The following is a 1,130,249-nucleotide window of genomic DNA, read 5'->3' on the forward strand; positions in this document are numbered from 1 at the left end:
GAACGTAGATACACATTGTGATATACATTTGTTACGACAATCGTGAAAAACGATATGGAAGTTCTGTTGCTAACTGCGCCTTTGAACCGACGCGAACAACAGGAACGTTCGCGTATAAACAAAGTGCGATAAATTACGCTCCGAGTAACGATAAGTGGGAATAATTAGCTCGATAAAAAGGAAAAAAAAATGGCCCGTATTTAAATATTGTCACTTTAGAAGGAACTCTTCACGAAGCATGGTGAAATAACCGATGATAATTTTGTCTATGTATACGTACGCAGATAATTCCGATGCATTTTCTTTTTTCCTTGTTTTTTACTTAGTTACATTATAAAAGGTTTCCTTCTGTTCCTGAATCCCTCAGTGTTTTTCAAGCGTCGGTTGAGTCAGCAGACCCGACGTTCGGATCTCGAGAATCCGACTTCGTTGCTTCGAAAAGCAAACGATTCGCTAAAACCCAGAACGAATCGATTCTTCACCGACAAAATGATGCTACTCTTGACAATCTCGTTTTGCATCGTCGGCATCGGTAGCGTCCAATGTGTTCCTACCAAACCGGAAGCCATACCACCGACCGGAAGAATTCATGGTTCTATTCTGGATTCAAGGCTTGGACGAAAGATTTATTCCTTCCGTGGAGTGAGATATGCCGAGGCCCCTACAGGAGAACGACGTTTTAAGGTAAATTGTTTGTTCGTTCGTGTTTCAATTTTACATTCGATCGATGTCCGCGGAGATCAACTGAGGGACTTATCCTGTCTTGTTTCATTCATTGTAACGTTGAAAAATGTCAACGAAGCGTCCATTCAACAAATCGTTACCACTTCTACGCTCGAACGTTATCATTGGTCTTTAACCGTGAGAATAAAGAAGTTCCCTTGTACTTCCTTTTACGCGGATATTTATGAGACGTCGGTGAGAATAAGTACAGCAATTTTCTCATAATACAGGTTGCGATTCCAGCGGCTGACTGGAACAACGTTTTCGATGCGTCCAAGGAAGGTCCTCCGTGTCCGAAAATAGGAGACGATACGTCGTCCGAGGATTGCCTGCGTTTGAACGTTTACACCACGAAAGTACGATTTCGATGATATTTATGTAAATTCACTAATGACGCGGCGTTATTAAAATGAAATAATTTCAGTTACCCTCGAAGAACGAGAATGTAACGAGGCCTGTTTTGGTGTTCTTTCATCCTGGTGGTTTCTACACTTTCTCCGCGCAAAGTTTTTACTTTGGTCCAGAGTATCTGTTGGACAAAGACATCGTTCTGGTTACCGTTAATTATCGCCTTGGAACGTTAGGTACATAATTATCGTTTCGGGTCGTTGAATATATTACTGTCACTTTGAATCGTTGGGTATATAATTGTCACTTTGGATCGTTGGGTATATAATTACCTCTTTGAATCGTTAGGTACATGATTATCACTTTGGATCGTTGGATATATCATTGTCATTTTGGATCATTAGATGTATAACTATTACTTTGAATCGTTATACGATTATCACTTTGAATCGTTAGGTATATAATTACCTCTTTGGACTGTTAAGTATATGATTATCACTTTCGATTGTTGGGTATACAACTTTGGATCGTTGGGTATATTACTATCACTTTGGACTTTTAGCAATATAATTGTTACTTTGAATCGTTGGGTATATAACTATTATTTCGAATCTTATCACTTTATATAATTATCACTTTGTACAATTATCACTTTATACAACTATCACTTTATACAATTATCACTTTATACAATTGTCACTTTGGATCGTTGGGTATATCATTGTCACTTTGGATCATTAGGTATATAACTATCACTTTGAATCTTATCACTTTATACAATTATCACTTTATACAATTGTCACTTTGGATCGTTGGGTATATCACTGTCACTTTGGATCATTAAGTATATAACTATCACTTTGAATCTTATCACTTTATACAATTATCACTTTGGATCGTTAGGTACATAATTACCTCTTTGGATCGTTAGATATATTATTATCATTTTGACTAGTTGGGTACTTCGAGTCGTCAAATGAAAGGTTCTACAAATGCACTTATAAACGCTCTTGTACAGGTTTCATAAGCACTGGCGATTCCGAGGCACCTGGAAACCTGGGACTGAAAGATCAGGTGGTAGCCCTTCGTTGGATTCAAAGGAACATCGCTTCTTTCGGTGGAAATCCAAATTCCGTAACCATCAGCGGCTACAGCGTTGGAGGTCTCAGCACGATGTTGCACATGTTGTCACCAATGTCCAAGGACCTCTTTCACAGAGCAATCGTGATGAGTGGTTCTCTTCTAACCGATCTTTACCCAACCGAGCAGAAACATCTCGCGAAGAAACAGGCAGAACTATTGAACTGTCCCACCGATAGTTCGGCAGCCATATTGGCTTGCCTGAAGTCCAAGCCCGTGCAAAACTTCACGGACACAATGCCCAAGTTTTTCGTTAGTCTCATTTTCGCGTACTTTCAAACGAACAGTTTCTTTAACACGTGAAATACAATGATGGCGACTGATGACTGATACTTTGAATTTATATCTCTTTAAAGCGTTTGAAAGAAACAAACTCGAACGTGTACTTTTACATAACGTTGCTATCCTTGGCGAAATAAAAAGTGCAAAATAAAAAGTATAGCTATAAAGAAATCATACTATAAAAATACTATCGAATATTTATACTTTTCACGCTACAGTGTGTAAAAATGTCGAGATCGTGTTATTGAACACTGACGTTGCAATCATTGCATGTATTAACGGTTATCTTACAGAGGAATTCGAATGTTCACGAAATACAGAGCGTCTATTGTTTTAGGAATGGCACGGAGATCCGATTTTGGTCTGGGAACCAGTCGTAGAACCGGAAGTACCGGGTGTGGAACGATTCTTAACCGATCAACCCGTTGATTTGATCAGACGAGGAAAATTTAATAAAGTACCGGCTATATTCGGAGTGACCAAGGACGAATTTGGCGGTGTGGTTGTTGGTAAGTATGCTCAGCTTTCGGTGATCTAATCGTTGATCGTACAAACGAGCACGTCTTGCAATCTTCTGTGTCTTCTTTTCTTCTTTCGTAGCGTTCGAGAACCAAACCAAACAAGGGGACAACTATTATCGCGACTTAAACGATAACTGGTACAGAATTGCACCGATCAATTTCTTATACGAACGTGGAACACCACGGTCAAGATACATCAGTCAACAATTACGTCAATTTTATTTTAATGATCGTCCAATCGACTCATCCAATAACGCTGGTCTTGCTCACGTACGTTTACAGTTACAAGCTACCTCCAATCGAGTTAACTCTTGGATTTGTTGCAATTTGTAGAAACATTGTAATTAACGTGTTTCAGATCTACGCAGACAGTGTAATTATATTCTCCATGTATCGTATAGCGAAATTGATTGCCGAGAACTGTGGAGAACCGGTGTATTTCTATGATTTTACCTATCAAGGACGTTACAGCTTCACCAGGTGGAACGCTACTACGCCATACGGTAAAATTTGATTTCATCTAAAGTAGAATTGCAATTGTACGATACTTCGTTAATTGTGCAACAATTGTTACCAACTGTTTCGATCTGTCTCGATTGTAGGTGTTGTGCACCACGACGATCTGCAATACCTGTTCTACATGAAGAAACTATTTCCATTTTTCGACGAAACTGCACCCGAAGTACCATTGGTAGAATTGTACACGTCTATGTGGACGAATTTCGTTGCAACCGGCGAACCAGTTCCCAAGACCGGTGCGTTCAAGAACATAAGATGGGACAGGTTCGTGGCCGAGAAAGATAACTACCTGGAAATTAATCTGAACCCGACCATGAGAACTGGTTTATATCTGGACAGAATGCACGAATGGGAGAGACTTTTCCCCCTGGCACCGGTGTCATAGACCTTGTACAGATATATAACTACGAATATATAATTTTTAATCCGATGTGTCTTGTACTTTCCACTTTTCCTGTTCTCTTTACTTCCTCGATTGTTACAACATCTGTTGCACATTACTCTTACGAAGATCAGCTGTTCGTTATCGTAATTCGTTTATCTTTGTCTGCGACTCGCTGGGGTTCTCGACACTCGTGACACCGTTACACTTTTAATTGTGCATGTCGGTAAATAAACAAGAAACTAGTTTTATTTATTCGCCACGAAACTATTAATAGATATTCGTGCGCGCTCGTTTTGTTTACGATTGAGGGAACAAGTTCACCGATACACTTTTTTCTTGGTCGGATTTCATCGAAAAAAGTTTGACATACACGATCGTTTAAACGGAGTGACCTCACGTAAGCGTTCGCGAAGTACTATTGTTCGCAGACGGATAGTTGGATTTTCCCACTCGTTTTCCTCATAGCTACTATATAAATTGTTCGGTTCCGCCCTTGAGTTCTTCAGTGCTCGCACGGGTACCGAGTGTACCGGTTAACTGGATCAAGCGAGCACGTCTCGAGCAACACCTCGATTTCCTGCTATCAAGTAAAAAAGATTTTCCTGGACAGGGAGAACAGCTTTCCTGCCCTAAAATGAAGATCGTTTTGATATTGTTCTCTTGTATCGTCGGCATTATTGCCACCCACCATTCACCGGAAGAGCAGCCATTGGTTACTGCCCCGATCGGACAAATTCGCGGTTCGATTTTCACCTCGAGACTCGGAAGGACTATTTACTCGTTTCGTGGAGTAAGATACGGTGAATCACCCACCGGACATCAACGTTTTCAAGTAAGAATTGTTTATTTTTTTTTTTTTAAGATGACTAAGAACTTTAACAGTTATTTTTTTATGCAATCAACGGTAGATATAATCGTCGGTCTGTATCACGAACGAAAGATCGTCGATATTCGTTGAATTCTGATCTTCGAAGGAATTATAGTTTGTTTATGTTTTTTCTTAAGGAGGTCGGGAATTTTAACAGTTATTTATTTTTATGTAATTAAGGGTAGATATAATTGTTGGTCTGTATTACGAGCGAAAGATCGTCGAATATTCGTTGAATCCTGATTTCCGGAGAAATTATAATTTATTTATGTTTTTTCTTAAGGAGGTCGGGAATTCTAATAGTTATTTATTTTTATGCAATTAAGGGTAGATATAATTGTTGGTCTGTATTACGAGCGAAAGATCGTCAATATTCATTGAATCCTGATTTCCGGAGAAATTATAATTTATTTATGTTTTTTCTTAAGGAGGTCGGAAATTTTAACAGTTATTTATTTTCATGTAATTAAGGGTAGATATAATTGTTGGTCTGTATTACGAGTGAAAGATCGTCGATATTCGTAGAATTCTAATCTCTGGAGGAAATATAATTTGTTTATGTTTTTTTTTAAGGCAGTCAAAAATTTTAACACTTATTTATTTTCGTGTAATCAACGGTAAATATAATCGTTGGTCTGTATTACGAGCGAAAGATCGTCGAATATTCGTTGCATCCTGATCTCCGGAAGAATTATAGTTCGCGTGAGATTAGGGTAAGAAGTTGTAGGCGGAAACATTAAACTGACATAAAGGATGCGTCATTGGCCGTTATTCAAGATATACAGTCGAAAGAATATTTGTACACCTAGTTTTTGTGCAATAACTTTATACGAAAAATTACATTAACAAAAATTGTTTCCATTGATGGTCTAATATATATAAAAATTATGTGTGAATCAACAATTTTTAACAACAGATTACAAAAGAATAATATAATAAATATAGAAATTTGAGAGTTATAAATACGTTTGTGCATGTACGATTCTAACGTTGTTACACGAATTTATAATTATTTAAATTTTACATTATACTCAGTATACTTTATACATTCATTTGGCTTCAACAATGGTTTGTAATCTCTTTGAAATAGATTCTATCAAATTTTGTGTCATTTCCTCTGATACTTTTGGTCGTTCAAAACACTTTTATAAATAAGTCTGACTAGATATTTTTCTTTTCCTCGCTTCTAAATATAATAGGTACCATAAATTTCCGTCTGGATTTGTATGTGGTAACCATGAAAGTGAAACCAGTTGTTTCAGAATATTATATAACAACTTGACACCTATTCTCTTGTTTCCTCAGCAGCGTACTTTAAGTCCCTATTTTTTTGAAATTTAATGTCTCATTCGTGCCCAATTTATGTAATTTACTTTCCTGTAAATTATGACGCAACACCTCGATATACTTGTCGGGATTCGTCATCGTATCGGTAAATGCAACGTCATTATACCGTTATGTCTCCATATTATGGCGCGTCTTCCGCCATAATATGGAGGAATGTTCAGGGACAAATATTTTTTTCTCATGTTATTGCAAATAAAGTTCTAGCATCTATAAAAGAATATTTTACAGCGTTTCTAATAATATTCCACCACTCTCTAACTGTGAATATCTCTGAACGACCTATTCGTGGCTTATTTTCTATATTATCTACCTCTTCGTATTTTTCAATAGTATACTGAACTGTAAAAATCCAAATTTCAGATTTTTCGGTAACTTGTCTCCCGTTTACGAATCAAAATAACACTTATCTCGCACGAACACGGATATTTTTTTTCTCGGCAGTCATGTTACGTTCTTTTACATTTTCGACTCTAAAATTTTCATATTTCTAATTCTTTCGCAGCGCGCGCCATTACGAATTTTTCTTCGCGCATCATTACCACGTATACTGCACTAAGAACGTATATAGTTTCTGCCAGCGAATCGTTTCTTCGCGTAAAGTTATTACGTACAAAGCTAAGTGTGCAAATACTTTTTTGACCCAGTGTACCTTAACGAGGCTTTCCGTTTCAGTGATAAGTAGGTTAGACGCGCTCACGAGATTGTTATATGCTATCTATGAATCATCCTTAAGAAGTCAACGTACAAAGTATCTTTTTCTCACGTCGCAATATCCGCAATTAACATTACAAATTTTACGCGCTCGTAGATCAATCGCGCACGGTGCACTGTTATAAACCGTTTCCGTTTATTGTCGCGTCTCGTTGTTTTTCTCTTATCTGTTTTTCATACCAAAGCAATAAATGAAAATGAAACGATTCGATGATTGTACAGCCGCCAGTTCCAGCGGCAGATTGGCAGAATGTTTTCGACGCGAGCGAGGAAGGACCCAGTTGCCCTCATCCTAATGGTCAGTTGATGTCCGAGGATTGTCTGCGTTTGAACGTGTACACCGCAAAAGTGAGTACACTCGAATTAAATCTAAGCGACCTTGTTTCACAATCGTCCGTTTAATTGCAGTTACCCTGTGAGAGCGAAAATGTATCTCGTCCGGTCATGGTGTTCATTCATCCGGGTGGTTTCTATGGCTACTCGGGACAGAGTGCGGTCTTTGGGCCACAGTATCTCTTGGACAAGGACATCGTTCTTGTTACCATCAATTATCGTCTAGGAGCGCTAGGTAACGAAATTTAAACAATTCATTCGCGTTTAATCCTTGTAGTACTAACGATGAAGACCACGCGTGGGTCCAAATGGACCCGTACGTTACCATCGATTATCGTCTAGGAGTGTTAGGTAACGAAACTAGAACGATTCTCTCGCGTTTAATCCTTGTGGCACTAACGATGAAGATCACGCGTGGGTCCAAATGGACCCGTACGTTACCATCGATTATCGTCTAGGAGTGTTAGGTAACGAAATTTAAACAATTCACTCGCGTTTAATCCTTGTAGTACTAACGATGAAGACCACGCGTGGGTCCAAATGGACCCGTACGTTATCATCGATTATCGTCTAGGAGCGCTGGGTAACGAAACTCGAACGATTCACTCGCGTTTAATACTTGCAGTACTAACGATAAAGACCACGCGTGGGTCCAAACAGACCCGTTCAACTTTGACGTTGCCCGAATATTTCGAATAAAAATTCCATTATTTCATCGTAACCTTCTTAACGTCCAAGGAAAGTGATACTAAACTATAATCGAGCAAAAATCTCCGAATGTTGTACTTTGTGAACCCACTGTAGAAATTTGTAACACTGTACGCTCGTTCATAAAAAATTTGCAATTTATTTATCTGAGACATTGATACCCATAATACGTTTGTACGTACAACGGAATGTAAAGTAACCTCAAGGGAAATTAAAATTGTTTGAAAAACAAGTCTGGGTCCGAAAAGACCCACGCGTGGGACACGGAGGGTCAATAAGAAGCTCGATTAACTGTCCCGATATCTGTTCGAATTTTTCCAGGTTTCTTGAGCACCGGTGACAACTTGGCGCCTGGAAACATGGGCCTGAAGGATCAAGTGGTGGCCCTTCGTTGGATTCAGAGGAATATTGCTGCGTTTGGTGGCAATCCAAACGCCGTCACTCTGTGCGGTTACAGTGCCGGTAGTTTCAGTATAATGCTGCACATGGTGTCCCCGATGTCCCAGAATCTGTTCCACAGAGCCATCACGATGAGCGCCACGGATATAACTGCCGACATCTACTCCGGTATTGCAAATGGACAGAAGCAGCTCGTTAAGAAGCAAGCTGAGTTGTTGGATTGTCCAACCGACACGACTGGCTCGATGTTGCTCTGCTTGTACACGAAACCTGTTGAGAACTTCACCGATACCCTGGATTCGTTGTTCGTGAGTAATAATGATTTTTATTCCTGCCTCAATGACTACGAAATGGACCCTTCTGGCTCTACTAACGTCGCATCGACATCGGGCTCATTAGCGACGAGTTTGTGTTGGGACGTTATAGTTTTAGGTATTTGTTTTTATTTCTTTGAGAAAATATATCGTAACTCTTACGTGTTTTTCCGATGTTAATTCTGCATTTTCGCTTGTAACTTCGGTTACTTTGCAGTCGTGTAGGATATGATCGGTTGTTGTTGGTGTAGGTTGGTTTTGGTATAAGTTGCGGTTTGAAGGATCGGATTTCTTCATGAGTTATTCGTGTGTAATTTTGTGTGTCCGAATTTGAGTCGGACTAGTATCGTTTTCTCTTTTCTGTTCATGTGTGGTATGGTATTTGTTGGTAAAATTATTGAATTACATTGTGTAAACGGACTTGGCTTTGCAACGATGGGTTTAATTTACATCTGGATCCTAATATGTTTAAACACTCTCATTTATCGTTACATATCTCACTTTGACTCACACCTTTCCTGCTCTATACACGTATCTTACTTATTTTAAATGTCAAAGGAGGGGACTCGAGTAAAACGTTAAAGTAAAAGTGATTTTCGGAGCAATGTTTTTCTAACGTAAAACCTCAATAGAACTTTTATTAGAAATATTCTTGTAAGATTAAATAACGGGTCAATTTGGACCCAGGCGTGGCTTCTTCCGTGGTCAGCTAAATCACTGGTATTGTAAGAGTTAATTGAGTTAAAATAAAAGTGATTTTCGGGGCAATTTTTTTCTAACGTGAAACCTCAATAGAACTTTTATTAGAAATATTCATGTAAGGTTAAATAACGGATCAATTTGAATCCAAGCGTGGTTTCACCGGTTAAATCACTGGTATTGTAAGAGTTAATTGTGTTTTCGTGGTCGCAGGATTGGCATGGAAATCCGATTCTACTCTGGAAACCATCGATCGAGCCCGAAGTTCGTGGTGTCGAGAGATTCTTGACCGCTCATCCGTACGACCTGATCAAACAGGGGAAATTCAAACAGGTTCCGTTGATCCTCGGCGTCACGGAGAACGAGTTCGGTACTGTAGCCGCTCGTAAGTATACCAATTTTTTTTTTTTTTTACGCAAGAGAAATCTTCCAAAGACCACCTCGACCCTTTCAGACGTCGAAACGAACGTTTGTACGTCACCGTTGTTGTTTTATCGTGAATTGCAGTTTACGAGAAGGACGCGCAGAACAATGGTTCGTTGTACGAGGAGCTTAACGACAACTGGAACCGTTTAGCCCCGATCATATTCTTCTACGAACGCGACACATCACGATCGAATTACATCAGCAGAGAATTACGACGATTCTACTTCAACAATCAGCCGATTAATTCGGCCAACATGAAAGGACTCTCCGAAGTACGTGAACGGTTCTCTTTTCAAGCTGATTGGTCTCTCGGTGACGAGAGAGCTGTTAAATATTGTAAACGATTTTCCAGGTGTACGGAGACGGTATAATTATATTCCCCATGTTCCGAACGGCCAAAATACTCGCCTCGCGATCCAACCAACCGGTGTACTTCTACAAATTCACCTACAAATCGCGCTTCAGCTTCCAGATGTGGAATGACACAACACCCTATGGTAAAAATTTTATTTCTCGATTACAGTAATGCATGGTTGATCTTCGTAAAATTTGGGACTCGAACGTTGCTCGATAGCAAAAGAAAACGATTATAATGGGAAAAAGTGAGATGGATATAATAATATAAATTACAATACGCGACATTTAAAACTTTCGGTAGTTTTCGTGTTATATTCCTAAAAATGGTACCAATTCATTTCAATTCATTTGAATGCATTCTTTAAAATTTTTCCGATTAAAATGAATTCAAACACTACGTAAGTTAAATTATTTTTAATCGATTCAATTTATGCAAAATTACACGATATGTAACGTGTATTTTATTTTCTACCGGGTCTGGTTGAGTTCGAGACGCTCAGTGTTAATTGTGCAGATTTTAGGAAAAATGAACCGTGCGTTACTATAACTGAAAATTAATTTCGGATCGATCTCACCGTAATGTTCGTTGAACGTTGTTCCAGGTGTGGCGCATCACGACGATTTGCAGTACCTCTTCTTCATGAAGAGATTCTTCCCCTTTTTCGAACGCGACGCGCCCGAAAACCCAATGGTGGACATCTCTACCTCTATGTGGGCGAACTTCGTGGAAACTGGTGAACCGATACCTAAGAACGACGACAAGTTTAACGGGGTAACATGGACCCCGTTCGTACCATCGCGAACCAATTACTTGGACATCAATCTCCATCCAACCATGAAAACCGAGTTCTTCCCCGAGAGAATGCGTACATGGGACAGATTGTTCCCATTACCGTCGAGCAACGTGAAACACTGAGCGCGACATCTCCTCGATAAAAGTATCTCCGTTTTTGCAGTTTGTAATTCATCTCGAACGTTCTCGTCGATGTATTAGACAATAAATAAATATAGCGGACGAGTAGAAATCGTTCTTCATTGGTTCGTTCCGATCGTTTTACCCCTACGGAAATTTTTGAAAGTATCGTAGAATTATGGAACAATATCACGTACAAGAGAATATTTATTATCGTTAGTTTACAAAAATCACTCTCTCGAGTCGGAACGAATAGAAATCGTTCATCTTTTCTTTCTGCCGATTCTTCTCTCTTCGTGGACAATTTTTCAAATTACTGTACCAAAAATCGTAGAGCATAACGCACGAGAGGACATCGTTATTGTTAGTTCACGAAAATAACTCGCGTCGAAGCGTTCGGATAAATAAAAGTTAAGACGTACAGTTTGCGGCGAAGGCGAAATACTTAAATACTCAAACGAGAAACATAGAAACATAGTTCGTTAAATTTTTGGATCCGTTGGCTGGAGTTTCACCATCGTTTCGCTGAGCTCCCAAAACTTTTTGCCCTTCGAGGGATCCGCCACACCGCAGAAAAGGCTCTGTTCCTAAAATTGAACGATTTGTTATTGTTTTCCTATTCGCTGTAAAGCACAGTAAAGTTACATTAATCGTACGACGAGAGACTCTTCCTAATAGTGGAATTGATCTTTTTCACATTTATCGTGGAACTCGATTTCATATTTACCGCAAACACCGGTTTTTCACGTTTACAGCAGACATCGAGTTTTCACATTTATCGCGCACCTTGGTTTTCACATTTATCGTGTATCATGGTTTCACATTTATCGTGGACTTTACTTTCACATTTATCGTGGACTTTACTTTCATATTTATCGTGGACTTTACTTTCACATTTATCGGACAATAGTAATTTTAAAGTTCTACTTACGTGACAATCCGAGAAGTATTTGCCGGAAACACCGTTGAGCTCTTCGGAGCTAGCGAGGTGCACGGTTGTCTGCGCGCCCTGCTCAAGCGTTTTGCAGAGAACGTTCAATAAAAAGTTCAACGCCCACGATAATGGTGGAGGAACGTTCTTCCATATTCCAGTGTTCATCAGTCCAGGGTGTAGACAATTGGCGGTTACGCCGGATCCTTCGAGACGCCGTGCCAACTCCAATGTGAAAACGATATTCGCATACTTGGAAACGTAATAGAGATACCCAGGAGTGGTCGTTGTTGGGTTCACGTCGTTCAGATTCAATCTCGCCAGAACGTAGAGTGACGACGCGACGACGACTATGCGACTCGGTTTCGATCGTTTCAGCAGATCTGCGAGCAACGAAGTTAGTTCGAAACTTTCGATACAATGTTTACGAATTCTGAGTGGACGTTATACAGAGTGTTCCAAAACGAATGGACGCGAGTTCAAAGGCGAATTCAACGCAATCAAGTTCGTACGAACACTCCTGTGTATCAGTACAAATGAGTGAAAACACTATGAGTAATTTTCCAACTTCGACCATTTCTACAATTATTAAAATTTTCGAAAAATCGCTACATTTTAGATAATAGTCTCTAGTTTACGAATCAGCAACATTTTCTTATTTCAAATCTTCCACTTTTTGTCAACTGTAGCGTTCAACAAACAATCCATTTAAACTCTCACCAGAAGGTATTTTGGGAATAGCGAATAACTTTGTTATTTTGTACAATTTTTACCTTCGCGAAATTGTAAAATGAAACTGAAAGTTGTATTTATATTCTCCTAATGTAATCTAAAAAGATTACATTTTTTCGTTTAGTAACTATTAGAAAAAAAATTCGCAAAATTTACCCACTTTTTCGACGTGTCAAAGTCCCCCCTTAATCGCGACATCTATTAATGCACGTTATTGTGAGAGTATTAATGCACGTAGCGATTGGTAATGTATACCTACTCGATAAAGAAAGCAAAGAACATCAGTAATTATCTCACCGATCAAGAGATGCGTGAGCAAAAATGGACCGTAATGATTCGTTGCCATGGTCATTTCCAGCCCATCCTTCGTAATTTTCTTCCTGAATACCTCCGCGGTGCCAGCATTGTGAATCAACACGTCCAACCTGTTCTCTTCGCGATTTATTTGCTCAGCAAATTCTCTCACCGAGGAAAGCGACGACAAGTCGAGTTTTCGTGCAACTATATTGCTGTTGTTGGTTTCCTTTATTAGCTCCTCTGCGAAATATATTTTCCCATTGGAATTATTCACCAACGAAATAAATGAAACGAACCCTTCGTTTCTTAACGTCTGAACGCTAGCTTGCAAATTGTACAAAAAAAAAAAGGAAAAGAAAACGCAACATCGCGCGAAGCGAGCGACCATTTTCGTGTACTGTTAGTCAAATATCTTTTCCCGCGAACATTAGCATGTAATTGATCGAAGACAGTTCCGCGGTGCGAAAAGTGCTATTATAATTGCCGATGAAAGTGACCTGGGAATATTTAAGTCGGTCTTACTCAACAAACGTTACAATACACGTACATTCCCTGGCCATCGAATTATAGATGATCGTTAACGAATCTAGTAACAATTTGGTTAGCCAAGATCATGATACAGCGTTGCTGTAAATTAGAAAAGTGAAAATTCTGTTTCTGGTCCTTGTTCGATGTTTCTCTAAATGGCCATAACTTCGTCGAAAACCAACCTTTTTTAATGGGATTTCATTTCTTTCCAAGGAAAATGATCATACTTTTTTACGATATAAACAATAAATTTCTAACATTATTCTCTGTAAGTTAAAGACAGTGCAATATCGAGAAACTTTTATAATTCGACAGTTCTATCTTTAAAGGGTTGAAAAGTAGTAATTTGCTTCATATTGTTTAATGGGATTTCATTTATTTCCAAGGAAAATGATCATACTTTTCTATGATGTAAACAATAAATTTCTAACATTATTCTCCGTAGGCTAAAGACCGTGCAATATCGAGAAACTTTTATAACTCGACACTTCTATCTTTAAAAAAAGATATCGTCTCTTGGACACCAATGAAATTAAAATCGACCAAAAAGAATCGAAAAGTAGAAGCTTCAACCTTTAATTTGCTTCCCGTTGCAATATTTTCCAACGAATATTAACAAAGTTATGAAACTTTCTCAACCGTACTCGATCATTCCGAACTCGATGGCCAGTACAGTTCGTAATTAACCATAGTTATCATCTTTAACGGATCGTTAGAATTTCTTCCACAGCGAAGTAGCTGAACCGTGGTGACGACAATCGACTAATTACACGAGTCAATTACTCACGGTGAGTCGGTTCTTTTTTCGTGCAAAATAAATCAGGCACCGGAACAATTTACCGATCTTTTTCATTGTATCCGGTTATTAGATGCAAAAAATAAACCTTTCGTTAATGATGCTCGAATAACATGACCGTAGAACGTACAAGGAGCACGTTGTGTCGTGAAATGAAACTTTTTCGACGAACCTTTGAACTTGTTCGCGGCGTCCATGTTTCGACAGGCCATGATCAGTCTCGCGCCTTTCTTCGCAATGTTCCTCGCGGTCTCCTTCCCGATACCGGAAGTGCAACCGGTAATTATCACGGTCTTCCCGTCCATTTTGTTCTTGCACTTGCAAATTCCCAAAGTGTACTGAGCGTAGAAGTATACCGCCAACAGGAGCAGGAACAGGACGATTAACGTGACAGCAGCGAAGTAACACAGTGTCGCGCAAGGCGCGATCTTCAGTAGCATGATCTGATAAATATTGAGACGATAACGCGCGAGCACACGGTGACATTTATCGAGGAGCTCGGAGAATGAGCGCGAATCGAATCGTGTCGCACACGTAACATGGAATAATTTTCGCAAATATTTTATATTTGATCACGCAAATATAAAACTTACAAAAGTATTATATGTATTTCAATAACTCGTATATATTGGGTGGTTCGGAAAGTAATTTTGTTCTCCAAAATGGAGAATATATCATTTGATAAAATGTTTGTACGCTCTAAAAAAATCGTGTTTCATTCTTACCAAAAAAAAAGGAACGACTTTCCGAACGACAGAATATTTAGATTCATTTATCTGATATGTAATTTATCGTTTGTATTGTATTGATTTCTGTATTCTTTTTTTGTACGATAATTTATGAAACATTCGTAAAGATCAAGATGCATCCTTGGTTTATCCGAACAGGTATCTCGATAATTGTTTTATGTATATCACCTGGTTCGTTTCGGTAAAAACTAACCTTACAATCCTCTTTTGAATAATTGATTAGCTAAGAAAAGATCCAATAGAGTATAAAATCGTTTTCTAATATGTATTTATGCTTTGGTATAATTATTTGTTTGTAGAATCAAATTTTGTTTACTATCGTAATTTCGAAGAAAATTAATTTTCTGGGGAAAATTACAATTGCCTGGGGTAAGTGTCTCTTATTTGTAATAAATGGATAAGTTGGTTAAAATAAATTCTAACAAATAACATAATTATTTAACAGATCTGTGTTAAAGATATTATTCAACAAGATTTCTGTACTGTTAAAATCACATGGAGCTTTCCACTTAACCGAATTTCATCGCAATAATCGACGTCGAAGCTCGATTTCGCAATTGTCGAAAATCAAATTCGTTTCCAGTCGAAATCCATTTATTTCAGGGCTTCTAAACTTACAAAACTATTGGGTTGTTCGGAAAGTCATTTTCTTTAGGTGAAAATGAAACACGATTTAGAGTGTGTAAACATTTTATTAAATTATATATTCTCCATTTTGGAAAACGAAATGACTTTCCGAATAACCTAATATATAATACTCTTGCCACGATCGTCGAATCCGAACAAACATCGAACACGTTGCCAGAACCGTAGTTTCGAAGGAATTCGACATTAAATATCTTATCTCCGTTTTGAAAATATTTCACGCTTCCGAACGAAGAACACAAAGAGCCAAAGAACCTATTCAGGAACTAATACCACGCTCTTGCCAATTGGAGATTACGAAATCTATCGTAAACAAAGAGTGTCGCCTCTCACTCGCCACTGGAGTTGCCCCATTGAACGTCGTGGCGACTGAGACTCGCCTCTGGAGCGCGAACGGGTCAAAGGTGAACCGTGGTAAAGTTTAGAATTTCGTCTAACGAAACAACGTCGTAACTCTCGCCTTTTCACCGCGCGCGGCATTGAAATCTCCCGCTCGAAGGAACGTCACTCGAAGGTCGATGACCGTGAATCACGGATCGTTAGACATATCGGACACCGACGTTCTACTTGACAGAACGAAACGGTCTCGCTGTACCCGGACTTTCGTGCAAACCGCTTCGATGTGTGGTAAAAATACACGATGATACACGATCGAGGGAACGACCGATTACGAAACCCATTTTGAAGGAACACGTTCGTGAGATATTTGGAATTTATTCGAGAAACTTCCTACCGTGTATCGACCGAATCGAATACCATGTAATCATTTTTTTCTCGTACCGTTACGCGAAATTATGACATTCTTTTCTTTTTCCACGCGTTTACAACGAATCTTCACCACTGTTACTTACGCCGAAGTAGGAAACGCGGCAAACCGGTTCCCCTATAGTCAACACCGATTAAAATTCATCCAGCGAACACTCGTAATATCAGATTAGTCGCGATCGCGAAGAAATATTTCCGCGTAGTATCAAAAAGTCTTGATTGTGCCTTGCACCTAGTTTTTCGATGCCTCGATACGTTATTTTTTAATGTAAATGCGTTTTCAACGATCATTGAAATCTTTCCATTCCTGGAAACGATATTTACGAGTGATACGATAACTTTTGTTGGAAAGTAGAATTGTTGCGTTAACAATTCACGGATCGGTTACGAGATTATAATTTACGGGATAATAACTCACGGGTAAATGGTAATTTACGAGATGGTAATTTACGAATGACATTTCGTCGAAGTGGTTGTTTCGTAAAGCGTTAAGATCGTTCGATAATATCGCCAATAGAGCCAATTACGAAACAAAATGGTCAACTTAAGCGACATCAAGACCGTGTTGGGTAGCCGGTGTAGAAAGCTTTGTCCACGATTCTGTTAACGATAATACGACGAAGAGAAGTCGCGTCGATGATCGAGTTTCGTAAACGAAGAGCGAAAGATTGGTAAACGCGTAGTGCAGAAATCGACACGATCTTATTATACTCACATCGGTTATCACCAAATTCTCATTCGGACTGTCTCGTGGGTCCTAAATGGTTCGCGTACCTTTCCTGCGAGAGCGTTGCCTCTATACTGACATTACGATACGTGACCGTGCACCAAGCATCAACCTTCTCCCCCCTCTACTCTCTACTTTTTTCTCTCGTTGGAAAACACCGAGCACAGAGTGACTTTTACAAACCTTGATGTTAAGTTTCCTCTAGTCTAGTCCTAAGAAGAAACTGGTTAAACAAAAAGAAAAAAAAAAGAAAAACAAATATTTTAATAAAAATTATTTATTTTAACCTTCGTCCAGAACTGTACGACTCGAAACAGTTCCCATTGGTACCCAGAGACTCGGTTCAGAGTCGTCTCCATTGTTCGAAACCTTTTCTACAGCTTCTCGTTCGGAATGGGCTTTAGCAGTGTTGTTGCTTTTGGTGGAATCGTCTCTCGATCTTCAAAATGCTACATTTGTGTAATATTTTTTATTTTTGGGAGTAAGAGCATCGCTGTTGAATTTAATATTATAATAATTTAAATTTTGCGAGAAACTCACGAACGAGAGTGGTGGTTGAGACATCTTCGTGACGAGTGACGCGTCAAGAGCGAACTGAAATTCACACTGAGAACGAATCATGCGTTTCGAGGTCGTGAAACTCGAGCTTCTGACGGATAAAGCTGTTAGTTTCGCAATCCAGTTGCAGAAAGGGCTACAATGTTGCTGGTTTAAGAAAGAAAATTATTCCACGAATATTTTCTATCGAGTAATGTTTCGATTCAAGGGAGTGCATATTTTCACGAGGATATCATCCTCTATCGAAAGAGTACAAAGCACAGAAGAAGGTATCAGTTATGGTTCAGGAGTATGTAATTAAACCTAAAAGCTCGAAGATTTTAAAACGATAAATTTTCCGCGTGAAACTTGTTTGAAACACAATTTTTGGAACCTATTTGCACGATAACTCTGTCAATTTTCAATACTTTTTTAGGAAATTTGGTGCACATATAGTCGATGAGTTTGTCTTTAGTTTATCGAGCAATTTGTTTTTCAATTTCAGATGTTTCGTTTATTAATAAAGGAGCAAATTTTTAAGTAAAATATCTTTCTTATTTTAAAGTAGCGTAATTTTCTTGCCGTTTTTAAATTTAAAAATTGGCCCGTGACAGGTAATAACCAACACGATAGAATTTAGTAATATTCCATATTTCGTCAATTTTCAAACTGAATCATCTAGAACACTCAAATCGTGCACACAGTGGAACTATGGTTCCACAGCACGCGTGTGTGTACAATTACAACAATTCTAATGAAACGAAAATGAAATTAATTCCCAAAGTAGTTTTCCTAGAATATTTTCTCGAAACAGTAGCTTCTTTTACTACAATGGGTCTGTACTCTCTTAAACGTTCTTTCGGTCACTTTTGCTCGCAAAATCGAATACAGAGAAGTAACAACAATTTGTATCGTTGCTCGAAATCACCGACAAAGTTCTCCTCGGCTGATACTTTTCTGATATAAGTGATAAGATAGTAAATTTCTGATGCAATACCAGTCGAAAGTTTCTAATACTCGATACGTAAATATCGTAATTACGCAAGAAGTGGAATCCAATGAACGTCGCTGGAAGCCAATTAGACCAACCGAGCCCTCGTTTAACGCGCTATTTGCATTTCGAATCGACGAATTTTCAGTGAAAGTTCCAACGCAGAACCTTTCACACCGCTAGGGACGTCACTCGCGTCAAACACCATAATTTTCGGTCCCTTGGACAATTTTAGGAAACAATCGACGCAACGAACGTTTCGATATTTATTTAAAACGATAAACATTATTCCTCCGCGTTCACTTTCTCCCAAACCTTCGGCGAACGAATTCCAGACGATATTCGTAGATTCTTCAATTTCCTGGTGCTCTCCAGGTAATCGATCATGCGATTTATGGTACACGGGTTGTCTTCCGTCTCACCGAGTTCGTGGGTCAGTTGCGCGCTAACGTGAAGAAACACGGCGATGTCCTCTTCGCTTATGGTATCGTGTGTGTTTTGCACCATGCTTACGACGGGGTCTTCTTTACCTTAAAGAGAAACGAACGATTCAAAATTCTCGATCGAAATTCATTCGACCCCCTGAATACCGTGCCGGAGTCACATTTGACTCGTCACCATTCTCGAGACACTCACACAGCACTAAGTCTCGATATCGCAACAAGGATGATCGTGAGAGGAACTGAGCTTAGCTGTGAATGTTCTAACTTTAACCTATTGAAATAACATTAGTTATCATAGTTCGTATTATAAAAAAAGAATGCATCGAGAGTTAAGGTCTATGTATTTTGTAATGTAGGGTCGAGATAGGGTCGAGAAAGACCCGAGAATGGCAAGAGAGTGAAACGAATAACGTTGAAAGATTCACCAGGTTTGCTAAAATTATCCAAGAGACCGAAAATTATGATATTTGACGCGAGTAACGGTGAGAAAGATTCCACGTTGGAACTTTCACCGAAAATTCGTAGATTCGAAAGATAAAGAACGTTAAACGAGGTTTCGGTTGGTTTAATTAACTTCCAGGACGAATTAACAATGGACGACGAGGTTCATTGGACACCGCGTTCTTGCGTAATTACGATATTTACATTTACCCTGTCTACTTACGCGAACTTCGGATCCTCCATCTTGGAAAGTAATTCCAAATGCAAATAAAAAAGAACAGGCATCGTACGACGAAAAATATTGCGTCCTTGGTGCGTGCCAAAATCGATCTGTTGGAATTTACTATCCTGGGAGTCAATTGGTCGACGAAACACGAAGCGGAATTTTCCCGCGTCGTTTCGTCCTCGTCGTTTCTGCCTATGCAAAGTACCATCTTGAAAATACGTACGATTTATTTCTATCGGTGTTCCACACTTATGTATTGAATGTTCGCGATACCTTCCTCGATCGTGTTCTTCTCTTTGTCGTTGCACGGATCACCCTGATCCTCCGAGTTCTTCATAATCTTCTCTCTCAGTTCTAGTAACAAATGTTCGGCAGCTCCTGGTTGGGAATGGACCAGTTGACTGATCGTATCTTTCGACAATTTCATATCGATTTTGCAGAGCACCTTTCGATTCAAGATGGTCCAATTTTCTTTCTTCGTGACCAAGCTACTGGCCGACACGTAATTGTGAAGATCAACGTAACGTGGATAATATACCTTGAGGACCTTCGCCATCAGAACTGGGGACCATATTTCGTAATTTAAGCAACGAGGTAGCGAGAAGTTTGTAGATATTTTTACGAGCGATACCAGCGTCCGAAAAGTCTCGCGTTAAATTCATTTTCGGTTTCGAGAACGGAATCGTCGACATCCACGTGTGAAGCTTTTCCAAACGATCGTCCGGAACTTTTCCGTCCTCGTCGGTCATCTTGGTTTCCATTTGCTCGATTTACTTATTTCAAGATTGGTTCACACACCGTTAAACGCAACGTAGAGAACACATGCCCGTGTTGGACATATTTTTGCCCCCGATCACCGTGCAGAACTTTGCACGAATCCACGGAAGAATTCTTTCGCGCAACGAGACTCGATTTCGGATGTCCCTCGTGCGAAATAATCGCACGGTTCGTCGAGAAATTGATTATATTCTTCTTTTATTTGAAACTGAACACCACAGCTGTTCAGCGATATCAAATCGATTTTGAGTTTTATTCAGATGTCTGTAGCTTATTGAAATGTCTGCATTTAATTATTTAAATTGGCGTCTCTCCTCGTTTTCAATTCGCATCGATTTATCTCGAACGCGTTTTAAAAGTACCAAATACCGTTAAACCTTCTTCTACGATCTACGCCTCTAGTGTCGACCGGATGAATCCCTAGACGGTGGTTATTCAATTGTGTTGTAGGTTCTATACGTTATTATCCACGAAATATCAATTATCGTGGCGTTTCGGTACGTTTGTGTGTACGTAATTTAAATAAAGTATGCGAAATATTTGTTACGTGTATCGGAAGTTGTTTTTAAAATGTCATACACATTCCAGAAAAATCTGTTTATTGGATTCATAACTTATTATGAAACGCATATATCGAGTTGAAGTTTGTTTTCGGAACTCGATATATTTAATTAATAGTAGATAAATTCCTCGATTAGTAGTTTATTTAAAAATTTTAATATCGCCAAGAAATTATCAAATTACTATCAGTATGGGTTAGACCTGCCGAAAGTTAATCTTGAAACGTATTTAATAAATAATAATCTAATCCTAGTATTCGCGATCTATTACGAAAATTAAATAATCTAGAATTGCTGAAAAAGTACTGTTCTTATTTTATAGGGACTTGTGCTTAGGTTACATGTGTCGAAATTTATTATCGAAACCTGGTTTCATATATCTAAAAAATAAACGAGCCCCTTTCGTGAATAGGCTTGTGTTAGAATATAAGATATTACAGAACAAGCTTTGAGAATAGCTGGGATTTGAAAAAATTTAAGTAAGCTGATAGCTGTAATCTTAAAAATATCTTAGTTTCGCAGGCCTAAAATAACGCAAGTTTTATTCCTTGTCGCTGCAAATTATGAGAATGAATTCAACTTGATAGGTTTGATAGAACCATAAACGGTGTGTAAGACAAGATTCTAAGTAAATTTACAACCTTTACCGATAGCCATGCTTCGATTAAATATAGTTCTCAGAATCACCGTTCACAAACAAGAAGACGCTTCAAAAGTATTTTGTACCATACGAGGTCGCTATTTCAGATCATATAACAGTAATTCAAACGAGATATAAAACAGTCGTTTCACCGTGTTGTGATTATGTATCTAATATATAATTGTTATTCGAAACGTGCGTAAATGTTAATAACAATCACGGAAATGAAAAAACATTTACCAAAACCGTTCTCCTTCATAAATTTTGCAATATCTTGATGTTTATTTATCATATTTATTAGCAACCGTCGTAGGACCATATTTTAGACAATTATTAACACTGTCCTAGTATAAATAATGGCTTAAAATATCATTTCGTTAAAATAATCTTTGTTCACGAAGGAATTTTTCGTTCAGATTCAACTGACATTCTCAAGGCTACACGTATCGATGATCGATTCACAAGTGTTCATCACGATGATTTTTTATCTAGAAAAGCGATTAATTGAATTTCGACACTTTTATGTAAAAAATGCAACTTCTACGTGTATTATGTAAATTATAAGAATTAAACAAATGTTAAATTAATGTATCTAATTATCAATTGTTACTTTCCATGCTTTAAAACTTTACGAATCACGTTTTAACATCGAGTCTCGATCAAAATCAATTTCTATAAGTTTCTTAATTAATTGCAATACATAAATAAGATGCACATTGTTCGATCAATATTGGCAACATGCATAAATGTTATTAACAATCGCGGAAATGAACAAACATTCACCGAAACCGTTCGCCTTCGAAGATTTCGCAATATCTTGATGTTTATTTATCACATTTATTAACAACCGTCGTAGGACAGTAAATCAATTTGTTGAAATATTCGATTAGATCGAACAAAGACAGTTGAAGTATTCATTCAGACAATTATTACTTTCCATATTTTAAAACTTTAAGAAACACCTCTTTACTTCGGAGCTCGATCAAAATTAATTTCTATAAGTTTCTTAATCATTTGTGATGCATAAATAATATGCACATTGTTCAATTAATATTGGGAGCACATATAAATGTTAATAACAATCGTGGAAATGGACAAACATTCAACGAAAACATTCGCGTTCGCAAATTTCGCAATATCTTGACGTTTATTTATCATAATTATTAACAAGCGTCGTAGGCCCGTAGATTAAACAATTATTAATAATGTCCTAGTATAAATAATAGCTTAAAAGCTATAAATTTATTGAAATATTCGTTAGATGGAGCAATGACAATCGACGTAACCGTGCGATAAAATAAATGAGTATTTCTCTACATATCGAAATTATAGTTTCTATATAATTTGAACGCTCAGTGACACACATATGTCACACGGCACTGAAGTGAGTTGCCATCTACTAGAGAATAGATGAACTACACTTAAGGTGTGAAAACACCTGGCGGAGAAACGCTCAAGTTTGTCGAGGAATTGTTCTGAATTTTATCAATAGATGGCTCGACAAGCATTATCTACCGACATTACAGATAAGTATCTCCTTTGGAATGATATTCACTACCATGCGGTAAAATAAATAAATATTTCTCTACATATGGAAATTATTGTTTGTATGCATGCAAATATATTCGGAACGCGCAATTCCAAACATTTGTAACCTGGTAATTATATGGGTAATTATGCATTATAAATGCATAAATAAACTTATAGAAATTAATTTTCATCGAGATTCAAAGTAAAAACTCGTTTAGTAAAGTACCAAAGCATGGAAAGTAATAATTGTCTATTTAGTGCAATAGTTTAACATTTATTTAATTCTCATAATTTACACAATACGCGTAGAAGTTGTATTTTTTTCTCAAACGTGCTGAATTTCGATTAATCGGTTTTCTATATAGAAAAATCATCGTGATCAACACTTGTGAGTCGATAATCGATACGTGTAGCCATGATTTCGAGGTATCAAAGATTTTTTAAATGTATAAAGGAAGGATAGAATGCAGAGAAATTTACGAAACAAGTTTTACCTTTAAATCTCGATCAAAATCAATTTCTATAAGTATAATCATTTATAATGCATAAATAAGATACATATTGTTCGATTAATATTGGGAATATGCATAAATGTTAGTAACAATCGCGAAAGTTAACAAATATGTTCTCCAAGAGACGGCAACCCATATAATTACCACGTTGCAAATGTTTGGAATTGCGCTTTCAGAACATATTTGCATGCATACAAACAATAATTTCGATATGTAGAGAAATATTTATTTATTTTATCGCACGTTAGGGGATATTATACAAATGGGATTACTTATCTTTAATGTCGGTAAATTATGCTCGTGGCGCTATCTATTGATGAAAATAAGAACAATTCCTCAACAAACTTGAGCGTTTCTCCGCCAGGTGTTTTCACACCTTAAGTGTAGTTTACCTATTCTCCAGTAGATGGCAACTCACTTCATCGCCGTGTGACATATATGTGTCACTGAGCGTTCGGAATATATATGCATGTATACAAACTATAATTTCGATATGTAGAGAAATATTCATTTATTTTATCGCACGGTTACTTCGATTGTCTTTGTTCGATCTAACGAATATTTCAAGAAATTGAAGGCACTCAAGCCATTATTTATACTAGAATATTGTTAATAATTGTTTATCTACGGTCCCACGACGATTGTTAATAAATATGATAAATAAACATCAAGAAATTGCGAAATCTGCGAAGGCGAACGGTTTCGGTGAATGTTTGTTCATTTCCGCGATTGTTACTAACATTTACGCATGTTCCCAGTATTAATCGAACAATGTGCATCTTATTTATGCATTAAAAATGATTGATTCGCATCTAACAATTGATTTTGATCTAACTTGAAAGTAAAGAGATGTTTCTTAAAGTTTTAAAACATGGAAAGTAATAATTGTCTATGAGATATATCAATTTAACATTTGATTAATACTTGAAGAATCGAAATTTTTTGTATCTTCCTGATACCAAAGGTTGAAATTCGGGCATAAATTTTAGAAAATGTTTGATTTTGGGACTCTTGGTGTCAGTATACGATATGCGAGGAAGTGGCACGATTCTTAGAAGTGGCGGATTCTTAGAATTGACGTCAAATTTCAAGAATTACCGCGAATCGGAATATTGTTGGACTTTCGAACGAATTTCTGAATCATGGATCCCGATTTTCTTTGTATCAGGAGAACATGATAGTCGAGGACATATAGTTTTAAGTAGTTTTAGCAGTTTTATAGGATCGGGTTAAAGAAATGGAAACAAATAATGGACAAAAATAAAGTTTCTGTTGTCAGTGAAATTGATTTTATTTCAATACATCAATTCATCGGAAATACAATCGTTTTTCTTCGATCCATTAACATATTCGCACTTTCATACTCATTACAAAAATGTTGTTCTTTAAAGTACTCTACTTGTGGAAAGTACTGTACCGTAAAGTATTCTACTGTACCGTAAAAATTACAATTCTAAATTCGCAGCCGATTAGCTCGATACTACCCACGACGAATAATTATTGTTCGTCGCGAGTAATACCGATTACCAGGTCTCACCACGTGGAGGTTGCTGCGAGCGGAGACCCGGAGAGAGATAGATGGAATCAAAGTTCCATCGATCTCCCTCGACACGCGATACAAACAAAGATACTAAACCAAAGAGATGGAAGGAATCAATGTTCCTTCCATCTCCTCGTTTAGTTCTGCCGAGCAATTAAAGTATGGAAAAATTAGGCAAAATTGGGAAATACGCGACGCGAACCGTAGAGTTGTTCCTACTAGGTCGGTCCCGTTTCCCCTCAGTGGGCCCGATTCTCAAGGATATGCGCGACGCCGTCCACTCCTCTAGAGGAGTGCCCCGTTTCTCCCAACTCCGCAGCCAGGAGCCACGCAGAGCGTGGACCTGACTCACGGAGGATGACGAAGAGAGGGTCTTATGATGGATCAAGGGCTTCCGCAGGGACCGGTGCGAACACCTGCCCCTGTGTTCGCAGCATATTCTCTCTCAAAGCGGACGCACCAGAAGAGACGGCGATCGAGCGTTCGGTCCACCTCCACGGCCGGTCACTTGCTTATGCAACAAGCAGAGGTGGCCGGACTGAGATACGAGCAAGCGAGCAAAAAGAAGCTAAAGATTGGATAATTGCTCGGCAGATCACAGATATTCGTATATGGTGACCTTAAAACTAACTTAGTCTATACTTAGAATTAACAGTCCCGCGGAGGATGCAATACATCAGTCCTCTTCGTTCTTCGTTCTTCGTTCTTCGTTCTTCGTTTTCCAATACATCTAAGAGAATGTATCTAAGAGAAACCTAAGAGAAACCTAAAGTCATGGCATAATAGAAAATAGAAATGAATTTGCTTTGTGGAATAAAATAAACATGTCAAAACAAGTAGAAATTAAAATCAGAGTACAAATGAAATGAATTAGACAAAGAAGCAATTAAAAAAAAAAAAGAAAGGATTGAGAGATTGGTCGCCAGTACTGACCACCGCCTACCGGCGGCCAGTACCGGTTACCAAGGTGGGGGGTCCCTCTTCCATAAACCTAAAACGAAGAGATCCGTCCACCTCGGAGGCTCCAGGAACAATGAAATTTTAAACAACCGGGGGCTCCTTATATACCCTCCCCAAGGTGACTTACCGTTTCTTCCATTGTCTTTGTTCGAACTAATCGAAATCTTCGAAGGCGAACGGTTTCGGTGAATGTTTGTTCATTTCCGCGATAGTTACTAACATTTATGCATATTCCCAATATTGATCGAACAACGTACATCTTATTTATGTATTGCAATTAATTAAGAAACTTATAGAAATTAATTTTGTTCGAGACTCGATGTTAAAACGTGTTTCGTAAAGTTTTAAAGCATGGAAAGTAACAATTGTTCATTAAATACATTAATTTAACATTTGTTTAATTCTTATAATTTACACAATACGCGTAGAAGTTGTGTTTTTTACATAAAAGTGCCGAAATTCACTTAATCGCTTTTTAGATAGAAAAATCATCGCGATGAAGACTTCGGAATCGATAATCGATACCTGTAGCCTTGACAATGTCGGTTTGATCTCAATAACAACAATTCCAACGCGAACAAAGAATATTTCAACGAAATGATATTTTAAGCCATTATTTATACTAGAACATTGTTAATAATTTTCTAAAGTAGGGACCTACGACGATTGTTACTAAATATGATAAATAAACATCGAGATTTTGCAAAATTTGCGAAGACAGATAACCTAACAAACGTTTCGGTGAATGTTTGTTTATTTCCGCGATTATTGTTAACATTTACGCATGTTCCCAATATTGATCGAACAATGCGCATCTTATTTATATATTGCAATTAATTAAGAAACTTATAGAAATTGATTTTGTTCGAGACTCGATGTTAAAACGTGTTTCGTAAAGTTTTAAAGCATGGAAAGTAACAATTGTTCATTAAATACATTAATTTAACATTTGTTTAATTCTTATAATTTACACAATACGCGTAGAAGTTGTATTTTTTACATAAAAGTGCCGAAATTCAATTAATCGCTTTTTAGATAGAAAAATCATCGCGATGAAGACTTGGGAATCGATAATCGATACCTGTAGCCTTGAAAATGTCAGTTGGATCTCAGCGTAAAATTCCTTCGCCAACAAAGAATATTTCAACGAAATGATATTTTAAGCCATTATTTTTACTAGGACATTGTTAATAATTGTCTAAAATATGGTCCTACGAAGGTTGCTAATAAATATGATAAATAAACATCGAGATATTGCGAAATCTGCGAAGACGAACAGTTTCGGTGAATGTTTGTCCATTTCCGCGATTGTTAATAACATTTATACATGTTCCCAATATTGATCGAACAATGTGCATCTTATTTATATATTGCAATTAATTAAGAAACTTATAGAAATTGATTTTGTTCGAGACTCGATGTTAAAACGTGTTTCGTAAAGTTTTAAAGCATGGAAAGTAACAATTGTTCATTAAATACATTAATTTAACATTTGTTTAATTCTTATAATTTACACAATACGCGTAGAAGTTGTGTTTTTTACATAAAAGTGCCGAAATTCAATTAATCGCTTTTTAGATAGAAAAATCATCGCGATGAAGACTTGGGAATCGATAATCGATACCTGTAGCCTTGACAATGTCGGTTTGATCTCAATAACAACAATTCCAACGCGAACAAAGAATATTTCAACGAAATGATATTTTAAGCCATTATTTTTACTAGGACATTGTTAATAATTGTCTAAAATATGGTCCTACGAAGGTTGCTAATAAATATGATAAATAAACATCGAGATATTGCGAAATCTGCGAAGACGAACAGTTTCGGTGAATGTTTGTCCATTTCCGCGATTGTTAATAACATTTATACATGTTCCCAATATTGATCGAACAATGTGCATCTTATTTATATATTGCAATTAATTAAGAAACTTATAGAAATTGATTTTGATCGAGACTCGATGTTAAAACGTGTTTCGTAAAGTTTTAAAGCATGGAAAATAACAATTGTTCATTAAATACATTAATTTAACATTTGTTTAATTCTTATAATTTACACAATCCGCGTAGAAGTTGTGTTTTTTACATAAAAGTGCCAAAATTCAATTAATCGCTTTTTAGATAGAAAAATCATCGCATATGAAGACTTGTGAGTCGATAATCGATACCTGTAGCCTTGAAAATGTCAGTTGCATCTCAGCGAAAAATTCCTTCGCGAACAAAGAATATTTCAACGAAATGATATTTTAAGCCATTATTTTTACTAGGACATTGTTAATAATTGTCTAAAATATGGTCCTACGACGGTTGCTAATAAATATGATAAATAAACATCGAGATATTGCGAAATCTGCGAAGACGAACAGTTTCGGTGAATGTTTGTCCATTTCAGCGATTGTTAATAACATTTATACATGTTCCCAATATTGATCGAACAATGCGCATCTTATTTATATATTGCAATTAATTAAGAAACTTATAGAAATTGATTTTGTTCGAGACTCGATGTTAAAACGTGTTTCGTAAAGTTTTAAAGCATGGAAAGTAACAATTGTTCATTAAATACATTAATTTAACATTTGTTTAATTCTTATAATTTACACAATACGCGTAGAAGTTGTGTTTTTTACATAAAAGTGCCGAAATTCAATTAATCGCTTCTTTAGATAGAAAAATCATCGCGATGAAAACTTGTGAATCGATAATCGATACCTGTAGCCTTGACAATGTCGGTTTGATCTCAATAACAACAATTCCAACGCGAACAAAGAATATTTCAACGAAATGATATTTTAAGCCATTATTTATACTAGAACATTGTTAATAATTTTCTAAAGTAGGGACCTACGACGATTGTTACTAAATATGATAAATAAACATCGAGATTTTGCAAAATCTGCGAAGACAGATAACCTAACAAACGTTTCGGTGAATGTTTGTTTATTTCCGCGATTATTGTTAACATTTACGCATGTTCCCAATATTGATCGAACAATTTGCATCTTATTTAGGCATCATAAATCATTAGTTAGTTTTCGGAAATTAATTGTGATCGAAAATGAAAGTAAAATATTGATATTCATATATTTCTCGATTTGCAACCTAAATTAATCTTTATAAGCAAATTATTCATTTACAATGCAAAAGAAAATGCATTTTGTAACATTAATATTCCCAACTTTTACAGTGCTAACCATTAATTAGTTTACAAATGTTAATTTTCATAAAAAATGGAGACATATATGTATACCAAACTCTTAGTTAAATTTTCCGATAAAATTAAATTCACATACTGTAACATAAAAGTTCGGAACGTGCAAAAATGTTTATAACAATCGCCTAGAGACATAAACATTCGCTTAAGGAATTCGCCTTCCCAGATTTTGCAATATCTCGACGGTTGTTTATCATATTTATTAACAACCGTCGTAGGACCATACTTTAGAAAATTATTAACCATGTCCTAGTAAAAATAATGGCTTAAAATATCATTTCGTTGAAATATTCTTTGTTCGCGTTGGAATTGTTGTTATTGAGATCAAACCGACATTGTCAAGGCTACAGGTATCGATTATCGATTCCCAAGTCTTCATCGCGATGATTTTTCTATCTAAAAAGCGATTAATTGAATTTCGGCACTTTTATGTAAAAAACACAACTTCTACGCGTATTGTGTAAATTATAAGAATTAAACAAATGTTAAATTAATGTATTTAATGAACAATTGTTACTTTCCATGCTTTAAAACTTTACGAAACACGTTTTAACATCGAGTCTCGAACAAAATCAATTTCTATAAGTTTCTTAATTAATTGCAATATATAAATAAGATGCACATTGTTCGATCAATATTGGGAACATGCGTAAATGTTAACAATAATCGCGGAAATAAACAAACATTCACCGAAACGTTTGTTAGGTTATCTGTCTTCGCAAATTTTGCAAAATCTCGATGTTTATTTATCATATTTAGTAACAATCGTCGTAGGTCCCTACTTTAGAAAATTATTAACAATGTTCTAGTATAAATAATGGCTTAAAATATCATTTCGTTGAAATATTCTTTGTTCGCGTTGGAATTGTTGTTATTGAGATCAAACCGACATTGTCAAGGCTACAGGTATCGATTATCGATTCCCAAGTCTTCATCGCGATGATTTTTCTATCTAAAAAGCGATTAAGTGAATTTCGGCACTTTTATGTAAAAAACACAACTTCTACGCGTATTGTGTAAATTATAAGAATTAAACAAATGTTAAATTAATGTATTTAATGAACAATTGTTACTTTCCATGCTTTAAAACTTTACGAAACACGTTTTAACATCGAGTCTCGAACAAAATTAATTTCTATAAGTTTCTTAATTAATTGCAATACATAAATAAGATGTACGTTGTTCGATCAATATTGGGAATATGCATAAATGTTAGTAACTATCGCGGAAATGAACAAACATTCACCGAAACCGTTCGCCTTCGAAGATTTCGATTAGTTCGAACAAAGACAATGGAAGAAACGGTAAGTCACCTTGGGGAGGGTATATAAGGAGCCCCCGGTTGTTTAAAATTTCATTGTTCCTGGAGCCTCCGAGGTGGACGGATCTCTTCGTTTTAGGTTTATGGAAGAGGGACCCCCCACCTTGGTAACCGGTACTGGCCGCCGGTAGGCGGTGGTCAGTACTGGCGACCAATCTCTCAATCCTTTCTTTTTTTTTTTTAATTGCTTCTTTGTCTAATTCATTTCATTTGTACTCTGATTTTAATTTCTACTTGTTTTGACATGTTTATTTTATTCCACAAAGCAAATTCATTTCTATTTTCTATTATGCCATGACTTTAGGTTTCTCTTAGGTTTCTCTTAGATACATTCTCTTAGATGTATTGGAAAACGAAGAACGAAGAACGAAGAACGAAGAACGAAGAGGACTGATGTATTGCATCCTCCGCGGGACTGTTAATTCTAAGTATAGACTAAGTTAGTTTTAAGGTCACCATATACGAATATCTGTGATCTGCCGAGCAATTATCCAATCTTTAGCTTCTTTTTGCTCGCTTGCTCGTATCTCAGTCCGGCCACCTCTGCTTGTTGCATAAGCAAGTGACCGGCCGTGGAGGTGGACCGAACGCTCGATCGCCGTCTCTTCTGGTGCGTCCGCTTTGAGAGAGAATATGCTGCGAACACAGGGGCAGGTGTTCGCACCGGTCCCTGCGGAAGCCCTTGATCCATCATAAGACCCTCTCTTCGTCATCCTCCGTGAGTCAGGTCCACGCTCTGCGTGGCTCCTGGCTGCGGAGTTGGGAGAAACGGGGCACTCCTCTAGAGGAGTGGACGGCGTCGCGCATATCCTTGAGAATCGGGCCCACTGAGGGGAAACGGGACCGACCTAGTAGGAACAACTCTACGGTTCGCGTCGCGTATTTCCCAATTTTGCCTAATTTTTCCATACTTTAATTGCTCGGCAGAATTAAACGAGGAGATCGAAGGAACATTGATTCCTTCCATCTCTTTGGTTTAGTATCTTCGTTTGTATCGCGTGTCGAGGGAGATCGATGGAACTTTGATTCCATCTATCTCTCTCCGGGTCTCCGCTCGCAGCAACCTCCACGTGGTGAGACCTGGTAATCGGTATTACTCGCGACGAACAATAATTATTCGTCGTGGGTAGTATCGAGCTAATCGGCTGCGAATTTAGAATTGTAATTTTTACGGTACAGTAGAATACTTTACGGTACAGTACTTTCCACAAGTAGAGTACTTTAAAGAACAACATTTTTGTAATGAGTATGAAAGTGCGAATATGTTAATGGATCGAAGAAAAACGATTGTATTTCCGATGAATTGATGTATTGAAATAAAATCAATTTCACTGACAACAGAAACTTTATTTTTGTCCATTATTTGTTTCCATTTCTTTAACCCGATCCTATAAAACTGCTAAAACTACTTAAAACTATATGTCCTCGACTATCATGTTCTCCTGATACAAAGAAAATCGGGATCCATGATTCAGAAATTCGTTCGAAAGTCCAACAATATTCCGATTCGCGGTAATTCTTGAAATTTGACGTCAATTCTAAGAATCCGCCACTTCTAAGAATCGTGCCACTTCCTCGCATATCGTATACTGACACCAAGAGTCCCAAAATCAAACATTTTCTAAAATTTATGCCCGAATTTCAACCTTTGGTATCAGGAAGATACAAAAAATTTCGATTCTTCAAGTATTAATCAAATGTTAAATTGATATATCTCATAGACAATTATTACTTTCCATGTTTTAAAACTTTAAGAAACATCTCTTTACTTTCAAGTTAGATCAAAATCAATTGTTAGATGCGAATCAATCATTTTTAATGCATAAATAAGATGCACATTGTTCGATTAATACTGGGAACATGCGTAAATGTTAGTAACAATCGCGGAAATGAACAAACATTCACCGAAACCGTTCGCCTTCGCAGATTTCGCAATTTCTTGATGTTTATTTATCATATTTATTAACAATCGTCGTGGGACCGTAGATAAACAATTATTAACAATATTCTAGTATAAATAATGGCTTGAGTGCCTTCAATTTCTTGAAATATTCGTTAGATCGAACAAAGACAATCGAAGTAACCGTGCGATAAAATAAATGAATATTTCTCTACATATCGAAATTATAGTTTGTATACATGCATATATATTCCGAACGCTCAGTGACACATATATGTCACACGGCGATGAAGTGAGTTGCCATCTACTGGAGAATAGGTAAACTACACTTAAGGTGTGAAAACACCTGGCGGAGAAACGCTCAAGTTTGTTGAGGAATTGTTCTTATTTTCATCAATAGATAGCGCCACGAGCATAATTTACCGACATTAAAGATAAGTAATCCCATTTGTATAATATCCCCTAACGTGCGATAAAATAAATAAATATTTCTCTACATATCGAAATTATTGTTTGTATGCATGCAAATATGTTCTGAAAGCGCAATTCCAAACATTTGCAACGTGGTAATTATATGGGTTGCCGTCTCTTGGAGAACATATTTGTTAACTTTCGCGATTGTTACTAACATTTATGCATATTCCCAATATTAATCGAACAATATGTATCTTATTTATGCATTATAAATGATTATACTTATAGAAATTGATTTTGATCGAGATTTAAAGGTAAAACTTGTTTCGTAAATTTCTCTGCATTCTATCCTTCCTTTATACATTTAAAAAATCTTTGATACCTCGAAATCATGGCTACACGTATCGATTATCGACTCACAAGTGTTGATCACGATGATTTTTCTATATAGAAAACCGATTAATCGAAATTCAGCACGTTTGAGAAAAAAATACAACTTCTACGCGTATTGTGTAAATTATGAGAATTAAATAAATGTTAAACTATTGCACTAAATAGACAATTATTACTTTCCATGCTTTGGTACTTTACTAAACGAGTTTTTACTTTGAATCTCGATGAAAATTAATTTCTATAAGTTTATTTATGCATTTATAATGCATAATTACCCATATAATTACCAGGTTACAAATGTTTGGAATTGCGCGTTCCGAATATATTTGCATGCATACAAACAATAATTTCCATATGTAGAGAAATATTTATTTATTTTACCGCATGGTAGTGAATATCATTCCAAAGGAGATACTTATCTGTAATGTCGGTAGATAATGCTTGTCGAGCCATCTATTGATAAAATTCAGAACAATTCCTCGACAAACTTGAGCGTTTCTCCGCCAGGTGTTTTCACACCTTAAGTGTAGTTCATCTATTCTCTAGTAGATGGCAACTCACTTCAGTGCCGTGTGACATATGTGTGTCACTGAGCGTTCAAATTATATAGAAACTATAATTTCGATATGTAGAGAAATACTCATTTATTTTATCGCACGGTTACGTCGATTGTCATTGCTCCATCTAACGAATATTTCAATAAATTTATAGCTTTTAAGCTATTATTTATACTAGGACATTATTAATAATTGTTTAATCTACGGGCCTACGACGCTTGTTAATAATTATGATAAATAAACGTCAAGATATTGCGAAATTTGCGAACGCGAATGTTTTCGTTGAATGTTTGTCCATTTCCACGATTGTTATTAACATTTATATGTGCTCCCAATATTAATTGAACAATGTGCATATTATTTATGCATCACAAATGATTAAGAAACTTATAGAAATTAATTTTGATCGAGCTCCGAAGTAAAGAGGTGTTTCTTAAAGTTTTAAAATATGGAAAGTAATAATTGTCTATTAGATATATCAATGTAACATTTGATTAGTACTTGAAAAATCGAAATGCATACCTCCTTGGCGACGGTGTTCTCCTCATACCAAAGGATGAAATTCAGACATAAATTCTAGAAAATGTTCGATGTTGGGACTCTTGGTGTCAGGAGTATACGATATGCGTAATTTCGCGGATTCCTAGAAATGACGTCAAATTCTAAGAATTTCTGCAAATTGAGATTCTGCGGGATTTTCAAATGAATTTCCGAAATTTTGCTAGGTCTGTCGTCGATTTTGGGCTTTGCTAACAGGAGAACATGATACTCGAGAAGGTATTCTTATTCGGAGTTTTTTGGAAATGTCGTGAAATTCCAAGAATTTCCGCGAATTGAGATTTTGCGGGATTTTGGAACGAATTTCTAAACTTCTGCTAAAATTTTTCGTCAATTTTTGGCTTTGGTAACGGGAGGACACGATACTCGAGAAGGTATTCTTATTCCGGGGATTTGTGGAAATGACGTCATATTCCAAAAGTTTTTGCAAATTGAGATTTTGCGTGATTTTCGAATGAATTTCTGAACTTTGGCCAAATTTTTCGACGATTTTGAACTTTGGTAATTTAGCGATGTGATAGGATCCGGTTAAGGAATTGGTGGCAAATAATGGGTAAAGAGAAGCTTTTGTTGTTACTAAAAATGACTTTATTGAAAGATATCAATACATCGGTGATACAATCTCATTCTTTCGTTTAATTAACATACTCAAGCATTCATACGCACTATAAAAATGTTACTTTTCAAGGTATTCACCTCTTTTTCCTATCTTAAATAACCATTTTAAATTCGCAGCCAATTAGCTCGATATTACTCGCAGCGAGTAATACCGATTACCAGGTCTCACCACGTGGAGGTTGCTGCGAGCGGAGACCCGGAGAGAGATAGATGGAATCAAAGTTCCATCGATCTCCCTCGACACGCGATACAAACAAAGATACTAAACCAAAGAGATGGAAGGAATCAATGTTCCTTCCATCTCCTCGTTTAGTTCTGCCGAGCAATTAAAGTATGGAAAAATTAGGCAAAATTGGGAAATACGCGACGCGAACCGTAGAGTTGTTCCTACTAGGTCGGTCCCGTTTCCCCTCAGTGGGCCCGATTCTCAAGGATATGCGCGACGCCGTCCACTCCTCTAGAGGAGTGCCCCGTTTCTCCCAACTCCGCAGCCAGGAGCCACGCAGAGCGTGGACCTGACTCACGGAGGATGACGAAGAGAGGGTCTTATGATGGATCAAGGGCTTCCGCAGGGACCGGTGCGAACACCTGCCCCTGTGTTCGCAGCATATTCTCTCTCAAAGCGGACGCACCAGAAGAGACGGCGATCGAGCGTTCGGTCCACCTCCACGGCCGGTCACTTGCTTATGCAACAAGCAGAGGTGGCCGGACTGAGATACGAGCAAGCGAGCAAAAAGAAGCTAAAGATTGGATAATTGCTCGGCAGATCACAGATATTCGTATATGGTGACCTTAAAACTAACTTAGTCTATACTTAGAATTAACAGTCCCGCGGAGGATGCAATACATCAGTCCTCTTCGTTCTTCGTTCTTCGTTCTTCGTTCTTCGTTTTCCAATACATCTAAGAGAATGTATCTAAGAGAAACCTAAGAGAAACCTAAAGTCATGGCATAATAGAAAATAGAAATGAATTTGGTTAGTGGAAAAAAATAAACATGTCAAAACAAGTAGAAATTAAAATCAGAGTACAAATGAAATGAATTAGACAAAGAAGCAATTAAAAAAAAAAAAGAAAGGATTGAGAGATTGGTCGCCAGTACTGACCACCGCCTACCGGCGGCCAGTACCGGTTACCAAGGTGGGGGGTCCCTCTTCCATAAACCTAAAACGAAGAGATCCGTCCACCTCGGAGGCTCCAGGAACAATGAAATTTTAAACAACCGGGGGCTCCTTATATACCCTCCCCAAGGTGACTTACCGTTTCTTCCATTGTCTTTGTTCGATCTAATCGAAATCTTCGAAGGCGAACGGTTTCGGTGAATGTTTGTTCATTTCCGCGATAGTTACTAACATTTATGCATGTTCCCAATATTGATCGAACAACGTACATCTTATTTATGTATTGCAATTAATTAAGAAACTTATAGAAATTGATTTTGTTCGAGACTCGATGTTAAAACGTGTTTCGTAAAGTTTTAAAGCATGGAAAGTAACAATTGTTCATTAAATACATTAATTTAACATTTGTTTAATTCTTATAATTTACACAATACGCGTAGAAGTTGTGTTTTTTACATAAAAGTGCCGAAATTCAATTAATCGCTTTTTAGATAGAAAAATCATCGCGATGAAGACTTGGGAATCGATAATCGATACCTGTAGCCTTGACAATGTCGGTTTGATCTCAATAACAACAATTCCAACGCGAACAAAGAATATTTCAACGAAATGATATTTTAAGCCATTATTTTTACTAGGACATTGTTAATAATTGTCTAAAATATGGTCCTACGAAGGTTGCTAATAAATATGATAAATAAACATCGAGATATTGCGAAATCTGCGAAGACGAACAGTTTCGGTGAATGTTTGTCCATTTCCGCGATTGTTAATAACATTTATACATGTTCCCAATATTGATCGAACAATGTGCATCTTATTTATATATTGCAATTAATTAAGAAACTTATAGAAATTGATTTTGATCGAGACTCGATGTTAAAACGTGTTTCGTAAAGTTTTAAAGCATGGAAAATAACAATTGTTCATTAAATACATTAATTTAACATTTGTTTAATTCTTATAATTTACACAATCCGCGTAGAAGTTGTGTTTTTTACATAAAAGTGCCAAAATTCAATTAATCGCTTTTTAGATAGAAAAATCATCGCATATGAAGACTTGTGAGTCGATAATCGATACCTGTAGCCTTGAAAATGTCAGTTGCATCTCAGCGAAAAATTCCTTCGCGAACAAAGAATATTTCAACGAAATGATATTTTAAGCCATTATTTTTACTAGGACGTGATTAATAATTTTCTAAAGTATGGTCCTACGACGGTTGTTAATAAATATGATAAACAAACATCGAGATATTGCAAAATCTGGGAAGGCGAATTCCTTAAGCGAATGTTTATGTCTCTAGGCGATTGTTATAAACATTTTTGCACGTTCCGAACTTTTATGTTACAGTATGTGAATTTAATTTTATCGGAAAATTTAACTAAGAGTTTGGTATACATATATGTCTCCATTTTTTATGAAAATTAACATTTGTAAACTAATTAATGGTTAGCATGCAGTACAAAATGCATTTTCTTTTGCATTCTAAATGAATAATTTGCTTATAAAGATTAATTTAGGTTGCAAATCGAGAAATATATGAATATCAATATTTTACTTTCATTTTCGATCAGAATTAATTTCCGAAAACTAACTAATGATTTATGATGCCTAAATAAGATGCAAATTGTTCAATCAATATTGGGAACATGCGTAAATGTTAACAATAATCGCGGAAATAAACAAACATTCACCGAAACGTTTGTTAGGTTCTCTGTATTCGCAGATTTTGCAAAATCTCGATGTTTATTTATCATATTTAGTAACAATCGTCGTAGGTCCCTACTTTAGAAAATTATTAACAATGTTCTAGTATAAATAATGGCTTAAAATATCATTTCGTTGAAATATTCTTTGTTCGCGTTGGAATTGTTGTTATTGAGATCAAACCGACATTGTCAAGGCTACAGGTATCGATTATCGATTCACAAGTTTTCATCGCGATGATTTTTCTATCTAAAAAAGCGATTAATTGAATTTCGGCACTTTTATGTAAAAAACACAACTTCTACGCGTATTGTGTAAATTATAAGAATTAAACAAATGTTAAATTAATGTATGTAATGAACAATTGTTACTTTCCATGCTTTAAAACTTTACGAAACACGTTTTAACATCGAGTCTCGAACAAAATCAATTTCTATAAGTTTCTTAATTAATTGCAATATATAAATAAGATGCACATTGTTCGATCAATATTGGGAACATGTATAAATGTTAGTAACAATCGCGGAAATGGACAAACATTCACCGAAGCCGTTCGTCTTCGCAGATTTCGCAATATCTCGATGTTTATTTATCATATTTATTAACAACCGTCGTAAGACCATACTTTAGACAATTATTAACAATGTTCTAGTATAAATAATGGCTTAAAATATCATTTCGTTGAAATATTCTTTGTTCGCGTTGGAATTGTTGTTACTGAGATCAAACCGACATTGTCAAGGCTGGAAAAGTTTATCGATTCACAAACGTCCATCACGATGATTTTTCTATCTAGAAAAGCGATTAATTGAATGTCGACGCTTTTACATAAAGAATACAGCTTCCACGCGTAATCCGAAAATTAGAAGAACGAAACAAATGTTAAATTAATGTATCTAATAAACAATAGTTACTTTCCATGCTTTGAAACATTAAGAAACACGTTTATACCTCCAATCTGCGTCAAAATTAATTGCTGTAGGCGAATCAATCATATTTAATGCATAAATAAGATGCACATTGTTCGATCAATATTGGGAACATGCGTAAATGTTAACAATAATCGCGAAAATAAACAAACATTCACCGAAACCGTTCGTCTTCGCAGATTTCGCAATATCTCGATGTTTATTTATCATATTTATTAGCAACCGTCGTAGGACCATACTTTAAACAATTATTAACAATGTCCTAGTAAAAATAATGGCTTAAAATATCATTTCGTTGAAATATTCTTTGTTCGCGAAGGAATTTTTCGCTGAGATGCAACTGACATTTTCAAGGCTACAGGTATCGATTATCGATTCACAAGTCTTCATCGCGATGATTGTTCTATCTAAAAAAGCGATTAATTGAATTTCGGCACTTTTATGTAAATAACACAACTTCTACGCGTATTGTGTAAATTATAAGAATTAAACAAATGTTAAATTAATGTATTTAATGAACAATTGTTACTTTCCATGCTTTAAAATTTTACGAAACACGTTTTAACATCGAGTCTCAATCAAAATCAATTTCTATAAGTTTCTTAATTAATTGCAATATATAAATAAGATGCACAGTGTTCGATCAATATTGGGAACATGTATAAATGTTTGTAACAATCGCGAAAATGGACAAACATTCACCGAAACCGTTCGTCTTCGCAGATTTCGCAATATCTCGATGTTTATTTATCATATTTATTAACAACCGTCGTAGGACCATACTTTAGACAATTATTAACAATGTTCTAGTATAAATAATGGCTTAAAATATCATTTCGTTGAAATATTCTTTGTTCGCGTTGGAATTGTTGTTACTGAGATCAAACCGACATTGTCAAGGCTGGAAATGTTTATCGATTCACAAACGTCCATCACGATGATTTTTCTATCTAGAAAAGCGATTAATTGAATTTCGACGCTTTTACATAAAGAATACAGCTTCCACGCGTAATCCGAAAATTAGAAGAACGAAACAAATGTTAAATTAATGTATCTAATAAACAATAGTTACTTTCCATGCTTTGAAACATTAAGAAACACGTTTATACCTCGAATCTGCGTCAAAATTAATTGCTGTAGGCGAATCAATCATATTTAATGCATAAATAAGATGCACATTGTTCGATCAATATTGGGAACATGCGTAAATGTTAACAATAATCGCGAAAATAAACAAACATTCACCGAAACCGTTCGTCTTCGCAGATTTCGCAATATCTCGATGTTTATTTATCATATTTATTAGCAACCGTCGTAGGACCATACTTTAAACAATTATTAACAATGTCCTAGTAAAAATAATGGCTTAAAATATCATTTCGTTGAAATATTCTTTGTTCGCGAAGGAATTTTTCGCTGAGATGCAACTGACATTTTCAAGGCTACAGGTATCGATTATCGATTCACAAGTCTTCATATGCGATGATTTTTCTATCTAAAAAAGCGATTAATTGAATTTCGGCACTTTTATGTAAAAAACACAACTTCTACGCGTATTGTGTAAATTATAAGAATTAAACAAATGTTAAATTAATGTATTTAATGAACAATTGTTATTTTCCATGCTTTAAAACTTTACGAAACACGTTTTAACATCGAGTCTCGATCAAAATCAATTTTTATAAGTTTCTTAATTAATTGCAATACATAAATAAGATGTACGTTGTTCGATCAATATTGGGAACATGCGTAAATGTTAACAATAATCGCGAAAATAAACAAACATTCACCGAAACCGTTCGTCTTCGCAGATTTCGCAATATCTCGATGTTTATTTATCATATTTATTAGCAACCGTCGTAGGACCATACTTTAAACAATTATTAACAATGTCCTAGTAAAAATAATGGCTTAAAATATCATTTCGTTGAAATATTCTTTGTTCGCGAAGGAATTTTTCGCTGAGATGCAACTGACATTTTCAAGGCTACAGGTATCGATTATCGATTCACAAGTCTTCATATGCGATGATTTTTCTATCTAAAAAGCGATTAATTGAATTTCGGCACTTTTATGTAAAAAACACAACTTCTACGCGTATTGTGTAAATTATAAGAATTAAACAAATGTTAAATTAATGTATTTAATGAACAATTGTTATTTTCCATGCTTTAAAACTTTACGAAACACGTTTTAACATCGAGTCTCGATCAAAATCAATTTTTATAAGTTTCTTAATTAATTGCAATACATAAATAAGATGTACGTTGTTCGATCAATATTGGGAACATGTATAAATGTTATTAACAATCGCGGAAATGGACAAACATTCACCGAAACTGTTCGTCTTCGCAGATTTCGCTATATCTCGATGTTTATTTATCATATTTATTAGCAACCGTCGTAGGACCATACTTTAAACAATTATTAACAATGTCCTAGTAAAAATAATGGCTTAAAATATCATTTCGTTGAAATATTCTTTGTTCGCGAAGGAATTTTTCGCTGAGATGCAACTGACATTTTCAAGGCTACAGGTATCGATTATCGATTCACAAGTCTTCATCGCGATGATTGTTCTATCTAAAAAAGCGATTAATTGAATTTCGGCACTTTTATGTAAATAACACAACTTCTACGCGTATTGTGTAAATTATAAGAATTAAACAAATGTTAAATTAATGTATTTAATGAACAATTGTTACTTTCCATGCTTTAAAACTTTACGAAACACGTTTTAACATCGAGTCTCAATCAAAATCAATTTCTATAAGTTTCTTAATTAATTGCAATATATAAATAAGATGCACAGTGTTCGATCAATATTGGGAACATGTATAAATGTTAGTAACAATCGCGAAAATGGACAAACATTTACCGAAACCGTTCGTCTTCGCAGATTTCGCAATATCTCGATGTTTATTTATCATATTTATTAACAACCGTCGTAGGACCATACTTTAGACAATTATTAACAATGTTCTAGTATAAATAATGGCTTAAAATATCATTTCGTTGAAATATTCTTTGTTCGCGTTGGAATTGTTGTTACTGAGATCAAACCGACATTGTCAAGGCTGGAAATGTTTATCGATTCACAAACGTCCATCACGATGATTTTTCTATCTAGAAAAGCGATTAATTGAATTTCGACGCTTTTACATAAAGAATACAGCTTCCACGCGTAATCCGAAAATTAGAAGAACGAAACAAATGTTAAATTAATGTATCTAATAAACAATAGTTACTTTCCATGCTTTGAAACATTAAGAAACACGTTTATACCTCGAATCTGCGTCAAAATTAATTGCTGTAGGCGAATCAATCATATTTAATGCATAAATAAGATGCACATTGTTCGATCAATATTGGGAACATGCGTAAATGTTAACAATAATCGCGAAAATAAACAAACATTCACCGAAACCGTTCGTCTTCGCAGATTTCGCAATATCTCGATGTTTATTTATCATATTTATTAGCAACCGTCGTAGGACCATACTTTAAACAATTATTAACAATGTCCTAGTAAAAATAATGGCTTAAAATATCATTTCGTTGAAATATTCTTTGTTCGCGAAGGAATTTTTCGCTGAGATGCGACTGACATTTTCAAGGCTACAGGTATCGATTATCGATTCACAAGTCTTCATATGCGATGATTTTTCTATCTAAAAAGCGATTAATTGAATTTCGGCACTTTTATGTAAAAAACACAACTTCTACGCGTATTGTGTAAATTATAAGAATTAAACAAATGTTAAATTAATGTATTTAATGAACAATTTTTATTTTCCATGCTTTAAAACTTTACGAAACACGTTTTAACATCGAGTCTCGATCAAAATCAATTTCTATAAGTTTCTTAATTAATTGCAATATATAAATAAGATGCACATTGTTCGATCAATATTGGGAACATGTATAAATGTTATTAACAATCGCGGAAATGGACAAACATTCACCGAAACTGTTCGTCTTCGCAGATTTCGCAATATCTCGATGTTTATTTATCATATTTATTAGCAACCGTCGTAGGACCATATTTTAGACAATTATTAACAATGTCCTAGTAAAAATAATGGCTTAAAATATCATTTCGTTGAAATATTCTTTGTTCGCGAAGGAATTTTTCGCTGAGATGCAACTGACATTTTCAAGGCTACAGGTATCGATTATCGATTCACAAGTCTTCATATGCGATGATTTTTCTATCTAAAAAGCGATTAATTGAATTTCGGCACTTTTTTGTAAAAAACACAACTTCTACGCGTATTGTGTAAATTATAAGAATTAAACAAATGTTAAATTAATGTATTTAATGAACAATTGTTATTTTCCATGCTTTAAAACTTTACGAAACACGTTTTAACATCGAGTCTCGATCAAAATCAATTTCTATAAGTTTCTTAATTAATTGCAATACATAAATAAGATGTACGTTGTTCGATCAATATTGGGAACATGCATAAATGTTAGTAACTATCGCGGAAATGAACAAACATTCACCGAAACCGTTCGCCTTCGAAGATTTCGATTAGATCGAACAAAGACAATGGAAGAAACGGTAAGTCACCTTGGGGAGGGTATATAAGGAGCCCCCGGTTGTTTAAAATTTCATTGTTCCTGGAGCCTCCGAGGTGGACGGATCTCTTCGTTTTAGGTTTATGGAAGAGGGACCCCCCACCTTGGTAACCGGTACTGGCCGCCGGTAGGCGGTGGTCAGTACTGGCGACCAATCTCTCAATCCTTTCTTTTTTTTTTTTAATTGCTTCTTTGTCTAATTCATTTCATTTGTACTCTGATTTTAATTTCTACTTGTTTTGACATGTTTATTTTTTTCCACTAACCAAATTCATTTCTATTTTCTATTATGCCATGACTTTAGGTTTCTCTTAGGTTTCTCTTAGATACATTCTCTTAGATGTATTGGAAAACGAAGAACGAAGAACGAAGAACGAAGAGGACTGATGTATTGCATCCTCCGCGGGACTGTTAATTCTAAGTATAGACTAAGTTAGTTTTAAGGTCACCATGTACGAATATCTGTGATCTGCCGAGCAATTATCCAATCTTTAGCTTCTTTTTGCTCGCTTGCTCGTATCTCAGTCCGGCCACCTCTGCTTGTTGCATAAGCAAGTGACCGGCCGTGGAGGTGGACCGAACGCTCGATCGCCGTCTCTTCTGGTGCGTCCGCTTTGAGAGAGAATATGCTGCGAACACAGGGGCAGGTGTTCGCACCGGTCCCTGCGGAAGCCCTTGATCCATCATAAGACCCTCTCTTCGTCATCCTCCGTGAGTCAGGTCCACGCTCTGCGTGGCTCCTGGCTGCGGAGTTGGGAGAAACGGGGCACTCCTCTAGAGGAGTGGACGGCGTCGCGCATATCCTTGAGAATCGGGCCCACTGAGGGGAAACGGGACCGACCTAGTAGGAACAACTCTACGGTTCGCGTCGCGTATTTCCCAATTTTGCCTAATTTTTCCATAACGTAATTGCTCGGCAGAATTAAACGAGGAGATCGAAGGAACATTGATTCCTTCTATCTCTGCAGTTAGAATAAGTTAGTTTTAAGGGTGTGATCTGCCAAGCAATTATCCAATCTTTAGCTTAATTTTGCTCGCTTCCTCGTTCCTCGGTCCGGTCACCACTGCTTCTTGTACAAGCAAGTGGCCGGCCGTGTAAGTAGCCCGAACGGTCTATCGCCGTCTCTTCCGATGTGTCCGCTTCCAGAGGGGGCATGTTGCGAGCACAGGAGCAGGCATTTTTGCCGGTCCCTGCGAAAGCCTCCAAAATAAGACCCTCTCGTCGTAAAGATGGAGAAACGGGGCACTCCTCTAGGGGAGTGGTAGGCGTCGTTCGTTTTCTCTGGAATCGGAACCACGGAGGGGAAACGGGATAGACCTAGTAGGACCAACTGCACGGTTCGTGTCGCGTCTTTCCCAATTTTGCCTAATTTTTCCATACTTTAATTGCTCGGCAGAACTAAACGAGGAGATGGAAGGAACATTGATTCCTTCCATCTCTTTGGTTTAGTATCTTCGTTTGTATCGCGTGTCGAGGGAGATCGATGGAACTTTGATTCCATCTATCTCTCTCCGGGTCTCCGCTCGCAGCAACCTCCACGTGGTGAGACCTGGTAATCGGTATTACGCGCGACGAATATTAGTTGTTCGTCGCGAGTAGTACCGAGCTAATTGGCTGCGAATTTAGTCTAATATTTTAAGATATAATAAAAGTAGTTAATTTTTTATTCATTCACTTGATAATCACTCGGACTACTGGTTATTGAATAAGTCTTCTAAAAGAGGTGTTTCGACTGTAGAACGTTTTACGTGTGTCTGTCTGTAAAAGCCTCTTTTTGTTATCAAACGTTTCAAATCATATTCACACTTGCGTTGATCGCGGTGGAATACGGAGAAAAATGGCATATATGTTTCAGTGGCATCGATCATCTTTTTTTCTCTAACAAATTAACCTGATTGTCGTGAAAAGTAGGACGATGGAATTCAGTACTTGGTTTATGTAACAACATTGATATGGGCTAATCATCCGAGGTGTGGTACTCCAATCGCCAACTCCACGAGTTTTATTGCATCTGCTTTACCTTTGCTTCATTTTATTTGATAAAATATTTGTTGGGTAATAGAATTAAACAAGAAAATAAAAGACGCTTTTATTCCTTTTATCTAGTCTGCTTTGTAATTTCAATGTAATGCACGTAGAGAGAGATCGATAGAATTTTGATTCAGTTTATCTTTTATTCTTATTTGAATCGATAACGCTGGAAGTGGAGGGAAGTGGTAAGATTTACTCCGTGAATTTTTTCACGTTGTCCTCCGTGGTAGCCGTTTTCGGAGCACCTGGACGTGGCTCATCAAAAACCGACCTGCGACCACTTTGAAACTCGTTAAATCAGTTTTTGACGGTCGCCATCGCAGGAGAAGAATCACCGTACGCAGCATCCAAGCGCTCTTTGATTTCGCTGCGCGATTTCCCTTCCAAAAACAAGAATTGAATCACCGACCGATATTGCTCTTTTTCCACTTTTCTAAAATACGCGGACACACCCGCTTCCACACGCGGTCAAAACAAAATTACGAGTCCGATTCGACTGAAATTTTGACAGTAGCTGTCTACAAGAATGTACTAACGGTAGTAAACGTGCCTCGTGGCGATCGTGGCGACCATTGGGTGGAGAGGCTAAGTACTTATCGGACCGCCCTCGTATACATGGCAAAACATAGAGTGTGGACGTCGAACATAAAGTTTCATTTTGTTCGGTTTATCCCATACTTCGCTGTGTTTGAATTAAGTTTATAATCATGCTTTGTTGGAGAATTTTTCAACTGGATGGTTTCCCAGCTTAAATTAATCCAACCTAAGTTCCTTATATAGTTACATCATTTATTTATTTATATAAAAATAAGTATTTAATCCGTTCGAAGGCGATTATAGCATTTGTGTCGTCATCTAGTGTCGATGCACGTATACTACTTTTGTCTAGAAACTTTGGGTGTTTACCGTAGATGACGTTGGCGTTCATCTCGCGGGTGTGTCTTTCTTTAGTAAAAGTAAGTTTTGGTCGAGAGCGTACACCGAATCCAATGACTAAACCTAAAAGTTCCTAGATCTGTACAGATCTTGTTGTTTTCAATTCTGCATTTTGTCGAACGTGATACCGAAAATTCACAAATATTTGGTAACCTGTATTGTTGCAAAGTAATTGTCATGGCTTCGGAACGGTATAGCTTTTCGTTAACAACTTTCAGGTAAGTATTGTCATTTCTTTGATACTATTTGTAAATTTCAAAGATTAATCTTCTTATGTTATCGTCCCTTTCGTGTAAATTCATCGATCGTTGGAAATTTTACTATTGTGGTATAACCTAGCAACCATTCATCCGCATTGGTGTACAGAAATTATTATCGAATATATTGACAAAAGAATGATCTGTCTTTGTTCGACATCGTTCTTTGAAATTAATCGCAGAAATTAACTTTATTTAATTCTTCACTGAAAACATACTGATTTTAATGACGTTCACAATGACTCAACAGATATCCATGCAGCATAACTACCAAACTATAAGAATCAATTAATTTTGTTACACAGCCCATCAGGGAAGTTAGTGCAAATAGAATATGCTCTAGCTGCAGTAGCTGCTGGAGCAGCAAGTGTTGGTATTAAGGCATCAAATGGAATTGTCCTTGCCACGGAAAATAAGCACAAATCTATATTGTACGATGAACATAGTGTGAATAAAGTGGAAATGGTCACAAAACATATTGGTATGACATATAGTGGAATGGGGCCAGACTATAGGCTGTTGGTAAAACAAGCTCGTAAAATGGCACAGCAGTATCAACTTGTTTATCAAGAACCAATACCGACTGCTCAATTAGTGCAACGAGTTGCGATGCTGATGCAGGAATACACACAGTCTGGGTATGTGTTTATTAAATTATTTTTTAATCTATCTAACGTATATTGTGAATAATGTATTATGAATTTGAAATTTTAGCGGAGTCAGACCTTTTGGTGTATCCCTACTCATTTGTGGTTGGGATAACGACAAGCCATATCTGTTTCAATGCGATCCTTCTGGAGCGTACTTTGCATGGAAGGCAACCGCGATGGGTAAAAATTTTGTAAATGGCAAAACATTTTTGGAGAAAAGGTACATCAAGGATTTAGAACTAGACGACGCCGTTCACACTGCCATTTTAACCCTAAAGGAAGGATTCGAGGGTCAGATGACGGCCGACAATATAGAAGTTGGTATTTGCGATGCAAATGGTTTCAGAAGATTGGATCCCTCCAGTGTTAAAGACTACCTTGCCAATATTCCTTAATTTTAAACTACTTTTATAACGTACTATTGGAGCAATCTTTGCACATTTCAAAACTATAAAACTAGATTCTTATAATAAAATCTTTCGTTGGAAATAACAGTACGATTTCTTTATTTACTACGTCCATTAAAAATCCATTACGTACACGCATAAGCGTATAACTTATATTTATTTTTTTGACAAATATTTTTATTTCACGAGGCAATAAGCGCCTTACTGTGCAAGATCGGGAAGCGTGTCAAGCAGATGGAGTGTCGTGAACCGGGCTATTTATCTTTATGACGGAATGAATTCGTGTACGGAGGTATATACAATTCATACATACATACTATACACGAGTATTCATACTGCGGCAGCATTTCATGCACTTGTCGCTAGAGGGTTTCCCAACCTATCGTGTTCTCGCAAGTTTTAACCTAGCTAATATGCGCATAGATTCTTTATCCTACTATGGAATGTCCTTGCATTTGAGACAAAAATCTCTTAGCTACGTAGCTGCATCGAGGACATCGCTATTTAAAAAACCCAAAACGAAATGTACCCTTTTTAACCATTTTCATCTATTCTCTCCTTCATTCGTTTCGCTCGTCTCGTAATCGTCAAAATATACCAAAAATTTCGAACGAAAAAAGTATATAAAGAAAACAACGAATGTCGTGTTCTTTTCAAAATTCTAATACAAACTTAACATAAAGAAAGCTCCGAATTTACTTTCTAGCGGATTTCAAGCTGAAATTTCATTTAATACAATAACTGTCTTGTTACAACCATTGTACAGAAATTAATGCATTCCCTTGTCCACGAACGATCGATCAAAATTGATGTATTGTCGAATAATTTTCTTTCTTTGAAAGTATTACTTCCTTTCGTTCGGTCGTATTTAAGAGCACATTATTGGTTATGTGCATCGTACTCGGTATCGGTATTCGACCGGTACTAACCAATACTAGAGAAAATAACGACAAACAAGTAAAACACAATAGCACAGGTGATCAAAGGTACTGCGAAGATAGACGAGTAACGGGCATAGTATACTCGTTTGCAGTGGTGGCGGCGGCTCTCTGCGGATATGTGGATTTCCTATGGTCCGGTATACAGTCGATGTATATTGTAAGTGGCTGCGGTATTCGGCTAGTCAGATCGATGAGACGCCGTCGTCGTGGCGCCTCGTAAACGCCCAGCCTCTGCCCCCCTCGATAAAATCGTTTTTTGGGGTCCGTTTAAGATTCTATTTCTTTTTTTTTTTCCTTCAAATATTTTCGCAAATCATCGTTGAGCGTTACCAATCGAGAATAATTACCGATCGTGAATGGAAATTTCGTCGACAGCTCGAAAATCCTCCTACGGCTCTAAACACACTTTCGGTACGATTTACGAGAACGGTATACGTTGAGCGTAAAATAAATAAAATATTCTTCGCGGTGGTTTCGGTACGTGGAACGTACGTTGGGCGGGTCTCGGTGAAATGCAAAAAGTAGGTAGTTAAAGAATAATCCATTTAATGCTCGTTATGCAGACGTTATAAGAGGTACGGGTAAACTCGTGCTTTATCGCGGAGGAAGAATTTGAAATCTTCGTAAGGAGGCCACGAGAGTCACAGCTACGAAAAGTATCGCGTCACTGGATACAGAGAGTAAGATGCAACGTGTATAGTAATTCGGACGATGTAATAACGAAACGCCGATGAAACTACTTGGTTATTTAAGTGTACGTAGACCAGCCGCGCGTAAGTGTACGTAACGCTGAACGGTTCTTGAACGGGGGAAAGCCTCGTGTCTCGCTACGCTTCGCCAGCCTTTTAGTCACGGACTCTTTAATTAGTATTTTAATTGCACCAGGACTCGGTGCAACTTTTGAGCACGCATTTGCGCGAAACGGCGTATCGAAGTTTCGATATCGGCCGCTACGTCGTCGATCTCCGATCGAGTTATCGATCCATCGTTGAAACGATACAACGCGGTGGTAATCTATCCACCCCGGTTTGTTGTAATTGTAATTTTTCGCACACATTACACGCGTAGCTGGTTCACGGTAAAGGGTTCCCGGTTCGCGTAAGCGTTGCAGATCTCGCATTTGAATCACAAAAGAAAATATAATTACGGGTGTGCGTTGCGATTAACACCTAAGCGAAAGTGTCGTAGCTCGTTACAACGCGTAGCACACTTACGTGCCGCGAGTTGAACAATTATTCGAATCCCCGTGGAATCGATGGACCTTTGGTAATTTTACGAAAAATTATCAACGTTGATTTACCATTACGAAAGAATAGTTTTCAGCGTTAAAATCCACGGAATGCATCTGCAATGCAGATACCTGAGCGAATCAGTTAGGCGATTCTTTCCATGTTACCCGTGTTATCGTTACGAGATTTAGAAAAATTTCGTCTCGTTTATCGGATGTATCAACGAACGTATACGTGAAAATAATTCTCTCGCGAGAAACACGCGTTTCGAGCACGCAAATTAATACAATTTCGTTAAATCTTTTCTTCGTTAAAGGAGATAGGGACAAATTTCGTCCGACTTTTTCGCGCCGGATGCAATTTTCCAATCACGTCCTTACGAACGTCTTTGCGTCATTTTTTAACACTTCAACGAACAACGAATACGTATTGGAAAAAAAATGGAAAAAATTACGAAAGGTAAGCATGCACCGGTTTTCCGTGGACCGATTTTATCGAAAATTTAACCAGACTCTCGGATGAGGATATGAAACTTGTATGTAAAATTTCATTGAAATTCGTTCGTTACGATCGTACGTAACACACTCGTACGTGTACGTAGTCGCGAATGCGTAATACTTGCGTAGGTACGCGCGGAAAAAAAAGAAAAATTTTATTTAATATTCCAAACGTGATTTTAAAACGCAAGTACGAGCAAGGGAATTTCCTCGAAATTCGTCCCGATTCGAAATCTCTTTTTTTTCTTTCGTGGATCGGAAGGCAAAAAAAAAAGAAAAAAAAACACCGTTATTCGTCGGTAACAATTACGATTGCCGTACGACACTGTATCCATACCATTTTAGGAGTAAATTTCACTGGAACGTACGCTCTTGGACATTCGTGGCGTGTCCAAGTTTCGTGCGCATCGAGACGTCATACGTTGTTGTCGCAACGTCTTACGTGCACGCATTTGCCGACGATACTGCACGCATGCACGTGGAAGAAGATGCAAGCTGCAAGCTGCATTGTCTTCACGATGGAAGATAGTATCCTCGACTTGAAGAGATACTATATTTTGGTTTCTGATGTTCGTAACACGGTTAGTAAGGGATGCCGGTCAATACTAGCGCCGCGCACTATGGCCAGTGCCGTGAAAATTCTGGTTCGTACCTTGGTCACGTTTCCACCTATGCGGAAGTATACTTTTCTCGAAATATATCGAGAATTAGAGCGGAAACCGAAGATTCGTGACGCGATCGAAACGGTAAATAATATAGAAATGCGTTGTTGGGAAAAATTCGATTATATTTTCGAGCTTCGAACTTTTTAACGGACGTTGCACTTTTTTTTTTTAATCAACGTTAGAGAAAAGTGTTACGTTTTAGTGTTTAATATTCGTCACGAGTACAGGTGTGTACGTATCTTTACGAACGAGTCGAACACGAAGGTTACGAGAACAGGGTGCGACAATTGGGAGGTACGGGGTTGAAATTGTGAGATGCACTGCGGCAATCGAAGGTGCCACCGGATCGATAAATCGACAGGGTGATCTACGAACGTGTTAATTAGAATAAGATTCGTGTCATAGTGGTGTCGAGTTTTACCTAAGTACGATGAAAATTAATCGATACGCATCATCGAATAAAATTAATGCGTATAGCTGATACGAATCGAGCCAGTCCCGAAAGCCGAGTTTAATAAGTTTTAATTAACGTTTAATCGTCGCGTTCTATAAAAAGAAATACCCTTAAGATGCATCATCGGTCTGATCGGTAAACAAATTGCAATTGATAAAGGGATGCAGCTCGTGCAGTCACGATTATAATTGTGCATTCGGTAAATCGTGGAATATGATCAAACTAATGGGTTAATTGTTGTTCCATGTTCTTTAAAGGTATGATTAATGGGATAATTAATCTTTTTTTATCCGCGATCAGTGATTTGGTATCGCGGTATATTTTCATGTTATTAACTCATTATGTACGGACATGAAAAATTATGACATAAATATACGTTCACTTTTAGAACATTTGTCGATTTCAATACGTTATTTTGAATCGAGTTGATCTTCGATACTGTAATTGGTATATTTGTTTAAAATTCATTTTTCATGTTTTCGTGTTATTAACTCATTATGTGCGGACATGAAAAATTATGACCTAAAAATATTTTCACTTTTAAAACATTTGTCCATTTCAATATATTATTTTAAATCGAGTCGATGGTCGATACTGTAATTTGTATATTTGTTTAAATTTCATTTTTCATGTTTTCGTGTTATTAACTCATTATGTACGAACATGAAAAATTATGACATGAAAAATAAATGTTCACTTTTAGAACATTTGTCGATTTCAATATATTATTTTAAATCGAGTTGATCTCCTATACTGTAATTTGTATATTTGTTCAAATTTCATTTTTCTTCGGTGAAAATTCCACTCTTCAACCGTGCAACGCATTAGGTATAAAAAAACGTTTGTACAATATTATCAAATTATTATTATTACGTTCTAATTGTGCAGTGGTATATCGATAACTTATCGATACAATAATGCCGAATGCACGAGGTTTAGATTCGATGGAAAATCCAAGTATCTTAAAGTCCCATATCCTATCTTTTTAAATCAATAAATATAAGGATGCATATTTTTCGAAGGACTGCAGACAGTAGATTTCTGACGAATCCTGCTTCCACCAAAGTTTATTGATCCCGTGCCAATCTAAGGGTACGATTATTTGTTTCAGTCGACGTTTCTGTTATTTTGCTTGTACCATATAGCGCGAATTTGGTGTCACATTGGTACAAAAGGGTTACAAAGTGTTCCACATTCTGAAACATTCAAATTCACGTAAAATTTCCAAGATATTCCGATCAACGAATGGAGCATGAAATATAGCGAATCGAACGATCTGGGTCAGGTTATGATATTATCGTAAGTAGCTTTCAGTTCGTATTTAGCCGATCGAAAATTCCATAAGACATCTATTGGCGTTTATTTCCTTCTCAACGTTTCCGTTCTTTGGTTAGGATTATTTTCGATACGGGTTAAATTAATTTAAAAATCCAACGAAATATGTACAAGCTTAGATCCACAGTTCCCATTTAAGCAGGAATCGTCTCAATGGATAAAGATAAGTAGGGTTACGGAAACAGATCCCCCTGCATTGCGACAAATGGACATGACGAGCATAAAACACGGTGTAATGTGTTTGTATCTCCGATCTTGTATATTCCTAATAACATACTTCGTTTCGTAAGAGTAGCGGATTTAATTCCAGAGGGCGCCACGATTACATCAAATGGAAAACAAAAAGTAACTTAAGACCTACCGATAACGATCGCTCGATTTACGAGATCAACTGGAATCGTATTCGACGACGTTACTTTCAATAACAACGAGAAAACTTTCGACTCCCACTCGTCCACGAGTTCACTTCGGGGAGAAAATTAAAGGTACGAAAAAGTTGAAAAGATTAAACGGACTCGACGATATATAGATATACGATCCACCGTCGAATTGTACGAGCTTAAACGAGACAAATTATATTTGTTCCCTTCCGCGTTGTGCGCCCAGTCTGTGCACAATGAACGAGACGAGCTTCTTTGTTCCGTGCATTCCTGGAACGAGAACCGTGCGGGTATTGTGTCCAAATATTTTGGAAGGCAAAACGCTCGGGGAAATACGAGCACGCTGGAACAATCGGTTCCGTGGTAACCGAGGTTAGACGTGTGCCGATGTATTATAGATATACTCGATATCGGATACGTTGTCTATCGCGTGGCGAATTTTCGTAAAATCGCACGAAAATATCGCACCGAGCCCGATCGTTATTCGTCTTATCGGGCGCTTTGGTACAATTACTTCCGTGTTCGTAAATAACGAACGAGAAGCTGTTCCTTAAGTTCTCACGGTGCGCCGGCCGGCGCGGCGCAATGGCAGACGAACGTATCGCGTGCTTCTTCAGCTGGTCATTATTTCACCTCGTAACATTTTCCCCCAAATAACCGCGCCCGTACTGCAGAGTACGGCCTCAAAGTCTCGATCCTCTCTCGTTCTTCCTCGTTTCCGGTGCAAGTCCTTTCCCTCGATACTGGCGGCTTCTGACGGCGTGCCGCGCCAAGCCGGCCGGCTTGCCGGTCCGTGTCACAGCCAGTCACGCATACAGTTACAGGGAGCACGTTGCTCGTACCCCCGGCTCATCGAGTATGTACACGGTACACGGTTCTTTGTATACGTGCACATGTGTCTGTCTGTATGTGTGTACGTGCGTGTGTGTACGCGTGTGTGTGTATTGCACCGTTTCTCCGTTATACACCTAAATGTGCCTACACTACATTGCGACGTTTCCGATGATGCGACGGTGTGTTGTAGACCGAGCAGACTGTAGAGGTAACCCGAACTTGCGCGAGACGAGCAATCGAGCCGGCGCGCATCGCTAGTGGTGGGGGATACTGGAACGATCGCGAGGAAGGGGATGGCTCTGCGTGGCAGCGACGCAGGATATCACGAAGTTCCTCAGAGAGCCGGCAGCCCGCAACGCGAGTGTTGCTGCCGAGTAGAATTCGAGTTCTGTCGCCGATCGAGAGTCGCAGGGAGAAGAGACGTTCCGTGAATCGCATCAGGCAGACGAACGTCTGTCGCGAGACCGTCCGTTATCTACTCCCACGTTCTAAAGACACGTTTCAATCCATCTCGTTCGTAAAACGTTACAACAGTGTCGCCCGCGCCGTACGACGGTTCTCTCTCATACACTTCACGTCATCGTATTCGCGAATACACCGGTCTCTCCTGTCACTCTCCCTTTGCCCCTCTCCTGTGCCCCTCCACCCTCTCTCGCTCACTCTCTCTCTTTCTTTCTCCTCTTTGTACGCGCCACAGTACACGAAGGAGACGAGGTGGGTCGGGTGGAGCGACTCCGAGCTTAGACGAGGAGGCAGACTGCTGGGAGACAGGCTGTCTTCGATTTGCGCTACGGCTTTCTTCGGCGGACACTTTGCTCTCGCTGCGGCATTGCACTTTCCGTGGAAGGAGAAGCCTTCCCGGATACATATTGACAGATCGGAAAGTTAGAACAGGGCAACCGTGCCACGTAAGAAGGTAAGCACCTACGATATATTCATTTAGTGTAGTTTCTCGATTTTAAGCGTTAACGGATATTGTACACATTTCGAGTAATTTACCGAAACTTTTTCAACGAATCTCTCGAACCACGTATAGATTTTATAGGCCGGCTGGGTGGGCTGCGGAAGGGGTTGTTACTAAGGGGTAGACTGCAATGCCGGTACCACGGTGGGGTGACCGCTTGACACTTTTACTCCAATTTCGAGTATCGAATTGTTGCCGCGATAACGATCGCCGCGTATCCGTATCTTCGGGTACGATCGCGATTTATCGTGCACGACGATAACGTTTCGATCCACTCGGAACGGGCATCGGATCCAGTGACCACAACCTCCCGAGCGACCATTCTCGCGAATAGGAAGTGTTTCGATAGGAAGTGTGCTTCCCCGTGAATTTCAATCGGGATCGATAAACGAGTGTAAAATTTTTCGTGTCCTGTTTTCTAGTCGGTTGGCTAGAATTTGGATCAATGATCTAAGGCCGTGCGGAGAGGCTCGGGTCCTGCGCATTGGACGATAGGACATAGCCCTACCGCTTTTCAGGGAAAGGGTCGTTGCAAATCCTGCGCAATACCCAGCGCCAACATTCGCCGCATGAAATCGCGGCGAGACATTGCGGCGAGACTTGTACGTTGAATTTCTTCGAAATTTTCTTGCCCGGGTAAGATTCCATCGTAGAAAGTTCTTTTTCGTTGACAACACCGACACTCGGTACGTCGCATCGGCCACGACCCGATGAATTTTCAACGGTGACCAACCGATACGCGTCGCCCGTTAATAAATTAATGTCACTCGCGCGTACCATCGCGAGAAGTGCAACCGTTGAAACGAAATTTCGAGGAAATCTTATCGACCGTCGACTTCAACGAGAGAAACGGGATCAACGTTATCTCGTATTCGCGTACGAATTACGTTACACGTAACCCGCGCGCGTACGTGTGGATCTCGAGGTTTTTGGTGTTTATACTCGTCGGTGCACTCCTCACCGTGCACATCGAATTTCGATTTTTCCACGAAACGGAAGCACACCGATCGAGTCGCTCCGTATTTCGCGCAACTGCGTACACCAGTTGGCCAACACCTTAATCTTCGTACTCTCGAACCCGGTATACATATTTAGGCGATTTTACACACAATTTGCAATCAAATCATTCGTTAAATTTTTTCCATTTTTTTTTCTTTTTTTTTTCTTTTTCTTTCTACTACCCCCACCTATTCGTTTTTCAATCGAATCGCTACATGCGCAATCGTATCGATACGATGTAGATACGCGCTTAAGAGATATACCGGAGCAAAGGGAACACGTACGAGAGAAACGCTTTAAAATCACTACTAGTGGAAACGTGATGTCATATGTCAGCCACGGTGACGGAACGGTGACAGTGGTTAGTGTACGCGCAGTAATCAGACATTCGTCTACGAGGTAGACGCGTCGTTGTCGATTATCGATTGAAATTTTACTCGAATCCGATCTCGACGACAATTGCAACGCGTTCCTCGTCGATAAGTAAACAATATTACCGAATCGTTCGAGACGAATGTACAGTGAATCTTGTGTGTTTTTTTTTTTCTTTTTTTTCCACATTTTCACAGACATCCAATCGAGTGATCGTTGACGAAGGGAGGAAGTTGCCGCTGTACAGGGTAGAGGACGAGGAAATCTTCGATTAATCGAGTATCCGTGTTCTTTTCTTTTCTTTCAGTAATGAGTACCACGGATCCTACCGGCGAGGGTGGAGGGGGAGGGGAGACGACTACGATATCATCGACAAATATTGAACAAAATATATCACCGGTTACACCGGTAACCGGTAACACAGTGCCACCAGGCTCTCAACAGCAACATCCACCACCATCGCCTCTAAGTGGTTGTTACCTTCTCGTTGTGCTTCCAGAGCCTCATACCGCGCAACATAAAGATCTCATCTTGAACCGCCTCTCGAAAGGTAAGTATATGTCTAACCGAAGCAGTGATTAACATCATTTTTTCCGTTTACTTCCACTCGTCTTTTTGTTCCGTTTTTTTTTTTTTTACGGTTAACGCGGACAATCTACAACGAGACTTTTAAATGGGTCAGTAGGAACGGACGACAAATGATTTTATTAAACGCGATATTGCGATTAAACGCGCGCATGTACACACACATAGATACACACGTACATCTGTGTGTGTGTTTGTGTGTGTTAACGTTCCTTCGTACGAATAAAAAACCATCGTGTATTTTTATTCGGTGGAAAAATTTCACTACTACCGAATCACTCGATCGGACCTGCAATTAAGTTTATGGTAATGATAACGATTACGATTACGATTACGATTACGATTACGATTACGCTTTCGATTGCATTCGTATTCCTTGTGTTACTTCCGCGCGTGAAACTAAGCGATAACGGTTCTTCTTCGCTGTGAGTATTCCTTCCGATTTATCGGACGAGCTTACCCAGCAACTTTATACGTCCCCCTTGTTGCTAGGCGGAGTTTAAGCGAACGTTGGTTAGGAAGAAAATCGGGTGGCACGTGGATCGTTCGTACGACACCGTTGGTTGTCAATTTTTAACAAATAACAACGTGTCGTTGTACATTTGTATTTTACCAACGTCGATTCTTACCAGCATCGACGATCATCCTTGTTATTTATTGCAACGAGGAAGACTGAACCATTCTAGTTTTCACATTTTTCTCTCTTTTTTTTCCAGTACTATTTTCACTTCGCGATGCAACGTTACACGAGGAAGACTTTCAACGAAATGACTTTAGTTTTTTATCATCTTTCTTTTCCCCTAACTGTTTTCACTTCGCGGTGCAATTGCACGATTTACGATTGTCTACGATTGTCTACGATTGTACGATTTACAATTGTCCACGATTGTACGATTTACAATTGTCCACGATTGTACAATTGGACGATGACGTTGGAAGATATTTGAAAAATGTAACAAATTTTTCGCAACCCGACTTTCTCGTAATTATACACGCGAGAAGAGCACACGAGTTATTCCAGTTACGAGAACTTTTGGTAACTGGAGAGTCTACGAATGTCGGTAAAAAAAAAAAAAAGAAAAAAGTGGTAAACAAGTGTGCAGTTGTCTACGAGTGAAGCATGTTAGGGGCAACGTACCGGTCATAGTCAGACGTATGCTTACAGCATGAATACGTATGCATTGTTTATACCGAAAAAGACAGCATTGCCAGCCAGTGTTCTCCACGAGCAGCAAATGGAGCGTGTGCGATTCTCACGTAGTCTTCGCTCGAGCCTCAAATTCACGGTACACTCGTTTGCGAGAGAAATGGGAATATTTAAAAATAATCGTATTTTCCTACGTTTACATTTTAAAACTCGTCCTCGACTCGATCGTCCCCGTTTGAAATTTTTACGCGCTCGAAATTTTTACTTCCCTTTCGAACTCCAATTTTTCATTACAAACAGAAACTAATTTAATTACAAATCGGGTACAGTAACTTTGTAACTTTCGTTTTATTCCTACGTTCGTTCCAGTCGGATCTCTTCTCGAGACGTTTCTCCGAGTTCACGAATTAGACTCGACTGTAAACCGTCCTATTTAAGGAAGTTCTTTGTTAATGCAATCAACGATACGCATAGCTAAAGTCGCGTCCTCTTTCGTGCACATTGTACCGAGGAACGAGTCGCTCGAATCGAACGAACCACAGGTGGATCGTTTATTTTCGGAGATTGAATTTTTCCTTTTTCTTTTTTCTTCTTCCCCGAGTGGAAGTGGTGCGCGTTAAATCGCGTGTAAAATTATAGAAGAAAAAGAAAGAATTCTTCGAACGCGAAACCGGGTGGGAAACAGAGAAAGCTGTAGTAGGAGGAAAGAGTGTGTAGCAGTAGGTTGGTGCGGCATGCGCATGTTAGTACCAACCTACAGTCACATCCCCGCAGTCCCCAGAAGTTCGATCAATAATCCATCCACTCGGTTCGTAGCGAAAACTGTCGCTAAGCCGAAATGACGACATTATTTCGTCACTCTTTTCACGTGGTTGAATGAATAATGATTGTATATACGTGTGTACTCGAAGCAAAGGGAGTAAAGTGGAAAAGGGAGCAAGTATGTGCACGCGAAGTATGACAAGGAATAGAGGGAAATAGGAGGGTGGAATTGGGTGGGGATAGTTGCGGGTGGCGGGAAGAAGAGTAGATTCAAAGAAGGTGGGAAGAAAGGAGGACGGGATGAATCGAGAACGTTTCGAGTACTTTGATCACCGAACGGGAACATGTCAAGGTTATTTTTCATAGTTCGAATGGTAATTACGTTGTTTTATTCTCCATGGGGAAAAAGTATCGGGCGGTTTTTAACTTCAACGCGCCGGGAACCAAATCCTCGGTGAAACTGATCGTTATCGTACAGCGATTGCTCCAAATGTCCATTCGGGACTTTCGGTATTATTTTCCTTACGTATTTTCGAGGATCGTCTAATCGACGACTCGAACGTTTACAAAATATCGCCAATTCGGTGATTACATCACACTCTCGACAGGTGTATCGTATCGGTGCAGGTACACACGTTCGCGCAACGATCGTTCCGTGTACGATGGATTCGGTCTGGGTCGAGATTATTTTCCCCTTTGCATTTTCAAAAATCATCCAATCGAGAATTCGAATTTTTCCAAAATATCTACAAGTCTGACTTGTACTATATCATAACAATTCATGGTTTACACGGTGCAGGTGCATTCATTCGAGCAATGTTTCGTTTACCCTTTCGTAAACCCTTTCGTTTACGATGGGTTAGGTCTGGGTTAGGTCGAGATTATTTTCCTTTTGTATTTTCAAAAATCATTCAATCGAGAACTTTCACATTTCCAAAGTATGTCCAGTTCAGTGATTGCATCTGGGTTAGGTCGAGATTATTTTCCTTTTGTATTTTCAAAAATCATACAATCGAGAACTTTAACGTTTCCAAAATATCTTCAGTTCAGTGATTGCATTTGGGTTAGGTCGAGATTATTTTCATTTTGTATTTTCAAAAATCATCCAATCGAGAACTCTAACGTTTCCAAAATATCTCCAATTCTCGTTTGGATGATTTTTGAAAATACAAAAGGAAAATAATCTTGTATTTTCTTTTTGTATTTTCAAAAATCATCATATCGAGTACTCTAACGTTTCCAAAATAGCTCCAATTCAGTGATTACATCACACTCTCGACAGATGTACTATATCGTAAAAATTCACGGTTTTCTCGATGTAAGTATACGTGTACATACAACGATCATTCCATACACGATGAGTTAGATCGATACTATTTTCCTTTTGTATTTTCAAAAATTATCCAATCGATTACTCGAACTTTTTCAAAATATCTCCAATTCTGACAGATGTACCATATCGTAAAAATTCATGGTTTTCACGGTGCAGGTGCACCCATTCGCGCAACAATCATTCCGTATACGATGGGTTAGTAAACGTATACGATCTGGATTAGATCGATATTATTTTCCTTTTATATTTTCAAAAATCATCCAATCGAGAACTCTAACGTTTCCAAAATATCTCCAATTCAGTACTTGATGTAAGTATACGTGTACATACAACAATCATTCGGTACACGATAAGTTAGATCGATACTATTTTCCTTTTCTATTTTTAAAAATCATCCAATCGATTACTCGAACTTTTTCAAAATATCTACAATTCTCGACAGATGTATCATATCGTAAAAATTCACGGTTTTCTCGGTGTAGGTGCACGCGTACGCAGAACGATGCGTACACGATGGGTACGATGCAAACGTACTAATCGACAGGTTTCGTGTGACTCATTGGGGTACATACGCACGTGGATATATCATCGGAAGGTTTGACAGTACGGGAAGAAGGCCAAACGTAAATTCATTCATACTTGGTTCGCGCTTCGTATACAAACATACCTTTAACGTACAATTAACCGTATCGTTTTCAACGATTGCGTGTCTTTGATAAATTTAACAGAACGATGAAACGGATTTTTTGAACAAACTTGAATCCAAGATTTCTGACCCTCGATTGTAGACGAAGTTCTCTATTTGAATTGTCAAGTTATCGGGCGCAGGTCGATTAAAATCTCGTAAACAACCGGTGACGGAGAGTGACAGGTTGTACACAAATATCTGGGCGAGTTAACGCAAGGTAATACGGTCATGAAAGATTGATGCGATAATACGTGTGCAGTTATACGTACCGTGTACGTGTACTCACAGATATCGTACGGTTATCGACACATATGCAAAGTAGGAAGGCATACTTGTCGGCATGAATCACGATTGAGGACGTGGGGAGCATCGAGAAAGTTGGAGTTACACGATGCTTGTAATATCCGGAAGAACTCGCGCACAGAGGGATCTGTTGGATTGTATCGCGGCATCTACGTGCATGTTCATTCAACTGTAACGGGGCCTCTACTCGTTACTGATACACCTATGTGTATATACATATATACACATACATGCATACATATATGTACATATATATCTATCTACACACGTGCATGCGTGTTTTCCCGGTTCTCGCGAGAAAATTTCGTCGGTCGGATCGCTGAAAGATTTAATTGTTCTCGTGGCGCGTATCGAGACACGTATCGAAAAGTTCAAAGTGTTCGAGACAACGCGAAAGATGAACGAAGAATCACGATCGTTCGAAAAGAAATATTTTTAGAATATTTTCAAGCACAAGGTTATTTTAATTATATTTCGGTAAAAATATTCCCGAGCGCGATCGACGTCGATTTTTTCAATACGGTCGTTATCGAGACCCTCGAATACTCGTTATACATATTTCCTATAGAAAGATATGATGTTCGGTAAACGTCCGCGACCACTGTTATAGTTTCATCGTACGTGCAACTGAATATAGTGTGTCTAATTTTACCATGGCATTCGCCAGTGATTTGCTCTCGCGGGCATCGTGCTCTTCGAATCGTGAAACTCTGTTTCTCGATTACCTCGTTCTTGAACCTGACCCTTTCGCCGATCCGCGCGTCTTGCTTACCGATCATTTTCAACTTACGCGACAACAATTCACGCACCACGAGATCGTGCAACCGTCCCTCGAGATTTCCAGCGAAATTCCTCGTTAATTGTAACTCCGATCGTCGAACGTTCATTGTCTTCGCGCGGTATTCGTTCGTTCGGAGTTACTTTCTTCCTCGATCGACGATCGATGGATCGTTCGTTCGATCCACCGATCGAGACAAACGAGAGAACACTAGCCGCTTGGTCTCTACACGCGAAATACGATTAACGAATCTCGTAATCGTCTCCGATACGATTGTACACGGTTCTTTGCAAAGGTTGCGATATTTTCATCCCGTGATCCGCGTTATAAGACGTCTATTTCCGGCCTCTTGTCGTTAAATATTGAGAGGTAAACGCATTACAACTTAATCGATATTTTACCAAAGAACATTCGTTCGAACTTGTATAACTTTGTCGCGGTTACGATTTATTTTCTTCCCGATGAGATACCGGATTGGAATTTCGAGTGGAACGAGTGTGTTTTTCGGATCGGTGACATTTATCGGTGAATATTTACGGTTCGATGTTTAATCTCGATTGTTTCTCGATGTATCGTTTCCGAGAGAACGGACGCAAGGAATGGAGGCTTCTTTGCAACTTGGGTCGCAACTTTGACAAATCCTTGGATCGGGTCTTCGCCCTTGTCTTGGAAATATAAATAGCTACGGGTGAGCTAGGTCGGTCTCTCTATGCTATTCTACCGAGATCGTGCATCGTATGTTAAAATATCGGTTACCAATTTATTTCTCAAGTATGCGTTTCTTTTTTTATTTCATCGTATTGCGTCGAGTCGTTCGATCGTTCGTATTCGTGGCTCGTTTGCGACTCCTTTTTAAAAATTTGCGAATTTCGAATCAACGTAACTTCGTATCACGAAGGTATGATTTTTCGTCACACGAATGAGACGACTGTTGAACGAATATTCGATATGCATGTGACCTGACAAACGTCGTCACTATGTGCCACTAGTGGCGTTTAGAACAGATTAGAACAACGGCTCGTCATCGACCCCGTTCGAGGTCGAGTGTTTTCTTTCCTTGCTAGATCAATCGTGAGCCATATCAGCAGTTTTAGACGAAACTTTTTGACCCTGTTAGAAAACAAAAGCTTCTAGATCGTACACTCGCATGCGCTATTATTACAATACATTCGATAGATATATTGTGCACTAACTCCTCGAGTCTACGAACAAGATAAATTGTTGCGTTTCGTTAGATTCGAGACGATACGCGTATTATTAGATATGTACGTGTACAAATTCTCACTAGCGTTAACGTATTATTGAAAATTAATTTTTTTCGAAGCACGAAGATTAACAGAGTCAACGTAGACTATAATTTTGTATTTTATCGTTGATATCGACGAAAGTGGTTGCTCTGACTCCTCGAGTCTACGAACAAGATAAATTGTTTCGTTAGATTCGAGATGTTATACGTATTATTACATATGTACGTGTACAAATTCTCACGAGCGTTAACAAACCATCGAACTTCATTTCTTTCGAAGCACGAAAATTAACATAGTTTGTATTGATTATAATTTTGTATTTTGCCATTAATATCGACCAAAGTTACTCTAACTCCTCGAGTCGAGTATTGATTATAATTTTGTATTTTGCCATTAATATCGACCAAAGTTACTCTAACTCCTCGAGTCGAAGAACAAAGTAAATTGTTACGTTTAATTAGATTCGAGACGTTGCGCGTATACTTAGATGTATACCTGTACAAATTCTCACGAGCGTTAACAAACCGTTATAATTAATTTCATTCGAAGCACGAAAATTAACAGAGGCAACATTGACTATAATTTTACATTTTATCGTTAATATCGATTACAATTTTATATTTTATCGTTAATATCGATTACAATTTTACATTTTATCGTTAATATCGATTACAATTTTGTATTTTATCGTTACTATCGATTACAATTTTGTATTTTATTGTTACTATCGATTACAATTTTACATTTTATCGTTAATATCGATTACAATTTTATATTTCATCGTTAATATCAATTACAATTTTATATTTCATCCTTAATATTGATTACAATTTTACATTTTATTGTTAACATCGATTGCAATTTTATATTTTATTGTTATTATCGATTACAATTTTACATTTTATCGTTAATATCAATTACAATTTTACATTTTATCGTTAATATCGATCACAATTTTACATTTTATCGTTAATATCGATCACAATTTTATACTTCATCGTTAATATCGATTACAATTTTTTATTTCATCGTTAATATCAATTACAATTTTACATTTTATCGTTAATATCGATCACAATTTTATATTTCATCGTTAATATCGATCACAATTTTATATTTCATCGTTAATATCGACGAAAGCGGTTTCGTGCCGCGAATTTAAACGAACGAAGTGGACTTTGAAAATGCACAAATCTCGAGAATCGTAAGGAAGTAAGTAAGTTGCAAGAAGGACAACGGAAAACCGAGTCTAAACATAGTTTGGGCAAACCCCTAACGTTCTGAGCATCCGTCGTCAAGCAAGAAAAAAAGAAAAAGGGGGAAAAAAAGGAGTCAATGCAAATCGAGAAACGCGATGGAAACGAGTGCGCGTGGTTCTAAGGGACGCCATGGGAGGGGTAAATGCTCCGACGAAGGAGCCCACGATTTTGTCTATATTTAACCCAGTATCTTCAACTACGCTGTTTTTAAGTACTGCACGTATTCCAGGCATCGGTGTGGCGTGTACGTCTAAGTTTTTACTGTTAACGTTTACTCGAAACGATCGACCCTGATTACTTATTGTTACAATTAATGCGAACATTTAGATGAGAGAAACGCGATCGTGGCATCGAAATTATGCGTTGAAAAAATACATCGTGCGCAAGGTTCGTCACCGGTATCGAATCGTGATTTTTTTCAATAAATAAACCACCACTGGATGTCAATAATCCATCGACATCTTCGCTGAGTATTCTCGAGGGAAATATTAATACAACGATGTACAGTGGCCGCCATAGAAATCGTTCCACCTTAAATACTATCAATCCTTTCGGTTCAACTTTCACGCGTAACATCCGCGTTGTTGAGCATTCAAGACTTTATTTACGCGATGAAAAACACAATTTATCGCAACGAAAAAATTTTAGCAATTACCATGTCTGAAGTGTATCCACACAGTAGTGTATTCATTACACTATTGTAATTGCCGCCATTGTGTTTAATTTTTTCTCGTAAAGTTTCCTCTTCGTAGTCTCGGTTCGAACATTGTTCAAACAATGTTCGAACGGACAACCAAGAAGTCTTTTCATAGATTCGCAACAATTTACCAAACCAAACAATATACCAGGTTGTTCGATAAATTTTATAATTTTTCCCATTGTAAAAAAATACTACAATACTTCAACTTCGAACAACTGTGAATATACGAACGAGAGAATTTTGGATCTACATGAAACTTCACACATGTTCACCAAACAGTGGTACCATCTTTCGAAAAATAAAACAATGAAATTAATAGCTCCGTTTCTTATCAAACGATGAAACTTATCGAGCAATCGATTATACACATCAGTTAGAAGTTTTACCAAATTGTTGTTACATATTACATACATATATATTTCCATCTTTTACGTTTTTTATTGCAATTTTGAGAGCTCCTATTTTTTTCGTAATGTTCTCTTTTTTTTCAAATCTCCTCTCCCGACATTTTTGACCACTAGTTCTTGAAAAGATACAAGCGAAACACCGGGACTTATTCTATAATACATCGTGCACTAAGCTCCCCTTTGCATAATGCACCGACAGCTATCTCGATAACGGGATTCGAACAAAAAGTTACGCCTGTCACGCCTCTTGCTCGACGGACTCAATAACGCGAAAATATAAGTAGCAGTACCGCGTGATTTTTTCATCGATACGTTCGCACCGATACATACGTGCGTATTTCGTGGAAGGAAAACGTGCAGAGATCGCCGGGCATTAAAAGTCACACACAGGCTACAGCCGCCTCCCTCTCTCTTCATCCCCCGGCGTGGCACGGCTTCTCTTGTATCACCGTCAGGGCTTCCGATCAATTTGACATAGAGGGTTTTTGCTACTTGTGTGGCTCGATATGTATATTTAAACGGTTTAATACACGTAGCAACACGGCCGTGATATCCGTGTTGGTTAATATCATTTCGATTGTTGTAACTGCGTAAAAATATCGAGCACTTCAAATCGTTGAATACACAGCCGATCCGCGCCATTTTCTTTTTCTCGAGATTTTTCGTCTTTCGTCTCGTACCACGGAATTGATTTAAATACGAAACATCGCACTCGATCCACCATTTCTCCTGAAATACTATACTTGTGTACACGCGCGTGTTAAACGTTTACCGATTGTGCGCCTCGATATGTAAATTTAAACGATTTAATATTCGCGACAACACATCCGTTGTATTCGTGTCGGTTAATATCGTTTCGATTGTTGCGCGCGTAAAATATTTTGATCAGGGTATTTACAGTCGATCTGCGCCATTTTCCATCATCGTTTCCTTGAATGGAATTAATTTAAATACGAAATATCGTATTTGACAACTATTTCTCTCTCGATATCCGCTCGGTACTATTTCTCTCCCAATATTGGTGTTGTTTAATATTAAACGACGTGTCACGTTTCGATTGTTGCACGCGTAAAATATTTCGATCGAAAGTTTACAGTTGAGTTGCGCCATTTTACTTTTATCGAGATTTTCGTCCTTCTTCGTTTCGTATCATAAAATTAATTTACACACAAAACATCGTATTGTATTCGCGTTGGTTAGTACCGCTTCGATTGTTGCACGCGGAAAATATTTCGATCAGAAATCTGTAGTCGATTTATTCCATTATTATTTTCTCAAAATTTTCATAATTTCTCGTTTCGTATCATAAAATTAATTTACACACAAAACATCGTATTGTATTCGCGTTGGTTAGTACCGCTTCGATTGTTGCACGCGTAAAATATTTCGATCAGAAATCTATAATCGATCTGCACTATTTTCCTTTTCTCGAAATTTTCGTAACTTTCGTTTCGTATCATAAAATTAATTTACACACAAAACATCGTATTGTATTCGCGTTGGTTAGTACCGCTTCGATTGTTGCACGCGTAAAATATTTCGATTCGAAATTTGCACTCGGTCTGTACCATTTTTCTTTTCTCGAAATTTTTATCATTTTTCGTTTCGTATCACAAAATTAATTTAAACACAAAACATCGTATTGTATTCGCGTTGGTTACTACCGCTTCGATTGTTGCACGCGTAAAATATTTCGATCCGGAATTTGCACTCGGTCTGGGTTAGCCATTTTCCTTTTCTCGAGATTTTCGTCCTTTTTCGTTTCGTTTCGTTCCACGGAATTGATTTAGGTACAAAACACCGTACTTGGCAACGTCACGATCCACTCTTTCTCCCCAAATGCGTATGTATACACTCACGTTAAGTTCGGCGCCGGGAGAGTCGTTCGGCTTGGCAACCAGCTACGTTCCATTTTACTGTATCATCGATTCTTTACCCGCGGAACGAGAAGCTGGAACGATCTAATTGCCGCTCGTTGTTTTCGACCGCGGCGGCGCCTATTATTCGCGAGGAGACTATTGTACCTGTATGTACGTCTGCTTTAACGCGCACCAGCGCTCTTCTTTCTTTCTTTCTTCGTTATTCCAGCCACGAAATCGCGCGTATTGAACGCGGGGTAAACGATTGCGTTCAATTCGTTCTAAGCAACATTTTAAAATGCAAATATTTCGAACGGAAAAAAAGATTGTTAACGATGAATGGTAAAAACCGTGACCGTGTCATTTTTCTTCGACTCGTAGAGAATTGTTTCAGTTTCTTTTCGTTCGAACGACAAGGTAATTCCTTGTTAAACAAATGCAGTACCGACCGGATTTAAGCGACCCGTAATTCACATTATTCGAGCAAATATTTCGGATAAAAATTATTATTATTATCTTACCTTTCTTTGAAATATTTCGAATAAAAATTCCATTCGTTTGCCGTACCTTTCATTGAAACATTTCGAATAAAAATTCCATTGTGTTGTCGTACCTTTCTTAATCTTTAAAGAAAGTCGTACTAACGGTATAATCGAGCGATAATAAAAGTCTCCTTGAATGTTACAAGTAAACTCTGTTTGTGAACTCGCAGTAAAGAACTCTGTGCACTCGTTTCTAAAGAGCAGTAACTTACCCATTTGAAACATTGATATCGTTACGATAATATATTTGTACGTACGATGTGATGGAAAGTAATCTCGAGGAAAATTAAAAAGAAAAATTATTCGAAACAAAAAAAAAAGAAAGAAAGACTTTCTTCGAGTTCGAAAAGACCCAGGCGTGGCACTACGATCGTTGAACATATGCAACCGTATAAATGCCCTATATTTCAGACGGTGTAGGGTAAAGGTAAAGGTAAAGGTAAAACGTCGCATAGGTGGCAATAGAGACTGGTTGCAGGATACGCGACGATCGATTGACGACTACTACGGGACTATGTGACGGGGTGCGGTATTCGTGACGTCACGAAAGACTCCTCTCGTTCCTTTATTGGGTACCAAGAAATTCATTTTACTTTTCGATCGTCGATGTTTAATTCAGTATCCCGATCGAACCGCCATTCTTTGCGTTTACCTTTCGTCGTCGCGCATACAATGAAATTCACGATGACGCGATTCAACCCGCTCCATCGTACGCGGTGACACACACACACACACACACACACATGTATGTACCCTTAGTTCTCTTCGTCTCTCTTGACTGAAAAGAAAAGAGGGAAACCGAGTACGCGATCGTACGAGGTGAGAATATTTAGGTAATCCACGATTCTTGACGAACAATGATAATGCAACGAATATGTACACTTTGTTTCTTAAATACACTTTATTATTTGTATCTATCGTTGCAATAGTCTTCAAGAATATTTGTATGATAAATGAAATAACATTCGACTTTCGTTTCATTGCACAGCAAGTACTAAGGACACACCTTACGTGACGTACTCGTGACGAGAAAGTGAGGTTATTGTAAAAGTCGTCGATAAATACAAATTCTTTGATGTACATTGAAATTAAATTGCACAGTCGAATGGTCGATGTAGTGAGAAAAAAAAAATTTTTTTACATCGAATATAATTTTACTCGAAATAACTTCACTGTCGCGAGGTTTGGTCTAACAACGAACCATGAATACCACTCGCGAATTGCCCTTGCAGAGTACGGAGTTTTAATTCCCATGCGGGAAGCTCTCGTCAGGGTCGCTTTTAAGCTCGCAAAATTAATTATAAAAGAAGCGTCCGTTTACGCGATACAGCGGTATCGTATTTCGCTTCCATCATCAATCAGGATGTAAGATGGACAGCAGGCAGTTCTGGCCTTCTTAACCTTAACCTTACATTATTCGACCCTGAGCAGCCCTCGGTTTATGAAGCCGGAGTAATGTAGACTCTCTTGGGTAGGTAATACGTGGTTATGACCCACTATTCCGTTTTGTTCACTTACCCATCGCCGTAGGTCGCGATATTAATCGAATTGCGATCAAGCAGCGGTTATGTTTCTTCCTCGATCGATTCTCGCGTGGGTCGTTCCGGACCCAGAGAGACCTTTGCATCGTTCAATCACACCGTTGCAACTTTACCCGAAAATCGACGAAAAGTACGATAAAATAATAGAATCTTCGTTTGAAATGTTTATGAGGGCGTAATCGAGTTTATATTAATCGATTACGGCGTTAGTTTTCCTTAAGAACAAAGGAATAATATTTATAAAATAATATTTCGGACGAAGATCATAATAAGTTTTCGAATAATATTTCGAACGAAGATCATAATATTATTTCGAATAATATTTCCAACGAAGATCATAATAATATTTTGAATAATATTTCGAACGAAGATCATGATAAGTTTTCGAATAATATTTCGATCTTTGTTCGAAATATTTGTGTAGGTCGAGTTACGGGTCAGTTTGGACCCACGCGTTGTCTCTCCCGGGTTTGCGTCTCCGAACCGTGAAACGCGAATGGTTTCAGTACCATTCGTTGGAAGTAAACGGAAACATCCTTGAAAACGTGCACGATCTTTTTCGTTACAACGTTCGTTTGTAATTTTTGTTTCAGGTTTTCTATCATGGGACAAGGACAGTTGCCACGTAGATTTAGAGAAAGAGTTAATGGCATTGATAGTACAAGCACCGGAAGGGGAAGAAGCTCGGAATGGTATATTCACACTTGTACAATATATTTTTGATAATCGATCGTCGTTTAAATAGTCACATTCTGAATTATTGTTTTATACTTTTACTACTATCTTTTGATATACGTGAAACGTTCGAAAAACTTATTGTACGTGGTCGTGTTGTTTTATTCGACGAGACGAATGAAATTTCAGGCGAACGACTGATCCAATACGCTACCGAGAATCTTGTTACGGAAGTTCTCATTCACCCGCAAACAAACACATTATTACAATGTATCCGCAACCTTCTCGCGAGTTTCACGAAACATCGACACATCATACACGCCGGCTATACCTTCGGTGGAAATGGTTCCTGGATACTGCAAGTACGCACGCTTTTTTTATTCCTTTTCTACTCTCTAATTGTTGATGCATGCTTCGTACAACGATACGACGTACGAAAGTAATTACTCTACGGTTATCGTTAATTATTGCGCGTACTGTACATGTCCTGCGCATATCGTCGAAACTGTAGTACCGATAACTATACTTTCGCGTGGTATCGAGACGGTAGGAAATTGTCGTTCGTTGAAAAGGACACACGGTACTATTCGTTTGTTGAAATTTTCTAACTCGACCAAGAGTGACCGTATTGGCTCGATATAACCGTATCGCACTTAAACATTCCTCTAGGATGGAACCTTCAGCATCGCTGACTTTTTGGATGCATTTAGCGAACACGAAGTGCAAAGAGTTCTTCGTGCTTACGAGAATAGCGTTACTGTGGACATTCATTGCGCGGGTGTTGGCGATTGGACGACAAATCGACTGTCGAAAGAAGCTTGCACCAGGTATGCAACGTATCACTCGTTTCTCAACCGAAATATCAGGTTGTTCCGATAAGTTCGTGCGATTTTAATAATAAATTTCTTCCAATAATAATCGGCTGTCGGTTCTGCGGTTAGACTCGATAGCTTTTGTTTTCACGCTTGAGAGTTACTCTGGATGTTTTCATTTCGCGTTAGTAACAATAAAGCTTCTGGTTAAGGACTATAGAATCTCGAGTGAATAAAAATGTACGTCTCCGACAATAGCTGATGTCTATAGCGGAGAATTTATTTCCGTGAGAATAGCACAGAAATAGTTTACACAGTTTCACCATTCCGTTACGAGGCATTTTAATTAAATTGGTAACAATTATCCACGAGTTCGTTTTTATAGTTGAAATTTTAGACGATTATAGTCTCTCGGTTTATCGCATGCGGTGAACGCCTATGGGCGTTCAGAGTCTATGAATACTAGATAGGCGAGAAGATTTTCCGCACACAGCGTACGTTTCGCGTCGGAGTAGTTTATAGTTAAAGGGTTAAGAAGGGTAACTTTTCTCCAAATGACAAGTCATCTGATAATTACCTTTTTTGTTCTCTTTGGAACGATTTGAGTGGAATTTTCCCCCACAAGAACGTGAAACTATAAAACTGATCTAAGATTGGTTCCAATCGAAAATTTTTCAAGACGTTTGAAAGATCTAGTATACAATAACTGAGAATATATAATAAATTAAATATCGTTCAATATTCGAACTCGTCTTAAATATTTTAAGAAACAGAATTGGCTCTAAAATTGATTCCAACGGAAAACTCTTCCAATTCTTTGAACATGACTTTGAAAAATTATCAAGGTGTTTAAAAGATACGATAAACTATAACAGAGAATGTATTTATAATAGATCGAGTGTTCATCGATATTTTTGGAAAAATGAAACTTCTACATTCGTTGGAAACCGCGCGAATTTATTGGAGGACCGAAATAAAAATATTTCAAATTGGTGAATGTTTGTACGAACGCTTGTATTTTCGTATACAGATCCTGCAGAGTAAAAGTAAACCCAGATGACGTTCTTACCGCCGGTGTACCGGCAATCACGAGCTTCACCAATTACATTGGACAGTACCTCGTGGCCCAAACCTTGGACCAGCTCATGGAACCGTCCGATGTCGTGGGCAATATTCGATTCAGTCATCCAACATTATACGTCTTCCCAGGTGGACAAGGAGACGCCGCACTTTTCGGCATAAACGGTTTTAATATGCTCGTGGACGGAGGCTTTGCCAGAAAGGCCTGTTTCTGGGACTTCACGAGACACTTGGATCGCCTCGACGCGGTTCTAGTCACTAGAATAAATAATAGCAACGTGGGGGGCATGTTCAGCGTTGTTCGTAAGAAGAAGGAGATGCACGTTTATCCCCAAATTGGACACTTTTTCTGCAATCTGGTCGTAAGTATCCGCGATAGAATTTCTCCTTGTTTGCAACCAACCATAAGTGAATCCAACTATATTTGCAAGGAATGTTTCGCAACTAGAACATTTAAAACGGTGTCAAACTTTGCAGAAACGTAGTTCGAGTGATCAACTGGAAAATTAAGAAAAAAAAATTAAATTTTGCACAAACGTAGTTCAAGCGACCAACTAGAAAATTAAAAACAATTTAAAATTTTGCAGAAATGTAATTCAAATGGCCAACTGAACAATTCAAAAAAACGTTAAACGTATTTCAAGCGACCTTATTAATATATCCATTTTTCTTTTGCTAAAGAAGTGACCCTAGGGGATGAATATCAAAAGAGGGTTGTAAATTTGGAAAATAGAAAGGTTTTTCGAAAGTCCTATATTGTGAGAAAATAATCTTTAATAGAAAAAACTTTCTAAAAAATTTGTTCTATAAAAAGAAAAAATTCACTATAACACGTAAATTCGTATTTTCATTAAGAGGTTGTTTTCACCCCTAGAATCGTTTCTTTGGCAAAACAAAAATCCACCAATTGGATCGTGTGAACTTTATTACCTAATTACAAATTTTTTGAATTTTCCACTTATCGAACATTCATTTATTAAAAACACTAACACACCTAAATAACGAAGCTAGTTCCATCTACTACTTTCCTCCATTGCGGTTGCAAACACAAAGTGACGACATTCGTAAAGTTTGTTAAACCATTGACGTTGATATTTTCACCCACCAGGAGAGAAGACAATCCAATTCCCCGGACGGTGACAAGGACATCGATCCTTTGATCCTGAATCTCACCGATATCGGCCAAGAGATGGTCGTCAATCTACGTCACATCAATTTACGAGCCCATCCGTGCTACAGAGACCCCGATCCGATCAATTTGTATCACAAAGTGGGACACGGTACCCTGGACATGTACGTTCTCAGCCCTAGCAAGGACAGCCGCGAAGTGAGAGAGTTCCTCGCCAAATGGCACGCAGCGGACTCGAAATTGTTCGCGGGATCGCACAAGAAAGACTCGAACAACCTGACCTTCCCGATTCAGAATCTCGTATCGATATGCGTCCTCCTGGTATGGCAACCAGCGAACCCCGAGGACACCATCACGAGAATCCTGTTCCCTGGCAGTACCCCTCAACACAAGATCTTCGAAGGTTTCGAGCGACTGAAGCACTTGGAATTCCTCAAGCACCCAGTCTGCTCAGCCAAGAGCCTCTCACCATCCACATCCTTGGCCACCTTACGCGACAAACCAACCAAACAGAAGCTGAGCCTCATCGACAAGGAACCAGCGAAGAAACTCTCAGACGTGAAGAAAGAGAAGAAAGAATCGGACGTGAAAGCGACGAAAGGAGTCGACGACACACATCCGAAGAGCATCATGCAGAGCACACCGATCATACCCACCAAACCCCAAATTGGCAAGATCGAGGGCAAAGCAAAGAAGGCAGCTGAGAACAAGAAGATAGAGGTGGAGGGCAAAGAGGCGAAGGAGAGCAAGAAAATCGAGAAAGAGTTGAGAGAGGTGAAGAAAGAAGTGGGCAAGAAGGATGTCGCCAAATTGGAGAAACAAGCCGAGAAGCCGGAGAAACCGGATAAGATGGAGGAGAAAGTCGAGAAACGGGAGGAAGAGGGTGTCAAGAAACCAGAGACGATAAAGTCCGAAGCGGAGAAGATCGTACCGCCGAGAGAGTCGAAACCCAAGAAGAAAGAATTGAAGGAAGGTAAAGTCGGCGTTAAGGTACCGAAAACCGAGGTGGCGAAATCGAAGATCACCGAGAAGAAGCCCAGACTGACGACCATGGACAAGAAGGAGACTGGTATGGTGAAGTCGTCGCCAACCACACCGAAGAAGACCGTGAACGGGGTCGCGACGAAGACAGAGATCTCGAAGGTCGGTGTACCGAAGGGTAAGCCCTCTATCGGTCTGAAACCTTCTACAATGACACCGGCGAAGAGCGCGAAGGACGCGAACAATCGTAAAGTCGTCGAACAGAAGAACATCGAGAAGTCAGGGATCAGGGACACCGGTGCCGTGAAGGCGTCACCGAAACCGAAACTGATGGACAGAAAGCCTATCGGTCGTCGTAGCAAGCCTGTCAGTCCCAGCAAGGTTCGTGTGCCGGGTAGTCCGGCGAAATCCACTCGCAGCACACCCACCACATCCGTGAAATCCGACAAAGATGGTGTCATACGCAAAGCAAAGGGCGACAAGGGTACCACAGATTCATCAACTGTCTCCACTCCATCTGGAATCGAACCAGAGACCGCTGCAGCGGCCGCAGAAGCCGAGGCAGCCGCCAGACTGATCGAGAAGAGCCTGATCGAGAAATCTGAAGACATCTCGTTGGACTCTATCGAGAGCAAGGTGTTGGCTGATTTGAAAGAGGAACGTGAAGTGGTCGAGGAGATCGAAGCGGTGCTCCAGAAAGCGGAGAGGATCGAGGAGACGAGGAAAGACGATCGTTTCGAGGGTGACGACGAGATCACAGCCGAAGTCACGGACAAGAAGGAGGAGGACATCACAGAGGAGGACGTCACCGCGGAGATCGAGGACGTACCGAAGAAGGACAGCTTGAGAAAGGGTAGCCAAGAGCTGACCGAGGAGGACGAGTATCTGATCGTTGAGAAGGAGGAGGTGTACACGGAGGACTCGGTGCAGAGCGGTGAGGGTGAACAGAAACACGTCTTAGACGAAGCCGAGTCGGAGAAGGCGAAGATACTGAAGGACGCGGAACTGGCGAAGGAGAAACCCGTAGAGGAGGAAGAGGAGGAGGAAGAGGAAGAGGGCGAGGAAGAGGAGGAGATCGAGGAGAAGGAGAAGGACGAGAGCGCGGAGAAGAGACCGTCCACGGAACCGAAAGCGGTCGAGAAGATCGAGAAGGTCGAGAAGATCGAGAAAGTCGAGAAGGAACCTTCGCCGGAGATACCATCACCGGATCGACGAGAAACGGCTGAACAGGAAACCAAGGAGCCGATCGTCTCGCCGACAGAGACTGTACCGAAACCCGAGGAGAAGGACGACTCTGGGAAAAAAGACAGCGACGAGATCACAAAGGAACCGTCCAGTCTTAGCCCGGACAAATTGGACTCGTCCGAGAAGAAGACCACCGATACAGATCTGAAGCCCGAGGTCGACCAAAAGGAGCAAGTACCCTCTCAGAAACTCGAGGAGTCGCAAGAACGAATCTCCACCGTTGAATCCGGGGCTACCACCACAGCACCGACCCTACCGGAAGACGAACGTATCCCCCTGGATGAGATCAAGGAGGACATCGACGAGAAACACATCGTGGAGGACGTAAAGGAGGTCCCACCTGCCAAGATCAAAGAAGAACCACTACCTAGTGCAGCCGTGACAGCTGTCGCTGACGTTGCAGTAGCAGCCCCTCCTCAACCGGCTCCTCTGATGGTCACCAAACCAGACGTCCCCATTTTCGACGTCCGTCAATCCATGCAGACCCTGCAACGCGACATCGTGAAAACACCGGACGAAGTTGCCGATCTACCCGTCCACGAAGAAGTGGACCCCAAATTGTACCGTATGGAGGACTTCGAGAAGGACAAAGAGGAGAAACCGTTACCACCGGTGCAACAAGTCAAAGAACCACCGACACCACCGGTCAAGGAACAGAAAGGTGTATTCAGTTTCTTCGGCAAGGTGGCCGACAAGTTCGAGAAGGGTATCGACAAACTGACGAAGAAGACTAAGAAGGAACCGGAGAAGGAGGCCGAGGACAAATCGTCTTCCAAGTCCAGCTCACCCAAAGAGGCGAAGGTACACGAGAAGACACTTCTCGAGGAAGTAGACATGGAGAAGATGTTCCCCAAAGTGGGCAAACCCAGCGAGAAAGTGGAAACTCCCGAGGAGCCTGAGCAGAAAGTTAGCGAAGCTGTCGTTAAGGAAGCGGTCGTTCCAATCCAAGAGGAGACCAAGGTCGCGGAAGTGCCTGTCGCGAAGGACACCGTGGACGAGAAACCCAAAGCTGTCGCTGTACCCAAACCGGAGATCGAATTGAAAACCGTTCCAACGAAGGAGGAACTGGACAAGAAGAAGGAGGAAGTATCACCGAAGAAGGAGGAAGTATCACCGAAGAAGGAGGAAGTATCACCGACGAAGGAGGAAGTATCACCGAAGAAGGAGGAAGTATCACCGAAAGAGGAGGTTCAAGTCCCTGCGAAGGAGGAGGAGGTTAAGAAGATCGTGGAAGCGGAAAAAATGATGGAAGCTGAGAAACCAGACATCGCCGAAGTCCCGAAGAAACCGTGGAAGAAGACCAAAGATGGCTCCAGGGACTCTTTCGAGTCGTTGGAGGACGAGATCGCAGGACTGGTGCGTACGGCAGCACCGGTGAAGGACGTGGTCAAGGACACTTTGGAGGGCGTGGTGGAGAAATTGGAGGAAATGAAACCGCAGATCGAGGACACCAAGGAACCCGAGAAGGCGAAGTTCGACGTGCCCAGAGACGAGGAGTTCGAAGCTGAACACGACGAAGAGGCTATCACGGGAGTCGTGAAGGACCTCAAAGAGGCAGTGCGCGACGTTGGTGAGGTCCTTGCTGGAACTGTCGGTATCGACATCGAGGATAAGCCCAAAGACGTCACGGAGATCGTGAAGAAAGTTGCTCAAGTACTGAAAGAGGATGATTTCCTTTCCGATAAGGCTCTCTTCGGTGAACCGACGATGGAAAGAAAGGAAGCTGTGACGCCGCTCGCCGCAGAAGCTAAACCTCCAGTCCCGGAAACGAAACTGGATGAGAAACTCGCCATGCCAACCAAGGTGGGCGTCACGGAAGAATTCACCCATCAAGAGGAAGTTGAAGAGCTCATCGAAGACGCCGCGAAACCGGTTCCGGCGTACAAAACTACCGACGCGGTCCCCGTGCACGAGGAACCTTGCGTGAAGACGACGAAAGAGATCGAGGCGATCACATCACCCAAAGACAAGGTAGAAGACGATCGAGAGGCCAAGGAGATCTGCGCGGAGATGATGAAAGAAGACGAGATCTGCAAACCATTGAAGAAGGAAGAACAAGTGGAACCTTCGAAGGAGATGGACGTGATGGAGACCGGATTGGAGGATGTCTGCGTGAAAGAGGTAGCCAAAACTCCGGTGTCCGACGAGGAGAAGATCGAGGAACCGGTGATCACCTTCGAGCAGAAGATCTCGCCAGCGAAAGCCGAGATCGTGACGGTTTCGCCAGGCTCGACCCCAACCTCGCCGAAATTCTTAGCGGAGAAATTATCGAAAATGGAGGCCAAAGAACCAACGACCACCGTCGAGTTGTCCGCCGAGATAAAAGCTATCGTTGACAAAGTGGATCGTATGGTGGAGGAAATAATCGAGGAACTGATCGTGAAGAAGAAGAGAATCACCATCGAGATCATAGAGTACATCACGACCGTGAAACGCGTACCGAGGGAACGCGTGATTTACATAATCGAGGAGATCATAGTTAGGAAGGGACTCTCGAAAGAGGACGTGGTAGACGACGTGGAGATCTTGAAGCTCGAGGAATCGATCACGCCCCAGCTGAGAACCGAGCTCGAGGAGTACATAATCAACGAATACGTGACCAAAGGGAAACGTATCACGGTTCAGATAGTCGAGGAGATCTCTGTTAGAATGGTGGTCTCGAAGACGATCATTATTCGTATCATTCAAGAGATTATCGTGAAGAAACACATCAACGTGCAGACGGAGGGTCTGTTCGACACGGAATTGGAAGAAGAGGAACCCGAAGAAGCGGAGGTGGAGGTACCGACGAAAGTGGACAAAGAAAAAGTAAGTCCCGTTCAGGTATCGGAAGAAGAAGAGAAAGAGATGGAGAAGTTCAAAGAATTCGTCACGGAGGAACAACAACCGACCGAGGAGGAAGTGGAAGAGGATGGTTTCGTTACCATCGGTAGGAAAGTTTCCAAGGAGACGATCGATGTTGAAGAGAAGGCGGTATCCCCTGAGAAGATCCAAGAAGCGAAACTAGCGATGGAGAAGGTACAAGAGAAGGACATTATCGATGACTTCGAGGCGGTCGAGCAAGAATACAAAGTACACGACGTGGCTCGAGAGGTCATTTCGAAATTGGACGTAACCAAGGAAAGGGAGTACGCGGAAGAAGCGATCGAAGACGCGATGAGCGATGTGGTCGAAGCTGAGGAGAAATTCGTTCACGAGACGAAACAAAAAGAAGGCAAGGAAGATTTAACCGAGACGATGGATATCGAACCGGAGATCGAGAAAGCGGAAATTAAAGAATCCAAGTCCCTCGAGACCGTTGAGAAGTACCTGGACGAGGCGAAAGAAAAACCGGAGATTAAAGCCGATGTTAAACCGGTCGGTGAGATTCCTGAGGTGGTAAGCAGGAAAGAATCCGTCACGGAAAAAGCAGATTTGGTTAAACCATCGCCGGAAAAAGAAGAGGAGAAAGAGGTTAAACCAGAAGTGGAGAAAGAAGTTAAGCCAGAAGTGGAGAAAGAAGCTAAACCAGAAGTAGAGAAGGAAGTTAAGCCAGAAGTGGAGAAAGAGGCTAAACCAGAAGTGGAGAAGGAAGTTAAGCCAGAAGTTGAGAAAGAAGCTAAACCAGAGGTGGAGAAAGAAGTTAAACCAGAAGTGGCGAAAGAAATAGAAAAAGAAGTAAAGCCAGAAGTGGCGAAAGAAGCTAAACCAGAAGCAGAGAAAGAAGTTAAACCAGAAGTGGAGAAAGAAGCTAAACCAGAAGTAGAGAAAGAAGTTAAACCAGAAGTGGAGAAAGAAGCTAAACCAGAAGTAGAGAAAGAAGTTAAGCCAGAAGTGGAGAAAGAAACTAAACCAGAAGTAGAGAAAGAAGTTAAGCCAGAAGTGGAGAAAGAAGCTAAACCAGAAGTAGAGAAAGAAGTTAAACCAGAATTGGAGAAAGAAATGGAAAAGGAAGCAGAAAAAGAAGCCAAGCCAGAAGTAGAGAAAGAAGTTAAACCAGAAGTGGAGAAAGAAGCTAAACCAGAAATAGAGAAAGAAGTTAAACCAGAAGTGGAGAAAGAAGCTAAACCAGAAATAGAAAAAGAAGTAAAACCAGAAGTGGCGAAAGAAACAGTCAAAGAAGTAAAGCCAGAAGTGGCGAAAGAAACAGAAAAAGAAGTAGAGAAGGAAGTAAAGCCAGAAGTGGCGAAAGAAACAGAAAAAGAAGTAGAGAAGGAAATAAAGCCAGAAGTGGCGAAAGAAATAAAACCAGAGGTAGAGAAGGAAGCAAAACCAGAAATAGAGAAAGAAGTAAAACCAGAAGTGGCGAAAGAAGTAAAACCAGAAGTAGAAAAGGAAACAAAACCAGAAGTAGAGAAAGAAGAAAAACCAGAAGTGGAGAAAAAAGCGGAAAAAGAACTAGAGAAAGAAGCAAAACCAGAATTAGAAAAAGAAGCAAAACCAGAATTAGAAAAAGAAGCAAAACCAGAAGTAGAGAAAGAGACAAAACCGGAAGTGGAGAAAGAAGTAAAACCAGAATTAGAAAAAGAAGCAAAACCAGAAGTGGAGAAAGAAGTAAAACCAGAAGTGGAGAAAGAAGTAAAACCAGAAGTGGAGAAAGAAGCAAAACCAGAAGTGGAGAAAGAGGCAAAACCAGAAGCGGAGAAAGAGGCAAAGCCAGAAGTGGAGAAAGAAATGAAAAAGGAAGCAGAGAAAATCGAGGAGCAAGTGAAACCAGCTTCCCGAGAAAGTCCTACGGAAGTAACAGAACAGGTGACGAAGTTGCTCGACCAAGCGAAAGAAGAACCGCAGTTGGAGACGCTGCAGAAAGACAAAGAAGAGCAATTGGACGTTAAACCGTCAGCCCCTATGGAGGAGGAAGTAATCGAGAAAATCGAACCCACTGAAGCTCCAAAACCATCAGAAGCGGAGAAACCTAAAGAAGAAGCGAAAGAAGAGAAGCTTAAAGACGAAGCAGTGATCGAACCGGAGATGAAACTAGCGGATGCCACCGGAAGGGCAGCCGAACCGAAACCCGAGTTGATCAGCGAAGCCAAAAAAGAGGAACCCGAGCCTCAAGAGTCTCCAAAGGAGAAAGAGGATGCGGAGAAGATCGTGGACGATACGAAACCCGAGCGAAAGGATTCCAAAGAAGCAATTTCGGTTATTCCAGAGAAAAAGATTACCGAACCTTCCACGGAGATCACCGTTGAACCAACAAAGATCGACGAGGGCACAGGATCCGTGCGACGAATGCTGGTGACCGCTAGCAGCGAAGACGGTGGTCAAGAAACCGAAATCTGTCCAACAGGTAGCATCACATTCACAAAGACAGTGACACCCGACGATTCTCTCAAGGACACGTCCGTGAAGTCAACGCCCGATAAGGATTCCTTGCTTCTGGACAAAGATTCCCTACATTCTGGAACAAGTAGCCCGGAGAAGGATAGCATCTCTGAGAAATCAGCCCCCGAAAGCAAAGATATCGGGAAAGTAACACCCGAGGACAGTTTGGACAAATCACCGGTAGAGAGACGCGATTCGCAGGATCTCGAGGACAGTCTCGAGAAGGTTGTCGCCAAACAGAGGGAGGACACCGTTTCTCCTTCCATCGACACCGAGACACCGAAATCACCCAAAGAATCGCAAGAGGTTCTTGTCGACAAGGCAAAAGCACCTATCGAAACCGAAAAGGAGGAAAAATTGAAGACCACCGACGTGGTGGATAAAGCCGAACCGATCAAATCGCCCGGTGAAGTAACTGCCAAGACTTTGGACACCATCGAGAAAGCAGAACTACCTCAGAAAGCGACCGAAGAAATTTCTGAAAAACCGAAATCGCCTGAACAAGAAATTACCAAACCAGCTGCTGAGACAGTATCAAAATCACCTGAATCGATTCGTTCGGAAGATGGTTCCCCAACGGAGACTATTTTCTCGAAATCGCCTACAGAGAAGCAGGAACTTCCGATCTCTGCCGAAACGAAAGTTGCGGTAGAAGCGAAACTTGAAAAAGAAGTAGCACCGATCCAAACGAAAGAAGCTACTATCCTGACCGCTGAAGAAAAATCACCGACTGAGAAGGAACAGGAGAAAGAAATCGATGTTAAGCCACGTGAGAAGAGTCCTGAATCACCGGCGAAAGAAGAGATTGCAAAAGACGCCAAAGTAGAGGAGAAAGAACCATCGATGGACCGCGAGTTAGGCGAAGCACCTTCCGAGGACAAAGTGGAGAAAGCGAAACCCGAGGACGCGGACAAACCTAAATTGTTGGACACATCCGAGGATAAGTCTCCAACCGTGACAGAAGAGAAACCGGATCTGAAAGACGAAGCGAAGAAAGAATCCGAAGTTACGGTAGACAAAGAGAAAACACCACCCAAAGACGAAGCTGACAAGTCCCGACCACCCAGTATCGAAAAGGAACCTGATGACAAACGTAAGTCACCGACCGAGGAGGCTAAACCGATCAGCGTTGTCGAAGAGGAAGCTATTCAAAAGGATGCAAAAATTACAGAAACAGTAGCTGAAAAATCAAGATCACCCAGCGTAACAAGCGTTCCTGGAGAACCCACAGAAACTGCTCAACTTTCGAAATCCCCGAGTGTAGCGAGCGAGAAGCCCGATCTCAAAGACGTCGAGGCAATCGAGAAATCTAGATCACCCAGTGTGACGAGTCTTCCAGTTGATTCCAAGGAACCAACCGAGGGTTCGAAATCTCCGAGCGTTACGAGCGAGAAACCTGATTTGAAAGACGTGAGCGAACAAGCGATCGATAAATCTAGATCGCCCAGTGTGACGAGCGTAGCCAGCGATTTGAAAGAAACTACCGATCGTTCGAAGAGCCCGAGCGTCACTGACGAAAAACCAGACCTGAAAGACACCACTGATAAGGAATTAGAGAAATCCAAAGAAAGTCCCGATCGTTCGAAATCTTCTAGCATCGACGAACAAAAGATAGAAGTGAAGGATATCGAGGACAAATTGATCGAGAAAGCTGCGACAGATATCAAAGACGAATCGATTCAAAAGACACAACCAGCTGACATTGCAACCAGCCTTAAAGAATCCAAAGACAAAGAGGAACGAGACGTTGACGAAAAGGTGGACGAGAAATCGAGATCGCCGAGCGTGACCGGTAGCTTAGCCGAGAAACCAACGGATGCAGCTGATCGTTCGAAAACACCGAGTATCGCCAGCGAAAAATCCGACTTGAAGGATGTCGACGAAAAGATCACGGAGAAATCTAGATCGCCAAGTGTGACGAGCGTTTCCGGTGAACCGAAAGAACCACTGGATCGTTCCAAGACGCCAAGTGTCACTACTGAGAAACCCGACTTGAAGGAAGTCGATGAGAAAATAATTGACAAGTCTAGATCACCTAGTACCACCAGTTCGCCCGGTGAAACAAAAGAAGCCCTGGACCATTCGAAATCACCAAGCCTTATCGGCGAAAAGACTGATTTAGCAGACGTTGATGAAAAGGCAGACGAGAAACCGAGATCACCTAGCGAGACGAGCGTTTCTGGAGAGCCTAAGGTAGCAATTGACCGTTCAAAATCGCCAAGCGTTGCTGGTGAGTTGCCCGATTTGAAAGACACCGATCTCAAGGAAACTGACAAATCCAGATCACCTAGCGTAACAAGCGTTTCTGGGGAGCCTAAAGAAGCGATCGATCGTTCAAAATCGCCTAGTATTCCTAGCGAAAAGCTCGATTCGAAGGCTGTTGGTGAAGCAGCAGTTGAAGTGTCTAAATCGCCCACAGCGGTAAGCGTTGCAGAGGAACTCAAAGAATCAGCCGATCGTTCTAAATCGTCCAGTACCACACCTGAAAAACCCGACGTGAAAGACATTGAGGAAAAACCAGTTGACAAATCCAGATCACCTAGTGTAATCAGTCCTACAGAGTCCAAAGAAGCACTGGATCGTTCAAAATCACCGAGCGTTGTTAGCGAAAAGCCTGACTTGGCAGCTGTCGATGACAAGGCAGTCGAGAAGTCCAGATCTCCAAGTGTAACCAGTGTACCCAGCGAAGAGAAGGAAACATTGGACCGTTCAAAGACACCTAGCGTCACTACGGAAAAACCAGATTTGAAGGATATCGAAGAGAAACAAATTGACAAGTCCAGGTCACCTAGCGTGATAAGTCCTGCTGACTCTAAAGGAACCCTGGACCATTCCAAGTCACCTAGTATTGCCGGTGACAAGACTGATTTAGCAGACGTTGATGTAAAGCCAATTGAGAAATCTACGTCACCTAGTATAACAAGTATTGCCGCTGAAAAGACTGAACTGAAGGATGTCGATGAAAAGTCAGTTGAGAAATCCAGATCGCCAAGCGTTACGAGCAGTGTCTTTGGAGAAATTGAGGAAATAAAGGAGCTTTCCAAATCACCAAGCACTACCACTGAAAAACTCGACTTAAAGGATGTCGACCAAAAAGCAATTGATAAGTCTAAATCTCCCAGTGTAACGAGTTCCCCCGATGAAACAAAAGAAGCAGCAGATCGTTCGAAATCCCCGAGCATTGCTGGCGAGAAGTCCGATTTGGAAACCGTCCAAGAGAAGTCAGTCGACAAATCGAAATCGCCAAGCCTGACGGATGTTTCTAGCGAAACGAAAGATGCTCTGGACCATTCGAAGACACCGAGCGTCACTACTGAGAAACCTGACTTGAAAGAAGTCGACGAGAAAGCTGTTGACAAATCCAGATCACCCAGTGTCACAAGCGTTTCCGCGGAAGCGAAAGAAGTACTGGACCGTTCGAAAACACCCAGCACCACTACTGAGAAACCCGATTTAAAAGATGTCGAGGAAAAAGTAACTGACAAATCCAGATCGCCTAGTGTAATAAGCCCTACCGAATCCAAAGAAGCGCTGGATCGTTCCAAGTCACCGAGCGTTGCTGGTGAAAAGCCTGACTTGGCAGTTGTCGATGAAAAGGCGGTCGAGAAGTCCAGATCACCAAGCGTGACCAGCGTTCCTAGTGAAACGAAAGAAACAGTGGACCGATCGAAGACACCGAGTGTCACTACGGAGAAACCAGATTTGAAAGACGTAGACGAGAAAGCAATTGATAAATCAAAATCACCAAGTGTCACAAGTTCCCCTGACGATACCAAAGAAACAATAGATCGTTCAAAATCCCCAAGCGTTACCGGCGAGAAAATCGAGATGAAGGATGTCGATGAAAAGGCGGTGGAGAAGTCTAGATCGCCGAGTGTAACAGACGTTTCCAAAGAAGCGAAAGAAGCCGCGGATCGTTCGAAGACACCCAGTGTCACTGCTGAGAAACCAGACTTAGCCGAAGTTGACGAGAAAGCGGCCGACAAATCCAGATCACCTAGTGTGCCGAGCTCACCAGGCGAAACTAAAGAAGTAACAGATCGTTCAAAATCTCCGAGCATTGCTGGTGAAAAACCGGATGTAAAAGATGTTGATGAAAAGGCACTTGAGAAATCCAGATCGCCAAGTGTAGCAGATGTTTCTGGAGAAGCTAAAGAAGCTGCGGACCGTTCAAAGACACCAAGCGTCACTACTGAGAAACCCGATCTGAAGGAAGTTGACGAGAAAGCTGTTGAAAAATCCAGATCACCAAGTGTAGCAGATGTTTCCGGTGAAGCGAAAGATGCTGCGGACCGTTCCAAGTCGCCAAGCATTATCAGTGAGAAGCCGGACTTGAAGGACACTGAAGAAAAAGTAACTGATAAATCCAGATCACCTAGTGTGATAAGTCCTGCCGAGTCCAAAGAAGCATTAGACCATTCGAAATCTCCTAGCGTTGCTAGCGAAAAACCTGACATAGCAGCTGTCGATGAAAAGGCGGTTGATAAGTCCAGATCACCAAGTGTGACCAGTGTTCCTAGCGAAACGAAGGAAGCCTTGGACCGTTCTAAGACACCAAGCACTACCACTGAAAAACCGGACTTAAAGGACGTTGACGAGAAAGTAACTGACAAATCCAGATCACCTAGTGTAATAAGTCCTACCGAGTCCAAAGAAGCGTTAGACCATTCGAAATCTCCTAGCGTTGCTAGCGAAAAAGCTGACTTGGCAGCTGTCGATGAAAAGGCGGTTGATAAGTCCAGATCACCAAGTGTAATCAGTGTTCCTAGCGAAACGAAGGAAGCATTGGACCGATCTAAATCCCCAAGCACTACAACCGAGAAGCCCGACTTGAAGGACGTTGACGAGAAAGTGGCTGATAAATCCAGATCACCTAGTGTGATAAGTCCTGCCGAGTCCAAAGAAGTGTTGGACCATTCGAAATCTCCTAGCGTTGCTAGCGAAAAACCTGACTTAGCAGCTGTTGATGAAAAGGCAGTTGATAAATCTAGATCACCAAGTGTGACCAGTGTTCCTAGCGAAACCAAGGAAGCCTTGGACCGTTCTAAGACACCAAGCACTACCACTGAAAAACCTGACTTAAAGGACGTTGACGAGAAAGTAACTGACAAATCCAGATCACCTAGTGTAATAAGTCCCACCGAGTCCAAAGAAGCGTTGGACCATTCGAAATCTCCTAGCGTTGCTAGCGAAAAACCTGACTTGGCAGCTGTCGATGAAAAGGCGGTTGATAAGTCCAGATCACCAAGTGTAATCAGTGTTCCTAGCGAAACGAAGGAAGCATTGGACCGTTCTAAATCCCCAAGCACTACTACCGAGAAGCCCGACTTGAAGGATGTTGAAGAAAAAGTAAGTGATAAATCCAGATCACCAAGTGTAATAAGCCCTGCCGAGTCCAAAGAAGCGTTAGACCATTCGAAATCTCCTAGCGTTGCTAGCGAAAAACCTGACTTAGCTGCTGTCGATGAAAAGGCAGTTGATAAATCTAGATCACCAAGTGTAATCAGTGTTCCTAGCGAAACAAAGGAAGCCTTGGACCGTTCTAAATCCCCAAGCACTACTACCGAGAAACCCGACTTGAAGGAAGTTGAGGAAAAAGTATCCGACAAATCCAGATCACCAAGTGTAATAAGTCCTGCCGAATCCAAAGAAGCGTTGGACCATTCGAAATCTCCTAGCGTTGCTAGCGAAAAACCTGACTTAGCAGCTGTCGATGAAAAGGCAGTTGATAAATCTAGATCACCAAGTGTGACCAGTGTTCCTAGTGAAACGAAGGAAGCCTTGGACCGTTCTAAGACACCAAGCACTACCACTGAAAAACCTGACTTGAAAGAAGTTGACGAAAAAGTAACTGACAAATCCAGATCACCTAGCGTGATAAGTCCTGCCCAATCCAAAGAAGCGTTGGACCATTCAAAATCTCCTAGCGTTGCTAGCGAAAAACCCGACTTAGCAGCTGTCGATGACAAGGATGTTGATAAGTCAAGATCACCAAGTGTGACCAGCGTTCCCAGTGAAACAAAAGAGACACTGGACCATTCAAAGTCTCCAAGCCCTACTTCCGAGAAATCCGACTTGAAGGAAGTTGAAACGAAAGCAGTTGACAAATCCAGATCACCTAGTGTCATCAGCCCTGCTGAGTCCAAAGAAGCGTTAGACCATTCGAAATCTCCAAGCATTGCTAGCGAAAAACCTGACTTAGCAGCTGTCGATGAAAAGGCGGTTGATAAGTCCAGATCACCAAGTGTAATCAGTGTTCCTAGCGAAACAAAGGAAGCCTTGGACCGTTCTAAATCCCCAAGCACTACTACCGAAAAACCCGACTTGAAGGAAGTTGAGGAAAAAGTATCCGACAAATCCAGATCACCTAGTGTGATAAGCCCTGCCGAATCCAAGGAAGCGTTGGACCATTCAAAATCACCGAGCGTTGCTAGCGAAAAACCCGACTTAGCAGCTGTCGATGAGAAGGTTGTTGACAAATCCAGATCACCGAGTGTGACCAGCGTTCCTAGTGAGACGAAAGAAGCATTGGACCATTCAAAGTCTCCAAGTCCTACTACCGAGAAATCCGACTTGAAGGAAGTTGAAGCGAAAGTAGTTGACAAATCCAGATCACCTAGTGTCATCAGCCCTGCTGAGTCCAAAGAAGCATTGGACCATTCAAAATCACCGAGTGTGGCTAGCGAAAAAGCTGACTTGGCAGCTGTCGACGAGAAGGTTGTTGATAAGTCCAGATCACCAAGTGTAATCAGTGTTCCTAGCGAAACGAAGGAAGCACTGGATCGTTCTAAAACCCCAAGCACTACTACCGAGAAGCCCGACTTGAAGGACGTTGACGAGAAAGTGGCTGATAAATCTCGATCACCCAGTGTGGTAAGCCCTGCTGAGTCTAAAGAAGCACTGGATCATTCAAAATCACCGAGCGTTGCTAGTGAAAAACCTGACTTAGCAGCTGTCGACGACAAGGCGGTTGATAAATCCAGATCACCGAGTGTAACCAGTGTTCCTAGTGACACGAAAGAAGCATTAGACCATTCAAAGTCTCCAAGCCCCACTACCGAGAAATCCGACTTGAAGGAAGTTGAAACGAAAGCAGTTGACAAATCCAGATCACCTAGTGTCATCAGCCCTGCTGAGTCCAAAGAAGCGTTAGACCATTCGAAATCTCCAAGCATTGCTAGCGAAAAACCTGACTTAGCAGCTGTCGATGAAAAGGCGGTTGATAAGTCCAGATCACCAAGTGTAATCAGTGTTCCTAGCGAAACAAAGGAAGCCTTGGACCGTTCTAAATCCCCAAGCACTACTACCGAAAAACCCGACTTGAAGGAAGTTGAGGAAAAAGTATCCGACAAATCCAGATCACCTAGTGTGATAAGCCCTGCCGAGTCTAAAGAAGCATTGGACCATTCAAAATCACCGAGCGTTGCTAGCGAAAAACCCGACTTAGCAGCTGTCGACGAGAAGGTTGTTGATAAGTCCAGATCACCAAGTGTGACCAGCGTTCCTAGCGAAACGAAGGAAGCATTGGACCGTTCTAAAACCCCTAGCGCTACTACCGAAAAACCGGACTTGAAGGATGTTGATGAGAAAGTAAGTGATAAATCCAGATCACCAAGTGTAATAAGCCCTGCCGAGTCCAAAGAAGCTCTTGACCATTCGAAATCACCGAGTGTCGCTAGCGAAAAGCCTGACTTGGCAGCTGTCGATGAAAAGGCAGTTGATAAATCCAGGTCGCCGAGTGTAACTAGTGTCGCTAGTGAAACGAAGGACGCATTGGATCGTTCGAAGTCACCCAGCACAACTACCGAGAAGCCCGATTTGAAGGATCTTGACGAGGGAGTCCTGTACAAGTCCAGATCGCCTAGTATATCGCCCCCGAGTGAATCAAAAGAAACCTCAAAACCTTCTAGTGTTACTGGTGAGAAGCCTGACGTGAAAGACATTGACGAGAAGACGAGTGACAAATCTAGATCTGCTAGTGTAATTAGTATTCCGGAAGCGACTACGGACTCTTCCAAGTTACCGTGCCCCACTGACGAAACGTTCGGTCTAAAAGATGTCGATGCGAAAATGGTCGACAAGTCGAGATCGCCGAGTGCGACTAGTGTCAGCAGCGAATTCAAGGACGCGACGGACCATTCGAAGTCCCCAAGCGTTCGCGGCGATACGGTCGATTTGAAGGACGTGGATGTAAAAGACACTGACAAATCAAAATCGTCTAGCGTAGCGAGTGTTACCGATGATAAGTCGATCGGTGGAACAAGATCTCCTAGCCTGTCGAGTGATATAGAGGAAGCGAGAGAACCCAAAGTGCCTACTGATCAATCTAGATCCCCCCTTACCGACGAAGGAAAATCCGATTTGAAAGAAACTACGGTGAAAGTAGTCGATAAGTCGAGATCACCTAGCGTAACCGAAGTTCCTGAAGTAACCAAAGTGTCACCGCTCACTGTTTCCAAAAAAGTGGACGAGACACTTGCCGCTGATAAATCAAAGGACGCGCCAAGCGACGCGACACTGCCTATTGAAAAGGACAAAGATAAGGAGGATACTAAATCACCGAGTTCACCGGTTGGTGAGCAAACGCCTAAGGACAGGTCTCGATCGCAGAGTGTACAGGATACAGGAGCTGTTCAGGCGGAGGTGGAAAAGGACGCGCAAATCGTCGCGAGAAAATCGATCGATGAAAAGGAAAAATCCGAATCGTCGTTCAGAGCGGAGGATTCCACGGGTATCAGTATCGTTACTACGAAACTGATCGAGAAGGAGTCGGCAATTGTCGGCGATGCGGACAAAGCATCTCAAGCTGCTGCCCGAATTCGTACCAGTCAGTTGATCGACCAACTGGACGAGGAGGAGAAGGAGATCGTGAAAGTAACAGCCGAGAAGAAGGCTGACATCGAAAAATATATTTTGGAAGAGTATATATACAAGAGGAGAAAAATTACAACGACAGTGATAGAACAAATAGTTATGATGTATTCGGTGCCAGAGTTCGTGGTGATGGATATCATCAATATGCTCACTGCGAAGGAGAAGGTACGCAGAGAATCGATTTTGGATCTGGGCGAGCAGAAAGTGGAGAAGACCGCGGAGGACGCGAAAGCGGACGCGTTGGAGTCCAGCAAACGATCCGAGATCGAGAAATACGTAACTGACGAGTACATACTAAAGGGTAAGAAAATCACGTTGACCATATTCGAGGAAATTTGCGTGCTGAAGAAAGTGTCGCGTGCTGTACTCAGAACCATCATCATAGAGATCATCGTGAAGAGGAAACTGGAGAAGAGCTCGGTAATCGACATCGAGATTGAGAAAATTGACGACGATGACGAGAAACCCGAATTGAAGAAAGATTACCTAGACGCGTCCGGGAAATCTTACATCCTGACGCAGGACCAACAATACAGAGACAGAAAGGACGCGAGAAGCGATTCGAGGAGTCCCAGTATCAGCTCCGAACCGATCGCGTCCGACAAGTCCACCCAAGACAGTCCAGTACGTTCCGAACCGCACATCGACGAGGAAATTTCGATCTTGGAAGACAGTACGGAAATCGAAAGATTCCTGGAGGACGAGTACATCAGAAAATCGAAGAAAATCACCAGCCAGGTGCTCAAGGAGGTGATTATGAAGACGTCTCTGCCCGCGTTCATTATATTGGAAACAATCGAGGATATAATCGTAAAGAAGAATCTCGTCAGAGATTCCGTGATCGACGTGGACGTCTATCAAGAAGCCGCGGACGAGAGTTACGGTAAAGACGATTCTCGTTACGAGAAATCACCCGAACCGCGATACGATCTCGCGGACGACGGTACCAAGTCGTCCTACGATTACAAAACGACCGAGTACTCGGAAACTCGCGACAAACAAATGGACGGTTCGCTTTCGGACTACCCGATGAGCTACGAGAGTCAATTTCACAAAGCTTTCGTAGGTGGAATGACGGAGATACGTACCACTCACATTACCACCCTCTCGGGCAAATCAACACCGGACATCACTCGTGACGGTACACCGGATTCGATTTCCGAGCCCACAGCCTCCACCGTTGAAAGAGTCGAGGACAAATCGATCGATAGCAAGTCGATCGACCTGCACGTGTCTCCGGACAAAGGCGTAGCCTCACCGATTCCAGCGAAGACCACATCCCCTACGGAGATTACCGAGACCAAATCCACGCAGATAGTCACCGTGCTGAAGGACAGCAAAATCGGTGCACCTGAATCGGACGTGAAACACGAAACCCACACAGAGACGATCAAACGCACAGAAATCAAAGGCGCGGAACAACTCGACGATCTATCCGAGGACAAGGTGATCGTGGTGAAGAAAATCGTGAAACGAGAAGTGGTGGACGAGCAAGAACCCGAGATCATTTCCGAGACGATCACCAGACGCGAGATCCCCGCGCAGGGTGATCCCGAGACCATTCGAAAGATCATCAAACGCGAGATCATCGAGCAAGACGAGCCGGTCGTGATCACGAAAGTGATCCAACGCGAGATCGTGGTACCCGAGGACGACACGAAGGAATCGCGGAGAGTAACGAAGGAGGTGGACGACGGTACGGAGATTCTCGAGACGATTACGACGAAGAAGATTGTGAAGCAAGTGATAGAGGAACAAGAACCGGACGTTGTCACGGAAACGATCGCGAAACGCGAGGTCGTCGACGAGGGTGACATCGAGACGATTCGAAAGATCGTGAAACGTGAAATCATCGAGGAGGACGAGCCAGTGGTGATCAAGAAGATCGTTCAACGCGAGATCATCGTACCGGACGACGAGATCGCCGAGACCACCGAAACGAAACGTATAAAAGAGATCGTGACCAAGGAGGCGGGTCCGGACATCATCGAAACGATAACAACCAAAACGAAGAAGATCGTCATCACCGAGGAATCCTCCACCGGTGACGTTGCCTCGACCACCGTCGACGCGAAGGACCTGACCAAAGACACCGTGAAAACGAAACCGGAAGAGATCGTTGAAAAAGCAACGACCACCCCGAAATCGGACGTATCGGAGGACAGTTCCTCCGACTCGAAGCAGAAGGACAAACGTCCGATGTCACCTCTGGTGCGCGACATCGTCTCGGATATCACCAGTGGTCAATCTCAAGTATCAGGTAGATCGACACCCGACAGAAGATCCGAGGGCAGATCCTTGACAGGTACACCGGAAGGTTTTCGATCGGGCGAGGTCATACGAACGATCATCACAACGACCAAAACGGTCTCAGACGATGGTGAGATCGTGACCACCACTCGTGAGGTGACCGAGACCACGAACGAGAAAGGCGAGACGGTGATCCTATCCGAGAAAGTCGACGTCAAAGTGGACGAGTATCTACCGACGAAAGACGCGGCCGAATCCGCGATCAGTAGTATTATCGGCAGTATCAAGTCCTCCGAGTTGCAACGCGAAGGAGCTCAGACGGGCAAAGTGTCCGGATACCTGCCAGAGACGGCACGTCACGGTAAGGAGGAGCCCGTAAGTTTCTCAGACGCGGCGATGAGCAGCAGCTTCTACGGGGAGCTGCCAGCCGTTCCGCCTCAGATCGGTGCCATGAAGACATTCCAGGAGGACGTTGCCGGTAAACGCGAGAGCAGTGGCCCAATCCCCATACCCAGCGATTACGCGTCCAAGGTATTCACCGTGGAGAAGGAGTACGCTGGTGGTTACGAGGAGAAACCGGACGCGAAGAAATACGTGGACGAGGCTGACCTAGACTTCGAGAAAGCGTTGATGAAGGAGACACCCGAGTCACTCGCCAGAGGTCTGTCACCGAGATTCACCAACGGTAGCGTGAGACGCGACATGACGGACGACTCCACGGACAAGACCAGCGAGGACACCAAGACTGATTCGAAGAAAGACCCACTGGACGGTTGGGGTACACCGTTGGGTTTACCCTCACCCAAACCACCGCAGAAGTTCAATCTGAAGACACCAGTGCAGTCCACGAGTTCGAACGAACTCGCCGCCACATCCGAGAACGACGCCAGACAGAACTTCGACGCCACCATCGACTGGGGTGAACCACTCAAGTTGCCTTCTCCGGCACCAGTGACCAACGAGATCTCGAACAAGGGTACACCGAGCACACCGAAGAAAGAGAAGAAACAAACGAGGAAGGTACTGTCCGAGAATCTGAAGAACAAGAAACGCTCGGAGAGCCCCGGCAAGAACGAGAAGAAGACCAAGGACTCGAAGAACAAGGTCCATCCGGTCTACGTTGATCTGACCTACGTACCCCATCACGGTAACTCTTATTACACGTCGTTGGACTTCTTCAAGAGAGTACGCGCGAGATACTACGTGTTCAGCGGCACCGAGCCGAGCCGAGAGGTTTACGACGCGTTGCTCGAAGCGAAGAAGACTTGGGAGGACAAGGATCTCGGTAGGTGTCGTTGGGATTTTAACACGTTTACTGTTTTTTGGGGTTTTTTCGGGACAATGTCCTCGAGGTTTGGTCAAGGTGTAGCGTGAAATGGGGAAGATATCAAGCTTTGAGTGCTAGGGATGCATATATGTTCGAAAGTAACTTTTTCGTGTTTCATTCAGCGTAAAGAATTGCAATGGTAATTTGTCGAGGGTCTTAATGTACATTTTAACGAAAAATATTCCCTCCCGATTTTTCGAGAGTATACGACACTCGAAGGGTTAATATAAATATTCGAAGTATTCGGTAGTTTGTCGGGGAACTTGCTAGTGTGTAACACTGCTAACGACAGTAACGTTGTTTAAAAGTTCAGACTAATTTGTAACTGGCAGTCGTCTGTCTCTGCTCATCAAGGGGAGTGAGAAATTGAGAATCGTATATTTTCCTGTAACTGACGCTGAATGGTCCCGAAATACTGTCACTTAGATGGAGATATTTCTATACGGTAAAAGTTGGACAACTGCATGAAAATCGGGACATAAGTCGGGCACTTATCCAATGGAGCGTTGCCAAAAAATGTCGTTATCTCCCCCACTGTTTAGAATCGAGTTTCAGTGACTTTTTCTGGCAACGCTGAATGGAATGGTTGATTTTTAGGTTACGTGTCTCCTTGAGAGTAAAACTGTCCCAATTGTAGTTTCCACTGACGAGAAATACTCTCGAGAGCAATTCACCAGTTTTACTCCCAACTGGACACGTAGTCTTGGATCCGATATAGCCGACTTCGAGGTTTGCTTTTGTTTGTGTTTTTATCGACGAGACAAGTAAAACTTTTTTATTTTTCCTTCTTTTTAAAAGAAACTTTTACCATCGTATTTGCGAGAGTTTCTCGATTAAAATAACACCAAACGCGTTGTGATTTGAACGATATTTACGTATTTAATACATAAAAATAACTTTCTCGTCTCAGATACTAAATAAACAAATATAATTCGAATTCTATCGCGTTTGGTCTCGTTTTACCTTTAAAAAACTTCAAAGTTGGTAAAAGTTTCGTGAAAGAAAAAATCAAAAAGTTCCATCGTTAATTTTGTCCCGTCGATATTCGAGTTCGTTTCGGGTTACATCGCTTCGGGATGTACCAAGGGGAATTCCCCTCAGTTGTGAGACTGAGCAACAGGCGGTCTTCGCGCAGTTGTTCAACCTTCACTCTATCCTACTATAAAAATCGGTTTTAGGTTTGTAGCGTCTATCACGGTGACCAGATTTTATTCCCTAATTCGCTGACCGGGAGGAGTGGGAAAAGGTAGTGTGGTGGGGGACTGTCCCACCCCCTCGCGCATCGTTCAAGATACCAGAGTGGGGGAAGGTCTAATACCTTCAACGCACGATGCGAGGAGGAGGGGCGTAACCCCACCGTACTACCTTCTCCCACTCCTCCCACTCAGCGATTCAGGGAACGAAATCTGACCACGCTGACCGCGACGTTTAACGTATTAACCCTTTGGACTCGAGAGGAGATCCTCGGTCGCCACTTAATTCAGTGTACTATTTTCGATCCGGAAATTGGAATTGAAATATTATGTTCTTTCGTTACTAATGCTATAAATTCTATTGCACAAAACAAACTCCAATATTTATAAACGTTTAAGTACCATTACTCTCGTAACTAATACTACAAAATAACAAGTACAATTATTTTTTACAACACGGTTCGAACAAATATCGGGGTCATCCTCGTATATAGAAAACCAACGCTTTAACGTGTTAATTAAGTTTCTCACGTGTCTGTTTCTGATCGTTTAGAGGTGACCATAATACCGACTTACGACACCGACACTTTGGGCTATTGGGTGGCCGACAACGAGGAGGCCCTCGCTGCGAACCACATCGATCTCTCGCCCTCGGCGTCCCGGTGCACGATCAATCTCCAGGACCATGAGACTAGCTGCAGTGCCTACAGACTCGAATTCTAGGGATTGGCAGCCTGCTCAGCCGTAATAGTCGAGTTCTGAGCGGTGTCCAGAAAATACACCATCGCTTCGTTTCTGGACTCGTTTCCATGAAAAAAAATCGAGGCGCCGCAAAACCGTCGTGACCCGCCGTCCCTACCTAGCGACTCCCGGAACATCGAGAGAGAGATCCCCGTGGAGAGGCTACGTCGTGTTCATTCAGAGTTAACGTGGCTTAACCCGGGCGGAAAATATTCACCATTTAACTTTAACGCACGAATTCAATTCAGATTTGTTCCTAGATTATAGATCATCGGGTTTCATCGATACCGAAACGTCTTCTTCCTCGCTTCTTCGTTTCACTGTTGCCCCACCCGAACCCCATCCATTGAAATACAACAGGAAACATAGGACGTAAGACGATGATCGATCGTTCTTCTTCCCGCCCGGGTACGATCTACGAACATTAACCTCTGAGTAAAGCGTACCTAGCCTCCGCGTGTCTATCGTTTATTCGCTAATTTTTTCAATGATGCTTACCCGGAAAGGCATAGATATATTCATAGTGTGTCTGAACGCGTTACTGCCAGAACAGTGAGAACCGTAAGGGAGACCGTATACGCGCAACAACATTCAAAATGCTCGAATATCGTTGACAAAATCACGAACGAACGAACGAACAAAGAAACAGTACCGGTATACAATTTCCGTTGGTACGATCGATTCCAAAGTCCACGATCTGGTAGTGCATCGGATGCCCTCCGAATCACCGGCAAATGGTACTCCACTGTACAAGCGTAGTCCCTTGGCATTAATATCCGTGGAATTCGCTCGTGTAACACGCAAAAGGAAAACATTGGTGTTCGTTGTAACACCTCTCCTCGACATCGTGAAAAACAATTACCTTTTTATATTTCGACACGGTCGCCGCTTTAAGAGCAGCGTGTGGTACACCGATTACCGTCAGTGGGTCATTAGGAAAGGAGTCTAGGGATATCGAAGCAGACAGGAACAAGGCAAAAGTCGATAACACTGACAGGACACACGAATACGAAGAACAATGGTGGGCGAATTAACGCGCGTGTATAGTAATCGAAGGAAGAGAAACAAAGTGGACACGATAACGACGACGACGACGAAGAAGAGGAAGTAGAGACACTTCCTTCTTCGTATATATCTTGAATCTCTGAAAAGGCAATAGGTCAATTCGAGCTTGAATTAATCCGACTCGTAATTAATGTCAACTTTCTCGTCTCGTAAGTGTCTATTCGAGCATAGATAAACGACTATATACATTGGCAAGTATTAGATAGAAATTATCTATGTGTCGTGTTTCTATACCGTAGAGAATAGAAATACAAAGTTTCGTAAGTTTTAAAGGACGAGCTTCGATGGTCGTTACAAGTCGAATAGATTTAGACGGAAAGTCAAACGAAGAAAGGAACAACCAACCAACGACGCGTTACAGGCTACGAATGTTTAAACGTTCCATTCCGAGGTGTAATTCGTGTCTGCGTAACGACGATAGGCGAACAATTAAGAAACGAAATCCGCTATGGGGGATTCCTTTTCTCGCACCGATGAAAGTAAATGACGTCGGAGGAAGAAGAAGAAGAAGAACAATTTTCGAGACGGCGATAAATTCGTACAACATCCATCCAATGGACGAAGTCCACGTTCGATAATTTTATCGGAGCGAAAATCTCTGTTTCTTCATAATCCGTTCAAACCGATACGTTACAAACAGAGTTGGTCGCCCCTGTCGTAAATCCGTTTGTAGGTATTTTTTAGAAGCCGAATGTTTCATTTGCAGCAAATGAAATACCATGTTCTCGAGGATGAGAAAGGCATGAACTCGAAACGCGCACCATTTTCAAATTAGACCAAACGATGATTGCGGTGTCGTACCGATGATGAGTATCGTACGGGATAACGTGTTCGTCGATGAAAGAGAAAAAAAAAAAAAAAGAAAAGAAAATTGACGAACAAGTAACAAAAACACTTCTCTGCCCCTGAGATCTCGAGGAACGCGCGCTGGCTCTGATATGCACTCCTAACGAAGTTTTCGGATACTACGTTCATCGCTGTTAATATAAACGAGAGATACTGTCTCTTAACGGGACGTGTATCGATCGTTGTCCAGTATCATCGCAGAGAAATTAAAATCGATTCAGATTTTTCTACTTACGTACATGTCTCCTCATTACACAAAGTACACGTTTCGTTGTAACGATTACCTTATGAACGAACGAATTGTGGTCGAACGAGAGACAACGATGTCGCAACACTTTGAACGATGATGATGATGATGACAACAATGACGACGACGACGATGTTGACGATTCATGATGATGATGATAATGATGATGTTGAGAACGAGTAGATATATATACATAAATATATATATATATATACATATATATATATATACATAATAAATACAGTGACAATGAGAAGCCGATAACAATGCTTCGCAATGGAAAAACATCCGAGCTTGATAATAAAAGTGAACACAGTTAAACTGTTTTGTGATATTTTTATCCCGGTCTCGATGGGTAATATTTATAATTCCGAACGTTATTATTATTACAATCGCCCGGTAACCCTAGAACTCATCATCATTATTATCACCGCCGATATAACCATCGTTACTATTATTATTATTATTATTATATCTCGCTATCGCTACCGCTACTGCTGGTAACAGTAAACACACAATCGTTGTTACTTTTATTATCATTATCATCATCATTGATAATCTAGAGTACCACTACCACCGCTATTAATATTGCTGTTACTGCTGCTGTTGTTGTTGTTGTTGTTGTTGTTGTTGATTTCGTGATGGACAACACCAGCATCGCTATCATTATCATCGTCGTCAACATCAATCTCGCTTGTTTGCGAATAAGAACGGAATTTCTTTGATCGTAAATCGGAAAAATTTAGAAACATAAATATATGTGTGATGACGATGAAGCATGTACCTATGTATTTATGTATTATTTATTGACAAGTAATAAAGACCAGCTATTTAGGTAGGATGTTAAAATTATGAAATTGAATTTAACGGATACGAAAGGCATAAATAAACGAATAAAGCTTATAACGATTGGTTAAACGAGATGAACGATTAAAGGTACACGCCGGACGAGTTATACGGAAAGTGGGACGAATTTAATTTGAACGAAGGAAGAGTATAAATATTGAGAACGAGCTTTCACTAAGACAGTTTAGAACAAATACGAAGGTGAGAAGAATACAAAATATATATATATTATACACACACACAAAAAAAAAAATATATATATATATATATATAATATATGGATGCAAGGGCAAAGAAAATAGAAAGAAACTTAATTGTGCAAAAAATGAAGTAACGATAAAGAATTACAAAATGTGAGCCTCAACACCTGTACGAACCCCTAAATCGCGGTGCTTATCGGGTGTGAGAACGGTGATACGATTTCATTTGAAAATCCGTTTAAAAGAGCCGAGTGAAGTTTTTTCTCTCTCTCTCTCTCTTATTTTTCTTTTTCTTTTTTTTTTTTTAATTCTTTCCTTCAATTATCGACGTATCTGACTCTCGAATGCAACGGGGTAAATGTTCTCGTTCGGTCTTTGGCGTTCGTGCCACACGATTACCCAAATCCAAAGATTTTTCAACCAATTTCAGACCCGATCGAATAATAACGGTACACAAGTCGATGATCCACGAAATAAAGCAATCTACACGTTCTAAGGCATGGTAGATCAGAGTAATGTTTACTCCACGCGAAAACTATCGGATACGCCAAGGTTCTAGTCAGAAAATCTCGTTTCCTAATGTTAAAGTCATCTAGTCATTCACAGGCGGGTCCTCTGTCCTTATGAGATTGCACCACAAACATAAAAGCGACTGCAGTCTTTCACGATTATATTATACAAGTCGCGGTTCTCACCCCTTGAAGCGCATCGGCGCGTCGCGTTTATCGAATAACGAATTAAAATACTTACTGTGGAGTGTTCATGGTGCTATGATTATTATTATTATTATTATTATTATTATTATTATTACTATTATTATTATTATTATTATTAATATAGAAATAACAATGTTATGCTATATGACAAAAATGATAATATAATAAATATACATTATACCTTAAATAGAGGACACGTTTCTTCGTCAAAGCATGCGAACAATATCCTTTACGTATTGCGAGACATCCTTCAACGATTTCCATTTTTTCAATTAAAGTAATTTTTTGATGTTCGTTACAAAGTCTCGGTTACCGAAACAACTCCCATTTTGTAAACATTTTCACTTCGAATTAGTAAACGAACGCGACAACGAACAATAATTTTGGAACGCAATCGTCAGAGAAGTCATTAATCGGTGAAAGCTTTCGGTGATTCGATACAACTTGACAAAAGAAAATCTAAATATACTGAAACTGTTTTCGTGGCTTTGATAAGTGATGCTTCTTTTTTTTTTAATTTTCAATTCACCGATTCTCGTTGAACGTGCTTCCTTGCCAATCGTGAACCAATAGAATTCCTCCTTTAAATTCTGGTATCCATCGAAGTGAACGTAATCGGTGTATCTCTGTTTCAACAATGGAAATGAACAAGAAACCGAGGGGAAAAAGCTTGCGATAAGGATGGGAGTACGATAAATCGCAAACACGGTAATATATTGCTGTATTGTTATTATTATTATTATTATTTTAATTCATAAACCGTATCGTACAGCAGCAGTGTGTAATACGTGAAGTCTTCCGGATGTAAAGTACCTAAAGGTTTTCCATTAAAGACTTTGCCCTTCGTAATTCTTGAAAAAGAAGAACAAACGAGTTAGAACACACGGATTTACAACTTATTGACATTTCACGTGTAACTTCTCACCTGCCAACAAAACTTGCACGTCGTCCTTCGAGATGTTTATAGTAGAACTTTCTTCGCTGCCATCTAATTTCTTCAACTTGAGGGACACCATGGAAAATGGCGACGTATTATCGCAAGGTAGTACCTCGACCGATGACAATCGACTGACTGCAAAAACGTTGTTACGATAAATTACAGTTCTTCTTTTTTATTTAAAAAAACGACAGAACATTCCACGATTGAATACCATTACTTCGATATTTCGTATTTCGTTTTCATGCAAATACTAAGAAATTTACAATTAGAATGAACCGCGATTAAATACCCAGAGAATATGGAAGAGTGCGATTTACCACTAATCGAAGACCGAAACGTGTAATTTTTAATAGAAATGAACGAATAAATGGAAAAAGAATAATACGTTCAACGAAATATAATAAAAGGAATATTTTCGTGAAATAATACAATACAATCGTAATAAACGATCGTTGTGTACTTCAAATTCATTGAAATCGCATTGTCGTAGAATACGCCGATTTTAATTGTAATTACCTCTCAAAGATTGCGCAGATAGCGCAACTGTAATTTGAGGACAATGATCTGTATGCAGTCTGGCAATAGCAGCACTGTGTTCTCGAGGCAGACCTAATTGTTGCAGTTCGCTGCTTAAATCAGCAGCAGACACACCGTATCGAGCTGATGACGCGAAGATCAACTCTAGAGCCGCCACCATAGCTTTTGCATCGTCCAATTCTTCGCGAGAGAGAAACAGTGAAAAACAACACGAATAAAATGATAGAAAAGGGACGTTTCTCGTTGCATTTGAATCTCTTCGAATAAATTCCATAAAATTTAGATTCGAACTTTAAAATAATAAAATTGGACACACTTACCAACTTTAGCATCTTGAGTAATCTTTTTTATCTTTTCTTCCTGAAAGAAAGCACCATGGAAATGTAAGAGATAATTATTGTGGGAGAAAGTTATGTATATATATTGGAAAAATTATCCTGTGGCTTTGTTAAGTATATTATACGTATAAAAATAGTATATTATTATTTTGTTTGTGTATATATTATATTAGGTGAGATTTGTAAGTAAAATCATCGTTGACACATTATAATGATAAAAGAAATTATCGACATACATGGGCGATCGATAATAAAAACGCAGCGAAAAAAAAGTATTGTTCGTTCGAATTAATGCAAAATAAATCCATGGATTTCCACTTACATCGAGTTCTCCTTCTGCGAGATATTTTGCAACTGTTTGGCCTAATATTTTTATTTTGATAGATGTCTGGAAAGAAAGAACGATACTGTAAAGGATTATCGCTTACATGTTTAATTATAACCGAAACGCTTAAAATCGTGTAAAATATAATACTATATATATATATCTAATTAAATACATTATGCAAGAATAGCGTTATTACTGTGACAATCATTGGCCACTGACAGTTTGCTTCAGTTTCTTCAATATATTCAGAAACAATACTTAGGTAACTTTAAAAACAAATGGTGACCAGTTCCATTACAGGCATTCGTATATAAAACAACTAATAAATTTTCTACAAACCACATACCATTTCTTTTTGCGAAAACTGTACATTTGAACTAGATAACGAATATAAAAATTGTTACTGGAAACGAAGTTGTTTATTGTTACTGTAAATAAACTAATAAAAGAGAATAATGTATTGTTCAATTATTACTTTCTCTTCTCTACTAAAATAAAACTGAGATCATTTTTTATTTTATTATAGTAAGTAATATCTTTGTTACATAAAAATAAATTTTCGTGTTTGTAACAAAAGTAAAAAAAAAAATTTTTTTGTAACATTTACAAATAACTTCTGCATATATAAAATGGAAACTCGACATTAAATTTGATCCAAATCTCTCGGATTAAAAGTGAAAGATCAAAAATTGAAATGTTGCCATTATTTTTAAATTTTATCGATGAATGATAAATTAGTAGATTTTTTAGTGAATTTAGTTTAATGAATTAAACTAAAAACTCGTACCAGGCGCGACAACGTGTTGATTTCTGCCAAGAGCCAATCGGGACAATCTCCATCGCCTAGAAATCTGAATTTCTACGAGAAAACAAAAAAAAAAAAAGAATATGTTGCTTTAACAAATACCATACATCGATGTGCACGTTCTTTGGATACTTTTAAACGTATCTTACCATTTTCGATGATTTTTCTCCTAAGCATACGACGAATAAATCCCTCGTCTGAAAGGAGTAGTGAATATTTAAACGACAAATAAAAAATATTGCACAGCTAATGTAACTATGTAGCTAATTTCCCATTCGTCATCGTTTGGACGATTTAGTTGAATGACCATAGCCAGATTGCGCAAGAGATCATTCTATTAAGCATGGCTGCGCGTTCTTTCACGCATCGTAACGTTCTTACGATTATGCGTATCGTTCATAATTCAGAGGAAGAAACCGTGTATCTCGTTTCGTAAGTTGACGTCTATTTTAACAAATTTGTCGAAGTAAATGCCTACGTGACAAAAATACACCGAATATTACGAGCAGACGAACAAGCGTTATGGTACTTGGAATGTACCTTCATTTCCACCTTCATTACACCTTCATTTCTATCCAGAAGTATTGGAACAATTATACAAAATTCTTTCAAGATTCCATAGCATCGTTTAAATTATGTATCTTTACCGCCATATCGAAATCTTACGTCACACGAATAAGTCTTTGTGCTTGTAGTTGAAACTATTTATGTTAATTAGGACTTGGTTTTCATTTTTATATACAAAATTTGTTCTTCTCATTTTTATATACAAAATTTGTTTTTCTCATTTTTATATACAAAATTATTTATTCTCATTTTTATATACAAAATTTGTTCTTCTCATTTTTATATACAAAATTTGTTCTTCTCATTTTTATATACAAAATTTGTTCTTCTCATTTTTATATACAAAATTTGTTCTTCTCATTTTTATATACAAAATTTGTTCTTCTCATTTTTATATACAAAATTGTTTATTCTCATTTTTAAATACCAAATTTGTTCTTCTCATTTTTATGTAAAAAACGTTTTCTCTTCATTTTTATATACAAAATTTGTCCTTTTCATTCTCGTATACAAAATTTTCTCTTTTCATTGATTATACGTTAATATAAAATGACTTATAACTGAATACTATTATTATTGAAAATCGAAACTAAAAATATTACAGACTTATCAAAGGACCCGAAGAAACTCTATTTGATATTTTACATCGCAAAGAAAGTAGATAACTGTTGAACGAAATATTAAGGAGTTAAAGAGAGAAGAAGAGAGAAAAAAGGATAGACATTTTTTTTACATAAAACAAAATTCTCTCCAATGGGACGTATAGTATCGTTGCAACAAATTTTCGAAAATACCCACTTTTGTACCTTTTAATAATTAACGTGCATTGCAAAGAGTGTTCACCACTTTTCTATGAAAGATACAGGGTGTTTCATTACTTATGAACAGGAATGTGTATCGATTACATTGAATGCATACGATCTACTCGTGAGTATTAAATACGTAAATGCTCCTAATCTTCGATTTTAACGAGGTCTTTTCCCATTAAACACCATAAATCACGTTCTAGTGATTTCTTACGTGTAAACGGTGACGTATCGTCGACACAACAGGTGTGATTGCTGCAACAGGTGCGGTCGTTGAACAGTCTCTAATTTGGACATGGAAATCGATCGATAATTTAACAAGGACCGAGATATCGTGTGCACGTGACAATTGGACAATTAGTCCTTTGGTCCCGAGGGGAGACTGTCAACGCGTTACCTAACTTAGTGTACTCTGTCACCTAACTTAATTACTCTGTCTAATTCGAGAGAACTTCGTGATATGGGATTCGAATTGGGATTTGAACATTGTACTCTTGGAAAATGTAAACACATGTACGTGAAGCATTTTTTCTTTTCACTTTTATGTGCAATTACAATAAACTCGAAAGGAGTTTTTGAATAATTTTTATAAATATAGTAATAGTAGTCACGAGAAGGTAAGACTCTCTGCAGATTCTTGATTACTATTGAAATAAAAATGTTACATTCCGGATTAATTATTTAACAATTTAACCAAAACTGATTAATGACAATTGCAAAAAATAGACCTTCTACGATAATGAAAGTTTTCCAAAGTTCTCGAATCCAAACTCGAAGAAAAATTGGTTTGAATCGTAACTGATTTTGTTGTACATATTGAGTATACAATGTAACTATAGTAGACTCAGAAGAAGTCTTTCTGTAATTTATATATATATATATATATATATATATATATATATATATATAATAATAATAGTACTGTCACGAGAAGGTAAGACCCTCAGCAGAGTCTTCACGAAGCATTGGAATAAAAATGATACATTTTGGATTAACTATATCGAATTTAATCCAAAGTGTGCAAAGAGTTAAACAATTGTACGATCAGATGTATCCAATCATCGAATCACCCATAGATGATGGATGTTGTCGCAAAAAAAGTTAGTAAATTTTCCTCTATTTCGAGCCTTGACTTGCCTTTACTTAGATACGAGAATTAAACAGAACTAACAGCAGTAACAATTTACCATTAACTGTTCGCAAGACCATCGCGAGTTTCTCTCTCTCGTTTGAACCTTTGTAGTGTCGCTATGTCTCTCCAATTGCATTCTAACGAGAAAACATTCAAAGTTACAACGACCTCACAACTCGACAAAAGTTTCAGTCGTTCATTCGAATGAAAAATCTTTGTACACATGGGAAACAGTTTTCTTCCCTGGAGTCACGTTTTCAGTTGACTCGTTTGTTCGTTTTGCAGCAATAAGAAAAGTTATTTTCCCACCATATTTAAAGAGGCACTTGTTGATTTTTTTTTTTCATTAATTCGTTCAGTAGAAGCTATTCCTGTTTGTGTCTAAGCTCATCGACCAATGGTGTTCCATAAGGTCTAAGTGCTACAGCTGACAGAAAAAAAAAAAAATTAAAAAAAAAAATATGAAAAGAAAAGAGAGATTGAAAATAAGAGAAAAAAGAGAACATTGTATTCGTTGATAAATATTTTTGCCTCGTATTTATGAACGACGTGGAACCGTTTAAGATCCATCGATCTTTCTGTTCTCACGCGAATCAAGAATGTTCTGTCATTGGTTGAACAACAATGACTCTGAGAGAAACCTATCGATAAAGTACGAAAGTTGCCATATCGATATTAGGAAAAATGCTTTCGAATGAAAAACTATTCCTCTTACTGGCAGAGAAATGTTGTTTTCGGTTTGGTTCTGCAAAATGGTAGCACCCTTTGTATTCATATACAAACAGATTTCTGCGAAGAATGTTAAACGTTCCGAAGAAACGTCTCGACGACTGGATAAATCTACTGACTGGAATTAATAGTAACACCTTGCCCACTCTAGCGTAATTTTCAGCGAGTGCTTAACTTTAACACTAGAACTACCACAGGGGTCAATTTGACCTGTTTGAACTTCTTTTTCAAATTATTTATTAACGGTGTCTTTGTCTACAATATTTGTGGATATTTATCGAAATAGACAATTATTGTTACTCGTAAATTAATTTGCCCTTTAACACTAGAACTATCACAAGGGTCAATTTGACCTTTAAGAACTTCTTTTTAAAATTATTTATTAATTGTAGGTGTCTTTGCCTACAATATTTGTGGATATTTATCGAAATAGACAATTATTGTTACTCGTAAATTAATTTGCCCTTTAACACTAGAACTATCACAGGAGTCAATTTGACCTTTAAGAACTTCTTTTTAAAATTATTTATTAATTGTAGGTGTCTTTGCCTACAATATTTGTGAACAGTTATCGAAATGGACAACTAATAATACTCGTAAATTAATTTGCCCTTTAACACTAGAACTATCACAAGGTTCAATTTGACCTGTTAGAACTTCTTTTCAAAATTATTTAATTATTAACAGAGTCTTTACTTACAATATTCGTGGACAATTATCGAAATGAACAACTAATGGTACTCGTAAATTAATTTGCCCTTTCCCCATATAATTTCTAAGATACCCATGTGATCTGAGATAAATAAAAATACATTTCATTGTCAGTAGTTCTAGTGTTAAATACAACAGTTATCGTCTTCGTTATCGTCAAGAATAACGTCAAATATAATAATTAAGTAACTTACACAATACTTTCTCTACTTGGACGTCGATCATAGATTTAATTTACATTAATTCGAATAAAATTTAGCAATAATCGTTAGATCTCGATAAATGTCAATGGAAAGAGGTAATGGTTACTTCTTCGAGTTTTTATTAAATATCAAACTTGAATTATTACATCGCACAAGACAGAAATTTACGATGGCAACGGGCGATAATATTTTAGGGCACAGGGCAACACATTTTTAACTGTTACGCGCATATGCTACCCGCATTTTTTCCGTATTTCAATTCGTGTTTCTAGCTTAAAAAATTGTTCACGGTGCAATGCAAATTTTACATTCGATTTTTATTGTGCGAGTTCATCAATTCGGGAGACTGTTTTGTTAGCAAATTTTTAAACGAACCGAATCGTCTGAACGGCTTGTTAATTTATCATTTGTAATATTATAAATATTATTCGTAATATTTTAATTTTTGGTAAACAGAAGTCGAAACTCGACCAACACTAAAAATCGAAACTCGATCAATTTTAAAAATCAAAACTCGATCGACATTAAAAATCGAAACTTGATCAATTTTAAAAATCAAAACTCGACCAACTTTAAAAATCAAAACTCGATCAATTTTAAAAATCGAAACTCAACCAACATTAAAAATTAAAATTCAACGAATTTTAAAAATCAAAACTCGATCGACATTAAGAATCAAAATTCCACCAACTTTAAAAATTAAAATTCCACCAACTTTAAAAATTAAAATTCGATCAATTTTAAAAATCAAAACTCGATCGACATTAAGAATCAAAATTCGACCAACTTTAAAGATTAAAATTCGATCAACGTTAAAAATCGTAAATCGACCAACGAATCCTAAATAATATCTAATAATACGATTGTTCAGCGTTTTGCGCGAACAATACGTACGAAACAAAACTATTCGCAAAAGTAATTTTAATTTCCGATCGAAATACATATTTTCGTGTAACGCCAACGCAATGTAAAGAAATCCAGCAACGAACACGCGAACCGATCGTCGACTGAACGTACTTCAGAATATAATTTGTGCTCGTTATACATTTATGCAAAAACTAAATATCAATGATTCCTTCGAATCGTAGATTTCCACCAATTATGTAAAACAATTAAGCTCGGGGCTATTCGAGACGAGAAATATTATTATTTTACAAAAGTCTGTCAGATACGAAAATTCAGTGCACTTCTAGAAACTTTGTGCAGTATCGCATTGTATCACAGATACAAGGTGTCTTTACGAATAAAGTAATCGGTATTAGGTCTACCCAGAAGACGATTATTCATTCAACAATATCATCGAAATATAAAATTTACATTTTATATCAAAAATATAAAAAAAAAATAAACACAAACATCTGTGTCTTTGTCGAGTCATTAATCACCATTTAGAAGATACATAAACATCTAGAAGTGATTATCCAGTCGTATTGGAATCATCGAGTAACAGAAGAGGAAGAAATGAAAAAATTGAGACCAATTTTCGGTATCCACGATAGCCTGATCGAATTTTAAGTAGATTAAAGAAAAAAGCGACGTTTCTCTCTGTTTAATATTGAAACGATCCGATCGCATTATCGGTATGCAGAAAATGAATGGGAAGACGAGCTCAATGTCTCGATAAAATGTGCGATGGTTGCCACGATGAGAGTAGAGGTACAAAAATCACCGAGGATGAGGGCAGTGGGACGAAGAACCGACGAAGAAGGGATGAAGAGGAGAGAAGATGCGGAGAAACGGTGTGACAGAGATATTAAGCGCGAGCAATAATGGCAGAGAGTGAAAGAGATGGTTATGAAGCCGGGGTTGATTTTTTGGACCAATCGGAGAGTGCGCTGGAGGACCACGTGGCGGGTATAAGAAGAGCGACGCGTATCGTTCCTAGCCACTGTACCTTATTTTACTGAAGCTCGCACTCCAGGTGCTCGCGAGTATCTGCTTCCGTCTCATATACACCATCGGTGAGAAAAGAAACATCATTTTCACGATAACGTTAGGTCCACTCGGGTGATAACAGTTGTTGTGTCGAGACGCGCTCCGACATCGAAAGAAACAGTTTCGAAGAAGAAGGTGAGCACTAACATTTAAACGACGATTCAAATAGACAAACGTTTAATCGTCGAACGTTCTTTCTGTTGTTGTTGTTGTTATTGATACACCTACCACGTTACAATTTAAAAAATTGATACTTTTTTTAGAAAATTTTAGATAAAATATCAGAAACAAATTCCTTAGTAACGACGAACAATATGTAATGGAAATGTAATAGGACATTTTTTATTGCGTGAGAATTTTAGGATTTCTTGTCAATTTATAAATGTTCTCTTTGATAATAATTTGGAATATTGGTATCTGTTTCTCGTGTTTTAAAGGTAACTATCGAGCATTTCTTTTCTTGTTTAACTATAAAAAGGTTTTCTTTAATTTAACGCGATACTGACGTTCATTTGTTGTCGTTTTTAATCGAATTAAACGATTGCTGGAATAGTTACGTTTAGAGGGTTGAATCTTCGTTAAGAGTCGTCGGTGGTGATAAGAAGAAAGTTGAATAAACATTCGAAACGTTGTGAGACTAAATTGTTGAAATCGGAAATTTAAATTTAACGAAACAACCGTATAAGTAGTTGCTCGAAATACATTGTTCGTTTTCATACCAACTCGAATCGTATTTGATTTGTTGCGATAGAGATTTCGATTGTGAAAATCGGAGAGATCGAAGTATAAGTGTTTCGGGAAAAATGATTTCCAACGTCGGATAAGGTACTGGACGCAAATGGCGTCTGAAAACAAACAAGAACTTCGATGACAGGTTTGAAAGCGTCCGTTAACTAAATTTTAACACGCATACTGACGAAAGTGCATTTCTGCTTCCTACCCGTTCACCATCGTTCGAGTATTATTGTAAAAGCATTGATCGATGAAAAAAAAAGAAAAGAAACACGCGGAAGTGAAAATAGAATTTTATACAAATTGCTTCTTTTCTTTAATATTTCTTCGAATGATCTCACTCGAACAGTTACAAACTTTGGAAAAATACTTGACCTAACCAAAGGTTCATAATGAAAAAATATTTAAGTAATACCAAAGGTTCGTAATGAGAAAACATTTAATCAGAACCAAAGGTTCATAGTGAAAAAATATTTAAGTAATATCAAAGGTTCGTAATGAAAAATCATTTAATCAGAACCAAAGGTTTGTAATGGAAGAACATTTAACCAAATCCAAAGGTTCATAATGAAAAAACATTTAACCAAAACTAAAGGTTTGTAATGAAAAAACATTTAACCAAATCCAAAGGTTCATAATGAGAAAACATTTAACCAATTCCAAAAGTTCATAATGAAAAAACATTTAACCAAATCCAAAGGTTTATAATGAGAAAACATTTAACCAAATCCAAAAGTTCATAATGAAAAACATTTAACCAAAACTAAAGTTTCGTAATGAAAAAACATTTAACCAAAACCAAAGGTTCCTAATGAAAAAACATTCAACCAAAAGAGATAGACCAAAAGTTTAAAGTTTTCTTAATTATGACAATTGCAAAAAATAGACCTTCCACGAGAATCGAAGTTTTCCAAAGTTCTCGGATTAAAATTCGAAGAAAAATTGATTTCGATCGTAAACTCGACATTCTATTACACATATTGAGCATACAGTATACGTACACACTTAAAAAGAAAGTGACGCTGCACCCACGAAGATGCATTTCGACGTACACGTGCACGAACATGCATGTATGTGTTTGTGTGGGTGTGACGTGAGCGCATACGCGCAACTAACATTATGTTTCTTTTTAAAAATGAAACAAATGCTTTAATAGGAACGCGCAATTAGCAGATTATTTTTCACAAAGAAATTTGTAGCCTGCTTACGTTACTTTTCCATAGAAATGTTACGGTTTATATCTGCTTTTCCATCAAACCTGATTATACATTACGCTAGATTCATTATACCAGATTCATCAAATGGAACAATCTGTCCGCACTTCTTTCATATTTCCGTAAGATTATTCTATTTTAGCAGTACGAGTCGGTGTACTTCTTTTGTCTTTAAAAAACTTTGCAACAAAAAATATTTCTCCTGCAAAACACACCTTCACTTGCACACTTGCAACTCTGATAAGATCTGCATCGACTTTCCACCTACCATAAACTTGCATCGTACAAGCACTGTTTAAAGTTTTGCTCGAAAATACACGCGTCATCTGCTATTTTTTTTTTCTTTTTTACAAAAAGCATTTTCGTTCTTTCCCTATACTTCGTGTTTAATAAATACCGCGCTGAGACGTATATTAAACACGAACAAGCATCGTACACCACGTACGTACGTACACACGTGTATGTGAACAAATACAAACAATATATACCACATTTTACACGTGCTTACATCTTTATCGAACCTTGATTGTTAATATAATACGTCTACGTACGTTTCGTAGCATCAATTGTGTTTTAACTCTTCAACAACTACTTCTGTATCGCATACTAACGTTTCTTTGTTTATATAAACAACAATTTTGTAATAGAAACTGTTTGGACCACTCACTCGAGGATGTACATGTATAATACATACACAATAATAGATAAAATATCAATTTTCTTAAAATTATTCGGAAGATTACCGAACGCGTTGCGAACAGTTTCGTTATTCGTCGCAATGGTACAGAAATATTTATAAACCAATTGCAATTTAGAGTCGTGCTGATAGAAATATTCCTCGAGTTTTGTAACATATATAGAGTAATTCACATCGATGTAATAGCTCGTTTAACGGAAGAACATTTTGTTCGAAGAATTACACCGAAGGGGAAAAAATCAAATCTGTGAAGACGTTGTTTGTAAAAAAAATGGCAAAAAGAGTCAAGATTCCGCTGTGAAAATTATGAGGAACTGTGTAGAGATGAATATCTATCATACGTTGCATCGTTTTTAACTCTTTAACAATATCGTTCGAGACTCGTGGTAAGAAAATCAGACCGAATAAACATTAGGGATGAGTTTTGTCCACATTCGTACTTTCAAATACATTTTCTTGAAAATATTAAAAAGAAACATTACTATAACGTCTTCGAAACAATAATTTATTGCTCACGAGGACAGTGAAACTTGTGACTAAATTTGATATTAATTATAACACATTAATTATCCACATTCGTACTTTCAAATACATTTTCTTGAAAATATTCAAAAGAAACACTATTATAAGGTTTTCAAAACAAAAATTTATCGCTCACGAGGACAGTGAAAGTTGTGACCAAACTTGATATTAATTATAACACATTAATTATCCACATTCGTACTTTCAAATACATTTTTTTGGAAATATTAAAAAGAAACACTACTATAAGATTTTCAAAACGAAAATTTATTGCTCACGAGACCAGTGAAAGTTGTGACCAAACTTGATATTAATTATAACACATTAATTATCCACATTCGTACTTTTAAATACATTTTCTTGAAAATATTAAAAAGAAACACTACTATAAAAGGTTTTCAAAACGAAAATTTATCACTCACCAGGACAGTGAAAGTTGTGACCGAACTATATTAATTATAACACGTGTTATCGAAACTTAAATCGTATGATAAAGGTTCGTAGAAATACTAAGTAACGCATTAGGTGTTTTCGAACGATGATCAACTATTGTTAAGTAATTTAAATCCACGTTGAAGTGTATCGTGATTGAATCATTAATACACAATTATGTATACGATAATTACGTATCGTAATTCCTATCCCCTTATTTGTTTTTTTTTTTACGTTAATTGCGTATAAAACGATTTGTCTCAGGTATGTGGGCGTATCTTCCAATCGTGTCTCTACTGATACGCGCGATCATCGGATCTTCCGAAACCGGAAGCACCCTATCGGATGTAACGCGGTTACAAAATGGAAGCAACGATATCGTTTACCAGAGAAGTGAAAAATCAACAATGGACACATCGAAGGAATGGAAAGAGGGATCGTTCAAAACGGAAAGGAAGAAAACTGAAACTACAACGGACAACATTGTATCAGGTTAGAGAAAACGATCTATCGTTATCTCGATGTAACAGTAACGAAAAACAGTGACCAAGGTCTTGGAACGATGTGTCTCGGTTCCAGATGAAACGAAGAACAATTTCAACGACGTTGAAAATAGTAAAAGCGTCGAGTACGATCGAGGGACCGATTCGAAAATCGTTGTGAAAAAAAGGGAAATTACAGGGATGAATTTCGATAGGTTTGTAAGCAACAAGGTGAGCTTGCATTGTTCGTATCGGATTGTTCAGAAAGTAATTTCGTTTTTTTTGGTGAAAATGAAATACAATTTTTTTAATTAAACATTTTATTAAATTATATATCCTCCATTTTGGAAATGACTTTCCGAACAAACCGATAGAATTCTTCCAGTGGTATTTGATCTTCGAGGTTAGTCGATAATTGGAAAAAATTTTTCGCGACAGCAATTTCCGGAATCCTTCCTAAAGAACGGGATTCTTTTCGACTACTGTCGACTGATTCACGTGCAACCGTTCTACAATCTGGGCGGTAAACGAGGAAACCCGTTTTCTCGTTCGAACGTCCCCGCCACTGGAAAAAGGGACAAATTTACGTACGATCGAGATGATCGGGATAACGTCGATGGATACGACGTTAAACGGATAGCGGACAATAGAAGAATTAAATACCCACCGTTCAACAGTTGGGGCGGGAAAAGGGCAGAGAAAACGAACGAGGAACAGGAACCGTTTGTAGTGATAGTAAGGTCTATATCCGACAATGGCCACTCACGCAATTGGTGGAAATGCGAGGTAGCGTATTACAGGTGTTTTCGAACGATTATCGATTATTGTTAAGCGATTTGAACGCGCGACTAAGTGTATCGTGGTTTTCGAATACTTTGAATTTCATTTTCGCGGGCTTCGAGATCGACGAACTTACGAAAATTTGTACAACGGAGGAACTGTAACTATTGATACCGTAATTGAATCATTAATGCACAGTTGTATGTGCCGTGTCGATAAATTTGGAATTCAAATTTTTGTCATTGGTATTGCAAGTAAATTAGATAATGTAATGGAATAATATATATTTTTATTTATAGTTTTATATTTTTTTAAGAAACGTGTACAAAGGAAGAATACACGGGGAAAACCAGTGACGAAAACAATGCAGCGTGAACATAGAGCACCGATAGATACGGAAAAGGCAACGACCTTTTTCTATGGAAACCCTCTGTACGAAAATGACGAAACAAACGGGAAGGATTACACGACGCAAGAAGCATATACGGACGTGGACTGGTCTGTAGTGTAAATCGCAGTAAACGTAAAAAATTCACGATGAAGGAAATAGAATTCTTTTTCTCGGTTTGAATTTGTTCTCTTTTTTCTTTGATATATTACTACATTTTGTCTACCGTTGCAGGGTAATGTCAATGCCTGAGAAGAGAGAATCAGAATCATTCTACCCATGGGGTGGGAAAAGAAGCCCGAACACGCAAGACTTTCGTTTCGGAGATGATTATTTCAATGAGCTTGCTCCCTCTGCAAAAGGAAGGAAAGTCTTCTTTCCTTGGGGTGGATAAAACTAGCTCAGAAGAATTTAGATTATTCTGACAATTATTTTTGCAATTATCGTTGTATCGAATCTTTCTTAAATAACGAACAGATTTATCGAGCGTTTAAGTTCATTAGCAGTTCAATGTATTTATTTATTCGTCTTTGTTACGATTAAACTTCTACGCCGGATTCTCATACCATAACCTTTCTGTATATAACGGATTTATAGTGTATTGTTCGTGGTTAAAATTGTTTCTTTTAAATTTTGTTTTTAAGAAACTTCCCGATATATTACGTTCTGTGTATTCACATCATATATGGATGTATACGAAAAGGCAATGGTATCGACACGACGAAAAATGCTGTTTAATAGGCAGACGTTTCGATAGGTTTACGAATACCTTCTGGTTTCCTCTCTGAATATAACGTTTGCTCGTCATTAATGCAAGGAAACAGTACGAAAGAATGCTTACTACGATTATGATAAAGATGATAAATGCGTATGAAAGTTCATGATATTCGTATTAATTGAATTCCAAATAACCACAAACACAGATTATTTCCGGCAATACGATTGTTTGGTTTATTTTATTTTGTTTGGTTTACCATCGGTCATTGTACATTTTTTATCCTTTCTGTAGGTATCTGTTTGAATTTAATTTCGACGTTACCATCGATGCTTATAATACGTACATGTGTTTAACGTGAATCATTCAATGACAACAGTTTACGTTCTTATTGTTTAATTAATGCAGGTGTAACACAGGCAATCATCAATACACGATTATTTAATATTTATAGTAAAGAATTTAAGAAACACGAAATACGTCGAGCGATGTATTATATGTAAATAAATACTTGGATGATCGAGACCTTTTGCAGTTCTTTACGCATCTATATCGAATCTATGTAGTATATTATTGGGTACGTAAACGAATAATTTGATATATTTTCACAAAAGAAATAACTTACCCAATGGAATTACTGTTTAAACAATTTTGACAGGTTAATGTATAGAGGTTAGGAACGATTCCGCCTACGACGTTGTATACGTATCACGATGTAAGCGTGATAAGCATGGCAGCACTGCAGGGTAGCCAACGTAACAACTCGTCACAAATTATCGTTTTACGGAATTGGTGTTATTTCTTTGCAAGATCTTTTTTATTCGTATAAAATTTGCACAAGCTTTGTCATATTTATCGGAGTACCATAAAGTGCTTTCTACCGTTGTTAATTGAACAAAATCTTTTATCTTTAAACTTCAATGCAAACAATCGAACTCTCTTGTTATAGCTTTTAACCTCACTGTGTTTGCGTGGTAAAGGTATTAAATTTCAATGATACTTTCCTATTAGAGACTATTTAATTTATAATTAGTCAAATGGAATACATTTTCGTATTACTTTAAGATTTAATTGCCCTTGTTAAATATAATTTGTTTAAATTCAAGTAAAATCTCTTAACACCCAATAATCTAATTCCTTCATAGTTTGTTTTGCTAATTTTCTTTAACTGTACGTTAAATCTATTGATCTTTCTTACTTAAATGAAAGAATAGCATTATTCTTCCTTTATACATTGGTATAATTTGAAAGAAAAAATTAATAAGGATACCTGTAGTCAAATAGATTACCTATAGTTTTTTATGTACATTAGGATTTAGATTTGGTTAGGTTATTTATAGTTCTATACATTACACAGGTAGTGTCATTGCATAGTATCGTTTGGAAATGAAGGATATTTCTTAGGTTGCTTAAACATTAATACAAAAAGTAAAACCAATGGATGAAAAGCAAACAATCTAATTAAATTATTCGATAGTACTTTCTTTAATATTTTTACATTTATTACTATTTATCCCTTTCTTGAGATTTTAACTTAACCCCTATGTAGCATTTTTTGTATTAATCTTAATTCATAGATACAAGAAACATAGTACAAGCAGCACTTTAGATGTAAGTAAAATTCATTGAGTATGAATTTGCTAGCTTTTATACTTGTTCAACTAAACTAGATAAAGATTTAAAAATTACTACGTACTCTGGGAATTTTCCTCCTTACCATATACATGCTATTTGTCACGCTGCAAATAATAAATGGCTATAAGTATTGGTTCAATCGATTAAGACAATGCATTGACTTTATTGATATGTATTTGATTAATGGTAGGTACATAGACATACATTGTATCTACCAAACAGTATATGATGTATGTATACACGATAAATCTTTTACTTTGCACACATGTTTGCATAACTGGTCACTTTCCTGTCCATTATTCTTTATATCGTAACGATGCAATAGCGCAAAGTACGAATGATTCTTGCATCGATTGCTGCATAGGGTGCTTAATATTTAACAAGGAAATCGAGTGACTTATGCAATATTTATGCTATTCTTTGGTTCGTTGGCAACATATTTTGTACATACAAACCTTGTATGAACATATACATATATGTATATATATCGCCATATCGGAGACAGAGTACGAAAAGACAATGGTTATTTAGATTTTTATAAATTATCTACAATAAGCATTCTAACCATTCTCGTAAAACGGAAATAAAAAGGATTCGATATCATGAAATGCAGGATGTCTAAAAAAAAATGCTAAGCTTTGGACACATCGACTGTACAGTCATTGCAGTAACACTATTTTCTTTCGGCAAAAACTAAATACACTCTTCTTTGTTGTCGATCTCTTTGTCTATATTTATAAATGTACATACATTCGTACAACAAACATGGTCCGTATTAGATTCTGTAAGTAATTTTTCAATAAGACAATCAACTAACGGTATTTATTCGGTTTCCATAGAATTGTGGATAAGACAATGTTTTGCGTTTCATCATGCAAACTTGTGTGAGATCTGTTACTGAATTACAATTTCTTTAGAAATTGTTTACGACACGATTTGCAAAGTACAGCGACAACCAATTAATACGACTCGTCATTTCATCGAGAACGTTTATTATATACATATCGGCGCCTTAACATTCCAAGAAAAATATAATTCCTATCTATCACGATTTAGTTTATCCATTTATTCTTACATCATTCATCTGCTTTGAGTTGCCTATATCGCCTTTACGAAAAACAATATTCGTACGTCGCGTTTCGCTGCCTACCGATTAAACTTTCAAATTGAAAATAAAATTTCCTTCATACGGCCGATATAGTAGGTAACTAAACAAATTCGTAGGATTTTTCCAACAACTTCTCGTCCGCATTAATAATTTCTCATTCTTTCCAAAACATAAATATTGCGAACGATGTATATTCGTCGGTTCATTGACTACGTATAAATGTGCACACAGACGGGAATAAAATTCTGGAGTGTGAATGCAAAATACTGTTTCGCAATGAACGCTCTAAATGTAACGACGATAGCCGATGGTCTCTTGATAAAATCAACGTACCCTGTTTTTGCATATCTATTCATTAAGTGGATCGGTTCAAACGAGAAGACTAGTATTACACGGTCGATTGTTGCTGCTATTGTTGTTATCCTTAGTAAGGGGGAGGGGGGTAGTGTCGGTGGTGGTGGTTGTTGTTCTTGCAACTATTACCAACGAGAGCAGCAATACCACCGTTGAATATCTAAAACAAAAGATCATCCATCTTATCGTGACAAATTTAACTGTTTCCTTTCGGGATTAAAAATCAACAAGCACCGTTGGATTAAACGAATTACCTAATGACGTCAACGAATTTCCATTCATGAGCATCCTTTCGATGTAATTAGACGCATTAAAAGGCTGCTCGAGCTTGCAAAGGTAATGACTTTTTACCTCTCACACCCACGAACTTTCCTCGGAATTCCCACCGTGGATTCTTTTTACCTCGAACTCCGAAATATCTGAAGGGCGATCGTTTCTCGATTTCGTACCCAGCCAATTCGTTTCTTCGATCGTTCCTATCTGAAAAGGCGAAACAAAATGTAGTAAAGTTAAAAAATCAGAAATCACAACCGAAGTGCGTTTAGTATTGGATAAGATGTTTTGATTAACTTTCGTAAGGTGTTTGAAATGATGGTGTTTCCCTGCAAAGATAGTCAAGATGAAAAATCAAAACGCAAAATCGATTTGTATTTCGCATTGGATAAGACGTTTTGAACAACTTTCGTAAGGCCTACGATTAAGCAATAATTTCTCGATACTGGCCAGTGTTACTCGTAACTACCATATGCCCCTCAACATGAATGCTACGGTGGTCACTGGTGACTCTCACCCTCGAAGTTGCAACGTTGCAAAAGTAGAAGTATTAATGGTGCAGTTGTTATTTTAAGTAGAAGTATTCAATTGTTCGTCGATATACTTGTGATTTTACAACATTACTAGCGACAGTAACGTTATTAAAAAATTCACAAGTATTAAAATTCCTTGCCCACTGTAACTCGTAACTACCATATGCCCTTTAACAAGAACTCCACAATCGTCACTGGTGACTCTCACCCTCGAAGTTGCAACGACTCTCTAAAGCGCTTACAAGACACGAACTCTAATACTCGTAAACTTAGTGTAACATTACTCTCGTTAGTGATACTATAGAATAACAAGTGCACCTACAAATAATCGAATATTTCTACTTTTTACACTACGATTTGAACAAATATCGCGTACATCCCTAAGTATGAAAAACTGGTGTTGCGGTCAACTCGTTAACCAGAAACTGATTTGTCTTTTTATCATCTTCACACGCCGTTTCGGAGCATTTAATAGCGCCTCGATTTAATTTATACAATTTTGTTTATATTAATTTTACAATTACATTCCGCGACTTACCTTGATAGCTCATTGTCGTTCTCGCGATATTTGAACTAGGCCCGTAAATCCGTGTCACGTCCCTTTTACCTCTCATCCCGTGAAAACCCATTCGAGCCCTTTTAAAGGATTCGTTGCCCTCCGTATCTTGAAAATCCGTACCCCTTTTGTCGTAATCGGACGGATTGATCGAATAATCTACGTAATTGTCGAACATGTCCTTTTTACCACGCATCCCCTGCAATATTTTTATAGATTTTTCTTTTAACGAGGGAACTTGATCTCGACGTTATAATTACGCTTCGAACGCGGATACAAATACACAATATGTACGTATCGCACAAAATGTTTCTACAATCGCGGTGTAAACGAATAGTGGATGATTCCTCGTGAAAAAATAAATTTTATTCACTTCTCGTTTCAGAGAAAATGAGGTTATACCAAGTACACGTGTACTCGACTATAAGTTTCTACTTGTAGTACTTATTCTTCTGCTCTCTTTTGTATTTACAAACGTGGACAATGTTATTATCTCTTTCCTGTCGATGCTGTTAATTCCAGACTCAACACACCTCGATATCTTTTTATGGACGTGTTCCAAAAACGACAAAAGTATCGAAGAATTGAAAATAAACACTGTTTTGACCTTTGAAGAATTAAAAAATATAAGCGACACGCTGCAAGGTGTATGTAATAATTTAGTTAAAAAACAATAGAATCAATATAGTTATAATTTCATCGTGGTTGAAATTTCGAACAGATTCTACGATAATAAATTCCAACTTTTCTCGAGACGAAACCTCGTACGAAGAAATTTCATTCCACACTTTCGATTTATTCTTTCACGAAGTATCATTTTCCAAGATGGCGGAAACACATCGTGTGCAGACATACCTGTCGTCGTTGGTCGCAGAACCAACACCAACAGAGCATCGATTCAAATGTTCGTTTCGTTTGAGTTCACGAAGCTTAGAACATTTTCACTTAATCGATAAGAACGATTATCGTTTGTTATACGAATAATACGTTCATTATGAAAACGAAGATCGAGCAATGAACGTTTACTCACGTGAAAACCCATGATGGCACGTTTCTCCAATTCTTCTATCGCGTTGAGAATTGTTTTCTTGCCTCTCATTCCTTGGAACCCCATTGGTGCTCTCTTTTTCCATTCTCCTAGGATCTCGTCCTTCTTGTCGCGAGTATCTTGATACCCCATTGCTAACATCTCCTTGCCATAATCGTCCGGATAGTCGAGCGAGTATATTTCCTTGCTCTTTGGATCTTGGTAACCCGACATGATGGCTCTCCTATCGATTTCGTCCAAAATCTGTTTGCACGATATTGTTAGAGTTAAAAAAAAAGAGCGTAAAATTTATTCATTGGAACGTATTACAGAAAAAACGTGCCGAGAGTGCTGCTGTGAAATTCACCGAGATCAATCAATGAACGAGGAATAATAATTATGTTTGTTACACAGTTGTCGAAACGAATTGCATCGATTTCGTCAGTTTGATTCGAAAAATCGAAATCGTATTTTTAAATTTCAACGCGTAGATCTGACACGACAGTATCCCATATTCGAGGATATCCTCGACATTTGTTCGAAACATAAGGTAAAAATTAAAATTATTCGAGAGTTTATTTAATAGTTTACAAATATTAAAATTCGTTCCTTTAAAGTACTTTAAAGGAAGTGTGATGCATCAATGAATACCAAATATGGGCAAAATTTCATTCGAATCGTGAATAACGAATAAAACCAACGTAGAACAATTTATTCGTGACGTTTATTAGATCGAAACATATCTATTCGTTAAATACGAACTATTTCAATTTCAAATACACAATTTGAAATTGAATTAGTACACAATTCAAAGTCTAGTATTTATTCGACAACTAATGGATAAAACTAACATACAGCGATTTACTCGCGACGTTTATTCGATCGAAGAATGTCTACTTGTTATAAAATATTTCAATTTTCAGTTCAAAGTTTAATTTTCGTTTAACAAGTAACGGACAAACAATTCGTCTTTTATTCGTCACATAAAACACGTGTACAGAGTGTCCCAATCATCACCGGTCGATTCGAATTTCGCGCTATTTTTAAAACGTCAAACCGACTAGCCCGAAACTCGATACATGTCATCCAGACAGATGGGAAATCAATCGTGGAAAAGTACACGGTGAAAGAACGCTTGCAAATTATTCAGACCTATCGCAAAAAATCGAACTTCGTGATCGTGTTCCGGCAATACAAAAATTTAAAAAAAAACAAAATATCAAGATTACTTAATCCATTTGAGTTTTATTCAAAAAGTAAATCGACCATCGAGACACTATTTATCTAGATAAATATATTTTACCCATCGTTAGTAACACATCGGATAAAATCAAAGCAAACGACACTTTCTGTGCTTCAAAATGGCGGATCTGGGAATTCGTAGAATGGTTTACCCGATCGTTTGCTTTGTTACTTAAAATTCTCCAACGATCGTAAACAATGCACTCTCTTTCATTCTCGTATCGAACGACGTCGATCAGAGACTGTTTACCTCTTCGAAAGACTTTTTGCCCCTCATCCCTTGGAATCCCATGGGGGCGCGTTTATAATATTCGTCCGACAACGAAGTCTTTTTCCCTCTCGTGCTCTGGAAGCCCATCGGTGCTCTTTTCTCGTACTCGTCGTCGGGTAGATAGGTATCCTCAAAATCGGGGATCAGTTTGTCCTTTTTACCCCTCATGCCTTGAAATCCCATTGGTGCCCGTTTGTTGGTGTCCTCCGCAAGAAGTTCGTTTCCGGTCTCGACCGTTATCGAATCTTTCTTTCCTCGCATACCCTACGATTGTGCAACGTTGGTGAACATTCGCGATCGCGAACAAAATGAGACAGAAAATCATCGAAAAGGTACAAAGTAAAATTGACATAGGTTCTCATTATCGTATACCTTACCTGGAAACCCATGGGTGCTCGCTTGGATAATTGGCCGTGTTCCGAGGAGTCAAAGTCTTTCTTCCCGCGCATTCCTTGGAAGCCCATAGGTCCTCGTTTGTCGGATAGAACATTGTCCAACGAGTTCTCATCGGCCAACGTGAACGTGATCGCCACTACGGACAAAAGGATCGAACGAACGATCATTCTGTAACAGAAAAAGAAAAAAAAGAACACACACACACACGCATACGTTGTTTTCAATTCTTCGTTGACTTTCGTTTATCATCATCCCGTGATCAAATATTCTCACGTTTCCCTCTTTGCTTATCGATCATTTCCCCTTTCAGTGTCTACCGGCTCGCTATAATTAAATTTCAACGCGACGTATCTATCGATGTTTTATTTCGGTTATGGGAATCAGCGAGCCGGTGGACATCGTATGGATGTAAAAATCTCGGCTGTCGATTATTTATGCGACACGCGTCACCGATATTCGAGTTCGTTGGTCGGAAAGATCTAGCCGAACTGTCGAGAAAAAAATCTGACATTTCGTACTGCGGCCAAGACCGATGGCGCGCGCGAACGATTCGTCGAAACGCGTGTACTCTATCGATATTTGGCACGAAAGGCAATTCCGCGTGTCGTCCAGTCAGGAGACAATTTACTCGTTGCCAAATCGAATCTGAAAATCTTTGATGGACATTTTATCGAATCGAAGCTCCAATATTCCCCTCGATGTTTGTTCGTTGGCTTATTAAAGGTTTCTAATTCGAGGCAAATCAGTTTACCCTTTCAATGCGGTAACTACGGACCGTTGTTTCGCGTAAACAACAAATAATACTCCCGTACGTTACCATTCATCGTATTTTATAAACTTTATTACACAAAGGGTACACAATAACGTGAATATTGAAATTTTTGCAAAATCGTTTCATTCGTTGAACTTTCTAGGTTCGCGAAAAAATTCCAATTGATTAATTCCTTTATAGATAGAGGATTCGTTTTCAAAGGACCGAAATACTGTTTTCTCTTTTTTTTTTTCGTTCGGGTTAACCAACGAGTCCGAATGGAAATGTTCGATACACGATAAAACTATCGATAAATGGCGAAGTACAACGCGTATAAGCAAATGGACCATTGTTTTCAACGGATCGTCTTTGACATCACTTTGTAAGTTTAAACGATGTGGTAAACCTTGTCGACCGTACGACTTAATTAAACCGGCTCTACCGGCATTATGGTTCGAAGCACGTCGCTGTTCTTGCGGTCTCTTTCGGTGGTGTTACTCAGAGCTTTAAATTCATTTTCGTTCCGTTTGGCCCGAACGAATGTTTTATCCGCGTTTCAAAGTTGTTCCGGGAGAAAAAGGTTTACGAAGAGGAAGAGCTGCCCGTGTCACTTCTCTTCTCGAACCGCTGTCGTTGAAACTCCCGAATATCGACGTTCGATATCTTTCTATAATATTAATACGTTGACGGCCATGTCAGTTTTCCCTATGCAAACTCGACGTTCGTTCAAATTCTAGTATAAAAAGTAGAAGCGTTAATGGTTCGTTTGTTACTTTAAGTAGAAGTGTTCAATGGTTTATTAGTGTACTTGTCATGTTAAGTAGAAGTATATAATGACTTGTCAGTGTATTTGCTATTTTAACTAGAAGTATTCGATGGCTTGTCGGTGTACTTGTTATACTTAGTATAAATATTCAATGGCTTGTCAATGTACTTGTTATTTAAAGTAGAAGTATTCAATGGTTTGTCAGTGTACTTACTATTTTAAGTAAGAGTATTCAATGGATTATTGGGGTACCTGTTATTTTAAGTAGAAGTATTCAATGGCTTGTCAGTGTACTTGTTATACTAAGTTAAAATATTGAATAGTTTGTCGGTGTACTTGTTATTTTAAGTAAAAGTATTCAAAAGTCTATTACTGTACCTCTTACTTCAAGTAGAGTATTTAATGATTTGTCGGTGTACTTGTTATTTTAAGTAAAAGTATTCAAAGGTCTATTAATGTACCTGTTATTTCAAGTACAGTATCTAATGATTTATCGGTGTACTTGTTATTTTAAGTAGAAGTATTCAATGACTTGTCAATGTACTTGTTATTTTCCAACATTGCTAGCGACAATGACGTCATTAAAAAGTTCACAAGTATCAAGATTCCTTGCAAGTGCTTTAAAAAAAACGTTTAGTGTGCACCGTGGCATTCAACGTGTGAACCCCTTACACTCGAAACTTTCTTCGTCACGGTTGATCGGTAACTCATTTCAATTTATCGAAGCAAGGATAAAAATGTCTTCTTTCTCTTACCAATATTTTACCTAACCTTACATTTCACAAAAAGTAATATTTGAATCTCGAGCTTCGATGAATCTTCCTACCTCCGATATAACGATAACTTTTTCATTCTCGTTATTATTAAATATAAAAATATCTTATTTCTCTCAACAATATTTTGCGTACTCTTACATTGCCCAAAAAGTAATATTTGAATCTCAAACCTCGTTATATCTTCCTATCTCCGATGAAACGATAACTTCTTCATTCTCGTAATTATTAAACATTTCAAACCCTTACTAGTTCATTCAACCACCCATTGACATTTACGTTACACATTCATCTGTACATTCAACCACGCTTTACAATACCCTTTCGCGGACAAGTATACTCCTGGAGTTCACGGTCTCGGAGGAAACAAACGCAACGTTGAATTGTCGCGGTAAATCGAACGGCGACTCTCGGTCGCCTGTCGAGTGGAAAGGGTTGAGCGACGTCGTTGCCGTTTCAGCGACTTCCGTCGCGGCTTGGTTGTCCCGCGTGTAGCCACAATGTGGAAGCTCGAAACTGATTGGTAAAAGGTTCGTGTTAACGAACAGGCAGGCGTACGCTAGCCTTCGAGGTCATCTCGTTGGCTGACGTCGAGTAAGCGGAGCGAGGATTCCCTCCTAACCTCGAGCACTCGATAAAGAGACCGATAGGAGGAGAGAAAAAGGATAGATTGACGGGTATTCGGGCGGCGGGAAGACAAGGGAGCAGCAGGGTTGCCCCCAGGTGGTGTCGTATAGATTCTGCGGTGAGCCAGCTTTTCTTCACGGATCGGTCACTCGTGTAATCGTTGGAAACGAGCCTGCTCCGTACTCCATATTTTCCCTTAAAATCGATGATTCGCAACCAGCAAACTTTTTTCTCCACGAGTCGAAGGCGATACACCGCGTCGTGCATTAATTATACACCGTATCGCGCGTTGCACGGGAACAATAACGTCCATTTTGTATTTTCAGTCGCGATCGCCACTGGATAGGATCGGAGACACCTATCGATGAATCTCGAGTAGAATTACCGGTAGAACGCGAGAAAAAGTCAAGTTGGATCGATAGATAATTTCATCGACATTCTTTTCTTTTTTTTTCTCTCTAAAGGATCAATGCAGACGATCCGCGAATAACCCGTAGGCGTCCGAAACAGAAGGATTCGATGTAAATTCACCGACGGGGTAAAAACGTTCTCGGTATTTGTACGCTATATTCGGAAACAATATTTCGAACAACTCGTTACGCGTCGAGATGTTTTCGGAACGACGATGGAACAGAAATAGCCACCGTTCATTGTACGGTGAGCAGCGATGCGTTTTACGGTTGTGCATCGGGGTCGGTCGGATAGAAGAACGAGGGAGTGCACGCAAAAAGCAGTCCGAAATAGTTCCGAATCGTTGCTTTCCTTTTCGTAATCAATCTTTTACGTTGCTCCTTCGAAGCAAAGCTGGCTGCTCCTGATGTAGCTAACCAAGCCTCCAGACAACCGTGGTTGACCTTTACCTTTACGTTTACCTTTACGTGTACCTTTACGTGTACCTTTACGTTTACCTTTACGTTTACCTTTACGTTTACCTTTAACTTTAGCTTTACGCGACTTTATTTGTAACGTTAGCAACCGGACACCTTCGCGGTCGAACGAAGAGTTAGCAAACTTTACCATTCCACAGTGTGCGAGTACACGCGATCGATCCACCGGAGGAATCTTCTCGATGGTAGAAAGAAAACGGTCGTCTCGGTCAAACGAAGCGGAACGACTCGTGTCGCGTATCTTCGATTATTCGAAAGGTAATAATCGTCTCCGAGAAATATTCCACGATCTCTTAACGCAACGATACACGCTCCGGGAACCGTGACGCGTATCGCGCGACAACCAACCTCGCGATAATACGTAATGAATATGTATATTATTAATTTGATTTAATACGACCACGCTAATTGGATCTCGGAAAATTCTCACTACGAATCGAATTTTCCAATGACCTTTCGTGGTGACGATAATTGACCTACTGCGAAACAGTAAACGGACAGAGTCGCGTTCCTGTCTCGATTTTGTTTCATTGGTGGCTCCCTTTGGCGGAGATCGACGCTCGCGAGCTCGATCTTTAAGCGAGGTACGGGAACGTTCTCGTAAACGAGCAAAAGTTTAACACGTGGAACAACGTACGATCGTAGAACACCTCGAGAGTGTTTCCGAGCGCGGTATTTCTTACGAGTTTTTCGTTACTCGTTGAACTGTTTCATCGTTGAGAATCGAATAATCGAAATCAAACAACCGACCCAGTTCTCCAACATCGTTCGATAGATGTATCAGGTTAGTCTGAAAATTCCTTCCAAGTTTCGGAAAATTCGTTTCTATTTATTTAACGCTAGAACTACCGACATTGAATCTTATTTGTATCAGTCTGCGTTCGTATCTTTGAAAGTTACTTGTTTATTTCGGTAATTGTCCATTAATATTGTAGACAAAGACACTGTTAATAATCAAGTAAGTTTAAAGAGTGGTTTGAAACAGTTTACAAAGTCCCTTTGGTAATTTTAGAGTTTATGTTTTCCTTATTTTATGTCCCACTGGATGAATCTCTACATTTCGACACCAGTTTTTAGAAATACACCTAAGATTGGACAACTCCTGGAATTTTCAGTATCTTCGTTTATAAAAAATCGTGAATCTAATGCAAAATCGAAAAATCTTATAGATTCTTTGAAAAAAAATCAGGGAGAAGTCGATGTTTTTCGATCAGTTTCGGAAAATTCGTTTCCACTTATTCAATGTTTCTTAGTTTAGTTTACGTTCGTTGCTCACGATTCTTTGAAGAAGCATTTATTTCTTTACCCGGAGTTATTAAACTTACCCCGAGTTATTTCGTTAAAATTATCGTCCCTCTTTGCTAATCCCTCCGAGAGTATTCGCATCAGCTTCACAGATATCGAACGAGACGATTTCTGTATTCAAAGATGGCTGCGCGTCACCTACCAGACAATTCGAAAGCATTACCGGAAGTTAGAAGCCAACGCAAAGAAATTGTTGAACTTTTACCGGGACGTTGTCCCTCGATCGCTTTATCTTATTATTTATTCCTCAAACTTTGCCCCATTCGATAACCATCTGCCTCTTTCGATAAAAAATTTACTTCGTGACAAAAAATTCCCTGGAGGAGCTCAAAAGTCACCTGGATACCATTCTTCGCGAGGAAGCTTCTTTTCGGAGCAGAATTATCCTGCAACTACTCGATAGATGGTCTTTGAGGTAACAGAAAGAAGATCATAGGGTAAAGATGGTAGAACGAAACGTTTCGATTCGATAAAGTTGCACGTTGAATAAAATATCAGCGTTTCGTATAAAGAATTCCAAACGAATTTTTCGAACAAACCTATAGAACGTCGAACGTACGTTGAAACAATCTCATCCCACGAAATAAAAGAAACTTGTAACAATACGATGGCACCGGTACGATTTTACAACAATTACTTGTTAGGATTTCTGTAACGTTTATTTGCTTCACGACTCGCGATCAATTATCGTTACGCGTCCTGACAAGCGAGTAATTATTCAGCCAGGAACGGTCACGCTCTCGCGGGCAATTTGAATTTCCCTCGCTTTCGGCGCAAAATACATTTCACTCGGTGGACAAAAAATCGTTTCTTTTTCGTGGAGTTGATACCAGCCGTGTACATCCGTGTGTTTTTTCCGGTGTTGGGATCGCGTGATTGCGTGTATTTTGTTTCGCGTTAATTTCTCCAATTTGCTCGGTGTATTTTCATCGAGAAGCGGAGCTTTCGTACGTAACGAGCGTCGCGTACCGCGCCGGTTTCGGAAAATGGCGTCCGTCACGTGAATCGATTCGAAATTCGCGAAGAACTGAAACAAGAGGAAACAAATCTCGTGAATCAAATATCGTTTGTTGTCAGAGGACTCACCGACACGGGATGATACAATAATTGTTCGATTGGTTGTTATCGTAAAATATCGATGCAACCGTTGATATTTACCTTATTTCCAAGACCGGTGGTCAATATTGGAGATTTATTTATCTAGAAACGTACCGTCGGATGTAATAAAACAAACCGCAGACGAGAATGATCGTTGCGATTTCGAGCGGGCGTGTCTCGATGAATCTTTGAAAGTTCCTCATTGAGAACGTTGAGCCTCTCGATGGTGTCGTCGATGAAGCTTTCTCCCGGTGGACCATCGGGCACATTGCATCACGAAAGTGCATAATTACGTAGCGTATAACCTACGGGGTTGGTTCGCGTCGAGTTTGTGCACCAATTTTGGAAAACAATTTTCTTGAATTATCGGTCCAAATCGTTTGTATTTTCTCACGATTTACCTTGTGTGTATTTATGTATACGATTTGTAAAATTATCTGTTTTTATTCGGAAAAATGATGTTTCGAAATTAAATTGTATATGGAGGTCACAATCGTTGCTCGACGACGAGAAGAAACAAACGCGTAATTACGTAATAAATAATCTAGAGAAACGATTCGCGTCGAGTTTGTGCACCAATTTTGGAAAACAATTTTCTTGAATTATCGGTCCAAATCGTTTGTATTTGCTCACGATTTACCTTGTGTGTATTTATATATACAATTTGTAAAATTGTCTATATAAATTTTTATATAGGAAAATAATGTTTTAAAATTAAATTGTATATATATGTATAAGTCACAAATGTTGCTCAAAGATGAGAAGAAACGATCGGTTTTGCGCTATAATCTCTCCCTTCGAAATTACAGTCGATCGTCGCAGATTTATTTATTTATTTATTCAAAAGTTAGAACCTTCGACGAAAAGAAATAACCGACTACCGATCGCGAGAAATCCGACCAAATTCACATATATCGCGAGGATCGAATCGATCGCAGTCACCGTTGTCCCGTTGCAACCTAACCGTGCAGGATTTGTTTATTCGACGAAGTATGGCGTGCCGTTGAAATGCCACGCGGCAGACGAAAACACGTTACCTCTGTTCGGAGAACGGTCGTGAAATTCGGTTTGATGTTCATCGAAAAATCGTAGTTGCATCACTCGTACGTCCTGAACTCCATAGAACTCTTTACGGTCAGTTCAACAACCTCACCAGAACTTTTATTAATGTTAACAGATTTAGCTGTCCTCTAAACTTTTTCGCTTCTTCTGTTACTCTTAGAAATAGTGTCACTCCACTATTGATCTCCTATAGCGGTTCGTTATAATTTATTTTTGTATTTTTGTTCACCAAAAAGTTAAACTCATTTAGAATGAAACAAAGAGATACTAGGTTGCTATCGAACGACAAAACTTCTTGAACAGTATAGTACTAGTCACTTGAGTATTGACCTCCTATAGCAGTTCGGTATAATTTGTTTTTGTATTTTTGTTCACTAAAGAGTTAAACTCGTTTAGAAGGAAACAAAGAGATACTAGGTTGCTATCGAACGACAAAACTTCTTGAACAGTATAGTACTAGGTTGCTGGATAAGTTTCGTCGTTCGATAAATCTTATTGAACAGTACTACATTGAACAGTACTGTTTGATAAGTTTCGACGTTCGATAAAACTTATTGAACAGTACTTACCAGATTGCTCAATAAATTTTATCCTTCGACAAAACTTATTGAACAGTACTTACCAGGTTGCTCAATAAATTTTATCCTTCGACAAAACTTATTGAACAGTACTTACTAGGTCGCTCAATAAATTTTATGGTTCGATAGACCACATCGAACAGTACTACACTGAACAGTACTACTTATCGAACGACGAAACTTATTGAACAATTTATTACACCTCTGAATAGAGTGCCGCTGTTATCTTTCGTTACACGTTCCTTTATCGCGAACGATTCGTTAAAGTTTTCATGGTGACGTTCTGTCAGGACACCGGGGGAACGTGACGTATACCAGTAGCCGAATAACACACTCGTGGACCTATATAGAACCAATGGAGTTGCTTCTAACGTGGAATGAACGAGACGGAGTGCGCGAAGAGAGTACCCTGTGCGGATAGACGCGAGGGTCGGGGAACGAAATGTGTGGAAATCTTGAGACGGAAAGACCTGTTGAATTATTTCAAGAACCTCGAGCGAGCCTTTCGACGAGAGAACACCACCGACGAAGATTACAAAAGCAGCTCCAATTCAGAACGATTCGTCGACCAGGAAAAACTCGTCAAATCGTCGTCGTCGTCACGAAGAAAAAAGGTTCGCGAAGTCAAAAATACTCAATTTACCAAAAGTCACGTCGTGGATGGTGTCGAAGTCGACGATTCTTCGAAGCGCGCACGTTTCACCGGTAAACATTCACCGAAACGATCTCACGATGCCTCGCGAGGATCGATCGATCTTTCGAACGTCGAGAACTGTAATTGCAACGATCCTCGATCGTCCTGCGAGGTCCCTCGACAATCATCGGCGAGGATCGCGACGAAACGATGCTCGAGGAACTTCCGAATCAGCGAAAGTTTCTCGGTTGGAAAGGTCGAGCGTTTAAGAAACGAGGATAGCGGGACTCGTGGACGAAGAACGAATCGTAAAGGTTCCTCCACGCTGCTTTTCACACCTGAGAAGAACGATCTCGTTCGTCCACCGGTCGTATACTCGAAATGCAAATGCGATTCGACGAACGTGCGCGATCCACGGGTCTTTAAATCGAGTCGCGGTTCGAGGAGACCGAGTGTCGCGATAACGGAAAAACCAGAGCGATTCTTTGGTTTCGTCCCAATCGCGGATGATCTGAACAGTACGGAGATTTTATGCTGCGAGGAATTGACGAGGATCGAAAAGGAGGGAGAAGATCAAAATCGATCGAGGAGAAATCAGGGAAGAAATCAAATTCGCGCCACTTCGACGCCACTGAAGGTGGCATCTTTCGAAAATTCCAATCGCAGGCAGATCGAACAACGCTCTCCTGGCGAAATAAAATCGTACGAAGCGTATTGCGGTTGCTCGAGGCTGAAAAATCGAAGCTCCGCGCCCGGTAACGACGGGGTAAACACTTCGACGGGCGAGCGAACTCGCGAAAACAAGACGGCTGCGTGGCACCGGACGAGGGGAAAGGAACTGTGCAAACTGATAAACACTCGAGGCGGAAAACGGTACGGTTCTTCTCGCGGAACGACGTCACAGACGGTAAACGAGACGGTGGTGGCGAAACGCTCCGAGTACCATCTTTGTCGCGAGAACGTCGATACTAGTCGTCAGGAGCAACGTTCGCGGCGTCACGAGGGGTCACCTGACGCCCTCGTGACCGATCCTGACTCCGTTGGCGGTCACGTGACTCACACGGTGAATCCTTCGCGCGGAACGCTCCATGCTTTCGAACGAAATCAAACAAATGACCTAGGACGAGACGCTGATCGACGATTTATCCGCGATTCGAGCGCGAGATTATCAAAGAGATGTTTTCAAACGAACCGTAACGAGACGGGGACGTGCACGGAGTACTCGTCGCCGTTACCTCGAATCGATTCTCGCATCGAAGGTCCAATCGCGAAACACGATTCAGCGCCTAGGAACGAATCGAACGCAACCTGTTGCTGCTCGCGCGCGGGCCGAATTTTCGACGAGGAACTCGAGAAATCGAGAACGAGTCGCACGATCGGTCGAGACAACGCATTGTCGCGTTCTTTGGGCGTCGATTCCTCGAACACTGCCGAGTTATCTCGTCAGAACGTTGCTGAGAATCGTCGAAGATCTCAGCTGCGTTCCTGTTGCTGCGATCCGTTCGAAACGAGAAACGAGGTCGAGAATTTGAAAATGTCGAGTCCACCCTCGAAAAGAATACCGATCGATTCGAAGAGCTCGAGGGTGGCGAAACCGAAAGGTACCGATGGACGAACCAATCTGAGGAAAGTTCTCATCTATCCGCCGCCCGGTGAAACTGGACCACCACTGACGCTCTACAAGAACGCCTCGAACATCAGTTGCACGGTGAAAGGAAACTCGCGCACCGGGTTTCGTTACGATGTGACGTACGTACAGAAGTTCGCGAGTCCCGCGTGGTGTCCCGAGGAAGGTGTACGCTCGTTTCTACGAAGAACAACGAACAGGTGTGGCCGTTCTTTCGATTATGGTTGAATCGCGAGGATCTTGGAGAAATTTCGCTAAAGAACTGTCCGAATACTGGAACGTACGAGTTCTCGAAAAGGTGGGTTCGTGAGAAGTACTGTGCACAGCTGACGAGAAGTCCTGAGGAAGAAACGAATGCATTAGGTTGTTCGGGAAGTCATTTCGTTCTCCAAAATGGAGAATGTTATAATTTAATAAAATGTTTAAATCGTGTTTCATTTTCACAAAAAAAAAAAGGGATAATATATAATTTAATAGAATATTTATGCATTCTAAATAAATCGATTTCATTTTTACCAAAAGAAATTGAGAATATATAATTCAATAAAATATTTATGCACTCTAATAAAATCGATTTCATTTTCACCAAAAAAAGGGAGAATATATAATTTAATAGAATGTTTATGCACTCTAAAAAATCGTGTTTTATTGTCACAAAAAAAAAATGAAATCACTTTTCGAACAACACAATATTTTCCATCATGGTGTATTATTGGTCGAAGTCATCTTTGCTGACTGGGTCGAGTAACGAAGAAGAGGATAGTGCAGAACGAGCTTCTTGTACCGTCAGGATTTCTCGTGAATCGTGCACGGTAGATTCGACGAAGATATCAAAGGAAGATTAAATGTATTACGACGCAGGTGTAGCAAACTGAAAGAAGAAAAAATCGAGCCGTCCGTGTTTCATTTCGATTGTAAGAGTTACGGAAGAGTCGACTCGTAGCGTTTTACGAGGATTCTGGTCGACTGTGGCTTGTTTTGTACCGTTTCCAAGTGAAACGAACGAGTAAGGTAACGAATTTTATAAACGTGTTTCAATCGTGCTTCAAAGAGGAATTTATTCACAGCTTGTAGTTGGATTTTCGTGTCTACGTCAAGAACGAACGGAAGCTGACTAAATTGGATAGAAAGCTGTCGAAATAACGAGGATACCAAGGTGAAAATCGCTAGATTCTCGTTGATCATTATTGGTAAGATTTTGCCCTGCAAGAGCGTCTGTGATATCTTTGAATGTTTGTAACTAATGAAGGGGAAATTATGAGGATCTAAATATATATAAATAAATAAATAACTCAAGTGTAGACAATCTTCTCGAGTAAACATTGACTAAAATTTTCTCAGGTTCGTGTCAACGAAGACGGCTTCGAAATTGGCTCCAAAAAATCAATTGTTTCTTTTTTATAGATTCTTCTCAAAGTATATGCCTTCGAAAATAATTATACAAAAGGATTTCCTCGAGTTTATAAAATTGACAAAGTTACAAAAAGAATGACAGGAATAATGTCAGCCATTCGAATTACTTCTTCAAAACACGCTTGGCCTAAAATTAGAAAACTTCTGCAATGTTTATTATTTTCATTTATAAAAAATCGTGAATCTGGTGTAAACATAGATAAATACGTGTGCGCAAATTCCGCACCGAAAAGTCTTCTAGTTCTTATGAAAAAAAATCAGAAAGAAATCAATGTTCCCGGATCAGTTTCTAAAAATACCCGACAAAATGTATTTGAAAATTAAAAATTCCAATAGACCGTATTCGACGAGTATGAAATTTTTCTATACACCGAAAAATTAACAGAAAGCTTGCCAAGAGATTACCAAGTTCTAATTATTAACTAAGAAAATTCGACTCGTTACTAAAAGCATGGTGTCGTTAATGTACAATCGATCCACGTAAAGTTTTCTCTCGAATAGATTTCTACGTATAAAAATAAAAAAAAAAAAGAATGTATACCTATATCACCGTATACACGTTCTCACGAGACCTATCTTCACAGTACTACCCTCGAACACTGCACCCCGTACACGTTAAATTTCGTAACGCGCCTATGGTTGACCGAATATTGAAAATTAAAAAAAAAAAAGGACGAAACGCTGTCGGGTCGTTACGTTGTAAGAAAATACTCGCTGGTAAGGTGGCAACCGAGCTAATCGAGTAAACTACAAATTGCACAGTAAATTGCAAAGCCATCCGCGTAAGCCGTGTCGAGCGTAATTGCTTCGGTGTTTGTTAAATTGTGTCTCTTCTAGTGTCGAGTGACCGAGTCCTTGATTACCTTACCGCCTTCTCCGAGGCTCTCGCGATTACTAGAATGATTACTTGGTCGAGCTTCGAAGTTTGCCCTCGCGATTCCCTCCTTCGTTGCATTCCAACGCGATCCTAACTCTCGTTGCTCCTTTCAACTTTCTCCCTCTCCGTTACTCCATTTTCGGGGAATTGTTCGTAAAAATTCACATTGTTCTGCATTTTCCACCGGCTTTGTATTTTCGTACACTCGTGCAAACTTCGCGAATACTTTTGCACAAGGGCCCTCGCTTATCAAATCGGGAATTCCGTGCTTGAAACTTGAAAATATATTACTTTATGAGACAATTCTTTTATGGAGACCCAATTCGAATAATTGGGCATGTAATTAGTCTTGGAGTGTGTTAATCGTTGAATGTGGGGTATACGATACAAATTTTGCTAAAGTTTATAATTTTTAGAAATTTTAGTGTATTATTTTACGATCGGGGATCATTTTTGAAACTCTGTAGGAAATACGATTTTATATACAATTGTGTATATATAATTTTATATATACACGTTTTTTGTCCACGATTGGTTTACTTTTAAGGGGGTTCCAAAAATTTCTTACACCTTCCAAAAAAGTTTAAATTCTCCAATGCGTGTTTGTAGTAACAAAGTAGAAGCGTAAAAATAAAGTCCAATGCAGAAGCATGATTTTTCGCCACATAGGATCGTATTGTTTCTTCTTACTCTTGAAAGAGTAAGAAGACACACGATCGTAGCGGAAAAAAATCGCATCGGCCTGCATCGGCCCTAAGAAAGCGCGAACAGTGACGGTCGAAAGGCGAGCGGAGAATTTTCAAGGCTGAAACGGAACATTATTGAAAAAGTCTGTCTATAAAATGTTCATCGAGCGATAAGCCATTGAACGGAGTGCTTTTATGTAGCTATACACGTATGCCCGCGCGCTCAATTTAGAACCTTTTAAAGAATGACCACAAGTGATAATGTAACACGTATGCACAACTTTCTGCCACAATTTCCCGTAAAGATTCTACGCTTATGATAAAAATGTCAATACCTGTTCTGCGAATAGAAACAGGTGACCGAGACGAGAGTATTCGAATTCACCGATCAGGGTTCCCTCTTCGGATCCCTCGAGCTGTCCACGAGTCCAGTTCCCAATTTTACTTCGCCAAGCCGCCATATTGGATATCATAGAGCGAAAATTGCGTAAAAAATTTCTGGCTCGTAAGAAAATGCTCATAAGAGTCCAGTTCCTAACCTTACTTCTCCAAGTCGCCATATTGGATATCATAGAGCGAAAATCGCGTAAAATATTATCAACTCGTAAGAAAATACTCATAAGAGTCAATTTCCTAACCTTACTTTTCCAAGTCGCCATATTGGATATCATAGAGCGAAAATCGCGTGAAAAATTTTCCATTCGTAAGAAAATGCTCGCAAGAGCTGTCCACGAGTTCATTTCCTAACCTTACTTTGTCAAGTCGCTATATTGGATATCATAGCGCGAAAATTGTGTAAAAAATTTCTGGCTCGTAAGAAAATGCTTGTAAGAGCTGTCTACGAGTCCAGTTCTCAATTTTACTTCGCCAAGCCGCCATATTGGATATCATAGAGCGAAAATCGCGTAAAATATTATCAACTCGTAAGAAAATACTCATAAGAGTCAATTTCCTAACCTTACTTTTCCAAGTCGCCATATTGGATATCATAGAGCGAAAATCGCGTGAAAAATTTTCGACTCGTAAGAAAATGCACGCAAGAGCTGTCCACGAGTCCATTTCCTAACCTTACTTCGTCAAGCCGCCATATTGGATATCATAGAACGAAAATTGTGTAAAAAATTTTCGGCTCGTAAGAAAATGCTCGTAAAAGCTGTTCGGACCACTCGAATCCCCTGTTGCATCGCGTGACCTAAAACCTTTGATCGCAAAACCGTGCAAAGTCCCTTGGGTTCGCGCCAACGCAAAATTCCGTACAAAACGAACATTGTACCGCCCTCGACTCGTCGCCAAGCCGACTTACTGTTTCGTGTTTTCGAATAAGATAGCTCCACCGAGCCACGGGACACCGAACATTGTGCGCATCGAGTTCGCGAGCAACGACAACGCGTTCCAGAAACCCTTCTCCGCGGTAAGAACTTTTCTAAAGACGTCCCACATACCATTCAAACTGCCTGTTGATTGCGCAACAAATCGAATCGTTGTCGGAACAACGATCGTTTCCTTCTGACCGCCACCATCTCTCGCCGCTTCCCATAATAAACGTTCGACGATCAATTGATGAGACGAAACAAATCGTTGATCAGAGTTTTAGCATTTCGTTTTCAAAGAACGCGTAAACACGTCACTCGGGACAATATTTTATTGAAATTCTTTCAAATTGAAATAAAATTTCCTGAAAACTTGGAATAAGATTCCATTGAAGTTTTGAATAAAATCGTCGTTAAAATTTAGACCGAAATTTCTTTAAAATTTGAAATAAAATTCCCTTGAAATTTGGAAAAAAATTTACTTGGAATTTGAAATGAAATTCCCTTGAAATTAGGAATAAAATTTCCTTTAAATTTGGAAAAAAATTTCTTGGAATTTGAAATAAAATATCCTTGAAATTTGGAAAAGAATTTTCTTAAAATTTGAAATAAAATTCCCTTTAAATTTGAAATAAAATTCCCTTGAAATTTGGAAAAGAATTTTCTTGGAATTTGGAATAAAATTCCCTTCAAATTTGGAAAAAATCTTTCTTGGAATTTGAAATAAAATTCGGTTACAATTTGGAATAAAATTCCTTTTAAATCGAAAAATGTTTAATCTTTGCAACGTTTTTAAACGAATCGTTTACGAATGTTCGTTCGACGAGCTTAAACTTTCGATCGTGAAAAAAGCTTTGTGTTTGAACACGCGTACGTGCGAATTGTCGCGCCGCGTAAAATCCGACGTAAAGCGATCGATGTAAGGCAACTTTAAGACGGTCGTTCGAAAACGCGATTACAAGTTAGCAAATTCGTTGAAACTTTTTAATCTTGCCGAGTCACAGGTTACACGCGTTCTCGTGCAAATTATAAATTATGTGTTCCCATGTCCAATTGCAGTTTCGCAGTTCGAAAACGTCAAATGTCGCGGTACTCGTTCTTTCGAATCTACAAGGTGTTCTATTATCATATATTAAGAGTACGACACGGTAAATATACATTTGCATTCATAATTATTCGACATAAATATTTATATCGTATGTAAATATTTCCAGGTAGAACGATTATCGATTTGTCAATATTGGTAAAAATCTTATCGATTAATAGACGACAATTTTTAAATACTTTGTTCGTCTATATATTTTTTAAATTGCACAATAAGGGCATTAACGATTGGAAATATTCTGGTAACGTTTTTTAACTTTCAAACAATTTTTACATACGTTTACAACTGTTTTTCAAATATTTAAACTCCGTTTCATCACGCAATTTCTCCAATGTTAATATTCACCCTATTTTAATTATTACTTTCTTATTCATAGAAATTTACATTAAATATTATCCATTTAATTACTATATGTACGCAAGGATGTGAGACAAAAAATAACAGCAGAAGTTACATTGGAAAAACTTACTTCGACTATGTTTTATATATTTCCAATACAAGGTAGGTGTTCAAATACTTAAGGACGATGGTGTACATATCATATCATACTGTATGGTATTTGAATGTCGGCAGGCGACACTTAACTATCGATTTGGCTCTTTTGCTCGATTCCTCGTAATTACTCGGGGTATTAATTATTTAATTACCGCGGATTGTTGAGAGCGATCCTCCGTCTGGCTCAGTTTTTGCAATGCGTTTCACGTTCGTAGAAACGAACGAACGAAGGAACAAAAGATCTAAAAATAAAGGAAAACACTTTGGAACAACTGTTACGAGTTACACGCTATTAGGAGGATATTTCGGTAATCTAGCCGATAAACATCGACCCTTTCCTGATTTTTTTCGAAAACACCACAAGACTTTTCTGTATAGAAATTTTGCAAGAGTATTTATCCACACTTACACTGAATTCACGATTTTTTACAAATGCAAATAATACAAATTAGAGGAGTTGGACAATTTTAAATGAAACGCGTTTCAAAAAACTGGTCTAAGTGGCTGGTGCGATTTTAGTCGTCCTGTTTACGTTAAACGAAAAAACTAAATGGAATCTTGATTAGTATAAAAGTGGCTATAGTACAAACCACAGGAAAAAAATGTTAAAAATTAAAACAATGATGTCTTTTGAAGTTAGAATATCGATTTTCTCGGGTCTTCTTCGCCTTTAACGCGCTGGAAAAAATATCAAAAACGTCAAATTGTTAAATCCAAATTTGAAGTAAATCGCTCAATTAGAACTCGAGATATAGTTTCGAGTTTAAAAAATGCAGATTCGAGAGAAACGCGTTCAAAGACGACTCTTTTAAACAAATTGTTCATATTTTATCCCTGTACGGCTTCATCTACAATGGCTGACATTCGAGTTTCGAATTACGAGCCGGATATCAATATCCAAAGATTCTATCATTCAAAGAAAATCAATTTTGGAGACGGGCTGCGGTTTACACGATGTAGCATTTTCCAAACGAAGAACAACGGATACATAATCGAACGCGGTTGTTTTGTGTACGAAAAGGGGTTCCTCGTTCAATGGGATACCACTGACGTATCGTGTATCCTATCGTGCGGCGTCACAAGACTCTGCCATTTCAAAGCACGATCGATGATGATCGAAATATCCGATATCATTCGGAATAAGTGACTCGAGGATACATAGTGCGCGCAATTCTCGTAAATATTTAATTAGAGAACGATCGAGAAAACCAAAGGAGAAAATAAAATAAAAAAGGAACGTTTCGAAGGGAAACGAAAATTAGAAATCGATCGTGAGAACGATCGAGAAAATCGTCCATTTGCAAAATAACCACTCAACTGGGGCACTTTGATCGCTCTTTTTACTCACTAGTAAATATTCGTTTAATATTGGTATACACGAAAAAAAGGGTCTGGGAAAATTGAGGAATAAAAAGGAACGTTTTGAAGGGAAATAAAGAAGATTAGAAATCAATTGTGAGAACGATCGAGAAAATCGTTATTTGCAAAATAACCACTCATATGGAATATTCATTTATGATTAGTATACACGAGAAAAAGGGTCTGAAAAAATTGAGAAATAAAACAGGGACGTTTCGAAGGGAAACGAAGTAGATTAGAAATCAATCGTGAGAACGATCGAGAAGATCGTCATTTGCAAAATAACCACTCGTGAATATTCATTTATAATTAGTATACACGAAAAAAAGGGTTTGAAAAAATTGAGAAATAAAACAGGGACGTTTTGAAGGGAAACGAAGTAGATTAGAAATCAGTCGTGAGAACGATCTGGAAGATCGTCATTTGTAAAATAACCACTCAACTGGGGCACTTTGATAGCTCTTTCTGCTCACTCGCGAATATTCGTTTACGATTAGTATCCACGAAAAAGAAAAAAAAGTGGTCCGAGGAAATTGTGGGGAAAATTGAGGAATAAAAAGGGACGTTTTGTAGGGAAACGAAGAAGATTAGAAATCGACCGCGAGAACGATCGCGTCTGACTGTGAATTTTCCGTGGACTCGAACAATCTCGCGACAAAGATTATACAACGTCGTGTAGTTTATAGTGATTGCTGTTCTTAGTCTCCCACAGGGGGTTGTATAATCTTGAAATCTTGGCACGCGTACAGACACATTCAACGGTTGTTCCAGGAGGGTGTACACAATTCCTCGGTAATTCCTCGAGATGGTAAAGCGACAGATTGCACGAACGCTATTAAAAATTATTTCTACACTCTTTTCCCTCTGACGTCTATCTTTTCATCCCCAGTACGCTTCGTTCGTCGCGCGGAACGGGAGGATCGGAATGGCCGGGAATTACGACGGGGTCGTCTGATCAAATTAATTATACGCAGCCACGTTACGAAATTTCCACTCGGAGTGTACGGGACGAAGTCATCAATTAGTATTCACCGGTATTCGAAAAGAAACACGCGCCCGAACCGATCCTTCTTATTCGTGTTAATCGATTGTCGTCCGGCGGGCTGGATTTAAAACGTTCATAAAATTGAAATCGTCGATCAAACGTCACGAACCGTCCATTATTCTTCGTTTGAGTAACTATTTAATATACTTTGGTATATCACTGCCGCACGATTTATCATTGAAAATTAGACGTAACGTAAAATGGCGACCAACGGTATCGATGTTTCGATCGCGGAGACGAAGACGACCACGAGCTAACTTTTCCAATAAACCCCTTAAAATATGTACATACGATGTATTAATAGTATCTATGAAACATGCACGTATCGTTAATATGTATGGAATGGAAACGTTTCGTTGCTCTAGACTTAGAAAAGGTCTCACAAAGGCTTTGAAAATCTTTGTGTAAACCCCGTGTCGCCCTTCTTCGTCCATCACCGTGCTTCACCACTTTGCTTCACTTCGTGCGAGCCCTGGACGAGTTTCATACACTTTTAAGAGTATAATAAAAACACGGAAGAACGTCGAACGCAACACAGAGTGCGTTCCATCCGACAAAACTACCGAGTGGATCTTGTAAAACGTTACGCAACGTAGTCTACGAGGAAGAACAGAATATTGGATACATATCCGCGTCAAACACGAGCAAACTGTCTACAACGCATCGATCGCGTTACAAAACCGGGAGTTTCTACGCGAGAACAACATCTACCTGTACAACAATTATGTATTTTAGCTAGAACAACATCTACTTGTACAATAATAACGTATTTTAACGAGAACAACATTTACTTGTACAACAATAACGTATTTTAACGAGAACAACATTTAGTTGTATGACAATAACGTATTTTAGCGAGAACAACATCTACCTGTACAATAATAATACTATACTAATAACAATAGTGTATTTTAGAAAAATATATTTTCAAAACGAGAAGTTTCTCCCAAACGAAACGGAATTGCTATAGGATAGTCTTTATTCGACTCGATAAAATTGATAAAAAAAAAAAATGAAAAAAGAAACGATAAAAATTCAATAACGAGTTACAAACACGGTCTCGTTACGAGAAACGTTTATCAACCGCGGAATAGTCGCTAATTGGTCGCGTTAATTTATTTACGAGATTGTTCGTTTATCCGTAGAAGAAAACGTGATTTTTTCAGGGGAAACTATGCGACGTTTCCCTGCCATTTTCAGTGGAACTGCTTTTAAATAGCGTAACAAGCTAAACAGCTCGGAGCTGCGACCTTTTCTCGCGCTCTCCTCTCCACGATCTTCCAACTAGACGTTCAAACTTGTGTGTGTGTCCTCGGGTACAAGCATCGGTCATTGTTTTCCCGTGTCCACACGGTATTCCCTTTGTACGAAGTCGATTCGATATTTAACACCGAGCGCGTTTCGAGTCTCGGGACAAAAGGCATGTATTCGAGTCCAGTATCAAGGACGGATTCGCGCTATTCGTGGCTTCGCGGGGTTTACGCGGGAAAGGATGAAGTTAAACGACGTCGCGACGTAACCTGTTCGTGTATGCGTTCGTGTGTCCACGGTTTCGCTCGAAGTTCGAAGAAGTCGGGTTGGCAACCGTTTTATCTGTGATCTTCGTGGGTATCGAGGCTCGATCTGTCACAGCCGAAAAGAAAGTATAACGGTGAAACAACCCTGCCAACGTTTATCGGTGTCTCCGGATCTAAATCTTTTTCTACCGTCGGCCGAGTATGCTTCCGGCGGAAGATTATGATTGGTAACTTCTCGTCTCATTTCACTCGTAACTTTCGATCTCACGTCGCGTGCACTCCTCTCGAGCGATTATTTTCCTTTCTTTTCGCGCCATTTCGGTCTCGAACGCTCGCTTTAACACTTGTAGCGCGCGTGGGTCTTCTTGGACCCGGAGAGAATTTTATAGCATTCGATTGTGTAGGAATTGGGAAAATTTTGAAACAATGAGGGAATCTTCGTTGGAAATATTTGTGTAAGTTGTGTTACGGGTCCGTTTGGACCCAGAGAGAGTTTTTTATTACTCGATTGTATCGATGGGAGAGTTTTCCGGAGGAATTGAGAAAATTTTGGTATTGTAAGAGAATCTTCGTTCGAAATATTTGTGTAAGTCGTGTTACGGGTCCGTTTGGACCCAGAGAGAGTTTTTTATTACTCGATTGTATCGATAGAGTTTTCCGTAGGAATTGAGAAAATTATAATATAATAATAGAATCTTCGTTCAAAATATTTGTGTAAGTCGAGTTCTGGGTCCGTTTGGACCCAGGTGTGATCTATCCCGTAGTAGATCTTCTAATAATCTAGCCCAGAAACATTGACTACTTCCTGATTTTTTTACAGAGAAACCATAAGTGCTTTCGGTATGGAGTTTCCGTACATGAACTTGTCCATGTTTACGCTAAGTTCACGATTTTTTTTAAACAAAAATATTAAAAATTGCAAAAATTGTACGATCTTAAGTCCAGCGCGTTTCGAAAAACTGGAGACTTTTAAAGTTAAAATATCAAGACTACAAAAAAAAAAAAGAAAAAAAACATCAAATTTTGAAATTCGTAGCTCGTGCGATAAAAGGACATCTGTTGAAGACTCTCTCAAAATTTGAAGTAAATCAATCGACCGGAACTCGAGATATACTATCATTTAGTCCAAAAAGTACGGATTCGAGAAAAACGCGTTTAAAGTTTTCGTTGCGCACGCTGCGAGCCGTAAACTGCTCTCTTTAAACGTCTATAACTTCGTTCATTTTACGAACTCGAGAAAATCCTTTCGCACGAACACTTTTGAAGGCATATGCTTTAAGAAAATGTAAGAAAAAAAAAATCGATTTTTCGAAGCCCGTGTTACCGGAATAACTCCTTAATTCACAGCGCGGAGAATATTTGTTGCTCAGCGTGCTCGTTTCGTCGAAAAAGAATTGCGTTACCGGTAGAGGTAATTTTCCATAGCTACGAAAAATAAAAAGAAACACGAACGATAAGTAAAAGCGTAACAGTTGAATTTAATTCTCATAGATATCTCGTTTCCGTGTCTTTCATAGTGCGTCGCGGGTTCGTATCCGACGTAAACGAATCTAAGGGACACGTGACACGTTTCGCGAGAAGAATAAATTTCACCGGAAAAAAGTTACAGCCCACTCGCGTATGTTGAACACGAATTGAATAACTGTCTGTATTTTTTACCACAACGAGATAACGTGATTTGTATCGTGAATTCTTCATTCAAACGCGGGAAAAGAAAAATCACTCTCAGTTTGTGCGTTCGAGTGGAAAATTTCTAAGACGAACAAAAATTAACGAAACAATTCAAATTTCCCTGAAACGGATACGTAGATTAGTATACACCCATTTTTTTTCTCTATTTTATCATTCTATCGATCACCGTATCAATTCTGAAATAAACCGTGTTTGAATCACTCGTCTCGAATCGAACAGATCGAGTTTTTTCCGAGCGTGGGTCAACCCAGACCCACGCTTGATCGACAAAGAGTCAATGCACGCGTCACCATCCGATTTACCACCCAATTTCGTTCACCAACGACCGTGAATCGTCTCAAATCGGATCCAGACGCTTTAAAATGGACAATCGTTTCCCAAATGGAATTTGAAAATTTCCAAGAACCATCGCCCGAGTGCTCGTAACGCGATAATCGTAAGGCGCGAACGCATACATAATAAAACGAACTCCTTTACGGTTTAAGAGGGGCGGGGAGAAGGGGGTCATTACAGTTGCAAATTGCTTTGCAATCTTCAATGGACGGTTCTCTCGGCAGAAAGGTATTTAACGTGATTATTAATTTTTCCAAAGCCGTGGGTCGTCGGAACTCGGTGAGCGTTTAAATGCACTTCTTTCGGCCAGCAAAGGGAACTCGATTGCGCGAGTGGAAAAGTTTATCCACGTGATCTGGAAAATATTGAACAGACACCGGAACGAGTTCCTTTCTTTCGAGATAAAAAGTCAACGGAGGTAACCGTGGGGCTAAAACCTTCGTCGTCGTCGTCGTCGTTGGCGATGAAAAAACACAATGTGCATTCGTTAGAAATTTCCGTTAATCGTTCGTGAACGAAGGAACGCGTTCGCTCCTTTAGGCTATTCGTCACTGAGCGATCAAATATTTAAGGAAGTGGAGTGAAATCGTTAAACGAAAGAATCAACGCGTTAAACTTTACCGTCGTTCCCATGGTATCGTATCGAACAGATCGATCTATAATTTATGGAATTCCGGTACACGACTCCCTCGAGGGAGGGCCGGTTTACAACCGACAATAAGGTAAAAACAATCGAACAGCAACGCGACTAGTTCGATTCGTTTCGTTTAACGGGTTAGTAAAACGTTCAACACGACATTATAAATCTATATATAAATACATCACCGATACCCAACCGTGTCTCGTATTACTCGTCTTGGAGAGAATTTTTTATCTCGCCCGACTTCAAGATGGATTCTTCTTATTCGTAAAACTGTCGCGAGAGATGGTTTACCGCGGTTGTCGTCCGCCTCGCGATTTCAAAGGAGTAAGTAAATCGAGGGAGAATTAACGAGCCCGTTTTCCGTTCGATGTTAATCCGTGAAATCTTACCGCGAAGGATTTCGAGTATTCATTCGCGGAAATATTCACCGATGGATTTCCACGCTTTGATTTCGCTCGAAACGATTTTATTTTCGCGAGTCTCCAGTCGACCACAAATTACATTCGTCTACGATTTTTCTTCTCTTTCTTTCTTCCTCGACAGGCAATCGTATTCAATACCGATCTTGGTCAATTTCGTTCGGGATAGACTTCGTTATTATACTACGCTCGCGAAAAGACGTTTGGTTGGTGTATAGACGTATACACGTGTGTACAATTGTCACGAAACATTCCCGTTTGCGTTGTATTCTATTTCGATCGCGAACAGGAACACCGTGCGACAAATGATATACTGTTTCGATACGTAACGGTCCGTCGAGAGGTAGTATGTTCCGTTACTACGTTTCCAGAACTTATCGTTAGAAATTACTACGATTTACTTAATAATTTACTAAAAATTATTACGAATACACGTGGAAAGTACCTTATCTGTACTATTTTGAAGACAAAGTTGTTCTTAAACGGGAAATCTCCAAGAATAGAATAATTACCTTTTCTCACCTCGTGCTTCGTTTAATCGAATAGACATCGACGAAGTGGACTGTTCGTTTCAATATTTTTATCATCGTATCACGAAAAATAGAAATATCGGACAGTTCCATGGTGTATTTCTTATTTTGCAGGGTTTCTATTAACAGTAACGTGAGCTTACAAGTAATTAGAATTTATTCGTTGTAAGTATGACGAAGAATCATTGCATGTTCGAAACTATGGTAAAGGAATAATAATCCAATGTGAAAAATTTTACTTTACGTATCTTTCTAAAAATGGTATCGATGCATTCTGTGGATTCTTTCGAATAGATTGAGTCCGAACACGATGTAAATCGATCTACTTTTAATCGACTTATTATACGCAATATTCTTTTCTGCTGAGTCAGATTTCGTTGAGCTTAAGACGCTCAGTGGAAGGGATTAGAGGGAATGTATCATGGACAGTTAACTGGGCAGATTTCAGTGACAGTTAACCGTGCATTATCATACATTCCTTAGAATTTCGAGTGACAGTTACGCAGATGTTATTCTCGACCATCGAAAATTTTCTCATAATTATTTCGATAATTATTTCGCACGCGCCCTTTTCGTTACTTGTGGTAAGAAAACAACAGTCAACAAAAGTTAACTGTGCATTACTATATATTTCTTGAAAGCTCGAACGACAGTTACACAGACATTTTTCTCGACCATCGACAATTTTCTTTTCGTTACTCACGGTAAGAAAGCAACAGATTATACACTTTATAAATTTCAGAATTATCAAAAATTAACCGTGCAGATTGTAACGAAAGTTAACTGTGCATTACTGTATATTCCTCGAAAGCTCGAGTGACACTTACACAGACGTTACTTTCAACCATAGAAAATTTTCTCAAAATTATTTCAATAATTATTTCTCACACGCCCATTTCCTTACTCATGGGTAAGAAAACAACAGTCAACAAAAGTTAACCGTGCATTACTGTATATTCCTTGAAAACTCGAGTGACACTTACATGGACGTTACTTTTAACCATGAAAAATGTTCTCAAAATGATTTCAATAATTATTTTTCACGCGCCCTTTTCTTTACTCGTGGTAAGAAAACAACAGTCAACAAAAGTTAACTATGCATTCCTTGAAAGCTCGAGTGACACTTACACGGACATTATTTTTAACCATGAAAAATTTTCTCAAAATGATTTCAATAATTATTTCTCACGTGCCCTTTCCATTACTCGTGGTAAGAAAACAACAGTCAACAAAAGTTAACCGTGCATTACTATATATTCCTCGAAAGCTCGAGTGACAATTACGCGGACGTTATTCTCGACCCTCGACAATTTCCTCGTATCGTTGTATCGATAATTATTCCGTACGCGCCCTTTTCGTAACTCGCGGTAAGAAAACAACGGATATGCCCTTTTTCCGATCGCACAACGAAGCTCTCGAGCGGATAAACATTTTTTTTTTTTTTTTTATCGTATCCCGATAGGAAGCAGAGGTTGATCGAGCCCAAGCGATAACGGAGAAGTATCCAATTACAAACGGATTAGCAACAGGCTAACCCGCAATGAGAAAACTCGTTGCTTAGCGAGACGACGAGCCAAGGGCTTCGAGATTCTATTCCCTCGAGCCTGGTTAATCTGTGATTTGCCAACAGTGTAAATTTCTAACCAGCCTCCAATCGACCCTGCCCGTTCTCCGTTCCGCTACACTTTTCATTTAACTTCTATCGTTATTGTATTTAACAAGCTCGACGACGAAAGATGAATCCCTTCTCCGTTACGACGAGAACACGGTTCAAACTCTACTCGCGTGTAAATTATTTACAACACTCGTGCAACATTCTCGTTTCGTCAAACACTTTTCATCTTCTCGTTCTTTCTTTACCTTTCTATGGACAACTGCGATAAAGCTATTATTTATTTATTTATTTCGAGAAAAGGAAAATTAGTCGATCGATGTTCCTATACACGTAATCGCATCGTACGTTTAATTTGTAAGTAGCACGGTGATCAAAGTTAACTTTTAATACTATATTATTCAACGTAAAAAGCACGAAAAGCACACCCTTTGAAATCCATCGTCGCGCTTTTATTCGAGCTTAAGCGCGGCGTTCACCGCGACTCGCAAACTTTGTCGCAATACAGCCTTTACTGCATTGAAGTCTCCTTGTCTTATCGCGTCGAGCGCTACGAAATTCTCGAATCATGATCTCCATTCTATAGATGCATCTTTCGTACGTGGAAAAGATTCTTTCGACTGTGATCAGTGAATATTCGTTCAATACGAATCGGTCGTTTTATCAACGAATGGTTCCATGAACGTTTTCTCGAAATCGTTTTTTTTTCTTATTTATTTACTTACGGGTTAAACCGTTTGGAGAACGGAAATACAGAAAAATGATAGAAAACTCTTATAGGAGGATAACATTATCTGTATAAGTCGCGTAACAATATTTCTGAAAGTAACGAAAAATAAATTTAGGTATCTAGAAAATCTACTAAAATTAATATATATTCTATTAAGACGATTCTATTAAATTGACTATAAGGCGTTCTATGGAATTCTGCTCGTAGTATTAAATGGTGTCTCGATGAGGTTCAAGATGTATTTAGAAAGAATAAAATATCGAGAGTAAAGTAAAGAAACAATTTAAGATTTTGAAAAGAAAAAGTCAAAATTTATTCCACGACGCTCGAGAGATATTAGATCAAGTCGAGATAGTACGGGCGCATAGTCGCGATCATAACGGAACATATGATAATTTATCTTACGGGATGTCAAACACAGAAATTGATGTCGAACGGTTTCAAGTTTAGAGCAAAGATAACGATGATGTAGTGCCCTAACGGCTGAACAGTATTCTAATAGCGAGTTAACGAAGTAACGAAATTTCAACGGTATTGACGTTACTCAAAGTGCTTAGAAGCTCTATTTATAAAACATGGAGTACCTAAAAATACTGAAAATTTGCTTGGAGAAAGATCGAAGAAAAAGGTTTCTCCAAGGTCACGTATTTCTGTCACTAAGTTCAACGTAACTGATAACGTGGTCATTGAGAAATTGAATTGAACAAGATTGAAAAATCGAATGTTAAATTGTTCTTGGAAAGAGAACTTTCTTTTATCTCACTTTACCAGAGATCAAATTAGGAAGAATAACTATTTATTTATTTTAATTTAACAGTAGATTACTTCTACCAACAGTAGAATATAGACAGTAGAAATATTGAATGTTAAATTGTTCTTGGAAAGAGAACTTTCTTTTATCTCACTTTACCAGAGATCAAATTAGGAAGAATAACTATTTATTTATTTTAATTTAACAGTAGATTACTTCTACCAACAGTAGAATATAGACAGTAGAAATATTGAATGTTAAATTGTTCTTGGAAAGAGAACTTTCTTTTATCTCACTTTACCACAGATCAAATTAGGAAGAATAACTATTTATTTATTTTAATTTAACAGTAGAATACTTCTACTAACAATAGAATATAAACAGTAGAAATATTGAATGTTAAATTGTTCTTGGAAAGAGAACTTTCTTTTATCTCACTTACCAGAGATCAAATTAGGAAGAATAACTATATTTATTTATTTTAATTTAACACGTTGACTATCGCGTCAGTTTTACTAAAAATGTCCACATTCGTCCAAACTGTAGTGTAAACAGTAAAAATATTGGATAATTTATCGATGGAGTTATTTTATAGTATTACTAACGAAAGTAAAGCTCTTTAAAAGTTTACAAGTATCACAGTTTATAAGTAGTAGGACATAAGTTTTCACGGCTTGTGAAAGCTTTAGAGAATCGTTGTAACTTTGGAGGGGTCACCAGTGACCACCATGGCGTTCAAAGTGTTATCGATACTGTGTTGGAAAAAAGAAAATAATTCAATTCTTTAGATTGCACACTTGCTATCAAAACGCGACAGTTTCTTTCGAAAAACTCTCTCTCTCTCTCGAAGAGCTACAAGTAGTGCAACCTTACGTATATCGGACAGATCTAACCGAATACGCCTAATCTCGATCCGGAAACGTTAATAATTTCTTCGTTCGCGATTTTCTCGGTACGAAATGAATTTAATAAAAAATTTCAGTCACACCGTTATAATTAATCGACGCGAGCGTATCTTTGCAATCGTTATTTTACAACTTCCGTAATTGTATGGCATTCTGCGTGCAACTAACGACGGGCAAAAGTTTTAATTAAATCTTGATCTTTAGGGTCGCTGGGTGCTTAGCACCTACCATTACTTTGCAGAAGGAACAGGACATTTTCCTTAACTTTATCTAATAATACGTATGTATATTTAGTTGCACCGTATAATCTCGTCGTTTGGTTCCTACGCGCGGAAACGTTGGTCGTATCGTACGGGTTTGTGCTTTACAAAGTGCAAAATATGAGTGCAAGATACGAAATCGTGGAGCGTTGTACGGGAGAAACGATTATCATCGTCGCGTTGAGAAAACGGAATCAATTTTCCGCGTGTTGCGCGCGTAAATCGACACGCGGAAATGATGTATCGAGATATATCGTACGTACGTGAACGAATGGGAACGTCTCGGATGATTTTTCTATCCGTATCGGTTCCCTAACTGTTTGGGCTGGTAGCTGCATACGAAAGAAGACGAAACGATAGAACGGGAAAATGAAAGAAACGTGTTATTTGGAAAACGAAGAAAGTGTCCTATTTCTCTTTCTCTTTCTCTCTTTCGGTACAATATCCGGCTGCTAAGATTATTCACGGACAAATCATTCTTAATCACAAAGGAGAAAATATTCGAGCAGTGTCACGACCTTTCTCGATTAAAAAGGAACAGACGTACTCAAACTACTTCGTCGGCATGCGTTTCTGCATTTCCTTCTGTACCTTTCGTTGAAGTGAAACGAGTCCGTATACATGAACGAAATATTGGATGGTCTCCGAGAAACGATGAAAACTGTGACAACGTGACTGTATAAACGTTTCGGAACGATACGAACGAAACTAAGCAACTATTATGATTGATAAAATAATGACAATAATAGTAATAATAATTTTAATAATTGTAATAATAGTAATAATAATTTTAATAATTGTAATAATAGTAGTAATAATTGTAATAATAATAATAATAATAGTAATAATAATAATAGTAATAATAATAAAAATAATAATAATGATAATCGTGATATCTATGGAAAAGAACCTTCTGTTTGCAAAAGAAACACAAAGTGCACGTACAATGAGAATAACGAGTAAAACTAAGATAAGCTTCTAATTGCATTCACGGAATTAAAAAAAATTGAGAGTATTACTAATACGATTATTGTTCAAAATTAGACGATTCACATAATTATAATGACCGTAATTCGATGCGATTCGAGAAGGAGGAGAGGACAATTTTTAATATTGCGAACGATAGCAGAGAATTTAAAAAGTCGTAGGAGTACACGAAGTGCGTCAAAGGAACGTAGAAAACGGAATAAAGCATATTTCGTTCGGTTCGATGAATTTCAACAAAACTGAATTAGTTTTTTATTCGTCTGGAATGTTTCTGGAACGGGAAAACCGAAGTGACGCTAAATCCCTTTTCTTTAGGTTTGTATGGAATGAATGAACATAAGTCGAAGATTCTCGTACTATCGCCTCGAATTGACCAAGACAGTGGTGTCAAAAGTATCTCAAAATAATAGCGATTCGACGAGTCATTTAAATTTTATACTTCTTTTCTCTTTAACTCCATGCTCACAAAAATTGAAACACGAAATATTAAGAATAGGAGAATTGATATTTTTGTATTAGGAACTAAGAAGAAAAAGTAAGGGTATACGAATATTCTTCTTGGTTGAAAAAAAGAAAGTTATAGAAATATTCTTCTTAATCGTAAAAAAAGACATACAAACATCCAATATCGGCCTAACTGCATTCCTGGCGTTCGACGCAGTTATTCCAGGGGACTTGTTGCTCGTGGAAAACATACGGTGCAATGTTAACAACACAGATCTTAAGACAGAACGCGTTCAATTGTCGTAATTCTCGATACCAGCGAAATGAACCCAAGTCCGTGCAACTCAACGAGAAAGTTACGTACGTACGTAGGTCACAAGCACTGCACGTTCGCGGGACGTCTCGTGCAAGTACTTGGTTAATGTTCGGATAACATCGGTCGAATGGAGTCGAAGAGTTTACGGACAACGACGCTGCAACTAATTTGTGAATGTCGAGAAGTTCGTCGTTGGTCGTTTACCGATAAATTCCGTAAACGTTCGTCGCGTGGACTTAGCGTACCGTCGAGTCCAACTGATTCGAGGCTCGGTACGTTCAATTATCTCGGGGAATAGACAATTCGAGGTGAAAGTTCACATTCCCCCGGGCAATCGGACGAATTTAGTACCGACAAATTAAAGCGTAGCTTTATTACTGACGCGGTAGACTTTGATACGTGACAAGGAGTATTCTCTCCTGCCGTGTTACTATCGCTGTCAAACTTCGTCATCCTTTCCATTTGCAATCGAGAGCGAATCGAATGGCCGTGTATGCGTTTAATTAGCACGATGTATCCGTGACGTGAACAATTTTATTCGACGTATAATTAATTTCGTACGAAGAGGATACCGGTCTTGCGCTCGTTTCGAAAATTCTCTACCGGAGAAACATCGAGGAGGATCTTCGATACAGTGCAGCCATTCGCGATTCCATTGTTTCGGATAAGAATTTTCGAATAACTTCCTCGTTAGTTAACGTTGTTCCCGTGCAATAATAACATCTTCGTTCGAAACGAGCTAACAACGCGCATAAGAATAGTCCGACACGAGGGTTTCGAAATCATCGATCCTCTTATACGGAATGTCGACCAAGGCTGTAATTTTTGCATTCGGCTTGCACTCTTTTCCACTCGATGTACTCACGAATACATTCTCGATATTTTTCGAATAAATTTAACGTTCGTTTTGTAAATAATTCGATCGTACCATACCACGTAGAAAGTTCTTGGGTTTTTCGATTAGTTGTGGTAATTGTTCTTTAATTAAATGATAACTTCCATTGCATTCGATAAACTTCTTTCAAAGTTTGTTCAATTCGTGTGTACCTCTTTTCGTGAAATTCGATAGGTTTATTCGTAAATTAATTAAATAAGTGTGTGTGTCTCGATTATTAAAGATTTTTTTCGTTTCGTATCAATTTTGTAATACAAAATTATGCTTTACAGTTACTAGTAACATTTTCCCCGAATTATGTACATGTCTGATTGTTTTTGTTACTTCTCGACCGAATTTCAATTCGAACAACGAAACAGAGTGAATATTCACTTCCATAGGTACCGTGTTTAATACCTCTTGTGTCGTGTTTAACATTTAACTGACTCGAATGATGCAGTTCAACCGAAAGCAAAACAACTGACAAATCTGTCGATATATGACGTTTGGTAACTAGGGGCAACTACATGCGAGATATAGTATTACGAAGAAGGAAATACAAAAGAAACGACAAAACTTTCCACGTTACCTGATACTTTGATCTTTGAAATAATCTTCGTCAGGTTCTGTACATTTCTGTCGTTTCTCGGATAACCGACGAATCTTTTACGGGAAAAAAAAAATGGCAGTCTCGAGTCAACGAAATCGAACATGCTCTTATTTTAGTTTCTATACCATTTCTCGGATAGTTGGCGAATCTTCTCTGGGAAAAATATGGCGATTTTGAATCAATGAAATCGACAATGCTCATATTTTAGTTTCTATACTATTTCTCGGATAGTTGGCGAATCTTCTCTGGGAAAAATATGGCAATATCAAATCAATGAAATCGACAATGCTCTTATTTTAGTTTCTATACCATTTCTCAGATAACCGACGAATCTTTTACGGGAAAAAAAATGGCAGTCTCGAGTCAACGAAATCGACAATGCTCTTATTTTAGTTTCTATACCATTTCTCAGATAACCGACGAATCTTTTACGGGAAAAAAAATGGCAGTCTCGAGTCAACGAAATCGACAATGCTCTTATTTTAGTTTCTATACCATTTCTCGGATAGTTGGCAAATCTTTTCTGAGAAAAATATGGCGATTTCGAATAAATGAAATCGACAATGCTCATATTTTAGTTTCTATACCATTTCTCGGATAATTGGCGAATCTTTTCTACGAAAAAATATGGCGATTTCGAATCAATGAAATCGAAAATGCTCTTCTTAACCTCTGTAATGATATCAAAGCGATCGAAATAAACGGGTGGTCTAAAACTGAATAAACTGTACGAGGAAAAGCAGTGAATTTTGGCTTTGACGTCATTTTTTTTTTTTTTTTTTTTTTTTTTTTAATTAAAACACGAAAAACCTGGTTCAATATACTATTTCTCAGAGATGGTCGTACTTGATGCTGTATTTTAAGATTGCGTCGGTTACAGATTCGAGTTCTATCGGTTTGAAGTTAATCTTGCGCGCATACTTGAACACGTTGACTGTCTCGCCAGTTTTCCATATTTTGGAATATTCTCGACATTTTTTCAAATTGTAACGCGAAAAATAAAAGTATTCAACGATTTATCGGTGTACTTAATGGTTTATCGTTGCGCTTGTTATTTCAAGTAGAAATATTCGATAGTTTATCGGTATAGTTATTGTTTCACAGCATTGTTAACGACAGTAGCGTCAATAAAAATTTACAATCCTTGTAGAACGCTTTAAAGAAACTTTACGAGTTCAAAGCGCCGGTCACCGGTGACCACCATCGCATTCAAAAAGTATCGCGCTAAAATTAATTTACGAGCGGAGAATTAATTTCTACAAACTATCTTGATTTATTAACGAAAATTAAAAGGAAAGAAATGTATAAAAAAAAGATTACTCTACCGAAAGGTTGAAACTTTCCGAATTAAACGCGTATTATAGTACTTGTACATACGTATGTACGTGTTTGTATATACTTTCTTCGGAGTAAATCATTTTTCAATGTTTCTACGTAAATATATCTCTGATAAATTCTCTTTCATACCGTTTAATATTAAATATTCAATGTTCATGGAATCTCTATAATATCGCGACACCTACTTTTTTTATACAAATAATGTTTCAAGTTCTGTAACATTATTCTCCTTGGTAACCGTTTCATCCCCAGAAGTACGAGTAAACGCGTAAAAATTTCATACCACGTCAGTTGTCTCGTTTTCGATGCAATTTTAATAATTTCACATGCGCGGTAGACCTTGGACGTTAAATATCTTTGCGAATCCTTTGAAACCGTGTATCCAGTATGTGTTCTATCTACCGATATTGTACAAACGATGCTACCTCATTGTTTCAACGAAAGTTTGTTGCCTATGAAAGATACAATACACAAGGTACACAACCAACTACCTACATACAAAAGTGCACGTCGACTGTAACAACGATAGCCAGGAATACAGAAAACTCTAAGAGTTTACAGAGAACGTTGGCAGAAGTATCTTTGGTAAATATCAAAAAATAAATAAAAGGTAAATATACGTAGGAACGATAACTACTTAGAAGGAGCGCTTAAAGTTTTCCAATTACACAGAATAATACTTCGGTTTATCGAGCTGTTGGACATACTGATGCGTGAACTGGTGTGTTATATAGCCGAGAGTCGATACGCGTGATTGCTCTCCCTACATTCCTTTTTTTTTTTTTTTATTCATCTTTTTCGTGTTTTTCCTTTCCACGAAACGAAACAACGCGTACGAAACGCGTTACACGTAGTTCACCGATACCGGTGTCTCGTATAATAGTACAAATAAACGTACAATAATACAAATAACGAATACCTCTTGAACCGAATAAACGAAATCTACCAACGCAAACAAATTCGAACAGCATACGTGAGTATTCGCGAGTCGAGCGTTTTACTCGCGTCACGAGAGACCAATCGGTGGTGTTTGTTGTCGGATGATAAAGTTATACGAGCGACTGTTCAACCGAGATTTCGTATCGTGAGAAATACATATCGAAGTTTCAAACGTCCACGAGTCGATACATGCCGCAACTTCCTGTTTCGAATGTCTTATTAAAAGTGTGTACGGATCTCCTACCTTTCTCAGGTGGATACAAAAGTGTTCCAACCAGACAGAGAGGTCGTTTACTCGGACGATCGGCTCGAAACGAAGATTCGTTCGTCGGTTCACGGGATAAAGGGTGTTTCAAAGGTAAGACCTGCTCGATGTGACGGACAACGATGAACTGACGCTCCGCGTGCTTCACCTTATACATAGGCCGGCGTGGTGACGTCACAGATCACTGGGACCAATGAGAGACACCGGAGCTTGCACCACCATTGGGGGCAGAAATCTAACTGTACCCCTTCCGTCATGAATACCTGGGAGAAACTTGCGGTTTCCTCGAACACATTTCACCGTATTTGGATACCCCCACCCCAACCACTCTTTCCTTTTCCCCCACTTTTACCACCTCCCCTCGGTATCGCGCCATTCATCGACGTTCACGGTAACGTCGAAGACGGAACAGGATCGATAAATCGATCGAATGTATCGCGAAGCGGAGAACGAGAAACGAGGCGAGAATCAATCTTGTCCACGAACAACGAGTAAGAGTATCTTCTCGTATTATCGTGGAGATTCGCACACGCGTTGTAATTTATAGAGTAAAAGTGTCACCGTCCCGTCGATAAGAATCGAAATTATCGTTCGAACGATCGGACTTTCCCGCGCGAAACGAATATCATCTCGTGACGACATAACCTCGTCTCTCGATCGATTTTTTTCGAGTTTTTATCGTTTTTTCTTCTCTTTTCACCATTCTCGTCCTTGTACACCGTGTATTTCTTCGTTCCGTGCAAATCGTACCGAGATGAGGTTAGAAATAGAAATTTGACGCGAATACAATGGTGGTCACCGGTGACCGCCACTTCGAAATTGTAATGTTTCTTCCAAATGTTTACAAGGAACTATTATTCGTTAATTTTTGAACAACGTTACTGTTGTTGGGTAATTACAAGTACGTCGAGAAACTATGGAAATTTTTTTTAGTTTTCCACAGTTCGAACAAATGTTGAAAACATTCTTAAGGTGGTCTTCTGGTAATCCGGCTTCGAAAAATCGATTTTTTGTTTCTTACATTTTCTGAAAGTACGTGTCCTCGAAAATGTCCGTGCGAAAGGATTTTCTCGAAATCGTAAAATTAACGAAGTTATAAACGTTTAAAGAGAACAGTTTACGGCTCGTAGCGTGCGCAACGAAAACTTTAAACGCGTTTTTCTCGAATTCCTATTTTTTAGAGTGGATGACAGTGTAACTCGAGTTCTAGTCGATCGATTTACTTCAAATTTGGAGAAAATCTTCAACAGATGTCCTTTCATCGTACGAACTACGAATTTCAAACTTTCATGTTCTTTTCTAGTTTTTCTAGCACGCCAAAGGCGAAGAAGAAAACGAAGAACATCGAAAAAGTCCCATTTTTTTAAAAGGCCTTTAAAAGGCCCCATTTTAAAAATTTTTTTCCCCACGTCGTTCATACCACAGCTCTTTGTGCACCAATCAAGATACCCTTTGGTTTTCACGTTTCTCTTAAGCAGAACGTTGAAAATCTCGTCAGCCACACAGACCAGTTTTTCAAACCGCGCTTCGCCTAAAATTCCACAACTCTCGCAATTTTCCTTATTTTCATTAATAAAAAATCGTGAACCCTGAGCAAACATCAATAAACACACTCGCGGAAACTCCGTACGGAAAAGTTACGCGGTTCGTTCGAAAAAAAATCAGAAAGAAGTCGATGTTTTTCTACCGGATCATCGCGAAACACACCTCTCGGTTATGGTAAATTAACGCGGCAATCAACGCGTTAAACATCGACCAAGACCTCAACAATATCACGTGGAAGTTAACAACCGTTTTAGATCGAATAATTAATGCACGAAGTGCAACAAGATCGCGAAACGATGTTACGCGTTCGCTGTATTCGGTGTACGCGATTAACTTAGTTAATACCAAGATTCGATGAATATTCATATCGGTTTCTCGTATCAAGTAGAGATGCTCTCGATGTTATGGACAAGCAAACATCGACCAAGGGGTTTTCCAGCATCGTAACGTCCATCGAATTGTTCTCTTATCTCCAGCGATAACTGTACCGTGAATTCGAAAGGAACACCGCCACGAATAATCATTCGTGGAAACATTGAAAATTGTTCGCTCGTTCCTCGTTAAGAAACTCGTCGTTAAATACTACAGTCGGTTCGATGACGTTTGTTTTACCATCGAGTGCGAGATAATGCTCTTCAAAACGAAATGGAAACAGTGTTGTTCGATAGATAGGCGAGTATCGCGTAGACAGATGCTTTCTCTATCGTCGAAATCGAACACAAGTATCGCATTAATGCCGCTCGAACGCAACTGTTCGTCACTCGGAGAAATTTGTCGATGGATATCGAGAAAATATCTACGCTCGCACGAAGATGTATATATAGATGTGTCTCCGATCATCGAATTAGAATCGATCGAGTAATGTCGAACGATTATGAAATTTTGTTCCAATTTTTCATTCTTTGCACCCTTTGGTACCAATTTTGAACGTTTCTTTCACACTAAACGTACCGGCATTTTTCTATACCTAATCTTACCATAGGGGGTCATTTGACCCCTTATGAAATAAACGTAGATTTTTCGTAAAAAATTCTTTATTTATTAAAGGAAATAATTTGCAACATCGTTTCTGATTTCGTACAAAATGAAACACATATTTTTATCGTTACAAACAAAACAATCGACCAATTACATTTTTTACACAGGATGGGTTTCTCCTTCGTACATTTCCCGCGAACAAATTTTTTTACAAATTATGCAAGTTTGTGTTGTTTTATCGCCCGCGCACAATCTTATTTGAAATTTTTTCCTGGATTGAGAATTATTATTGGAGCTGCTCGATACTCCTTCTCGTTCATTTTCCTTTTCTTCTTCGCAAAATTCGAGGTACTCTGTAACAATTTCGTCTGCTAATTGTAACAGGAAAGATTGCCTCGATAGCTCCAAACCAGTTGTTTCCTGATAGAGTATCCACGAATTGATTCCAGCCAGATAGAAAATATTGAAAAATACCTGTACAGGCCATCTATTGCACTTCGATTTTACGCTATACTTTCGCGCCATTTGGTCAACTATATCGACGTCAAATTTGCTTTTATTATAGTAACTGATCGTCTCGGGTGTCTTCTTTCCATTGTTCTTGATTTTTACGGTTTTACGTTTGGTACTCGATATCGCTACTTTTTTTCTTGGTTTTGATTTATAAATCGTTAGCGTACAGTCGTTCGATTTGTACGTCATTGTTGAAAGAAGTTTCGAATTATCTTTCGTTGTTTTTGCAAGTGCGGGCAATTCCCTCCTGTTCGCACGCATTGTTCCCACTAACGTTGTCCTTTTCGCCAATAATTTTCCAGCCAAAGATGAAGTCGTAAAAAAATTCTCGGTTGTAATATTTCTTCTACAGTTGATGAAAGGTTCGACTAATTTCATCGCAATAAATTCGCTGAGCGGTATTAACGTCAGTCTGGTTTCATCGCGTCCTAAGTACGAATTCAGAACTAAGGTTCCAGTTGGAAAACTGCTAAAAAATACGTAAACTTCGTACGGGGTCAAATGGCCCCCCGTGGTACGTAAGGTAGATAAAGAATTTTTGTCGGTAAAAAATAAGCTACGAGAACAACGGAAAGTGGGAAATTGAATAATCGGATGATATAAGAATTTACAGAAAGTCAAATGACCGACAGGAATAACGATAAATGTACGAATTTAAAGTAAATTTTCAAAAGGGGCCATTTGACCCCGCTTGGTACGTTTAGTGTTAAACGATCGTAATCTTGTTGTAATGTATTCTTTCGAGCAGGGTTTCGTTGATTTTCGAGGGAAATAAACATACTTTTCAATACCACGAACCATAAATTGCGAACTTTAGTTTCCGCAAAGGCCGTGTCAAACATCGCGAAAAGTTTTATAATTTGACAGCCCCCTCTTCAAGGAAGATTTCATCGCTTGGGCACCAACCGTGGCAAACTTGCCCGAAGAGATGAAAGAGTAGAAGGTTTGCGCTTTAATTTACCTCGCGTTACGATAGATTTCCACGAATATTGACAATATTGCGGAATTTTCGATTTCAACGGGTTTTCTAACGCGATTGCAAACTGGTGTTTAAAAATGGAGAGCAACAAGTTCTAAGGTGAAAGAATTGAAGAAGAAAATATCACTGTAAGCGAAACTCGCGGTTATACGATTGTTAAAATTTATGTAATATGTTTACACGAAATGGAAAATCGTGGTCTAGAAAAGAGAAGGAATTTTTTGTTTTTTAGATCGTCATTTGTTGCTTGTGTGGCGTAACGATAATCGATTCAAGACCATTTCAGATTTCGATTCTGAAATCTGAAAAAGAATGAAGCAGAACATGACTTATGACTAACAAAATCAGAATACATAACATAGTAATACATTATTTCTACCAAAAGATACAAAATTGCAATAGAAAGATTACAAAACCACAGGAGGATAACTATGACTTCGAATAGACGTCTGCATTTCGAGATCATTCATAAATATCGTTTAGCCAGAATAGAATCACCTTTCAGTGACATTTGTAACCAACAAATAAAGATTCAACACCTGTTATGTGAACCATAAAATACCAGTAGCAAAGAAACATAAAAAGACACTAGCAGCTACGTAAAAGAAACCGAACTATTCGATAAAGTATAGAAGAGAAATGTTCAGTATGTCGCTAATGACCTTAAAGTCGATGGGACGTGAACCTTGTATGAATTTTTTCTTTTTTTTTTAATTAGAAAAAATTAATTCTTGCCCTGTAATCGGGAATTCCCCTTTAATTCGATAATTCGTGGTATCGAGCGGAGAGTAGAGGTCGAAACTGGCTCGCTTATCGATCATCGAGAAATATACATACGTAGAAGAGTCAGACACGCATAGCGCGAAAGTAGCGTGGAACGATACATCGTCTCGAGAAAAATATCATCACGGTATTTGTAAAGCGATGCAATTGAGAGGACGTGCTTGTTTTACGAGCGAAAGACGCGTGGATACGCGTGTCGATGTCGCTGGGTTTCTGTTATCACCGAGCATATACCTATCGGGGTAACGAGGTGTAGCACAACGATAGTCGGCTCAGTGATAATTTTGGATAAATGGCAAACGCGAGAACGCGTAGACGAAACATCGAAATATCGATCCTGGAGAGAATTGCGAGTTTAGAGGAACTTAATATTATTTTATGTGTATTAAATGTACATGAAATTATATTATACTGTAATATATATTATTATATATATATAAATATAAATAAAGCACATATATATAATGTAAATATAAAATTTAATTTAATTTACATATATAAATATATAGAAAATTGTATAAAATTTAATTTTTTTTATATTAATTATATATATCAGAGAACACCTTTGGGCACATGAAAACATAATACAAAGCAGAGAGTATAAAAAGTAAGAAATAACAATAATGAAACAAACGTTCAGTAGCAAAAAATTTGACAATAACGACAAAATAAATCGATCGATATTGAACAATATCGAAACAGACATTAAGTAAACATATAAGAAAGAAAATCGTAAATTCTCGATCGCAATTAACAACGAATGTTTAAAGCTAGAAGGGATTCGTTGAACAAATTTAGTGTATTTGGTACAAATGACAAACACGGGATTGTGTGGATGATTTCTCCTGGAAAGAATCGCGAGTCGGGTCGTTAGCTTCTATCGACCTTCGTGAGGTCTGTTCGTGTCCTCTTCAGTCTTGTTTTCAAGTTTTCGAGTTCTAAGGTTCTCTTGTACCGAGATTTCAATTTTTCAATGTTCCATTTTTACACGTGGAATTACCAATACGGATTACATCGTTGAAACTGTGTTCCTTCGATTAAAAAGAAAATCGAGGGAAGTCGTGGGCGGGAAAAATGTTGTGCAGAAGTAGAAATAAAAAATGCGTCCATTCGAGGATATTTGGTATGCAGCTCTTACAAGAAGAAACTAACATTAGTTACACGGTCGATCTACCATGGTCGCGCACCGTTACCATCCTCTAAGAATGAAAATGCACCCTGGTGGCTACTGCTTCCGCTTTCCACGATTCCTCCGTGGCATAATTTTCAACTCTACGATTTTTCTTTTCCCTTTTTATTCGTCTTGTTTCGCGTATTACGAAAGAAACAGCGCTCTCGTTCGTTCCTCATCGAAGGATCGAATACGTGGCTAATCGCGAGATTAAAAATCTGAAACGAACGAAGACGTTGTAAAATTGCGGAGAAAAAGTTCCTCTAACCTTTGAATAAACACGAGAACAAAGATAGAGAGAGAAAGCGCAATTCTACGATTCTCCATCGTTTTCTGAAAGTTACGAGGTAAGAAAATCGTTCATTTTGTTTTATAAATGTACACCGGGGGAACGCGGCACGAAACAACCGGTACGCAGAAGTTACGCGTGCACGATATCGTCGTAATAAAAAAAAAAAAAGAAAACGTGTGTGAAAACATGCAAGGAATCCCACGATCGTTGTACGGGAACATTTACAAGTTAAAAACGGAGCAATTCGTGGCACGATCAACGTGAATGAGAATTCACGCGACCAGCGGCGAAGAAACTGAGAAAATTAAAGGGAAGGGAAAAAGTGAACGATGGATCAGGGTGCTGAGATGAAATTAACGTAGAATTCGCGATACCGGGATCGAATTGAAAATTATCTTGCCGTTTGATTCGATAAATGTGACGTTACGGTTCATAGAAACATCGTGACGGTACAACGACGAACCGTGCACACAACCATGCGTATAGAGTATCAAGTATATCGACATGACGTCAACAAAACGACGTTTCGTTCGTACGAGGAAAAGTTGCTCGAGGCGTCTCGAACGAGGGACGGACAATTCTACGTCTCATCGACGAAATTACAGCGACTGATCAGGCTCGTTGACGAAGGAAAGCCGCGGGCTGTGCCGAACGAGGATCCTTATTTATCCCGTTTCTACCACAGGCGGATGACATGTCACCCAGGATCCTGTTGTCATCGAAACGGAAGCGAAACGTTCGAGCTGAAACGATTTCCATTGAACTCGGTGCATGACTATCGAACAGGACTATGTCCGATTGGAGTACTCGCGAGACCTTCGCTTCGAGAGAAACGAGTGAAGTGGAAAATTGTAACGAATTTTTTTGTTCGAGTTTGGGCAAAAAAAAATTGAAATAAGAAACAAACTTTGGATTTTAATGGTAAGAAAATTCTGTGAAAGTAGGTTCATGATTAGGATTAGGTCCTAACGAAACACAAGTGAGACACTTGGGTTCGAGAGAAACGAGTGAAGTGGAAAATCGTAACGAATCTTTTTGTTCGAACTTAGGCGAAAAAAAAATAAAATAAGAAACAAACTTTGGATTTTAATGATAAGAAAATTCTGTGAAAGTAGGTTCATGATTAGGATTACGTCAGAACAAAACACTCGTGAGACACTTCGCTTCGAGAGAAACAAGTGAAGTGGAAAATTGTAACGAATTTTTTTGTTCGAGTTTGGGCAAAAAAAAATTGAAATAAGAAACAAACTTTGGATTTTAATGGTAAGAAAATTCTGTGAAAGTAGGTTCATGATTAAGACTAGGTCCTAACGAAACACAAGTGAGACACTTCGGTTCGAGAGAAACGAGTGAAGTGGAAAATTGTAACGAAATTTTTTTGTTTGAACTTGGGCGAAAAAAAATAAAAAAAGAAACAAACTTTGGATTTTAATGATAAGAAAATGCTGTGAAAGTAGGTTCTAACGATTTTCATCGAAATTGGTACAAGATTAAGTCTACATTCGAAAGAAACCCTTGTGAGACCTTCGGTTCGAGAGAAAAGAGTGAAGTGGAAAATTGTAACGAATCTTCTTGTTCGAACTTGAATGAAAAAAAAAATAAAAATAAGAAACAAACTTTGGATTTTAATGGTAATGAAATACTGTAAAAGTAGGTTCTAGTTAAAACGATTTTCATCAAAATCGGTACTATATTAAGACTAGATTCGAAAGAAACACTTGTAAGACCTTCGGTTCGAGAGAAACGAGTGAAGTGGAAAATTGTAATAAATCTTTTTGTTTGAACTTGGCCTAAAAAAATTAAATAAGAAACAAACTTTGGATTTTAATGGTAAGAAAATTCTGTGAAAGTGGGTTCATGATTAGGATTAAGTCCGAACGAAACACACGTGAGACACTTCGGTTCGAGAGAAAAGACTGAAGTGGAAAATTGTAACGAATCTTTCTGTTTGAACTTGGCCTAAAAAAATTAAATAAGAAACAAGCTTTGGATTTTAATGATAAGAAAATTCTGTGAAAGTAGGTTCATGATTAGGATTAGGTCCGAGCGAAACACTCGTGAGACACTTGGGTTCGAGAGAAACGAGTGAAGTGGAAAATCGTAACGAATCTTTTTGTTTGAACTTAGACGAAAAAAAATTAAAATAAGAAACAAACTTCTAATTGTAATGGTAAGGAAATACTGTGGAAGTAGGTTCTAATGATTTTCATCGAGATCGATACAAGATTAAGACTAGATTCGAAAAAAACACTTATGAGACTTTCGGTTCGAGAGAAAAGAGTGAAGTGGAAAATTGTAAGGAATCTTCTTGTTCGAACTTGAATGAAAAAAAAAATAAAAATAAGAAACAAACTTTGGATTTTAATGGTAATGAAATACTGTAAAAGTAGGTTCTAGTTAAAACGATTTTCATCAAAATCGGTACAAGATTAAGACTAGATTCGAAAGAAACACTTGTGAGACCTTCGGTTCGAGAGAAAAGAGTGAAGTGGAAAATCGTAACGAATCTTTTTGTTCGAACTTGGGCGAAAAAAATTAAAAAAGAAACAAACTTTGAATTTTAATGGTAAGAAAATTCTGTGAAAGTAGGTTCTGAAAATTTTCATCGAAATCGGTACAAGATTAAAACTAAATTCGAAAGAAACACTTGTGAGACCTTCGGTTCGAGAGAAACGAGTGAAGTGGAAAATCGTAACTAATGGTTCTGTTCGAACTTGAGCGAAAAAAAAATAAGAATAAACTTCTGATTTTAATAATAAGGAAATGTTGTGAAAATAGGTTCTAACGATTTGCATCGAAATCAGCACAAGATTAGGACTAGGTCCTAACAAAACACACGTGAGACCTCCGGTTCGAGAGAAAGAACTAAAGTAGAAAATGGTAGCGAGTCTTTTTCTTTTAATCTAAACACAAATATTGAAAAAATTAAAAAAAAAAAAGAAGAAAGAACTAATTCGTGGTTTTAATAGTAACAAAGTGTCGTAAAAGTAACGTATGTTGATATGCATAATAAGTGTAAATCATATTATGTTCGCAATACGTGAGAGACGATATCGCGTTGTTTTAGAAACTTAATTCGAGAAGTTCTTGCCGCCCACGTTTCTGCATGCAAATAATCCTACGAGTTAAATTGAATTATTACGGTTACGTGTTGAAATTATTGTCCCGTTGTTTGTCATAATAGTCGAGCTCCCGACGAACAGTATCCTTTCTCGAGCATATCTGAAGTGCTCGATTTGAAGATTAAATTCGAAATCTAAAATCAAGCAAGCTTTAACGAGCCCGATCACGCACGATGTATTTAGAAGGAAGTATTAAGATCACAGTAATTTGTTAAAGAGATACTTGTTCGATATTAATCGATGGTCGATGGTATACGATATGCGTGATTCACACCTGTACTCGAATGAGTTGAAAATAATCCTACGTGATTTCGCAATTTTTAAACAATGACATCTTTTCGGCTCGACGAGCATTTCTTGAGAAATTGTTACGTTGAATGTACTGCTTATCCTTCGCAGTACCCTTTTTTCTCGAATGATAACAGCAAGTACCTTATTTACTTGCCAGACGAGCCAGAAGGTGGATGAGACGAAAGCACGTACAATATCTGTAGGTTCATCATGAAAATACCAAGCAGAATGTAGCTTGTTCGCCTCGTCACGCCTCGCCTCATCTCCGCCCTTTCATACACGTGCTCAGGATTATTTCTTCTTTTTCTCTTCCACGAATGATTTACGCTTAATTATTGGGAAATGCTAACCAAGACGTGGGTGTTTATAAATAATGATAACTACTCGACGTGTTATAATTTCCTCGTTGTTTGCTCTGAAATTATATCCTCGACCTCGATTATTGATCACTTAATCGATTCAATTTTGGAGTACGTACGGATAGTTATTATAAACGCTATGGAAACAAATCGAAGCAACAAGTGTCCTGATATAATTTGGTTCAAGTTCTGCGTCTTATAACGCGCTTAAATTTCCCTATTATTTAATATAAGTATTATCGATACACTTCGATACACTTTCTACCACGGACGAGATACAGAATAGATCCAGCATTTAACGGAGAAAACGTGTCTGGGTGAAAAATTCAACGACATCGATTCGAAATCAAATAAGAATTCAGAGCTTAGAGGTATGAATTTAAAAACAGTTAAAAAGAGACAGTTGAAATAATTGATTCTTATATCTTAAAAAAGTCTCTACGTCGCAAGTAATACGGATTACTCGGGTTACACTGGTGAGAAGGTTGCAGCGAGCGGTGACCCGAAGGGAAATACAGTAGATGGGACCAAAGTTTCATCGATCTCCCTCTACATGAGTTACAATCGAGATTACAAAACTGGAGAGACAGATGGAATCAATGTTCCTTCGATCTCCTTATTTAATTTCGCAATTAATATAATATAAGCAATTACTTTATCGAGCAAAATCGGATGAAATTTTGGCCCTAGTTCGATTTCCTTTTAATGAACCCGATCGAAGTGAAAAATGATCGTGGCCATCAAAAGGGGTACTTGATTTCTCCCCGCGGCGATTCTTCTAATTTTCCTACACACCCCCACCCCCATCTGCAGCAAGAACATCTCTTCCTAGAAGCGAACGCGTCAGAGAATTGCAACTGACCGTTCGGACCGGCTACATCGCCGGTCACTTGCTTACGCAACAAGCAATGGCGATCAAAGTGAGCGAACAAAAAAGAAACATTAGTTTAAATTAAGTTTACGAAGTCAAGAGAGAAAAAAAAACAGTAATCGTTAAATAAAATTTAGGAAAAGAACATTTTCGGAACATTTAGAAGGAAATGTGACGACGATAAATCAATATTCCAGGAAAATAATATTCACGATCGTTATTCACGCGATGTATAAGTGATCCTTTAGAGAGATAAATAAATTTCAAGGATAATTTGAACAGATTATCGATCGAAAAATTTCTGTTTGTCTAACAAATTATTTAATTCGTTTATTTTATTATGCAATTTAAACAGTTCAAATTTTATTCTCTCTGCATTTTAACAGATTGAATTGTTCTCAAGGTCGATTCAAATTATAAACGAATTTAAACATTTTTATCATTTACATAGAATTTTATAATTCAAACAAAATACTTAATTACGTTTTTATATCAATGGTAGTCGTTTCAAGTGGCGAGGCCATGTCGATAACGTTGAAATTCATTCCCCAGTAATCGATAAAGTAGTCCAAATCTCTAAGTAGAGGTCACTACTAGGGGTGAGCAGGTATCCGATATTTCGGATTCAGTCGGGTACCTAAAGTTTCTGATACTCGGGTACCCAAAAATCTATAACATTCGGATGTCGACTCAACTTAAGTATTACTTGACCGGATTTCGATGTTGGGTACCCGAAATTTTCGGAATCCCGTAAACCTCTAGTCACTACAATGGTGTATTTTCTTGAAATTAAAAAATACAGACAAGCATCGTACATTTGCAGACTCAGTGAACCAAGATCGTATTAACATACGATCTAAATCGTATTTAGATCGTATATACTTTTACACACTTTTACACACGATATTACTTCTGTTTCTGAAATACCAAAGTCGTATCGAGCCGAATATAAAAATAAACGATCAATGGCCATTTTCCGTTAGCGGTAATCTTCTAACCTTCAATCATATACGTTTATGTAATTACTCCTGAGCACATCGCTCACACAAAGAAGGAAGAACAATTAATTCATTTATCTATTGGTATATGTGTACGTTTCCCGAAGTATTTATATGCTCAAAAGTTAAAATAAAAAGAAATCAATTCATTGTAGTTATTAATACATTAATTAATTTTAACGTTCTTGTTAATATTCTTTTCAATTAGAGATATTTGGAATTAAATTATTATACTATAAATTCTATTTATTCGATTCAAAATTTCACATTAATGGAGTAACATCGGTTATCTTAACATCTATTATTCTTCGTTGCATGAATGCAGTGTCATCTTGCGTCTAGTTTCAAACTAAACAAACAAATAAGGTATTTTAGAAAATGCGATTCTCTCTCTATCAACTCACAAATATGGCAGAATAGTGTGTAGACATCAATTGTAAAGTGGTGCTTCCAACAACTTGGCATTTGCAATCGTTGAAATAGTTGAGATGCGTAAAAATTTAATAAAAAAAATGATAGCATAATTTTTCTTAATTTCATAGTACCCCCCTCGCAAAATACATAAATCTTATCAAAATGTCGGACAAAAGTGAAGATACATTTTGTGAAAAAATGCGGAAAGCTACGAAAAAAATTCATTCAATCAGTGACGCTTTGGTGAATGCAAAATTAGCATTTGGTAAGATAAAGAACGCGTTTTAAACAAAATATTTCACTGTTTTTTCTACTTTTTATTCATTACAACTCTACTATTTGTAGCAGATAGGTTAATATTCTTCTAGTATTTTAGTTTTACTTTATATTAAATCTGCATATTTCTTTAAATCGATCAAAGATATGTATTAAATAACATAATGAAACTGTGGAAATAGAGTTCTTATATAAGACATTAACAGACAACAATAAAAATTAAAGAATATTGTTTCATCGTATTAGCACATATCTACTTCAAACAGGATTTCTCGATGATTCTGTATGGGCTGATGGTCTTTTGGTATTTTATGAAATCTTCCGATACTTGGAGGGTGCTATGTTTAGATTGAGCACTACTAAAATAGGATTATTTCCACTTGAGAAACTTCAACGTACGAAAGCTTTCGAACTTGACCTTGAATTTTATTTAGGAAAAGGATGGATAAAAAACTACAGTCCTAGGTATATAGTCTTTGTATAGTATTTGTGTATGTATGTATTATGTAACAGTGTACTTTAATTCCTATGTGTATAATTAAGTACAGGCACTGTAAGAAATACCAAATACTATATATAATCAAGTTGCATGCTTTTGTCATTTGCATCACAATACGTATAACAACAGCATCCAATGTTTGAAAACCAGACTATGATTGTTTGTTCGAATATATACATATGTGTCTAGAATAAATGAATTGTTATTGTTTAAAGTTTATATTTAATATCGTTTCAAACTCCAGGGACAGTGTCATCAAGTATCTGATGCGTTTAAGGGAAATAGAAGATACTGATCCTACATTACTGGCAGCATACATTTATCATCTGTATATGGGTCTTCTTAGCGGAGGAATTATTTTACATAAAAAAAAACTACTTATGCAAAAAATGTTACCATATAAAAAAATTCAAACAAGTGGCAATAATATTACAGACTTTGGAAATATCAGTATCTTTGAACTTAAACAAAATATGCGCGATACAATGAACAAGATTGCAGAAATGTTGGATGAAGATACAAAAAATAAACTTATCGAAGAAAGTAAAATAGTGTTTGCATTAAATAATGAGATTATCAAAAGTGTGAGAGGTACTGGCACTGTACTTTTTAAAAAAATTCTGTATTTTGGTACTGTCTTTATGTTAATTCTTTTTGTCTTCCTTGTTCTCTTCAAGTAGTGCAAGAGTTAAATTATTTCTTTTCCAAAGCTGTGTATATATAACTTTCTGACAACAACTCTATTTTATGTGGAATTTATTTTCAAACAAATAGATATAAGATTTTTGCTGAGTTGTAACAAATTTGTATGTAATGCACATTACATATTCAACATGCTCATTGAAGCAGAGAAACAGATTTTCACACTGTATATGTAAAACAAGCTGATCAAATATTACTTATTTGTTATTGCTATGTAGTTGATTTGTTAATTAGAATGAAATATATACAAGATTTTTGTTACATAAAAAGAAGTACTTGTAAAACAGAAATACGTATAATGTTGCGTACACTTAAGTAATTTTTCCATGCCTGTAAATCATCATTATCTACATGGTATATAATTAGTACACATATTACTTTAAACTTGACTGAATTATTGCATTAACGAATTATTTCGTTATTTTTTTTAAATTAAATTATTGTGGGTATGTGTTGAAGAAAAACATTAAACATCTAAGAAGCATTACAAATTAGTAATGTATTTACCTTATTATATTATTGTACATAATAAGACCATTCAAAAACAAAATACAGTTTAAGAGGAAATTCTTGAGATCACAAGTGGTTAAAATTACATTTAATTCTAAATTTTCACACGCGACTATTCACAAATTTATATAAATATCGAAAAAATTTGATATAATTATAAGTATGCACTTGCCGAACGTGACAATCATAGTTTTAAAACAGATTTATAAACAATTAAGTATTGCTTGTTTATCAAACTTAAAATGTGCCCAAATCATTGAACACAGGTCTGTGGAGTATTCTTGTGTTTCAAGGTAATCTTTTGAACAAATTCGTGCATTACGATCCATTGCATCAAACGGAGGAGACATATTATTTGGATCCGTTGGTAGTTTACTTGCTGCATTACCAAATAACAAAGCTTTTATATTTTCTTCTAGCAATTCTGTATTCTGAGATTTTTGAGACTGAGGTGTTTGATCTGAAAAGAAAAACATTACTTTCATTGTATTAATAAGAAATCTATTCTTAAACAGAGTTTGAATATCAAATGTTAGTATAAATTGTGTATGGAAAAAAAAAACTTTATATTTAGATAGCAAACCATTTATTCCTTTGTAAAAATCTTGTACTTTGTAGCTAAATTGATTGCATTTAACAGATTGGATGGCTGGATCCATTAAAAATGCAACAGATTGTGGACTCTGTGGACTATCCACTAATTGTTTGGCTAGAACATTTGAAGTTTCATCTTCATTTTGTTCACCAAATAGATTACGTTTAATCGCTGCTTTTGTTGTGACAGTTTTATTATCATATGCACAACGACGACTTTGTGTTGTGCATATGATAGTATTAGAAGTATTAGATTGTCGAAAGCTTTTGAAGGTTCTAAAACTTGGAATATCACTCTGGAAATAATTTTACGAGAATCCATTAAAATCATTTTTACGAAAAATATAATAGTAATCACAAATCAAGTGTAATTACCTGAATGGATTGAGGAAGTAGTTGTTGTTGTCGTTTGCCTTTTGAAACACTTTCAACATCACCAAGAGACCTATGTCTGTGTCTTCGTATTGTATTTACATTTTTTTCGTGTAAATATTTTTCTTGTATCCAACGTCTCATTCTCCTATTCAGAAATTGGTACAAAAAATAAGATCTTAAGCCAACTACTTATTAATACTTTTTTACATTTTAATTCTTTCATGTTACACATTTTTGTGTTTTACATAATTCCAGTTTTAAACATCGTGCATAAAAAATTATAAACAGTATCAAGATATTTATAATTATTGAACTATTATAATTATGCTTTACCTTACAAAGGGAATAACCATGAAAAATGCCTTTGGTCCAACTCCAATTTTTACTTTTGGGGTCATATCTTTCTTATTGTTAGGTAAATCTGCTAAAGAAAACCATTCTACATTTTTTATCTCTTTTCTTGTTTTTGGTTGAAATTTGGTATCCTTTTGTACACCACATATTATGTACAATCTTACTAACTGTTCATTTATTACCGATTCAATATATTCATTTTCATCAATCAGATTTGATATGTCAAAACCAGTTTCTTCTAAAACTTCTCGAATAGCACAATGTGAAGGATCCTCATCTTTGTTGACTTTGCCTTTAGGAAAACTCCAACTACTTTTAGCCCAATAACTTTGAACAAGTAATACTTTAGTTAAATTTTCATTTAATACAATTGCTCCATATGTTGGAACATTTTGTTTGTATTCTCGCCATTGTTCAAGAATATTATCTACTTTAGATACATGTGGTTGTAAAAATGGTACACAGAGGAAGATATCTGTGGCAAGTTCTCTCATACTGCATGGTCTAAGATTTGGATTTTCATCGGTACAATAAAAATCTAAATAAAACCAGTGAGCTAATTCGATTTGAAAACATATTCGAATTAAATCTTTTCTTTCTTCTTCCGGTACATTGATGATAAATCGACTAGAAATAATATTGAAGTTAAAATCGAGCAACATCTAAAAAACGTACTCTTTTTAAAATAAAACATAACAAACGAAGAGTGAAATAAAAATAAATATTCCATACATTGTAATTGTTAAGAATTATCTCTCAAAGCTAACCTGCACAGATCGCTAAGAATACCGGACCATGATGACGAGAAATCCATCATTTCAAAAGTTAGTAAAATAATTTTGATATTTTTTACAAGCCACTTCACTTTCTATAACGTGAGTACTCTTACAATAGTTTTTAATTTCAAAGTAAACAAACAATCATTGCATAAACCATTGCATATCAAACGTCATTGATAAGCTTATCCATCACTATCTATTGTATGATCACAATTTGCGTCATTCAATTTTCTTTCTGCCTTGAACCATAACGGCCAGTTAAAACACTGCCAACTGTTCATCACCATATTGAACTCCCCCACCATTCAAATACTAATCTGGAGCCGGCGAAACAACTGAAGTCTGATTTACAGCAATATTGGAGACAATGTTGCCCACGATTCATAAAACGTAGAAAGTAAAGTAATGAATACAAATGTCAAAATAATTTTTATAAAAAAAACATGTTTCAAGATCCCTTAATCACGTTTTTACAATCAAACAAAAATTTTGTTTTGAATGTTGTTAATATGATTACGTCTAATATAATATAATATAATATAATATAATATAATATAATATAATATAATATAATATAATATAACATAATATAATATAAACGCGCGCGCGTTATTTATAAAAATTATAAAGTAATTCTAAATAAATCTAGAGAGAATTAAAGCTTGCACAAATTCATTAAATAAACTTTTTCTCTGTTTTCTCTAATAACATAAATTAAATGAAATCTTATTCATTTATTGCTTACTTGAACCACGTCAATAACGTACACTAAAAATATTTTAAAATAATGTTGAGTCAAATGGTCCCGCCTGCTAAGGGTTAATTACAAAAATAATATTTAGAAATTGAAAATAAATAAAATTGATTAAAATGGAAGTCAACTTTTGGTCTCTCTTTATTCTATCCTGGTACCATGGTATAACAATTACAAGATCTGAAATAACGACCTTGTAAAATATCAGTGGTTTTCGAGTGACCTCTTCATTTAAGAAATGTAATTCCAGGAACTAAATTCAACATGAAACAGAAAATATTTTCAAAGTTATAATTAATCATTTTAACAGCATAATCAAATTTTTCACATCCCATTTATTCTTAAACCCCTGTTTTATAATATATATCTCACAATCTAAAAGAGAAATGGTCAAACAATACTTGCAACCTTTACATCTCTTTCTATGATTAATAATTTAGGATAACATAAAGAGAATGAAAGCGGTGATGGGAAAGAAAGAAAACATTTCTTCTTGTTTTTCTTCTGCATTATAAAAATATTCTATGTTGCAATACTCTACTTATTTGTATTTCTTAAGAAACAATTCTAAATTCGCAGTCGATTAGTTCAGTATTACTACGTAACGAAAAATAATCCGTTACGAGTAATACCGATTACCAGGTCTCACACGAGGAGGTTGTCGCGAACGAAGACTCAAAAACATGTAAGTAGTGTATGATGTCTATCAGCGCAGCCTACCAATATCGACCAAACTAAACCGCAACTTCAAGATTTCGACACGTTTAACGGTTGTACCTTCGGTGTGCAAGTAATATCCAGTAGCGACGTTCGAAACAAGTGAATGTATTTTAAGATATAAAGTATAACTTAAATTTATGGTAATAACTATGGCAATGATTGAATTCATAAAGGAGGTTTATAACGACCCTTTTAAATGGTATATTTAATTATATTGCATTTATATTACTATCACATTTACGTCTATAACCTATTGATAAATTCTAAAAGTATCTTGCCTCGTGAAGGGAAACATGTTTCTTAATAAATTAAAATTCTTGTCTTTATTGAATTACTTTGAAGTAGAATTTACTTATTAAATTGATTGTTAAAGTAGTATTTAGGTGCAATTTTTTGATTACAGGTCAGTAGTTAAGAACACTGGATTCTTTGTAGTAGCCGTGAAGATTGCTCTTTCATGTAAAGGAATGACTCTAATGCCACCGATTTCCGTTTGAAATAGATGTAATACTAATTAATATATTTACATTGACTACATTGTATACGTGCATATATATTTTGTTATTTTGATGTCATAAATATTGTTCCATAAAAAACATGTTTTTATACTTATACATATTTTTGCCAGTTATTTAATTTTTTCATTGTACATACATGAAATAAAAAAACAACATGAACAAAAAATAAATTTTATGTAGGTAAAATGTCCATAAATAGCATTTATTTATGTATAAATATTATATCTTTTTTTAGATAAATTATGTAAGATGTGTTGTTAAATATACTTGTTTTTATATATGATGATGTTCAGTCATAAATATTATGTTAAAATTTTCTTTTTGAAATTTATATATTAGAATAACAAAATTTTACATTAAAATGTTAATTTTCAAGTAAATTATGTACCATTTTATAGAAAATATAGTACTCATTTCTTGTAAAAATAGGTCAGACAATCAATAAATATTGGTCGACATAAATTTCTTAATAACGACATAATATTTTAAATGAAAAAAATTATGTTTCCTTTGTACTACCCCACACATGTAACATGCTTTATAATTACGTTTATTGGTAATTAATCTTTGTTACACAATTACAATATGTATAAAAGAAACATGTAATTAGCTTTACATTCCTCCTGTTATAATTATTGTAAAACACTACATGATTTTTACATTTTTTTGATAGATGTGACTGTTATCATTGATTGCACTATTATTTTATATTAATATCACTACTGTAGTACATAATTTTTTATTATAATTATATTGCTGCATAATTAGATTGTATAAGTGTAACATATTTTTTCCTGATAAAGTGTACATAGAGTTACATGGAAATACTTAATAATTAAACAAATATTTACTTCAATTTTCTTTACTATATTGCTGCAGTGACAAACAATTGTTATATCACATAGAAAATATTTGTATATTATTTACATAATTGTACTCCTTTATCGAAGAGTATCTGTTAGTCCAAGAAGATTATTAACGACAATTAATAGAGATTTCATATTGGACAAATAAATGAACTTTTGATGGAATTACTCTTTAAACAACAGTTCCATATATCCTTTTTTAACACTAAATTTCAATTCACTTATGTTGTTTTGACGAGTGATCGATACGATTGATAAAGGTGGATATAGTAAATCGATTAATTAACTTCGATGCACAATACGAAGTTACATTAAAGATCATGTAATACATCGTGTCAAAAATATTTGTATGCTACACTGACTGCTCAACATCAGGTAAGTCTAAAATTTCTCCAACAAATTCAGCGACATTTGTATCTTTCTCGGCATGTTCTGTGATAAAATTAAGTTCCAATAATTGATTGTAATTTGGACGGCCAGCATAATCTTTCATTAAACTAGAAAAAAGAACAATGAATAAAATTACATGTACTCGGTACATAATTCCATTAGAAGTAATTTTGCTTACCATTTATTGATAAATTCTTCAAAATTAGCAGAAAAAGTACCAGCAGGTAATTTTGGTGCTTCGTCCTTTACAACTTGTTTCAGTTGCTCAAATGGTGTACCCCAGGACTCGTATGGAAACTTTCCTGTTGCTAATTCAACAAGAGATATACCTAATGACCATACATCAGACCTGATGTCATACTGTGAAGGGTTACCCGATGGGTCTATCCTTTCTGGCTGAAAAAAAGGTTATAATGGAGAATTTATTGAATAGATAGAAACAGATACTCTCTATGACATACATTTAAAAGTTACATACAGCCATATACGGTTTACAACCAGCATCAATTGTTTTAGCAACAGAATCTACAAGATAACCAGAGATACCAAAATCACAGATTTTCACTTCTCCTTTCCGGTTAATTAAAATATTACTAGGTTTTACATCCCTATGAATCACTCGCAACTGTGAATATAAGTAATGTAATGCACTTACTACCTGTAAATAACACATAAAGTTAGAATTGTAATTGATAACAATGAAAAAAAGGGCTTCTACAGTAGCTACTCAATTTTCTTACTGCAAAAGCAATTTTTCCCAAGATATCCTCAGGAATGGCACGTTCATGCTTGTATACTTTTGTATAAAATTTGTCAAGGCTCATATCCATGACTTCCATACATATCCAAACATCTCCTTCTCTAAATAATGCCCCATAAAACTGTACTGTATGTTGGCATGCTGAACTACGCATGGAAATATCTAAATCCATAAGTAATCGTTTCTGTTCCTGTGTATTGACAGTTGCAGTTATTCTCTATGAAATAAATAAAATATATTAAGAATGTATAAAAAAATGAATTAATATTTTATATTGATAGATATAGTCATATATAATACCTTAACTGCCATAATGGTGCCACTTTGTTTGTGTCGCATTTTATCCACAATACCATATGCTCCACGTCCAAGGATACAGATAGTTTCTAAATCATCTGCTTCTACTACAAATGTCTTTTCACCTATTGTTATTGTAGTTCTTTTGTCCAAATTTCTTGGTGGAGTGCTATATATAATATAAACTTTAATTTATCATTTTATAAAAATCTAAATTTATTAAAACAGATTGTTTTTTAGCTATATAAACAAACACCTTGTATATAATTCAATTTATATAAAAGTAATAGACACAATATTAATTTGATAATATTAAACATAAATATTATAATAAAGGGCCATATTAACAACATAATATTGTGATATAAATACTTACACAGGCACAGGTGTCCCTTCAGAGACCTGCAGTTTCAAGTTTCTCTTCCCTCGACGTAGAGCCATGATACAATGTACAATTAATAAATGTTACTAAGCCTGCAAACTTGGCAGTGCATACAATTGAATATAATACATGATTAAATGACTTGTAATGAATATTGCATATGTGTTCTGTAAAAAAGTAAAAATATATGTATTTTTATGTCTTGGGACAATGTTTAGAAAGAATGTTGAAAATGTAGGGTTATGGTATGAATTCATTGTAAGCAAATTATGAAAACAAACGAGTAGAATAAAATTTTACTGAAAAATATTCTTGTTATAATATCATTTAAAATAATTCATCTAGTACCTTGTTAATAACATGACAATATCTTACGAAAATAATGATAAAACTTCAAAGCTCCGTTGCCCATATATGAAGTTTTCAGTAAACTCAAACAGTCACTTGAATTTGCTCACAACAGCCACTACGGTTATAAATTCAATCTGGTCTCTCTACAAACTAAATCGTTCTAGGCGCATTATATAAATTTTGAGAAGAGAAACACATCGTACGAATAATTTATATACAAATTTTGCTATTTAACAGTATACAGCTAACACAAATTGTTTTTTGATAAAGATATAATACAAGATAATGAAAGCTACAATACGATCGTTAGGTTCAACTTCTTTTATGTCATTTGTGTAATATTAAAACCATTTTAACATTTAGAATACAGATTCATTATATCAATTTAAAATAACTTTAGCAGTGACACAGTAGTTTTAATAGTTGGTTCTCTGACAATAAAAAGTGTTGAAATTAACATAATATCTATAAATATTATAGAATAATAGCAAAATGAAAAAAAAATGGTAAGGAAAGCCTTGCACAATTAGATATATGATGATAAAAACCTCGATACAGTCTCTCTAAATTTTTAATTGAATTTTTTAGAGATGTTTGAGAAGTGATCTATAGTACAGTTACGGAGCAATTCGGCGCCATTCATCCTCATTTTTAAATGAAAAAGTATTTTAAGTACAATTTTCACTGATACAATATCCATCATGAATGATAAAATAAAATTAGGCATAAGTTGGCGGAGTGAATGTTAGACTGTGAAAGCCTTCATTCCTTTGACTAAAGTAAACTTTGGTTTAGGTTTTGAGTTGAAGAATTTTTTTCTTTTTTATGATAATTTTAGCGTATCTTCTAATGGTATGACTTCAAGTATGATACTTTGTATCTTCGACTTGAAATCTCTTTACTTATTCATTTATCAGTACTATTTGCGACGGTAAACAATTACATTTTCTTTTATAGTCTTCCAATGAAAACACTAGTTGATTTAGATTTAGAAAAAATTAAATGATAAATTGCTGTAATGCAAAAATCCCCCTCAAAAAAATAATAAAATGATTGTTGGGACGGGACTTGAACCGGATTCGAGCAAAGAAGAGTTTCCATAGTCTAACGCTAGATAGTAATCAAGCGGCACATCAATTGTAGGTTAGATATTTTTGAAGGTTAAGGGTTAGTGATGCAATTGGCGGTATAATACTGCACATCTATCTGCAGGGCATACGCGAGAATAACGTTCAAGGAGAGAGGGTAGCTTGAAGTTTAGCGACTTTCTTTTTAATTGGTCAGAATTCATTTAAGTCGATGTTCATATCCTATTTTACGTGATATAAAATCATGACTCTCAATAGTATAACTATGACTTTAGGTCACATGGAAATGGATCTTAACAATACTGATTTGACAGCCATTAGACTGCTACTTCATCCGAACTTCAGTTAATTTAATTAGTGGATATTTAGTAAATGTGTAACTCTTAACCAGAGATAAAGAAATGGACATATGGTAGATAACTTTCAGATAAGTTTAATTGATAAACATTTGATGTGCAAAAATCAATTGTAATATGTTTGGCCAGCATTTTGTAATTTCCAATCTCAGGTGTTCATGTGTCGTATAACATCAGTCTGCACCTAACAAGATATGACAATTGAAATCACTCAACGAAGTGAATATTTGTAAACTATATAATCGTTCATTTAAACTAATTAGTTTCGTAGAAATGATTGGAATCTTTTAATTATCATGGAAAAAGTTTGTTGTGCGTGTGAAAAGACAAAGTGCCCGTACAAATGTCCTATATGTAAAGAGCCATAGTAAGTACATAAGAGGTTAAGTTCATATTTATTAGATTGTTGATACATTTTACGTATCACAATTTTAGAACCATTAATATAAAACATACGTTTATATGGTATTTATAGTATCTTTTTAGCCTTGTTTATGTACATGTTTTGTCTTAATGTGACATTATTTACCTTACTATTATTTCATTTTTTATTTTGCTTTCTTAGTTCAGTGTATAGCGTCCATTAAAATGACATAGCTACAATAGTTTCTTATCCATTATTTATATATTTAAATCGTTTTGGTCAATAATTTGAATTACAACATTTGCATAATGAATGTAACAATAAAAAAGTATTTATTTGGATATAATAATGGAAGTAATTGTTTAGTAGTAATAGAATTAATCTAAATTTTATTTCTAGATATGCGGAATAGTTTTGCTATATTATATATTTTATTTCTTATATGATTACTAAAAGCTAAATCTATATCAAGTTTGTAATTTATTAATTTTTTTTTATTTGATAAAAATTACATTCCTTACACGGATAATTTTGTTTTGTACTTTAAAGCAAGATATAAATAAATTGTTATAAATACTTTTCTACTTTATATGTGCTTTTCACTTTAGTTGTTCTGTAGATTGCTGTAAGGTCCATAAAGCAAATAACTGTCAACCACCGAAGACACAACAGAATGAAAGTACCGAAGATCAAATAAATACCATCAAGTATGAATTCCCTACAGAAGATACAGTTCCTATTAAAAAATTGGAACAATTATGCAATAATGAAGAGTTAAAGAAATGTTTAAGTAATCCACATGTGCGTGATATTATGCGAGCAATTTTGACTGATAGAAATCCTACAAAAGCCATTGCTCTAGCTATGACTGAACCTATATTTGTAGAAATGGCAGATGCATGTTTGAAAGTTGTGGAATCTCCAGTTAATGTTTAATCATGTTAATGTACCTGGATAATATTGTCTAAAATTGGACTGATCTGTTATTAAATAAATATTGTTGAATCATTCAATTTGGTATTTTTGTTAGATTTATTACAAAATATTAAACTTGCAAGAAAAAATATACCATGAAGATTTATGCTTTTATGTTCTTTCGAAATTTATAAATCATTAAATTTTTATATAAGTTTAATTTTTTAATGAAAATATTTGTACATTTGCATTATCTAATTTTTTTAATGCTAGAAGAAGAAATAAATGTATATTTTAAATTTTACAATTTATAAAACATTTATTAAAAATTGCGTGTACTATTTATTATTGTTAAGAAACATAAAAGTTACACCAATAGTAAAAAGGTGCTGTATGTTCTTTTAAACAGTAGTATTGATATAAGAAAGGAGGAACGAAGCAAATGATTTTTGCACAACATTTATGAATCGACCAACAACAAACAATTTTTTTTTAAATTTGTTAACAAAAATTGCAAAATATTAAAAAAGATATTAAAGTTCGGAGTGTTCAGAGTAAAAGGTTGAAACATAGTCTTCGAGATCTGTTGGCATTTTCATTCCATCTAGTTCCTTTTGGAGGGCATAATACCTCTTCCTGACGTAATAAGCTGCCATTTTTGGTTGTCTTTCTCTAGTAAATATTCCCTTCTTATTGCCGCCCACTCTAATGTATGCTATAAACATATATATGTAATATAATTATTAGTGGACTCTGCTTTTTTAAGCTTTTATGAAATTATTTACTCACTTTGAGCAGTTCGGAAGTCAGCAAAATTCCAAATAAATTCACCAATGAAAAAACCTTCATTTCTTAATTGGTCAAATGCCTCAAAATGTTTAGAAAATACTTCTTTTTGATATTCTTCACTCCATACATACTCAGGGAGCTGAAAGATTAAATAAAATTGATTCTGTAGTGTAAAAAACATGGTCATGTAGAATTAAAAATATATCTCAAAAATGTTATGGCAAAATTGTGTACCCAATTTTTCAATATTTGTATATCACGAAAAGGTTTTAATATTAAATTGCAAATTATTATATAAAGGGTAAATATAATGCATAAATAACTTGTTCTTAAAGTTACCTCAGAATCAATCTATATATTGACAATTAGTTAAGTTGTAATATTAACTTCTACTTTTGAATATTAGTCTTTTTCAATTTTTGATTATCTTTAAATAATTAATGTACTTTTAAAACCGTTGAACATTTTCAAGTCAATAAAATGTTTTAATGTAATTCATAAATTACAGGAGATGAAAAAGACATAATTATACTGAGTTGTTGGAACTCTATGATTAGATAATTTACCTCGTGTAATCCGGGCATAGTATCAGCTCCGTACTCGGACATAAGCACAGGCTTATTGTATTTCCTATGCCACGCCTCAGCCTCCCCTATAACCCTGTCCCTAATTGCATCGAGGCGACCAGGGTTATTGTACCAAGCGTTATAACGATTAAAGCTAATCACATCAAGATATTCACCGGCTTTATCTTCCTACAAATGAGTTATCCATTTTCCATTAATAGTTCCTGTTTGTGGACGTTCGAGTTGTCCATGTAACATCATCAAAAATATTTTTATGATACTGCTAATAATGAGACAAAATACCTAAGAAAGAAATTGTTTGGTTCTAAAAGATAAACATAATTCGTCGAACAATCCTTGAGAAACACATTCTTCAAAACTTTAATATCTTTGATGTTTTTTTAATCGCGCAATTCTGTTTGGTCTATTTGATCCAAAATGATTTTCATTTACTGGAAAATACAAAAGTGTAGAATATACAATGCCTGGGAATAAATGTAAAAATTCAACAAAAGAATAATTTCGTAAGTTGTACAAAACAGGAGGGTTAAATGGCAACAGTACACGCAACTATGAAGAATACCTTTACGTGATTTTTTTATGTAAAAGAAATCCGTATTTTCACCTATAAATTGTATTATGTTATTAGTCATTAATTTATGAGCTCATGAGTGAGCTTGAAATGTTATGAGAGCTAATTTTGAAAAATATGTTCTGTTATAATAATGCTTGTCATTTTAGACCATATTTTTTACTGAAATATTTTGTCTTACCATAAAATATAAAGAATATGATGCAAATTGTATCGCTGAAAAGACCTCTACATTTCATTGTTGCAATAGTCACCTGAACTGCCCGCGCCATCGCAATAGTAATCGGTCTGGTAGGATCAAGTGCTTTCGTGTGATGAGCAATTTGTTTAAAGTATTCTCCAGCTTCTGGTAGTTGCGTTCTGGGTTCGTTAGCAATGGACCACATGATCACCGAAGGACGATTCTTGTCCCTCCTTATAAGTTCTGATATAGAATCCTTGTGAAGCGCAAGAAGTTCCGGTGAAAAGTTCTCGGTGTCCACGGACGGGCATTCATCGATAATGAGGAATCCCAATCTTTCAAATAAAAATAAAATAATAGTACAGAGCAATTGTGTTTCATTATTTTAACACTTTTAACATTGTTATATCATAAAAGGAGTACTTGGGAAAACGCCGCGTTTTACTAATACGAATTGCGATACAACTATTAATTCAAAGAGGGCAAACAATAGTCTATTATTCGTATGACCGAAAAATAAGTAATCGAATTTAAATTTTCAGAACACTTAATCCAGAATTGTCTTACAAGTTATTGCGATACGATTTTGAGTCTAAAACACCTTAAGGATTGACATTGAATTTTCAATGCACTATTTGAGTTTGACCAGTTGAGAGAAAAAATTTTCTACCGACCCTCGGTTAAAGATAATTTGCGTTCCCAATTGTTGAACCTTATAGAAAGCGTTACTGTAAATCTTCACCTGTCAGTCAGGTCGAGAACTTCGTCGCTGTAAGGATAGTGACTAGTTCTATAAGAATTTGCACCGATCCATTGTAGCAATTCATGATCTCTGACTACGGTGACCAAATCCAAACCACGTCCTCTTATAATAGAATCCTCGTGTCTACCAAATCCTCGCAAGTACACAGGCCTATCGTTAATGAGTAAACTGGTGTTGGTCCAGCTCAACGTTCTGATGCCAATCGGTAGCCTGTAGATGTCTACTACTCTTGTGTCATTCGAGACGGACAGTGTGACCTGGAGATACGAATGTTATTACTGAGTTAAATTGCAATATTCCGACAGTTTCTGTAATTAAAAAAGAATACAAAATGGCAAGTAAAATGGTTAAAGATTTTTTCTAAATCCAATTACAAAGTAATAGCATTAGCGACTAAGAGAGACTCGTTTATGCGAATGGTTAAGTATATTCTCCCCTTAGAATAGTTAGGGCATAATGACATGTATAAAAAACTAGTAAATACCAAAAGATTCATTTTAATTTTTTTCTTTCAATTACCTTCAAATCTATTACTTATTCAAATGAATAATTCCGTAATTTTATCACTAACAAACTAGTGCTTTTGGTAATTCTCGTTACTAGTAAAACTAAAATCGTAATGCATACAGTAATCATTATGCTGCATACAGTAATTCCCGTTTTCAAGCGATCATTTTTACACGTAATCGTTCCAGAATCGCTTTAAAGTTTTGATCAACAAGTACATGTAATGCGAGACTCGCTCGCTGTTGCTGTATCTCGCTTACTCTCGGTGTATCCCATTCACTTCCCACATTATGCACACCTCTTCTCGCCCGTCATGTACTAAGAGATCCCTTCTTCGTTAGGGGAGAGTTAGGTTCTTTTTAATCGTACACGCGAGCCTGGACCTCGGTTCGAGATCAAAATCGCTACCTACGCCGGTTTCAAGGGAATCGACGAGAACAATTTTATTACTTGAAAACGGGTATCACTGCATCTCGAGCGTTAATCAGAGTCGTCTTACTGTACTTGCATTGCGCTCTAAAACTTTTCAGGCACACCTCGTTTAACGTCACAACCTAATAAAAATAATTAACGTTAAATCAACGTTCGTCTAAACCAAAATTCCGTGTGAGGTGCATAGTATGGTAGTTGAGCAAAGAAATATTATACCTGCAAGGTGTACATGGTTCCAGGGTTTGGATCCATACCCTTGGGCCACCAGAGTTTAACAAGTGGTACTTTCAGCGTACCGGAAATTCCGTACCCCGACTCCTTTATGGCTGGAGTATCCTCAGCATCGAGCAGGTTCACTCTGCAGAACGGAATTTCGTGCTCGTGTAAACCAGCCGGCTGGATGATGTATTTCACGATCCCTACATCGCCGACAAATCCCGTCCTTACCGTTATATCTGCGATATAGACGCGCGGTTTTGTGTGTAGTACAACGGGCCTGCAAAATTAAACATTTTAGCATTAGCATTTCCATTGTGTCCAATATTTTTATCGATAGCGGAGAATCAGCGAATTCGTTTGTATATTCGTTTCGTTGCAAATAGATCGTCCTGCACCGATGATTCTCGCTTTTGTGCATGACAAAAGTACCGATAGTAATCTATTACCGTGAAATATTTGATGGTTCGGAGAGCGTGAACTTTTTAAATGGCGGACAATTATGTGTTATCTGGTCGAACCGTTACGCGTTACAAGCTACCCCGCCAATCGTATAGAATGTTCTAAATTTTATCCCGTGTTAATTGAAATTTTTTCATTATTTATTATTGCGATTTATCGTAAAATTATTTCATTATATTATTTAACGAAACCGATGTATGATAATTGATATCGATTATACGTCTGATAGAAAATCTCTGATATCGATTATTCATCCGAAAGTAAAATAAATAAATGAAAAATAACAGTTTCGATCAATTTTGTTCGGTAAAATTGTTATCGTTATAAATATTGTACATTGTTGGTACAATACGATATCTGGGGTTTGTTAATGAGAGAACTTACAAGGATTCAAGTGATTTTATTTAACAGGGAAAAAATGAATTTACGAAGTACCGATTAAAATAACAACGATAATAATTGACGTAAAAACGTAACTTCGATTTGAAGTTAGTACGGAACAATTCGATAGTTTAGTGTAACATAGGTATTTATTTGCTTGCCTGTGGATGCCGGCATAATTGAAAAAGTCAAAAGTGTAAGACTGGGTATGTTTCGTTCCATTGTCGAATACAGTGTCGACGATCCTTCCTTGCGGTACACTTGTTTGCAGTAAAATATTATCCACTGCTACCGTTATACTATTTTTCCCACCGTATATCAAATTGGAAGAAATCTCCGCCTCGAATGGTAGATGACCCATTTCGTGGGCGACTACTAGTCGACCGTTTATCCACTGAAATGTTCAAAACTTTTATTCACAATACAGTTCGCAAAAAAGATCGATGTATTTCCTAATTATAAGTAATTGTAGGTGTTAAAAATGATAAATTTCTGGTGGTTAGGAATTATTGCACCGAAATCGGAAGATCTCTCAGTGGTGTTATTACTTTTTATTAATTTTGTTCGTGACACGGAGCAGAAAAGACCTACGGTGTTAAAAATAAACTTCCCGCCGTGGTGAAAATAACGTTGCACGTTACACGCGTGTGAACGCGGCTTTAGCGTCCACATGTGCAGCAGGTTGTAAGACTCGAGGAGTTAAGTTATTTGACCCTTTGCTTGCGAATGGCCCGTAGTTGTAGTCACAGGGGGTTGAACGCGTAACCTTGGTTTTTTGGGTCAAAGTTCAGTCTGTCAGTCTTGTACGACCCTTGAGTGGTCGTTCGTTTGAAATAGAAGCTCGATGTATCGTGTGTATTTCCTAGGTACGAGTCGATACACTGGTCCAGTGATGACAACTGAATGGCACGCGGTCAATTTTATAGCAATTTTTTTCAATTTATGAAAATACATTAAAAGTAATAAAAATAAATAGTTTTCAAATAGTTTTTCTTTTTTTTTTTTAATTCTCCCCTTACTTTCCCTTTTTCTTTTCTCTCCCTTTTGTTAACCTCTCAAAGCCGTTTTTTTTTCCTAGGTACGAGTCGATACGCTGGCACGCGGACAATTTTATAGCAATTTTTTTCAATTTATGAAAATACATTAAAAGTAATAAAAATAAATAGTTTTCAAATAGACCATTTTTTTTCTTTTTTTTTATTCTCCCCTTACTTTCCCTTTTTCTTTTCTTTCCTTTTTGTTGACCTCTCGAAGCCAAGCCAGCTTTTGGTAGCTATTTCAATTTACATTTTCGTAATATTTGTGACACGTACTTCAATGTACCTATATGAAAGAATTTGTACGATTTTGGTATCGATTGAATAGTGTCTCATTTGTGAGAGGTGGCGAGTTTATCGCTGATCTCAGTATTTCCCAAAAGTACCCTTGGGTAGAGTCTCGGTATCTGCTCGATTTACGCAAAAATCGATTTCCCTTTCTGTTGATGGTAATTTCGAGAAAAAAATGTGATTCAGATCATTGGAAGCACCGAAACAAACGCGTGAAAATTACCATGCAGTGCAACGAAGAGGGAGGTCAAGACACTTCGTGCTAGACCTTACAACCAGACGATCAAAGCCATGGCCTTTCTCGCGTCATCTCGGCTGTTTGCCCACGCGATAGCTTCAAACTCCATTTTTCATTCTGACCATGACGTTCTATTATTATCGGAAGGAAGAGAAGTCGTGGAATTGACATTATGTACACTATCTACGGAACTAATAACCACGACAGTGCCTCGTGTAATGTACGCAAATCGGAATCGTCGGTTATCAATACGCAAGACACGCGAGGAGAATATTTTTCGCGCGAAGAGGACAATCGATGGAATACAATGAGAAGAAGTTCGGCCAGCTGGTTTTTGTTTTCATGGGTATTCTTGGAAATGATGATCGTTCGAGTCGATGAAACACCGACAGCGATGGAGATGACTTCTGAGATCAAGAATCCGAGCAACGAATTTTAAACATTACTGTACTTTGTTTTACCAGATCGTCAGTCGCTATGTTTCAGAACAGAGTCTATAATGACCTTATTATAGTGTGTAATATTCCTATTATAATATCTTCTTGAATAACACCTGAAATTGCTATCAATGTCTTCACAGTCTTGACTCTCAATGTCTCACCAGATCATCAGTCACTATGTTTCAGAAAAGAGTCTATAATGACCTTATTATAGTCTGTAATATTCTTATTATAGTCTAATATTTTTATTATAGTTTGTAATATTCTTATTACAATATCTTCCTGGATAACACCTGAAATTGTTATCAATGTCTTCACAGTCTTGACTCTCAACGTCTTCACAGTCACCTGTCAGTGAAATTGGGTTCGGTATGCATCTAAACGAGCCTCCAGTTGCTGCTGTTGCTCCTGGAGAGGGTTAGTATTCCTCTGGAGACTTTGAAACATGTCTCGAAGGAACTCCATGTCTCCTCCGTTAGAAGATCGCGTCACTCTCTAACTTCTGACACCGATGTTGCGAGCTCCCCGTTTATTAGACATCCGTTTCGTATTTTGTTAGAGTATTATCTGGTTTAACACCGAATAACACTCAATGGCAATTTGCAATAATATAGATACGATGTCACTGGGTTCTCGGTACCTTGGTCGGTGAAGAACGATCGTCTTTTTTCTGTTAACGCGCAGAGTCATAGGATATATGTGGTTCTCGTAACATTATTTTCCTTTTTCATTTGTAACATGCGCGTCGGTTAATTTCTCGTTGACGACATATACTTGGGGATCACGTGTCGTAAGAACGTAGCATAGGGTATAATTGAAAAGAGTCGTAAAATGGATTGTTGCAAGCGGGATAGCCTGTACTTATATCATAAGCTGCTTAAGCTATCTTTAAACAACAGAAAATAGAATTTACGACATCTTCGATATTATATACGATATCGAAATGTGGAATTGTAAATTGTATCACGTTGATAGGTTTCCATAAGACAGATTTTGAGCGGCATAAAATGTAATTTTAATCAGTTAAGAAGAAATCGATCGTTAATAATTTATCGACACATCTGGTGATGATAAAGATATCGTTTCATAATATTTTTGTAAGACTTTAAAAAAAGAGATTAGACGATAGATTCGAGTTTAGAACAAAGCAGTACTATATCGGTTCTTTCATCTGTAATTTTTCGATTGTATCAATTATATATATAATATACGAAATCTTGATAAGACTACTAGGTTGCAGAGAGTGAGAGGGTTAGAAAAATAGAATATTTAGAATTTATTTGCGGTATTAAGTACTTACCACCTGGGCAAGGTAATTGACCGAACCAAATCTGATGAATACTCTTTGTTCTCGCCAAGAAGGAGAAACAAAGAATGTTCGTTGATACCAGACAGCTCCTATGTGGTCCCTAAGTTCCCTCGAGGTTGTGATATCGTTGTAGGACGAAGGAACAGGCATCTGCATTACTTTTCCTACCTACACGAAGCAGTGTGTGCACATAAATGAATCATGCTAGACGTATTATTACGCGAAATTAACATCCACGCGACTTCGAATCCCACACGATTATGAAACAAACCCATTTAAATAGATACTGATACTCCTCTTGAATTTAATTGGAATTCAATTTTTGTTTTTTATTTTATGTTTGTGTATGAAATTTATAGTGGTATTTATTCTAAAGTTGAAAGAAATTTTCAATATCAAAATCTTTCACGATTTACAATGAAATTAACGATTTGTCGAAAGTATGTATGTATAAAGTATAAAGTCTTTTCTATGGAAGACAGATTGATAAATTAATTTAATGAGAAATCATTCGAAAAGGTGACTTCTCTGTGGATAATTATTTTTCGTGTATCTGTAAATATTTTCTGTGAATAATCAAAACAGTGTGACTTCTTTCCTCTTAATCTGATATCTTGTCAAGTGGTTGTGTAATCTTTTTGGTGGCAAAAATAGAACAATTCTTTAATTGGTGTAATCTTGAACTTTATGATTCACGTTTCGATAGTTGCTTTTGATTATGCATGTAATTACTAGATACTTTTCGTTATACGTTACGATAATAATCAGAATTATTTGTTGATATATTATCTTATCTATTTCTATTTTTAATATTTTTTTCCCTTTTCTATATAAACTTTTGATTTAATTTAATTTACATTTAAAATTATAATCAATATAATGCAAAGCAACATTTTTTAGAAATGTAATGTATCCTGAAGGGGACCAATAATTGATATGATCGAGATGTTGATAATAAAATTCTCTCTTTGCACCGAATAAAAAATTGTTCTATTTTCATTATTCCTATTATCACAAAAATTACACTTCTTTAACAAGATATTTTTTTTTTGAATAAATTTTTAAATAAAAATATGAAGAGACTTATGAAATATTTTGATAAAACAAGTTTGTTATAATTAAATGAAGAACTTTATCAAACAATTGTATTTACTATGCTGAGTTGAAATGTTTGTACATAACTACTAATTTTACAATACCTTTGACAAGTCCTGGGCGAACCATGCTTCTTTGTGGCCCTTGAGTGAATCTTCTGATGGAGAAACGACAAAGTTCCACATACCATCGAGAATTTTCACCTATGAAAAAATAATTCATAGATGACATAAATAACATGTTTCTTTATACATTACTTTGTATGTCAACCCTTTGTAATTTAAGCTTAATACACTTTTTCACAGCACTCATTTAGTACAGTACTATATTTTTCTCATTATTTAATGATATATTACAAGTACAAAATATATATTCTTTTTAAATACATTCGTAGTTTAATAAAATCAAATTTGTGAATTTACAGAGAAGATAAATTTATCATTTATCATATCAGTTTGTGCAGTTACATTTCGATATTGGATAAGTTACTTTTTTGGACAGTTAAAATATTAAATCGAACACAATCTTACCATTACTAAAAAGAAAACAAAAAACCACGATTTAAAGTTGCAGTTTAAAGTAATCAGTATGCAGTTTTGTAGAATCAAAAATGATTCAACTTTTGAGTAAACTTTTTTTCAATATTTCTTATCGTTTTTGAGATATATATTTCACGAGAAAGAAAATTCTTAATTTTTTTCAAGGTGTGTTCTCACCCTCTCAAACCGTGTTATGGCACCAATAAAAAATAGTTTTGTGTTACGGATGAACTACTATACTTACGCATAATTTTTGTTTTAAATTTTCTAAATTTCCAGGTTCTCTAACTTTCTTTGTCAGATGTATCATTGGTACACAGTGTTATATAAGTGAAATGTGAATAGAATTAATTACCTCCCGCGATTCACTTTCTCGCGGATAAAGCATGCCAGGAAGGGGTAATGGTGCATCTTCTTCTTTGGGCAAGGGTGAATATTCTATCGGTATGTCAGGATATTCGTTCTCGGGCCCCAATTCCCCGCACATCACAGCGCCAATCAAAAGAAAAACAAAACGCCACATCTTTCCTCGATTTTCCTAAAACGAAAACAAAAGATTCCCTCGATAAACGTCTTCGTACTTTTTACACCGACTTTTTAATATTTACACGCAAATTACGACCACAATTGTCATAAGTACATGCATAACATAATACGCAAGAGGAACAGTTCATTAAAAAAAGTACCAAGATTAATACGATTATTTTATAAAGTTATCTTTTTATTTTCTTTTTCAATAATATGAAAAAAAAAAAAATGCACAGAAATACTGTTATATTCGACTATTTTTAAAACATTAAGATTAGTAAACAGTGAATCCAAGCATTTAGTATATTAATTCGTATAAAACATTGTTTCAACGTAACTATAAAATATTAAAAGTATTTACTTTTACTCCCGAAGAATGTTTACAAATATTCTTTTATCGATCCCGTACCACGAATAACTGATACTTTCTGGTAAAAGTAGATTGTTTTTATACATTGGCAAAAGATTAATCTTCAAGATATTCGTATCTATATTTAGGTGGGAATTCTCTTTTGTAACGAATACGACGATAAGAAAATATAAATACAAACGTAATACAAAAATACTTGTTATGAAGAAATAGCAATCGTTTTCAAAAAATTTTTGTTTATCGTTTAACAATAGACTGAATTCAAAACGCAAAATTTTCTAGCGTTTCCATTATATATATAAAAAAAAAAAATGTCACATACGCTACGAACAACCTACCTACCTCGTGGCGAGTTTGCGATCCGTGACCGTATCCGGACAGTTATCGCGTAAGTAGTTGTTCCAGGATTTCTCGCTCGCCTCGGGATGGATAAAAAATTAAAGTGAAAAATATCGAGTGCGAGTGAGATAGTGACGATTCGAATACCTTTATTTATTTCAGATTGGGCAATGTCGGGAGAGCATATGCCGCGAAGCCATTTCTTAGAATCGGTGAAGACAAACCCTAAACCCGGCGTTGCTCTATATATCTGTTAATGTCGGGTTCAGGCGAGAGTCGGGGTACCCCAGAGATCTCACGAGGCCTTGTGTGCTGTTCTAGCTCCTTAATCGTTTGGAAGAGGGGTGGGGGGATACTCCCTGTGGTGGGGTGAACGCTTTACGACACAACACTCCCCGGTTTAATTCGGAAATCCTTTTGTTTTGGTAATTGGATTTCCGTTTGTTCTTGGCCGTCTATTTACTACCGGGTGTACTTTAAATGTAACATGACGGATCAACATCGATCGATTCGTCAACCACTAATTGAATTTCTTAATTGGTGACAAAACATGTATGATTCTTTGTACTTTGAAATACATATTATTTCTTATATTTGTTAAGGTTATTCGTTGTTTTGTGTAATGATAATGAAAAATAAAATATTCTTACGATATATTACATATATAAATAGATAAATAAGGAGTGTTTAAAGTACATTTGGTAGTAGAGAAATGTAGTAATAATAATAATTGTGATAATGATAACAAATCTTGTAACGAAAAGTTGGATAAAATTTGTGACAATTAAACCGGTAAATATACATTACATATATAAATAGATAAATAAATAATGTTTAAAATACATTTGGTAGTAGAGAAAAATAGTAATAATAATAATTGGGATAATGATAATAAATCTTGTAACGAAAAGTTGGATAAAATTTGTGACGATTAAACCGGTAAATATACATTACATACATAAATAGATAAATGAATAATGTTTAAAATATATTTGGTAGTAGAGAAAAATAGTAATAATAATAATTCTGATAATGATAATAAATCTTGTAACGAAAAGTTGGATAAAATCGGTGACAATTAAACCGGTAAATTGTTTCTAATACGTGCTTCCGCTAGAAGCGACCAATACGGAAGAAGTTAGAGAGTGGAGGCAGACTCTCGTTTCTGGAATTTCTTCGCTTAAATATCCAAGTTGAATCTTACTCAACTCGAGGTGTAGGTGGATGTAAGTCTAAGGCTTGATCTGCATAGATACCAGGAGAGGGAATACTGAAAGTTTGTTGAAATTCTGCTTTCGATGAAGACCCTGTTTTAGGCATTACATTACGTATAGGGGTATATCTATAGTATAGTTAACGGTACAAATATAGAGGTTTTGTCGAGTCAGTTTCGAGAGGGCTGTAAAACGATACTCTTGTTGGAAGCGAACCGCTAAATGGGTTTTTACCAGCAGTAGTGGTCTACTGACTATAGGGGTGTGTTTATTGAGTCCAGGTTAGGTTCGTTTCTTATGTTTCTAGGGACAAATTTTTTCATAAAACATTATATGATTTTATAGTACGAAGTTTTGTATTTTTTTAACATCGGTGGACAAGTTCTAAAATTCAAAAAGGATCCCTCCAACCGGTTCTGAGTTTGCACCCTACAGTCAAGGACGCTACAGTTTCTCCAAAGTCACTACACTTCAATCGTCGAGTATGTATACTCAGAACAAATATAGTGACTTTGCCGGGGGAACTCCACAGTTAGACATTACTAGGACGAATGGTTGTACGATAAATGAATAGAACGTGCAGGACTAATTGCTATTATCATCTATCACTTTATTTAAAATTTATCATTGATGTAACACTTCCTGGAAACATTTTAATACTTCGTTGTCCCGTTGAATAACTTTTCCACAAAATTCTTCATTTTGAAAAATGTTTGTTGTTCCAGGTTTACTAAAGTTAAATTTATTAACATTAAAATTTTTTGATAAGTACAGAAACCATCTACCGAATAAATGGAATAAATTATTATCGTTCTGTATCGTACTGTATTGTTCTGTATCGTACTACATATTTAATTGTGCAAGAACGATGAAAAATATCCACATTACACGTATTGCGTGTAAGTATTGCAATTCACCGATATGCGGAAGTGTAGCTTTTAATCTGAAACCGTGTGAATGATTTACTCTACTACGGTTGAAAGTTAGAATGCTTTATGTCATTGCGTAATATATACGGTAACCCCTCGATAAATAACCGCGCTTTCCTTCTATAGAACATATCGAGTTATCCCCACCACTGTTTACGTTCTTCGGCTCGAGCGATCATCGTGCGTCGGTTCAATTGAGCGTCAGTTGTGGATTTAAAACCCAAGCTGGTCGAATTTCAAAGCTGTGCCTTGATCGGTGGGACAGTCACTGATATCAATTAAAAATTTGTATATTTCTCATTGTATCTTCACGAGAAGATTGTCATTAAATTGATGATATTCTCACGGTGGAACAGTCACTAATGTCAACTAAAAATTTCTCATTTTATCTTCACGAAAGTATTGTCAATGAATTGGTGAGATTCTCATGATGAAAATGAGTCCAAACACGTCCGTATTTGGACTATTTTTAATGACTTTTTTTTAAAAATAATTCTTATAACTTATAAATGATAGTAGTTTAAATAAGATTTAGTTTGATCTCATTTTTATCGGAAGAACCTCACCGATCCACTGTTATGAAGATGCAATGAATAATATAATAGTTATTAATTTGTATTTTTGTTGTGGTATTGATACGCATTCGTCACCACTTTGAAGATTAACGATGGATACGATAAGTTGCAGCTCGAGATACGAAAAATCAATTCTAGGAATAAATTCGTTATTATCACACTTCGTTAAAAGGTTCCGTACGGACCCGACAGTGTGTCTTTTATCAAGGGGTTATATTTTAAATCGTAGAATTCAAGTAATGTGTAGAAAATTATTCAAATCAGTATCGAAGTACATATGTTAATGTTTATGGCAGTGCATTCAAAATGGTACTATCAAATATTATGTGTGTGCTCACCTGTAAATGTATGTATTTCGAAAATAAAGTTCCAAATTGCAAAATGATAACGAACTTTTTGATTTATATTATTACGATGAATTTGATCCTGAAAAAATGTCCTACATATTTCCAAATAACTTAATTTACATAGAATTAAATCGGTATTTAACTATATTGATATTAATATCTTAGTATTATCGGATTATTATATAGAGGTTATAAAATAAGTTAATTTATACATCTGCATTCAATTTGATACGGTATCTATACGATTATCAATGTATTGATAATAATTACAAAACAGTTGAATTAATTAAAAAATGTATTGCAAGATATCGATAAGATCTTGTATACGGAAAATATTGCCATAATTGTGGGAAGTTGTTTCAAAGTTCGTGTTGATGCCACGATTATGGTATCAACAATAAGGTTCCATTACGCATATTCTTTAACAACAAAATTGCATCAATTGATTTAATACTTCCCTGGAAAAATATTTTGCGATTTGTAAAGGATTTACAATTTCAATTTCCCATGCGTTACGTAATTATACTACAAGGATAGGCCATGGATTAAAATATTTTTATAAGCTTGAAGACGTAACGATTTTGCATTATTAATATTATATAATTAAACCAACCGTCCTCGAACAAAATCATAAACGTTAAGTATTGTACTAATATTAGGAAATAAAATGCATAAAGATTATATTATATCGCATTATTCTGTATATTTAGAACAAAAAAAAGGAAAAAACACCTATTCGTTAAAAAATAAAATAAACTCAAAGTTGACAGCGTCCGTGTCAAATATTAGACTCTCGTTACGAAAAGTTTCAACGGTTTTTTTTCTCACGATTTTAATCATCAATTCATCTTTCGTTCGCGAAAGTGAATAATCGAAAGAAGCAAAATAAGCTGTAAATAATCCCTAATAGAAATGCGCCTAGTCAATCGAGAACCTAGAACTCTTCTTAACATATCTCGAAACAAAAGTGTACTATTGCGGCAAACCACTTTATTCAATTCGAATGTAAATGTAGTCGTTCGAAACTATCAAACTTATTTTACGCCGGTTAGTACCAGTTAGTAATAACATCCTATCGACATGATCGCGTGTCTTCTGAAATCACGTAACTTTCGAGCAACACTTCTATCGCGAATTTTTAAGTTTCAAAGTTATTCGAGTCGGAATTAGTCGATGAAGTTCCTTCAAAATTCTAACAGACATAAATTACTTAAATCGATAAAAGTAACCATGTGTTCTTTTAACGAAAAATAATTATTTTAAAAAATTTAATCGTTGCCCAATCAGATCTGTATGTGATACTTCTCCGTCCAATTGTCGTAAGTACTTAAAAAATCGTGTACACCGTTGTAATTGGCACCCTGTGTACACTTTGAATTTTTACAATTGATCGACGTATCGAATACTTGTACAACACGGGATTCGAGAATGTAATTAAAAACATTTGGACGCTTGTTGACCCGATACAAACAGAGGTGTATTTCATGTGTATCCCGTAGGGTGTCGTCCACAGCAATGTCGGCTTCCTGGCACGGTGCCCTCCTACGAGAGCAGACTTCCCTTCCCAAAGCATCAAATCGTTTCCTCGTGTTGCACATGTGCAGCGTCGCCGCTGCCCCTAATTCTTCGAATAGACACCACGAGAATTTAACAATTGCTGCTATCTATAGCGATGGGAACGATACCCTCGCGAACGGTATTGATCAACGATGGAAACGATATCGAATCGATACGAAATGATAATTTTAACAATGTCGAGCATATATGTATCGCGTAGAATATTCGATATTTTACAAAAGTAATAAACATTTAATTCGTCTACGAAAATATCGTGAAGATTATCTGTCCACCAAAATGGTGGATCATTGAAGAATACGTTGCGAATAATTTTCAATTTTTTAATCTTGGCTGAATTTTCTAGTTTTTGAAATATGTATCGCGTAGAATATTCGATATTTTACAAAAGTAATAAACATTTACTTCGTGTACGAAAATATCGTGAAGATTATCTGTCCACCAAAATGGTGGTTCATCGAAGAATACGTTGTGAATAATTTCCTATTTTTTAATCTTGGCTAAATTTTCTACTTTTTGAAATTTGTTTAAATTTGTTTAAATTTGTTTAAATTTATTTAAATTTATTTAAATTTACATGATCCAAAATAAAACAACACAAAAGATTCGTATATGTATATGTAAAATTTAAGCAATTCAATTTAAATAATTTATAGCAGAACACATCGAGTTATTTAATGAACGATATCTATACTGTTGCAATGTTGTAATTAGGGGTGGGATTAAGTTTAATGTGTAATTATTATCGAATCACAATAATCAATACCAAAGATTCGAATAGTAGCCACGAGAAATAACGTTAATAATTCTAGAGTGATTACCTGCAGGATTTTAAAATATTCTTACAAGTATTTCAATGTTTTATTCGTTTGCTTTAATCGTTGCTACGCAACAGGTAGTGCGTGAAATTTCTGGTACTCGTAAATATTTAGATCTTACTCGAGCAATTCTGCTTGGATGTACTACTTTTGTTTTCCAAAATAATTATAACAAGTTCGAATTTATCTGATTTAGTTTCTAGTCGACTTGCAAGTACTGCTTTTATTTCTTGAAATATCTATTTGCAGAGAGTTTGAACTTACTCGTAAGGTGCTCAATCCCATCGCTATTTAGGACTGATGCGATATTTATTGGTTGTATTTGTTACAAGTAGTGTTAGATAAGTTTTTCTTCCTACTTGTTTCGTGAATAATTACACGCATTGTTAATACATTTAAGTGAATCATCGATCGAAATATACCTGTGTCATTTAGATTCCTTAATGTAGGAAATAACTAATATTCTTCGTAAATTTAATATACTAATTTCTTTTCGATAAATGAATTCTATGTTATTGAGTTTCATAAACCAGGTTCGAACGTTTTGGAAATTTTTTTTGAACATCGTTTTGGAAAATTTCGGTTTGGGACATTGTTGCTTTATGAAGTATTTTTAAAATAAATAGAAGTTTTCCGTTTTAAGTCTTAAATTTACATATTATTTATTATTAAATTCATTTTGGAAAATAAATTTTCGATCTCAAATCATTCTTCCAGAACCTATAACTTCTTTGAGCAACAGAAGTATGAAGATAAGTCAGTTTTTGAATTTTTTGGATTTACACCATCCATATTCAAGAAATTTAATTAATCTATATCATTAATTATATAATTATATCATTATGAATCAATTTCGGTCCATTTTTTTTATAATCGCTGATTACGTTTTCAATATTATTTAAACGAAAATAAAGTTCATTACTGTCTCAATTAATCACTTTACTTTACCGAGTTAGACTGACAATACAAGGTATTCATTTTGAAAATAATATTTCTAAGCAAATATTTACAGATCGAATTGTTCCTAATGTTATCTCGAACTAGATCTGAGACTATTTGTCGAATTTTTCTCTACTCAAATATTCGAACACTTGTTGAATATTTGACAAATACTATTCGAGTATTCGAATATTCGATGCACCGATCGAGCATCTGGATAGTTGTAGTATTTGAATAGTGCGACATAGGTTGTACACCAAGTTCTTTAAGTTCACCGTTCTTTTTTCAGTGTTACCATTATGTAACATATACAACATTTCTATTTTGGTAAATGCGTTTACATATTTCGAGAGCTAGCGGTTTCTTTATGCGGTACACTGTGTTTCAAAATGTAGAAAGGCTTTTTTTGCGGGAGAACATGTAACTAAATCATATTTCCAGGTAAGGTAACTTATTCTCATTTAACTTTTCCCATATCAGATGAGTCGTTTGTTGTCCGCATACATGACTCGACAAATGACTGATAACAAGACATAATATTTAAAAATACGTCACAGTTGTTTGCATTATTCAAATAGTACAAATATACAAATACTTATTCGAATCATAATATTCGAATAGTCTCAGCCCTAATTCAAACATCTTGTTACCTTTTCCTTTTACTTCAAGAAAATTCTTTCGACCAAGATCGCGCAAAGATCGTCGAATTTCATCGGATGATCGTTCAAGATCCCTTCGATCCTTCGACGACCAAATCTCTCTAAATAAACGTAGATATAAACAAGTAAGAACACGAGACATTATTCTTCGATAAGCAACCATCCTGTATCGAATACCGGTAACAAAATTTCTCTAACCTTCCTTCCAATCAAAGTCTGTATCCCTACGTATCGAAGATGCTGCCGAACACGTGACAATCGATATTCCTCCGTGAAGTATTGCGACAGCGTTCCAGTTGATAATGCTTCAAAACAGTAAACATCTCGACGAAAAATGAACGAACAAACGCCTGCCGAGAGGAACGATAAAGAATGCCTCGGAGCGATATATTCGCGACGAGAAATCCTTCTTTTCACTCGTGAAACACGCGTTCGCGTTGTTAGATGTTACACTCGACGCGACAACGCGAACAACGAAATATGTAACTTCGATTCAAAAAATTCTCGCCGGTTGAATTCGAGTTATTCCGTTCAGGGGGCATTCTCCCTCGGCCCTTCCCCGCGGTGCGCACGCAGTGTTACCCTTGCTTAAAAATTCGCAAATTCACCGCGCGTCGCGCACGAGTTGGATGAAGGAAACCGGCACGTGCACACGGGAGAGGATGGGCGAATTCGTTGCCCGTAAAAATCCTGTTCCGAAACGGCGAAAACTTATCGAGCCGCTTCATCTCGAGGTCGATGGAACACCTACCCGTTACCCCCGATACCCCGCCCGAGAGTCCCCCGTGAGCCCGACAAAGGGATCGCGGCGATCTCGTGATTTCTACTTTCTGGATACACAAACACTCACCTTTGGGACGACTGTCAGACGTTACGGGTTTCTCGCATCACGGGCGAACGGAATTGCCACGGGCCAATCGGGGTGGGGGGAGGGAGCCACCCGTTTCGCCCGTTGGAAAAGCAAGGAAATCAAAGACACGCTTTTCACGATACTCGGACGCGTTCAACGCGGCATCGTAACAACAACGTCCTCGGAACTTGGCACGTTCTCGCCTGTCGAGATCTTACACGCCACTAGACCAGAGAATCGGTTCTACCTATCCCATCGGACTGCACTGAGCCTCACCAGCCGACCGGCCTGCTCTTATATACCGGGTGTCCACGGATCGACCGCAAATAACGTGCCGCGCGACACTACGAACGATCTTCTGCCTTTTCAACGCGAATCGCGGTCCTCGATTCAACGCCAGCGGAGAGGTTATCGGACACGTCGTTTTTTCGCGCTACTGGGCTGTTTTCTCTTGCCGCAGCGGTTCTCAAATTGTGGTCCGTGACCACCACCGGAAGAAAGGAAGTGACCCGGAGCGAAAGAAAAACAAAACGTCTCCTGTAACGTTTCGTTTCGAATTGCCGGCGCATTTCGAGCGCTTTTGGCGTACGTGTGGTAACTCAACCACCTGTTATACAGGGATCTATCGCGTCGTACTGTACGTCCACGTATCGTCAATTGGGTCTTGCCGTATAATTTGGTAGAGTACGATTAGATTGAATCTATTAAATCTATTATATTTATATCTACTGTATTTATATCTATTATATTTATATCTATTATATTCTTATATTTTATTTCACGACGAAGATAATACTTTTGATTTGAAACTCTTTCGTAGTTTACTATTTGGCGTAGTATTATAATTCGATTAGCGCATGCGTCTTGTTACAGATCGCGTATTCGCTACTAATTTGATTTTAGAATCGTGATAATCAAGAATTATAACTTCAGCAAGCATCGTTCATTTTTTCGCAAACGTTTCGAACGCAATTTTTACGGATTACACTTTTAAACTAAAGTACGGATAAATATTTATTTAAGTAAAGAAAAGTTTTTAATGCGTAACGAATTAAAGAGCAACGAGAGAATTGTTGTACTTTTTTTTCTGCTATCTGTCGAAAGTCAAACAATACAAATTTTTTAATATTATTTTGTACGAAAAATTTAATTTATCGTTAAACGGGACTAAATAAATAACAAGAAAATCTATTGTGTTCTGTCAATTAATTTTCATATTTATTTTCGTGCATTGTTTAACGAACAATCTATGAAAGGTTTACATTAAAACAATACGAAACCATTTGAAGACAATTAAAATTGTTGAAACACGAATACATTTTTCTAAGAAACTGTTTTACAATACAATAAGAAGATAATATATTTCTACCGTAAGGATTTGTTAAACGTTTCCTTCGTTAAAAAAGCCCGCGAGAATACGAAGTTTGAGAAACACTGTTTTGGCGCATCGCTTGCGCGTTACCGCGAAAACATTTGACAGTTCGAACATCGACGGTGAAAAGTGGGTGAAATTAATTCAGGGCAATCTTTTGGTTATCGCTTAAATGGAACGTTCGATTACTGACGCATTTCGATAACGATACTTTAAATCGAATGAATTGATCGAGAAAATAACAAAGATAACCAATTACGTTTTTAAGTTACATTAATTAATAACACCTGTAAGTAATCAGTAACATTGTGAACAAATGGACAAGGAAAAAGTCCAATGTTTTTCGTTAACAATTATTTATCGCTAACATATATGCGTTTTAAAGCTTTAACAAGTAACGAATTAATCATTTCCGGTTTTCGTGTTATACGAGTAACGAATTATCATTTCGTGTTTATAATTTAAGGTTTAATAAAAATTATTGATACAAACGTGTGATGCACTTATTGAACATAAAATAAAAAAATGTAAAATGATGCGAGAAAAATTTACATCAATTATATTGTTTATTTCTAAGGATGATTTTAAAATTGAACTCGAAAACGCTTAACACGTTGCTTATCGATACTTAAAAAATAATGTAATTTATTTCAAATATAAGCACATCGTATGGTTTAATTTCGAATTTTGATTTATCGATAACAATAAGAAAAAGTGTCTCAACATTTCCGCAAAAAGGGTTGGCTTTTTTCGAGAGAAATACAGAATCTGAACACTAAGAAAATAATGAAAAAATAAAGAAAAGCTATACAAATACTAAATAACAAACATACAAAAATATAAAACACAATTAATCTGATTTCGAAAGAATAAATAAGAAAATTTCCATATAATCGATCAATTGTGTCTACGTACCTGAAAAAGAGTTTTTTTCGAAACAGTAGGTTTTCTTTGAATAAAAATATAATTCTAATACACGCAGCGACACCTTATACACACTCTGTCTCTATGGGTCTAGAATTCTTTGTTTTCCTATTTTTCGAAAGAAATTGTTCTGCGTTTAGTGTTGTCCTGAGCCTATTTTTGAGTCACTGGCGAATGTAAAGTAAACGAATCGCGGCGGTCGTGTTGCAGTCGCGTTAATTTACATAACTCATCCACGATTCACGCAATGATCGTCCTCACGGTCCTTTCGACAGAATTAAGTGCGGGGATATGCCTAACCGCAGGCAGTTCAACTTCCACTACACCTTAAATTAGTATTCCGTGCAAATAGAGATTAGTTCGTTGACACGTGTAGGTATTCCTACCTAACAAAGTACGTTTCCGGACTTTTTGCCCGATGTTCGCTTTTCCTACATCGTTGTACGAGTTTGCGTTATTACAATCGCATTACTTGAATTTTTTCCAAGCACATACTTGGACAATTTATCATTGCAATCAACACATGTCTGTATATTTTTGTTATCGGTACGTGATTCACTTGATGCGAGATAAGGGATTCAGTTTTTTCGCGAATATGCTTGCTTTATGCAGATACTATCAACTCGAAATTGATCGTAAATCATAGTCATCGTCTATCTTCGCGAAATAATAGTGTGCAGATCGGAAAATGTTGGACATTGTATTCATTGAGTTGCAATGACGACGAAAAGTAATTTCAAACACGGTGTTCGATCGTTTTCGTTAAACAATTGCACTCCTTTGCAATATAAGGCTGGTCGTTTAAATGTAAAAAAAAAAATGTAAAAAAAAACCCATCGTTCACTTTCGGTGTCATCATCGTTGAATTAGCTTACGCTGAAAAGTGCGCCATCGCAAAAAAATGAAAAGGATGATAATTGAATGGGGCAAAGTCTGGACTATACACTCGGTGAGTTATAGTTTTCATCATAGAATCATAGATTAGGTTCCGATAATGGTGCAACAATACCGAAATTTTGATTTTTTTCTAATCTTAAGATAAATGAAACGAACAATTAAAACGTAGACAATATTCCAACAACGTATTAATACGTGTAATTTATTCGATGAACGATTTAAAAATAACGCGAAGCGTAGAGGTCTAAATCTGTGTGTTTTTTCGAGACACCCCGTTAGTCCTGGCGTGTACCATTAGACGAGAAAAGTAAATAGGATAACCGAGAGTGAGCGAGATAGAGCAACAACAAGCGAGTCTCGCATTACATACACTTGGTGAGTGTTACTTCAAAACGATATCGCACGCGTATCAGTATTTCAACCACTAATGCATAAAGAAATACGAAGACACATGTAGTGGTCTAACTAGCATAATCTATACATTTTTATATTATTAAGTTGTATGGAAAGTCATTTCGTTTTTTTGTTTGGTGAAAATGAAACACGATTTTTTTAGAGTGTATAAACATTTTATTAAATTATGTATTCTCCATTTTGGAAAACATGACTTTCCGAACAATCAATATAATACCTTGTCATAATTAGTTTCTATGTATTCCTTATCGAATGTATTTATTCGAAGAATGTAAAATAATATTTTATAGATTATTTACAAACACCACGGTAATAATATACTGTTTATCGTAATGTTAAAAATGTAAAAATATTTTGTAATTAATACAAAATTAAAATACATATACATGTATGTGTATACATTAAAATATGTTCGTTCGTGAGTCGAGTTTCGTACGAATAACGAGTAGCTGAGTTCGTATTTTATACGAGATGATTGTGTATTATTTTTTGTAACCTATTCATTGATAACGCTCTCATGAAGTTACAACGAGAAATCTACAAATTTTCCCGAGGTATGGTTCAGTGTGTTTTATCGAGGGAGAAACTTGACGTTTTAACGAGGGACTATAGTTTACAATCCTTAAACCGTTCTTGCAAGGTCATTTCTGAGATTTGCGTTGTCGACTGCTAATAACGCGCTCAAAGAATCTCTAAATATAGCCACGCTGATGAGTTTTTCCTTTTTTTTTATTAAACTTAACGTTAACCAGTATGGCATAGTTTCTACTTCAATTATTGCAAATCCTACTATTCCAGTTTTAGGGTCAGCTGTGAATACGTGGGTGTAATTTTTCTATTTTTCAAAGACTGGTAGAGCGTTCAATATATTTATTATAAACTTTAGTGAAATCTAATATTTTCCAAGTTTATTTCCGATATATACCAGCCGACCAAATCTTCGTACAATTAAATATGTAATTATCTCATTTAACTCAAATATATGGGCAATATTGTCAAAATATTTTTCACGACTTTATTTTACGATTACTATCCACCGATCCTTTCGTATTATCCGAGTTTTCAATTATCCAAGATTGTCTTGGTCCACATTATCTCGTATAATCAAGGTACCACCATGCGAAAATGTAATTCTTCCAGAAAGTGACGTTATTTCGGAAGCTTGTTTCGTATAACGTCGTGTTTTGGGCGTACATACTTTAACTTTAATCACGTGGTTCGTAATTTCACCAGTTACTGCACTCTTGGTTAGCCTCTTGCGACCATTATAGCAAATCTACCCCCTTTACTTTCCTGTAAATACACAGGGTAGCTCCCCATGATGTAAATGTTTTCTTTGGTCCCTGTTTGGCAAAGAGGTACGTATAATCCATTCACACCTTTATACCAGATTGTTGGATAAATTTTGTCGTTTTCTCCATTGTAAAAAGAAATACTACGACACTTCAATTTTGAACAACCGTAAATATACGAACGAGTCGAGAAATCTTCGTAAAACTTGTGTTCATCAAACAGTAGCAACAACTTTAGAAAAATAAAACGACGAACCTAATAGCTTCGTTTCTTATCGAACGACAAAACTTATCAAGCAATAAGTTAATTTGAACCTATTATAAACCCACTTTATTAGTAAATAAGAAATGTTACGAAAACGGAGAGACGTTTGTTAAATTGTACCATTGGTAAAACTTTTTTTTAGAAATTAAGAATAGTACGGGTATTACGGGTCCGTTTGGACCCACGCGTAGTCTGCTGGTTGCGCGAGGATAATTAGTATAACTTCGATCGAAAAGGTCAGTACGATAAACAATTTTTCTTTATTGTCACGCACACAGATGTATATCGCAATAAAACAAATAAAACGACGAACCTAATAGCTCCGTTTCTTATCGAACGACAAAACTCATCGAGCAACCTATGACGATGTAACAAATTCTATTTTCCGATTTTGTTCGATGCAGTCTCTCCATCGATACTGGAATCCAGCATTCACGTTTCCACGGACGAAATTTTTCCAACCGATACAAGAGGCGGCTAATGAAAGTCACGTTGGCCGGTTCGTTCGTGAACGAAAAGAAGAATCTCGTCGCTGAACATTAGTACGGTTCGTTCAATTTTATGTCCCGGTGCGTTACACACACACGAGATCCCGACGCGAGATAACATGCTAATTCGGTTAGCTTATCGAGCGAGGATGTGGCCGATCGTGGAGAGAATCATTTACGAAAGTGGAAAAAGGAGGAGGGAAGGAAGATACAAGGGAAGGCGGGAAACCAGTGCGAGGTCTTCGAGGAGATTGCACGCGGTCAGATTAACGAATACCCGATAAGGCGGCAAGGGTTTGACGGTCGATTGTATTTCGCGGCGGATGCACTTGTGCAATCAGCGTGCTATTTTCGCGAGAACAGAACTGGCTTCGATCATTTTATCGTGGCCTCTATGATGAGCGCGAACGGAGCCAGACACTCGTGAAATTGTTTCCGTTGATGTTTGCGAAGATGTTTATTTATTATTAACGGTATATGTTTGATACAAAGGGTAGGAGAACGTTCGAGGAAAATGAGAAAGAAAGGAACGAATGTGCAGGAATTGCAAGTGACGAATATGTGGGAAGAGAAAATTTGAGTGAAAGAGATTATTAACGAGATGTAACATTTTGAATGGTGGAAAAGAGGAAAGATACGTGTGAATGTAAGTAACGAAAATGTGGGAAGGAAAAATTTGAGTGGAAGAGATTATTAAGGTGATGTAACGTTTAGAACGAGGAAAAAAGAGGAAATATGTATTTGAATGTGAGTAACGAAAATGTGGGATGACAAAATTTGAGTGAAAGAGATTATTAAGGTGATGTAACGTTTAGAACGGGGAGAAAAGAGAAAGGATATACGTAACGAAAATGTAGGAAGAAAAAATTTGACAAAAAGAGATTATTAACGCGATGTAACATTTAGCTGTCCTAAAAAAGAGAAAGGATGTACGTAACGAAAATGTTGGAAGAAAAAATTTGGTTAAATGAGATTATTAACGCGATGTAACATACAGAACGATGAAAAAAGAGAAAAGATGTACGTGAATGTAAGTAACGAAAATGTGGGAAGAAAAAATTTGACTAAAAGAGATTATTAACGCGATGTAACGTTTCATACAGAGAGTAAGAGACGTTAGAGAACGAGGAAAAGAAGAAAAGGATGTATGTGAATCTAAGTAATGAAAATGTCGGGAGAAAAAATAAAAAACATAAAAAAAAGAGATAGAGGAAGGAATAAAATAGGTGAAAAGCAAATAATATCGATATTTGATAAGACGTTGGAGAAATAAATTGGTGCGGTTATTAACGGGATAACCGGCTCGACTTGTTCTATCGATTACAATGTTGTTTTAATTTTCAACCTGCAATATTATACAAATTCTAGTTTGAGGGCGTTACTTCGAAGAAAATAATTTGTAAATTTAATATAACAATTATTTTCGAAACGAATATAGTATATTTATACGTCCACTTAATATATTTGCTATTATTTATTTATCGATTAAGTATGTTGTTTTAATGAATTCACACAAAATAAATTCAGAAACTGAAACATGCTACTCGAAATGTTATTGGTCTGTTTTATTTCGATGATTGAAATAAATATACGAGTGTTAAAGAATAGTAATAGCAATGACAATAATGAAAACGATAAATTTAATCGAATGGTAACTTGATATCAGTTTTCATTCGGTGATTTTAAAAATAAATGTTTCAATCAACGTATGTTGCATCGTTTAGTAATTATTTGCAATTAATGGTCAATTTTAACATTTTTGAAGCGTGTTAGAAGAGGAAAGTCAATAATTGTACTCAGTCGCGATAATAGGTTGTTCGTCTTTAATTTTGAAGTTGTAGATATTAGAAGATAACAGAAGAATAATAGGTGATCACAATTTATTTTCATGTTAGAATTGTTTATTTGTTGTTATCGTCTTCAGATTGCTATCAGACACGTACCTAACCCAGATTATTACTTTTAGTTCCGCAACACTTGTAACCTCTCTCCTTTAACATACTTTAAGGTCATTGAAATCACTAACTTTACTACTACTGTAAATAATTATTGTTCTTATCGAACATATAAATGATATAGTATAATTGACGTGTGTATATAACATTCCACAGGAAAGTAACTAAACAATGTTTAATTATCAGATTAAGTACCCATTGTAAAAGAACTGTTTTAAACTATCAATAGTGTATAGTTGGAAAACAATCTGAACTGAAAGGATTCTCTATTGACTGGTAGCAATAGAGTCATTTAACAATGGACAAAAACCATTGAAACTATAATTCAGATATGGAATCAACTTTTGCAATAATATCACATTTCAATACTTATTTCACCATTCGTTATGGTTGGCTCGTCGCTTTCAGTGTTTTGTCTTGTAATACTAAATAGCTAACTGGAAAAACAGATATATAAATACATAAATATTTTACGTAAAAAACGCAAATATCTGTATTTATTTGATCTCAAAAGTATTCTAGATATTTTTAGAAACATGTATCTATAAATTGTCTGTCTTACAAATATGTATTAATAAATGAGATTATACAAAGTTTTTTTTTTAAATTACTCGTATTTTATGTTCATCGTAGATACTTTTCATCGTATATTTAACTTTCAGTTTAATTCCATTATTCGATAGATCTCTAGTTTTATTTAGTTAGGCCCGCCAATCGTTTAAATTGATCCACAACAAATCGTGTGTCTGTTTTACCAACATTCGATGACATTAATTTTCTTAATGTAGTAGACCAGATGTAAAATAGATCGAACTTATGAAAGATGATGTCACAAAACCTGAAATACCGACCCCTTGAAAACTCAATGGTTTTGTTGCGCACTCTGTGTTTAAGTGTGACAAATCTTTTCAAGGAACATCGCCGTATATTTTTCCAAGTGAAAAATATTGATTCGAAATAGACGTTAAAATATAAAAAAAACAGACCGTTATTTTCTTTCCGGTCAGATTATTTAAATTATTTCGAATTTTTGTTAAAGTTTTCATCGAGTGTAGCATTTAAAGAACACTATGGTCGATAATAATGAAAACTGTAGGTTCAGAAGCGTTACCATCAGCAAAGGCGGAATTTCTTAATTTTGTTTAGTATAGAAAAAATTTTATTTTAAAAATAGAACAAATGTTCTAAGTACAGATAAAAAGAAGTCAAAAATACTATGTCAATAATATTCCAAGTGCTATTTAAAGATATTGTATAATATTTTGAGAGTTTTCTTTAATTCTAGCAAAAATCCAATTTTCTATACAATTTTCTTTTCTTTTTATCCCATTTGGTGTTTTCTGTTTAGATTGTACGTGCAAATGATTAAAAATAACAATATTAAAAAAGAAAAGTTATTTATATTTCGTAATTCGACATATGCAGTGTGCCTGCATATATTTCGTATATTTTATTGTTCTCCCGTAGTAATAAGTATTGAGGTTATGTTTTATGATAGTATTTTTAGTTGCAACTCATTTTTTACGCGCATACATACATATTCTGGGTTATATTTTATTTTTATAAATATTTATTTATATGGATACAAACCTACACGTATTTATACTAAAGACATTTATTGATAATAATAATAATACGAATAATAAGAATAGATCGTGTTGTTAGAAGCTGAATTGGTCACCATTGCGTCTCGAATGGTCACAATCGACGTTCGAATTTTCAGATTCAGTGAGCAGAGGTCAGTCGAAACTTTTGCCTAATTTGCAACGATAGAGGGATCGACTTGATTGGCAAAAAGGCGAGTGACCCTCAACAGACAGGAACACAGAGGTCACCATCCTTCGAAACAATCAGTGACTTCCGGCGTGTCGCGTCTGCCTGTGAATCACTTTGATACTTCTGTATCAATGTTTTTATCCGTCCGTTTGTTTAAATCGCTTGCGATTTTTTTTACGTAAGTATGACGCACAATCGTGGCATTTTTATATCGTGAGAATTTTAAGTTACAGGTTAATCGAGCTCGCGATCGTGAGGTTAACTCGTTTCCAAAATTGTTCGACGAGAGTAGAGCGCCATCTGGATCGCGGCCGTACGCACCAGGCGAAGAAATGGGACTTACGCGAAAATTCGACACGTCTGTTCGAAGTTTCGGAAGAGGTACTTTTTATTCTGTATATCTTACACGAAGCTCACGTTTTGCATATTTCACTCGACACTTTCGTTACCATACGTCACATATGCGTGACACCCTGTTCCTCGTGAGAGACTAACGTTACGTACATATGTAAGTTTGCGATCATTTTTTATTTTTCGTTTATACAAACAAAAGAAGTACGTACTATAGATCAGAGATTTTTTTATCAGTTATTGAATACATTATAATCAATTTACCATGAGAACTAGGTGGACCACAGATGAGCAAAATTTATATCTAAATAAATGTTTGAAATAACGATTAAAAGATAAACAACTTCTCATTTGTTACATATCGAGTAAAAAATTAGAATTTGAATTATAGAATATGTAATAATAATATATAATATAATAATTATATTATATTTTTTCTATTGTTTAATAGAATAAAATATTTAAATAAATCAAAATTTAACGGTCTGATCGAAAAAAACAAAAAAAATTGCTATAACTTGGTTTCATTCGTCTTCTTTTATTCTAATAAAATTTATTTGGTGTACTATTTTGTGCAATATTTTCAGAATATTCAGTTGGTCTACCTAATACGGTTTGGTGTTAAATAAGTAAAGGCACTATAAATGTAATTTGTAACGAACCTTTTTTAACATATTTATTTCGGAAAATTAATTTTTCTTGTTGAACTTTTCGCAAGTTATCAAGTAACGATAATACGTTATCGTTTATACGTATCGTAGACCTAGACACGTTTCCAAGAGGCCCTTGTACGATAAAAAAAAAAGAAGCAGGAACTTCGAATCTGTTTGATTTTCTTTCACGATTTCCCATTTCGAATTGTTTAATCTCGCTTTAGAAAAGTATAATTTCATCCAAGCAACGCGTTCGCGATAATTCGTGGTTTACACAACTGCTGTTCCATGGCGGAGCCGCCGGTTGTATTCAATATCATGGTAATTTTTTGCACCACTTGGCACCAGACGATACATCGCCGAGGATCGTTCATCATAGATCCTCGAGGAACGACGAAGGTCTTCGAGGGTCGTTCGCATACACGCCGACGAGCCGTAACTTTTCGCTATCGCTTCACCAGCCACATACTGACGAGAATGTTAATGCATAGAAATCAGTTTGATAAGTATTCAATATGCCTCGGTAGGGGTACTCGTAACGGAAAAATGTTATAATTCGTTATTTAAAATTTTTTAATCGATCGTTAGGAGGGGAGAAAGAGAGAGAGAGAGAGAGAGAGAGAGAGAGAGAGAGAGAGAGAGAGAGAGAGAGAGAGAGAGAGAGAGAGAGAGAGAGAGATAAAAAGCAGAGAACATCGAAAAAACGATTGCTCGAGTACGACCGTTTTTAAACATTCTTAAATACGTACCGAAAGTAAAACCTTTTCGACTATATAATTGCTGATCTCCGGAGGAGGAGAGTGTCATTTTATCCTAGAGAGTGCATAAAAAAGTTGTGCACTTTCAAGTACAAGAACTTAATTAGAGGAGAGATCGTTACTACTTTGCGTTGTAAAATTGAGGAGTAAAATTGCAAAAAAGGAATAATGAGTGACCAACGCAATCCGACTAGACGTTCTGTTGCAGCGCGGAAAGAGCGGATGTAGTGTTTTTACGTGCCAACTCGAGTGGCGCGAGCCCAAAATGACGAAAAATGAGTTACAGCGTTAAGAATACTTGTTTCATTTACCAATTTAACTTGCGCATATTTTCATTCATCTTGATAAAAAATAACAGTGAATTGTACATCGTGAGCGAATCGAATGTAACAATATATAAAATACGGATTATAATTCACTGCACAATTTAATACATAACTTTAATATCGTAATTATTATTCCTTCGCGTTATTTTCTTGCAATAAAACCATATTCTGTTCTATATGTACCTATATTATTAATTAAAGAGCTCGATTTACCAAAGAAACATAATTTCTATTCGAACGGTCTTCCTCGCCCACCAGGGACTTCAAATTTGATTTCTGTAACTGTTTACGAAGATATTGTGTTACGATGATTACATATCGTGGAAAAGATAATTCGTTACGCGAAAAGATAAGTTTCGTACTCGATGTTCCCTAGAATATTCGATTTCGAAACTTGGCCAGTCTCTCCCGGACTTAACCTAATTTTTTGCCCGGTATTCGTTCTACGAAGGGCAGTTTCGGGATTTTCCCGCTCGAACAGTGGGGCGCCAGCGCCGGAGCTAGTCACGGCCCAGGCGTTGTATTTCCGGCAGAACACCCACTCGTCTTCGGCAGGATGAATTAATCGCGTATCTCTTGGCCTAACGTACTTTTATCTCGCGGGAAACGGCTGGTCATTGGCCCACGTTACTCTTCTCTGATATTGATCCAACAATCACTGTCTTTCACTCGGTCGTTCATGAAACATTCATTTGTTATTCGCCTTTCCATTCTCCTTAACGGGCACCGCAACGATTGTGCTTTCGTTAACCTATTAAACGCATCTCTGGTTGCATTACGAGCCGTTGTATTTACTCTTATAACGCCTAACGTCGAATACACAACCATTACGGCGCTCGAGTGGGACATTTCGCGAAACTGAAACCATTTACGGTTCTAACACGGTTACAGTTATGAAATTTTACACAATTGCGAGGGAAGGTCTCTCCCACTCTGAATTCAAACGTTTGCGTTCGCAAGGCGACTCTCGATCGCCGTAGAATTCAGCGGAGCGACTCGCGTCATGCGAGACCATGGGAAATGGGACTTCGTATACAAATGTCTTGCGAAATGTAAAATATGTATATAGTATATGAAATATCGAAGTAAAAAAATTATGTACAAAATCGTGTGTACTTTCGACTTTGAGAGAGAGAGAGATCTCTGAAGAAACGTAAAATTTGTGATATACCATCTACTATATTATTAATTACTCTATAAGGAAATTATGACCTAGCTTAAATATTAATAAAATAACATTTTCTCCAAAGCTTTGCTTAGATTTATGTTTTATGAAACACACGATACGTGTAAAATTATATTTCAATTGCAAAAATTTCTACGTACTCGTTAAAAGTAATAATAAACGACCAATGTTCGCGAATAAAGTATTACGATGTATTTACGTGCGCTTGATGTAAAACTTAGTTGAGTTATACAATTGATATAACATCGGCCAAGTTGTTTCATGTGCGGTATTTCAAACATTATACACTGTTCGCGATGTAACGAACTTTTGTGTTTTTATCTCATTGGATACACGTTCCTATTCGCGTTATCAAAAGTTGACTGCAATTTTATTCAGGTGGAAAAAAATCTTTTTATTTTAATATGACATTTCAATAATTTAGATACTTTTTAACGTATAATGTACAAAGCATTTTTATTTTTTAATCTACAAACGAAATTTTACTTTGTAATTTTGGTTATTTTTCATAAGAAATACCCATCGTAAGGATCGAAATGTCGAATAACAATTTATATTATACGACTGGTTATTCTACTGTGGTATCACTCTGACAACGAGTCTCCTTAAATGAAAAGGAAATGAAAGGAGAGACAGGAATGTTCAACGGTACGTCATTAAATTTATTCTTGGGTAGGCACGAACTTTATGAATTTTCTACGAACACTCATCCTGCATTTAGATGAGCGAAACATAGTGGATTCGAACGAACCACGATTTAGAAACGATCCACCTGAATAATCTAATATTTACAATTTAGATCGAGTCACGGTATTGTATTTTGTTCTTTATGGTCCGCGCAAATAAACGTAGAGAATTTCATCTCGCGTAAATCATTTTCCATTCTTCGTACTGTACGCAAATAATTAAGTAATCACGATTTTTTTATAAATAATACAAAAAGTTTCGTTACCGAGAATGTTACGCTATTATAAATTTTAAAACGGATGCTTTCGTTTTTACAATGAAAATTATTTTTTTTTTATATATAAAATACAGCAAACATAAAAATACTTTTGCAGAATAAAAAATTTTATTTAGTATTTTGAGTAGTTAGTAACTTCAAAAATTAAGTATCATGAGAAAGATATAAGGAATAGTGAAATAACTCTTGTAGAATTGTTGGTAAATTTTCTGAAGTTCATTTGTCAACTTACTGAAAATAATACTTTAGCAGATATATAGATGAATTCATGTAGAGCTGCTGAATAAGAAGTACAGCTGCATTGTTTTTCATATTGTTACCTTAAACTCAAATAGCGTTCCAAACTATCTGCGATTAATTATCCTAATCCAATTTTAGCTCTGCTGTAGGTTTGATCAAGCACATTGGGTTTTAAAAAACTCAGCTAAGTAGATCTAGGTTTGCTTGGTGATATTCCACAATTTAGTATGCAATAATTTTTCTCAAGGGATTCTGGTAATTTGACACACAGTATTCAACATCTGCGAGGTCCTTAAACCATTGTGGCTAGTATGGGTCAATACTGACATGCATAAATATCCCGTAACCTTCATATTTGGATAAAAATCCAATGTTTGTTACAACACATTCATTTGCTATGATAATTTTGGTGTTAAAATTAGATCCCTTTTGGAAGCCTGTAGCATACATTGAGACACGGGCAAGGGGAAGCAAAAGAAAACTTGGCGGGCCAATAGGTAACCTTAGACAAGTCAAAAGTCTTTTCCATGGGAGTTGTAGCTCATGCTATCTGGATGGCATCAATGATCTGTTGAATCTTTTCACGAAAACTAATAAGATATCTAATGTATATACCTGTACTTTTGCAACTATTGCTATGTACCAACATTTGGTGTACCAACAGTTGGTAAGACTTAGGGTAAATCTGTAAGTTCTGGAAGAACGAACTGATTGGAAAGACAGAAGTCATGCCCTTGATGGTTCCCTTGATCCCAAATTGAACTCTTATAAGTTTCAACAACAGCTATTACAACATAAACTGTTGCCTGTACTGTATTATTATGATGATTCCAGTAAAGTAAAAATTACTGTATCAAAATAATAGTCAAATTTCCTCTACTGAAGACATGGAGAGGAAAGTTAACATTGGTTCTCAACTCATGTAAAAGAACATCACTCCACCTTTCCAATTTAGGAACTAACGATTAATAACCTCATTTACAGTAGCCTCTTTTTTTTTGTTCCATCGCTTTCCTCATCGACGTCTCTTCTAGGTTCAGCTTGTTGATTGTTGAGTGGAATGCTTGCCGCTTCAATCATTGTTCTCGATCTTGGGTTTTCTTCTTTTCTTTCTTCTTAACACGCCACGTTGACACATATACGGAAAAATGCAATTTTAGACTAGAAAGAAGGGTATGTTATCCCATGTCATCTAAGCTTCGCGACCGCCATGCAGCCAACCTAATTCTGGTTATTACAGGGGTACCAATAAAGTAAAATTAGAATTTTGAAAACAACCATACCGTGAGGTCGGCCACTGTCACGATAGTCGTTTGAAATTGTCAGCGTACCTTTCTGTCTACACTCTATTATCGTTCACAGCACACCAAGATGCCAAATTCTGGATATATATACAGGCACAGATTCTTCATAGAATAAACAATTGTTTTTGTTTTTTTTACTTTGATTAATAGTGTATAATAAATATTTTATATTTTTTCTCTGCTTCGAACACTGTAAATTTCAATATTGAGAAAGTAAACCTCTCATCAAAATAACACCTATGTTATATTCCTTGCATTCATACCGTGTATCTTTCCGTCTCTTACGTTTCGAACATGCAACAAATTTTTTTTATATAAATTGTTTCTCTAACATCTAAAAAAGATTACACAGGAATTTAAAAAATTTTTTTTACCCATAATTTGTTTATAAATCGTGTTAGGCTTATAAATTTAAAGATCTAATAAATAAAAAAAAATATTGTTCGTGCCACCTTATTGATTTTCTTAGACAATTTATTGAACTTAATGTTGTATCTACTTTGTCGATAGCACCCGTATTATAATTATAATAAATAATACAAGTTGGCTTTTTATTACGTAATCTCGTGCGATAATCTATTCATCGACTTTCAGTCACTTCAGCATTGTGGGTTGTCGACAACATCCACACCTCTTTTTTATCGAACCATCGCGTTGTTAATAAATTATTAGTAGATTCATATTCAAATTCTCCAAGCTTGATTTTTTTTCATCCCATCCTGTTTTTTCTTACAGTCCCGTATGCATTAGTTTTAGATCTATGGAGTAATGTATAGAAATGTGGGCTTGTGTACCAATTATCAGTAGTTAAAGTATGTCCTATTATTTATAATATTGTTCTCATTTTCTAAATCTGATGTTTCAATGGTCTTTGTACTGCCTTCGTTATAAATTTCTCCTTCATCGAACACAGTATTAACATAATTGTTGTTTATTTGTTCATTTATTAGGTTGTTCGGAAAGTCATTTTGTTTTCCAAAATGGAGAATATATATAACAATTTAATAAAATGTTTATACACTCTAAAAAAATCGTGTTTCATTTTCACCAAAAAAAAAAACGAAATGACTTTCCGAACAACCCAATAGTTATACTTTTTCACATGTTTGTGGTTACAAAATTCTTAAAATAATAGTCTCGTCGAATAGCGAGCAGAATGCTGACTGAACGCGAGTGACTCAACATTTCCTTATTACAAATTGTCATTTCTTAAACGCGCATACGTATATATCTTTCTGTTCTATCAATTGCGTTCGCCGGACGCGTATATGGCTTCATCGGTCACAGTGATGTGTTTACGCGGGACACATATACGAGTCTTTCGGCTCTATCAATTGTTTTCGCCGAACGCGTGTACGAGTTCATCGGTCAGATTGGCGGTTTACGCGGTACATATGTATGCGGCGGTGGTCCGCGAAGGATTAAAGGGAATTGTATCGAGAAGTAAGAAAACGCTAAAAAAAAAAGTACGGAATAAGTGTTTTCCGTGCTCTGGCAGCGAATTCGTTAAACATCTTTCGGACGTTTGCTGAAATTTAGGTAAGGGCCTGTAAAAAGTTTCCCATCGGAGAAAGGGACAGATGGAAAGAAAGAGAGAGAAGCAAGGAGTCGGGATACTCGCGAAGCGTGGGGGATGTATAGAGGGTTCTTCCTCGAAGAGAAGGTCAGTCGCGCGGCACGCGGCGTAACCGGCGTACGTGTGGGCTTTCGCGTCGTCTCTCGCACGGTGGACAGACATTGCTTTTCGTTTCATTCGCAACTGTTATAACCGTTTAACGTCTGTGAACACGATCGGTCGTTGCGCTCGTTCGCGAAACTCGACTAAACAGAGGATTGCGTTCATCTGGTAAGAACCGAATGTTTTTGCACAGCGTCGAACGTATTTTGTTGCCAAGTTGTATCGTTACGAGCGTGGTGTGTTTGGAACGTTTTCGGATCGTGTATATCGTACCTCGTCCCGTCGCGTAGACGTTCTCGTAGACGAGTCAGTGACATCGTTCGGTTTTGTGTCGTTAGAATCTTTTGTGACCACAGGATTTTCGACGACGGATTATTGGACTCGACTATCCTCCCTCGTTCGATACTGCGTGATTGTGAGAGACTACAGTGCGTTCACGTGTACCCACTGAAACCGTAGAAGAGGCTTTGCAGCAACCGAGTAATTGTTACCGAGAATAAATTACCTCGTTCGAGTTACGAAAGGTTTCTACTTTAATGGGATTGAAACGTGCCGATCACTCGCGCGTGCTTCTTGCGAGTCTTGCTTGTGTGTAGTTATTCGATGGTCATTCCGTGTGCTTTGTATCCTTTGTGGCGCACGTGTTTCTATTTCACCGTGACAGAGGGCCGAAGCCTAGTTGCCGCTACGAAAGAAATTACGCGACTACACCCTCTATAAAAATCATTTGTTCCTTCCTTGCTGCCTTGGTTCGACTGCCGGAATATCGATGCTGGAGATTTCGATGTCCATTTAACAGGAAAGAAATTTCGGTAATACTTTTTTGCAAAAGTTTTTTTTTTTACGCAAATATCGAGCGATCGATCGGTAATTTTTTTCGATCGATTCACATTGATACACTGGTGGACAGTCTTGTAAACTTACCTCGAACAGGATACTCGAAGGAATGAATGCAGTACTGTGTGTCCCGTGTGTCGTAACTAGCCGCGTGGAACGAAAACTTGTTGTTCTTTAACGTTCGTGCTTTTGCCCAGCAGCCATTTCCGTTCGGACGATGTGGCGTGTCGTTGGCGTACAAAGTTGAACCTAATTACCGCGTTATTATGAATCGTCTCCGTTTGCAAATACGACGAATCCTTTCAACCGTTTCGCGTTCCATTCAGATACGATTCGGTCACGATTGCAGATACGACCCTCCCTTTTGACGCTAAACTGACCGTGAACATACTTTGCAATTAATGTCGTAGATATTTTCTAACGGACACGACTGGTTAAAAATAGACGCATACGCGCCCCCCTTACGGATTCCCGGAATATTATTTTCTATGGTGAAAAAAGATGTTTTGTCGGTGTTTAATTTTAGCCTTTTAGAGTCAAAGAAAAAAATTGATCGCGGTGTACACGACCGAGCCTCTTACGAATTCCATGATCGTTGCTGCCAAGATTCACGGACCGAAACCGAGCAAAAACCTTTGTCATCGTCGACAAATATAAATTCATTTCTAACCTCTTTCGCCGTCGAGGCTTATGAATTTAACCTATTATTTTCGATCCTTCCAAATACACGGTCAGTACGTAATTGTAGAGTTCTTCCCTTTAATTCGTGTACGTACATTTCGCATTGTTTGCACTGTCATTGACAAAGCGTTAAAATGTTTACAAGCAAATACGGACAATTTTTGAAATACATTTATCTCGCGTATCGATCGATAGTTTCGCAGCCTGATAACAAAACACGCGAATCTTACGTCTAACCGCTAATTGCAATAGGAGAATTAAGGAAAAATATTTATGTCCGATGAATAATGAATTGCAAATAGATTAGCGATAGATTCATCGAGGTGAGAATAAATCTGTGTCTGTGTTAACGGTTACAATGAATCGGGAGCATGTGTGATTCATTCGTTCCAGTACGCTAGGATTTTTTAATCATAATTTCCTACGGTTGTAATCGTTGCCTCCTATCGAGTTCCAAGCAAAAGCAAGCTCGTGAAACAAAGAATCTTTTCATACGAGACGACAATTTCTCATGGAACGATTTCTCGCGAAAGAGAATTTGCTTTTATTAACGGTATTATAAAAATTCCAGTCTGGGTATTCCGATTATCGTTTGAAGTATTTAATGAGACGGTATAGTAATCGTATCCGTTTTTTTTTACGAAGCTGTGACGTTACAAAATTAACGCACGACCCTGTTATCGATATATATCGATAACTCGCGCTCAAAATCAACGGTTATTCTTGCCTGATTATTTTTGTTTGATAAATGTAATATATAGATACATTATCTCATCGTAATGCATATTTGAAACGTTTCTGTTAAAATAAAAGTCGAAAAAGCAGATTGTAATGAAAATATAAAAACTATTGATATTTCATCATGATCGAGGAAAGTCTCGTTAACGTAAAATTTCAAAAGTCGAATGTGAACATTTGAAACGCGAATGTTAATTAATCGTAGAACAGTGATTCTCAACTGTTATTCTGCAACGTATCGATGTACCGCGTCATGCTGTCCTACTGAACCATATATGATAAATATTATTCTAACCTGAAAGTGATAGAATAATTTATCGTTAACGTTTGCGTTAATATTCGGTAAAAAATTGTTAAAAAAAGATTCGTGTCATTTAGTACGTTGCACTAACCTGAATCGCGTAATAAGATTACCATAATCGAAACATGGTTCCGTATAAAAAAAGTGAAAGTGACCTTGAAATCTTCGCAACTCAGCCTCTTCTCCCGACAACTTTCTTTTACTCTCAATTACACTGTGACACTCAATCGAAAAAGGATTTCTTCTTTTTTAGAAAAAATTCGCCCAAATAGGGACTACACGAGATAATCTTTAACAAAAAATGATGGTCCAAAGGTGTCAGGGGGAGAGGTCTAAAGTTCTGTCGGTAAAATGTAACAGATACTCGACAAAACGATAAAATTTCTGAAACATAATTTTCATCGACTATAATAAAAAATGTTAATCGAACGACTAGAACCTTCAATTAGCATAGTCGTAAAAATCAAATTAAATTGCGAATAAAAAAATATAGTTAACCAAGTATTCGTGCAATAAACATACAGAAAAGATCAACGGTGAAAGGTTGAATTTATAAATAGTAAATATATATAAAATATAATAGATTAAGTTAGGTTAACTAAGTTAGAAAGATTGAGAAGATTGTTACATTAGAATCGTATTTTTTCATTTTATCATTTTAAAGAGGTTTCAACGATTAGCTTTGAAAAATGAAAAGAGTACGTTTCATCGTTTCGAGAAAGGTACGATTGGCTCGTGTCTGTGAAACGAAAGAAAAGTATCCGTGACTTCTACATTCAGATCGAACAAAGACTGTCGCTCGATCACGCTGACTCTCTTAACATAGTTTCCCGATCGTGTCTCCTCCACTTGTTATCTGTCATTTTCACCACGGTTGGGAAACGCGTCAATGCGTTTGTGCAACGGCGCTTCTTCTTTTCTAGGAACGTTGCGAAAAGCTTCCACGGTGACTCGACGACGCAAACCGATCTGGAGAAATCGGAACAGGCTGGCGACGAGAGAACGGGCAAGAGGCGCGCAAAACCCGTGGGTCGACTAAGGTTAATTCGAGGGGGCCGAGCGCGAAAGAGAGGGGCGAAGAAAGGGCGGGAAGGTTACAGGAACGACGAACATGGCACACCAGGACACGCCGGAAATGCGCAAGGGCTTTTCCGTGACTCTACAACTGTCCTACCGATCGCCGATTTGAAAAGTAAGTGGCCACTGACACCTGTTTGCTCGCAGGCTCACACGAGCGGCACGAAAAACGCGCTAAATAATCGTCGCCTCGACATTTTTTACGTTAAATACCAGAGGGAGAATTCTTGGATGTAGAATTTTATTTTCAGATTTTTATCGGGGTAAAATTAATCTCTATAGAGGGGGAAGATTATTAGAAGTAGTTTTACATTTTTATAATGTTCATTGTAGGTTTCTTTGTGCTAATGGGGAATTCTTGGATGTAGAATTTTATTTTCAGATTTTTATCGGGGTAAAATTAATCTCTATAGAGGGGGAAGATTATTAGAAGTAGTTTTACATTTTTATAATGCTCTTTCTCGATTTGTTTATGCTAATGAGGAATTATTGGGCCGTAGAATTTTATTTTCAGATTTTTATCGGGGTAAAATTAATCTCTATAGAGGGGGAAGATTATTAGAAGTAGTTTTACATTTTTATAATGTTCATTGTAGGTTTCTTTGTGCTAATGGGGAATTCTTGGATGTAGAATTTTATTTTCAGATTTTTATCGAGGTAAAATTAATCTCTATAGAGGGGGAAGATTATTAGAAGTAGTTTTACATTTTTATAATGCTCTTTCTCGATTTGTTTGTGCTAATGGGGAATTGTTGGGCCGTAGAATTTTATTTTCAGATTTTTATCGAGGTAAAATTAATCTTTATAGAGGGGGAAGATTATTAGAAGTAGTTTAAAATTTGTATAATGCTCTTTCTCGATTTGTTTGTGCTAATGGGGAATTATTGGGCCGTAGAATTTTATTTTCAGGGGGAAGATTATTAGAAATATTTTAAAATTCGTTTAACATTATTTTTTAGTTTCTTTATGTTAGTAGGAAGTTATTGTGTCACAAAATTTCATTTTCTGACCAACATTTTTATCAGGGTTAAATGTTAATTAACTTACACAGAGGAAAGATTATTAGTAATATTTCAAAATTCGTTTGACGTTATTTTATAGTTTGTTCGTGTTATGGAAAATTCTGCATTAAAATTGTCAAAAGTCCGCAGAGGCACTATTTATACGAGTGAAAAGAATTTTAGAGCGAGGAGTTATTTTACAATATTCTTTTCTAAAGTATTATCATTTTTTTTCCATTCAAATAAACCCGTGGAACCGACTGTCCGTTATTGTACGAAGCTGAAGTTTCTGATTGCACGGGTTTCCATAATATGAAACGCAGTCTGCGAGTTTGTGTGAATCCTAAGTCTAGAAACAAGCGAACAGTTGTCCGTGTTACTCGAGGGTTTGGGCTACCATAAACCCCTTCACCGGTTTGTAATACGAAGACCATCGATACAAAATACAGATTGTCCATATTTTATCCAGAATTAATTATAGAGGTCATTCGTTTCCCAATTGAAATGTATTATCGGACCGAAGATTAAAAATGAGAAAAAACCGAGCCCTGTTCAATGCAAAATGTAGTTTTTATTTTTCTCTTAGAAAGAGATATACAATCTCGACAAATATTTCCTCGTTAAAAAGACCAAATCACTGCTGCCTTTATCGAATATATTTTTGTTCAAAATTTATATCCTTACATAAAACAACAAACGTTAAATTTAAAAAGATAAACAGATATCTATTTATTACACTACACACACTTGTAACAGTACATTTCAATATAAACTATACATTTCTATACTTGAACTTTAAATATAAATATAAATATTCTGTTTATTTAATAACTGTATACAAATTACACATACCTTTTCTATTTATATCATCCATTTACACCTTCAATCTCTTATTCCTTGCATAACTACAAACGTATCAATGGAAAACGTTCAATAACAATAAAATGGTTTACATTGTACAATTAAACGAGTATTATTATTCAGTGTACGACGTATTAACAGGAGAGTTTTCATTCTTTTACCGTATTAATTTTCCAATACTGTTCTTCCACCGAACGGATCGATTTTATAATACAAAATTATATTTCATGAAATGGGATGTTATGGAGGCAGTGATGTACCATTATAGAGAGGAAAGAATTCCGGTTATCGGCGCAAAGAACGAGGTCAACCCGCGTTGGCACGTTCCTGGAGATAACGATTCTCATTCCTTTGGTCGAGTTTATATCTTCCGGTATCCGGCATCTCCTAGTGCAAGCTTCCGTTTTTCTTTGATGATTCCTACTACTCTTTCTCTGGCCCTTCATTTACATTTCATTGATCGCATCTAGCCTGTCTGTGTTAGGTCGGCTCGTCTCTCTTCAGGTTCTCCTTCGGTTCATTGGTTGGCTCCGTACCGTTTTTCCAGCTTACTGATTGTAATGCTTTGCACCCGTCGCATTATTTCCAGGATCATCGAGGCTGCCAGACCTTTGAGCCTCGATGCTTGATTGTTGTCTCGTACGAGAGACATGGCTGTGTGTTCCATGCTTACGGAGGATGGAATTTTATCTTCCACCGGATAGATATTGTTTCTCGGGCGATAAATTATGACGAATTCGAACGTAAATTTCGGACTTACAACTCGCGAAACGTTACTTTATACAATAAAGATACATTTTTCACGCTATCTTCCAAAAACGAGGTTCGAAGGAATTTTAACTAATACTGAATACAAAGGTGTACTAGTCGAAAGAAAATAATATTGTAAATATTATTCATTACGTCAAGTGTATTTACTTACAAGGTTTCTGATATAGTTATTAAATTTTTGAAATATTTTTAATAAGAATTGATAAATATTGCAAAAAAGATCATTTCGTATATGGATAAGAACGTAGGGAGACTATTAGTAGAATAAAATAAATTAAAATTGGTATGTTATTATAGTTTATATTATAATATACTAATATATAGAGTATATACATAATATACTACAGAGAAAGATGTAGAACGGTATTTAGAAATTTAATAATCACGTTACAATAATTTTACTAAGGTTTGTATAATTTATCGTCATTGTACTCGTATCATTTGCAACGACAGTAGCGACACGACGAGACGTGGATTCGTTCAATCGCCTCGTGTAGTATTTTATACAATATTTCTATTCAAACTTTGAATAATTCAGTTTCCTTCGAGCGTCTGTACTCGTGGACTCGACCCTCGAGTTCCTTCCACAAGTGTCTCTGTACGATTCGAGACTGGAAATTGAGACGGTTAATTTAAAATCGTTTCGTTGTTAACACTAGAACTACCAAAGGGATCAATTCGACTTGTTCGAAACTTCTTTTTAAAATTTCTCAGTTATTAACGATATCTTTGTTCACAATATTCGTTGTATCGAAATAGATCTATATTACAAGTCTACATTGTCTATATTGTATAGATCTATATTATCAAAATAGATAATTAATGGTAGAACTATCAAAGGGATCAATTCGACTTGTTCGAAACTTCTTTTTAAAATTTCTCAGTTATTAACGATATCTTTGCCCACAATATTCGTTGTATCGAAATAGATCTATATTACAGGTCTATATTGTCTATATTATAGGTCCATATTGTCTATATTACATAGATCTATATCATCAAAATAGACAATTAACAGTAGAACTACCAAAGGGATTAATTCGACTTGTTCGAAACTTCTTCTTAAAATTTCTCAGTTATTAACGATATCTTTGCCCACAATAGTCATTCTATCAAAATAGATCTATATTACAGGTCTATATTGTCTATATTATAGGTCTACATTGTCTATATTACATATATCCATATCATCAAAATAGACAATTAATGGTACTCACTAAATCAATTGACCTTTACCTCATCCAACTTCGAAGACACTTGTGTGATCCGATACAAACAGCAATACGTTAATCGTAGGTAGTTCTGTTGTTAAAAAACGATTCTCGATCATCTTCGAAGCGTGTTCGCGATCATTGTAACGTTCGAATATCCAATTGTGACGTTTTTCCGGTAGTATATAGGAAATTGTTACGCGACGATATTCATAGTAGCAGCATTTCTAAAAGTGGACCAACTCGTTCAGCAGAGAAAGCTCGCCATACCATAATGTTTCCTCCTCCGTGCTTTCATAGTAGAAGTTTGATACCTGACGTCATTTTTGGTGCCGAGTGAACGTCGGGTATACTTTCTTACCACGCTTTCGAACGGATTAAATTTTGATTCGTCAGGAAAGCGACATTTTTCCAATCTTCACCCGTCCGATGTCTCCTTGGACAAACTTTAATCTTGTTCTTTTCACTGATCAACGGTTTTTACCATTTATTCGAGGCTTAAAATCCATCGTATAATTCGTCTAGTCATTATTCGGCTTCTATTGTAAAACTTCTTTTTTAACTCGTGTTTAACGTTCGTATTTTTTTTTTCTGGAAGATTTGCAATCGATTTGCGCTCAACTATACGATTAATTCCATTTGTTGTTTTTTTAGGGGTCGGTAATTTTTTTGCACGATTTTTTCTACCATTTTCTGCACAATGTATCGTAATTGGGTTATTTATCGTTGATTTTTTGATTTTTCGATTAACGATAAGATTGGAAATTTGATCACTATGTTTTATCAATATTTGTAATTGATTTCAATTATATGGGTTATTTGTAAACGAATATTCCAATGTTTTATTTGGATCAACAAATAGTAGTTGTTGAGAATTTGTTAATATGCTGGTTTAGGAATCGGAATAAATACGTAGTAATAAATAGTTTAATTGTTGTACTATTTTTTGTTACTTACGATGCTTTTATACTCGGTATTAGTTAAAATTCGTTTAATTCTTGCATCGCTCTCAATATGTATCAGTTTCGGACAATTTATATTGTTGTAATATCAAATGTGTATTTTCCATGTATGAATTATTCTTTAAGGTTGTTACTTTACTTGTGATTATGTTCAGTGAGAGTTTGAAAAAAATCTACAAGTCTTCAAATCAATCTACATTGTATATTTTTTGTAACGTCGTTATATTTACAACAAAATAAGAAATACAACAAACAAGAAATAATGTTCACTTCATTTAGGCGCAGACACGAAAGGATTGGTTCTTGTTTACGAAAGAAGTAAAATAACTATTGTATATATGTAATATCTTTATCGTATCACACGAGTTATTCTTTCCACGTTTAATTATTTATTGGAAAAATACGTCCCCAGATTTCGAAGGAAATATACGCAAATAAAATAGAGACGAAGTAACTGTAAAATTTATTCACATCGATAACATTTCTGTCTTGATTTTTTGTAGTTTAAAAAAATCTATAAAATAGTCGCGCAAGCAAATTGTAAATAACTGCAAAACTATTCGATTTACAATAATGTACATGTATCGACCCACTTGTAATATTTAATAGAATTTCATCAATTAATCGAATCAATTTGATTTTCTTATGTTATAAAATGTGGAATATTTCTCGACAGTAACGCAACACTCTTCCAACAAAGTATTTTTATTAGAACGTTCTTATAATTCGTTAACACGACAATCTTGAAATCAATCAATCTTTGTCTGAAATTTGACAATTTCTTCTTATCTTAAAAAACGATGGAGATATTCCTGTAATATTAATCCGTATGTTCTGAAAATATTAAAAGTACCAAACGTGTGAATAAAATAGGATTACTTCTTTTTTTTTTTGGTTCTAGCACACTCATTTTCTTGCTGCAAATTAATGCCACTCTGTTTTAACCTTTTAACTGGTGCACTCGAGTATACTCGGCCACGAGTAACAATATTATTCTAAGTGCTCGGGTTAAAAAAAGCATCAAAGGTATAAACTTTTTTGCCTTTTGTCGACAATTCTTGAAGATTTATCGCTTCTTTCTTGAATTTTACATATATTTGCAATTAAGATTGTTAAGAAATAATCGATAACGACGTACGATTATTCGAGCTTACATCGATCGAGCATTCCGAAGCGATAGGTGCATCGTATTTTAACACTATCCACCATAATTTATTTGTCAACTTCGATCACTTACTCATCGTTACTCAAAGCATCTGACGTGTAACAGAGTAATAGATTCCGGTTCCCGGTAGATTTTTCTCCTGAAACGTGACAAATCATTTTCGAACCGGAAACTTATAACGATTCTGGAAACTTTTAATCGCGTCAAACGTGCCACGAATGTTTCGAATACATTAAATAAAAAAAATACATATATTTATAAAATAACTATAAAAATACTATAAATTAAAGAAAAAAAACATTTTACATCACACCGGATCATTCAAAATTACAAAAGTCGGCTAAAATTTTTGGATCGTTTAAAATTTGTAAAACGCTCAAACCTGAAAGGTGAAACTGTTTCGAACAAAAACAGAAACTGTCTCGAAATACTAAGAAAACTTTCGATAATTACTTTTAGTATAGTTGTTAAATGAATTTGATCGGTCCTCGATTCGAACGATCAGTTTTTCATAAAAATTATTGAAAAAATTCAACGCGACCGACCGGTGACGAATTTCTCGATTTCTAATCGAAGAAAAATGTTTACTCGCGCAGAGAATAATTTTAATCGAACAGAGTGTTTTATAACGTACAGAAAATATTGCACGAACAGTTTCAGGATCGAAAAACACGAAAAAAATGTGATATTATAATTACGAAAAATGTATAGGGTGGACAGCTTCAACCGCGCATCGACAATTCAATTTTCTGTATTTTACAAAATTTTCAATTCGTGAAATATTCTTCGTTACGGATTGCTAATACAGAACTCGACGAAACTACATACATCATATATCAAATAACGAAGAATTAAAGAAAAATGTACTCGATGCTGATCTGACTCAACACACATTATTTTCAACTCGACATAACTCGGCAAATAACATCAGCAGTTACACCGTTATCATATTTACGTAACATTTTTTTCTTCTATTTTACGCTACAGTTTCTATACTCAATATTACATTTTTGTCTTAATTCCTCCATTATAGTACTCGATACACGATTAAAAATTATCTCACATTTATCCCATTTTGATCACCAAATATAAAAGGGGGCGTGGTCAATAGAGGGCGTGTCTGAAAAAGGGAAGGGGCGTGTTTAAAGGAGTAGGCGTGTCTGCAGGAATGGGGGTGTTGGGAATGACATTGGACGATGAAATGTTCTGTTATCGGAAATTCTTTATTGAACACTTGTGGGCAACGTAGATAGAAAAATAAGCTGATTTCCAAGCACGTGGAATGGGAAAAGTAACAAGTGTTTCCATTGTATTGGTACACCAGGTATAAGGTACAACACGGTATACCTAACACGGTTGTTCAAAAAGTCATTTCGTTTTCCAAAATGGAGAATATATAATTTAATAAAATGTTTGTACACTCTAAAAAGATCGTGTTTCATTTTCACCAAAAAAAAAAAAAAAAAAAAAACAAAAACGAAATGACTTTCCGAATAATTCAATACGAACAATGCAAGCTCACCTTGTTGCTTAGAAGCCTATCGAAATTCATTCTCATAATTTCTCTTTTCTTCACAACGATTTTCAAGATTATACAATACAATAGGTACATCCGTTACTTTTCCCACCACGCCCATACAGCCTTGCTCCTCCCCTTACACACGGAATTCAGCTTACTTCTTTGTCTACGTAGCCGGTGAGTGGATAAATTGTTTAAAATTGATAAGTAATGAATGAAAGTAACGACCTATTGAACGAATTAGAATAGTATGAGGCGCCATCGAGGAGCTAGAGTCTGTGGCGATATTTGATGGGAGAAGAAGTTTCCAATCTTCTTCAATCACAGAAATCTTTTATACATTTCTATACATTTCTAACAATTTCTATACATTTCTATTTTTGCAATACATTTTCTGATCGATCTTCTTATTAGACTACTCGAGTATCCTATTAGACTTTCGTATTAAAAAATATTATACTATTCAAGTATTCGAACGTTATTTTCGTTCGATTGTTACTACACGCACAACAAAATTTCGATCGGTTCGCCGAGAACAATGATTCAAGGTGTTCACGTTATGCGGTTTACCCTGTATAGTGTACGTAATAAAACGATCGACTCTACAATATAAATTCATGACGCACGGTTTTATACGTGCGAGATTTCGCCTTAAAAAGGAACTCGAATGGCCCGCACGCAACGAACACCACAATTTCCCGCCACAAATTTCTTAATTGCGACCGATAAAGAATAAGTACGGCCGTTGAGAGGGATTCTCTTTTTTTTCCGGGTCAGAGAAATCGGTTCTCTTTTACGTTCGTTACAAGTGTACAGTGTCTAGAATACGCGTGTTAAATATTCTACGTTAAATGTTATAATTCCAGATAACGAGATTACAGCTAGTGATTAATTCTTTTTTCAAATTTCCTATCTCAGCGTATAAATAACGTTCGATATTTTGATCCGTGTATCTGTGCTCCTGACACTAAATCGAGGATCGGATCGAGTAAAAAATATTTTACAAACGTTACCGTAGAAACAGTACAAACAAGCTCAAACAAGCCCAAACAAGCTCAAACAAGCTCAAACAAGCTCAAACAAGCTCAAACACACCGTGTCACTACACATCTGCCTGGCCCCTGTATTTGATACCAGAATAATAAACACGTCCACTTGGAAGTTTTCCTTACAATGACAAGTAGAATTTGATTAAAACTATCAACGATTTATAATTTTCGTGCGATCCGTCATTTTGCTACATTTCAATTTATTCGACGAGTTCAGTGCCTTCGTAAGGGCAATATTTTAAATAATTTGTCTCTAACCAACGGAACGAGTGTTCTCGTCGACAGTGAAGAAGCAAGGTTGATATTTCGGCCTGTAACTTTATTGATACTGTTTTACTATTCGAAAATTTGCACATTTTCTCCGAAGTTGCGTAAATAATTATCGATCGAAATACTTGGTAGTTTCTTTAAAATAAAAAAAAAAGACAATAATGCACATCTTCTCCGAAGTTGCGTAAATAATTATCGATCGAAATACTTGGTAGTTTCTTTAAAATAAAAAAAAACAATAATGCACATCTTCTCCGAAGTTGCGTAAATAATTATCGATCGAAATACTTGGTAGTTTCTTTAAAATAAAAAAAAAAAAAGACAATAATGCACATCTTCTCCGAAGTTGCGTAAATAATTATCGATCGAAATACTTGGTAGTTTCTTTAAAATAAAAAAAAACAATAATGCACATCTTCTCCGAAGTTGCGTAAATAATTATCGATCGAAATACTTGGTAGTTTCTTTAAAATAAAAAAAAAAAAAAGACAATAATAATGATAATACAATTATTAGCTATTTTCAATCCCAAAGGAAAAAAAAACACCCCCTTAACAGAGTCGAAAAATTGCCACAGGTCGGCGGATGGACCTGGCAGCTGCTGAGAAGTCATCGGCGTCGGCGAAGAAGAAGCGGCGAGTTGACGGAAGTGAGAGTATGCTTCTTCCAGTCGCGTCTATGTTTCCTGCGACGAGTCCGCGACTGTAACGCGTGTGTGTGGTTCGATTACGGTGCGGGCCCCGGTGGCCCGATCGCGCTGCGGTGCATTTTCAAATTCAGTTTCGTCGCGACGAAACAATACACGTGATTGCAAGATGATGCTTCTTCAAATGGTGCTGACGGTGCTCTTCTCTGTGTTGGCTACAGGAACACCGCGATCCTCGGTCATCTACGCGGACGACAAAGTGGTGAGTCAGTGAACTCTGGGAGCTTTCGCAGCCTTAACGCGCCGTTATCGGGACAATTAATCGGTGCTTTTTCTTATCTCGCGGCACGGCCAAGACCGGGCGAACGAATTTAGAATCGATTCACGTCGATCGTTGAATCGTTCGAGATTTCATCCGGTAGCTTCTTTCTCGACAGGTTGTTCGATAAGTTTTATCGTTCGATAATACTTGTCGAACAGTACTGTTCAATGTGGTACTGTTCGATGTGTTCTATCGAACCGTGACATTTATCGAGCAACCTAGTAAGTACTGTTCTTGACAAGTTGTTTCATAAGTTTTGTCGTTTGATAAAATCTATCGAACAGTACTGTTCAATATAGTACTGTTCAATGTAGTACTGTTCAGTGTAGTACTGTTCAATGTAGTACTGTTCAGTGTAGTACTGTTCAGTGTAGTACTGTTCAGTGTAGTATTGTTCAGTATAGTACTGTTCAATGTAGTACTGTTCAGTGTAGTACTGTTCAGTGTAGTACTATTCAATGTAGTACTGTTCAGTGTAGTACTGTTCGATGTGTTCTATCGAACCATAAAATTTATTGAGCAACCTAGTAAGTAAAAATTTATCGAACAACCTAGTAAGTACTGCTCTTGACAGGTTGTTCGATAAGTTTTAAGGTTCGATAAAATTTATCGAACAGTACTGTTCAATATAGTACTGTTCAATGTAGTACTGTTCAGTGTAGTACTGTTCGATGTGTTCTATCGTACCATAAAATTTATCGAGCAACCTAGTAAGTACTGTTCAATAAGTTTTGTCGAAGGATAAAATTTATTGAGCAACCTAGTAAGTACTGTTCTTGACAGGTTGTTCGATAAAATTTATCGAACAGTACTGTTCAATGTAGTACTGTTCAATGTGTTCTATCGAACGATAAAATTCATTCTGTAACCTAGTAACTACTGTTCAATAAGTTTTATCGAACGATAAAGTTTATTGAGCAACTTAGTAAGTACTGTTCAATAAAACGATAAAGTTTATTGAGCAACTTAGTAAGTACTGTTCAATAAAACGATAAAGTTTATTGAGCAATTTAGTAAGTACTGTTAAATAAGTTTTATCGAATAATAAAGTTTATTGAGCAACCTAGTAAGTACTGTTCGATAAGTTTCATCGAACGACAAAAGCTATTGAACAACCTAGTATTTGACACTCGTTTTAAACGAGATAACAAAGTGCGAATAAAATTAATCGATTAAAAATATCCGAAGTGTATTCTCACCGCTCGATATCTAGAAAAATGGAAAATACTATCGGGGAGAATTTTTGGGGATGTTTTGTAATTGTTACAATATTGTACAGGCTTTAGATTCACGTATCGAAAGAGAGAATTTTTATTCATCTACGCGTACGTTTAACGTTAACAGTGTGTTTAAAAGGATCGATGGATTTGAATGAAACTTTATATTTCCGATTTGTATCGAAACGCTAAGATTTCATTTCGAGCAATTTATTCGTGAATAATTATGGATACCTTTTAGGGTTTTTAGAAGTTTTATTTTTTTTGGTGTATATTCGTTATTTGTAAGAACGTTTAAAAGTAATTTTAGAGAGAATTCTATATAAGAAAATTAAATAAAGCTTTTCGTTGGGTTAATATTTTAGATCTGGAAGATGGTTAATTATTTTCAACGCGATGCAATCGACGCAAGGACGATCGATTCGATCGTAAATTAATTAAAATATACGGTACGGTGTCTACGCGACGATTCGTATCGGAAGTTAAACAGACGCGTCTATGCGAACCCATGGGAAAGATTTTAAACCGAAAGAAAAGCACGTATATGTTTTTCCCTGGCAACTCGCGTGCTTTGTTTTACGTGTTTGGTCGAATGAGCTGCAGGCTGCTCACGCGAGAACGTTATCGGCCGTTTGCCAATTAATTTTGAAAAATATAGACGTCCCGAGCGTGATATTTCATCGTGGTCTGTAATCCACGAACTAATCCAGATTAAGCAGAATAAAGAAGAGATCACGTAGAGGGAGATAGGGCCGAAATCTGGCCGGAACGACGTGCCATAATTTAAATCGGGGCCACCCGAGTCACCGATTAATTATGTCGCGAATGATAGCTCGACTTTCACGATTCTCGCCGAATCTACCGAAAACTCGACCATGTTTCCAGAACCCTTGGATTTAATGGATCGATAAAGTTGATTTAATTAAAAATGCATTTCGTTGTATCTTCGTAATTAATTTCAACCGAATTAATGCACGTATCTTTCATGCTGATGAGAAAAGGATAAATTAAGAAGGGACACCGCCCTGACGAGTGAAAAAAAAATAAAAAAAATTTTTTCTTCTTATTTTCTTAAAGTTTGAAGTTTGTAGAATGTTGTGTCAAAAAGATATTTCGAAATTCAAACATTTAGCGAACTTGCAGGGATAAATAAATTTGTTTTACGTTTTCAACGATTTATTTCAAATTTTATAGAGATATTCTGCATAGAGTATTTTACAATCTAGCTTACGATATTTTTAATATGTTAATTATTCAATTTTCTACAAACGTTTATTTTGTAAACTTATCTCGCTAAATAGTAATTCAATTTTTTTTTTTTTCTTTACCTAATGGATACAAAAGGTGTCGTATTATAGATATTAATTGCAAAGTGATGGTAAAATGTTTCATATATTACCTGGAAAAAATTATTTTACAAATGTCACGTTTCGTCGCGTTAATTCCCTATTGCACGACGTGACTAATCGGAAACATAATGAAATAAATCCATCTAAAGAATTCACTCAGCGAATTCCCCGTGATTCATGCATAAAATTACTCATAAGGAAATTTATTACTCCATAAATGCAATCATCTAGTTTCGATATGGAACGATTTAATTTGATAATTTTCAAAGAATAAAATCAAAATGCGTGCAATGAAAATTCGTTTAAATTTTCCTTTCCAATTCGAAGATTCGATTTTTATTACGATAGTAATTTTTTATTTATCTTTTCTGAATTTATAAAACGTTTCGTTGTACAGACAATGGAACCTCGATACTTGCACAAAAACTGTACATTCCTACGAGCATCGAAATTCGTGCAATTATCGAGACAATCGGTTTAATATAGTTTCGAAATATAATGTAACGTAACAATGGTCCATGGTTGTTCTTTTCTGTAATAATAAAGACACAGAGCGTGTAATAACGAAGACACTCTCTCGTCGATCAGTGATCATCCCTTTCATTTGTCAATACAATGCAACGGACGAGGTTCGCATGCAAGTATCGAGGTTGCATCTATCGAGGTTGCGGTGCAGCTCGAACAGTATGATTTTCCTTGTTCCTAAGATAAACTGCACATCGTGTTGGCGCCAAAGATCTTCTCGCGTCAGGAATCCGCATCATTATTCATCTGCAAACCAGTGATCTTTTCTTAGAAAGCATTCAGTATTCACTCTGTCGTGTCTAGTAATTTTTTTTTTTTTTTTTTTATTTATAAGTGCGCGGAGAATTCAAAAAGTTCTCGGAAATATTTTTTCCGGTTGAAATAAAATTATCGGTAGCTGCATCGAATCGATCGTTTGCATAATGTTAATACAAATGGACACAAATTTGTTGTATACGTATAACATATATTATACAGGGTGGTCAGATCTAATCCAGACTGTTCTGTAGGTGTACACACGTGTGTATAGGAATATCAATAAATGAATCACATTTGCACGAATTAGATTTACAAATATTAATTAATACTGAACAATTAATACTGTTTTACGAGTCTTTGATGAATATTCTTCGTTATCGTTTCGTCGAACGTTCATGCGTATTTAAAATATTCATTTTAACGATAAATATTCTGTATTCGATTAAATTGGTCTTTATTGTACGATTGTTGAATTTGTTAGCGACTGTTGCGTCAACTTCGTTGCGAGCTTGTTTTTCGGGCTTTTGTAAAATTAACTTTCGAAACGAGGTTAAGTTATTCGAGACTTCTTGAACTCTTCTTCTCGGGCGTGCTTTTAATAGAATCGGTGTAAAAAATATTTTGCAAAGTATCCAACGATTGAACGATAGTGGAAACTAATCATCCCTCGTTTTTTAATCATTTGAAATTGCAAGTAGGATATCATATTAGTTCGAAACTCGATGGACGTTGTTTAAAAGTGTAACATTGAGTTTCGAAATTGTAGAACAGTTTTATCAAGAAAGAATCACATAGAAAGGTATAGAAATTTTTAAACAAAGCTTTACTGTGTTCATTTCTGTGTCTCGTGAACGATATTGAAATATATCTAATTTTCGAACAGTGCACCATTGACAAAGCACGTCAACGCGTACGCGATATTGCTTACTTTTCGTTCGATGATTTGAATGCAACTTCCTGATGTTCCTATTAGATTATATATATTTACATTGTTGGAACAGTTTTCTTGAATTTCCACGTATAAGTCTCTAATGAGTATGATGACTATTCTTTATTTGGACGAAATAGATAATCTAACAACGAGAAATTTTTAAAGTTTTGCAACTTTGTTCATTTAAGGGAAATTGTGCCAGAGGTACCAGAGAAATAGTGGAAAGAAATTTTTAATTTTTTTTTTATAATTTCTTTATGTATGTATAATTTTTCAATCATTTGTATTTTAAATAACAAAATATTTTTCATTTCTTTATCTATCTATAATTTTTCAATAAGTTCTATTTTAAATAACAAAATATTTTTCACTTCTTTATCTATCTATAATTTTTCAGTAATTTCTATTTTAAACAACACAACATTTTTCGCTTCTTTATGTATCTATAATTTTTTAATAATTTCTATTTTAAATAACAAAGTATATTTCACTTCTTTATCTATCTATAATTTTTCAATAATTCCTATTTTAAACAACACAACATTTTTCGCTTCTTCATCAATCCATAATTTGTCAATAATTCCTATTTTAAACAACACAAAATTTTTCGCTTCTTCATCTATCCATAATTTTTCAATAATTTCTATTTTAAACAACACAACATTTTTCGCTTCTTCATCAATCTATAATTTTTGAATAATTTCTATTTTAAACAACACAACATTTTTCGCTTCTTCATCTATCCATAATTTTTCAATACTTTCTATTTTAAACAACACAACATTTTTCGCTTCTTTGTTTACCTACAAAGTTTCATTAAAATTGTCGTGCAATAATTCATCCGGTACCCTTGTAAGTACGTGAGAACGCTTGTTGGTAAGGGAGACGGGGGATCTTTTCTAAATTGTCAAGCAGTACGTTTAACTTGATGTGAACATTATATCCTCGCTTAACGATATTACTTCGCAGTTTCACTACGTGCCATCGTGCTTTATCTACGAGATATGCCGGGAAAGTAATGGGACTAGATTTTTTTTTTTCTTCTTGGGTCTGGAAATTGCGCGCGAACCGAACTACATCGAGCCGAAAGTTACATCCTCGCTCTACATTCGGTGGAAGTTTCAACTCGATAACTTCAACACGTACGATTATAATCATTTGTATAAGACATGTATCTACAATAACATCGAACGAAGTTCAACGATCAAGTTTCGTGTGAAATGGAAAGAGAAATCCAGGGGTAAGTTACGAAATAAGAATTAAAAATGCGTTTGGCGAGGATAATTTATCTCGTACGTCTTTCGTCGAGACGAGATGGTTTTCAAAGACGAGGAAACGATGGAGAGAATCTCGAGACACAGTCTTCGCAAAATGAGAAATAAACATTCAACGTACGAAGATTTGCATCTGTCGAGATCAACGTTTGGCGACACGAACGATAGTCGAGAAACTCAGATGAGTCGTAATATAGTGTCCAAGATAATTACAGAAAATTCAAATACGAGAAAAGTAGAATTGTTTCAAATAATTTTAACGACGAGCAAAAGAGACGTAAAAATGTTGAGACAACTTTTACTGGCTGTTCTAACCTTCTTATTCGCACGATCCGTTACTTTGTAGTTTCTTATTGTTTTCTGAAGTTTGAAATTGCCGATAAAAAACAATCATATTGAAACTGCTGACAACATTCAGAAGATCGAGGCCGACGTTATAAAGAGCCTTACGGAAGTTGACTTTTGATCCTGTTACCAAGGATAGAAAACTCGTTGCTGCAAGTGGGTTGTACCTGAAGGATTACTTCGAAAAGACTGCATTGTTCTCGACAATATTATCGAATACACGACTTTAAACAAATTGTATTTATACGACACCACACACGGAACAGTGAATTCGAAGAGAATATTTATTTCGATGTAATATACATTCGATTTTAACATAAAGTGAGGTTAACAGTTAGATTCAACGTTAGAAATATTATTAATTATTTTTTATTTCGAATCAATCCCGTTTAATTATCGTTGAACGGGTTTGCTTCGTTTGTAGTTACTCGTGAACGATAACACTTTCTTATCTTGAACTGTAAACGAATCTTCCATACAAGTCTTCTGTATAAGATCGTTTCTGAACTTACATCGAGATTTACTGCGATGAAAATACAATGATAAACATAAAAGTTTCAATTTTCATAAATCTAAAAGACTCCACTGTACCTTTAAAAAAATTTACATAGTTAATAGTAACATCGTAATGAAGATACAGTAACAAATATAAAAATTTCAATTTTTACAAATTTAAGAAACCCTACTGATTCAATAGTAACACTAATAAAGATACAACGACAAATTTCAGTTTTTGTTGAATGAAATTGAAAATGATCGAATCACTCTTGTCCAGAGTTCTTAGTTTCACGAGAAGGGTTGTTTGTGTCGAATAAACAATAATCAGGGGATGACTGTAATGAAGATACAGTAAGAAATATAAAAATTTCAATTTTTACAAATTTAGAAAACCCTACTGATTCAATAGTAACACTAATAAAGATACAACGACAAATTTCAATTTTCGTTGACGAATGAAATCGAAAATGATCCAGTCACTCTTGTTCAGAGTTCTTAGTTTCACGAGAAGGGTTGTTTGTGTCGAATAAACAATAATCAGGAGATGACTGTAATGGAGATACAGTAACAAATATAAAAATTTCAATTTTTACAAATCTAAGAAACCCTACTGATTCAATAATAACACTAATAAACACTAATAGTAATCACTGATACAATGACAAATTTCAGTTTTCGTTGATGAATGAAATCGAAAATGATCGAATCACTCTTATCCAGAGTTCTTAGTTTCACGAGAAGGGTTGCTCGTGTCGAATAAACAATAATCAGGAGATGACTGTAATGGAGATACAGTAACAAATATAAAAATTTCAATTTTTACAAATCTAAGAAACCCTACTGATTCAATAATAACACTAATAAACACTAATAGTAATCACTGATACAATGACAAATTTCAGTTTTCGTTGACGAATGAAATCGAAAATGATCGAATCACTCTTGTCCAGAGTTCTTAGTTTCACGAGAAGGGTTGCTCGTGTCGTATAAACAATAATCGAGGGACGACTCGGTTACTTTTATACGGGCGTCACATAAGTGGGAATTACGGTAGATCGCATTAATTCGTGGCTTTAGTCGCAATACCTGCGTCTACGCCCACGTACGTCATTGTCGCGTTACTCGTAACCGCTGCTTCTCCATGGATCCGTAAGGTACTTAGTACCAAGCGGGACCTCGTAAACCCTGGTAACGTATGCGAGCCTGCGGGAAACATCCCTTGATAGTAATGCGTCTTTCCCGTCCGTTTTACAATAAGAGGACGTCGTAACTTTGGCTTTCCTTGTCGTAAAATTTCCTTGATACAGCCGAACACTGCAAACGCCATTTAACACGCCGGCTGCCACGACACTTTCGCGTCTGGTACTGACATTTGTTTGTATTATACCGTGAAAAATAGAAACATTAGGTCAGTGATATATGTGGGATATCTCGTTGTATTTCTAACGATGGTGATACTATTTGTTTGTATTGTAGAGTCAAAAATAGAAAAAATTAGGTCAGTGATATATGTGGGATATCTCGTTGTATTTCTAACGATAGTAGTATTATTTGTTTTTTATTATAGAGCGAGAAATAGAAATATTTACTATTTCAGTGATATATGTGGGATATCTCGTTGTATTTCTAACGATAGTGATATTATTTGTTTGTATTGTAGAGTGAAAAATAGAAATAGTTACTAGTTCAGTGTTATGTGAGCTATCTCATTGTATTTCTAATGATAGTAATATTATTTGTTTTTTATTATAGAGTGAAAAATAGAAATATTTACTATTTCAGTGCTATATGTGGGTTATCTTCTTGTATTTGTAATGATAGTAATGTTGTGTAGAATTTTGTAAATACTACTTATAGCATGGAAAATAAAAACTCATTTACTAGTTTATTTCATAGTATTTTTAACAATAGTAATATTAGGTAAAATTTTATAATTCCGCGTTAAAACGTAAACTTGGTCGGGTTTGGTCGAAACGTTTTAACGAGGGACGGTAGCGAATTTGTTCCTGGAATCAACCCTTCGTATCTCGGTTCGACACCTAACCACGTGTCAATTTTCCGACAAGGAGAGTGAATGAGATATACAGAGAGTGAGTGCAACAGCGAGTGCATCTCGTATTACGTTCATAAAAGCTGAAAACTTTTATATTTCTCGATGTATGTTCGCGAGTATTATCAATAAATAGGCGAGATTCTCCCGATTAAAATAACACCACATAAGACTACATTCGGGATAATTTTACTTAAATATTATGGGAATTATTTTTGAACAATTTTTTACTACGTGTAATTGAAAATTTGGCGACAAAGCACTGAAAGTGTTTGGACTAAATCTATGGATAATACTCTTACGAAGGCACAATGAAAAATATACGAATGTTTAATTCGCGTACTACACATACGATTACTTTTATCAGGGGACAAATACGGCGTTATAACGAGGAATCACAGTATCAGAGTTGCGTTATGGAAATTAATGACACAGCAGTCAATATTTTAATATCAGTGTCACGTAGAGGGTAAAAAAATCATTTATTAGTATTAAAGAAAAACTGTTTATTTAGTACATATTTGTCGTGAACTATATCTACAGATTAGGACACGATAAGAGAGTATACACATGAGCCACATCGAGAAATGCTTTAAAGCGATATCGAAGGATTTTCTGGAGTATTTCTTCGGACAAATTAATTTTCTTTCTTTATAAGAGTTTCCAGAAGATTTTACCATCAGTGTAAACACACTTTACAGTACACGTTTCTTTTCCAAGAATATATGTGCAAGAGTATACTTTGATGTTACCGTTTGAGAGACGCAAAAAGAACTCATGAATGGTGTTTTGTACACGATTGACCTCTGCGTAGCTCGAAACATTCCGTAACATTTCTAAACACATCTTGAGACGTTTACAGCAGCGCTGTCCAAGCGAGACCCCGTGAGACTTCTGGGCATCTCTCACTCGCCTAAACGCGACACTAACATATACACGGTGCTTAGTTTCTACGAGCATTCTTACAACGGTGACGCTAGCTTGTCTCTTGGCTGCCTCGTTAGCATCGCGTGGTTTCTTTGACAACCTAGGTATGCTATGCAAAAGAAGGAACAGTTGGAGGGGGAAACAGACACGTGAGGGGCCCCTACTTTGGTCAGGCTTGATTTACAGGGTTATACCCGGCAGTTTCTCGTTCCCATAAGTTTTTCACGCTCGTAATTTTCGAAGAAAATTTAAAAAGGATTTTTAAAGCAAGAATTTAAAATTCGTTTAAATTCGTTCAACTGTCTTGTCCGTTAGTCTCGCTTTATGAAATCTCCTAAACTTCTCCTTTCAGCTTTCATCGCATTTCTTTCCCCGGGCTCGCCAAATTGCTATTATCACCCTCCTCTGCGATCATTTTAAAAGTTTCTCGAATAAGATTAATTAACCCTTTGCACTCGAGAGGCGACTCTCGAAATTTTTTATCAATTAAAATCGCTCGAGATTGAAAATAACACGTTCTGTACGATATATGAAATATTTCGATAAAAGTGTTCACGATTTTTCTTATTTTCGATTTAATGTATTTCTTAGAGGATTTCAATTTCTCTTGTAAAGAAAACGCCCCGAGCGGTGATTGTTGAAACAATTTTGATCATTTCACTGAAATAGGAATTTTTTGAGTATTTTTTCTTTTTTAAAATTGATAACATATACAGAGAATTATTCGTCAATTTTTTTCTACTTTTTTCTTACTCTTCAGATAGTTTTATTTTTTAGATATTCATTATCTTTTATTTTTTAGATATTCGTTATCTTTTATTTTTTAGATATTCGTTATCTTTCATTTTTTAGATGTTTGTTATTTTTTATTCTTTAGATATTCTCTACCTTTTATTTCTCAGATGTTCGTTATTTTTTACTCTTTGGATATTCGTTACCTTTTATTTTTCAGAAGTTTGTTATTTTTACTCTTTAGATATTCGTTATTTTTTACTCCTCAGATATTCGTTATCTTTTATTTTTTACATGTTCGTTACCTTTTATTTCCCAGAAGTTCGTTATTTTTACTCTTTAGATATTCGTTATTTTTTACTCCTTAGATATTCGTTATCTTTTATTTTTTAGATGTTCGTTACCTTTTATTTCTCAGATGTTTGTTATTTTTACTCTTTAGACATTCGTTATTTTTTACTCCTTAGATATTCGTTACTCATCACTCTTCAGATACTCGTTCTTTTTCATTCTTATACGTTCGTTATTTTTCAATCTTAAGGTATTCGTTATCCAAAATACCACGTGCTCAAATTCGTAGGTGCTACGGCGTCAGTGTGGATTTAATGTTCGCACCGTGTTCCAGCTTACACGTTTCACACGAACGCGCTACGCCGGTAGTGTCTGGGTAGCATTATTTCATGCGTGTGTCACAAACAGAGGCGGTTCACGGATGTGTGTGGCGGGATGACTAAGAACTCACGGTCGATTCCGCGTGCGAAAGTCGCCGCGTATATTGACTGCGTGCTTTCAGACGTGGCGCCTGCGTCGTCACAACCCTCCTTGATGTAAAGCAATTCGCTTCTTTCCCCGGAAACTATCCTTACCAAGCACCGTACAAACGGTGAGTAATCTTCCAGCGAGGCATTTCTGCGGCCTTGTTGTTCCATCCCGAACCGAATGAAAGACGTTTATAAAGATGGCAACCGCACGCTGTGCCGCTTCTCGAGCAACTTCGTTTCAACTAAGAGAAGAGGGGGTTCGCTAATCTAGGTATTCAGAAGAAATTTTCTCGAAATTTTGGTATCCACATTTGATCAAGGATCGAGTCTCGAAAACCTGTTTTTGTTTCATAGACACAATTTGGACGATGTATTTATTTAATAAATTAATACATTTTTATTAAGAAGAAATTTTCTTTGAAATATGTGGAAAGCAACGTTTGTAAAAATTTATAATGAAAAACTTTTTTTAAGGTTCTAATTTTTTTTAAATAATTTATAAAGAAATACTTTTTTTTAGAGTTTTAATTTTTTAAAGAAAAATTGATAAAGAAACATTTCTTTTGGGGTTCTAAAGTAGAATACACCACATTCCCTCCAATTCTTTCGTAGTTTCTTAGTCCATCAAAGACACGTGTGAGGCGAATTGCTTGGTGTGTTGAGCGGGTGACCAAGATAAGCTCTTTAGGTCGTAATCTTTTGGTCCGCTAAATAAATGTATAGCCTTTGTATACAGGGATAATGTAAAAAGAATGTCATTTCATCTTGTAGATTAAATTGCTTAGAATTCATCCGTTCTGCACATACGTATAAAAAACGGAGGATCACTTATTTACAATTTTGAATACAACATAGATACTCTAATAATACGTATTAAAATGTCAAACGTTCATCGTAATATCCATCGATTTAAAGAATAAGAACCAAATAAATAAATTCTATAAAAAATATTTTTCCAGTGTATTTAGTTGCGTTCGAAAGGGTTCGAGTTGAACTGTTCAAAGTCATTCAAAGTCATTCACAGTCATTAAAAGTCATTCACAGTCATGCACAATCATTCAAAGTTATTTAAAGTCATTCACAGTCATTCAAAGTCATTCACAGTCATTCACAGTCATTCACAGTCATTCACAGTCATTCACAGTCATTCACAGTCATTCACAGTCATTCACAGTCATTCACAGTCATTCAAAGTCATACAAAATCATTCAAAGTCATTTAAAGTCATTCACAGTCATTCACAGTCATTCAAAGTCATACAAAGTCATTTAAAGTCAAATTGTAATTGGTAGCTGTATTAGATTCAGGATAAATATACATTAGTATTATTATTCTCTGGTAAAAAATAAACCGTTCCGTTTGAAAAAAACATAATTGATCTTCGATTCTTCTATGAGCTGCCATCCGCAAAGAAATTTTTCTCACTTTGGTATGTAGCTCTCGCGTTCGTACAGCTATTGTCAGCAACGCTTCTTCCTGTTATTTAAAATGGCGAAGATGTTGAGATGATCTGCTTCTAATGTATCACTCTGTATTTCGAGACGTAACAATGGTTCACGTGGAGATACGGCGGTCGACCGAGCAGAAATTCAAATTGGATGTAAGAAGCGATACGGCGATTGAAAGAAGTCGTTGAACGATGTAGCAATGAACCGATACTCTACTCGAGTTGGAATGTCGATATAGAGGTGTAGCAGTACTCTACCAGAATCTAGAGGAAGTGCAATGAGTTTTAACCCTTTTCGAACAGAGGTTGTAATAGAAGTTTCACGTTCCCGATAGAACTTATTCAATGTTGCATATCGCGACTATAATTTTCATTTTATGTCTGTTATATTTTTCGAAAATATACTATATCTTTACTTTTTCTGTTTTACACATTCTTGAAGAAAAAATTTAAAAAATTAAAAAATTAAAAAATTTGAAATTTAAAAGATTTAGAATTAAATTAATTAAACTTAAAAAATTTTAAAATTTAAAATGAAAATTTAAAATTTAAAAATTTTTCTTTGTTATTTCTTTAATTGTCAAATATGAGTGTACTTTTTCTGTTTTACACATTCTTGAAGACAAAATTTTAAAAATTTAAGAATTAAAAAATTTAAAATTTAAAATTAAAAAATTTTTCTTTGTTATTTCTTTAATTGTGAAATATGAGTGTACTACACGCGTACACTTATTTATGCAATCGAGCATCGTTACGTAAATATAAAAGTGTGTCGCATCCAGTGAATTATAAATACAGAAAATTTTTCTTTCTTATTTCATTAATTGTCAAATATGAGGGTACACTTATTCTCGCAATCGACTATCGTTACGTAAATATAAAAGTGTGTCGCGTCCAGTGAATTATAAATATTGAAAATTTTTCTTCGTTATTTCTTTAATTGTCAAATATGAATGTACTACACACGTACACTTACTCTCTTAATCGAGCATCGTTACGTAAATATTAAAGTATGTCGCATGTTGATTCACGTTGCAACATAGTGTGATTTATTTTAGACAATTATCGTCTACGGTATCAGGCTCGTAAAATTCAAACGTACGTGGCTTCTAATCGAATATTGTTCGTTCGTGAAAGAAACATAATTCGAAACTTGGTAAAAATTTCAAACAAAATCGTATAACGTCCACCGGACCCACGTGGCCACGACTGATGATGCACGTTCGACGATTCTGAAAGGGATACGGATTTAGGAAGTAGGGCACGGCACCTAGTATTTACGACCATGACGCAATGTTTGGATGATAGAAGTCAGACGTAAATTAGGTGTGTTACAATGCTGGTAGAATAGCTGGTAATTACGCTGGACAACGGTTAATGGAAAATTAAACGAGCCGCGAATTGCTGTGGAATGCACGGGGTCAGTTCAGACCCGAAAACTCGTTCCAGGATTAACCCTTTCCACTCCTCGATCGTCACTTAATTCAGTATACTTACTCCAATACGAAAAATCATCGTGGTTTAAAATCAATATTAAAATTCGATTATTCCTTTCTTGCAAGAAGTAAACACATATACACGAAACGTTAAAATGAAAATGTTTTATTTCAAATTAATTACACGATCTGAAGGATCTGAAGGAGTGCAAAGGGTTAAAGAAGATTCAAACTACTCTTAGAGAACTCCGAATTCTTCGTCGAAGCTTTTAGCTGTGAACACTTATCGAACTGTTATCCTCGATAACCTTACTATCGCGTTTATCGTCGCACCAGGAACGCAGCGGTGCATTGTTTTTAATCGCATCTTTCGCGCAAAGTCGCAACGGTTCTGATTATTCGGTGGCGCCGTAGACACCGGCCACAATTCTCTGTCTTGCAGTTGTCAGACAATTAGTCGCGACAATTGCCCCACTGCTATCTCCGCGAGAATAAGCTCCGAGTGTTCTCAGTTTGTTTTTAAGCGTGTTTTTCTCGAGTAACGAACCGACGAGTTCCAATCCACGAAAAGAGACTCGAAATATCGTATTAGCCGCGTAACTGCAATCAAAAATAAATACACAATTTACGTAGATTATTTTGTAAAATTTTCAAGTCGTTCCAGAGGAAAGTAGGTCACCCTGTGATAACTACTCCGAAAAGATTGCAGTTGTCACTTTCAAACGAAGACACTCGATGATTTATGTTTGTGAAATAAATGAAAGAAACCTTCTGGAAAACTTCGAAAGCGAAAGAATTAATAAAATTCTTCTTGGTACATTCTTTCGTTTACTAAATATTCTAAATTCAATTCTACAAATTATTAAATGCATACGTTTTAAATTATTTTAAATACTTGTTGAAATAGAACATTGATACAAAATATTCGTGACGAAAATATCTTTATCGTGCAATATAGTAATATCGTTGCAACATTGACGTATGTCGCGAGGCAATTCGAATTTTCGTTTACTTCGAATAGGTTAATAACCGAACGCTTTGAACGAGAAATCGCGAGATCATTTTCCGTTGAATTTTCAGCATCGAGTGGCACACCGTACGAACAAAAGCAATTTTCTCGGGACGGTTGATCTGGGTTAGGTGACGCGCGTGTCGCCTGCACGTGTCATTTATCGCGACGCTATTGTTGCACCGCGACTGCACACCGCTGCGGTATTGTCGCTAACGCCCGATAGTGGCTCGTGTGAAACAGCCTTAATCGGTGTCGTGAACCTCGCTAGGAGAGAGTGGATATTATCAGGCGGGGCCTTCGGCCTTACTTCGAAATCATTAAACCAGGCACTTATATGCAATCGAGGTCGTTAACTGCAGGAAGTGCCGGCGCGTATACAGAAATGCTTCGACTGTGTGTCAAGACGTGACACACGCACCCGTGGGCTCTTGGTACACGCGCGTGGCACATACGCGCAACCCGCAACGCGCGTGCAGAACATATTGTCGTCGAGGGTCATATTCGCCTAGTCAATATTTAATCGTTAATGAACGAACGATCGGTGGTCTTCCTGCGGGTCTCTGAGAAATGTACTCGCACACGCCGGGGAAGGTACGTTGACACCTTACAAGAGTCGACTGAAAAGGTGGCCACTGGAAGCTCTCACGTTGTAAGAAGACGACGACCTCGAAACATGCGCATTGAATTGCAAAAGAATTTTTACCCGATATTCGATCGCTGCATCGATCATCTCAGACTTTAGATCTTGGTTCAGTAATTATTTTTGTTAAGTGTTAGTTTTATTTTCTTGGGGACCTTTGAGATATGCACAGCGACCTCGAAACATGCGCATAGAATTGCAAAAGAAATTTTACGCGATATTCCATCGCTGCACTGATCATTCTAGACTTCAGGTCTTGGTTCAGTTATTATTTTTGTTAAAGATTAGTTTTTTTTTCTTGGGGGCCTTTGAGAAATTTGCAGCGACCTCGAAACATGCGCATAGAATTGCAAAAGAAATTTTACGCAATATTCGATCACTGCACTGAATATTCTAGACTTCAGATCTTGATTCAGTTATTATTTTTGTTAAGTCTTTTCTTGGGGGCATTTGAGAAATTTACAGCGACCTCGAAACATGCGCATAGAATTACAAAAGAATTTTCACGCGATATTCAATCGCCGCACTGAATAATCTAGATTTCAGATCTTGATACAGTTATTATTTTTGTTAAAGATTAGTTTTATTTTATTGGGGAGGGGGGTTGAGATATGTACAGCGACCTCGAAACATGCGCATAGAATTGCAAAAGAATTTTTACGCAATATTCGATCACTGCACCGATCATTCTAGACTTCAGATCTTGATCCAGTTGAACATTTATTTATCACATTTGGTAAATGTTAATTTTCGTTTTTTTGTACCTTTGAGAAATATACAACGACCTCGAAACATGCGCACAGAATTGCAAAATGACTTCTACACGATATTCGATCGCTACATCAACTACCTCAGATTTCAGATCTTGATCCAGTTGAACATTTATTCATCACATTTGGTAAATGTTAATTTTCGTTTTCGTGGACCTTTGAGGAATATACAACGACCTCGAAACATGCTCACAGAATTGCAAAATGACTTCTACACGATATTCGATCGCTCCATGACCATCTCAAACTTCAGATTTTAATTCAATTATTATTTTTCTTTACATATTAATTTTCTTTTTTTCGGGGCTTCTGAAAAATGTACTTGCACTCGACGTAGTAGGTACATTATTGACACCTTACAAAAGTCTGCTGAAAAGTTGAGCATTCGATAGTTCTGGTACATCGTTAATGTTATCAACGAAGCAAATATATTACTCGGTTTCATCGATCGATTCGGTCATGATTTTTAACATCGACGTCCCTTAAAAATTCTGCGTAACTCATTGGTTTGTTCTCACTTGGAATGTACGAGCGTTGTGTGGTTACCACATCGAGTTACATACATTAACCGAGTCGAGAAGGCGTAGCGTAAGTTCCTTCGTTTTGCGGCTAGAACGCTAGATTGCCCGATGAACGAGTTTAACCATAGTTATGTACCGATTTTACACCGTTTAAGTATACACACTTTCGAGACTAGAATGATTCATGTTCTACGCCCCTTTTAATCGCTAAAATCTTTGTATATCAATTAACTTTAATATACGTCATCGATCAGACTTGTAATACACTATTTCTTCGCACGTATCGATTTAGGATATTTTATTTCCTCGGATAAATCACCTGTACAATTTTATCGACTCTTATCGCGGGTTTGGATATTTCTTTAAACGAGGTTTCAAACGGTCAAATTTATGGCGAAGAAAATTCTCGGTTAAAGTAGTATAAAATCATTAATCTCGACACGTGAACATCAAAGTTTGTTCACTCTTGTTCACATTTTCAATATACAGCGTTATTTACTACAAATGGATGTAGTGTTTCCAGGCAATTGCGAATCTTTGATTTCTTATCGTTTTTCTTGCTACCAATGATTTTTGTTCGTATTTTTATAATTCGAACATTTATTTTGTTATATGTTTACGATACAAAAAATTTATATAGTTTAACAAACTGAAAGCTGAACACCTTGAAAAGGATTACTTTATCGATTGTTAATTTACGGTACTGATACATCCTGTATGTATTATACTTGTATTTTAATAATTGCTTCTTTGTATTACGTATAGACTGAATATGAATTTTTAATAATCTAAGACCGAGAGGTCTTAGATAGATACAGGGTTAGAGGTTGAGACACCCATAAAATTCTTGTCAATTATTCATATACATGTACAAGCCTCTTGACAACTGTAATAAAATGGAAGAAGCGAATTTACTAATAAAAAATTGATGGAATTGCAGAAAAAAGTTGTCAAGTTCTTATCTTGTTTCTTTTCTTTCTAAAAAATGAAACAAATATCGCGCATTGATTAATTATTACGAACATCACGAATAAAATATTATTAGCATTGATTAATTATTACGAACACTTTTCACTCGGTAGATTTATAAAATTGCAGAAATGTTTTAGAATTTATCGACATTGTTGCAGAGTTATCTTACGAATTAACAAACGCCATAACTGGGCTACCGGCTCGCTCGATAAGATAATAAATGTTTCTGCAACACGATGGATGGCAAATAGTGTTTCATTATTTCGTGCTTCGAGAAACTTCTTAAATTAAAATATTCGAACATTATAAACGTAACGTTACCTTCCAATTAATCGAACAGAGTATCGCCTTGTTAATTAACGCACATCGCGTCAAGTGGTTGTTTCACATTGATCGATCTATGGTAAAATATAAATCTGTTTTGTAATTAACGAACGCGAATTCATTCACTCGGTCGAAGCAACGCAGGTAATAAAAATTTGTAAATTATTAGAATCGCGAGCGACAGAATTTTTCGCAAGTTTGTGATTTATGAGATGTATTTTTCTATTGTTAAACGGATTTTCCCGTGTTGTTGTAAAACTGTTAGGGGTGAGGTTTCCTGTGAACGTACGTGAGAATCTAGCCTTTTAAAAGCACACCAGTCGCGTCTGGAATTTTTCATCGTTCGATGTTTATCGACTCCATTTCGATTCCTGGCAATTCTATCGCTTTTACATGATCAGAATTTTCTCCATTCTTCGTCTCCAGGTTTTAGTAAACCGGCTATACAACGACGAGTTTGCTACCGATAAAGGCACGACTCGATCGATCACGTCTCAAAATCTAATTACAGTTTTGTTCGTGAAAACGTTTTACCTACTCTGCGCCAGTTTTGCAACAGGAGCACCGTGAATATTGTGCGTCGTTGAAACGTTGTTGTGTTATGTATTTTCGCATCTCGATGTGAACGAGTAACGAGAAACTGTACGTACAAGTACAATAACAGTGATACGTTTTTATTGCATCGAAATTATGTGTAAAAAGAAGTAGGAATGAAAAGAAAAAAAAACAAACGTACAGAAGTAGCGATAAGTACGTATACGTTACGACACAAAGGCGAGATGCAGCTATATGTTGTTATTAATCTAACCTCGAAAGTATAAAATACGCGCACATAACAAGACATAACTTCAGATTTACATATCGACAAGGATTCTTAGTGAACATAACGGTACAGAATAAATATTTGCAATCGTAATGTACAAAATTGATTTTTAGCTGGATGTTTGAATATTTGTTTTAGAGCTAGGATACAGGGAATCCAACAGGTTATATATTTCGTTTAAAATATATCAATCTTCTGTTTGCAAACGAAGTATGAATTTTTAAACGGACGAATAAATGATTCATTCGTTGTATCAACGATAACACATCGTTTTAGTTTATTTAATGTAAGAGTTCTTTATTTCGAGTAACAAAATAACGCACGTTGTTCGTATAAGAAAATAACATTTGTTGGTCGAAATATCTATTATTTCAAATAAATTGATATCTCGGTTATTTCCAAGTAGGTAGTTAACAGTTATTTCAATATATTTCGAATAGTTATTTCAAGTATATTATTGGAAATATTATTTCAAATATATTACTGGAAATGTTATTTCAAATATAATATATTATTGGAAATATTATTTCAAATTTATTTTTGGATATGTTATTCCAAACATAGTATTGGAAATATTATTTCAAATATATTACTGGAAATATTATTTCAAATATAATATATTATTGGAAATATTATTTCAAATATATTACTGGAAATATTATTTCAAATATAATATATTATTGGAAATATTATTTCAAATATAATATATTATTGGAAATATTATTTCAAATATATTACTGGAAATATTATTTCAAATATAATATATTATTGAAAATATTATTTCAAATATATTACTGGAAATATTATTTCAAATTTATTACTGGAAATATTATTTCAAATATAATATATTATTAGAAATATTATTTCAAATTTATTACTGAGAATGTTATTCCAAATATATTACTGAAAATGTTATTTCAAATAGTTATTTCTTATTTTCATTCCAAATCAAATTTTCCAGATCTTTTACACAATCCTTGTCCTCTACCCTCTCGCACCTGCTGTTCTCTCATTCACCTGGCATTCTTCTCTCCTTTTGTCGCATCGAAATTCGTCCATATCGATCATTCGGTAGCAAACCTCGGACACCTGAAGCATTACTTGCTATAGTTTTTATCTTCTTCCTACAATTAACACGTTTGAACTCGGGTCGATCCACTCGTTTCACGACGCGTTGCTAAAGGTTCGAACAGAGTACGGTGACTAACGAGAAAGTGAACATGCAATGTTAACGAAGGTAACCCTTCTATACCACGGTTAATTCGTACCGTGTTACGTCTAAATCGTGTTGTACGAGGTAATCCCCCTGTAACACAGTTAATTCGTACCATGTTACGTCCGAATTGTATTGTACAAGGTAACCCTTCTGTAATATAATTACTTCGTACGATATTATATGAAGATCGTGTTAACGGAAATTGCTTTATGGTACTTTGCTGACCCTATAGTAAGTTATAGAGTCATTCCAAATAGAACACTATTTGGAGTAGTATTTTGAATTTCGTCGTAAATTGAATATGTTGCAGCCTTTAGCGACGTTTAAACGTATTTCGAAGAATTTTTTTCCAAATTTTGCAAATCACTGGTTTTATTTTTGAAAAATAGCGATCAATTTCGAACAGGCTATATTTTGTATATGTTTTTATTTAATTTTGTATAAATTATATTTGCTTTGGGTGGATATATCGAAGCCAGAGATGGATATATGTAAATATTTACCTACGACGATAATAACATTTAACATATCGCATTATTTTTGATTTTAATTCTTACACAAACTGCACAAAGTTTTTCGAACAATTTCCTTATTCATTCACACGTGTACTACCTGTGCATTTTTATTTGTAATTTTTTTCTTTACGTACGTTTTTTTTTATTTTTATTTTTGCACGTTTTGGTTCTTTTTATTTTCACTGAACAGAGTTAGCTCCACTTGACAGAAATGTGAAGAAAATTATTGTTATCGTTATAACCAAAGAATGAGAAATCTTGTTCACAATTTCTCTCGAACCATACTCCAAGCAAATGAAACCGGATATCTTATTATTTCAAATTTTAATCTAAAGTAATTCAACGAAGGTGGGGTTTGGCTTCTGAAAGACTCATGTAATAGTCAAGTCCAAGTTAAAGGTCTCAGTACGTTCTTGCACGCGTGTCAAGTGCTGTTAAGAATTTTAAACAGTGCATGCTCGTACTCGGATACTCTATCCAGTTCAAGTGCATTCCTAGAAATCTCACAAAGCTCTAATTCTTGCTAATCTTGCTAAAAATCTTCTTTCGACCGAACTGATTTCCATCGTTTTATCCTGGAACGACTTGAAGGTGTAAATCATCGAGAAACCAATAGAATTTTTGGAACTTTTTCACGTATTATGGAGTAGTTCCAAAACTTGAAGAACCTGGACCACAAATCCTGCAATACTCCATGTCTAACAGGAAGTCTATTTTCGAGTACTATGTTCACATATATTTAGGTCAAATTGATCGTCCTTTCGTTCTAGAAAGATACGATTTTTTGGAACATCAAATTCTAATTGGAACATTAAATTTTGAAAGATATTTAAAATACGATCAAAAATTACGATTCTTGAGTTTACAAAATTGTTTGCAAAGATTACGATTAGTTTCTTTGTTTATTGCTGAAGCACGTTCAATCTAGACCTTATTTCTGATCATTATTATTCAATAAGTAATAACACTAGTTTTAGAGAAGATTGAAATCTTTCATTTTATAGTTACAAATTATCGATTAATGATTAAAGATTATGTATATAGTTTACGACGTTTGTGTAACATTTATTTTTTATTTTTACCGGTTGAATATACATCGGCACAGTTCAGTCAGAAAATTGTCAGACATGCTGTATTTCTGTCTTCTTGTGCGTTCAGATACGATAACCTATAATACTTTTAACCACTTGACAGCCGCGCCCGAGTTAACTCGGTTACTATTATCGCCAGATTAGCGAACCATGGTCAGCGACTAAAATAAGCGGAGAGATATAAAATTTGTAATAGAAATGTTTTAATATAGTCTCAATATCGGTAAACAGGAAGAAAGTTTTGTTTATTTGGGATAACGTTGAAACTCACGTGGCGAAAACGATACCAGTCTAAATAATGAAACTCGATGGAATGTTACGTTCCATTCACTATATTCGTATGACCTCTCGTCAATAAATTTGCACGTGTTCCTTGGTCTGGTTACCTAAACGAGAGCCGAGCAATCGAACAACGAAAGTGATTTGAAAAAGGAAGTGCAAAACTTTTCAAAACGAAAGTTTTTTGCAAAATTAATATTCGTAAGATAATAAACTGTTGAGAGAATATTGTACAGTATGAAAGTCTTGTAACAATAATAATTTTAATCCAACAATAAATTAAAATTAATTGAAAGTAATTATACGAAAGCTTTTTATATTAAAAGTAAATGAATTATTTTACATAAATTTTTATATCAATTAGTTTATGTAAATTATTTTGTATACATTTTTATACAAATTTAATTTTTTATATAAAAAATGATAAAACTTTCTGATTATCCGATACTTAGGGAACGAAATAAAATATTGCGTTTTCTCAGATCGATCAATGAAATTTTGTATAAATTTTTATATAAAGTTTTACATAAATTTTTACATAAATTTTCACATAAATTTTTATATAAATTTTCACATAAATTTTCACATAAATTTTCACATAAATTTTCACATAAATTTTCATATAAATTTTCATATAAATTTTTATAGAAATTTTCACATAAATTTTCACATAAATTTTCATATAAATTTTTATAGAAATTTTCACATAAATTTTTACACAAATTTTCACATAAATTTTTACACAAATTTTCACATAAATTTTGATACAAATTTGCACATAAATTTTTACACAAATTTGCACATAATTTTTTACACAAATTTTCACATAAATTTTGATACAAATGTACTTCTCTAAATAAAAAAATGGCAAAACTTTCCCGATTATCCGACACTTAGAAAACGAAATAAGAAAATATCGCGTTTTGCCAGATCGTCCAATGAAAAAGACACGGTCGAGAATGGGTTAACTCGACACCTAGTGGAAACGTGATCACGTCGGTCCGTATCATAAGCCCGGCCTTTGAGAATAATTGACAGAAAGTTCAGATAGACAGCTGCAAGTGGTTAATACGTACATCGATCGCATCGTTCCGTTGTCCGCGGTTAGCAGTGACCGTCGCAATTGATTACGTCAAAAGGACCGTCTCGAGTTGCGAAAAAAGGGACAAGTTGCGGTCATTAACGCTAGCTCGTAGACGCAGAAGGTTGCCATATTCGTTCGCTCGCTCGTGCTCGCTTGCTCGCTCGCTCGCGCGGCCGCGACTCCGCGTATATGGATTGCACTTCTATGCGTATGCAGGCGTGTCTAGACGCTAATCAAGGAAGGGCACGTGTGCGTCGCCGACTCATTTCGCTGACTCCTTTGAGCGTGGCGAGCGTTGAAAAAAGCGCCGTGGAGGGAAGAGAGAGAGAAGAAAAGAACGAGTTTTAGGTCAGCGATCTCTAATTCGGGAATAACCATTTTCCCACGGGTAATTTACCATTAACGTTCGACGGATGATCTTTAAAAAAAAAAAAGAAATTTTTCAGTCGAACCGATTTCTTTGGAAATGATTCCCATAGAAACTTTCAAAGACCTAAAATACATCATTTAAGTTACGTGGTTCGATATAAACTTTGATCAATATAACTGTATGTTCGTTATTAAGTATCTTATTGTGAAATATTTGGAAAAATCCCTCGAAAGAAAAGAAAGAACGAATCAATCGTTAAAGATAATTTATGTCAAATATTTCGCGATAAGATACTTACGAAGGGACGTACACTTGACCAAGTTGAAACTTAAATCGAACCACGTATCTTCAATTATGTATCTTAGGAAAGTTTCTTCCTATCAGAATCATTTCTAAAGAACTCTCGATTACGTATAATTAAATATAGTCAAAACGAGGTGATGTTTAGAGTTACACTCACTGGGTAGACAACGTTAATCCATCGATAATATTCTCACGAAAGTATCAAGATTGTAAGTTTCGTTAGTGGATGAATTCAATCGTCTTATTATAGTTTCGTCTGGGACTGTCGGCTACCCGTGTTGAATAAGCAACGAAACAGTCATGACTCCGTTAAGTGGCCGATAAGTGGGAGTTGCTGTACCTATGGCGGAAGTAGCGAAACGAAAACTCAAAGACCACTTCGATTCAATACGTTGGTAATTATTTGTTGGAAATATCGAGGCAATCTCTGGTCTGTCCAAAGTTTCAAATGCAACGTATCCAGACCGATCGGAGATCAAAGTAAGGATCAACGAGTGACTCGCAAGACTCGATTCTAGACGAGGTTAGGAGTCTCTGCTGTAGGCAGGGCGGTCGAAGAAAGAGAGAAAGAGAGAGAGAGAGAGAGAGAGAGAGAGAAAAAAAGCAACACAAAAGTGAAGCTTAGAACGAGGGGGCATGCAGAACCGCGCGGGAGAGGATAAAAAAGAGCGGAGAAAACTATGCGAGGGAGGATGAGAGGAAGAGCATGGCGAAACTGGCATCACGATAAACTCAGCGAGCTGCAGGAGCTCGTTACGTTTCAACATTTTACGGAGCATCGGGGACTAGCTTATTTAATCACTATGTTACTTAATAACGATCCTCTCTTTGCGAATACCTCCGGTAAAAGCCGACGTACTTTTCGCGAAAGTTTACCTCTCGTTCACCAAATCACCGTCTACACCGATGTGTACTCGATCGAACGTTAGTTACGCTCGGAACTGAATCTAAATAACGCGTGTGAACGTTTTAGTCACGGTGGTGGTATCGGGGATGGATACATTTTGAGAGTATTATTTCGATTAAATGTGAGATAATCTTGAGAGCAGATAACGTGGAAGAATGTTTTATTTTGTTGAATAGTAAGTGAATTTTTAAAGGAAGAATGGTCTTTTGGGATAAATTTTGGGAATATTATTTACATTAAATGTAAGCTAATATTGAGACTAGGTAATGAGTAAGATTGTTTTATTTTCTTGAATAGTAAGTGAATTTTTTAATGAAGAATGGTCTTTTGGGATAAATTTTGGGAATATTATTTACATTAAATGTAAGCTAATATTGAGACCAGATAACGAGTAGGAATGTTTTATTTTCTTGAATAGTAAGTGAATTTTTTAATGAAGAATGGTCTTTTGGGATAAATTTTGAGAATATTATTTACATTAAATGTAAGCTAATATTGAGGCCAGATAACGAGTAGGAATGTTTTATTTTCTTGAATAGTAAGTGAATTTTTCTCCGAAGAATGGTTTTTTGGGGTAAATTTTGAGAAAATAATCTCGATCGAAAGTATTTTATTTTTATAATTTTATCGAAACTGAATCTAGATGATGTGTACGAATGTTTTATTTTTTCAAATAGTAAATGAATTTTGGTTTAGTCGGATAAATTTTGAGAGAATAATCTCGATCGAAAGTATTTTATTTTAATAATCTTATCGAAATTGAATCTAGATGATGTGTACGAATGTTTCATTTTTTCAAATAGTAAATGAATTTTGGTTTAGTTGGATGAATTTTGAGAGAATAATCTCGATCGAAAGTATTTTATTTTTATAATCTTATCGAAACTGAATCTAGATGATGTGTACGAATGTTTTATTTTTTTCGAACAGTAAATGAATTTTTGAAGGAAGAATGGTTTTTTGGGATAAATTTTGAGAGAATAATCTCGATCGAAAGTATTTTATTCTAATAATAATAATAAATTTTGAGAAAGTAATTTTGACAATATTTCTTTATTGTTTTCGTTCAAGTTAGGTTGTATTTTATTACTGATATAATCAATGGTATAAGTATCGAAATTACGTTCACTTTTGTGTCTTCGTTTTTGCGCTAACGCTGCTTTCGATAACATTGGCATTGTCACTTAGTCGTTTTACCTGCTCTTTGTCTCTGGATTGAAAGTGATTTCGGTAACGAGTAATTGAGGTAAATTAGCGATGAGGCTGCTTCTAATGAAACAAAGTTTCCTCTTAATTACGGTCGAGCCTGGAAGCTTGATATAATTTCCTCTGGTGACTGTAATTTGTGCAGTTTGCACGACACTTTCGCACCTATACAAACACGATCGAGCATTTCAAGCGCTATGAACTTGATGGTCAACGTTTGAAAATGTCTCTTATTATTTGATAGTCAGTGGTTGAAAATATCTCTTATTACTTGATAGTCAACGATTGAAAATATCTCTTATTACTGATAGTCAACGATTGAAAATATTTCTTATTATTTGATAGTCAGTGGTTGAAAATATCTCTTATTACTGATAGTCAACAGTTGAAAGTATCTCTTATTACTGATAGTCAACGGTTGAAAATATCTCTTATTACTGATAGTCAGTGGTTGAAAATATCTCTTATTACTGATAGTCGGTGGTTGAAAATATCTCTTATATTGATAGTCAACGATTGAAAATATTTTCTATTATTTGATAGTCAACGGTTGAAAGTATTTCTCGTCACTTGGTGTTCTCAGATGATCGATTACCTTATTTTCTATAATTTTTACTAAAAATAGTAATAGCATATCGAATCAATACTATTGATACCAGTTCGTAAATGATAAATTACATTTGAAACACGCAAGTATAGAATTGATACCCATTGATTGTTTCCATAAAAATATCAATACACATTCAATACTTCTTGACCAGTTGTAATCAATTTTTTGCACCCGAGTCACAAGTGCTTTATTTAAAAATATTTTATTCGGTAAGAAAAATAATTTCACCGTGAAACTTTTTATTGTTTCGAGCTACGACCTATCGAATAAATGGAACATTGGCACCTGCAGGTATTTATAATTGTATGCAATTGGCAGGTGCACCATGCACTTCTCTAAAGTATGTTACTAAGAGTAACACTTACTCAAGAGAATATAACTCTAAATACAAAAATTTCCATACAACATTGTATAAAAACCTTAGATTAAAATTTCAAGAATAAATCGTCCAACAACGAACTTAGTTCTTTCGTATTTCCATTATTTTTTCTGTAACTTTTGCTTGCACTTCGATGCAATTCATCAAATTCGATTTTTTCTATCCACTCATTCTACCAAAAACAAATGTATAATATACCTTTCGAAAAATAAAACAACCTTGATATAACCTTGAAAAATTAAAGAGTGTGTTTTCTTCGCTCTACTAGATCCCATTCAAAGAATAACAAATACAATCTTTCTACCCTTTTCTCGTATCTCCTATCGTTCGGTGTACTATTCCACATACTTCTGAACACTCGATAAATTACGAATGAACCGTACCTTTTTGCACAGTTTATACGACACGTATCGAAACGTGCGAAAACCAACGAGCTATCGTGCAACCTAATATTTCAAACCCAGTACGGTTTCCTGGTGCATTTTTCTCCGTTTGGCAGCCGGTGAATCGTATGTAAGATCAAGATACGCCCGATGACGAACGAGGAGTCGAAGAATAGCCCCTGGATCTCTCTATATTCGATCCGTGCGAAACGACCGGCTTGGCGTAATTAGTAACACATGTGGCGGACGTCGAACGAACCACACCCATTGATAGACTGCGCTAGTGAGAGAAAGCATTCCCAATGTAACTACAATCGAACGAAACCTAAACGCGATACACCATTGGAAAAATTAATTTCAGAGTTTATACACGATTACTAAATACCATTCACGACAATCCACCATTGCGATTGCCTCAGGATCGATACGTTCGAGACCAATTGACACACCGATGTACCAGGTTGTTCGATATGTTTTCTCGTTTTCTTCCATGGTAAAAAAATACTGTGACACTTGAAATTTGAACTGTAAATATACGAACCAGTCGACAGATCTTGATTGAAACTTTACACATGTTTATGGAACAGTAGTATCATCTTTAGAAAAATAAAACGACGAATCTAATAGCTCGAAAATATTTATTGAACAATCTACTACTTCTCCATGCAAGAGTGCAATTCGTTGCATTTTTCCAGCGTGAAGAGCCAGTGTACAGATTTCAAAACTTTAATATTTAACTATCTTCTCTGAACTGCTCTCCAACAGCTGAACCATATCTGGTTTCTCTTATCGCTCACTATTTAGGAAACGTATCGTAAAACGTATAAAAACATCACTTGTTTATTGTCGTTTTGCAAGATATTAGATATATCCATACGTATCATAGTTTTTTGATAAACGAATCGGTAGACAAGTTTCTTATTTGTTTTTCCGAGCCTCTTACTGGAATAATTGACAACGAGGTATTCAGTTAATCGGTCAATTTTTCAGCGGTTCGTTTATGATTTTCCACGACCTTAATTTTCATTTGTTTAATACTCAACCTCGGTACGTTCATTGGAAAGATAAAAATCGAGTTGAAAAAATTTTGGAGAATTTATTTCTCTTAAACTCGAATAGTATTTTGTCCTTTCTGAATTACTCAATTACCTCGCATCTTGTCTCGAGGTTAGTTCACTCTGTGAATATCAGTACACGTTTTACATTCGATTATCGGTTAAATTTGCAATACAAAAACCGTGAAATTATTCACGCGAACGACTCTGTCCGCGCCGAAGTGTTAAGAATTTTAAAGGAAAAAAGAAACGATATTACAAATGGGCACTCGAGATTAGTTCGAACATAATTCTATCGCGCAGGATCATCTGCAGGTCACGTTGTAATAAGTCACTGTGTTCGTTTCGACGTTCACTATGCTAACCATTTAAATCGACAAAGATTTTTCAAGGTTTGCGACAGATTCTGATACGATTCCAAGTGTTTATCGTTCGATTTGGAGCAGAATAAAAATATTTTCGTTTGCAAATTTTCCAGTGATTTCCTTCTGTTTCTTTCTTCTTTTTCTCTTCTTTGAAACAAAAAATTTATACGTCTGCCTGGCTGATTATTATACTTCCTTCGAACAAACGAAGTGGTACGACTGTTTAAAAACTTTCAAACGTAATAACCGACCAATTAGTCAGAGGCATCGTCCCGAGTAAACGCATTCTCATTCGTTGCTCGTAGTTCAAGTGAGTTGACCCTTTGGTCGCGGTGCAATTAGTTTCTTCGAAGTAGCTTGTTTAATTTCCAGGACGCGCGTCCTCGCGAATAATTCGTTTCTGTGGTGCTGGAGCTTCAAAATTTGACTGCGGCTCTCTGTGAAAAAAGAATCTAATTTTTCTGCTTTGCATTTTAGACGCGACACGTAGATACACAAGCGTTCGCGCGCGAGATTGTTGGTTCCGGCTACAACGACGCAAAGAAAATTGGGTGGAAACACAAGGTGGAACGTGTGCTCGTATAAAGTTCGAAACCTCGGCGTTATCAATGTTTCTTCAACCGTGTAATAGTACGATAAAGATCAGTTGAGAAACGTGTATTGTTTTAACGATCCAAGACTCTTTGATCTGCTGCAGCTGTTTCTGAATATTTCGAAATAAAAAGAGAGAAAAATTAATTCGTCGGTACACAGTCTCTCGAGTTTTATTTTTATTAAAGGTTTTCAACCGTGTTTCTTATTTTCTTTGATAAAAAAAAAGAGAACGTGTGTACATAAAACGAGGGACAGATATGTTTTATAGTTTATACGAATTTTATGTTTTTTTTTTTATACGAAATAAAGTAAGTTTGTGTATAGAAGAATAGGTAAACAGTATACGATAGAATAATGTTTTTTTTTTCTTCTTAATATTGTATATTTAATTTGTATACAATTTTGTACTAAATATCAATTACATTTCTTTGTGTACATTCAAGACTTATTTTATTATATTTAATAAATACAATTATTGACGAGAACATATCTCGTTAATCTTTTTCTTTCATCGAAGGCTCGAATCGGAGGTTGAAAACGATCTGATAAAAATAAATCATGATTGTTTATGTATAAATGTATTTTTATCATTCATATTTATCACGTATATCGTTTTGTTAATTAATCGTGAATCGAATTTGGTCTTGTTAAAGTAGTAGGGGTGGAGAAGGGGCTGGTGATTCTGGTTCAGTAAACGGGGGCAAAATTTGATCAGTTAGCGAGGTAATTATACATGTAAGCGGGGCGTGCTTCGTGGATCCTGCATTAAAGCGATAAACCATGGTTTAAATATTTTATTCAGAACCGTTGAGTGAGTTATCGAAAATACTTTGACATTCTAAAAAAATACTACTCTCATTCAATTCGAAAATTATTCAGGATTTGTAGTAATTATATTCAACGTAGACTGGTATTTTTTGTAATGTTTTACTCGGTTTTAGTGTATGTAAATAATATCGAGTCAATGTATAGACATTTCTTTTACATATATGCTTGACACCGAATTAATTGCATGTATTAATAGATGGTAATTAGTGACGATAGTTTAACACTTTGGGCGAAAAATTTACGATCTCTCAAAATCTTACAACAATCGTGAAACTTTTCTCTCAGGGTTCATAATTTTATAATATAATATAAAAAATTACAAGATGAAAAGTGTGTTATATTCAAAGAATTTACACATTGTTTCTACTTATTTAATTTAGTCCGTGTTCTGATCTGGGTGCAAATAAAATCTACCAAATAGGTCGATAGATATTTCGAATAATGTTTCACACGTATGTAACATTAATTTATAATTTACACTTCGTTCGTGTGTACCAAAATAGAATAGAAAACTATCGCGGTTAGGCATTTGCAACGTTGATCTCTCACGAGAATCAATCCGTCACGTACATGTGTACATATGACGCGTGGTGCTGAACGTGTCAAGTACAAAGATCAATCTTGATCGAGCTCGCGAGATTCCATATTTTACAGCTGCCATCAATATTATATTGATATAAATGGTGCACCAGAACTAGGACTAAAATGCTAACTTGTGAATGGAATTCATGAAAACAAACGAAAATGTCCAAGAATGCACAAGTTCTCAGACTAGTCGTTTTCAAGATACATATTCAGTTTTTTCGTTCGTTGAACCATATTTTTTATACAATTATATTGTAGAATAATGAATATGTAAATAGATGTCCAATCTGACGATCACTCATTTTGATACACGTTTCGATAATACACGTTCTAGTAATTTCAAATAAATTGTCAATTTCTGAACTCTTAAGATGACACACAATTGTGACGATACATAAAACTTAACTAAAAAATTAGATTTCTTTTTTCAATATTTACTTTTAGAGCGTTGTACACCTTGGAAAAAATATTAGTTCACAAAACTATATTCACTGTGATTTTTGAAAATGTCCAAGAACGCACAAGTTCTCAGACTAGTCGTTTTCAAGATACATATTCAGTTTTTTCGTTCGTTGAACCATATTTTTTATACAATTATATTGTAGAATAATGAATATGTAAATAAATGTCCAATCTGACGATCACTCATTTTGATACACGTTTCGATAATACACGTTCTAGTAATTTCAAATAAATTGTCAATTTCTGAACTCTTAAGATGACCCACAATTGTGACGATACATAAAACTTAACTAAAAAATTAGATTTCTTTTTTCAATATTTACTTTTAGAGCGTTGTACACCTTGGAAAAAAGAATTAGTCCACAAATCTATATTCACTGTGATTATTTTGTTTAATTTTCCAAGTTCCATTAACCAGTTAACACTTCACTCTCATACTTTTGATACATCCATTTTGGAGTAACGTAGTATACAAATGTACGATAATTTCCCGCGTATCTATAGCAGACGCATCGAAATAAACCTTTTGAAGAATGCATGTACATTTGGAAGAAGTCATTGCATGCCGTAGCCTATGGTGAAAACGAATTTCTATGGAAATCAGGGGGCAGGGTTGCAATGCAAAGCCGCGCACCCGTCGTTGCCGGAACTTGACAGGGGCTGAACTTTTCCGCGACTGGAGCTTTCCATTCAACTTGAAAAATTGCGTCCTGCCGTTTCATGGAAATTCGAGGAAACCCGTGACTGATAGTTTGCCTACCAATTTTCCTGCATTTTCATCGTACCAACGAGATCCGAGACCGTTTCGGTGACTTTGTTACCGAACTGTCTTCGATGACTACTTCCGGTCTGAAATTTCTGAACGAGTTTCAATCGTTGTGTCACGTCAAATCGATCATTTTTTCGACACATTGAGATCATTGGCAATGTTTAAACGTATCTCGAAGGATTTTCCGAAATATTAAAAATAAAGATGTACGATAGATCAATGTTTCTTATTTTTCATATTTATGTTTCAATTTTAGAAACGTTCGAAGAATATTTTTACCAATGGTTGTTCGAAAATTTATTGCTATTAAACTAGCAAAGAGAAAAAGCTTCTGATTTGTTACACTAAAGGCGAAGGTCTGTTAAACAAAAATTATTTACTACGTTTGTTATATTAATTATAGCGAACCATCGAGACAATTCTCATCGACTCAGTGTTTATTCTGATTAATTTTCATCGATGTGATATTAAAGTGACACCTTTCTTTAAAATTAATCTCTGAAAACTACAAATATTTTAATCTTTCTTCCAGACCTGCATCAAGTCGGATAAGTTATGGTTGTAATTGGATTAGTCCAGGATTAGTATCTGATCGTTAATATTCCATTTTGTCATTCCACTAAAGGGTTGAAAATTTGTTGTATCATTTACTGTTAAATATTTCAAATTTAAATGTTTCATTGTTAGATGTCTGGTAAACAGTTGAACACTTGTTCGATATTTTTAGGTTCTCCATTTACTTGAAAAGTTCTATCGGTCGAAAATCTATATAAACGAAACTAATCAACTCACTATAGACGTACGAATATTTGCTGGCTTCTTTCTCTCCCTTTGAAAGCCACGTTGCATTTGTTCCGTACCAAATTCGTCTCCCTCCACCCCAGATGATTAACGAACGACTGAGGTACGTGTTTTTTTTTTATTTTTTTTTTTTTCTTCGTTTTGGGCACTCGGTGACGTCATCTTCCTGCCGCCCTCCGCGGCGCCACCAATACATTCACCCTAAACGCGATTGCATCGGTAGGTTGGGAGCACTGACATTTACTGGACACGAGGGCAAACAGAATAGGGGGTGTTCCCGAAGCGAGCACTCTGCTTGATAAATGTCGGTAAATCCATTTTCTTGGTTTCGTGTACGACGATCTTTTATAAAATGCTCGTTGAGACAATTAACGAAAAGAAAAAACAAGGAATGCGAAATATACCATCGTTTAGAATTCAGTATTTGTAGGATTAATGCATCGGTTTTCGAAAGAGATGGGATAATCGTAGTTTATTCGTGATTTTGGACGAAATGATTGTACAATATTATTACGAACAAAGGTGATTCGATTAAGATAATTAATTAGAAGAAAGAGCAAAGAATGTGAAAAGTACCATCTTTTAGAATTTATAATTAATGTATTGGTTTTCAAAAGAGATGGGATAATCGTAGTTTATTCGTGATTTTGGACGAAATGATTGTACAATAATATTACGAACAAAGGTGATTCGATGAAGACAATTAACGAGAAAAAAGAGCAAAGAATGTGAAAAATACCATTTTTTAAAATTCAGTATTTTTACGTTGGTTTTCAAAAGAAATTGGATAATCGTAGTTTATTCGTGACTTTGTATAAAATGACTGTACAATAATATTAAGAACAAAGGTGATTCGATTAAGACAATTAATTGGAAGAAAGAGCAAAGAATGTGAAAAATACCATTTTTTAAAATTCAGTATTTTTACGTTGGTTTTCAAAAGAAATGGGATAATCGTAGTTTATTCGTCACTTTGTATAAAATGACTGTACAATAATATTACGAACAAATGTATATCACCCTTTAGAATTCAGTGTTTTTACGATTAATCGTATTGAACGATGCATTGATTTTCAAAGGGTGGAATAATCATAGTTTATTTGTGAGTTTGTATAAAATGACTATATGATAATATTACAAACAAAGGTGATTCATAGATGGAATTTTTTTCTATACAAGAGGTTAACAAGAGAAACCAACAAAACTTGTAGAAATCAAACGAAGTATGAAAAAACTAATATAAATGCATTTATTTCTTCTTCGTGGTATACAATTTTCACGATATACGTACATGTACGTGCATTATTGCACTTCCTTACGTACACCCTTCGCTTGAATTTTTCAAACGAACTCATTTCCAAAAATATTAGATTCACTCTGTATCTCAAATAAAAATGAGAAACTTATTTTTCGCCTAAAAAGTGTCTAACTTTAAAGAAGTTGCATCGTGTACATATCTGAGTATTCCCCATAGTGAATATAAGGGCAGTACGGATCTTTCTCCGTCTGTGTAATTTTCCCCTAATCTGAGCATCTTTTTCTTAGCAAATAAACGTCGATCCGATCGTTAAGCGTACGTGACCTGGTTAAATTCAACTCCAAAGGATTTTAATTAAAAAAAAAAAGAAACATTTGTAAACTCGTGCCACTGGCATTACATTGTCTCGATCGTTGCGATCAATCGAAAAGGGTAGAAGCGTTCTTGTGAAAGATCGAGTCAAATTCTCTGCAGCGGAGATGCAACGAAATGGATTCGTTGATTCGATTAAATCCAGTTGGCAAATTGGAACATGGACCGATTCCTTTATTTCTGACTCGATCTTCTCTCTCGTCTTGTCGTTACGTGCCATTTATTACCCCCTCCACCTCCACCCACCCACCACCACCATTCTCTCCCTATTCCTTTATCTCGATCAATTTAATTTCCCTCGTTTCATCTGGCTCTTGTTGTCGTTTTATTTCGATCGGTCTCGATGATTTTCCTTCGCGCGTTTTTCCACCCTTTTCGTTCTCGCCGTTGCTTTCTTCGTTCGTGGTTATTTTTCGTTTATTTGTTATTTTTCTTTTTTTTTTTTCGTTTTCAAACGAGGGGTTCCTCGTTTCCCTTCGGTTTTTCTATTTCTCATGGGCGTTCATTCCGTTGACTGTTTGCTGTTCTTCCACTTTGCTCCCTTTGCAGCCGCATACCTACGGTCTTTCCGTCTCGCTTACTCCTTTTGACATATTTCGGCTTTCGACTTTCTTTGTTCTTTTCAGTTCTCTCCACTCTTTTATGTTCTTCCCGCTTCTTTCTTTTTCCCTCTCTTTGCCTCTATTTTTCCGTTCTCTTGCGCTCTTTCCGTCGTGTCTTCAATTCCATTTTTCCTACTTTCACCCTAATTTTTTTTCTTTGTGCTCCCTGCCTTTGGCCCTCTTTCCTCCGGCCCTTTTATTTCTCTGTACGTTTTATCCCCAATGCGTTCTTTCTCTCTCCCGTTGCCTTTCCTATGCCCTTGTCTCGTTATTTTATCTAGTTTTTCTCTCTAACTCGTTCGTTTCCTCTTTTTTTATCATTATACACGTATGCATCTATCTCCAGGTAGACACATACAAATGTATTTGTCGTATAAACAATTCTGTCCATAAATCACCGGAAATTTGTTCGTTCAGTTTAGAATTATAGATACTATACATTCTATAAGGATCTTGATATCTTATTTTATTATATTTACTTATTTAACATTTTCGGTGTACCGTACATTTTGTATTGCATGTCTATTCCTCGAAATGCAGAAACTACTCGTTAAAAGTCCTGACTGTTACCTCGATAAAAGTTTAGAGGTCACCTATATCGTTATTTATGCTTCTTCGGTGTACAGAAAGAAACTTTTGTGAAAATAATAGCAAAACTCTGTATCTGTACGTTTTGGTAAATTGTTGATATATAATTCAATTTTATTAAATTCAATTTAAATGTATTATACAACGTGTATCAAAATATAAGCATGGAAAAGGTTTTTCTATGGAAATAAAACTCTTGGAGTAGAAGCATCTGTCGTACTCGTTAAGAGTCTTCGAGTGACTCGATTTCGTAACTTTTATCGAAGCGTGTTCGAAATAAAGGTTTTCGTAGTACGAAATAAGTAAGATCGTAGTATTTTACGACTTGGACAAGTTCCCTATCAGGTGTGAACTTAGTCATTGGTTCTTATCACCTTTCCATAGGCTTACTTCTTTTAAACACTATCGAATGTTACTTAATAACTAGACTATGCGTACACCTAGGCGATATAGTCTCACTCGTAATTTTAGAGATTTCGTTAAAGCTGTCAGATAATACGTATAAGTAAATTTCCAATGGAAATGTGCCTGAAATCAAGGAAGGATTTATGGAGAATATTGCGAAGAGATTGGAATGAAATTAACCCAGACGTATAAAAAAATTAATCGATAAAATGCCACGTTCGATAAAAAGAAAGTCGAAACCTTTCGCTGTTGAATTAATCGGTGGTACGAAAAGCTTCTTTGCCGAATGAAATTCCACAATTTCATTTTCTCTAATTCTACTTACAAGTGTGTGCAAAAATTAAACGAAATCCAGAAAAAGTTAATTAAATAAAATATATTTCAGAATTGTCCACGAGAGTCCGAGTCTCTTAGTTTTGATAATATTAAAAAATTTTTATAGGTGTACACGTAGAGGATATCTGAAGATCAACTTTATTTTTCTTTTTTAATAAAACTATATGTTTCTTAATCCACTAATCGATACAGATTAAAATTTAGCTCTCTGTAAGAAAAGTATTTACTTATTTATATCGGAGAACCATTGCTCTAGAAGATATAAAGTAGTTTAAAATCACTTAGTCATCTAATTGATAACATTTTGCATTATTTCAGAACATGACAATATATCTGGCGTTTTCATTAATTCGAGTATCTAGAGTACACTCGAGCGCAACAGATGAAAGTTCGAGTTCGTTCGCTTTTTGGTAAAATAATAACCGTTGCATATGATTTACGTTACCTATACAAAACAACGAGTTACCAACTGCTAGTTTTGTTCCGTTCCATTATTATTGTAAAATAACAAACGTTACGTATGATCTACGTTACCTATACAAATTTGGGGATATGTAAGTTCATTACACAAAATAATAAATTACTAAGTACTAGTTTTTTTTCGTTCCATTATTATTATAAAATAACAAACGTTATGTATGATCTACGTTACCTATACAAATTTGGGGATATACAAGTTGATTACACAAAATAATAAATTACTAAGTACTAGTTTTGTTCCGTTTTATTATTATTATAAAATAACAAACGTTATGTATGATTTACATTATCTATACCAATTTGGGGATATGCAAGTCCATTACACAAAGTAATAAATTACTAAGTACTAGTTTTGTTTCGTTCCATTATTATTATAAAATAATAATTATTATGTACGATCTACGTTACCTATATAAATTTGAAGATATACAAGTCCACTACACAAAGTAATAAATTACTAAGTACTAGTATTACAAATTTGGGAATATACAAGTCCACTATACAAAGTAATAAATTACTAAGCACTAATATTACAAATTTGGGAATATACAAGTCCACTACACAAAGTAATAAATTACTAAGCACTAGTATTACAAATTTGGGAATATACAAGTCCACTACACAAAGTAATAAATTACTAAGCACTAGTATTACAAATTTGGGAATATACAAGTCCACTACACAAAGTAATAAATTACTAAGCACTAGTATTACAAATTTGGTAATATACAAGTCCACTACACAAAGTAATAAATTACTAAGCACTAGTATTACAAATTTGGGAATATACAAGTCCACTACACAAAGAAGAAATTACTTCGTACCAGTTTCGTTTCGTTCCATTACTATTATAAAATAACAAACGTTACGTATGATCTACATTACCTATACAAATTTCGGGATATGCAAGTCCACTACACAAAGTAATGAATTACTAAGAGCTAGTTTTGTTCCATTACCCGTTTCGACCTTATTCCGCATTTACTAAGTGTCCGGTGATTTATAGAGGGGAGTGTACGTTATTTTGCTGTCCTAACTTCGTGCCTCACGCCGCGTCGCGTTCAGCGTAACAAATATTTACACGGTGCGGCGGCGGCCGAAACCAAGCCGTGAAGTTGTCACAGCCGGCTTTTCGGGCTCGAGCACAAATTCGTTTAAGTCGCCCTTCAGAGGATACCTTATGGCACAAAAGGATATGACCTAAGAGGTTTTATGTACCCAACCCGACATTGGCGAAACAAAGATGTTTACCGAGTGGCAGCTCTAATCTTGTAGAATGTACCTACCATGCGTTATTGGACAATAATTGAACGTTCGTAGAAGTGGGAGCGAATTGAAAATTGTTTTTCTCTTTTAATAAAAAAAAAAAAGAAAACGATCGATATTGCTCGTTTTCATGATAATGTTCGCAGATATTTTCAACGTAGATGATTCTAAGGGATCGAAAACAAAGCTACGTGAAAATATTCAGAATTAAATAAGACACTGTGTATGTTATTGTTCCATAAGAGGACGTTTATGTTAAATTGAATATGTAGAACTGTACTATTATTACAACTGGAACGTGGGCAACTGTATTATTATTACGATTGGAGTACGTGCAACTGCATTGTTGTATTACGACTGGAATATGTTCAACTGTGATATTATTCCAAATTAATGAGCACACTAGAATACGACAGCAGAACCTCCATTTTCTACCCTAACGAGAGGACATGAATATTCAGAGAGGCAAATTGTCAAGATATATATTATACTTTGTCGGTGTCTGTCTTCGTATATTTTTAAGAAAAGTACACGTCTAAGGAACACCGTAATATTTGTGGTATTTTCCTCGGATTTGTTTTCTTTTTTTTTTTTTAAATTTAATCTATTTCTTTGCGGCTAAAAATTTATGTATTTGTTAGGATCGAATCTTGATGTTCAACTGTGTTTGATGTTCTTGAAGACATACTCTGAAGTATAAAAATATATTATTTTCATTCTGCGTACTAATTTATTATGAACAAAATTGGCTCTTATTTTATTCAATTCGATCGATAAATTGTTAAAGTAACAATTATAATACATCCCGTGTCAAAAAGGGTAGGTATAAACTTTATCGAAGTAACAGGAAATAATCCGCAAAACTTGTATAAAATTTATTTTACAATAGCAGATTTAAATAGCAAGATTCGAAAAGGCTAAAAAAATTCCGTAAAAATCTAAAATTCAACAACTGTTGAGACAGTTGAAATACCTCTTTCCTGACCGCCAACGAGTCACTATGGTGGTAGTTAAATGAGAAATAAAGCCAAGTACATTCTTCTTCTCCTCTCGTATTTCCTGTAAAAAAGAACTTTGCAAGGATTCAGCAGTAAATTCTCTCTTCGCAACAATTCCACGGAACACCTTAATTCTTCTACACAGTTTCGCAATACAGAGCGGAGATCGAGAAAGAAACGAAGCACGTCGATTACTTCGCTTCTTTATTTCATAGAGTCTTCTGTATAATAAGCACCATCTTGGTACCATCGATGACTAAGGACTTCCATATTTTACGTTCCCAGTTAATGTATCATTGCAATGCCTCCGTAGACGTAACGATCCAAACCAGTGGTTCTTCGCTTAGCTACACGGAACGTGCATTCATTTACGTATATATCGTTCGATTAAAATATATATAGAATAACAGGTTACGCGTATCGAAGCATTGATTCTCAATGCACGACGAATTTAATAAACAGTAATCGAATCTCTATTCGTAATCTGTACTGAACTTTAAATTTTGCAAAGACTCGTTCGATAGTACGAGAATTAATTCCGTCTAGGTTAGATTCGAACGTTTAGAATAACTCCGTCGTGTGGTCGACGTCGTAATGATTCTGCGCATCCGCGTCGCGCAGCTGTCAAGTGCCTTAACGCGCAAGACCAAAAAGCGTATTGTGGAGGGGAGCGGTGTGAACCGACAAAGGAGTCTACGATTCTGACGAGCGGTTTTGGAACGAGACGATACTCGTATCTGCTCATAAACAAATTACGAATTAGGGGTTTCTAATCAGCCATTCTCTCAAAAAATGCGTTTAGATTCTTTTGTCTTTAAGAAGTTTTGCAAATTGTAAAAAATTTCCAGTGAGTACTTACAATAAATTATCAAAGGTTTCTGGTTAGCCATTTTTTTTTGTAAAAGATATGTTTATATACTTTCGTCTTTGGGAAATTTTGCAAATTCTAAAAAATTCAGGGTGAGTACTTACAATAAGTTATCAAAGGTTTCTGGTTAGCCATTCTTTTTTGTAAAAGATATGTTTATATACTTTCGTCTTTGGGAAATTTTGCAAATTCTAAGAAATTCAGGGTGAGTACATACAATAAATTATCAAAGGTTCCTGATTAGCAATTTTTGTTTGTAATAGATATATTTATACACTTTCGACTTTAGGAAATTTTGTAAATTTCAAGAAATTCATGTCGAGGACTTGCAATAAAAGAATCGTGGCTTGGAATTCCATATTTGGCTTTGTTTTTAAATATTCCCTAAGGTTTCGTTTCGAAATGTTCTCAAGGTTCCTATTTGTAAAATTATGAAACAATATCGGTAATATCAACATCAACCGAAGTTAAATATTATTTTTCAAAATTTTGTTCGTAATTTTTCCCCAGAAAGATTCAATATCAGTATCGTTTCAGAATTTTCGTACATTACGTTCTTGAAGTTATGGATTGCGCTCGCTAGTACGTTAGTAGATTAATGGTCGTCATTTTTTGCACAATGCTATTGCGTACGAGACGTTTGTTGATAAAAAGACGATGACCGGTCTTCTGGGCACGGTACAGGAGAAAAAGTAGGTAAAAGTATGAAAACGTTTCGATCGGTTTGCTCCTTTCGCGTTAGTTACCGGCCGTTGCTCACATTTCTCTATTTGACAATTAAATTGGTGTTTTTGTACGAGGGAAATTCTCTGTTCGGTTTCTCTCGGCGAAGAGTAAATCACACGCGGTTCTGAAAGGCGCCCGGTGACAAAAAAGGAAGTCGTTTCGATTACTTCCCTCCCGCCACCCCATTGTCTCGGAACGATTTACTCCTTTCTCTCGTGGACAATGATTTTACGGGAGCTACCTTTCTCATTGCGACAGTAATGACGGTGTGCTTTAATGACGCCACGAAGGTATAATTGCGTTTAAGGAATGCGGGTCAAGCGAGAGTACTAATCTCGAAGGAAGGATCCACCTTCGTGGATCGTCTCGTCGATCCGAATCGAGGACGAAAACTTATTCAAATTGTCGTCGGATTGCACCTATCGTAGCCAGGAACTGTATATCGTAATGTCTATCTTATCTGGAATGTCTATCATCGAAATTTCTCCGGTAACAACGGAGCTACCGGCTGCTATCGCGCAAGAGTACAAGTTACGAATTTATGCGCATACATTGTCGCTCAAAAGTCTCTTTGGGCACCTGCTGTATCAACCAGACTCCGCTCTTCCGCGTACATTATGAATTTTCAACGACCGATGTTATCCAATAATTACAAGCACGTGTTTAACGTTAGTCACCCGACACGGTTAATTGAATAATTCAATCTGCTTAAGTAAGTCGATTCGCCGATGCAGAAAACTACGATTAATCGTGTTGCAACGAAAATCATGGTGTTGAATATTCTTCGATTACTCGAGTATTGTTATTTAAATAATAAAAGATAATACAAGCTTTTAATTTATTTGGAAACGATTAAATCTTTTTAAGTAAGTTGATACTTTGAGACAGAAAATTCTGATTAATTGTATTGCAACAAAAATCGAGCAATTTTTCTACGATTTGTTAATGTAGAATAATAATAATCTCATTGAAGGTATAATTATATGGCTTTTGTGTATCTCACGTTTGTAATGTTTAAATATTTTACGGTTATTCTTACAATTTTTAAAGATGGTGTTGAATATTCTTTGAATACTCGAGTACTATTATTTAAATAATAAAAGGTAATACAAGCTTTATTTATTTGGAAACAATTAAACCTAACTTCGATTTTTAATGTTTGAAAACTAAACAAATATATCATACTTGTTTTGCAATTCTTCCAATAATTTTTACACAATTATGTTATGTATTATTATACGAATAACGAGAACGATTTTACAAAGATGCAATAAGACTTACAGAGACTGATATCGATATCGTTAATTTTTACCAAGCAATTGTTCTAATTTTTCTTCCACTGAGAAGTGTGATATTTGAACAATTTTGGTTCAAAAGACGCATCGTGAAGATTTTTTCGCGAACACTTTAACGAGTCGCGAGTGCTCGAATATTTTAACCAGTCGTTGTACGTTTCAATGTTCTTCTCTGTGTATGAACGGCTGTCAAACGATGAAACATTGTGACAGCGAAACGTGAAAGAAACCGGACGTTTTCTGAGTCACGGCCGATCAATGCGTCCCACAATTATCCGTGGACTCGCGTCCTTCGTGGTTCCGTTTCTTCCGTTGCGGAATTCCATCGATCCCGGAATTCTCACGAACACGATGACTGGGGAATTCATCGGTGACGGAGCACACATTGCGTCTGCGTTGTATAGTTATCGCAGCGTACAGCTTGCGAAACGCGGTTCTCGGAGTCGCTGAACTCGGATTATGTATCTTTCGAAAATATTTTCGCGAGCTTTCCGCTTTTATTCTGCAATTGTTGCCCAATTATCCCCGAAATCTTAATCGATTGAAAAAAAAATATAAAATCAAGTATTTGTAAATCGAACTGGTGGTATTATAATATTATCGAAATGGTAGTATTAGTTGTAGTAAATCTTAATCGATTGAAAAAAATACAAAATTAAGCCTTTCTAAATCGAATATAGTAGTATTATAATAATATCGAAATAGTAGTACTAGTTTTAGTAAATCTTAATCGATTGAAAAAAATACAAAATTAAGCCTTTCTAAATCGAATATAGTAGTATTATAATAATATCGAAATAGTAGTACTAGTTTTAGTAAATCTTAATCGATTGAAAAAAATACAAAATTAAGCCTTTGTAAATCGAACTGGTGGTATTTTAATAATATCGAAATAGTAGTACTAGTTTTAGTAAATCTTAATCGATTGAAAAAAATACAAAATTAAGCCTTTCTAAATCGAACTAGTAGTATTATAATAATATTGAAATAGTAATACTAGTTGTGATAAATCTTGATTGATTGAAAAAAATACAAAATCTAGCCTTTCTAAATCGAATATAGTAGTATTATAATAATATCGAAATAGTAATACTAGTTGTAGTAAATCTTAATTGATTGGAAAAAATACAAAATTAAACCTTTCTAAATCGAATATAGTAGTATTATAATAATATCGAAATAGTAGTACTAGTTGCAGTAAATCTTAATTGATTGAAAAAAATACAAAATTAAGCCTTTCTAAATCGAACTAGTAGTATTATAATAATATCGAAATAGTAGTACTAGTAGCAGTACAGTAATAAATAATATAATATTGCACCGTAAATAGTACTCTCGTATGACTGAAAGTCAAATTCTTTGAAATTTACAGTCAAGATAGAAATTTTTATATTTTTATCGAAAAACATCTTCCTGAGTTTTTCTTAAAAAAACCTTAAGACCTCAAGAAAAAACCGTACTTGTGTTTACGTTAGCTTACGATTTCTTTGCAACTGAAAATAATAGAAATTACGTTGTTAAAAGTTTTGTAACTTTAGTATTCAAAGTTGGGCGTTATTATCGCATAGTAGTACACCTTGTATCGTTTAGCTATTAAGTTACCGTAAGCAGAGTAAAGACGCTCGAGGAAGCTACGAGAGATCTTAGGCTGCGTGTAAATAAATAATTACAAAACGAAGAATATATAGACGGCGATAGGTAAAAATATGCGAGCGATTATCTGGATAAATATTTATCTTCAAAGTTAGTCCGAGAATTCACAACTGGTAGACCAGCTATACCGTTATCTCACGCTTATCGCAATGGTACTCGATGTTCGAATTTGCATCGATATTGCAAGAAATGTCGAGAAATAGATCTTAAGGGGACACCACCCTGAGACGTCGAAAAATGGGTATATTTTGCGAATTTTTTCCTGAGTAACTACTACATGAAAAATATGGTCTTTTTCAGAGAATATAAATATAACTTTCATCTTCATTTTACAATTTTGCGAAAGTAAAAGTTGTACAAAATGGCGAAGTTATTCGCTATTTCCAGAACCCCTTCTAGTGAAACGTTGTTTGTTAACTGCTATTATTGACAAGAATTGGGAGGTTTTAAATAAAAAAATGTCGTCGATTCATAAACTAGATACTATTATCTAACATGTAACGTTAAATTTTACAAAAATTTTAATAATTGTAGAAATGGTCGAAGTTTGAAGAAAAAACAATCATTTTCATCCAAAAACCGACTTTAAACGTTTATAAAAAATTAAATAATTAACATATTAAAAATACCGTAGGCTACATTGTAGAATACTCTATGCAGAATATCTCCACAAAATTTGAAGTATATCGGATGTGTAGTTCCAGAGATTTCATGTCGGCCATGTTGAAAACGAAAAACAAATTTATCGCTGCAACTTCGCTAAATGTTTGAATTTCGAAATATCGTTTCGAAGTAAAATTCTACGCGTTTCAAACTTCAAGAAAATAATAAAAAAAAAAAAAATTCAATTTTTCTCGACTCGTCAGAGTGGTGTCCCCCCTTAATACTATCAATAACAATTTATTTCTCAATCTACTCGACAGCTCGGTGCAATGTTCGAAAATTGATAGATACCGGTGTTAATGAACACGTATCGTACAATTGGTCCCCATGTGTCCGGTTCATAGTAATTTGTAATCGCGGATAAAGCTTTCCCTCGAAGAATTTAGTAAAACAAGCGAGTTGAGAAACCAGTTCACCGATAAGCGAACGTGGCAATTATCCGCGACCATTGACGCCTAATTTGCATCGCAGATATCGCACAGCCGATAGCGGAGAAACGAACACAGAAATTTCGTCGGCTCGTGTTCCTCCGTTTCTTTTTTTTTCTTCTTTTTACAGCTCACCATACGGTTATCGTTGCGTTCAATTTCTTCGTTTCACGAGCGAAATGCACGAGCCGTTTCACGAGCCGTTTGCAGTGTGCCGCGTGAACGGGACACGGTGCGGCGAGATTATGAATCAATCGGTCAATGTCGAGTGCACCGAAACTCGTAAAAACAGCCCGAAGAAGCTCGAAACGCGTTTCGAGGGCCAGAAAAATTCCGTGTTCGTGAAAAGAGGCTGTCCGAGGAACAAGGAATCCCCTTGTACGAAACTGGAATGGCTTCACGTTTTTGAACGCGGGTTTGTAGTGGTCGCACCTCGCGGCTAATAAATTCGAGCACTTGACTTTCACGCGATCCACCGATATAAGGTAGAGTTTCTTTAATTTTGTGGGATTCTTTTTGGAGCGAGGTTCGAGTGACTGTGTAGTCGAAGTCTTCGGTTAGAAAATGTCCAGAACGCGTGGAAATCAATTTTGTAGCGTAAGGAGAGGATTAGAGAAATATAGGAACTCTTCTTTTGGATTATGCGCTGAAATTTTTTGGTTAGAGAATCTCTAGAATGTTTGGAACTCAATTTTGTAGTGCGTAATGAGATGACTAGGGAAGTACAAGGCGAACTCTTTTGTTTGATTGTGCACTCGAAGTCTTTGGTTAGAAAATATATAGAACGTGTGAAACTCGTTATGCACTCGAAGTCTTTGGTTAGAATATAGTATGTCTAGAACGCGTGGAACTCAATTTTGCAGTGCATAACGAGATGACTAGGGAAGTACAAGGCGAATTATTTTGTTTGATTGTGCACTCGAAATCTTTGGTTAGAAAATATCTAGAACGTGTGGAACTTGTTATGCACTCGAAGTTTTTGATTAGAATATGTCTAGAACGCGTGGAACTCAATCTTATAGTGTAAGGAGAGGATTAGAGAAATATAAGAACTCTTTAGTTTGTTTATGCACTCAAAGGCTTTGGTTAGAGAATCTCTAGAACGTTTGGAACTCAATTTTATAGTGCGTAACGAGATGACTAGGGAAGTACAAAGCGAACTCTTCTGTTTGATTGTGCACTCGAAATCTTTGGTTAGAAAATATCTAGAACACTTGGAACTCGTTATGCACTCGAAATTTTTGATTAGATTATGTCTAGAACACTTGGAACTCAATTTTATAGCGTAAGAAGAGGATTAGAGAAATACTCTTCTTTTGGATTATGCACTCAAAATTTTTGATTAAAGAACCTCTAGAGCACTCGGAACTCAATTTCATAGCGCAAGAAGAGGATTAGGGAAATACAAGGCGAACTCTTCTGTTTGATTGTACACTCGAAATCTTTAGTTAGAAATTGTCTAGAACACTTGGAACTCGTTATGCACTCGAAGTTTTTGGTTAGAATATGTCTAGAACACTTGGAACTCGTTATGCACTCGAAGTTTTTGGTTAGAAAATGTCTATAACACTCAGAACTCAATTTTATAGCGTAAGAAGAGGATTAGGGCGATACAAGACTATTTTTAGACTATGCACTCGAAATTTTTGGTTAGAAAATGTTCAGAACGTGTGGAACTCAACTTCAGACTGTAATGAGAGGAAAATGAGAAGAAATTCTGTAGGAGAAATTCTGTAATATTTGCAGAATAATGTTATCCGCGACAGTTCTTATTCGTACATCTAAGGCTTCCATGTTCGTAATCTTCGTCCGATGGACACGTGGGATTTAATAAAGCCCCGTGCAAGAAATTTGAAGGGGTTACATTTGGTGATCTAGCTGGCCGAGTCTTGTCTGTTCACCCTTTATGAAACTTCCTTTCCATTGTGTTTCTTTTCTTGGATTCGTGAAATTACTATGTCGTGCACGTTCCATGGATTTCTGAAACGAAATTAATACGATTTAAATTACTTTTCCAAGATAAATAGAAATCATTTATAATCTACAAAAAGTGGAACTACATGTGTACCGTATATTCTAACACAAGTGTACAATCTTTAACCGATAATAAATGTTAAAAAAATAAGTAAATGCTTTGACTAATTTTTGCGTAGAATCTGACAGTATTTATCAAAGAAAAAATTTGTATTCTAACCACAATCATCTGGGGACACAATCTGCTTGGTAGGTAAAGTTTCATTCCACCTCGCTATTATTGTTTTGAACATTTAGAACGTGGTATTAAGAACGTATAATTTTCGTCCCTCTTAATCACAGAGTCGAGCTCAAATGTAGAATTCTAAGGGGTACCATGAGATGTCAGCGACTCGGTCTTTGGTAACTCTCTCTACACTTTAATTGTGTGTTAGACAAGACTGTGCACCGACCAATTGACGTCACTTCCTGTAGATCTTGCCTAACCGTGTCACCAAAGAGGAGTTTAACACTAGAACTACCAAAGTGATCAATTTTACCTGTTTCGAAGTTCTCTTAAAAATAAATCAATTATTAACGACGCCTTCAGCAAAATATTCGATGACAATTATCGAACAAATTTCTTCCTCTGTAAGTCTTTTTCAATTTTTGAAAGAAACTATTATACCTAGATCATAGTAGTTCTCTTGTTTTTATTTTTTTTTTGTTAGGGTTACCAACTCGAGTTACGAAGCAATATCCTTGTACGTCTAAAGAGTGTCCCAATCATCACCGGTCGATCTACTTTTTGAATAAAACTCAAACGGTTTAAGTAATCTTGGTATTCCTTTTTTTATTTAAAAGTACAAACTTGGGTGTTAATAATGGAAAACAAAATATCTTCCAAATGATCGTCTCGGATTTTTTTACAGACCACGAACTCGAATCAATTTTACCTATGACACGTTCGATGTTGTCTTTCAACCCTGGAATTGTGTCTAGATTGTCGACATAAATCTTACCTTTACCTAAATAATTTGCACGCGTTCTTTTACCGTGTACTCTTCCATGATTAATTTCCCATCTGTCTAGATGACATACGTGAAGTTTCAGTTTAATCGGTTCGACGTTTCAAAAATAGCGGGAAATTCAAATCGACCGGTGTTGATCGGGACTCATCCACTCTGTACATTGATCCACGATCTCTTAAGCAATAAGTTTTTATATTATTTACGATACGATTCGTCATTAGTCACCGGTTATCATCCAACCAGAGTCAGAGATAGAGGTATTCCTATCAGTCGTTACCGTCTTACAAGTCCTCGTGCAGTTCTCGGAAACATAAGTCAACGATATGAAACTTTGTCAAACACTCTTACGACCATTCGTCTCGTCACACAGTACAACTGGGACATCGGTTCGAACCTTTTGACACCTCTGTGCGAGATACAACAGAAATATTTCACGCGGTGGCATATCGCAATAGCGTCCGATTTCGAGATTTTGCTTACACGGAGATTTTTTTATTTGGAAAAACGAAACGGTTCCAAACACGACGATAAATCGATAACGTGGAACGAAAGGAGGAACCTACGGGAACATTTATTTATTCGAAACGGACCTTCCCAAAAATTAAACATCGTACGAAGAATTTTTATTTCAGGTTTCCGGTTTTTATTTTTAAACACGAAAAAGAGACTAGAAACATACAACATTTTCGTCGAAGATTCTGTTTTCGAGAAAATTGATTTTGAAACTTGCTCGAGGCCGCGCATAGTATACCGAAATTTTGTTTAACAATGGATACAACGTATGTGTATTTTATAATGTTTGGAATTTGTATCAGGAAACGTTGTTTTCCTGTAATTAAACATACAAACGAGACAGAGATATGTAAAGAAGTCCGTGAAGTTCAGATTTAATCAAGGAAATGCTTAGCCCACATATCTTCGAAATCGATTTTCTCGAAAATGGAGCACGACGCAAAAAAAGGTCCTTACTCGTAGGATCCTCCACATATATTTTCTTGAAATTTTGCATATTCATGGATTTATTATACGTTCGTGATCAATACCTACTCGTGGTCAATTTAAGTATCCGGAGGAATTTTAAATTCCGGAGAAATAAAAGAAATTAATAACTTTCGAACGATCGAAGATATTTTAACGAGATTTTCGCTGAAAAATAGCAAAATATTACAGCTTTTAAATAATGTATACATAATATGAAAAAAGTTCTGTCCTCTTGCTAAGAATACTACTCGTACATTTTCTACAAATGTTCAGAATACGAGTTCAAATTTTTGTAATATAATTTAGTCGTTACCGAGTGAATTAATTTTACAAGTTATATATATTTTGCAGTAACGTTTCTTTTGTACGAAACAGTGAAATATGAATATGAAAAGGAACAAAATTTTTCCATACTCTGTAGTTTCCACTCTTTATTTTACACAATGCACATACCGGGTGTGGAGAATTTTTTTTCGACTTATCCGACTAGAAGTAACTCGTATTAATCGTCGTGGCAAAATGTACGCTTTTTTAAATTTTCACACCATCTCTCAATTATACCTTGTTGATGACGTAAATCGGATTGGAGAGGAATGTTTCGGTTAGTGTTATGGCGTTTAATTCGAATCGTGCTTCACGCTTGTGGCGACAAACTCGACGCGAATGAACATTTACGAAGTAATGTTAGAATTAATCTCGACACAACGAGAAGCTTCAAAATCGTAACGATCTTCAGATTTTCAAGAACATCTCTGAATCCTTGCAAAAATCTTTCCGATACGTCGATGCATCACGATTAAAAAACTCTGATTTACATTAGAAACTTCGTTGAATTATCGTTGCACAATTAACGAATTTTGAATCGATTCCTTTCCAGTATTATTAATAATAACACAGCTGTAATAATTCATCTATTTTTCTTCCTTGTAAAAAAACTACGATCGTATGGTTTGTTTCTTTTTTAAAATATTTATTCAATATCCACTACTATGGATACTAATTAATTAATTTAAAAATCTGATTTAGAAGAACCTTGTATAATAATTTTTGAATAATAATTGAGGAATTAAGATTAATAGGAATAAAGAAAGAAATTGGAAATTTCAAGGTCTTTGTATTTTTTTTTCATAACATAGTTTCTATCATTTTTTGCATATTTTTGCAAGATAGTCTCAAAAGTACAATATACACACACTTTTCCTAAAGTTTTATTCATAGAGCACATAGTGACAATTCGACTGTTGGAAGCTGTATGTAATTGCATTTAATGCTGGGAACTGTGTCACGTTTCTCGGTTTCCTTCGGGGATCGTTCTGTGACAAGGATGCAGTCTAAGATAGGAGATTTCGTTCGTTGGAATGAATCCGATCCCACGTGAATCATCGACTTCCCTATTCGAGTGGAAGGCTGGGGACGATGAAACATTTTTCTCAACGGTCGTCTCGACCGATTTGTCGTTCTCTTCCGTTGCTATTTATGCGTTTATTCGCACGGAGGTGTTCGTAGAATGTGTTTGTCACATCTCGACCAACGGATTCACCGTGTTCAATTCCCCGATACCGAGAAATTCATTTAGAAAGTTATGCTGATTCGTTGAAACGTCGTCGGTCGAGTGACATCGTGTCAAGCTCCTTCGTCGCTCTTTGTAATTTCGTTATTCGTGTCCCCAAGCGTTATTGGCTAGCCGAGATTTTAATTCGAATATCGTTTCTCGAATATAAATTACCTTTAAACGTTCTTTGGTTCGGAGATCTTTGATCGATTCAAATAGAAAACTACGAAAGTGTGATTGGTTTTTTTCTTGAAATATTTATTTAATATCCGATGCTACGAATACTAATTAATTAGTGAAATAAAAAAATTCGATCGTATGGTTTGTTTCTTTCTTGAAATATTTATTTAATATCCAGTACTACAGATACTAATTAATTAGTGAAATAAAAAACTGTAATCGTAAGGTTTCTTTCTTTCTTGAAATATTTATTTAATATTCAATACTATAGATACTAATTAATTAGTAAAATAAAAAATTTCGTATGCTTGGTTTGTTTCTTTCTTGAAATATTTATTTAATATCCAGTACTACAGATACTAATTAATTAGTGAAATAAAAAACTGTAATCGTAAGGTTTCTTTCTTTCTTGAAATATTTATTTAATATTCAATATTATAGATACTAATTAATTAGTGAAATAAAAAACTTCGATCGTATGGTTTGTTTCTTTCTTGAAATATTTATTTCATATCCAATACTATAGATACTAATTAATTAGTGAAATAAAAAACTGTAATCATAAAGTTTGTTTCTTTCTTGAAATATTTATTTAATATTCAATACTATAGATACTAATTAATTAGTAAAATAAAAAATTTCGTATGCTTGGTTTCTTTCTTGAAATATTTATACAATATCCAATACCACGAATACTAATTAATTAATTTAAAAATCTGATTTAGAAAATCGTGTATAATAATCGATTCATTTGGAATAATTAAATGAAAGCATAATGTAAGAGTTAAGATTAATATAAATGAAAAGGAAGTTAAAGAGGTATGTCAATTGAAACATTTATTTAATAATGGAACAATAGGTAAAGTTTAACAAATTTCAATGTAAATAAAAATATGCACCGTAGAACACCAATTGTACAGGATAATAAACGTATAAAAAAGATTCATTGTTTCGAAAAGTGAAATACTATGACCAGTAGGGCATTTGTTTCTTCAAGGTCATTGTTTTTGAGATTTCAAGGCTTCGATGTTTTTCGTACCCCGAGATTATTAAAGAACACGCCACTCCGCGATTGCAGACTTCGATATGCAGGCGACTGTTTCCAGACAATAATAAATTACGACCGAGTTGCAAGTTCAACGCGCAACTCTCGATCTTGATAATAAATTGTGATTAACGAGCGAGCCCTAAGAGCGCTATGAAAATTCAGCAACGCTTTCTTTCGTTTAATATATTCCTGGAGAAACCTGCACGGGAGTGGAAAAATATAGTAGTCCCCGGATAGAAGAAATTTCATCGAATTCGTTCGATTTCATGTAACCGGGGAAACGCGATAAACTCGTCATTATCAAATGTTTAATTTAACAGTGTTAACACTTTTATTTTTTAATACTATTTTATTCTATTTACAATCTGTAAATTTTATATATTCTATTTATTGTATTTACAATCTGTAAATTTTATATATTCTATTTATTGTATTTACAATCTGTAAATTTTATATATTCTATTTATTCTATTTACAATTTATAAATTTTATATGTTCTATTTACAATCTGTAAATTTTATATATTCTATTTATTGTATTTACAATCTGTAAATTTTATATATTCTATTTATTCTATTTACAATTTATAAATTTTATATGTTCTATTTACAATCTGTAAATTTTATATATTCTATTTATTCAATTTACAATCTGTAAATTTTATATATTCTATTTACTCTATTTACAATCTATAAATTTTATGTATTCTATTTATTCTATTTACAATCTGTAAATTTTGTATATTCTATTTACAATTTGTAAATTTTATATATTCTATTTACAATTTGTAAATTTTATATATTCTATTTATTCTATTTACAATTTATAAATTTTATATATTCTATTTACAATCTGTAAATTTTATATATTCTATTTATTCTATTTACAATCTGTAAATTTGATATATTCTATTTATTCTATTTACAATCTGTCGGTATGACTATAAGTAAACATACACACTTGGATTTGCAATAGTACACGACTCGTTACATCAGTCTGTAGAGAGCACTAATTGCAAATAATGAATATTTATAGTTGCGATTGGCGCGAAGTGTTTTCTTTTCGGTCTTCTGGGGATCTACACCTTAAACACATAACTTATTCAAGAATGTTTGGACTGGCTGTCGACGAACCGACAGCGTGTTGACATTTTAAAGGCCAAAGGTCGATTCTTACTATTCTTCGAACAGTTGTCTCTGTACAATGTGTCTGAATATTCTTCAATGAGATTTGCGTGGAGGTATTCACACTGTCTGTCATCGTTCCACCTGGTAGTCTTTAAAGAATGTCCCGACAGACTCTCAACCAACGACACGTTCAGGCTGACACGATGCATCAGTGCATCAGTGCATCAGAATGCAACTTATTACTTATTCACACGTTTACGATGATCATGGACCATTATTGCCAATTATAATACCAAGATGCATCGAATGAAAAATTTATAATTCTTTTCATTGGTGTTCGAATTTAAATTACAGGGTAATTAAATAAGCGTGTTCCATTCCTGAGAAAAAAATTGCAAAGGCAAATATTGCGCGAACAATTTTTCAAAATATGCTACAATGATAATTAAGCCTTACAATTGGAGCTGTTTTATTGTAAATATTGAAACAATGCACAGTCTACGCAAAGCTCAGAAATGAAGCGTTACACGGTGTGTGTAATTATCAACGATAAATTATCAACCAGAAAGAATGTTAATTATAATAATATGCATTATTATAATTATCGAAACATATTGGTAATTCTAGTCCGTTTGAGAAATACTGTGCTAAAGTACTTCGTTTAGGAATATCTGAAATTGTTTCGTTACGGAGAACAAACTGCAATTGTAAATTAGCAACTAATTGCCAATTTACAAGATTGTGACACACTTACGAATTTGCAATGCGATTATACGAAGCTTCCACTGTTCCTGAAGGGAGCATTTATCATAATGTCTTGTTCATTGAAGTACACTAAAGCAACTCTCGTGTAACATTTGTTAATCTCAGAATTAACGAGTCTGACAATCTGTGTGGTAGATTTGAATTTTTTTAGACGTTTGCGCGGCTTAATCGGATCCATCGACTAGACTCAATGGCCTCGTAACGTTCTTTGCACCTTTTTCTATGTAGTGTTTCTACAGAATGGGGCTTCTTGTTTCTTCGAGATTCTTGCGGTGCTTAGTAAATTCTCATTAATAGATTGGTCAATCGTCTATAATGTTGCCGACATCTACTGCTCGATCTTTTAAGCCACGCCGCGTGATTACAAACACGCGAACCTATGGGCTGGGTCGGTGAACGTATTAAGAAATCACAACCATGATTTTACAATGGAAACCTACGTTTCTTGTTGCTCGAGTAATTAGTCGGTGCAAGTATTTTATCGTGAAATGCATTCGATTTTGTTTTTTATCTTCACCGTAAACGATGTATCTCTATAAAACTTTGTGTTTTGAGTCATCTTCACCATAAATAATATATCTGTATTACATTTTCTTAGATTGTTAAGACTTTGTTTTTTGGGTTATTTTCGTCGTAAACAATGGGACGCAATATCTCTATAACATTTTCTTAAATTGTTGAAACTTCGTTCTTTGAGTCATCTTCACCATAAACAGTATATCTGAATAACTTTTTCTTAGATTCTTACAAATAAGTAATATATACAAGAAAAATAAAAAATAAAATTTCATAGGTAATCGTTGTTATTCACAGATCGATTTGGCTCAGAATTTAAACAGATTGTGAGAATATAAAACGTAAATATAAAATTCTATTGAAATTCATTCAGCCCTTTAGATGCAATCATTGCATATCATATTAACTATACACGTGTGTTTACATACCCAGGTACATATGTATATTATTTTTTAAATAATCAAAGTACTTTATTCAAGGGTTTTTGAAACGTGTTTTTGGGTTGAACTGTTTCGAAATTACTTTTCTTCCGTGTGGTTAAAAAAGTAACAAATATATCTCACGACTCGTCTCGTACAGATTACCTTTACAATTTTTTTAAATTTCCAACATCTATTTATATCTAACTCTCTAACGAGTACTTTCCTCTGTCCACTGACTCGACTTTCGAATATTATATTTCGGATGCGTAATGAACTATTTTTACACCGAGGATGACTCGAAAAAAAAAAAAAAAAAAAGAAAAAACGGACTCAAGTATGTTTATTAATAAAATGCTCGAGCACCGACCAACGATTCGAGAAATTCGTTAATTCTTGTTACCATTTGTTGCTATTTTTAATTCTTTACTCCTGTTAATTTTTGTTACTCTTGTTACTGTTTTTAATTATTTACTCTTGTTAATTCTTGTTATTCTTATTGCTATTTTTAATTCTTTACTCTTGTTAATTCTTGTTACTATTTTTAACTCTTACCTCTTGTTAATTCTTGTTACTATTTTTAATTCTTTACTCTTGTTAATTCTTTACTCTTGTTAATTCTTTACTCTTGTTAATTCTTGTTACTATTTTTAATTCTTTACTCTTGTTAATTCTTTACTCTTGTTAATTCTTGTTACTATTTTTAATTCTTTACTCTTGTTAATTCTTTACTCTTGTTAATTCTTGTTACTATTTTTAATTCTTTACTCTTGTTAATTCTTATTGCTATTTTTAATTCTTTACTCTTGTTAATTCTTGTTACTATTTTTAACTCTTACCTCTTGTTAATTCTTGTTACTATTTTTAATTCTTTACTCTTGTTAATTCTTTACTCTTGTTAATTCTTTACTCTTGTTAATTCTTGTTACTATTTTTAACTCTTACCTCTTGTTAATTCTTGTTACTATTTTTAATTCTTTACTCTTGTTAATTCTTTACTCTTGTTAATTCTTTACTCTTGTTAATTCTTGTTACTATTTTTAATTCTTTACTCTTGTTAATTCTTTACTCTTGTTAATTCTTGTTACTATTTTTAATTCTTTACTCTTGTTAATTCTTTACTCTTGTTAATTCTTGTTACTATTTTTAATTCTTTACTCTTGTTAATTCTTGTTACTATTTTTAATTCTTTACTCTTGTTAATTCTTGTTACTATTTTTAATTCTTTACTCTTGTTAATTTTTTACTCCTGTTAATTCTGGTTACTCTTATTACTCTTGTTAATTCTTTACTCTCGTTAATTTTCGTTACTCTTGTTACTATTTTTAATTCTTTACTCTCGTTAATTCACGTTATTCTTGTTGCTATTTGTCACGGTTATGATATCCGGTTCCGAAACGTATCCAGCAGCGATCTGACAATTAGTTTGCTCGGTGTGGGATGCGTCAGTTCACGGTAGACACGCGTGTTGGACAGTTTGGTCATCAGGGGGATGACAAGACACATGACTCGGAGAGGAGTCTCGTGACTCGATCAAGTCCAACGATTAGTGGGTTCCGAGTTAACGGTAAATTAAAAGGTCCAGGTCTTACCGACGACAGTAATCGTCTGAGCAGGAATGCATTTGACCCAGGAAGACACGACGCTTAATTCTGTTGTCTGACGTTGCTCCCGGGGCGAGGGCGGGGGAGGAGTGCTGATTCACAAGCCCGCAACTGTGATGTAGATCGGATAATTATATTCGTTCACCCGCTCGGTGCACCCTGGCGCCTGAAAATGAAACATCCAAATCGCAACTCGAATTCTGTTTCGAAACTTTGCCAAGTTTTTAATCAGAATTCGGTGTGTGTATATTTTCCTACCACGATTAACACGAATATTTTCCAGTGCAAACATTGAATAAAATAATACTAGCCCATGGATGTAATTATAAAATTAAAATAAAAGCAAAATAAATAATATAAAAGAAATTACCGTTTTACGTATCCGAAAGTATTTTATTTATTTCGAATATAATTATGTATTCGAAAGTATTTTATTTATTTCGAATATAATTATGTATTCGAAAGTATTTTATTTATTTCGAATATAATTATGTATCCGAAAGTATTTTATTTATTTCGAATATAATTACGTATTCGAAAGTATTTTATTTATTTCGAATATAATTATGTATCCGAAAGTATTTTATTTATTTCGAATATAATTACGTATTCGAAAGTATTTAATTTATTTCGAATATAATTATGCATCCGAAGCGGTCGTTTGTTTTTTATTTTTTATTGTCCAGATCCATACGCTTTAGCACACAGAGAATTTATAAAACTATGATTTTTTTAAAATACTTACGCGCAAACCTCTATTGCATAATATGAATAGAGATCCAATAAACACAGTCCCTGTAGAGTTTGTCGAGGAAGATTTATGACACTTGTGCACGATGTTTACTTGTGAGAGGCATGCGATAATTGTGCAGGATTGGTCACTCGTTGTTTAGTTCGAGTATTAATTATCGATTCATGAACGTATAAATAACCACGAAGTAATATGTTTTTTGAAAGATACTCTCCCTGACTAAAGAGTCATTAAAGATTCTAATAATAATTGATATTTTTATGTTTGAAATTAATTTGAAGAAACAATTGATACACACCAATCGTTACACAATGTATAATTTATAATACGAGTTGTACGAAACTATCGTTTCGACTCACATTCTCGATAATAACAATTACTTTACGATAATGCTTTATCGATAAAGAAAAATGTGTCGCATAAATGTTAATTTCGTTTCGACTTGCATATCTCAATAATAACGATTAATTTACAATAATAGTTTATCGATAAAGAAAAATGTGTCTCGTAAATGTTAATACGATTTCAAAGGGAAGAATATATTTTTTTAAACTTCATTGCGAATCTACTACAGTGTATTTAGTCTAATAATAGGTAAGTTATGACATATCGAATCGACGTAACGCAAGTGGTATTTAATAATTGTTTTTCAGGACTCAAAGTAGGGTCGTTTGAATTATTCTCGCGTTGATCATTCTCAGTGCCCTATTCGATATACACATTGACATCCTCACTACCCTATTCGATATACACATTGACATTCTCATCGAGTCGATGTAACACAAGTGGTATTGTAATCATTGTTTCTCAGGACTAAAGTAGGGTCGTTTCATTCTAGCGTTGACCATTCTCAGTGCCCTATTCGACATTCACATTGACATTCTCACTACCCTATTCGATGTACACATTGACATCGTCACTACCCTATTCAATATACACATTGACATTCTCACTACCCTATTCGATATACACACTGACATTCTCATCGAGTCGAAGTAACACAAGTGGTATTCGATAATTGTTTCTCAGGTCTCAAAGTAGGGTAGTTTGAATTATTCTCGAGTTGACTATTCTCAGTATTCTATTCAATCTACACATTGCCATTCTCACTACCCTATTCGATATACACATTAACATTCTCATGGAGTCGACGTAACACAAGTGGTATTCGATAATTGTTTCTCAGGGCTCAAAATAGTGTCGTTTGAATTATTCTCGCATTGACTACTCTCAATATTCTATTCAATATACACATTGCCATTCTCACTACCCTATTCGATATACACACTGACACTCTTATCGAGTCGACGTAACACAAATGGTATTCGATAATTGTTTCTTAGTACTCAAAGTAGGGTCGTTTGATTTATTCTCGCATCGACTACTCTCAGTACTCTATTCAATATACACATTGCCATTCTCACTACTCTATTCGATATACACACTGACATTCTCATCGAGTCGACGTAACGCAAGTGGTATTCGATAATTGTTTCTCAGTACTCAAAGTAGAGTAGTTTAAATTATTCTCGCATTGACTACTCTCAGTACTCTATTCAATCTACACATTAACATTCTCACTACCCTATTCGATATACACACTGACATTCTCACTACCCTCTTCGATATACACACTAACATTCTCATCGAGTCGATATAACACAACTGGTATTCGATAATTGTTTCTCAGGTCTCAAAGTAGGGTCGTTTGAATTATCCTCCCGTTGACCATTCTCAGTACCCTATTCGATGCACACCGAGCGATCTTTATATTTATTATTATTGCCAATAAATAAAATTCCGTTCTGGCTGGCCGCGTAAGGCTGGAACTTCGGAGGCTGAACAGGCTTTCCTTGTCCTCCGGTTAACTCGTAGCTGTGTCGAGATATCCCATTCGTGAAAGAGAAGTCCGGTGACCCGGTGCACGCCGCCGCTGGAATAAGTTTCGGCTAAATATAGGTCGTTTTAAAATTAGATTCCTCCGACGGGGTTGACGACTAGCACGGTCTACGAGTTCTGGATGTATGGAGAGGAAGAACTCGTTGGATTGGCTTCCTTCAGAAGCTTCAATGAGTCGTGCCTCCGTTTAACCCTTTGCACTCCTCGAATTTTTACCGTGTACCTTTGCTACCCAACAGGTATCTATTCTCGTGATTTAACGAACGTTTCACGGACGGTGGGAATACCGCGCGAAAGTATCCACACACTGGCCATTCTTTCGTATTTTCTTTTTACACACCAGTGGAAATAGTTTTTCCATAAATCGTATTCGTGTATTTAACACTGGAACCATCTATGGTGAACTCTATTGCTATTACTAACGGTTATTACTATTTTTATCGAACCAAAAAATTATTTTGGAAGTTAAATGGGAAAAAGGCAAATTAATTTACGAGTACCATTAGTTGTCCATTTTGATAATTGTTCGCAAATATTGTAGACAAGATATTTAATAGAGTAATTTTAAAAAGAAGTTTCAAACAAGTCAAATTGACCTGTTTGCTGGTTCTAGTGTTAAATATTCGTTACATTATTTGTTGCCTTCGAAAGAAAAAATATGGTACCTTTTTGTTTCTTTTATCGTGACATGATTGCAGAAACGACAAGTGGTTCGCGAAATAGAGGAACTTACTTTCGAAGCTACACATACCGATGACTTTTGTTTATTTTTTTTTTAATTATAGTATTCTTTCGTGCACGAAAGATCGTAATTTTGTCCTTGAGATTTAATCATGATTTTCAATTCAACGGGGTATTCGTGGTTCGGTTTTTTTCATCAAGGTTCATATTAAATTTATGTAAAATTCGAAGGATAAATAGGAGACGAGGCAGTTCGATTATGTCGATACAATGCTCGTTGACTGCACCAGACGGATCATGTAACATTCTTTCTCTTCTCAAAAAAAGGTAAATCGGATTAGCTGTCATCGGAATATCGTGGTCCAAGCCATGGTTAAATAAATTACGAGAGTTTCGTTGGGTGGTCGGGTTTCTCGCATATTTTACATCGATCTTTCACCTCGTAATCGCATCTTCGTCCGAGGGACGTTTAAAAGTGCATTTCTTTTATATTTCTTTTTATATCGTATATTTTCTCTCTCTTTCTCTTCGGTATTGTAAATTTTGTTTTCTCTATTTCATACCCTATTCCACGTCGCACATTTTTTCCCTCCCTTTGGTATCCTATTAGTAAATTTTCTCTTCTCCCTTTCACGCTGCACTTCGTCTAACAGTATTCTCGTTGCATCGTTTTCAAGATCAGGTTAACTACTTTTTCATCGAGTTTATTTTTTCGATATTCCGTTCAAGGTACACAATATTTCCTTGTTTCGTTATTCGAACGTTTAGAGGATGTCTCCGAAATATATTTAAAAATTTCTGAAGAAACTTTCCAATTGATCTCCACGTATCAAAATACGATAAAAAAAGTAATGTTTATCGACCATGTAGCAGGGGTGGTTGTGCACTTGCGTTTTCAAACACGCCTAGGAAAACAGGGCACATTAATTTGCAGATTGGAAACTAAGGGTAGGAGGCTTACAACAACACGGTGCAACTTTAAGTTTGCCAAGTACGATACAGATAAACCGACAAACCGTGTGAAGCTGCATCTGCCCGGAAATGCAGGTACGTGTTCCAAATTTATGGCTGAATTTCCGTCCGCCGTGGACGGAAATGCATCATTTACGCGAGAAAATTGTGGCATCGTAAGTTACGCCAGTTAAATGGTCGACTCGTCCTCCATTTTTTTTTTTCTGCACGTTTTCTAAACCTTGGACTCTCGTAGGAATATATCATGTACAGGATGCGCACGAACGAAGCGTAATAATAACGTTTTATTAGCTCTCGCGAAATTCGTGGGGCCGATTATTTGGGAGATAAAAATATTCGCGAACAGGGCACCTCGCCACGATAACACGGATTTATTAATAACGCGAATAGAAGTTTTATTGTTACCACAAGTGCGTGTAACGGAATTCCAAAGAGCTGGTTATTTATAGCCCGAGTTCTAGTCGGTGAGCGTAAAATAACAGTGAAAAGAAATTCGAGCGTGTTGGAAAGCAACAAAGGTGCAATTGTTGCTTTAATTGTAATCGTTTTGTTCGTGATTTAACATTTTACGAAAGTTTCTCATTCAAATGTATGTATTACGTATTCGCGCGAAAACAGAGCGTTCAAGTGATTATTTTACTGTTTTTGGAATTGTTGGAAAAATGCGGATACTCGAAGTTGGCAAAGGGCCATAATTCTCGAATATATGCGAATTATTCTCAATTCGTGCACAGTTAGCAACGAAATGCTAATACTTTTAAAAATTCTACAAATTCTTTTTTTTGCGATCTTATTAACCGATTTATATCAGTTCGAAGTTTTATTTGCATTTGAATGTCCAGATTATCGCGATACAACGATAGAATTATAAATTACTTTCTTCTTTACTTTTCTTGGCATCTGTGTTACTTTTAAGGTAATGTATGCAAAGTACACCGACAGGTCGACGACGACTGTACGCAAAAGTTTGTCCAACTTGAATCGGTTGTCCGGAAAAACTTTCTAGACCGTAACGAGCAATGTCTTCTTCTAGTGCTATTTATACTAAAGACACTTTGTCATGTACTTAAACCATGATGGTAAAAGAATTTCATTATTACATAGAGTTTCTATTATTGGACAAATATAGGATTTAAATCGAAACAAAATTGAACTCGATGCATCCATTAGGGTAGAGTTTTTTTTTTTAAATAATTGAGATATAAAGACCAAGTAGGTTAAGTGTCACTTGTGACCACAAGACACTATTCATCGTTACATAAACATACAGAATTTTCTAAAAAAAAAATCACAGTAGTCAGTTTGATCCATTTTGGATTTTAAGATGTCGGTATAAAAAATTTTCTAAATTAGAAATTATTTTTTTAAAAAATAAACGAAGTATAGAGTCTAAGTAGGTCTGCTTAAGTGTCACTTGTGACCACGAGACACTATTCATCGTTGCACAAACATGTAGAATTTTCTCAAAAAGAATCACAATATCCAGTTTTATCCATTTTGGATTTTAAGATGTCGGTACAAAAAATTGTCCAAATTAGAAACTATCTTTTTTAAAAAATAAACGAAGTATAGAGTCTGCTTAAATGTCACTTGTGATCACGAGACACTATTTCTCGTTGCACAAACACTGTTTTATCCGTTTTGAATTTTAAGAATGTTGCTACAAAATTTCTCCAAGTTGGAAACTATATTTTCAAAAAAATAAACGAAGTATAAAGTCTAGGTAGGTCTGTTTAAGTGTCACTTGTGATCACGAGACACCATTCCTCGTTGCACAAACCCAGTTTTATCCATTTCGAATTGAATAGAATGTTGCTACAAAAAATTCTCCAAATTGGAAACTTTCTTTTTAAAAAACAAACAAGTTATAGAGTCTAAGTAGGTCTGTTTAAGTGTCACTTGTGACCACGAGACACCATTCCTCGTTGCACAAACATGTAAAATTTTCTCAAAAAGAATCACAGTACTCAGTTTTATCCATTTTGAATTTTAAGAATGTTGCTACAAAAAATTCTCCAAATTAGAAACTATCTTTTGAAAAAAATAAACAAAGTATAGAGTCTAAGTAGGTCTGCTTAAGTGTCATTTGTGATCATAAGACACCATTCCCCGTTGCACAAACATGTAAAATATTCTCAAAACCAATCACAGTACCCACAGTTTTCAATTTCACCCATATAGAATTTGAAGAATATCTCTACAAAAAAATTCCCCAAATTAAATCTCCAAAGTAGGACTCTTACATCCAGAAGTAGGACAACCGTTAGACTGGAGATTCATCTTCACCCTAGAACTTGGAAAAATCTCGCATCCCTTTGTCTTGGAAACAATCGAACGAAGAACGATCCTCCTTCGCCTAACTCGTCCAGGTGTAATCTTTATTTCGCATTATGAAGTGTACACCGCGACGATTACCGAACTTCTCTCTCTACTATGACTATCGGTTCCGCACATGGTGGAACGTCGCCGCGTTCACTTCGAACGTAAATGTCGTTTTCCATGGACCACGTGGCCGGTTACGTGCACCGTGTTGAGAAACAGTACGCCTTTTACGATTAATCTTCGCACGCCGGGCGCTGGCGGAAAGTTTACATCGATTCCAGCGGTCCGCTGAGATACGACACGTGTTGGATGATTGTATACTCGTCACGTAAACGCGTACCAGCGCGTACGAGTCGTCTCCCGTGGAGGACTCGGCTCGTTCGTGATTGTTTGCGAGGATCGTCGGCATCGCTACGATTGTTTGCCGAGTCGTAACTCGAGAACTGTAAGCACCGAAGTCGCGAGATTCACGATGTTTGCACGCGCAACTGGATGAGCCCGAATCTGGGACAAGTCCTCGCGCGGCTTTACGAAATGAACAGTTGGGATAAAGCCGTGGTCCGTTTACGCGATGGATTTTCGGTATGACGGTGTACCGAGTTGGCGTGTGCATCGTTGGATGTTTGCCCCTTGCCGCATCGTAGTGTACCGCGTAACCTCAAACCTACTTTGGTTACGGCATAACGCGCGCGAACATCGTTGCGGGAATTACGTTTAACGCGTCTTCGATTCGAGTTCTCTACTTCGAAGCACGAAGTCGGACGGTGTATACGGAACGTTCTCCAAATATTTACGACGTACTTCTGGCGAGACTAAGTGCAGTGGATCCGTAGGTCCGTGTAGTTCGATCCTTTTCGGTTGGAATCTTTAGTTACAGTTCCACTGTTGTCTGTGTTCAACGGTGGACATTACGAGTTACCTAAACAGGGTTTGTAGAAAATATTGTGGAAGCAAAATTATATTACTATTTGTTTAATATGTATTAAAATTATTTTTTTTAAATTCTGAAATCTTTTAAACATTTTTTATTCTATTCGAATTACTTTGTATGTTTTAATTTGATTCTTTTATACGTTAATTAGAATTCTTAGGATTTATCTTACGATGCAGGGTAATAGTAAATTAAATTTATTTTAATCGAATCGTATTGTAAAATCGCTACGAACGGAAGAAAAATGTTTTTAAATATTAACTCTTTGGACTCGAGAGGAGATTCTCGGTCGCCAAATAATTCAGTATACTATTCTCGATCAGGGAAAACTTCATGGTTTAGAATTCAAATTGGAATTTAAATATAACGTTCTTGTTTAAGTGACAGATCAATTTTAAAAATAAAGAATTTTCTCGAGGCGTCATTTTCTGGTAGCAAAGATGCCTCGAATGCAAAGTGTTAAAAGAATAATTAAACAAGTAAAAGTAATATTAAAAGAAATATTGAATATCGATTCGAATAATTATAACGTGAAACATTATCTGTAATTTGTTACGCATAATACCAGTACAAAAATACGCGTCTCGTATTGTCCTTTATTTATTTTCTCTTAGTAGTTTTCACAATAAATATTTCGAATACAAGTGTCACGCGCGTTGCCTCTCGTGGCATGATTCAACGCCGAGCCCGCGCTTCGTACCAAAATGGAATCAAGGGAACACAATAGTCGAGCTCTTCGGTAGTAGAAGAACTTGCTAATTAACGAGAAGGATCTTTGGCGTTGGACCGGAGTTCTTAAGACACTTTGTTTGTAATCAGTTCGCCAAGTTCCCCTCGGGAAAAGTTCTGAGATCTGATTAACACTTTCGTCGACTTTAGAACAAGCAACTGCTGAATTCGTTAATAGTTTTTGGGTACGGTGCTCGTAAGCTTTAACGAGCTGCAGTTTTATTTCTCGGTCGGTTAAACTTTCCATTGTGTTTATTGCTCCGTACATTGCGTATCGACTGTTTCTTTTGCAAAATATCTTCGTAGACGTTTGTCGCAGTGATTTGTATTTTTAATCGATCAATTAAGTCGCGAGTTCGTCGTACGATACTCCGTTTCTCGGTAACAAGCCCCGACTTCGAACCACTTCGATAAAAACTTAATGCGTTTGTCCGTGGTGGGGTTAGAAGTGGACGAATATCGCCTGACTCATTCTGGGAATTACTTTTGGTAGCAGACGAATTGATTTTCGATTGTCTAGCCGCGCAGCGTCTGATTGCGTGCACGCAACTTTGCATGTCACACTTCGATTCACTTTTATTTTCTCTCTGGTTACTATGCCGGTTCTATTTATCGACAAAATCCCCGTGGGAAGTGCTACACATTCTCTCAAAGGTTCTCGAACAGAACTTAACTCAACCACGTCGAACAATTACGCTTCCACTCGTACTCCCGATTCGTGTATTCGACGTTTCTTTCTGTGTGAATATTTTGTATACTTATCTGGGGAAAAAAGTTACAGTTTACATCAATTTCTAGAATTATCCTGTGAATATTTACACGATACACTGATAAAAAATGTAGAAGATTAACCCTTTACGGTCGTATGTCTGCTCTTAGCCAACGTAGCAAGGTACCATACTAATCTTATACTTTATTCAAGTGTATATTAGTTTACACTTTCTCGAAACGAACATGAATGTCTAAAGAATCTGTTCACGAACCAATACAGTATTCCTATTAAAGATAACGGAATTCAGTAAAAAGGAAAGGTTTAACCCTTTCGCTTCGGCGAGCGTATATATACGTCTTCGAAGAATGACCATTCATATATTTAGAGCGTATATATACGCTCTGGAAAAGTGATTGTTCAGGTAGGAAGAACGTATATATACGCTCTGGAAAAGTGATCGTTGAGGTACAAAGAACGTATATATACGCTCTGGAAAAGTGGTCGCTGAGGTACGAAGAGCGTGTATATACGCTCTGGAAAAGTGGTCGCTGAAGTACAAAGAGCGTATATATACGCTCTGGAAAAGTGGTCGCTGAGGTAGGAAGAGCGTATATATACGCTCTGGAAAAGTAATCGCTGAGGTACGAAGAGCGTGTATATACGCTCTGGAAAAGTGGTCGCTGAGGTACGAAAGGAGCGTATATATACGCTCTAGAAAAGCGGTCGCTGAGGAACAAAGAGAGCGTATATATACACTCTGGAAAAGTGATCGTTGAGGTATGAAGAGCGTATATATACGCTCTGGAAAGTGGTCGCTAAGATACGAATATATTATATTTTCACATAAAAACATTACATTAAAACAAATTCTTGTACGAACGTATATCCAAAGTTCACGAAAGAATTAATAAATCTTGTTTGTCCTTCGTAATCTTAAATGTTACGTATCGCTGCTTTTTCAAGGGAAATTAATTCCGACCGGTACGACACCCATGTTTAAATTTAATACGACTGCAATTGGTTGATGCAAATAGTGTAAAGAAAATCATTGCGCGTGAACGATCAATCTTCAAGTTTCACGATCTCGAGAAGGTAAACGAAACTCTGATTGCGGATCGAGGCACGAGAATGAAAAAAGAAACGCGCAAGAAAAAAGAATCGTAAAAAGAAAGAAAAAAATAGTGGAACACAGATAACAGAAACGAATTTGCGGATAAGGATCATAGATCATTTCGAACAACGGAAACAATTTAGAGAAGAATCGTCGTATTGTTCCGTCACAGAGGGCCTTCTGCGCAATCGAAACAAGAGGGAAACAGAACAGAAGGGAAGAAAGCAGGGAATTCCCGTGGCGAGTGAACTATGGGTATTACGCTCGCCTACTGAGCGCATTTATGCGTGTCGAAAGACAGGATGTGGCCGTGGCCATAGTCAGTCGGCGCACCCTCGTCGTCTGGACTTCCTCGAGTCGACCAGTTTTATTCTTCCATCTCCTTCGTCTTTCTCCTTATCTCCTCCATCCGATGTGTCTCTCCCTTCGGTCTGCACGAATTACGGTCATTGCCAAGGCCCTTGAAAATTGTCACGGAGCCAGACTGTGAAATCGATACACAAAACGAACCTTTCCCTCGTGAATAGAAACGACTAGGAGAGAACGATGACGATGCGTGTCGCGCCAAGTTTCAAACTCGATTTCCTCGAAACCGAAACCACGTGCGAAAACAATTTCCTTCGCGAGTGCGAAACTTCAACGCGGAAACGTCGAGTTAACGGAGCGTTTCAACCGAGCGTGGGTCAGGATAGACCCACGCGGTGGAAAAACCACGTGGATCTAGTCGAATCGCGACGAGTAAGTCGAACACTCTTTCGTTTTACAATAAATCGATTGTATAATAATCGATGGAACGACAAAATAGAAAAATAGGTAGTTTGTTTAATTATTGAGTTATTCGGAAAGTCATTTCGTTTTTTTTTTTTTTGGTGAAAATGAAACACGATTTTTTTAGAGTGTGTATACATTTTATTAAATTATATATTCTTCATTTTGGAAAACGAATAATTATTGAAAAACTCCAATAATAGTCAAATTTGGAAAATTCTTCTCGACCGAACGAGAAACTGGAAATCTTTTCGTTTTTCTGACTCGAGAAATAATATTTTACGCCAGTAGCGTCGGAGAAACGTCTTTTACCTAAGAAAATGAGATAGTTTACTTTTCAGTTTAACAAAGCAGTCCCGTTTCTGTTTGGAAAACGCGAGAACTTCAAGGAGAATTGATAGAATCAATTTTCATGTATTCGTTCGCAGCGCGAGAGGTCGCGAAGACTTCCGCAAACTTTTCTCTCCTGGTATACAGACGAGACCTGATAATTTTACGGTAGGAAGCTGCAGATGACGGATTTCCGTGGTTGGAATTATCGGATCTCTTGTACGAGAGTCGAGACCACCGTGTATTTCGATCGGTGTTTTCTTTTCGCACGTTCGTTCGCTGGCTACATCCTCTTTTGTTTCATAATCTTCAACCGGCTTGCGTACACAGAGATCCGATCTTTTGTGTTCTTTAATCCAAAATCGGAAACCCCAGTTCGCTCAAAAGGGTCTTCTGGAAATCCGGGCAGAGAACATTGACTTCTTTTTAAGTTTTTTTTGAAAGACTAATTCTTTTTACTTTTTAATTTTTTAAGAAACAATGAAACTTTTTCACGAGTCGTACACCGCTCTCTTTAAACGTTTGTAATTTCGTTAATTTTGTGAGTTCGAGGAAATCCTTGGGCATGAATATTTTCGAGGCCATATACTTTGAGAAAATATAAGAAAAACAAAATCGATTCTTTGAACGCGGATTATCAGAGGATTCCTTAAAAAAGGGCTGAGTAGTGATTTTTACTGTGTGTCGATTGAGTTACGCGTACCGTTCGAAGAGAAGAACGAATGGCAAACAACGAGAGCGAGAGAGATAGAGAAACAGCGAGGAGACTCGCATTACATGCGCACGATAGTTAGAAATTCGTCGATTTCGTTTTAGTTACTCGGAGAATTCTGTACAGTAGTTTTAACTTCGAAGTGACAAAATTGAGACCGCCAGTTGGCTTGAAAACGGGAAAGGTAGCGATTTTATCTTATATCCGAGACGAACTCGAATTTATCGTTCGAAAAGCAGAGCGAATAGAATACATGGAGCATAAGCGAGGTAAATGCACTCGATAGCCGGAGTATCCACTTCGCGTGCTTATCTTATCGCTCTTACCTGAGACCGTTGACCGCTCGAGTTGTATAAACATAAACAGTGGTGTTTCTTACGATATAATCGTTGATAATGAAATGTTACATTAAACCGAATGGTGAGAAAATACGATCGCTCGTATTCTATCGTTTCGATGTTTTCGAAAACATTCACCCTCTATAACCTAAATTATACACTTGGAAAAAATTATACAATCAGTTTATTAATTGAAAAGTGATTTTAATAAAAGAAAATGTAAATCATATTCATCTTGGTACGGGAAATAATAATAAACAATTGTAAATAGAATGCTCGATGATCGTGCTATTGTTTTAGAGCCACTGGAGTGTTGGAGTATTGTTTTTATGGTTCTCTCCCAAAGTGAATTAATCGGACTTTCCTCGTACATAAAGACGAAGCGTCAGAGGGATGATTTTATTGTGAAATCCATAGTAATTGTCTTTTGAAAGAACGATCGCTCGACTTCTCAACTCGTGATAAAAATCGCTGTCTACTTCGATTTCAAGGCGGTCTTAGAAGTGAAATGGATAGCGAATTTTCTCGAGCGGAGTTCAATCGACTCTCGAATCGTACGACAAGGAAAGAGAATGGGACATATTACGAGCGAGCGAGATAGAGCGAGCACGACGAGCTCGTATTACGCGTGGTCGGTCACCGAAACTTCAAAGCGATACCGCACGCGCATCGCTGTGTCCTAATAAAATAAACATTTGTATATTTCTCGTTATATCTTCACGAAAGTATTATCAGTGAATCGGCAAAAGTTTTACGATGGAAACGAAACAAAGCACGATTTTCTTCGAAACTAGACGTATTTGCAAAACTTAAAAATGTTCTATTTTGGTTACAATTAAAAGTAGTTCAAAATGGGTCGTGTTTGGACTCATTTTCATTGGGAAAACCTCACCAATTCTTTGGTATCACTATCGTGAAGATACAATAAAAAATAACAAAATTTGAAGTTTCATAAAAGAATGAATAATTAAAAGTAATTTAAAGTGGGTCGTGTTTATACTCATTTTCATCGGGAAAATTTCGACAATTCGTTGGTGTCGCTATCGCGAAGATATAATAAAAAATAACAAAATTTGAAGTTTCATAAAAAAATGAATAATTAAGAGTAATTTAAAGTGGGTCGTGTTTATACTCATTTTCATCGGGAAAATCTCGACAATTCGTTGGTGTCGCTATCGCGAAGATATAATGAAAAATAGAAAAATTTGAAGTTTCATCAGAGGATGAAAATCGATGCCGCGCGTAACAAAGAACGCTTTGGACATCCAGTCGAGTTTTGTTGGCACAGCTGTCGGCCGCCCGAGTTGACGAATCTCTCGCGCCAGAGATGGGGAGAATTTTATTTGAATTATAGACGAAAAAAAAATCTGTATAGCGATTTATTCGCAACGTTTATTCGATCGAACAATTATTCGGATAAGTTCTTGTTTGTTCAACGTGAAACGTTTAATTTGATCGTAACAACGAATCGGAGGGTGTGTGTAATTTTTATTCGCTATTCCAAATTTTTATTTAAATCAGAATTTTTCCGTGTTTCTCTTTCGTCGAAGAAACGTATATAACGATAGGGATTATTTCACGCCATGAATCCGAGGAAGGAATATCGCCTTGAAACCGAGAACTACCGAGAAACCGTCTTTGACTCTTCTTGTTCCGATCGAGATTATTTGTTACGTCTTGGGATCCATGTATCGAGCTTTCGAACTTTTCCCATCGATCGTGGATGACCAACAATTGTGCATTCGAGTCGTTTGGCGGTTGTCTTCTCGAAGAAAGGGTTTCAGACGCTATTCGTCGAACTTCACCGGGCATCCAGATCGAGGAGAGTCACGCAGCTTAAAATTGCTCTCTCGGAAGCGAGCATACCAGCCAAAGTTTGGTAATCGTCATTTTATTGGTGAAGTTTTCCCCGTAGACAGCACAAATGTCTCGAGTCGCATCTGCGCCCTTTTTAACTAGAATTGGACTCGAAAAGAACGAGGTGTTCGAGAGCGTTGACTTTATCCACTCGAAGCTCCGTAATCTTTTAAAAAAAAAAAATATTCTATTATAAGAAAATTTCTAAACTCGCTAGTTTTTCCCTTCCAGTTTACCCCAAGAATTAGGGGAGGAAGACTGGAAGATTACCATTCTCGAAAAAATGGTTTATCCAAGAAATTTTCACCCTTATTATCATTATGGGTTTGTTAACGATTACTTTTTACAAAAATTATTCTACTTTGAGATCCATTGGCAAAATAATTTTTAAATTATAAAAATAGTGTCACGTCGAGTGTACGTCACTTAAATACTAATTTCAACGAAAAGATCCTTTAATATTTCATACAGAACGATGTAGAAACAAACATAATGAAAGCACGAGGACTTTGAATCAGTCGTATATTCTATTTTTTTCTAATATCTACTATTGTCTAAAAAATGGTTTATTTAAGAAACTTTCACCCTTATTATTATTATGGGTTTGTTAACGAGTACTTTTTATAAAAATTATTTCTACTTTGAGATCCATTAGCAAAATAATTTTTAAATTATAAAAAAAAGTGTCACGTCGAGTGTACGTCGCTTAAATACTAATTTCAACGAAAAGATCCTTTAATATTTCATACAGTACGACGTAAAAACAAACATAATGAGAGGACGATGGCTCTGAATCAGTCGTATATTCCAAGCGACACTGTTTTCCTTCCGTTCTATAAACTGTCGACAAATATCCATCGCAATTCAGACGATTCGTATAAATTTCAGTCGCGTCGCTCGTCGCGTTGAATGCAAAATTTAAACAAATAAGCGACCGTCCGTGGAAATAAATGCTCGAAAATGGTCCCCGATCGCGAATATCCGCCATAAACGTTTTTCATCGCTGCGAGGAATCTCGTAAATTCGTCCAAACAAATTTTTATCCCCAATTTTCCATTGTTCGTCGTTATACCGATTGAAAGCCTCGGCTCTGCGGTTCGTTCTTCTCAATTTTCTTCTTGTTTTCCCGCCAGGGTTACGTGACGAATTAACGGTATGCATTCTAACGAGCGACGCGGATACTAATCGATACTTATCTTCCGTCATGCCGGCGGAAATTTCTCATTTCATTCCGGAAACGTGACTGCCGGACATTACCGAACCGGGTACGGTCGGTCAAAATGAATGGCCAACGATAAATCTTGCATCGTGGTTTCGTTGCGATGCAACTGCAACTAAACTGCACATGAACGAGCGCAGCGCGTCACTCGTTTACTCAATTTCGAATCCTGGAGGATACTAATAATTGTTCGAAGCAAATTTCAACGTGATCCGTTAATATAGAAAATACGACTCTGTAGATGATACGGGGAATGATTTTTTTTTATATTAAATTTCTATCGTAGGAAATTTGGTTTTTGGGGGGATCGAATTCGAAGAGTTTAAAAAATATTGGGTTGTTCGGAAAGTCATTTTATTTTTTAAAATGGAGAATATATGGTTTAATAAAATGTTTATACACTTTAGAAAAATCGTGTTTTATTTTCAATCTAATAGAATTCTGTAGTAAAAAGTTTGGTTTTTGAAAAAATTGTATTTAAAGGTTCTCCGGGTACACACGCTTGATATGGGATGATATATTGGAACGAAATAAAAAATATTGTTTCGTTGCACAAACTTGAATGTTCGAGAGATTTGAATTTAAATACTCTCTGGGTACACTTGATATTTTGCCATAAAATAAGTAAAAAGAAATTAAGTTCTGCCGTGGAAAATTTAATTTCCGAGAAAATTGACTCCAGGTACACTTAATAAAACGACCGAAAAGAGTGTGAGATTTTGCAACAAAATAAATAAAAAATATCGTCTTCTTGCACAGACTTGAATTGTCGAGAGAATTGATTTTAAAATAAGTAAAAAAAATAAAATTCTGCCGTGGAAAATTTGATTTCCAAGAAAATTGCATTCTTGATAATACGACGGAAAAGAGTGTAACATTTTGCAACGAAATAAATAAAAAATATCGTCTTCTTGCACAGACTTGAATTGTCGAGAGAATTGGTTTTAAAATAAGTAAAAAAAAATAAAATTCTTCCGTGGAAAAATTGATTTCCAAGAAAATTGCATCCTTGATAATACGACGGAAAAGAGTGTAACATTTTGCAACAAAATAAATAAAAAATATCGTCTTCTTGCACAGACTTGAATTGTCGAGAGAATTGATTTTAAAATAAGTAAAAAAAAATAAAATTCTTCCGTGGAAAATTTGATTTCCAAGAAAATTGCATCCTTGATAATACGACGTAAAAAAGTGCAACATTTTGCAACAAAATAAATAAAAAATATCGTCTTCTTGCACAGACTTGAATTGTCGAGAGAATTGGTTTTAAAATAAGTAAAAAAAAATAAAATTCTTCCGTGGAAAAATTGATTTCCAAGAAAATTGCATCCTTGATAATACGACGGAAAAGAGTGTAACATTTTGCAACGAAATAAATAAAAAATATCGTCTTCTTGCACAGACTTGAATTGTCGAGAGAATTGATTTTAAAATAAGTAAAAAAAAATAAAATTCTTCCGTGGAAAATTTGATTTCCAAGAAAATTGCATCCTTGATAATACGACGTAAAAAAGTGCAACATTTTGCAAAAAAAATAAAGAAAAACGAACGTTCCGCCGTGCAAAGTTCAATTTTTCAAAAAATCGAATTTTAAGATTGGTCGAACGTACACTTGACTAACCCTCCGTTTAACCACTCTCTCAACGGTGTAAAATAACGAGAAACTCTTCGAACAATCTTCTCCTTTGTCCTTCGCCGAAATAAAATTCTGCCCGTCTTTACTTCAAGAGTATATATCCCTTGTATCGTTTTGTATCTACCATTTATCTTTACCGTAGCTCGTTTCTTTTCCCCCGAAAGTCTCCGCGAGAAAAAATGGTAGAAACTGTTGCCCGGGGCGATAAATCATTGTAATTCGTTTCTCCCGACCAAACACACCTTACCGCAGGTACAAGCTTCCCGTTTTTCTCTCCGAAGGAGGATCACGATCGTTGTTTTACGTTTCATCTGGACCGGTGGAGAGTAGTAGTCCCTTCGATGAATTCCCGAGCCATTCAACGCAAGGATCCCGGAATATCGTCTTCGTCATCGACGATTCCAACAAAAATGCGAAATCGTGCACGGCATTCATTCGCTTCGTGTTCCCGGTGAACGTCAGGCCCTCAAGACACCGGAAGCTTTCCGGAATTCCGGAAGAGCCGGCAGCACGTGATGCGAATTCCTTGCCGCGAAATTTTTATCAAGCCTGCTTTGTTGCTTCGAAACATTGCCGCGAGAAACGTTATCGGCGGCGGTGGCTAATTTTCGACATCGTTTGTCTTTGTACAGGCAAAAACAAACGGTAAAATCGACTTCAAATTCACCGAGACTTTCTAGTACTGCATCTGAATATTTAATGCACGCCGTTTCCGAACGTACATTTTGCGTTTTGAATTAACCCGCCTGTGGACGTGTACGTGTTCGGAGTAGGTTAGGTACACGTGAACCAGTTTTGTGAGAGGAAGGACCATTTTGTTATTATTACCGTTCAATAAGACGGGGAAAAATTATTATCACTGGGAAAGGAAATATCGTTTCGTTTTTATTACTATTTTGAGAAAAAAATCCTTTTATTATTGTTATCGCGAGAAATATTATTTTATTATTACTAGTGCAAGAAAAATTATTTTATCATTAATTCTGCAAGAAAAATTATTTTACTATTACTACTGCAAGAAAAATTATTTTATTATTACTACTGCAAGAAAAATTATTTTATTATTACTATTACAAAAAAAAATCGTTTTATTATTATTATCGTAAGAAAAATTATTTTATTATTATTATCGCAAGAAATATTATTTTATTATCATTATTATAAGAAAAATTATTTTATTATTACTATTACAAGAGAAATGATTTTGTTATTATTATTAGAAGAACAATCAATTTATTATTATTATCACGGGACATTTTTTTAATTATTATTATTAGAAGAAAAATCACTTTTATTTTTACTCTCACAGGACATTTTTATCAGTTATTATTATTACAGGAAAAATCCTGTATTAATATTATTATTATTATCAAAGGTCTATTTCATTATTATTACTACTATTATTATTGTACGGATAAAAACTGTTTGGTAATAGTGTATAGTGAGCAGAAAATCGATGTGCAAGTAAATCTAATAATTGTAACATGAATACAACTCATTGGACTATATAATAAATAGGGAGTATCCATATAAAAAAATTATATTTTCCTGGTAAAAATATTAATAACCTTTAAAAGAACTCGACAAAAATGAAAAGCAAGCGTTTAGAAAATTTACTTTTTTCCCCACGGTATTCCTTCTCCAAAATCGTTCAAATCGCGCCATAAATATTTTTCATGTCGTTGAAAATAGAGGAGATATTTATCTGGTTTCCTTCAGTCGTGATACGCTGCACGTCTTGTAATTATTCAACAAACCGAATTGAAATTTCTTGTTGTTTAATAACGCTTCGTGTACGGAGTATGGAAGTACACATCGCTCACGTTCTTGCGATCCTAAGAGGCGCATCCGCTGGAGGATAAAACATGGAGGAATTGTGGAATAATTCAACCACTTCCAATCGTTGTTTGCCGTTGCATAAAATATTAAGCCGGCGAGGAACTACCGTCGTTTTCCACGTTCGTTCTTTACAGTCTAACGTGAATAAATAACAATATCAGTTTACGATATAACATCTATTGAAACGGAGTCGAGTGGATAAATTCTTTAAATTGCTTTGCTTTTGTACTTTTTTGACAATTTACGCGATAAATTATCAGTCTATTTCAAGGAAAATCTGACACGTTTAACGCGATCGAAAACTATCTATTTTTATTTTATAGAGAGGGAAAAAATTAATGCCTGAAATAAAAAAGTTGTCCCGAAAAAAAAAAAAAAAAAAAAAATGAAAAAATATGTTAGAAAATTGGAAATTGGGTTTTTAAAATTATAACGAGCACGAAATTATATTTTCAATGTTAAGAAAATAGAACATTACGATTACAATTTTTAATTCGAGAAAAGTGTGTTTGCAAAAGACAAGCGAGTGCAATTTTCCTCTGTTTAATAATTTAGTTACTTTATCAATACTCTTGTATTATTCGTAGAAAAGATTGAAGCTCGAGGCACAGTTTGCAATTCGTTGACTCGAAAATGCTTTCGAACGAGAAAATAATAGTCCAAATAACAAGGTTGTCTCGAAAAAAACTTGAAATTGAAAAAATATGTTAGAAAATTGTAAATTAGATTTTCAAAATTATAACGAGCTCAAAATTATATTTGCAATGCTAATAAAAGGGAACATTGTGATTACAATTTTTAATTCGAGAAAAGTGTGTTTGCAAAAGACAAGCGAGTGCAATTTTCCTCTGTTTAATAATTTAGTTACTTTATCAATACTCTTGTATTATTCGTAGAAAAGATTGAAGCTCGAGGCACAGTTTGCAATTCGTTGACTCGAAAATGCTTTCGAACGAGAAAATAATAGTTGAAATAAAAAGGTTGTCTCGAAAAAAACCTGAAATTGGAAAAATATGTTAGAAAATTGTAAATTAGATGTTTAAAATTATAACGAGTTCAAAATTATATTTGTAATGCTAATAAAACAGAACACTGTGATTACAATTTTTAATTCGAGAATAGTGTGTTTGCAAAAGACAAGCGAGTGCAATTTTCCTCTGTTTAATAATTTAGTTACTTTATCAATACTCTTGTATTATTCGTAGAAAAGATTGAAGCTCGAGGCATGGTGTGCAATTTGTCGAACCGAAAACGCTTTCGGGCTCGATTTAGAGGTGTTCAAAGTTTCATCGTCGAAACAGTTTCCGCGTGGGGGTTTCCCCTAACGCGCTTATTAATATTATCGGTAATAACAGCGCGAGTTTCGTTCGTTATGAAACCAATCGCAGCGTTTCATCGAGTGGCAACCTGTCTGTTCGAATGCGTGTCTACCGAGTTGGCAGTCTGCGGATTGCTAATTGCAAGTTGTGACTTTTAGTCACGTATTGCATCCCAAAATGCATCGCTCGGTTTGGTCGGTTGATAGTTACCGGGGAATTAGATTCGCGGTTTCGACGAGAGTTCTTATATCAACGAGGAGATTTCAGCGACAGTTGAATTGAATTACGCACAGAGAACGTTAAAAAGATCGTTTCGGTGGTTAATTTCATTCCGTCGTTTAAATAAAATTGGAATATCGTATTTTTGGAAAGCACAGAAAATGACAGACATTGTAAAGTTACTGTATGATTCTTTTGCTCTTATTGTAACGATATCCAAAGAAAGTAACACATAATTTACTTTCCACAAATTATTGAACATAATTTACTTTACACTATTATTGAATATGATTTTCTTTACACAAATTATTGAATATAATTTACTTTAGACAAGTAATTGAACATAATTTCTTTTATACAAATAATTGAACATGATTTCTTTTACACAAATTATTGAATATAATTTACTTTATCCAGATTACTGAATATAATTTTCTTTACACAAATTATTAAATATAATTTCATTTACACAAATTATTGAATATAATTTCTTTTACACAAATTATTGAATATAATTTACTTTACACAAATTATTGAATATAATTTACTTTACACAAATAATTAAACATAATATACTTTACACAGATTATTGAATATAACTTACTTTACACAAATAATTGAACATGATTTCTTTTACACAAATTATTGGATATAATTTTCTTTACACAAATTATTGAATATAATTTACTTTACACAAATAATTGAACATAATTTCTTTTACACAAATAATTGAACATGATTTCTTTTACACAAATTATTGGATATAATTTACCTTACAGAAATTAACTTTACCTAATTACTTTACTTACATATAATTTACTTTACATAAATAATGGAACATAATTCATCTTAGACAAATTATCCACATTTCTATATGGTTTTCCTCGGGAAGAAACAATATACTTGCAATTGTAAATTTGTATCTTTTCTGTAATCATATTTCTTAAATCAATATCGCATATACATTGTTTTCTCTTCAAACAAGCTCGTGTAAACTCATCGAATGTTCAATTCTGCTTGAAATCTAAGGTACTACTCGCGCACAGAACAAACGTATCAGGTTCGTAGGCGTTGCACAAATTAGGAAAACGCCCTGAACTGAGTCATTGGCAGATTGCTGTCCCCGTATAAGAATCCAGACTTTCTTCCAGAGTTTTGGAAGGGGAATTCAAGCTCAGACGGAAGACAAATACGATCGCACGGAACGAAACAAATTTAGATTGCAAAAATACAATAAAAGTGACTTTTACTAGAAGTGACAAGTGACTAGTCACTTGTAATCAACTTAGATGACATAGTTTCAGCGTTGCATTTTGTTAACGAATTACTCGTTAAACCAATCGTTATATTGTTAGACCTCGAAAGGAGTGATTCTTTCAGAAATTATTTATATTCTTCAAGAATGGCATTAGAGATGTCTAAAATTTGATTTGAATTGTATTCAATTATGGGTATATTGTTGTAACATTAATTCTCCATCGTGTCTATTTGTTCATTTATATCAAACAAGTGGAATTTTTCTTTTCTGTCCATTATACCATTAATTTTTACAATATTTTCAATTTTCCATTAGGAAAAACATCCCTAAATAGAAATTACACTTTCATCGTGTTTAATTATGGTTACAGTGTTGCAACATTAATTCTCCATCGTGTCTATTTGTTCATTTATATCAAACAAGTGGAATTTTTCTTTTCTGTCCATTATACCATTGATTTTTACAATATTTTCAATTTTCCAGTGGCAAAAACATCCCCAAACAGAAATTACATTTCCATCGCGTTTAATTATGGTTACAGTGTTACAACATTAATTCTTCATCGTGTCTATTTGTTTATTTATATCCAACAAGTGGAATTTTTCTTTTCTGTCCATTATACCATTGATTTTTACAATATTTTCAATTTTCCAATGGGAAAAACATCCCTAAACAGAAATTACACTTCCATCGTGTTTAATTATGGTTACGGTGTTACAATATTAATTCTTCATCGTGTCTATTTGTTCATTTATATCAAACAAGTGGAATTTTTCTTTTCTGTCCATTATACCATTAATTTTTACAATATTTTCAATTTTCCATTAGGAAAACCATCCCTAAACAGAAATTACACTTTCATCGCGTTTAATTATGGTTACAGTGTTACAACATTAATTCTTCATCGTGTCTATTTGTTCATTTATATCAAACAAGTGGAATTTTTCTTTTCTCTCCATTGTACCATTGATTTTTACAATATTTTCAATTTTCCAGTGGCAAAAACATCCTTAAACAGAAATTACACTTCCATCCTGTTTAATTATGATTACAGCGTTACAACATTAATTCTTCATCGTGTCTATTTCTTCATTTATATCAAACAAGTGGAATTTTTCTTTTCTCTCCATTGTACCATTGATTTTTACAATATTTTCAATTTTCCAATGGGAAAAACATCCCTAAATAGAAATTACACTTTCATCCTGTTTAATTATGGTTACAGTGTTGCAACGTTCAACAAAATTCGTCACCGCGTTTGTTTGTCGGTTTGCGTTAAACTTGTGGAATTTCAACTCGTCACTTTATGAAACACTTTTCCGCGGTTCTAAGTTCAATTCTCATGCTCCTTAACCTATTGTACTCGCTTCTTTTCATTCCGTGGCCCCAGAAGCAGTTTCCGCGTTACAACTCGACCACACAGGCCAGCAGCTGCTCTAATTTACGTTTCACGGCTAGTATCCGAGTTTTTTTTGAATTTCTGGGGCTGAAATTCGTCCGCTCCTCTTAAGACGTAATATTTCTCCTTGCTCGCCAACCGTTTCACTTTCTTCTTATCGTTTCACAGCCCTATATGATACCAAAATCCCGAATCTTCCGCAATAAGTCTCAAAAAGAAATAATCTCGATGCAGAATAATTGTTCCAGTTTTAATTTCAACAGAGAATCCCTTTCTTCGAACTATTTTCTACTTATACGAAACTATGATATCAATCCCTTTGCAACCAGACGTAGAAGTATTAATTCTTACACCTTGTACGTAATAAAAAATTATGAACACTGTGACGAATTAATTATCTAACGAGAAGTTGAAACATCGTACCACGAAACAACAATTCAACAAAGTTACATATTCATACATGACCCATTCGTCCAAATCGAAACTATTGAACCAACTTCTTTTTATAACATTATTAAAAACATAATTTTCCCCCTGAAATTGTCTTCTCCGTTGATACAGACTTGACAAATTTCTATAATATATTTTTCACACAAATCTGTACCATTTAATATTTTTCTACTCACAATTACTCCAATTTGTTCAATTTGTTATTTTAACGTTTCTTGGTGAATTATTTCTCGTTGTGTTTTAACACACTTCGTTTTAATGGATGAAGAGGATCAAAAAGAACGAAAATGTTCGACAACAAAGAAGATTGGTGTTAAAAATTAAGGTATACTCAGACACGTCGCTAATGAGGAAGGGTATTCGTTACTTACGTCAAGGAGACAGCTCAATGCAAATTACTTATTGAATTGGTTTGATGGATTTGCATTGCGGTCATGGCTGTCGATATCCGCCGTCGATTCCGCCAAACGATTTCTGGTTACGCAAGGCGTTTGGGGTTCCGTCGAATAGCCAGCGGAAAACGGAACGTGTACAGAATAACGCTGCACAGCAGGGAATATCACGAACACGAAGGAAAAGAAGATTCGATTCGACCATTTTCACGCAGACTCTTCTTTTTCCGTGGTTGCACTCTAAACTCGTTTCCGGCTGGTTTTCGAACGGAATTGGAATAAACTGATTTTGTAAATTGTAACGACTTTTTCGTTTGATCGTTCGCGCGTTACCGTCGCCATTTTGAAATTTCGGGCCTCGAGGAACACCAAGACGTAAATTACAGAAATATTACGTCGTTAGATTCGAAATTAAGTATTAAAAAATAAATATATATATTTGCCAATAGAAAGTGTTAAAAAATAAATATATATAATTGCCAATAGAAAGCGTTAAAAAATAAATATATATAATTTTCAATAGAAAGCGTTAAAAAATAAATATATATAATTGCCAATAGAAAGTATTAAAATAATAAATATATATAATTGCCAATAGAAAGTATTAAAAAATAAATATATATAATTGTCAATAGAAAGCGTTAAAAAATAAATATATATAATTGCCAATAGAAAGCATTGAAAAATAAATATATATAATTGCTAATAGAAAGTATTAAAAAATAAATATATATAATTGCCAAAATAAAGCATTAAAAAATAAATATATACATAGTTGCAAGTGAAATTCGAGAAGATAAATATTATTTTATTTTGATCGTTCGTACGTTATCGTCGCCATTTTGAAGTTTTGGGCCGCGAATACCAATAATCGTACGATCCAAAATAAAGCAACTAAAAATAAATATATGGAATTGAATAATCGACGAAAGAATTTACAAATGAAGTACAAGAAGATAAATAATAACAGACACGATCGAACTCTTTGTACCGGCAGTTTAAGTGACCATAGAAGAGACGACTCTGGGTCCAAACGGACCCGTAACTTCATTTTGCTCGTAGAAATATTTCGAATAAAAGTTCCATTATTTTATCGTACTTTTCTTAATTTCTAAGGAATAGTCTACTCACGGTAGAAATGGGCAATGCAAAAGTCTCTCTGGGTCCGAAAAGACCCAGGTATGGTAAGCTCAAGACGAATCCTTAACCAGTATGGTGATTACTTTATCACATATACGATATGGTGACGTCTGTAGAAGCTCGCACAATCTGTTAAATACTTGCAGCAATTTTTAAGAAAAACAAATTCTTCCTTGCGAATCACTCTTACCAATTCATTAAGAAACTGAATAAGTTGATTTACAACAACTTCTCTGGGGTCTGTCAAATTTCGTCTTATAAATTACGAGTTAAATACCCGAAGAACCGAAGACATTCTCACACCAATTCAAATTTTCACTCAGATTCCATCATGTTCGAAATCAGACGAATATGGAGATTACAATAAATTCTTAGGTCCGTCAAATCTCATCTTATAAATTACGAGTTAAATACCCGAGGAACCGAAGACATTCTCACACCAATTCAAATTTTCACTCAGATTCCATCACGTTCGAAATCAGACGAATTTGGAGATTACAACAAATTCTCTCAAATCGATCAAATCTCATCTCATCGATAACGAATCAAACACCCGAAGACATTCTCGCACCAATTGAAATTTTCACTCAGATTCCATCATGTTCGAAATAATCGACGAAAGAATTTACAAGTGAGGTACAAGAATATAAATAATAACAAACACGATATTACACATTACAACAAATTCTCTCAGGCCTATCAAATCTCATCTTATCAGTCAAATACCCGAAGACATTCTCGCGCCAATTGAAATTTTCACTCAGTTTCCCGTCACGTTCGATATCGGACGAATTCGGAGATTACGAATCCATTCGGATGGGTACATCTCGCACGTAGAGCCAATCTCCAACGCTATAAGCATCCACCGTACCGCTTCTGTTTCGGCAGTTAGTTACCATTTAACCCGGGCACGTATATCCAGTTTGGCCTGGCTAAGTTTGTCACGGGGCTACAACTAACGGCCGTTAACGGGAAGAGAAGGCCGGTTAGTAGGTTAAAGCAAATGACCAGGGGTGAAAGTCCACCGATTGCGTTCCCGCGAGAGCTTTTGGAGAGCTCTAGACCGAGCACAATGGACCGCTGCAATGTCTTCCAGTTAGCTGTCGCCTGCTCTTCAATTAGGGACCGAGTTTCGTCCGGTCTAATTACCTTGGTGTTCCACCGGCTACGCGTGTGTCCAACCTGAAACGGAACAGTCTTCGTGGTCACGGGACCTTGCACTTTCATTATCCGCAGCCTGGACACAATTATTTATTTATTCGCGCGACCCAGGACCTCTCGCAGCTTCCTCGAGAGTCTTTACTCTGGTTGCAGCGAGTTAATAAACGATGCTGGTGTACCATTGTGCTGGCACTTTATTATAACTGACCAGTTCTCGAAACAGAGTACTATTGTAAGATTGTAATCTGTCGAGTACTATTGTAAGATCCTTTCTCAAAAAATTGATTCTTCTTTTTAATATTTTCACAAAATGTACGGTTTCGAAAATGTACAGTTTCGAAAATGTACGGTTTCGAAAATGTCGAAGGATTTCCTCGAGCTTGTTAAATCAACCAAGTTACAGACGTTGAGAGAGAGCAGTTGTTAACACGAGATATGGTATTCAAACTTAAACATACGATATACAACAGGATTTAAATTTGAACTTCCTAAGTTTAGTGGATAATGATTTAACGAGGAAAATAATTAGATCACGTATACGTGACAACGGCCGGTAACTGCTGGCTTGTATAGTCTATGTACGCGTAACTGCGGAGGTGAAAGTGTTGAAAGTAATAAAATAAATTTATGTAATTATATGTTCTCGTTTACCGAGTTATGGCAAGTTTTGTACTGAGTTTTTACGAATGAACTGCTGTGACCAATTCCATTCGATTGTTTACAAATTTTCTATTTTGTTCGCTCAAAACAAGAAAGAGAACGACACACCATAGAACAACAGATAGTTATGAACGATCGACTTTTTAACATTGTGCTTTCATTTTTTAATTTCAATCAATCGGAGTAAACGTTCAATTTATAAACGAGGAAGACACATCGCTGAAGAAATATGCAAAAGAATTGCTGGTTCCACGTCCCTCTGTTAAACCATTAAAGGATTCATTTATCGTATAAGGAACGTTCGATTTTTTTTGCTCCGAATCCATTTGGAAGGTGAAAAGCGAAATGGTACAAGTCGTAGCCTAATTTCTGACAGTGAGAAGAAAGGGAAGACGAAGAGGAGAAAGATAACCGATGAAAAGCTCCGAAGAGTAGTAAAACTGTCGAAAGAAGCTTCGTTTTCCTTTTCGTGTCTTATCTTCCGGCAGAGAGAAGCAATAGAGAAGTCGGCAAGGACACAAGCCAACCGGAAACCGGGTCAACGAGGTCAAGTGTCCAGTCGATCGGAGTAACCCTCGTTAAGAGACTTTAATTCGAGAAACTACGGCTTGCCGATACAGCGAAGAATATGTACAATTGCGGTACGAGTTAAGTGTGTTTCCCTGGCACTCTTTTATTTCTCACTTTGTCTCGTAGAATCTGATTACAGAGTACTTGCTGACGAAAATAGTCGAGTTCGGTCGTTGAGAGTCGAAGGAGGAGGGTGGTAGTAGTATAAAAATCAAATATCGGTAGTTTTGTTTTTTTTTGAGAAAAATTCCTCCTTTGTATAATTTTCGACGATGAACTTAACAATATAAAAAGTAATTTCTCCGATAATTTTTTACAAGAAATTTTGAAAAAATAATAATCGAATATAACCTTATCTTTCGGATATCCCTCGAATAATATCTGAAAAATAAACAAGGGAGTAAATTGTTCATTGTATTTTTTTTTTTAAATTTTGTTTTTGTACTTATTTTTGTAAATTTTTCGAAATTTTATGTCAGAAATTATCGGTAGTTTCGCTCGAATTCACCCCTCTTGTCACATAATAATTTTTTTTTATTGTGGACAAATTTTAAAATTGCTTTTTAATTTTCCAATCAAATTAAACGAATAATTGAATCTCGTATGGTGAATAGTTCGGATCTTTTCAAAGATAAAGAAACTTTATCCAAGGAAGGAATGAAATTAATTTAATTACAATTAATTACTCAATTAGCGACAAGTTAGAAGTTGTGCATTTCATAATGAACATTAAAACTTTGTATTCCTACACGTTCGTTTCCTGACTCTTGCCCTTCGTCAATCAGCATCGGTGACGCATCACAAGCCCACGCGAAGCATACCTTATGATGATTACGAATCATAGATAATTTTTATTCTTCAATTCATTGTTCCTCGTGACAGCTGCAGCATTGTAATTATAGATGTGTTTAAATTACAATCATTCTTTGAACAAAATGTATAATTTCATTAAGAAAATTTCTCAAGTCAAAAACTCGTGTTGGAAAATTAAGAAAATTCAACGACACGATGAAAGACACTTTAGTACCTGCTACATTTTTAATTATTATTGTACACATTTCACTATTGAAATTCTACCGCAATTAGATTCTTCTTCTAGAAGCTTTCCTCCCGCTTGACACAAATTTTATTTAAACTTTTATTAAAACAAACTTGTCTCGAAATAAATTTTCAATGTTACAACCTTTTATCGAATCAAAACTTTTTCTAAAGGTGCTTTGAAATAAAACTTTATTCAAATTTTCATTGGACCAAACTTTCACTTAATCTTTTATTGAAATACATTTTTATTATTATGAACTTCCATTGAAATCAACTTTCACCGAAACTTTTATTCAAATAAAATTTTTGTCGTATCAGTTACTAGTCTCTTTTGCAAATTGCGTAGCAGTGTATTGAAAATAACTTATTTTCACCACAAAATTGTTCGAATATTGACATTGCTTAGTGCACAAAATACCTATTCTTCTGATATCAAACGGGAATCTATTTATAATATGATGAACACGGTTACTGCTATTGAATAATATCTAACATCGAATAAAGTCACGTTTTAATTAATTCAGTTCACGCACGTCGTACTATTGTAATTCACTGTTGTTTCTTACGTCACCACAACTTTGCCTAGCACTATTATAAGTTGCCTAGTACTGTTATTCGATACGTCATCGTGGCTTTGATCTTGGTACCGTGGAGACCATAATTTTGTTACTTGTTCCGGTCTAAGTTGAAATTCCGAATATGCAGAATAAAAATATCGTCAAATTTGATTCTTTTCACGATTATTGTTATCCCCATTAATTAAGATGATCCCCATAAAAAATAACAAAACGTGAAATGCGACAAGAGTCGATGGATACTTTGTAACAATTGTCGACTAGTATTTAAAGACGAACAACAAAAAATTGTTGTTAGTTTTAAAAAATGAAAGCACAATGTTAAAAAGTTGATCGTTCTTAACTATCTGTTGTTCTATTATGTATCGTTCTCTTTTCTCTTTCTTGTTTTGAGTCATTTAACAAAAAATGAAATTTTAACATCTTTGGTTTTATTTTTATAAAAATATTTGTAACGTGTTCTCTTCAGGTTTGTGTAATTTTCCAAACGATTTTAATCGAGAGGAATAAAAGAAACGCTATGTAGGTTGCAAAATTGTGTAAAATAATAAAATTGAAATTAAATTTATAAATTTTTGGTGAAAATGTCACCATTATAATTCAAGATGAGTATGGAGGTCCGAGGGGGTTTCGAACGTTAGGTATTATTTATTCCGATGAACGATGTTATTTTTACTTTTTCGTATAAAAAGTTCTCAGCCCATTTGTAGTTAGACGGTAATATATGTTTGAAGAATGGTACTTTTATTACCGGAAGTGGAGAGTTTGTATACCACTCGCCTAGGTCTCAAGTGGGTTGCCACATTTTGAAAGTGGAGTACATACTTCGTAACTAAACAAAAGGTCACGTAAGGTCGGAGGTCATGATATATATTTCATTTTATGGAAAGTTGTACGTTCACCACGTCGATAAATTTAAATAACAATTTCTAGCCCTCGTACTTGCAATTATTCTTGTCACATTTTAACAATGTTTCATGGTTTCCAATCATTATTATGAATCATTACGATCATTATAATGATCCTTTGCGTACAATAAAAATAAAGTTCGATATAAAATAAAAGATGCATAATAATCGAGAAAATTTAAATATTCTAGAGTTTAATTCTGGACGTCAGTGCACTACGTAAATTAAATACGAATGAGGTTAACAATTCAGGGAAATTAATTAGTTTTCCAGATTTTTAATTAAACAAGTCCGTAAGTTTGAGAGTGGTTTTTATTAAATTTAATTATCAATGAACGAGAAAAAAAAAACGTGTCTTTGATATTTATCAATGAAACTATTTATATGGCCAGTTTTATTAAAATCGATCAATGTCGATTGGTTGATGTTATTTAGTAGTTAATGCTGCAGTACTTGAGAATTTGCTTTGTATACTCTCTAATAACAATTTATATTCAAAACCGGATGACGATCAACTGCCAGATGCGTATTCTAATCATAGCCGTATCAATGATCTAAATAATAACTCAAGTGTGTTTATACGCTGAAAGTCAGGTACTGCTCTCGAATTTCTACAGTCGGATTAGTAAAATTTATACAATGGTTATAAACGTCAATATCTATCGTCTCTTTAATCTTTAGACGCATCGTATTATTAACGGTAACATGGTAACATTTTTTTTCATATATATATACTTCTATATATATATATATTAAGAATTAAATGATTTTTTATTAGCACACAAAAATAACAAAAAAAAAGCAATTCTCGAAAATTTATTCACAATTGCATTTTAATGAATTGAGTGGAGCATCGTCTGTTTCTCTCTTCGATCCATTTGTTATTAATTACAAACAATACGCGCTCTATAAACGATAACAAAGCTGATATAACATTTCAAACGTATGTTAAAAATAACCCATTGTAATACCATTTGCCGGATATTGTACACATTGTTCTCCAATTGGGTGTAAATAGATCGAATAATAAATTTTCGTCGATCGATGCAGTTTCCTCGAAAAACTCGTTCGGGTGTGATGCAAGAATACTCGATAGTAGCAATCTCTGCGAACTGGATAGTTCGGTTAGGGTTCTCCATCTATTTTGAATCTGTTTCTTCGAAGGAAGACGTTTAAGCACGGGAGATGGGAATACTGAAGTAATACACGGTGGTAATCTCGAGTCTAGGTGTTCAACGGGGAAGCTTTCGATAAGCCTGACGAATGCAAAACGTGTCGAAACCATTTCAAAGTCTATGACCACGGAAATTGAATCCACTATCTTTGCATTCTCCGTAGCGAGTTTGCACGCTGCCAATCGAAAACGCGAGAACGTCTTTCCTCTTGCAAGCTCCTTGGTCGCTGTCTCGAGCGAAAAACTCGTAAAATGTGACACGAGCTACGTTGTAACATTTGGCTGTTCAAAAACGTCCACGGACTCGATCAAAAATGAAATTTCAATATTTTTCATTTTATTCGTACGAAAATATTTGCGATAGATTGATTAGATTTTTTCGATGAAAATAAGTCTAAACACGATGCAATTTGGATAATTTTTATAGTAAGCGAGCTGCGCGATTACGGTCGATCGAATGTACGTAATTGTTGCTTGAAATCTCGCTTGTTTACCCAAAACGGGGCTCACAGCTCATTGCGTGTGCAAATAGTGATAGTATATATCGTGGAATGCCTGAAAAGTTAACAGTTTTATGTAATCTGTGATTCGAAACCTGTACAGTATTGTCGCGGTAAATGTGAAAAAGGAGGTCCACGATAACTGTGAAAAATGCGGTACGCGATAATTGTGAAAGAGGTCCACGATAACTGTGAAAGAGGTCCACGATAATTGTGAAAAGAAGGTTCACGATAATTGTGAAAAGAAGGTCCACGATAATTGTGAGAATGAGGTCCACGATAATTGTGAAAGAGGTCCACGATAATTGTGAAAATGAGGACCACGATGATTGTGAAAGTGGGGACCACGATGATTGTGAAAAGGAGGTTCACAATAATTGTGAGAAGGCGGTCCACGATAATTGTGAAAAGGAGATCCACGATAAATGTGAAAAAGGCTCTCCTTACTACTAGAGGGGTTCTCCCTTGGAATCAATCAATTGCTATGACACCCCACGATGCTCGTTAGTTGGTTACAATGTAACACTAATCGATAAGGTAAATGCTTGTGTCGGTGAAACAATATTAATGCAAAAATAAACTTGTTAGGTTGAAGTTGACTAATTCCATTCAGTTCATTGAAATGACGCACGACTATGAGAACCGACTAAATATTTGCAGTAATAAGTATGTACATTCGCGAGTATTTTCCATAATGAAATATTTTTCTAAGTGAACTAAACGGGAACGAATGTTATTTTTGTAACAACGAAACGGAAAGAAAATGAATGTTCGACGAGAAGTGAGTGTCCATACAAACAATCGATTCATACTCGTTTGTGTCGTAACGCTGTTTTTTTTTTTTTTCAAATACAATATGTAAATATTAGTACAGTGTACACTGTAATGTACATTGTAACATTACAACGGGGAGATCTAAATTTGTCAAATGCACAGACCAGACCATTTTTCGATTTTCGTTCATTGTTTACTGTGTGTCGCCTTTATCCGCAAAAGTTTGCGCGACTGGCAATTGAAAGTGCAAGGAGAGGAGATCGTTCGGTAGGTCTTTCTTCTCGCAAGTTGGTCGTTGTCTCGATGTGAAAAACTCGCGGAAAGAAACTCGGTCACGGTTTGTCGAAGACGATAGCGCGGCTGTGCTCGACGTAATTGGCGGCGCGGCAGAATAGTTAAATGCTACAGGCGACGTCCACAGAAGAGATTGTTGCTCTTGACGTTAAACGGATTTGTATGCGATAAGCGTGTACAGCCGAGACTCGGAGGGGCTGTCTCTCTTCTGTTTCCATTCCCTTGTGTCATCGCCATCTTTTCTCTCCGAATCGTCGTTTTCCGTTTTTTCTTTCTTTGTTTCTTTCTTTCTTTCTTTTTTTTTTTTTTTTTTTTTTTTTTATAATATTGCAACAGCGAACACATCGGCTATAAACACGCGTTTATCTTCGTTAAACGTTCGCGCGACAGGAGGCAGACGAAGATGGGTGGAGTTATTGTTCTTAGGCGCCAATGTCGCTTGAAATGGTAATTGAAATAAACAATAAAGGTATTCCCGCGAATTGTTTCCACCGTTGGAACACAATGACCAATACGAGACGATAATCAACGCGTTTGCGAGCGAATTAACACTGGAACTAACAAAGGGGTCGATTTGACCTGTTTCGAACTTCTTTTTAAAATTAAATAATTATTAATGATGTCTTTGCTTAGAATATTCGTGGACAATTATTGAAATAGAAAACTAATGGTACTCTCTACATTTATTACTTAATTATTAACGGCGTCTTTGCTTAGAATATTCGTGGACAATTATTGAAATAGACAACTAATGGTACTCTCTACATTTATTACTTAATTATTAACAGTGTCTTTGCTTACAATATTCGTAGACAATTATCGAAATAGAAAACTAATGGTACTCTCTACACTTATTAATTAATTATTAACAGTGTCTTTGCTTACAATATTCGTAGACAATTATCGAAATAGAAAACTAATGGTACTCTCTCTACACTTATTAATTAATTATTAACAGTGTCTTTGCTTATAATATTCGTGGACAATTATCGAAATAAACAACAATTTTGAAGATTAACTCGCGATTGATAGTAAGATTCAGCGATGCAGTTCAGATGACCTTGAAAACGATCTTGGATTAAAAGAATTACAAAGGTCGTTTATTAACCTTATTTGGTCCCGTAGATATTTAAAATGTTGTCCTTCGACAGCTATGCATTCTCTTAAGCGCGTAACAGTGGATTGTGATCTTATTTCGATCACTTCCGGTATAGGTGTGGCGCAACCCCTGTTTGTTCGCTGTTTCGTGTAATGTAATGAACAAAATGGTCGTCTAAACGCGACGTACTGTATCGATCGAACTAGCAACCGGAAACGCCTCTATCAGTTACAATTTACTCGCAAAGAGAAGATTTGCCTCAACGATAGCTTCATAGGTTAAACTTCGACAAGATATTCCATCGACCTATGTTTAAACACGTTACTAGATACTGCATCCATTTTTGTTTAGTTTTTCTCGGTTCTTCTGTACCTCATTTTTTAGTTTGCTTTATGCATTGTTATATTTTTGTTTCGTGTAACAAACTTTGAGGTTAGATTCCAAAGCAGATGTTGCAAATATTATTTTGTCTAACTTTTCCTGGTTCTTCTATACTCTATTTTTTAGTTTACTTTATATTTATATTTTGATTTAGTGTAACAGACCTTTAGGTTAGATTCAAAAGGATTTCTTGGTTCTTCTATACCACATTTTTTAGTTTGCTTTATGTATTGTTATATTTTTGTTTCGTGTAACAAACTTTGAGGTTAGATTCAAAAGCAGTGTTGCAAATATTATTTTGTCTAACTTTTCCTGGTTCTTCTATACTCCATTTTTAGTTTGCTTTATATTTATATTTCTATTGCGTGCAATACAGTTTGAGGTTAGATTTGAAAGCAAACTTTACAAATAACATTTTGTCTAGCTTCTATTGGTACTTCCATACCACAATTTTTAGTTTGCTTTATATTTATATTTTTTTTACATGCAATACAGTTTGAGGTTAGATTTGAAAGTAAACTTTACAAATAATATTTTGTCCAGCTTTTATTGGTATTTCTATACCGCAATTTTTAGTTTGCTTTATATTTATATTTTTTTTTGCATGCAATACAGTTTGAGGTTAGATTTGAAAGCAAACTTTACAAATAACATTTTGTCTAACTTCTATTGGTACTTCCATACCGCAATTTTTAGTTTGCTTTATATTTATATTTCTTTTGCGTACAATACAATTTGAGGTTAGATTTGAAAGCAAACTTTACAAATAACATTTTGTCTAGCTTCTATTGGTACTTCCATACCGCAATTTTTAGTTTGTTTTCTATTTATATTTTGCTTTAGCGTAACGAACCATGAGGTCAGCTTCTACAGCAAGAAAATTTATGATTATTATAGTAACGTTTATTAGAATAACACTCGAGAGTTTTCGTCGAGAATGTGCAGTTGAGGAATAGAAGAAAATAGAGCTTCCGACTCACGAGCTACGGGGTGACGTTAGAAACTGGGGCAAGTGATATCTTTTACCCCTTGCAAATGGAGGAAAATAACGGTGAAAAATGTTGAATGGTTTAAAAAGGTCTAATTTCTTACGACCCCATTTTTCCCGCGAGTGCAACAATGCATCCGCAACAATGCATCTGCAACAAGCCATTGCATCGTTTTCCTTAACGAGAAACACACGTTTCTCTTTAATCGATCCGTTTCTCTCGCCATTTTGCGTAGAAAAATATTTATTTACGCGCACGACGAAACGTACACTTCACCCGTATATTTGAAAACGAAACACGTTTCTCCGTTAAAACAATAATGTTTAATTTACAATAATACTACATCATTCCCAGGAAGAGAAGCATTTCGTGTTTCGTTCCACTTTACACTATTAATAAAAACAAGAGTATTGTAATAGCTTCGATCTTTCGAAAATATAAAATATAAAATCGAAGCTCAGAGGAACGATTCTACGATAATTTTTTACCAACAATCTAAAACAGTTTCAGTTAAACTGTGTACAAATTAAGTATCGTGGATCGTCACGATTGTTAAATTTCGTCAGTCGGGTCGCGTTACTCGATTATTGTAATCGTTAATACCTACTCAACAATAATCGTTAATACCTACTCAACAATAATCGTTAATACCTACTGAACAATCGGAGACGAGTCGAAGGTTCATCGACACAAGTCGAGCAAAGAGAAACCTGGTCAGGTACACTAGGATTGGCCCAAAAATATCTCTCTCTCGAATGACATTCCTCGATATATTATCTTCTTTAAATGGTAGTGCAACCGATGACGCAGTCGTCGTGTTCAACCGGTTTTGGAAGCGAAAAAGAAGAGTCCAGGGAACAATGCCAGAGAAATCGTCCATTCGGTTGATGCCCATACTCGGTTTATGTTCGGTTAGCTAAGGTTTAAGGAAATTGGATCGCTGGGTCCAATAATACCGATAATCAAGACGATCGATTTACGTGGTTCAATCCGGACAGAAAACGCGACGATTAAACAATACCACTCGAGTGGATTGTATTTCAGAAAATTCTTCGACCACTCTGCTCGTGGAATGATCCACGTCCACATTGGAAGCTGTCTTGAAAATAAAGAAGGGCACGATAGCGTTTCTTTCGCGGTATTTTATGGCCCCGAGAGGAAAATGTTTTTCTCGAATTAACCATCTGTTAGCCGGAGATAACGGGATGACGTCGAGATAGCATTAATTTTTTAAAGGGAGAACCATCGTTCTTTTAATTTATAGTCCCATACGTGTGTGTACAGTTCAATCACGCGTTACGTGGGATCGAAATTAATTTATCAGGGGACTAGAGATAAAATTCGAGTGGAATTTTGAAAAGTAATCTGTACTCGAAATTAAACTGCACGCGTATTCGTCAAGGTTGTTCGTGCAAGTTATTTCTTTGTATTTTTACGCGACAGATCCTTTTCAAGGAATGTAAGATCGTGTGAACGTGAACAAGTTCGTATTTTTTTTACATTTTTAGAAGCTCGGACGATTTCTCTCGTTGCCATGTAAACGCACGAGGTAACCGGTATTTTGAGAACTATTTAAGTGTAAATTTAGTATAAACAGGGTTGATTACCGATTCTGAACCTTTTGAAACTCGCGGTACAATTTAGAAGAAGATTCTTAATTTTCTTCCACTCGTGATATAGTCTAGAGACAACAATTTGGCACAATTATTGATCGTGATAAATTATAATAATTGTATCGAAGTTATGGAAAAGTAAGAACAAGTATGTTATAATGTATACATATTTCTTGCATGTATTCGTTTTCAATGAATTATTTAAAGAAATTGATTTTTGTTCAGTGAGTACTCCTTTGTTGTTCTTCTACTCATTAAAACACAATCGTATTTGGTACATCATTTTTTGTAGTTAGATCACACTCGAAAACACAATGTACTTTAAATATTTACTTATGTTTCGAAACTGAGTTTATAATGAAATAAAGATCGTGAAATATACGATTGTAAATTCCAGTGTGGTGCAAACGTATGAAAACTTCACTGTGCAACACCGAAAACCAACATCCATTGAGACTTCCAACGAACATGGACGACTGTGTGGGAATACGTTATAAGCATTACATGTAACACGTAGTTTCCAAGTGTTCCTACAACTGTCAGTAGTGGTCCCAAACCCTTGATGTCTCGTATTACTATCCTATCTCGTATTCCTACCTCCTTCCCTCTATATACATATTTCTTTCGTTGAAAATTTTACTCTTCCATATTAAAAGGATATTACTTCGGTATAATATCGAATGAACATCGCACGTTGTAAATACTGTTTAGAAAAAAACACGAAAAATTTATAAACTTTCTCGAAAAAGTACCAAGTGTCGAATTCGATCATTTCGTTGACTGTGTTTCTTCCAGTGGTCAATTATAATCTAATTATTTTGACCATTATACTGTTTCGTAGGCTAGTGACAGCATTCGTTTTTAAATAACAGTTTATTTGTCAACAAATTATCACTTCTTTTACAATTACAATTCTCATTCCTGTTTATTTAAAATATTGAAAGATGCTCGAAACTTTTTAACAAACGTATACACTATGTTTCGTTTTCAAGTAACAGTTTATTTACAATTTATCATTTCTACAATTTTTAGTTTTCATCTCAGATTATATATTTAACTACTGTTTATTACTACAGTTTACTTACCAACAAATTATCAATTCTTCTACAATTATAATTTTCATCTCAGATTACACATTTAGCTACTCACATATATACTTATTCACCTCAGTAATGCAGTATTCGTTTTTAAATAACAGTTTATTTGTCAACAACTTATCACTTCTTCTACAATTACAATTTTCATTCCTGTTTATTTAAAATATTGAAAGATGCTCGAAACTTTTTAACAAACGTATACACTATGTTTCGTTTTCAAGTAACAGTTTATTTATAATTTATCATTTCTACAATTTTTAGTTTTCATCTCAGATTATATATTTATCTATTGTTTATTACTACAGTTCACTTACCGACAAATTATCACTTCTTCTACAATTATAATTTTCATCTCAGATTACACATTTAGCTACTCACATACATACTTATTTACCTCAGTAATGCAGCATTCGTTTTTAAATAACAGTTTATTTGTCAACAACTTATCACTTCCTCTACAATTATAATTTTCATCTCAGATTACACATTTAGCTACTCACATATATACTTATTTACCTCAGTAATGCCCTATCCGTGTTTAGGTGTTAATAATTCCCGATAAAACGTTTGTGTACGTACAAGTAGAAGTTCCATTTGTCTATTCAAAAAATCGAAGGGTGCTCGAAACTTTTGAGCAACCGTATACATTATATTCTATACCACGTATCCGTGTTAGAGCCCGGTTGCGTGTAGATGCAGTTTCAGGGTGAAATGTAACGCAGTTTTCCACAACACGCTCCTGTCATTTTCCTCTCACGACGTCTTCAGCGAGCCATATTTTTCCCTCATAACCGCGCCGCGAGAGAAATGTCTCATTTTTCTCGGCGAAAAGGGGAACGCGCATAAGGAGTCTGGCTTGGCAGAACATTTCAATCTTGTTCCATCCAAGGAGTAGATCAGACATTGTTCGCAGCTCACGACACACATACGAATCAAAAAGATGCAAGAAAGGAAGAGATGTTTACCCCTACCCCGCTTCCCAGTTTTTTTTTCCTCTTCCTGTTTCCTTTACCGGCTTTGAGACGTTAAAATTTCTGCGTTTCGCGTCGTCTCTTTTTTTTTAATATCAATTTCTTTGCTATCGTCCCCTTTGTCCGACGAGTTACACGAATTTCAGGGAAAATTGCGATATTTTCGAATTTTAAATTTCAACGCGACGTTTCGAAACACCTTGACGAAGAAACTTATCTTTTACAGGGAAGACATCCATGTGTTTAACGAAATATTGGAATTTTCAATTTGAAAAATAATAAGTACATTTTTTTTTTTTTTTTTTTTTGAGAAATTTTTAGTGAAATTGGAATATTGTAATGCGCGAAAAATCTTACCGAGGGGATTTGTTTGTTTACTTAATACTGGGAGTAAAAGTGTATACAGGTGTGCTTCGAATTAATTTTACAATTAAAGAAACTGACATGTTAGACGAACAAGGTAGTGTATTTGTTGGAAACAATGATTTAACGATAAAAGATAACAGATATTAGTAAGAATTAACATTATGAAACATATCGATTGAAAGACAGTTCAATAATTCGTATTTCGTATCGAAATAGAGAATTTTTAAAAACAATTTTCAATGTGTAACAAAACTCCGGAGAATTTGATTTTTTAAAATGGTTTCTTTATTAGTTAGTAGTGGCACGGTTTTGAAGTTTTGACGACGTGTAAAATAAATATTATTTCAATTTGTAATGTGCACATCTATAATATACGAATTTGCAAAAAAGTCTAATGAAGCATTATTTTGCGAAAAGTTGATAAACCATAACAAAAGGAAAGAAAAAGAGAAAATTTATATCTTGAAATGTTAAAGAACGTATATAGAAAGTGACGAAAAGTTTTATCAAGTTGTTACAATGTAAAAAAGTTTACCAATAATCACTATTATTTTAACGTTTTACTCGAGTCTCCTCTGTTGAAATTTGTCACTGTTAAATTAGTCTACGTAATCCACACTCGAGGGCAGCATATTACATTACCTACATACTCTCAAATAGATTTACCATTTGTACAATTGTAAACACAATTTACTGTCCTCTGTACATAATTCTCTACGTTCCCTTGTAACCTATTAGGTTGTTCAGAAAGTCATTTCGTTTTCCAAAGTGAAGAATATATAATTTAATAAAATGTTTATACACTCTAAAAAAATCATGTTTCATTTTCACCAAAAAAAAAAAAAAAAAAAAAAAAAAAAAAAAAAAAAAAATGAAATGAACAACCCAGTAGAATCAGAAAGACACATTTCTTTCATAATTAAATATACCCATAATTATCAAAGAAGCAATCCCAATCACTGATCCTGTTTTTGGAGTAATAAGAATTCTAACAATCATTGCTAATAGTTTTTCACAGTCGTCAAAAGTACGATTTGCAAGATTTCGTAATAACGTTCTCGTTCGCATCTTCCGAGGGTCCTACGATTATGCTCTTCGTATCCTCTTCCGGTGAAGCTATCTCGTCGGCCCTTACCCTTATCTTCGGTCTCGTAATCACCCCTTGATAGAGCCATAACCTCGTAGGTGGATCCACGAAAGGAACAACAGTGATAAGGCGGAGCCAGAACTCTTGCGAACTGTTGAAACGTTATTCCAAGATGCCAGCCAGGAATTCGATAATTATTATCATTATCGGCGCAATCGACACGAGAGAAAGAATAAAACGAAACGTGGTTACACGAGAGGAAGTAACTGGAACCGGAAGTCACCGAGATGAAAAGCTCCCATTATCGAGGACACGTGTTTAAGTTTGCAGAATTGTTTGCAAAATCGTTCGTTAATATCGATAATAAATAGGATAGTTACAGTGATCGATTCAATAGTGATTGATACAATTATATATATACATATTATATATATAATTAAAAATGAGTTTAAAAATGAGTTTGAAATAATGATTTCCAACAAAACTGAACCAAGTCGCTAATAATCGCTAATACTAAATGTATAAATGTAATTTAAAAAAAGCAGTAACTGTATTTCACTACAGTGAAAGTAGTGGGGATAACTATGAGACAGTTAGAGAGGTAGAAACCGCGACACTTACAGAGGGAACGCTATACTACGCTGTTACTCCAGATCCTCGTACAGTGACACTTTTTGTTGCTTGTACAAAAGCGCACAACACGTTCAAATTCTTTTTTCTTGGCACGTTAGACTTCTCTGACATCATTTACCAGGTTGTTGAATAAGTTTTGTCACTTTTTTCCATTGCAAAAAAATACTACGACACTTCAACTACGAACGACTGTAAATATACCAACGGAGAGATCTACACGAAACTTCACACGTGTTCATCGAACAGTAGTACCTTCCTTCGAAAAATAAAACGAACCTAACATCTCCGTTCCTTATCGAACGATGAAACTTATCGAGCAACCTGTCAATCGAGATATGTGAAGCATGGAATCGACCGAGGATACTACCATTGTTACGCGAAGAATGTGAATTGTGGATCAAGGATATTACACTGTGTCGCGAAAAATGTGAAATACGGGTCAGTAATATTGGATTGTTTTATGAAAAATGTGAAGCATGGATCGAGAAGATCGTCTGGAGAAACTTCCAGACTCGGTTCGGTTAGTCTCCTCTGAATTCTAATCTTCTCTCAGCGACTGATATTACCTCGCTTCTGCGGTATGGTTTCCACTCTTAAATGCGTTAAACTTGTACGAAGGTTTGCATACCACTGGAAGAAAGTGTACTGCAATTCGATTTCAACGAAATAAAACGCAATACGTGTAGGTATTATGTGACGAAGCGAAGTTCCTGCAGTGATACACTTCCGTGTTGCATCACTGGATGCGGCCTATTGCAGGCTGAATGCTGGCAGCGAGTTCCGCAGAGCTATTCGAGGTGCTTTCAACTTGATTTGTATCTGCATAGGAAAAGCCAGCCAAAAGTGCAGTTCGAATCACCGGGGAATATCGTCGGCGGTCACCTAGAAACGATTTTTACCGTGTTCCAAAATTTGTTCGGCAAATAAAAACGTCGATATTTTTTTTACTCCTTTTAATCGAACACTCCAGGCATTTAGCGAAGCAACGGAATAAATAGTAATATGTGTCGCAGCTGCCAAACGCAGCATTTAACAGCTGAACTACCAAAGGAGTCATTTTACTTATTTCGAGTTTTTTTTTGCTTAGAATATTCGAGGACAATTATTTAAATAGGGAACTAATGATACTGAAAGGAAATTAGGTGTACCATGAATTTAATATTAGAACTACCAAAGAAGTCAATTCGACTTGGTTCGAGTTTCTTTTTTTAATTTTCTTAATTATTAACGGTGTCTGCTTACAATATTTGTGCACAATTATTTAAATAGGGAACTAATGATACTGAAAGGAAATCAGGTGTACCATAAATTTAATATTAGAACTACCAAAGGAGTCAATTTGACTTGTTTCAAATTTCTTTTTTTTTAATTTTTTAATTATTAACGGTGTCTGCTTACAATATTTGTGCACAATTATTTAAATAGGGAACTAATGATACTGAAAGGAAATCAGGTGTACCATGAATTTAATATTAGAACTACCAAAGGAGTCAATTTGACTTGTTTCAAATTTCTTTTTTTTAATTTTTTAATTATTAACGGTGTCTGCTCACAATATTTGTGCACAATCATTGAGATAGTACCATAACTTTAACATTCTAACGTTAAGATCGAACGATACGATGATTGTACTTACGAATCGGTCGAAATAATATTTTGTTTAAATTTCAATAGTCTAAATTCCACCATTCTCATCACTCCCCTATTGCTTGGTATCTCGGGTTAAATGATAATTCGATTCTACGAACAAAGATAGGGAATATGTATAGCAAGAATAAGAAAGAAATAGTCTTCCAAGCAGGAATGATCGAGCTCGAGTACATGAAATAAAAAAACAAAATTACAAAAATTTAAATTTCGACACTGTTCACTTTATATTTATAATAACAGTATCGACAGATTGGCGAGGTTCTCCCGATTAAAACGAGTACAAACACGGCATACATTGGAAACATTTCATTACTATTTTATTATTTTTCATATTTCGAAAAGATTCATTACGAATAAAGTTCGTCCGATTCACGTCGTGTTTGGACTCATTTTAACCAGGAGAATCTCACCGATTCGTTGACAGCGTTATTGCAAAGATAAATTGAAAAAATTGAATTACAAAAATAAAAAGATTTTCATTTTTGCAATTGGGCGATTCGTTGCAGTGCGTGCAGCGTTCTTTTGAAACGTTCGCGTTCAACTATCCCCAGTCCACCCATTATTTCTTTCTCCTTCATTTTCGCTGTTTCTTTTTTTTCTTGTCGAGAGAGTTTAAGATAATGTCTGAAATAAAATCGTTACCACAACACGGACATATAATACAATATACACCCGTGCATATTAGTATAAAATGTAGCATCAGTTTCCATAGAGAAACTTCAAGGTCACCTTTATATTTCAACAGAGTCGTTTAAACGATTTCAGTTCGTCCCGATCGAGTATCATTCGCGAATATGAAAGGTGACGAAGAAAGTATTCCTGTATCGATGCTCCAAGGGACGATCGTTTGCATCGATGGTAAACGCTGCAAAATTTGCAAGTTGCGGCATCGTGTAACCTTTGAACCGTTGAATCGCGTACACGTTTTATCGTGTCTGAATTAAAGAGAAAAAAATCTTCACATGTTAATAAGATAAGACACGGAGACCTTGGTCATCAATGTCTCGGGACGTTAATCCCCAATTCGTGACCAGTTCGTTCACCGGGCTCGATATCGTTCGATTTCTTGCCTCGGGAGACAACGAACGAACTATTGTGTATCGAGAATAACAGACTATTACGGAAAATACGAGATAGCGGATTGTTTCAGCGTGCGTTGAAAGAAGTACGCGGACAATTAAATATGCACGAGACCCTGGCGGTTCGGAGATTACAATAATGCGACAGTGCAAACGGTCATTACCTCGAGCATCCAGTTTTCCACCTTTGATGATCTCCAATTACCTTTCACCGCAGTCCATTGAAGTCATTTGTGCAGTCACGGCCACGTTAATGACGAAAGCGTACTGTTGCTTTGAAGAAGAAAAAAAAAAAATAAATAGAAAAACCGTCTTGACAGCTCTCTGTACACTTTATCGCGTTTCGTCGCAAAATGCAATAGAAATAATTGCAGACAAGACGTAATTGCACCACGGAGTGCAATAAAGTGCAATAATCTCCGCTTTCGACTAACCGTTTTTCACACCGATTCTCACTGTTTATATTTATACAACGCAATTTTCAAATACGTAGTATCTTTCGTTAATTTTTCATAACAGTATTATCAATGTATTTGGCGATTCTCGATGAAAGTTTTTTTAAAAATAATTAAAAATAATACGAATACAGTCGTGTTTAGGTTTACCTTCATCGAGGAAACCTTACGAATCTATCGATAGTAATTTCGTAAAAATAAAATCAAATACACAAGGAATTTTATTTTCGATTACCGAATAATTAATTGCGAAACGGAGTAGAAATGTCTCGAATGTTAATTATATTTCTAAAACAGAGATTGGTGTGGGTAAAAAAGAAAGTTTCGTTTAAAATTTATTTACTCGCATTCCGAGGAGCTGAAACAACCTATTGTTACATTCGGAGTAATGTTTACCAATGAGCAGGATACGAAATAAAATAGAAATAATTTCAAAGTTTGTATTCGATTCCGAAAAGTTGATTGCTCTTTCTTGTTTGTTACAGCAAAATTATCTCATGAAATTTGGATACCTACCCCAGACGGATTTAGAAACCGGAAACCTCAGGACAGACGACCAGCTCAGGAGCGCTATTAAACATTTACAGGTGAGTGAGATATTTCGAGGTTGTTTTTATACCTCGAGCAGTCGCCATCGAAACAGCCATAGAATACCAGATGCGATTCCTCGACCGTTGTAAATTAAATGTGCACGCTATAAATTACAAACTTGTCGAAGGTGTGAATTGAATACTTACTATAGTCCCCGATACAATCGTATTTCGTTTCCGTGGTTTTTTCTAATCGATCCGTGGTGGTATATTTCTCCTTCGTCGAATAGAAATCGCGTTTCGAAAGTTGCAATAAATGTTTCGAGATTATCGAATAACAATTCATTTTGGGCTTGTGTTGTTCTTTGACTCGTCGATTCGATCAATCGTTCAATATTAAATTGACGGGTAAATTAATAAAAATCTAGTAAAATCACTAGTAAAAATCCTCCAGCGATTAGCTCTCGATATATGCATTAATTTATTCACTATCAATAATCGTCTATCGATCAGTAGAATTATATTTGCAATTATCGTAAAAATACAATTCTTAATCAAACAACCGCACAAACTGTGGAATATTTACAGTGTGAAAAATTATAATTAAACATACTTTATGAATAACATACAATACTAATATTTTCAATAAATTGTTCTCAAATACTGTTTCTTCGAGTACATTTTCAAATTGTTCACACTTTGAGAAATATTGCAAGTATTGAAATGGTTACAAAATAGTTACTGAAAGAAAATATTGTAAATAGTGTAAGGAACAATCTTCAGAGAATATATACCGTGTGTTTTCAAATTGCACACTCAAATTCGCGTAACCGTTTTCGAAAGTTTTGCGTCACGAGTGGTTCAGTGTGAAAAATAATTTTTCTTTTTTTACTCTTTCGAGCGTACATTGGTATTATTTTTCATAGTTTCTTTTTCTAATTGAGCACAGTATATGCCAGAGGTGATGAGACCTTTCATTTCTCGATTGCAACTCGATGGTGTCGCTAAATGTACAGAAGAACTTTTTGAGGCTGCAGACCTGGCCTTTGCACGTAGTGGCACCACTCACGGTATCGTTCTCTTTGAGTGTGTCGTATAAAATCCACTTTTCATCTCCATGTACCAGATGCTTTAACAGCGGTTCATTTGCGCGGAAGGAACGATATGCACGTTGTCACGCGGTCAGAACGCTCCCATTTCACAAGTTGTCGCAGCGACCATGATTCCAGCTACGACACCATTCCCTTTTTCTCTAACCTCGTTGAGTTATTTAACTCTAGGTCCATATTTAACACTGGATCTACCGACAGATTTTGGAACGTTGAGATGTACCTCATATGCACCTAAAAATATGAAAAAAGAACACCAATCGATGAGAAGAAAGAGGAATTTATAAAATTGATCACAAGTGTAGAATAAAAGAAAAGTCATAACGTCTTTAGAAAATATACCATGGAATTTGAAGTATATTTGATTATGAAAGTAGTTGGTGAGTCTGGTGTTACTAATGTTCTCGACGTTTAATAAAATTGTAACTGGAAAAGTAGAAAGATTCGATGGTTTGTCGGTGTATTTATTATTTTATAGCATCGTTGGGGGTAGTAACGTTATTTAAAAATATACAAGTATTATTCTTCATTTCTTGTCATTTCTATTTGACACTAACTACCGACAGATTTTGGAATATTAAAATGTACCTCATATGCATCTGAAAAAAAAAACTAATCGACGAGAAAAAAGAGGAATTTATAAAATTGATCACAAGTGTATAATAAAAGAAAAGTCATGACGTCCTTAGAAAATATGCCATGGAATTTAAAATATATTTCATTGTGAGAGTAGCTGGAACCAGTCATTTTGATTGGTTGGTGTTAATAATGTTATTTTGTGTTAATCTAGTGTTGATAATGTTCTCGACGTTTAATAAAAATGTAACTGGAAAAGTAGAAAGATTCGATGGTTTATCGGTGTACTTGTTGTTTCATAGCATCGTTGGAGGCAGTAACGTTATTTAAAAATATACAAGTATTACTCTTCACTTCTTGTAAACTGTTTTCGAATTTTCGTCTTTCTCGTGTAAACTCGTAGACATGTTTGTAAAGAAAGTACGACAACAGTAACATCTGGATCAAAATGACTCTGTACTCGCTCTACGTGAGTTAAGTTGAAATTTTCTTTCCAAACACGTTCGAACTATTTCCACGCGTATGGAACATTATTCCATCTACCTTATAAACAGTACAAATATTTGCAGCGAGTGTCCTAGACGAATTGTAACATTGAATAAACGTTTCAATTCTGTAGTTTCACTCGTTGCTACTTAGAGTAGCTCCAACATAAACAGATTTGAGTTTCGACAAATTAAAAACGAAACTTTCATACTATTTATTCGTTGTAAAATTGTACCAATAGATCTCCAAGGTTTCCCTAATGAAAAACCTAGCACTAGAATCTATCCATAATCATGATTAAGATATTGTTGAAGTCATTTTTGAATAACAATATCGCTCTTTCTTTCGAATCGCTCCAAATTTGTCAATTTTGAGAATTTCTACACAGAATTTTGATTTTCCAAACTCTACTCCTTAAGAAAATGGGAGAAAAATTGATTTTTTAAAACTTGCTAAAAGTAAAACTAAAAATAGAAGATATTTAATGTAAGAAATTGATGGAGATTTTAGAGAACCATTGAAATTTTCTACTACTTTATTAAAATAAATTTTCTACCACCTTATTAAAATAAATTTTCTACCATGTTATTAAATTCAATTTTCTACCACGTTATTAGATTAAATTTTCTACCACGTTATTAAATTAAATTTTCTAATACGTTATCAAATTAAATTTTTTACTACGCCATTTTCAGGCTTAGAATCATTCTATATACCCGACAATGGAACAAAAGTAATTGACAATTATTCCCAAAGAACGTTCGGAGGAAACGTGTGATTCGTACGCTCGCAGAATGTTAAAATTTTGATCTCCCTAAACGAGCGTGGAACCGCTTCGAATACGAGATTATACTATCGGAAGCATTTGAATGCAGATCCGTCGTTGAGTTTCCATTTCGTTTGGATGATCCTGTCGATCGATTCGACGGAACAATATAACTATTGCGGCTGGGGGGAAAAAAAAACGGGAACGAAGAAAAACGAGAGCAAACGCGCAATTGGGGAAAAAAGCGACCCATCGCTCGTCTGACGAGGATTTACATGAAAATGGAGCTCGTTAAGGGCAAACGTCGGTAGACGTTCGATGAAATCAATATTTCCTTTAGCGGTTTAACAAATTGGCAGTAAAGTGTAGGAGACTCGAACCGTTTCTTTAAAGTCCAAAATCCAACAATAATTGAGCCCCTCGATCGACAAGTGGCATTTTACCTCTAAAATGACGAACAGTGAGTTTCTTGTAAAAATAATAAGTGTTAAGAATATTTGTTTTACTTATCAATTTAATTCGCGTATATTTTCTTCGGAGATCGAGCAAAAATAAGAATCGATCGTTTTTGGGTAAAATGATTGTAAAAATATCCGAAACAGTAATAATTGTTTCGGATATTGTTGTGGAAATAATTCAACGGACGAGAGAAACGTTTTCCACGCGTTATTAAAATTTCTTAGTCGAAAGTTTTATTAGTTCTTGAGATATCATTTCCGTAAGCTTGAAAAATGTGGTTTCGAGATAAACGGCTTTAAAGTTTCCGCTTAGCATTTTTTGCTGCAGCAGATCTTCTTCGAACTTTCGTAACTTCGTCAATTTTTCGGATTTCAACCTAATACTTTGGCAGCTCGTTTTTAAAACTGGAAACGATATTTTAACGGTGAGAAATCGATTTATTTATCGACCACGTTTTAAACGAAATTTAATTTTTATTCGTTTGCCTTCTCTTCGAAAGACACCCATTCTACTCGTTGAATTTGACGATATTTTAACAGTAAGAAATCGATTTATTTATCGACCACGTTTTAAACGAAATTTAATTTTTATTCGTTTGCCTTCTCTTCGAAAGACACCCATTCTACTCGTTGAATTTGACGATATTTTAACAGTAAGAAATCGATTTATTTATCGACCACGTTTTAAACGAAATTTAATTTTTATTCGTTTGCCTTCTCTTCGAAAGACACCCATTCTACCCATTGAATTTGACGATATTTTATCGGTAAAAAATTGATTTATTTATCGACCACGTTTTAAACGAAATTCAATTTTTATTCGTTTGCTTTCTCTTCGTAAGACACCCATTCTAACCGGTGAATTTGACGCGTTGATCGTTTTATCGCGAAACACGTCTTTCTCGAAGCGTTTACCTCGTAAAAATCCTATATACTTTTTATTCCGACTGGGAAACGCAATTTTGCTGTTTCCATTTGCGTGGAGAATTGAATTTAATGCTTCGAAACTTTATCCTCTTTCGATATCCAATCGTGCATTCATGGCCAAACTTTTCCATGAATGGTAGCAGACCCGTTTCGTATAATTTAATCATTTGTGGTGCATTTAAGGTGGCAGTGTGCACACAGAAAGTGCCCAAACCGCGGAAATCGAAGCAACCTCAAACACGAACCTTTATTGGGTATTTACTGGTTAGTTGGCCGGTTGAATTTTTCTTGAAATTTCCCTATGGAAAGTAATGTCCAAGTACTCGTTCGTGAAGACTTTTGCCATTTCTCAAAGTGTCCTCTTGATAAGAGAGGTTTCGATAACTTATTTGTCGAGAAACATTATCGTTTTACGACAATTGTACACAATATTGTCATTTGATAAGTGTGATCATTTTCATCCCTCTCTTTCTTTATGTATACCATTACTTTATAAATCTACCGTATCGAAAACAAATCTAGTTAAAAAAAAAAAGAAACAAAATTCTATTTGTGCAAATGAATTTACTAGAGAAAGTTAAGATAGAATGCCTAGAAAAAAATGAATACAAAACACTATATTTATTGATCAAATATCCATAAAAAATCAGTTAATATATCATTTATTTATTCAAATATATTGAAATAAACTTACAGAAAGCTAAACATAAAATGTACAAAAAAAAAAATAATTTTGATTTCAGTAACAGTTTTCTCGGTGGGTCACATCTATTTGTATACGTCACAGACACACGTAACGTTTTCGTTTCTCCGATAAACAATAATTCAATTTTGCCCCGTATTCTCCTACAGATTGAAATATTTGAGTTTTCTTTCTAATCGATAAAATTAAATGGTACGAGTCGACGTGTTTGCTCGAAAATAAATCGTAGAGCAAGGAGTGGTTCCAAATCCCCGTTTAGACGAATTAACGATCGATCGATCGTCCTTCTATTTGGCCAGTTCGAACGAGTTTCGAGTTGGCAGACCATCAATAGTGTTTGTATCCTTAAACCGTATTACACGTATCTTAATGGAGTCTTTCGACTTGTGGATGCACTCGGATGCAGCGGTGTAACTCAATTTCGATCGTTTCGGATGCCAACGCAAGAAATCTGTTCCAAATCGTTTCGCTTACGTGACGTCCACGACGAAGAAAAATTATTGTACGATACGACGAAGCGATAGACATTGGACCGACTTTTACAACACGTATTTTTGTACGTTATGTACACGAAGAGTATAACAATTCCCTTTATCTCGTTTAGAAGTTATCGACGTTACGCTCCAGTCTGAGGGACTACACGAACGAGAGTTACGAGGAAATCCATTTACCCTCCTTTTGGCACCAGAAACACTACCTTCTCTATCGCATAAAGTAGTCAACAACTCCTAAAATAAGAATATATTACCTTCGAAAGAACTATTAAGGGAATAACCACTTTACACGGTGTCTGAAAGTAGATGTTTGGGAATTTTTTTCGCAGGTAATTATTTAAATGAAAAGTTTCAATTTTTGTTTAAATTAAACGTTTAAGATGTTACTCTCCCTGGACCTTTTTTCCAATAACGTGCAATCATCCTTTTTGTTACATTGATCTAAAATAGAAAATTAAACGAAGTTTCTTTTCGCGATCTCTTTGGAAATTTGAAAGACACTCCAGTCATTGTCATTAATTTTATATTCTTCGAACAGGATTCAGGTTCATACGATACGTGATTCTATCACAGAAGAAACTTTATTCCTTTGTTCTAGATCAATATAAAGAAGTGCTAGACTTCGTGACGTCGATAGGGAGTTCCATGGAGAATGACATTGATTAATTGATAAAAAGTCGATAGATTGCAGCAAGAAAATTTGTTTTATCTTGAAACGTTGAAGAATATAGACGAGAAGTTTCATCGACGTGTTACGTTATAAAAAAATTGCGAAAATCATTTTTACTTCGTTCTATTCGAGTCCCCCCTTCTTCGAGTGTCTAACCAACTTTTCTTGGCCCTTTACGATACTGAATATAACTCAATAATTTACGTTCTAAAATTGACAAAAATGCAACACTTACTAAAACCAAAATTATTATAATAAAATAACACTTGGCAAAAACGTTCGACGAAACGGTGATCTTCGACCAATGGGGTCACAGACCGAAACCTCGATACGTATCCATGAAATTCAGGCTCAGAGGGTTTGCTACGATCGTAAAGTCGGTGGTTACGAGTCTCGAACAAAAATTAGTCTCATCGTTTCGATAGAGTGTTCGAGGGAGCTCTCCACTGATTGGAAAGAGGAGGTCAGGAATTGCAAAGGAAATATCGCGTTCTGTTGGACCTCGAGGAGAACTTTCCAAGACCTCGTGGCACTCGATAAAAGTTTCGCGAGTTTCCGCAGAGTGTCTGCCAGAATCCGTGAAAGTTGCACCTTCTGTCTGAATTGTTGCGACGGTGTGCTTATCTTCTTCGTATCTCGAAACTTATGCAAATTCTGTTTTCTTTTTCGTTCTCCCCCCCCCCCCCCCCGCCGCTTGTTCAACGCGTGTACCATTGTTACGGAAACGCGGGAGATTCGTTGGCGCGTCGTTTTGTTACGAATATCTTAGCCGAATCATCGAGAACTTGATTCTCTCGAGAGCGAGGGTTTAGACCGGGGAATCCCGAAGTTTCTCCGTTCACGGTGACTTTTTCGCGACAAAGGACATAGTTATGTATAGTACTCGCACGTCGTTGTTTCTGCTCTTGAAATTTACGTTAATTTACCCCCTCCACCGCTTCATAATCTTTCTTGGGTCCTAATACGAAATCGAGGCCACTGGGGAGATAGTAGCGATCAAATTTTAGTTATTTGTTTCTCGAGTTATGCTCGAGAGGTATAATTAAATGTTAATTATTTGAAAATGTGACAATACACGAGATAGTGATGTACTATGCGTTCCTGGAACGATGACGAAGGAGAAGAATGCGGGTACGATTGATCGTGATGGACTAGCTGCGTTTGTACGTACACGTGATCTTCGTCGTGGTGTATTATTGGTCGAAATGGTGTTAGTTTACCACCAATCACGTCACTCGACAAAGAGGGGGAATGAGACGAAGCTAAATAGTGCGAGACAAGCGGTACGAGAGAGGGAGCTACGAGAGAGTTAAAGGTGGGAGTCAGGTGGGGGTTAGATGAGGTCAGGTGGGAGTCAGATGAGTTTAGACAAAGAGGGGGAATGAGACGAAGCAACATAGTGTGAAACAAGCGGTACGAGAGAGGGAGCTGCGAGAGAGTTAAAGGTGGGAGTCAGGTGGGGGTTAGATGAGGTCAGGTGGGAGTCAGATGAGGTTAGACAAAGAGAGGGAATGGGTCAAAGCAAAATAGTGCGAAACAAGCGGTACGAGAGAGGGATCTACGAGAGAGTTAAAGGTGGGAGTCAGGTGGGGGTTAGATGGGGTCAGGTGGGAGTCAGATGAGGTTAGTTGGGAGTCAGGGTCAACGTGGAATCTCTGTGACCTCTCGCTAACCATCTTTCCAGTAACGCATAATACTTAAAGTGTTCTGTTTGTTATCTAGTCGAGTCTAAACCACTTTGTAGTGGATAAATATTTACCATTGGTACGAATAGAGAAGATCGTAGTTTTAATATTTATTTTCCTCGAAAATGTTAAGTATCTCGTGACTGTTCTTTGAACGACAGAAAATGTTCCAACAGCCTGATTCAAAAATAAATATCTCGGAATCGGAAATATTCACTCTGTTGGTAATAGAATAATTGTAAGTGATTGTGTTACACAGTTCACTCGGTGTATCACAGATTATAAAACTATTCGGTTTAACAATTGTATCGGAGTCAAGTACGAGAAATGACGCATAGAAAAGAGAAAGATGATTTCATTGTCGTGCATCGTTTTTGTTCCAGAAATATGGTGGTATTCCTGTAACTGGCAAGATCGACGAAGCTACATCGAAATTGATGAAACTTCCGCGATGCGGACTTCCGGATAAACCGGATCCCAGGTATACGAGGATGAGGCACAAACGTTACACGGTCCATGGACAGCAGTGGCCGCATCGGAATCTCACCTGGAGGTAAGTGTTTAATCAATGACGAATATCTAGGGGCTGAATCGAACTCCACGTAGACAACTATAATATGGACGATTATATCTAGCTCATTTTGCAATTCTTTTATCGTTAACTCTTGCGTGATTTAATTTGAAGTATTCTATCAACATGTGATTAAAAAAAAGAAAAGATGTAATCGTCACAATTTACAATTCAGAGAATCAGTGTTTGTCGATGAAAACTAATTGCAATATATACTGTGTTAATTAGTTTTATCAATTTCAAATTATTTTTCACCGAAATTTGATTCGAGGATGTCACAAAGGAATTATAATTGATCGTTCGAATAATGATCTTCGTTAAGCTACTTCCATTTTCACAACTTAAACTAATTTACTTTAATATTGACGAATGTTATGCTTTTTATTTTAGAAAATTTTTTGCAATATCCTTTATTTTCTGCCGATATTTTTTTACAAGTTTTGTAGTTTATGGATAAAGTTCAAAGTAGATGCAGGGAACTGTCCTTCAAGGTTCAAACTGTATCGTATTACTTTGAAAACAGTTGGAGGGTGAAACTTTTTAAATAAATCTTTTATAGTTTCTTCTTGTGTTAACGTGTACGGTATACCGGTAAAAAATATAACAAACGATTAAAAACATCGTTTATGAAGTATACCTAGTGTATTACGATATTTAAAACGTATTTTAAATGCATTTTAATTCTTTCGAAAGAGTTACTCAGAAGTTGGTATCGCGAACGATATTATGCACTTGGAATATTCGAGTATTTTCTTATTTCTCGAATTCTAAAAGAAACGTCCTTCGAACTCGCCTACGCTACGGCAAACCCACGCTTAGCGTAGTTGCCCATCGAGCGTTCATTTAAAATTAACATTTTCGATTCCTAATGTGGTAATCTTATCGGAGGAAAAATATAGAACTCTAATATTACAAACTTACAGGCAATTAATGATCCATAAAAATTAGATCGAATGGAAAATTTATAAAAAGAAAAAAAAAAAGAACTTTGAATAGTTTAAATTATTTAATTCGTGTTCTGGTCAATATCTACTTGTTATAACGAATAAAATATTTCATCTTTATTTGCAACTTTTAAAAGCAAAATGTAAAAATTTATTCACTCAAGGTTTAAAGAGATGAAACAAATTTGAGTCAAAATAAATAACCTTCAAACGACTTTATTCTTCGTTCATATAGTATAAATGTTATTCAGCCATGTATTTCTCATATACAGTTAGACTTCTACAGATTTTTCTCAATTTTAATTCGTTTTCCAGTCAATATTTACCCATCCTAGTGTGTAAAGTTTTTCAACTTTGTTTGTAGCTTTCAATATTTCAAAAATCTATCCATTCAAGGATTAAAGGATGAAAAAAATGCGTTCGTATAAATTTGTGTAAAAATCAACTTTTTACAATCTTGTTTGGAGTTTTCAATACTTAAAAAATCTATTCTTTTAATGGTTAAGAAGATGACAAAATCCAATCCTAAAAATTTGAGTAAAAATAAATTTTTTCCAACAGTTCTTTGCAACTTTTAATACTTCAAAAATCTACCCATTCAAGGGTTAAAAAGATGAAAAAATTCAATGGTAAAAATTTGAGTAAAAATAAATTTTTTCCAACCTTCTTTGCAGCTTTCAATACTTAAAAAATCTATCCATTCGAGGGTTAAAAAAATGAAAAAATCCAATCCTACAAATTTGAGTAAAAATAAATTTTTTCCAACAGTTCTTTGCAACTTTCAATACTTCAAAAATCTACCCATTCAAGGGTTAAAAAGATGAAAAAATCCAACGGTAGGAATTCGAGTAAAAATAAACTTTTTCCAATTTAATTTGCAACTTTCAATATTTAAAAAATCATTCAAGGATTATAAAGTCGAAGAAGAATCCATTGGTAGGAATCCGAGTAAAAATATTCCGTCGCGAGTGAATCTTTGCGCGTCCCGTTTGCCCGTAGCCGATGTCGCTCGACAAAAAGGAGGAGTGGAACGTTCTTCCTCGAACCCCGCCACGTAGATACGCGAGACTAGGTGTATCCATTCTTGGTGACGGAAAACCGGTGGCGTCAGCGGGAACCGTTCCAGGATAATGATACACCAGCACGCGCTGCAGTTACCTGCTCAAGAAGCCCGGACGTCTGGCCTTCTAATTGCCAGTCGCTGCGTGGTAGATCGGGAACACTTACCGGGCGGATAAAATTCTGTGCGAACGCAGCGTTAACTGCACGGAAATGCCATTGACATTGTTGGTCGGGGGCCAACAGCGGATCCGCGAGCACGAGTCCGTTTGGCTTGGCAGTTGGAGCGTCTCCCCTTTCTGTGTCCCATCGGGGCTGATGCGGCTGCAACCACGCAAACGGCCAACCGTGAAAATCGCGCTGATTCGCGACGTGAGCAGAAACTGCCGACTCCACCGCTCGGCTTTACCGCCCTTTGTACTCGACGTAAACCAGAAAAAGCTTAGTTGACTATTGGGGACCGGACACTATTGGATAAGACGTTTACGTGGGTTTCCTCGGCCCGTTGCCACGGGACCCTGGAACAATTTCGAGAACAGTCCAGCTTCACCGATCGCGCGTCACGTCTGGACGATCCGGGAACGAGAAACGAAATTTAGATACAATCGTGATTTTATTTCATATTAACGGCACGCGCCGGATATTCGAACCGTGATCAAGTTTGGGTTATTTGCGTTGGGACATCTTCAGGTTCTTGTGTGAAAGGAGATTTGGTGGGTGGGTAGTACTACTCGATATTTGTGGCACATGCGCGAATTCTGACCATGATCGAGTTTGAGACCTTTGCATTGGGATATCTTGAGTTCCTTGATAAGAGAGATACTTATGTAAGAGCGTAAGTTTAATCTGTGAACAAGTTTGAGATCTTCACATTGGAACACCTTGAGTTCTTCACTATGAAGGGAACTTAGATCAGAGTTGTAAATTTGAACTGTGATCAAGTTTGAGATCTTTGTATTGGAACACCTTGAGTTCTTCACTAGGAAGGGAACTTAGATCAGAGTTGCAAATTTGAACTGTGATCAAGTTTGAGATCTTCACATTGGAACATTTTAAGTTCCTCACTAAGAGAGAAACTTATGTAAGAGTGCAAATTTAAACTGTAAACAAGTTTGAGATCTTCATATTTGAACACATTGAGTTCCTCACTGAGAGAGAAACTTATGTAAGAGCGTAAATTTAAACTGTGAACAAGTTTGAGATCTTCACATTGGAACACCTTGAGTTCCTCACTAGGAAGGGAACTTAGATCAGAGTTGCAAATTTGAACTGTGATCAAGTTTAAGATCTTCACATTGGAACACCTTGAGTTCCTCACTAAGAAAGAAACTTATATAAGAGCGCAAGTTTAAACTGTGAACAAGTTTGAGATCTTCACATTGGAACACATTGAGTTCCTCACTAAGAAAGAAACTTATGTAAGAGCGCAAGTTTAAATTGTGAACAAGTTTGAGATCTTCACATTAGGACACCTTGAGTTCCTCACTAAGAAAGAAACTTGTATAAGAGTGCAAATTTAAACTGTGAACAAGTTTGAGATCTTCGCATTGGAACACCTTGAGTTCCTCACTAAGAGAGAAACTTATGTAAAAGCACAAATTTAAACTGTGATCAAGTTTGAGATCTTGATAAAATAGTACATAGAGATCCTGAACTAAGTTTGGAACCTTCATTGGAGTTTCTTGAATACTTACCAAACATTAATGCTGTATTCAAGTACACGTTACAAACGAGAACAGAAACAATGATAAAATAGTACATACAGAAGATCTTCGAACAAGCTTGGGACTTTTATTGCAGTATCCCGAATCTTTGCCAGATATCAATGCTGCATTCGAATACACGCTACGAAGGAAAACAGAAATAAAATGACAAAACAGTATATAGAGATCCTCGAACAAGTTTGGGACCTTTATTGGGGTATCTTGAACCCACGTCGGATATTAATATTGCATACACGTTACGAAGGAGAAGAGAAACAATGGTAAAATGGTACATAAAGAAGATCCTCGAACAAGAAAATACTCTCTAAACCAGGTAAGCTCTCCATCACTAGAATCGCCGTGTTTCAACCCTCTTTTCTTTCTTTGTTTCCTCCGAGATTATGTTTCTACCCGGGAAACATTATATACATATACATATACATACATACATACATACATACATATATATATATATATATATATATATATATATATATTTAACGTTGTTTCGAGACTCATTTCGAGATCGTTTAGACTCGTCGTTTGAAACGAAACTCGCGCCACGAGAATGTCAATAAGCGTCGACACCCTTTTAACTCGGCGTTTGTTGCCGCGCAAAGCGAGCATGCGAGGGTCTCGAGATCGTTGTTGGTCGGACACCACTTTATTAGATGGAAAGCATCGTAAACCGGGATTCCTGGACAGCTGGGCACACCGCATGTTCCTAAACTAGACCATGAGTCATTTTAACCCTTTGTCATTGCCACGATGTAGACATCTCGGAATAACGTACCGTTAGAAATTATTACTGGAAAACGTGGACTAACAATTCTTGCAACGATCAGAGTGACCGGTACGAAGTGTCCAGAAAGAAATCGATAAACTTTGTTCGCGTATATTGGAGGTTTTGTCCTCTGCGGAAAACGTTAAATACACTATAGATGTTGAATACAATTTTTTTTTTAGAATTATAAATTTAATATTCTTTAAGTTTCTTTGTTCTCGCGATATGGAGAGTAAAACTTTACGAATCACGAGGTATTTTTGTATAAATTTGATTAATAGTTATTTATTCGAAACTGTGTACGATTATTTTTACACCCTCGGTACACTAATTGTTCAAAATCACCACTATGCGTCTCTGTGCGCGCAAACAGGTGTGCTTCCGTTATTGGATATTGGCAAGATCGTTGCTAATGCTAACATCAGCTTTGCCGATGTTTGCTATCAATCACTCGTGTGTATCAGGTTTTCGATCTGAACGCAACCATAAGTACATCATTAGCGCGTCAACGTTTCACTCTTATCGATACAAAGCGTGAACTACGGAAACGCTACAGAAACGAACAATTCGCTTCAACGAGGATTGGAATAATTATCTAATCGAACAATTAACCAGGATTTCTGTCCATATTTTGAAAACAAAGGAATCGATTCATTGTGTACACGAGGTTTTTTCTTCAGTATTACGTACCAAATATACGAACAAAGTTTGTCAGTTTTGTTCCAGAACACCCTGTATAACCCTGTCTACGACCTACGCACCATCTTGCGTGAAATTATCGATCTCGTATCAACGATCTGTATTTCTCTCGAACGAAAGGCACTCTGTATTTGTTACCGAGTATCCTCTAATCAACGAGGTTACGTTTATCGAGGTTTCCCTGTACAAACAAGCGCCATTGCTGTCGCCTTACAGGGTTGTGTAAATTATTAAACTCTGAGCTATCAACGTAACCAGAATATTTTGTAAATAACCGTTCGATTAAATATTTCCGAACAAGTTTTGTTTTTATAAAGTCATTTTGTACGTACAAGCTTGAAAAAGACTCAAAGTTTCGAAAAGTTAACGGAATTTACGTTGTTTTAAACAAACCGAAAAATGTCACTCGAGATATTCGATTACGTGTATTGTACCTTCGTTGACAAGTGGTATATCATCTTACAAAGAAATTTAACACCGATTATTAATCAGAAATCGATTAATATTCAGATTTAATTTTTTCGAAAAAAAATCTTCCATCAAATTTCGTTATTCTCGACTTTCGTTTTATTTCGAGACGTAGAATTTATCTGAGCCAATTTCTATCATGAATTTCGGGACACCTTATACAGTGCAGCAACCATGGATGATAATTATTATTGGAAGAACTTTATTACGAAATGACAGTCCCACGAACCTCTTGGACAACCTAATACAGTAATGCACGGTTAATTTTTGAAAGATTCGGGGGGATCCAGCAGTGAAAATTTCCCGCCAATTTCTATCATGAATTTCGGGACACTCTATATAGTGCAACAACCATGGATGATAATTATTATTGGAAGAACTTTATTACGAAATGACAGTCCCACGAACCTCTTGGACAACCTTATACAGTAATGTACGGTTAATTTTTGCAAGATTCGGGATCCAGCAATTGAAAGTTTCGCGCGCGGTGTAACGTATTTTTCGTAGAACTGAACTCGAGCATTTCTCGACAAAGAGAGAGAATGGTTACAACAGGAGGAAGCGAGACAGATATAGTACGTCGAGCGGCGACCGACGCGACTCGGCGCATCAAAAAGACGCCGCTATGTAAATAAAAATAATCGCGCGATACATCAAATTTTACTCTCCGTAGTTCTCGCGTTATCTTTCTAAATATTGTACCGTTCCGTTCTTCGGATTCTCTCGATTGAAACGAGTCGTAACACGACATAAATTGAATTACCTTCGATCGATTTAATATGTTTTGTCTCGCGTCAATATTACGCGAGATGCCTCGCGTGTTTCCTTTTGTGTTGGGTTAGGTTTCGACGAGCTGGAGACCTTGAGTGGAGGGGATTAGGAGTGAGATGAATCGTGGTTAAGTTAACCGTGCAGATTTTAGTGAAAGTGAACTGTGCGTTCCTTTAATTTCATTAACGGAAAGTAATCAGGTAAGAAACGATGCGTCTGTCTCGTTGAAAGAATTGCCAGTGGCTGGCCAATATACGATGAATTTATTCCGCTGTCCGAAACGGTCGCGTTTATGTATAATTTTGTTTCATTTCGTCGTAGAATTTTTCTCCACGGCATCCGTGTATTCACCGAGTCGTATTTAACGGTTTTTTCGAGGCGCGAAAAGAATATCGTTCGCCGTATTAATTCGAGTGCAAACAGCTTTATACGAAATATTTGCAGCGACGATAATTAAAAGTGGCACGCGATAACGCGAGCGAATCGTACTATCCGATTAGACGACAAAAGGGTGGATAGAAAAATTTAATTGAAGGGGAACAACTCGGGCGCAATTAATTTAATTATCTTGGATCCGTTAGTATCTGCGGGACACGGGGAGGTCAAGGCTACGAACTCTACCGACGCTGAAACGGTTTAATGGAGAAAAGAGAGGAAATCCGATAAAAAGAGAGGTCAAGATAGTAGAAATTCATTTGCAATTGTACGCTTATCGCAGTCTGCAGTTTGCTGGCTGAAAATTTTACTAATTATTCATCGCCATGGTGCGAGAGTTTCTGTTAACAATTATATCTTCCACGTGTTCGTTTCTTTTCGAGAGATTGAAATTTTTCTATTCGCCGCTTGGCCCGAAGTGCGTCTATTTAAGTGCTCGCGTTCGAGAATCGGCCGCGGAGAATCTTCGAGTAAATAAACCTATATACGTATATCTATTGTACGCGAGAATCGTGATATTAAATATCGAGTCAATTCGATTAACTCGGAAATTGAGTTTAAAATACAACGCAACTCAGTTCGAAACTTGAAATTGTTCATTTTGGATTCCAAAGTGCAACATGAAATTTGTCCTCTCGAGTGAAATGGCTTGCGTTTTTTAAACTACGTGTTTGTTTCGATGAAACGTGCGGACTAATTACGACATCTATTAGCGAACATCAACTCTGATGTATCGATCTAGTATATCGATCTAGTTGCATCACACTGCCACCTGTATCGTTAAAATGTACTAATTGTCGCCTTCTTTTGTTTCTTACTGTAGTGGATGTCAAAGAGTGAAGATATCTATTAAGTGAACTGTGTAATAATATAATTATATAGTTGTTAGAAATGCAGAGAAACTATCAACTCTCAGACTGTAAGTAAATTCTGTTATGTATTATTATATTTTAGATTAGAAATTTGATAATCTAATATTATTATTCAAATAAGAAAGTATACTCGCACTAGGGTACGCACTGGTTATTAGGATTCCTTTTATCGAAATAGAAATGTATAGAATATGATCGATAAAATGTCTGGAATGAAATTAAAATTTAACAAAGACCGATGAACTTGAAAAGATTGATTTATACTACTTAAATACTAGTACATGAAACGTTCGAACAGTTCGGTATTCAAATAGTATTCACAGTCCAAACTTTGGTTTAAATAGGGTTAGCGAATAATATTGTTGTATGCTGTATTGTTGGAACAATCAAAGACGTGCTATTATTTAGTCGTTGTTAATATAATTTTTTTTTTGCGAGTTTGTCAACGAAGTTAATAGAACTTTTTGAATTAAAATTAAATATTTTTCAAAAATCCAGAATCGAAAAGTAAAATTATTTTGTTGATTAAGTTGTAAGTTAGACCAATATTACGAAAGATATTAACCGTGAAAAATATGTCGTAAACCACTTAGCACGGCTGTCAAAGTGCAGTCGGGGAAGGCATTGGAATAAAATATTAAGTAGGATAATATCGGAATCGATGATGGAAATTTATGAGAGCAGGTTCGAATGGAAAGCCATCTGGCGAGAAGCGACAGGGCTGCCATCAAATGTAAAAAGTTTATTCACGGTTCTTACTGTCACAGATTTTATTTAAAAAAGGAAGAAATATCTTTTTTATATAAAAGTCTTTCCTGACACCTGCTCCGAGCATAAAACAAAATTCAATTATTTCGTTTCTTGTAAAATTTCATCCATATATTTACAAAAGTAATACCTAACCTTAATACGAGAGTAGAATTCTAATTTAAACTCTACAAATACTAACAAGCAATTACAATATATGCAAAAGGTTATTTTCAAATTCTGCAGATAATATTTAATTTGTACATTGACAGTATTATTCGTTCATAATCCCATAGAATTCTTCGAGACTCTGTATCGTCGAACGACCACTTGGAATTATACGAACGATCGAGAATTGAATTAGATATCTCGCTTTTCGAAAAGTTTCAACGAGTTTGAAATATCCGTTGGAAATTAGAGTCGGTCGATACTGTAGTTTCCTAACGTTGAGTTAATTACCTGTTGTCGGTATTTCTGCGCTACCGATCACGCATTGTAGTGTATCGTGGCGCCCTCTGAGATACACAGATTTCGTTCGATCGCGTCGAGTCGAACGAGACCGTGCATATTCGAAAATCTCCTCTCGTAACGAAGATCAGTTTCGAGTGTCCACGCACGAAAATCGACAATACGATTGGAACGGTCGAGGATCATTAGCGAATAAATTCGCGCACGTTTTCGACGCACTAATCGAGGCACGGGATAAATAATAAGGGGTTCGTTAGTATTTAGGGGTTCTAATTAGTAAGCGTAAGGGGTGAGCCATCGTTCGCTTTAATTGCGCGCCTTAACGACCAGGCTCGCCCGCACGGTATGTCGCACGAAAATTTCGCGGTAATTTCGTCGGGACGTCGAGCGGGATGATAGTCCTCGAGAATTTAAGGCCCTCTTGCCGACGAGGAGCAGAAGAGAGTTAATCAAGCTCTGTCAATAAAATAACGGAGTGAAATGATTAGCCTCGTTAGATGCATCTGCAAACATCTCCTCGATCGATATAAAGGGACGAAGAAAATTGCTACACTGGCGGCGGTAGTAATTTTTTTTAATACTAATAAAACGATTTTTCCAGAACGTTCACTGCAATCGCGCGCGAAACGAGACGCTTGTTTATGGGGTCTCCTGGGGGAGGTTCTTGATTCGAACGTAATATTTTTATCGTACTGATATTTTTGGGGAGGGGAGAAAATTTTTGATTCGAGCGTAATATTCTTATCATATTGATTTTTTCAGGGAGGGGGGAGAAAATTTTTAATTCTAGCATAATATTTTTATCGTACTGATTTTTTCAGGGGGGGGGAGACAATTTTTGATTCTAGCGTAATATTTTTATCATACTAATTTTTTCAGGGGAAGGGGGGAGACAATTTTTGATTCGAACATAATATTTTTATCGTACTGATATTTTTGAGGGGAGGGGGGAGAAAATTTTTAATTCGAGCGTACTATTTTTATCATACTGATTTTTTCACGGGGAGGGGAGAAAAATTTTGATTCTAGCGTAATATTTTTATCATACTGATTTTTTCAGGGGGGGGGGGATTTTTTGATTCGAGCGTAATATTTTTATCGTACTGAGTTTTTCAGGGGGGGGAGAGGAATTTTTGATTTGAGTGTAATATTTTTATCGTACTGATTTTTCAAGGGGGAGGGGGGAGAAAATTCTTGATTCGGGTGTAAAATTTGTATCGCACGGTTTTTTTCAGTGGAATTTGTTCCATATTATTGTTAAGTGTCCGAACTATTGTTTTCTATAAATAAATAAAACAAAAAAATAGAAAAGGGAATGAATTTTGATCTTTTTTCGACACAAAGGGCGATGTATGTAACTACTTCAACGAAGTGTAAATTTAAACTAGGAGTAATTATTTTCAATCGTTTATATCGATATGGTGTATGCTGTAATTTTAAACAAATTTAGCGAAAGTAAAGCTATAAAGTCAATATTCGTGCAAATAGCGATGAATGTCGGTGTGTTTAAACGAATAATTTAATTAGATCCGTACAGAACGTCCATTTTGTGCGGATTTTGTTAGCTATGAAACGAAAAAAAAAAGGAAAAATAAGCTTCTCGATATTATTTATATCGTAAATATGGTGTTCAAACAACCCTTTCAACCTACTATGTAAAAACAACCGAATTGATTTACAGAGCTCTGTTTATGTTTATCGATACGGTGTATTTATTTCCCTTAGGGACTGCAATGATTTCAACGACCAATCGTAAACACGCCTATCAACATAAATACGGTTGTGCAGGATAATACGGTTGTTTCTGCATCATAAATAGTAAACGGTGGCTTAACTTGGTGTTTACCATCGTTATTTATGGAAAGTTTGGTAAGTGATCGATCAAAATTGCTTTTCATTTACCTAATTTTCTGCATCCCGAAACGTTCGAGTGTAATATAAATACACGGTTCCGTTTTGAAAAAATTGGAATGTTTGCAATAACAATTTTCGTTTGAAATCGACCCAATTTGAAATTTCAAGAATTATACGAGTATGAAAAGTGTAACGAAGGAATTCTTCGAAACTAGAGCAAGTTATAATATTTTAAGAAAAGAATTAAATTTAAGTCGATATTATTTATACAATTATAAGAGGAACGATATTATTTATAGAAAACGAAAGAAAATGAAGGATATTCAATTTTTGTACATATATTTTACTACGTCAAAAAATAGCGAAAATAATTCGGGTAGGTAGAGTAATTAAATAAAACCCTGTATAATAGTGTAGTGTTTTTCAGATTTTGTTGATCGCGACATACAATCTCAAAGATCTATATTTTATTTCGTGAACTGTTAAACATAAGCTGTTTAAAGTGAGTAATTTTTTTGAGTAAAAACAACAAAGTTGTATCAAATACGATTTTATCGATATTTAATAATGTGACAATTGACAAAGTATTCGAAAGAAAGAATGCGAAAATTAAAACAGAAAAGATTCTTTATTACCAAAGGATGTGGCTGCTCGTTCATTGGTTGATTTCACCCCGAGATCGTACGAGAACAATACAACATGCATATCTAGCGCACGGTTGCGCTCATTTCTTTTCTTTGTTTTTAATTGTGTCAGGGTTGAAAATGCTAGTTTAGACAAATAGGTCACCGTGAATGGTAATAATAGTAATGTGGCCTTTCTTTCGATGAAGGAAAAATCATTGTTGTCGCTGTGCTTAAGAACAATGATGTTTGAATTAATCAACGTCTTGTTCGACTCGCTCCGTTAAAAACATTTATTCCAATACGGCGTTATTATGTAATACTATGTTCGAAGAGGAACTGTAAAAGATGGTTGTGATACGAGAATAAACATTTGTAACGACCGAGCTATTAATTAACTTAACACTCTAGAACTTCCAAAGGGGTCGAAGTTTTTAAAAAAATTACTCAATTATTAACGGTGCTTTTGTTCGGAATATTCGGTGACAATTATCGAAATAGAGAATTAATTATATCTGTAAATTAATTCACCTATTTCCCCTTCTAATTTCGAAGATACGTATATGCTATACAAGGAGTAGCTTTAAGTATTAATTCAATAGTTTTGGTATTGAATAATACAGTCCTATTTAATAGTTAAAATTCTTCTTGGATCTTCGTACAAAATTGTAATAAATTTTACAATCGTGGAAATTGGTATTATAAGGGTTACGTATCAGAATTAGACAAATCGAGATTTTTCAGTAATTAGATGCTAAGTGTTATTGGTGCATCCACGAAGAAATATAGGTAATGCATTGCAAGGGAATTCGCCAATAAATTGTCCTTTTCTAGGCTTATTGGCAATGGTACACGGCATTCAATTATGGCAAAATCCCAATGGGTCCAATTTTGGCACTTGACTCCTTTGGTACTTATAGTCTACAATGATCGATTCGTGACTTTGAACAGCAATTTGATACGGTGTCGTTTACCTAACGATAAAAACAATTTACCGCATAGGAATCTTCAGAATGTATCGATCGGTTCAAGTATAATACATTGCTGTGAAACATTTTTCGAAAGTAAAGGGTCCACGATGATCACTCGAACGATTTTACAAACACGTTTTACAAAACATTTTTCTCTGTGCAAAAAAGAAAAAAAAAATAGTTGAACGATTTAACAAATAACGAGCAAGTAAAATCAATCGAAGGTACGGATTAGTGGGAAAATATCTAGATTCTGATCTCACAAACACGATCAAACAATTTACAGAATGCATTATTATCGACTGCAAACTATACTGTGCAAAAAAATAATCAAATTACTCAACGAGTAACAAGTAGTAAGTAGAATCGATATAAATCAGTGGAAAAATATCTAGATTTTGATCTCCCAAACACGATCAAACAATGTTCAAAATGTATCATCATCGACTGTAAACTATACTGTGGAAAAAACCAACCAAATGACTCAAAGTAGTAAATAGAATCGATCGAAGATACAGATCAGTGGGAAAATATCTAGATTTTGATTTGACAAACACGATCAAACAATGTACAGATTGCATCATCACTATACTGTGCAGAAAAAAAGCAAAAAAATGACTCGACAAGTAACAAGTAGTAAGTAGAATCAATCGAAGATACAGATCACTGAGAAAATATCTAGATGCTGGTTTCACAAACACGATCAAACAATTTATCGAATGTAGGTTTGACTCCCATCTCGTGAAAATATTCATGGGAAAAACATAGTCGAAACAAAACATAAAACTGCAAACAAAAACTGTCATTCCACATGCAACATCAATTTCAAATGTTTTCAAACACGTTCAAACGATATATAATACAAACATAAGTGGTATCTAACATGGAAAATATGCAAAATATGACCACTGCAGAAATCCATCTCTAATTTCTATGCATTAAGAACTCGTGTCTTCGCTCGTAAGCAACAAGTCAGAGTAACCAGGATAAGATCGGGACACGCCTAACTGATTCATTCGTATATTTTAAATAAATGCTCTCCTAGCGTGTTCTACGTCTGTAATTCAAGCTTATCTACGAATCGTATAATTACTGAATGCCAGAAACACACTCGAGAAAGAAGAAACTAAGATATAAGGGACTATCTCAGCGATTTATTTGCAACTGTAACATTCGGTAAATTTCCATTTGTTTTTGCCTCGATGAATTGTAATTTTTTATATCGAGTCAAAAACTGGTTACACATCAATCAGAATCTCGTTTATTTTTATAAACATTTGTACTTAGTTATCTGGCTACTGAAAATGTGTAATATTTACTTATTTATTAACATTTATTCAAGAATCAGCATAGAATATAACAAAAATGAAATCCATGTACAATTTTTTCAATTGTTTTGCGATGAGATTAAACCATTTATAAATTTATTTTAAAGTAGAGTTCTCTCACATTACGAATAGTAAGGCGTCATCGCATACGAAACGATACATAGTCGTTGGCATTTTTCGCAAGTATTGTGAACGACGATATATCGTCGTTCGGTACTAAGAGGGTTGAACTAAGAGTCGCGCGAAAAAGAACAACGAAATCGGCGTTGGCGGACGGGCGCCGATGACACTGTTCCGTTTCTCTACCGTAAAATGTTCGAGTAAACGGTTAAATTGCACTCGTAAATCCACGATCTCTTTCGATTAAATTCCTCTTCTCGTGTTAAATCTTCTATTCGTTGTGTCCCGATGTTCACTCGAAAACACTAATATTTTCCCAAAGAAATTGGAAAATCGATGGCGTCGAGGGATGAAAAACACCAGGGCACGAGGGATAAAAAAATTGGGGCACCGAGGGACGAAAAAAATTGAGGCACGAGGGACGAAAGAAATTGGGGCACCGAGGGAGGAAAAAAAGGGGGCACCGAGGGACGAAGAAAAAGAGGGTACGAGGGACGAAAAAAATTGGGGCACGAGGGACGAAGAAAAAGAGGGCACGAGGGATGAAAAAAAAGAGGGCACGAGGGATGAAAAAAAAGAGGGCACGAGGGATGAAAAAAAGAGGGCAAGAGGGACGAAGAAAAGAGGGCACGAGGGACGAAAGAAATTGCGGTACGAGGGACGAAGAAAATTGGGGCACGAGGGACGAAGAAAATTGGGGCACGAGGGACGAAGAAAAAGGGGGTACGAGGGACGAAGAAAAAGGGGGTACGAGGGACGAAAAATAGGGGGTACCAAGGGACGAAAAAAAAGAGGGCACGAGGAACGAAAAAAAGAGGGCACGAGGGATGAAAAAAAGGGGGCACCAAGGAACAAAAAAAAGAGGGCACGAGGGACGAAAGAAATTGGGGCACGAGGGACGAAGAAAATTGGGGCACGAGAGAGGAAGAAAAAGGGGGTACGAGGGACGAAAAAAAGGGGGCACCAAGGGACGAAAAAAAAGAGGGTACGAGGGACGAAAACAACCAGGGCACCGTGGGGCGAAAAAAGGGGGCACCAAGGGACGAAAAAAAAGAAGGCACGAGAGATGAAAGAAATTGGCTCACAAGGGACAAAAACACCCGGGGCACCAAGAAACGAAGAAAAAGGGGGTACTAGAGACGAAAACAACCGGGGCACCAAGGAACGAAGAAAAAGGGGGCACTAAAGACGAAAACAACCAGGGCACCAAAGAACGAAGAAAAAGGGGGTACGAAAGACGAAAACAACCGTGGCACTAAGTACCAAAATAAAAGGGGCACAAAGTACGAAAAAAAGGGGGCACTAGGGACGAAAACAACCGAAGCACGAACGACGAAAGAAACCGGGGCACCGAGGTTGCCATCCGCGAAACGGGTTCCCCGATAAATTTGAAAGGTGGCGAGAACGAAAAAAAAAAAAAAGAAAAAAAAAGAAATTCGAGGACCGTTCAGAGCGAAGTGGAGAGGTGGCTCGTTTCAGAATCTTGCTTCACCCCCGCAAACATTCCCTCGTTTCCTTTCTGTGCACCGACACGACAGCCAAAGTGCGATCTTAAATATTAACCCGGCAAGGTAATCTCTGCTGGTAATTTAGGTCAGTGTCTTCTAATTTTTCCGTCGCAGTTCTTTGGATCCGCGAGCCGTCTTGCGAGCTCTCTCGCTGTAAGAACAGAACGAGATACAGAGGAGAAAGGGGAAATGGATCATTCTCGCGAATGTTACAAAATGGTGGATTACAAAGAAAATTAAAAAAAAAAAAAGAAACAGCGAACCAAGCAAACGGGAACTACGAAGGAGATATTAAAGAAAAATACGTACAAGTTGGTTTGATTACGCGCAACTAGCACAAGGTTCGTTTATTCAAGTATCTTTTAGATTGTTATTGTTCGTTTTCTTATCATAATCGTTCGGATGAACTAAATATAATTTTCGTAGTAATTGAGGTGATAAATGTTTAAAAGAAACTTATTTCGAGATATAATTAGGTAGTTGATGATAAGACGAGTAAATTTCAATTTATCGGTGTGTATTTGGCGACTAGTATCTTTTTAAACGAACAGAAACAGTATCGAGGTGTATATTTAGGTACTTGACAATCGAACGAGCGGACTATGATTTATAGAGATGGTATAACTGGTTGCACCGTGGTAACATTTCTCCGACTACTTTGAAACATGCACACGCTTATGTATGTTTTTTTTTTTTTTTAAATTCTTTTTGGAAGAATAGTTTCTATTTTTGAGAATTTTTATCTCTTTATTTTCGCCGGAATTTAAAATATTAGAATTTTTGTCACAAAAATTTCGTTCGAACGATTTAGATGAAATATATTACAAGAATTGTATAAAAATTATTTCCAAATGTAGAATCGAGAAAAAGTAAATCATTTCTTTACCTATCTATACTTTTGACTTGCATCGATCAAATTTGAAAAAAAAAGAAAGAAGGGAGAACTGTATTTATTTTCACCCTTTTTAAAATTATGTTACAAAATACAGGTATACCGCATCGTGGAATAATTGATTTTGAAAATTCTCTTAAAAATTGCACCGACATTGCAGGAGAATTACACCACTTGGAGCGACGTTCGATTGAAAAAATGGTAAATTCTCCATCGATGAAAGCTCTTCGTAAACGTTGATGGCTTAATTCGATAATTTTGTCGATTCCCGTGACACGTCGGAGCTACGATCAAAGAAACGAGGATTCCTGATTGAATTTCTTCGCCATTACGCCGATCGACGATTGCCTCGTTAAGTTAATGGATACATTAAATGTTAATGCGATTGTCAGAAATAATTTCAGAATAATTGTATCGCGACGCCATCACGATAGCACTCTATTAATTAATTCCAAATTTTAATGCGACCGACGTGGATTCGTCGCTTAAATCTTAAATTCTTATTTCTTGACGCTTTGTTTCTAGCGATAGAGCGCGACAATTATTTACGTTAACGGTATTGTAAAATATCTCTGACTGCACCATATCCTTTACGTATTTATACGTTGTTGTTCGAACTGTATCTTTCAGACATTACAATTGTTATTCGTCGACTTTTAATATGTTTCTTCTAACTGTATTAATCATACCCTGAGTTACGCCACATGTATCTTTAATTAACTAGAATTTACTTGCACAATTATTTGGATGTTTGCACAATTAATAATAAATAAGCAAAGTAACGGTATTATTCAAAATGGCGTTTTACATCTTTTACAAGAGTGCAAATTTGTGTATAATATATTTAATTCTGCTCCAAGTTTTGTCACAAATATTTTTAACCGATTAGAATTTATTCCCACAATTAATAACAGGAAAAAAGTATATAACAATATTATTCAAAATGGCCACATTTTTAAATATTGCAAACTTGTGTATGACATACCTAATTCTGCTCCAAGTTCTGTCACAAGTATTTTTAACCAATAGAATTTATTCCCACAATTAATAACAGGAAAAAAAGTATATAACAATATTATTCAAAATGGCCACTTTTTGAAATATTGCAAACTTGTGTATGACATACCTAATTTTGTTTTAAGTTCTGTCACAATTATTTTTAATCGATTAGAATTTATTCGCACAATTAGTAACGGGAAAAGAAGTATGTAACGATATTATTCAAAATGGCCGCCATTTGTAACGATACAGGCTCGTAATCGACGCGGTCAATTGGGTATGGGGCGAGCACAGTCTCCAAGGTTATTTCAAAAGCTAGTTTTGTCATACCTCGGGCTAGCCAACATTTTATAAGTCGTGCAGACCGTGTTCTCCAGCTTTGACCACAGTTTATAATCAAGTGGATTCAAATCTAGGCTACCTGGGGACCAGTCTTCGACTGAAATGAACTCTGGGACGCTGTTCCATAACCACTCTCGAGACGTTTTTACTTCGCGACTCAAACGGAGCCTCTCTGGAAAACCTGCTTTTGCCTTTGGAAGAAACTCATACTCAGGGGGTTTGTTCCTTCTGGTACATCTTGTTGGTAGGCTTTGATCTCGATTTGATCGCCTTTATCATAGAAAACGTCACACCTTGATGCGACACTCGCGTAATAATCACAAGATTTCTCCTAGTCGAAATTCCAATCCACTTGTCTCAATGATTATAAACTACTATTCAAAAATTATTGCAGAATGCTGAAAAAATTTTGTTTTCGTATTAAAAATGCTAGTATTTTTTCTGCAAATGTTCTGCTTATATTTTGTTTCTTCAGATTTTGTATTATTAGCTAATTAAGTTTGTAAAATATGTAGGTACTTTATTGCTTTCTTGGCTGTACAAAGCAGCTAAATAAAAATTTGAAAAGGCACAGAACTTTTTCCACACTCTGTATAATTAAAATTGAAATGTTCAGTTTGCAAAATTTCTTATAGAAACTTATAGAAACATATCTTGTAGACAAAAATAATTTCTAAAATAATATCACCTTAAAAAATACCCTAAGCTTTCTAAAAAATATAAATCTCTTTAATAACATCCAATCGTGATAATTTGAAAGAAGTATACACTCAATTTCGTCTATAATAGAAAAAAGAAGTTTGATCAGTTAAAATAATATTTATTTACTGTTTATTATTATTTTCACAATAGCTCGACACTTGTAACGTGACAACAGGCAAAAACTTTTTACCCGAAGTAGAGACACTGTTTTTCTTCAGCTTTCTCACCATGACTATGCTGGATAGATGACGGTAGTTCTATTCTCTTTACAGCATGTTGTCCCGAGACTTCCCTGATAAAACGTTCAAGTGATACCTATCTCTCTGCATGGTTTCGAGGACCCTTGAATAAGCTTCTTTCCGTTCGACAACTCGTTAGAAAAATAATCCATAGGCCTGGAAAAGGCGAATCCTCGTGGGACGACGAAGAAAATCGATAGGATATCGTGTCTCGCATCTCGCCTTCTTTTTTGCCATTGTCTGCTGTAAGACATGACATGGTAAATATCGATTCTGATTCTCGTTGGAATCCCAGTGTCTCTTAATCCTCTGTAGCTCGGTGTTGCATCCAATGAGACGTCGTTGTGTAACGCTTTAACGTACACGGAATTTGTTATTAATGAAGATGTATTTTTTGTTTTCTTTTTTCTTTTTGCACGAACAGGGGTGAAATTTCGAGCATAATTGTGAATTTGGAATCAGTAGAATCGATTCACATTTGTATGGATAACTCTTTCGTTTCTCGGAGTAGAAAGTAGAGTAGACAGTGAAAATTATTTCATACGTGTATTCAGATAATATTGTATTGTTCGCGCGTGAGAAGAAAGCAAACAAGTCTTCACATCCCCACTCTTACGGTCTACTGGCTCCGCCCACCATAGCGCGCGTTGTCGCTATTGGCCGAGGACGATCGATAGTGACCAATAGGAACAACGCGCACGGTGGTGGGGGAGTTAGTAGATTGTGAACTAGAGTGGGGACGAACACTTGTTTGCCTTCTTTTCGCGGATGAACAGTACTTTGTATAAAGATATTTAAGTATACTTTGAAACATAGTATATTTGAAACAAATACGAAAATACATATCGGTATATTATCGCTACAAATAATGTAATTCGATGGATTTAAGATTCTAGAACTTGAAAAAGGATAATCAAGAAATAAATATATTTCTCTTTATTAATGATTAACTGGAATTAGCAATCGTTCGCAGTAGCGAATTTCTTTATTTACTTCTCTTGGAAGGAAGTATTATTATCCGTCGTAGTAAAAAGGAATAAATTATTAAAATTATGAACAGTGATTAGGAAATACTCGATGTGGAATAAAAAGAAAATTTTTCACGATTTACGGAACTTCAAGCGCCCCATTTCGTCCATTGCCCGTGGGCAATTGCCTAATCGGTGCCGGATCGCTTATAAGGTTGTTGCGTTAATTATAAGGGTGATACGATAATACGTATTTTAGATGGAAAAACTCGTTCAACCATGCCCTGTGTAAATGGAAATGGAACTACGACTGTAGTGGTTAGCTCGTGTAGCTGTAACATCGACTCTGTTTCTTTTTTAAAAAATTCAAAAATATTGTCCTTAAATTTCAAACGTGAACATTGTAAGACAGTTTACAAACCATTCTTCGAATTTACAATAAATATTAATTACTTTGTCATTTTTATCTTTCGTTGTTCCAATTCCATTGTAACATTTTCGATTTCATCTGTGTCAAAATACTACTTTTGTTTCACATCACACAGTATCGTTTACCATTGGAATATTTTATAAATATGCACACGATACGTGACTTTTCATTATTCGAAGTGTATTTCTTTCCAAAAGAGGTCTCGATTTTTATCCTTCGAAACTTCATCGAATTCCTTTTCGATAGATGAGCAATCTTCGTTTAATTTCCGAGTAATAAGTCCATCCAGATGCTTGAAAATTTGATAATCTATAGGAGAGAAATCCAGAGAACACGATGGACGGGGCTGAAGATTTGATAGTTAATTCGTTTATTTCTTTCAGGCTCAATTTAGCCTAACACGGTTGTGCATTGTCGTGTAGCGAAATTGGGTATTCACGATTGATCAAACTTGGCCGTAGCTTCGACAATTTCTGATGTGCAATTTCTAATTCAGCGCGCTTCACTGGTAACGTTTTCGTCGAGCTCGAAGAATTTCAAATGGACGATTGCGTTCGATATTCACCGTATTCTTGCTTTTTGCAAATTTCTTTCGTGCGGGCGATCGTTACCTCGAGAAATCCAAGTTATGATACAGCTTGTCTGGTTTTTCGTATCTTCGCTACGGAAAACCCTTCGATTTAGTTTTTCGTTAATCGTAGCAAGTTGAAATAAGGGCAATAATCATTCATTTGGTATTCAATATTTGTAATAATTTTGGAAAGATCGAATCTCATTGGAACGTTCGAAGTACATTATCGACGAGTGAAAGAACACTACGAGTCCAAAATTAATTTAATCGATTTAATCTCAAAACTGCATCTAAAGTGCATAGAACTACACGTTGGGAACGAGAACACTACAAAAGAAGTATTATGTATTTGTGTTCAGGTGTTTCTGTTCAACGAGTGCAAAAAGTTCTTTCAAATATCTCAAAATGTGGTTTTTAGATTTTGTTCAGGTGTCCTTTTTTAATGGGTGCAAAAAGTTCTTTCAAATATCTCAAAATGTGGTTTTTAGACTTTGTGTTTTAGACGAGTGCAAAAAGTTCTTTCAAATATCTCAAAATGTGATTTTTAGACTTTGTGTTTTAGACGAGTGCAAAAAGTTCTTTCAAATATCTCAAAATATGGTTTTTAGACTTTGCGTTCAGGTGTCCTTGTTTAACGAGTGCAAACATTTTTTTTTATATATCACAAAATGTGATTTCTGGACTTGTACTGTTCTTCGACTTACTCGTACATACGACTTCCTCTTACTACATGCATTTACTCCAATGAATGTATTCGATGCTTCATAAGCTGTAACATGTCAGATAAGTTATAGATACTTGGTAAGAGTATTATCATGCACGATATTTTGTGCACACTGGGTTCAAACGATTCTATCCCGAACTACCACAGAGTGTATACCCTGTGGCAGTGATTCGTGCCGCTTGATGGGCATATGGCTCATTTCATGCTACCCCTTCTTCTTTATCGTGCCATTTTAATTGCGGTGCGACTGAAACGCTAGATGGAGTTAGTACAACGGTGTGACGTACACTCCCGCCCAAAACTTACAGAACATCCATTTTAACCAATTTTACAATATAATTATCGAAATTACTTTACTTCACTCCTGTGTACATTTACCGATATTTTATTTTCTTAACTTCCAGTTATTTACAATTTGTCCACTAAGGACATTCGACAAATTATTTCAAGGTTTTTGATCAAGAACACATAGATGTGTTTCCTCACTAATGAGCATTTATATAATGCACATATTAGGATGCATTGACGTTAGTTTCGTGTACGATAGATTGTAATGTTTTTACGTTGATAATATGAATTTATTTAACGACGTGTTTCGAACGAAAGTTGATATTAGAATCTTCAGTTTGGAAAATAAAACGACACTGTCCTGTTGAAACAATTGGTTGCAAGTTACTCTAATAAAAAAAAATTGTGTCTTGAGCTATGACCGTGTATGTGGAAATTTAGCAACGACAGCTGACAATTTGTAACTGTGTGTATTTATGTATGGAGTTAACAAATGAAAAGACATCTTTCTATGATATATATATAAATACAAACATATGGTGATCGCGTTGGTAAAGGATTAATACACGACAATATGTAAAATAAATTAGAATAGTTGAAATAAAATGTGTGCAGTACAACGAGATACATATGCAAAGTTCTACGTATTCTAATATATTTTGCATATTTTGGTGTATTAAATGCGTTATGCGCAGCTACGTTATACCGCTGCAGTGGCGCTATCTAGCGTTTTAGCTGCGCGGTAATTAAAAACGTACCACGAGTGAATAGGGGTAACGCAAACTGAGCTATTAGGCCCTGATGTAGCACAAATTAGTGTCATCTGGTGTACCGTGAGGACCGAGAATATTATTTTGTGTAATTAATTCCTTTTCTCACGAATTCATTTAACTCAGACGAGTCGACAATACGACGAGTATAATTTTGTTTAGCATTTGGTCTTTCAAAAAAGGTTTTAAGATCATTCTAATTTTTTTTTTTTCAATTTCTTGGGAAATTATATTAAACAAGCAATTCACTCATTTTTGTTGTTGTAAATCCTATTCGAATCGAAATTATCCAAACACGATTAGACCTTTCAATAATTTAAAGCGTAAACAAAATTATAAGACTGGACATTTATTTATGCGAAGAATAAATGAAAGTAGGACTCTATTAATTGTTTATGAGTAAATATCTGTCGCACGTTTTCATTAAATGTTCACGATAAATAGACGATTTAGTTCATAACAGTGTAATTCAGTAGTTAATAAATTTAGTTTGATTATTTACCATTTCGTCTAACGAAAATATAATTAATGTACGTTATCGGTTAAAAATTTTGATTATTCTTCTTTACTGGTAATTTTTACGATTTTTTGTCGCAAACATTTATGAAAAATCTCTACGGGGCTCGGTCGACCGACGTTGTTGCATAAATATTGCAACATTTTTCTTCTATCGCTGTCTCACTCCGTGAAAAAGTAAATGAAAAACGTGTAATAGAACTTTTTCATATAACGTTTCGCTTTCAAAACAATAACTCGAAATATTTGTCGAGCACGCACGTGGCTGCAGTTGACAGCTTTAATATTGGATAAAAAGGTCCCGCATTTGAGAATCCACCCTACAGCTTATTTAACAATTCTGTTTTATGGCTGTCCAAATTGTTGAAAATGTTTGTCATCGACAAAGTTTTGACTTCTGCACTGATTTGTCACCTCAACGTTCCCAACATTTTTCTCTCGTAATTTTACCCCGATTTAATATGGTTTTATAAATATTAGAGAATAGTAGAAAATATCGAACATTTCAGAACTTTAATTTATCAAGTAACGACGATAGCAAACAAAAAATTCCTTTTTCCGTTATCCTTTCGAAAGCAATTGTATTCCATTGCAAAACGTTCCATATATTCATGTTCGATTTGGTTCACTATTGTTGAATTACAATTTTAACTATTTTTACAATAATAGAACCTAAACGATTCTTTTGTAACTCGTTCAAAGTAATAAATGAAAAGAAGAATGAAAACGTAAACAACGATACATTTTCATAATCGATACTCCAATAATGTTTTAATAAATATTCTTCGTTTCGATAGTCGGTTTAAAAATAACAGGAGCAATAGTGACCATAACCGCGAGATACTTTTTTGAATACCTTAATAAAATCCATCAAACTACGTCGAGTGCACGTATTCCCTACAAAAAAAAAAAAAAAAAAAAAGCACTAGAGTTGTTTTTTTCCCGTTGCACACCATTAATCGCGAAACATGTTTGCATCGTTTCCATTGCTGTGTTGCAACAGCGATTTTTACTGTACAAATTTGTTGAAAGAGTTAACGATTGCGAAAATTCTATTATTCTCGATAAAATTCCAAATCACTCGATGTGAAAACAATTTTGGCCAATGGGTTTGGGTTTGATCAGGTGACAAATTATTTTAAGTAGGTCTTCGATGGTAACTTTAACTGATTAAAAATAAAAAAGAATATTTATTGTAAAAAGAGAGAAAGTCAAAAATATTTTACGCACAGCGTGAAATTCTCTACTCTCTTGTAGTACAATATTATCAAAAAATACAATATGTTCATAAAGACGTCTATTTAGGCAACTATGAAGAGTAAAGTTCTACGTGAAGCATTTGTAAGCTTATGTTACCTGTAACAGTTTTCATTCGCCTAAATTTCCCACGCACGTGATCTTCGTTCAACGATACATAAAATTTGACAAAAAAATCGAACAGAAAAAATTACAAATCACTCGTTTAAATTTCTAAAATAGATCTATCGTCCATCGATGAACACATTACAACATTCTTCTCAAATTTTCCTCAATTTCATCGTATTCTCTCGAATTCCTAAAATTACATTCATCACACACACCCACATCTTGAAAGTGTCTCTCGAAAGAAATTAATAAGACTTCGATCATTCGAACATAAAAGATTACAAATCACTCGTTTAAATTTCTAAAATAGATCTATCGATGAACACATTACAACATTCTTCTCAAATTTTCCTCGATTTCATCGTATTCTCTCGAATTCCTAAAATTACATTCATCACATACACCCACATCTTGAGAGTGTCTCTCGAAAGAAATTAATAAGACTTCAATCATTCGAACAGAAAAGATAACAAATCACTCGTTTAAATTTCTAAAATAGATCGATGAACACATTACAACATTCTTCTCAAATTTTCCTCAATTTCATCGTATTCTCTCGAATTCCTAAAATTACATTCATCACATACACCCACATCTTGAGAGTGTCTCTCGAAAGAAATTAATAAGACTTCAATCATTCGAACAGAAAAGATTACAAATCACTCGTTTAAATTTTTTAAATAGATCCATCGTCTATCAATGGACGTACTACAACATTCTTCTAAAACTTTCGAACAGAAAAGATTACAAACCACTCGTTTAAATTTCTAAAATAGATCTATCGTCCATCGATGAACACATTACAACATCCTTCTCAAATTTTCCTCGATTTCATCGTATTCTCTCAAATTCCTAAAATTACATTTATCACACACCCCCACCCCTTGAAAGTGTCTCTCAAAATAAATTAATAAGACTTCGATCGTTCCATCGAAACGAACGGAAACTTTCGACGTTTATTCTCCTTCGATCGTTCCAATCGGCCGATATATCGTCGCTTAATCGCGAACGTTGCGATCGTTTATGCATTCCCGACGAGTAAACAACGAGGAAAGAAAATTTCGTGGAAAAAGGAAAAGAAACGAAGGACGAAAAAAAAAAGAAAAAAAAGAAAAAAAGAATCCGTCGTTTCCAAACTTTCGACCGGCTGTGTATTCTCGTGCTGGATAATGCAAACAAACCGGAAGACAATGGGGCACCATGACAGCCAACCGACCGACGGCTCCTTTGTTTGGAATCATGGAGATCACTGGTGGCACAATAGCGGCCAATCATGTGTCTCGATCGAGAGACGTGATCCCGTGTCCTGGACACGAAACTACTTTGCACCAGGTCCTCGGGGGTGTCCTACCCCCCGGCCTCTTCGACTCGTGTCTCCTGTCGCTTAATTGCCAGAAACAATGGAATTATTGTGCTGGTCCCTGGAATAAAAGCGACGGAGAGAGAGAAGGGCGTCGCGGAAGAACGAAGAGGGGTGGAATTGGGGTCGTGTCGATTTTCATCCCCGTTTCGCGCCCTCCGTCGAGAGGGCTGGTATCAATGGTGCGTCCGTTGCGCGTTGCGTAATACCATGATCGCGTTTTGATCGCTATTAAGCCGGGACACCGAGTAACTGGTGTAACCACTTGGGACCAACTAACACCGATTGCAACCTTGCATCGTTCATTGTGTCTCTCGCTCTTTTATTTCACAACCTCGGTCCACTGCGCGGGGTAAATCTGGCCAATCGTTTTCTTTTCTTTTTTGTTCTTACACGACGTGTTCCGTAGCATGAGACTCCTCTTAGAACCTTGCATTGGGGTAACGAGAGAAAATAGTTCGTGCGGAGGTGGTAGGTTGGGTTCGTACGTCACCTCGAATGATTTTAATCGCTCGTGAGAAATGGGAAATTATGAAACTGTGAAGAGAAGAGTAAATATGGTCTTTGGGTGTGTTTTTGAGCGATTTGGTTCGATTTTTTGAAGATGTATCGCGAGATTGTGAGAAGGCGTACGATTGGTTCGAAGTGAGTGGTTTCTTGTGAGGGAATGGGGTTATTCTAGCTTTTTGGGGTATTTGGTAGAGAGAATTATTTTCTTGAGAAATCGCGATGGAAAGTGGGTTCGAACGTCACCTCGGATGTTTTTAATCGCTCGTGGGAAATGGGAAATTATGAGACGGTGAAGAGAAGAGTAAATATGGTCTTTGGGTGTGTTTTTGAGCGATTTGATTCGATTTTTTGAAGATGTATCACGAGATTGTGAGAAGGCGTATAATTGGTTCGAAGTGAGTGGTTTCTTGTAAGGAAATGGGGTTATTGTAGTTTTTTGGGGTATTTGGTAGAGAGAATTGTTGTCTTGAGAAATCGCGATGGAAAGATACGAGTACGTGTAACGAGTCAAGGAATATTAAACGTGACATTCAGTTTCTATCGAGATTCTTCCAATTGTACGAGTTACGTAAGATAACTGACCGAGAAAGATTGTATTCTTTCCATTAAATTCTCGTTTGTAATACGCTTGTGCTGGTTCGGATGTAAAGTATGTATCTGCGGCGTTACAAACGACAGGACAGTAATTCTAGCGAAGTAGCTATCGAGTGACATAATCTGGACTGTCGGTTTGTTTGGGATTGGATAGCGAGTGAACCATCTGACGAGGAAAGCGAATCGGGACACATTTAGTGGTAGAAAGAGAGAGAGAGAGAGAGAGAAACAACAAGCGAGCCTCGCATTACATATTCTCTCTAGCCGGATAACCGCTTAAAATTTTTTTAAAATTTTACCACTTTATTTGCAACAATTTTTCCTATCTTATACTAATAAAAAAATGAACACAAATCGTGCAATCACTTGGAAATTACGTTCTTTTATTTCAATATTCACTCAATTTATTTCAAATATTGACTCAATATTTTCATCTCTGGAAAAATTAGATCAAGTTAGACAGAATTAAAAATTCTTACAAAGAATTAAAATCTGTAGCTTTTTCAAAAATTATAAATTCAAACAGTGGATCGTACTTTCGTTTTTTTTCTCTCCTTTCGACGTTGTTCGCAAAACTCTCCTACACGAGAGGTTAATGTTACAAGATTTTAAGTACAATCGTGCCACGAGGTATTAATCTCGATCACAGTACCACCAGGTGAGTACGATCTTCGATCCACGTCGAAAATCCCATCAAGGGACGAATCGAGAATGTCGAACGCGATACGTTTCGTCGCGAGAGAGGAGCTCTTTCGTCAAGATTTTCGTTTCTGGATCCAACGTGCATTCGATAGATACCTGAGGGATGTTTCCGTCAGCAATCATCAAGCCTGGAAGGGTATACTTTCCTCAAGGCGGTATTTCTCCTATCGTCGGAACGGTTTATCACTTTCTCGCCTCTCGCCAGCCAACTTCTTTCGCTGTTCCTTGTGTTACCGTGACCGCGATCGATGTTACACCTCGAAGACGAACGAACTTCCCATAATACCACCGACACGAGTGGGGAAAGAATGCCAAACGTCGAAGACACGGGATATATGAACCGGTGTACAAGTAAAAACTCGATGCTCTCGAAACCGGATGGATCGAGGGGATTCAAAGGATCGAGAATAGCCACGAATTACGAAATATTGCACACCAAAGTCAATTTGTTAAAATTCTTGACTACACGTTACGAGTACTGTCTCTCCGCGAGAAGAAGGGAAACGAGTGTTTACATCCCCACTCTAGTTTACGGTTTACTAGCTCCTCCTATCATCGCGCGCGTTGTTGCTATTGGCTGGGAATAATACACGCAATGGTGGGAGAACCAGTGGACCGTAATCTAGAGTAGGGATGTAAAAGTATCGTTTCAAGGGCATTTTCAATTCCATTCTTGACTAAATTTCAAACAAGTTGTAATTTCAGTGTTGGTAATAATATGATTGTTTATTGTAGATTTCTACTCTAGATTATGATCTACTAGCTAGCGACGTAAAAGTAGGGATGTAAAAGTATCGTTTTAAGGGCATTTTCAATTCTATTTTTGACTAAATTTCAAACAAGTTGTAATTTCCAAATGTTTACAGTAACATGATTGTTTATTGTACATTCCCATTCTAGATTACGATCTACTATTATAGTTAGGGATGTAAAGGTATCGTTTTAAGGGCATTTTCAATTGCATTCTTGATTAAATTTCAAACAAGTTGTAATTTCAAAGTGTTCATAGTAATATGATTATTTATTGTACATTCCCATTCTAGATTATGATCTACTTGCTAGGGTTGTAAAAGTATCGTTTTAAGGGCATTTTCAATTCCATTCTTGACTAAATTTCAAACAAGTTGTAATTTCAAAGTGTTCAAAGTAATATGGTTGTTCACTGTACATCCCCACTCTTACGGTCTACTAGCTCCCCCACCATCGCGCGGATTATCTCGGCCAATCGCGACCACGCGTGCGATGGTGGGGGAAGTAGTAGACCGTAAGAGTGGGGATGTACAGTGTACGATCATACTCTTACAAACGCTTTGAAATTACTATTTGTTTGAAATTTAGTCAAGAATGGAACTGAAAATGCCCTTAAAACGATACTTTTTAAAAAAATATGCATTGTTGTATTAATCACATCTCACAATCGTCTTAAAACTTTTACAAGAAGAAAATATACATATAACGAAATGTTCAACTGTATATATTTTTCTACATAGTTTTAAATATGTTGCTATTTAACTTAATTATATTTTTTACGAGGGTGTTCTCGATGTTGTATTTTTTTTTCTTTCTCGAGCGTATTTTTGACATTCGATAATTGTACGATTCACAGATAGGCTTCAGTTACACGCGTCCGCTTAATAAGATAGTTATTTGTTCGTAATATAGCACACGAGTGGATTCACCGTATCTCGATCTTAATCCAGTGATTACGACTTCTTGCTCGCGAGTGAAAGCACGAGTTTTTAAAATCGTCGAAATTAGGGATGGATTCGTGGAACGTACTTTGTACGTCTTGTTTACTCGCGCGTACACGCTCGTTTCCCAAGCGCGGAGAAACGGCGCGCGTTAATTCGACCCTCGTTCCGGTCGTGGTTCGATAACGATTCCGCGATTAAATAAACAGCGCCCGGCTGTAAATCCCTCATTTTTTCCAGAGATGGAAAACGATGATCGAAATTTCAAGGCCGCCTGAAATACCGAAGGATCCTTAATGCCTTGTGCCGTTATCGCTTTACCGACCGAGGAAACGATTTCCGTGAAAGCATCCCCCATTCTAGGGGTGGAAAATGATTTCCGTTCGTAGTTCCTGGCACGGGAGGCCGAACTTTTCGGTGAAAATAAGACACACAAACACCGCTGCCAAGATAAACACGCTCAAAGATGGATGCGAATCACCATGACTGTGGAAAGAGTGCAGCTTGAGACGTTTGCCGTGGATGAAACTCTTCTGATTACTTGATACGATACTTTTAAAATGCATTGCTCCGGGTTTCGTGCACGTAAGAGAAACTATATTAAAAGTTTGTAATAGTAGACTGTCTCTTAAAGGACTATACGTTTCTTTTGACTTGAAAATATAATAGGTAACAATGGAAATTTTCTTTTAAGAAGAAACTAAAAAGTACGTTTTTTGATTACTTGATACGATATTTTTAAAATGCATTGCTCCAGGTTTCGAGCACGTAAGAAATACTATATTAAAAGTTTGTAATAGTAGACTGTCTCTTAAAGGACTATACGTTTCTTTTTCGACTTGAAAATATAATAGGTAACAATGGAAATTTTCTTTTAAGGAGAAACTAAAAAGTATGTTTTCTGATTACTTGATACGAAATTTTTTAAGTTTGTAATAGTAGGCTGTCTCTTACAGGACTATACGTTTTTTTTTTTTGACTTGAAAATATAACAGGTAACAATGGAAATTTTCTTTTAAGAAGAAACTAAAAAGTATGTTTTCTGATTACTTGATACAAAACTTTTTAAGTTTGTAATAGTAGACTGTCCCTTAAAGGACTATACGTTTCTTTTTCGACTTGAAAATATAATAGGTAACAATGGAAATTTTCTTTTAAGAAGAAACTAAAAAGTAGTTTTTAGGACAAATGTTTTTGGAATTTAAAAGGAAAATTGAAAAGGAAACAAAGAAAAAAGGTTTGGAGAGATATTTATGCATTCGAAGTCTGGAATAGAATCTTGAAAGCATATTTGTGTTTCCATAATACTTTATAAAGCCATAATTCTTCTTTTCCTTTTATTTATCTTGTTTGACCTTATTTTCGAGTTACAGACGGGTTTGTATTTCAATAAGTTTCCTTACGAAGTGAACTAGCGTAACTAATTCCGCTCAGCTGTTTACTAACAAGATTTTATGCCTTATGTGTAACTTTATTTACCATTTGTGAATATTTTCATAATATTTTATGAATCACTTTAGTCTGTTTTCAAGATAAGATCAGTACATGCCTGATTATTAAAATTAATTCGCTATTTAAGATTTTGGATTAAAAGTGATTAATGAATCTTGTAAAGTACAGGAATGTAATTATACCAACGGCATAAAAATGGTAGAAGAACATAATTTACGTAATTTAATGTTAATATTGTTATTATATGTAAAGCTAAATGTAATATAAAATTTAATGGGTGTAAATTTCATATAATAATACATATTATTATAATAATAAATAGTATAATGAAAAGTAGATGTTTCAAGAATAGAATTATATTTTTACTTGTCATAGTAATGCAAAAAATAGTTTTTTGCAATGTTTAGGAAATTAACATGACAATGGCTTTCAAAAGAACATTTTCGAAATCTGTTATTATCATTTTAAATAGAAACTACCATCAAACTATATTCGACAAATTTTGCATGCATTGTTCACGTCCAGAAAATTATTCAAACAATTTTAAAATGTTACCAATGTTTACAAATAGCCAATAAGGTTACACACGTGTTATGCGAACTGTTTGAAACGAAAATTATCGAAGCGCAAACATTTCTCTAACCCGAAAATTAGGTCGAATAAGATAAATGTTTACCCGAGCTTTTGTTATTATTTTCGTATGTCAAAGTCATTTCCAAAATCATCCTTGTCCATGTTTTCATACACCCTGCGCAAGAAATAAGAAGAAAGTGTAGTTAAACTTCCAGCCGCGCCCTCGACAAATATTTAGAATAATTTTCTTCGGAAATGAAGAGTCGAGGATTTTACGTTAAACTTGCCCGATTTATTTTTCCGTAGCTCGTGCCTCACATTCTTGGATCTTCCACGAATATACGAAGACCGCATATGCTTCCGCTATTTTCATTTAAACGCACACGAACAATCACCGAGACAAACATCTACAATGTCTCCGTTGCTTCTGGCAATACGAAAAAGCGCCATAATGTAATAAAAGTCTCTTTCTTCCAAGATGGAAATTTTCGAAATTTTAAAATACCTTAAGACTTTTCCAAACGAATTTTTTACGTTCAGTTTCAAAAGAGTGTATGGGTGTAAATTTGTAACACAATAAATCCCGCTTTCAAGTAACGAAACCAAGTCTATCGATTCACTTGAAAGCGGGCTAATGATTTTCAGTCTCCAGCTAAAATCTAGTCTCACGCGTGTTGTACGATAAGAATTGTGAATTGGGGGGGGGGGGGGGGTTGCACTAAGAGTGAGTGAGATAGAACATCAGCGAGCAAGACTCGCATTTCGTAAGATTGGTGAAATAAAGGACTCGGTACTTTTCATTACGTTTCGATGAAAGTATTATCAAGGATTTTTTTTTTCTAAACAAATCTTCTGTATTAAGTCTCAAAAGGGCCGTGTGTAAGCTTGTAACACAATAAATCCCGCTTTCATGTAACGAAACCAAGACTGTCGATTTACTTGAAAGCGGGCTAACGATTTTACTACATATAGTAACCTTATACGAGGTTATCTTAAAGCGAACTAACTCCGTAAGACTTTACATCGAATCATGTCGTGATACTTAAACAATGTCGCTTTACATATTAATCAACTTTTCGTATAAAAAAAAAAAAATGAAAGTATAGTTACAAAAATATGAAAATATTGAAAATACGTTAAATATACATTGATCTCGTTTCAGTAACTTCTATATAGAAAATGTACGAGTCGTCACGTTTTCATTTTCATAACCTCGTACGCGATACTCGGTAATATTACAATAAAATACAATATAATAAAAAATAATTCAAACAATGTCGTGTTTGGAGTCGTTTTCACCGGGAAAACCTCACCAATACACCGGTAACACGTTCGCAAAGATATATATTAATTTTCATCAGCGAACAAAATTCGATTCGACGCGGAAGGACTGCTTTTTCCAGGACTCGATAAATAAAAACACAGAAGGGACGATTCTCTTATTTAAAAACGGTGTAAAATTTGTCTCTGGAGAACAGAAATTAGCGTAACGAGAGGTACGTACGAAAGATACTCAAATCCAAATTGTCCAACCGTGACACGCATATTTCATCACGGGAAGATTCCGTATCCAATGATGAGAATCGTGAGAATTATTCCAGCATTTAGAGTAATCTTGGTGGTCCATTAGTTTGGGGTCTGGCGAATGTGGCGAACACCTATCGAGGAATCATAATTTACGATCGGTTACCGTGGCCAGTTATACAGTGGGAACGATTTTAAAATAACGAGGTCGTTAGTACCTCGTCCAACCGAGCTGCGTAGCAAGGTAGGCAGTCGTTGAAGGGCAGGAAGCGAGCTGGAGTGTAATGAAAGTAGACCGTTTCATATTTAAAGGGGCAGAACCGGCGGTGATAGTTTGCAATTTCTAGTTCTTGCCGAAAGAAGGATCGCTTTCGGCATAATTACGTGACCGACGATCCGTAACGAGCCGCTTTTGATGCACACCGAGCCGACTGTACTGTTTGAGTTTTAATTATTCATTCCGGCACGGCAACGAGTTCTGCAGAGTTGTTCATCTAACGTTCATTTAATTTCGTTTAATAGTTCGTGCAAACGAGAACTCAAATCTCGGTGCACTCACAATCGATCGATTCGGTACTTCGTTAACGTTTATTTCTCAGTCGTGGTCCACTTGCGACGAGACTATGTTTCGGATTTCTTTTTTTTTATTTTTTAATCGAGTCTTGCGGGGAGGCACAGATCGGCATTATTTTTCATCAGTCTACCAAATAGAATTTAACGTTTATCGTTTGTTGTTTATCGTTTGTCGTTTGTCGTTTGTCGTTTGTCGTTTGTCGTTTATCGTTTAACCTTTTTTATTACATGCATTACACGAGTGTACATCAGAAAGAGAAACAACGGCAGTAAAAAAAGAAACAGTTAACATATTTCGAAGCAATCTACCTCTTTGCGTCGGTACGTTCGCAAATATGAATAATAAACGTATTTACACTAACTGTACAATTTATAATTAGAGATAACGCTAACAACCGCCAGTTCGTTTTCGAAGGTTGTACACTATCGCTCAGAAACGATATGCAAAACGTTATATTTGTTTAGTAAAAGATTGTAATCACGTTTCTGAACTTTTTACTTACATTTACTTACATATTTTTATTACACATATTTGCTTTCGCGAAAATAGTAAAATTACACGTATCGGTCATCCCTTAAAAATAATGAACACTTGCTTTTTTATTGAACGCAGAAGCGATCGAATAATAGTGAACGATAGTGTACATATTTAAGATCATATGTGACGATGGTCACAATATAGAAACACTAACACTCGATTAACAATGTGTCCAGTCTTCACCGTTATCGATTATAGCTCGACATCATCTAGGCATACTTTCGATCAATTGTTCTGCACATGTGGCAAGGTAAAGATCTCCATATTTCTCGCACACGTCGAACAGGGTCTTTCAGGCTTAAAATACGTTTTCCTCGAAGCTTATATTCCATGATGGACGACACGTTGTCTACTGGATGTTACACGTGGGAATTGATATGTTTGGTACTCCAATACCGTTTTCTGTTTTCCACTCGTTGCAATATCGACTTTGATGTTTCGATACTGCAACACTTCTTGTCCCTGTATTCCTTTAAATGACTTCTTACGAGTCGTGCACAGTACTATTGATGAATTTGCACTATCAAAGACTATACAATAGATTGTTCAATAAGTTTTGTCGTTCGATAGGAAATGTAGCTATTAGGTTCGTTCTTTTATTTTTCAAAAGATGGTACTACTGTTCGATGAACATGTATCAAGTTTCATGTAGAACTGTCGACTCGATCGTATATTTACACTCGTTCAAAGTTGAAATATTATAGTATATTTTTACAATGGAAAAAACGACAAAACTTATCAAACAATCTGAACTATTGAATGACGAAACTTATTGCAACTATTCGGGTATTGTATATATAGGAATATGGATCTCTTGTCCCTATATTCTTCCAAATGACTTCTTATAAATCGTGCTCAGTACTATTGGTAAATTTACAGTGAAACTCAAAAATAACCGAGCGTCTCGTATGGACTTCTTGACCCTATATTCTTCCAGATGACTTCTTATAAATCGTGCTCAGTACTATTGGTAAATTTACACGGTGAAACTCAAAAATAACCGAGTGTTTCCTATGGAGTTTTTGTCCCTATATTCTTCCAGATGACTTCTTATAAATCGTGCACAGTACTATTGGTAAATTTACACGGTGAAACTCAAAAATAACCGAGTGTTTCCTATGGACTTCTTGACCCTGTGTTCTTCCAGATGACTTCTTATAAATCGTGCTCAGTACTATTGGTAAATTTACACGGTGAAACTCAAAAATAACCGAGTGTTTCCTATGGACTTCTTGACCCTGTGTTCTTCCAGATGACTTCTTATAAATTGTGCACAGTACTATTGGTAAATTTACACGGTGAAACTCAAAAATAACCGAGTGTTTCCTATGGACTTCTTGACCCTGTGTTCTTCCAGATGACTTCTTATAAATCGTGTTCAGTACTATTGGTAAATTTACACGGTGAAACTCAAAAATAACCGAGTGTTTCCTATGGACTTCTTGACCCTGTGTTCTTCCAGATGACTTCTTATAAATCGTGTTCAGTACTATTAGTAAATTTACACGGTGAAACTCAAAAATAACCGAGTGTTTCCTATGGAGTTTTTGTCCCTATATTCTTCCAGATGACTTCTTATAAATCGTGCACAGTACTATTGGTAAATTTACACGGTGAAACTCAAAAATAACCGAGTGTTTCCTATGGACTTCTTGACCCTGTGTTCTTCCAGATGACTTCTTATAAATCGTGCTCAGTACTATTGGTAAATTTACACGGTGAAACTCAAAAATAACCGAGTGTTTCCTATGGACTTCTTGACCCTGTGTTCTTCCAGATGACTTCTTATAAATCGTGCTCAGTACTATTGGTAAATTTACACGGTCGAAGCTCGAAAATAACCGAACGTTTCGAGCACATAACTTTTCCGCGTCCGCGAGAAATACACGCGAATCTACGCCATTTGACTTTCCGAGGACGATGCTGGAACGCGATAAATTCCGCTCTTGCTACCCTCTGTCGCATCGTGAACCTCGTAAGGGGTTTTTCGCGATGTCTCCTCTCCTCTACCGAATGATTTATTATCATTGCAACGGGACTCGTCAGAAACTAAAAATGCTACCGGTTCGTTTCTATCTGGCGACCACAGGCATCGTTTATCCCCAAAGTGTTTTCACGGAGCGGCTGGAAGAAATTAAAATGAAAACCGTTTATTCTCTTGTGTTCCACCGGATGATGGCTCGGTGTCGCGCGATGGGAATGAAAATGCGATTCATAGCAAGGTACGCCACTGTTCTGTCCCCTACGATTTGTCTCGAAGATCCTTCTTGCGCGATGACGATGAAAGTTGGCCAAGAAGGATCCACGATTCAACGTAACCCGATAAAAAACCAAAGACCTTAACTCGGAGACACGAATACGATCGTTCTTGGAGCCACTGATTCCGTTCGCATAACTTACCGCGGTAAACGGGGATTCCTCTTCGTCAATTGTCAGGACTATCTACTCTGTTGGTCTGCGCTGAAAACAAGTTTACCAGATCTTTTTTTTTTGGCTACTGTAAGAACCATATTTATCTCCAACGATTAATCGTAAGATCTAGAGGGTAGGTTGGAAATCGTGCTATGCTTGGTATCGAATATTTTGTTTGTTTACTTTCCGTGGTCTTTATAGCTGGGCCGGAAAGTAATTGGGTAAATTGTTACATTGTATTTATAATTTGATCTGTACAATTTGGTCAGTAAGAAATTAGGTAATTCGGGTAAAGGCATTTGATCTTTAGCTTCTCAGGAAGAACTACGTTCAAGTGTAATACAATTTCCTGTATATGTAATACACTCGTTCGATCTTAAGGAACATTTTTCGACCTTGACATTTTGTAATTCTTGGGAAGCCAGAAGCTGGTTAGTCGTTGGACGACACGCGTCTCCTTGCGCAATGAATTGGATTCTATGATTATGCCTATCAACACTTTGTAGGTTGCTCTTGCGCGAGATTGGTAAAGAGATTCTTTTCTGACAGAAAATGTTCAGAACGACACGTATTATTGAATAATTGATAATCTCATCGAGCAGAACTATCATTAAAAATATTTTGTTCCAATGGAACATATTATAAATAACACGTAACGATAACTGACAATCTTATCGATCAGAAGTGCCTGAAGTTAGGTGAGCAGGATCTCCGAAGTGGTATACTCGATTTTGGTGCAACCGAGTGCATAATTTATCGTTTATCCTCGAGGCTTACCGATCGAGTAAATTGAACGATATTGTCCCGAGGAAGACGAAACAGTGATAAATTCGATCGAAATCCTTGCAAGAATTCGCAATCGGTTTAATTAATCTTACTTCGTTCCACGTGCTTTTCCCTCTTGTCTCTTTGCTCTATTAAGAGGGCCGACCTACATTGCAACCCCGCTGCAATTGCAACAGAGGCCTCGTTGTACGAGGCTACAGGGCCTCTTTCAAAACCTTCCACCAGCACCTGGCCTCGAGTGTCCTCGAACTAGGAACCACGAACATAATGCACCTCGATGTATCGTTACACGGGTCTGCTGGTTGCAACATACTCTCGTTGTATCCTTCTAGTCCCCATAATCGTATCGAACGCGTCTACGAACGTAAATAATTTTCCGATTCGCTCACATTAGCGATTGTCGTATTTCGATTTTAACTGTGTACATCTTAGCCGTGTCTCATAATGGTATATCGTGCCAGGTGGGTGTAATTATTCATTTGTAAACGTATAATCTGTCGTTTGTGTACGAACAACCATAGAAAGAAACTTGGAGCACCAGAAAGAAGTATCTGGTCTAAATATTATATTATCCCGTATAATATTCCAGCAATTGTACCCAATGCAATAATATCGAAGTTAATGTTTTCGTAGATGTTCTTTGATGGTAATATCTCAGGTACATCTGTGTATGAATTTTCCGTGACTGCTTAAACCTTTGATAAAACGATAAATCTGTTTCGGAGAAGTAATTCCTAGCCATAAATCGATTTATCTGTCCCGATAAAACGAAAGAGAGAGAGAGAGAGAGAGAGAGAGAGAGAGAGAGAGAGAGAGAGAGAGAGAGAGAGAGAGAGAGAGAGAGAGAGAAAGAGCTTTGTCCCACGAAGGTGGATTTTACTAAAACATAAATAAAGATATACCGTCCGTACATATATCTCCAAGGTTTAATAATTTTTCGAATCGGTGGAGACGTTCTTGACTCCAGCTCGATCGGTCGGTACAATGGCGATGTTCGGGGAACAAAGAGTCGCGGATTCTCAGAATTGCAGACGGTCGATTGCAGGGATCGTTTCGCGACTGTGTCCCGCATCCCGTCCAATGGTGATAATTTATGACACTGTCTGTGTCGAAGGCCAACGCAACGTGTCTGGCATGCGTATTTCCAGCAACACTGTACGTTTTCGAAACCTACCGATTCGAACTCTGCGCCTAGAATATATTACCTCTCGTGTACACGAAACAAATTCACTCGGGATAAACAAAACGGAGACGTCCCCATCGCCGTGTCTGCTTATACAATGCAAAACATTTTCACGCGAGATCGCTCGCGAGATGTTCAATATTATTTGTCCGTTGATAGCTACTCTTCGAACGAATACGACGAAGTGATAAACTTGGAGTGGTAACATCAATGGTGGTTCAAAGTCGACGAAGGTTAACAACGGTATAAATGTTGCTCGAAGACATTTCGATGGTGTTCGATGGTGTTCGATGGTGTTCGAAGTGTTGACCATCGTCAGTGATACGATGCTTCAGTTGTTACGAAGTGTAACAATTTTTACTTTACCTATTCGTTAAGAGCTCTCGTCCTCGGACCGGCGCGAGCTCTTTAACGTAGAGGAGACACGATTGTCTCTCGTTGCTTTCTAATCGAAGGTGGTAACGATTCTAAGGAACTGAAATGAGAATTTATAAGAGATTGAAAAAATATTGCACGAGAATAACAGATTTATATACGCATACAAAAATACGACCTCAAATTTATCATATTGTATGGGGTTTGGATAATTGAAACTTGGAGTGTAACATCAAGGGGGTTCAAAGTCGACGAAGGTTAACAACGATCAAAATGTCGCTCGAAGATGGTGTTCGAAGTGATACTTTAGCTGTTACGAAGTATAATAATTTTTACCTTACCTATTCGTTAAGAGCTCTCGTCCTCGGATCGGCGCGAGCTCTTTAACGTAGAGGAGACACGATTACCGAGCAGTTGTCTCTCGTTGCTTTCTTATCAAAGATGGTAACGAGTCCAAGGAACTGAAATGAGAATTTATGAGATTGAAGAAATATTACACGAGAATAACAGATTTATATACGTATACAAAAATTCGACTTCAAATTCATGATATTGCACGAGGTTTGGATAATCGATCTTTTCGATAATAGATTTTTCAATTATCGACGTTCTGATAATTGATTAATAAATTAGGTCTCCGCTAAAATACGAATACCCGTCAATTTGCGAACTACAAATATTTGTTAATCTGTTTGCCAAATGATAAACACAAATTTACACGCATGCGCCGATTCGATGATCCTTGATGTTCAGAATTTAGTTGCGGGGAACGGCGATTATTTGTGCAAACATAGATGCCAAAGTGGCCAATAATTGCTACACATACATATATCGGTGCAACTGCATTTGCAGTTACGAGTAGCGTGTACGTGTTAAAATAACAAAAGGTGAAGTCTATCGAAAAATGACGGTGATCGATTGACAAGGGCGAGTTTAAATTTTCCGCAAAATGTAACATCCATGATCCATTAATTAACACCTGTTAAATTCATGTTACAATTGTATTCGTTTCTCGAATTTGTAAATACAGTAGAATAATTAAAACCAAATTGGTACTCTTTAAAGTGTCTTAATTTCTATTAGCAATTTACCGTAAACTTTAAAATCGTTTACAGTAACGCGTACGCGTGTAATTTTAATAATTTAATAATTAAAGTGTAATTGTGTTTTGTCTTCAATTTCTAACATTAACGTCCTCGTGAGTAAGTGTTAAGTTTTAACACTTAGGATGTGTTAAGGCTGGTGGCTGGAGAGGATGCATCAGTTCAAAGTCAGGAGGATCGTCAGTTTTAGTCTATGCGCGTATGTTTTAAACAGAGAAAATAAAAGTACCGTTTCGGACTATCTGACCACGAAGTGCCTGTAAAAGCGCAAGACATGTCTACTGATAAGAGGGCCGTAAAGAATAGCGCGCAGCGCTCGTCCCTAAACCGTTTAAGGGCAAAAATAACGAGCGAATGGAGTTTATGTTCTCCAATATGCGGGCTCGGTAGCTAACGTGTTAACCGAGAGATAGGGAAGAGATGCCTGGAGTTAATTGGACTGCCGTCTACATTGGACCAGTGTTGAAATTTCAGATTTAGGGAAAATTTCGCTTGCTTTATTGGCGAGGCAAGTTGCCTACACTGGCAAATAGAGCAGTCTAACGACACAATCGTATGGTTGTAGTTGAAAATTAGCCCGGTGGTACCTAACAGTCCAATGTACAAAGAAGATCGAAAGGTCCACGATTGTTTTATCGTAATAAATAATTACAATGTTTTCTCAGAAAGACCGAAACACTATTACCACTTTTAAACTCCAAACCAGTGTGAAACTTTTGCCACGTGCTTTTCCAGTTATTTGGTAACGTTGCCTAATTTGTACCCCAACCTGTTGCCTGCTTTTCAAACGGTTCATTCCAGGCAATGGCAACGTAAACGAAAATAAAAACGAATTCTCTGGTAATTTCGTGTTTCATACTCGGATAAATAGAAACTTTCTCGATGTATCGCGTAACACAAGTGTTACTTTTAGTACCATCGATACAAGTTGAATGTTTTGCCTTTAATATCGTTGAATCTCTTCGTTTCTCGACAGAAAAGTTCGATCGTTTCTCTCCTATATCGCAAGTTCAATTTATAATTTTTTAGCCAATATTTCGAGAATTCTCCCTGGTATCGTTCCTCGAGAAATATTTAATTTTTCACGCAAGATTGAAAATATCGCAAAATCGATCGAACTCCACCGTTATCGGTCTCACCGTGACATTCCTAACGTAACAATGCGCGAATAGAAAACGTCACGGATATACACACGCCGCGCGTGTGTTGCAAGCTTCGATCGGTATTGTATACATAAACTGTGATTCACCAAAGACAATTTCTCTCAATAGTTCCTCAAAATGAAATTCCTCCACGGGGTGATCTTGGCTACGTCGCGGGGAGTATGTGTAAAAGGACTGCTCCAGAAAGGTTTGCACTCTCCGCATCATCGAAAAATGCTGTCAAGGAGATTCCTGCGAAAAGGTTGCAACCCCACATTTTCCGGTTCGCGACAAATCCGTTATGAAGTCTTTTCCTGGCAAATACCAGCGGGAACGATTCCGTTAAATCTTGCGATCAAGACTGATCGCGGAAAACGGATTGTCAAACGAAAGTCCCGTTTCCATCTGATTTCCATCCCGGAATTCAGGAAATTGGAAAACGAAAAGTCGCGTTTCTCGCTCCCGAGGAAAATTAAATAGACATCATTCGATCGGTTCGTGCCCGTCTCGTTTTTCTTTGCTCTGTCTGGGTATTTCTGTATCGATTAATTGATTTTCTTAAAAATCGGTGGGAATTACCGAGCTCCCTCGGTTTCAAGACGCCATCTTGTCCTCGGATTCAAGGCGTGGGATCGTTTCTGCTATCGTTTGGTTTATCATTTGGTTCATATTTCGTAATGAGACTTAATATTTGCGTATTCTTTATTGCAACCTCTTATATATCTGTATTTTGTAGTTGACGATAGTAGACAGTAGCAAAGAACATTTAATAACGTTTAATATTCTTCGATATTACTTATTTCGTGAATACAACTATGCATCTGCGAAGTGCAACTGCACTTTCTTGGATGGAACCACATATTTCTTTATATATATATATGTATATATATATATATATATATATATATATATATATATATATATATATATATTCAAATTTCTTACACTATTTTTCTTTTTTTTTATACATGGAATAACGCGGTTGATTTTTATATAAATATTATGTATTCGAATTTCTTACACTATTTTTCTTTTTTTTTATACATGGAATAACGCGGTTGATTTTTATGTAAATATTATATATTCGAATTTCCTAGACTATTTTTCTTTTTTTTTATACAAGGAATAACGCGGTTGATTTTTATATAAATATTATATATTCGAATTTCTTACACTATTTTTCCTTTTTTTTTTTATACAGGGAATAACGTGGTTGATTTATATAAAGAAATATGTGGTTCCATCCGAGAAAGTGCAGTTGCACTTTGCAGATGCATTGTTGCATTCACGGAAAAAGTAATATCGGAGAATATTAGACGCTATCAAATGATCTTTGCTACTCCCCACTATCGTCAACTATAAAAGACGGATATAAAAAATGTTATTACCGTTGCAAACTGCTTTCGCGTAAAAACTAAAAATAGAAAAGAAGAGAAATAAAAGTAATACATAAGAAGAAATATAAAAGAAAGAGATATTTTCCAATAAATATAACGACACAAATATTTTCATTCAGTTGTACCCAAACACGCTATCTCACAATTTACAAACTAACGTTAGTACAGTATACAATCCTAATAAAACAAATAAAAATTTGTTCGCTAGATAATAGAAAAAGGACTCCTTGAGTTTGATATTATTTTTATTATTTTACTTCTAACCTCAGAGATCGTGTGATTTGGAAATTACTATTAAAGAAATGTATTTTCTGCAAAAGATCCTCGGTTCAATATTCTCCCAACTATGATTCCGGTTTGTTGCTCGTTGCAATTGCAGAAAAGTGTTGGCAATTCCGTACGCGGTAATTAAGTTATAATTACAATACCTTCGTCGAGAGATTCTTAATAAAATTGCGAGCGTTCAAAGAGCGCTGTCAGTCGGAGAAGTTAATTCGATCATTTTTTTTTCAATTTCATACCGTCGCGATCTTCCCGGAGATCATTATTACGCGATACGGAGCATGAACCGCGTATCACGTTTTACCACTGCAACCAAAACATATTTTATTTACCAAGTTCGCGCTGGTTACAGTATTATCGGACAGCTGGTCTTTTTTTGCTCGTCGGTTATCGTATAGTTTTTTTCTTTCATTTATTTATTTTTTCTTTTCTTTTTTTTTTTTTATTCAACGAGACCGCCATTCGAGATTTATTGGAATCGTTTTGTAATAACCGTTACGTGCAGCAAAAGCAAAATTCGTCAATTTTCGGTAAAATTCATAAAATCGTCACCTTTGGTGTCGGAGTTTACTTTGTTTCTTTGTCAGCAAATCATTGGCGCGGCTTGATTGTAAATCGTTTCTATTTACGTCAACGAATCGATCATACCACTGTCCATACACGCTTCCAGTTTCGAATGTGATTTCTCAATTAATTCACGGAGAGAATTTCTGTTGTCATTGTAAATTTATTCGTTATTGTCAAACGATTGTAAATTTATCGTTCGTTTAAATATCATGAACGTAAATGCGATTTAGGAAAATTGAAGGGAGCTGTTTCACGACTGGTGAATGTTACTGTTAAATTGCAAATGTAACATTATCGGTGAAATTTTTAATTCGTTCGAAGGAATTGTACATTTTATTTAACTCTTGTGTCTAATTCGTGTAAACTAACGTCATTGATCATCTCGAATAATTTAATCGTTGTCCACTTATCGGAAAATTTCTAATTAAATGGAATATTAATCGAAAATGTTTATACCGTTTTCAATGTTATTATTTTATTTTATTGTATAAATATACTTTTGATAATAGCCCAGAATGGAACCACTACACTAAACAAGGACCATGAAACAAAATAAAAGAATATATAGAAACAATTATATAAATTAAAATGTAGAGAATTGAAAGAAAAAGTTAGTGAATCTTTTTCGTGGAAAATTCAGTCGATAAAGTTCGTTTATTTCCGGCCAACATTTAAAATTCAGTTATGGAAAATGGCTGGAGGAATTGTGGCGAAACTTGAAACGTATGAATAGCGTAGTTTAACTTAAAATATAAATTGCATGCATATAGTTGATTGCTTGCCAGAATCAGGGAGAATGAACGTATACTAAGAAAGTAGCTTTGAATGCTATCTTCTTTACTGTTGCTATTATGGAAATAATGAATAAACAATGGTTTCTGAAAATTATAATTGGAAACTTTTTTGTTCTATACAAATATTAGATATCGACTCTTTTCGCTGTTAGTATTTTTGCATTTTGCTTTAAATTGCAAGAGAATAATTAAAAGTGTACGAATACAAAACCAATAATTTTTAATAGTTACACAACACTGATAAGGTATAATTTAAATTTAAACTTTGATTTATAATTTTGAAAATATTCAAATAATTTTTACTGTAAGCGAGAATTTTTACTATAAGAGATTTTTACTAATGTTAGAGATTTTGTGAATTTCGTAATATTCTTTTCCTGCGTAATAACATAGAGTGAACAATGTAGCGATGCTCCAATTTGCAAAAGCACAGAAAGTAATTTCAGTTAAGTACACTTGAAGTTTTGCAATCTTCAATTCATACCCTCGCTTTATACCTACTTAAAAAGTACAAAGAACATCGACTCTCCGCCGTTTTGCAATATTTCTACTTCCTATTTGTTATACCGAATTACGAAAAAAGTGTTTACTTCCGAATACATATTTTTTATCCTCAAGAAAAAAATTTTCGTACCTAAAAAACCTTCTCGTATCGTGCGTAAAAATTTTCGTCCAATTTTCACCATCTTGAGTAATTTTGTACAAGATTGAATCTAATAAAAAGCAACGAACACGAGTAACTAATTATCCTTACCGTTTCTCTCGCGTAAAAAATTGTTATCTCGTTGTACAAGTTTCAGAAATTAAAGAAACGTGTAAAAGAGAAAAGGATAAATTAAAATCCATTTTGCTAGATGTCACAAACGCCGAGCGTATAAAACATCATGAAAAATTCAAGAAAAAGTTGAAGCTCAGTGGTTGCGTATAAACACGGATCCCCGTTGATGTAGCATACTGCAGTGATGCACCGCGAAGGCGGATGTCAGGGCGTGCAGCATTTCCTGGCGATATATAATGGGTCTAACGCAATACGATAAACTGGTATCTCCCTTAAATATTTTTCCTCCGCGTTCTGTACGCTCTAGTTTGGCAGTTACAATTCGTTAGAATCTTTTAAAGAAGAACACTGCACGAAAAATACCAGTAATCGTCTAGATTACTACTAGTAATCTTTTCTTTTTTTTATTCAAAAAAGAGAAAAATGCGTGAGTATTTATTCTCTTACACAATTTTGAAAAAAAAAAAATTAAAAAAAAATATTTTCGAACCGTTGAAACTATACAAAATGCCTATTTTTATCGGTGTTCAAGATGATAATTACCTTTTCCAAATCCTCGTTATCCGAAAATTATTATTCAAGCAAAGTTGAAACCTTTGTAATTTAAACGTTCTGTAATAATAATAAAAAAATATTCCTCTCAATATTCACCTCTTTCTGTAAAAAATATAGTCATATTCGCAGTAACTTAATACGAAGCGAACAGTATCGGTTGCACATATTGAAATTCGAGATTAACAATGTTCAAACATTCGAGTTTGCCGATACATTCTTCTGAAATATAATTTTTAATGGAAGAAACACGTGCACTATTTGACTACTGCAAATACCAACGATCTATTCAACCTTTCCATCTGTCAACACTGGTAAAACATAAAAATACAATTGTACGATTACATGCACGAATACATCGACTAATAAAATCTAAAAGGTCGAAAACGTTTCCATCGAACAGTTTTCTTTAAAAGTAAACGGGATGGTTCGTTTCGATCGACGATTTACAATCTCTCGAGAAACGTTTTCATCGTTCGTTCTAATTGTAGAAATCTGCGGGTTTTGAGACCGAATTTTCCGCGCTCGCGGATTCGTCGACGGGTCGAAGACCGAACTTTAAACGAGTTACACACGTTGATGTAATTTTCTTTCCGATATCGTCGAATCCGGTACTATTTCTGTAACGTTTCAAAGGGGTACGTGAAACGTGTGTCCGCGTTAATGGTCTCTATTTAAGCACGCGTCAACTCGCGCGAGAACACGCCCCTATAGGCTTTCGGAAATCACTAAAACGGGACCGGTGAATATCGTAAGGTAGAACACTGCTCGGAATCGCGTTGGCTTTTAATGGCTGCGTGTTATGGCTCGCATATGGTCGACGCCCGTTTTGTTCCCTTTTGATAAGGAACAATTATTGGTGATAGTCGGAGAGACGCCCCTCACAGGACGCCCGCTCGAATGTACCGGGTGTCTCGAGTGGTAGACGTATACCATCGAACAGGAAACAATAGGCTCTCTTGTTCACCCCTACCCGTTGGCTTGGCTCTTTGTGCCAAAAAAAAAAGAAAGAAAAAAAAAGAAGAAAAAAAAAAACGGGTTAAATGCACCCTTGCCCCCAGCCTTACGCACATTTACAAAGCTTAGGGATATCGCCGACCTTTCTCTCTCTTCTTCTTCCCGGCTCTCCCTTCTGGAGATTTTCTCGGTTCGGTTTGTTGCGCAGAATCGAGGATTCGTGCGTGGAATTTAGACGAATCGGTTAAATACCGTATATAGACGATACTCGTACAACTCGTACGGAGAATCGCGTCAAATCTCACGCAACACGATATCTTTGAGCTTTCGAAACCGTTTTTGGTTTCGAGGCTGATTTTTCAACGTTTCGTTTCTTCGTTGCGAATTTACGTTGCGAAAGCAAGTTTTATACAGTTACTGAAGTGTAACGAAATATTTCTGGATTTGTATGATAATGTTTGTTGATATTTCTAGTTGTTTCAAGGTGATGAGTTTTTTCTTTTTTTCTTTTTTTTTTTTTTGAGATTCCATACGACACGATTTTGCACTACACGAGACTTCGAAGGAACGTAACTACCGTATCGCGCGAGGGTTATACGCGAATTTAAAATCATGAATCATTTATCAGTCGTGTTACGACGACGTGTCAAATTTCTGGACACTTTCGGGGAGAATGAAACCGGAAGGGGAAACGTTAAGATGAATTTTGAATAATAGAAGGTTAAAGTGACAGAGATGTGACAGAGAAGACGACCAAGACATATTCGTTTCATGTTCGAATAGATATTTCTAAAGCTTCGTTTTGTGTTAGGATAGGGAAATCACTGGAGGAAAATATTGTATGGCTTTCTGTGTTCTATCTTCCCTTTTTTTTTTTCTTCTCGTACGTTTGTCACGTGTAATGTCTTAATCGCCACTGGAGGGTTTCCCAGCTACAGCTATTCTCGAAAGAACTCGTTTCGATATCGATTTCTATACAGGGTGAGTCGTGCAATTTGACCGAGACGTATCTTTCCTAGCACTGTTACAAATCAATTTTCGCAACATTGAACGCATAGGAGTATTAAAATATAAATATCGAATCACGAATATTCTCTCTTCTATATACTACAACTGTGCGTTGTTGCAATTATGCAACAATTTTAATACTATATTCGAAAATTGAAATTTGTATATTATTATTGTACCTTCGTGGAAGTATCGTCGATAGATTGCCAAGGTGTTCCCGAGAAGAATAAGTCCAAACACGACGTTAATCGGATTATTTTTAATAGTACACGATTTACAATTTTTCAGAGATAAATAATAAAGAAATAATTATACACGATCGGTATAAAATTATAATAGCATTGACTCGACGATACGAGTACGTCGTGTCTTGAAAAGCACGACCATCGAGTGTATGTAATGCGAGACTCGTTTGCTGTTTCTCTCTCTCTCTCTCTCTCTCTCTCTCTCTCTCTCTTCCAATGTACCTCATTCGCTTTCCATAGCAAACGAGGCACGCGAGGCCGAGCCTCGACGCGAGATGAACATTGATATCTCTTCCGCATTCGAGTAAACTGATGACCCCGATTTTGTCATTTGAAAATGGAAATACTGTAAAATAGTGCAGCACCTTCTATACTCGTCACCAGAGGGCTATTCAACCGATCCCTTTTGTATAAGTTCTCGACTCAACGTCGATTCCTACATGTTCCACGTCTATCCTAATTTAGTTTATTGCCACAGTTGGCCCGTCTCCCGAACACCTGTAATTAAATCATAAATGGAATCGAAACACGTGTCGCTAACCAATGACCTTCGTATCGGTGTACAAGGATTTTATTTGCACTAAGGAATAGAATAAAAAGAAAAAATTTGAAACTTTACCCAAACGTAGTTCAAATAAACTTATCAACGTATCCATTTTTTGTTCTGACAAAGAAGAGATTATAGTGAAAACACCCCCTTAAAGAAAACATGAGTAAATATTTTTTAAACTGTATGAAATACGAGAAAAAAATTCAATGCAAAGTTTCATGACATTCGATGTCCCGAAAAGCTATTGAATTTTCGAAAAATTATTTTCTTACTTCAACTTACGTCATTTACATCTCTCCCCCAAAACATTCAAATATGATTAAAATTAACCTGACACTTGAACTAGGTTTGTGCAAAGTTTAAAATATTTTTAAATGTTCAAGTTACCGAACGTTCCTCGCAACTCGTCAAATTTTCCATCCCTCTGTTTTTAAATTTTTTAAATCTACACCTTACGAATTTAATCATAAATTCACAATTTTCCATGTTCACCAAATTCTTTGTCCTCGCGAACATATCCCAATCTGTTTATCGGACGTTAACATTCCCAAAATATCTGAATAAAAATACGATGCAGATGACTAATGAGATCAGAGTAATTAAGAACAGTCGAACGAGTACACTCAACAGAACCAGCCAGTGGTTCTTTCAGTTTAGATATTCAAGCTGCTTGCACTCACGTACCTCTCTCAACTAAATTCTACGTCACAGATTTACACAGATCCAACGATTCACGAGTTATACCGAACTTTACATAACGCAACGGTACAGAAACAACATTTCTCAGCAACCATCGAATGTCACGTCTGAGGTAGGGTCTGTTGGATAGCTACGCTGACGAATCCACAAACAGTCTCCCGAGGAACATTCATCTTTCATCCTTCTGTGTTTCATCTTATCGTTTATCTTACAGCTGCCACCAAACACGGCTATAGCTAGTTCCGTTTCCTAATATTAACCTATACAAGGATACGACGATAACGCCACAATGTACCGCATTCAACGAATCACCGGACTATTCTTGCGGATGGTAAAAATCGAATATCGAGCTAGTAACGGCTATTATTAAAATCTCATCTAACTTGAAACGATTTGACGTCTTTCGTATCCACCTGAATGTTCCTTGAGTGAAAAATACGTTTCGTTGCACTGGGTTGTTCGAAAAGTCATTTCGTTTCTCAAAATGGAGAATATATAATTTAGTAAAATGTTTATACACTCTAAAAAAATCGTGTTTCATTTTCACTAAAAAAAAAAAAAATGAAATGACTTTCCGAACAACCCAATATTTTTTCGTCGATGCAAACTATAAAAATGTGTTTCGAATGAGCATTATTTGTTGTCCAAACGACAAATTAGTTATTCAAGTTTGTAAAAATTGATCACTGATAACGACAAAAAGAAACAGTGGCGTGTATTTATTATACAGTAGACTCCACCGAACCGTAAAATGTTAAACAATATTTTGTCACTGTTCCTAATAATTTCTAAAAAAATAACTTCGAACACTTTACGCGGCCTCATAGATTTGAAAATAGATTGTTTACGTTCCGAAAATAACTCTTTGAATGTTTCATCAGTGCGTTAGTTTTTAAAATATTTACTTATTTCTTTTTATCTATGATATGCTTGACAAACACGCGACACATCTAGTTTTGCACTTTTTGTTGGTAGAAATATTACTCGTACGTATTTTGTGTAAAAATTAGCGAAATGAATGTGCCAGTGTTGTTTATTCGCATTTCGAGGGATCAGTTTCGTTCAAGAGATTAATTTCCGGTGAAAAAGATGACGATTTCTCGAGTAAGGTGACTTTGTAATTTTCTTCAATTGAAAAAGGAACATAAACGTGACATTGCGAAGAAGAAAAGGTACGAACATAACTCTTTTCTTCGTGGCGCGTAAATTGTTAATGGTTTAGGGTAATCGGTATCTCTGCAAGTGGGCTGTTCCATGAATAGGACATTAGGTGCCGAAGCCATGCATATCCTCCTGAAATTATGCTGACATAATTCTTCTCGCAGCGATAAAGAGCGAACGAAAGCGGAATGCCAAGGGGGATAATTCCGGTCGCGAAATTTCTGCCATTTTAAAGCTGCTCGTTTTACCACTTTTAGATGAAACGAAACGTCGAGGAATGTTTCTAGCCGATTTAAATGGAATTACACGTTAACAAAAATATGTGTTCCGCCCTTTCGATTGTTTTTAAATGTTCGTGTGGTATCAGACACCGCTCGAACGATGAAATTTAAATATCTCACATCGTACACGATTCAAGGTTAAAATAACACTTTAGTTTCAACTCGCCTCTTTTACTCGCTACTCGTGATTTATACTTTTCGTTTATTTTGTACTCATATTGTTACAAAGTATGTGCAATAAAGATATTAATTGATACGTAAATATTTACGCTTTCGTTCAATTAAATAGAACTTGACGAAGGAGTTTCGGCTGTCGAGCGTTGGAGGAGGGAAGTAATGCAACGAATGAGATTAACGACTCAACGACAGGGAAAGGTAGCAGAATTTTCCACCCTAATAATTGTTACGATATTATTTTCGCGTTAGGAGTAACATTCAACAAAACGAATTACAAATGAAATCGAGTATTACTTTATAGTCGACTTTTAGCTTTCTGTTAATCAATCGAAAATTCAAAAGTGCAAGAAAACTTGCATCGAGATTTCCACTAAGGTACAACAATTATTACAATTGTGCTGTAATAGGTATTACGATTCTTGAATTTTTCGAAAATAATTATTCACTTCGTAAACGAAAGAAGCTTCTTTATCGAAGTATCGATAAAGTGTTAATTTATTCTTAATTGGTCATTTCATTCGAAATTCAAAGATAGAAAAAAAGAAACGAAACTTTAAGGAACTGAAAACATAATACAATGAACAACAAAAACGAAGCTAGCAGAAAAATAAAAAAAAGAAGGTTCAGAAACATTCTTCGTTGTTCTCGATCGGTTTATCCGGTCGTGAGAAGAAAACTTCTTGCAATGTTCCATCGGTGTAATAACCTGAGAATGAGACTGTAAAAAATATTAATTTAAAGAAAGTTAAACGATAAAAGAGGATTGAAAGTACAATGAAAATCCCCGGGGATGTTTTTTTCAAAATCCTGTCTATTAATAACTGGACTGTAAACGCAGACGCGCATGCGCGAATCCACGTTCCCCCTCCCTGCCACCGCACCGAGTACACGGAGCCGACCGTAGAGACACAGACGTTCTGGCTTCGCCTCAGTATTCCGCCGCGTCTTGTCTCTAGCACATGTGCCGTAGTTTCACTCTGTTGATAATTTCGCTCCCTCGGCGTCATTAACAATGGATCGTCTTTTTATATCGCGAAATCTGTGCACCGAGTCCGCAGGAAGGGTCATGGATCGACGCCAGGACTATCGACGAGATACGGCAAGTTTTACATTCGTAATTCGTTTTACGAAAAACGTTGAATCGTTGCTTCGGAACGCGTCGCGGGGAACCCGACTTCGCCCGGCACACTTCTCCAATTTCGAATCTTTTCAAGTTCGACGCTCGAACTGTTATCGGCTTACAGAGAGAAAAAAAAACTTTTTTTCAGAGAATCACTGTATAGTCGACCGACAGTTTTCCATTGACGATTAGCTGGAGAATTTGTAAGATAATAATTCAATATATAACAACTACGAGGGATTGTATCACTCGTTAATTTGTCATCGCGGAAAGTTACAACGGTTAGGAATTTATGATTAATTTTGAAATTGTTAAATGCGATTTAAGGTTGGGATATCTACGTGTGGCGGTACCGAGTACATAATTGATATCCGTTGAATACGGTCTACGTTAATCAGAATCCAGTGGTATTTACTAGAATGTCTGATGTGTTTGGCTTTCGGTCTCTTTAATTATTTGCTCGCTGGAATAGTAATTATAATTGTTACTTCTAGATGAATGTTTGGTAACGTGAGTTAAGTTTCGGAACAGACTGCCGGCTCTAGGGAACGTAATAGGTCGTTATAATTCGGTCTAGATTATTGAATACCGGACGAAAATCCCATTCGTATTTACGCGGTTGTCGTTACTTGAATCGATTAATCGAAATATTACTGTTCACGATTTAAATTACTTTCGTTGCAATACCATCAAGTTCTACTGTACCTAATTTTAGTTTTTGAGTTTTTGTTTTAAGTATTTCAAATTATTTTTAAATTCGTATCGTCGTTACTTGAATCGATTAATCGAAATATTACTGTTCACCATTTAAATAACTTCGTTGCAATACCATCAAGTTCTACTGTATCTAATTTTAGTTTTTGAGTTTTTGTTTCAAGTATTTCAAATTATTTTTAAATTCGTATTGTCGTTGACTTGAATCGATTAATCGAAATATTATTGTTCACCATTTAAATAACCTTCATTGCAATACCATCAAGTTCTACTGTATCTAATTTTAGTTTTTGAATTTTTGTTTTAAGTATTCAAAATTATTTTTAAGTTTGTATTTACGCGATTATCGTTGACTTGAATCGATTAATCGAAATATTACTGTCCACCATTTAAATAACCTTCGTTGCAATACCATCAAGTTCTACTGCATCTAATTTTAGTTTTTGAATTTTTATTTTAAGTATATTAGAATTCCTAATTATTTCTCAGTATCTTCATTTTTTTTTCTTTTTTTTTGATACGTTGAAAATTAAAGAGCCTACACGATATTCAGCAAACGCGGTGTGTTGAAGTTTTTAAATAGCATTCAGAACGACGAACTTTTGCGTTCACCAATTATCGATAAATTTGTATAATTGATTAATGTTGACGAAATTAACGGAAGAGAAAGAGAAGCTTTAAAATTAGTCCCTTCGTTGAACCACTTTACCAGTTTCATCCATTCATCCCTCTTGGTAAGTTTTATTTTCGATGTGTTGTAATGTACGCGGTGCTCTGGAAATCGGTACACGGAACTGATAAAAATAGATAAGAAGTGTACAATTAACGTGGGTTCGTAATCAACCTAGTTGGAATGATTTGCATACTTCTAAGTAAGGAACTACTTCCTATTTTATTCGTCGTGGATAAGTAAACGTTCTCGGTGACATATATTTTTAATTCTGCTGTACGATTATGCGATACGACCAACAATCGTATCGAATTAGTTGCAAGTAACCGAGTGCACAAAACGAGAGTTCGATGCAGATAATGATTGTTCTTCGATGTGCAATTAACAATTTAGAGACAGATACGTGACTGTTCGTAAATATCTGCACACAAAGCTTACTGACAATGAGAAAACAACGGTACAGTAATCCCCGTTTAATTGTCGTCGAAGTGGTTTACTCGTTTATATTTATTCGAGGAGGATACTACTTTTTTAATCTCGAACCGAGGGCGAAGCTGGAAACAGCACAGTGGTCCCCGGTTATGTAAAACTGTATCGAACTCGCTCGATGTCATATAACCGAGGGAAGTCGTGTTTCAGTTCCACGAATCTGTATTTTTTATCTTGCGTTGAAATCGAGTCTCGCGCGTGCCGCTCGACGAAACCAGTTACTAGAATTTAACTAGAGTGAGAGAGATAGAACGAGCAGAGTGTCAAATTAAAATTTTTTATATTTTTTTTTATCTTCACGAGCATTACGAACAGATTGGCGAGGTTTTCTCGATTAAAATGAGTACAAACACGACATACTTCGATCGGTGTTCATTTATACGTTATTGGAGTAATTTTGGAAAATTTTAAATTATGCGAAATTGAAAATAGTCGGAATATGGTCGTGTTTGGACTCGTTTTCACCGGGAAGAACTCACCAATCCATTGTCGACACACTAATTAAGATACGCCAAATATAAACATTTTTTATTTTTTTTATTTTAATTGATATTTTGTCACTTTCGTCTAGAATCATCAACCGTATCGATCGAATCGATTTATTACGTTTAAAAGGGTGACAATTATGTGAAAGTTACAATATTACAATATTTTGAACTAAAATTTTTTCGGCAATAATTTTACTTTTATCCAAAACAATGATCCAGAAGATTGTAAAGTAGTATGTAAAAATAGTTTGACAGAGTGCAATGATAATTAAAATTTTTAAATTAATGAAACGACGAGTTGCACGATCTCGATGCTGTGAAAAAATATTGAAATTAATTAAACAGAAAAATCTGAAATAACTGCCTTCAGGGTCTGGAAAAGACCTTCGGGTACAATTATAGACAACGTGGAAAGGAATTCAAGAAGTTACATTACAAAAACTCATTACCCGACTTCCTTGATTAACTGGAGCCATTATTTCCTAGAGAGGTAAATAGTCTCACCGACAAAAGTTAAGAAACGAGTTCTACAGATGCATACTCTTATTAGATATACACTAGAATTATATTAAATTCTAATGTATTATTTACCTTATCACTTTACACAAAATCATGAGAATCTTGCTAAAAATAATCGACGAATGCATTTAATATTGTAGTTTGGAAACATAACCGGTGCAAAACGATAAAAAAAATTAAAGAACATTGTAAGATACTTACGACTACAATATTCAAGTTCTTATAGCTATATTACGTAATTCGTACTGGTTTAGTATGCTGTCAATAGGTCATTTGTTCTGATACAGCTTTGGGGGCTACGTGAAATCGACTCGACGTGATTTGTCGAAATAATTTTTTCTCAACGAGTGACGGTGAATTTAATTGTCATTTTATATAATTTCATTGGTGAATATCGATTTTCTAACTGCACACAAACGTCGGAATCAATTTGGACAAATACTTCCTGTTGAAATAATCATTCTGTGGGTATCTCGTTCGTGACAAACGGTGGAATGTTGATTTTCAAAATGTCTTTTCACACGTACCGATCTTTAGTTTATACAATTCGAAGGAGAGATTCGTTTTCGTTGTCTAGAAAAATACATTTAAGGTAAGGTTGTTTCTACGAAGGTTATTTCTACGAAAAGGTTGGAATATTTTCGTGTATTTATTGTTAATTATTACAAACAGTGTTGTAATAATTATAGTACATCTTCCACAATAATTGAACATTTTTTTACTCGTTAAAACCTATATTTCTTAATATTTTAATTTTAAAGAATTCCTCCATGGAAAAAATTGAATTTATCCCTTATCTTGTGCTATTTAGATCTAGATTATAATAGTATGACAAACAGAAGATATTGACTTAGGCCACATTAGTAAGCACATATAGATAAGAAGAATATTTAATTTTCTGTATCACTTGGTCGTAAGATTTTCGTTACATTATGCAACTTAATTTTTATACGATGCGAGGCCCTTTTAACTAATATTATTTTCACGGAAAAAGTACTTAAATTACAGTAAGGTTAATGAGGTTGCGTTTTAATAACAGCATTTTAACCGCAACTCGCCTGTTACGCATTTCTGTACCTTTTGTGTTATTTGTTTTTCATATTTATGTATGTGTATGCTCCCACGTTTGCGTAATAAAGACGTTAGAACAAAGGGAGAAAGGAGAAAAATAGTAGGATATTTACCTTCAATTGTTAAGTATCCGGTTACTTATGAACAACCGTGTACATTGTATAAAACGAGTAACAAATTTTTCACGACAAATTTGAGAGTTTGTTAAATCGCGTGTAAATATTCATACGTTTTTGTTTCGTTGGAAATCGCAACTGGAAATATCTTTTCGAAATAATGGTAAATTCCGATAAAATCCCGATTTATATACATATATTTCTTGTCGCGTGAAAATCATTTTTCACGCGTGCATAATATATCAAAAATTCGAAATTTTGCCCCAAAATGTGTTCGATTATACATAGAATGACCTATAAAACACGTATGCGAAAATGTATCGAACAGTACAAAATTGTTAACTTTAAAACTCGTTGAAAATTCATTTTTAATTATATTAATGAAATCTTAATCGATTAAATCTTAAAATAACGAGAAAAGTAAAACGAAAAGTTTCATTCTTTATTGCGTGAATTTTATTTCACTTTTCGAATAAAAAATTTTCTCCTGGTTATTTATACGTTCATGAATTAATTGGTATTTAAAAGAAACAATACGTTGTCGAGCTCTAGGTCTATTAAAGATATTTCTAAAAAAAACCGTGTTCGAATCTCATAAAATTTGTTCGTCGAATTTTACAGCGATTGTTTTTATCGGGTTCCTGATCGGAAGCATCGTGTGATTGATGGTTAAGGGTTGTCACTATCAAATAGGAAATTTACGAACTTCCTGTAATAAGCATTCATTCGATTAATGCATTGCGTGCGGTGAACGCCTAAAGGCGTACAGCGAACACGCTTAATAAATGTAATTACGAGAGCTCCGCACACAACGCGTATCGATCCTTCGAATTACCATCGAGTGTCAAATCGTCCAACTCTAACGCGCGAAAATGACAATTTTCCACTAAAAGTAAAATAAATTTATCGAGATTCGAATTCGAAGGTTCTCTACCAAGTATCCCGAGTTCAATCGGGTTTGAACAGTGAAATTTTAATTGCAAACGTTCCAAAATTAAACAATCAGGTCCCGATACGTTTAAAATGAAAAGTTACCCGAACTTTTCATAATTCTTCGTAACATTGTAAAAGATTCTTAACGAGGTATTAATACACTGGGTACGAGTCGTGAAAATATAGATTAAATTTGAAAAATAAATTTCTTTTGTATCAGACTTCGTTTTCGAGGGAATCAATTTTCCAAATTCGCTTTGTAAACATCGAGAGACGTAAAAAATCACGACCGAACAATACATAGAATCACTGAATCATTTAAAGATTTAAAAATTCATAATACATTGGCGGGTGTCTCTGCATTCATAATTCGGTGCACATAGCTTTGCATAGTAGTCTCCGAATAACTGGAATTTATACAGATTTGTAACAATGATTCAAAATAATGTAAAAAATATTACAAGTAATATTATAAATGATAAAGATTCGTATAGAATTACACAAATTTCAAATTGTGTAAAATTACAGTAATTGTTTCTTTATCAATTATACCATCGGTCGATTAATCGAGTTTACATTCCAGTGTTAAATGATTACATTTTATCATGTAAATCAATACCGAATACCAAAGTCTCCGTAAATTGGAAAAGTTTGCGAAAATATTCTGCGCAAGTTTACCTCGTAAAAGTAATCTTAATAATAAAAAGTAGCGAAAGATGTGTAATTCGGTGTAGAAGATCTTCCTCGCAAAATTATGAAAGTTGCAAACTTTTCAAGTTTCGCAAGAGTGTGCAAGGGTTTGTGAATTTGGATACAAATACATTCGAAATTTGTAGAAAAGTTTTGGTACCTACTTGAAAAATTATAGAAAGTGTTTTCGAATGTTTCCCTTTTTGGGGGAGGGGGTGACAAGGATATTGAAAAATCGAAATAAATAAATAAATTGAGAATTGTGAAACACGAATTATGTCTGACGAGCTTCGACTGTTTCCACTTTCGTGCAATCGAAGATCTACTCACCTTAAAAAGGTTTTCCTTTCCGGGTCTTTAAAAGATGGCGGTAGGAGCAATCGAGAGGACGCAATCTACCCTTCTTTTTCTTCCTTTTGTGAATTTGTGCTCAAGTTCGTGGCACAAAAAGTGAACTGTCGCGAGCGTAATCTTTTGACGAAAGTTCGACGAAACTTTCGAGGAGAACTTTCTGCAGTTTCTATTGAGTTTTCTTCAAAGTTGAGCACAATTTTTCGTAATAGACTCAGAATCTATAAAATGTGGACAAAATTTGTGCTTCCAGTGTCTTTGTCCAAAGAGTCGTCTAAATACTATTTTCCTCGGGCAAAATTATTTATAGGTATATGAATGTATTAATTGCTTCAAATCGATTCTTTCAGATTTAATTTATCTTGAAAATCTTGGATTTTTACCTGGAATTAATCTGTCCCATTTTTAAAAGTGCACATTTACGTGAAATTAGGAAGTTTATTTAATTTAGAGCCCTGAAAATTTGGCTATGTTTGAAATTTTTTTATAATTTTTTAAATCTTCTTACGTATATTTATATACGAGTTAATTTTCTTTGTCACCTAATTGGAATTGTTTCAAGTACGAATAATTGATTTTGTTGAACAAATGATTATATAGAGTGTACATAAAGAAACATACATATGCATACGTGACCACCATTAATTTAAAATTTTCATTTTGCTTGTCTTGAACAAAAAACTTGAAAGATTCTTATTGTACATAAATGTAACTGTCGTCTGGACGAAAAGGAATGAAAAAAATTCGAAAATTTCAATTTTAATTTTTAACTTTAAATTTATCAAACTTCTTCGATCAAGACTTTTACTGACGCGAGAATTAATGTAACATTTGTCCATCTAACGTTTCAATCGATGTCTCGAAATTGATCTAAGTTCGATTTTTCAGGCATATTTCGAAAACAAGGTCACGTATTGTGTACAGTATGGATCCACACGATAGCAATATCGCATTCTTTCAACAGTATTGTGTTGCCCCGAAACGAACTTCTATACAATACGTTTTATATTTCTAAAAACTGGAGAAGAAACAATTTTTTGAAAAAAAAAAAAGAAAGCAAAAAAAGATTTTTCGGTTCTTCTGCATCCAGTTCTCTCGTTAGCGTCATCAATGTTCCAAAAACATTTCTACGTCGAATTCATTTTCTGCTCTGCATCGTTGTCTCCATTTCCTGTTATTGTTCTTCGTAATCCGCACGAATGATTTCCTCCAAATCAAAAATAACTGCACAAATCGCATCGCTGCAACACCATCGAGACGTACTGCAATAGTACCTCGTTTAAAGAACGAAAATCGGGGTACGTCGATTGTCTTTAACCGAGGGTCGATCAAATATTTGTTCGCGCAATTGATCAAACTCAAACCGCTCGAAGAGCACAGTTCTCCATTTTCTGTTACTTTGTTTGCTCGGTGTGTTTGCATTGTGTAAATAATTGTCTCTAAAATGCGAAGAACCACGAAAATTACATCACTCGACCACGCTCTGTTTAAAGTGAGAAAAATTGCGATAAAACAAACGCTGAAAAAGAACAAAAAAAACAAAAATAATTCAAACCGTCTTAATTTTAAAACACCGTTAAAGTCCCGTTGTAAGTCTATGCGGACGCGTGTCGAGTTATTCCCGACACACGCGCGTGTCACCGATCGTTTGTTTACATTACGTATCGACGCATACGTAGTGTGACATATTATACTTGGAACGCGTACACGAAATTATTATCTTTCCGGATGTTCATCGAAGAGATAATTAATGTTAATTTTGTTGGCGCTCGATGACTGAAAATTCAAACCGGTAATGTCACTCTCGTTATTAACGAATCGCACGCGGTGTTGTATTTAGCAGTGGTTTAATACGAGCCATAAATGTAACGATCATTCGTACAGTAAACTGTACAACTATCGTTAATACGACTGTTTGACCGATAATTGTAAAGTATGCGGTGTTGTTGTACAATCTGTCGCGCAATACCACCGTGTTAAATAAGAGCTCAGCTGTACTGTACGAATATCGTTTTAACACGATGTGTAAAATAAATCGTTACGTTCGTGGTTCTTGTAAATCGTACTTTTTGTTATTCTAATCCAAATTCTTATTTAGTTTCTGTTATAATTTCAACGGTTTTCAAATATTTACTCCGAGTTTCGATATCTCGATACAGTATTCGAATAAACGATTTGTTTGGACAATATTATGAATTACGATGTTCACGAACAAAATCTGGTGATCCTTGTAATCATGAAAATGATAACAACTGTTAATATATTCGTTTACTTCTCTTTACTTAATTCACTTACTCACAGACGATATCGAACATTTTGATTTAAATTTTGATTTAAATTTTGATTTTTAAATTTTTCTTCGAGCAACTGAGACGTTACAAAAAATTGTTTATCACGAACGTCTACAAGAAGAGTGTACAGTACAATCGAGATAATAAGAGATATCGTTTTAAAGTTACAGTTTTTATACCGGATTCAAGTAACAGTTTGTAACTGTTCTAAATTTTGATTTAAAATTTTTCCTCGAACAACAGAGACGTTACAAAAAATTGTTTATTTGGAACGTTTAAGAGAAGAGGGTACAGTACGATCGAGGTAATAAGAAATATCGTTTTAAAGTTACAGTTTTTATACTGGATTCAAGTAACAGTTTGTAACTGTTCTAAGTTTTGATTTAAAATTTTTCCTCGAGCAACTGAGACGTTACAAAAAATTGTTTATCACGAACGTTTAAGAGAAGAGGGTATAGTACCATCGAGGTAATAAGAAATATCGTTTTAAAGTGAAGGTTTTTACCCCGTATTCAAGTAACAGTTTGTAACTGTTCGTGTTAAAGTAAAATAATATTTATGCATCGAATGAAGTGAGTTTCAGATGCGTGTCATTTTCCTGTCATCTGTATCAAAACTGTTCCGTTCTCGCTGACGTTTGCGGTCCGAAACGTTCTGTCCGCAAAGGGTTAATTTGCCATACTGTGTGACAGCGCGTGATATTCTTTTGAACGAGCACATGAAAATCTACACGCTATGCATCGGTCGTTATATCACTGGCAATTGTCACGCGATCGTTTCATAAATAATGAGAATTTTCCCAATACCGTGCAATAAAACAATAAAAGTGTATACACGTGGATTAAGTATAAATATTAATAAAAATAGAATTCTTTCCGTATTGGAGCGTGACAAAAATCGAATATTTAATCTCATTCGAAAATATAAAATAAAAGTAACGAAGCAGTGCATTCAAGATTTTGTGTCGAACTTCGAAAACAATTAGAGCATGATCAATTGCTCGAATATCATACCGATACCCATTTGACTGTGAATAAAATCGAAAACAGTTTGTTTTCACTGCTGTGAATTCAAACCGTACTTGTACTCGTATTTTATCGTTGTTAACTGTTATATTGACTCGATACGAATGATTTATTTTACACGAAGTAATTATCGAATTTTGATCGTTTATATAATATATAATCTCTCTTTCGTTTATTTTTGTGTGCTCTCTCTTATTTGTGTGTGTTTCGAGTTTTAGATCGTTTCTTTTTCCAATTTGTTTCAATTGGTATCTTCTGTAATTAATGCACTTTCTACGAAGACTATTTTATTGAATTAAGTAACATTGATGTGTACCTGCCAATTTTAGATAAATATTAGTGCAAGTAAAAGCTTTGGATGTTGTAATAATTATTGACAAGTCGATCTTATTTCGAATCTAAACTTATTTCGTATACATATTCGGTATGTACGTGTATGTATGTTGCACGTATTCACACAAGAAAGCGATGCAACTGCAGCAGCGAGAGATGTATATCAGGTGCACCAAAAGAACACCATTAGTATAAGTCAGTGGCAGATATGGGTGAAAAACTTAGCTCCGGAAACTGCGACTACGAAGATATGCATCGTGTTGAGAGATCTGTACATCTGGATGAAAACGTTTTCTGTATTATGCTCGAGCAGAATCTAATTGTAACTGTTGAGAAACTGGGTCAAAATCTGAATTCAACTCACTCCACGATGCGCATGATTTGAAAAATATTGAAATTATTTGAAATTTCGTACGCTGGCCGACTCTCGTACTCGAAGTGTGAAAAAGGAACTGCTGAAGTGGAACGAAAAGTGGATTTAATAATACTGATGTTGGAAAGTGAAACATCGGTATTGTAGAACAATTTCTATTGTAAACATTTTTATCAACTCGAGACGCAAATTTCTTCTCAATGGGTTACTTGAACCATTGCAACAAAAGAAAAAAAAATATTTCAATTAATTGTTAACAAGTTCTAGTCCGTTCACTTCTAAGTTCAGTCATTGTTAAGCGACCATAACGTCGAAAACAATAGTTTAGACACGGTAAAACACTAATACAGTAAAACTGTTCCTATTGCAAGAATTTTTATTCTCTCGAAGTACTAAATTTTCAATAATTGATTGCAACATTGCAACAATAAAAAATATTCCTTAAAGTTAGTTTCCAGACGGTTCGTTTTTAAGTTTACTCGTTGCTAGGCGACCATAACATTGAAAATATAGGTTAGGTACGGTAAAACACTAATACAGTAGAGCAGTTCCTATTGCAAGAATTTTTATTCTCTCGAAGTACTAAGTTCTCAATAATCGCTTTAAACATTGCAACAATAAAAAATGTTCCTTAAAGTTAGGTTCTAGACGGTTCGTTTTTAAGTTCGCTCGTTGCTAGGCGGCCATAACGTCGAAAATATAGGTTAGGCACGGTAAAACACTAATACAGTAGAGCAGTTCCTATTGCAAGAATTTTTATTCTCTCGAAGTACTAAGTTCTCAATAATTGCTTGAACCATTGCAACAATAAAATATATTCCTTAAAGTTAGGTTCTAGACGTTTCGTTTTTAAGTTCGCTCGTTGCTAGGCGGCCATAACGTCGAAAATATAGGTTAGGTACGGTAAAACACTAATACAGTAGAGCAGTTCCTATTGCAAGAATTTTTATTCTCACGAAGTACTAAGTTTTTAATTATTGCTTGAAATATGGCAACAATAAAAAATGTTCCTTAAAGTTAGGTTCTAGACGGTTCGTTTTTAAGTTCGCTCGTTGCTAAGCGACCATGCCTTCCACTCGTCAATACAATGCAACGAACGAGGTTCTCGTGCAATCGTCGAGGTTGCATTTATCGAGGTTTTATGTTACCACGCAGAAGTCAATACTACAACAGCAGGAATCTTTATTGCCTGTGTGGCGGGATACGGAAGGAATTATCCACTATGAATTGCTGCCTCGCAATCACAGAACGATAATTACGGAGTTTCATTGTTGGCAAATAAACCGTTTGAAATCGGCATTAGATGAAAAATAACGAGCTTTTGTTACTTAGCACCCTAGACAGGCTGTTGCAAAAAGACGGGATAAAAAGAAACATACGAACTCCTCGTGCGAAGGGAAATTGTTTTTTAACATTTTTTAAAAATAGACACGCTCGTGCTTATGAAACAAATTTTTTAAAACGTCGAAAAAAAAAATGAACGACCTTTTTAACTTTGTTCGGAATGAATAAAAATTGCTGTCTCGTTGGAAAATTGAATTATAAATATTTAATCGCAATTTCAGTGGTTAATTCAATGTGAGATATAAAATAAGTTAGCTCCGTGAATATATGAAATAACTTAAAAGCTATCGTAAAACTACATATTTGGACGTACGTTCGGTATCATAAAATAAAAATTTATTTTTATTTACGAAGAGAAAAAGTAGTTACGTTTTTGAACTTAGAATATATTTCCATTAAAAATATTTGCTGAAACAGTGAAATTAAACATATTATTAAATTCTTAAAAAAAAATAATCCTTTTTCGCTCTTTTATAATACCTACATACAGCAAGCGACCATACATTTTTTAATAATAGTCCACGTGCCAATATCCCCAGAAGAGATCTAAGCTTCGTGGGACCACGAGTGTTCCATAATTCGGGCAAGCGTGTAAAGAATTAAAAAAAAAAAAAAATAGTAAAATTGATTTCGTATTGTTTGTTCTGTATCATAGATACAGTGTACTTTTAAAACTTCAATCAATAAGTTCGTGTTTTATATACATATGTATGTACTTATATACATATATTCAATTCAGCTAGTAGCATTGACTAATGTAACCGTACAATTTGTAAATGTAATTTTTGTTATAATTCTCTCAAAATCAAGAGTTGATCGACTTACAAATTGTACCAAATGTTCTGGAAATTCTTAAACATAACTCTCGTTATAATTCCCTCAAGACAAAGTTGGTAACGTCGAGTCACAAATGTCTGGAAATTCTTAAACATAATTCTCGTTATATTTCCTTCAAAACCAAGATGGTATCATCAAATTACAAATTGTACCAAATGTTCTGGAAATTTTTAAACATAACTCTCGTTATAATTCCCTCAAAACCAAGATAGTACCATTGACTTACAAATTGTACCAAATGTTCTACAAATTTTTAAACATAATTCTCGTTATAATTCCCTCAAAACCAAGATACTAACGTCGACTTACAAATTGTACGAAATGTTCCGGAAAGTTTGATAAAAAAAATCGAAAGCCGGAAGAAATACGAGATGGTTAACTGAAAGTCACCTAATTCGCCAGTAATTACCCTGTAAAGTGATTTGTAACGTGCCGAAACATTCGACAATTATTACGCTTAACGTGCACCGTACAAGCTTGATGAATGTTCTCGGAGCATGAATACGCAGGTAAAATGTTACCCGTGGCGGTGAATAAGTTTGCGATTTAAATTCGCAACGAGGCAGGCTCTTCTCCGATGTTCGCGGTACAGCGCCAGGATACTTGTTTGCTCGCGTTACTTCGGGAGATAACCGTTATCTAGATTAAATAATTCGCCGTTGCTTTACGACCACCATTCCACGCTGGCGATAACAATTTGTCCTCCGTCGCGATGTGCTAATTAGTTAAAGTCGTGTAACTTACAATCGCTTCGATCTTTATTCTTCCGTGGTCGTATTTACGCTGGCGTCGCGACGACGTGATAGTCATTTCGTTACGTGAATGGCGTGCGCAGTCAAAGTGATACGGAAATACACAAATAACAGTTACCGTGTAATATAGCCTTCTGTTAACGATTCTGCGATAGCAAAGCAGCGGTTAGAAGCCTTTAACGCGTATTTCCGTACGTTGTCAAGGAAATACGTTAACGAATCGTTGTTGGTATTCGAAATATCGATTAATTACTTTTTACGATTCGTTTGCTTTGATTGCAATGGAAACGTTAACGACGATGTATTATGAAATATGTAGGTATTTTTTTGCGCGCGAAACTCGTCGAGACGAATCTTTAATATTCTCAACGGAAACTTAATTTTCTGTAATTTTTATTAATAATATTTAACCGTAGATTTTTTAATAAAAAGATAGACGGTAGGTGCAAAATTGAGTAGCCAATGGTTACAATATTAATTTTAATATTTTCTGTTACTGTGAGAGCCTTCTTTGTAAAATTCATTTTATGAATAATGTTCAACGTTTACAATAACTAACAAAGTTACAATTGGTTACAAGATTCTCGAATATTCCTTTGTTACTTTAGAGCACGACGAGTCACATTTTACAAAAAGAAAAATTATGCTCAAAACCGTACAAAATTGCTATTAAATGGAACTGAATCAAACATGTTACAAATTTTTAAAAATGTTGAAACGTTGAAACAAAACGAAGAATATTGAATTGAGTACTAACGAAGAATAATAATATTCCACAAATTCGCTATACTGATTCTTCCAACAGACTGAAACATATCTTTCACTCTATCATTGACAAAGTATATATAAATGCAAGAAAAGTTGACAAAAGATACACTAAGTTTACGAAAGAATAACAACATTTCACAAGTTCGTTGTACCGATTCTTCCAACAGATTGAAACACGTCTTTCGCTCTATCATTGGCAAAGTAAATTCAGTTCTCAATAAAAACAAAAGATACAAACACGAGCTGATAAACTATCGAGGTGCATCGAACCCTCGGATGGTACTCCAGGTTTAACACATGGATATGTAGGCCAACGTGTGCACTTTTGGAAAACCTCTTACCCGGATGATCACGGATATTTATTTCGATTTCTCGAGCGACGCGTGCATATTGCTCATATTGGTGTTCATAAGAGCGTTCGTTGTCAGCATTGGATCCGCGTCATCCTTACTGGGCACGCAATGAAATATGTCGAGTGGCGCACTCGCACAGGAATCATATTTTGCCAGTTTTCGGTTCAACTGGAACTTGGAGAACCGTCACCGTTACGGGACATTGTTTTACGAAAGGACCGTTACGGATTCTCGCGGTCGAAAACCCCATTCTCCACGAACAAGAAATCTGAACGAAATAACTGTGTCGCGATAAAAGAGAAAATAACATCCGCGAGATTGCCTTTTCGTGCTCCTCCCCGATGAAACAGCTCGAGAGGCCTTTCCGGTTTCTCCGGAGGAAAAAGTTTATTTTTCTACAATTTTCCAAAACTCTGAGGATCTAAGAAAAAAAAATTTCCCCCCAAAATTTCAAGCTCGAATTTTACTAAGAATTGTAATTTTTTATTCTTCTCATTACGAATTGTGAGAAATGAAACGGTGTTACGAGACTTTAACGCACGCACGTGGCTGATGATGGTCGATGACCTTTGAACGTTTCATTTAATTCACAGAGGTTATTTATTTATTTTTAGCGATTCGTTGAAATATTTCATTTTGCTTCTTTTACTATATGTATATCGTGTCTTTGTAAGCTTGTTTTGTTTGGGTACGTTGATTGCATTGGGAATAAATTATTGACAATTGTTGTTTCGAAATTTGCGTATTTGTTCCCACGAGTTTCAAGAAAGCATATATTTTCTTTCGTAGAAAAATTTTTATTTTTCGAAGATATATGTATATGTTGGTCGAAGTGCTTCGACGAAAGAAAAACACGTGCTTCTGGTATTGCGATGCTCGGATTCTTATTGATCCGAACAAAAGCAGCATAACTTCGATACGAGTATATTCGTTGCAGAAACAACAGAGACAAGAAAATATTGAAATATTTTGCAACGACGACTCTTTAAAGGAAAGAGTGAAACATTTTTTTAGAATGAAAAAAGCGATTGTAAATATCCTAATTGTGGTCCCAAAGATCGAGATAAATTTACTTTGGACGTATATCAGGTTTTCGCGAAAATTCGTTCATAGTTATCAGAGTTCTTAACTGATTAATTTAATGTAATGGTAATTAAAAAATAATGCAATCTTAATTTTGATGTAATTATAATGTAGAAACACGATTTAAACGGGTAAAATTTGAAACAAATGCGAAAAAAATTGAATTTTCAAATCAAAAGACACCCTTGGATTCCACGTTTTAAAAAATTTTTTCACATTCGTTCGATATTGTGTTAAATATTAACGAGTAACGTAGAATTAAATCAGGTTATCGCAAAAATTCGTTCATAGTTATCAGAGTTCTTAATTGATTAATTTAATGTAATGGTAATTAAAAAGTAATGCAATCTTAATTTTAATGTAATTGTAACGTAGAAACACGATTTAAACGGGTAAAATTTGAAACAAATGCGAAAAAAATTGAATTTTCAAATCAAAAGACACCCTTGGATTCCACGTTTTAAAAAATTTTTTCACATTCGTTCGATATTGTGTTAAATATTAACGAGTAACGTAGAATTAAATCAGGTTATCGCAAAAATTCGTTCATAGTTATCAGAGTTCTTAATTGATTAATTTAATGTAATGGTAATTAAAAAGTAATGCAATCTTAATTTTAATGTAATTCAAACGTAGAAACACGATTTAAACGGGTAAAATTTGAAACAAATGCGAAGAAAATTGAATTTTCAAATCAAAAGACACCCTTGTATTCCACGTTTTAAAAAATTTTTTCACATTCGTTCGATATTGTGTTAAATATTAACGAGTAACGTAGAATTAAATTAAATTTTCGAGAAAATTCGTTCATAGTTATCAGAGTTCTTAATTGATTAATTTAATGTAATGGTAATTAAAAAGTAATGCAATCTTAATTTTAATGTAATTCAAACGTAGAAACACGATTTAAACGGGTAAAATTTGAAACAAATGCGAAGAAAATTGAATTTTCAGATCAAAAGACACCCTTGAATTTTAAATATTTTTTCACATTCGTTCGATATTGTGTTAAATATTAACGAGTAACGTAGAATTAATTTTCTTTTTCAGGTAAGTGAGGAAACTGGACTCCGGTGAAATCATTGCAATTATTGGAAGGTTTAGAATGGCACGGGTAAGCGAATAGAGACATAATCACTTTTCCGCGAGCGAACAAAGAGACGGAGACAAGTTTAGCCAAGTAATACAAATTACTTTGCGAGTCTCCCGACACTACATCTAAATTGAAACAAACGCACGATACATCCATAGTTTCGGTTCCTTTGTCCCGAAGTTATCTTGTAATCGTTACGATCTGCAATTTAGATAACACTTGCACAAAACTTTTATAAACAATAATCCCGTGTTTCAATTCCGATCGCCCATACTCTGAAATTACTACTTAAATTAAAAAATATCCAAGTATCGTTCATTCTACAAAATTTAAAACTGAAAGAATTCCCTTTTTTTTTTCTTTTATTTAAATAATTTAATCACGGACTGAAGTTACAAAACTGCTACGCTCCGTAACAAAGCGTATAACGAAACGAGACACGTTTATAAAAATTTCGGGGGAAATCTCTCGTGAAAAAAGTGGGGAAAATACACCGGAACGTTACAAAAGGAGGAAAATAACGATAAAATGTAAATTGGAGTCGTAAAATCAGTTGTAAAACGAGGGAGGGTAAAGTTGAAACACAAGTGTGGAAATAAAATAGAAAATTTGTTGTTATATCGAGCGAGGAATGTTTTGCATTTTCTTGTTTTTTTTTTTTTCTCTCTCTGTTGCTCTCTTTTTTTCGTAGCCCCTGGCGATGGAGAACACACGCACAAAACGTGGAGAATCGACTGCATTCTCGCGAATGTTGCATCCAGCGTTGAAACGGTTACCGATGCAAGAAAGATGCATGGTTACCGATTGATGCTGTGCTATTTCGCCGTCCTTATGAAGCTTCATACTGCAATATGATTGCGAAACGTGGCCATAATGAGCCATTCGGGTGCAATCGATTGGCTTTGACTGACCCAAATACCGTGAATTCCTAATGCGTCGGTGAATGCATCGGTGCATTCGCGTTATTTTTCAAATCGCAGCTTTTCGCGCGATTATCGATTTCTTCGCGGGGTTGCGTTTTCGACGGGAACGAATTTATCGCGTCGAAACGTAGTTACATGGGGTGTTCGTTACTTCCCATTGAAACGAAAATATTCCAACGGGGATCGTTCCAAATTCGATTATTTAGCAAACGATAATTGCTCGAAATCGAAGTCACCGGTTCTGCGTTGTATTCCAAGCTATTTTCCAATTCGCTGTTACATTTCGAAGGTGACGAGAAGAAAATTTATATCGAGAAAACGATCGATCGAGAGGAAAATAGAAGCGATATCAATTGATTAAATTTTATTACGAGTTAATAAATTTCAACGTTTCTATAAAGGTTTGAAATTAAATTATATTCAATCGTGGTAAACACGGTGAAAATATCGCTTTGGGTTCGAAATCACCGATTTGTTTTCAACGATCAGTTGCTGTTCGGATTTTATTTTATATTCGGGACAACCTTTTCTTGTTTCGTTTAAAACGTTGTAAAATGATTATTGACGGTTTATTGATAAACTGGAGGACTTTATCGGAGTTACTCTGACTTGGAATCGAATAAAAGGTGACGAAATTCTAACAGAGACCATCGAAAGAAGGTTTGGGTGTTGATTTCGAGGAAGCTTCGCAAGTTTGCAGAGCAATCAAAATGGAAGTTTTGTATTAGGTGATAATCGATGTTTAAGGGATGAAATTACCTTCCAGAGTTTCAAGTATCTTCTTACCTTTGAAACTGTCGCTTGAAAGAGATGAGACAATCGATACGTTAGGTCAACAAATGGTGACAAGCTGTTATCTAGATCGGTGGTCGTATTATAAAAGAAAGAGTCTCAACGATCGATTCTCTGGCGATCGATAAATATCGAGGGATCGTTGGGTTACAATATGAACGAAAAATTGTCGGTCAATTTCTCTCTACGCCATTGGTGTCAAATCTTTGGTCAGTAAGTCCCTAGGAACTTGACCTGAAAGTTGATTTTATTACAAAAATTATTAAGAAGAATTACGAAGAATAATTTCAAAGTTATTATATCATGGAATGTGCTTTAAATAATCTACGATTATTATTTAAATTTGAAAATCGATTCGATGTATTCAAAGTATGTTAATATAATTTTTCATTACTTACCTTGCTTTCAAGGAGGGCGCACCAAATTAATTGATATCCGGTGTAATAAAATATTAAAAGAAAAGTACCACGATGTTAGTATTTTGGAGTTTGATTTGTACAAAAAAGTTTGATTAAAATGCGTATGTTTGCTGCAAGAATTTTCGGCAATGTTTGATAGTACATATGTATGCATATATGTATGTGAATAATTATTTTTGCTTTTAAAGACCGAGAAAACTTCATACAAGGTGAGATTAATAAACGAACGTTTAACACCTGAATTAAAAATATCAGTATTGCAAAAATTACATCTAATATTGATGAAATAATTTCTAATAAAAGATGTCAAATTTTCGGTAAAAAATATCAATTATTTTCGTTAGAGTAGTTTTCAATTTTTATAAGTGGAATTAAATAAAGAAAAAATGTAGAATCTAAAATTATAAAATTTTAAACAAATATATAATGATTCACCGAATCATCGTTATTATTTTGAGATACCATTTTTTTTTTTTATCCACTATTAAATTTCCTCAAAATTGTACCCGGTGGTCAATGTTCGTATACGAGTTTGACGCCAATGCTCCGCGCGGAAAACTATTTGCAAAATCGAAGAAAATTTCGCGGCCATGGCTCGTAGAAACGTTGTAAAAAACTGCCGCGATCCGACGCGTAATTTGTAATTTTAAACGAGCGCCCCACGTTTGCTGAAAACTTCTCACCGGATCGGATAATCAAAACCAAACCGCGTTGGCTCGCGAGACTTTCGCGAGAAGACACGAAAGTCGATCTCAAGAAGGAATTCCATTAAAACTTGTCAGGTATCACTGTAAAGGGGGGATGGGTGGGGGAAATTTCGAACGACGCTCGATAATCCTGTAAAGAGTCGGAGAACAAGAATCGAAAGAGTCTGCGAGGATGTCGAGCAACCTCTGAAATTATGCAAACTAATTTGCAAGAGAATTGAACCTTCCGGTTCACGGTGGAAATAGGTTTACTTTGTTCTTAGTTGCATGGAAAACGACCTGTTGCGTGAAGCTTCGTAAAAAGTTGCAGACGTTTGTTGCGCCAGGAATGACGATAGATCGACCAATGAGATTTCTCTGTTATCCCTTTGACGAATTAATGTTGCAACGAGACGGTGAAGGGGGATGTTGTCGCAGACTTGATGTCTTGTAACGAGAGTAGGTGCATTTCACAGTTGGATGAAAATAGATGATCCTGCCACGAAAGGTGGCTATTTTTCGTAGTCACTGTTCTTTTGTTATTTACTGTGTTATTGATTGTGAATCTTCTCATTATTAACCGTGTATTAATCATGAATGCTTTCATTGTTAACTGTATTAATAATTATGAATCTTCGTTAGTAACTTTCTTAGTTATGTTCACAATAGTCCTCTACTTGTAACAGAACTTATGGTAGAACTAGGTACTATTATACATTAGAGAATTCTTAGCTTAGGGTTGATGTAGAATCATGAATGTTTTCATTGTTAACTATATTAATAATCATGAATATTTGTTATTAACTTGCTTATGTTCACAATAGTCCTCTACTTGTAACAAAGCAATAACCAAATGCTCGTAACAGAACTTATGGTAGAACTAGGTACGATTATACGTTAGAGAATCCTTAGCTTAGAGTTAATGTAGACAGGTGTAAAGCAACGCCTAAAGCCGGGTATGCACCGAAAACAGAAGGAGGATATCGAAGGTTTGTTCGAACTCCGCTTTTGGTGTAAACTCGGCTTTAGGCGTTGCACGAAACGCCTAAACTCGCCCTTTGAAAAGAAAACGTTGCGTTTGGAAGGTTCTGGGATCATGTAGGTTTCTCACAATCCGCTTACCAGAAGTGTCCTCGTCTTCTGATCGTTTAGTTATGAAGTCCTGATTTTTTAAAGGCGTCCTTTCATGCGAAATCGTGTCATTTACTGTCCCTTTCGAGCGATTCGTTTGATATTGATCATTTACGAGAACACATTCTTCACCAACCCTCGGTTAAAGACAACCGATCCTGATTTTCGTTCTTCGAACGTTTTGATGACATTTTTACTTACAATTTACATCACTATAAACGTCTTGCATAGAGATATAATTTGTACAATATTGTAAATTAGAAGAAATTATTTATAGAGAGAACGAACAAAATTCCACGCGAAAATGTTTCAGTGACGTCGGTGATAGGAAAAATGACTGTAGAAAATACGAAAAGCTTTTCAATCAATTGTTCCATGGTATTTCAATTTTTTTTATTGATATACAATATATTATAATACATACAATATTGATTGAAAGAAAGACCACTGCCATGATGTGTATTTCACTTTGAACAGTTCGTGACATGGTCTCGAAAATGTCACTGGAAATTAAACTTGGCTCGATTTCGTGACACGACGACGTGACTTTCGGTGTTCACGGTAATAAATATCGCGATGTTCATTGTCACGCTATTAAAAATCGTCGAGAACAGCACCTTCAACGACACTTACGTCATCGAGTGGTCTTTGGAAACTAACCTTTTTCTAAACAGTGTCATCCGACTCTCGATATCCACGCGATTGCAAGTCGTCAGTTTGACGTTCAACCACGAGGATGACGTGTGTCGAGGTCTTGTTCAGCCCTTCGTCCAGTCATAAATCTTTCGAAAGCGACGTAACACCAAAAGACTGTTTACCATCAAAATATTCTCGAAATATGTTCAACCGTTCGTGTAAACGTGACTTATTTACGACAAGTTCGGCGCGTGTACAGAAATTCTACGAGTTTCTACAAGAACAAAAATTTTTTTGATACAATAAATTTCGAATTTTTAAAAATTTTTTTTATAAATTCCGGAGTATATATTTTGTTTTCGCGTGAATGGCGAGCTCTACATAAATTTAACAGTTATCGTTTGGTTCACTTAGAGTACTTGGTATTAATTCGTTCTAAAATATCATTTGTTCGTTAGAAGAAAACAAAAAAAATAGAAATCGTTTCGTAGAATATTTTGGAAAAATTTGAATATTGAATATCCACCGTTGGATTAACGGTTCCTCGATGAAATAATACCGAAAAAATGAGAACAAAAATATTCTTAACAATACAATAGTACCGAAAGAAAAAGTACTAACATGTAGATTTCATCGTTTAGAGATGTAATTAGAAATCAAATTCGGGTCGATTTCGAAAATAAATATTTTTTATGTTTTTAATATGCGAAGAAACATATACAAAGCGTCCACTGTATACATCTACGTGTACAACAATAACGTAGAAATTTATAACGTTTAAAACCACTCAATTTTCTCGCACACTCTATTCACGTACTCCAAATTCGTTTGCAATGACACGAATGCATTCTCTGTTATAAATAGATATTCTGTCCACGTACTATATTGTGCAATGAAAAACGTTTGAGACGTTATAATTGATTACGTTAATGGAAGATCGTGATTTGAAAAAATCGACGCTCAATCCCTCTTAATTTTGGGAATTGTGTAACTACAATTGGCGTTCATTCAATTCCAATATTTCGTGTTCCTTTTGTTTGACCGCAATGTTCATTTGTAAAGTCGTTATAAAGAAGCAGGCTTTCATGAGTTCGCGTTCCATTTTTTGTGGGGTGCGGTATTGGAGGTTTTCGATTCTGGAAACAGTCCAGCATCGAAGTGAAACTTTTTCTTCGATGTTATTTCCACCCCGATGAAAATCTCAATTTGATACCGCTGCGATGAATATGGATTGCGAAATAAATTTCGGAGTATATATTTTCTGTTCGCGTGAATGGCGAGCTCTACATAAATTTAACAGATTGTCGGTTATCGTCTGGTTCACTTGAACTACTTGGTATTATTTCGTTCTAAAATATCAATTTGTTCGTTGGAAGAAAAAAAAAAAAAAAATATAGAAATCGTTTCGTAGAATATTTCGGAAAAATTTGAATATTGAATATCCATCGTTGGATTAGCGGTTCCTCGATGAAATAATATCGAAAAAAATGCATACGGACGCGTATCACAATTAACCGGTTAAATAAACCGCAATCAACTTGTTAAATTGGTCAACCATTTTGATTGGCTAAACGTTTTAATCACGCCCATGTTTACGTTTTATTCAGGTTCTTTTCAATTGATTAATTGGCGACTAATTGACTAACTGTCTCGTATATCGACAATGCTGCTGATTTATCCGATCGAAACTTAACAAAGAGTCGTGTCATTTTTAAAAAGTCGGAAAAAGTTCTAGTTGAAGAATCAATTGAATTTTCTGGATAAGAACAGCGACAATGGATACAGAATGAATTTTATTTCAAAAAAGTTTGAAAATGCAAAGAATTTTCTATACTTGATTTCTCGTTAATATTGCGTTAACATGGGTGTCTATTTAATATTCATTCATATGATTCGTTACTTTTGTCAATAGAAGCTGCATGCATAGTTAGAGAGAGAGAGATAAAATTTAATTTTTATTTTTTTTTATCTCGATTAATTTAAGTTTCGTGTTACAAAAAATTACGAATGGATTACAGTTTCTGTTTCTTATCGAGAAATACGAAGCGCTCGAAGACGATATGTGTTGCTTGGCAGTTTCGCTGAGCGATACATTAAAGCTGAGGTTTCATCAATTACTTTGTCCAATCGATCTTAGTTGATTTTTTTATCGACGAATGGCCATCATGGCACTATTAATCTCACTGCGAGACAGAAGAACCAACGTGGCGAAAGCAAGATTAAATCTAAACACATACATAACTTTCATGTAGCTGTGTGTGTGTGTGTGTGTATTTCTTTTATTTAAAATAATAAATAATAAACCACCGAAGTCATCGATGTAATAAATAAATAACGAGACTATCAGTCTTGAAAAAGCTATTTTTATCGCAACATTTCGACTTAATTTTTGACACAGCTTTCAATTTCCACTGTCCATCTACGTAATTATTATAAATATTATCTACTTTCTTTCCCAATTTTAGATATATTATTTTTACTTCTACCGATTTTTAAATATAAAATTATACACGTGCAATAGGTATACGTGTTTTCTATTTATTTATGAAACTACATACATTTTATAATTGTAAGTGATAGAAAACTTACTTTCTTCTGATCTTATGAAATATTAATATGTACATCTGTACGTACATATTTACCCACAACAAGACTCAATTCGATTTAAGTCGGTTGTTCAAGAACCAATCGTAAGTTCAAGGTACCAACTGTACCTTAATACCCTTCGTAGAAAATTTTAAAAATCGTGTGTAGAGCGAACGTTTCTCGTAAAAAATTTTTAATAAAATACAACCGTATTAAGTTTCGTCTGAAATTGGACACTGTGCAAGAACGAATACGTTCTCTGCTGCGGTGAATCTTATGCAGGCTGTTTGTCTCTTTCCGCCGTTTCTTTTCGCAAAGGACGCGTTATCGACGGATAAAATACCAGTCGTGCTTTTCATGAGCTCTTTTCCACCGGGAGAAATAATTACGATTGCATTGTGCCGGTGTAGAAGGAAGAGATTAGCAAACAGACGAGTTTCTGTCCTCTCTCCCACCTTTGACGCACGATATCGGATATCGTTTATCGAATGAAATAAGATTGATTTCCTTTTCCTTTTGCGACTCGTTTCGGTATCTCGAGTTCGTTATTCGATTTATAATACTACTTGTACGATTCGTTTCCATTCTTTGTGCGTTATGGTTCCTTTAATAATTGTACGAAATGTAACACTGTTTTTAACAAAATAGATATTGTACCAAATTTACCGAAATTTAACAAAGTAGATATTGTAACCAGTAACTGCACGAAATGTAATATTATATAAAACACACGATTTTGAAAACTTGTAAATCTAGTAAAATTGTTTTTTCTTCTTTTTTTTGGTAGATACTCGTGTGTAAATAGTTTAAATATTTGCAAAATTATGGTAGAATAAAAGTAAAGGAATAAAATGGAGAATGTAGTGCTGTTTGTCAACTTTGTAAATTTTCAAAGCATATGACACATTAAAATTAACCGTATGAAGTTTACCCATGAATATACCTAATCTAAACCCTTGCTCGCTTTTACAAAAAGCATCGTATCCGCTTACACCGAGTTAAACTGAACTGAAATTATAATTTCGTTGGCTTTCAAGCATACGTTATGTTGCAGTAAAAGCTATCACCTATCTTAGCATGAAAAACACGATACGTAGAGCTGTGCTTTTAATAACATTGAAAAAAATTGTATTCGAGGATTACAATTTTAGCAGTCTTGATTTTTTGTACTTTACGTTCCTATCCATAGGTTTGGAATCATTTTCAGAAATGAAAACTCTCGATCGAAAGGAAAAATACAGAAATATGATTAAGAATGGTAAGATTGTTTTCCTCGATTACACTTACAAGCTTTGTCACAAATTTAAATACATTTAATCATAAGTATACTTTTTGTGTGTATTCTTTTTGAAAATTATCAAGCTAAGGATATTCTACCTTTAGACAAATGTCTGTGTAATGTTCAAAGCTTTGGAATTGCTCAGTGACATTCGATCTTCAATTATCGTTTCATGATCTGATTAGCATATCCCACAAAATAATATTTTTCTACTGCTTGAAGTTCTGGAATTGCTCAGTGACATTCGATCTTCAATTATCGTTACATGATCTGTGATTAGCATGTCCCACAAAATAATATTTTTCTACTGTTTGAAGTTCTGGAATTGCTCAGTGACATTCGATCTTCAATTATCGTTACATGATCTGTGATTAGCATGTCCCACAAAATAATATTTTTCTACTGCTTGAAGCTCTGGAATTGCTCAGTGACATTCGATCTTCAATTATCGTTTCATGATCCGTGATTAGCATGTCCCACAAAATAATATTTTTCTACCGTTTAAAGCTTCGAATTGCTCCACAATATCTGATCTTCAATTATCGTTTCATGGGCTGAGAATTGGAAAAGCGAACTACCAGTTCACTTGAAAGCAAAGTAAATAGAGATTTTTGTCTCGAGTGGTGGCCCAGCGTCGTGTGTACCGTGCAACGAGAAAACTGAGTGGGATACATCTAGAGTGAGCGAGATAAAGCAACAGATCTTATACTTCTCGTTTGGTAACGTTGGTTCCTTGAATATATAGGTCGCTTGCACTACATAAACATAAATAGGGGGGGGGGGGGGGTTGAGTGATCGTCAGATTCTATTACTCGAAAGCGAGAATTATCATATCTGACGACCCATGAGTATTCTTTCCATGATACATACTCTGAACCAATGATTTTTAAAATTCTTTTTTAAAGTATTTTAAGAAGCAGTGATTTTTAAAATTCTTCTTTAAAGTATTTTAAGAAGCAGTGATTTTTAAAATTCTTCTTTAAAGAATTTTGAGAAGCAGTGATTTTTAAAATTCTTCTTTAAAGAATTTTGAGAAGCAGTGATTTTTAAAATTCTTTAAAGAATTTTGAGAAGCAGTGATTTTTAAATTCTTTAAAGAATTTTGAGAAGCAGTGATTTAAAAAATTTTTTTTAAAGAATTTTGAGAAGCAGTGATTTTTAAAATTCTTCTTTAAAGAATTTTGAGAAGCAGTGATTTTTAAAATTCTTCTTTAAAGTATTTTAAGAAGCAGTGATTTTTAAAATTCTTCTTTAAAGAATTTTGAGAAGCAGTGATTTTTAAAATTCTTCTTTAAAGAATTTTGAGAAGCAGTGATTTTTAAAATTCTTTAAAGAATTTTGAGAAGCAGTGATTTTTAAATTCTTTAAAGAATTTTGAGAAGCAGTGATTTAAAAAATTTTTTTTAAAGAATTTTGAGAAGCAGTGATTTTTAAAATTCTTCTTTAAAGAATTTTGAGAAACAGTGATTTTTAAAATTCTTCTTTAAAGAATTTTGGGAAGCAGTGATTTTTAAAATTCTGTTTTTTGTACAAAATAATAGCTAAATATGTATTCAAGCAATTACCTAGTGGATTATCTATGATTCGTAATATTATTTTCATTAACCGTGGAAAAGGCACATTTTATAAAAATGATAATTTTGTGAAACCAAAGGAGCTAGATGGAAATAACTTGGCAATCAAAGAACAACTTTTCTTGCGAATAGGATAAAATACGTGTTCGTATAGCTTTTTCGAGATCGTGAAATATTAAAAAAAAATTTGCAGAGAGTTCAGTGCCTCAAATAGCAACGCAAAGACGAGATAAGTGGAGTCATGTTCGAGAGAAAGACGTTATTTCAGTATTGAGGAATGGGTCTAGAATCCGTATTCAGGAACGGTTGGTTTTGGGTAATCTCAGAGAAGATTTATGTATCTTTGAAAGAAGCACATCCTGTGAATAAAGTTGGTTTTAGCTTATTTGTAAATTTACTCCGCGAGAGTGTGTTTTAACCGGTGCCAGCGGCAAACGTTCCATTTGCGTAATTCACCAAAATGTTAAATTAATGTTGTCTGTGATTAAAATAGCAGTAACCGCACATCGGTGCTGACTCGAATACTATTATAACAGATTACGGAGATGTCTTAAAAGCGACTGTGCGCGAGACAGTGACTCGAATTTGTCATCCGAGACCGTCGCGTCGCGTCGTTAACGCCTAATCGAGACGCTAATTATGAAATGCATAGTTTGAGAATTAATCGTTTCGTAGAGAAAGCTTCAAAAAAATCAGAACATACTTTTCGCAATTTTTAATCGATACACTTCGACTCGAGATTTTCGAAATAAAAATTTGTTTATAATTTTCGTGTTGCAAAAACGATTTTTTGACGCAAAAGAAAATTTATTCTGAAAGGTCGATCCTTCTCGAAGAAAACAAAACCAAAAAAAGAAAACGAAGAATTCAATACGGTTAATAGCTTTGAATGTAAAAATCGTAAACTTCCAAATCCTGTATTTTTTTTTTTAAATAATTTGAAACTAAAAAAATGATGACTTACACTGCTCTTAATTTCACATGGATTGTTACGTATGTCAATTTGTTTTAAGTGAAATTTCGATAAGTAGTCGGGGCAGTTGTGTGACAACTTGAAGGACGGTATTATATTTGTAACGCTTCGTTTCGAATTTTTAATTTCAATCGTTTTAATTAAACTTCGTTATATGCACTTTGAATAATTTACGATGAAATTGTACTTTATCCAAGTAAAACAAGTACGTCGTTTAAATAAAAATAATCCTCAATTTCGTGTAAGTATCAGAAAAAGCAAATCTAGAGCACGATACAGAAAGGACATTCTGTACGAGCATAGTCAGTCACGGTTTTATTTTCCGCGTTATTACGTATTAATGGAAATAATCCCGGAGACACATTATATATGAGACAGATGTCTATCATTTCAACGTAAGCGGACGTAGCCATTTTGACGTAATGTTACTTCAGATCGTCAGAACAGACTAACATTATCGATTTTAGATATCCTGCTAGATATCTTGTTACATCGATAATTCAAGAAAATTTGCAATACAAAGCACGCATACACGTAGTGTGACGAACCAGTTTCAACTTATCAGCATTTTTCGTTTACCGGTACACACCTACGTCTAAAGATAGTCGTACCAGGTATGGGTCTGTAAAGACCCAGAGAGACTTTTGCATCGCATAATCATATCATCAGTACGGGTTTGGTCAGAAATGAAAAAGAGTACGATAAAATAATAAAATCTTCGTTTAAAATGTTTCGGGGTCAAGTTACGGGTCCGTTTGGACCCAAGTGTGGGCTATCCCGTGATGATCTAAACTGCTAGTATCGCGAAAGTTAAGTGAACGTTCCATACAATTTTTCGACTTTATTTTCTCGAAAACAGGGTCTCGAACGAAAAAGCCATATTCTATCTTTTCAATTTGTTTCTACACCTGGAATGATCCTCCCAATCCCGGAGATGGTTAAGTGAGCATTCCGTTTAATTTTCCAATTTTATTTTCCAATTCTATTTTCTCGATAACGTAGAATAATCTTCCAAGCTTTGAGATAGTTAAGCGAGTGCTCCATATGATCTTCCAATTTTCTTTTCTCGAAAATGATGCCTCTGACAAAAAAACCTTGTTTTATCTTTTCAACTTGTTTTTGCACGTAGAATAATCCTATCAATAATTAATCAAGTGTTCCATACAATTTTCCAACTTTCTTTTTTCGAAAACATAGAATAATTCCCCAAGCGTGGACATAGTTAACCAAGTGCTCCATCTTTCAATTTTCTTTTCTCGAAAACGGTGCCTCCGACGAAAAAACCTTATTTTACTTTTTCGACTTGTTTTTGCACATAGAATAATCTTATGAATAGCTAATCGAGTGTTCCATACAATTTTCCAACTTTCTTTCTCAAAAACGTAGAATAATTCCCCAAGCTTGGACATAGTTAACCAAGTGCTCCATCTTCCAATTTTCTTTTCTCGAAAACGGTGTCTCCGATGAAAAAACCTTATTCTACTTTTTCGATTTGTTTTTGCACGTAGAATAATCCTGTCAATAATTAACCAAGTGTTCCATACAATTTTCCAACTTTCTTTTTTCGAAAACATAGAATAATTCCTCAAGCGTGGACATAGTTAACCAAGTGCTCCATCTTCCAACTTTATTTTCTCGAAAACGGTGTCTCCGATGAAAAATCCTTACTCTATCTTTTTGACTTGTTTTTGCACATAGAATAATCCTATGAATAGCTAATCGAGTGTTCCATACAATTTTCCAACTTTCTTTCCTCGAAAACGTAGAATAATTCCCCCAGCTTGGAGATAGTTAACCAAGTGCTCCATCTTCCAATTTTCTTTTCTCGGAAACGGTATCTCCGATGAAAAAACCTTATTCTACTTTTTCGATTTGTTTTTGCACATAGAATAATCCTATGAATAGCTAATCGAGTGTTCCATACAATTTTCCAACTTTCTTTTTTCGAAAACATAGAATAATTCCTCAAGCGTGGACATAGTTAACCAAGTGCTCCATCTTCCAACTTTATTTTCTCGAAAACGGTGTCTCCGATGAAAAATCCTTACTCTATCTTTTTGACTTGTTTTTGCACATAGAATAATCCTATGAATAGCTAATCGAGTGTTCCATACAATTTTCCAACTTTCTTTCCTCGAAAACGTAGAATAATTCCCCCAGCTTGGAGATAGTTAACCAAGTGCTCCATCTTCCAATTTTCTTTTCTCGGAAACGGTATCTCCGATGAAAAAACCTTATTCTACTTTTTCGATTTGTTTTTGCACATAGAATAATCCTATGAATAGCTAGTCGAGTGTTCCATACAATTTTCCAACTTTCTTTCTCGAAAACGTAGAATAATTCCCCAAGCCTGGAAATAGTTAACCAAGTGCTCCATCTTCCAATTTTCTTTTCTTGAAAATGGTGCCACCGACGAAGAAACCTTCCCCCATCTTTTCGACTTGTTTTCGCACGTAGAATAATCCCTCGATCGGTTGCCTACCGCCCGTTCGGCCATACGGTGTGTAAAGTTCCAAGATGGAGGATCGTTGGCCGTAGATTGGACGATGTCCCGTCGAAGACGTTCGGTCGTTCGCGGGTACACGTAGAAGTCGTTCGATTTTTACGCGCGAGCTCCGCGGAAAGTCCTCGAATAATTGAAGCCCCCCAAGGTGAGGTTTCACGTGTCCTACGGTCTCGCGAGACTGGAGCGAGCGCACACGTGTCGGATGACAAGGAGTATCTTCTTGCGGGTAGACGACCTAATTAGTTGAAAGCCTACGTTAGCCACGTAGATACGAAGGGTTGTCTGCTGGCAGCGAGGGCTTTCAATTTAATTTAGTCGTTCGTTATTGCGTGCCTTCGGCGGACTACGCTGCGGCCAGCAACGTTTCCAGCTTCGCCTTTTCCAGTCAGGTGAATATGCTTTAACGCAATACCACTCGACGCCATCTGTGCGGTGGTCGTGTGGCCATCAATTTAGACGCCTCTCGTGTGTCACTTCACGTCGAGCTTTCAGTCTTGCGCATCCATTAGACTCTCTCGCTCCGTCCTCTCCCGTTTTCTGATGTCTGATTCGGTTAAATTCCAACCCACGGTACCGCTGGCCGGACAACTTTAAGTAGATTCGAGGCGTTAATTGTCCCGCTTTTGACGACGCTGCCAGCCACTACGGTTCCCGCTTCTCGCCTTTTAATGCCTTACGGGTTATTCTTGAAATTAATTCGAGACCCCGTGTACAATCGGGAACCGGTGAATGGGTGGTGTACAATCGGGAACCGGTGAATGGGTGGACAACGTTCAAGTGTTTATTTGGTCCAAAGCGAGTCTGTTTATCGTTGGTGGTACCGCGAGTTACCATCTGGTAGCAAAACATTGGGAAGATAGTCGTGGCGGTGAATCGATCTGCAGATACTTCTTTTCACCATTTCTTCTTTGGAACTGAAAGGAACGGATAGACCACCGAACGTGTAGATTCGAAGAAGTGAATTTCTAAGGCCCACGTGTGCGACAGAGTAATTTAAAATTTATGCTCACCATCTATAGGGTCACCACTGAACGGGACATATATAGAATATCTTTTACATTGCCGAGCAGACGTCTAGGGTCAATAGAAATGTTCAGCAGAACAGACACTCGCGAGTTTTCTTGCCAAAGTGTAAATAGTTTTTTTCTTTTTGTATTCAAAAGTAGAAAGAAAATTCTTATTCGTGATTCTTTCGTTTTAGATATACTTGGTTAATTATCAAGTCGAGTCAAAAATGTTTCGAAGCTCGAAGATTAGGCCAGCTGTCGATCGAAAGAATTCCAAAGCTCCAAAATTAGCTCAACTGTCAAGTTCGATCAAAAGAATTCTAAAGCTCCAAAATTAGCTCTTGTGCAACAACAATCGATCACTTTTCTAATCACTAAATTTGGGCAATTATAAATGGATAGAAATTGAAAATGTCTCGTCCACAAAATATAACTCCTACGCTTCGTTTAATTCTCTCTCGTCGTTTTATGGCAGTGATTAACCGACCACCTAACTATTTCTACGAATTAGATTTCTCGTATCTACCATATCGCGCGCAAGAAACGAGGAATCGACGATAGAGTATATAAAATAATTTATTCGAGAAAATACTGGAGAGGTAATCCCAGCTAGGACGATAGTTGAAACTCGCGCGAAATTAGTTTCGTGAAAACCGCGTTTCTCCGGGCTATGGGTTGCTGGATAACAGGTTACGCGAATGTTGGCGGATTGGAACGATGGTTCGGGTAATGGCGGTTCTTCCGTGTAAAAAAAATAAATAAAAAAAAAAGAAAACACTGCGTTTCTCCGAATCGTCGAAGGAAAAGCGACGCGTTTTGTCGTAGTCGTCGAAATTCGTGGTCTCCCTTTTGATCGTTAGTCTCGTCTAGATATTTTTCAGACTCTCGAAAGAGCGGTCGTGTGTGCAGGTAATCACCCTCGACAATCTTCTAAGACCGACAGGGTTCCCCTTAACGAGTATTACGTTAATTACGACCGTCGTTGCGGCAGTCATTAAACTCTTCTGTGCCGATGCAAGCCGATTTCGCGTGACTAACGAATTCTTTGCGTTTCCTGGTGTCTGCAACGCGGATCACTCTTTGCCCGATCCTATTCTTCCATTACAACGATAAGTTGGACTTTGTTCGCGTTGCGTTTCAAATTGATTTCGATCGAATTAGCTCGGGTCGTACTTTTTGTTCGAAACGGAGAACAATGTTTCGAGTTCGTTACTATTGTTCTAAAAAGTGGAAGAATTTTTTACTCAATTTTGTACGTATATCTTTAAAAGTTCTTAAGAAAAGGTATGTAAACGTTTGATTCTTGAGTGACATAAAGTCTGTCAGAGTGCGTGAAAATGTGGTTATTAAATATTTGTACAATTATTACGATATTAATTGTTAGGTAGAAAGGAGACGTTATGTGTATTACAAAATTTTAGTAGAGAATATTTCACAGTTACGTGAATAGGATATGAAAAATTACAAGGGAGAAAATATATGTTTGTTTAGATCTCGATGAAATCTTTTAAATCGCAAATTAATATGCAATGGAATATTTTTATTTCAATACTTGACATACATATGTTTACATCTTAAAAGAGTGTAATACCTAATTTCCAATTTCAATTTCAACAAAATTTTCCCGAATTGGAAGAAGTACACTGAATTGTGTAGTGAGCAAGGGTCTTCTAGTAGGGTTCAAAGGGTTAAGGAATGTATCGCCCAGAGTCTGTTAAACTTCGTAGAGGTTGAATATTTCGATTAACACTTTTGTACGCAGAATGATGAGAAGAATCGATTTTTGGAAAAGAAGAGCTGAATCTGATTTGAAAATTTAGCGTAAATGCATATCGCGCCAATCAATAAAATCGTATTACTGAAAAATGGTTCCACACGAGGGATTCGACTTTTTTCTCGATGAATTCTTCTTTTTTTTTTTTTTATCTCCGCTTTAAAAGGAGCTACAGCTTGACCCAGTTTCTAGAATCATCCTGTAGATTTATCAGGCAACGAATTTGTACAGATCGACGATGAGACTAAATTTATTTCGGTACCATCGATACATTTACCTCTGAAATTGATTCTCTTGTATCGAACCACTCCAAGGAATGTCTTCAAACGTCAAGTTTGATACTTGTTTAATTGCGTTCGCAACTCGTCGCAAATAATACAAGAATCAGTGAGGTTAGATGAATTTCCGTAGGATAGACTAAAGAGTTTAGAGACTGTAAACAGTGACGCAATTTTAGTTAACAAATTTAAGTTTGTAATGCCATTTAGTTCTCTACTTTAGTTTTGAAATGATTGTAATTCGTGAACACGTTTCAAACGCGTTCGAAGCTGCTGGAAGAGGAATAAATCTGAAAAGATAAATTTTTATTCATTTTTTTCTAAGGGCTGTAAACTCTTTAGTACACATCATATGTTACGATAAAAAAGTAATTCGCAAATATAAAAAATAAATTGCGCCTGAAAATGTAGATAGAACAAAAAGAGTTAACTTTTAAATTATAATTAAATATATATTTTATAATTAAATTATTCATAAGGAGTTCGGTGAGATTCCTACTTAACACTAGAACTACCAAAAAGGTCAATTGGACATGTAGATAGAATAAAAAGAGTTAATTTTACAATTATAATTAAATATATATTTTATAATTAAATTATTCATAAAGAGTTCGGTGGGATTTCTGCTTAATACTAGAACTAGTTTTCAAACTTCTTTTAAACTTCTTTTTAAAATTACTCAATTATAAACTTTGGCTATAATATTCGTAGACAATTATCAAAATAGACAACTAATGGTACTTGTAAATCTGATACAAATAGTAATACATTTACCAGAACGGTAATTCTAGTGTTAAAGAGATGTTTTATAGAGGATCGATATGCACATACATAAATTTAAAATGAGTTAAAATTTTATAATTACCTACAGTGCCATTTTGTACCAACAATGACAATATACATGGTATAAGATACAAATACTGTTAAAGGTACAATTGTAAATGAGCATTCAGCTCGTTTACGTTCCAATTGTGCCTAAATATAGTGCTCGCTTAATTGTTTAAACAATGCTTAGTCAACGTGAGTCGAAAAATCGATGTTGTCATAGTTGAAAGCGATTTACGGATTTGGTAACGCAAGTAGCTTGTTTGCTCCCTTTCGCGGTATACGATTTCTAAACAAAGCATTATCTCACCGTAATCTTCCTGCAATGTCCACAAACGTTGTTCTATACGTTTCAGAATCGCACATCCTTTGAAATATTCCTGGCTTTGTTCGCATCCTAGTTGCTGAAGCAACGGTGTATCGCTTCTTATATTAAATTACGATAGAATAATAATTATTGCAATATTAACTAAATGCGATTGTAGTAACGATAATATTTACAATTATTTACATTTATTTACAATATTAATATTTACAATTATTTACATTTATTTACAATATTAATATCTATAATTATTTACATTTATTTACAATATTAATATCTACAATTATTTGCATTTATTTACAATATTAATATCTAAAATTATTTAAAGTTATTTACAATTATTTACAATATTGTTATTTACAATTACTTACAATATTATCGTTGTTACGAAAAATGAAACGTGTCACTAACGTTATCATGATTGAAAATCGCTATTAACATTGTCCACAAAGTCTGTAAAATTTCTACACACAATTTCTCCTCGAAAAGCACGCAGAACGAAATTTCCATCAAGATTTCAAATACCATTACAATGGCCATATAATGACTCGCTTCATATAATATTGTAAAACTACGATCGCAATAATAATTACCTCAATACTAACTAAACAAAACTGTAAATTACATATACAATGCTATCGTTATGATTGAAAATCGCTGTTAACATCCACGATATTCGTTTCGCCAAAAGAAACCAATCCTCCATAAGTTTCAATGGAAGGAATAAAATAATTGAAAGCAAACGTTTCGATTCGTTTTCGGAATGGAACGAGTGCACAGATTATTGCAGTTCGCTAATTCTACTAAAATGGAAATTATTCGACCCATAGTAATAAAAGGTTGTTCAATAAGTTTCATCGAATGACAAAACTCACTGAACAATAGTAGTACTACTATACTGTTCAACAAATTTCATGGAACGACAAAATTTATTGAACAACCTAGTACTATACTGTTCAGTAAGTTTCATGGAACGATAAAACTCATTGAACAACCTAGTACTATATTGTTCAATAAGTTTCATGAAACGACAAAATTTATTGAACAACCTAGTACTATACTGTTCAATAAGTTTCATGGAACGATAAAACTCATTGAACAACCTAGTACTATATGGTTCAATAAGTTTCATGAAACGACAAAATTCATTGAACACTCTAGTACTATAGTGTTCAATAAGTTTTATTGAACAACCTAATACTATACTGTTCAATAAGTTTCATGGAACGATAAAATTCATCGAACAACCTAGTACTATACTGTTCAATAAGTTTCATGGAACGATAAAACTCATTGAACAACCTAGTACTATACTGTTCAATAAGTTTCATGAAACGACAAAATTCATTGAACACTCTAGTACTATAGTGTTCAATAAGTTTTATTGAACAACCTAATACTATATTGTTCAATAAATTTTATTGAATGACAAAACTTATTGAACAACTTAGTACTATACTGTTCAATAAGTTTCGTGGAACGATAAAACGCATTGAACAACCTAGTACTATACTGTTCAATAAGTTTTATTGAACAACCTAATACTATACTGTTCAATAAGTTTCATGGAACGACAAAATTCATTCAACAACTTAGTACTATACTGTTCAATAAGTTTCGTGGAACGATAAAATTCATTGAACAACCTAGTACTATACTGTTCAATAAGTTTCATCGAACAACCTAGTACTACCATTTCTTTTCGAAAGAGACGATTTCTATTTTTCTTCACAAAACTATTGTTCCCATTGAACGATAATAACATTTCTCAAGTCCTCTACCAACATGCTCTCAATGTATGTAAACTATCTCCAGAAAATATCTCGTGTAAGAACGCGCATAAATTTCCACCACAAGGTTCCAAACCACCCTGCGCGTCATCGGTCCCATCACAGTTAACGATACTCGTGTTCGACAATGGTCATTGAAATGTTCGTTTCTTTCGAATGGTTTCCTCCAATTCGAGACCACCCTTCCCCACCGTCATCGGTGTTCCTCGGTGTTCCACCGGTAAAGAGTTAAAAGCCTCCGCGTAAGCAAGCGTGAAAAGGATCGCGAAGAAACGGCATTAATTAAAATTCATCCGTCTGTAACAGGACTAGAATCGGGTGCTCGTAGCCATGAAACGAGCCAGTCTGGCCACGGCATCCCCTGGCTGACATTTCTAAGGGTTCTACAGGAGTCTCCTTTCCTTGCTCCCTTTTCTTCTCCCTCTCCCTCGGCCGGGTGCAACGACGGTGTTGCATTTCGTGATCAACGAGGAACACTTTCGGTGCTCGAAGGGAGACACCGAGAGTACCCTTTCACGTGGGGCCCTGGAGTAGAGGGCGCTGAAATCGTGCTGGAGGAGGGAACACCCTTGCCAATGAAAGTCGACACCTCGTCGAGGAGGAGACAGACTTTGCGGGGCTTTTGTAACGATCGCGCGTGGAAACCCGTCAGTTTCGGAGATACGTGTACACCGGTGGTTAATTGGGAAAAGTATATCGGGAGCCTACGAGAAAACATGCATTTGCGATTCTTTTTCTTTCTTTTTTTTTCTTTCACGAGCGTGCACGCGGTCGCTGCGGTTTCTTCGCCGGATGGTTAACCGGTGAACGTATCGACGCGTATTCTTGCGGTTTACTGGCACGGAGTATCTCGTATCTTCGTTCCTTGTCGATTCGAAACGAAGTTTCGAACGCAACGTTCGAACGGGGGGAACTTTGCGCAACGACGGAGGGAACTTTGAATAATTTCACGCCGCGGTTAATATCGCGTTTGGGGAAACGCGTTAGATTTCGTCGATAGTGGCCATCCTTTCCGATACTCTTTCGCGGTGACGGAGTATCGCGTTGGTGCGATTTTAGTTTATTTTTTTACTTGACAAATAGCAAAATACGCAAATAGTGTAACTATAATGTATGCTTTCGCAATGGTTGGTTCTTTGTGGGATAACGTGGAAGAACAGGTTTGAGAAAATTGTATTTTCGTTTTTGTAGTTTTGAACACTCGTTAATTAAAATGTCGCGAAGATATGAACGAATAGTGGAAATTTGACGGAAAAGAAACGTTTAACAGAAAACGATCTTTTCTTGTATTTTACAGCGTTGGTTGTGCGTAGAATATAAAATATGTGCAGTAATTTGTAGTTTGCACAGAATTTCATCAAGAGATCGAGGTTTTTGTGACTTTAAATATTTTTTTTCAACGATTCGTATACGTTTCTCGTTATTTCAGATATTTGAACGGCTAAATATTTTTATATAACGTTAATATCAAACGTATACCTTGTATGATGAATATAGGTAAAAATAAAATAATTTCAATAATTTACGTGATCATTGAACGGAGTTTTAGATAGACATAAAATAAATATTTGGGATACATCTTAACGTTCCCGCGCTAAAAATAAAAATTTGTGGGCCAATCTTGGCATGGAAATTATAGACACGTAACCGAGTTTATTCGACCAGATGCAACGTGGAAGCGGACAATTGTACGATGCAGGTTGCACGCGTATTTATTTTGACTTTTCAAAAAATTCTCGGTACCGTGAAATTATTCGAGTATCTTCGTGAAATTTTCCACTAGTTTCATCGAAATTCACCGAGAGTAGTTGAAATGACTACGTGCCTATTTACCCCAGTATCGTGGATATGAAAGTCCAATGCGGAGTGTAATTGACCCGTACCGCCAAATATTAAATTCCTCGAAAAAGGTTGCACGGTGAACGTATTAACTATATTCCGCGACTGTTCGACCGAGAGAAATGCTTCGTTCTTCAATTGAGAGATCTACAGCGTTCTTAGGTAGTGTGTCGAGTGACGAAATATTGAAAAAGTAGTCGTCGTTGTCGTTAATAGTTGTCGTTAATTTTTGTATAAGTTTTCAGTATTTTCAGTAAGTTTTTCAGTAAGTTTTTAAGTATATATATAGTTAGTAAAAATACTTATTTAGTAAAAATATGTAAAAGTAACTACTAAAGTATAACAGGGAAATAAAACAGTTTCCTACTCTTTTCTCTCTTTTTTCTTTGGTATTTTTTTTTCCAAACACACGCATTCACTATATTTTTCATACTTTTGAAAGAATCCAGATCAGTGTTCTTAAGTCGTCGTTGTCGTTAATAGTTCTCGTTACTTTATATATATAGTTAGTAAAAATACTTATTTAGTAAAAGTAGTAAAAGTAACTACTAAAGTATAACGGCGAAATAAAACAGTTTCCTACTATTTTCTCTCTTTTTTCTTCGGTATTTTTTTTATATTTCAAACACATACATTCACTACACTTTTCATACTTCTGAAAGAATCCAGATCAGTATTCTTAAGTAATAGGTACGCATCGAATGGCACAATATTGAGAAAATAAGAGTTATCGTTAATTTATACTTCTTCGTTAGAAAAGGAATACACGAAAATTGAGAAAGCAAATATCGAGAAATAAAGTACACGAAAAATAAGAAATAAAAGTATAACGAGGAAATAAAACAGTTTCCTACTGTTTTCTCTCTTTTTTCTTTGGTATTTTTTTTATTTCAAACACACACATTCACTACACTTTTCATACTTCTGAAAGAATCCATATCAATATTCTTAAATAACACGTACGCATTGAATGGCACATTATTGAGAAAATAGGAATTATTATTAATGTGTACTATTTCGTTAGCAAAAGAATACACGAAAATTGAGAAAGCAAATATCGAGAAATAAAGTACACGAAAAATAAGAAATAAAAGTATAACGGGAAATAAAACAATTTCGTTCTTTTTTCTCTTTGCTAATCTTTTTGTTCGAAACACACACACACACACACACACACATTCACTGCCACGCTTTTCACAGAAACGAAAGATTCAGATTGGCAATCGATGGTTCGATTGCTTCTGCGTCCCCACTCTCTCAATCATGCAATGTCGCTAACTAGTGCACAAAAAAATTACTCTTCGATAGTTACATACAGAGGTTACCAATTGTTATGAATATTTCGTTGTTGAACGTTTTCGATTCTTCTGCCGTGGTCCTGATAAAGCTTCTCGAATTAAATCGGTGATAAAATAGCTGAAAATATTTTATTACAAATACGTGCGAAAAATATACATAATATTGTGGAACAATGCTAATCGATTATACTTACAGAAATAAATGAAATAACGTGTATCGGTAAAGTCGAGGATAATGGTAAAAGATTAACACAAGAGACTGAAACGTTTTTAAATATTACTCTATCGTTATCAAACTCTTAATAACTTTAAACAAAGAAATTATATACGAAAATATCTCGTAATTGTTGTTTGCCATGCGATATTCAGCAGTTCCGCTTTCGTATGGAAAACAGTTGCATATATTGCACAGAGAGGTTGAACACGGCGTTGTATAAATAAATGCGATTGTATGAAAACTTTGAAATATCGCGCGAGAGAAAATATTAAACGTATGGTAGTATACTAATCGTGAACGCGTATGGAAATTTGAATCAACATTTTTCGAAAATACCGATGGATATTGTTTCTTGAAATTGCCAAGGATCGAAACAGTAGAACGGTAAACAAAAGTAAAACAAATTTACAAGAAACGTAAAAATTGACAATAATGTTCTTCAATCGAATTGTAGAACATCGAATTAAATTTTTACCAACAAGTGGCGACAAATTTGTCCAAACTTTAACTGTCACGAAGATTGTCAAGTTTTTCGAAAATTTTGGACATTCGAAACTTTCAAAATTTTCAGAATATCAAAATATTCGAGATTTTTAAAATAATCCACACTCTCGAGCCACGAGTTTCAAGACAATAACAAAATGATTCGAAATTCCACATTCTTGAGTTATTTGAAAATTAGTTTCAAATTATTCGAATCGATTTAATATTGAAAATGTTAAAATTTAAGTCGTCGATGTTTTTAGTTTTCCAATGTTTCAAATGTATCGTATTTCCAGCTGTACAAAATTTCCAAAACGTTCAATGTTTCAAACGTGTACCAAATTTGTTTACATTGAGTGTCTGCAGCATTTGTATTTGGTGCTTTTTCACGTGGCTCCAGCATTCTAAACTCGTCGGTTTTCCAAATTTCCGATACCGTAAAAGCTCTGTTATTTGTTAATCGATGATTCCTCAGATTTTAACATCATTCAGTAGCGAAGTGACCTGCTTCTAGTGGCTTCATGCCAAATGGTAAGAATTTGTATCGCGTACACGATTTATACTATTTCAACGCGAAAGATGTTCTAGAATGCACGTACAATGGAAATTATTGAAATAGAAACAGTGTTTATTTCATGAATGAATATTACGTAAAAATGAATCTTTCATTGTTATTTAAAATACCTACCGAGAAAATTGCGTAACAAGGTATACATATATAAGGTTCGCAACGATTTTTCGAATTTTGATTCTTCCGATAAATACTTTCCTTAAAATATAATCTACGACAACGTGGAACAAAGCTTACAAATTTATATCTCTGTAGAAACTTTTCAAATTAGGGACGAGGATCGTTCTTAAACTTAAACTTTTCAAAAAGTAATCAGCCATTTCACGAATTACGTGCCCCAAATTCTTCTCAAGTCGGAAAGTGTGTCGACCGTTTGTACACAAAAATATAGTAAACATTTCCGAGAGAAATTAATTCGAAAAAGAAAAAAAAAAAAAATAGAAAAAGACAAATATTAACGATTGTATCATAATAAAATATATTTATCATACTATCGGTGTAATATTACTACAATATTGTTATCTTATATGATTACTATTATGTTGATTACTATATCACTATAACAGTAATATTACATTGCTATTGTAACATTATTATGTTACATTATTACGTAACATTATTACCATACTGTTACATTATCTCGTTATAAAAACATTCTCACGACGAATGTTAATTTTTTCATAATTGTATCTCTTAGAACGAATGTTAATTTAATAATTTCCCTTCTCGTAAAAATTCTAGCCAATTGAGGATACGAAAGTCGGAAAAATACCGACCGTTGGGAAATATTTTCATCGAAGGCGTTGCAAAGTATCGCGAACAGTAATTCGCGCAGTTGTGTCGGAGTTTTCCTTATTAAACGGAGAACACCAGTCGCGAACACTTCCAGAATGTCGATTCAAAGGTTGCTTAAAAAATTGCCATTGTATGGTCGGAAGACGGAGACGAAATTATTTCACGATTAAATATTCCTTTGTAAGTTTCAAGGAGAACCGAGTCGCTCGACCCCTGTAATTCGATTCAAGCGTGCCTTTTAAAGAGGCATTTCCAGTGAAACGTCTTTTCGCGGCTTCTATTAAACTCAGTCTTGTTATCTCCAGGCAAAGCGTGGACAAATACACGTTGACCCTTTTCTTCCGTGACTCTTGTCCTCTTTTCCAGTGGCTCGTGTTTTCCACGGTTATCGAGCCACGGCCTCGTTTGTTTCCCTTTCCATTCGTTTTATTTTCTGAAACCGACTCCTCTCGTGTTTCCACGTGTTTTTCGACCAACACTCATTTCACCCAACGGTGAATCATTCGCGTGATCAAGGTTTATGAAAATTTTTCAGCTGTTCCAGTATTCTACAGACTTGCCACCGCGGTCGGAATCTCTTGCAATTAGCCTTCCTTCCCAGTAGATTGAGGTTCTTCCAGGTTGGCTTTGTTATCTGCACCAGCGTCCCTGAATTTCGGTGCAATGTAAAAAAAGGAACGTTTATGAATTCCTCAATAATGAAAATAGCGTTTCTCTTCGCGTTTCTCGAACGTGTTATTTTTAAAACACTTTCAATGCACTCCTTTTTATTTCTTTCGAAACAGTTTTCATAAGATTTGAGGTATAAAATGCAACACTGTACGTCGATGCAGCATTAGAAATAAATTCGTAACTTTGGTCATTCGTAAGAGTCGACACTATCGATTAAAATTATGCAAATTTAATTTATACGTTTGAATAGAATAAAAATTTGAATACGAAGAGAATATTTAATACATTTTTTCCTTCGCTGGTTTAATTTCTTGAGGGAGTCTACTACTCTTTCTTTTTGAATTTTTTTCGAGTTTTAATTTTTAGTTAGAAAAATTTATTCTAAATTCTTAGAGTGAAGTTCGATAAATGTAAATGAAAATTGAAAGATAATAGCATACTCGGCGAATAAGAAATTTAAGGGATCGACGCAAAGGTGACTCGATTTATTTTTACGAAGGACGCGATCTGATTAAACTAATCACCGAATTTCAGTAGCGAACTTTGTTGCAGTATGCACGGATGCTTGTGCAGATGGAGCCCTCGTGCGTCACGGTGTCCAATTTTAACGCTTTTTTCCTCGAAACTAGATTTTCCTAGTCGGCGTCTGTAAAAATTCAAACACAAGTGAACCAACGTTCGCGAAATTTTCGTTCAGAGAGATAAAAAAAAAAAATGCATTCCAAAGGAGTAAAATCAACCCCCAAAGATTGACCTGTTTTTTTTTTTTTCACAAAAATTTGAAAACGATAGGATAAAAATTGGTTGTAAATTATTTCTTATAACGATGGGATAAAAATTGGTTGTACATTATTTTTTATAACGATGGGATAAAAATTGGTTGTACATTATTTTGTACAACGATGGAATAAAAATTAGTTATACATTATTTTGTATAACAATAGGATAAAAATTGGTTGTACATTATTTTGTATAACGATAGGATAAAAATCAGTTATACATTATTTTGTATAACCATAGTATATAAATCGGTTATACATTATTTTGTATAACGATGAGATAAAAATCGGTTATACATTATTTTGTATAACGATGAGATAAAAATTGGTTATACATTACTTTGTATAACGATAAAATATACAAAATAAGTTCTAAAAAAAAAATTACTTCCGAATAGACGTGTCTGTCGAGTCACAAGAGTGTGATCATTCTACTGGGTACAAGAGTATTTAGTTTAGAAAAATTACCACCATTCATATTCTCATTACTGTCAATCGTAGAGAAATTGCATTTCATTTAACTCTTGCCAAGTGGTTTCAAGTTATAGGACCAAGAGGGCGTTAAATTTGTATTAAAAGACATTATAAAAATGAAACGAAGAGATAAAACGATACCTGTATGAAGATACGAAAATGAAATAATACAATATTAAAATAATAGAATAATGGAGTAGAAAAATGCAGTTAATAACATGCTGCGGTTGAGATTCGTGGTTGAGCCGAGCGAAACCAAGTTAGGTTGGATTGGTGCGCGGTCGAGATTTTAGACTGCAAGCCAATTAGAGTCAAGAACAACCTTCACGCCCTTCTGACTTCAAGCTCTCCAGACATGACGTCTTCTTAAATGTTAAAATTTCACTTATTTACTAGACGACGGAAAATTTATCAATAAAACCGGAGAAATATATTTTTACCATAACTGTTTGGGGGTTGCTGTCCTGATCATTAATATTGAAACACATCTTTGGAAACATTCATCCAAATATTCGAGTACAATTACCCTTAGTAACAATACAGTTGAAAATCAAAATATTTATCGCGTAACGAAAGTATAAAATTTTGTGTGTATATATTTTATAATAAAATAAAATTTTATTAAGTGAACTGTAATCTACAATTGAATTTTATAAATTCTTTAGAAATACCTAAGTCGTGGTACTACGATTGCAAAGTTTTTCAATTCGTGCACTTTTTTAAATTATTCGAACAATTGTCAATTTTCATATCGCGAAAAAACAACTTGTAGAATTTATTTTTCTCTTACAATTTTTTCTTACACGTTCCTGTTTACGAACAATGAAATCAAGACGAAAATCAACTCGACTTCCTAGTGTTTATTTCACCCCTTCAACGAATTCGTACTATTGACAATTTATCAAGATATACGAGCTTGGTATCTTCCCTCGCGAATATTGCAAGTTCAGAGTTAGGGATACACCACTGGAGCGAAACACGTGGATTAATTAATTTGGAAAGGTATCAAGGATAGAGAGGTGATCACTGTATTCGATTAATTAAAGATATTTAGTTTAATGAGAGTAATGTAACTAACTGCGCACGATGGATCGTCGCCAGGTACGGAAATTCATCTTTCGGATAACGTACGCGAATATTCTACATGCTTGCAGCAAGTGATCTCGCGAGCTGTAAATTTAGAAAGCAGGCATCTGAGAAACGGGCACGTAAAATTAGAAAATTCTTGTCCAATAAACTGCCTCCGTGACACCGGGCTACGAATATAGTGTCCTTCGTTAACGAATGTATTTAATTACTACAACGTGCAAAACCAATTTCAAGATTTTCCAAACGCGAGATTAGTTTCCTAAACGTTCAGTGTTTCAAAATTTACGAGATGCCAGTTATTCTGGGAAAACGTTTATAGTTTTCAATTGAATACGTTTACATTTATAGTTTTCAAGTGAATACGTTTACATTTATATTTTTCGTTACATTTTTCTAAAAATATTACCAAATACAACCGTAAACGAATTACTATATATCACTGGTTAAACAAAAGTCTTCCAAATTTCGAAAATATAGACTTCGAATAAAAGTCGTTTTCCTGTTCATTTGCATAAAAAAACATCATCTATTCGTTAATAATACTCTCGTAAAGATACAATAAAGAATACAAAAATTGTTGCATCAGTGTTCGGTACGATCTCTCGGCACCATTCCTCGCTAAAGATAAAATTCTCGGTTAAAGATAAAAATCCCTACCTACCCCGCTTTCAAGAATCCTGTTCCAATTTAATCGCGAAAAAACACAAATTCTGCTTAAAATTTGATGCATTTACGAGACACCTTCCCACAATAACCGGTTCTGTATTCGAACGAATAATTAGCAGTTTTTAATCATTACTAAAAACTATTAGGTTGTTGGAAAAGTCATTTAATTTTTTTCGGTGAAAATGAAACACGATTTTTCAGAGTGTATAAACCTTTTACTAAATTACATATTCTCCATTCTGGAAAACGAAATCACTTTTAGAACAACCCAGTATTAATAACGTAATCTAGACGAGTAACAAACAACTCCTCTCGACTATGCACCACTGTCATTGGTCGGTTCTAAGCACTTCGTAGCACTTCCAAGACCAAGGATCGGATCAACGGAAATATCATCCGAGGGCACCGATTCGAAAGAAGCCAGCGATCGAACTTTAAGCTTCTTCCAATTAACTTTCTCGATTATATATTCTCCCCGGTAAAGAACCTTAGCCAATCGGCTCCTCGGAGGTGGCGAATCCCCCGAAATCTCATCTCGCTGTTTCTATAATCCAACTACTCCCAGCGTCATTGTCTCCGTTGGTCTCGTTTCGTTCCTTCGTCTTCTGGCGGACTTCGATTATGTTCTACACCCACCCCTTGGGACCCACAGTTCGATAATCCCCTTACTTCCAGCCCTCGTAAAGCCCTTCGTCATTCTCTTCCGCGGGAAGCGGTCGTCGAAATTTAGTTGCATTTCCCGCAAAACGGAAATTACAACGGAATGTGTCCCAACGTGTCTGTTCGGTTGTACAGGGACGAGCATTCGCGCGTTAAGTGCCAAGTAGACCGACTCGCGGCCCTTCGAAAATGCTCCTGAATTCACACGATAGCCTCCCCGGGGAGGGGAAGAACCGACTAGGTAGCAGTCCACCGAATGAATAACCAGTCGAAACGTGCCGGTATTCAGACGTCCGCGCGCGAAATCGCTCGTCTTATTGTGCCAACGCTGAGAACTTCAATGGCCATTTTGCGGACGTTCTAGTGAATCGCTCGATTTTCAACGTCGCGACCGACTCGCCACGCTGCTTCGAAATCCAACTGTCGATTCAACGTTACGACCGTTTGCCCCTTGAAGGATTCGACGGAGGCCAACATCGGCTCCGATGAAATCCAATTCTTACCGGGGTTCTCTACAAGTTGGCTATCTCGAGAATAGCGAAAATATTCGGGAAAAAATCGAACGCTTCTGTCGCAACGATCGGGTTCTTTTTTGCTGGTTTCGTTGAGGATTTGGTCGGAAATTGAACAAAATTTGAAATTTTCCGCAAACGTGGTATGTTATTTGTTACGAGGGAAATATTAGTTTGTGGGAGTTCCCAGAAGTACCTGATCTGAGAAAGAAAATACGAACAATTTTGGGAAATGTATTTTTATTTCTCTACATAGTCTCATTTTAGATCGATACACTTTTCTCGGAGATTTTCAATAACTTTGTTATACTGTTTATAGCGAGAACCTTCGAGCTCTGCAAAATAACCTTCAATCGGGTTTTTTTACTGATTTGTCGAGGATTTGGTCGGAAATTGAACAAAATTTGAAATTTTCCGCAAACCTGGTTCCAGGTATGTTATTTGTTACGGGGAAAATACTAGGTTATGGGAGTGGTCCCAGAAGTACCTGACCTGAGAAAGAAAATACGAACAATTTTGGGGAATGTATTTTTATTTCTCTACATAGTCTCATTTTAGATCGATACACTTTTCCTGAAAATGTTCAATAACTTTGTTATATTGTTTATAGCAAGAACCTTCGAACTCTGCAAAATAATCGTCAATCGTAGACTCCACCTTTTTGTTATTGGTAAATCTTTTACCATCGAGCTATTTTTTCAAGTTTGGAAACAGAAAATAATCCGAGGGGGCTAAGTCTGACGAATTAGGTGTACGAAGAAGTAATTAAAAGTCCAACTCGTTGATTTTGGTCATCGCGATGACAGATGTGTAAATTGGTGCATCGTCTTGATGAAACGAAATTTTCTTTTTCGCCAAATGCTGCCATTTTTTCTCGATTAAGATACTTATGGTTCGATCACTCAACATGTAGTTTAATCAACACGTAATTTAATCAGTGTTACTGAAAATTATTTTTGTCCAACGATATGACACAATAACCTGAAATTGTCGAAAGATTGAGGAAACACTGTGATGCAACACTGCGAGCTTGCACCAGAGCCAAAGACTGCCAGTTCGATTATTTTCTATGTAGGTAAGCAGCTGCACATTACTGGAGTTCAAAAATGATTATAACTCGGAACAATGTCAAGTAGAACACTTGTTGTTTGAACTTTTTTCATTTTTTCATTTTTTTTGTTCCCCATCCATCATTTCATACTACGTGGATATGAAACAACCTGCATAATACAAACAGAATCGTGTTCGAATACGAGCCAGTTCGTGGCTATATGAGCATATGCAAAAAACTCTTGGAGTTGGTAATAAAGGGAGACTTATTGCGAAATTAATCGAGAATTCGAGTAATGTAAATATAACGTTCGAAATGACTGATACAAACGAAAAATTAAACACGAACTACAATCGTATAATTTTTACAAATTCTATGTCTTTTTTCGAATTATTTTAATTGTTATAATGTTCACATTTTTCTAATTATTTGTCAAGTTTCGAACTACCTCGCAGAATACATCGTACTACTTCTTTTGTTTTGTCATAGTAATATTGTTACAACACATTCGAAGATAATATTACAATTTATATAACCAACGAAATATTTTATTATTAATTTTTCACTCCAGTAAAAAATTCTTTAACACTTTTAGCCTACTGATTTACTAGTAGAAATTCTGCAGAATTTTAGTTAATTTTTAATTTATCAAAGAACGAATCGGAACTCGTAACACTGGAAATTTCTTGTAACGTTTTCGTTACAAATTGAAGAAATGAAATTAAATACCGAGAGAGAAATTACAAACTTAGAAACGTTTCGAATCAAACTCTGGCAAAGTGTAAAAAAAAACATTACGGTTTCCAAACGGTTAATTTCGAATGTATGGAAGCTTGAAACCATAGTGAATGAATTTGAAAAAAGAGAAAACCAGAGTTTCCTTAAGAAACTTCAGTAACCACTTCTTACCACGTTGAAACGATAAATTTCACGCAAATTCGCACCACTAGGAAAATGTTAGGGGCGAAGAAAATACTTTTCGTTATTAAGTGTTATTCTCATTGTCTTCGTCGCAGTTACCATAACGCGTAAAGCGTTATGTTCACAAATTGCCAGTGTGCTTAAAAATTCGCGCCATTCTCCTCGATTAAATGTCCCGAGATCGTTTCAGACATTTTACGATCTCTCCACCCACCGGTTCCTCGTGAAACCGATTTTTCAACAGTTAAATAATCCACCGAGATCGTGCACTGATTATTATTATTCCACTGGATTCGCTAAATCGATTTTCACGTCACGAAGGACCTTACAGTCGCATGGTGAATATTTACATAAAGCTCGAAGCTATAACAACGGGGATGGTAAATATTTTCGTTCGTGTTTGCATCTTACCAAACATTGTTTTACTTCGATTATAATAAAATTGGCGATTACGAGTAAGTGTTTAAGTAAAATGATTAAAATTTTGGGAACGATTTACAATTAAATTAATCGATAATCTGCGTTAGGTGGCAACCAATATTGATTGAATTAATGGTTAATCTTCGATGGTATTTAATTGAAAACATTGAAAATGACAATACCATAAATAAACGTGATATATTCTAAAAAATTAAAAATTGATTCATTTATCAATACACTTTTTACACCCTTTACAAATAATTTCCAAGTTATAGTTATAAGAAAATAACAAAACACGTATTAGCTACCAGTAGATATTTTCACCTTTAAGAACTCAAAAATTACAAAAAAAATTATCCAGTAGTTCCTTCGAGATCGTTTAATTCATTTACATCGTATTTAAATGCTTGTGTTTAGTCAGATTTAAGTACCCTGTAGGAAGTCAAAAGTGATATTTCAAATTTGGAAATTTTGCACGCATATTTGTATAAACTATTGCGAATTGTGAAAATTATATAATTCTAAAATCTCGTAGGGGTTGGAACGATTGGAACAAATTAACGAATCTGCTGAAATTGAAAACAAAATCACTGTCGAAATAAGCATTGGTTTTTAATTACTTGGAACAGTACATTACACTGTCTAGTATAGAATTTATTGCGCGTTTATTTCCCCTTCCATTCGTTTATTTCCCCCTCCCCGCGCAGCGTTCATAGGTTGTCAGAGAAATCACGTGACACTGAAGAGGCAAGCCACGGCAAGCCGGTGTCTTATTGTCAGTCGCAAGGAAGATCACAGACGCAACGCACGAAGCGTGTGTTAGTGTCGCATTTAAACGGGAGTGGGGGAAACACTGAGGTTTCATTGGACTTGGCTGAACAGCGCAGACTTGGAGCATCAGTACGGTAATCCTCGGTTTCAAGGTGAAAAATTGGGTCGTTGGGTGCCTTGTATCCGAGATCGGGTCGAGAATTTGTTTTTACGATCGATAGAACTCAAACTAACCGAAAGGGACAATAAATGAGATACTTACGGGGTACAGTAATAGTGAATGAACTTTAGATATACAGATTCGTTTAAAAGACAGGACACTTATTTATGTTAACAAACTTTGATCGTGCAATGTAAATTATTGAAACTGTCTTGCTTTATTTCTGCGTATATTTACGAATGTATGTTCAGTATTAGATAAATCCAAAGAGAGAAAATATTTAGTTTTTAAAATGTATTAAATAATTCCAATCGTTGAAAATGTCAACGTGGACTTTTTTTCCTTCTTTTTATTTTACATATTGTTAATAGTGTAAAATATAAGAAAAGATTGTTTTCTATCAAACGTTTCAACGATTTCCATTATTTGTTTAAATATTTATATATTCTACTAGGTATCCTGTGACTTATAACGAGGTATACATGCTCCGACATTAACACGATACAAATTTTGTTTAAATATTTTTCGTTGTATCTTAACTAAAATATTGTCACAATGGATCGTGATATAAAATATTTTCGATGAAACTGAATTCAAACTCGATTCTTTTATTTTCCGTATAATTAAAAATAATTCAAATATGGTTGCGTTTGGACTCATTTTCATTGAAAAAATCTCGTTAATTCACCGACAACGCTATTACAAAAATACAATAACGAATACAAAAATTTGAAACTTCGTTAAGATTCTCTTAGCAACCATAGTCTTTTGTTGCCATACTTGCCGGGCTCCACGAATCGTCGAATCCACTCCCACTGCAGAAATATAAACAATAATAAAAACGAGGACAAAACATCGCCTTCAAACCAAGAATCATCATATCGTGTTATAAAAGAATTCTCCTTTCCGATATTTTCCAAAGCATATAAAGTTTTCCTATTAACTATCTTTTATTTTTCGTTTCTTTTAGCTTTACTAAACACCAATTTGCAATTGGATAAATAATTTACGTAATTTTCCGAACTATTCTTATATCAACACTACCATTTTAATTACAATCACTCGAAAGTTTTTCAAAATTGATCTGTATAACTTATAATTAAACATAATTCAAATCCAGTCGTGTCTGGTTTCGTTTGTATCGAGAGAATCCCATAGACCATAAAAATAAAATAAGAAATAAAGAAACATTTAGTTTGTATTAACGACTGTCACACCGAAAATGTCGTTTCGAAGTTCGACAATCGAGCCTAATATTTCTAGATCGAATTCACGACCAACCCCGGTTACAAGCACCTCGAGGTTCGTACGATCGTATTTAACTCCCTTTGCGATACACCGGTCTCGAAGTTAAATAATGGTCGACAACAGGAAACGTTCGATGGAAAATCGAGTTCCAAACTTTCGATTCGTGTTCAATGTCGGCCATTTTCTTGGACCGCTAATGGCCCCAAAGAGTTTGAAACGTTGTTCGGGGCGAAAGAAGATACGTCTAATTAGCATCGATATTGGAGCCCCGGCGGACAGGGAACGCTGTGAAGTTGCACAGAAATTGCAACTGGCGAGAGACCGTGCATAATTACGAGGAGACGACGTAGAAATCTCAATGGCTTTGTGCACGAGTCGTACAAAAACCACGTTGTTTGGCGAACAGTGTTAGCAAACAAAGAGTTAATACATCGGCCATCATATTTCACGGTGCGCGAGCTCGCTTTCTCTGCCTTAAAATAACGAGAAAATGTGTCTACTAACACCGTGTTTTACGGCCGGTATTCATTCTTCGAATGAACAGGATTCACGGTATAATCGCGTTCGTTTCTTCCACGACGAAATACGTTTTCCCCGTTCTGCGCGAAGGTGGTCTCGTCGCGGTATTAAATCGTGCAATCTGCGCCTTTAGATTTACCGATGGAATAACGTCAAGTGACGTACCGTCGAATAGGGTGACTCGCAACAGATGGGTCACTTGCTACGCTTCCTCGCTTATTTGCTTCTTTCACGTTGCCCGAGCTGCGTATCGATCTTAACAAGTTGACTGTCGCGTCAGTTTTTCGTACTCGAGAATGGAAAATTTGTGCAAATTGTAGCGAAAAAATTAGTAGTATCCAATTGTTGATATATTTAATTTTGTAGCATCAATAACGACTAAAAAGAAACGATTTTTCATATTTAAAGACGCCCTAGATATCTGTTCAAACTCTAACGGAGAAAATAATAGAAATGATAAAGGTATTCAAAATTTTGTTTTTATATTTTTTCTCTTTTTATAGAATTGATAATGACAAAAAGGTTACGTGGACATTTTCTATATTTAAAGATGCCCTCGATATCTGTTCAAACTCTAACGGAGAAAATAATAGAAATGATAAAGGTATTCAATATTTTGTTTGTATATTTTTTTATTTTATAGAATTGATAACGACAAAAAGGTTACTTGAAAGTTTACGAGTGTTGAGATTCATTTCTTGTAAGCGACGTTTACTAGTGACCATCGTGGCATTCAACGTGTTAACGAGTAGCAATGGTGGCCAGTTAGTTTCTTAGTTACTGATAAATAATATTAGAAAATATTCTATCTATTATTTTGCCTAATTTCCATCAACTATATATTTCATTTTTCAATTAAAACTAGGGAAGAATGTTCGGTGAGAATCATCGTTCGTTGTTTATAATTATTTTTTCCCGATTCGATATTACGAACCAATATTATGTTCTCGAAAGAATCAGAATTTGAAAATTTTTAATTATTTTCTACCAGTTGAAAAATCGCGCACAAGCTCGCAACATAATGAATTTTCGTAACAAGTTTTCAGTACTAAGATTTCAAACCCGACGCGAAAAGTTCTTTCTTTTTCTATAGTTCCAGTCTTCGACTTAGAATTAAACTACCGGTGCATTCGTTTTTTCTTTCGCCCGTTCTAGATTTTGTTCGTTCGGCACAACTTCGAAGTGGAAAATGCTGTGAGTAGCCCCATTCGAAGTTGGCGGAGTTGAAATTTTTGCGTAATATGAAACAATAGTTCCACACGAAGGGTTTGAATAGCTGACGCACGTGCCACCTTGTTGAAGAGAGAAAAAAAAAGGTATTATCGCGTGTACTGTGCAGAGTGTTGAGAGACGGAATTCGTGTAAAACGTGCTCGGTGAACTTAAATACGCCGAGAAACTTCGTCCGGAGTAAAATGCAATTGTCTACTTAAGCATACTTATTTCTGCTAATTGCGCCCGGCACGAAAGCAAAAAAACAATTGTCGTTTTATCAGCTTTGTAATCGGTATCTGGAAAGAAAAAAGAGCATAGAGTCTAACATTGACAAGCACACAGTTTGTTCATAAATATCACATTCGTGTACGAAACAATTTCTACTGGAATGGGTGAAATTATATCTACCCGCATATATGAAACAATTATTTCACCCGGATATAAGAAAGAGTTTCTATACAAATACACGAAACAATATGAACTTGTATATGAACTTGTATATGTTTATATATGTAATATGAACTTGTATCTACCCGTATATATGAAACAATTATTTCACTCGGATATAAGAAATAGTTTCTATACAAATACACGAAACAATATGAACTTAGATACGTGAAACTATATCTACCCGCATATATGAAACAATTTTTACTCGGATATAAGAAAGAGTTTCTATACAAATACACGAAACAATATGAACTTACATACGTGAAACTATACCTACCCGCATATATGAAACAATTATTTTACCCGGATATAAGAAACAGTTTCTATACAAATACATGAAACAATATGAACTTAGATACGTGAAACTATATCTACCCGCATATATGAAACAATTACTTTACTCGGATATAAGAGTTTCTATACAAATATACGAAACAATATGAACTTAGATATGTAAAACTATATCTACCCGCATATATGAAACAATTATTTTACCCGGATATAAGAAACAGTTTCAAGATAAATACACAAGAAACAATAACACGTGAAACTATATCTACCCGCATATATGAAACAATTTCTACCCCAATTATACGAAACAGAAACATGAACTTCAAAGATTGTCCCTTTAAGAATTTTAATGCTTCAATGAACGAATAGTCCTAAACGATCTCAACTGCACGTACAGAAAAAATACTGTTAATAACTGAAGAGAACTGCCCCGAGGGATACCATGAGTTAAGGGCACTTCTTGACTCCACCTGTGGACTGTATTTCCTTGTGCGTGTTATACTACAGCACAATTGTGTGCTAGGATGGAGTCTAAATGCCACTAGACGACACTGTGGCGTAGCAGTCTTCTAGAGGATGTTGATAAAAGAAAAGAAACTACCAAAATAGGGAAAAACGAAAAGAAAATGTTTCGTCCTGGACTTGTTGAAGACTCATCAGTGAGGCATCCTAACACCCTCTACCTTATATTGGATATTGGATAAGTGATAAAAGATCGTATATATACCAATGGGAGATAGTACAGGAACTTGCAAGAAATGGTTAACATCGTTTAACATACTCAGGAACACTATCAGATACGTGTAGGTTTAGTCTTTAAGTTATTTTAATTACGATAGAAAAGAAGTTACTAGAATAGGGAATAAATTTTCATAAATAAATTTCCTACTGATAGAACACCACATCCTTACAAGATTGATAGACATCATGGTATAAAGTTTTTGTGAGTTATTTTAATTGCGATAGAAAAGAAGTTACTAGAATAGGGAATAAATTGTCATAAATAAATTTCCTACTGACAGAACACCACATCCTTACAAGATTGATAGACATCATGATGTGAAATTTTTGTACAAAGTATAGAATAATTTTTACAAAAAATGATTCAACCCTGAAGAGGTTAATCGCATTACGAAACAGTGGTCAAGGTTCTGACCACTAGAAGTCACAGTTCTTTCGAAATACCATTTTTCAATTCTCAACGTCACTTCCATTTCCTCGAATCTTGTGCAATTACTATCAATACGGTATTAAAATCACCCGCAAAGCCTATTCATAATTCATATTATATCGTCAATTACGTAGCCACGCAGGGACCTTTATAAATAAAGTATCAACTTCTCTCGTGTTTGAAAAACAGAGGTACGTAGCAGACACGGAGGTCACCGTTGAGAATTTAAAAATAAAGACCGCTGGCCATTATTTACAATGTTCGGAAACCGCTTTTACCCTCGGCGGTAATTTTTAACGACAAAGGAGCACCGGTTGATTTCTCGAACGGATTCCACTATGCGAATTGCTGCCGCAATTGGGATGAAATAGCATTCTCGGAACTGTGTAATTCGAGGAACATGAAGTAGCAGCGGAGATTGCTACGTGAAAAGGATATCGAAGAAGCATTCTGAAAATGGCGGTCACGTGGACTCACTCAACCTGGATGTGATGCTTGCCTGTACACCAGGCCCTAGTGGTCATCACAACCTTTTTGAGTGAGCGAACGCGACCGTTTTATCGACCGTATCATCCGTGAAAGAGGAGCTTAAGAGGTGAAATTGACGTACAAGTCGTTACGGAATCGTTCCAGCCGTATTCAGAACTAAAGTTCCTGGAAGTATCACGATTTCACGAACTGAAGTGTTTACTTCTCTTTTGCATCTCAACGTTAGAAAAGGATTTGAATACGAGCCATTTACGTTGCACCTGAGATCTCGTTGTTCTATTTGCATCGTTACAAGGAGCGAGACGCTCTTGACAGGGTTTTGGCTATTTATTGTACTTATTGTACTTTTTCGATGAAAAATATTTACGAGGACACTTGGAGCATACCAAAACTAAAATTATTAAATATTCGATGTTTTTAATCCGTAATTGAGAATCCTCTTTGGAAACGAATAATAGAATTAAATAGTTCGAATGATTAAAGTTACAAAGTAGGGATAGGAAACTGGTTTATTTATCGTATTAAGGTAAATTTATTCGAAAAGATTTATTTTACACGCTTTGTAGAGATTATAATAATGTTTGTTCGAAACATAGAAATAACAGGTCTGTTGTTTCTCAATAAGTGGTATTATTTAAATTTCAATTATCGTGCGTCGATTTTGATCATTTCAATCGAGTCGATTATGCGCGCTGACAACTTAGTAAACAAACTACTTGAAGATTTTACATAATCGATTATGTAAGTTTCTACGATTTCTAACCTTGATAATAAGAACAACGTGGAATGTAGTTTGGAATTTTCTTTCTAAGCTAAATTCTACTGATTGTTTTTATTCTTCTGGTATTTTACTAACGTACATATTTTTAAATCATAAATACTTAAACTTATCAATATATCGAGAAGATTTTTTAAATTACCAATTATTTGTTGGCTTTAAAATTTCACAGTATACGAATGTATCTATAAACACGGTATTGAAGCTTTCCAATGAAAATATTAATTTTCCACATAAATAATAATATAGCGGAACATTACTCGTTTCATTGAGTTTTACAAAGGATCAGTGGACATATTATATTTCAAAGATCAAATTGTCCTGACAATTAAACTACGAATACGATATTGAAACTTTCCAATGAAAACGTTCATTTTCCACATATTAATATTGAAAGATTTTTACATATCATAATTATACCTTTAACACAAAAACTACCAACAGTGAAGTATTAATATACAGATACGTCTCTTCAAAGTTAGATGAGAAAAGGGTAAATTAATTTAAGAGTACCATTACTTATCTATTTCGATAATTGCACACAAATATTGCAAACAAAGACGTCGTTAATAATTGAGTAACTGAAAAGGATGTTTGAAACAAGTCAACATCGAACTACCCTTTGGTAGTTCTATTATTACAATATTAAATTCCTATTACAGTATGATTTAATACAAACATGCAAATAATTTACAAGTGACAAGTGTGTGATATTTTTCATTGCATGATGCAACTTTCATTGCCCAATAGTAATTTATTATACAACAGGAATGGTAACAAGAGTGCAAGGAATCAGAGCTGGAATGTACCCTCTGAAGAACGAAAACCGAAGCATTGAAATATATGTTTACTCGCTTTTACATTAGCAAATAAACGCGCGAGTTCCTTTGACGTTATCTGCAATAGCACACAGTAAATCTCAGTTTGCACACATTACTCGCTGACCCATTAAAATTCACCCTTTTCGAGAGTTGCAATTATGTTACGAGCGTAAACATACTCGATGAATGTTAAAGGAACGCAAACATACTCAAAGACTGCACGTGTACTATGCAGTAGCAGTTTCTCGATACTCTTTTTTCGCTTTCGAATGGGGATCCTGTTTTGCATAATTCTGGGATTTTTATCAATTTCCTGGGCGAGAAGTTTTACGTACAATGTGTAACGTGCACCAACGTGTAAATTTAAGCAAATGCAACGTGCTCGTGAGCATTATTGTTACACGAATGTAACGTGGCCGGATAGCGGAAAAATGGAATACTTTTTACACGGAGTATCGTCTCTAGTATTCAGACATTCGTTTGATAATGTTGGCCAACGTAATTGGATAAGCATACTCGTTCTGTACGATGAACAACGATAACATAATTTCAACGTGAGTTTGCACGAGGCGAAGTAAATTACCTATGATCTCGGCATAAGGTGTTTTAGAAGTAAAACAAGTGTTATAATTTACTCACTTTATATCTCACAAGTATTATAATAATTAAACTTTTTTTTTCTTTTATCGTTAATTATTTTCTGGATAATCAGAAGTGTCCCTCTTGGCTATAAAAGGAAATTTGTACGTTTGTCTGTCGTAAATTAACGACGCAAGAGAATGTTTAAATTTTATATTATTTTTAACTTATTTTTTTACTTATGAATCTTCTTCCCATTTTTTACGCATAAAATTGGTACCTTGTCGAAAAGGTTACAGTCGACTTTGATTTAATCACCATACCCTTTTGATACTATCCAACTTTTATAGAAGAAAATTACCATAAACATGTTTATGGTAATAGAAAATAAGTACCATGCAAGTGACGCCGAAGAAAATTACGAAAAACTACTTGTACACCTGAGTGTACAAGGCAAAGTGGGTGAGGGTGAATTATGCAACCGGGTATATGGTAATTTTTGGCGCAAAAATAAATGGAGAATGTGCAATCAAATTTTTTTTGAAAATTCGTCGGTCATTCTTTCGAAAATCACTTATTCTTAGTAATCGTGTCTGATCGACTACGAATTAATTCTACTTTTGTCGTTTTTCTATAAATTAAACTGTACCATTTCTTTTAATCGATGTTAATTAATGAAAAAATAGTCAAATCAATGGAAAACAGATAACAATACTACCTTTAATGTTTGCAAACAGCAGCACCAGTAGAAATAACGTGCAATGGTCAGACATCTCAGCCAAGTTGTATTCGTTGCAAATGTAAACTTGTTTAAAAAAGAAATTCATAATACTTTAATTTATTTTTACAGAAGAATTCAGCATACACCCTCATTCTACCACCTGTTGTCATCTACCCTGCATTTGCTTCGTATTTAATTTTTAAAGCTACAAAAAATAAAAGAAAACTTACATATTATTAACGGATTAAAACATCGATAAATTTGTGTTTGGTATATTAAACAAAATTATTTTTTCTTCGAGAATAACTTCACTCAAATATAATGAAATGGAAAACTTATCTAAAAGAACTCAAATAACAAATCGAAAACGTTTTAATAAACACAATGCACACGATGAGCAAAACGACTATAGTTACGATCTTAAACTAAACTTACCCACGAATTCTGTTCAATATTTATTTCAAAATATTTCAAATACTAATATATCAGAATTTGTCACCCTTTATAAAGCATGTATAAGACAGAAACGAAGAAGGTTATTTAAAAGAACATAAGGACATTCGTTACAATGTAATAACGTTACTTCTCGGTTGATCGAGATAACGCATTGAGTGTCTCTCGGTCCTTCGGCCTTAAGTCTGTTACATTTTTCACCGCACGAAATATTAAAGAGTATCATTTACGACGGTATAAGTATAACGCAAGATGTATGGCAGAGAATTATCGTTGCTCGTGAAGCAGTAACAGCGGGCACATTAGGGTGTGTTCGCCACTTTGAATGCGTTCTTTGTGCTCGGTTACACAATGGAAGAAAATAGGTCTTTTCCCCTGTTGTGCGCCAACTTAATATAACGCGACTGTTTAAAAGATGGACGTCAAACAAGTCCACAGAAACATTGACGTCCGCGAGAGCGACACCGGTTAAAATGGTCTGAAACGTTTCAGGGGTTGCACAAACTCGATATTTTAGTTGGAAAGTAAAGTCAACTGCTCCCGAACAAAAATAAAGATCGATCGGCACAGGCGCGAGAACAACTTGTTGGCTCCTGAACCGTAACTGCTTTTCGATTTTAGAATAAATTTCTTCGTGGACGCGATTATGGGCAACCCAAACCATCTCTTGGGGTTTTATGTTAAAAATATCGATGATGTTCACATTTGTCTGCGATTAAATAAGTGTTTTGGAAATTTGATTGGGAAAGGGCAAATTGATTTACGAGTATCTTTTTCAATAATTTAAATTTATTACGAGTGTCTTTTTTGATCATTGTCCATGAATATTATAGGGAAAAACACTGTTAATAATAGAATAATTTTAAAAAGAAGTTTGAAACGGATCGAATTGAATTTTTTAGTAGTTCTGATGTTATCAATGAGGATTGATTTAAAATTTGCAAAGTTTAAAATGTAAAACATAATCGACAGGTTTAAAACGATCAATAATTTTTACTCTGAAAAGGACAATTATATCAAATATTATTTAATTCATCGAAGTTTGAAAGTTAACGATAAAACTGAAATTAAAATTGTGTAAAATAATTAAATTTATACGCATTGTATAGATTGTGTTTCCATGTGTCTTATTTTTGTACAACTTATGTAACTATCGAGAAAGTTTTCGAGTATATGATGTGTTTATTAATTCTTTTTATAAAAAAGTTGTAACGTTAGATATACATAATGTTATTCAATAATTCGTCATTAGGTTCTTCCCTTCGGTGAAAACAACACAGGTTGATTAACATCTATAACAGTAATGAATTATTAAAAGTAGAAGCAGGTAACATAATCTAGTCGCGTGTAAATTTAAATCTTATATAAGCTCTTTATATAATATATATATTCGACTTAACTTTCATGCATCGACCAGAAGGTTCATAGTTACGGTTCGCGACGCTTTAATATGTAACATTTCCGCTATAAGACTTTTATAGTCCTTAATTACCATAAAGGTCTGAAATAAAAGATCAAAATGTAACAGTAATATCGTACTTCGTACTACTTTGGAAAGGCGGAACGAAATAATTATAACGTAACGCAATTATTACCAAGTGATACTTAGGAAGAGAAAGAAGTCAACTTTTTTAAATTATTTCATTGAACGTCGAACGTTATTTCTATTTACAACTCTGTACGATACGTTCAAACGAAAACTTTAATTACCATAAAGATCTGAAATAAAATATCAAAACGTGAAAATAATGTTACTACTTAAAAATTAGTAATGTCACTCCGTACTACTTTGGAGAAGTCGGATAAAATAATCATAATATAACACTATTATTATCAAATGATACTTAGGAAGAAAAAGAAGGTAAATTTTTTAATTATTTCACTAAACGTCGAATATTATTTCTATTTGCAACTCATTCTGTGTTATTTCTATTTGCAACTCATTCTGTGTTATTTCTATTTGCAACTCATTCTGTGTTATTTCTATTTGCAACTCATTCTATGTTATTTCTATTTGCAACTCAGTCTATGTTATTTCTATTTGCAACTCAATATGTGTTATTTCTATTTGCAACTCATTCTATGTTATTTCTATTTGCAACTCAATATGTTCAAACGAAAACCTTAATTACCATAAAGATCTGAAATAAAAGATCAAAACGTAAAAGTAATGTTATACTTCGTACTATGGAGAAGCGGGATAAAATAATCTTAATATAACACTATTATTATCAAATGATACTCAGGAAGAAAAAAGAAGGTCAATTTTAAAAATTATTTCACTAAAAGTCGAACGTTATTTCTATTTGCAACTCACTCTGTGCAATATATTCAAACGGAAACCTTATTTACCATAAAGGTCTGAAATAAAAGATCAAAACGTAGAAGTAATCTTATACTTCGTACTACTTTGGAGAAGCGGGATAAAATAATCATAATATAACACTATTATTATCAAATGATACTTAAGAAGAGAGAAAAGTAAATTTTAAAAATTATTTCCCTAAACGTCGAATGTTATTTCTATTTGCAACTCAATAGGTTCAAACGAAAACCTTAATTACCATAAAGGTCTGAAATAAAAGATCAAAACGTAATAGTAATGTTATACTTCGTACTACTTTGGAGAAGCGGGATAAAATAATCATAATATAACACTATTATTATCAAATGATACTTAAGAAGAGAGAAAAGTAAATTTTAAAAATTATTTCCCTAAACGTCGAATGTTATTTCTATTTGCAACTCAATAGGTTCAAACGAAAACCTTAATTACCATAAAGGTCTGAAATAAAAGATCAAAACGTAAAAGTAATGTTATACTTCGTACTACTTTGGAGAAGTGGGATAAAATAATCATAATATAACACTATTATTATCAAATGATACTTAGGAAGAGAGAAAAGTAAAATTTCTATTTGCAACTACCTCTGTGCGATATATTCAAACGAAAACAACGAGTCTAGTGTCTGCGAATGAACGAGTGGGGACAAATAAGATTGCAGAGGAGAACGGAAAAAGCCACATTGCGATCGAAAGTCGAGCGCCGAGAAAAATCAGAAACTCAGCAGCCGGATCTGTCGACTACTTGATTCTTCTTGCCAGTAGAAGTTTCCTTTCAATGGGGTCGTGACCTAATTTGTCCAGCCAGCGAGGAGACAGAGACACTTTAGCCTTGGATACGGAGCAATTAAGTTCTTATTCTTCTCCCTGTGTGCACTTGCCACCGATTGGCTATGGTTGAAGCCAATTTGGCCACATGGAAGGACGTTATTCATGTCCGTAATAGACTTCAATGATATTATATTGGCTGCGTTATTCGTGCAGTCGATACGCATAGTGATATCTCTTGGCGATGTGGCTGTCTGAGCCGGAGCATGCGAGTATAATTAATTATAGATTCGCGAGGATCGATCTCGAACCGGAGAGAGGACTGGATCCATTGATAATTGGCTACCGTAGTCGCTGCTCGAACTTCGTTTCTGGTACCTTTGTACTATTTTGTGTGAATTAATAATCAGTGGGGAAGGATTCGTGTATTAAATCCAAGCCTGTTCCTAAACGGACCCAGTGTCCACATTGCAACAATAGTAAGCGAATACGCTACAGTAGAAACGGGTCGGTGGTCAGACCGAGGATCTGGTTAGCTGTTTAACCTGGTGAACCTAGTGGCGAGCTTAGTCGAATCAGAGAAATAAAAAAAAAAGAAAGATAGAAGAAACAAACGAGGCAATTGGATTCGTTGATAATTGACTTTATTACTATTTTTTCCCCGAATCGATAATTGATTGAAAAATGTTGCAAGTTTTCTACAGTGTTGTGGTTTCGTCTTCGAGGTGTTGGGTTTATTTTTCTATAATTTTAATTCGTGTATAAAGAAGGAGAGGGCAAAGTGTGATATATGTATGATATATTTGTAGACTATTATGGTAGGATTTTTTTAGATAAGGATACAATATAAAATCGTATAAATTGAGATATATGCAGAGACGTGTAAACTGTACGATGTTAAAAAAATGAGAAGATGAAAGATGAAAGAAGACAGGATGGGTAAGTTTTGTCCTGGAGTTATTAACTTAGCAAGGATACATTGTGGTGTATAGTTCTGAGAGATACTATGAGATGTCAGCAACTTGACCCCTAGTGACGTTTGTGCACGCCATGGTCACATGTCATATTAGATAAGACAGTGCACCGACCAATAGATGTCACTTTCTGTAGATCTCATTTAGCTGTAGGCGTTACTAAAGTGACGTTAAAAGTTCCAGCGAATAGGAGCTCTGTTTCTTTTAAAATGAAACATTCTGCACGTCTTACTACGTCAGAAGATTTTCGTAGTCGATCGTGACGTGTACACTATTCTACACTCGATGAAAGAAATACTACTGCAGAAGAAATACTGTTCTACTTAACAGATTGCATATGCACAGCATGTTTAACACCAATGTTCCTGTTATTGTCATGCTTCGAGAAAAGTTGATCTAATAATGCACTATGCGGTTGAAAGTGTGATCTTTGCAGAAATTTTCATTTAATATGGTTGAAATTTAAATAAAAAGTTTGGTAAGTGTATGTATTATGGAAAACTTAAAACGATGACGAGAGAAATTATCTTGGCGGTCAACCTAGCAAGGCAAATTCGAGTGATTAAGCAATACCTTAGTTGTCTATAAGCCGGAAAATAAACTTTTCCTTGTGAAAAGCAATTCGTTAGTTACAGAGCTGTACTTTACGAAACTGGCTTCATTTGCATCTTTTTTGCCACGAAACTTCGGTTTTACATGTTTGTAAGAACAAATTTTAAAAATTGTACGATAATGCAACGTTGACCGAGACTCACATTACATGCACTCGATGATTGAATCCACAGAGAAATGCAGCACGTGCATCGATGTGTCAACTATGAATACAAAATAAAGTTTTTTGCATTAGTTGTTCGACAGTGAAAGTGAATGGGTTGCACCGAGAGAGAAAGAGATAGTGCAACAGCGAGTGAGACTCGCATTACATGCACTCGATGATCGAAACTATAGAGCAGTGCAGCTACTTGTAATTAATAATACTGGAAGTTAAATTTATCATAATTTTGCTGATAACATTTTCAAATTTGTATTTTTTACTTAATTCATAAATTTACTATCTGATGAGTAATTTTTAACTTTTTGAACAACATTTTCTACACTTTTCCTATTAATAATCTTCCATATTTCTTACACAAGAGCCAGACAATACGATAATCATTTAAATACGATAAACATACGAAACATATGAAAAAATACAATAAACATTTCTATTTACACGTCATTCGTATCATTTCTGAATCAAAGGATTAACAAAATCTACTTTCGTATCTTCTAGGAACTTTTATAGAATTCTAATACTTATTTACGTGTTCGCTAAATCTTGATGAAAAATGGGGTAAACAACAAACAACTCTCGAGGATTATTCGTCTTCAATTTCGAGAGAACTGTAAATCGTACAATCTGTTATAGAACTAAATAGATGCAGTTTCGTAAGTTTTCTTATTCACACGTCAGTTGAGAACAAGAAGAAGCCTTTCTAGTAATCTCTGAAACAGCAAAGTTCGCGTTTCACGTATATCCGTTCTTAATGTTATTCTAATTTCTCTAATGAATCGTTTAAACAGTTCTTAAAGTATCACGAACTGTCTTCGAAAATACCTATTTCTCGTTGCAGCATGCGTTGCAGTAACTTTTCCGTAAACGGTATCAATATTCATTATAGCTTCTGTATCGTTGTTTCTCCTTGTTAACGTTCCATTGTGCGAAGAAATGTGTTTACTTTTGTCTCTCCTCATTTCGTACATAATACTCTTGTACACAGGCTTCGAAGAATTTGTTATTATTACCATGAATACACTCGAATCGTCACTGATCAATGTCTACATTCTACAGTGTCCACATATTTGTGCAGTATGGACAATGTACTTTGCAAACAGACCTTTATTATCGAAATAACGAAGCATACAAATCACCAGCTTTGGAAGTATTGTAATTTCCTGACGACTCAATAACGTTTCGAATTTGATTTTCATCGAATAAAAATTCATGAATATTATTGAGAAATTTGTATTTTTACACGACATATTCTGGAGCGAAGTATGAATGCTTTACGAGTAAATTTTAATGAATTTATTACTTTGGTAACATAGATTTTATCGTCAATGAGAGTTATCTCATATCTAAGTATACTTGATCGAAATACCTTAATGCAGTATAAAGAAATAAAGAAAATCAAATGTTTGATTTCACATTTTTCAAGTTTACAATTTATGACTTAAATTTCCTTGTTTGCTGAAACTTTTAAAATTTGATTATTTCAAGAATATTCTACAAAGAGTAGTTTTGTATGTTTCTTTGTACTATTACAAAATCTATATTTCGGTTAAAATCCACTAGGACAATTCATTCATTTATCATTCCCTCTCTGTGGATAATTTCCATCGATTTGGTGCCAGCCAAATGACAATTCGGAATATTACAAAGCATCTGTTCGTATACATTCGTCCAGTACAGTATACTATATAATTGTCTATTATAGTTCTCTTCGCTTCTAATTAATTGTTGATAATATTACCATATTAACGATGGTGTCTTGAATACATAAATTAGAGTTAAATACAATGTAACGATAATATCAACTAATGCAGCGTGACTAATACGACATTGTAGTTTAAAAGCACTCTCGCATACATCTTTATAATTCGGACATTGACTGATTCAAAAAAAAAAATAAACACGTTAAATAAGATATGTGAGAATTTTGAAAAAAAAAAAGATTCGCGAAATATAGTCGCAGCAATGTGAGCAAAGAATAATTTTACCATTGACAAGCCATGTGCAATTATAGTAGGATAAATTTTAACTCGAGAGGAACGTTTACAACAAGAATTTAAAGCACAATTATTCGTCTTCTTTGCAAGACCTGTAACATAAAGTATCATCCACGTATATAGTAAAAGACTATATACTTCGCTACCACGAAGATAGATGTGTTGAGTTTATTATTCACAAACGAGACCCAACGCGAAAGAAACGTCGATATACTACCTTGATCAAAAAGTTCTAGGACTGTCCCCCGTGTGTCGCTGTCAATCACCCGATTGTTTCTTTTTTTTTTTGTTAGGTTACCATATCTGTCATTAACACTTCCTTCCAATTTCAGCATCATAGCTTGATATTTGTAAAAGTTACGTTGTACTGAGCACATCTCCTTTGTTCGTGTCTTCGATTTTGAAAATGGCATCATTTGAGCATCAACGAGTTTGCATTAAATTTTGTGTAAAAAACGGATTTAACGGTCCGCAGACCTTGGATATGTTGGAGAAGTGTTTCGGCAACGATACTCTTTCGAGATCAAATGTTTTTCGATGGCACGAACGCTTCAGAAGTGGTCGTGAGTCGGTCGAGGATGACAAACGCAGTGGCAGGCCGACAACGTCGAAAACCGATGAAAACATCGATAAAATTCAAGAAATGTTGTCCGTAAACCGCAAATTGACCATCAGAGAGCTGGCAGAGGACTTGAACATTGCTTATGGATCCGTTCAAGACGTTTTGGTTAGTGAATTCGTCAAAAAAGGCCAGATTTGTGGGCAAACAACTCGTGGATTTTGCACCACGATAACGCACCGGCGCAGAATGCGATCCTTATCCGCGAGTTTTTGACGAAAAACAACACGAACACTATCCAGCAGCCTTCAAATTCACCAGATCTGGCTCCCTGCGACTTTTTTCTGTTCAACCGAATTAAAAAACCGCTTCGCGGAACGCGTTACAGTACCCGAGAGGAGGTCATGACAAAATCGAAGACGGCTCTGATGGACATACCGAAAATTGAGTACCAGCGGTGTTTCGAGGATTGGATCAAGCGCTGGCGCAAGTGCATTGCAGTCAATGGGGACTACTTTGAAGGGGACCATATCGATTTGGACGAATAAATTTGTATTTTTGATTTTATGAATAAAGTCCTAAAACTTTTTGATCAAGGTAGTATTATCAACTGGAAGTATCGAGGTTGATCCGTCGTAGAATGTCGGGGCGTGCAATCGCAAGTAACTCGTGCAGCCGTCTATCTTCTACGATTAACAATCCCACGAAGTGTAGTATGGGGGCCACAGTTATACAAGATGACGGACAAGAGAGCCGTTATCGAGCCCTTGATTGCTCCGCTTTCGATTTAAAATCAATGGAAGTCGTTTGAATTTTTTATAACCTCGTAATATCCCCGTACAATGATCTATGGCTCGAGGTGGAGGGTTCGGTGGTTGGTGGTAGGGGTCAGAAATTAGGAATCACGTGTCCCGAGTAAATTAGTAATTCTAGTAGCCGATTGGCGCCGAAACGTCAGGAGCCAAGGGTTCGAGGCCGATCGATCGAGCCAATTAACGACACTCTATTCAATGACGGCTGACGATGACTTACGACGCCGATCGGAACTCGTTTCAACGAGCAATCGGTATTGAACGCAATTACGAGATATCTTGTTTCTCCGAGCGAGGGACGATCGTTTCGATGACCTGGAACTTTTTCGAGGGTAGGGCAAAGACGTTCTCGGATCGTCCCCGTTACGTCGTGTAGAAGATCCTCCTTTAGTGGAGTTCCGTGGAGTACTATTGGAGTTACTTAGGGTAGCTTCTTCGCTCAAATTTGTACTACAGCCAGCAAGGATGAATTGTTCTCTAGACTGAGAATGATATAACCGAAATTGACGGTTCAAGTTCCCTTCCACGAGGTGAGATACTTATTGGATATTTTCTATAAAATCTTCCACTTTCGTCTCAATAGTTACTGGATATTTTCTGTAAATTGTCCCTTCTCGTCTCGATAGTTATTGGATACTTTCTATAAGATGTCTTCCTTTGTCTTAATTCTTATTGGATATTTTCTAAAAAGTTTCCCTTTTTGTTCCAGTACTTAGTGGATACTTTCTGTAAAATGTCTTCTTTTGTTTCTATAATTGTTGGATATTTTCTATAAAATAGTTCCTTTCGTCTCAATAGTTACTGTAAATATTTTCTGTAAATTGTCCCTTCTCGTCTCAATAGTTATTAGATACTTTCTATAAGATGTCTTCTTTTGTCTGAATTCTTATTGGATATTTTCTATAAAATTTCCCTTTTTGTTTCAGTACTTAGTGGATACTTTCTGTAAAATGTCTTCTTTTGTCTCAATAGTTATTAGATATTTTCTATAAGATGTCTCCTTTTGTCTCAATTCTTATTGGATACTTTCTATAAGATGTCTTCTTTTGTCTCAATTCTTATTGGATATTTTCTATAAAATTTCCCTTTTTGTTCCAGTACTTGGTGGATACTTTCTGTAAAATGTCTTCTTTTGTTTCAATAGTTATTGAATATTTTCTATAAGATGTCTTCTTTTATCTCAATTCTTATTGGATACTATATTTTCTATAAGATGTCTCCTTTTGTCTCAATTCTTGTTAGATATTTTCTATAAAATTTCCCTTTTTGTTCCAGTACTTGGTGGATACTTTCTGTAAAATGTCTTCTTTTGTTTGAATAATTATTGGATATTTTATATAAAATGTTCCCTTTCGTCTCAATAGTTACTGGATATTTTCTGTAAATTGTCCCTTCTCGTTTCAATAGTTATTGGATACTTTCTGTAAAATGTCTTCTTTTGTCTGAATTCTTATTGGATATTTTCTATAAAATTTTCTTTTTGTTCCAGTACTTAGTGGATACTTTCTGTAAAATGTCTTCTTTTGTCTCAATAGTTATTGAATATTTTCTGTAAGATGTCTTTGGTCTCAATTCTTATTGGATATTTTCTATAAAATTTCCTTTTTATTCCAATATTTATTGGATATTTTTTATAAAAATTCCCTTTTTATTCCAATATTTATTAGATATTTTTTATAAAATTTCTCTTTTCGTTCCAGTACTTAGTAGATATTTTCAACAAAATATCTTTTTTTACCATTGTCAATCGAACCAGGAAAAATACCTAATTTGCTACGTAACACGTGAAAATACGAATAAATACCAATATTTTAACGCGTCTAACTCTTTTAACGTGTCTTTTGAAATAATAAAAACAATTATTTCTCGCGTATAACGAGATATCGCGTCGCAATGGAATTTCGATAATTACAGGAACACGGTGTGGAAAATTCCTACAAGTATCGAGGTTCGTGTAATTCTAAAAGTAACCGATCCAATAAAAGGGAGCAACACATCCGTAGATTAAATATTTAAAACTCTAATAACGTTAACACGTTTCCTAATTATTCGAAATATCGTCCAATATTCGAACAAGTTTTACAGTCTTTGTCTACGTAGAATGTTAATTCAATCGATCGAAAAAATTGTTTCTCGAACGAAAAGTTCAAATTCGAATCATTGTTCAACATTTCAATCGACATTTTCACCCTTACATTCTTCGAATATGAAATTTTCATTTACGTCTCTCGAGTACGATATTCCCTGTCAGGTTGTCATAAAATTACCTCGACCATTTCTTCAAGCTGCTCCCTGTTAATTTTATCAGACTCAATTTTGTTTCTCGTGTATATTATACAATGACGAACAAATTTCATCTACCTCTCTTCTAAGTTGTCACAAAATTACGTCCATTGCTTCCTAGAACTACTCACACCTCTCTCACTGTACCACACTCTCGTCTCTGATGTATAACTGTCTCTCTGTCGTATTGTCGCAATTCGTATTTCAAAAAAAAAAAGCAGTCTGCAGCCTCGATAACTCGATCGGTTGGATCGATCATTGAACAAATAAAACGAAATAGATTTGAACGCGGTTTCTTCGATGGTTTTGCATTTAAATGCATACATTGTGTTGCATCGATACGATGCACGAGCATTTTGTCCGTGCCAGAAATACGTGGCAACACCCAAAGGAATACCTCTTCGCGCGTTAAACGTGCTCTTCGAAAGGTGACGCGAATTTTGAATTTATTGCACCTATCCTTGAAGTTGTTACCTCGTCTCTAACGAAACCTAATATCAGAGGAAACATAATTTTGATTCTATATAAAATTCTACGGTGAATTCTAAATGAAAAAGTTTTTTCGATTTTTTTCTTTCTTTCTTCTCCAATTGAGAAAAAATCTAACAAAATGTAACCTATCGTGGACTTACTTTGATATTAATAATTTTTTTTTTTTTTTCTATAATTGTCGAATTTCATGGTTAATTTCAATTTTCGAAATTGAATCTTTGCAATTTGCAATCTTTGCAAATTTCAAATGTTTCGTGAAGAAAGTTTTGAGAAGAAATGTAACGAGATGTTAATCATTGTATATTTGCTATTTATATTTTTCTCGATTATATGTATTATTAAGTGTTTTTTCGCTCGATTCGAGTATCTGAGTAACGCAGCATGGAAACGATAGCCACTTTTACAAAAAGTTGATCTCTCTGAACCAGAATACTCCCTCCCTTAGCTGTTCGATAGTCCGAATCAATTTTGCAATATAGTTGCTCCGGTGGAATTTGCCTGACTCCAAAAGCAATTTGGTTGCAGCAGGAAAATACGATCTCTTCTTTATACGTTGCAATTTTCGTGCTACTATAGCTCTGGCGAACACATTGTTAACCGAAAAAATGCACTACCATTTACTAGTGTCTATACAGAGTGGTTCTGGTAACTGAGAGTAACTTTCCTTTCAATATCGATAAAGAACACTCAGTGAAAATTTACTGGACGTATAACAGAACTGTTTATAGTAAGGTGAAGGTCTATTTATCTAACGAGTGTAAAATAAGCATTTATAATATTTTCACTTATGTAATCGAAATGACATGAATATTAATAATTGGTCGAATTAATACTAATAATTAGAAGAAATCATATGAATAGAGATTTGTGCTTTGTATGTTTGTAAAGTATATATCAATATTTATATTTTCTTGAAATATACATATCACTATTTATATTTTCTTGAAATATACATATCACTATTTATATTTTCTTGAAATATACATATCACTATTTATATTTTCTTGAAATATACATATCGCTATTTATATTTTCTTAAAATATTAATATATATATCACTATTTATATTTTCCTAAAATATATATCACTATTTATAATTTTCTAAAAATAAATATCACTATTTATATTTTCATGAAATATACATATCACTATTTATATTTTCTTGAAATATACATATCGCTATTTATATTTTCTTAAAATATTAATATATATATCACTATTTATATTTTCCTAAAATATATATCACTATTTATAATTTTCTAAAAATAAATATCACTATTTATATTTTCATGAAATATACATATCGCTTTTATATTTTCCTAAAATATATACATGACTATTTATATTTTCTTAAAATATACATATCACTATTTATATTTTCTTGAAATATACATATCACTATTTATATTTTCTTAAAATAAATATCACTATTTATACTTTCATGAAATATACATATGACTATTTATATTTTCCTAAAATATATATCACTATTTATATTTTCTTAAAATAAATATCACTATCTATACTTTCGTAAAGTATAAATCACTATTCATATTTTCCAAAAATAAGTATCACCATTTATATTTTTGTAAAGTATATACCACCGTTTCTATTTCCGCGTGCCGTTAAAAATGATATTAATATTAATATCCAGTGGAAACGACGCGAATAGAGTTTCGCCATTAAAATTTTTCTCGCGGTGAAACTCCTCGCGACCATAAACGTGCTCTTCGAAAGATACCGCGAGCCACGGATTTATTACCCCCATCCGTGGAATAGTCACGTATAATAAAACCTAACACCGTAGATAACGCTACTCTGATTCGACCTTCCCTCTCATAAATATCGTCCCACCGAATCGCGGAGCCGCTAAAAGCGTTTCATTGTGCCGTATTGCGCAATGCAATTGACATTTATTCCGATCGCTTGATCCCTTCGTGTAAACCGCACGGTTGATCCGTAAAGCTTTCCCGGTTCGCGGGGAACTATGCATGTTAAGTGCTTTGTTGTCTTTGGATGGCAACAAATTGCTTTTGGGAGAATGCAACGGCTTTTGTCCCGTGAGCAAGAAGGCCGTCTAATTTCGCGTAAATCCCATCCATTACATCGTCGAGCAATTAAACGATTCGAAACTATTTAACTCGAAACGATGACGAACGAGCCACGTTAGAGCGAAACGACGACAACGACATAGTTGGCCAGATTCTTCTCGATTAATTCACGTGGTACTCGTATTCTCCTCCCTGTACTTACTTTTCAAATCGAATCCAGAACCGTGAACACACTCCCAAGTGGGGTTCTTCTAGCCTGACACTCGAAACCTTTCTGCCATATTCGTTGCTGCCAAATGCGGATCTACCTCCGATACAGTAGCCAAAGCATTCGTGTCAATATTTGACGACAGTGCAGAACGAAGTCACACGGGATATCGGTCGAGAATTTCACGAACGTGGAAACATTCGTAATTATTGGACACGATCGTTGTCTTACGAGTCTTTAAATCGCGTTGACAGTCGTTCGTTATAAGATTGTCATCCGTTCAACGACTGCAGCTTCGAATTGGCGATCGTTGTCCATACGTTGGCATTGTTCGACACCTGACGTATCGACATCGATGCATCGATACCGCGGAGAGACGTTGACCATTCGGGCAGGTTACAGAGCAATACACTTCTTTGGTAACAGAAAATAACAGAAAATTTATTGTTGCGGTGCGTATAATTAGGGAGAATTTTCATTGACCTCCGTAAAGGGAGAAACCTTTCGTTTTTAAAAATTTGACGGACAGTTGACAGATGAGGCAGACTACCTCGTGCGGAGTGTCCCAATCGTCACCGGTCGATTTGAATTTCGCGCTATTTTTATAACGTTGAACCGATTAAGCTGAAACTTGACAAGTGTCATCTAGACGGATGGGAAATTAATCGTGGAAATGTACACGGTGAAAGATCGCGTGTCATTGCGCGAAAAAGACGTGAGAAATTTTGGGAAAAGATTGATTTCTGAAAAAAAGCCTAGGCGATTATTTGGAAGATATCTTGTTCAATTACTAACTCCCAAGTTTGTACTTTTATATAAAAGAAAAAATATCAAGATTGCTCAAGCCGTTCGAGTTTTATTCGAAAAGTAAATCGACCGGTGACGATCGGGACAACCTTTGTTCCACGGACACTCGTTCGATGGGGCGAAGAAAATTTTCGACAGGCAAAAAACCCTAGGCGACCATTTGGAGGATATCTTGTTCAATTATTAACTCCCAAGTTTGTACTTTTACATAAAAGAAAAAATATCAAGATTGCTCAAACCGTTCGAGTTTTATTCGAAAAGTAAATCGACCGGTGACGATCGGGACAACTTTTGTTCCACGGACACTCGTTCGATGGGCGAAGAAAATTTTCGACAGAAGACAACCTTGAACATTGTTCGTTTCCGAGATAATGTTCCGCTTTTACGAACAGCTCGACACGCGTGTTCGTTGGACACGTTGACCCTGTTTTCAATTACGCAGTCGTATATCGACTTGACGCAGCCATTCGATTGCCCAGTTTGTACTCTGATACGTTATTAGACCGCCTCCGCCTCGCGTCGAAATTAGATTCCGCATATGGCTCTGTATTGACGTGATTACAGGAGAAATTGGACGCAATATAGGATAACGATTGGCGTGGTTAAACGCTGTGCAAGGAATTTACGCTCTTGTCAGCTGGCCAGTCATTTAAATTAACCGTCGCCCGGTGTCCGTGATTAGTGGGCTCGCACTTTCGATGACACACGATTCGCGTTTAATGAATTTCTGCGGGGTCGCAGTTTTGAACAATTTCGCGGAGGAGGGGGGTACACCCGTTACGAATTTGGGTACTTTTTTGTACAGTGGTTGAGAAAATAATCGATTTTCCCAAAAGTCGAAAATTTCCGATCGAAGCTACATACGTTTCACATACATTTTTCATCGTTACATCGAAATTGCAAGAAATGCACAAGATGAATCGGAACGTACGAAACTGCAGTGAATGTGCAGCGTGTGCAACATTTTGCACCGCGATGTTTCACATTGTTCGAAACTGGTTTTCTAATTGTATTTTAAGGGCAATAGAAAATTTTCTATTTCTATTATCGATTTAAGACCCGAGAATGACTTTCGATGTTTGTTTCGCTACAAGCGAATCAAACTCGATCGCGAGGAATATTTTTTCATTGCACATTCGAACGCATCGAAACGTACGCTGCATATTCAACACACTTCGATAGCGTACGTATGAATATATTTACGTGTAGCATATCCACGCGTGTACGTACTATCGTATAAACCACATATGCAAAACAGAGTTTACATTTATCGGAATTCATTCTCAATGCTCAGTGATACATATTTAATAAATAGATCTCCCATCGCTTGATATTCTATTCTCCGTGTTAAATGTTGCGTAGGTATCGACCGTGCATAGCTGTTGCATAGCAATTTATACGATACGTTGCATACACACTGTCTCTCGAAAGCTTGAAATCCACTCTGCCAATCGAGGGAAGTAGGAGTTTTCTTGTACAAGTTTAGGTTGGGCACGAATAATCGTATTAATTGAAAAGAGTAAACGTTCAATTCGTGATAACGCATTTGCGCGTTTATTTATTTGTTTGAAAAAAAATAACTTAACCGTTCGAGATAATAACCAATGTTTTAAAATTAATTGTACATCTTGTATATAGAAACATCAAATATGATTAGAATGACATAATATACAATGTTTATCATTTTTCATTTCAAATTCTAACATTAGATGTATACTGGATTGTTCAATAAGTTTTGTCGTTCGATAAAACTTTTTGAACAACCTATTATATTCGTTTTATTTTTTTTTTTGGTGAAAATGAGACACGATTTTTTTAGAGTGTATAAACATTTTATTAAATTACGTATTCTCCATTTTGGATAACGAAATCACTTTCCGAACAATTAATACTATATTACTTAAGACTCGGTTCTCAACGCGGTCTTCTCCACGGTTTAAACAACATAGTACTATTAAATATTATCAGATATGAATAAACAAATTGAACGTCTGATCTAAGATCATCCAGGCTGCCCCCTGTTTCTTAAAACCTCACAAAGTATAGCAATTGTTAATTCTTCCAATTTTTAAAATTCCCTTAACAGTTAATTCCGTCGAAAACGTGTTCGTTCGATATATATACATATCACTAAAGATAACCACTTTTCCGTAATTTCATATTTCGTGGGACGTGATCGAACCATTCGGTTCCGTTACATTTATTTACATTAGGCCATCCTGATGGCCCGAACTCCGTTTTCGCTAATTGATCTTAATTGATCGACCCCCGAGGCAGTGAAAATTAATCGCGCGTTTGAATTTTCACCGGCTTTAATCGATGAAAATAATTCACGGTTACCGCAGCGACAACAGGACCGGCGGCAATAAAACTAGCAGAAGTAACGATATTACGGGACGTCGGCGCAAATTAGATGCAATTTAACGCCTCGTACCGAAAACTGTCTAAATCGAGCGACTCGTACCGTAGAAATCCCTGGAATTTACAATATTATCCGCGGGAATATTCCGAATATTCGTCGCGTATGTGTTCCCACATAACCGAGGCGAGTTTGTAACCGGCGTTGAAAATGTCGCGAAGAAGCGGCACTTATCCTTCTGGAAAATTGTCCACCAATGGAATTTCTCTTTCGAGCTGCTCGCTAACGCGCGATGTCCTCGTCGCGGGAAATTCACCGTGAAAAATCGCGACTTGCTGTAAAAACAGCGAGAATTATCGAGAATTTCCGGCAAGTTGTGTCGGTCGTTTGGTTACTACTCAATGGCCTTAAAACCTGCAAACCTTTGCTTCCGTAAGTGTCGGCCATTTTGAAAGTTTACGGTTGAAACGTATTATTTGGTTTTTGATTTTCGAATTGATTCCGAACGATCGAGATTGAGATTTTCGTGAATGGAGAAACGTACTGGAGAACTCGGAGAAGATTGCACTCGAACGGAATTCACATTTAACGAGTAGAATTTTTTAAAAAGGTTAGTTTAATTACCGAGGTTTCGTGTAGATTGTCGATTAATAACGTTGCTATTGTGAAAACACAATTTGGAAGCGAAAAAATTTCTATTGCATTGTAAACGTCACTGGGAAGGAATTCTTTATAGTTTCTTGCAGTGAAATGTTTACAATGTTTAATTTTTAAAATGGTTATTGACAATAAAATTTATACACGAACCAAGTTCGTGTAATGTTCGAAGCAACGTTTAAGAGTTTTAACTCTACAGATAGGCACATAGAACCATTTTTTTTTCACAATTGGGTGTTTCGTTTTAGGTTAGGAACGACGAGTCTCTAACCTTGTTAAAATTCTGTCGATTATGTATCCGTATCGCTTATAAATTACACTTCTTATTTCCGAAACAAAGACTCTGATGTTAATCTACAACAACTGTGAGGATTTTTAAAAAAATCAGTGTAGAAGTACGAAAAGTCTAGCAAAGACCATAAACGCGCCAATTTATTGTACGAGATGTCGCATCTACGTGGAGTTGCAACGATAATCGTATGGCGGCGCCACTGCGGTCATACGATGCAACTGCTCCATCCTAACGGACATCGTACTATTCGAAAGAAGACGATTACAGATAACAAATCCCACCACTAGCTACCAAAGTGCCTAGATCTCTAACCTGACTAGTATTTTCCTCAAAAGAGACACGTCTTCGAAGATACAGATTTAGGACTTGTCTTGGTCTTGGATAATCGTTCAGTCGATTCCTCGATCTCTGCTGGGTGAAAATCAAGTACAACGATAGCAGGAGGAACAATGTCCTTTCTCTTTGGTTCGGTTAACCTTTCGTAGCAGCTTGTCCAGAGATCTACAAACCGAGAGGGAACATATAGAGCATCAGCGGGCTAGCGTGCACATTCGCAATGTATCATGAAAAAGGGTGAGAGGGAGGGAGGTAGAGGCCCTGGTGACCGCTCGTGTGACGTTTCTCGTTGTTCAGTGAGGCCCAGGAACAACGCACCGTGCACAATGCGTCCCCGAACACCGGGCCTGTTTCGAGGCCTGGCTGCGTGGCTGGCTACGATCAACCGGGGCCATTCACGTTTCTCCTATACCTTGCACGCGGAGGTTTTGCAATGGCGCGGTGGAAAATATTTCAGTTGGACAAGAATGGATCAGTAACGACGGGAACGATAACACTGTGATAGCGGGACAACCACTGGGATCTGTTGGATGTTCTGATGAGGAGATCCTTCTATGCGGTGTAGTGGTATCTGTAAGTATTTATAGACACCATTACTGTCTATGAGTATTTATAGGTACTGCTACTACTATTTATAAGTATTTATAGGTACTATTACTGCTATTTATAAGTATTTATAGGTACTATTACTACTATTTATAATTATTTATAGATACTACTACTATTTATAAGTATTTATAGGTACTACTACTACTATTTATAAGTATTTATAGGTACTACTATTATTGTTTATAAGTATTTATAGACAGTGGTACAGTACCGTAAGAAAGAACCTACGGTTTATTTTATATAGTATTATATATTTTATGGAGCATAATTTATTTTATATACAGTAGGAAGACCATGGAAATTGTACCACCTTTTAAAGATATAGTTGGAATGTGTTTTATCCGGTTTTATCCGGTTTGCTATTTGACGGCTGTCGGATTGATTGCGTTCTAATGGTTTTATCCAGTTTTAACCGGTTTCGTCTAGTTTTAACCGGTTTTATACAGTTTTAACCGGTTTCGTCTAGTTTTAACCGGTTTTATACAGTTTTAACCGGTTTCGTCTAGTTTTAACCGGTTTTATACAGTTTTAACAGGTTTTATACAGTTTTACCTAGGTTTATCCAGTTTTAACCGGTTTTATCCAGTTGTAACCGATTTTATCCAATTTCATCCGGTTTTACCCGGTTTTGTCTTAAATTCGACCGATCGCTCATAAACGAATAGTTTAAGTATAATACGTTTAAAGAGAAGAAAGAGTTTTAGTCGCGCAACATTAGTAAGCTCTATAAAGTGACCCTTCTAGAAGGACGTCAGTCTAATTCACCTAAAATAAATGAGAACTACGATATATTTAAAAACTTTGTGTAAAAAGGACTAGGTAGTAATTGGGTTAATTCGCAGACCATTTCGCGGATATTTTCAGCACAAGGTTCTGGAAAATAGAGGGTTTTTTTTTCATACGTTGGTATAGTAAATTTGCTCTTTACGAATGTCCTAACAGTGACTGGAACAAAAAAAATTCGAGAACCACATCCGTGGTGGGTGACTTGATTGATCATCGTCCAGTCTACAACAAACATACTCGCCTCCCGAGTCTCATTATATAGTTCGTGCTCATACATCGTGTACTTAATCTCGTTCGCAATACCGAGTCGCTTTTATACCCAGGGTTGCAAATTTGTTCGTACATACACGGAAAGTTTCGAGTATCATTCGAAACCGTAAGTCGGTGAAACCTTGATGAACGATGACAGGGTATAATGAGCTTAAAGAATTTTAATGTCTCAACAATTCTGAAAGTTTCAAATGTCAAACACCGTTTGTGATACACACGACATATACTGTGTTCGAATGAAATTGAATGTTATACAGGGTGTCTTGCCTAACTTAATCGCTTGAAATATTGGTCGTGTTTCTATTGTGATTTCAAAAAATATTTTCCACGAAAAAGTTGTATAGTTTCGCGAGGTGTATTATACGATGAAGGTATTTCAATTTTGCACAGTGTTACGTGTATATCTTGTTATTGGATTATTTTTTTGTATTTTTATTAAAAAACGAGTTCATCAGGGTAATTTCAAGGTCATCGAAGGTAATTTTCTAAGTAACATTGTATTTTTGTTAAATTAACGGAAAATATAATAATATTGTATTTAGATAGAATGACCTCGTTTATTGGTATAATACGTATGTTTATGAATATATCGCGCATGTAAGGGTCTAAGTTTAGTCGTGTTTGACCTATTCTCTGTACTTTATCTACAAGGACATGTTGAAAGTAATACAACCTGTTGTTAAATAATTATCTGTTTTAATATAATTGTCCGACTTTACGATTAATCTCAATTGCGAACTTAGAACGTTTCGTGTCAAAGTCAAAGTAATAAATATCTTGATCTCGTTTGTTTAAATATAGGGTTAAATCATCGGTTCGTGCACATTCGTATTATTGTTTGCATATTATAAATTCGTATTATATACGTTGAGAGTAATTTCTTTCTTTCTGTATTAATACAATCAGAATGACACGAGTATTAATAGTTAATAGAAGTTGTGTTAACATTAATAATTCTGATGAAATTATATGAATGCTATTAATTAGTAAAAATGGTACGAATAGTATCAATCAGCAGAAATGGTGTAAATAGTATTAATTCGTAAAAATGGTACAAATGGTATTAATTTGTAGAAATGGTACAAATAGTATTAATTAGTAAAAGTAGTATCTGCTGTAATTTACTTCTTGAATAGAGAAAATGTTTACCGACATCAAATGGGTGGTCATGCTTCGTCGTCCTTACTCTACTATCGTTACTCCAAGTGATTGCTATCTTTTTTGGAGTTTGCAGAATGTTTCGAGAGAAAAAGAATTTTCAAATAAACAAAAAACTCAAAGTACAGTTCCTGGACATTTTCGATTTTACGAAGATGAAATTGAAAAATTGTTCAATCGATAAATGAATTTAAGACGCGAAGAAAAAACGATTAATATTTTTCATTCGATTTCACATATTTTTTTTTCCAATACAATTCAGTTAAATAAAATTACATAAAGATACGAAATTACCTGGTACTTTCTGCTCTGGTAATCTTTAATTATCGAAGATCGTTGTACGCGTGTTCTAATATCGAATTTTTACACCAGAACTACCAAACGGACCAATTCGACCTATTTCGAACTTCTTTTGAAAATTACACAATTATTAACGTTGTTTTTACCCGCAATATTCCGGTGACAATTATTGAAATAGAGAACTAATTATATTCGTAAATTAATTTGCCTTTTCCACTTCTAATTTCCAAAATATAATCTGATAAAAATAGATAGACGTTGATAATTTTAACGTTAAACAGAACCCAAATTTACGTATCATCATTCCTCTAATCAATTATTAATCTTTATTTTACACACTCTGTAGAGCTACATTTTTAGAACAAAATTTCAATATCAATTACCTACGTCTTAATACTTAGTTCAAGTGTTAAACAAAACCCAAATGTGTCTATCATCGTTTCTCTAATCAATTATCAATGATTTAAACGATCTTTATTTTAAACACCCTGTAGCACTACATTTCTAAAACAAAATTTCTGTGTCAACCGTGCGTATCATCGTTTCTCCGATCAATCGTCAATGATTCAAACGATCTTCATTTTAAACACCCTGTAGAGCTACATTTCAAGAACAGAATTTCTGTATTGAATACCTACGTCTTGAAAACCAAATATATTTCCCAATGGGAATGAAATTGGCAGTAAGTCACGCAGGCGAGAACAGCTAGTGTCGTGGAATCGAATCAGGACGGTTAGACGAACTCATTAAGTGATCGCGAGAATGGCCTAATAAAGTACAGACAGCGTCACGGCGCCTTTTAGGACGCCTCAGGAAATTCGAACGGCGCCGTGATTTCCCGCTTTCGTCGTTCAAGCCCTGAAGCTCTCGTCTCTGTAATTAGGATTCGTCGATTACCCAACACCACGCGAATCTTCGCAAATTCCATTTAATATATTCCCCGACAACTATCGATAAATTTTATACTCCGAGCATGATCCAACACTTGGATACAACCACGCGCGTTGACCCCCAGAGAGTTCGCGTTGAGCGTTCAGCGAACAGAACAATGTACCCCAAGTGATTTATTAGTAACGGTAAAAGTTTCAATCGTGTAACAACAATAAGCTCCTTAAAGCGACCCTTCTGGAAGGATGTCGGTCTAATACACCTAAAACAAAGGACTTCAACGATATATTGAAAAACTTTGTGCAAGAACCTGGAGGTAATCGTTCCAGAGTCCTGAAACGATTTTTAGGTTATGTAACTTTTAAAGTAAACGAAGTTACGCGAAAAGCTCAAAGTGGTAGTAATTGGGACATCTATCCCACCAGGTGTATAACATTTGATATTTATTGTGTTTCCAAAGGAATGAACCTCGTTTCAGAGACAAAGGGTTTGTTTTTCGTAGTAATTTAATATATATTTTCAAACTTAAAATTAAACGTTTGAGAAACATGTACAAACGAGAAGCAAACTTAACTTAAGTCAAAGCTTAAAGTGGTAGTAATTGGGACATCTATCTTACCAGGTGAACAACATTTGATATTTATTGTGTTTCCAAAGGAATGAACCTCGTTTCAGAGACAAAAGGTTTGTTTTTCGTAGTAATTTGGTATATATTTTCAAACTGAAAATTAAACGTTTGAAAAACATGTACAAACGAGAAGCAGACTTAACTTAAGTTAAAGCTTAAAGTGGTAGTAATTGGGACATCTATCTTACCAGGTGAACAACATTTGATATTTATTGTGTTTCCAAAGGAATGAACCTCGTTTCAGAGACAAAAGGTTTGTTTTTCGTAGTAATTTGGTATATATTTTCAAACTGAAAATTAAACGTTTGAAAAACATGTGCAAACGAAAAGCAAACTTAACTCTTTGAACTCGAGAGGAGAAATGTTTCATTCCGGATTAATTTTACGACTTGAAGGATTTTCTCGAGGCGTCGGTTTCTAGTAGTAAAAAAGCCTCGAATGCAAAGAGTTAAGAATCGCAAATATATCTTTATTCCCCAACATCCCAGCAGTGCAACAATTTCTTGTTCAATATTCACAGATACTGACTCGATAGGTACTCGTTCGTAATAGATTAAAAAAAACAATTGCGAGTAGAATACTTGGACAACCAGGTCGAACATAAATGCAGAAATCTGGGCAACTGTACTTACTTTGATCGAAAAAGGTCGCGTCGGTGCTCGGCTCGAGTTAAGTGAATCCCATTGTCTGCTTACTTTTCGATACGTGGGATGCCCTCGTTCAAAGGACAGCGCCAGTGTGTGTTTACAAGTGTACAGTGCATTACCAGCAAGGTGTACAAAAGCTGTGGTATATCCGGGGGTCTGTCAGACCCCGGCCAGACTACTCCAGGTTTGACTCAAGACCCGAACAAAGTGAAGATCAATGGGCCTCTGAGAAACGAGCTTGTTAAAAAGACACAAAGCTAGATCCCTTGGTGGAGTCGCGTCTGTGTGCGGCCGAGGAAGAGAGTCCCAAAGAAAAACGACTGAAATTTAGACGCGGCGAGTCTTCTCGAGGCGTCCGAGAATCCACCGTCTTTCCCGTTTCTACGGGGTTCAACCCATCTATCCTCACCGCGTCTCCAGTTTCACGTTCTTTATTCAAGAGTCTCGATGGCACTCTCCCTTTGATATCTTTTGTTTGGATGCCCTTGCCCTTGCCTAGGCGCAACCCTCCAGCGCTCTGTCTCTACGAGAACTCTCTCGAGAAGTGCCTACACCACCCTCTCAACGACAGAAGTACACGTATGTGTCTAGGTATGTACCTGTGCACATCGTACATATGTACGGAGGTCCGCGAACGGTGTATGTGCGTATACGTATGCGTATGAACGTGTACGCATATCTGTGTATGTTTCTATATGTATAGGTATGTGTATGGGTATGTAAATATATATGTATTCATGTTTATATATATATATATATATATATATATGTGTGTGTGCATTTTGTACATATTTACCGAGCGATGCGACAGCCTGCGTGCATACAGATGAAACGTCTTGCATTTCCACGAGTGCATTCGAGGGTGTAGCCTGTGGCGACGAGGGGGCGGGTGGAGCGAATAAGAGGCTTTCTCGCGGCCGAAAAGCAGACGAAAGGTCCACGAAGAAGAGGCGTGTTATTGTAAAACCATGACACAGCGGATTTCTTCTTTTTTTTTTCGTTTGATAAACGAAAAAGCTGCAACACGGTTCCTCCGGTTCTTTTACCGTTTCTATTTTTCTTCTTTTTTTTTTCTTTTTTCTGTATCGTCGACCTTTGGCTCGGTCTCGTGTTATGGAATCTTGGCGCGTCGGTGGCATTCATCCCCCAGGGTACAGGTTGTTGCGTCACTGTCTGTCTCCGCGATTGTAGACTCGGAGGCAGTGCCTTGACCGACGTCACCCTTTTATTTTTTTTTTTATTTTTTTTTCGTAAAAGTTGTTCATCGAACGACAAGAGGTCGTGCACAGGGCGTTCTGGAACACGTGGACACGTGTAACTGCAGAGAGTGCATTCGGTGCACCGAACCGAGAATACGAGTTTGGACGAGCTTGTGTTCGTTGTCACTTGTGTTTTTTCGAACTGTAACTGTTTTTGCATCGTACCAGTTGTTCGATCATCTTCGTAGGGAGTTCGAAGTGAACTTTCAGATTCGTGAACGTTTCATCGTAGACTTGCTCGTTTGTTCGAAAGTACCAGACAAGGTAAATTGTTCTATAATATAATTATGCACTTATAAAAATGAGCTTATTTAAAAACGGTAACTTTTTACCAAGAGTGTGAGATAACTGAATAAAATACGGATCATCGTACTTGTCGAAGTTTTCAGTTTTGCGAGTAACTCAATTTTGAAGCTTTAATTAACTATTTGTACGAGAATTGTAGCAAAAATTATAATCGTTACGATGTCTCCATTTTCTAACTCTTTGTTTCTTTCATCGATCACCTTTCGTTCTCGTTATTATATTTTTTTATTCTATTCGTCTGTTACGTGCATCTTTCTGTTTAAATTATATACAATGCATTATCGTATATTTTTAATACACGTACGCGAGACGAGATACATTACTTACAAACAATTGAAAGGAAAGTTTGATTTAAGTAGTAGCAGAAGACAGAAACGACTGTAATTGAAAAACACGATCTCACTTTAATCCACTGAATTTTCTCCAAAATTATACCCACATGTTTTGAAGCACCCTATATAATATATATTACATAAATTCTCCCCAGAAAACTACAGAATAGGATTGCAATTCGGTTCCAAGTTCAATGTACCAAAATTGGACTTCTTTGAGCTAATGAGTATTAATTACATAATTGTATTTAATATTACACGAAAAGAAAAAAAGAAAAAGAAACGATGAATCCAGAAAATAGCGAGTAATGTAGTATTATCGAGGCAGGTAAAAAAAAAATTGTCACGGATAAAGATACAACGATCCATAAAAGTTACGATCGACCGTTTCGTTCCCTCATCCGTGAAGTTAAGCGGATGAAGATCTCGAAGCGCGAGTATGGCGCTAACTTTGTCGTTATATCGAGAAGTCGTCTTGGAATCTCGAGACGTTGAAAGAGGGAAAGTTAACTGTTTTCCTCTCTGCTGCGTTTCACTAACATTCGCTAACATTTGACGACTTATATCTTCAAAAATTTCAAATTAACCTTGAATTTCTTTTCCATTCTTAACGTACCAAGAAAACGAATATCTACGTTAATTTTAAACAATTTCTTATATCAATTTTCTTGAATTAGATACTATTCATTATAAAGAGTTACAATACCAAAGTAGATAGACACTCCCTCTGCTCATTCAATTTGTCTCGTTCGATAAAATTAAATGTACCAGAATTGCAATACTTTTTACCCCGACGAAGTAAACAAAGGACAACGCCTTGGAGGTTATTTTAAGTACGCAATTTTTAAAAGTGCACGGACCATCGCGAACGATCGATGTAATCTAATAACCACCTGGTGCAATCTTATCCCGTGAAATCTAATCGGGACGGGGTCCGCAAACACCGATCGAATTGATTGTTTCGAATGAGTCTGCGCAAGGATACGAGATCCTTCTCGTATCGACGGGAACATTGGAAAAATCAAGGAATTCGTGGCTCGAAACCGGATTTAACCGACGACCAAAAGACGAATCTCGCGACGACATCATCGTCGGATTTTACTCGTCGAGGAGACCATGTCCCCGACTGCTTGCTCAAGAGCTTACAAGATTTTACACGCGTTTACATAGGTACCAAGATACACAAAGATCAGACAGGGTCGCGTAGTCTCTTTTGCGACCCGGTATTTGCTCTCCGAACGATCTCTTTACCTTCAGACACCTTCGTTATTCTATCAAAGACGCAGACTGATACCCTTTCGTTGGCGGACGGCTAGGAACCGAGAGAACATGCATCGTGTATTTTCTGGCTCTTGAAATATAAAGATGTACAGAGTGCTTCCGTCGTGTACAATAGGTGAGAACCTGGGGGAGTTCTGTACAATGAGTAACGTCGAGAACGCCTTTAGAATGTAACCTTTATTGGTTAAATTTTACTGTGCAGCACAGTTTCAAGGCGTTGGATGAAAATCTAGAAGGTTCGTTTGAAATCTTCGGATCAAAGTCTTGGAAGGTTCATTTGAAATGCTTGGATCAAAGTTTAGGAGGTTCATTCGAAAGGCTTGGATCAAAGTCTACGAGGTACACTCTCGCAATGAGTTACCTGTACGTTTGTGAGAATCTTGTAAATTTCTTAACACATTCTATACTAGGTTGTTTAACAAGTTTTGTCGTTCGATAAAACTTATTGAACAGTATAGTACTAAGTTGCTTAGTAAGTTTTTGTCGAACGTCAAAACTTAGTACTTAGCACTCGACAGTACTACATTGTACAGTACTGTTTGACAAGTTATATCGAACGACAAAATTTAGTACTTAGCACTCGACAGTACCATTGAACAGTACTGTTCAATAAGTTTTACCGAACGACAAAATTTAGTACTTAGCACTCGACAGTACGACATTGAACAGTACTATTCCATAACATTTATCGAACGACAAAATTTAGTACTTAGCACTCGACAGTACTACATTGAACAGTACTGTTCAATAAGTTATATCGAACGATAAAACTTAGTACTTAGCACTCGACAGTACTACATTGAACAGTACTGTTCGATAAGTTTTATCGGACAAAATTTAGTACTTAGCACTCGACAGTACTACATTGAACAGTACTGTTCAATAAGTTTTACCGAACGATAAAACTTAGTACTTAGCATTAGACAGTACTACATTGAACAGTTCTGTTCGATAAGTTTTATCGAACGATAAAACTTAGTACTTAGCATTAGACAGTACTACATTGAACAGTACTGTTCGACAAGTTTTATCGAACGACAAAACTTAGTACTTAGCACTCGACAGTACTACATTGAATAGTACTGTTCAATAAGTTATATCGAACGACAAAACTTAGTACTTAGTACTCGATAGTACTACATTGAACAGTACTGTTCAAAAAGTTTTGTCGAACGACAAAATTTAGTACTTAGCACTCGACAGTACTAGGTTGAACAGTACTGTTCGATAAGTTTTATTGAACGACAAAATTTAGTACTTAGCAATCGACAGTAGTACATTGAACAGTACTGTTCAATAAGTTATACCAAACGACAAAATTTAGTACTTAGCACTCGACAGTACTACATTGAACAGTACTGTTCAATAAGCTTTATCGAACGAAAAAATTTAGTACTTAGCACTCGATAGTAGTATATTGAACAGTACTGTTCAATAAGTTTTGTCGTTCGATAAAACTTATTGAACAACCTATTACGTTTGATTACTGCGCGAAAATTTCGTTCGTTCCATTGCGTTGACAAGTAAAAGGAATGATCGCTTGACAACGAATAAAGCTAGAGAGTGTAGTAACTAGTAGTTACAAGCGTGGATAATGAAAATGTACCGTGTAAGTGGAGCTCCGTGTGCTATTGGATTGCTTACTATGATTATAACATAAACCTCGATCGTTCCAGGAATGTTCAGCCTCGTTTTGCTGTAATGATCGAGGCTCCACCTTCTATCTAACCTAGTTCAGTCAGGTTTTGAACCACCCTTTCCTTCGTGTCTTAATGTTGCTACAACTTGTACAATTTGTAATTGAAATTGAAATTACCAATTTTACAACGTGTAAAATTTTTCATAATTCAATAACTAAGAAACTAAGCTGCATAAAAACAGTTCCGTCAATAATTTTAAGAGAAAATAGCAGATTGATAAATAAATATATTTTGATACATAATTATCAATTTCACAATCTAATATGTCGTCAAATCCTACAATACTTTTTATAATACTACTATTCAGTCTTATTTATTGTTCTTCTTCAACATCTTATTTTATCGTCACCGTTGTTGTTTAATTCAATGGTCGAAGAATATACAAGACAGTTGAAGTCTCGAGTTTAACAATTTTCTACAATCAGTTGCGACGTTACACGTACTAAATAAAAACGTTCGAAACCAAAACCCTTGTTTACCAAACGCGTGCACTCTCGATGAATAATTTCATAATAAACAGGAATGATTTACGCATGTTAGATAAAAACATTGGGCGTTAAAAGTAAATACAAAAAACATGTATCAATCGAATGAATGCACATTCGATAAATAATTGTACACTAATATATACAAATGATACTAGTAATATATACAATAAATAATTATATATATTTCTATATGTACCTTGAAACAATTGTTTCTCTATGTATCTATATGTATATGTAAATGATTGTTTGTATCACATATCTATATGTATCTTTAAACGATTATTGTATCACAAACCTATATGTATCTTTAATCAATTTTTGTATCACAAACCTACATGTATCTTTAAACGATTTTTGTGTCACAAACCTACATGTATCTTTAACCAATTTTTGTATCACAAACCAATATGTATCTTTAAACGGTTTTTGTATCACAAACCTATATATATCTTTAAACGATTTTTGTGCCACAAATCTATGTGTATCTCTAACCAATTTTTGTGCCACAAATCTATATGTATCTTTAACCAATTTTTGTATTACAAACCTACATGTATCTTTAAACGATTTTTGTGTCACAAACCTACATGTATCTTTAAACGGTTTTTTTTATCACAAACCTATATGTGTCTTTAAACGATTTTTGTATCACAAATCTATGTGTATCTTTAACCGATTTTTGTATCACAAACCAATATGTATCTTTAAACGGTTTTTGTATCACAAACCTATATATATATCTTTAACCAATTTTTGTGTCACAAATCTATAGTATCTTTAACCAATTTTTGTATCACAAATCTATGTGTACCTTTAACCAATTTTTGTATCACAAATCTATAGTATCTTTAAACGATTTTTGTGTTACAAATCTATATGTATCTTTAACCAATTTTTTTATCACAAACCTACATGTATCTTTAACCAATTTTTGTATCACAAACCAATATGTATCTTTAAACGGTTTTTGTATCACAAACCTATATGTATCTCTAAACGATTGTTTCTCTCGTTGCAGGTAAGTTGTGAATCGGTGGTCCCGGCTGATGCCCCCTCCATTTCGCCTCGTTCCGGACCAACGCGCACCGTAGAGACGACCACGTCCAAACCTGATCGTCGATCAAAAATTCCGTTTCACCAGGTAGGATGATCATGGATTAAAAAAAAAAAAAAAAAGGAATCGGTGACGTTTCCGGGGGAACGTTTCATTGCCAGCGTGCACGGATCGCGCGTTTCTGGTTTCAGTTTCACGGCTTTGAAGCTTCAACCATTTTCAGGCACCTTTTTCCACCGTGTATCCTGACACCGGCAACTAAAGCCGTCGCTAACTTTTAATATCTCCCGCTAATGACCCTTTCACCGACGCTTAATCCGATTTCGCGTTTTTACGCGGCACTCGAGTCTCATCCACGTGCTCTCGAGCGGTTAATTACGCTAATTGAACGAGATTCCATCGAACCGGTGTACATAATGTCCGGCCGTAGCGTAGTTTTTAACCCTCCCTGAGCGCAGCTTTCATCCTGTAAAACCGATTAAAAGTGTACCTTTTGTCGAGCTCGGAGGGAAGAAATGGACCAGGTGTGATGACCGTCTCGAATCGATTCGCTCGATGCCTTTTTCTATCGTCGGGTCCCTTGATCTTTGCCTCGAGCCACAAGCTTTTATCTCTACGTCTATTTCTCAACAAAATGACGTTCTTCACGAATTATCGTAGATTTCTGGGTCGTAGATCGTTCGATGATTGTTGAAGTTCGTTTAGTGATCGTTGCAGCGAGTTGAACCGATTTCTTCGTTAGTTGCAGTGGTGCAAAGTTGAAAGTGTACAGTGCTCTGTGTTCGAGGTCGTCTAGTGGTAATTGTAGATCAATGTTGATCGTTGAAAATATTTTTTCATCGGTTACAATGATGGAAAGTGGAAAATGTATAATATCCTAAGTTGGAGGTTGTCTTGTGGTAATTGCAGGTCATTGGATTAGTTTTTTCATCTGTTAAAATGCTACAAAACAAAAAATTTACAATGTCGTTTGAAAATTTCAAGATAACCTTGATTTTGTATCGGGTGAAACATTTTCTGGAAATTTTTACCATTGCAAATTACAGTTTACGTATCGGGTAACTTTTGTTGCAAATATTTATTTATACGATTAACACAAATGTTGGAAAAATTAAGGCGTACGTTAAGACGAACACACTGTACAGCGAGTTACGTGTGTGATTTTTTTAAGCAAACTATTCACGATTTTTGAAGCGTTAGAATACAAACTACAAACAAGTGTTTGTTCCCCATAATTGTTACTGTCGTGCGAAAAAGATATAAAAACTGATGAATATTGCAGGATTGCAGCTTTTCCAAAACAAAAAAAATTTTAATTTTATAATTCAACGAGGAATCTAAGAAAAGAAAAGAATATATTGCTAGCACGTTGTGGGTCAAAAAAGACCCGAGAAACGCACCAGAGTTAAATGAATTGAAACGCACCGGACTCAAGTAACACGGAAAGTCTCTCATCGACTTTTTTCACTCGAACTACAAACCTATATCGTGTTATAAAAGTTACGAGGCTTACCTATTCCATCCCAGTGGTTTCCGGTGTTAATTAAGCACAGTGTCCTCCACGAAACCCATCTCCATCCTAGTGGCTTGGGATATTAGCCAGGCACCGGTTCGTCCACGTAATCTAACCTATATTAGTGGCTGCATGTGTTAACACAGACATTAGTTCGTCCTCGACGATCCATTCTTATCCAGTGTCTGCCGGTGTTAATCAAGTACCAACTTGAATACAGATTCTAATAAAAGCTCAGCTCCGAGTCGTGGCAGATTCGACACTGGAAAAGCAATAAGTTGCTTCGTACAGAATTAACCTTCTAACTGGTACTTCGTATTGCTTTGAATATCCTTTCTAATTTAATTATAATTCGTTCTGAATTTTTGATTTTTGTGAATACTCGTGTAAATATACTTTTTTCATTTAATTTTTACAAAATTAACCTTTTAGCTGATAACAATGTTATTCTAAATTTTGATTCTAATTTAATTATAATTTATTCTAAATTTTTAATTTTTGTGGAGACTCCTGTAAAATATTTTACTTTCTTCATTCAATTTTTACAAAATTAACCTTTTAACTGGCCACCATATTATTCTAAATTTTGATTGTTTAATGATCGTAACGAGCTTATTGTAAATTTTTGTGAATACTCGTGTAAATATACTTTTTTCATTTAATTTTTACAAAATTAACCTTTTAACTGATAACCATGTTATTCTAAATTTTGATTCTGATTTAATTATAATTTATTTTAAATTTTTTATTCTTGTGGAGACTCCAGTAAAATATTTTACTTTCTCCATTCAATTTTTACAAAATTAACCTTTTAACTGATAACCATATTATTACAAATTTTGCTTCTAATTCGATTATAATTTATTCTAAATTTTCGATTTTTGTGGACACTCCTGTAAAATATTTTACTTTCTTCATTCAATTTTTACATAATTAACCTTTTAACTGATAACCATATTATTACAAATTTTGTTTCTAATTCAATTATAATTTATTCTAAATTTTCGATTTTTGTGGATACTCGTGTAAAATCTTCCTTATTTAATTTTTACACGTGTTTGTAAATATCGTTATTGATCAATAAATCGTGAAATTAATTCAACAGTGAAAATAATCTAATTAAAGTAGACGTTTAAATTTTAATTAAAGCAAATAGGATCATTAGTTCAATTTACGAACATTTCATTAGGACTTTCAACCACGACTTTTAGGTCGTCATTTTCGTCAACGAACTCTTTTGTTAAAGATCTGTGTTCCTTTATTTTAAAACGATACCTGTTCGACAACTTGGCGGAGAATCGGAGCATCGTTGGAAATGCTAATGAAAAATATTCTTCGACATACTTTGCCTCGCTCTTATACTTCGAAAAGCGAAAGAACTTTCTCGTCTATTGAATACGAACTGGTCGCAAAACTTGCAAGAAAACGAATTCCGTAATGACGATTGAAATCTTCTGGATGTAATTACGAACGTTAAATAAATTGATTGCGATACACTTTGCGATCGATGTAACATTTACAAAGAGCAGTTTTGCAAATTGAACTGAACGTAAATATACGTTTACCATTAATATTACCGTTCAAGGTAGTTGTTATCGCGCAGAGACAAATAGTAATATTGAAAATGACGAATGTTATAAATAACGAATTTATTATATCCATTTATTCCAGCTACGTGACGTAAAACTTTAATTCGATTTAAATTTCTTTTAATAGAAGGTGAACGACGGTGCACGTTCGAGGCACCTTTTTTGCTTTTTAATATTTAAAATCACGAATATTATAAATCGCGAATTTATTAAATCCATTTTATTCGCCGACGTGACGTAGAACTCTAATTCATTTTAAATTCGTCTAACGAAAGGTGAACGACTGGTTCGAGTTACGATAAATGTGCACGAAATATCGAAAAATGTGAAATTACACGTAAAATTGATTTTCCATTCGGTTTTAAAACGCGCGAAATTCAACGTATCGAATTTAACGCGCCACGAACGAAATGGTAAAAATTGTCTGCATTTTGTATCGTGATAGAGAAATCGAGAAACTTTCGATATTTCGGGTAAAAGCTATCCCTATAGGTATCTGTGTTCGATGTTCCAACGCGACGATATTATTGTGGAATAATTTATTAATTATAAATAATCGATAATTAGAGAATAGCTAGATAACAGTATACGTATCGATACTCCAACGCGACGATATTATTGTGGACCAATTTATTAATTATAAATAATCAATACTTGGACAATAGCTGGATAGCAGTAAATAACGTGACTATGATACAACTCTATACCAGGTTGTTCAATAAGTTTTGTCGTTCGATGAAACTTATCGAACAGTATCGTGCTAAGTTGCTCGATAAATTTTGTCGTTCGATAAAACTTATCGAACAGTATATTACTAAGTTGCTCGATATGTTTTGTCCTTCGATACAACTTATCGAATAGTACTACATTGAACAGTACTGTTCAATAAATTTTATCGAACCTATTTTATACAATCTATTACAAACGCTTCACCACTTTTGGCTCAACATTTCTCGTCTCAAAATTCCTCGACTCAACACTCCTCGAAGCTTAATACTGCTTTTCCTTTCCCAAAAAGGAAAGACCCTTAACTCACCTCAGTGATGGTTTCCCTTACTCCTACCACACACTCTGCTGCACTCTCAGTCGTTGCACGCCAAATTTCGCCAACGTACAAATGGACCACCCATCGTCAACCACCTTTTCGTTGAACCTGGCTCCGACCCATAATGACTCCTACTTTCTCTTTTATTACCCTCTTCCAGGCACCATCCTTAACACTAGAACTACCAAAGGGGTCAATTTGACTTGCTTCAAACTTTTTCTTAAAATTGCTCGATTATTAACGATGTCTTTGCCTACAATATTCGTGGACAATTAATGAAATATACAAGTAATGGTATTTGTAAATTAATTTGCCCTTTTTTTAAGTTACTCAAGTATTAACTGTGTCTTTATCTATAACATTGGTGGACAATTATCAAAATAGATAACTAATGGTACTTTTAAATTAATTTATAAAAAATAAATTACACCTAAAAGTGTAGATAGAATGAAAAAAGTTAATTTTCAAGCAGTGTTTTTAATTATTTTATTAATCCAATTAAATTGGTCGTAAAGAGTTTGGTAAGATTCCTGCTTAACACTAGAATTATTAAAAGGGTCAATTTGACTTGCTTCAAACTTTTTTTTAAAATTGCCCAATTATTAACGACGTCTTTGCCTACAATATTTGTGGACAATTAACGAAATAGACAAGTAATGGTATTTGTAAATTAATTAGCCCTTTTTTTAAATTACTCAAGTATTAACTGTGTCTTTATCTACAATATTGGTGGACAATTATCAAAATAGATAACTAATGGTACTCTTAAATTAATTTATAGAAAATAAATTACATCTAAAAGTGTAGATAGAATGAAAAAAGTTAATTTTCAAGCAGTGTTTTTAATTATTTTATTAATCCAATTAAATTGGTCGTAAAGAGTTTGGTAAGATTCCTGCTTAACACTAGAATTATTAAAAGGGTCAATTTGACTTGCTTCAAACTTTTTTTTAAAATTGCCCAATTATTAACGACGTCTTTGCCTACAATATTTGTGGACAATTAACGAAATAGACAAGTAATGGTATTTGTAAATTAATTTGCCCTTTTTTTAAATTATTCAAGTATTAACTGTGTCTTTATCTATAATATTGGTGGACAATTATCAAAATAGATAACTAATGGTACTCTTAAATTAATTTATAGAAAATAAATTACATCTAAAAGTGTAGATAGAAGAAAAAAGTTAATTTTCTACCAGTACAGTCTAATGTTATTGATGATTTTATTAAACCAATGAAATTGATCATAAAAAGTTCGGTGAGATTCTTGCTTAACATTAAAACTACCAAAGGGGTCAATTTGACTTTGTTTCAAATTTTTGTTTACAAATTACTCGATTATTAACGATGTCTTTGCCTACAATATTCTTGGACAATTAATAAAATAGACAAGTAATGGTATTTGTAAATTAATTTGCCCTTTTTTTAAATTACTCAAGTATTAACTGTGTCTTTATCTACAATATTGGTGGACAACTATTAACTGTGTCTTTATCTACAATATTGGTGGACAACTATTAACTGTGTCTTTATCTACAATATTTGTAGACAAGTTTTAACTGTGTCTTTATCTACAATATTGGTGGACAATTATCAAAATAGACAACTAACGGTACTTGTAAATTAATTTACCTTTTTCCTATCTAACTTCCAAGATGGTGGTCCAAGGAATACATCACCATCGATAGATCTGGTGTTAAAACTATGTTCTCTTAAAGCTGTTTTCCCAAACCAACGACTATTTCAAACTTACGATACTAAATTACTTTAATTTTCGAACGAATTGATCAAGTAACAGATTCCATTAGCTCTCGTTATCTATGTACCAACGTGTCGCCGAAATTTGATGTAAAGTTTAAACCGTGTTTCGCGCCGAGACAGTCGCCACTGTTCCAGCAGTTCGATAATCGCTCAACCGAGTTCCTTGGCCATTAATTTCACGCGTTTCTTGTTTTCTTCGGCGAAACTCCATTGAACCAACCGGCTACGCGCTCGGCGTCGTTAAATTAATTTCGTCCGTGGAATTTAATAGTCGAAGTTTTCGAACGAGCGTTACTCTGTCGAGAAAACCGATTTTCGTAATCCCTTCATACTTTCCGCACTCATTTAATCCAATCTCGTCGAAGCCGAGAAACGACGAGAGGGACACTCGAGTATCGTCCGACCGCTTTTAAGCTTTAATGCAAATATAAAAGAAAAAGAAAAAAAAAAGGAAAAGAGGAGACGATCGGTGGGTGGTGAAAAAAGATGAAAATAAAAGAAAGCAGCTTCTGGTCCGATTACCGAACTCGCGATTAAAAAATACAGTTCTACGACACTTTGGTGGAAGAAAGAATGCCATCCAACGGCTTTTATGCTTCGATATAAATTATTAAAAAAAAAGAAAAAAATTGAAAGAAAAGTATTCTACTCCGATGAAACGGTGCTACCGTATCGTGGCGAGGGAAGAGAGGTCGTCCTACCTGGTTTTAAGCTTCGTTGATGTGTAAATAAAAAAAGGAAGAAAAATATTAATCCCCCTGAAATTCACAACTTTGTTACTCGTTATTTCTCGTCGCTCGCGTATAAAAATTTATCAGAACGCGACGCAACGGTAAAATATCGAAAGTATTCGAGCGTGGACGTAAATACAACCTTTGAAAACAATTAGACTTTATCGTTCAGTGAGGAATTCGATGTTTTAAAATTTTCCTATGCGCCGCGTAAGTTGTACATTCGGTGAAAATATTTCTGTATAATCTCTCTCTCTCTCTCTCTCTCTCTGTGTGTGTGTGTGTGTGTGTGTGTGTGTGTGTGTGTGTGTGTGTGTGTGTGTGTGTGTGTGTGTGTGTGTGTGTGTGTGTGTGTGTGTGTGTGTGTGTGTGTGTGTGTGTGTGTGTTCCCTTTTCGCTCGTCTTCGTTCGCACACGCTATTTACCTGCTACACATCGTACAAATGAATTTTTTCCACTTGCTCATTACAAACAACAGGCTGTCGGTTGGCATTTTTTCTACTTGTACATTATTAATATATATATATATATATATACGAGTGTATGTGCAAAATGTGCACAGGATACGCGCTGATACGCAAATTGTACATATATATGCATCAACGCAAAATATGCGAAATGAAATTTTTTTTTACCATTAAAATCCTTAAAGGACGAAACGAATTCTATCTGAGTACTATTTTTGTAATTTTATTCTATTAAAATGCACATTCGCCAGTGAAAGCACCTCCACTGTGCATTTGCATAAAAATTTGTGACCTTCGATCGTAAAATAAAATAGTTTACGGTCGGTTGATATTACTGAGAAAAAATCGAGAAAAAATGAATCGAAAATGGTGGATTGGAAAATTTTTACCGATTTTTCGTTGACAGATGTTATTGCAGATCAGGTGTCTCAGGAACATGCGTACGACATCGTTTAAAAATTATAATCACGAACAATTTGATTGAAGTTACGATGAGAAACTTTATTTTTGTCAATGATAATTAAAAAATGTAATAAATGGGGTATAAAACAGGGGTACGTCTGACAAGTTGTCACAAGCTTCGGACCGAGTTGTCGTTTTAATTATTACTTCGAAAATTTATAGTTAATATGTGTATTTAGTAAATTGATTGAAGTAATAACAAATTGCGAGAATTTTAAGCAGATGAACAGGTTAAATGGAAGAAATTTCAACGCTTTAATTGCCGCGCGAAAATCATATATACATATGTACGTTATCCAAGCATTAATGCGTTATAATAAATCACTCGCGGCATTTAAAATTCAAGTAATGAAATAGATGCATTTAATACTAATTAAACTATGCAGGATTACAACTATCTCTCTCTCTTAAGACTTTCGTAAACTTTCTCGCTAACTCTCTCCGGCTTTAACTCTCTTAGCAACCCCCAATCGACAAACTAACAGCTCCGGCAAACTCTGTCATTTGCTCTCGCAAGGTACACACCTCTCGATGTGCACGAAGGTCGATTTTTAAGAGTTTTTTCCACGATACAAAATGTCTACTAAAAATCTGTACGCGTTAAAAGTACAAATTTTGAGAAATATTCGTGAGAATTCTCGTAATAAAAATTTTAATACCATCACATTGTACAGGTAGCTTCTCTGATTCGAATAAATTAGAATACGAAAACTTTAAATTATAAAAATTTATATGTATTAAAAGCATATACTTTGAGAAATACTCGGGACAATTTTTGTAATAAAATTTTAATACCGTCACATTGTACAGGTAGCTTCTCTGATTCAGGTAAATTAGAATACGAAAACTTTAAATTATAAAAATTTATATGTATTAAAAGCATATACTTTGAGAAATATTCGTGACAATTTTTGTAATAAAATTTTAATACCGTCATATTTTACACATAGCTTCTCCGGTCCAAATAAAACTTGAAATTATAAAAATATATATATATTAAAAGCTTTTTTGTTTTTGTAATAAAATTTTAATATCGTCACACTGGGCACGTAGTTTTTCTTGGCGAAATAAATTAAAATGCGAAAACTTGAAATTATAAAAATCTATATGCATTAAAGTATTACATACTTAAAAATTTTATTACTAAAATTGTCACGAATATTTCTCAAAGTATGTACCTTCGATGCATATAGATTTTTATAATTTCAAGTTCTCGTATTCTAATTCATTTGGACAAGAAAAGCTACGTGCACAGTGTGACGATATTAAAATTTTATTAGGAAAATTGTCACTAATATACCTTCCATTTGTACAACTCCATTCGTTATAGTCGAACCTTCGTTTTAAACGATAACGAACAAACTTGCACGATTTGCTACCGTTGTGGTTGAAGATTAACTTTGCGTCGTATGCATTTTATTTCTTTTTCCTTCCGGTGAATCCGACTCGAAAAATTGCACGAAGATTAAAGGCATCGCTAGTTTATCATGGTACCTTTTATCGCAGAATCATCATACCTCTGTAAACGATCTTCGTGGCCAACAGGAAAATTAATGAACCTCGTATCTCAATGATACACGAGACGGTTAACTCGTTACCAAGTCATTTTGTAGCATTTGAGAAATTCATTAATTAAGCAGGCTGTTTAACATCAGCAACTGCGACAGAGTTTGCAGATATCAAGCAGAATTCTGTGGAATACTTTTGATACGCGTTAACAGGTACAAAAAAAAAGCAGACATTTATTAAAAAGCGCAGTAAAATAAAATATTCTTATTTGGAATAGGAAAATTACCCTTTTGCTAAAAATTAAACGTTAAATTAGTATTTACGGAGGAACGTTGAAAAAGATGGATTCCTTCTTGGTATTTTACTCGATATTTCAATTATCGTTTAATAAAACATTGTGTAGAATAAGATCCACTGCAACAGTCAAATTGCAACAATTATAGGTTAATAACAGCTTGTAGCTGTACCTTACTTTTCTACCAGACTTATTACTCGATTATATTTTCTGTTCTTCATTAAATACTGTATTATTACTTTATTTTCTCATTTTTAATGCATAAGATCCTGGTACGATAAATATCTATTGTTGTTATTGTTATAAATCGAATCTCTAAGAAACTAAACAAGCTACTTTGTTATCAAACTCTTCTCCCTTTTTAGTGTCTTTCGTCGTCTATATTGAACAACCCTCGATATTTAAAATTCTTCGTTAAAATTAAGTTCTCGAAAAGCAAAGTACACAAATTACACGCCTTTCAATTCTTTAAATTCTTTATTCCAAAAATGTATTTTACATCCGCTGTATTTTTGTGGCTAAAAATAAAAAATTAATAAGAAAAGTATTACGAGAGCAGAAATACGAGAGGTGCATACGATATTTTCAAAACAGAGATCGTCTACTGTGCACCAATCGGTACAACTCCTCTGGAATAGAAACGAGAAAACAAATTGCAGAAATTCGAAGAGTATAAAGTCGGGAACCGAGGATTGGTTCGAGTATTCAGTTTTCCAAGAAAAGAAAACGGCCGACAGAATTTATCCGTTTAGATAACGTGTTTGTCCTCCCGACTTTTCTATCGAGCTTTTCTTCCATTCGAGTAAACTTGTTTATTGCCTCGCGCGAAGCATGTGCCGACGCTCGTATTCTCGTAACTTTGGGACACGCGCGACACCGTTTTCGTCTGGAAAACTTGCGACATTTTTCACAGAGAGAAACACTCGTCTCGAAAGCAGGTGACACAGGGATTGATTACCACGGAGTCGAAAACTAGTTTCCCCCAACCGGAAGAATGTCCCTCGTCCCTTACGAAAATAAACTTTCATCATGTAAATGTTCCGTGAACGTAACACCGAGTTCAATTAAAAGTTTTAACCGCGTAAAAATCATATTACGATGATGCAGCTGTAACTGTCGTGTCTGATTCTTGTCTCTCTAAATGTCGTATCTGATGCTTGTCTCTCTAAATGTCGTATCTGATGCTTGTCTCTCTAAATGTCGTATCTGATACTTATCTCTATAAATGTTACATCTGATACTTGTCTCTCTAAATGTCATACCTGATACTTGTATCTCTAAGTGTCATATCTGATGCTTGTCTCTCTAAATGTTACATCTGATGTTTGTTTCTCTAAATGTTGCATCTGATGCTTATCTCTCTAAATGTTACATCTGATACTTGTCTTTCTAAATGCCATACCTGATGCTTGTCTCTCTAAATGTCGTATGTGATGCTAGTCTGTCTAAATGTCTCGTCTGATGCTTGTCTCTCTAAATGCTACATCTGATGTTTGTTTCTCTAAATGTTGCATCTGATGCTTTTCTCTATAAATGTTACATCTGATACTTGTCTCTCTAAATGTCATACCTGATGCTTGTATCTCTAAATGTTACATCTGATGTTTGTTTCTCTAAATGTTGCATCTGATACTTGTCTCTCTAAATGTTACATCTGATACTTGTCTTTTTAAATGCCATACCTGATGCTTGTCTCTATAAATGTTATATCTGATACTTGTCTCTCTAAATGTCGTCTGCACATACCCACGTGCTTTTCGAGAACTTAATTTTAGGAAACAATTTAGAATATCGAGGGTTGTTCAATATAGACGGTGAAAGAAACAAAAAGTGAGAAGAGTTTGATAACAAAATAGTTTATTTAGTTTCTGGAACTACGTTTCACGCGACATGGAAACAATGTGACCTTTGAATAACCTTAAGTAGAAAAAAATTTAATTCTACTTCGAACGACAGCTCTGATGTCAATTCTGCATTTGGTAACAGTACATTTGTTAAACATTAAATAACTACTAATATACATGTATTTCTTGTATTAATCTATTAGAAAATTACAAATCTTTTGTATCGATCTAATAGAAAATTACACACTTTTTGTACCAATCTATTAAAAAATTATACGCAATCACTGTTATTTTACTCCTTCGAATACTCGGTGAATATTATTCGAATACTCGAGTACTCGTATATTTTGTTCCGTATCTTTTAAACGAATCGAAAACCCTGTAAAATCGTAACTGAAACAGCTCGTAATCGTATTTAAATTACATCGAACGCAAAAATCATTTACAAGGAAATTGATCATTTTATCCGACATTCTCGTTGTATATTCTTCGATCTTGTTCGTATCGTTTTTATCGGTTCGATTAAAATTTCAACTCTGACAACGCGGTCCTGAGAACTTCACGAGGAACTTCTGTGATTAGTATAGAAGCAGCGTATACCGTAATGAAGGTCCGGTGAAAATTACCCCGAGGACGGTGAAGACGTCAATGACGTCAAGGAGTTCGGAAGACAGTTCGTGGAAAGTTTTAAACGGCGATAAAGGAAGCGCAAAGTGTTACGTTTATCTCGTCAGAGGATCAAAATGAAATTTTATCGCGCGGGCACTTATTCATAACCGAGACTCTAATTCTACGATTAAATTGTAATTTCTTGACTCAGAAGTCCAATTAAATCGGAGAAAACAACGAAGGAAGTTTCGGTCTTCGTTCGTTTGTAACTTCACTCGAATACCGGACGCGAAGAATGCGTTTCCTTGGACTCGTATAAACCATCGTGAAAGTGAAACAATAACTTTAATACCATTGATAAACACTGAGATGGTGAAATTGGATTAATAGTTACAGTTACCTGGGATCGTTGCAAATTGAGAATTTAACACGAAACGAACCTTGTGGTTCTTCTTAGAAAAAATATGCAATTCGTACAAAAAACAAAGCATTATAATCGTACAATTTGGATAAATAAATAAATTATCGATCGACTATACCTACTCGAAGGTTAAAAGATTCCAACGAAACAAATCTCCCATAGATTTTTTAAAGAAACTGTCCTACAATTTTCTTTCGAAAAAAGTACTTCAATTGCACAATTTGGACAAATAAATAAATTATCGATTGATTACACCTACTCGAAGATTAAAAGATTCCATAGAAACAAATCTCCCATAGATTTTTTAAAGAAACTCTCCTACAATTTTCTTTCGAAAAAAGTACTTCAATTGCACAATTTGGACAAATAAATAAATTATCGATCGATTATACCTACTCGAAGATTAAAAGATTCCATAGAAACAAATCTCCCATAGATTTTTTTACAGAAACTCTCCTACAATTTTCTTTCGAAAAAAGTACTTCAATTGCACAATTTGGACAAATAAATAAATTATCAATTATACCTACTAGAAGGTTAAAAAATTCCAACAAAAAGAATCTCCCATAGATTTTTTTACAGAAACTCTCTTACAATTTTCTTTCGAAAAAAGTAAAATTGCACAATTTCAACGAATAAATAAAATTATCCTTCGGTCGTCTCTACTTTAAAGCAACAACCATTGGCAAGCACTGCATTTCTGTTGCCCCGCAGTTACAACGTTCAACGAGAATCGTTCTATCCCATTTCTTGTAACACCGTGGTAAAAGTAATTATTTTCGTTAAAACAAGGGGCATTATCAAGCCGCGTAATCATAAAATTGTGCAAACGTGTTAATTCGTTGTATTCATCGACTCGTTTGTCCTGAATTACGAGTGAGCTGTCAGCTTCGTTTCCGGAGAAAATTAAATTCTCGATTTTACGAGATCTGATCAGAGCCTCGGTATATAACGAACCCGTCACTCTCTCGGTTCATCAATTTGCGCATCGATCACTTTATCTACTTGTCCATCCATTCCATTTATCTACTCCATTGTCTGTCCATCACACCCGATCAATTTATCATTTGATTCGTCAAACGGTAAATCGAACGAGATCCGTCTAACTATTATCGTGGTTCACAATCGTAGTGTCTCTTGAAAATAATACGATTAATAAATTTATTCTTGCTTCGAGGAAAAAGTCGTCTTACCAGGTCTAGAAGACACTGACCGAGCATTGTGACAGAAACAAGACGAGGTAGGCGACAGCTCGCAAGAATTAAACCGTTTCTTGAGAAAACTTCACTCGAGTCCCCAAACACCATTTCTCCTTTTTCGATGGCGATGCATTTCTACATTTTCGTGTCTTTGATACACTTTTCTCAGAACATAGAAATTGTAATTGCGATTCTTTCTCCAAGCCTGTATATTTGTGTACAGTTCCGTGAAATACAAGTAATCAGTGAATCAGTGTCTGACCACTCCTGAATTATTCATGTTCCAACCATTTTAATCTGGATTCTAGATTAAAGGGGTGGCGTATCTATGGTACTCGTGTTCAAATGTCACGTGGAATGATTTGATTGGCAGGTAGCGAAAATTTACAAAACACGGATACTTGTGAAAATAAATATAAATTTTAAATTAAAAAAAAAAGAAACGTAAATTTATGAAAAGGTCAGGTACCAATGAACCTAGGTACAAAATGTACTGTGAGGAACTGGAAAGAATGCAATCGTATTGTTATTATTTCAATATGGATATTATTTTATGAAGGACTTTCATTGAATATTTTACCACACTTTTCTCGACAAAGATTTTAAAGGATTTAAACACGTAAAAATCGGTTGGTGTTAAGCTCAGCGAATATGTGAAACGAGGTAACAGTATCCAAATTAAAAAATTGTTTGCTGTGTTATTTTTTCCACGCGAGATCTCGCGTAAACATGCGTTAGAACCACACCCATCCAATGCAGAAGGGTTGGTTTTTTCTCAATTAACTTTCCTCTTACGTAATGAGTTTTTTGTAGAGAAACGTCTGCAGTAACATTTTCATTGCGATTTAACAATTCGTGAATAACAATGCAGTAATTCTGATACTCGCGAAATGAAACTCAAAAATCATAAGCTTAGCTTGAAACGTTTCTAACAAAGTAATATACATCGAGATCGCTCGAATCATAATTCGCGTACAACAGAGTGCATTAAGTGCATTACAGAGTGCAGTTTGAAGAAAAAAGTGTCTCTATGCATACGACATCAGTGTCATTGGTAAATCTGAAAAATTAACCTTCAAGTGTAACAAAATAATATACTCTGAGATCGCTGGAAAGTCATAATTCACGTACGACAGAGTGCATTAAGTGCATTAAGTGCATTACAGAGTGCAGTTTGAAAAAAAAAGTGACTCTATGCATACAACATCAGTGTCATTGGTAAATCTGAAAAATTAACCTTGAAGTGTAACAAAATAATATACTCTGAAATCACTGGAAAGTCATAATTTGCGTACGACAGAGTGCATTAAGTGCATTAAGTGCATTACAGAGTGCAGTTTGAAGAAAAAAATGACTCTATGCGTACAACATCGGTTTCATTGGTAAATTTAAAAAACTTACCTTGAAGACAAAATTTTAATCGCATCGTTATCGTTAAAATTTTGCCATACTATTGAAACAAAGACAGTAAATATGTATTCGGCTCCTGATGGATATAGATTAGCAACCTGAACCATCGTCTGAAGATTTATCTCAAGAAGGTCTATTATCAAAGGGATGGAACGTTATAGTAACGAGACAATGCCACGATAATATCGCTAATATCTCTCATTGCGAGAGTTCCGCTTAATCCAAATTCCCGATAATTCTAGCCGATTTGAATACCGTTTATCTCAAATTACCGAAACTCCAATATATTACTATATACTGCTATATACCTACATATTATATGCTAGTATATATTTAAGGACAAATTTCAGTCATTATTAACAATACTAACGACCTCACCGATTTCAACGAAGTATGTCAGGGAGATTAAGTCATCGACGAACGAGTTACCATCGATTCACGATTGCGGAACATTTACCCTTAATTTAGAAACTATAATCATTGAAATAATAGGAAAACAATAGGAGTAATTACAATTCATTTTTTTTCCCCATCGATCTAACCTAAACTGTTGATTTTCACTCTGGAACATTTCTTCGTAACATAATCGAAAGTTATTAAAATGAACGAGGTCGTTACTATTGTAAATAATTACAAGAAATTTTCCTTAGAAGTATAAAAGAACAAAGCTTTTCGATAAAAATGTAAGTTGTATACAATTCTATAAAATTTTAAGCTGTATTAGCTATTGGTCATTAGTTAATTTATTAACGAGTTTGATTCCCCTTTGTGTAAAATTAATATTACAAGGTACAAATATATACAGATGTATAAACAAAACGATCTAAGAATATACCACGAAATAAAATTAAGTAAAATAGAATAATATGTAGTTCAATAGCAAATAATTAAACACAGCCTTTTAAGGTTTTTGTAAAAAAAAAAACAAACGTAGCCAAAAAATTGCACGATAAATCTCTATTTCTAAAATCGTATAAAATATTAATTACGTTCAAAAAAATTCTTCTCAAGGACTAAGAACAAATAGACTCGATTTCTTATTTTACACTAATAATTTTTCAAGAGAGAAAAACATTACTAAACACTCGTATGTATTCGACGTATGTTGTTAGATTTGTTACACCCACTATAAGTGGTCAATAATCCGAGTCCACGAGTCCATATCTCATCTTTCCAGCGTACTAGATAATAAACCTATTTTTCATCCCCCGTTGTAAATCTATGGGAGAAAGACTGAACGTTAAAACGAGAGATTCACGTCGATAAGATAAATCGTTTCGATAATGTCACTGGCTTAAGTTGAATTCGAAAAACGTGTACGTTTTATCTGCACGTGAATGTCAGATTGCTCTAAATGTCATCGAGTAACATAAACTGCCATTCTCGGATGGCATACAGACAGTTGCGGTTATTTCCTGGAATTTGTCATCCGCAACTTCCCGTCCCTCGAACATTAAACGTTAGACGGACGAACAAAACGGAAGTCGAAGCATGCACCAATTACAACTCGTTTGTGAACTGGTTTGCGTTACCCAATAGGGGCGATGGTTTACAAACTGTTTGGAAAGTTTCTCCTTAAACGAACGAGAGTTTCTACTCTTGAGAGAATCGATATATTTCTTTTTTTCAAATACGCGAAAAATATCCTACGTGTGTTAAACTTGAGCCAACACTTTGGACTCGAGGGGAGACTCCCAGTTGCCACCTAACTTTGTATATTTTTTCTAATTTGGCAAAACTTGGGAAACTTTTTTTTTTTAAATACGAGGATAATATTCTACATCTGTTGAACTTGAGCCAACACTTTAGACTCGAGAGGAGACTCTTAATTATCACCTTACTTTGTGTACTTTTTCTAGTTTGGAAAATCTTGGGAAAATTTTTTTATAAAAATACGAGAATAATATTCTACCTCTGTTGAACTTGAACCAACATTTTGGACTCGAGAGGAGACTCCCAGTTGCCACCTAACTTTGTATATTTTTTCTAATTTGAAAAACTTGGAGAAAATGTTTTTTTAAAATATGAGAAAAATATTCTACATCTGTTGAACTTGAGCCAACACTTTAAACTCGAGAGGAGACTCCTAATCATCACCTAACTTTGTATATTTTTTCTAATTTGGAAAAACTTGGGAAAATTTTTTTAAAAAATACGAGAATAATATTCTACATCTGTTGAACTTGAGCCAACACTTTAGACTCGAGAGGAGACTTCTAATCATCACCTAACTTTGTGTACTTTTTCTAATTTGGAAAAACTTGGGGAAATTTCTATAACAACGTACAATCAACATTTTTTAGGGTGCGAGAAATAATCTTTTTATCGAGGTAAAATCTTCGCGTATAGTCCAACACTGTACTCGTAACATTTGGAGTAATATTACTGTCGTTTTATAAAATAATATATAAATTGTCGAACTATTGAATATCTCTGTTCTACTCGCTGTAATTTGAAAAATATCGAAGACATCTCTAGACACGGAAAACTCGTGCTACAGTAAACGTGTTAATTTATAATATAGTCGACGTATTCGTGTCACTGTTACGATAAGCTACGAACGTATTTACGACTCGAGGCCCTAACGACATGCTCAAGAAATACGTACTTTTTCTCGCACCGAGCGAAGTAAAAACGCTCAAGGTTGAAATTTATTAGAAACACTACGGTAATTCCCACTTTGGTGTAACAAGAATTAAAAAATATTTAAATCCTTTTCTCGTCAATTCGCCATATTTTTTAATTATACAGTACTTATCGATTTTACTAACCTCGAGATTAATTTTCTTATTGAAATACGTTCGATCGATTTTTCATAATTTTAGCAAATAATTGAGAGAATTAACTACGAGAATCTTTCTTATGATTTAACCTGCGAGAAGCAATATTGCAATTTCGAATACACTTTAGAAAAATAATCCAAGCAATTAAATGTCTCGATTGTAGAAAACTTGGATTTCTAACATTTTGATACCACGAGACGATCAAGGAAACAACGGAGCTTCCAGTCGTATTTATCGTAATAGTTTTAATTATAGAAAAATAATACATTTTGTGGAGGTAATGGTTTGGAAAGAAGGTTAAGGAGAATACAATACCACGAGTAAATAATATCGGACGATATCTCGGTAATATTTACTCGGTCTCAAGTCTAACGGAAACTGAGTGAAACGTCCGATCCATTGTGTATATCATGTACGTGCTCTGCATTCGAAAAATAGTCGCAGCTCTGGGACTAATACGCAAATTTGGCACGCGTTTACCGTGTTGAACCAGAGAAGTTTATTTTTTCTGTATTTCGTACCTTCAGAAGTCCTACGTTAACTTCTTAACAAAGAAAGAATTATCTTTCTTTCTAATGGAATTGTTTCTCGACTTTGTTACAATATGTTTCTTTTACGAATTACAATTAATACAGCAAACGAGAGAAAAGTATACTATGTTAAAACATTATGTTAATTTCACATTACAGTCCTGATAATAATATCATCTTTTCTTTTGTTCAAGTTTGCTTTTTTTTACTCCAACAAATGATACAAATTTGGCATAAACGTTACAAAGAATACTAAATTATAAGGTTTACTATAGATTTATCAAAGCTATAAGTAATTAACCATTCTCGTTGTTAGAGTGATTCTTTATTACAAGGAAGGTTTATTTTTCTACTATAAACTTTCTAAAACGACTACAGAGATTCCTCCAGGAAGCACAGTTCCAACAATCGATTATACCAAGAAAAGAAATTTTGATAAAGATTGACTTTTCGTTACTAAACATTACACAGATTGATACTTCGATGAATACACTCTTAAAATTGTTTAAACAAACGATTCTTTTCTAAGAAAATTCTACCAAGAAGCATAATTCCAAGCATCAATCATACCACAAAAAGAAATTTCGAACAAACCTTAATTTTTCGTTACTAAATATTACGCAAATTGATACTTCGACGAATACTCTCTTAACATTAAATCCTCAAACGTAACTTCGAAAATAGAAGGAGAAAAGACGAATTAATTTACGAATATAATTAATTATCCATTTCAATAATTACCACCGAATATTGCGGTCGAAGGCGCTGTTAATAATCGAACAACTTTAAAAAGAAACTCAAAACGTGTCGAATGACCCTTTGGTTGTTTCACTGTTAAAGTTTCTCAAAGAAATGATTCTTTTCGACGAGATCATCTCGCGGAGCTTACTGTAAACGATCTAATCGTTTTCCCGGACAATAAATCGTTATTCGAGGAAAAAGTAATCGTGACAAAAATTATCACACATCACGAATATAATTAGTTTTCCATTTCAATAATTACCACCGAATATCGCGGTCGAAGGCGCTGTTAATAATCGAACAACTTTAAAAAGAAACTCAAAACGTGTCGAATGACCCTTTGGTTGTTTCACTGTTAAAGTTTCTCAAAGAAATGATTCTTTTCGACGAGATCATCTCGCGGAGCTTACTGTAAACGATCTAATCGTTTTCCCGGACAATAAATCGTTATTCGAGGAAAAACTAATCGTGACAAAAATTATCACACATCACGAATATAATTAGTTTTCCATTTCAATAATTACCACCAAATATTGCGCTGTTAATAATCGAACAACTTTAAAAAGAAATTCAAAACGTGTCGAATGACCCTTTGGTTGTTTCACTGTTAAAGTTTCTCAAAGAAACGATTCTTTTCGACGAGATCATCTCGCGGAGCTTACTGTAAACGATCTGATCGTTTTCCTAGATAATAAATCGTTATTCGAGGAAAAAGTAATCGTGACAAAAATTATCACACATCACGAATATAATTAGTTTTCCATTTCAATAATTACCACCGAATATCGCGGTCGAAGGCGCTGTTAATAATCGAACAACTTTAAAAAGAAATTCAAAACGTGTCGAATGACCCTTTGGTTGTTTCACTGTTAAAGTTTCTCAAAGAAACGATTCTTTTCGGCGAGATCATCTCGCGGAGCTTACTGTAAACGATCTGATCGTTTTCCCGGACAATAAATCGTTATTCGAGGAAAAAGTAGTCGCGACAAAAATTATCACACATCACGAGGACGGAGTTTGTCTTCCGGCCAGTTAAACCCGTCGCAACGTGGCGGACGTAGATTCGATTTTCATCGCGGTCATCGCGCGCACATTTCAGCCCGAATGGGCCCGGATTCTGTAAACCGTGTTTGTCATTTGCCACGATCGAATCCCTCGGTACGGCCGGTTTCCACGTAGCGGCCTTCAATCGAGTTTGCCGGAATACCTGCTGGGAAATTCTGCTCGAGAAGGGACAGATTTATAGGTGGTGCGTGTCTCTCAATTTGGTTTTCGTTGCGATTTTACCGTAAAAAGGGAAGGGAGTCAAAGACGATAAACAATCGGTTGTGCACCTTGAATGTAAAAACGAAATCCGAGGGAACGACGTCTCCGCTCGAATTGTTACGCTGATCGCGTGTTACGGGGAATCTGGTTTCTCCAGAAATATCTACCATTGTATTTTCTTCTTTTTTTTTCTTATTTTTTTTAAATTGTATCGCTTTCGAATTCGACGACCAATAGATCATCGATTTCAGTGATCGATCGGAGAACACCTTTGTATGTCGGTGAAAGAGGATACCACTTCGAGAAAATATTCAAGAGAAACTATTCTGTGAATTTCATTTTTTTATTTTATCAGGAGAGGGTACATTGTAGATTAGAAGAACCATTTAACCAGAGATACATCGTTAAGGATAAGTTCACGGAAATTTAGAATAAAATTTAGCAACAATTAGATTATCATCATTTTTTAAGAACTGGGAGGGAAAAATGTTTCATCCATATTTCCGTATTAGACTAATTTTTGATTACTTCCGGTTCAAGCCATGTAAGCATGACATGTCTACACTACTGTGATTAATAATTTTGCTTCTAATTAAATACTGTTCGACTTAATAGTGAAAAAAATTTAATCAGTAAGAAAAGATTGTAGAGTTCAAGATGTATTAAGTAACAAAGCAATAAATTTAATTTTTAACATTATATATTTGTTCACAATCACATAGACATATTATGGTGAACTTTATAAATGGCTTGTAGAAAAAGAAAAAATTATAGAGTTTAAGATACATTGAACAACAAAGCAATAAATATAATTTTTAACGTTACATATTTGTTTACAATCACATAGACATATTATGGTGAACTTTATAAATGGCTTGTAAAAAAAGAAAAAATTATAGAGTTTAAGATACATTGAACAACAAAGCAATAAATATAATTTTCAACGTTACATATTTGTTCAAAATCGCTTAGATATATTATGGTAAACTTTATAAATAACTTGAACGTAAAGTTCAATGTAAAACGTGTACACGGCACGAAACGTGTTAAATTTAAGAAATCGGTAAATAAAGAGTTTTTGGAATGTCTCGCTTAGAGAGAACCCCCCTCTACATGGAGGAAAGGGGGTCCAAAGCTTCGTTAGTTTTACGGTGAATCCCCAAGCTGAAGCTTCGTTAGTTTTACGGGGATCTCCGGAGCTGAAGCTTCATTAGTTTCATGGTGGATCCAGCCTTGTATACATTGCATTGAAATGGCCGAAAGCACAGAAAAAAAGATGGTAGACTCTGTACAAATATTTGCAGCGAAAAAATTGCGAGACTTAGCCCAGTTCAAAGACAATGATCGATCGATCCTCGTATAGAGGAAGTATCGTTCGATCCACGCTGAGAATACTTTTCTGTGAATAAATGAACTGATCCGTTCGAAGAAACCGATTTTTCTACCCTCGTGTCACAAGTGTCACACACCGTGTAATCGATTATCGGAGAATTCGTTTATCGAAATATTTCGTCCACCTGTTATTTTCGATAATCGACGTTCCACTATGACGCTATTACAACGTTGCGATTCAGATGCGTGCACCACTATATTGCTTCGCAGATACCAATTGTTTGCAACCGAACATTGTTTATCTACGGTCGATTGTTCTACAAGCCAACAGCTTTGGTATCGACCGTGTTGGCAGTTTTGCAAGTTTCAATTTACCCACTGTGCATTACTTCGAATTTTACTGACAGAATTGATGCCACGACTATGTACATATTGTTCGCGTACCAGAGACAAACGATAAAGCGATCGAGATACCGAACTCGTGGCATTTGTTATCGATTGTTGAATCAACGCGTATCGGTGCCGCGTGAGAGAAACTCTAGACCCGACGATCATTTTTCATCATTTCTTTTTCGAATCTGCGAAAAAATTGTTTTCAACGTCCAACGTTAAAAATGAAAATGTTACATTAAAAGAAAAATGTTACATTAAAAGAAAAATGTTACATTAGAAAAAAATGTTACATTAAAAGATAAATGTTACATTAGAAAAAAATGTTACATTAAAAAAAAAGTGTTACATTAATAAAAAAAATGTTACATTAAAAAAAAGAATGTTACGTTAAAGTACACACAGTACCTACGTGCACGACCAAATTCAGGATAGAAAGATCTCCATGGAGGCGTAAAAAGTTTCATAGTTTTTAAACTGAATGCTATAAAAGAAGGTTTTAAATTTCTCGTTAAAATTTTTCACTGATATTTGCACCACGTTATGAAACATTTGCTTGAAAAGCTTTCGCGTATCTCGAATAATTTCCAAGATAGCATCGCGGGTGAGAAATTGTGAAGAGTAGTTACACTCTTCAAAGTGTGTATCCGAGTAGGTAAAAAATAGGTCGTCCATCTGGAATTTTTTTTTTTCAAGGAAAAATATAGTAAACGTATCTGTAACGTTTGAAATGCAAATTTCAACGATGATGTGGAAAAACTTCGCAAGGAAAACGTTCAAAAATGGCGACGAAACGTTTGTCGCTCAAAATAGAAAAGAAAAATATCCGAAAGTATAGTAAAAAAGTAGGAAAAAACACACGTGCAAATGCAATGAAAAAATAGAGAAAAAAAACATCTGAAAGTATAATAAAAAAAAAGTAGGAAAAACACATCTAAAAACACAATGAAAAATTAGAAAAGAAAAACGTTTGAAACTACAATGAAAAAGTAGAGAACAGCAGACCCGAAAGTATAATAATTAATCTGGTGCCTGATTTTAAATATATTATTCCACTTGAAAATGGCGGACGGTCGAACTCGCGGAGCAGAAATTTCGCAAAAAAAAAAAAATAGAAATTCGCCCTCTCGGTTACAAAATAAAGCGAGAGCCTCGAAACAAAAGGCCTCCGCAACAAAGACTGCTTCCTTTTAACGTGGAATGACCGTGCAAAAATTTGAGTAATCTGTTGAGCCGTTTCTGAGATTTTTCCGTCGCGCGTTTCAACAATGCAGTTTCCCGAGAAAAACGGGCTCGAAGTTTCACGGGGGGGGGTTAAAACGAGCGGAAATATTTTTTTTTTAAACTTACACCGAGTCATCCACTCCGAGATCGTAAAGCAAGTACCTCCGCAGCCTCCAGAATTTTAAATCTTGCTTATCCGCGGAATATTCTCGCTTCTTTTTTTTTTCTTTTTCCCTTTTTATCGCATACTGCGCTCGAAGCTTGGCAGATTCGACGATCGTCCTCTGCAGCGTCGTATCCACGAGCATGTTGCCCCTTAGGAACGTCCGCATCGCGCATAATCTTCGCCGAACATGACATGCCTTCGTTAAAGGTGCATGTGACGATACGAGAGCAGCTGATTCAACGGTAGTTGCACTTGCCGGTAGCCGGGAGCGACTTTCCAAATTATACGATGGATGTGTGCTGAAATTTTTGTAACACGACTTCGTCGTTTAATATACAGGGTGTTTCTAATCGGATAGTGGAACCTGAAAAGTGACGAATTTGTGTGAAAAAATAAGTTAAAAATCTAGAGTGACACTCTTTACACGAAGCTTCGATCCTGAATAAATCGATGAACGTTTGTGGAGTACGAGTGCACTCGTAAAGTGACTCATTTTTTCGCGTAGATTTTTCTACACTTTCAGATTACACCATCATTTTGAATCTGTATAAATTTGTGAAAAAAGAGTAGAACATTGGTGTCCTTTTGAAGTCTCGAGAACAACAACCAGACACTCGTCGACAACTCATCTTGTAATGTATTCTGAAACGTAATAAGGTACTGTAAAATGTTATTTCGATGGAATAGCTTCTAAGACATCCTGAGGTAATTCTTTGTAGTTGTATTTGCACGGTTCAATGTTGTACCATTACGCACTGTCAACTACACCACAAGTGTCTTCGAGGCACTTTTTGCGTTGCAGTTCTTTGTCTATGGAAACAGTAACGGTAAAAAGTTGCCTCTATCGTGTCATTTATCTTCTTCGTCGAATTACAATTTCTTCTAATCCTTTTAACGCTTGATCATCGATAGTAGCATTGACGCCGCACGACATGGTTCTTGGTTCGTCACTTAACGATTCTAACAATCGTTTATAACCTGCTGCAAAATAAATAACTCGCCTCGACGCGTAACATAGATGAAAGTTTCGTACAGTGACAAGATCTCAGAAAGCTAACTATCAAATTGAAAGGAACTTTCAAATTTGTAATTCAAATGCTCCTAAAATTTGTAAAAAACAACCTTGAAATTTTCTTGACAATGTTCTTAACCGTACTGCAAATTAGCGTGCAATGTAAATCTATAAATAACGCTACTTAATTCCAAGGTTAACGAGACCATAGAAAATATGTGAGAAACTTATCTGTTAAAAAATCTAAAAGAATGGAAGACCATTGTATTCTTGAACAGAAGCATACTTCAGAAAGAACATTTTTAAATCTATAAACAATACTATCTATTGCCAAGGTAAGCTTAACGAGATCCTGGAAAACAGATGAGAAACTTATTCGTCGAAGGATACAAAAGAGAGGAAAAATATTAAATTCTTGAAGAATGGCGCACTTTGTAAAATATGTAGAAAATCTAATATCAATTTTTCAAAATTTGCAATATGTACCCCCTACGAGTGGAGTCACCACACCTAGAAAAATATACGTGCCTCTCGATTTCTCTCCGTCGAAGCTTCGTGAAAATCGACATCCAGAAACTAAACTACTTAGTTATTATTTACGGAATATTTATTCTGCGCGATTAATCTCGACGAGGAGAACACCGATGTTTAAACACGTTTAACAACGCTCGTTCGTTGATTCGTGTCGTTCCCGATCCGTCCGGATCTCGCGTCAATAAAGTTTCAGCGAAATGTGAAGAAGGAATGAAAAGTGAACGTGTACACGTGGCAGAAACGTGCCTAAATTTTCCGATATCGACGTAGCAAGTAGGAGAGATTAATTCGCGGAGTCAGGAGAACGTTCTCGACAGGATCATCGATCGAGTGGAACGATGGAAGGGAGCTCGGTCTGGACTTTCCTGTGGATTTATTTACCAGTGACAATGGAAACACGAAAGGGGCTATCAGGGGAACGAAACCCCTTCGTCGTTTTGGCCTTTTGACGGTCGATACGGTAGCTACTTGCGAAACGAAAGACGATACGCTTCATCGGAAGAGACACTCCTCTGTACACGCCACCTCTGCCAGACTTTTTAACGCTAGAACCACCAAAAAGGTCAATCTCACTTGTTTCGTACTTCTTTTTAAAATTACTCGATTATTAATCACGACTTTGTCCACGATATTCGTGAACAGTTCTGAAACTTGATAACTAATGGTAATTGTAAATAAATTTATAGAAAATTGATTTTCATAAATATTAAAATATTATCTAATCGCCTAAAAGTGTAGATAGGATGAAAAAAGTTAATTTTCTAGGAGTTTTTGATCGTTTTATTAATCCAATTAAATTGGTCGTAAAGAGTTTGGTAAGATTCCTGCTTAACACTAGAACTATCAAAAAGGCCAATTTGTTTCGAATATTTAAAATTACTCAATTATTAACAGTGACTTTGTCTATGATATTCGTGGACAGTTATCAAAATAGACAACTAATGGTACTTGTAAATTAATTTATAGAAAATAGATTACGCCTAAAAGTGTAGATAGAACGAAAAAAGTTAATTTTCTAGCAGTACTGTTTTTAATTATTTTATTAATCCAATTAAATTGGTCGCAAAGAGTTTGGTAAAATTCCTACTTAACACTAGAATTATTAAAAGGGTCAATTTGACTTGTTTCGAACTTCTTTTTAAAATTACTCAATTATTAGCGGCGACTTTGTCTACAATATTCGTGGAAAATTAATGAAATAGACAGGTAATGGTATTCGTAAATTAATTTGCCCTTTTTCCATCTAACTTCGAAGATAGTGTATATGATTCGATACAAATAGTATATTATACTTTTATTTTAATATTTTCTTTTCGGTCTTGTTAAAATTTATCGTTACATAAATGTTCCACCACGCTCTTTTCTAATCTCCTAGATACGAAGTACATCCGTTAACGATAATGTGCGTGGGACGAACAAATCCCTTGTCTCGTTAATTAAAACCATATTTATATATTCGTCGTTCGTACGTCGTTCCATTTATTTATTACACAACTGGTGTGTAAGTTCGCACGATTTCGTACCATTATTCATTGTCTTGTAATTTATGCTCCAAGTCAAATCGTTTGTTTAATCGAGAATTCTTATTTATCCTAAGAACGTAGCGGAAACCGAAAGAGTTCAATTTTATTTACTCGTTGAGGTTTAGAAAATTAATAAATCACACTGTTCGCGAACTTCACCTCGACGTATGATATTCAGGGTGTTTCAACGAGTGCGATCCTACGTGCGAAACTGGATCGAAAATGTGAAATGAAATATTATATTTTCGCGCGAAGCTCCATTTTCGAGAAAATCGATTTTGATCAACGTCGGGCAACGTGATTGTCCATTACTCGTCGCTTCTACTTGCGTTGGCGTTCGCAAACATTTACTATGTTACGGTATTCTGTTTCAACTAGTTTTAACTAGTTAGAACGTGGTAAGATCAACGGAAAACAGATAGTAACGTAAGCTTATCAATATTTACAATTACAGGAGCAAGTAGAAATACTAAATAGTAGAGGCAAACACGTTAAACGAGTCGTACTGAATTACGCGCGTAGCCCGCGAATATTCGAAATCGATTTTCTTGAAAATAAAACTTTGTAAAAGAAAATGTTATCGTACATCTTCGATGCATTTGTACAGTCGCCCTTGCTCGGTTGTAATACCCGCACAATGACTCGTTAACCACGGAATAATTTCGTCGAGTCGAACTTCGTAGAATACGAAAAGTAATAAGGAACGGATACAGATGTGGTGGTTGCGGTACTTCAACGATCTTCTGTAACCGTTTTACTTCGTCAACGGTTTCTTCTATTCCGCTACTACTCTTAACTTTCACTTTTTCGAACTTCTTACCACGATTTCCTACGTATTCCTTTGCCAACTTATCTCCGAAAGTTTCGCTCGCGCTTGATTAATCGTTGTGTACACTTAGCACCGAAATGCTTGTCCGCAGTAGCCAGATGCACGAAAGCCTTCGTTCGAGAGCGCGATGCGCAAGATAGATGCGCGTGCGTCTATCGGTCGTCGACCGCCGCACAGTGCGGATCGTAGCAACGGACGAGTTCGTTGACGAGCCGGTAATCCGTAACCGATACGATGAAACTTTAGTTTATACTACACGTTTTGAAGCCAAAGTAGGCAGCAATGTATCAGAATGAATCGATTTACATATCGAAGAATACAGTACTGAATACCGGTGTAGGAATTGGAGATGTTGAATATTTTTTATTGACGCAATAACTTGGAAGATATTAGAGTATGCGCTGGTACCGCTTTTACTTTTAAGGTTATTGCATCACGTGTTTCCAAGTACCGATGTTAATTCACTTTAACGCATGTTCTCGATTACTTTGTAACATGCAACGTACCTCTCCTTCTCTGATCCTGATACTAAAATATCTAACTTTGTAATTAGTCTTTCCAGTTTTATCGATTCAGATAGAACACTTGAAAAAGGTGTGTGTGTGTCATTCAAAGGTGAATGACAGAACTTCAGGGACGTTGTTTGGACAGCGCTGTTCTAGATGTTGCGCGGCTGTGACGCTAGATGTCGTTACTGAACTTGCGCGACGTAGATGCGCAGAATCAAGTTATCGCAACTAAATCTTTCGAAACGTCTAGTTTAACTATTCCATCTCCGCAAATTAACAATTGAAAATAAATTAGATCGGTATGTTTTTAAATTGGGAAGATTTCTATTTTCTCCTTCTAACTACAGCTTTACAAATAACAAAATAACAAATAAGATAACAAATAACAAAAATGGTCGATATTTCATGTACTTGTAACAATATTAGGTATTTAACGAGTGTCCTATTGGGATTTATTATATCGTTCTTATGAGAAAATTGACGGAGTTTTTAACGAATAAAAAACGACTAATTTCTAACAATTTTATTTTCGTTAAATAATCTAGAGAACTTGGAATTTAATAGATCAAAAGGATTACTTGACTGTAGATATATTACGTAAAGTGAGTAGAATGACAAGGTACGATTCTGTATAACAAAGTTATTTTAAATGTGAAATATGTTATTTTAATATTCGAGCAATGGACAACAGTAATTACTTTAATTAGTTCGCGTAATAGGTTCACTGAATTGCCATTGGAGAGCTCTCATTTCGTTGCCCGTTGTTCTCGTGTTTGTTGATAGTTTTCAATGTAAACTGAAACATACGGTGATGTCCATTAAACCTGCCACAATTTGGTCCCTGAGAGATTCGAGCAAGTCTACGTGTCTGAACTGTCTATCCATACCTGAGGCATCTAGTAAATGGGTATAGAATAATTTATTTTTGGTACATCATTCTATTTTCTCTCCCACTCAATTATCATTATTTTTAATTTCTAAAGTGTAAAGTTTTCTTTCTAAATTATTCGTTATAAAATAGTATATGCTTTCCAAACATTTTCGTATCGTTTTATTCCACTACGAAAGAACTAAAATATTAAAAAAGTAACGTGCTTAATTCGAGTTAAATTAAAAGACACAATTTACGTACGACATATAAAAAGATCAAATATCAGATGATACAGTGCTTGTGTACACACTATTTGCCGAAGAATTTTAAAATGTAACCCAAACGCGTTAAACATACGTATACGTATCTCGTAAATCGTGTATCGTTGTACACAGCTGTACAACACGGTATGTATCAACTAATTTCGCTATGTTCTGTACTTAATGGATTTCGTGACTATTAATCCAGTGACCATTAACAGCAGTATCGTTCGTTTCTGTGCATTCGCCGTTAATGAAATTCTGGTATCGATTTATCAAATAAACCGATTCGAAGTTAACATCGTAATGGCGTTTCTATTGTGTTTCTTCGTGACGTTGGCTAGGGTGTAGAAAAACCGTTTCGTATTATATTGATCGTATTTCGATTAAGAAGCACGCTATTAATAATAATTCGTGTTTGTAGTCGACGATTGTATTTACCAAAGAACTTGTCGAAAGTTAACCAAACGGAGCTGAGCAACAGTACGATAGAAAATTCTGTTATGGTAATCGTGAGAGGTACTCTAATCGTTTCATCTCGTCAACCATTCGAAATAATGACTTTTAAAATTACCACTTTGGTTCAGTGGGAATTTTAACCTGCTGCTTTGCATAGATACGATGATCATTTTCAAACCGTGATATCACCCCTTGAACTTGACTCTTCGTCGATAACAAATAGGTGCTTCTTATTTTAATGTTGCTCGATCGATACACTCTGGGAACAGTTAGCAATTTGAAGTTTATCATCTATACGAGGCTTTGGTAACAGTTTCGAACGTAGCTTAACACTAGAACTACCAACGGGGTCGATTTAACTTGTTTCAAACTTCTTTTTAAAATTACTCGATCATTAACGGTGTATTTGCCTACTCGTGGACAGTTATCAAAATAGACAACTAATGGTACTCTTAAATTAATTTATAGAAAATAAATTACGCCTAAAAGTGTAGATAGAACGAAATAAGTGAATTTTCTAGCAGCACAGTCTAACGTTTTTCATCATTTTATTAATCCAATTAAATTGATCGTAAAGAATTCAGTGAGATTTCTACTTAACACTAGAACTACCAAAGAGATCGATTTGATTTGTTTCAAACTTCTTCTTAAAATTACTCAATTATTAACGATGTCTTTGACTCATAGACAATTATCAAAATAGACAAATAATGGTACTTGTAAATTAATTTGCCTTCTCCCCGTGTAATTTTCAAGATACGTATGTGGTCTGATGGAAATAGTAATACGTTCACTATCGATAGTTCTACTGTTAAATAGAACTTTCGCGCGTGCAATTAGTCCGTTCTCAATTAGTAGCCGTTGCCAACGTACTAACTCGCGAGTCGATACGCGCCAGAATGAAAATGAAAAAAAAAAAAGAAATAAAATGAAATGAAACCCTTCGATAATCCGATGTTGTTAATGTCAATTTTAACATCTGCCGGCGCACATGCACTAACGCAGGAAACATTGTGTGTAACGTCACCGCATAATAGACTCCAGAGGAATGCACCGGCATGAACCAATGCGCTAATTAATTCTGCACGCTGTCCCCCTTCCCCTTCCATTCGCGATTCGTGACTAGCATACCTGTACACGCTTATTACCAGACCAATATAAACGAAATCGAAAAGAAAAAAAAAAACTTTATCGCGACAATGTAGCACGCATTCGCGGCAGTTTTTCCATCGGTGTACACGACACGAAGAACATTTTTAATAAATCTTTTTAACCAAAATAGAAAATTATTTAAAAAAATCAAAGGCGGTATTACTGTAATCTAGCCGAAAAACAGCCACGCCTTCTTGATTTCTTTCCAAAGAAACTGTAAGACTTACGGGTGTGAAATTTTCAGGAATTATTTATCCATGTTTACGCTAGCTTCACGATTTTTTATAAGTGAAAATAATAAAAATTGCGAAAGTTGTATGATCTTAGGTGAAGCGTATTTCGAAACACTGGTCCGCATCCACTTCTTCCTGATTTTTTTCCAACGAAACCATAAATTTTTTTTATGTGAAACTTTCACATATTATTTATCCATATGTACACTAGCTTCACGATTTTTTATAAGTGAAAATAATGAAAATTACGAAAGTTGTATGGTCAAAGGTAAAGCGTATTTCAAAACACTGGTCCGAATCCATTTCTTCTTGATTTTTTTCCAACGAAACCATAAATTTTTTTTATATGAAATTTTCACGCACTATTTATCCATGTTTACGCTAGGTTCACAATTTTTTATAAGTGAAAATAATGAAAATTGCGAAGGTTGTATGATCTTAGGTGAAGCGTATTTCGAAACACTGGTCCGCATCCACATATTCTTGATTTTTTTCCAACGAAACCATAAATTTTTTTTATGTGAAATTTTCACGCACTATTTATCCATGTTTACGCTACGTTCACGATTTTTTATAAATGAAAATAATGAAAATTGCGAAAGTTGTATGATCTTAGGTGAAGCGTATTTCGAAACACTAGTCCGAATCCACTTCTTCTTGATTTCTTTCCAAAGAAACTGTAAGACTTACGGGTGTGAAATTTTCAGGAATTATTTATCCATGTTTACGCTAGCTTCACGATTTTTTATAAGTGAAAATAATAAAAATTGCGAAAGTTGTATGATCTTAGGTGAAGTGTATTTCGAAACACTGGTCCGCATCCACTTCTTCCTGATTTTTTTCCAACGAAACCATAAATTTCTTTTATATGAAATTTTCACGCCTTATTTATCCATGTTTGCGCTAAGTTCACGATTTTTTATAAATGAAAATAATAAAAATTGCGAAAGTTGCATAGTCTTAGATGAAGTGTATTTCGAAACACTGATCCGCATACACTTCTTCCTGATTTTTTTCCAAAGAAACCATAAATGTTTCGGATGTGAAATTTCCACGCACGTATTTATCGATGTTTACGCTACGTTCACGATTTTTTATAAGTGAAAATAATAAAAATCGCGAAAGTTGTATGATTTTAGGTGAAGTGTATTTCGAAACACTGGTCCGCATCTACTTCTTCTTGATTTTTTTCCAACGAAACCATAAATTTTTTTTATGTGAAATTTTCACATATTATTTATCCGTATTTACACTAGCTTCATGATTTTTTATAAGTGAAAATAATGAAAATTACGAAAGTTGTATGGTCAAAGGTAAAGCGTATTTCAAAACACTGGTCCGAATCCATTTCTTCTTGATTTTTTTCCAACGAAACCATAAATTTTTTTTATGTGAAATTTTCACGCATTATTTATCCATATTTACACTAGCTTCATGATTTTTTATAAGTGAAAATAATAAAAATTGCGAAAGTTGTATAGTCTTAGGTGAAGCGTATTTCGAAACACTGGTCCGCATCCACTTCTTCTTGATTTTTTTCCAGAGAAACCATAAATTTTTTTTATGTGAAATTTTCACACTATATTTATCCATGTTTACGCTAGGTTCACGATTTTTTGTAAATAAAAATATAAAAAATTGCAAGAATTATATAATTTCAAGTGAAACGTATTTTGAAGAACTGATCCGAATGCCTAACGCGAAAAGTATCTGGTGAAGATTTTCCCCAAATTTGAGATCAATCAAATTGATAAGTTTATGCATTATTGCTATATATTACGAATCAGAATTAAAAATTAGTAAAATATAACCAATTAATAACCTAATAACCTAACCCAACCGAATAATCTAACTTGCACCAGGTGTTAAAAATTCGAGTAGAATCCGGCTCGTTCCTAATACACAACTACTAAACTCGAGCGTAACCAGAGGCTTGGCTATGTTTACATTGTCGCTGTGGCGCAACCCATGGGCGATGTCGCGTGACACTACCTTGCCCCTCATAGTATAGCACACCGTCATTCACCTCGGGACACTGTGGTACACGCGAGACTGGACGTTGGTTCCAAATAAAAAAAAAAAGAAAACAAAACATCGATTCCCAAAACAGAAATCTTCCCTGGACAACCGAAACACCGAGCACCGATTTTATTTCGGTTATCCAAAGAGTACTATATTTTCGGTTGTACGCAATTGAAAGTTCGATAGAAACGTGTCGAATAACTCGTGAACGTGTAGCGTTGGAAATTGACCAAAAAGCTCGTAAACCGTATAAACATGTAATATACTTGAACGGTAGTTTCTAAATATTACTCGTTCGCAACAAGAGTTCTAAGATTAACAATAAAGACGCGATTAAAACACTAATGTACCATTCGAATTGAATCTAACACAGTTTTGAGATTGTATATAAAGTTTGAATCGATAAGATCCGTTAACTGGAATATCTGGTTATTTATTGATTCGATGGAGAAACATTTCACACGAAATAATTACATTCGAGAATTTCCATTGAACGAAAACCCTCTTTTGATATTTTATCACTTATATTTTCAAAGAAATCAAGGTGACGAGTTCTTCAATCTCACACTGTATAATTGTTTAACGTCAACTAGTAGTCACTTTATTATCGGTTATTCGATTCATCTCTTCACCGATTGCGACGCTAAAAAAAATATACAATGTCGTTTAAAAAACTCAAGGTCGAACAAAAATCACACCTTGATTTCTCTAAAAATATAGCTGATGAAAAATTAAAATGGCGTTCTCGTTCCGGACGGACCTCTTCGAACGCCATTTTTTCACGCGAAACGTTTTTCCATCGAATGAATAGATAATGAAAATTTTCAGACAGCACTTCGTATCGACTCACTCTGTATATCGAATTAGACGATGACCAGAGGACGACGAGCGAGCCATACGCGAAACTGAAAGGACTTACAGATTTATGGTGAGTGACGGTGAACAGGAGAACTGGTCGAACGGTAGCGAAGAGTATAAAAATTTCAATCTTTGATACCTGCCGAAATTTCAAAGCGCGTATTTTATCGCTCTTGCTCGAGGACACCGAGTCTCCCACGCTGAGTAAACGAGAACACTGGCTGAGATAATTACGATCCGTCTATGCGTAGTGTTGGAACAAACGACATAATCGTGACATATTTACTTTGTCGTTTATACTAGTTACGTAAATAGGTGTGTGCATTTATGGACGTGTTCTAGTTTACCTCGCCGAGGCCATTTTCGTGGGCAGGTCACTTCTTCCGTGTTGCGAATCGAGCGAACATTTGCTTAAAAATTATTAATATAGAATATAAGCGAATAGTGATAAATCACTGGTAAATTATTCAAAGCTCTGACACGGAGGAAAAAGTATTGCGTACAAGAGATGCTGTGGTAATAGTTTGGACGATATCGTCTGAAATTTTATTACGCTGTTAATTATAATTATTATAATTATAGATATCCGGTAATTGGGCCGAATTATAACTCTACTGTTATTGAAGATAAGAAATATTGTAAAGAAAAATTTTGCATCGTGTAAGAAGTTCTATTATCGCGTAGAATGATCTTTTACTAAAGTGCATCGGTGAGGTTGCAATGTGCAATTGCACTTGTCTTTTAAACGAAACCTCACGATCACCCTCGTGTCATAATCAATAAAAAATGTCATAATCAAGGTATAGGTATCGAGAAAGTGAATAATCGGTGAGATGTTTAAAATTGTATACAATTAATCAATATTCGTACTATTAAACAAAAATAGAATGCATTTTAAAGTTTTTTATTTCGAAAAAACAGACGAAAGAACAATCTAAGAATAACCGTTTAAACCTAAACACTAAACAGATGAACAATCTAATAAAGAGCCCAAAAGAATCATTAAAGTTATTAAAAAAAGAAAGTTAAATAGCTCGAAAAATATTCACTTTCTCGATGTTGCATCGTGATACTTTTTTTTTATCCTTTATGGCACGAGAAATCGAGTCGTTTGAAGGAAAATAATAATCGCAAGGTTTGTTCGAAGAACAAGCGCAATTGCACGTTGCAATTGCATCGGTGCAGTCGAAAAAAGAATTGCAGCACACGGTGATAAAACTTGTCGAACGAGGTGAAATTTTCCCGCATAATTTCATTCTAGCTGCAGCGAGAACAGTGTTATAGTCCGGCCCAGTTACCAAATCACCTTGTATATGCAGAACCCGAGAAGCCTCGGGCAAGGGTTAATGGGGAATGTACGCATAAACGCGGCGCACCGAACGTTCGGCGGAACACTCTCCCCGGTAGCCGAAAACTTGGTAACTTGGACCACAGTTTCTTAGTTACTCGTACTCCTTCGAATTTTCCGTACGGTCATCTTTACCGCTGCACTTTACACCCCCACATCTTTACTTCCACTTGCTTCGTGTAACTTGGAACCGGGCTTAATTAATTGTACAGGGTGCAGCACTCGAACCGAGATACTTGAACGTCTCCGTTCCCGATGAATATACGAAAAAATAGTTCAGGACAGATTTAACGAAGAACGTTCTCTCGAGAGTCATTTTTTCTTTTAAATTTCATCGCGATGCTACGTATCCTTTCTTTCTGTATTTTTAGCTCTGTAGTTCAGTGTAGTTTGTACTTTTGCAACAGCTGGTCCACTTCCTGAATCTCATTAATTCCACAGGGTGCTCGGACGAAAACACCTAAATGTCTCTACTGTTGATAAATTATATTGAAAGAAAAAGATTCAAGTCAAAGTTAGAACGATCGTAACAATTTAAAAGAAATATTTTCTCGAAGATTATTTTCTTGGAATTTTAATGCGATACTGTATGTACACTTTTTTCTATATTTTTATAGTTTGTTTAAATGTTAGGTTGGAACATCTTTACGAGTGATCAACTTACTTTTCGAATTTCGTACTGTTCGAAAATTATTATGTACGTGTCGATTACTCTCTGTTCTGCGTCGATGCCAATTTATGCGTCATTTTGAGCAACTGTTGTCGCTTCGTGATACGTTAATACGATGTAAGCACTGTAAACCCTCGTTAATTCGGACATGGTTTATTCCAATGGCGTTTAATCCGGCGGAGTTCGTACTCTGGTAGACACACGGGACGTAGAATGTGCAATCCTTGAAACGATAACACGGTATTACGCGTCCTCGCGCGTCTAATTAAAATTGTACGAGCGAAGAAAATAGTACTTGCACTGAAAGCTGTATTTAGAAGGAAGAGGTGTCCAAGACAAGTACATACACACATAGATGTATACGAAATTAGATACTTTTCGCTCTGGTGTCGAATTCTCTGCGTTTATACCACACGAAACTTAGACTTTCCTAAATCTCTGATCGATGAGTGTCTGACAATGGAAATGGCAAAATTGGCGCACAATCGGTGTTTAACGATGAACTACATTCATTCAACAATGAACTACATTCCTGTTCCACTTACGCAAATGGAAATAAATTTACATATTTCGAAGAATTTTTTTACGTTATTTCAATACTTTTACGTAATTTATTTACGTTTACATCGTCGATGTGTAAGTTTCTCTGCATTACATTTTCAAAGTAACAAAAAGTTCTTTACCTAGGATCGAGCTAATTTAATATCACAAAGCTTGAAACATCGAGATCTATTCGTCCAATATTTCAGCACTCCCAAAAACTTCGATGCATAATTCTCTTCGTTTTAAATAATTAGTCATTGATTCTCGTACGAAGATATGATTTAAAAAATTTTTACAACGTATGGAAGACCTCACTATGGGGCTAAAGACTGCAGGAGTTGACGAAGATAACTTTCTCTGTGAGTACGTGGGACGTTTCTGAAGGCCAGATAAAATGCCTAAAGAATTTTTTCGAAATTACATATGGTCGTATCGAATGTACGAATCGAATGTGTTGCCAAGTCGGTTGGTTTACGACCGTATCGGCGATAAAACGATTTTCGAAGTCGCTGGTTTTTCCAATTACTTTGCTCCTCAACGTATACGTTACATTGTGCCCAAAGTCTTGCTTGTTCAGTATCGTCGTCGAGCCTCGACACTACCATTAAATTTTCCACTTCAACGCGTTCCAAGTTTTTTCTTTGTGTCCTTTGAAACACCTCTGCACAAGAATTATGGGTTTATCGAAGCAATAAATAATTAGCCTTTTCAATTATACCAGTGATTCTTTACCACCGAGAGGTGTGTCTTTCTTCTGCGAGCTTATGGCTACTGGTACCATAATTCGTCTCTGCAACCGAGACATATATCGAGAATACAAATCAAACATTCTGATTCTACAACCACAGTTCCAAGAACGAATCGTACCAGGAAAAGTAAGTTTCAAATAATGATTAATTTTTCGTAACTAAATACTACGTAATTGCTCGTAATGTAAATCGTTTCGATCGTGAAAGAATTCGATCTTGGGTAGAATTTTCATCCTAGGTAAAGAACTTTTTGTCACAATGCGAAAATAATGCATAGAAACCACGTACATCGGCACTTTATGAACTTTAACGTCAATTTTAACTATTTGAGACCAAAACCAAGTAATACATTATATGTCACTATATTCGAGAAACTCTCCTCCATTTTTGAAGACCAATTACCAGTTTTTAACATTTTTACTTTGCATACAATATTTCAATATTATCGAAAATTTTGGGTTTTCAAGAAAACTCGTATTTTGTGTAAACTAAAAGTGATACAGCAATTCGACTTTCGGATCCTTGTTTGAGAAGTGTGTTTTTACAAGCATCATCCATTGGTTATTGAAAGGCAAAAATCGTGTCACAGTATTATCTAAGCAAGACTCCACTCGGACAAATTGCTTGAATTCTGAGCGAACGATTGATTTCTCTCTCTGCAAGTCTTCAAACGTGATTAACACGTTGACTACCGCTATCATTTTCTACAGAGTGATTCTCTCGTCAGTGTCAAACACCCCAACGATAATCGAGTCTCGTTTTTAGTTCACAGACGTTACAAATACAGCAATACTCCCCTGCAGTAGACGTCGTTGACCAACCGATGACGCAACAGGGACATCGGCCACTTCATCACTATATACAAACACGGGATTATCCCTGGTGTGTTTAGTCAACGGGACTGCTTTGACTCCACCGACGAGAGAATCACCTCCCTGTGATATTTAGGGATGTCCTCGAGATTTGTTCAAACTGTCCCGAAGAGTAGAAATATCTAATGTCAGTGTAAAACGATCGAATTATTATAAACACTTTGAAACTGCTGTCAGTCCATTCTTGACCAAACTTCGAACAACTGACAGTTTTAAAGCGTTCGTAACAGTTTGATCGCTCACTGCACTTGCTATTTCGTAGCATCGCTAACGATGGTGATGTTATTTAAAAGTTCACAATCATCAGGAACTTTGTAAATTAGAAACGTTGTAAATTTAACTTACTGATCACCAGTGACTACCACGACACTCGTGTTAACATTGGTGTCTTTCCTTTTCCCATTCGATGTTTTAAGATATACACCGAATCGAGGACAGACGTATTTGTCTGGTTAGTCGTATCTCAAGTTTCTGACGTCTGTATCGACGAGACGGATGAAGTTTGGAGAAAAGGAAGAGGCGAGTTCGCTGGCAGAGTCGATCTCTTCCTCTTCTCACACTCGTAGCGAAACATTTCGGTCGTTCGAAGTCACTCTCTCGACTGCAAGTCACACCTGACGCAAACCCAACTTTTCTGGCCTCGTCATATGCCTCGTAGCTATTGCCAAGAGCTGAAAAGAACTGTCCCAAGAGAGAGAGAGAGATATACTATGGCTTAAAGAGACTTTCTCAACTCCGTCTGTGCATCTCTTTCGATATATAATATAATCGTAAGTCCCTGTGGTCGTACGAAAATATTCAAAAATCGTTTTCTTTTATCCTCGAATCTTCCAACGAAATAATATATACCACCATCGCTGCAGTCGACCACTTTGAAATATTTCGTTCATTCGCGTTCTTATTTCTTGTTTCTTTTTTCTTTTTTTTTTTCTTTTCTCAATATCGGCTTCAATAGAGAACCAACGAATAAAATTCCACTTCGTTGTTCATAATTGTTGAAACGAAACGCACAACCGTTACTCGTGTTACGAAGTTAGAGATCAAAGTTTGAACCAATTGGACCCGCATTCCTTCCAGGCAAGTTCTCTTCATTTCACAATAGTACACAGTTCGATATAATTCTCTCACAGGAGGAATTTATATTGCCAGGGTGTACCATTGACCTAAAATTCATCCTCACCGAGCAAAAAATCAATTACAATTTTCAATTGGACACGTATAACGTTTATCCATTCTGAACATCGTATTATTTCAACGTTTTCGAGGGATGCTAATAACGTGACTATGCTTTTTTTCGGTAATAAAACGATCTTGGATATAAAAGGAGAAGGTGAAAAAATTGTAAACTTTAAACTTATGCGTGTCAACTTTTTTTTATCCTGCAATAATTGACGAATAATGAATTTTTTTCAAAAGTCGATATTAATCGACACTGAACGTTCAAAAATTAATTTTCTTCGAATACTTTTCCACCGTATCGTAGAGTATCGAAAACTATGCTATGAATTAAATTATTGTTTATATTTAACTACCATCTCACGGTATTCACGATAGTAAGAAACCTCGTCATTTTTTCAAAGGAGTGTTTTCATCCCTAGAAAATACTTAAATCATTACTCAAACTACATTTCTCCAGGAAGACCAAAGTGTTGTTTTCAAATTTTCAATTCACCGGCGAAAAAGAAAAATACTTAAATTATTGATATCTCTCGAACTACATTTCTCCAAAAAGATCAAAGTGTTCTTTTCAAATTTTCGATTCACCGACGAAAAAAAAAAAAATACTTAAATCATTACTATCGGTCGAACTACATTTCTCCAAAAAAAAAAACCAGTGTTCTTTTCAAATTTTCGATTCACCTGCAAAAAAAAGAGAATACTCAAATCGTTGATGTTTCTCGAACTACGTACCTCCAAAAGACCAGATTTTTTTGTTCTTTTTTTCTCTAAAAATTTTCGATTCACCGAGTTGCGCCATACTTGTCGGTTCACTTGGTCGTTCGTCGCGATAAAACGTTATTAAAGTGTACTTAAAGCGGCTAAACCGTGTACGTGTTCGATTAACGTAAGCACTGTCCAAACTTTCGATCGAGATTAAAATCTACACGTTTTCTGTATCCACCGTCGAGCGGTTTAACGATTAAATTAAATTTCCACGGTGCGATAGAGATTGTAACAAGGATATTCCATAATTGAAATGGTGCATCGCGCGCACGGTAAAGGGACTGAAATAGATTAACCTCAAATTGTCTGTGTTAAGAGGAATAAGGATCCGTGTGTGCTGCATAAACCGCATACCGCACAGTGGATCTCCATGCGTGATGAACGGTCTTTGTCAAGAGCAGGCTTTGTCGAAAACAGGATTCCCGGTGCTCTCGCTGTACCGATCCGTGACTGTCACGGACCGGATCACTCGATCCGTGGGATTCTCCCCCACCGTCGACGCCTCATTGACACTGAAGGCATAAAGTGTTGAATGCCACTCGGCTACGGGACGGCTCTCTATAATCTGTCGATCACACGGGTTCCGGAGCAAAGCTTCGAGAGCTTTTTAGCCGCGACTCGAGTGAGTGGATTCGTGATCGAGGGAACGCGAATGGCGAGAGGTGAAACAGAGGAACGGCCTGGGGTGGTGGCTGGGTTAGGTCGGGTTAGCTCCGGGTTAGGTGAACTAGAGAACCAAGGATCGGAGGAGGGGGGTGGGTAGGAGGAGCTTGAAGAATATTCATCCGACAGAGTAGTACCGTCCCCACGTTCGTAAAAGTATCTAGATCGAACAGGAACAAGAACTTTACGACCCCTTAGCGACGATTAAATGTTGCGACTTGATGTTTAGACGCGTTGCACGAACTGGGTTTCTAATCAACGTTGGTATCGAGTACGGAGATACGGAATTCTTTGTAGGTTGATCGAGCAATCGTCGAACGTAATTAGAGACGTCGTCTAAGGATACAGTATCGGGTTGTTCGGAAAGTCATTTTGTTTTATTTTTTTTTTTTTTTGGTGAAAATGAGACACGGTTTTTTTAGAGTGTATAAACATTTTATTAAATTACGTATTCTCCGTTTTGGAAAACGAAATTATTTTCCGAACAACCCAATAGTGTGTGTAAATTAACACCTTAACTTTCACGTTTTCTTGGACTTAACCAAAAGTGATTTTGCTTACCTTTTCTCGATTATTTAACTGTGATTTGTTACTTAACTGTGTGAAAATACGTTCTTTGTTCATTTTAATGTTGTTCAATCTCGATACGAATGCAGAAGGGATAATTGTTTCTGTAAGATTTGCGGTTAATGATTCGTAATTGTACGGTACATTTTGAAGCATGGAATTGCACGTAAGTCGACATTACAATTTTTGCAATTAAATCTCCTTTCTTTTTGTCTATGTTCGAACTGGATTTTTTTTTTTTTTGATGCCTCATTTTGATGCCAGATACACGATTAACAAAAGTATGAAATAAAAGTATATATTGTGTGAACGTATATATACGTTCTTCGTATAGGAATGGTCATTCTTCGAGGACGTATATATACGCTCTTCGTATAGGAATGGTCATTCTTCGAGGACGTATATATACGCTCTTGGTACCTCAACGACCACTTTTCCAGAGCATATATATACGCTCTCCGTATATGAATGGTCACTACACGATCGACGACTTATAACGAGACAATACTAACCAATCGACGACTTATAACAAGACAATACTACCCGACCGACGACTTATAACGAGGCAATACTAACCGGTGACGACTTATAACGAGACAATACTAACCACTCGACGACTTATAACGAGACAATACTAACCACTCGACGACTTATAACGAGACAATACTAACCGGTGACGACTTATAACGAGACAATACTACCCGACCGACGACTTATATTCTTTACGAAGTTTGTGAAATTGTGATTAGAACTCGAGAATCGCTAAACCCAGGACAGAACTGTTCACGAAGAGGTTTTTAGTTTTTAGTGTTTAGTTTTCCATAATTATCATCGATCGTTAGAGACAGCTTCGAAAGAGTAAAACGAGTGAAAAAGAAACGAACATTAACCGTATTGGACGCGTGTCAGCGGTTAACGACTTTGTATCAAGGTGATGAAGATAGAGTGGGAGAAGCTCTATAAGCTCTGGGAGCTTAGCTATACAGGTCCGACCCAGGAGAACAAGACGATGAAGTAGGTTTATACAACGAGTGTCCTATTTGACTATGTTTCCAAGTTACGAAATCTTTGTAGGGACAGGACCTACAAAGTCTACGAATCTTGCGACGATTTCGCAGAAATTTAACTGTAAATATATAAAAATTGTACCGGTTACTTTTGTGTTAGAATATTTAAAACAATGAACGATGTGAACGTGTGAGACTTTGTCAGTATCCTTGAATAAATTGTAGGCAATGTTTTCGAAACTTCGTCTTCGTGAACCCTTTTGGAGTAGAATTAAATCATTATGTTTTGAATATATTTTTAAACCGTTTTTTTTTGTAAAATTATATATTTAAAAATGTAATATTCGATTTAAATTGTTTTACGTTGCTCAATTTAAATTTCTTGTAAGTTGTTCGTTAGAATAACGTAGAAAAATTAATATTTACGAAACGCCAAGGATCGTATATAAAAAAAAATTGAACGAAACTAATTTTAGTAACTCGTTTCATTAAGAGAATTGCTGTAACATAAAAAATGTCTACAGGTCATTAAATGGAACGTGCGTTGGTGTAAACTTGTTCTTTAGTTTTTTTTATTGTTCCCCTGTTTTTCAAGCGTTGCCTACGTATTACAACACAATCGCTGTATGCAAAGGTTGGAAATACAGTTATCCTATTGTGCACGTATAACAATCTCCATATCTAAAAGGTTCTTGTTAATGACTTCCTCGACGCAAGAGAAAAAAACATGAAAGATTATGTTACCTGTAAGGGACAGAATTTCTTTTTTCTTAAAGAATCTACGAGTAGTCTAAAAAGATTAAATATATTGTAAAAGAATACCTCTCTGTTCGGAAAGACGCTTCGCAAATTGCCTAACAAAGTTCATTTCGATGAAAAATAAACATAAAAGTATTTTAAAGCATACTAATTTCAAAATTAATCCCCTTAATAAATAACTTTAATATTTCATAAATTATTACAGAAAATGCCTAATTACCAATTGTGAACTTCACCACAGAAATTTGAACGCCTGGCGTTTAATAATTAAGTAACTTCCTTAATAATCTCACAATTACATCGTCCATTTAAAAAATCACTTTAACCCACTTTCGAAGGAATGATATACATCTCGTCAAATTATTGAACATTGCGCTATAAATTTGTTATAAATTTTCTTTTATTCCACTATCTGGTCTAGTGTTATCCAATTGTCTAGTAATTTTCATTCCAATCCAATTATTCCTTTACCTAAAAAAAAAAATGGTAAAGCGTCTTAAATTTTCGGTTCGATTTAATCCCCTTAAATCAATCGTTTCGTGTTAATATTATATAACAGTTTAGAATCGTCGAGGTCTTGAGCGATCGAATCGATTTTTGTCGCGAGTCGAGCACGGTAAAATGTCGCGTTGCTATTGGGAGTCCATGCTGAATGCCGAGGCTGCGATCGCGTGCATAGAATGCTCACCGTGCCACACGGAAACAGGGTGCAACAGCTCATAGAATTTCCCTCGGTATCGGAAACGAGACTTGTTTCGCGGGTCCTGAAACGACTTTTCGTCAATGTTCATTCAAGCGCGACAAAACGCCAGCGAAACAGATTCGTTAAGGGATTCCAGTTAACAAGAGTTTTCTTTGGTTTTTCCGGGCGAACGCAACAGATCGCAAAACAGACACTCGTGAAAGTTCTCCCTTTTTTCCCCGATTTTTTTACTTTATTCGTAGAAATAAAACGCTTCATCTGTCAGTATTTTTTTTTTTTCTTTTTCTTTTTTTTTTTTTTTTTTACCACGAGACTGGATCACGGACGAAAAGATCGCGATTAAAAGTTGGAACGTATCCATAGGGTAAATTTAAAATACGAGCCACGGAACACGGCGAATTTTGTGACAGAAGGGGGTGTGGGTCCTACGGGACGCCAAGGCAATTAGCCGTGTATGCTATCTCGCTCACCGTTGCTTCCATGGTAAAAATCTATGGAACAAAGTTGTTGTATGTGACATTTACGAATCTTTTCCTTCTGTAGAAATTCTTGGTAGAATCGAAATTTACGAATCTTTTCCTTCTATAAAAATTCTTAGTAGAATCGAAATTTACCAATTGTTTTCTTGTGTAGAAATTCTTGATAGAATCGAAATTTACGAATCTTTTCCTTCTATAAAAATTCTTAGTAGAATCGAAATTTACCAATCTTCTATAGATATTCTTAATAGAATCGAAATTTACCAATCTTCTATAGATATTCTTAATAGAATCGAAATTTACAAATCGTTTTCTTCTGTAGAAATTCTTGATAGAATCGAAATTTACGAATCTTTTCCTTCTATAAAAATTCTTAGTAGAATCAAAATTTACCAATCTTCTCCTATAGATATTCTTGGTAGAATCGAAATTTACGAATTGTTTTCTTCTGTAGAAGTTCTTGGTAGAATCGAAATTTACAAATCTTTCCCTTCTATAAAAATTCTTAGTAGAATCGAAATTTACCAATCTTCTCCTACAGATATTCTTAGTAGAATCGAAATTTACCAATCGTTTTCTCTTGTAGAAATTCTTGGTAGAATCGAAATTTATTTATAATCTAAGTCAAAAATGCACTTGGAATTTTTACTTCAAATAGAACTGTGCAATATTTTGTTTGGCACGTAAATTTATATTACGTATTGAAAAGTTGAGCTAAATGCATCGAAAAGCGATTACTTTACAAAATATTTCTGTCTGAAAAATCATAATATTGCTAGATTTACGGTGACGATATAAATTCAGTTACCCTCGAGATCCTAACAGGTGCTGTGTCTCTTAGTAATCTGACATTTTGTTGGAGATCCGATACAACTACTGAAACGTACGTTCGGCTGCTCTGAAATATAAGAATCGTGTAAAAACATGATACTGTATAAATCATAAATACGATACAGTATCGTAAATCGACGATTTTATTGAACGTTTGAATGCTCGGTGTGGTAAAGTTATTTTCTAACGTAAAATTGGCGTACCTCGAAGAGTATTCTCCTTTCGATGTGCTTACCATAGTACTTTTATGCGCAGAATTAAAAGAGAAATTGTAATTCGACTTTTCGAGCGTACTCTTGCGTTTATGAAAAAAAGAAATGCAGCCCGAGGAAAATTGGTCTCGTAAATGCTTTAACTGCGTTATTTTACCGCTGAAAATGTTCTTCGAGCGCAGAATTTTTTATTACACTTACCTATTTATCGATTTACACTGTAAATATGTAATAATCGTTTTAAAATAATTATACAATATTCTTACGAAAATAACAAAAGAATATACACGCATAATCAAAAATTGTGCAGATCAAGAACGTTATAACAATGATCGTAATATTATTATTGCAAATGACATAATTTACTTGACATAGTCTGCAAATAATTATTTAAGGAAAATAATTCTCTAAATTAAGTCTCTAAATATACGCACGAATAAATTAAAGTAATTTCGATCATTTACTTTATATAATCGAAATTTGTTAAAATGACCGAGTATCCTGTGACCGTAGAACTGAACACGTATATTTGAAACATTGTTCAATTAACAACTATCTCTGTTTGATATATAAGTTATATTTATATTGCAGCGCGTTAATCCATTTATTTATTCACTGCCATCGAATAGATTCACGCAGCTGGTGTGTTCGGATGCTCGTCTAATTTATTTGTTTACTTTACGCCGAACTCGCTAACAATTTCTTCAACAATTATCCACAAACCGTTATGGATTCGATTATGATTAATGTACCGTGTCGCGTTTAATTCGATTCGTATTATTTCGAATCAAAATCCCTGCAAAATTTCAATATTACAATTTAATGGCGTACCGCACAGTTATACGCCACAGGTCGATATGAGCTTAACGACACACCATATGGCACGTTTCGCAATTAAGGGGCCAAACTATGCAACATTTTCCTATACTAGTTTTTTTTTTTATTTCTCTTCATTTAAAAACAGACTTTAGTTCGTTGCGGTGCAACGTTGCATTGAAAAGAGGACGAAATTGGGCTCCAAAAAATGCAATTTTTAATAGAATTTTTTCTGGAACTTTTTCCACTACACACCAATAGAGCATTAAAAAAAAAAAACTAAATATTTTTTGCATAGAAAACTCTCTAATTGTATCGAAATTTTTCACACGAAGAATATTTAACTCTCAGCGCGCTCTATTGCAAAACAGTCCCAAGAAAAATTGCATTAAAAAAAAATAAAAAACCTTGAAACTTTCGAGACTCGATTTCACCGTCTTAAAAAAGTTTCCACTGAACGAAAATATTGCTCCATATATTATCACAGTATTATGCTCTAGATGCACACAAACTTCCATTAAAATCAGATTTATAGGTTAGGGGAATTCCTTGTAATAAAGCGTACGGATACTTTCGTGAGTCACTGTACACCGAACCTTAACTCCGCGTCATTCGTGTAGATTAAATCCCGTTTTCAAAAGCACACGTTTGGTCGAAAAATAGTATTTGCTACTTTGTCACCGAATTCATCGTGACCCTCACGAAGGGTGGTAGAACAGTTGCTTTAATACAGGATGTGCTGACAACGCCATGCTAACAGCTTTAAAGTGAACGAGGGAATTCATTTCGAACAATTTACCTTGACGATCCTCCATTTTAATTCGTCTGTTTGCGGAATGACCGTTCTTAATAAGCATCATGGACTTTTTTATAGCCGAAACACCACCCGAAATTTCACCCTCTCGCGAAACATCGAGATTCCCCTCGAAAACGCGTGTCGCGCGGGGTGTGCTTAAATTTTGTTAATGCGGACTCGCCGCGAGAGAAACATTTTTCTTGAATTTCTGTAAAACTCTCGAAAAGCTTTCGAGGGCGACGAGTGTCCCGCGAAAAGCAACGTGAAAAACTCTTACGGCCGAGAATACATTGAAACATTTTCCATCGTCGAAAGCTTGGAATACATTACCACGGCTGCAAACTTTCCACGAAGAGTGATAATTAAAACGACAGGTTATTAATTACACAATGAATCACGATCGGTGTACACCGTTCGTAAATTTTTTTTCAACGATTTCCAACTCCAACTTTGCCACAGTCGTTTACTTGTTTCCCCGAATTAATAACTCGATTGATAAACGAACGGTCGAAATCTGTTTAAAAATCGTCCATTGGGACTTTCAAAATCGTCCACTCGGATTTTAGAATTTTTGATCAAAATTCACAATCCGTGACTTATGTCTGGAATACACACTTCTCGAAAAATATTAAATTGTAATATTATTTATGTAACAATAGTAGCGGTTGTTTCTAAATTGGAATGATTAAAATAATTGAAAAATTAAGAGAGGCTCAAAATTTCATTTTGGATCAATTTACAAGGATTGGGATGAATTTTAATTGTTCGAAAAATTTAAGCTTGCGGTATAGAAAATTGAACGTAATATCGTTACGAACGTAATTCGTATAATTAGATACGCGAGAATTTTTAGAATAACCTAACCTCAATTTCGACTCGAATGGTGGCATATTTCATGGAACATATTTCATGAAACCAATTTATCAAAAATGACTTTTTGGAACATTTCGGTGATTCGAGAAGTACTCTCGACTCAAGTACCGGGTCGTTTGTCACGTATATTTGTTCCGTTTTGCGCGCAGTAATTTTCCTGGCATTTATCTCACACCCTTCTTTGTATATACGATAACGCGTAATCTCTGTAATCAGGGGAAAGCAGAATACGCGAAAGCTGCAGAAAGAAGGATAGAAACTGCGCAACCGGGAGTGGAAAATTAATATCACAACGTGATACATTGTTTCATTTTCCACTTTATTCCCCTCGTTTCGGATACGCGCGGGTTCATGAACACTCGGCCATTTTGTTCCGCGGCGCGATTCCAATTCCATCTTTCATTTTGGTAGTTACCGCCAAATTCGTAGTTTGTTCCTCGCTTCGTCTGGATGTAGTTCGCTTTTACGAAAGTAAAAGAAAAAAAACTTGTTCTCGACAATAGTTATTACGTAGAATTTATCTGGATTATATAACAAAAGGTGTGAGAATTCTTTTTGCCTACGTTTGTTTTATTTTGTTTTCTATTTTCTGTGTTTATACCAATGCCTTTTATTTTCTGCTTTTTATGTTTACACCAATGCGTTTTATTTTCTATTCTCTTTGTCTACGCCAATGCATTTTATTTTCTATTTTCTATTTTCTACGTTTACACCAATGCCTTTTATTTTCTATTTTCTATTTTCTATTTTCTATTTTCTATTTTCTATTTTCTATTTTCTATTTTCTATTTTCTATTTTCTATTTTCTATTTTCTATTTTCTATGTTTACACCAATCCCTTGTATTTTATATTTTCTATTTTCTATGTTTACACCAATGCCTTTTATTTTCTATTTTCTATGTCTACACCAATGCGTTTTATTTTCTGTTTCCTATATCTACACCAACGTGAGTTGTCGCTCCTCATTCTGTTTCGATCTAAGGAGTAGAAAGAGTAACAAATATCATTATTGCATTGGTATACCAGGTATAAAGTATAATGTTACATACCTAACTACAATACAATAGGAACACCCGTTACTTTTCTCACTCCATCTGCTTCACTTCTTAGACATGAAATTCAGCTTATTTTTCTGGCTACGTTGCACCTTAGCCACATTTGTCACGCGATAGACCTGTACATAGGATATGCCTTAACTGATAACGAAAATGGTTGTAATTCGAAGTGAGACGACTAATCTGATTCGTTGGCAACTTGCGATCTCTGCATAGTAGGGGCCCTTCACGCGTCTATTTCCCCTTCCAGTCGTTTCTTCCCCCCACTCCACTTATCCACGTTGTCAGCCAATAGAACGTCGCTAAAAGGACAATCGTGCCAAGCTATACGTACGTGTCTCTGTCGTAAGAAAGGTCACAGACTCTACGCACAATGTATATAATAGTATCGTGTTTAAACGAGAGTGAGAACCCCAGAGGTCTCACGAGACCTGGCTGGGACAGCACTGATGTAGATTAACAATGTTTGTATAATCTGAACGGGATCTGCATATAAAGTTGAAACGGTTTTTCCAAATATACGATATTTGAACCGAGTAAAAACACTTGGCGAGTTTTTACGAGCATTCATCGTTCGAGTTATCGTATGTGTGAATCGATCGATTAGGTACACAAAGAAGATCCTAAAAATGGCTTTACTGTCACCTTTAATGTACTGTACATTATACAGAGTCCAGTGATAAAATTATTTAACTACTTTTATTTTTTTTTTCAATACTACGGTTGTGTTAAAAATTATTTTATTTTGGACAAGCTCACAGAGAGCATGTCAGATTCTTTTGGATATCCTTAACATCTTTCAATGATCTTTCTTTCGATGATAATTTAAATTTTGGAAAAGATTTGAATAGAGCAACGGTCGTCAAATTTTTATATTTTTCATTGTATCTTCATGAGAATATTATCGGTAAATTGGCGAGATTTTCCCGGTGAAAATGAATCCAAACACGACCACCTTATAAGGACTATTCTTAATTACACGTTAATCGTATTATTTTTCAAAAATGATCAATTACGTACAACATAGACCGAATATGATCGTGTTTGTACTCATTTTTATCGGGAGAACGATACCATTCCATTGATAATACTCTCGGAGGGGTATAATTTTCATTAAAGGATAAAATTAGACGATAAAAGAAATTTAATTTTTTATTAAAAGATGAAATTCCATCCGAATTGCATACCTTTCCGTTCTTGCCTGGAATTTAATCCCATTGCTTGAATCCGGTGTAAAAATTATCGCTCGAAAGCGAAAATATACGATGTGCTCCCTCGTTTGTAAAGTCGCGGAACGATTAATTTTTATCCGATCGCACACGTTGGTGATGAGTTATTAGTTGCGAATCGATATTGGAAATTATTGCCAATAATCGTCTTCCAAAACTTCCCGGCCGTTTTTGAACTAGCGGAACATTTGTTTCCTCTTTGTTCAACTCCTCGATGAAATTTTTCGCACGAATTAAATAAATTCACCAAAGAGCTGTAATCAAGGTACGACGAAGGCTATATTTTTTACGAATTTTGTACAAAGCTTCACAAAGGAATTCAATCTTATTAACTAAAAATCTGATCGGAAGAATCAGAAGAATATTTCCCTCTTTCGTTCATACGTCAACAATTTCGTACATTCTCGCGACCAAAAAACGACCAGCACTTTCACAGCTGTGAGTTAAAGTTACGAGCCCCGTAACGATAAAAAGAGTAGGGCGACGCTCATTCGAGAAATTTATGAGTAGTCTGAAGAGATCGAGAGAATCGTGACCCAGAAATTTATAGTCTGGGTCGAAGCAACGATCTGATCGAATGGATTTCCAGTAATACGAATTCCGATTTGTCGTTGCCACTTTCGTCGGTGTCGTTAAATTGCTTTGTATATTTACACTCGCGTGGTTTTGCGCATAATTTTCTCAATATTTCGACGAATAAGATTGTATCTTTATTATAAAAAAAAAATGCAATTTTTATTTTCATTTCTTTTTTTTTTATATATTTGACAAGAGATACGAAAATTAAACGTGCTGCTAGGTCTACTCGAATCGAAACACAAATTGGAGAATATTGGTACATTTAGTCATTCGGAGCAATTCTCGAGTACAATAAAAGATATGTTAATGATAACTTTGTCTACGCTAAGTAAAATATTATAGACGAGAACAGGGATAAGGATTGTAGACTATATCGACATAATCAAAAGACTTCACGAAGAATTGTTGCAATAGGATTCGAAAAGATACAAAGTGCATAAACGTGATCATTGTAACACGGTATAATGTATATATGTATATATTATATAAAGCAACACTATTCGAAACTCGACAATTATACTACGACAATTATAATTCCTCTTGAATTATTAACAAAACAACTCGTTAACCATTCTACGATCGATCAATATCTGTTTTTAATATCTACTTGTAAAATTCTGAATGAACTAATTATTCTTACGCACATCACATTGTATATTTCGCATATTTGACATATTCTGTATATTCGAAAGTATACCACGTATTTTACATGCTTTCAAAATCACAGAAGTGCCAACAGAACAATATCGAAATGTATTCTACGGAGCTCGAAAGATCTATCCCGCATGGAATGTGGCTCCCGTGACGTCTATTTATTGGTCTGAATCGAGTTTAAATTTCTTCCCAAGGTATAATTACTCATCCAAGTACAAGGGAACGTAGTCCCATAGGCGGAGTCTGAGAACATTCCTCTTACTTCACGGTACCTCTCGAGACGAGAAATCTCTCGATCTCTTAAGAATACATCTCACTGTCACGATCGTCTTCTTCGATTCGTTGTAACTCGGAAAAGAAAACCTGGATCACCGACACGTCGAACATTTTGTTCTTACTTAGCGATGCAAATTCCCTCACCGAGATATCAACGCGTTATCAAGAGACTCCATGGACGCATAGAGTTGCATAAACGTGTCCACTCGTGCGTTCAGGCGCTGTATGAAATTCTTTCATCTCCACTTCGACTTATCACGGTGAAATATACGTGTCTTAGTTTCCGTTGTTCGTTCTAAGAGTACTTTGTGCCGTTGTAAACAAAATTGTTCATCCTACCGTGAACGCATTGGCGTGTGTGGACTTCTAATTGGTATTCTAGAAAGAAAAAAGTTTCGTCGAGAATGCCTGGTACTCGCTGAAATTGAATATTTGACACAACTATTAATATCTAGAAATCTTAGTTCTTTACTCGACGATTCTTAAACAAAATTTTGAAAAAAATCGTATTAGAATTTTTAAACATTTTTCTGTTGCGCAAAATGTAGAAAGAAAAAACTTTAGCACAATGTGTAGCAAACTGTAAAACGAGAAGGGGAATAAATAAAAGAAAATGTGCTTTTCCCATTTCAGACATCTTTAGAATTACTTTCAATCGCGTCAGACCACGGATGTTCGCGGTAATCCTCGGTTTCAAGGCGCCTACCTAAGCCAAACCTAATCCATCTCCGCTATTGCTTATGTTTCTTCAGCGTGAGAGGTTCGTCTTTCAACGAAACTAAACATTTTTATATTTTTCCTTCGTATCTTCGTGAGAGCGTTACAAATGGATCGGTGATGTTTTCTCGATGGAAATGAATTCGAATTATTTTTAATCGCGCGTAAAATAAAATCATTTCTGAAAAAGGACAAAAGGAATTTCGTTTCTAATAAATTGGTATTTCGTACAAACGAAATATTCAGTATCGATTTAACGTACAACAATTCGTTCACTTTTGGACGATAGTTTCTCGAATTATTCGCCCAGTTTTATCAATATTGGATTCAAGATGTGCAACGAATACATTCTTCCACTTCTCGACAATAGTTTCTCGAATTATTCGCTGAGAGTTTTGTCAATATTGCATTCAAGCCACCGCCTCCTTTACACCCCGTAAAACGAGGAGTCGGTTGCTCGAAATTATTCATCTTCCAACGACGACGTGTTCGTATAGAAATTACGAGTCGTCGACACGCATTTCCGGGGTCCTTTGAATCCGTTCAACGCGTAATTTCAACCCCCGTCGCGCGACGTGTTCTCTCGGAACGACCATATTCCCTGTTGCTTGTTTTCATCTAATTTCGCTCGAAGAAAGCGTCCTAAAGCAGCATTTTGATCATGATTTACCCATCGAAGCGTGGAAGGAGAACGGGTGGGAGAAAGTATATGCATGTATATGAGAGAGAGTGTGCGCGTGCACTTGAGAAAGAGAGAGAGTGGGAGAGAGTGTATACGAAAGAGAGAGTGGGAGAGAGTGTATACGAAAGAGAGAGTGGGAGAGAGTGTATACGAAAGAGAGAGTGAGAGAGAGTGTATACAAGAGAGAGAGTGTATACAAGAGGGAGAGTGTATACAAGAGAGAGAGAGGGGGAGGGAGGGAGAGAGTGTATACGAGAGAGAGAATGTATACGAGAGAGAGAGTGTATACGAGAGAGAGAGAGAGAGAGAGAGAGAGAGAGAGAGAGAGAGAGAGAGAGAGAGAGAGAGAGTGGGAGAGAGTGTATACAAGAGAGAGAGAGTGGGAGAGGATATACGCGTGTACATGAAAAAGAGAGAGAGAGACAGAGAGAGATTATATGCGTGATACGAAAGAGAAAGTGAGAGAGATACGCGTGTGTATGAAAGAGTGAAAGAGAGAGAGAAAAGTGAGAGAGATATGCGTGTACATGAGAGAAAAGGAGAAAGTGGGAGAGATACGCGTGATATGAAAGAAAGAGAGAGACAGAGTGAGACTATATGCGTGTATACGTAAGAGAAAGAGAAAGTGAGAGAGATACGCGTGTATATGAAAGAGAGGAAGAAAGAGAGAGAGAAAGAGTGAGTATACGCGTGAATATGAGAGAGGAAAATAGATAAAGAGAGAGACAGAGGGAGAGAGAGTATACGCTCGACACGAGAGAGAAGAGAGGAAAGGAAAGAGAGAGAGAGAGAGAGAGAGAGAGAGAGAGAGAGAGAGAGAGAGAGAGAGAGAGAGAGAGAGAGAGAGAGAGAGGTGCTTTGCACTGCGCAGTTGTCTCTGGGCGTTTCGTGAGCTGCAAGGAGCTGCAGAGCTGCATAACTGCGTATCTGCATCGCCCGCGGGGCTCCGCGTCAGCTTTTTAGCCTTTCAGTCTCCTCCTGGTGCACGGAAAGGGCAAAACGACCTTTCGAAATTCACCGACTCGCGATACTCGGTGTTCAGACAAGAACGTCGCACAAAGCAGGCCTCACTTCGACCGAATAGCCTTTCAATCCTCCCGGCACTGTTCTTTTTCGTCGGTGTGCTTTCGTTTGGTTCGCGCCCTTCGCGGCCCGCTGATTTCTTTTAATTAAGCTTCGATGAGCCGACCTTGACACGTTTTAATTAGCAACGATACAATGATCGTTTACGTTCGCGCGATCTCGCCACTCATCGATCTGCTTTGTTCGAGTATCGATCGAGAAGAATTCAAGATCGTGGTATTGAACCTCTGTCGGAAAGACACGTGTCGTGTCGATACACGTTCGTTAAAAGAATCTGTTCTCCAATTTTGGGCAATTTTTGGTACATTTGATATTTAAACACGCGTATTAAATTACACGTGCGTGGAAACGGATTTGTATTTTAATTCGTACAAGTTTTACAACTTGACGTTTAATTCGCGGTAGTAGAACACAGTTTTAAATATTTTTTTGGGGGTAGAACGATAAATTAAAACACCGAATCACCGAAATCCAAAAGAAGAATGCGTCATCGAACATCCCGAATTAATTAATATTCCACGTAAAGGAGTTAATCGAGATAAAAATTCATTTCGAAATAATTTACTTATTTTTAATCACTACGCAAATAATGAAATGTTCGTTTTGTTCGAAATATCGGTTTTTATTCTCAATTTCAAATAATTTTCGTGGACGTGCAATCAAAATACGAGTACTCCGCGGTAGATACATATCTGCGTTTGCATTAATTTTCACAGCAAAAATTCATTAGTCATCGTGCAAACGAAACGTTTAGTCAGAAAGCAATCTTCGTTTACATCTCGGTCCGTAAATATTCAAAACGCGTGTTGATTTTTGGCCGGGTCTGGCGGGCCATTTTTCGTTTAAAGAAATATTATTCTACAATTTCGATTTCTTTTTGCACAACGAATCGACCGTATTCTGTACGTTTATGCAAGAATTAAACGTACATTTTAGCGAACAATCTAATTCATTCTCGATGCATTAAAATTTAAATAATAAATTTGAAAGAACGTGCAATTATTTTGCGAATTCATCGATAACGCGTAAACCAACAATTATTTATTAGACTTATCAGAACATCTTTACACGTATATTTTTTCATTCGACATTTCGATCTTCCATTTTTAATTCCTGTCGAAAAAATAGAATTTTTTAAATGACGATTAATTGTAAATTTAAAATCGAACAAAATCAACAAAAATTGTACAACATACATTGGTATTACAAAAATCAAAGTTTCATTTTTTCGTGTTTACAGTTAAAATTATTTTTCGTGCAAATACTATCTTTACAAACAATAATGCATATTCTATTATTAAATCGCTAACATGTCAAACACACGCATGCATACATAATAATATTAACCTCTGACAAAAAAAAATCAAATTGGTAAGTCACTAACCTTCGTGTAACACTAAATTGCATAAAAAAAATTCTTACCCAATCTTTTTTCCCTCTACAACACAAAAATGGATATCCTATCGAAAACTCCCCCGAAGTGAATTTAATTAATTTTCTTTTTTTGCATTTTCTTAAAAGACACCCTTAGAAATATATACGCAAGAGCATATAATTCGAATTTATAATTAATATTTATAATTTCGAATTTCATTCGTGACACTTGCCACGAGAATAATCAAATTTCCCGCATCGATTAATTAATAAAATTCTCGTACGAGATCGAGAAATTTATTTTCGAAAATTACGTGTCTCGAGTATCGCCGAACTCGTAAGATCAACAAAGTTATATGTATTGCTTGGCCCAGTATCGCCGAGTTACGTAGAAAAATAGAAAATAAACGAAAAGGAGGAAGAAGAAGAAGAAGAAGAAAAGGAGTAAGAGGTGGAATTGATCGAACGATCGCGCCTTTTCGTCGAGCGACCATCTAGAAAGTAATCTGTGAGAAATTACATCCTCCTGTTTCTTTTTTGCTCAGTTCTCCATCGAGACAACGGGTCCGGCGACACGATGTTTACCATGAAGATAGGTCGATCCATCTATAAGGCAAACAGTCTACGTATTATAGTTTGCGCAGCGTGTAATCCTTTTAACGGATGCTTCGGGCATGACCTGTTTGCACGCTTTCGAAATGTCCTCGTTTAAAAGCTGGATGACCTTAATTATCAAGGGTGCCGCTTTTCAAAGTGTCGCTTTTAAATGTTGGACTCGGTGCCGCGAGTGTCGCCGGATATTGAGTTTCGGTCGATTGAAGGGTGTACATTGCTCGGACGACGCGCGAGTAATTAATTACTCCGTCTTTTGTTCGTTCGAAATATATTTTTCTTTTTTGTTTAATTCACCCACCCCGTTAAGAGTCGCTCGTTTCGAAACGTTCAACTTCGAAACGCAGCAGTTACCATCGGGTACCTCGATTGTCCGCGCAGATGGCGCGCGACATATTTTTTTACGATCGCTGTCTAATTTTAATCCAATCAGCGACGCCCGCTCGTTTCGCTGATCAGGTTTAACAATTCTCGAGACAACAGGAACTGGTTCGTTTTAAGCGATCAGGATCGTGCGTCTTTTTAATTTCGATGCGCAATTTTAGGGAGTAATATATTAGATTTTTTAATAAGTTTTGTCGGTTATATAATATATTAGATTTTAATAATATATTGGATTTTTTAATAAGTTTTGTCGGTTATATAATATATTAGATTTTAATAATATATTGGATTTTTTAATAAGTTTTGTCGGTTATATAATATATTAGATTTTAATAATATATTGGATTTTTTAATAAGTTTTGTCTGTTATATAATATATTAGATTTTAATAATATATTGGATTTTTTAATAAGTTTTGTCGATTATATAATATATTAGATTTTAATAATATATTGGATTTTTTAATAAGTTTTTTCCATTGTAAAAAAAATACTGTGACAATTCGACTTTGAACTGTAAATATACGAATAAGTCGACAGATCTATATGAAACTTCACACATGTTCATCGAACAGTGATACCACATTTTGTGTGATTTTGAATTTTATTCGTAAGATTCGATAAGAGAATAATAAAATTATACGGGAAGATTCATTAATTACTACGATGCTGGAATTGGTACGAAATTGAGAAATTTATTTTCGAAAATTACAAGTAAATGTACTGTGTGATTTTGAATTTCATTCGTAAGATTCGATAAGAGAATAATAAAATTATACGGGAAGATTCATTAATTACTACGATGCTGGAACTGGTACGAAATTGAGAAATTTATTTTCGAAAATTACAAGTAAATGTACTGTGTGATTTTGAATTTCATTCGTAAGATTCGATAAGAGAATAATAAAATGATGTGGAAAGATTCACTAATTACTATGATGCTGGAATTGGAACGAAATTGAGAAATTTATTTAGAATATTAGAATTTTAATATACGCTTTTGCTGTAAATTATGAAAGTAGTTTTAAGCTCGTGAAACCACTGAACAGGTCTCGCACACTTTGCGAAAAGTTGATATACATAACGAATAAATTGGAATAATCTACAAATCCGATTGACTGGCTACATGGGAATTTTGTCGAGGTCTCGATGATAATTAACGTTTGAATTGCATCGATACTGTAAACAATATCAAGAACGACAAAATTAAACGAAACAAACAATGAAAACGCGAACAAATGCTAAATACGTTTTCCTAATCGACTCGCGCATAACCAACAGATTTATGCCCAAATCACCCCATATATCTCCATATAATCGCAAGAAACACAATAGCGTTAATCGCTAGCAATTTCTACAGCTTAAGCGTTAATTTATACATTAATAACATCTCTAGATCTACAATGGTTATATTTAAATTCCTCAAAAAGCACAATCTCATTCTATAAGTAATTACTAAGTTACAACTATATTTGTGATACCACTCTATCTATTGTGCAAGTAATTACTAAGTTACAACTCTATCTGTAAGTAATTACTAAGTTACAACTCTATCTGTAATATCACACCTATTGTGTAAGTAATTACTAAGTTACAACTCTATCTGTAATATCGCACCTATTGTGTAAATAATTACTAAGTTACAACTCTATCTGTAATATCACTCTATTGTGTAAGTAATTACTAAGTTACAACTCTATTTGCAACACTGATCTATCTATTGTGCAAGTAATTACTAAGTTACAACTCTATTGTGCAAGTAATTACTAAGTTACAACTCTATTGTGCAAGTAATTACTAAGTTACAACTCTATTGTGCAAGTAATTACTAAGTTACAACTCTATTGTGCAAGTAATTACTAAATTACAACTCTATCTATTGTGCAAGTAATTACTAAGTTGCAACTCTATCTATTGTGCAAGTAATTACTAAGTTACAACTCTATCTATTGTGCAAATAATTACTAAGTAACAACTCTATCTATTGTGCAAGTAATTACTAAGTTTATCATCAGTTCCATGTACAACTTTACATATACGTATACATAAATTTAGTAATTACTTGCACAATAGGTAAAACGGTACTACAAATAGAGATCGTGCTTTTCGAGGAATATATATCTATACACACTTACGTAAATTTGTGCTAACAATCCCGTAGAGGATCGCGACATAATTAAAAAAACACTGCACCAAGATTACACCAAACGCAAAGAAAAACAAAAAAATTAATAATTTCTGCCCGTTGAAACGTAAAAAAACCCGTGCGTGAAAATACGTAACAATTTACAGAAACTGTACCCCGATACCCTGACGATCGATCGTTTTTCAATTTATCGAAAGACAATTATTTCTCAACGACACGTCCGTTGAATTCACCGTGGCGGCGATTACGCGAAACAACCTTTTCCCCGGAACGTAGCCGAAAAACGTATTATATCTCTTCGTCCTTATTTACCCGAGGAACATAATTCCAGTAATTCCACGGAATTTCCGCTCTTCGACGCGCAACAAAGTTTCTCTTATTACTTTCCTCTCCACCCGGGAATAATTTACCTAATTTCCCAAGACCAACCCCCTTATCCAACGATTGAATCGTCTTCCGTTCAGCGTGTCTCGCCGGAAACATTTTCTCCCTCTCAGGGTTTGCTCTCGTGGTTATCAGGTCGGAGCGTCTCGAGGAGGACCGATAAGCGGGCAAAAGCGTCGCTCCGCGCTAGGAATCGATTTTCGGCGGGTTCCTAATGATCTCCCTTTCTTTTTGTTGCAGCCTGAGAACCGAGCAACCAAGTGGTCTCGACACGGGTGGCGTTCGTTTCGAACTGAATAAAGCCCTCGGTCTCTGGGCACGAAACTCGAGACTTACCTTCCAGGAAGTTAACAGCGACCTGGCAGACATTCTGGTATACTTCCATCGGTATGTTTTTCTTATTCGTTTACTTATTTATTCGTATAAACGCTTTCAATCCGTAAGCTCCGGTCCGTGGATGCGCAAACTTTGCCCCACGGGCCAATCTCCGTTTACTTTAAACGATCGGTACGGTAACATTTCGAAACCAATTCAAAAATCTGTACGAAAGTAACAATATAATTGTAATAATTCGAGTTAATTCTTGCGCGTCTTTGCGAAGAATTTCCAGCACTTTTTCAAATATTTTCGACAATATTTGCACGAGGTTTATTTAAATTGTCGTTACAAACAAGATGCACTTCTTTGTACAAGATTTTCACATTGTGAATTATTATTTTTTAACTACGATCGTGTCGGTGTATTCAAAAGTATTTTATTACAATAGATTTTTATCGATCAGAGGAATGTGTACGTGTACTTTTATTTAAAAATATTTTCTTTCACGACAACGACAAAATTACATATTTTATTAATTCCACGAAAATAATAATACCTTCGCGCTACTTTCCACCACGGTGAGCTCTGTTTCGCAAACCGGGTAGTAAACGTCAATTTTAATTATAAAACATCTGGCCGGCAGCTTGGCACAGGCCCTTTTGGACTTTGATGCAGGTAACGCCGTAAACCGGCTACCCTACGTCGACACTTGCCCGACAGCAAAGTCTAGCCTTGGGAATTTCCCAATGCGTCACTGCTGAACTCCACTTCATACCCCCGTAAAGGGACGAAACGTCTTCTCCACTCCCTACACACCTCGCCACCGGAATACCAATCACGTGCCCGTATTTGCACCAGCGACTCACGCTCTCTAATCATCGTGCGAAACTCGGATAAAAATTTGTATCCACCGATACAATGCTCGAATCATTTTCCAACCGACTGTCTCTTAGCCGAAAAAAAACGCGAGAGCACCGGTACATAATTATATGACAAATATTAAAATTTAACGCGTAACACTACGTTTCAAAGTGGCTCGGATTAATGTTCGCGTAGAGGTAGCATAACGCATGAGTATAACATGTAACGAATTTTGTTTTTTTCAGTTACAGAGCAATGTATTATTTTATATAAATTTCTAATTAAATTAAACTCGTGTTATATTTTGTTTCACACGATACTTGGAAAACATTCTATCATGTACGAATCCTCAGCGAAGTAGGTTGAGCACCACTGTTACGGTGTTGACCCCGCCAAAAAGAAGTAATACACTTTCGACTACTGTCTAAAACGGTTCTATCCAACTGAGACCTCGTGGAATCTCTAGGGTTCTCCCATTCTTGTCTAAGAACGACATAAACAGTTTGTGCTGCTACTACGGTATATGACGTCTTTAGAAACTTGTATTTCGGTTCGTTGCGGTGAATAAAGTCGTTAAATAAATAAAACGACGTGCACCGCGACGAAGTTTCGATCACCGAGCGCTTGTAATGCGAGTCTCGCTCGTTATTGGTCTGTCTCACTCGCACTCGGTGCATCACCTTTCACTTTTCTCGTCGAGCGTTACACAGCCTCAGATTGTGTCACTCGAAAGCAAATATCGCCACTTTTCTAGTCCCAATTTAGGTAATTCTCTCATTTGCTCCTTGTCTTTCACCGAATAATCTTAATTGATACAATTCTAGATTTATTGTATCCTTTATAAATTCCAGTGTACTATAGATTTAGTTTCTCCTTCGAATCAAAACGTACATAAATCGTTTTCCTCGATTCCTGGAAAGAAACGTAGACAAATTATTTTTCACAATTTCTGTCCCGAACTGCTGCTAAAATTACCCTCATCTTGTAAACCCTTTAGTGTGCAACAATAATGTTGTAACGACAACAATGAATGCTTACTAAGGGTCACAATTTTACCCAAGGTGTAATAAAAATGTAGGATACGTTAACGAAATATATTCTACGTCTTAAAACAATGAAAAAGCTTATATACTTCCGATAACCTTTAAATTATTGGTTACAGGTTTTTTTTTGCATTTCCAAAAAGCTATGTACAACTACTCCGCAATATTGCGCACGAGTTGATCTAATAACCTCGCATACAGTACTCAGATCTCTACAAATAGTATCAAAAACTCCCCCTGTAATGATTGCTCAAAATTTTTTTTAACAATTCTATCGTAGTATGATTGTTATTTCGAATGAAAGTTCGTCGATCGTTCGAAGAAAGAAGCTTTCTAGAAAAACACGAGCAGTACGAGATCGAAGAAAACTAAAAATAAAATTGAAAAGGGAGACGACCAGGTGTTTTGAAAGCGCACGCAGCGTCTTTGAAGTAAATACGGAATGCGGGGACATTCACAATTGCGGGATGAAAGGGGAAACGAAGAGTACGCGTAAAGACAAGACAGTTGCCAGCGTTGCGACGAAATTTATTTCCTCGATCGGTACAGTTGGACAGTCAAAGAGAAACTGTCCGTCTCGACGTCCAAAAGGCAACGTCTCAGCCAAGTTTTGCGGACGAATTCAAATCCGCTGAAAAATAGCTCGAATATTGCACTCCGGCTTCATTTTCCAAAATATGAGATTCTTAGATCAGGCGTTGTAAATATCAGATTAATAAATGTATATATGAATAATCACTGCTTTATAAAGCACGATACGTATTTTTTTTTAGATAATCAAATGTTGATCAACATGTTCGAAACGTTCGAGAGCAATCTTTGAACAGTTTTGTCAACCCGTTTCGTGCCTGTGGTCGAGAATATAATATAAATAAATTTCTAATCATTTATTACCGTACACGTGTTTGTTGTGAACAGTATAGTGAAAACCAGGAGGCTTCAATGGAAGAGATGAAATTATTTGGCATTTGCTTTAATTCGTTGAAATTTGTACAATATAAAGTAATATTCAATCTCTTTTTTTGGAAATAAAAAAAGATCTCTCGACAAAAAATTGAGTCGAGAATACTTCAGGAAGTACTACTCTAGTGTAAGTCGGGAATCCGTACACTACTGCACATTGCTACAAAAATTCGTGCCAACTTAGAGGAGTTGGCACTACTAACTTCACGCTACCCCTTCTCCTTCGCAGCTCGCGTCAGTTTCGCATACTTTCTAAGGCGCTTGGCGCTTGCACGCTATACATACGTAGACACGCAGAATTATTATGCCGTACAACAGAGTGGATCGAAACTTCCGAAACGTTTAATGTAAATGGGTCTAACCTACCTACGTACGTGCGAAGAGTTGATAAAATAACACTGAATTACTATGAAATAGTAAATCAATAGCTCCGCAATATTTGCAGTTTATAATATATTACCAACCCCACACGAACTTATCTTTTTTGAAGTACTCAATATTATGATATACGACAGAAGTATACTCTCTCGGCATCACACTTACGATTTAATACTTATAGTAGATTATCCAAGAATTAAACTATTGTTATTTAAACATTGTATTTTATAGTGTTGAAAATTAATAGCAATTAATCTAACACTTATTTTGCACGTTATACCTAAATGACCATACCGAAGATATTTTATTTACCGGAATATATAAAATATTTATTTGTTGTCATATTTTAACGTATGCTACGTATTCTGGCAATTTGTGCAATTGCATGTAAATAAAATATGCAAAATATTGATTACACGTAGCAGAATCGCAACAACAAAGCGATTGTAATAAATGATAGTTTAATATTTACATCGATAATTTATTTTAAATATCGCGAAGCTATCACAGAACTTTGTTATTTCAGAATAAGATAATTATTTCTCAATTATTCGTGCGATTCTTCGAACGTAAATAGGTTAGACTCGTTTCAGAAGGTTCGATCTGTACCGTTCCGCGATCAACGACATAATGATTCTGCGCACCTATGTCGCGCATACGCTAAGCACCTTACCATACGAGACCAAGACAAGGACCGAGGAGAAGGGGTAGCGTAAAGCTGGCCATATTCCCTTAACTTAGCACGAATTTCTATAGCCGCGTATAAAGTGCACGAACGAGAAGATGAGAGTCGAGGGATACCAGGATAAGGAGATTAGTAGGTGTGTAACAAGACCGCACAAGAACGTAGTTAAAGTATTTGACACCGTGGCAGCTTTGAATCACGTATTAAGTCAAATAGTATATGAATTGATTATTTCTCACCAGTTTCAAATTGTGAAAAAATCTACTGATATATATATTATATACATTATACATACCTATGGTATACAATTGCCAAAATTGAACCTGTAGTATTCAAAGTGAATTATTTTTAAAAATGTAGTCTGTTATTTCGTCCTCTACTTAATTATTTTACTTCACATTCTCTCCCATTTATTTTATCCATTTATGGTTACAGACAAATAATTTCTTTCGATAATATACCTTCTTAAAAATTCGATTGCTCTTTACGAATTTTTAAAAATGTGTCCTCGTTTTAAAATTTACAAAGCGAAAACTACCGAAAAACTACTATCGTCGATCCTTTGTCGACGAGAAGGACAAAAAAATAGACCCGTGCTTCGATCAAGAATTTTGACATCGAGAGGAAAAATTGATCGTTTCGCTATAGTAGATCAGGGCACTCTTTTACCTCTTTATCTATTCATAGTCACGAATACGCGACAGGGATGAATAAGGATTTGTTATTTGGGTGTGTATGGTATAAAATTGCGCCCCGACCAATAGGCGACGCTTTCGAGAGATATCGTTTAGTCATATACGGGGTCAAAGTCGCGTGAATAATTCTGACCAATAAGACCCGCATATCTACCGGGTCTCATCTTCCCATCCATCCGTTTTAACTATCGTGGCTGAAGATCGGGAACGATACTCGAACAACCGCGTGTTTCATAATCGCCCCACATTTCAAAACGATCGTTACAGAAACGAGGAAGATTATACTCGAAAGATTATGAAAGATTACGTCACCGGTCTGAAGAGTATCTTTGGAGCTCGTGTAAAAGCAAAACCGTGCAATGAAAAGCTGACACGGAGCAACACCCAACGTGCAACGTCTCGTTTTCTGCACAAGTCGGTAACGGATGAAAATATTTACATCGAAAATGTATATAACATTTCTGGCTCGAGATAAATTGTCAAACACGCTGCAAACGTTTATTACTTGTTAAAAGTACCTTTTATATGTATTCTACCCGTTGCGTCTGTTTCTTACAAAGTAATCTCGCTATAAATTGCAAATATCTAAAATACGCTGCATTATTATACGAGCATTTATTATTTATCCTGCAATATATCATCTAGGTGTATTGCATCCATAGTGTCCAGTTCTCGCAAAATAACTCTCGTCTTGCGATAAATTGCAAATGTCTAAAACACAGAATTAAACTGTAGTTCAAGATAATCTATCGAACACGTTGCAAGTATTTATTATTTATTTTGTAATATATCATCTATATGTATTGTATCGGTTATGTCCAATTCTGACAAAGTAACCGCCATCTTGCGATAAATTGCAAATGTCTAAAACACGGAATTAAACTGTAGTTCAAGATAATCTATCGAACACGTTGCAAATATTTATTATTTATTCTGTAATATATCATCTATGTGTATTGTATCCATAGTGTCCAGTTCTCGTAAAATAACCATCGTCTTGCGATAAATTTCAAATATTTAAAACACAAAATGAAACTGTACTTCAAGATAATCTATTGAACACGTTGCAAATTTTTATTATTTATTCTGTAATGTATCATCTATATCTATTGTATGTCCAATTCTCACAAAATAACCGCCATTTTGCGATAAATATCTAAAATACGCTGCAAACATTTATTATTTATCCTACAATGCATCATCTATATGTATTGCATCCGTTACGTTCAATTCTTAAAAGTAACCGCCATCTTGCGATAAATTGCAAATATTTAAAACACAAAATGAAACTGTACTTCAAGATAATCCTATTGAACACGTTGCAAATTTTTATTATTTACTCTGTAATGTATCATCTATATCTATTGTATGTCCAATTCTCACAAAATAACCGCCATTTTGCGATAAATATCTAAAATACGCTGCAAACGTGTATTATTTATCCTGCGATGCATCATTTATGTGTATGGTATCCGTTATATCCAATTCTTACAAATTAACCACCGTCTTGCGATAAATTGCAAATGTCTAAACCACAGAATAAAACCGCAGTTCAAGGTAATCTATCGAACACGCTGCAAATATTTGTTACTTATCTTGCAATACACCGCGTGTACGTGTGCCGGCCAGTTGCGAGTGCAATTTTTACGGAACAACGGTCATAAATCGCGTATATCCGAAACAGAGAATTAAACTTACATCGGTGAAAATCGAAACGGTTTTCTGAATAACCGCTGTCCGTTTTTCGGGATCCTTTTTTTTTTGTCGGAGGGCGCTTCGTTACGATACAATTGCCATTTCGTACATCTGGCGAAATTCATCTCGTTTTGTTCGTGTACACTTTTTTCCCCCGCTGCAAAACAAGTTTGAACTGTAAAAAAAAATTTCGACCGAGCGACAGTTTTTTCTTCTTTTTTTTTCCGTTTTTTCTTTTTCTTCTTCTTTTTTTTTTTTTTCTTTTTTTTTTCATCGCCGAGCGTTAGCGCGAACGTAACGCGCAGTTCTGAGCGACACCGATGGTGTTACCTAACTGTTCGCGGCTCGTCGAATAATACGAACAAACAGTAGATATTGAACAGATCTTTCTTTTAATCGTACTCTCATTTCCAGGTGGGTCGTCGCGATAAATTTTCCGGTAACAAGGTACTTCGTAAATCGAGCCATTGATTTCCCCTTTGTTCACTCCCGTTGTTCTCCTTCCCTTTGTGCGCGGGCGTTCGCGCGTGGTATATATTGTTGGTGTTGCGGAACACACGAAATTTTCATGGAATTAGGATAACTTTGTGAAATTTGCGAATTCGCTTTGCTCCGAGTTGGAAAGTTCGCTAAGTGATTAAGTCCGTGTACAATATTCATAGGTCGGAGGCTCGTTTACTTAGATTCAAAAATTTCATTATAACGTAATCTATTGTTTCTTAACAACGTTTCGATCGCTGAATTTCAACGGTGAACCCGTTCCGGCGCCGAGTACCGTGTGCCACCAGGTTTCGTAAGAATAAAATGGCGGGCGGTTACGAGTACGTGTCACATAAATTGTGATATATCGTGTCTGGGTTTTTGTGATTCTTTTTTTATCGTTCACGGTGTTGTTCTCGATCGTATGGAAAAATTCGTAAAATAACCTGTTTCGACCAAAGAAATTGAAATCTACGATACGTTCAATTATGAAGGATTTTAAAAAGGATATTATTATTATTAAATGTCTTTATTACGTGAAAGTGTATACTTCTATTGGGTTGTTCGAAAAGACATTTCATTTTTTTTAGTGAAAATGAAACACTATTTTTTTGGAGTGTATAAACTCAATATTCAATTATACATTCTCCATTTTGGAAAACGAAACGACTTTCCAAATAACCTAATATATATAGTAAATTGTATATTTTATATACACATGTAAAGATAAAATATACAAAGATACTAGCGCGCTACGTATAAAGAAGAAAGTCCATTGCAGCCAGAAACCCTGTTATAAAACCTAACCTCAATTGTCTCGAATAATATTGTTCGAACGTACAAATTCCTGCCTACCGAGCGTGGTGAATAATCCACGAAGAGAAACGTTAAAATATGAAAACGTCGATATGAATTTCTTTTCAGGATTTTCGGAATTTCTACCGTGGTTCGCTGCATACGGCACGCAGGTGTGTAATACCGTGCTCCCTGATCCGAGATCTAATATTCTCATTGGTTCGCGATAGGTCGTCGCGTTGGTGTCGAGCGATAAAAAGAAACTTCGTTACGGAAAATCCAGCCAGTTAAAAATTTGAAGTTCTCCCGGCTACGAATGGATACATTAAAATTAACGGTATAAAAAATCGTGCAAAAGGTGGCCATATTGGAAACTCGATTCACGAATTCAATGGAAACCACGGTGTACGAATAGAAGCGTTCCAAGACGAGTCGGTCTCGCGACGTTTGATCCACCGACGATGCGTAACTTGAGAACGTCCCATCGATCGATACCAAGCATCGACCGCGTCGATTCCGTTCTCAGCGTTGTCATTGTTTACGCGTTATTGGATCCACGTTCGATAATCTCTGAAAATTGGAGCACGAGAAGCGGCAAGCTTACGATATTATCCACTTTAAAAAATTCACGACTCGTCCGAGCCACGGTTGTGTTCCAGCCACCGGGAAGCATGAATAAAAATCGCAAAAAAGGGGTACACCGGAGAAACCGTATAAACCGCTTTCACAATTAGCCAGCCGAACGCCGTGATATCAGTGGCGTATCGGCTGTCTAGATAATCGACGGCCGCTCGCGAGCGGAATTTAATTACGGCGCACAGTATGGCCCGTTTCCTTCCGATCCAGAGAAAGGCCGAATTAAACGGACCGCAAAACTAAGAGATAGATTGTGCATCGCGCGACTAAAACGCTATGAGAACTTGGATCTGTTGGTAACGTCTGAATAAATAACAAGTGAAGCGTGGCGGAGGATTCTTGCACCGGAAGCACGTGATTGGTACTTTCGAACATTTCCAACGACTATCCCATTTACGGAAATGACTGCTAAATGTTACACTTGTACATAGATCTCTGCTACTCGAAAGGGTTCTTCGCGTTCGAATCATTTATATATACGTAAATAATATAGTAATATTTAAATATTTGTTAATGGATGTAATATAAGTATTTGTGAATGTGTAATTTATTAATATATAAATATTGATTGATTAATATAGTATGAGTATTAATCGTTTGGACTTGAGAGGAGATCCTCGGTCGTCATTTAATTCGGTGTATTATTTTCGAACCGGGAAAACGTGGTGGTTTGAAATTCAAATTGGAATTGAAATATTACGTTCTCGTAGAGTGTGAACGTATGTATGCGAAGTATATAAAAACGTTCCATTTCGGATTAATTTTACGACTTAGAGGATTTTCTTAAGGCGTCGGTTTCTGGTAGCAAAGAAGCCCAGAGTGCAAAAGGTTAAAGTACTTATAATATAAGTATATATAAATAATTGATTAATGTAACAATTATTTATATATTTATATTTTCAAATATGCGAAGTGATTTATAAAAGAATAGTTAATTATAAACTAATCCGAGTTCGTTATTCTGAAATACTAATTTTATTGTTTCAAAGTTGAAATTAGAGGATAGGTAACTATGGTGGTTAATTATTATTGTACGCTCAAAGTTTTCAAGGCTTTGAATTTGGAACTAGTATGTTTTACTTTACGAGAGAACGGTGAGAAGGCTGAAAAATACAAGAATGAGAAAAATAATAATTTGACGTATAAAGAAACAATATGTTATATAGTACGCTATTGAAACGCTACGTTCAAGTTTTTGAGATGAGACACACGCTGCAACGTTCAATGTCGCGGCATTAAAATTCGTGACTTTACGTCGCGTGAAAACGGACCTTTAGTTGTTCGTTGCGCGATATAGGTGCGCAGAATCCTTGCCGCTGAAATCACTACGACAGTGTTTCTCAAACATCGCATCAGACCCGGAGTAAAATTAAATTATTCCTTGAAAACGGTTCTTGGAACAATGTACTCGTCGTTAATTTTATTCAAACGGATCGATATATTTTTATTTTAATTTCTTGTACATTCGGTGATAAAACTACGCGTGAAAATAATTATAGGAAAGCGTTAGGTGTGCGGTGGGTTCTCTGAAGACTTATTCGGCGCTGTTTAACAATAAATGTTAATTTATTAATATCCCTGTTCTTTTATCGAAGAGAATCAAAAGATCCTCGTTAAGTACTGGATCATCGATCATTTTGTCGCAAACGAGACATTCGATATAATTTATCGTTTTTTTTTTATTATTTTTAACAGAAGCAGAATAGAAAATAACGAATATTTTATAAGCACAGAAAAATGTTGGTAAAATCGTAGAATAAATGCGAATATTTTAGCTTTCTGGTTTCCAGTTTAATTTTTATTATTTTTATTACGAACATTGAAAAACTCTGTAATGGGTATTTTCGTAAGAATATAATGCTACGGAAAGTATTATTTTTGTTCTGCTATGTAACATGTTTCGTTTTTTTTTTCTTCTAAGAGCTCGTGGACCTTCACCAAGAAGCTCGAAGACGCCCAGGGGTACGTGGACCATAGTTCGAGAAACACTGCACTAGGAAATAACAATTCATGACATTTCATACATCGTAAATGCATATTCTGCATATTCCGGTGTACTCAGTGTATGCCACACATTCTACAAATGTGCATACTCTGATGGATGAATAATGTGCTCGAATTAATCCTCAGAACCCATTGACACATATTTAATAAATAATAGTTTGTCTCTGATCTATTTCATGGAAACTTATCTATTTATGCTACTTATATTAATGAAAATGACATCGATAATCTACTCTGTACAAAGTTAATTAAAACATCAACAGCGTACAAACACACTCACAATGATAAATGACAACGATTTTTCATAATTCCTAATGCATGTGAGATAAAAGTTGTAACTTTGAACGATAATTGAAAATTCTTGCTATTATTTTTTTCCAATATTACAAAATAAGATAAAGGTACACAGGGTACGAACAATGTCTTATACTCTTTTTTATTCAAACAGTATCTTTACTAATTTATTTTATATTTGAATTTTCAAATTACCAATGTTCGAGCATTCGACTACTCCAATGTATCGATGTTCAAATATTCGAAAAAGTAATAAAAAACAGAATAGTTACTTTTTCAATATTTTTCTTATGAAATTGAAATTATTTACAACTTTTTACATACCCAATCACATAGTTCTACCTACATCTGCTACCACCATTTTATTTCGTATGCATTTACTTCCTAAAATAAGAATTTCGGTGTTTCCAATTATAAAGTATACAGTTTATTCGAAATAATAAAAAAAAACATAATATTTTTACCAAAACGTAAATGATCGTAACAATGAAATAAATCGAGGTCGTCGATGACTGGGTGGTCAACGTCGAAATTAGTTGCACGTAGAAGAAGCTGTACGAGCCAAGTTTAATTCGACCGCTCATTCTTCTCCTATTTTGTTTCAGTGGTTATCACGGTGATGGATATCCTTTCGATGGCAGAGGCCAGATCTTGGCACACGCCTTCTTTCCTGGTAGAGATCGCGGCGGAGACGTTCATTTCGACGAAGAAGAAATATGGCTGCTGCAGGACGACAGCAACGAAGAAGGTCAGGAGAAATTCAATAAAATACATTTTCGTATCGAGAGGGAAGGAACAGCCAAGAAATCGTTCCTCGAGCATGGACAAATCGATCATCGGGGGCGATAGAACACGTTTTTTTTTTTTTTTTTTTTTTTTCCGCCATTGTCACACTGCATTCTAGCAGAGCAATTTCTTGGGCTATGCACTTGTCACGTGGTCGCGACAGCGCGTTGCAGCGTGGCGTGACTCGTGAAAAGACGAACGAATTTCTTCGGGGCTAAGCTTCCGAGCTTCGAAATTAATCGACCAGCGTAAAATTTATCGTTAGAACAAATTTTACAGGCACACTTGAGTAATCTCTTATTTCAAAATTAATCACGATCATCTCGTGTCATTCTGCAACTGCAGTTCCAAAATAACGAACACAGAATCAAGTTAGATCGTCTTAATTTAAATAAAATTTTGTAATCACTAAATACGAGTGGATAAATATGATTCTTTTCTGGCAAATCTTGACACGATTGCTTCTAATCGCGTATTTTTATTATTTTAAAACGTTTTACGTTAAGATTTCAAACGTTATCGTTGCACTTCTTCAGTATATATTATCCAAAGAGAAAAGTTCAATTAAGATCTTTAAGATACTCCAGCTCGTGAATTTTGATAAAATTTGAATTTTTCAAAGCTTCTACAAATTTGTAATTCTCCGAGATAATTAGTGTTTTCAATAGACGAAGTTGTTATACTTTGCCCTCGAGATTTACCTTCCAGAATAAACGACGAAACCTCTAGGTACTAGCACGCAATTAGGAGCAAAAATTTCGCGGACTCCCTGTAGTATTTTTCAACCTTAAAAATTCATAGGAATTATAATTTCGGACATTTCAATTCGTAACATCCGGCAGGATTGCCGGTACTAATGCCGATAATTAAATTTTAAAGTAACGACAGTAGCTCGTTCGAATATTTAAGGAAAAATTCTGTTACATTTACACCGCTCGGCAGTTTTAAGTCCTGAAATTCAAAGTAGGATTTTACAGTGGCGAGAGAAAGCACGCGCGGTGAAGAAAGTTTATCGAGATTCGCAAATGGAAGAAAAGATTCCCGAACCGAGGAATTTTCGCGAGGGCGATATCAAGTCCCCCATACCCTGGCAGTTTGCCAATTCGGTCACCCCGTGACCGAGAAGAAATAAGGGAACGACGATGAAAACGTTTCTCCGTTTTACCATGTTGATGTATCGTTATTCTCGATCGATACGAACCGCTTGGTATCTTCGAAAGGAACGTGTACGTATTTACGCTCCACGGGAACTTTTTCGCGTAAATTCAAAGAACTTTTTTCGATGACGAAAGGGGACTCGTTCAAATGTACACAGTCTATCGTTCAAACACGTGACGTTGATATCTCGCGATGGATTAATCAAAAATATAAAAATATATACGCAAAAAGCTATTCCGCGTATACGTAGAAACTGTATTACTAACCCCCAACATTATCGATTCCAGCCTGGTGCCATTTTGGTACACTCTCTAGACAATTTTTAACGAAATATATTCAAAAAGGTCCCTGTATTTTTATTGTGAAAATATCATAAATATGAAAAGAAAATATGGTAAGAAATCATACACAAAACACTATTCCGTGTATACGTGACAACTATGTTACTAACCCCCAATATTATCGATTGTAGTCTGGTACCATTTTGGTACACTCTCTAGACAATTTTTAACGAAATGTATTCAGAAAGGTCCCTGTACTTTTATTGTGAAAATATCATAAATATGAAAAGAAACATATGGTAAGAAATCATACACAAAACACTATTCCGTGTATACGTGACAACTATGTTACTAACCCCCAATATTATCGATTGTAGTCTGGCACCATTTTGGTACACTTTCTAGACAATTTTTGGCGAAAAATATTTTAAAAAATTCCTGTATTTTTATTGTACTTTTATCGTGAAAATATCATAAATATGAAAAGAAACATATGGTAAGAAATCATACGCAAAACACTATTCCGTGTACACGTGACAACTATATTACTAACCCCCAATATTATCGATTGTAGTCTGGCATCATTTTGGTACATTCTCTAGACAATTTTTAACGAAAAATATTCAAAAAGGTCCCTGTATTTTTATTGTAAAAATATCATAAATATGAAAAGAAACATATGATAAAAAATCATACACAAAACACTATTCCGGGTATACGTGACAACTGTATTACTAACACCCAACATTATCGATTGTAGTCTGGCACCATTTTGGTACACTTTCTAGAAAATGTTCAACATAAAAAGTTGCAAACGATCTATTTTTGTTTCACTTTTCTCGTAAAAATATCTTTTCCTCGAAGCTTCTGCTTCGTAAGGGTCGTGTGTATTTTCCATGGCCGTGAGATAACCATTTTAACAAGGAAACTTAATTTTGTTGTTTCTACTCGCGACGAAACAAGCGTCGATATTTTAAATCGTGTTTTTCAAGTATCGTCCTAACTGTACGTTTACGTAATTTAATCGTGCGTTGAATATTTAAACAAGAAAATATATATATATATATATATACATAAGGTACCAGTGTTGTATATGTAAGGTACCAAAGCTGTGGGAACTGTAACAACACCAAATACCAACCTTTGTTGAGCATTTAACAGTTCGCTGGATTACTGCATGTTCCCAGGAAGATCAAGATTTCCATACAGGAAGTAATGCTCATACATACGAGGATTTGCCGATGAATACAGCAGCATCGTTTCAAGCACGGTGAATATTATCCCGAACCCGTACCATTTGTTTTTGTACCTGTCTTCTTGACAGCAGATGTTGCACTAAAAGTATATCGCTTAGAAACATTACCGTCTTCTAAACGTCCTTTTGCGGTCGTTACACTAATGGAGACATTTTTTCAGCTACAGAACCTGCGTAAAACTTTATTGTCTCTGGCCATTCAATTGCTCGTTTGTCATTGTTTGAAACTACTCCAAGTTGTTCAATTATCAACGACGACGATAAATTTTACGGTAGAACAAGGTCGTTTGTTAGTATAATTTCCTCCGTCTTAGCAGCACTTGGAAACACGAGGAAATCTCATCTATGTTTAGTCTTTAAACCATAAGTCTGTCTTTGATACGAATTAAAGCAGAACTTAACCAAAGTTACTTTCGTTAAAGCGATTATGTAAAACAAGAAATGCAATACTAACGCAGATTAGATTTTCGTTTCGCGTATCTGGAGTTACCGCACAATCGATGTGTTGGGAATAGTTTAAAAGGTGACAAAATAATAATACAGTTGTTTAAAAATTAAACAAATTTTAAGATATTCCTTTCGAATTCTAAAATTCGAATACTTTTTTCTAGCTTCGATAGAGATATAATTAAAATGTTATTTGTTAAATACATGCACCGAACATGACGACAGCGATTGTAAAAATAAGTTCTTCGATAACATAACGTATTGATGTTTCGTGTCGTCAACGAAGAGGAAACGTCGAATGTGAAATTTCCTTTGATAATCAAAGCGGGAGGCAGTTGGAATATTGGCTCGTATACTAAGAGTATACATACGTACTGATCCCAAGTCTGAGACCTAATCCATACTGAGGATTTCCTTAGTCCTTGGATCTAACCTAAACGTGAAATTTAACTCGAAGCTGAATTCTCGACCAAATGAGCCAAGGGATCTAATGTCTAACTCGATACCCAAGTCGATCCCAAAACAACCCTGACCTCCCAACTAATACCAACAATTAAGAATTTACGATCAGAAGAAACAAGAGATAAGTTGAAATTAGTATAAATAAATTCTAGAGTACAAAAATTGTTATATCAGTTTCGTACAAAATTGCTTCGAACTTTAAAATTGAAAATGGTCGTTTCGACATTATTTATGTTTTAAAACTGTAATTCTTGATAAAAAGAAGACAAGAGATTAGTCACTTACACACTGATAATCCCTCCTCGTATGTACAATATTATTGCTTCAAACGCTGCATCATTATCCACTCAGTATAATTTTTCATCTCCGAACACAACAACCCCACGAAGTTGTCTCTTGTTTTATATTCGTCGAAAAGAATCATCCTTGCGGACTAAATTTTCCGTCAGGTTATTTTTCTAATGCAAAAGTTACAAACAAATTCTCACGTTGCTAATCTCCAGGTGAAGCTACAGTTTCGAAACATTTGGAAAAAGTATGACCGAATTCTTGGAAGTTTCCTGTACGAAATAACATTCCTAGTATCATCTTAAAATTAGCATCACAATGGACTGTTAAAAGCTTAGGCACACCCTGTTTCGCATAACCGATACTTCGTTGCTACGGTCGCCTTAAACGGTTGACTATTACGTGAACTTTGAAACGGGTATTCGACTCGTCGCACGTAGGTTAGGTATTTTCTGTAGGTTATGTTCGCTCCATCTTACGCTCGACTGTGTAACGATTCTGCGCACCTACCCACAATTGCCTTGACGCACGAGATCGAAAAGTGGAGGGGATAACGCGACCGAACCGTTTACCTTTCGGTGAGAATCTACGTCGCGTACTGTACACGAGAACCTCGTATCTCACTGACTGAATATGAAATATTTACAGAAACCCACTGCGTGACAAAATGATGCACGCTGCGCGAAATACAGAATACGCGCTCGACGTAACTATTGCAATGTTTACTCTGTCGATGTCTTCGATTTTTACCTCATTCTCTGAATATTTGCGATAGACTGATCGGACGATTTGTATCGGTGGAGATATTCTGGATCAAGTTGTGGACTGAGGATGAAAGTGGAGGGGATAACGCGACCGAACCGTTTACCTTTCGGTGAGAATCTACGTCGCCTACTGTACACGAGAACCTCGTATCTCACTGACTGAATATGAAATATTTACAGAAACCCACTGCGTGACAAAATGGTGCACGCTGCGCGAAATACAGAATACGCGCTCGACGTAACTATTGCAATGTTTATTCTGTCGATGTCTTCGATTTTTACCTTATTCTCTGGATATTTGCGATAGACTGATCGGACGATTTGTATCGGTGGAGATATTCTGGATCAAGTTGTGGACTCGGGGATGAAAGTGGAAGATGATGGTGAACTTGAGGTTAAGGGTAGGGGGTGATAGTGAACTGAAGGATGGGGATTGGAATAAAGTCGTGGAAGCGGAACGCCCTGCATTTAACCGAAAGATCTACTGTTAGACAATGGAAGACTCTACGTTTTATTGCTGTAACGGTTTACTCGGTATTTTATGACTAGCGCAGAGCTTGGCTGTCGAAATTCTTTATCCACCTTCTGTTTTATTGGTCACGTAGAGATTGTAAGTGTCTTGAAGAAATATTAATTTTTCTTCTTAATGGTAACCGTCCATCGTAGATTGTGTACAGCAACAGGTACTGTCGATACACGTAGTAGAATGTTTTCAAATATGAAAAATATTTTGATAATTTTTCAACCGCAGGAATGCACTTTTTCGAGTGCTCGAAATTGCAAAATTCCGATCGGTACGAGAAGTAACTGTAACTGACAATAAAAATATTTTCAATGCTACTGTTCTTAAAATATTTCCCTGTCGAAAGAAAGTAAAATTTTAACTCTTATTCGAGAAACATGATGTGTAACATCTAGATACATTAATTTTTATCTTTCTCTATCTAAATTGCTTATATCTAAATAATAAAATTGTCTTATGGAAGCTCTATTGAATTTAGAGATTCTACTGTATAATTAATTCAAAACCAACTTACTAACTAGTGAAAACCTCTTCGATTACGTTTATAAATGTCCAAATTCTCTTCAAGACCGATCCTGCTCGAGAATAAACAATAATTCGGGATGTTAAACATCCCGTCGGTGGCAAATATCAACTCAGTTCTTTTTTTTTCTTCAAAATTTCTCACATAAGAACCAAGAAGGGCCGAGCAAACAAAGTAGCGATAATTTTCCGCGATTTGGGCAAACATATTACAATAAACATGCAAAGAGAGTCTAATCGAAGTCCGGGAGAATAAACAGTTTCTCCAGTGGCACTTGAAACCGAGAATATAATTCCAAATCCAGCTACAAAGCACGAAATTCAAATAATTTCCTTGTCGACGAATTGTTTAATCACCATTATTGCTAATTACCGGTATAGAAACTGTGAACAACATCAACGTTCCAAGTAGATGCGTTGCTCGCTAATGTTATGAAGCAGAGATGAAAGAGCAACGCGGATGTACAGTGCGAGAGTACATCGCAGTAATTAAATGCAAGCAGAGGAGTTGATTACTCGACTTGTTCAGGAATGTCGGTGGATTCGAAAATGTCACTAAATATTTGTGTTCCGTGCCTACACCTAGTTTGCTTCGCTATCGCAATTGGACCGTATTCTACGCGTCTACAATTAAGTCGCAAACGCGACCAAAACGTTTGTTGTCCTCGACTACCGTCTTTCGTAACGGTACCTGACGATTTTACTTTCGCGGAGAATTTTCTTATTTCTGTTCCGCGTGCATCGATTCGACGACACCGTTGCAAATTAACAATACCTATACTTATCGTATCAATTGATCGGTGAGATATTTCGAAAAAAAAAAAAAAACAAATTAGAGAACTTAACCCACTATTTTCGAAAAAAAAGAAAACTAAATTAAAGAAACTAACATACTATTTTCACTTATACGTTATGAGAATAATTTTCGAAGAAAAGAAAACCAAATTAGAGAACCTAACCTACTATTTTCACTTGTACGTTATGAGAATAATTTTCGAAAAAAAATAAAATCAAATTAGAGGACTTAACCCACTATTTTCGAAAAAAAAAGAAAACCAAATTAAAGAAATTAACATACTATTTTCACTTATACGTTATGAGAATAATTTTCGAAAAAAAGAAAACCAAATTAGAGAACCTAACCCATTTTTTTCACTTATACGTTATAAGAATAATTGTTCGAGAACTTTTGAGCATAATTAAAAATGGTCCAAATGTTCAATCTCATTTGACCCATATACTACGCAGAAACGAAAAGAAGATCAATGGGGCTACACAAAGGCAAAGAGTATGTCCGTCCCACCTGCCCCCACCACACGTTAAGTAGTATTAATGGATGCAACCGCTTCGACCAATAGCACGCTATACCTTAAATTATGCGTCGGTGGCGGCGAAACCGAGCCCCTGTGACCAATCGTACCCACATTCCTCAACCCTTCCTTCTTTCCAGTTACGAATAGTACATAAAAGTTACCAAATAGAATTCTTGCTCGATGTAAAATTTCTTTTACATTCTTTTTCAAGAACTTTATTACTCGAGCAAGTATACCAAATTCTTGAACCGTCTCTTCAAAACTATTTCATTAAAAATGTCTCGAGAGATTTAAATTCCTCGAACACCTTTCTCTAATATTGCACGCGTAACAACAACGAAAAACAATCTATCGAGAAAAACATACGATTCCACTTAAAGAATAACGCAATTATACATTGCAGGTGCTTGGTTGAAAAAAGTGAGGTTATGGAAAGAGTGGCCTTGTTGTATCGCTCGATTTCTTTCTTTATTATTATTGTTTTCCTATCGTCGATGGAACAAGTATCGAAATAAAAAATCTTTCGCTCCAGTTTCTAAATTATTTACACTTTCAACGGGATCATCGTTCCCGAAGAAGCTGAAAATCGATCACAATTGATGGTCACGATGCGGAGAATACTTGATCCGACAGCGTCTACGGTAACGATGTAACGTTGCATCTCGAAATCGATCCTTAGAATTTCCTGCATCATTAACCCTGGAAACGGTTACGTGTGGTTGAAAGTCAATCCAATCGAATCGCGAGAGTCAAGTATCGTCGCGATGAGCAGGCAGCAAGAAGTCGGATAGGGTAATCACCAGCCAGTCACAAATTGTTTCCCCTATCGAGGATTACTACTCGGAGTCCAGTTTCGATAGGGTCTCTGGAAACAATTTCGATTGCCCTCGTTAATAATTCCAGCTTAGCTCTCGGTCCCTGCAAGCGTTGCATAGTTTCCATTAGCATAGGCATAATTGTCCTGTGATTGCCGACATCGTCGAGAGTCCGCCTATTAATGATCGCTGCTTGCATGCTCAAATTGATAACTCGACCGATTCAAACGATTTTATTTGTTTATCTATTTTCGTTGCTTGTCTGCTCGTTGACGTCGATGGATAACCCGAGAGCAATGTTCTTTATTTGCTTGACCAATTAGAGATCGTCCGCTGTCTCTCTAATTGGCAAAATAAAATAAAGAAAAACGTTCCCTCGTCACTTTAATTATTTTCGTTCGTTTAATATTTTTTACAGCGCAAATACGGGGAAATCGGTGTGTGTGTGTATATATATATATTACGAAACGGATAAAATAAGAAATAAACTCGTAAGAGGTGAAGTGTAGCCAGTGTACCGTTATTGGAACTTTACCCGAACGATTGGAATTTAATCTAAATTTTCTTAATCTTCTCCACTGCAAAATTGAAAGTTAATACGAATATTTTTCAGGGCGCAAATACGAGAAACAGGTGTGTGTATATATGTTACGAAACGAATGAAACAAGAAATAAACTCGTAAGAGGTGAAGTGTAGCCAGTGTACTTGTTATTGGAAGAAATGTAAATTTTCTTAATCTTCCTGGATGTTTTCCACTGCAAAATTGAAAGTTTTCTAAAAATAACACTCGAGTGTTTCAGTAGTTAATGTCTCTAGACATCGAACATTCTAGTATATTACTCGATCGATTAAGAAATATTTCTTTCCCTACGAACATTTGCTATTATTGCACACGTTGCAATTGTTTGGAACGGTGTTGTACTAAAGATTGCAGTTACCGTGGCTATATGTTTCGAATGTGACCTCTGGGACTATTCCTTTCGTCATTTCTTTCTGGAAGCACCAACCACTGTTACACGGTCAAATACTGAAACATAGTCAACTACTGGTACACGATCAAATACTGGTACACGGTCAACTACTGATACTTTTACCTTATATGGGCCCAATATTTTGCGGTTTTCGACCTACTTGCAAAGTTACATTCAAATCAATGCGTGACACCTGATGTGGTTCTTTCGTGAGAGCAAACACTATCAGTTTCTAAGAAATATCTACAGGCAGCAACCATGTTGTGGTCTACGATACGAGGCTTAAGAAGCATGTTCGCGTGAAAAGTCGTGGACACTTTAATTTCGTGACAATATAATTTTTTTTACTGGTAATTTTACGCAGTGTTACCATAACAGTTCGTTTTATAAACCTCTGTTAAAAAGTAAATAAAAGACACATCGTTCCAGTTAAAAAAAACTAGTGATCCTGTAATGTCCCTGGTGCTGCCATCTGGAACTAAAAAACCTTATCACACTATGTTCCCCGTGAAATCAAGCAATTTTGCCTCAACCTGACTGTAGGATGGATAAAAGCGATGTGTCGAATATTTTTCGCAGAAACTCAAATATCGACCATTTTTTAAGATTTCATACTAAACCGACCTCTTAAATTTGTGGCGGTGATATAGTGTAACACTTTTATTCGATCATTTATCTACCTCAAACGTCGTGTAAAAATAAGCGTCGTTTCTATCGAAGAATGTGATCCAAGAAAAAGCACATTTATGAATAATAAATTCTGCAGCATTAATATTAGTTATGAATTGCTAATATCACCCTTGACACGTCACGTCAAGAGTCGCAGCATGAACGATGAAAAATCAGGTTTTTCATAAACGATGAAAAATCAGGATACCACAATTTGCACACCCATTGAAAAATTAGCATTCTTCGAAATCGAACTGGACTTTTAGCATGGTAAAGAACATTTAACGCAAAATAAATATTTCATATTTTTAGTTTCATTAGTTGTGCACAAGATCGCGAGAGAAAATTTATTTTTTCTTTTTTAGTATTTATTCGTTAAGAGCTCAGTTTGATCTACACATTAAAAGCTCGATGCTCTCACCAATACTATGATTCGCTCGTACTCTGCGAACATAAGAACGAGTAAGCTACTGAAAACAACCAACACTCGCACAGAAACGTATCTCTTATACGTTAAGTGCTCGCGACTCAAGACCAGCGCGACACGAGCTCTTAACGAATCTCCCACTGTTTTCATTCTTGTTCTCAAGAGTAACAATCTGAAAAACATTATTGTGCATCGCATACTTGAAACAATCTTTTCGCCTAAAACGTGATATTGTAAAAACATCGGTCGTATGTCGTCACAAAAATACAAAATGGATACCAATACAATACAAAATGGATACCATAAATTTCAATATTGTAAAAAATTAAAACCCGAATAAGAAAATACTGAAAATACTGCCTGAACAAACCTATATACATATTGATTCACGAACCAAGTGTAAATAATTGCACGATAGCCAATAGAATATTAAAAATAAAATATTAAAATAAATATAAAATGGAATTTTCGTAACGGAGGTTTTAAATAACGACCGTGATTATTCGTTATATTTCATGTCGAGGATAAGAACGATCCTCGCCAGAAACGTTAACCGAGTTATTCGCTATCAGAAAGATAACCGGGCTGCAACAAGGCTGGCCAACTTCTTCTAAAAGTAGAGACGTCTTGTAAGTTTGCGAAGAACTTCCAGGGATATCGAGGCTCGCCAATCTGAAGTACACTTCGAGGACAACCGTAATTCGTTCCACTTATTTTCGTGCTTCTCCTTGAACAGGCTATTGATTAAGAGCACTTGACTCCGATATATTGCAGTCAGCTGCTGTTAACGTTGAAATTCCGAAATATCGCGGCGACGAAAGTTCGTAACGAGGAAACTTCTTGGAAGATGCCGCGATAGTCCTTTGCATGCACGCACTACCTGCGATTGATGTTTGACAACGCGTTGGGAAATGCATTCCACATTAGTATACACGAGAAACGGTAATTACATTTCACTTTCACAATTCGTTGTGATAATTACGCCAACTTAAAATTGTTAATGTTTTCGGTTCAATTCTCTAATGTGTTATCGGACATTAAAGTTTCGATTTGCGTTAATTTTTACACTGTTGAATTAATCAGTGATAGAGAAATTTTCTAACTTATTTTTTAATAATTATGTGTACAAATATATATATATAAAAATTGAACAAAGGGGTGAAAAATCTTACAGAAGTGTCTTCTAAAAGTTTATATAAAATTTAGTATAAAATGTATCATTAAACTACACTTTTTACTGAAGTTTGTAGTCTTCACTTTCTTTGAGAAACGTACAAGGTAAGAATTATAATTCCTTGTAGTTTTTTACGCTGAAAACATTTTTACATTGAATGTCAATATTACTATTATTTTCATTCTTCCGTTTGCCTTATAATTCGTGCAATAGAAACAATGTTTGAAAATCAGACAAGGATGCGGTGCGTTGGAAAAATTTATTTAAAATAACAGCGAAAGAAAGTATACTTAAACCAGAGAGAAGAATTTAGTGCATAGAGAGAATTCTAAAATAAATTTCATGTCTAAGGAAATGTTTTATTCTTTCCTTTGTATTCTTAAACGAAATCGCGTTGATAATGTCTGTGTAACTAGCACTCTTAACAACTAATGAAATAATAATTTAATAAAAACACAAAATAAAATCAATATAGATATTATAAATAATTATTCAGTTATTATTTCTCTTTTATTATAATTTCATTTTCGTTTCATTTGTTCCGTGTACTATTTGTAACGTTCTTATTTTAATATTACATCGTTCTCTAAATTTTATTTTAACACTGAACACAACTCAACATTTTCTTAACTCGTTGTTAATTTCCTCTCTCAAGAAGCAAGCCGATAATATGTTTAACGGACAACTTCGCTCGTGAAAAATGTTGCGCTGCGAAATTATTTTTGATCAAAAGATAATTTATTCTTCGGACTATTTTACTTCGGTTCGATTAGACAACGTGTTGCGATTAGACTAGCCAGAACTATTTTTGATTCGGCTCGGTTTAGGAAAGTTTACAACTAGTTTAATCTGTTGAGAGTCTTGGGACGAAGGAAGTTTTCTCGTTACGAAGTATCGACATCGACTCGACATTTTGCTAATGGATTGTGTACCGATAGAGACAGGAAATCTCATATAAGTTAGAAATAACATTGTATTTCCTCAATACTTACGATTCGAACGATAATGGATTGCAACTTTCCTCGAAGCGAGGTAGGCTCATAAAGTTATTATTTCGAGTGATGTCTTTACTTTCAAGAGATGAATATGTATTTTATCATAAATATGCATTAATCTATAATTCTTACGCTCGTACGTACACAAATTTGTAACGATAGGGGGAGAGAAGTATCCTTGTGAAGATAACATGAAACATTTTTTGTAGTTAATTACAGTTTCTTTTATGTACCGATTTTTAATGCATAATCTAGAAACTTAATTATATATTCTTAACGCATTACCAATCAATAATGCTCTTTGCATATTTATACTCACTATATACGACCTAAAATCAAAGATAAAAGAAACAGACACTATCAGATAAATGCTTATTTTCAAAGAATGTACTGTGCAGTACAGAAAAGTTGACATTTGGGAAAAATTACTAATTGTATTGAATACGACGTTTTAGTCAGTCTTCGAAGGCTTGTAATTAAACAAAAATTACTCAACGATATTCACAATTTTTTTATATATTGTACCCTATTCCGTTTAATCCAAATGTCATCTTTTCAACTTCCACCTGTACATACTTGGTCCAATCGAGTACATCTTGTTCATGTTCTCCTTACTGCAATATTCGGAAGACGCTAAGTGAGATACAAGTTTAGTAACAAAGTTTATTCGATTCAATAACTTAATTGTTCAACGTGACAATTACTAAACTTGCATCTGTACAGAGTTTCGACCAATACAGAAACCGATAGCGATTCTAATGAGCATACAACTGCAATATTGCGTTCGGTTTTAAAGATTTTCCAATGAATGTGAGAGTAATAAGACAAATCTATAAATAACCATCTTACAATTCTGTTCACTCTTGGATTCTACAAAATTGGTGTGCGAACGTTGTCGAGAGAAAGTTCTTTGACGTGCTGGGAAAGAATTAGCGTGGATTGTTGTTGTGATAAGTGAGGGGGAAAAAAAAAACAATCGTATTTATTCGTTTTTCACCGCAACTGAACAGTCTTCTTTTACCGCGAGACCCGGTAGCTTTAATTTGATGATTCCGACCTACATTTGCAACGAGTGTCCTAGATGCGAAACGAAATGGAACGAAGGTAAAAAAGCTGCCAAAAGAAAAGCACGCGCGTCAGAAGCAGATCCGCGCAATTAATTTAAAATAATATTTACGAAGTAAACAGTGTAAAATGATACAAATTCAACGTTCGGCGTATAATTTTACGTATTACGCGGCGTAGCTTTTGTTATTCCGTCAAATAAACCCGGTGAAATGAAATGACTCGTTATCCGAAATATTCTATTTAACGGTGTAACACACATCTCGCGATTGGAAATTTATCGTTTGTTCAACAACATTGATCATCTCCGCTAATTAAACGAGTAAAGTGTTTTTATCGTTTCACAGAAATATACCCTAAAAATTCGGGCAATTTTTAATTTTCGTTTGCAAAATAAATTCCAATTGAAAAGAAAATTTCGCGCACGGAGTATCGTGCCGAGTTTATTTTACGAAATAACGAGAAAATCGGTTACCATAAGTACCGGTAAATCATTTTTTAAACCCTCTTGATATATTTTTAATTGGTGGTAGTAATTAATTTTTGCATAAAATACGAGTGAAAAATTCTTAAATTTAAGACCGTCGAGAGGGAGAAAGAGAACACGATGAGATCCGACAGCAGTTGCTGGAATTCCCGAAGTAATTGCCCGGAAAAACCGACACGCGGTCATGGAAAACTCCGATGCACCTTCCTCGAGATAATTATTGTGGATCGGTTAAAAACAGTCTCGTGTTTAACGTTAGAACAACTATTTCACGCAGACTCGTGACTAAAGTATTAACAATAGTACCGTGAGGGATATTAAACACCAATTTTTAATGAAAATTCAGAAATAGTTCTATAGTTGACAAGATATTCGGCAAATAAATATTGTGCTTCGGCCACTGGTTTACAAAAAAAAATGTCTATAATAACGTCATTCTTCTAAGTGAATGTTTTTCCAGAAGAAAGAACGACGTCCGACGAGAAGAGTAAACAGGATACACCGTGAGTGAGCGAGATAGAGCAACAGCGAGCGAGTCTCGCACTACATTAGTGCCAGACTATATGCGAAGATTTTGCCTGGATATACACGAAAGAATCATCCCCACCACTGTTTACGTTTCTTCGCTTCAAGTGGCCCTTTGACTCGAGCAGTCGACGGTCCAAGGAAGAACGATAAAATCCGCTGGTAAGATTGAAATTCGTTCGCCGATAAAAATTCAAATTTTTATATTCAACATTGTATTCTCATGAGAACATTATTAACGGATCGTCGGGTTTCTCCCGTTAAAAATAAGCCCAAACACGACCGTGTTCGGACTATCTTTAATTATATGCGATCGAGAGTTTTTTTTTTTGGAAAATGATTAGTGCAACGTATAAGAAAAAATAGTCCGAACACGGTCGTGTTTGGTCTCGTTTTCATCGGGAGGATCTCGTCGATTCGTTAACAATGTTCTCACGACGATATAATGGCAAATAGAAAAACTTCAATTTTCATTAGCGAATGAAATTTGATCCTGTGTGGGGTCGGTCGCCGCTCGCTCTATCCATTACTTTTAAGTCGGTGACAATTAACCAGGAGTTACTGCAATCTAATGCAGGCTCGAGGAGCTTGCAGCTCGGGAACCGCATGGGACTCCGACTTGTTTGTTTCGTTGAGCGACCTCTACTATACCCAATTGACTCCACGCGTATAGTATACCCGTGTTCGTGCATCGATGCTACACCACGGTCGCGAGCGAGACCGGGCGACACATTGGACATTATATGTATATACGTACGGGAGTCAAGTGGGCGTGGTGGGAGGTCACTCAACGTAGCGGACAAGTGGTGGGGGAAGCGATCTCGTGAGGCTAGCGGGTTGCAAATTCCACAGGCCTGATCTAATGCATAGAAAAACTTCGATTCTCATTAGTAAATCCTTAACCCAGTATTTTTTCAATATAATTTACCAGCTCAATTCGTAATTTAACCAGGTTAAAAATTATTACAGCTCGTTAATAATTTGACAAAGTCGACGTTAGATTGTCGATCGATTTGTTAGTACGTAATTTTGAAGAAGTGTAGAAACGAGACAATCCGAGAGCCAATCGTAATTCGGTTCGAGGAGTAATTAACTTTTCGTAGTCTGTACGCTACTTGTTAACCGATTTTAGCAAAGTAACGTCCCTGAGTGCAAATCTAACGCGTCGATAAGATTTTACATAGTAATAAATCGCCATTAATTATGGTTTCGCGAACTTAAGATTTAATAGTTTACGAGATATTTCGTATTAAAATTTTGGTGGTTATTCGTCTAGCTAAGCACAAGCACACTTTTCAAATAAGAGCGTAGAGTAGTTGGTAAGACGTCTGTTTACAATGTCAATACTCTTTTGACCACAAATACCGAGCCCTGTTCTGCTTTTCTTTCGTTGATGTATATTTCTTTTTGTTCAACCTTTTTTCCTTCACTACGTGACTCTCCTAGTATTTATGTTCAGGCATTCAGTAATTCAAACCCTTTTACTTTACTTCTTCGCATTATTTTACTGCTATTTACACGATGAAAAGTTTATTTACACGTATCAAGAGTAATAATTAAAGAACTAAAGAACAGGCACAATTATAATAGAAACATATATACGAATATAAAATATAAAATAGAAATAAATATATTGATACTAATATATATCGATACACACATTACGATGGTATTCATTATCGCAACATTGAAAATAAACAAACTCAAATAACATCAACGCCTAATAAAAGCTTCACTTCCCCAAGTACAATTAATTCAAGAGACACTATTCGTCCAATTTACTTATAATCAAATGTTCCTCTAAATATCGCAGTTTACAGCGAATACAAACAACTCACAGTGTACAATAAAAAAAGAAACTCGACAAAGAGAAACCTAGAATACTAGAAATATAATAAAGACCCTAAATACAGATCTCAAATTCTTGAAAAATCATCCACGCTCCACGTTCTCGAAAAATGTACTCACACTCCATGATAAAGCCACCGAAATTTTAAGCCACGAAATATTTTACGAGCCCGTCAATTATGGTCCGTGAAACCATGATCACCGGTCTCTTTTCGTACTACTCGCTCCTCGCTGTGGAAAATCTATTTCATAACCAAGGAAACCACGTTTGCAACTTGTAACGCGCATTGTATTAATTCTCTCCACCCGCGTGCTTCAATAATTTCTTGATAAAGAAATACAAAGACTCGAGGAGGATTCAATGAATCGCATAATGACAAGCTCGGTATTGACTCGAGTGTCCTACCCCGAAGAAGTCATCATCCCGCCCTTCGTTCACCCATTCAAACGAAGATCCACCATCCGGCCGGCACGGTCTCGTATTTACCGAAACTCCTTCCGTTCTTTATACAAAATTCGAAAGGCCGCCTGAATCGAGCGATTGAAAACGAGTAGGCGGCCGAATGAATGGATGGGTAAGACGCTGGATCTCGAACGTTTCTTTGGCTTTCAGGGACCAGCCTTTTCGCGGTGGCCGCGCATGAATTTGGCCACTCTCTCGGCTTGGCACACAGCTCGGTTACTGGGGCACTCATGTATCCGTGGTACCAAGGATTAAGCTCTAATTACGAGCTACCGGAGGACGACAGAAACGGGATTCAGCAGATGTACGGTAAGTGGGTCTACGTGTTTGATAATTACGTCCGAAGCTTCGTATTTCCACCTACCGAATCAAAACATCTACTTGTACGTATTAGTTTTTTCCTTTTTTTCTTTCTTTTTCTCCTCTTTTTTATTTCCTTTTTAGCATTTCTCGCGGACGTGAATATTCATTTCGCGTTGCATACGGGGTGTGGCACGCAACCGGGGTCGTCGCGATCTTTCTTACGCTTTTGATAAATTATCGAACGAAAAATGTATTTTTTCGACGAAAAATTATACCGGGTTTTCGATCGATTGTATATTGTATCGGTGAGAGGATATTGGGAATTTTTTAATATTGTTTACTTCATAGTGACTGCGAATCGTGTAAAAACGAGTTGAACAGTCTGCTATACTACGATGTTGAAACAATTTTGAATTTTTAAACGATATAACTTTCTACGATAGGAGAAAAATGGAAAATTATAGCGGGTTTTCGATTGATTGCAAATTTTATCGATGAGAGGATATTGAGAATTTTTTAATAGTGTCATTTCAAGATCATCGTATAGGAGGTCATTCAATTGATCTCGACATCGACACTACGAAATCAAAAATACGTTGTACCGTTTAAATATTTTTTTTATCGAAAATAAATTTTCTTCCCAATTGTTAATATTGTAATTTGTACACGCAAGTGCCCGAAACATCGTGACACACCCTCTATACTACTATTTACGATAAAATCAATTTCGGTGAATGTAAACTCGATCGCGTAGAAAATGTTTAAGAAAGCATAGAAATTATAGTAAGCTTTGTGATATATAATACCAATGGCAAATTAAAAAGTGGACAATAAGATAGATTCAAATACGAAGTATACAGTGTTTCTATTTTTAATGATTTCGCGGCTCGATTCTTAAATTTTCAACCCCGTAGTTCGTGCTCGATTAACTTTCCTCGAGTATGCATATTCTTGCGTAAGCGCGCACACACGCATACATTTTTATGCACTTAAATGAATGCTATAAAAAAGGGTTTACGACGAACCTGCGCAGTTTACCAATCTTCGACCTCCTAAATGTCTACTTTTATCTGCTGTTACTATACGTACGCTATCTTTTTATTGTTCTTCGTGAAAACTATTTTTTTTTTAGTAAAGAAATGACTCGATAACAAAACAATTAACATTTTAGAAAATCATAGTAATAAGTAGCGATTAGTTTTCATAAAAATGGGGTTACATAAAAAATTAGTTTCCTGCAAATTTTTGTACGAGAAAAAAATTGGAAAAAAGCAATTTTAAACTCTGTAGCAGAGTCAAGAACAGTTGGATTATTTATGTATATACATATTGAATGTCGAGAAGGGATGATTGGGTCACGTGAATACAATGTAAAAATTGTCACTCGAAAGTGAAGATTACCGTGTATTCTTCACAGATTAAATCTTTTAGAAAATTCAATCGCTTGTTTCTATTCGCCTCGTTAATGTGGAGCTCTTCGCGAGCAACTCGGCCATTGTATCCATATTCTTTGAGTGTCCAGCGTAGTGTCTGCGGTTGTACTTTCTTTCCACTTTGTTGAAACAATTCGCTTGCCAGTTTTCCAAGCACTCGAGCGAGAATCTTTTTGTACTCAGCGTACAACTTCTTTTTGTTCGTTGCTATTAACGGAGGGATTTCTATTATGAACTTTAAGAAAATCGATTTTTTTTTTCAGTAAATTTTTCCGAGAGTGCTCACCCTTGAGAATATGTTCCGTGAACATTATAGAAAAATGCATGAAAAATTACCAAGGCTACGATACTCCGACACGGTCCGTGCTTTTAAAACATTAGACGCGTTTTCCTCAAAACCGTGTTCCATCGCGACTATCGACGCGATATCTTGGAAAATACCCAACCGATCGATTTGAAATTTCGTGTACGTATAGTGTATACGTATACGTAACGCCCCTATAAAAGTTAAATCAATATCTCTGAATCTTCTATTTCTAGTTCGCTCAAAGTTCAAACAAATTTGGACAGTAACGAGATCCTTTTCTAAAATCTCGTCATTTTGTTCAATTACATTCTCTTACGTTTCTTTCTATCTTTTATTATCTTTCAAAAAAAAAAAAACTCGCAGAGTAACATACCAAAGACTAGAACAAATTGATTGCAACTAAATTTCACCCTGCAATCTAATTTACAAATTTAACGATTTACATAGAGTGTTAAATGATTTCTTATAATCGTTTTAAAAACCGTACACACGTTACAAATAAACAATTACCTACGTGACAAATAAACAAAAGAAAACATCGACCAACTGGAAAAAAAGATATCTAATTTTGCAAACGGGTAATATCTTGCCAGAAAAATATCAAAAAATTATTCATCGGTTCAATGCAACCCCCATCTTCGGGGAATACTCGAAAAACGAACGAAAAATACGATTCTCTTCGCTGTAGACACGAGGAAACGCTCCGTTGGACTTTCAAACTTTAATAACCTCAATTAACGCCGAAAATAAATATTCTTTTTGGACGTCCCCCCTTCTCCTCCGATCTAGTCTTCGCGTCGCGGTTCGCGGGAACAATTGGTTTGTATCTGGATTCGCGAGCTAATTCCGAAACCGGGAACGTACTTGTCGCGGATAATTGAAGTTTGAAAAATGTATGACCACCGGACGAATTTCAGGAGAAATCGAAAAAAAAAACAATGTCGCGGGATAATCGTGGCGGCAGGAGTGCAGCAAGACGTCCCCGCGGTCACTAACAACAGGGTGAAATGAAACGTGAATAAAATATAAAGGACGACTACCCTTCTCTTTGCTTCCAACAGGATGTCGACCGTACGTTCGAATGATTTAGTGTAGTGGAAAGCTTTGCAGATCCGAGAGAATCGCAAACGCGTACCACCCTCCAGCCCCTTCCGTTTCTGTTTTTTACCCACCCCCACCGTTTCCCTTCGCGTTCTATTTGCCCTTACACGCTCAGACCGTTTGTCCCTTGCACCGTTGCTTTTCTTTTTGTTTCGCCTCTTTACTCCGCACCTCTCGATTTTATTCATCCCCCGTGATTTTTTCCTACTCCCCCCCTACGTTCTTCCTCGAACCATTCTCTCCACTTTAACCCGCGTTTTCGCCATTTTTTCTGCACACGGTTGACGCTGCCTGCCTCCAACCGTGTCTCTGGTATATCTTTATATATCCCCGTGTACCTACCTACGTACGTATACTCCGCGAACCGTTTTTATACCATCGTCGTTTTTCACCGCGTATATCCTCCGCGTCGTCCGCTCCGCGTCAAGGCGCGCCAGATTTTACCGATACTTTTTAAACTCGCACCATTCATCGACGGTCTCGAGAACAGTCCACCCTCTAACTTACGAGGAGCGAATCCGAAAGTTTGGAAAATTGTCGAAGAATTATTGTACCGGTTAACTATCAAAATCGAGTCGAGTGATCGATCAAAGCGCGAAACTTGAACCGGTGGAAATTCTTCTTCCGTTGGAAGTGTCTACGAAACTGTGAAAAATATCCAAACTGGAATTTTATGTATCTAGAAGAATTTTATGTATCGATGATTATGGAAAAATTTATGCTTCTCGCTTTAAACTACTCTCTGGGAAACTTTTACAATCGAGATTTCGCAATTCTTAAATTTACGAAAAAATATACTTTCTTAACGTTCGTTTGTAAATGTAATCGATCTTTCGAGCACATTTTTTATTTTTAAAAAATTATTATTTCTTTTTTTGTTTTGTTTAAATAGAAAACGAAATATTTTTTTTGTTATAAGAAAACGATATATGGGTCGATAAAGACCCGAGGAACGCGGTAGAATTTAATACGCGTACTCGGCGCAAGGAATTTCGGTTACGGGAGCACTGACTCCCTCTCTAACTGTCGCGCAGTTATCCCCACCGTTTCGTAACCTCAGCGCCATCAGTGCCACGCGATCGAAGATCGCTCAACTGCTAATAAATAGCATTTATGTGTAACTCGCTGGCTATCACTGTTTCTCACTCCCTTGCTTGACGCGATCAAAGGCTAACGGACCGGAGATGGATAATAGTGGTCAATTTCTGGAACACGTATCTATGGATCTGTCCTTTCAATTGTTCAATAAAGCACTACTGCAACGCTGCACGTACACAACCGTTCATAACGGTTTGCGATACTCGGTGGAATCGACTCAAGAGTCTTTCATTGTCGTTGTAATTTATAATATGTATCTTTGAACAACATTGAGACCAATTGATATTAACGACGTTATAGAGCAACTATAATGTGTTAACGATATTGTTGAGCAACTATAGTGTGTTAACGATATTTTAGAGCAACTATAGTGTGTTAACGACGTTATAGAACAACTGTAGTGTATTAACAACGTTATAGAGCAACTATAACGCATTAACGGATTTTTAGAGCAACTATAGCGTGTTAACGACGTTATAGAACAACTGTAGTGTATTAACAACGTTATAGAGCAACTATAACGCATTAGCGGATTTTTAGAGCAACTATAGCGTGTTAATGACTTTTTAGAGCAACTATAATGTGTTAACAATATTATAGAGCAGCTATAATGTGTTAACAATATTATAGAGCAGCTATAATGTGTTAACGACATTGTAAAGCAAGTATAATGCGTTAACGATATTTTAGAGCAACTATAATGTGTTAACGGTATTATAGAGCAGCTATAATGTGTTAACGACATTGTAAAGCAAGTATAATGCGTTAACGACACTTTAGAGCAACTATAATGTGTTAACGATATTTTAGAACAACTATAGTGTGTTAACGACATTATAGAGGACCCTAAGGAATCGTTTCATGGATAAGCAGTCGATTGCAGAAAATTTAGATGTGAATAATTCAGGAACTGTACACAGCCGTTGATCAAGTTTCGAGGGTGAACGACGTTTATGGCATGGCCTGCGATTAAATTCAGGCCACGTGTTCCGTGTTTGCAACGTTGTTTTGCAAGCAGTTGTACATTTTTTGCCGAGTATACCTAGACTCGGTGAACAACACCAATTTTATTCGTATATAAACCTAATCCAAACAATACAAGACGAAAGAAAAACTACAAGTTTTTCGCATCGGGTATTCACGCATATTTTTCGGTAAAATTATTATCTAAAGTAGTCAATTTTTCTTTACACGGAGATTCCGCGCAAAAAACAAAATTATTGCAGATTGTTACGTGTCTGCACCCAAATTTTCTTATACAAAGATTTTGAAGACTCGCGAATATGTGAAAACCCAGAATTAAAAATTTCTTTCTTCCATTTCTACTAAGCTATTTTCCTTTTATTAAGTTTCTTCTCGAAACCTTCTGGTAGAAATTCCTTGCTCCAACAACGGTTCCCAGATTCTTGGCGTAAATCTACAGTTTTTTTTTTTTTTTTTTTACCTCTGTACAGCCCTTTGTCCCTATCTCTCACGAGACCCTTGCCTAGCTCGGTATCTGTGAAATTTCATCTCTACCGATACTTTCCAGATGCCGTACATATTTTATGGATCTTGCTACCTTCATCTCTCTCTCCCTCGCTCTCCACGTTCGAAACAAATACACGATCATTAGAGAGAACAAAATGCTCGAGTTTGCAAAAAATGACACCCGTAGGTTCATCGAATGATAAATTTTCAATTTGATCGGGAAATATCTCTCGTCGTTGATTTTTTTTCTTCGCGACTTGGTCCCTCGAAGATCCCCTCTCGCGTTGGAACTAAGAACAAAGAATTAAATGTTTACTCTGTAGCTTCTCTCGTGAAGTTCGTGCGAAGAATTAAATGTTTACACTGTACCTTACCCCGGGAAAATATACGTTGCTGCTCTGAAGTTTTAATACTCGTGCTAACGAAATAGAAGTTTCAGAAACTTTGTCGTTGATAGTGCGAAACAACTCGTAGAGTTGTTTTGAGTGAAATTTTCAATTCGTTGAACACCTTATTTATAATTTGTGCGTGACGGAAAGACGATTATACACGAATTTGAACTAAAATCCAAAGTAAACTCACGATGTACAAATTCATAGTATTAGAAAATATATATTGTGTCTCTTAAGAAACATTGGTATATATGGTTTTTCTGGTTTTAAGATTTTGGTAGATAAAATATATTAAATTGTTACGTACAAACAAAACTGACTTTAGTTTCAAAAGAATACTCGAAGCAATACGTGAATGTAGATATTAATAGAAATAACTCGCACGCGAAATGTTTGTGAATATAATTATAGATTGAATCTAAGTTAGTTGAAAGAAAGGCAGAAAATTGCCAAGACTGTGTTCTCTGAATACAATAAACAGTTAGGATTGCTATAAGAATATCGTTAATTTAACGAGGCTTCGTTGATCGAGTCTAGAATATGGATGTTTACATTCAGGAACCGGTTAGGCTGCGCGAATTATGAATGCAGAATTATTCATCCCTCCTAATCCCTTTTGCAAGGCTGCATCGAACTATATTTAGCCACCTAAAAGTTCTAATTTCAAACAATGCAATTCAATGCCACAGTAAATGCACGCGAAATTTTAATTATAGTTCTAGCATGTAGGTACATGAAAATTGAATCCATTAACACGAAGAACAAATTTGTGTTCGCGTAATAAACAACAAAGTATTACAATACCATGCTGTGCAAGTCTTGACTGGTTAACGTTACCTATGTCGTGTAATAAATTTAAACCTGTTCAACGGAATTGCTATTTCTGCACAACGTATACTCGAATAAATTCTAACAAAATATAATAAAGTAACACTTCTGTAACTGTCACACGCTCGAGACGAAACTGCGACAGTTAGACAGGTACAATATATCATCGATCATTGCACGAGTGTTGATAGTAACAACTGCCTACATCACTCATAAATTTTATTTATAATATATCATTAACATGTTTATAGTCCACTGAGCCACATGTGAATCAGAAGCAATTTCTAACTCAACAAATGTCACTCGTAAGATTATTATAAAAGTTTTCCTAAAACTATAAAACATAGATCACAGGGATAATAATGCATGATCCTTGATAAAAGAGTACTTATTCTATCTAAAAATTAACAATTCACACCCTGATAATCAAAAATCTCTGAACAATTTTCAAATAAAAATAAATAACTTCCTTTTTGTGCATAACATATATGTACATACAGTAACACATCTATCGCGATACAAATTTTGTAATTAACAACAATACATTGTACATCTTCGTGTAAATTCACCAACAGGAAACAACTAAAGTTACGATCGCGTCGCACACTATAGATACAGCACAGTAAAACCTTTAGAGCGAACATAACTTGACTTTTACGAAACACATTTGAAAACCATAACGAGCACACCAAACTGTGATCAAGACCATTAAACAACTTCAAATGATCGATACTAAAAGCAGATGGTATAGCGTTATACAAACGATAAACAAAATTGAAATAACAGTGCTTATGTGATCCGATTTATAATTCGATTAAATTTATAATATCTCCAAGTATACAAGACGTTTTATTTTGAATTTTAAAATATTTTAAACATTCAACATATTGTACCATAATTTATTTTACAACGGAAAATGCGATCAAACATGCGTGTACTATGGAGATAAATTACTAATAGATTATATACCACAAACAGGATATAATCACCATAGGTTCCATTGAAAGCTAACCAGTGACAAACTTACCCCGTTAGACCGAGCTTTTGGTCTAATTCAACAGTTTGTCTTTGTCATTAAGTTTGCCAACACTCGACGCTTCATAATTATGCAAATGTTACTATGCGCCAGTTTCGTTGTAATTTCATCCCTAATCCCGCGATTTATCTCCGTTAGTTATTCAGGTTGTTAAAATGTTATTCATTCATCAACAGCTCGCAACTGTACAAATATTGTACAGTTTAATTTGGCCCTTTAGTTTTAATCGCGCGCTTAATCCTGTAATCCGCTTGCGCCGACTATTTTCATTACCAAAATGTAGGTTATCGTTTACCTGCGAGTGCCAATTACAGTTAGATTGAAATTCGACCGTTTAATTTGTTTCAAAACTTTTTCCACGAGCAAAGAAAATAATAAAATTTTCATATCAATTAATGCGCGTTGAAATCTTGCCCTCGGTTTTACAATAATTTAAAGCCAAACGAATTACGTAGTAATAAAAAATTCACGAATAATTTCCAATGTTGCATGCTCACTGCAATACTCGTCAAGTTTAATTACTTTTACATATATAATAGTTTTACACAACTTACATCGTGAAAAATTACAATGATTTGCATCAACATACTATAAATGTCATATAAAGACATTTACAATATTTATTTCACGTTCCTTGTTATAATTCTTTACTGTTTATAATCATCGTGACTGAAACTTGCATAATTTTTTATGTATCGTTCAAATACTTGCATTTTATTCAATCAACTGTAATTTATATATTGGTATGTACATTAACGTTTCAAATTCAAACACTTTCCTCCCTTTTCTTTACTATAAATTATCGACGGATACTTATTCTTAAATAATTGCCTGTTTATACGAACACAAGTGCTGTTTTAAAGGTAAGGGAATAAAATAGTTTCATTTAGCGAAAACAAACCAATATCTTTCCTCGTTTCTTCTTATTTTACGAATGAAAACTCGGTGGGAGTAATCGTTTCATTAAACTCTAAATGGAAGAACCGTTTCGTGGAGAAACATAAATTCTCAGAACATTTTACTGGCTCCGGTACATTACATTACAGTTAACGCAAACGAATTCGTATGCAAACTAAAACAACTAATCGAAATGTCATGTTTCAAACTATTTTGGAAAACATTACACGAAACATTCAATACCGTGTAAATAAATGCCAAAAAAGGCAACAATAGGAAATATAACTTTAATTCGTCCCTTCATGATAGTAAAGGTTTACAATATACTTATAATTGTAATATTTCCTTACTAAATGAAACAAACTCGTTCTCGACACTGTTATCTTTCACTCCTGTGATAAGATCTATAAAGTATATGTGTGGAATCGAATTTCGTGCAAAAATAAAAATTTGTATTTTATATTTACCACTATATCTTAGTAAAATTATTATCGATCGTTTAGTGAGGTTTTCTCAGAGAAAATTCACCTAATTGTCATCGCTGTCCAACGAGCAATTAGAATGCTCTGATAAATAATCAAAAAATAGTTTATTTCTATCGTCAGGATTCATTTTGAAGTATTAAAATTATTGTAATAATTTTTGAGAAAACAAGTAAAACACCATTCTTACTGAGAACAGAAGTGCGAGTATGTTTAACAATTTTTTACTTACGCACCCGACAGATTTAGAAAAAAAGTCGATTAAGTAAATAGTTTACCGGTCGATAACCGAAGTCAACGAACCACCGATTTATAGACTTGCGGTGGATAAACGATGTCGATGTAAAGCTTATTTATCGACTCCCGATAAGTAATGTGTTAATAATATCCTTGACGTGATATTTTATACTCTTCGAAAGTTTAAAGCATCGAGATAATTGGTGGAGGTTCGTTAGAGAGGGTAGCACGTTGAAGCTGCACGATGGTGGGGGAAGCACGGTGAAGCTGAGCGATGGTGGGGGAAGCACGGTGAAGCTGCGCGATGGTGGGGGAAGCACAGTGAAGCTACACAATGGTGGGGGAAGCACAGTGAAGCTGCGCGATGGTGGGGGAAGCACAGTGAAGCTGCGCGATGGTGGGGGAAGCACAGTGACGCTCCGCGAAAGTGGGGGAAACACGTAACGCGCAAGCGCAGGAAACTCCCGTTAGAGGTCTAGAAACAAGGCCCGAACGTCTGGAGGTAGAATGCTCTATTTGACAAAGAGATTAGATGACATTGTGACGTTGTTTTGAGACAAATTATTTCACGAACAATGCCTCTAATTAAGTGCTTTCCGTACCTTTGGAAATTTTTCATTCTTCCATTTTAATGGTCAATAAAAGTAGACAATTAAGAAGTTTCGATTTGAGAGGAATGCTTTAGCCACTGAAAGGGAAACAAAGATTATCGATCAGACAGAACATTCTTCGTTCTGTATTCCTACACTGCGTGTAAACCGATAATTCTTACAAATCGAACGATCGTCAATTCGAAAGGTAGACAATGTACATTTGCGATGTTCGTTGAAAACACATTATTCGAGGAATATCTGGCGCAGCACGTAGCTCGGAAATAAAAATCGGACTTTTGTTACCCTGATAAAAGCACAAGGTGACGCGGTGCATTTACGGTCTCCCCAGCTCGTCACGAAAGCGATCGAAAATTCACACGTAAACGAAAACAAACTGTCGAACACTAGCGTCAAATCTAATTTTTTGAAAACGATCGATGAGGTACGGTTACGCTTTTGTCTTTACCCCAATTCCGAGTAAACTATGGCTCGCTACCTGGTTCAACCGGGACCACCGTTATTACGGAACAAATATGATCCTGAACAAAATTTTAAACACGAAAATGAACGTGTAGGTTATCGGGAACATAAACGTTTACGTACAAAGAGAGAAAGAAAGAAAAATTGAATTGCTAAAAATATAATCGGATTGAAAAAGCAAACAAACACGATACACAGGAGAAATATTTTCAAGTCTCTCGAATGATTACATTAACGCGTTTTAAACAATACATATTTACGTATTGTGTAACGATACAGGAATTTAATCAAGGAAACTGTTCAAATATACCGTTAGCACGATTAAAAGAAAATGAACGCGGATATGAAAATAATAATCGTTGAAAAAATTAATCTACAACGGTAATGCACGCAAGTTATACAAACAGTGAATATGTTTTCGTAATAATGTACAATATGACGCCACGTGTGGCAGAACAGAATATTAATGGTATCTCTTTGACAATTCAACGAACTCGTTCGCGAAGTTTCGTTGAAAAAATTCGTTTCCGGTTTCACAGAAGTAGACGCCTTCTTCTGTGACATTTAATTGTAAACGTTGAAATCCTTCTCACCGTTCTTCCCGCATTGGTAAAATGGTAAAAATCGTATTCGACGCATTTACTTTCACCTGGGTTAGAATTTTAAATTAGAAATTCTCTCAAAGAGTATCGACTCAGCTGATTCTAATTGTTCTCCACCCTTTGTCACTTAATTTCGTCGGATTGGGAGCCTCGCCAAATCTTCAATGCGAAGACAAGAAGACCTTTTCGCCCCGATTTATTTTGTTCCCTTTCTCTTGGTACCTGGAAATCTTCAATTAAGTGCGAAGGATTTTACGTAACGGTTGATCCAGTGATTCAACGAGGATCCCCTGGACGCATTTTCGTGCTTTTTCATCCTAAATTCCTTTCAACGTCTTCTATTAAAATCCTCGGTTGCCTCGTCGTCTATTAAAATCCTCGTTTGCTTCGTTGTCTATTAAAATCCTCGCTTGCTTCACCGCCCGCCGGAACGTACTCGTTTAATTTAAAGTTGAACTCGCAATGTTCCGACACGAAAACCACAACATTTTTTCAAGTCTCGTGCAGTTGGAAATTCAGCTTATGCAATACTGGACAGAATCGATCTACACGCTTTCCACGGATTCGTGGAATGCAATTGAGACGCTAGAAACAGGATCCCTGAGAATCTCTCATCGAAGTTAACGAAGATCGTCTTCTCTTCCAGCACTTCTTACAGTTATCTGTTACTAAGTATGGTAAGACCTCGTTGGTCGTCGAACGATCCCGTTAGTTGCTCAGTTATCCTTATCACTTGAAATTGAAAACACAAAGAGGGATTTCGAACACGATTTCAGTGATATTTTTTTAACGTTACCAAAATTTAAAAAATGTCTTTTTATTTGAACAATATTACACATTTTTATGTCCCGTGTATTGTAACTGACATCAAAATGTGCCTAAATGCAAGTACCTGAATCAATCAACGAATTAATTTGTGTAAGTTACTTTTCTTTTTGACATAACTATAGCATTTACACTTTAGGGAAACAATTGTCAGTGTTGAAAATTATTCATTTTATGGATTTCCATTCATCGATTCATTTTAGATATACATTTCAAAATTATTCACTGACACGTTTGGACATATTTTAGGAATTCTGTTCCTTTCATTTGAATCAAATTTTGTAGGAATATTGAATGCTAAAAACATTCATTTCGTTCAACAATCTGATTATACACTTTTTTAGAATATGTGTATTTTAAACATTTTTCAAAAACTATACATTGGATTATTTATATCGAACTAAATAGTTACAATAGAATCTTGATATTTGCAAAGAGTCATGTAATTATGAAGGTAACCAGCTTTTCTTCTTCTTTTGTCTCAAGAACACACAATACTCGTTATTAAACGAGTAACATTAACTTTGTAACATTAACGTTATTAAACCACTCTTTCTACTTATTAATACGATACCAGGAATCAGGTTCGCATACAAGTGATATTAATACTATTTTCATAGTACTATTACTTCGAAGTAGCAGTATCGAAATACTATCACTTCGAAGTGGTAGTATCGAAGTACTATTGCTTCAAAGTGGTAGTATCGAAGTACTATTAAAGTGGTAGTATCGAAGTAATATTAAAATGGTAGTATCGAAGTAATATTACTTCAAAGTGGTAGTATCGAAGTACTATTACTTCAAAGTGGTAGTATCGAGGTATTGTTACTTCAAAGTGGTAGTATCAAAGTGCTATTACTTTGAGGTGATAGTATCGAAGTACTATTAAAGTGGTAGTGTCGAAGTACTATTACTTCGAAGTGGTAGTATTAAAGTACTATTAAAGTGGTGGTATCGAAGTACTATTAAAGTGGTAGTATCGAAGTACTATTACTTCGAGTTGCAGTTATCGAGATTCGACTATACTTGCAAAAAGTGCAGGTACCTCTCAAGTAACAAAGTATTTGAATTGCATGGAATCTCGAATAACAAGGTCTCTTAGTTTATTGCGTTTTCCATTTTTATACGGATCCACGGTCTCTAATTGCACGTGTTTCAATAACACGGAACGCAATCTCCAAGTTTGTATGAATCTGAAGTCTCGAGTAACAAGGTTTTGAATAACACGGAATTAATTGTCCGTGTTACTCTGGTGTAAACATCTGATGGCCTGGTGTAAACACGTGATGTATTATTTAAACGTTGCAGCAAATTGTCGAATGAGTTGGAAAAAACCTAACCTAAAAAACATTTTCATTTCCATAATTAATTCAAAGGAAATAACTGCGATGCAGAATTGAAAAAATCGAAAAATTGTTCGCTATATATTTCAAAAATTCATCCATTCGAGAATATGATTTCCAAAAATTTATTTTGACATTCGAAAAAGTAACAAAGTTGTAGAATACTTTCGAAAGCGTATCATTTATTCTCGAACCCATCATTTATCAAATTTTAACACGTTTACCTCGATATTTGATTTACCTCAGCTTTGATTTTTCATTTTATGAAATTTATCACTTCAAAGTATGTTACTAAACTACGATAAAAAAGAATTATCAATTTTTCAACTCAAAGTTAAATTACAAATATAACCATATTTTTCGATCCAACAAAATATGGTTACCCACTCTTAAAGGAGAGACTTCAAATTTATCAAAAGAACCTCACATTTATCATGCTATGTGTAATTGGTACAAAAATGTCTAAAGATATACACAATGCATAAAGTTCATTTTTCAAAAGACCTGGTAATCACATTTATAACAGAAGTAAACATCGAAAACTTCATTGTTGATGTCACGTCGAGGTTTCGCCCCGCTTACATGATCCATAGCGTCCAACAATGGGTGTCGTTCAATGGAACGTAACTCCCACTGAACACACTCTCGCCAATTTTTTTGTTTTTCTTTTTCTTTGTTACTTGGAGAGAAATCCCTTTCATTCGTATCGCGATGCGGTGCGATGCGTAATAAACGTTTCTTTCGAGACACTTCGCTCTTTGTCTTAATTACCTCTGCCTTCCGATTACCCTTTTCTTCTCGAAGGAGCCGAAGTTTTTTTGTCGGCAGTTTCCTTCCCTCGCTACAGCGTGCTGTTTAATCGAAAGTTCCACTCGAGTTTTACCGCTGCAGCACTCGTGTTTCTTTTATCGTTCCACATTTCTTCTTTGCCGACACGAAAACTCGCCCGGTTTTCCTTTCATCGTGCACAAGCTCGCCGTTTTTCGTACTGGGGGAACTTTCAAAGTTACCGTACGTAATGGTAAATAAACCGAAACACCAAAATCTCGTTCATACACTACAGAAAATTTTCCACCGCGGTGGCGAATAATCCAAAAAAAACCCTCGAAACAAAGTGTTTGAAAAGTCGAGGCAAAGAAATTTGAGAAAATTTACGCGCAAACATTTTTATACGTGTATTCGTACAGATCTGATTATTGTAGTGACGTACATAGCGTAAACAAAAATTACACGAGTTTGAGTAGTGTATATATAACACGACGACAAATATCTTTGTAGATGGCGCCACAGAGGAAACTTGAAGATTTACTTTGTTTTGATTTTTATTTTGGTTCTTTCTTTTTGTGAATAGATGACCAATTTTTTCTGACAGAATTTAAAGTTCCACTTCTTTTTTCCAATGGAGATACCATTTCTGGTGAACATTTTTGAAAATTTTGTTTACGAAAACTTTTGTTTCGAATGCTTTCTCGTAAAAATTTCACAAAATGTGTTACGACAAATCTAAAACGAAACCAGTAAATTTCACGAAAAACAAATCAAATAAATTGTTTCTGTATGTTCTCCAAAGCGACGAATCCGAAATCTAGAATCTAAAAACAAAATGTAATTTCTGTAGCAGAATATTCGTCGGTGTCAATTTCCATTAATATTCTCGAGAAATCCAAATTTATAATATCGCTCCTAAAGGCATAAGTAACGACAATACAATAAAAGACATAAGTAACACTACAATAAAAACATTTTACACCAGAGGAACAGCATGTATTGAGTTGTTCGGAAATTTATTTCCTTTTTTCTTGATGAAAATTTTAGAGTTTATAACTAGAGGTTACAACGACTTTCTTAGAGTGTATAAACATTTTATTAAATTATATATACCCACTTTCTGACCGGTGGGCTCCCCCCTCCCTTTTTTAGTCTCTCCAGAGTAAATCGTCCGAGGAGCGAACGAAAAGTATAATGAAAAATGATGACGGAATTTTCCAACGGGCCTAATGTTTGTGAAATCAAGAAAAAAAAGAAAAGAAGTTTCCAGTAGTGTCTTCCAGAATAACAGTAGTGTCTTCGGGTCTCTTCGCGAGTCACAAAGAGAAACAGCTCCTTCGGTCGATGCTTAGCAGAGACGATTTTAAAGGGCTTCGTGTACTAAGCCTCTTTTCTTCCTTACCATTTCTCCAACCGAAGAACCCTTTGTCGTGTCCGCTGAAAGCGCCTCCATTCCGAAATCTCATTATCCGAAAGAGAGTCGGTTCTAGCGGCTCTCGAGCCGCATACCAAAATCGTAGCCTTCCGTTTTACTGTTGTGGACTCCTTGCACCGTCTCCATTAACCCTTGTTTTTTTCACCCCCTTCCAAATAAGTAAGAAATCCAATAGTTTGCACCACCACCAGCACCACCAACCCCCCCTGAGAAACGTTCGAGAAGCCTCACGACGTAAATCGCCGCCACGGAAAAAGTAAACGGAGCTTAAACTCCGACAGCCGGCTCGTAGCTCGGGCATTTGCATTCAAATTTCGTGAATCGGATCGGGGAAGCAGGAAGCGGCAATTGGCCGACGACTGAGCAAGAACAATTTCATGAAATCGATCACGCTGCAGAAAAGTTTTTTTCATTTACTCGCGGTGAAACTCCGATCCTCTTGTTTGCTCCGGCATCGATAGAGTCGCGGGAAAAGACTTTTCCAACCCGAGATTGTCGTTGTAGTTATTCCCCGATACATCGAATATATACGTTATTCGTAATCGAGGGGATGGAAACTAACCTCACAATTGCAGACGAGACACTTATTTGGTTAAACATGTGACGAAGAAAACGATCTTGAAATAATTAATGGAGAAAACGGTATTGAATGTAAGAAAAGTTTCTTCGTCGAATGATAATTAGATTCGAGTAACAACTGTACCAAGTTGTACGAGCGAGATGTACACGGGTCCGTTTGGACCCACGCCAAGATGTTTCTGTGCGGGTTATTAGAAATTACGTAAGTATTTTTACCAATTATGTATTTATCTTTTTCTTAGGGATTTCTAAGAAATCACTATTATCGTGTAATAATTAGAAAAGCAAATGAATACACTTGTGTACAGTATAAATTATTTTTACTTTACATTACAACTCGAGCTAAAAAAAAACAGGTTTCGCGTGTTTATATAAATAGTTTTCTGTAAAAAGTAAAAATACATTTCTCGCGGTACTTGTTATCGCTTACAGCGATGGGTCCGAACAGACCCGAACACCACCGGACGAGGAATGAACTTTTGATCGATAGTATACCGATGCACGGTGGAGCATCGACCGTGTTAGTATTCACGCGACTAGACCGTTTGCCACGCTTTAATTAGGGATCATTAAATTATGAATCACGGCTGTATTCTCCCACCAAATTCGATTTTGTTCAATCACCTGGCAGTAAAATCAGCACTGAGTATTACCGAGTAGCTATTTCTTTATTTTAATGTTTAAAATTACATCAACCCTCCTAGGTTATTAGTGTGCTTTGAAATTTCACTCTGCAAAGTAAGATTACTGTTTACCGATAGCTTTTTTTTTTATTTCAATATTTAAAGTTACATCAACCCTCCTAAGTTATTCGTGACCATGTTAAAAGAGGCAGTAATTAAATTTGAAGTATAAATTTACACAAAATGATGAAATCTTTTCCCGAGTAGCTTTGAAATTTCCCTTTTGAAAGAAGTGTGCCCAATTTACAGTTTCGACCAGGAAACAGTTTTCGCTAGTCAGCGTATTTTGTGATTACGGTATCCTGTTATCCATTGTATACATTGTATGCGCCCTCTCTGTACGTTGTTGATTTTGTTCTCTGGACAAACAAACCAAGATTGTTACGAAATAATGGCGTTCGTGTTCATTCCCTTTCGATGTACGTAATATTTTCCGGCAACTCTGACTGCTTTCCACTGGACGTCGAAACATGAAAGGTATGGAAAGTTTCCTTTCCTCTTCTTTCACGTAGTCCCAACGATGCAATTTCGTTGATCGTTCTTTCGCAACTACCGTGATAGCAGTTTCTCAGTCGAGGACAAATTCCATGTTCGTCGCGCTGATGCAAATTGTTTGAGGAAAAAACATTACTCGACTTCCAGAATCGCTGCATTTCTATTCGTGCAGTGGAAAAGGGTATTCCACCTCGATGAAAAAATAATACGCCTTCCTAGTTGCATCCTGAAGGAGGTGCTTTAATAATTTGAGAATCTAGCGGAAGGATACGTAGCTCTTTTGGATTTTTTTTTAATAAATTTTTTCAAAGTATGTAATTTACGAACGAAGAAAAATGTTCGTAATGATAATGAACTGTTGACAATTTGAAAATTAAACGTTCGAATAATATCGATGTAAGGCAGTTTAATTAGTCTCTTGAAAAAACGAACTATCGTGATGCTCGAGTTACGTGAGTCACAATTTTATCGATTATTAATTAACGTACATGTATACTGGTGAGTAGTATTTACAAATTAAAAGTGTCTATCACAGGTACGAATACGTACCGATTGTTGATCAATGTAACCCTAATTTACGTATCTCTTGGTCGTTAATTTTGGTTGTGGTATAGAAAAAGACCCGAAACAAAAAATCGAAATCGTGACATTGTTAACAATAGAAATGAAATTTCGAGAGACTACTTTTCAAAGATTGTTATACTTTGAAATCAGTGCTCGCAAAATTATATTTAATATCGAAAATATTAATAATTTCACGGCAAATAGTTACGTTAAAATTGTATCGAATGAAAACACGAACGTTGTAATAACAAATTTCCATCGTTCGCTGTAAAAATGAAAGATGGCGTAGAATTAGGTTAAGGAGGTTATTATACGCGTCTCGAGTCGAAAAATGTGCAATATTTGAAATTTTTTGTTAAAAAGAGGCGTAAAATTAAAATTTTAATTAATATGTGTGCCAAGATATTGCGCGATATTTTTCATGGAATTCACTCCGATAATAAACCAGTTATTAAAATGTGTATCCGCGTTATTTAATTTGTGTAAATATATGAATACTTTCTTCCTCGCGTAGTAATATTCCAATACTTTCTTATTCGAAGAATAAAATTCCAATACTTTCTTATTCAAAATATAAAATTTCAATAGTTTCTTATTCGAAATATAAAATTTCAATACCTTCTTATTCAAAGAAAAGTACACGAAAAATTTCTTATTCGAGTAATAATATTCCAATATCTTCTTATTCGAGTAATAATATTCCAATACCTTCTTATTCGAAGAATAAAATTCCAATACTTTCTTATTCGAAATATAAAATTTCAATACCTTCTTATTCAAAGAAAAGTACACGAAAAATTTCTTATTCGAGTAATAATATTCCAATACTTTCTTATTCAAAGAATAAAATTCCAATACTTTCTTATTCAAAGAAAAGTACACGAAAAATGTCTTATTCGAGTAATAATATTCCAATACCTTCTTATTCGAAATATAAAATTTCAATACCTTCTTATTCAAAGGAAAGTACACGAAAAATTTCTTATTCCAGTAATAATATTCCAATACCTTCTCATTCGAAGAATAAAATTCCAATACTTTCTTATTCAAAGAAAAGTACACGAAAAATTTCTTATTCGAGTAATAATATTCCAATACTTTCTTATTCGAACAATGATACTCGAACACTTCCTTATTCGAATAATAATACTATATTCAAATACTCGAACGTTCGAAGCTTACCCGTACTATTCGAATAGCTACAGAACGCTCGAATATCAATTATTCGAATAGCCCCCAGCACTATTCACGATCAACATTTCCAACGAATACACGAGCGCGGATATTTTCAGCTGCGAATCGGGAATATTTCGATAGTGGAAAAATAAAAACAATGTTCGTCCACGTTGAATGCTCCTCTCTTGGAACACGATGGCACAGCGTTCAGCACATTTTCCCTCCGGAGAGGCAACCGTTTCAAAACACGTTCATTATCCCGCTCACTGGAGTTTCCTGTTTAATCCTTCCTTACTCTTGGAAGAAGATAATTCTCCGCCGGGACCGTCGACATAAATGCATTCCATTGATTCCATCTCGATGCACGTAAATTATCGACCAAATGACCAACTTCCCGGATCTCTTGCGTTTTCTCCTCCTCGTATTTCAAAAATTTAACCAACAGTTACAGTAACCAACAGTTACATTTTTGTTCCCTCTTCGAACTCTCGACCCCATCCTGGACGACCGATAACGACGAAAAATGACAAAATTTATGGTTATTGAAGACAGATTCACGGTAAAAAAATATTTGCGTCTTCCAAGGAATCTAGACTAAACACGTTATCTTCGAAAAGTTCCCAGACCGACTGTCCTCCGAGAGGAGGCATTAACGAAGCCATCTGGTTGAAATTTATGCACGAAGTGTCCCGTATAACATACGGGACCCACTTCAGGGATGGAATTTAGCAAAAAACAAGGTAATTATGGACGTTACTAACGACCTCGCCGATTCCAAGGTCATTATCCTCGACCTTTGAAGTTTCAGGTATTACAAGATAAAAGCGAAGCAACATTAACGTATCGCAGAAAATATTGTACGTTTCGATAATTCGTGATTCCTGTAGTTTTTGAACAATCGAAGAATTTATATGTATTAATGAACCACAGACTTTATTCATCGTCCTTTATTTTTTAAAATCTTCGATTGAATAAGTTGACGTTAAGAACGCATTTTATTAATATATTCGTTGCGTTGCAAACTCTCCGTAAATGTGTTTCGAAACACTTGAAATAAAATTCAAAACAATAGAATTGGTCATTGTTTGTTTTAATTACAATATTTTTCTCTTCCCTCGATCTTTCTTCATCAAATTTCTAGAATCTAGAATTTCTAGAATCATCGATCTTCCAAATCATTTAGCTCCTCGACAACATCCAATCTCAATTTTGTTCTTACCGATTTTTCGACTAATTAAAATCAACAAGAATTCGTGAACGAAGATACAAAATCTAACGAGATCACCTTTGATAATTCCTCGTCCATCTTCGTAGCTCCTCGATAATCGTACACCTTCGTGAGATCAACCTCGATACTTGTTCAACGAGCGTAACATCATTCCTTCCGTAAATTTTACTTAAATTATATTTGCATCGAGTTTCGACAAATCGTTCTCGATGTACGTCACGCGCAATTTCGTACTCCTTATTCCTCGATCGCTCAAGATTAATTCGACATGTGACACGTGTCAATTATTTGACCCAATCGAGGCGGATCCGATCGATAAACATTTGGTCCTTCGAGCCGCATTTAGCACGAAACAACATTAGAACGCGATCGACGAGACCGGTATTAAACGGTCCGAAATGGAATACATTGAATACACGTTTGTACTCCTGTAACGTATATTTGTATATCGTTACGTTGTTATTCGTTACAACTCGTGTACAACACACATCAACGATATGTTGTTGTGTTGTTATTCGTTGCAACTCGTGTACAACACACATCAACGATATGTTGTTATTCGTTGCAACTCGTGTACAACACACATCAACGATGTGTTGTTATTCGTTACAACTCGTGTACAACACACATCAACGATATGTTATTATTTATTGCAACTCGTATACAACACATATCAACGATATGTTGTTATGTTGTTATTCGTTGCAACTCGTGTACAACACACATCAACGATATGTTATTATTCGTTGCAACTCGTGTACAACACACATCAACGATATGTTGTTATGTTGTTATTCGTTGCAACTCGTGTACAACACACATCAACGATATGTTATTATTCGTTGCAACTCGTGTACAACACACATCAACGATATGTTGTTGTGTTGTTATTCGTTGCAACTCGTGTACAACACACATCAACGATATGTTGTTGTGTTGTTATTCGTTGCAACTCGTGTACAACACACATCAACGATATGTTACGTTGTTATTCGTTGTAAGTCGTGTACAACACACATCAACGATATGTTGTTACGTTGTTATTCGTTACAACTCGTGTACAACACACAACGATATGTTGTTATGTTGTTATTCGTTGCAACTCGTGTACAACACACATCAACGATACGTTCTTATGTTTTTATTCGTTGCAACTCGTGAACAACACACATCAACGATACGTAATACCACTTGAACGAGCTCTTGCGATATTAATTAACTCGTAAGAGCATCGTTCAACATCTAACCGCGGTAATCGTCGATTGTTGACCAGTTACCCGTTAATTCACTGCGACGTTATAATAGCAATTGTCACGAGCTCGCGAAGCACTTTGTTAAGTGATTTTCGAGCGGCTACCATCGAACCGATTTCGATCTTTCGTGCCGCGGTCTCTTTGGTCTCCGATCTGCCGACGTGGCAGCTGCATTAAAAATTCATTAGCATCGGAAGAAGTGTCACTTAATCGCGAGTCACTTTGTCACCTGTGCGGGTCGTCCTTCAGTTAAAAGGGAAACCTGAAGTCGGGATAAAAAGCGTAAAGCAGAATAGCCGATGTAGAGAGACTCGAAGATATAGAGATGAGCGTTTTAATGCCGGCTAAAAGTGGCTCTTAATAAAGGTTAATAACGTAATTGGTAGGATAATAAATCATCGAGGTTTTTCTTTCTTTTTTCTCACAGTGTAATAAAAACCGACTTTAATCTCGCAGCGAGTGGGAGTCCATCGACCTTCGAAATACAGAACGTCTGTTTCACAGTTGTACGATATTGATTAAATAAAACGCGAACGATCGGTTTTCAATCTTAGTTTCTTCCCGTATTTCGCCAACCATATCTTGCGTATGGTTATCTTATCGACCGTATTGTTCTACAGAGAACTAAGTTTACTCGAAAATTCCAGAAACTGTGAATTCGTATTTTCTAAGAACGTGTAAATAAATGATGTTAGAATAAATGAAGAAACAACGAAAGAAACAAAGTCAACGTCAAAGTGTGACCTTGAAATTTTGTCGAGAAAGTTGATTGCGTTTCGAAAAAGATCTCGCAATTTTTACCTCGAATTTTCGATTACCAACTGAGAAGAAGAACGGTTAAAATTTGTCCATAATGTTCGAAAATCGGAAGAAAAAATAACGAGAGCAAGCGATATCGAATGCGCTTGCTAAACGTTAATGATTTCGTTAAAAAAAGAAGGTAAACGCTTTCATTTAAAAGTTCAAAGTCGTCTTGATCTATACGGTAACCATAACCTAACCTGTGGAGAAATGAAACTTTCGTTCCAGATGGCGCTCGTTCGAACGGATTTTGTTAAAAAAAATTGTTTTTTTTTTACCCTCGTATGCAATCGTTTCCAGTGAAAAATTTCGCTCAAAATGTTCGTTTCTCGAACGAAAGCGAAAGAAAAAGATCGATCGCGTAAGAAATAAACGCGTAAGAGACCCGTTAAGTTTTTCTCGAAAACTAACCTCTAATTACGAACGAGCGAGAAGTCAGTGACGATGAACTTTATGCATAATACATCGCGTCGCGCAAAGTATACATCACACGCAAACTCCTCTATCTGCATTATTGCATTATTCAGGGACGGTGTGTGTTCCACAATCGAATGATAATTAATATTCGCTAGGGAGCTACCAATTACCGGAATCCGCGCCCGGGTGAACGTCGAAGAGAGAGAAAGACCGTAGAAACGGATAAACGGACTGGGAAGACAAACTCTACGACTTCCTGGCCGCCGAATCTAATTTCATCCCTTAACCGTCGATGCAATCACAATGACGACCGTCGATAATTGTCCGTATCATCGTCCGTGAATTTCGAGAGGCTCTTTTGCTCGCGTCGACGAAGATATTCGCTTAAGTAGACTCGTCCGGTGTAATTAACGCAATCGCGACGAACCGATTATGGGTTACCTTGGCGTTTGGGTGTTTTGGGTGTTTCGACGAACGAGAGTGTTGATCGAAACGACACGCGGTTAATTACTTATTGCAGTGGGTGGAATATACCGCTACAGTGGAAGGCGGAACTGTACACGCCCCCAAGATCGACACTCCCCCCACTACTACTCATTAGCACGCAACTAATGAAATACGTGTTTCTTTAATACGGTAACTCGAGTATTTTGATACTGTAGGTTTAATTTTGACAAATTTAAATCTACTTGTTGCTCCTTTTAAAATTAATCAATAATTGTTTATCAAATGGTGCAGAGCATCTTTGGTGGTTGATCGAAACGACACATGGTTAATTATTTATTGCAGTGGGTCGAATATACCGCTACAGTAGGAGGCGGAACCGTACACGCCCCCAAGGTCGACACTCCCCCCACTACTACTCATTAGCACACAACCAATGAGATCGACGAGTAGGAATATCCGTGAGACGCTGAATTTTCAAGAATATATGTTTCTTTAATATGGTAACTCGAGTCTAATTTTGACAAATTAAATCTACTTGTTGCTCCTTCTAAAGTTAATCGATAATTGTTTATCAAATGGTGCAGAGCATCTTTGGTGGTTGATCGAAACACATGATTAAATACTTATTGCAGTGGGTCGAATATACCGCTACAGTGGGAGGCGGAACCGTACACGCCCCCAAGGTCGACACTCCCCCCACTACTACTCATTAGCACGCAACCAATGAGATCGACGAGTAAGAATATCCGCGAGACGTTGAATTTTCAAGAATATGTGTTTCTTTAATATGGTAACTCGAGTCTAATTTTGACAAATTTAAATCTACTCGTTGCTCCTTTTAAAATTAATCAATAATTGTTTATCGAACGATACAGAGTAATTTCTACAATTACTTGTTTTGTGTTTTTTTAACTATCAACGTGTACAAAATAGGTATAAAATAAAAATACTCAAAATCAAAAGAAAAATAATAAAATTGATATTTTAACTATTTTATACATTTTTCTTTAACCCATATGTAAAACACAGTATCGTTTAAAATACTCGAGGTCACCTTGATGTCTTTAAAAATTCAAAATAGATCTTGTTTCATGATCCTCGAGTGTAACATATTTAGTATATAGAGTTTCTGAATAAAAGGTTAACGAGGTAATTTCAAAAAACAATTCTTATTCACTCACCCTGTACAAATACATGTCGTAACGCACCTAACGTACATATTTATTTAACATACAATCAATGGCTCGTTAAACAGAGATCCTACCTGCCCTTCAGGTTGTTACAACCCAATCCCGATCGCATTAACCACCCGAAGGATATTACCCTACTATTGATTTATTTCCAACAATTATCGAGATAAAGCTCGTCTAATCTCGATGCCACTCACTGATGTCGCTCAAGGCCACTTCCCCGAATATGAATCATGCTACCACGCTCCTGCAGATTTGCACGAATAAGACGTAAGATAGTGCGCCGGATAGCTAGACAGTATAATGAGGATTACTCCTCGGTGGTCTTGAGAGGTCCATTGATTTTGATCCGACTACAAACACCACCTTGGCTCCACCGCCGCACAATGGTTCGGAATCCTGATCAGTAATCCTCGAATACGAGATTCCTTTTAAAAAATCCTTGCTCGTCCCGCATTGAACTTCGATAGTCGGGAAACAGCGAACAGTACGGTTACGTATACCCTTCTGTTGGTTGTGTCTCGGTGGTCTTGAGAAGTTTATCGATTCTGATCGAATATTACGTAAGAAAGGAATCCGAAAATCCAGACGGTAATCCTCGAATACGAAATTTCTTTTGAAAAATCCTTCTTCGTCCCACATCGAACTTCGATAGTCGTGGAATAGCGACGTATACTCGATCCAACGAGACGAATTGATAAAGAAAAAGAACGAAAAAGGACCATTTGTATGGAATTCGTGCGATGGAAGAAGACAGACTGTGAGTTCGAATTGTTGTCTTGCTCACGTTGTTTAGATCTGTTGATTCCTCTGCTTCGATCCAGTATAGTTTACAGAGACTACTCACCTGCTCTTTGCATTGGTTCGTACTACACGTTTGTCGATTTCGTTTGTTTAGTTGTCTTTGTTTCCAAAAAAAAAGGATTTCTTCCAGAATCCAAAAATCTTGACCATGATACTCGAATACGAAATTTCTTTTTAAAAATCCTTCTTCGTTCTACACTGAGCTTCTCTAGTCGTGGAATAGCAACCACTGGTGCAAGTATGGTTGCGTCTACTCTCCTGCTCGATGCACCGGTTCGAATTACATCTTTGCATACTTCACTTGTTTCGTTATCGTCTTTTTCAAGGAAATATATCTTGCAGGGTATCGTTTCTCCAAAATTCTGTTCACAATGCAGTCTGTTTCAGGAGATGGGTTATTTTTCAAATAAAACATCAAACAACACGAGAAACGAAGAAAATTCAATTCTATATCGGGAATGTTTGTAATTTCAGTCGCATACTGAAATAGATATCCGAGGATCTTGAGATACTCGATCTTTTATCGTGTAGATGTTACTTTTGGTGATCTGTTTACTTCGAAACCCTGACAATTTAATAATATTTGAAATATCTTACTTTGATAAATTAGCGGAGATTTGAAAAGTTTGTATTTATGATTTTCCATGTAGAAATTTCTTCGAGTATAAATAATTAATTTCGTAGAAGTATATGCAACGAATGTTTATACACTTGTATCCACGTTTAGTACGATATCGATCGAATCGAAGTAACACAAGGAAAATGGAATTTTGATTTCTTCGAAATAAATACTGTTCTTGCTTGGAACAATAAGGAGGAAAGTTTCCTAGATATAGAGTTTATTTTAGTACGGACGATAAAGAGGAATTTACTTTATACGTGCGTTAAATTTCAAGTCAATTCATCTCTCGCTTTACGAGATATCATGGCAACCAACTTCAGAAACGTAACTTCGCGGAAAACGATTTTAAAGTTTGGCTTACAATGGGAGTATTATACACAAACTCGATTCGAACTTACACGATGTTGATAAATTTTCAAATGTCAGCATAATCCTTCCGACGTAATGCTCGTCGAACTTTTGGAACTTAAAAAAGATGTAATAAAACATGAATTTTTTTATTACCTACCAAGTAGACCCTCAAGCTTCGTAAATTTCTTCTAATTAGGTCACTCGCAGCGTTCGTATAAAACGTCCGTTAACAATTTATTTACCTCTACTTTCGACGAAAACTTTTAAGTAAGGACTAATACAGTGGTTGGAACACGTGTTCAAGTTGTTACTGAAAAGTTTACTTCGACAAACGCGGAGGGGGGGACAACTTATTGTGCACATTGCGGAGTTTTCGAAACTCGGTTTATTTTTACACACATTATCGTCAAAAATATTACATACAAGGACACAATTTTTTATTTATTCGCCAAATTATTCTGAAAGAACATGGTAAACAAAAATACTAATTCTTCACATAATAAATTCAATCCTGTATCTTTTTTTAAATACTGTAATAAATTTTATTCCTCCTTAAAATTCTAAGTAAATGGAAATTTTTCTTAAATAAATTATCATCAATTTCTATTAATTGTAAATAAATTTCTTCAAATTGAACGATCAAAATAATAGTCCATGGTGCAGTGTTCAGAATTACCATATCCTCTGTTTGTTGAAAAATCGTTGTACTTGGCAAATTGATTAAATATTTTTAAAAAAGTTACACGCTAAACCTAGTGTAACAAAGATTCGAGAAACATTTCGCGTAAAATGTTTTAATTGCATGCACGAAATATTTGAAGAACTGTCGGTTCAAGATTTACTTCAGTGGTACTATCAATGGTATCTAAAGAAACATCCGTAGAGGTAAGACTGTCTGGGTTTACACAAATTGTATCCGGTGCGGAGAATACACAAATAAGAATTTCCTTTTTAAGGGGAGATTCCGTGAATGGCGACATGATAAATTGATTTCATCGTGGAGCATAGAATAAATTTTTCTCCTCTCGTTCCGTCGTATTGGAAACGAATTCAGAGCCGGACCATCTTTGGGGGGATAATAGACCTTCGAATTTTTAAATAAGTTCCCTTTATCGTTCCTTTCGTTCCATTAGTATCTTATTATACGAATCACTTGGTCGATTCGCGTATACTCGTATTATAATTAACAACGCGATCGAAGAGTCTTCGAGTTTTGTTCATAAAGTGTGTGTGCTTTTATTACGACGAACTGGCAGCGTTTTTTATCTCTCTTTTATTACGATATTTATTTAATACGATATCGATACTTTTGTTTAATACGATAAAAGTATCGATATTAAGGGATACGAAAATGAAGATTTTAAGAATAAAAATTTTACAATATTGAAACGTAGGTGTGACGAATTGATTTACAAATTTTTGTAACACCGCGATTCTTTCTAATTTTATAATATTTTCGTTTCGTAAGATCCGGATAATCGATGAGAAACGAAGATCAGGGAAAATTGGAAGAAATGATTTTCCATAGCTTCGGTAAAATTGAAATCTTCCTGAACCGTATTGAAAAATATTCAAGAACGTAACGAACGTGTGATATAAACAAATTTCTTTCTTATACAAATCGATGTTGTAACCGGTCTTAAGACCTATATATAGATAGTTATTATCCTATACATAGATAGGTAAGAATTTATATAATTGATCGCATGCGTAACGTAGAAAACTCGTAACGTCTTCAGAAAACGTGCCATGGAATTTAATAATAAATAGTAAATTTTATAATATTGAAACGTAGGTGTGACGAATTGATTTACAAATTTTTGCAACACCACGATTCTTTCTAGTTTTATAATATCGATGAGAAACGAAGATCAGGGAAAATTGGAAGAAATGATTTTCCCATAGCTTCGTTGAAATTGAAATCTTCTCGAACCGTATTGAAAAACATTCAAGAACGTAACGAACGTGTGAAAAAAGCATTCGAAACCGATCGTTTCGACTGGTTGGTAAATCTCGACTGTTAACGCAACGATGCGAAAAGATGAAATCGTTGGAGTTTTCCCGTATTATCCGTCAACGATGTTGGCTCCCAACCACAATGGACTAATGAAGAACGCGCGATCGTGTTTCAGGTGCTCCCGAGGAGAAACTTTGGGCTAATCTACCAGGTGGTCCACCACCTTCGCCACGTCCTACAACGCCCAGGACAACGACGACAAGCGTTGGGACGACCTACAGGCCGTGGAGAACACGACCAACCAGACCGAATCACTATCCAAACGACGACCGACCTCGACGCCCTTATCGTTACCCTCAAAAGCCGGATTATAGAACGGAGAGACCGGAGGATCGACCTCAGAGGCCTCACAAGCCTCACAGGCATCACACGACGTCGACCACCACCACCACCGCCATCACCACCACGACCACCACCACCATGAGAACGACAACAAACACCCAAAGACCGAGGTATCGATGGACACCGATACCAAGAGCCGACGTCCCGGATAAATGCGACACGAGCTATGACGCCATTAGCATTATTCGCAGGGAGATCTTTGTGTTCAAAGGACGGGTGAGCATCGAATAAATGACGATCGATTCGCGTCTAATGAAAATCAACGCTTACAACGGAACACAATCGAAACTAACACGATTGTTCCGTAACGAATTGGCGAGGTGCACGAGATGGTAGGGGAGCTGCTTAAAGGGAAATTTTATACTAAGTATAAGACAGATGGAGCAACCGTGAGATATTTTTTCGCGCCAAGGGAATAAATTAGGATAGATTTTAGCTATTTTCTTTTTTTTTTTTCTTTTATTTGAATGAATTTCACCGGAGATTCGAATATTATACTTGGGTCTAAGCATACTCGATGTTACCCAGCTTCTGATCAAATCTTTCGACACACTGGAGATCTTGAACTATCTTCGAGGAAAAATTAATGAAACGAGACTCGAAATGAGCAATCGTGACGAATGTAATTGAACTTTTAAAATTTTTAACGAATTACACCTGTACCTGTATTACATTGTACTTATATTATTCGTTGTTCTTATTCTAATGAAATCTTTCGACACACTGGAGATCTTGAACTATCTCCGAGAAATAATGAATGAAAAATGAATGTAATTTTAATAGTTAATTGTAGAATGAATGAAACGAGACTCGAAATAAGCAATCGTGACGAATGTAATTAAACTTTTAAAATTTTTAACGAATTACACCTATACCTGTAATTATATTATACCTATATTATTTATCGTTCTTGTATTCATTGATTTGTTACAGTTTCTATGGAGGATCGGCGACCAAGGATTGTACGAGGGATATCCAGCGGAAATTACGCGTTTGTTCAACCTGCCCGAGGAAATCGACCACGTGGACGCGGTTTACGAAAGGCCAGACAAGAAGATAGTTTTTTTCATCGACAAAATGTATTACGTTTTCAACGCCAACAATCTCGAGTTCGGTTACCCGAAACCATTGACGATACTGGGACTTCCGGAATCATTGGAGAAGGTCGATGGCGCGATGATCTGGGGACACAATGGAAAAACTTACTTCTTCAGCGGGTCCATGTATTGGAGGTATTGAACAAATTTTTTGCATCGCATTTGAGTGCACCATTTGAGAGAAATTGGAACGAAAATATGAATTTGAAAACGTTTCGTTCGATGCACAGAAATTCCCGGTTAAATTTATTTGACAAAACGTTTCTAAGTCATTATCAAAACTTAGAAACTCAAAACGTTTTTAAGTTATTAGATATCGAACAAACTTCCGTAATTTATCGTGCGCAATCTTTAAATAATTTGTTTACCGAGTTTGTCAGCGCAAGCAATAATTAAAAATTTACCAAATTTACCAAATTTACCAAATTTACCAAATTTACTCGTATAAATTTAAATAAATTGCCCAATTCTTGACGTCGAATCGTTATTCGAATTCCTAAAAGCGAATAAATTCGTTGATGGTAAATTTAAGATACGTTACAATTAAAATTGTATAAGAAAATGTTGAATAATTGAAAGAAAAATTTTCATCGTTTCGAAACATTCTACTCGTTTATCGCTAATGTAACTATACCGATCGGAAGTAATCGTGATACATTTTTAAAAATACTTTTACAAACGACGATTCTATTTATCGCAGGTACGATGAATCCGTAAACCATGTAGAACTGGATTATCCAAGAGACATAAGTATGTTTGCTGGCGTTGGGAATGATATCGACGCTGTTTTCCAATGGAAGAACGGTGAGGAGTATTTGCTCGTTATAAAAACGAAGAGGGATTCGAACGGATGACGGAATATTACACGAAATGTTTCTCTTCCAGGCAAAACGTATTTCTTCAAAGGAAAAGGCTTCTGGGAGTTCGATGACTTGAGGATGAAAGTCGCCCACGAGAAACAAAAACTCTCGGCACCGTTCTGGATGGGCTGCCCTCGAGAATTGGAAACGAACGACGTGGAGAATTATCCAAGAAAAGCAAAAATCATGACCTCGAGCGACGCGCCAACACTGCCAACACTTTCTCTCGGGTTATTTTTTATAGCATATTTTAGCAAATATTTGTAAACTGTGATATTTATGTAAAGCCGCGTATGAACACGAGCGCGTACACGCGTACGCGTTCTAGTCTGCACGCGACTAAATTTTAACGCACTTCCCTTATACTGATTATGTATAATTAAAGTAATTTTTAAATAATTTTAATAAAGAATTTTAATAGTAAACGACAATTTAAACCAATTCTTTAGGTCTTTCTTGCCCGTCCCAGACCGTTTTTTGTTAACAAATAAAGAACTTACGATTAAATTTGTAATTTAACACCGTTACCGAAGGTACGCTCTCTCTTTATCTTTCTTTTCCACCATTGCGTAATTTTAATTACAAGTTGCCTTTAAGAAAAAGCCTTAAAATATTATTCAACTCATATATTTAACAAAACGTGTACACTTTTATTTGATGGGTCAATTTTAAACGATATGTGAACAGAATTTCTTTACAATTTTTACATTCTACCGTAACAAGTAGACTTTGCTTTGAATACATTCCTTGGTGCAGATGTTCCAGAGACATTTTACTTGAGCAACAAAATATCGCGACCACGGTGCATTCAGGAAAGCGTAATTATACAAGTTGGAACTTGTTATTGGACTTGAATGACTGAGCATAAATTATTTGAATGTCGCCATAGTACAGATCGTGAACATTCTATCTTTAAATTTTCTTTCCTCCCCTACCCCATAAAATATTTCACATTCAATCTGTACGATAATAAAGCTTTGTTGAACATTTCGTTTCTTCTTCCCGACATTAGAGACGCAGATCTGGTGGCGAATACGGATCCCAAGGATTAATCAATCTCAATGTAGTTTGAACAATGGTGTCTACTTCTGCCATTCCACCCATTCCAATATCACCGCACACAAGAGTTTTAGAAATGCATGTAACCTCCTTGTATCCCCAGGACTTAAGCAGGGCTACCTAAATAAAATAAAAACATTTAAAATAGATCAGATAGTACTATAAGGTTTAGGTTAAATGAACTTCTACAAAACTTGCAAAAATATTAAAAAATGTCTATTTCCATAAATCATTGTTATTCTATACTATTTAAGAGAATCTTAATCGTTTATCAAATTAATATGCATTTGAATGTAAAGACTCTGAAAGAATTGCTAATTCTTTCAAGGTTTTACAATTTTATTTCTTAAAATATTATAGTTTCAATAATTAATATATTTAGTTAAATTTAAAGCTACAAGTTTTAACATTTCAAAAAATTATTAAAACATTAGATTAATAATTCTATACTTTTTCAAACCAATTAGTATTGTACACAAAATAGAAGATATACATCGAATTATAAAGAAATAATATTGTTTCTATGATAATTAGTACCTGTGGTGCTGTAACAGGATGTTCCCACATTTTTGTATTCATAGCAGGACAAAAAACCAAAGGTTTTGATGGATTCCAGGCACGTGCAACACAGGTCAAGATATTATCGCATATTCCACTAGCTATCTTACCAAGTGTATTAGCATCTAACGGAGCGATTAAGAATAAATCGGCCCATTTTACTAAATCGATATGTAACACTGGGTCGCCTCTATCTTGCCATGCAGCCCATTCTACTGTATCAGATAAAACTTGAATTCCTGAAGGTAATTCTGCCTCTTTCAAAAAATGCTTAGCCTTTTCCGTAACCACTATTCTTACTTCCAAATTGTTCATCCATAATTTCTCTACTAATTGCGGCAATTTAATCGTGGCTACACTGCCGGTACAACCAATTAAAACTTTCCTTCTAGACATGCTTGACATTTTGATAAACTGGTATTTGTCTTTCTTTTTAGTAATTTATTATTTGCTACTTCTTACTATATAAAATGCGATTCTAGGGTATCATAGACACCAACAATATGGAATAGGCCTGGTCCACCCAAACACGACAAAAAATGCTTTACTGTGAGTAAGTCACTTGATGCAAAATGCTTTGATCGATTCAATTAACAGAGAACTACAATTAACAGAGATCTAAGTGTAACGGTGGTATATTCTCTTCTTAAATCTCTACGACAGATGTGCTACCGTTTCTACGCAACAGGCTGTTTTAAATATTTAGTAATTCGTTTTAAAGTCTCTTCACTGCACTGGAATTACTTGTCACATAAATTTGTTAATGTATTGAACAAAATTCACTATTAAAGATGTCGCTTCATCATTCGCCAATTTTCTTACCTAAACACATATATACGTATACATTATATTTGCAAATTTTTATGCATATTCTAAAATCCGTCAATTTGTTTTCCGAGACGAAACAAAAGCGACCAGACAGAAATGTTCATAAATACTGGTCTATCGCTAAGAACTTCGATAAGAGACTCGATTGGCAATAAATCGCTGCTGTTATGTCTCCTTGACCTGGTCAGCGTAACCCATATTGGCCCAATCGTCTTCGGCCATTAACTGATTTTCCATTCGGCAAGCAAGATAATCCTTTGCGATGCCTCTACACATCGTGTTTTGGTTCTGATTTTGGTACAAACACTGCATATACTTGATCATGAGCAATTTGCAAGTACCCTCATGGTCGAGTGGAAAACTACCTTTCTCCGGTGGTACGGGTGTAAACGTCTTCTGTGAGAACGTGTACGATGTCATCACTAACCCTCTGCGGTGTTCATGCAGAAGAATCAAAAAAAAGAACGAAACGCAAAAGAATTCTCTTGTATGATAATTTCTCACAAAGCACACGACAAACTGCAAGCACCATTACGACAAAATGCAGACGACAGCGCCACATGCGACAATACTTTTAACTTTGCTTTAGCAGGTAAAAATACAGAGCATCTCTTTTACGTTCCAAATAAATATCAATTATTCCTATTATTACAACATTAATAAAACTTTAATCCGTTATAATAATTCTGCAAGTACTCGGAGTCGGACCTATGTTTATATGGTACCTTTTCCTCAAAATGAGCTTTCTAAAAAATTGCTAGAATCTTTTACATTCTATAAGGATCTACTTCTATGGAATCATAAATTTAATTATTGAGAGCACTACTCACATTAGCTGCTACCGATTGACACGATTGTTAGTTACATAAATCATATCCACATTATGATACTGCGGTAAATATTTGAATTTTATTTCTTTAAGCAATAGAATAACGGATCGTAACACATTCGATATGAAATACTGTATATAGTACAATATTCAGGTAAATTCTTATTCGTCGGTTTTTATTACATGAAATCGATTAGGTTTAAATACTGTGCACACCCTTAACTAAATCACTTTAACGATATTTACACACATATCGAAGAATTTTTCAAAATTTCAAAATTTGTTGATTTTTGTATATGCAGACGTACAGAGTTGACTTTGATTAATTTTTATATCGCTAAATTTAGATCGTCATCAATTTTGACAATTTGTTGATGAAGAAAACGAATAGAATTATATTCTTATTTTTTTCAAATCTTCAATTCGTCCGTTCTATTAAGAAATGACTGCATGAAAACGGCGAATCCCAACCGGGATTTCATGTTTCGTTAAAATCCGAACTATCTCTATTTTGAAATGGAAAATTAATACAATTAACGATACCCAATACTGATTATGGACATCGAGTATAAAAGTTATTGATTCGACGTGGAGTTAGCCGATCTTTTCGGTTACCTTCGTCGGTTAACAGTATTTTATTTTTATTGTAACTTCACGAAATTATGGCAAAATGTTCGTGAAGGGGAAATTGATTAATATTTGAATGAAACTGATTTTTAACGATATTAACAAAAGTATATTTCAACCTACATATTCTTTTTATGTGTACCAATGTTTTAAAATATCGGGCTAATATTACACTTTCGCTATAACGAAATATGATAATTATGTATATTATAAAAATAATTTTAATCTTGCAGAAATTTTAGATGAGTTTCGCCGAACACACTTTAAGAAATACTGCTGTAGATATTTTTGAGGAGACAACCACCAAATAAAAATGTCAGTAAGAAAATTATTGTATGTTGTTCATTTAAAACTTTGAAGTTGAAAGGAAATTTAAATTTCAGATTATAAAATTTGTTTTCAAAACTTTCATGCATCAGCAAACGGTTCAGTGCTTTGCACTCTACTCAATCCTAAAATCCTACTTACCTACAAAGTAACAGGTCAGACGAATGAGAATATTGTTTTTGACTTTGATTTAAAAATTATTCTTCATTATCAGATCTAGAGGGCATGAGTATAATGGTTACTAGGATCTGGCCCCTCACCGTTATTCTATGTTTTTGAGACATATCACATATGAAGGAATACATTCATATTTTAATTTTCGATTAATATTATACACGTTATTAGTGGACAATCAAAAATAGTATATTGTTGCGGGCCGGCTTGTGAAAAGTCGATCAGAAACTTTAAATTAATTACATTACTAAAAGGCAAGAAGTGTTTTTCTTTTTAAAACTTGTTAAAACTTAGTAACGTATACAAATTTTACCTTATTAGACTATTCTAAACATCACGCGATAAATAAGATGATAATGTTAAAATCATCGATGATAAAATCCTCAGTAATAGATAGAAACACGAGGAAAAAAACTAAAGTAGAATTCAAAATACTGTCTATATACACCTCCCCTCATTTAGTTTTGGAAGATGTCACCTGTGGCGTTGCAAAGTCGCTAAACTTGAAGTGATACCTATCTACAATAAGTATCCTTTACGATGGTACTAAATAAAAGTAGACATAGAAGGTTCTTTTATAAATTAGAATTGTTATAAAATTGTACATATTAGTAATCGGATAATGGAAGAAAGTAATCCAACAAAACAAGTAGATGAAGAAGATTCAAAGGAAGTAACTTGGAAAGATTTGGTAAGCTTAGAAGTTTTTTTGAAGTAATATAACCTAAATGAAATTATGATTTATGTATTTATTTTGAAATTTGTACTCAGTAATAGTAAAGAAGTATTAGCTGATGTATTATTTAATCAAATGAATATATTATTGGAAATAGTTATGATTATTCTTTTTAACAATTTTGATAAATGAATAATTTAAAAAAAGAAGTATTAGTGATAGGTTATAATACGGGACATTAAAACAGTATATAGTAACGATACAATAATAGTACAACGTTGTAAATGAAAAATAATTTAAAACAAATATTCAGATTACACAAAAATTTGCTTTATATTCTAATTTTTATGGTCATTTATTTCCATTGTATTTCTAAAGAATGTAACTTACTAATAAATATGCAGTATCAAAATTTTTCAAAAAAAGTATAAAATAAACAAAATAAAACATAATAACAATGTAACAACATTATATAATTTACAACAATTATTCTTTTATAGGGAATTATAGATACATTATGTAAAGCATGTGAAGATTTAAAATGGAAATCGCCTACAAAAATTCAATGTGAAGCTATTCCATTAGCACTACAAGGTAAATTTAATAATATGGGTATAAAATCAAAATTGTATATTGATATATTTTCTTTAAACATATATATTGTAGGTAAAGATATAATAGGATTGGCAGAAACTGGCTCTGGTAAAACTGCTGCTTTTGCCCTTCCTATACTACAGTCATTATTAGAAAGTCCTCAAAGATATTTTGCCTTAATTTTAACACCTACCAGAGAATTGGCATTTCAAATATCAGAACAGTTTGAAGCTTTAGGTAATAAAATCATTTATGTTGCTATTTTAAGGTATTATAATCTTTCTCTCTTATGGTTTTATTATATTTTAGGATCAAGTATTGGTGTAAAATGTGCAGTAATAGTAGGTGGTATGGACATGATGTCTCAATCATTAATATTAGCAAAAAAACCACATATTTTAATTGCCACTCCAGGAAGATTGGTTGATCATTTGGAAAATACTAAAGGTTTTAATCTACGTTCTTTAAAATTTTTGGTAATTATAAAATATTTACTTCCAAGCAACTATAAATAAGTCAAAATGTTTAATATCTTTACTTAGCATTTTATTTTTATAAGGTTATGGACGAAGCAGATCGCATTTTGAATTTGGACTTTGAAGTTGAGGTAGATAAAATTTTAAGGGTAATTCCACGAGAAAGAAGAACATTGCTGTTTTCTGCAACAATGACCAAAAAAGTCCAAAAACTGCAGCGAGCATCTCTGCAAAATCCAGTAAAGGTGGAAGTTTCAACAAAGTATCAGACAGTTGAAAAATTGCAACAATATTATATATTCATTCCAGTTAAATTCAAGGTACAAATAGCTCACCAACTATCTGATATTTATGAGAATTTTGCTTTTTAGTAATATTCACATTTTAGGATGTATATCTAGTACATATCTTAAATGAATTAGCAGGCAATAGTTTTATGATTTTTTGCGCAACTTGTAACAATACAGTTAGGACTGCTCTTCTTATACGGAACTTGGGTTTTACTGCAGTTCCATTACATGGACAGATGTCACAAAATAAAAGAATAGCTGCCCTTACTAAATTTAAGGCAAAAAATCGATCTATCCTTATTTCTACAGATGTTGCCAGCAGGTGAATATATGTTATTAAATTTATTTAATTGTCTTTTTATCAATTGATATTTTTATCCATATTTTACAGAGGTCTTGATATCCCTCACGTAGATATTGTAATAAATTTTGATATACCTACGCATAGCAAAGATTACATACACAGAGTTGGTCGTACTGCACGTGCTGGCCGTTCTGGTCGTTCCATTACGTTTGTAACGCAGTATGACGTGGAGCTATATCAAAGAATTGAACAGTTGATATCAAAACAATTACCATTGTACCCCACGGAAGAAGAGGAAGTTATGGTCCTTCAAGAAAGAGTAGCTGAAGCGCAACGTATTGTAAAAATGGTAAATTCATTTTCCTACTAGTTAATTTAAATATTAGTGTAAGCAAAATCAAATACATTATCGTATTGCTTCAGGAAATGAAAGACATCGAAGACAGTAAAAAATTAGGTAAACGAAAGAAACGTCAAGACGATAACGAAGACGATGACACAGAACAATCTATTGGGGTCAGAAAAAGAATAAAAGGAAAAAATAAAGGAAAGGGAAAATAGGGTTGAATGGCTCTATTGCCTTATCAGATACGTTTGTTAATTCTTAATAAATAATATAAACACGAGATGATATTTTTATTATCATTGTCGTTTTGTTTTATTTATAAATCAGACCGTCATTCCCCTCATACGTATTTTCATCCAAAACTCATAGTTTGTATTAAGATCCTTAAGTAACTGTCAATTTACAAAACCACATTTTACTCCCTCTTGTAACTTTCGAACGTCTATTTTTATCTACATAACTAATCAAACTGACTAAGTGGTAATCGAGCATTCACAAAGAAAAATCAAACGTTTATCTTCAGTAAAGTCAGACAATTCTTAATATTGAAAAAGTCTGTTCTATTGTAATAATTTGTTTAAGTCTTTGCACAAAACGAATGTCTATTCCCATACGAGAACAATATAAGATACATAATAAAAATCACAATCTTTCAACCATTGTCATTTATCACTTGTAGCAATATTTGTTAGATGATATTAATAAAGCACCGAAAGCAGAACCCGTCAACCTACACAACCAATTTAGTTTTCTACTCGTATGTCTCTACCTGAATTACAAAGCAGAACCCTGTTTATTAGAAAATGCGAGATAAAAATTAGAAGCATGTAATATATTAAAAGAGCAGCAAAACATTGTAACAAATGCAAAAAGTGTTATACACAGCACACTGTTGTAAAATTTTTTAACTTTCTCCTCAAATCTCTATAGAAAATCATGGATCAGCATTGTACAGGTTCTCATAGTACAAAATACTCGGAAACAATACTGTTCCGTTTTAACATTATGATTATAATACGATTTCTAAAGACTACAATGTTATTTAACTGTATAAAGTGGCAACAAATCCTTATCTCTCTCTTTGCATATAACATTGAACGGTTGCATCTCTTTTCAGACATCAGGGATTACAAAACGGATTTCGTAAAATGTGCACCGGAGAATAATGTAGTGCTGTGTAAAGTGAAAAATCCTTGGTTTATTGTAATTCTGTAAGTCTTACTGACCTAACTTCCATTAATGTATTATTAACAAGCATGACACCTTCGATACACATTAACATATTGAACACTATTGAAGGCTCATTGGTATTGGATGATGTATAACCATGTAAAACCTTTGCAAAACATATTGAGAATTAAATCTGAAATGTACTGCGAACTTGCAAACCAATATTTACTGCAACACCATTTGTTTTTGAAGAGATATATCTCATAGAATATTGCCTCTAAAGTAAATTAAAAAAAAGACCATTGCTAGGTACTGTCATGTAAACATAGCGGTCGCAATTTCGTTTGTAACGAGAGTATCTGCTTAGAATATATCTATTTCTTGTTTAGTAAGTAGATCTCCATTCTAGCGCTAAGTCGATCTTATGAGAAATGTCGACTTTTCTCTGTATACTAAGGGATGCAATATGTCTAATCTCGTTGTCGAAGGCTTTTGTAATGACAAACAGCACGCGTGCAAGCGATCACTTCAATCTTTGAAGCAAAGACTTTTTGTCTGAAATTATTTATTCCAAATGCCGATACTGCCTCACACAATTTAACAAGAAACAACGGAAATCAAACAGATAAGGAAATATACATGTATGTACATATCAAACTACTGAAAATGTTTCTTCTTTGCTTCCCGTTAGGGATGTTTCGCCTTCGGTAGTACCGACAATTTATAATAAATAAGTTCGTACAATATAGCTCTGTCTCTCACTCGCTCTCTCGATCACTCACTCTCTCTCTCTCACTCTTTCTCGTCCTTTCAATAATTCATAAATACATATGAACAGTGATTATCACGAGTCGCCATTTGACGAATACAGTGCGTTGCGCGCAGGGATTGCTGAAAAAGAATGAAATCAAGACTCCTGAATTGACAAGATGTGCAGTAAAACAGTAGCTTACTCTAAGTATGCTACTATTAATACGTAGTGAACGCGTTTTTGACTTCAACGAGTTCAAGTCCCGTTTTTAAATCGTCAAAACGCATCTAAGTAACCTGGTTGAGGGCAAAAATCTAATGGATGGAATGTTCCGAATGCAAGGTGTCAAAGATGTGCCAGATGTGACAAAAATTGAAACAACTTAGGTTTCATTTAAATGAGAAATAAAATATATTCCATAATATTATTATTCACTATTTCTACACATTCTGTACAGTAATTCAATTTAAGGGTTTTATACCTCAATATACTTTATACAAAAAGGCTACTTATAATCTAACATTAAGACATACCATTGCATGAGCGCCCTACACCTTACCGCCAAACGGCAGATGGGCCGCACGCATGTTTGTACTGGTATTACAGAGTCAGTCGCCAGCGAGTATAACTTCTTCCTCTTGTATCACACACCACACACTAAAATGTTAAAAGTGTGTCTCTGGTGCCTTTCGTATCATTACTTTTTATAGTTACAATTTACTGTCCCCGATTAACTTACTCCATTCTTTGTGATAGTTGCTTTTTTGTTTCTTTCAATTTCATGATTCATATTTCACTTTCTTTTTCTCGAAAAGGAATATATAGAAGAGATTACCATCGCAACGTTGAAATATAATGAAGTGCCTTCATTTTTGCTATGCACGAGCTTTTCTTTCTTTTTTGTTTCATTTACTTTTTTCTGAGATACTCTTTACCAATAAATAAAATTATATTTTGTGAAAATATAGAATTGTAAAAAATAAAATCTGTCTTTTCGATTTTTGATAATACCGGTACAGAAATAGTGCATTTCGGAGACTCCACGAGCAACAGGACTGTTAATTCAGATCTCTGTCCTCTAAGTACTTGTACTCAAATGTAAAGCCTTCTTTCTTTCTTTGTCCCCACTTTTCGTAATCAAAATAAATGTAGGTTCCCTGAAATAATCATATTTTAAATAGTAAGTTTCTGCTTTATGTTAAAGTTGTACAATTTATTTTCCACTATCAATTTATACTTTATATTAACCTGTTCATATTCCTCGTTGATTACTTTCGGTTCCTCGTGTCTTTGAAACCACATCATATACTTGGTATGAAACCTCCAACTTTGTTTCTTTAGAGCTTTTGCAGCTAGGTATTGGCCCTTAGAACCTTCCATGTAATAAAATATGAAGAATAATGTTTCCGTTGAAAGACGTTGGAAGAACTCCACGGTGTCAGAATGGGGAAGTTGGACCTAAGAAGTAAAAAATAAACATTAACAAAAATGTAAATAAAAATTAAATTATTATATTTTTAAAGCACAATTAACTTAAGCAGATCAACTAATGATACGATTATACCTGTTGATAGTAAGGAGGCGTTGGACACAGATTTCTCGGTAAATATGATCGTAAGCGTTCAGAATCAGACGGATGAGGCATATGATAGTAAGCGGCCTCCATCATCTGGAACTGCAGCTGGTGTTCTTTTTGAAGAGGTACCGGTCCGAGTGGCGCAACACCAAGCAGGGGAGGAATGTGTGCTTCCGAGGTGGCATTATTGTTGTTATTGTTCGCTTTAGCACTATCAAAGATGTTTCTATTCGACTCGGACGGCGGTATTTCCAAACCTGATCGGACAATTACTTGCTGGGCTATAGATTTCAAAGAGGACATGCCATCAGGAAGCTTAGGGATGAGACCATTGGCAGTGGATGGCGCTGGCGAGCAGGAATTTGCGGGCAGAGGTGAAGACCTACTGCTAACTGACGATTGTGGTGAAGAAGCTGGTGGGATTGGCGTCGTCATTTCAGTTTCACTGTTATGATTCTGATTTTGTTGATTGTGTAACACATGTGTCGTCTGTATGGGTGCAGGATTATTGTGCTGCTGTGAGATCGTTTGTGGCACATTCGAGGTAACGCTGGACGTAGACGAAGACGACAACAAACCATTTTCGCTGCTGTGAGCTACAAATTTAAGAAATGAACCATACAATTTCCTAGAATGCGTTATTATCGATATTTTTTATCAATGAATCATGTTTTAAAAATTACTTACAGGATGTTTTACTAGAGGTAGAATGGATGGCTTGTGAATTACTATGCGAAGCAGCTACTGTGGCAAAGTTGCCTGCATTCGTTGTTGCAATATGATTACTTGTAGAACTAGGCGAGTTATGGCTAGGTGTCATGGGAATGGTCTTGCTTGGAGTGCTGCTCGACAATAAATTCGACTTTATAGTGACAGTGTTTCCCGTGGTTGGAATGCTCGCCTGTGAATTTAATAGTGGCCTGACTGCTGTAGGTTTCACAGGCTGAAATCAAAGTATTCGATAAAGGTCTACTGGTTAACAATTATTGAAATAATAAATCACAGAAATATTATACAAGTGCACCTAATTAGAGTACATATGGAATAATATATATACCTTTGTTTTCTTGTCATTATCCATAGAACTATCACTTGAATGGTTGTGCATGTTGGAACTCAATGGAGGTGATGGTATAGGCGAAGTACCAGAATTAATTGAGGTTGGTGTACCTCCAGTCTCATTACTATTATTGCTATCCGTAGTTGCTGATGAAGGAATACCGACTCCAGACAACTCTACTTCATCGAGACCAATAATATCATCATAAATATATTCATTCTCCTCAAAATCAGGTTCCTGTGAGGATTCAATATAATACTCTACATCATCTTTTATCCTTTTAATCTGTGAATCAAGTAAAAAATAAAGATTAAATAATTATAGGACTGCAGAATAAATATATATGACAAAATTTGAATTAATGATTATTGGTACACTTACAGTATTAACTTCAACAGACATATTGTCCAACATGCGTAACAATGTTTCCAATTTACGGATATGGTAACGATGTTTATCAAGCTTTCCCTTTAATTCGTCCATTCTATCCTGCTTATCTTTATCTAACCTTTTTTTCTTTCCTGCGAGTAATGATTCTATCTCGGATTCAAATGTATCCAGCTATATCAAAACCAATCAAAAGCAAATTATACTTGTTACAACAAATTTTCTTGTATCTGATTAAGTATAATCATCTACTGCATACCTGAAGATTTAAAGCATCTATGGAATTTGCAAGCCAATTGCTAACTTCTTCTCTTTCTTTTTGAGCTGGATCAAGTTTTTGAGCTGCTCCTAAACCTTCTTTCGAATAAGCTTTTGTTTTTGTTTCTCTTTCAACAACTTTAAACCTCTCCATTTGCTGAAAAGAACGTATTATATACAGTAAATATTGTAATTTTTTCAATTTTAATTCCTTGATAAACTATACTTACAGTTTCTATTAACTTCCTATACTCAAGAAGCGTACTTTTATCCTTAATCTCGCCTGACGCAAGCCAGGTTTTGATCTGATCACGTAACCTCTGGAGTTTTTTGATTTCCTTCTTAAGGTCTGCTTCATATTTCTCCTTCTGATTGCTGTTCGTAGCATTATGAACCTTCTGCCAAATGTCCTCAAATGTCTCTACACCCTCTGTTACTTTTTTAAGGCACCGATCTATTTCACCTAAAATTTAAGAAGCATACATATAGTTGACATGATTATATGAAACATAAACATATATAATATTATTTACTACTAACATTCATTTGTGTCTAAATTCAATGATATCACTTATAATCAATGTAAAAATAATATTGATTGTATTGACAAATATAAACATTAATCTAAACAAACTATTAACAAAACTTAACACACAAAAATGAAATAAATAAAAAAGGAGGACGTACTTTTTAATAACAAGTTTGTTTTCATTTAAACAGAAAATGAATAAACTTTTTATAACACTGTATAGGTCATTTATTTGGTTACTTTATTTTTGTAAAGTAAAATGTCTAGTAAAATACATTGTGCAATAACTGTTTCAAACATCTGACTATATACGCAAGACTTAAAAACTATGACCGATCTAGCTGGAAAAGTAATGGGTGCAATAAAACATTGTAAATAGCGGTGAGAACTCTTTATTTTTTCATTATGAACTTCTTTAGAAAGTATTAATAAAGAAACACAAAACGAACAATAATCTAGAGATTCTTATAATACATCACTCTATACTTAAGCAACTTACGTTAAAAGCTTATATTGACTAATACTTTACATATGCTCTACCTCGCACCATTATACACGTGTATCGTACTAGTAAACTGTAGAGCTGATTAAAAGGTTATGCTGACATAAGGAAGCAGCATTAGATTGTCATAAGTACAGTTCATATCAGAAAGAATAAACTTCTATCAAAGAAATATATAAAAAGTTGAACAGAACATACCAATCCATTATACCCTGGCAACCTGTACCAACTGTCAGGCACAGAAGCCTGCATGCAAATAGGTAACGCGAGTTAAAAATAAGCTGATACTAGTCGCAAATACAAGCGTTTAAACCGGCAGAGAACTGCAGGACGCGAAGCAAGATCGAAGGCAAAGTTGTAGTGGTGCAGGGCCATAACAAAATTTCTAAATGTAAACATGCTGGAAACATTTTCTCCTCACCTTGCAACTTTCTCGTCGCAGCCATGGCTATGTAAACATGTGATACAATAATTCATGCATAGTCTAGACGTAATGGAAAAAGTACGGAACAATTTTACGGGACAAATAGTCGCTGAACTATTATTCCCTGTATAATATGGGAGGCTCGGCCACAAGATGGCTTCCGTTTTCAAATGACAACGTCCGACCGTCCGTGAACGAACTGCGTTGATGCTCGCTCTATTTTTCCGTCAAACTCTTAACTTCGACGGTATACAACATACGCTACGTATGGTTGTAAATCGACAACACATAAAAATACACAAAAAGTGATAGCATCAACAAATGATATATATGAAATACTGAATAAATGAGATGGTGTATTATGCATTGGCGCATTCACACATTCTACCTAACGCACATACTTAATGCATTCGTGTTCATAAACCAATCGAAATTCTCTTAAACCTTTCGATGCGTTCGCAACAATTACAACGAGAATGTTTCTTTACGAACTTCTATATAGAATCGTATGCACATGTTTTATTGAAAACGAGTAATTTCAAAATATTAGTTATAGATGTTGATGAATTGATGATGAAAAGAAGTAAAATGTATTTTATTAAATGACAAATTCATTTACACGTGCAAGTTGTTTGATACTTAAAAATTTTTTTTAACAAAGTTACTTATAAATCATTCAAATGGTCAATGATAAAGTTTTATGCATGTTGACAATCTCCGATTTCATTCACAATTTATTCACCAAATGTGAATGAAATGTAAAAATAAAATTAAAGAAAATAGAAATTAAATATAACGTTAATATATTAGTACTAATTTTAATATGATCTATCATTATGTCCTCGTTTATAAACCAATATAAATGCATGCATCCAAACTTTTGTAGACGAAACATAAATGAATTTATACACCTGCTCATTTCAATGCAATTGAATATATATTCGCACAAAATATTTCATTTGAGAAAGGCATGTGCTATGCAAACGTCGAAATTGGAAATTACCAAACTCATGAAAATCATTATTTTATAAAACTGCTTTATGCGAAATCAAATAAAGATTCTAATAGCATTGTAGACATTTTTGTAACTAAATTTGAATATAATTTATTTGAACTAATATTTTAATAATAAATATTATACCTAATGCAGATTAAATGTAAAATAAATAATACGTTTCCTTCGTTACTGTATACGACTTTCCCCTCAATTGGCTAAAATCCATTTAAGCTAATGGAGACATCTCAATGGCATTATTATCGTTATTGATCATTCCTTATTTAACGAATCAATAGTTGTCATGTATTTAAAAATATTGGTTTTGTTAAATAATATTAAAATTAACATTATTAATGTTTTAATATTTGGCAAACGCGAACAAACTCCACGAATATCAATTTTATTATATAAAATATATTAATAATAAATAATCTGCTCAAACATTTGATCTGCTTAGTAATTAAAATTTAGATACATTGATTAATGTTTAAATTTGAAATCATTGCTCGATATATATATTGCATTAGGAAGGAATCTAGTCATATTGCACCCTATAAGTTTTAGTAAGGTGGTAGCAATGAATGCGATAATTGGAAGTATATTCAATTATTTTCACCAAAATGAAATACAAATAATTTATTTGATGAAATAACATGTAAACTTGTTATTTTAAATAGACAATCCTACTTTATCTATTAAATTCTTCATAAAATAATCACATTATTTTTAATAGAAATTATTCGAATGATGCTAGAAAGTGGTATTGAAATAGTTTCGTTAGACAAGTACTACAAATGTTTAATTGGTGCAAATTTTAATATCAAAGGTTATGAAGAAAATAACGGAAAATACTTATAAAAAAAATAACATCAACTAAATAACTTGAATTTTTCTGGAAGTTGATAAAGTGTGTATAAAACGAATATCGATAAATTATTTCATATTCGTAATCTTTCGTCTTTTACGTTGTACTTTAAATGGAAAGTATACAAATAATGGTTGAACAAAATATTAATATTTCAAATAATTGTATTAAAAGATATATATTTAATACACCTAATTCACGAACCAATCGAAACTTGTAGCAAATATTTGATACCATAAGCTTCTATTATTATTAATTGGTATAAACGTGTAAATCTACAAAACTAATGTATGTTAATAAAGTTGAATGCAACACAAGACAACAGTTATTAGAATCTCATTAAAATATTACTCTGGAAAAATAATTCGTTTCGTGCCGGCCTACTTTATCGGCAGTCTAACAAAAATTCAAATGGCGTCATTGATATTTCTCAAACATCCATGAGGAGGAAAATCAAGTGTTCTATTAACCGAAGTTTGACGCTCCGGCTGGCTGGGTCAGGTTGAGACCCAGAGTGGGGGGTATCACAGGCACTACGTTGGGCGTATATGAGTACGTCCACGAGAGATGCCGTCGATTCGTGTTTCGAGTTTTTGCACGACAGCCGTGGGCCAGGCAACAGCGCACTCGCGCTCAAGTCGGATCACGTTCTTCGAGGCAGATTTAAAGTCCTGTACCGATTATCAAAGAACCAAAATTCTACAAACTCTTTTTCTTTCGACGACTTTGGTCTAACCTCTTCTACGGCAGGCTATGCTGGAACATGACGAAAGGTGGCATCACTGGGGACGTGTTGGAAGCACGGACGGAGCCGTACTCATTGATATGACGCCATTTTACTAACCTTTTCGGCGCGGATTGCGACGAACCACTTAAGGTGCTCCACTTCGTACCATTTCAAGAGCGTCTGTTTGTATCGTTTACATTTTACGAGCCGCATACGCTCATTCGTAATTCCAAGCAATTCCTTCGAGCCGGAGTTTACCGGAAGGTACGCAACCCTCGTTACACTGGAATCATCTTAGTATGCAACAAAAGCTTACAGCAATACTCTTTTATTGAAACTCATTACTGTGACGTCCTGGCTCTGTGTGCATTTTCGTTTGCTTTACTTTGACATTAGCTTTGCGTGGTAATCCGTTTTTTATGGAATCTTTGGGGCTGTATCATTGTGGACTGATAGTCACAACGAAGAGCTTCTTGCATGTCGTACCATGTGCTCAAATTTGTAATATTCTTATTAGAGGTATTACATTAAATGCTTTTTACCTTATCAACTGTACTGTAAACATAAAGTTCAGTATTTTATGACTACTATTGATGTAATATATGATGTTCGATTTGGTTTCTGGGTTGTTTTTTCAGGTCAAACGAAATGTTTATATTTTCAAAATTATGATGCACTAGTTTGTCACTTGCAAAATACAATTTGAAACTTTTGCTCGTTGCTTTTATTGCAAGAATATTCTTGTAAAACACACATTAAGTGTAACAGGTGGCTTTATGTGCATATTAATTATGATTGATTTTAATGAAATATACATTACACTTTTTTAACTTTGTTTAAATTAACATGTATGAATTCTTAAATATTTGATGTAATGCTTGATTGATGCTATAATTCTGTTACGTTTAATTATATCAGACATTATTTGTTTATAATAATTTATATTAGGATTTAATGATTATATAAAACATTTGTTTTCCAGTAAATATCAGAAAAATTGGCTTTAACTATAATATCTAATAATCTAATATTCATTTGATTATTGATTTAATATAAGTATTTTCATGATATCTTTATGATAGTATAATGTTATATTTTACAGGTAGTACCGCTGTAGCAAAGCAGTGCTATTATGGAAGATGAAGATGGTGAAAGTAAAGTTGTGGATATGTGGAGCATTTTGGGAGAACAGCAACTTAAGGATACTTCTCTCGGAAATTCATTAAAGCCTTCTATCGATAGCACATACACAGATGTGATAGTAGAAGAGAAACAATTACTTCGATATAATTCAATTGCAACTAAAGATTCGCCAAGCAAAACTAACAGTACAGGATCGAAAATTGTGTTTAAAGGTTTTAAAAAGCGCATTCTGGCACAAGCTCAAGAAACTCAAACAAATACATCGAAAAGTGTAGCACAAGAACTGCATTGTAATGCATTGTCAAAGAATAGCAAGGAAAAAAAGGCAGAAATCAAACGAGGCAAAATAACAGAATATGCACAATACTTAGGTCTTCAACCTTCATCAAAGAATAAGTGTTTAAAGTGTCATTCATCATCAAATTTGTGTTCTATATTAAAGCAAAATTTGTGCACTTGTAATTCCACAATGACACCAATGCCTAGCACATCAGAGTCATCTACAGTGTCACATTCTCCCAACTTTAAGATTACAAGAAAAGTTTATCTATGTGCAGCATGTGGCACTTATTTTGAAAATTGGAATTTATTTTTACATATGAGAGACATACATCAGCGTCATATATGTCTATTTTGTCTTGGAATGTTTGGTCAAGCAGAGAGACTGTCATATCATTTAACAAAGAATCATAGTGTTCCAGAAATGGCGTTTACATCTGTTGAAGATTTTTATGGTGCTTTCAAAGGATCTTGTTATTTAGTTTGTTGCACTTGTGAAAAAGTTTTTTCAGAAACAGATAATTTTTATAATCACTTTTGTTCACCAGCATCCAAGCAAGACATTACTGCATCTATATGCACTTTGTGCAGACAAACAGGTTCCCATGCAAGTACATGTAGTTTAGCTATTGAAACAAGTAAAGAAGTAAGTTCTGCTTTACCACATGCTACACAAACAGGCACAATACCAACACATATACTTGACAAAGCTGTGAATGCTGGAAACAAAACTGTTTCGAGAAAACCAATAAAAAATAATAGATCTAAGCATATGGAAGATAGTGTCTCAAATCAACTGAAAGTAAACATGCATGCAAAAAAGACAAACAATAAAACTGTATCTCAATTAAATGAAAGTCAACTTTTGGGTGATGCATTAAATAGAGGTGAAAATTCTCAAAGTGAAGTTTACGATGCAATTAAAGATACAGTTTCAGAAACAATAATGGAAGTTTCAAAGTACATTGGAGATTCTTACAAAGAAAAAGAAGTAATAAGTGAAAGAGAGGTTTGTCAAAGTGATTCTGAAGTAAACTTCCCAACTGATATGATCAGCCATAATAAGCCATACGATAGTGTAACAGAAACCATTATGGAAGTATCACGTTGTACAAATAATATGCAAGATTCTAATGATGCAATTAAGAAGGTGGATACAGGTTCAAGCGATATATTAGATGTATCTGACAAACCAGAATCAGATTATGATGAGACAGGCAAGTTTGATACAGAAACCTTAAATTCAACAGAAGAAGCTAGTATTAGAACAACTGAACTAAATTCAGTAGATCAAGAAGAAGAAGAAGAAGAAGAAGAAGAAGAAGAAAATGTAGATAAAGATAAAACGGTAGAGACCATATTGGAATCAAAAACTGACTCTAGTTCTCGTGTATCTGAAAGTCCTGTTCACAGTCCTACTAATCGATCGTTATTTAGTCCTCAACATGAGTCACATATATTGGATCCACAAACTAAAGAAGAAAGTTGTGAAAATGAAAATAAAGGAAACTTTGATGAATCTAATGAATCTCAGTCTTCAGTGTCATTTAATGCCATTGCTTCTTCTGACAGAAGTTTAGTTATAAAAATATGTACCAATAGGAATTCTCAATTTTCTGTTGCCACTAATAATGACGATGCGGAGAACCATGATATTAGCAAAGAGTCAGAAGAAAATAACAATGCAGAAAGTTCGTTACATGAAGAAAAAAAATCTAATGTTTTTGAAAGAGAGAGAGAAAATAATAACAGTGATCCAGTGAATGATGGTGATAGTGATTCTGACAGCTTTAAGTTAGCAGTAGTGGACAGTAGTAACGCTGATGAGACTGAGGAAATAGAAGAAGCTGATGAAACTAATATTATGTCAGAAATTCCAACGGAATCGAACATGGATGTTGAAGAAACTGAAAATCAGACTGAAGAACTAGCTGAGGAAACAACAGCTGATGCAGATACAAACGAGAAACATGAGGATATCAAAGAAAGTAAGAATGTAAATGATAGTGAGATAAACAGTGTTGTACCTCAAATACAGCCAAGTGATGGAATCATGCTGGCTGGTGAGGATATTCCTTGTATCGATTTTAATGTTGATGGTACTTTAGACAGTATAGAAATAGAAGATCTACTGAAACGTTGCATAGAAGAAGCCAGTCCTTTCTGCGTCTACTGTAATCATGCACGCCATGTAGCAGTCAATGGTAAACAATTGGGACTACACATGCTCGCAGAACACAAATTTCAACCTCAGCATCCTGCCATAATTATTCAACCAGAACAATTTATTGCTAGAGTGAAAAAGTCCCTCGATGAGTTAGACTCTCATTTCTTCAATCTAGATTCTTACAGTAGCACAAATGGTACCTACAATGTTCCAAACGTACGGACATATGAGTGCTTTCATTGTAGATTTCATTCTGCCATACACAAGGAACTTTACCTGCATAATCGAAAGATGCACCAAAAGACAATCTTAATCTGTATAATGTGTAAATCCACTTTCTATAGTTATAGCGAATTACTTTGTCACTTATGTCCTGGTACATACTCTCCAAATATTAACGTCAAGTACAGATGTTGTCTCTGTCCCATGGCAAGCCTTCCTTCTGCGTTTAGATTAATGGTACATCTACGAAAGAGGCATCATGCATGCGATGTTTGTTTGGAGTCTACTGGAAATCAACAACGTCTCTCTAACCATGTTTGGAAACATAAACTTCATCATTTGTGCTACAGATGTGGTATTGCATACAGAAACAAACCAGACATCACCAAACATTTATTTTGGAAACACGGAACGGAAAGTGTGCTCTGCAAGAAATGTTTACAAAAAAAGTGGCCACATATTTATCATTTTTGCATACCACCGACTGCTTTCGTTTGTGAGGAGTGTGGATCCAGCTTTTCGCGGGCTGTTGCTTTGAAAGTTCATAAGAGGTTACACACCGGAGATCGACCATATGCTTGCAACGAATGCTCTGAACGTTTCATTTCTCGAAAATTATTAACTAAGCACGAGAATGCTCATAAAGAACCACAGCCAGTTAGTGCAAATCTAACAGACGCGGTCAACCAGCAACTGGTGACTAACGAAGAAAAATCAGATAAGGAAAAAATTGATGCAACTGACAGCGTCGCGACCACTTCCGAATCACTAAAAGAGCCTAAAGAAACCGTGAAGAAGGTCGTCGATGTTTACGATCTGCCACCTTTAAATCTGTCCTCCGAAAGCGACACTGACTCTGAAGAAGAGAAGGTCGAACCAAAGGAACCCGAGGGCCCTGAAAAGGCTAAGCCAATAGAAGAAAAAGCAGCATCTCCCGCAGACAATCCGAAGTCCGTTTCTCCCGAGCCAACCACAGAGAACATAGTAGAGGTTGAACAGAACGAAGAGGAGAAAGAGCAAGGTGCACAAATTATGGATGGTATCTGGGATAACTTCAAATCGTATACAGCTAGTTTAGAGATGAAAGACTCGACCAACAATTTACCGGTCAAAGAGCAAGAGCCAGAGACTGATGTGGCATTCTTGAGGAGTATAGTGTTGGCTGACCACGATTATTGTGTGGTATGGTCGGAAAAGGAGAAAGAGAAAGAAAAAGAGGGAGAATCAAGGTCCAAAGTAGACAACAAAGAAGAAGTAAACTTGAACGGGGACCAAGACAACGCGAGCAAAGTGCAGAAGAGTCCATCTGGTAGCAACGGAGTACAAAACGTTAGTGAAAATGATCCGAACAAGAAAAAAGTGAAGAGTCCAAAGAAAAAGAAGCAGAGTGGAAGTACCTCGTCGAGTGATTCATCCAGCGACAGCGATTCAAGTAGTTGTTCCTGTGGAACGAACTGCAGTTGCAGTAGCTCTTCGTCTGGTACATCTTCCAGTTCCAGTAGTAGTTCGGATTCGGACAGCTCAACTTCGGAAGGATCTCCAAAGAAACAGTCCAGCCGCAAAGAACGAAAAAAGGAGAAAGAACCAGAAGCAGGATCCGTTGATATTGACAACAAGGGAGTTTCTACAGAGATGGAAAACGGAGAAGCAGCGGCTTCGGCGGATCCAATTTGTCCGCCACAACTTTTACTGAGGGAGTCCGATTTAGAAACCGAGGAAACAGAAACAGACGAAGACTTTTACGATGAACATCCGCAGCAACTTGCGAATAAACTGCTCGCGGAGAAACGTAATCAGTTACTGCTTCTAGCAGCGGTTGCGCCAGCGTCCGCGGAGTCGGCGATGCCGCTGAATAACGGCTTGACGGACACGGACACCGCGATTCCCTCTCCGGACCCAATGGCCGGTACTACGGAAGATCAGCCGCAACAGAAGAGAAAAGTGAAAACGAAGAAACGGAAAAAAGGTGAAAGGGCGAAGCAACGTAATGCGACGCCAGCCGTGGAATCTATTAAACTAAACATTCCTAAAGCGTTTTACCAAAAGAATCCTGGTTTCTCGGCCTCGTCGCCAGCGCTGATGCTGCCAAGCATGGCATCGACGCCGAGTGTTTCTGCAAGCGACATGCACACCGTGAACGCGGGCGTCGAACATCAAACAATGGGAATAATGAACCAAAATGTTAGCGGCAGCGGTTCGGAGACTGAAAATAAACGTTCATCGAAACGGAAGCGTGTACCGAAACGATTTTACGGCGATTCCAGCGACGAAGAAGTGGACAAGCAGCCATCGATGAAGTGGAGGAAGGTGGAGGCACCTTCGTTCGCGACTGTGCCGAATCTAAAGCCGCTGCCACCGAGACTGTCTTTTGGCGGAAAAACCATGGCGTATAGACCGATGGAGAGTCAAGCGGAAAGCCTAAGAATCACCACAGCGTCCGCGACGGAGTCGGAGGAACCAGCAGAAAGTAGCAGCGATTCTAGTGACTCTGAAGTGGAAGCCAGCCAGCAGATACAGACGCACCTGCCGGAAAGCAAAGCGCCAATTCCGGAGCGAGCAGTTAACTTGTATTGTTACTGTCAGTGCCCGTACGACGAGGTCTCAGAGATGATAGCTTGCGATGGCGAGGACTGTCGCATTGAGTGGTTTCATTTCGAGTGCGTCGGTATCATGGTGCCGCCAAAGGGCAAGTGGTACTGTCCGGATTGTAGAAAGAAGCATGGTATTGTGCAAAATAGTGAGGACTACTTTGACTGATAGCAGCAGATGGTGTCTGCATATTGAAATTGCTTTCTAGGCATACTTGATGGCCATTCAATTTTTTCTCTCTCTCTTTTGTACAGTTTTGAACGGTTTAAGTGATGTGTTCAAGTTGCTTCGAGTGTTGTTCGAATTTGAAAATGTTTGAGGATCCTGAATGTCTTGAATGGTTTGATGAATTCAAAAGATTTGAAAGTTTACAGAAACTTTGTAGTATTGACATTCCTTAAGAGCCTTGAATTAAATAGAATCGTATAATGCAGTATCGTTAAAAATATTTGAGGTGGTAATATAAAAAATTATAAAACAATAAACTAAGAACGATGTAAAAATCGCATGAAGTTTTATACAAAAATTAGATGTATTCTTTTAAGTGCAATGAGAAAATTGCATTTCAGATAGTATTATGTAAGCTATGTCTCTTTTTATTACATATAGTTTTAGAAAAAACTGTAGGGTAGAATGTAGCTGTGAAAGATTTTCGTAACTAATTTTGATGAATAGAAATATTTATTTTAGAATGCTCAAAATAATTATGAGTGTTATTAATATGCGTAATATAAAAGTCTATCGGAAAACGAAAAACTTGAATATTTTGCAAAATTAATCATTGTTCGTATCGCTGCTGTTGTTTTTTTTAAACACTTATTCGTATTTCTAAGGAAAATTTAGGAAAGTAATTCTTGAATTAGTTATTATTAACTTTAACGCTTGTAAAGTTTGTTTGCAATTATTCTATTTTCTCAGTTCTTCCAAAACTGAATATTATACTAATGTTGCAAAACTTCAAGTTTTTTATATTAATTAGTATTGTTAAGTCTTTCAAGATCTTCAAGATTCTCAAACCTTCTTTAATGTGATTACAACCATCACTAGTCATACACTTAGCTAATGATGAAGTTAGATACTTTAAACTACTTTGAATGTATAATTAGAAATGTCAAATCTCTTTGGATATTATTCAGAGTTGAATGTTTTTAAAGACTATATATCTGAAGTGACGTAACCTTCAGAATAAATTTTGAATGCTTTGGAACCATACATGTTTTTAGTAGAGATAGAAGTTCCATTTTAACATTGGTTAATCTTGGAAATTTATAATTCTACTATTAGCTTTTATTTACACAATTTCAATACAGACTCGATAGTTTAATTGGCTCTTAAAGAATTCTAATTCATCAAGACATTATTCTTGATTCAAGTCATTCAAATTCCTCAATGTTATAAATTGTTCAAAAATTTTCAGACATTTTTCATGTTATGAATAACATTCGATTTTATATTCGAACGTAAATTACTGGGAAACTGTCTAAGAGAAAGAGAAAATTGAATAGGCATCGTTACTCCCAGCGTTTTCCTTCTTTCTTCTTCGTAAACAAACGAATCGTACACTGTTCCACGTTGATATTTTTCTTAAGCTGATACAATAACGAGAAATGTTTGTATATAACTGTACATACGCCTTAGAGTTTATAACAATGAAATTTTTGTGTACATTTGTTTGTACTTCTTTTAAACGACGAAAAAGCGCCGTGTATAAATTGATTAGTCTAGCCAATAGACGGTGTAGCGTTCTAGAGCGAAACCTAGGCTACGTCGTATAGAGCGAAAATTTTTCGAGTCTAGCACGAGAGGGGAGGGCTGTGTTTTTATCAATTCGAAATCGCGATATCGCGGCTGATACGACTGTCGGCACTGCTGGCAGTGTCTGTGCCCCGTTAGATCATCGCATTCCTTGAAGAATCAGTACTTTTAATTACTTTAAAATATGCGTGACACACTTTATAAGCTTTAAATGATCTTTTTCATTCAGACCGCGATTTTGTTGTCTTTATTACTTGAACTAGCAAAACTTTTATAATTACGTGCGTTGGTATTCTTGTGACTCCGCCCCCACCCCCCATTACTTTCCCTTTCTATTATGTTGTGAAAGGCAAAACTTCCTTTCTGACGTTCCCATCAATTTCTCCGTGCTTTTCTGTCACAATGATCGACAAGTTAACAAGTGGATCCTTTATAATTGTCTAGTCTAGTTATTATTTGTTCATTGCAAACAGCTCTTCTGCAGACAAAAGATTTCTAAAGAATTATACAGCTGTATGGCTTTATTGGAACCGGTTGCTAGGCCTATACGGAACGTTCTAATTCTTCTTCAACCACTTTCGGTGTATTCGATTAAACGTTAGTGTGATATTCTACGGGTGAAAATTCGACGTAACGGACACGATACCCGATCAAAGAATTATTTGATGCGATAAAAAAGACGATGTTCGAACGCAAGTTTCGCTACTCCTTACTTAATTTCTGATTTGTATTCGACTTTTGTAATTTGTTCAACTTGTAATTTATTCAACTTTTGAATACAACAAATTTCGTTGTATTCAACCATATATGTTTGTATTTGGTCGAAAAAATAAGAAAAGAAACTAGTATCGGTCAGTATTAAAAATAGAAAAAAAGATACGATTACTTTTGAGTCAAAATCACGGTTATTGTTTGCACTCTGACCGATCTGATTGTTAAAATGAATTACGCGTAATTGAATCTGTTCGTCGTTGAAATATTGATTTTTTAAATGTATGAAGCAGAAAAGATGGCTAACTACGTTAGTGTTTGTACATGTTTAATAGAACTCGCAGTACATGGTAATAATAATAATATTAATGGTAATAATAATCGACGTTAACGTGCCAGCAATGCAAGTAACAACACAGATTAGTTACTCATCGTCAGCCCTCGTTTTCTCCGGCAATTCAATACCCATGATGTCCGTGACGAAATCTTTGTAAGATATCCTCTGTATCATAAAATAATAATACATTACTTTCGGCGAGCCTAAGTGATTGCTGTTCTTATTTACCGTTAATATGTACTCATTGAACTTTTTAACATTTGCTGATTGCTAATGAGCAAAGAGTGAATAAAACATCTATAATCTTTTAGTAAAATTAGGTAGTAGGAAACAATAACCTATTTCTTAAATAATAGCGACTTTTTTTCATTAAAAAATTTAAGGAATCGAGGAAGAATTTATATGTACATAATAAGTTAAATTTCTTGAAAAGTGACATGTACCTCTGGCAAAAATATAAAATCCTTGAGTATGGATTGTTTATCATTATCTATCATAATTAAATCGTTATCAAAACCAACGAGAAACTTCAGGTACATATACGCTTCTTCATATGATAATGGTTCTCCTGAAAAATGAATTTATGGTCGAGATCATAACCACAAAAACCTTAGAATTTATATTAAAATTATTAATAACAAAACCTGAATTTTAAAAAGAAAATGTAAACCAACCAAAAGTTTTATTGGTTTCATGTGATAACTCTGCAACATCTTTTCCAAATAATATACTCAAAAATTGTTTTCGAGTTAAAACTGGATTTTCTTGACTTAAATTAGAATTTTGGCTTCGATTTGCAAAAACTTGAAAAGCTTCATGCAATTGCTGCAAAGAAATTCCAAAAGCCGGACGATGATTTATATAAAGTTTTACAAAATCTTCAAATGTAATTTCTTCAATTAATTGACCAGTTGCTGCATAATCTTTGTAAGAGATCTCACCCATAAGAATTTCTATCTAAAATATTAAACAATTTCTGTATGAATAATATGTTATGAGTGATTGAAAAATGAACCAATGATTCAGAAGGAAAAATTGTTACTTCTTCATTACTGGGATAATATCCAATAGCACGCATTAGATTTGGTACTTGCTTGGTAGTTACTTTTTCAGATACTATTCTGATGGCTGTTGTGTTTTCACCTTGATGTAAAATTTGCGCATAATAGAAGAGATCTTTCATTTCATTTATAAGCCATCCTTTCCTCCCTCCCTCAATAAGACAATAATATGGTGAAAGATTTATCCCGCCTATGCTTGCCAGTACATTCACAGATCTAAGGTAAAGTAAGATCGGAATGATAAAATAGAAGTGTAAGAAATATTAAACATACAGAATAAAATAATGAATAACTGAAAAAGATCTGATGCAATATTATTAAAGTTTTGAGAATCATGCAAGGAAAATTAATAAATTGACTAAGATAGACACTGTATTTAATGTTCTTATCTTTTATCTTATACACTATATATCCAGAGATTATAGTACTGAAAAAATAGAATAGTAAATGCAAACATGTGCATTCAAAAGGTAGTAAATTAAAAAAAAAGTAATTTTACATTTATCTAATAATGAATACAAAACTATTGCAAATTTTGTTAAATATATTATACTCATCTTAAAAATTATATATATATATATATATATATTATAACAATATTCAATTTATAAGTGATCCCAATGTTTACCTGCATTTTATTTTCCACATTAACACACATGGATCATTGTATCCAGAAGTGAACAAAATATTACCATCATAATTAACACAAATGTTAGTGATCTATTAAAATTAGAACTATAAGAATCATGTTTTTTCAATATACATAACAATTTTCTACTACCTTGTATGGGTGACCTATCATTCCTAAAATCTTATAAGGGTTGCCATCAAAAGGAAGCATTTGAAGACCAATTTCTTTATCAGTTGCAAATATTATGTATTCATTACTTTTACATTCTTTATCATGCAATACCTGTAGAAATAATACATGTTAGAATCACTTTTATTTGAAATATGAAAATATGATTTTCAATGAAAGCATAAAATTTAATTATGTGTACTTGGTCACCTTAAACTGTTTAACCGGTGCACCAAAAAGGGGACCTAAAAATGTTCCTCGAATCATTTTCGTTGTGTCATTCAGCAATCGATATTTGTACTAATTAATATTATTAGATATATATTAGAGTTACTGACATGTTAAAAATAATTTTGTATTTTATTAAATCAGTTATATATCTAAACATATTATTCGTATGTTCTACCATAGAACAAATTTAGTTAATACTTGTGTTATAGTTAGTATTTATTTCTGTGATTTGCAAACTATATTAGGGAAGGCAATAGTATTTTTAATATGTTTCTATTTTTAAAGTTAGTTAAAAAGTTTTCATGTTATTACTTCTGAATTAGAAACCATCAAAAACTTTTCAGGGCCCAGTTCAGGATACCAGGAAAGGCAAAGAGGAGTTGCAATGTATTCAATTTGATGAATTTCAAGTATTTTGAGACCAGGATTTGGGTAAGGTCCACTGTAAAATATAAATTAACTACATAGGATCTATATCAAAATATTCTCTTGTAGTGTCATAAATATCTATTTTACCTATTTTTAAGATCATATTCAATTAGGTTTTTGTCCTCTCCTAAGGAAAATAATTGAGGTACAATGCTGGTAGATGTAGCTGGTCCAAAAAGTATATTTCTTATTGTTGTGTAGTGTGTACGATACTTTCCAATAAAATCCCACAGATGAGATCCAAACAATGAGTCATGATTTCTTTTAAATACTGCTACTACTAATGCATTATCCTAAAATAGTCACATGTTAATCTTCATAACTGTCTAAATTAATATACATGTATTAAGAGAGTGGTTATCTTCTGAATGCTTTTGTAATAAAATATTCTATTGGCTATTATTATGTAATCTCCAAATTTTGTCTTTTACAATGGTATTGTAAGTAAAATAAAAAATTCATACTTCAAGTGTCATTAAAGTAGTTACTAGGTATTATATATTTATCATAACAAATTCTATAAATAGTTACTGAATAGGCCATGTACTCAGCACATTCTGTGAAAGTCAATTGAACTATAGATTCTGTAGAATGCTTGTAAGGAATTTTGTCAAGAGGTTCCAGAGTAATAGGATGCAATATCCAAAGTGCTCCATTTTGAAGGCCACATGCAAGTTCATTACCTGTGTATATTTTTTATTCAAATAATGTAGTCTTTATACCTTATACACAGAATGATTCAGTAACTATTGCCAAATTTTTTTCATGCATACTATAGAAACATTTATTCCATTATAACATCTTATATCCTTTTCTTATAAAATTAAAACTGTGCGTAATACTGTCTTTTTTCATATATCTTAAACATAAAGTCATAAACTGTTTCAAATCATGAATGAAATATTACACAGAAATCACCTTCAAACTTCAAATCACTGCATACATTGGAGTGGCAATAATTATTGAATAACTTTGCATATTATTATTGATAAAATGCTTGCCTATTGGTGAATATTTTAGCACAGAAATTGCAGTTAATATATCGTTGGTTTGAGGACATGTGACATAAATTATATTACCATGTTTCACTTGATGATCTACTAGTAAGTGGAAGTCTGGAAGAGGAGGTGTTTTCCTGCACACAACAAGCTTACGTTTTTTATAATCGTATAGGCACAGTAAACCATCCATATTTCCAGTGACTAAATAATTACTTTAAATAAAAGTGATATAAAATTTAATATTAGAAATTGCAATTTTACGAAAGTCAGTGCAAGTAAAAGTAAAAAATCCTGAGAAAAAGAATTTTGTTTTTGTAAAAAACCACTTTGAAACTCAGCCAAACATTTGACACACAGCTTAACTCTTACCCAATGAACGTGGGTCATTACTGATACATACTAAAGATTCTCATTCCAGAGCACTCTGTGTGTAATTTTAACTTTAAATTTTAAGTTAAACAAAATTTTACTAAATATTACTTTAAATAAATTTTACCAAGAATTGTATAATTAAAAATGTGCCATTAGGTATTAATCAAATTTCTTTTTCAAAGTTCTCTTATAGATCATTCTTAGTACTAGAGTACCTATGGGGATGTGCATCTAAACTGGTAATTGATGCTTCTACATTTTGTAAAAAAAATTTGCACTTTAATGTGGAAAAATCCATTAATGCAATTGCTCCAGTTGAGGTACCTTTACAAAAATATTGCAAATATTTTAAACACATATATATGGTGATTGATTCAAGGAAAAATTATAATATTTAATGAAAACAATATTCGTATTAAAAAATGATACACATTTTGTAGGAAACATTATTTTGTCATTTTAAAAGTAGAGAAAATATATTAAAAGATGAACAAGAGTAAAATATCCTACATATACATACAATATATTGTGCAAAATGTTTACCTCTTTTAATCTAATAAAATATAGAAAATATATTTGTGTTAAAGAAAACATTTTTATAACATTATATTTTACATTAATCAACCATTAATTAACCAAGCAGAAACACTAAGATTGCCTTTAAAAAATTAAAAATAGTAAAGTTAAATTAGTAAAATTAATAAAACATTTCTAATAGCCTTACTGACGAAAAAATTATCAACATGAAAAGGTGCGTTCTCCGAAGTGGCATCTATTGCGATGCGAGGAGGTGTTGTAAGTGATTTCTGTTTTTTATTAAAATCTCTAACCATGGGTTCTACGTTTATGACTATCGGAGACGAAACGTTCTTTTGTGGAAATGTTTTAGAATCTGTTTTTTTGAAGTATTTAATCTTTTTTTCGTAAATAGTGTTTTTTATTTTACTCTCTAAGTTTTCTTCAGATTCTTCCTCGTATTCTGTATCTTCCTCTTCGCTAAATTCAACTATAACAAATAAAATATTTGTATATAAAATATAGTTTTAAAAGTAAACTATTAAAAATACTTTTAATAGTTTCACGTTTTTAAATTTTTTGATTTATACGTTTTATGTTTCTAGTGGCAGTAATTAACAAGTGATAAACTTACGATCAGATTTGTCGACAGTAGATACAGGACCCAATAACGTAGATCGATGATCAAAAGTAATCGATCGTATAGAATCAAAACCGCAATTTTTACATAAATAAAGAATTTTTAATTGAAGGTCATAAAAGTTAATTTGACCGTTCGAAGTTCCCATCACTATCATTCTGAAATTGTATAATTGATAAATGTTCTCTCGCTCGATTTACTTGTATACGGATCTTACGATGAATAAATAAAAATTTAAAAAAAACTACGCGTAAGTAAAATGTGGACAGCATCGAATTATTTTATCTTCCAAAGGCTATTATACCTATTGTGTTGTAGTATCACGGTAATACTGAATGTATGTAATCGGACAGACTTTGCGTGTCTTATTTTCCCGTCTCTGACATTACCATATCCCTTTTCCAAAACGCTACTCCAAACCATAACGTATCCTGAGCATAAAAATGGAATAATTAAATGTTTTTGTAGAAAAAATCAAAGTTAAGTGGTCAGCACTTGTTAATAATTATAAGTAAATAGAAGTCTGACAATACCGTTTGTTGTTCCTGTTAATGCTTGATTCGTTCCTGTTACGTAGCAAGAGGAATTGAAGATTCCGTATTGTCGTTTATTGCCAAAAATTTTTGGATAATGACATTTCAATTCGTCTTGTTTCTAATTAATGGATCGCAAAAATTTGTGATTAATTCTATCGGGTATCGACTGTTAGTAAATATTACAACCGATGGAGTGTACGTACGAAAATATTATTTCTATTTACGACTTTCTATTTTTTTTAAATTTCTAGTGCAATGCCGAATACGAACCCAAATAAGGAATACTGTATTATGATCAGCAGTTAGAAGAAATTCCTCCGGAAAATTTTCGTTGAATGCTATTTCCTTTACCTTATCCGTAACAATTTCGGTCAGCTCTGTCGTTGCTGTAAAAAGAATATTTTTCAGAAACTTTTATAAAAATTTTGCAAAATTTTAACAATAATTAATTCAATTGATTAACCGTTGGGTTTATCTTTTCCGTATGTCCACAACCAAAAGTGGACAATTCTTTCACTGTCAACGGTGACTATGTACTTGGCATTTGAACTTATTTTTGCCGCTGAAAGCTCGTTTTTTCCATGCGGATTAAACAGAGTGCAAATTGGTACGCTGGAAAAAATATTTTAACAATTATTACAATCTATCTCCATAAATCTATAATTCAGATTTTTTCTAATGCAGTTTAAGATATTTTTACGTCTGAATTGTTTCTTTTTACAATGTTTCTTAATTTCTTTACCCATTTTCGGTATCCCAAACGACAATCGTGGGATCACTTTCGAAATCCGCCGATAATAACCATTTTCCATCCGACGAGATCGATAGAGTTCTCACTGCACTTTGCTACAACCTCGGATGTTCGTTAATTCATCGAAGAAAAAATGATAATAATGCAAAGAAAAGAACTTACGTGACCTTGAAGAGTCACTGCTTCTTTGGTCTCGAAATTGTACATTATTACCGCGTGCGAGCAGGCGTACGCGATGATCGTTCGATTTTCTGTGGTCAAGTTCATCAGAGGCACTTCGGAGTTCATTCCGAAAGACCATAATAATTTCTGTTCGAAGATTATTAAAATCAATATTTATATTTCCAAACGATATCTTACGCTTTGAATAACGTTAATAAGTATAGCTAGTTAAAGAAAACTTTAAAGTAACAGGCATCTGAAACAACTAGTATTATTGTTTATATAACGAATAATTGTTTATCCACCCAATTATTTAACCAATTATTTTTGTTTCATTTGCAACCATGTGTTAGCAAAGTTTGTATCGAAATCTACTAGACTCCCTGTGTATTATGTCCATAAAGTTTATTTATTATACTAATTTCTCTTTTCCTCGAATCATTATCATTTTACAATGCAATAGATTTGTAATTCTTTCTTATCGAAAGATTTCGTAACATTCGATTTTCGAAATACTTCGGTTATTGTTAAATTTATTTCCTTACTTCGTCATTTTGAATGCGGAATTATTTATTTCGAAAATTATTTCGTAAACAAACGATAATCTAAAATTATGTTTCGAAAGTATAATAAGCGTGAAATAGAATAACGCGTTAGTATTGCACATAAGGTTATTTTAAAAGTACTTTGGTCTGGTTTTTTTACGATATTGAAAAATGGTTCGTTGGAAGCGTAAAAAAGATTTTTTATCAGCCGGTCAAGTAGAAAACGAGAACTTATTAGTACCTACATTGAAACATTCCCATTTGAATGCTCCCTTTGCACTTATGTACGTATGTTGAAATTCTATTTATCGTGTAATCGTATTTTCGTTATAAAGTTAGTTTTCTTTAGGTTATTCGCACTAAAGGAGCAAAATAATGAGAACAGTTCCCGTCTGATGTAAATTACTTTAACTCGTTGAAAAATAATTTAAAGTCGATTAAATACATTGCTTACAAAAGGACACGAGCCTCGTTCATTGTTTTCTTTCTCTTTTCTGGAATCTATTGATTGATTCGAATACGACCATGTCGAACTGCTCGATTCCATTTCAATAAAATCATGTATTAAATACTTAATGTTTTTAACCTGAAAGCAATCAAATATTTTTTGACACTTTCTTTTTTCTCGCGTAGTTTTGTAATGTTCTTCGACGCGTAGATCCCTCGATAGTTCGTCACAGCACCGACAGAGGTCCTCAGTTCCCAGGAGCACTTGTTTCTATTCTAATTCTCATAAATATCGAGTGATTTTTTCGCCAGTGGACTCAAAACCCTTGTTTGGATTTTTATTATATTTTATAAAATTTGAAATTAACGTCTCATTTTCGCGCGATACAGCAGTAAACCGACAACAAATTTCTTACTTTGTTCACTTGTTTTTATCGATTCATTAATTAAATAAATTTATTCCTCCAGGTTACGACCAAATAATAAATTAAATTTTGGCACTGTTATCTAAGAAACGTAATTTCTACGGGTGCAATTACAATTCGTGCAAATTACGAGAATAAAACAAATGTTGAATTAATGTATCTAATAAATAATTATGGTTTTCTATGTTTTAAGATGTTGCTTATTTAAACACTACGTTAGTAACAATTTTTTACTTCGATTTTCGATCAAAATTAATTTCTTTAGGCCAGTTAATGATTTATATTCCATAAATAGATGCGTATTGTAACAAAAACATTCGGAACATATGCAAATATTAATAAAAATCGCACTTTGGAAAAAATTCATTAAAATTGTCAGCCTTCACAGATTTTTCAATATCTTGATGTTTTTTTATCATAATTATTAACAACCTTTGTAGGACAATAATTTAAATAATTATTAACCATGTCCTAGTAAAAATAATGGCTTAAAATATCATTTCGTTGAAATATTCTTTGTTCGCGAAGGAATTTTTCGCTGAGATCCAACTGACATTTACAATTCTAAATTCGCAGCCGATTAGCTCGGTACTACCCACGACGAATAATTATTGTTCGTCGCGAGTAATACCGATTACCAGGTCTCACCACGTGGAGGTTGCTGCGAGCGGAGACCCGGAGAGAGATAGATGGAATCAAAGTTCCATCGATCTCCCTCGACACGCGATACAAACGAAGATACTAAACCAAAGAGATGGAAGGAATCAATGTTCCTTCGATCTCCTCGTTTAGTTCTGCCAAGCAATTACAGTATGGAAAAATTAGGCAAAATTGGGAAAGACGCGACACGAACCGTGCAGTTGGTCCTACTAGGTCTATCCCGTTTTCCCTCCGTGGTTCCGATTCCAGAGAAAACGAACGACGCCTACCACTCCCCTAGAGGAGTGCCCCGTTTCTCCATCTTTACGACGAGAGGGTCTTATTTTGGAGGCTTTCGCAGGGACCGGCAAAAATGCCTGCTCCTGTGCTCGCAACATGCCCCCTCTGGAAGCGGACACATCGGAAGAGACGGCGATAGACCGTTCGGACTACTTACACGGCCGGCCACTTGCTTGTACAAGAAGCAGTGGTGACCGGACCGAGGAACGAGGAAGCGAGCAAAATTAAGCTAAAGATTGGATAATTGCTTGGCAGATCACACCCTTAAAACTAACTTATTCTAACTGCAGAGATAGAAGGAATCAATGTTCCTTCGATCTCCTCGTTTAATTCTGCCGAGCAATTACGTTATGGAAAAATGAGGCAAAATTGGGAAATACGCGACGCGAACCGTAGAGTTGTTCCTACTAGGTCGGTCCCGTTTCCCCTCAGTGGGCCCGATTCTCAAGGATATGCGCGACGCCGTCCACTCCTCTAGAGGAGTGCCCCGTTTCTCCCAACTCCGCAGCCAGGAGCCACGCAGAGCGTGGACCTGACTCACGGAGGATGACGAAGAGAGGGTCTTATGATGGATCAAGGGCTTCCGCAGGGACCGGTGCGAACACCTGCCCCTGTGTTCGCAGCATGTTCTCTCTCAAAGCGGACGCACCAGAAGAGACGGCGATCGAGCGTTCGGTCCACCTCCACGGCCGGTCACTTGCTTATGCAACAAGCAGAGGTGGCCGGACTGAGTGACGAGCAAGCGAGCAAAAAGAAGCTAAAGATTGGATAATTGCTCGGCAGATCACAGATATTCGTACATGGTGACCTTAAAACTAACTTAGTTTATACTTAGAATTAACAGTCCCGCGGAGGATGCAATACATCAGTCCTCTTCGTTCTTCGTTCTTCGTTTTCCGATACATCTAAGAGAATGTATCTAAGAGAAACCTAAGAGAAACCTAAAATCATGGCACAATAGAAAATAGAAATGAATTTGGTTAGTGGAAAAAGATAAACATGTCAAAACAAGTAGAAATTAAAATCGGAGTACAAATGAAATGAATTAGACAAAGAAACAATTAAAAAAAAAAGAAAGGATTGAGAGATTGGTCGCCAGTACTGACCACCGCCTACCGGCGGCCAGTACCGGTTACCAAGGTGGGGGGTCCCCCTTCCATAAACCTAAAACGAAGAGATCCGTCCACCTCGGAGGCTCCAGGAACAATGAAATTTTAAACAACCAGGGGCTCCTTATATACTCTCCCCAAGGTGACTTACCGTTTCTTCCATTGTCTTTGTTCGATCTAATCGAAATCTTCGAAGGCGAACGGTTTCGGTGAATGTTTGATCATTTCCGCGATTGTTACTAACATTTATGGAGGTTGCCAATATTGATCGAACAATGTGCATCTTATTTATGTATTCCAATTAATTAAGAAACTTATAGAAATTGATTTTGATCGAGACTCGATGTTAAAACGTGTTTCGTCAAGTTTTAAAGCATGGAAAGTAACAATTGTTCATTAAATACATTAATTTAACATTTGTTTAATTCTTATAATTTACACAATACGCGTAGAAGTTGTGTTTTTTACATAAAAGTGCCGAAATGCAATTAATCGCTTTTTAGATAGAAAAATCATCGCGATAAAGACTTGTGAATCGATAATCGATACCTGTAGCCTTGAAAATGTCAGTTGGATCTCAGCGAAAAATTCCTTCGCGAACAAAGAATATTTCAACGAAATGATATTTTAAGCCATTATTTTTACTAGGACATTGTTAATAATTGTCTAAAGTATGGTCTTACGACGGTTGTTAATAAATATGATAAATAAACATCGAGATATTGCGAAATCGGCGAAGACGAACGGTTTCGGTGAATGTTTGTTTATTTTCGCGATTATTGTTAACATTTACGCATGTTCCCAATATTGATCGAACAATGTGCATCTTATTTATGCATTAAATATGATTGATTCGCCTACAGCAATTAATTTTGACCGAGATTCGAGGTATAAACGTGTTTCTTAATGTTTCAAAGCATGGAAAGTAACAATTGTTTAGTAGATACATTAGTTTAACATTGGTTTCGTTCTTATAGTTTTTGGATTACGCGTGGAAGCTGTATTCTTTATGTAAAGGCGTCGAAATTCAATTAATCGCTTTTCTAGATAGAAAAATCATCGTGATGGACGTTTGTGAATCGATAAACATTTCCAGCCTTGACAATGTCGGTTTGATCTCAATAACAACAATTCCAACGTGAACAAAGAATATTTCAACGAAATGATATTTTAAGCCATTATTTACACTAGAACATTGTTAATAATTGTCTAAAGTATGGTCCTACGACGGTTGTTAATGAATATGATAAATAAACATCGAGATTTTGCAAAATCTGCGAAGACGAACGGTTTCGGTGAATGTTTGTTTATTTCCGTGATGGTTATTAACATTTATGTATGTTCTCAATATTGATCGAAAAATGTGCATCTTATTTAGGCATCATACTATAAATCATTAGTTAGTTTTCAGAAATTAATTGTGATCGAAAATGAAAGTAAAATATTGATATTCATATATTTCTCGATTTGCAAACTAAATTAATCTTTATAAGCAAATTATTCATTTACAATGCAAAAAAAAATGCATTTTGTAACATTAATATTTCCAACTTTTACAGTGCAAACCATTAATTAGATTACAAATGTTAATTATCATAAAAAATGGAGAAATATATGTATACCAAACTCTTAGTTAAATTTTCCGATAAAATTTAATTCACATACTGTAACATAAAAGTTCGGAACGTGCAAAAATGTTTATAACAATCGCCTAGAGACATAAACATTCGCTAAAGCAATTCGCCTTCCCAGATTTTGCAATTTCTCGATGTTTGTTTATCATAATTATTAACAACCGTCGTAGGACCATACTTTAGCAAATTATTCACAATGTCCTAGTAAAAATAATGGCTTAAAATATCATTTCAGTGAAATATTCTTTGTTCGCGAAGGAATTTTTCGTTGAGATCCAACTGACATTTTCAAAGCTACAGGTATCGATTATCGATTCACAAGTGTTCATCACGAAGATTTTTCTATCTAAAGAAACGATTAATTGAATTCCGGCGCTTCTAAGTAAAAAATGCAAATTCTACGCGTATTGTGTAAATTATAAGAATTGAACAAATGTTAAACTAATGTATCTAATGAACAATTGTTACTTTCCATGCTTTAAAACTTTACGAAACACGTTCTAACATCGAGTCTCGATCAAAATCAATTTCTATAAGTTTCTTAGTTAATTGCAATACATAAGTAAGATGCACATTGTTCTATCAATATTGGGAATATGCATACATGTTAGTAACAATCGCGGAAATGATCAAACATTCACCGAAACCGTTCGTCTTCGCAGATTTCGCAATATCTCGATGTTTATTTATCATATTTATTAACAACCGTCGTAGGACCATACTTTAGACTATTATTAACAATGTCCTAGTATAAATAATGGCTTAAAATATCATTTCAGTGAAATATTCTTTGTTCGCGAAGGAATTTTTCGCTGAGATCCAACTGACATTTTCAAGGCTACAGGTATCGATTATCGATTCACAAGTTTTCATCGCGATGATTTTTCCATCTAGAGAAACGATTAATTGAATTTCGGCGCTTTTAAGTAAAAAATGCAACTTCCACGCGTATTGTGTAAATTATAAGAATTAAACAAATGTTAAATTAATGTATTTAATGAACAATTGTTACTTTCCATGCTTAAAAACTTGACGAAACACGTTTTAACATCGAGTCTCGATCAAAATCAATTTCTATAAGTTTCTTAATTAATTGGAATACATAAATAAGATGCACATTGTTCGATCAATATTGGCAACCTCCATAAATGTTAGTAACAATCGCGGAAATGATCAAACATTCACCGAAACCGTTCGCCTTCGAAGATTTCGATTAGATCGAACAAAGACAATGGAAGAAACGGTAAGTCACCTTGGGGAGGGTATATAAGGAGCCCCTGGTTGTTTAAAATTTCATTGTTCCTGGAGCCTCCGAGGTGGACGGATCTCTTCGTTTTAGGTTTATGGAAGGGGGACCCCCCACCTTGGTAACCGGTACTGGCCGCCGGTAGGCGGTGGTCAGTACTGGCGACCAATCTCTCAATCCTTTCTTTTTTTTTTAATTGTTTCTTTGTCTAATTCATTTCATTTGTACTCCGATTTTAATTTCTACTTGTTTTGACATGTTTATCTTTTTCCACTAACCAAATTCATTTCTATTTTCTATTATGCCATGATTTTAGGTTTCTCTTAGGTTTCTCTTAGATACATTCTCTTAGATGTATCGGAAAACGAAGAACGAAGAACGAAGAGGACTGATGTATTGCATCCTCCGCGGGACTGTTAATTCTAAGTATAAACTAAGTTAGTTTTAAGGTCACCATGTACGAATATCTGTGATCTGCCGAGCAATTATCCAATCTTTAGCTTCTTTTTGCTCGCTTGCTCGTCACTCAGTCCGGCCACCTCTGCTTGTTGCATAAGCAAGTGACCGGCCGTGGAGGTGGACCGAACGCTCGATCGCCGTCTCTTCTGGTGCGTCCGCTTTGAGAGAGAACATGCTGCGAACACAGGGGCAGGTGTTCGCACCGGTCCCTGCGGAAGCCCTTGATCCATCATAAGACCCTCTCTTCGTCATCCTCCGTGAGTCAGGTCCACGCTCTGCGTGGCTCCTGGCTGCGGAGTTGGGAGAAACGGGGCACTCCTCTAGAGGAGTGGACGGCGTCGCGCATATCCTTGAGAATCGGGCCCACTGAGGGGAAACGGGACCGACCTAGTAGGAACAACTCTACGGTTCGCGTCGCGTATTTCCCAATTTTGCCTCATTTTTCCATAACGTAATTGCTCGGCAGAATTAAACGAGGAGATCGAAGGAACATTGATTCCTTCTATCTCTGCAGTTAGAATAAGTTAGTTTTAAGGGTGTGATCTGCCAAGCAATTATCCAATCTTTAGCTTAATTTTGCTCGCTTCCTCGTTCCTCGGTCCGGTCACCACTGCTTCTTGTACAAGCAAGTGGCCGGCCGTGTAAGTAGTCCGAACGGTCTATCGCCGTCTCTTCCGATGTGTCCGCTTCCAGAGGGGGCATGTTGCGAGCACAGGAGCAGGCATTTTTGCCGGTCCCTGCGAAAGCCTCCAAAATAAGACCCTCTCGTCGTAAAGATGGAGAAACGGGGCACTCCTCTAGGGGAGTGGTAGGCGTCGTTCGTTTTCTCTGGAATCGGAACCACGGAGGGGAAACGGGATAGACCTAGTAGGACCAACTGCACGGTTCGTGTCGCGTCTTTCCCAATTTTGCCTAATTTTTCCATACTGTAATTGCTTGGCAGAACTAAACGAGGAGATCAAAGAAACATCGATTCCTTCTATCTCTGGAGTTTAGTAATTTCGTTTGTACCGCGTGTCGAGGGAGATCGATGGAACTTTGATTCCATCTATCTCTCTCCGGGTCTCCACTCGCAGCAACCTCCACGTGGTGAGACCTGGTAATCGGTATTACTCGCGACGAACATTAATTCTTCGTCGCGAGTAGTACCGAGCTAATTGGCTGCGAATTTATAATTGTTTTTGAAAATATAAAAATGAATATAGATATTGTAACATGTTTCAACTGTTGTTCGATTATTCCTTCCTTAAAATATTAAATACATATTTCAAAATAGGAACCTGAACATAAGTAGAAGTTAGAAGGGAACACTAAATTGAAAGTTGCATAATAGAAAATTGAATTCTATGATAAAATAAGTTTGCGATTCATAAATATTTTTAGTTTCGTTTAATTTCATTCGTATGTATACATAATATATGGTACCTGGAAAAATTATACTTATAAAAAATCGTTGTAAGTACAACATGCAAATTAGATGCAAATTAACACACATCTTATACGACAAGATGTATCGTAAATTGCTTTATGATTTTTCGTTCAAAATACTGTAATATCCTAAAAATTCACCTATTTTCACTGGTAAAAAAAATATTTTGCATTGCGAGCCCCTTTTAATAAATTAATTCGGAGGCAAAGGATAGATGCACAAACATCTAAAACGTTTAGAGTTGATCGCACTTTAATATATTCACAAATATCGACAATGCAATGAGTCTAAAATTAGGTGGGCTTTAACTACAGCAACTCTGTGGTTTGGGGTCAAACCCAGATCGTTTAGTTATGGACACACGTGTGAACTCTTCTGCGACTGTTGGGTGGATACCAACTGTGTCCTTCAATTTGGGGAATGTTAAATTACAACTAGAAAAAAAATAATAGTGAATAGAAATATTAAATGGTATATATTGTTCTAAAAAGTATAAGTTAATACATACTTTATAGCAGCAGAGAAACCTTGGATGACTTCACCGGCATGTGGACCAACAAAGTGCAAGCCAAGCACTCTTTCATCGCCGTCTTTAAAAGCAATAACTTTCAGGTAACAATGAGAAATATCCTTCTGTGGTATGAAAAACTCCGTTGGTTTATAGTACATATGGTAAACTTCTATCTTTTCGTCTCCGTGAATAGCAATTGCAGCCTCTTCGCTGAGACCGACACAGCCATATTCTAATGGACTGAACACTGTCGTTGCCACATTCGTATAATCCATTTGTTGCGTCGAGTTTCCGAATAATCTTCTTGCCAACAATCGTCCAGCGTGTATCGCAACAGGTGTTAACTCCGGTTTTTTCTAAATACGTAGATATAGTTATAAACGCATATGCAAAATACGTTAAATTTTCATAAAATGAGGGAATCCTTTTTACAAAAGTCAAAATCTGAGTTGTCCATAAATATAAAACTTACATGAAGCACATCACCAACGGCGTATATGTGTGGAATATTCGTTTGTTCGTGTACTGCATCAATCTTTCCCGTTTCCGGAACAAGTTTCAAATTTATATTTCCGGGTTTCAATTCTTCCGTGAGTGCTTTGCGACCAATAGCAAAAAGGACAGTGTCAAAAACATCTTGATGAACTTGACCATTCTAAAAAGAAAAAAAAATGGGAACTGTATTGTTTTACATGAACATTATTTCTCGTGAAACGATTTTTAAAACATACTTTATCGACCCAATGTACGAGACGTCGACCATCACTTTGTTTTTCAACTTTTGATGGCTTAGCTTGATAAATAAAATGTACACCTCGTCTCTCCATTTCCTCGGCAACAAGGTTTGCCATTTGCTGATCGAATCCTCTCAAAATGATGGAACGTACCATTACTGTTGCGTCGTAACCTAAACCATTCAAGAACCCAGCACACTCTAAACCAATGTCTATTTATCTATTAAGGAAAATTATCGTATGCATAAAATTTAAATTGACAAGTTAATCTTTGCAATTTTTATGGAAAAAGGATACATCCTGCACCAATAATAAGCGTTTTTCCTGGTGCTTTCTCTAAACTAAAAATATCATCGCTGGTTATACCATGTTCCAAAGCACCAGGAATGTTAGGATATTTTGGTCTCCCACCTACAGCAATCAAAATATTTCGGGCTGTAAACATTTTTTCTTCTCCATTCTTCATTACTCCACATAGTGTATGTTCGTCCTTAAAATATGCATGTGCATTAATATATTCGACTTTCCTACAAACACAAAAGAGATATCCTTATAAATAAATAAAAAATAAACATATATTTTACACAGATTCATAATGACACTAACTTTGTTCTAAGATCAACACGCGTGGTCCAGTTCACAGATTTGATATGATTTTGTACTGCAGTTCTTAATGCTTCCCAATCGTGTTTAATAGTTTTTGGATCTGGTAATTGCCAACCATAAGATGTTGATTCCTAACAAAATAAAATTATAAAATTAAAAGGTTTTTTTAAATTTTATAAGCAGTCTTTGTTTTAACAAACTACATACATGTACAGCTTCTCCCAATAAAGCTGCTTGATGCATCAATTTTTTTGGTATACAACCAACATTTACACAAGTACCACCTAAACCCCAAGTTGTACCTCGTGGAGATGGTATTACATAATCGAAAACTGCAACCGATGCACCTAGATTCACTGCTTCTTTAGCTGCTGCTAAACCACCAGATCCACCACCAATAACGAGTAGATCATACATAAATTTTTGATCAGCTGAAAAAAAAAATAATAATTATTATTAACATACAATAATAAATTCCTAAGAATCCTAACACTTCCAACTAAGAATGAAAGGAATACATGAAAATGACTATCATGATAAGGTTACATATCGACTTTCATTTACTCGAAATTAAGAAGTAATTTGAAAAAACACTGTATAAAAGTTAGATCGTTTTTTGAATCATATGTAAGTCAACCGATTTCTTCAATAAATCATCGAATCACGTAATTTCTATACGATTAATTTTAACCTTGCCGATACAGCGAGTGATTGTCAGAGTCAAAAATTACAGTTTTTGTACAACAACAACAAAATTAAGCTGCATTTGCATATAAATATCACCGCGTTTCGACACTCACAGCATACGCAGGCCATCGCAGTTTTACCATAAGGAAAAGCGTTACACCTGGACCATGGTAACTCGAGCAATTTCGCATGTGCAGAACGAAATGACACAAGCCTAGCGAGTAGTGTTAACGTCGCCATGATTATTGCAAGCTGATCACGGTCACGTGACGTCACGTTGATGGTACTCGTGTCTCTCAACACACGATAATAAAGTTACTCAAGTACTACTATGTATTAAAGAATTGTGACGATAGTATCTGCGAGAAGGAAATCACCGAAGAAAATGAAGTCAATACTTATTACCGGTTGTAATCGCGGACTAGGACTCGGTCTGGTGAAACACTTAACAAAACTGTCGCAACCGCCACAGAATATTTTTGCAACGTGCCGAGACATATATAAAGCAAAGGTAAGATTGGCCACAAAGTAATTTACTAAAGATATTACGCAAGGACCGAATATATTTTGTAAATCCGACTTACCAATCGGAGCCATTGTTGATTTTTACTGTTGTTATTAAATCCGCGTTACAAAGGAATGTACTAAGTAATCGCTGTCTCTCTCGTAAGAGCGGTAAAACGTCGACGTACTGCACTCGACGATTTCTTAAGACTGAAAGACAAGAGCGAACTGACGCCTACTTGGTTCGTTCACCGCCATCTGTTATATGATTGCTGCAAGTGCACAAGTTTGAAGTCTGATTTATAGTGACTCATACAATATGTGCCGATTGTTACGCAAGTAATCGGTAACGTGCAAGTCATGCAGATTTCGTTACAAAATGAACTTTAAAAACCGGTTCTCCGGGAAGATTTCGATCCGACAAGTTTAACGAACAATACTCATGGAAACTCGTACAGATGGCATAAGGTTTACTTTCGCAGTTTAAGAATTCATCGTTCGATTTTCCAAACATTTTCCATATTTTGAATTGAGAATTAATCACGCGTAACTTCGACTCAAATAAACCATAGATTTCTTTCAATTACATTTTAAAAAGTCTCATATAATTGTCAATTATCAAAATTTAGAAAATTCTATCTTTTTCCAGGAATTAACCGCATTAGCTGAGAAGTCAAAAAATATTCATATTATCGAAATAGGTAAGTATGAGATATATCGTTTCGAAGTTCGAGAAAATTCTGTAGGTTAATATCTCTATTATAAAGAATAATTTAAAATTCTTCAGTATTACTAACTTACTGGTTAGTAATAGAATTTTATAGTATTCAATGATTTTAATGAAGTTTGATAGGATTAATTTTAAAATCGAATAATGAAATTCTTATAATAGTTATAATTTTAACGCGCGGAGAAAACTTAGCGTTAGTTTCAAAAATAAAATGTTAATTTTTCAATAACATCGTAAATTCAATTGTTGTTACATAAAAGGATACTTATTTATTATTTTTAAACTTTTTCCTTACAAATAATACATATATAAAAAGTGAAGCAATATCGATAAGTATCTTTAACACTTTGGAAACTGGGGCAGTCAGAGAAGAATTTTTACAGAAAAAAATTGCATGGACAGAAGGAGCCATAATACGATGGTAACGTTTCCTTTCTATTTGTAAATGAAGTCGTTTCCGTGTGTGAAGGTCACCTCTATCTTTGTAAATAGAATTCTATATATTTATATTTATATTTCGATAGCTGCTGTTAATAAAATATCATGACCTACAACACGACCTTATTGAAATTCGACTCGGACAAAGAATATTTTATGTTAACGACATAAAATATTGTAGTCCAACAATATTACAACTGTGTGACGCCTATACGCGAAGATAACGATTATGTTCAAACGTGATTAGGCTTATTCGCAACCAAAGTGTCGTTTTGAATTATTTAATTGATTTTTATTGATTATTTCAAACAAATACCGTTTCTCATAGGAGGGAAAAAATTTAGAATATAATTCTACTTTTCTTATTCGCTGAATAATTAAAAAAAGAATTAAGTGTTTAATCTATAACTATACACATCGATATATGTGTTCATTTTAAGTACAAGAAATAATAGATACAAGAGGAAGGAAAAGCTAACGCATCGCATCACGTTATGTTAGATCTTACATCAACAAACATTTTTTATTTCTCTCGGTGTGTAAATTAAAATTCTAACGACTATACATTTCAATATCGAGGTAAGAGGTTACCTGTTGGATACAATTAATTACCCTATCAAATGTACACTGACACGGATATTCTCTTTCGAGACAATCTGGTTGCGTATAATGATCGTTATTTTCGTTCGCGTTTTTTTTATGAAACTTCATAACTTAAATTCTATTGTCTTACAATTCGTTCTGCTTTCAAAAATGGCGATAACCTTGATGTTTCGAAGACGGTCATATTAAGAAAAGAATTTCATTTTTCACAATATTTGTTCTTTCGAAATAAAGAGATCTCCTCCTAAGATATTTTTTCGTCTCGTCCAAAACACTGGACGTATTTAAGGTGGTCATAATAAACGAGACATCCTGTCTCGAAAAAAGGAAGGTCTATTCCGAAAGGAATTGCAACTCGTATCGAATCAGACGTTTTAATCGAACAATTTCGTTCAATCTGCGATTAAGAAAAAATTACTCGACACTGAATACATTCCCTTACGCACAATACCGCATTTCCTTGAAGCCATAACTCATCGTTGTTCCTATGATACTAGGAAGCAGATGAATGTGCAGGTTCTATACAAAAAGCGAAAATTTTAAAACAGATGCAAACATGTACAACAAAGATTCTTGTATTTTACGATTATCTTTCAAATAGACGTATCAACGCTTATTTTATGTAAAAACAGTAAAAACACTTTCTCGTTGAGACCAGGGGAAAGTTTCCCAGACGCTGGACCCTCAGACAGAACCAAATTATCATTATTTTTAAATCACAGGGTATCGCAGATTAAACTTGTGTACTTAAATTTCTCATGCAACGAACTATTAAACGAAACAAATTCCGTGGATATCGATAGATTCCAAAAAATACTGAACAAGGATCTTAATTAAGAATTTCAATGGTGCTGTTATTTGTCATTTTTATATATAGTAATATAACAGTAAATTAATTCATATATTCTACTTGGGCAGAAAGCTTTCCATGACTTGCTCTTCTTTCACGTTTAAAACTTCATCGTATTTTACAAACATTTCGATAAATAATTAGCAGAATATTATAACGAGGGAATTTTATATACTATGGTTACCATGGGTGAATATAAAGACTACGGTTCAAATGCTACAAAAATAGACAGCTTTTTGTCCCCGTTTTTGTGTCTATCGTAACTGTTAACCATACTATAACAACGAATGATCACGACGTTGTTCGCTTGTCGTTAACTTGTCATTGAACTCGCATTCAAGATAAAAATCTATTACTTTCACTGCTCTTGGGGCAGAATATATTATTTTTACTCCAGTACAACTTACAGACAGTTACGTTGTATAGACTTAAATCGAAGCAAAAAGTAAATTGAACGATCAGATTCTCGTTGTTTTTAATAAACTATTAGGTTGTTCGGAAAGTCATTTCGTTTTCCAAAACGGAGAATATATAATTTAATAAAATATTTATACACTCTAAAAAAATCGTGTTTCATTTTCACCAAAAAAAAAAAAACGAAATGACTTTCCGAATAACCCAATACTATATGATACAAAAGTATAGTTCTTATACGAAATTTGTTATGAACAAAAAAAAAACATACTGCGGTCGTGATGATACAGATATTAGTTTAATTTAATTGAAAAAATTGATAAAATTAATATTACAAAAAGAGTTCTCGTGATGCATCCAGTTAGAAGAAATACAAAATTTGTTAACAGATACGTCTTGTAAATTTTATCTGTTTCTTCCTGTAAAATGTTTTAACGTTACGACTATTAGCAGAACACACGATATGTTTCAATTGTAGATAATAGAACTGCAATGCAGAAAATACTGAGAAATTGCTAGAAAGATGGAACGTCATTGCGGAAAATAATCGATGATTGCGTGCAAATATTTGTAATCGTCGATAGATCTTATCATACAGAGAAGAACGGTACTCGCGATTAAATTAACAAATCGTTGGAATATTATTCTTTACGCTTACCTAAAGATGTTACGAGACTGTCCATTGGCTCTGCGTCGTTTGTTGTTTCTTGATCGCTTAAATCCGAATCCATTGTTTGCGGTTTCTTTCGACAGTTAAAACACCATGATCTCTTCTTCGAACCACGAGATTTCATATCACGGAATATAATGAAAAGAAAACGATTCGTTTTTTATATCATCGGTAGAGCAAGAGTTTGATTAGTTATGTCTTCCATAGTTTAAATGTTATTGACAAGGTATTCAACATGCTGCTGGTATCTGATAATCTTCTAATATTTTTTTGTCACCTTGACCAACGTCGACTGAGTATTTTAATCTTGCGCAAGAGCAATGAGTTTATAAATAAGCGGCAATTGGGAATTATGACACGTCGACTTTGCGTTGATGGAACAATTAAATAATCGTGAAATGAAAATTTGGCACAACAGAGAAACGTAAGAGACTCAGAAAATCGGTAAAATTTGGGAATGATTGAATGACTTTATACGGTTCAATTCGATGCGAAAAAAATAATAAATAAATTTCAACATGCTATCTTTATATAAAATTGTGCATTCCGTTTTATAATTTTATATATACAATACAGTATTATTATTATTTCAACATGTTTTTATGCTTTAGTTATAATCAAAGTATAATTTTTTCGTAACGAAACGTCTTAATGAATTTTGTAAAATATTATTTTGTAATATATTATTTTTGTATCGTAAATAAAGTTGGGGACAAAAAATTAATCTAAAGGAGAATAACCTACTTACCAATGATAGCAAAATGTACCCGATATCACTGATAACGATGGAAAATACGAATTGTTGCTTAAATGATTTTATAGGTGTTATATGTCGCAATAACTCGAAATTTGTATTTTTTAATAAATAGAAGAAACGTTATATTATAAGAGCAGTAAGTATGCACCACATAGCCATTCTAAGAAAAATACTACTATATCGATTAGAACAGTTGCTATAGTGTAAAAGTGAAACAACAATCACTGCAGCCAAATATACGTACACAGTTACTCGTAACTCTTTATTTATTTTAAATATAGAATTAATAATTACCCATAATATATACAAACAAAAGTATTGATACTCGCGGAGAAAGTAAAAGACATAATCGGCCAAATTTATTAACTATTTAAAACAAAAGGAATAAAAAACAGAGGCAATGGATTTATTAATTAAACTATATACCAATATAGACATTGATAGCATATTGGAACTTAAAATGAAATCTCAGGAAATCTGTTAAACATTCATAGTTATTTTTGTATTATTCTTAATTAAAAAGATATTGATTACGTATGGTTATTAAATTGCTAAAGGTAAACCTTTAATTACTTAAAATATTTGTAAAAATCTACTAGTTTTTTTTTAAAAACGTTATTCTTCAAATTTTCATTGAAAATATTTGAATAAATAAATTCGTCGATGCTACATCTTAACAGATATTAATATTAAATAATTCTCATGGTAAATTATAAATTTTGAATCAGAAAAACAATTCATGCGCAAAACAAAAATTGTTTTATTCATTTTATTTAATTACTATTTTAATTAATTAAACATAATGGTTAAACAATTTTTGGATCATTTGGATTTAATTAATTTAATGTAATATACTTTCGTAATTGTTGCATTTTAAATTCGAATTTCTTCATTCAATGCTTTCTTTCGTTGTTTGATTACAGATTTATTCGACACGAAAAATTACGATAAAATAGTACAGACTATCAAGAATAAAGTGAGCTATAATGGGCTGAATGTTTTGTTCAATAATGCTGGGATCAGTCCAAAATTTACACGACTCAACTTCGTGAAAGAGAATGAACTTAAGGAAACATTTTTTGTAAACACAGTGGTACCAATATTACTAACAAAGGTAAGTTTACTATATAAGAATTACACTGATTTGACATCCAAATAATGATTAGATAATAAAAAGTAAAAATAATATCTGTAGATGAAACATAAAATAAATACAACTTATTTTCATCTATAAGTAATATTTTTTTTAAATAGTTTCTTTAATTTTTTTTTATACTAATCCGATATTGCATTAATTCATTTTTATTTTCAATTGTTTTTATGAAACTTCTACTAGAAAAAACAAAAAAAGAAATAATTAAAAATTATCCAAATTGCTTATTTATGATGTATTAATTATGAAGAAATGTTGTTAACTTGATAAATTTGAAGGCACTTTTGCCACTGTTAAAAATAGCATCTAAAAATTTCGAGGACAAATCAAAGATGACCATCAACAGGTCTGCAATTATTAACATGTCCTCTATTCTTGGAAGTATTGCCGACAATGATCAAGGTGGATATTATCCTTATAGATGTAGCAAGGTACTATTCTTTCGTTTCCATTAATACTTAATTGTCCATTTTCACATGTGTGTGAATTTATAAATTTAATAGTTATTAGCCTCTCTTATGTCTGTGTAATGCCACAAATCTTATTTCATTTTGATGAAAAAGCAGTGTCCAAAATACAGGGCCAAATAACATCTTATATCATAAACATTAAATGTGTAGATGTTAACATAGTAGATTCATCAGAGATACAAATTCTTTAGTAACTGAAAAAACAATTTTCAAATATATTTCATACATAGATAACACATGTATTTTCAAACTCCTTTTCAATTAAACCATAAAATATCAAGATAATTGAACACTTATCTTTCTACCTCTGTTTTTCAAGAACTTTCATGTAATACTAAATATGTTGACACATTATGCAGTTTACAATAAACAAGGCTGACAGACCTTATGTAATTTCTAGGCAGCACTTAATGCAGCAACAAAATCAATGAGCATTGATTTGAAGGAAGATGGAATTCTAGTCACTTCTTTGCACCCAGGTTGGGTGCGCACAGACATGGGAGGAAATAATGCACCCATGGATATTGATACCAGTGTCAGTAACATTTTAAGTACGCTAAGTTTGTTAACTGAAAAACATACAGGCTGTTTTCTTCAATATGATGGGAAAAGTTTACCGTGGTAATGATTTTTGTAATCTCTTTAACTACTGATACATGACGTAACTTTGAGCACCATGGAAAATATTTTTATATAACAATCGATTTTTATTCCACATTTTTTATGAATTTCACTTGCATAAATATTATCATTTTTTATATAACATAAAATAATTTGAATATTTTTGTCTACATTAAATGCAACAATTTTGTTTTGATTAAATATAGCAAAACAAAGGTATTGAAGAACATAAAATTGTTACGTACTCACATATTCTTCTATATATATTCCAAGACAGAGTATTAAATTCATAAGTAAGAAATCATATATACAGTTACCATATAGAAATTATAATAACTATTGTATGCTACATTATTTTTATTTTAAAGCCAACACAGATCTCTAGAGATTATAAATATTAAGTACATTTATTCCGAAACAAATGAAAACAATTAATTATAATCTCATTAAAGGATATTTTGTTCACTCTAGAAAACTCACATAGGCATAAATTCAAATGTTCTCAATAGTATTATTTTATTGATAAATTTCAAAGCTTATTTTGTACATGTCACGGTGCTATAACATAATCTGAAGGAATGCAAATTTGCCCTAGAATATTTAATTGCAAAAGATGGTATTTGAAATATGTACAATGATCTTCAATTACCAAACAATTATTGAACATATTATCATGTTTAAAAGTATAAATACGTTGAATTGTAATATTACAAATAAGTGTTTTTGAGAGACTATTTTACAGCAAAAATAAATGTACTATTATCTATTGTACATTTTTAAGATTACAGTGTTTAAATGTTTTGCAATCATTTTTGTAAGATGTAACTATGAAGTAAATGAATATATATATATTCATTTCAAATATGAAATAATACTGTGATGACACGAAGATTGTTTAAAATGTACAATCCGTTTTCAATAATAATTGCATCCTATACCGTTTTATTCTCTTCAAAACAGATTTTAAAACGGACTGAACATTCAACACAAATTTTTTATTAAACTATTATTAGTTCTAGCTTCTAAATTGAACCATGAAAATTTGTAACAAATCCGTGTATAAAAAAATAAATTTCACTACACATAATTCAAGTTGTTTCATACAATTACTCTTTTCTTCAATACGTAAAAGTTTTCACTAAACATGGGGTAAAGTGGAAAATGAAGAAACTTCTTTCAATCTAACCATTCACAACTATGATCTAAGATAATCTTATCGCGTGCAACTTCATACAAGATATAAATGATTTCCTAAATAACTCATTTTCCAAATAACAGTCACAGAATAAACTTTACTCAGTCTTTAACCTTTTAGGCGTTGGTTCACTATTTTGAGAATTCGAGTCTTCCGAAAACCCCAGATGTGCAGAAAAGTCAGTTAATCCTTGGGAATCACTAACTGTTGAGAAACCTGATACATTGAAAAAATTGTTTTATAATTTTCTAATAAACCGCAAGTAATACTTTACAAGCTATAAGAATTCAACTCACATGTGTTAGAGTCTTCTGTAAGTCCAAAGTTAGAATTTGAAGAATCTAGTCCACTTTTTCTTGGTAAGCCATTTTCCTTGTCTGCAACTGTTTTTCCCTTCTTCTTCTAAACAACAAAGTACTTATTATTACTTCTTACTTTTATATATACTTTATGATTTCTACTCACCTGATCAAGTGACGATATAGGAACCCACTTATAAATCTTCATAGTGGTTTCCCCTATTGTAACCCATTTCTTTTCCCTATAAAAGTGTTCACATAAGAAGTACATTCTTCAGATTAATATCAGATCAACAGACAGAAAAGCTACCTTCGTTACTGTTATTAAAAAAGCAGACATAGAACACTATTACTCAATCAACACGCATGAAACATTTTCAGAACTACAGAGGTCTGTTTACAGCTGACATGTGTAATGCAAAATCTCTATTAAATCTCGCAAGTAATAAAAACTTTAATCCATTTCCGATATCCGATATAGTTTTATTATTATTTTTTTTACTTTTTTTGTAAGACATTTCAACATATCCTCGTGCATCTATAATATGTTAAGAGATTTACCAATGGCGAACTTTGTCAACGACTTGCATTACACGCTTAATATCATCCTTGGCACGACTACGAGTCTCTGCACGCACTGATCGCGACATCATGTTATATGATTATAAGTCACTATTAATTGAACACAACACGAAACACCGGGACATTCGTCGGTGAAGAGGTTAGGAAACTGACAGTAGTTACGAATTTCGACAGTGCGGTCATAAACGTCTTCAGATTCGAGACAAGAACGAGAGCTACTATCATAACAAGATGATACGTCCAGGATAGCATGTAGGGGCGCGGAGGGAATGGCGGAAATCAGTGACACTCATTATCGAGGTGAATTTTTCCAAATTTAAAAAAGACCTAGCCAATCACAATTACTTAAATTAGATGCATGATGAATTTTATAATAACTAAAAATATTGGCGAGATTATGGATTAAATTTAATAGAAGTTAAAATATATCTTTTTCAAATTACGTTAACATGAGCATCACTGACGGAAACTATGGACAAATGGATGAATAAATGTAATCATGGCGCTTGTGATGGACAAATTTCAATTTCTATTGTAAATATAAATGAACATTTAACTGTGTGATTGTGTTAAATTTTAAATAAAACATGAAAATAAGATTCTATTTTGTATGCTTTATTGGAAAATTTCATGTCAAAATATATTGAAATTTTATTTTTATTCAATACAATATAAATCATCTTTAAGGTCAATATTTATAATTAAAATAGTTCAGAACAAATACATTTGTAACGTAATTATCTGAATAAATTCTCTTTAAATGTATGATTCGTGTAAACAATAGTTATTTCATATAACAAATTATTATAACTAAAATTGTACATATGTATGCACAATATGACACAAAGTGCATACATATAAAAGTATATGTATTAAAATAATGGAAAAGTATTTAAAATGCATTTATTTAATGCACTTAAAGCACAAAGCGCGTTTCTACTTGTAATTGATAAAATGCGCGCTATCAAACTGTACCGCTCAGAAACCTCGTGCATTTCATGCACCTATGTGTAGTGTGAATAGGTTTTTTTTAGTGACAAATGTATGACTTTTACAAATAATGAAAATAAAAAAAAGTCATGTAATACATAGCTGTATATCATTGGGTGTTATTAATTCGTGTCATTTGAGGGAAATAATACACGTCAAGTGTATTCCTTTTTTCTTCACAAATTTTTAATTATCGCGCAGTTAAAACGTTAGATAGCGTTATTGTACTGGCATGATATCACTATGTTGCCTATCGTACGGCAATATATAGTACGAATGTTTTTAATTTAATTTAATGCACAGATACGATAAACTTATTGCAACCAGGTACGACGAATAGCATAATTTGAGACGTTTAAATTTTGAATAATGTTACAAATTCTAGAAATAAATAATACTTCAATTCTTAAATGGATCATCCATTTTAGACTTTAAATATCTATAGCTGTTGATAGAACTTTGATATTTTGTAACAACTTATGCTACTTGTCACGTATAGGTTACATGTATCGGAATTCATTTTTAAATCACAATACATATTTAATAAATAATATTTTAATCTGAAAAACTTATAACCTATTTTAAATAGGTGCTATATGAAAATGACATACATTCGGACTTGTTCATATTGTTATTTTAAGGTAGATTTACAGTGAAGTTATTTTTCATCAAGTTTTCAACACGAATTAAATTAGTGATAACAAAAATTTTTTAATTTTTCAAACTATTTGCTTACTTTTAGTTTCTCGTTTCTCAAATTTCTTTTATGATGCTACTATTGAGATACTGATAATGGTTTTCCTATGTGATGGCGTATTGTTACATAATATAATACTTCAAAGTTTTTAAGCATTCTTAAGTTCAGGACTATTAAGTATTGATAGTATGATTATGTAAAAAAGATTTAATATAGTCATATTTTAAGTAATCAAAATATATTAGTTATTTATAATTATAAATATGAATTAAATAAATACTTGTACAAGTAAAGGTGAAACTAGCTGTTAACCTTAATTTAAAAGAAATACGAAACAAGATGCCTGAGTTTAAGGACACAACTGAATCTGTAGCACCTGAACAAAAAGATTTATCAAATAATACAACTAAATCTATAGTACCTGAACCAAAAGATGTATCTAATATAACTAAATCTGTAGAATCTGAACCAAAAGATGTATCTAATATAACTAAATCTGTAGAATCTGAACCAAAAGATGTATCTAATATAACTAAATCTGTAGAATCTGAACAAAAAGATGTATCTAATATAACTAAATCTGTAAAATCTGAACAAAAAAATGTATCTAATAATACACCTAATTCTGAAACACCCAAACAAGAAAAGGAATTTGAATGGATGGTAAAGTTTTATGTTATAGTTATACAATCATAGTTATTTGATCTTATATAATAAAATGTAACGCACATCATTCTTGTAATAAAATTACATTTTTATTTTATGTAAATGTTGTAGTCTAAAAAGTTTGTACATTTTAGGTGAGACCATGTGAAATATATTATGATGAATATAAAGATTGTAAGAGCATAAAAGCACGCTTTCATCAATACTTTGTATTTGGGAAAATAATTGAATGTAACCAATGGAAAACTGATTATAATAACTGTTGCCTATGGAATAATCATAAATCTGAAGAAGCATATGTATGTTGGAAACCATTATCAAAACATATTTCATAAAAGTTGACTTGTAACTGAATATTAAATGTTTTAAAATAATTAATATTGTGTCATTTGTAGAACGAATTAATAAATAGCGAGACACAACGAAGAATGGTGAGATGGCAAGGTCATTATAACAATAATATTTGGACTAAAAGGGATAAACCACCTGAAAATTGGAATGTACCATTACCTGAGTGGATGATTGAAGAACATAAAAATTCTTTTTTGAAACATGTTTCTGACAAGTTGAAAAATGAAGAGAATGGCGTAAGAAAAAGTTCTTGTAGTATAATGTAAAAAGTGAACAAATTTTTCAATACAACTCCATCAAGGTAAAAATTAATAATTTTGTGGTTACTGAAAAATTTAAGATTTTTAAAGAAGTTTGTTCTATTGGTTATGTTAAAGATTAATAACTATAGTAGAAGTACTATGCGTTAAAGTTCATATAAATGTTAAAACGTCTGAATATTGAAAATGAATTTATATCGTTTGGCATTTGAAGTTACCATATGTAAAAATGTGTCACATTCATATCTATAATAAGAATTTCACACTTATAGTAATAAATTATAAAACAAATTAGTATTTATGCCAACTTTCTTCCTAAATTTGTCATATTTAATATTTGATTCATTATAACATATAGTGTAATATATTTTGTACAGTCAATATCATTTTGATTTTTATTTTTAAATACAGAAGGAAAGAAAAATTTCCTGTGAGTTATATGAGTAATCAAAGATTCTCATAATAGTCAAAAGTTTGATGTAAATGTATAAATTCGAAAAATAATACGATTTTCGTAAAATAATCGCTATGCCCATTCGTAATAAAAGATATTATTTTCTGTTTTAATTCTCTCTGCACAATATTTTTCGACGCCGAGAAGATTGAAATACCTCACGACGCGATTTGTATATTTAAAAGCGCCATATTTGTAAGGCGGGAATTCCTGTGCGCCACAATTCTTGTGAGTAACAACTGAGGTGAAATAACGAGTTTGAAAAAATATTAAATTCAGACTTATGTACGGTTTATGTACAATTGGAAAGCAGAGACAACGATGCAATTCTATGCATTGCGAGCATAAACAATTAGATATGAAATTAATTTAGACATATTTCAAATTAATAATAAAAGTGTTTCAATAATAGAGTTCCAAATTGAGATTTGCCGCTATGTTTTTCGTGCAAATTAGAAACCTTTATCGTACAATAACACACAAATGAGTAACAACCGTAAAAGGAACGAAACTTTGAAAGAAATACGAAAATCGACAGGAAATGTATTTCCTTACACACGAGCACGTGAAGGATAATAACAATTGCACATAACAAACAAAAAAGATGGAGCAGTATACGCGGCTAAAGCAGTGAGTGCAGAGCACCGTATCGGACATGCGCAGTATGCTGTTTGGTAAATTCCGTTACGCACTTTTCCTCCGTTACGAGACTCAATCCGCAAGTGGCCAGTGGCAAAAAGAAAGGCAAAAAGTGACGCCGGACTTAAAGAAGCGGGAGAGATAGTGTTTTAAACGTCGCGGCAAATCCTCCCCACTTCTTCGAGAGACGCACAACGATGAAACGCGTCGTTCGATCGGGCCTGTAGTTTGACGTGCGTACGCGATGTTGAACGAGTTATGTAATCTAAATACAAATATTACCTATCAACGAATAGGTTGATTACAGCACGACTTTGATATAAAAACGACAGTTCGATCCATCGTTTGAAAGATACCCATGTACACAAATACATTTTCTTTCTCCTACTTCCGTTCTCGTGTTTTCGTGTGTGGTAATCTAACTTGTTAAGCCATAGTTACCGAGTATTGTGTTAACGTTTCCTTGTAAGCGGTAAGAGTCGCTGCTTGTAGCAAAGGAGTGTGCTCTTTGTGCAGACGAAACTGTACGTGTTCGTCTCTTAGACTTTTCACGAAGTTAGAAAAGTATGGCGGAAGATTGCACCGACGCCGATTATCTCGGAGCCTATAGCCGTTTTTTGACCGAATTCATTGCCAGTGTAAATCCGTACGATCAGATGCCCGCCTGGGTGGACTACTACGAGGTGACCGACGCTGAGATTGTCGGTGAGGTCATCAGCGTAACTCTACAGTACCTCAACCAGACGTAAGTGAATGTACTCTTAAATGAACGATATTGCGATGTGTCAGTGCGTGGGTGGACATCGGATGTATTTATTCGTGATAGCTTCTATGGCGGCCGGCGCTGAATGTAAGCAGATACGATATAGGTCTTCTAAACTGACAACTTACAGCAATTCTCTTTTTTGTTGCGTGCTTTTTGAAGGTTTAATTGATGCTTTATTTTTATCTGTACACACGTAATACAGTTATTGTTTATCCACGTTTATTATGTTGTATCAACACGTGACAAACGACGAAAGTAGGTGGGGCACATGCTCTAAATGACAATAGGAACGTTTACGATCGATCCATGGCTTTTTTCATGTAGCAACTATAGATACTTTTCATGTTACTTTTGCTCGTCCTTAAGAGTTATCTTTTCACTGTTTGAATTGGATTTTCTGAGATATTATTAAAGTATTATCATAACGATATAAGGATATGGAAACACTGAAAACATAATTATACACTCGTGTAAAATGAAATATAAATTTATTTTTCTTTCACTGAAAATATATCTATAGTTTACGAGAGATGTTTAAAGTAGAGTTTCGAAACTTGGCCGCTGTTTTCATTGATCATTGTCTGAAAATAGAGAATACAGTATTAATATCTATATACATACTATTTTATGTATGTTTTACATATTTATTTTAATACTTTGCTTCTAAACGAAATGTTTTGAACAAAAAGTTCCGTAAAATAAAAATACAGAAAGAGTACTTTTAAATGATATTTTTCTGCAATATAAATATGCAAATGTTGAATATTTAAATATTTTCAATTAATATGAAGTATAAAGTAATGATTCCAGATAATTGACTGTTAAAATTATTAATCATTAAAAATAACCGTGATTATTCTATCGAATGTATTAATAATGAATATAATGTAGTATAATTATTTGTTAGGTTAGTGTTAATCAATTTAATAATTAATAAATAAGTTTGAACATTTTTGTTTAAAACTAATTTTGAGGTGTTATAGAAAAATCATCCTTCTCTTAAATAACCAGTTTCATCATTAATATTCCGATTAACTACAAAAGCATTCAAACCACAAAAAATCGTTATTTATGATTAACGATTTGAACAATAATACTTACTGTCCAACTCTATTCTCGATGCGTATTTAATTGTTTGCATATTAAAGAATAAGAATAAATGGAAAATTCTTTCATTTTTAGGTCACTTTGTATTCTGTCGAAATATTTTACAGTATCTTTCCAGTTTTGTTAGAGATTACATGCATACCATTGTAACGTCGTACTCCCACACTATTTTGTTGTAATCTGATCTGACCGAAACTGTCACTAGACTATCTCCTTTCATTGTAGTCACGTTCTAAACAGAAACAGAGAGACGCTCACTTGAATACAAATTACGAAATGGGATGAACACAACCCCTTTTCTTTTATACCGACATCGGCGGCGCTATTTTCCAAACATAAAAAAATTCACTATGCAAAGCGAATTATATTTTAACTCGTTACGATTCTAGTGTCGATAATATAACTTATTACATCAAGAGAGGATAACCATATTGAATTAAAAATTAAAATTTTACGTTACATATTGTAAAAATATTCAAACATTATTTGCAGTCAGTTCTTTTAGTGGCCGTTAATGTAAATGTTAAGAAATAATAATGTAGAATAAGTTTATTATACCGAAGACCGATGAATGGGTTTTTATCGAATGCAAAAATTTCCCAAATGAATTTTATTCGATTAATGGTAAATTAGTCGAAACACGTTGAACTACAAAGGGCTAATTACTTTCTCTTTTTCTTGAGTAAACATTTTTCTCTTGTTTATGGAAATGAAGTTCGCTCGATTTTCGATCACTATTAATTAAGGATGACAAAGTATTTCGTAAAATAAAATGAAGAAAATAGTACTTTTAGTGTAACTTCGACAGGCATGTGTTCTTCGTACTCTTCATTGAAAGTAAACGTTACTTCCTTGCGAATCCACGAAATTGTGAAAATAGTCTATTTATTCCTATTGTTCGATATTACCAGTAGTGAATTGGACGTAGACATCATTTTCCATGGAACACATTGTACACCTGTGAGTGCATATAATTGGAGATAAAATCGATTTAATATTTCATTATTGTGCATGTGATGTCACTTGTAACACAATTTTGCGTCCCGGTAACAGGTTTCAATAAATAATCCATTATAATTATCAATACTTTAATTCTTTATTTGATTAATGAAATATTTAATTAATACAACATTGCAATAATATATCGTATGCGAGATTCGTACAAATAGTTATAAAATTGTGTAAATATTTCTTTAATTAAAATAAACATTTAAGAAATTAATACATAATGGTAAAATTAAATTCTCCGCCACGTTTGTTTTTCTGTTTTCCGCTAAGAAATAATTAACTCCCACATTGTAGTCGGAAAACAATATTACAGATTGTATTTATTTTTGCTACCATCGTAAGCTTTCCTACATTTGCTTGTAGTCGCTACATTCAACGTATCCATAGCCTTAAAATTTTCGTCGAGATTTTCATTGCGTTCGTTTCGATAAGAATCGACGATCGGTGACATTTCTTGCTCCAGTCGGTAACGCTTCAGAATCGGTGATGCAGGTGCGTCGAGGATTCGTTGGGGACGCTCGTTTGTAAAGGACTGTAAGATACTCTTGTTTCGAATTGCATCGTCACGCAGCAGTTCAAAAGGCTCGTATTCTAAAAACTTTGAAACGTACGCCTCACTGCTGCTTGTGCCTACGATTGGGGTAAAATATTTATCTACGGCGCAATCTTCTTGTTCCCCAGGCAAAGGCTGTCTGCAAGTTACTTCTCCTCTCCATAGATTCCTCATATCTGAATTGTGATATACTATCTTATATAGAAAATATCGGAAACGTGTATGTCGATTTTTTTATGTTAAGACATTGCTTACAGCGCAGTTAAATGTGAAAACGTGCAATGTGCAACCTATTCCTGTCCACGAGGAATTACGGCCGTTTCTCGATTGGACATATTTTCATGTATGCTGGGTGTTTCGAAAAGATTGATAAAAACGTTGGGTATGCGTTCAAGGAATCAAAACAAGGAAAAAACTTCCCATGAACATGTGTTCGAAAACACTGTTCTTCCAAAATTCACTTTTGTTTTATGTATGTTAATTATTATCGATACTTTGTAATAAGAATACTGTTTGATAAATGATTTACTAATATTATTAGGAGGTGGTTCATGCATGACGGTGCGTCGGCACATTTTAGCCCTACTGTACGAGATGTACTAAATAAAATACAAATAGTATAGTAATTGGATATTATAATTATCAACACCGATGATTAAATCGTGTATCCACCAGACACGCAACCGGTTCACGAATGTTTCCACTATTCCGACCGATGTCGGTACCTCAAAGAAATTTGCTGCTCGTGCGCGTGATTTGAATACATAAAAAGTTTTCGCCATTTTTATTTTATTTGCTCCATTATATATTCCAAATAATGTGATAAAATATAAGAAATTATGAAAATCTATTTTTTGGTTTTTAAACAATTACAAACACAAAATCTGTTCTCTCCTATTTTCTTCTCCCTTGTTTTAATTACTGTACACTTATGATAAGATAAGTGTTTGGCCTGATGGCGATAAGCAAAGCGATCCTTATCCTATATGGGATTTAATTTCATATGCTACCTCAAATTTTGTTTGAAGCACCGACATTAATCTGAACCGTTGTAAACGTTTATTAACGCTTTAGATAGGGGAAGTCCATTGCATGGATTCCCGTTCACCTGAATCGAATTTATTGGATTTTTATTTGTGACGATACTTAAAAACAATTTGATAATTCATGACAAAACATTTCGAGGATCTGTTGTAAACTACTTTTATCAATTATAACTTGAAAAGCAAACGTTTCAGGTTACTTTCCTTTTCTTATATTGATACATGGAACTCATACCCAAAGTTTTAACTAACCTTTTCAAAATACTCTATATATTTAGCGGTTCGTTTTATCGTATTATATATATTAGATAAGATATAAAGGTACGAATATGTATCCGGTAAGGAATGTATTAATCCTACATCAAAAATAGGACTTTTTAATTGCGATGAAAACAATTTTTTGTACATCCCCTTATTTCTTAACAAATAATGGAGAAACCGGTCCGAATAAAAATTACTCGCCTTCAATTTATAAAAAATGATATCAATGAGAAGACAATCACTTTAAACAGAATAAATTGATAGAATCTTAAAAATGATGATAACAAGCTATGAAAATGTATATTCTCTCTACATCTCTATTTATTCTCTCAACAAAATTATACGTTAAAGGAATAGTAAATAATATATATAATTACTTAACATTTAACCGGAATTGTTGTAATAAAATATTGAAATATAATAAAACTTAAACGTTATTATTTTTTTTGTTCTTTTAATTGACATCATGAAACTCAAATTCTAAAGGTTTATTAGAAGTACTAGTAATAACTATAAAAATAGTAATCCCTAACTAGTAGATAATTCTGAAATCTAACGAAAATTGTTTGTTATTGTTATCTTTTACCATTATTTTCGATTAATGACGATTACAAGTTCTTTTACGAAAAGTTATTAAGAACTAAACTTTACAAGAAGAAAATCCATAAATAAAAACCACCCTCGATACAAATGTGTATCTCTAAAATTCGTTAACCTTAATGCAATTTCTAAATATTTTTAAAATACAAATTTTAAAATACTTTTTTATGCTTACGGTTGAGAAAATTTCGAAACGAAAAATCCATGATTTTAATTATAAGAACGTAATTAAAATAGACTTCCGATTTTTTCTGGTTGTGTATCACGTATATGTATATTTCTTGCCCCTAAGCAATCTGCTTTGGTTATTTTTCTGTTTATTTTACATTTAGAGTAGTATTTTAAATGTGAAGTTTGTTATTTTAAATGATACTATTTTTCAAAATATATGAAATAGTTTAAATTACCATGAAATCCTTGAATGTAGATACAAATTTGAAGAATTGAATAATATTCTAGGCCATGTCCAATAAGCTTCCAAGCACACTTGGTTCATCAAGTAATACAAGAAATAAAATCCTTGTGTAAAAAAGACCCAAAAATGTGTGGACATAGAACTCGCGAAAAAGGTATGTTTTTTTGTGATAAATTTTGATATTTCATGTTATAAAAACCAAGTTTTTGATAATAATTATTCATCATCTTACAGCAAATTGGTTGATATCATTAATGGAAAGCGTCACTACTAAAGTTAATGAAATATGTGCTTACTATTTGGACAATAGTAGACTGGCATTATTACCACCTCCTCCTTCCACACCATTGCCACAAGTAGTAGCAGGTGGAGACAAAAATTGTAGAAGAAGTATGGAGGACCGCTATGTGGTCATACATGATTTACATACTATGTTTGGTATTAAGGTAAATATTAATACTAAATTTTTATCATATATATAAGTAGGTGACAAATGTTTTATTATACAAATATTTTTAAATTCTAGGATGGTTCCATAGCAAATTACTATGCAGTATTCGATGGACATGGAGGACATGCTGCAGCTGTATATTGTGCTACTCATCTTCATCAATATTTAGCTGAAAGCATACATTATCCTAGATATCCAGAGCTTGCCTTACGCGAAGCTTTTATCACTACAGATACACATATTATAGAGAAATCTAAGAGACAAGTAAGTAATATAGTTAAATGTATACTTGGTGGAAAGAATATAGTGAGGTACTTAAGCCACACTTATATATAAAATATGTTGAGATGCGTAGTTCTTGAAGTGATATCTTAGCACTATACATTCTTACATACCTAATTAAATTTGTGTGAATGAATTATTAAGATGAACTGGTACTTAATGTAGTGTGTAGGAAGAGCCTGAATGATTGGACCATTATGTTTGAAAGTATCTTTGAATTTCTAATGTTCAGTGTTTTTGTTTTGACTGTGCTAGACTCGTGTCGGTATCATCGAGGATAAGTTCCATTGTGTCAGTGCTAGTCTGTCATTGGTTAATTTTGTCATTGTCAGGGTGTCAAGGATGGATAGTTTTAATAGAGTTCGCCAATAGGAAAATATGCGATTTTCCGGTGAAGGTCGTATGCAACATTTAGACTATAAAGAGTCTAGCGAAACACAACGCAGGGATGCGCGGATGGTTGGTCCATGATCTGACCTGCCATGATCAGCAGGCAGCTGTTCGCCAGATTTTTCGAAACAAGGGTTTTCGTCTTTATGAGGAGCAATAATAAATTGGTCCTCGATATTTGTGCCTCAATATACCGCACACCTTAAACTATCTAGTTCGACAAATTAGTAAATTAAAACAGCATAACAATAAACGCTGTCCTATCCTAAATAAGTACAATACCTTATTTGCTATGTTTACATGCTTGCATAGATTCGTTCAATACTTTACTCAATAGACATCTACTTATAAAGGTATTATCAACATACACAAAATGAGTTTCCGCGGTGTTACGACCTAATATATATGCAATGTATCACGAGATGCTTATAGATAGTGGTGTCAAATTCTTAATGCTGCGTTTGTAGGTTCTCTGAGCTGTTCTCACCATTGCTACATGCACGATATTATCCTCACCCGGATGAACGGCAGTAATTCGGCTCAGTTTCCACTGCATTGGGTAGAGGTTGTCTTCTTTTATCGTTACAAAAATACCTTCCTTGATACTAGTGGAGTCTGCTAGATGCCATTTGCTTCTGGTGTGTAATTCCTGCAAGTATTCGTTATTCCATCTGGTCCAAAAATGCGGCTTGAACTTTTGGATGTGCTGCCATGGAGATAATTTATTACTCGATATATTTCTAAAATTATACTCGATATTTGCGCCACAACAAAATACTACTTTTTATGCTACTATTTGCTACTATTTGTGTCACTTACTGTTTGTTGAGTATGTTGTTAAAGGTTTGTAAAGTAATCTGATACACTGCACACACATTTACAGTGATCAATTTAGTGAATGACACTAATTATACCAACAATCCAAATACTTACTGAGAAATTGGAGGATTGTGGTTTGTGCTGGTGGCTTTCTTTTTAGATGGCAAGAGTCACTCTGGTAAGGTGTACCTATGGTGATGGCATGAATATATTTCTTTATTACAAGTTACTCTAACAGAGTCAAGATGAAATTGAGTTATGATTATAGGATGAAAAAACGTATCCTTGTTAGAACATAATTTATTCTAGAACTATGGCTGATATGAAGGATGAAACCAACTTAAGAGATGCAAACAACAGTTGAAAAGTATTGATGATATGAGAACTTAATGTAATTGTTAAGGCATAACTGGATATAGTTGTCAATGACGTGGTGTAGGAGGGTGGCAGTATATGGCATTATCTGTGTTAAAATCTAGTACAAAGTGTCTTGTATGTTTCTGGTACATTTTCAAAGTCTACCTGAACTTGCAATACAATACTGTTTTTACAACCTCTGCTATATTTCTTCCACCTAGTGTAGAATAATATATTTCTCAAATAAGCAGATATTCACAATGTATTACTATTAATATTTCTTTTTAGTTTGCACCTAGTGGTACTACTGCAGTTTGCGCTTTATTATTAAATAAAAAATTATACATTGCGTGGGCAGGAGATTCCTCAGCTATGTTAATAAAGCATGACAGTGTTGTTCAATTAGTGAATCCTCATCAACTCCATCGTGAAGTAAGTATACACCAGTATTTATTTACTTTAATCATGAAATTACAAATACATTTAAGTACAATTGTTTATTTAACTATAACTTTTACTCCGAATAATATGGTCATATAATATTACATGTTCATATTCTGGACAATGCACTCTTATTCTTGTTGTATCTACACCTGGAGAGGGTGCTTTAGGATCAACAGTAATTAAATGCATGTCATGATAGTTTTTAAATCGGAGACCATGTTTTGGATCTATAATTGGCTCATAATTAGAAGTTTCATTTAAACTTGTTTTATTTGTTCTCCAATGAAAATATGCGAGATCAGACGCACGAGGCCATAATTTTTTTTTTCCTTGAAAATATGGAAGCCAATCTTCTTTTTCAAGTCTGTCACTAAAGTCTATGTAACCAGAGATTTCAAACTGGAGTTTTGTTAAGTTTCTTACAAATATAATAGTGGACAAGATTTTCAATCTATTTAAATGCTCACGTAGTGCAAGTTCTTGCATTACTACATTGCTTGGTGTTACAAATTCTGATGTTAATACATATGGTCTATAGATTGGAAATAGTAAATTTTTTACAGCATTTAGACGTCGATAGAATGCATTTCTGCTTAGAGTTTCACCTGTACAACGATATCCAAGTTTAGCTAATTGATGTGCAGTAATGCGATTTTCTAAATATCCAAGGTCAACAAGTGTTATCAAAGAATCCAAATAGCTTTCATAATTTTTGAATTTCAATAATCTTTTATCACTATATATTTGTGTTCCTACAAGAGTCATTGTTAAATATAATTTTCTAGATTGTTGGTTTTAACAATAATTTGACATAAAATTTTTGGTTAGATTTTATTTGTACAAAAAACAATTGACATTTAGTATGTGTAGTATGTTTGAAAAAGTTTATGGTAAAGTGCAAAACAGCAGTTCTCTTTCTTAGGATGAAGTACAAAGGATACAAAACATGGGAGGAGTAGTAATGGAAACTAAGGGAATCATGCGAGTTAATGGAGTATTGAGCGTTTCAAGAGCTATAGGTAAGACAATTTTCATTGGTTCTCTGTTTTTTCAAAGAATATACTCTATAATAATTTGTAGTTATCACAATTATTACTTATTAAAAATATATATTTTTTTAACAAAGAGATATTTTGCTACTTAGCATTTGCATGATATGAACAAAATAAAATGGGAAGCATAATAAAATCTGTATTAATTGAACATTTTATTATTCAAATAATATAGATTTTCTCCTCTTGTAATCAAAACATTCCATTCATTGTTTATATCCTTTTATAAATTATTAATAATTTCATTCATACCAATTTATTATAAAACGAATAATACAAATTTGGTTAAAATATATTATAAGTAAGACATTTGAAAATGGTAAGAAAGCGCAACAAAATTAAGAAAACATAGTGTTTTTAATCTTTATTAGTCATATTCTTAATATTTTCTGTCAGCATATGAGTCATAACATTAGAAAAGGGATTATAGATAAAAAGTATCACTTGAAAAATTATTTTTTTATACATTTATATCTCTCTATTATGATCTGGATCAGTTCTATAATAAAAAGGAAACAAATGAAAGATATGAATTTCCCAATTTTATTACCATATCGTTATAACTAAAAGAAATTAAAGTTTGCAAAAGTTGTGCTAGAAGAATGTTTTTGCTGTGAATTATTTGTTACATTATATACATTAATTATTGATTCTTACTTTACGAATAAGAAATTTAACCATAACGAATAAATGAGTGAATGAAAGTTTAAAGACAAAAAATTGTCAGGTAAGCCGTTTTTTTACAGTAAAAAGTTTATTTGCACTCTCTGTCACATTTTTCAATAGAAAGTTGAGGTTAATCCTTCAAATCAGTTTATAAAAATACGTTTGAGTACCGCAAATAATCATAACATTTTAATAAATGTTAAACGGGAGTAACGAAACTATGCATTTTTAAGGCGTAACCATATGTTGCTGATTTTTGTTGGTATTTATCTAGAATTGATTTATTTTTACTTTTCGTACTCACGTATGACTTTTTTTGGCACATAAATTCGTTCGAAGAGGTTAAAAATTTCTAAAGAAATCGCCTTTAATGGATTTTGTTGTTCGATGAAAAATTGTCGATAGTTAAAACTGCATCATGACGAAGACGGTAAAAAGAATTTTTAATTGTAGCATAGTTGTCGAGTAGTTCTCATACCTTCTTAATTATTTTATTGCGTCTGGTTCTTATGGACTTGTTTCTGTGGTTTCTGAAACTTGATTCTACTATCACCTCGGTAAGCAAGTTTTAGAGTATTCTTGTTGCAATTATTATTCGTTTTTCTTGTCGATTTAGATGAGCGCAAGAACGAAACGATCGATATTCATAGTCAAATAATTTTTTATACGTATCGATGTGATACGAAATTCAAATTTTCCAAAATTCAAATCTATCAAGCTCTTAATCCGTATTTTTTCTATTAACAATAGTATTGTCAAAAATATTATCGATCAATTTCTCGTAGAAAAGTTAAGAAACTTTTTATAATTGTAAAATTTTCGAAATTTCGGAGGACAAGAATTACGCGCAAATTGACTACCGGTAATTGTTTAGAAACGATTAAAACTCGAAGAGTTAATTTTCAAGACCTCAATTTAAAAAGAATGTAATAATCAAAAAATCGTTTTTTTGAATCTTCCGAACCAAAATACCTCCTTAAAAAGTGAAATGTTACAGCAGATATATTTTTCACACACCAGACACATTTCATACATCACACACACAAAAATGTGCATTAAAAAAGCAGGCTGCAGTTAATTGCGAAGGTTCAATTTTGTTCTTCAACGAAACAATACCATTCGCGGTAATGCAAATCGCAATAACTGGGTTGCGAAGTTCTTCTTCATTCGCCTTATTCACTGGGCCTCTCTCTTGCAGATGTTTATCTATGCAGATGTTTGGATAGCTCTCTAAGGAAAGCAGCTGGTTAACCAAAGAAATGTAGCAAATACTTTCGAGAAACTTATTGAATCTAGAGACACGCAGTTCTTGGGGTAATTAAAACGAAGTGTGCTCGAGAGAAAAGGTAGTTTTGAAGTTACAGGCATTGGAAGACACAAGAGAAAAAATAGGTACCCGATTACAATTTATTTTAAAGTTAGAGTCACCGACTTCGACTGATCTTTGAATACGAGTCTAACCAAGATCTATCTCCAAGGACAATATCAGGTTGTTCGGAAAGTCATTTCGTTTTTTTTTTTTTTTTTTTTTTTTTGGTAAAAATGAAACACGATTTTTTTTAGAGTGTACAAACATTTTATTAAATTATATATTCTCCATTTTGGAAAACGAAATGACTTTCCCAAAGAGTCCCAATAGAATCGTTAAAATCGTTGCTGAAGTAAATAATTATCGAGAAGTGGATAATTGTCGGACAATTGAAATTTGAATTAGAAAAGAACCAAGAACTCGAGTTTCTAATAACCGCATCTTGAAAACTAAGAGTGAGCGATCGTTAGTTCTCGCTTCGGAGAACCCGCGAACCTTTTCAATTTGATTTACCTAGCAGTCGTTGAAATCATCGAGGTCGTTCGTATCGTAAATAATCGCCAATTTGCGTCACGTAGAATCGGAAGAGTTATTATTAGGTGGCAGGAGATAAAGGAGAGCGTGCATTCGTCTAATAAGAAATCATTATTTCGGCGTTGATTATTACGTTCGAGTTGCACATGGTTAAATCCTCGTGGATTCTAGGAGCTGATCGATGTAATCGACGGTATGAGATAATTTGACCCTTCAAAAGTCTCGTGTTTGCAAGGAAGCCAAGTAGGGAGAGGCAACGTGTACTAGCAGCTGGCCAACTATGGCTTAGGTATCGCGGGGAAAAGGAAAGAAAAAATTCTGGACGCGTGTCGGGTATCCTGTTGGTTCCGTTCGACCGCTGACACAATAGTACGTGCAGCCATGCCCGAGCAATGCACGCTTTACTGGGTGGCTGCTACAATCGCATGCCCGGAATAATTAACAGCCCATTACGCCGTTTTTGCATCGCTGGAAGACGCGTGTCTCGAAGGTCCGTTGTCTGCAGAAATTTCTCTACGTGTTCATGAAATTTTGGTACACGCTTCTCGGCGAGATTCCTTCTGGGTTCGATGATCAGGATCGCTGCGATCGCTCACCACGTTCTCACCGTTCGAGATCAGAGATTAAGGACAGATCCTTTTTTTTTAACCACCGAAAGATATGTTGAGAAATATTTTCGGTTTTGGGGACGAAGAGGTACTACGGAGGACGTTATGTATAGCTCGATGAGTTACTTATTAACATTGTCGGATATCATTGATAGAGGCTATAAGCGTAGACGATAGTCATTGGTCGATGTTATCCCTATCGTTGTTTCTCCATGTTCGAACCACTCTTTCTGGAATCTTAACATTTTCGAGTTACATAGGGCGTTTCGTAAATAGGTGAGAAATATTTTCGGTTTTGTGGACGAAGAGGTACTATGAAGAACGTTATGTGTAGCTTAATGCGTTACTTGTTAACATTATCAGATAACATTGATAGAGGCTATAGGTGTAGACGATAGTCATTGGTCGATGTCATACCTATCGTTGTTTCGCCATGTTCGAACCACTCTTTCTGGAATCTTAACATTTTCGAGTTGCATAGGGTGTTTCGTAAATAGGTGAGAAATATTTTCGGTTTTGTGGACGAAGAGGTAGTATGAAGGACGTTATGTGTAGCTTAATGCGTTACTTGTTAATATTATTAGATAACATTGATAGAGGCTATAGGCGTAGACGATAGTCATTGATCGATGTCATAACTATCGTTGTTTCTCCATGTTCGAACCACTCTTTCTGGAATCTTAACATTTTCGAGTTACATAGGGTGTTTCGGAAATAGGTAGACATACCGTCAGACTGTATTTATCATTAATAAAGTTATTTGAAAAAGTAAAAATTTCAAGGGAGTGGAGATATTAACGATTTTTGAAAAACGAATCAATTTCGTTTTCGACGGTTTGTGGAACCAGCATGCGAGTTTGGCTATACTTGAAGAAACTTCCTTGAATGATCAATCATTTTCAAGATAGCATTGGGGAGGGTGGTGAAACTTTGAAGAGTTGTTTCACCTTAAATTTAAGTTACTTTATTTTTTGGACAAAACTACAAACTTCATGGATGTTCGTGGATATTGCTCGTTAGACTTTCCTAATTTTTACAAAACAGAAAGTAAATTATACTTACGGTCGTATATGATTTTAGCAAATAGTTTTAGAATTGTTAGCTAGTGATTTCTGCAAGAAGTATTTCTACCTCTTAAGAATGAAACATTTTACATTGTTACGTTTGCACGTTTCAAATAACATATTTTTCATTGTGACTATTCAGGTGATTAACATTGCACATACTGTTCGAGAGATAATCTATTTATATATTATATCAAGATACTTACTCCAGATAACATTCTTCATAACTGCGTAACTCATTTGTAACATGTCGAAAATAAAACACGTCAATTAAACACAATTGCTTATCACACATTTACGTAAATTCTACACGAAACATTTCTATAATATTGTACGATAACTCATGGGGAATTGCAGCATCAATTAATCATAGATAATGTTACCCGACTCGTGCATTCGTATATATAATTACAAACCGCGTCGGAATTGCTCGCAGAAATGTATGGTTTTTTCAGAATGATATTTATCGCTTTAATAATTAAAACGGTCTATTAAATATTTTAACATATAAAAAATAGTGAGATATTATTCAGTTGAATCTCACTTATGCTTTTCAAATCAAATTATTCGTACGTGTTTTTCCAAATATACATTGTTCGCAGTGGTGACGTTAAATTATAATATTGTTCCGTACTTTTAGGGGAGGAATTTCTTTTCCAAATGTCAAACTCACATTTCTAGAAAAAAAAAAAGAAGATTTTGTTCGTCAAAGTTCTTTAAAGTGTCCCTGATACTTATGTATTTTTGTTTATGATATGGAAAACGAATTTTGTCGCGAATATGCTTTGTAAACACGAACAATGAAATACAGAAGTTACGTTGGCAATATTCAATAAAATTGCAAATGAGTTTATCGTCGTGATGTAACGTTTATTGTACAGTATACGAATACATGGTTCTGTTACCTTTAACATCGTTTAGAAGCGAGAAAAATGTTACGGAGAAAGGAATTATTTTCTGTCGGTGAACTAATAATAAAGCATTTTAAAATATCGCGAATGCGAAAGCTCCATAAATGATCGGTATTTGAATAATGAATACGAAAGTTAATAAAGTGGAACATATTTTATAAAAATGTTCGATAAAATAATTCATTTCTCGTTCATGGTTTATGTGCTTTTAAAGTTCGAGAGAGTTGTCCATGCATTCGTAATTTCCAATTAGTAACACAATCGAGGATCGTGAGATGTGATTAACTTTATTTTTTAATTTTGCTAAAATTTATATTTTTTGTTCAATAAAATATCCGTCGAGAAGTTGATTCCACTTTTTACGATGTTAGAATTTTTTCTGGATTTACTTTTCTATTTTCAAGAGTCTGAATAGCTATTTTTGTTTTTACAACTATCTAGATGAACATTGTTTCGAGTGAAATAGACAGAATTTGGGTTTCGAGTTCGTTTTCTTCGTATTTTGTAAATTTCTAGGCTGGAAAATGTATGAAAAATAAATTTTTTGATCGTGGCCAAAGAAAAGAGAAAAAATGACAGAGAAAAAAAAAATTTCATTCTCCATGACGTGCAATTTTATGGAATTTGAGATAACTGTTACAGTTATCCATTGCGCATAAGCGATGTTTTTTTTACATCTGAAAAACACGCGATGGTGAAGCGTGGGGAGTATCAGTATTCAACTAGACCGTAATTAACTTTAATTATCTATTTAATGAATGGCGTAGCTAATTTAAATAATGGCACTACCGTAACATGGGCGCTTCCGGTTATTATAAATTTGTATGGTTTTTTCCATCGCTTTACCACAACTATGAATGAAACTGGTTACAGTTAACAATTAAAGGAACACGAAAATTGTGAAGAACAAAAAAAAAAGAATCTACCAATCGTCAACTTTCATAAAGAAATGTACATCGAAGTGAACGAATAAATTGTTTGTTACGTTAGGTTGCATCGCAAACGGTATTCTAATGAAACATACGGAAAAGTTGTAATTAAAAGAATTAACACTTTAAGGTATTCGATGTAAAATTCTGGAAACAATTTGAATTTATAGTATACCATATACATAAATGCATAAAAATGTATATTGAATTTGGTATTACAGCATTCAGAAATATCAGACGATTCGAATTAGCATTACGAGATAAAGTGTAATTGCAGAATATTAATTTTGTAAAACGAGTAAACTTTTACTTATGTCAGTCGAAAATTTAATTCGAAAGTAAAGAGGAATAAAGACGATGCAATTGTAAACAAATTTTTTCGGGATTAAAATTATAAAGTAGTGTACATATAAAGTAGGTACATTTATGATATACACAAGCATATATACACAAGTAACAAAAATGATAAAAAGTAATTTTTATTATTATCGTTGAAATTATTTCCAATAAGCTGTATTCTGTGTGTGTGTGTGTATGTGTAAAAAGACTCTCTCTCTCACACACCATTCGCTGGTATCCTACGTTATTTGAACAATGAAATTTGAAATTTATATTCAATTTCGTAAAATGATAAACGTGAAACGTTTGTATTTGTTACAAATCTCTGAATTAACCATTAATCGCCACCTTAACCACTATCTTAAATAGTTATATATATTCGATTTAATCGTAAACTCGGAGCTTTTAATTTAATATATCTTTCTCCATTTCAGGTGACGTTCGATACAAACCATTCATAACGGCTGAACCAGAAATTAAGTGCGTTGTTTTGGACGGTACAGAGGATTTCCTTATTGTTGCTACCGATGGGCTGATGGATTGCTTGAATCCTTCAGAAGTGTTGACCATCCTTTACCACGAAATACGACGAAATCCGAGTGAGTATAAAATCTCTTGAATCGTTTTAGAATACTCAATCCAGTTGGAAGGTCACTTACACAAGTAGGTAACTTTACAATGAACCACGAGAGATCATAAACAGAGCCAATGAAGTTATGTACAAGAGATTAACGAGTCTTTCAAATTTTGAAAAACTAAAAGAATATTAGAGGAATATTAGAATTCTTTCGAGAGAGAATAATTCGAATTTTTTGTTCATCACTACCGATTTTATTCGACACGAGGATAAAAAGGTCAGCAAGAGTCATACGTTAATATCGATGAAAAAGTTGTTAGAGTTTTGGCTAATTAAATTGCGCAGAGTTGCTTTTGGGAACCGTTGTCCCCTTCATTTTGTTTCTCGTTATGAATTAGGGTAAGTCACGTAGGTTTTAGCGAAATAGAAAAGGGTGCACTATTCTTTACATATAATTTTTTCTAATTATAAGCGAAGGTAGTGTTTAAAGATCCTTTAGGCCACCTTGAGTTCTTCGATGAACAGCATGTGTACTTTTCAAGATAATCGTATAATCTAGGTCATGTACTTTTCGAATGATCTAGTAAGATCTTAAAGATTTGTTTTTAACACTGTCCACCGTAGTGTTTCTTTCCCCATGGATTTTAATAAATTTGGTACACTTCGTGCTAGACTCTCAATTTTGGTGTACACTCCGTAAATTTCAACGAAAGTATCGGGTTGTTCGAAAAGTCGTTTTCTTTTACAAAATGGAGAATATACAATTTAACAAAATGTTCGTACACTCTAAAAAAATCGTGTTTCCGGTTCACCGAAAAAAACGAAATGACTTTCCGAACAATCCAATAGACGTATACACTTCCACATAATAAAGACATTTAATAATGATATCCTTTTAAGAATGATAATTTTTCAAAGAGAAATAATAATTTATCCTTAAGAAGGATATTATTATTAATATCCTTTTTAAAATTCGAAGGTGACCTAACCCAATATAATAGAAAAATTAGGGCGATATCCTCTTGACGAAGGTACAATGAAACAGTATTCGCCCAGAACGAAACGCGATACGAGGCACATGCGACGAGGAATTTATGATACTGTAGAGTGGATTGCGTAATACAGGTCACCTAAATAACTCATTTATTCTTAGCGACGGAAAAAATGTTTCGAGCAGAAATTGTTCGGTTTGGAAGGAAACACGTAGCGGGGCCATTTTTTCCCTCCTTTTTTTCCTTCTAATAATAAGTCGAAAGAGCAAGGTTATCGAAGGTCAGTTACGAAGATCAATATTTTACCTCCAACTAACGGATCAAACAGTTCGAGCATGTCGTAGAATGTAAACAAACATTGAACAGCCCGTACGCGTCTCGAGAGCTCGGGAACTTTGTTTTCGATAACGTTAAATACTTGGTAAACAACGAGAATCGTTGCAAACGCGCGAATCTGTTACGAATTCGTCAGAAGAGGGATCGAAATCGACGAATACTTTGATCGTTCCTCGCAAACGAATTGCATCGTGTTTCGAAAGTTGCTCGTAATATACCATAAACCGAATCCAGTGGTCCCCGCGAGTTAATCGCAAATTGAGTTCGTTCGTCGTCAATTATCCGGAGAAGGTACCGTTTTTTTTCTCCCAGGAATCGACCTTTTCCATCCTGGGCTGAGGCAGGTCGAGCCACGCGTGTCTATAGCTCGACAACTTGAGAAACATACTTGGATCTTAATCGTGTCCGAAGCGGGATCTTTTAGATAAAAAGCACGCTAACGAGTCCGACTACCGCATCCGAGATGAATCGATAAAAGAGTTTGGAGACATTAAATCTCCACCAGACCATAATTCTTCTTTCAACTTGGAAAAGATCTCTCTCTACGACCAGAGAATACCTCTCGACCTTTTCTCTCATCGAACGTCTTCATAGACCCGGTTTCGCATTCGGTTCTTTCACGGTAGCGTTTTATTCTCGTTCGAATCTCGCGTCACTCTTCTTTTTTTTTTTTTTTTTTTAAATTTATGGCAACCGTTAGTTTGAGAACTAAACGTCGAGGAACATCGCCTAGTACGAACGAGTTTCGAGATATTAAACGTTAAACGTCTCTATTCATCATTGACACGACGCCTGGTCCTTGTCATCCTTTTATCGTCTTGTTTCTTTTAATGCGTTGAACGCCAGGTTGCGCGTACATAGACACTGATGTTTATCGCGGCGTCGTATTTCAAAGCATGACACTCGAATACCAACAACGCTACGTGGAAATCCAACGGGTGTTTGAAAGTGTACTCTCTGTGAAAACTTTTGACGAAATTGGTGAAAATTATGGTAACGTGCGTAGCTCGCAAGAAGTCACTTGAAAGGAATGTGAATCTGACTGATTTACAGACTCGTCTACTTCGATATTGTTGTAAAAATTGGTAAAAATTATGAAAAACCAAGAAAAGGAACATATGCAGATAGATACTGGGTTGTTCGGTAAGTTGCGTCGTTCTTTCCATTGTAAAATAATACTGGGACACTTCGACTTTGAACGAGTGTAATTATACGAACCAGTCGAGAGATCTACATGAAATTTCACACATGTTCATCGAACAGTAGTATCATTTTTAGAAAAATAAAAAATACGAACCTGGTAGCTCCATTTCTTATCGAACGATAAATTTTATTGAGCAATCTGTTACGTTATCTTACGATATTACGAGTATGGAATTTATAGAAGAAAGGAGTTCTGTGTTCTAGTAGAGAAAGGATTTTCAGTACAATTAAAAGCAGAATATTGGAAAAATCGACCAAGTAAGCACAAATTTCTTAACCTGGTTCGAAACTTATCGAGCAACCTTTTATACAGACACCTGTATTCGGTTCTCTTGTTTCTGTGTTATTTCAGGTGATTTCTTGCGAGTCGTGCACAGTACATATTTCTTTAAAAGAAGAAACTGTGAAAAATATCTATTGGGTTGTTTGGAAAGTCATTTCGTTTTTTTTATGAAAATGGAACAATTTTTTTAGAGTGTATAAACATTTTATTAAATTATATATTCTCCATTTTGAAAAACGTAGAGTTCCACTATTCTATTGGGTTGTTCGGAAAGAACATTTTTTTTTATGAAAATGAAACAATTCTTTTAGAGTGTATAAACATTTTATTAAATTATATATTCTCCATTTTGCAAAACGTAAAGTTCCACTATTCTATTGGTTTGTTTAGAATGTTATTTCGTTTTTTTCGATGAAAATGAAACACAATTCTTTTAGAGTGTATAAACAGTTTATTAAATTACATATTCTCCATTTTGCAAAACGTAGAGTTCCACTATTCTATTGGGTCGTTTAGAATGTTATTTCGTTTTTTTCGATGAAAATGAAACACAATTCTTTTAGAGTGTACAAACAGTTTATTAAATTACATATTCTCCATTTTGCAAAACGTAGAGTTCCACTATTCTATTGGGTCGTTTAGAATGTTATTTCGTTTTTTTCGATGAAAATGAAACACAATTCTTTTAGAGTGTACAAACAGTTTATTAAATTACATATTCTCCATTTTGCAAAACGTAGAGTTCCACTATTCTATTGGGTCTATGTTATTTCGTTTTTTTCGACGAAAATGAAACACAATTCTTTTAGAGTGTACAAACAGTTTATTAAATTACATATTCTCCATTTTGCAAGACGTAGAGTTCCACTGTTCTATTGGATTGTTCGGAATGTCATTTCGTTTTTTTCGGTGAAAATGAAACTTTTTTTTTAGAGTGTGTAAACATTTTATTAAATTATCTATTCTCCGTTTTGCAAAACGAAATGACTTTCCGAACAACCCAATAGTATAGTGGAACTCGGGGAAAGTTTTACGAAATCGGTTCGATAGTCAATGTGTTAAACGGTATCGGATGACATTCGATAGGTTACGAGACTCTCCCCACCATGCTCGGATCGCTCCCCGGAGATTTTTTGCAACTTGTCAAGCTATATTTAGCCATGGCACGAATGACACTTTAAACGGCTATTATGTATGTTTACACTCGCAATTGAAAAGGTTCGATAAAGTACAAGATGCAAATTGATCAATTTGTCACGTGAGGAATTACTTTCCAAATTATCAATTCCAAATTACTAGCGGCTTTTCTTTGTTGGAAAGTGTTTATGTGAAATTTTAATGTTTCTTGAATTGTTTAATACCTTTTGAATTTTGTTCAAGTCCCACGGTGTTTTCTATAATTAAAAGATTATAAAAGAACGCGATCGGTGCGTTTGAAAAATTTGACACGCTCTCGAGATTATTCGATAAGTTCGTTATTTTTTTGGAATTTCGAAAGAATATTTCGGGAATGTATTTCCAAACGCTTCAAAAATCTACGAAAGGAATATTCTTCTCTAAACCTGACTGTAACGATGTGCACTCGAATTAGTATTCAGCGAATATTTGAAATTAATTTTCATGAAAACGTATTTTGTTTTTCGTCTATATCGTAATTATCCGATACATCTTGTATGACACTGAATTTTCAAGTTTCGTATTGTCTTTAATAGAAAGTCTTCAATAAAATTTATTTATAATAAGAGAATATTCGAGATAGAATAATAGTGAATAATTTTCATGAAAACGTAGCCTCGTATTTTGTTTTTCCTCTATATCGTAATTATCCGATACATCTTGTATGACACTGAATTTTAAAGTTTTGTATTGTCTTTAATAAGTCTTCAATAAAATTTATTTATAATAAGAGAATATTCGAGATAGAATAATAGTGAATAATTTTCATGAAAACGTAGCCTCGTATTTTGTTTTTCCTCTATATCGTAATTATCCGATACATCTTGTATGACACTGAATTTTCAAGTTTCGTACTGACTTTAATAAGTCTTCGATAAAATTTATTTATAACCAGAGAATATTCGAGATAGAGTAACAGTGACGAAGGATGATTCTCGTTTAGTTATTCGGGATAAAATTCGGTCAGTTATCCGGTGATTACTGTATTTATTAAACACGTTTATTGCACTCGAGCCAAAGGAAGACTTCTAAAGAAAATATATTCCTCTGCTTTGTTAGGTAAGTACAGGATCAATAAACAGTAATAGGATTAACCGCCAAATGGTGTCACGACTATTATGTAAATAAATAATGTCGCGGATTTAAACATGGCATCGGTGTAATAAAAGCTGTTGAACGTATTAACCTACTTTAATATAAAAAGGTAAAATATTATTGATATTTCAAATCTTCTAATAAGCACCTGCAACAGGTACACAATTGTGTAGAACATTAAATTAAAACACGTGCAATATAGGTTTACTAAATCTAACGATGAAAGTAATTTTCATTATTGCAAAAGTAGAAATATTTTACTATATTGTGAAATATATCAAATTTTATCAATACTTACTATAGTTCGTTGTGATGTCGTTATCTGACTCCTCATTAGGATCATAATTCTCGTTTAGTGTTTAATTTAGAGAAAGAGAACACCGTTGGATTCGACCTCCATTGTTCTTTCGAACAACAAAATAATTTCAATTGCGAAAAAAGAATATTTCTATTCGTAACCATTCTACTCTATGATATTGTTTTTTAAGTAAAAAATTTCAAAATCAAGTATCTATCAACTCTATTACCACAGCTTGGTAAACGTGAACAACTTTAGAAGTTAAAAACTCTTTGAACTCGTTTTTCTTTTTTTAAATTAAAACTTCTGAGTGAAAGAATAGGGAAGACTTATTATGTTTTTCTACCATTATTCTTAATGCGTGCATTACGTAACAAAATTCATTTTTACCTATTCACCAATGCAACACGATTATAACTTATTTCTTCCGTGATTAGTGTCTTATTCCGGTTTTAAGTCCTTTAAGTTATTTTCTTTCGGAAGATGAAACGATAGATTCAACCAATATTTTGTTCGTCGTTTTTCGTTCAGTTGTCGTCCTTATTCAGATTTCAGTTTTCTGTACCGAAATCACTTTTATTCGCAAACGACGATTCATCAAAAAAACGGAATGTCTTTATTCGTCTGGGATAACGAACCGGTTAGATAACTGGAGATTAGATGAATGGAGATCCATTCACTTAAGCTTTCAAACGCTACTTAACTCACGCGAAACCCATTTGTCCATCTTTATTTTGTTAATCCCTTTCAAGTGCCAAATGATACTCGAATGAGTGATACTCGTTTTCGAGGTCCTGTTGCACTGTTTGGCGTCGATTATTTCCGACAAATTGTTTTTTTTTTAAATATCATTGCTTGCGTCGTTCCATTTATTTTCCTCTTGGCTGGTTTCCCATTGCCAATTGAAATTGAATCATCTTCGTAGCTCCATATTTTCCGCAGCCAATTTTCTGCGCAATTCCTCCAGAAATATTTACGAACGTCACGTTGCCCGTTGAATCTCCCGACACGGTAAACAAATATTTTGCGACAAAAGTAGAAATTTGTAAATTTGTTACGAAAATGAAAGAAACATTCGAATTTCAAATTTCGAGCGATCCAGTCGCTATCGGGTCGATATTAAACTCCTCGAGGACGAGTTATTTCGGTTCAAATGAAGATAAATTTAAACTCGTACTCACTCGTGATGTTTACCAATATTGTAACAAAGTTTCAGCGTTGTACAATCCGTAAATTTAATTACAAATATCTACTTACCCGCTTGTTACGTTACCTAAAAGAACTTCCGAACTAAACGTAAGGAAAGAAACAGAACTATTTAAATAAAAGATACAATTCCATTTAACTATTTATTTTTCATTTCCCTTGATTCTATTTGAAAATTCTTTTCATTTTATCTTATCCAGAAATAGAGTAATAAAGAGAAATAACAAAACGTTCTAGCGACTTGCGTTCATTCGGTGTACTACTTTTATTTAAAAATTTTCTCCCAATATAACGTGCACAATATAATTGCCGAATCGAAAATCTTTTACCAGGAAATATATAAATTACAAGCTCGGTGCTCGTTTCAATACACGGGTGGGTTCATTTGACCGTGTAATTATAATTAAGCCGTTGATCGTATCAGGGTTTCCGTTTCAACGAGCGCGTTGTTCTCTTCTCGTTAAAAAAATGTCGTGCATTCGTTGAATCGACTGGTAGTAAAGTATATCGCAGACTCTGAAATGAGAACCATGACTATTCCGGTGCATCCAATTTACTATTCCCACTTGAGAGAAAATCAAGAGAAAACGATGCTTGTCCGAGTCGTCGCTCGAGCAACGTGCTTAGTTATGTTCCATTAATTTGGCCGATCTATTGCTGGAACACGGAGAAGATTTCCATGTCACGAATAGAGCAATCGAAGCGAATAATTACAGAGCCGCGATGGAACAGATCCATATGAAATTATCGGGTCTTTCGAGTCGTTATTAATCTAATTAGATTTGACTGGCGAATAATACCGAACGAAACTCTTGGTCAAATTTTGAATCGATTTGTTGCTTCAACGAAATAAAAAAAAATTTTGCAATACCTTCGTCAATCAGGCAATGAACACGGTAAGAGAATCTATAGTTACTTATGCTCGAGTTGTAACAGTTTGCTCGTACAGTGAAAAAAATTCATCTTTCGCCTTTCTTGTCAATATTTATTAGTTTGCTTATTTTGGTTCACTAAGAAATGGAATTCGTTTATTTAAGTATTCTTTGTCCATTGAAGAGAGATACCAAAATTTGACGATGATTTTTATTATACATTTTTATGCGTTGCAGTGATGTATAGAGTATATTGGTAAAAGAATTTTACCGTTTGAAATGAAATTTAAAACGTAGGAAAATTCAATGGTTACTTCGATGGGGTCTTTTCCAGGAGAATATGAGAACAGTTGGATCATCGTTATTACGAATTTTTTAAAAAATGATCGACCGTCACTGAGACTACTTAACGAATTTCTCTGTGTTCTGATAGGTGTTAATTAACGATACGAGAGTTTCAATTTGGTAGATTATAGATGTTAATGTAATTTCTAATGTTTCTCGATATTCCAGAAATAAAATCTGACACACGTAACGTTGAAAAGCTCGGTGCAGTTATAGTGGTTCACTTGATACCAATCGCGTAAAGTATGATAGTGCATTGAAACATAATGGGATTAACATAGACAGTAGCCGAAGGACATCGATACGAAACGTCGTTAGGGTTTTTCTGGCACGAGAAAAAATTGTTTTTGGAATTCTTTTTTATTCGCAAAAATTGAATCGAGAGATTGAAAGTTAGGGTTTTTCTCACACGAGAAAAAATTGTTTTTGGAATTATTTTGTTTGTTCAAAATAAATGAATCGAGAGATTGAAAGTTAGGGATTTTCTTGCAAGAGAAAAAATTGTTTTTGGAGTTCTTTTCTATTCGCAAAAATTGAATCGAGAGATTGAAAGTTAGGGTTTTTCTGGCACGAGAAAAAATTGTTTTTGGAGTTCTTTTCTATTCGCAAAAATTGAATCGAGAGATTGAAAGTTAGGGTTTTTCTGGCACGAGAAAAAATTGTTTTCGGAATTCTTTTTTATTCGCAAAAATTGAATCGAGATATTGAAAGTTAGGGTTTTTCTGGCACGAGAAAAAATTGTTTTTGGAATTCTTTTTTATTCGCAAAAATTGAATCGAGAGATTGAAAGTTAGGGTTTTTCTGGCACGAGAAAAAATTGTTTTTGGAATTCTTTTTTATTCGCAAAAATTGAATCGAGAGATTGAAAGTTAGGGTTTTTCTGGCACGAGAAAAAATTGTTTTTGGAATTCTTTTTTATTCGCAAAAATTGAATCGAGAGATTGAAAGTTAGGGTTTTTCTCACACGAGAAAAAATTGTTTTTGGAATTATTTTGTTTGTTCAAAATAAATGAATCGAGAGATTGAAAGTTAGGGATTTTCTTGCAAGAGAAAAAATTGTTTTTGGAGTTCTTTTCTATTCGCAAAAATTGAATCGAGAGATTGAAAGTTAGGGTTTTTCTGGCACGAGAAAAAATTGTTTTTGGAATTCTTTTTTATTCGCAAAAATTGAATCGAGAGATTGAAAGTTAGGGTTTTTCTGGCACGAGAAAAAATTGTTTTTGGAATTCTTTTTTATTCGCAAAAATTGAATCGAGAGATTGAAAGTTAGGGTTTTTCTGGCACGAGAAAAAATTGTTTTTGGAATTCTTTTTTATTCGCAAAAATTGAATCGAGAGGTTGAAAGTATCTTTTTGTAGTTTTTATTCGATCGAAGTTTTTCGTGGTAACTAATAACGCCCTTGTGACCACACCACTTTAGGTAAAGGTTAAACGTGATATCTTAGATGGAAGTGAGACCTACGAGGGTGTAGACCCTAAATCTTAGGATTTAGGTGCTCAGGATGTCTGTACCAGTTCGAAGGCCTAAAAATGAAACGATATTTGAGATTTCTTTTGGATACTTCACTTTCATATTTTTCATGTATTTATTTACTTACTTACGGTTTCTTCAGCTACAGAATTTTTTCAAATGTAAATAATTAATCGAAATAATACATCATTGTACACGGTGTGTACAAAGGGAATTATACGACCATGATCGACACGGTAATTTTGTTTTCGGTTATTTTAAATGAAAATTCAATGATTGAACAAAATTATAATACCAAAAGAAAGTACTAAGTACTAGAAGAAAAAAAAATTCAATTTTTCCACGAAATTTCGAAGCTTTCACGGAATCTTCGTGGTTAAAAATTGTACAAAATTGATTTTGGTTTCAAATTTCGAAAAAAAAAAAAGAAAACGTACAACAGTGTCGACGTACACGGAGAACTCAAAGTCCCGTAATATCGGCAATTTTTTGAGTTCTCGGAAAAATGGTTTTAAGTCATGAATTTTTAAGAAAGCGTAAAAAGAAACAAAAAGAAACTTTTTTCACTTCCAAGCTAGCCAGATCCCTCGAACACCTTTCCATTGCAGTGTTTGTATTATATTTTACATTCCACGCGATACACTCAACACTGAAATTACCGATAGATTCCGGTACATTAAGGTGTTCCTCGTACGTGTCTCGGGTAAATTAACGATTGGGGAAAAGGAGAAACTTATGAAATTGATTTGTATCCATAGAATACAAAAAAATGTCATAACGTCTTTGGAAAGTACGCTATGGAATTTGAAGTAAAATCCTTTGTAAAAGTAGTTGAAAACCAGTCGTTTCGACTGGTTGGTAAATCCAATGTTAACGGAACAACGAAGAAAACGCACAGTAGGTTTAATTAAAATGACGATTTCGAACCATCGTGGTTCACCGTATCGTACCACGTTCGTGTCACGTTGTCCGTAGTTCGGTGACGATCGTGATCATCGAACGTACACGAAATCATCGATTCGTGTAGAGATTTTGTGTGTCACGCGGTCATTAGAAGCAATTAATCGTTTGATCGTCGGCGTAGTCAGATATCATCTTGACCTGTATTCTCGTTGGAATTTCATTTAAGTGGTCTCCGACACCAAAAGATTATAAAGCAGAATTTTCTCCCGAACGGTGAGCAAAACACGAGCGTCTGATAGTTCGAGAAAGTAAGGGGAATGCCGTCTCGCAAGGAATTTCGCACTGGAAAACGCGAATCTCGTAATGACTCGTACTCCTTATAAGCGGCTGCCAACAAACTGTGTCCAGTTGTTCTTCATGGCGTTGTCATGCTCTGCTTCTTGTTGCTTCAGGGACGAAGATCGGAACAGATTGGCCCCGGTACCCGTTTCACGAACGTTCTTTCCTTCCGTAGAAAACTAGCTCCGTTTCTGCTCGTCGAGATTCCAATGGAAAGTTCATCGAACCCGTTCGTCGGCTCGTCTAGTCGTTCACCGAGCAATGTCGTTTTCAGCGCCAAATTTTTCCATCCAAATCGAGCTGTAAATTCCGAAGTAAACTGCTAACGAGCGGAACGAACGTCCAAGGGAAAATCAGCACTCGACGCGTGCGTGGCTTCAGTGACCGAGAATGAAAGAAAGAAAGAAAGAAAGAAGGAAAGAAAATTACGTTAATCGGATTAGAGAGGATTCATCATCCTCGGGGGAGTCTAGCGCGAAATCATTTTGAGGAAACTTTCTGGAAAGAGATTAATAGTGCAAGAATATTCTCCACTGCGTATATATCATCGTTGGGAATACATTTTCTGGGGAATGTGTTTCTGGTTCGTTTTGTTATCGATCGCTCGCGTTACGATCTATTCGACGTGTCAGAGTTTAATTTGGATAAAAATGCAGCGGAGCTGCATATTTGGGTGCGAGTCTGGTTGGTTGCATCGCGTTGACAAGTGGAAGAGGCGATCGTTTTGTAACTAGTGAAATTGGACGAGTGAAATTTCAGTTTTCCATTCGAAAGAGAAGCAGTTGGTAAAGGACCGAGGATTGGACGGGAGCAAACCTGGACAATATTATTTCGAAAGGAATCGAGAGATAATTATTGGAAAGAATATTTCGATATTTTGGTTTCGGTAGCTTTGTTTGGTAATAACCGAAATGTATTTGTTTGAAATAATAGGTACGTGAAATAGGGTACGAAGTAACACGAATGACGACGAAGAGTCGTTGAACAGTGTTATCGAAGATTTTGGAATATTTCTGGTATTTCTGAGAGAATTATTCCAGTAGGATTATTTTCAAAGATACGTCAGAAACGAAATAAGGTGAATTGATTTTATTTCGGGAATTAAATAACCGTGAAATAAAAAAATGAAATAATACTTCAAAAGTGGTCTGGGTATGCACGAGAGACATTTAATAAATGTTTATTTGTTGGTAATTCGTAAATTTGACAAAAGAAGGATGTTTTAAAGGAACTTTTCATCGAACGTTACTACAAATCAGTGAAAATGGTCGATTAGGCATGATATTTTACAGTATAGTGGTACTGGAATATATTATGTGGAAATTGGACTTACGTAATGATTAGTGATGGTGGAGTGAACTTACAGGATGAAATGTATATTTTTTACTTCATTGTAGGCGTGCATTTAATATTTAACAAAATATATCAACTACAGTTGCATACGTATTATTCACTCGAACATTCTCGCTTGCTCTTTAAATAAACGATACATACGTATACCGAAAATAAAGACTTTCCATTTCTATTTGTACCATATTTATATCCAATTCACGGAAAGTTGAAATATATTCGTATAAAATAGCAAAATACGATAGAATTTATTTAAGTATAACACATGTTACGCGAATAACTTCGCTGTAAGGAATTACTGAAAGTGCGCTTACGATTTGAATTTTTTATATATTTTAATACGTTTCTCGTTTCCCTTTCGTTCTTACATGTTTAACAATCGGACAGAAAAGCGAATTGTACGTGGAACGTAAATATACGTGTACGATATTCATCCATGCTGGATTTACAACATCTATAAGTAAGAAAAACATCATTGTGAATTTATCTGGAAAGTTATCGTCGTACAATGTGAGTGATATTTAAATCCAAGGATACGCAGGATAGGTGAAAACTTGAATATATATTTCAGTAAAACCATAAGTTTTAATACGCGGACTGAGTTATCGTGACGAAAGATGTAGATTTGTTGTCCCATAACGCGTTCAATTTTTTTCTAATATATTCTCAAGACTATTTAAATACTTTCTTGAATCTCGTTTCCCTTCTATAATTACTAGGTCGACTACTTCCAAGTAAAAAATTGCACTCCGTACCATAACGGAGTCAACGGATGAGTGCCTACTGGAAAGATATCGCTCTTCTTTCCTCAGATCATGGTAATACTATGTAGATCTATCTGGACTATCTAAATTAAACTTTTTTCCAACTGGAAAAAAATTACCTTGATAGCTCCAAGTGGTGAATATTCGTTCAAATTTCAGTTCAATTTTAATACGACGTGTCTTTGACATTGCATTCTTCGATGCTTTGCGTACGATAGTTTATTATCCGCTTTACGGTCGAAACTTATACGATTGTTACGATAACATAATAATAAGCACTCGTATATAGAAAGAGAAATAACAAACGTTTAAATACATAAATAGAAAAAATTAAACGAAAATTATCCTATTTGAAATTATACATCAAATTGATTTTCCCTCGGTCGTAATTTTTTTCGCTCTTTATGTTTTTAGTCTCGACTTTTATCTATTTTAAATAAATGATCAACATCAGCGCTTTCGTTGAATTTTCTCGTCGGTAAAAGTCTTTTCTCGTACAAGTACAAGAAGAAATATTCTTTCAAAGAAAAAGGACAAGTTCGAACGATTAAAAAGTAAAAGTTAAATATCTTTTTCGATCTCTGATGAACACTACGTATCAAGATTTTCAATATAAATACCTCGAAGAATTTAATAAAATCGTGATAAGGAATTTTCGGAACATTCGTATTTAAAGTTCAATTTCTTTCTTCGATAGTCTATTTAAATAACTATATCGCTCTGTTTGCTCTAGTCTGGGTTGCGTTACGTTATCATCGTATACTGTAGCATAACTGTCGTCTAATGTCATACTCTTCTTTTGGTGCAAGACTCCGACACGTTTTCGCACTCTGACTCATTCATTATTCCCGCGCACAGAAGAGAATCGTTCGTTCGAAGCTTTCTATTTCGAGTCATTGTATAACAATCGTTATTTTTCGTACGATAAGACGAGCAAGTAGAAAATTATGCGCGTTATACGTATCCGTGCGTCGCAGAGACTGAACATCGACGATAGTAAAACAGACTCGACTCGTGTTTGTCACGCTTGTACCATAATTTACACCACGAGTACGACTAAAAACATGATAAGTAGGGACGAGATCGAGTTCGATATCACTCGAGGGGAGTCACTTCGAATGCTCAAGATTCACTTCACGAGTATTAATCGTAAGAAACAATACTTCGTTTCTTCGTTTCGAGACAGCGATCGTAAACGTTTGGTAAAAATCATTATACCGCGAGAATGATAAAATCGAACGATATCATCTCTTCCACGCGACTCGACGACAACGCGGAACAGAATTCGATGTTGATTCCGAAGGGTCTCATTGCTCGAGTTTGTCCAATTCCCTGATCGAGTTGCAATTGGGTTGGTGGCTCTCGACAAATTGCTCGCATTCCCATTGCCAGGATTCTGTGCGAGGGTGGGGGGTCAATCTTCGATACAATGGCGATTCCTAAGCCTAATTGCAGAAGCGTGTTATGGGCACGTGGCACACGAGCACATCGTCTCGTCCGTGGCTTCCTTCGTCGGATATTTCGGAGCGTTGCAAGTAGGGATGGAGTTAAGTGGCTCGCGAGCAATGCAAACTATCTCAATTTGGTGTCGAGCACGATCGTATAGAAATAATAGTTTTGGTTTGGATTTTGAAATTAATTGACATTGGTGATATAATGGAAGTATTATTAATGTAAACGACAGTATTATCGCTACGTGGTAATGTTTCGTTTTAAGATCGATAATAGAGAGTAGGGATAGTAATGCAAATTAATAGTTTTGGCTTGGATCTTGAAATTAATTGACATTGGTGATATAATGGAAGTATTGTCAATGTAAACGACAGTATTATCGCTACGTGGTAATGTTTCGTTTTAAGATCGATAATAGAGAGTAGGGATAATAATGCAAATAATAGTTTTGGCTTGGATCTTGAAATTAATCGACATTGGTGATATAATGGAAGTATTGTCAATGTAAATGATAGTATTATCGCTACGTGGTAATGTTTCGTTTTAAGATCGATAATAGAGAGTAGGGATAATAATGCAAATAATAGTTTTAGTTTGGATCTTGAAATTAATTGACATTGGTGATATAATGGAAGTATTGTCAATGTAAATGATAGTATTATCGCTACGTGATAATGTTTCCTTTTACATTAGTTTTCTTCGAAACGATTAGTTCACGATCGAGGTTTACAAGTTTATCCACAGTTTCGACTGGCTGTGTTTCTTAAACGAAAAAGATCAACGAGAAAGATCGATCAAAGTCGCGGGTAAATCCTCATTAATACCTCTGTGTGTATGGAACATTTTACCGAGGGTCGGTAACGAAGTTGTTCTCGTAACTGATCGAACTCAAACACGAAGAACGAGCGATATGAGTAACTTCAAAGTGATATGAAACGCGCATCGATGTTGATACTAATTCCAATGAACATTTTTTACGTATTTCACGAGTATTTTTAATCGATTGGCAAGTTCTTCCCGTGCTAACGAATCGAAATTGAAACTTATTCGGATTATTTTTAATTACGATATATTCCAATTGTTTCATTGGGAAAACTTCATCGACATACTGAGGATACTGTCACGAATGTACAACAAGAAATATAAAAGTTTTTAATTCGTTATCGTTTTGAAATTTCGGTTAGCGGATTTTTAATTGCAAAATTGTTTATTCTTGGACTTGACGAGTCGTTTGAGTTTAAGAAGTGTAACGATTCATTGTTCATTGGTGATAACGATTTAGTTACCGAATCAGCGTTAAAATATTATCTTTAAGCGAGGAATTACTACATTGGGGAAATTTGTTTCCCCCTGGGTGTACAAATTTAACGAAAACTCGAGCGAAAGTGTTCAAACCTTCTTTATTTACCTTATTATCTGTAAAATCGAATCTCCATTACACATATTAACACAATGATACTACAATTCTATAATAATTCTACATACGTACAATGTTAGGTTAACAACTGCGTATCCTAGTCTTTTAACCCTAACGTATTGTTATTTTCACTCTTATAAATTATTTCCTTTTTCTTATTCGATACTTTTCAATACAATTCTGGTGTCAGTAAAGATACATTGTCATTATTACTATCATTATATTTACAACGTTTCGAATACAAGGTATACCTTTTATTACAATTTAAAGAAATAATCGCGTAAAAAATAATTTACAAGTACATCGAATGTAATACGAGCACCGTTTCACCCCATCGATGCAACGCGTAAACGTTTAACTGATACGGGCTCGTGGTTACTTATTGAACTTGGTCCCATCGCTAGTCGCAACTCCGGCTGCAATCTAGCCGAGTGCAATTACCCACGCTCGAGCTGACGCGATCCCGGAGGAGAATTTTGATCAGCCATGCAACACTTACTTCTGACTATTTCGCATTTTCTAAGATCCATTAGGCGGATAAAATCGTTGGATGTTGTGTGCCAGCGGCACGTTAATCAATTGCCTAATGAAAGCGCTGGTCTTGGCGTGCGCGTGAAAGTTTCCGTCGTTAATACGGCCTCGATCGATCATCCCTTTGTGTATCAAAAATGGTTTATTACGCGTGAGCTCCCAGTGGTTGAAAAACGTTTTCACGCATCTTGCTTGCATTTCATTAGCGTTGTGTCAGTCGCTTTTAAACCTAGGACGAAACGTTTAATTTTCTTTCTTTTCTATTTCTTTTTTTTTCTTCTTCTTTAAACGAGTCTGTTTCTTATACCCATAAAATTACGAACGGTACAAGTTACAACTCGTGTTTATTTAGATTTGAATTACAACTTCATAGAAAGCTCGCGTATGTCGTTAATATATCATTTTCTCACCACTTGGAAAACCGTGATTAGTATTTTATTTTACTACGCATATATTACGCGTACGTCTTTAAGCTTAATCCGTTATACGTCGAAGTTAGTCCTCGATGATGAACTGGCTACATCGTTCTCCTGTTACGAGAGATATACCGGGTTTATTCTACTAATGGCAATGATAACTCGTTCCGATATTTATTCAATAGTTTGCGCGCGGTACAGGCTGTCCCGATCGTCACCGGTCGATTTGAGTTTCGCGTTATTTTTTAAACGTCGAACCGATTAATTCGAAACTTATCACGTGTCATCTAGAGAGATGGGAAATTAATCGTGGGAAAGTACACGGTGAAAGAACGCGTGAAAATTATTCAGCCGTGTTACGAACAATCGCTATCTTTAGCGCGAACGATTTGCAGAAAAAAGGTAAATCGATCCGATTGGGACACTCTCTACTCGAAAGTCGGTACATCGAGTATCGATTTATTTATTTCGTACACGGTGTATCGAAACGATAAAACCGGAGAAAAATGTTGCACACGAAGACAGAATTTTTTTTTCATTAAGTTGCCACGTGTCCAATCGAACACGCGGTAGATAAAAATATCGAACAATATCGAAACATTTCCACGGTATACGTGGAATTATAATTCCATATTTAATTGTACATTCCAATCGTATAATTTTCCACGATGGAAAATTAATCCTTTGCACTCGAGGCTCTAAATTGTAAAATTAATCTCAAATGGAACATTTTCTCGAGTCCAAAGTATTAAGTTTGTTTCTCGTTTGCACACGTTTTTCAAAGTTTAACTTTCAGTTTAAAAATATATATCAAATTACTACGAAAAACAAACCCTTTACTCCTGAAACGAGGTTCATTCCTTTGTAAACACAATAAACATCAAATGTTATTCACTTGGTAGAATAGATGTCCCGATTACTACGTATCGAAAATAGTACACCGAATTAGGTGGCGACCGAGTATCTCCTCTCGAGTCCAAAGGGTTAATAAAATCAATCTCGTCGATTGAAAAATCAATTTGACACGATCCACGAAAAGATTCCAAAGTAAATGATAAAATTGTTAAAAATCTCGCAAGAAAATTACAGTTCACTTTCTCGTTCACTTGGTCTCGATCGCGTATCTTGAAAAAAGATACTTCGTTCGAAGTAATTTTAAAACCGGTGAAAAAAAAACACGTTTTTCCGAACGTCCTCTAAATAGGAGACCGGGATCGGTACTCGATGGGTTAACGAGTACGTCGCTGGATCGTTTCCCATCCCCGGTTCGTAGTATGGTTTCCATGTGGTGAAAATAAACACGAATATATACGAATCGAGCCGATCGTTATTTTTCCCTCGCGAAAAACGACGTTCGTAGGATCGATGCGAGCCAGGAGGGCCGCAATGCAGCATCCACGAACGAGCCACGGTGTATGATTGAGGAACGAAATAAAATTGAAAGGCTACTCCCGCGACCGGGAGAGAAAAAGATGGAAATGTCTGAGCCAGCATGGCCGTCGAGTGCATCCTAGTAGGAGGAGTACGTACGATGCACGTGAAGCTCTCTCTCGTCGTATAGAGTCTCCGGATGTGCATGGAAAAATTGTCGGATCTCTGTGGCTTTCTTTTCAGGAGTAGAACAAAATCGACGACGATTAATGAATTAATTTTCATACGCTCGTGGCTAAGAAACCGAGGAAGGAGATTGTACCAAGCGAATCGTAACTGGACAAAAAGCTGGCGAACGAAAAGATTTTCTTTTATATTTCTCGCTTCGTAACGCGAGACTTTGGCAGGGAATTATCGAACAATTACGTTCGGTCGAAGTTTTTCACCGTGGGTGAAGTTGCTTTTTAACGAGCACGGAAGTGGAAAGATTACAGCTCCAGATAAGCAAAACCCGGTAATCGTTTTAATTCGATCGTATTGCTGTACGATTACTCGCTTGTATAACGAGAGTGATATACGAGCGTATCGTGGAAATTTGAAAAATGGGCGAGTGAAATTTCGGGGAAGATTAAGATCGATCGGTGGTATATTTATTTAGCAGTGTCTTCTTAATGATAAATTCACTCCGCGTATGATACTACACGCAAAAACATTAATACAATTAAGTATCTAACTATATTATTCTTGTTCCAATATTTCTTCAATACTGCAATTCGGTTAATATGTCATAAATATTCTACCCACAAAAATACCTTCAAACATCTCAAAGATGTGTCACCGCAAATACCATAAAATATAAATAATTTCAAAAATGTGCGAGTGAAATTTCGGGAAAGATTAAGATCGATCGGTGGTATATTTATTTAGCAGTGTGTTCTTAAAGATAAATTCACTCCGCGTATGATACTACACGCAAAAACATTAATACAATTAAGTATCTAACTATATTATTCTTGTTCCAATATTTCTTCAATACTGCAATTCGGTTAATATGTCATAAATATTCTACCCACAAAAATACCTTCAAACACCTCAAAGATCACTATTATCACAAACACCATAAAATATAAATAATTTCAAAAATATCCGAGTGAAATTTCGGGAAAGATTAAGATCGATCGGTGGTATATTTATTTAGCAGTGTCTTCTTAATGATAAATTCACTCCGCGTATAATACTACACGCAAAAACATTAATACAATTAAGTATCTAACTATATTATTCTTGTTCCAATATTTCTCCAATCCTGCAATTCGGTTATCATAAATATTCTACTCACAAAAATACCTTCAAAAACCTCAAAGACGTGTCACCGCAAGCACCATAAAATACAAATAATTTCGCGTAAAATTTCGACAATTGAAACTCGAAAGATCGGTCGCTAAAAAAAAAATCACAAAAATACCACTGGCGAAACGAATGGTACGCGCTCGGATGGGAAGAGTACCGTGCACGTAGTACCACGTGAATACCGCACAAATATCGTTTCCAACTCTCGCGCGATACGCATCGTGGATCGCTCGCGCGTAATAAAAATATTTATTCGCCCTCCCGTGTTATTCCGCTGTTGTTTTCTTTTTCTCTTCTTTTCCTCTTTCCTCTTTCATTACCGATAAATCGTTCTCGACGAAGATTCGTTGTTCGGATAGTGCGGCGATCGCGACACGTTAACGTAACGTTGCCCGTGGTTCGTTATCTAGATAAAAGTGTTCACCACAGCGGTCGTAGCGATCTTCTAATGCCGGGGCTCTAGCCTGCGCCATGGCTCGTTGCCTACCTCTTCCTTCGTCCTCGGGCAAAAGAGTAGATGCCTACAGGTCCTCCGACCATTCATTCGCTCGTTCGTCACTCGTTTGCGAAGTTGTCTGAGGCCGCACCGGCACTTTTCACCTCTCTGTCGGTCGGAATCCTTCACGTTGACTCGCAATCGACACTTTGGCCACCAGCCGACGACGTTTCAGCGATTTTCTTTTCATTCGAAAATTCCGATCAGACCGCGAGCGAATTTCGAGGTCTACGAGAGGATCGAACGAACGTGTGCAGCCGAAAAGTGTAAGAGGCTTTTCGTTGTAAATCGTAGAGATTCTTGAGGGGGTTGTTGGGTTTTTTTTTTCTGTTTTGTTTTCTTTCACAGAGAAAAGAGTTTCCTTAGCTTCCGATCACTTCGTGGATCATTTGCGTCGTTTCGAATCGGTTCGTACGATTGGATAGGAATACGTGTCGGGAAAGGCTGCTCGATAGTCGAATTTAGTGATTCACAGTGATTCTGTAGTGCTTTAACCAACACTAGGAGGAAGAGGATACCCACCCGTCTGCGGCCACCGTTTCCGGCCGGCTCTGTGTCTTCTCGGTAAGTCCACGTCGCGACGTTCGCAAAGAATGGAATTTTGCATAGGTGCATTGATACTTCGTCGACGCGTACCTTCGTATGTTTCGTTTTTGTCGTTGGTAAGACACTGTAGGGATTCTTTTTTTATTAAAATTCTCGCGAATTATTCTTTGAGCTGTTATTGGTTCTTACGATTTGGAAACTCGAGCAGAAGAACCGACCGAGAAGAATAATTTTCTTGTAAAAAATTCTTCGATTTGTAAAATTGAAAGTAGAGTCGAATCATTGGTTTCGTTAGATAAGATATTCGGTAAATTTGAATTTTCCCGGTACAGTTTCAATTTTTGTCCATTTTTTGAAAATCGTTTTCGTTATTCTGGAAAGATTGAAATGTTTTTCGGTTCCTTGTCGAAGGAAAACGTATCGACGAAGTTTTGTTTTCTGTTTACTTAGCGCGCGTTCGATACGAAATTATTTTCAACGGGGAAAATGTAAAAGTACCAACGTTCGTTAAAATTCGTTGATAAAGTATAAATTCAATAAAAGGAAAGAAAATCGATGAGAAACAAGCACAGGTTTAATTACGAGTAAATGTGGTTTAGTAGTTTCGACGCTGTATCGTTTGGATTATTTTTGGAAAATTTGATGAAAAAATAAACAATGTTTTGAAACGGAGGAGGAGAGAAATATACGTAACCGTGAAAAGAAAAACGATTTGGATAAAATCGTGTAAAAGAGAAACAAAATTCAGTTAAAGAAGAAAGTTACCGTATAAATATTGACGTGCAACTCGTTGCAATGCAATATGTAAAAATTAGCAATATATAGAGGAGAATGAAAATATGCTAAACGTTTTGCTTGAATTTCTTCGTGCCTACGAAGAGAAAAAGGGGAGCAGAGTTCAGTAATTAGAAACTTTCTTTTTTTTTTTCTCGTTAAAATTGAAGTCGATGGTGATTCACTTGTTTAATTTATCCAAACCTCGGCACAATTTTTTTTTTTATTTTCTCTGTGATTTCTGTTACCTGAAGAGATCTCCAAATTTCAACGAAAAGGAGATCCAGCGTGTCCAATTAAAATTCAACCGTACAATGGCTCCGTTATTTCTTTTATCCTTAGAAGGGGAGGACACAGCTGAGTAATCACCGATTTTTACCAACTTTCACGTAGTGAATTTACATTCGTAACGAGTCGATATTTGTCCAAGCGTTTCTTCCCGCAGGCCTTATTATTCCAGACTTTAACGTTCGAAATTTAATAAAATTTCATTTTCAATCATTGAAATTTCAATATCCGTGGCTGATCACTTTCGCGAGAGTTTCGTTACAATGAAGACTGCTTTTCTGAAATATTCCAACGTTCGTACTTTTTCAATCAATTCTCATTCTCTGTTTCCATTTACAAATGATGAAATTTAATTTTTAATACAATCTAACAAAATTGTTACTCCTTCGAGTATCGCCCGGATAACGTGTGAATTACACTTATTTTATTTAGACGTTTTGGAGCGAGATTACAACAATTCTACAATAGTTTTTCAAATTCTAAATTTTTTGAACTTATATATTTATATCTTCGTCAAAAAGTTGTACAATTAATAACATAGAAGCGTAAACATCTTCTTGCTCGAAGAACGACATTACATCCGATATAATTATACATTTTGTACAATAATTTAATATAAAACTCAAGTTACACAAAATCAATATAACGTTTATTTTTAAAAATTTCTAACACTCGATGCAAACGATATTACACGCGACCGATCGTATTCAGAGTAGGACAATCTAACTTTAAATAAACGTTTATTTTCATTTATCATAAAATTAATTACTAACTATTTATAAACGAATATTATGTTTCACGTTGTCGAATGAGAAGTTTCATATTACATTCTTAACAATTATAATGTTTTTAAATCAGAACTGGTTCGGTACTGTGATCGATCACCTTATGATTATTTTCTACAAAAATAATTTTAACAATTACAATCGTTCGTCGATATTATAAAATTTGCAAGGAAGGTGTCACAGCTTGGATATTCCGTTGAATATTTAATCCTCCGAGGCATTGTAGTCGTCGCGCGTTGCGAATAATTTTTGATTTTTTCTCGGTCATCGATAAGTTGTCTGCATAAGTATCGATAGTTTTGGCAAAATGTGACGATAAATATTCTCGACTCTGCTTCCTGCGAGGAACGTTGATTCTGTAATTAATAGCGGCGACAGTTCGCGAACAATGTTTCTCTCTGTTTCATATTCCATCGTCGTACTAAGGGCATGCAATTATGCGTTCGTGTACGCGTGACGCGAATAAACTGTTTACACGATTGTACTTTCTTAACCGTCTGTAATTCGTGTTACTCAATCTTACGAAAATAGTACAGAACCGAGTAAACGCATACCAGACGGTTTTTCGACGCAAGACTTTCAAAAAGAACGATTTAGAACTTCGTACCTTTCAAATTTATCGAATAGAAAGTTCGTTACTTTAGCGAGAACAATTTTAGCATGCAGTTTCTCGAACTTTTAATGGAATCTTATTTCGTACTGATTTCCCAGTGGGAGAAATGACTTGTGAACATTGAGAATCTTAAACAAAAGAAATAAATAAATTTAAAGTTACGTGTTATTTTTTTTTTTTTTTTTTGTGAAAATGAAACACGATTTTTTTTAGAGTGCACAAACATTTTATTAAATTGTATATTCTCCATTTTGGAAAACGAGATGACTTTCCGAACAACCTAATATTTTCTCATCGGATAAAATAGTAAATCGACGAAGTATTTTCCTTTGAAAAGAAATATTGACGAAATATTAATGTAAATTGTGACTTTCACTTTTCTGGGAAAATTCAGAAATTGACATCAAACTATTTTGTACTTGTTAGAGAAAGATTAACGCTTATTGATGCAATAGTATTTACTATATCGATTTATAAACGAATATTATGTTTCACGTTGTCAAATGAGAAGTTTCACATTACATTCTCAACAATTATAGTATTTTTAAATCGAAACTAGTTCTTTACTGTGATCGATTACCTTATGATTATTTTTCTAGAAAATAATTTTAACAATTACAATCGTTCGTGGCTCAATCGCTGGTCAATTAACTACATTTATAATTTGCGTTTATAAATGATTAATTTTGCTTCTACTAGGACTTTCAATATTTTCTATTATCAACTTACCAATTTACCAATGATAAAAAAATGTTTAATCGTTCTGTGATTAATAATCGTTGAATTTATCGGGCAAATATTACTAATGTTTAAAAAAGAAATCGTACGAAAATAATTATTCTTCCTTTACATATATTATCAACGTTCGACGTAAAAATCTTTAACGTTGAGTTACCGTTGGTCGTTAAACGTACGCGACACAATGTTGGGAATAGTGTTTTAAGAAATCCACTTGTAACACGAAAGTCTCCGCAACGTTGGAGTTACACTTTGCAAGTTTTATCTTCGTTACCGGTCGTTCTTGAAATTACTTCACATTTTTTTTTTAAACGCGAACCTCGTGCTGTGTCTTCAACGCGATAAGTAACAAACGAGCAACTGTTTAGTTCTGACGTCACTCATTGTCTCACCGGTTCCCTGTGCGAAACGAAGATAAATTTTTGGACGAAAGGAGCTTCAGAGAAGGAAGGGTAACGCAAGGATGATCATCGCCGTGTGAAACATATTTTCTCACCATGAGAATGTTGGCCGCTCATTGAAAGGAGTCCGGAAATCTCTTTCTCCGCGAAACTCCGGTACAGTCGTCTGTGAAAATATACTTCTCGGTCACGAACCATGTAATTATCGCTGCTGTTCGTGGACGAAACGTTGCTCGATCTCTTCTCGTCTCACGTTGGTCGATTGGCTCATTTTTGCCAATAAATCTTCAAAATTGTAAATAGATCCTCGGAATTTTAATCTTAGAAATAAAGGAAAAAAATGAAACTAAAGAATCGTAAGATTGTTTTAAAATTCATGGTACACGTGTACCGATTATAGAAGAATATTTACAAATTTTTCCCACATCGATACAATCGATGATTATTTTTTAAATAATCGTCTGAAAGAAATTTCCTAGCCTGAGATTGTATGCAATTCCTATGCAAGAGATTGTAGATTATTTATTACCAATTTGAGTAAAAAGACACACGAGTGCCAATAAATTTCACTTACACACGTACACAAACACTACACAAAAGTATCAAATGTAATTTCGTTAATTTGAATTTTTCTATTATTTCGTTACGTAGAATTGCCCCTTATAATTTAAAACACCTGTTGCTAAACATCCTGTATGTAAAAGGTTTCGTATATTCGTATCACAGTAATAATTATATTCACCGTAATAATTATGTTTGCAAACTTGCACGCTTTTGTTCGTAACGTTATAGAATTTTTAAACAGAATCGCGTTTACAGTAATTTTCGAGTCGAGATAACGCTGTGATAAGTACAAATTATTCAAAATACAAGATATTCTTAAAATACAAATACGCGAGATTCATATTCGCTTTTTCCTTCAACAAGACTTCAAAATCTATCGTAGATATCGATACTTGAGTTTGATCTGTGATCAAATATTTCAATCGGATTAGTTTTTTTACCTGAAATTATTTTCACACGAGAATATTTAAAATAACTTTCCGATAAAATTATTCGCTAGGAAACTTCTCTCTCACTGCTTCGTATTGCAATAATCAAATCAAATTAAGAAAGATGTTGACACTGTGAAACCATTTTAATAGATTTCTCAACAAATTTTGTCGTTCGATGATAAATGGAGCTACTAAGTTCGTATTTTCCATTTTTCTAAAAATTTATTTATCATACAGACCTTTTCGATCGCAATTATACTAATTATTCTCGCGCAACTAGCAGACTACGCGTGGGTCCAAACGGACCCGTAATTTTTTCATCTCGCGTAGGCAAACACTTCGAACGAAAAACATTATTATTTTACCGTACTGTTCTTAATTTCTAAAAAAAAAGTCGTACCAATGGTACAATTTAACAAACCTCTCTCTGTTTCTGTGACATTTCTTATTTACTAATAAAGAGGGTTTGCAATAGGTTATTCGATAAGTTTTGTCGTTCGATGAGAAATGGAGCTAATCAGATTCGTTGTTTTATTTTTCTAAAGACGATACTATTGCTTGATGAACATGTTCGAAGTTTCACGTAGATCTCTCGACTCGTTCGTGTATTTACAATTGTTCAAAGTCGAAGTGTCATAGTATCTTTTTTACAATGGAAAAAACGACAGAACTTATCGAAAAACCTAGTATGCATCCAATTGCACGGACTCTCTCAATTCAGTAGTTTCTTCTTTCGTTTTACCGAAAGAAGACACGCGCCACTTGAGACATTTAATTGGACAAGTTTCTAAAAAAATCTTTTCCTTCTTGGACTAGACGTATTCGTGTTCTTTTTTTTTTTTGTACAACGTACAGATCTTTCGACGTCTTGGAGGCCAATACTCCCCTTCTTCTTGATGTACCAATAAGTAGCACGCGATCGTCGAGATCGACAAAGATGTCACCGTGTGACAGCGCTCTTCAACTAGAGCTGTTCGAGATCTGACAAAAAGCAAGACTGGAAAATCTCGTCCCAAATATTCGAGACGAGACGAGACCCGAATGTAAAGCGAGATCTCGCTTCTTTCAAGACTTTCGTTTCTTGCGAGAATCCCGAATGCAAACCGGGATCTCGCTTCTTCCAAGCCTCTCGGTTTTCCCGAGCTGCTCGCGTATATAGTAATCGGGGTGTCTCGGGTTTCTTCGCAGAACGCGATTCTTTCGCGCAGAGGAACGAAATTTCATTCGAACGATAAGTAATACACCAAACGAACCCATAGAGATTTATACCGGACGTTCGTTCGTTCGATCGAACGAATCAATTTTTAATCGTTACTTGTCAAATATTTTATTTATGTATAATTTATAGTGTTCACTTTAAAAAAATTTTAAGTGAAATTTGTATCCAGGTATTATTTTTCCCGTGTCTGCTCACTTTGGAGTGTATTACATTTATTCCAATTTCTATTTTTCTTTCCGTAAATGTTGTTTCTTGTAAATTGAGTAAATAAAAGAAAAATATATCGGACATAGTTGGGATTGTAAATTCGAAAAATTGGTACGATAGAAAAGAATTGGAATTATTTTTCCAATTATAGAAAATAAATTAAAATACTTGCAAGTATATTGCAGTAAAATGCTAGTGTGTTAAAAGTCGAAGGTATTTATGAAAATAAGAACGAAAACAGGGAATATCTTACTATACAAAACGAACAGTTTACAATTGTAACCCGATTCGAATGATTTTCTTCGTTCATTCAATTTACAGGATTCATCATTCGCGCAAAGAAAAATAATTTTCCCTTAGAAAATTCAAAAGATTGGTACGAGAAGAATGAATTGGAATTATTTTTCCAATTATAGAAAATAAATTAAAATACTTGCAAGTATATTGCAATAGCATGCTAGTGCGTTAAAAGTCGAAGGTATTTATGAAAATAAGAACAAAAACAGGAAATATTTTACTACATAAAACGAACAGTTTACAATTGTAACCCGATTTGAATTATTTTATTCGTTCATGTTTGAAAAATAGACATTCTCCCTTAGAAAATCGATTTAACCGTGTACGATGTTCTCGACGAAAGTTCTACCACCGAGGACCATAGTATGCAAAAAGATGAACGAGGGTTGGTCTAATTGGGAAGGTGGGGGTGACCGCTTGGCCTTGGAGACACGAAAAGATTTGCTCGTCGCAGTAGTCCTTTGAAATGGCCAAGTGTCGGTGGACAAAGATTCGCAATGTAACGAAAACAGCAGTGCGTAACGAGAGATATAAAAATAGTAAACGTGGCCACTTTAACCAGACGTACGTTTCTTCCGCTTCTTTGTTTCACCCTTTATTTTTTAATACGCGGCTCCTCTTCTCTGCTTTCCGTGCGTTAATCCACCGGCCCTTTCTCCCTGTTTCCCCTTCCATAAATATGCAGATGACTTTTAATTAGACGCGCTGGGAATTCACTGCACGTTCATCCACTTGCAGCTGCACTTTAGACGTCGGTGTCAGTGCGTCGGAGCTTGTTTTTCTTGTTTTCATTACGCAGATATTAAAGCATCCGCGCCAAGTACTCGCAGACTCGCTCGACGAAATGCACCAGCTGTTTCTGCGGAGTTCGTATATTTATTACTTCACAAATACTGGACACATAGTCACCAGCACGTGCAGTGGCTCACACTCGAAGTTTGTCCATCGTACTCGGAGCGAGAAGATATCGTGGTGATTTACCCGTTCGGTGCAGTGCTGATTTCGAATGGCTTCTGCGCAAACTTCAAATTTATGAAAATAATATAGGAAATAGTTCAATATTACTTGAACGATATCGGTACACTCAGGGATAATTACCTTCAATTTGTTGGCAAAAAATAACGATTGTATTAATTCCCAAAGAACATTTCACTTTATCCTCCGTGTATCTGTAAAATATAGTTTCTTGTTTATTCGAATATAGAATGTCGTACAGTATGTAGAAATGGTTAAAATTATCAATATTGTTTCTGCTAGTATCATACGTGAAATCATTTATTTAAAATCTTTACTTACATTGCCTTCGATAAGTTTTCGGTGTTTAACCGCATTAGAATTGGTAAATATTTAAAGAAGTGAAATATACTTGCAGAAATATTCGCACAATAGATAAACTAGAATTTTTGTATCGTTTTGCAATTCAATACAACATGCAGGAAATAAATATCAATTTTGAAGAATCGTTAACACGATACCTCTATAATAGGTTGATCTTTAACCTCGTTAAGAGTACCGTCGCATAAATACCCGTGTGTTTAGTTCTGTATTCAGTTTATATATCGTAACGTGAAAGTAACGGCCACAATTGGGCATAAATTTCACATCATTCGTAATGTGACGTCCTTGGAAAGGTTAGATGCGATGAAGATGTCGTTTACATTGTACCTGGGTAGTTCCGTGTTATCCGAGGGTTAGGTGTTCGTTGTACCGGGTTTTTCTGTACAAGTTTCCGTACGCGATTAAACGCATTTAGAAAACGTACGTCGCGATATGCAAAGGGTTTTAAAGGCTCGCAAGATGGCGGATTCGTCTATGGTGTCCAGTACGGCCCGGAGGAGATTCGCGCTTGCGGATATCCGGCGGATATCCGTGGTTCTTGCAAACTATCATTTGCGCAGCTCGGAGAAGCCGGGAGTCTCTTGTTCGCCTGGACATTGCTTGCAATCTCGTTTACATTGTTAACGGTCTTATTAAGTTTACAGTCCGCGGAAGTAAGCCAAAGGTAGTGTCTTTGTTAGCATTGTGCCGCATTGTTTCAGTGAGTGCTTTATGTACACGAAAAGTTATCTGTACTCGGTAGTGCCATAAAGACGACAACGACGTGCATTAAGTAACATTTGCATGAGCATTGAAGTCAATGCGTACAGCGTGAACGTAAACTTCGGTTTCAGTGGAGCTAAATACAATTCAGTGTTCGTCCGAGTCGAAATTATTGCCATACCTGTATACGAAGTGGAAATTTGCCGATCGACAACTCGAACCTCTTGCGAACGATTCGAAAAATAGTAATCGTAACAACACGTCGAACAAATAATGTTTCTTATTTTTATTGTTTTTCTTGCTGGAGGTTTGAACGATATTTTTACATCTGAAAATAGACTGCAGTTTACTATTAAGAATATGAAAATGCACAAGTCTTCCAATTCTTTATTTTGAAGAAATTGTGTAAGAAGAATTTTCAGAGGTTTTGTAACGTGTTCGGTGAAGAATAAATGTCGGTATTATAGTTCTTGAAATATCGTTTTGAAGAGAAATAGTACTATTTTAGCATAAAGATTTCGGTAAGTGTAAACTATCGTGTGTAAATGGAAAAGTTTATTTTGGAAGAACCGAGGAAAGAATAGACAGGGAATGGTGAAAGAATAAGAAATTTTGGAGAAGCAAAAGTTGAAAGAAAATAAACGGCTAGAGAAAAAAATGCAAGGACGTAGGGGCACTGCCGTAGCTGCCAAAAGAACAATAAAACAGTATTAGCGCAGAATTTAAAAAAAGCTACACCAACTGTACCCTCGGGTCCACGAGACACGAACATTCTTATCGCGTAAAAACTAAATAAACATTAAAAATTCAAAGTTAACTGAGAATCGTCTCGAAAGTACTCGATAAACTAGCTCAATACTATAACATTTATAAGAAACGCAGATCCTTCGCAGATCCTATTGGATCTTCAGTACTAAAGTATACCAGTTACGAATTAAATATCGTAACATGGAGTGAGCCACAAAAATTGTGAATAAATATTCATAATTACATTTCGTCATACTTATAACATACCTATAACATCGTTGTAAAATTGATAAATGTTATGGATCTACGTCAGTTCAAATTTTAGCTCGTTTCAAAGAAAATACTGGAAGAAGAATTTAAGTGAATATTTAATAAATGGAAACGTTCGGAATCTCGAGCAGTCGTCTGTGGCAAGGATACTTTCGGGACCAGACGCGATCTCGCCCGACTTCTTGCGGGCCGACCCGAACTCGAGGTTTCGGGTATCCACACACCCTATGCATCGATGGCCGTTCGAAACAGTAATCCGTGTTAAGGAGGATTCACACTATCCATCGGGCAAACTTTCATCGTAATAATCCCTCGAAAAATTCTTCGATGAATGTACATAATTTACCACATTTTACTTTGTCGTATACAATTGTTACTATACAATTTTTATTAAACAGTTCCTAATTGATCTTATTTCGAAATACAGCTGGTAGGAAGCATGTATATTCTAACAGTGTGTCTTGCACAGTAGAAACGTCGTTGAAATTATTTTAATCGAATGGCATACATTTGATATGTATATTTGTATTGTATTTCCGATTGTGCGATCGGCCGATGAAGTGACTTATAACATAACGGCTATTGTGAATTCCCCTTTATTCATCGGATCTCTCTTCTCCAGATTACCGTCTATTTAAAAGCTTGGAAAACTTTCTCAAAGAAAAGCGACCGGTTATAACCAAGTGTATTAATATTAACGTAGTTAGGATTATAGTTTACGGATCGTAAGAATCTCTTCGAAAGATGATAATCGAGGCCGAAAGAGTGTGATAGGTATTGGATAAAATCGAAAGAAAATAATTAAGTTAGGTTAGGTAATCTGATTTTTCTACCTTGTCGTTTGAAGTAGAGTACATCTTCGTTTCGATAAGTGAAAAATAAGACTAGATCGTTTTACCACCTAGAAAGGAGTCTCTACTCTCAAGAGTACGGTTGGTAACCTTCAATGTGGTATACATACTTTGACTGATAAGAAATTATTCGAGCATTAAATACGGTATTACAGTTTCGTACGAAGAAATCCGCGAATATCCCTGCAGCAACTCAGTGGATTTTCCGAAAAAGGTGAGGTAATCTCGGAGAAAAAAAAAGCAGCCCGATTGCATAACCGCGTCGGGCGGAGTACGATGATTCTTGGCCGACTGTGGCGACACACGACGAGCGGGGTAAGCGTGGAGCCGAGCCGCATGGCAACAGCGGAACCGTGTTAAAATATCGCAATAAGGCATTAAACAAAGGAATCCGGGAGGAGCTGAACCAAGACCGTGGTTACTGAAGCGAAACGGCTCGAGTGTTGTTTCTTCGAAAGGACTCGTGGAGTCTTCCATTCATAACACACGTTTCTTCGGGTCCTTCGAGTGCTGATTTTAGAAGCTATCGTCGTGTTCCTTCGTTTCGGTCTAGTCTCTCAATCGAGGCATGGGAGATCTGTTTTCTCGATAAAAACCGCTGACGTGCCGTGCGTAACGATTACTCAAACGGCACGTTTGCCGAGAGAGTTCGATGTTTCCTCCAGTTTCAGTCTTTCGATCGAGTTCCTTCTGCCCGAGGAGGCTGGATTCGTGAAATCAAAGGACGCACGCATTTTCGTTCGCGGTAACCTCCGACATCTAAAATTAACCATTATTATTAAACGTTAAAATGAAATATTGCTCGTCGAACGAAAACTACACGAAATTACGTTGAGTGTTTGCCTTGAACCACCGATCAAAATACGTACTACGAATACAATTTAAAAACAATATTATCGAAGAAATTCGTAAATTTCTGAATCGTTTCTATATATCGTAGAATGAATAGAAACGTGGTTGTTTTTGTCGAAAGATGTACGTACATTTCTGTCAAAACATATTTTTTATAAATATCCAGTGCATTCGTTTTTGAAGGATTTCGAGTTTCACGGTGTGTTGTAAAACGATTTCGATCGAAAAGAGTCTCGGATGCAGTCGAAATAAAAGCACGAGCGTCGGTAAAAATCACGTTGATGGGATTCTGCAATCCCAGTTGAGTATATAACCGAGCCAAAAATGCAGAAACGGTCCTTTTAGTCTGTCTTCAAATTGGAAAGATCACTGTTTCGCGCCAGTGATGAGAACCACTTATCCGTACTCGTCTGGCAACGTACAGACCGAAGTAACCTAACCGCAAACGTGGTGAATCATCCGAAGGACGCTCTCTCCCCATCTCCTCGGCCGTCTCGGTCTTTTTTATTTTCCTACTCATCCATCGTCCGCGATTCAGGATGGGATCGGTTTAATCCTGTGCCGTTGCAATAACCCACCGAATGCACAGACTTGTCGACTTTCCGTTCTGTCCGGACTTTCTTTCTCGCGACGAAGGAAGCAGAAAAAGCTGCGACTAATCCTGATCGAGGAATCCCTGAAGAGTCGTCGATGAGTGTTGTGGAGTCGATTAAGTGTCACCGAGAACCAGGAGTGCTGTTATGGACTTCTTTGTCTGGCTTTGCAGTGTAAAGTTGTACAATTTTTTGTCCTCTGTTCCAGATCTGTGTTGGGCACACTCTTATTCGAATAACGAGTAACGAGAAACGCGTAACGTTTTATCTGGGAGTTCGAAATAAATTTCTACTTGAATGAAAATTTATCTAGACGAAATAGACGAACGAGTAAATATTTATTCGTTGCATAAATAATACACGTGTTTATGCCGGTGATGCGCATGCGCGTGGTATATATATATATACACACGGTACGTGCTTAGTATTTTTGTCATTTTTGTGGCGCGTGTGACTTTTACACGTGTGATATTTTTATAGTGCGTGGTATTTGCCCGCGATACCTCTACGCGGTATATGTGTAATATTTTTGTGATTTTCGTGGTGTGTGCGATCTTTGCATGCGTGGTATTTTTATGGCATTTTTCTGGCGCGCGTGATATTTGTCTGGTTCGTCTTACGTTTTTGTGGTATGGTGTATTATGTGTTACAATTTTCTGACGTGTATGGTAATATGTGCGTGAACGATGTACTATTTTTGTGTTGTACAATATATACGATACATAGCAAACAGCATACACCGAATAACGAGCGTGCAGATTCACATCGTACAAACAGTATACGTCACAAAAATGTCACAAACGTTGTAATTATCGCACAAAAATAACCCACATGGTAAATATATCTCACAAATATACCAGAAAAATACCGTGCACACAACGCAAACATCACACACGTACCGCGTACGTAAAAAATACCACGTATATTATCACACATCGAATAACACGTAACGGACAACATTCTATACAGCGGATACTGCACATACACTATACGCTTATGCGGCAGGATACGCGCGCCCGCATACATAACAGATACTTTTATCGTTTACAAAATGAATAAATATTTATTCGTCCATCTGGTTCATTCGAATCGAGTTTGACATAAACTGTCATTCGTTACGAGCGAACACTGCGAATAACGAATACTGATTATCCGGATAAAGTATTCGATTAATTATCCGGATAAATATTTATTCGAATACTTGTCCGAATAAATAATTAATCGATGTTATTCGAATCTCGGGCTCTCGAAGCATTTCGTTTTGTTCGATGTCGGTATTCTTTCGCCGGATATTTATTGGCTAGCAAGGAAAGTTTTCCTTCTGCGATAAAATATGATAGATTTAATCGCGGGGCGGAGCATTTGCTTTCGCGTCTTCTGTTGCATCCCTTTTGTATTTACTACGGTCTTGGCTGCTTCGTTTGCACAAACTTTCGCCAGGCCGTATATTACCGTCACTTTAATTTTGTTTTCCTGCTTATCTGCTAATTCTAATAATATTCATGACAAATAAACGAGGTCGTAATTTCAAGTTGGCTGTAATACCAAGCGAACAGGAATTTTACCACCACAATGCTTCTAATGTACAGTAAAGCATTGATCATTCGAGTGTCTACAATTTGTGTTAGAATGTTATATGAATATTTATCGCAGCATGGTTCGTTAAAAAAGTGGAAGAAAAATGAATCTACCGGTGATTATGAAAATTATCTGAAAGATATATTATATGTATCGTGCATACATTATTATAATCTACTTTAATGCGGAATCTCGCCGAAGGATGGAGTTACTATCGATTCGTACTATATATTCTTCTCGATCGTGTGTCTATTGTTTCGAGCGAAAGATATCTTTCTTTTTCGAATACAAATTGATAATGAATCTCTAGTGCCCGATCGTGAGTCCGACAAGATTGACGAATGTACCGTGACGTTCGATCGAACACGAATGTGCAGGAAAGATGAATTTTAACGAATTGATACGTATCGGTATTAATGAGCACGTCGTGTTGCATTAGTATCACCGCTGTATGGTAACGTGCGTTATGTGCTATCTAACCATTATGTATTTAGAACTTTTTAACGTAGAATTATACGAAGCACATTTATATAACGTTCTCGTCTTACTTTAAGCTACAGAGCGTGCTGGCGAAGTTCGTTGTGTATATCGCTAATTTACATCGACCGACGTATTACAGCGATCGTTGATGCAAGGAAAGTGAAAACTCGCCAGTACATTCGTAGACCGTTTCACGTCCGAAGAAGCGAACGTACTGGCTCGTTCGTACTGTTTAATAGCTTCGGATACTGAACGTAACAGAAGTATTCGGTACCACGTAATTCCCTATAGAATTAAGTGTAACTAGTGACTCGTAACAATAGGTTACAGACGTTCTTCTCGGATTCTCGCGTACAGTTTCCAGCCGGGAATTACTCACGGGACATTTGTTATCAGTGGGAGGAGCGCGCGTGCTCCAGCGCTGGGAAATTTATTTCTTCGTGGGTCGTTAATCGCATCATAGCGTTCCTCGCGCGGAGGGTTGTTTTAGTTTCACCGAAGCGACTTGCATCTTCCTACGAAGATGTTCTTCTTTTTGTTATTAATGGAGTCGAGGAAAATTTTGTACTCAAAATAGACGACAGTTTTAGCCTTCGTTATTTTAACTTGTATTTTATCTAAGAATGAATACAATTTAGAAAGTATTACAATTACTCGAAGCTTACTATAGTTTACTATAATTTTTTTTAATAATTCTACAAATAGAGGAATGTTCAATTTCAAAGTTAGAAAAGTATTTGAACGTTTGGTATTGCTTGGAAGTTTCTCATTCTGGAAAAAATTTTTGAATGGTGGTAAATACTACTTTGAACCAGGTATCTTATTTTAGTTTGTGCGAATAGTGTTAAAGACAGGTAATTTTTGGTAAAATTTACTCGGATAGTATTTTGAAATAAGCATTTTATTTCTGTATTTTACTTTAGTGTTATTCTTTGTGTCATTTATCGTGAGTTTTTCGATATTGTACAATTTTTCGTTGAATGTAAGAGGAATTTTATTAGTTTTACTTGTAGCGCAACGTGTCATTCGTGATGACTCGTTCTTATCGGTGGTAATTCGACGATCAGTAGTGGCAATAAAACTAAGAATAAGTTATTTATAGATACATGAGTATTACATACTTGAGGTAACTCTTGGTAGTCATTCGTATATCTTTTCAGCGAAACGAATCAGAGCTTTCCACGACATATTATCTTTTATTGCTTAGATATCTTAATTATCTTTAATTCTAAGAATTAAATAATCGGAAGTAAAAACTAACCGTTTAATTCATTTACCGTATTAACCTAAACGTAAAACGAATATTTCTTTTCAAGTGATAAAATTCGCTTCTCTTCATCGCTTGTTGTTTCTTATATCTATTATTTCAAATTTTGTTTGTCGCTATCACCTTGTATTTTGTCCCCTATCAGAGTGCAATGTTTCTATTTTAATACCATAACGCGAAATGAGAACAAAATCAATAAGCTTACGTAACCTTCAAAGAATCCAAGGTTATCAGAGAGTAAAAGCTATTTAAATGAACGAGAGCAACGATGTTTACGACTCTCTACTTTACTTACAGGACATGTTCGAAGTTTATGCCTTTCGCTTATTTAAATAACTTCTACTCTCTTACGTCCTTGAGTTATTTGAAGGATATGTCACGTGGACTCATTGAATTTGTTTTTTCCCTGTTGCTTCTACTTCAATGGCATTGGAAAAGAGACACAGCACTCCGTATATTATAAAAACAATATAGTAACTTTGGAGTCGTTTTGAAAAAATTGTAAAAGGTTCGTTTCCTTCAAGGTTGAGAATTGCAAACGATAAATTGCTTTACCAAATAACATGCATTACTTTCACGACGCTCCACGTTGCTAAAAATGCATTCGAACAAGTGCATAATTTCATTTCGAACGAAACGATTTTTAATTCTTAAATACACGCTTTTCGAGTTAATTTCTATTCGTGTGCATACAATATTTATTAACAGAATATCAATACGATAAACGATTACGTTCGATAAATATTTATAATTTACAATCTACAAACAACGAGAACATTAATAATAGGAAAGATTATAGATTATAAATATTACGATTATCGATCGATCTTGGCAATAATCGATAGTTCAACCACCATTGCAATCGTAATCACTTCTATTAATCGATCTCAGCAGTAATCGATAGTTCAACCACCATTGTAATCGTAATCACTTCTATTAATCGATCTCAGCAATAATCGATAGTTCAACCACCATTGTAATCGTAATCACTTCTATCGATAGATCTCAGCAATAATCGATAGTTCAACCACCATTGTAATCGTAATCACCTCTATCGATAGATCTCAGCAATAATCGATAGCTCAACCACCATTGCAATCGTAATCACTTCTATTAATCGATCTCAGCAGTAATCGATAGTTCAACCACCATTGCAATCGTAATCACTTTTATCGATCGCTGTTCGATCAATTTCCATGGAAAAATGACACGAGCTTCTCGGGCCCAATAATTCCACTCTTTGTCGTAAAAATCTCCGAACGATGAAGAAATCGCGTGAGAAAAAGGTAGCGAAGAATTTGCCGAACCACGACTTGCCCCCGAGGAATGTTTCCACCGCATTCTTATTCCCCAGGTCGCATTAATTGCTCTGCGCTCGTTACTCATTCGACTTTGCGCAAAAATTCTAGAGTAAATTTGATCATTTGATCATTACCAGTGGTGTGGAAGAAAAACCTTGCCTATCAAACTGTCCAGCCGATTTTTCGTTCACTTTCCTACGTTCGATTTGTTAAACGTATTCCAATCGTTCCGATTCCGCTATTCGTGGCTTTATCGTCACGCGTGTAACACGATCGGTGGACGAGATCGTGTTAAAATCGATCTCGGACATCAGGTTTCTGCGACTGTATTTGCCCGGATTCGTCGGTATACCGCAGTCATTATGTATTATTAGAACGTGCTTACCGTCGAAACGCTTCGCGGTCTTTTCGTTGTTCTTTTTTCTCTCTCTCCTCTCTCTCTCTCTCTCTCTCTCTCTCTCTCTCTCTCTCTCTCTCTCTGTTTCTCTCTCTTTTTTTCCAACGATACCGTTAACTATTCGCTACAAAATCGCGTTGCGGGAACGAAAGCGGTCTCGCAACATCATCTCCGTTTCTAATTGGGCCAACACCGAGGTTTGCATCGCCGCGTGTGATCTTGCGTTACCATTGCGCAGAATCGACCATTCGGGCCGGTGTATTCCAAAGTCGGGTCCGCGGGCCCCCGGAGGGCGTGGCTTGTTGGTCCGGAGTGGGGGAAAGGGGTGTGGCAACGGAACGAAAGTTCTCGTAGAGGTGGAAAAAACGTGGACAGCTTGGTAAATCTTAATTAATCTTAATTAATACCTGTCGCTGTTATCGCTGTCCTTATTAGGGAAATTTCTAACGCGAAAAATTTAGAAACCCCCTGTTCCGCAGCAAACAATTGTTTTTTGCGCGGTTAACGATTCAAGTGGCATAATAAGCAACTGTAAAGGCTACGTTTTTCTTGTGTCGTTTTAACTTCTTCAGGGATAACTTCTTAGAGGTATTTCTACGACTTGAATGAAAGTTTTCAGCTAACCCGAGACGTTTATCAATCTTGTAACAATAACGCGTTACATCATTGTGAGATTTAACTATGAATATTTATTCGTACGGTATTTAAAGTAACAGAGAAATTTTTCTTTTCGAAAAATTTATGTTCATTTAATTTTGATATTTTCTTTATTTTTTGACACTTACGTTAATTCGAATATGTTATATACAATAAGTCAGAGTTTGTCAAGAACATTTGCACGTAATAATTTACTTCTTACGTTTCCTGGGCGAGTTATTACCATTTTATCGGAAAAAAGTGTATAATAACGAAAGCAGCTTTTACGATCTCGTTTCTTCTGTTTCTCAGTTTCAATAATCAATCCACTCGACTGTTTCGTGACACGAAACAAAACTGCGAGTTATTGCTAAAACAAGGAGGTACTTTGACCTCCTCGGATTCTGTTTGTCTTCTCTTTTTTCTCTTCGAACGGTACCAAAGGAGCACAGTGACGGACAAATTACCGCGCGAATATGCGAGAGTCGAAAGCACGAAGCTTCGCTCGAAAATTAAAACGAAGTTCGCAACAGGAATATTATCCGTTCGATGGTAACTGAATCGATTAAAGTGTTCGAAATTAATGGAAAATAATTACCATTTATTTATTAAACAGAGTTAACCAGAAAATATATCGCAAAACAGTATCTACGATTAATTGAGTAATTTACAATGATTTCTCATACAGTCTCGAGCACAAGGCAGGCATTATTTATTCGGAACACTGATTTTTCGATAACGTATGGTGCAAGGAAAATCGAATTGACACAATTTATCTTGTAAATATTTAAGGACGAAAAATACGATTATTTAAAATATTAAAAAGAAAACGAAGTAATGTAATACTAATAATACTCATTGCATCAGAAATGTGTACAAAAATGATCGATGTATCGAGTGAAAAAAAAGAGAATAATGTATAGAAGTAAAATTAAGTATTTATTACCGAGCAGAACACAGCTACATGCTATTGTTAACCTAAGCTCTGTAATATTATACAATGTACTCCGATTTAAAAGTTACATCTCCTTACGTAGCTACAAATTTGTATATTGTTTCAGTTTCAAAAATTGATTTCGCGGTATAAAAATATTTTCCTCCCTCTCTCTCTTAATGTTTCGTTTCTCCGCACGCGAAACGAGATTCACAAGACACGTCCTCTTCGATCCCCGTGGGATTCGCGATTAGAAAGCGAGTTAATACGGTGCGTACGTATCACGAGATATCTCGTGTTCGGCAAGTCGTACCTTCTGGCCGGTTCACGAGATATCTCGTTTTTCGTTTCGTTATAATTACGTGTTAACGAGTCGGTGAATTTAAAGTGGTTCATAAATAAAATTCATACACGTTTCATTCTACTCGACGATACGAGCGCGTAGTGGTAAATATTTGAATATTCATCGAATACCGAATATAACAATTTCGCATGAAAAAAAAAAAAAAAAAAAAACGAACAATTCGAAAGTTTTCGTTACACGGCAGCTCTCGTTAAAATCACTGACCGCAGATAGTTGGTATTTGCGTGAAACATGCAGCCATCAAAGTGTTAAGGTAGCAGGGCTTTATAACACGATCTATAACAAGGTAAGCAGGTTCAGTCTTACCGTAAGTTTCGTTACAAGTTTTTAATTATTCTTCCGTTTTATGGAAAATCGTACACGAATAAGGGATATTATTTTTTTTTCGACCGATTAGAATTTATCGACGAACGCGAGGAAAACAATAGTATTATTAGAAATGGCGAACTTTATATAATATTTTCCTTTTGCTTTTGCTTTGCCTCTAAATTAAGTCCCCGCGGTTTATCGGGAAAAACCCGTGACATTCTCTGTGTACAGGGTGTCCCATGATTTAACAGCCAACCGACGCCAACATGTTCTATGAATAGAAATAAGAAAAAAGTAAGTCATTCGATTACGTTTATATCACATTTCTTCTCATTTCTACTCGCAGAACGTATTAACGCTGCCATAAATCCTGGAACGTTTTGTACGTACATTGAAAGAACACAACGGGTCCAGAAAGACCCGTGGTGGGCAGCACGGTTGAGAAACATTTTCCAAGTGCTGATTTGTTGCACTTGTAAACTGATCGAAGGTTTCTATATCTTCTACGGTCCGTTTCGTTGATTGTTGCTTCAGTTTTAAACATCACGAGGTACAACACGATTACACGAAACGTTGGAATCGTGAAATATCGCTTCCGTGTAAAAGAAGTGGTCCTTTTCGTTTGGAGCGTTTCGTTCGTGGCGCGGTCGTTTCGGAAAAGAGTCGAAACGACAAGCGGACCGAAAATGTGGCGGAAGGGAGCGTTTCCACGCAGCTTTTTGCGTTTATGACGCCAACCAGTTCCAATTTTAGCGGGCGTGCGAACGCGTACGCTCGTGTCTGACTCACGGCGACATTCCTTGCATTGCTTGCCGGATGAATTTCATTTTTGCCCGAGAAAAACGAACGAGACGCGATTCCAGGAGATTCGCGCTGCGCCAACGATGCTTCTGTTATATACTCGCGCGGACAAAGGAAACTGTGTAATAGTTTAACGATCTATTAATAACTGGTCGGACCGGTGGATCTTCATGGAAAGAAATATGTATCCAAATACGATTACGATGCTTATGGTTGCAGTGTTTCGTAGTAATGGAAGGTACAAAAATTAATATAGTCTAGAAACAAATTTATTTAGATTACTGCTGGATTATTATTTGGTATTGGGTGATATACAGTACAAATTGTGTATGTATGTGGTGTTCTATTTGAAATAAAATAAATGAATGGAACAGAGGAAATTGTGTAATAGTTTAACGATCTATTAATAACTGGACCGGTGGATCTTCATGGAAAGAAATATGTATCCAAATACGATTACGATGCTTATGGTTGCAGTGTTTCGGAGTAATGGAAGGTACAAAAATTAATGTAGTCTAGAAAAAAATTTATTTAGATTACTGCTGGATTATTATTCGGTATTGAAATAATGTTCTATTTGAAATAAAATAAGTAAATAGATTATCGAGATTTGACGATATTAAAAATTTATATCGATAATTTGCATAATTTTAGGAGATAAATGTGTTGCAAAAAGAAGTAGTTTTATCAAAATTACACGGATCTGTAGTTTAATACAAATTGGAATAATCCCGGATTTGAAAAAATTGAACAATCTGGAATTTATCAAATTACCTTATCCAGATTTGTGATTATTATTTAACATCGAAGATACAAGTTTGTTTCACGGTGAAATTATTAACTACATACATAAGACCGATGTAAACAAAGTAAATACGTTTGATGAAAGAGTAAGAGTTGGATTACTGTTTGAAAGTATTTAATAATACATGTAATTTTTCCGTTTTCGCGAGTACACGTAAGTTCAAAGACTCGATTGAAATCTTTCAACGAAGAAAAATAAATTTTTGTTGCATCGCGCGAACGATCGGATACTTTTGAACAATAGCGTGGATACATAAATACAGTTGAACCGTTAAAGAAGTTTACTGCACGTTTAATAACGTTCCTCTCTGCTGAGAAGAAACGAAGCAATCTAGAAATTAATATTTTGCATCGGACGTGCAATTAAATTAAACAGTATCGTAAAATAAACGAGAAGAATGTAAATGTGGGAATCTATCTATCTTGCGGTTTTGTAACAGTTACATTCTACGATTCAACAATATTACAATTCTGTATTGATATTTTTTTATAAAAGAAGCTTGAATTCGAATTATTCCTCCAACGTAATAACATGATTATTAGATCGTTCTGCGCAATATACCGGATTTTTTTCATTTTATTAAAACATTAAGGAGACTTGCCGCTGAGCGCGTTGGTAAATTATCTCACTATAATTATGCGAAGAGTTAAAGTGATAGAAAGATAACATTTACAAGACGTATTAACGGCTGCTGTGGGAATATTTCACGTTTAGAAATTGCACCTATTGTTCGATCATTTTTTTCCTCTCCCGTATTATTAAGTAGACAGTTGTAAAAACTTATGATTATACATGTATATGCATGTACAACTTTAGGTGCGCGTTTCTCGGAAAGTATCCAAGCTGGAAGGCTGGAATTTTTATCGTACGTGCTTAATATACTTGAGCTCAAAATATACTTTCATCGTGTTTTTAGAGTTACTGGTTTCGATACAAACAGTTCGTGTAACATAAAGGACGGGAAACGTAACTTTCTTAATATCGAAACTTAATTAAAATATACCTAAATTCGAAGCTCGTGGCACAATAATATTCCACCAGTGGCTAAACTCGCGTTTAACACACTGTAGATGGATTTACCTCTCTGCCATAAATAGTTTTTGAGGTATGTATACTTGTAGGCAAAGGAACGCAACTTGTAAGGAATTCAAGTTAAAGGCAACGTTAAAAAGTAACGATTTACTTAAAAATATATTTTATCGATAGAAGTAAATTTTTAATTCAATACACACTTACTTAAATACAAGTGGACTTGCATCACTGTCGTAAAATGTTTCTAGAAATAATGAATTTTTTCAAAGAAGTTTTTCCCGCTAAGAAGTGATTCAGCTGCTCGATGAAGCAGAAAATCAGTGTCATGCTGTGTTCAATGCGCGATTAGCGATGACACTGAAACGTGTCATGATATCGTCGACACATTTACATTTAACATTCATACTCTTGTACGAAAGCATTCTAATGAATGACTACAAGATTCGAGACTTATCGAGTCGTGCGATTGTCGTATCGACACCCATCAATCACATCACGTTTTATACCTGCTTAATTATATTCACGACTCATCAGAACTAATTAATCCGAATGTCAAACACAGTAACATTTTTTGGTCGTCTGATGAATTTTTCACACTCGATTGTGCTGAATATCATTCAAATTCAGGAAAAAGACAAATACAAGGATAACTAATAATTGTATCGAATTAACGATTGGCAAGTAAAAATAATTTACTATTTTGAAAATTAATCTACGTTACCTTTTAAAAATGATTCATTTCTGAAAATTAATATCACGTTCCCACTCGTATTTCTCTGTTCTTATCTCAAACTTTCTAGTAATTATTTGAAAAAAAAAAAATCATTTTTTTCTACAAATTCTTCGAATCTGTAATTCCATGACTCTGATAGTACACTGAATACGTAGTTATCTCGTTGAGATTTCAATAGTATTCGATTCTTGAATCGTATCGATATACATTTTATCAATGCTTTCAAACTATTTCGTTAATTATTTAAAATTTGCTCACACAATATTTCGAAATATATCCGTGTGAATAATTTGTTCACAGTTGTCACTTAATTTTTGATAAGATAGGAGAAGTGCATTTTTGAGAGACATTTCGAGAGACTCTGATAGTACACTGCATACGTGGTTATCTCGTCGAGGTTTCAATAGTATTCGATTTTTGAATCGTACCAATATACATTTTATCAATGCTTTCAAACTATTTCGTTAATTATTTAACATTTGTCCATACAATGTTTCGAAATATATTTTTGATAAGATAGGAGAAGTGCATTTTTGAGAGACATTTTCATCCATGTCGTTGGCCCTTTAAATTCCACTCGCGGAAGTGTTTCGAGAACGAGTAACTCACAGGCATCGACGTCTCCTTGGAAACAACTTCCTTGTACCTTTTGGCGCCGAAAATACGATCGCCCACGATCCCCCTTGACCATTTCGTTCGCCGTTTGAACGATTTTAACAGCTGACAGGCATTTCTCATCGAGGAAGTGGCGGGTCGACGACCTTACACTCGTTTTCCAACCGATCCGCTCCCAAGTGAACTCAACCGGAGACACATTCCTGGTATCGTAAAGTCGCTTCTTCGAAGATCGACTTAACCGACACGACTTCGGTTTTTAAAACACGAACGAGCAGGTGGTTCGAGACGAACCTGGTCTTCGTTCCCACCTTTTTAAAATAGAAACATCTGCGAACGAACACGAACCAAGCTACGCTCACGGGGACAACGGCGGGCCCTATTCGTGACGCGATTCAAATATTTGTTGAAATTCTTATTTCATTCTCGAACTTCTTAGAAAGTCGGTTCACGGTTATCGGGGTCGTTAATATCGAACGACTGTTTGCCTTCGTTGTAACGAAACTACAGTTTACACGTTCGAGTGTCGGTTATTAAATATTGGAAATGTTCGGGGACACACGTGGATTATCGAAAAGTAATGAGATCGTTAATGTTTGTTAGCAATTTCTTCTCTCTTTTTAAAGAGGGTTTTTTTATCCATTTTAAATTACCATTTCTTAGTAGCTTGTCGTTATGTATAATTATTACGATGAAGTTTTAATAGTCGCTTTTTATTTATTTGGAAAGATAATATCTTATTAATACTTTTTATTATTAATACTTTGAGATACGATCACTCGTTATGATATAGGAATGGTTAATTTTATAGTAAATTATACCGGGTTGTTAAAAGATTTAAGTTTTTTCATAATTTGTCGTCATATATAATTATTACGATGAACTTTTAATAGTCGCTTTTTCATTTATTTAGAGAGATGATATCTTATTAATACTTTTTATTATTAGTATTATACTTTTAGAGATACGATCACTCGGTATGATACAGGGATGGTTAACTTTATAGTAAATTATACCGGATTGTTAAAAGATTTCCGTTTCCTCGTAATTTGTCGTCATATATAATTATTACGACGAATTTTTAATAGTCGTTTTTTCATTTATTTGGAAAAATGTTATTTCATTAATAGTTTTTGTAATTAATACTTTTAGAGATACGATCACTCGTTATGATACAGAGATGGTTAACTTTATAGTAAATTATACCGGGTTGTTAAAAGATTACCGTTTCGAAAGATGGAACGAAGCGATTCTAACCTTCAAATTAATACATGTTCGCGTTAAGTTATAGCGCGAGGAACGTAAATTCATTGGAAAATATTTTTGCCCTAGTGTTTTACATATTGAACTTGATCTCATCCCTAGACGTAGGCCTTGCCAGACGTCTCGATCCACTTCGAGACCTGGTATTTATTCAATGAAAGTTATGCTTTGCGTCTGCAGAGACGCGAAAGGTATAATCAGTTTCGAGCTTCTTGATCGCGGCTCGAGTATCGGGTTAAATGTTTATAGCGATGCCTCGATGTTGCAACGTGCAATTTGCAATTAATTGCGTTGTTTTGTTTGAAAATATTCGAACGTGAGATATTTTATAGACGCACTACGATTTATCATACGTAAAATAAAAATAGCGCACAACACGAAAGATAAAAATTGATAACCCTTATCGAATTAAGCAACGAGGTATAATCGATCGAAAAAGGGATGAATTGCAACGACAGATTTCAACGTTGATCCTAACCTAACTTTTATATTACATGTTCATTGTCGTCAACTGGACCGTGTTCGGAAGTCATTAACTAAACGTTCGGCACTGGTAAACAGATGCTGAGTAATTCTGTTGCATAATGGCCGTCCCTAGATTTCGAAAGTCCAGTCAATAGAAAATTGAGAATTCAGGTTAGGAGATTCTGACTCATACTCGGTATAATTCAACATGGCTCCTACCGCCTACGATGAAATTAAAATTTTTTTTTCCGTGATTCAAAGAGCCTAATAACTTTCGGTCTTTCGGCTAATATTAATGGCTCCAATTAAAAAATATTAATATTCCTACAATACGCAATTTTCCAATACGATATGGATTTTTTTTTATAATACTCTTTACCTTATACGAAGTGTCATTCTTTCTGTAATTTTCCATAGAAACGTAAACAAAACAACGGTTATTATGTTATCATCGTAAGTAAATAAATAGACACGGTAAATCGTAAAAAAGTAATATATTAGAATGTTTAAATAATAATAATAGATTCGTTCTGTAATTCTCCATACAAATGTAAATGAAACAATGGTTATTATGTTATATATAATAACATAATATATTTACATCGTAAGTAAATAAATAGACATGGTTAATTGTAAAAAAGTAATATATCAGAATGTTTAAATAATAATAATAGATTCGTTCTGTAATTCTCCATACAAATGTAAATAAAACAACGGTTATTATGTTATCATCGTAAGTAAATAAATAGACACGGTTAATCGTAAAAACGTAATGTACCAAAATGTTTAAATAATAATAATAGATTCGTATTGTAAACGAGTAGAGAGAACGCAGAATCTGTGAAATGCACTTGTAAGAACGTCAGTAGACGTAGAAACAATTTTACCTGCGATTAAAAAATTTGTTTCCAATGAATCTCTACGCAATTATTGAACGGATGGTAACATAACAAAATGGAACGCGAGAAAATGAAACACGATATACCCATCAAGGGGAAGCGATGTAATTGACAATATCGATTTATCGAATTTGATTAAACCTGTTTCCTTGCCAACTATCGCTGGCCATACAAATTAGGCACAATAATGGCGGCAAGGGGCCGAAAGCGTTCCATTTAGGGTTCGGAAAATCTGTCCGGCGCAACGTTCTCCAATAAATTACGTTGATGCACACAGGGTAACCTACCGCAACGGCGAATGCCAGGAAAATAACTTGGACCCGAGCCAAGCATCGTTACCAATTTTCCCGCCGATGAGTCTGCCGCGACCTGTAAAGTTAGGGTCTTTCAAGAACGCGCGTCTGCCACGGATGCAAGTTCAATATCTGCTCGCGAATCTGAATCACAATTCGGTGTTCGTTATCAAGAAAAGAATTCTGTATCGCGGTGAGCTGGTGAATAAAAGAGCCCAAGAAATGCCGTTAGATTAATTTTTATCGGGATAAAAACTCGTAGTAATTACGATATCGGGGTAATTATCATTTTTACGTTTTCTTACGCTACTCCGATGCTGCGTCTGTGCTTTCATCGAAAACTGGAACAGTAAGTCCCTTCTCTTGCCCCCGTGACCTCCTGTCTCTCAACTTACCTACTCTCTATAGTACTCCATTTTGATACGTCGATTCTACCGATTACTCAAACTTCGTTTCTCTTCTTTTACTCCATTTTGGTACGTCGAGTCTTCTGATTATTCAAACTTTATTTTCTTTTCTTCTACTCCATTTTGATATGTCGATCGTCCTGATTATTCAAATTTTGTTTTGTTTTCTTCTACTCCATTTTGGTACATCAATTCTCCTGATTATTTGAACATCATTTACTTTCTTCTACTCCATTTTGGTACGTCGATTCTCTTGATTACTCAAACTTCGTTTCTTTTCTTCTACTCCATTTTGGTACGTCGATTCTCCTGACTATTCAAATTTTATTTCTCTTCTTCTACTCCATTTTAGTACGTCGATTCTCTTGATTACACAAACTACGTTTCTTTTCTTCTACTCCATTTTGGTGCATCAATTCTCCTGATTATTTGAACATCATTTTCTTTCTTCTACTTCATTTTGGTACGTCGATTCTCTTGATTACTTAAACTTCGTTTCTTTTTCCTCTACTTCATTTTGTTCGAATTTGGTGCAGGATAAACTCGAATGATTTCGTACGGCGGTTTGTTTTGCAAGAGTTTGAACGAAGCTGACTCATCGAATAATACCGACGCATTTTCAAGAACAACATTCTAGCAATCGATGACCAGGCGTTTCCGTTTACGTTGATGTAATTCCACGATAATTGACCTTGGGCCGCGCAAAATATTTATAACAGTTTCGACGGTGGGTCTTATGTTTGCAAAGCTGCGAACTCGTGAAATTGAAATAACTCGGATTTTGTCTTGTTTTGCTACGAACACGTATTTTTTAAATACAAATAAATTGAACAGAGACGCGAATAAAGTATTGCAATACTCTTCTCTAAAAATATTAATTGAAAAATAAACAATTTTCGCTAATCATAATATTTGCCGTTTAATAAAAAAAAAAAGAAACCCGATGAAAAATAACAAATGTTAGTCAAACTTGTGATAAACGAGACACTCGGTATAATACACGCTGTCGTTTCTTAACAATCGGACAGAAATAATTAAGAAATAATGATATGGCGACCGTCTAGGAGACGATTGTTGATGAATGGGCCTAACTGTTCTGATCGTTTCTCAGACGGCTATTGATGTCACTGACTTAACGCTGCCATTGTTACTGACCTGAAGCTAAATACCGCGAAAACTATTATTTTCAGGATGCTCCTTAATGCTTTTGTTCTTCTATTTCCATTAGTCTACCGTAATTTATCGATGCTCCATTCATAGAAAGTAGTCAGCTTATTTTTAAACGTTCGTTTATAATCAATTTCAGATAATTTATAGTATTTAACTATGTACCAAAATGAACGAAGAATCATAATTTATGTGTACCATATTGATCTAGAAGGTTCTAAAAGTTAAGAGAAAGAAAAACTGAACTTGACAAGATTTTTTATCAAAACATCATTGAATATTTCTTTTTTATTTAAAATATCAAAAATATTATAGATGACGCTTCACGCCATTTTGTAATCTCTAAATTTGTTAAATTCGTAATAAAGTTCATTTTGTTCAACGAAAACGACTAGAATCGGTCGAAAATGTTACAAAATTGAATATCCTCGCGATGACTCGTGTAGACTATCTACTACGCACGCTTCTCGCCATTTTGTAATCTCTAAATATGTTAAATTCGTAATAAAGTTCATTTTGTTCAACGAAAACGACTAGAATCGTTCGAAAATGTTACAAAATTGAATATTCTCGCGATGACTCGTATAGACTATCTACTACGCACGCTTCTCGCCATTTTGTAATCTCTAAATTTGTTGAATTCGTAATAAAGCTCACTTTGTTCGATGAAAATTTTATAAAATTGAATATCCTCGCGATGACTCGTATAGACTATCTACTACGCACGCTTCTCGCCATTTTGTAATCTCTAAATTTGTTGAATTCGTAATAAAGCTCACTTTGTTCGATGAAAATGTTATAAAATTGAATATCCTCGCGATGACTCGTATAGACTATCTACTACGCACGCTTCTCGCCATTTTGTAATCTCTAAATTTGTTGAATTCGTAATAAAGCTCACTTTGTTCGATGAAAATGTTATAAAATTGAATATCCTCGCGATGACTCGTATAGACTATCTACTACGCACGCTTCTCGCCATTTTGTAATCTCTAAATTTGTTGAATTCGTAATAAAGCTCACTTTGTTCGATGAAAATGTTATAAAATTGCATATCCTCGCGGTGACTGGCGTAGGCTATTTTAATCGGAAATTCGTGCCGCAATCGCGAAAATAGCTCTGCTGAAAGAAATGCAGATAGCGGTAAAAGCGATCCTCCCTCGCGACACGTCAATTATTCGGAAGGAAGCGGGCTAATTTCATACGACACATGTATCGCGAAGACAGTCTCGCGAGTGTTAATCGTTTGATAGCAAAATTGCGCGAACGTCACGTGCTGGATGTGTGAAACTAGAGAAATTACGTGTACTCGGATGATAGTGCATTAGCATGGCGTGGTTGTTACGTGTTACGTCATTTGCAAGAATGACCAACGAGTGGAATGAACGCATTTTTTTTTTACCCTTTCGCTCGATCTTAGTTTTATCACTTTTCACTTGTTTTTCGAACGATAACTCATAATTCGATAGAGAAAGGAATTTAATTTTACTACGTTACGATCGGTTTATGCTATCCACTTGGAACAATATTAAAGTAACATTTCAAAATTTCGATCTTTCCTCAATCCTTGAATTGTGAAATACAAAATATATTTTTTATGAATATCCCTAGAGAGAGAGCTCCACCCCAAAAATAATTGAAACGTTGAAATAATATTACTTATACTACTCTAGAAAGATGACAATTATTGCAATCATTCAAACCTTCTAAATTTGGCACAATATTAGAAAAAATTGTTATCCTTAATTTTAATTTCAACTTTCTAAATCTTGTATAATGTTGGAAAAAAATTAAATACTGTTTTTAATTTTGTAAGAAGAATAATCGATCGAGCTCCTAAAGCAATATTTATCGAATTGAAATTTTCGAATAATGTATTTCTGTTTAATACGGAACTTCTATTCAGGAAGAAACGTGTATCGTTGAAGGAAACGATCAGAAATTAACCGATATTGTGTTTGCTTTTTGCCTGTTAGAAAGTCGGGGCCCCTTTAGAAATTGGGGGTACTGCATACTTTGCATGCGTTGCACACTTTTAGTTACGTCACCGCGAACGTTATCGAACGGTCCTCAATTAATGAGAAAATATAGCTGCGTGGTGTTCCAATGGTGAAAAAATTCGTTCGCGACGAAGATGTGGTACCTCATTGTCCGGTAATTGTGCCGATTAATTAGTCGGGAGACTGGCGATGCTTGGAAATTGAATTGTTGTCGCGACTTTATGGACACTGCGCTCATGTCAATGATCTTAGTTAATTAGTCGCCCAGAGAGCTCCACAGTTTTACAATTAATTTCCACTTACGTATCGTGCTTGTACAGCATCTCCACTTCTGTTTCATTTAACTTCGAATTCTTCACATTAGACACAGTTAATGCATTTCGTTCGCTGAAAAAATATACAAGGAACTGTATATATATGTGTATGTGTATGTATGTCGATAACAATTTATTGCACGTTTTGTTCACCGTAAACAAATTATTCTATGAAATTATTTCTTCGATGCAAGTTAGTCTTAGTTCGATGCTACTCATTGATAATAATAATTAAAATTCGTTAAAATGAAAAAGAAATTTATAACTTTCGTTTTATTTACTTTGAATGTTTCAAGTTTTATTTAAAAAGAATTGATAAAAAAAAAAAGTAGAGTGTATGGTTTAAAGTGTGAAACAAAAAGTCATATCCATTTGGAATAAACATAATATCATTTGCAAATATTCAATTCCCTAAAATATATGTTACACCCTGTCGAATTGTTGCATTGGTCATTTTTAAACGGTAGAAATTCTCTACTTACAAAATATTTTCCATTCCAAAATTTCTCTCTTCATCGTTTCATGTAAACTTTATTTTCTCCGAATTTTTATGCAGTATAAAATTCATATTAATGTTTCTAAATACACATAACCTTCGACCTTTTAGATACACATTTATGAAACATACATCGAATACTGTCCTGAAAACGCGTGTAATTTTTATCGTTGCGTTTGAACGATAAGGAAAGTAGTTCAAATTAACAAGCAACGTTGGAACGTTGATAAAAGCACCACTGGTTGGCCAACTATCTCAGAAATAGTTTCAATTACTGTAAAATAAATTGACGAATAAGAAATTCCTATTCCGTATCGGTATTCCGCGATCGGTTATTTTCTAGGACACCTGCCGGTCAATCAATCACGAATTAATCGGTAACTGTACTTAAACGGGTCATTACTTCCGTTTAAATTGAATCGTGAAAATCAAATAGAAACGTCACGTTTGTTCAAAGGATGTTTCATATTGGAGCGCATGAAATATGTCTCGCAACCCTCCAGGAACTTCTTGGAGATTGAATCATTAGTCTACTTCAGTTCTGACAGATTGAAATAAGTACTCAAAGTTTAATGTATTTATCGATCGTGAAATGCGAGATTGTGTTGTTTGTATACAAGAAAAAAATATGGATCAGTGTCTCTCAAACTTAATTCTTCCACCTCGATAAAAGATCGATGTTGTTAACTTCTACTGTCTGAACTGCCTCGATAAAGGATCGATGTTAACTACTTCGGTCCGAACTGCCTCGATAAAAGATCGATGTTAGTTTCTTCGGTCCGAACTGCCTCGATAAAAGAAAATTTTTGCAATTTACATTTTTTTTGTTGGAACATGGTCTGAAAATCGACAGATAGCCATACGTAACGTTAAATTCGCGATTAGAACGGATTTTGTCTCCGGACCGATGTGACTGGGGAATTCATTTGCACCATCGTTGATTTTCTTCAGCCTGGTTGTAAAATTCGACACACTGTTTGTAAATTGTATTTTTTTCTTTAAAATATTACACGTTGTACTCTTAAAAATCCATAATCTGTTATTTATTCCTTCTATGAAATTATTTATTCGATAAGCATTTCGGAGAACCTATTTGCAAAAATCTCACGCATTTTGTCGTTACAAGATACCAACGGAAAATGATTTTAAGTAATCTACGTTTGAACAATTATGTATTTGGATCGTTTTTGATACCAAAATACATTGTCTTTGGGGAAAATACTATTCTAAAGCGATAAAACAGTACACGATGATAGGAGTGGTTAAGATAGTCCAATTGACGATACTTGTGCTAATCTGTTTTACTGCCCATTTGTATTACATGGATGAAGAGAGACATTTTTTATATACCAGGATTAAGAACACTAACTAGTACAGATAATAGTTATCGATCATATTAAGCTTCAAGTAAGATACCGTTCGAATGCTTATTAACAATAGACACATCAAATCCTGCGAAGTTTGCACTTTTTGAACAATTTAGAAAATAACAAAATGGTAACTTAAATCACCATTTTTCACCTGGATTATACTTTCTAAATAATTTAGAAAATAACAAAATAGTAACTTAAATCCCCATTTTTCACCTGGATTGCACTTTTTGAACAATTTAGAAAATAACAAAATGGTAACTTACAATCCCTATTTTTCACCTGGATTGCACTTTCTAAATAATTCAGAAATTAATAAAATGGTAACTTAAATCCCTTCTTCACCTAGATTGCAATATCTTTCTTCAATCGGAACAAAATCCCTGAAATCTAGTACAGAAGTGATCAGGACCTATTTTCTTATGTAACCATCCGAAGATTTTTCCTCTAACAATTTCAAGATTAAAAAATAAGGATCGCAGCAGTACATACACATCCTTTTCGTACAATGACCGAAAGAAAAGTCAGTAACCCTGTTTATTAAATTTTCTACAGTCTCGATGGGGTTAGTTTAATTCACGCGTGAAACAAACCCCGTGTCGCGGAAGACTTGTTTTCGCGAATGACGTTATTACTTGCAAAATGGCCGATTTCCATGCCACTTTCTGTCTTAGCGACGGTAATAATAGAATTTCTTGAACGAAGCCAGGCCTGTACCATTCTGAACGCCTTTCTCCCGTCTGCTTCCTTAAAGACGTGACCTTTTGCTTACTCTTCAGATCGCAATAACAATGGCAGCTGCACTTGCTGCAGATTCCGATCGTTCGAATTGCGCAACTCCTCTTCCCTCGCTTTGATCTTTGTTCCCGTTGGCGAGATCCATGGAACTAATCTTGTTCCTTGGCCACGGTGAAAGGTCTGCTCGTCCCGTTGGAGCTGGTTATTGCCGTAAAAATGACGATTTTCTGGGAATCGGCCGCGTCTGCCACACCTACGCATTGCACTCGGCGAATCCTTTCTTCGAGGTTTCTCGCGTTGACCGCGAGAACCTTTGTGCAACAGGTTTCGTCGTGGCTTCGTCAGAAATCGGAGAATACGTTGATACCGTATCAGTTGTAGCGTTACAGGAGAGCGAACCGCTCCCTTACCTTTTTTTTACGTAACAAGAAACCAACATGGTCAAAAAATTGCCGTGTCGTGCACTAAGCCGATATTCAGGCTATCCGAAAACCAACGATGAACATTGTATCGAATCGATACTGCTCCACGAATTATAATTTTCTATCCAACACGAGTGTCCCAATCGTCACCGGTCGATTTACTTTTTGGATAAAATTCAAAAGGTTCGAGGAACCTTGATATTTTTTATTTTATTTAAAGATACAAACTTGGGAGTTAACGATGGAACAAGATATCTTCCAAATAGTCGCCTCGGCTTTTTTCTTACAGACCACCGATACTGCTCCACGAATTAGAATTTTCTATCGAACACGAGTGTCTCAATCGTCACCGGTCGATTTACTTTTTGAATAAAATTCAAAAGATTCGAGGAACCTTGATATTTTTTATTTTATTTAAAGGTACAAACTTGGGAGTTAACGATGGAACAAGATATCTTCCAAATGGTCGCCTCGGCTTTTTTCTTACAGACCACCGATACTGCTCCACGAATTAGAATTTTCTATCCAACACGAGTGTCCCAATCGTCACCGGTCGCTTTACTTTTTGGATAAAATTCAAAAGGTTCGAGGAACCTTGATATTTTTTATTTTATTTAAAGATACAAACTTGGGAGTTAACGATGGAACAAGATATCTTCCAAATGGTCGCCTCGGCTTTTTTCTTACAGACCACCGATACTGCTCCACGAATTAGAATTTTCTATCGAACACGAGTGTCCCAATCGTCACCGGTCGATTTACTTTTTGGATAAAATTCAAAAGATTCGAGGAACCTTGATATTTTTTATTTTATTTAAAGGTACAAACTTGGGAGTTAACGATGGAATATGATATCTTCCAAATGGTTACTTTGGCTTTTTTTTACAGACCATCGATACTGTTCCACGAATTATAATCTGCTATCGAACACGAGTGTCCCAATCGTCATCGGTCGATTACATCAAAGCATTGTTTTACTTGAAGTATACCATCGAGGTGTGGCACACCTTCATTTCTGTGAGAAAGGTGTTAAAATAGGGGTCAGAGTTGACCAAAAAAATATACTAGAAAGTAGTAAAACCAGGGCCGGATTTATTACGGAACTAACGAAGCTTCGACAAGAAGGGGTTCTCAAGAGCTTCTTATTTGTTGATTTCTCAATATAACTACTATACTATTCAGATGTATAAAAAGTAACAAAATTTGTCTAAATAACCTTGATCTTTTCTCAATTTTCATTTCAAACTTAATACCCGAAAACTCATTGTTAATAATATAGGTACACGGATTAAATGAAAAAACGAAATTTTTTACCAAATTGTTTGATATTCTTCCAAACTTTTTAATGCGAATTTTTCCCCCACATAAGATTGTAATACGTGCAATTTTTCTCTATTCAATACTATTTTCATACCTTAATAAACGCATCGAAAAAGTATCTGACAGAAGTAGACTACTGGAAGGATAAATAGATTTTCATAATAATAATAATACCTGACTTTCGTAAATTTTTGAAAACAGGAAAGTTTCGAGTTCTTGTCGTTCGATAGTCACTGTATTATCTTTGTAAAACAACTGTCGAGGTACACGGTGTGGTTCGAATCTCATAATATCTTCAAATGAAACGTGATAGTGCACCAAATCGATCTACTATATAACATTACCGCTATAAAGTGGACATTTGTTCCTCGACGAGTCATCAGTGACTCAGTCGTACAAGAAAATACGCGAATGTCATATATATGTGTCTTTATAGCGAAGAATCTTATCTCGGATGAAATTGTATAGAAATTTCAGTAGCAAAAATTATCCACGAGCAAACATCCTTACTACCAGACCCTAGAGATCCAGGGGACCTTTGTATGAGTTTTCGATGAGTAATCTTACGATAAGATTGATTTATGTGCAAATTTAGTTTGCACACAACTAACTTATCGCAAATTAAATTTTGCACGTAAACTTCATCTGTCGATTCATGCGATAAAATTGAATCGTCTGTGTATCAATACCAAACAGAAACTCGCGTTGTTCGGGACACTTTTGTTGTTTATATGCGTTAGCGTACATGTGTTGGCAAATTTCTCGACATCGGTTGAAAACTCAGCCTGTATTTAGGCTGAACAAGATAACGATCTATTCGATCCGTTTCGAGATGTTGATACGTTCAATCGTTCGATCTTTAATAGGTTCCGCTTCAGTGGCACCGATGACTCATGATGTAATTTGAAGAGTTACGGCTCCAGATACCGGTTAACGACCGGGGTCTCCTCGTTCAGTAATCCGAACGAACTAGAATTTGGTTCGAAGGATTCCTCGAAACGACCACATCGTTGCTCGAACATCCAGAAACATGTTGCAACGAACTAAATTCGTTTCTTCGATCGTCTCATTCGGAACATCTTGATTCTATAAATTTTAAATCTGTACGGATGACTAAAAATTGAAGCAACAATTTCTTTATGAATAATTTTTTTTATTTTTTTTTGTATTACAGCTGATGTCGATATAGGATAAAATTGTTCCTATTATCTTACGTAAAACTAGTAAAGAATATTATATTTTCAATGTTTTTCAAATGTATGACAATTTTATAATTATTAGAAAAAATATTATTTAGAATTGCAAAGAAATTGGTAGACAAATTTTTAATCGCCCCGAGTGATTCTTATCGGGTAATTTTTTATACACAGGGTAAATACACGAAAGTTCATTATAATTCAATTGTCGGTTTAAGAGTTGTAATTTATTGAACCAAAGTTAACTGGATATTTTTCAAACTTTTGAAAATTCTTCGAGACATGTTTAAACGTCGAGAAAGTCCACCATTTGTACGAATTTCAGTTAAATTAAAAGTATTACTCCAAAAAGTATCGTAACCGACACGAAATAACTCGTGAATTTCAATTTTTCTTAATTTTCCACGAATTCGAATATTAGAGAGTTTTGTAAAATTACAATGTTCCAATCTGAAAAAAAATTGAATGATTTTCCCTAAAAAATTTATATATTCTATATAATAATAATTATATACTTATAATAATAATATAATATATTATATATTTAACGAGCAATGAGTTCGTTGGTTCTTATGTTCTCGTCGACTTAATAAATCAAATGAATCGATGTGTAAATATATTCAAAAAATTTCTCGGTGGTTCGATAGTGTTCCAGTACGATAAACATCGATATGTAAAATCCACGCGAACGAAAGTTTGTTCGTGGTTGCGTGAATATTTAAAAATGTTAAGGGCTCTCGATACCAGAAGGTTTGAGAATCGCTGCCGTAACACGTCGACTGTTGAACCGATTTCATAAAACTTTCCTTGAGCATCGCTCTAAATATTTTCATAGCGTACGGTTTTAACCGAACATCTTTACTTTGAACACCACGGCTGAAAGTTTTTGCAGAGTATGCGCTTTCAAGCATCCGTTGAATTTTTACGTGGCGTTATAATTGAATACCGTGCCGTGAAAAATGACTCCGCTGTAACAGAAACATTAGTGTCAGTCGTAAGTGCGTGACGTTGCAGTCAACGCGTTAATGATTGTCTTACGATCCTTTGGTATTTCACTTACCGAGCTTGTGTCGTTTACTAATACATACACCTCGTGTCACGTTCAATTCTATCCTGTAAAATACATTTTCCTTGCGTTCAATATTTAAACAAAGATAAAATTTCAAATAAAATATTTACACAAATTTTATGATATATAAAGTTACCACGAGTAAATCACTCTGTCATTATTTCGAGTACGATATAAATTGTTCAATAGTGTAACTGTAAAATACATTTTCTTTGCATTCAATATTTAAACAAAGATAAAATTTCAAATAACATATTTACACAAATTTTACGATATATAAACATACCACGAGTAAATCACTCTGTCATTATTTCGAGTACGATATAAATTGTTCAATAGTGTAACTGTAAAATACATTTTCCTTACATTCAATATTTAAACAAACATGAAATTTCAAATAAAATATTTACACAAATTTTACGATATATAAACATACCACGAGTAAATCACTCTGTAATTATTTCGAGTACGATATAAATTGTTCAATAGTGTAACTGTAAAATACATTTTCTTTGCATTCAATATTTAAACAAAGATAAAATTTCAAATAAAATATTTACACAAATTTTACGATATATAAAGATACCACGAGTAAATCACTTTGTTGTTATTTCATCTTATATAGTACGATACAAATTGTTCAATAGTGTAACAGTAAAATACAGTTTCTTTGCATTCAATGTTTAAACAAAGATAAAATTTCAAATAAAATATTTACACAAATTTTACGATATATAAAGATACCACGAGTAAATCACTCTGTCATTATTTGGAGTACGATATAAATTGTTCAATAGTGTAACTGTAAAATAAATTTTCTTTGCATTTAATATTTAAACAGAGATAAAATTTCAAATAAAATATTTACACGCATCTTACGATACATAAAGATACCACGAGTAGATCACTCTGTTATTATTTCATTTTATATAATACGATACAAATTGTTCAATAGTGTAACAGTAAAATACATTTTCCTTGCATTCAATATTTAAACAGAGATAAAATTTCAAATAAAATATTTACACTCATTTCACGATATATAAAAATGTTATTTCATTTTATACAGTACTATGTAAATTGTTCAATAGTGTCTAACATCCCCACTTTTAAAACCAGTTTAACGATCTACGATTCAAGGTCATTCAAGGTCAACGAATCCATACGATCTTCGACCAACACCGAAACAGTGTTCACTTCTCTTTCGTTCGTTCGAAACTCCTTCCGGACGACAATTTCGAAAAGCGGAAACGATCGCACTCTCCATGGATGAAAATCGCTTTTAATACGGAGAAAAAGAGAGAATCGCTACGGAACGATTTATTTCATTGATGTTTTGCTCGAATGTAAAAAAAGAAGAAAAAAAAAAAAAGAAAGAAAGAAAAAAACCAAGAATCTTCACCGCGCTTCGAACGATTTATAACTTTCGAACTAATTTACGTAGAAACAGCAGCCCGATGATATTTCAAATTAGTTCGACAGAACTGCAATTCATCCGCCTCATATTTTCTGGCTTGCCGCGTTTCTAGTCAGTTTAACGGCCGTAATGTTGCCTATAATTTTCTCTCTCTCTCTCTCTCTCTCTCTCTTCCTTTCTTTTTTTCTTTCTTTCTCTCTTTTTTCTCCGCGTGTCAGCAAAGAATTCGAAAATGCAGTGCATTCATGGCCGAGTGAGTAAGCTTGTCCGAGTTTAAATGCCTTTCTCTGTGCTGTTCAGTTTCCTATTTGCCGGCATACACGTAATGTTTCGAGATCATTGTACGCGTTCGAATTACGAAGAAAATATAGGGTGGATTTCGAAAAAAGTAACCGCGTTTCGGTACGGTGTGTGGGTGCCACGCGTGATATCTGCACTTGTGTCTCCGATACGTGGTATGTGTGTGTGTGTGTTATCAGACCCCACATGGCATGTAACAAAACCAAAATTTGCGATAGCGAAGTAACACATATCGCGTACCTGACCAATATCGAACAACGCAACAAATACCGCATAAGATGACAAGTATCAAACGATGCACAAATATCTAATTAATTATTTAATATAGAATTTTTTTTTTTAGATAATAAATAATAATTATGTATAAATTTTTATCAATTAAATATCGTACCCACTCGCGTGCACGGAAGATTTTGTTATCGAAAGGTTGTAAAATATAACAAATACTTGACACATCTACGGACACGTTGCCCGAATAGATTCTAACTCGATAAAACATTTATTCGAATATGAAATCGATCTCTCCTTTACGAATGAGAAGTTAATTACGTTTCAACGTAACATGGAACATTCTTACCTCGTTCTCGTTTATAGAGTGTACTGGTAAAGTGTGTAGGAAAACCTTCCGGACATCCTGTACATTATAGAAACATAAATTAAGTATAATGGTTACGTTAATTTCTCTCTTCCTTTCAATCGTAACTCGTATACTTCAACAACAAGAATTTACCAAGAGATTCGTAAATCCGTTACGTTACAGATTTGTGAATATATTTCGTTAGGTCGTACACGGTGGTAATTATTTTCGAAATTGTTTCGCGAGACGAGATAACCTAATTCTATCCGAAAGATAAAATAACCCCGGAACGAGATAGCGCGTTATTCGAGGTGCCCGAATCCGGGCAGATATACATGGAAATCGTTATCGGTTGTTGCGAATTGGTTGCGTGCAACGCAACGTGCAAAGCGACGAACTTGGTCCTCGTGCGTCTCATCGAGGATTGTGGATCGGGCGATAAGAATTGTTGGTCTCGCGGCGGCGGCGGCGGCGGCGGCGGCGGTTGCGGCGCCTGCGCACCGATTAGAAAATCGGTGCGCATCGCGCGATCGCTTGAAATGTAAAAGGATGCTTTCCCCTGCGAACTCGTTCGCTCGAAGGGGCGTGGAGTCTCGTCGAGGCGTCTGGAAGAAGCTGCGCGAGCGACCGGTGATCGCGCGTTTTCGCGTACCAACGTCAGGTTCTTAGTGATTCATTCTCGGAGAATGCGATGTGGCAACGTACTGGAGGCAAAAGCGAGACGATGGAAGAAGGCGCGAGAATAACGGAGAACGCGAGAGAAGAAGCGATCGACGTGTGGTGTCTGCACGCTCCGTCGATTCCCTTCGAGCGTTTCCACCTCGCGAGAAGTCGTCCGGATATTACGTCACGTTTGACCCGCGCTGCCCGTTGCTCGAACTCGATGGACCACTGATTCCTTTCGCAGCTGTCGCTCGGGGTAGCTGCCAGTTGCTGTTTTCACCGTTTACAATTTTATTCGCACCGGTTGCTTCGGAAGATCCAAGGATATACTGATCTTTCGGAGAGCAACGATCTTCGAGAAAAATCTCGTCGATCTTGAACCGTTGAAGAGACTCGAATTTATTCATTTTAAATTTATACTGTTTGGAGAAGGTACAAGTTGTTCTCTCTGTTTGCAATTATATTCACGTAAATCGGTACATACCGAAATTTTAAGCATAAATTGCTTCGACGGATCGAAGAATTTACCAATTTACGAACAGTAACGATTTTCGAGAAAAATCTTGTCAATCTTGAACAGTTAAAGAGACCAAACCTATTAGTTTTACATTTATGCTGCTCAGAGAAGGTATAAATTGTTATTCTCTTCGTTTGCAATTTTATTCGCACTAGTTGGTTCGGGAGATCGACGAATTTTCTAATTTCTTGAGAGCAACGATTTTCGAGAAGAAGAGTAATCTGTATTGATCAAGGAGAATTTTGAAAGAATATTGTATCGATTTTGCACGAAACAATTGTAAACGTGTAATGAAAAATCATAACCAAAGAGTCTGATCCGTTTACGAAAAGATCAGTGCTGTTGTCTTGATCCTCGGGGGTTAATAAATATTGGAGCGTAATGTTCCTCCGACAAGGGGATTTTCAATGATAGTTTGTTTATTTTCAATAATAAATCAGACAGGGCACTGAAAAGCGAAAGTAGTTCCTTAACCGGCAGTTATGATTCATCAGATTTACGGTGACTCGTAAAAAAAAGTGTGAAATTTCAAGTTGTCCTTGGGCCAGCCTCTTATTATGCGTCCTTGATCTTTTTACTTAACAGACTTCAACGCGCAACTCTCCTTCAGTCGTCGAAAAGGATCGTAGTGTATCATTAACGGGACGAAGCTTTCGAGCAGATTTCGCTTAACAAAATCAGCATACCTTACGATGAATTTTTTACAGCCTCTTAGAGTCACTTAAGAACGATTTGCTGTTTCTTCGGGTCGTATCGCTTCAGATATTATAAAATACTTGTCAAACATCTGAATTTTCGATCGAAAAATTAACATCTACCATTGGTATACAAAAAGAATTCTAAAATCCCTAATTCACGATGCAAGGACTCGTAGATCGTTTGTTATACATCGTATGCACATTTATTTTCGTTCTTCATTATGTGATCAATAATTATTAGTCACTTTTAAAATATATTCACATAGGTGGTTTTTCTAATTCTAGTATTTTTTTCAATGGGGAAAACTATTGTAAATCAAGTTAGATGTTATAATCTTAATTTCTCATAAGTTCTATGAAATTCCACTATCTCCTAGTAGTAACTATTATGCAGCTGATGCATCATTCTAATGGGCGTATTAAAATTAAAAACTATATTCAAAACGTATAGTAACAAATATAATCCAAACAAGTATAGTTTATTTTCACAGTCGTATTTTCGCAATCGATAAATCGTTACATCAATGAATCGAAACGTGATAAAATAATAAAGTGCAATACTTAGAAAGAAAAATTAAATTCTTTAGATATAAATATCTAATATATATAAGTATATTTTAATTATACAGGGTAGTAGATACTCGTTCTTTTTACCTAATAATAGAAGAAGATGAAAGAAACGTGATTCCAGACTTTTCGAGTATAATACGTGTTTTACCTATGTTTCGAGGTCATCATTTTTGAGAAAATATTATAGAATCATTGATCGCACAATTTTACCATTATTCCACTTGTTTGCTCCGCGATACAGCGACTCGGTTGCCTCGGTAAAGATAGTCAGTTCTTAACATATGGAACGGTGGTCGAATTAAACATAATTGGTCGCTGGAAGTCATTTCCCCGGCTGTGAATCACGCTAAACACAGCTCCTACTATTACAATCTACCAGCTGGTCTTTTCGTTCGAGAAACACAGCCTGCAGGTTTGCGCAAAGCGTCAAACTAGCCTGACAGTATGGCAGGGATAATCCTCGAGTTGCTTCGTTCGACCAGCCAGTTGATTTTGGTCTGACTATAGTGACTCACTGTTAGTTCAACTGTGCCGCGAACCTCTGAAATCTTTACACGAGATACGAACTGGAACGAAAACCACCTGTGAATAAAACGATTACGTTATGCATCCAGCGAAAAGAAACTCGTCCGTGCTACCATAAGTGAACCGATCACCTTGAACACTCATTGATACTTTACTTGGAAAGGTGCAACGACGAAATACGAAAGTGAACATTTTCATTAATCGTTGAAATTCGATCTAGAAATCTCCAGAGACTTTTATCGAGGGAGAAATCCGGACTTTTAACGAGGAGTTTCTCTATACGAACGACAGTCAACACTTAAGCGATAATGTTTAAAGGGACTGTTGCTAATGCGTGTTACATGTTCGTCTCGTTTTCTCTGATCTTCCACTTTCCCCTCGGAAGTTGAACAAAACTGTATAAAACATTACTGATTAAAACAGGGCTCCCCCTAAGTGTACCGTGGCCAAGGCGAGAAAGGAAAATGTCAGTCGATTCAAGTTTGACGCCCAACACGCGCACACACGCACAAAAGACTGCACAAATACTGGCACGTGTTGTGGATCAGCAGTTTCGAACGATGTTTCACCCCCCCCCCCCCCCTCTCCCTCCTGGGTTCCTCTGCCAGTCCTTTTAATGTAATTGTCGGATAGCACGCGTACTCGTTAGCGCTCTTTGTTTGTAGATCGAATAGTCGGGAACGGCTCATGTATTTAATTTAAACGAGCGTACGCAATGGCCGACTCGATGAAAAAGTGATCAAGCACACAATAACAAAAATTACGTTCCTGAGACAGTTGGTCTCTTTTAATTTTAATACGATTTTTATACAGTTCTCTTTTATACAGATTCGTAATTGAATTTTTTTTTTTTTGGATTTTACAATATCACTGGATAAGTATCAAGGGGGTGTCCTTTGCACGGAATACATTCATTTAGGCTAAATATTACAGTATAGTTTTATATTGTAGACTCTGAGGAGTAGCTGGTAAAAATTTAGCGAACAGCTTCAATTTTGTGGATTCATTTACATAAGAATATTTAGTTAACACTACTCGTAGTAGTATTAACGACACTACGATTTTCTTCCAGCGTTTAATCATTTCTGTATTTATTTATTTATTTATTTATTTATTTATTACCAGTCTCGTCTCTCGTAAGTATGTCAGTTGTCTTTTTATTTTATTGGAATTCGTTTGAAACAATTCGTTCAACTCACCTCGAAAGCTTAAATGGTATTACGCTCGTAGCGTACCTTTCTCCGTTTCGTTTCTTCAAACTATTTTACTTTGCAATAAATTGTGTCACGACGATTAAATGGTTACAAAACTTGACAACTTACACGTGACAAAATACGAGATGATTGAACGAAAAACTAACATTTCGTAGGAAACGGTGCTTTGAGTGGAGCAGGTTTTCTTTATGTCTGTTTATTTTAATTAGTTATCGATTATTCGCGTCACGTTGTTGCGATGCAATTTCTGTGCATCGAGTTAACTGCAAAAGTGAGCAAAATTTCGTGAATTTCGTGTCCTTCCAGTTTGTACGAACTTTCTATCAAGGTCCAGAAACCGGTACCAGTCTTGTTCTCAGACACGACAGATATAAGCCCTTCTCTCTCTCTCTCTCTCTCTCTCTCTCTCTCTCTCTCTCTCTCTCTCTCTCTCTTTCCCTCCCTCCCTCCCTCTTCTTTCACCGCGACGTTTTCTTCTTGTTAATATTCCCTTCTCCGATTATTAATCGCTGGAAGAATCACTCCAAGTGCATCGAAATATTCGTTGAAAGAACAACGTTTAATGATTACCTGACAATTCAACACTTTCACTCTGATACAAGAAAAATTCTTTTTAGCATATTTAATGCCGCACGGAGCTGAAAGTTTCTCGGGGATACTTGCCGACGTGGTCTGAATTTCTAATGCTTCAAACGGTTGCAAAGATTTATTCTCCCTAATTAAAAGAAGCCTTTACTGTTTCCTACTTTATTTTAATACCGGAGTTTTTGTCTTATTTTTATCCACTAATTATAACGAGCTCTATACCTGCGAGTGCGCGTACAGTGCGGTTCAAAAATTTCGTGCACTCTTCGATCTTTATAGGAGTGAAGTATTTTTATACGGATCTACTTTTTTTTATCGAAACAACATTTCGCTCTTTCATAATCAAGAGACGTTACGTATTATTTTATAATAGATAATGCAAATTGCATATTGTAAATATTCTTTAGAAAAACATAAAACGTTTACGTCTCTTTCAGTGATCAATTTTCGTATGAGAAAAATTTACTGCGTCATTGGGATTTATGTACGATAAGATTAACTTGGTAAACGATCGTTGTAAATAATTTGTTCCTTTATGGCTATGCGACAACGTTAAAAACCTCGTAACAGGGTAGTCTGAAAGTTGGAGTAGCAAATCTGATGCTCTCAAATATACTTAGTCCCAACTTTGTATCAATTTTAAAACAATAAAGCATGTTTGATATCTTTTATGCAAGCAGAAGGTCATTATAAAACTTTGAAATTAAGTATAAAAGCAATTTTCAATTGTACTTTATCTTTAAGCAATTACGTAATTATTCTGTTACAACGTGTACACTTTCTTCTAATTTGCTTAATTAAGACATAATAATAATAATAATAATAATAATAATAATAAAAATATAAAAGAATTGAACATTCCCTTAATGCTTCGAATAATGGAGGTTTTGAATGACAAAAAGTACCAACCAAAACCTCACTGGAAGTCAAATAAAATTCTACCGTAATGTCCAAGAATAAGAAAATGCATAAAGAGTGCATAACATAAATTCCCTTTTAGAAGAAGTAACATAAAACAGTACACCGATTATCCGACTAGTTCTACCGGAATAATCGAACAGGTACATCGTTACCGATCGTTCAACTTGTATTCTTCGGATTTTTGCTAATGGGAATACCATCGTGCAATCTTCCGACGACAATAACAAGGAAGAGCAGTCGTTTCAGTATCTAGCTCCCACGCGTTTACCGAAGGCAAGTTGTATTAGCTAGGCTGTAACGTCTTACCGAAAAGTCGACGGAATATTTCAGCTCGCGAGATGTCGCTAGAAAAGAGTTAACGCTTCCCGTTCGAGACTTTAAAAGAACCGAACTTCCGTTTCCGATAATTCGGGAGACAGCGAAGTGCACTTTGCATCGGCGAACGGAATACAATCGCGGATGCTTTGCAATTTCATGCTCTATTAATCCCTCCGTAAGAGCATCGAGGATGGCGATCGCAAAATTTTACAGAGCTTATCGTCCTAGATGACGTGTCCTGTGCACGTATATGGCTTCTCCATACATATGTAAATAGACACGGAATAAACGGAACGCCGTAATAACAATGAACAACGAGCAACGGAGGGGGGAAAAATAGCAGGGTCCGGTAAATGTGTATAGCGAAAGATGAAGGGGGGCAGTGTGACGCATGGTCTGTGGCACGAGGGAACAGCATTATTCCCCTAACGCGTCGAGAATGTCGAACGCTAATCCAGAATAAGGAGCGGATGGTCGAAAGTTGTTTGAGCATTGCGCGTATCAATATGCATGAGGTGGTAGCGAGCCGGGTACGTGGCTTCTGTGGTTCCGGTCGTCTTCCGTTCCAGAAATCGAGTTTCACGTTTTCGAGATCGAGATACCACGATTTTTATAGGTTTCTCATTTACCTACTTTAGTTGTTTCTTCTCCAATAATAATCATTACTCCAAATAACCAGTGGTTGGTCACGAAGAGAGTTTAGTAGGAGGAAAATACTCCTACAATCGACAACGGAGTAAAATCAGCGATACTGCTCTGTCAAATACCTTACTTCGTAGATCCAATTTTTGTTTTTTTTCCGCGACAACGCTCCAACAGCTCGAGAATCAATATATACATATTTTTCCGTGACATCTTTGACACTGTGTGTGTCGAACTCGTTTCGAAACAATTCTTCTTTGTTTCCACATATATACATATTTCGTTTTAACAACGAATCACTACGTTTCGATTCTACGTACTTTTAAAATGCTCGGCAACCGACTCTTTCGAGTTACCATGCCGAACATAGGTTAGAAAAGTCCTATCGAAAAAGGTTGGTCGACATCGTAGCTATCTTCCGCAGCCGTATGCTTGGGTAATACGAACAAGTTCGAATACAAAGTTTCTATAGGGTGGTTTCCTACCATTTACCGCGTTGTTCCGATATTTGGCCGCTAAAGGTTCGAAAATTCAGCGATTTCACGGATCCTGGCACGCTACGTACCAGATCGCTATCTTCACGAACACAGGGCAGACGGCAAGCGCAGCACGACGACGGCGGCGGCAAGAGGAGCAACGGGGGGCCCCGAGCGATGACCGAGACTCGGGGTGGGGGTTGCGAAAGGACCAATCAAGCCGAGAGCTCGACGAGGGTGGCGTGAGTCATCGGCAACGGTCTGGTGGCGACATCCGGTGGCCGGCAGTCTGCCAGTCGGTCGCGAAACGCCACGCCCGCTGTTTTAAATCTGCAAGAACTCTTCTCTTGTCTCTCTGTGTGTTTCGATACACGGGGCCCTCGTACGATCGTTTTGCGAACGCGAGGGGAACCGGTCCGAGTCTGCGCACGCAAACGAACAACGGTCGCGAGAACGATTTCTCCAGCTGACCGACCGGGAGCCGGCTTTTCGTCGAGTGGTGTTCTTTCTGTGACGGCTACCTGCCTGGACCACGTTTCCCGGTGCCGGTGCATAATAGTGAGTTGATTTCTACCGATTCTCCAGTTTTTTCGCTACGGCGCTGAAATTTTTGTGCGAGTGTCCCGAGAATCCTAGTGTAATTCTGGTGGAATGTACAATCTCGAACGATACTCGAGAATTTCGCCGGCCGGTGGAAAGCTTAGCGCTCGTCGGCCGGGCATGCGAATTTTTTTATTTGTTTAATGCATCTCTAAGAGGCTTCCTATACAAGAAAGGATTAACCGAGGTAGTAATTAACACGTTGCTGACCAAACCGGTAAATTCTACTTTTTAAGCAACTGCATTCTCGGCTCACCGAGATCAAAAATGTAAATTGACTGTTCAAATGGTTTTTAAATACTCTTTTTATCATTGTATCGTATGTATGCACCGTATTACAATTTCAAATTATGACGTATTCAGGGAAGTGTGACTCGAGTGGTTGGCAAAGTGTTAATTGTCCTTTTACGATTCGTTTTTGCGAACAAAATTTTTTGTTATACAATTTTCATTATATTGTTTGAGAAGGAAACAAATTTTATTATTTTTTTTTATAGAAATATTTTTCTCTCTTCGATCAGTGAAGAACATTTATCCTACAATAAGTGTTTCTTAATTATTTAAAGTTTATCGTAAAATTTCATATTGCGAAATAACAATTTTTCGCTGTGAATATTCAAAGGTTTATGGGCGTCCTTGTAATTTCTTGTAGATAGGTGGTAACTTTCGCTCTTTTCTCCAAAAGTAATCATCCAGAAAAAGTTGTTTGGACACTGGCACTGATATGCAAAGAAAGTCCTTGATATAAAAAGAAACCTTGGAATTATATAGAGGGTTGTTTGATAAATAATTCGTAATTTTGCTTTCATTACGTAAATTGTAACAAAATTTAAATAATACAGTTTACGTTGGTCATTTAAGCTATCGTTCGATAATTATTTATTAATTGTTTAAACAAAGAAAACGAATTTTATCGAAAATGATTGGATTCACATAAAATGACAATTGGACGTTTTCGATTTACGAATTGACTTTAAATATTGACTTACAACTTCGGGAAGAAGCATTATTAAAATAATTAAAGCTTTCTGTTTTGTTGCACGTACTTTTATTTTTATTTGTTGACTACAAAATTTTATTAAAATTGCAACCGAATACGGCATTTATGTGTTTCTCTCGTAGTTATCGGAGTTACGACTCATTTATTGCCCACTTTCACCAAATGAAAATGCACCGAAATTATTACGATACCAAGAAAAGCAGTTCGCATAAATATAATATTTTGCCACATATAATTTTCTGACGTGAAATATGTTATTGCAATATTTTTCATTTCCATAGCATCATCTAATAGATACATTGACTCGTGTTATGTTATCACATAACAATTTTCAACATATGAACAACATAATGATATATCATGCAAGTGATAATTCTATAATAAATTAAATTAACCATTCTACTTAATAGTAACTAAGTGTCATTATTTATTAATTATTGAACTATATCTAGTAATTTAGAGAAATAACAAAATTCGTAATATGCAACTTAACTGTTTTCATTTTGTTTTCGTGATGTCAAACATTAAAATATTTAACGTCTTGTTATAATTCTAAAATCAAAGATACGAAAGTGGTTGCATACAAGGCAGTTGAAATCGTTTAAAAAATTTAACAAAGTCTGATTCTAACATTTTTAGATAACATTTTTAGATTACGAAATACAAAGTAATAGTATAATTCAAGCAGCATCAAAAATTTTAATTTTTTACCAAAGTATTTTATGTATTTTCAAATCACATTCCAAATGATATATTAATGTGTATTTTTATAGTTGTCGTTATTATACACTTGTTCTTATCTAAAAAATACCTCCTCTTATTACAAATAAAATTAGCATTCATTGATAGTATTACGCTACAAATTAATCAAATTAATTTTATTCGTTTCAAACTTACAACGAAATTCGTAATTTCGCTGATAAAACCGAGATAGGTAAACAACATGTGTTTGACACGTTCTGTTTATAGCGCGTGTACTTTGGGCGAATACGTTACCAAAGAGCTATCCTACGTGCTGTTCAAATGTAACCGGACAATTTATGTTCCATAAATAACATATAATCGTAAACGATATTCACGGTCTGGTAAATGTCTCGAAGCATATAGTACATTTTTTTCAGATAAATCAATTCAAAAGCGTTACAAGTTACGTAACAAGGAGATGCGTCTAAAAATAAACCTTAGAAACTTGAAACGTTAATTACGAAGACACGTTGAAAATAGTCTTCCAAATTACGGATAAAAGATTCAAACGTTCAAATTAATCGAACGCTTAAACCAACGTTTAGGAATTCCGTGAGTAATAAACTCCCGACGAAAGTTAATTGCATTTAAAGATTTACGTGAAACTTTCCGCGCGAGGTTATTTCGAAGTTGTAACAAAAGAGGGAGACACTGAGGCAATGGAAAGCGACCAGTAGGTTTCTTTCGTTTGGACACACTACCAATGACTGTGTCGCAAGGGTATCAACGGAGAGAGGAAACACAGCTTTCACGATTCGCAATTCAGAAAACTGGCGTCGCGTTTCATGAAACATTCGCGAAATTCGCCAATTAACGCGCTCGTGGCGAGCGTAATGTGTAACAGGAAGTAAAATCGAGACTTCACGGAGAAGGTGGCCGCGAATTTTCCTCGGTCGGTAACTCTAGGTGCACACTCCGCGAACCGCAGAGCGACGATAGACGCTGTGCTTAATTGTATTTTCTGCTGCAGTAAAGTGCTATGATCCCGCCGCCGGAGGCAGGAATGAAAGCAGAGCGAATGCGGTAAGCCGCAGCCCCTGTAATCCGCCACCGTGCAGCGGGACGAAAGCCGAAAAAAAATCTAACCACCGTTCGAAAAGCCGATCGTGGACTTTCCGTTCGAAGAGTGTTGTATCTCTTTGAAGCCGAGAGTGGCTTAAAAAACAACGATACTATGAATACGATCTTGCATGATTTTCTTTCGTATCGGGAAGTCGAACGATTCCATGAGAGTCTTTCAAGAGTATATTTGTCCGTTTTTTAATTTTTTCCACGATTTTCAATTTGGTTTGTAAATTTTCTATTGTATTTTCTTTCATACGGATAAAAAGTGAATTATGCGTGTTCGTTACCGCGTCACGGGAAAAGGCTCGGAGAAATTTCGTGGAGTGGTCCAAACTATAAATATGAACTGCGTAACATCGCAAAATTCTTGTAGTGGGGGGGGGGGGGGGCAGTTGATGCTCCCTCAGAAGACTCTTTACGCGATATATCGTTTATGGTCGCTTTTATAGTAAAAACGGAGATGATAAAAGTTATTACAAATTAAATTTCCAAATTTTGTAATTCTTCTACTCTAATTTTCGATTCTACAGTCCAAATGAGTTTGTTTTGGTGACACATTTATTAAATTATGTCTCGTAACATTGCAAAATTTTTACCGTGAGAGGGAGTTAGAGAGGACTTTGAGGAAACACCGGTTTACTAAAGCTCGCTTACAATGCGTTTATAACAAAGATTTAGTAATTAATGAAACCTCACAAATCAGGTGATATTTTATTAATTTTATTATTCATACTATTCAAATTTCCTTAAAGTTACAAAGTCATAAGTATAAAACAAAAATATAGTATATAGCGTTTTTTTTTCTTTTTTTATAAAATTGTTGTTATACAATAATAACATTTCACAATGCATTATTAAAATATTGATCTTTTATTTTCTTCAATAATCGGTAAATAAAAATAATCTCGGTTATTAACACAAAAAAGAATTTTGACCGATCTTTTCGAAGTATTCTTTAAAATAATATGGCGAAGAAAACTAATGTAAACAAAACCCAACATTAGCTGAAATTCATCCACGCTTTTGTCGAGTGAAATCAGATGATAGTACAAATAGGTCACTTTATAAAACAAACATTTTAATATCTTTATCACCCAAGTGTATAGGTACAGACACATGAATATAAAACGAATAAAACAGAAAGTACATACATGCATAAGTGGTGAGGTGCAGCTGAAATGCTGTTATTAAAACCTATCCTACATAACCTAAAATACACTTCCGTATCATGTCCATGGGAATGCTTAAAAAAAAAAATGCGTTTAATTGCTATTACCAGCCTGACAACACGAGTGATACTAAATTGATAATTTTAATAAAATTTAGTTAGATATAACGTGTACAATGTTAAAAAATAAGAAAAAGTAACATTGTAAAAAAACATCAAATTCTGTCTGTTGCAGCGGTTGAACATAATCTAAATTTTTCTAAAACATAAAAGACAAATATTTAACGTCGTTTTTTTTTAACAAAATAATTTACTATCAACGACTACTATTTTGAGATTCGTTCTCTTGAACACTATATTTAATATTCGTATTCTATAGATTACGATCACTTTAATGGACAATTCGTTATTTCGAATACCCAATTGTGCATAAATTGCAAATGAAAATAATTTTCTCTTTAAAATTTTATTTCGTTAATAATTATACGATTAAAATGAACAGATTTTTTTTAAATTGTTAAATACTTTTATATAACAAAATGATACTTAATAACTCCTTGTCTTTTCTCTTTGGATTCGTTAAATTGGATCGCACGCTTCTCTCTACTCGTTCTAAGAAATTTCCAGAACGAAACGAATAAAACTGAAATTATTTCATCAAAATAGACAAGAACTTTACGTACACCCTGCACGTGTCCCCTGCTTAAAAAACCATGGAACACTGGCCGCTGGTTCCAAGTGATCCAGGAATGCACGAAATGCAACCGACTGACTATTTTCAACATCCGACTTTATTGTTGGAATTAACATGAGAACGTAACACAGAACGCGTTATCGCGTTCCGCAGGCGGGTAACAGGAAAGAAAGCGGATCTCTGCATTTTTATGAAAATGTATGCACCGGTGGATACGCGGTGTATAGCAACCACCCTCGGAGATGCACGCGCTTTGTATTCTAAGGTAAAAGCATCTCTTTCGTAGGTCATGCCAAACCGCATTAGCACCGTTAAATGCCGACTAATTAATTATTCGTCGACGGGAAAAGTTCGCATAATTACATTACACGAACCAAGATGGATCGACACCAGGTTAATCTTTTTTGCTGGTAATCTTCTCATCTTTTGAGATAAAAATTTGATTTTCGGTACGTGAACAGATTGAAATAATTACAATTTTTTAACGTTGGGTTCAGGTTGCCGCGTTGGTCCGTTTGGCAGCTACGAGTTGCGCTAAATTTAGCACATTGTGAGCAAATGATCGAAAGGCTACTTGGATAGAAACTTTTGAAATGCAATAATTTTTCCCATGGGAATAACCAAAGGGAATTTAATTGAAGAAATTTCTTAAAAATAATACAATAATAATTGTAACTATTCTTTTCTTTGCTGATAAACGTATATGCAGTTTATATTTAATACGAAAGATTTAAACAATCGGAGACATCTTTGTTCGGTATTTAACTTCAGAAAAATTGAGTCACGAGTCCATCTATGTTGTATAATTATTTTCAGAAGGTGACTTCTAATTTTACAAATAATAATAATTTTGCGTGTTGGTAGGCAGTCGTCTTAATCGATCTTCATTTTTTTTTTTTTTTTATAAATTTAGTAATACGTTGAATTGAAACATTATACCCACCCTTGCCCAATATTTGATCCACAGAAAGCGTTGCTTTATTTTTTCAATCCAGTAGCTAAAATAAGTTGAGTACCACTGCATTGAAGTATTATAGTATGTCTTTACGTCTAAATCCATACATGCGTTCAGTATTTCAAGCCCTATCACTGTTCAAAAGCCAATTACAATATTAACGTCACACCTCCGAACCTCACCTTCTTATTGCTTCTGACCAGTGGTGAGCAATTAAAAATACTTTCGTTATTAAAGTTCCTCGTTACTATGGTCAAAATTTATTTGTGAGTCTATTTTAAATTTTATAGACTTTGCAACGCTTTTTCGATATTTTTTATATCCAGATATATGGTAATATTCAAGACATTCAAGATTTATTAAGACTTTGACGACAACTAAGATAATCAAGGAAGTAAAAGGAAGAGAGACGATCTTATATAGAGGGTGTCCCAATCATCACCGGTCGATTCTTTTTTTTTCCCAAATCATTAGCGTTAAAGATCACAATTTTTCGTAATACGCCTGTATAATTTACACCCGTTATTTCAACGTGTACTTTTCCATAATTAATTTTCCATCTGTCCAAACGTCATATGTCAAGTTTCAGATTAATCGGTTTGAAGTTTTAAAAATAGCGCGAAATTCAAATCGACCGGTTTCCCTCTGATAGCGAGTATGGGAGATACGAGATTTTTAATAAATGTATTTTCAAAACATCGCACATTGTTCAGAAACTCTCGTCATTGTCGATTCTGTTACGTTCTGTAAAAGTATTTTTAATTGTTCGTAAACGTAGCTGAAAGTCTGTTTTTATTGCAAGTATGAAAATAGACAAATAGTAAAATACATTTATGAATTTATAAGGTACGATTCTATTCTATTGTTCGCGACGTTTTTTTCTTTCCTATTGCAACACACGTTTCTTGTACGTTTCGTCAAGAAATGTCTTTTCTCATCATTGTTTCTTAATTATATGTTACTGCTGATTAATTCCGCATCGGGACCGGCCTTTGACAAGTCAGAAGCGTGGAACAATGTCTGAATTGCAGCGAATCAGATATTTCTTACGTCAACTGACTTCTCTTTGTTCGAATTAAATTTACATATTCCACTTGCAAGGTGAATGAAACTTCGACGAACAATTGAGTTATAACATATGTATGTGTACACATTCGTCGCGTTTCCTCGGTCTAGTGACGTGTCGTCTATTCTTCAACACGTTACCAACTTTAACGTGACATATTGAATATATAAAAATTGTACAGGCAATACCGGAGCACATCGATCGTAATAAATATTTTATTAAAATAACAATACATTGAGAAAAATGGAATCGTTTATCGTTAGAATAGACTTTGAAACTTTTTCGTGTATTTGTACATGGAATAAAAATATAATGCAATATAATGATACAATTTTCAAAGGATTGTCGTTAAATTAAAAATTATTCTCCTAATGGAAATTCACTGATCTAAGCCTGATGCAAACATCTACTATTTTTAACGCACGATGTCTGATTAATCTGTACCTACAACATCGTCGCTTAAAATTTATCGAAAGACGGTTAGACGCTTGATCTACTTTTTCCATTAATTAAAATTTATTTAAATCGCGTTTCGTGGATCTATTTTTAAACACACGAAACACATTTACAATTCATGTGCAATTTATCAAATACGTAAAAACGTAAATAAGGAAATTAAATATTACAACAAGTTATTTATATATATAAATTATAACGATTAAAACATATGAAACGTAAACGCTTTATTTTCTTGTAGAATAATTCTAGATTGAATCATTTATAGCGACGAGCATTCCGTCATATATATCGTAATAATACAATACACAGAGTGATCACTTTCTAAATATAAAAACATACCTGTGATCACTCTTCAAATATAAAAGATGAGTCAATAAGAACTGTCACTCGAAATAACTTCTTATTTAATCACTTCATAAATAACCGTTTTACATGAAATACCTATGACTTAGAAAAAAAAATGTAATCTCTGAATTTACATATATTTTTATTACAAATTTTTCTCTTCGTGAAAACAATAATATATACATTCACTCCTTAATAATAATAATCAATCTCTTATTCTTTTATATTAAACTTTTACTTATATTAAACGTATGTTCTATTCAATGGATCTCGTTGAACGAAAGCGTTTCATTTTTTTTGGTGTTTTGTATTTTTAAAGATATCAAGGTAATTTTGAATTTTTAAAAAAATGACACCGCTTAGTTTTTGTGCACTGTGTTGCAGCTAATGAAAAGAGGCATTCAATGATCCGTAACAAACGTGACGTCAAAACGATCTTCAGTCTTAAAACCTGCATTGTTGCTTGTAACTTCTGTGCTCATAGAACGATTACAACCTGGAGCACTAGTAATGGTTAGCTCTTTGTATTGTCGTTTATTGTAACTTATTGAAGTCACTTAAAGGTCATCTTGTTACTGGTCATTGAATTTGTCACTTTATCGGTTATAATATAGTACAAAAAAGGGTATGCGGTGCCGTTTGAAGAATTTAAGGTCAAACTTGACTCTGAAAACAAGACACAAAACAAACGAAATGCTTCTGTTTGATGAACCTCATCGAATACAATGTATGTACGTACGTATGCATTTCGTATGATACAATTTTCTTTATAGGAATCATAACTTACAGTTACCAATTTAAATTTAAACACTTATTTATCTTTAACTATTATTTGTGTAAAAATTTACTATCAGGTCGTTAAAAAATTATAGAAATTAGTTTGATTGAATCACATCTCGTTCGTTTAATTTCAATTCACTTTCTGATATTTAAACGATATTCAAATTTAATTATTTTTCCGTCGTTATAATTTATATTAATCGATTACAATCGTACAAATAGATTATAATTCTCTTTGACTATCCATCCAGTGTTTCTCCAGTTTAGTGTTTTTTTAAATGAAACAGGTGTTTCAAAAATGAATAAATAACGATTTATTACAGATGGTAATTGTTATTTAGTTCCTCTGCATAGAATGATATCTATTTCTACTTTAAAATTCGAACATTGGTTTTTGAGAATTCGAGCTTACGATTTTGTAAATTTATATTGTCGTTGTAAAAAAAAGGGACGTACTTTCTCAAAGCAATCACAAGCACGCACTACAAAGCATTCTTTGTGACAAAGGAATGAGAAAATATGTAAAGTACCGCGATTCGATGAGTTTGACAAACGTTTCGCGTTTGTCAGCAATAATGCGTGAACCGTTTGACAGAGTATGAACAAGTTTCACCAGAGTCCCCAGATGCAAAAATTACGATTTTTTATCAAACCACAATACATACTCTATCGTGATAAAATAGCGGATCAATTTTGAAAATTAATATTTACAATAACATTCGATGAAGTGTACTGTACACACTAAACGTTAATTACACATACAGTGTAAAATAAAACGAGTAAAAGAATTTCTACCTCATTAATTTCAATATCGATCAATTAAGACTCGGTGTAATTTAAACTTATCGATTACATAGAAACGATTTACCTTCTGGAACAATATTTATATTTGTTATAGTATATTCGTGAAAGTATTAATGGTATAAATGGACTCACGAGTGTTAGAATGAAACCAAATATACAATCTACGAGATATTTTTAATTTCTAGCGCTTCCACGATGATAAAGTATATCGGAATGTTAATGCAGGATTATTAACATTTGGTTAATACAGGAGGGAAATAATTAATCGATCGGATTACTAAACCGGGATTCAAACTCGGATGTGGCTTGCTGGGCGATTGCTTTAATCAATTAAACTATCCAGGTCGTCGACGAAGTCTTCCTCCCTGTGTCTCATAATCGAAATGGCTGCCGCCTACATTAACCCTAGGAAGACTTCTAGATTATTTGCAGCTTAATTTGCTTCGTTCCATTCTTAAACGTTTGCCCAATCGTCACGTTCGTTCAAGTTTCGAAATATTCTAAATTCATTCAATTCCAATCACTAGAACCAAAGAAATCAATCCACATTAGCCTCCGATTAAGAAATTTGAATAATGTAATACAAGAACCCTCGTATTTTCTATACTTGTTAATATTTTTTCACGAAAATCTACAGAGATATTGTTCAAAGTGTGCACTTTTAATGTACCTATGAAACATTTATTTCGATCGTTGCGTATCGTTGGAAAAAATTTTCGAATATTAGCATTTTCTTCAGCTCGAAAGAAGTACTGTGTACTCTTCTTCAACACTAGAACCATCGATTGATTTCACTATATTAAAGTGTTCCTCGTTTGTATCTCAGGAGAATCGATGAAGAAAAAGAGAAACTTATGAAATCGATCGTATCCATAGAATAGAAGAAGTCGTGTGTTTTGAAAATATGTTATGGAATTTAAAGTAAATTTCTTTGTCGAAGCAGTCGGTATCAGTCTTTTTCACCGGTTGGTAGATTTGGCGTTGAACCTCGAATATTTTAATTTTGGATAGGAGACAAATGTTCCGTCGCGGATAGTGAAATTTTGCTGGAAAAATCGCGAAGAAGGCTCACGATGCCGACGGTCAGGGCCGATGAGCTTTAGTTCAACGATCGTTCCGCGAGCGGGTCTTAATTTATGCGCGCACCACCTACATAATTCATAACGCTTAGATTCAGTAACAGTTCGAAGACAAGAAAGCCTCGCGTTAGAAGGTTTTGCCCGCAACTCGTGAACAGATTTGGCCCGATTTTTTCATATCATTAACGAATAAGTTGATTCAAATACCTTGCTTCGTAACGGTTAAGGTTATACCTTCGTTGTTCCTTTTATAATAATAATGTACCGCTTCAACGTACCGTGTCGAGTCAGTTCTTGATCGTTGATCGAAATTACTAAGAGTTTTCAAACGTACGTCATAGCTATGTCAAAAATTCCCAATTCTTAAAATTAACGAAACAGTAACGTTACTATTTATTGTCTGTGTTGTTATCGCACGTATTACAGATAACACTGATAATTTAAAAAATATTAATTTTCCTCCGGTCTTTGAATGTTTGATACATTCATAGACTGCAAGGAAATAGAAAGGTGCAGTTCGATGCACTTAACGGACTGTATCTGTAGAATTTTTTATTGGTACGACAGAAAGAAAAATTTAAAGAAAATCTATTTATTGAAAGAGTATATTCAGTTTTGCGCTTAGTAAAAAAAAAAAAGCGTGAAAAGTTTAAATTGAAACAATAGGAAATAATTTGAATTGAATTAAATTTGGTTAAAAGTAGAGACAATCTTTAAGAGATGGTACAAAGAAAATTAAATAATTTAATTCTAGCATAATTCGGGATACATTTTTCTTTATCTAGGGAGTCTAGGACAAATTTTTCTTTATCGAGGGGGTCCGCGACAAATTTTTCTTCATCGAGAGAGTTCGTGACAAACTTTTCTTTATCGAGGAGATTCACGACACATTTTTCTTTATCGAGGGGGTCCACGACAAAATTTTCTTTATCGAGGAGGTCCACGACGAAATTTTCTTTATCTAGGAAGTCCACGACATATTTTTCTTTATCTACGGAGTCCGCAAGAAATTTTTCTTTATCGAGGAGGTCCGCGACATATTTTTCTCTATCTACTGAGTCCACGAGAAATTTTTCTTTATCGAGGAGGTCCACGACAAAATTTTCTTTATCGAGGAGGTCCACGACAAAATTTTCTTCATCTAGGAAGTCCACGACATATTTTTCTTTATCTACGGAGTCCGCAAAAAATTTTTCTTTATCGAGGAGGTCCACGACAAAATTTTCTTTATCGAGGGAGTCCACGACAGATTTTTCTTTATGTAGACAATCCGTGACATATTTTTCTTTATGTAGACAATCCAGGACAAATTTTTCTTATATCGAGGGAGTCCGTGGTAAATTTTTTTTTATCGAGGGAATCCAAGGGACAGCGATGTTTGAGAGCCACTGCTCTGCAGAATTGCCAGGTGAACCGCTTTTCGCGCCCAATCCCAAATTGCATTTCCGTATGGAACACGTAAAGTGATTCGTGCGACTGAACAAGTTATTGATCGACCGAATGCCCATCCGGTTCGATACGATGCGTACTACAACCAACTGCCACGCACGTTTCGCTAGTGACCAATCGATAATAGTTTATTCGGCACCACCCACGAATTTCCATGGGCACGGCAGGCACGTGATACACAGTGAACACGGAAAGCACATTCGCACACCGCACCGCGTCGATACTGTTGTTTCTTAGAAGAACTCTTTGGGCGTAACCTGCGATTGTTTAACACGCTAAACGTTATTGTGATCACTGACGATAGGTGCTTCAAAATTACAACGATTCTCTAAAGCACTTACAAGACACAAACTCCAATATTTGTAAATTATTTTCAAATAACATTGCTCTTGTCAGTAATAGTATAAAATAACAAGTGTTCTTACTTTTTACACTACGGTTCGAACAAATACCGTGGATATCCTTAAATATGGAAATTTTTGGCACGATGGTCACTGATGACCAGTACCTACGAGACACGAATTCTAATATTTGTAAATTATTTTCAAATAACGTTACTCTCGTCAGTAATAGTATAAAATAACAAGTACATCGAGAAATTATCGAATGTTTCTATTTTTTACACCAAGGTTTGAACCAATATCGTGGATATCCTTAAGTATGAAAAATTAATGTAGCGGTTAACGTTGTTCGACTCTACTTGGAAGTATCATATTGTTTTTGTTTTTCAAAGTACGTAGAATTTCATTTATCGGAAAGAAATTTTCGTCGAAAAATACGTCGAAATTTTCGTCGAGAAATACGAAACTGAAGTGACAACGAACGGAAAGAATTTTTATAAAAGTTTAAATATTGCCATAACGTGAAACGTTTGCCTGCTTAACCGTTATTCCTTCGACTCAGGTGCGAGCTCGGTTAGGATTTTTTGCGAGTCGTGCTTAAATACTTCGACGCCGGGGGGAAAAATGTAATACGGCTCTTTTCACCCGTTTGCTTTACGCCAGATGCACGTGCGCAACGAGTATTTTACATCGTTGTCGTAAAAAAGCTTTTACCCGAACTACGTGGACAGAAACGTGTTAGAGTGGTTAATTTAATTTCGTAACTCTTAAGAGCGCCCTCGTAACGTGGCGCCCTGGGGCACGTGTCTCAGCCTTGGTTACAACTCTGTTTCCAATAAATATATATATATATATATATATATATATATATATATATATATATATATATGTGTGTGTATATTTCACGTTTGTAAATTAATTTAAATCAATCAGTACATCGAAATTTAAATAAATGTATTTATTAAAATTCAAGTTATTTTGAATAAAAGAAGGCAAAACAATTTTTTTGTATTGTTTAAGTTTTTTGTTTATTATACGAATAATTTTGTATTAAACACCGAATAGTGGCTCACCGGTAGTTGGTATTAACATTTATTATAATTTACCAGTATCTCATTCTCTATCACTCTGCGAAATCTCATTAGAAAGTCAATATTACATTTTCAAACCTTTGTTCTTGGACTGTCAAAGGCTAGTTGTAAATATTTCAATCGTTTGCAGGAATGTTTCTAGAACTATGGTTCACTGATAAAAAAAATGCTCGATTTTCCCGAGCTCTCGATACAATTTAGAAAGGAAAAAAACAACACCGATCGTGATCATAAGTTAATAATTTTTTAAATTACCAAAAGCAAAAATTTCAAAAGTTATTGATGTAAACCCAACATTTGCGACACGATCTGATGAATTTCATAGTAATTGAGAAGCCTTTTTAGAATTTATAACTCGAGATTTTATACTATTTGAAAACAATATTTTAGTAACATTGATATTAACTTTAACAAAAATATATTACATATATACACACGTACATGCATGACATAGAAGTCAACGTGTTAAAAAATAATAAGTAAATGTAACTTCGTTAACCAAGCTCGATGTACAATAACATTTTAGCATTTTATTTTTAAACTTCGCTTAAATTCGTGCAACTCGACATCGTACGTTAACTTCATTCGTGGAAATATAACTTTTTCTTAATCTCACCGTTCTCAAACGATTCTTAAAGCAACCTTCGAACGTCTGCGACGAACGTTGACTCGCGAGAAATAATATTGCTCCGTTTTCGATATGCTCGTGCAAAAGTCGAGGAATCGTGTAGGTTCCAGCGTGACTCCTCAAATAAGATAACACGTATCGTGTGCGCGGAATCAGTACGTCCGATATACATATTTCCATACAAATTTCGTCAACAGGATGCAAAACGAACGCGCTTCGAAAAATATCTCGATGGAAAAATTTACAAAAAAAAAAGAAAAAAGATACGAAGTCACCGAGAAACGGTGTATATACTTTTACATTTATTATTTCTCTTCCAAGATTTTCCAGCGACGTTTCACGGGTTAGCCGCATAAAAATAATGCAGAATAAAGGGAACTACGTGGCGTTAACACAGCCGTTTATTGTCCAACCGCTGTCGTAGTATCGTAGCGCATGTAACCCAATATTTCCGTGTAATTTAAACTCTCCTCGTCTGTAAAGTGCGTTGCACGATGAAGTGGTGATTCCACACCGTGATGTTAGCACGTCCTCTCAATTGCACAAACTTTTTACCCGTGGGTCGTTTCTCCTCAGAATTTCAAAGACGAAAGTATTTAATTCGTTTTTCAAATTCTGAAAATTATTAAACGAACATTGACGTCCTGTTATACATAGACTCTAAACAGTTATAGCAATTTTATGGATAGAACAAAGTTTTGTATCGACTTAAGTCTTACTTCTATCGAGGAGGAACAAATTAGGAATAAAAATATTATTTCTTTTCGTCGTAACATAGCGTCGGTATTTTCGTTAGTAGTTTTAAATTTTGCAAAGAAAATTAATCGATATATTTATCTAAAGAATTTTTAATACACGAAGTGCTAAATGAATAGTAATTCAGTAAAATTGACTAATAATAGTAAAATTGATTATTCATGAACAACTTCTGTTACGTGAGTTTTATACGGAGACGATATACAAACATTTATTTTACTATACGATGGTAAACGTTTCACTCGTGAAAGATAGTAAAATTTATACAGACAACGTTGGTTTAAATTTCAATATGTCTTCCAGACACGATTGGACCATAATGTTAGACATAGCTTGTGCCTGGGGGGCACAGCTGGACCGCAAAAGGTTAAGTCGGGCTACCCTATAAATACGTTCCAAGTTTCATCGCATTCTCTCCAGCCGTTTTCCAGTCACGTAGCAACAAACAGATACAATTGCGTTTTCTGTGTATTTTAAAGAACGAGCACTCAAGGTATTTAACAAGTCCCTTACACCGGTCCTCGTTTCACAAAGATAGCTTCAGGAGATATTCGTTTTCTTTTTTTCTCTACGTCTCAAAATTAGGTAATAATTGTAAATTTTTCTTTTTAACAAAATTTCAAAATCTTTGTAACTTCATTCGTATTTCAGCCTAATATTTTCAGACATATTTGAAACATTACACAGAAAATGTAAAGAAAAGAAATCGAGATTCTTTTTAATCCCTCCAACTGTGATTTGAATTGAATTTGAATTGAAAATTGACTTCGATTGTATTTCAATTATTGTAATTTTTGTATATTCTTGATTCGTTTATTCTTCAGTTTTTTCCCTCGAACCGTTGCTGCAAAGATATCTGAATTTATTACTGACTTGGAACGCCACCATTTTTTAAGCACGTTTAAAAAGAAATTGTACACGAGTTATGGTAGCAGATAAGTAGGGGATCGAGGTCTTAAGAGTGACTGTAGTGTTACACAGCTTCCACGTTTCTGCTGGCCACATAAAAACTGACGCGTCGGGCACAGTTAGTGGTCCTAACGAATGTATAATCCATGGGCCCGTATTTCTGCAACCTCCTGCATCGCAGAACTGCACACCGTATGCGACACGATCAGCTCGAATTTGCAATACAAAAAATACCCCATAAGAAACGTTGCAGCCACTGATTTGCTATCGTGCGGCTCCTTCGCGTTATTTTACGAATAATAAACATTCGACAAGACAGATCGTAGCCAACATATCCGAACGCTCTTAAACATATTTAGATGCATCTAAATATATTAGATGCATCTAAACATATTAGATGCATCTAAACATAGATGCATCTCACACACGCGCAATATTGACAAATTTTAGACACGTTTAGACGCAATTTACACATTTTTCCTTTTTCCATTAACTTTAAATAAATGTACACGGACGTTTAAAATTTTAAGACACCATTGTTTATACACACGCGAACGTTTTAATAAAAATACGCGTTAATCGGGTACTGAGTATAATTCAGGATGAAAATTATTGTATTTGGATTTAGATAATTTGTCGCTGCGGATTCTTAACGCTTTTCTCTTTTCGTGAATTTGGAAAAATGATAATTGTTGTTTAACAAAGGAAGCTTGCTATTATTTGTCCACAAAACAGAATCAAATTCAAATCAAGTAGATAATCGATCATCCTTGTAACGTATATATACACGTTAATCTATGGTGTGTGTTGTGTGTGAAATTTGTATGGGAGGATATATTGCACATATGTTTGTGCAGTGTGAGTCAGTCGCCAAACACAGGCCATGGAGTTAACATAGAAACGCTTCCCTCGCCAATTATACGAAATCGATCGGATCCGATTTAATTTCACATAATAGTATTCTATTACAAATCGAGCTCCTCGTTATCGTTAAGTTATCGTCCATCCACAATATCAACCGAGTTCATCGTCCTGAATAAATGTACGTTTCATTGGGTTTTTTGTTCCCTTGTTTTTTCACCAAATGGAGTATAAAGTGATTATTTTCTTATTGGCTTATGAGAGCAAACCATTCGAAAGTGTAACGATGTAATTTGTTAATTTCAATCTTTGGGTTCTGTTTGCTAACTCTCTGCGGAATACTTGAGAGAAAAATGAATACAATTGTAGCAATAAAATGGAAAAAGTAACAGAAATATATAAAAAGAAGAAGCGGAAATAGAGAAGCGAAAGAAGCAGAGTTACTATGTAATATAAAATCATAATTAGTTAACGAGGCTCTCTGCGCCACGATGAATCATATTTTTTTATTTTAAAGACGCGAATGATGTAATCCCACAGCAGAGGGAAATCCATGAGCGATACACAGTGGTTATTGTTCCTTAATTAGCTTTGAATCATGATTATCTTACTATTGCGCAATTCGCCGGAAGAAGTATAAAAAGGAGCCAGAAGATTAAGAAAATTAAAATTGTGAAATGAAAAAGAGTAAATACTGTACGAAAATATCAGTAAAATTCTTAACTCGGTACATATACAATCGAGTTATTCAATAATCTTCTGTGGTAATTTTTCCACGATAATTTACCATTGATTACCATCGATTGTTGCGTACGTTAATTTTTGTGCAAATTTACACTTCAATCGCGAACAACATTCACAATTGATCAAACAGTCGTTAGGTCTGGTTTAGATTGCAATCGGTTAGAATTTTAGATCTCTTTGCACATAGATCGATCTGTATCCAAGATAACGATCCAATCCATACATCTATATTACGTATAGATTTTTTACTAAATTGTTCGATAAGTTTCGTCGTTTTTTCCATTGTAAAAAAAGAATATTAAGACACTTCAACATTGAACAACTGTAAACATACATACATAATTTACATAAAACTTCACACCTGTTCATCAAACGAACTTAATAACTCCATTTCTTATCGAAACTTATGAAACGATCTATTACATATTCTTTCGCGAAGAAATTAACATTACAAAATAAAAATACACCGCTATGGTCGATGTGTAGATCGAAATAGACGTATTTTCGAAATTATGGACATTTTCTTACTTGGAAAATTTTCTTTCGACTTTCCCTGCGATCTTTCGCGCCCTCCTACTTTGAAAAACACTGGTCTAGACGAATGGGGGTGGGTCTCCGACGCGACGGTGGAAAAGCAGACCGAAGGAGAATTAATGTGAAAAAAAAAGGAGGGTGGTGGGTACTGGATGCTTTCCGTCGCAATGAAGTCACTGGCGCAAATGAAAGATCGAAATTGGGGAGCTCGAGACGATGTTGGAAAGGGAAACTAGAAGGAACGCGATAGGGTGAAGAAGAGGGTGGGATATAAACCAACGCAGACGTAGCGCATAGGTCATTGCACTTGCACACAGCGCCGCGTATTAAGCGGTATATATTTTCGCGGCTGTACACGCGCAGGGTGATTCTTGGAATTTGAATGCGCTATAGTGCTCTCTGCCGACTTCGATCAAACGTGGACAAAATTAACGAACGAAAACTCCGTATTATTTTTCACACGTTTCTGAACTCGAATCATTTATCGTGAGTTATCACGTGTAACAACGATATCGGTTATCGTATTTTCTAATCGAAATCAAAGCAGAGGAAATTTACAAATGATTTGTTCATAAGCATTTTCAAATATGTATAATAATTAATCTTCTCTGAATAAAACATCTTCTTAAAGATTAACTTAATTGTATCGCTAAAAGGGTGAAGCAACTTTAAATAATTTACTTTATTAGGCCCTTTACGTTCTTATAAAATATCAGTAAGTGTTAGTTTTGTGGAATTTTATTTATCGAAGAGAGACAATTTTCATGTTTAAGGGAAGAAACTATACGTGATGTTAGAAAGAAATTAGACTTCCAAAATAATTATTATTTTAATGAAAATATAAATCATTTTAAATGTATTTAATCTAGAGACTGACCTTTTCATTGCTGAATTAATCAGGATAAGAAAAATCTCTGTATCGAATTAGTTTTACAGTAGTTATATTTATGAATATATAAACAATGTTACAGAATTATTTAGAGAATTATTTAAGAGGCAACAAGTTTACATAGTCGATGTTTCCTTTAACTGGAGCACCTAGAATAATATTGTTACTCGAGCGCAGCTCGGTTAGAGGGTTAAACAAATCATAACAAAGAGAGGTAGACAAACAAAATGGTACGTGGAAAAGAAACAATCCCATATCTATGGTAGAGTGAATGGTTGAAACGCATCCTCTTGCTCGTGTCTGTGATGGACTAAACTGTGAAAGGGATAATCGAATAGAGTACCTGCTACAACCTTGAGAACGGTTGAATTTATGATCCCAACGTACACTGCCGGTGCATCCTGCACTCGCCATTAAAGTGCCTTCCATTCCATCCTGTTCCAGCAATTTCTCACACCACCGTCAATGTCTCTGCAAGATGTTCCATCAAATTTTATCACCGAAAATGTTTTCTTTCACAACTCCTAGCCTGGAAATTTACACCAAAGAACAGAAAGCATTTTTTGGAGAAATATTAGAATTCTTAGCAAAAAAAAAAAAAAATACAAAGAACGATGGAAGGAATAGACTCTGATCGAAAAAAAAATAAAATAAAAAAATTCCAACTTATTGACTCCAATTGTTTTCTTACAATTGACAACAATATATCTATCTATAAATATTTTTATAGATTGTCGAGGATTTTTTTACATTTTCGCGGAATTTAAATACATTTTCTGGATGCGATGCCGATGATAATGAAAATTTAAATTTAAATTTAAATTTAAATTTCAATATTATTTAAATATTGTTTCAGCGTCGATTAAGATTCTCGGTGTTGTTTCGATCCTAATCGCGGACCAGTGAAATTAATTTCGACCGTTTCAATAATAATAATAATAATATACAATAGCTTCGATAGTGACCTCAGTGACCACGATGCACTCAATTCTATTAAATTTCCACAATCGACGACGTTGCACCGTACTCGATTGACACTGCAGTAGGTAAAAGAATCTGCAGTTACATATTGTTATTTTCAAGTGTTTCTCGTTGCATTATGTTTCCACGGTTGCACGTGTAATACGATATCGGGCGGCAGACCGGCAATGTAATAATTACAATTACGTAATTTTTCGTTGAAGCGCTTCGGAGCACATGAATCACTGTTATCGCAACTGATTCATGTACCGTAAATAGCTGTTGTACCGCGAATCGAAGTAAAAAAAAAAGAAAAATAATAATACGAAGGAATATAACTGCTATCTGGCGTACGAACGATAAGCGATACATTATTTGGCAATTATTTCGGTTACGAGTTTCGAGTGACATAACGTTATTTCCAATACAAACCACCGGTGTCTGACTTTATTCCGTGCCAAGTTAAAACGTGGAACTAAAAATAAATACGGGGTTTCTAGGTAAAGGTAAACGTACGGATAAAAGGAGTCGATGAATTCTACCAATCCGTACTATTTATCGAAAACACGAGAATTCGAATATAACCTCGCAATTATTTTTACTCGACTACGATATATATTCGACAACTTTTCGAGCATCGTACGATTAAACTGGGAAATGTACAAATTTAATGGAAAATCACCGACACGAGCGGTTCCAATAATTCGATTAAAAATTAACGTAGATGAAAATTACAAGCGGAATACAAAAAAGATAAAAATTTCGTTGTAAAAATATTTATAAAGCACGATTTGCAATCTTTCGCGGAAAAAGACTATCGAAACACGTACAAATTTCGAAAATAGTATTTTTTTTTTTTTAACACTAGATTTAAGTCAAAATGACTGGTTCCAACTGCTTTTGTAATAAAATATAAAATTTACTTGAAATTCCATGGCACGTTTTTCGAAGACGTTATGATTTTTCTACTCTACACGTGTAATCGATTTTATAAATTCTTCTTTTTCCTCGTCGATTGATTTTCTTTTAGATATAATAATCAATATATATAAATCATGTATAATCGATATATAAATCAATCGACGAGGAAAAAGAAGAATTTATAAAATTCTTAGAGTAGAAAAATCATAACGTCTTCAAAAAACGTGCAATGGAATTTAAAGTAAATTTTATATTTTATTACAAAAACAGTTGGAACCAGTCATTTCGACTAGTTGGTAAAGTGTTAAAAAAAGAAGAAAATACCATTTTCGAAATTTATACGTGTATATATATATATAAATATATAAGATATACTTTAATATCGCGAAATCGGTAGTTCTAGTGTTAAGATTCGAGACTCGACGACCATCTCGAGCTCTCGATGTTCTTCCGTGGAACACGATCTTCATTTCGTCAATTCGACGACACCACGTAAAAACGATCACAGATCGAGAGAACGAACTCGACGTCACTGACCGAAACATTTTTCCTCGTTCTAGGCCGATTGGAATTTGCACATCACGCCCTGCTGCAGTGGGCGAAGCGCCAAGGATCCACGGACAACATCACCTTGATTGTGGTTCTGTTGACTCCAGCCAACGAGATCGCAGCCAGGCCGCAAAACGCACATCCGTTATATTGCACGAGAACGCATGATATACTCGAGACCATGAGTTCGAAAGACAAACCACTGTTCCCGGACATCGACGGCGCTAATAAATCGATCAACTCGAACATCATCGCGCTGAGACCGATGATGCTCGTCCAGAAGCCACGGGACAACAATGAGGATAACATACTCGCGGCCAGTAACGGGAAACACGAAAACGGTGACGCCGATTACGATTACTCGGATCTGGGACCGGAAACGGACGTAGACGCGACCGACGACGTTGCCACGATGCCCGTGAAGAGTCTGTCGTACGAGTCTCGCAAAGAGGACGACTCCAGCCACGACGAGGACCAACCTGACAAAGAGTCGAATATTCTCGACAACGATGCCCGTAACGACGAAACGAAAATCCATAAACGTCAATTGGACGCTGAGAACAATCGTAAGAAAATCGAGGACGAAACGATCGCCAAGTTTATCGCGTTGCTCAGTTCCCAAGAAACGGTACAGAACGAGCCAACGGAAAGAATCACCGATGGGAATCCCGGCGGGACCAACGACGAAGTTCGCGAACGGATCGATGAGAACGCCGACGAGGAAAATACCGAAACAGAGGAAGGGAATCGCGTGGCCGATGACGCGCAAGATGTCGTCGATGAAGCCGGACCTGTGGACTACGATGACTCGCCACCCTCGCCCCAAGCTAACAGTAAGTGCCCTCTATCCAGCGTGTTTCTATGAGCGTACACTGCGCTCTTGGATCGCCAAGTCCACGTTGTTCCTTGGCAAGTTCGTATTCCTGAGTTCTCGTACCGGTGAACGATCCATCCAGTCTCCAAGACGTGAATTGCACGGATTCGAATCCAAGGAAGACCGTTTCGTTCCTTGACAGTAGAGTTTCATTTCATTGCTCGGTATTTGTCCCGAGGTGGTTCGTGTCGAAGCGAGGATAAGGTGAGTTTCGGTGTGTTTCGAGAAACACAGGATTTTTCGGACTTGTCGAGGAGAAACGGTAAGAAAGACATTTTTGGTGGATCGCACTAACGATTGCCCGCTTGTATTTTAACAAGATTGGAAATATCCTTTGGAAAGTTTTTTAGTTTTTTGATTCGTTGGAAAATTGAAAAGCTTTGAAACTTTGGCGAGTGTGTTTACGTAGCTTCTTCAACATGTTTTTTTTTTTTTTTTTTTTCAAATTGTAGCAAATTAGACGTTTTTCATTTTGTTAAGAGTGATGCAATAGAAAGTAATGTTTTATTCAATTTTCGATACTATTCGACGAAAGTAATGGAATTGGTAAATTGATCGCACAAATACCCCTTGTATTTTAGCAAGATTTAAAATATCCTTTGGAAAGTTTTTTGATTCGTTGGAAAATTGAAAAGCTTGAAACTTTGGCGAGTGAGTTTACATAGCTTCTTCAACATGTTTTTTTTTTTTCAATTGTAGCAAATTCGTCGCTTTTCATTCTGTTAAAAATGATCGAATAGAAAGTAATATTTTATTTAATTTTCGATACTATGCAACGAAAGTAATGGAATTAATTGGTAAATGATAGCAAATATCTCGAAAAAATTTGTCACACATTTTGCTGTTTGTGCATCGCTTTGGTAAACGTTTCTATTAAAACGTATGAAACGATTCGAATTAAATGTAAATTTTCTAACCGGATATATTTTGGAAAAACAATTTTTAAGTATATTTAAATAGTGATAATTTAACGCCGCTCTGTAGTACTCGTTGAATATTTTTCATCGTTGTTCGTGAAGTTTGAGAAACACTGCTCGACGTTCTATAAGCAATGTCGTGATCGTGCATAACTTTACTACTCTCAGAAATGAAAATGTACCACTTTTCCTGATTAGAAGAAACGTACCTTTTTCTAATCAGGGTATCTGATGAAAAACATTCCTCAAAAAAGGGAAAGTTTTTAATTTTTTCGCTGAAATCTTTCGACCATCTTTTTCTTAGCTTTTGAAACACTTCCTTGAAAACATTTTTGGTCTTTTAATCAAAGTAACTGCCCACGGTTCTTTTTAAGTTTCTTTTTTAAAATTTGTCCAACCATTGCAACAAACGAAAATCTGTATGTGCCTGGTTCAAAGAATAGAAACGATGAGATAACAGTTTCTAATTATAGAGAACTCCTATCTGATTAATTACAGTTATACTTGCATAATCGTTTCCATTGTTGAAAACACATGTCTGTTGCAACGGTTTTAAAAATTCAAATTGGTTCAATTACCTTCACAATTCGTTAAACGTGTAACAATATCTTCGATTAGTGATATTTAAATAACGTGCACGATCAATAACGACAACACGGTTTGGAGAACGGTCGATTAATTTTGTTTACCTTCGGTGCAAGACAAATGTTTATTCGTTGCGTACAGAACGCAAAATAGAAGATAATTCCTATAGAAGGTTGTTTCTTGATCATTACGCGTAATGAAAAAATAACTCGGTTAATGGCGAAGCAGGTTACAGCAATGGCCATCCTCTTTGCCATATATAATTGCCATTACACAATTTTAAATTGTTCCTAATTGCCGCCATTTCAAAATATGGCTAGTAGAAAATATGTTCTAATAATGCGGTAAGGAATGTTATAATGGCCGAAGCGTCGTTGAAATTATTTTAACCGAAATTACTTGCATTTTATACGTAATTTTTTATATTAATTCGATGTACCAAAATTCGTGAAAAATTGCACCGTGATTCGTTAAGAGTTTCGTTATTGAACGAGGTACAATTTATTTGCATTGCGACGTTACTTATGGAATAATTCGATTTAACAAACTTTAATCGTAGAAAGCTTGATTGTTCAAGAACGAATTTTGAAAATTCATCGCGCGTGCATCCAACGATTGCATTGCTGCAACGGTTCTTGCGCATTCTTGTCTATAAATATTTCATTGATACTTCAAACACTTGTCAGTAAACATTTACAGTTTATACCCATGGAAAGCTTTAACGCCGACTGTATTTTGTAAACGAACCGGCACGATGTTTAAATTCAACCCTTGTTAATGTGAATTATCTTCAAGTTAAAATGGTTTCTCGGAGAACTTCTGTTTGTTTTTGTTTTTACACGAACTTGTACTTCAATTGACTAATATTAGTCCATTTTATCGGTTAAATTTCTTTATTACGAATCGTTGTTTATTTAGAAATTTGCACAACTCTCTTAAAGAAACCAATCGTGAAAATTTATTATTCGAAGGGTTAATTCAGACGATAAGCAAGTTTACAATTTCAAGAAATGTGAGTTTCTTTTTCCAATACTGTCTAAAAATATTAATGCAAAATTAAGGGTTTTATCAAACGATTGTTTCGAATCAGGTTTTTAAACGAAAGTAAACGAAAACTCGTGTAAAAGGATCTACTTTTTTCATTAATTTTTTTACGTAGGATTTTTTTTATACTTTCTTCCGTGTTGTAACATTCACGTCGAGTGGAAATTTAAATACTCCAAATTGTACCATTAATATCGAGTTATAAATATCGTATCGACGCAGATCTGATTCCAAATTAGAAAGATAATCTTGTACATATCGAGATTCGATATGTACATGTGAGACACATTAGTGAACAAAGTCAATTAAATGAGATTATTATTTTTCTCGCTTTCGAAATATACGTTAAATTCGTTAAACTCTTTTCATTCGATAAAAACATTAAACTAATGCAATTACCAATTTCGTTTAACTTTTTGCAAATCTTTGATGAATTTTTTCAAAAATAAATCGTCACGTGTGCGATGTTGTATAATACTACGAAGGATACTCGACATTGAAAATTTAAGTAAGAATAAACATTGTGCTAAGCTATAAATATAATATAATATTTGGACGTTTAATTATGATACGTAAGGACATTTGTATTTCGTATTTGTAGAATCGTGTGGTTTGATTATGTTTCTACTGTGCCCAGGATATCCTATAATTTGCAAAATTAGTGTCGAATTACTAAAGAAAAATTACTTTATTACTACACCCGATAAGAAGCATATAAGTCTTATTCTCGAGTTAGGTCGAAAATCTGACGCGAATATAGCCAATGATTTTGTAACAAAAGGAAAACAGAACAATGGATTTTGCTCGTGAACAGAACAGAGGGAAAAAGAACATGCGAATCGAAGCCGTACCACGTACCTCGAATTTCACGGGGAAGGCGACCAGTTAATTTCCCGATAACATCGCCGGATCTCCCTTGACATTACTGTGCTTCTTCGCGCTGAGGTTGAATCTCGGTGATTCGAAGAAACCGGTTAGAAACAGAACCGATACCGTCGAATATTTTCGACCAATGTCGCACGAAACTGCACTCTCTTGTGCCATGCTGGAGAAGAAACCGGCGAATTGCTGTGTCTTTGTATTTGCAAGCAATTGAACGTATTCATCGGACCGTGTTTCGTGCCTAGTAGATCTCGTGAAAATAGTTTGCAATTTTAAAAATACCTGCACATCATTTTTTTTTAAATTTCTACCTATTAGATCTTGGGAAAATCGTTTGTAATTTTAAAAAAATATCTGCACACAATTTTTTTTTAAATTTGTGCCTAGTAGATCTCGTGAAAATAGTTTGCAATTTTAAAAAAATACCTGCACATAATATTTCAAAACTCATGTCTAGTAGATCTCGTGAAAATCGTTTGCAATTTTAAGAATACCTGCACCCAATTTTTTTAAATTTGTGCCTATTAGATCTTGGGAAAATCGTTTGCAATTTTAAAAAAATACCTGCACACAATATTTCAAAACTTATGTCTAGTAGATCTCGTGAAAATCGTTTGTAATTTTAAAAATATCTGCATACAATTTTTTTTAAATTTGTACTTAGTAGATCCCGTGAAAATAGTTTGCAATTTTAAAAATACCTGCACACAATTTTTTTTAAATTTCTGCCTATTAGATCTTGGGAAAATCGTTTGCAATTTTAGAAAAATATCTGCACACAATTTTTTTTAAATTTCTGCCTATTAGATCTTGGGAAAATCATTTGCAATTTTAGAAAAATATCTGCACACAATTTTTTTTAAATTTGTGCCTACTAGATTTCGTGAAATTCGTTTACAATTTTTAAAAAATATTTGCACACAATTTTGTTTAAATTTGTGCCTAGTAGATCTTGGGAAAATCGTTTGCAATTTTTAAAAAATACCTGCCCACAATATTTCAAAATTTGTGCTTAGTTAAATCTCGTGAAAATCGTTTGCAATTTTAAGAAACAACTTGACCGCAATATTTCACAAATCGTACCTATTGCATTTTTTCATGAAAATCGTTTGCAATTTTGAAAAAACACTTTCACACAATGTTCCAAAATCTTCCTTAACTCGTCTCGTGAACCATGCACAAGAAAAAGCAATCCACGGTCGAAAAGTGTTTCTTACCTCGTACTATATCCCTTGGAACGGATCTCTTTGGCTGCCAACAGTACACGGCGTAGCGAATCCGTTAATGTATGTTGCAGCACAGATATCGATCAATTCGTCGGGAATACTTTTCCTTGATAGGATAGACGTCTGAACGTGTCAGAATGCGTTTGAATGGACACATCTGGCTACGTGTGCATTACCCTACGAACTGTGTTTAATTCGCAGTTACTGCTCTGCCAGACGTGTATTTACAAAGAAGTCAGTAAAGCTAATAAATATCGATGGAGCTGAAAATTATCAACGAGTTTTCTCGAAAATAATATTCTACTTTTTAGTGAAGTTTTTTTTTTTATTTTTTTCAAACAATATTCGTACTCAAAAATCTTAAAATTCCAAGAACTTTTCTGCAAACTTTAATGCAATCATGACTTATCTCAGAATGTAATTTTAATACTTAAACCTTAAAAACACCAAGAACTTTTCATCCAGCGATCAATATTCCTTCATACGTTGTCTAAAATATGTTCAGTGCTCTCTACGAATCTTTCTTTACTTAACCAAACTTCAATGCAACCACGACTTATCTCAAAATATAATTTTAATACTCAAATCTTCAAAATCCGTCGACGAGGTAGACGCCTGTTTCTTTTTTTTTTTTTTTTTAAACAGTCTGTAAACTCTACAGTGTGGAACGTGACTTTTTCGAATTTTCACATTCTTCTTCTGTCCCCCACACACGTGGAGTACCGGAAATAGCTTCTACCCTCCTGTAGTACCGACTGTCTTGGCGCGTTTAAGCACCGCGAATGCTCTTAACCTGCGCTTCGAATTATGTGCGCAGAAATATTCATCCGCCGCGTAAATGTAACCTCGTGTCTTGAATTTTCCATGAACCCGACGACACTACGCCATTGAACTTGTCTAACAATACGTTTCACGTGATTCGAGCACAACCTCTCGATATTGTTTGCTCAGTGTCAAGTTTGGTCATACCCCTTGTAGGTTTGTCGATATATGTGTACACCTAGTCTCATAAATATGGATGTCAAACGTGGGACGTCCGAACTCTTACGTGTTCTTTATATCGTTCAGAAACCCGGCCCACTTTCCGCTGCACTTCGGCTTTCACCACCTCGTGCCAGTCACTGCACTTCCTGCACTGATTGTCATCCGCCTCGCAAATCTACCAGCCTTCTTCCTAGGCCGCAATCTTTGTCGCCCTTTTCTTCTTTAATGGCCACTTTGTACCGATACTTTTGCATTTGGATTTATTCGAAAATTCTGTCTCGTTTCGAACGTTTCAATCTCGATTCGCGAGGGCGTGTCCGAGATAAATCTCCCCGTAATTACTCTTCTTGTAAAATTTCGAAAGTGTTCATCTTGTTTTGGAACACGACAATTTTCTCGTGGATACGAAAAAATATTTTCTTATTGGGTAGGAAAATATTTTCCAAAGTGTTCGATTTTGTCTTGATATAAATCTTTCCCCCAATTGGAAACTTTTACGAGTAACTTGTGAAATAATTGTACGGGAAGGTACCGATACTATAAATGATTCTCGAGATTTTCGAAATTAATAATTAATGTTTGAAACGACAGCGTTGGTTTTTCGTTCTTCTTTCTTCGTTCGATTCATCCGATCGTATCGATCGTTCTTACACGTGCTGTAATTAATACTGTTTTTGCATTATTTTATAATTGATTTACCTTAATTGCTATCCGATGTCGTAGCGGTGTAATAAATATTTCCTCTTTTAGAAAAAGCGCGTACACAAGTATTTTCTTTTTCTTGAAACTCGAGTTGAACACAGAGCTTACGTAGGTCGGATCAAGTGGATCGATTTTGTACTATTTTCCAAAGACAGTTCCACGTTATTGTAATTTATGTAGATCGCTGTAATGCAAAATGAGCGATAAAATCAATTTTTTCTAGATCTTTTACTTAGGCCGCTTTCATAATCACCGACACATATGATGCATGACTCATCGAGATTAAATCACAGCATTTCAACGTGTTTTCATTAGAAAGCGGTTATTTCGAGAGAATACAACACGTTGGACGGTGCGTCACACTTTGTGCCGATTAGCTCAACGAGCGGGGACAAAATTTTTCATTTCGTTTCAATTTCATAATACGTGTATTTCGAAGCAAAGTGAACCGAGTTACGAGTCGCATAAACCGAGGCCAAATTTTTCTGACTATAAATGAAAATAATTGTAAATTAATTCGAGTAAAAATAACCTTGACCATTATCACCTCTCTCGATACTTCAATACGTGTATATAATTTGCCTCCCTTCGATTTCATTCTACTTTTACAGGATTCGAAGCATGTACCGATTTGTACAAAATATCTTATCGTACGTGCAATAACCCGATAATTTTCGAGATATAAGTAACTAAAGTTATATACCTTGTAACATATACTCAGTATATATGTATATTTTTGTCGTTCAAGTGGTCGTGTCGCAAATGGTACATTACGTATGCTCGAGGTCGAGGATTCGAGTTCCCCCTTTACCGAATGTATACGTATATATATTTATTAACATCAATCAGAGAGACTAGTCTACGAAATATTGGATAATTATTCCGTGAACTTTGTTAAACCAGAACGAAGAATCTAAAAATCGCACAACGTTTAACAAATAGTATTTGAAGACTGTTGCTAAAAGTATCGCTGTGTTTGCATCGAAAAGAAAATGGTACACGTGGACCGCGTATCAAAGTTGTACGAAAACTGTAACGGTTGTACGACCACGACTCGAAATTGTACGCAACGTTGTTGCAGTTGCGGAAAAAAAAAAGAACCGTAAAAAAAAAAAGAAAAGAAACTATTCGGTGAACGGTACCCGAAACCCACGACCTCGAACACATAAACCGCCGTTTATACCGCTGCACCGCAAACTCCTCGATGACAGAAATTGATATTCATCGTATACGTTACAAGGTATGTAACTTTAATTATTTATATCTCTAAAATTATCGAGTTATTACACCTCTAATATCTTACACTTACCAGCAAGAACGTGTAATCTACCGTACTGTGACATTAGGTTAAAATCAGAGGGGGACAGGTTTGAGTGCTTCCTTTGTGAGCGAGAAGCAGTAAGAGCGAGCTAGAAACAACGAGAGCGAGCGAGAAACAACGAGAACGAGTGGCGCCGCAACTCGCTTGATGCGAGCGCTTTCAGGAAGTGGTGGAGATAACTTTGTGACAATCTGAAGGGGAATAGAGCGTATAAGCACAGGTCCAGAAACGCTTTATTGAAATATTTTTAGTAATTAACTTCTGTCAGGTTCTGTCAGAAAGTGACTCGTTATTTTCTGAATCACGTATGTGGATATAATTTCTGTAAATGGCTGTCGGGCACGTTATGGAAGATAGGTACAAAAATGATTAGGTCGTATTGTCATCGATGCTGAATTGTTCTAGGAGGTACAATCCGTTGATTTTACACTATTCTAACTGATAAAAAGAATCAATTCTGCATTAATTGAAGTTAAATCTAACTTAAGAATCTCTTAAGTTATACTAAGATAATTTTGCTCGTATGCAATGAGTGTGTTTCACAGGTAACATAAAATGATTTTACGTAAAAATTAACTTACGAAAACGTTGCACTTTAATATGTTGTCTATATTTAATCATTTGAAAATATAATTTTGTAATCTTAAGTTGTGTATCTTTTCTCGTATGATCATTTATGAAATCGCAGTAGTAGGTTGTTTTGTGTCTTCTACCAGGTTTGTTTCGACAAGAACAAACCTTACGATCCTTTTTCGTGCCTGTGAGAATCAGATAGAGCTTTTCGTTTAGCCGAATTTCATCGTAACTGGAGATCGTCATTATTGTCAGAATCACAGTCTCAGAGAAATTTGAGATCAATTTTATCTTATCACCGTTTTAAGAAATATCATTTTACACTTACTACGAATGAACATGAACAGTCAAGGAACCTATTCACGAATCGATACTGCACTTCAGATTGACACGTGAAACACCGTGGCGACTGATAGTCGCCTCTCGAGCACAAAGGGTTAAACAAAATCGACGCCGAGTTCGTAGATTGCTAAACACGATCTTCCATGGGTGTTGTCAGGTTTGCATTCTCATGTGAAAAATTAAACGAACATTCTTTTTTATTGTTATAATTTTTTAACAAAGTACTTTCGTTCCTATGTTTATATATCATTTTTTTCTCGATTCAATCAGTGTTAGACACACGTCGATTTACAATGACAGATATATGCTTACGAACATGCCAATAATTACATTTTCATTGTCTCTATTATTGTATCGATAATGTTTATAATTTAGTTATTTTTTTTTTTACATTTTCTTTCGTATCGTTCGTATAACTTTGATACAATGGACGGTAGAAAACATTTCGTTTTGAATATACAGATGACATTGTTGCGGGCACATACTTACGAATACTATTAAATTTATGCTCACAGCATTTGTTTTGAAGTGGTGGATTTCGCAGTCGGTTTAGACAGTGTCCACGTTAGAATTAAAACGAATTAGTCATGAGTTTCGGTAGAAATACAAATAACGCTGAAATGTAGCTCTTTAAAAATTGACTTATCGAAATACATACCAAAAATTTCCATATGACATATTAATATTTAGAATACTGCAGAAAATTTTCCCCGTGAACCAAAGGCTGTAAAACGATTATCATTCAAAAAGATCGTCTGAATCATCAGGTGTCCGAAATCAATTATTTTAAAACTTACTAATATTCATAGAGCAATACAGCCATACGTATGTCATTAAAAAAATTGCAAAAATAAATTAATTTACATCTTTCCTATGTAATATTAGCAACAATAGAATCTAATGTATAAAAGTGTTCGTAAGTATATGTCCATCACTGTACACAAGAAATAAATTTCAATTCTTTATGCAAATGAAACGATTTTATTCTTTATGCGAATGAAACGATTCTATTTGCATAATTATCCAAATAAAGATACAAAATTATTCGAATAATACTCATCTCTCATTTCTAGTCATAGAAACTATCGGCACGGTTCGATCGAATCTATTTTAAGACAGCTTATACATATAGAATGAAGAGTATTTCGAGATTCAACGGAACGTTTTCGAGGAAATCGAGTTCAAAAATTCACGAATTACACGTGCAGTCGGGTAGAAATTAACTTAATTATTACCCGACGATTCATCGTTTACGCTTGTATTTGTATCTGTGAACACGATGGTGGCAATTGGAAGTTTCTTGAATTCACCGTCATTACGTGTTGAATCGACCACGAGGCAGTAATTCGACCTTCAAGATCACCATAGACCGTGCACCACTTCATTCCTATTTATGGAGCGATGTTAAAAAAAATGTTTATCTTGAGCATAATGAGAATTTATTCTTCCGTGTCAATTTACGTAATTTTCTCATACTGTGTTGGACAATCTACATCGGTTCAAGAACGATATTAAACAGTGAATGGCATCAAGAAACAATTAAACATTTAACCAACTCTGTGTCGTGTTCAATTTAAAGAAGGAAATAAATATACACCCAGAGATGTGTAGAATTTTATACGAATAACGGACCACGAATAAAGACACTCGTAAATGTTTATTCGATCAACGGTTATTCGAATAAGTTCTCGTTCGTTTATCATGAACCAATCAATTCTATTTATGGAACAAATAAAGCATGAAAAATTTACCTTTTACTCATTATTCGAAATTTGTATTTAAAACGCAGAAATTAAATAAGAATTTTGTCCGTCCCTATTTTCGACAAGACAATAAAGAATTAAGAGATTCTATCGATTTTGGTCCTATTTAAATAATTCAAAATAGTTTCACATAAAGCATTATGAAAACGAATTTAAGTGATATTAACGATCAGGTGACACTTCGAATGCTTGTGAAAGTTTCGATGAAAGAAAGACTGGTAGGCGTGCAAGAGGAAAATAATTAGGGAAAATAAATGAATAATTTTTTTACTTTTAAATGGACTTCCTGCAAGCAATACTTAACCCTTTCGCCGCAGGAGACTTCGGTGCAAAAGGCTCGCTCTGTGCGGTGAACTCATAATTGCAGTTGGCGCTATATGCGGGAGACTTTTCCTCGCGCTGAGTATACATGCGTATGTATGTGTATACACATATATATCGAGGATTACGCGATCAGATAGGTCTTTAGAAATATAAAATTTTCTATAGCGAAATTGCGTTATAAAATTTTATATTATCATCGACGTGGAATGATTTTTGTACCGCGTATGCAAAAATGATAAAAAAAAATATATATATATGTACGTATGTATGTATGTGTTTAGATACACTCGCTCAACGCCCATAAGCGTTCACCGCCCGCGGTGCATTGATCAGCCGGCTACCAATCACAATGAAAAGATTGATTCACTTTGTAAACACGTGTTGATTCTGTTTACGAAGAAGATTCAGTCTCAATCAAGCAAAATTTCCGTATGATCGTACCGACTGGATTTCAGTTCGACAAACAGAATGAAAAAAAATGTTTATTATAAAAGTGACGCAAGCCCATAAACATAAACGTTCTTATATTTCTACAACAACAATTTTATTATAATATAAAAACACGATAAATTTATTGCCGCGCATACATTATCTTTCACAACGACGGTGATGGTAATGAAAAATAACGACACACGTATTTTAATTAATGTAACAGCAAAAACGTGAACACGGTATTATAAATTATTTTCTGTGAAAATTATACAGTCACATTTTCGGGCACCTGTCTAGGCTTTTGCGCGGTGTCGAGTAAAAAATGTTTTTATTTTCTTTCTCAAGTTTCATTTTGCTGACATACAATCAATAATTTCTTTTTTATCATTTTTGCATACACGGTACGAAAATCATTCCACGTCAATGAAAATATAAAATTTTATATCGCAATTTCGTAATAGAAAATTTTATATTTCTAAAGACCTATCTGACCGCGTAATTCTCGATTGTTGGAAAGAATTCAAGTGTCGCTCAAAATTGGAGAACGCGACGAGTTACGAAGGTACTTTTCTATCTCGTTGGAAACAATAATGGTGCACAATCCACGCTTTTGAAATTTGACAATTACGAAAGAATTGTAAGCGTCGATTTTTGATAATCGAAGAGAAATTTTTTCCGTGTAATATCTATGTTTTTTAAACGTCTGATAAATTTACTTATCGATGATCGCCAAAAGCAAAATACAACTAGCCAATTAGCGCTTATCGATATTTTTCAGTCGATTGAAATACAAAATCTTCGATATCTCGAAAGAAAGATAAATGGACTTACACCACTTTCATAATGAACGGTTCAATTCTCGCTGCGAACTACTTAGAATCCTGCACGCGATCACGTTTGAGGGGAATGAGACGTTGAATATTTTCGTCGCTGTGCAACAGGAAAGCGTTACCGACTGTTTTCTTCGAAGCACAGTGCGATATTAAAAAAGGAGAACCGTCATGACACTTATGTGCCAAAGAAGCCACGTATGCCGTTCTTGTATGCACGCAGTTATTCACCGTACCACACCCCTCTTTTTCCTTCTATCTAAATTTATCTGGGCATGTAGCCGCAAGGTCGTTTTACTCCTACTGTGAATTGTATGGATTTCCTTAATATTTAATTACCAATTACCTATTTATTAAAGTTTGATATTAATCGGATATTAAATAATGTAAAAAAGCAATATCACGCAATTCTTAAAACATTTAACGATACGAATCATCATATTGTGAAACTATAATTTCATAACATATTATGTTAGTCTATTCAATTACCAATTACCTATTTATTAAAGCTTGATATTAATCGGGTATTAAATAATGTAAAAAAGCAATATCACGCAATTCTTAAAACATTTGACGATACGAATCATATTGTGAAACTATAATTTCATAATATATTATGTTAGTTTATATACATTTTCTTGACTTTAAGGCTTATGGAATACAACGAAATATATTTCCAGCATAGTCCACGTTGAAGTTTTCTCAATAGTAATTTCTGCATGCGATTTTAAATATCTTCTTTGCATTGTTTCTGTGCTTGCTATTTACAAAAACGTATAATTCAATTACAGTCCCGGTGAACAAAATATAGCGAGGTTGTAAAAACAGTATCGGGTGGAAACGAATAGCACACTTGAGTGTCGTATGTCAAGATACGAAAAAAGGTAGTCTATATTCTTTTTTGACAGTAGAACGTTAAGTGCTTGGCACTTAAAGAGGGTTGCGGCTTGCACAACCTTGTACGACGACAAACAAATTTGACGGTTTGTACTCTTAAGGATATCGCTTTCCATACCACTTAAGTGTGGCTCGAGTACTTCGCTATATTTCTTCCAAGAATTACGCACACTTTTCTATAAAAAGTTTTGTAACTTTCAGAAACTTTTCCCAAAGATCTAATAAGGTATTAATTAGTTCAGCATATAAATTGTTCACAAAAAAACGATATGTTTTTTTTGTTTTTGCTTTTGTTTTTTAACACTACAGTTACAGATTTGTATTATTATTGGCACGTACAAAATGAAAATTGCAAAGAGAAAAACAAATAGATTTTATGAAGATAAAGTTGATCTGGATAGGCCAATGAAAATATTCCAAATCATACATATCGTGTACGTTTGTTTGTTTAGGAAACATAAATTGTTATGCGAAAATTATTACACATTTTCCAAAACAATTGAAAACAAAGAAAAACGTATTAGAATGTTACAAATAATACTATATGAACTAGAATCTATTACCTATTCTTCTTATCATTTTTTAGTATAACTTTTTTCTATTAAACAACTCTGTCAAAGAATATGTAAGTAGAATATGTTCATTAAAATTATTCATAATGGAATCCAAATTCGTTGTACAATCGAGTTGTTATAAAGAAACTACTTAGTGCGATTATTCTACTAAAACATCTTTTTTGAACATACATTTCTGTCTAACTCTTAATTGCGGTCAACCTTTTTGAATAATTGTTGTTAAATTTGCCGCCAGTCGACAGAAGTATCTCGAGCGGTCGTTACTAGGCGCGATTGGCCAGCATAGCCGCGGTGCGTCTCGATTGGCGCTTGTCTCGGCGGGCGTCAGCCAATCGTTCGGCGTGCCGCGTGGGTTGCCTGGAAGGGGGTTCCGGCAGTTGGACTCGAGCCCCGGACGATCGCGAATGTGCGTTTTCTTTGATCTTCCTTGAAGTGTTTTCGTAGTGCGTCGTCACGGTTGAATTTGTATATTGTGTATTCCGAGAACAAGCCCGAACAACTTCTTTTGGAACGTGCATTGATAGGAAATCTTTGTACAACTCCGTTTACGATTGAAGGACAAACAGTGCCAGCGAGAGAGCGTTCTGTAAGGTACGTTAATCACGTCCACCATGAACGGTCTGCAGCGAATTTAAATTTGGAATGGATGCCGGCCGGCGTTGAACGTTCGCCGAGCGATTTCGTGTCATTCTCCGGATTCTTTAGTACCTTCTCAAAACGTTAATCGCAGAACGACGGAGTGCCCGACAGTCGGCAATCGTTTGTCGCAATATTAGTTCGCTCGCAAAACCGTCTACTCCGATGTTTTCTTATTTGCCTCGCGAGAGGGCCGCCTTCGTTACAAGTTTGGCTGGATTTCTTGGAAACGAATTCGAACAATTTCGCATTGATGTCTAGCCAAGACCCGAGGCGAAATTCTTTTTGCTCGTAGGATCGTCGGAAAGCGGATTACTGGAGTTTATTTTTTCCCAGTGTACACTTTTGAGGTTTTCCCGATCTATGCACTTTTCATTGATCTCCGAAGGGCGGGCATTCATGCGCGCAATGACGCGTGTTTCTAAAATGGTTCCTAGAAAAAGTTTCGTGTCCCACTAACGACAGATCCTACGCACTTAGCGTGTACATGAAATACGGGTATCCATGTTCTGTAGATACGATGAACCGTTTATGAAATTGTGCACCGCTGAAATTATTGTACACCTTCATGTTTCACGAAGATCGCATAAATCATTGAAGTACGTATTGGTAGCCTATTGAATAGTCATTCAATCGAACAAACTGGTTCATAGGAAACAGTTGCAAGACAAAATTCATATTTTCTGCGAATTAGTATTTTGTCAGAAAGTTTTTCATTTGTTTCTACAATATCTTAAGCTTTTAGGTATATAATTCCATCGTACTATCTCAAAACATGAAATGTCAACTTTGTATCTCGCGAAATACTGAATTCTGTATTCTTTTTTGAAAATAATTACGCGGACACCAAATTAATAATGCAATCGCTGCATGCTATTTGTTAACTATAATCGCATTCAGCATTAATTGAGTTTGCAGAATTATTTCGTTATAAATTTGTGCCACAAATTTAAACACTTCGAAGACTTTTTCCCGTGCGGATAATATTCTCTACTTTTATAAAACTATAATAGCTTTGAGAAATAAAAGCTTTATGACATGACTCCAAAAAATTATCAACATATAATGTAAAAATTGTCACCTTGAAATTTAAGAGACAACTATGTTTTCAGAGATCGTAATTACGGGTGGAATATAAATCGTATGAAAACAATCATGCAACTAAGCAAACGGAAAAAAAACTAACATAATTGTGAAAAAACTAGTTTCATAAAAAAAAATAAGTGACATAAAAAATGTTAAGAAATTATTGTATTTGCTTAAGCCCTGAGGAAAAACCAACAATCGTTCTCAAAGAAAATATATATGTACACATTATTAATGCAGAAATTTGTAATAGTTACCGAACGGTTTATCAGTATTACAATATTTATTAATTAAAACAATGATTTCACAAATCATTGTATGAATTATCGATAATCTAATATAAATAAATTACCAACCGCGACGGTTCAGATACAAGCTAAAGACGTTAAATTTACAAGGCGCTCGAACGTAAACATGAATTCGAAATAGGCATCAGCATAATACTGTTAAGGGCACAAAGGAATTGGAAATTTTAAATGCTACGATATTCATGGGAGAATGTTATCGCAACGTTTAATATTTTTGTGTCGACCTCGAGATTTGGTAATGAATTAATTACGCGTGAACGAATTTCTACAAGTTTAATCGTATTCGATTGAAGTGCCGTCTACATAAGAAACGAACTAAAAAAAAATTCATAACCTTACGTCATGTTTAATATATCAAAAGTTCGCCGTTAAATTTTATTTACATACGAAGGCGATACTAATATCGCGAAATATAGCGGTGGGTGCGCAGTGCGTGCATTTGTGTCGAAGATTTCTTTTTATCGTCCCACCCGTATTCGTCTTCGAACGATTAGCGTTTGCAACCGTCGGATTTGAATACGGGTTTCCGCCATTTGTTATCGCTACGTTACTATCTATGGGAGTTTTCGTTTCGTTCGTTTCTCTATCAACGTTAAATAATTGCACGAGAGAATGTTTAAAATTTACCAATGGTACACTCGAACACTTCGCCGTCAATATTTTCTGACACAAAGTATGAAACATCTCGTAAAATACGAACTCTTCGATAACGGTACCGTAATCGGTTGCTTTGCGATTCTTTTATCGGCTGCGCGCGCAACTTATACCTATGCGAGTGTTCGAATACCGTGAACGAACAAAAAATGTCTAGAAATACGTATCTAACAAATTTCTGCACAAAATTCGATATATTCCCGTTATATTGAATATCGTAATACTATCTCATGTTTATAATAATATCTCAATGTTTAAATAAATAGAGCCATTATCCTCGCTATTGCCAGAGATTATGTCATTATTAGATTCCACGAATTAAATATCGTCTAAAGTGTCGTGACATTTCCGTTCGTCGAATACACCGACGCTAAGATACAGAGTAGAAAACTATCGAAGATACACGAATTCATTAAATTTTACGCACGTGTTATACGGTACAAAAATCGAACACTGGGGAAAGCACAATGGTACGTTATTATGCACCACTAGCGAGGCTTGTGCTCGCCACATTTGGACAGTAATCTGCGTCACGAGTGTGCCTCGACATTATAAGGCAACAGGTTAGTGGTTTTATACATGGAATAACAAGAAGAAGAATCGTTTTGTATCAAAACATGGTTCCATTTTTAAGAAATGCGAAGTTGCACCTTGCAGTTTACAGTTGCAGCGGTGTATTGTTTTTAAATACAATATTGTATTAAGAAGGTAAAACTCGTTAAATATTGCAATTTTGCCAATATCCTAACCTAATTTTTTTTAAATTGTCCTACTTTAAATTTCGATTAAATATTGCGATACAACCAAATGCAAGAAATACTTCGATAAAAGAACAATCGACAGTAAATATTTTCTACTACGCTTGTTCATACGATATTGAGGAAATATTTTCGAAAGTCAGTTGAGCAAATCTGTGTGCACTGATATTCAATAACTTGTATTCTGTTCCATACGCAATATAATAGGTTATTCAGTAAGTTTTGTCGTTCGTTAAAACTTATTGAGCAACCTAGTACGTAAGAATTATCCTCTTGAAAATATTTGAAAGACTTTTTCGGTTAATATAAAAGAAATTATTGAAAAGTTAGTGATAAAAGCTGATTGTGTCGATTATATTGGGCGAAATTGTCGACAGTTTGTATGTGAACAAAGTAAAGTCGTGTGTACCTGAATTGAATTGTTGTATACACCTGCGTATAGCATATGTTAGAATACCTCGAAATATCACACGTAGTACAACCCGTGGCAAAAATATCTGAAGAAACGAATTGACACGGCTATATTAGCTGTTACTGTGTTTACCACTTCGAATAGTTTAACTTTAATCCTGAACACTTTGTTTTACATGTCAATAAACAACGAAGATATTTAAATGATTCATCCTATAATATAAACTTGTACATTACGTAGTAGTTGTTACGCGTATATATGTAAGGGTATCGGTTAAATTAAACTGCTGTCAAAATTACTTTTATGGTCTTGTAAGATTACAAATCAAATTCTTGTCGAAGTTCTCGGTAGTTTCTTTGTATAATTTTTCGTCAGATGGATTTCCTTTTCTCGCTCAGAATTGGAAATATGTCGTATTATTGCATTCGAATCGACAGTTCTAAATATGTAACTTATTTTCGAAACTCGTGTTTTATCGAACATGTTTATAAGTTCTGTTCAATCACGTGCTGATTGGAGGGTTTGCTCATCATTGGTCTATACACTGAAGTGAATCAAATTATTACAACGAATGCCGGATGGAATGCACAGGTGAAGTAGTAGGGGTATTTGCGAAGTTAGCCGCCTTGTATGCGGGGTAAAGTCCGCGTACGTCGGGTGGGTCAAGTACGGACAAAGACGTGGATATGGATGGACGAGTCGGTTAAATGAGAAACAAACGCGAACGGGTAAGAGTCCCATTACGCAACTGAAACTACTTTCCTAAAAATTACTTTTTTTTAAGTTTAGTTTTCATCGTCTAAAAAAATTGTTTGCAAACTTAATCGTGAACGTAATATTTGTAATATTTTTGTCAAACTTTGCGCGAGCATTACAAATGTAAATATTTGTTGCATTTTGTGCTATATTTGTGGTAATTTTGAATGCATTTCTGACATCGAATGATTCTAATTCGATACTAGGGGCAAGATGTCTGCGTTGCAATTGCTGTTATGTGACAGAATATTTATTTGAAAATTTGAACCAAAAAATCCATTGATAAAACATTTCGTCGATGGAAAGAAAATAAAAAATGATAAATAAAATCTATGTTATATTTTTGGAAATTAATTTTTTTATTTTTATTTTGTATCAAGGTGTGATGCATAATGCAACGTTAGAATATTTGTAAAAATACCTTGTTTCGAGATATCTCGTCCATAGTATCGAAAGGATTAAATGCATTTGGTGACAGAATTATAAAACGCTGTTCAATTCCAGAAATGGATAAACTTCGTATATAGATAAAAATTTCGAATAACAAATAAAGGATGAATAAGTTTTTATTTGTTACTTGTCGGATAAAAATTAAAATTAGAATTATAGAATGAAGTATTTCTTAATGAGTAAATAAAAACTTAACTGTTCGGATAAGCATCATGAATTTTACCCATCACTGTTCAGCAGCCATAGAGTAGCCACGATCGCTGTGGCAAAGTTGTATATATGTGTAGTAGTTGCGCCAGTGGCAACTGCGACGACGATGAGAGAGCCATCAAAAAACAATCCAATGTATTATACGTTGTTTGACTCTCTTCGCAGTTCGTATTGACAGTTGTCGAATGCTACGCATTTCTTAGTCGCATATACATACATATCTGTATCAGAAGATATTTTCAAATACGAAATACGTATAATCAAGTTACAAATTAAATTTGTCTGCTAAGTATTTGCAATTGATTTTTTACTACGACAACAAAGAAATAATTTCGAATTCCAAATACAAAATTTATTTGTTTTATTTTAATTAAGTATTTATTTAGGATTTGTCCGCATTACAACACATTTTCGGAAATGTTGATTTAGAGAACATTTCACACCCTGATTGCCAAGTCAATTTTACAAAATTTTCCATGGGCACTGCTCGAAGTTTTTTCAGAATTTCTACTTTTAAACCAATATATATTTATTCCTATTAATGTGCATTAAAGTTTCTGCAGAAAGCTCACTTTTAAACACTTGTTGGATTATTCATTTATATAAAGTGTCTCAGACCATTTGAATATCTCCTTTGTTTTTAATAATTTGAAAAATATACGATTTGTTTTCTAGACTAGTAGGTTACTATTGGTAAATTTCTTTTAATTTTTCTCAAAGAAAAAAGTCCAATGAAATCAAATTTAATTTCTTTTCTCAACATTACTGATTTGTTCGAATTTTATGTTATTTTAACATATGACGAACGCGATGCAGTTACGAACAGAAATGCGTTCTGTGAACAACCGTACTGGCTTCTCTTATGCACTGTTTAGCTTCGCCATAAACGTAAATCAGTTCAATCCTTTTTTGCTTCGAATAAGAATCCATCGTGAAGCGCTTACCGATACACTAACGATCCCTTCACAATCAGCTAGGAAACAAACCTTGTTCTATGTGTTGATAAATATATAATAACTACGTTCAGGGTGTGATTGCATCGCTGTCGACGGATATCACTTTTCAAGTATTTATAACATAAACACTAAATTCGCATACCACCTTAACGCTATCTCAAATTTCATCACTTTTCTAGTGTTCAAGATCATCCGAAGGTCGTGATTCAAACATTACCAAATTTATTTTTCATATCAAAGCCTAATATGCATTTAAAGAAAAAAATTAAAGTAATTAAGAACACTATTCGAATATATACACCAAGAATATTCTGCTAAAATGAAATACAGTCTACCAGAGTTATACGTTCCGTTTGTACACGCCCTGCACGAGACAACTTACCAAAATTAAATTTAAGGTAATTGAGGCTGGCTTAAAAGTAATGAATACTGTGAGAGGTTACTACATATAGTATAAACATACCACGACGAAAACTGGAACAGAATGCTTTGGAACGTAATTAAACGGTTGATGAATTGTCTCGGTGGGCATTTTTATTGTGTAATTAATCTGCAAATTCGAACATCCCTAGAATCGCGTGCTGCCAGCAGTATTTACAGTTTCGAGTGCTTGACGATACGCGACGGTCAGTTTTCCGTGTCACAACATTAGCGAGGTCCCTCGCGAATACGAGTCGGTAATTGGATATAACGTGGTGCCGTCAATGTAGATCGGCTTACTTCGAACTTAAGCAAATTACGTTGGCCTAGGTACGATGCAGTGTGTTCTTCACGGTAGCGATCTTTACTAAGCTAATAATAAATAGGTGGATGGGCACATTGACTGCCAAGCCGATTTTATAAGTTTCCCTGGTACGACTTTAAATATTTTTCACATTTATTTAATTTTATCCATGGAACATTGGTTTCTATCGAAACTTGTACACCTTGAAATTTTTATTTTCCTATCGATAAGCAAAAAAAGTATTGTATTTTTAAAAAATTGAATTTCTTTCTTTTCTTTTTACGGAGAAACATGTTTTAAGAACACTTGATTACATTTCGATTATCGAGGAAGAAAAAAATTGTTTCTGTGCGCGAACACATTCATGTAAATTGATGAGAAAGAATCGAGTTTCGTTCGAATTATAATTGAAATGCAAATTTATTCGTACAACGGTTTATATTGGCCTAGGTTAGGTATACACATGCGATTACAGATAATTGCAAATATATTACCCGTATACCCGGATATTAAATATTCAATCGGTTATTGATCAAGTATATTTTATGTGTTCGTCGCGAATATTTAACGCAAAACAGTACGAAGTTTTTACATTCGATAATGAGTTCATTAATAAAGTCTGAATATACGATTTGTAAGAATTCGATGTTCGCTAAATTTAAAAATTTCACATTACTATGTATCTAAATTATTGAAATTCGGCAAGACGTTCAAAGAGGAAGAAAACCAATGGGCTTATTAGGCTAAATTAAGACAACGATGTGAATTAACGTAAGGAATTGTACAGAATTGTTTACAAGAGTCAAAAGTTTATATATCTGGTGTTTTTAGATCCGTTCGTACATCATGTGGAAGAAAATGTTATGTGTAGTTATTCTAGGTTAAACCTATCGAATGAAACTTGTATCATTCGTTGTAATCATTCAATATTGTATTCATTCAGATTCGCGAGTACATATTGAACTTGATCCAATTCCTAATCCAATTACGAATCATGAGTTTGCACGTGAAGTAGAAGACACTGCTCGTGCCCATGGTTTTGTTGACTATGTATTTCGATTGCAATTTGAGAATAGTAATTGATACAATAACTTATATATTTTTGTCGTATTGTCCAGATTGATTCTAGCGTGATATTTATTTGATAATCTTATTCTAAATTTCAAGTATGATTTTTGTTTTGTCATTTCCTAATTAAATCCTAAAACAATTTCATAAATTGGTATGATCGAACTCGAGTCGACACGTCCGATCCATTTGTAAAAAATAAATAAGTGACCTCGAAACGACCTTGATGCCTCCAGCTAGCTACCTTTCACCTTGCACGGTCAGATGTATTTTTCCACGTTTTTTAACGTCTCAATTATAGTTTATATCTATGCAACGCAGTTTTTAATGTATATATGGTTATTAAAGTGGGTCATTGCGTGTGCGTATGCGTATTTATATTATATATAAAGTTTCAAGGTTAAACTCTATATTTAGTAAGCGATACTCTCTTTCGCGCGGGATATCACGATCGAGTGAGGGACTATTTCGAATCGCTAAATTATTGTTAAGTTCAATACAGATCCCAAGTAACACAATTGTTAATGCACTTTTAAAAATTGTATAAAAGGAATCCAGAATCTGCAGTAAAATTCTACCTGTAAAGAAGTGAATAAGTAGCATTGTAGTATCGAGTCGATATTTGTTTCGGTATAAAATACATTCGTCGCTCGAGGAAAAATTATATTGGTTATCCGGTGGAAACTATTATAACGAAGTAATATATCTTTATTTTAAGAATAAATACCGAGCGCTTTACGTTTATTTCCATTTGTATTTGTTTTAAACATCATCCGCCCCAAATTTCAAATTACTTGAAACCTTAGCCAATCCAGATTTACGAACTTCTAATTCTTGAATATTCAACAACCGCGAACTAACTAGAGTAGAACACCGCTTAATATCGGAGATCTTCGTCGCTTTCGACGCGAAAGGAAGTACATATGTATATACATGAAATGAAAAAACATTGGTACGATTTGAATCGGAAACTTCTCGGTCATCGTACACAATGTGCCACGAACGAATGTAATTGTAGTAAACAACCACGGCGTTGTGTTCATTGTTCTATGTGCAAAGCCAATTCTTTGCCTGTTAACCCTTACTTCGGGAAATCATTGTTATCAGAACTGCAACCAGCTGTGACGTTTCGTTGACTCGCGCGGGAATCACGTGATATTGGTCGCGCATGGTTTCCAATTTACCAGTGATTCTCAAACACTTACACGATACACTAAGGAGACCAAAAGTTGGGCTACAAACACTAGTGTAATCGATCAAATATTTTCACCGATTGTCTTCTCTTTTTTTTTTAATTCAGCTATAATATTTTAACAACATAGGATGTAATCCGAATCTCACATTTATAATTAAATAGAAAGGATTTTTAAATCATATTTATTTATTAGAAGTATTTGGTTACAAGGAATCATTTTTAGGTGATTGGTACAGATTTGTACAAGTTCAACATAGTTTTCAACCCGATAGGACTTGGATTGTTCGAATCATTTTCATTATGAAAATATGTATTTTGATCATGGATAGCAAAAATTGTTATTTGAAACATAAATACGATGTAGAATGTAATAAATAAACAACAAGTAATGCTTTTATTTCAAAAATATAAATATATACTTATTTACCGGAAAACGTTTCGTAAGATTTTTTCGTGTATAGAATAACGTAACAACACAGGAACAGAAGTTTTGTCAACAGTGTGAAGTTAGGGTAACAGTATTTTTAAGTACGGCAGGAAGTGTGAGTTAGTTTTCTCGGTCAGAGAAACTAACTCTGCCACGTTTCTCAAGGTCGTTGAAATAACTTCGACGCGTATTAAAAGGAAGAAATTATTCCTATCACCTTACCCCCGAATCTTTGCGAACGTTTCCAATTACACGAATAAATATTTTCTCAAGAACCGCATAGAACACGGGAGAAGTTCTTGGAGATGAAATCTCGTCTTGTATAAAATCTCGGACAAGGAAAAGGTAGTTTGTGATGAGGTAGCGAAGCGCCGCAAAGGAATCGTCTTCCTTGCCACGGAAGGAACGAGAGGAGAGCTTTTCCTAATAAGAGAACTAGAAATCCGGAACAGAGTATCGTAGTCTTTGCTTCTTCTGCACGTCGGAGAAAGTACTCATGAGGATGGTCTGAATTACTAAAGCGACTACACGCTCGTTTCATCCAGTCTAGAGTCACGGGGTTTGTCGAATAATTTCTACTATTGAAAATTGTACCGGTAGGATCGTTAGGGTTACCCTTAGATCCTGGTCATTATTCCAACATTATTCAATTACTACGCACTGCAAGCAGTACCGTTATTTCACATAAGGGCGGCTGTTCCCATACCTTAGGGTTAATTCGAAGTCGGTAGACCGCGAGACGAGTCATTGGATTCGTTTATAAAAACCCTTTGATAAATAACTAAATTTTCCCCCTGTGAAACGCGATATCTATTCTTCGATTCGGTGAGACAGTAGTTGCTAATGCAAATTAAATATTTTTACATTTCTCGTTCTATCTTCGTGAGAGTATTATCGACGGATTGGCAAGATTCTCGAGATAAAAACGAGACCAAACGTGACCGTATTCGAACTATTTTTAATCATACGCGGGTAAACATTCTTCGGGCATAATTTGTGTAACAAGTGAAAATAGTTGGAATATAGCCTAGTTTGGTCTCGTTTTCATCGAGAGAACCTCACCGATCTATTAATAATATTCTCGTAAAGATGGAATGGAAAATATTGATATGTGTTGGTTCGCGTTAGGGTGTCGCGCCGAAGCGCGTGCGGTATGGTTCTGAAGCCTGGCGACCGAGCGACTGTAATACGAGCCGTGCTTGTTGTCCCACTCACTCTTGATGTTTCTTGTTCACTCTCCTTGTCAGACAGTTCACACATGGCCGGGTTTCAACCCAAGATACAAAAGATCGGTTCCAGAAACGAATTCGCTACCGCCCCTTCTTAATCCTTTGTGCGCGACGACAATGATCAGTTTTTTTTTATCCACGTGGTTGGGGATGATGTTTGTTCAGCTAACTTATAGTTTTTAACCAAGTTTTATACCAACGCGTACGAAAATAAAAGATTTAATAACGACGATGTTTCTAGTTAAAGTATTAACCAAGGAACAGTGTACAGTCTCTCTAATCGCAGTGAAACGGAGGTAGTACGTTTTCATTAACTGTACCTTCAATTATTGCAGTATTATATCGACGGTATTAAAAATGGAGATACGCGTTATCCACTTTGAAAATGCACATTCCTGGAAATTAATTGAGAAGTAAAAAATATTTTCTTATCTGTGGTATCAAAAGATTCACAGTAGGATATAATAGCGAAAGATACACGTTTATTGATGTTTAATAATATAGCGACTATTGAATGTACATAAATGAAATATTTTTCGTTCTTGTACCATTGGAAATGTATACATATAACTATAATTTATATTTATATTATTTCATGTAGAATTATTATTATTATTATAAATAACGAATGCGAATCAATCATAATTGTTTTTCTTAAGTTGCTCCCTTGTTGAAAATCTACTTGATTATAGTTTCGTTCTTTTTTCTCCCACAATGAATTACAACTTTTCTTTAGTTTATTATATTAGTATCGGTAATGAACATGTGTCAATACTTGTTTCACTTCAGAAAGATTAACATTCAACGTATACAATGATGTTTACAGTCTATAACTTATCAGTTACGAATGTAATTTCATTTTTAACTCTGCTGTTAATCGCAGGATTACACAGTTATAATTTTGTTTTGTTATTACAATTCGTGGTCTCCGATATCTAAATTGCTTTTTTTTATCTGCGACCTCTAGAGATCTTGAGTGAATATGTTAATTGAACTCGTCAGAAAGTGGACCAAAATTATGCATATTAAAGAACATTCTATTTCGTTAAAAAACAAACCTACTAAACTGAATTAAATTTTTTATTTCATTTGAAATGAAAAATTTGTAAACCCTCAATTGCAACGCTGAAATGAATACTTATTAAATAAAATTTAAGTATTTAAAATGATGTTTGAAGAAATCGGGGTTATTTGAAGTAATATTTCTAATCTCGATTATGTATAAAACAAATATACGCATTAGAACGAAATACACGACCACTTGACCTTCAAATACTAAACTACTCCAAATATCGTTAAAATACATCTTCTGTGTAGAACAGCTGTGGGGTCTCCTTGTTAGAGAACAATTTCACTTGTAATTCTATTGTAATATAGCTGCCTAATTTACACCTGACCTTTCATTCGCAAACACTACGTCATTCTAAACTCTGTCCTCTACGAAGATCCTATTATCCTATTATCCTACTGACCTATCCTATTAAATGCTATTATATTATTGTTAGGATATTTCAATTGTAGTATAACCAAGAGGTAATTCTACGAGCATAAATAAATCGAAAATGTAGAGTAAAATTTGTTGCTGCGATCCTCCATTATCGAGTAAAGTCATTTTAGAAATATGTAGAAATTGACTGCATTTTACCATTTATGAGTCTCAAACATAGCTTTGTGTGCAGTGACGTGAGCTGGTATTTCGAACACTCTCTTCAATAAAATTTATCTTAGAATGTAACCGGCTTATCCTTGTTTACGAAACCATTCTAATTAACCAGAGTCTATATCGAAGTCTGTCAGATTGTGACTTACACATTTACAGTTAATCGAGTGTATGCGCATCCAACTAACCGCATTTACCGAAATCAAAATAAGTAGATTTATTTCATTATTTTTTTTATCGATGAAATGATTCTACAATCCAATTAAATAACTTCATAATTGTATTAATGTGAATAATATTGATATTTTGAAACACTTCTACATATTGCACGATAATCTATTTTCAAATGTAACAACAAGAAACAAGATTTTAAATTTACGTTGAGAATCATTTTAAAAAAAGGTTTCTGAATTAATGCAATCACTTTCGTTTTAACGAATTACAATAACATTGACTGTCCGTTTGTTCGTATCTAGTTAACTTAAAATTTACTGAACTGGTTTTGTTTAAACTTTTGCCATTCTATTTTGTGTATATCAAGGAATAATATAAGCCATTTTTACAAACATCTCTATTGGAATAAGTACAGAAAAATATCGAATCACATTCATGATGCAGATAATGATCCAAATGTGACAAATACGAGTCACGTTCGTGGCGCCTGACGAAACTGTCTTGTCATCAGTGTTTAGGATCTGCAATTAATAGATAGGCATTTTACATGCCGAATAATGCAAACGATTAATTTACTTAAAAAAAATTAAGAAATTTCATAAGAAAAAAATGTCATTGCACTTATTAAAAACAAAAATAATGTCGTAAAAAGTTAAACGACAGTAAATTGTTTAACTACTTTCTTTTTCATCAATCGTAAAAGAGGTATGACTCGATCAAGTTGCATGACTCATTCTGTATAGTAGCAAAGATAAGTATACATGTACGGCACAAAGGCGAGGTACAGCTATATGCAGCTATTAACCTCTTTTAGTGATGGTCGTTCGACTATATTATTCGAAACTGAAAGTTCTTGGAAATATTTATAGGTCTTGAAAGATTTCAATGCAAATTACTTGAAAATTGAACGTACATGAAAAGTGGGAGTATAAATGGAGAGATTGGGTGGGTGTACTCCTTAAGTCTTTCAAGAAAATTCAATGACTCGATCAAACACTTTGTCGTAATAACAAACATTTTATTATAGCTTTCATCCATTTTGTGATAGTTATTTTTATTAAAATCGTACAATATAATCTACAAATCGCAATGAGCACAAAATTAAGAACACGAAAACTTTTTAAGAACATTTTAAACGTATTTGCATTCCGAGTATTCAATTTTGTGCGATTGTGATACAAATTTTTTTTCCAATTATAAAAGTTCAAAAATGTCCTGTATCGACATTCAAAGTGTTCGAGTTATATATATATATGGTGCCCATACCCTTGCGTCATGATGTACGAAGCTGTTCGATCGATCTTGAACCCATTACTAACTGCAATACAAGGAAACAGAACAGAGAGCAATGCTGTCGAGTTAGAATGATTCTGGTCGAGGGGAAAACTTCGTGGATACAGATCTCGAAAGTTGCGCGTGGAGTTCGTTCCAATGAATTCGCGTTGGTGGTAAAGGAAGGTTAGAATTAGGAGCGGGTTAAGGCAACGTTCTCCGCGTGGGTTGCCCTTTTTTTGGCATCCCTTAAGCCTGTTTCTATCCGGATGGATTCTAGAGGCTTCGGTTGCAGTGGTAACTGCTGCGTCCATTGCAGGTATATACGTACAGTGTGCTACAAAATTATTCGTACGGACAGAAACTTGATAAAGAAATTTAAAATAATATTCTCACGAAAATAGTTTGAATATAATGTGTTACAAAATTATTCGTACGGATAGAAATTTGATGAAGAAATTGAAAATAATATTTTCATGAAAATAGTTTGAATATAATGTGTTACAAAATTATTCGTACGGACAGAAACTTGACAAAGAAATTTTAAATAATATTCTTACGAAAATACTTTGAGTACAGTGTGTTACAAAATTATTCGTACGGACAGATACTTGATAAAGAAATTTAAAATAATATTTCCACGAAAATAGTTTGAGTACAGTGTGTTACAAAATTACTCGTACGGACAGAAACTTGACAAAGAAATTTTAAATAATATTCTCACGAAAATATTTTGAGTATTTTTTTTTTACCGTGACCACTTAATTTTATAAAAAAACGTGCTGTTTAATTTCCTAAAAACTTCAGTTACAATGAAAGATATTATTCGATGAGAGTTCATGGTTATTAAAGGTTAACATTAGTTCGAAAGAGCAGAAGAAACTTGAAAATACAAGTTACGTTCCGTTAGTTTTGTCGACCCTCAAAATATTTAATTCATAGGCCTGTGCATAATAATATGTATAAATTTGATCGAAAGCGTGACAGTAAACAAATTAATGAAACATACGTGTATTCGTAAAAATTAAACATTCTCTTCTAATGTATATATAAAAAATGTGGCTAATTGTACGTGCTCTTAACAGAAAACGCTTAATATTCTAGTAAGTAGATGACTCCAAAGAATATACATAAGATATAAATATTTATATCTAATTTTGCTTATATTCATAACAGATTTAAAAGACTGTTCTAGTAGTGATTAATTATTTGTGTGTAAGTTTGTAAGTTCAAAGCACAAGATTCTAATTTAGTGTGAATAGTTTTACAAATATCATGTGTTTGTAATAATTACTTTCTAAGTTCATTGAATAGCATCTCGTTCATAGTAGCGGAGAAATTAACAATGTAGTCGCATTTACTTATTGACATGAAAGCATACAGTTATTTATACGTTCAACGATGCGGTAGAAGATTCTTTACACTGTATATTTTTCTCTAACTTTCATAGTTTTGAAGATACTAATTGAATCATCCTGTGTACTGTTTAAATGCTTAATTGCAAGTAGTCGCTTGATAGTTGAGTAGCCATTGCCTGACAGGATCTACGTTGATCTCAGCACAACAGTCACAACATTTTAATAGGGAGGAATACTAATCGTTTAATTAAAACTTTGTTGATCGTACCGTATCTATTAATAACTTTTAAATATAACCTTAACAAACCAGACTCGATGATCAGAAACTACTTAAATGTTATCAAATGTTATCGTATTATTAAATTCACTTGCGAATCCAAAACAAAACATTAGTTTTTCTTTTAACATTGTCCAATATTGGAGAAACAAATTTTTCATCTTTATGAAGCGAATGGATGTGACTGAACAAATAACGTATAATAACTTTGGTTTTATTATACAAGACAGTGTTGTTCAACCATAAACCTCGAAGCTCAAAGACCGTCTTCCACTTTGTCTTCGTTGACATACTATCTACAAGAACACTGGTTGATTTTGCATTAAGGTAAACTCGCATTATGCGTTAGACAATCATCCATCAACACATTCTTCAATGAATTTTGCATTAAGGTATTTACAGTCCCTATCAATGTTCTGTTTAGGCATCTTGATGTAAAATATATTGAAGAATGGAGCCAACGAATGGTTACCTAACTGACAGTGTGTGAGTTGTGCTTTGTGGGTGCACGTCACAACAAAGCAGCGAAAAGGGTTTTCACTAGTTGATAGTATCGATTTAAGTAGCTTTTGATCGCCAAAAGTAGGATACTAATGTTATACTTAGTAGGTATTAATTATTTTAATTGTGGAAAAAAGATTGATTTATAATGTTTGAAAATCACATAAGATTTTTAATAAAAAATACTAATGTCCGTTACTGCTAACAATATTAATTATTGGAATTGGAATTGAATGTTTCGTTTTTAATAAAGTTCGGTTACAACGTTTTGCAGTAAAATTAGTAAGTGATGATGTAATGTATCTAATGTACACTATTGGCTGTATATACGAGAACGATGAAAGAATTGATATAGTTAGAAAATTTTAACATTTCTTTTTAAAAAGCTAAGAACGTACTGCATCGTTGTGAACGTTATTAATGTTTAAAGCAGGCTGTCGATGTAAGAAATAAAACATTATTTGTCACGGAACATTGTCGTTTCGTAGTAATTCATACGTCGCGTTAGATTAGATGATACGGAAGGTTAGTGTTTCGTCATACGGTTGAGGTATAACGCTTCTGAGAACCTACATTACGTGTAGCCGTTTATTGTTTTAGCGATCACATGATTGTATTTCCTCTCAAAAATTAAGAATCACTGTCTTGTAATTTACGTTACAAAGAATGTGAATAGTACAGTTAAATTGTTGCGCATAATTACGCAACAGTTTAAAAAAAACAATATTACCAATATGAACAGAATAGATATAACCGTGAGTCTTGCAAAAGAATCAAAGAGTAATTTTTATTTAATATTAGCAACATAAGAAATACATAGTATTTGTAGCGTAGAATGCGATCTATAATAAATGATTGAAAAAATTATTATTTAATACTAGCAACATAAGAAGTACATAGTATTTGTAGCGTAGAATGCGATCGATAATAAACGATTGAAAAAGTATTTGCAAATAAAAGCAATTAATAAACACCCATGTTTCTATTTCTTAATATAGAACCTGTGTATGGAAAACTTGCATTTTCTTTAAAATGTCCCACATTCCTTTTTACCTCCTGACTTTCGAACCATTTTTCTTAAGCACAACTCAAACGACACAATGCAAGTCATTTTTTTATTCGATTCATCAAATTACAATTGGTTCGTTTTTCATCGTTTTTGATTGCTTTCTTTGCTCGTTATCTGTTCATCGTTCGTTTCGTAATTTATATGTTGTGGCATAGAGAATTTCGTTATCTCGTCATTGTAGGAGAAGCTTGAAGTTCCTTTTCTCAATCGAAATCGTCCTCCACGCATACTTTTCAAAATAGGGAATACATTTCTTTATTTTTCGTATAGTAAATGCGAAATGATGTAAATATGGCTCCAATACCACTAAAATAATACAAATAAGGTTACACACTCTTACGATGTTATAGTTAAAAATACAACAAAAATTTATCTCGCATTAACTGATTCCACGCACAAAGCATGATGTAATGTGAGACTCGCTCGCTGTTGCTTCATCTCGCTCACTCCCAGTGTATACACTTTCTTCATCGGACAATTTATGTGAAGCTAAACTTCAGCGGGAGATAAAATCGCTACCTACCCTCGGTTTCAAATGAACCGATAATCCTGATTTGATCCCTGAAAGCGAGATTACTTCCCAGAGAAATTCAAAGATAATACTAATTCAATGTTTCGATCTCCTCTTTAGATTCTCTTTTAACGATACTGTTTAATAACAAGACAGTGGATTAATATTAACAAAGACAATTAAACGTATAAGATAATATATTTAATACCACCTTTGTAATTCTTTGCAAAAACTAAATCGACTATTACAACTTTAACAAATGAAATTGTCGCATTAAGTATCCATTTATTGTATTTTCAAGCCTTATATTTTCTCTATGTTGCGTTCAAAAATGCCTTATCAAACAAGATAAGTAATTTGTTCGTAAAGACAAATTTATTTAAATACATTCTAGACACACAAGATAGAATTAATTCTATTGGTCCAATTTTTGGTGCGTTCCAAACTAGAAACATTCGGTTTTCAATTTTATTCGGGTCTCAACTGCTCACCTTTAAAATCACCCGACATTCGAATGAACTGCAATACCAGCCCAAAAAAGAAAGTTATTTTCCCCTATGTTTCGATTTAAAAGCAAAACAAACAAGAAAATCACCCGCAAAAATATAACACATATACCCATTAAGTCATTATACGCTACACAAAGCGTGCCATTAATTTTCATCCCGATTCGATTATTCGTTCATGGAAAGAGAAATGAAAAAAAAAACCCTCCGACTGTCCACTTTTAATGGATTAATAGTAAAAGCGAGTGAAATATGTGCGCGATCGGATTGTTCAATGATTCACAAGGCGAAGGAGAGAATGGGGATTTGGTCGCGATGGGAGTCTCAATGGCTCAGCTGATTAAACCCGTATCCCTGTGTTAGCCTAAAACCTCTACCGCGAATCTAGACGACCCCCGCCCTCGTAATAGTACCGCCCTCTGCGGGTTAATCGCGCGGTAGAAGTGACGTCCAAAATCGGGCGCGGATGAAATTCATGGAACACCGGTTGCTGTCCTCGTCTTTAACGCGAAATTCCCTGTACCGCTTGGACAGGGTGAGTCACCTTGTGCAGGGCCAGGACCAATCGCAGGAGCGACGTTCCTGTCGGAGATGAGGTGCGACTGTTGCTATACGGTGTGGTACAGGTGGGTGGTGGCAGGGCCGGCGAGGAAGGGGGTGCTCCGGGGGGCTCTAGACTAGATCGATAATGCATCTCTCGGCGGGCGTAGTTCCTCTTAGTCAGCGGCGATCGCTCCTGCGGCCAGATATCCTGCTCGTTTCCTCCTGGAACTCGTGAGTACCGGCACTTTCCAACCAGTACCGGAACTGTGTTCCGCCACAGAAACAAGTTTCGGTGCCTCTCCTTGCTTTGCTAGCCGCATCTCCCTTTTATCTTTTTTTTTCCCTTCTTTCTTTCTTTCTTTCTCCGTTCTCGCACCTGCGTTTTTTTACTGCGCAGAAAAAGGTGATACGATCGTAAGCAGAGGTAGTAGAATCGATCGGTATCCTGTCTCTCCTTGCTTCTCGGCTCGAAGCTACGAACAGGTTTTCGTTTCGTCGTTTACGCATCGGTTCCTCGTTTTGGTCCCCCTTTTTGTCTTTCCCCGTTGATTTTACTCGACCTGCCGAACGATTCGCGTTTATTTTTTTTTTTGTCGAATTTTCTGCCTCTCCTTCGTTACACCCTAAACCCCGGGGTAGTGCGCTTCGATTATTTTTTTCCGATTCGAAGATATTATTATAGTTTTGGTTCGTCGCTTTCCACCAGCTTAGTCTCGTCGAAAACTACACGGAGTGTTACGACATTGCTCGTCGAAAAGTGTCGAGTTTCGGATCTTGCAAGAACCGTTCAGTCTTTTTCGAACGACGGTCAAAACGTGCTGGAAGATCGTTAACGAAACGTTAGAAGCTTCTACTGTTTATCTCGAGGCTAATGTAAGCAACTATTCCAATTTTACGAGATATTTTCGATAGTGTATTAAAGCTTTTGAGTCGTCACCGGTTATTAAAGTGTCCTCGGTATACGTTACGTTTTCTTGTTTTATTAACGGTTAAACTTCTTTCGAATAGTTCCATCGCTGACATTTGCGTTCGTCGTTGAAAAATATATTCCTGTTAGTGTTTATCGAGTCTACTAATGGATATGATTTATTGTCCGGCCCTTTGTCAAATGTTCAATTGGCTTTGTGTTGGTAAAACTATTATTGGAAATGTACCAGATTGAGAAAATAATTTTTATGTATATACGACCATCCCGGTTACCGTATAGTACTATTAAATTTTTGTTACGATTAAAGTTATTACACAGTTTCTGTTATTTGTATTAAAAGGTCTTGTACAAAGATATTTATCTCGTAGAAGAATAATTCAAATAAGAAACGTTACTAAACGTGTAAGGGATAATTATAAAATTTAACGATGTGTATTAAAACTCATATTGTCCTTATTAGTGCAAAGTGGAGAACCCGGTGCCAATGCATTTTGGTGGTTCGAGGGGCACACGACGTGCTTCGTGCTTCTCCTTCTCGGCATCCCTCTTCCCCTTTTGTTCTCGGTTAATGCGCTTGATTGTGTGTGCGCGCGCGCGCGCGCGCGTGTGTGTGTGTGTGTGTGTGTGTGTGTAGCTGCGCGTCGTGGATGCGCAGAATAATTACGCCGACGACCGCGTGATACAGCGAATCGAATCTTCCGATGCATCTAACCTGAATACGACGAACTATATACATGTAACACGAATCGCTATGGAATAAGAACCAGTGTTCCGTTAATAGTTCTAAGTTATTTACGGTTCGGAATAAATTCAGTCGAATCGGGGAATAAATTATTATTTATTTATCGAGAATACGTAGCACCGTGTCGAAGAATTACGTTACCGAGTTGAATTTTCTCATCACGTGGTCGGTGGTACAGCGCTACGAACAAGTGCGCATCTACGTCGCGCAGGCACACGCCCATTCAGCGCCTTAACTGCGCGAGAACAAGAAGCAATGCCAAGAAGGGGAAACGCGAAGCGTGCCATATTCCCCTGAAACAGTAAGATTAATTGGAGCCGAGTGTACATCCTCCGCAAGGTTGCAAAATGTATTTATTGAACTACGAATTTCGAAACGATTTTAACGTATTCGCTCTCAGACTTTCGGTGGAACGAATTCCACCTGCCGAGATCAGCCTTTTTGGTGTCAGGGCCTTTTAAACCAATACGCAAGCAGCGCATAATCCTTTTGGTAATTTTTCTCCATTTGTACGAAGTAGATCGAGGAAATTTTATAATACCTCGAGGGAGCATACTGCGGCAATTCTTTACATTCCTGCAACGGAATCATCCCCCTCGTCTACTTCTTACGTTCCTTCGAAGTGAGAAATTCGAGCGGCCACCGCCCCCCGTTCGAGAATCATAAGATATTTAAACAATTTTTATACTTCTTATTACATCTTTATGAGAGTATTATTTATGGATTCGCAAGGCTTTCCCCGAGAACATAAATAAGTACAAACACTATCGTGTTTAAGTTATTTTTAATTATATCTAATTGGCAATTTTTCAGAAATGTTTCGAATAACGTATAATTAAAAATAATTCGAACAAGATCGTGTTTAGATCTGTTTTTCGCCAATTCATTGATAATACTCGTTAATGGAAATTTCAACTTATTTCTCTACAGTGAACATATTCTTGCGGAATTTTAGTTTTTTTTTTTTAAATTAATTATCTTTAATATCGTTGGAAAAATGATGTTGGTCTGTTATTTTATGGGGACGTTTTGTGGTTGTTAATTAGCGATAAAAACGCTCGTATCGTATTCAATTGAATATTTATTTTGATAGAATATTGACGAATTCAAATAAATTTACTTTTATTAATGTTTGCAGAACCTCTTCAGCATGCACTGATTCCTGAAGCGGATAATGTAGCGGACAGCGAGGATTCGGAAGACGAGTGGAACTACTACCGCGTTGATCCAAACAAAGAAAAGGACTCCACGACTCCTGTTGACGAGCCGCAGGAAGTAAAAACTGAGGAAGAAATTGGTGGTGTCCAGATTCTCGCCGAAGATAACGTGTTGGAAATCCAGTCTCAGGACATAGAGGAGGGTATTAAATGCGAAAGTCCGAAGGAAGAATTGTCTGAGCTTATTAACACAGAGGTGAGTTATTTTAAAACTTCAATTTGCCTTGATTCTTTACCTCGAAGGAGTATATAAACTGTAACACCCTAAAAATACGTCAATTTGTAGATTCGATTGGAACGTAATAAAATTAAACAAATAAATACCAACAAATGCAGCTAATTCATATTTTCGTTTTTCTTTTCTAAAACTTTTGTTTTAATAAAATATTCAATTTCGATATCAACCCTTGGAAAGAATGTACGAACAAATAACATATTCATTCAAAAGTTACCAACTTAAAATCCAAAAACGAATTTTCTGATCAATCTGTTCACCTGTGATCACACTATGATTAAAAACCATGGTACGATTAATTATGTGAAATATAAAACAAAATAATAACGTTTATTGGAAAATAAGTTTAACTTATTGTTTCCAATGTCAAATCAATTATTCTGGTTCTGAAAGAAATAGGGAAGGCGAAAAGTATAAATTATACATTTTTTCGTTGGTATTCGTTTATCTACTCTATATCCATTTTAATGTATTTATACTCATATTTTTACACTAATATTTTAATATATTTTAGTATATTATACTATATCTTTAAACTCTTTCATCAATTTTGATCTGTAGTATACAAGAAAACGAATTTCTTTACCCACAGATTAGCACAGAGGGCAAAGAAGTGGACCAAGATCAAGAGAAGAAACTTTTCGCAGAAGAGCAAGAGCAACAGTCGAAAGACATGGATTTTCAACTAAACCCTAATGCGGCTGAATTCGTTCCGGTTTCGCCTCCACTTTTGGGATCCAGAATGAATCTTGGGGATGACTATCCAATCTCTGGCTCGCCTTTAAAACAAGTTTCTCAAATGGACGACATCCAGATACCTAGCCAGAGCGAATTCGAGGAGGAAGTATGCCAACGACCAAGAGAAGTCGAGACCGAAGAAAAGGAATATCGAAATGGCGTTGCAACCGTGAAATCGATGGATGATGCAGATTTCATGACCGACCGACAAAAAGTGCCTGGTTTTTATTCGAACCTGGACGACTCTGAAATCTCATCGATGAAAGCCGAGTTCGGTGACGAATCGTCGACCAGCTTCTTAACCGCGAATGATTTCCACAGAACCGGTATCTCCACGATAGACGAATCGTTTTCAAGTTCCGAACGTGACTACGATATCGCGAAGGACCCAATGGCCATGTCCTTTACACCAAGCGATTTGGAGGCGGCGTTCGACAAAGGTGTCGATTTGAATGCGGTTCACAATCTCAGCAACACGGATTTCGACGATAAAAACGGCATCATCGAAGAAGAAGTCCTCACGGCACAGTCCCCGGAGCTGCACTCCGAGCTAACAACCCTGGCTTCACTGGAAGCCGAGCAGCCAGCACACGCGCCAGCCTTCCCTAAAGAGCCCGCAGAACTCGTGAACCTGTCCTCGCAGCAAGAGGACAGCGAAGCCACTTTCATCGAGCACGCGGACGAATCGAAAACCACTGTCGACTTTTTGAACTTGCAATCGGAGTCTTCCCAGATAGAACAAGAAACTGCAAGATCCGACCATTCTCCTTTGACAGAGAATTATTCTGCAGAGTTCGAGTCGGAAAAGGAAGCCGTCTCCGTTGACAACGAACAACTTCTCTCGCCTTCCAGCGTCGAAATCGACGAGACGAAACCTATAGACGAACCTAGCGAGGATGCAGCTCTCCCAGAAAATTATTCGCAGAAGGAACTTTGGGCAAACGAAACGCAAACGCCTACGTCGGTATCGCCAGTTCCGGAAACTTTGGAACGCGATCTTCTCACCCCGGTAGAGAAGACGGAGGACTCTTCCACGCTTCAGTCCGGGTTGCACCCTGACGCGCCAGAATTCACACCCGGACATTACAATTTCTCCTCGTTCACTGGAGAAATGAGCGACGTTTGTCAATCTTCTTCCACGGAAGCAAGCGACGTTTGCAAATCAACGCTCGCGGAAACGACCGACGTTTGTCAATCGCCTCCCGTTGAAACCAGCAACGTCTTTCAATCCTATCTCGATGAAACGCACGAAGCTCGTCAATCGCCTTCCGCAGAAGAGAGCGACGTTTGCGAACTCGCTGCCGCAGAAACGAGCAATGTTTGTAAACTCCCTGCCGTAGAAACGAGCGACGTTTGCAAACTCCCTGCCGTAGAAACGAGCGACGTTTGTAAACTTGCTGACGCAGAAACGAGCGACGTTTGTAAACTCCCTGCTGCAGAGACAAGCGACGTTTGTACACTCCCTGACGCAGAAACGAGCGACGTTTGTAAACTCCCTGACGCAGAAACGAGCGACGTTTGTAAACTCCCTGCTGCGGAAACGAGTGACGTTTGTAAATTATCTGCCGCGGAAACAAACGACGTTTGTGAACTCCCTGAGGCAGACACAAGCGACGTTTGTAAACTTCCTGACGCGGAAACAAGCGACGTTTGTAAATTATCTGCTGCAGAAACAAGCGACGTTTGTAAACTTCCTGACGCAGAAACGATTGACGTTTGTAAACTCCCTACTGCAGAGACAAGCGACGTTTGTAAACTTCCTGACGCGGAAACGAACGATGTTTGTAAATTCCCTGCTGCAGAAACGAGCGACGTTTGTAAACTCCCCACCGTAGAAATGAGCAACGTCTTTCAGACCTCTCTCGTAGAAACGCACGATGTTCGCGAACCCTCTCCCGTAGAATCGGACGACGTTTGCCAATCCTCTCTCATGGAAACGCACGACGTATTGTCACCCGTAGAAACGAGCAACGTCTTTCAGTCTTCTCTCATGGAAACACGCGACGTTTATCAAACATATCCCGCCGAAACGAGCAACGTTTTTCAATCCTCTCTCGTGGAAACGCGCGACGTTCGCGAATCCTCTCCCGTGGAAACGAGCGACATCTTTAAACCCACTCCCGTAGAAACAAGCGACGCCTTCAAATCCTCCCTCCTGGAAACGCGCGACGTTTTCGAACCCTCTTCCATAGAATCTAACGAGGTTTATCAATCTCCTGCGATGGAAACCCGCGACGTATCGTTACCTGTAGAAACAAGCAACGTCTTTCAATCCTCCGTCATAGAAACGTTCGATGTTTGTCAATCCTCCTCCGTGGAAGCGAGCAACGTTTACCAAACCTCTCTCGTGGAAACGAGCAACATTTGCGAGTCCGTTATCCCAGAAATGAACGACGTTTGCAAATCCCCGGCCATGGAAGCGGACGACGTTCGCGAGAAGACGCAACCCGAGAAGATCGAAGATGATGTCCAGGAATCGCGTCCTGCGAAAATTGACGATATTTGTGAGCCACACCCGGCAGAAACCGGCAGTGTTTGTGAATTGTATCCTGCGAAAACCGACGATACTTCTGAACCGCATCTCGCGGAAGCCGACAAGATCCGTGAATCCGTCTTTCACAATTTGGAATCGAATATTCCATACCTCGAGGAGAAGCTCTCTGAGTCAGACGCCGCGCAACAGTCCGTGGTTCAGGAGAATTTGTTGGGTCTGGTCGAAGAACGAGAAGTTTCCGAGAAAGTCCAGGTCGCGGTCGAACCAACACCACCATCGACGCCGCACAACTTGGAGGACACGGTTGCGCAGAACGTCGACGACATGATTTGTTCCATAAAGTCCGCTCTCGAACAGAAAACCACCGATATCGTTGAACTGAAGGAGGAGGTTGTTCCGGTGAAGACGGAAGTCCCCGAAACCAAGACACAGACAATGGATGAACCGGTGAAGGAACCCGTGTTGAATCTCTCCGAGTCCATGCAAGAGTTCACAGGTCTGGAGTGCCAGTTGCAACCGAAATCGGAGGACGTCCCCGTGTCCGTCACCGTGCCGGAGTTGCAAGACGAGATCCCGCAAAAGGAGGAGCCGATCGTCGCTGCAGAACCGGAGAAACCCTCCGTGACCACCGCGGTCGAGGAGGAATGTAAAATACAAGAGGAGAAGAAAGTCGAAGAAGTTCCTGTCGTGATCAAAGAACCAGACACAACAGAACCGGCGATCGAGGTTCCGGAGAACAAGGTCGCAGAAGCGGTCGCGGTGACTGCGGTGGCCGCAGCTGTTGTCACGGGTGCGGTTATAGCTCAAAACAAAACGAAAGCCAAGCCAGCCGCGAAATCGACGAAGATCACCGCTACCAAGAATGCACAGAAATCGACGCCCACGTCACCATCGAAAACCGTATCCTCCACGACAAGAACGTCCACCACAACGGCGAAGAAACCGACCACGACTACCACCGCTCGTCCGAAAGATCTCGATACCGCGAAGAAGACCACGGTATCGAGCACAACGTCCAGCAAACCGACAGCGGCCGCCAAACCGTCTTCGAAGACCGCTACCACGAGCAGCACCGTGACGAAATCTGCGAACAGGATGAGCCTCGGTGGTGGTGGTCTCGCCGCGAAGCCGAAACCAGCGACCACCGTTACGAAAACTCTTCCCGGCGATAAGAAGCCGACAGCGAACGGCGACGTGAAATCTCTGAACAAACCAACCGCAGCGGCCAAACCTCCCACCAGTAAGACAACATCGGCGACCAAGTCCTCATTGGCGAAAACTACAACAGCGCGAACGTTGACCGGAACGACGACAACGAAGAAGACCACCCTGTCGTCCACCACCACGGCCACCAAAGTCAGCAGCACCACCGCGAAATCGAGCACCGCGTCCACCACAACGACCACCGCATCCAGCACGAGACCCAAGACAGCTCCGACCACCGGTACCACCGCTAAATCACGTCTCTCCGCAACAGCCAAGTCACCGATCATCGACAAACAGGTCAAGGATACCGCCAATAAACAGATCTCCATGGCACGGTCCAGCTCCGCCACTAAAACAACACGCGTCTCTACTTCCAGCGCTACCGCCACCACGGCGAAACGTTTGTCCATAACAACGAAGACCACACCGACCCCGTCACCGATCACCAAGAAAACCGCCGCGACGTCGAAGATCTCCGGTAGAGCCTCAACGGTAGGGAAAACAACGACGACCGAGAAGGAGAAGGTTCTACAAAACGGAGTGTCCGAGAAGGTGGAGATCAACGCGATCATCGACGACGTACCGAAAAAGGACCTCTCACCCGTGGTCACGCCGAACGACAACCAACTGATCATGAGCTCCGATTGAATTCGCGGCGGAACGAGCCGCGTTCGATCTTAACATTTCATTTTGTTGATCGTACGTCACGCACCGAGAACGTTGTTCTTTCTTCACGAGAAAGGATATTGGATCATCCGCTAAAGTAGTTTATTAGGGAATATATAACGAACCGGAAGGAGTTTTTACTAATAACTAGCGTAAAGTATAAAAGATAATATATTAATGTGTATATGTACCGATGAAGTAATGAGTCCGTTTTATCTATACTCTGGCGAAGAGAGAACGAGCGACTGAAAGAAAACACGAAAGCAAGAGAGAGAGAGAGAGAGAGAAAGAAGACAGATAGAGGGAGAGAGCATACCCGGAGAAAGAAAAAGAAAATACGCGTTATATCGCTTCTGGCTACTTTGGTCGTGCTGGAAAACGGATGTTTCACTCGAGGGAAGGAGGAATGAAGAAGATGAGAAAAAGGAGTAGGAGGAGGAAGAAAGAGGGTTTTACAAGGATGGACGAGAGAGGGATGAAATACTAAGAGGGATATCGGTTGTATCTGTAAATAAATCGAACGCGTATCAAACTGGTCTCTGAGATTACCAGAAAGAATGTCCACGTGGTGCTGTTAACTGGCCTGTAAAAACGAAAAACACACACACACACGTACGCGCGCGGATGCGCGCGCAAAACAGGCCCATGAAGTCGCCGAGATGAAATTCGAGATCCAATGGAAACGTTACGCGTCTCGTTCGACCGCGCGAGGCGGTTTCTTAACATATTCTTAACATAAAACACGAAGTTGGACGGTCTTTTTATACTTTTTAATTTTATATGCGCATTATACTTGATAAATGATTAATCGTCGTACTTTGTATGGAGAAGAACTTATCCACACATACATGCATAAACACTCGTAAACACGTACACACATACGTACACGAACATACATACACATGGACGTACACACACGCGGCATTCACACACGTACACGCGACGCGACAGGTACCATATATTTATTTTGTTTTGTTTGTTCCTATTCCGAAGTTGAGTATACTGCGAGAGAATATTATATACACTCGTCAAATCATTAATACCATTCTTATGTATTCTCTATCCATTTATGTACAGCACTTTTATGAGTTAATGTGATACATATTATTAAATAAATTCGAACAAATACGAAACGAAGGAACAATTTGTATGTATACGGGAGAATCGTTGGATCGGAAACCATACGTGGAAAGCGAAGAATAATTGTACGATGGCGGAGGAGAATCCTAATTCTTACGATCGAAGGTTTGGAGAAAAATAATATCATAGAAGGAATTGTTTTCCTCGTAGGACCATTTCGTTGTCAGTTTTTAAAAATGCGACTGATTATACACTACTACAGCAAGTATTTGATCATTACTGCCACGAAACCATACAAATAAAGAAGTAAAGAATGTTTTAGACAATTTATAATAGAACCAAGGAGTATTTAACCGTCAATGAATTTCACTGCACTATTTTCAGATTTTATTCTTCACTTTGTGTTTCTTTGGATGAATTGAAGATCCGATAATTTTTTTTCTATGTTTGAAACTACCCTGTTTTCTTTTCTTTTTATACGTACGTATGCATACGAGACATGTTTTAGAAAATTTTACGGAAAACTGATGTTTTTAACGATTCCACGAAAAAAAATAAGCGATTCGAAAATTTCGAATTGAAATCTTTAAAATTTATTTAAAAAAAGAAAATGTTCTTATGCACTTATCCGCGTTCCTATGAACTTTAAAGCAGAAAGATATAATGTTAAGTAAATATGTTTCGGCTTCATTGTATTCAGTTTTTAAACAATAAAATCGAAGTGTTTTTGTTTTCTTGCTTTTTTTGTATCACATTGATAAATTGAAATAACAGATTGTAAATTATTCGATCTTTGAAACACAATATTGATTTATACATAATACGATGAAACGATGTTTGGTTTCATGTACGAAATCCTTTTCAGGTGTACGTGTAAAATTAACATTAGCTAATAAATAGAGGAAAATTTTTTTTTATAGAATCGTGCAAACATGAACACGTAGGAAGAAGCAAGAAACGATAAATGAGAAAATTTCATTCAAAAAAAGAACGGAATCATATCAAATATTAAGGTTGTATTAAAATTTAAGAGCTGTTAAATAAATCTCATAATTATCGGTGAGTTACTTGCCGAAACTTGTAATAGATATTTAACTTAAATCTAAACGATAGAATGTTGTAAAATGAGGATTTTGTTTTAAATGCAGAAACTCGATTTTGACAATGTATGTATTTAAAATTAGTTTTCATTTATAATTTATCTGTATGCCTGTTTCTGTATTTATATTTCACTGTTTTCGTAGTTAAAAAGGACGACTCACACAGGTATGTAGAGCAACAGAATATAACAAAAATTGTTCTTTAAAAATCAAGAAATACTTTATATGTGGTAAAAAGATTGTTTCAATTGTGTGAGCACACATTATGTAAAAAATTCTTTTGTAGCAAACCTAACATTAAGTTCAGTGTACTCCTATTTAGTTTGCAAGTTATTTTTTACAAAATTCAAATACGATGTATTTTACCAAATTTGATTTTCGCTTATTTGGACAATTTAATTATATATGTATAATCGAACTAAAAACATAATCATGGTGGATGATGAAAGAAATGAATATAATTGTTGTAAAAAGTTTTTATTTTTTGGTAATGTAAAAAAGCAGCGTTATTTATTTATCTAAATATTCTTGTGATTTAGAGCCTCTTGTATGTACGTGTTGCCTTAATGTCGGTCTTGTTATCAGATAGGTGCTGCAAAAAAAATAACAATTAAAATTTAACCATCAAATTACAGAGTCTGACCAGTTGTCGGATCGTAAGTGAATATTGACATTTACGTTTATTATTTTTACATTCTTCATGAAAGTAACGCGAACTTCGAACACTTTTTAAATGAGCGCTAGTAGGAACAAAATTTTACTTTCGAATTTTATTTTATTTTTGCATATATTAAGAACGTTACAAAAAATTGCAATTACAAGTGTTGTAACTGAAGAATCAATGGAATTACAACGAAGATTTTATAATCTACAAATCGTGATTAACGTGCAATATATTACGATAGAAATATGCTTTATCGATTTCGAAATTTTTCTTTTATTTCAATCTTTATTGCATCGATTCCAATTTCATTTTTACGCATTAACATTTTATTCGAAAGAAACTAAGTGTGTTTAATAAATTTTGCTTACCACTGTCATATCGGTATCTGTGAATTCGTAGACACGAGTAAGCTTGAGAGTGTCCTTCACTGTCGTTTCTATTTTCAATTTATCACCATCCTGCGTTGCTATGCTCTGCAAATCATTGAACAGAAATTTAATTTTGCGAAATATTGTACCTTCGTCGATATAGTAGATAACGGACATTATCGACAGTAGATATAAAACAAAGAGACTAATTGCGGGATATCATAAACGAGCTACTCCCGTGAAAATACAGTCGCTTAAAAAGCCAAAGATTTCAAAGTTTTAATACGATCTATTAATCCCAATAACCAACTTTCCCCATACATAATAAATTTAATTCAATCACTGTGGAGTGTCCGACACTTCACCCGCTTGTTAATTTCGTATCAAATTCGTGACTCGATGAGCCGACGATTCAGTCACATCATCATCGACGAACTAAAACTGTTTACTATATTCTCTACTGCGAGTTCAATGTTTTTTCAGTTCCATGTAAAAATTGTTCTACTTTCGTTGAAACGAAATGCGCGATATGCTAAATACCGTCTAAATTACAATATACTGCGAGCGAAATGATGTCAATTACCGCTCGAGCTACTATGCAGCCAATTGCCTCGAGTTCGATGTCCGAAGGATAACCGTAGGTAAAGATCTTTGCAACCATATTAATAACTTACTGTTGATAAATACTATCATGGATCAGTTTCTGCTAAAATATATAGCCCACGTGTTACGAATCACAAAAGCATATATGCTCTTCTGCAATTCGTAGTTCCCCGAACTAATTGAACTTCACAATCGGGAGAAAGAGAAAGATAAAGAGAGAAAGAGCGAAAGAGTGAGTACCTTTCTCACGTTTAACAGCTACGGTAAAGATTCGTCCGGGATGTATTTCGTTCTCTCGACCAAGGGGGGTTATAAAACCAAATATGTATTGCAATTTACAAAACTGACCGGGAACGTGCGATCGAAGGAGGGCAGGCTCTCCTCGTAGGTTTCGTTGAGCTTGAAGGTGGTCGAGCTAACCCTTCCTTCGGAATTGACGACCACGGTCCACTCGTCGTCGTTCTGCGAAATTTCGATGATCGGTTTCGAGGTCATGAACGGCGCGGCAAACTCCTTCTGTCCCAAGGCGTTCACGAACGCCTCAAAATTCTCGTTGGAGACGTATTGGTACCTTCTGACAGTCTGCACCATTTTCGAGCCGGCGTACGAAATACACGCGATATGTTTCGACACGATACACGGAGCTGTTGCTAGCAATGAAACGCTGGTACCCAGAGTAACCGCTCCTTTTATAAGATCACTGGCGAGGTACTTGTCCGGCTACACACATGTGAGTGAGTGCACACACTCACACTGTATAATCTACGATCAGTCAGGACAAAGTGTCGAACGGATTATCGTTAACTGGCAAGCAGACGGCGACGTCACATTTCACCAATACCTTTGTGCTCTTCTCGCACGCGCGGTTATGTATCGTCGGCAAAGAAATTAATTATCAAAGGAGTGCTTGTTCTTTTTTCGCCCCAAATATAAATAACAATTGAATTCTTTTTCAGAGAACTACGTACATTTTAATCGATAATTATTGTTCACGTGCTTATACATTTTCAAAGAAACTTTGTATAAGAAAGACAGTGAACTTAAAATTATATAGGTTAGAACATAAATTTACATGTGCATTCACCCATGATTGCCACCACACACCCACTACGTTGATAAGAAGTAAATAATTCAGAGATTTTTAATCTATAAAATTGCCTTGACAACAAGTGCCGGAATTATTAAAAGAAAGTGAGATACAATAAACTGATGGCGGATAACACGAGTACCGATTTTTCGAGAGATTGTTCAACATTTGTACGTTATTATAAACAAAATGTGACGGATATGTTTATAATCCTGATAATCACTGTAACGACATGCTTATAAAATGTTAAATCCATGTATCGGTTACTTTTTCACATATAACGATAAATTTGCCATATAATAAAGAGTAAACAAGATTTAGATATTACTCAATAGTATCGTCGATTTTATAATAATTTACTTGAAATATTTAAAAATACATTTTTGTAATACATTCTACTTAAAAATGAAAAGAACCTATCAATACAACATATGCTTTCGGTTTTCCATATTTTCTATATTCGGATATTCTAAATAATTCGGGAACTAACAGAATTAGCACTTACAGTGCTTGCCGCTTTAAACGAATGGCGCATTCGGTTCTTTCTACACTAAGATACAGCACCCATAGATTTTTCTACAAATACAATTTTCTTTCAAAAATTTTTTAACACATTTGGGTTGTTGCAGTGTTAGTTACATATAGCAATGGCAATAAATCGGATTAAAATAATCTAGAGTCGGATAAATTTCGTCTTCCACTTGAAAAATTAAATTTTCGACACTTATACTGTACTCTACAAAGACTCATAATTTAACCCTTAGTCGGTACGGTGCACGTTCGACCACGTACCTGATATGTTGGGGTCGCTCTTAATCACATTACTGTTTCGCGTTGACGAGTATCGTTCCCTTAAATGCCATTAATAATTGTACGAGTTGCGTATAAAAAAAAAAACAATGGATTACAAAATTAAATTAAAAATTGTACAAAAGAAAACGAGACTAATAGAAAGTTTCACGTAACGTCGACTACCCAACGATAACCAATCACGATTATTTGAATTGACGTAGACTCCGACTGAAGTGGAACCACTGTCGACTCGTCGATTGGAAACAAAGCGTAAACCAGCGCCCTTGACGATTTTACCATCAGAAATTACGGTCGAGTCGCGACTCGGGTTCCCCATTCACAAGTTCATCAAAGACTATCATGGAAAACCACGTTTACCGTGTCGCAACGCGATCTCGCAGAGTTCGTCGATCCGCTAATTCGACTAACTACTTTAACTGGACAATTAACGTTCTGCATTAGCAAATTGTTCCAACGAGTTGTGATTGACGACGGAGAGATCCACGTACATAGAGAAAGCAAAGTTAAGACAAAAAAAAAAGAATCAAATTTCTTGTTTTCTCCCGATCGAACAGATACGATCCGTGGCGTCCACGCGTCGATCGACGATCGAGATTTCGTTTCGTGTTATCGTCGGCCACTAAGGAAATCCGAGCGTGTCGAACGAGATTTCGCGAGGAAAGAATTTCTTTTTTCGTTTCTTTTCAGGAGATACCTGAGCGAAAGGAACGTCAAATCGACGATGTGTTTTATTCCCCGGGCAGGCTCGTTCCCTGTCGTATCTGCTGTCTGTGATTTTAATAAAACGAAGAGGAGAGACGAGTAATGGTACGTATATGAATTCAAGTCGGCGCGCGCACTTAATCGTCGAATGTAATCTACGTTACCGAGCCACATTCGACGTGCCCGAGCTATTTATTGGCTTACTGTAGAGTTTCTGGAGCACTCCTCGCCGTGCAAATAGTATACACAACACGCGCTGATGTTTCGCTCTCGATACACGCGATACTCAGCGAGCCTTATTTTCTCCAAAATGAACAACAGAACCGATAACATTCGTCGTGATTCGTGAAAGCAACGATGCTCAAATCGTTCTTCCCTTTTGATCTCATAGTCGTGAAAAAATGAAACGACGAACAAGTGCTCGATAATTATAATAATAATAACAAGGTACGCACTACGGTTAGAATTGTCTTCATTTACGAATAGAATACGATTAAAAATTAATATGCAATAAAAATTACTTTATTCTACTACTCGAAGAAATATCGTAACGGCACAACTAAGAAATAGAAATAGAAATGGAAAAAATAATATAGTGATGAACTTATTAACCAATGAATTTCATTCGGAACACGCTCGAAACATTTATAGTAAAATCTCCGGTGTAAGAAGTAATTGAGACAAAAATGTTTGCGTAAGAGAATTTGTACATAATCGAACAACAAATGGTTAGCACTCCAGTTTATTTAGTAAATGAAAAGGTTTCGAATAATTTTATCACCTATAATTATATTAAACAGTATATCTGATTTCACATAGTTTTGCGAACTAGTTATATCTCGTGCCTATTATATACATATCTTTTCATTTCGAGTAGTAACCTGATTTTAGATTTTTTGATTTGTCATTAACAAAATTCAGCGATGTAATCTATTTTCGCGGTATAACACGCTGACACGATGGCGCCCGTAATCATTTTAATCGCATTCTTTATCAATTTGTCTTAACGAACTTTGTTACACTGCTTATTATCTTATTTTGAATTCAAAATATTCTTATTTTGAACGAGATACCTTGAATCGAAATGATCTTGGAAAATAAGAATCACGTTCGCATAGAAAAAAAAAATTGTACAAAGTTTACGCGCCTCATTGTACATGTACATACACATTTTATTTTAGCAAACGTTGAACACTATTACTTAGATAGATATACGTAAATATTTTTGAATGGGATAAACAAAATTGTTTTGCATTTTTGACAAGTCCCGGAATAATGGCGATAGATACACGATTGAACACTTTCTATTGAAAATATGCTTACAAACATTCGAAACAAATTTTATTTCGACAAATGTTTACATTATGTATTTCCAACAAAACTTCGGACAGTTTTTAATTTCCTACGCAAACACGATTTTTGTTCTTTGAAATCTGTTTGAAGATCAACGTATCACACGTGGTGCGATTAATTTTAACAAGATATATCATTGCACCTGTGATACTATATTATTCCATTTCTAAAAATATCAATCATCTTGAAATCTCATAAAAAGTGACCTCTAAAATAAATTATTGCTTGGAATATGTACACCCCCAAAATGTAATTTTCTTCTTTGACTTTTCTCGTATCCTAAAAAAGAACGGAGTCATCCTGTTTATTCACGTTAAAACAAATACTCTGCATATTAACAAACTTAATATGATGAATAATTAATTATTGTAAAGGGGGTAAATGAGTAAGGGAATGAGTGGGATAAGTGAGTAAGTGAGTAAATGGGGTGAGTAAATGAATGGAGCGTAGTGAAGTGGAATGGAATGGAATGCAGTGGAGTGGAGTGGAGTGGAGTGGAGTGGAGTGGAGTGGAGTGGAGTGGAGTAGAGTGGAGTGGAGTGGAGTGGAGTGGAATGAAGTGGAGTGGAGTGGAGTGGAGTGGAGTGGAGTGGAATGAAGTGGAGTGGAGTGGAGTGGAGTGGAGTGGAGTGGAGTGGAGTGGAGTGGAGTGGACTGGAGTGGAGTGGAGTGGAGTGGAATGGAGTGGAGTAGAGTGAAATGGAGTAGAGTAGAGTAGAGTAGAGTAGAGTAGAGTAGAATAGAGTGGAGGAGTGGAGTGGAGTGGAATGGAGTGGAGTGAAGTAAATAAAATGGAGTGAGTGAATGGATAGAATGAGTGGACTGAGTGAGTGGATTGAATAAGTAAATTGAATGAATGGATTGAGTGAGTGGAGCGATAGAGAAGAAAAAACTAATGCACAACTTGGAGAATTGGCACACTATTGGTGACTCATTCTACCAATCAGAAGCCCTCCCGTCTCTGTGAAGCGTCAATATTCAATTACGCGTAGATTTCCATATAGTTGCACCGGTACGCGTATATACACGTTTTTACACATAGGCTTTACAGTATTGCCAAGATAAAGTATATCATTCGATATGGTTCACTAGGTGATTCCATAGGCAGAGATGCGCAGTCGTCAGATTCGGCGATCTTGGCGGAAACGGTGTATCGCTTCCTGTCCCTGTCCAGTGCCCAGGAAACGTAGCATTCAACGTACTTAGCACGGACCCCACGGTCATTATACGGTGTTGCTCACGAATAACCCTGAATGACCCACGTATTATAGATCGTTCAATTTACCGTTATACACGCGACACAGCTGGCTAAAAAATACGATGCAAGTCCTTTCAAACTGTCGCGATTTTTTTCTCTCGCAAAGTCACAAAATTATCCCCAACACATTCCGGCACCACTGAGACGAGTCACAGCATTATCACCGACACGCGACCAACGGTGACTCGGGTTACCAATGAGTAACCAAAGTAGCAAAGTAAAAAGTTTACATAGTTTATTTTATTGTCGCGAAATTACTGTAATCGAATCGACGAAGTCCTCGCAGCGAAAATAATACCAGACACGATTACAGAAATATCGCCAGCAACGAATAGCAAATTCATCTTATACTATTACAATGTGAAGTGAGCTTATGGAAATGATTTTAAGCGCAGAATTATAAAGTAAATCACGTCGTGTGTTTACATATGTGAAATCTCGTCTAAAAAATTTAGATTCGGATGAATTTTTTTTCTATTGAATTTTTGACGGTCATTGGTAACCACTTTATATATAAATTAGCGGTAAAGTTAAATTACATTGTACAGTTTAATATACTTAAAAAAATTCGTCACATTTGAACATGATTTCTTATTCCGAATGACTTTCTTAATGCTTCCATTGACATGGTACAAATTTCACATATAACTTTAGACTTTTCCTATCGGTACCATTTTCGAATAATCTTTACAAACGTGCTGCGTATCGTTTGTTGCGTCTGTTGCTTCGAGAAGCTTCGAAATAAATCCTTCGTAGCGCATGAATCGCTCAGGGAGACCCGAGTCACAAACGTACCCGCTGTCTGTCTCCCACCAGTCATCAAGTGACGTAAATCTGCAGCTACGGATCGAGCCACTTAACGTATAAACTACTCCTTCTGGACCCTTCCTGCAGCGTTGTGTAATCGCTGGAAGGGTAAGCAAATTTTATTTAACAGTAAGGTGCGTCGTTTGGCTTTCCGAATTCTGGAATCAATGGCTCGGTTTCTGTCATAAAACCGACTAGATTAGTGTGGTCAAAAGTCGCTAAAGAGCCGGTAGAGTAAGTCCCCTTTAAAAGAAAAAAATTTTTACCTCGACGACTCTAGCGGTCGACGACCGTGCGATCAATAACGAGAGCGATAACAAAAATTAAAATTTTGTCAATTCGTCGTTATCAACGTGATAATATTATCGATGAATTGGCGGAGTTTTCCCGATGAAAATGAGTCCAAACACGACCTATCTCGGACAACCTTTAATTACACATCATCGAATGATTCTCGGAAATCATTCGAGTAACGTATAAATAAAAATAATCCAAACTGGGTCGTGTTTGGACTCATTTTCATCGGAAAAACCTTAACAATCCATTGATCGTGCTCTGGTAACGATTCGATGCGAAAGATTAAAAAATTGTTATTTCGTTGTTGCACACCGATACCCGCGCGGTATCGCTCTAAATGTTACGACCATTGAGAGCATATAAAGCGAGACTCGTACATCGCTGCTCTATCTTGCTCGTTGTTGGTTTATCGAGCTCACGATCCTCGTCAAGATATTGTCTATAAACGACGTTCAACCTTGGAGGTAAACAAACTTCGAGCAGATCGAATTTGGTACTTTTATCGAGGAGTATTCTCCTGATGATTCAGCTACGACCATTCGTAAAGTTATCATGCGATATCCTACCAATGCAATTTTAATTCTTTACTTCTACTATTTTCCTCCGCGCTCATTCCCTGCTTCAACTTCAGTGACTCTCTCAGTGTCGTATCTCAAATTTATCTCCATCGTATTGCTGGCTCCCAGTGTTTCTTGCTACAAAAAATACTGTAATCTTAACAAAGTTACAGTTCAACGTTTCTCCACATAATGGCACCGTACACACCTCTATCGAACGTCTCGTCGCTTCTTCGTAAAGATCAGACCAAAATCGTTTCTATCTTTAAGGCTCGATGCAGACAAGTGACTTCTGGTCGCATGTTTTTTTCTTATTCTTTCAATTGAAAACAACCGAAAGCAACAAAGACAGACGTACGATTGGACGAAGACAGATACCGAAATAGGACCAACGGAACTGAATAATGATGGGATTGATAGAACGTTTAGGCTAGGCGTGTATATATTAACGCCTAGCTGTCGCACGACAGTTTACTCGACGGAAAGTCCAAATGGGTCTAGCCTTACGATAGAATTCAAGAGGGATGTGTACGTATTAAGCTAGATCCCCACTAGCGCTCAAGGGACGTGGCGCTCAACGTTCAACGAAAAAGATGACAACGTTTCGGACACATCGGTGCATTCGCGAGCGTGAAAAATTCTCTTCGAGACGTAACCAAAACCAAAAGTGAAACGTATACATATTCGTTTCTTCGATGTCTCTCGTTTTACCGGAATCATTTTGGTATCGATCGGAGTATCTTGAAACACGATACGTTCGAGCAGCTCGAATGATCGAATATCTCGAACATTTCGAGTTGCGCGTTGAAAAATTTGAAATTCATTTATTTCGATTACGATCCCTCTTTATCTTTTCGTGCACAAGAATATAAAAGTGAGAAATCGTGTAAATTCGATAAATGAAAGAAAAAAAGGGAAAAAAAAACCAGTGAGTAATTATAATCGAGTTGGAATTGTAAACTCGAAGAATCGAAACGGAAACAACGAATCCCAATGTTGGTTCATCGATTACGGACGATCGGTTAAGATAATTGGAAATGTCAACGAACAAATTACTCGAATCTTATTTCTAATCACAAACATCGAAACGAATCGATCGATTGGACGAAACACCCTGTAACCGAATATGTAGTCGATCCCCAGATTCTACTCGAATGAAACTTTGTTCGTTATTGGCGATAAAAAATTTGGTCAAACATAAGCGACAAGGCACAGTTTCGTCCTTCTTCTTGAGGGACGATTGCCACTCGAGACTTAGGGCTCGGGGTTTTTGAGACACAAGTACGGCCTTGAATTGACAGCTAATTGCCAGTGATGACCATACATCAAAGACCTAGACGATCGGAGGTCACGTGATCTTCCGTTTCATATGGGATGAATGAGCTTATTCCCATTAAGAACACGCCAGTCGGCGCATATACACATGGCCGCTCACGTAGTACCTTTCGCAGTACTCGACGGTCAATTGAACTTGTTGGAAGTGCTTTCTTCTGTTCATCGGTGCAAATCATCCGATCGATTATCAACCGCATCCTGAAGCTTGTTCACGGCAGAAGAGGTTCATCCGTCGAACTGCTTTCGCTAAGTTCGTGTCGCACATCGACACTTAAGCGTTCGTAATTCGAACGTTTCGTCGAGCGATGCCAGTGATTTTTAGCTACGATCGCTTTTCGAGTTTCACCGTACTATGTCGAACGATTTGGATGCGTTTCATAGAGGGAACTCACATACATCACTTCGTATAAAGATAATAAAATATTAATACGATCAACGAAGCAAACATTGACACGAACGAATGGAATTAATAGAGAATATCGCGTAATAATTCTACTAATCTCGATGAAGTGCCTCTAAAAGTGCGAGTTACTTATTTTTTTTATTTTGGATGAAATTAGTTGCAAATAGTTTGCGTCCTGATCGCTTTTTTTAACTTTGCTCGATGGTTTGTATAGATGACGCTTCAGAAATATTGCTTGGAAACATTTTTAGCAAGTCGAGTAGACCGGATTCTTGAGTCACCTCAAGACTGTCTTAAGAAACTTGCCAATTCTTCGATGGCTTGCGAGTCTTGGATGTTTTGCATATTACACAAACGTTTCGAAAACGCGCAAACCCAATTTATCGTATTAGATTTTTCTACAACTATGTTTAACGTAACTGTTTAAACAATATTTTATGTGGAGTTATTAACATGCTGTATATTACGAATAAATAAATAAATAATCGATACAAACAAATAAATATATTCGTAAATACAAAGAGATAAATTAATTTATAAATAGAGATAAAGAAATGAATTGATAAACTTTTAAATAAACGAATACATTGTTAAATGAATAAGCAAGTTTATAAATCTGTAAATTTTAATAAGTAACAAAATAAATACATGCTTTATAAACGCTTATTAATATTCTACGGCATTTAAGAAAATTTATCAATGTTCATTGAAATTTATTAAAATTTATTACAAATTATTACAATTCGTAAAGTTATTAGGCATACTTGTTAAAATTTCAAAATTAATAAATTACATTATTTATGAATTGATTTATTTATTAAAACTTTAAAATTTCAGAATGCATTTATTCGTTCAACAATGTATTTATTTATTTAAAAATGTATAAATTTATTTCTATATTTCTATTTATAAATTAATTTATTCGTTTGTATTCATGAACGTTTTATTTCTCCTTATAAAAATTTATTTACCTATCCGTATTCATAAACTTATTTATTTATCCGTAAGATACAATTTATTACATATTCTGTACAAAATACTATTCAAACAGTCATATCAAACATAGTTGTACAAACATATCGTACGGATAAATTGTATTTGCGTGTTTTCGAAACACTCGTGTGGTAAGGTCTTTATACTCCACAATTCAAGACTTTCAAGCTTTCAATTTCAGAAGTCTCGCAAAACCATTTGAAGTGTCTTTACTCACATCACTAATAACTTAAATATATCTAAACTAATACAATAATATCCACTCTTAAGGCTAACTTAAGTGCCGTGCCCGTGCCCTTGCCCTTGTCTTTGCCCTTGCCCGTGACTTTTCATTAACTTTTAATTGTCTTGAAAATAATACGTAACTCTATGAGTGATTCAATATGATCTCTTCCTATATATGTATATATGAAAGAAATACAGTTTAAGACTTTGACGATTAAAAATATATACGATGCCTGGAAAAAATATAAATTTTACTTTATTTTGAAATATTCAAATTCAAATTTAGTATTTGATATAAGAAACAGAAATATAGAAGTAACTCAATTTTCTAATTTCTTTAACTTGCACTACTTTCACTCTCAGTAGCTTATATGTGTATCAACATAGACTACTTTTTCAATATTCCTCAGTAATTTTAACAAACTTGAAAGAATTAAATACAATAAAGCTTTTACCGATTAAAACAAAACTGATAATAGCTTATTTTTCTTTAAAGAATAAAATTTAATAAAATACATTTTCTAAGGGATAGCATACTAAATGTATTCTGAATACATCAAAGGTTTTATAATAATAGTTCAAAGAATCATCTGGTAATATCCCTCTAATGTTTTACTTAATTAAATTCCGTGTAATCTAAGGATTGATTCGCAAATTCGATAAATTTATCTATCACATTATCATTGAGAATATATTAACGTAGTCCAATGTATAATTGCACGCTTGCAGATTTCGTTATCTCTAGGCACTTGATAAAATTGTAAAATTTCCTCTGAGCAACGAATCCTTGTAAAATGAAATTATATTTTTACTTTGCTACAGCAGCAGATTTATAATTCAAGTGGACATGCAAGCATCAATTTAAAACATTGAAACCTTTTTCATATAAACCACAATATTGACCATTTAAAAACGTAACTAAGTTCATGCTTATGCAAATTTCGTAATATATTTTAATCTTGTATAATTATAAAAATATATTACAACCCGTAGAATTGTAAACGAAAAATTATGTTACCGATGTTGTACATTATCTCTTCTATTAGTTCTAGGTAGGAAATTTTTTGGTATAAAGATCCTAAAGATATGATTTGATACCTATGCGGAAAACTACGAAAAAATTGTGATCTTAATTATAACTTAACATAAATTATTACAATTATGGAAATCAGTGTATTGCAAACAAGTTTGCATGTAAAACGAAGGAAACGACATTGTAGGACAATAGTAACAGCTTTATTTGCTCTGATTTGCAAAAGATCGAAATCACTTTGGTATTTGACGGACTATTCGATTCTCTTCCACTTCTAACTGAATACGATGTACTGAATGTAAAGGATAGAACATTTTACACACAAAAATTATCGGAAACATACCATAAACGTAAGCATAGTCGAGAAAACAAACTTCGATCGAAATATTACATGCGCGCATAGTAAAATAAAATACTCCGGTTTATTACGTCGCGTGTTTTTTTTTATATAGTTCTTCTTGTATAATATTAAATTCCCCCAAAAAAACATCATATACCGTTCGAAACTCGATACAATTCTCCATGACCACTCTAATTCCAAGCTTTTCTTAAAATTAGTGAACATGTGCCAATAGCGTATTTAAAATAGTTAGAATCAGATGACACATAAAAGAAAAGGCGAATGTCACGTGTGCAAACATTTGTGCTAATTGCCAACGAAATGTTAAATATTAAATAATTCACAAATGAACACATAAAATGGCAACAAAAGTTCTGATTGCACGAATCCTCACCTTTCTTATGTCTTGAACCTCATTCCTAATTTTAACTGTTTCTCATACAAAAACATACACAGATATGTCTATTCGATTAAATTAATAATAGCTTTGATAAGGTGTGACGACGAGCTTAATAAACGAAAATTTTGTTTCTATGTACACGATCGATGCAGGCATCTCCTCACGCGCTAAATTCACCTAATCTAATTAGAACACTATTATTCTTAAGTACAAGGCATTCCTGTGCAGAAGATTTTACCACCTATAGTTTACAGAGGCAAAACAGTAATGGAATAAATGCCCCAATAGCTACAAAAACTGGAAACATTACTGAGGAGTCGTCAATAGAATAGGGATCCGGAGTTCTGGGACCACTTGTATGTCGACTGCGAACTGTTGATTCCTCTTCATCTTCCTGTATATTCTGATACTCCTCTGGTTCCTCAGGAATTGGACCTAATTGTGGTATATCTGAAAATTGTTAAAATTGATTACAAAGTGTACTCTAAACATTTTTAAACAAACATAACAAATTTATGTGATACCTTCTATATTTCCTTTTATAACAGCAATAGCATTTATCTTTGGGTTATCTCTATAACCCTGCAATTGATTAATTGGAATTAATTGAACTTTAATTAAATCAGCTTATACAAAATAAGTAACAAAAATAGTTCCAATACTTTTATAAATTCAACTCGAATTTTTCCAGCTAAGATGTCAGACTCTTCATCATTGTATATTAATTTCCCTGCTTGAACTTTAAATGGAATATATTCGTCATGTGCTATACCACGGCCAACTCTCTCAAAGATATCTAAATCAGTAACAACAGTATGGTCTCCATTTAATACCACATCGAACACCTGAAAAAATTTGATTAAATATAATTAAACAAAGACAAACATTATCTATACATCTGAAAATGAGGACGGTGTGAGATATAATAGTTGGAAAATTTAATTATCTCCACATCTTATATTAAATACCATACTTTAAGTATTAATGACTCAAAATACATTGCTATATACTATACTTATTCACAAAGGTTTATCCACGTTTTTAAGCTTTTGCTAATTCATATAATTTTCATCATTATACACATTATTATACTTTTTTAAAACAAGTCATTACAAGTCAACAAAATAGAGGACTATGTGAATATGTTATACTTTGGCACAAGTAACCAATGTACAATATATTAAACTTGATTACATTTTGAACCTAAGAATATGCTATAAAAATGATATCATTTTTAGCTTAATAAGATAGTGGAAACACCATTAAAAATGATCGTAAATTTATAATCGCAATAATTGTAAATACAAGCCACTAAAAATAAGATAACACACTCGAATTTGAAATTAAAAGGCCAAGAAAAATTCCATACAGTTTTTTATACGTTAAGGACCTTCACGCACCAAAAAAAGGAAACAAGGGAAGCCTATGTAACCCTGTAACAAGTATTGAAAGACAGGTTTAATAGCTTATATATTCAATATATCACTTTACTAGATATCATTTTACATATTTATGAGTGGTTTAAGTTTTTCACACTAATCTTTCCATTTATTATACACATTTCCCTTGATTATTTGTATATACTAATATTGGAATTACAAACTTTAGAACCGTTTTTAACAATATATTTACCTAATTACCATACTATAAATGATATCACTTAATTCTTCTAGGTAGCTTCTCCAAACCTGTATAGAAATTGTTGCATATTCATGGTTCAAAAATACTATTAAAATTAATATTTTACTCTTTGTAAGATAAAAATATATGATAAGAAACAAAAAATTTGGATTAAGTATCAAAAACATCATAAAATATTACCTTCATATTGGGAGAATTAAAATAAACTTCACAGAACTTTAATATCATAACATAATCTCCATCTTCGCTGATAGGAATATCATACCCAAAAGTACTATGATGATAGCGCTCAGTTTGGTACAATATTTGATCAATAGCATTTACTCGTCCAATAATGAACTGCTTGCCATAATCAGATGCAGTCCCAACTTTACTCATTAATGGGTCTTTAGCATATCGAATTGCATAACTGTCAGTTTGAGCATCTCCACCAGCATTTATTGCATATATCACTTCCAAGCTCTGAAAGCTTTGTATACAGAGAGCGAACAATAATGTTGATATTGTCAACAAATGTATTTCCCATCTCGTGGTCATTTTTCTTATTATATAATAAAGCTAAGTTCAACTTTCTCGAATTGACAATGTAATCATAACTTTCTGCTTCTGAAGTTTTTCTAACCGGCAAGTGAGGTTACAATTAAAATAAAGAAACATTTAAGGCTAACGACACGTCGACGTTACGTACGAAGAAATCCACATGTTATTCAGTTAAATTAAATTTCTTTTTATTTAAATAAAATCAAAGTCCACGTTGGCTGTTTTTGTCAACAAATACCTTCACCCCGGATCACGAATCACGCGCCTGTAATCATATGTGACGGTAGCCACGTTAGGATTACGTGGTCAGAAAATGTGTCAGGTTAGGTGGACAGTGAACATATGAAACTACTTTTAATGCAAGATACACAACTACGCATTGTATGTTAGCTTTGAAAATGTACCTTTAAAAAATTTAATGTAAATTGAATTATACTTTAATTAAAATGTAAATTGTTCAGTATAGCATAAGTTTTAATCTAATTTTATAAACATTATATGAAGTCTGTTTATATCCTTTCACATTATTTACAACATTCTGAAGTAAGTTAAGCGGAAAATTTCTTTTCTGAACAATCCATTTTAATATTTTTGTACTAATACAAGATATCGATTCCATATGAAATAAATGATGAAAAAATTTGTTTATTCTGCTTAAATTGAAGTGAAGTTAAGTGAAATTAAGTGAAGACAGTACTATTATTTAATGGGGTGTCAACGGCTCAAAAACGAATCAGAACATTGTTGGGCGTTAGCATATTAAGGATCTGATAAACACACAAAATGAAGCAGATGTTACGGTTAACAAACAGTAACAGGATGTAGGCAATAAATTTATATTGTTATATTAATATGCACAAACAAATTTAGTATTGTCTTAACAGTATTGCCCTATAAATCTGTATGACTTTTGAAAACAATTTTTTTTTCTACACAGCACATTGTCTAGAAATTTAGCATATATGGTAATATTTTGTTTCCCCGTTACTTAGTCATTCCCACCAATCTTGGAACTGCTCGCACTATACAATTTTTATGTTTTTTATTTTGTAATTATAAAATTGTCTCAATCGGAATGTTGGTCTCTTAGAATAAAAATGATACCAAACGTGGTTATATTTGAATGATTTTAAATTAAATAAACAATATATATACTGTCCAAACTTGACAAACCAGGCAGAAGCGGGAAGACTTCTGATTGGTAAAACATGAATCGCTACTGTTATACGACCAATTGATAACCTTCCCGCCTCTGTAATACATATCTAGTTCTGATAAGTTTTGTGACTTCTAGTGACAAAAGTCTAGTTCTATCTATTGAACACTATTCAGAGTAACACTTCAAATTTCACCGAAATTTTTATATGTTCTAATCATTAGTGATATTTAAAAGTGTTTTGAAAGATTTTTCCCAATTTTGAAAATTGTTGATTTTACAGCTGGTTAAAAAATAATGTTATCTTCCTTTAATAACTTATAAGTGTTGAATTAGTAATTGCATAAAAATTAGCTTCTGAATGCTTACAAACATAAATTTACTGATTATGTTAATCGGTCTATATAATAACAAATCACGAATGACGAATGACAGATAACGGTTAACATTTTAATCGTGAGTCACTGACGATATTATTCGAATAACAAGTAACACTTATCTAGATAAATTATTCAAATAAAAATGTTTTATTTAGATAAAATAATACATCCGATATACTTGATGAAAGAAAAATCCTGGCTAGCTACAATGTGCAACTCTCATCTTGCACACATGTATTTAGAAAGATACCGTGCATCTGTGTGGTGTAGCAGGTACTCTTAAACCTGGTGTAGATGTTCTGTACGATATCGAAGGTTTTAGTACAGTGTTTCTCAAACTTCACCTTATTGCAAACCCCCTCTTAATTAAGGAACACTTTTTACGACCCTCTAGAGTCAAATTAAATTATTATAGTTTTCAGTATACTATAAACAAACTATTTTATAAAACACTATTGTAGTTTAAAAATGTCGTATTCCATTTAAATAGTTCCACATTATTAACTAAAATAATGTAACTAAATATAGACAAAAATGAATAGTCCCCATAGATGTCCTTGAAATTTATTTAAAAATATTTAATACTTATTTAATTTTTTTTATTGAATAATATTAAAAACTCCTTATAACTTGAGTTTTAGATAAAATTATGTCATTGCAAATGAAGAATCTAATAAAATTTGCTGGTTTTTATTATTTTCATTAAAAACAGAATAAAAAATTATGAATATATTATAAATAGAAAATAATGTTGATAAAACTATAAAAAACGTTTCAGTTTTATTACTATTTAATGTATGTTCTTATTAAGAATAAAGTACTATAAAAAGAATTTTTTTAATCTATATTACACATATAACATGCTTCTTTGTTTCTTTTGTCAACTCGCATACTCTTGCTAACATGTTTGCGGACTCCTAGTACACAGACCACAATTTGAAGTACACTGCTATAGACATTTGTATTGTGTGTGCATGTTCATCACACATATACTATATGTACACATTGTGTAACAATATTTCTTTTTTAAATATTTTATTATACAAAATTGAAATTATATATAATTTCAAAGAGGACGAATTTTCTACCATACTAAAAAGTTTTTTTCAGATCACATTTTAGTTTCTGCTCGTTTTTACTCGTATGCGTGCTTAAAACGCATGAAAGTGAACCTTGGCTTCAGAAGAGTGTTGATATTAACGTGCACAGCTGCCAGTAATGCTTCCTTCTCTTTCTAATTAGAAACCTTACAATGACCATGATGTAAACGGTGGTCCTTTGAAAATGCAAATAATACATATATGGTTTCGTCTTTGTACAGGGTCAGTGTCTGCTTTACTAGGAAACAAATAATACATCAGGGCATCTCCCATTAGAGGTGTTTCAATAAAGAAAACGAGAAGAAAAATCAAGGAAATTGATCAAAAAGACATGATTATCATACCTGCTTGTAATTTTTCATAGAATCTAATAAAATTATTAACGAGCTACATAAATTAAAAGTAAAGATAAATAAATATAAAAAGAAGCTGTTAAAATTTGACAAGTAATTTGTATAATAATATCGTTATATAATGAAATGTTATTATATCTTGTTTAATACATGTTACTTTATACTACACAATTTTATTTTCATTTATTTTTAATTTGTATTATTTAAGTTACAAAGAAGTGTTTAAATTGAAAGTTGCGTTACGCACTAATAATTCTGGTGTTGATCTTGTGTATGGTTTTGTATCGTTCCCATAACAACGGTTTTTAAAATACGTTCTGTGAATTTCCGTTAGAGATTTCACAAAGTCGGCCACATATTTACATAATATGTTATAAAATTTATTAATTAATCAATATGTATAATATAATATGAATTAAAATATATTTAAAATAATTAATATACATTTAATACATTTACAAATTTACATTTTAGAACCAATACCAAAATCTGACATCATATTTGAAACATAATCGATTCTTCAACAAATATTATTTTTGTACGTAAAATTTGATTAATTTTAGACAAATTGCAGGAATCCTTGCTGTAACACGCAACACGAATTACATATAGTCAAGAAAAGCATACATTACATTGTTCACACTTGTTATAAAGTTAAAATCTTTTCAACGTATTTTAAACACTATTATTTCATATATGTAGGGTTATATATGTATATTTCTATTGTGTTATAGATGTAAATTTGTAATTTTTATAAATTGTTCATAAAATTTGTGCATTTAATTTAAAAGTAAGTAATTCTTTCCTTATTAAAAGCCTTAAGGATAAATGATTTTAACATTTGATTCGAATATACAATGGAAAAACATATTCCATTACATTCTAGCACTATTAAACAAAAAGTTCTAAAAATCTATAATCAGTTAAAAGGAAATGGAGAATTATCTGATGGTCTTGATTTTACTACCAGTAATAGTTGGTTCAATAGATTTAGAAAATGTTTCTCAATGTATAATGTAAAGATACAAGATGAAAACCCATTGACCGATAATGAAGCAGCTAAAAAATTTCCAAGTGAACTAAGAATTTTGAACAACGTGGTTATATACACCTAACTAAATTTTTAATGCTGAAAATGGTTTCAAAAATGTTTTGCACTTAATGTAGAAGAATATTTGAAACAAAAGAATGTACAAAAGATTCAACCATTGGATCAAGGAATTATAGCATCATTTAAAACATACTATACTAGACATTCTATCGAATGGATTTTGGACAAATTGATCTCAACTCTATTGATATCAATTTTAGATGATAAATTACATTTTTCAATTTTAGATTATGTCAATTGCATATCTTTGTTACTGAGATAAATGAAGCCATCAACTTTAAGTGCATGCTGGAAAAATATATGGTCAGACAGTTAAATCTGTAAATGAATAAAAATCAGCGTAAAGTAGAATTAATAAAATAGTTCAATTAGCTAGGTCATTAGAAGAAGAAGATTTTGATAATGTGAACAAGGAAGATATTGAAGAATTGATAACAGAAAAATAGCTGGATGAAACAGATTTAGTAGAAATGATTGAGATCCAAACGGATTCAGAAAGTGAAAACGAAGAAGAAAAACTTAAAGATTCAAAGTTCACTGTGAAAATTATACAAAAAGGTCTAAATTTAGCAGAATAGTTGCAATTTCATTTTTTAAATACAGATCCTCTTATTAAAAGAAGAATAAAATTTAAAAGAGATTTTGAAAAGTATATCGCTTCTTATTATGAAATATATAAAAATTTTACAAGCAAATCTAAACAGTAAAGTATCACAGATTTTTTGAATGCAGAAGATAGAAATAAAAGTACTGATTAAAATTCAAAACATGAGAATCCATTAAAAAGAAAACATTATATATCTGTGGACATAAGCGAAGAGGAAAAATACTAATACAAATTTATTTTAATAAATACACATATAAATATATCATAAATTTAATGTATATCAATATGTAATGATAAATCTAATACATAAATATAAAAATTCAGTAGTAATCCTATTTATTTTTGGGAATTATATTTGCTTCTTGTTCTTGCTAACCTATAGTCCCCTATAACACAATTTCGTATAACACAGAATTTTTTTGAAACGTAACTAGGTATTATACAGGAATCGACTACAAATATGTATAATTTAATCAAGATTGCTACATTTATTAGAAAAATATTAATTTTTTTTTTCAACAATAATCACTATACTAATTTTAAACTATGATTGGGACTAAAAATGTAAAAAAAGTTATACCATTTGAAAAAAAAAATTGATTTTATCGTTAAATAAGATTTAGACAATTTAGACAAGTAAAATTTTTTAACATGTTTTAAAAAAATTTGTATTGATCACATATATACATACATACATACACGTAGATACTTTATACAAAAGTGAGTTCTGCGTAATAAGTGTACTTTTGTCAAAGTGACTCACTCAACAGACAACACGCACGTAAACCAATGTATTGACAAATGTAGGTTGATCTAGAATATGTTGGAAGTTTCGTTGGAGCTCACAAACTTTACCGTAATGCTTATCGATTACATGCACTGTACTTTGTCGCATTAACTGCATTTTCCTTGAACGAAACTTCTGAATTATTTATCAAAATTCACAGCGACTTTTTATATGATAAGACTACGACGCTAAATGTGTTGTGTTAATCTTATTACTTTAGCAAATAATCACATTTTTAAATAAGTAAATAAACATTAAAAGGATAGATACATATTGATATAAATTATGCTAATCAACAAACTTTACACAAATATTGCCACCGAATTTTTACCAATTTGTTTATTGCCTTCTCTCTCACTTATTCAGGAACGATTTCTAATTGCAATTAGACCATTAACTTAAAAATAGACGAAAATAAAGAAGAAAATAATTTACAAATAATGTCCAGTAAAAGTAATCTTTTTATTCTTAATATATATATTTATTTTTGAAAATATATAAAAAATGCTTGCTTTTTTAATATTTCTATATATATTAAATTTATGTCGTTCTGATATACATACATATATGTATATTAATAATTATAATATATATATGTATGTGTTTAAACAAATTGTATATTGTGAAACAAGCTATACTATTTTAAAGATAAATAACATTCTCACAAATGCAAATGTAATATTCTATTGCACTTCCCACGATTTTATGTACATACATACATACATATCGATTCAGAAAAATTCGTCATCATGCTCATGATGATACAGCATTACCTTTCCTTTCGGTGTATTACATAATGGACATTTATTATTGAATAACTGTAATGAATTTGACAATATCGAATATTGTGAAAGATTTAATTAATTTACACGTTGGAAATAGCACAATAAAAAATTGAACAGACAAGCCATGATAATATAGATTTCGATGAAATTAAGAGTCCTTGAAGACGGTTGATTTGTAGCTATGTGTGAATATAAACCATGTGTTGTGTGTGTATGCGTGCGTGTGTGTGTGTAACCGCGGATGAACCTTCTCGAATTACTACTATATACTAGATGTTTCTCTACTTTCCACGCACTCTACTTCCGTGTCGTTTGCCGTTCCAACCGGAAATCATTCTAAATAATTATTTCACAAAAGGTGGATCTTTTGAAAAATATTAATAAAAGCAGTAAATAATTTATTTTAAACAATCTATATGAAATTTCGAAATATTTAAGATAGAAAATGTAAATTCTGGTCGGTCGATAATTGTGTAAAATTTTACTATTGATGCGCGTAGTTCATTGCAAGTGACCAATAGGTAGCCAGAACTACTCTAAACCATCTCCGGATTGGTCCGTATAAAGTGCTTGGGCGAGAAGAACATTCCAGAAGCGTCCTCTGGGAAAGTAATATATACGGAGTTCGGTGTGCGATCTCGTCACTAACGTTGCGAATCGTCGAACGAAGAACTTCTTCACTGTCCTTTAGAACAGGTTTTTACGAACCAACAAAGCGAACAAAGAAAGAGTAAGTACGTATCCGGTGTCTACGTTACCTTCGATGGTACACAGTCATAACGGATTTGATTTCGACATCATACCAGAAATTTCATTTTTTTTCTTCTGCATTTTTAGAAAGAAGCAAAGATGGCCAAAGCACCCGCAGTCGGTATTGATCTCGGCACCACCTACTCTTGCGTCGGAGTATTCCAGCATGGAAAGGTGGAAATCATTGCTAACGATCAAGGAAATCGTACAACGCCCAGCTATGTTGCATTTACAGACACCGAACGGTTAATCGGTGATGCCGCCAAAAATCAAGTCGCCATGAATCCCAATAACACAATTTTCGGTAAATATATTTATTGACAAAATTTTATCACATTAAGGAAAGAATACTGTTGTGCCCGGGTTTGTAAATGAAATTATCAATTTTGTATTGTAAGATTATTTTTAGATTTTCTTTATATCAATTGTTTTTTGCTTTTTAAAATTGTTACGATAAGATAATCTTCGTTGAAAATGATTAAAGAATTTTTTAATAGATATAGTAAAATATAAAAATACAATTTATCATTATAATGGAACAATTCTTTAGATTTTATTCAAGTACACTAACCATATTTCATAAATACGGTTAATTTAAACGTAAAAAATTTTTGAAAGAGAAAATTAATTGATTATCGTATAAACTAAATTCTGTTGAAATTATTTCAATATTCTATTTTCCTCTGTATAGTTTGGGTGTGACTGTTAAAACAAACTTCTCTCTACCAAACATTTTTCATTGTATAAAATTATAATCTTGTTTTGAAGATATTTGATTGAAAATTTGAAACAAACATTTATCACTTTAGATAAATTTTATACCTTAAAACGGACATAAATTATTCTTGAAGCAATGTTCTGTTTAAGTAGTTTCTGCAATGTGATTTTTTTATGATTTATTTATAGGTAACGTAGTAATTAAATTTTATTGAAATTTATCGAAATATTATTTTAATGAAATTTTATGAATATTCTTAAGCAATATTTTAAAAAAGGACAAAACGACGTTTTTCAAAAATTATTTTGAAGATTTTAAAAAATTGTATCAATTTTGTGAATACGCATAAAAAATATTTAAACGTGATAAGAAACGAAAATCGGATGTTCAATAATACTACATATGCATTAATTACATACGCGCATGCATGTGGTAGGGTCAGAGCTAACAGAGGACGCATTTTTTAAATGCCTTATTAGATCGTCAACAGTAACAAAAAATTGTTAGCGACATTTTATTTACGTTTGAAATATTTTTTATTCTCGTATGGAACATTTTTTTTTATTTAAAAAGTTTTTTTTACTATGAAATAAAAAGCTGATCAATTATGAAATTTCTTAAAAATGGAAAATAATTTCAAAAATTTGATAATAGAATTGCAGTTATAATATATATAACTTTTAAAAAAGTACAATAGTTAAACACATTAAAATAAAGTTAAATGAAATAAAAATTGGTATTTTTATATTGTATCACTAGACTCGTAAGATTTTATCGATACTCAACTGTTTATTTTAAAATCTAAACAAATGAAAACGGAACTTTGAATAATTTGATTGATAATAATCCAACTTTAATATTTTTAGATGCTAAGCGTCTTATTGGACGTCGCTTTGAAGATACTACTATTCAAGCTGATATGAAGCACTGGCCCTTCACCGTTGTGAATGATGATGGCAAACCCAAGATTCAAGTACAGTACAAAGGAGAGACGAAGACTTTCTTCCCTGAAGAAGTGAGTTCAATGGTCCTGGTGAAAATGAAGGAAACTGCAGAGGCATACCTCGGTCAAAGCGTTAGCAATGCCGTGATCACTGTACCTGCTTACTTCAACGACTCGCAGCGTCAGGCAACCAAGGACGCTGGTACCATCTCGGGCTTGAACGTTTTACGTATCATCAATGAGCCCACTGCAGCTGCCATTGCTTATGGCTTGGACAAGAAAACAGCCGTCGAGCGTAACGTCTTGATTTTCGATCTTGGTGGTGGTACTTTTGATGTCTCTATTTTGACTATTGAAGACGGTATTTTCGAGGTCAAGTCCACAGCAGGAGACACTCATCTTGGTGGTGAAGACTTCGACAACCGTATGGTTATCCACTTTGTTCAAGAATTTAAACGTAAATACAAGAAGGACTTGGCCCCGAACAAGCGTGCCCTTCGTCGTCTCAGAACAGCTTGTGAACGTGCTAAGCGCACACTTTCGTCATCTACCCAAGCTAGCATTGAAATCGATTCTCTCTTTGAGGGAATTGATTTCTACACTTCAATCACCAGGGCTCGCTTTGAAGAGCTTTGTGCTGATCTCTTTAGAGGAACATTAGAACCAGTAGAGAAATCGTTACGTGATGCTAAGATGGACAAAGCCCAGATTCATGATATTGTTCTGGTTGGTGGATCCACACGTATTCCTAAGATCCAGAAGCTGTTACAAGATTTCTTTAATGGAAAAGAACTGAACAAGTCGATCAATCCTGATGAGGCTGTAGCTTATGGAGCTGCTGTACAAGCTGCCATTTTACATGGTGACAAATCTGAAGAAGTACAAGATCTGTTACTTCTTGATGTAACACCACTGTCCCTTGGTATTGAAACTGCTGGTGGTGTTATGACTGCTCTTATCAAGAGGAACACTACCATTCCAACAAAACAGACACAAACTTTCACCACATACGCCGATAACCAACCTGGTGTATTGATTCAAGTCTATGAAGGAGAACGTGCGCTAACAAAGGACAACAATCTGTTGGGTAAATTTGAGCTCAGTGGAATTCCACCAGCTCCTCGAGGAGTTCCTCAAGTCGAAGTCACTTTTGACATTGATGCCAATGGTATCCTCAATGTCTCTGCAGTGGACAAATGCACTGGCAAGGAAAATAAGATTACCATTACTAATGACAAAGGTCGTCTTAGTAAGGAGGACATTGAAAGAATGGTTAATGAAGCTGAGAGGTATCGCAGTGAAGATGAAAAACAGAAGGAAACCATTGCTGCTAAGAATGGTCTTGAATCTTACTGCTTCAACCTGAAGAGTACAGTGGAAGATGAGAAGCTGAAAGATAAGATCAGTGCCAGTGACAAGCAGGTAGTAATGGATAAATGTAATGACATTATCAAGTGGCTTGATGCCAATCAATTGGCTGACAAAGAAGAGTATGAACACAAACAAAAGGAGTTAGAGGCTACATGCAACCCTATCGTCACGAAATTGTATCAGGCAACTGGAGGTGTGCCCGCTGGAATGCCTGGTAGTTTTCCAGGAACGGGAGGTGCTGCTCCAGGTGGAGCTCCGGGTGGTGGTGCATCTGGTGGACCTACCATCGAGGAAGTCGACTAATTGTTTTCTCACTTGTCACTTCCTTCATGATTCTTTTCTAAGATTCAACGGAGGAAAAAAAATAATAGCGAAATGGAGAACATAGAATTATTGCAGATGTGATCTTTTGTTCCTCAGTATTATTTACCTACGTTTAATTGCTTTCTTATATCATTGAAAAACCAATGTAGATTTATTTATTTTGTTTTTATAAAACTAGGAAAGTAATCTATTATTTATATTGGGTTATTACAGAAGGCTGCGTAAAAAGAATAACTTTCTTGTAATTACCGTTTTAATAATTTGGATGGAAGATCCGTTGTTGATTTTCTATGTTCGAGAAATTTCGTGAAAATAAACCAATCATAAGAATCTCGCTGAAATTTGTACATTCTTTAATTTATTTCCCATAGTTTAGTAAGAAACAAAACACTGGTATGATTTTGTAGGACGGCTGTGATAACTGCCACTTGCTTTTATCTTATTGCTCTTCAATGTTTTTGCTATTTTGCATCGAGTTAAGTGTAAATAAATTTTTCAACTCCTACAATTTTAAAGCGTTCTCAACTTAAGTTCTTAACACAGAAAAATGAGGCAACAATACATTTAACATACGTATTCTTTAGAGTCAAAGCTATGAAATTATCTAATAGACACTTAGTACTTACAAGCTAAGATAAAAATAAATACCGCATTTATTCGGTTTGAAGTAAAATTAATTATTTAGAACTAGAAAATGAAAAAAATTATAGTATTTAAGCAGATGTAAATTTATTTCAAGAATAGTTTAAATATAAATGGACCTTAAATTTAGGTTACGTACAAAACAGTACTCATTTATTTTTTACATGACATAAAATTATTGTATTAAAATCCAAATGATTAAAATTCATTTTCAATGAAATCAAATTTTATTTGCAAGCACAATAGACTGCTACAGAAAACAATTATTCAGTAATGAATAATACAGTGACAAAAATTTGACATGCGTGCAATACAAATTTTCTAACATAGTCCCAAAGTAATATGGAATACAATGAGTAATAAAATAATTGAATCGCGAAACTTTGGAATAAGAATGCAATGTAAGTATTATTACGACAAAAAATTAAGACTGGTGTGCCATTGTAGTTGCGAACAATACGGTCGATTTTCCTTTCTTCTTTTTCTTCCCACCTCTATCTTTCTTTGCTCCTAAAAACACAAAGAAGTGAAATAAATATACAGATATAGACAATGCTTATACACGTTTCGTATAAAATAGTAGAAATGAAATTCGGCAATATTTTGTTTCGTCGTTAGATTAAACAACATATGTTGCTTGTTAAACACTTGATACTGACATGTTATGCCTATAATAATCTATTACATGAAGTAATGTTTCTTACTACAATTAATACATATTTGACACCATTTTCAGTATCAAGTATGAAATTTTGAGCAAACATGCACTAAAAATTTATTCTAATTTAAAACTATACGTTAATATTTACTATCGTACAATTAATAGTAGCTATAACTTTGTCTTAAAGCTACATGAATTAATATGATTCCTTTTTGAAGTACACATTATTAAACGTGTTGGTTTACTCTATTAATCTTATAATCTAATATCACAATGTACGTAAGTATGTCTTTATCTTAAATCTTATTAGAAATCTTAAATTGATATGAAAATTATTTTCTGTGCAAAGAGTTATAGCGATTACATTAATTTTATAGTTGATTTAAATATTAATATAAACTTATCGGTAATTAAAAGTATTTTCGTCTTAAAACTTTCAATTTCCAAGATCTATCATATTGATCAGTTTTTTCCAAATTTTACGTTTTCGAAAAACAAAAATTTGAAATAATATTTGAAGTAATTAAAATAATAAATTTGTATAAATTGAAGTAGATTCAACCTGCATAAACAATATCTGCAATCTAATTATAAATTTACCCAACTTGCCTAACAATTTTGTTTGTTCTAAAGCGGCTGCCAAGGCATCACCGAAACTCTGACTGTATGATGGCGTCGCAACATAACTCTCTTCTTCGATATTACTTGAAGTTGATTGGACAATCATACTTGAACTCGACTTTCCGCGTGCAGAGTTAACAGATGGCCATGCGACTTGAGATTTTAAACGTGTGCCTTTATTTCGCAACATCTCAGCGAATGATGGTCCCTGTTCGTGAGTAGTATTGTCAGCTTGTCCGTTTGAAGCAATTTCGTCAAACGTGCTCAACGATGGACTACTAGCTACGCTTGAAGTTACCGTTGATTCTGGCGGGGATGAAACGTTTTCCCTGCAACAAACATTATTTGTTTAAACAAGAAGTTAATGCAAGAAAAGTGGATTTATGGAAACGTCAATTATCTGATGCGTCATTTTGCTGTGAAAGTTAAATCAAGGTTTATAATTTTGGAACGAAATCTTTAATGTGACAAAACAAAGAACATCACAATTTTAGAAAACAATTAGAGGTTTTAATTATTTTATTATTTGTTTTGTTATTTTTATTTTAAAGAGAATTTGATAAAGATATAATTTTGTGAAAATCAAATATAAAACTAGTTTCTAAAATGGGCATAAAAGAAAATTTACAATGGGTCAATAGTTACCCGGTGTCCACTGTGCATGCAAAAGTAAGCCTAGTCCAAGGCTAAATTTCACTGAAAAAGGGGAATCTCGACTTCGACACATACTTTTTAAACAGGTATAAATAGAGGATGAAGAATTATGTAGCGACAAAAATTTAATATTATGACGAGACTTTTAATTTAATCATAGAAAAGTAATTAAACTGATCACATTTAAATTTAAACGTATATCAATATTTCCAATATTTTGTTTTTACTTATTAACTTTTAGAATTTAAACTCAGTCTCATTAAAGAAAACTTATTTTGGTCGCGAGGTATTCTTGTTGTACAAAATGAAATATTTCAAATTTTTTTGTTTTACTTATACGGAAAAGCTATTATTGCAAATTGATTTGACCGTTTTTTATAAGATTAATTTCTTTTTAAAGCAGAATAAGAAAATGCACATACTCTGAGAATGACAATTTCGGCTGCCATTGAGGAAAATGTAGCTGTGAATCGATGTGTACTATAGGCTTGGGGTACCATCTCCCAATTCGTTTATTTTCTTCTTCAGTGATCTTTTCCTCCCTTTCTCTTTCCTCACGTTCTCGCTCTTGTCTATGTTTGCGTCTCGACGCTAATTGCTCTGTAAAAAGGATTTCTCTATTGTCTACAATTTGTATGAAAAATAGAGTAAAATATATATGATATAAATAATTTCATGATAAAAAAAGTTACCCTGAAACGAAGAAAGAACTTCTTCTGATACAATTGGTGGTTTTAATTCGATTTCAGCTACTTCGAATTGACATGTAATTGGCAAGTGACGTAGGTATTTTAATCTGCGTCTTAGGTCTTCTGTAACACTTCCTGCTTCTTTTTCTAAGAGCTTTCCCGTTATAACATGAGGAGAATTCTCAAGACTACCGTACTGCATTTCTAGCATTTTTACATTCATTGCGGCAAGAAATAAATTTTGTCCATCATTAGCTAAAAATAGACATAACTTAACTATTTTCTTAAACAATCACGCAAGATAGAAACAAAGAAATATCAATACATAAGAACCTTGATAAAAATAAAAGAATTTCTGAATGCCCGAAGTTGATTGAGTGTTGTTGGATAAATTTTCTACCGTTTTGGAGGATTCTTCATCCATATTTTTTATATCTTTTTCGTTTAAAATATTGTTGGTTTCTGCGCAGTCTTGAAATTTTTGTTCAAATGGTAGTTTTTCAGTATCAATGCCCTCTGCTCGTATAGGCGTACTCGTGTCCACAGGAACTTCCGATTTTAATTTCATCTGCAAAAGAAAATAACAGTGCTTTAAGTTAAGAATTAAACAAATTTGTTTTACGTAAGTAAATTAATGTTACCCCTTGCAATAGTTTCTGTTCTCTTATTGAAAGTTTATCAAGTGCTTGTTCGATATAACAACTTTCTGGTGAATCAGAATTGTCACACAGTTCGAATTTTAACTGATTACGTTCATGCAGAATGATATTTACGACCTGCAAATTGGATTTATTAGAAAAATTCTGATTTGAATCTTTTTAGGAGTGTTTCACCTTTCAGAAATTTTAAGTACTTACATCATTTTTGCTTGCAATGAGAAGTTTTGAATACACTTGATTGCTAATAGTTTCTGAAACTGAAAAAAAATTTGTTGGGTTTTGCATTACGGCTCCAACAGGTATCGCGAGCAGTGATTCTTTTTCGCGTCGCATCAGACATAAAGTGATAATATCTCCAGAATTTAGGGTGCTTTGTGTGACTTCAGTGACACTATAAAACGAAACAAAAAAATTAATCTTGAATCATTTATTTTGTAAAATGGTATATTTCTTTATATTTTAGAATAATTATTCTAAAGTACTATCTAGAGTTTATTGATTGATACCTTTTCAAATCAGATTCCTCAATATCTTCATAACAAATGGGACATTTACACCAAGATTTATCAGAGAGTGATAAATAATGAAGAATACAAGGCCAACAATAAACATGTCCACAACGTGTCATTTTACCAGCAACTGGTGAACATAAACAAATTGGGCAAGACAACCTTTCAGAACTATGAATTCTCTGAAATGCAACAGATTAATTAATTTAAAAAGCTTTTAAAATTCATATTTGTGACTTACAATTTGTTCTACCAATTTCCAATCAACTAGGGCATCAGGATCAGTCAGATATAATGAATAATTTTCATTAGCACTTACAACAAATTGGCAGCTGAAAGAACAATTACATTTAATATACAATAAATATTGAACTTGGATATATTCGGATAGATTGTACTATAATATTATTTCATACCTGGCTTGTAAAAACTGTTCTTTGTTGTACTTGTGTCTCTGCACTGGTGGAAGCCACCTATTACTGTTGCGGGAGTAACCCTTTATTGATTTTCCATGACTCCATGCACCTGAACCACCTTGCATTTCACGTGGTTCATAATGAAAATTCAGCAGATGATTCAAATTCTGCTTTTTACTTCCTTGGACCATTACTGAGCCAGGTTCAGCTAATTCTGCTTGCACTACCTAGAGCAAATTATAAAGATGAATTATAGTTTCAATCGAAGAATAAATGCTTTAGAGAATACACAAAAGTAATTGAATATATGTTTAAACCTTGGTATTCTCCTTTGAACTGCCATGATATTGTCCTTTAGGTTTTGGTCTCTTATCAAAACTTTTTGTTTTCTGTACATTGCACTTCTTTGGTTGTTCATACTTTGAGAAACTACTATTGCCAGTTGATTCGCGTCGACGCGAGGTTCTCGGGAAGAGCTTATTAGTAACATCTAGAGAATAATGATGAAATTTAGTTTTACTAATTTTTACATGGAATAATGGATACTTTACAAACTATTTATCTTTATGTATATGTGAAGATACAAATGAAAAGAATAAACAGTAATAAAGAGACTCTACAAGACATTAAAAAATGGATTCAGGATTTAGAGGTTAACATACGTAGAGAAGTAAACTGTATAACAGTTTGGTTTAGTTTTATTAGCAGATATGATTTGTTTTACTGTTCATTGTATGCAGTGTGTAAACAAATAATTAAAATATCTTACTATATTTTTTCTTTAATTTGTATAAAACTGTAAAAGTATATTTTTATTCAATTGATCTACCAAACACTTTGTACATAGCATTCTATTCTGTGTTTACTTCATTCCAACTCTAATACCCAAACTTATACAATGAATGTCATAGAACACAATCAAGACTCTTCAGAAATATTGGTATTGAAATTGGGAACTAAACATTTGTTTTGAGTAATCAGAGGCAACATCATATCATTCATTCTTATATAATCCATTATTATTATGTAATATTATATTATATAATTATAAATACTATTATATATAATAGTGACATTTCAAAAATGATTACTATATGAGGTACTTTAAAAGAAAAACATAAAGAATTATTTAGAAAATTAATACAATAATTGTCAAGTGTTTATATACATATTATCATCAAACATTTAAACACCTTCTTGTATAAATGATATATATATAATTAAAGAAGCTGCAATATTTTACAAAATATTAATTTTTGGAATATCACTGTATATATTTTGTATGCTGAATAACAGTGTATTGATTTATCTAAAAAAGAGATATAATATAATGTACAAATGATTACATTGAAAAGGTAATCGATTATTTTTATCAAATTAACATTGATTAAAGAAAAACTGGAATGTTTTTTAATAAGATGTCTCAAAAGCAATAAAATTAATTATGTCTTAACATTCTAAAATAATGTATATTATAATAGATAATACGTAATTTTTAATTTATGAGGTAATATGTAGTAATATGTGGTAACATGTAATAACATGTGGTAATATGTAGTAATATTTACATGTCACGTTTTTTTAACTTTTGACATAATATTATAATTTAGATGTTGGTAAAATAATCAACTAAAACATTAAAATATATTATAAATAATTTAAGTATAAAGGGATAACTAAAAAGTCCTATGTTTGACACATTCGTTATTGTTTATATCTATATGAACACATTATAAATGACACACTATTCAAAAGATTCAGCTAATAAAGAAAATTTTTGTAAATACAGCGTGGTCTATAAGAAATGTTTCAACTAAATGGTATAGCGAATATGTTAAACAAAATTTATTTTATTTTTTGAATCAATATTAGTTAATATTCATTGTTATATTTGAAATTTAATACATGTCTTTCTACTTATTTATCTAAAAAAAAAAAGAATCGACTTATTTAGTTTGTAAATTCATCTCAGACAATTTTTTGTTCAAGTCAGACAACTTCTCAAAACAATTTTACATTTAAAACTGTTTGTAGATTTATTTATTAGTCAGAGTAATGAAATATTTACTATCTACAGTTATACAAAATATTATTTATATAGAATATTTCACAAATTATTATCGTTAGACTACTACTATCGGGTTCTATTCATGGACTCAAAAAATTATATAATTCGAAGGTTCATTAAAATTTAAAATATTTAAAATGGTAGATGAAAGTATAAGATATTAAAAATACTTAGATCGTAACAAGCAACATTATTTTTTTGCAACGTGATACGCACATAATATGTCAGCAAAAAGATGACGTCGCTATCGAAGCGATCGACATTCAGATAACGACGCACCTTGAGTCTTCTTTGCATCAGCAGGAACCCCCTTTGTAGAGGACTGCGAAAATTTTGCGTTTTTTTCCATTTCCGGCACGAATGTATTCGTGCTGATTTTCAGCGTGGTTGAGGCTGCGGTCTCCTCCGTATGGAGAAACAGTGTATTTTTGCAGACCCTTCATCTTCAATAAGCCATGTTTCGTTAGCGTCAAAGGTGAAGAAAATATCCTCGAGATGCCGATAATCGACGTCCGATGTAACGGTACTATGGTGATCACGGACTCGTGTGTAACAGAGCAAAAGCTCTGCCTCGTTCTTTGTCGTAAACGACAATTACCTGGGTTCCTGGCGCTGCGGCCAAAAGCGGTCGCGATCTCGTCGCTATGATGGCGACGAAACTAATGACTTGCGCAACCGGAAGTAACACGCGGGTATATCGACTACTCTAATATTTACGAACACGTAGGTAATGACTAATGAGTGAGTATTTAAGATAAGGAATGCAAGTACTCTTTGATGAGTTATGATTATATAAATACGTATATGTATATATATATATATCTAAATAAAAAATAATGTAAAGAAATAGGGGTATAGTTTGTTTCTGAATTTAATGTTTGTCAGGCTTCCGGTGCATATCAAAGTTTTGAATTCATAGATACAATTGATAATATGCGCAGTTTCCTGACGGTTAATCGTTTGTTATAATTACCAAATTCAACATATCTAAATAATATATGATTGATAATAATAGTATATGTTAAAATGTTAGTATTAATATAAAATAATCAAATAGTTATAACTTTATTATATTTTTAATTTTGCAATATATACAACTTAATTACTTAATATAATTTTAACTAATACGAAGATCATATGAAGTGTTACAATTATTAAAAACTTCCTATCTTTTAAGCGAAAAGAAGATAGCTTGGTGACCAGAATTGTAGCTTCGTAATGTACAGGATTGAGTTCCAGTATACTGCCACAGCTCTTTCCCTTACAATCGGTTTCAATGTATACAGAAAAAAAAGATTTCGCAATTCTCTCATTTACACAATTCATATCGCTTTTACATAAGCTAGAGGAAGTGAAATATAAATTTAGCTATTTTGTGGAAGTTTGCGTCACAAAAACGATAAAATTGATCTCAGAAAGGATCTGTAGCGACCTCTTTGACGAATTAAATCAATCATCAAAGGAGCTTACAATATCAAGATTGGTTGTCGGTTTTTGCAAGTTATCGGTTAACGATCAATTTGTGTATATGTCACAGTTAAAGCATCAACCTACAATTAGTCAGTTTATACATTCATTAGAGAATGAATATATTGTCCAATTTCATCAGTAACAGTATATATACATTAGATTAATGATACTTTTACCAATGAATGTATATATTTACTTTCTACATTCAGTAAGAAAAAACACCACTTAGTAATCACTTCTATCATTTGAAGGTAACGCAGAACGTCAAATACATATGAGATATGTAAAATATCCATGTAGGCAATGCTTTTTCATGTTACACGGATTGCAGACTCCGAGCACAGACAAAATATGAAACAGGCATTTCACTTACGGGAGTTGCTGTCACATCATCTGAAATACCGATCTTATATAGTTTAGTGGTTTTATAGTGACTTCTTTCTTTAAGAATGATAATTTGTTGCGACATCTTTTGTATAAATTAGCAACTTTATTATTGTCACGTGCCTAATTAATACTTGTGACATCGTTTCCTCACCTTTTTCTCGAATCATTTATCACAAGTAGAGATCTACTGTAACAGTTGAGTGTACAAAATATATTACAAAAGTTAGTTTGTTCAAATTATCTTTTTCTTCATTGCTTTAAATCTAAAATCTAACAGATGATTCTAGGAACTATATTCAATTGAGCTACAGAAATCAGTAAAAGTAGTAGACATAAAACAATTGTCCTTGTATACCATTCGTTATCCTATCAGATCTATAAGTCTCTTATAATATTATAACAATAAGTTTTAATCATTTTCATATTCATGTTAGCAACTGAAATTAAGAATATTTTTATAGTTACAATTACCTTAATGGATTAATAAAATTGTTTAGTACCATCTATTCTATAATATCTATCTAAGGAATGAATGATTATACCGCACTTGGAATTTTCATATCTCTTTCCTTGAATCATCATTTAGTATCATTTAAAGAGAATGGAAAAAAACAGAAAAAGAAAAAAGCTATTTGTGTTACTTGAAATACATTTATTAAAATGTATCAGAGTTACATTCGTATTCTTACAATTCATTAAATATAAATATTAGTGTTACATGTTAGTAAATGTATGCATTGCTTCACATTGTCCTTTAGTAACAGCTTTTATTTTATTTGTTTATTTTAATAATTTAAGACAATTTATCCCAGAAAATTTTTATGAAAAGAAGAAAAAGTCAATGTAGTTGAATTGTCTTTTTAGCATTTAAAATAATTAAAAATATTTATGTGTCTGGTTAAAAGTTTGTGTGCTTTCTAGGACAACTGGTAAAAATTACATTGGCATTGTTTAATAGAATTACTTTCAACATATGCATCTGATTGGTTCACATTTGTAGAACCACAAGTATAAGAAAAACATGCTTAAGGAAAATAATTGTTGTAAATTTAGGTATATTTTATCTTGTGCATAAATTATAAGAAGTTATCTACAAAATGTTTTATTAAAATAAACTTAAGAAGGCTTCATTTTATATTTATATGTTACACTTTTATATACATATATGTATGATACATTATATTTTACATATAAATATATTCTGTAAATATACTACATGCATATGTGCTTTAAATAAAATATTGCTAATTATTACTTTTTGGTACGTTCATCTATAAATTCCTTTATTTGTGTTATAAGTTTCTGGGGATCATCCAGATTTGGTACCTGAAATACATTGAAAAATTATTTTATATTTTTAGTAAACAGTTTATTATATAGTCAATTCAATGTTATATTAAGAGATGACAACTACTTTCTGAACGTACATAATAATTTTGAGATATATATATACCAGTGTAAACTCCCAAGCTAAAGGTTATCTAAAAAAAAAGCAATATTTTCAACACTTTTATTATGTACAAAACATTATTAATTAAAATTTTTTAAACGTACCAAAAATTTAATCATTTCTCACTAAAAGTGCTTTCTCCTTGTCACGTCAAAATTGGAATAGACTTTAAATTAAGTAGAAACTTTTAGTTAAACACTCGCCAAATTTTTTTCTATTACTCTTTCTCGCTAATTCACTATTTAATATATTTTATAAAATAACTTTAATCTGTTAAAAATGGATTGATTGACAATAACAACATTCTTAACACTTTTGGACAGACGATGATAGAAATACCAACATTCACAATAAAAATATACACCTATCACTGCATGGATAACTTGGTTCTGTATGTTTCGTGCGCATGTGTAAACTCAGGGATTTTAATTAATCCTTATGCAAAAATTAATTTGAATTTGTAAAATATTAACGCTGATGTATTGAATTTCAACATGTTAGGTCAAATAAAATATATTAAATTCGAAAAAGAATATTGATAATGATAGACATATTTTATGAGACTAGTAGGTTTGATAGACCACAAATGATGTGCATAAATGAGTCTTCTGCATTTGCCACGTTACCGACTTAATAACTCAGTTAATGTAGTTCCTAGAATCACAATTTTTAAACGAAGAGGTCTCTCCAAAACCACTGATATTTTTACAAGGTCGGTATTTCAGATCGTGTGACGTCACTTGTAAGATGAAATGTCTATTCTATATATCGTCTGTACAGTAACGCCGCCTACTGGCTACTTCTTTTTTCTCCATAAAATTTCTAGTCGTGTGGCTGAATCACTAGATGATACATTACAAAACATTGTACATACATTTATAATATTACGACTACTCAATCAATATTTCTATTTACAAATTTGGGATTAAAAGAATTCTTAAATTCCGTGATTTTTTCTTCTTTGAAACATGTATATTTCTTTTCGTGTCTAGCGAAAAATAATACAGAATAACAATGATGCAAAATCGTTTTAATTTCCTTACCATTACCGTTACCCTTCGAATGTATTGCCACTACATTACTCGCTCTCTAACGGTTTGGATCTTTTGTGCCGTGGAATTTAATAGTTCTTTAATTTTGTTCAAGTCTTTGATTCAGGTGCGTGGTTTTCCATTATTTTGAAAAACGCTGGTTTAAGTTTTTTCGTTGACAAATTGACTGACTTTCTTAGAATATTAATTTTATAAATATGTTTTCCAATCCTTTCTAAGATCTAAATCTCATAAGTTTGTTGAATTTCGTAAATAAAAATTTCGGGAAAAGTAAAAATCAATCAGACATCAAGAAACTATGTCATAAGAGATTCGAAGTTCTAAAATTTTAATCATTTTATTTTAACGTCAGAGATAATTTTATTCTAACATTTTGATCGAAAAAGTTATTATTATTTAATAAATTATTATTTCCAGATAGTTACAATTAGTCGCTACCCTCGCCATAAGATAGCTGACGTCCACCCCTAGCAAGTCCCTCACTTTTGACATTTGTTACATATATTCTCAGTAATTATTCGCCCTTTAATGTTTTGGATATTCGTTGCCGAGTGTCTTGGACTCCGTTATACTCTCGCACCATGCACCAATCACGTGCACGCGTGAAGCCCCTTACGTGGCACATGTCTCTTCTACCCGTCGTTGCTAAGAAACAATGAAATAAAAAAAAAAACAAAAAAAAACGTGTTTTCGTTTTTGCTAGATATTTTCCTCAAAAAACAAAAACGTTTCGCATTGAACGTGCATCGTATAACTACCAAGTAGTTATCAAATAAGTAGATTCTTTCGTTGTTTGCTTTCTCGTTGCTCACTCTGGTCACTATTGCTTGTTTAGATGAATCAAGTCTAAACACTAGCTATATTTATTTCGAACGGTTAGTTCCTCCCTCGGGTGGACTGTTTCACGAGAGAAGTTCAAATCCTCGTGTCGGGGATGTCGATTATCTTTCTGTTCGATCGGATTCATTGAGAAGAAACGGGATAGATTTTAAGGCCCCTGGGTCGGTCATTTGTGAACGGGGCGACTGTTAGGGAATAATGTCCTACGTATCGCAAGTGCTAGCTGACCTGTAATAAGTGCTATGAGATAACTTAAATGGAAGTGATATTGATGGTACCACGATGACCCCGGTTTTCTACATGGTAGCAGGGTGGGTGTCAGAAGAGGTAGATGGAATCAAGTATTTCCCAGTCCTTTTTAAGAGCAAGAATTCCCAGGGTACTTAAATCTCAATTCCCCGAGTTGTCTGATGAGGTGGAATCGTCATGGTGGCACTGATTATCCCATATCGCAGGGTAAAGCTTCGGTGTGTTAAACGAGTTACATTTAATCAACTCGGTCACACTATCTATCTAGAAACAATCGATATTTAGAGAGACTTTGCACCGACTAGTGTGGATGTAATAAAAGCATGCGAATACAAATATAAATCTAAACAGTGAGATACAATTTCATGCAAACAAAAAGTACGCATTTTTACAAAAACACGATCTATACGATTTGATTTATTCCGATTAGATTTCAAAATACACCGATTTCGGATTAATTAAAATACAATATAATCTCGTGCACGAATATTTCGTATTCGTTTACGAAGGAATCATTCTACTACGAAGCATGGATGCGCGCGTCTTTTCGCCGGCCGCGGAATTCCGGGCACACGATTGGTCCGCGTTTCCGCGTTACGCGACCTCACGACGTCACGTGACCACAGCGCGTATATACGTCCTGCCGCTGGCAAAGTTCCTCACTCACTCTTTCGAACCTTTACGACGCGGTTCACTTTTCGAATACGCACGCCGATTTTCTGATGGTCCGTCACCGTGATCGATGTGTAATTGATTTCACAATCTATCCGCAAAGGGACAGACCGTCCGTTCATGCGGCGATAGTTCTTGTACACCCATACTAGTACAACGATCTGAAAAAGCGCGCGTAAAGGATAGTAACCGTAGATTCCAGTGATCTAATGATTTCTTACGCGATGCCCATGAACTAAGAGAAGTAAGACACGCGTAACCGCGTGAGATCCGAGCGATACTTGGGACAAGTTTCAAACTTCTGCTCCCGCCCGAGGATCATTTTTTACGCGTAGACAAAAGCAGCGTTCTGTGGTCTGCTAGTGACGCGGGAATGGGTTTGACAGACACGAGTTTCGAGGTACTTTTGACTTTGTGGTGGGTTCTCGTCGTGGGAGTTGTGTGGACCGAAGGGGTCCGCGGTCAGTGTCGCGGTGTCTTGCCGAGCCGCAGCATCACTGGTCTCGTTCGTTAATCGTTTTGGACGTGTTTATTGGTAAGTAGAGATTGCACGATGCCATGTATTTGCAAAACTAATCGGGATTAATTTCCCGACATTGTAATTGAATCTGTTTGGATTTGTGTCGGTTCGATTCCTCTACGATGAACTTATCTTCGATAATATCCTGTTAACGAAGGAGGATATCGAGAATGTAAATTTGGCGGTTGAATATATTAAAGTTTGAAATAGTATCCAGTATCTTATTTATGTATTTCGCACTCGATTAACGTGAAAAATTATTTACGAATGAAAATCATGGCTATCGGTACGTGCGAAATAAGTAATTAGAATCGGTTAATGAAATAATAATTGTTAAATCGCACCGTCCGCGCAGGGAATTATCAAGAAACTATATGTACATATTTGTATGTATTTGGACATTCTTAAGAATGTGTTCGAGAAAATGAAGTGACATCGAAGTCACCGGTTTATAACGGTGTTCGTAAACGTCATGAATTTCATACGAGAAACAATGAGTAATTGTTAAGAACGAACGAAGAAATAATAAAATTGTCGCTAAATTTGCTTTCGTAATTATTAACAACTTTCGACCGAATATTCGAACATTCTCGACAATGTATTTCGTAAAATTAAATAAAGTTTACGTTGTCGTTAATTGTAAGTGATAAATTTTATGTAGACAATAATAAGTGAGTTCAAATTTGCACCTAATATTGTATTGTTGGCAATTAAAGGTCAAAGCAATAAGAAAATGTTATTAAAATGAAACAGAGATACTGAAATTTCAAGTAAAATATTCCTTAAGTAGCAAAATTAATTGAATTTCCTATGCTCTTATTTGACCGGTATTGTAATCCGTCATAAATTTCTGTTCAAAGACATGTTGCAATTTATACAAATATTATTTAAAATTACTTTTATAAAGATCAAAAATAAAATAATTAATATTTGTCTGCCCTCTACATTGCACTAATGCTCAAACTTCACATTGGATGCATTGCAACCAATTTTCGTTGAATGATTCCTTACACATAATATATTCGGTAACTTTTGTATCACTCAATGACTTCTGCACATTACTTGTTAACCTTCTTCTCTTGTTTTTGTGGCTTGTATTTAATTGTCTAGAGATGGACATGAGAATTAGTTTTGGCCGGTCGGTATTGGGGAACTTTTCTTTATATTGTTATAAACTTTTAGTAAAACGTATATACTGTCTTAATATTTTCAGCATTTAATAGCATACGCACTATTATTTTTTGTTTGTTAGTGATTACTTTTTTCGCGTCAACCATCTTCCCGCCCAAAATAATTATTAACTTTGCGAAAAATGACTCCGTGATATACTTTTTCTCCAAATACGTCTTTTTAAAAAATTGTCAAAATTAAAGATTTATATATTTCTAATCTTAATTGTATATAACAAGTGTTCATTAGAATCAAATATTCCACTATTCTGCAATCGATTACTTCAAATGTAATCTACACAGTACTATTATAATATTATTTGAGCGATAACAGGAAATTACCAAAGTAATGGTTCATTGTGAAAGTATATGTCGAAGAAAAGAAAGAAAATAAGGTCAGTATCATGAACGAACTCAATATATCGTAAATTTCATGTAATTCTATTACCCGTTGACAGAAATAACAACAATACTCATGTACTCGATAACGTATTCTAATATATGTACATGTTAAAGTTAACAATTCACTAAGTAATCCACGTTACGTTTAACAGTATCATAGAATACGTAAACACGATGAATGAACGATTCTAGATTTTTGAACGTAGTCTAAACACGAAGTCCATTCCTCGTTTTTATTTTTTTTTTGGCAAATTATCGGTGTAATGGGTCAACAGTCCTCGTTTTTGTACGAATTCGATATTTCGTCGTACGACAAAAATCAATTGGAAAAACTGTTTAAATAGGTGTGACGTTGCAGTTGTTAGTTGCGCATTGTTGGAAGTGCAGGTACTCTTAGTTTTCACGGTCATTTGCGGTCTCGATGATTATTCCTATTCTCGTGTTTCCAGAGTTTGCTCCTCTTTCCACGTATACATTTTAAACAATCCTTGTTAAATACGCAATTTGTGGAAAAGTGGAACGATTCGCTACAATGCACCTGATTATAAAAATGCAATCGGCCGATAGGAATTTATTATTTGAATCATTAGACGAATCCGTTACCACCTTTGAATTTATACATACGAAGTTTCATATTTTTATAAAATTTAAACGACAAAGAAAATATTTTTCTCTTTACGTTTTTTACTCTACGAATATGCAAGAGATATTGGGAATGTTTTTTATAGGTTCTTTGGTAACAAGGTTAATCAATTGTGGGTGCTTTTGTACGCAATTGATTGAAAGAAAGGAATCCTGTATTTTATAACGCGCGTTAAATATTAAAAAAATATAAAATCAATAACCGTATATCGGGTTATCTCTTTATTTATTTTACCTTTATTTATTTTACCTACCTTCAGTTCTTCCTAACTCTTCTTCCGATTCTTATCTCTGTTCACAAAATGCATCAAAGAAGAACTATAATAAGCCATATTATAAATCAGTTCGATAGTTTGGAACCACTTAGAATTTTCCCTTACAGATGCCTTTAAGTAAACATTTGAACGTGTCATAAAATAAAAAACAAAAAATTATTAGCTAAAAAGAGAACGAATATGATAATAAATTAGAAAAATACTTAAAAAGGATTCCACAGAATGCTTCAGATGATAGTCAACGTGTTAAAAAGATGAAAGATTCGTGATTAATGATAGAAATGATGCTATCTTTGTTAAGCTGAAAAATTATAATTCGGTCTCGAACAGTGTCAAACACGTAATTATTAAAGAAAAATCGGTAACCATTTCACACTTCTACCAAGGTATCGATATCCATTCGATGCTTTCTGGAAGAGCAAACTCTAGAAATACAAGAATAGGAATAATCATCGAAAGAAGGTATCGTCAAGTTTACAAACCCAGCAAAAGGATGTTCAGAGATTTATACATCGCTAGGGTGAAATTATATTTCACGTTCAATGGAATAAACATTGCAAGAGAACGTCTATACGATTGTTTTTATACATCTATTATTGTACGTACGTAAAATTTGATCCATCTCTGATCGCTGCTCTAATCGTATCAGTTTCATCGCTATTCGTAACGAAATTAATCGAACAGAAAAATAAAATAAAAAAAAAAAAAAAAAGAATAGGAGCCGTAGATAAAGAAACTTTAACATTGTAAAAGTTGCTTCGTGACAAGTCAGACAACAGAACGAACAGAGTAGATTGTCCCTGTCAAACATTGTTGCGATCTGTCAGAGATATAGGCACATCTCTAACGATTGATGAATTAATATTGCAACTTTTTACCTCGAATACACGAAATTGTTCTCCCTTTGTTTTTCCTATTCACAATGGCCGCCCGCGCGGGGTACTTTAAATTCCGTGGAATACGCGACAGACTTCGTTTCGTTCTCTTTTTTCCCGAACGAGTCACTTCTCTGGATCGCCAAGCAACCGTGACGGCGGGTACGTGCTTCAGAATTATTTCTCGGACGATTTTTCGTTTCGCAACGCTCGTTTACACATCTATGATTGAATCTAATTGCACAGCGGTGTGCTTTTTATCGAGTTATCCCACGAACGATATTGTTTCTCATCCGACAAACGCACACCTGTACGAGGTACATTCGTCGTTACTGATAGGTAAACAGAGACGTATAAAATTTTCATCCGGATCAAAGTTACAAATAAAGAAACGAAGAAAATTTGATCCGTTACTCGATGAATAAAAGTTGGTATATGAATTATGAAAACAAAGTATATTAAATGGATAAAGATTTAATCGTACGATCGAATGAGCCAATAAATCACTACACATTGGTTTTAACCATCATCTTTTATTTGAAAAAACGTTTTGCCATTTCTGTCCATAAGTTACCGAACACTCGCTTATCCGGTTTTGAAAATGCGAATTAAGATACGGACATTAATTTTCCGCGATCGTCTTATTATCTAATTTCGTTATATCTACGTGGTTTAATTTATTACTTCGTTCTAATGTTTTACGATGCGTATAAAATTTCGAAATTCGATTATGAAAATTCATGGGACACGCGTGCGAGTAATACTTGGCGAACGTGTCTGTCCATTATCAAGTACTTCCACTTGTGCACGGTATTATCTTCATTTCGTCTAACTATTTAGAACCAATTAAAACGGATCGCAGTGTCGTCTATTTTTGCAAACACTAATGCGAGTAGAAATTATGACCAGTGAACAGTGAACAGATACATTACTGATGTACTAATTTTTCTCGGAACTAAAGTTTGTATAAAAAATTAAAGCTTCTAAAGATAGGCTCGAAAATATACGTTAAAATGAAAAAGAAAATAACGTACAATGGATATTTATTTAGATTCGTTTACAATAAGTGAATATAACGAAAGAAGGTGATAAGATGGCTTCGAAGAATTGTATCAATATTTTCTCGCATTAGGATTTCATTTGTTATTGTGTGCCATAATCAGATACTGAACTTTTCAATCTTATTGAAAAATATCCCGATCCGAATTGGCTAGAAATCAACGAAACCGTGTCGAGAAAACTTGAAAAATTAATTCTCTTGAAAACAAAAATCAAATATCACATTATGCGATAACACGGAACGAAATTAATTTTACCACAAGCGGGACTCGTTTCTGTTACGATTGGGTCACAATCAGCCATGTTTGGTACCTAATATAGATCTTCGATCACTTATCCGAATAAAGTATAATACGTATCGATACGTGATTCCAAACTGGATAATTCCAAACCTTCTAGAAAATAGGAAAATATATACGGTGCTTGAAATGATTATTTTGTCGTAGTTACCACTTAACGAATACAAAAAATGTATACGAATAACTACACAACCAGTTTTGCAATTGAAACATTGAACGAAAAGATAACAAAGTAAATTCTCGTTTCGTCCGAGATTCATCGGGGTCTGGTACACGCGACCGTATAAATCGAATTAATCGAAGCAACGAATTAAAGGTGCCGAAATGTTCAACAAATTACGGGACACCTTGACGCGAGGCGAACGTTTAATTTCCATTTTCTAAGCCAGACGAGGAAGCGTCCAGTTGACCGACGGTCGGCCAGAGTACGCGGTACGTACCCTTCCAAAATGCGTGAATAACGCAGGCATCTGGTTCGAAAACCCGTGGCACGTATCTCGACGCGCCGGTTTTTCGTCGCACCTGTTCCGAGTGTTCCATCGTCGTTCGGCAATAACCGCCGAATATCAATTAATCGGGTCGATCTATAGACAAGCGTGGATCAGTGCGTGTGACAGAAAACCCCTCGTCGAGAGTCAGAGTCCTCTCGAGACCGGCACCGCGGCCGCCTTTGAAATATACGCTGTTTGTCCGCGACCCGTCACAGGGCACAATGAGCCTCGCTCGGAGCTTAAGCGTTGTCGCTTGAAGGGCTATCGATAACTTGTCGTCGCCAAATTACTCACGCGACCGCGCCCGCGCTCACACGCGTCTCGACCCCCCACCCTTCCATCGCTCTCTTCGGTTCCCCCACCACCTCCGTTCACCCGGTGCACCGGTTTTGAAAAATAATAATATAATAACCCTCGACCGGCACCGGGTGAATTAGCGATTTTTTAGGCGCGTTAGAGAAAAACCATCCGAAACGAGATCCCGTTACGCTTGTCAACTCGATCGGAACACCGGTGTCCGTTCGATGGAGATCTCTCGATCTACCGCCGCGTTTCACATCAGAGGTTTTCACGGAGTGCGCGCTCTTCGATTGAAATACGACGATCAGTCGCGCAATGGTACTGTAAGGTAGCCGGTAAGTCGGCGATGGTCCAAGGAACGTTAGATTCGTTCTTGTCGGATCGTAAATTTCGAACAATTAGAATTTTTAAAAACTGTCATTTTCGTGTTTTCTTAGATTGTTCCCTGTCCGTGATTTCATCCAGAAGCAGTGAAATCATTTTTTTCACTTACCAGCTGTCTATAGTACTGTGCACGGCTCGTAAAAAGTCATGTGGAAGAAAAGAGAGACAATAGAGAGTTATATGTCCGAGTATGCCTCTTTTCTTCGATTTTTATGGTTTGGGACATTTTTTAGAATTGTAACACTTGTTTTCGCAATTGTACCGGAGAAGATAGGTCTAATTATATCGGCCCTTTTTGCTCCTGTGACGTTCCCCCGCTAATTTGGTAGCCCTCTGTAGTACTGTGCGCGATTGACAAGAAGTCATCTGGAAGAATAGAGAGACGACGGATTAATCGATCGATTTCTTGCAGGACAGCGAGACATGTCGTCGAGGGTGGTGAAAAATCCTCCGAAACTCGACGGCAGCGTCGATGGCAGGGAGACCTGGTCTGGCAAAGTTGACTTCCTCTTATCTGTCATCGGATTTGCCGTTGATCTCGCCAACGTGTGGAGATTTCCTTACCTGTGTTATAAAAACGGTGGCGGTAAGTGAATTCACTGTTTTTAATTAACGTTTCTTATTTTGTTTCATTATTATGGACAATATTGTGCAAATATAATCTCGAACGAACGCTGTTCAAGCTAAACCTCGTGAGATCTTTCGGGTTTTCTCACTCTCGTAATACTGGTACATACGTCTAAGAGCTTCCGTACGATTTCTTTGACAATGTACTGTGTACAGATCACAAGAAGTCACGTGAGATCGGCACAGGGGTTTGCCTCGCACTGTCTCGGTCTCAATACGTTTCATCTACATTCTTTGTTACTAGACCTAATTAATATGTGAGATCACTTTGGTTAATAGTACACTACAACTGAAAATGTTCGTGCAAGACAAAGTGTACTTCTTGTACTCTAACCAATTAGAACCATATTTCGTCCGTGGGACTTCTTATCAGTCGTGAACAATACATACTATTTACATTGGGTAGCACTATTCAAGAAATCTGCTTAATTTGAATGTAAAAAATTCGAATTTTTTTTTAAATTCGAAAAGTTGGAGCGCTATAGTTCTATGAACCGTACCCTCTGTAATCTAACACTGTACACACTTTAAAAGTATTTTGTTTTTCTTTTTCAAATCGATCGATGTACTATTTTGAGAAACGATAGATTTACTTCAAATTTCTCTTAAACTTTAACTCGGTATCTATGAAAGTCTCTTTTCGTTGTTTTCGAAAAATCGAATTATTTTTTTTCAGATCTTGTAATTGTTTCGATTTAACGAATAATTTTATTTATTTTGGCGCGGACGATACTTAAATCTACGCAAAATGAGAATGCTTTTTACGAAAAGAAAATCTTAAATTTTTATCAGATTGGATGTTTATAGAAGTATTCAAATAATCTCAGTAACACGAACCAACTTGATGTTACTTGTGTAATTTAACGCGGATTAACTCGCGGATAGAATCATAAATTTCTACCAGTTTAATTTAAATACGCGTGACTCAATTTTCCGCGCGATTAATCAACGTAGGTGTTTTCGATCATTTGCGCGTTGAAGTAATATCTTGGCGTTTATTTCATTCGTATAGTTTTCCTCTTATTCCTGTTTTTCCTTTATTCTGACAAGGATTACGTTGTTTACTATTAAGAAATAGATCAAATAATTCCAGGTAAGCGTATGCGTAAGAACATTGTAAAAAATGGGTAAAAAACGTGTATCATTTTCTAATTGCAAATAACAAGTATTGCGACTGATTTAGAGAACGCTGGAAAATCGATGGGGAGTAAATAGATCTCTAAATGCCACAGTTACTTAGCTTTAAATTTACGGATTGACATTTCTAGAATTAAACGAAGTATAAAATACTTTAAAGAGAGAAGACCAGATTTGTGAAATATTTTCAGAAATTATAAATGAATATTTTCGAAGTATTTTTAAGAAATGGACAAATTTTTCGTAGGCGATTAAATTTTGTAAAATGTCTTCGGGGATCTAAATAAATTTTACAACACAACAGTTTGTAATTTTTTCACGGAGATTATTCTAAAATTCTCGTCGGTTAAAACGATCACAAAATGCAGTTAAACTGTAATCGCGATCTAAAAATTATTACTTCTGCTGATTGAAACGTAATATTTCGCGGTACGTTATTAAAAAGATCCAAGTGTCGACTGAATTACTTGATCTCGCAAGTATGATTGCCATTACAGGGTAATATACTTTGTAATAAATTGCAATGCCGAGTCACATCTTTCCGTAAAGTTGCCGGATGATAAGTATTTGCGCAGATTTACACCAAACGAAACATATCTGTCATCTTTCACGCCCTAGCTCGTTTTTATTTCAATATGCTCTGATTTTGCCTCACTGATGTCTCGTAACGTTGTTAAGTGTTATTTCGCTGCTGCAATGGGGGATGCATCAAGTAATGCACTCCTGTAGCCAAGTAATACGGCGTTAACCGGTCGGCTAATTGGCATTTACCTCGTGGAAAATGACCCCGAGATTTAGATTTCACTTCAGGGTTCTTATCTGCGAAAGCGTCCGCAGGACTCGAAATTGGCCCAAATTAAAGCGAAAGAGTAATTTAAGAGTTGCATACCATCTCAGAAGATTGCACCGTTCTGGTTGATTTCATTTTCAACGAATCATCGTTACACTTACGATCCAGCAATTTAACCGAACTCTTATTATTTTATTTCCAATTTGTTCGTAAACTTTCCATCTATACTGAACTTGCGTAATGTGTTTGAAAATAACGAAGAAAAAGCCTAATGTGTTTATTCAATGCGGTACGTCTTTGGAAACACTTTGATCCGATTTTCGCGACGAATACGTCATCGACGTATTATATAAACACTAGCAGCACCCTGGAAAAGAATTCAAGAAGTTAAGCGCCGTTTATTGTCTGCAACTGACGCTAAGATGAATACTCGAAACGAGGAGAGACAGAGTACTCGACTCGTCTTAGAATCATATTACACCGATGTTTCTGAACGACCTTCTCAAACCGTTGTAGAAATTGGTTCTTGAGTAACTCAAGATCGGAATTGTTCTTAGAACGTTACCCGAGTCCAGTGTGTATCGGATTCCGGTAAACAATAGTCGCGATACGCTTTGCATTCTGCCGTGCTAAAGCAAAGCTACCCTCTCGTGCCGTGAAACTTCGCTCCCTTGTGCAAACCTTCTAATAACGACTCCATCAAGCAGCACGCAACGACTTGGAAGACTACGCTCGTCGACGACGATGCTATTAGCTGTTCTATCGAGTCTCTCGTAGGAATACGATTAGGGCCGGCTATCAGCGATACGGGGCCTCCTCAAAAGCGGCTGCTAACTCAATTAAGAGGAGAGTAGGGCGCGCCATTAGTACCGGCAAGATCGGTCGCTAATTTCCAATTACCTTAATTAATTATAATTTCCCATTCGGGCCGGCCTTTGATCATGGACGCTTGCGACGCTTCTACCTGCTGCAATGTCATCGTACGCGATCCATTATGTCGCGTGATTTCGTCGAATGTTTCGCGCTCCTTCTGTTAAGGACACGTGACTCAGTTTACGTCGCGTCGTTTTTGAGACCGTCGTTAGAGCGTTCACGGTTTGCCTAGATTTTCAAGAACATGAACGAGGCTGGAAATTATCGACCAACTGTCTTCGGAGGAGTCACTCAATAGGCCCACACGCGGCGAAGAGACTCACGACAATGTCACTAAACGGTTTTCTCGAAGAAATAGCTCTTTCTGGAACGTTGTTTCAGTATTCTTACAGAACTGTGTTAGTCAATTTCGTAAACGTGTCCCATAACGAGGGAATCGCTCCAATTTTCACCGGTCTTAACCCTCGCTGTACTGCGCGTGGGTCTTCTCAGACCCGGAGAGAATTATCGCAGAAAATCGTGCACGTTCGCTTCAACGTACAGAACTAACTGAATTGTATTCGACGATGTTAAGAATAGGTAGTAGGTATCGTTCGAATGCAAAAAATAATTTAGTATTTTCGAGTTGCGTCCTCGTGAGCAGAAAGGCAAAGTCCATATCTGTCCATATCTCGATTACTGTCAAATTTATCGAAAATTTATACAAAACGAAACAGTTTCCAAATTTAATTATCCATAAATTTTGTTATATGAAATATTACAATGAAAACAACCATAAGCGAGATATCGTGCATTTTATAGTTGGAGCTCCATGCATCCTGGATTTCAAGTTGGATCACGCTACAGATACGTTTCAAGCTTGATTGCAATTCCTCCAGTCATTCTCACGATGTGGTAACAGACTTAGATAATTGCGTTTTTAAATTTGGAAAATACAATTGGTTTTCTATTGCACGCAATTTCTGCTGACGATCTTTTTAATCGAAATTTTGTAAAATAATCGAAGAAACAGGTGTTTTAAGGAATTCGTGCATCGCATGAAGACTTCCACGTTTCAAACACAAAGCGTCAACGGTCAAAGCGTTATCGCACGCTCAAAGGATGGAAATTGAACGGAAATGTTATTTAAAACCGGACATTTGCTTGTGACACAGACAGGATATCTCTTTATACGTTGCACGCGTGGATGAATCGCAAGATAATTATAGAAAATAAGAATTTCTCGATTGATTGTTAAGGAAGGGCAGTACAGTGTTATCGAATATTATCGATTTAACATTAGTTTATTGGTAAAGTGTCGAAAACAATGACAAAAGGAGTTTTCATGCCTTGATCACCTTATTTCACGGTATTTCTAGAATGTTTCCGTTTTGATGAGACTTTATTAAGGTAGTATAATACATAATGTAAAATTTTAAGAGGAGTTAAAAAGACATAGCGGTTGTACATTTTTGAAAATGAAAACGATCAATTTTTATCGGTTCTTGACCAGCTAAATTTAATAATTCGTGATCCCTAGTTATGATACACCGATAATTGTGATATTAAATGGAGATCAAATTCTAGATATCAAACACGAAACATTTTCATTTAAATGTCCATAATAAATGTAAAGTAAGTAAATAAAGAAATTTGAAAAATATCTAGAATTTTTCATTTCCGAAATTCCTATTAATAAAGAATTCACAGTTTATTCGAAATAGACAGATCAAGATCGCATACCGTGGATGCTCCCTTCATCAATTGAAACGCGAATCCTCTCAAATACACTGTACATTCTTTTTCACGGTTCTATCTTTTTTCTTTCCGATAAATTCTCCCTCGTAACCACGGAGACGTAATCGCATTAAGAAAGAATATTCTCTTCTTCTCATGCCTCGCGGCTAGCCAGATTACTTTTTCCCTCTCAATGATGAACAAATTCAATGAAAGTGCCCCTTAATGTTTTTTATTCATTTATCTACGATAAACAAAAAATATGTTTTGTTCGTAACGTTCAGGGAATACGTACTTCTTTCCAAAGAGTATAACAGAAAAATAGTTTAGTGTTAATTCGTACGATGAAGGAATTTTATATTGTTTGTATGCGTAAAATATATTATTTTTATACAGAGAGGTTACACTTTATTTATCATAGAGAGGATATTCGGACAAAATTGTTAAAAGAAAATTTTTGTCAGTACATTTACGCCGATGGCATAAATTTTATATCCTTAATTACAGGATACATGGTGTGTTGTGGTAGAGAACTCATATGAGCTTACAGGTGGTAATCCTGTTTAGAATATATACGCAAACAACATTACGAGTTCCTAGCATACCACAAAATAAATCGTTTAGTGAAAGTTTTGTACATATAACACATTTTACACACTATTGTACATATTGTGGATAAAGACACTTGAAGTTGGACCCATCGAATCACATTAATTTGTACAATCGAATATTACACGACTGTTACATGAATTAAATCTTTCTTGGAATTAAGACACTCCTCTTATCAACTCTGAGAAAAGGCCTGCTATTGTCGATCGAAAAATTCGAAAGTTTTTTTAAAAGAAATTCTGCATCAATCTGAATAGATAGCCATTCCGTCGTTTGAACTAATGTCTAAAGTTGTCAGTTAAAATCTCATCGTATATCATTCTTACTAATCGTATAAGATTAAATTGGCACATGACATGTAGGTTACCTCAACCTACGTAATGGTACAAATGAGTCTTCCAAACTATCTTGGAAAAATCTTTCTAAGAAAGTGAATAGATGTGTAATTTAAGAAACTTTTAATGGGATTAGCCATGTAACTGGAGCAAAGTGATGTAGTGGTGAGGGATTACAAAGGGTAAGGGGGTCCCAGAAGCTCTCAGAGGGATAAAGAACGCTAGTGATAGTGAACTTCCAGTCAGACGTATTTTGCATCGAATATAATAGACTAACTTCTTGCGTAGTCATTGTTTCAGAGATTATTTTGAGAAAAAGTTATCGAAATTGGTAAATGCTTAAGAAACTGTATACATTTAGAGACATTTGTATTAAAACTTTGTACACCCTTGCTCCATTCATCAAATAGAAAGTTGACCGAAGAATTATCCTTTAAATTGAACGTGTTGTGCGTCAAATTTTACAACTTTTTAAATATATTTGCATAAAGCACAAACTGTGGATATATTTATATTCCAACAACGACAAATTGTTCCGGTCCGTTTGTTTTAGTTGCTTAACGCGATTGCAACGCGTTTTGGATAACAGATGTTATTTAATTTCTGAAAATTCGTATTCGAAAATTTCCAATATTCATATTTCTTCGATCGTTTGACGAATTGGCTTTATCTGAATCGCTATTTTAGTTTCACCTTGCCACATTTTCGAAAGTTCACTATCGAATTGCGCACCTAAAAGCACCTCGCTACCGCTGGTGCTCTGAATATTCTGCAATTCAGTTATGCAGCTAACACGGTGATGCGAGTGGTTCGCACATCACTCTTTTTTCCCCCTCTCTTCGTGCCATCCCCTTGATACGAGGCCAATGTCATCACAGATGATAAGAATCTGGCGGTTTCTTTTAACGACCGCAATCAAATCGAACGCATCCGAGTTTAACAAAGGCGTGAACAAATAATTACCAAAAGATTCATGTTTCTTATGTTACTTCCAACATCAACCCCTTCACTCGAATGTTTACACCTTGTACATTTATCAAAAAATATAAACTCTTTTCATGCATACAATCGGTTCTGTAATACTTTTTTTTTAATCAACCATGAGGGTTGATGATGGGAGTAATTTGAAAAGCACGAATTTGTCGATAATTATTTTTACGCCGTATTGCAGATATAAAAAGAAGATAAAACTTCTACTTAAATTTGTTTCGATATCATTCATTGTTCTACAGTTATTCTGGTGAAAACGAAAAATCTGCATTTTTTTTCAAAGGGATTGATTTCACGCCCCTTAAACCGTATTGTGGCACCAACGAAAAATGATTTTGTGCTATGGATGAATTTTTCTACATTTTTTGTACAATTTTTGGATTCTCTAACTGTTTCTGTTAGACTTTTCAATAAATTTTGATACATCATCTAATAACATTTGTTACGAATATTTTTCTTCTAACCTTTGTTATGATTTGTTTCATATCCAGTAATTTGATAGTAATACAATCGACATCAGCGTCATTTTGTTCTAATAAATGTTCTTAGAATTTTCTAATTTGAAAATCGAACTGTCAAGGAAGGGGAACTAAATTATCAATCCATTTATGTTGACAGGTGCCTTTTTGGTTCCATATTGCATAATGCTGGTGGTGGGTGGAATTCCTCTCTTTTATATGGAGCTTGCCCTAGGTCAGTTCAATAGGAAGGGCGCGATCACCTGCTGGGGTCGTATAGTACCACTTCTAAAGGGTAAGTAGACGTCAATTCATATTTTCTGATTTGCATTATTTCGAATTACTCAATAGAACGTTATTATTTCAGAAATTACAATCAATTTACTGTTGTTTCTCGAGCTTTTAATTTACACATTCTTTAATTTGATAATAACAGGATTTTAGAATTTCACACCGTCCTACTTTATTAACGTCTCGATTTGATAATTTCGCAAATTCGTACTTGCTAGCTTCTCTAATTTTCTAACACAGTACGAGTAAACTGAGCTTCAGATTGTCTAAAAAGATTTTTGTTAAACATGAACTCTTCAAATTAAAAGCAAAGTTTTTTATTCATTAAAACAGTCACTCAATTATAATCTTTTGTTACTACTCTGACAGAAGAGGATTTCGTTTGTTAGTTCAAAGTAAAACTGGGTAGCCTTTGCTTTATCCCATGGAGCCACATTAGCGTTTGATTTGGATATGACAGCCCGTATCGCGAGAATATGTACATACACCAGAGTGGTTAAAATTCTCCCTTCGGTGAGATTTTACGCGTTCAAGATGTCGAAGTTGAAAGGAAATGAAAAATATTTTTACTCACAGAGGTCTTGTCTTGTCAAGGTTTCGACTTATAGAGGTTCGAGTTACAGATGTTCGACTGTAAGCATTTAGCATTATGAAAATGAGACTGTTAAAATGGGGTATTTGAAAGAAATTATCGATAAATGAAATCTAGAAAGACAATTCGTTGCTTAGAATATCGATTGTGTGACGAAAAAACGTTGAAAGCCGTTGCGAAAAGAGTAGAACGAGTCACGAAGTAATAACGTCGAAAATTCTTTCTCCATTTTATCTAATGTACCAAAATGGCGCTCGACAATAGGCGTAACAGCGTCACCGAACGAATACTTCTCCGAACGACTATCGGGACATTTCTAAAAACGTTCCGAAGCACTTTACCGTCATCTCCTCCAATGAAGAACGACGCATTAGGTACACCCGGTATATTTTCTTTTATTGTACAGTTCGGTGCGCTGCGCGGTGTTTTATGTAACGCGTATAAATCCGGGGAAATCCGAGGGTGGACGAGCACTCGAGAAGAACCTCCATTTCCGTCGATTTCCTGCTTCATCGCAGCGATTTCAGTTAGGGCCGTTGCGATGATCGATGTAAGCGCAGGAGTCTCTTGTCTCCCGCGTGCTTTTTCCTTTTGATCCGCATCGATGAACGACGTAATTGATTCGTCGTTGAAGCCGACCCTCCCTACGGGATAATGGAATATTCCCTGGTTCGAGAATTGGGATATAAAATATGTCCCGGGAGATTTTTAATCCTTTCGAAACGAATGTCCTACGGATGGAACGAGATCCGTCATTTTTCACCGGAGAAATTATTTCAATCCCTTGGTGAATTTAACGAGCGATCAAACGTTAAATCGACCGCTATCGACTGCGTGAACTTTAAATGTAAGAACGAAAGGAAATTGATCTATTGTATTTTTCATCGATTAATATTCCATATCCAAAAAACTATTCTAATTTTATTCAATTCTGATCGTTCAAACCAGAGAAATCCATCCCATCGTGCGATTAGAAAATTTGGGGAGGGTAGTACAAGGACGCTTATATTTTCTATGCACGTTATCATTCTTTTGTGCAAATTAGTAGAAAGATTGTTCAAAGTGTGTACTTTTAATGTATGTATGAAAGGTTTATATTGGATCGTTTCGTATCGATGGGAAAAATTCTTAAATATTAATTTCTTTTCAGCCCGAAGGGTGGTGATCGTACAAATGAGATAGAGTATTGAGTGTATGTTTTTCGTAAACGATCGTAGCAGTATATTTTTTGAACAGGAATCGGATACGCCGTGGCTCTGATCGCATTCTATGTCGACTTTTACTACAACGTGATCATTGCCTGGGCGTTGAGGTACTTCTTCGCCTCGTTCTCCAGCCTTCTACCGTGGACCACGTGCGACAATCCGTGGAACACACTTCATTGTCGCGCATTCGATGCGAATATTTCTTACACGTTCGACGATACATCTCTTGTCGAACCATTCGATTCGAGAGACTCCAGCAACTCGTCCCTAATCGAAGAATACTTGGACAGGACTTCGAATCAAGGCTACAATAATACGTGGTACACAAGTGCCGCCCAAGAATATTTCAAGTAAGTCTACTCTTTGGTTTTCTTTCCTGTGTTAACACTGTAGCGTTCAACGATGCATATTTGCATCAACTTAGTTTTACATCGGTAACCTTATATCGCAATATTATATCCACGAATCGATATTTATTTAAAATAGAAAATATTGAAAAATTAAAGACGATCTTTTTACCATTTTTTTCTTTTCTCCATTTTCTGACATAATTTATCTTGATTAAACAGAATTGTGATAAAATGTAAAGTATTGCGCGCTTTGTGGTTAATTTTGTATAAATTCGTGGTATACACTCCTAACGGAGACGAACGTTGATCAGAGATGGTTAAAATTTTATTCAGTTAAAAGATAACAATAAAATCAACGTGTAGCGATTTATACACAGTGTTTATTCGATTGGATAGTTATATTTTGATTTGTTTATTGTAATACACTTCATACTATAATTCAAAGTCTAAATTTTATTCGACGAATAACGGAAGAAATAATGTTCGTCTATTATTTGTTATTCGAAATTTTCATTTAAATAAAAATTTTACCCGTATCTGCTTAAAACTTGGTGAGTACAATTAAAAAAATATAAATAGGATGTAATGGTATCATTTTTGTAACGAAAGAGTAATATGTATTATAATTCAAACTTTTAAGTTCGCTGTTCTTGTGTGTCCTCCGTAAAATGAAGAAAGTTATAATAAAATAAGAATAAAGAAATATTTGAACCAGACCGATACTGTAATTCTTTTTAAAGCCGAGCCATTCTAGAACTTCACGAGAGTGAAGGCTTGCACGATCTTGGAGCAATTAAGTGGGATATAGCGTTGTGCTTGCTGGTGGTCTACATCATTTGTTACTTCTCTTTATGGAAAGGCATTTCTACTTCCGGCAAGGTGAGACTTGGATACTCGATCCAAATTCGGGTCTTTTAAACATTTTTCTGTTTAAGTTATTTCAAGAAGACATTTTAGAATTTTTGACAAGTAAATTTGAAAGTAATTTGTTCAAAGGAATAATCTATTCACGGTTTTGTTTATTTAATTTCTTTATTTCTTTATTATTTAATATTGTTTATTCTTGACTATCGAATGTTCTAATTTATTTAAATAAAATTTTCATTAGTAATTTCGACAATTATTACAAATTTATTTAATTTAGAATGTCGGTTGCTAATTTAGAAAATAATTAATAACTGTACTAATGAAAAGAAAATGAACTTTTCGTTACAGGTAGTTTGGTTCACGGCTTTGTTTCCCTATGCTGTTCTACTAATTCTACTTATACGAGGCGTCACGCTGCCAGGAAGCCTAGAAGGAATACGCTACTATCTCAACCCGAACTTTTCCGCCATCACAAAAGCGGAGGTAATCAAAATTAAATTTCCACTTATAATAGTACGATTTAAGCGTGAAAATTTAACGAATTAAATTTCTTGGAAGAAATAGTCGATTACTTTTATTATACGATTTATCGTGGATTTTCTATTCTTTTCGTACTTCTATTTATCATAAGCGAATATACTCCAATAATTTTTTTTAGTAACATCACTTTCCTTCCACGAATACTATAAATTCGTTTAATACAAACCTGATAAATGTTTAAGTTACGAGAGTGTCGAGAAATGACCCCAGAAGCGTAAATCGACAAGAATAATTCACTCTCGTCTCGCTAACAATTTTCGCGAAGAAGAAATCCATTAAATCGAAAAGAGAATAATTATACATATTTCGTATGTTATTATCGTAAAGTGATATAAACGTAGATACTATAATATTTATACGACGTAAGATCATTTAAATCCAAACAAGTGTGAGACAAGTTGAGCGAACAGTGATGTAACAATCGAAAGAATGAAATCACTCGTACGTGGTGTGCTATAGTAACTGCCAAAGTGACTTCTGACGATAAGTAGAAAAGTTCACCGTAGCGAACCACCTTGTGTTCGGTGGACTTGGTGAAACGTTTTCCAACGGATGATCGCAGAGTTATGAAGTGCCCATTTACAGTGGCCATGGGGTAGAATAAAAAAAACTGGAGGCCAGGAAGTTAATGCACTGGCATAAGAGGGTCGGAAAAATAGACCAACGTCGCGAGAAATATTGGGAGGGAGAGAAACGTGCTAGGTTTATCCGACGACGCTGAAAATGGAAACTCTGTGTACCTGTCATAATGACCATTAGAGTTCGGTCAGCCACGGGTCTGGAACCGCACGTTCGACCCTCTTGACTCATAAGCGGAATGCATTTCTCTCCAGCGACTTAGCCGCGTTTCTGGATCGCTAAAATGGATTTTATACAGCGACCGAGGGAATTTGTTGGTTCGTAGAATCCATGGATATACGGGGAATCATTTCTACTCTGCCTCTTTTCTTGAACGACATTTCTATTCTTTTCGTCTAAACTCCCTGTCGTTGTTTACGTTCGCGCACATTGAGTGCCACATGAACACGTAACCGGTCGAAACGTTTCGATAATTTCGTAGGGGAAACAGTACTACGAAATATTTTACAATATTATTTAACCGATACGTAATTATCGTGTATAAACGCAATCATCGTATCGTGGGCCATCGATGATGTTCTTCTTCCCAATAATAATTTTTATAATCTTCGTGGATGTTGCAAGTCGTACAAACGTGTATAATAAATGCAATAACGTGGACCATCGCTGATACACGCGGCTCGCGTACGATTCAAGACCGAAATTATACTTTCAGACAAACGTATATCAATTCGAATCGCTTTGATTCTTAATTTGGACTTTCTGTGCACGGAAAAGAGCCAGGAACGTGCAGGAACGGATTTAATATCGAGCTTTTCCTACTTTGTCCGAGGGAAAAGCAATTCTGATTTTTAATTATAAAACAAAGTTTACGAGACCATTCCACAGCTTTTGCTAAGAACCCTGAACCTCTTTTTAGGTATGGGTAGATGCTGCAACACAGGTGTTCTTCTCCCTCGGGCCGGGCTTTGGGGTGCTATTGGCTTATGCGAGTTACAATAAATATCACAACAACGTTTACAAGTAAGATATACATACACATGAAATTAAAAATATTTCTCTCTAAAATTACTCCTGAAAAACAAACTTTTCATTGCTAAAAATTACAAAACGAGAATCAAACAATTCGAACGTTTCATCGAGGATAAATGTGTAACATAATATTGCCATATGATTGTTTTTTTTTTTCATTAAAAATAAACAGACAACAGAGGCAATAATTCGATAATAATACGAGGTTTGATTTTGCAAAATTTAATTTTGTAAAGAAAATATACATTCGATGAATTTACAAAATGGGATGGTCAGCACTTGGGACACGATAAAATAAGCCGATTTATTGTTCTTCTCTTATTTTATTATTTTTACATGATTCTATTTTGCACTTCAAGTTCATACTGTTATAGATCGTTGAACTAGTCTTGATACCAACTACAACTTCGCATTAGAAAATCTTCTACAGTCTTCTGCTTCTTCGCAAAATCTTGCGAAACTTTACCTGTTGCTTATTTTTCCAGGGACGCGTTATTAACCAGTCTCATCAACAGCGCAACGTCTTTCGTTGCTGGATTTGTTATCTTCTCTGTGCTAGGATATATGGCTCGAGCAAGTGGAAAGTCGATTCAGGACGTGGCAACTGAAGGTCCTGGTCTAGTGTTTATCGTGTACCCAGCTGCTATAGCTACTATGCCTGGGTCGATGTTTTGGGCACTCATCTTCTTCATGATGTTGCTTACCCTGGGACTGGATAGCTCGGTACAGCGTTTAATATAAATTTAACTAAAATTAAATTTGCGTAAATAATTTTACTCGATATTTTCAATTCACTTTCTATTAAACAATCAGCCTCTCATCCATTACAAGATATAATCATATACTTACTCTTTTTTTATAGTTCGGAGGTTCTGAAGCAATAATAACTGCTCTCAGCGACGAGTTTCCTATCATCGGGAATAATCGTGAAATTTTCGTCGCTTCGCTTTTCACGTTGTACTTCGTCGTTGGATTAGCTTCATGTTCTCAGGTAAAATAAATAACTGAACTAATTCTGCGGGATATTCAGAAAATGTTCATTGGAGTAAATACTTAAGCTGTGCTGTTTAAATGTAAAAGAGTAGTATGACATTTTGTAAATTATAAGTGAAAGATTCATAAAGTTGAATTCGTAAAAGTTGTCGAGTTATAAAATTTGGAAACTCCCAGAATTAAAAAAAAAAAAAATATATATATATATATATAGTTAAGAGTACGTATAGGAAGTTCAGCAACAGGTGTCCAAAACATTAAGAGGTGATTCTAGGTGCAGGAGTAAGAAGATAATCAAGAATGAAGTATTGTGTTTGAGACTTTGCATCTGAGTTATTAATTATTCGCTGAAAATAGTCCTTCTAAAAGATGTAGAATGGAAGGACATAATAGAAGGTGTCCCAATCATCGGTCGATTTACTTTTTCTCCCGAATTGAATTTTTCGTACTACGCCTGAATAATTTACACGCATTCTTTCACCGTGTACTTTTTCATGATTAATTTCCCATCTATCCAGATGACATATGTCAAGTTTCAGGTTAATCGGTTTGACGTTTTAAGAATACCGCGAAATTCAAATCGACCGGCGATGATTGGGACACCCTGTGTATCACCCTGTCATTCTTGTTTTTCATCTCATTTTATCACATAGAATCACCCCTTAAAATTTCGAAAACCTGTTAGATAAATTCCCTGTACATGATATAAACCAAAAATCCGAATTGTTGCAAATAAAGCATCTGATTGTGACCATGAGAGTACATTTGCTCTCTTCTCGTGCAAAAATTTCGTTTGTTATAGCAAGACTGCAAATTTTATGCGTTCGTGGCATGTATTAATAATATGAAAAACATTTCGTTAGTATTTAAAATATTATTTAATTTGACATTTCGTTAGTCTTAATATTTTCGAAAAGTATGTTCTAAAAATTTCAAGAAAAGGATATCAATTTCTTTTATATCGGAAAGGTGATGTTACTCCGTAAGGAACTCAATTACTATACATATTTTTTATTCACAACAGGGTGGCTTTTACTTTTTCCACTTGTTGGATCGTTACGCGGCCGGCTACTCAATGTTGTTCGCAGTTTTGGCAGAAGCTATCGCCATCAGCTGGATCTATGGGGCAGACAGATTCTGCGCGGATATTAAAGATATGATCGGGTTCTCACCTGGAATTTATTGGCGGGTCTGCTGGAAATTCGTCGCTCCGATATTTCTCATGGTATGCTCTTCGTGTTTTCCTTAAAATATTGCATACGTAAATATACGTAGGATGGCCGGTAACTGATAGTACAAGACGTGATATAGTTATTCTACACGAGAAATTGAATCGAAAATATAAAATGAAATTTCTTCGTACGAGGCTTTGTTTTCGAGGAAATCGATTTACAACTTTGCCAACATGTCTGCCCATTATTCGTTATTTCTACTTGAGTCGGTGTTCTTTTCTTGCTCGCACGATGTAACAAAAATTGATTCGTATCCTGTGATCGGAAAAGTTTTCGAAATCGATCGAAGGATAATATTTGTCACGAAACTGTTGGGAATTTGCAAAGGAGGTATAAATAAATCTTTTTTGTACCTGTAAATTAGACATAAAGTAACGTATACACTTTCTTTTCGAATTTTCTACGATTTCTGTGAACTCTGTCTGTCGTTTATAAATTAGAGCTACATTCGTGTAACAATTGGCGTACAATAATATTACAATTATAAATTAAATATGTTGTGCATATCCGCGCAAAGTGTTTCCAAAACAAATGGCGAAACTTTAGAATAGTACCAGAATCTTTTGTTTCGTACAACGAAACGAAGAAAAACGACAAAGTGTCGCTTTTTCAAATAGTCTTCTCTACTAGTCTTCTCTACTAGTCTTCTCTCTGTTATAGTTTATTATCGTTTATGGTTTAATGGGCTACGAACCGCTAACATACGAGGATTACGTTTACCCAGTCTGGGCAAACGTACTAGGCTGGTTAATTGCGACTTCCTCAATTGCCATGATACCCGGCATCGCAATTTATAAGATTATCGTCACGCCCGGGAGCTTTATTCAGGTAATTATTTTAATCTTAAAATATCTTTAATCTTAACCTTACCTTTAATCTTAACGGTATTTTACTTTCACCAACATGTTTTGGAAGAAAATACGATAATGTACTTTACCAATGGATCTAGAACTTCAATATGCGAAAAATCTCATATCAACACAATCTTCTTCTCAGTGATATACATATGTGTATGTGAAAAGATGTACCTACACTTGATCGTTAAAACTACAAGCATTTTAATATCTGTATCAACAAATATCAGACGCATCGCGAGCGAAGAACTACGTACTGATATTAAATTAATCGTTAACTCGTAAATATACATAAATCGTATTAGAATATTTCCAAAACGATCACCTTCTATCGAAATATCGATAGTTCAAGTTATCGTCCCTCTCAATCGGGCCTGAGATACGAAATGTCGATTTCCGAAACAAATTCGCTACCATCCCTCCTTAAAAAGTCCCGCGGTTGACCCGACGGCGTGCTTTTTATCGAGGGAATACCGTGTAAGGTTACTAGAGATTCGTTTAACATTATCAACGAAGTTGTTTACGTAATTACAGAGAATGAAAATTCTCACCACACCATGGAGGGATACCCAGCAAAGGAACGCGGATTTATCCTCGGTAGCAAACGGCGCGGTTCGTCGCAGTTTCATCGCAGACCAAGACTTGAACCTAACCAATGAACAACAGGAACTAACCAAAGAACAAACAGAGGTTATGATCCAATCCAGAGAAGGTATTAACGGGGATCCACCTCCAGAGCCGGTCTAGGACAGTGCGGTTGTGATTTTGCACGGTGCACGGTTCCAAGTATACCTTTGCTAATATTCCATTTGTTGGGGTTTAGTTTTACGCAAAAGTTTTTGCGGTAAGTCGGACAGACCGCGAACGCACTCACTTAGACTTTACGATGCGATCCTTTTGACGATTCTTTACTCCCTGAATGGCGAGTATTCGCGACCAGGCCTCTGTGAAGTGAACTCGATTCTCTCGACAGTGTGGAGGAAGCGTTTCACGACGCGTCGCAATTCATTAACGGGAAATTGTTCGACAAAGCACTGGAACTTCTTCTTTCCATCGTGGACCACAACAGACTCAGGTTTTCCAAACACTCATTTTGTTCCCAATCTAAGTCTCTTTACGCGCTGTTAATTTTTCTTCGTAATTTCAAGACACCAGCGAACCGATTTAATTTATCATGTTCTCCGGTTTGTTCATTTATTATAATCCCGGTGAATACGCGTTCAAATATCATTCACCCGACTTGGACGATTGTTCTTTTTAGAGACCGTATCGAGAGTCCTTCGAACGAAATCCTGTTTTTCTTGCAAACGATAGAAGAACGAATTTAACAACTAGCAATAATACATTATTGTTACGAATATTTAAAATAGTAGTAATAACGTAGCAAACATTTCGAAATAATAAATAGAAACGACGGTTTTGTTTCTTTGGCTAAGGTATACATTAAAAACTACATGATTCCATTTCAAAATGAATTTTAAACGTCTGAAAGAATCCAACGTGAAAAGTAACCGAGCGTCTCCAATGATTTCGAATACTTCCGACAAAGTATTTTTTTAAGCGCTTCAAAGCCATCAGTGTTTCTTTGAACGAACTCGTATACATATTTTTCGTATATGTTCTTGTACGGAACGAAATAATCAACGTAACACATTTTTCCCATCACGTTATTTTAAGATATATTTAAAATAACGTTTCTTCATCATCCTGGTGAATGAAATGATTAAAACACTGCTCTACAAACTAATCTCTCGACGAAGGATACGAGTGCATTGAAATTGTAATTACGTTTTTAAAAACAATAGTACGCATCTTTTGTTACGATTTCAACAATCTTTAAAGCAATAAGTTCTTCGTTTGACATATTACAAACATTACGGAATTTTTTGAATGAACTTGGTAAATATTAAATTGGTATTGTTCACACGCGAAGCCACTTGTATTATGTTTCAATTTGACCGTTCGATAACATCGTTTGACATTCGGATAAACATTGTTACAAATACTTTGAACTGATTGTGAATAGACTAACCTCCACTAAAATACCTCTCCATTGATTTAACTCGTTTCGATAACTTTGGAGAAGGTAACTTGAGTGTACCGAAACTCGAGTGTACCGTTCGACGAAGAAAGTAAATTGGATACTCTTAGAATGAGCGAAATAGCTATATTTCAATTCATAGAGTTTCTAATCTTATCGGTGCTTTTTTAAAAAAAACCTATATTCATTGTCTGACCTCAATTTCGACGAATTATATTTCATCTCTCGATAGAAACGTATGACAATGCTAACCCTTTGAGAATGGAAACTTTCAGAGAAGTTTTTGTAAACTAAACTCTACAAATATGGCTCTTCTGTAGAATAGTAGTAGTATTTTCCAAAATTTAGATACATTTTCTTGGAAGCGTAACGAAACGAATCTTGCTTTATTTTTATTTTATTTTGAAGTAATATTTTTTTAATAACATACGATTAACAAATGATGGCAAAATGGTATCTTTTCGTAATCGTAACCAGAAATTGAATTAAACTTGCATAAAAAAATGGACCTGGTAAAATGTGTTGGTGCATAAACTGAAATAAATGTACAAATTCGGATACTGTATCATTAATAGTTGTTCCGACAAAAATACGAAACGAAGCAGTTTTTACTTATTCGTCGCAAAGGATTGTCACAAATTTCTTGTAACATTAAAATTGCATATGGTTGACAGCATTATCGTGTCCAATTATTTTCATTTGATTGTTCGAGCGCTCTTACATAGTCTGGCTTGATCAGACGTACATGCTGTGTAGACTATACGCAAATTGTAACCACCGATCAGGTGTAAAATGTTACATTACACTGTATTAACGTTCAAATGTTATCAAAATAACGAAGCCTATCATCAAAAAGCATTTACGCTTTGTCGATTTAATATTTAGAATAGAACAGTCTTCAGACAGGCAATGCATAGTAAAGTGACGATTGTAAAAGAGATGGAATTATCAATTAACGTAGTCTCATTTCAACACGAGTTACATATATGCATATAATATGATCACAATAAATTATAGTTGAAATGAATATACTATGAAACTGTATAGATTACAAATTATTCAGTATTATATAATTATCTATGATTTTATCAAAACAGTATTTACACAATTACGTTTTATATACTTCTTTGACCTCATAGATTATTTGTGTAGAAATATTCTTCTATTTTACTTTCCTTTTCAGCATTTTTGTATACCCTTCTCAAAGTATTGAATTTAACTATTTCTGATGTAGATATTTAACTCTTTAATGCTATATGTATGATCCCTTTTCTCTCATTTCACTCCCTTCCTTTTGTACTATTATAAAACTTTGTGCAATAATTATTTTTTCTGTTCAATATTTTAATTACTTAACTCTTTAAGATAATTCTTATTAAGTATTATCCTCTGTTTCGTTTTGATTATATCTTTTATAACAAAACCATCAAAATAATTTTTAACTAATATTTTATTTTAACTCCATATAGTAATTATTTATATTATAGTTTCTTCACTCCTCAACACAATTATTACAAGATTACCTTTTATTTGGTTTTTCATATTTGGAAAAACAAAATGCTAATTTATAAATACAATTGTCTGTCTTCTTGACTTTGAGAATCAGCGACGCTAATGGTTGAGTAGATGTTAAGTATTTGAAAAACTATTATTGTGAACTTGTTAAAAAATATTCTATGTGCAGATATACATATATGTACGATATAGTTTATAGCGATTGTTGGTAGATACAACGGTATATATATATATATATACATATATATATATATATATATATATATATATATATATATACATATATATATATATATATATATATACATATATATAGGGTAACCACCAGAAATAAAACGTGTAAATGTTCCCTGTAATTGTGAGAATTCGAAAGAATGTTCTGGGTGTGATTCGAACAATTTCAAATCAAAAATCAGATTAAGAACAATTGTTCTCCGAAGTTTTTGTTTTCCTCGAGTCATTGAAAATATTTTCACCTCTGCAAAATTTTCAATCGTTTTAAAATTTATTTAAAACATCAAAATGAAAAACTAAACATTACTTAAATGTAATTCTAATCTGCAGATACAGACTCAGAAATAAATATTCTTATAACTTAGAATATGTGATCCATCAGAAGTAATCATTTCCTACCGTAACGGGTTCTTAATTTGTAAACCGTACACATTAAACAAATCCTAGGTAATCAAAATACACCAATTAATATGTTACTTAATACGCGATGGTAGTATATCAACATATTAAAATAAAACATTATCATTCTTTTTCCTTGTCACTATTTACTTGTAAATGTTAAATAATTTACTTCAAAAATTTATAAAAGTTTTACAAGATAAAGATTGCACGATTCAAAGTAGAGATCTTGTATCTTTTTCTCAATCACTAGAAATAACATGAGTAATATTTTATATTCAAACCTGAATTCGCAAGTATAATTTAGAAAGCTATTCAAATGCTCAGAAAATAAAATGTATACAAAACAATTACTACTCAAAACGCAAAAAATTTCTTTGTCTTTATACTTTTAAAGGATTTCAATCGTATCCCGGACATCTTTTAAATTCTCAATAATCAAAAAAAATATTCTGGTGATCCGTTTAAAGAGAACCATCCTGTATAATTGTATGTTATATTTTATACATCGCATCTGAGTTGCGACCACAGCCATAGGTAGCAGCTCGGGCCTTGTTAATACAATAAATAAGTAAATATTCACAAGAACACGACGACTATATCATACATAAGTAAAATAATATTATTTCATTGCTTAACAATTATACTCATCTCGGATTTATATTGGTCAAACATTATATCATAATCTTTCATAATTCTGTTGTTGTATCAATAATAAATCTTAATGATGTTAAAAATGTGTATTTGATTCACATTTGGATTTTCGTTTACAGCTATTCAATGTTGCGGATGTATATGTCACATAAAATGTTTGATTCTCTAATAAAAATTTCTGAGAAATATGAAAACGAGAATATATTATTTGCTAGTACTAAATTATAATCAAATTTAGTTTCTTTGGATCTTAAGTTTAAAAATCTTAAATTTCGCAACTTCGTATTTAACAAAAATACCCTTTTTGTTATATGATTTTCACTGTATCATCTACATAATTTTAGTGACGGTGTAATTATTTGTAAATCAATTATCTATATTTTATTATTGCATGCATTATTTTGAATGCCTCTTGTCCAGAACTTTCGTTCGGCAACACTGTGTTATTATGCATTTGTTTATATACAAACTCTTCTTTCGATTAACCTTTTGTTTAATACTAACTAATTTATATAGCAAACACAGAATTACTGTTTTTTACGAGATTTGCTTTTTTAAACAAAATTATACGATTGTAAACTTCTTAAGAGAATAATCTCTTATGAAACACCGTTTCTGGATTATACTTAAGATTTAAAATAAAAGTAAATATAGGCCATGGAAATTTTTAATTTTTTTCCACAAAAAATGATTCAACTCCTATTCTGCAATAGGAATCCTCCTTTTTAAGGGAGAAATGATACAAAAACAACGTACAACTTTTATATCTTTGTCTATGACTCATAATTTAGGATCACATAAAGGGAATGGAAGTAATGAAGGAAAAGAAAACTATATGTTTCACTTGAAATGAATCTATAAGACGAAAAAATTTTCAAATTTAATTTATATTTTCAGGTTGACTGCCATAGCTGCTGTAACAAACAACATAATTGAATTTTATTTACACAATATTTAGTATTTACCCTCATCGAGTAGGAGTACGATGTTGAATAGCCCATTATATTCCCCCTGATATATACAAAATAAAATAATTAAAACTCAATTAAAATTGGTTTAATAGATTTTTAGTTAATCCGGAATAAATAAGCAGATTAATTCGATTTAAATACTCTATAAACTATATATCTAATAATAAGTTAAAATCTCTTAAAAATGTTACAATTACAAACAAAGTTATGATTTTATTCAAATTATATGCATTATTCAGATAAAATATTTTACTAAAATTATTTATACAAATAATTATTACTTGTTATTTATAGAGTTCGTCTGTAATTAATAAGAATTTATTATAATAACGTACATTACTATAATAGCGCTAAAATGTTATTCCAATCTAAATCGATAACGTTGGAAGTGATACGAAAATGGTAAGGCCATTTCCGTATGACACGACAGCATTGCTTGCAATATTATGTTATATCTTATCTCTGTATGTAAGTAGGTAGGTATATATACCGTTATATAGCAAGATATAGAAATTTAATAATATTAAAATACGGAATATTTTATCTTGGTAAATTATTAATACGTAACAAATATATCAAATATCTGGTTGCATTATCTTAATAAATTATTATTTTAGACTATTTAAATACTATTAAATGTTATAATCAGATGTCGATAAAGGTGTTTCCTCTTCAATGTTCTCGACAATTCCATACATTCGACTTCTCGTTATACTGATCGATAGTGGGAAAAATGGCGTCTGTCACGGAGGATCTAACCGATGTACAGAAGAAGATTTTTGAGAAAATCATCAAAAATGAGGTGTCAGAACTCAAAACGCTGTTGGCAGCAAACAAAGTTAAAATGGATTTCGTGGACGAAAATGGTACTAGTCCACTTCAACATGCTTGTTACAAAGGAAACAGAGAAATAGTACAGATGCTTCTCGATCAGGTAGGTTAATTCTTTAACAAACTAACAAAATAATAAAGGCGTATTTGGAAAATGTTTATTCTTTTAATGATTTTATTACTTCTATTACCGACTAGAAATTAATAAAAATGTGTTTTTTACATCACATTCACTTGTTGTACCTATGTAAGTGTTAGAACATTAATCGGATAAAGATTTATTAATTCAGCAAACAGCAACTTTCTTTACAAGTCTAATAAATATATGTGAATTTGTTCTCAAATACAATTACATTTTATCTGTAGGTCTGGTTTGAAGATTTTTAAATTTTTAACATAATACTTTGTACAAATATCTTGGCAGAAAGAATAATCATTAAAGAGATGACAAAATTTTTTCTGTGATTTGAATACAAATGTCTTCTTCGAACATGAAAGGAATATTATCGAAAGTATTTTCAGTACTTTTTAATTGGATATCTGAAGAGTATAAGCTATAAAATCTGAGTGGTGTAGGTGTAGCCCAGACCTAACCCATTATATTGCATGATATGTTTAAACACTTGATTGCATTTTTGTCACAGTAAAGGAATTTAAAAAGTTTATTTGTGAAGTCACGTAATTATTTAAACAATCAATTTTATTTCTTTAAAGTAAAAAATTTTACTACAAGTTATTATTGTATTAAATTTAAAAAAGTAATTTATCTAATTTATATGCTTTTAATGTTGAGTTAATTAAATTTCTTTTGTTGCAGGGAGCAGATGTGAATTCATGTCAACATAAACATTCATATACAGCCCTCCATCTTGCAGCTTTAAGTGGAAATGCTGAACTTTGTTACCTTTTAATGTCTTATGGTGCACGATTAACAGCAACAAATAGTGTAGGACGAACTCCGGCTCAAATGGCTGCTTTTGTGGGCAATCATAATTGCGTAGCAACTATTAATAATTTTATTCCAAAGGCTGATATAGATTATTATGTCAAACCACAAGGGTTGCACACTGAATCAATGCTTCCACCACACTTGGCAGATTCTTTCCACATATTTATAATGCAAGTCAACGTACATCCTGTACGTGTAGTTATGAATTTACAAAGATGCCCTGGTCTTTTAGAAAATGCTACTAAGGTAAACTCTTTTGTACAGTAACAAAAATTTTTAAGCAATATGACTCTTGTTTCTTATTTTCAGGTACAAAATGTACTAGAATGTATGCGTCATAAGGAAATGACAAGAGGTGCAGAAACAAATGAAGTATTGGCATTCAAATATCATTACCTAAGTTGTGTTGTGGCTGAAGTAATCAAATTCCAAAAAAGACAAGAAGCAATGAAGGCAGAAAAGAATGAGAAAACAAATGAGGAAGGAGACGAAAAAAAATCAGATACCATAGAAGTCTTAATAAGGAAATTTTTAAAATGTAGCAAAAGTGATGGTACTCCAGAATACCAAGAAGTTTTCTTGAGAGAATGTGTAAGAGAATTCCCATATAGGGAAAGCCCAATTTTTCGCCAAATGGTAGCAACTCTTGCAGCTAGTGATCCACCATCTGCTGTATCAGTAGTGTCAGCTGCGATCAACGGACAGAGAGCTTTCTCTGACAATGCAGAAGTTTGCGTTACATGTGGAGAAGATAAAGCTAATAAAAAATGCAGCAAATGTAAAATGGTGCAATACTGTGACAGAGAATGTCAGAGACTGCATTGGTTTATGCACAAAAAGGCATGTACCAGATTAGGTCAAATCTCAATGCCCAGTGCAAAAATAAGCGATGCAGATAAAGAACAAATAAGCAATGCCGTAAGCTCCAGGCTACAAAACCTGACTGTTAATTAAGAATGAGAAACGTGAAATTCAATTCCAAACAATCAGTTTTGGTGTGCTGTACGTATGTGTTGATTGTTAATTTTTTTAATTAAATTAGGAAACTAAGAAGAAATATGTTCTGCTATACTTTCAGGAAGCATCTCGGACTTTTTAGTTTTTAATTATACAGAGAGTAACGGACTTTTTATGTATTACTATATATTTTTACCTTCCTTTTTTCTGAAAATTTCATCACCATTATGTATTATAAATATTTTCGTTATACGCAAATACTCGGTTAAAATGTGATTTCCTCAGGATTGTACTCTTGTGGTTGTCGTCGCCATAGAAATAAAGTACACTTATGAATATGTTTTTATCATTTTGAATTTTTATTACTTTTAGAATCTTGAAACCCTGGCTTAACGTTATAACCAAAAAAATTATTTTTGTTAATGAATTTGACAGCATAGCATTTTATTGCATTACAATTTCTTCACAAGAATATAAATACTGTAATATTTCTGCTTTTACAAATGTTTAAATGAATCCTAAAACATTTAGAATAGATTACATAAATCCTTAACAAATGGAAGAAAAACTAATGTTTATTTTATTTATTTATTACATATTCATACATTATATACTGAAGAATTAAAATGTCTGCTGAACTCTATACAACATATAGTGTCTTTGGCAACAAAGAAATCACTCAACTTTATCCCTGAAGCTACTTCTCTTTCACCTAACAAGAGGATGTCACAATCCAAATAAGCAATTTTTTGGTGGAACCAGACTAAAAATGAAGGGGCCAATAAATATAAAGAAATTATAGAACATTAGGAATTTCTTGCTAGCTATTTTCATAAAAAATTAAATTATACATTAAAATTTTAATAGCATTGCAACAACTTAGTTTTATTTTTTCAAAAATTGTAAGTTTTGATGAAAAAAATAAAAAGTCTTATGCGTCCTTACTCTAGGATCAATAATATAGCACAAAAATCGAATTTAAAATTGGAAACATATTATTTAATAAAAAAAAAACATTTTATATTACTATGTAAAAGTATCACACTCCGTATATTTCCTTCGTTTTAATAAAATTTAAATATTTTTCAAGTGCCATAGTAGTCAAAAATAAAGATACAAAAAATTAAAATTCTGCAAAAGATACTTCAATTTTTTTTTGCAACATTGTTTTGCAAGTATAATTTGTGATATACTGTGATATATATTTTGAAATTACCTAAAATTTAATGTAATTAAGAACGTGAATTGTGACAAAAAATTATAATATTTTATGCAGTGTATTAAACTTGGATTAGGTTGTGATTTTTCTAGAACTGTCAAGGTTAACTCGATGCCCGATCGAGCAAATTTCAATGGTCCGCGTAAACACTTTCACTGGGCACAAGCCACAGCATTGCGAGCAGTATGCCAATCGCAAGAGAGAGAAAGATATATAAAATATTTTACAAAATATCTTTTACAATTACACAAAAATTTGTTAACGTATTCATCTTTCATTACATATCTTTTATTTAACAATTCACTGCGATGGCTTTTTCATAAACTTTCATATTTGTTCAAAATTCAATATTATCAGTAAGATTGATAGAAATTTAATATATGCAGATTATTATAATAAAATTAATTTATAATTTCCGAAATTAAAACGTTGTCGATTTGATTAAAACTATTAATTTCACCCCGAAACAGCTATACCGTCGTGTATAAGGTAAAAAATGAAATTTTATAAATATTGAAGGCGAAAAAATAAATATTTCTGTTATAGAAATTATTTTGCAATTTCATTATTTCAAGACTTTAAAATCATTATTTCAAAAATTAATCTACGTGAAACATATTGAAGAAAGTGATAAGTTTTGCATAGAATGATTCTCAAAATTCTTAAACTTAACATTTTGGGGGCTGCTAATATCATTTCTACATATTTTTATTATCAATCGATATTTATTTAATATTTTAGTTTTCTGGACTTTATTAAATTGACTAATTTATATAGAATAAAATAAGGCATGTAAAGAATTACTAACATAAGTGCGATATAAAACCTAACCTATATAAAGATAATATAAGTGAGTAGCCGAAAAATCAAGCATACACATGATGTTTGTATAAGCTTACGCAGCTAACTTTCCATCCAACATTGATATTGTACGTCACTATTTTCTACTGCGCATGCGTAAAATTTATACAAGTCCGATAATACTGACTCAATTTACCATCAGTGCCCTTATGTGTACATACGCACAATTAGTGTATTCTACTTTGTGCAGTGTATGAACTATGTAGTGATGCAATTAATTTTTTTTAAATGTCTCGTAATTACGTTTGAAATATTATAACCATGATAAAATGGCTTCAACATATACTGATTACCCAAATAATACGGCCAAATTCAATTTTATAACAGAGAAACTTCTGATATTAACCCAAAGGAGAAGTAATGACACGAAGTTGATCAACAATTACCTTTGCGAACTAAATAAACTCGATTATCGATATATTAATATTTTAAATAATGAAGTAAGTTAATTTGAGACACATTTCAATTTTTTCAATTATTGTCTAATGTAATATTTATTGAACATATTTAGTAATTTATTAATATATTTTTTACATAAATGATATAAGGCATCTAATTATTTTATTTCATTACAATGTTTTAGGAAGTACAGTTATTAATTAAGCAATTATGTACAATTGCCACACCTTTGCAAACAGTTCTGATTCAAAATATTTGCAAATTTTTAGCCAATTTGATCCAAAATAATGTAAGACTCGAGAGACAAACGCTTGCATGTTCTAATCAATGGATTTTAGAAGTTTTGGAATCTGCTGCATTAATTGCACATAATGACATCCTTTGTGCTTTAAAGAGTATTTTAGTAAATGAACAATTTGATGACATCAATCATGTAAACATCTTTTTTGTAAAATAACATTTCACATTATATTATGTCAATGTAATAAATGGTGAATGTATTGCATTTAAAATAATATATTTTTACAGTATTTGCAATTATTACTTGGAAATAATAGATTACTGAAAAAATATTTAAATCCATCCAATTCACATTGGTCTGAAATTCACTATTATGCAGTTAGTTGTTTAGAAGGAATTTTAATAAACAAATATAATGACAAACATATAGCACAAGAATTTATATGTGTTATAAAAAATATTGTACTAAATACCATTTCATCTTCTTCATACTTAAATGACAATAAACTTTATTGCTCCAAAGTAAGTATTAAATTTAGAATGTAGAAAAAATTCTATAAGAATATTGTGTATCAAATTAAATTTTTAGATTTTAAGTTCGTGCTTACATATCTTGCACATTATAATGACGAATAAGTTATTACCACATTCCACTGATTTTATGGGTGAAATTTTGGGAATAGTGCAAGTATTTTTATTCTATGGTATCAAGGAGTATCCACATGTAAAACCACAGCTTTTACGTCCAGCAGCAATGAATTTGCCAGAACGAATTCATGTCATTCCTAAGTGTAAGAATTTGAAGAATCATAAAGCAAAATCAAAAAAACAACCTGTCAAGAAATCTATTGTGGAGGTAAAAAATAATATAGTGCCAGAATATAAAAATTTTGGTACACATTCCAGTGATTCTGATACCTCAGACACTGAAAGTAATAATTATGTCTATGTGGATTCCAAAGTAAGACTGGAAGCTGTACGTTTACTACAAGCAGTTGTTGAAAATTCACAAAGTCGTGAAATATTTGGATTCTGGCCACAAATTGTAGCCACTGGATCACGAAGTGATGCAAGAGTATTGACCAGAAGTATTTTAAAAGAATCTGTATCAAAGGTGAAACAAACTATGCTAAGCATTTTAACCGAATTACTCATAGATGCTAAGTCTTTTTTAATACATGCAGAAGATACTCATCATACATCTTTTAGTACCTTTTTCGGTACAGTGTGCCTAATGATAAAAGAATTACATTTCACATTATCCTTAGTTTTAAATAGTGATAAAAATGTAGCAGTTTTAACTCATGCTTTAAAGTGTGCTGCTGCTTTAATTCAAGGTACACCATATGCACGTTTGAAAACAGGACTTGCTACAAAATTAATGAGAAATTGCAGACCATATATATTTCACAAAGGTATTTGTCTTATTGATGTGTACTTTTATACAAAAATGAATGATGACATTTATTATATTTTCTCTAGATCCAACAGTTCGAGTTGCAGCATTGTCAGCTTTTGAAGCTATTGCTTCCTGTGATCCAGTGACACCTGAAATATTTGGAATACTTGCAAAACAGTCATCTGAGAACATAGAATCAGAGCAACTGTATTTAAATACTTCACATAGTGACAATGCAGAAGAAGAAATAGATATTGAAGACCTCAAAAGTAATACAATTGATGAATATGAAAATAAATCATTGAAAGAGATAAACATTTGTTTCTTGATTCAAATATGTTTGGAGAATATATCAAATAAGGTATAGTTACATTTAAACTTTAAATATTACTTATAAAATAAAATATATACAATTTTGGAGAATAAATTATGAATTGTTTAATCACAGATGATGAGTATACCTGTTTGTCTCCAATCCTTAAAACTAATTGGGAGAATGGCATTCAGTACTGGAAGTCTTGTGTTTTCACATGTAGAACTAATTACAACAACATTAACAACAGTTATACAGGACTCTGAAACACAAGTAATACTACATGCTTGTCGTACTTTAGAAATTATGGCTGGTTGCTTTTTGAATACAGATTCTGAGACTGATAATGCTAATACTGCTACAATGTTCTGGAATATTACATTTGAACATATGACACAACTACTTCAACATCCACAAACAATATTAAGAGAGGCTGCATGTGATTGCTTGGGCAGCATTAGTCCCATTGTATTTAGCCAGTTATCGGTAAGCAACTATACACAAATTAAAAGAATATGAATTGTAGCTTCTTTATTTAATGTAATTAAGTGAAGCATAATTTTATATCCATAATATGTATATGCATATTTTATAAATATTTTTAGAGACAAAAAACAATTCTAATTATCACAGTACTATTTGGTGCAGTACATGATGACGAAAGTGCTGTAAGAGCTGCTGGATTACGAGCATTAGGAATGTTGGTCACTTTGCCACCATTAAAAGAGGAAACTGGATTTTTAATGGATTTAGCTGATATTGTTTGTTTGACTGCTGATGATAGAAATCTTGGTGTTCGTATTAAAGGAGCTTGGGCATTGGCTAATTTATGCGATTGTTTTTCTAAAGAAAAGTTAGTTACAAGAATATTTAATATATAGCTACTAAAATAAAGTTATTTGAATTTGAATAAAATTCTATTCTAAAGTATGTAGTATTATTTAGTATTAATATCTCTATGGTTAATAAATTCGATTCTTTTAATATTACAATTTTTAAAGTACTTGTACAATTTTCTTTCCAGAAATTATGAAGAAATGGAACCACTTCCTCTGGAAATTTTATTACCAAAACTTTATCAGGTCAGCATTAAAGCATCCAAGGACAGTGATAAAGTAAAATGTAATGCAGTTCGTGCTCTTGGAAGTATTTTGTACTTATGTTCCAACAAGCATATATTAAGTGACACATTATCAGGATTGGAAGCTCTCATAAATTGTGCCATTTTAGGGAATGATATGAAAGTAAATGAAAATACTATTACATATGTTAATTAACAATCTAAATCATTTAAAACACTTCATAATTATTAAAATTTTTTATCAAATAAATTTTTACTTATTATCTTACAGTATATTGTTTTAGCATAGTCAATTTTTATTGAACTTCTGCATACAATATACTAAATATAAAATTCGATATATTTTACTTTACTACATGTTATAGGTACGCTGGAATGCATGTCGAGCTATAGGGTTGGTTTTAAGTAACAATCCAGATGATATTCTACCACCTTCTTGGCGGGTACATATTGAAATGAATGTCGATAAATATTATTACTATTTTTTTTTCTCATTACATATAATACAGTTTCGCTATTTTAATAGGATCAAATATTTCCTGTATTATGTAACTTAATATGTGACAGCCCGAACTTTAAAGTTCGTACTAATGCAGCGTGGGCATTATACGCTTGTAATTCTTACGGTAAATATGCTGCAACTTTATGGAAAAGTATTATTTTAGCATTTGAAAACTCTCAGCATGTACCAAGCTACATTGAATATCCCCATCGCGACGCTCTTGTTCAACAAGTAATAAATTATCACCATGCATAGAAGCACACAATTATATAATTTCAGATATTAATTATTTCTATGATTTCTTCAGCTGTGTCTTACACTTAGTCATCTAGCTGCTTGCACTGAGATGTCGGATTTACAAAATCTTTGGATAGAGATTGGCGATCATGTGGATGATATTTCTAATTACATGAAACAGTTTCAGGTACAATGATTTATTATATTATTATTACTAGGCATTTAAAAAATTGTTATACAAAAATTGGTTACTATTTAATATACTTATATTTTAGGAAACTATTGTGCCCGAAAAAATTGGAGATTTAATAAAAGCAAAATCTCAATTACAAAAATATGTTAAAAGTGCTCCTTTATTGGAAGAACGAAAAATTGCCCAAACTTTGGCAAGCATTTTTGAGCGAACTAAACGTTATGATAGTTTAGATGTTACTATTCCAATATTATGATATATAGCACTATTAAAGGGTACAAATTAGTTATACATCAATGTGAATGTAAAATACGAAAAGAATGTGAAATTTCTAATTATTATGTACAAATTATACAAATCTTTCAATAACGTAATATTTAAATCGTACATTTACACAAGTTTTAGCACTTAAGTTGTATAGAATATCTTAGACTAATTCCATTAAATTTATAAATTTCATTATATTTAAAGAAAATTTTACAATTTTTTCAATCATGTCTGTAAAAAATACATTTTTTAATCATTCCAGTAATAATAATTACAATTAAATACAAATACAAGAATTATAGTTGCAGCTGTTTCCATTTTTTATTCTTTAATTGTAAAGAAATTGAACTGATTGTTTTCATATATATGTTTTGTGTATTGCTATTTCAATTCTTAACTGTATATATGGAAAAATCTGATTTTTCATTTTTACTGTTAGATACTTCACTACTGTCAACAATTTCAGAGTTATCATTTTGATTTATATTGTTCTTATTTATACTTTTATTTATACTTAACACTGATGGACATTGTACAATTCTATTTTTTTCAATTTTATTATCTTTAGTTTCATCGTTAAATATAGTTTCGTATTCATTATCATTTTTGTCATCTGTCTCTTGTTCATTTGAACTGTGTTCTTCTGAATTTCTGTCCTCATTTTTGTTATGTTGGTCAACATTTGTTAATTTCATTCGTTTCGTTTGCTTCCATTTTTGCTTCTTTTTTAGTCTCTTTGCTCTTTTTTTTGCTGTTATTTCTTCAGCTATTTTTTTATTCTCTTCCAATTTTTTATGATATTCAACATCTAAAAGTTCCTAATTAAGACAGCATAAACATTAAACATTCTTTATTCTATCAAGAATATAAATAAAAAATATTTTAACTTATATTAATATATGATATGGTCCATAGGTATATACATATATATTGATTGCAGTGCAATTTCAAACAAACCTTGTATAATTCAAAGTAGATTAGAGAAAACAATATTTATTGGAAATAATTTTAACCCAAAATTATTATTTACAGACTTTTTAAAGTGGTTCTAATTTCATGGATCATTTACATGTTGAACTTCTTAAACACTAAATGTATACTTTGAATTAAGATTACCTTACGACCCTTTTCTTGAATAAATTTTTGCCGTGCATATTCTTTACGCCTTAAATGTCGATACACATGAAATTCTCCACTACCTGCACCTGCACTACTGCCCATTACATTCCGAACAAACTCTGGCACTGTTGGTGTATTCTTTGCTTTAGGTCTTTCTGGTAATATAACAGGCTTTTCCTATTATAATAACAATCGAATCACATTGTGTTCTTATGAAAGCTTCAACCAGATGTACAATTTTTAAATAAAAGAAAATAATTGCAAACAGTTTATTAAATTCTAATTCCAATAAATACTTAATCTAAAACGAAAAAATATGATAAAAAAAAGTTTTTTAAACTTATCACACTTACAGGATTTTTCATTAACTTTTGAAGTTTTAATCGTTGTAAATCAATCGCACTCTTTGCAACAACAGGTTTTTCTTCCTCTTTCTCTTTATTCTCCGGCATGTTAATTAGTAGTGAATATTATTACAGTTTCACGTACTTATAATAACGTCACACTGAAAGGTTATGTAAATGATAACAAAAGTGAAATTGCGCACAATATAAAAATCGATATGTCTAACGATATCGATTCTATATTAGACAACATACAAACAATTGTATAAAATTAAAACAATTGATTGTTAAAATAATATTTAAAAAATATGTGACGTTACAATAATTACTCACTATTAAGATATTTTTAATTAATATAACTTTGTTTATATCAATTGTTATATATAACAATATTTAGAAAATTTGTTCACCAAATTAAATATTATTTTATGTTATAAAATATTCAATGTACATTACTTTTCTGTTTTATTTAATTATCGTTTCATTCTATTTAAATACATATTTAATGATACAGCCCACACAAACTATATACATATGTATATATATAAAATGTATATCTACATATGTATAGCATGTGTGTGTGTGTGTGTGTGTGTGTGTGTGTGTGTGTGTGTGACACACACACACACACACATACACATTTACAATGTATATTGAACATGATATTTAGCCAAATTAAATTCCACTTCAAAGAAAGTTAATTGTTATGTTTTTATTTGAAAAGTAACGATACAGGTAAGCATGCCAATAAATAAAATATACATAGAAACTATGAAAATTACTAAACAGTTTTGAAATTGATTCTTATATATTCGTATATATTATGTAAATGTATTATATATAGTATCGGAAAACCGACAAAATATTCGTTTTGGGAAAAATCAGTAATAGTTATACATATAAAAATTATTTCTTAAGAGAAGAAGAGGACAAAATGAAACAATCTCTTTAGTGAAATTTTCCTTGGTAACAGTAACAATGACATGTTACTAATAATTTCAAAGCGATCCTGTTGGTAGCAGTAATAGTAGCAGAAGGCTTTCAATATTGACGCACATTGACGCTTATCGAGAATCTCGTAATCGTCGAAGACTGAAAAACTCTGCTGTTAAATTTAAAGTGATTTTTGGGAGAAATATCACACTAAGTTTACTCTAGAACGATGTCAGATACGATCATAGACGAAAGGTAATTTCTACGAATTCTTGTAATCAATGTTTGTCATAGACATTCAATTGTCTAAATATTTACGAGATTTTTTCAGAGTAACTGACGAAATTGAGGCATTACGGGCGATTCTCTTCGACAATGAGTTGAACATAAAGGAAAACGACAGGCAAGTTTTTTCATGGAAAATTTAATACTTGTAACCTAATCACTAAATTAATCTAATTATTGTTTGAAAATTTTGAATTCTTATAAAGCTTGGCAATAGTTTACCTAGTACATAAAATTCTAACTGAAATAAAAAAATTTGTTTTCTTTATTTTTTTAATGGATGTTCTATTTTGCTTAGGATAAAAGTTTTATGATTTATTTATAAGAAAAGAAAGGATTTTTTCAACTACACTTATTAATTAAATAAGTATTAACTATGCAATGTATTTGCTAAACATAATAGCAATTAATTATTTAAAAATATTATATCCAAGTATTGCTAAATACTTGTTGAAATCAAAGATATTTCAGATGTAAAAGAAAAGATAAATTAATTTAAATTTCAATGATATGTTAAAGCAATAAATGTTTTTTATATTATAAACTCTTTTATTTTCATTTAGTTTATATACAACAATCATAATAATGTTATTATATCCATTATTATATATTTGAGTATGTTATTTTTAATTCACTTTGATACTGCAAGATTTTATTTTGTAAAGTAACAATAGTATATGTATTTTTCATGAATTATAACTAATAATTACCAGTTATGATTAAATTAATTTGATTATAATTATAAAATAATAAAATTGATGTAGATGATAATTAGTTACTTTTTTGGACTATATATGCAATTTTTTTATAAACATTATAAATAAATAAATAATATTTTAGTGGTGTCAATACTAGTTACAAAATTAAATAATTATAGAGATTTTATATATACTTCTATACGAGAATTAATAAATAAATATTGTTTGTAATGATGTTGATGCCACTTGTACTAGTGTGTAACTCTTTCTTTTAATAATCTTTTAAGTAACTAATAATTGGATATGTGGCATTTTTATTAATTGATATTTAACTGTGAAAAAATGTAATATTCACTGTATAATAATTCAATAACACAAAAAATATTAATAAATTATAATTTCCCTTTATGGATATGTGGTAAAAATGAATGTTTTTTTAGAGGTGAGCCAGAATGTATTGAAACTGTGTTATTTCCCTCAACTGGTGAAGACTCTCAATCACAATATGTTTGTGTAACATTAATTGTTCAATTACCTATGGGATATCCTGATATATCACCTACTATTAATCTTAGAAATCCCAGAGGGTTGGACGAAGAAACAGTGAGGCTGATGCAATCGAATGCAGAAGCAAAATGTAAAGATTTTATAGGCCAACCAGTTATGTTTGAACTCATTGAGGTATGTCAAATATGTACAATAGACATAGTGATAATTTTTTTACAAAACATTTATAAGCAATATTACTCCATTATTGTAACAGTTAATAAGAGAACATCTTACAAGAAGCAATCTTCCTACGGATCAGTGTACTATATGTCTCTATGGTTTTAGAGAAGGAGATGAATTTACAAAAACAGAATGTTATCATTATTTTCATTCACACTGTTTAGCAGCACATGTTGGAGCTGCAGAACGATATTATAGAGAAGAACAAGAAAAACTCCCCTCGTGGCAACAAGATTCTACAAATAAGTTTCAGGTACAATTATTTTGTTTTCAACACTTAGTATAAACGCTTTTTAAATTTTTCCTCATTTTCATGTAAATGTGAGTAAAAATTTGTGTATGACTACCACAGCGAGAACAAGATAAAATGAAAGCGAACAGGAAACGGTACATGACAGACAAAGCATTAATACTTCTTCTTGATCCATGTTTTAGATGTTTGATATTCGGACCTTAACATGAAATAATGATTTGTCTGTCTGGTTCTGTTCTTCGTTCACTTTCAGTTTCTCAGATTCACCCTCACCTTCAATATAGAATATAGAAGCAAGAAACGACCGCTCGATAAACGTGCCACCTGTACGTTATAAAGCTCATTCTGGTCCTGCACTACAAGATCTTAATAAATAAATATTGTGTATTTTTTTCTTGTTCAATCTTTTTTTTTGTAAAGCAACCCTCCTATTATATACATTTGAGCATTAGAACACTTAAATTCTTTTACTTTATTTTTATTTACAGGATAAACATTTTCATGTAACAAGAGTAGTTAAAAATTAAAGAAGTAAAAAACAAATATAATTATAATAGAAATGTACATATACATGAGTGTAAAATATTCATTAAATAGATAACCAATTTTTGCACTATATTTTCAAAAATATTTATTGTGGGTATAAAATATATTTTCTACGATTTATATATTAGGTAAAATATTAATTAAATAAAATTTTTTTATAAGTCTTAATGCTTCACTATAAATACTAGAAGGCTCACATAATAAAAAAAAAGCGTGAACAAGAAAAATATTATATCATGTCCCAATGAATCTTGAACTAATGGCAAAAAAGTATTGTGACATGATAGGTGTCTTACCAATTATATTACACTTTCATTTGGAAACTTTCCCTGTACTCTAGCAGATAAACAAGCCATCAAAACTTCAACATTAAGTATCTCATAAATTGTTAACTATAATCACTGGCTTCAGTATTTCGAGCTTTATCATTGTACAAAACCTCATTGATCAGTGAGTCATTAATGCATTTTTTCAGGCCATATGTCCTGTATGTCGAGAATCAATCACTTGTGATGTAGATAGTCTATGGTCTGCTCCACCTCCAATTGATGTTGAAGCTGCAACAGATTTTTCAGTTACTGCAGAATTGAGAGAGCTACAGAAACAAATGGCAGCATTGTTTGTAAGGCAACAACAACGAGGCGGTATAATTGATTTAAAAGCTGAAGGGGTAAAAATGCTGGTAAGAACAGAATATGAGTCTGACACTGCTACTGAAGGACTCAATCCACCAGGAACGAGTTTGAATACATACTCGAATCAAACAGTGCAACCTGTTAACCAAATGGTATGTTTTCATATTTATAATAATTGTATTATGAGTGTAAAATAATAAATATGAGGAATCCTTGTACATTTTATATCAGGGCATACATCCTTAATGTTTAAAAGTCAAACTTTAAACTTTTCTAATATACAAGATGTATCTCATCCAAAAATACATATACTATATGTTTGTAAAATACTTTAATAACAAAGTGTTTCCTTTAGCAAATGCCGCAGACAAAGCAGTCATCGCACGAAGCCCCAAATCATGCTCATTATCAGTCGCGTCAATTATGTAATACTTACCATGGACATAATAATCACGGACATCGAAATAGAGGTCGTGGTCGAGCTCATTATCGTCGCCAGCTTGACAAAGTTAGGCAGACGAAATCTACTCCCAGATGACATTGGGTTCGAGATAAACTGTTTACTGTCTGGTCTATAATTTCACTAAGTGTACACAATGATATAATTAATATGAGTAGCATAATAATGAATGTATTATATAATAATTGTTCAATTTCAAATCACTTTTATGTGATAAAGTTATAGGTATTATCGTACAGCAACATTCCCGTTGTAACGGTGTATAAAATGAGACGTGTTGAAATTTCCGAGGTCTATCTGTGTAGACTGAAGCCATGGTGCTCTTTTAAACGATCTGCAATCGTACAAAGTTCATTAATTTTTTTTTAATATAGGTGTGTATACAGAGCTATACCTTACTATAGCGAATTATAAACAAAAAAAAAAGAAAGTGCGCAATCAAATATTACACTAAAAATATTTTGTACCAGTGGTTTAGAATTTAATAACTTAGGAGCATCAAAGAAATAATACGTATCGTTTATATTATGTAGTTTTTATGATCTTTTTTGAGTGTACTTCTCAATTTGTAATACTCATCTTTGCGCTATCACCTATATCAATTGTCAACGATATTATAGGTCGTGGCATACAACAGAGCAGACATGGATCAGTGTTTAAACAGATATTTACTTATTCCTTTTAAAGGAATCGAAAGTTGAAAATGAAGAAAACGCGTACATTCGCAGGCAATGTAAATCTTTAGAAAAAATATGTAATGCTATTATATCTCAAGTTTAACATACGAAATATACCTTTCAAGAGTTGGGAATCTTGGTTTAATGCATGAATCAACCACTACTTCTGAGAAAACGTTGTTCAAAAAGTAATTTAAAAGCCATAGCATATTATTTTCTTAATACAATACATTGTTTTGTGAACATACATTTATAGAATGGCCCGTTATTAGTTATATAGTCGGGAAGTATCAATAAAAAATATGTCAAAAGTACATAATAAAATTTTACCGGTGAATGCTCGCTGAGAAAAATATTTTTGAAAATTCGTTAGGTACAAGTAGGTTTATATTGTTTGTGTAGTCTTGTATACTGAATACTCCTTTCAAACTCTTAGGTACTGCGTATTTTACACTCTTTAATTTTTCTATACTTCAACTACAGGTTTATTTATTTTTCTAATTCAACACTGATGCCATTTATAAACACAAATAAACGAAATATGGTCTGTAACGAGATTTGCTATGCTAATTCTCAATGAAGACATATATATTCGATGGATTGTTCAAATCATTTTACTCAAAAATGGTGTTTCATTTGGAAAAACTTTATTTCGTACTGTTTGCTTATTTTTTCATACAAAATTGTCCCATTCTCGATTGTACTACAAATAACGAACCACCCTATATAATATCTACATTCAAGAAACTTCATTGTCACAGATGATTTTTTGGTATAGATAAAACTTGTTTTTTCTTCGTTTTATGTTTATATATTTGGTCAAAAAACTAGATTTATTGTAAATATTTCTTTGTTATATTATATGCAAACAAAGGTACTATTGATAGTTAAGAAATCTTCTTTACGATTGTGATATCTATGGAAGGGTAACAAAATATAATAGGAACAAAGTTAAAAATGAACAAAAAATTAAATCATTCCAGTATAAATAAATTAAATCATTGGTTTTATTATAATATTATGAACTGCTTTTTATAAAAGCAGCTTTATTGTGTTATGATTTACATATTATTAAGACTATTGTGATTTACAAAAACTAAAATAGGAAGTACTTTTATAACAGAAAGAAAAGTTTCAGTATTTGCAAAATTATATAAGTTGATTAGGTCGATTACTCTCTACTTTTTTCAACAAAGAAGGAATGAAATAGATAATGACAATTATGTGATTTTACATATATTTTACAAATAATAGTTTTTAAAGTAAGGATATTATTTTATTCTGTATTATAAATTAGTATTAAATACTTTTATTTCGAAAATATAGGATTTCGTTAGATTGTGCTATTTATTTACAATTTCTGATAAAAAATGAGATTAATCTAATAAAATTTATTAAAAAATATTAATTTATAATTATAGTATGTCAATGTAAATATTTATTGCATATTTATTTATTTTTTATAAACATGAAAGTAAGATTCATTTATATAATCAAATTTTTCCTTGCTTTGTTACACGTTCATTACACAAACAATTGGTATAATTGTAAAACAATGCATTGTGTATATGTTAATTATTTTCTTGAATCTTGAATACATGTATACAAGGTGGGTTATTTAAGAATGGGAACATGCATATATCTTCATTGCTTATGAATATATGAGAAAACTGTTTATTGCAAAATTAAACTTTTCAAAAGAGTAAACATAGTGATAAAAAAAAAATTTTTCTTAGGATCATTTATTCGATATTTTAAGATCATATATATTATTTTTAAGAACAACTTAAAGGAATAGTTTTTTTATTTTCAATTTGTTATTTTAATTTTATGTTAATTTTTACTCATATGTACCAAGAAACTTTTATTTAATTGAATATATTCATTAAGAAAGAGAAATTTTATTATATCTTTCTCATTTGATATCATATTCGTCTGTGATATTTTCAAACAGCATCCCTGCAATTCAGTTTTTACATCTATTTTGTAAATATGTACATACGAATAATTCTTATGCCAAAAGTTAAACACTGAAAGCTCAATGCGCGTTCACGATTATAAAAACTTTATAATATTGATATTCATTTCATATAAACCTAAGAAAGACATCCTTTCAGAAAAAATGTTTTAAATTATGCTAATGATTAATACATGCAGCACAGCCTGCAGCAATTAAACCAAATTTTCCAGGGATAAAATTGTAATGTAATTCAAAATAGAATTACTTATAATAACAGCCTCTACTGTATTCTTGAAATTACCACTGCGAAATATGTAATAAACAGGTTAATATAGCAACTTACAAACTTGAATAAATATCTTTGTCTGTCATACTGATTAGTTCTTGATTTTATAATCAGGACTTTCAAACAAATAAGATATTTATATTTAATTTAAACTTTTGTTACTGATTATAATTTATAATTTTTAATATATTTATTCTATTACTTCTTACTTTGTAGTATCATATTATCATAATTTTTTTTCATCAAAATACTCCTTTTAGCTTTAACATGCAGTTGTTTGTTTAAATTGAAATAAGTTTTACAACTTTTAGTATTTACTGTTTACTGTTTACTATATAAAACTTATTTCAGTTAAAATAAAATTTGCTCTTTGTTTATACAATTAGAAGAAATGGAAAACACATTTATTACCCATTTTTCATTTTCAATACTCCTTCATGTTTACAAGTCTATGTTTGTTCAAAAAACAGATTTTGTTCAATTCACATATAGAATCTGATTAAAACATAAAAAAATGTATTACATTATTTCAAAACAGTATGAATAAATTGCTTAGTCATATATAACTAATTCAAGGCATAAAATAAAAATACATTCATTTTTTATGAAATTATATTGTTCAATATTATAAAGCTGCTTTTTATTTCAGCAATTCAGAACTGTTATACTGATGTAAAAACACCCTTTTTAAGTAAATATTGATGATATTCGAATGAAAAATTGATAACTACGAAGAATTAATGATCAATTTTTGTTTTTTAAGTTATAAAATTTCTATTTACTCATAAATATTTTTCACTTGTTTAAAAAAATGTTTACACTAAAATTTTAGTAATATCTATGAATACTTGGACAGACATGTTAAAGGAATTACATAACATCAATAAAAACTTTTTTTTTTAATATAAATAAATAGCGTTTTAGTAAATATATATCCGTTTATTAGTTATATATCTGATATGTACTGTAAACAATTCCAGAATATCTATATTCGATGTTGTAAGATGTTACCAAAGGATAACTATATTAAATACCTGTACACCAGAATGTATAAAGGTCTTCTTTAATTTTATAATTCAATTATTTTAAAAGAATTAATAATTAGTAACTACTGTGTAAAGATTTAATAATACTTAACGGATAAAAGTAACTTTAATATGTTAATAATTTACAGTTTCCTTAAACCTTTATTTTAATATAGCATTAAAATTGTACAACAATTAACAAAATAATACATTACTTTCGATTTCTATTGATTCATAATGTTTTGTTGTAGTAGTTTCCTATTTCAAAATCGAATTTTTACCCCGAATTTAAGACTCAGAATTATTCCTAACTTAAATTTCTCTAGCATGAACAACCAGTTCAATCGAATGGCCAACAGCCGTTTAAAGAAAAGTTTATCGAATTGTATTCACCAATCAAAATTAAAATTGTTATACTTTTCATTACATCTCCATAACAATATTATCAATAGATTGAAAAGGTTTTCCTAATAATAATAATGAATTCAAACATAGCCCTATGTAGATTATTTTCAATTATGTGCGAAAATGAAACAGTTTCGAATTATGCAAATACATGCACTTTCGAATAAGATCGTCTTTAATTACTTTCATTGAAGAAAACCTTGCCAATTAATTCATAATATACTTATAAAGATGTAATGAAAAGTATACAAAATTTTACTTCTTATTAGTAATTAACACACCGATACACATATTGATTTGCTTTTCACGTGTATTTTTTGGTGAATAATTCATATGTAGCTAAGTCTTGATTAGAAATAAAATTCATTACCTACTCTGCATTCAAGGCAGCTGGCAATCCCGATTTTGTATGGTGAAAGAGAAAACAACTGTAATTCTGATTATAATAAAACATTCATTCAAATTATGAATATTTTGAATTTATTCTTTTTACATTTGTAACAATTATAAGATTTAACGTAAGTTAACATATTTACAACTTTATAAATTTTTAACAACTTCCTTATTTATTATTGAATTAATCAATAATTTAAAGTACCAAAACTGACTCAAGTTCATATGTGTATTAAATATATATAATAAACCTATTACATTTACCTATACCTTGTCCAGTCACCATTTTTTATGTATTTTATAATACTTTATTATTTTTTAAAATACAGTTTAAAATAATACTACATACCTTCAAAAAATATTATTACTCAATAAAGGAATTTCATACTATGCAATGCTGTTCTCTCAGTTTATTAAGTTTTAGTTGTAGATGATCAAGTTCTTTTTGCATTGGTTTACAGAAGTCTTTACTTCTTAACAAAACACTAGAAGCTGTGTTTAATAATACTGAATTAATTGAACTTGGTGATGGAATGTCTATAGAAATGGTACTAACAAAACTACTATCACCATATCCTTCATCAATACTTTCATCTGAAGTTTTTGTCAGTGCCTTTAATTGGTCTTTTAAATCCTGTAGAAAAAATGCCTTTAGTATTATGTAATGTTTAATAACAATAATATGCACAAATAATTAAGAATATTACTTTGTTTCTCATTAGAACCTGCTTCAGACACTCGCGTAAAGAAAGTTCTGTCTTGTTTTTCTAAAAAGAGAAGTGATATAATTATGCATTATATCTATAATGATTTTAGATTTGAATATACAATATGTAGTAACATTCTGTACCATATCACCTAAATGTCCTTTTGTTTGTACACCGTACAATTTATTCTCTAAGCTTTTAACTTTACTTTTTTCTTGTCGAAGTTTCTTGATAAGTGTACTGTTAGCTTCATAAGACAACATTTTTAAACGTTTATTTTCATTTATTACATCTTGCATTGAATTCAATTTTACTTCTGCTTCTACATTTTTTGATTTCAGAAGCTTATACTGTGCAATCATTTTTGTTAATTGCAATCGTAACTGGAAAATTGCATCTTCTATCTGGCTTTGTTCCTGTTTGGAAGAAAGCAGAGTGGTTTGCAATGTTTCATTTTCAGATTTCAATTTTTTAATTTCAAGCTGTGTTTTACGTAGTGTATCAGCAGTTTGATTTTTTTCAGTTTCACATTTCTGCATATTCTCTTCCATAGTTGTAATCAATGTACATTGTTTAGTTAAAGCATTTTCCATCAACATTTTAGACACTTCATTACTCAAGAGACGTTTTTCCAATGTTTTTAGCTCTGCCTTTGTATCTCGTAGTTCATCCTCTGTCAACTCTAGTTTTGTAGACATATCTGGAGGGCTAAATAATGGAATATTATCTAATGTTTCTGTAATACTATTTGATTGTTTCCGTGTCCTCAAATTTTGTATTTCATGTTCCAAATCTTGTTTTTCCTTTTGATGCTTCTGAAGAAGTTCAGTATAATCCATGTTCAACTGCTTATACTTGGTATTTATATTAACTATAGTTTGTTGCCTTTGCTGCAATATTCCTTGGTACGTATCAATCTCTACTTGTAAAGTTTTCTTGTTTGCTTGTAAACCATGTACCTGAGCTTGATACCATTTTGCAGATGCTTCTGCTGCTTCTAAACGATTGTTTGTATCTGTTAAAGTATTCTGTAATTTTTGTTTTTCCTGAAGCACTAATTGCATTTCTACATACAACTCTGTAATCTTTCCTTTGAGACCTTCATTTGCTGCAATTCTAGCATTAAGCTCAATACGTAAATTTTCCATATCTACTCTAAGTCGTTCATTTTCTAATTCCAGTAATGCAACACGCTTTGATAATTCTATGTTAGAAACATCAGGTGTTGATAAATGCCTAATACGAAACTCATCAGTTATTAATTGTAAGGAATCTGTTGATGTAAAAGAATCTAATTCTCCTTTCAATGAATCAGACAGATTGTCCATTATTACAAATTATACAAAAATATGATATATAATTAGTACAAGCCTTTTATAAAATTTTCTTTCATTAAATGTAGCATGTTATCAATAAATTAGAAAGTATTAATTGATTCTTGTTGTTACTTTTGGATTTCTCTTCTTTATTTTTTATAAAGTACATTCACTATACATACTGCATTTCCTGAAGCATTTAAATACTTTAATCTGGCTACACTAATAAATATTAAGTAAAAGAATAATAATCATATGTTAGACACATGCGAACTGTACAACTTTAGTCGCTTATATGTCACTTGTCATCTTGCATTTACTCAAAAATGCAACTACGTGTGATAGTACGCGCATGTATGTAGGTGCAGCATGCACTTATAAATTCCTCATGGCTTAAGCAGTGGTTCTTAACCTTTGTATACGATTTAGAACAATGATGATAAATGAATAGCATGCATAGCAATTTTTCCATGTTATAAAATTTTATTGATGTACTAAAAATTTTATAGTAAATTTATGTTTTATTAAATTTTGTATTTATTTTAAACTGAACAGTTTCATAACTGTTTTTACAGCAGATCAACAAACGTAACCGGTCTAATTCGTAGCGAACTCTGGCATACATTGCTGAAAGCAGGACACTTTCTCGTGCAGATGTTAAAACAATTTTGATGAAAATTATTTATGAACCATGTAAAACACAATAAAATGATGTATAAGATTATTCACGTATAATAGTTAATACTGAAAATTGGCAACCATGTCACAAGCAAATATAATTTTAACATGCAAAAGAATCCATTATTACTACTTCAGAAAAAAATTCTTTATCTTTTTGGCTCATAATACAGCTTACAGAAAAGAAACTTGACACAATTTTTAATCATGAATAATTATAGTAAGAATTTTTAAATATATGAAAAATGAAAATTCATTAGATCTCTTGCCAAATATTTATGGTATTCTGTAGATAATGAATCGTTCAGGAAAGTTTTGAAATAAAAATTTGTTTTATAATTTAGAGTTTTATTTTCAAAATTGAAATGAATTTTAAATAAAAAAACATACATACTTAAATAGAAAGTTGGTAATCCGTTACAGAGTAAAATAATTTTAATTTAATGGTTTTTTCAGATATAGACTTTTTGTCCTTATTCTAAATGAAATCTCGCCCTACCATGCCACCTACATTATATGTTTTTAATAATATACACATTTCTGATTAACCGATCAAGTATTACTTGACTTTTGAATTTCGCTCTTAGTTAAACGTTTTGTCACGTAATCTTAAAGCTACGTTCGCGTGATAGCGTAACATTATATTATTCCATAACACGGCGCCACCGTCACATTAGATACATGTCCAACAGAGATGATGCTCTTAGTAGCGCGCATGGTCGTTCGACGTCTTTGGATTAAGGGTGGGTCTGTTCCTTTTGCGGGAGGGGTCGTATAAACGAATACAAGTACAATAAATAAAAAGTACAGTAATATTCACACAGAACTCGTTAGCGTATTACTCAGTTCCGTGAAGATCAACATCGTGGATAAAAGTGACAAAATTAAACTTTTGTGTTCAGTGCTTATTGACAGCGCAGCGGTGGACAAAACCTATCAGTGGATGGAGTTCTCTACGGTTTGTGCTGTCTTTCCCTAATTCCCAGTTTCCCTCTTCGTTCGACCCGATTCCCCATAAAGATTCAATCCCCTATACATATACTCTAGTCGCTCCCGTTCATGGCTGCGGCCTGGGGTGGGGGAAAACAAGCTGTATAACGACGTAAAATTTCGAAGCTTGTATGCAGAAATATGTCAAGTTTAAAAATCGGTAAGTTAGTGTTTATCTACTTTTTTGACCGATAAAACAGTGAGTTATTATACTTAACGGATAATGAGATAAGCGGCTGAATTGACTCGTGCTAGTCGTTGCCCCCTTGCATTCAACACGCTTCTACTTTGCTTTCGTAGTATGGTAGGCAGTAAGGCAATGAACGTACCCTATATACGTGCTTCGAAAGTTGCTGATTCTTGTTGGAAGATTGCGCCAAAGGAATCGGCGCAAATTACTTGTTTAATTCTTATGTACGCGTTATGTTTTGAACTGTAAATATTTCACGACGTGTAACTTCTTCGTGTGTTTTATCGAATTGTTGCGTATGACATTTACTGAATTTAAAACAGTATAAATTGAATTTAAAACAATACTATGTGTATAAGACAGTTTTTGTTTCGTTTTTTTTTATGTAAACCTTCCAGGTATTTTTCTTAGTTACATAGATTATTAAATGTTATTTCGCGTTTATTTTATAGTTGTATTTGTTTTTGATAATTTTACTCATTACAGTTATTAGTAAAATATGGTACAAGTTACTTAATTTTTACTCAAATAATTATAATTTAATATTCTTTGTATTTTTTGAATAGCTCATATAAAAATATATTAGAATAAATTAAAATTTTTGATGTTTCTTATTATGGACATGTGTCAAGAAGTATTTCATTATTTATGACTTCTTCAATATTCTCATTAATATTATGAGAAAGAATGTATGTACTTTTCCAACTTTTAATTTTAATATGTATTGATTAAAATACAGGCAATGTTTTATAATTATGTTTATATACTTCTTGTGTTTGTATTTTGTATGTTTTTCTTGTGAGTATGCATAAAATATTGTATGTTCTCTGCTTCTGTAGCAATAAATTATGTTTAGAAGTTTTAATTTTCATATACACCAATATTATTAGGTTCAAGTTCAATAAAATTGATAGTTATTTCCTTAAAATTCAACATCATTACTGGATAATATTTCATTAATAATTTTATCAATATCTTGCCTCTATTGGAAAATACTTCTTTAATATTTCTTTAACCAATCATTTTTATCAATCTGATACATATATAATAATGGTTTAGTCTTTAATCCAGAAATTAATAAATAATATATATATATATATATATATATATGTATTCTATGTATAATTACTATTTCATAATTAAAATACCAAAAACAATACTATAACGTAAAGGTTTTCAATAATATTTTTAAGCAATGTATAGATATGCTTTTATATTACAATTTAGTTACAATAAGAAATATTAAATTTAGTTTAGTAACCATCCTAGTTATTTCAATAAAATTACATGAATAACTAGTACTAATGAATTATTGTTTATTATGATGGTTAAAGAATAAATGTACCTGAAAATTTGGTTTCATAATTTTAGCTGTGATAAAATTTATGTACATTAAATGCAAATAATTATAGCTCAATATAAAATTAAGTAGAGATGTAATATAATATTTTTAATATTATAGTATATCCAAGTTCTTAGTTTTACAGTATGTATTATGTCAAGAGTTAATGATTGTTATTTCATTTTCCCTGAAGTGTTGGTAATGCACTTGCTTGCCCTACCCTCAAGAACGATGGACTCTGAGCAAAGAAATCAGCAGGTGTATCAACACTAAACAAAAAGCTAAAGAATGAATGCCTGCTGCACTCACGCTGCCAACACAGTACAAGCAGACTTAAGATTTATGCAAGTAGTGCGTGAGTAGCAGCTACTCACGCCACACTCAGACGTATATATCTGTTTTCGCACATGGCAGCCATGAAGCATGGTACGTTTTATTCTTGTATGCTTTGCTTTCTATGTAAATTTGTTTCAACAGCCATTTCAATATAATTCATCAGAACAGAATAGTTCAGTTATATATCATTTTTATAATGTGTATATCTAAACATATATTTTAAATGAATTTTGAAATATAACACAACAATTCACTAACAAAGAACTGAATAATTAAAAGCAATAAATTTGTATATTAACTGCATATGTTAATGTATGCTGCGTATGACACTTCATTTTTGTCAAAAAGTTATAGATTATGGCCAACATTACAGTAATGTGCACAATGATCTGAATAAGTTGAACTAATGTATACAAGATCATCTACACTGAGTAGTACAATTATAAAGTACGTTATTTTACATGTAAAAATTAATCAAAGACATGGAACACATTTTTTATATAAAGTTCTACTTTTAAGGAAGTCGATTTTGAAAACATGCAGGCTTAATTTTGCAGATTTCTCTACACATCTCTATCATGTTTATTCATAAACCATGCAAAATTAATTATAAGAAATTTCTAATAATCCATTATTATTTGTACACATTGTGTACAAACATGATAGACATCTATAGTGGGAATCATTGAATTAAATTTTTGTAAAACATGCATGTACCTCAAGTAGTTTCAAAATTATTGTTTACAAAAACAAAATTTTGTAAAAAAGATACTATATATTTCCTATTCATTTTTGCACATAGAATCACATCCTTCTGAATTGTACTACTCGTTATGAGATCTGTATAAAACTACTGATCTAATAAATTTAGCAAATTTTTAATAGAGATTATACAATGAAATGTTATATTAATAAGATAAATATAAATCAATTGTAAACATAAACATTATGTCCTTTAATGTATTTTTACTTTTATATTTCATTAATAGTTTCATGTATTTAATATTACTGAAATATACCCTACATAATAATACTTTATACTAATGTTTATTCATTTTGAAAATGTTGACTAAATTGTAAATCTTTTTATTATACGCAGTAATATTCTGACATTCCACAAGATAATTGTTATTATTTCTTGCCTGTATTCACAGAATCATGATTAAAAACCAGCAACAGACTACCACTTATTAATGAGTACAACAGCTTCATGCCATTTGTGTACTATAATGCAATAATTACATGAATCAGATTTTGTATTACATTACACTTAAAATTTTCTAAATTTTCAATTGTAATTGTCTTTTCTCTTTTCAACTGCAATTATCTTCTTAAAAAAGTTCTTGTTTGTATATATGTTATATGGTTTTAATTTACTTCCGTTGTATGCTTAAATAGTAAATATAAATAACTTTCAGATTTTGATCTTATTATTTCCCTATTATATGAATTTAAGTGCTTCCTATGATAATTTAACATTTAGAAATTAGAATGGTTATCAGTAAAAGTTATATTGACTATGAATAATATTCATTAAAAATTCGATCCTAGTAAAACATTAGATTGTTGCTAAACTACTAGTGTTTAGAGTACTATAGTATTTGGAAGAATTGTAATTATAATCATTTTCAGGCAAGACAAGTCAAGACGACGTATGTTATGTTGTCGCCAAATATGATTATGGAGCACAAGGTGCTCAAGAATTAGACCTACGTAAAAATGAGCGTTACTTGCTCCTTGATGACTCTAAACATTGGTGGAGAGTACAAAGTGCAAGAGGCCAAGCCGGCTATGTGCCAAGTAATTATGTCAAGAAAGAAAAGCCATCCCTTTTTGATAGTATCAAGAAAAAAGTCAAAAAGGGCTCTGGTTCAAAAACTCTACCATCTAGTAATTCACCTTCTAGAGCTGTGGAATCTCCTATTATGGCTAGGCGTTTGCCTGCTGATCCAAGTGAAGCGATAGGTACAGCAGTTGTCAAATATAATTATCAGGCACAACAGGCAGATGAATTATCACTTGTCAAAGGCACTAGAATCCTAATATTAGAAAAGAGCAATGATGGTTGGTGGAGAGGTCAAAGTGGCACTCAAGCAGGTTGGTTTCCATCAAATTATACGCAAGAAGAGGGAGATGCAGATGATACTCTTCATACATATGCAATGGCAGAAAATGTTCTTGACATTGTTGTGGCACTATACTCATTTTCTTCTAATAATGACCAAGAACTGTCTTTTGAGAAGGGCGATCGTTTAGAAATTCTTGACCGTCCACCAGCAGATCCTGAATGGTATAAAGCAAGGAATAGCCAAGGGCAAATAGGTCTTGTGCCACGTAATTATCTTCAGGAACTCAGTGAATATTTGACACAACCATATCGTGAGCGAGGAATGACAAGTAGTGAAATTAGTACAGGAGATTCCCTCGAAAGAAGGCCAGACCCTGGTGATAGACCACATCTTGTTGGAAAACCTTGGTATTATGGTAGTATTTCACGCTCGCAATGTGACACACTGCTGAATCAACATGGCCATGATGGCGATTTTTTAATTAGAGATAGCGAAACAAATGTATGTATAAATGAAAATATTATATCACAATAAATAATATATTTAATAACTTTTGAAATATACTAAAATAATGAGGTAAATAAGTTTCAACTATAAATTTTAAATATTATAATTTTTAGGTGGGAGATTATTCAGTATCTTTGAAAGCTCCAGGACGTAATAAGCACTTTAGGGTACATGTGGAAGGAGCACTATATTGCATCGGTCAAAGAAAATTCCATACACTAGACCAGTTGGTAGACCATTACCAACGAGCGCCTATTTATACTAACAAGCAGGGTGAGAAGTTATACTTGGTACGCCCATTGCCAAAAGGCAACCCCAGTAGCAATGGTTGCTAGGTGAATTCGTGCCATGAGACGGTCCATGCGCTTTGAAATGTATCTTTGAGATACGCGACGCCTGCCTAGTAATATCAATATCACACATCTCGTATGTTTATACATAACAATTAACATAATTGGTGAACTCATATATTAGTGTTTCCTGATTGTTTGTCCATTTACACTGATAAATAATTTATTACTCTAAGTAATTGCCACCAGCAATTCTTACCATTCATTGGAGCTTCCAAACTATTTAGCAAACAAAGCTAAAAAGCTAAGAGATACGAATAAAACGTTTGTACGGCAGCTATATGACTTGACTAGTTGACACAAGGCTTCTCTTTATATCCATATGTAATTGTAAAACACAACCGACCATGTTATTACGATTAATAATATATTTACAACTACACGTAATGTAGACTGCAAATGTAACAATGAAATAACGGTTAATTATCATGCAATTATGACCGATTAAATGGATCTCTACTCTGAATCTATTGGTATTGAATTACGACAAAGACTAAGTGTTCATTTGTGATTTTGTATTTATTAGAAATTTTTAAGTAAATAAACTGTATTTAAGTGTGCATCAGGTAACATGTAGTTTTTTTCTTCATCCCTTTAGAACATGCATTACTATATACATTTTAAGAAACCTAGTTTTATTTTATTCAAATTTTGAATATATTTTTCTTTCTACTATTTATGATGTATAGATAATAATATTATTAAATATTTATAAATATTTTTTATTATATAAATAATTTTTAAAAATAGAAATTTTTTTTAAGCTTGTGTGAAAAGTGTTCTACTTGGTACAAAGTCATGAGTGCTAATAAATTATGATGCAATTAAATTGTATAAATCAAGAATGATTGTAGTAGGTACATTACTCACATAGTTGGTAACAAATATTAATCTTTATTTAACGTGTATATTATATTCATAAATAAAAGTATTATTTTAGTTATATGAATAAGAGATTGGTGCTCCTGGGGATAAAAGTTAATGGCACTAATTGCCAATAAGGTCACGTATATAAACAATTGCCCTAATCTAAACATATTTTAGGTCTGCATTATTTGTTCGTAACTCCATTAAAAACTTATGCTTACTTAATCATAAGAAAGGATTGTTCGAATTTCTTGTCATGTTGCTCACACCAGAACCAACCTGAAAAAGCTTATATATGCTTAAATGTATTTAAAAAATTAAAAAAGAAAAACGAAGAAAAGAAAAGACACTAAATATGTACCATGAAAGGATTTGCATGATATGCTGGAAGAGTGGGTTGCCACACTTTGTTTGTCATTAATTGACTAAACTGAATGACATCTCTATTACTGGATGGTCCAATACCTACCCATTGAGGGTCTAAAATATTTATACTGTTTAATTTATTTAAAAATTTTCATATACCGTATTTTATGCTATCAAAATAAGAACTTACCATTATTCATAGGAAATTGTACTGGTTTAAATGGATTAATAGGATTACATAGAGAGGTATCAATTGATTGTGTATTATTATTGACTACATTGGCTGATGGTCGCCATAAATCACCAGTTGCAAAAGGATTTGAGATTACATGTGTAGTTTGATTTCCTACACTCCAAATTGAATTTGAAGCTGAAAAATAAGCAATAAAATAATTTTTTAATGTACTAATACAGTAAATTAATAACAGAAATTATACGATTACCATTATTAGCATTCCATGTAGGTGTATTTAATGTTGTAGTATCATCTTTTAGTTGAGTTTGTTTCATTAAAGAATCTAAGTCTTTCAGTGCCGCATAACGATCTTCTGATGGTGGCATATATGCTCCATTTGCATTCGTTGTATTTATGGAATTTCCTGTAGTCTGATTAAATGGACTTGATGATTCAACATCTAAATAAAGAGTAAAACATTGATATTAAAATTATATTACATTAATCCATACAGAAAAGTATAGAATATTTTCTTAATTTACTTGTATTTTTTGAACTATTAAAAATAGGATTGTTGTCAAAATTGGCAAAGAATGGCTGAGGTACGATTGGTTGACTGTGTTTGTTCGTAGGCATTGTAGTAGTAATAAATGGGTCAGGAACTTTGCTGAAATCAGCTACAAAATCTGTCGAAAAATTATTAGAATTAACTGACTCAGAATTGTTTGTTTTCTGAGCTGATATAGGAGATAAAGTAGACGTCCCAGAATGTGGAACCCTTGGAATGTTTGTTTGAATTGACAATTGTGATTTTTGATTTGCCATGGACGGATCCAAGTAATATCTTTTAAGTTCGTATTTTGCACTCATTAGATCTTTCATTTTTTGTTCATCTTTTGTATCTAAGGTTTGAGAGGAATTTGGATTCATCAAGCCTAACCATATCCTCCTGCAGTATTCGTTACCACGTTCCCTTATAAAATCTATTTCCTCTTGTGTAAATGTTGCCATAGAAATAGATTTTACTCTATGTGGTGGTGTCAAGCCCCGCCTGCAATTATAAACAAAGCTACTGACAGAAATGTTTATTTCCCCATGAATGAATAGAACCTTCCATTTTAAAATTAGTCGAATTTATCTTTATTTCTAATTTTATTTATTCTAAAAAGTTATTATAAGTATTTAAAAATAAATTGCTGCAAACCTCATTACAATGATAGGAATTAAATTAGAATTAGAACTGTAATAAAATAAAATATCCTAACCATAGATATTATAAACTTAACCACAATAAAACTGGTTTATTCTATCAACAATGTTTCTGAATAGATGAATCTTAACTTTTGTATTTTAATATAATATTAAATCATTTTCTGTTTATTAAGAAAATTTTTACATATGTAATTGACATTTTACTTTTACCTAATTTATTAATATTTATTTTGCAATATGTACAGAATATACAGCTCTTGGCGACCAAACAATTCAAAATAATCTTTAAAATAGTCTTTACTTTATTTAAATAACTCAACTACTTTATGAAAATGAATATTTATATAGTTTATATAATTTTTAAAATAAATTACAAAAGAAAATCATATTTTGAAAAGCCAATATATATTCTTCAATTTCAAAATCATCTTATTATTATTAATCTTTTATGATTCAATATTTTATAAAAAAAAATGTTATACATCAAACAATAAATCAATGAATTGTTTTTATTCTAATTAACATACAGAATATTAAATCTCTTGAACTTTGATATACAATTTATATTATATATTGAAAGCTGTTCACTTTTGTACTTAATTATATAGAACATTAATTAAATTGATAGATAATTTGAAATTAAAAAATATTTACTGTTCACATTTATATATTGAGTGTTGTATTATTGTTTTCACAAAATAATCTTTTATAATCAATATATATCACTATGTAGCGATCAAATTAATTATTTTGTAAACATTGCAACTCAGCTACTGATTTTCTTCATTACATGTAAATGTAACATTTTGACCATTGATAACAAGAACTACGCACAAAGAAAACACTGATACTGATAATGTATTAACTTCCTGACTGCGAACGCGAACGTTCAACAATGACTCATAATCTCCTGTACAAATCGGTAGTAAAATGTGTTCATCGCACGTGTTTCAACAGAATTTAATTATTCACTTGTACAAACAATAATATTTTATTTTTTTATTAATAACGGAACAGCCTGTCCAATGCATTGAAAACGTTGACACTTGGTTAATGTTAGTCTAGAACTTTTGATCGCTAAAAATCGTACAAGAAAACTACAGTGCCAATCTTGCTCATGACACGAAGAAATGATAAGTAAAACAATTGTAATGTCAATTTAAATAATGAAGAAGACTTGGTACACTTTGTTGGCTTCTTACAAGTAACGAGTACTTACAGCATACCAGAACAAGAGGTACAGACGAATGAACCGATTGTCATGTTGACGTAAGTCGGACCTCGCTGATGGCAGTCGAAACATTCTTTGTTACCGGGTTGCGAGACCAGCTCGCGTAATATTTTCAAATTCTTCTCGTCTTGCTTTCTCTTCGCGGACGCCATCATATACGAAGATACTTTATAATTCCAAACGGAACAGAGACTCCTTTCGTGGTCTGCTTGCGGAACTGACTCAATTTTCTGTCACGACAACCGTACGTGTTCCGTAATACATTCTAAAAATGTTTCGCGAGAAAACGGATCAAACACAAATCACGTTTGCAACAACTTTAAGGTACATTTTCAATTATTGGCATCACATTTTTACATTAGAATACATGAGTTTATTGGTTAATTTCTATGAATTGAAAACAAGACAAATTGAAGTTCATTTTAAATTGTGAATTGAAATGGTCTCATGTGAAAAAACTTTGATTTATATTTAAACTTGTAATTAATTTTATTTCACTATAAAAAATATAAATAAATAAACAAAGATAAACTTCAAAATACTTCTCTATGTTTATAAATTATTTGAAAATGTATTCACTTCTGATGGTAATGTTAAATTATTTTATTTTAGAATTAGGAAAAATAAAGTCAAATTAAACTGTACATTAAAACGTAAACTGTTTTACGATTAATTTTATCCAAAATGAATGGATAAAGTTTATCCAGTAGGTCGGAGGCAAGATTTGACATCTATACTAAACTTATATTACGTTAATATTATAAATCGAAGAATTTATCACATAAAATATGGTAAAATTATCTATTTAAAATATTCATAGATACCGTACTTGTTTTCAAATATAAATGCGTAGATTGGGTCACCTTAAATATCTGACAAAAGATATACATATCTACAAGTGATTTAATTAGAAAATTCATAAAAAAAATAATTGTGAAAATTCAGTTATGACACTCATTAAAAGCGTTTCGTTATTTATTTTGATTTATTATGATTATAAAATTGCAACATATTTTGAACTAATAGTTAAAGAAACAAAAGTCTATTTCTAGTAAATGTAAAACTAGTTGATAATAACTATGTTAGAAGTAGATTTTTTATTTCTATTTATAAATTAGATATTATAGGGTACATAAGCTTTTCTGTGCCAATTACACAGCCAATTTCGTTACAGTATGAGCAAAATAATTTTCGGATGGTGGGCAGTCAAGGTTAATGTGCATATACGTGTATAATACTAGTCAAAACAGTTTTACTATTTCAGTCGCCACCTTCGAACGTGTTATCTCTTATTGCATTGAAGAGTGTAATATATTAAAGATTTCTATTTCACTCTATTGCGATTTCATTTTACGCAAGGCAGAAAATGATAGTTTTAAAAGAACAAATAAAAAGAATTGTTATTATATGATTATATGCATTGTCAAATAATAGAACCAATTCAAAGGAAGTTTGAACTTGCTTGTTTTGAATAAGATGACATCCCTTGCGACGACACCCACAAACACAAAGAGGTTTAGAATTTTTTATATTTCGCTAGAAAACATGGTTTAAGATATAATTAATTGCTTTTAATTTTAATATATTCATTTTAAATAAATACATATTCTTATTAATGTTTGATTTTTTAGATTTTCCCAAATCAGAAATGTACGCCAGGGTAGTGTTATTGATTTAGATATTGACATGTTTCTTAAAATTTCAAATTATGAAGACACAGTGAGACAACTTGATATTTATTATGGAATTGGTATAAATATTAATTTTCATATTATATTAAGATTAAATTTATATAATTATGACGTATACAAATACATGATTTTTAGTTAAGAGACAATTATTGCGTTACCAGAGTTGCATAACAGGTTTGTTTCCACAAATTTCAAATGATGAAGTAGTGGGAAGTGTACGAGAAAGTATTTATTGTGCTGCTGCTATATGGAGTTTATATCAAGCATATAGGTAGTTGAATGAATTAAATATGTTTTATTATTAATTACTATATATAATATTGCACATAATATTATCCTTTTAGACGTATAGATGATGATCGTGGAAAATCATATGAACTTGGACAATCAGCTGTAAAATGTATGCGTGGAATTTTGGAATGTTGGGTAAAGCAGTCTTCTAGAATAGAATTATTTAAACGCAATCAATGCAATCGCTTTGCGTTGCATTGTAAATTCCATTTATATACTGGTGATATGATTTTTAATGATGCTGCCTATAATCACTTGCAAGTAATTATAATATACAATAAAAATAATATTTACATATTAAATATGTCCATGTTAAATGTTAAAGATTTTATTCAAAACAATTAAAGATATAAAATATATTTTTTCTATTATACATATAGGATATCTAAATTACAAAATTTGAATTTGAATGAGACATGATTTAAGATCACCATACATAATTTAAAAGATATAATGATAATTATATTTTATATTAGCATTGAGTATATTTAATGATATTTATAAACATTATCTGAAGTTGAATTTGTTTTATTGAATATTCTAAAAATATTTAAAAAAATGTAGAGTTTGATGAGAATTACCTAGCCATTTGAATAGTATGAAACATACATTACATCATACCTTAGCTAATCTGCTATAGTATAAATGTACATACATATTTCCAATTTTTTATCAAAGCAGTTGTCTTTAATTTATCTCTGTCTTTGATATTTGTTCAAATTTGTAATTTTATTTTAAAAAGTGTTCAACTATGTGAAAGAGCTTACTCTGGATGGTTGGCTAGCACTAGAAAAACTCATTGCTTAATGAATTAAATATGTAAAATTAGAAGGAACACTTCTTGCATAATGCAGAAGGTTAACAAATTAAATAACACCTATAATGTAAATAATGTTTTTGTATAATATACAATAAAATTAAGTACATTTTATGGTTTCCAATGCATTTGAAGAGAGTAGCTTGTAATATGTTATGGTAATATAATGGACTAATATGTGCATTTGGATTATTAATATTACTTTGTATTTCTTATAGATTGATATTGTTTCCCTTTACTTGATATTCTTGGTACAAATGATTTCTTCAGGATTGCAAATTATATATACTCAAGATGAAGTGGCATTTGTACAAAATCTAGTATATTATGTGGAAAGAGCATATCGCACACCAGATTATGGTATGTGGGAACGTGGTAGTCGATACAATGATGGTACACTTGAAATACACGCAAGTTCAATTGGTATAGCTAAAAGTGCTCTCGAAGCTATCAATGGATGTAATTTATTTGGAGAAAAAGGAGCTTCTTGGTCAGTCATATATGTTGACATTGATGCTCATAATCGAAATCGTAGTATTTTTGAAACAATGCTTCCAAGAGAATCCAGTTCTAAGGTAAAGAGTATACTTATAAAGAAATATTTCATGTTTGTACAAAGTATTTGTTAGTATTGAAATTATAAATATATTATCCACATATAGAGTGTAGACACAGCTTTACTATCAACAATATCTTTTCCGGCATTTGCCACTCATGAAGAGGTATTGTACAATGAGACAAAGGCAAACATAGTTCGAAGATTAAAAGGCAATTATGGTTTTAAGAGATTTGGGAGGGATGGATATAAAACAGTCTTAGAAAACAAAGATCGTCGTTATTACAAATCTGGTGAAATCAAGGTCTCTGATGTATTTGATTGTTAGTACAATCAATCGTTATTTCTAAAAATCTATTTAACCAAATTCATTACGTTTGTAATCCTGTTTCATATAATTTTACTAACTTTTTATAACAATAACAATTTACTATAAAAAAGAAAATACTTTTCTGCTATAGGAATTTGATAATATAGAGTGCGAGTGGCCACTATTTTACATTTTTATGGTCATAGATGGTGTTTTTAAAACCTTACCAGAGCAAGTAGAAGAATATCAGAATTTGTTAAAGGAACGAATACATAAAGATGTCAATGGAGGTATATCAATAGATAATTAATTTGAGTTTAATAATGTAAGACGTTATTATAATATTACAATTAAATAGATCCTGTAATACCTATGTATTACTATGTACCTGAGGAAAACTTGGAAGCAGAAAGAAATGATCCTGGTAGTACTTTTCGAGTAGCAAGCAATGAAGGAAGAGGACAAAGAGGTTCAACAGATACTGAGCTTGCTCCTATGTATTTATGGAATCAAGCTATGTTTATAATCGCACAATTACTTACTGCTGGTCTGTTGCATATCAATGAATTAGATCCAATTAGACGGTATCTTCCTTCATACAATAGACCACGAAAAGCTGGAAGGTATTCAGCTTTTCAAGTAAGTAAGAATACATTTTCTTTAATTCCACTAAATTAATTATTTGTACAAATTATTTTGCATATGTTTATCCCATACAGGCTAAACCCAGTATTGTAAGTAAATGATAATATATGTATGTGTAGTATGGTACATTTTGCATTGATTTTATTTTAGTGTTTGAGAATTAGATCAATAGATTGGTTATTTTTTGAATAATAACGTATTTGAAGCTTTCAAGCTAAATAAATCATAATACGTGCTTAGTATTGATATGTTTTGTATTGATTTTACTTCACTAGTTGAGTCACTATTGTTTTAGTATCAGATTGATAACATTTATTGTGTAATATATACATATTTGAAGCTTTCCAATAATGCATCTGTGCATGAAGCTTGAATCAAGGCATGATTTATTTTGCTCTTTTCTTATGATGTCTGCTGGAACTATCTTACCTTCCTTTCTCAATGATTATTCTTTGCAATGAGACAATGTATGACTCTTTTTAAAGATTCTTTTTAACATTTTTGATTTCATTATTTTTAATACATTAAGGAAGAAGGAAATCGATTATATTAATCATTAATAATTTTAGCAATATTTTTACTATACTATAATAAAGCATGATTTATCTATTACAAAATTTCTGTATATCAGGGTACTCATACTGATCTTGTAGTACAAATCGTTCTTATTGCTGAGTCTATGCGATTACAAGCTATGATGGCAACATATGGTATACAAACACAGACTCCGCATGAGGTGGAACCTGTTCAGATATTATCATCTATGCAATTAGTGAAAGTATATGAAAAATTAGGAGTGAATAACAAATTGAATTTACAAGGACGACCGGCTAGACCAATTGGGTCTCTAGGTACAAGTAAGGTATGTTTAGGGCATAGAATAAAGACTTTGAACAAAAATTCAAAATTATATTTTGCAGGTTTATAGAGTATGTGGCATGACAGTACTTTGTTATCCTCTGATATTTGAAGTATCAGAATTTTATCTCTACAGAGATATGGCTCTGTTAATCGATGACATTAAAACTGAACTTCAGTTCGTGGGTAAATATTGGCGGCTTTCAGGTCGACCTACTGTATGTCTTCTAATACGAGAAGAACATATGAGGTATCTATGAATTTGTACTATAGTTTCAGTCAATATAGTATCTATGAAAGATCGCTAAAATTTTTTTTGCTTTAGAGATCCACAATTTAAAGAAATGCTTGATCTCTTTGCAATGCTAAAAAAAGGATATTGTGATAAAACGAAAGTACGAATAGGTCGACTACAAAATCTCATTTCCTCTTCATGTATTGGTAATTAATATTTGTTAATCATTTAATTACGTTTACTAAGTAATTAGTAATTAATTTTTTTTATGTAGAACATTTGGATTTTATAAATACTGTAGAAACAGATTTTGAACTTACCCAGTTCAAGCAGTTAGAACACGATTATATTGGATATCAAAGTCTTACAGATGTGCCTAAGGCTTTAACTTATGCAGAGGATATAAAAGACTATTCTGTAAGTTTTTACAAGTGAGCAACTACTTACATTTATCTTAATTATTTCACATTTCAGCATTATATGGCTGAGCCACTGTACAACATATTAAGTGAAATTCGTAATAATAAAAGTCTTTATGCTTTATGCCAACTTTATGGTATTTTATTACACCGGGAGGGTATTTATTATGAAATTAATGGAATAACAGGTACTACTTTATGTATTTAAAAATAACATATTTTATGATATGTTGTAATACTATACCATTCACTTCAATCACTATTTTATTTTAGTTGGTGATCACTTAAGGTCATTATATCAACATGCTGGCTGTCTCAGATATTGGATGGTTGTCCGCTATTGCAGTAGCTTATTGAATCATACTGTGGATAGTATCAGCCCTTTTATAACAGGTGTTCTTGTTAAAGGAAAGCAGGTAGTATATAATTGCATATTTACCAAAATATTTAGTTATTAACCAGTGCTTCAGCTCTTGAAAATCTTATTTATCACTAATATTAGATAACAGTTGGAGTAATTGGACAAGAAGAAACAGTGTTTGATAAACCAATGACACCAACAGAAATTCAGTCAGTCATGTATTCTACAATTCAACCACATAACGTGGTACAAGCTGTGCTTCAACAAGAGGTTTTATTATATTGTGGTAGACTTATTGGAAGAAATCCAGAAATGTTTAGAGGAATATTAAAAATTCGTATTGGGTACATAATGAAATTTATATTATGAACATTGGTTCAAAAAAGAAATATCTCGAATAATATTATTACTAAATATTGTTCATATTTACAGATGGGTTTTAGAAGCAATAAAGGTTTACTTACAAATGTTTGTTAAAAATCCCAAACCAATTGAAAATTATAGTCCATATGAAATTCGTCAATTTCTAATAAAAGTATTAACGGTAAAAGATTGGGCTAACAGTGAATGGTATATTACTTTATAATTTTATGTTCAATATTTAATAATTCATAATTTTACGTAAATTAATGTATAGTATGTACTATAGCCTTACAGTTTTGGGACGCAGAAAAATTGAAGGTTGCTTATGCAGAGTACCTGCACATTTCTATAATCATGTTTGGGAAGTACTGATGCGTTGCCCGAGTGGCATTTGTATTAATGAACAAGAATTGCCTCAACAACCCACTCTCTCTAATATGACTCGTTCAGAACTTACGTTTGCTTTACTTGTGGAATCATTACTTCACCATATACAATCACCAGAATATCGCCAAATCATTGTAGAGGTACTTTTTTTAAACGTTGCTATTTAACAAATACCATTTTATAAAATATCGTAAGAGTATCGAATTTACATAATATTCTTGATATTGGATAAATGTTTTTTACAACATAGTTCGATGATATTTTGTTCTTAATGCGTGCCTCAATAAAAAAGTTGAGAACTGTTATAAATATAACGCTATTAAAACAAAACCCTAAACAATTCAATTACTGTAATATTTTACTGTAATATTTTACTGTAATACTTTTCACAGCTACTTACTATAGTATCAACAATTTTACTTCGAAACCCAGAATTGAGTTTTCAGAAACAATTAAACCTTAACAAACTCGTTGAAGATAGTTTCTTAATGTACTGTAAGGTGTGTATATAACTACATAAATTAATTATAATTAAATTAATTATTGTAAAACAACGTATTCTTTCAGGATCATAATCTGGAGAAAACAACTGATAAATCAACTTTCTTTTCTGCTGATTATTCATTAACTACAGGTTATCTTGCTAGGGCTGTAGTTAATAATGTGCTAACTGGAGGATGTTTTTCAACTAATTATGACATTAATGATGCAATTGAAAATAGAGAAACGTGCAAAATTTCATAGTTGTATAAAATGGTTTTTCGTAAAAATAGAATATATCGTTTGTAAATGCATTGAACAAAATTATATTTATATAACAATATTGCCATAATTTCTAAATATATGTATATTTCTTAAATAAAGAAGGCTGTTTTTTATAATTATATCAAGATTATAAAAAATACTAATACCTTTGTCTACAAATTTATATTCATATACTAATTAGAGTATACAATCATACATTAGAAAATTAAACGAAATTTTACACAACTGTACAAATTTAATTACATTATTGAAAATCACCTTTTAGCAAAATTAGTGTCCATTGCTCGTCCAGATCGTTGTATATTATTTATATTGGCTTTTATTCTAGATGCAATAGTACCTACTTCGGCAGCAGCTGCTAAGTGCTTTCTAACAAAATCTTGATTATAGTCTTTGCCACTATCTATTTCTTTCTTTTCTTCCTCACTGTATTTTTTAACATTTTTCTCTCTTTCTTTATCTCTCCATGTTGCATTTGCTATCATTTCTTGTCTACGTTTTTCCTTCTCTTCTTCTGTAAGATGTTTCCTTTTAGAATTCCACTTATCTTTATGTTTTTCTTGAATTGCTTCAGAAGGTGACTTAAAATGAATCATTCTTTTATGATCTAATTTGTTTGAAGCATATATGTCCTCAACACTACTTCTATTATAATATCTGCTTTTATGAGAATTATTTTCTCTATCACGAGAAGTTCTTGAATAAAAATCTACATTTTTGTTATGTATTCTACTCCTTTTTTTGTGAATTATACTGTCACTTCTTTCTGTGCTTGAACTATGATTTCTGACATATTTCTCATTCACCTTTTGCTTTCTACTTTCTACTTTATCAGCTTTTTCTGTATATTTTTCTTTATGTTTTTTAATCTCAGCATTATCTTTACTTTTGCTTACCTTTTTTTGTTTATATTTTTCTGTACTTTCATTGCTTAAACTTTCTTCATTACTGCTTTGGAATTCACTGCTAGAATTATCATTTTCCTTTTTTAATTTTCTCTTCCGTTTATATTTAACCTCCTTCATTGATTTTATTAAGTCTTTATCATTAATTTTGTCCTTCAACTGTTTGTATTTAGCAGCTAATAACATATCCAATTGTGTTTCATCATCACTATCTGTATCTTGTCGATGTTTTTTCTTCCTTTTCTGTTTCTTTTCAATTTTTCTCTTTTTCGATTGTTGTTCTAGCTAAACAATAAAATATTAATAGTCATTAAATAAATAAAAAACCTTTATTAATAATACAAATTGAATTTTTATTTACCAATTGTCTTAATTGTTTTAATTTAACAGGATTTTTAAGTAATTGATTTCTTGTTTCCATCTCTTTCTTTTTTATAGCATATAGAGGATCTTCCTGCATCTTTCTTGCTAAGTCAACTTGTTCATTACCAGAAAAGAAACGTAATGAAGGTGGTATACATTCTGAAAATATAAATAAGTCATTTATGAAACTAAAGTATATACTAAATATTAATCAATAAAGGTTACAACAGATGTATACATAAAGTTTATAGTGTAAAGTACCATGTTCAACATGATTTCTAGGCACATGATTTACTTCGGCATCTTTTTCTGCTTGGACCATTTGTTCAAAAGATTTATCAATTGGCCGTCCAAGTAAATATTCTTCTCTGTTGATTAACTGATTTGGTCCTTTGTACATCCAATCCAATTTTTTGTCATCTTTTTTTTCTATTACTCCCTGTTCCTCTGCATACTTTTTCATATCCTCTCTATCTTTTTCCATTTCTATTTCTTTTTTTAATTCAGCTATCTTTTTCTTCTCTTGATTTTGCTGTTGCTCTGCCTTCCAAACTTTTTCTATATTTTTCATAGTAGATGGGTGCCATGATTTTTTCAAATTCTGCTTTAAAAAATTGTTAGTTTTATTAAATAAATGTTCTATGCAGTTTATATTCTTATTTATACAATGAAATACTTGAATTGTGATTTAACTTACCAAATCACCTCCACCCATTTTTGTAACGAATTCGTGATGAAACCCGTTTTATTATTATACCATTTACATTAATATTTTTAATCCCAGCTTATCCATTGATTAAAAAAGCGCAAACAAAAATATTCTCTCAATTATTTTTGAAATTAAATTTATATATGTTTATAAAATACTTTATAAAATGTTCTCTTAATATATACAAACATTAATCACGATTTTTAGTATAAACTATACAAGACACAATACAACACAGAATGGTCTCTAATCAAAGAGATACATTTTTGGATGACAATATGATTCTATACCCAGGACCAGAAGCAATGGTTCCTGTTGTGAGAAAGGAAAGTCACCAGCGTTTGCATTAACCAAGATCTGTCTTTTTTGTCAACAGGCATCTTGATTGGTGCAAACGCTGGTGATTTTTCATTCTTACGGCATGACTCTTATTCTCTATATGCAAAAAGAAAACGTTAAAGGTAGGAAGAATTGTAATAGATTTAACTAGGGACAATCTACAATAATTTACAAAATCCTTAGAATCACTTAGGCTGAAAAATGTACGCTATTGTGCGGAGATAACTTCAAGATCAGGTGAAAACGACATTTAGAGAATTTAGGTAAAAGCAAAATTTAAAGGCAAATACTATTTTATATAGATTATCTTTACACGATCCAATTTACGTCGCAGTTAACATCGAATTATATCAATCTAATAAGGACTGTAGAAACTCAAAATCGCTTGATGAAGCTCCGTAAGGTTATTTAGAGTTATATCAATATTAAAGAAACGCGTAAACATTTCAATATTATTCAATATAACTTACATAGTGAGATATATCCTTTCATACATAAAAATGTGACATTTTGTATACGTATTAAATCATCCAGTGATAGTATCGGGCAAATCTAATCTTTATTATTATTAAATGGGTAAAATATTTTCGATTCTATATCTACCTACGAAGTTTTATTAAAATTCAATCGTCACATTTCACATGGCTCTCTTATAAGACATGACTACAATCGGCTGAATCGGGTAACACATTTGACTGCGTGAACGTTGTATATACGAATATAATCGAGCAAATCAAATAAAGTGACAATCGACCAGGTGACTTGGGCAACTGTATCTGGTTAGATGAACCAGGTAAAGTGATATCATTGTCGGGTGAGTAGTATAATATGACAATCGAGCGATCGTTTTTTGCAACATATGTCCATTGCAAAACGTTAGTGTAAACAGTCGACAATGTATACTGTTAAAAAATTACATGAAATTTTCCAATAGAGGGCGATCTGAATGATATTTTTTACGTGTATGTGGAAGTTTTCCTAGTGGATTTGAGTTTCATCACGATTTAGAATCTATGCTCGTAAGTTAGAATGATTTGAACAGTTGGAGATGTCAAATATGACATAGCAGTATGATGTAACAAAGTGTTGAGCAAAGTGTATATACGCCTAAGTAATCCAATTAAGAGTTTTTTACATGTAATGAGTAGTACACATGAAAATTCGTGGACTTGGATAGAGTACTTGGCGGAAACAATCAATACATTTATACATGGCGTAGTGAACATAGTATCTACAACTTTTGGATTAACGTTTAATTCGACCGATTTTGTTATCGATGATGAACTCAGACAAAAGTTGTCTGATTATTTTCATGAATTTTTAACCTTACTGGCATTCGACGACTTTCAATTGCAGTTACTAAAAGTTTTCTTGTTCACATTTATTAGTATCCTGGCTCTGATTTTCATCGCGTGGCATATTTACGGCGCTAGAATTTCTGAACAATTTATGGAACCAAGTAAGAGAATTTACATTTTTTTTCTTGATGTATATATATGCATCGTAAAACAATTTTTAAAGGTTTTTATGTGTATTTATGATACTAAATACAGAAAATTAATTTTATTGTATTTCTTTTTCTCCGTTAAGAACATTACAATCAATTCTCATTAAGGATTATAAGTAAGTAGGCTGGCGTGAATCAATGGCAAGCAGAATAGTTATAATTACTGGCAATTGATTTATAAGATAGATTTTGATTTTGATATAAATACATTGTGAAGTTCCAGAGGATAATATCTTTTTAGTCTTCGTATTTGTACTGTAGTATCCAACAGTTGAGCGATCAAAGCTTTAGAGGACTTTCATCAGTTTTGCAATAGTTTTGTTGAATCTATGCTTGTCTTCGAGTAGTCTACTTTAGTGCCATATTCCTATGAGTTTACATTTTTCTGAAAGTTTTCTTTCTATGTAGTTTGAATAGGATTGATTACTTATAAATTCCCGATTGGTTAATGAAGAATGGATTGCATTTATTATGTTGTTGCTGAAATGTTCCACTATTGCATCAATAACAATGTCTGTTCTTAACGACAATGGGGTTGATAAGGATCTGTCAAAGGCTTTGCTAAATTCGTGCCAGTTTGTAAATTTGTTGTGGATTTATCAGTTTGGTCAGTTTTCAATAATCAATTAATTAATTACTCTAATGACGGGTGTGTGATCTCAGGAAAGTTTTAATGAAGAGTTGATTTGGGTGTAATTAAAGAAATATTTTTTATCACAAAATAATCTAATAAATTGAGAAATTTGTTTGGACAAAGTTCATTGCTTATAAATCTAATCTAATCGGGTTCAATATGTGAAAGTAAAAATCTTTGTCAGGAACTATCATAAAATTTAATAAATACCATCTTTTAAATTTGTTACTTTCTTTAAAAAAAGGGATTTGCAAAACATAATTAAATAAAATTCACCTTTCATTGTGTGTGATCCATGGTGAATTAAAAACTTTTTTCTGAGAAAAAGAGATGTAATAATAGATTATTATAATATTTTTTCTTTTATAGATCCTATACCAGAGGATTGTGATTCTTCATCAGGAGAATAAAAATAAATATTATTTGATGTAGGTAATTAATTTAAGTAAAGCAATTGTGAATATAGTTATTATAATTATATTTCTGAGCATTATAATTAAAATATATAAAACTTTTTATTTTGTTATAGGTTTCCTATTTAAGTAAATATACAAAGATTGTTTTAATAACAAGGACACCTCAATAATAAAATTAACTTACTTGTCATAATTTATTGCAATATTGAAATAATTAACAAAAATGGCAGAAAAAATTAAAGCATTCTTTCAAAAGAAGAAATTAAATGCAAAATTCATGAATGCTGGAAAAGGATACAGGTAAAATTTTGTTTAACATAGCAATATTTTTTAATCACAAATACTACCCTTGTAATAGCAGTAAATGCAATTATTGTACAAATAATTTACAATAATTAACATATATTTGTCGTTAGCTTTCAGATCTTAAATAGTATACCTGCAACTGTTTATTACTGTTATATACAAGTCTTAGAGTTAAATCATTGTGTTTTTGAAAATATAATTTTCTATTTTTTCTGTTATTAGTTCTTTCAAAACTATTATAGGACATGTACAATGTTGTACTTTTTTATTTTGTATTTTATTTTTTTTTATTTTGAATATTTTACAATATTCAATTATAGACCTTACACTGTAAATTATGTTTTGATTTTGCGAGCTTATCATTATACATATACTTTTATAATAATTGTCTAAAATAAATCTTAGTATTACAGTTAAATAAGGTACACTTTAACATTTATGCAATAGTATTTAATCACAAAAATAGGTTTATAGATAGATGCAAATGCTTATTTTACAGTTATAAAAAAAAATATAGAAAAACTAAAAATATTTATTCTTCAAAAATATACAAGATAAGAAAACAAGAAATATATTCTTCAAGAATATAACAAATACAAAATAAATATTGAAATAAAAGTTATGTTTATAGTGTACAACATTATCCTAAGTTCAAGACTTGCATTTTTGTGTCTATCCAGGAAGGGTGAATATCCTTCTGAAATTTCAAACATATCACAATTGTAATAATTTTATTACACAATTAAAAAATTTATTTTTGTGTATATGATTAAAATTGCATGATTTTATTTAATTAAAAACTATTATATACAGATTAACGGATACAACTAGCAGTACTGTATCTACATTGACTTCAGTAAAACCACCAGAAAGAGTAGAACCTGCAGACGAAGCTAGAATAGCAGGACAAGCTGCTATAGCAAGAGTGCAAGCAAAAGAAAATAAAACTAAATTTAACAGGTGAGTTATATGCAAATTAGTCATTCTTTTTGTATTTTTTAATGTGATAGTAATTAAACAAAAAATAAAAGCTACATTGCTTTCAGATCATATGCAGCTATAAAGGCACAAGTAAAACGAGAATTAGAACAGGAAAAGGAAGCACAGCAGAAATTGAAAATGACTACTACAGAATCAAAAGAATCAACTGAAGATACAACCAAAGATAATCCTTTGTTAGCTGTTGTTGATGTATATTATCGTTGTCCATATTTATCCGATGAAATATTATCAAAAGACGAATGGGAGAAAAAAATAAAAGTATTTTTGCATGAACAATTAAAAGGAGAAGAAGCAGGCCTAACAGCATGTTTAGTCATACAGAGTTGCAATCCTAACAGGGAAAAAATTAACAGTTGTATTGAAACACTTGGAAAGTATTTAGAAAACATCATAAATAATCCAGAAGCAGAAAAATATAGAAAAATTAGGATGCATAATAGAATATTTCAAGTAATATTATTCTTTTTATTACATTTATAAGTAAAGAAATCTTTTATTTCCTTGACTTTTGTATCATAAATATATGAAAATAATTATATACAATAATACAATACAAAGTAGTAGTATAAATTCAATAAAATAGTCATAAAATATATTTTGAACAAACAGAAAAATGCAAAAAGATCTGTTTAAATATTTATGGAAGAAATTATCTTTTTCACATTTTTGTTTTTGTTTCTAATAGTAAAAATTGCACTTTATATTCGTTATTTTATAAGTATATTATTAAAATTTAAACAAAAATTTATATATTCTTGTTGGTAATCAGATTCTGGAAATGATATAATCATATAACCAAAGAAAAAATTTCTTATTTTGTATTTTATTGCATTGATCTTATTATCATACAAATATTAAGTTCCTACCATAAAAATAATGCTTACTATTAAAAAGAACAATCATTTGATTATTTAAACATTTTATTTAATATTTTACAACATATTTCAATATATTTCAATGTTTATTTCAAAACTACTTCTTTTATTTTATATTTTCCAGAAATTAATATATATTAATTAGTTTATTTATTTTGAATTTTGTACTAAGAAATCGAAGGTTTCTACTACTTTTCTTTTATCATAGATTTAAGTATATTTCTAAAATATTAATATATAATTATTACTTTAAAGGAGAAAGTGCTACCAATAGAAGGCGCGTTGGACTTTCTAAATGCTGCTGGTTTTCGACAGATGAAGTTGTTGAATAATGATATAGAGGAAGATTTTTTAGTTTGGAGTCCAGAAAATTATAATATCGAGGATGTTGTCATGTTAATGGAGGCATTAAAATCTGCAGAGCCTATTCCACTCGAATTAGATAGAAACCTCGAAGTATTATTACCTGTTGCAGCAAGCAAGAGAAATCAATTGCCAAAAAGCTTCTTCAATATAACTTTGAAGGAAATAGAAAAAGAACAACAGATTCGGTAATTTTGCATATAATTATTACGACTGAAATGCAAAATGTTATTTAATTAATTTGATTAAATATCCATTTCCATTCATATTAACAGAAGCGAAGCTGTCGAAAGAAGTCAAATGCTGATGACAAAAGCTATGAGAGAAAGAGAGGAAAGACAGAGATGTAGAAAATATAAATTCTCGGTAATTCGTATTAAGTTTCCAGATAACATTATTTTACAAGGAACGTTTTCTGTTCATGAAAAGTATAAAAGTATAGTTGATTTTGTCCACGAAAATTTGGCACATAGCGAAAGATCTTTTCATTTGAGAAAGGCAACTGAAGAACCCTTTAATGATGAATCTTTTGATAAGACATTGCTTGAATTGGTATTATATCCGGCTGTTCTCCTAATATTTTCTTATACGAATGGATCACAAGGAACAAGTGAGACTCAGGGATATTTGAAAGAAGAATTACTTTGTTATGTTCAACCTATTTGAAATCATTATTCATACAATTTGTAATTATTTCGCATCTAATTGCAATACATTGAAAAAAGAAGAAAAATGTGTCATGACTTGATCCATTTCTTTTTAACATAGTGGAAATTATTATAAAATGTTATAGTTTTATTACAACTTTTATAATCATTCCAATTATTAAGTGGATATAAAAATTGATTATTATAGTTTTACAGTTTGAAAAAATACTATGTGCAATAAGGATAAAATTTAAGTTTCTATTTTTCTTTATTTATATATCAACTACAGTGATGTAGTTATTTTTACCATATGTATAATTTTATCCACTTCTAGTTAAATTTCAATAAATCCATCGTTTTGTTACAATTTTCTTATTTTACTCCATAATCTTTTATTTTTGGATTTTAAAGTAAAACATAAAATACAAAAATAATGTGAATTAATATTTCTCAATATTTTTTTATTGTACAAATATAGTTATTGAAAGAAGAATCGTACAAAAAATCAATAGAATCCTTCAAAATAATATCTTTTGCCTGCATCTGTGTTAAAATAATAAATTAATGTTTTAGTTTGATATATCTTATTATTTATATAATATTGAAATATATAAAAAAAATCATTTATCACGCATGTATACAAATCCTGCACATTTGTGCATTTTGGCACTTCTGTTGTATATTAATATTTTATATCAGTCTTTCTACATTTCTTATGTACCTTTAAAATCTATTATTGAAATCTATATTTAACACAAATACTATAAGATAATAGTAAATATGTGTTGAATAACTTATAATGTGATATGTATAGTCTATTCTACTTCCGATCAGTTTATAAAATAAAATTGATCAGGTATTAAAATAACGTTAATTATGTGTACATGTAACTATACAGATGTAAAAAAACTGAAATAAATGAATATCAATAAATATGTGTGCTTTGTTTCACTATACAAAAATTGCTGGTTCAACAATTATGTGCTAATGAAACAATATTATGTCAACGACAATATATTTTCATATCTAGTTAAACAATTTCAGCAATGTTGGCAAAGAAAATTGAAGTAACTTCATCTTGTTTCCTGAGGTGAATCGTTTAATGTCTGATTTTTTGTTTCAACGGGTAAAGCAAGAGTGGCTGCAGCAGCACATAATGCTGTAACAGCATATATTGCCATTGCTCCAGTTATAGACCACTGAAGAAATACTTGTGCTATATATGGTGTGACCATCGCACCAATTCTAGCCATGGCACTGCAAGTACTAACTCCGATACTACGCAAATGGGTAGGATATACTTCCGGAGTGTACACATAAGCTGCTTGAAATACACCAGCAATCAGACCTCTGGCTAGAAAGATTGCGAGTGTCAATGCTACTCTGCTCAGTAGACAAGCTCTGCCTAAAAAACAAATGAGCATGGCAAACATTACTAATTGAAAAGCCATAGTTTTTCTTCTACCAATTTTTTCAATTGCAAAAATAGTGGAAAAAATTCCGGGGAATTCAGCTAATGTTGTCCAAAGAAGATCAATGTAGTCGCTACGTTCCAAGCGACAGTCTAATTGACACGTATCCTCTTTTTTATTTTTCCAAGAGCTACACTGTTCTGATGATGTATGAAACAGTTCTGTAGTCATCAGTACTACACCATAATAACAAAATGCTGTACTCATCCTAAAAGTAATTTTTTAATTATTTATGTATAAAATAGTAGTTTAATTAAAATTGAAATACTTACCACACAAGCCAAAGCAGGGCAGAGGTCCTACACATTTCTTTACTTAGCACGTCTTTTAATTTACCATGATTTACTTGATAAAAGCGATCCATGACTAATCTTCCTGGTGGTAAAGGTTTCTTATTTTCTCTTGCTACTCGTTCTAATGTGGAAACAGCTCTATCCATTCTTCCCGTTGTCATATCAAATATTGTTGACTCTGGTAACCACTATCAAAAGATATGGTGATATATATATAATATTTTTATAATATTACTCACTTATATTACTTACTGGAGTGATTATAGCAAATACAAGAAGTGGTATTGTTGACAAAATGAGAAGCCATCTCCAACCAAAGTTTGGCATTATTACCAAGGCTATTGCCACTTCAAAACAAGCTCCAAGTGCCCAAAAGCACTGTTAAGAAAGTAATTATTTTATTTAAATAAAACAGACATACATTATTAAGATTTATTTATAATTAAACTTACATCTAATAAAATAACACATTTTGCTCTTTGTTTTGCTGGAAGAAACTCTGCATACAATGTTACTCTAAAATAGAAATGGAGCATCTTCACTTGAATTTATTTTAAATATGTTATTTTCAGTCATGGAACTTACCAAATACTTACGATTGTGGTACACAACCAATAGCAAAGCCAACTAATCCCCTAAGCAACAAAATCCATAGAAAATTTGGTGCAAAAGCACTCAAAAATGCATAGTAAAGCAACAATACTGCACACAAGGTTAAGGATTGCTTACTACCATATCTATCACTTAAATTACTCCAAAATGTAGAACTTAGCATCATACCTAGAAAAACAACCTAGAACAATCATAACAATATATTACATTAAAATTATTATAAAGACATTATAAAGCATAATATTTTTTATATGAAGTTACCGTAGTTGCTAAAGCTTGTTGATATCTAGTTATACCCCAGTCACAATGTAATGATGGACTTAAAATACTTAATATTGTTATTTCCATACTGTCTACCATCCAACAGAGACCCGTAAACAGGGACAATTTGACTTGAAATTTACCAAATCCTAGTGCATTGATAGCTTGGATTACAGTAAATGTATCTGTCAATGAATATTGATTTATATATATATATAAATATATATATAATACTGCTAAAATACACTACTGATTAAAACAAATTAATTTTAGTTAGTTTATAATATACTTCATTCTTCATACGATAAGAATTATAATATTAAAAACAAGTTACATACAATAAAAAAAACTTCATGATATTAAATATTTACAATACTGTTAGTCAATGTATATCTGATAAATTATGCAAATTAAAGTAATTTATATCTTTGTTGGCTAAAAATTAAGCAAAAGTGATAGAGAAATAAAATGGTTCAACTTTCTTTGATTTTTACTTACAAAATTGTAGTTGCACATTCTTTTAAATAACATAGCATACTATTTAAAAATAAACTAATTCTTCTGAATGTTCTACCTATAAAAAATATTGGGTAATGTTTTTAAAGAATGAATCCTTTACAGAAGACTTCACATTTTGTAAAAAAGTATTTTTTGTAGATGTTCAAATGTTTCAAAATGACATGATGAACATTTTGTAAATTGTGTTTTTGTTTTTCATTTAGAGAATTAATACATATATTATTTAGGCCTCTAAGCATAAATCCACTTGCACATTCTGAGAGGTAATAAACTTCTCAATATGCTTCTTTTCTAAATACTATGCATTGTTGTTCCTGCAATGTAGTTACATTCTATGTTTTTAATTGTAACTTGAATTTATACTCCTGTATATTTCATCTAACAAAAATTTGATTAATATTACAATGCTCAGCTATTTCTTGTGTTCAATCTTGTAACTTAAACTCAACATATGTTAATACACATATCTAATATTATTATTGCTTACAATTCATTTTGATTTCTTTTAAGTTTTAAGAAGAAATATTATAAATTATGTACAAATATGTGAAAATATATTCACATAGTCTTTGTTCAGATTATTTATTAAAATATATACTTAGAGCATTTGCATTATTATTGAGAAGTACAAAAATAGTAAGCATATCTACTTTTCATGGAATATTTGACATTTCTTTAATAAAGTACATACTTCCTTAACAACTGGTTGTTGGAATATATATTGTGAAGTGATTAATTAAAGCATCTTTTTCAAACACTTTCAATTCCTTTTAGTTCATTTTTCTTTATTTATATATCAATAAAGGATAAATATATTTTATATTTTTGATATATCTATTAAGAAATTATTAATCATAGCATCATTCATTCACTTTATTTCAATACCTTTTTTTCTTAAGTCACATAGAATTCATTTAAACAAAATAAGCAGTTTTATTTAAAAAATCAGAACAATTGTAGTGTGCAAATACATTTTTGCATCTGTAGATAAAATAGTGTCAATTTCCTCTACTGCTTTTATCTATTTTCAATAAAGAAATAGATATAACATGTTTTAAGTTGCATTACTTACCTCTTACAATTTAGTAAACAAAATATTTTTTACATGAACTTTGAACATAAATAAACTATTTAACATAAATAAAAAATGGATCCAACTACAAAATATTAAATACAATACATATATGACATACTTGTAATATAATATGTAAATTATAACTATATTTTGCAGAAGTATATAAAATATTATGTACTTGAATTTAAATTATGTACTTGAATAATAACAATTTTTTGGTTCACACATATTTTTTAAATTAATTGTTAGTACCTTTTTAATTCATACCCAAATGGAAATTGAGTACATCATATTAGTATTTAGCAAAGAAAATGTATCATAACAATTATTAATTAAAGCGGCCCCTTTAAATCCATTGTTACATTTCCATGCATAGTAAAGTATTTACACAACTTACAATTACCCATTCCTTTTTAGATAAGTTTAAGCAGATTACCCTGTACATAAAAAGTGTCAGTAATATTATAAAGAGATCAATTTTTCTATATGAACAATATATGTTTTGCAAAAATAATGTACCATCTGGAATTACTACTACTGAAGAAAGTTCCATCGAACATTCAACACTGTTCCCAAAATTTCTGTTACATCTTGAGGTACTTTCTGCATTAACATTTAATTCAGAACCACACAGTTCTAACTCACGATACGGTTCGTTAGATTTTTGAGATTGATTGGACATGATTGTTTGTTTATCATGTACTACATACGTACATACACAAAAGAACTACAAAATTTAAGAAACTCTCAAGTATTCGTGTATATCACTAGTGACACAATTAATCGATATAAAGATTCTATTGAAACGATTGATTGATTTTGTATGGCAATTTTCATTAGTATGTAGAACGTGACAGATTTACATAAGGGTAAGGTTAGGTCTTAGCACTGTCAACTGACCTCATCAAACAAATGAATATTGAACTGTTTAAGATGTGAAAAGTACTAAAAAATATAGACATCAAAATTTGTTGTGTGCTACAGTCTCCAAAAGCTATTAATTAAATTAGGAAATCTAACATATTTGAGAAAGCAATAGGTTCTCGTGTCTCAAATTTTGTGGGTAGTACTTGTAATCTTACACTACGTTTAGCTCAATGTTCCCAGATTGTTGGACATTTTCGCGCATGCGTGTCGGAAAGGGTATAAGCACAATATCTTGATTGAATGAAAACAAATGTCATATGGGTCCCAGTTGTAAAAAATTGTCCAAAAGATATTTGTAGAAAATATTTCAAAAAATTCTAACTCGTATTCCGCATTTTAAAAAAAAAAGACATCAACCCAAAATTCATCATGAAATACTAAAGTTCCATGTTGATAAATACTGAACAACTATGTTCACATGATATCGCATATCCTTACTTGGTTTACCCATTTGTCGAGGCCCGCTGCCCTTAGTCACCTGTAACATCGCTTATGCACATCGTTGTTTTTGATGTCATCGACTTACACATATGCGAAAAACTGGCTTATCTGTTAATTCAAGATTTTGTATAAATAAAATTACATGTTACGAGAGAATTTCATTGTTTTGCTATGTCTGTAGTTATGAGTTGTTAGTATACCGTTGGTTCAATATATAGTTCCTTCAAAATATCAAAGATTCAAAAAATGATTAAAAAACTGATGGCAGAACTTCTATTATAAAGTTGTTATAAATATTAAATTTTTTAATAGAAAGTGTATTATGCTATATAAATAATACTTGTTAAATTCTATATATATATATATGTATATATATATGGGTATGGTATATGGTTTATGTATATGTATATAAACTACATATGATGCTATAAAATAACGATACTGTTAACAGTTTTGTGATAGATAAACTATAAAATACGTAATTAATTTAAGAATTAAATTATCATTTATTAAACATATTACGTTGTATTTTCAGAATTAATTTTGATATATGTCATTAAGAGTCACTTTGTTCGACCAAACTGACGTAAAAGTAATTAATAGGTAATCTACTATCACCATTTCAATTTGTTTGCGCTTATCGGAATTCATAAATATCATAAAAATCAATGCAATTGACTATATGTTATTTATATTTTAATGTATTACAATATATTCTGTATGTCCTTTATATTTCAAAATATTCTACAGTATTCTGCATATTTTAATGTATTTTCAACAGTCGGATTATTAAATATTAAGTATATGTGAAGATGTTATTTAACTATAGTATTCAAAATGTTAGTTATACGTATCGAAATTAATTTTAAAACTAAAATGGAAATCTGTTTTATACTTTACATATTATGATCTATCGTTAAAGTATTGTTATTTCATATTGATTGAAGTGACATAGCGCTTATAGGTTAAATATTTCAAAAGGTTAAAGTCACTCGGTGATGCGATCAGTGATGTAATGCTGCTGCGCATTTATTGTGCGCAGCGCACACAAAGTAACGTGTGAAGGAGAAAGAGCAACTTTTCCTTCAATTGCCAGAATTTATTTGAGCCGGTGTATCTATATCTATTCGAGAAATATCCTCCTGCTTCAGTTACGTGGTTTTATTTAGATTCATTTATCTTCTAATGAAACAGACTATAAAAATATTCCTAGTAATTTTCTGTTACCTTGCATAAACCACAGTAGTTTCTTTATAACCGTGTATAGTTTAGGGTATTTTTACGATTGACATTCTTTATGCGGTGCATTAATAATTGTGAAAGTACGAAGAAATGCTACAAAATTTGTACGATGAAAGTGACATCGGATGGGTAGACATTTCCATGATTGGAAATATCGGATAAAATATTTTAACGAAGAATGTAGAAGATTACTTAATATTCAAAGAGCATTATCTCACATGTAATGCGTTAAGATTATCATACGTGATATTTACATTTGAGTGGTAAACTAATCGTGTATTTACGGTCTAATTACACTAAAATTATGAGTGTCGATAGCGAAAACAAATCAAGCGAAGCTATTGTTCCATTTATACCATCGGCAAATCAAGAAAATGCTGATAATGGAAATATTGAAGAAAGTCCTATAACCCCAGAAATAGTGTTGCGCTTGCCTACGATTACAGATAGTAAGACAGTGATTTTCTATTGAAATATACTAATAAGTAATAAAATTTTAATAAAATTAATTACTCTTGCTAATATCTTCGACATAAAATAATAATTTGTTCATCTTTTTCTCAGAATATTTGTGTTCTCCAGAGGCAAACATTTATGATATTGATTTCACAAGATTTCAAATTAGAGATCTAGATACAGGAGCAGTATTATTTGAAATAACCAAACCACCAGCTAGTGGTTAGTAATGGTTAAAGTAATTCATATAAATTAGTTTATGCAAGATATTTTAGAATTATAAGTACAAATTTAATTGATTAATAGAACTCATAGAAAGGACAATAAAAAAGACTATATTAACATGAGTTTTTAAATTAACCACTTTTGAGATATTCAGTTTCACTTTATAAGCCAATAGTTTTCTGTTTGAATATGCATATTATAAGTGACTGATATTTTGCATTATTATTTACATTTGCATATATAAAATGAATATTCATTATTTATCTATTTAAATAAACATTAAAAGTTAGTTTAAGTTAACACAATGCAAGACAAAATCAAAAGAAGTCACTGTAATTAAAAGAATCATTCAGAAATATCATTTAAAGACTGCTTGGAGAATTAACCAAAATTAATTAGAATAAATTCCTTTACTGCTTCAAAATATGAGTCAAAGTAATTCATATAAAGTGTATTCATTTTGAGATCACTTATTATTTCAGATGCTGAATTCCAAAAATGTTAATATTTTACAATATGTATAATTATACAAAGAACTTGATTTTCAAACTAAAAACTGAATATCTAAAAACCTTAAATTAGATTGTGAAGAAACGTTTATTGTAATTTATGTTCTGTTTTTTATAAGTTCTACTAAACCATTAAATTTATCTGAAACTTTCTTTATATCATATCATGTGATAAACACAAAATCCCTGTGTACATATATTTTAGAATGTGATTGTAACCAAGAAGTAGAACCGGATTGTGAAGAATCTGGTTGTGAGGATGCAAATACTGGCCGATTTGTACGTTACCAATTTACACCTCAATTTCTTAAATTAAAGACTGTTGGAGCTACAGTCGAATTTCTTGTGGGTTCCAAACCAGTGAATAACTTTCGAATGATTGAACGTCACTTCTTTCGGGATAGGTTGTTAAAAACTTTTGACTTTCAATTTGGATTTTGTATACCAAATAGCAAGAATACCTGTGAACACATTTACGAGTTTCCTACCTTGCCAGCTGATTTGGGTAAGTAATAAATTTGGTTATTTTATAGTTAAACATATTAATGTCTTGTTACATGGGTATTAAAAATGATCTTGCAGTTTCTGAAATGATTGCAAATCCATTTGAAACACGCTCGGATTCGTTTTATTTTGTGGACAATCAATTGGTAATGCACAATAAAGCAGATTATGCATACAATGGTGGACATACACACGATGTACTTTAGTATGTGGTTTGTTGAATTATATGAACAAAAGTTAGCAAGGAAGTTGCACTTTGCAAAAATAATTGTGATAATATTAGCACGCATTTAACTAATTTTAAATTATAATTTTATTTCTTCTTGCACAAAGTTGCAACTTAAAATTTTTATATTACTTAAATATAACATTTACATTATATACAGTTCTTTGAACTCCCTTAATTGAATTTATATATTTTTATTGAACAGTTCTGCGCTGAAATTATAGTTCATCAAGTGTATTATATTTCAATAACGTAAAATCTTGAGTTTTACAGTTTAAATAGTTGTTCTATATTAAAGCATGGCCTTATGTGGAACTATTTTCCAGTTTTGATAAAATGTTTTCCAAGCTGAAAAACGTTAAATATGTAGTTTTTATGGAAACATAACAAATAAGGAGTTAAAAAAGTGTTAAGCTTTATAAGTTCTTACCTGACACAGAATTCACAATTTGTTCACACTGTGTACAATTATATTTTAATTTGCTATTTTTCACTTATTTTAATCTGTAATGTTATAAATTTCACATAAATACATATATATGTTTACAAAATACATTGTGTGTTTTTCTTACATTGGTACCATAATTACTATTATGGTTTATTAATGAAATTGACTGCAATCTTCAGGAACTCGGTTGGTTTGTCTGCGTGAACCCAATGATTTGCACCACTTATGTATATAAATTGACTAGAGGGAAACAATTTCATAATTTTTGGTTGATCTTCTATTTTTATATAATCACTATTAGCACCTCCTATAAATAATGTTGGTCCTCTATAAACTTTTGATTCTATACGGGGAAACACAGCTATTTGTGATTCAAAATTTTGTTCAAGTACAGGTAAATTAACTCGCCATTTGTATTTCCCATTGTCAGTTTCCACTAGATTCATTGTTAAAAACTGCAGTGAAATGTAATTTTAATTTATGTAGAAAGTGATGTAATTTAATAGTTCATAAAAAGTATAGAAAGTAATTATTTACCTGACGCAAACTCAAAGGTTTAAGAACATTTGCAAGTTGTTCCTCTGCCATTTTGCGTGCTTTTGTTAATGTTGGGCATCCACTTACATTCAATGTACGCATACAATGGAATACTTTTTTAATCTCCATAAGTTGAGGACTAATACTCACAGGAGACATGTCTACTACTATTAATTTTTCTACTAGTTCTGGATAATGTAAAGCTGTATACATCATTGTAGAGCCACCCATACTGTGTCCTACTAATACAGATTTTTCAAATCCCAAATCTCCGATAAGTTGAACTACATCCTTTGCCATATGTTTGTATGACATATCTGCAGAATGTGGAGAATCTCCATGGTTTCTTGCATCTATAGTTATTACCTATGAAGATATTCTAAGTATTACTTATATTATATAAAATCTATGTATATACCTTACGATCTGTTTGTTGATGAATTGCTTTTGATAACGAGTTCCAGTTATTCTTTGAACCAAAAAGGCCATGCATTATCACGATAGGTTGTTTGGATGCATTTTTTTTTCCCATCATTGTCTCATAGGATGCATAAGCAAGTTTTACTGGTACTACACTTAAATAAAAAAGTATACAGATAATATTGACACGAATAATAAATATACATATTCAAATATATTTGAACTTACGAAGTAGAACTGTTACTTATGTGTTTAGATAATAAATACGATGCGACAGATGAACTAGTAATGAAGTCCTGTCTCCGATGCCGCACGAAAATATTTCGTGTTATCAGGTAACGACAGCACACACAAGTCATGTTTTTTGTTTTTATTTGTCAACAGTAATCTACGAAAATTTTTATTCGTATATACAAAATTTCCGTAACATTTTGACTATTTCCGAAGATGTATGCTTAAAGTTATATTTGGATAACTTTAAGATAACTGTATGATAAATCACAAATAATCGTGTCCGATTACGATGCAAAATACTAATATAATTCAAAATGCAGAGACAAATTGGCGTATGTATGGTATAATAAATTCTGTTCGACCTAATTCAAATGGAAATCCAATAATATTGTAACTGCACGTATGATAACATTATGCATGACCTCTATGTTACCTATATTTAATACTTATGTAAAGTTACTATTTTCAGTATATAGTATTTTCGTCTAGATAAGTTCTGTTTACAGATGGAACTCTTTGTGCTGCTTATCTCCGTGCCATATTCTATTTGTTTGAGCTCACCTATAAAACGCAACATTGAACAATGTTCATGTATTAAAAATGAATCCAGAGCTGCTTTGGACTACAGGGGTTTTAAGTTAAAGATGGATGAATATAAACAGTACGGTTTTCGCAATCTTTACGTTTCGATTTTCATTGGTCTATTAGCTGACATGTTGTTTCGGCTAGGGATGTACTTGTCTTGTAGTAGGGCCGGTAGGTTGTTTTCCGTTAATTGTGTTGTTTTTTAAAATATATTTTTACTTTTTTATTTAATAATTTTATACATTTCTTCTTATTAATAAAATGCATATAATATTTTTAAACGATACATTACTAATAATATGTATAAATATTTATTTGGTGAATACCCCGTGCCCAATACGCTCAGTATGACCTGCTCAGTATCATATTAAATTTCCCCCACTACTAAACAGTAGAAACATTATTAATACACAAACCGTGCATCTGTAGGCTGAGGTCTCGGCAAGTTGGAAAGGATCGACAAACAAGACGAATTTGAAGTTTTCTCGCTCGTTTTCGCATAGCTGAAGTTTTGACCTTGGCCAATCACGTGGTTTTATTTAGACAAAGTTTAAGTCGAACAAACTATAGTATCGCTATTTCAGGTACATTTATATATTACTTATAAACTTCAATTAGTATTTTCACATATTGTGACTAAAAATTTCTGGTATATAGATATGATCGTGAAATGTTACTAAAATAAAAGGATGTATGTATGTCATCTATGTGCACCATTAATTCCATGGTAGTATGCATACGTGGCGCTGTGGTAGCATCATGCCGCTGTGAAGTGGCAGGAAAAGAAAGAGCATATGTCGTTTTTAATTGGTTCACAGTGTAATTTGATAAAATGAGGTGGCTTATTTTGTGTTTATTCCTAATTATTTTGAGCACAAGTGCAAGTTGTTATTTCATCACTGTAGATGCACATGCTGAAGAATGTTTCTTCGATAGGGTGGAAGCGGAAACCAAGATGGGTTAGTTTTTCTTACTGTGCTTTCCTTTAAATAATTTTCAACTATAAAATTCCAATTTTTCAGAAACTTTATTGCTCCAAAATTGCTTAAATATTGTAGCTTAAATTTTGATTTTGTCAATTTCTCAGTGTCTAAAAGAAGTTGCGTTAAATTAGTTTATTTTTTTCGTTGTTACTTTCGAAATTAGTGTTAGTTAATATGCTATTGATAAATGTATTGTAGGAAAATATTATTGATGTTACATATAAAATATGTTAATCTAAATAATATAAAAATTTTAAAGGTTTATGTAAAAGGTATTTATGTTACAGATTATTCCAATGATTTTATAGAAATTTGAGCATGTTTTAGTCTTTAGTAATATTTAAATATAGTTTTATTTGTTTTCTTTACAAATTAATTTTCAAAAAAAATAATGCTTTTGTATTAATTACATGAAAGGTGATTAAAATGAATTACGTGTTAAAACAAACATCATTTTTCAAGCAGCTATAAAATCTACAATTTTAAAAATGTTTATAAAATATGTTTAAATATTACTATAGATTACAATATATAAAAATCCCAATCAAATCCAATATGTTACTTCAAAAAGTGTTTAATTTACAATAGAAGGGCAATATAATATCTGACATAAACAATGGGTTATCAATATTTTATATAATGAAAATTCAAACACTAATATTGCAATTATTATAACTGTACCATTTCTGTTATAGTTATTTAATAAAAAGATTAAATTATTATTAAGTTTTAATTAAGATATTTTAATTTAACATCAAGAATAAAATACATTCTTATATTCTTCAGATGTATTATTATCAATAATAAATTTACAATTTGAAGTGAAATATGTGCAACCATAAAGGGAGTTGATAAATAAATATGAAAAATATATTTACAATACTCTTTACAATATTGTGTAATCTATTTAATTTATTAATATATATTTTATTTGTTAGCTATGTATAATTATATGGAATATCAAAACAACTACCAGAAGTACTACTTTTACTTATATAGTAATAAAAATAGAACATAGTTTGTACAAGTATGGACTGCATACCTGTATGCTTCTGCAAAGCAACAGTATGTTCCTCTTAGTAAAGTATTACAAGTAGCTGCCTTTATATTAATTAGATATATAATTTTAGTAGATACAATATTTTCTTTACAATTTTTTACACGTGTACTTAACATTTTTTTTTATTAGAAGTTATTATACACAGGAAATTCAGAAAGCACTAACAAAATCTTGTTTGTGGATATAATGTTACAAATATTTCTCTAATTAATGTTTACATTTTCAGTCACAATTTATTATAGTAATGCTATTCAATATGAGATTTGGAATTTTATATTACATAAGAATGAAATTGATACTTCTATTAGTTGTTAAGTTTTCCTCAATAATTTTTTCTGGAATATTATGAAAATAAAATCATATAATTCCATTTAAAAAACTTAAATGGAACTTGATTTTTAAAGAAAATGACATTTTTTAAAAATATATTATCACAACTATCCAAAGATGTTATGATTTTTTATCATGTATATAGTTGCTTAAAACAAGTAGGTTATTACATTTAAAGTATATATGTGTTAATTATTTTTAGTACCTTCTACATCTTTCTATGTTTCATATCTTCTACAGGTCTCACATTCGAAATAGCAGAAGGTGGATTTTTAGATATAGATGTAAAAATAATTGGGCCTGATAAAGTAGTAATTTATCAAGGTGATCAAGAAAGCAGTGGTAAATACATGTTTGCTGCACATACTGCTGGTGTTTATACATATTGCTTTAGTAATCAAAAAAGCAGTATGACACCAAAAGTTGTAATGTTCAATATGGACATTGGTGAAAAACCTAAATCTCTAGAAGAAACTTCTGATGGAAAGAATGCTGATGGCTCTAACCATAATAAAATAGATGATATGATTAAAGAATTAAGTACAAGTTTGTGGGGAGTGAAGAGTGAGCAAGAATACATGCAGGTAATTCACAGTTTTGGCATTTGTAACTTATATATATGGTTTAAATGTATTTGTCTGTACTACTACAAATACATGAAAAACACTTAATGTTTTTCCTTGTATCTGTATGAACAATAGTCCTTACTGGTATATTATGTAAACAATAGTTTGTATATTCAGTATAAAGAATTTACAAGTTCTTCTGTACTGAATATATATACTAATTACAGTGATTTAAAGCTTTATTAAAATTCATTTTTTATTCTCAGGTTCGTGATCGAAATCACAGAGCTATCAACGAAAGTACCAATTTCCTTATAGTTATGTGGGCTTTCTTTGAAGCTGTGGTTTTGGTTTGTATGACAATAGGACAAATTTTCTACCTAAAACGTTTCTTTGAAGTCAGGAGAGTTGTTTAAGTTAAAGCATGTTACAATAAACTCATACACTCATTGTACATTTTTTTATGTGATAAGTTATAATAGAATTACAAACTTTTAATATTTTGAATTAATTTTCTCCTTCAATCTGTGACACGAAAAACTTCAAATATGAACATACAGTAAAGTTGAAGATTTGTAACATCATTAGCAGTAAGATCAACATTGTTTACATTGCTAGGTTTTTAAAAATATCACAATGTACATTTAAGCATAAGATTTATTTAAACAGAAAAATTGTTGAAATAAATGAAACGTCTTTTGTAACAATAGATGTTTAAATTCTATTAACAACTAACTGAAAATATACAGTATGTAAAATGAAACTATCCTTATACTGGTTGTCAATGTGCAGGGTTATTATTCTCAGTATAAAACAAATTTTTAAAGATTGTATTAAAATTTCAAATAATATTCAAATTTAAAATGGAATGAAGTAATTTATGTGTTAATTGGGTAAGCAAATATCAAAATAATTTAATGAATGCAGCTATAATGTTTGTAATAATATCGTTTATATAATTGTACAGTGTAATATGATGTAATAAAAATCAATATAAACTAACTGTTTTATAATTATATCAAATAGATTTGAGAAGTAGATTTTGATTGCACAATTAAACTAAAAATTCAAAATTTACAAGTAGAAAATTAACAAGTAATCGTATATTTTGCTGCAATGAAATTGCAAAAAAATTACTTTTAAAAATGAATATATAATATTTATTTTGATATACAGATTTAATTGTAATATTTCGTATTTTAATGATTTGAAGTGCATCTATTTTTAATAAAACTGTTTTATAAGATGAAAAATGTTAAAAAAATCTATAAACAGTGTAAATTTGTGATGAAGTAATAAGCTGTTTAGTTGTAAGCAACCGTTTTGTATTTGAACAGTTTTTAAATATTTGATGTGTAAACTTTTAGTATGTTTATGTAATTATCTTATTTGAGTAACTTAGATTTCATAATATAGATATACAAGATCTGACACAATTCTTAACCGTATTAAAATTATTACATGAAACATAGATGGTACATTTTGGAACTGTGTGCTTTTTTTGCACATTATCCTTTTTATAGTGTAATTCTTACACTATATGTAAGAATTATGTTATATATTTTCTTTCAAAAAGTGAATGTTACATCAGATTTGTGAATGTTGCTTCTATAAAAGAAAATTAGACTCTGTACTTGTTGAAATCGTATAGTTTGGTTTCATTTTTTAATTATTTATGTTAACTGTGTTATTTAAATGACAAATTAAACATCTAATCAAAGATTAGAAGTTACAGTGTATGTATGTTCATCAGATACATTGTCTCTTAAATATTAATTTTTCTATTCTTTAACTTTAATCGAGAGTAGGGTATTAAACCACTTAACTTCAGTAATACACATATATATACATGAATTGCTTTGTGTACTACAAACTTTTACAATTAACTACTATTTATTATATAAAAAATTGCAGTTACAAATTCTTTTATTATTCTAAATATATATTTATTTGAATGTAAATAGGATACTTGAAAACTATAAGTGTAAATTTAACTGATCAATTGAGTGTACAAACAGAAACAACAAAATCTCAAAAACATAGATTCCCAGATTATTTTAAAAATATTTAGATTTTTAAACTGTGTATCTGTTGTTTCTAATAATTGCCTGTATTATCAAATGATTTACATATTACATTACATTCGCACGTCTATAAATGAAATAAAAATTCATCAATTTTACATTTAAATAAGCAAGAATTATTTTAAATAATCATTGATGTAAGAAATGGCAATCTCATATGTGGTTCAAACAACAATTGTTCTCAGGGAAATCTTCTAATGGTGGGCTGTCACAACTTTCTGCATAGCAATGAAACAAAACTTCAAAAATTGGCTTATTTATTCAGTATACGGAAACGAGGATATGTAGTTACCAAATCCAGTTTTTTTTTATTTGCTTTGAATTTTGTATTACATCGAGATGTTTTTCTGAAATCCTTAATAGTCAATTAGGACCAAATTTTGAAAAGAAAGGGGCAAAGAGGAGTAAATTTTAACTTCGGGTATTTATTAGTTTTCAAGATATTAATACAAAACTTTTCATACAATATATTGAATTTTGCCTATACGTAGATCCTCCCACATCACTAATCAACCGCCATTCTTTGTACTGTCGTCAACTATTGGATAGTTGGACGACACACCAACAATGTAGGTCCGTAAATATCTATAGGGTACTTACATACATTTTTTTTGTACGTTAACCAAACTGGCGTGGTGTTACACTCGCTCCGAAGCGCGAGAGGTTTTCCCCCCCGGCCACGAAAGGGAAACTAGCCTAACTCTAATCTATTTTAGAAAAACTAATATTAATAATTACAGGATATTTTGGCAACTGAAAATTACAACGTTCGTATAGGCAAAATTCAATGTACTGTGTAGAAAGTTTTTTTATTAATATCTCAGAAACTATTAAGTACCCGAAGCTAAAATTTTATAAATTGAAAATATTATCGACTACGTTATACACATGTATACATGCATTTTTTTTTCTTCATATAAACACATAAGCGATTGTAAATAGTTAACAATTTTATTCCTAAAAACAACAAAAAGTTAAACACAATTAAATCTCATATCGAATAATATTATGATAGAGATTGCTTCAGGTACAAACTGCAGCTGTAAAAGAAACTAAAGATATGAGGCTAATGTTTAATTTATTTTTGATTTATTGACATTGCACTGTAATAGCTTGAAGATTAAGTTCGCCTCGATGTGTTAAATAATGAAAATATCTCAATTTTAGAACCATTCGGTCGTACAATATGTATTTCATCTAAACTTGCGGTAACATAGCAGTAAAGAATGAAATTCTAGAATTTGCTATTAATGTCTACTTTGGCAATTAAGTTGAAAATGATTCCTAGTCATTGTTATTTTCGTAGAGTGCGTTGTGAAATCACTGACTCTTGCGAGGTCGGTACTTTAGATCATGAATTCCAACTCCTATAGAATTTTCAACCAATCTTATACCTTGTCTGTGGTGACATTTCTGCATTTTTTAGCCTTACAAAAGGTTCCTCCAGGTGGCATCACAATCGTGTTACTAACTTTGAATTTTATAATTTAGAGAAATACCTTAGGGCGACACACGAACTAAAGGATGATACATGATGCTGTGAAAATGAGTTAATAGACAGAAAGGAGATCAATTTCAGTTATCTTACATGGATCTATCAGTGGCGCCACCTAGTGTTAGTATTAATGAATGTTGTGCGTCATCAAGTATTGAAGATACATATGCGTATACAAATATTGGGTTGTCGGAAAGTCATTTCGTTTTCCAAAATGGAGAATATATAATTTAATAAAATGTTTATACACTCTAAAAAAATCGTGTTTCATTTTCATCAAAAAAACCAAATGACTTTCCAAACAACCCGATAGTTAAGAGCGTTTCAAAATTTTAATTAATTTCACAGCTTTGTACAATATTATTTTTAAATGACCATAGTATTAACTAATAGTTTATGTTCAATCGCAGAGTATATTTAATAAAATTTATAATTAGTAAAATATTTAAGAGTACATTACTTTTACATTGCTAAACGATCGATCGATGTATCAAAAAGCCGAAGACACTTTTTCAATAAAATTTTTTCTCTTTAATGCTGGTTAAGTTGTCATATATTTGAAATTTAAAATTCAATTTATTACATAATATTTTTAAACATCACGTACAATGTTTGGAGGATTCTAAGTTAGTACGATAATTCACAATATGTGAAAGAATATATGTTTAAGTAACGTGTTTAAATATTGCCGTATTTAAATTAGATGTTTTAAATTCGTGTTTTCAAATTTTTTGAAAATCTTGGAGCCATTCACCGCGGAACTCTCTTCTCGTTAGGTAACTCGTCTGATTCGTGAAGCAGGCGTGAGAATAAGTGAATAAAATAAGAAGGGTGGTAGAAGCACCCTTCCGGTATTCACCCTAGAGCACTTAAGTCAGAAAGGCTCATTGTCCGCTCCTTCTCATTAGATGCCACCTAGCAGTTCCATCGACCGTACCAAGTAACAATACTGTGGATGCTTTTTTTCCTCCTCCTTGATCTGTAGCTGCAGGAAACACGAGCGGATTTTATGTCTCCGTGTCTGCTGTAATCCCGGCCATGACTATACCGAAAGACAATACTTCTGGCTGCTGTGTGCGATGCTCTAGCTGCCGTGTAAAATGTTGAAACGCTTGAAACGGGATGAACGTTAAAACTGAATTCCACGCTCTCGAAAAATTTTCAACAAGTTACACACTTTTGCGTACATTCAATAATTTTATGTCTGGATGTTTTTGATACACTCGTCTATATGTAGAGAAAAGGTAAAAAGCAAAATATTTATCGAAATCTACAGAACTTTATTTTACTTAAAGTAACTTTTTGTCTTTTTTATTGTTAGAGCTTTTGAGAAAAACATTAAATTGGTTTTCACGTTAAGAAGTTACATGTTCCGTTCGATTGTCAAAATATTGTTGGCTTCGGAAACAAAAGTTAAAGTGTTAATGATACGTGTGGTAAATGATTCAAAATATTTTTTTTTAATGTGTTGTTTCAGTGTGTGTCAAATTATTAAAACAAAATTATGTTATAGTCCACGGAGGTGCGTTTCGAACATCACTGTCAGCGGTACAATGTGTGCGAATGTGTATTGGCGCGCGTTTTTCATACGTGAGTACATATACGTAAATATGCGTGGTTGCGCGCTCAGCTGCCTAAGATATAAACAACGCACGCCGGAAGTTGAAAATTGGTAATAGATTTTTGTTTTATATTGACACATATTTGTTAATACCCGTTCCTTCTCTATAAGGAGAGGATAAATGGTCTCGATAAAAAGAGAACAAAAAATTAAAAAATGAATAAACAGTACAAGATTGTCATATATGAATGTAGTTTTCTATATAAACTTTGATAGCATATTTCATCATTAAAAATAAGATGAAAATAATCTGTATGTTGCTTTAAGAACTTTGTTTAAGCGTGTTCCGTTTTTAGTTTATATAATTTGAGTCAAAAAGGAGGTCCAGGTTGAAAGCTGCACCGAGGCGATAGTAACTTTAACGTTGGCCTTATACTTGTATGTATAAATATGTATAATTAAGCGACTAAATTAACGTTTGGTTGGAAAAATAAGCAACTGTGCAAGAAAATATAGAATAAGGTAAATATTATTCTCCCAATTCTACCGAAACATTTTTCCTCTAAAACTGGTTTTGATTTTAATGAAATGAAATTGTTTGCGATAAAAATAAATAAAAAAAACTAATGTACATACGTGTACTTTCAGAAATTAAGGTATACTGTTAATTGTGGCATTTGTCCCTTGTTTTTATTAAAGAAATTTAAAATTCAGATTTATCGTTCGCTTGTTGCATAATGTAATTGTTATTTACACCATTAGGATAAACGAGACGTATAAATTACGAAAATTGACAAACGCGTTGACCGAACATTTTTTCTGTCGTTTAATGATATCCAGGGGAGCCTTTTATTTATTGGCTAGGAGATCGTATAGATGTAAATGATAATAAAATTCAGTCGAATACATTTGAATTGTAAATATAATCGAGCGCGTACTCTATAATTTCTACAGCGCTGTATTACATACTAATACGTGTCTAGAAAACATTTTTACATTAGACGGAAATAATTTTCAATGGTGTGTCCGTTTCGTTTGTTAATCCAGTGAAAAAATTAGTGACATTGGTTGACAGAATTACTAATAGCAGAACAAACATGTTACCGTCTTAATTACGTTTCTACCGCTTTTAATCAAAGTTTTTGTAGTGCTTTCAATTCTAACGAAGCCATTTTAATTCTCCCCATATTATTTAAAATCATCGCAATTTCTATAAAAAGTTTTAATCTACAATTTTATCAACAGCTTGTTACACAAAGGGAAGTATTGTCGTAAAAACTATCGAAACCATTAATGAAATATTATTTTACACCTCTCCAAATTATTCTCAGATACGAATCAGAAGAATCTCCAGAGTCAGACTCGTGTTTAATTAAGACAGTCGATCGACTGTGATGGTTATGTTTATGTTTCAGTTACGATAGCCAGTTACTCTGCCAGAGATACTTTGTCACAGGACAGCGTCATCAGCTTTCGTCATTGTTTGAGATCGAGCAAAACGTATCGTGGAGGACATGGTTTTCAATAAAAGTGTTTATCAATTATGTTTCCATTGAATTTCTACTATTTAATACACGAAACACTGTTACGAATTGACATTGGTAATCAGCACAGCGTCATTTGAAAGTGCCGTTAATATTAACATTGCTACAGTAACATTGTTACCATCCGAGTCAAAATACTAAAGAAGCGAACATGTATTGTGTCTACGCGAGGAAAATGGGACGATTAAACAATCATGTTTCGATAGCAATTTTTCTAATTTCCAATTTCGGTAATTTTTACATTTCCGTTTTCGTACTCTTCGTAACTACTTAAATATTTTCTATGATGTCTATAACGATGAAATCGTGGACTTGTTTGTCGATAATATTTACATTACCGAAAATACAGTCTTCAAAATTTTAATGTTAAATATCTTTCAAACTGCCCACGCATAAAACCATGTATCAGGAGCTTCGGTATTTTAAGTTCTATCATTGTGCAAATGCTCGTTAAAATGTGAGAGTTACACCTCAAGATCTCTTCATATGAGGGTGAGCGAGAAACAGTAACAGTGAGTGTGTCTCGAATTACCTGCGTCTGGTGGTTCACCATCGAAAGCGATAAGGTCCGTGCGTGAAATACGTCATCTATTAACCGCTTCGGGGATGCTGGCATACACGCGTACTTATGTTTAATTTTAATATCATTTTACGTATTTTAACATGGGAATAAGCACTACAATTGTGAATAAGTATTCTCAATTAAATTTTTCAATAACATAACACGGAAACATCGTCACAGGATTGATAAATGGTATCGTATTGAATTTTGAAAAGAAATTCTATTAAAATTATAATTTTACGTATTTGTTTATATTCAAAATTAAATATAAACTTTTCGAAATACAGAAATATTCTACATTTTTAATTAAGAATTTTTAAGAGTAACTTTGTATACACTTTAATGTACTCATCAGTTTGCACATCATTAAAATATATTTCAATCGATGCTATTTTAATTGAATCTGTTATTTTCATAAATTGCATCAATTTTGAACAGTACATCGTACAGTGTATAAATTTCATTACCGCTTCTTTAAAACGAAATTTCTCGAGAAGTGAGAATTACAGACAAATTTGTACATTTTTCTCGAGGAAAAATGTTCGAGAAGCAACGCCAGATACGATGATTCATAGAAACGTCTCGTTTATGCGAAAACTTTCTTTGGATGCGAGATTACCAGTTGCACGAATTGTATAATAGCTGGTTGACGATATTATATGAACGCAGCAGTTGTAAATTACATATAATCGGGCCAGTGTTAGTTTCATTAATGATTTTTATTCATATCAGCCTGCCAGTATGTAATATGAAGCACAATATGCGATACAAGACGGTGCTAGTAATTATTGAGTTTACTAACCGTTCGATCTGATCGCGGTCTCGTATAACAGGCCGGTATTGTGAACGCTGATGAAAAACGTACCATACGGTCGTAAATCCACTACCATCGGTACGCGATATGTGAGTGACGAAAGCATTCATTATGAGGTACATACAGCAATAAAGAACTGTAAATTACGAATTGTAAAGTTCATAGACTGTCTTTTTTAACGGCGAAATAAGCTATAAAATATGAGACTTATTATTGTTTGAAAACCAATTAGCAATTGTGAAATAAATATTTTTATAATCATTTATTTTTCATTTCAACAAATACGCTTTTCCCCCTCTTCAATCGTTTCTTTTATTTCAAAGAGTCTTCGTTCATAATTTACGAAATCCTCTGTACGGATTTGCTTCAAAATTGGTGCAATCGTAAATGTTTGTGGTTGTCATTAATCCTTGTAGTAAATCTTCTGATTTTTTTTTTTTGAGTATTAAAAGAGAAACAAATAATGTAATCAATTAAGGGTAGTGATAAATTGTTATTAGGTAATTTCATTCAATTTGCATACAATTCTCAAAACGTATACTATACACATATATGTATACAGTGAAAAACACGTTAGTAATTTTACTAGTTTCCAATTACCTTTCGTTAGAACAGAGAAACTACAGTATAATTTAACGCTCTGATTGGCGCATGTGCTCTTGACAAGAAATATGCAAATGTGTTGGAGCAATTGCACGTTTCTGTCGAGGGGTCTGAAGGTATAATTAGCGCTGTCCTGTCAATGTCTGAACGAATTCGATCGGTTGGAAAAATTTGTAATATCAGTCATTCTATTCAACTTATTCGGTTGAGAAATTACCCTTGTACATTTTGAAACTTTAGTACACGACTTTTCGCTACACTTTCCCTCTTTGATATGAAAATAAATCCAACGAAGGGATTTTGTCCTGTTGTTTATGGAAATGTACAGTATTTAAGGAAATTCATGCAAGCATCGATAAAAAAAATCATGATTGCATACCAAATGAGACCGTTAATCAATTAGTCGTTTATAATTTGAATAAATGTTATACATATATCTTTAAAACCACTCTTCATGTTTATCAATGATACAATGCGTAGTAATTTTAATTAGCAATTTATTTCTATTCTACACTTATTAAATATCAAATAAATTAAAACGTTATTTGATCAAATAACGATATAATAATATTTATTCAAATTCAGCCAGAGGTCGCGGACTGGGTTTACTAAAAATATTGTTTACTTTATTATTTTCGTAAGAAGCAAACGTGTCTGCTTCTATTATTGAGAAGTTACATTTTCCTTGAAATTTTTGACGATCTTGGTCTTTCACAAACCTCTTTAATCTTCTAACTAATCGGTTGTAATATCTATTTTCGATCGTCGAAAAAACGATCCAAAGGGATAAGTTACGAGATTTATCGAGGATACGAAAGGCTCGTCCCGAAACGGATAAAGAACGTTGCTAATTAAGGAGAGCGATTACACGTAACGGTATAATTAAGGGGAAAGAAAGAAGAATTGAAGTCAGTACTCCGGCAAATAAACGCTTCTACCCGCAAAGCATTAATCGAACATGCGGAGAACACGGTTCGTTTAACGAGATATAATGTATTTGCTTCGTAATGCTGCACGTATAACAGCAGTTTAACTTCATTTAAAGAACGGTCGGGATTCTGATGAGTGCTAGTACAAACAATCCCAAGTGTTTTATTTCGAAACAATAATTATATTTGTAAATGTATAAGAGGAATGTGGTTTCTTCTTCTCCTTGCCTTATTGTGTGTCCAACAAATTTCGAAGAAATAAATACGGAGATCAAACGGTACCTTAAGACGTAAATCTGAAGTTCGAGTATTTTGAGAGACAGAGTGTATCGTATTAAAATTCAAGATCAGATTCTTTTATAATACGAGGAAGACTTGGAGTGTGTATTTTATTCGGTGACATTAACGAAGGGAACATCTTTTCCTCAATTGATTTGTGTCGTTCCGGCGTGAAACTTTTTGTAGTTTCTGAGACGATTTTGAAATATTTTCTGAGAGTTCGACGAAGAATGTACTCCTTTGACATTGTTAAAATTACGAAAGAATGAAAATTGTAAGTTCAATGTACATTATTTCGATATGATAATCGTGTTTTGTGAACAGGTGGAATACATTCTTATTTTTGTTTCAAAATAATTGAATATTTTACGAAAGTGAACGTTTGTTTTAGAAACGAAAAATTTCCTACTTGGAGGAGAAGAGCTGTAAGATTTCTTTAAAGTTTATTGATGATATTTTGAGAAGAAAATATTACGAAACGACTTGAAAAATTTATTCAATATGCAAACAAGCTTCAAAAGAATTCGAAAGTTTGAATCTGAAGAATAAGTAATAATTTTTTGAAAATATCGTCACAATGAGTTTTATTTTGAAAAGTTTAGAGAATTTCGTATTATGACATAAATCTTTAGCAATTTGACATCGGTGCAATTGCGGCAGTTACCGTTGTAATTAAAATTGTTACTGGAGGATGGTTCATAATTCTGTTTGAGTTAAATGTTTTGCTCAGTTCAATTGACAATAGATGACACAACTTGAAAATGAACTCATTTAACTAACCAGAGAGAACGTGTTTACACGTAAAACAAGTGGTTTCATCGCGTTCGCCGATGTGAACAAGAATTCTACCTTTCTTACTAATGAACCAGCTTCATCTTGAAGGAAGAGATGCTTTTAGGACGATAATTATATCCACATTCTTGTTTCTAGAAACAAAATTAAACATTGTACTCCAGTTATGATATAAAAATATTATATAGATACTTAATAATATTTCCGTTTTCATATTATTGGATTGTTTCCATTCAATGGGCAAATGAAGTTGTAATTGAGGTTATTTGGTTAATTAATTATTTGAAATTCAAATTTATCTTGCTTTCACTTATGTACAAATGTTAACACGTGATGAATTGTATGTTTCCCATTTAGTAATATAAATAGTAATATGAAAGAAGGAAGGTGACTAGATATGTATTTGTATTGTTGATGTAGAAAGGAGTAGAATAAACGAAATCAGCTGAAAAGCTAAAATACTAATATTATTTGTCGAATAAAAATGTTAAAAATGGTTATTAAATTAAACGATTCATTTATGATTAGGCAAAAATACAGATACAAATTAAAAGAAGAAAAAAAAGAAATAGAAATTGTCCTTTATTGTAACTTTTATATTATTGGAATATCTATATGTATTATAATTGCTAGCTTCGATAAAGATTGAATGAAATTACTTTCGGCAAAATGTCCACTTAAAATGCATCGGTCATATAATAATAATCGAAAATATGTATAATGATCTGAAACCTTAGTGCTACATTCTAAGTATTTAATGATCTAGTACGCCTATCTTATTAACCATACGTGCTGAAGCCTTGATTATATCTCTTGCTATTTGCTTATGAAAGTTTCATTTGAACACCCTACTTTACCATCATTACTTTCTATAATTATTCTGTTGAATAAATCAAGATTTATAGATTTCTCTTTCAAACATATTACAAGATTGCACCACTTTAACTTTTTTTTATCTAATTATTATTACATTATGTGTACACTAAAGTTGAAACGATTTGAAAAAGGAAGGGAAATTTATGATTTATTTTTTATACTTAAAGTATCTAAAGCATAAATTAAACACTAGGCAATACTATAAACAATAAAGATTGATATATCGTCTTTAGAAAAAATAGTTGCAACTTTTAAGACTAAAATATGTAAACTTGTAACAATACAATAATTGTGAACATTACTAGGAGGATTTATTAAAGCATAACGAGGTTTCAAATATAAGAGAAGTGCAAGGTATTAAAAGTTTTCTATACAAATGTAACACAATAAATTCGTTTATATATTGACAGAGCATTTATTTATATACGAATTAAAGTTATAAAATTAATTTATTACTTTATAAATATGTAATAAAATTATGGATTGGAATACAAGAAATCTGTGCTCTGTAGTTGGCTATTATATGCGGAATTTAAGTGTACAAGCTGAACCTGGGCATCCTGTACCTTCAGAATAATGACAATTTAATTATGTTGGAGTACTGAGCGTCTGGGAAACGTTTTCTTCATTCGGTCGAGAAAGCTCTTTTAAAACACTTAATGAGTACATGACTTATATGGTCCACAGATGCACTGATTTATCATACGATAAGTTGTACAATTATGGTTTGGACGATAAATGTAATATGTTTAGAGTTGTGGTATACTTTGTGTACCTATTAACAACCAGATAGAAATATTCCGTGTATAATTTCAACTCGAATTTATCTCCATGTTCTTTATGGCATGCAAAAAACGAAAATATCATACGATTTCATAAATCTGCGTATATTTGTTTAAACAAATCGTATTTGCAGAAAATATGTATACTTGCAAAAAATATTAATCGCTCGAACAGCGGCCATCTTATACGATATTTGTTTGTCTCGAAATTCTAGAAATTAGTCAGCGTGTTTCCCAAAACTTTACACGATCGTTGTTAATTTCAATATGTCTAAATCGTTAAAGTTTTTGGTTTTCAGAAATTTATCTCAGCTTCGACTTAAAAGTTATCACATTACACCACCAGATCTAGAAAAGTTAATTTTACTGTAATAAAAACTTTTAACAACAAAATCGGCTTCTGCTATTCAGACAATCCATTGAACTCTTTGTTTTTTAACAAAAAAAGACGAAGTGGGAATCGTATTACTGTGCAATGTTGCGTTCGCGCGGCAAATGCATAAACGATCATTTAGAATTTTCTATCACTTATCGTGAAGATAAACCACTTGTGTTTCTAGAGTTCAGAAGTCATTCGAACTACGTATAAGTAAAAATAGTTTAAACAAACTCGTGTTTCGATACTATGACGTGTATACCCAATTCACGAGCGCTTGCTTCACCGAAACGAATGCCTTTTAACATTCTTTCTTATACGAAAAATGCATTAACACCTGGGACAACAGGAAAGAGTTAACCCTTTACAGTCATATTGAATCTGTTAGGATCAATCGAATTTTAACGACTGTAAAACAAATGGTACAGAAAATATATCGAATTCTTCGCAAGTGCCACACGGTTCCACAAACTCAATTTTATCTACAACTTTTTAATCGTTGAAAATTCAATAACAGAAGATCAACTGTTCCTTAAGAGACCTAACGTGCCCGTGGAAGAACAAACATTTACGAACTGTACAGCTACAAAAAAAGAGATATCTTTGAACCTCGACATCTCTGGAAATTCAGAGATGAATTTCAGAGGATGTTGCAAAATTTCTAGGAAGCGATGAATTTAACACGTATTAAAATCCAAGAGGAGAATCATGATTGTTTTAATCGTTTTTGTCGAATCGATGTCGTATTCGGAATGTTATCGATATTGTCATATTTTTCGTCAAGCGCTTTCCAAACACTCGTTCACTTTTTCTAATCCCTCGAACGAAGAGGGCGGAGAGGGGGGGGGGGGGGTGAGAGAGTCAAATCGAGATCCTCCGGGGTCCTCCGCGAAAGAAGGGGTTGTATTCGGGCAGGAAGAAAGGAGCTGCTAATTGACACGAGCGATTGCACGTAACGGTATAATTAGAGAGAAGAATACGGGGCCTGGACCGGTGCACCGATGAACCAATGAACCGGCCCAGAGAGCGGCGAGAGGGGAAGGAAAGAAACAGAAAGGCAGAGAGAAACAGGGGAGAGAACCAGCCGGCGGGTTTCGTCGAGAGTAGCGATGGGCACTTAGTATTCGCCACCTCGCGAGTTTTCAAACAATTTAGAACGCGTATCTGAATCGACGAACGATCGTTTCGAATATCAGAATCGCTTAGGATTCTTTCGGATCGGTTTTGACCGGATCCTAATCGTTGCAAGCTTACAAAGAACAATTTCAATTATTCTATTCGCAGGTATTCCAAATCTATGCAATCCATTCCCTTTGTTACGGGAGTGAAAATAAATTTACACCCCCGTTAAAGGGCGATGAACGCGTCATTTCGCGAAATACGCGCGATACGGAAATATATTACTTCGTAGAAGGATATTATAATTTTGGAAACTGTTTGAAATGTTTTAACTTTTAACTCAAACGTTAAAATATTACGATCATTGAACGAATCATTATCAAATTTCGCAGGGTAGTTAATGGCGTGTCGATCGTTTACAACAAGTTATTGGATGTGTAATCGAGTTTTAATATTATTCGAAGTGACGTTTGGAAAATCTTGTAAACTATTGTTTGTGCACGTATAAACTTTTAATACGTTCACGAGCAATTGAGAATTAATTACGATCAAATCGTTATTTGCAGTTACTATTCTGTTTGATAATGAAGTTAATATGAGACATACATTGTACTCCAGAATACAAAGTAAACATTTAATTAAGTTCCTTATACGTTTATAAATATATATTATTCATATCATAGATTGTCTATTATGTTGCATATTTCTGGTATGGTAAGATCTCTGTACGTATTTTATATTAATGGTTGTTCCACACAAAAATTTATACTCTTTCTACATACTAAAATGTATTTCCCTTGTAACTTCTTCTTGATTTGGTGATATAATCATCTATTTATTCGATGTATATACACTATCGTTTAAAGTCTGAGATGGTATTCATATATTTTATAATGTAACATTAATTGTATTAACTGATTCGTACATCAAATAATCGGTTTGTTATTGTAATGCGTTTATTCAAATTATTCATGGATATCATTTGTATTATTATTATTACCGATAGTAAGAAGTATATTTCCAATAACAACTCCAAAATCGAGAGATTACTTTATCGTAGCTTCTTTCAAATTACCAAAATATCAAATATATTGAAAAAATATAAAATCTAAAAAAATTTCACTATAAATCATTATAGACAAAATATTGGGTTGATCGGAAAGTGAAAATGAAATTCGGTTTTTGATGAAAATGAAATACGATTTTTTTAGAGTGTATAAACATTTTATTAAATTATATATTCTTCATTTTTGAAAACGAAATAACTTTCCGAACAACCCAATAGAATATATGTATCTATATAACAGCTGGGTAACTTTATTTTGTATTGTATGAAATGTACGCACATCGATTTTTAAGTAACAATGAAGATTAAAGAAAGTCGAATGCCAATTAAGCATTTGATCTGTGGACCAATGTACTATATAACCAATAAAGTACCATTGCATACCAAATGATCTACTTTTTTTACAAACTGAAATTCAAATAATATGCTTATTATAATGATATTAGATTTATATTTATTGCAAAAAGTCAACAATTACGTAAAACGTAATAACCTGTTAAATATATGTTACAACATTTGAAAAAAGAAGATTAAGATTAATATGTTAAGACGTACGATCATAAAAATAACCACCTATAAATTTAATTTTCACAATATCTTGGACTTCGATAACGTAATCAAAATTATTCAATTTTTGCATCAATAAGCCCTTACTTATTCAATAGCAATTAAATACAATATACCGCAATATATTTTAGATCGTTAGAAATTATTCGTACAAAATTAGAATTTCTTTCTCCCCGAGCATACCAAACTGTCTTTTTTTTTTTACTACTTATCTACTTTTGGTTCGTGTTTCTCAAATAGGGCCAGCACTATCGCCGAAAACATTGAATCGATAAAGTTCGTTAATACTATCGCGCGAATGCTTGTAAAACGAGAAGAATAACACACGGTACAAAATTATTCGCCAATCGTTCGAAACAAGTACAACGCAGCCGTTGCAAATCTCTCAAAATTCTTTTATCCTTTACACGTTGTGCCTAATTACCTCGCTAATGGTCAAGTTTGGTGTATTGCGACTGATTCGAGGTGCCTTGAGGCCATCACTAGTCGAGGGGGCTCCCTCTTCGGGAGAAGCGAGCAGGAGAGACCGATCCCGTGGCGTGCAGGAGAGACAAGGCAGCGGGAGAGAACGAAACGTACCACGGTCTCGAGGATCTGCCTACACTCTGCGACCATTCCGCAGTAACACGTCGTCCAAGTCGGTTTCGTAGCGTTCCTCGGTCCCTGGCCTCTTGCCACGAGGCACCAGCGCTCCCCAAAATGCTCTAAGAAGCGACCCGCCGTGGGACCGGCTTCCACTGATCCTGGCCGCCTCTCGAAAACCGTCATCAACGAGTTCTTGTTACTGGAAAATCGTCCGATAGCGGAATTCACGTGCCAAATATGGTTCGGCTTCCTTGAACTCCGCGGCAGTGATGTTGGCCTGTGGTGAACGGTGAACAGGACTTTGACGGGCTCCGCGTCGAAGGATCTCGCGCGTTGATTCGGCTGAAGGCTCGTTGGACCAACGTGGACAAGTGTTTTCGAAGGTGTACCACTGTGCAGTGATACTCGATTTTCGTATAAACGAGAATGACAAGCCGCGAGGAATGTCGTGAGGATTTTAGCGCGACGAATGATGCCCGTGGATGCACCGGTGAGCGGAAGTGACAGGGATCTTTTCGTACTTGAAGAGCATTCGGAACGATTGGGAATTAAAATGTGTTTGCTCGACGGTGGTTCGAGTGATTGTTTTGGCTGACTCTTTCGCGACCGATTACTCGACAAACAGGTGACTACTATTTCGTCGTACGACGAACCGCTTTCCACAAATACCTACGGCGAGTCGGAAAAACATTCCGTGTGTCCTTGTCGATTCTTCTTCGCTTCGACCGATTTACGTTATTTTCAAAGAATCGCAATGAAAACTGTTCACGGTGGTACGTATTTAGTAAATTTCGATTTGAAGATGACCACGGTCCGCGAAAATACGGCTTGTTAAAATTGTTCGATTATTGTTGCCGGAGTTGAGGACAACTCGGCCAATAAGTGTGATTAATAACGTTTGTAATTAATAACGAATGTGTAAATGTATCGATTATTTTTAGAGCGCGTTTTCCGTTCGTTTGGTTCGCGTTTTCAATTTGTATCAATTGATGATTCGATCGGTAACGACACTATAATCGTTTGATTAAAGTGCTATTTGTCTTACTAGAAACGTTAACGTTACGATTCTTTGAAAGTAAAATTGCGATTGTTCGAAGCAACGCGTCGAAAGACTACGAAGTCTTCAGAAACTGTAATTCGAAACAATTATATAATTTATAAGATTTGTGCAAAGAATCTGCCGCACTTTTGCAAACCTTTATATTTGTCACCTACGTGTAACTCTCTAAATTTTATTTGTTTCTTAGTGTATTTTACAGTAGCGTGTCTTCTAGTAGTGGATTAATTATAGTTTCGTTCGATCTTAATATTTAAGGTTTGTCAAACAAAAATTCAAGCATTTGTGCTACGAAATATTTTTATATTGTATATGTATATATTGGATGTTTTACCGATTGTTTTTGAGCATTCAGGGTTTAGTCGATACTCTAAAATCTTGCACAAATAAATACTCGCCAATTCTGTATAAAAATAATATTTTGAAGAAGATAATAGAGACAATATTTTTAGACGAAGAAAATGTAGTTTAAGTAAACAATAAATTAGATTCCATTTCAATTTTTCTGCATATGTGAAATTTAATCTTCATTAAAATTTGTTCGAAACATTTTTAAAAATGTTTACAAACAACGAATGCACCTATATAAGAAAAAATTAAAAAACTACAACAGGTGACCATTGCATACAATCCGTAAACAGATTTTTTTAAAAATTGAATTTTGTTTTTACCCGAAAATATAAGATCTTAAATGTAAACATTCATTGAAATTCATACGGTTGATTAGACGGAATCGTATTAACAAACGTACCCACATTCGAGTTAAATTTTTGTTTCTCAAGAGTTAGAATGTAATCAAGGAGTCTAAAAATGTTTTTTTCCCGCTAAAAAATAATCGTTCGAAATTTGTCCCAATTGGGATACTTTCTTTTCTTGTAGGTTCAAAAGTAAAAATTAAACGTAACATTTTCACAATTAACTACAATTTCTTTTACAACTGAAGTTCATTACTATTGCACACGTATTCAATTTAAAAATCAATTTTCCCTTTTATACGTAAAACCCGGATTTGGAAAATAACTACGTACGGTACTGTTGTAGTTTTATCGTTTATGTATCTCCCTAATATTTGTTGCGATCGAATTTGTTTAGAAAAGGGAACATCGTTGTCGATGGGAAAAGAATACCGCTTATCGAAAAGGAGACTTTTGAGAGTGAGTTGCGACGAATCGGATGTTCCGGGACTCAAAATGAGACAGGAATCGCACCGCGCGAAAAATGACCGGTTTGCCGATGAAACTGAACATTCAAAGGACGATTCGATGAAAGTTAACCAACACCCGTTGTTATCGATACTAATTTAAAAACAAGTGCGGCGTTGCCTCTTGTCGATAAAAAGTGAAACGGTGGCTGATCTTGTCAAGGCAATAACTACCTCGACCTTAATGACTTCGGATACACCCGGTTCGGTAAGTAATCGTTTAATCGGCTTAACCGCCTATAATAATTAACCATCCATAATTTTACCTCGCCTTTATTATTAACACGTTAGCACTGATATTAACACATTTGCATATACAAGCTCTCGCCAATGATATCGAGTGGGGCACTCTCGGATATCTCAAACAATTTTCAAGCAATTTTAACGAATTTTTCTTATTAATACCCGCTACTCTATGAATCGGTTTATTATAGTGTCTCGCATCAATTTTCAACCTTGTATTTTACGTTTCTATTTGTATACAATTTTTATCTCACTCGATACGGTACGTTACCGTACGTTATTTCAATTTGTATATTGAAAACTTTTTTTTCCAATCATTTATGTAAGACTTAGTACCGTTGTATTAATGTCAGTTTCGCGCGAACGATATTCGCTGAATATAGAATTAACCCCTGTAAAACTAGACTAGAGGAAAACGCGATAAAAATACACGTGCTTCGCGAACGACTTATCTTATGATTAGTTTTAATTGTCAATTCTATAGAGAAACGATTAAAATTGCTACATTGTTCGTTTGACAACCGTATACACATATCGAGGTATCAGATCGCGTTTCCGGCTCGGTACAAGACAATTTATTCCGGGAACAATGTCCTGTTTCATTCTAAGTGGTCGGTGTTATCAAAACTAGTTCATACACTCGGAAAAATGCAACTGCTCTATCTTGTTTCGTTGCGTTCGTAAACAGAGAAATGTTGGGCTTCGAGCAATAAAACGTTCAACATGTTAATTACGGTTGATTTGAATTTGTCTTGTACATTTATTCATGCTACTTTAACGTGCAATTTTACCAATAAATTCTGTAATCTTGAACCTCTGTACTCTATCGATCCTGTAATCTAACCTTAGATACGTCGATGTATCAATCTAGAACTAATTATCAATACTTAACGAAGATATAAGTATTTTGACAGTTACGTTAACAAATCGCACAATTTTGAATTAACTTTGTACTAATCATTGAAGTGAATGCATATAAAGTGCATTAGAATGTTTTCGAGCTACTTTTCGCTTCATTAGGCGTGGAATATCGTTGATCCAATGAGTCTTAAATAAACAAAATTGTGAGAAATAACTTTTTAATACGTTGACTACCGCGCTGTATTTGCTAATATTTCCATTCGTTGCTTTTGAATCGACGCTGAAATGTTGTTTTTACTTTTTTTATTCTAAAGTGATCGTTTAATCCAATTCGCACATATGTACATATATTTTGCTCGTTTTAGATTTGTGAACGTTAAGTATAGAATTTATAAATTTTCACTATATATAGGTATCCTTAGGTACATTTAACGATTTTAACGTACATTAGTAGAAACGAATATAAAGTATTAAAAGATTGATTATACACTATTTCGTATCGTCCAAATGTTCATTGCGACAATATGGATTCAAGCAGACAATATACCTTTCGTTGACAAAATCTCTTTTACTTACAGTTGTTCTTTCTATTTTATCCAATTCATAGACTCTGCGAAAGTCGCGAGGCCGCCCTTAGAAAGTAGTCCACTGGCGATTTTTATGTTTATTGGCGCTTTGGATCTGACACGACGCACGCATTAAGGTTGATTCACACTATCCGCCAGAGATGAGAACAATTTTTAATTGTATGAAAGTTGACGAATAAAACCAATATATCGCGGTGATGATTCAGAGTTGAATAGTTACTCGGATAAATATATTGTACGTTGAACACGATACATAACATTAGTCTACCATTTAAATTCTAACTTTCATTTGTTATTTAAAATTTTGATTTACTTCTTTCTTGTAGAAAAACGTAAAATAAAATCTTACCTTTAGGTAAGTCTAATTCTGACGCCGGTTATGCGGCGGGGGCTGTCAAAACATTCTCTCGCAGAATGCTGTCTGCTGGACGGCTAGATGGAATTGCGATGGTTATTTATAATACTTTAATTCAAAACTCGTTGAACAATGATTTGATGGATGGTCTCTGACGGACAGTGTTTTTCCTTGTGAAAAAGTTGCGATTATCTATTATTCCTATTTCTGCTTTCTTGAGAAATAATTCTCGAGAAAGTTAGTTTTAAGAAAATAATAGTGCAATTTATTTACTTTGTGACAAAATACTCGAAATTAATTCTCAACTAACGATTCTGTTGTTGGAATTGTTCCTATGTAATATTGGATACAAATGTATATATAATTACATTTCTCTTCAAAAGAAATTAATTTTATAACATTTCTCCTTAAAAGTAATTAATTTTAGAACATTTCTCTTGAAGAAAAATTAATTCTATAACATTCCTCCTTAAAAGAAATTAATTTGATAACATTTCTCAATTTCTCGAGAATTCTCGAGAAATGAAAAACCCCGCTGACGGATAATGTCGAATCAACCTTTAAAGTTGTCAGTGCCGGTAACAGGATCTCGTTAGCAAAGAATCGATATGCACAGTGGCATTCGGCATCGTTCGACAAACGCGGCCGTCGAGATAAACTTTCATTGGCGCGTCACAAAGAGAGATATGCCCGCCGTAGCATCGATCGATTCGCGCAACGCTTGAATCACTAACCTACGACTTCCTCTGAATGATCGTTGAACCAGCAATGATTTACCAGACCCGGAACGGATTAATTGCTAGACACTTTTAACGAGTCTCCGTGGTTCTGCACTGACGTTTGTTCGCGTTTAATCGCATTGCCGTTACACGTATTATTGTGTCACCGTGTCACACGGATTCGTACGTGAAAGGTTCTCTTTTCTCTTGGATGAAATTTTCCAAAGAACGTTTTGTCTTGTGTGAAATTTCATCTTTTTGCGAGAATTGTTCTCGAACTTCTTTGAAGTACCAAACATTCGTACAGTAGAACTTCAATTACCACTATTCCTGATACACGCTGTTGTAATTATAGAATTTTCTTATCAAAAGGATCACTTATCTTGAAGTGTTTCAATATAGAACAAAAAAACATGGAAGTAATAAATATAGAGAAAATCATGTGTAATTTCAACCTCCGGATACAAAGAGATAATTTTAATAGAAAAGAACAAACACCATTAGCAAGACTTAAAATAGACTACACCGGAGTAACCCATAACCACCTCATGGAGAAAACAAATCTAACTAGTTGTGCAACACGCGGAACTCAACTCATTGAACATATATTAATTAAATGCAAGAAATATGAGACAGAGCTTGATTTTCGGATCAAAGTCAAACATAACGGAACCGCTGACCACATTGAGAAACGAAACGAAAGTCGTTGAATTCCTTAAGACTATTACAGTATTAAAAACTGTAAAAAGGAAGGGAAACCTTCCAATTTTTTATTTATTTATTAAACGGGAAATATTCTCCGATGTAGCATAATTTTCATCGAGTAATCAGATTGATCTAATTTTTGCTTATTTTGGGTACTCCTCTTTCTTCCTTGTATTTTCTATATACATAATATAAAAATGATAATAAAAATATATCAAAATTGTACATAGGACGTGGCCGCGCGTTCGTCTTTGAGAAAGGTTGAGATTCTTGTTTGGAATGACGTACTTAAACTTTCTTTGCAATTATTTTCGTCTCTAATTTAACAGCCACTAGTGCTGCGATTAAAAGAATTTTATTCCTTCAATTCAGTATCCAGTTCTCCGTATCATTTTACCATCTCTCCACATAACACCTTTGCTTGTAACGAAGTGCAAAAGCAGTTTGCCGCCACCGGACTGGGAATATCATAACTTTACCGCCGATAAACCTACTGAAATCCTATAATACCCGTATCATCCAACAGGTAACGTTCAATGTTGTAGTAAATGCGACGTGTACGTTTAAAATGCATGTACACGCAGTTGTCAAGCTTATCGAGTTTATAATGAAAAAGCATCTGGTGAATGTGACACACTTGCAAATCATTTGTGTTAAAAATTATGCTCTCCCATTATTCGGTTTAAATCTCAACAAGATGTATCTGTCGGTTCGCTGATAGGAATTTTTGGGTGCTTGAACATTTTTAAGGAATCTTTAAGCATTTCTCAAAAACTTTTACAGTTTAATAATAAACAAGCAACATGTAAACGATCTCGTAATTTTTAATATACAACATTTAAAAACTCTTGAGAAAGTTTAGTTTAAAAGTTAAAACTACGATATAATGTATTCGGTTTTCACAAATTAAGGATATTCGAATTTTATAAAAAAAAAAAAGATTGTTTCGTGTGAAAATCGAAATCCCAAACGATACAATGACAAGTCTGTTCGAATAAAAATCGAGGGATGAAAAATAATTGTTAAAATAGAGCGATATAAAATGTGAAATGCGAACGTTTTATCTCACGAACGTAATCGGAAAAAGCGATCGTCTCGGTTGATCGTAATTTCTAATAATCGATCTCACTTATTCGCAACTGTTTCGACGTTGATTTCTTTATTTCCATGACGATGATCGGATCCAAGTTGAGCTAAATGATTGCGTATACGTCGCGATGATCTTTCTGTCTTACCGTCAGCCTCTTGACAGACATCAATTGATCCTACTGTACCTGTTTTCCACGTTTCGATTCAGGTTCCGATCAACCATTTCGTTTCTTTCTGTATTTATTTTCCCTTCCTGGTTCTGGATGTTTACGTGTTCTCTTTGGTAGCCTGGTTCTCTACAGCGCACAATATATATTTTTTTCTCTAAGCGCTTTGCTCTTCTCCTCTCTTTTGTCTTTTGATATATCTTCGTATAATTTTTTACTCGATTATCCCATAGAGTTCCTTTTTTTTTTTCCTTTGGCTTACGAACTTTTTTCATGATTCTATTCCCAGCTTCGATTGTACTCCGACTCGCTCGGTTTACGTCGTGCTTTCTTGACGAACCGAGTAGTCTCTATTCGAATTTTTCTTCTCCTTCAGATTTTCTCTTTGTCTCTCGATTCAGTTCTTCGTGCACCTTTTTTTCTCGTTGATTTGTTTACTTTGATTTTCCCTCTCAAACGTAACCTGCCTTTCTCTTTCGCTCGTTCTCCCGACACGTAATTAGTTTATTTTTCATAATTGTCAGCTTCTCTTCGATCCTTTTTTTTTTCGGTACGCTCTCGACTTTTTCTCGAGTCGTCTGCTTCTTTCACTTTCTTTATCTTCGATTCATCCTTCGTATTGTCTTTCTTGCTCTTCAACCGCAACCCCATCACTTCGATTATTTCAACTCTCTCCTACTCTCCATTTACCTTTTCATTTCTCCATCCCCTCCTTCTCTTTTTCTTTCTTCCATCCCTCATCGAGAGTCCTCCACGTGCACTCCTTTCTCTCTTCACTCTGTGAGCCTCGTAGGCACGCTCTCGTTTTCTTATATGTTCATATACTTCGAACGTGTGTGTGCACTGTCTCTACCAGGCAGCTTCGTTAAGAGGACTCGAGTCGTCATCCTGCTGCTCCTTGCGAAACTCCGAAGCTGACTCGTCGCTGACAGGTTGATTCAATGACTAACACCTTTTTCCTGCCTGGAAAGCACCTATATAAGTTCACCTAAGTGTAAAGTGGCTCGGGTATTTAGAATTAGGGCCAGTCTAGGCTTAGACACACGATATTATAAAAATAAATAAGACGATTGGATATTAAGTGTAAAGCGTTCGAATTAAAATTTATATGGTCGTTGTACATTCACAGAGGAGTTTGTATTTTAACGATCCACGATAAGATTCGTTTAAATTGTATTCGTTCAATTCCATTAAATATAGATAACAATTCGAGCGAACGTGTAACATATTTCAATTTATACGAGTTACATTTTATTGTATTTTCGAACGATTTATTTTAACGTAACTTGACTCGATTGGATTTCAAAGTATATTAAATCAGATAAAGATTATAATTATCAGGTTCGAACTTCTCTACCGACTATTGCAACGGTATGAAAATTTGATATTCCATTTTTTTAACCAAATAACAAAGAAATGCTGCGAATGCTACATTTTTGATACTCCTCGTGCGTGTGAAACGCATCTCATTTACTTCCATTTCAATTCTAAATTGAGTATACCTTCCCGTTGCTTCGTTGCTCTAAAGCAACAATAAACGCTACCACGCACGTGTCTTTTACAAAATCTGGTCCCATTCGGCCGTGTGCTTTCTCAGTGAAATTGGCAGTAAAGTTAGTTGTCTTAAACAGGAGACACATCCTGGATCTACTTTACGGATATGTAATATGAACAAGTTCCACGAGATAAAGCTAAGGATGTAGAATATAAATGCAATGTTGCGCCATTTCTCGAACTGGCGGGATACTCTTTAAAAAAATAAACAAGTGTTATTGTTGGAACGATAAAGACTGAATATTGTCGAGACGACGATGGCGTCGGAACATCATCTGGTAGAGTTTTGCAGTCACTTTGGGATCATCTGCCAAGATAATCTCGCGGCGTCGAGAACAGAGAAAATGTCAACAAAAGGGATCGTGATATTTGTTGGAAATTAGTCGTAAAAGCTCACCGGAGAAAAATTGTCCAGCGCGCATTAACTGAATACCTAAAAGGGAATATCTAAACGGATCTGCTGCTCTCGAAGTTGCAAAAACTTGACAAAGAATGGATTTGCATTAAAGGCAAATATGTGATAACTTTTTAGATCGAATTTTAGATCATTCTTTCAGAATATTTAATATCGGACCAGTCTTCGATTTTGTATATTTTGCATAATATCTTTGGTGGTTTAATATAACCAATTGGTAAAATTTCTCTTGTAAATATTTAAATAATTGTTAATCTCAACCTCTTTCACTGTAATTCATCATATTGAGCGTTTAATATACTTTTTAAGTCTGAACTGTAGTGTGGAGTTTTATAAGAAGAAAATTGAAAATGGTAAGTACGTATTATGTTACAGTCGATGTTACAAATTCCAATATCAGTAGAAGTAACGAGTAATGGACAGACACGTTAGCTAACAAGTCGTACTAGAGTGCTCGCGTAGTAGACAAATTTTCAAAATTGATTCTTTTTAGAACAAGGTCTCCTACGAAAAGATATTACTCTACATTTTTCATTAATTTTCATATCTGCCCCGAAGTACACTACGTAACGAGTAGTTTACGAGTTACTGAAAATCGTCAAATTACGCGAATAGTTCTCTATATTTGTTTGTTTTCAATACAGTATTTATTATTACTTCAGAGTACTTTGTCTCTCATTCTTTACTACGAAAAGAAAGATTACCTTTCTCCGATATTTGTTCACAGTCCTATCGTTTTTCGAAACGCCCCTCAGATATTTCTTCTTTTTTTTCCTAATTAATTTAATTCTTTTAGAATATTAGCGGCCATTATATCTTTTCGTTGCAAGAGGTTAATGAATTTTCTTCCTTTTGGAAATTGTAGTATTTTCTTGCACAATTTTTTTGTCGTTAAGTTACTATTTTTTGCTTTACATATACCAGAATAATTTTGCAACTTCCTCACCGAAAGAAACGTACCGTTGATAAAAATGAAAAGGAGTAGAAAAATCCTGTTAATAGAGACACTCTTTTGATAAAAGAAACCCATAATATTTCGTACGATGTAAAAACGCTCTGCTCACAATTCGTACAGTACATTTTTCCCAAAAGTTTACGATTCTAAAACGCGTGTCTAATTGCGAGCCCAATGAGCATTACATTTTTCTCGAAATCAACTTTATATTTCTGAATCGCGTGCGTAATTACGACTCTAACAGGAATTAAACCGCGATGTTAACGTTGCACCGTCCACTTGTATCAATTCCTGACTTTCCTCTCTACTCGGAAACCCATAGCCAGCAAACGTGTATCGCAGAATTTCAGTAGGTTTATCGGCAGTGAAGTTACGATAATGTTTCCTGGTCAGGTGGCGGCAGACTGCTTTTGCGCTTCTTTATACGGCCAGCACGAGCAATAAAGTAACGGAATTATGTTTAACTTTTTACGTTAATTTCACGTTTCTTTTCGTCGTAATAAATATCAGTGCACGGATAATTCGTCCGAATTCACATTTGCTTATAGTTCTTTCGATGAAATAATAATCGGTAATCTTAAAGGTAAATTTACAACGGTATAAGAATTTTTTCAAATCTTATCTCGTAGCTGTTGCAAGCGGTATAATCAGCATTCAATGATTTTATTGTTATTACTCCTACCTTCTGTTACATTACCAATTACATTAACACCAGTTACATTAACAATTAATTAGATCCTTCCATGTCTACATCGTTACCGCTTACATGCATTTTGTCCCTTATCAAAATATATTATTGAAAACTAATGTTATTGAAAATTAAATCGAAAGTTAGCTATTCGAATTGAATTGATTCAAAGTATTCTTGTCCGGAATTTGTACTCTTCTCGTTTTATAAAAATTGTATTTTTACATAGAATTAATAAACGTTCGATTTTATAGTAATAAATAACATACGTTCAAAAGTTTTTTTCAATATCTGAATTGAAGATTCAGTTGATTTTCATTTCCATTCCTTTTCCAACAACGTACAATTAACATCGTTGGAAGAGGCTAGTGTTTGATTCATTTTCATCGGGAGAATCTCCTCGATCTATTGGTAGTATTCTCATGAAGGTATAATAAAAGATACAAAAATTGCTACTGTCCATTAATGGTTGATTGCATGGAAAAAGATCAATTCCTGGAATGAAATGAAATACCATACTCATTAAAAGTTTCTGAGTTATAACTAGTTTGTGACATTTATCGAGGTGTTAATGAATACCCAAACGTAATCCTAGGTAAATTGCCCTTACAATACGACACAAAGACAAATTTCAAATTTTATTGTTTTCCGTAAAAACTTCCCATTCTTTTTACACAACATCGGTCAGATAAAACAGTCGATTATTTTTATAATGCGATCATCCTTAAGCTCTCTATCTTTTCAATACTTTCATTTATCATAATCCAAAATACACCAATATTATTTACAAACAACAAGAAAACTATATCTTTCATAAATAACACCAAAGAAATCCAACTTGGCGGAAGTCATTCCAGATATGAGGATCGTGTACGATATTAGGATCCCCTGTGAGTGTTTCTCCTAATTTTTATTCGATTATTTCGAAAAGAAAGATGTAACGTGTAGAGAAAGATGTCAATTAATAACATTTTTACGAAAGAGTGCGAAGCAGTGGTATAAAGATTAAACAGCCCCTTAAATAGTTAAATACGACGTTACAGTGACCCTGAAAATCGCACCTAATTGTACCGAGTCGAGTTTCCCTGAAACCGTACAGGTTTCTTTTTGTTGCTTACGGACTCTAGTGGCCGAAGAACGTCATGTGCACCTTTAATATTAGACCAACGATCTTTTATGATCATTATAGCCAGCATGCTATCATCCAGCTGCGCAGGATCAACGATCAGCGTCGCTGCTCGACCAGCTCATTCAGCAACAAATGTAGCGGTGCTTGCACTACCGCCGGTCATGTCTTGTTCAACACGCCAGCGAGATACTTTATTGCTGATAATTCGAGGCCGGCCCCGCGAGAGACGTGCTGAAGTACGCCATTTACATTCCTGTCGTGATCACAAATGCATTTTATATACCGGCTAATATTCTGCCCGATCGCGTGGGCTAGATAAACGTGGATATACACGGTGTTTCAGATGTGCTACTCGAGAAAATTTCAACGACGGAACTACTAAAGTGAAACCAGAATGTGGAATGATCTATTTCCGTCGTATTATATAATGCAATATTACGCGAAACCAGGCTTATGGGTTACTTGAATAACATTATCTCAAAATGATCATTCGAACAATCAGCAATCCGACTTGGTCAGAAACAATTTTAATGTAATTGGAGCACACCATACCCGAACGAACGAACGATTCGTCTTTTAATTCTTTTATTTTTCTGTTACAGATGAACGTAACTGTAAGAGTTGTTTTATATTTGAATAAATTCGAATAGCTGAGGGTGTACGTTCGATTATATAGTTGTCGTTCCTCGGAAGAAACTAACTCGTGAAAGTGAATCTGAAAATAAATATGGTCAAATCGTAGTGTATTAAAATAGGAGCAAACTTTTATTTCGCGCGACATCACGCTTTATGTTGAAAACTCAGACGGGAAATGAGTATCGTATTATTTATATCAGTCGCGATGTTTATCGAGTCAAGAAGTACAAGTGTACCATCCGATGGTGCGAGTACGATACACCAAGAATGAGTGAGATAGAGCAACAGCGTACGAGTCTTGCATTACTCGCGATCACTGACCGAAACTTCAAAGCGATGCCGCGCGCGTATCGCTGTATCGGTCGCTAATGCAAAATAACAGTTTAATTTAAATGTGAATTTAAATATATTAAGACATCGACAATACAACTTTTCGTTTAATCTAGCTGGATAAATTCCGATTACTTTTTTATACGAACTCGTTTTTAAACGTTGCACTTAAATGTATTTATACGTTAAACTTAGTTGAACATACAAATAGGAGACCAGAAGTGAAAATACAATTTTTTAACAAGTTTTACTTACAATTACCATTTATAGATTTTAACGAGTAAGAAATCTCTCTAGATTGTATTTACAAAAATATACTTGTCGCGATCGACACGATAGTTCTCGTTCTGATCATTCTGAATAACAGAATCACAAAAATTCTAGTTGCGCATATACAAAGTAAAAAATTGTAAATAATGTTAAAATATACAGAGAGTTTGATTGAAAGTCCTATAATATTGTCAATTTAAAAAATTTCGCTATAATCTTTTCAGGATAATAAAATTAGATTTAACACTTAAATCTTTTGGAAAATGTTTAAAAAAAAAATCATTTCTTCTTATCTCCAATTTAGACAGAATCCATGAGAAACATCCCCTTTTGGTCGTAGATCACTGGCTTTCAAGATAAATGGAGTTAAGATAAATTAAGATAAAAACATTAGAGCTTTATATACGTATATCGACTAAACATTGATATGAGATCATTGATCCTGGAAAGAACAAAACAGTCGTGTATAATTTTTTAAAACAATGAATGGTATTTACGATGTAAATATTCCACCTAAATATTGGAAGAACGAAAAGTTTCCTCATTTTTTATAAAGAATCGATGACGTCGATCGATTATGCAAAATCTGTAACAAATGTTGAACCGTAAGGGTAATTCTAATTTGTTCACATCGAGCAATTAATACATTATTACTTGCCAAATGATTTGGTTGCGTTGCTTCCTAATTTTTTTCATCGATGACTGGTTGCTCCGTTTCCTTAAAAAGATTCCGTTTGCAATCACGTTTAATCGGCTGTGCGGCCACCTGGTTGAAATTACAAGACAGGATTAAAAGTTACAATATTTATGACTTCGTAACTTCACTCCACGAGATATATTAACCAGTCGCAGCGAGCAAACCTGAAAGCAACAGCCACCCATCGTGGTCGAGCAAGGTGTAACGCAAGAATCAGTATACCATAATCGGGCCGAACTTTTTGATTCGCTGATTAATCATTTACTCCTTTGAACGTGTAAACTCGTTCATAAAATTTAATTCGTACGAAACGAAAGAAATAAATTTCTTTAAAATTGTTCAAAGGAGGGGTGAGAACTTGGTTTTCACATGCAAGATGTTTTTAAAACGGTACCAATCATTTACAGGTATATTTCGGAACACAAGAATAGAGATTTTCGAGACACAGCTACTTTAACATGAATATACCTGTCCTTCAAGTTGTCACATGGTTATCTCTCCCCTTTTAACTATACCTTATTCGTCCTTACAGATATATTTCAGAACACAAGGATAGAGATTTACGAGACACAGCTACTTTAACATGAATATACCTGTCCTTCAAGTTGTCACATGGTTATCTCTCCCCCTTTAACTGTACCTTACTCGTACTTACTGTTTCTTTGAACGAACTGAAGATATCAGCGTTCGATTTAAGAATCACCTTTCTACCCCTTAAGTTGTCGTGGCTAAGTCTCAAGCCTGCGGCGATTTGACAAGGAAGGCTGTAATTTGTTCTTTGATATAGGAAATCGTGTCACGTTTCCTTTCGTCTAACTTTCCATGCTGTTTGAAACCCACTGTGAGCAAGTTGAAACCCGCAGTAATCTTTGTTTTCGATGAACTCGACTTTGAAGATGAGTTAAATACGCGTACGTTTTAATGAAATTTTTTATAACAACATAAGCATTGACCAGGTCTCATATAAAGTAAATATTACATAATTTTATTAAGAATTAAATTTCGACGAATTTAATCTCGTTATTTTCACACCAAGCCTCGTACTTTCAATGCAAGATCCTCGTGTATTCTCGATTAGTGCATCTTCGCATAAATAGCGTTTCTTCGATAAAAAGTATGTAAGAAGAAATCATAATAATGGTTTGTAACGAAATTTATTATTACACCCATATAAAGTATTATACATACATATACTTTTACAATACAATAATTACTTTTTCTCGATTATTCTATAATACGTATTATTATATAAATTTAAACGACAACATTTTTTTCTCACATTTACAGTGTTAAATACATTGTTACTTCAACGTTTATTTAGTAGAACAAATTTAATATTAATAAAAATTTCCCTAAACTTCGTTAAGTTATATTTATATTACTCGATTATCCTTTCTTTCGTCCAGATGTAAGTAAATTTTTAAAAATATCGTCTCCAAACAAATTTCTTTTTACTTCCATGTTAACGTGTTTCATATAAATGAAAATCTCTCTTTTATTTCTATACGATTTTAAACAAATGCATTATATTATTGATGAGGATCTAAATGACATTAAAAATATTCTAAATACAATGCTCGAGACCATGACTATTATGATACTTTTTACGCTAGTACAGTTAAGAAAAAAGGAAAGAAATCCACAAATCATAAACACAAGATTGTCGCGAACGTTACTCATCGGTGCACACACTTCCCATATCGCGACAGCGTAACAGTGTAAAATGAAAAGTTATAGAGTTTGCGACTCGTGACTCAAGTTCATAGTTTCTATTAACCAGTCTCGCAGCACCGAGTCGAGAGCAAGAACCGAAGAGTCTCGCGAGTCGCTTCAGGAGCGAGCAAGGTGTAATGTCGAATCGATGTACCATAATCGTCTGGACTTAGGTGTCTTTCGTTCCAAGCCGAGTCCTCGGCGTGCTTACTGCCCACAGAACTGGTATACACGTACCTTACGTGTGCTCACGTACTGGTCAGGTATACCGGGTGATGCACTTAATATTACCACTTAGACGTGTCCTGCGAAATCGTCAATAGGACATTTCACAATTTTTTCGCATTTATAAACAAACAAATATCTGAGAAAACTTATAAAAAAATGTTGCAATTGTATTTGTACCGTACGAAACATTTGCACTTACCAATGGACTATACGTTTTCGAGATATCGTAAATCAATACCATTGCAATTCATTCGTATTGATTGTTCGCGAATAAAAAATACTGGAAAATAATGTTGAAGATTTAAAGGACGGAGGTTATTTTTAACGAAATATACATTTTTTAACGTATACCAAACGAACCATTTGTAATAGTTGATTACGTTTTTTAAACCTTTTCGAAGCGCATTTAGTAAATTTTAGAAATAAACAAAAATAATTTTCGATATCTACTACAAAAATATATAAATAAAGGACATTAGAATATTATTATTATATTCGCATTATACGTGAGAAGAAATATATATTGGCCACGTATACATAATCTATAATAATTGTAAAGTATAAACTTTAAATGAAAAAAGCATTGGCAACAAGTTGTATAATTGTTATTAGAAATCTCTGAATCGTTCGTATAGTTTTATTATTTTTAATACACAACCGTTGCGTTTAATGTTAACTTTCGCCTTATTTTAACAGGAGATTTATTAATAATATGTAGTATAAAAACTTATAAATTGGTACTTACTGTTAAATTACTTTTCAGATAAAAATGGCGATTTGCAGCACCTTGCTCATCGCTTTACAATTGTTACTCATCGACGCAGCATCGATGGTACCAGGAACATGGATGTGAGTAACAGTATTTTGTTTAAAACTGTTAATTTTTGAAACGGAAATGTTCAATGTTCAACTTCTCGATATTGATATGCATTGTCTAAATTACAGTATCCTTAATTTTCGCGGTTTCTGTTTCTCTAACTGATATCCTCTCCATTTTAATAATATCTGACTCAGCAAACCCGATGAAACATTATATTAATAGGAATTTATCTAATGTTACCTAATACATTATTAATATTATCTTACGTTACCTGATGCTTTATTAATATTGTATCGATTAGTTACAAAAACAGTATCGATTAGAACAAAATGCAAAGAAACAACAAACTGATACGTATGAACGATAAAAAGAAAAAACAACTTTAATCCACTAAATATGAAGTGAAAGTTTCTTTCTTAGACATATATCCCAATATTGGAGAAATTGTAAGAAAACCATCAAGTTATTTGTAGAAATTGTACAAATTTCAATACCTTAATAATTTGAAAAGAATTGAATTTTTAGAAAAATATATCCTGAAATTTAAACGGAAAATAGTTACCATAGTATTTGGTATACTCTTCATAATACATAGTAATAAGCCCCATATCGAGGAAATTCTTCTTGTTGTCTATTTATAGAGTTCTATTTACCGTTAAGAGCAACCTGCAGTTGCCATAGAAAAGTAAGAAAGTCATTGAATTCCTTAAGAATACAATACTATGGAAACAGCTCTGATAAAACAACGACAAATCGATAATAACCATTAATGATTCATGCGTTTATAAATATAAATAATAAAAATGATTCTACAAAAATAGACATTGTTAGAAATAACAATGTACTAACTATTGTTACGTTCAAGTCCAATTTCTTTAAGTCAGAAGAATTTTAGATAATAACAATTAAATTAATTACCGGCTTAGATTAATTTAAAAAAAAACGATATTAAGTCACAAGACCGGAATACAATGCTTCCAAAGAAACGCACGAGATGGATCTTTACTTTACGAATTAAAATAAACAAAGAAACTCACAACGCAGTGGTTCTTAAATAATGTATTGTTTACGAATGTTTGTCGAATATGTCGCGAGAAATAAAAAACAATATTAATTACAATACGATCAGTACCAATAACATATCTATACACTAACATTATCATGGTAATGTGATAAAACATTATCATGGTAAAAGTTAAAAGCAACACTCCACATTGAATGATCGCTTTTCGATGAGCTCGACTCCCTAAACGCTAGTACGTACATACAAATTCAAAAAGGAACCGTTAATATCGACCAACAGATAAAACGAATAATTTTACAAAATAATTATATCACGAACGACCGATTTGAAGAATTCCAGAACGAAGATAATTCTCCGCAGAAAGTTATAGAAGGGATGGGAATAATGTTCCATGAAATTTGTACCCCGTGCAAATTACCCGATTACTTCGCACAATCGCCGAGGAACAAATCGGAGATCGCAACGCTGGTATCCGCGACGTAATCGATAAATTAATATGTCGTGAAGAGAAAGGTAGGGTCCGCTAACCCCATCGAAATCCGACAAAAATTGCTCGCGCAACTGCTATAATTTATAGCTCTTTGTGCAACGACGCGACGAGAAGCGCGTCGTGGGAACCCGATCAAAGAATTTTTCGGAACAGTCCTGTCTCATTTTCAACGTACCCCTGGCAACGGTGTGTCTAATTTCTGAATTGCCCTTCTCGCCCTTGCGTTCCACCCCTACGCGTCCATGACCAATCAGTGAATAGTCCCGGGATCGGTATAGTTTTTCTATCGCGTAGAATTTCCATCGTGTCGGGCAGACCTTCATGGTTGATCTCGTAACCGGATTTTTGAGAAATCCGGAAGAACGCGGATTTTCCTCGCCGATTGAAAACGATTCGAAAGCGAAGACTCTCTATATTCTTCTTGCTTCCACCGCCAAGTGGTCGTAAATAATATTAGGTTGTCCGCGTTTAAATGGTCGTATTCATTGCAAAGCTTTCGACGCCTACGGTTTTATTGCAAATGTTATTTATCTACGAAATCTATTTTGCAAGCGTTATTTATCTATGAAATCTTAATTGCAAACATTATTTATCTATGAAATCTATATTGCAAACGTTATTTATGTACGAAATCTATATTGCAAACGTTATGTATCTATGAAATCTATATTGCAAGCGTTATTTATCTATGAAATCTATATTGCAAATGTTCCCTTTATGAAAGTTTAAAATAATTCGCTAGCAACCTTGTAGAAGTGAATTTTTCAAATCGGTATACATTATCGTTTGAAGCTCCATAGTTTTCAATCCTTTGGAATTTCTTTTCTTCGAAGAAAAAAAAGTCGAAAAGATTTCTCTCGTAACAAAAGTTTACGTTCATTAAGTTCATATATCGTTTTGAAACATTTTTAAATAAATTCGACACAAGTCACGAACAAACCCAAAGACACATTTCCGATAGTTGTTACGTAGTCATTGACCCTTCGGGTCATTACAACATTTTTTTTTATAATCTCTTCTCTAAGCAATCCCGATCATAAAAATGCCTAATCACATGGGCGGGACTCGTGGCATCTCCATAATAGTTAATCCTTCTTACTTGGGCTTAAGTTGAGACCTCGAGGGATTTAATGTCTTCGATTTAATACTATCTGGATCACGGTTTAATTAGATCAAAATCATAGTGTCTACGTGTGAGGTCAAATAACTCCTATTCTTTTCCAGGGGAATTCTTTCAAAAAATTTTCCAATTACTCTTTCTCTGATCTCTTGATAGATAAATATAATACTATAGCTCGACTACTTTCTTGAATGCAACGTAAAGCTATAAATTTTAATTTTTCTACCAGAGAACGGATAACGGTACGCGTTCAACGAACAAAATAACACGTTAATTCGATTTGCATTCTGTCCGAAAACGTACGAAATTCAACGTGCCAAGGTTTCACGCGGTACAAGCGAAAAGGTTAACGAAACCGACGATAGAAGGGTGTTCACTTTCTGCTTTCACCGTGTGTAGAATGAAACTCGACCAAAAGTGTCATCGATCTTATCAAGACCCTACGTAATTTACGATACACGTATATAAAGAAAACAAATTAATTACTACGTACGTATCACATAATAATGATGTAACACAGCTCGTACAAAGGTACACGCACGATAAAATGATCCGACCAATATAAGCGCGCATTATTCTCGCTAATCTACTCCCCGGTATCAACGTAACAACCCCTTAAGTCACGACTAAGAGTCAGTATCCAGATTAGATTCCAGGCACACTGTAACCGTGTACGCGTTCGCGTCCAGAAATGAATTGATTCACGCCGCACCATTCTCGAGGCATTATTTCAACGTAAATCGCGGCGATATCGAAATGGCCAGATTAAAGGGTGGCGTCGAGGCATTTTTCTCGACCCACGTGAAAAGAAAGCGGCGCGCAGCCCGTGGACTATGTTCGTATATTGGCCGTCGCGTGTTACTTTCTACAGGACGTTTCATTTTTGTTAATTGGATGTTAGACCACGTGCCGGCGAGCAATTCGTTCGTTCTATTTCAGTCCAACCGAAAACACGCGTTTACGTGTTTCATCGATTTTTAATATGCAACAAGATATCGTTTCGCGTTAATTTCCGTTCTTCCCTTTAACACACCCCTGTAAAATGTAACGAACGTACAATTAAAATTACTACGTGGAATGTGCGTACAGAGAATAAACGATTTCGCATAGAACAGTTTTGTCCCGCGTGTTCTCGTTTTCTTTTTTCTTTCTTCTTTTTTTTTTTTTTTTTTTTAATATATTCGATCTACCGAGACAGTTTATTTATTACCTATTTCCTCGTGCGTAATTTTAATATCGATCCAGTGACAGGCAGAAATAACGAATACCACGATGTGAACAGTTACTCGAATATCGTGCTGTTTGTTAACTTTATATCGTGAAGCGTAACAGTTGTACCCATGCGAGGATGTTAATTGCAAAAGTAGTTACGCGAATTGGAACTTCACGGACTTTCGGTTATATCCAACGATTGATGTATGTTTCAAATTTAGGGGCTTTAAATTTAAGTATCCAAGCGTCACGTGGGCCTTACGTTGGTATAAGATAACGGTATCGATTTAACCATAACAGTTAACCTAAACGATGCACCTGTGCAGAAATTTCCATGCGGACGTTGCGAGGTGATTAAGTTCCCTCGAGTGTAGGGATATAGAATTCAATTTAGGACATCCGGTACATGAAGCCGTGCGATTGTTGCTACAATCTTTTAAGAGACACGAGACATTACTTTTTGGGACGGCGCAGCCCACAGTGCCCCACGAATTTGCGTGGGCTGGATCCTTCGAAATATTATCGTTCCCTTCCCGTGATTCCCCGCGTCATTGTTTTAGGGGAGTGCAAAGCTGATGATATATCACAGCCGAAACGTGTTCCGGAATATTAATGCTGTCTATTATGCACTCCCTAGTACAATCTTATATCATGGGACATTTTAGTCGCGATGAGAAAGACCACGAGCTTTAACCCTTTAGCTACCAAGTTTCTTCTTCGAAAAGAACCGAGATACAACGTTGAAACCTTGGTCGTCCACGGATAAATATTTAACGAAAGTATTAATTACAACTCGCGATAAAACGATAGCATACCGCGAAATTACTAGTATTACGCGATCTTTATTTCGAAACACGTTTGAAATAAGTTTAATGTCTTCATAAGTATTCGTTACACTGGAATATGTTGTATAAAACTGAAAATGTTCGTTGAAGAGAAATGTATTTATTAACGAAGTTAGAAATAAACAAAATAATAGCAAAAGGTGAATGTCTATAAACCACTACGATTTGAACGTAGTATCATTTTACCGTATCGAATTTATCTACTCTTTCTATTAGCTTGTTCGGAAAGTCGTTTCGTTTTCCAAAATGAGGAATATATAATGTAATAAAATGTTTATACACTCTAACAAAAATCGTGTTTCATTTTCACCAAAAAAAAAAAAACGAAATGACTTTTCGAACAACCCAATACAATACTCGAGTTAATGAATTTATTTTCTTGCACGACCGATATCTGAAATTTTATTCAACTTATCGATCATTGTACGATCGGTATTTTTAAAAAGTCATTGCATTAGAAAGTACCGTGACTCTTTAAGAACTACAAGGTGTGTTTCCTTTTTGTCACGGACTGTACGTTATTTATACTTCTTTCCTTATGCACCCTTCCTTAACTACCTATACCTGCATCGATGACTGCAGTTGAAATTATGAGAGGTATTTATGCGATTATTATGTTAGATTCATTATTAGAACTGTTAATCACAACAGTTCTCAATCTTTTCTCCGTCACGATACACTATATTATAGAATGATATTATAGAATGATGTCGATATACGCGACGCGATATTTTAAATAAATAACAATTAACGTAAACGAAACATACGTTATTATTGAAATTGACCGCACGTACTGAGTAAGTATATTTTCCAAAAATTTATGTCATCGTTCACTATATCCGATATTCACAATATATATTGTTTTTGCAAAACTATACACTTTATTTGTTATCGATATTAAAGTTTCTCTTCGGTTTTCATAATTTCAAATCATTCTTTTCATTTCATGTAAAGTTGAATCATCTAGTATCATCCTCTTGCTCAAATCCCAATAAGTGGCCAAATTTTATTATATTTGATCTATTATCAGTGATTACGGAACAAATGTACTATAAAAAAATACCACAACTACTGTTACTTTCCATTAAAGAACTGCATATTGATACTCAAAAGGGTACGATCCATACCTATTGTAGAATTTGTATTTGGAGATATTAATTTTTCACAGATTTCTAAACGTATTTCGTCACGAATCGACGTTGCAGCTTTTAGAGAAACCGTCTTGCGGATTGCATGGGATCGTCCATTAATGAATACAGTCTGTCGTGAGTTGTAACTAAATTGAAACATTCCTCGGTCGATTAGTCTGTCTCCTTTCTTCTATCACTTCCAAGGAGACCTTTGAGCTTTCCTTTAACCTTTTGATTACAATCGGCGCCTGCAGGCGCTTCGTCGATGCTGTGCGGTAAACGCCTATAGGCGTTCGACGTATATGCACGCTCAATATACGAGAAGATTTTCCGCACACAGCGTACGTTTTATGTCGAAGTTGTCCGTAGTCAATGGATTAAGCGGTTGTTTATCCAACGAAACTTCTACAAAATTCGTTCAGGATGGACGAACTTCCAAATTAGTTCGGTATTTACTTTTTACAGTACACGTGCGTTGACTTGTACACACAAATGTATTACATATTCGTGAAAATATCGATAAACCGGGTTTACGTTTTCTCACTTCATTTTGAAATGCACGCCGTTGCAACAATAGAAAATAAATTAAATACTGTTTGACTATGAATACGACTATGAATCGTGGCGTCGACCACCAACCTCAATTCGATAGAATAGAATGTCATTTGTTTTTAATCATCATCCTTTGTTTGCAGTAATCTAGGCATTCAAGATTCCTAACATCTTGAAAGTATTGTATTGTATTAGACAAAGAGTTCTGTGCATTGTTGTCTAGATAGTGAATAATGAATAAGAATATCGAATAATGTAATATCCGTGAATTACAAATCAATTTTCATTCCCGGTGAAAGTTTATTCGAAAATTTATTTAAGTATTGAACGTTTAAGTTTAAAATAATATTCTTTGAATTAATTAACAGGGAAACTGTATTACTTTACGTTCTTTTGTTCACGATTTTTCTTTTATCATGTTCGCCAATGTACCACACATAGTAATAATCCACACTATTCGTCGAACGACAAAACTTATTGAACAAACTAGTACATACATACACATACTAGATAACATCCCATAGCATGCATTATATGCAACGTACTATTATATGCAATATACTACGTATATGTATACTACCGAATAAATATTATGTATTGTACATATGTTATCGTTTACACAACGAGAAAATAAATAACTACCTATCTACATTAGTCCGGATAAAATATTCAAATAAAACAATTTTATTCGTGTAATTATCTGGATAAAGATTTATTTAAAGATATTAGAACAATGCTCGACTCTGTCCATATCAAGTGGTCGCAATCGATTTGTATTCTTTACACTAATTTCTCATTTCTCCTTCCGTCTCATAAATGTCGTCCAACAACGTCATAGCGATACAATTCGGTCCCTGATTTCTAATAGTACTTCTTTCTTTTTTTTCTTTCGCGTAACCCAGTAGATTTCAAATTACCAAAGATAACTCCAACAAAATGTTTCATTTCACTCGCATCGTGCGCAATTACAAACAATTACAGAAGAAAAACTTGTAAATAATAATACAATCGACTCGTTTACTCGAAAAGTGTATCTCTTCGGACCCAATTCGTAGATCGTACCGTTGATAAATCGTTCGTGTATGAGTTGCACTTTATTTTCAACGATTGTACATTTACGTACGTTCGATTTACACTCTTTCAAATTATTCACCGCGCGCAAAGCCTAAAATAGAAAGAAAAAAATGTATATACAATGCGACGAGCTTTGAATCGCTTTTAATTGCACCCTGTTACAACAGCCCTTATATCAGAAATTAAAAAATACAGAATCGTGCAACGAGACTTGCTTTCCTATTGTTTCCCACGCATTGTAGTCACCGGTACCCTGCGCGTAGAGATCGCTAGAATGCATTCCGTGTGCTTGATTGGCGATATTAGCGCATTCAAGTGTACCCGTATCGTCTCTGAAACGTTTACGGGCGACCGTTTCGGCTCTCCGGATTGGTAGCCCCGGCGGAGACCTCCTGACTCTTGTCTGTGACGGGATCGTTCCATCATCTCTCGCTCGGTTGACTCACAAATGTGCCATTAAAAATCGGCGCAAAGACCCGTTGTTCGCCCACCGCTCTCCTGCATCGAATTTGTATAATCGGCGTAACAAATTTATAGAAATTGAACCGCGTTTGTGCTCGCGTTTTGGAAGAGGAGGGGCACACGATGTTTAACAAAGGGTGGACCGAGATTGAGACGCGTTCGGCAGGAATTGAACGTGCCTTTTGTACGGAAACTACAATTTATTGGGATCGAAGCCAAGTTTAACCTTATGCGTCCCGACGTACAACGAAACGAATCGTACGGAGCTCGCGATCGATCGTGATCACAACCGTAACGAAAAATGTTAATACAATTCGAAAACGCGCGAAACAATGTATCAATAAATTGTATTGAACGAGACTGAGATGCCAAAACACGAAATAAAGTATTTCTCGAAGTAAACATCTTTCACAGTTATTGATAATTGAACCGCGATACTCGAACATTTATTTATTGCAAATACGACCGAACTCGGCGACAATTTTATAATTGTTATTGTTAATGGAAATAAATCAAAGGATTAAATATATTTAAATAACGAATTAAATAATCGACCGTATCATCGGTTAATAAATGATAAAAATAGCGATCATTGGGCCGATCTAATGATCATACGATCTAGTTCTAGTTCATCTAATGATCTAGTTCAATAGTAATCAAACGATCTTATTATTTTCATAAATAATTAGTAAATTACGTTATTATTAATATTTAACGGGAAATTTTACGAAACCTGTGCATTCTTCGCATATGTAGATTTTATTCGAGGAAAATATGTAGGTACATGTATACGAACAAACGTTAATCGTATACAGTGTGGTCATCTTCTTGTGTAACTTTCTCCTACGTCTGAATTATGTTATTGATAGTCCTTTCGGAAAACAGATCGATTGGTTTATATTTTTTTCATTAAACTTTTATTATTAAATCATAAGCTAATTACAATGACACATAAATTTTCACCTGGATTAAATGGTCTATTCGCCCCCTCCCCCTTCTACCGCGATAAAAGACGGTTGTTTTTAAAATACAATACAGTCGATGTATCAAATAAACAATCATTATTTTTGTTTAATTTATCGAAGCATTATATATTAATAATTTGAGGAATTTTTATTTGTTAAAGAACTTCACAGGGACGTTAATGAATAGAGACTTTAACGACGTTGAAATATTTTTAACGGATTCGGTAATACACCACAGACTTTTGATACGATACAGCCAATACTAAATTCGTTTGATGTTACTTCGTGTTAACAGAAACGTCGGTTTGCAACATTTTCCGCAACTTGAGACCACTCAAATGATAGAAACCTACGACGTAGCAGCGGCTAGTATCTGCCACGGGCTAAAAGGTCTCTCTCAGGGCCAGGGAAAACTATGTCAGCTTTCCGTGGATCACATGCCGATCGTAGCAAGAGGCGCCAAGTTTGGGATCCTCGAGTGCCAGCATCAATTCCGCGATCGAAGGTGGAATTGTTCCACTGTTCATGACGAGTCCGTGTTTGGACCCATGCTCAGATTAGGTAAGCTACCTCTAAAAATTCTTTTACTTAGACAATTTCATTGTATCACGTGTCCAAATCGTTCACAGATAATTTTATACTCGTTATTTTCCTCTTTGCTTCTAATCGATGCACTCCTGGTAACAGGCAACCCGATGCTCGCGTGAGTTGCAATCCACGCGCACGAATGTGCGAAACGATTCGTAATTTCTAAAAATTGTGCTCTGAGAATCTAAGAGCGAGGGATAATTGATTTTTACATCGAAACATTCAGAAACATCATCCCAATCAACGCATATCAACGCCGTTGAAATCGGTGAAGTCGAAGTTATTATATGTAACAATTACAATGGAGTGATACGTATTTAATAAAAAATACTTTATATACCCTACCGATAAGTTACTCGAATTTTTTAAATATGTTGAAAGGATAAACAATCGTTTACATGGAGACGAATTCATTCACTTTTATTTTAACACTATAGAACGAATAGTTGGTGTCCAATGAAAATAATAAGGCACCCAATTGACAGGGAAAGAAACATATGTTACTTACATTTCATACGGCAATGGATACACCATTTCCTTTCATCGAATGAAAATTAGTAACTTCATCCAAGACAGAGCTTAATATAAAAACAATGAACTTTTTGCACTAATCAAAAATGAAAATTTACTAAGATTACAAAAATTATTAGATTCATCATTTGAATGACTAATGATGAGTTGATAAATCGCTACCAGTTTTAAGGATCAAATTTGCGATACAAAAGAACATAATTGTGCTATTTTTTAAATACTCACAAATACTAACATTGGTAGTATTTTACACCACAAGATAAGTGTAGCTGGTAATTTTAAATAATTCTATGTATGTTAATTATTAATACAAAATGAATAAAAATAATTCCTGCTTCCTTGTAACACAATTTTGCATTAATATTAACAAGAGCCACGAGAGAATCGCTTTTGTAAAAAAACAAATCGACATGGTTGTACAACCACTGAAAATGCAAACGTATGGGGTGAAATTGGCCCTTAAATATTCCATAAATTCCTAAATCTATTTCGAAACCATAAAAATTCACCAAATAGAACATATTTCTACCTCTGGTCGTTTATTTTATGTAAAATGTTGACTAAACGTCCAATCAAAATTATAAAGACTTCTCATAAGTAATTTGATTGTAAATTGTTTTTATTCAAACTTCTCTCTCCAGTTTCGTATAAATTGGTTTCTCAAGTTTTTCATCGATCTATTTATCACAAAATTGTGCCTGAAATTGTCGAATGAATGATTCCTCTTTTTTTCATAGCTAGCAGGGAAACTGCGTTCGTTCATGCAATCACAGCTGCAGGAGTAGTCTATTCGATCAGTCGATCCTGCAGAGACGGACAGTTATCCTCGTGTGGCTGTTCCAGAAGCAGCAGACCTCGAGATTTGGATCGACATTGGATTTGGGGAGGTTGTGGAGACAACCTCGAGTACGGTTACAAGTAAGTAGTCGGAGATTTCTTTTCAGTTAAGCTTTTGATTTAATTCGGATGTAAATTTGTTTCTTTACTTGGAGATAATAAATATTTTCATTGTTTTTGTATCCGCAGAAAATGGCCCGACTGATATTTTCTAAAAATATTAATATAAAATATGAAAATTTTTTAAATGTTTCTAAAAAAAAAAACAATGGAGCTCCGTATGAAAAAATGTCATTTATGAAATGTGATCCCTTTTCGACTGGTACCATCAATTCGACAACACCCTGCATATACCCTGGATCTTTAATATCATTTCTAAAATAACTTCATTTAAGCTTTCGATAGATATATTATATGAAATTTAATATTGACAAGAGTGTACGAAAAGTATGTCTTTAATTGTTTTAGATTTACGCAGGCGTTCGTCGATGTAAGGGAACGCGAACGCAGCTTTAAAAGGGGAAGTCGAGAACAAGGCAGGAGCCTGATGAATCTTCATAATAACGAAGCTGGTCGCAGGGTAAAGTTTGCTCTTTCTTAACTTCATAGAATCAATTTGCCCAATGACGCGTAAGTAAAGAAAAAAAAGAAGTTTCGTTTTTACAATGGTAGAGTAAAAACGTATACAAACGAAGTACCGAGCACGTGAAAATTAACAATAATAAAATGTTCACAGGCTATTATCAAAAGGTCCAAGGTGACATGCAAGTGCCACGGGGTTTCTGGAAGTTGTAGTTTGATTACTTGTTGGCAACAATTGGCATCATTTCGAGAAATCGGTATGTTTTTCGTTTTCTTATTTTTTTTTTTTAATTAACTTCCTACATATTGGAAACTATATTGAAAGATTATCATTAAATATTATAAAGCGTAATATTACAATAAAATGTGATACAGAATTTAAACGATCAGATGTAAAACTATTTAATTATTTTGGTAAATGGTCAGGGGAGGGTGGGAGAATACCGATTATTCAAAAATTAATTTGTTTGGTGCTTTAAACTTTGAACGCGTTTTTCTCGGAATAAATTCTTTCAAATTGGTGGGTAAGCGTTCTCGAAAGCTACTTATCCAATTGACATTAATTTTTCTCAAAACTTAGCATAAGAAATTGGACACTTCGTTTAAAAAAATTCAAAGTCAGTGCAAACTTACTAAAAATGGCATTAGGAAAAACTAATTGATATAACAACATATTGTTTCCTTAGAAACCATTTTTTATAACACTTCGTTTAAAAGTTATTTAAGATGGTTACGTTACGCGCGTTGCTTTTAAATTAAATTCTGGGGTAAAGAATATAAACTATTGTTGTATCATGTTTGCAGGTGATTTTCTCTTAGATAAATATGATGGGGCAACAGAGGTCAGAGTAAATAGACGTGGTCGTCTGTCCATGCGCGATCCAAGATTTTCATTACCCACTGCAAATGATCTGGTTTATTTAGATGATTCTCCAAACTATTGTCTTCCTAATGAGACATTTGGATCACTAGGTAATAGATTTTACTCAAAATGAAATTTATATTCTTCGAAAAGAGAAGAAAGATAGAAACGGAATAATTATGTACAAAAATTGCAGAATACTGCTAACTTAAAAAAATTGGAAAATAATTAAAAAACACTTTACGTAAAAATTAATTTCAAAGAAATCGTTTACTTCTACAAATGATACAATCTACTATTGTCTAAATAAATTAAAATTGTACGAAATTACCATTATTTTAGTTTTATAGTTACATTAAATATACTCGACTATTAAAATAGAAAATAATATTTATTAGGTACACATGGCAGAATTTGCAACAGAACATCATCCGGCATGGACGGATGTAATCTCCTTTGTTGTGGTAGAGGCTACAACACACAGAAGTCAACTATCAGGGAAAGATGCGAATGCAAATTTCATTGGTGTTGTTTCGTAGAATGTAAAACTTGTGTTAAGAGTATCGACATTCACACTTGCAAATAAAATCTCAGTCATATTATTACTTGTGAAAGCTTGATTTGCTCTTTGTGATTCAACTTCATTTGTGTATCTTGAAAATCTGATTAATTAGAAAAGGTACTTTGTACTATATACAGAGTACTTCGTTATTAATAGGTATAACTTCAAAAGTTCATATAAAAGTTGTTTCTGAATTGCAGGCATTTTTATATTTTATCTTCACAAGTCTTTTTTTAAATTTCTTTAAAATTGAGCTAATATATTTAATAATATTTATAATATTAATTATTTATTTTTTATTAATATTTATTTGACATTAATTGTAAACAACCTTGTGGGATTAGTTGATAATTCAGTTTGTACCGAACATTATAAAAACACAAAAATGACAAATAACTTGGACATAGAATCAAATAGATTCTATATTAATATAAACTTTTTAATTATTTAGGAATGTTGAATTCACCCTTCAAAGAATGGCCACTAATAATGAAGCACTATGTGTATATATAACTCTTACAAGGAAAAGAGCAGAATGCTCAGTCTTCGATATTAATCAACTTTTGCAAGACGGTAAATTACACGTCTAAGCAATGTGTAATCTACCTTGTAGCAGTAGGTTAAAATCAAAGACAAACCATTATGGTTCTTCCCTTGTTAATTTCAGAGTAAAGTACCTGTATTTTAAAAATTATAGCAAATATCTGCATGTGTTACGAATAAGTTTTAAAAAGATTTATGCCATGTTCGACTTAATATACGTAGAGTGTTTATTGTAACGGTTACTACGATTTTTCGGGCATTCACATTAATCTGAAGAAAAAATGTTTCGAACAAAAGTTATTCAGTACTTTAATAGGAATAAAATGTAATACTTCTAATATCTGTCTAATTTATTCAATAAAAAATTAAGGTCATCTTAAGTTTCTTAAATAACACCACATATTTTAAACTTCATAACGTTACAGTTGATGGAAAATGAAATTTAATGACCTACTATACAATAACCTTTAGCTTATAAATTTACGGTACTTAAGAAATTATGTTTCCTACGCGTAAGTGAAACATAGGTAAACTTAACTTTTGAACTGAATATAAATAGTAAATTCCCTTACCCTTAATTCAATTGTTTGCCAACAAGGTACTAATTATTTATTTTGCAAGAACCTTATTTTGCTTTAATTTTAAAATATCAATACTGATTAATCTCTCCTGATAATCAAACTATCCCAGATTTATTTTATAATATTACCTATATTATAATAATATTATCATTGTACAGTCGATCATTGAATTCGTTTGTCCATCAACTATGAAGTGCGAAATACATGGTACTATTTAAAAAACCCAAGGTGACCTTAATTTGTTATCGATTACAAAAATTTTTTCAAAATTTAGTATTGCAGTTCATTCTCATTAAAATATTAAATAACATTTGTTCAAAACATTTTTCGATAGATTGGTGTAAGTGCTTGAAAAATCGTAGTGACCCTGTATATGTAATGAACACCCTGTATATATTTCAATTTCTTGTTCTTCTTTTGTACGTATTATAAACTTTTATCATACAACATAAATATACAGGATGTCTCTCCAATTGTGATACAATCGGGCAGAGAGTGATTCCCTATGAAAAAATAAGTCAAAAGTGAAGTATCTCTATTTCTACTCGAGCTCTATAAACATGAACAATGTCATTATCTGCTTCTTCTTATTGTTGCTACTTGCTTATTGTCTAACTACACTAATGGTTTCTTCTATTTTATACTTATACTGTATATACATATACAGTCATGCTTTTTTAAATAAATTATTATGCAGTCTTTGCAATGCATTGCATGTATTTTTTAATTTTTTATCGTTTTAACAACTTCACCCTCTATGTTATCATATATTCGTCATCTATCGCGTAAATCTTTATTTTGAACAGACTTCAAGAGAAACAAATGTCTACGTATTCTCGAGTAGTTTACATTAAAAAGAGACTAGTAGTACAGATCTACATTAAGTAGGTACATAGTAGCAATCACATTTGTAAATATAAACATGAGCAAAAAGAGGGATCCGTCAACTTAGTACCTACTGTTATACATATGTATACTTAGCAGATTTTTAAAGTCATTTTTCTCAAAAACAAAACCTCAAGTGCAAAAATTTTATTCTGTACTTTCGACTTATTTTTTCATAAAAAATCTATAGATACATTCAAATGAGTTAATATTGAAATGCAGTTGTAAAGTTGCTAAATCTTAGGGGAATAAATTTAAAGATAGAGATAACAACATAATCAGTATTTAGCTTTAATGCATATTTTTAAAAAACTGTATCACTACCTTGCCATTACCAAGTCCAAAACAATGAATGTAGAATTTTTTTAAGATATGACTAACTTAATGATTAAACCAATTGTCGCATATTCAAAACATGTGAATCTTATTCTTTAGATTTCTTCAACCCTCAATTATTAATTTAAAAAATTTTAACTAAAATTACAATTTACATTCTCTCCTACAAACACTTCGTTTTCATATAAGCAGTTTAATTTATCTAAAAATAAAATAAGACTAACAATAAATTAGTAATTTATTTTTAATAAATATTAATATACCATGCAGATATTTTTACTTACATAAAATCTATAAATTTATTCTTACCAACTAATAGAGGTGAAATAGTAAAAACTGAATAAATAAATAAATAAATAAATAAATAAAATTTGTCACTTTTTTCAGTTCTATATACAGATTAATTCATTTAAATCAAAACATCTAAATAACTTTCTTAATTTTTAAAATACAAAACAATGTCACAGACCATTGATAAAGTAATTTAATAATTTATTTCTTTTTATTTAATTTTTCGAATCCAAGATTATGAACTACATTAATGAATTCATCTAAAATTATTGGCCTAGAAAACAACATTTTGTTTGCATTGTATTTGCACTTTAACAGTATACAATTTATTCTTCTAACATTTTTTTGTATCTTCAAAATTAAGAAAATCATTCAGGTGTTTTATTTTAAGAGGAGTAAACTGTACAGTAAAGGTATGAAGATATCTCAACAAACTTGTATGATAAGAAACTTTCGAGATCTCAACTCAACCGACATTCAGATACTTGTATATCCTTAATAAATATTACTTATTCGAACAAACTACTTTATGCATATTATCATGAATCAATATGATCTAATGTTTCGTTGAATCTGCAAAGAGTTAATGTAGAAAAAAAAAATTATTCTGGTTTGTCTTCACTAATCCTTAGATCAATAAAAATATTAGGCAAAGATTAAATACTTGGCATATCTAATTCTTCCAATTTTTTTGTGTATATTTTCATGCATTAATGTGAAGAACATAATTTATCAATAAAAACGTATATTCGTATTATTTCACAAAATGATTTTATATTTAAAAAACATGGATTTATTAATTCATTTGTAAATGTATTAATCAATGTGTTAAGTGGCCTATAAAGAAAAGTACATAAAAATTTATATTACGCTCAATTAGTTGTATAATTATTAATATATTTATTTGTATCTCAATGCAACCAATATTAATAAATGACTGATAATCTGTGATTTCACACATTTAATGAGATCAAGCAAAACATTTTATGACTATTTTAAAATAACTAAATTTTACCTGTTACTCAGAATCATAATGCAATTACAAGTGCAGTATTATCTTTATCAAGAATTACTTTTTACTAGTATAAAATAAGTCTACTGTAAGGTGTAGCAATGATGAATTCTGCACAAGTATATTTGACATTTTTATACATTGTAAGTTTACTATGTTTGCCATAAGTTAAATGTTTATTTAATATTGATATCATTATTTATTGCTATGCTTGTGTAGTGTATGGTGTACAAACTTACATACTTCAAGTTTAAAAAGTTTAAATAATAAAATAAATTACACTTAAGTAAAAATTATTTCTTCCCAACTATTTCTTCCCAATTTTGAAAATCTTTAATAAAAACTACATAATTAAAATTTAAACAAGAAACTTATGTAATTTTTCAGTTACTTAATATTATATGTTAGAAATTTTTATTTTTATAAAACAAATTTTTAAATTCTAAAAATTTTAAAGCAACGTGTGACTTTTTATAATCCTTTTATTAGAGGGCAGTCATACCTTTTCTATTACACGTGGCACATAGTCTATGTTAAAATTTATTACACATTTATTTACCCATTTGTAAACTATATACACAACTAGGAACTACTCAAATGTTTCCCATGTTTTCTCATGACGCATCCAATCTGATGGTCTATAATGTTTATATCTTGCTGGTTCTTGTATACAAATTCCACTTTTTTCTACTTCCTCGAGCAAACGTTTCATCTTATTTCCAGATATAAGTTCTTCATCAACATAAATCTCAATTATTCCACATTCCAAGCAACGTTGCCCAAGTACACGTCCTATATTTACAAATGCTGACTCATCATTTGTGCTAAAAAATAATTTTTATTACCCTTTAAAATTCCTGTATGTTAACACGTTTGATACCATCATTCAATTGGAAAACCTTCTGCCATAAATCATGCTGCACTTATAAACTTGAACACTACTTAAATGTGCAAAGAATCTTATTGATTTTCATAGCAATAAATACTTTACCTTTTTTTCTGAAAAATATGCATTATCCCTATAATACATCTACATTCTCCAGTTTTAGAAACACAAACAAATAGCCATTAAATTGTATGTTAATGTAGGGCATGCTTTTAACTATGTACAAATCAAATGTGTTAGATAGAACAACTGAATATTCTTAATAGTATGTAACACATAATGTGTTGCTACTTTATATTTTATATTTCATTTGATTCTATAGAAATAAATTAGAAAATCATTGTTAGCACACACAGTACAATCATATGTATGTTGAACTACCAAAATTGAATTTTAAATGTGGTATTGGTCTTTTACAAAAATTAATATGTTAAACATGTGTAACATATGGTAACTAACGTGTTAACTTCTTAAATTTATTCTTATATTTTAAATTAATACTATTAAGTATTACCTAATGGTATTTTTTAGTATGTAAGACAATCTATAATAAATAAGTCACAAATTTTAATAAAATTGGATAAATAAATTTAATACCAAAATAACAACTAACTTTGAATATATTCACAATATTAACAAGTAAAACCTCTAAAACACTAAAATTTGATAACCTAATAATATTTAAAATATAATATCTTTTAAAGAGTTCGTCATTTCATTGAATGATTAATAAATTTTTATAAATAATGATCTTTTATTCAGTTGTTACAGATTTTCGTTGTTAAATAAAGTACCATCAATATACTACACATTAAATCTTAAATTATAATGTACACAAACCTGAATAATTGTTTTTTTAAACCCCATTCTTGGCTTGATACTGTAATAATTGGGCCATTCTCAAAATGAATGATTTCTGCTCTAACATACCGCTGAGATGACTTTACGTTTAATCTACACAAATTTTATTATAAGCATTAACCTTATACAAATTTACCAATACTACTTAAAACGTACACAAACAAGACATTGTTAAGGTTGTAATATGTGTTACTTATTGATATAGTCTTTTACTTATGCCAATACGAAAATCCAGGTTTCTCCACTGCATAACCAGTAGGTTTCCTTGCAATCCTTAGGCGTTCTAAATTTCTTGGATTACGATTCCTAATTTCCTTGCAATTATCTACTATCGCATTATTTCCATGCAGTTGCCTTTTAATAAATAAATTACCAACACGTGTTCGTAGAAACATTATAAAATTAAAACTCTTGTTTATGCAATTAAAAAATATGTGTTTTTTAAATACTTTGTTTTAATAATTTCTTGTATTATATATGTGTACAAAAGTTCTATAAACACAAATTTCAAAAAATTTGAATTTAATACAGTTTCTTAAACTATACTAGAACAGTCATGAACTATGAATAAATAGATATGCAATTCTTCATAAATAGTGCAACAAAGCAAGATGTTCAAACATATTGTCAGATAACTTCTCACATGGAAAAATGTACGTATATATGTAGTTGAATTGAGTTTTTTATCAACTACAGTACCGTGGTAATGAAAATGCATCGTTTTGTTTAAAAAAATAAGAATGACTTTACAATTTTTAAAAAGTTGATCTTGAAGAATAAATTTCGTTTATTATAATATTCAAACAAACAAAAATCAATACTTTTTCACGACACTTTTTTATATCATCAGAAACAACGTAAACAGAAGTATTCTATTATCTTAGTAGCTTCCATTCTTTTAGTAATCTCAATTGAACAATTTGTGCTGAAGAGTTTTCTCATATATTCATAAGAAATAAAGGTGTTCGAGTATTTTCATTTAAATAACTTACTTTATACATTTAATAATTTTTTAAGGATAAATCTCTTTCAAAATGTATTTTATTAATAATATTTTTAAAAATAATTCTACAATAAAAAGTAATTTTCTAATAATCTATTTAAATATAAATCAAAATTATAGCAAATATACTTTTACAATAAATGTATACAATTATTACTAACTCTTTGTACTTTAATTAGTTTCCCAGTTGGAGAAATAGTAATGCCGGGTTTATGGTTCGTAAATCAGAGTGGATCTAAACAGTAATTGCAAGAGATGAATGTTTCAGGAATTCTCACTTGCCTCGAAATGGATAAACAGTTAAACGAATATCAAGTGCGAGTGAGATAATGATACTTGACTCAGATATTTTTATTTCGTTTAGACAGATAGTGATGCAACGACCACGCCGTAAACTTCAGTTTTGGAACTAGTAGGGAAACGGATTGAAAACGGACTGTAAACCCGGCATTAAAGCGTACATCACGTTAAAAGTAACTCCAGAGTGCGAAAGGTTAACTTACATAGTTTTATTAAGATTTAATTTAATATGTATGTAGGATAAATTGAGAAGAATTATATTAAATAATATTATAAAGAGAAATATCCTATACAATATGTTATAAAACTGTTAAAAATTCAAAATGCAGAAAATTGGAAGAAAGAAAGTGGTATATAATAACATAATTTTATATCACAAATCTATATTATAATTTACAAATGTTCAAAATTTAATTTTTCTTTAGAACGAAGCTATTGAATTGCTTCAATTAAACAGAAAAAGTGAAGACGAAAGAAAAACAGAAATAGAAGATTCAAAATTGAGACAAATTTCTGAACAATGTCAAATTGTACATCATTATAAACGAAGTAGAAGGCATCATTCTACAAGTTTCTCAAAGCAGACAATTCTTTCTGAAATGAAATCACACATCATTCATAGAGATTGGGACAAAGTTAGAAATTTACTTTTATTATTACTTCATTCATCTACTGATATAGAACCTTTAATATGGCGTTATTGTTTCATTCTTACACTATACAGTAATGTTGATAATTTATATAATATTACTCATTTGTTTAGATTGTGTATTGGTAACTTAGATTCAAATAGAGATATGGTATTGAAAAATATGTTGCTTTTGTCACATCATAAATAGTAAGCTTTTGAAAAAGTTTTGTGAATAATTATGTTGTTTATTGAGACATGTAAAATATGAATAAAATTACTATTTCAAATTTAATAAATAATACTATATTACAAGGTGAATCAAATTAATTAAACTGATATTATTATTATATAATGATTTAAATGTCTACAACACAAACCATGTTCTATCACATAACCCAAAAATATTGAGATAAAAATATACACTGATTTTGTAATATTGACGTATTACATTTGTTTGTTTTTTTTTTTTTTTTTTTTTTTTTTCGGTTTAATTAAAGGGGGACACTATCCTAAGGTATCTGAAAATGGACCAAGATTGATAATATTTTTCATAGATGAAAAATTTAGATTATTTCAATAGATGTAAATCAACTTTATTTAAAACTTTATTTTTCATCTTTTAAAAGGAAAAAATGTCACAAAATGACAAAATTATTTGTTATTCTTGAAACGTTTTTTCTTTAAACACCAGTTGTTGACTGTCAGTTCTGTTAAGGATTGGAAAATCTACACTAAAACACTCTTAATGTTTACGAAATTTATATAATTATAAATATGATCGTAGTTTGAATAAAAATCCGTTTTTACACAAAATTTTACAAAAAAAATTAAATTCATACATGTATAAAATTCAAATAATCGAGCTATAAAAAAAATTGTACACTTCAGTGTAGGATATAGTATGCAGAATAATTTCACAAAATTTAAAGAAAAACAGATGTTTTGTTTTAAAGATTTTGAACACAGATCAGAAAACATAGTTTCGAGAAAAACGTGCATAAAGTTTGAAGATATTTCTCCGATATTTATGACGTACATTAGTATGGTTTAAATATGCAATCGTTAAAATTGTATTTAACTTTGTCATTATTAGAGAAGATAAAGAAAAACTTTATTTAATGCTTTTATATAAGATTTAACTTTTCTTAAGATTTATTTAGAACTTTTTAAATAATAACAACACAAATTATCAACAATAACAATTTATTTCTAATCATGTTAAACAATCGTATAAAAGTATAATTTTGAAATATTCTGAGAAATATATACTCACACCAAAAAGGGTCTTTTCTCAAATTGTTGCTTTGTACATACGTTATTAGTAGCACTGAACTCGCATACCAATCTGAATACTACTTCTTAAACCTGGAGAAAATACTCTGCAATTTCAGTGTTCATTGTATATGTGAGTGCTCTATTATATATTATAAATTCCTTTAATATCCTATAACCTTGAGTGATTGAAGCGACGTATCTATATACATAACACATCGTCTTACAATCTCAAAGTCTGATTTTATCGTCTTACTATTGTACCCTACTTTGGTTCTAAAATAGTAGTATAGCGTTTGATTACCTAACAATCTGTTTATAATAGTATTAGTTATAATTTCTCACACCAGGATGGATATAATTGTGCACTGTAATATTGTGTGTGATTGATCAACACGTTAAAAGAGGGCCATTTATTCATGATAATGCGGAGGGAAATTTAAATCAATTAAATATATTACTGAACTATTAAATGTACACCATGAGAATAAAAGTTATAAGTGTATAAGAAATGTATGTACATGTATAGTCACTGTAGTCATTGACACAGTTCGTTATATTATGAATATTAATAATAATATCTAGTAATCACTGTTTTTTATGCATAAATATACATTTTAACCCAGAAAGAAATTAAAATCAATCAAATATAACAGATTTCGTATTACTCAATAAGACATGTATAACACAGCTAACAAAGTAAAAGTTGAAACCTAATAAGAAATGTAAATCTAACATTATTTTAGGGTTATTGTAATCATTATTATAATTATTTAACATTATTACATTATTGTAATTATTGTTTTCTTTTTTATCTTTTCCTATTTAGATTTGATATTTGTTTCTGAAATGCGAATCACTTGCCAAAAATTAAGACAAAAAATATTCATTAAAAATGATTATAGTCTTCTGTTTTTCTTTTATCTGTGTCTAATTTAAACATAAAATAACAAAGTAAAGTAATTAAAAAAAATAGAGCAATGATTTGAAAAAAAGCGAAATTGAAAATTAAAACATTCGAAATTTTGTTCTTGAAGCATCAACATATATACAAATTTTGTTTAAAAAATATTGTATTTGAAAATACAAGTTTGTTGCTAAACTCAGTTTCTTGTTTCCTTCAGAAATCTTTTGCACATTTTAAGTAGAGTGATTTAGTTTCTACGATCAACAGTCCTGTTTCTGGAATTGACAATGGACCAGCTACCAGAAGGTTACGCAACAATCTGAACTAAATTGTGGAGCACGCGACTTACTATCGCGAAAAAACATAGGTTTTTATGTTTGTATGTTTGTTAAATTGACTTATAGTAATAAATATTATTAATTGAAATAATATTTCCTCGTATTATTTTTTTTGAACTTTTATATCCATAATTCCTTGTTTAGTTAAAGAACTGACAAATTGGTTTGGAACACGTGTTGGCATCGTCAATGAATACTTAGATTGAAATACTTTAATGATCACGTACGTTACACTTTTCATTAACTTATTATTACTTGAATTCTATATAAATGTTTGTATATATAAAAATGTACGTATATAATATATAACAGTGAATATAATAATGCACATAATATTAAATGTAAGAGCAGAACATGTTGCTCCTCTCTCATGAAAGATTATCTTTTATTTTTTGGTTATGACAATTATGAAGTTAATCAAAGAATACAGTTTGCATAAATTAAAACAATAAACATGGTTACAACAAAGAATAATTCAATAAATCGATCATCTAGTTGTTTACGAAAGTATCGAATACTTTTTGTATTTGGTATCACTGTACTATGTGTACAAATTTATTTAGCTCATATGTTTTTTGGCTTGGAAATTCGGAATCGAAAATCTAGTCGATTGTCTTCAGGAGAAGTAAGCCTCACCTAAATATTTATCAGTTGTATTATACGTATTAATTATTAGTAACATTAGCAATTTTAATTTCTTATGACATTTTCTTATGTAGGATGATTCATCTCAACCTGAGGAAGACGAAGGATTACCAAAGGGTTTACGTCAATTGAAGCTTCCGCCTGACAAACAAACTAATATGAATAAGGTTTTACAATCTCAGCGAAACCACACTACTAGAATAAAATTAGATCGTAAATCATTAAACTTTATACCATCTTGTGAATTTAATGGCAGAGAAGCAGTGAGCGCTGTAACACGTGCACAAAGTCAAACATGCAAACAATGTATTGTTAATGTGACGTGCCTTAACCAACAAGGATTATTATATCCAGAAAGAATACAGTCTCTATGCCCTAATTCTCCAGGCTTTGTAGACGAACCTGTCAGTTTAGGATGTTTTAAAGACGATAAAACATTAAGAATACTTTCTGGTTATTATCATGTTTTTAAAGGGAACAATTCTCCAAAACGCTGTGCTTTTTTATGTCTCCAATCAGGATATTCATATGCTGGTACTGAATACTCGTAAGTATAATCAATTTAAACAGTTACACAGTTGAACACAAGTATGGATTACATCCTTGCTTAATTATGTTAATATCAAGATTGATACACGTTATGCAAGATAATTAAAATAGAAGTTAATCTTTAAGAACTGATAATTGAATGAATGAAAATTGTGCACTATTTTTTATGCATATACATACGTAAAATTATCTTATTGACAACAATATTAATTTCACATTTTTACTTTTAAAAACAATTTTTATTAAATCTATTACAGTTACCCATATGCTTTCTTTTAGGTCTTTATAATAACAGATATTATATTTAGCTATATTGTATTTAATTATATTTTATAAATTTAATTTTAGTATTGAATGCTTCTGTGGAATGGAGAAACCATCTCAACTAAAGCAATTACCAGATTCCAGTTGTAATATGAAATGTTCTGGTAATCCAAAATATTCTTGTGGTGGATATTTGACCATTAATGTGTTTTGGACTGGAATTCAAAGTAAGAAAGTAAACAAATTGGTATACTTATTCTTACTTTCATCACCTTTAAAAGTACAAATTTATACAAAACATTACTTTTTATTCAACAGAATTCAAAGCACAAGAAGCTCGAAATACAAGTACAGAAGATGAAAATGAAAAACCTGCTCAAATAGCATATTTATTAACAGTAAATGGTAGAGCCAGTCGGCAAGTGAAACGACTTATCAGTATTCTTTATCATCCTTCACATTTATTTTATATTCATGTTGATGCGGTAATTAAATAATCTTGTTTCTAAGCTTATCAAATAAGTATTTCACTATAGTATATTTATTATACATTTTTAGCGACAAGATTATCTTTATCGAGAAATGTTAGAAGTGGAAAAGTCTTGCAAAACAAATAATATTAAAGTAGCAAGAGGAGATGGTTTACGACATGCAAGTATTTGGGGAGGTGCTAGTCTTTTAACAACTTTCTTGAAATCTGCAAGACAAATGCTTGCACATCACCATCATTGGGATTTTCTTGTCAATCTATCGGAATCTGACTTTCCTATAAAAAGTAATATGCAATTAATACAATTTCTAAGTTTAAATAAAGGTATGAATTTTGTAAAATCTCATGGAAGAGAAGTTCAACGTTTTATCACTAAACAAGGATTAGATAAAACTTTTGTAGAATGTGAGACTCGTATGTGGAGAATAGGTGACCGCAAATTACCAAATGGTACATTTTTTCTTTTTACTTTTTAAACTGTTTGTATTATTTTACATTATAACTCAATCTTTTATAGGTATTCAGATAGATGGTGGTAGTGACTGGGTAGCATTAAGCAGAAAATTTGTAGAATATGTTGCTGGGCCAAATCCAGATGCATTAGTGACTGATCTTTTCAGAGTATTTAAATATACCTTACTGCCTGCTGAGTCCTTTTTTCATACGGTTTTACGTAATTCAAGATTTTGCAATACTTACATAGATAATAATTTACATGTTACTAACTGGAAAAGAAAGTTAGGTTGTAAATGTCAGTATAAAGCAGTAGTTGATTGGTGTGGCTGCAGTCCAAATGATTTTAAACTTGAAGATTTTAGTCGAATCCGAAATACAGCAGATCGTAACTTATTTTTTGCTCGAAAATTTGAACCTATCATTGATCAAAGAATTATAGACAGGGTAGAAGAGTGGTTGTACCCTGAAAAAATAAATAAAACTATTACATCAAAAGGTTATGACATGTACTGGCAAAGTTTATATCATACAGCAGATTTAAGTCCTCTGACAGATGATGCACAACTAACTATTGCAAATTCATTAGCAAGATTGGTTTTTCGCAAATTGAAGATAAACTACAAGAATGTCCATCTTCTAGAAACAACTGCTTATTTCAGACAAAATCAGTTTATTGGGACCTTAATTCTTGCAGAAGCTATAATGGAACAGCCATTAGTTCAACAAAAACATGTGGAACGAATAGAAGTTTTGGTCTATTTAAGACATAACTTTTCTACTAGTAGAGAATGGTTAGGAAAAATACAAAGTTTATCAATTAATACTGATTATGATCAGAAGGAAAAAACATTTAGAAATTTAATGGGAAGTATAGGACCATACTCATATCCAGTTTTGTCATACGAATTTGATATTGGGATTACAACACCACAAAATCTATCAATACTTTGGGTGGACCCATATGGTCGATTAGCAGATGTTAATTACATACAACTTGAAGAAATGACATTAGTAATTATATAATATTATCTAATCAATATTTTGTTATTTAGCATTCTTTTGAATAATTAATGCATTGCTTGTTTTCAGAGAGGGTATGTAAGACCACAGTTCAATGAACATCTGGTTGTGGGTACTTGGCACTTGTTCTTAGTTGCTGATTCTCTATTAGTAGCGAAAATGAATTTTTTGGTCACTCCTTTAGGATACTGGAAAAATAAAAAAATTAATGCAGAAAAAGCGAAAAAAGCAAATAATGCATCTGGTGATAGTTACGATATTACTGAAGAAATGAATAAAAAGTGGTCACATTTATTAAGTTCCATAAATTTTCGTGAATGGACTACATACATTACAGATAATGAAAATAAAGTCAATTCTAATTTGGATCAATGGATAGACAAGTTAGTGCAAAAACATTATGAAATTGACGAAATATGTAATGTTAATGATAACAATGATACTAAATTAAAATTACAGAAATGTAGTAATACACATTGGAGCTCTTTGAGCCCAGATTCAAAGGCTGATATCAGTAACTTATGTTAATAATATTGATTAGTTTAAAATATGTGCCATTCGTAAGATTTTTGAACTTTAACATGAAACTTATTAAATACGCGTAAAAGGTTAACAATCTTTTTAGATATTTTTATATCAAGTACATACTATATACATTTATAAGACTACTTTAAAAATATATTGCATCCTCAAAATTAAAAAAATTCTTAAGCTACAAGAAGATAATATTTCACAATAATAAATCTAATAATTTCCAACATAATGAATTACGTTTGCCTACAATGGTTTTTGTGCATAGACTATAGGGTTTGTAAAACCTGATTATTACGGTGTTAGTTATACTAACCAATGTTAAGAATTACAATTTTCCTCCTATTTTTAATAAATTTATATACAAAGCTTAGAAGACACTCTAATTATATTATGACATACGAACTTTGTTATAAAATTTAAATTCTATTTATATTCATTTTATCTATAAATTATAACAAATATATCATTATGTAATTTTTCTTTGTTATAAAATTGTCAGCATTATGCAGTTAATCAATCAATTATAGTTTCCTATACAATATCAATTAAAACTATAGTTTCCATATGAATTTAAATAATCTGTATTACATTTCTACAAAATACTGTTACATGTGCCTTTAAATTTGTTAATTAATAATAAAATAATCTTCATCTTGCTTTAGTTTCCAAGTTACATAATTTAAGATATATAATAACAATAGTTTATCAACTATATATTTTATTTTAGATTATATTTTATCATCCATATTTATCTTTATATATGATTATTATAAATTCTTTATCCAACTTTTTACACGTTTTTTCAAATATTTTATATACTTTTAAAATTACACTATGTATAAATATTGTATATACATTGTACAATAAATTAAGCAAATATTGTATATAATACATATAATTGGTTAAAATTAAATTAATAGTTGGATTTTAATTTAATTTTAGCTAATTGTTTTTAATACCTATTGAATATTATATTACTAGGGAACTAGCTTGAATTTTACTATTAAAAATTAATCTTAAAAAATATTTATTTGTATTTCGATCAGTTTATGCTTTTCTGTTTATTATTTTGCAGTACTTCAATTTTAACATAAAAATATAGCAAAATTGTACGTTTTTTATTTTCGTTATTCAGTATATTGGGTTTGCTAGAGTCAAGAGATTTGAAAGACAGTTTTAGCCTTGCTACTACATGAATGTGTATTTGAGGTCAATTTATTATATGGTTACAATTACAGCCTATTTTTATTTAGAAACAGAGCTGCCTAAAATTTTTATCTAGATAAAATTTTTTAGTAATATATAAAAGATACTAAAAATTTTATTTATCATACGATTGATAAAGATTCTTTTCCCATTCGTGATTCTTCTTTTTCGCATTTTTGGATATCTATATTTATTTTCGAAACTTTACATAACTTCTAATAATTTATAAGACTGTATTCTTCTATCTGCAACGAATTAAAAAGTATTGCTTTACAAAAATACTAGAAACATATACTAGGTTGTTCAATAAGTTTTATCAAACGACGAAACTTATTGAATAACCTATTAAACATAAGACATTTACTACTTTTTTATTTTCCACATATTTCGTATGTAGTAATGTAAATTTGGTTTTATAAATTATAAAAGTTGGCATCAATAGTTAGGTTGGGGTAGTTTAAGTAATTTGTAGTTTTCTTAGCTTTCTTCAATCACCTTTATTTTTCAGACAAAATACTCTTAATAAAAGGAAATGTAGTGTTTAATCCTTTGCACATATGTGTGTAAATAGCATATAAAATAGTTAAAAATTAAATGTTACATTATTGTCTAAAATGTAACTAAAAATTATATAGTAAATAATTAATAGACATATGAGAGTTACAATCAAACTAAAATTAGGATATCTATTATACATACATGTGACTACAGTGAGATAAGTTTTGAATTCTTTTCTTATTATATTTATTATGGTAGTTTAACAAAATAATAAACTAATAGTATCGCAAAATATCCCAAATATTTAGTAATTTTTTTCAAGTTTAGTATCTTTTTCCTGCATAAGTTGGTTCAAATTATTTATTATTTCAAGAATAGGAGTAGGGAATATTACTCCTCCATAGGTCCAGAAATGGGCTGGTTTATTAGTCAGTGCTGTTTTCTTTCCCTCCAAGTTTAATAAGAGCAATTTGTTGCGTGTATTAAATTTGGAAATAATTGTATCAAAACTAATTTTGGCACTAAAATACGTACTTGTAAATCTGGTAAAATGAATAAAACACCAATATCAATTTTACAAGAAGTAACAATGAAACTTGGATCTATGCCCGTTTACACAGAACTTTCTTCAATTACATCAAACTTTAACATTAAGGTTAAATGGAATAATTATGATACTATTGGGGAAGGAAATAGCAAAAAAGAAGCAAAACAAAATGCTGCTAGATCATTGCTACAGATACTGATAGACTCGAAAGAAGTATCAAATTCGATATTACAATCGTCTCCAGAAACTGAATTATCTACTTTTATATCTGATTCCCATATTCTTTCTGAGGATTCAACTATTCCAAATTCATTAAATATATTTGAAAATTATGTAGGGCGTCTGCAAGTAAGTTATTTTAGGATGTTACTACTGTTAAAATATTACTTAAAAATATTTTTATGAACATTTTATAGGAGTTTTGTATATTATATAAACTTTCCACTCCCTGTTATAATATTGTTAATACATCTGGACCAGCTCATCTGTCTGTATTTACTGTAAGATGCAATGTAGGTAATGAATATAAAGAAGCATCTGCAGCTACAAAAAAAGTTGCTAAACAAAAAGCAGCACAGGAAGTCTTACAATGTATAAAAAAAAGGGTAAATTTCTGTGATGTATTAGAAGAAATTACTGTAGATCAGTTGGACATAGAATTTAAAGATCTTTCACTAAATGAGTGTTTAGTAAACAACACCAGCACAGATGAAGTAATAGCATTATACCATACAAAAAAAAATATGCCTGTTGTAAATAATCATCAGTTAATTACTAATAATCATAAAATGTTAACTGATTTATGCAGTAATATTCCACTTGAACAGAAAGTTTGTTTGTTATTTACATGTGAAAGGGAAAAATGCTATTCTGATGACTTAAGCAAATTAGAACACATTATTTATAAAGCACTAAATGTATCTATAGAAAGAATCATATTTACAACAAAAGGAAATGTATTCATGATTGGACTCAGATTGGCTACTATGCCCATAATATTTCAAATGGGTATAGGAAAAACTAAAAATGAAGCAGAAAGGCATGCTTTATGCAATCTCTTTAAATATATCAATGTATTTTTGAAAAAACATATATATACATAGTATCCATAGGAAAAGATGGCTAACTATATTTGTTCATGTGCTACAATCAGGTATAAATGAAATTATTTTTTTATTTGTTGTTTCTAAATATATTTCTCTAATACACAATTTATAATAGCCAAATAGTAATGTTTTATTTTTTATGTTTTTAATTTATTTTAAAGTTAGCAGAGGACATCAACAGAAAATTATTTAATTAATACTTACTAACATGATCTATGTTTCAACTTTTCAGAATAACTAGAAACTTGTCCAAGGGGATATAATGTGAATTTAAATTGAAATTGATGCCACCAGGTGTATATACAAGTATATAATATATGAATATGTGATTTATTGAAATACATCTTACAATTAGAAGATTAAAATATATATTATAGTAATGTAAAACAGACACACAATAGTGACTTATATTGTATAAACAAATAAATATTGAAGTATTATATTATTATAATACCTATATATTTTATAATAAAAATAATAAGTATTTAGTGTTACTGTTTTAACTGTATATAAGGATCCAATTATTAGGGTGATTGTATGCCAATAGTATTGGACTATGTAATAATAATGAAATATTACTTTCATTGACAATATTTGATATAATAAACCACTGTTCAAGCCAGTTTTGCATTCTTTCTATTGACATATTTGTAGGATTTAAACCCCTAAATGAAAGTGCCTAAAACATTTTAGATGTATGTATTAAGTGTAATGCATACGTAAACATATATTTAATTATACATGATAATTGAAAATTATGTTAAAAGTATAATTGATTAGGTTTCTTGTGTACGCACCCAAATTATTGAATCATTTGATAATTTTGTAATTCCACCTTCTCTTTGTATAGCTTGATCCATTTGTTTTATTAGCATACCCCTTCGCATTAAAATTTCTTTTTTGAAAGGTCTCAGAAAAGATATGCCATGTATAGCAAGTAATTCTTCCTAAAAAAAAATAATTCAAGTTTATTGCGTCACTATTATCTGTAATGCATACCATAATGCAACCTCTTTTCTTCAAAACTTTGTTATTATAAATATAGAAGTAGGTTTTAAAAATAATTGAATAATAATGAAATTAAATAAAATCACACTGTGTTCAACATACTAGGTGTCTCTTTTTAAGATTATCTAATGAAAATGGTTGACCAGCAAATAATTCAGTACAGGTAGTAATATCTTTTACACAAGGGTGTGTACCACTATCAAGACACGCAATAATATCTTTCCACTTTGTTTTCAATGTTTGACCTTTAATAGTATGAAGCTGTGCCTGCATACATCTGAGTAATGGCTTGTTGTGTTTTAATCGCTTTTTCTGATTTAAGAGCATATAATCAAGTTTTTGTTGTGGTGTCCAATAATGAGAAGTTAGAAGACATTTTGGACAATAATATGCCAAAGGTAAGATGATAAAACTTGAAAATGGAATGAGACACATTAAAAGAACAAAGTGTACTTTTGCTAAATCTTTGTGTATTATATATTTCAATTGTAGTTCGTCTATTGTTAAACTATGAATACCATAAGTAACTTTTTTTTCCCTTATTAAATAGTATTTTTTAATGTCCAAGATCAAATTTTTAGTACTGGTACTAAACACATTATAGACGCGCACTGCTTCTAAAAAATTCCTTTTCAATGTGTACTTAAAATTTTTAATATAATTTACATATTTATTGAACAACTTGTTCTTGATGTTAGATATTTTGCTTTTCTCTACTTTTTTTTTTATTTCCGTTTGATATTGCCGTACATAAGTGTATGTAAAAGGCAATATATTTTGATTGTGATGAACGAATTTTTGACACAATAATTTATACATTTCTAGTTATGTTTTTATCATATTAACCGTGATTATATTTTATCTTATTATCCAATTTTTTTTTTAATTAACTTAAGTACTTTATAACAGTATTGCCTTATGTAAATATTCGTTTGTTTATGTTAACCTTAATTTTGCTCTTTGTTAGCGTCAAAATATGTTTTTATAACAGAATCTATTGAAAATATTTTGAGACTACATGTAAGGGAAGTTATACTTTTTTGTATAATCGTTTACACGTAAATTATTAAAGTGATGAATAAATGTGAAATAAAGAAATCATATAAAGAATTTAGTTGCATTCAGTATATTAATATATTTTCACAACTACACTAGTCAGTCGTAAATTCATTCTTATTTAAAAGAATAGTATATTATTATATTTTAAAATAGATTTTAAAAGTTATTTAAAATGTCCTTTATCTTTTTACTATTTATTTTTAACACATTTAACGATTTATCTATGTGAATTTCCATTAATGATGTTGGATGCGACATTGCGGATCACAGACTGTAACACAAAACGATAGTGAATTTCCCCTACTACTTTATATTAATGTATTTACAAGAAAGAAGACGAATCTAAAGCTTCCTTTCTCAATTCCCGAACTACTATGTACCGAGTTCATGGACAAGCGAATTGTGCACAGTAGGTACTATGAGGAAAATTTAGTATAACTCGAGTAGGTTATTATGCTTTTTTTTGTATTTTCGCTTCTATATATTTTACTGTGTAGAATCTGTGAGAATTGTGTGGCTTAGAATGCTTTCTTAGCATTTTTAATTTTAAAACTTTATAAAATATGTAATATCTACAGAACAGTATCAGTACAGTGTTTTGATCGAGTGAGAATAAAAACGGATGTTGAATAGACTTTTGTATGGCTGTTTTAAAAAATAGTCTAAAAGTTTTTGAAAAATAATTAAAACAACTAGAGGAGGGACTGTTTGTAGAGAATGCTTAAAAAAATCCTAGTATATTTTTTTCTCCGTATTTTTATAAAGGTGGCACTCTTATTCGACACACTGTCTGCCTGTGTGAGGTTTATAGTATATGACGTTTAAAATCTTGTGTGGTAATGTTATATTTTTAAAGATCGAAAATTAGAATCAGTAAACATCTTTATTCAAGGTATAATACAAAATTAGTTTTCGGAACTGATTAAAGTCAAACAAGCTATTCGATAAGGATAATGGATGACACAGAATAATGAAAATTAACTAAATACAACAGCAGCCAACCAATCCGCGAGTCGAAGCTTGAAAGCGGTGCCAAACGAATCTCGATGTGTTAATGTTAATGTAGATTAATATTTTTTGTAATTTTCTTTATATCCTTATAAAAATAATATTAATCGATTGGCGAGATCTTTTTGATGGAAATGAGTTTAAACAAGACATAATTCAAACTATTTTTAATTATAATTTATTCGAATCATTTATGAAGAACTTCAAATTATGTATAATTAAACATATTTCGTAAAGGGTCGTATTTGGATTTATATTTAACAGAAAAACCTCGTTAAATAATTGATAATATTCTTATGAAGATAAAATGAGCAATAAAATAGTTTTTAGTTTACGTTACTGACCGCTACAACGATACGCGCGCAGCACTGTTTTAAAGTACAGCCATTTGATGTTTAAATCCATAGCTGCAAAAAACAAACAGTGATAGAGATGATTACTAATCGTGAATCTCTAACATAAATTTTATCTTTATGCAGATCATTATTATAATCTGAATAAAGTGCTCATAATTGCTTATATTCTAGGAGAAGACTTTCCGATTTATATTAGCACTTTATGCAGAAAAAGATTTTATATTGACATTAATATCCTATATATACATTAGAAAAATAGATGAAATTATAAATTATTATCATTTATATTTTGTTCATTATGTGTTACAACATTATCATGTTTAAAATAGAAAAATAAGGTAAAATGAAACTTAGGTTTGTATGAAATAATAACAAGTTGTATCCAGATAAAATATCTTCATTTTGCCAAGTATACATTTTTCATTTACATGAGTATATACATTATAAAATATAATTCTTATCTTTTGTATGTATTTGGATCTAATATAATACAAACTTAAAGTTTTTAACAACAGTAAATGTAAATTTTACTAGTATTTAAAATAAGTTTATTTTATCGAATTGTAAATTTGATATCTTACTAAAAATAATTAGAGTATATGAACACACAGACAATTTTGAAGAATGTGAAAAGAATTTTACAGGTAGCTATACTGTTTACATTAATCAATAGGTATGTAAGCAGGAAGAAAACCAATTGGAGGTCGTTTTGAAATTCTAGGATCAGATGTGGTTTGTGGTTCACAATTACTAATCAATTTTAAATTTGAATTGTTATCAGATATTTTGATTGGTGTATTAGAATTAACTATTGCTTCCAATTTTTTCATAAGTTTTACTTTTTTCATAACACTTTCCCTTTTTTTATGTAAACATTTGTCAACATTAGTATCTGCTTGTTCATAGTATCTAAGTCTACTTTCATTGTTAGAAGTGGAAATATCCCTTGATATAGAAGGTATCACTTGAGTGTTAGGTACATTGTATTTTCTTTTCAAATGATTTTGTTTGTTAGAAAATAAATGTGGTTTGTGAGGATAAGGGCAATGCTTACCTTTACTGCACTTTTCCATCCTTTCAAACTCAGGACACAGATTTTCATGACGTTGTTTACACTGCAACAAAAAAAAAAGGAAAAAAAAATTTCAAATTCTTCTTATATGGCATCATTTACACATTATTGACATAATATTAGCCAAGATCAGTATATAAAGCAATGATTTCCAAATTTTTTAGAAGGTACTCTCCTAAAAAGAAAAGAAAATTTCTGCGCCCAAGATAAGTAATAAGTTTAAAATGATACAAGAAAAGTATATTCTTACAAATGTAAAATTCTAATAATCAATGTATCAATAGAAAGAAATAGTTAAGTTATTTACATTTTTTATACTAAACATTTTCTTCTACATTCTTCTTGGCTTCTAAGAAACCTACCATTTTGGAAAATATTGACATAAAATGTTAAAGATATCAGTGTACATGTATAAAACAGTATATAAAATATCATACAAGAAAATGAAGTACTTGTTCATTAGTAGATTTTACAAATAATGATAAATAAAAAGTATTACACTATAATGCACTTAATATGTCATGATAACAGAAGTGTAAAAGTTTTGTAACTTAACTTTGAAATTAATTTCATTAAATAATCATTCACAATTAAGTTGAGGCATTTAATATGATACTCCAAACTAGTGTACACAAATGTTACTTCTACTTTTTTTCATTGAACACACAAATGTAATGGAAGTTCAGTTGTGCCTAATTTTGTATAGAATTGAAAAATTTGTACAATTTTTTACATATAATTAAAATATCTTTAAAATTCAATTTCTTACATTAATATACAATACAAACTACTTTATATTAAAGATTGCCGCTCTAGCAAGAATTAGAAAATGCGCTACTATAACATAAAAAGTTGTCATAAGAAATAAAATTAAAAATATCGATATTACCTCATGGCCCTTAGCACAGTATCCCTGCAAAAATTCTCTACAAATTGGAGTACTGGAAGAAACTTTAATGTGACGGTAAGGACAACTATCTCGCGTACAGCAGCCTTCCAAAAAATATTTGCAAGTTGGCATTTTTTCAGGACCTACGTCATGAGATAGTGGACAATTATCTAGTAAACAATTTCCTTGAAGAAATCTAAAAACATTTTACTGCTAAGTAATTAACGTTCATTTACTTACATACATACATACATACATACATACATACATATATATTAATATAAAGAATAAAATTATTTTACTTTTTACAAAGAGAAATTTGTTTTTTATCATGACGTTTTACACAAATCCCTTTTTCATGATTTGAACAATATCCGAATCGTTGAAATATTAAACATGGCTGATTGTTTTTTTGCATTTTGTTCCGCAATATTTGTATACTTTTTTGTTTAACTTTATTGCTGCGATTAAAAAAAAAAGTATTAATATTAATAGTTTTAAAAAGAGAGTATAAAGATTTTCTTAATGCTACAATACTACACAAGAAGCTTTGTATACCTAATATTATTTTTATAGTTTACTTTCTGTGAGATGTTAGTTAGTAATTTTGTTCCATTAAGTGTGTTATATGTTTTTGTATTGGAATTTCCTGATATTTGTTTTACAGATTTAACTCTACATAATTTTTTCCCATTAGTAGCCACAATAAATTTATCATTTTTTATATTTGTTGAACGTTTTCCTGAAATAAAAGACCCAAGTGTTTATGTTACTCATATACATAATTTTTTTTTGTAATGAAAGCTTAAATATTATTAATATTATTACAACCTACTTTTTACTCCATAGCTGTTACGTACTAACTGATTCTTGGAAGATTTGTAAACAATTCCTCCAATTGTAATTAACTCTGGTTTGTTATTCCTATAAAATATATTAAAATTTAATTAATTTACAAGTTGTAGTTGTATGATATATTTAAAATTATTATTCAAGTTTTAATACATACACTATTTTTGTCTGACCAAGATTTGTATATTCTTTGATACTTATTGTTTTCGGTATAGTTCTATCTATTCTGTACTTGTTTATTTTAGGTTTTGTAATTGGTAATTTCACAAAATTAGTATCCTTGGTAATTGATTGTTGTAAAGCATTTATTATTTTTGTTTTCATGATTTTGTGAGATATAGGTTTATTAACACTTTTTAATAATGAATTTTGTGATTTTTTACTTTTATAAACTTCTTTTTGAGAAGTATTTAATAATCTTTTTGATCCTCGTTTTACGCGTACAAGTTTTCTTTTCGATAAAATTACAATATTAGAATTATTAGTTCTCTTTTGACTATGAATAGTTTTTGAAGTATTAATACTCTTTACAAATTTTAATCTTGAACAAACTGCATGACTAATATTCTGTACTACTATATCTTTATGCTCTATTGGTTTAGATGATATTGAGGAAGACAATTTTTTCATTAATTTTGGATTAACATATACTGATTTTTTCATAGAGTTTTGGTCTTGTAAAGAATTTTGTTTAACACTTGTTACTATATTTACAGGATTACATCCTATATTTTCATTAGAATTAATAACACCTCTCATCATTTTTGGATTAATGTGTACTAAAGGTTTCATGTACAATGTTGGATTGATATGTATAGCAGAACTTTGACGCTTGAAATTTGGATTGATGTATACATTAGTACTTGTTAATTCAATATTTGAGGTACTATTAGAAGTTCTAGAACATGGTTGACATTTCTGAAGTAAGTTTATACATTTGTGAGGCTTTGTAAGAATTGAGTTTTGGTTTACAAGAGTTTCTTCTGTACAATATTCTTTTTCTGATGACTTCTTCTTATGGTGTTCTATTAAATCTGTAATACATAATATTATTACATTAAAAATTTTGTTTCACATCTAAAACTTTAAAGGCGAATTAAGTACATTATTAAAATTAAGTTTACTTGTATATATAAAATATTTCATAAATATTACTACTTTATTAGTAACGAAAAAGTGTTATTAGCTTGAATTCATTAAAAATTTGTTATTTCATTAAACTTGTCGATGAAAAATAGTTTGTGAATATTATAATAAATATAACAGTTAACAAAGAAAGGTCATGTTAATACAGTACTCAATACAGCAAAATTTTTGTCTTGTAAATCTAAAATAGTAAGAAAACATATGTTTGAGCATTTGTGTCAATGTCCAATGTTTACAAAGATATTCAATTAAAAACTTAGTGAACTGAAAGTACATCTCGATTATTATAAGTTTATACATTTGAGTCTCTTCTTCCAGATACTTTTTTGATTGTAATTTTTTTTGTTTTAAATATTGTCATTTCACATTTATTGTACTTTTATAATTAAGGGAAGAATTCAAGGTAAATTATATTGTATTTATAGAAAGTATACAAATACAATAAAAAAAAAGGTGAACAATAGCCTGAAATGCACAAATGTAATTTTTCAATAGCATGAAAAATCATTACTCAGTAATGCATAATATCTTCTTTTCCACAAAAGATTTAACATGTGCCTTCAGTTTACAGAGTTAACATTAAATGTCTTTGCAAGTATTCATATTGGGACAAATTCTTTTTGTTCAAGATTCATGCAAAAAGGCTAATTAAAATTGATGATCTCGAGAATCACAAATTGAGCACCCTTGCCTAATGTACATATTTAGATTTATTAAGTTGCTTTATATATATCGTAATACTTTTAGGTCTATAGATCTATCAGTTCAAATGTTGTATTGAATTATTAAACGTATATAGAATATCATATTTTGCCTGGCCATTAGTATCGGACATTCACGAAACTAGTTAGCATATATAGTGTTAAGAAGCTCTCGATATCTGCCAAATTTAGTGCACTTAAGCCTTTAACATATTGATCTTTGTAAAATATATAGAATACAACCTTAAATGTCTAAATGTCTTTGACTCCTTTGAATCTTAGACTCTTAATTCTAAACAATTAAATGTGTTTTTATTTCGGTGATAATTAAGAAAAACTTATTTAAATAGAAAAGATGTTTTTTTTGAATCTACAAAAACATATACATATTAGATGTTTACTTTTTGAAAATAAATTCTTTTTACAATTGAAAATAAGGGAGATAAAATTACAATAACAATTTTGATAAATACTGCAAATAAACTTAAAAAATAATAAAAAGTAGTATACACTATTCATTACATATTATAATACAACAAAGTTTAAAGTATAAAATATAAAAATTTATTACTACACAATAAAATTATGACTGTGTCGATATGTTTATTGAAATACAAACAGCCCTCAATATAGTTTTCGTTGTTCTGTTTTATTAAAATCTAATATGTATGTAGATAACATTTACTTTTTTATAAATATATCAATATGTAGATTAAAACTGTTTTTTTTTTTGAAGAAACCTAATTTTACAATTGCACTATTTTCACATTTATCGTTTATTTTATTCTAACTTTTGCAATGTGCCAATGCTTTTGTCGTCACTATATTTAACATTGTACCGATAATTAAAAATTGTAAACTTACGTGTTAGATAGTGGATTTCTTTCAATAGACTTTCATCCATATTTTATAGTAAAAAGCTATACTTTTTGTGAATTATTATTAAATAAATGAAGGACGAAGTATCGAAGGCAATATCTTTACGATGTAATAAATTTCTTTCACAAATTACACTAGCACGTTGACATTCGTCATATCATTGTACAGAAACAGATCATCTAAAGAGAGATATCCTCTTAACCGGCAGCATTAACACTGAATGTGTACATTAAATGAACTATTTTCAATTATGGCTGATAGCGGCAATTTAAAAATTGCATTTCCTTTCTAATGAACGTTTATGATAATTCATACCTAATCAAATAAGTAAATCTATAAATTAACTAATAATTAATAATAACAATAATCGCGAAGAAAATAATAATTAGTATATTTTATATTTAATTATTATTATCTCATTTTAATTATTCCAGAAAAGATATTAAAAACTTATTTTTTTTTGCACAAAAGATCGAAATAATGCTTTTATTAAAACATATAAAGCAAATGCATGTAAACATTGTCACAAATTTGAAGAATAACATAGAGAGTAGTGTTACTGATAAAGAAAATGTCACTAATTCAGTTATCTTACTCCAGTCAATTAATGGTGTCATTTGTTTGAAACACGGCAAAAATTGTTTAAATCACATACACAATTATGTGCAATATTGCACATACTACTGGACACATCTATACACTTTTTACCAATGTAAATATAACACGTGCTCTAATCTATTTATTAACAATGAATTTTGTTACATTTATTTGACAAAATTGTTGATCCTTACTACATTCATTGTGGATCTTAAGTCCTGTTTGATCGGAGAAGAAGAAAGTTTCTTTAGTGATCCAAATGTCCATTTTCACAGTATGTACGAGTTGTATAGAACCACCAAAAAGGATGTTTCTTGTAAATTATATCATGTTATTTTCACTAGTAGTATAATTTTTTGAAAAAAATAAAACATATGGATCATATCAGGAGATTAATGCATGTGTGAACATACATCATATCCTTGAAATGAGTATTAGAAAAAAACTCAGAATAAAATTCAATGTACATAGAAAACAGTGATTAAGAAGATGATAAAAAGTGTCTACAGTAAATAAGTAGATGAACTCGATAGTTAAGTATATAATTTGAAAAAGAATGCCCTCATAGAGATTGTGATCAGCATCTGAAGGTAGGACTACAATGACAGCAAAAGGTCCATCAAGTTCTTGAATGGAGATCTCTATTGAAATTATTTAATGCACCCTGGTCAAAACTAGCTATATCTACTTGAAGTATTCTGAGGATAAGCATTGGCCTGGTACATCTGACCATTCCATCTAGAGATGAACAACTTTTGTATTTCTCATTGTATCTTCACAAGAGTATTATTAATGGATTGGTAAGGTTCTCTTGATAAAAATGATACTAAACATGACCATATTCAGACTATTTTCACTTATAAGTTATATGAATCATTCCTGAAGAACTTTCAATTGCATACAATTAAAAATAGTTGTCATAATCTCCCCAATACAGTGTTAATATCAAATTCTATATTCAATTAAAAAATGCATCCAGTATATCAATATAGCTTCATTATGAATAAAAATAATCTAAGAACTCAGTGTAAAATACTTTAGTGATTAATTATATATGATTACATTTTGATATTCTTAATTACATCAATAATAGCACTAATCCACGTGGCAACTGCATGTGCACCAGCATCTACATTTTGCAAATATTGAGCTTGTTTTACGTAACTAGCTCGTCCGACTCTGTAATAGAATAATATATGTATATATGTACATGATTTATAATTATGTATATGTGATAGCGGTCGTTAGAAAGTTAACAATGATTTGAATTTATATGCATTTATTTAAATATAAAAATAATAATTTCATACTTCGGCACCATATTCTTTGTTGTTTCGCATGCTTGCCAAGCTGCTGCTTTTATGGTAACACATATTTCAATTAATTCATTATGCAATACATTTTCATAAGTTTCGCATACAGCATTAATCACATCGACCTAGAAAGACATAAAATATTAGGAATGTACATAGCATTTCTGTAAGCAATCATTTAAGGTTTGTTTGTAAAATAAGTGTTATTGATTGCATGTGTAAACTTTTTTCAAGGATATATTATAATTTTTATTTACATGTAGTTATTTAACACTGAGCAAATAATAAGAAAGTTGGAAAGAATTAAATTTGGAATTCGTTTATAAATCTTGTAATTTTAATTTTCTCTTGTATAATATAAATATTAAAATATTCTAATGATCTAGAAGGTGAGTTACGAGAAACATTACTTTGAAATATCTCCTTTATTTATTATTGTATTGAAAAATTTCCCAAGACAAAGTTTTACTAGTTGAAGAGATGTATACAGTGGTAAGAAAACAATTTTTCAAAATCATTTTTTTATACGATTTCAAATATATGACTTAGCATTCCTTGATTTTGAAATAACTTTAATTAACAGAAATATTAATGTATTGTGTTCAAATAGTGAAACTTTGTCTCAAGAAGTTTTTCGATACAATAATAAATACGGGAGATATTTCGGAGTATTGTTTCTCGTGACTCATCCTGTATATGTAATATAATATTAATATTAGAACTACCACAGAGGTCAATTTAACCTGTTTCAAACTTCTTTTTAAAGTTACTCAATTATTAACGACGTCTTTGCCTACAATATTCATGGGCAATTATCAAAATACTAGGTTGCTCAGTAAGTTTTATCGTTCGATAAAACTTATTGAACAACCTATTAGACAGCTAATGGTACTCGTAAATTAATTTGCCCTTTCCCCATATAACTCTGAAAATACATATCTAGTTTGATACAAATAGTAATATGTTCACCGTCGGTAGTTCTAGTGTTAATCGGATACATACCATAGACCTATACCCTGGTTTGGCTTTTCCATACTTTAATAAACAATTTAAACCACTGCGCAGCGCTCGAGCCCAAATATGTAACCAATCCTCTTCTGCATCGGCAGATGCTAATTCTGTAGCGACACTAGTAAAGAATAAACAGTACAATGCACCGGATGTACCACCCATTTCTTCTTCAGCTATGTATGCTAATTCGGAGAAAACAGACGAAGGATGCGATAAATAATAACGATCCAACCCTTGCAAAATTTCTGAAAATAAATATATAGAAGGAAATTAGAACCATTGAGAATCTTCAAAACTTTTTGTTTGAATTGCAAGGTCCATAGTAATAACCGCGTATTTTGAGTTTTTTCAATGTTGCAGAATGCCGGAAAAGCTATGGTCAATGTAAAAGCTACATAATGTATGTAGTTATTAAATAATATAAAAAGTATTGCTCTCTCTACTATTTATCAAATTTCGCGCTTATTACACCTTATATTAATATTGAATCGTATTGTATTAATAAGTAGATACCATTAGCAAGTCTTTTAAGTGTTGTGCCACAATCACCGTCACCACAGCCCCTATCCAGATCATTGATCAAGGTTTCTTTCTCAATTATGCTTTCACACGCACTCTTTAAACACTGTTTCAATAGATTTTGCTGTTTGGAATTGATTTCAATTCCAACTTGTTTTATATTTCGTGTTACGTTATCTCGGGTAACTATTTGTTTATTTTTCAAAGGAATGCTATATGTGCAACCTGGCCACTGTGGCGCATCAGTAGGATCATCGAGACAACTGATGAATAAGTCTTTATGGCATTCGGGTAATTTCAAAAGAGTAATATGTATTCCGGCACTATTCAATGATGTCATTAAAACTCCCGAATAAATACGTAGAAGTTTTATATTCATGTGCCCTGTGTTAACAAAAATGTATAAGGAATTGTAACAGTCCTTTAAATTTAAAATATCTACTGGAGTTCAGTAATTGTTATAGATCTTTGATTAGTTGTGTTAACGTACGGACGAAAAAGAATAAACAACTCGATGAGAAATAAAGTCACGTTTCTGATACTGATTTTAGTTTTCTTTCGTTCGAAGTATTAGAAACATACACGATTTTATTTAAATTGACAAATTTATTATTTATGATAATTATTCCATATTTTAATTATTTATTTTTAAATAAATAAATATTCGTGTTCCGTCCCTGAAAATAAATGTATTATTTGCAGGAATGTGCGTGTACCCGAAATACCTGATGTAGTTCAAAACTAATGAAAATAAATTTACAAATTATAATAATATTTTCACAATTACTCACGATGCCTCGTATGTTACATAAGAAGCTATCTTCACAATCCAACAAAAATGTTGGCGCTATCACTAATACTTTCTAAAAAAATAGCTTTTAACACTTTGTACGAACCACCCTATGTATTTTTTTTAAGTATCCTATGATGTATTGTATGCGTAGTTGTTCAATGCGGAGTATATACTATATACATATATTTATAGTAACAATCATTGTGACTTACTAAGCTGGTTTGTTAAATCATGAACAACTATCCCCTGTTCTAACTGGCTTAGGGCTCCAAAATTATTAACAATTGCAGCAACTGAATCACCACCAACTAAAGGTAGCGAATCACAAATACGTTTCAATATAAACGCAATTACTTCGTTACACGTTCCTAATTTTATTTTCTCGTATCCAGCTTCTCCGTGAACTCCCATTCCACACTCTATCTCGTCTTCTGCAAGTTCAAACATTGGCGGTTGTCCTGAAATACGTCGATAATATTCATTTTATATTCATCTATACGACTGTGTAAATTTCATATACGTATACAGTATGTTTTATTTCGATGTATTGAAATATGTATCTCTCGAAGAACCGAAGGTATCAAAAATATATTCTCAAATAAATTTTTTGGTACCAAGGTACGGCCATTGTATGATATAAATATTTTGTTCATTCCCCCCCCCCCCCCCTCCCCGTCCGAACAACATTCGTAAGAACACAATTTTGATACCATTAGTTGTTCGTAAGATGTGTTATCACCGAATCGAAATAAAACAAATATTCTATATAAGTGACGTAAGTAACAATTATCTATTGAAGTATTTTATAATTAATTGCAATGCATTGGTCTCGTAACATGGTATGCAATAGGTCATATTTCAATACTAACCAGGTATAGCGCATGCAGTTAATCCAACTGCATAGGTGACCATATTTTTTAAAATATTTTGTACGGTTTCATAAATGTCTTCAAGAGATAATCCTCTTTCAGCCAATGCGCCAGCTATTTTCATAACGAATACCAGTCCACTTAATCCGCGTTTACCAGCAACGCCTTGATCTTCGCTCGGTATACTACAATCTTCATTTACAATAACTTCCAACACCTAAAGTTTAAAACAATTTCTGTTTTAAATCGTAAAATCATTTTTTATCGTTTTATTAATTTGACCATAAAATATTGTCTCAGAAATGAAAAGGCAAGTATATTTTCATAACGCAAATGTACTTATCACTTGTCTTCCGATATTACCTTCAACCCTGTTTGTCTTGCTTTTTCGATCGCTATACCAAAATTTAGACAATCACCGGTATAATTCGGAATCACTACTAAGACGCCAGCTAAAAATACATAACATTTATTGTATACACAAAATACTTTCAAATTTTAACGAAAAACTATCTCAATTATACCTTGTTTAATGCTCATTCGGACGATATAAGTATGATTTGATGGTAATGTTTGGGTCACGAGTTACGGCGTTGAATTTGCAAAAATTGATGACCCCCATTTAGATCTACAAATGTGTGAACATTTGAAGCAAATCCATGGGAGGGAGAGGGATTTTATCATTTTTGAATAAGACCTTTTCACGACATCAAACATTATTCTACTACGATTTAAAATTATAGTGCTTTGAATGATTGTATAATAAATATGTTTAAAATCATTCAGCACAAGGAGTGTGTAATATCAATGCGTTAAAGATTATCGAAGTCAATGCAAAATGTCTCGGTTATGAATGCGCGCATGTGTGGCTAGTCGTGTAAATTTCTCAAATCTGTTGATGACAAGGAGCTGGTGAACTCGTGAAAATACGTTAAACGAAAGTAAACGTATAACGTATAATTATTACAACGAAAAGTTAACTGTCGGTCCGTTGAGTCGTGAAGTTAAACAGACGTGGACCTCGAAGGTCTTTTCGATTCCTCTACTGTTCAAAAAATCGGAAAACTTTTGAGATTCGTGAACGACCGAAGACCACGTATGGAACAGTCGCGATCACGGTGCTTAATTATTTATTTGTTACACTGAAAGGTCGTCTGAGAGTCTCAAGAGAAGTTAACGTTTTCCTCTTTGCTACGTTTCTACATGACTCAGTTGCGAAAAAAAGACAAAATACAAAAAAAACAATCAACGCAAACGAATATTGCGCGATCGAAAGTGATTCGTATATGTACATATATAATATACAATTTTTATTTCGGATAATTTATAATACGGAAGTTAGAGAACTTGTCCTTTAACGAGCTTCGAGGAACTCAACGCTCGTGACGGTACATAAAATTGGCGTTCTTCTCGAATTGTTTAACGTTCAATTTCACGTAGATTTATACTATCTGAAAAAAAATATGCGTTAAAGTTTCATTAATCGAAATTACCTCGGCTATATTGCGAAACGCGCTCGATGCAGTAGGAAATGTGTTGCGATGGTGGTGCAGCAAATATGGCACCTGCTACAGAAGCGGTTAACATGCCACTTCCGACGAAACCTGTAAGTTAACAAAAAAATACGGTGCCTTGACATTGATCCCAACAACTTACGAACCGGTGTCGCGCTATCGCAAGATTTAGGCCAGAGTCAGAGACGTGGGTCGAAACGACGAACGTTCGTATGTATTCCTTTTTTTCTTCGCAGCTGGAAAAAGAAGAAAGACATAGGAACGTTCGCCGCTTCGATTCATGAACGAACGCTTGATCCCACGCTGGTGTGAGATTGGAGCGTATTAGCAACTAACGCAATACGATCATTCATCAACGTATATCCATAAACAAACTGGTACCGCTGCATCGTTATTACATTGTCGTTCAAAGATTAACACCTTTGGTATCGAGCTTTTCACAGTGATCGACCTAAAAAAAAAAAAGCACGTAATGTTTTCTTACTACACTTTTCAAATACTTAAAAGACAATTGAGAAAATATATTTAAAAATTTCTGTCTACAAGTATTGTATTCACCCTGTATTATTCTGTACTCACCGAACATGTGCTCGCTTGTTTATTTTCACTCGTTAACTCGGGCGCGTTAGTTAAAGCGGTTAACACGTTCACAACCACAGTCTGAAGTAGAAAACGTCCATCGTAAATCCACCGTGGTGTGTCTTTCGTGTTTCTGCGCAATATATTGCAGATTTTCACTTGTACCGTAGGAAGCTGGTAAGTTGGCGAACGGCGGTCAAAAGGGCAAGAAAGGTTTCAGCGCGCTATACTTTACGATGAAAGCAGAGACACAGCCTTGGAGTGGTTGCGAGAAAACATAAAAATTATAATTTTCGAAAATTGTAATTGTTTAGAGTTCATACCGATAATAGTGAACCTAACAGCATTTCTTAGACTTGCCGGCTCCCTGCAGTACGCGTGTAAAATATAGCAAATTCGAATAATGTAATAAGTTTTACAATGTGTCGTAAGTACGTGACGTTGAGTCGAACGTTCGTGTACACATAAAAAAAAAAAAAAGAACAGTTGATGTCACAGATGTGTGACACCGGGCTCTCAAGAGCTAATCTGGGTGTTGCACATATATACATATGTGATGCTGGTAGCGAACGTGTTAAATTAGAATGATTTTGTCGACGATCTATTAATGCGTCCCAATCCGGCGCCAGCGCGGGTTGCGGGCCTGAGTATAATTAATACACATTTGGTAAATCCCACGGTAATAGTTCACTGGGACGACCTCAAAGGTGTTAACACTTTGTTTACCAGAGACGCTCCCGATAGTGGTAGTGATCAATTACGCCCACGTAACAATTATGATTAATAAAGTTAATCGCAGGATGCAACATCGAGAGTGATCGTAATAATAATAAACTTGTTCGTTCGATTTCATTTTTCATAAATTCGACATTTGTTGTCCATATACTTCGTAGAGAAACACGAGCTTCGATAACTCGAATAAACGATAAACTTCGACGACCGTTTCGTACGTAAAACGAAAATTAACGAAATAAGTTTACTCGTTCTAATGTTTTAAATAAAATGTAAAGTTACCTGCTGCGAAAGGTTCGTGTCCACTTCCACCGCCGCATATGATGGAAACCTTATCTTTTCGATTCTCGAGCTAAATTACAATTACTTATCTTAATCTATGCGCATTTGTACGAAGAAAAATTGTCACAACGGTCGTGGAATTCTATTCAGAATCGATAATTAAATTAGCAAAGTCGTATACATACATCTGGCATTAGGACGACTTTATGCGACGCTTGATACTCAAGTTGTGGATACATATAAGATAAACCGGAAAGAGTTTCCGTGACAGCATCATCGATTGAATTAATTAAACTCTTCATAGTTATCGGTAGAAGTTCCGGTAGGACTTGAAATTAAATTAACGCAACGATTCACTGGAGCGTCGCTCAGGGTACTGAGACTAACGGATTTCTAAGAGCAATTGCTGGTGTTCGTTCAAAAGGTTAATGAGTTATCGCAAGCTTATGTAACGCTCTGTTATGTATGCATTTGGCTCGCGTCAAAACGACGGACAATTCATAGATTCGACCAGACGGATTGACGAGCGAGAGAATGGTGGTCAAAAGATTCGTACACATACGTGTAGAAATGATGTAATTAAAATTGTGATAAAACCGGTAATACATATTCATCTCGAATGCAGATATGTAAACCAAGTAAAAAGCGATAATAATATTTACATCTCCATCATATTTTTACGTAACTATAGCATACAGTAAACATTTCCGATAACAGTCGAATACCACACAATATTTCTTACACGTACATAAATATCAACGTCGGTACTTATAAAGTTATTTACTTTCATTAGCGCACTGGATCTGTGTGCTTTCTTTAAAAATTTCCTATAACCGTAACTTTTAATGCTATGTATATTGAAGTCATCTTTGTAGAAATCTTAGACTTTATACCGAGCATTATGATTCATATAAATTGATTGTGGAAGCGAAGTGGAAGGTTGCGTTGATAAACGAGAAGTTGAAGTGATCGCTTTACTTTGTTTCGTGGGTTGTATTAAATTTTATTATATCGTGATGTAATAGCGCACGAAAAATATTTGTTCAATGTTGTCTCCATCCGGAGGATTTCTGACTCCATTAGGTCCTGTGTCGTTAACCTGTTATCACCGGGGTCCATTACTTTTTTCGTGCGAGAAGAAAATCAATAACTGCAACACTAATCAAATCACCTAACCGAGGAAGAAGAAATTATGATGCATAAGGGAGAAGAAAAATTGAGCCTAGGATGTTAATTATTTAATGCGATCACTAATTTTGAGTATCGCGACACTTGTGACATAGATTTACAATGAGTCATTCTCTATTGATGATGAAACAATAAGACGTTAGCAGTGCACATGGTCGGTAGAAATGTAAACATTTTCAATAGCGATATACAAATGCTCTTATTTAAACAATCTATTCTGTATTTATTGAAATCTACAATCTGGGTAATTTTTTATAGCTTAAAGACGATTTACAAAACCAATATATGCAAATAAGAAAGTGTTTTATTTTATTACGCATTCCTTACAGAACCTTTAACAATTTTTATATCATCAACAGGTCTATCATTTTTGTCAGTCTCAACTAAACCAATTCTTTTTACTATTGCCATGCCAGAATGAACTCGACCTGTTAACAGAAAGAAATATTGCTCAGAATTTATTACATTAAATAACATTTACTCATGTTAAACGAATGACTAAACTAAATTACAGCAACCGATTTAGAAATCACTGTATTACAATATTATAAACAATATCTGACTTACCAAAAATTGTATGTTTCCCGTCAAGCCATTGCGTAGGTGCCAATGTGATAAAAAATTGTGAACCATTCGTATCTGGTCCAGAATTAGCCATTGATACTATTCCAGCACCTAAATAAATTTTATAATTAATGTAAAATTCGTCTCGTTCATTTCAAAGAATATTTTAAAACAAATGTTGTAGTTTTCAGTGATTTTTCAAAATTTTGAAAATTTTTGGAATCAACGAACCTGTGTGTTTTAGATCATCGTGTATTTCATCGTCAAAGCATTCTCCATAAATAGATACACCACCTTTTCCTGTTCCCGTAGGATCTCCGCCTAGAATAACAATCTCTGGTAAAATTCTGTGTTTCAACATTTTAATAATCAATTTTATCATTCTTATGTAATCAATTCTGTAATTAAAATAAAAATGTCGGAAGAATAATTCTGAAGTCGTCTTAGAAAATTTTTAAATGTAATCTATAGCCCGGAAGTAACGGAACTTTCGTTTAGAGTTCGTTTGATTGAAAATTTTGATTATTAAAATAGATAATCAATGTAGTTATAAAATAAAAATATAATCGTACGACACCTTGTATCATAAAATCTCTAATGACCCTATGAAACTTCGTTCCATTGTAATATCCACGCCGAGTAAGTTCAGCGAAATTCCTACATGTAATTGGTACGTGTTTCCAATAGAGTTCAATGGATATTTCGCCCATACTGAAAAATACAAACTTTTAATGAAGCTATTTTATTACAATTCTTATTCTTTTCGGTGTTGAATATAAAATATTAAAAATACATCAACGAACTACTATAAATGCATACATCCTTTGAAATATTCTTTCAGCACTAACGAGGATAGAACCAGAAATAAAAAAGCTCTTTTTTAATAAGTTACGACACAAATTGTAAGAAGAATATCCTTCGTGTAGAACTTATGTTTTGTTATACGCTGGATGCTTGAATAGAGATTAACAATCGGAATAAATAAATTGTAAGAAGTATCTTTTACGCGAGGTGACTTCATATTATAGATAAAAATGACTATAAACGACTTGTAGAACCCGAAGGATATTTGGCCAGCTATTTTTATAAAAAAAATTTTAAATACTGAAATTCGTTCTTTTTTAGAATAAGATTTTTCAATAAAACAATAGAAAATCGTTGCATGTTATTTACCTAATATTAATAATTTTTCACAAACATTAATTTGGATTTCGCAATACCGCTCTATTATTTTACACAATCGTGACTAGAGCATTACGAGTTATTATAACCATTAGTATGCCTAAAGTTATTATAACAATTACGACCTATCAAGAGACACAATTTAAATTACAATTACTTTAAAAGATTGAAAAGACTAATAGAGTGCTCCAAGGCACGTAACATTGTATGTCTGATCTCCAAAATTAATTTCGGAGAATTACACTACTGTATAATTATATTTTATATGAAACATTTTATCTAAAAAAAGTTAAACCAAAAATTTGTTAAGTACTTACGTCGTTTCAAGTGCTACAAAAGGTGGTTGCCAATGTTTATCGGGGATACCAGATATATTTGCAAGAGCCATTATTTCGTAGAAATGTATTTTTTCTAGTGCTTTCTTTAATTCACCTGATACAAAATGTCAAAATGATAGAAACTTTGTTCACTAATTAATTATTGTACAACTTCTTTAGCAACTTAACAACTTGATCAAACTATAAAGTTTATAAATTAAAGCTCACAATCTTGTACGTTTAAAGGTACGGATGGCTGCCATCTAAATTAAAAAATTCCACTTTTAACATAAAATAAATCATTTTTTCGAATTTAAAAATGAACTTTAAAAACTTTTTAAAAATGTAAAAAAATATTTAAATTTTGTCGACTCTACATCGAAGTTATTTCCTTTAAATATTACATTATACTTGTGCAAATTGTAAGCTAATATTCTACATTAAATATTTTGTTGTAATTGTTAATGCTTTTAGTTAATACTATAACTCAAATATTGTGCTATAATAGTAAATATTGTATCACAATTGTTAATATTGTACGTTAAATAATATAAGTTGAAGTTAATAGTACAGGTTAATACAAATATCAATTTATTATATAGTTTTTCTGCATAATACATTGTCATTTTTGTCTGACTCAGGCAGTTGTTTCAAAAGACAAGTGTTGTGAATCAAAGCCGACGTGTTATACACGTGTTTATAGATTCACAAATAATTAACAACTTATCTCTGTTATAATATTACTTTCAATTTTTTAATTTCTATTGTCGCTATTTCAGTGTAGGAAAATGTTAATGAGAAAAACAAGATAAAGGATGAAAAATATCGGAAAGGAAAACAGACAAGTTTCAAGGTGGTCAAACAGCGTCTCCTGATTTATAATCATCATAGCCTGTTCATTCATACATATGTATGTAGAATCAGCTTCAAATCAGTTAAATATGTTCGTACTTACAAATCTCATACATCTAATTAAAATCGTTTTACAATCTTGAAGAAAAAAATATAAACAAATTTTCCTTCATTAATAATAGTTGTTAATATGTAATATATGTTTCTCGTATTGAGTACGTGCATGTGAGGCGAGCAGTTTATCGCGTAGCAAAACGTTCGGTAAATTACACAGTATTTGGCAAATGTGTGGAGCCAACTTAAGTCACGATCCGAGCAGATTAGCCTTTGGTTACCTTGATTCTTAAGTGTGTACCTGGTTTAGTAGAGCGACTTAAATCTTTCGAAACATTTAACCTAAAAGTGATATAACCTATGTGTAACAAGGAGAAAGAGGGTAAAAAATTTCTTAGAGTCATACTTCTCGAAGTATATAATATGAAATATTGAAATTAATTTCCAAACAAAGATAACTATATCTAAAAACTTTCAATAATAATAACTAAAATAGACATTATGTTTAGTTTATATATATGTGAGTAATTATTTCTTAAAAAGGTTTTCAAATATATCTATGATTACAGGGACATGTGCTTTGAATATTTTCTTTTTTAGCAAATAGTTTTATATTTATAATTTTTGTATACTGTTTTGAAAATTAATATAATAAATTATAGACTTTTGTTGAAGAGTAATAATTGTAAAGCGTCACAATCATATTACACATATTATGTTGGTTAACGATATACAATTTGTAATATAATACTAAGCAGAATATTATAAAAACTACTATTTCAGTTATTACTGATTGAAAATACATGTATTATTTCTCATATATTGATTCAAATTTCTAATTCTTCTAACATGAGCAATAAAAGTTTCTATTTACATTACAAGTAGGTTCATAACTGAAAGTTATACATTATATTTAATTGAAACATTAAACACACATGTATTAGGTAATAAGATTTCTAATAATTCATATTGGTTTAGCCTTTTTCTAAAATCACTAACAATAATATGGTACTGTTCTATTTATTATAACTTATATATATTTGTAGTTATAAAATAGTTAACACAATGATAAATATAAGAATATCCTATTTGTCATTAACTTCAATTTAGTTTAAATCGATATTTTTTTAATACATATAAAAAATCTAAGTTACATCAGTATATAATTTTCTTACCAGTCTTGAAATAATTTGTATTTTCGAACTCGATTTATCTAACCTCAGAGCAGTGTGTTAAATGGATCAGGGGTTTTCACGCATGTGTGACCGGCAATAGTGCAACCAGAAACATGCGTATCCAACTTAATGAAAATTAATTTTGGCGGGCTCTAACACGTAGGTTAAATTTTTGTTTTGAATTGAGTAAAGCTAACGATTTATTTTAATTGTTATTTCAGCATCTCTTAGCTTTTTTCCCTCTTTTAGCTTACAACAATTATTTTATCGTTGTATTTAGATGTATATAGATTGTATTTTCTTCTAATTTGGTTTGCTTTATTATAAAAAATAAAATTGCTAAATTAAAAAAGCGTATATGTATATATACCCCTCACTTCATCTTACCTTTTGTTCTGTATTGATTTTCCAAAAACATTTAAATCATTTTCAGAAATAGTATACAGGGGTCCATACAACACCTTTATTCACTCGATTAAAGCACTTTACTGGCGCCTTTTTAACGCAACACACAAAAAACCTACACACAATTTACTGCATACAATAAAGGTGCGTATCCACATAATATTTAAGGTTCGATTTCACATGACATGAAGTCATGACTTTTAATACCGTAACATAAGTCACGACTTTAGAATGGCGACACATAATTTTGTTTGGTAACGCTTATTAATAAGAGGAATATGGTGCTAATTAATATGATTTTTGCGTAATGTTTTGAAAAAAAAATTATTTATATAAGAAATAGATAACAAACCATTGAAGATGAAATATTACACAATGCGACATTCAATTTTTTACAATAACAAATATTACAACATTTAAATGTTGCCATAATTTTCCGATCACAGATTTCGCCTTAAGAATCGTAATTTTATGTCATATACAAATAGGCCTTAAGTCACAATTTGATTGATTTGATAGTGTATGTGACGTATTCATAAGCCATTTATCATGAAAATTAAAATTCGCGTTGTCATTGACGTTTCGATCGATATAGAGAGCTTCAATGGCGTCAAGTGACTTCAAGTAGCGTTAAGTTTGAGGAACGCTCAAGTCACTAGATCTGCTTTGTTTAAGCCGATACATTTGTCATGAATTTGAAAGACAGTACAAAGAGTAATATTATAAACAAGGAAAGAGAAAACTAAATTGAAGGGGGAAATACCTCTGATAACATCAGTCACTTTTCTCCGGTCAACTATAAAGTCATTTATTTAAAAGGCGATAAATGTTAAAGCAAACATGAAAAATACAATATATTAAACAAGATAATAGATATCTAGGGAGAAAACACAGTAAAAAGAATAGAAATGTGTTTTGCTGTATATACTTAATATTGTGAAGTATTCCAATGTCTCCTGTATATTTTAACACGGTAGTATGTTAAATGCACGTAATATATGTATCTATGTCATTTAATTAAAATGACGTATTAGTTATATATGTATATCGGAAGTATTGAAATTGATTCTCAAAATACAATGAAACATAATTAACAAATGAAAATTTAATTTTTCAATAAGTAAATTATTTTAATCTTTATATGTTACGACCTGTTGGCAAAACATTTTATTTCATATTTATTTCTGGAACACGTCCCACTAGTCTCGCACGGATTAAATGTTTCATGAGGTTCGGAAAGCTTAATCAGATGTAAAATCCCTTTGCGCAACCATCAAGCGTCTGCGCGTGCAAAGACGAGCTGCCGTAAAAGAGAAAGGATAGCCAAGACTAGTGACTTTCTCTTCTGACGAATTATTGCTTAGGATGTATCGTATTAAAAGACTATGAATAATGAATAATTTTCCTTTTTCTGTTGATTTTCACTTCTTTTATTATTAACCCGTTTTCTTTTCTTTTTTATTGCGTTTTTCTTTGTTATTTACTATAATTTTTATATCAATATATATTTTTATATTTTTGATACATTTGATAAAGTTCATAATACTACATACTGTACATACTATACATACTTGACAAAGTCTGTAATTGCGTGAATTTTTCATTCTGTTATATTTTAGTTACCAATAAATTCACGAATCATAAATGACTGATAAGTTGAAGGTTCATTTATGATTGGCTAAATATTTTCATTGGCCGAGTACTCGACTTTTGTCATGTGATCGTTCCCTATTTATGTTAATATCAGTGATACTGTCTCGAAATTTTGTGACAAAACAATAACAAACTGTGTTTTGCGAGTGGATTTTAAGTATCTTTGGGTGCGTAGCTAAGAAAAGTGGTGTAGAAGTAAATTGCAACGTGTATTTTTTTTCTATTTCGCCTTCTTTCACACGAGGGAAAAAATTTTATATTTCTCAAAGATTAAATTGAGAAAATTTAGTGAGGCAATGTCGTCGTCTAGGAAAAATATTTGCTGACGAAAGTCATGGTCATTTCATGTGCGGGTAGTGATCTTACTATGTAACCGCGTGGATTGATGACTTCTATCATTTATCCGTAATAACAAAAACTATGCAAATATATGAACCGTCATTTTAGATTTCATTATTTACTTCATTTCAACTATATATCGATATTGTAAGTGTATACGGTTTCCAATTTATTTTTTGTCTTGTTTGACTTAATATAAGTTTGATTTAATAAGCTTATGCGATTGCGTATATTTTATTATTATTTGAAAACTAGAATCCAAAATTTGATATTTGAAGTTATACAGAATACTCAATATACTGAAAGAAAGATAATTGGTACGTTTTCTTCATGTTGGATATTAAGTAATTTGAGTTGTATTTTGAAAGTATATGTTAATAAATGTAAAATCTTCAATTCAATTAATTTTAAGATTGTATTATTAATGGGAGAATCTGGATACACTGAATTATTCTCGAAGATCGAAACTAGCCCAATGGATGGTATTATAAAGCAAGAACCTAATCAAGAGATGGGTTCATCATCAGCATCAGTACCAATACCAGGAGGACATAGAAGCAGTAGGGGTGTATATGATCAATTTTCACCATCGCCGTTGACTATACCTTCAATATGGCCTAATAGACCAGATCTCATAGAATCTCCGTTTAAAATGGATTCTGATCAGTTAGATGTTTCTTTTAAAATGGAAGATGATGATATATTTCAAGTGGACAAAGCAGATCTTATTCAAGGACCTACCCTTGCTGAATTGAATGCTAATGATGATACACTTCTTGGTGATTTAAATTTTGATGATCTGCTTTTACCAGAAGAAAGGGTTCAACCATTTAAATTGGATGTTAATGCAACTCAATCAATTGGTCCATTATTCAATGATAACAATACTAGTTTTGCTTCGAGTAGTTTTCCACAATCTGGATCAACATATCGTAATATTTGTCCAACATATATAAATACACATGGATTCAATGTAAATATAAATGTCAATGTTGCTGATAATTTGGAGACAATTAGTCCAACTGCATTTCCAAGTCCAGGAACCAGTAATGTTGCAGGTTTATATATATACTTTTATTTATTATTTTCTGTATACATATATTACATATTATTCTACTCAGTGTTATTTTTAACAAAGATCATATTTCTTATGAAACATTTTTACTTCATCTATATCTCCTTAGTAAGTTTTAATTCATATGATGAAATAAAAAATATTTTTTAATAGATAATGAAGATAATTCTTTTAAAGGCAGTTCAACAGCAAGTTCTTCAACATCTCCACATCCTATGAACAGGCCTAATGGACAATCTGCCCTTCATGAGTTATTAATGAGACGATGTGAAAACTCTTTTGACATACCCACATGTGGACAGATAGACATTGGATCTACAACGAGTAATAAATCTAAGGTTTCTAGATTGTCAATGTCTGCTCCAACTCGAACAATGGTATTGGAACAGATCTGGACACGTAGAGAACCACGACCACATTTATTGAGTACTGGTAGTCTTGGTGTTGTTGAAGCAAGTTCAACAAGTAGTTTAAGTACTGGAGAAGCACTGAGTCCAGATCCATGCTATCGTACTGATCATCTTAGTCATGATGAAGGCTACGAAGATAGTGATGATGACAGTGATCATTATGATGATTACAGCAGTGACAATGGTATTTTATTGCTTATAAATAAATATTCGGACGCATCTACTAATAATTTATAGTCTTATGTATTTGTATGTATATTTAAATATAACAAAATTTATAATACAAATGTATATGTTTATAGACACAGGGGGCAGTGATGGTGAAGACCAAAGTACTGGGAGTAGAGTAGGAAGCGGAAGTGTGGATTCAAGTCGGGATAATAAACACAGTAAAAAAGAACGATATTTTTGGCAGTATAATGTACAAGCCAAAGGGCCAAAAGGGCAGAGACTTGTTGCAAGAGCACGTCTTGAGGATCCACATATTTTAAATGAAGCCACGGATCCCGTTTTTAGCCCTCATTGTGCTCTTCGTGGAATCAAACACAGTGGTAAAGCACGAAAAGGAGACGGAAATGACTTGACTCCAAATCCACGAAAATTGTATAGTATTGGTCGCGAATTGGATAAACTTTCTCGCATTATAAATGATATGACACCTGTGTCAGAGTTACCATTCACAGCGAGGCCCAAAACGCGCAAAGAAAAGAATAAGCTTGCTTCTCGAGCATGTCGCTTGAAAAAAAAAGCTCAGCACGAGGCGAATAAAATAAAACTACATGGCCTTGAACAGGAACACAGTTGAGTACTTATAGTTAGACTTGTATATAGATAAACTAGTTTTTCTTCTTAGTACAAAAATTAAGTTTCAGCAACCAAGAAAAACAACATTGTTTTTTCTTTTTATTTAAATCATACCATACCATTTAAATATACCATGTTTGAGTGATATAATTACATTACATTAATCTAAAGAATAAGTTATGACAAATTGTGAGTAACAAGGAATGATCACAAATTAATTGAGCACTTTTTAAGTGCAAATAAGTATAGATTAGAAATATAAATATAAATAAATTATAGTATATTAGCTGTTAAAAGCTAACGATTTATATAAAAAAATAACTTTAAACATTTATGTCTTTTTTATTTTAATAGAATGTAAGTGGTTTACGTATAATAAATATGTAGAAGTTCTAATGGGAAAGTACGTAATAAATTAATAATTTTTGTTGCAGAACGATTAATTCAAGGCATATCTCAGGCGAAACAAACACTTGCTGCAAAATTAACCGAACCTAATCCTGAAAATCAAGAAGAGTTGACGCGTCAGATGGAAAAGTGCTGTAAATTGGCTACTAGTTAGTATTGTTAGATTTTTTATGTAAATGTGATATGATTATTGGTCATTTGAAAGTAATATATAAAAGCTTTGATTTTTAAAAAAATCATGTGAGGTATGGGTAATTGTACAAAATATTTTGACAAGCTTTTTATCCAATAATTTAAATTTTTAACTTCTACACTATTACTTTGATTTAATAATTCAACTTTTGTTATAGTAATACTTAAGTACAAATAAGAAAGTGTTATGTAATTGTGTTAATAGCACAAAAAAGTTGGAAGTGTTTTTTAACATACATAGTAGTTCAGAGTTATATACATGCAATGTGTACAGTGAAGAAAATAAAAAATAAATTCGTACTTCATACATTGAATGCTGAAATGGACATTGGTGTCCATATTTTAAAATAGTCTTGTACTTGATACACATATATATGTTTATATATCGCATATATTAATATATTATAAATTATATTATCATGTTAAAAGATGAACTGTGTATAATAATATATTCTATAATTATATTAATATTTCATTATGTATAATACATCTTTTTGTTACAGAAGTTCGAATAGCGAATCATTCAACTGAATTTGTCAACAAAGTATTGGATAAAGTTCGTGCTGGTGTTCTTGATGGCGGCATCGATGATTTTTAATATATCAGGATTGTTTGCTATAAATATGCATTCATATGTGCGCATACAAAAGCGCGAGAAAGAAGCGATGTTAACAGTTTATCGTAAATTAAGGAAGGTACGCTTTGATGCTGAGATCAGGAACCATAAGCAAAAAGACCATTAATTTAAGTCTAAATACATTTATACGATTCAAAGAAAAGTAATTAACAAACAAAAGACAAATATTATCAGTACTTTATTATGCTAATTAGAGTTAAATATATTCTTATAGTTAACTTTAATTCTTCATAGTAATTATGAAGTGGACTATATCTGCATTCTGAGTAAAATAATAAGATATTATTTTAATATAATATTATTTGAATGAAATATTATTTTAATATAATATTATTTGAATAAAATATTATTTTAATAAAATATTATTTTACTCGGTATAAAATTGGAAATTACTTATTTTTACACACGAAACTGTGTATATTCTGGCTCACTGGTTCCCAATTCCATTTGCGATAAATAATTCTGTTGATTTAATTGCTGTAATGAATTCATAATAACCACGCGATTTATGCCAATGTCAGATATAAATTTTATGAATTTTTTGTGCGTTACGTAAACACAGGAACTTATACCATTTATCATCGACTCTCTCTCGCTGAGGCGCTGCATTCCTATTTCCCATTTCTCTGCCTCTTTCTTTCTTTATCTTGTATATACTATGTCTATGTGTGTGTATGCGTGTGTGCGTGGTGGATGGGTGGTTGGTGTGTTCGTGTACTTGCGTGTATGTGTTTTTATAAAGTAAAAAAAATAATATTCCAATTTTCACAATATTATTCCACATGCTAAAATAATGAAACGTAAAGTGAGAGCTTGGAGTATAGTAACATGTAAATAATTTTATTTTCTTTGTGACTAGTATACATTATATTTCTGACTTCTCGTAATTCTTTTTTACTGCATAAAGAATAGTTTTTGATTTATATCAATTTGTATCATTAGATGTAAAGTGCCTTTAAACTTTAGCCCACAAATTTTCTTTAAATATTTATTTTCTTTAATGTAAACCATCTTGTATGATTAAACATAAATAGTTTGTAAAACACTAATAAAATCTATAAAAACTTGGTCATCTAGTATGAAGTAATTAAAGAACTTTTCATGTAAATGAAATTTTTATCTAGGATTTTATAATCCTCATGTTTTTCATATTATATTTTCATGTAATATTTCATTGTTGCAAACAATAAACTTGTGATCATACTAATTGTAAGTACAGTCTGAATTAGGTACTTTATTTTAATTACACTAAGTCAATATATCAAGTATGGTACTAATACCTTGATAATAATGACAGTTCTCATAAGGAGAAGTATAATGTCTGAATAGATCTATAATGTACATAAATGACTGAAGATTAAACATGTCATGTCATAATTGATATCTGCGCGTATATTTTTACATAAATTTTTGTCATTGTTCAAGTGTGTGGAATAATGTTGTGACTTGGTACATATCTTTTTTTCACTTTTACAAATGCAAGTACATGAGTTGCGTTGTACATAAACTTTTTTACAACACAAAGTATTTGTTACGTCCGTAATAAGAAGTTTATAATATTGTTCTCCTTTTGCGTGGATATGCAAAAATATTTAACACAATCTTTTCCAATAGTTGATGCATATATATTTAACATCAAGTATCCAGTTTATAGGGGCTTTTTTACTTTTGAGTTAAACACATAATACAGAATTTGAAATTGTTGCCATATAAAATATAATTTGAAAATTATAAAATTGGTAGAAAGTAAGATAGTTTTGAAAAGTAATATGTTTTTAAAGAACTATTTACGTTAAGTTATTTGTAAATACTGCTTGAGATTTAGATTTAAATACATGGTTTCTTATATCATTCTTATAACAGGTTCAGGCATTTTTCTTACAAGTGTCACGTATATTAAAAAAGTTCTAAAATAGAAGAAGATTGCCTGTTACTTCTTTACAAGGTTCCACATCATACATGAGTACTATGTATTCAATATATTACTTAATATGATTTTCTTTATAGGTTTTTGGTGACTTACATATGTACGTGAACTTTACATATTGTATAACACATATGCAGGATTATTATTAATAATTCAAAAATATTGTTTTAACGTTTTTGTACACTTTATTATACACATGAAAGATTGTGCTAACTAAATTTGATATTATCAAGTATATTTATGTACAAATTTATCTGTTAATACTTAAAAAGATAAAGCCCCTTTCCAAACTACTGACACAAAGTTGTGCCTTTTTGGTGTCAGTTTCTGATTGTAATTTCTGCAATACTCTGTAATTTGTGTCGAGATTATCAAAGTCTTAAAATAGAACTTTATTAAAATGTATATTTTGAAGATTTTCGTATCATTAAATTGAAATGTATATTTTTATTAATAATTGTAATTTGACGTGATATTGTAATTATTAAAGTTAATCCAAAAAACTCATAATTATGTTGTATGTGTGAGAGCATGTGTGCAATTTCATATTTCAAATGTTTCTGCGTTATTAGGGATTTCAAGTATAGTCATAATTTATGACTCATGAAGTATGTATCCTTAAAATTATTTAAATTCATCTGTTCTTAAATGGTATAGCTCACTGGATACTTGACATATTTTGAATTGTTGAATTTGGAGATTTTATCAATAAAATAATGGGTCATAAGTACTGTCCGTCCGCGAGAACAAGGCTAACGAGTGTTTAGCATCTCCATACTCTGCAGTTTATTAGCTCCTTACCAACACACGCATTGTTGTTATTGGCCACGGTCGATCTTCTTTAACGTTCTTGGTTAATAGCAACAATACGCGTTAATAGAAAAATTAGTAAACTATAAACTAGAGGGGGTGTAAACACTTGTTAGCACAGACGGATAGTACGACATATATTTTTTTATATTTTATTTTCAAACAGTACAATATTTATAGTATTTGAAGTTGTATAAAATCATCATCATCATTAATCATTATCATCATGATATGTAAGCTCTGAATTTTGTTCTGCCATTAATAGATGCATGTTATGTTTTCGTGTTACAAACAACAGCTTGACTTAAAAGATGATTATTCTTGAAATGATGATGTTACAAAAAACTGAAAAAATATTAAGAAAATCAAGCTTATTGTTAATTGTGTTGATTACTGGAAATTCCACGATTTCTTAATATCAATGATAGAGAGTATCTTTATTTTTGAAATGCATACATAAGTAATAGAATTGATTTAGAGGGGAGAGAGAGTTTGTGGCGCCCATAAGAGCATTCTCGTGAATATCTTTGATAATTTTATCTACCTCAATGCGAAATATTATACCTAAGCATAATAATAAAATAATATAGTATTTATTTTATTATAAATGATATATTAGATATATTTGATATTAGATTAAATCAGACAATTGAAATAAGCTGTCTTCTTTTAATAAAAGATAATATAAAATGAAAGGAAAAAAATTTGGTTGTCACTTGCTTTACATTATGAGAACATTCCTTTCCTACATATGGGCTAGTAATTATAGAAGTAGACTAAGTAAAAAATTTGAAAATATTAAATTAATCATTTATTTTGTGTTATATCGATGTACGATATAATAATATATATACACGTATATGACACACAAAGAAAAAATGGATATACAGGAGTATTAAAAAATGTTTCCGTAGTAAGACCTTAAAACACGCAAAATTTAAAACTGGATCTGAAATTCCTACTTTTCAAAATCACATTAAACATTTTCCACTTAATGTTCGAGCAATAGCGTCATCTATTTCATTAAATATAAATTTGTTCCTAAATTTTGTATAGTTTTATCAAAATCGTTTTGTACTTATATCGTATTTATTAGGTTTCATTTTACTTTTGTTAAAAGTAATAAAGTATATTGGTTTTTCCGATTACAGATTTAATTGACATCCAAGTAACAAGAATTTTTTAATATTGCTCTTATCAAATAGTGCTTTTCTTATCAATAGTGAATTTTGTTTTAAAACTTATTTTTGTGTATTGCTTAATAAATAAAAATGTAGTACGTTAAGTAATTATTTAAAGATAAATACTTTTAAAATATATTAAAAAGCATAATAATTTAATTCTATTCTAAATGATCTACCAAAAGTTTTTCTAAATCGATGGTGTCTGCGGGATGGTGAAATGTGAAAAACACTTATAATAGGCGTCAATGAATAATAATTCAGTGTTTATTTATATTTTTCCGATTTACAATTCTGTGTAAAAAAGGGTACATGCATACTCGGTCGACAAAAACTTGACTGCATTGTTACAAATGCACTGCTACCACTAGCGGAAAATCGGGCCCTTTCTAAATGTAACTGCATGATGAAAGATGCGCATAAAACTATTCTGCCAATTGCTCGCTGATATAAGCCATGTTACGCTTCCTTGAAGGATACACATATTTTGATATTCACTCCGGACCTCGTGTCATAGCATGCAAAGCAAGCTGCAGCCCTTGCAAAACGATAAAGGAATTCTTGGTTGCAATCAACCCTCTCTTTACAATTCTCTCATGCATTTTCTGTGGACTTTTTTACTCTTCGCCAAATAGCTTGGGCCAATGTTCAGACCTTGACTAGAAGGGAAAATGTTGATTTTTCTTTATCATGATACGAATAAATTTCTTTGTGAAGGAGACAAAGTAACGTAGGGGACCAAAACGAATGAAGGGTAGTCAAAAAAACGGTCTAGCTGTGGCTATCTCTAACGAGGGAAGAGACGAAGAAGTGCTGTGATCTAAATGATCTATTAACAGGGATGGGGGATTACGTAATAAGGATGGCAAAGGAAGACATCTGCAAACCAACATTTACCCAAATTACTAACCTAGGAGCGCCATCTACCTAAGTTACCAACACTTAAATTACCTATGCTTAAGTTATCGACGGTCGCGTTACCGATCTTTGAGGTATAAGTTACTTTGTTTTATATTCACGAAATAAATAAAAATTGTAAATTTTTGAAAATTCACCCTGATGTACCATTGGGACAGTTAATGATTATTTATTTTTTTGCATACTATTGTGTATGCAGTTAATGCAGATATTCTATCAACCTGATTTTTTTATTTGGGAGAACTATTTTTAACGACATCTATTGTTTGGTTGAGATCTTACAAGGTTCTTTCATGTAATCTTAGAAGTACATATTATTAATGTGTTGACTAATAATTTTATTACTATTTTCTATAAAAAAAATCATAATTTCATAAAATCATAATCTTTTTCTAACTTTCATAATGGCGTAAGTCCTTAATCTAAATTATATAATTATCTTTTAGAAGATCATTTATATTAAATAAGTAGTAAAACTTTTCATTTGCCACAAAAAATATTGAATTTATTACAGTGATTTTAATTATAAAATTTTAACTCTAAGCCTTTTACATACTACATTTTTAATAACCCAATAAATTTATACTTACCTTATGATGATACACCAGTACGACCCCTTTAGTCGTATAGTGCAATGTCCATGGAAAAAGCAAGATATGATTTTACCATCTAACGTATTAAAAATTAATCGTGAAAATTCATTTCATTAATCTATATAAATAAAATACAGATGTACTCGTCTTTTACCGAATTATGAGGAGATAACTAAAGGGATCGCAATGAAACTTGAAACGTATCTACAGAGTATACAACTTAACACTTTGTCAATCGACCAAGTAACGTTTAACAGAGCAATGATCTCCATACTCTTGAATGGCATAATTTTATCGTATTATATCATGAATCGTTTTTATTTATACAAAAAAATGAATACGAAGAAAAATGAATTGAAAACACAGTTTCAGAAATCATCTAGTAAGATTTCATTAGCAGGTTCTCATAATCATCAGGAACCATTACATTTTTAGACATAGTATATAATTGTTTATTAAATAAAGCTTAATAAAAATTTACAAACGATATTATGGTCAGTTTTTCATTTTCTTTTTTAAAAGAGCTTTTCGTTTTTTTTCCAAAGCTTCTATGCGCATATCTTCTAAATCCTCCATAATGCCTAAAAATATATTTTATTCAATTAATTATACAGAAATAGATTTAATTATGTAATTCACTTTTTTGTTGTTACCTATTTTAGTTGATACATATTCCTCTTTCAGTTGTTGTGCAAAACTACTCTCCATGGCTACATCGTCGTCTTCGTTATTCACATATTTATATTTATTTTTATCGTAACCAAATATTTCACTTATATATTTACTGTAATCTTCGGCTTCTTCTTCTACTCCATCGTCAATAAAATCATCAAGTTCAGAGTCGTATTCATCTTCACCTTCATTTTCATCTTGTATGCGGCCTATAAATATGATTGTAAGTTCATTAAATATACTATTATTTATTTATCAACTATTGTATTAAATAGTATTATATTCGGTAATAGAATTTGTCACAATTATTTTATTCGAATTGACCTTAATATTTTCCTATAAAACAGTCAATATGGAATAATACGTTTGTCGATATTATAAAAGTCTTTTGCTTTGTAGGGTAAAAAAAATTGAATTTTTTAAAAGTATGTGTGTGTGTACACTAAAGAATATGTGCAGAAGTTTGAACAAATCTACATGAAGTGTGGAGAAGTTTACTAATTTTGAATGGAAGTGCTTTGTTTCTCTGAAGTTTTGAGATCTTTGAACAGTGCACTGTTAAGAGGTGGTTTACAAAAGCATTGAAAATGATAAAGTATTATATAAATAAAATACAAAACTACTCACGTTTATGAACTGTCAATGATTTCTTTTGTTCTTTTGAAGGAAGCATGTGTTTAGGTCTAATTTGTTTAAGATCTGTTGGTGGAAATTGTTTCATACTTTTACCGTTTGTCATTTGGAGTGTACGACTTTTGGCTGTACTTGTTGCCGGAAGGTCTTTTTGTTTGCTTGCTTTCGATGTACCTTGTTGTTCAGGGATTCTTAATTTCTTAGCTTTTGTATTTTTTATATCTTCAATCTTATTTTTGCTCAATTGTAATTTCTTTTTTTCTTCTTCAATAGATCGTCGCATTTCCTCTAATTTTTTCTTCTCTGTTTCTAATTTTCTACGTTCTTCCAATAGTACATCTTTTTCCGATGGTTTTGAAATGCTGGACTTATTTACATTCGATTTATTTACATTAAACTTATTTTCATTGGATTTATTGTCATTGGATTTATTTTCAATGGATTTATTTTCGTTAGATTTCTCAATGTTCTTTTTAGAAAGTGTGGGTTGCATTCCAGTTGCTGTTTTTATAGATGATTTATTCGAAAGCGAAGAATCAGTTAACTTTTCGGATGACTTAGATATTTTATTGATATTATTTGCATTACCACTTTTACTTGATTTACTAGATGTAGTAGTACTTCCCTCTTTATTAATTATACTGCCATCTTTAGTTCGTTCTTTTCTTTCTCGCCACTCTTTTTCTTTTGCATATTCTATCATTTGTTTCCTCGTCCTTAATCTTTCCGGCTCATCAGTTTTTGGTTTAATATCAATTACAATTGGTTCATGTTGTTTCTTTTCCGCAATTTTAAGTAACTCATTAAAGTCCATTGGCGGAGGCGGGGGTCTCTTTTTATGTTTGGGTTTTTCCTCTTTTTCCTTTTTTTCTTCCACAGTACTTTTCTCAACTTTTTCTTCAATTGTTGGTTCAATTTCTATTTCCTTTGCAGAAGACTTTCTTTTTCGACGATGTCCTAAGGCTTCCTCCACTTCTTGTTGTTTTAAGGCTTGCTTAACTCTATCCTAAAACAACGGTTTATTATTTTCAAATGGCTGTAATTATCTTTAAATAATAGAAAACATATATATTAACGCATACTTGGCAAATTTGATATTTTGAAAATATATTAATTTTTAACCAATGTATTTTCTTTTTAATATAACTCTAAATTAATTTAGACATGCATGAACCTTTATTGAAATCATTACTGCAAATAAAGCAACTTAGAATCGATCTGTGAATTTTACACACGTTTATTTTTAAAACTTTAATAATATATTGACTATTTCATAAAAGTTGGTACACTGAAATAATGTATCAATAAATGACGGATTTTTTACACGTATGGTGTTTGCAAATATAAAAAACGTATGCTAAATATATGTAATTGTACATCCCATGAATATCTTCCTTGATATCAACATTATACCATAATTTTACAAGAGTTTTTTCAATTTATCTGACGAGAAAATATACTAACTAATTATTTTAGTAAAATAAAATTTTACGCTTTCCAAATTTTAACGAACAACTATCTCAATTATACCTTGCTCAATGCTCTTTCAGGCGACATAAGTCGGATTAGAGAAAAATATTCAGGTTACGAATTGTAGTGTTTCATTCAGGCCGTGTTTTGCATTTACAATAATTAAGTCGATACGATATTAAATAGTATTAATGTTATTTTGTAGAGTACCTGTAAGGTTTTTAATTCAAGAAATAGCATGCATTGAAAAAATCTGAAAACGAAAGTATTTTCGGATTGTTATTTTACAAAATGGGGAGGGGTGTCCAAATAGTGACAAAGGTAGGTCACTACGGGGGTTTAATGAATAGATTATTATCCCGCACCCCGTATATTTGGGGAAAATTTTATGCGACTACTGACACGATTGACGAGGACTTGAATCAAAGACTTGAAAACAAATCCTTTCAGATCTTTCCAACGCAAGAGTTACGCTATTTTTTGATTTAAAAATCTCGTAGACACTGTATAAATCATGATTTTAAGATCAATGTATTTAATTATTCTTTTCTCTATATTTATAATGAAAACAAAAAAGAAAAAAAAATTTCTTAATTTTTCTTTACGCGAGAAATTTGCATGTTTTTACCTGTCCCATCTTTTTGAAGCATTCTATATATGCTAAAGTGACCTCACCTTCATCGTCGAAGGTTGATATGCAATTATTGTAATAAAACAGTAAAAATAGAAAAATAAATAGTAAATTATTAGAAATTTACATTTTACATAATTAATGTACAATGCATGTTCGAATATTTAATTTTACACACAATCGCATTCAAGAATTAAGACAAAAACATATTTTCGTACCTTTGTAGATGCAATATCTTTTATTGTCCCTTTTCGATTGCCACTGAAAAGTGGTTTTTGCCGAGGTGCATTATTATACTTATTCATTAACTGATTGTAAAAGGCAGAAGCTTCTTGAGATACATAACCGTAATCATCTTCATCAGGTTGAGAGGGTCCTAAAAGGAACAAAAAAATTGTTTGAAATTATTTTCATAAATTTCCAATGAAATTGTATCGTATGTGACTATATTTTTGGCGGCAACTTGTTTTTTTTTTGGCGGAAAGCAATCAGAGCATTAGTAAAAGAACGATCGATCCTCAATTTCGATTTAACACCCTCCTTGTCTCGATGTTCGAGGCTAATTTCATTCACACACTCTGCTCCGAAATCTTTAAATATTGAACAATGATTCTATTTGTAATAAAACATCAATGTACACGCAAATTCAGGCTGCTTGAATTTAAAATTCGTGAATAAAAAAATATATTTGTTTCTTCTCCAACAAACAGAACAACTCCGTAATAGGCGAGTAAAAAGTGACTGATTAACATTTACTTATAAGTGATAGTTATAGAAGTTATTTTGCTATTGAAAAATTACGAATTTTATGGTAACAAGTTTGTTTATGAGATCGTGGTATAGTTTTTCTTCACCAAACGGTGGAAATAGACTCTCTGACCCACCTTACAAACCTGAAGAACGTCTCTACCAGAGACAGTATGCATATAAACAATAAGTACATTGTTGTGACTCAAGAACGCATCTCGAAAAATTTTTTAATTAAAGGATGCGAACAAATGGTAACGTAGCGTCCCATAACGTCTAATTGGCCGCCAGGCCCCATAAGCACGAAGGAAGGTCATTGAACAATCTAGAGGACTGTATCACGCTGATATATTAACGAGAGCACACGATGAGTTGACGAGGGCATTGCAAACCGAACAGGTGACTACACTGTAGAGAAAGTAATATCGATAGCACTTCACAGTGAGCACACTGAACAAAAGGATCGTCCATTTGAAAAAAGGGATGTAGATATTCAGTAGATTGGCTACGAACGAAGAGGGTAGCACGATTTGTTCAGTGGCTCCGTCTTGTTCCTTGCTGGTGATTGCCTAAATCATTTCTCTTGCCTCTTATCCCGAAGTGACAAGATCCTGTTACTGCTCCCTTCCTTTTTTCTCTCCACAAGGAACCAAACGAAGGTAGCACGGGGCAACTTGCCCATCATATTAACCCTTTGGACTCGAGAGGAGACCCTTTTCAATTAGTACTTTTTTCAGTCTGGGACTCGTAAGATGTAAACGTGTGCACGTCAGGTATTAAAATAAAAATGTTCCGTTCCGGATTAATTTTACGATTCGAAAGATTTTATCGAGGCGCCAGTTTCTTGCAGCAAGAGAGCTTCGAGCGCAAAGGGTTAATCGAAACGAACAAAACTCTGGGGACATAATGTACATAGTTCACGAAAGGGACGAAGAAAGTCCTTCTACGTAATACGTGGAATACAGCAACCGTACTCTTCGTCTACGTAACACAGATTCTCTTTCCGATTATTCTAATTAGTGATCTCCTTCCTTGAATTCGTCTCTTACTCCTACGCTTCCGATTACCATCGAAGTCGTGTACTCGTCTTTACAAACTTACGCAAATAAATAAAGTATGTCGAGGTGAAAGAAGCTCTCTGGGAATTTATCTACTTCACACACCTCCTTCGAGTAACCCCCCGTTAGAGTCCTTTTATTTTACCCTTCATTTCAGTTGCTAAGCGCGGTTTCACTTGTTTATCTGGTGACTATGTTACTCGAGTTAACTTGGGCTTTGCCGTTACATTTTTAAAATCAGTGCGTAATACCTCATGTAGTATCTTCTAGTTATCAGTGAAATAGTTAAATTCGTGTGTATCGTGGCAACCGTATAGTAACACCTGGAAATAATATCACGCGTTGAACTGCGCGCAACTTCACCTTCACATGTCCCTGTGAAATAAAGGGCTCTAAAACCACACTTTCGTAGGTCGTGAACGATGTACGAGCTTCTCAAAGAAAAAATACGTACACATGAAATCTCGTACACATAGAAACCGAAATCATTGGCAAGCAGTATGGGGAATTATGAGAGTAGATTTAAAAATGAAAAGTTTTGTAACATTTAATGGAAATTACAAATAGCAGCAGACTTCCGCTCCTCCCCTAGCATAGAAATCTAACGTCGTACTATCCACATCGCCCAATGAGAACAGAAACCATGTTCTTAAAGAAAGACATAGTCAAAATGATGGAAAGTACAATGTAATTGTCTCAGTATATATCTACCGTCCTCACTGCTGAGAAATGATCCCACTTCAAAAACGAACAGAAGTATCAGAACATTCTCAGCACCTAACAGTCAGCATCTCTTACAACACCAGTATCGTTGATAAAAATGAGTAAAGATAAAATAAATATAAATACTTGTACATACGCAAGAAAGGAAGGAGGAAAACAGCATTCAGAATTATTTTAATCAAATGTAATGTCACTGCAATGATTGATCACTTGGATCAGGAAGGATACAAGAGACCATCCCATAGAATATGGACGGGATACAGGTGGCCCACGGGCCAGTGTGGCTTCTTCTCCTACTGTGTCTACTATGCAGAGCTGAGATTGTGGGACACGATCTTCGATAGTCGTTTGTTTATTGTTTTAATGTCATCAAACGATAGAATGAAAGGCAGTAGAAAGAGAAAGACGAATCATGCAACGCGACGCATCTGATAGTAGGAGAACCAGTGAAGTTGTATGGAACTCCTGGCAGAGAAGAAATTCTCCATCCTTGCCATAGAAGAAACAGGAATAGAGTTAATAAAGAAAGAAACACTTAAACCGTGCAGAACTGCTTTGAACTTAAAAATAGAAGACATAAAGGAGTTGAAGTATGAAAAACACATCATTTTTCTGAAACTCAATATTTAGAAGAATAAGAAAACTTAAAAAATCTTCATGTCAGATGGACAAAACCATGGACATAGTAAAACTTATGTTTCTACAAGCAATCATCAAAATAACAATATGCAAAGGAAACATAAACACCCCAGCCAGAAGAGCAAGCAGATATAATCAATATCACCCGTAGGAGACTATAAAGGAATTAGGAAAACTGTCAATCACATTAAGACTCAATATGTCTGGAGAAATATAAAGGTGAATGTCAATAAATTTATTAAAACTTCTGTTAGTTGCCAAAAAAAAAAAAAAAAAAAAAAAAAAGAAATTGGTAAAAACTAAAACCAAGGAACTGTTGATAATAATTGATACTTCATTGGATGCCTTCGATAAAATTTCCATGGATATACTAGGGCCAATACCTATAACAACAAAAGGAAACGACTATATATTAACTATCCAAGACAATTTAACTAAATACTCATTAGCAATATCTCTTGTATCCATTACCTCAGAAGAAGTAGCTACAGTCTTCATAAACCATTTCATATGTAACTTCAACAGCCCCAAGGCTACACTAACTGATCAAGGAACATGTTTCACCAGTTTCCTCATGAAGAAATTCGCTCGAACATTCCATATTAGGCAATGCAGGACTTCAGCATTTCACCCACAGTCCAATGGATCCATTGAAAGGAGTCACCATGTCCTCATTGAATATCTCAAACACTACATAGCAACAGAAAAACAATGGGACTACTGGTTACCTCAGACTATGTTTTTGTATAACACCAGCGTACATAAAAGCACAAAATTTACACCCTACGATCTTGTCCTCGACAAAAAGACCAGACACTTGATTCCATTAGCACACATCCCGATTACATAGATACCCTGATCTTCAAACGCTAAGATTTTGGATGTATGGCCAAAAAAACCTTAGAAATATTAAAATACATATAAACACTATTATAATCGGGAAATATACTTTGTACAATATAAAATCGGAGAAAAAGTAATACTGGTACAACTGTGGCACAAGAAACTCAAAAATCAATATGGCGGACCTTACATTATCTATTGAGACTTATCAAAATCAAATAGCGCATATGTGCTCATTAATTATATAAATAATTTTGCAAGCTTGTTACTTTCGTTATTATATTTTTATCATTTCTTTTTATTTATTTCGCTACTATCGATAAATTTATTCTTCGAAAATCAAAATCCATTTAATCTCGCAGAATAACATGAATATAGTTCACAAGAATTATATAAATTACTACCACGTGTCGGCTCACAAAATGACAAATGAGCAGTCGTTAAAAACACTATTTTTAAATAAAATAAGGAAGGAAAATTTAGTGCACAGAACAAAAGAGGAACTTTTAGTAAGTAAATACATAAAATCAAATAGGTATGCTAAGATACTCAAACCAATCAATTCTGGAGAATGAAGTTTATTTTCTGTAGACAAATTTGAGAAAATATCGCTTCCCATGACTTATTTACAAAAACCAAATGGGAGAAAGAAATTCACGGACTCTTCAATGAAGTGCACCCATAAAACAGATAATTAAGATTCCAGAGCCAGCTCCGTTACGAGAAGTAGCCGCAGAAAAAAAAAGAATCTCCATAGATTTTGAACACACCATGCGAATTTTCGAACCAGTAACGGTAAATCTCCGGAACTCCAAGGAAAATTATCAGTGCATAAGTAGCATACAAAAAAGAAAAGAAAAAAGAATCTCAGGGAAGGTAAAGAGAATTTCTAAAAGGGAAATCACAAAGGAAAGTTCGAAGTATGTGGCAAGTATTGCAAAACTTGACTAAAACCTCAATTGAATTTTTCTTCATACTCTTGATATATGTAAAAATGTAATTTACGAGATACAATATATACGTATAGTTTATGTAAAAAGGTTTCGTGTTATAAGTGTTTTTGCATGATAATAATATTTGAAGTGTGAAACCAATATGTGATCTATATTGACCACCCTTATGTTTCATTATTACATTTTTAAGATGTCGAGTATGGATATAGTTATGTTATGGTTAATAACAAGTTTTAACGTTAATAATAACGTAGTCACGTCTTCGAGTCTGTGTCTCATTCCCACTCTCGTTCCTAAAGTTTCTTCTCTACTACTTCTCTTACTACTTTTAGCCACTTTCGTGGCATCTCTGCTCGGGGAAATTTGTGCCATCGAAAAATTAACAGTTCTGACTACCCCTTCTAATTAAGTTCTGAACATCGGTCCATGTGTGTTGGAGAAAAGTATAGAAGCCCAACAAGGGTACCCTTACCATCTCTTAGAGCTTGCAGTTTGTTTTAAACGTTACAGTATGGGTTTGACAATCCCGACGTACCTTATATAAGGCGACTGCATTGAGAAGGCAGCTCTTCGCTGCCTAGGGCAATATTATTATAAATTGTACTGACCATTCACGAGAAGAGAGCTAACGAATGTTTACACCCTCACTCTAGTTTACAGTCCATTAACTCTCTTACCATTATACGCATTGTCGCTACTGGTCGAGAACGGTGATGATTGACAGCGATCAATAGCGATCGTGCGTGTGACGATAATGGAACTAGTAAACTGCAAACTAGAATGAGACTGTAAACACTCGTTAGCCTTCTTTTTACAGACACAGAGTACAGAAGAGTGACGGTGGGACAATATGGTCCATCTCGTCGTCGATAAAGTCGTGTGGTGATGATGAGGATGACCTAGCCCGATTTTGTACAGGTGCACGAGAGAGCACTGAATGTTACGCTGTTAGGGTACCTGGTGACTTCCCCAATTGGACCAAAGAAAGGTGTGTATTTACAGACACGCTGCTACCTACCGTGAGAGTTTTAGCAGGTAGGCTCCGCCCACATTGTCGACCACTTGACGCGGATTGGCTCCGATCTGACCAGTTTGGCTTCCAAGAGGACAGTCGACGCGATTCGTCGCATTCAGTTCCTCTTGGATTCGCCCATCTCCTGGAGTGGGATGACATTGGTGATATTTAACGATATCGTCAATGCATTTGACACCCTACCTTGGGAGGTTGTTAGGCGGAGGATATCACCGAATATCCGCTTATGTAAGGACAGTGATCAAATACTATCTCCATGGAAGGTGAAAAGAGTATCCGAGCCGATACGAAATGGAACGAAAAGTCGTATAATTCGGGTATCTGTATTTGAATCGTTGCTGTGGAACCTTCAGTATGACACAATTCTACGTACTGATAACCTTCCCAACATAATAGTTTGTATCAGTTTAACGTGATACGTTGATGACATGTCGAGGAATATTGAAGGTGGACGGATCAGAGACCGTTTCTACAGAGACATGATCGAGAGGACGAACTAATCGAGCGTATAGGTAACTGGCTTTAAGGGTCGTCAGGAGATACAGGACCATGTCCTATGAAGCAGCGGCAGACCAGTCGGTACTTCCCCCGATAGATCTCACGAGCTCGCAGACGCCATATTGTAATCGTTGTTGTGAGCACCGCAAATATATGTACATCAATTGTAACAGAAGTAGTAAAGGTTCCGAAAAATTTACAATAATACATTATCGCCGCAAAAACAGTAGAGGTTTTGAAGAACTTCGTACCAACTAATGTGGATACTAGTATGCTTTGGGTTTACAGGCCAGCATCATACTAGTAGCTCGTGGCCAAATGTAGTGTTGCGGACGCGTTGATTACAGTGCATCGTAATCTCTTGTCTATAGTATAGAAGTCGTGTCTGTTTCGAACCTAGTAGTAGGAACAGATACGTTAAACAAATCTAGATGCTAAGTCTCCCTCCCCAAAGATAAGCTACCATGGAGGTTTCAGTGGATGGATTTCGTACGAATTTTGGGCCATAGTGTATATAATCTTCAGAATTATTTATAATCACATATACACACACATATATACTTGCAATTGTTATTTACAATATATATGAAAATGTACACATATGCTCATATTTAAATTTTGTATTACATATAGTAAATAATAATTGTAAATACGTGCGTATACCTATATATATTGTAAATAAATATTTTAAATATGTATATGTTTATATATATATATATATATATATATATATATATATATATATAAATATGTTGTAAGTAATAATTATAAGTAGAGTAATTCGGATAACATTTTACATATAAAAACAAAGAACTCTATTCTACCAACCTTTGATTTGGAAAAAAAATCAACTTGATCCAACAACTTCAAAAGTTTATAATATTATAATTAGATATTTGTGATGATAAACTAATAATGTTGTCACTTTAATTCAATTTTTTTAAAAATAGTTCTTTTTACTTTTTGTTAAATAAATCTGACTACAGATTGATTGTTCACAAATAAGGTGAAGTGTAAATCAAATGCACAGATGGTATATAAAAACATAGTATAAATTTGTACTTTATACACTAAATATTCGAAGCAATTTGTTCAATAATAATAGTAATCAGTCTAAAGTTTGTTCTCTAGACTTCTCTAGAATTAGATTTACTCTGACCTTAATCCCTCGGAATCCTCTGCCATGTAAATCCACAAAACCCCACTGTCCTGTTGGACGATGGAAAAGTAAGAAGGCATTGCGTTGATTGTACATATTCATACTCAATTACCTGTGGGCAAAAATACTGCCCATTATGAATAGAGACTGACACTACAAAATACTCGTTAACGTGAACACTATCACTTGCACACAGTATTGTGTTAATTTCCTTACAGATCATAACTTATAACCATCTGTATGACATTTATAGGTTGGTATTCATAAATTGTGAATATGTTACAACCTTCTAATAATTTGTAACAATTATATTAAAAGATACAACCCAAGGCTAAATTTTCATATAGAATAAAGAAAATATTCATATATTCAGTTGTGATATGGTCATAGTAATTAGTAGTAATTGTTGCTATGTATTATAAATTTAAAATAGGAAATTATTATACCTCACCTTTTACTCATGGAAAAAATAAATAAATACAGATATATCACATGATTTTCTAACATATTACTTTGGTGCTATATTAATTAAACCAAATAATTTTTAAACAAAATAATATTTCTATAAATATATTAATTAAAACTTTTATAATGTAGCAATGATTAGAAATGTAAAGGATTTAAATGAAAAGTGTAATAAATTGTAACAATTAACTTTTTATAAAGGTAGCTCTCATTTCCATACTGCACTACCTACTTATATAATTTGAGTGAGAAAATGTAGTTCATGCAATGTATAAGATTTTATTTAATTTTTTCTACATTAAATAAAATGGAGAAAAAATGATTTAATGTTTTTATGTAAAATTTGATCTTCTTTAAGATTTATTTCAAACATTTTTTAAAATGTTCATAAATAACAAATATACACATATATCAAAAAAAAAAAATTAGAAGAGGTAATCATTATCCGTAGATCAATTTTGCTAAAAATCTGGTCAAATCTTAATATGAAAATATAACACTTAAATATAAATTTTCTTAGAAATCCATTTAGTTATTAAATGTAATCATGTTAACAAATATACACATGTAATATACATATTTGAAACAAATTTTTTTTACCAGTAAAAATATGATCAAGAGGCTATAAAATGTGTTTTTTCATAAAAACAATTTTTCTATAAGTCTTCATTAGAATACTTTCCTTCATTATAGGTTGAAAAGCAAAAATTATTGTCTGTGATAACCTTAGCCACATTAATACTTGCAATATTGTATAATAAAAAATATAATGTAACATCTTAACGATATGTAGTAAATAATTTTTCGTCAAGGAATAAATATATGTACAGAATTTGTGAGAAGAAACTGACAAACTTATACAGTGTGATTAATAAATCATTCTGAATCAAGTTATACATATCATAGATCTGTTTTTTCCATTATTGAAAAAAGGAGCGTTTATTTGCATTCTTGAGAATATTAACATGTATTAATTCTTGACAAAAAGATAAACTGCCTATAATCTTCAATCTCCTTTTATATTTTAACCAGCTTATTCATGTATGGGTTTTGTAATGAAAATGGTTGCCTACAGCAGTAATTCCCAAATCGTAAAAGCACTCCAAATTTTGCATACTTTAATGTACTTGAGATTTTAAGGGAAACTGGTCTTTTTCTACAACTGCATGTTGGTCAGATCAATAATAATAACTTAATTCTGAATGCACCTCAACAATATGTCCTTATTCAACCATATGTTAATCCTATTTTCCAATATAGCTGATACTTTGCTTAAAGAATTATGAAGAATTTTACAATTTCATTATCTATATCCTTATTATTTGCCAATTTAAACAACATCTTTGAAATGTAAATAAAAATAAGAAACATATGAAAAATAAAAAGAACTGTTTCTTAGGGAGACATGCACTCAATATGTTACTTTTACTGTAACTCTAATAATAGAAATAAATGTATAGTTTATATGACCTACTTAGTTCAGATTGATCATCGAAATATGCTGGAAAAGTTTGTTGGTTTCCTCCTGGGACATTCTATTACAATATTATATAGCAAACACTAAATAAGTCTAAAACTGATATCTTACTTGCTCTTCACAATACTTTTAAATAAAGTTAAGTCCTTTCGAAATGATAAATATTTTAATAACATATGAATATGTCAAATATTTAATTAAATATGGTTTTAACAATATTTACAAGAATAACCGTCAAGTTTAATATTATAACTTTTATATGTTGCTCATAAAAGCTTTAATTAAATAATATTCACGTAGCCTTTAAACATACTAAAAGAATATTTTAATTATATAATGATAGACGTACCTGCCATAGTAACAGCTGTATTCTCATTGTCAATTGCATCTGCCAATACAGACTTGTTTGCCGCCTTACATACTTTCAAATGTTTATTTATACGACTTTGTGCTTTGTGATCACGTAATGCTAATAAATTCTAAAAATGAAAAATTATAATAAAAACTTATGCAATTAGAAAATAGATTCACTAATACAATAAATTTGTATATAAACTAGACAAAAGTCATATTATACCTCTCTTTTCTTCTTTTCTTCTAAAACTTTCTGTTTCTCTTCCTCTTCTTTGCGGGCTAAAAATTTTTTTATGTTCTCAGAAAGACTCTTAGACTGTTTAGTTGATTTTTTGGGCGGGGAAAATTTTGTTTGATAGCAGGCAATTGACTGTAAGACATAAACAATTTAGTTAAAATAATATACTTCTTACGTATCCATAAAGATAAGAAATATTAGAAAAATGTAATAACCTGTTTGGCATTTTCATTTTTTTGTGCCACACTCAACAGCGTGCCAAAATCCATTTTGACGAAAAGATGAGAAATACACTGAATATCACGACATATCTTTGAAATTCACATATTGTGCTGGCATTTTATTATTCAATATCAACTGTTCATAAATAAGTTATCAAGTTTTTCAATATCTCAGATATCAAATACATTATTTGAACGCTTTATGTTAAATTATTCACATAAATACTTTGCACGATTACTAAAAACAGTAGGTCTTCGAATAAACAAGAAAAGTAAAGATGAATTAATTGTTTCTGAAAACAGTGACATATAAAATTACACTATTTCTTTTCGATAGATGGCGTGCTGTGATGCCAGACGAGCTACATTTTTTGCGCATGCGTGGCCGATAGCGACGTACGTAGCCAATATTGTGGGCGTTAAAGATTAGTGAGTTCCAATAAACCTGTATAACAGCTCAAATGGTTTCTGGCTAATTCAAGGAAAACTCACTATACACTAAATTACCCTTTTTTCTTCACACATAGCTCTCGTGCTACGCAATACAGTTACATTATGCACATTAAAAATGATTAATTCCTGCCCTTCTAGAAGAAAGTTACTAGTTTCAGTATCAGCGATGTCTGGTTGGAGGATACATGGTCTTAATGGTGCCAAAGCTGGTGTCTTTAAGTATAAATAATGCTCTCTGATGATGTAGTTTCAGTGTCACTAGATAAATTTTGAGTCCGAACTTCATTTTTAAAAGTCCGAAAAAAAATGTCCAAATTCATTGAAGAATTCTACACAAAATAAATCCATATTTTCTCACGAACTTATAAGTTGTTAGATCTTCTTATATAAAGTTGCGACTTTTTTAGAATCTAGTTCAATTGCCATACGTTGCATCTATATCGCATTAATTTGAAGTTGATTAGATCGTACTTGTTTAAATTATTATACATGCCTCATGGGATATCACATTGGATAGTAACACTATCTAGAGTTTTAGTTACGTAACAACTTTAAGCGTATCACGAAGGAGAAGGGGTAGCTGGTCTTGGTGATTTTACTCTGATGTGGTACAAATCACTGTCATCAAGTGTATGGATATGTCAGTGAATCGAGTAAAATAGCAGACAACAATGCTTGTTGTTACTTTCATTTATGTTTTAAGCAGCGAATACCTAAATGTATTAACAGATAAAAAATATAAGCTATGAGATTAAATTACATACACACAATTCAATTAGATAACTTAACGTATCTTCATAAAAAAGTATAACATTTGCAATAATACCAAAATGGCTGGTGACAAAGTAGTCGGTAGTTCTTCATATATGCCCGGAGAAAAAGCACATCAAATTGATGCTTGTAATGTAAATTTGAATTTAGAAGATGAGTTTGCCGAATCTATTGAATATATTCCTTGTCCCGAATTTCAGTTTTCGGTAAGTTACCTAAACCATTATTATGTTAGATTATTTACCAAATTAACATTCAATATTATAAAAATTGAATATATGTATATATGTATTTGAAAATAAATCTTCAATAATGCGATTATAATTATTAAAATATAAAATATTCTACAATACTGTACTGTAGATCTAAATTCCAATTAATGCTATGTTTCAAATTTCAATAAAAATTATATATTTTAATAGATTGCTTCTTATAAATATTGTGTTTTTATAAAAATATTTGAAATTTTATACATACACTTGGCTAATACTTAGTAGACAAAATAAGTTGATACATTAATATTTGTTATAGTTTCTACTTTTCATATTATTATTAAGAGCAATTGGTATGTACTGAAGATGTGAATTTAATAGTATAGTCTACATGTAGTTATTCTATTATTCTTTGTCTAACAATTCTTGTTGTATTGGGTATCAATTTATCTTTTACGCTAAAAAGGGATATTTTGTATGTATTTAGTAATACAAATATACACCATATTTTATAGTGCATTTTAATTCTATTAATTTTTTATTTTTATCAATACAATAAAGTACAATTTGTTTAATCTGTAAACTAAATATTTCTTCAAAATATTTGTTGTTGTCAGTGGTACACTGATTTTGATAAAATTATTCATATTACCATAGATGTGCATATATACTTTAATTGCGAACTAGTAGAATATAATTAGATACTGTATAAAATATTTGTTGTTTCAGACATTAGCTTGTTGTTTTTGTAATGGATATTATGGACCATGTTTTGGAGAACCTGTTTGTCCAACATGTCATACATTTTTATTTCCCAATGATATTGGTCTTCTGCAAGTTCCCATCTTCAGTGAAGTATGTTTCATTGCTATTATGTACTTAAATATATATTAGGATATGTCATAAATAATGTGGCTTTATTAAAATACAATTATATATATTGCTTTTTATTGATCTAGTTGTTAGTGACAAATTTATTTTATTTACTGTCAGATTGCAAGACAATAATTTATAATGGATCATTCCTTTTATATCTTACTAAATAAACAATGAAACAGGTATAATCTTTGATTCCATATTTGTCAGTCTTCAATATTCTTTAAATGAATAGATTATACAATGAATTCAGTTCTATTTTTGAGCTAAGCTTTCCAATGATTACTTAGAATTTTGCTCAAAATAAAATGTCTTCAATTCAAGAATTGTACAATTTCTTGGTACAAGGTTCACTTTTGATCCTAACATGTACTAGTAGTACAAAAATGATACTAGTCAACACATGCATAACTTAAACAAAAATGTTATATTGAAACATTTCATTAAAAAAAAAATATTTATATATTAGATTAACATTTTTATTGTTATTTGCCTATTGATATCCAATATGACAAGCAATTTTTTTATTAAATATGAATAATTTTTAGACTAAACAGTAATGTTCTTTAATTTTACTTAACAAATGTTTTTCCTTACTACAGTAGCATTACCTTATTTTGTTTGAAAAATTGTTTTCTTGCACAGTTCTAGGAAAAATTGTATTACTTACAAAATGACCTTTCTATACATACATATGTGATATTAGTTCCTATGTGTTATGTAAATAACTTCTTTGAAATACTTACATAGAAAACAGATGATGAAGATTCAGGAAATGATGAGCCAACTGAACTTTACTACAACCATGAAAGAAGAGCCAGTCAGCAACAACAAAATTCTCCACAAAATGCAATTTCAAATGTATCAAACATATCCAATATCTCTAATCATAATTCTCATGTATCGCCACGTATTCACTTGCAAAATGAAAATATTTCAGCCACACAAAGTTATCAAAACATTCATTGTGGTATAAATACAAATACTTCTAAAAGTACACCAGTTTTATGTCAAAATATGCACCTCTTTCATGATGTACATTCTGGTAAAATACAAGAAATAAGTAATGGAAATGACAACACGTACCATCAGAATTATCATGATAAAGTTTCAACTGTGAATTTTCAATGTATGGTACAAGAAGAATTACATAGTATAGTTTCAAAAGTTCAAGAACTAGAAAATGATCATCACTGTCAGTTAAATTACAAAGTACGTGCTGATATAGGAGAACCATCAAGATCATACAGCTTATCTGAACGATTAGAGATGTTAACAAATTATAAACATATTGAACATGAACCTATTAATGAACCAGGGCTAGTGGAACGGCTACCACCAGAAGTGTTATTAGTTGTTTTCTCACATTTGGATGATGTTAGTCTTTGGTCAGCTGCAAATGTTTGTCGTAGATGGTGTGGTTTATTATCAACGCATATAACACAACAACAGTGGCAACAAAATGTTAAATTACGATGGCCCTTATACAAGCCCATAGGATATGTCAAAAATTGGTACAAAGTATATGACTTTTTAGCTTCTTCAGCACCTTGCAGAACATGTTTAGCACAAACATGTTTAAGAACACGACCTTTAGGAATGGAAGAAAATTCATGGAGAAGAAACCGATTACATAGTGAACTTAAGAGCTTAAGAATAGATCCTCCCGAAGGTATTCAAGCAACACCTTTAGATCAAATGTGTTGCCATTGGCAAGCTACAATAACTGGGCCTGTAGGAAGTCCATATGAAGGAGGCTTGTTCTATCTTTCTTTACAAGTACCATGCAGGTAGGTATAAAAATAGTTTAAAAATTCTCTTTTGTAAATTAGGATTATTAAGTTGTTATATTAAGTTACTCGATTTTTTTTAATTACTAACAAGGAGATTTCATGTATGAAAATCTTTAAATGTGTTACATATACATTATATGTCTTCTTAAATATAAAATATAATATCAGAATATTCAAAATTCTATTTTATTAATTTTTGCTACCAACTAATACATTCTTTAAATGTTTGCAGTTACCCTATGTATCCACCAATAGTAAGATTTCTTACAAAAATACTTCATCCAAATGTGTCTAGACATGGTGATGTTGGTATAGATTCAATCCATCATAATTGGTCACTAGCATTGACAATATCAAAGGTTTTAATTAGTGTTCAAAGCTTGCTTACAGATCCATATTGTCAGGTATATAATATGTATAATTTATTAAATTATTACTATTTAATATTAATAACAAATCGCATTTAAATGAATTTTATTCTTGATACTACATTAATAAGATCTTGTTAAAATAGTCATTAATAAATAATGTTAAGCATTGTACTAATAATAAGTGTATGTAATACATAGGTGTGCATGGAACCAGAGTTGGGTGAAATGTATTTGAACGATCGTGAAAGATTTGATGAAATTGCCAGAGCATGGACATGGCGATATGCCATGCATGACGTTGTGACACCACTTTAAAGAATTTACTAATAAATTATTTAATATATACACAAGTACTATTCTAATATCTTTTTAGTTAATATTTATCAAAAATGTTTAATGACTGCAAAGTCTTGTAATAATAAATTAATTTGTTTACATTGTAAGTACTTCATTGATTAAGACATACATAGATTAATACATGAAAGTGAAATATGTTATTATTCTTTATAATATTCTTGTGATCGAATAGTTCATTATTTAATGAGGTATGTACGGTTAGTTATTAATACATAATATTTTAATGTCTTCTTAACAAATAAAGGCAATTGTATATTACAATATAATTTTCAAATTACATACATTTTTTTAATATTTTACCAATTTACACAATATTAAACAGTAAACATTTTTTACGCAGTCGAATGAATTGTATCGCATGAAGAATCTTTTAAATGTTTTTATAATACGCTTATGAAAAATACGAGAGCAGTCCCAGAAGTACCCGACTTGTCACATAGATGGTGGTAGTTTTAAAAGAATGACTAAAGAAGAAAGTACCGAGCTTATAAAGCTTAAGTTTGAAGGTTGACAACACTATGTTTAGTATTTGTTTGGCGGCTATCAATAGTGAGCGCTCTCAGTGAATTTGTAAACACGAAAAAAATTGGTTATCGTTATATGATACAATACTTTCATTTGAAAGGGCTCACTCCAACCAATATCAAAATAGAGCTAGCTTCTACTCTGGAGGAGTCTGCTCCTTCATTTACAACAATAAAATATTGGGTAATAGAGTTTAAACGAGTCCGTACGAGCTGGCAAGACGAACATTGCAGTGATCGACCAAATGAGGTACGTGCTACCATTTTGATGCAAATTTATTATTGATGACGAAGTATTTAAAAAAAAAATTAGTTTAATTTTTTCAGTAATCTAATAGGGCCCGGGGGCTGTCGTGTTGATTTCACAAGTCGTAGTAACATACCACGCTATGTAACACGGATATAGGCGAGTATTCAAGATTGAATTATTTTTATGTACGAGACGGACGATGGCATCTAGCGAATAAACTGAAAAATATTAGAAGAATAAACTGAAACCATCAATCGAATAAATTTTAAATTATTAGATCCTCACTACAGCTGTTGAACCTCTGGACATGCAAAAACCATCAGCGGCAGCCCTCAGTAATATCTGATTTCAGAAATTTACTTTTCAAAATACTTTTAGAACACAGGACAGTTTTAATACTTTTATTTATAAAAACAAAAAAGGTTTTGTATGAAAAAAATTATTTCTCTCCCCGTTTCGAGCTACGTAAACATGGATACTTAGAATGTTCGACAATAAAAAGAATCCTCTTGATTTCAGCGACTTTCAGATAGATGCCTGTTGTGCATTCTTCTGCAGTCGAAACATCTTTCCTTCGAATTAAACGCATTAGACAGTGACAACTGATCGTTCGGAACAGTTGCACGGGCAGTCACTTGTTTATACAGCACCGCCAACTAAATACTCCAGCGATAATTCCACAGCTGTTTCTTTGAGTCCATCGGCGAAAAAATCACAAATCTTCTAAATAATATAGTTTGCAACCTATAGCGATTTTATATTTAAAATATTTTTAGAATATTTAATCCGATTTCGATTAGTGAAAACTCGATATGATCAATGAAATTAAAAAAACAAAAAAAAAGATTTTCATAAATTTTCATATTATAACATATACTAATATAAAGAAAATTTATTATACATAAGTATGATTATATATGCACAAATATATACATATGCACAATATAATGATTACATAAAATAATCATAATTTACTATATCTTACTTTCTGTTTATCTTGATGACCGTAATATTCGTTAATAATAAGTTTACAAAGGAACAAATGGAACACAATTATAAGAAAACATATACTAATCCAAAACAGTGTTGGCAATCCTCCAAGCTGATGCCCATGTTTGTGTAAAGCCATCACAAGATGATCATGTGCTGGAGCTATAAGAAACATTATGTACAATACGTTTTATTGAAAGAACATTTGATATTTGTACTAACCATCATGTATTGCATGGACATGCAATGCATTTCGCAGATCTTGCATATGTTGATGATCCGACGTTATGTATAATATGGCTGTTAACGGTTTTGTTAATTTCACTGGAAAATTTGTATATGATTGACTTAAGGACACAGGTGCGTCTAAACAACCTGCATCGCAGCCGAAATAGACGCTGTCACTTTTGTCTAGAGCTACACCTAAAACTGCACGATTGTCTTCCCCAACTGTTACTGATATATTTAGGTGAGTTACATTGCCGTAATTTATTCTCCTAGGAAAAAGAGAAAATTCTAGAATGAATTTTATTTAATATTATTCTCCGAAAATAGATATACAGGGTGTCTGTTTTATTTTAATACGATGGAGTATCTTATGAAGAACTGAAGAGACATCCCATCACACTTTCGTCTTTGCCGGGCAGAAGTGAATAAATAGTGGGGGGAGCGCCGTGTTCTCAGCGCGAAGACCAAACTTCTTAACGAATATGTCTGTTTCCTGTGAATGTAATTCTACGAATCTATCGACGTGTGCGTGTGTATGTATGAATGGACTCTATTTCGAACAGATACTATAAAGTAATATAGTGACTGAAAGTAGCTATGTCTCGGAAAGAAAAGATTTATGAACGTTAGATTTTGGAGAGATGAATTTGTCAGTAGTCTGAATGTTAAGAATTGCTCGTCCGTAAGCATTCCGCTCGGTCGTTTCTTTTTTTGTCCTATGTTAGTTTTATCAATCCAAAATATGCTTGTAAATTTAGTGACATCGTTTCTGAATAAATCTGTACGTTTATTAATATCAATTCTCGCAAAATTGCAATGTAACTGAATGACTGTATACGCAACATTTTCTACGACAATAAATACTTTAACACGATACCTAAATAAATAGTCTCGATGAAGATATTGTGGATCAATGTTAAATTCAAGATGCTGATTGCTAAAACGTAGACTACCGAGGCTCAAAACAATAGCTTGTTGTACTGCTGAAGGATCACCGGTTATTAAATGATGACAACCTTGCTTTTCCAGTGTCAGTAACCATGCTTCAACAACATTATTCACACCGGCAACGGTAGAGGTATCTTTCCACAGACGTGGTGCATCTCTAAAACGGTAGAATAAATTCTACATATACATATTTAATTATATAAAATAAAAAAATATTTATAGAACGCATGTTACTTACAAAGTATGATGCCCACGATAACAACCTTCATTCATGGCTATATTCTTCTCTACATCTGGAATACCCTTTGAAATTTGAGATAATACATAGTAAATTGTGGAATTTATTTTATGACCATTAATAGCACCATCAGCTTTAGAATCGCTTATTCTAAGGCTTGTGTACCAATAACTTTGCCAACAGTTAATATGATCATTCTTCAAATTTCGTTGTTGAATTTTGATTACTTTCTTCATTATCTGAACCAAGTAATATCAAATTAAAACACATCTATGATAATATTTTAGACTTGTGATTTATACACACCTCTATTGCTTTTTTTTTCGTTATTTCATTATGAATATGATACTCTTCCATAGTTATAGGTTCACTGTACTGTATACTAGTTAAAAATTTTAATTTGACAGTACTTCTCGGTTTAACTTGTACCATTCTTGGCGGCACTTTATAAAGTATTGAAACGGTTACAACCTTATTTGAATTAGGTAATGGAACAAACCCGCTAATTAAGTTATACTCGTGCATAGAATCATCTACTGGAATTCTAAACACATAAATATACTTTTTTAACGTTCACAATATTACTAATATACGGCGAGGCACTTAAACTAGGCCACTTCGACAATTCATTTATTTTTAAAGATAGAAAACAATGTTTTAGGCAAAATCACGATAAGTTTTAATGCTTTTGGTATTAAATTAGATTGAGTGTAGATTTAGTGTATGTGCAATAACAAAGATCGAATGTGAATTGAGAGAGGGGAGTCTTATAGTTTGGATAGAAATTTGCTACAATTTGAAAATAAATTTTAACTTAAGCTGTTTACTTTCATCATTCTGTGAGTCAGTCAATGAAGTCAGTAAAATCAGAAACAAATTTAATGATTTGACTAATTGTTACGGTGTATTACATTTAATTCCAATTATTTTCAATAATCATTCTGTAGTTCTCAAATAATCGATGTACATCACATCGTTTACATGTTTCTTTTGAAAAAAGTTAGAGGATTCTCGTCATTATACAGTTTCTTACTAACTTCATATTATTTTTTATTTCTGCATAATCGTTTCCAAAACAAATTCAAAGATATTCAAACAGTCTATAATAAGCTGAAAATCGAACTGAAGTTGGTACTCGGAAAAATTAGTGTAAATTTCCTAGAGCTATTGATGATACACTTGCCCACCCTCACTGCAAATTTTGTGTGTCATCGGCTGTGTGTTTCCTTTTCGCGAGTAATTGTAAGGTATTGTTTGGTGGGGACAACTATATATATACACTTATCTTTACTGATTTTGAACGACTTTGAATCATAGATCAATGAAGTCATCTTACAAATTTCTGTTATAAGTGTCCTTAACGTTTCCAGTTGCAACTAAAAAAATACTACGCGATTTCTAGCTCGAAATCAAACAATTTCTGCTTCAAACATTTTTCTATATCTCCAAAAGTAAAGTAATCATTTAAATGACCTATTGTGTCTCACTCTGTATATGTATACCTAACTAAAATGCTAGTAAGTTTAAAAAACATACATAGTACGTTTAAAAAAGATTTTCAATTTAACAGATTTGTTTCTTAGATTTGAAATATAAACAAGCATTCAAAATATCGTTTTAATAGGTTTTATGTTTAGTAATTTAATTTACTTTCACTTCTTTAAAAATATGATCGCACTGTTTCTTCAATATCATTCTCGCGGCCATCAGTAGGTTTTATCAACGCAAGTAAGTATTACTTTTTATATTATAATATTATGGTGCAATAATATAATAATAATTTTATTAATTACTTGATCGATTCTATGTGAGAATTGCTCCAATGTGTAGACACCTGAGGTTTCAGTGGTATATTTTGCGAAAATGAAACTGGATTGACTATCTTTATATCTTGTACCGCTATTGCATCAAACACTCTATGAGCATAATACTCAAACTCTATATAATATTTTTCTCTGAAACACTGATAGTGATGAACAATCCCATTTGTAAAATCTGTAACCGTTGCTTCCTGATGGGAATCACCCGTGGGTAAAGAATGAGATATTAATGGTTGCCATTGTACTGGTAATAATAATGCACGTCCTCGTTTGATATATATCCAAGCATCTGGTAAAATAGGAATCCCAAAAACTCCGTTACCAATATACGGTAAATAATGATGTTCCTTTTCCTTTGGCGGGTTATGAAGGATATTTACATTATACTCTTCAGCGTCCAAACGAAATGGAGCCAGTCTTTCATGCATACAATACTCTTCGAATGCTATAAAAACATATAATTTCATACATACCGTTGCAATACTTACTGATTTTCAAATAATATTAAAAACAAATCACTCTTTCGTTTTTAATACTAGATCTACAACGATACTTATAATTTAGCAAAAACTGTGATTGTTAACAATATTGTTCAAAAGTTTTAACGATTGGAGGATAAATAAATGTAATTACCATGCTCGATTGAAGAGATACATTAAAATACATTAAAATTGTCTACGGGATCTCAAAATAATCGAACAAGTAAAAATATAAAAATTCTTTACGTCAAAACCGTTTCACAATCTAAAGCTTCATTCTCGAGATATAAGCTGTTAAAATTCATAGATCCGATTTCTACACGTTGCTCGACCTATTCACAACGATAGAAACCGTGCGCATGTGAGTGAAAAAAACTGTAGATGGATTACGGGATGAACGAACATTTGATCGAGACTTACCCTACTTTGTAACGCATGTGTTTTTTTTTATTAGATGTACGTATTATTTTGAGTTTTACCATTCTGATAAGGAATAACATTCCTTTATTAATTTTGTGTCTACACAACCGAGTGTAAAAATAAAAGCAGCCTACTATATTTACATATGTGTACCGATACGTCGCTCATAAAAGAGGATAGCAAGGAATATTAGAACAATCAGCGATTTAGGGAACAAAATCTAGCCACGCTGGACACAACACACTCTGAAAGTGTGACCCGCGTGGGCAGGGAAACGTATCCTGGTAACCTCCTTCTGCGAATGAGTCACGTAGCAGGAGAACGCCCCCTAATTCCCCGCCTCGCGCGCTCCGCCCACTGGGACGATGGTGGGAGGCTTACTGCAGTTTAGGCCTTTCTCTTACATGAACCCTGAACTTCGTTGGGGGCGTGGTCACTCAGATTTTGTATCACGACGGTAAATTAGATATTTGTCAAATTTACTAGGTTCAAATTCAATTCATGAATTCAACCCTGATGAACTGAGCACAATGGCGACCCAAACATATAAAAACGTGTCAGTATCTTTTACAATAAAATTGACCATGTGAAAATTAATCGAGGTTAACGCTGCATATTTCGTGTAATTTAATTTTCGCTTAACGGTTCTACGCAATGACAAATGTTCAGAATGTAGTAAGTAAGTGATTATTGATCGCACAAAGTATGAATATACATTTTGAGAAAACAATTTTTAAATTTGTTGAATAAATTGTTCAGTTTCACTTTAGAAAGTTCGTCAAAAGTTTCCCATTAATGAGGGAATGTGCAACAGGGATTGCAAAACTGATAAAGGTTCATTTATACTACCATCAAACCGAGCATGTACCGAGCTCGGAACAAGAAATTGGAACATTAGTAAATATTTTTCAATAAATTTGCAATCTTTAATCCACAGGAAAATGAAGTTTCCAAAACACTGCTTTATAGGGTGCATTTCATTTGTTTGTAGATTGATTTTTCTTTCGTATTATTATCCGATACTTTTGACAAGTACTCTATCCACAACTGATTTATTTAGTATTCGAAAATTTATCACTGTGGAATGAAACATGCAAAAATGATCACGATCATATTGCAAAATGATTATGGAATGAAGTTGCAGGACAATTACAAATAAGCAGTAAGTACGATATAGATTATTTATATTTTCTTTATTATAAGATTTTAGCCGATACGCATCATCTCCCACTAAATGTGGCAATACCACATCAGAATTGGGGAATTCATCGTCTTCTGGTAACCGTAAAACTTTTGTTCCAAGTGATGACAAAGTGGAATTCATAAAAGTTTCTCCATCGCTTCGTTTTCCGTAGCTTCCACTATCAATATATACAAATTTATACTTTGCATCTGCTATTGCATGTAGTACTAAAGAAAAGTAATGTTCATAATTGTAAAACATTATTCCCGATTTAGTTGGACATTTGATTCGAATGTGTTTTCCATCGATACATCCTATGCAGTTTTGAAAATTCCATTTGTCATAGGATTCCCTAGCATTGTGTATCAATGAATCCTCTGTTGGTAGAGGCATATGATGCGACATTAATTTGGTCCATATAGCATCACAAATTTCGTAAATTATTTGTCTAAGTACAAATGCCAGTGAATGAAATCCAAGTCCAGTCCAAAAAACACCTAGAAAAAAGCGGTGTTACATATGGCTACACACATTATAGTTTTAATTTTGTAAATACAATTATGTAGAGTGAATTTTAAATATATTTTAACCCTTTAACGGGTTTTCAAATTTTAACCCCTTTACACTCGAAATTAATAGTAATTGTAAAAAATTTACTATAATATGTTTTCCACATTATTTTTGTCGTTTATTACCATCCGTGTAATAGGTAACTTTTGTATGTTACAAAAAAAAAAGGGAGTTAGTGATAATAATGAAGTATCGGATGAGACGTCTTTACTATCAACGAGTATCGATGGCAGCATTAACTTGAATTAATTTTCATGTGGCCAATTTTAAAGTGTCGCCATTTTTTTAAACTTTTATTCTCAGTTTCTCAAATTTTTTCAATTCGTCCCTGCTGAAACAAAATCGCGTTTGTTTCAAACAATTGCGAAGGAAATGATTAAAAAAAATTCTATTGTACCGAGGTAATTAACACCGTCGTGTCTTCATCGTAAACACTCGCGAGCTTGTTCTCGTTCGATTGATAGTTCGATAGTTATAATTTATTAAAAACAAGTTAATTCAAAAATTTGGAAAAACTCTGCGTGATACGTTGAAATGTCGCTAAAACCTACACACTTTCAAGTTTCGATGAAATCATCGTCAGAGTAGTTCCTTTCTAAACATACGCGAGGTATGCGCGGAAAATTATTATGCAGCCGAGTGCTCGCTGATGCGGATGCAGTGGCAGGCACGTAAGCACACACGTTATCTTGTCGGTAATCGGTAACCGATTCGTCAAAATGTTAGTTCATGTTTACACTTTGCCTATGAATCCTGATAAAGAGAAACGACCACTATACAATTATATTACTCAAAATGCGGAGCTTTGATAATCTCGTATAAAATTATCCCGAATATGTGTTCTTTGTATACTAAACATATCCTTAGAGGGAACGAATATCTTCGACCTATCCATATCACGTGACTTACGACCTAACCGGTTCACTGTCGTGAGAAGTGCTACTTAACAAGTAGCAGAAACGCTCGGATAAGTATAGATTTATTTTCAATTATAGATTGTATATGGTATTCTCTGTAAAAAAATATTAGAGACCTCAAGTCGAAAATGGTTTAGTTTAGAAGTTATGAATTTTATCCCGAACGTTCGTATATTCGTTATACTGTGGATCGTAGTAGTAGCCCACTATCGTCAGAGTTACGATTTGCCGTGGGTATTGTGGTACGATTACTTCATTCGCCCACTATTGCAATAGAAGGTCGCACGTGGTCACCGACCAGTGAGGATATTTGGACACTTAGAATTAGCAGTCCATGGCCAAATGTAGGGTACAAGCGCAACAATTAAAGCATATCGTTCGCTTATGAAAACCTTGTTTGTGGAGCTTCATAGTGCAAACAAACACGTAAAAAAAAATCGAATCTAATGTTGACGTGTCGTCCATGGACAACAAACGAAACAAAAAATAAACAAAACGATCGTTCACTCGTTTATGAGTTCCTACAAAACATTAATTTATTTTAAGATACGTATATATCTAAAATTTTTTGCGGAAACCGTAAAGTTGCCTAAGACCTTCCAATATCAAAGTTTCCCAGGCTTTGATTAAACACTGCAATTAAATATAGTAGTTTGAAGCAAAACCATAATTAAATATAATATAACAAATATTCAATATTTCAGAAAATGTTAATTTCTTAAATTGATATTTCTTTAAATAGGTGAGATTAACTTTTTAGAGTGTGTTTACTTTCATTATGAAGTAAACAAGTGATTAATTTACAACGGTATCGGAAAATTATATTTCTCAAAATTTTACATTTATTCATCATATATTAATTTAGGAATCAATGGCAATGGAAAAATATATAGATGAATGATAAGATACAAATTTTGATTCAACTATTGAGCTATTGAACTGATCGCATCCGATTTTTGCCGAGCCAAGCCAATTCGAAGTCTGGCTATCCACTCCTGTTTTAGACTCAAATCGAGTCACAGAATCCCAAGTAATACAAAAATATAGAGATCCCGTACACCCCTGGTAAATACCTATTTTTTGAATGTTGTATGTCACAATTAGTAAATAGAATTCCATTCAATTGCATTCGAGCTTGAAACTTTCAAACAATTTGTTTCTCATAGAAGATGAGAGACATGACCTAGTGGGTCATGATTTATGATTAGTTTTAGAGTTAAGATGAATAAAACACCGATGTTGAACAAACCTCAAACGTTAATTGTTGCAAATATCTGTTCCTTAAGTATTATTTTAGAGAGCAGGCATGTTCTACATTTAAAAAGAATGAAATTTTTACGCATATACAAAATATTTAAATAATAAGTGAACGATTGCTGTGACTTATGTGCTTATCTAAATAATGAAGGAGATCATGACAATAAAGTCTTATCAGATAACGATAATACAAATAAACTGAGATTGAACCAAAATAGCCAGATTCAAACAATTGGTTTTATATTTGTATTAAAAATGACTATAAATGTGCTTTTGTATGTGATGATTGCTGATGATGTTTGTAAAGCTCACTGTACATGCAAAACTAAAATATTATGAAGCAAATGTGCTTAAAATTAATAATTATATCTTTTTTCCACTTTTATAGAATAGTACTATATGTAAATGTATTATAATTTAATCCATTCCCTAAAAGTTAAATATCAATATAAAGCTACTCTTGATAGCAATGTAATTTGTTTTAACCATTTATTATCAAAATTATTAAACCATTTAGTATCAAAATTATTAAATAATACACTATATACTTCTTATCTAATATAATTACAGAATTATATTTCATCATATTATTTCATTATACACTTTTATTGAAAGTATTAATGCTCTTGTGTAGACTGCTTATTTAAATACGCAATTATGGTTCATGTGGTAGCAGTATAGTTATATCACACCATTTAACCCATTGTTGACAACAGCGCAAAAGTAAGAATTTCTCTATGCAAACAACAGTAAATAACTTACCTTAAAAATTAAATTTTGTGTAATTAATTTCAAACGATCCTACATTATGGTCTTCACAATAATGTAAAGACTTCGTGTCTACTTTTCTATTTTTTTTTATTCTATAGCATGCAATATTTTTAAGAATTTGTTTTATTTCTTTAAAGAATAACTTTTCAAATAAAATGTCTATCTGTTGATAATCAAAGTATTTGTGTTCATAACATTTATTATTTGTTAATTAGTACGATTTTTGGAGTTACTTAATTTTAGAAACAATTCCTCAACTAAACTGATACTAAATTTTAATTAATTTATTAAATTCCCAGTTACTTCTTAAAGATATAATTAAAACTGACAAAAACTTCAGATCTGAAATGCATTAAAACTGTTCCTTTGTTATTGTACATAAAATATAATTTGATACATAGTGTTACATAAACTATACATAGGTACGTTTTACAATGAATAATCTAACAATGATCTCATTATTTATATAAGCATAATGATATGATAAACTGTCAGTAGTACAAGTCTATATCTGTTACTAATACAAAATCATATGATCGTCCAACAGATTGAAGAATTTAGAGATTACTTTTAGTTTTGAGTGCAGAAAAGATATTCTTAGAATTTTATTACCATGATAATCATTTGTAGATTTACCTTTACCATCTGTATCGTGTTACAATATTTATATGAAAGATATAGACATATTTCTGTTAAAATGTACTACCATTCGCAATTTCCATGCACATATTTATTAAAATAAACAAAACCCTTTCATGCAATATTTTTTGTAGATGTGACAATGTACGTAACAGAGCAATGCAACTATTGACGAAATTTACATCGTGACATAAAGTTAGAAGAAAATGAAAAAAAAGAATTACATTGTTAAGGATTTTTAAATATTTAAGTTGAATTTTATTACCTTGTACTGATTCTCCAGTCGAAGAAAAGAGCCAGTGTGCAACAGGTGGACCGAAGTAAAGGAATATACCACCACAAATAATAATTAATACAAGAATCTTACGATACGAATAATTTCCATCGATCAATCGACGTATTCGTTTTCCAATTTCACGGCTATCGAACATCGTTCCAGGTCTCATTATAATGATTAGTTGATTTATGCACTTCAGTCTTTGTACGTCTTTTCAAACGTTCTTTTGTTTTTATAAAATTTCGTGGTAACATAACCCTTATGCCGTTACCGTAACTCATAGATGCCAGATTGAGGACGCGAGTCAGACGAAATTTCCCCCTCTCATGCACATGCTAATGCATAACCGCGTGACATTCGGATGAATTTTAATTACTTTTGATGAAAATGTGTCTTGAAATTGTATTCGCACAATCTTTCTAAGTTACGCTATTTAGAGAAAAAATAAATCTTTTATAAGCGCAACTTGATCAACCAACGAAAACACGTTTCGTAAATGACTTTTTTATAACAAAGATAAGATTTAACTAAATATAAAAATATACGTACTATATAAACTTTGTGAGGCACAAACTAGACTTAGTTTAAGTACACATACTTATTATGATACTCTTTCATAATAAAAAGATATATCCAATAATAAATTAAAAACAAATTTTTATAAAAAATTGTGATAATTTTCTTTTGAAGATCATATTCAGAATAATATTGAGAGAAACAAAAAAATTGTAGTGTTATATTCTTTCTTGTATGAAAATTTAATTATTTATTGAAAAATTATTAAAGTCAAATTTATGTATATTGTTTCCAGCAAGGGAAGCCCAGGTGTCTGAAATTTTTAAAAATTTCACTTACGATGAAAATATAAAACTTCATTAAGTTCCCTCGCAATTTCTTTAATTATTTAGATATAATTATATTAACAGATATATATTTATATGTATATACATATGTTAATACGCATATTTAATAAATATTTTCTTTCTTAAAAGTAAAAAATAATTAAGAAATCTTCAAATGTAAATTTCCGTAATAGACCATTTCACCCGAAGTCCGACACTTTAGTGATATTTAAACTTATTTTATAAATAAAAAATGTTTATCAGTAGCCTTGCAAAGACTGTTTTTAGCTGTTTTAAGATCAAAAAAGAAAAGTTTATATTTATTTTTTAAAGTTACATTTATTTTTTTTTGCTTATACAAATCTATCGAAGCGCCAAACTCACGTATCTATACACGACTCGTACATTAGGTATATATGGCGGGGCGGGAGGAGGGATTTTGTTCGACTACATTCTTAATGTGGCATCTCTGGTATAAATAAAATAATGATCAGTGTTTACCTGTAAATAATTCTGCAGTGTAATTGCAGTGTAAATTGTATTGTGTGAACGTATTAAACAGTTAAGAAACTAACTTTTGGTATGGAATTCGTAAAGAGTTACATGTCTAGTTATTGATAATATCATATAATTGCGATATGTGTCAAATGTGTGGAACTAGCCTATTTTTAAAATATTATTATTCTTTTATTGTATTACACAATACACGTTGGTTTACTTATAATAAAAAGCATTCTTAATGGAGACATGGCACTTAAATCTACAGATAAAGTACAAGTGTTTTATTTGTGTAATGTAGTAATTCCAGTGATTCTTATGATACTGATTGCATTTATGTTTACCGTATTTCAAAGGTAAGTAGAATTGTATGAATTTATATATTATTCAAAGTAATTTGATTTCCTAAAAAATACATAATATATTAAAATTCAATCAACGAACCATAAATTATTTAAATCTTTTTTTCTCTTTTCTTGTAAAAATGTTCACTTTTTTGTAGTAATTACTATCAATTAACTTGTACTTATTTCCTTGAAATTACTACCCAAGGAATATATTATTTTGGAACAATTTAACTTATTATTATTAAATTATTAAATGTAAAAGGTACAAAGTAGGAGTGAAGATATTGAAATTTCTGGGTTTAATCATTTCAATAATTTAAATGTTTACAATCCACAATATATTTTATTAAATGTATAATATATCTTATTTATTAACAATTAAAAAATAAATATTTTATCATTCATATCTATATGTATTTCAGCACTATCTGGGTAGTCCTTGTATGTTGCTTATATGTAGCTAGTACTTTTTATGCACTTATTGTGTTACGATATATTACCGTATTATTATTAAATTCAAATGCTATAAGTGGTACACTTAATCCAAGATATGAAGTTAAAGATCCATGTAGTGTTTGCAGCAATAATAGCTGTAAGAGACATAAATTATTTCCAAATTCGACCAAAGTGAAAATACCAAAGGATTTTGACCAGGCTTTGGAACAAGTAATTGCATTTTTCTTTTAATATTACAAATTAGAACTTCAATTTTTAAAGATTTTATGTAAACAAAAAGTTAAACATCAAGAAAAAAGTACATGTATCGAATAAATGTATATAATTTCTTTTCACAGCTCCTTGAAGATTTGTTACAAAAATATGTTTGTACATGGTATTCAGATTTATCAATGAACGAAGCTTTTGTGCAACAACTTCGCTTAGCTACAACTACAGCAACAAAAAATATTGCAATCCGTTTGTTACGTACAGATGTGGCTAGTATTGTACTTTGTCGATTAATACCATTAGTCCTACAAAATGCACAAGACTGGAAAAAATTACACACAAAGATACAAGATATTTCTGATCCAGCTGATTTTCGAAAAAATGTGATAAGTTATTTTGGTCATGAAATTCATCCAGCAGCTTATTCGCGTGCAGCTGAGTTAAACTATCTGAGAGGACTGGTTACTGCTATGGTACCCCATTTACTTCCTGCTATACATGTATCTACTAATAACAAGGTAAATTATTATTTAGTTAATGCAGTCTGAGATGTTTGTCTTTCCATATGTCAAAAATTTCACACCATATATAATAATAATAATTATAATAATAATAATAATAATAATAATAATAATAATAATACAATAATTACATTACACAGAGAAATGTTAACAGAAGCCAAAATACGTGCTTTTTTATGATCCAACGGAACCAATATTTTCATTTAAATGAATATATACACAGAACTTATATATTTTATTAGAATATCTCAATTCTAGGTTCTTCTTCGTGAAATTCTGGGAAATTGGATTCTTTTGCCTGCAATAGATGCAATAGCTGATCCAGAAAATATAAATGCATTAGTAATGTTGTTGACTCATCATGATGGTACATTTGCTAATCATGCAGACACAGTTAATGTACAGATGTTGCAGTGTTGGGTGACAAATCCATTAATACCACAAAACATTACAAATAACCAACTGAAGCCCTCATTAGATGAAGTTTTGAGCAATCCTCGATTATTATATATGTTCATACAACATGTCAAAGATGTTGGGCCTATGAATCTCTTACAGTTTTGCTTAGATATTGGTAAATACTGACATCAATGCATATTTCCGATTATTAAACAAAAAATAATTAAAATTTAAAAATGTAATAGAGAATAAAATTTTGTATAAAAACATTAAAATTCGCGGAGTTGTAGACATTTATAGCATGTAAGACATTTATAGCATACAAATTCTCAGAGAATGCTTTGTCTTTTAATAATAGTATAGTGACATCCTATTAATTGAATTCCAATGTATTCATTTATTTTTAGATGATCTCAGTAAGCGTATGTTAAATCCAGAAATGAGTGAAGTTGCTGAAAATAATTTGTACACTGATATTCAAAGTATGTATTCAACATATCTAGATCCTGAAGGTCCAGAGTATTTAAATTTACCGGAAGATATTTCGATTGGTATACGGCAAAGTAAGTATACATTATTTTAAACTCTGTAATAGTTGCTATAATTTTACACTTTATAATAAGTGTTTCCTATGAATTTTAAAACGTAAGAGTTTCCGAATAGAAAGTAAAAGAGAGATATACTTATGCAATATATTTACATATAAGTAAATTTATTTCTAATTAATGATTTAATTTTAATAATATTGATGTCAATATATTTAAATCATATGCATTATGCAATAATTACTGACAACGTCTTTAGTTCTCGAAAGAGGCACAAAGAAGATTGATGAATTAAGAAGATCACGGCCGTTTTATCAAGCACATCAAGAAGCTCATGCGTTATTAGAATCTACTTGTCTACCATCATTTCATCACAGTTATCAAGTAAGCAGAATTAAAAATAAATTTAAAAATTTTAACGGTCTAGAAGTAAAACCGCGCTTTTTTATTACATAAGAGAGTTTGATGAAATTGAAATATGTTGTAATCTGTGTGAAAATAGGGAGTTTAAATCATCATCTGTTGGTTTCAAATTTATTTAAAAAAAAAAAACGTTAAAATTTGCTGCAATGTACACTAACACAGGAACATTGATAGCATTATTTGATATTTCAGCTATATGCTTTATTATGCGGGCAACCAACAGTAAGTCACGTCAAACAACCTACCCATACAACGTGAGTAATGGTTACATTTTTTTACAACTAAAAATTTAGATTAATTTCATATTAATGAGATCGTTGTAGTGTGTATATGAGTCGCACGAATTAGTTTTGTTTGAGGAGAATATAGGTTTTTTTGCCAGACATGTTTGTCATTCTTCCCGCGACTGTGATGCTTGATGGTTGTGTAACTGTATAAAGTATTATACGGCGATTTAGAGTCCTTCTACCAGGAGACTGAGTTGAAAAGGGAAACACTTACCGTCTCCGCCTGAGCCTAGACGACGGTCAAGTCCAATCATATACAGTGTTTTCTCGATGAGTGCAGGCAATTCAGGACCGGCGAATACTATATAACGTAGAGGAGATACAATGCAAAAGGTCGTTTTTCGGTTCTCTCTTGCCGAAGGTGAGAACGAGTTGAAGAAACTGAAAGCGAGCGAGAAACGAGATAGTCATATTTCACGCAAAGGACGGAGTACTAGGCATCAGAAAGGCAGAATGAAATAAAGTATCAATGTTTCATCTGTCTCGTACCATTCCTCACTCACTTTCAGTCCCTCTGACTCACTCTCGTATCATTTCGCTCCTGTACTTTGCAAGGCAGGAGTGTAACAAAAATAGCGGGGAAAGTCTAACTCATTGGACAGTCCAAATCTAACTCTAATCGAGAGAATACTGTACTTCGTCCTTTGCGTGCATTTACGACACAAGGCATGAGGTGCTTACTCGAAAAGAAATCCGCACATTTCTATATATACTCGGAATTTAAAGTATCAATATACATGTTGTGCGCGTGCATTATATCATCACACTTCTTTAACCAGTTCTTGCGACATTAATTTGTCGTAAGAACAATGGTGTACAAATCGTAAGTAAAATCAACGCTTTTTATTTCTAGTAACATGTATAATTCATTTACAGTGTTACTAGTGGAACTACAAATGCATCTACGAAAATTGGGAATCATTTTTCGAAGTCTGACGGAGTTCTACGACCATCAGTAATTGATGGAATGCCTTTTGAAGAGATATATCATGGCGAAGAAATAGACTATCCTTTACGACCATATAATGAAATCAAATACACAGATGAGAGTTTCTCTAGAGATTTAACAACATGGCGAGTCAGTATTCCACACATTGATTCTGGAGATAATCAAACTCTTTATATGATTGCGGTGCACAACGCCGCTGAAGAAAAATCTTGGAGTGTTTTACGCCGAGATCAAGATTTTTATGCTTTACGCACTCGATTAGCAGAATTTCATGGGGACAAAGAGTTGAGTGATTCACCATTACCTTCTCGAAAAAATCCACATTCTTCTTGTGCTATTAATAAACAACGGTATGAAGACTTTCTAGAAAAATTACTTTCAAAACCAGTGCTCAGGAGCAGTGAACTTTTGTATACATTTTTGACTATGCCAAATTTAAAACCTTGTTTTGCAAACTATACACCAGATATTGGTATATTGTATCAAAATATGGCTTACAAATTACGAAAAGAAAAAGGTCAGAATTTGGATAAATTTATGACCATCTTCCTGGCATCTACTAACCTCAAAAGCGATCATACGGACGTAGGAGTTGAAGTGTCAAACGAAGAAAATGGCGCCGACATAAAAAAAAAAGGACGTCATGATCTTTTATCTGGAGTATTTGGCGATAATCTCCATTTGGATACCAATTTTCAGAATTTGTCTTCTTCTTTGTCAGAACACTCTCACGTGCAGGGTGCCTGTTTTTGTATTGCAGATGCGGGTAAATTTTTCGTTTTTGTTGAATTACTATTTGTCACTTTTCTCATATTTTTATATTAGAAATATTAACTTAAAATGTGAAATAAGTATGTATGTATTTCACATACATTTCTCATTACAGTGGACAGATTATTGAATATTCCACCAATAATTACACGAGTATTTTGGATGTTTGCTTCCTCAACTCGCGCAAAAGTGGATCCATTTGTCAACATTCTACTATACAACGCATTGGTGAAAGTCTTAAGTAGTGGTCGTGCAGCTGCTATAGTGAAACTTTTACATACAAAAGTTATGGGCGATAAAAGTCGTACAAAAGAAATAACATCGCAAGGAAATCGTCGAAATTATTACGAAAGCGCGAAAAAAGGATTACACAATTTATTGCCTTTTTGGTTAATAGGATTTTATAAGCCATGGACTGAACTAATGGATTCTGTTCTAAATTCTTTACAAAATGCAACACTCAATAAACATCTTGCATATGTTCTTTTAGATCAAATTCTGATAAGTCTATTTCCTGAACTTACACTTTAATTTATGTAAAAACATGAAGTATATATATATAGCTAAATTTATCATATATTCTGTAATTTGAGATGTTCAGTTAAATTTTGATTCAAAGATAATCTCTGAATATAATAATACCATTTAATTAATTTAGAAAATGATACGGAACATTTTATTTATACCTAAATTTATGAAGCTATAAAATGAAAATTGTAGTAGGTCTATAATAATTCAGTTACGTAATGTTCAAAAGAAGAGGCTAATTATTTACTTATATTTCATTGCAATTTGTTTAATTTAATTTAATTCTTTATAGATAATTTTATTTTTCTTTATATTTTGTTATGATGTTTCTTTTGTAAATTAAAATAATAATAAACGTTACATTAAATTACAATAATAATTTTATTAGGAGCACTAGTTTTCAGTCATGTTGAGGTTATGACACACATATTTACACTTTTTATTACCTAACCCAGACCTAACCTAGACCTAAATATGAATGGAAATTCAATATTAAACTGACCCAAGGAGCAGGATGTGGTCCCCTTGATTGGCCTGTGAGCGGAATCCCTACTGCGAGTGATCTGCTACTCCGCAATCTCCTTCTCCATTATAACTTGCTTATTTGTTGGAAGGCCACGGATTGCAACTGCAAGAACTCTGAGCACCTCAGATGATATGGTCTTGGAACTCAGTCATGCATCCCATCGCCGCATGCTATAGCTTAGAATTAGAGACAATTTATAGTAACATCCACACCATCTAGATAGTGAAGCCAAGGCTCTTAGTCTTTCTGCCGCTACGCATCATTCACAAAGCCAAAAAAGGAATTGTGAATGAGTCGTCGCAACGACTCTATTCGTTAACTATTCATTTACTACATGCTATTTTATATGCGAGGCTCAATGGATCCCCCTTCCGTAACGAACTTGGGTTCCGACTTTCTAATTCAGTAACCGGAAATCGAGATCCGTAACCTAATTTCCAAGAACTTCACTCTTCCAGGCGAACCATATGTTATCGATTTCTTAAAGTCCCCTAAAACCAGAACTGACCAAAACCTACGCTTAGCAGGCCTTTTCTTGTATTATTACATCGCATTCAACACAATAAAATAGTGGTTTCTTAATTGTAATAAACAATAAAACTTTGATCTTTCGTAAACTTAACCTTTGTTTATTTCATACCAGTTTTTGCATTCAAACTTCGTACTTTCTACTTACAGAATTGGGAATGATATGTATAGTCCAAATATATAATATTATCCATTCAAGTCTAAAAGCTTAAATAACATAAAATCATTGCACTTTAAAAGAAATCCCCAAATAAATGAATACATTTTATAAATAAATTACTATTTTTCATTACAGCATAACTCCAGTCATTGTCTAGTCCAGTGGATTGTATGTTTAACACGTCATCTGGATAAAGATGAACTTGCTTCTGATTTTGTACTTACAGCAGATTGTAGACTCATCATTGACCCTCTAAAAAATATAATATATAATTAGGTTTATTATATAGATTAGATCTGGCTATTTGGCGACTCTCGTGCCACATATGACTCTTTCCCCCACTTGCTTTTGCTACGAAATCTCTACTGTTTAATATTGCTGCTATAATAAGATACATAAAATAATAATTAGTGAACTTAAGTAGTGGGGGAATGAAGTAATTGATGATTGAAGCATGTAGTTCACTGTAGAGAAGAAGTTAACCACTTCTGATGTAGATAATTGATAATTTAATTTGTAAAAAAAATACCTATACTGCATTGAAGGTAATGTCTCGTAAAAGTACATAAGTTGCGCTTTATGACCACCAATGGATGGGAGAAATTCTCCTACTTCATCTTGATTATGCCACTGTAGAACATATATTCCTGCTTCTTGCATTATATGAGTTCCCTGAAATAAAATGTGAGAAGGTAATCATCATATGTAATCACAGTGAACTGCTTCTACTACAATGCTCATATATTCGTGAGTCTAGCATTTTTGATAGCTTCGAGAAGTCGAGAAAGAAAGCATATGCGAGTATGTGTGTCAGTTAATACGATTGCGTCAAAACAGTTGAATGGATTTAAATGAAACTTTAAATTTAATTCTTGTAGAATTTTGGTATAAATATATAAATGTATACTTTATTTATAAATATTTGTAAAAATGTTTTTTAATTATATGAACGTATAAATAAATAAATATTGTTATAGTAATATTTGTATTTGTATTTCTACTTATATATCATTACCTGTATACTTTCACCATCATGACAAACAATAGTGGATTCAACCTTAATGAAATGTGTTTTTACTTCTTTTGTTTCTAGTAATTCTACATCCCCATCCGTAAGAGACTCTGAAATATCTGTACAGATTATTTGTTTTATTATTAAAATAAATAATATAAGTTAAAGTATGTTTTATAAACATAATGTGTACTGAATATAAAGAAACTACATTGCTCATTTGAAAATTATTGTAATGAAATCGAAAAATGTTTAACCAACTGGTTGAATGTTAATCTTTTATTTATAGGATTTTATTTACTTCATTTGTAATTTATTCTATCGCTTCTAGTTGCAAGTTATTTGTCATGACTGGTCACTCAGTCATAATATTTTATTCTGTTAAATTGTACGATTATTTGGTATTGCCTTTGTATACATACCTGAAGGCAAATGTTTGTTGCCATCATTTACTTGATACAGTACGGTAAATATTATATTATGCCGCATTACATCAAAGTCCCATGTTAAAACTGATCCTGGATCATTGGAATGTATTATTACCCTATGGATTTGACCACGGCTTAAGGTAATGGAGTGGTATAGACTCTGCCCTTCTTCGGTAGATGTGGTTTCAAAATCTAATTTATAAAGATGCTTTGGTACAATTCCTCCTTCGGTGATGTAGACCTAACATTAACAGAATAATTTACATTAATATTTTAATATTAAGACAGTAATGCAATAGTATAGGTAATGTAGTTTAACAATACAGAAAATAAATAGTACATAGTATAGCAATTTGCAAATACGTCTTTCAGCTTAATGGAATGTACCCGGGCTTTCATCTATACCAACAGGTGTTAGAAACGTTAAACCCTTTCGTTATCAATTACAGTTTCTTCCTCTTATATATAAATATAGAAGTCTTTATCGACTTCTTCCGAGCTATAATTTTCCTTACGACTATCGCTTCTCGTTCTAATAACTAGCCTTACAACTAACGTTTTCATACTACCGCCGTACGCTCTTACAGCATATCACCCGCTTACCCTAGCTCGTATATCCTCTACCTCGACACACCGCTCCATCCTTCCTCTCTAAAAGTTTATCATTCAAGTCTATCATAAAGAAATTGAAGTTATATGGACTATACCAATAACTTTGTCTAGAAAAATTTAACAACCTTCCAAAAACTCATTTTCTTCTCCACTTGTTCCACTCTTACACCTCGAAGTATATTCCTATCTCATCTCCCAGCCCTACAATCCATTCTGAATATGTAGCGAAGGTTTGTTCACGAAATACCGTGCATAAATTGTATTGAAATATATTAATTTCTGTAAAAGTTATAGATAATCACGTGGAATATGTAAACACTAACATGAAAATTACGTATGTGATCACTAAGTTATCTGAAATGAAAACCAAGGAAGTTTTGTAAACTGTATTAGTAAAGTGACTATCATTTTATCATACATATACGAAAAGTAACAGAAATAACTGCAAGGAATGTAAGAACATGTCGGTAATCATAAAAATAATTTTGACAAGAGGTGATGAAGCGGTGATCCGATTGATGTATGTATCTCCTCGATACATGTATCGATTTTGCACGGAACGTATTAATGCTTACATTATCGAGGTTCCATTTTTTAGATACAATTAATCGAATACAGTATTTCAAGTTCGATCTTGCATTAAAATATTAAAGTAATTATGACTATAATAAGAATTCTTATGAACTAAAAATTTTCGTAAATTGTAAATACAACGAACATTATATAAAAAAAGTGATGTACATTTTATATGCTTGAACTAAATATAATAGAAATGAAATAAAAAGTGTGGAACAGTTTACATCTCGACAATTACGAGACAAAGGTGTGTAATAATTACATTCTAAGTACAATTTTTCCTTTATTCATGATTTATGGACTATATATGATTATTGAAATTTATTGCAAAAGCAAGTTATTATGCATTTCTTAAACATATATTCTATTTCACTAGAATCATAATTAAAGCAGTGAATATTAAATAATGTAAGTAAACGAATTTGCATTAAAACAAAACAGGACAGAACACCAAATAACATTGTAGCTTGAAATACAAAAAAACGAACATATAAAAATCCTTACGTTGTGAGCAGTTGCGTCGAAAACATAAAATCTTCGTGGTACCATACCATATATCTCGCACACATTGTCCTATTCGTTAAAATATATTTTTCAATATATGACTTAGTCTTTTCAACAATTTACAGTCTAAAGTTAAGATCAATATTAATAATTGGTGTAAAAAATAAATTAAAACATAAAATTATTACATATAAATATTTGTTTATCTAGTACTCTGTTAAATTCAAACACAGAGAATTCGTGTACAAATTGGAATCATGTAACGGAAGCACACTTTTTATTAATGCTAAATTTATATTCTATATGGAAATAGAATATTAATTTTTATGTTATTAATACAACATTATTATTCTTACTTCAGACGGTCCTCCAAAGAAGTCTGGTATAAAGTCTGGATTGATGTATTCACTGAGATTGCCCGGGCCTTGTTCTTGATAGTTGGTGCCGCAATAAAATATAAATTTTTTCCTTGTATTCTCATCTGTAGAACAAATTAACAGAATTTAAATATTTTCAAATAAAATGTTAAAACATGATTTCTAGTTCAAACACTTTTCGTACGAAGTGTTGAGTATACGGTGTAGTACAAAACTTGTCCCGAGTGTTTCCGAAAAACCGGTACCGCTTATTGTATGGTGTAGTCTCATTCATTTAACTTAAGCACCATACGGTACTTGTACTCGACTAGCCTGTATTTTGTATTCCAGCGACAATTTTCTAAATCTTCTGTTACCATACGAGTATTACATTTACGTATGTATAACGTCGAGAGTTTTTCTTTTGAAAGTGACTTTTAATCCCTCTGCGAACGGGTGCGACGGTCAGCAAATGGCTATCCATTTTAGACATGTATCACTATGTAGTCGCTCAAATATTTTTAATTTTTTATTTTTGTTGTACAACGCTAACTTCTAATTCGTGTTATTTACATATACAAAGTTTTTATTTATACTCTTGTATACTATATATATTATAATAAATCTAAAATCGCGGCACGTCGGTCACCGATTACCAAAAAAGCAACGCTCTGCCTCTATTGGTGCATCATGTATGCTTAGGAAGGGACCACTTCTTAGCAAGTGATAACGATGCACCTGTAAAGTACGGTCAGGTTGTTTTTGCCGAGTGTACATATGTATGTACAACAAATGTATATTTTTTAAAATCAGAGTACAATCAGGGGCCTTAAAACATGGTTTTCTGTAATCAAAATTTTTTCGAAATTTTTCTCATAAGGTAGAGACAAATTCCGTGCCGTCTAGTGTACAAATTTAATTAAGAAAATGTTAAAAGAATGGTATTTTTAAACCTACCCTTTCGCAAAACTTTTTCGTCATTAGAATACAAAAATAAAGCGGAACTAATATTATATACCATTTAAGAAAATAATATTTTCTACTTACTTATAAATGTGCTAATAAGTGTCCACAAAATAGGAAAGCATCTAGGTGCTCTCATAAAGAGAACTCGCCCCATGGTTTCTGGATAATTTATTTCAACGATTTCAATGATACGTAATAAAGCCTGAAACAGAAAATTATTATGAACAGTTTCTGTTTTGTACTTTATCTGTGCTAATAATGTATTATATTCTAGAAAACTACTTCTTTGTTTATTATATTTATTCCATGCATTTTAAATATATTGTTATTGTGTCAGATGCATAGGACGAAGTGTCGAAAAAATAACAACCGCATAAGGCCGTAGGCGTTCGCGAGCTTGTGGTCATTATTGCAAATGGTGCCGAGCAAGATGGCGGTGAGATAATGTGGTCTTATTTCATTGCCAAGAGAAACAAGTAGAATAGGGAGTTGATTCCCTTCAACCTGGCCATGAGCAGCTGCGTAAGGAGCACTGAATTTTGTGCTGTTGACGTTCCCAGTATACCTTCCCCCTCCTCCATTTGCGCCAGAGTTAGACCATTGTAAAAGTTTTGGGTAGGCTCCGCACCCTATATCTACGGGGTGCGGAGAATCCTATATGAGTTACGGTTTCTCCTAAGAGATCAGGAGGGGGAGGGAGGGGGTCTTTAGAAGATTTCATATAATATTATTTCCTCAATGAATATGGTTCCTTTTTCCACACAAGTCAAAATCAATTTCTATACGATTTTATAAAAGTAGGGTCGTATCTAATATGTTTTGTACCTTTATACCAGGTCTCCATAGATGGCGCATGTTTAAACCTTCTAGATCTATTAATAAAGACCACTGTGAAACTGGATGGCCAGAAACAGTAGTTGCTTCTTCCATTAGAAGAAGGCCCTCTTCACAAATATGTAGAGCCTGTAACAGTATAACCATTTATTAGTTATCTAATTAATTTAAAATATTTGGATAATATAAATTGTATATTAGTGTATTAGAGAAATGAGCTTACTAATAACAGTAAATCATCTTCTCCAATGGATTTCAGTAATCCTTTTACATCCATTTGCCCCATTCTCAAAATATACAAAGGCCGTCCATCTAGAAATAGATAAATTGGTTACTTTGAAAGTTTACTCATAAACAAGTGTAATGTAAAAAATGCATGGAATTAAGACTCATTATTGAGGGATAAGATATCAAAGAGAATATTAAGGTGCATCAAAATTAAACCAATAGAATCATTTAGAATATTTCAAGATATTTTTTAAAAAGAAATTACAAATTATTTTTTCGTAATTTACATTATGCTTTTATACAATATTTATAATTGTATAAAAGATGTGATACTATGATAGTAAAAAAGCTAGTGGATTTTGTAAACAAGACGGTGTTAGAAAGTAGAGATGTAAGAATGTAAGAACACATAATAGAGAGATTTCTGTCCATTACCAAGAAGTTAGGGGAGGAGTTTTTAGAGGATGCAAAAATGCAAAACAAATAACTGTACAGTTGGCTGATAAACCCAACTTCTGATGTCCTTAGGAATAAGGTCATTTTTGAGATTATAACATTTATATAACGCCTAAATACTTAATTTGTAATAGTTATTGTAATACCTTTGTCGAAATGGTGCCATCCGCCAGGAAAATAATTTTTTACGACTTGTGGCATATCATATTCTTCAAGGAGTTTATCAATCTGATGTTTCTTTCGCCAATGTAGCGACTGTGTCAGCATTTCCTTAGCCTTTTCAACTGAAAATTCTGTGGCTCTTAAAAATCGTAAAAGTGTTGTGTCGCCAGGTACAGAACTTCCCCTCAATTCTTTTATACTCTGCCATAGTTGAACAAGTTTACTCTCTTGTATCATATCGAGCTTTCCTAAGTACCTTTCTATGTAATCTGACGAAAGCTGCATTTCTAGAACATAACACATAAGTGTTGTGAAGAAGGATATTTATATATTTGTATCATTATACAAAAAGGAATGACATACAAGTTGACAATGAATATAATTACTATAAATAATATGTTTAAATAATTAATATCTGTTTTATTGAAAAAACTTAAAATGTAGTTTCGCATGAACTGGCGCTACCTTAGTACGGTAACTTCAGCTTATAAAATCGTCTGCAGAAGATTCAGATGAAGAGGATGTCGAGTAGAAATAAATACACGTAAGTAATATTACCCGGTGAAACAAAAACCTAAAGATAATTATGTTTTCGGATCATTTCAACGCATGATTTGTACTACTTCTCAGTTGAAACTTCATAAGTACTGTACAAAACATGATAAGATTAAACGTAACATGATTTCTATTTCGCGGCATGCATTCGCATTGATTTTGTTACCGCGAGTGTTAAGTCACCCGAAAGAGAGCATTAAACAAGTTAAGATTGAGATAATTTTTCGTTAAAATTTCGAAGTGTATATTTTCCTAGAGTAATTGATGACTTTTTCTGATCGTGAAAGATAATGGTAACCCGTAAAAATTATTTATCACCTGAAAACAATCATCTTTTTCTATTTTTTAGCGAACGTCTCGTTAAAAAATATCTTCGACCGTTCTTGAAAAATCTATGAATGTGTAAAACTTAAAGAAAATTCATAGAGGAGTAAAGGATTTTAACATTATTCTCAAGGTCGATCGCAAGGTTTTTGCCTCCAGATTGAACTTGAAGTCTCGTTTAACACAATTGCGTTCATTGAAAAACGCTTGTAGAACAAAGGTATCAATTGCCTCAGTGTACAAGAGTCTGACTTATACATCACTCCACTTTAACCCATTCGCAACGGTAGCAATGCGTTAACTAGGCTGAAGTAGTGGGCAGGTAGATTATGAGACAAACAAACCCTCGGTTATGACTCGTGTGCTACTTGGTAACGCGTGTATTTCTTCATCAAATATATCTACTACTTTGTACTTTGCTATTCTAATAATGACTAATGTTCTTTTGTTAATATTTGTGACCAAACGAAAGTGGTCAGTAAGATTCTCACGAAACAGTACCTCATTAACCATTTGAGTCCCAAGCGGTATTGAAAAAACACTGTCGAAAAATTCCGAACAGCGAGATAGCGCTTCTTTTTTTTATGTTCTGGAGAAATGTTCTGAGATTTTTCGACACAAAATCTGAAAAGCGCGATCGTACTACTTGGGATTCAAACAGTTAACGAAAATGGTAAGAATAGTTGTGAGCTATGACGTATCAGTCCTGTATTCCTTGCGGATGGGTTAAGGGGGATTACACACTCGAGTAGGTAAGAAATAAGTCGTTTTTTCGGAATTTTTTTTAAAGAAAAGTACTAAATATGTCTGTTTGCGGTTTGCGATATTTAAAAGTACAAACTTTAAGGATGATTTACAAAAAATTGTTATGAAAAATATTAAAAAATTGGTAACAAAACGTCCATGAATATGAGGTATGTTTTGAATGCAGCGCTTCGCGGTGAGAGTTGTAGTGTATACAGAAGTTACCTGAAACAGACAAAAAATATTTCCTTAAAATGTAATAAATTATCTAGACTGTGTCACATTCGACTTTAAAAATATTGTAGAATCAAAAATTTCGCAAAAAATTGGTCCGTTTCTAAGGTGCAAAAAACTCATATGATAAGGACTGCTTGTTTCTAGGGCCAAAATAAGCATACCAAAATTTGATCAAATCGGTTTAGCTGTTTCCAAGATATTTCTCTCACGCCTTTTAGCAATACAAGTTCGAGAAAAATAAGTTTAAAGTTTCAAGTGAAATTAAAATGTACATAAAATCTTTCAACTTACACTGAGTCATCCACTGTAGAGCCCGTAAGGCAATCTATGTGTAGACTCTGTAGCCTTTAGAATTTTTATTATTTCTTCTCTGTAGAGTTATTCTTAGGATTTTTATCGCATGCTGTGCTTGAATATCGACTTGACAGGTCCGGTAATCATTCTTCGCAATGTGCACTATCTTCAGTAAAGATGATGATGTCTTTGAAGATGATCATGTGGCAGTGCCAATTCTATATTAATAACGTCGCTATTTGTAGTTCCCGGATTGATTTTTCATATCATATTGCTCAAGTTTTCATTCGTGAATTATATGAATCCACTGAAACAATACTCCAATAATGTATCCATGCTGAGATCCTCGTATATTGGTCCAGTAGTTTTTAAAACATTCTAAGATAATGTCTTACAGTTGTGTTTGTTTAGTTCAATATTACTATCGATCTTTGCGCTCTATTACTTGCATCACCACTCTGAGTCTTCGGGGCAATTTTCTTGTTGCAGTTTTGCGTCTGTAGACTGTTAATACTAAAAATTTACCCAAATTGTATTTTTTATCTTCTTTATCAAATCACAATTTCTCTTAATAACCAAATCACGATCTAAATTGGAAAAACTATTTTGTCCCGTGACAATTCTTCTAATCGCTTATAATCATGTCTTGCTACGAGATAAATAACTCATGCTAACAAACATCAACACAGACGACAACTCTGGATAATCATAAAACTAGCATTTGGTATATATCTATATCAAATCTTTTACAAATTAAACTTTGAATCTTTAACGTTATTGCTTATGAAAACACCTTGACCACTTTTGGCTGATACTTTAAGATTCGTTTATATTTATTGACTCTACATTCTGTAGTCGGTTTCATTTAAGAAGCAATCGTCCAGGTCGTGATCTGCCCTTGTCAGAATGAGTCGTACAATCGTATTTCATTTAAAAAAGATAGTGGGTACCATATAAAAAAAAAACACACACACACATATTGCTTCTATTATGTTACTATAAGATGATTAGAAAACAATGTATAAAAGACTCCGAGATGATCACTCTGTAAAGAACTGTATGAGGCTGATTGGGTGATCTTGCGGTGTGAAATGCAGCAGGTTTGACCACAGTTGCATTCAATGTTCAGATGAATATGCAGAAAATAATTTACCCCGAGCTTAAATTGATCCAGCAAGTTTCTCGTTTCTCCACTGGTTAAGGTGTGCTACCGTACACTGTTGGTAACGACTTTCGGGCATTAACCCGGGCTGTTGAGGGGTAAACCCCTGCCTATACCGCTGTCTGTTTCGTTTTCGCGTCCCACTTTCGCTCATCGTTCACTCGGTGTTTGATACGTTCAATTCCATGTTTTAAATAAAGAACGTAAACTGGTAGATACGCCATCTTTGTCTCAAATACGAATGAAAGTCGATCTACTCGCTGATAGTTTTAAAAGCGATATAGAAACAGTATCCAGCCTGCGCGGCGCGTGTTGGACACATGTATACCTTGGACTGTGTACGTAAGATGTATTTACTTTTACACTGTCAAATATCGATATCGATTCCAAAACGCACGTGAAAAAAAGACCGTCTGGATCGAGTGAGAATGAAAAAGTAAATGTAAAAGTAAAAGAAACGGGCGAATAACGCGTCTGCCCATGTGGCTAAACAATCAAAGCTGAAGAAGTAGAAATAGCCTTGGCAGGCCAGTAGTAATTTACTTTAGTGTTCGACGTCCTACAAAAGAATCGTAGATTCAGGTACAGGACTTTTTTCGAATAAAGTTGCATCAAACACTTTTGTTCCTTTTATCGAGACTTATAAACTCGTGCAAACGGGGTTTGCCCATATACCTTAAATTATTTGAAAAATGAGTGATTAGTTACGTCAAAAGAAAACTATTCCTTAAACAGAATCTGGTCATCTGTGTGTTAACTCCTCGGTGTCAACTCCTTGGTAATGCGCTCCGTTCACGGCTATCACATTTTGTCACAAGCGCTCCGTAGCGAAAGGATTAAGTGTCCCGTGATGGGGTTACTATGAATGTGGAGAGTGTAGAAGTCCCTAACCGAGCTTTCACGGTTAAAGTCATAGTCGATTAAACTGGCCGGTGAAGGACACATCTCCCCAGACGAAGACCGTTCTCTTTTACCCCTTCTCTTTGGTATCGTCGCGAGCTTGACTATTTTCTGTAGTACTTATAGGCTGGCGCGCTTAGGCTCCTGGCGGTGGGTTACCGAACTAGGAGCAAATGCGGGTCGAGGGAACAAGGGGCACATAGCAGAGGAAGGGATCACCCCTGAAAGTCCTCAACAGGCTGGTCAACTCGATTACGACTTTAACAGCAAAATTCAGAAAGATATACAAGACGTGATGGAAAATCAAACGTTTTCAAAAATATATTTCACAATCTCGCGACAACTTCCTAACGTATTCATAAAGTTAATAATACTTCTTGTGCACCACTCTTTCTCTCTCTCCCTTAATATTACTACTATTCTACTCTTGTGCCAACACCTTAACGACGGGTCAATTTCGTACCGTTTATTTTGTAGGATGGACGTGTTAGGTACCATAGATTGGCCCATGACGATGATTTGAATAATGTTACGCGCGTATGGACACTCGTATTTCTCACACCATAAAATGGCTCGTAATAATAGAGAAATTATTCGAATACACTGACAAACGATGCTAGAAACTTTATGGGTGAGAATTTCGATCAGTATAAACATCCGGTAGCTATTGGTAGCCGAAACGTACGTTCAGTAAAGCAGAATGTTCATTTTAAACGAAGTCCGCACCGATAAATTTGTCAACATCGTAATATGGCTCATTGAAATACAGTGTATTATGTATCTTTGCAAATTCGTTAATAATATAATTAAGTAAAATTCTTTTACGATCTCAGATGCATAAAATTGTGCAACAAATATATACATATGCATACATTTATTATACACATGTATAAACACGATCAAAGCGATAAAATGCAAGGACATCGTAGCAGTGTCGTGACTGCCACGCAAACATATACTTTGTTTTTTTTAAAGCAAATAATAAACTGGCAAAACATACGGGCATGCTGTATCATTGCGATATATTATTATCGTGTGTCTGTCGTTTTTGCATGGTCACTGAAGTATGGGCTGGTACGTTACCCATCGTTAAGGTTATAAGGTTTTATTATAAATTAAAAATGATAACTGTTTAGAATTATTGTACGAAAAAGTACACGCCAAACATTAATGCAAAACATACAGCAAACTATATGGCGCGGGACTTAAATTTAAAATTAAATAAAATTTAGTACAGTTGATTGTAATAAATATTTATAATGTTCGATTTTAGAATGTTATCGCCCGTTTAAAACTATTACCGTGGTATTCTGATCTAGCGCGTGAGATTCTTTACCATTTTTCAGATTTTTCTTATGAGCAATCAAAATAAGTGTACATCAAATACGTTCTAACAATGTGATCGTCCTTTTAGCAATGTTTATGTATTTTTTTATCACAATACTTTGATTCGGGTTTTAACGAGTATGAAAACGTTTATAAAACAGTATACCTTGGGTTTACATACAAATTACAAACGAAGGGGACAATCTCATGCTTACTTGGATCTTAAGTTATTCGGTCAGTTTCATAATTTTTTTTGAATTTCAAAAACAAAACATTCAAGGAACACATTCTTAAGCCAAACAAATTAAAGGAATGCAAAAATCCGAAAAAGTAATTTTTGTACATTTCTAGACCAGAATACCCTATTGAATAAAATCACATATATACACATGCTGTAATAGCGGCCAATAAACCGCAAATCACACATGCGTACAACGACCGTCAATGCAAGCGTGCAACGGCCGTTATGTAAGCGTACAATGCTGCTTCTCTATTACCGCAGTTGAACCCCACCTGTCATTTCTTAGTGTGGCCTAGTGTTGAGCCCTGAGCTCTACATTAGGGTGTTAACAGGTTCCCGTGTTCTCGAGAAGCCCAGTTGATCATTCCGAATATAAAGTAATTTTTATAATTCTAAAAATATAGACCATATTTCACGTGACAAAAATTATGCGGTACAGCTTGTATACTTTTACATAATTTGAATGTAAAGTATAGATACTACTAAATGACCGAGTATAACTCATTGTTAATCGTAATTGGCAGACTATTGTTCAGAGAAATTGCAGTTAAAAGTTTTGTTCCTTTTTTATCATTGCGCACTACTGAATAATTAGGAAGACACATTAGCATTGTGCAACGATCGAAAAAAGATTAATTTGTTAGGATAGAAACAACAGCATACAAATAAAATGTTAAACAGTATACAAAAATAGATACGAACCTGTGGTGTGTAATTTGTTGTCCGTACATACATAATCTTCGCTTTTGCTATCAGATGCTTGGTTTTCTTCGACGTTATCCCTAAATAAACAAAATAATACATGATTATTCGAAATTGCCATGTAAAATTATACTATAATTGAATTTCTTTTATTGGATTTTCGGTATTGTAGGGCGTTTGGACAACGGGAGGTGTTGGATTGGAGCGTCTCGTCGTCCGCACTTCTCGACAGCTTTTTAGGGGTGTCGAGATCGTTGGAAATTTAAAGAACGAAGTCTTGTTCTAGTAATTAACAGTGTTGTATTTAGCGTAGAGTTGGAAAAAGTTGTTAGGTTGTATATTTTGTGTAAACTGGCCACGGAACTCTAGCCACCGAACTCTGGTTTGTTGAAGTTTGTTTGTCGAACTCTTGTAACTTGTGTTGAGCTCTTGTGTCTTGTGTAACTGTCGAACTTGTATGTTTCTTGTAGTGTTTAACTAATGGCGAAATTGTTTAGTCGAGTTAACTGTGTCTTGGCAGAAATTGTTTGACTGTGTTAACTGTATGTTGCACAGTGTCAGACTTGTTGGCAGAATTGTGTCTGAATGTTTACTGGTTGCACTGTGTTAAACAGTCTGTGTTTTTTGTTCACTGTCTTCTGTTTGTTGTTTACTGTTTACTGTTTACTCCGTGTGTCAACCCTGTGTTTTTATGCGTTCGACTTGAAATCCGATTGGCTGAGGGATTTGGGAGGAACCAACTATTTCGGAGGAAAGGGAAGCCTGGAGTGAGATTGTCAGTTGCAAACCGAGGGTTCCTGGAAGTGAAAATTGCTAAAAACCATAAAGAGGCGAAAGTCGCTTTAATGACCCCGCAGCTGCTTAGCAGACCTCCAAGAACCCAGGTAGGGTTGTTAGTTTGCTGGTGGACTGCCCGGGTGCCGAGCACGTGCTCGGCACCCGCGCTAATCCAGCCATAAACGTCAGGGCGCGTGCGGACCGCGCCGATTTTTGCGTACCGCAACTGGTATGTTTATAGAGAAGTCAATTAGCGTCTAGTCTCGAAGCGATACGTAACTCGTGATAGGGAATCCCACATTTATATGATAGCATTTTGTGTCTAAAAAATTGTAATATTTTAAAATAATTTCGTAATCTACGTGTTTGATTTATTTTTACTCTAATAATACTCTGTGTATGTAAAATTAGAAATCACTAATCACTATATAATGTAAAAATGAAGGAATACGTGAAAACTTATTGTATATGTTTATCTTTTATCAACTAAATATTTACTCTTTATTATTTAAAGAAGATTCATTTGGATCCTTCCACGGAGCTACATAAACAATCCCTTCCTCCCTTAGTTTGTTTATGAAATATTCAATTATTTCTTTCCCCTGTAATGCATTGTTTAATATAAGGTTCATTTATAAAGTAAACAATAAAAATCATAATAAGAATATTTAGTGCTGTAAACAATACCTTTGCAATGTTTTGAGCATATTGCTTCATTGCCAACTTTTCCATTGAATTCTCAAAACCAAAGAAATTTTTAATATCTAAACTTGCAGTTTGTTCGAAACATGTCCATTCTGGATTTTCAGGATGAACCTATAAACATCTTGTGTTAGTTAAGAACATTATACACATAATTGCATAGTACATACTTTTTCCAATCAAATAACATATAGCTTATAAAAATATACTAATAGTGTTGTAACGTCTTTTATTTACACTATTTACAAGTTTACGTTAAACAATTATCGACAGTAATGTATAACCGTATGTACTGATAATTTACGGCACAGTGACAAACATCATCAAATGCCTGACTAACATAAAAATGGGAACGGGAAAGCACATTCCTTTCGAGCAACACGAATCTGCTAAGCTGAGTAAACATAACTGTAAAAATATACTTGTACATATTAACCCTTTGCACTCGAAGCCTTTTTGCTACCAGAAACCAGCATCTCGATGAAATCCTTCAAATCGTGTAATTAATTTAAAACGAAACATTTTCATTTCAACATTTCATATACATATGTTTACATCTGACAAGAAAGGAGTAATTGAATTTTAATTTCAATTCCAAACCACGATGGTTTTCCGAATTGAAGAAAGTACACCGAATCAAGTGGCGATCGAGGATCGCCTCTCGAGTGAAAAGGGTTAATACATGTTCAACGAAAAGCGCTATATGTACCGTGAACCGATGAAGTGAAGGTGGCTCGTAACTAAACATTGGCATCACCTATCTCTGCGTTACTACAGTCATCGAATGACATCTTTCTATGTATATCTGTAAAGGCTGAGCTACTACAGACAATCAGTAGTTGTTCAATTAGACAATTTTCATCGGTTTACAGTACTCCGACTTTCGATTGGTGTAATATATACATCATGAATCGCATTTTACTAATTGGAAAGTGGAATGCACCTAGAGACCGCTAGATAAGCGGTAGTCAATGATGGGACTGAGAAAGGATTAGTTACGGACTTAGTCATCTCCTCACCAGTAAGAGACAACTTCACACTGAACATTTTGGTATGATCAAAATAGTCTCCGGTAACCTGACGCATCATCCTAATGTGGCCTATCATTGAGTCGGGAAATAATCCACCGGGTAAGATCTACTTCCTAACCATAAGGATCCTGTGATCCCAGCTGCCGATCCCGTGATCAGACTGACATTTGTACACAGTAGACTAAGCTATTTATATTAGGTAGGTTAGGTCACTGTACATAGCAGGGTAAAGGTAATAATAAACATGCTTTGGACAACTAAGAGAACCCAAGGTTCATTCGACAAAATCCGAGCACACCAACTAAGTTGGCAACCAATTCTTCCTCCACCCTACAGGTGACCGTCACTTTATCGGAAAGGTGTCACATAATAATTTAAACGAACGTACTTCTTTGTTGTTCTACTTAAACAACAATTACACGTTAAAGCACAGAACGAATATATAAATATGAAAATTGTACGAATTATAAATCATACTGAATACTCACAAAATATCTGCACTTCTCAATAACAGTCACTCTCGCTGAAAAGCTTTCATTGTATGCTTCAATTTCTAGGATACTGTTTCGCTTATCTAATAGATTTTTTTGGATAAAGTACACAAAGTCTACACCAATTATCTGTAATAAAATGAAACATAATTATTTTCTCAGAAAGAGCAATCAATTTTGAAATGCAAATAGGGATAGTGTATACGGTGCTGCATCCCTTTACTTTACACACTTATTAGTAAGAGTTATATCAATGCTAATTTACTAGAACTTTGTACGTTCGGCCAAAAAATACTTGATCGTGCTACTACAGATGCACCGTCACCATTAGTGGAGAAGTGGTCCCTTCCTAAGCACATGTGATGTGCAAAACGAAGTGTGCATAAAACTATCGTACCGCTGATTGCTCAGTGGTGCGGATCGGTACAGCGGACATGTACCATGGCAGTAATTGTCAACTGTTATACCATGATTTTATTCAAGCACCAGCGATCAGTTTTATGCGCACTTCTCCTTACGCATTATACACGCTTAGGCTCATTTCACACGGCTATCTAACGTCAAATACTTTGGTCTTTACATGTTCTTTGACTCGTAGCTGTTCGCCCACCATTCTTCTTCTGTAGACATGGAAAACCCTGATATCTTTTGTACCATAAACGATATTAAGGAAATGACCTTAAGACAGAGAAAACAATTAAAATACGTTAGAAGTTACAATAGTTTTGTGGTAATTTCTAACACTTGATCTTCTGCCAAAATATTTTCAAATTACGCAAATGGAACGGTCTTCAACATGATCTACCGATATCCACGTGTCTCTATTGTCGAAAATAATCATATTAACGCTGTAAAATTTTTTCTCCCCTTTCCCGTTCCCGATGAAAAAGATCCATCACTTTCTTATTGTTTCCATTGAACAATGATGCTTGCGTTTTGTACCTAAAATATTATCAGTGGATGGTTGAACTATTATAAAGATATAAATAAAACCGTTGAAACATTTATCAGAATCTGAGGAAATATACAACTGCAATTCGTAATTATTCGACCTAACACAGACCGTTTATAGTACAAAGGAGATTCAGATTTCACAAGTATACTGGAGGAATGTGGTATTCCCCGCATTCCGAACTAATCGGATGAGTGGTCTACCACTGATTCTATTGGAAGATACACTGGGAACGCCAGTAGTGTAACATCAACAACCCCCCCCAAATAATAAACATGTAGCAGTGGTAACAACTGCTACTCAAATAATTTTTGTCGACCTGCCCTGATCATATTTTTCGAGTGTCTGCGAATTAAAAAAGCATAATTAAAAGAAAAAGAAACACAATCTATTAAAATCCAAATGAAAAAGCCTCCTTAATAGAAAATCGTCGATAATCTCATAATGTTAATGACATTAGTATAACCACAAATATAAGTAACTACGATTGCCAATCTAAAGAAACTATCTGCCTTCAAATGTACATGATGCAAAGAGGAAAGTTACCCTTCGACTATTTTTACATATGTAGAGTTTCACTCAAGTACATGCAACAACATATATGTAGAATCAAATTCTATTTTACTAATAATGAATAAATAACTTGCTAAAAGTTTATTCGACTTAAAAAAGATTATTCCGGTGGGATTTTTTATCCAGGTTAAAAAGTTAGTAGACAATCACGGAAGTAATTCAGTTATTAGTAATAATCATCAAAGAGCATTTTCCAAACTTTTACCCTTCCTTTGTCAAAAGCGGATTACCATTTAGATCTACAATCTTTATTGAAATCAGCGTGGGCAGTCTTGACCTTCTTCCTGTAAAACCGATTTTTCTACCTATGTTCTTTACAAATATGCATTTTCATTAAGTTTCACAATATATTAATAATTTATATAATGAATCTTATGTTACGTGTATATCCACAAAATAATAAAGGATTCATAAATGGCGAGAAAGTGATATATTGTATTATAACCTTATGCGAGTCTTCTGTAAAATTACATCTTAAATATATTATAAATAAACTGTTCGTGATAGATTGTTGGTAAATGCGTTAATAAGGATAATGTAAATGCATTCTTAGATAGTTTGCTATAATCCTCCAGAATTATAACTTTATACATTATTCGCATAGAGTCATAATATGTGTATAATTCTTTCACCATTTGTAAAACCGTCAATATCTTATTTCACTTTGCGGATGCAACCTAAGGCGAATAAAACAATGTGTTTCGAATTATTATCATCAATACATACCTTTTTCAAGATATAAGGTGCATCAACATTTAATTTACATCTCCTTTCCGTTATTCTAATGGCACCGTTTTTACTCTCTTTGTCTGAAACTATCTCGCAACCAACAAAAACAGGAATTTGAGGACATGTAGGGAATCTACGCTCATATGCCTACAAATAAAATCAAAATTTATAAAAATTGATGTAACAAATTTTTGTAACTATTTTTGGCAAAGGTAACGCAAAGTAAAAAAGTATAACGATAAAATAGTAATAAATTTGAGTTTCTACAAAATTGCCTTTTTAATTATACGAACGTTATGAAGTTAGATACGAAATTAAACATTTATTTAAAATAATTTTATTTTACAAAAAATAAATGATATTTGATGTCTTGTAGTTTTTATGAAACGAATGTGTGCACACAGTGTTTATGATCGATACAATTGGACCTTCCTGCAGAATGATATGTTAAATATTGAATCGATACAATAGTAGTACGTTCGATCCTAAATTAAGGCAAGGGAAAGAGAGAAACAACAGGTACCAAAACAAGGATACCTCTCCAGAAGACAGCGAGTAGTTCGCTACACCTGGTAAGTACATGCCTTATTCTAATAATGTTAATAAGATACTCGTAATTTGCCATTCGATATCAACCTTTTAGATAAATTCGTTTAGATATTTTTTACTCTGCATAACAATAGTGTACTCGAAGAGACAAAAACAGAGTTGAGCATTATACTATAGTATATAGTATATTATAAATCATTTTTTCTCTCGAATAAATTTTCTTTAAATCGATTAGTTTAGTAGGAACTACCTTGGAAAAATTTTATGGGGCAAAGTAAAATAATTTTTTTATAAAGCTTCCAACTACAATTTCCCCAAGTTTCGAGGCATTTGATCGAGTGTACACATGATCAACTACTAAGTATATATTACTATGTAGTGGTACTCTTTCACGAGTTATTAATCACAGAGGAAAAGGATGGTAGAAAATTATATTTAACGCAAGACTATTTGCCGTATACTATATATTTTCTTATTTTACATCGCACAATATATGTACATATATGAAAAAATTAACGTTAAATAAAAGAAAAAGTAACATTAACAGCAGTCGGTCGAGCATCATTGTTATCTCCATTGATTGACTGTAGTTCTATTTCAATGTCTTACTTCTCCCATACTTCTGTTTTCTTCTACTTCGTTTCATCTCTGACACTTTGTTCTATGTCCAATTTGATTTTATGACAACACTGCTGAAGATACGAACAATAATTCCATTAGCGTAAAAGTAAAGTTTATAGAACAAGGTATAAAGATGAACGAGTCGACATGTAGCTTTTGGATGTTCTCGATGCGTCACCTCATACAATGTATACACACTCGGTCAAAGAACACCTGATAACACTGTTCAGCGCACTGCGTCTCTAGCAGAGAAGAGATCCCTTCTTAAACACATGTAATGCGCGAGACGAGTTGCGCAATGAATATAGTGCCACTGACTCCTCACGAGAGCAAATCGCAACAGCAGATGCGCGCATTAACCTGTCCGTAATCGGTAACCGGCAGACCACGATTTTAGTTCGTGTTGTCTGAATCGTGATACATTATTTTTGAACAAAAATATTTCTTTAATTATGTTCTTTTTTATAGCAAATACATATACTTACCTTTGTATAAAATGCACTGCTGTGCGCAATGTTACATCAAGATGTACAAATCGTTATACAAATTAATACAAAGCAAAACAATGATATAGAAACTGGATAGTTTGAAACTTTTCAATAACATAATATAATTTCTTTTAGAAGCTTGTAAATAAAGCCTGTAACCCAGAGTACGGCTATGAATATTTCTGGCTGTTTTGATATTTGCGATTCGCTTATACATATATGTATACTTCCGGCGCTGTATATCAGCGATGCGTAAGAGCAGAGTCTCGTTGTTACGGGCATATGTATTTAATATATAATAGTTTAAAGGATCGTGTTATAAGAGATGAGAAGGAGGATGATTTAATCTAATTAGTATTATAAATATTGTATGAGTCGAAGAAAAAGAAGGGTGCGAGAGAAGTCTGGCTCGAGCAATGAAGATTTTAAGAGTGAAAACCAGCCATTTTTCCACTACACCGCCGCTGAACCACCTCTATCTTTATATTCTAAACTCTTACTCTTCTTCAATTAAAGAAACTCAATTCCAGAATATTTTCATGACAACTTACAATTAGAGGAACGCTTCGAATAACCTAGAAAGTAACGAACTTCGACAATTTGTAACTCCGTGAAAAATAGTCGTACAAAGATTTTATAAAAGAGTATTTTGAGCTTGAAGCTTCGCTCTACTCAATTTTAAAGTCGTGCACGTAAAATTGCATCTTAACTTTTACGAACGCGTTGGAAAACTTCAATCTGCACTTTAATTCTATTTTTTTTTTTGTTCATTGAAGCTATGATTTTGATCAGACTTGTCGCGATTTAAACCGTGCATTTCGACTCTTTTGGTACGAAATTTGATTTACTACCTTGATCAAAAAGTTTTAGGACTTTATTCATAAAATCAAAAATACAAATTTATTCGTCCAAATCGATATGGTCCCCTTCAAAGTAGTCCCCATTGACTGCAATGCACTTGCGCCAGCGCTTGATCCAATCCTCGAAACACTGCTGGTACTCAATTTTCGGTATGTCCATCAGAGCCGTCTTCGATTTTGTCATGACCTCCTCTCGGGTACTGTAACGCGTTCCGCGAAGCGGTTTTTTAATTCGGTTGAACAGAAAAAAGTCGCAGGGAGCCAGATCTGGTGAATTTGAAGGCTGCTGGATAGTGTTCGTGTTGTTTTTCGTCAAAAACTCGCGGATAAGGATCGCATTGTGCGCCGGTGCGTTATCGTGGTGCAAAATCCACGAGTTGTTTGCCCACAAATCTGGCCTTTTTTGACGAATTGCTTCGCGCAAACGTCTCAAAACGCCCAAATAATAATTCACTCGCTTGATGTCTGGATTGTGTGTCATACTCATAAATCCACGTCTCATCTCCAGTGATGATACGTTTAATAAATGTTAGGTCGTATCACCTATCACAGCTGACCATCAGCTCTCTGATGGTCAATTTGCGGTTTTCGGACAACATTTCTTGAATTTTATCGATGTTTTCATCGGTTTTCGACGTTGTCGGCCTGCCACTGCGTTTGTCATCCTCGACCGACTCACGACCACTTCTGAAGCGTTCGTGCCATCGAAAAACATTTGATCTCGAAAGAGTATCGTTGCCGAAACACTTCTCCAACATATCCAAGGTCTGCGGACCGTTAAATCCGTTTTTTACACAAAATTTAATGCAAACTCGTTGATGCTCAAATGATGCCATTTTCAAAATCGAAGACACGAACAAAGGAGATGTGCTCAGTACAACGTAACTTTTACAAATATCAAGCTATGATGCTGAAATTGGAAGGAAGTGTTAATGACAGATATGGTAACCTAACAAAAAAAAAAAGAAACAATCGGGTGATTGACAGCGACACACGGGGGGGACAGTCCTAGAACTTTTTGATCAAGGTAGTATGCCGCCGGCATTAGCGTTACCCAAGGTGTACCACGAGGAGGTTGCACGGTCGGACTTACACCTCGCGGAAAATGTGTGTGAAATTCCAAAAGCGATAGTTAATTGTAGTGTTGACACTTATTAATATTGGATGTTCCTTTCTCTCTATCGAACCACTTCGCGATAACATCTTGCCACAGAATGCAACGACGATGTTGGTTCAACGCTATTTTTTCATCTTTGGAGCGAGTATTAAATTGTATTAAATTCTGGAAACTTTTCTATAGGGCGTATCGAAGACATCGTGTGTAATGCCCAAATTTTCATATATTGTTTTGAACGTTCTTGTAGGCTTTGAACTTGGTACGTATGTATATGTTTTTATTGGCATTGCTTTGAGTTTACAAGCACATTTTGTTCAGAATCGTGGAGGATTAATTTTTCTTCCCTTGTGACTCTTCATCAAGAAGGTAACATAGCGTTGCGCTACGTGACTTGTAGGTGTATGCCGATCCATCGTCAGTTGTTAGATCCGCTGGCAAGAGATACACTGTTTTCGTAAACGCAAAAAGCAGGGTCATAGACGAACCTACTATACTTATCGATAATAGAGTTATAGTCCAATTCGTTTTGAAAAATTGAGCAATCACTGCAAAAGAAATTCTTCATCGGTTCGAAGAGTAACAACACTATAGCAGCAACCAAACAGGCAGAGGCCATTTAAGAAGAGGTCTTCGCGTAATGTAAGTCACCGAGGTGGGTCGTTGACTTAATTTAAATTTTGTACATAGCGATTATAATAAATAATAATATAATAAACGCACAGATCGCATTGCTCAATGTTTTTCAAGAAAATTATGTTGATATTATCCACGCGAAACGTGTGAAATCTTTTAACGTAATTGTCTTGAAAAATATTGAACAGTGAAATCCATATGTTTGTCCGTACAAAACTCATAGTTGCGCCACATTAATGCAGTTCAGTTAACAAATCTGCAGATGCATACAAGAGCGTTGCCGCGATATGTTCTGCCTGAGAGGATACATACGATATTTAAACGTTCTACCAAAAATTAACCGAACTGTTTTCGTAATTTCACACACATTCCATACATATCACACATGTTTTCCATATGCCCCTCACTATGTGTAAGTCCAACTGTGCAATTTCTTCGTGATACACCTTGGATAACGTGAACGCATACAGTAGATTTCGTACTGAAATGGTCGAAGTACACTACGAAAAAAATCATAGCTCTGTTTTAAAAAATAGTATTAAAGTGCACATTCTAAATTTGGTTAGCCCGATGATAAAAGTCGAGCAAAAATATGTTTCAACCACATGCATGACATTAAAATGGAGAAATTTTTTAATTTTTGCATGTCGGTTTGGAAGTAATGCAATTGGAAAAGTATCGCAAGATCTGAACTAAGACTTCAAACTTTAAAATGTTTTTTTTTTTTTTTTTTTTTTTTTTTTTTTTTTTTTTTTTTTTTTTAAGAAATCACATACCAAGGAAATCGAATTAGCACAATATATAGATTTGATCAACAGATATAAAAAGGTACGACATGCAAAAATAGAAATCGAACAAGAGTTGATGTTTGACAACAAAACAACTGAACTGGCATTCACTTGAAGATTAAGAAGAATTTGAATAACCCATAACCTTAGTATTGTTTGTGCTTCAAGATGTCTTCGAGTTCATCCGACAACTCGGAAGAAAATTAGCGAGAAAATATTAAATATACGTAGAACGTTGTCAATATATGGAAAAATAGAAAATGCAGCGATATAAGAAATTCGAATCAATGTATAGTGAGGATTCTTTCTCAAATAAATCTGATTTGACCCAGCAAAAGACTCTGAGGCACACGAGCGATATACGCCATTTTGTTGCAGCCATAACAAAATGACCCCACATTCTGACATTGCAAAGATCTACTCGTAGAAGATTTCAAAATTTGAACATATTTCCCATCAAGGACTGCTAAACAATTAAAACGTCAACTACATCAAGCCACATCCATTGATTAAATTTCAGCAGAAATTCTTCCCTAATAACTATTCAAATTGCTGAGCAGACCTTTCCTACGATCTTCAATAATATTGTGCGCTCGATTCTCCAGAAAAAAGCAGATCGATCACATCTACTTTTCCTCATAAGCTGTAACTTGCTTTGCATGAAGTACGAGTTTGGTAACCTCGAGGTATTAAACGTTAGGAGGACGTTTCTCCATTACTGAGGATTCACATGGGATCATGAGCGGTCACGAGTTGCGGATATTTACCAGGAAAATACCCCCACCAGAACGAGTGCTTCAAGTGCGCATTGAGAGAAAAAAGAGGAGGAAGCAGTAAATAGCGTGTTTCCAGCGTTCCCAACACCTCCCTCCTAGGTCGACAATTACTCTAATTATGGAAACACAAACAACCAAATATATAACTCAACTTCTCCTTCTCCATCAACTTCATAGTTTGTGTCACTTTTTTCTCCGTAGGGATGAATAGTCTCTACTCATCCCTAGTGAGTAGTAGGTTTTAGAAGAAAATATTCTAAAAACCCTTTCGACCACTTGAAACAGCTTGAGACTCGCGTAGAATTCCCGCACCTCAAATGTACCGAGTGCAGAGCCTATCAACTAAAACCTCCACAGTGATTTAACATGGCTGGTACTTGTCTTGGAAGCTTAGTCAGATACGACCTCCACGAGCATAGGATTACGACACGCCATAATCAGCATACTCGTATTATTCACTATATCACCACACTTGGCCACGAACTACCAATGTGACACTAGGTTAGAAATCCATAACGTACCTACACTGGTCGGTGCGTAGCTTTTCTAAATCTACTTTTTCTGCTGCAATAGTTCACGATTTGATGTATTCTCTCCACAACTCGCATTACGGACACTACGGTGGTTCTTCTCATCGGTCGATTTAAGTTGAATCATATCATTTCTTTTTCACCTGGGGCTTTACATTCATTGGTCTGTACAACCATTGTCAACCTCCATAGTATCATTTAAGCCATGATAAAGCCTTCGTGCTGCCACACAGGCCGGCAGTTCATGGTAATGATCTAACAGCGCTTTGGATACATTGGGGAGCTACTCGACTGACCCAATCTCTAACTCCTGATCATTCATAGACCCATGCGGTTTAAAAGGGTCTCTCTTAACGTCGTCACCTAGCATTAGGTACCTCGAGGTCGCTAAACTTGTACTTCAGCTTCTATTGTCGTCTTTGAGGGAATCACTTGCCTTCATATTGGAAGAAAATGTGAACTCGGCAAATGTTTTTCAACAATTGTAATTTTTAACACAAAGTTGCAGAAATCTGAGTAAATGAGCGCGTTTACAACACGCCACGAGTATCGAATTTAAACTAGGTCTTCAGTAGCGACAAAATGTCTGACTATCTGTACTTTAACAGTATTTCTCAAAGTAGTTTACGAATCGTTGAGAATATAGGGGAATGAAAAAAATGCATTTCGTAATATTCTATTCTCGATAAAAACATTCGTTCAAAACTTGTTTCTCGTCAGTAGTAAAAAATACAAAAAATAAACTAGAAACAAAAAATCATGAAAGTTTAAAACAGCTAAAATTGTTTTTATAATTTTATCAACATTGTTTTGTAATTACAACATATTTAAATGTTCATCCTACTTCTATTACAAGTGATAAAAGATAGTAAATTTTATTCGAAAGCCTGTTTGTTAATACTATTCTATATTATGTAATGATATATAAAAGTATAGTTTAAAAACACTGCTCTATAAAATATATAGAATCTGTAAATGGTTATGTTAGAGATTAAAAAAAAAAACACAGATTTTCGTTGTGGAATATAACGCAGCAAGATGTTGTGGCTTATCAAGTGTTCTGCATGATGAAAAAAGTAACAAGTTTCTTATGCAATTAGAAATACCACATACAAGACATTATTTAGAAAGAGGATTTGGAACTCTTAAACGAAAAACAAAACTGAGTTACAAACCAACAGTCCTACATACAAGACACCGTTGTGCACGTTTTAACTATATAATAAATAATACTTTATTCATAAGTTATAAATAAATAACCGTTTATCGGAATAAAATTTTATTCGTTAAGTAGACGATAAAACACATTTTACGTAGGTATGTGCGCGTGTATGTTTGGTATATATACATATGTTGTGCGGTGTGTATGACATGTTTGTGATATTTTTGTAATAATGTGAATGTGCGGTATGTATATAATATTTTTGTGACATTTGTAACATTTATGTGGTGTGTGGACAAACGTTACACACCACAAAAAAATATAACAATAATGTGGTTTACACCACAATAATACAGCATATCTATCATACATACTCCATACAACAAACACTATATACAACATAGCATAATATAAATACACACTACCATACACATTAAGCTCGATGAAACGAGCGACTTTTCGCCACACAATTGTATGTTTTTCCTTATTTTTTCAATTGGAAACAACGAAGACAGACATTTGGTCATGTATCAAAAAGTCGTTCGTTGTATCGAGACTTAAGCGCACCCGCATAAAAACAATATATGTACATATAATATATATATTAATACGCGCGCACATACGTAAAAGATAGTTTTATCGTTCACATAATAAATGCATACTTATTCGCCCCGCATTATTCGAATATATTTTGTTTAAATAAACTTTTATCCAGATTCAAATTTAATTATTATTCATGAACACTGCAAAAAACAAATAATGATTAACCGATAAATTATTTAAATAAAACTGTTTCAAAGTTATTTAAATAATACCCAATTCTAATATAAGAGCTGAAGTTATAAGATTAAAAATAAAGTGACACAGAGTGATGAATTAAATTTCTTAATAATAACGTGATTTTATATGAAAATTTTTGATCGATAATGATTAATAAAGAGAGATATTTGTGAAAGTAGGTATTACTCTTGGTGCACTTATAGAAAGTATAGAATGACATAATACCATAATGTTATCAAATGGAGAATATATATGGAGAATATTCAATTAGTAATACCAAATCAGAACTATAGCATTCTAAAACGTAAAAGATACGAGACTAATACATTACACTAAAATAACTGTATTTTTTAGAACGTTACTGATCATTAAAAGAATCAGAAAAAGAATAACTTGTATAAAAAAATTTCATCTTTAACAAGACAAATATATGCAGCTATCATGTCCTCAAGATTGGTGCAGAAAAATCCTAAGGTTTATAAGATAACTTTATAATAAGTAATGAAAGAAAAGCTACTGACAAATTAAAAGTACTTCATAAAATATGAATATCAAATTCATTTTGGTCAGAGGATCAATTTGTACTTTGCATAGATATACAATTTTTTTACACCAGAATAAATATTTTACAAATCATACGATTCAGACGCATGAAAGAGCACAATAGTCAAATTTTCTTTGTTCAGAAAGTAACTATTTACTACAAGATAAAATATTAAAAGAAAATAATTATATCTCAAAAATAAATATGTATTATAATTCTACTAAATATGAAATAGATACTTTTGGTACATTATTTAAAGAGCATTCATACTATAACTAAACCACACCTTGTTTCTTATCTCTGTTTATGAAATATATTTATATTATTACATATAATACAGTAGTTGTATAGCTTAAAAAATACCTTGAGTAGAAGAAACATATTTTTATAGAATTGAAAAAAATGAAGTCTTAAATGAAATCATGAAAAAGCATGCAACTGAAATTGAAAATACTAACATAGTTGAACTTGGTTGTAATGAGCACACATATCAAATTCATGGCTGTACCAAGCAAACAATCACAATAACTTTAATTTATGCATATTTCCATATAATTGTTCACTTTGTAACAAATGTCATGCACAGATATATATATACTTTAATATTTTTCACATTTATCAAATTATAATTTACATTAAGTATACTGCAGTTTATAGAAATATATTAACCTTCTTGCCACTTATTAAAATAAGAATGTGTGGTACAAAAAATGTTTCTTTTAAAACTTATATTAATGGTATCTATTGTAAATAATATAAAAATTTACTTTTTAATTACATATTTTAGTTTCCACATCTTTCATCTGCTTGTAGACATATTCTTATATTATAATCTGTTTATTTGCGCAATGTATAACTGTAGCAGAATTAGGTTTGCCTTTACGACACATAAACTAGATGCTATAGCATAATTCAACTTGCCTCTATAACATACGGACTAAACGGCAAAGGGATTAATACAGATAATATATTATTATGTAAATATATTATTTTTCTCTTTGATATTTATTGTTTTTTAAAACCATCTGTTTCCAAATAATTGAAAATTTAAATAAATTAAAAGTAGATTTAAGTTATCACAAATACAATGGACTGTGATTATAACAAAAAAATTTTATCGATTCCCTGGTGCTTGTTATAACCAAGTTCAATATCATAATATCCAAGAAATACATTACAAATACAATTGAAATGACTAAGACATAAATAGAAGGAAAAAAAAATTAATCTCAAAACACAATTAGAAACTAAAATATCTCCATTGTTTGTATAAATGAAAAATTTAGGAATGGAAATGGACAGGTTTGCACTCTGTTTTTCAATCACGACTGCAAATATATATTACTTTTTAAATTTGTTATGAATATGAATATTTGTCTGAGTGTATATATGTGTATTATATAATTAATATTTCACTGTTAATTATACATTAATTTAATCATTGAAAAATAATAAAAATATACATAATGAAACAAAATTCAAACAACATCAATGGTGCATAGTAAATATTATTATTGAAATAAGAAAATAATATAAGTAAACGCACCATCATCACAAGTGGGAAAGGATGTTTATACACCCGCACAGGTGATTTATATTGTTGAACCATATCAGAATGAACTCTCCTTACAAACTGGCTGCTAACCTAGGTTTAAATGCATTCAGATACTAGAATAATTTAAATAATTTAACCGAATAAAATCAATGAAGTGCGTTAATAACTGACCTATGAATAAATAAAATTCATAGGTTACCATAAACCAAATCTTAATCTGCTTTTTATTATGCACAAGTTTTATGTCACTACACTTAGTAATGTTTAGACAATATTTCAATAAACTACTGAGAATTATGCAAATTATGAACCAAACTTTGTATAATTGGTATTTTGCACTATACTTTATATGCATACATACACCAACTCGGAAAAAACTCAAATGTCGTCTACCGAGCTACAGTTATAATATATATTTGAATAGATGGCGTTGATTTACGTTACTGTGGCGGATATGCACGAAATTTATTGCGTTCTAGCGATTAGGACAATAAATTTACACACCCATACCATCCGCCAGAGTTAAACACTATTCGACTAATCGTTCGAATAAGACGTATTAGAACATATATCTATTTGAATTATTTTCCTCGAGCTTACAAATAAATTCAGAATTATTACTAAATAACGAATCAAAATTTATTCGAATAAATATTTATTTGCATACATGATTTTCAAGTTTACGAATAACTTACTTTAAAGTTACTAATAACATTGATATTATTCACGTAAAACAAATAAATCTGTTTTAACATAATGAACACATCAAGCATAATATTAGGTGGACCGGAAAGTAATGTCGTTTCTGCGCATGTCACTATTTGATTGTCATTTGTCAGCTCATTGTGTACATTAAAGTCGTAGCAAAGACATTCTGAGGTTATAGTGACTTGTTTAGTTGTAAATAATTAAATTTAAAATTTTTCTTTACAATTTTGGGTGAAATGGCCAGCCAAATACCAGAAGAGGTACATATTCGGCATTGCATGCTTTTTGAGTTTCGCAAGGGTAGTAACGCAACAGTTGCTACCAAAAACATTTGCGATGTTTATCCAAATGCATTAGACGTTCGTAAATGCCAAAGGTGGTTTTCCGAGTTCAAATCCGGTAATTTTGATCTTTCCGACTCGTATCGATCAGGAAGACCAACAACGTTAGACAATGACGTGTTAAGTGCGGAAGTGGAAGCAAATCCGTGTCAGACAATCGAGTAATTGTCAAACAGTCTTAACCAACCTTGGTCGACCATCCAAGAACATTTGCAGCAGATTGGGAAAGTAAGCAGAGCAGGTGTTTGGGTCCCGTATAATCTGTCCGAAGAGAACAAGGCTAACCGATCCACCACATGCAACTTATTGCTTCAACGGCACAATACAGAAGCGTTTTTTGATCGCTTGATCACCGGAGATGAAAAGTGGGTTCTTTATGATAATCCAAAACGCAAAAGGCAGTGGCTCTCTCCAAATGAATCGCCACAAAGTACTGCTAAGCCAGGTTTACACCCCAAAAAGGCCCTTTTGTGTGTTTGGTGGAATATTCGCGGCGTTGTTCATTTTGAAGTGCTGAAACCTGGACAGACTGTGAATGCAGACCTTTACTGTGAACAATTAGATCGTGTAAATAAATCTTTAATTGAAAAGTGGCCAGCGATTGTCAACAGAAAAGGCATTATTCTGCAACACGATAATGCAAGACCGCACTGCGCAAGACGAACCTTGGCAAAAATTAATGAATTGGGGTGGGAGGTACTGCCTCACCCACCATACTCGCCCGATGTTGCACCATCGAATTTCCATTTATTCCGATCGCTTCAACACTTTCTAAGTGGCAAAAGATTTGCAAATTTGGATGATATTCAAAATGCCATCTCTGTATATTTTGCTCAAAAACCAATTGATTTTTATCGATCCGGCATTGAAAATTTGCACACTAGATGGCAAAAGGTTGTTGATAATGAGGGTGATTATATCATTGATTAAAAATAAAAACTCGTTAAAAATTTATGTGTTTGAATTTAATGTAAGGAAACGACATTACTTTCCGGTCCCCCTAATAATTCACAACAAATCATGGAAATTCCCCCACCCTCACATCAGCAAGAGCTGAGCTGAGTCGGCGCTTTGACAACTTCGAGTCGAGATGGAGAGTATGAGACTTCTTTTTTTTTTGTTCTCGAGAGATCTAATGACCGCTTTACGAGTAGATGACTTGATTGGCCGACCGTTGTCGCATCGTTAATGATTGCTTCAATTGGAGACAAACAATTGCCTACGACTTATATAATGTAGAAAAGCATTGTAATAAAGAAAAATGCCAAAACAATTCCTGGTAATTATTTAGAAATGGGGGAGTCTCACTAATTTCGATCATTTTTGAGTATGTTATAGAAATCAACATTTTAAACAATTTTTTCCTATACTTACAACCGCTGCTCGGCCTTAGTTTCCGTGATTTTTACAAAAAAACTATTACTACTACTACAATGAATATTGCCTATAGCTATCTATTTGTGGTAGCATGTGTAAGTGTTGAAGCGCCGATTGTTTATGGTTTCTATAGATACATTGAGGCGGCCAGCAATGGACACGTTCAACGGGTGTACTTAAAAATCAACTAGCCGACTGCTCCGCGGCGGCCGGAGAAAAAAGAGCCTGGCCCAAACCTAATCCATTAAATTAGATACTAGGTAGAATAGTTAGGTTTAACCGTTTGAGTCCCAAGGGGTAGCTAAAAAACACTGTCGAAAAATCCCGAACAGGGGACTTTTTTATGTTCTGCGAAATGTACTGAGATTTTTCGACACAAAATCTGAAAAGCGCGATCACGTTGTTTGGGACTCAAACGGTTAAGTAAAGTTTGGTGTAGGATTCTTTGTTCCAACCGCTTCAAGGCGGCTGACTACTTGGTAGAGTTATTAGGAACACCCGTTTGATCGTTGGTCTCCATGCCGTTGTATAGAAACAAAAGATAAGGGGTAATCGTGAGCTGACGCATTAGAGTCACACACGCATAAATACATTGAGCAGAATTTAATGTAGTAGCAGCGATCTTTTTGAGAAAAAATCTCAAAAACTAAGGCCAAGCGGCGGTTATATGTATGGGAAAAAGTTGTTCAAAATGTTGATTTCTATACATATTCAAAAACTGTCGAAATCGGTGCTACCGTCTCCCCCTCTAAATAATTACCCAATTCCTTTTTCCTTCAATTCTCCAAGGTGGAATTTGCATACATTTCACGCGCAATTACAACTACCACCAAAATTTTCCAAGTCCAACTTATTTTCAAACATCTACTCTGTAATATGTATTTTACATTCTAAGAGAGGGTAGTCAAACAATGCACATAAAGGAACTGGAAGCAACGAAGGAAAAGAAAAATACAAATGAAATTGGTTAATGGTTAAACAAAGTTATGCAGTAACAGACAAAATAAACGCTCTGCGGACTGCCATGGAGCCTGGCTGTATTTTCTATCATGCCTTGACTTTAAGTTTCTCTTAGGTAGGCACATCGGAAAACGAAGAACGAAGAACGAAGAGGACTGCTTCGTCGCATTCTCCGTGGGATCGTTTATTAGAATAAGTTAGTTTTAATGCCTCCATGTACGAATCTCTGTGTTCTGTCGAGCAATTATCGAAAAATTAGCTTATTTTTGCTCGTTCCTCGTTTCTCAGTTCGGTCACCACTGCTTCTTGTATAAGCACGTAACCGGCCGTCTAGGTGGTCCGAACGGTCTATCGTCGTCTCTTCTGGTGCGTCCGTTTCCAGGGGAAATGTTGCGAACACAGAGGGGGGTTTTACCACTGCCTCTGTGGAAGCTACCGATCGCAAGAGAGAACCCTCTCTTCTGTAATCCTTCGTAAGTCGTGACCACGCTTATGTGGCTCGCGGCGCGGAGTTGTGAGGAAATGGGGCGCTCCTTTCGGCGGTGTCGGCCACTTCCTCCCGAATCTGGCCCATTAAGGGGAAACGGGACTGACCTAGTAGACCAACTCCACGGTACGCGTCGCTTCTTTCCCAATTTTGCCCCATTTTTTCCATATTGTAATTGCTTGACAGAACTAAACGAGGAGATCGAAGGAACTTCGATTCCTTCCATCTTCCTGGTTTAGTAATTTCGTTTGTATCGCGTGTCGAGGGAGATCGATGGAACTTTGATTCCATCTAATTGAAAAATAAATAGAATATTTTAACATAGATAACTTTTTTAACTTATATGAGACGCAAAAATATGATTCTAACTCTGATGCATTTCAATAAATTCACTTCTAATAACACGCGTAGATTTCTTTCTTTTCTTTCGTTGTTTCCATGTATGCGATCTTAAATTATAAATCATACAATAGATATGAAAGTTGCATATGTTGTCAATGATTTCTCGCTTAGACAAGTGGATTTATAATAGAATGGCCAGTATGTTCAGTATACGGGAATCCCACATGACTTCCATTTTTCTTCAAGAAATCGAGGCAGGAGAAAGTTATCTTTGGAAGATTTAAAAGAATGAAATACTTTTACATTCTACATTGCGGTATTGCGGCAAACTTTGGTGTTGTTCTCTTTCTAGGTATTATTTGATTAAAAATATTATCTTAATAAAAAATATCGTATTCGTTACTCATTCGATCACTGTTAGTATCCGCTAGTTCGCGCTTCAGTCGCGATATGCGGTTCTCCCTACAGTGAATCTACCAGTGGCGCTGCCTAACTTTAGCAATAATGAATTTTCGTGCGTCATTAAAGGTCACAAAAGTTATATATACTAATTAGGAGTCTATTCAAAGTTTTAATTATTTTCACAGTATTGTATCTACAATACTGTTTTTAAATAATAATAATCATTACTTTGTTTAATCAGAGAATACATTTAAAGCAATTCACAATTAGTAAATATATAAGAATACTTTTTTTGATAACTTAATTTAAACTAATAATGAAGTTGTTTTGTTTCATTATGTTAAATTGTTATACTCTTTTTCTATTATGATTTTTACTATATATACATTTTCATTTGTTTGGGATTGTAAGTTGCTGCAATAACTGATAACATGTGAAAAAAGATATACATTTAAATTTTGCCGCATTTCAATTAGATAACACTATTAGTAGTTCTTAAGTCAAATGTCTAAAGACTGTCTTTGCTCAAGATACTACTCTTAGCACTTCCTTAGATCAGGGCTTTGGTCATTTCTCCTTATCCTTTTAACAAAACATCTCTTATAGAAGATATTTTTTTTTTTGCATCAGCTTCCAAATCTATGAGAGGGCTAAATGCCAAATGTCAAATGCCAAATGCCAAATGCCGAATGCCAAATGCCGAATGCCAAATGCCAAATGCCAAATGCCAAATGCCAAATGCCAAATGCCAAATGCCAAATGCCAAATGGCAATCATAATTTAAATACGAAACGAAAAATTGAGAAGCCAACAACAGAGACATAGTGGTTTTTCCCTTAACGGGTTTGACCAGCTAAAATTTTTAAAAAGAATAGTAACGAATAAAATTTTATTTAAATAAATTTTGATGCAAATAACAATACAAATTTCGTCACTAACAAATAGATTTAATGCGAATAACAATTATATTCATTATCTTTAAATAAATCGTCCAATTTTATTTGTTATTCAAAATAAAATTTGTCCAAATATGCTGATGTACCTCCAGTGTCCTCCGATAAAAATTAATGTTTAGTCTTTTGTTTTGTGATTGAAATGTTAAGTAAGAGCAGAAAAGGCGATTTTATTGTTTCCCTTATTTCCCGTGAGGAGCACGTCGTGGACATGCTTACAGTAAATACATGAAAATGTCTTATGATTCGAAAAAATAGATTATCAGGCTCCTGTTTGTTAGATCTTTATTGTTTATTTCTATCAATTTTCGTTGAGTTTGAAATAAATTTTTTGGCGCATTCTAAGTTTCTATTTTCATTTTTTATTGTAATGTTTATTTTACTAGCAAGTAGTAAAATATAATATAATTTTAACTGTCACAATATGTGACAAAGGATGAAATGTTTTTCATGTATATCTGTGTAAATTATTTTAAAATATTGTAATTTTTATCCTATTAATTCATTCCTTTTATCATGAATAACATACACTGGAAGAAATAATTTTAAATTTGATGTGTATTAATTTATGTCAAACTAATAGTCATAGAAAAAGCATTGCATCTGCCATCACATGATATCCATTAGTTAAATATAAAAAAGCTTACATTGTATTATAATCATGATACAATACGACTATTCAAAGAGACATATTGAATCAGTTCTAACAGAATACAATAAATAAAGTCAAATATAGGCTAAATTATTTTTGCAAATTCAAATTGTGACATCATTAATTGAATAAATACTAAACTTTTCTTTTTCAAAATTGAGATTTATTATTTATAAAAAAATCATGTAATATTCAAATAAATTTTAATAATAATGAACAATATTTTTTTGAATGTCCTATAAATAAAACACTAGACATACATAATAAGTTAACTATCACCATAGCTGATAATATTGACTATCAGCATTTTTTAACAATTTATGCACTCAATCCTTCTGGTAAGTCCTTGTAATTATAATTATTATGTTACATTCAATGTAGTACGTTGTTGTGTTATTATTACTGCGGTTTATCATATTATGCATTACTTATCATATTACAATGAAGTAACTCAGGTATGGTAAAAGTATTCTCTGAGTTGAATCGAATATAAGAGCACATGTATAAAAAATCCAGTAAAATTTGTTGAAGAAAATGAATTTTAGTAAAGAAAAGACATAAATACATATTAAATACTAAACATTTTATAGTTTATATATTTTTTCAAGTGACAATAAGCTTGAAATAAAAATTATAATTGACTATAATAAATACACATAACTGAAATTTATTTAAGTAATACAATTATCTTTTGGGTTTCTATCAATAATGAATTCATTTATCCATAAGGTAATTTATAATATATTTTACAATCACTGGCTAGAATAAAAAAAAAAACTAGGCAAATTTGTGTGAATAAGGATACTTATAAAATTTATGAAACCTAAAACCAATTTTATAAATTTCTTTTTGATTTAGATATTCTGATACACATCCTGTTACAAAATTTGATACACAAGACTTCTCAATTTTTCAATTTCATCAGTATAGAGAAAAATGAATAATGCTTTAGATTAATCATCTCTATAGCATATATGTATATTTAGAGCATTATGTTGTAATCATGTTTTCGAAGTTTATATTAAATCTTGTTTGCGAGAGAGAAAAGAGGGGCTAAAATAAAGAGAAAGTGAGACAGTTGGGGAGAAGTAGTGGGAGAAACAGAAAACGACGAAGAGCGGGGAAGGAAGAGAAACAAAATGTCTGCGGATCTCAATATGTTTACTAGCAAACGTTTACATGCGAGAGATGCTTGACATCGCTCAAGAAATGATTAATGAAATGATAGAAAAACTGTGGCGTGATGGCCGTATCTTTTAATCGATACCTTATTTTACCGGAAATTGAAAAAAGTGAGTTCAAAGTATCTCAAGAAAATAAATATAAATATACGGATGAGAATACTACAAGAAATTCGCCTAATGAACAAAAAACCTCCGTGACACCGGCAACCGTTCCCTTGTGCGTCTTGGGTGATGTCCAATTGCGTTTCCTGTGTCCAGATGATTTGGAGGAAGTACGGGCACTCTGTCAAGATTGGTTCCCTATTGGTATGAAGTTTTTCACAAATTTTAAATTAAATTTTACAAGTTGTACTGTATGAAAAGTAACTTACATTTCCTTCTTAATATAATTAATCCTTTCTGGTTCTATGTTCAGTGTCATTGAACTTAATTAATGTAAGATTTCACTGTTTTTTCTATTAGTCTAACTTCGTGCGTCAAGTAATATTAATATTGAAGTATCAAATTTCAGAAAGTTATTTTATTAGGTACGTAAGTGCATGAAAAATGAACCATTGGAATAGTTAGTATTTAATCGATTGAAAAAAATACAAATCATTGTACTAACTATTTATAAAATTCAACAAATTTTAACTTTTGTATTGAAACATTTGTTATAATCATTTACTATTACAGTTTTTTGTATTAATCAAATGAACTTAAATCTGTAATATTTGTTTGTCCTACAAATTTTATTGTAGTATCTTACAGTATGGATTTTATGGATTTAATTGAATAAAAAGTAATGAATAAATATATTTCCACATATTACTAGTTCTAAATTATTTCTAAAGTGATACTTGTCTATAAAAGTACAAAACAAATACCTTGTTTAGATGATGAATTGTTAAAAATTGATAGTTTACGCTAATATTAATGATACATTTTGAAGAAGTAATGTACGCTAATATTAATGATACATTTTGAAGAAGTAAGCATAGAAAAAGAATTTATATTCTTTTCTTACTTTAACTAACATATTTAATATAGTTATGTGTAATTATTTTCCATTTGTTTATATACCATTTGTAAATAAATTTTAAAACACTTGAACAATTTATTTAGATTTAAAAATGTAAAATACTCATTATATGATATAAGATAATTGTTGTAGAGGACAATTGATATTTAAAAATGATATATAGTTATAGCAGTGTATCTTATTTTGAATGTCTAACAATTACGAATATCAATGTTTGTTGTAAATATAAATTCTTTTATAACTAGAGATATCAATTAAGATATGTTAATAATGCTGTAAATGTTGTATCAATATTTTATTTTATATTTTTTTGTTCAGTTTTTGATTTTAGGTCAAGACAGTATTTTTAGATATATAAGTTACAAAATTAACATACTTTTAAAGTTAATTTCTTTGATTTCATTTTTTGTTCTCTAGCATAAATTTTATTTAAATAAATGTTCAGAATTTTTCTTATATCTTCTGTCTTGCAATACTTTTGAGTTATTACTATTATATATCTTTGTTTATATATTTCATATAAAAGACAAATGATATGTTTTATCTACATTCACAATATTGTTACATTTATGCAAGATGTTCCTAAAATAGATGGTCATATTTTAGGAAAAGTCTACTCATTGTAAGGATAAAAAGGAGTAACATAAATGTATGTCCACAAATATTTCATCTTTCTAAATTATGAACACTTTTCATTTAGGTCAGAGTTTGGCACAAATGCCTATTAAGTTTAAAGTTATAAAAATTGTAACTCTTTTTTTTAGAAAGAGAATTCCATACATTATTAGAAGATTCCAGTTCCACTGGAGATATACAATAAAATATGATGGAGCTCTATCATAATTTAGTTATATTGTTTAACAGTTCCTTAATAATAATTATACAGATTTGTGGATTGACAAAAAAGAATTAATTGTATTGCATGCACATTTTCTCCAATTTAAGTCCTTTGGATTTTTATGATCCTTGTTTATAATAATTTTATCTATGGGATGTCAATGTGAGGTATGTATTGTCAAAAAAGTAAAACATTTTCAGTAATTTCTTTAACAAAGTATTCTCACAAAACTATATCGTAAATAAAAAGTAATTATAACTCAGATAAGAAATGTTTCTATACTTGGGACTTGCATTCTCAAGTCTTACATTTATAAAACACTTTTCATTTTCATAATAAATATAATATTCTTTCAAAATTTGGTCATGTACTTAAGAATATTTTACACAGTACATACATAAAATATAGATGACATAAATATAAAATTTTTATTTTATAAGCTGAATATACCACATAAAGTTACAACCTGCTTTGTTTGAGATTATTAAAGATAATGACAAAATTATTGTTTTAGGAATCTGCAGAGGGTTACTTATATTATAGATAGTGTGTCATTACCTATCTTTGAGGGTGACAAAATATGGTATATTCTTCACTTTTTTAAATAAAATAATTTTTTACATAATCTAAGATTTTAGATGAATAATTCAAAGATAACTTTTTTTATAATTTTATGAACAATTTAATTAATTTAATTAAACATTCTACTTAAAATGAATAGAAAAAACAGTACTTGTCTAATGAAGTCTAATAAAGATATATAATCTGGTGTATATCATGGATAGTTGTGAAACTAATACAAATGTAGTAATAAATGGCTGATACCAAATTTCAAATATTCAGAAGTAAATCGATTATATTTTAAAAAGATGCAACAATAATATATGATGTACAATTCTTTAAAATTAATTTTTGTTGTTTTTGTGTTTAAGTTTATTTATTGAGTAAAATAAATGTATATAATAAATGTCATTGGATTTGGCAGTAGGTATTTAAAAATGTAAACATTAATGTACCATTCTGTTTAAAACCATGGAGGGGCAATTAATTTTTTATTTTAACTAAAATGTGAGTGCTGGTGTATATATTTGTGTATGTGTATGTGTGTATACCAAAAATACAATATTGGAGAGTAAGGAACATTACAATATCATTAAACAATATAGCATGTATTAATTGTAAATAAATATAATAAAACGATTATAAGTAACAGTGAAATTTGTTGTAAAATTATTAAAATAGTACCAGTATGAAAGATTGGACCATAAAGGATTAATAAGTTATTTTTATAGATTATAAAAATGTATGTATTTAAAATTTGTTGTACATGTAGTTATATGTTCTCTTTATAAATTACTTAACTTTAATACAAGTATTAATTTATTTTGTCATAGATTACCCTTATTCGTGGTATGAAGATATAACAAGTTCCTCACGGTTTTATGCACTTGCAGCTGTATATGGTGGAGTAATAATTGGATTTATTGTCGCTGAGATAAAGCCTTATGCCAAACTGAATGCAGAGGACCGTGGTATTTTGTCTTCGAGTTTAGGAAAAGATTGTTTAGTAGGTTATATTCTTAGCTTAGGGGTACGTCGTGCATATAGAAGAAATGGAATTGCTTCATTATTGTTGGAACAATTACTAGCACATGTTACTGCTCCAGAACGATCTTCCGTAAAAGCAGTCTTCCTACATGTACTGTCTAGCAATTCACCTGCCATTTTGTTTTACCAGAGATGTCATTTTCGATTACATAGTTTTTTACCATACTATTATTCAATTCGTGGCAAATGTAAAGCTGGTTTTACATATGTCCTTTATGTCAATGGAGGACATGTGCCATGGGGTATGTGGGATTGGTTGCGTCATATAGCAAGTGCAATGGCTAGTCTTGGACCATGCAGAGTTCCACGGTGGATTTGGCAACGGCTTCTTTGGGCTACTACTATTCTTTCATATCACAGATGATACATTTTGACAAATACCAATGTTAAACCAAATACTTGTTTTTCTTTTATTTTTTAAAACGTGCATGTATCTGCTAATTGGATGTTATGCCTACTCAAGCAATAAAATTATTAGCTTCATAATTGTTTTCAAAGTTTTATGAATTAAGTAGTTGTAAAAAATAATTTATCATTAAAATGACAATACTTGAATCAACAAGTATCAATTCATACTCAGTTGGTAATAATATGAGTGAACAGTTCTATTATAGTTTGTCTTTTGAAAATTATAAACTGAAGCTTTGTGATTCTTTCACCATGGATCATATTAAATGATCTACTTAATATTTAAGCTAAACAATAGAAACATAAGAAATAAATTGTTTAACTGCCAGGGCATTTGATCAGTTCAAAATAACTCTAAATAAAAATTCTTTTGTGTATGATGTACCATAATCTCCATAAAAGAATTCATATTTTTCTTGATTATATATGTAAAAGTTTAGAAGAACTGGAGTAAATTGCAAAGTAAAATGAAACACCGGTGATGGGCTAGAGCTTCTTGGACAAATTTTTTTGTAAGAATAAAACCTCCTGGTTTATTCCTGAATTTGTGGAATTTCTACTCTGTCGTTATTATCTAGAAGTTTTATGCCGGTTAGCTTCGGTGAGTTTCAAATCCTGGAACCTACAACTGTTACTGTAGCCTATCTTACCACAGCAGTAGCTCTCTTTGCTTTCTATTTTATTAATCCCTGCACTATTTTGCTTCTAGTATGGGCTTATCTTTAGTCAGAATAATTGAACTCTTAAATAATTTGGTCCACTATGTTGGCTGCCATTTTTTGTTCCTTTAAGGAGGATTCTTCAAATATGTTTCCATAATAAGTTAATGATTCATTAAACCATACTGTATTTCATGTGTTTTGTTCTTTTCTAAGGTCTTTGGTAGGTACTCATTCTGTTTAATATACGACTCTACTACTTATCTACTTCCTGAACTGATAGAAAATATTTTTTTCCACCTCATTCATATATCTTCTCCTTATTTAGATTCTGCCCAATTTTTTTTTGTGACAAGTATTGGTTTCTATGGTTACAATAATTGCTAGCAGACTATAGGACTGTCAATGAAACTTAGCAATGTTCTTTCCCTGATTATTGCATTATTCTATATTACTTGTTAGTGCTTCTTGTGGTTAGGGATTTGCAGTTCCAGAACCACATCATTCACCACTAGTTTAGATACTACTGAGGGTACATTATCTAAGTCTGACAGACATGTCATCATCAATTTTGACTAGGAAGAGCTACTAGTCACAGTGGTACTTGATATACAAGTGTTGAAGTTGATTTATCCCACTCAGCTTCTTTCACTGCACATACAAGAAAGTAATCATGTTCTTTGATGATTTGAAGAAGCAATCATGTTGCATATTGATGATATTTGATAAACAATTATTTTGTTAATATTTTACTATTCGTTAAATGATACTAATGTGTTGATTAAACTTTGTTTCGTTATTCCCGAAATACTTTCTTAACTGTGAAGAGTGTCTGTATGTTACAATTATCGATGGCAAATATATTCATATTTTTTAATATTTTGAATCTGTTAATGATTTTGTTAAAATTAATAGTATTGTCTAATAATTTAACTATTACTCGATCATTTTTATATTCATGCGTTTCCAAACGCAACATTTTATCGTCATACCGCTTTTACAAATATTCTATATTCGAATTGAATCGTGATATAGAATTTTAATTTTATATTTTACACGGCCTTACGCAGGTTCAATACTAGACCGAACCAAACGTCTAAACTTATTTATCTCATGCACATGTCACGATATATCATTACATGAGTTTTCAATTATGTTTGTTTCTATATCTTATCTTTAGAAAAGATTTCGAAAGCATCACATTTACGATACTATAAATATTCCTTAGTATGTAGGCGAAATTAGCATTTTTATAATTTCTTCCTGACCCATTTATTAACAGTAAAACGAGTAAATTGTAATGTATTATTACAATTCAAGTCCAATCTGTTGAAAAATAAACAGAAAATTTCTCCTTTTCTATATGTATGTGAAGCTGGATGGGATTTAATCTCAATCTTCGCTAAAATGATTCAATATTGTGCTCTTGATTTTATCCAATTGGTCCGTGTAGTCGGGAAATGTTATCTTTACATGGTTTATAACGCTTACGATAGTGAATCGGGTAAATCGCATCAGGGATATTAGGTGCGTGTAAATTTTCGATTTTGCTATAAGATATTTAATATTAGTGTTTGTTTTAAATTATTTCGGGATTTTCAGATTAATGAAGATATATTAATTTACATAGGAAATAAAAAGTAACATAGTAATAAGATATAAATAAATATTTGTAATGTTTTCCGATTTAAACACTGCCTTTAACTTTTTTTTAATCTTTGACAATTTATGACCAAATTGTATCTTATTTTGATATTATGAATAACAGTAAAATATTTAAAAAGAAAAATTTAGATATATTATACTACCTTGAATATCTTTGATAATACTGCTTTTTAATGATCACATTTTATAGTTTGAAAACATAAAGAATGTTATTAGATATCAAGCAAGGATGGATAGTATACATCACAAGTTTTATATCTTATCACTTTATAATATAATTATGTATAAACAAGTTTATTACAAGTAAATTGAAATGTGCAATGTATGCATATTCTTTCATACTTTACAAATTTTATATTGTATAAATGTTGTAAAAGGGGTTATTTTTGGGTAAGGAATTAAAGGAGATTTACATGGAAAAGTTAGACCAAAGCTTTACAAGCTAAAAAGAAACTTAGTTTGAATGAAAGTTACATAGAAATAACAGTATTTTCCATGGTGATAGAACGAATTGAAGTATATTTGCTTCTCGATTAAGGCTGTGCATGTATTCTTTAATTGAATATAATCTAACATCTTGTTTGTGTCTCGTCTTTATTAATTGTTCAAAACCAATAGCATTATTTATACCTGTATATTCAGATAGAAAAAGCTTTTGTATTAATGATATATAAGTACATGAATGTGAGTTATGAATGCGTGTGCCTATTCTTTATATATAATGTACATATATATGAAATGTATCAAAGTAGTTGTACATACTAATGTATTGACTTTGTTTGTAATAAATTGACATGTTATAATCTTCATGTACTATCGGTCATTATTTGTATAAAAACGTATACAAATTTCATTATAATATTTCATAAAGTTTTAATTAAAATAACGATTTTTAATGAACTTAATATACAATGTGTAAAGAACGAGATTCCAAAATAGTGTATTATGATATATTGGAATTAGATTAGATATAAGTGTTCTCGATAAAAATATTACATAATAAACATAACAAGACTGGTTATTTGATAATAATATGAAATTGTTAATAAATTTTTATATTTAGAACATTTTGATTTAAGACTAGTTACGTCGCAAAAATGGTTACATTTATAGTTCCTCATAATCGAATGACAAAATAAATTGATTGAACTAGTTAATATTAATAAAATGCGCATGATTTTAATCACACCTAATTTAATTGCAGTTACAAACTCTATTACTAATTGTAATTAAAAGAATGCTTTTTGATGTTTCATACACTTCTACACACTTTTCTTTAAGGATATGTAACCGTTTTTTAGAAGGGGAGGGAAGGAATGCAATTTATTTTTTAACACATTCTAAGTGTTTCGGGTTTTAGGAATGTCGCTGTAAAATATTGAAAAATTTCAAAATTACTCGAGTTACACAGTGTCTAGACAATCGCTTCATGGGGAATTCCCGTGCGCCACGTAGAAGTACGTAAAATGTTTCAATCGTCACTGGGTCCTTCCAATTATTATAATATACTTTATTTTTTTTTTTCTGGCTCATCGTTCAATTGGAAAATTTTTGTAAGAGGTGTTTAATGTAGTATACAATAGGAAACGAAGCAGACATGCGTTTTTAATCGAAATGTCAATAGAGTGTAATAAGACGTAACGTATATGGACTCGTGTTCTTCGATAAATAAAGTTTTTGATATTAATCGAGATTTAGTGATTGTGATACAACTTTTAGAAATTGGGGAAAAAGAAGATAAATTGTGGTTTTATGGATCTTGGGCAAGGACTTTCTAAGACAGCATTTTTCTTGTGTTCAAAAAACATTTTCTATGTGTCTAAATTCATGTATGAAATGGTGGTGAAAGAAATTATCGAGGACTAGAAAGAGCTCCGCAGCAGATTAATTTTTATTAAATTTAACTATATTAGGACTGATACATGGAAAAAAAGAAACTTCAAAACAGTAATAAAATTAATTTTGTATCAATCTTGTAATATTTGGAAACACTTCTGAGATCGAAGAGTATGATAAGTGGCTGAAAAGTTACCAGAATAAATATGGTAATACTCATACGAGTAGAGCTGACAAAATGGGAAACGATATTATGCTGAAAATGTTTGTGATCAGAGAAAAATCATGGAGTGAAGACAAGACATGCATGTCCGTTGGCGATGGAAATAGCAAGGCATTCAAAGCTGTTCTGGGTTTGAATCTATTGACGATAAACCTATTGTTTAGAAGAAAGAATATGTTGACCATATCCAATATTCGAAAATTGCATTTTGCAAGGTCGCAATTTTGTTAAAAATTATTCTAATTCTTTAATTCTAATACATATGGTAGCGGCACTCGTACAATTGAATTTAAAATTTGCTTTAACTGTTTTAAACGACCAGGTGTATCGCAATATCAATTTATGCAATGCGACAAAATCGTTTTCTTTTTTTAAATAGTGTTGCAAGCAAAAACTTTATTCTGTATATTTAATTTCTTTTTTTATAGGGAATTGCCCCTTGTTTAGCTTTGCGATTGCAGACTCTCTATAGAAGAGTGTAATATAACGTCTAAAGTGAAATGTACACTGAAAATGGAATTCTAAACTAAAACCAGTCACAGATGATTATAAATGGTGATGATCAAATTTAGTTCTAATGAGAATAGGCGATGTTGCCAACTCGGGGAATTTGTTCCATTATGTTGCCACAATGAAAAGTGTACACAAGAGTGGACAGGTCTTTCTCCTGTTACCTAGTGATAAATCTAGATTAATCAAGTCCCGAAGTTAGTTACATTTAGAAGCTATTTTCTTTTCTGTAATTTTGAAATGATAAAAACAGTATTGTGTAAATAGAAAAAAATTCATATAAGTAAATACACATTAATATTTGCAAATTTATTGTAAATGGAATTTTTTTATTAAATAGTTTGAAATTCTCATCGACTTTTTTATTGCGAAATTTTCCCCATATAAAACTATGTATATGCAATGTTTTTTTACTATATAGTACTGTTTTAACAGTTCTGCTATTGCGTAATGGAATAAATCTTGGATTCCAAACTGGATAACGCTAAAATAATAACATTTTTACTCAACAATAACAATTGTATTTGTAACTATGCGCAACGCATTTAAAGTATACTCGTGTCATCGTATCCACTCTTGTCTACACTTTTCATCGTGATCGCATAGTGGCATAAATTTTCCTACTCGAAAAGTTAAAAATTCTGCTTTTAGTGTAGCTTTTACTTTAGTCGTACATTATATTTGTTTATACATATATATCCACCCAAAATGCGCTCTTAGCAGAACGTTTACTCTTTAGATTTGAATATAACAATTTTGAATTTGATACAGAATATTTTTACATTTATGTCCATTTGTAAATAAGTTTGTACGCGTAATAAAGGCTACTGACATGATATAGTTTTTGGTTTAACTATTGTAATATTACAATTAATGCTGTGAGTAAAATATGTATGTGCAATTAATGACTTTTAAGTAAAATGCAACATTGATACAATTTAATGTAATTTAACTCTTTAAATTTCTAATTAAAGTATAACATAAAATAAAGTAATGTTGAATTTACCTATGTAATTTGATATGTATATCAACATGTGTTAACCTAATTCTATAAGTGTAGTAATAATAAAAGACTTAAAATAATTATATGTTATCAGGTTTATAATTATATTTGAAAGTTGAAATTATGAATTTGTTACCGAAAACACACGAAGAATTTAGTCAAGTCGAGTATTGGAATACATTTTTCAAGAAACGTGGTAAAAAACATTTTGAATGGTATATACTGTTTATGAATATTAATATAAATTTTATAATATCAATATTAATAAAAATCTTAATGTATTATGAATTTAGTTTCTTGTCAATACATAGTATTTATATTGGTATTTAGGTATGGAGAATACCCAGAATTATGCAGTATTCTCTTGAAATACATCAAAATAAAAGATAATATTTTGATTGTTGGCTGTGGTAATTCTACAGTTAGTATGTGTTTATATGATGTTGGTTACAGGTGAGTTGGTTGTTGTACATAAAAATGAATTTCTATATAGTGGATGTAAAAAGTATTCATACAGCAGTCAATTTCAACAAAAGCATTATAGAACTTTGTTTATTACAAAAAAAATATCAACAAAGACATGTATACATATTAGAAATCTTAAGAACAAATTTCATTAAAAATAAATTGTTTATTTATATTTTCTATGTAAATATTAACAAAAGTCTTGAATATGGTTGAAAATGTACAAGTAATAACTATTCGTACATTTCCTGTTTCATAACATTTTATGTCTAATAATTATAAGGTAATCAAAGGAATGTCAACATAATTATCATTAGAATATCTAGAGGCATTTGTTCTTGAGGTTTCTAAGAATATGTATGTATGTTTCTGTTGATATATTTTTGGTAGTAAACAAAGTTCTATAAAGTTTTTTTTAGATTGACCGATGTACGAATACTTTTTACACCCACAGTAGCTGTAATCAGAATCTATTGCAGAGGAACCATCTGAGGCAGTTTATCTAAGTTTCACATTTACAAAAGCCTTAAATTTATATAAATTTATTTCTAATTGTATTTATTTCTAATTGTAGAAATATTACTAATATTGATATATCACATATTGTTATTAAACAAATGTGTGATATTAATGTATCTGTAAGACCAGATTTAATTTATGAGCAAATGGATGCTACACAAATGACATATTCAAGTGATACATTTAGTGTTATTTTGGATAAAGGTACTTTGGATGCTCTTATGCCAGATACTAAGGAAGGAACAGTATCTACAGTCAATAGATATTTTAAGGTAAATTCATATATATTGAATAATAGAGTTCAACATTAAATAAATAGAAAACTAAATTTTTCTTCTACTTATGATGTGTATTATATAGTATACCATGAATTATTTATTTCAGGAAATCACAAAAGTTTTGCGTAATGGTGGTAGATACATTTGTATCTCTTTATTACAAGAACACATATTAAAGGAACTTCTATCTTATTTTCCAAATGTTGGGTTCATGTTTCGTATAGTACGATGCCATGAGGCAGAAGCAAAAGCACGAATTGAAGAAGGAAGTGTGATACCAATCTTTGTTGTAATTGCCACAAAAGTTACAAATTTATCACAAACTGTAAGAATTGTACTATTATTAATAATTTGTTTTAAGTGGACATTTTTTTTTAAATATTACACGTTATGAGAAATACATCTAGAACATATTTATAACTATTTTAAAATAACTATCATAAATTAATATAATAATTTAATAATGTAAATAATCGATTTTGTTTTGTTCAATGGTTCTTTTGAAAGAATATAGTTTCTAATTACGATAGGTTCTGGAAGTAGCATTGTTCGATGGTCCTCCAAAACGATTGTCATCAGCAAATGAGGTAATATCTGCTGTACTGTCAGCGCAACAGTCAGCATTGATATGTAACAGTTTACAAAAACGCAGTGTGGCCGACATTGGAGAAATATCATTAGATTTACATCGTCCTGATGACAATCAGCCACGCTATACAGTTTATGTTCTAGATCGGCCTAAAATACAAGGCACAAAAACATATGCAGCATTTATAGTACCACAAGGGAAGTAAGTTTGTGTTTATTTCAGATAAATATTGAACAATGATAAATATTTACATGTAACATAGTTTTTAAAACCTTTTATTATCCTAGGGAAACAGATTGGTTATTTAGTACAAAAGAAGGGAGGCAACAAGTTCTTAAGAGTGCGCAACGCGATAGACTTGCAATTGTTACATTACGTAGGGATCACAAATTTGAAAGCTGGGATGATGTAAAAAGTGAACTTGAAGATTGTATTTTGAATTTAGCTCCGGAAGGTTTGTCTGGTAAAAATGATATTCCATTCCTATCATTGGGTTCAGATGTAGGAGTAAGAATTACATGCTATAAAGGAAAAAGTGACCTTAGTGGCCTTTTTGTTGTCGAGGAGGTCGAAAGAGATGGTTACGAGTTTCGGAGATTAGTGTTTTTAAACAATCCTTATGTTATTCAAAGCGAAGCTCGTCTTAAACAAGGTATTGAATTTTGTTACTGTAATTATTCCATTATTTTAAAATGCTTTTAGCCCATAAGTAATTTTTCCAGCTAAATCAAGACGTGGCAAAATGAAGAAAGTTATTGATCCAGGTTTCTTAGCATGTGATCATCATTTATACATGAGTATTGGTGTTAGTGCTGCAATAAATTCTAAAGAATATGATGAAATCATGATTGTGGGATTAGGTGGAGGAAATCTATGTACATTTTTGTACAATTGCTTTCCTAAAGTATGTACATAATACTTAATATTATTATTGACAGTATTACAAATTGAAATATTTGATAGAATATATATTTATATTTCCACAGTTGAAAATTATTGCAGTTGAAATTGATGAAATAATGCTAAAAATTGCTACTGACTATTTTGGTTTAATTCTTGACAACAGAATGAAGGTTGAAATTGCAGATGGAATTCGATTTATCAAAGACAATGCAGTGAATGGACAAAAATACAAAGCTATACTTTTTGACGTAGATAGTAAAGATACTACAGTTGGAATAAGTTGTCCACCTAAACAATTTCTAGAAATGGCTATTATAAAATCAGTTTCGGAATCTTTAACAAATGATGGTCTTTTTATTTTAAATTTAGTTAGCCGAGATCAAAGTATTAAGAAAAAAGTGAAGAATGATTTGAAGTTTGTATTTAAATCTATAGCGTGTTATTCCGTGCAAGACGAAGTAAACGAAATTATTATATGCTCCATAAATGAAAATGATTCTACTGAATGGAAGAACAAATTAAAATCAGCTGCAACAAACTTAAATGAACAAGTGGCTGTGAGAAAATTATTAAGTAGTGCAGACATATTTGATTTATCATCTTTTATGAAAAATCTTTCTGTTGAATCTTAATTGAAAAGTGTTTATATAAGAATTATAGTTGAATTAAAATCAATTGGTAATTCAAGGTGATTTTTCTAATTGTGAATTACATTTTTCCTAATTTTAAGATATGTCAATTTGTTTCTCTGTTTGAGATATAAACGCCTGAAAGAATGTGGGTTAATTAAATGTTAATGTGAGGAAAATGGCCTTACACCGAATAACTTCGTTATGACTATTGTATAGTACTTGTACATATATATATATTTTCCTTTTTTGACATTTTGAGGGAGGCTGGGAGCTAAACGCGTGCAAAGTTAACATGCGACAATCGACTGTGAATAGTGTTCATTTATGTATGTGACGATTTTCATAAATTATGTAAATATAAATAAAATTGAAATTTTTTATTATACACATAATTATGAGAATAAAAATTTCCGTAATCCGTAATCAATAATTATACCACGGTTTTAGATTATACTGTCTGCGTCATTTTTAAGCATGAGTATTTCTTTAATTGTATTTTTTGTAGCAAATGCTTATATTTACCTTTGTATAATATATATTGAATGAAATGTTGTGTTAAAATGTGCAAATTTTTATATAAACGAATACAGAGCAAAACAATGATGTAAAAACTTGAAGTAAATGATACTATTAGAAAATGATGGATTGAAAGGTACACAGATAGTATGAATTAAAGTGCTGGTTACCGGTTACCGGTTATCGGTTATCGGTTACTGATTATTAACAGAGTAACGTACGTATTACGTTGCAATTCGTACTAGTGAACAGTGTGCGATACAATAATTTTATGCGCATCTTTTCTCGCGCACACGTACACTTAGGAAGGGTTAGTTCCGTAGCGGCGACTGATGCTGTGTAGTGTGGTTAGATAATGTTTGGCTAATTTTGTAAATGACTTTTAAGCCTGCACGAAACGTTTTTACATTATACAGATAGACTACTTTCACAGGTATCTGAAGACAGTGGCCGAGTTTTTTTCTGCGAAATACAATATTTTGTTTGCCTTCGGTAAATTTGATATGATATTTGAACTAATAGCTTTACAGACATTAAAGTTTTAGGATGTACGTAAAACAACTCAATAAATGTATAAATTAGGCAAATATTCTCAATCCACGTATCTAATAGTCAGTATATTATATCGTTTTCATAAGGTTCTTATTAATTCGTTTTCTTTTGAAAAAAGTTGGTGGATAGTCATTCTTATCGATAGGTGGAGAGTTAAAACTTCTAACTTTCGATTTATAATGTTACACGATTGTCTTGCAGATAAACTTACATATTCGTCATTCAATTTGGTATAAAATTGTTACAAGTAAGAATCTAAATAAACGTTTACATTTCATTATTATTGCAATCCAATATTGAACATATTTGTTAATTTTAATAGTTCACTTTAAAACAGTGGAATTTGTAATGTGATTTTGTTAAGCTAAGTTTTTTTTTTGTTGTTCAGTATGTTGACGAGACGTAACCTATATGAAATTATCTCTTTAACTTCGTAATGCATGCATATGTAGGTAAGCAGGATCGTGGTAACATATCGTTAAAGCGATGAACAACGCGAGTTATCCTTCTTTTCACAATCAATAATGACCTACTTTGTTAGTTAGAATATTATTCTACGGTCTTTATTTCAGATTTTTATAAAATAGGTTCATTATTAATAATATTAAAATGTAGTGTTGATCAAACTCAGAGTTCACAGTGGTTAATATTATTCCATATATTATTTATTTCGTATAATTTGAATTTTTGAACCAACGAAATTGCATATTCGATTGTTCGCTATTAAAACTGAGAACGGTAAGTGGATGAAATGTTTTCTCTGAAAAATCGCAATCGTGTCAACAGTGTTCAAATTACGCGGGTCAATTCGTTACGGGCGAATCGCAATAAACAGCTTTAGTCCTGCTGGTGTTTTCACTCGGTCAAATACCAACCAGCGAAAGTCCGTACGCGACCGTTGGCTCTTAATTAATAAATGATCATTCTAAGATGAATGCTCAGCGAAGCCAGCATCGTTACTCGTTAAGCTAAAGCTTAAACTCGGTGTGTCATTCGTTACATTAACGTCTCATTATCCGGTGAAAGTTCGTCGTTACACATTTTTTCTCAGTCTCTGAAAGTAAAGCCCACCTGCTGCTTTTGCCTCACAATAAGCCGAAATTATTCTAAAATTTGCTTCTCTTGTCCACCATTTCAGCGTCCCCAATCGTTTCGTCGCGAACAGTTTCCGTTTAATACGAAATTAATAAACAACGCAATAATTAGGTAACGCGGGAATCGATCCGATGGTGAATCTTTAAAATTGTACCGACTTTGAGAACACCTTAGATTCGTAAACGATTTCAAGGATTTTTTTCTACGAATTTTTGTTAGAAATAATGTGTTTCTAATATTTGGTGTAAAGTGAATGTATGCTCGAACGCCGTAATTATATTTTTGTGAAAAAATAGATCGTCGAGTATACGTAATTATTTTATATCGAATACACGTAGGAACGAGTGGACAAAAATTCAAATTATACGAAATAAATAATATTTGGAATTTCGGTGGTGAGTTCGACACACAAAGGTAATAAAAAAAAAAAGAGTTCACGTGGACGATGGTTCGATTTTTTCCTTTCGAATTGGGAATTTAATTCATTTTTGTATTTAAATCGTTTTCGTTGCAAACAGAGCTGGTACGACTGATTCCACACAGCTGTTTTACATTATCGACGGTTTACAACTCATGCGTAAACTTACGGATTGTTTGTAAATGCTTTCGTGATATTTTAAATATAAATCATATCCATTTGTTTTTTGGTTAATAAAAGTAACTTCCTAACGAATCACGTGTCCGATATAGAGCTTAGATTAGTCGAATAATTTAATATCCAAATTTTCTGTAAGTTTTGAATCTTTGCGACTGAACTTTGAATATCCGAGTGGTCGAATATTGTTATTAAAAAGGAACAATGAATTTGAGAAATTTTATCCGTATTCTACATCTTATTATTCAAATACTATGAATATTCTGTCGTTAGTTTCTTACAAGACACCTTTAGTTTCTTACAGATTAGAAATTTTCTAATTCCAGATAATTGTTTATGAAGATATATCTACTATCAAATAGCCTATCTCATTTATCCAGGAAAAACGATTTCTAGCGACATCTATCTTTTGGTTAGAATAAGACTTTGCAACGATTTCTTTTCTATATAATCTTAAAAGTATGTATTACCAATATATTAATTAATAATATCGTTATAACGTATGTTTTTCACGAACAAATTGTAAACTGTACTCCTCTTTATAGTAACATTTTAATACACCGGTTAAAGTATTTAATTTCTGCTGTTTGAGAATTCGGTGTCTTCTTTATCGACTGGGTACTAGTTGTTTCACGGTTGACACGTTAGATGTCGCTCTACGAAGGCGCGACGTAGAGCGCAGAATCATTCTAATGTCGATCTTAAGCCAGTGTTTCAAAGATTTGACGCTTTGAAATAGCAATGTGTAAAACTTAAGTCTTCGAAGCTTCGTAGCTCGACCTTAAATGTTGAGATTTTTGAGACTAACATTATATGAAGCTTTAAAATTGAGTTCTCGGTGTTGGTGACAAATTGCGGAAAGAAATTAACAATAATTCTATGATACTTGTTAGTCATTTTCTAAAAAATATAGATTGCGAATTCAAATACACGGAAGCTCGAATCGTTGAATAACTTAGTCCGTTTCTTCTTTTTGTAATTGCCAGCTTTCGAAAATGATCGTTCGTTGAGAACAATCGTGAGTATCGATAAAATATCGAAGTTCGACTTCAATTTTGGGAAACAAACGTAGAAAAAGAATCGTTCTCAAATCCAGAAGATTTCGATATAATTCGTGCGTCATAAGCACGAAACTTCGAGCTTAGAGACCGAAGCGTTAAGGATTTTAACTTTCATAGTTCGAGCTTTAAGACTCGATCGAGCGTTAAGAATTTTTTAGCTTTTATAGTTCGAACTTCAAGAGTCGAGTGTTAAGGATTTTTTAGCTTTTATAGTTCAAGCTTCAAGGTTTAAGCGTTAAAAATTTTAGTTTTCATAGTTCGAGCTTCGAGATTCGAGCGTCAAAGATTTTTTAGCTTTCATAGTTCGAGCTTCGAGATTCGAGCGTCAAAGATTTTTTAACTTTCATAGTTCGAGCTTTGAGACTCGAGCGTTAAGGATTCTAGCTTTCATAGTTCGAGCTTTGAGATTCGAGTGTTAAGAATTTTTTAGCTTTTATAGTTCGAGCTTTGAGATTCGAGTGTTAAGGATTTTTTAGCTTTCATAGTTCGAGCTTTGAGATTCGAGCGTCAAAGATTTTTTAGCTTTCATAGTTCGAGCTTCGAGATTCGAGCGTCAAAGATTTTTTAACTTTCATAGTTCGAGCTTTGAGACTCGAGCGTTAAGGATTCAAGCTTTCATAGTTCGAGCTTTGAGATTCGAGTGTTAAGAATTTTTTAGCTTTCATAGTTCGAGCTTTGAGATTCGAGCGTCAAAGATTTTTTAGCTTTCATAGTTCGAGCTTCGAGATTCGAGCGTCAAAGATTTTTTAACTTTCATAGTTCGAGCTTTGAGACTCGAGCGTTAAGGATTCTAGCTTTCATAGTTCGAGCTTTGAGATTCGAGCGTTAAGGATTCTAGCTTTCATAGTTTGAGCTTTGAGATTCGAGTGTTAAGAATTTTTTAACTTTTATAGTTCGAGCTTTGAGATTCGAGTGTCAAAGATTTTTTAGCTTTCATAGTTCGAGCTTTGAGATTCGAGTGTTAAGGATTTTTTAGCTTTCATAGTTCGAGCTTTGAGATTCGAGTGTTAAGAATTTTTTAGCTTTTATAGTTCGAGCTTTGAGATTCGAGCGTTAAGGATTTCTTAACTTTTATAGTTTGAGCTTCAAGACTCTTCCGTCAACTTTCGTAATACGAGAATTGACTCCAGATGAGACACTACAGTTAAAGTTTAGAATAAAAATAAAGGAAAAAATTATAAATAAAAAGTTACACAAATAGAACTTTTCTGTTTCTTATTTCTCCTACAGAGAGAGAGAGAGAGAGAGAACCAGCTTTCAACAAAATGTTACTAAATGTTATTAGTAACAAAAATTGTTATTACCGTTATCGGCAAACATTTGCTCGTACGATAAAAAGAATTGAATATCTTTCGCCTACTTCTTCAAGTATACCTTAGCCCAACGAAACAACGAACTATTTTTATTATATCAAAATTTTAAGATTCAATTTCAAGATAAAAAATTCCAAACTCGATCGTGATATAATATAAATACAAACACTTGAATTCTTAGTATTGTATGCGAGTAATTGTCGATCGTTTCGATTGGATCGACCGTGTTCAACGTTTGGAAATTTTCCTATGAAAATTTTCAGTCTCGCGGATTAAGCGTTATTTACTCGGGTCCGCGTTAGTTTCGAAGAAAAATAAACAGGGGTGCGATATCAGTCCATGCTATTAGCACGACAAAACACCCAAGTTGGTCTCTTGATTTCCACCTTAATACTTACATATTGTGTGGATTTCTGTACAATTCATTAGTCGTTCATTGTCCGAATTTATGTGTAAGGGTTTCGGGACGCGTCTTCGAAGCGTCCATCTTAAAATCGACGTCAAGCTGGCCAAGTTCTCTTTTATGGTAATCAGGGACTCTTTGGAAAGTGAAATTCGGTCTATTAAATGCACCAGGACGTCGTACGGTTAACAATATTCGAATGTGTCGTTAATGGGCTTTTTGTCAGTTTCAGAGTTCGAAAATGACCGGTTCAATCAGAATAATTTGCATAGAAGATTTCGTTTACCTGTAGTCTCGCTCCGAATGTCTACTACGAAGAGTTTTTTTTTTTATACATTTTATTATTTATTCTTAGCATTAATTACGTATTTTAACGTTTGAACGATTTTATTTCTGTCTCCTCATATAATGAACAATTATTCCACTAGAACGATGTAATATAGCATAAAGATGTATGTAAAAGAAAATCAATATATATGTACAAATGTCTGCGATATATAAATCATAGTAATTTTCAACGGTTATATATAACAAAACACACTAATCTACAGAAAGTTATTAGTCACGAATGGTAAAATTGTGTGAGAAATTTGGTTAAATGAACGTCGAAGAAAACAGTATTAACTGTATATATTAAACAATATTTAGGACCAAGATAAATTTATAGAACCAACAAATGTAACAATTTACATCGCGTAAGATGAAAAGTATGCACGTGCACGAAATGGTTAAACGAAAGTACAAAGAGAATGTTGCAAAAGTTACCAACAAAGATCAGGATACGTATTGTTGATTATAAATAATAGACGAAAGAAATCGTACGCGAAAGTATCGTTAAAGGCTGGAATTATTTACAACGATCGGTTGTAAATGTGTACAATTGAACGAAATATTATGTCAAGTTGCGAAAGATGAACTGTAATAACGTGTGTACGGTGTGGCGTAGTGTAAATATTGTTTAAAAATAATATTCCGCTTCTTTATCGACTGGTAACATTTAGTTAAAATTTACAAACGAAAAAACTGGGGGAATTTAAGTAAATCGAATGAAAAAAATTCATTCGATGATACAAATACAAATTTACAAATATACCTGAACGATAATCCCTTTGTGTCGATCGAGGGATTCGAAGATATTTTAAACGGGGTACACGATTGTGTATTGACCAATCCTGGGATAGGTTTTATTTCACGTGTTATTTCAAATTCCTCGAAACTCGAAATTCTAATCAACGCCTATTATATTACACGTGTACTACCGTAATGGGGTTTGGTTTTTAAAAAGTCAATTCTACGTCGAACTTCTGTGCTTTCATCGTTATAGGTGTCCGTGGCATTCAAAGGGTGTCGTCATTTCCATTTTTTTCTCCCGGTTCGGTTTTCAAAATCTACATACCATTCTAAGACCTTTCGAGCTTTTATTATGATAATCGTATTGCCTTCTCGTTAACGTGGACCCGGTTTCGCTTCGGTCGATTCGTGACCCGTTGTATTCGAATCGCTTCAAATTCTAATAACAAAATTAACCAAATATCTACACGAATAAATTTTAGTGCAAACTTGTAAATAGCAGAATATTTATACGCTAAATAAGGACCATTAAAGTTCTTTCTTTGCACGTTAATTTTTTACTATTCTTCTAATCTTTGAAATTAAATTTTAGTAACAAGATTGACCAAATATCTATACGAATCAATTTTAATGCAAACTTGTAAATAGCAGAATATTTATACGCTAAATAAGGACCGATTAAAGTTCTTTCCAAATTTTCTTTACGCGTTAATTTTTGACTATTTTTCTAAACTTTGAAATTAAATTTTAGTAACAAGATTGACCAAATATCTATACGAATCAATTTTAATGCAAACTTGTAAATAGCAGAATATTTATACGCTAAATAAGGACCGATTAAAGTTCTTTCCAAATTTTCTTTACGCGTTAATTTTTGACTATTTTTCTAAACTTTGAAATTAAATTTTAGTAACAAGATTGACCAAATATCTGTACGAATCAATTTTAGTGCAAACTTGTAAATACCAGAATATTTATACGCTAAATAAGGACCGATTAAAGTTCTTTTCAAGTTTTCTTTGCACGTTAATTTTTTACTATTCTTCTAATCTTTGTAATCAAATTTTAGTAACAAGATTAACCAAATATCTGTACGAATAAATTTTAGTGCAAACTTGTAAATACTAGAATATTTATACGCTAAATAAGGACCGATTAAAGTTCTTTCCAAGTTTTCTTTGCACGTTAATTTTTTACTATTCTTCTAATCTTTGTAATCAAATTTTAGTAACAAGATTAACCAAATATCTATACGAATAAATTTTAATGCAAACTTGTAAATAGCAGAATATATATACGCTAAATAATGACCGATTCAAAGTTAAAATTTTATTTTGTCTTGGTTAATTACATTAACCGCTTTCTATAGTAATTCGATAGTTTTGCAATAATAAAACAAAAATGTATGAAAGTGTACCGAAAATGCTCGTTTTATACTCTCGGATACAAAGAAATTTATATTGAAAGATAAAGTTCTTTCCAAGTTTCATTTGCCCGTTATTTTTACTATTATTCTAATCTTTGTAATCAGGATAAGTATACTTACATAATCGATTAAGAGAATTCTTAATACGCTCGTGTATGTGGTAATGCGAGACCATACACCTCGCATATCTTATAAATCAGAAGAGCAGAAGGTTGGTTTGTATTTTATTTATAAAACGATGCTGATTTCACGAAATATCTCTGTTAAGAGAAAGTAATAATAATAATAATAATAATACACATACGTACATAAATCGACAAAGGTACATTCCTCGCATACGGAATGAGCCACTTCGGTTGGTCACGTCGAATAATTTTTAAACAGCGCGAGTACATAAAAAATGGTCGTATTACTTTAAATTTTCAACGTAAGTCACTTTCAATTTTTTTAAGCGGAGCATTCAACTTTTTATGGAACAATTCGAAAGAATGCTAAATTCGTTGTAAGCAGGTATCGCGTTTCGTTTGTTTTGAACCTGATAATTAGCGAGATATAGAGTTGTTGCATACGAAATACTTCGGAAACGTGTCAATTTTGTCAATAAAGAGAGTTTCAGTGCCAATGTGGTACCTTGGTCTTAATGACAGTGGCGATAATGAAAAATAATAGCGTACATAATTTGCATCAACGTACTTGTCGGGGAACGAACAAAATATCGAATAAAAATATACTATATATAGTATAAGTATAAATAATACTTATATTATTATACTTATTATACTTATAGGTATAAATAAAGAAACGCAAAAGCATTTGATGTTTGGTGTTTGATATTTTCACGAACTTTCGTTTAAAAAGTTAGGAATTCCATTCGAAAAGTTAATTTAGTTAAAAGATAATCATGAAATTTTAAATAAACGTAACGTTCAATAAAACGATTAAAGCAACGTACTTATACATAGATTACAAAACTGTACCAATCTTCGTGTAACAATTTTATATTAAACACACGATGAAATGTTACTTCGAGTTGTACAAATTGTACAATTTACACAATATTGCGCGTCGATTTAATTTCAGTTGTATAATAACTAAGCAACAGTTCGATCGGAGGACCATTTTTCGAAAAGAACTCGACACTATTATTTTTCACGAATGAACGAACCGGTTGGAAATATTGCACTCGACGACGGTTTTGTTTAAATTATTTACGTTCTGATATCCATCCCCATGGACAATATCTCCTGAGGGATTTTCTATCGTGAAAAACACTACACTCGCTGCTACACTAATGGAGCGAGGCGCAAGTTTTATACTCTTGGGAACGGAATTAATCGTCTATAGGTGCATGACACGTTTTCATGTTATATTTTATAAACTCGTGCGGATCGATTGATCTCGAGGGAAGTAATTATGATAAAAAGAAACATATTTCCGTTTCAGTGGTGGCGACTAGCGAAGTGTATGAAATTCAAACACCGATAGATATTTATCGTCAAATGCTTCGATTATGGGAATTTTGATAATTTAAAAATTCAGATTTTTAAGAAAAAAAAAAAAAAGAAAATTACATTAGGTGTTTCTATATTTTCCTATACTTAAAGGTACGGTAGATATTTAAAAAATATTGAAATACCTTTATGGTTACGAAGTGTGTGAAATACACATTGTTACGTTGTAATATTTGAACATTATTTACCTATATGTGTACACTCGTTATTTGTATCACCGATATTTATTTACATTGTAAATTCTGTCGGTTAATTTATTCTGTATTTCTTTAGGTTTGCGAAACTTTTTGAAAAATATTCTTCGCCAGTTGTACGCGCGTTACAAGTTTGAAATAATAATTTAAAATAGATATCTCGTCTTAATTTGCATTTTCTAAGCTGGAGAAGAAAGTGTCCAGTGACTTATGAACGACAGTGTTTCAAATGGTTTTTGCTAATCGTGGATCGAAAATCTTTCGTATTTGTCTTACGATTGCAGGACATTACGAGCGTAAAGGGGCCTGGACCACAACCTGAACCTCCGTTGACTTAATTATTATTATTAAACCTCTGTATTATGCATGCCTCGAAAGTATATACACGAAAACGTATACGGATAAAATATAATCGGTAAGTATGTGCGGAAGTGCGTAAGAGGCAAGGTGCAGTTAAAAATGCTGTTACAAAACCTAACCTCAATTCCTTAACAGAATGTCGTGGATGTACATATTTACGTACATATGTACGACACTGTTTAACGTTTCAGTCTTTGCGGTATTATTTTCAGAAAGACGATATCAGTTTACGAATGTAAAATTGTGTGTAAAAATTCAACACGTGTTCGAAAGCATAGCTTCTGTAAAACTTTTCGAGAAAATTGGTCCAAGTAAAGGGTATTGTATTAAAAGTTGAAACGATGAAGAAACCGAGAGTGGTTAGCAGAAAAAAGTTTACAAATATTGAAGACGTTATTGTCTTCTCCATATCGGTGGTTTTCAAATTTTTTGGAAGACTCTTTCCAAAAAGGAAAATACACTCGAGTAGATAAGGTTCGAAACGATAGGAAAAATGTACTTTTGTAAATATTAAATTCCAATAATCGATGTATCTGTAGAAAGAGATCAATGGACGAGGATTCGAGTTATCCAGGTTCTTTTTGCATCGAATATTTTCTTTTGCTCCTATCCCCTCCATTTGAATTATAGAATGCCCCTCCCTCCTTGGGCCTTGCGTCTATCATTTTTAAAATGGGTCCTCGCGTAAAAATAAATATTCGAAGAAGAATGAAAGTTCGAAAGCTACATTTCGAGAAATTCAAGGAAACAACTCTTTTGCATTCGGTTGAACTCGAGATATTACAGGAAACTTTGATACAAAATATTATTTTTGTACTGTTTTTGAAATGGGTCCTCGCGTAAAAATAAATATTCGAAGAAGAATAAAAGTTCGAAAGCTACATTTCGAGAAATTCGAAGAAACAACTTTTTTGTATTCGGTTGAACTCGAGATAGTAGAGGAAACTTTGGTACAACAGTGATTATTCAACAGTGGTTAATTTCGGATTTGTACCGTAGTCCGATTCGTCGATTAAATTCGTTCGAGGCTTCTTTTTCACGGAAATTGAATGTAAATATTCATCGAATGCTCGTATAGTCGATTAACTCTCGATCAAATGGATCCTCGCTACAAACTAGTATTTCTGTTGGCCAAGTCGTCGTATCTTGATCCCGTTGATATCGCGGGGCAATTTTCAAGACAGAGATTATGCAGAACGATACTGCAAATCTCCACGAGCTGGAAGAGAGAGTTGTACAGGCTTTCGAACGATTGAATAATTAAAGCATTGGAACACCGTGGCATTGGTTCGCGAGTCTCTGACTCATCGTGCAAGAAGTTGCATGCGTAAACAAGCGCGTCGATTTCAACAATTCGTTCGACGATGTAAATGTATGTAAATTGTTAAAATCATTGATAAACGTATTATCGGTGTGGTCGTTACGACGTTGGCGATGTTTATCGATACGTGAGCGCGTTTCCAAGTCCGGAATCGATTGAATTAAATTTCATTTCGTCGATAATTAAACATCGTGCGAAAGAAAATTTTTTCTCCGTCTTCTCGAGCTTATTTTCGACGACACATTATTTTCACCGCACCGTGTATATTACGGTGGCGGTACCGACCGTGTCGTCGACAAACTGGATACGAACGATCGGATTCAAGAAAATCGATTTGTCGAGCATCAGGGTTTAAGTAAACGAGAATCAACGATAAACCAAGATTCTGTTGTTCCTGTAAGAGAAACCAATTACCATAGGATAATTCATGACGGTATGTCTGGTCGTAAAATTTGCAAAGCGTATCGGATTTTTTACATCCTATTAGGTCTTTCCGCTCTTTTCGAATACGCGGTACGAGTTCAAGTAACCGTCGATTCACCGATGCATAGTACATAATGGGGGGATGCCGATTCTTGTTAAAAAAATCAATTTTTCGAAACGATACGCATCGTGAGTTAGAAAATTGATTTCCTAGAAAATTCAGTTTAAAATATCGATCTACTTGTACGAAACGAGCGATTTTTTTCAATATCGTTTCAAGATCAACGCGTCTAATCTATCTTATTTGTGCATACGATCAAATTTTTTTATTTACATGCGATCAAATTTTTTTCAGAAGAGAAAATTATGCGTTTATTCTTTCAATCGATCCGATTTTGCGTTGAAAATATTGATTCGCGATAAAATTGGTCAAGAAAAGATTGGTAATTTTTTGAAAAATTCAAAATTACCATCTCTGGTATATACTATAACACACTATTGCAGATTATTATACGTAGGTGTGCACGTATACGAGGTTGGATTATGTCTTCCACAGGGTGGTAGGTTGAAAAACGATTTCGAGGTAACAGTATTCCCCAGAAATTTTAGAAACGTTTAGAAATAACCGATGTTGTTAATACAATTGGATAGAATTTAGAATTTTCTCGATTTGCTTTTGGGTTCAGGTACGATTACACGTACACTAAAAATTACACTTTTGGTACACATTCGAAACTATAATTTCAACAGAGCAAATATATTACAATTAAATATACTCGTAAAAATACACAGTTACACGTACACTAAAAAGTACACTTTTAGTACATATTCGAAACCATAATTTCTATTATTTACAGAGCAAATACATTATAATTAAATATACGTATAACAATACACAGTTACACGTACACTAAAAAGTACACTTCTGGTACACATTCGAAACTATAATTTCTACAGAGCAAATATATTATAATTAAATATACTCGTAAAAATACACAGTTACACGTACACTAAAAGTTACACTTTTAGTACACATTAGATACCATAATTTCTACTATTTACAGAGCAAATGCATTAGAATTAAATATACACGTAAAAATACACATTTACACATACACTAAAAAGTACACTTTTAGTACACATTCAAAATCATAATTTCTACTATTTACAGAGCTTGTATTACCTTTTAGTATTTTTTATTACCTTAAGAATAAAGCCCTTGTATTACCCATACACTAAAAAGTACACTTTTAGTACACATTCAAAACCATAATTTCTACTATTTACAGAGCTTGTATTACCTTTTAGTATTTTTTATTACCTTAAGAATAAAGCCCTTGTATTACCCATACACTAAAAATTACACTTTTAGTACACATTTAAAATCATAATTTCTACTATTTACAGAGCTTGTATTACCTTTTAGTATTTTTTATTACCTTAAGAATCAAGCCCTTGTATTACCCATACACTAAAAAGTACACTTTTAGTACACATTCAAAATCATAATTTCTACTATTTACAGAGCTTGTATTACCTTTTAGTATTTTCTATTACCTTAGGGCTAAAGCCCTCGTATTACTCTCGACTGGTACATTCGTACCAATATTCGACTACTTTGAGTAGCTCGTGAGAATTCGTCGAAAGATCTTAAAGATACATCTTAAGACGCTTTGAATCTTATTTTTGTATTAACAATGAACTTAAGAATAACGCGTGTAACCAGTTCACGCGAACAGAGGAAAATATCCTTTAAAAACACCCGGCTCGTTGTATAGTTAAGTGACGTTTTCCCTTACTTGTTTTATTCGACTGGATGAATCGTTTTTCTTCACTGTAATTGCACGAGACGAGTTTGATTCGGTCAATAGATATAGCACGCAATGAAAACGACTTGGTATTAAAATTACCCAGAAACGAACGATTAAAATGAAAATTTTACGCCACCGTGTAGGTTCCCGTGGAGACCCTTACAAAAACATTTATCTGCTTTCCCCCGAGGGAGTTCTCTTCCTAAGAATGGTTTTAATCGCGTATCTTGTACGTCACAAGAAATGTTCGATAAATGTCGAGAGAGAATTGCTCCCGCGGGACTGGTAAATAAAAAATAAGCAGAGTTCTTTCATCGTATTGTTTCTTTGCGCCTAATCGTTCCCTACATTCCTATCGTTTTCTACGATCGTTCGAATTGCGATAAACGTCCGTGATAGCGATCGCGGAATACGATAATCCGGGATCGTTTTCTTTCTTTTTTTTTTTTTTTATTAATCATCGCCGCATTTTCAACAATTTCCGCATTACCGACTGGATATTGTATCGTTTCGCGACACTTCGTTTTGCGGAGAATTCGTGAATAATTCTACAGTTTACGTTGAACGTATTGTTATATTTTTCGAACAGATGACTCGAAAGAAATTATACCAAACGTTATTAAAAATAATCTACAAGTAAAGTTGTTCGTAGTTTTCTCGTTTGTACGACTCGATCGAATAATCTTATCGAGTTCGGTCTCTTTTGTATCGCGTTTTACATTATTTTCTTATTTTAGTTTATAAATTTTACAACGAACAATTTTTGTTATTAACGTTTGTGGAGAAAGGACGAGTAATTTTCTATTATCTTTTTTTAGAACGATTCATTTATACGGGTAAACTATTCTCAATCGAGGAGTTCTCCAATTTGTATTTTATACGAATATTGAAATAAAGAATAAGAAAATTGCATCGTTTTAGGAAAGAATGCATTTGTAGATCAATTTAGTATGTATATGCATAACCGATGTTAGGGATTTCATTACAGAAGACTACAGTGATTGTTTCTGCATAGGATTCAATATCAGGTATTGTTTACTATCGATGCTTGCCACTACTAAATCATTGTTAAGGTTTGTGAACGATTACAATGAATGCAATACTCCGAATGCAAAACTCGTATCTGTATACTCCTCGTTGGCGTATCGTATCGTGTCATTTGTTCGATAAAAACTAACCATTACTGCCGGTAGCACAAATTATAGTCCTGATAGTAAACAGTGTCTGACATTGTATTCTATAAAAAAAAAAAAAAAAAAAAAAAAAACAATCACAGTGGCCTTCCATAGTGAAATCTGTAACGCCGATCATTAAGTGCACTTATATTTCTTGAAAAGGGGAAGATAAAAAATGCGAACTAAAAAAATTCCGTTATTATTATTTCAAGCCGTCGAGTCTCCTTGATTTAAAAATGGTAAAAATTAACCACAGTTAGAAAATGTACTCGCGTGATAAAGTGTGTTTAAGAAGTTATTAGTCATAGATGATAATATTAACATTTATGACTAACGACTTCTCGTGCCTCGTTACGTAAGTATATTTTCATATTGAATAATATTACTATAGTACGACCAATAACTTCTCGCATCTTCCTTTGTAACCATACTCTTTTACCATAGTTAATTTTTATAATCGACGCGTTCTTTTTACGCTATCCGTTTGAATTCATCGTTTGTTGCACACTTTTGAAAAAAAAAATATATATATATATATATCCTTACCGTAGTTATTTTCTATAATTTCTCTTTGCAATTTCTCCCTTGTAAATTGAACTTTACGTTACAAGCTGTCCGTGCGAATCAATCGTACATTATATAGTTTCTATCGTTCTATCATTCAAACGTCGAAACGTTGAAAACGCTTGGAACGATCTCGTAATAATTTATTTACGATTTTATTGCACGGTCGGGTGTAAAACCATTACCGAAGGGAACGTTAAACTTATCGCGCACCTTTGAAAACGTTCCGAGTTACATTCTACGAATCTCTAATTTCAGCGAAACGAGCAACAGTTCGAGAAAGTTTAGGTGAAAAAAATAATCGAACTCGTTGCACCTATTAGGAAGCGCCTGCTATTAAAATGCTCCGTGCAATGGCGAGCGACGAGAAATCGGTATACTCGGCGTGTTGGTAAGTGCACAGTTTCTGGAAACAGTTCTTTGCAGCAACGTAGATAACGAACATTTCGGTAGAGACCGAGGCCGCTCTGGTTTCCACGTCTCTGGCTTTATTACCTATAATTATAGATGCAGTAAATCCCTCGTTGTAACGCAGTCGTTTGGAAACACGGCTTTTCCTCTTCGCGTTGTTAATCTCGCCTACCTCCGGGCGTTACGTTGCGTTGGTTCATCGTGCTTTCACGGTTCTCTGCGTTTGCGCGCACCAGTTCGCGGATTCTCTTTTCACGCGTGTCCGAATTACAATGGACGAGTCGAATCCACGATCAATTTGCATTCGATTTTGCGAACGGTCTAGCTGGTTTACGCGAGTTTCTCTGAGAGCCGATTCGAACCGTGTGCTTTCTACGTATGTCTATCTTGAGCTGTCGAAATCAACTATTAATAATTTTCAATCGATCATCGTTCCTTTTCGATCATAACTCGAGTGTATGCTATTTATTTATCGTTACTGAAATATTTGAACGGTAGAAACGAATGCAATAATACATTATTAAGTATGTCTGAATTACAATGAAAGAGTCGAATGCTTTCTTTGTAAGTCAATTTTGAGTATCGAAATCAACTATTGATAATTTTCAATCGATCATTGTTCTTTTTTAATAATAACTCGAGTATTCGATATGCTATTTAGTTTTTGTTACTAAAATATTTGAACGGTAAAAACAAATGCAAATCGGATTCGAATACGAATCCTTGTTGTTACTAAAATATTTGAACGGGAAAAACGAACACAGTAATGCATCTTTAATTACGAATACCATCATTTGTTAACCGACACGTTGTCGTTTATTATTACCTTTACGAAACAGTTAGAAAACCACGTAGATCGTTACTTTAACCCTATTTGTACAAATTGGAAACGAATATTTATCCGGTTCAGAAATGAAATTATATCGTAGAGGTGACACGATGAAACCAATTTCAGGAATCACAAAAATAAAAATTAATGCTCACTCGTCTCGAGTAATAAACAAACGTACATAATTCTATTGTTTTCTGACATTATTCCGAAGTAATTATTCCATTCCCTACTCGGTCGTGTATTTACTTATTAAAAGAAGACGAGGGTTCGACTTTGGTCACTTCTCTTTAATAGTTCGATCGATGAACGTATCGCTGCAGTAACGAGCCAACGATTAATTGCAAATAGACGTATTATTTTATCATTGAAGGGTGTCGGGGATTCGTTTATCGAGCTTCTCGATGAAATTAAGGGCGTGGAAACGCTGATTCATCCCAATCGAGTCTTTCGACAATCTTGTTGCACGTTGCACTTTGCACGTTGCACGTTGCACGTTGCACGTTGCACGTTGCACGTTGCACGTTGCATGTGGGCTTGACTTCGTGCACTCGCGCGATTCGTAATTTTCGAAGACCGATGGACGTCTCTGATGATCTTCGAGATCTTCATTATCCCAATTTGAAACGCCTGAACCAAAACCGAGTGTCTTCATCGGTAACGAAGAATTGGTCGAATGCATCGCGAGTGCCCCTGGCCATCTCTGCTGTCACGATACTGTTTTTCGAACTCGTGTAACAAAATAACCAAGTGTAACAACTTCGAGATTTGTAAAGACCGTGTTAATGGTTTGCAGAAAAAGATTGAAGAAAATGTACATTATCTATTTCGATAAATAACGAATGAATAATTATTTCCATGAATAATAATAATCTATTTCAAAAAGTAACAATAACGATCTATTTCGATGAAAAGAAAATGAAACGAGCTTTTAGAAAGTATAAGACAAATTCGCGTAATTTGGACCAGTTTACACGTTTCCAATCGTACGTGGAAAATTATCTATTTTCAATGAATGGGTCAACGTAATTTTAATACGTCTTCGAGTAACGTAATTTCATTTTTCAGGAAATATTCCAGAGGAAACAATTATAAACCGAAAACGTGTAGTCGGTACTTACAACCGAAGCAACAGGTTCTCCGTATTTCACCAATAGTGGTGAACTTATCAGGTAAGTGGGTACTTTCGAGGTCGGGGAGTTCGAAGAAACGTTTAAATTTTCTTAAGAAAGGAAGACATGCAAATAGAAAACAAACGAAACGACACGAAAAACGCGATATGTTACGTTTGGTTCTCCTCGAGGTTCCTCCAATTGCAATTCGGACGAGCTTATTCGAGAGAGCATCCGAACGAGCTCTAACAGTACAGAAGAATCGTGTTGCAAACCTTACAACTATACCAAAAAGGCAAATTATATTTTCCGTTTCCCAAGAAGAATTGGAACTATTTTTGATAAAATGGAAAAATGATTTTTGAAACTCTCTTTCTATAATAAAAACATCCTCGTTGAAGATCGAGTATTTTTCCAGGTGAAGATCGTTTCCAGTAAATTCAGTTCGCGATTAACCAAAAGAAAATCATGCGTAGTCGACGATTAAGATGTTCAATACGTTACTGTTTGCTGTAGCGGGATAGTAACACGTTCGGATGATAATCAAGGGACCTTCGTCGGCTAAAAGAAAGGAACAAGATGATATCTTGGGCAATTTATCTTTTTTTTCTATCGCGCTTTCATCGCTTATCCTTCAAAGGAGGCGTCCTCCTTTGGTAATTTGTCCCTACGGCAAAGGATAATCGACGGTAATCTATTACACTACCGACCCTGTTCCGTTCTTCTCTTTTCCTTGTACCCTTTTTCTCACCTGCCTTGCTCGAAGGCTTTGTCAGCCACAGATCGCGCAGGAACGTTTCAATTTCAAGTTTTCGCGACTGGTCTAGAAATTTTTAATCGTATACTATTACCATGATTGTTAATTATTAAACGATTATCGAGTTGTTCAATAATTTACCGATCGTACCACAGAACCGGATTTTTAGCATCGACGAGGATGGCTACTGACAGTGTACTTCTTGTCATTCCCGTTCCATCTCAATTTATTCCTCCATCTTCTTCTTTTCGTCTTCTTTTCAAATGTACACGCAACGATTGCACGTCTCCTTTTCTTTGCAATTTTTACTTCGGTAAGACGGTGAGGGAATCAACGTTTCTCGCGGCTAAAGTGTAAAATCGAAAGAAACGTTAGCCAGTTGCGCTAATTATAGAAGTAACAGAACGAAGTTATCTTATCGAAGCGTCGACCTCTGAACGAGGAAAAAAACAGAAGGAAAATAGAAAGTTGAATTATCGCGAAATATGCGAGATACTCGAACGGAATATTCGCGGTGTAAATCGATTCGTAGAAATTACAACGATGTTATTCTTAAAAACGATAATTGATAAAATGTAAATTCTTATAATAAAGCTATAAAAAGCTGTCGTCTGTCGTTATTATGTCCTACGATTGTATCGAACGTTGCACGTACTCCTCTGTAGAGGTTAAGTTGGATCAGCGGTGTTCGAGCAAGACCACGTGAGACCTCGGGGGTTCCCCTACTCTCGCGTGAACGCGACACAAGCTCGTACGTCATGGCTGCCTCTTTAGCGTCGTGCGATTGTCTGAAAACGTAACTAGGTTGTGCGCGGAAGGGGCGATTGGAGGGGGAAGTGGACACGCAACGAGGGGCCTCACGTGCTTACAGCGAACGTGTCGGTTTCTAGTCACGAGCTCTTAACGAATAAATCTATTTAGAGATGAACGACCGTTTAACCACGATATTTTATTACGTGTATTGTATTCTCGGTGCGTCATCGGTAATTGTAATTTTCGATACGGTCGTTTCTTAAAACGGCCAAGATGATCTTTCTTATTTTTTAATCTCGAATCGTGATTATCTTTAATCACGGAACAATTATTGTACCTTGATTCGATCGACATTCTCGCGAATTTGAAGAATGTGTATCGTTTAAAACATATGTTGAACATATTTCTTTTGGTATTTATCTAATAAGGAGACGATATTTTTTTTTTGTATTATTTTTCTTTTGGAAAGCAAATTTATATTTGTTACAGTCTACTCCACGAATATCGAGTTCGGTTGCCTGGATTTTGGTCTCTCGATAATCAACTCGCTGGTGATTTGTCGACTATGGGAAACTGGGTAATGTTTTCTTCCAGAGACCTGTTGCATAGTAGTTGCTTGTAGCTGCAAATAGAGAGATCTTTGCAAGCCAGAGAGATTGTTTTGGCACCTAACCTACTACATTATTACAGATGACAGTCGTCCTTAGTGAGCAAGGGACTATTTCTAAGCCTACGCGATGTCTGAGAAGAGGTGCACTAAATATTCGAACGATATTTGAACAATGGAATTATATTTATTAAATATTGAAATCGCCTAGAGAAGAAGGCAAGAATTTTTTTCCTGAAATTTTTTTTCTTGAGAATTTGTTGCACTAGAATTTTTTCGTTGAAATGTTTTTACTCCAGAATTTTGTTTGCGGAAATCTTTTTATCGGAGAATTTTTCACACTAGAATTTTTTCGTTGAAATTTTTTTACTCAAGAACTTCTCACATTAGAATTTTTTTTTGTTGAAATCTTTTTACTGGAGAATTTTTTGCGCTAGAATTTTTTCGTTGAAATTTTTTTACTCGAGAATATTTTACACTAGAATTTCTTTTACCGAAATCTTTTTACTGGAGAAATTGCATTAGAATTTTTTCGTTGAAATTTTTTTACTCGAGAATTTTTCACACTAGAATTTTTTTTTGCTGAAAACTTTTTACTGGAGAATTTTTCACATTAGAATTTTTTCATTGAAATTTTTTTACTCGAGAATATTTTACACTAGAATTTTTTGTACCGAAATCTTTTTACCGGAGAATTTGTTGCACTACAATTTTTTTGCTATAGTTTCTTACGTTGGAATTTTTACGCTGAAATTTTCTCACTGTACATTCAAATCCGGAGAAATTCGACGTGTATAGGATGTTCTGTGGCATGTGGAACGCACTTCAGTGTCCAGCGCAGTCTATCCCCAAAGCGATTCCCACATACTCCGAGACACCCTGTATGTAATCCTGACCTTAGCACGGAACCGATTTTTAGTCGCAGCGTGTGGCTGAGAATCCGTTTACATAGACGAAGATTCGTATTTCACACGCGAACCGGCAAGCATAAAAGTCCTTCTACAGTAACGTACAATGTAATATAATTGAACTATACACGCAGGTTTACGAACTTAAAAAATTGAAATATCTCGAAAGGAGTGAATTCGCGGACACTATTGAAATTTTCTCGTTCGTTTCACGAGTTTCGTTCGTCTTTGTTACGA

General features: G+C 34.3%; 63 protein-coding genes and 11 long non-coding RNA genes across 139 annotated transcripts; 38 read left to right on the top strand and 36 right to left on the bottom strand.

The window, feature by feature from the left end:
* The first annotated feature begins 367 nt into the window (after positions 1-367).
* LOC143153119 (esterase E4-like) lies at positions 368-3,963 on the top strand. Its single transcript, XM_076323987.1, has 8 exons — positions 368-684; positions 954-1,079; positions 1,148-1,307; positions 2,090-2,463; positions 2,831-3,002; positions 3,094-3,284; positions 3,373-3,517; positions 3,617-3,963. Exons 1-8 carry the CDS (start codon positions 490-492, stop codon positions 3,916-3,918), a joined length of 1,665 nt encoding a protein of 554 aa, XP_076180102.1. The 5' UTR covers positions 368-489; the 3' UTR covers positions 3,919-3,963.
* Positions 3,964-4,421: 458 nt separating this feature from the next.
* LOC143153114 (esterase E4-like) lies at positions 4,422-11,095 on the top strand. The gene is made up of 8 exons (XM_076323974.1): positions 4,422-4,750; positions 7,067-7,192; positions 7,253-7,412; positions 8,207-8,592; positions 9,511-9,682; positions 9,805-9,995; positions 10,076-10,220; positions 10,683-11,095. Exons 1-8 carry the CDS (start codon positions 4,553-4,555, stop codon positions 10,994-10,996), a joined length of 1,692 nt encoding a protein of 563 aa, XP_076180089.1. The 5' UTR covers positions 4,422-4,552; the 3' UTR covers positions 10,997-11,095.
* Positions 11,096-11,182: 87 nt separating this feature from the next.
* Positions 11,183-17,301, bottom strand: LOC143153128 (retinol dehydrogenase 14). The gene is made up of 5 exons (XM_076324000.1): positions 17,152-17,301; positions 14,450-14,720; positions 12,954-13,193; positions 11,925-12,307; positions 11,183-11,580 (listed from the first exon to the last, which is right to left on the bottom strand). Exons 2-5 carry the CDS (start codon positions 14,715-14,717, stop codon positions 11,476-11,478), a joined length of 996 nt encoding a protein of 331 aa, XP_076180115.1. The 5' UTR covers positions 14,718-14,720; positions 17,152-17,301; the 3' UTR covers positions 11,183-11,475.
* A 29,410-nt stretch (positions 17,302-46,711) lies between these two features.
* On the top strand, positions 46,712-48,009 carry Prosalpha2 (proteasome alpha2 subunit). Its single transcript, XM_076306676.1, has 3 exons — positions 46,712-46,826; positions 47,171-47,503; positions 47,580-48,009. Exons 1-3 carry the CDS (start codon positions 46,786-46,788, stop codon positions 47,908-47,910), a joined length of 705 nt encoding a protein of 234 aa, XP_076162791.1. The 5' UTR covers positions 46,712-46,785; the 3' UTR covers positions 47,911-48,009.
* A 6,605-nt stretch (positions 48,010-54,614) lies between these two features.
* On the top strand, positions 54,615-99,461 carry LOC143150463 (uncharacterized). Its single transcript, XM_076318743.1, has 8 exons — positions 54,615-55,173; positions 56,900-57,142; positions 70,337-70,435; positions 70,608-70,780; positions 71,088-71,245; positions 72,261-72,672; positions 73,419-93,378; positions 95,167-99,461. Exons 2-8 carry the CDS (start codon positions 56,902-56,904, stop codon positions 95,334-95,336), a joined length of 21,213 nt encoding a protein of 7,070 aa, XP_076174858.1. The 5' UTR covers positions 54,615-55,173; positions 56,900-56,901; the 3' UTR covers positions 95,337-99,461.
* Positions 99,462-99,988: 527 nt separating this feature from the next.
* On the bottom strand, positions 99,989-114,998 carry LOC143150479 (COMM domain-containing protein 4). The gene is made up of 8 exons (XM_076318766.1): positions 114,893-114,998; positions 102,372-102,419; positions 102,205-102,276; positions 101,412-101,477; positions 101,072-101,111; positions 100,731-100,931; positions 100,200-100,346; positions 99,989-100,125 (listed from the first exon to the last, which is right to left on the bottom strand). Exons 2-8 carry the CDS (start codon positions 102,372-102,374, stop codon positions 100,088-100,090), a joined length of 567 nt encoding a protein of 188 aa, XP_076174881.1. The 5' UTR covers positions 102,375-102,419; positions 114,893-114,998; the 3' UTR covers positions 99,989-100,087.
* On the top strand, positions 108,275-114,051 carry LOC143150472 (uncharacterized). The gene is made up of 6 exons (XM_076318754.1): positions 108,275-108,440; positions 112,167-112,394; positions 112,482-112,615; positions 112,823-113,170; positions 113,481-113,662; positions 113,787-114,051. The coding sequence occupies exons 2-6, from the start codon at positions 112,169-112,171 to the stop codon at positions 113,944-113,946; spliced, it is 1,050 nt and encodes a 349-aa protein (XP_076174869.1). The 5' UTR covers positions 108,275-108,440; positions 112,167-112,168; the 3' UTR covers positions 113,947-114,051.
* A 979-nt stretch (positions 114,999-115,977) lies between the features above and the next one.
* On the bottom strand, positions 115,978-155,359 carry Tk (tachykinin). The gene is made up of 7 exons (XM_076317346.1): positions 155,205-155,359; positions 121,644-121,830; positions 121,246-121,530; positions 119,757-120,017; positions 118,709-118,925; positions 117,619-117,844; positions 115,978-117,524 (listed from the first exon to the last, which is right to left on the bottom strand). The coding sequence occupies exons 2-6, from the start codon at positions 121,827-121,829 to the stop codon at positions 117,675-117,677; spliced, it is 1,119 nt and encodes a 372-aa protein (XP_076173461.1). The 5' UTR covers position 121,830; positions 155,205-155,359; the 3' UTR covers positions 115,978-117,524; positions 117,619-117,674.
* A 12,152-nt stretch (positions 155,360-167,511) lies between these two features.
* Ho (heme oxygenase) lies at positions 167,512-169,447 on the top strand. Its single transcript, XM_076315868.1, has 3 exons — positions 167,512-167,806; positions 168,084-168,282; positions 168,561-169,447. Exons 1-3 carry the CDS (start codon positions 167,704-167,706, stop codon positions 168,994-168,996), a joined length of 738 nt encoding a protein of 245 aa, XP_076171983.1. The 5' UTR covers positions 167,512-167,703; the 3' UTR covers positions 168,997-169,447.
* A 50-nt stretch (positions 169,448-169,497) lies between these two features.
* Dcp2 (decapping mRNA 2) lies at positions 169,498-172,026 on the bottom strand. Of its 3 annotated transcripts, none has more exons than XM_076315837.1 (5): positions 171,619-172,026; positions 170,831-171,478; positions 170,498-170,642; positions 170,112-170,418; positions 169,498-170,006 (listed from the first exon to the last, which is right to left on the bottom strand). In XM_076315837.1, the coding sequence occupies exons 1-5, from the start codon at positions 171,666-171,668 to the stop codon at positions 169,732-169,734; spliced, it is 1,425 nt and encodes a 474-aa protein (XP_076171952.1). In that variant the 5' UTR covers positions 171,669-172,026; the 3' UTR covers positions 169,498-169,731. The 3 variants fall into 3 exon arrangements, with proteins under 3 accessions (XP_076171952.1, XP_076171970.1, XP_076171962.1); XM_076315855.1 differs by having other exon boundaries at positions 171,584-172,025; XM_076315847.1 differs by having other exon boundaries at positions 169,498-169,988; positions 171,619-172,021.
* Positions 172,027-174,387: 2,361 nt separating this feature from the next.
* Positions 174,388-176,814, bottom strand: Lic (dual specificity mitogen-activated protein kinase kinase lic). The gene is made up of 7 exons (XM_076305459.1): positions 176,666-176,814; positions 176,312-176,484; positions 175,939-176,104; positions 175,619-175,855; positions 175,357-175,536; positions 175,057-175,274; positions 174,388-174,985 (listed from the first exon to the last, which is right to left on the bottom strand). The coding sequence occupies exons 2-7, from the start codon at positions 176,374-176,376 to the stop codon at positions 174,841-174,843; spliced, it is 1,011 nt and encodes a 336-aa protein (XP_076161574.1). The 5' UTR covers positions 176,377-176,484; positions 176,666-176,814; the 3' UTR covers positions 174,388-174,840.
* Positions 176,815-177,841: 1,027 nt separating this feature from the next.
* Positions 177,842-179,489, top strand: LOC143149135 (zinc finger HIT domain-containing protein 3). Of its 2 annotated transcripts, XM_076316254.1 has the most exons (3): positions 177,842-177,947; positions 178,032-178,479; positions 179,085-179,489. In XM_076316254.1, the coding sequence occupies exons 2-3, from the start codon at positions 178,409-178,411 to the stop codon at positions 179,410-179,412; spliced, it is 399 nt and encodes a 132-aa protein (XP_076172369.1). In that variant the 5' UTR covers positions 177,842-177,947; positions 178,032-178,408; the 3' UTR covers positions 179,413-179,489. The 2 variants fall into 2 exon arrangements, with proteins under 2 accessions (XP_076172369.1, XP_076172359.1); XM_076316244.1 differs by having other exon boundaries at positions 177,842-178,479.
* A 200-nt stretch (positions 179,490-179,689) lies between these two features.
* LOC143149125 (beta-glucuronidase) lies at positions 179,690-198,676 on the bottom strand. 2 transcript variants are annotated; one of them, XM_076316230.1, is made up of 12 exons: positions 190,614-190,863; positions 190,470-190,546; positions 189,585-189,767; positions 188,795-188,893; positions 187,587-187,763; positions 184,442-184,674; positions 183,438-183,717; positions 182,262-182,539; positions 181,593-181,854; positions 180,747-180,935; positions 180,181-180,319; positions 179,690-180,106 (listed from the first exon to the last, which is right to left on the bottom strand). In XM_076316230.1, the coding sequence occupies exons 3-12, from the start codon at positions 189,750-189,752 to the stop codon at positions 179,925-179,927; spliced, it is 2,007 nt and encodes a 668-aa protein (XP_076172345.1). In that variant the 5' UTR covers positions 189,753-189,767; positions 190,470-190,546; positions 190,614-190,863; the 3' UTR covers positions 179,690-179,924. The 2 variants fall into 2 exon arrangements, with proteins under 2 accessions (XP_076172345.1, XP_076172337.1); XM_076316222.1 differs by lacking the exons at positions 190,470-190,546; positions 190,614-190,863 and adding an exon at positions 198,373-198,676.
* Positions 198,677-215,248: 16,572 nt separating this feature from the next.
* LOC143150951 (matrix metalloproteinase-2-like) lies at positions 215,249-593,609 on the top strand. Of its 4 annotated transcripts, none has more exons than XM_076319589.1 (12): positions 215,249-215,383; positions 218,696-218,964; positions 228,236-228,566; positions 328,901-329,002; positions 337,203-337,372; positions 534,760-534,906; positions 545,972-546,114; positions 562,756-562,914; positions 590,978-591,420; positions 592,138-592,436; positions 593,002-593,105; positions 593,187-593,608. In XM_076319589.1, the coding sequence occupies exons 3-12, from the start codon at positions 228,474-228,476 to the stop codon at positions 593,426-593,428; spliced, it is 1,902 nt and encodes a 633-aa protein (XP_076175704.1). In that variant the 5' UTR covers positions 215,249-215,383; positions 218,696-218,964; positions 228,236-228,473; the 3' UTR covers positions 593,429-593,608. The 4 variants fall into 4 exon arrangements, with proteins under 4 accessions (XP_076175704.1, XP_076175722.1, XP_076175695.1 ...); XM_076319580.1 differs by having other exon boundaries at positions 215,266-216,027; XM_076319607.1 differs by lacking the exon at positions 562,756-562,914 and having other exon boundaries at positions 215,264-216,027; positions 593,187-593,609.
* Positions 593,610-593,772: 163 nt separating this feature from the next.
* On the bottom strand, positions 593,773-595,183 carry Ppcdc (phosphopantothenoylcysteine decarboxylase). The gene is made up of 2 exons (XM_076319637.1): positions 594,758-595,183; positions 593,773-594,340 (listed from the first exon to the last, which is right to left on the bottom strand). Exons 1-2 carry the CDS (start codon positions 595,181-595,183, stop codon positions 594,170-594,172), a joined length of 597 nt encoding a protein of 198 aa, XP_076175752.1. The 3' UTR covers positions 593,773-594,169.
* A 588-nt stretch (positions 595,184-595,771) lies between these two features.
* Positions 595,772-596,160, bottom strand: LOC143150975 (cytochrome c oxidase assembly protein COX19). Its single transcript, XM_076319653.1, has one exon. The coding sequence runs from the start codon at positions 596,024-596,026 to the stop codon at positions 595,772-595,774; it is 255 nt and encodes an 84-aa protein (XP_076175768.1). The 5' UTR covers positions 596,027-596,160.
* LOC143150981 (uncharacterized) lies at positions 595,800-597,508 on the top strand. The gene is made up of 3 exons (XR_012993213.1): positions 595,800-596,198; positions 597,296-597,377; positions 597,446-597,508. It is a non-coding gene; the product is annotated as an uncharacterized LOC143150981 (long non-coding RNA).
* A 599-nt stretch (positions 597,509-598,107) lies between these two features.
* On the top strand, positions 598,108-600,529 carry Pths (probable ATP-dependent RNA helicase DDX47). The gene is made up of 8 exons (XM_076319623.1): positions 598,108-598,254; positions 598,740-598,833; positions 598,906-599,070; positions 599,143-599,309; positions 599,393-599,629; positions 599,698-599,921; positions 599,991-600,252; positions 600,327-600,529. The coding sequence occupies exons 1-8, from the start codon at positions 598,186-598,188 to the stop codon at positions 600,462-600,464; spliced, it is 1,356 nt and encodes a 451-aa protein (XP_076175738.1). The 5' UTR covers positions 598,108-598,185; the 3' UTR covers positions 600,465-600,529.
* Positions 600,530-602,580: 2,051 nt separating this feature from the next.
* On the bottom strand, positions 602,581-607,282 carry Not3 (CCR4-associated factor Not3). The gene is made up of 9 exons (XM_076319569.1): positions 606,904-607,282; positions 605,682-605,914; positions 605,453-605,608; positions 605,188-605,367; positions 604,804-605,091; positions 604,434-604,689; positions 603,735-604,342; positions 603,419-603,628; positions 602,581-603,327 (listed from the first exon to the last, which is right to left on the bottom strand). Exons 1-9 carry the CDS (start codon positions 606,926-606,928, stop codon positions 603,229-603,231), a joined length of 2,055 nt encoding a protein of 684 aa, XP_076175684.1. The 5' UTR covers positions 606,929-607,282; the 3' UTR covers positions 602,581-603,228.
* A 1,974-nt stretch (positions 607,283-609,256) lies between these two features.
* On the top strand, positions 609,257-616,675 carry Mesr4 (misexpression suppressor of ras 4). Of its 2 annotated transcripts, none has more exons than XM_076306605.1 (2): positions 609,257-609,645; positions 610,598-616,675. In XM_076306605.1, the coding sequence occupies exon 2, from the start codon at positions 610,628-610,630 to the stop codon at positions 616,061-616,063; it is 5,436 nt and encodes a 1,811-aa protein (XP_076162720.1). In that variant the 5' UTR covers positions 609,257-609,645; positions 610,598-610,627; the 3' UTR covers positions 616,064-616,675. The 2 variants fall into 2 exon arrangements, with proteins under 2 accessions (XP_076162720.1, XP_076162710.1); XM_076306595.1 differs by having other exon boundaries at positions 609,258-609,759.
* Positions 616,676-616,755: 80 nt separating this feature from the next.
* LOC143144324 (uncharacterized) lies at positions 616,756-624,059 on the top strand. The gene is made up of 3 exons (XR_012991398.1): positions 616,756-619,231; positions 621,134-621,221; positions 623,713-624,059. It is a non-coding gene; the product is annotated as an uncharacterized LOC143144324 (long non-coding RNA).
* Positions 618,673-626,817, bottom strand: LOC143144317 (cilia- and flagella-associated protein 251). Its single transcript, XM_076306615.1, has 21 exons — positions 626,196-626,817; positions 625,197-625,343; positions 625,026-625,129; positions 624,747-624,895; positions 624,554-624,669; positions 624,281-624,401; positions 624,052-624,178; positions 623,742-623,905; positions 623,316-623,597; positions 622,807-622,915; positions 622,220-622,431; positions 621,750-621,901; positions 621,306-621,511; positions 621,102-621,231; positions 620,769-620,858; positions 620,541-620,672; positions 620,388-620,479; positions 619,741-619,975; positions 619,373-619,655; positions 619,142-619,266; positions 618,673-618,863 (listed from the first exon to the last, which is right to left on the bottom strand). Exons 1-21 carry the CDS (start codon positions 626,286-626,288, stop codon positions 618,786-618,788), a joined length of 3,147 nt encoding a protein of 1,048 aa, XP_076162730.1. The 5' UTR covers positions 626,289-626,817; the 3' UTR covers positions 618,673-618,785.
* A 6,555-nt stretch (positions 626,818-633,372) lies between these two features.
* Trxr1 (Thioredoxin reductase 1) lies at positions 633,373-640,353 on the bottom strand. 3 transcript variants are annotated; one of them, XM_076304608.1, is made up of 9 exons: positions 636,552-636,696; positions 636,081-636,326; positions 635,488-635,711; positions 635,281-635,411; positions 634,972-635,201; positions 634,672-634,886; positions 634,413-634,595; positions 633,938-634,296; positions 633,373-633,863 (listed from the first exon to the last, which is right to left on the bottom strand). In XM_076304608.1, exons 2-9 carry the CDS (start codon positions 636,205-636,207, stop codon positions 633,734-633,736), a joined length of 1,599 nt encoding a protein of 532 aa, XP_076160723.1. In that variant the 5' UTR covers positions 636,208-636,326; positions 636,552-636,696; the 3' UTR covers positions 633,373-633,733. The 3 variants fall into 3 exon arrangements, with proteins under 3 accessions (XP_076160723.1, XP_076160714.1, XP_076160732.1); XM_076304599.1 differs by lacking the exons at positions 636,081-636,326; positions 636,552-636,696 and adding an exon at positions 640,165-640,353; XM_076304617.1 differs by lacking the exon at positions 636,081-636,326 and having other exon boundaries at positions 636,552-636,712.
* On the top strand, positions 636,255-644,075 carry Sni (SDR family oxidoreductase sniffer). Its single transcript, XM_076304629.1, has 5 exons — positions 636,255-636,478; positions 637,121-637,172; positions 641,857-642,047; positions 642,365-642,517; positions 642,957-644,075. The coding sequence occupies exons 1-5, from the start codon at positions 636,353-636,355 to the stop codon at positions 643,179-643,181; spliced, it is 747 nt and encodes a 248-aa protein (XP_076160744.1). The 5' UTR covers positions 636,255-636,352; the 3' UTR covers positions 643,182-644,075.
* On the bottom strand, positions 644,038-645,529 carry Bcl7-like (chromatin remodeling complex subunit BCL7B-like protein). The gene is made up of 4 exons (XM_076304650.1): positions 645,233-645,529; positions 644,838-644,913; positions 644,669-644,774; positions 644,038-644,588 (listed from the first exon to the last, which is right to left on the bottom strand). Exons 1-4 carry the CDS (start codon positions 645,322-645,324, stop codon positions 644,470-644,472), a joined length of 393 nt encoding a protein of 130 aa, XP_076160765.1. The 5' UTR covers positions 645,325-645,529; the 3' UTR covers positions 644,038-644,469.
* A 1,418-nt stretch (positions 645,530-646,947) lies between these two features.
* LOC143143430 (uncharacterized) lies at positions 646,948-648,487 on the top strand. Its single transcript, XM_076304643.1, has 3 exons — positions 646,948-647,603; positions 647,741-647,905; positions 648,002-648,487. Exons 1-3 carry the CDS (start codon positions 647,280-647,282, stop codon positions 648,221-648,223), a joined length of 711 nt encoding a protein of 236 aa, XP_076160758.1. The 5' UTR covers positions 646,948-647,279; the 3' UTR covers positions 648,224-648,487.
* Positions 648,488-649,136: 649 nt separating this feature from the next.
* On the top strand, positions 649,137-796,544 carry LOC143151346 (uncharacterized). Of its 2 annotated transcripts, XM_076320400.1 has the most exons (10): positions 649,137-650,055; positions 655,108-655,217; positions 655,298-655,509; positions 655,590-655,778; positions 657,651-657,794; positions 658,729-658,825; positions 665,653-665,817; positions 753,174-753,995; positions 788,982-789,256; positions 789,888-796,544. In XM_076320400.1, the coding sequence occupies exons 1-10, from the start codon at positions 649,877-649,879 to the stop codon at positions 794,379-794,381; spliced, it is 6,687 nt and encodes a 2,228-aa protein (XP_076176515.1). In that variant the 5' UTR covers positions 649,137-649,876; the 3' UTR covers positions 794,382-796,544. The 2 variants fall into 2 exon arrangements, with proteins under 2 accessions (XP_076176515.1, XP_076176525.1); XM_076320410.1 differs by lacking the exons at positions 649,137-650,055; positions 655,108-655,217; positions 655,298-655,509; ... (2 more) ...; positions 658,729-658,825; positions 665,653-665,817 and adding an exon at positions 732,063-732,329.
* Positions 650,624-653,319, bottom strand: LOC143153848 (uncharacterized). The gene is given in 5 exon segments (XM_076325460.1): positions 650,624-650,657; positions 651,178-651,415; positions 651,972-652,143; positions 652,575-652,920; positions 653,274-653,319. Coding segments are annotated over 4 exon segments (666 nt in total). The 3' UTR covers positions 650,624-650,657; positions 651,178-651,313.
* LOC143153856 (cilia- and flagella-associated protein 299-like) lies at positions 657,864-658,571 on the bottom strand. The gene has a single exon (XM_076325470.1). The coding sequence runs from the start codon at positions 658,569-658,571 to the stop codon at positions 657,864-657,866; it is 708 nt and encodes a 235-aa protein (XP_076181585.1).
* On the bottom strand, positions 692,559-694,001 carry LOC143151359 (uncharacterized). Its single transcript, XR_012993301.1, has 4 exons — positions 693,990-694,001; positions 693,423-693,493; positions 693,254-693,337; positions 692,559-693,183 (listed from the first exon to the last, which is right to left on the bottom strand). It is a non-coding gene; the product is annotated as an uncharacterized LOC143151359 (long non-coding RNA).
* Positions 721,891-725,048, bottom strand: LOC143151367 (uncharacterized). The gene is made up of 3 exons (XR_012993303.1): positions 724,643-725,048; positions 722,340-722,392; positions 721,891-722,247 (listed from the first exon to the last, which is right to left on the bottom strand). It is a non-coding gene; the product is annotated as an uncharacterized LOC143151367 (long non-coding RNA).
* Positions 786,362-788,505, top strand: LOC143151374 (uncharacterized). The gene is made up of 3 exons (XR_012993306.1): positions 786,362-786,404; positions 786,880-787,046; positions 788,361-788,505. It is a non-coding gene; the product is annotated as an uncharacterized LOC143151374 (long non-coding RNA).
* Positions 796,545-797,037: 493 nt separating the features above from the next.
* Fabpl (FABP-like protein) lies at positions 797,038-798,950 on the bottom strand. Its single transcript, XM_076320425.1, has 3 exons — positions 798,563-798,950; positions 797,612-797,716; positions 797,038-797,171 (listed from the first exon to the last, which is right to left on the bottom strand). Exons 1-3 carry the CDS (start codon positions 798,803-798,805, stop codon positions 797,115-797,117), a joined length of 405 nt encoding a protein of 134 aa, XP_076176540.1. The 5' UTR covers positions 798,806-798,950; the 3' UTR covers positions 797,038-797,114.
* A 10,021-nt stretch (positions 798,951-808,971) lies between these two features.
* LOC143148633 (malectin-A) lies at positions 808,972-812,374 on the bottom strand. Its single transcript, XM_076315164.1, has 4 exons — positions 811,639-812,374; positions 810,480-810,662; positions 810,342-810,399; positions 808,972-810,267 (listed from the first exon to the last, which is right to left on the bottom strand). The coding sequence occupies exons 1-4, from the start codon at positions 811,993-811,995 to the stop codon at positions 810,059-810,061; spliced, it is 807 nt and encodes a 268-aa protein (XP_076171279.1). The 5' UTR covers positions 811,996-812,374; the 3' UTR covers positions 808,972-810,058.
* A 302-nt stretch (positions 812,375-812,676) lies between these two features.
* LOC143148640 (uncharacterized) lies at positions 812,677-815,317 on the top strand. Of its 4 annotated transcripts, none has more exons than XR_012992558.1 (4): positions 813,399-813,610; positions 813,690-813,835; positions 814,645-814,749; positions 814,856-815,317. It is a non-coding gene; the product is annotated as an uncharacterized LOC143148640 (long non-coding RNA). The 4 variants fall into 4 exon arrangements; XR_012992550.1 differs by having other exon boundaries at positions 813,690-813,807; XR_012992552.1 differs by lacking the exons at positions 813,399-813,610; positions 813,690-813,835 and adding an exon at positions 812,677-812,819.
* Positions 815,318-818,848: 3,531 nt separating this feature from the next.
* Positions 818,849-822,724, top strand: Hsc70-4 (heat shock protein cognate 4). Of its 2 annotated transcripts, none has more exons than XM_076326168.1 (3): positions 818,849-819,007; positions 819,115-819,331; positions 820,612-822,724. In XM_076326168.1, exons 2-3 carry the CDS (start codon positions 819,127-819,129, stop codon positions 822,360-822,362), a joined length of 1,956 nt encoding a protein of 651 aa, XP_076182283.1. In that variant the 5' UTR covers positions 818,849-819,007; positions 819,115-819,126; the 3' UTR covers positions 822,363-822,724. The 2 variants fall into 2 exon arrangements, with proteins under 2 accessions (XP_076182283.1, XP_076182292.1); XM_076326177.1 differs by having other exon boundaries at positions 818,870-819,011.
* Positions 822,725-823,229: 505 nt separating this feature from the next.
* LOC143154228 (E3 ubiquitin-protein ligase RNF10) lies at positions 823,230-829,969 on the bottom strand. Its single transcript, XM_076326156.1, has 12 exons — positions 829,582-829,969; positions 827,552-827,724; positions 827,235-827,461; positions 827,060-827,150; positions 826,816-827,000; positions 826,508-826,700; positions 826,292-826,426; positions 825,984-826,218; positions 825,654-825,905; positions 825,384-825,561; positions 824,296-824,636; positions 823,230-823,535 (listed from the first exon to the last, which is right to left on the bottom strand). Exons 1-12 carry the CDS (start codon positions 829,649-829,651, stop codon positions 823,450-823,452), a joined length of 2,166 nt encoding a protein of 721 aa, XP_076182271.1. The 5' UTR covers positions 829,652-829,969; the 3' UTR covers positions 823,230-823,449.
* A 2,311-nt stretch (positions 829,970-832,280) lies between these two features.
* On the bottom strand, positions 832,281-833,158 carry LOC143148800 (uncharacterized). The gene is made up of 3 exons (XR_012992606.1): positions 832,714-833,158; positions 832,587-832,640; positions 832,281-832,485 (listed from the first exon to the last, which is right to left on the bottom strand). It is a non-coding gene; the product is annotated as an uncharacterized LOC143148800 (long non-coding RNA).
* Positions 833,159-835,440: 2,282 nt separating this feature from the next.
* Dat (Sodium-dependent dopamine transporter) lies at positions 835,441-861,141 on the top strand. Its single transcript, XM_076326650.1, has 12 exons — positions 835,441-835,957; positions 842,251-842,424; positions 849,534-849,668; positions 851,493-851,811; positions 852,552-852,690; positions 853,027-853,161; positions 854,717-854,820; positions 855,315-855,552; positions 855,692-855,820; positions 856,847-857,047; positions 857,715-857,882; positions 858,443-861,141. The coding sequence occupies exons 2-12, from the start codon at positions 842,262-842,264 to the stop codon at positions 858,653-858,655; spliced, it is 1,944 nt and encodes a 647-aa protein (XP_076182765.1). The 5' UTR covers positions 835,441-835,957; positions 842,251-842,261; the 3' UTR covers positions 858,656-861,141.
* Positions 861,142-864,432: 3,291 nt separating this feature from the next.
* On the top strand, positions 864,433-867,371 carry LOC143144389 (ankyrin repeat and MYND domain-containing protein 2). Of its 3 annotated transcripts, none has more exons than XM_076306759.1 (4): positions 864,433-864,656; positions 865,371-865,748; positions 865,812-866,504; positions 867,079-867,371. In XM_076306759.1, exons 1-3 carry the CDS (start codon positions 864,456-864,458, stop codon positions 866,454-866,456), a joined length of 1,224 nt encoding a protein of 407 aa, XP_076162874.1. In that variant the 5' UTR covers positions 864,433-864,455; the 3' UTR covers positions 866,457-866,504; positions 867,079-867,371. The 3 variants fall into 3 exon arrangements, with proteins under 3 accessions (XP_076162874.1, XP_076162866.1, XP_076162857.1); XM_076306751.1 differs by lacking the exon at positions 867,079-867,371 and adding an exon at positions 866,581-866,959; XM_076306742.1 differs by lacking the exon at positions 867,079-867,371 and having other exon boundaries at positions 865,812-866,956.
* Positions 867,372-868,565: 1,194 nt separating this feature from the next.
* On the top strand, positions 868,566-873,420 carry LOC143143993 (HEAT repeat-containing protein 6). Of its 2 annotated transcripts, none has more exons than XR_012991318.1 (12): positions 868,566-868,979; positions 869,123-869,371; positions 869,467-869,700; positions 869,768-870,593; positions 870,661-870,938; positions 871,026-871,376; positions 871,496-871,743; positions 871,915-872,134; positions 872,337-872,414; positions 872,498-872,597; positions 872,781-872,897; positions 872,986-873,123. XR_012991318.1 is itself a non-coding variant. In XM_076305915.1 (12 exons), exons 1-12 carry the CDS (start codon positions 868,809-868,811, stop codon positions 873,157-873,159), a joined length of 3,153 nt encoding a protein of 1,050 aa, XP_076162030.1. In that variant the 5' UTR covers positions 868,568-868,808; the 3' UTR covers positions 873,160-873,420. The 2 variants fall into 2 exon arrangements, 1 of the variants encoding a protein (XP_076162030.1); XM_076305915.1 differs by having other exon boundaries at positions 868,568-868,979; positions 872,498-872,704; positions 872,986-873,420.
* LOC143144022 (PRKR-interacting protein 1 homolog) lies at positions 873,402-874,823 on the bottom strand. Its single transcript, XM_076305967.1, has 3 exons — positions 874,643-874,823; positions 874,287-874,466; positions 873,402-873,988 (listed from the first exon to the last, which is right to left on the bottom strand). The coding sequence occupies exons 1-3, from the start codon at positions 874,739-874,741 to the stop codon at positions 873,557-873,559; spliced, it is 711 nt and encodes a 236-aa protein (XP_076162082.1). The 5' UTR covers positions 874,742-874,823; the 3' UTR covers positions 873,402-873,556.
* A 769-nt stretch (positions 874,824-875,592) lies between these two features.
* On the top strand, positions 875,593-880,760 carry LOC143144016 (E3 ubiquitin-protein ligase RNF25). Of its 2 annotated transcripts, XR_012991323.1 has the most exons (7): positions 875,593-875,821; positions 875,898-875,969; positions 876,990-877,230; positions 877,313-877,531; positions 878,553-878,864; positions 879,068-879,546; positions 879,793-880,759. XR_012991323.1 is itself a non-coding variant. In XM_076305950.1 (6 exons), the coding sequence occupies exons 1-6, from the start codon at positions 875,796-875,798 to the stop codon at positions 879,248-879,250; spliced, it is 1,053 nt and encodes a 350-aa protein (XP_076162065.1). In that variant the 5' UTR covers positions 875,593-875,795; the 3' UTR covers positions 879,251-880,760. The 2 variants fall into 2 exon arrangements, 1 of the variants encoding a protein (XP_076162065.1); XM_076305950.1 differs by having other exon boundaries at positions 879,068-880,760.
* On the bottom strand, positions 879,214-886,720 carry LOC143144002 (uncharacterized). 2 transcript variants are annotated; one of them, XM_076305936.1, is made up of 4 exons: positions 884,769-886,720; positions 884,626-884,685; positions 884,268-884,552; positions 879,214-879,506 (listed from the first exon to the last, which is right to left on the bottom strand). In XM_076305936.1, the coding sequence occupies exons 1-3, from the start codon at positions 885,951-885,953 to the stop codon at positions 884,301-884,303; spliced, it is 1,497 nt and encodes a 498-aa protein (XP_076162051.1). In that variant the 5' UTR covers positions 885,954-886,720; the 3' UTR covers positions 879,214-879,506; positions 884,268-884,300. The 2 variants fall into 2 exon arrangements, with proteins under 2 accessions (XP_076162051.1, XP_076162045.1); XM_076305930.1 differs by lacking the exon at positions 879,214-879,506 and having other exon boundaries at positions 883,282-884,552.
* Positions 886,721-887,349: 629 nt separating this feature from the next.
* Positions 887,350-892,963, top strand: Dock (SH2/SH3 adaptor protein dock). Of its 2 annotated transcripts, XM_076317801.1 has the most exons (4): positions 887,352-887,769; positions 889,335-889,567; positions 891,110-892,047; positions 892,167-892,963. In XM_076317801.1, exons 2-4 carry the CDS (start codon positions 889,549-889,551, stop codon positions 892,386-892,388), a joined length of 1,179 nt encoding a protein of 392 aa, XP_076173916.1. In that variant the 5' UTR covers positions 887,352-887,769; positions 889,335-889,548; the 3' UTR covers positions 892,389-892,963. The 2 variants fall into 2 exon arrangements, with proteins under 2 accessions (XP_076173923.1, XP_076173916.1); XM_076317808.1 differs by lacking the exon at positions 889,335-889,567 and having other exon boundaries at positions 887,350-887,769.
* A 313-nt stretch (positions 892,964-893,276) lies between these two features.
* Positions 893,277-896,511, bottom strand: Drongo (Arf GTPase activating protein drongo). 2 transcript variants are annotated; one of them, XM_076320588.1, is made up of 6 exons: positions 896,243-896,511; positions 894,354-894,862; positions 894,080-894,271; positions 893,827-894,006; positions 893,632-893,750; positions 893,277-893,549 (listed from the first exon to the last, which is right to left on the bottom strand). In XM_076320588.1, the coding sequence occupies exons 1-6, from the start codon at positions 896,407-896,409 to the stop codon at positions 893,496-893,498; spliced, it is 1,221 nt and encodes a 406-aa protein (XP_076176703.1). In that variant the 5' UTR covers positions 896,410-896,511; the 3' UTR covers positions 893,277-893,495. The 2 variants fall into 2 exon arrangements, with proteins under 2 accessions (XP_076176703.1, XP_076176694.1); XM_076320579.1 differs by having other exon boundaries at positions 893,277-893,558.
* On the top strand, positions 896,113-904,071 carry LOC143151380 (putative phosphorylase b kinase regulatory subunit beta). Of its 4 annotated transcripts, none has more exons than XM_076320482.1 (21): positions 896,113-896,578; positions 897,689-897,768; positions 897,886-898,004; positions 898,081-898,216; positions 898,290-898,497; positions 899,272-899,628; positions 899,716-899,913; positions 900,071-900,209; positions 900,278-900,558; positions 900,639-900,653; positions 901,196-901,426; positions 901,485-901,672; positions 901,748-901,863; positions 901,932-902,074; positions 902,132-902,264; positions 902,350-902,492; positions 902,579-902,781; positions 902,870-903,007; positions 903,087-903,327; positions 903,580-903,687; positions 903,755-904,071. In XM_076320482.1, exons 2-21 carry the CDS (start codon positions 897,731-897,733, stop codon positions 903,929-903,931), a joined length of 3,312 nt encoding a protein of 1,103 aa, XP_076176597.1. In that variant the 5' UTR covers positions 896,113-896,578; positions 897,689-897,730; the 3' UTR covers positions 903,932-904,071. The 4 variants fall into 4 exon arrangements, with proteins under 4 accessions (XP_076176597.1, XP_076176579.1, XP_076176606.1 ...); XM_076320464.1 differs by lacking the exon at positions 896,113-896,578 and adding an exon at positions 897,028-897,045; XM_076320491.1 differs by lacking the exon at positions 896,113-896,578 and adding an exon at positions 897,028-897,045 and having other exon boundaries at positions 898,290-898,371.
* On the bottom strand, positions 902,910-906,991 carry LOC143151434 (uncharacterized). 2 transcript variants are annotated; one of them, XM_076320543.1, is made up of 5 exons: positions 906,739-906,991; positions 905,918-906,004; positions 905,482-905,821; positions 905,219-905,379; positions 902,910-905,142 (listed from the first exon to the last, which is right to left on the bottom strand). In XM_076320543.1, exons 2-5 carry the CDS (start codon positions 905,933-905,935, stop codon positions 904,207-904,209), a joined length of 1,455 nt encoding a protein of 484 aa, XP_076176658.1. In that variant the 5' UTR covers positions 905,936-906,004; positions 906,739-906,991; the 3' UTR covers positions 902,910-904,206. The 2 variants fall into 2 exon arrangements, with proteins under 2 accessions (XP_076176658.1, XP_076176652.1); XM_076320537.1 differs by lacking the exon at positions 906,739-906,991 and having other exon boundaries at positions 905,918-906,236.
* On the top strand, positions 906,410-912,345 carry Gint3 (GDI interacting protein 3). Of its 3 annotated transcripts, XM_076320548.1 has the most exons (8): positions 906,410-906,531; positions 907,657-907,727; positions 908,779-908,837; positions 908,939-909,125; positions 909,945-910,091; positions 910,178-910,583; positions 911,264-911,559; positions 911,647-912,345. In XM_076320548.1, the coding sequence occupies exons 4-8, from the start codon at positions 909,049-909,051 to the stop codon at positions 912,035-912,037; spliced, it is 1,317 nt and encodes a 438-aa protein (XP_076176663.1). In that variant the 5' UTR covers positions 906,410-906,531; positions 907,657-907,727; positions 908,779-908,837; positions 908,939-909,048; the 3' UTR covers positions 912,038-912,345. The 3 variants fall into 3 exon arrangements, with proteins under 3 accessions (XP_076176663.1, XP_076176681.1, XP_076176674.1); XM_076320566.1 differs by lacking the exon at positions 907,657-907,727 and having other exon boundaries at positions 906,454-906,531; XM_076320559.1 differs by lacking the exons at positions 906,410-906,531; positions 907,657-907,727 and adding an exon at positions 906,561-907,082.
* Positions 912,346-912,751: 406 nt separating this feature from the next.
* On the bottom strand, positions 912,752-918,638 carry LOC143151401 (synaptic vesicle 2-related protein). Of its 6 annotated transcripts, none has more exons than XM_076320519.1 (8): positions 918,519-918,638; positions 917,616-917,726; positions 914,657-914,841; positions 914,380-914,576; positions 914,236-914,299; positions 914,036-914,161; positions 913,763-913,971; positions 912,752-913,698 (listed from the first exon to the last, which is right to left on the bottom strand). In XM_076320519.1, exons 2-8 carry the CDS (start codon positions 917,662-917,664, stop codon positions 913,092-913,094), a joined length of 1,437 nt encoding a protein of 478 aa, XP_076176634.1. In that variant the 5' UTR covers positions 917,665-917,726; positions 918,519-918,638; the 3' UTR covers positions 912,752-913,091. The 6 variants fall into 6 exon arrangements, with proteins under 6 accessions (XP_076176634.1, XP_076176625.1, XP_076176622.1 ...); XM_076320510.1 differs by lacking the exon at positions 918,519-918,638 and adding an exon at positions 916,770-916,977 and having other exon boundaries at positions 917,616-917,631; XM_076320507.1 differs by lacking the exons at positions 917,616-917,726; positions 918,519-918,638 and adding exons at positions 916,770-916,977; positions 917,338-917,354.
* Unc-119 (unc-119 lipid binding chaperone) lies at positions 918,590-922,528 on the top strand. Its single transcript, XM_076320651.1, has 4 exons — positions 918,590-919,309; positions 919,425-919,538; positions 920,256-920,555; positions 920,633-922,528. The coding sequence occupies exons 1-4, from the start codon at positions 919,165-919,167 to the stop codon at positions 920,758-920,760; spliced, it is 687 nt and encodes a 228-aa protein (XP_076176766.1). The 5' UTR covers positions 918,590-919,164; the 3' UTR covers positions 920,761-922,528.
* On the bottom strand, positions 920,680-923,111 carry LOC143151469 (sn-1-specific diacylglycerol lipase ABHD11). 5 transcript variants are annotated; one of them, XM_076320602.1, is made up of 7 exons: positions 922,981-923,111; positions 922,414-922,573; positions 922,184-922,340; positions 921,766-922,131; positions 921,353-921,683; positions 921,211-921,284; positions 920,687-921,128 (listed from the first exon to the last, which is right to left on the bottom strand). In XM_076320602.1, the coding sequence occupies exons 2-5, from the start codon at positions 922,542-922,544 to the stop codon at positions 921,372-921,374; spliced, it is 966 nt and encodes a 321-aa protein (XP_076176717.1). In that variant the 5' UTR covers positions 922,545-922,573; positions 922,981-923,111; the 3' UTR covers positions 920,687-921,128; positions 921,211-921,284; positions 921,353-921,371. The 5 variants fall into 5 exon arrangements, with proteins under 5 accessions (XP_076176752.1, XP_076176717.1, XP_076176726.1 ...); XM_076320611.1 differs by lacking the exon at positions 922,981-923,111 and adding an exon at positions 922,853-922,975; XM_076320629.1 differs by lacking the exon at positions 922,981-923,111 and adding an exon at positions 922,880-922,961.
* Positions 923,032-926,764, top strand: LOC143151491 (transmembrane emp24 domain-containing protein 2). Its single transcript, XM_076320656.1, has 5 exons — positions 923,032-923,175; positions 923,434-923,588; positions 923,662-923,963; positions 925,618-925,961; positions 926,210-926,764. Exons 3-5 carry the CDS (start codon positions 923,837-923,839, stop codon positions 926,357-926,359), a joined length of 621 nt encoding a protein of 206 aa, XP_076176771.1. The 5' UTR covers positions 923,032-923,175; positions 923,434-923,588; positions 923,662-923,836; the 3' UTR covers positions 926,360-926,764.
* Positions 926,765-942,019: 15,255 nt separating this feature from the next.
* On the top strand, positions 942,020-971,475 carry LOC143148448 (protein Wnt-5b). Of its 3 annotated transcripts, none has more exons than XM_076314780.1 (9): positions 942,020-942,602; positions 944,127-944,443; positions 958,340-958,425; positions 967,566-967,831; positions 969,127-969,307; positions 969,695-969,806; positions 969,963-970,065; positions 970,613-970,780; positions 971,069-971,475. In XM_076314780.1, exons 2-9 carry the CDS (start codon positions 944,420-944,422, stop codon positions 971,254-971,256), a joined length of 1,128 nt encoding a protein of 375 aa, XP_076170895.1. In that variant the 5' UTR covers positions 942,020-942,602; positions 944,127-944,419; the 3' UTR covers positions 971,257-971,475. The 3 variants fall into 3 exon arrangements, with proteins under 3 accessions (XP_076170895.1, XP_076170904.1, XP_076170913.1); XM_076314789.1 differs by lacking the exon at positions 942,020-942,602 and adding an exon at positions 942,652-942,750; XM_076314798.1 differs by lacking the exon at positions 942,020-942,602 and adding an exon at positions 943,036-943,109.
* Mrpl18 (mitochondrial ribosomal protein L18) lies at positions 970,916-977,157 on the bottom strand. Of its 2 annotated transcripts, XM_076314816.1 has the most exons (4): positions 976,841-977,157; positions 976,607-976,720; positions 975,440-975,704; positions 970,916-971,141 (listed from the first exon to the last, which is right to left on the bottom strand). In XM_076314816.1, the coding sequence occupies exons 1-3, from the start codon at positions 977,020-977,022 to the stop codon at positions 975,470-975,472; spliced, it is 531 nt and encodes a 176-aa protein (XP_076170931.1). In that variant the 5' UTR covers positions 977,023-977,157; the 3' UTR covers positions 970,916-971,141; positions 975,440-975,469. The 2 variants fall into 2 exon arrangements, with proteins under 2 accessions (XP_076170931.1, XP_076170922.1); XM_076314807.1 differs by lacking the exon at positions 970,916-971,141 and having other exon boundaries at positions 975,345-975,704.
* Positions 977,158-977,852: 695 nt separating this feature from the next.
* Positions 977,853-978,832, top strand: LOC143149087 (uncharacterized). Its single transcript, XM_076316162.1, has 2 exons — positions 977,853-978,280; positions 978,356-978,832. Exons 1-2 carry the CDS (start codon positions 978,254-978,256, stop codon positions 978,767-978,769), a joined length of 441 nt encoding a protein of 146 aa, XP_076172277.1. The 5' UTR covers positions 977,853-978,253; the 3' UTR covers positions 978,770-978,832.
* A 1,974-nt stretch (positions 978,833-980,806) lies between these two features.
* On the top strand, positions 980,807-985,408 carry Oxt (Xylosyltransferase oxt). Of its 4 annotated transcripts, none has more exons than XM_076324456.1 (9): positions 980,807-981,119; positions 981,223-981,301; positions 981,685-981,703; positions 981,798-982,270; positions 982,621-982,763; positions 982,855-983,021; positions 983,095-983,476; positions 983,544-984,493; positions 984,572-985,408. In XM_076324456.1, the coding sequence occupies exons 2-9, from the start codon at positions 981,294-981,296 to the stop codon at positions 985,028-985,030; spliced, it is 2,601 nt and encodes an 866-aa protein (XP_076180571.1). In that variant the 5' UTR covers positions 980,807-981,119; positions 981,223-981,293; the 3' UTR covers positions 985,031-985,408. The 4 variants fall into 4 exon arrangements, with proteins under 4 accessions (XP_076180571.1, XP_076180415.1, XP_076180494.1 ...); XM_076324300.1 differs by having other exon boundaries at positions 980,809-981,119; positions 981,642-981,703; XM_076324379.1 differs by lacking the exons at positions 980,807-981,119; positions 981,223-981,301 and having other exon boundaries at positions 981,323-981,703; positions 984,572-984,885; positions 984,962-985,408.
* Positions 985,409-987,145: 1,737 nt separating this feature from the next.
* On the top strand, positions 987,146-988,932 carry LOC143148546 (protein Loquacious-like). The gene is made up of 3 exons (XM_076314971.1): positions 987,146-987,635; positions 987,704-988,440; positions 988,626-988,932. The coding sequence occupies exons 1-2, from the start codon at positions 987,291-987,293 to the stop codon at positions 988,388-988,390; spliced, it is 1,032 nt and encodes a 343-aa protein (XP_076171086.1). The 5' UTR covers positions 987,146-987,290; the 3' UTR covers positions 988,391-988,440; positions 988,626-988,932.
* Positions 988,693-990,243, bottom strand: LOC143148542 (LETM1 domain-containing protein 1). The gene is made up of 3 exons (XM_076314963.1): positions 989,504-990,243; positions 989,191-989,340; positions 988,693-989,072 (listed from the first exon to the last, which is right to left on the bottom strand). Exons 1-3 carry the CDS (start codon positions 990,218-990,220, stop codon positions 988,893-988,895), a joined length of 1,047 nt encoding a protein of 348 aa, XP_076171078.1. The 5' UTR covers positions 990,221-990,243; the 3' UTR covers positions 988,693-988,892.
* Positions 990,244-991,664: 1,421 nt separating this feature from the next.
* On the bottom strand, positions 991,665-997,605 carry Zc3h3 (zinc finger CCCH domain-containing protein 3). 2 transcript variants are annotated; one of them, XM_076314949.1, is made up of 8 exons: positions 997,349-997,605; positions 994,795-995,671; positions 994,621-994,709; positions 994,344-994,527; positions 994,088-994,246; positions 993,786-993,981; positions 992,879-992,939; positions 991,665-991,875 (listed from the first exon to the last, which is right to left on the bottom strand). In XM_076314949.1, the coding sequence occupies exons 1-8, from the start codon at positions 997,386-997,388 to the stop codon at positions 991,805-991,807; spliced, it is 1,677 nt and encodes a 558-aa protein (XP_076171064.1). In that variant the 5' UTR covers positions 997,389-997,605; the 3' UTR covers positions 991,665-991,804. The 2 variants fall into 2 exon arrangements, with proteins under 2 accessions (XP_076171064.1, XP_076171055.1); XM_076314940.1 differs by lacking the exon at positions 991,665-991,875 and having other exon boundaries at positions 992,212-992,939; positions 997,349-997,598.
* A 1,377-nt stretch (positions 997,606-998,982) lies between these two features.
* Positions 998,983-1,005,963, bottom strand: LOC143154865 (triokinase/FMN cyclase). 3 transcript variants are annotated; one of them, XM_076326890.1, is made up of 10 exons: positions 1,005,758-1,005,963; positions 1,005,573-1,005,642; positions 1,003,959-1,004,069; positions 1,002,829-1,002,917; positions 1,002,466-1,002,682; positions 1,001,809-1,002,054; positions 1,000,798-1,001,187; positions 1,000,276-1,000,529; positions 999,271-999,398; positions 998,983-999,139 (listed from the first exon to the last, which is right to left on the bottom strand). In XM_076326890.1, the coding sequence occupies exons 1-10, from the start codon at positions 1,005,872-1,005,874 to the stop codon at positions 999,019-999,021; spliced, it is 1,743 nt and encodes a 580-aa protein (XP_076183005.1). In that variant the 5' UTR covers positions 1,005,875-1,005,963; the 3' UTR covers positions 998,983-999,018. The 3 variants fall into 3 exon arrangements, with proteins under 3 accessions (XP_076183005.1, XP_076183011.1, XP_076183019.1); XM_076326896.1 differs by lacking the exons at positions 1,005,573-1,005,642; positions 1,005,758-1,005,963 and adding an exon at positions 1,004,126-1,004,430; XM_076326904.1 differs by lacking the exons at positions 1,005,573-1,005,642; positions 1,005,758-1,005,963 and adding an exon at positions 1,002,990-1,003,093 and having other exon boundaries at positions 1,003,959-1,004,430.
* Positions 1,004,415-1,005,565, bottom strand: LOC143154908 (uncharacterized). The gene is made up of 3 exons (XR_012994270.1): positions 1,004,882-1,005,565; positions 1,004,559-1,004,813; positions 1,004,415-1,004,430 (listed from the first exon to the last, which is right to left on the bottom strand). It is a non-coding gene; the product is annotated as an uncharacterized LOC143154908 (long non-coding RNA).
* A 1,081-nt stretch (positions 1,005,964-1,007,044) lies between the features above and the next one.
* Positions 1,007,045-1,011,502, bottom strand: Cypl (peptidyl-prolyl cis-trans isomerase-like 1 Cypl). 7 transcript variants are annotated; one of them, XM_076326975.1, is made up of 8 exons: positions 1,011,292-1,011,444; positions 1,010,905-1,011,220; positions 1,009,052-1,009,086; positions 1,008,824-1,008,938; positions 1,007,902-1,008,035; positions 1,007,556-1,007,645; positions 1,007,328-1,007,435; positions 1,007,045-1,007,188 (listed from the first exon to the last, which is right to left on the bottom strand). In XM_076326975.1, the coding sequence occupies exons 4-8, from the start codon at positions 1,008,892-1,008,894 to the stop codon at positions 1,007,073-1,007,075; spliced, it is 519 nt and encodes a 172-aa protein (XP_076183090.1). In that variant the 5' UTR covers positions 1,008,895-1,008,938; positions 1,009,052-1,009,086; positions 1,010,905-1,011,220; positions 1,011,292-1,011,444; the 3' UTR covers positions 1,007,045-1,007,072. The 7 variants fall into 7 exon arrangements, with proteins under 7 accessions (XP_076183090.1, XP_076183071.1, XP_076183061.1 ...); XM_076326956.1 differs by lacking the exon at positions 1,009,052-1,009,086 and adding an exon at positions 1,010,031-1,010,071; XM_076326946.1 differs by lacking the exon at positions 1,009,052-1,009,086 and adding an exon at positions 1,010,011-1,010,071.
* A 1,578-nt stretch (positions 1,011,503-1,013,080) lies between these two features.
* Reptor (repressed by TOR) lies at positions 1,013,081-1,020,258 on the top strand. 7 transcript variants are annotated; one of them, XM_076317830.1, is made up of 7 exons: positions 1,013,081-1,013,448; positions 1,013,557-1,013,618; positions 1,013,714-1,014,359; positions 1,014,530-1,014,970; positions 1,015,089-1,015,586; positions 1,016,025-1,016,147; positions 1,016,694-1,020,258. In XM_076317830.1, exons 3-7 carry the CDS (start codon positions 1,013,726-1,013,728, stop codon positions 1,016,786-1,016,788), a joined length of 1,791 nt encoding a protein of 596 aa, XP_076173945.1. In that variant the 5' UTR covers positions 1,013,081-1,013,448; positions 1,013,557-1,013,618; positions 1,013,714-1,013,725; the 3' UTR covers positions 1,016,789-1,020,258. The 7 variants fall into 7 exon arrangements, with proteins under 7 accessions (XP_076173945.1, XP_076173938.1, XP_076173971.1 ...); XM_076317823.1 differs by having other exon boundaries at positions 1,013,081-1,013,618; XM_076317856.1 differs by having other exon boundaries at positions 1,013,081-1,013,618; positions 1,014,554-1,014,970.
* A 2,436-nt stretch (positions 1,020,259-1,022,694) lies between these two features.
* Positions 1,022,695-1,036,382, bottom strand: LOC143146017 (protein SPT2 homolog). Its single transcript, XM_076310367.1, has 7 exons — positions 1,036,065-1,036,382; positions 1,035,835-1,035,981; positions 1,035,607-1,035,736; positions 1,025,881-1,026,038; positions 1,023,556-1,024,567; positions 1,022,910-1,023,137; positions 1,022,695-1,022,837 (listed from the first exon to the last, which is right to left on the bottom strand). Exons 1-7 carry the CDS (start codon positions 1,036,116-1,036,118, stop codon positions 1,022,752-1,022,754), a joined length of 1,815 nt encoding a protein of 604 aa, XP_076166482.1. The 5' UTR covers positions 1,036,119-1,036,382; the 3' UTR covers positions 1,022,695-1,022,751.
* Positions 1,036,383-1,037,128: 746 nt separating this feature from the next.
* Positions 1,037,129-1,041,169, top strand: Morgue (modifier of rpr and grim, ubiquitously expressed). Its single transcript, XM_076311567.1, has 5 exons — positions 1,037,129-1,037,500; positions 1,038,236-1,038,361; positions 1,039,133-1,040,172; positions 1,040,408-1,040,579; positions 1,040,745-1,041,169. The coding sequence occupies exons 1-5, from the start codon at positions 1,037,354-1,037,356 to the stop codon at positions 1,040,859-1,040,861; spliced, it is 1,602 nt and encodes a 533-aa protein (XP_076167682.1). The 5' UTR covers positions 1,037,129-1,037,353; the 3' UTR covers positions 1,040,862-1,041,169.
* Positions 1,041,095-1,052,742, bottom strand: LOC143144993 (uncharacterized protein KIAA2013 homolog). 2 transcript variants are annotated; one of them, XM_076308342.1, is made up of 8 exons: positions 1,052,403-1,052,742; positions 1,045,875-1,046,346; positions 1,044,388-1,044,625; positions 1,044,082-1,044,320; positions 1,043,773-1,044,000; positions 1,042,890-1,043,164; positions 1,042,663-1,042,829; positions 1,041,095-1,042,400 (listed from the first exon to the last, which is right to left on the bottom strand). In XM_076308342.1, the coding sequence occupies exons 1-8, from the start codon at positions 1,052,581-1,052,583 to the stop codon at positions 1,042,317-1,042,319; spliced, it is 1,884 nt and encodes a 627-aa protein (XP_076164457.1). In that variant the 5' UTR covers positions 1,052,584-1,052,742; the 3' UTR covers positions 1,041,095-1,042,316. The 2 variants fall into 2 exon arrangements, with proteins under 2 accessions (XP_076164457.1, XP_076165245.1); XM_076309130.1 differs by having other exon boundaries at positions 1,041,095-1,042,421; positions 1,052,403-1,052,740.
* LOC143147270 (uncharacterized) lies at positions 1,041,327-1,041,767 on the top strand. Its single transcript, XR_012992270.1, has 2 exons — positions 1,041,327-1,041,452; positions 1,041,529-1,041,767. It is a non-coding gene; the product is annotated as an uncharacterized LOC143147270 (long non-coding RNA).
* Positions 1,052,743-1,053,719: 977 nt separating the features above from the next.
* Positions 1,053,720-1,059,409, top strand: LOC143144501 (sorting nexin-14). The gene is made up of 9 exons (XM_076307017.1): positions 1,053,720-1,054,110; positions 1,054,524-1,054,767; positions 1,054,896-1,055,285; positions 1,055,547-1,055,862; positions 1,056,095-1,056,250; positions 1,056,492-1,056,616; positions 1,056,848-1,056,909; positions 1,057,819-1,058,657; positions 1,058,778-1,059,409. The coding sequence occupies exons 1-9, from the start codon at positions 1,054,004-1,054,006 to the stop codon at positions 1,059,191-1,059,193; spliced, it is 2,655 nt and encodes an 884-aa protein (XP_076163132.1). The 5' UTR covers positions 1,053,720-1,054,003; the 3' UTR covers positions 1,059,194-1,059,409.
* Positions 1,059,410-1,059,443: 34 nt separating this feature from the next.
* On the bottom strand, positions 1,059,444-1,089,169 carry Retm (real-time). Of its 6 annotated transcripts, none has more exons than XM_076307213.1 (17): positions 1,088,853-1,089,169; positions 1,088,673-1,088,763; positions 1,078,276-1,078,425; positions 1,076,022-1,076,153; positions 1,074,488-1,074,616; positions 1,074,299-1,074,402; positions 1,073,024-1,073,103; positions 1,066,523-1,066,825; positions 1,065,916-1,066,004; positions 1,065,684-1,065,821; positions 1,064,940-1,065,060; positions 1,063,893-1,064,017; positions 1,063,537-1,063,605; positions 1,061,839-1,062,085; positions 1,061,420-1,061,535; positions 1,060,934-1,061,076; positions 1,059,445-1,060,656 (listed from the first exon to the last, which is right to left on the bottom strand). In XM_076307213.1, the coding sequence occupies exons 2-17, from the start codon at positions 1,088,733-1,088,735 to the stop codon at positions 1,060,587-1,060,589; spliced, it is 2,079 nt and encodes a 692-aa protein (XP_076163328.1). In that variant the 5' UTR covers positions 1,088,736-1,088,763; positions 1,088,853-1,089,169; the 3' UTR covers positions 1,059,445-1,060,586. The 6 variants fall into 6 exon arrangements, with proteins under 6 accessions (XP_076163492.1, XP_076163579.1, XP_076163328.1 ...); XM_076307142.1 differs by having other exon boundaries at positions 1,059,446-1,060,656; positions 1,088,673-1,088,771; positions 1,088,853-1,089,168; XM_076307377.1 differs by lacking the exon at positions 1,078,276-1,078,425 and having other exon boundaries at positions 1,059,444-1,060,656; positions 1,088,673-1,088,771.
* LOC143144825 (uncharacterized) lies at positions 1,076,841-1,077,740 on the bottom strand. The gene is made up of 2 exons (XR_012991539.1): positions 1,077,088-1,077,740; positions 1,076,841-1,076,966 (listed from the first exon to the last, which is right to left on the bottom strand). It is a non-coding gene; the product is annotated as an uncharacterized LOC143144825 (long non-coding RNA).
* A 4,283-nt stretch (positions 1,089,170-1,093,452) lies between the features above and the next one.
* LOC143151177 (uncharacterized) lies at positions 1,093,453-1,094,706 on the top strand. Its single transcript, XR_012993255.1, has 2 exons — positions 1,093,453-1,093,567; positions 1,093,929-1,094,706. It is a non-coding gene; the product is annotated as an uncharacterized LOC143151177 (long non-coding RNA).
* Positions 1,094,707-1,096,028: 1,322 nt separating this feature from the next.
* On the top strand, positions 1,096,029-1,103,080 carry Naa60 (N-alpha-acetyltransferase 60). Its single transcript, XM_076303931.1, has 2 exons — positions 1,096,029-1,096,393; positions 1,099,341-1,103,080. The coding sequence occupies exons 1-2, from the start codon at positions 1,096,147-1,096,149 to the stop codon at positions 1,099,916-1,099,918; spliced, it is 825 nt and encodes a 274-aa protein (XP_076160046.1). The 5' UTR covers positions 1,096,029-1,096,146; the 3' UTR covers positions 1,099,919-1,103,080.
* Positions 1,103,081-1,104,541: 1,461 nt separating this feature from the next.
* Positions 1,104,542-1,110,316, top strand: LOC143150018 (eEF1A lysine and N-terminal methyltransferase homolog). Of its 2 annotated transcripts, none has more exons than XM_076318013.1 (9): positions 1,104,542-1,104,560; positions 1,105,953-1,106,073; positions 1,106,189-1,106,311; positions 1,106,898-1,107,114; positions 1,107,227-1,107,445; positions 1,107,651-1,107,910; positions 1,107,997-1,108,361; positions 1,108,432-1,108,613; positions 1,108,696-1,110,316. In XM_076318013.1, the coding sequence occupies exons 2-9, from the start codon at positions 1,105,982-1,105,984 to the stop codon at positions 1,109,242-1,109,244; spliced, it is 2,007 nt and encodes a 668-aa protein (XP_076174128.1). In that variant the 5' UTR covers positions 1,104,542-1,104,560; positions 1,105,953-1,105,981; the 3' UTR covers positions 1,109,245-1,110,316. The 2 variants fall into 2 exon arrangements, with proteins under 2 accessions (XP_076174128.1, XP_076174120.1); XM_076318005.1 differs by lacking the exon at positions 1,104,542-1,104,560 and adding an exon at positions 1,105,280-1,105,733.
* Positions 1,110,317-1,130,249: the final 19,933 nt, after the last annotated feature.

This window comes from Ptiloglossa arizonensis, chromosome 1 (genome assembly GCF_051014685.1).
Source record: "Ptiloglossa arizonensis isolate GNS036 chromosome 1, iyPtiAriz1_principal, whole genome shotgun sequence".
NCBI classification, from domain to species: Eukaryota; Metazoa; Arthropoda; class Insecta; order Hymenoptera; family Colletidae; genus Ptiloglossa; species Ptiloglossa arizonensis.

Bases quoted from the DNA above. Each gene is read 5' to 3' on its own strand.
- LOC143153119 (XM_076323987.1), top strand. From the start codon at position 490: ATGATGCTACTCTTGACAATCTCGTTTTGCATCGTCGGCATCGGTAGC. The intron at 3,003-3,093 runs GTAAGTATGCTC...CTTCTTTCGTAG, and splicing joins ATTTGGCGGTGTGGTTGTTG to CGTTCGAGAACCAAACCAAA. The intron at 3,285-3,372 runs GTACGTTTACAG...AACGTGTTTCAG, and splicing joins ATAACGCTGGTCTTGCTCAC to ATCTACGCAGACAGTGTAAT.
- LOC143153114 (XM_076323974.1), top strand. From the start codon at position 4,553: ATGAAGATCGTTTTGATATTGTTCTCTTGTATCGTCGGCATTATTGCC. The intron at 8,593-9,510 runs GTGAGTAATAAT...TCGTGGTCGCAG, and splicing joins ATACCCTGGATTCGTTGTTC to GATTGGCATGGAAATCCGAT. The intron at 10,221-10,682 runs GTAAAAATTTTA...ACGTTGTTCCAG, and splicing joins GAATGACACAACACCCTATG to GTGTGGCGCATCACGACGAT.
- LOC143153128 (XM_076324000.1), bottom strand. From the start codon at position 14,717: ATGCTACTGAAGATCGCGCCTTGCGCGACACTGTGTTACTTCGCTGCT. The intron at 12,308-12,953 runs GTGAGATAATTA...CGTTGCTCGCAG, and splicing joins GCTCACGCATCTCTTGATCG to ATCTGCTGAAACGATCGAAA. The intron at 11,581-11,924 runs GTAAGTAGAACT...GTTCAATTTTAG, and splicing joins AATACTTCTCGGATTGTCAC to GAACAGAGCCTTTTCTGCGG.
- Prosalpha2 (XM_076306676.1), top strand. From the start codon at position 46,786: ATGGCTTCGGAACGGTATAGCTTTTCGTTAACAACTTTCAG. The intron at 46,827-47,170 runs GTAAGTATTGTC...TTTGTTACACAG, and splicing joins TTTTCGTTAACAACTTTCAG to CCCATCAGGGAAGTTAGTGC. The intron at 47,504-47,579 runs GTATGTGTTTAT...TTGAAATTTTAG, and splicing joins CAGGAATACACACAGTCTGG to CGGAGTCAGACCTTTTGGTG.
- LOC143150463 (XM_076318743.1), top strand. From the start codon at position 56,902: ATGAGTACCACGGATCCTACCGGCGAGGGTGGAGGGGGAGGGGAGACG. The intron at 57,143-70,336 runs GTAAGTATATGT...TTTTTGTTTCAG, and splicing joins CTTGAACCGCCTCTCGAAAG to GTTTTCTATCATGGGACAAG. The intron at 93,379-95,166 runs GTAGGTGTCGTT...CTGATCGTTTAG, and splicing joins TTGGGAGGACAAGGATCTCG to AGGTGACCATAATACCGACT.
- LOC143150479 (XM_076318766.1), bottom strand. The intron at 100,347-100,730 runs GTAATTACAATT...ACGTTTTTGCAG, and splicing joins ATCTGCGCAATCTTTGAGAG to TCAGTCGATTGTCATCGGTC. The intron at 100,126-100,199 runs GTGAGAAGTTAC...TTCTTTTTCAAG, and splicing joins CGTGCAAGTTTTGTTGGCAG to AATTACGAAGGGCAAAGTCT.
- LOC143150472 (XM_076318754.1), top strand. From the start codon at position 112,169: ATGTGGGCGTATCTTCCAATCGTGTCTCTACTGATACGCGCGATCATC. The intron at 112,395-112,481 runs GTTAGAGAAAAC...TCTCGGTTCCAG, and splicing joins AACGGACAACATTGTATCAG to ATGAAACGAAGAACAATTTC. The intron at 112,616-112,822 runs GTGAGCTTGCAT...TTTTCGCGACAG, and splicing joins ATAGGTTTGTAAGCAACAAG to CAATTTCCGGAATCCTTCCT.
- Tk (XM_076317346.1), bottom strand. From the start codon at position 121,829: ATGATCGTTCGTTCGATCCTTTTGTCCGTAGTGGCGATCACGTTCACG. The intron at 121,531-121,643 runs GTAAGGTATACG...GCACAATCGTAG, and splicing joins GAGCACCCATGGGTTTCCAG to GGTATGCGAGGAAAGAAAGA. The intron at 117,845-118,708 runs GTAAGTCGCGGA...TCGCCTTTTCAG, and splicing joins AACGACAATGAGCTATCAAG to ATAGGAACGATCGAAGAAAC.
- Ho (XM_076315868.1), top strand. From the start codon at position 167,704: ATGTCGGACAAAAGTGAAGATACATTTTGTGAAAAAATGCGGAAAGCT. The intron at 167,807-168,083 runs GTAAGATAAAGA...TACTTCAAACAG, and splicing joins GAATGCAAAATTAGCATTTG to GATTTCTCGATGATTCTGTA. The intron at 168,283-168,560 runs GTATATAGTCTT...TTCAAACTCCAG, and splicing joins ATAAAAAACTACAGTCCTAG to GGACAGTGTCATCAAGTATC.
- Dcp2 (XM_076315837.1), bottom strand. From the start codon at position 171,668: ATGATGGATTTCTCGTCATCATGGTCCGGTATTCTTAGCGATCTGTGC. The intron at 171,479-171,618 runs GTTAGCTTTGAG...TATTATTTCTAG, and splicing joins ATTCTTAGCGATCTGTGCAG to TCGATTTATCATCAATGTAC. The intron at 170,419-170,497 runs GTAATTACACTT...AATTATTTCCAG, and splicing joins TACTTCCTCAATCCATTCAG to AGTGATATTCCAAGTTTTAG.
- Lic (XM_076305459.1), bottom strand. From the start codon at position 176,376: ATGGCTCTACGTCGAGGGAAGAGAAACTTGAAACTGCAGGTCTCTGAA. The intron at 175,856-175,938 runs GTATTATATATG...TTTATTTCATAG, and splicing joins GCACCATTATGGCAGTTAAG to AGAATAACTGCAACTGTCAA. The intron at 174,986-175,056 runs GTAAGCAAAATT...TCTTTTTTCTAG, and splicing joins GAAGAATTTATCAATAAATG to TTTAATGAAAGATTATGCTG.
- LOC143149135 (XM_076316244.1), top strand. From the start codon at position 178,409: ATGGAAAAAGTTTGTTGTGCGTGTGAAAAGACAAAGTGCCCGTACAAA. The intron at 178,480-179,084 runs GTAAGTACATAA...TTTTCACTTTAG, and splicing joins CCTATATGTAAAGAGCCATA to TTGTTCTGTAGATTGCTGTA.
- LOC143149125 (XM_076316222.1), bottom strand. From the start codon at position 189,752: ATGTGGCGTTTTGTTTTTCTTTTGATTGGCGCTGTGATGTGCGGGGAA. The intron at 188,894-189,584 runs GTAATTAATTCT...ATTTTTTCATAG, and splicing joins GAGAAAGTGAATCGCGGGAG to GTGAAAATTCTCGATGGTAT. The intron at 181,855-182,261 runs GTGAAGATTTAC...TTTATTTGAAAG, and splicing joins GTTCTCGACCTGACTGACAG to ATTGGGATTCCTCATTATCG.
- LOC143150951 (XM_076319589.1), top strand. From the start codon at position 228,474: ATGATGCTTCTTCAAATGGTGCTGACGGTGCTCTTCTCTGTGTTGGCT. The intron at 228,567-328,900 runs GTGAGTCAGTGA...TGTTTGTTACAG, and splicing joins TCTACGCGGACGACAAAGTG to CAAAATTATCTCATGAAATT. The intron at 337,373-534,759 runs GTAAGTGTTTAA...TTTTTGTTGCAG, and splicing joins CATCGGAATCTCACCTGGAG to CCTGAGAACCGAGCAACCAA.
- Ppcdc (XM_076319637.1), bottom strand. From the start codon at position 595,183: ATGTCAAGCATGTCTAGAAGGAAAGTTTTAATTGGTTGTACCGGCAGT. The intron at 594,341-594,757 runs GTACTAATTATC...TATTTTATTTAG, and splicing joins ATCCTGTTACAGCACCACAG to GTAGCCCTGCTTAAGTCCTG.
- LOC143150975 (XM_076319653.1), bottom strand. From the start codon at position 596,026: ATGACATCGTACACGTTCTCACAGAAGACGTTTACACCCGTACCACCG.
- Pths (XM_076319623.1), top strand. From the start codon at position 598,186: ATGGAAGAAAGTAATCCAACAAAACAAGTAGATGAAGAAGATTCAAAG. The intron at 598,834-598,905 runs GTAAATTTAATA...TATATATTGTAG, and splicing joins TATTCCATTAGCACTACAAG to GTAAAGATATAATAGGATTG. The intron at 599,310-599,392 runs GTAATTATAAAA...TATTTTTATAAG, and splicing joins TACGTTCTTTAAAATTTTTG to GTTATGGACGAAGCAGATCG.
- Not3 (XM_076319569.1), bottom strand. From the start codon at position 606,928: ATGGCTGCGACGAGAAAGTTGCAAG. The intron at 605,609-605,681 runs GTAAGTATAGTT...CGTTCTTTTCAG, and splicing joins ATAGGAAGTTAATAGAAACT to CAAATGGAGAGGTTTAAAGT. The intron at 603,629-603,734 runs GTATAATCGTAT...TTTACTTCTTAG, and splicing joins CGCCTCCTTACTATCAACAG to GTCCAACTTCCCCATTCTGA.
- Mesr4 (XM_076306605.1), top strand. From the start codon at position 610,628: ATGGAAGATGAAGATGGTGAAAGTAAAGTTGTGGATATGTGGAGCATT.
- LOC143144317 (XM_076306615.1), bottom strand. From the start codon at position 626,288: ATGGAATCGAGCAGTTCGACATGGTCGTATTCGAATCAATCAATAGAT. The intron at 624,179-624,280 runs GTATTGTCAGAC...TTTTATGCTCAG, and splicing joins ATTAACAGGAACAACAAACG to GATACGTTATGGTTTGGAGT. The intron at 618,864-619,141 runs GTACATGTCACT...TTTATGATACAG, and splicing joins ATTTTATATTTTTGCCAGAG to AGGATATCTTACAAAGATTT.
- Sni (XM_076304629.1), top strand. From the start codon at position 636,353: ATGAAGTCAATACTTATTACCGGTTGTAATCGCGGACTAGGACTCGGT. The intron at 636,479-637,120 runs GTAAGATTGGCC...ATCTTTTTCCAG, and splicing joins GAGACATATATAAAGCAAAG to GAATTAACCGCATTAGCTGA. The intron at 642,518-642,956 runs GTACTATTCTTT...TGTAATTTCTAG, and splicing joins ATCCTTATAGATGTAGCAAG to GCAGCACTTAATGCAGCAAC.
- Trxr1 (XM_076304599.1), bottom strand. From the start codon at position 640,300: ATGAAATCTCGTGGTTCGAAGAAGAGATCATGGTGTTTTAACTGTCGA. The intron at 635,412-635,487 runs GTATGTAGTTTG...TTATTTTGTTAG, and splicing joins TATTGGGAGAAGCTGTACAT to GAATCAACATCTTATGGTTG. The intron at 634,297-634,412 runs GTAAGTTTTATA...CTACGTATTTAG, and splicing joins CCGTTGGTGATGTGCTTCAT to AAAAAACCGGAGTTAACACC.
- Bcl7-like (XM_076304650.1), bottom strand. From the start codon at position 645,324: ATGATGTCGCGATCAGTGCGTGCAGAGACTCGTAGTCGTGCCAAGGAT. The intron at 644,914-645,232 runs GTAAATCTCTTA...ACACTTTTATAG, and splicing joins GTTGACAAAGTTCGCCATTG to GGAAAAGAAATGGGTTACAA. The intron at 644,775-644,837 runs GTGAGTAGAAAT...TTTGTTGTTTAG, and splicing joins CTATATCGTCACTTGATCAG to AAGAAGAAGGGAAAAACAGT.
- LOC143143430 (XM_076304643.1), top strand. From the start codon at position 647,280: ATGCCTGAGTTTAAGGACACAACTGAATCTGTAGCACCTGAACAAAAA. The intron at 647,604-647,740 runs GTAAAGTTTTAT...TGTACATTTTAG, and splicing joins AAAAGGAATTTGAATGGATG to GTGAGACCATGTGAAATATA. The intron at 647,906-648,001 runs GTATGTTGGAAA...TGTCATTTGTAG, and splicing joins ATAAATCTGAAGAAGCATAT to AACGAATTAATAAATAGCGA.
- LOC143151346 (XM_076320400.1), top strand. From the start codon at position 649,877: ATGGCGGAAGATTGCACCGACGCCGATTATCTCGGAGCCTATAGCCGT. The intron at 650,056-655,107 runs GTAAGTGAATGT...ATAATATTCTAG, and splicing joins CTACAGTACCTCAACCAGAC to GCCATGTCCAATAAGCTTCC. The intron at 665,818-753,173 runs GTGAGTATAAAA...TCCTCGTTCTAG, and splicing joins CGAAATACGACGAAATCCGA to GCCGATTGGAATTTGCACAT.
- LOC143153856 (XM_076325470.1), bottom strand. From the start codon at position 658,571: ATGACTCTTGTAGGAACACAAATATATAGTGATAAAAGATTATTGAAA.
- Fabpl (XM_076320425.1), bottom strand. From the start codon at position 798,805: ATGGTGCAGACTGTCAGAAGGTACCAATACGTCTCCAACGAGAATTTT. The intron at 797,717-798,562 runs GTCAGTTTTGTA...AATGATTTGCAG, and splicing joins CCTTCGATCGCACGTTCCCG to AGCATAGCAACGCAGGATGG. The intron at 797,172-797,611 runs GTAAGCAAAATT...TTTTTTTTGCAG, and splicing joins CAGATACCGATATGACAGTG to CACCTATCTGATAACAAGAC.
- LOC143148633 (XM_076315164.1), bottom strand. From the start codon at position 811,995: ATGACCACGAGATGGGAAATACATTTGTTGACAATATCAACATTATTG. The intron at 810,400-810,479 runs GTATTGGAACTA...AATCAATTGCAG, and splicing joins TTCGAGTTGAATTTATAAAA to GGTTATAGAGATAACCCAAA. The intron at 810,268-810,341 runs GTATCACATAAA...AACAATTTTCAG, and splicing joins TATAAAAGGAAATATAGAAG to ATATACCACAATTAGGTCCA.
- Hsc70-4 (XM_076326168.1), top strand. From the start codon at position 819,127: ATGGCCAAAGCACCCGCAGTCGGTATTGATCTCGGCACCACCTACTCT. The intron at 819,332-820,611 runs GTAAATATATTT...TAATATTTTTAG, and splicing joins TCCCAATAACACAATTTTCG to ATGCTAAGCGTCTTATTGGA.
- LOC143154228 (XM_076326156.1), bottom strand. From the start codon at position 829,651: ATGGAAAAAAACGCAAAATTTTCGCAGTCCTCTACAAAGGGGGTTCCT. The intron at 826,219-826,291 runs GTAACATTAATT...TTTCTTTTGCAG, and splicing joins AACAGAAACTATTGCAAGGG to ATGAAATTAAAATCGGAAGT. The intron at 823,536-824,295 runs GCAAGTTGGGTA...TTGTGTTTTTAG, and splicing joins AGAACAAACAAAATTGTTAG to GAGCAAAGAAAGATAGAGGT.
- Dat (XM_076326650.1), top strand. From the start codon at position 842,262: ATGTCGTCGAGGGTGGTGAAAAATCCTCCGAAACTCGACGGCAGCGTC. The intron at 851,812-852,551 runs GTAAGTCTACTC...TTCTTTTTAAAG, and splicing joins GCCGCCCAAGAATATTTCAA to CCGAGCCATTCTAGAACTTC. The intron at 857,048-857,714 runs GTATGCTCTTCG...TCTCTGTTATAG, and splicing joins TCGCTCCGATATTTCTCATG to TTTATTATCGTTTATGGTTT.
- LOC143144389 (XM_076306759.1), top strand. From the start codon at position 864,456: ATGGCGTCTGTCACGGAGGATCTAACCGATGTACAGAAGAAGATTTTT. The intron at 864,657-865,370 runs GTAGGTTAATTC...CTTTTGTTGCAG, and splicing joins TACAGATGCTTCTCGATCAG to GGAGCAGATGTGAATTCATG. The intron at 865,749-865,811 runs GTAAACTCTTTT...TCTTATTTTCAG, and splicing joins TTTTAGAAAATGCTACTAAG to GTACAAAATGTACTAGAATG.
- LOC143143993 (XM_076305915.1), top strand. From the start codon at position 868,809: ATGGCTTCAACATATACTGATTACCCAAATAATACGGCCAAATTCAAT. The intron at 869,701-869,767 runs GTAAGTATTAAA...TTAAATTTTTAG, and splicing joins ATAAACTTTATTGCTCCAAA to ATTTTAAGTTCGTGCTTACA. The intron at 871,377-871,495 runs GTAAGCAACTAT...AAATATTTTTAG, and splicing joins TTGTATTTAGCCAGTTATCG to AGACAAAAAACAATTCTAAT.
- LOC143144022 (XM_076305967.1), bottom strand. From the start codon at position 874,741: ATGCCGGAGAATAAAGAGAAAGAGGAAGAAAAACCTGTTGTTGCAAAG. The intron at 874,467-874,642 runs GTAAGTGTGATA...TTATTATAATAG, and splicing joins AAAAGTTAATGAAAAATCCT to GAAAAGCCTGTTATATTACC. The intron at 873,989-874,286 runs GTAATCTTAATT...TGTCTTAATTAG, and splicing joins TTCAAGAAAAGGGTCGTAAG to GAACTTTTAGATGTTGAATA.
- LOC143144016 (XM_076305950.1), top strand. From the start codon at position 875,796: ATGTCAGATACGATCATAGACGAAAG. The intron at 875,822-875,897 runs GTAATTTCTACG...AGATTTTTTCAG, and splicing joins GATACGATCATAGACGAAAG to AGTAACTGACGAAATTGAGG. The intron at 875,970-876,989 runs GCAAGTTTTTTC...ATGTTTTTTTAG, and splicing joins AACATAAAGGAAAACGACAG to AGGTGAGCCAGAATGTATTG.
- LOC143144002 (XM_076305936.1), bottom strand. From the start codon at position 885,953: ATGGACAATCTGTCTGATTCATTGAAAGGAGAATTAGATTCTTTTACA. The intron at 884,686-884,768 runs GTACAGAATGTT...TTCTCTTTTTAG, and splicing joins AAGGACATTTAGGTGATATG to AAAAACAAGACAGAACTTTC. The intron at 884,553-884,625 runs GTAATATTCTTA...TTTTTTCTACAG, and splicing joins AGGTTCTAATGAGAAACAAA to GATTTAAAAGACCAATTAAA.
- Dock (XM_076317808.1), top strand. The intron at 892,048-892,166 runs GTATGTATAAAT...TATAATTTTTAG, and splicing joins TTAGAGATAGCGAAACAAAT to GTGGGAGATTATTCAGTATC.
- Drongo (XM_076320579.1), bottom strand. From the start codon at position 896,409: ATGATGGCGTCCGCGAAGAGAAAGCAAGACGAGAAGAATTTGAAAATA. The intron at 894,863-896,242 runs GTAAGTACTCGT...TTATAATTGCAG, and splicing joins ACCTCTTGTTCTGGTATGCT to GCGGGGCTTGACACCACCAC. The intron at 894,272-894,353 runs GTAAATTAAGAA...CTCTTTATTTAG, and splicing joins TAATAGTTCAAAAAATACAA to ATGTTGAATCATCAAGTCCA.
- LOC143151380 (XM_076320464.1), top strand. The intron at 899,914-900,070 runs GTCTCTGATGTA...TTTCTGCTATAG, and splicing joins ACAAATCTGGTGAAATCAAG to GAATTTGATAATATAGAGTG. The intron at 901,427-901,484 runs GTATGTTTAGGG...TATATTTTGCAG, and splicing joins GGTCTCTAGGTACAAGTAAG to GTTTATAGAGTATGTGGCAT.
- LOC143151434 (XM_076320543.1), bottom strand. The intron at 905,380-905,481 runs GTACTTTACACT...TTATATTTTCAG, and splicing joins TAGAAATCATGTTGAACATG to AATGTATACCACCTTCATTA. The intron at 905,143-905,218 runs GTAAATAAAAAT...TTTATTGTTTAG, and splicing joins TAAAACAATTAAGACAATTG to CTAGAACAACAATCGAAAAA.
- Gint3 (XM_076320548.1), top strand. From the start codon at position 909,049: ATGGCAGAAAAAATTAAAGCATTCTTTCAAAAGAAGAAATTAAATGCA. The intron at 910,092-910,177 runs GTGAGTTATATG...CATTGCTTTCAG, and splicing joins AATAAAACTAAATTTAACAG to ATCATATGCAGCTATAAAGG. The intron at 911,560-911,646 runs GTAATTTTGCAT...TCATATTAACAG, and splicing joins GAAAAAGAACAACAGATTCG to AAGCGAAGCTGTCGAAAGAA.
- LOC143151401 (XM_076320510.1), bottom strand. From the start codon at position 916,932: ATGTCCAATCAATCTCAAAAATCTAACGAACCGTATCGTGAGTTAGAA. The intron at 914,842-916,769 runs GTACATTATTTT...ATTCATTGACAG, and splicing joins AGTAGTAGTAATTCCAGATG to ATACATTTACTGTAATCCAA. The intron at 914,300-914,379 runs GTAAGTATTTGG...TTTCTATTTTAG, and splicing joins ATTGGTTGTGTACCACAATC to AGTAACATTGTATGCAGAGT.
- Unc-119 (XM_076320651.1), top strand. From the start codon at position 919,165: ATGAGTGTCGATAGCGAAAACAAATCAAGCGAAGCTATTGTTCCATTT. The intron at 919,310-919,424 runs GTAAGACAGTGA...TCTTTTTCTCAG, and splicing joins CTTGCCTACGATTACAGATA to AATATTTGTGTTCTCCAGAG. The intron at 920,556-920,632 runs GTAAGTAATAAA...ATGATCTTGCAG, and splicing joins TACCTTGCCAGCTGATTTGG to TTTCTGAAATGATTGCAAAT.
- LOC143151469 (XM_076320602.1), bottom strand. From the start codon at position 922,544: ATGACTTGTGTGTGCTGTCGTTACCTGATAACACGAAATATTTTCGTG. The intron at 922,132-922,183 runs GTATATACATAG...ATATCTTCATAG, and splicing joins ATCAACAAACAGATCGTAAG to GTAATAACTATAGATGCAAG. The intron at 921,684-921,765 runs GTAAATAATTAC...ATTTCACTGCAG, and splicing joins AACCTTTGAGTTTGCGTCAG to TTTTTAACAATGAATCTAGT.
- LOC143151491 (XM_076320656.1), top strand. From the start codon at position 923,837: ATGAGGTGGCTTATTTTGTGTTTATTCCTAATTATTTTGAGCACAAGT. The intron at 923,964-925,617 runs GTTAGTTTTTCT...TATCTTCTACAG, and splicing joins GGAAGCGGAAACCAAGATGG to GTCTCACATTCGAAATAGCA. The intron at 925,962-926,209 runs GTAATTCACAGT...TTTTATTCTCAG, and splicing joins GTGAGCAAGAATACATGCAG to GTTCGTGATCGAAATCACAG.
- LOC143148448 (XM_076314780.1), top strand. From the start codon at position 944,420: ATGACTTCGGATACACCCGGTTCG. The intron at 970,066-970,612 runs GTATGTTTTTCG...TCATGTTTGCAG, and splicing joins GGCATCATTTCGAGAAATCG to GTGATTTTCTCTTAGATAAA. The intron at 970,781-971,068 runs GTAATAGATTTT...AATATTTATTAG, and splicing joins TGAGACATTTGGATCACTAG to GTACACATGGCAGAATTTGC.
- Mrpl18 (XM_076314816.1), bottom strand. From the start codon at position 977,022: ATGTTTCTACGAACACGTGTTGGTAATTTATTTATTAAAAGGCAACTG. The intron at 976,721-976,840 runs GTAAAAGACTAT...AAATTTGTGTAG, and splicing joins GGATTTTCGTATTGGCATAA to ATTAAACGTAAAGTCATCTC. The intron at 975,705-976,606 runs GTTTGTGTACAT...ATTATTTTTTAG, and splicing joins TTAAAAAAACAATTATTCAG to CACAAATGATGAGTCAGCAT.
- LOC143149087 (XM_076316162.1), top strand. From the start codon at position 978,254: ATGCAGAAAATTGGAAGAAAGAAAGTG. The intron at 978,281-978,355 runs GTATATAATAAC...ATTTTTCTTTAG, and splicing joins AAATTGGAAGAAAGAAAGTG to AACGAAGCTATTGAATTGCT.
- Oxt (XM_076324222.1), top strand. From the start codon at position 981,533: ATGGTTACAACAAAGAATAATTCAATAAATCGATCATCTAGTTGTTTA. The intron at 982,764-982,854 runs GTAAGAAAGTAA...TTTATTCAACAG, and splicing joins GTTTTGGACTGGAATTCAAA to AATTCAAAGCACAAGAAGCT. The intron at 984,494-984,571 runs GTAATTATATAA...GCTTGTTTTCAG, and splicing joins AACTTGAAGAAATGACATTA to AGAGGGTATGTAAGACCACA.
- LOC143148546 (XM_076314971.1), top strand. From the start codon at position 987,291: ATGAATAAAACACCAATATCAATTTTACAAGAAGTAACAATGAAACTT. The intron at 987,636-987,703 runs GTAAGTTATTTT...AACATTTTATAG, and splicing joins ATTATGTAGGGCGTCTGCAA to GAGTTTTGTATATTATATAA.
- LOC143148542 (XM_076314963.1), bottom strand. From the start codon at position 990,220: ATGTATAAATTATTGTGTCAAAAATTCGTTCATCACAATCAAAATATA. The intron at 989,341-989,503 runs GTATGTTGAACA...ATTTTTTTTTAG, and splicing joins ATCTTAAAAAGAGACACCTA to GAAGAATTACTTGCTATACA. The intron at 989,073-989,190 runs GTGCGTACACAA...AAAATGTTTTAG, and splicing joins CAAATGATTCAATAATTTGG to GCACTTTCATTTAGGGGTTT.
- Zc3h3 (XM_076314940.1), bottom strand. From the start codon at position 997,388: ATGGATGAAAGTCTATTGAAAGAAATCCACTATCTAACAC. The intron at 993,982-994,087 runs GTAAAATAATTT...AAATGTTTTTAG, and splicing joins CAAATTTCTCTTTGTAAAAA to ATTTCTTCAAGGAAATTGTT. The intron at 992,940-993,785 runs GTAATATCGATA...TTTTTGTTGCAG, and splicing joins ACTGTGCTAAGGGCCATGAG to TGTAAACAACGTCATGAAAA.
- LOC143154865 (XM_076326890.1), bottom strand. From the start codon at position 1,005,874: ATGAAGAGTTTAATTAATTCAATCGATGATGCTGTCACGGAAACTCTT. The intron at 1,002,055-1,002,465 runs GTTAGTATTGAA...GACGTATTTCAG, and splicing joins AACTGCATGCGCTATACCTG to GACAACCGCCAATGTTTGAA. The intron at 1,000,530-1,000,797 runs GTATCTACTTAT...ATTTATTTTCAG, and splicing joins ACTTAAAAGACTTGCTAATG to AAATTTTGCAAGGGTTGGAT.
- Cypl (XM_076326916.1), bottom strand. From the start codon at position 1,011,322: ATGTTTTTGGAAAATCAATACAGAACAAAAG. The intron at 1,008,939-1,011,291 runs GTAAGATGAAGT...ATTTTGTATCAG, and splicing joins AAATCAATACAGAACAAAAG to GTGAATTAAAGAAAGCACTA. The intron at 1,007,646-1,007,901 runs GTGTCGTACGAT...TTGTTATTCTAG, and splicing joins TAGAGATTTTATGATACAAG to GCGGAGATCCTACGGGAACA.
- Reptor (XM_076317823.1), top strand. From the start codon at position 1,013,726: ATGGGAGAATCTGGATACACTGAATTATTCTCGAAGATCGAAACTAGC. The intron at 1,014,971-1,015,088 runs GTATTTTATTGC...ATATGTTTATAG, and splicing joins TGATTACAGCAGTGACAATG to ACACAGGGGGCAGTGATGGT. The intron at 1,015,587-1,016,024 runs GTTGAGTACTTA...TTTTTGTTGCAG, and splicing joins TGGCCTTGAACAGGAACACA to AACGATTAATTCAAGGCATA.
- LOC143146017 (XM_076310367.1), bottom strand. From the start codon at position 1,036,118: ATGGATTTTGGCACGCTGTTGAGTGTGGCACAAAAAAATGAAAATGCC. The intron at 1,023,138-1,023,555 runs GTGAGTAGTTTT...TCATATTTATAG, and splicing joins ATCATTGACAGTTCATAAAC to GCCGCATACAAGATGAAAAT. The intron at 1,022,838-1,022,909 runs GTAACAACAAAA...ATATATTTTTAG, and splicing joins ATATGTATCAACTAAAATAG to GCATTATGGAGGATTTAGAA.
- Morgue (XM_076311567.1), top strand. From the start codon at position 1,037,354: ATGGCTGGTGACAAAGTAGTCGGTAGTTCTTCATATATGCCCGGAGAA. The intron at 1,037,501-1,038,235 runs GTAAGTTACCTA...TTGTTGTTTCAG, and splicing joins GTCCCGAATTTCAGTTTTCG to ACATTAGCTTGTTGTTTTTG. The intron at 1,040,173-1,040,407 runs GTAGGTATAAAA...AAATGTTTGCAG, and splicing joins TCTTTACAAGTACCATGCAG to TTACCCTATGTATCCACCAA.
- LOC143144993 (XM_076308342.1), bottom strand. From the start codon at position 1,052,583: ATGAGACCTGGAACGATGTTCGATAGCCGTGAAATTGGAAAACGAATA. The intron at 1,044,321-1,044,387 runs GTGTGTATAAAT...TACTTGGTTCAG, and splicing joins CGAAAAAAAAAGCAATAGAG to ATAATGAAGAAAGTAATCAA. The intron at 1,042,401-1,042,662 runs GTAAGATATAGT...TATATTATTTAG, and splicing joins GTCATCAAGATAAACAGAAA to AAGATTTGTGATTTTTTCGC.
- LOC143144501 (XM_076307017.1), top strand. From the start codon at position 1,054,004: ATGGCACTTAAATCTACAGATAAAGTACAAGTGTTTTATTTGTGTAAT. The intron at 1,054,111-1,054,523 runs GTAAGTAGAATT...TATGTATTTCAG, and splicing joins ATGTTTACCGTATTTCAAAG to CACTATCTGGGTAGTCCTTG. The intron at 1,056,910-1,057,818 runs GTGAGTAATGGT...ATTCATTTACAG, and splicing joins AAACAACCTACCCATACAAC to TGTTACTAGTGGAACTACAA.
- Retm (XM_076307213.1), bottom strand. From the start codon at position 1,088,735: ATGGTTCAACAATATAAATCACCTGTGCGGGTGTATAAACATCCTTTC. The intron at 1,076,154-1,078,275 runs GTATGTATTGAT...ATTTTATTACAG, and splicing joins CACCTTATATCTTGAAAAAG to ATAATTGGTGTAGACTTTGT. The intron at 1,061,536-1,061,838 runs GTATGTATACAA...TAATCTGTACAG, and splicing joins CAACAAACATTTGCCTTCAG to ATATTTCAGAGTCTCTTACG.
- Naa60 (XM_076303931.1), top strand. From the start codon at position 1,096,147: ATGGCCGTATCTTTTAATCGATACCTTATTTTACCGGAAATTGAAAAA. The intron at 1,096,394-1,099,340 runs GTATGAAGTTTT...ATTTTGTCATAG, and splicing joins TCAAGATTGGTTCCCTATTG to ATTACCCTTATTCGTGGTAT.
- LOC143150018 (XM_076318013.1), top strand. From the start codon at position 1,105,982: ATGAATTTGTTACCGAAAACACACGAAGAATTTAGTCAAGTCGAGTAT. The intron at 1,106,074-1,106,188 runs GTATATACTGTT...ATTGGTATTTAG, and splicing joins GGTAAAAAACATTTTGAATG to GTATGGAGAATACCCAGAAT. The intron at 1,107,911-1,107,996 runs GTAAGTTTGTGT...TTATTATCCTAG, and splicing joins TTTATAGTACCACAAGGGAA to GGAAACAGATTGGTTATTTA.